This window comes from Lynx canadensis, chromosome A3, assembly GCF_007474595.2.
Source record: "Lynx canadensis isolate LIC74 chromosome A3, mLynCan4.pri.v2, whole genome shotgun sequence".
Taxonomy (NCBI): Eukaryota; Metazoa; Chordata; class Mammalia; order Carnivora; family Felidae; genus Lynx; species Lynx canadensis.
Window position 1 is genome coordinate 33,525,918 of NC_044305.1, and position 1,036,089 is coordinate 34,562,006.

The 1,036,089-nt window shown below is 38.7% G+C and overlaps 2 protein-coding genes and 1 non-coding gene across 5 annotated transcripts; 1 reads left to right on the forward strand and 2 right to left on the reverse strand.

The window, feature by feature from the left end:
• Window positions 1-1,015: 1,015 nt before the first annotated feature.
• TMX4 (thioredoxin related transmembrane protein 4) lies at window positions 1,016-52,201 on the reverse strand. Its single transcript, XM_030310079.1, has 8 exons — window positions 51,876-52,201; window positions 39,813-39,928; window positions 25,385-25,430; window positions 23,684-23,812; window positions 20,604-20,649; window positions 11,253-11,354; window positions 6,336-6,399; window positions 1,016-5,175 (listed from the first exon to the last, which is right to left on the reverse strand). Exons 1-8 carry the CDS (start codon window positions 52,046-52,048, stop codon window positions 4,817-4,819), a joined length of 1,035 nt encoding a protein of 344 aa, XP_030165939.1. The 5' UTR covers window positions 52,049-52,201; the 3' UTR covers window positions 1,016-4,816.
• A 117,353-nt stretch (window positions 52,202-169,554) lies between these two features.
• PLCB1 (phospholipase C beta 1) lies at window positions 169,555-872,534 on the forward strand. Of its 3 annotated transcripts, XM_030310081.1 has the most exons (33): window positions 169,557-169,694; window positions 186,900-186,977; window positions 402,651-402,719; window positions 625,311-625,448; window positions 651,981-652,060; window positions 653,873-653,926; window positions 655,046-655,121; window positions 662,596-662,696; window positions 664,112-664,278; window positions 686,717-686,863; window positions 698,064-698,221; window positions 708,056-708,138; window positions 714,529-714,613; window positions 715,944-716,121; window positions 720,916-720,983; window positions 724,337-724,433; window positions 726,897-726,981; window positions 728,669-728,793; window positions 733,738-733,892; window positions 736,392-736,556; window positions 738,842-738,941; window positions 739,622-739,726; window positions 740,770-740,879; window positions 755,637-755,769; window positions 758,561-758,614; window positions 762,445-762,664; window positions 766,394-766,574; window positions 784,897-784,973; window positions 785,081-785,170; window positions 785,641-785,698; window positions 786,303-786,389; window positions 798,281-798,398; window positions 869,239-869,295. In XM_030310081.1, the coding sequence occupies exons 1-32, from the start codon at window positions 169,596-169,598 to the stop codon at window positions 798,377-798,379; spliced, it is 3,522 nt and encodes a 1,173-aa protein (XP_030165941.1). In that variant the 5' UTR covers window positions 169,557-169,595; the 3' UTR covers window positions 798,380-798,398; window positions 869,239-869,295. The 3 variants fall into 3 exon arrangements, with proteins under 3 accessions (XP_030165943.1, XP_030165941.1, XP_030165940.1); XM_030310080.1 differs by lacking the exon at window positions 798,281-798,398 and having other exon boundaries at window positions 869,239-872,534; XM_030310083.1 differs by lacking the exons at window positions 784,897-784,973; window positions 785,081-785,170; window positions 785,641-785,698; ... (1 more) ...; window positions 798,281-798,398; window positions 869,239-869,295 and having other exon boundaries at window positions 169,555-169,694; window positions 762,445-762,668; window positions 766,394-766,436.
• LOC115511353 lies at window positions 773,574-773,708 on the reverse strand. Its single transcript, XR_003968015.1, has one exon. It is a non-coding gene; the product is annotated as a small nucleolar RNA SNORA70 (small nucleolar RNA).
• Window positions 872,535-1,036,089: the final 163,555 nt, after the last annotated feature.

Sequence of the window (1,036,089 nt, forward strand, 5' to 3'; positions counted from 1 at the left end):
GAAGTTTAATCATTTTCTTCTAACTGCACATCCGTTACCATCTTTTCAAAAGTGAAAAATCCAGGGGAGCATGGGTGGCTCAGTCGGTAAGCGTCCAACTTCAGCTCAGGTCATTATCTCATGGTTTGTGGGTTCAAGCCCCACTTCGGTCTCTGTGCTGATGGCTTGGAGCCTGGAGCCTGCTTCAGATTCTGTGTCTCCCTCTGTCTCTGTCCCTCCCCTACTCTCTCTCTCAAAAATAAACATTAAAAATTTTTTTCAAAAGTGAAAAATCCAATATCCATAGTTCAGTCCCTAAAGGCATTTAAAAGTCACCTCATCTCCTTTGTGCTTTTCCAATGCTACCATGATAAGAAGGATTAGGTGTAGACCAGAGCCTTCTGCATGCCCCAGGAGACCAGGTCAGTCCACAGTGTCTTGAAGGACTAGCAGCATCCTTTGCCATATTCACCAGCCCTGGCCACCTCCACACCTCAGGGCTGGGCCAAGGGAGACCTGACAAATGAGTAAAATGAGTTTCTATAGGCAACACAATGGCTATAACAAAGAGGAAGTCTTGGATCTTTGCACTTGTCCTTGGTTTGTGCACTTTCCAAAGTAGCTAAAAGGCGCGTGGTTTGCATTTCACCAAGTCAAAAAGAGGACAGAAAGAAAGGGGCAGGGGGCGGAAACAGATTGGATGCAGAATGGACAGATGAAAATTATTTTTTAACAAAGCAGTGTTTTTCACTCCCTAGGTGAATGACTTTTGTGAAAATAGTTCTGTGAAAAGCCATACACTGTTTTGATTTTACTTATCACTATCATTAGGGTTGGCTGCAAATAGAAGTTTACAATAAAATAAAAAGGTATATGATCAAAGATTCTATACAATTTTGTGATAAGGTGATTTGTAATTCAAGCAATATAATGCTTGAGGCTTATATCTTGATTTCCTATTACTGTTTCCAGTTACTGCAGATGCTATCTGAGGAAGCAAAGAACACATGGATGAAGAGAAAAATAATTAAATATCTCTGAGCTAAATAATTACGACTATTACAAAAAATATAAATAACAAATTTAGAATGTATTACAATACAAATAAACAGTATTTTTAGTGTAAAAACTGCGTTTGCACAAAGAAACTAATTAGGAACAAATACAATCACACTACATCGGAAACATGTTAAAATGGTCTGAGGCACACAGAAACAATGGCACAGTTCACGTGAAACTTGACCAAGAGGCCATCTGAAGGCCATGTCCTGGTCTGAAACTACCAAAGGCCTTTCAACCAAATCTCTTGGTTCAGAAAAGCTACTCAAAAAGCTGCCCCATCCAGGTTCATCAGACTTGATGACTCCGTGTTTGGTTTTTCAAGACAAACTAATCTTCTGAAGAGGATCAAAATGTAGGACTGAGGTAAAGATACTGAACAAGGAGGAAGTTTTCTGTTGGCACAAAAGATTTACATGAATACTTTTCAAAATGTTGTTATATTTGATGGGATGGGTCAATTATACATTTATAATACTGGCAGATAACACTTCAACACTGAGTTGGACAGAGATAAGTTGATACACATTAGCGAAAGCACCAATCTTTCCCTTCTTTCTCTCACTTCATGCCAATTTAACATTTTATACTGAAATCTTAGGTGTACCCTATTGTTTCTACTTTTTTTTTTTTTTTTGGACTCTTTAATGCTTGCCATCCTGTAAAGCAGCATACAGGCTCCAGTATTAAATACTTGGTCATAAAAAGTCGTATGCTAAGTGCTCACTTCAGAAGACATTTTTTATCATCCTTCCCCAAAGGTGTTATGCACTGTGGACTCTGCAGGCTTATATAAACTCAAATCATGTAGCAATGCCATAGCTATCAGCAAGGATTGGGGCCATAAAAAAGTCAAAATTTGGCATTCTCTAAAGCTTGTTTACTTTTTATTACAGTCATTATTTTGGATTTCTTTTTGTAGTTAAGGAGTCCTGTGGCTAACAGGGCTCATATGCATCAGTTCAGGTGGTAAGTATGCACCCATGTAGTGCAGGGACCTGTGAAGTAGAGGAGTCCTGCCTGTCACCCCATTCAGTGCTTACACTTCCAAGGGAAGGAAAGAAGTGGGATTGTCTACTTATTGCTTCAATGGGAGAGCTCTAAGCAAGTTGGGGTGCTTTAGCAGATCTAGCAAGAGATGAATGATAAAAGAAACTAAGAAAAAGGTAGAAGTTTCAAATTTTCCTTCTAATCAGCGAAAAGACACCCTGCTCCAACTGCTCCCATGTAAAGTATTTCACTTCTATTCCAAAATCTAGAGTCACTTTTATTTAATTTTCCTGATTTGAGTTACATAAAACACTATTCTGTAAGTAACTGATATTGCAACATAAGGAAGCATGATTATTTTTTAATTTTTAAAATCAAAATTGTGTTTCCATGATTTGGCTCCTGGATTAAATATATTATCCACATGAAAAATCCACAAAATCCTATTGAGGTGTTAATCTAATCATAAATTATTTTAGGTTGACTTTTTCCCTTTAGTTTTATATCCAGTAAATACTGAAAACAAACCTAAAGGCCTCAAGTGGGAAGAGATTAAATTAGATGTGTACTTATCAGTCCATTGAGTAAAAACCCCATCTTTTGCTGGGATGTTTAAAAAAAAAAATGGTACCTGTAGCCACAGATGCTCCAACTTTTAATGGACCTTCTTCTCCAAACTGTTTTCTCCTCTTCCTCCAATTTTTTACAAGTATTGTTGAGAAAGAACATATATTTTTCTTATTATAATTAGATACTATTTGGGGTCCAATTGGAAATTGGCCTTACATTTATAAAAAGCCAAAGTGGATTTTATTTCTTCATTCCTTCCCTTCTGGTCAAACACTACACTTAAAAAAAAAAAAGTTTTAATATAGGGGAATGGGCAAAGGGGGGAGGTTTAAACAAAAAAGTCAAATAATGAAACCTTTTTTATTCCACACCTCTGAACTTGAACTTAGTGATCTTTGAAAACTTTGTTTCAGAGAAAGAAATCCAGTGACAGAAGAGAAGAGAAGAGAATGATCTAGAAAAGTTTCCCAATATTAGGGAGACATAACTGCCACCATCAGAACCATGGTGCTTGGGGTGAGGATGTAACAGAGACTTACATGGCAGGAGGGGCAGGAAATGAGCCAAAGTCAAGGTTTCCCCAGTCCCTCAGTTCTGTGATGGCTTCAAACTCAAGATTCTGTAGCTGTCTGAAGCAAAAAACTATTGGCGACTGTTAATGAACCTCACCGTACTAAGGGATGAGCCTGTCAGGTAACTGAGTTGGAAAGATGAAAAATAACCATCTCTAAAAACTAGCTTCTGTCAGAATAAAAACTCCCTTTGTGTGAGGCTTGCAACAGACCCATTCATCCGTCCGAGGGTAGAGAGTTTCAGACCTCCCCCTCCTCCAATGAGCCCCTGTTCAAAGTTAATATGAGGTAAGGGTTATCTAAACAGCCAGACAGGAGTATACTGCATATTTCTTTATAAAGATGACAGAAACTTTTCGAATTTCATAAACCTGTACTACTTGTTTTTCTGTCTGGACCCAAGGGGTGTAGGATCAACTTTAGACATCTTTCATAAGCTTGGAATCTAATTTTACGAATTTATTCTAAGACATAAATCAGGTAAGACAGAAGTAGATGGATGGATTCTTTAAAAGAAATCAGGCCCCCTGGGTACTTTTAGTGGACTGAGTATTGAGAGATTTACAGGAATAAAATTCTCTACAAGATTAAGGAAGAAGGAAACGAAACCAAATCTTTCATTTCCAGATATTCACTTTCATTAATTCTTTCACCAAAAGCACATCACTGAACGAAAACCAGAAATGGTTTTGCAGTTAATAATAAAGTGGTTCAGGAGCCAAGGAACCCCTTGAGATGGAAGCAAAACAACAAAGTATTCAAGTTCTCTTCACAAGACTACCTTGTACTGGCAACACTTAGGGCACTTCTGGCTTCAAAAGAATATTGCTAAAGGAACTTTTTGAAAAAAAGTAATTACTACATTTTGGCAAAAAACAAAAACAAAAATCACTCCTATAAAACCCCTACTTCCTTTTGAATCTCCAAAGGTTACAACATTTCATTCAAGATTCTTGGCAGTCATGGGCTTTGGTTCCGGATTATGTAAACCCTTAAGTCAAGAAGGAAAGCGGCTGATGTCAACCGGCCGCTGTCTGTGGCCTATCACTGAGGAAGTATTGTGAAGCGTGTGGGGCGCCTGCAGGCCCGTGGTGGGAAGGTTGGAGATACTAAAGGTAAGAAATAAATCACAGCAAAAGAGATTCAGAGAGTTGGGATGATGTCCAAGCTCTTTTCTACCATAATAATCCAGGGCCCTCTCAATTTCTACCTCTAAAAAAGTGTCTCTCCACCGCGGTGGCTGATGTTTCTTACATTTGACAAAAACGAATACTTCACACAAAAGACTTCCACAAGACGCCTGCTGCTTGTGAGGAGGCTCATGTTGCTTTGCTTTCATTTTATGGCGCCTGCGGGGTGCTTTCTCAGGTCAAAACTCTCTAGCCCCAAGCAAATGAATTTGTGCCCATACTAAGTGCTCAAACAGATCTAACACCGTGTTTGTCTTTCTGTTTCCTGATTGTCATGCCTGAAAGACTCTCATTAATATACATGAGGCTTAATGCCATAAGACTACATGACTAGAGATCATTTTTTAAGAGAAGCTTGCTCATTCAGGAAAAAGTACGGATTTGATTTACACTGCAGACCAGAGGGAAGCTGACACAGTCCTTTGGTCTGAATTCTTGGAAACACCGTCACTAGACCTATGGGCCCTTATCGGCATGCTGACTTTTGCGCTGCCTCAATGTGTCTTCCGCCACCTCTGTGTCGGCTGGGCTGGGCTGCACAGGCGTGTCTTCTTCAGGCTCAGGTTCTCCATCCTCCTGGACCTCTCTCAGGGGCCCCTGGTCCTGGGCGTCGTTCCTCTCCTCATCCACGCGAGCGGCAGCACTGTCCTCCTCCTCGTCCTCCTCCGCTTCGTCCTCATCACCAAGGTCTTCTTTCTCTTCTTCATCATCTACAAGGCTGTCCTTGTTTTCTTCCTCATTTGAATCATCTTTTTCCTCCTCTGCATCCTGCAACTGTTCAGCTTTGTGAGCCTCCTCTGACCTCCGAGTCTGCTCTGTGGAGGGAAGAGAGGGGAACATCCTCTGAATAAACTGGTCATTCAGCAGTCAATTGAGTGTGGTTAGCTGTGAAATGAAAGGGTGGGGCCCGTGACCGTCTTCTCCAATCTGAAGCTATGTTATCACACTGCACAGATCTCTGGCTGGCGGTGTCCTACCTCCATCCAGGGCTTCTCCATTCCTCTCTGGAAAGTTCACTAACTGTGTTGACTGATAGAGCACAGAGCCAGGGAGGGTAAAGGTTCCTTCTGGTTTACTCAGTGACCCACTCACTAGTCATGGTGATTAGTTAAGAAATGTGACTTAAGCCAAGCCAATCACAGGACTTCCCAGGAGTTTTTTGGCCAGAGTCAAGAAGAAAAGCCTTCTCTCTTTCTACAGGAATTGATAAACTGATAAAATTGAGTTAGGGCTGTTGACAGCCACTGAATCAGCCACATAGAAACAGAAACCTAACATCCCTTGGGCTGAGCTTGCAACCAGAACATCCCTAGATTTTTCAGTTGAGTTAATAAAATTTCCTTTTTTTCCTAAGTTATACTTTAAACTGGGTTTATGGTATTTTTAACAATTCTAAGGAACATAATATATTTTCTAATTATCTACGGAAATCTCCAAGTCTTGAGAACTTCAAGAACTGAAAAGAAATATAAGCTTATTTAGTTAAACTTCCACATAAAATTAAACAATTATAAAGTCTCAAAGAAGTCTTCATGCAAAGTCTCAAAACTAGGAATAAAAACGTGAAAACCCAGGGCTGTTTAGTCCCACAAACAGTGTGGAGCAGTGCAAGGATTTGGGAAGACTGTTTTTATAGGATTTAGAATAGTTACTGATACACGGTTGAGACTCAATAAATGTGAGTTCTCTTCCCTCATTCTAGTTGGAATGAAGGAAAAGGTGTCAACTAATTAATGAAGGGCATATACTCAAGGGGAAAAACAATGACCAAAATGAAGTATTACCTAATTTAAGGGAAGAAAAAAATCATTTTTGTTCAAATCTGACCTAGAAAACATATTTCAAAGAATTTGGTAGTAGTGATGGTTTGGTCACCTCACGAGTCAGGGGGGAAAACTCCAGTATCTATCTGAGCACAAAAGGGCACGCCACAGAATTCCAAAACTACTCTATCACATGAGTTTATCATACTTACCAGTGCGCTCAGATAAATGCCTTGGAAGTGGTACATAGAAACATTCTGATATTATCACCAAGACCTGAAGGGAAAAAGTGATTTTACAGTGAATAGATATGACATTTATTACCAAAGAGCCCCAAATTTAGGTCTTGGATCTATAATCAGATATTTACAGACAAATAATTAGCGGTTGGTCAAAAGTCCTCAAAAAGGACAAGGGCATAATTAAGACTTTCCAATTTTTCAAATGTAACAATGTAGGAAAATATTGATTTATAACAGGGGTCACAAAGTCAAATGTCTATAGAGATCCCACCAAAAACTGGTAAATCAAACAGGTATAAGAAAATGGATACTATTAGTCAAGTCTAAAGCGGCCTTTTTAAAAACACCCCTCTGGACAAACAAAACTAGTCTGTATATGGCTGCCTCTCACCAATGCCTGAGTAAAAGGCTATTTATTTCAGGGTCTAGAATTCTTAAGAGAACCGTAAGAAATTTCTACAGAAATAAATTGCAAGAAAAGTTATCAGTGATATGAACTAAACCCTATTTTAGACAGTGACTGACTTGGCTTCTTCTCTGACCTTAATGAAATATGAATGAATCATTTTCTACTTGCTAGAAACATTCCTCTCCCTTGATAAACTACAAGCTCCTTAGGGGCAGGTTCATCCCAGTCCCTGTTCCATGCCTAGTCCGGCATGGGCCACGGTGATGAAGCTATGGGTGTGGGGTGCAGTTAGCTGGACCCAGAATAAGCTGCAGCCATTCTTCACACCTTCCCATGCAGCATCACACAACATAAAGATACAACCAGGAAGAAGCTGCCCATTTAGAAGGACAGTGTCCTTCTTGTACCTAGCTGACTCCCAGACTTGGCCTTTAAGATAGTAATACTACTTCATACATTAGTGTTTTAAAGATGCTCTAAAATTTTAAAGAAGCTGATATCATAGTTCTTTTGATTCAGTTTCATAAACGTCAAATGAGTACCCTACTTTGTGTTCAGGATTATCACCATCTGTATATTCATTTACCACTTTACTCAAAATTTGGTTCATTAGGTTCAAGGTATCGTGTTAACTTCTGTGGGGACAAGTTCAAAAAAGGAGAAAAAATGGCAGTTTAAACATAAAGCAATATGGAACATGAATTTCATAAGAAAAATGAATAAAACACTTTGACAGATATTTCAAAGATTCAGCTATTACAACCAGTTATGGGTTTGGGAAGGATCAAGAATGACCACTTGAAGGAGGCATCACTTAAGGCCCTGGGCATAGTCCAGAGCGGATGGGTAGTACCAGCTGCCTGGTTTGTCTAAGCTACACCAAACTGGACCATGGGGGCTCCTATATCCAGAGGAAGCCCTGAATGCAAGGCTGGGGAGACCAGTGTGGTAGGACAGTGGGATGCATAAAGCTCTGTGGGTTGGTGAGGAACAAGCTCCCTGGGCCAGCTAGAGGGCTAGGTATAGAGGGCCTAGAAAAAGACTTAAGGCATACTAACCTCAACCTTGTCTCTCATTAACTGTGTGACCCTGAACAAGTCATTTAACTGCTTTCTCACTGGAACTCTCTCAAAAGGATGGAATTGGGTTAACCTATCATGAAAGTCTATTTTATATCTAATAGTACACAATTCCATCATATAGCCTTAATTCAGAAACTGGAAGGAAAACCCTCTTATTCTCCCAGATTCTCTCAGTTCAAGATCTATTTTCTCATCTAGAGAACTATTCCCTTGGAATGGTCCACTTCCTAAGCCACTAAGAATGGCACTGTTTAAAAGCAGGGTCTAGGGGCGCCTGGGTGGCTCAGTCGGTTAAGCGTCCGACTTCAGCTCAGGTCACGATCTCACGGTCCGTGAGTTCGAGCCCTGCGTCAGGCTCTGGGCTGATGGCTCAGAGCCTGGAGCCTGCTTCTGATTCTGTGTCTCCCTCTCTCTCTGCCCCTCCCCCGTTCATGCTCTGTCTCTCTCTGTCTCAAAAATAAATAAACGTTAAAAAAAAATAAATCAAAAAAATAAATAAATAAAAGCAGGGTCTATAGGGGAGTAGTGCCCTTTTCTTCCTCTTCCCTTCCAGGGTTATATTTTCACATTCCAGCTGTGACCCAGGTAGATACAGATAGCCATGCAACTAAATGAGGAGGGGAGACAGATTTGCCACCTTTCACAGAGAGTGAAATCTAGGCCTCTTGATATTAGAGACCCTCCTCTGAGGGAGGCTCTGTGCTAGACACTGGGGAGCAACACACAGAAAAATAATCTACCCAAGTACCAAAATTTAGACAGTCACCACATATACCAACTGAAATGGAGACGGGAGAGTAGAGGCATATGATTGCTGCCTGTGTTTTCCACTGCTCTTCTGTTTGCCTAGAGCTTTGCTGTCTTTTATCCTTCAGAGCAGAGTCACTGATGACAGAAAACGACACTGCCAGAGTGATTTCATATACAGATGATACACTTAAGGGTCTTTCCCATATTGATTTAAAATGCAAAATATATACTTGATTTCTAAAACTGGGCCCTTTGCTGACATGTGCAAAATAACATTTAGTATTAACATTTCAGCCATCGTGAGGCTCAATCACGAAAACAAACAAAAATCTAAACCAGCAGCCTTGTTTTGACTTCTCATCTTCTAAAATTAGGAAAAAGTAGAAAACATAATAGGCTTATGGGAAACAATGACTTGATCAGGAAATGACTTCTCTATGGAAAACATCCTGCCCTCCTGGCCACTGTAGAAGTTAAACTCCATAAGAATTCATACAGGGAAGAACTTCCAGGGTCACCAGGACCAAGCCTCAGGTGACTGCATGCCTGGGCTCTGCTTTCAGCCCTCAGTTAATGGCAAAGGTGACATACAAGACAGAACTGCACACCTGCAGACCTCCCTGAAGGCAACAATTCTGGTCGTTGTGTGCTTCTTTTGGTATGTATTACAGTTGTAGAAAAGGAATCAGAGATATGTGTTTGGTATTTTATGGAAATGTATTACCGGAAAATTTCTGAGTTTATTACTGCTTTGAAATTATTACTATTTTGTTAAATAGTTACTCTCCCAATTTCTTATAAAGGAATGATATTCTATATCATTTAATCACTTGAATAGTCTAGAATCAACTCTCTTGTTTCTTCAGGCCAAATCTTAATAACCCTCCTGTACTGATTATTTGAATCTAAGTTCCCAAATGAAGTTAGGGCATAGACAAGCCTGACTTGATTTCTTGAATTTAAAGTTGACCTCAAAGATAAATTTCAAAGAGCCTTTATGCTGAGAAGAGTTTCCAATGGTCTTCCAAAAGGCTCACACTCAACCTACATTCTCCATAACTCCACTTGAGAACCACCCAGTATCTCATGGTGCTCCCCCTACAAAAGCCTCACACTCATGTGGCCCTGAAAGACACCACCAGAACAATCCAGAACTAGACCATAGATAGGAGAAGCATATTTATATCCAGTCAGCTTTATACAAAGTCAAATACTTTAAGGCCAGTCAGTCAGGGACATGTTAGTTAGCACTAGGATTAATGCAAGCTAATGAATGACATATCTGAGTTCCATCCCCACCTGTGAAGCTAACACCAGCAGTCACAAATCAAATATACCATAATTTGAAATAAGCATGTTTGTAGCAAAGCCAAATCGAATCAAATAAAAGCCTCCTTGGCTTCTTGGGAGTCTGACTTTGTCATCCCAAGTTATATATCAATATGGATAAAAGCAACTGCTAACACTTTAAGCTAATTTTTTAAAAAGAACTTGCTAATTTAAAAAAGGTAAACAAATAAAATAAAAAGAACTTGCTAAAGAGCTGAAATGCATTATACAGTGTAAGGACAGACCTACCTAAATGTTTGTCCTTTTTACATAAATTCTTAATAATCATCAATTATTCCTATCATATAGCGTTTAGGAGCTGTGCGATAAATATATAGCACAATGGTTTTAAAGACTTATCTTGGGGCACCTGGGAGACTCAGTAAGCATCTGACTGGATTTTGGCTCAGGTCATGATCTCACAGTTCATGAGTTCAAGCCCTGTGTCAGGCTCTGTGCTGACACTGGGGATTGCTTGAGATTCTCTCTCCCTTCCCTGGCTTGCACACATGTGCACTCTCTCCAAAATAAATATACTTAAAAAAAAAAAGAACTTATCTTAGAGCTTAAAGCTCAAATTGATCAAGTGTGGGTAAAAAGAAAGATTAAAAAATTATATAAGAGTAAAACATGCCAAAACCCTTACAGTTGTCTATACAGCTAAATAAATAAATTTATTATTTCAATTCTTACCTAAAACATCTAGGAAGAAAATGCACAGATACCTATTAGATACCACTTTTTACACCGAAAGAAGACATAGTAATGTGCTTTGCATCTTATTTTTTCCCATAATAATGACTGTGTTTTTTGTCTACCTTATCTTACAAAATCCACCTTGGAATAACTAGAGTCTATGTATAAGTAGCTGGTCAGGATTAGAGATTCAGTTGGAGGATATGAACAAGAAAAAAGTCATCTTGTTCACTCAAGGAACAAATTCACAGGTTTGGCCTTATCACCACAGTGTTCCAATCAAGTAGGCAATGTGTGAAATCACAGCTGACTTGGTTGTCTTGGAAACGGACTATGAATTCACATAAGGTCTCCAATTCTTTCATTACTGCCTATATTCTAGGCAGCACACATCTTCAGGATATTTCAGGATAGGATTAGGAGATAACAATTAAATGAATTTTCCATTATATCTCAAATTACCACTGACAGTAATATCAAACAAGTAAATGCTACTTAACTTCTTAGATTATACACAAAATGATATTTGTTTATGCATCTTTTCTTTCTTGGCTGCTTTCTAGTTTTGCATAAAATCCATGTGGCTTTACAGAAAGTGGGGGAAATGGCATTATTTCTTACCAGACCCATGAGAAGGCCAAAAATCAAGGTGGCCATGATGAAAAAGACATAAGAACACCAAGCAGGAATTCCAAGGGTCACTGTGAAATAGTTGTGAAGATGCTGTAATCAGAAGAAAAATATAAAATAAAATCTTTACTTATTACCAAATATGTTTGAATCTCCCTCCCTAGCTATAACTCAAGTCAGCAAATTATTTCTACATGTATGAGGTCCCACAAAGGTCATCCAGTCTGCATCTATATGATTCTTCAAGAACAAGTCAGATTTTACAACATTGAAAATCTGAGAGTAATAATCAAGGTCATATCTTGACCTTTGTTCTCAAGTTATACTTCTTTGAGTTCTATTTCTTTGTTCATGATCTGGTAGAACTCTGGCAGAATTGTTTTTCTAGCCCCTCCTTTCATCATTTCATAGATTCTTTTTGGTCATTCTCCCCTAATAATTCTGTATCTCAATTTTTACTCATCATATGGCATCCATAAAAAATTAAACTTCTTGGGCCTTTGTCAATTAAGTGAAACTAAATTACTACTTACAGAGTATCAACCATTTAAAATGTCTCCATACTTCCTTTTTTCTAATCAGACCATTACTCTACCCCACCCATCTTCAACAACTTTCGTAATTCACCATAAAACTGAAAATATAATATTACACAGAAAAAATTTTTCCAGTTAATTCATTATGAACAAATGAGATTCCATCAGTCTTTTGAGTAGAGCTCACATCCCTTCATTCTTACTGTTCCCTCAGACCCTATTTGATGTCAGATACTTTAAAAAATCAGTGAAGAGATACCATTTTTGCTAGAAATTATTTACATGCTAAGTCATACAAATATGAACCTACTAGTTTGGTGCCAAGGCCCTTTTAAATGTGGGCTTGTAGGAGCCATGCTTCATCATGATGGCTTAGTGATCATCTGTGTTAGGCCCTTCCAGCTCCAAAGCAGTCATTCACTCCAATCCAAGCACTTACCGGACACAAGATGAAATGGCCCCGAGCTAAATGCCACAAGCAAGCAGAGGTAACAACTGAATGACTTGCCTAGAGCTGATGAGGTGGGTGACAATGAGTCCTAGTTTCTATTTTAATATTTCTCAAAATCCAAATTACTCAAGTATCTCCTGTTGGCTTTTCCATTTATAAATGCCAATACAATTAAATAATATATTTTATTCTGGCTTAATTCTGAATGATAAACCAACAAACAAAAAAGCTAGTTAATTGGTCTAGAATAATCTGAGATCTCCTCTCTCCCAATTTCTCATTCATTAGAAGAGATAGATCTAAAGACCCAGCGAGTAATTTACATACTGATACGTGCAAAGTGTTCAATAAATACTTATTGAACAAAAAAAAGATACTAGCAAATCCTTCAATTATTCATAGGAAATGCAAACAACTTGTGATTTGTAAAACTATCATCTGTGCTCTGTTGATGGAACTGGTCATCATTTTATCTTCAGCCGAGGCAATTGTTTATTAAAAATAATCTGGGGTGTCTGAGTGGCTCAGTTGGTTAAGTGTCAGACTTTAGCTCAGGTCACGATTTCACAGTTCATGAGTTCAAGCCCCGCATCGGGCTCTATGCTGACAGCTCAGAGCCTAGAGTTTGCTTCAGATTCTGTGTCTCCCTCTCTCTCTGCCCCTCCCCTGCTCACACTCTCTCTCTCAAAAATAAACAATTAAACAAATTAAAAAAAAAAAAAAAGAATAATCTAACATTGCGCTGCCCAGTAGGCAAAAGAGGTATTTGGGATAGCAAAAGCTTGCTTTATTCAAATTCTGTTCAGTGTAAGTTCTAAAATGTATCATACAGATTCTGTGTTTTCATAGTTTATGCTTTTCTTGATGACTCAGTGCCACTATCAGGATTAAACTCTGAAATGTGCCGAAGAATTAAAAGATATGGAAAGTCAGTCTGGCTTTGTGCTGACCCATAGAAATACGCATTCTGGAGCTTGCTTTATAAATAATATCCGTCTATATGGCTGGAATGAATAATGTCCAGTTATTAGTCCTTCTAGACTTTAGGTCCTTAGGCCCTTTCTGCAAAATAAATGATTAAAGTAACCTTCAAGAAATTTTCTAAGTTATTTTCTAGAATTAAGTAAATTGTTTGCCTTTGAATTATTGCATTCCAAGTCAGACATTTCTTAGTGCATTCAAAATATCTTCTTATTGTAGCAAGCTCTGCTTCAATTTTCTTGTATCAACTTACCATTTAAAGGATTTATTTGAGCCTCACTTACTCTTTAAAGGATTTATTTGAGCCTCTTAGAGAAACCCTGCCATCTTGTGGTCTTTTAGTTGATTAATATTAAAGCCTCATTAACCAAGTTGTGTTTTCACAATTGCAGACATAAATCCTTATCTGTTTACTTTGTCTGAGTCCACAAATAGTTTTAGAACACCTTAAGAGTGTTGGGGTTTGTGGTATTGAGTACTTGAAATTTTGATATATATATATATATTTTCAAGTAATAACTGATTCAAACTGATCTCAGTTTTAGATTCCTATATTTCTGTTTCTTTAATTGCCAAAGTGACAGTTTTCATTTGTGGAAAATATTGATCCTTGTTCAATATTATATCTCATTATACGGAAGCATCTTACTGTTTCTTTAAAAAGCACAAAAATAGGGGTGCCTGGGTGGCTCAGTCGGTTAAGCAGCCGACTTCGGCTCAGGTCATGATCTCGCGGTCTGTGAGTTCGAGCCCCGTGTCAGGCTCTGTGCTGACAGCTCAGAGCCTGGAGGCTGTTTCAGATTCTGTGTCTCCCTCTCTCTGACCCTCCCCTGTTCATGCACTGTCTCTCCCTGTCTCAAAAATAAATAAAACATTAAAAAAAAAAAGCACAAAAATATCATCTAATGGGCCTGATGACTTATACTGCACTATTGTAATAAATAACTGAATTAGAGCTAATTTTTGGCTAGATACAGATTTGAGAGGACTGATGAAGACACCATTACAGTAGAATAAATGAGAAGAACATTCTACCCTGTGGTCAGATGGATTTAAGGAATGGAGTAAGGCCAAGGCATCTATGGATCAGAGCTAGAGCCTTCTCTCTATAGAGATCTGTAACTGATCTGGGATCAGAACCACTGCAAGTCAGGTTAGATACTGCCCAAGGGCACCCATCCAGCCTAGTGTTGCACAGTCTCATTCAGAGCTGGGCTGGCCCTGAATTACACGAGAACCTTTTGGATTTTGATCCCATCAATGTGGATATACTCTGAGGACATTTGGGACAAACCCAATATCCCTTTCAAACACAGATCAGAATCCGCAAAACATCTGCCCTACATGGGAGCAGCTCACAAAGACTTTCTCTAGTAATGGCCAAGGGTTCACTTCACCTGCGATGTTTTACTCTCACACTTGCAACAAGACACAATCTTGCAGCCTCTTGTAGGCATTGAGAGAGGTATTTTGTGGGTGTACACCATCCCACTATAATATGGTTCTAGATAACTTCACAAGGAAAAAAAAAACCCTCAAAACAGTAAGAGATGAGATGCCACTATCTAAAACACAGAGAAATGTTTTGAGAGCTTTAAAATATACTCTTGTTAAGTGTTGGTGTGGATGTGGAGAAAAAGAATCCTCAGGCACTGCTAGTATGAATGCAAACTGGTGCAGCCAACATGGAAAACAGTATGGAGGTTCCTCAAAAAGTTAAAAATAGAACTATCATGTGATCCAGTAATTCCACTACTGGGTATTTACCCAAAGAATATGAAAACACCAACTGGAAAAGATACATGTACCCCTATGTTTTTTGCAGCATTATTTATAAGAGCCAAATTATGGAAGCAACCTGAGTTTCATCAACAGATGAGTGGATAAAGATGTGGTACATATGTACAATGGAATATTACTTAGCTATAAAAAATGAAATCTTGCCATTTGCAACAACATGGATGGATCTAGAGTGTAAAATGCTAAGTGAAATAAGTTATCAAAGACAAATTCATATGATTTCACTCATGTGGAATTTAAGAAACAAAACAAAGAAAAAAAGACACAAACCAAAAAACATGTTCTTAACCATAAAGAACAAATTGATGGTTACCAGATGGGAGGTGGGTGGGGGATGGGTGAAATAGGTGAAGGGGATTAAGAGTTCACTTATCATGATGAGCACTGAGTAATACATAGAATGGCTGAGTCACTATATTGTACACTTGAAACTAATATAGCACTATTTGTTAATTACACTAGAATTAAAATTTTGGAAAAAGTAGTCCCACTTTGAAAAAAAAAAACACTCTCATTATTTTCCAGTCTAAATACTCATGGCCTTTAATGCTCATTGCGAGGGATTCATAGAGCGTTAAATCTTCTCCATCATCGACTGTCCTCCCAAAGACGCAGCATACCTTACTGCCTACATCCTTGCATAACAGCCATAACACTGAAGTAAGTTACATACTACATTAGCTCAGCAAGCAGCAAAAATTCACCAAATCAAATAATTACTGAAATGCATGCAAATGCTAAACCTCGTTCACAAACGTACACGTTGTACAACTGGCATACAATCCTATTTTAATCCTGTTATCAGCTTGGATTAAAACATAAATGAATAAAAAGATAAAGTATTCCTTATTGACTAGTCAGAGGTAAAAAGTAAAATCATGATGACAAATGATCAATGAATACAACTAACAAGAAACAGTTACCAAGTACTGACTACGTGCCAGGTTCTATGCTAAGCACTCAAAGTGTTCTAGTGACAACAGTTTATAGCAGGGGAAACTAATGGATTCAGAGATACACACACAAGGTGGAGAACAATGAGTTGTTTCTCTGGAAGACAGAAAGCTAATTCCTACCTGCACCACTGTCGCTAACTATGAAAAGAGATGAAAAGACAAAAGACTAGAAGTCTCTTCATACATGTGTCACAGACAACAGCTCCAGGATTCCTAACCCTGACTGTGGCCCCAGACTCAGCGACAGTGCTTCCCAAGTTCAATCTCCTGTACATTGCTTTCATGACATTAGTCTCACCTTGTACTATCTTTTATATTTGTTAATATTTTTCATTAAGTTGTGTGACTTTTTATAATTTCAATAAAATTTCTTTGAAAACTTCAAAGAAATTTTATATTGCTACCAAAAATATATAATCAGTACCAATTCCATATCTAGAAAATGTCTATCCATTCTTTGAGAAATTCCTTGAGTTGTACATCTTCCAGGCTTCAGTGACTCTAATGAGGTAGGCAAATGTCAAGACTACATGTGAGGCTAAGTGTTACAGTTAAAGTGGCGGTGACTTCTAGGAGTTTATATAAAAATTAAAATACATAGGTGGATACCATCATCACTGGACAGAACATTTGAGATTATCAACCACCCCTCCCCCCACTTTTCCCACATTGTTGTACAAGTTACCTACCAAGCATCCCTCAGATTCCAGAGGACAGCAGGAAGCTCACAGGATCTGGCTTATAACACAATTCAAGGAACTTCTTCACTCAAGCGTTTATTCAAGCAAGAACATATGGGAGGTTGGTGTAGAGTTAAGAAAGCCAAATGTAGAGCACAACAAAACCCTTGAGTTCATAGGAACTCAGCTGTGTGGGTGTCTCCTCACCAAGCAATTCTGACATCCTGAGGACAAGTTCTTATTTCCAAATTGCCAGACCCAGCAGGCTGGCTTCACTACTAAAGCAGAAACTCAAGGACTTTAAGGATTAGTTAAGTAGGCTCTGATCTTATAGATGCTGCTCTTCTTTTTATTTTATCTTTTCATTACAGAAAAAAAGACAAATACAGAGCAAGATAAGAGATTTTTAAAAAATCAGCCATAATTTCAGTATCAAAGATAGCTACTGTTGATATTTGATTAATCTCCTTCCAAGCATTTTCCTATATACACATAAAAACTCCATACGAATTTAACCTTACACAAACTGTTTTATCTTTTCCCCCACTTAATAACATAAAATCTTCCCTATAGAAGTATTTTTTTAATGCTTATTTAATTTATTTTGAGAGAGAGAGAGAAAGCATGAAAGAGAGTACTTGCACGTGAGTGTGAGCAGGGGAGGGGCACATACAGAGGGAGAGAGAAAATCCCAAGCAGGCTCCACGCTGTCAGCACAGAGCCTGATATGAGTCTCAAACACACTAACTGCGAGATTATGACCTGTGCTGATATCAAGAGTTGGAGCCTTAACCAACTGAGCCATCCAGGCGCTCTGCAACACCCCCATAAAAGTATTATACATAACCAGCCACTCATGCATGGTTAGACTGTTGCTGAAGAAACACTGACTTCTTGGGGCGCCTGGGTGGCGAAGTCGGTTAAGCGTCCGATTTCAGCCAGGTCACGATCTCGCGGTCCGTGAGTTCGAGCCCCGCGTTAGGCTCTGGGCTGATGGCTCGGAGCCTGGAGCCTGTTTCCGATTCTGTGTCTCCCTCTCTCTCTGCCCCTCCCCCGTTCATGCTCTGTCTCTCTCTGTCCCAAAAATAAATAAACGTTGAAAAAAAAATTTAAAAAAAAGAAACACTGACTTCTATCTGTCTATGTAGCCACAACATCTCAGTAGGATAAGAGATTGTGGGTGGGCATCAACAATCTTGTCTCACTGGTATTAGCCACTCTGTGTCTTTCCTTCTTCCCTGTTTTGATCTTCTTCCTTAAAGACTTTATACTCATTTAGTTCTTGCCATTCCCTCTCCCTCTCCCTCCCTCTCTCTCTACATGCTGTTTCTTTTGTTCACTGTTAATATGATTGCACTATAGTTTTATATTGTCTAGACATGAGTTATAAACAGATTATGTTCCCCACAATTATACATTCAACTGATGAAAGGATCTTGGGCAAGGGAGATGTGCTGGCTAAATATGCTGAGTGGGCTGGGTAATCAGCTAGGAGGACTGGCTCAGTAAGTGGTTCTTTAGGTGTAAAAAGGCAAGACTACACCTGAAGGCTGAGGTGGGAACCAGGCTGAAAATCATACCCTCTTTGAATAAGAGGGCCAGGGCTCAATTCTGGAAACAGGTTGTGAGAGCCCTTCCCAGAGATTTCATGCAAGTCTGGAAACTTGTTTCTAAGAAAAGAAGAAACTACAAAAGTTGCCAAGAGACTTGAAAAACCTAGATGCTGATACAGAGGGTGATACATGATTTCTATCACAGATTTTTAAGGTAATGAATACACATACGAAGAAATCAAAATAATCTACAGACTTACCATTTATGTTCTTTTAGTCACGTTAACCCCCAACGTGCACGCGCGCGCACACCCCCCCCCCCACACACAAAATCTATAGTCAGGGCAAATACATTACTGATGCTAATAAACATAAATGGACTAAATTTATCATTTAAAAGAATTACTTGTTGCTGTATGCATTTTACAAGACTCATTCAAAACAGAAAAAGCAATTAAAAAGGTTGAAAGTGGAAAACATTCCAGGCAAATACTGACAAAAAAGAAAAAAAATATGGTATTAATATTAGATAAAAGTGATTCTGTAGAGTGTAAAATGTAACTGTGTGTCAAATTTAACAGTTTATTCTATAAAACTATCTTCTTTTGTCCCCTTTTAAATATTGGGAAATATATTCTAAATATACATGTGTATATAAATATCATATATACTCTACTTCTCAATCACTAAGAAGAACATCTCAATTGGTTATTCAGAGACAGATCATATTCTATTCTCCAAAATGCCCCCCCTTTTTTTTTTTGCAGTCTGACACATCCACACAGAATCTTTCCATGCTTGCCCATGGCTGGAGCACTGTGTGTATGAAGATAAAATACCCACTCCTGGCCTTGACACAACAATGCCACATATTGTAATTATTTGCATGATAAAATGAAAAACTGTAACTCCTTACCTAAACTCTTGCTTATCAAAGCACCAATGCCAAGTTATATGAGGTCAAAGTAATTGTTTTTCTTCCCAGATACTGTATTTGAAAATAAACTTATTTTACATTTTTCTTCCCAGATACTGTATTTGAAAATACATCTCTTTTACAATGTGTGAAATTGATGACCAACTTCCATCCAAGCTCTTCTTAAACAACTAAACAAATTCATCTCTTGACCTGCACTTATTATAGGCTCAATGCCAAGATCTTGCTCTCATGATTCCTGAAATCCATCTATTATGAGTATCCTGTTCAATTAGACATTATAAGGCTACAACGTTCTCAGATGGCTATCAGAATATATGACTCTGACAACCTTCAGTGTCAACATACTGCAAAAGGTAAAATCCTTACTCTCAATTTCCAGTTGGCAATTCATAATTCTCAAATCCTGAATAAACTTCTCACCAGTGTTAAGAAAATAGTAGAAGGAAACCATATAAAACTCATGCTATCTGGTGAGAGGGAAAATCCAAGTTATTATTTAATATCATACACAAATGCTAAAAAATAATTAACAAACATTAAGAAATACTGAATCCAAGTGACAAACTTAATTTCTGTTTTTAAAAAATTCTGAAGTTACTATTCTACCTCACAAGGCAGAAAATAAAATATAACTGAAAAACTAGGATGCAAAAGGTTGTTCTTAAATTTCCTAAACATACACTGATGTGCATGAGAAACAGAAGAGTCTTATGAACTTCTTGAATGTTAAGTTCCAAATATGACATCATGACTTAGAATCATAGTTTGAAAAGACAAATATAAGTACACACTTCTAAAGATTTTTTTTGAAATACTTTAAGGATATATATTTAATTCCACAGCAAGTTTGTTAAATTTGGCAAAATTTAGCCCATCCTACACATAAATGGAAGTAAAAGATTACGTAACACATTCAAGATTATATAATTGTTCAAATTTTAACCTAAATAACAGTTCTAACTCACTGAAATGACTCAGGGAAATGATAAAATCACATATACAAGGGACACTCGAAGTTCTTCTTAAATTGTCACAGAGTAAATATCTTCGGCTTGTGGGACACATGGTCTCTGTCACAACTACTCAACTCTACCATCATAGCATGAAAGTAGTTCTAGACAACAGGCAATGAATGAAAACTAATGTGTTCTAATAAAAGTTATCAAAACAGGTGGCCAGTCCCCAAGATATAGTTTGCTGATCCCTGACACACAGAATAGGACTTTGACACAGTAGTTACAGGTCCGTGTTCAATTTATGCCCTTCTACACAGAGACACGTTTCTACTGGGGACTCCACATGAGAGCAATTGTGTGCCGTAAGGAGAAAAGTGAATTACAAAAGTACTTATAAGTGTTTACTTTCCTATTGCTTAGAAGCTACATTCTTACTCCTTAAAAACCTCTCTGCCAAGATAGTCACAAAAGGTATATTTAATTACTCACCCATATCTTGCCAGAGATGCTAAATAGACCAGCCATTCCAGACATCCTAAAAAAAAAAATTAATAAATGAAGAGAAGGAGAACCACTGGTGATATATACTATGATGAAACAAACCAAAACAAAGCTTAGGTCATAAGGATCTGCCCCTCCACTTTTTGCAATATGTTGTCCTCTCTCCTGGATTTACTTCCATTCCCATAAAGCTTAGATTTCATAGCCTTCATTTCAATTCCTCTGCTATAAATACATTCAACCCCCCTGGCCCTTTCTCCCACCATTATACATACCTGGCAAAAACTCCAACCCTGGGCAGCTGCGTGTCTCTGGAGAAAACCACATGACTGACTGACTGCTCCCCCTTCCCAGTCACAAACCTCAGGAAGCACTCAATACTGCATTGTCTTAGGCTCCACTTGAGATGATAGCTCATGTCTTTTTCCTCTCTTCAGACCTTCCGCACCCTCCCCTTTCCATGCATGCTTAGCTAACAAATAACTCCTTGTATGTCCCTGTGAAATCAGAAGCCATTGTGTGACCTCTCTTATCTTCCCACCATCAAATCTGAGCCTGGTGTACACCTGATCTACCTCCTCCTGTTACAGCAGAGAAAGTTGATCTGCCCTACCACAGTCTAATTCCTCGATTTGCGTCTTGGATCTTTAGTCTTGGACACTTTAGTCTTGTTAATGACTTGGTTCTTTCTGCCATTCCTTTTCCTACATTAGTAATTTCTCCCTTTCTGCTGGATCATTTTCTTCTGCATGAAAACATGTTCTATCCCCTCTTTTCTTTTAAAAAGCACATTCTTGGGGGCGCCTGGGTGGCGCAGTCGGTTAAGCGTCCGACTTCAGCCAGGTCACGATCTCGCGGTCCGTGAGTTCGAGCCCCGCGTCAGGCTCTGGGCTGATGGCTCAGAGCCTGGAGCCTGTTTCCGATTCTGTGTCTCCCTCTCTCTCTGCCCCTCCCCCGTTCATGCTCTGTCTCTCTCTGTCCCAAAAATAAATAAAAAAAATAAATAAATAAATAAAAAGCACATTCTTAGACTTCACAAACGTCTCCAAAGAGTAGCTATGCTTACTGTTTCTTCTCACCATACCTTTAACCATCACATCTGGCTTCCATCCTCACTACTACATTATCACTACTTGTCAAGACCATGATGACTTTGCACTGCTTTACCAAACATCCATGTCTCGGACTCGATCTTTTACCCTTGGTAACACAGGACACAAGTGACTACTCCCTCTTTCTTGAGCACTCTTTGCTTAGCTTCTAGGAAATCGTACACCCTTAACTGTCTGCCGGCCTCATTGGTACTCATTTTCAGTTTCCTTTTGCTGACTTCTTCTCTACTCATCTTAATTTTGGGGTGTCTCCTGGCTCAGTCCCAAGCACGTTTCTTTTTTTTTTTTTTTTCAACGTTTATTTATTTTTGGGACAGAGAGAGACAGAGCATGAACGGGGGGGGGGCAGAGAGAGAGGGAGACACAGAATCGGAAACAGGCTCCAGGCTCTGAGCCATCAGCCCAGAGCCTGACGCGGGGTTCGAACTCCCGGACCGCGAGATCGTGACCTGGCTGAAGTCGGACGCTTAACCGACTGCGCCACCCAGGCGCCCCAAGCACGTTTCTTTTTACCTCTCTCTAGGTGATCCCCTCCCTTCTAAGGTTTAAATACCACCCACACACTTTGTTCCTCAATTCTCTATGGAGACCCATCTCTACACATTCAACCTGAGAACTCTAGAAGGAAGTCTGCATCTCAAACTTATTTTAAATCCATCCATTCTCTCAATTCCCACTGCTGACACGCTGCTGGCACTACAACCATCCCTTGGCTGGACACTGCAACAGCCTTTAACTGTCTCCCCTCATCCATTTGTGCCCTTTCCAACCTCTCCTCCTAAGAGCCATCTTCTAATTGTATGCACTGATAACATCCAAGGTCCAAAATGAGACCCAGACCCATATGATCTGGCTCCTGCCTCTCTTTCTCGGTGTATACCACTCCCAATCCTTTTCCCTGTGCTCAACCTTGTTTCTGCTCCTCAGCACGATGAGCTCTTTCCAAATTGGGGCCTTTGGCCATGCTATACCCATTGTTGAGAATATTCCTACCCCTGCTCTTTACCCAGCTAGGTCATTCTATCCTTCAGCTCTGCCTGCTACTCCGCCTCTCATCCAATGGACGCCCATGCCCCCATAGTTCATCCCTGTCTTAGTAAGGGTTTGTTTTTAATAGCCCTTATCCAGACTAAGATTCTTTATATCCCTAGTTGTTTTTGTTAATATGTCTTACTTTAAGTTTCATAAGGAGAGCAGAGGGACCAACTCTGTCTTGCTCCCTGTTAAATATCTAGCACCTAGAATAGCATCTGGCATAAAATCAGTACTCAAACATTTGTAGAATGAAATGCCAAAGATGAACTGCTTTTACAGTAAGCTATGTATTTCTTGGGTATTTTATAAAATACTATTTCATGATTTATTCCTGAAATATTGCATGATTTGATTCTATTTCACCAGGAATATTCCCTATACTTGTGTAAACTAACATAATATTAACTGCAATTATCACAATTCATTCAAATTTAAAACCAACTGTGGAAAAAAGTTAGTATGGTCTGGCATTATGTACTTCACCAAGAATTATACAGTTTGCCATCATGAACAAAAGTTACCCGCAGCAGTGTTACGCTAGGCAGCCAAAGACACCATAGGTTTTATTTCCACATAGATACGATAGCTTCAGAAGAAAGAATGGTAAATGGTATTCAATATCATATTTTGTAAAGACAAAACAGTTGATATGGCTTAGTGCAAAAGCTAGAGGAAAGGCTTTTGTAATCCACCTGAATCTGAATACTTAATTCCTAGTATACTAACAACTGGCTGAAACATATGTGGGTCATAAAACCAGAAACACAACACAGGCCAAGCATGGTCAGTATGTAGTCTTGGTAATCAGAAGTGAATATGAAGAAAAATGTAGACCTTGAATGCCTATGGACTGTTGACTTGATACCTCTGTTTTAAAAAAACACCCTGTCATAAAAAAAAATAATAATAATAACAAGTTACGTCAGAGAAGCCGGGGATTTCCAGCCAGTCAGAGGCTCAACTGATTGCCATTTCTTCTCTAAGATATAATTCTGCAGGTCTTCATAGATTCCTGGGCCACGGTAACGGCGGAATATTCCATCCTTTGCACTATAAATTATAAAAACAAATAGAAAATAAATCTATTAAAGTGATAAGTGTTATAGGTAATAAAAACCAAAACAACAACTAATTTTACATGTGAACTCTACTTTGAATTTTAACTTGGCTCAAATGAAGAAAACAATTATAGGTAAGCATAAATCAGAAGGTGTGCATTATATTAATCTGTTACAGCTGAGAAATTCCAAAACAGCAAGCACAATATATTCTATGGGGAATTTTATCACTGCACAATTTGGGACCACAAGCAAAGTTCTTGGCAGTGTCTAATCTACCAAGTTTCTTATTATTTTTGCTACCAATGATTTCAATTTTTCTCTTACAACAGCAAAACATTAATTGTTATCAAGCTTTAAAAAACTGCATCCACACTTCCAAATTTATGTCATTCAAATCCCTCCTGTCAAAATTAACAAAACACCTTGTATTCTCCAGGCCCCTCGGCCTTCCTCTCATTTTCTCGCCATAGTCCAGCTTCCTTAAGGGAAGAGTCTACACTTGCCATTTTCTCCTCCTGTATTGCTTATTCACTACTCATGTGATTGGTGGTTCCGCTTCCATGACTCCAGAGAAACTGCTCTTATGCTCATTGGCACTGCCCACTTGTGAAAATCCCTTCCTTCCTGTTGGCTTTTATGACATGAGCTCTCTTGGCTTCTTCCTATTACTCTGACCACCCCTGTTCAGTTCCTCACTCCCTGTCTTCCTTTGCAGATGTTCTAATATTGGTCAACACCAGGTTCTATCCTTAACTTATTTCTCCTTCCACAGTATACGTTCTCTCTAGATACATTGCATTTTTATGTACCTCAATGTTGAGGAATCCCAAATACATGTCTTCAGTCTAGATCCTTCTTCTGAGCTTTAGATATGGAAATCAAACCAGCACCTAAACTTCTCCATCTGGAATTAACAGAGGCACTTCACACTATCTTCTCCATTCTGGCCTCTATCTTCCAAACTTCATCTTATTCTAATGGCTCCTCAATAGCTTTTACAAATTCTACATGGCTTATTGGTACCCATTACAGGCTCTTCCTTTGTTATAGCTAATTAGTCACCATGTCCCAATGATCTCACATCCTAAGTATTTCCAAGATCTATCCCCCTTTCTTTCCCTTCCCTGTAACTCTACCTGAGCCTCTCTAACCTCATCACCCAGGATGATCCAAATGCACTCCATAGGCCAGAACCAATTACAGCCCTCAGAAGGTATCTCATTTTCTTCCAGGCTTTTCCATATCTCCTGTACCTGGAAAGGTTTTCTCCACTCTGTCTGCTTAGCCCAATTCCTAACTTATATATCATCAGAGAAATCATCTTTGACCACCCCTGTCCTACTCCCTGCCTGACACTAGGTGCCTTTCCCCTGCTGTACTCTGGGCATCCCTCTCTCCTTCCAGCTATCATTAAATACACACACCAGTATTTCTCTCTTCAAATTTTAAGCTGAATGAGCAATGGTTATGGAAGGCAACTTAGAATTCTTGATACACGTCTACTGCTCTCGAATCTTTTCTAAAGTTTCTAGTGTCTAACCAGAAAATTATTTAAACTTACTGAAAAAATGCTGGGAGAGTAGTGACAAAGAAGCGGCCACTTAAACCTACAAGGGGCACAAACAAAAAAAGTTACAAGTCAAACTCAGACTACCCCAAGCACCTAACTTACATTGTAAGAATAAGCAGCCTTGAGCTTGTTTTCATAGCCATGTAATTAAAATCATTCCAGTTATTTAATCACATTTACTAGTTTTTTTGTTTTTGTTTGTTTTTTGCTTTTTGGGTTTTTTTTTTTACTTAAAGATATCTTATTTTTATCCATTTTTATTTACCTACCACTTTCTGATGACTGACAGACAATGTGCTTATCTTTGATGTGTTACACTAAAGTTTTCTGGCTTGTGCATTGCTTGGAACTGTATGCTGGCTGAAAGGATAGATTTTAGAGTCATGCAATCTGGGTTAAATACTAAATTCTCCAGTTACTAGCTTTGTGACCTTAGATAAATTACTTAACCTTTCTGTGAAATGGGTATATGAAAGCCTGACTGAATTGTTCTGAAGTTAAGGTAAGTATATTAAGTGCTTAGCACATATTAAATAGAATAGCACATAATTAAAAATAGTACATATTAAATATAAATTATAGATATCAAATCAATTATAGGTTTAAAAACAAAGAATATGAAATTATAAGGTCATTATAATTTTTGCACATTTATAAAATTTGTAATTTCTGTCAAGGAACTCTGTGTACTTTAATGGATTGTTTCAATTTGTCTTAGCAAACCCTTACAAAACGATAACCACATATCAAATGCTTTCCTAGGTACATGTGAAAATAAAGATAAATAAAACCCTTCGTCACTGATCCAATATTTACTAGGCATCTTCTTTGTTTCAGGGACTGTAATAATGGCTCAAGACACATAGATTAGGAAGAACAGAGTTTGACATAGACTGTTCTGCCACAGTCTAGTGGCAGAGGGATAGAATTTAATCAGGTAATCACGACCAGAAACAGAGACGCATGATATGAAGGAAAGGGGCATACAACAAAAACTTGCATGAGACTAGGAGTAAAGAACAGATCCCTGCCCTTTAAATGTTCACCAATAAATAATGTTGATGTGGGCACCACAAGAGAGTAAGCCCAGTTCTGGCAAAGAGAAAGCTAAAGGACCCCGCTGGCCAGCATGGTAAGCTGGCAGAGACAGCATTTCCTCATTTCTCACCACTTCTGCCTTTCCCACTGGAGGACAGTCTGGACAAAATCAAATGCCAATTTAAATAATGTGGCTCAAATGCTACATCTCTGGGATAACTTGCAGTTTGAAACACAGAAGGTTTATTTTTAACAACAAGGGATATTTGTCGATAACTACTTTATAAACTAAATCTATACTCAGCAAAATAATTTATTCATTAATGATGAGTCTTCCCAAAGAAGGGTTCTCTGTTTTTTCTCATACCAAGCCAAGCAATTCTAAAACATTCCCTATGGCACTTAAAAGCAAACACAGTACTCTGAAGGCAGTAAAAGTCAATGTTACAAAAAGAAACATAAACTTCATACATTTATCCCTGTACGTTTTTTTTTAAAGGTTGTACTGGCAGTAACAGAACTCTAACAAGCGTCTGTGTCAACAGGGCATTCTCACCTGTAACAAGCTTGGAACTCCCTCTATCAAAGAGAAAAGGCTTTTTTTAGTAGAGTTCCAAATCTAAATTGCCAAGGAAAAAGTACTGGTAATCCTAAAGACCTGAAGATTATTATATGTTTTGCTTATTACAAAGTTTCATATTTCAATTCTTCCCTAGCTACAGATTGTTTTGACTGCTCCAAACTTTGTACAAGCGGAGTCACAGTGTTAGGGAATTATGCTTTATTTATATGGCCTTTAAAATGGAATGCATAAACAAATTAGTATCCCATCACTACTTCAAGTTTCTATTTAGGTTTTTTTTTTTTTTTTTTTTTTTTTTTTTTATCAGAAGAAATAGATAGGATTTCTAACAAATGTCAGGCATCACTGAAGGCAGTATTTTTTACTTGTTCTTTAAAATCCTTCATACATTCTTGGTCATCATTGGCCATGGCAATAAATTAAAAGTAAACAAATATAAGAAATATTTCATAAAACACATTAACTTACACAGTATTTATAAACAGTATTTCCAGATTCACAGGCCAGCTTGCCTGAAGTCAAATCCCACTTCTGGTTCTTATTAGTTTTAATCTGGGGCAGTAAATTTAAACCATCAGTTTTCACATAAATGGATATCATTATTTCTATCTCAGTATTTTTTAGTATTAAATGATTTCTTATTTATAAAGCAAACAGAATGCAGTGTTTGACATAGAATAAGTACTAAATACATCCGAACTAATATGCTGTATATTTAAATCTCTGATTAAAAGCTAGGATAAAATAGGATGTAATAAACTAACTTAGTGTTAAGTGCTTTGGAAATCAGACACTATTTTGGCTAACGTGTCTTTACAAATAAATGTGCCCATGAAAAAACACAATAGAGAAAATAATGACAGATAGTCTCTGAGAATTTTCTGCATTTTTCTGGTTCAGGCTAGAAGGATGCTCATCCCCAAAATTCCTAGAATAAAGGGTATAAGAACTTTATGGCTCTTGATATGAATTGCTGTGCTGTTTTCCAGAACTACTGTACCAATTTATAAGACCATCAGTTAAGGCTTATTTAAGGGCCTGAGGGGAAGATGGCGGCTTAGGAGGACGCTGGGCTCACCGCGCGTCCTGCTGATCACTTAGATTCCACCTACACCTGCCTAAATAACCCAGAAAACCGCCAGAGGATTAGCAGAACGGAGTCACCGGACCCAAGTGCAGACGAGAGGCCCACGGAAGAGGGTAGGAAGGGCGGCGAGGCGGTGCGCGCTCCACGGACTGGCGGGAGGGAGCTGGGGCAGAGGGGCGGCTCGCCAGCCAAGCAGAGCCCCCGAGTCCGGTTGCAAAAGCGGAGGGGCCTGACGGACTGTGTTCCAACAGCAAGCGCGACTTAGCGTCTGGGAGGTCATAAGTTAACAGCTCTGCTCGGAAAGTGGGAAGGCTGGAGGACAAAGGGAGGGAGAGCTGCGGAGCCCCCGGACGACAGAGCTCAGTTTGGCGGGGAACAAAGGTGTTCGCCAGCGCCATCTCCCCCGCCCATCCCCCAGCCAAAATCCCAAAGGGAACCGGTTCCGGCCAGGGAAATTGCTCCCTCCGCGCTAACACCCAACTCTGTGCTTCTGCGGAGCCAAACCTCCGGCAGCGGATCTGACTCCCTCCCGCTGCCACAGGGCCCCTCCTGAAGTGGATCACCTAAGGAGAAGCGAGCTAAGCCTGCCCCCCCTGCCGCCGTGCACCTTGCCTTCCCACCCCAGCTAATACGCCAGATCCCCAGCACCACAAGCCTGGCAGTGTGCAAGTAGCCCAGACGGGCCACGCCACCCCACAGTGAATCCCGCCCCTAGGAGAGGGGAAGAGAAGGCACACACCAGTCTGACTGTGGCCCCAGCGGTGGGCTGGGGGCAGACATCAGGACTGACTGTGGCCCCGCCCACCAACTCCAGTTATACACCACAGCACAGGGGAAGTGCCCTGCAGGCCCTCACCACACCAGGGACTATCCAAAATGACCAAGCGGAAGAATTCCCCTCAGAAGAATCTCCAGGAAATAACAACAGCTAATGAGCTGATCAAAAAGGATTTAAATAATATAACAGAAAGTGAATTTAGAATAATAGTCATAAAATTAATCGCTGGGCTGGAAAACAGTATACAGGACAGCAGAGAATCTCTTGCTACAGAGATCAAGGGACTAAGGAACAGTCACGAGGAGCTGAAAAACGCTTTAAATGAAATGCAAAACAAAATGCAAACCACCACGGCTCGGATGGAAGAGGCAGAGGAGAGAATAGGTGAACTAGAAGATAAAGTTATGGAAAAAGAGGAAGCTGAGAAAAAGAGAGATAAAAAAATCCAGGAGTATGAGGGGAAAATTAGAGAACTAAGTGATACACTAAAAAGAAATAATATACGCATAATTGGTATCCCAGAGGAGGAAGAGAGAGGGAAAGGTGCTGAAGGGGTACTTGAAGAAATAATAGCTGAGAACTTCCCTGAACTGGGGAAGGAAAAAGGCATTGAAATCCAAGAGGCACAGAGAACTCCCTTCAGACGTAACTTGAATCGATCTTCTGCACGACATATCATAGTGAAACTGGCAAAATACAAGGATAAAGAGAAAATTCTGAAAGCAGCAAGGGGTAAACGTGCCCTCACATATAAAGGGAGACCTATAAGACTTGTGACTGATCTCTCTTTTGAAACTTGGCAGGCCAGAAAGAATTGGCACGAGATTTTCAGTGTGCTAGACAGAAAAAATATGCAGCCGAGAATCCTTTATCCAGCAAGTCTGTCATTTAGAATAGAAGGAGAGATAAAGGTCTTCCCAAACAAACAAAAACTGAAGGAATTTGTCACCACTAAACCAGCCCTACAAGAGATCCTAAGGGGGACCCTGTGAGACAAAGTACCAGAGACATCACTACAAGCATAAAACATACAGACATCACAATGACTCTAAACCCGTATCTTTCTATAATAACACTGAATGTAAATGGATTAAATGCGCCAACCAAAAGACATAGGGTATCAGAATGGATAAAAAAACAAGACCCATCTATTTGCTGTCTACAAGAGACTCATTTTAGACCTGAGGACACCTTTAGATTGAGAGTGAGGGGATGGAGAACTATTTATCATGCTACTGGAAGCCAAAAGAAAGCTGGAGTAGCCATACTTATATCAGACAAACTAGACTTTAAATTAAAGGCTGTAACAAGAGATGAAGAAGGACATTATATAATAGTTACAGGGTCTATCCATCAGGAAGAGCTAACAATTATAAATGTCTATGCGCCGAATACCGGAGCCCCCAAGTATATAAAACAATTACTCATAAACATAAGCAACCTTATTGATAAGAATGTGGTAAATGCTGGGGACTTTAACACCCCACTTACAGAAATGGATAGATCATCTAGACACACGGTCAATAAAGAAACAAGGGCCCTGAATGAGACATTGGATCAGATGGACTTGACAGATATATTTAGAACTCTGCATCCCAAAGCAACAGAATATACTTTCTTCTCGAGTGCACATGGAACATTCTCCAAGATAGATCATATACTGGGTCACAAAACAGCCCTTCATAAGTTTACAAGAATTGAAATTATACCATGCATACTTTCAGACCACAATGCTATGAAGCTTGAAATCAACCACAGGAAAAAGTCTGGAAAACCTCCCAAAGCATGGAGGTTAAAGAACACCCTACTAACGAATGAGTGGGTCAACCAGGCAATTAGAGAAGAAATCAAAAAATATATGGAAACAAACGAAAATGAAAATACAACAATCCAAACGCTTTGGGACGCAGCGAAGGCAGTCCTGAGAGGAAAATACATTGCAATCCAGGCCTATCTCAAGAAACAAGAAAAATCCCAAATACAAAATCTAACAGCACACCTAAAGGAAATAGAAGCAGAACAGCAAAGGCAGCCTAAACCCAGCAGAAGAAGAGAAATAATAAAGATCAGAGCAGAAATAAACAATATAGAATCTAAAAAAACTGTAGAGCAGATCAACGAAACCAAGAGTTGGTTTTTTGAAAAAATAAACAAAATTGACAAACCTCTAGCCAGGCTTCTCAAAAAGAAAAGGGAGATGACCCAAATAGATAAAATCATGAATGAAAATGGAATTATTACAACCAATCCCTCAGAGATACAAACAATTATCAGGGAATACTATGAAAAATTATATGCCAACAAACTGAACAACCTGGAAGAAATGGACAAATTCCTGAACACCCACACTCTTCCAAAACTCAATCAGGAGGAAAGAGAAAGCTTGAACAGACCCATAACCAGCGAAGAAATTGAATCGGTTATCAAAAATCTCCCAACAAATAAGAGTCCAGGACCAGATGGCTTCCCAGGGGAGTTCTACCAGACATTTAAAGCAGAGATAATACCTATCCTTCTCAAGCTATTCCAAGAAATAGAAAGGGAAGGAAAACTTCCAGACTCATTCTATGAAGCCAGTATTACTTTGATTCCTAAACCAGACAGAGACCCAGTAAAAAAAGAGAACTACAGGCCAATATCCCTGATGAATATGGATGCAAAAATTCTCAATAAGATACTAGCCAATCGAATTCAACAGCATATAAAAAGAATTATTCACCATGATCAAGTGGGATTCATTCCTGGGATGCAGGGCTGGTTCAACATTCGCAAATCAATCAACGTGATACATCACATTAACAAAAAAAAAGAGAAGAACCATATGATCCTGTCAATCGATGCAGAAAAGGCCTTTGACAAAATCCAGCACCCTTTCTTAATAAAAACCCTTGAGAAAGTCGGGATAGAAGGAACATACTTAAAGATCATAAAAGCCATTTATGAAAAGCCCACAGCTAACATCATCCTCAACGGGGAAAAACTGAGAGCTTTTTCCCTGAGATCAGGAACACGACAGGGATGCCCACTCTCACCGCTGTTGTTTAACATAGTGCTGGAAGTTCTAGCATCAGCAATCAGACAACAAAAGGAAATCAAAGGCATCAAAATTGGCAAAGATGAAGTCAAGCTTTTGCTTTTTGCAGATGACATGATATTATACATGGAAAATCCGATAGACTCCACCAAAAGTCTGCTAGAACTGATACATGAATTCAGCAAAGTTGCAGGATACAAAATCAATGTACAGAAATCAGTTGCATTCTTATACACTAACAATGAAGCAACAGAAAGACAAATAAAGAAAATGATCCCATTCACAATTGCACCAAGAAGCATAAAATACCTAGGAATAAATCTAACCAAAGATGTAAAGGATCTGTATGCTGAAAACTATAGAAAGCTTATGAAGGTAATTGAAGAAGATTTAAAGAAATGGAAAGACATTCCCTGCTCATGGATTGGAAAAATAAATATTGTCAAAATGTCAATACTACCCAAAGCTATCTACACATTCAATGCAATCCCAATCAAAATTGCACCAGCATTCTTCTCGAAATTAGAACAAGCAATCCTAAAATTCATATGGAACCACAAAAGGCCCCGAATAGCCAAAGGAATTTTGAAGAAGAAGCCCAAAGCAGGAGGCATCACAATCCCAGACTTTAGCCTCTACTACAAAGCTGTAATCATCAAGACAGCATGGTATTGGCACAAAAACAGACACACAGACCAATGGAATAGAATAGAAACCCCAGAACTAGACCCACAAACGTATGGCCAACTCATCTTTGACAAAGCAGGAAAGAACATCCAATGGAAAAAAGACAGCCTCTTTAACAAATGGTGCTGGGAGAACTGGACAGCAACATGCAGAAGGTTGAAACTAGACCACTTTCTCACACCATTTACAAAAATAAACTCAAAATGGATAAAGGACCTAAATGTGAGACAGGAAACCATCAAAACCTTAGAAGAGAAAGCAGGAAAAGACCTCTCTGACCTCAGCCGTAGCAATCTCTTACTCGACACATCCCCAAAGGCAAGGGAATTAAAAACAAAAGTGAATTACTGGGACCTTATGAAGATAAAAAGCTTCTGCACAGCAAAGGAAACAACCAACAAAACTAAAAGGCAACCAACGGAATGGGAAAAGATATTTGCAAATGACATATCGGACAAAGGGCTAGTATCTAAAATCTATAAAGAGCTCACCAAACTCCACACCCGAAAAACAAATAACCCAGTGAAGAAGTGGGCAGAAAACATGAATAGACACTTCTCTAAAGAAGACATCCAGATGGCCAACAGGCACATGAAAAGATGTTCAGCGTCGCTCCTTATCAGGGAAATACAAATCAAAACCACACTCAGGTATCACCTCACGCCAGTCAGAGTGGCCAAAATGAACAAATCAGGAGACTATAGATGCCGGAGAGGATGTGGAGAAACGGGAACCCTCTTGCACTGTTGGTGGGAATGCAAATTGGTGCAGCCGCTCTGGAAAGCAGTGTGGAGGTTCCTCAGAAAATTAAAAATAGACCTACCCTATGACCCAGCAATAGCACTGCTAGGAATTTACCCAAGGGATACAGGAGTACTGATGCATAGGGGCACTTGTACCCCAATGTTCATAGCAGCACTCTCAACAATAGCCAAATTATGGAAAGAGCCTAAATGTCCATCAACTGATGAATGGATAAAGAAATTGTGGTATATATACACAATGGAATACTATGTGGCAATGAGAAAAAATGAAATATGGCCTTTTGTAGCAACGTGGATGGAACTGGAGAGTGTAATGCTAAGTGAAATAAGCCATACAGAGAAAGACAGATACCATATGGTTTCACTCTTATGTGGATCCTGAGAAACTTAACAGGAACCCATGGGGGAGGGGAAGGAAAAAAAAAAAAAAGAGGTTAGAGTGGGAGAGAGCCAAAGCACAAGAGACTGTTAAAAACTGAGAACAAACTGAGGGTTGACGGGGAGTGGGAGGGAGGGGAGGGTGGGTGATGGGTATTGAGGAGGGCACCTTTTGGGATGAGCACTGGGTGTTGTATGGAAACCAATTTGTCAATAAATTTCATATATATAAAAAAAAAATAAAAAATAAAGATCCTTTTTGGGACGCCTGAGTGGCTTGGTTGGTTGAGCATCAGACTGCAGCTCAGGTCATGATCAGGTCATGATCTCATGGGCTTTGAGCCCTGTGTCAGGCTCTGTGCTGATATCTCAGAGCTTGAAGCCTGCTTCTAATTCTGGGTCTCCCTCTCTCTCTGCCCTTCCCCCTACGTGCATGTGCGTGCTCTCTCTGTCTCTCCCTCTCTTCCTCTCAAAATTAAATAAACACTTAAAAAATTAAAATAAAGATCATTATTAATAAATTGTCACACCTCAAAACTTTCATTTATGTTTCTCTGTCAGTATTCCTTTAAATGAAAACCCATGCAGGATACTAATAATAAAATCATAGCTCCTAACTGAGGTATGAGTTCAGTTTGCTGTCTGGGATAATATACTGTCACTGAGGCTGTATTCAGGACAATCAACAACAAAATCAAGAACAATTAATGTAGCCCTGAGATTATGACACATCACTAACTCCTTGAAGATCTGACACCATAGGATAATCACTTCAAATAAATGACATTTCTGAGAGATTAACAATGTCAGAAAGCTTTGGGCTTCATGTCAGTGCTCCAAAAATGTCTTCTAACCTTTAGTATTGATACCATCAGGTATCAAGGGAACCTTTCATTACCTGAAAAGTTAAAACATGACCACCCTGGAACAGAGAAGTACCATCTGAGGTTGTGAACTTCAAGCTTTAACAACAAGTAAAGTGTGGATCTTAACAAAGGATTACAACAGATCAGCAGCTCATTTCAAAGTCTGCATAATGATTCACTGCAACAAACTTCAGAAAGTGTAAAAGAAACAAGTGTACTCTAAACCTTTAACTAAAGGAGATAAAGGTTGGTCACAAGGTCTGCCAACATTTCTGCATGTCTTTTTTACTTTAAGGGAAACTTCCACTTTAAATGAAGATTTATTGCAACATAAAAGAGGCATTAATCCAAAATTCAGGAAAAATTTTAATTTCTTATTAGCAAGCTTACCTTAAACATGAAAGTTTATCTTAAAGAAAAAAAGAATTAAAAGATTATAGAAAGAAAAACTACATCAGGGAACTATATTTTGATATGCAAAAACACAATAGAAATTATTTAAGTTAAATATTTAAAAAATGGAGATAGCTACCAGCTTTTGTTCTACCATTATTAGCTGTGCTACTTTGGGCATGTTATTTAACCTCTCTGAGCCTCAGGTTTCTTAGTAATATAGAGATAAATAGTTCTCTCTATAGTTTTATTGAACATCTTAGTATAGAGATAATAGTTCTCTTCATGTTATGAAACTAAAATGTATATAAGTGCCTAACAATTATAGGTTGAAGTAAATGCTTAACTAAATGTTAGTTATTATCACCAAAAGAGTAGCAGAAGGAAAGCAATAATCAAAAAAAAAGAGAACTAGCCTTACCTTTGAGACAGAAATAAAGTTGTCAATATAATAGAATACAAAAGACTAATTTTTATAACTATCAAATTAAAATATGAACATTAACTGAAACACAGTTAACTAACAGCTTTTGCTGTTAGTGACTTAAACATAATGCTTATTCTTGACTGTGGTGGGAGTCTGGTTTACCTCTAGTCTAGTGAAAAACCATCACCCATGGGTGCTCTATGAGCAGCTACTGTTTTCCTGTCCTTGACAACTAAGCTCATCTGCCTGGAACAGAAGTTTCAAGTACATACTCATTACACTGACTTTCCCAAAGAGCATGCAACTGAAATATCTATCGCCTGCCCTATGTAGTATTACACAGACAATGTAATCTGATCTAATCTAAGGCCTTTCCTTTCCTTGACTTCTACATCTCAGCTGTAAAATGCAATGTGTTTATAATCCCCAATCTTGATAATTCTGAAATCTTATTTTCTGTTCAAAATACCTACAAAAAAAATCTCTTGTGAGATATACCCCTGGAAGAGTTACAGGCATGACTAAATGCAAGCATAAACTCTTCAGAAATTCTTGCTTTCACTTCTTTTTAAATTTTATTTGCAAAGAAAAGAAATGAAATTATGCCTTACTAGCAGTGTTGGCAAGGCAGCCCTGATGAAAGTATATACCAATGGAGATCTGTGACCAAACACCAATCTGTATACGGAAATATCCAGAGGTGCCTGGGTGGCTCAGCCAGTTAAGCATCTGACTTCAGCTCAAGTCATGATCTCACAGTTGGTGAGTTCAAGCCCCATATCGGGTAAGCCTGAGCCCCACTTTTCTCTCTCTCATGGGATTCTCCTTCTCATGGGATTCTCTCTCTCTCCTTCTCTCGCTTTGCCCCTGGCTCACTTGTGCCCTTCTGTCTCTGGAAAAAAAGAAATCTAGTAAAATGTTCAAATTGGGGAAATGTAGTATTCAGGATGTTAGACTTTGTAAAAATGAAGTAAATACCCAAAGAACTTTCAAGAATAGGGTCAAGCTGCCCTGGAGGTCTGCCAATGAGTCAGTACAACCTAAGACATGTCTCTCTTCATTTGGCTTCCAGGACCCCCTACTCCTCCAGCTCCTTTCTACCTCACCTGCTTCTCTTTTTCCTCTGTTGGAACTAGCTCTTTCCTTCTACATGTTAGACTTCCCTGGTTCCCAATCCCCAAAACACTTCTCTGGCACACCCTCCCTAGGCGATCTCAATTCTTCCCCTTCTTTTAAATACCATATAGAGTGATGATCCTCAAATGTATATCTCTAGCTCAGCTGTATTTGGTTTTCTATTGAACATCTTAAACTTCAACCCTTTGGTCTTCACCATCTTCTTTCTTTCCATCAAATGCTACAGCCAATCTATAAAGAAATCCTTTTGGATATTCCAGCCAAATGTAGTATCTCAACTCCAATCACTCATCACTGCTGCTGCTTGTCCGAGCCACCATCATCTCCACTTGGGACTACTACATTAACCTCTTAACTTCTTGTTTCCACTTCTGACTTCCTACAGACAAGTTTTCATGTAGCAGCCAAAGCAATTCTTTCAAAACATAAACCATATCATGTCACTCCCCTACACAAAACCGTCCAGTAGCTTCCTTGCTATCATACTAATATCTAAATTCCTTGTCATGGCCAAGAACACCCTGCATGGTCTGGTCCCTAGCTACCCCTCCAGTTCTGTTTATCTTGAGTATCTCACTGGCTATCATATGGTTCCTCAAATAAGCCAAATACACCCCTGCCTGCACATGCCATTTGCCATTAAAAAAAATTTTAGAGAGAGAGGGAGTGTGCACACAAGCAGGGGAGAGGGGTGGAGGGACAGAGAGAGGGAGAGAGGGAAAGAGAGAGAGAGAATCTTAAGCAGGTTCCATGCTCACTGCAGAGACTGAAGCGAGGCTCAATTCCACGACGCTGGGGTCATGACCTGAGCCGAAATCAAGAGCTGGACACTCAACCAACTGAGCCACCCAGGGGCCCTAACAGCATTAGATTTAATAAAGTATAAAATAAAATAGTATAATCTGAAGTGAAGTATTCTTTAGGCCACTCAATCATGTGTGTGGAATTTTGTCTCATAATTTTTATTTATGAGTTACAGTTTTTAAATTTTTACTATTTAAAATAATTCTAGAACTTATACTTTAAAACTTGTTTTAATACACAAACAATCATTTTTTCCTTTTTTTGGACTTTGTTTCTTCGCTATTCCTAAAGAATACTGGACCAAAGACTTTTTTCCTTCTTCTTTGATAAATATTTCAAATATATATAATTTACATTTACATAAATAGTATGAGTCAATGATAAATTTGTTTTTAAAATATTTCATTATAATAGATTTCTCTCTACCTTATCAAAAAAGCACTCAATCCATTCACACTGAAAATAGTAGCTGTAAATCTACATTTTAGATGGAAAGACTACGTTCAGTTAACCTTTAGATTTGTGAATCCATCACAAAGTTAATTGTTTAATTCTTTTAACTCAAATCATGCTGTGAATTCACGGCAGGTACACCAAACGACTGAAATGTGAATAGGCCAGCTGCATTTCCAAGAAACACATCATCAAATGTATCTCCTGCCCACTAATTAGCAAGGCTTACACCTGATTTCACTGGACTGAAACTACTAAAAGACAAAAACAAGTTTACAGCAAAAATGTAATTGCAATGACATGACTTCCAAATGGAATAACTCATTCTAATAGCCCAAACCATGAACTAGTAAGTATAATTGTCCAGCTCTAAATAGCAGATGGGCAGAAATGGATTTGATTCAAATGATTAAAAAGGTGGAGGCTTGAGAAGTAATGACTAACAGAAATCTCTCTCCAGGGGTTTGTCAACACATTCATCTTAACAGACACCATCAGTTTTCCTGTCCAAGTAATTGGTAATTCATTACTTTGTGTTTTTGCACTCACAGTTGTTTCAGAAAAGTAATTGCTACACCTCCATGCCTACCTTCTTTTTGCCCTTGTAAAGGGAAGAGAGAGACAGAGTATGCACAAGCATTGGGGGAGGGGCAGAGACAGAGAGAGAGAATCTCAAGCAGGCTCTGTTCACAGTGCAGAGTCCGACTTGGGGCTCGATCTCACGACCCTGGAATGATGACCTGAGCCAAAATCAAGAATCGGCAGCTCAACCGACTGAGCCACTCAGGAAACCCTTACACAGTTATTTTTAAACTACAAATACTACTTGTGTGTATCTTTTCAGAATTTAAAAGTTTCCTCTATTTCTCTCTTTCTTTTGAAAAATTATATCATTAACAGCTAATAAATGTAGATGAAACAACAGAATTAGAAATTCACCATTCTGGAACACACTGAAATATTTGGTTCGGGTAAGATCATCATTTGGTTCAGGTAAGATCATCAACGCCATGTATCACCCCATAGATTATATGCTAATCACAAAATGGGGTCTTTTCTTTACAATGGAGATATTTAATGTCATCACCTTAAACAAGTGCTCAAACTCAACATCACTAACGTGTCTTAATATGTGTGATATTTGTCACACATATTTGTCTTTTGGTAGAATACAATTTAAGTCACAGGATCACCTATGAAGTACTCTTGGCCATAAATGTCTAACCTGAATCATGTCTCTAGACCAAAATTCAGTTGCAGAAAATATAAGAATAAATTAAATGTTCCTACAGAGAAACACCTAGGCAAATCCCCAGCCTGTTCTCTTCAGAGTATCAATGTCATGAAAAAAAAATGGGGGACTATTTTCTAGAATGAGGGAGACTAAAAAGTATAGCTACCAAATTCAATTGGTGAACCTTGATTATACCCTGGTTCAAAATGGGAAATAATGAGAAAGATTTTAATATACTTAAGTACTTAAGGGTAAAGTATCATGATGTCTACAACTGATTTTCAAATGACTCAGCAAATTAATAACAATATAAAATATATATATGTCAACACCAGCATACATAGACAGACCCAGATATGTTAACATGTTATCTGTTGATTCTAGATGGTTAGTTCATGCGTACTCAATATCCTAGCCTTTCATCTTTTCTATATGTTTGAAAAAATTCAAAATAAAGGGGCGGCACCTTGGTGGCTCAGTTGGTTAAGCGTCCGACTTCAGTTCAGGTCATGATCTTGTGGCTCCTGAGTTTGAGCCCTGGGTCGGGCTCTGTGCTGACAGCTCCAAGCCCAGAGTCTGCTTCAGACTCTGTGTCTCCCTCTCTCTCTGCCCTTCCCCGGCTCATGCTCTGTCTCTCTGTCTCTCTGTCTCTCTCTCTCTCAAAAATACATTTTAAAATAAATAAATACATTTAAATAAAAAAATCAAAATTAAAAGTAATAAGCTTTCGCATTTCATGTCCAACATGTACAGCACCTGGCTCTTGAATGACGTCCACTTTGCCCACACTGATTTGAAGTGTTTCACCGTTCCTTGCAAATGTCTCCCATTCTGAGTCAGTCTGCTGGCAGGACGGACACCAAGGGGCATAACTATAAAAGAAGAATAGCTAATCAATATCATCAACATAGGAAAAAAATCTGTAAAACAAAATAGAGAAATAAGTTTTTAACTAAAGGGAAGCACAAGAGCAAGCTTTTCCAAAGACACTTGATATAGATAAACAGAAGCATATTTCCCTGCTAGAATCTAATGTATGAATATCAATTCCCCAGGAAAAACTTAGCCAAAGTTTAAGAATATTTTCACAAATTACTACAATACATAAGATATTTTATTTCAAAGTTATTCTTACAACGAACCCAAATTATACTACTTTCCAGATAGCTTATGATTTTTCAGGGTCAAACTATTTTGAGTGCCCCACTAATGGCAGACAATTTTCACAAGGGCCCCTTTAAACCAGGCAAACCAGTTGCAGACCCATCAATGTGAGATCTGATGGACAGAAGATGTATTGCCAGTGGGTGCCCCCAAATGCAAATCATTTCCAAAGATATGTGGCAGTCTGAAGCATTCTCAGAAAGTAGAAGCTATAGGCTAAGCTGGCTAAATGACACTTTCTTAAATAGAAGAGGAATTAGAAATAAACACTTGGGACTTCAACCAGAACTCTGTTTTTTTACATTATTTTTTTCATTCAACAAACATGATCTAAGCACCATTCTAGAAACTGAGGCCACAACTGTGAACAAGACAAACGTGGTACCTCCTTCCTCCTTGTGGACTGCATCACCCACAGATGAAAAGAGGTAAACATAGGGGTAATGACATTCCAAGTGGCAAATGCCATGACTCAATGTGGATGCTATGGGACACTCAGGAGCTGGGTGATCTCAGAGGGCCCACAGAGAAAGGAGCATCCATGCTAAGATCTAAAGTAAGAGTAACGGCGAGAGAGGGCTCAGGGAATGTTCTAATCTAAGCAGAGAGAACAGTTAAGTGTGAAGGATCAGAGTACTGACAGGACAGGATGAAGGCATCATTCACAGCCTTTAAAAATGTTGTATGAGGAGTTAGGACTTTATTCAAAGCTCCATTACCTATACTCTAAAGAAGTGAGAATCATAATAAGATTTACATTTTTGGAAAAGTCACCTGGCAGCTCCTTGGATAATGGATCAGGGAAGGATAAGATGGAAGGAAGCAAACTGGAAGGTTAGGCTGTCATCCTGGCAATATGTTAAGGGCCTCGCTTTGTTCCTATGATCCTAGAAAACATCATAAATAGGTCATAAAGCTCTAACACAGCCAAGATTTTATATGCAGATGTTAAAATAGGAATCCAGAAAAGGTTCCTGTTTAGAAATATAGTGGATTTAACAGTGTCTCTTAAAAAGATATATCCAACTCCTAAGCCCCCATACCTATGCATATGATCTTATTTGGAATAAGGGTCATTATACATATAATTAAATTAAGGATCTTGGGGTGTGATTATCCTGGATTTAGGATAGGTTCTCACAAGAGAAAGAAGAAGGAAGTGTGACACAGAGAAGAAGGAAGGCCATGTGAAAACATAGTCAGAGATGGGTATTATGCAGCTACAGGCCAAGGGAAGCCACGCTGGCTACAAGAAGCTAGGAGAGGCATGGAACAGACAGTCTCACAGCGCCTCCAGAGGAAGCCACCTTGCCAACATTTTGATTTTGGAATTTGGGTCTCCAGAATTGTGAGAGAGTAAATTTCCATTGTTTTAAGCCACTAAGTTTGTAGTAATTTACAGTTGTCCAAGGAAACTAATACAGAAAGGAAGATAAAATTTGAAATAAGAAGAGAGTGAGATCAAATATGCCTTATGAAGATTTTAAGAGTTGGTCGAGCTATGCTTATTATAAACTATTGTTAACAAACAGTAACATGTGCTGGAAATCCATTTTAAAGTACTAACATAGGACACAAGTAAAAGGAAAATATTTACAGAATAATGTCACAAAAATACATTAGTACAAATGGAGAGATATTTTGTTTTGCTGAATGATACCCAGACGGAAAAAGCAGTAAATAAAATTAATCAATGCTCACAAAATAGAACACAATGCTCACAATGCTCACAAAAAAATCACTGGACACTGAATATTTTGGGATCCCACCAACTAGGCATATTTTAAAAATCTGCTTAAATGGGGTGCCTGGGTGGCTCAGTTGGTTAAGCATCCAACTTTGGCTCAGGTCATGATCTCACAGTTCGTGACATTGAGCCCCATGTCAGGCTCTGTGCTGTCAGCTTGAAGCCTGGAGCCCACTTCAAATTCTATGTCTCTTTCTCTCTCTGCCCCTTCCCTGCTCGTTCTCTGTCTCTCTCTCAAAAATAAATAAACATTAAAATTTTTTTAAAAATCTGCTTAAATCTGTTTAAACTATACTTTAAAAATCCTCAACTCAAGTCAAAATACTGAGTGGATAAATGCAATAGGTATTTTTAAAAGACTTGATATCACTGATTGTTTACATACAATGGGTAAATATTAGAGTAGGTAAATTATTCCACCAAGGGGTAGAGGGCAGGAGATATAGACGAACCAAGATTGGCTGTATGTTGATACAACTGATAAATCTGGATGATGGATGATGAGGGTTCATCATACTACCCCTATTTTTGTGTATTTTTTAAATTTTCCTAATAGTTTTTGTCGTCTTATTGAAGTATAACTGACATATAACATTACACTAGTTTCAGGTACAACATAATGATTAAATATATTTTTTAAAAGACTTGATTAAATGGAAAGATATGCCAAGTTCTGGATGCGCAGGCTCAGCATTGTGAAAATGTTGATTCTTACCCCCGATTTATTTTCCATTTTATTCCATTCCCGAACTATTTTTACAAAACAAGGCATCTATTATTTTTATGTTAGGAGAAGAAAGTGGTGGGGGAGAAAGAGAGGTAGAAAAGAATGTCTCCCAAAGAATGAGACAGGAACACCTGGGTGGCTCAGTCGGTTAAGCGTCTGACTTTGGCTCAGGTCATGATCTCACAGATCATGAGTTCGAGGCCCGCGTCAGGCTCTGTGCTGACAGCTCAAGGCCTGGAGCCTGCTTGGGATTCTGTGTCTCCCTGTCTCTCTGCCCCTGTCTACCCACCTCTGTCTCTCTCAAAAATAAATAAACATTTAAAAAAAAAAATAAGACAAACACACATGCACACACAGGGAAAAAATGCCTTAGGAAAGGAAATAAAGGAGAAAAGGTGTTAAATGATCAAATTCTGTAATAAAATTTAGGCACAAAGGTACTGTTAGGTCATCATTTACAAACCCTTTTATCTCAACCTGGGCGGAAGCATGCCTGTAAATGCCATGCAATACTCAATGCAATGATGCATACAAACCAACTTTCCTGAAAAACAGTAACAAACTGAAAGTGGGCAATATTTTGATCTTTCACATTATGAGGAGGTTACAGGGGGTTAAAAGTCAACATGATGGGTTGCATTTACTTCAAGACAAGTATTGAGATTAGGCCCAGCCCAGCAAGAGAAAGGGCTGTCCAAAGCAAGGCACGCATTTCTCTGTCCAGCCAGGCCCCTAGATGCAACCAGACTTAAGCACAATTTTTCACCCTCTCTAAGGATTGTTCATACTTCTCTAGAGGGGTAGAATAGCCAATTCCAAAATGATTCTAAAAGGTCATTAATCTTCTCATTACATCTCACTGTCTAGTCCCTGAGATCCCAGAGATACATGTGGACCAGAAGACATGATCCAAGAACAATCCACTGACATCTTTGAACATAGCTGATTTTAAACATGCGAATCTCTACATTTCCAGGGCATTGTATATACCTGGTGCAGTAAGTGCTCAATAAATATTTGCTGAATAAATAAATGAGGGGCGCCTGGGTGGCGCAGTCGGTTAAGCGTCCGACTTCAGCCAGGTCACGATCTCGCGGTCCGTGAGTTCGAGCCCCGCGTCAGGCTCTGGGCTGATGGCTCGGAGCCTGGAGCCTGTTTCCGATTCTGTGTCTCCCTCTCTCTCTGCCCCTCCCCCGTTCATGCTCTGTCTCTCTCTGTCCCAAAAATAAAAAAAAAAAAAAAAAAAAAAAAAAAAAAAACGTTGAAAAAAAATAAATGAAAAAATTAAAAAATATATATAGTCTTTATTTGAGAAAAGTCATTTTCTACATATATGAAAAACATTCAGGGGTGCCTGGGTGGCTTAGTTAAGTGTCCAACTTCAGCTCAGATCTTGTAGTTCTTGAGTTCTAGCCCCACGTCGGGCTCTGTACTAACAGCTTGGAGCCTGGAGCCTGCTTCAGATTCTGTGTTTCCTGCTCCCTCTGCTCCTCCCCTGCTTTTGTGCACAAGCTCTCTCTCTCTCTTTCCCTCTCTCTCTCTCTCTCTCAAAAATAAATAAATTTAGAAAAAACCCGTCATATGGCAGATGTTACTGGGACAAGCAGTTGGTAAACTTTAGGAAAAAAGAGGACATTTTATTATTAAGTATACTTTGACAGGCATTTCTGTGTATTAGATAAGAGTACTGCCAGAGGATTCGGCAAGACCAACCACAAATTAGCCATGTGACTTTGGGCAGGCAGCTTAATACTCACTCCATGCCTCAGCTTCCTCAACTGCAAAATGGGATAATAACACCAGCTACCTTAGAAGGTTGTTGGGAGATTAGATGACTTATATAAAACAGGTACATGTTAAGAACAATTATTAATACCAATTACATTTCTAATACACTGTTTGGTTTCCAAGACACTTTTATGATACATTAGCTCATCTGAACCTTACAACCTCACTGTCAAACAGACCATGCAGATTTAAAGGACCTAGCTTAAGGTCACCTAAGACCACACAGAGTAAGAACCCAGATGGAGCATTTAGTTTTTGTTTTGTTTTTTGAGGCGGGGTGGGGGGGGGGTGCTTCAGGGGAAGAGGGAGAAAGAATCTCAAGGAGCCTCCATGCCTAGCACAAAGCCTGACTGGGGCTTGTTCTCATATCCATGAGATCATGACCTGAGCCAAAATCAAGAGTCAGATGCTCAACCAACTGAGCCACCCAGGCTCCCCCCAATCTTTTTTTTTTTTTTTACATACCAGTCCCTAGTCTCTAGACAGGCTATTATATAAAGTGGGATTTGGGTAACATTGATCCCTAGATATAAAAATGCCACTGAGGTTATTTTAGATATTCCATTTTTTATGTAGCTGCTACCCACTGGAGACTGAGGGACTATGAATGCCATTATTTCTGAGATTTAATCAGAGCTATTTGTGTTGGAGTGCACCAACATGATTCATTAACTTAGTGCATTCTTTGGTGGTAGAAATAAGGCAGCTCTGAGTCTCTGGTGTGGGAATTGGCCCACTGTTGTTTCAGCTTTTCAAATTATTAGTATTCTTTTGTATCTGAAGGACGATGATTTAGATGGTAATTTAGAACCTACTACAAGAAGGTTCTTCAGGGACCAAACGAATACAAAGAAGAAAAGTCATGACTTTCATGTGCTAATGCACTCTCTGTGTCTGTGTAAGTACGTGTATATAAATGTAATCTTTCTGTACATACGCATGATGAAAATCATCAGAAAGGACTGATCACGATCTTTATTTATATTATTTAAAACTAGTTCATAATGTCAATCTTCTAAGAACTATAAAAGGGTTGACCTGCCATAACTGTCTTTTACATTCAAATTAATCCTTCTTTAAGATCCTCCAAAAGGAATTAGAACCTTTACAGTCATGAAAACTATATGACAGTATCTTATCTATTTAAGCTTTTCCCAGGTGCCAGGGGTATATAAAATTAGCAAGCTTCATAAACACATTTAAAATGCCGTACGGCTAAAACACAGACTTGAATATTAATCCAAGGTTTTTAACCACTTTGGGAAACAAAATTCTAAAGCATGTTTTCGTCATCCATGTTATGCAATTCATGCATAAATTATACTTAGTTTCTGTTATATGTAAGGTAGTTGAAGGCCTTTGATTACTTTGATTTCATGAACCAACTGAATTTGGTGTGAGATTTCATTAAGTACATGAAACACATCAGAGAAAGGAGTTAAATACATTTCCTAGAAATAAAATTTTACTAACACTACATTTTTATTCTCCCAATAATGTGCAATTTTTCTTCTTCTGTTTTGGCCCAAATTTCACCAGTGTGTCCCCGTACATTCTCTTTTCTCATCCATGCAGAGATGAGATAGACAATGACTGATACAGTCGATTTTCACTTAGAACTTATTTTGCCCAAAATGCTCAAAAGAATATGTGACAACGAAGATGAAAGAGGTAAACTAGGGTCATTTTTCTATGCCTTAATACATGAAACTAAATCAAAATGTCTTAGCTGATGACTTAACTACATCAAGTATCATTCTTATATCTGGAAAACATGGGAAAACTCATAATAATCCAAGAGTTGGAAGGCTTATATTTAATTCGATTTCTTTAGAAGGTCATTTCTAGGGCATTTTATCATAAAATGTAGAGAAAAAATAAAAATGGATAACTCCACAAAAATCATGTTATGTGCTAGAGAAAACAGAATTCACTCAATGGGGGCTCCTGGGTGGCTCAGTGAGTTAAGCATTTGACTTCATCTCAGGTCATGATCTCAAGGTTCTTTAGTTCAATCCCCGTGTCAGGCTCTGTGCTGACGGTTCAGAGCCTGGAGCTTGCTTCAGATTCTGTGTCTCCCTCTCTCTCTCTTCCCACTCACGCTCTCTCAAAAATGAATAAATGTTAAAAAAAAAAAAATTAAGAAGAAAAAAAAAAAGACAAACACTCAATGAAGGCAGGGACTGGTATATTGCTTATACTGAGCCAGAACAGAGCCTGGCAGGTCCTGGACCACAGTAAATATTTAATACATTAATGAACAAATGGGAGATGATAGTGACTCTCCTTAGTATCTAAGACAATATATACAGGTGTTACCTCAGTGATACACTTGAGGAAGCTCCTGATTAAAGGAACAACTAGTCTATTATTCGTTTAAAGTATTTATTGAATGTGATAGTTATTAAGGCTCTGGAGATAAACAGGAAAAAGAAAAAATTTCTTTCTCTACTGAAAAGTTTATTGTCTAGAGGAAGAGTCAGAGAAGCATATAAATTAACATATAATTATGAGTTGTGATAAGGGCCAGGCTAGGTACAAACAAGGCAAAGTGAGAATTTTCCTGGGTGGTTGGGGTGCAGAAAAGGCAGAGCACCTGTTTGGGTGGTGAAGAGTGTCAGGAATGAGCATATAGCAATAATGCTCCTCATCTGGAGAATCTAGAGACGATAAAACCATGGATGGGTCATTGAATCCCACAGGGAAAAGGCCTCCCTTAATGGTGCACTCTTCATGGTGCTGGCCAGCTGACAGCCTAAGCATGAACCGGCCAGGCTTTGTACCTTCCTCCCCTAGGTCCCCGCTATTCTCCTAGGTTTGCAGCAGGAACTGCAAAGCTCAGGCCTGTGTTCTAGTTCTGGCCTTGCCAATCACTTCCGAAGGATCTGGCCTTGGCCAAAGCTTTAACCTTTTCAAGTTTCATCTCCCCTAGTTAATGAGAATGCTAACTCTGCACCAGATTGCTGGGATGATTAAATAAGACAGCATTCAGGACATGAAATGGAAGCAATGTAACTGTTTACTGTGACTGAAATGATGATGATCATAGAGGTGATAATGTGGATAACCCTTTGTGGAAACAATCTGAAATTAAATACTTCTATGTTCACTTATGAGCTATTCTTTTTCATGTTTTTAAATACCCATAACAGTACCCAGGGCAGTGGTTTTCAATCAGAGACATCTGGGAATGTGCATAAGGAATGGAGATGATTAAAATTTTTTTGATGTCACATGAACACTAGAATGTGATGGGTAGAGGCAGTGACGCTAACGGTTCTGCAACAGGCAGGCCATCCCCACATATCAAACTGTCCAACCCAAGATGCCAACAGTGCCCTGATGAGAACCACTGCTGAATGCCTGACAGAGAAGAAGCATTCAGGAAACATTTGCTAAATAAATGAATGCTGTATCTGCTATTTATTTCCTTCAGAACACAGTAGATTGACAGTCCCTTGAAATCAAAGAATGTCGTTCATTCATTTTCATCTTCCAAGACCCCCAAGTCTAAACCTGAAACATAACAAGCATTTAATGACTATCTCTTAAACATTCAATCCACACATCACTATACTCTATTAAACTTCAAAAAATTATGACTATCTGACAAGCTAAGGTGATGCTGCTTGAAGGCATTCTCTTCGGGAATAAGAAGGATTTTGGAAAAAAAGTACTAAAACCTAGAGGTTCTAAGGATATAAATGAGGCTTCCCTCCATCACAGTGACTAATTTAAATTAGAATCAAGTCAGAAAAGGTAATATTTTATAAAGATCTATAAGCTTTACAGAGGTAAATTAACCCAAAGATATACTTTTCTTCTGAATATCAGTTTAAAAGTAGGCAGGTCAGGGCCCCTTGGGTGCCTCAGTTGGTTGAGTGTCTGACTTGATTTCAGCTCAGGTCATGCATGATCCCAAGGTCATGGAATCGAGCCCCGAGTTGGGCTCCATGCTGAGTGTGGAGCCCAGTTAAGATTCTCTCTTTCTTGGGGCGCCTGGGTGGCTCAGTCGGTTAAGTGTCCCAACTTCCGCTCAGGTCATGATCTCATGGATAGTGAGTTCAAGCCCCACACTGGGCTCTGTGCTGACAGCTCAGAGCCTGGAGCCTGCTTTGGATTCTGTATCTCACTCTCTCTCTGTTCCTCTCCTGCTCACACTCTGTCTCTCTCCCAAAAATAAGTAAACATTTAAAAAAAAAAAAAGATGCTCTCTTTCTCTCCCTATGCCCCTCTTCCCTGCTTGTGCTCTCACTATATATATAATAAAATAAAATAAATATTTTTTAAAGAAGGCAGATCAAAATTAAGTTACTTGGATATCTACTTATTTCTTTGGGGTGGGGGGGGAAACACCAGAAAAATATATAGAATGTACATTTTTGTGTGTCAAAAGAACAAAAGCGGTATTCTCAAGAACTGATACAATGGGAACCAAAAAAGTTTAAAATAGTAAAAGGTTGCAAAGTAACTGAATAAAGGATATTATGAAACAATGGAAATAGAAAAAAAGAAAACTTCAGAAGGTATTCTAAGGATTATATATACTCTTTCCTAATCCTGAGAAAGGGCAAACTTTTCATCAGAGGTTAGGATGAGAAAAGTACAACAAGCCAATCATAGAGACATGGCAGAAATAGGGATTAAAATTATAAAACAATATATGAAAGCAAACAAGAAGAGAAAAACTGAATATACAACAAGCATTAAAGAAAATGCAAATAATAATGGGATAATTTTTCAGATTTTTTTAAAAAAAGGTTTCAGAATTGAAATGGTGAATTACTACAAATATATATTTTAACTGATATTTCCCCTTAACAGAGAAGTGCTTTTTAAACACTGAAAATTCAATTGCAAGTTTCCAAAAAAATTGACTGTTTTTAAAACAAATAAAATATAACAAATTAAATTTCATAACAGGAGCAGAAAACACTGCTAGGTCCTTAAAAACAACTAAAATTATCAATACCAATATAACCAAAAATTGTATTATAGGAGCTTTGTATGAAGTGGAATATGAGAGAAAAAAATCCCAGAAGAGAAGTAGGATATAAGCAAATGAACAAATAAATGTCATTCACAGTAATGTCAAATTTTTCATACTATCAGAAAGTCTCCTAATTGCTTCTTTAGAAAAGTTAAATGCATCATCTGTAGACCCCTCACAATCTCCATTTATTATGATCTGTTTACTTGAAAAAAGTGTTGAAACGGTAGCTAGTATTAACACATTTGGCTTTTCTCTGTTCTATACATCAGCAAAAAGATTCTGATAAGGCTATTTGAGTGAATTCTTAGAAATTTATGGTAGGCCTGTAGTGGTTGAGAATATAATGAATTTTATATTTTTTTAAGTGTTCAATTTTGTGAAAGGGAGGAAAGGGGGTATCACAAACAGATAAGAGCAACAATATTTCTTCAGGACTTAGGTTCTGTTATGTAGAAAAAAGTTGGATACAATGGTTTAAATCTTCTTTCCTTTAGAGCCTCCCTTCATAGTGACTTATTCTGAAGTGTACCCAATGAAAAGGGAACTTCTAAAATGATCTCAGGCACAATACAGCTTACTTCTGGGTTCTAAGTCCCATCTTTCATCACAGCCCAACATATTCCATGCGATGGACACATGGCAAGTTTAGAGCAATTGGTTACTATGTCTGGGCTTGAACATTTATGAAAAGTTTAATTTGACAGTCGACGTAGCCAAACATACGAGTTGTTGGCTGTTGCACATTTACAAGCTTCACATGGCTTACACTCACCTGAGCTTTAGCTTTAGTTCTTTTACTAAGAAAAAAAAATAGAGAGACGGTTATTCCAAAAAGGAGCTATAAAGGAGTTGAGGCCTTTCTGTTTTGACCTTCATCATGTACATACACAAACTCAGTTTTAATCAGAAAACTGGCATCTAGAAAGCTCCACCGTATAAGCACCTACTTTCAAAAAGAACTCTTTGTAGTACTAGCTGACAAAATGCAGTCTAAAATCTTACAATTATTACAAACATGACAGTCTTGAATAAAGCTCCACTTACGTGAAAAGCTTCTCTCTTAAATGGAAAATGACCTCTTCATCTTCATCCTCCTCATACTAAACTCATTAAGTAGTTTAATAAGTGCTTCATGACTACATATTTCCTTAATAATTTCATTGGTTCATTATGACACCAAAGGCATTTTACTTTCAGGTCTATCACCTTCTTTGTGGACAAAAGGTAAATGTATGTTTGAAGGGGTAATGTGTACTATGTTCTCTGAACAGCCTAATCTGCTAAGGGACTTGTAACTTTGGGCCCTGATCTCACGCTGAGGTTTTCTCTCCATACGCATCTACAACCGAAATTGAGAAAACCAAAATGTAGTCTTGGACAAATAAAGGAAAGACCCAATTCTGTGTGTCTGTGTCCTCAAGGAAAGATTAATGGCCAAACAGTAGTGATCAAGTATATACATGATCTGAAACTACAGTCTAAGGAGATAAGGTATCATTTCTCCAGATGTTCTTCATATTCCCCGCAAGCCCACCGTGATGGTCTCTGAAGCCTGTTCAAACATCCTCCCATGGTCTCCTTCAAGGCTTTTTCCAAAGGATCACTTTCTTCCTAGAAGTTAATTTTAAGCCATGTGCCTGTTCCTAACTAACTCAAAACTGTATTTTCCCATCTCCTTCAAGCAAAGACACTATCCACAGTTTACCTTCTATTGTTCAAAAGAGGCGATGTACTAATGTCCCTTTCTTTATTACACTCACACAATTATCTACCCAGAAATCTCTACCTCTAAAAATAAGGAATATCAATATTTATTTGAAATCTTGTTCTAAAACTTCAAAAACACCCCATCTTCCTGTTTTATTTTTCACAATGACATCTCGGAGAATTCAAAATGAAAACCAAAATACTTTGCACTAGCTCGTGTGCCCTTCACGGTCTGTAATTATCCATTCAACAAATACCCTGCGTAGCCCGTGCTACGTATTTGTACTGCGCGTTAATTTCACTGAATGGCAGCCCTTTTCTCTTCGTACACACCTGCACCAAAAGCACGCGATTTTCTCACAGATTTCCTCCATTTCCCCCGACTCCCCTTGGCACGCTGCCCACCCCATCCCTCAACTCTTGCCCCCGCCCCCACCACCAAAGGCAGGGGGCTTAGCAGGCGAGGGGGGCGGCGGGTGCGGAGAGAGGCGGGATGCTCCGCACCCGCAGCTGTCACCGCGGAGGGCCTGGCGCGCATGCGCAGCGTGAGCAGCCGGCCCCCGCGCTGGGGGCCGCCCGGCGAGCAGCGGCGGAGCCCAGCGGGCGGTGCGGACTCCACAGCGGCCCGCGCGGCTCTGGGAGGGCGGGGCCCAGGGGGGCAGTGTGGCGTGCGGGACGTGCGGGCACACTCACAATTTCAGCATCCACTCGCCCTCCATCACCAGCGTCCAGTTGGAGGCGGTCATAGGCCGCACCCAGCTCCGCTCCTCCGGCAGCGCGGCCTGCGCGGGGCCGGCCTCCTCCGCCACCGCGACCCGGGCGGCCAGGAGCGCCGTCAGCAGCGGGCCCCAGCGCCCGCCCGCCATGTTGGCGCGTGGAGCGAGCCTCCTCGGCAGGGGACGTGGCGAGAGGAAGCGATGGGCCCGGAGCCTCGCTAGCTCGCAAGCCCGGGCCTTTCCAGGTAGTCGGAGGTGGTGCCGGGCCGCCCCGCCTCCGCCCCGCCGCAAGAACAGTCCCAGCTTAGAAGGCGGGCAGTCAGCGCCGCCTCTTATCCGCCTGGTCCCGCCGAGGCCACGCCCCCTCCCGCCTCCCCTTGCCGTTGCCCGGGGTGTCGGTTGCCTGGGCAACGGCCGCCCTTTCTTTCTGACACCACTCCCCCCTTCCCCCCGAAAATAAACAGATGACCCAATGTTGCCTAAGTTAGAACAGGCGCCTCATGCACCCAGGCTTCAGTACTGAGGTTGGCGCGCGTGGGGTTTTCTAAAGAGAATTGCGGCCAGTAATTAAAAAATTCACCCCCTATTCAGTGGCAGCGAGAATAACAAGAATGGACTGCAAAGTAAACCTATTTATAATGAGAAGATGGGAGGGTGTTTGGCCATGGCCTCTTGCTGGAAGGGAGAGGAAAATTTAAGTACTCTCTGCATGTGTATATTGAAGTATCACTACCTTATTGGAGGTAATAGTGAAACCGGACTCTGCAATTGTATCTTTTATTAATTTAAATTTTAAAAGAAACTTTTAAAACATGAGTACTAACATAAAATGAGTCAGTGAATAGAAGACTATTGGCAGTTGGAATTACATGGGTCTCGCCCGGCTCTTGGCTACAGTTCATCAGATCTAAAATGAAAGTAGCCTAAATGATTTCCAAATTTCTTTGCAGATACGCATTAGATGCATCTATACCTTGAGATCACCACACCCTGAGTATGTATGACTGAGTTACAATTAGAAGGTGACTGAGCTTTTTCAAAGTGTGCTTTATAAAAATTTGCTAGCTGTGCAAAGCATAAAACTGAGTAATGTGGTCAATACATGGTGAAAAAGTGTGATTTCTATCCTGGGCTTACAACAAAGACAGCTATAAAACTAACAGTACTGCAGGGCATATGAGATCAATCTCCAATCAGTACTTATAGGAGAGATAGGTTTAATTTTGCCTTCAGAGAAGATCTTACTTTAATAAGGTGTTAATTGGTAGTATCTCAATTCTATGTGGAGCTAGCCCTTATAAAAATATAAGACATTTACAATCTATTGTAAATTTGGAAAATGTTCATGCAATAAATGTTACTAAGAATCACTGTTATTGCCTACAGATCAATCCTATAAACTCATTAGAAAATATTTTGCTTATAAAAAGAAATTTCATACACAGGAATTCTATCATTCTTTTCAGTGAAACTTTTGTATATGGTATGTGATTGGTAGAAAAAAGTCTTAAAAATAGAATCTGCTATTAAGGAGTAACAATTTTGGGGGCAGCTGGGTGGCTCAGTTGGTTAAGCATCTGACTCTTGATTTCAGCTCAGGTCATGATCTCATGGTTCATGAATTCGAGCCCTGGGTCAGGCTCTGTGCTAACAGCTCAGAGCCTGGAGTCTGCTCAGATTCTGTTTCCTCCTCTCTCTGTCTCTCCCCTGCTTGCGCTCTGTTTCTCTCAAAAAATAAGTAAACATTTAAAAAAATTAAAAAAATAGAAATAACAATTTTGTTAATTTTGTTGGGTGTGATAATGGTGTTATAACTATATTTTTAAAAGTCTTTATTGGTTACAGATAGTAAAATACTTATGTGTGAAACAATCTGATGTCTAGAATTCACTTAAAAATACTCCAGAAATAAAATTTGGGGGATGGAAATAGGATGGATAAACATAAGTGATACAACATCAATCTGTGCTGAAGCTAAGTTCATTTTTGCTTTTCTCTACTTTTGTGTATGCTGGAAAACTTGCAAAATTTAAAGTTAAAGAGAGTATCTGGAGGCACAAAGGAAACTCATTGCTGAAGCTCTTTCTCTTTCTAACATAAGACATGTATTCAAGGATTGCATTTCCTGGCTTTCAGAGTAAGTCAGTAGGAAGAAATATAGCAAGAATGTATGGGAGCAAAGGAGCAAAAGGGTTGCACAGAGCAGGGTAAAGGCAACTGCTGTCCAGTGATTGGTATCTGAGCCTTGACACTTCTTACCTATGTGACTTGGGGCTAAAACTAGTTACCACAGGGTTTCTGTTTTTTTTTGTTTTTTTTTTGTTTTTTTTTTTTTTTTTTTTAAATTTTTTTTTTTCAACGTTTATTTATTTTTGGGACAGAGAGAGACAGAGCATGAACGGGGGAGGGGCAGAGAGAGAGGGAGACACAGAATCGGAAGCAGGCTCCAGGCTCTGGGCCATCATCAGCCCAGAGCCCGACGCGGGGCTCGAACTCCCGGACCGCGAGATCGTGACCTGGCTGAAGTCGGACGCTTAACCGACTGCGCCACCCAGGCGCCCCAGGGTTTCTGTTTAAATGCAGGTAATAATAGAACCTCCGCATAAGGTGGCTGTGAAGTTTACGTGGGGTAAATATAATGCCTAGAACATGGTATGATTAATAAAGTTTATGTCTTGTTATCTGGAGGCAACAACATACTATAACACTTCTAAGTCTGTCTTTCCTAGATTAATGTCAAATTTGCTTTTCATGGTACACAAAAGCCTTCGCAATCCAGCTTCAGTCTTGTCCACTTTGCATGCTGCCATTCCCACAATCCTCTGCCCCATAGCTCTATTCCCCATTCCCCAGGGACATCAGGAATCTGCTGAAGTCTTTGGGAGTGTGACTTGAGGTCACGTTGACAACCTGCTTCCCTTTTCTCTCTAGGGTTGAAGAGGGAGTTAAAATCCAAGTGTCCTTGTCTCCTTCCCCAGATCTGCACGTTTCTCACCCATGCATCACATTTCTGTCACAGGATATTGGCTATTCCTGAATTTACTGTGTAATCAACATCACATTAATCTAGTTATAGTCATTGTGTCCATAGAAAACCTCGGTATGCTGGCATTTTTTGGGCAAAGAGTTAGCTCCCTGCCTGCCCCTTTTTGTAACTTCACTCCAGTTATCTCCTCTTTCAATACCCTTCCTCACTTACCCATTCTGGATGACAAAGTCTTTCGACAGAATCATGTGTGGATCTTTCTGAGTCCATGGCCCAGCAGCGAGAACCTGCCAAAGAACTAGTTTGCGTGACTAGCACCTCCCAGAAGAGCAGGGAGGGGTACCCAGCAGTAATGATGCCACAGCCACTGTCTCATTATATCCATGACCTCTAAAATAATAATAATAATAATAATAATAATAATAATAATAATGTACTTGTATGCCCTGTTGCTTTTCATTCTGCTCAGAACCCTCTTCTCTAGTAGCCTAGCGAATCATTTTTCAGCCTCTATCATGTAGCTCACATTTTACCTCCATAGCCATAGAGAATTAGCTGCTATTTCTTCTCAGATCCAATAGCTTTTCTTCCATATAACTTGGCCACACCCCTCTTTTGTATTATAATTACATGCACTTATGACCCTCTTTCCCCACTACTCCAAAGTTTAGTGCTTTGCCTTATTTATCTTTGTGTGTCCCACATAGCAGAATACCCATCTCCTAGGGGTGAAGGAGTAAGCAGCCTCCCACATGGCCCCAGTATCTCTACCTCCTGGTGTTTAGGCCCTTGTGTAATTATCTTCCCTTGAGTGTGGGCTGGGCCTAGTGACTCACTTCTAATAAACAGAAAAATGACAAAAATAATGGGATATCATTTCTGGGACAAGTTTACAAAAACTGGAACTTCCATCTCTTTATCTCTGGCTTGCTCACTCTGAGACTCTGTATGGAGAGCTCCATGTGACTAAAGGAGGCCTTCAGCCAACATCTCAAGAGGAACTGAGTCCTCGATTCAGTAAGCTTGGAAGAACTTAATCTTGCAAATGAATAACCACGTAAGTGACCTAGAAGCAGATCCTTCCTCTCCTCTTGAGATGACTGAGCCTCATGAGTGACCCAAAGCCAGAGGGACAAGCTTAACTAGGTCCTCTAACCCACAGAGAGTGTGAAGAAATGTTTTTCTCTTTGTTTGTTTTTGTTTTGTTTTCTTTAGTTGGCTGTATGCCCAACATGGGGCTTGAACTCACACCCCCTAGATCATGAGTTGCATGCTTTCCTGACTGAGCCAGCCAGGTGCCCCATAAATGTTGTTTTAAGCCACCAAGATTTGGTTGGGGTAATTTGTTACACAGCAATAGGGAACTAGATCAGTGCTCAATCCTTTTTATGTGTAAAGTACCTACTGACAATTTTAAGAAGTTTGGTCCCTGGTACTGGGAGAAAGAGCTTTTACCACTAGAGCAGTTCGAATGGTGATACTGTGGGGCAGCTATAGTCACATGAAGTATACAGTTCCTACCCAGAAAAGGAATTTTTTGGACTGTGATGAGGGGACACTATAGCAGGAGAGAGAGAGAGAGGAAGAATGTGATAGATGCCTATCCAATTCCCTTCTCTTTCTCAGCCTGCAGAGGAGTATGCTTCTACACCCCCTATGCAGTGTAAAAGTTCTGGCTAATGGGCTGCAAGCCAAAAGGATATGTATATACCACTTGAAGACTGAAGCATTTAATCTCTAATGTGAGACCCTCCAGTGGAAGCAGGAAGCTCCTACTGTCAAACTTTTAGAGAAAAGACACAGTCTAGGAATCTACAAGACCAGAGAAGCCTAGGTTGCTAAAATGCCCTGCGGAGAACTGTTGCCCCTGAAGGTCTCCTGGATTTTCAATGGATTTTACATTGGCAAGAAATACACTGTCATTGTAAGAAAATTATGAGAAACCTATTCAGGTTAGCTATTACTCCATAACTACCTCAATATCAAGTCTCATGGTTTTGAGGGCTGATGGGCATGGTTGGGTTGTTTTTGCTTGGGTCTCTGCATATGGTGAAAGACATTTGGAAGCTAAGGCTAGAGTTATTTGAAATCTTTTGCACTCTCATATCTGGTACCTGGTACAGAATGGCTGGAACAGCTAGGGACAGATGAGACATCTCTCCTATCCATACATCCTCTCCTTGTGGCTCCTTAGGCTTTCCTTCATCATGACAGTCTCAGCGCTGTCATACTTTCTCTAGAGTGAGTTTCCAGAGACCTAACTGGAAGCTGCACTGCTTTTTAAGACTTCACTTCAGAAGTCTGAGAATGTCAGTCCACTACACTATATTGGTTAAACAAACCACTTAACTCCAGCCCAGATTAAAGGGAAGAGGACGTTACCCCATAACAAGAAGCAGGAAAATAAAGTGTGGCCATCTTTCATCTATCAAAAAGTCACCCTGAAAACTTGGAGTTATCACTGAAGGATCATGTAACCCAGTTCTGACTAACCCAGTATCTTCCTTTTAGGACTTGGTCAAGAATAGCTGAGGGGGTGTTTTGGGGTGATATTTCCAGAACGCAGCATAGGAACTACCTCTCCCCTTTTAACTTTTGTTAAAGTTGTATTAGGTATTTATTTGCTGTATTAGGTATTTATCTGCAAAAAAAATTAGGTATTTATTTGCAAAAAAAAATGTATTGGAAAAAATGGCTTTAAGCCATTGGGAAGCTATACTCTTTCATGCCGTTTTATTTAAGTACTCATGGGACTTCACAGGATTTTTGTTGGGCTTATTCCAAAAAGATTCAAAAGAATGTAGTAAGATTTATATAAACATACTCATAAAGGTGAGCTATCTTTCATACTCTGAACTCTTTTTACACATTGAATAATGAATTTAAGAAAACAATTTACCAAGTGAGATAAAAGTATATATTCCAATCCATATCTGCACATATATTTAGAAACTTTTAATGCATAATAACAAGCAAAGACCTTCCTAAAATTGGCAACTCAGGACTTGATATCAAGAAGATAATGCAATGAGAGATAAAGAGAATATATTCAGATTACGAACTCTATAATAATAGGGTAAGTAAGTAATATACAACAGTTTCCTATTGAGGATGGTTAAACCAATATAGAAATATTAAATAAGCTATGTAGTGCTGTAAAATTAGCCCATGAGGTAATAATAGTACAGGAATTTAATTACACAAACAGATTTGCTAAATGCCTTACAGGAACAAGAGGTGGAGGGGAAATTTAAATAGGACACTTCCTAGAACAGATGGTAGGAGAAACCATGAAGAATGGAAATACATTGAATTATCCCAGGTTAGTGACTAGAAATGAATTCAGAAAAAGGATAAATCTCTACAAAATAGCAATCCCAGGACCACCGCTTGGGGAAAGAGAATCAACCAATTCTCTTGGAGCTAAGGAAGGCTACATACAAGAGATATATATATAAACCAATTCTCTTCCTATACACCAGTAAGAATTAATTTTAAAACATAATCTGGACAAGGGGAGCCTGGGTGGCTCAGTTGGTTAAGCATCTGACTTTGGTTCAGGTCATGATCTCATGGTTTGTGAGTTTGAGCCCCACATCAGGCTGTCTGCTGTCCGTGCAGAGCCTCCTTCGGATCCTCTGTCCCCCTGTCTCTCTGTACTTTCTCTGCTAGTGCTCTCTCTTTCTCAAAAATAAACATTAAAAAATAAAGAAATTGGGACGCCTGGGTGGCTCAGTCAGTTAAGCCTCCAACTTTTGCTCAGGTCATGATCTTGCAGTTTGTGGATTTGAGTCCCACATCAGGCTCTGTGCTGACAGCTCAGAGCCTGGAGCCTGCTTTGAATTCTGTCTCAGTCTCTCTCTGCCCCTCCCCCATGCTCACACGCACACTCTCTTTCTCAAAAATAAACATTAAAGGGGCGCCTGGGTGGCGCAGTCGGTTAAGCGTCCGATTTCAGCCAGGTCACGATCTCGCGGTCCGTGAGTTCGAGCCCCGTGTCAGGCTCTGGGCTGATGGCTCAGAGCCTGGAGCCTGTTTCCGATTCTGTGTCTCCCTCTCTCTCTGCCCCTCCCCTGTTCATGCTCTGTCTCTCTCTGTCCCATAAATAAATAAATAAATAAATAAATAAATAAATAAATAACAAAACATTAAAAAATAAAGAAATTGGGACGCCTGGGTGGCTCAGTCAGTTAAGCCTCCAACTTTTGCTCAGGTCATGATCTTGCAGTTTGTGGATTTGAGTCCCACATCAGGCTCTGTGCTGACAGCTCAGAGCCTGGAGCCTGCTTTGAATTCTGTCTCAGTCTCTCTCTGCCCCTCCCCCATGCTCACATGCACACTCTCTCTCTCAAAAATAAATATTTAAAAATAAATAAATAAATAAATAAATAAATAAACAAAATATAATATGGACAATAAAAAGATAATATGGACAAAGATCTTATTGAAGAACAATAAAAATTACCAGAAAAAAAGAAGCTAAAGAAACATGCAAGACATATGAAAAAAAACAGGACGACTTTATATGATGGAAATGTCAATTTTCCCAAATTAGTTTGTAAATCTAATGCAGTATGATTCAAATAACAGCCTTTTATACAGATCTTTTATACAGAATTCTAAAAATTTGTCTTAAAAAGTTAATCCTGGGCACAGGATTTTGAAAAAGATCAATGATGTAAATATTGCCCCTTCAGGTATTAAAGTATGCTATCAAGTTACAGTAAAATGGAGGTAAATAGGTAATAGCAAATAGGCAAATGAATCAGAGTAAAGATTCAAGAAACAACTGTATATAGACGAATATATATGTATAAGGTGATATATTAGTTAGGAAAAGGTATACTTTGGCTGCAGTAACAAACAGTCCCCCAAATCTCAAAGGCTTAACTCAGAAAGCTCATGTCCTGCCACACAAATTCCATCTTGGATCTAAGAGATTCTTTAGAGAAGCTGAACCCTGGGCAGGGTTGACACAATACAAGCTGCTTCAATCTTATGGCTCTTGCATCTCAACATGAGTCCTCCTCTATGATCATAGTAGAAAAAGAGAAAAGTAAAAGGCTTCAAGAAGCTTTTTTGGCTTCCTCAGTCCAAAAGCTGCACATAACAGTTTGACTCATAGTCCATTGGCCAGGACTAATCCTAAAACAGCCTAATTTCTAGGAATGGTGGTTGTCCTTAGAAACTGAAGATTAATGTTACACTAATAATGTCCACAAATGGCACTTCAAATCAGTGAGAAACATTAGACTAATGCACAGTAGTGCTAGGAAAACTTCCTCTTCATCTCTCTCTCTCTCTCTCTCTATACATATATATATATATATATACATCTCTATCATAATCTAAACACGGAAATAGATTTCAGATTCACAAATGAAAAAAGCACAAAATAACAAATGCTCTTTAAAAAGTTTTGGGAGGATACTTCTAGAATCATTGGTGGGCAAAGTCTTTTTAAGTAACACATGAAACATTGAGGCCATAAAATGATTCTGATAAGTTTGCCACACAGTAAATATAAAATTAAGCCAAATTGGGCAAAATGATCTGAAATATACACAAAGGTTTCATATCCCTAAAATTCAAGAAGTTCTACTAATAATTAAGAAAAAGAAATACAACCCAAGAGGAAAATAGAAAAGATTATAAATAGCCAGAGAAGAAGAAATGAAAATGGCAGATGAATATGAAGAGTTGCTTGAGCAAAATGCTCATCAGGAAAGTATATTTTATAGTTACTAATATAGTTTATTTGGTGATTCCCAATGATTCTTCTTTGGATTCAATCAAGTGTGTTTAGAATAAACCACACCAGTTTCATAAACTCCCCAGTGGACTCTAAATACTTTCCTTTTGTAACTACTTGCCTTCCTCACTTAAAAAAGAAATGTTTATTTGTTTATTTCTGAGAGAGAGAGAGCTAGAGATTCAGCGGGGAGGGGGGGTGGGGAAGGGGAAGGGTGGGGGAGAAAGAGAGAGAATCCCAAGCAGGCTCTGAGCCATCATTGGCACATCATTGATGCGGGGCTCAAACTCAGAAACTGTGATCATGGCCTGAGCCAAAACCAAGAGTCTGGCGCTAAATGGACTGAGCCACACAGGTGCCCCTCACCCTCCTCACTTTTCAGTTATATTCTCTGATTACAGGATATTCAGGAACCTGGTATGTTTGTGTCAATTTTAAAGTAGGATTAAATGAAAACTGGGAAAGAGGTATGCATCATGTTTATTCTATAGCAGCCGTGTGCCACAAATCTAGCAAACTGTACACAGAAGGGAAAATAACATTAATGAATCCAAGTATAACACTTGCCTGTAATGCTTGGTGATCTCTAATAATCACTGGGCCTAGAGATTTCATTCAACAAATTTCATGGAGCATATATTGTGTATAGGTCTTATGCTAGATTCTGTGAGAGCAAGAGAGGTATGAGTCTCTGTTCTTAATGTGCAAGGCATTGACTGATAACACATTAAACAATAAAATTTAAGTAATGTTTAGAAAATACTAAGTTTTAGATGGTGTAGAGCATTTCAGAATAGGAAGGCTGAGAACACGCCAGTGAAGATAATGAACTTGAGTGCTACTCTGAAAAGGACATAGGAATAAAGAGGGGCAGATGGAGAAAATGATACAACGGCATGAAAGTATAAGAACATCAAAGTTCAACTCTCAACCTTAAAAAAAAATCCAAACCACGTTTATCATGAACAAGTATCTGTTATCTTTTGGCATTTGAAGGTTGGGAAATTAGAAACTATATTTGTGTGCTTAACACATTAAGTCAGTATTTATTTTTATTGTAGAGAAGAAACTGGAAGGAACAAAGATGTCCTTTGAGTTTATTGCTCTGCTCCAAGGCAACAAAACATTTTAATTAAACTGTCAGCTCTTGTGTGTCTATACAAGAATTCACTGTACATATCTCATTTTGGTAAATATTTCTTGATATATGAAGCAAATATTTCCCCAGATACTTAAATTATGATTTTTAAAAAAAATTATTTGTTTTGTTTACATTTTGGTGAAGGTAGGAAACAACTGTTCACCACTGAATAAACTTAATTTTATACTCCTAATGTTTAGTCTCTGTCCCTATTTTAAGCTCCTCTTCCTTTGTCATTATATAAAATTCTAAAATCCAATATTAGACAAAGGTAATCATTAAAATATTAGATAATGCAGGTCTAGAGTTCAATATCTTGCATTTTACCTAAGAAAATGCTTTGGGGGGCGCCTGGGTGGCGCAGTCGGTTAAGCGTCCGATTTCAGCCAGGTCACGATCTCGCGGTCCGTGAGTTCGAGCCCCGCGTCAGGCTCTGGGCTGATGGCTCAGAGCCTGGAGCCTGTTTCCGATTCTGTGTCTCCCTCTCTCTCTGCCCCTCCCCCGTTCATGCTCTGTCTCTCTCTGTCCCAAAAATAAATAAACGTTGAAAAAAAAAAAAAAAAAGATTGTATAACGTTATAAAAAAAAAAAAAAAAAGAAAATGCTTTGGGATAACTGCTAGGGAATAATTTATACATTCCTGATAAAAATTGGAAAAATAGTCAAAGTCTGTGCTATCAGAGAAAATGTAACTAAAATGTAACTTAAAACAGGAGTCTGTATTTCACCTAAATCACTAGAACAATTTATTACTGAGGAATAAACAGAATACTTTAAAATTATAAATGTAGTAGGATAGATTCTATATAACGTCCTTTTATGTTAAGCCCGGAGGTATGATGGTAGATGTTTAACAGCCCACATCTCTGAGGCTGGGAAGCCTTGATTTGTTGAGTTTGCCAGTTTCTGAGTTCTAAGTTCTGCCACCATGGCTGATTTCAGACCGCCAGCTTAATGTCCTCCAGCTGATAAAATTTCTGAAAACATATTATTTGTTCTGTAAAATCTGATACAAGATAACTCCAGCACCCCACTGCAAACACTGGTAAATGATACTATACTACCACTTAACGAAATGCATCTCCTTAACTTAATATTCTAAATACTAAAAGTATGGATTTAAAAACTTTAATAAAATAGTTAAAAAAATATATGATTAGAGGCGCCTATGTGGCTCAGCTGGTTGAGTGTCCGACTTCGGCTCAGGTCATGATCTCACTGTTCATGGATTTGAGCCCCATGTCGGGCTTTGTGCTGACAGCTCAGAGCCTGGAGCCTGCTTCAGAGTCTGTGTCTCCCTGTCTCTCTGCCCCTCCCTGCTTGTTCTCTCTCTTTCTCTCTCTCTTTGTCTCTCTCTCAAAAATAAATAAACATTAAAAAAAGACAACATGTACTTGAAAACATCTGTAATATTAAACGTGCATTATGTTGTCAAGTTTTCAGCTTCTACCTTTTCTTACCAATAAAAACGGAAACAAATCTAAGTAACACTTACAAATACTTGATTTTCCCATACTAATGGACCAGAAATAGTAAACTAATTTTATTGTCAGATGTTTAGTTTGAAAGTATAAGACTTCCTTGATTGATCTTATTCTAAGCCATGCAAAAGACAGAATTTTCATCACATCATTAAAGGTGATTAAAAAGTCCTCTTCAGAATGCAAACTGGTGCAGGCACTATGGAAAACAGTGTGGAGGGTCCTCAAAAAGTTAAAAATAGAACTACTCTATGATCCAGTAATTGCAGTACTGAGTATTTACTCAAAAACAAAAAAACAAAACAAAACAGGGGTGGCTCAGTCAGGTAAGCATCCAATGCTCCATCTGGGCTCAGGTCATGATCTCACAGTTTGTGAGATAAAGCCCTGAGTGGGGCTCTGGGTGGACAGTGCAGAGCCTGCTTGGTATTCTCTCTCTCCCCCTCTCTCTGCCCCTCCCCCACTCACGCCCTCTCTCCTCTCTTGAAATAAATAAACTTTTAAAAAATATACAAGAAATGGTAATTCAAAGGGATACATGCATCCCTCTATTAATGGCAGCATTATTTACAATAACCAAACTATGGAAGCAGCAGCCCAAGTGTCCATTGATAGATGAATGGGCAAAGAAGATGTGGTATATATACAATGGAATATTGTCCAGCTAGAAAAAAAGAATGCAATCTTGCCACTTGCAGTGACATGGATGAGAGTATAATGCTAAGCTAAATAAATCAGTCAGAGAAAGACAACTTCTGTATGAGTTCACTCATATGTGGAATTAAGAAACAAAACAAATGAGCAAAGGGGAAAGAGAGAGAGAGAAAGAGAGATGAACCAAGAAACAGACTCTTAATTATAGAAAACAAACTGATGATTACCAGAGGGGAGGTGAGTGGTGAGATGGGTGAGATAGGTAACGGGGATTAAGAAGTGCACTTGTCATGATGAGCACTGGGTGATGTACGGAAGTGTTGAATCACAATATTGTAACCCTGAAACTAACATACCACTGTGTGTTAAGTGTACTGGAATAAAATAATAAAATAAAATAAAATAAAATAAAATAAAATACTTCTCCTGTATGAACCACTGGATAAAAGAACTAAGAAGTAGAAGCAAACTCAAACCCAGGATTTGGAAAAGTGACAGAAAACATTCTTCCTAGGAGAAGGTGAAACAAACACCACACCACTTTTCACTTAGGTTGCAAGGAGACAGGTCCAAGTAAAAATCATGTTGGCTATTGTGAAGGAGTAGACAAGCATTCTCCTGTTAGTGGAGATTTTCATTAGAAAATTACTGTAATAGTGGTTCTCAATGGAGGATGGAGGTGACTTTGTCCCCTAGCAAGCATTTGGCAGTGTTTGGACACATTCTGGTTGTTACTTAGGAGGGGAAGATGTTATAGGTACATAGCTGTCAAAGGCCAGTGGTGCTACTAAATATTCTCCAATGCACACAACAGCCTCCCACTAAAGACCCAAAATGTCAAAGAAACCTTTCATTATACCCAAACATTTCCACATATACAAATGTACCCCGGTGAAGAAATGTAATGTCATCAGCACCTGCTTCAATCTTATTTGTGAAATAGAGTACGTTTTGTAAATTTAGACCCTTCAGTCAAGATCCAAGAGAAAGAATTCATATAGTATAGTGTTTCACATACACTATATCTTCAGTGATGTGACAAATATATGCTGAATTTAGATATTAAATTGGCAAAGATTTGTTAGTTAATGCTACATTTACAGTAAAGCTCAGCTTTTGCATTCATGATTCATGTAGATGGCTAAGCCACGTGGTTCAGGTATGGATCAAGAGCACAATGCCACACCCAAAAGTAATGTCAGAATAATCCTGTTTGTATTTCTCAAGTCTTATGAAAGGGAAACTTAAGCCACACAGTGTTTCTTTAAAAATTAAAAATAGGGGTGCCTGGGTGGCTCAGTGGGTTAAGTGTTCAACTTCAGCTCAGGTCACGATCTCACGGTTCGTGAGTTCGAAACCCACATCGGGCTCTGTGCTGACAGTTCAGAGGCTGGAGCCTGTTTCAGATTCTGTGTCTCCCTCTCTTCACCCCTCCTCTTCTCTCTCTCTCTCTCTCTCTCTCTCTCTCTCTCTCTCTCTCAAAAATAAACATTGAAACAATTTTAAAAAGTAAAAATGAAAATAAGATTTGGTCTCCTCCCCCTCAATTCCTCATATGTCAAAGTTGTTGTCAAGTGTTTCTCTGATACACACATACCTGAAAAACATATCCTTCTTTCTTAGATTTGGTCCCTTCCTCCTCTCTTCCTTTGCAAAGTCCATAAAGTTACAGACTCACTCAAGGATGGGAAAGAAAACAAGACTGGAAGAGACAAGGCCAACTTCACATCAGGAGGCCCAGAGAGCCCATGGGCACCATGGGCTTTCTCATACACACTGTCAGGCCACACCAGTATAAATGACAATTACAACATGCCAACAAGAGCACTTATATCTATGAACTTGGTAATTATTATTTACCAATTGTGAATAAAATTATTACTTCTAGGAAAAAAAGTTTCCTATGTTTAACTTTTTTCTTCCAATAATACACTTATGTATTTTCTATAAAATACTACATTTTCTTTTTTTTAAGATTTTTCAAATGTTTATTTATTGTATACAGAGAGAGAAAGAGATAGAGTGTAAGTGGGGGAGGGGGAGAGAGAGGGGGACAGAGGATCTATGTGGGGATCGAGCTCACAAACTCTGAGATCATGACCTGAGCTGAAGTCAGACGATGCTTAACCAACTGAGCCACCCAAGTGCCCCTAGAATACTACATTTTCAAGAAATAAAATCGTCACAAAACTTACTGGTTTTTAAAGCATCATTTAGTATTTAAATGTCTTCTATAATCATTTACCACTTTTACAGTGATTTACATATGTCCTTATTGAAAGCATATTTAATAACAAAGTTGGTAGGTAATAGGTTGGTATCAACCACAGAAAAGATATTCAGAGTGGTCTTAATTCATTAAAGAACTTTAATACTTGAATACTTTCAGCCCATGAGCTTAATATAAATAGTTTCAGCTTCAGATGTATTATCACATCAGAGACCCTTCACAAGCTCAGATTTTTTTTAGTAGGAAGGCCACCATAAAATACGTTTTAGTTGATTTGCTGTCAGAAATTAGTCATAACTGGCTCTATATTGCTAGTGCAAACTACTTTGCCATCTTTACATTGCAAAATTTATAGTATAGAGAGAACACTTGCTAAAATGGGATTTTATTCCAAAAAGGATATGAGTTCATGAACAAGTCAGGACAGTGAGGATAGAAATTGCCACTGGTGTTTGGAAGTGGGTTTGTTCATTTCAGGAGAACTCATTGCAGTATATACACTTGTGGTTTGTATGCTTTCCCATATGTGTATGTTACTTCAATTAAAGCATTTGAGGGCGCCTGGGTGGCTCAGTCAGTTAAGTGTCTGACTCTGGATTTGGGCTCAGGTCATGATCTCACAGTTCGTGGGACTGAGCCCCACGCTGGGCTTTACACTGACAGCGGCACACAGCCTACTTGGGATTCTCTCTCTCCCTCTCTCTACTCCTCCCCTGCTCTCTCTCTCTCAAAATAAATGGACAAGTTTTTTTTTTAAAGGCTTTGGAAATATCATATCCCTGAAGTTTATTTAACATAAATTAATGCTTATCTTATTAGAAAATATAACAAAAAAAGGTAGGTTATAAAATAGCATGTGTAGTATGATACCATATTGGAAAAATATATCAGTGTGGTCATGCACACACAAAAATCCCTTAAAATATATATACCAGAGATTCCTTAGCAGTTAATAAAAAAGTGTTGCAATGTGTGGCTGTAACTAATATGGTTTGTAGATAATGCTGTAGCAGCATATAAAGAGCTTTCTCATTGTTTTACAGCTTCAGTATTATGCAAATTTAATCAGTTTTCTGTTGACAGAATTTAGGTTGTTTCTAAACTTACTTTCTTAAGCAGTTGTTGCAGGGAATAATCTTGTACGCTTAATACACTGCATATATGCAAGTACGTCTGTAGAACGGTTTCCTAGAAGCAGAATTGCTGACTTAAAGGAAAGAGGTGTAGGGGCACCTGGGTGGCTCAGTTGGTTAAGTCATGACCCAACTTTGGCTCAGGTCATGATCTCACAGTTGATGAGTTCAAGCCCCACATTGGGCTCTGTGCTGACAGTTCAAAGCCTAGAGCCTGCTTCAGATTCTGTGTCTCCCTCTCTCTCCACCCTTCCCCCACTCATGCCCTGTCTCTCTCTGTCTCAAAGGTAAATATAAACATTTAAAAAAAATTAAAAAGAAAAAGGAAAGAGGTGTATATGACTTTGACAGCCATGGCCCAAAGGTGCTTCACAGAGATGGTCTCAATTTACGCTCCCATAAGTGATGTATGAAAATACCTGTTTCTATCCACCCCTGTCAATGTAGCTTGTGTTTACTCCATTCTTTTCCCCAAGACTGACTTAACCCAGAAAATGTAAAAACTGCACAACAAATAGAGTTTGGTGGTATTATAAGTGATCCCCTCCCTTTTTGTCTTTTTTTTTTTTTTTTGGCTTTGCTCTTTTTTTGAATTTTCAAATTAATAGAAGAAATCCAGTCACAGAACAGTATGTATCATATACTACACTGGTTAAAAAAAGTTAGGATAGAAATATGTATTGTGTATATGCATAGAAGTTCTCAGAGGGTGAGGTAGAACATAGACTGCCACGAATCACAGACATATTTCTCAGGATCAGGTTTTATTAAGAATGGCGAGGGCCCACATGATCAAAATGCTCAGATGAAGCAGAGAGAGGTCTGTGAAGTTATGGAGGCTGACACCCCATCATCCAGAAATGCTCTCTATGTGTGGTTCACAGAATCACCTCCCACAGTAGGAGCATTTAATTATGATACATCTCTATTTTATACCCAGGTATATCCTACCTGACGTTCACCCAGGAGGCCCACCTCAGTGACTCTGGGCTCTGTTTACCATAGGTTATCCTTAGCCAGGGACTGCCTGCTAAAAACCTTTTTGAGACAATGCCTCTTCCTCCTAACATGTATTAGTAAGTCTATTTATAGGTAGAGGTCCAGATGCCAGAAGCTAGACCGGGTCCCCTGTCCTTCCCTTGGGTGCATGTCCCCTGTCAAGGACTATGTAGATTTCAAGCAGTTAATTTAACTTCTTCATCCCAGAAGGATACACTACACTGTCTTAGGGAAGTTGAACAGCTGGGAACAAAGGTAGATGGAGATTTTAACCTGAACATCCTTTTGGTCCATATGAACGTATTACCGATTAAAAATGATGATTTAAACACAAAGCACAAAAGTGATAAATGAGACACATGCAGTTTGTAACTAGCACAATGTGATATATCTGGATTTTTATTTTGTCCACATTCACATAAAATGCTTTTATGCTATACTTAAACATTGCCAGTTTAATTTGGTAATGGAATCCTTGGCACAGAGAAGATTGGGAAGAGAGTGTAACAAGATTAAAATACTTTGGATAAGAACAGTACAGATCCTTGTGTTTGGTTTTGGTGTTCTGCCTAAAAACAGCCTATTTTTTTTTCCTTAGAAATATATTAGTGGATTTTTTCTTTCTGAATGTATTAATGACATTTCCATTTTTAAGTTTAAGCATTGTATTTTCCTGGGCTTTCTAAAGTGATGGCTAGGCTTCAGGACATTATCATAATAATTCTGTGTTTGTCACTTTACTGCCTTTGCAAGACATAACTAATCTTTCTTAGATGCAGATGGAGTATGTTACAGACCTAGCATTTGGACTGGATTTGGCCTGCCACTTGCTATTTATGTGACTTCAAAGTTATTCAACTTCTTTGAGTTTTACTAATATTATCCTCATCTGTAAAATGGGGATATCAATGCCAACCATCTCAGCCCAGATTGCCTAGAAAACAGAGCCTGAGGCCAGGTTGAAAGCAATGATACTTAATTTGGGGGGTGGGGGGGGGAAATCTGGAGTGGTAAGGGTAAGGGAAAGAAGAGACATGAGGCACAAGGAGATACAAAGCCATGGTAATCAGCGGATGTATCTACCTGGCATGGGATATCCTGGATTGCCAAAAAGAGAATCCACGCATCAGGCCAGTCCCTCGGAGGGAGAAAGAGAAGGGAATACATAGTCTGGGCTTCACACGTATCTTCCCCACTGGTTAAAGTGTGCATCAATGGAATATAACCCGCCATGCTGCCAAGTGGCATCATTTGGCTATTTCAGCTGCCTCCTGGGACGCCATAACTCAAGCCCTGAGGCGTGATATTTTATTGAAATCTTCAGGTAGCTGGAGGAGTCAGAACTCCAGATGGGCCTGCCTGGCTGCTTTGTGGTGGCCATGAGGAAGATCCCAGCATTCGTGAGACAAGTAACTATCAGCCCCAGGAAGGGGGCATGAGCCAGGGCAGAGTTGGTATGACATGGAAGGAGGCTAAGGTTCCTGGAGGTGAACCTCATATTCACCCTAATATTTTGTGCTGACAGTAGGGCTTTTTTTTCCTTCCACAAGAAGAGCAGACAATGACCTATGTGATATAATTAAGGGACATAATTAAGGACATTACTATCCTGTCATCTTGTATTACTCTTACATTCTGCCAGACTTTATCTGTCTCTGTGCTGAATTTCTTTTTAGATGTTTCTGAACTTCCACTATGGTCATACGTCAATCTCTCTCAAGATTATGCACCCATCACCCACTATCTTAGGCATTATTTCCAAGCGGTTAATTACAGGACAAGGGCGGGCCAATGCCAGACCTAAGTGATAGTACTTCATACCAAGTGTTGGTCCTTTTGTCACTACATTAATCATTGGTGTGTCACAAGCTGTTTTAAGTGTGATATAAGTCATTTTTTACTATCGTACTATGAATAATATTTATTACTAAAAAAAGAATAGAGAGGTGCTTGGGTGGCTCAGTTGGGTAAGTGTCTGACTATTGATTTCAGCTCAGATCGTGATCTCACGGTTTGTGAGCTTGAGCCCCATGTAAGGACCCTGTGCTGACAGCACGGAGCCTGCTTGGGATTCTCTCTCTTCCTTTCTCTGTCCTTCCCCCACCTTTCTCTTTCTCAAAGTAAAAAAACATATTGGGTGCCTGGGTGACTCAATCAGTTGAACATCCAACATTGGCTCAGGTCATGATCTCACCATTCGTGAGTTGAAGTCCTACATCAGGTTCTGTGCTGACAGCTCAGAGCCTGGAGCCCAGTTCAGATTCTCTGTCTCCCTCTTTCTATGCCCCTCCCCTGCTCATGCTCATGCTCTGTCTCTCAAAAATAAATAAACATTTTTAAAAAAGAACATAAATGATTAAATAAGTAAACAAATAACTTAAAAATAAAATATTAAAATTATTTAAAAATAATAATTCCCAGAAATTCATAAATGCTTTGATATATCTGCAGATAACATGGAAATAACTGTGTACACACTTTCCTTATTTCTGTAAAATATATTCATCCAATTAGAATGCTAAGAATTATTTTCTTTGTGTGTGTATGACCCAGCAATGGCACTCATATGTATATACCCAAAAAATTGAAAACAGGGACTGAAACAGTTACTTGCATGTGAATGGTCACAAAAACATTATTGAAATAGCCAAAACGTGGAAACAACCCATTTATCCATAGGTAAATAGATAAGCAAATGTGGTACATCCACATTTATTACTCAGCCATAGAAGGAGTGAAGATCTGATACATGGTACAATGTAGATGAACCTTAAAAACATTAACCTAAGTGAAATAAGACAGGCATAAAAGGACAAATTTTGTAAGATTCCATTTTTATGCAATATTGACAAGAGAAAAATTCATAGGGACAGAAAGTAGATTGGAGGATACCAGGGGCTGGGGAAGGAGGGATGGGTGTTATTATTTAATGGGTAGAGTTTCTGGTTGGAGTGACAGAAAAATTTTGATTTTAGATAATGGTGATGGTTGTACAGCTTGGAGCGTGTAATTAATGGCACTGAATCGGACACTTCAAAATCATTAAAAGGGCACCTTTTGTTATGTGTATTTTACCACAATTAAAAATGAATATTAAAAACAAAACGGTGCCCTTACTTAGATTTTAAAAATTGGTTTGAGGAAGTGGAAAGGAATCCATGAGCCCTCTAAACTTTTCTGGGCTGTCAGGCTACTGGTGCTGTCAAAATGGTGCACAGAGGAAGGAGGGGAAGGGACTGTGGGAAGGAGTGAGAACTGTTCCTGGTTTCTGAGGATGTCGGATTTGAGGTGATTAATATGATTCCTACCTGGGGAAGTGTGTTTGGAAACCAATCGCATTTAATGGTAGCTAGAAAAGATGGTGTAATGAAAATTAAAATGAGACAATTTTAGGAAAATTTAAAGCCCTCTTCCCATCTAATAAATACAGCTGCATTATACTTACAACAAAAAAGAACAGAAAATAGCTTCCTTCTTAATAGTAGTCATCATTCCTTTCTTGATTTTTCTTAAAATGGAAAAATCAAAGAGTAAACATTATTGTGTCCCTTCACAGCAACAACCTGATTTGATTTTCTTGTGCTTACTGCCAAAAATCTAATTAGATACATAATCCAGGTCATTAATAGTTTGTCTATTTACTCCAGGGGACAGTGGACTTGGAGGGCTGGTTCCGAGAATCAGCTAACTTACTTGTCTGCTCTTGTGCCCTCTGTGGGAGCATGGGTTGTTTTTGCTAAGACCCCTAGATACATGCATTTGGATATTACCACACAAGATTAATGAGCTCTACCCTGGAATGACCTCACCGTGATTGCATTTGACCCAAGCTTCAAATGGGGTAACACATGGGAAAATCTTGATGTAGTTTAAAGCTCTATATAAATATTAATTGTTATTGTTATAGTCAAATAAGGCTGAAGCAGTGGATCAGCTTGCATTATTAATGCAAACATATTAAAAAGGGAAGTTAGCAGTGTGGTGACATACGTGTGTGTGTGTGTGTGTGTGTGTGTGTGTGATATTAGATATAGGCTGGTTTTAGGACTAGAGAACTCTGATAGGGTTCTTTACCTAGTTCCTAAAAACAACTACACTTATGTCATTAGGGTATTCAACAATATTGACATTTTCAGGTAATCCTTTTAGTGAGGGGATGTCCTATGCATTGTAGGAAGTTTATCAACCTCCCTGGTCTCTTCTGGTACAACCTCCCCGTTCTGACAATCAAAAATATCGCCAGGACATCTGGGTGGCTCAGTCAGTTAAGCAACGGACTTGGCTCAGGTCATGATCTCAAGCCCTGTGTCACGTTGTGTGCTGACAGCTCAGAGTCTGGAGACTGCCTTGATGCTGTGTCTCCCTCTCTCTCTGCTCCTCTCCCACTCATGCTCTCTCTCTCTCTCTCAAAAATAAATAAACTTAAAAAAAATTTTTTTTAAATTTCTCCAAACGTTGTCAAATGTTCTTGGCAGGGGGTGCTGCAAAATCGCCCGGTCTGACAACCCCTGCTGGTGAATATATAGGTATTTACATTTTGACCCATTTATAACAAAGATAAATAGTGCTCTGTCACCTAACTGGACTACTGCCCTCAGGAGATGCTAAGTGAGAGATATTTAACTATTGGAGAGCAAGGGAGTTAGTCAAAGCACAGTAGTAGGTACCAAAACCTAACAGCATAGGGGGCTTTTGGAGCAGCCAAGTGGAACTACCAAATAGGATGATGAGGGGAAGATTTTCCACCCCTCCCCAAGGGGCTTCTGTCCTCTCTTCAACTTCTCCTTCACTTCCTTAGCCCCATCCCTCTCCTGACACAGCCACTGACACAACACCACCCACAGGACAGAGCACTCAGGGAAAGGCTGGAGTTTGCCCCACTCAGGGAGACATGGGTAATGTTTTCCATTATTTGTTAAATCAGTTTAAAAAAAAAATGATAGAACATCAAGGCGGCCATAAAAACTCTAAACTATAACCTCTTTCTTAGTTCTCTGGTGTGGGCAGGAAAATTTGCTACACACTTATGGATAATACCTATTTAGAAGGTTTCAGTGGTTGCTGTTGTCGTTCTTAATGCACAAATATGGACCTTTGCTTAAGGGTCTTAACGCACAAATATGGACCTTTGCTTAAGGGTCATAAAAAAAAAAGGCTAAAGAGCCTTTTCTTTACTTGTAACAGTAAAGAAACAGAGCTAACACAAGTACAGGATGAAACTTTAAGACAGAGAAAACCAATGCTTAAAACATACACATACATATATAAACATATAAATATAAACTTTTCATTTTGAAATAATTTTAGACTTACAGAAAAATTGTAAAAATAATACAGAGTTCTCATCTGCCCCTCACTCAGATTTTTCTAATGTTCACAGCCTTCAACCACCAAAGCCAGGATAGGAATATTGACACAACATTATCAACTAAGCTGCCTCATCTGAAGCTGAGCAGTGTTTCCACTAATGTCCATTTTTGTTGCTGTTGTTCTGAGATTTAATTCAAGGTCCTACACTGCATTTAGTTGCCATGTCTACCTGGTGTCCTTTAATCTGTAATAGTTCCTCAATCTTTCCTTGTTTTCTATGACTTTGGCACGTAGAATATTCCTGGATTTGGGTTGGTGTGATGTTTTCTCATGTAAGATTCAGGTTCTTCATTTTTGGCAAGAACATTGCACAAGCGATGCCATGTCCTTCTCAGAGCATCCTATCAGGTGGTTTGTGATGAAGATTTGTCCTACAGCCAAGGTGGTGTCTGCCAGGTTTGTGCTGCATAAACTTCCTGTTTTTTCTCTTATAATGAATTAATACCTTGGGGCAAGACATGTTGAGAGAGTGCAGAAACCCTCCTTCTCAAACTTTCACCTACTACTCTTAGCACTTATCAGTGGATCTTGCCTGTAATAACTCTGTTGTTTGCCTTATGACAATTTTCTATTCCCTCATTCCTTCTACACTAATTAGAATTCTCCTCAAGGCACAGCTTTCTATTCTCCCTCACTAATTCACTTATTCAATTATTTTTCTATCAGCATGGATGTATGGATATGTCTTGTTCTATGGGTTCTAATCCAATGCTGTAACTATTATTTATTTGTTTTTTCATTTATTTATTTTGAGAGAGACAGAGACAGTGTGAGTGGGGGAGGGGCAGAAAAAGAGGGAGAATCCCAAGCAGGCTCCAGGCCTTCAGCGCAGAGCCCGATGTGGGGCTCAAAACCACAAAACCGTGAGATCATGACCTGAGTCCCAACCAAGAGTTGGACACTTAACCGACTGAGCCACTCAGGCACCTCTATTTACTTATTTGCTCAAACTGACCTAGCATTGGCTGCTGGGAGTCTCTTCAAATCGGTGCCCATGTCTTTCCGACATGCTCACATCCTTTGCTGAGCATTTCCTTACTTTTTGGCGCCACAAGAGATTCCAGGCCCATTTCATATTTTTTTTAAATTAAATCTTCTATTTCCTCTCATTTAAAAATGTAAGATGAAAAGGATTTTTCACGCAGTTAATAAAAAAGGATTAGAATGTACAAGAGCCAAATAATGATCCTAAAGGAAAAAGAAATTAAGCTCTTAAGATTAAAAAAGATTTTCAGATTGAGATTAATTTTTAAAAAAAGATTTAATCTCTTAAGATAGATGGCAGATTTTGAGAGGCAAATATGAAAAGCACACACAGAAGAGCACTGAAAAGGACAAGTCTTGAACCGGTGAGTTCGAGAAGAGAAGCAAAGGAAGTGGGAGCAGAGAGAGAGACTTACTCAATTCAGATGCCTCTAAACCACAGTACACAGAAAACAGACGAGTCGTTGAAAAAGAGAAGTGTGTACAATGAAGACTTTAAACAAAGAGCGATTCACATTTGAGTATATATGACATTTGGACACTTTATCATATTAATGTTAAATACTTCAGTCGCTCTAATAATACTTATAAAATTTGAAAAATATAAAAATTTCCTATCTTTTTATTGCTTAGGTTCATTTGGTTGTAGAATTTTTTAAATTAGTGGATGGCTCTGTTCTCTGAGATAGAACATACTTCGATTGTTTTTTTTTTTTTTCTTTCAAAAAAAATTGTTGGAGGAGACATAAGGGCCAGAGGATTTCATAAGACCTTTCTTTATTATCAATTGCAATGCCAAGTGTTGGTTAGCTTCCACGCATTGTGCTTTCTGTCCTCTTGTGAAAGGCATTTATCTTAAGGTCTAGTTCTGGGCTCCAGAGCTGGTGTTGATCTCCACTCACTAGAACTGATGGGATGGGGTTGGTTTTGTATTCCCAGCTCTGTCTGCAGCTTCTCTGTTCTAGAGCAGACTTCTCACTAGGCTCCAGGTGAAATGCAATCCTGTCTTCCTTCTGCATCACTTGAAACATAAAAGGACAGGTTCAGGGCACCTGGGTGGCTCAGTCAGTTGAGCATCCGACTTCAACTCAGGTCATGATCTCATGGATCCTGCGTTTGATCTCCTTATTGTGCTCCCTGCTGTCTGCGTAGAGCCAGCTTTGGAATCCTCTGTCCCCTTCACTCTGCCTCTCCCCCGCTCAGGTGTGCTCTCTCTCTCTCTCAAAAATAAATTTAAAAAACATTAAAAAATAATCTTAAAAAAGGGACAGGTTCCTCTCTATTCTACTCAGAGAGAAAACGTATATATAAAAAAACAATCAAACTAGCAAGCTTTGTTGGACCCATTCCCCCAAATCAAACCTGAGCATAGCAGAGAGTAAGACCAATGGATTTGAAAAACTAACCTCAAATCTCAGAAATCTCGGAAATATACAAAGCATATCAGCTGTCTTTTGGTGTATGACAGACAACAACTGTTCATTATTGCTTGTGAGTATGTGGGTTAGCTGGGAAATTCTGCACTGGTTTGCTGGTCAGCTGGGGTTGCCCTACCATTGCCTCATCTGACTACCAGTGTTTGCTGTCACTGGAGGTAATGGGGTGAGGGGGGCCGAATGCTTCTCATCATCCAATGGACTTGTAAATGGATACATTTCTGGAAAAAATACAAAAGGTCAAAATTAGCACAAATAGAAAACTTGGCTAGAAAAATAACCACTAAGAAGCACAGAAAATGCCCCATGGCTTTCAAATGAGTTGTATGCATTTTGAGTGAAGAGATAATTTCTTCCTTCCTTCCTTCCTTCCTTCCTTCCATCCTTCCTTCCTTCCTTCCTTCCTTCCTTCCTTCCTTTCTTTCTTTCAAAAAAAAAAAAAGCTCTATTAATTTTGTTTAAATGTTCATCTCCTCTAACTTCCTCTAAAATCTCAAAGAAGTTCCAATCAAAATCCCCACAGGATATTTTTAAGAAACTAAAAAACTTAGTCTTAAATTTACAGGAGAGAATTGACACATGCAAATGATTACGCAGATTTTGAAAAAGAAGAGGGAAGAGGGAGAACATGTCTAGTGTCTGCAGCCTAAAAAGGGCCTCTGTTCTGGACAAGAGTTCTCTGGAGGGCAAGAACCCTAGGCTTTAGGTGAAATCCCATTTCACCAGAAGTCAAGACATGCTATAAAGCCATCATAAGAATAAAGTCCTGGGGGGCGCCTAGGGGGCGCCTGGGTGGCTCAGTCGGTTGAGCGTCCGGTTAAGCGCTTAAGCTCAGGTCATGATATCGCGGTCCGTGAGTTCGAGCCCCTCATCCGGCTCTGTGCTGACCTCTCAGAGCCTGGAGCCTGTTTTGGATTCTGTGTCTCCCTCTCTCTCTGACCCTCCCCCATTCATGGTCTGTCTCTCTCTGTCTCAAAAATAAATAAACGTTAAAAAAAAAAGAATAAAGTCCTGGAACCATAAAGAAATCTCAAAAACCAGATTTGTGTGTATATGGAAATGTGGCGTAGGATAGAGGTGGCACCTCACATCAAAGGGAAATGACTTGTTTACTAGACAGTGTGGTGTGAGGAAAAATGGAAAAACTTGTGGAAATAAAGTTGGATCCCTTCCTTACACTATATCTTCAACATGGGGTAGGACATCATAGACAAAGTTTGGGAGAATCTTAAATGCTCCATCAGGGACGCCTGGGTGGCTCAGTCAGTTAAGCGTCCGACTTAAGCTCAGGCCGTGATCCTACGGTTCATGAATTTGAGCCCCGCGTCGGGCTGTGTGATGACAGCTCAGAGCCTGGAGCCTGCTTCAGGTTCTGTGTCTCCCTCTCTCTCTGCCCCTCCCCCACTTGCACTCTGTCTCTCTCTCTCTCAAAAACAAATAAACATTTAAAAATTTTTAAAAAATAAAATAAATGCTCCACCAAAAATCTTAAGATATTAACATCAATAATATGAAAGGATATAAAGAAAAAAGTGGACACTCAATAGAAAAATAAGCAAAATACATGAATAAACCATTCAGAGTCAAAACAGAGTGGCTAGCAAACATATGAAGAGATACTTTACCACACTAGAAGTCAGATTAATAGCATGCAACAATAATGACCCTAACTTTTTGGCAAAAAAACAAAACAAAACACCATAAGAAAATAATAATATTATATCAAGGTTAGCAAGCCTCTGGGGATGTGGGAGACATCATATTCTCCAGGTACAAGTTTGGACAGTGCAGCATTCAAAAGAGAAATTACTCATTATTATATGAAATTATATCTATAAAATCCCTATCAATTACTCCTGACAATAGAAACCAGAGAAATTTCTGCCTGAGGCTCCTATACAAGGGTGGTTATCTAAATATTACTTGTGGTACCAAGAGTAAGAGGCAATCTGGTTGTCTATCACTAGGAAAAAATGGAAACCAAAAAAGTGATGGATACTGTGTAGTATTAGAAACAAAGAACCAGAAGGAGAAACACCAAAGCAGGGTCCTAAAAAGAGTTTGGGGTTAACACAAGAAGTGGAAGGAGATATAGAACAAAATACTGTCCATGGTTTGTCTGTATGGGGGATGGATAAAGTAAGATGAAATATGGGAGAGGCTTTGTACAAAATCATGAGGGTCCCCAGAATTGAGTGCATGATTATTTTAATTCTGCATCCAGTTAAATCAAACCAAACATCTCTGTATTTTTCTCCAATGCAGATATTCATTGTGTCTTATTTAACCTACACTTTAGTCCAGCATTTGGCAACTTGTGTTGCCAAGGCTAACACAAGTTTATATCCTATACATCTGTATTTACACTCAGAAAAAATTTTAAGCGATTTTTTATTAAAACCATCAACACACAGGTTTGTAATTTTAACTTAAGAAAACCAAGTATAAACATATTTATTCATTCATGTACATGGCCTTCTCCACAGTGTTGAGTTGTAGGTGTTCCAAAGCTTAATTGGTGTGCCTTCTTCATAAGATGTCAAGATAACCTTTTAAAAAATTACTTCTCCTTTCTTTTTTTGGTCATTTTCACTGAATCTGATGATCATTCTTCTAATTGTTATCAAAATCAGGAAAACAATGCTTAGAAAAAAGATTCTGTAACTTCAAGTAGTTTAAATAAAAGTCATTGATAATTTTCAAATAAAATTAAGTGTTTTAAAATATTTCTGAAGGAACTAATACCTTTATATGCTAAGAGGAAAATCAAGTTTTCCTCAAATGATAACTTAATTTTTTTCACGAAGTGAAATAATAGAGAAACACGTTTTATATTCCAGTGACACAATTTCCTTCCACTTTTTTCTTTTAGAGTCTAAATAAGGAAGCTACAAGGAATTTTAACATCCCATACCACTCACTCTACCGCATACTGGCCAGGAACAAAGAGAGAAAATCGCATTCTGTGGCATTTGGTTCCTGAGAATGAACAAAGCTGAAGGCACTCAGGCAGGGGGTGTTCTGAGGCTACCCTGCTGATTGGTTCAACTGATTTTTAAGATTTATGCCACTAGATGGCGATAGAGATGTTTATGCAATCAATTGTAGACTGCCATCTTTTCAAGGCTCCACTATTGATGCATTTGATTGATTTAAATTCTTTATTATATAAATATAATTACTGCTGAGATAACTGCAAGATAGTATGAATTTTTATAGCCTTGTCTCTATTTCTTTGCATAATCTTTAATACCTGATGTAAGTATTATATGTATTTTAAATGATAAATATCTAACAAATTTTGTGTGTGTGTGTGTGTGTGTGTGTGTGTATACACACAACAAAGTTAAATTAACAGCAACATATGCACCTTTTTCACAATCTTACAAAGTTTGATCCCAGGACTCGCTGACCTTCACACTTGAATAAGAAATTATTAGTTTACCCATTTAGTAGAGTGGCAAACAGCAAGAACCTAATAAATATTTGTTGAATGAACGTATGTAGTCACTTGGCTCTCCTCTTCTTCTTAATTCTACTTAAGCTAATAATCATCATTTCAAAAATATACTATTTCTTTAAAATCAAAATTAAATTATTTGAATTTGACAGTTGTAACAGTATCAAATGCAATTATTATACTGAATTGAACCTTTGCGGCATCTACTAAAAGAATCATAATTTCCCACATTTCTTTTGAAAGTTGCCCAGTCATAGTCATCAAACACACAGGGAGACAAAAAGAAGCTATATTTCCTCAAGTGTCTAACATCAGATGAAACTGATTTGGATATGCGAGTATAAATAAGAGACAAAGTTAATTCCACATCTGCTTGGCTCTTGTGACTTCCTGTGTAACTTGGAAAAGTCACTTAACATTACTTAATAACCATATAACAAAAGAGGCTTTCTTAATTATGTAAGGGGTGTGTAGAATGCTTCTGTCAATGGCTGTATGTTCCCATATTGTCCTCTCCTCCCCAGAGAGTAAGCCATTTCTCACCTAGTCATGAATTTTGGAGTGCACTTTTTTAAAAATGTTTATTTATTTATTTTCCGTGAGAGAGAGAGAGAGAGAGAGAGAGAGAAGTGGGGAGGGGCAGAGACAGAGAATCCCAAGCAGGCTCTGCACTAACATGGGGCTCAAACCCACAAACCTCGAGATCATGACCTGAACCAAAACCAAGTCGGACGTTTAACCGACTGAGCCGCCCAGGCGCCCCCAGAGTGAACCTTTAATACGTGCCCAAATTCCTCTCACTCCATGGTGCCCCTCCTCTGGGCCCAGAGACACCAGCACCAGCTGCCATGGTCCTCCTCAGAGGTCTGGGTGCCAGCACCCCTTCCCCAGCCCCCTCATCTGACTCCATCTGGCCAGCACCCCCTCTGCAGAGGTCTGAGGTTCACCTCCACAGAATCCTTCTGTAAATTGCTGATTTTAATTAGTCCAACACTTTCCCTTTGTTCCCTTAGCCCTTGAGTGCTGGTTGCTTCCTGCAATTGCTAATTCAATAATACTTTTCTTCCTACCTTTTATTTCTTTAGTGCTGGGTTAACAATTCTTTGTTCTACATTTTATTTCTTTAGTGCTGGGTTAACAATTCTTTGTACTAAATTCTCATTGTTAACAAAACTGGAATGGCTTCTCAGACTGATAAACCCTTCTGTTGGTTTGAGTGCTCTTAGAATCTTCCATTAAAATCTGGGTAAATTTCTCAGCCAAGATAATAAGAAGTGAACTAATACTTAGTAAACATTCATCTTTCTTCTGAAATTAAAGATAAGAGAGACTCCTAGTGACAGGATAGGAAAACACAAAGGGAGACTGCACAAACATGCCAGTTACTTTGGCAAAGTATACCTTGATTCTACAGTAAAAACAAATGGTTACAAATGTTAAACTGACTGGAAAAATGCAATTCAACAACTTCAAAAAAGGGGAGAAACTTTGACCCTGAACCGGGAAGCATCAGTAATCCATATAAAATCATGAGAGAAAACCGGATATGTTTAAGGAATATTATTACGTTGTCTATAAAGTTAGCAACAACACCTTGTGTTTTATATAACTTCTTGCTCTCAGAGAAGAAGAAAACCATTTGCACATGTCATTCTTGTGCAAAAGCATACCTTTCCCAAAGAGTGGCCATGGTTTAATTGGGAAGGAGTTCTGTCAGAAGAAAATGAAATTAACTGGGATTAAGATTCAAGGATTATGACTTCTTATCTACTTTGATAGCTTCTGTTTATCTGTAACATCTCTCAGAAAATGGACTAGGAGAGATGGCTCAGTTTATTTTGTTTCGTTTTGTTTAATGAGATGTCTTAGCTTGCTTTTCTTATTACAGATTATGTTACCATAGCTACTGTATTTTTGACGATTCAGGGTTTTTTCTCATGATGAACATACCTTTACTGAGTTTCCACCCCTCCGCCCAGATTACATAAATATTACTTGCTTTTCAAAAGAAAAACAAACCCTTCAGAAGATAAATCAAACTATATTGAGGACAGTAAAAGTCATCTGAAATCTCTTCACCCTATCTCAATATGCATTCACATTACTTTACATACCTTTATGTAAAAGTCTATGATAGGAACTATTTTTATACTACTTTGTAAAACTATTTGGCATTATCTTATAAAGCCAGTGTTAATCGTAGCCTGCAAACTAGCAATTCCAATCCTAGGTTTATGCACCAGAGAAACTCTCATTCATGTGCCACAGGAGACATACAGGGATATGCCTAAAGAGAGAGCAACACATTTGTCCATATACAGGCATGGAGGAAATAAATTGTGGTGTAATCATAATTGGAACATTATACAGCAATGAAAATGAATAAACTACTCTGTCCCTTAGATTGTATGAATCTTGGATCACAATTTTTGAAGGAAAAAAGCAAGTTGCAAGGAATTACATATAAATATAACTCCATTTTTTATGAAGATGATAAACAAGTGAAACTTTTGTTGAGGGATGTGTGGTTAATCTATCAGCAAAAGCAAGAGAGTGATAAAGCATCTTAACATGTTTCCTTGTTGTTACCTCTACCTTCACCCACACCCTCCAGTCTCATATTTTCACTCCCTACCAAACATCTTGGCACGTGTGCCTCCACGAAAGTGCGCCATTGAGATCTTCCTTCAATAAAGAACTCGCCTTTCACCTGAAGGGAATATGCAGTTAGCTGACATCCTCCAGTGATTAGGGCCTTCACGGTCCACCTCAGGTTTTGAGTTGGTGCTGCACTTTTCTTGGGGCAAACCCCAGCCAATGACTGGCCATTTGTGCCCAGTGTGGGACTCCTCCAGTGGGCCATCTTTGCTCCAGAGCTTCCCACTGGGTTGGCCACGACTGTGCCAGAGCTGAAGCATAGTCTATGGCTTGTTCTACCCTGCTTGCCCCCCTCGCATCCTATTTGTCTCTCCACTTTTATCTTTCACAGGTGCTAGCCCTCACCTCCCAAACTTCTTGCACTCCTTTTTTTTTTTTAAAAAGTTTATTTATTTATTTTGAGAGAGACAGTGCCAGTACAAGTGGGAGAGGGGCAGAGAGAGAGGGAGACAGAGAATCCCAAGCAGGCTCTGCACTGCCAGCATGGAGCTGGACACAGGGCTGGAACTCATGAAACTGTGAGATTGAGACCTGAGCCAAAACCAAGAGTAGGTCAGTTAAGCGACTGAGCCACCCAGGTGCCCCAACTTCTAGCACTCTTAAGCCCATCTGAACATCTGCTTCCCAGAGGACCCAACTGAAACAACTACTTTCTCCAATCGACCTAATCGTGTACAAATGCACACATTAGAAGATTTAGCATTGTTCACTTTACAAAACTGTGATAATATCACATACAATCCCATTCATTTGGCTGTTTGTATCACTTAAGACAGTGTAGCTATGGCTCCTAGTCCACCTTAGAGATCTGACTTATTATTTTAATGGTTTCATAACGTTCCATAACATTGATGTCCCTAGGTTTGTCAGGTTCCCCGTGGATGAGAATTTTTGTTTTTAAGCTTTTTTGCATTTCAAACAATGCCACGGTAAACACACCTGTGCATACATTTTTATGTACCAGACATTTTTATCTCAAGGGGATAAATTTTCAAAAGTAGGATTTCAGGAGCTAAGAATATGTGCAGTTTGATTTTGAATAAACATCCTCAGATGGCGTTCCAGAAAGGCCCTGAACGGTACACATCCGCATCCACCAAGTGAGAGGATACCCTTTCCCCCATGCCCCTGCCAGTAGCGGGTGTAATCACACTCACATTTTTTTTTCTAGTTTGAGAATTATAAAGTGGTGCCACTGTTACCTATATTTCAATTCCTGTTGAATACCTATATTTCAATACCTATATTTCAATTCCTATATTTCAATTACTGTTGGAGTAATTGAGCATTTTACCATGTATTTATCATTCGTTTGTATTTGGTCTTCCACAGATTGACTTTTAAAAAAAAATTTTTTTAAGTTTATTCCTTTTTGAGAGAGAGACAGAGCATGAGTGGGAGAGGTGCAGAGAGAGATGGAGACACAGAATTCGAAGTAGGTTCTAGGCTCTGAGCTGTCGGTACAGAGACCGACGTGGGGCTCAAACTCAAGGACAGCGAGATCATGACTTGAGCCAAGTTGGACGCTTAACCAACTGAGCCACCCAGGCGCCCCCACAGATTGCCTTTTTACATCACCAGTCTATTTTTCCTAGGAATTGTTTCTTATTAATTTGTAAGAGTTCTTTGAATATTATGGAGTATAACTACATAGATTTCAAAATTGTATATAGTCAAATATGTTTATCTTTTCTTCTATAGCTCCGTGGGTTTCCCATCTTGTTTTAAAAGGTATCCATAACCCCTGTTTTTTCCAAATTGTTTCCAAAACTTCTTTCTGTGATGCATATTGTTTCATGCTTTCTTTTAACACTTCTAAATTAAAAACCCTAAAACAGACTCTTAACAGTAGAGAACAAACTAAGGGTTGATGGAAGGAGATGGGTCGGGGATAGGGCTTGATGGGTGAGGTGTATTAGGGAAGGCACTTGTGATGAGCACTGGGTGTTGTATGTAAGTGCTGAATCACTAAATTCTACACCTGAAACTAATATTACACTTATGCTAACTAACTGAAATTTAAGTAAAAATGTGAAACTAAAAAAAAAAAAGGAACCATCAATCAATAAATAAAATAAAATTTCTGTATTTAATCCAGCTGGGATTATTTTTGACCCCATGATATGAGGTTGAAGTTCAGTCTATTATTTCTCAGATATATTAATCAATAGCCCATGATTGTATTTTAAAAGGACCATGTTTTCCCCCCATTATGTTTTTTTTTAATTTTTATTTTTTATATTTATTTATTTCTGAGACAGAGAGAGAGCATGAGCAGGGGAGGGACAGAGAGAGAGGGAGACACAGAATCTGAAGCAGGCTCCAGGCTCTGAGCTGTCAGCACAGAGCCCGACGTGGGGCTCGACGCAGGGATCTCACAAACCGTGAGATCATGACCTGAGCTGAAGTTGGTCGCTCAACCGACTAAGCCACCCAGGCGCCCCTCCCCCCATTATGTTTAATATCACCTTTGTCATTTATCTAATTCTTACACATATAGTGATATATGTGGGAGATTTCCAGTCTATTCTATTCTGTATGCTATTTTGATCATAGTGGCTTTGAAGGCTTTATTGTTTGAGAAATCACATTCTGAAACATTGGGTTTGTGTCATAGTTTCCTGTCTGGTTTTAATATCCATTCTGTCACATGAATTTTTACCTCTCAATATGATTTTATATATTTCTTCACACACATTCTTTACCTTTCTTTCCAAAATTATTTGCAACTATATTATTAATCTTTGTCCCTAATATGTATGTAGCACTTTCTTTACCCCTTTTTAAAATTTTTTTTAATGTTTAGTTATTTTTGAGAAAGAGACAGATCATGAGTGGGGGAGGGGCAGAGAATGAGGGAGACAGAATCTGAAGCAGGCTCCAGGTTCTGAGCTGTCAGCACAGAGCCCGATGCAGGACTCGAACCCACAAAACATGAGATCATGACCTGAGCCAAAGTCGGGTGCTTACCTGACTGAGCCACCCAGGCACCCCTCACTTTCTTTACTTCTATTTCCAGTTGTCTATTTCTATGGATTATCATAAATTTATCTTCTTATTGGCATTCTAATTTCCTCAGTAATTATGTTAATTTTTAATAAGATCTCTTTTGCTTTGTAGATAAGAAAAAAACATTGTACATATTTTTAAAAATAATATTTAAGCTTATTGCTTTTTTGAATTACCTAGAATTTTCAGGCAATGATGAATAATGACGATACAGGCATCTCTGTCTTACTATTTTAATAGTGATAGATTTAGTGCTTCGTGAGTGGGAATGGTGTCCATGAGTTTTTGAAGTTTGAGAGTATTAGCTTCTTTCTCTACTTTATTTACATTTTTATTTTCAATGGCTGCTGAATTTCCTCAAATCTCTTTTTAATATCTATGTGAAATGTTTTTGCTTTCCCTTTAATTTGTTGACTTAATATAATAATAAATGGAGAGATTTTTCTGATACTGTACTGTCCAAGTATTCCTGAAACCCACCCTATTTTTTGATAGATATACTTTTTTTTTTTGAGAGAGAGAGAGAGAGAAAGAAAGAATCTTAAGCAGGCTCCACACTCAGCACGGAGCCCTACTCAGGGCTTGATCTAATGACCCTGAGATCATGACCTGAGCTGAAATCAAGAGTGGAAGCTTGACCAACTGAGCCACCCAGACGCTCCTGTTAGTGTATAGTGTATAGTTTGATATCCTAAATTTATATAATGAAGAGAGCTAGCTTTCCAAGATTTTTCCTGTATTAAGGAGATAATGTTAAGATTATTCTGAAAAACAATAGTCATTTAGTTTGGGTACTATTTTCATGTTTTTTAAAGAACAATTTGGCTTTCAATCTCTTCTTAAGCAATTAGTCTCTTCATGTGTTTTACATATTTGGAGGTCAATTTCATTAATTTTCATTTTTCTAAAAAAAGCATGCATTTTTTCTAAATTTTCAAATATTATATCAGAATTACATATGTTATTTCTTTTCACTTCTTTCATCTCTTCACACCTACATACCTTCTTTATCATTCTTCTGGGGGAATGTTTTTTACTTACTTTTTATCTACTAATCATATTTATTTTACATGTTTTAAATATTTTATACATATTTAAATTTTGAAAAATATATTTTCAATACTTTAGGTCTAGGATTTGTTTATCCATTATACTATATTTTTTAATTTCTGTTTTTAAAATTTCACTATATATCATTTTTTCATTACCTCTCTCCATTTTCATTGATGTCTATGTTCTTTCCACTTCTTTTTTAAAAATTTTAATTCCAGTATAGTTAGCATGCATTGTTATATTAGTTTCAGGTTTACAATATAGTGATTCAACAATTCTATATGTTGAGGCGCCTGGGTGGCTCAGTCAATTGAGCATGGGACTTCAACTCAGGTCATGATCTCACGTTTTGAGTTGGAGCCCCTGCATGTGGGCTCAGAGCCTGCTTGAGATTCTCTCTCTCTGCCTCTCCCCTGCTCATGCTCTCTGTCTTTCTCTCTCTCTCTCAAAAATGGATAAATGTTAAAAAATTAAAACAAGAAACAATTCTATACATAACTCAGTGTTCATCATAGTAAGTGTATTCATTAATCCCCTGCATCTCTTGCACCCATCCCCCACCCACGTCCCCTCTAGTAGTAACCATCAGTTTGTTCTCTGTACTTGAGTCTCTTTCTTGGTTTGTCTCCCTCTCTCTCTTTTTCCTTTGCTCATTTGTTTTGTTTCTTAAATTCCATATGAGTGATATCATATGGTATTTGTTTTTCTTGGACTGCCTTATTTTCTCAACATTAAACTCTCTAGATCCTTTCATATTATTGCAAATGGCAGGATTTCATTATTTTTTATGGATGAGTAATGTGTTCTCCCAACTCATCTTAAGATGAGTTTAACATATTGGGTAACCAGACTTCACTGTTTTTTTTTTTTTAATTTTTTATGTTTATTTATTTTTGAGAGAGAGAGAGAGAGACAGTGTGAATGGGGGAGAGGGACAGAGAGAGGGAGACAAAGAATCCAAAGCAAGCCCCAGGCTCTGAGTTATCAGTACAGAGCCCAACGAGGGGCTCGGACTCACAAACTGTGAGATCATGACCTGGGCCGAAGTCGCTGTTTAACCAACTGAGCCACCTAGGCACCCCAGACTTCACTGGTTTTAAAGACTGGTACCACCACTTGCTAGCTGTGTTACATTTGTCAGGCTGTTGAACCTTTCTGTGCCTCAGTGTCCTCATCTCAAGAATAGGGATGATAATATCTACCTCATAAGATTTTTTTGAGAATTAAATAATTTAATATGCATAAAGAACACAGAACATTTTCTAGCATACACTAAGATTCTGAAATACAGATTTTTTTTTCTTTATTCTCTTCTTCTCTTGATAATAAAGGTATTTCAGAATATGTATTTTCCTGTGGTTATACTTTAGCTATGTCTCAACTAATGTGAAGTATTCTTTTTATAGTCCTTTATATGTAGATTTTCTTTTTTTTTAAATTTTTTTAACACTTATTTATTTTTGAGACAGAGAGAGACAGAGCATGAACACAGGAGGGGCAGAGAGAGAGGGAGACACAGAATCTGAAACAGGCTCCAGGCTCTGAGTGGTCAGCACCAGAGCCCGACGCGGGGCTCGAACTCATGGACCATGAGATCATGACCTGAGCCGAAGTCGGCCGCTTAACCGACTGAGCTACCCAGGTGCCCCAATATATGTAGATTTTCATGTTAACTTTGTTTTCCTAATTAACTCACAGGTCATTTGGTATTATGTTTAATAGTTTCAATTATTCAGTTTTTAGGTTTTTTTATGTTTAGAGTTTGAGAAGATGTGACTTATAAAATTGTTTCTTTTAGTTTTGGGAGGTCAACTATATGATTAATTTTTTTTAATTTTTTAATGTTTATTTATTTTTGGGGGGATGGGGAGGGGCAGGGAGAGAGGCAGACACAGAATCCAAAGCAAGCCCAGCCTTTGAGCTGTCAGCACAGAGCCCATCGCAGGGCTTGAATTCATGAACCATGAGATCATGACCTGAGCTGAAGTCAGACACTCAACTGACTGAGCCACCCAGGCACCTCTATGATTAATTTTTATTAATGATGCATACATATGAGAAAGTTGCACATGCTCGCCATGTAAATGTTTGCTGTATCATGAAATCAATTTTTTTATTGTGTTACTCCTTGTTCAAGGGCTTACTGACTTTTTTTCTTATGTTTGTTTATTTTTCAGAGAGAGAGAGAGATGGAGTGTGACCAGGGGAGGGACAGAGAGAGAGGGAGACACAGAATCCAAAGCAGGCTCCAGGTTCTGAGCTGTCAGCACAGAGCCTGACGTGGAGCTGGAACCCATGAATTGTGAGATCATGACCTAAGCCAAAGTCGGACACCAACTGACCGATTCTTCAAGTAGTATTTATAATATCTCACCATAGTTTTACTTTTTATTATGGTCTTCATGCATTTCTAATTGCTTTAGTTTTGCATATTTAACTGCCATATTCATTGGTTTATCATCTTTATACCTTCTTCAGTAATTGTGCCTTTTATGTCACATAATGTTCCTTTATCCTGTTAGTGCTTTGAATCTTAAATTCTCCTTCCTTATATTATATCATAAAACTAAGTTCCTTACATTTTTGTTTGCCTTGGAGCTATAGTGCCAAAATGAATATCTCTCCTTTTCTTAAAAAGAATACTTTCTTCCTTTCCTAAGTCTTGTCTAAATATTTATTTTTGAAGTTGAGGAATTTTACAAGGGTATATACCAGTTCTCTTATTTCATCAGCTCTGTGAGGAACTCATTCAGTCTTTTAACTCTGAAGACCTTTTCTTTCACTCACAATATATTTCATTATTTATTACCTGTTTCTTTATCTCTACTAGGAGTTCTTACTAGTTAATAGCATGTTAGATTTTGGTTTACTTCATGATTTTCAAAATCTTTGTAATTTTGTTTGTGTTTAATAGTACTATTACTCAGGGTCTTCCTGACTAATGTATCTGGGCTCAGCAGTGTCTACTCTCCATTATCAATATCTCCCCTGAGTCATAAAATTTGACACTTTTTGGTTCCCAAAAGATTTTTATGTCTTATAATTGAATCTCATGACACCCCTTTATTTAGTTAGTTGGTTCATTCAAGTTGCCATCTGGTTCCTGCAGTAATTCTTTTTGGCTAGAAGCCACCTATTCAGGGCAGTCAGACCCTTTCTCTGACTTTCGGGTACATCTCATTTTATTGTTATTTTACCATTTACTCATGGAACACTTATCCTTAAGACCCAGCGTTAAATAGGTATTTGGTAACTATCAGAAACTTCCAGCAAAAATCATATTATTCATAAAATATAAGAGGAATTCCTATTAAAGTCTTAGGCAACACGAGGTAGCTGCTATCCTTGTCATAGTGTTGGCAATCATGGCCAATGCAATAAAACAAGAAATAAACTAAATATAACAACTAGAAAGGAAAAGACAAAACTGGCATTATTTGCAGATGATGTTATCTTCCCAGAAAATCTAAGAATATAAATTAAAATATTAGAACTCATAAGGGAATTTAACAAAATCAGATGTAAGATTAACCTACAAATCTCAAATACCTTTCATATATGGTAATAAGTATTCTAAAACATCTAGAAACAAACCTACCAAGAGATAAGTGTAATATATGTAAGAAACCTCTACAAAAGGGAAAATAATGCATGAACATACAGAGAAATGTTCAAAATTCTTAGATGCGACAATTCAATATTGTAAATATTTCAATTCTCCACATATTATTCCTTAAATTCAATGCAATAATAAATAAAGGCCTCATCAGAATTTTTATCTGGGCTAGAGAAAATACATTTAAATTTCACCTTGAAGAGGAAAAACAAATACATATATCAACAAAAGAACAGCCAATATACTTTTTATTTAAAAAATAATAATGAGTAGCTTTCTTTGCCTGATAAAGAGTTTTTTATGAATCTACAGAATTAAAGAGTGTGGAAATAATTTCAGAAAAATATAACTAAGGAGTCAGGTAGACTGAATAGACCAAAAACAGACCTTTGTTTAATGGAAAAGTCAGTGTACGATAAAGGTGACATTTTGAAAGGATTAATTGTTCAACAAAATGTACTGAGATTGTGAATTCTGCACTTGGAAGAAAAATAGATTCCAGTTAACTACTTCAAATAGTTAACTAGTGAAGGTTGCAAATCAGGTTCCTGAGGAAGGAGTTTTTGAGACAGAGATTGGCTGAGGAGAAGTTTACTGGGGAGTTGTTCTGTAGATCGATACCTGAGGAGGATGTGAAGGAAGTGTCAATGGGCAAAGGTACAAGCTGGGTTGCCATCTAGTCTCAGTGGCCTCAGCCAAACAGAAGGGGAATTCTGAAGCCGGGGTATCCTTTGGAGCTGTCAGCCTTGTGGTCAGGGAGCCCTCATGTTCTAGTACCACATGAATCAATCATTGGATGTGGGCTGCCCCTGGGGAAAGAGATGTGACCTCGAGTGAGGCAGCTCTTCCCAGCTGAGGGCAATTTTCCAGAGAGGCTTGACACCACAACAATATTCACAAAATGAATTCCAGATGCATCTCGAAACCAGTTGTAGGAAACTAAAATATGGGATGTGAGTTAAAAAAAAAAAAGTGAATATATTTATAATCTTAGGATAGGATAAGAAGGCCCTTCTAATAATAGATGGATTTGATAAGTAAGAGTTGAGAAGGTCTATAAACATATTATAACATAAACAAAGTCAAAAGCATTATAGCATAAAGAAAGCCAGGCCAGGGAAAAAATATCTGCAATGTGTTTTAACCAATCCTTGATGTTTGGAACATAACAGAAAGTGACTCTACTTTTGCCTCTGAGCTGACATTCTACAAATTATTTAAGTGGAGGAAACTTCAATAGGCCCATGTCTTTTCTGTGCTAAGTTCATGTTAAGTCAAAAACATACCCTCATTTCAGTTCAAGATATTAATCAACACTTCAAACTTCATTCTAAGATAAGATTTCTCCTCCTTCTCTCCAGCTCTGTGTTGCATTTTGCAGGCCCCTAGCCTTTAGGGAAGGGGATGTGGTTGGTTTCTGTTTGTTCTTTATCTCTTCTCACTTCATAACCTCTTGCTAGCTGTGGGTTTGGACTCTGCTTGGTGGTCAGAGGTGGGGAGAATGAAGTAGAGGTAAAGGGATAAAGCAGGAAGATTTATGCTTAGCTGAGGATAGTCTTTGTCACAACTGACTTCTTGTCCTCTGGGCCTGGCTAATGTTTGAAGGTGACTCTCATGAGAAATTTAGTAGGGTCTTTAGAGACCTAGGTGACCCATCTAAACCCTAACCATAGCATTCATGTCTCTCTGGGTCATGCCTCTGGTAACTGGTGAACCACTCTTCAGACTTTCACTGTTAGAGTCCCACATCTTCTTAGATAGTGGGAGGGCACAGTTAGGAAAGACACCCACATTCCTGGACCTACTGTGAGGAGAAGATAGTTACTTCCAAGATACAACCCTTTACCATCTTTCACTGGTCTGGCATCTTCTAGACATCTTGAGCAAGAGACAACCTGCAGTCCACTTTCCCCCAACCCCATGTAGAACATTGTTCACTAGGTGTGAGCGAGGAGAGGATAATTCCAGTTCACATGGGACAAGAGGTGGGGCAGGGATGGTACTCACACTGGACAGAGGCTCTCTTCAGAAATCTCTTACAAATCCCCACCCATCTTCTCCACCCCTTGTGGAGAAAGTTGTTCATTTGTTTTAGGTTCAAAAACATCATTTTTGAAAACATCTCATCACAATATAAAACAAAAAAAGCGATTAATATATAGAACATTTAAAGAGCTTCTAAAGGGGTGCCTGTGTGGCTCAGTCAGGCGTCCAACCCTTGATTTCAGCTCAGGTCATGATCTCATGATTTGCGGGTTCAAGGCCCACATCGGCCACTGTGTGCTGAACAGTGCAGAGCCTGCTTGGGACTCTCTCTCCCCCTCTCTGTTTATCCCTCTCTTGCTCATGCTCTCTCTTTCTCTCAATATAAAACATTAAAAAATAAAAAAATAATACACATTTAAAAAATATAAAGAGCTTCTACAAATCAATACATTCAATTCATTGAAAACAAATATGAAAAGACAATTAAACAAAGCTTAGTGTTCAAACTCAATGATCATCACCACAATAGATTTTAACTCAAGTGACATTTGTCATATGAAAAGAGGTTGAAGCATCTAGTTTGGCAAAGATGTGGGGAGATGTATGTTCTCATTCGTTGCCAGTGGGAGTGTGAATTGGTAATTTGACAAGGACTCTTAAAATGTTGGAGGGTAATTTGGCTATATAATTAAAATTTTAAACCCTTATACTTTTCAATCTAGCAATTCTACCAGAAGTAACTATATTAAGTTTTCCAGTGATGAGTGAAAATGGACCATCAGAGACCAAGAAAATATGCACAGTGGTAAAATAGAGATTTATTTTTGTACACATCTGATTTGTGACTATCAAAGTTGTCTCTGCAGCCTATGCCTTACTGGAAATTTTACAATAATACATTCCTATTTTTACAAGAATATATTGTGCACTTAAAATATTTTTAAGAGATCACTCTAGTTTATTATTGTTTTACAATAACTTAGATCCAGAAATACATTTGTTTCATAAGACATAAAATGATGTCACCAGTACATTCTCTTTTGCCCTTTTCCACGCTACTAAGCATCAGAGAAGATAAGCAACAATTTCTAAACAACCATTTTTTTGCAAGGCAAATGATTAAAAATTGGCAGAATTAGAAGGTCAAGATACTCCTTCCAACCTTGCTTTCCCAGTTTCACCAGGTCATCTTTTAAGATTGTAAACATCAGATAAAATTCTAATTTTTGCAATTAAAATGGATTCCATGGCCTTGAAATTAAAATAATTTTACTTCCACAATCGGTCTATATTAAAATTGTCTTTTAATTAAGGACTCTGCCGAGCCCATTTCCCCTCTCTTAGGGCTGTTTTCTAAGAGATGGTGGGTCTCAACAGACATCTTCCTACTGCAGAACACTATTCAACTCGTTTCTAAAGCCGGTAGGATCTGAGTGTTTATGTGACCGCAGATCAAATCAGACTATCTCTCCCTGGTATCTAGGAGTGAGACTGAGAGACAGGAAAACATCTGAACCTGTTGCTTGAACAGAGGACAGGGAAACTCAAGAGAGACAGGAGAGCAATGCTAGACACAGGCATTCAGAAGGAGGGCAAGCCATGCTGCAAAGTCGAGGGGAGATTAAAGCAGGCACTGAAAGAGAAGCTGAAAGGGGTACAGGGAGCAGGTGCTTAGAATCATAATGGCTTTTTTTGTGTTGAAAACAGTCACTATTAGTAATAACTCTTATCGAGCATTACTGAGCTGGAAACTATTCCACCCACTTTACATATGATATATTATTTCTTTCAATCCCTGTAAGTCAGAGGACTACATACTCTTAGTGACCCTGTATTTAAAGAGAGAGTTTACCTATGGTCTTAGAAGAGCAACAATTCGAACCCAGGGGGATGACTCCAGAGCTTGAGGCTGCTCACTCCTCTCTCTCTTTTAATTTTTATTTTAATGTTGTTTCTTTTTTCCCCAACAAGTTTTTATTTTGAAATGTCTCCCTTTGTCTCTAATATTTTCTTTAGAGTTATTTGTGGCTTCAAGGATGTAATCAAGATCATGTATTGCCTTTAGTTGTCAGGTTTCATTAGTCTCCTTTATTCTAAAATAGTCCCTGATTTTTGTTGTTGTTTGTGGCAGTGTGGTTTGGTTTCATCCCTTGCCTGTACATAGTTATCTACTGTTGCATGAAAATTACCCTACAACTTAATGACTTAATTCCCTTAAGCAATCACCATTTTATTATGATAACAGATACAACAGGTCAAAAAAAAAAAAAAAAAAAAAAGAACAGGGCAGAATGAAGAGGGCTTATGTTTGCTCCATGATGCCTGATGCCTCAGCATTTAAATGGCTGGGGGGCTGGGATCATCTGAAGATTTCTTCACTCTCATATGTGTTGCTTAAGCTGGGATGACCCTAAGTCTGGACTCAGCTGTGATTGTCAACTGGAACACCTATACATGGTCATCCCATGTGGGTTGGGCTTCCTCACAACATGGTGGTCTTAGGGTAGTTAGGCTCAGAATTCCATGACCAAGTGTTCTAGCACTACATCGTAGAAGCTGCAAGCCCTTTACTGACTTTGCCTCAGAAGTCACACTGTGTCCCTTCTGCTGTACTATATGGATCAAAGCAGTCACAGAAGAGGGGACACAGACCACCCACCTTTTATTTTATTTTATTTTGTTTTATTTTATTTTTAATGTTTATTTTTGAAACAGAGAGAGACAGACAGACAGACAGAGCATGCGTGGGGGAGGGGCAGAGAGAGAGAGAGGGAGACACAGAATCCGAAGCAGGCTCCAGGCTTTGAGCTATCAACACAGAGCCCGATGCAGGGCTCGAACTCACAAGCTGTGAGGTCATGACCTGAGCCGAAGTCAGACTCTTAACTAACTGAGCCACCCAGGAGCCCCAGACCACCCACTTTTAATAGGAATAGTACCAAAGAATTTACACCATGTTTTAAAACCACCAGAATTGGGGCGCCTGGGTGGCGCAGTCGGTTAAGCGTCCGACTTCAGCCAGGTCACGATCTCGCGGTCCGTGAGTTCGAGCCCCGCGTCAGGCTCTGGGCTGATGGCTCAGAGCCTGGAGCCTGTTTCCGATTCTGTGTCTCCCTCTCTCTCTGCCCCTCCCCCGTTCATGCTCTGTCTCTCTCTGTCCCAAAAATAAATAAACGTTGAAAAAAAAATAAAATCACCAGAATATCATTGATCTCTTTGGAGACTCCAGGCCAGTTAAATAGGTTTCTTACCATCATGTCATATTGTGGCTTTCATGTTTTGTCCTATTAGATTTATGATTTTTTTCCTAACTCTAATTTGAAACAGATTTCTGTTAGTTAAAACTAAAAGACCTTAGAACAGTAAGGAAAATATTTCAAAAATTTAATTGTGTTGGTAACTAGAAGGTTGGTCTTCAACAGAAATATCCCTTATTGTTGCAGGAAAAGTCTATGACCTTTACTTCCTCTTATGTCACCAAATCGAAGAAACATGTAACACCTGTAACTCAGAAGGAACATTGGGCCATAGCACCTCATAGCAGACAGGCATCACAGCGTATTCCAGGAAGAAAAATAAAGGTGGTGTGCTGTTCTTTTAATGAAAATTAGAAGGAAATGTCATTTTCACCAAGAACAATTTTGAAAATAAAGTTTATTGATGTGTAGTTTATATATAGTAAAATTTACCCTTCTGTGCCACTCTATGAGTTTTGACAAAATAGAGCATGTACTTATAGTAATGTAACCTCTATCACAATTAGGATAGAGAATGATTCTATTACGTTAAGTAATTCCCTACTGTCTTTACATTTAATTCCCTTCACCTGTTTCCAGCCTTTGGCAGCTACTGATCTCATTTTTTCCCTATAGTTTAAAATTTCCCAGATCATGTACATGGAATCATACAATGTACAACAGTTTCTCTTGTAATATATCTGAGGTTCACCCATGTTGCTTCATTTATTAGCAGCTCATCTTTTATTGCTTAATAGTATTCCATTATAAGAACATACCACGATTTTTTATCCATTCACCCAGTGAGGGAAATTGGGTTGATTTCAACACACAACATTTTAAAAATAGCAGAAAAGGGTAAAAATTAATCTTGTCATACAATGTTAAGCTTCATATTTTCAGATCACCTTGAATTTCTTTTTTTTATGTATATACGAAATTTATTGTCAAATTGGTTTCTATACAACACCCAGTGCTCATCCCAAAAGATGCCCTCTTCAATGCCCATCACCTACCCTCCCCTCCCTCCCACCCCCCATCAACCCTCAATTTGCTCTCAGTTTTTAAGAGTCTCTTATGCTTTGGCTCTCTCCCACTCTAACCTCTTTTTTTTTTCCTTCCCCTCCCCCATGGGTTTCTGTTAAGTTTCTCAGGATCCACATAAGATGAAAACATATGGTATCTGTCTTTCTCTGTATGGCTTATTTCACTTAGCATAACACTCTCCAGTTCCATCCACGTTGCTACAAAGGGCCATATTTCATTCTTTCCCATTGCCGCGTAGTACTCCATTGTGTATATAAACCACAATTTCTTTGTCCATTCATCAGTTGATGGACATTTAGGCTTTTTACACAATTTGGCTATTGTTGAGAGTGCTGCTATAAACATTGGGGTACAAGTGCCCCTATGCATCAGCACTCCTGTATCCCTTGGGTAAATTCCTAGCAGTGCTAATGCTGAGTCATAGGGTAGGTCTATTTTTAATTTTTTGAGGAACCTCCACACTGTTTTCCAGAGTGGCTGCACCAATTTGCATTCCCACCAACAATGCAAAAGGGATCCCATTTCTCCGCATCCACACCAGCATCTATAGTCTCCTGATTTGTTCATTTTGGCCACTCTGACTGGCGTGAGGTGATATCTGAGTGTGGTTTTGATTTGTATTTCCCTGATGAGGAGCGACATTAAGCATCCTTTCATGTGCCTGTTGGCCATCTGGATGTCTTCTTCAGAGAAGTGTCTATTCATGTTTTCTGCCCTGTCATTTGCAAATATCTTTTCCCATTCTGTCGGTTGCCTTTTAGTTTTGTTGATTGTTTCCTTTGCAGTGCAGAAGCTTTTTATCTTCATGAGGTCCCAATAGTTCATTTTTGCTTTTAATTCCCTTGCCTTTGGGGATGTGTCAAGTAAGAAATTGCTGCGGCTGAGGTCAGAGAGGTCTTTTCCGGCTTTCTCCTCTAGTGTTTTGATGGTTTCCTGTCTCACATTCAGGTCCTTTATCCATTTTGAGTTTATTTTTGTGAATGGTGTGAGAAAGTGGTCTAGTTTCATTCTTCTGCATGTTGCTGTCCAGTTCTCCCAGCACCATTTGTAAAAGAGACTGTCTTTTTTCCATTGGATATTCTTTCCTGCTTTGTCAAACATGAGGTGGCCATACTTTTGTGGGTCTAGTTCTGGGGTTTCTATTCTATTCCATTGGTCTATGAGTCTGTTTTTGTGCCAATACCATGCTGTCTTGATGATTATAGCTTTGTAGTAGAAGCTAAAGTCTGGGATTGTGATGCCTCCCACTTTGGTCTTCTTCAAAATTACTTTGGCTGTGCGGGGCCTTTTGTGGTTCCATGTGAATTTTAGAATTGCTTGTTCTAGCTTCGAGAAAAATGCTGCTGCAATTTTGATTGGGATTGCACTGAATGTGTAGATAGCTTTGGGTAGTATTGACATTTTGACAATATTTATTCTTCCAACCCATGAGCACGGAATGTTTTTCCATTTCTTTATATCTTCTTCAATTTCCTTCATAAGCTTTCTATAGTTTGCAGCATACCAATCTTTTACATCTTTGGTTAGGTTTATTCCTAGGTATTTTATGCTTCTTGGTGCAATTGTGAATGGGATCAGTTTCTTTATTTGTCTTTCTGCTGCTTCATTATTAGTGTATAAGAATGCAACTGATTTCTGTACATTGATTTTGTATCCTGCAACTTTGCTGAATTCATGTATCAGTTCTAGCAGACTTTTGGTGGAGTCTATCGGATTTTCCATGTATAATATCATGTCATCTGCAAAAAGTGAAAGCTTGACTTCATCTTTGCCAATTTTGATGCCTTTTATTTCCTTTTGTTGTCTGATTGCTGATGCTAGCACTTCCAACACTACGTTAAACAACAGTGGTGAGAGTGGATATCCCTGTCGTGTTCCTGATCTCAGGGGGAAAGCTCTCAGTTTTTCCCCATTGAGGATGATATTAGCTGTGGGCTTTTCATAAATGGCTTTTATGATGTTTAAGTATGTTCCTTCTATCCTGACTTTCTCGAGGTTTTTTATTAAGAAATGATGCTGAATTTTGTCAAATGCTTTTTCTGCACCAATTGACAGGATCATATGGTTCTTATCTTTGCTTTTATTAACGTAGTGTATCACGTTGATTGATTTGTGAATGTTGAACCAGCCCTGATTCCCGGGAATGAATCCCACTTGATCATGGTGAATAATTCTTTTTATAAGCTGTTGAATTTGATTTGCTAGTATCTTATTGAGAATTTTTGCATCCATATTCATCAGGGATCTTAGCCTTTGTTCTCTTTTTTTACTGGGTCTCTGTCTGATTTGGGAATCAAAGTAATAGTGGCTTCATAGAATGAGCCTGGAAGTTTTCCTTCCCTTTCTACTTTTTGGAACAGCTTGAGAAGGACAGGTATTATCTCTGCTTTAAATGTCTGGTAGAATTCCCCAGGGAAGCTATCTGGTCCTGGACTCTTATTTGTTGGGAGATTTTTGATAACTGATTCAATTTCTTCGCTGGTTATGGGTCTGCTCAAGCTTTCTATTTCCTCCTGTTTGAGTTTTGGAAGGGTGTGGGTGTTTAGGAATTTGTCCATTTCTTCCAGGTTGTCCAGTTTGTTGGCATATAATTTTTCATAGTATTCCCTGATAATTGCTTGTATCTGAGGGATTGGTTGTAATAATTCCATTTTCATTCATGACTTTATCTATCTGCGTCATCTCCCTTTTCTTTTTTGAGAAGCCTGGCTACAGGTTTATCAACCTCTAAAACAACCCTTTTGCTTATTTTTTCAAAAAACCAACTCTTGGTTTCATTGATCTACTCTACAGTTTTTTAGATTCTATATTGTTTATTTCTTCTCTGATCTTTATTATTTCTCTTCTTCTGCTGGGTTTGGGGTGCCTTTGCTGCTCTGCTTCTATTTCCTTTAGATGTGCTGTTAGATTTTGTATTTGGGATTTTTCTTGTTTCTTGAGATAGGCCTGGATTGCAATGTATTTTCCTCTCAGGACTGCCTTCGCTGCATCCCAAAGCATTTGGATTGTTGTATTTTCATTTTCATTTGAATCCATATATTTTTTTAATTTCTTCTCTAATTGACTGGTTGGCCCATTCATTCTTTACTAGGGTGTTCTTTAACCTCCATACTTTTGGAGGTTTTCCAGACTTTTTCCTGTGGTTGATTTCAAGCTTCATAGCATTGTGGTCCGAAAGTATGCATGGTATGATCTCAATTCTTGTATACTTATGAAGGGCTGTTTTGTGACCCAGTATGTGATCTATCTTGGAGAATGTTCCATGTGCACTCGAGAAGAAAGTATATTCTGTTGCTTTGGGATGCAGAGTTCTAAATATATCTGTCAAGTCCATGTGATCCAATGTATCATTCAGGGCCCTTGTTTCTTTATTGACCGTGTGTCTAGATGATCTATCCATTGTTGTAAGTGGGGTATTAAAGTCCCCTGCAATTACCAATTCTTGCCAATAAGGTTGCTTATGTTTGTGATTAATGGTTTTATATATTGGGGGCTTCCGTATTCAGTGCAGAGACATTTATAATTGTTAGTTCTCCTTGATGGATAGACCCTGTAATTATTATATAATGCCCTTCTTTATCTCTTGTTACAGCCTTTAATTTAAAGTCTAGTTTGTCTGATATAACTATGGCTACTCCAGCTTTCTTTTGACTTCCAGTAGCATGATAAATATTTCTCCATCCCCTCACTTTCAATCTGAAAGTGTCCTCAGGTCTAAAATGAGTCTCTTGTAGACAGCAAATAGATGGGTCTTTTTTTTTTCCCATTCTGATACCCTATGTCTTTTGGTTGATGCATTTAGTCCATTTACGTTCAGTGTTATTATAGAAAGATATGGGTTTAGAGTCATTGTGATGTCCGTAGGTTTCATGCTTATAGCGATGTCTCTGGTACTTTGTCTCACAGGATCCCCCTTAGGATCTCTTGTAGGGCTGGTTTAGTGGTGATGAATTCCTTCAGTTTTTGTTTGTTTTGGAAGACCTTTATCTCTCCTTCTATTCTAAATGACAGATTTGCTGGATAGAGGATTCTCGGCTGCATATTTTTTCTGTTCATCACATTGAAGATTTCCTGCCATTCCTTTCTGGCCTGCCAAGTTTCAGGAGAGAGATCCGTCACTAGTCTTATCGGTCTCCCTTTATATGTTAGAGCATGTTTATCCCTAGCTGCTTTCAGAACTTCTCTTTATCCTCGTATTTTGCCAGTTTCACTATGATATGTCGTGCAGAAGATCGATTCAAGTTACGTCTGAAGGGAGTTCTTTGTTCCTCTTGGATTTCAGTGTCTTTTTCCTTCCCCAGATGAGGGAAGTTCTCAGCTATTATTTCTTCAAGTACACCTTCAGCACCTTTCCCTCTCTCTTCCTCCTCTGGAATACCAATTATGTGTAGATTATTTCTCTTTAGTGCATCACTTAGTTCTCTAATTTTCCCCTCATACTCCTGGATTTTTTTATCTCTCTTTTTCTCAGATTCTTCTTTTTCCATAATTTTATCTTCTAGTTCACCTATTCTCTCCTCTGCCTCTTCAATCCGAGCTGTGTTCATCTCCATTTTATTTTGCAGCTCATTAATAGCATTTTTTTGCTCCTCCTGGCTGTTCCTTAGTCCCTTGATCTCTGTAGCAATAGATTCTCTGCTCTCCTTTATACTGTTTTCAAGCCCAGCGATTAATTTTATGACTATTATTCTAAATTCACTTTCTGTTATATTGTTTAAATCGTTTTTGATCAGTTTGTTAGCTGTCGTTATTTCCTGGAGGTTTTTTTGAGGGGAATTCTTCCATTTCGTCAATTTGGATAGTCCCTGGAGTGGTGTGGAACTGCTGGGCACTTCCCCTGTGCTGTCTTGAATAACTTGAGTTGGTGGGCGGACCGCAATCAGACCTGATGTCTGCCCCCAGCTCACCACTGGGGCCACAGTCAGACTGGTGTCTACCTTCTCTTCCCCTCTCCTATGGGCGGGATTCACTGTGGCGTGGCCCGTCTGGGCTACTTGCACACTGCCAGGCTTGTGGTGCTGGGGATCTGGTGTATTAGCTGAGGTGGATCGGCAAGGTGAGTAGGGCGGGCAGGCTCAGCTCACTTTTCCTTCGGAAATCTGCTTTGGGAGGGGCCCTGAGGCACAGGGAGGGAGTCAGACCCGCGAAGGGATGGATCCGCAGAAGCACAACATTGGGTGTTTGCGCAGTGCAAGCAAGTTCCCTGGCAGGAACTGGTTCCCTTTGGGATTTTGGCTGGGGGATGGGCGAGGGAGATGGCGCTGGCAAGTGCCTTTGTTCCCCGTCCAAGCTGCGCTCTGTTGTCCGGGGCTCAACAACTCTCCATCCCGTTGTCCTCCAGCCCTCCTGTTCTCCGAGCAGATCTGTTAACTTATAACCTTCCAGATGTTAAGTCCTGCTTGGTGTCAGAACACACTCCATCTGGCCCCTCCGTTTTTGCAAGCCAGACTCAGGGGCTCTGCTTGGCCAGTGGGCTGCCCCTCCGCCCCGGCTTCCTCCCGCCAGTGTAGCACGCACCACCTCTCCACCCTCTTCCGTGGACCTCTCGTCCACACTTGGCTCTGGAGAATCCGTTCTGCTAGTCTTCTGGTGATTTTCTGGGTTATTTAGGCAGGTGTGGGTGGAATCTAAGTGATCCACAGGACGCGGTGAGCTCAGCGTCCTCCTATGCCGCCATCTTCCACTCAACTCACACCATCCTGAATTTCCTAATAGCAAAAGTTAGAAATCATCAGTCTGATGGGAATCGTACACTCTGTGGGGAGAGCAATTGTCTCTTTGTGATCAATCATTTTCCCACTGAAATCCTTCTGGTTTGATGCAATTGTTCCTGTTTCTCAACCAGCTTGTTTATGGAGAATGTTCAAGTGGATTATGTTCCAATGGGTAACATCTGGCCTCATAGCAATGGGATGACAAAAGGATTATCCAAGTGTATAACTTCTGAAAATTAGGCCAGGAGCCGGGTTAGAGAAAGGAACACCCTCTTTGAATGACTTTTAGGGCTGAGGTCCTCAATGATGCTGTCCATTAGGCAATCATGGGCTTTCTGCAGAATGAAGAGTGAAGAGGCCAGGCAGTGGGAGGCTCCATGGAAAATGAACTTGTATATTTCTGTTTTTTCCATTTTCCAGCTCCTTCTCAGCAATAACTCAGAGCGAATTATTTCACATGCTGTGCAAGATTCCAATAGGTTAGAAACTAATTTTAAATCCATTAAAAATGAGCCCATATCAGCATTGTCTCCATGACCCCTTGCCTTTAAAACAACTGAGAACAATGCTGCCTCGCTGATTTTCTCATGCTATTGTATCATTTGCATAAAACAGGTGTGCTGCAAACGCTTCACTGCCAACTCAACATAATGCACCCTCACCATTCTCTAATTTCACTGTCAATGCAGTAATCTTTTCTCCTTTGTTCAGAGGCTCTCAAAATCACTGTAAGTAATGCCAATGCATTCTGAATTTAAGTCAAATAATGCATTTGCCTTTCCCGCTAACTTTGAATCCTAAAAAAAGCAAGATCAGAAAGAAGATGGGCCCTGGAGTGAGTCACTCAGTTCTAAATTTCTCTGGTTTTGTGACAGCCAAGATTTTTAAAAAAGAAGAAAAATAACAGGAAAAGAAAAGTTCTCCATCATGCTTGAAGTCTCAAATTACATGTTTTTGTTTTTTATTTCCAGTCCCTTTCATTTTATAGTAGTCCTTTCCTTTGAGGAGTTTCCATTGAAAAAAAGAAAATGAATATCCATTTAGATTTACATGCCAGCCAACCTGTCTTACCTCTTCCTCTCTCCGCTAGCTCCCCACTGGTGCTGCTTTCTTAGTAACCAGTGTCCTGGTTATACATTACTAGACACCTATAGAGCTATGTACAGATATTTCGACAAGGATCACAAAATGCACACTTACTTGTCCACACCATTCATTTGTGCCCAGTGACTGGAAACGAAACAAAGTCCATTATTTTCATCGCCTGTTAAACTGGTGGGTATAAATAAATGCACATAAGTAACTATGTAAATATATATTTATGAAACATATATCTAATAATACATTTGAATATAGAGACATGTACATACAATGCACATATAACTTTTAAAATAAAAGCAGGCTAACGGAATTCACATGATTGAACCCCCAGTGGCATCCTGCCCATGGCCGAACCTGCCCCAGATCCTGTGCTCCTCTGAGTACATCCTTCACCCTTCTTTCCTTGCCCTTTGTTTCCTACTCCAACCCCACGGGCCTCTTAGTTTCTTAAACACACAAAGGAATCCTTGCACCCTGATCTTTGTCCTGGATGCTCTTTAGGCCCCAGAAAGCTCTTCCTCTGATACAAACAGGCCCAAGAGGCTCTCATCTTGCAGATCACAGACACAGAAACTTTGTCAGCCAGCTTAACACTGTTAGCCAGACCTTCCAATTCTTTTATGTTCCTCTTGGCTTCTCCTTTGTGCCTAACTGGCATGCAGTCTGTCCTGCAACACAGGGTGGATGCCTCTCTCATCACTCCTTCCCTGGGCCCCTCTCAGGCCTGCGGATCCCACTCTAAGCACACAATCCTCTCTGCCTGGGGGCTTCCTCTGGCCACAGGAGCATGCTCAGCCTGTTGAGTGGGCAGGCCAAATTACAGGTGAGTTCATGTCCCAGGAAGAGCCCTCCACCAATGACAGCTGACTGTTGATGGACCCTCAGGTGGGACAACACTGAGGTGCACTTTGTAAATATCCCAGCAATCCAGAGCAGTACTAGCTGCTATTGTGGCACTGCGCATGGCACTAACAGCTCTTTAACACACTTGTGTAATCTTCCCTCTCCTCCCTACTTCTCTACCCCTCCCTACCCTCCCCATCATCTCCCAAGAAAACTGTTTGTGCCCATATACTTGTTTCAGGGTTAGTTTCTGAAAGAATCCAACCTGAGACACTCTCAGCTAGAACATAAGCTCCACTAAAAGCATGAAAAGCTCACATATTCATCATTGTGTACCCTTCCCTTAGTGCTAGGCACAGGTTAAGCACATGATAGATATTTGTTGAATGAGTAATGTATGCACATGTATGTGGTAGAATAAAATTTGGATATCTGAAGAGGTCCTGCCCCTCTCCCAGTATAGGAAAGCTCTTTATTGCCTTAGGGTCCAAGTATCAAAGTGAAAAAAGAATGGCACATGGAGGAAGTGAAAAGACAATTTGGGATTTTGGGGATTTTAAATTGATGTGTAAAACTGCATCTTACTTTGAGGATTTCACTTTTGAAAGGATTTTTTGAGAGAGAAGAGGCCGTCCAGATTTTCACATCGTGAGAGAAGCCCCTCATTAAATCACAGGGCATGAGGACAGAGGAGCAGGGGGAACCTAAGACCTCCCCCCCTGCAGTCATGCAGCCGTATTTTCCTACCGACCTTTCTCTGCTTCCACGTAGCAGGAGAGGGGACAATCAGATAGCCTGGACATTGTCGGTGGGTGGCTTTGATAAATTCACATGTCAGCATCACCCAAACAAAAATAGTTGTCATACACCTTTCACATATTTCCAGGAATTTTTTAAGCATTGAGGTTATTGCCATGAACTAAACAGCATGAAACCCTTGCCCTGATAGAGCTTATATTTGAATGGACAGACGCAGTTCAGTGAGCAAATTTTTAAAATGGCACAGGTAAGAATATCAATGGTGAAAATAAAGATAAGGGGGTAGAGAGAAATGCTGCCCTTTCAGAGGTGGAGGTGAGAGCAGCCGTCTCTGATGAGATGGCATTTGGGCAGATGCATAAAGGAAATGAGGAGGCAAGACCTACAGATATCTCTGGAGGGAGAGCATTTGAAACAGATGAAATAGTTCAGGGGAGAAGCTCCAAGGCAGGAGCATGCTTGGTATGTTTGAGTAGCTGCAGGGACACTGAAGCTGAGAGACATGAGGGAGAGCTGAGGTGAGACCAGAGACACAGCAAGGACCCTCTGGTGTGCAATTTGAATTCTCCATATTTCCAAATCACCTTCATGGACCTCGAGGCAATTACTCTGGCAATAATTCAATAACTGAGGATCTGCCCTATGATGAAGTTGCTTCGTGGTCAGGAGATGGCCGCTGTCCTCCAGCCTCAGGCCACAGTGTTAGGCAAAACAGCAAATGCTTGCCTTTGTATGTAAAATTTCTTTTGAAGAATGACACACACAGTGAAAAGTACAAAAATCGTAAGTGTGCAACTTGATGAATCTCACAAATTGAACACATCCATCCATGTAACCAATATCCAGATCAAGAAATACAACATGATTCAGCTTCCCAAGGGGACTGTTCTAATTCCACCATTATATATCATTTGCTTCTTTTTGAACTCTTCATAAAACAAACAAACGAACAAAAAACCAGGGGTCCCTGGGTGGCTCAGTCGGTTAAGTGGCTGACTTCAGCTCAGGTCATGATCTCAGATCTGTTGGTTTGAGCCCCCCATCAGGCTCTGGGCTGACAGCTCAGAGCCTGGAGCCCACTTCATATTCTGTGTCTCCTTCTCTCTCAGCCCCTCCCCCACTCGCACTCTGTGTCTTTCTCTCTCTCTCTCTCAAAAATAAATAAACTTAAAAAAAAAAACCCAAATAGTAGGTATGCTTCATCATCTGACATCCTTTGCTCAACAATACCATGTTTATAAGATACAACTATGTTGCATATGGTTGTATTTTGCTTATTCTCTTTGCAGTGTGTGAATTATTTTAGGTGAATATACTACAGTTTATTTATCCACTCTGATATCGATGGGCCTTAGTATTTTTCAGTTTGAGCTACAAATAGTGCTGCTATGAATATCCTTGTACTTATCTTTTGTTGCACAATGTTGGGAGGCATTTAACTCAGAGTCAAATTGCTGGGTTAAAGAATATGTATCTCTATAGCTTTTAGTAGGCTCCGCCAAACAGTTCTCCAGAACAACAGCTCTCCAGATCCATTTTTTTCTCCCTTCAGCAGTGTATTAGAATTTCAGTTGGTCCATATCAGACAAGTGGTATTGTCTGCCTTCATTCTGGCCATTCTAAATGGAAGTATTGGATCATGGTTTTAATTTATAATCCCTTGATCATTAATGAAGTTCAGTACTTTATATTTTTGCTGGGAATTAAATGTTCATATTTTAAAAGCAGCTTATAAGTCATTCCAAAAGTAGCTATGGGAATTATAAAATAAGATATTAACAGTACCCACATCACAGGATGGGAAATAATTGCGTGAAAGGATCTATGTCCAAACCCTCAATAGGGTTTGTAGGATGCCTGGCAGAGAGTAAAAGCACAATTAGTATTATGTATTATTACCATTATTATTTTAGGTGATAAACAAAGATAGCCTAAAAATGTGATGATCTTTGTTACTAAATATTCCATTTGAAGACAAAATCCAGTGGCACTGCTGAGTGAAAATGAAGACAAGATGAATCACTTTCACAGAGCGAATAAAAAAAAGTGCCCTGGGACAGAAATAAACTAATCAAAGAAACTTCAGAGGCTGCACTATTTTCGTTTCAATGATAAATACAGTCAACATCAAAGTGTGGGTCAAAATAATGACATTAAAAGGCGTCATCTTTAACAGCATGTATGTACTTTAGGTTTGATTATTGCCACATTTCATTGAGCAAGATATTTTCATCTTTGGCCTGTGAATTAATGTTCTTTGAAGATCTACAAAATGCATTTGGTTATATTCAGCACAAGTCATCCAAGGTTTATTTTCACAATTGTCACCACTAAGTATCAGTTGAGTCATTAAGGGGAGTCTGGACTGAATAGAGGGCCAACCTAATGCATAGGTAGAAGAAATAGAAATCAACAAGGTGGAATGTGAATACTGAACTAGCATATGATCTCAGCCTTAAATAATGAGTAAGAATTACTGGAGACAAAGGCAAAAAGGACATGTGAAGCCGTTAAAATAATAGCAACAAAAAACTGACAGAATATTGTGCATACAATGTTCAGAGGATCATGAGGTCTGGAAACTCAGATATGCAACTGGACAGCACGTGAGTGTATGCTGCGTAGATTATGATGGGTCTTGACAGTCATGCTGGATTTGGTTCTGCAAGCTTTAGGGACTTGTGAGATGATTCTAAATTGAGAAATGACATGCCTGTATTCTAGGAACATAATTTAGAAAGCTTGAGAAGAATGAATGAAGTGACATTAGGTTTGGGAGAAACCAAACCCTAATGACTTTTGCAGAGAAGAATTTGTATATAAGGAGAGACTGATTATAGATGATAACAGAGAAAGGCAAAAGAGGAGATTCGTTTGAAATACAATTTTGAAACAAGCTCAGTTAAACCCAGTGACTTATTGGATGAAAAGGACTGTAGACTGGTCTAAGTGGACATTGAGAAATCTGGGTTAGTACTAGTACTTTCTAACTTTATAAAGTCTTCATAGGACTGGATTGAGGCCAAATTTGGAAAGATGATAAAAAGTTTAGTTTGGGAGTTTTGATGTTAATAATTTCATTCCTTTGTATTTGTTAATGTAATGTAAATAGTACTAAAACTGGTGGAAAATCAAAGGTGGGAGCATTTGTAGGGGAAAAAATAAAGGAGGCAGAAGAAAGGAAAAAGTAACAACTGTGGAGTAAATTTATGAGACTAACAAGTTTGGACAATGAAATGAAAAATTGAAATTCTATATAGATGACACGATTTATGCTAGAAGTCTAAACCATAACAGAATTTTCCATGAATACATAGTTCCACTTTTGGTATATTCACTCCAACCTAATTCGGATGGGGAGTCATCAGCACCATAATGAGAGTGATTAAGAGAAATCATAGTAATTAACATCCATGTTTTTAATACTCTTAAAACTGGAGAAGAGATCTTTCAAATGGGTTGTCTATTTAAGTTATTCTTCCACCAATCTTTCATATTGATATAATTCATTTATTCAAAACTTGTCTTTTTTTTAAATTTCTTACTATATTTCCAACATAAGCACTGGGATGTTAACGGTGAACGAAATTAACCCAAAATCTCAGTCTTCTAGAACCTTTTAATGGTTACCCAGAAAGAAATTTCTCCCCCCAATTCACAGCAACTTCTGTATTTGTTTACTTTCATCCACCCCCTCAAAGGCAACGATAGCCAAACATACCCATGATTGAAATATACAACCTGTGTTAGACTTGGCAGTTGCATTGGGTCTAGTGACATCTGTCTACTAGAGATAAGTGGATATTGTGATTTCAGCACAACTATGCTAACTGTAAAATGCTAAATAAACATTTAATGTGCCTCCTATAATTCAGTAAGTGAAGCCAGTATTTTATGAATAGATATTAATCCATGTTCATGACCGTTCTAATTTTTCATATCATGAGAGCTTTTGACATTACACAGTTCATTTTCCCAGAAAGGACAGTGAGTCCTTAAAATAATTATTTAACTAACCTCTGAGTGAACTAGCTCTGCTGTCACTGCGAAAATTTGGATGTACTCATTGTATTAATAGGCTTTGGCTCATTTCTGCTTTTTTACTTCCATCTTCTAAGAATGGCTCTTGTTCTCAGTGGTCTACATTGTGAAAAGATAAAAGGCATATTTTAAATAAACCCTACTGTCGCTTTTAACTATTATTCCCCTTAGAATTTGATTCTGGAATCCCACATAGTTAAATCATAAAATAGAAGGCATTGGGGCACTTCATCATTGTGAGAAGCTCTCTTATATAATGTTGCCTCACACTGTTAAAACTGGCTGATATTTTATCTTAGTCCCAGAAAAATTCCCAGGATTTGAAAGTAAAGATACACTTTTCTTCAACTGTTATTAAAAGTCAAAATGTTTGCTACTGATATGTTAGTAAACACTTATTTTAAAAACATATGCAGACATGTTTTGTCCTATTTGAACTATGGCCTCTGTGTATTACAAATCTTGCTTTTAAAATTCATTGTTTTTATTTTTGTTGCTTCAATTAACAAAATTCCAGGCTTACAGTTGTACAAGTGCCTGAAATACTAAAATTTCACTGGAATAAAGCAAAACACTTCACAATAGCCATCCAGAAGAAATCCGGAATTTAGGAAGATGGTCTCACCTTGAATGAACATCATTTTTATTCAATCATGTTCTGTTTCATTATATTTATAGATCTTTACACATGCCTCGAAATATGTGTTTTTCTTCTAAGAGAATATGAAGAAAGTTAAATATCTACAGGAATTCCTGAGAAAGTATTCTTTAAATAAGTATGCAAAGAGGGGAAAAAAAGGAATGAATAGATTTTTATTTTTCCCAACACTGAGTAGTTTCTGTTGAAAAGGTTCCAGTAGGGGAAATCATAAAATAAAATTATAAATAAGGTAGCTTGCTAAAATTATTATGCATGAAAAACTTCCTCTATAGTGTGTTCCAAGATGAAAGGAATTTAACCACATTACAGTGTTAGTCATACATTCACTACATAATCTGTTCCATTTCATTATGTATCCGACAATCTTCAGATTAGATCTTGAATCTTTTTATACACTTTACCTCCAAGATCTTGTTTGAAGTATTGGCTTTAGTTTTCAAAACATATGACTTGGTTTGTGTTCACTTTTATTTTTAACACTATACCATATATATCTTTATAGGCTCACCATGTCTGTATGTGATAGTTGCATGGAAAAAAGTTGCATGATCTTGATTAAAGGAATGGCATGCAGAATTTCTCTCTTACTCTACTGAAGTTCAAAGTTTATTTCTCACTTTGCTGAAGTTCTGAATTTATTTCTCACTTTACTCAAGACTGCAAGATATAAACAAATCTTTTTTAAAATAAACTACCAAGAGTGCAGTGAAGACAGGCAGCACTGTGGTATTTCTCTGAGTAGAGAAGTAATCATACGACCAGAACTTCCATGGTTTTTAAAAACAACTTGATTGCATGTGTTCCTTTAAGTATCTGAAAAATATTGAGGCATGTACCTTTTGACCTTGCCTTTGGATTTTAGGAGTGAGCTAAAACCACCCTACTCATGTAAACAACCACATTGGTTAACTGAAGCTGCTGGGAAGGTGGTTCCATAGTTTATTGCTCCTGCGAGGCCACCATATTTTCAGGCTGCAAGACGTAGGTCAATAATAATCTACTTGTTTCCACAAGGAGAAAATCACAGGCTTTCAGCTGGGCGTAGGAAGTGGGTGGGTGGGGAAGTCTTTTTTCACTTTTCTTCTGAAAGCTATAATGTTGTATTTTTGACTGCATCACAATAGATACAAACTTTCAGGCTTGCTTTTTACCAGAGTGTGGAAACCAAAGCAAGAAAGTCATAAAATAATATGGTAAATAAAGAAAATGACTTTGGAGTGGAAGATTTTCTTCCATTGGAATGTAAAACTTTAGAAGAAATAAATTTGAGTATAAAAGACAACATTTTTAGTTTTAACTGTTTATGTAAACAGGTAAACAATTCAGCCAAGAGTTAAGATGCATTATTTTGGAAGCTTTAAACAAATAATGCATAGCTCAAAAATATATTTGTGCATTCTTAATTTTTAAAAACGCTTTTATTTTTTCAAAGAAAAATGTATAGTGTTACTAATTTTGTTCATTTTATATTGGCTTCTTTCTTATTTTCTAAGGACTCTGACTCTATAAAAATTAAGGACAAGTAAATATGTAATCATTATATGTTAAATTTTAGGAATCAACTATTTCCTTTATTTACATTAAGATAAGAAAGACATTTTTGGATGGCCACTAAGTGCTAGGTACTGGGATGCAAAAGTATATATCAAAATGTGAAGAAAATGAGTGCATAAATATATAAATCATGTTACAGAATGGGACTGGGCCATGGTTATTGCAAAAAACTGGTGCAGGCAGTAAGTACTATGTGACTTTTAAAGGAGACAGATTTCTTTTTATATGCTGTTGAATTCGATTTGCTAGTATCTTATTGAGGATTTTTGCATCCATATTCATCAGGGATATTGGCCTGTAGTTCTCTTTTTTGCTGGGTCTCTGTCTGGTTTAGGAATGAAAGTAATGCTGGCTTCATAGAATGAGTCTGGAAGTTTTCCTTCCCTTTCTATTTTTTGGAACAGCTTGAGAAGGATAGGTATTTTCTCTGCTTTAAATGTCTGGTAGAATTCCCCTGGGAAGCCATCTGGTCCTGGACTCTTATTTGTTGGGAGATTTTTGATAACTGATTCAATTTCTTCACTGGTTATGGGTCTGTTCAAGTTTTCTATTTCTTCCTGTTTGAGTTTTGGAAGTGTGTGGGTGCATAGGAATTTGTCCATTTCTTCCAGGTTGTCCAGTTTGTTGGCATATAATTTTTTATAGTATTCCCTGATAATTGCTTGTATTTATGAGTGATTGGTTGTAATAATTTCATTTTCATTCATGATTTTATCTATTTGGGTCATCTCCCTTTTCTTTTTTGAGAACCCTGGCTACAGGTTTATCAATTTTGTTTATTTTTTCAAAAAACCAACTCTTGGTTTCATTGATCTGCTCTACATTTTTTTTTTAGATTCTATATTGTTTATTTCTTCTCTGATCTTTATTATTTCTCTTCTTCTGCTGGGTTTGGGGTGTCTTTGCTGTTCTGCTTCTATTTCCTTTAGGTGTGCTGTAAGATTTTGTATTTGGGATTTTTCTTGTTTCTTGAGATAGGCCTGGATTGCAATGTATTTTCCTCTCAAGACTGCCTTCACTGCATCCCAAAGCATTTGGATTGTTGTATTTTCATTTTCATTTGTATCCATATATTTTTTTAATTTCTTCTCTAATTGACTGGTTGACCCATTCATTCTTTAGTAGGGTGTTCTTTAACTTCCATGCTTTTGGAGGTTTTCCAGACTTTTTCCTGTGGTTGATTTCAAGCTTCATAACATTATGGTATGAAAGTGTGCAAGGTATGATCTCAATTCTTGTATACTTATGAAGGGCTGTTTTGTGACCCAGTATGTGATCTATCTTGGAGAATGTTCCATGTGCACTCGAGAAGAAAGTCTATTCTGTTGCTTTGGGATGCAGAGTTCTAAATATATCTGTCAAGTCCATCTGATCCGATGTATCATTCAGGGCTCTTGTTTATTGACCATGTGTCTAGATGATCTATCCATTGTTGTAAGTGGGGTATTAAAGTCCCCTGCAATTACCAATTCTTGCCAATAAGGTTGCTTATGTTTGTGATTAATGGTTTTATATATTTGGGGGCTCCCATATATGGCACATAGACATTTATAATTGACAGCATATAAAAAGAATTATTCACCATGATCTAGTGGGATTCATTCCTGGGCTGCAGGGTTGGTTCAACATTCGCGAATCAATGTGTTACATCACATTAATAAAAGAAAAGATAAGAACCATATGATCCTGTCAATCGGTGCAGAAAAAGCATTTGACAAAATTCAGCGTCTGTTCTTAATAAAAACGCTCGAGAAAGTTAGGATAGAAGGAACATATTAAACATCATAAAAGCCATTTATGAAAAGCCCACAGCTAATATCATCCTCAATGGGGAAAAGCAGAGCTTTCCCCCTGAGATCAGGAACACAACAGGGATGTCCACTGTCACCACTGTTGTTTAACATAGTGTTGGAAGTGCTAGCATCAGCAATCAGACAACGAAAGGAAATCAAAGGCATCAAAATTAGCAAAGATGAAGTCAAGCTTTCACGTTTTGCAGATGACATGATATTATACATGGAAAACCCGACAGACTCCGCCAAAAATCTGCTAGAACTGATACATGAATTCAGCAAAGTTGCAGGATACAAAATCAATGTACAGAAATCAGTTGCATTCTTATACACTAATAATGAAGCAACAGAAAGACAAATAAAGACAAATAAACTGATCCCATTCACAATTGCACCAAGAAGCATAAAATACCTAGGAATAAACCTAACCAAAGATGTAAAAGATTGGTATGCTGCAAACTATAGAAAGCTTATGAAGGAAATTGAAGAAATATAAAGAAATGGAAAAACATTCCGTGCTCATGGGTTGGAAGAATAAATATTGTCAAAATGTCAATACTACCCAAAGCTATCTACACATTCAGTGCAATCCCAATCAAAATTGCAGCAGCATTCTTCTCAAAACTAGAACAAGCAATCCTAAAATTCACATGGAACCACAAAAGGCCCCACATAGCCAAAGTAATTTTGAAGAAGAAGACCAAAGCGGGAGGCATCACAATCCCAGACTTTAGCTTCTACTACAAAGCTGTAATCATCAAGACAGCATGGTATTGGCACAAAAACAGACTCATAGACCAATGGAATAGAATAGAAACCCCAGAACTAGACCCACAAAAGTATGGCCACCTCATGTTTGACAAAGCAGGAAAGAATATCCAATGGAAAAAAGACAGTCTCTTTTACAAATGGTGCTGGGAGAACTGGACAGCAACATGCAGAAGAATGAAACTAGACCACTTTCTCACACCATTCACAAAAATAAACTCAAAATGGATAAAGGACCTGAATGTGAGACAGGAAACCATCAAAACACTAGAGGAGAAAGCCGGAAAAGACCTCTCTGACCTCAGCCGCAGCAATTTCTTACTTGACACATCCCCAAAGGCAAGGGAATTAAAAGCAAAAATGAACTATTGGGACCTCATGAAGATAAAAAGCTTCTGCACTGCAAAGGAAACAATCAACAAAACTAAAAGGCAACCGACAGAATGGGAAAAGATATTTGCAAATGACATATCGGACAAAGGGCTAGTATCCAAAACCAAACTCCACACCCAAAAAACAAATAATCCAGTGAAGAAATGGGCAGAAAACATGAATAGACACTTCTCTGAAGAAGACATCCAGATGGCCAACAGGCACATGAAAACATGCTCAATGTCGCTCCTCATCAGGGAAATACAAATCAAAACCACACTCAGATACCACCTCACGCCAGTCAGAGTGGCCAAAATGAACAAATCAGGAGACTATAGATGCTGGTGTGGATGTGGAGAAATGGGAACCCTCTTGCACTGTTGGTGGGAATGCAAACTGGTGCAGCCGCTCTGGAAAACAGTGTGGAGGCTCCTCAAAAAATTAAAAATAGATCTACCCTATGACCCAGCAATAGCGCTGCTAGGAATTTACCCAAGGGATACAGGAGTGCTGATGCATAGGGGCACTTGTACCCCAATGTTTATAGCAGCACTTTCAACAACAGCCAAGTTATGGAAAGAGCCTAAACGTCCATCAACTGATGAATGGATAAAGAAGTCGTGGTTTATATACACAATGGAGTACTACGTGGCAATGAGAAAGAATGAAATATGGCCTTTTGTAGCAATGTGGATGGAACTGGAGGGTGTTATGCTAAGTGAAATATGTCATACAGAAAAAGACAGATACCACATGTTTTCACTCTTATGTGGATCCTGAGAAACTTAACAGAAGACTATGGTGGAGGGGAAGGAAAAAAAAATGGTTAGAGAGGGAGGGAGTCAAAACATAAGAGACTCTTAAAAACTGAGAACAAACTGAGGGTTGATAGGGGGTGGGAGGGATAGGAGGGTGGGTGATGGGTATTGAGGAGGGCATCTGTAGGGATGAGCACTGGGTGTTGTATGGAAACCAATTTGACAATACATTTCATATTAAAAAAAATAAAGGAGACAGATTTCTTTTTGTTGTTGTTGTTAATAAAATTTATTGTCAAACTGGCTTACATACAACACCCAGTGCTTTTCCCACAAAGTGCCCTCCTCAATGCCCATCACCCACTTTCCCCTCTCCCCCAACCCCCATCAACCCTTAGTTTGTTCTCTGTATTTAAGAGTCTCCTATGGTGTGCCTCCCTCCCTCTCTATTTGTAGCTTTTTTTTCCTCTTCCCTTCCCCCATGGTCTTCAGTTAAGCTTCTCAAGATCCACATGTGAGTGAAAACACATGATATCTGTCTTTCACTGACTGACTTATTTCACCTAGCATAATACCCTCCAGTTCCATCCACATTGCTGCAAGTGGCATGATTTTATTCTTTTTCATTGCCAAGTAATATTTCATCGTGTATATTGTATTGTATTTTTTCATTGTTCACTGATTGTTTTTCAGGTGTGGAGTTTGGTAAGTTCTTTATAGATTTTTGGATACTTAGCCCTTTATCCAATACGTCATTTGCAAATATCTTTTCCCATTCTGTCAGTTGCCTTTTAGTTTTGCTGGTTGTTTCCTTTGCAGTGCAGAAGCTTTTTATCTTCATGAGGTCCCAATAGTTCATTTTTGCTTTTAATTCCCTTGCCTTTGGAGATGTGTCAAGTAAGAAATTACTGCAGCTGGGTCAAAGAGGTTGTTGCCTGCTTTCTCCTCTAGGGTTTTGATGGTTTCATGTCTCACATTTAGGTATTTCATCCATTTTGAGTTTATTTTTGTGTATGGTGTAAGAAAGTGGTCTAGCTTCATTTGTCTACAGGTGCTGTCGAGTTCTCCCAGCACTATTTGCTAAAGAGATTGTCTTTATTCCATTGGATATTCTTTCTTGCTTTGTCAAAGATTAGTTGGCCATATATTTGTGTGCCCAATTCTGGGTTCTCTATTCTATTCCATTAGTCTATGTGTCTCTTTTGTGCCAATACCATACTGTCTTGATGATTATAGCCTTGTAGTAGAGGCTAAAAGTCTGGGATTGTAATGCCTCCTGCTTTGGTTTTCTTCTTCAGTATTACTTAGGCTATTTGGGGTCTTTTGTGGTTCCATACAAATTTTAGAATTGTTTGTTCTTGTTTTGTGAAGAATGATGGTCAATTTTGATCAGGATTGCATTGAATGTGTAGATTGCTTTGGGTAGTATTGACATTTTAACAATATTTATTCTTCTAATCCATTAGCATGGAATGTTTTTCCATTTCTTTGTGTCTTCAGTTTTAAAGGAGACCGATTTCTTGAGATCAGTCAGTCATGGAACGTTTTATGGAAAGGTAGAAAAAGAAGGTAACTGAAAAAAAAATAATTAAAATATGTTGTGATAATTTTATGTGACAGAGGTACATATAAGAGTTTTGGCATCACTAATCAGAGAAGTCTTGCTGGATTAAGTTTTTAGTGAATACTTCTGGAATTTAGGATTACTTCTCATTTGTACTTATTCTAGGACATCATAAGACACAACTGTTTGGGGTGTTGAGTGGATACCATTAGCCCTCTGTCTGTACCCCATAGGTCTTACCATTTCTGAGTCTACTGGTCTACTTTCAAGTACAAGTTACCTGTGTCACTGTTCTGGAGAGCTTTCTCTGAAGCTGCTGATGTCCTTTCAACTCACTGCCCATGCACATGGCAGGCTGGAAATGACTGGGAATTATCCTTTGGGAGCAGCCCTCAGCCAATGACTGGGAGAACTGGTGTATATATAGAGCTAACTCTCAGGTGTGTATTCCACATGACCTCACAGAGTACCCCAGCAAGACTGAGCTCCAAAAAACGTACAATGCTGACTTTCTAGCACACCTTCTATTGGCTTTTTCTCTTCCTTGTCTCACTTCCCCATTCTCTTGCTGATCCTTTCTGGATCACGTCCCAAATATGTGTCTTGCACTCAAATCTTTGAGAGTCTGCTGATGCAGGAACCCAAAGGAGACAGATGGGATATGTTTAATTGATTTAGTGTTAGCCAATGGAGTCATGTTTGAGGAGCTCTGAAAACAATGTTGTATGTACACATAAGTGATAGGAATGACTAGAGAACAGTCTACTAAAATGCAGAAGCCTTGTTGATTCACACTTTTATCAATTTTCACTCTTACGATGCTTAGGGCTCTGCTTTAGCTTCATGAATATATTAGAATAATGTTAACTTTTATGCTCACTAGTATTCCATTTTAGCTCACTCTTATAAAATCAAAGTGCACTAAAAGTGATTAATGTTTTTAAAAAATTTTATAGAAAGAGAGAGTGCATGAGCAGGGGAGAAGGGCAGAGGGAGAGAAAGAATTGCAAGCAGGCTCCACGCTCAGCATGGAGCCCGATGCAGGGCTCAACCCCAGGAGCCTGGGATCATGACCTGAGCCGAAATCAAAAGTCGATTGTTCAACCAACTAAGCCACCCAAGAGCCCCATAAAAGGGATTTTTAAGTGTAGAAAGATGTATTCTAAACAAACACAATTTACTTTGTATTATTTTTGTTATCCAGGCATTACCAAGCTTAGGGTAGGATATGCTGGCTGAATGAGATCTATTTAATAATTGATGATGAGAGAGAATTATTAGTATGAGTAAAGGTTATTTTCCATGTATTGGACTCATTTTGTTGTCTTTCAGACAATGGATTTCCAGAAAAGTACAAATTTGATTTTATAAGACTATCTTCAGATTTCACTTAGTAACAGTATTATATATATGTATATAAATATACATATATATACTATCTGTGGAATAATAGTAGTTTCCTATCTCATGTTAAAATTAAGAAAAAGGAAACAGAATTAAAGGGAGAAGTTATTACAGGCGCAGACATGAGAAGGCATAGTAGGTGTTCACAGTTAACTAAAACTTATTAATTAAAGATTATGTAATGGATAGACAATAGACTTTTAGTTCAAGAATTAACCCCATCAAATTGTTTTTCCCAAATGACATTTACTTACTGAATAAAGCTTCCATTCATTTCAAGTCAATTTTTAACAAGAACTTTGCAGATCCCTTTACACAAGCATATATAAAAGTAGTGTGTAATGAATGGACCTACTAAGTACTGGAAAACAGATACTCATTAAAATGACTCAGATGATAAGAAAGTATGACTCTTGTCCCCAAAGGAAGGAGTAAAAAGAAGATCCATAAAAAGTGCAATGACTTCCTTCCTATCCCTGGAACATTGAGAGTACTTCTGTCAAAAATTAGATTAGTGTCTTCCTTAGCTGTAAAATGTAAAGCCTACACCAAATCAAATTGTGAAGAAAAATTTGCAAATATTAGTAATTCGTACATAGCATAACCTAATAAAACAAAATTACCTTTTGAACTAAGCAGTGTCTGTGAGAGGTCCAATTTTTAAAGTTGCTATAAGAAGTTTCATTTTACAGAAAATAAAATGGAGAAATTAAGAAAGTCTCCCCAAATCTCAAAGCCGGAACTAGAAATTGCCCTTTACCATTAGGCTATATCCAAGGAGACACAAGACCCAGGACAAATGTGACAGAAGATCTGGTAATTTGAAAAAGTAATTGGGAACATGAACTACTGCATTCATAGGCTGCTGGAACTCCTTTAAACAGAGAAGAAACCAGTCTTAATTTCATTAGACTATTCATAATTTATGTACCATTTTCAAATTTATGAAAGAAATAAAAATTCAAAACAGACATTGTTATTAGCCTTTGAAATTATAGGAAGCATTTTTACTTCATTTATCATATCTTTGTTCTGTGGCCAATTTTATATGTTTAGTGGGAAACACAAATGAGGGAGGACAATCTCATTCCAGAAACTTTCTGCTCAGTTATTTTTCAAACTTAAGGTCAGTTCTTGAAAGCAAAATGTCATCTCATCATATGGGAGTTTTTATACTAATGAATCGACTGTGATAGTATCTAATGAGTCATCAAAAGGGACAGTAGCTCATACTTTTATTTAGTTCTATTCTTCTTCCATTGTTTACTTGGCTGTACCTTTGAAAGATAAGTGGGAAGAAACATAAGCCAAATGCATTGTAAATCTTTTAGTGTTATTATTCAGTCTCTGTAAAGAGCAATAGACTGTAGTCACATTGTGCAAATCTACTGATTAAGCTATAACAAGATTTTAACAAATTTAGGTAATTTTGTCTAGTGGCAGCTGGATAGTCACCCAAGAATGAAAAGTATTAAAGTCTTTAAAATAGAAATGATTTCATATCATTTCTCTCCTGGTACCTTTCTTCCTCCTAGTGACAGGAAGACCAGTCACAAAGGTCCTTGTATCTCCATTCTGATCAAAGAATACATCTCAGATTAAGTGATGATATCGACAAGTGACAGAAAGCTAAAAAAAATGGGCACTGATACTGAATCCTATTAGTTAATGACACTTGACATATACATGGTGTCTTAGCTTGTCTTCTCCAGAGGAAACCCTAAGACCAGTGTACACATGCAAATGATTTATTAAGTGAGTGTTTCCAGGGGAAGCCAGTAAGAAAGTGGTAGAAACAGAATAAGGAAGGTGAGAAAGCTAAGCAATGGCATGATTTCAGGTGAAGTCCTGTCCTTGGCCTGATCCCACGGGGAACTCTGGAGCATAAGTCACACATTAGAGTTTGTCCCTGCTCAAGACGAAAGGAATGGTTTTTATACTTCTGTGCCAGTAGATCATTGGCCACAGATTGTCTCTAGGGAAATATGAAACTGCAACTACTTCTGACTCTCCAAGAACCCAATGAAATAGACCGACAGCGGTCCTTTGAGGAAAGTTATAGGTGTAAATTCTTAGGAACAAAACACACAAAATCAGAGGAATGGACACCCAGAACCAATACAGATGATCTGAGGTTTTGGAGGTGGGACAGCGACAACTCCTATTACACATACTAGTGTTCAGTTCTAGCATGTTGGACATGATAATACTTGCCCTGCGTCCATTCATATTTGGGGTTAGTTGTGCTACACTGACTGCTGTCTTGGTTAAATAAGAAACCCAATTGAACTATCTTATTTCAGCAAGTGCTGGATTCAGACCATGCCTCCTGATCAAGATAAATGGCATAAAATGAACTTTCAGCACAGGTGTATAGCTGTTAATACTGAACACCAGGATTTTCTGCCTAAGCTGAAAAGAAGCAAATTGACAATTTTATCCCCATTGCTAGGGTGTTGCCCTTAGCAGCAAAAATAGAAATTCAGTTCATAAAGTCAGAGGAATCCATTTTATTTCTTTTCTAAAGTTTTCTGTTCCCATTAATACTGCATTTTCCTGAACTCTCTCAATAGGACACTTTTTACCTTTTTGTTTTTTAATTTGAGAGAGAGTGAGTGCAAGTAGGGGAGAGGGGCAGAGGGAGAGAGAGAGACAGAGACAGAGACAGAGACAGAATCTCAAGCAGACTCTATGCCCAGCATGGAGCCTGACACTGGGCTAGATCCCACAACCCTAGGATCACAACCTGAGCAAAAATCAAGAGTCAGATGCTCAACCAACTGAGACACTCAGTGCCCCTCAACGGGACACTTTTTAGAAGAAAGAAAATTTTGGAGTCAAACTGGATTGGGAAACAGAGTTAAATACACGTTTCCACTTCAAGACATTTTGTTAATGTATTGTATTTGTTAATGTACTGTTAATGTATGTTGTAAATCCCCCAAATGGGGGATACCAAATACAAAATTATCATACTGAGGGACACCTGGGTAGCTCAGTCAGTTAAGCGTCCAACTTCAGCTCTGGTCATGATCTTGCGGTTTATGAGTTTGAGCTCCACGTCAGGCTCTGTGGCAACAGCTCAGAGCCTGGAGCCTGCTTCGGATTCTGTGTCTCCCTCTCTCTCTGCCCCTCCCCTGCTCACGCTCTGTCTCTCTCTCTCAAAAATGAATAAACTTAAAAAAAAATTCAAAATTATCATACTGAAATGATTGTGTAACCCTTACCGTGGGGGACATCTTTAAAGACTAACATTCATGGGCACATTTTGGTAAATTCTGTTATGAATGTTTAATATAGAAAATTTATAGACCCAGGGCACCTGGGTGGCTCAGTTGGTTAAGCATACAACTCTTGATCTCAGTTCAGTTCTTGATCTTAGCCTGGTGAGTTCAAGCCCCATGTAGGGCTCCATACTGGGTGTGGGGTTTAGTAAAAAAAAAAAAAATAGAAAAGAAAAGAAAAAAGAAAATTTACAGACCCATTTGGCTCATGATTATAGATGCAAATATCCCAAACAAAATGTATGTGTATAAAAAAAAATTATAATATGCCATGACCAAGATGAATGTAAGTTACAACAATATGTAAATATATTTCATCACATTAAGAGAAAAATATATAATCATTCTAGTAGTTGTAGAATGCACACTTATAAAATATATACCCACTCATGATTCTTATTAAAGTAGAAGGATGGGGCGCCTGGGTGGCGCAGTCGGTTAAGCGTCCGACTTCAGCCAGGTCACGATCTCGTGGTCGGTGAGTTCGAGCCCCGCGTCGGGCTCTGGGCTGATGGCTCAGAGCCTGGAGCCTGTTTCCGATTCTGTGTCTCCCTCTCTCTCTGCCCCTCCCCCGTTCATGCTCTGTCTCTCTCTGTCCCAAAAATAAATAAATAAACGTTGAAAAAAAAATTAAAGTAGAAGGAAATTTTATGTCCTGTCAAAATACAAAAAACAGATTGTGGCACCTGAGTAGCTCAGTCAAACATCTGACTCTTTTTTTCTTTAAGTTTATTTATTTATTTTGAGAGAGAGAGAGCACAATTACGAGAGAAACAGAGAGAGAGAGAGGGAGAGAGAAAAAATCCCAAGCAGGCTCTGCACTATGAGTGCAGCGCCTAATGTGGAGCTCAAACTCCTGAACTGTGAGATCATGACCTGAGCCTACATCAAGAACCAGACACTTAACTGACTGAGCCACTCAGGCATCCTCATTTTTTTTTTTTAATGTTTAGTTGTTTTTTTGAGAGAGATTGAGACACAACACCAGTGAGATCATGACCTGAGCCGAAGTCTGGTGCTTAACCGACTGAGCCACCCAGGCGCCCCCTAAACATTTGACTCTTGACTTGGGCTCAGGTCATCATCTTGTGGTTGGTGAGTTTGAGCCCCACATCAAGCTCTGTGCTATCAGCTTGGGATTCTCTGTCGCCTCTCTCTCTGTCCTTTCCCCACTCGTGTCCTCTCTCTCTCTCAAAAATAAATAAACTTAAAAAAATAGGTCAAATATCATTCTAAGTGAAGGAACATGTAGAATACCCTCTTTAACATTAATTTTAAGAATTTCTACTATCATTACTTTTACATTAATTGTATTGGCCAGTGCAGTAAGAGAAGAAAAAAGAAATGAGACACATAAGAATTTGAAAGTAAAAACAGCATCTCTCATTATTTACATGAGATATTTGTTGACCTAGAACATTTTTAAAAATTCATAAATACATTATTAGATGTAATAGAGTTTATTAATTTGGCTAGTTATAGAATTAATAATCAAAAGTCATTTGTGTACTTATACAACAGTGGAAACACCTAGGAAACAGAATTAAAGAAAAACATACTATATACAATAACATCAGAGAATATCAAGGACCTAGGAATAAATCTAACAGAAGATATGCATAATATCTATGTGGAAAAATTTTAAATTGCATTAAGATTTATCAAAGAAGATATAAATAAATGGAGAGTTTTTTACGGTTAAGAAGAGTTAATGTTGTGAATATTTTGACTTTTTTCCCCAACTGACCTACAGATTTAATGCAATTTCAATTAAGATCCTGGCAGAACTTTTCTTGGAAACTGATAATACTATGATATAGGAAAGTATAATAGACAGGAATAGTCAGAACCCTCTTGAAAACCCCTTGAAGCAAGGAGAACAAACTTGTTATACCAGCAGTCCAGATATATTATGAAGATATGAAATTTAAAATAGGAAGATAATGATATAGGGAGAGAAATATTAAACAAAGGAATTAACAAAAATGCAGATAGAGACTCGGTAAGTGATGAACTTTGGTCTGTAGAAGGAGAAATAGATAGGCCATTCAATATAGAACTGGGAAAAGTGGTTAGTTATTTGGAAACTAATGAAGTTGCATTTCTATCTCACACCATATTCAAAAATAAGCTTCTGCTGGATTAAGATCTTAAGAGTTTTTAAAAGTTAAAAAATTATAGGTAAACATCTTTTAGATATTGGATCAGGTAGAAGAAACCAAGGGAAATTATGAACATAGGATTCAAGATAATGCTTATCTACAGTGATGAGAGGTAACAGTAGGGTGGGAAGGATTTAGACAGATTATTATTAAAACTTCAGCATTTGTTTTGCTACTTTTGCTCTGATGAGTACATGACATATTTTTTAAATAAATTAAATAAATAATATAGCCACAAAAGTAGGCTATGCATAAGTGCCATGAACAAAGAATTATGGTTAATCCAATTCTTTACAACTAAGGTTCTAATAAAAAATAATAATAAATATTTTTTGTTTTTAACATGTTTATGCTTAATATATTTCAGACCATATGAGCAAAGGAAACATTGTAACACAATAGTTATTTACATGGACTTCAGAGTCAGGAAGACATGGGTTTACACCCTGATTTTACCCCTTAAATCTAACTAACCCATGCAATTTTGTTAACAGTTTTAAAGTCTCAGTTTCCTCACCTGTAAAAAAAGTAACAATACCTTCACCTTGTGTTGGTTTGAGATTTTTAGATAAAGAACATAAGATCATTAATGCCAGTGATTCACAAATATTTCACAAAAGTTTTCTAAATAGAAGAGGAGAGCGAACAGGTGTCTATTGGTAGAAGCAACAGTAGTCTTCCACAAGCATGAACTTTCTTGGGACACTGGTCTGTTGTCTCTAACATTTCATGCTAATTTTGACAAGAATTAGGTTCTCTTCATAAAATGTTTCAAATCACTGACCATTGGTAAAAATAGGAAAAATTAAAACTGTTGACAGAAGACCCAGTGAAAACTCAATTTGTGAGTGTGAGAGTGTGTGTGTGTGTGTGTGCATGTGCGTGTGTGTTGTAGCAGGATCATCCCACACTTGGCTCTGGGTGTGAGGAACCAAGAGCAGAGATAGGGGAATTATCAAGAATGAGGGGCGCCTGGGTGGCTCAGTTGGTTAAGCATCCGACTTCGGCTCAGGTCGTGATCTCTTGGTTTGTGAGTTCGAGCCCCACATCGGACTCTGGGCTGACAGCTTGCTCAGAGCCTGGAGCCTGTTCCGGATTCTGTCTCCCTTTCTCTCTGCTCCTCCTCCGTTCACACTCTGTCTCTGTCTCTCTCAAAAATAAATAAACATTAATTTTTTTTTTTAAAGAATGAGTGCATCTTCTGGAAAGGTGGGCAAGTCTTTAGCATATCTAAAGTCAGGCTTGTCCACTTGGGCCATCAAATAATGCTTTGAAGTCTGATGGGAATCTCATAAACTCTCAGAGAGTCTAAATGGGAGAGTGGTATCAATTTTTCATGTCTGTCTATAACAGATAGGGGAAAAATGTTTTGGAATTTCTAAGAGGCAGGTGCGTGCAGGTAATCACTTCTGCAGTGACAAGACCTTCGGGGAGAAGGACTGGCTGTTATAGGTTGAATCCTTGGAGGCCTAAGCTAAGAGATCCTGTAGTCAATCTGAACATAGAAAGAGAGAGGCCTTAGCAGGGCCAGGGCCGAGAGAATCCCAGTGCAGCATGGCTTAGTGGAATCAGCAAGAGAAAAGATCTCACAAATGGGTGCATTCTGCATCAAGGAGACACAGTAGTGAGAGCCGAATTAGAGTTTAAGACGTGAAGATTTTTGCCCATGATGGAGTAGAAGTCTGAGATCCACAGCTCTGGGATGCTCAGATGTGGGAGGCAGCATGAAGCCACAAGAATTTGATACTGGCTCTCCATTAAAGAAGGCCTAAGCAAATTCTAATTTAATTTTAGCAATAAATTAAAGTGATACTCCTTGCACCCACATCGTCATGGAACAATTCTTATATGTTTTTGCCAAGTTAATAGAAGAGATTATGTTTAATCAGTGTTTTTATGCCAGAAAATTGGGCCAAACTGAAGAGATCCGATACCTTACACATGCAATATCTCTTTTCCATGTTTGTAACTCAATATTGTGAGAACCCAGACTTACTCAAATAGAGGATTGGAACCAATTATAAATATATTTATTTTAAATATACAATTCAGAGTGGTAACAGAAACTACTAGGTACCTAGTAATAAATTTGAAAAAAAAGCTGTGTAAGCTGTTTTAGGAAAAAATTTGTTTTAAAAAATAATTAAAGAATCAAAAGAAATGCTTGATTAAATGGTGAGACAAATCACATTCTGGACAAAAGAATTCAATATAAAAGATGTCTGTTCTCTCCTTTCTAGTCAGAACAAGGAATACAGTCAATTCCAATAAAGTAGTAAACAAAATTCATCAAAGAATTTGACAAATTAATTCTAAGAGGAATGAGGAAAAGAGGAAAAGCACAGGAATAACCAAGACCATTTTGAAAAAGGAGAAGAAAGATGACCTGATTGTCTAATATCAAGATTCACGGGGCACCCGGGTTGCTCAGTTGGTTAAGCCTCCGACTTCAGCTCAGGTCATGATCTCGCGGTTCCTGAGTTCGAGCCCTGCATTGGGCTCTGTGCTGACAGCTCGGAGTCTGGAGACTGCTTCGGAATCTGTGACTCCCTCTCTCTCTGTCCTCTCCCCCACTCATGCTCTGTCTGTGTCTCTCAAAAAATAAATAAGCACTAAAAAATTTTTTAAAAGATTGATAATAAGGAGGTAATAATTAAAATAATTAAAAAAAATAGTGTAGTAAAGGTGCCTAAATAAATAGAACAATAGAATAAAATAAAATAATTCATCGAACACTGATACATGAAAATAAAAAGGTTTTGAAATTTGTGAGGGAAGGATGATATTGGGATATCTGGTTTCCTACAGGGAAGAAAGTAATCCACAATTCACCTCATAAAATGCAACAAAACTAGAAAAGATTCATTTAAAAAAAAGTAAAACTATAAGATAAAAGTATAGCCTATTACCTTTAGTACCTCAAAATATAGAATGATTTTTGACTAAAGAGATAAAGAGAAATGTAAAACCATAAACAGATGTTCTTATCAAAAGTAATGATTGATACATTGAATTGCATCATAATTAAAAGCTTCTGTACAAACAGGACACTGCAGTTGGCAGGTTCTAAGATAGTCTCCATTACCCCTTTCTCTTGATATTCATGACCTTGGGCCCTCCCCTCCTCTGGAGTGACTTGTTTCTGACCAATAGAAAACCTCAACGTGGAAGGCACATTATCTCTGTGATTAGTTTAAAAGAGATTCTAACTACTATCCTGCCAGCACACACTTTCCCTTGCTTGCTCTGATGAGGCAAGTTGCCATGTTGCTTTTCCAACAGCCTCAGTGAGTCCTTCAGTCTAGCCCAGAGGAAACTGATTGTTGCCAAAAACCATACAAATGAACCTGGAAGCTGATGCTTCCTCAGTTAGTCTTTCAGATGAGACCCTGGCCCTGGGTAACACTTTGATTACAGTTTTGTAAGAGACTCTGAAGCACAAGGCTCAGGGAAGCCATGTCTAGGCTCCTGACCCACAGAAACTGTAAGATAATAGTGTATTGTTTCAAGCTGCTAAATTTCTGTAATTTGTTTCACAGCAATAGATAATTAATACAGATAGTATGAATAAATAGACATGAGTCAGAATGGGACAAGACAGTATAACATAAAATAGTCAAGGGTTTAGTACTTGGAAAAAATACTACATAAGAAACTCATAAGTTAACGTAAAAAAGATAACTCAGTAGGAAAATGGGCAAATGAAATGATCAGGTAATTCATAGAACAGAAACTTGCATTGACAATAAACATATGAAACAAGATTATTTTTACTAGAATTCTGGGAAATGAAACTTAAAGAACAAATAATATTTTATACCTATTTGGTTGATAAATTCTTTAAAAGTTTGAAAAAGTCAAGTATGGCCTGAGTATATGGAAATGAGAATTTACACACATTGCTGGTAAAATGTCACAACTGGCCTGAAAATCACTTCAGTGCCATTTTGTAAAAATTAAAAGATATGTAGGGTGCCTGGGGGGTTCAGTTGGTTAAGCATCCGACTCTTGATCTTGGCTCAGGTCATGATCTCAAGGTTTGTGAGATCGAGCCCCATGTCAGGCTCTGCACTGACAGTGTGGAACCTACTTGAGATTCTCTCTCTCTTCTCCCTGCCCCTCCCCTGCTCATGCTCTTTCTCTGTCTCTCTCTCTCAAAACAAATAAACTTAAAAAAAAAGAAGATGTGAACAAAGATACATATTTTAGAGTTGTTTTTGTAATAATGAAAAATAGGAAACCGTCTAAATGTCCATCAGTAGTAGAATGCTATAGTCATGTTTTGAAGTTATATCCAGTAGTTAAAATGAGTGAATTTGATCTATAGTGTTTAGATATATCTCAAAAAAGACCATTGAAGGGAAGGCACAAGTTGAAGAGCAGTATCATACGGTATGATATTGTTTATGTGATTCATTAATAATGTAATTTTAAACATTATTCAAAAATAATATGGGTTCAGTGATAATATTTATTTATATACTTATATAATAACATATTACATTGAAATATATTATACAATTATATGTTACATATTATTACATATAAATGTATATGATATTGCATTGTATTATATATATTATTAATGTATTATACATATAAACTGTTCAAATATACACCAAATACCTGGTAGCCATCACCTTGGGAAAAAAGAGAGGAGAGTCTCAGGACAAACCAAATTTCGTTATTTTATTTTATTTTTTTATTTTATTTTTAATTTTTTTAATGTTTTTTAATTTTATTTTTGAGAGAGGGAGAGAGAGAAAGAGCATGAGCGGGGGAGGGGCAGAGAGAGAGGGAGACACAGAATCTGAAGCAGGCTCCAGGCTCCCTGTTAGCACAGAGCCTGATGCAGGGCTTGAACCCACAAACTGTGAGATCATGACCTGAGCAGAAGTCAGATGCTTAACCAACTGAGTCACCCAGGTGCCCATTCACTATTGTATTTTTGTATCTAATTTTTATTATATTATTTCTTCAAATGAGATATAATTACTTATACAAAATAGAAGCATGTTTAAATTTTGGGTGGTGGATACAAAAATATTTGTTTGCCTTGTTTTTTTGGTATTATATTACAAACTAAGAAATAGTATCAAAAATAAAAATGGTTGTGTGTGGCAATCGTGTCCTCATTGTATGAGTGATGCTGAGGAGAGTCGAATCACTAAAAGATTTTTGGCGAACTGCCTAAAGTAAAAATGACAATATTTCTGACTACTGTCAGCAAGAATGTCTGAGAAAATCTTGTTTGAATTCTTATCACATGTTGCATGTCACACTGTAAAGGTGGTAGGAGTATTGGCTATTTTAACATTAATACAGTAATTTTCTTCACATGAAAACATACTAACTCACTCAACAGCAATCCTCACCATCTATTTTTATTATTTAACAACTTCCTAGTTCATTGCTGTAATCTGATGATATGCTGTACCTCTTACCACTGTGCAACAAGTTACTCCCAATCTTGGTGGCTTAAAACAACAACCACTTGTTATTTCTTATGGGTATATGGCTCACCTTGGTAGTTCCGCTGATCTTGTTCAGGCTCATCCCTGTGTCTGCCATCGGCTTCTGGGTTGGCTGAGGACTGCATGATCTAGCATGCCTTCAGTGGGACAATTCAGAGACAGTTAACATATCTCATGCTTCTGCAGGCTCATCCAAATATGTTCTTGTGTTAGTGGCAGGCACCCAAGAAAGAAAGTGAAAATACCCAAGTGCCTTTTCAGAGTTCTGCTGGGGTCAAAAACCACCTGTGCAAAGCTACAATCGGTGTAGAAGAGCACTCCCAAAGTGTGTGCCTGCCAGGAAGTATTAAAAATTTGGGATATTAACAGAACTCATCTACCATTGTGTGGTGCAAATTACATTCTTCAGTCAGTCCTTAGACTATTATATTTTATTCTCCACCTGTCAATAATGGAAGTTCTGAAGATGAGTTTACTCCCCTTCATACCTCCAGTCCACCCCATTAGAGACCAGAAATCTGTGAGTGCTCATAAGTATAGAACAGAGAGAAGTTCTGTCCATTTGACCTTACAGTGTTGGAGGGATGCTGGCTACCAATAGAAGTTGCTATCTTCTAATCATGAAGCAACCACGGGTGGTATAGTGACACCTTGCCTGGTACTAGATTTTGCTCAGGTTCGAACTGACCTCAGGAAGGAGAGCTGGTGTTCTTTTAGCCTCCTACTCAAACATTCTTTTCCAGGTATCATTAGCCCCAGAGTGATGGAGAGACAGATGTGCTATTGGCTGCTCTTTAATGGAGACTGAGATTGCAATGGAACAAAGTTGCTAGGGTCCACCGTGGCTTTAGTTGATAGTCTCTGCAGAAGGATGTTCTATAAGCAAGTGAGGTGCTATTCACACTGGTGAAAGGATCCTTACTGTTTGGGGAGAAATCTGGTGAGGAGAGGCTCCTATTCTGTTGCTACCATCAAATCTATAGCTGAGAACATTCTTGTCTTGGAAGGATCAGTTGATAATTCTGGCTATTAGAATCCTCAGTGACTAGCCCTTTCAGTGTATGCACAGTGGCTTCTCTGGCTTGAAAAAGACCAAATTCTATTCTTTAAATAACTCCTAGCCCAGAGACACCTGGGTGGCTCAGTCAGTTGTGGGTTGTGGAATGGAACCCTGAGTCGGGCTCTGCACCGAGCCTGGAGCCTGCCTGCGATTCTCTCTCTCTCCCTCTGCCCCTCTCGCCTGTTCTCTCTCTCTTTTTCTAAAATAAATAAAAAATGGAAAAAAAAAAAACTAAGTAACTCTTAGTCCAGAATCTTAGGTGCCCCCACCAATCGCCTGATAAACTCTAATGTTGGAGCTGACCTTTAAATCCATTTCTCTGCAGACTTGTAACTCAACTTTTATGTAGCTTGCTACTGAGTCTTAGTGGTTATCATTGTGGTTCAGACTTGTGAATGAAAATCTCTAATTTTGGACCTCACTTAGCAGGAAATCTTCGGATTCCTTCCTCCCAAGGAGATCCAGGATTCCTTACACAAATTGGTTTACCTCCTCCATCTGTGACTAGCTCTGACAACCAAGTGATTCCCTTCCTGCAGCACCTTTCCTTTGAGCAGTAAATATTTGCCTAAACGATCAGTACCTAAAACACACTTTTAAAAAACCATTGTTATCACCCCGGGCATTGAATTAGCAGAGAAAAGCAAGTGCAGGCTCTATGAAGTTTAAGTATTATGACTTGCAGAGCTTGTTTGATTCAGGTTACAAAGTTATCCCCATTGAAGATGTGGTCCCACATTTCCACCTGTAAATCTAAGGTATCCTACATTCTCTAAAAAATAGCTGTGCACATAATAATCCATGCACATGAATGCATACGAATAACACATATTCAACATTAACGCATTCATGAGCAGCCCTCTGCTCAGTAGCTGCCTTGTGCCAGGCTCAGTGCTAGGTACTGGGGACAGTTAGACCAACATGACAAACATGTTGTTCTTGAGCTCCTGTACAATTTTAGGCAAGGAAAGATGTAGAATAAAAACATGAATTTTGCCATGAACATATTGTTTCTAATTTTACATAAATTTAAACACACATTGTTCATTATCAGAGCTCAGAGTAAGAACATGGGTAATTTGTGTGCAATTCAAAAAGCTAACACAGTTTGGAGACCGGCAGGAATTTTTTAAGTAAAAGTTTCGGAACGGAATTTATCAGAAGCAGGCCTATTGCATACTTGGAAGAGATAACCAAGGTTAGTCAGTTCCTGGCTTTTTCTTTTGATATAATTCAGATGACTGTGATTTTGCCAAAGTTATAAATAGCCGACAGGCCTTGAAACACATTTTCTTTATCATGAAGTGTAAGTTTTATATCTTCTACTTTGGTAAATTTTATAAATACCAACTGGAAGTAGCCATTTTGGAGAAAAGACATGTACCCGAGTTTAGCAGAGATGACTGCCTCTTTGGGTCTTCATTGATTGTGCCTTTTCTAAGTTATATTTCTGGAAATTCTACATATGTAAAATTATTAAATAATGGAGTGTCTTTTCAACTGCTGTCTACATTCAGAAGTAACATGATTATTGTATAATCTCCCCCTTTTGTCCCATTAATGATTTTACCTTCAGCAAAGTTTGACAACTATAGAAACAATTAGGCATTAGCACATTACTTCACTTTCAATAATTTCAAACATAGGGCAATACCAATTTCTATAATTCATACTCAGACCTAACGTAAAAAAGACAGAGGCAGAGTAAGAGAGAGAGAGAGAGACAGAGAGAGCGAGACAAGGAACAAATTTCCTATCTAGATTCCAAAGGTAGAGACTTAATTCTTTGATGATATTATTAGGAAATAACTTTTCTTCCCACTCATTAAAGTGGCCCTTGATATATGGAAAGAGTCCATCATCATTAATTTAAAGGACTGAAGCTCAATGGTATATTTAAAAGCATACATCTAAGGAATTGGGAACAGGTATAAATCAGTTCCCAACAACTGATAATGCACTTGGCAAAAAAATGATTTAAAACAAACAAACAAACAAGGCTGACATTACTCAAACATGGGCAGCTTTCTGTGGTCAGGAGGAGCAGTAACTTTTAGGATGCTAAGTAGTAGATTGGGCCTACATTTTTAGAGGGGCTTTGAATACACGGTTTGATATTTCATGCAAAAGTTTCATGCATATGGTAATTTTACAGGATGAAAGTAAAGGTTATCACTGACTGTTTATTCTAGCAAGCAATGGGAATACTGGGAACTAAATCATTACACAGGATAAATTTTTGTCATTGAAGACATTCCTTTACTATATAAAGATTGTAAAACTAGATCTTCAACTGAAAAGATCGCATTCTAAGTCCCTTTTTGAAAATTGTCAATTTTCTTGTTAAATACCAGGCAATATGTGTTCTGCTGGAGATCACTGGTCATGAACTCTTTTTGACTCTCAGAGAAGTCAAGCAGCTGCATTCCTGTGTCTGTCCAGCCCCAGGAGACCACCGATTGAAGTCTGAATCATGAGCAGAGAGTTATCAAGAGCCTTGAACACTGGGGGGAGAAAAAATCTGATGTCATGAGCATACATATCTTTCCTACTTTCTGGAATGTCTGTCTGATCTCCCATGGGCAAGCTTGGGAGGAAAATGAGCAACAGGGATTTGTAAATTTGTTTAGTAGAAGTAACACTTCCAACTAATTTATTCATTTATATTCCCCATGGTTTTTAAATTAAATTAATTTTATTTATTTTTGTTATGTAGGTTAATGCATGAATTCTATTGCCAAATTTTGTGATTAAAATAGCAAATAACACAAAAGCCCTTTTGAATAGTATATTGGAAAAAAAAAACCTCCTGTATTTTTTCATAGCTAACACTTCACTTCTGACACTTCTGGTCACCAAATAAATGCATGGAGGTCTTTCCACACACCAAGCAATTCTCCACAACAGTAGCTAGGCGTCCTGCAATTTAACTCAATTATGGCACTATCTACCTGGAGATAAGGGCTCAGTCCCACAAGACTGCTCCCACCCTACTTCAGATGCCAATCACAAGAAGTAGGTCCCCAGGTTCCTTACAACTTCTGTCTGATTTTGCTATAAATAAGAGGTTCCCAAGACTTCCCTCAAGGGGTTTGATTTATCTGCTAGAGCAGCTCACAGAACTCAGAGAGACACTTATGTTTACAATTTATTAAAGGATATGATAAAGGATACAGATGAACACCCAGATGATGAGATATATAAGGCAAGGTCTGGGAGAATCTTGAGCTGAGGAGCTTCTGTCCCCATGGAGTTGGAATGTGTCACCCTCCCACTACTTAGATGTGTTCACCAACCTGGAAGCTCTCCGGACACCATACTATTGGGATTTCAAGGAAGCATCCTCATGGAGGCATGATGGATTATTAACTCCATTTTCAGCCCTTCTCCCTTCACAAGACAATTGGAGGCAGAGCTGAAAATTCCAAGCTTCTAAGCATGATATTTTCTTTCCAGTGAGCAGTCCTCATCCAGGACCATCCAGGAGTCCATCCAGAGCTGCCTCATTAAAATAAAATACATTCCTATCACCTAGGAAATTACAAGGGTTTCAGGAGCCCTGTGTCAGGAACTGGGGCCGAAGGCCAAATATTAGAACTAAAGATGCCCTCAGTACTCTCATCATTCAGGAATTTACAAGGGTTTTAGGAGCTCTGTGTCAGAAACTAAGGGCAGAGGCCAATACACATATTTACATATATAGTTATATATTTGTTATTGATATTGTTATTATAAATCACAATATTACAAATAGCCACTAAGCTCAGGCCCCTCACAGTATATGCTGACATCTCTTTTGCTATGCATATGTATGGGTATGTGAGTGTGTGTGTACGTGTGTGTATGCATTCATACATTTACAAAAATACAGGTAAGAAATGCAGTTTAACATATTTTCATACAGTTACTGGCCATATGCATTTCTTCTTCCATAAATTTCCTATCGAGAGAACTTATACAAATATAGAATTAGAAATATATATAGACTTTTGATATAAGAATGGCTTCATATGGTTGTATTACTACTGTATGTTTCACATAGAAATGTTTTAGAGATCTTTCCTTGTCAGAACATACAAGAATTATGAATTTCTTTTCAACTACTGGCATAATCATTCCACAGGAGAGATTTAACTAGTTTTATTTAACCATTCCCTGTATGTGCCTCTCTGTAGAACTCTCATGTCTTTTCAGCATAACCAGAAGCAAGATTGTTCAGTTAAAGGGGAGACAAATTTTAATTTTTAGGAAACCCTGCCAAATTCTCCTGCAAAATGGCTGTGCTAAATTATTCTCACCAGTCATGCGTGAAAGTTAATGTATCTCCTACCCTTGCCAATACTTGAGTTTAACACACATTTTAAATTTTGCCAAGTTGACACAAATCATTGCATCAAATTTGTTTGAATTCTCACTTCTATGGATAATGAGTGCAAGTGAACATATTTTCCATATAGTTATTGGTCAGTTACATTTCTGGGCTTTGAATTTTATGTTTATGAAGGAAGAAATGCAGTGGTTTTGTTGAAGTTTATCATCATGTTAATCTTTTAGCTACATGTTATAGAAGTATTTTCTTGTTGAATTTAAAAAGTTATTTATATATTCTGGATATCTCTTGAATTTGTGTTACAAGTGGTTTCCTCTATTTTATTACTTGTCTTTTAATTTTGATAATGATGTTTTTTATAATTATTTTAATAGTTAACTTTAAAATTCTATGAATAAAATTTATCAAGTTTTTTGTCTGTAACATTTCTAGGGTTTTCCCAAAGTCATAAAAACATTCTTTCATTTTTGTTTAGATTTTGTTTTTAGATTTAGATTTTAATCCACCTGGAATTAATTTCTCTGAGTGGTGAGAGGGAAATAGGGTTTGAACTTCATTTTTCCAGCTGGAAAATCTGTTGTCCCAATACCATTTAGTGAATCTTTCATTTCATCACTGATAGGAGATGCTACCTAATTCTATATGGAATTCTCATAGATACATTATGTGCTCTTGTATCTTTAGTTTGTCACTTCTAAATTTAAAAATTAGGCCACTTATAAGGGAACCTGGCTGGCCCAGTCAGAAAAGCATGCAACTCTTGATCTTGAGATCAAGTTAAAGCCCCACATTGGGTGTAGAGATTACTAAAAAAATAAACTTATAAACTTAAAAAGAAAATAAAAATTAGTTCACTTATAAATACCAGGAATTTGGGCTTCCTGGATGGCCCAGTCAGTTAAATGTCTGACTCTTGATTTCAGCTCAGATCATGATCTCACGGGTTTGTGAGTTCAAAGCCCACATCAAGTTCCATGCTGACGGTATGGAGCCTGGTTAGGATTCTCTCTCTCCCTCTCTCTCTCTCTGCTCCTCCCCTGCTCATTCTCTCTTTCTCTCTCTCTCAAAATAAATAAATAAACTTAAAAAAATAAAATAAATACCAGGAATTTAACTATTATTGGCAACAATGAATTATGATATTCATTTATCTAACAATGTTTATTGAGGACCTATTATGTGCGAGTCACACTATTCTAGGCCCTGGTAGAAAGCAGTGAACGAAACAAGGCAAGTCCCTGCACTCATGGCTACTATATTCTGTATTGGGGATGGGAGTGGGGTGGGCACTGGAGAACACCACACAACCGATAGGTATGGTCCAGTTGACCTCTAAGATGTCAAGCGTAGAAATATTTGATCTACTCTTATGTAGTGTTAGAGAATTTAGATCCATTTAACTACACCAAAGACTACCTAAAGTATTTTTTGTTTTGTTTTGTATGTTTATTTTAACTGACCCATTTCTAAATTTCACATCAAAGACCATCAACATGCAAAACTCTGAAAGTACAGAAAAAGTATAGAAGTTTTTTTCCTTCAAAAAAAAATTAAAGTATATGTAAGGAAATGAAACATAAACAATCAAAAAGGTATGATATAGACAAAAGCAATAATAAATGAGAGGCTTTGAGAGAGTACAGCATTAAATTTCAAAGTAATAGGATAAGCCATAAAAACCGTGGCAGTGTGAGGGACTGTGATGTGGAAAGACTGAGCTAGACTCTGAATGTACCTAACGGAGTGGCAATTAAGTAGACATAAAGGGAAAGGCATTCTTGATCAGGGGAGTTTCTCATTTCTTTAGGTCATTTTGACTGAAATGGAAAAAAGGAGCATGTGTCACTAGAGAATAAACTGAAAAAGTATAGACAGAGTTTTGAGAGAGCTGTAAATAATTAAGAAGTTTAGATTGTATGTTACTTCTAAATTAGATTGTAGGTCACATGTGGGGTGTTCTAATGGTGTGGAGACCATTGGCTCAGTTGGTGAAAGAATTCACCCAAGGCAGAATAAAGGAGATAGAAGTTTATTGAATACACTGTAAGGGGGAGGGGGCAGGATAACAAAGCAGGGACTGTTTGACAAGAGGCAGTAAGTGGGGCCTGTAGTTAAAACAGGGAGTGAGGAGGTATGGGAATATGTGGAATTTCCTTTTTTTGGTACCTGTGTCCAGGTGTAAGTAACCCATTGGTCAGCTAGGGCTTATGGATACTTTGAGATGGGTCACCGAATGGGCCTGTTTGGATTCAGTCAGGAGCATGGGGGTCAATGTGGACCCTTCTAACATACTCAGGTTTCCATTGTTCAAGTTGGTTGCTTAAAAGCAGTCTCTACATTACATGAATTGAGGAAAAGTAAAAGGAAACTTTTGCCCAAAAGAAGGACATGGCCAACGTGTGGTTTCAAAGAACTAATGGTCCTGGAAACCTCAAAGGCAGGACTGTCCTAGACAAAAATCTGCCGTCTTTACCTCAAGTTTCCTTGTGGAGCTCTCTCTTCCCCCAAGGTACTCAGTGTCATCATGTTGACCTTTTCTCCTATAGTAGTACCCTTTTTTATTCTGGTTACTTCAGAAATACTAAATATTCTTCTCTACTCCTCAGCCTGCAAGGAAAAATTTAATAGCCTTTACCACATGTGTAATGAATCTAAAGATGATTTATATTCCTGGATTATCATGGCTACTCCTGAACATAACTCTCCTGTGAAATACATTTGCATTTAACATAATTTGCTGGAGGGGGTTGGGAGATGGAACACCCTTTACTAGAAAGTATGTGAAAATTTAAGATTCTGGGGCAACCTAGGAAAAGCTATGCTTTGTCTCAAGAAAGTTTCAAGTTCGTGTGCTAGCCTCTAAAATGGCTCCCAGTGATCCCCTTCCACTCTAGGTTTTACCGCCTTGTATAATCACCCTATTCTTGAATGTAGGCTGGAGTTAATGACTTGTTTACAGAAAACACAACATGGCAAAGTGATGAGATATCTCTTCCAAGATTAGGTTACAAAAGACTGGCTTTCCTCTTGCTCTTCTCTCTGACTCTCTCTTGCTCACTTTAATGCAAGTCAATGCCATGTTCTAAACTGTCCTATAGAGAGGCCAAATGGCAAAGTACTCAAGGAGCCCCCAGTCCAGCAACCTCTGAAGAACTGAATCCTGTCAATAATCACATGGGCAAACTCTCCCCCAGTGGAGTTCACCTAAAGCAGAATAAAGGAGATAGAACTTCGAGTGGACTCTGAATGCCATCACAACAACCTTGTGAGAAGACTTGACCCAGTTAAGCCACAACCAAATTCCTGATCTACAGAATCTGTGAGGTAATCTTATTTATTGTTTTAGTCACTAAATTTTGGGTAATTAGTTATGTAGCATAGATAACTAATATAGGCCACCTTGCAACAGAACATTCTGTGGGTATTGTAGGAATCACAGAATCTTAGACTCGGGAGATATTTGACAATTGACTAGCTCCATATCCCATTAGATGTTTGAGACCCTCAAAATATTCCCCCTAATGGTAGTCAAGTCACACTTGAACACCTCTCATATTCTGAACATTTTCATACAGTTAATTTTCAGTTGGGTTTGGAAATTTCTCCTGTAATAGTCACTTGATAATGATGAGCTTTCATGTTTCTGTGACCACCTATCATTAATATCAATTTTTCATTTGGGATAAGGAAAATTATGTTATTGTTTAAGACTGATAGAAAAGATAAAGCATGATAAAGCATGGTATCTAGGAAAAGGTCACATGTTTGGTCTGAGAAGTCTTTCTGTTGCCAAGGTTCCTGTATAAAACCTGTCATCTCAGAAAATGTAAATAGAAAGTGGGGACACAATAGTGCTCAGAAACCATAATGAAGAGTGAAAAATAAAGGACCACCAGAGCCGTAGTAAATACAACAATTTTTTTAAGATAAAACATGTGACAAATTGCATGGACACGTCAATGATTCGGCTTCTCTAGGAAGGAAATCTGTACAATGATCATCCAACCATAAAATACTTTATGAACTTCTCTTTATTAATAACAAGCATGGCGCAGCTGCAGTGCATCTTGAGTCTCCCAGACTTTCCCAACTCCATTGCTAACAAATTGAAGTCATACACCCCAGTGTGGTGAAGCAATCCATTCAATAGCAGCTGTGAAAGACTCTAAAGATAATTTAACTGGCAATGAAAATTTTGAAAAAGGCTGCATTCCTGCATGATTTATGTAACTACAGCTATTGAGAGCCTGCTCTTATCCCCTTGGGGTTTACCCCTACACTGTGAAGGCTGCTTATTGCAAACACCTGCTGCTCTCTGCCTGTGAACTTTAGTTCTGGCGTGTGCCCAGGGCAAACCGGAAATGCCGGAAGAAGGATAATGTTCTGGAGGCAAACTCCAACCAACGTTGGAGCAGAGGTTGAACCATAGATACACATCCTCCCTTGCCACTGTGTTGGCATGGCTTTAATGCATGTTCTACGTTGTCTCCCACAGTTCGCCAGCCAAATTTAAGCTGTAGTTGGCCACACTGGTAACTTACTTGATGTAACCCGTAGTGCCTAATTTCTCTTTCCTAGGTTAGTTCCCTACTTTACCATGAGTGTTTCCTGAAATCACTTCTAACAACTACCAGTGTCTCAGGGGTCACCCTAACAAAGTATGTATTTGTATTCAAATCCATGTCTCAATTCAGTTGCTATTTGGGTTCAAATCATGGCTGAGAAATCCAACCTCAGACAACTTACTGGGCAGTTGCACATTTAAATTAGGTATTACACTCTGAAAGACTTTGGGGGAGTTTCATATCCACCGAAATGCTTCACAGTTGAGCACACAAAATCCAGCAAATTTTCTAGAATCAGGAACCAAAACCAGACCTGGGGCACCATCTTAATGTGTCTTATCAACTGTTCTTACATTTTCTCTTCCCTATCTACAATTTTGAGGTTAGGCCAGCTGTCTGTCTACTTTTATTACAAGAGAGATTTCCAACATGGTCTCCAAACTTTCAAGAATTAGAAGGTAAAAAATAGTATTCTTCAACACAAGAAAAAACTATGGGTTCATAAAGATGGATAATACAATAATCATAACTTCCTGAATATTTACTAAGGATCAAGAAATGTGCTAAATGCTTCATACATATTTACCCATTCTATACTCAAAACAACCTTAAACTTTAAGTACTGTCTTTACTGTAATTTTTTTGTCTTTTTGTAACAAGTTGACTGTTGACATAAAAATGCACATAAATATAGTATACTTTTTATAATTCTAGACGTATGTATACACCCATGAAACTATTACCGCAATCCAAAGAATGGATATATCCATAACCCCCAGAAGTTTCTTCATGATTTTTTATAATCCTTCTCCATTCCTTATGTCTTCTCCTCTTGCCTTCCTCAGGAAACTGTCACTATTAATGAGTTTGCATTTCCTAGAATCTTACGTAAGTAAAATAATACATTTATTCTTTTATTGTCTGGTTTCTTTCACTGATAATTATTTTGAGATACATCCATATTATCGTGTACATCTATAATTCATTCCCTTTTACTGATTGTATTCCATTGTATGCACATTCTACAATTTGTTTATCCATTCACTTGTTTGAAGACATTTGGATTCTTTCCAGCTTTTTGACTATTACAAATCTGAACATTCATGTACAATATCTTGTATGGACATAGGCTTTCATTTCTCTTGGGTAAATAGGAGTGGAATGACTGGATTGTATGGTAAATGTATGTCACAGTGAAAGAAATGGCCATTGTCCCACTTTATATTCCACCAACATGTATGAGAATACCAGTTTTTTGCATATCCTTGCCAGCATTTGCTACAGTTAGGCTTTTTATTTTCAGCAGTTCTGACAAGTGTGATGGTATCTCATTGTAGTTTTAATTTGCATTTCTCTAATGACTAATGATATTGAGCACGTTTTCATGTGCTTATTTGCTCTGTGTATATCTTCACTGGGGGAAGTGTCTGTTCAAATAATTTGTTCATTTTTGTTTGGTTTGGTGTTTTCATTTGAGTTTCAGAGTTATTTACTTATTCTGGATACAAATCCTTTATCTGATATATGTGATTGGCAAATATTTTCTGACAGCCTGTGGTTTATCTTTTCATTCCCTTAATGCTGTCTTTTGAAAAAAAAATATTTTTAATTTTGACGAAGTCCAATTTATCAATGTTTTCTTTTACGAATCATGCTTTAGGCATCTTATCTAAGAACTCTTTGCCTAACCTAAAGTCACAAAGATTTTTCTCCTCAAAGTTTTAATGCTTTAACATTACCCTTGATGTCTAAGGTTCATTTTGCATTAATTTTCATATATGGTCCAGAGATATGCATCAAAGTTTATTTTTTGCTTGAATATCTAATTGAACCAGCACCATTCATTAACAGACTATCCTTTCTCCACTGATCTGTGTTTGCTTTTGTTCCTAAAAGCAGTTGTTGGGGCGCCTGGGTGGCGCAGTCGGTTAAGCGTCCGACTTCAGCCAGGTCACGATCTCGCGGTCCGGGAGTTCGAGCCCCGCGTCAGGCTCTGGGCTGATGGCTCAGAGCCTGGAGCCTGTTTCCGATTCTGTGTCTCCCTCTCTCTCTGCCCCTCCCCCGTTCGTGCCCTGTGTCTCTCTGTCCCAAAAATAAATAAACGTTGAAAAAAAAAATTTAAAAAAAAAAAAATAAAAAAATAAAAGCAGTTGTTGATATACAGGTGATTCTGTTTAAGTGGGGTGATTGTGTTGTTCAAATCTATATTGCTGTTGCCTTTTTGCCTATTCTATCATTGTCTGAGGGAGATATAGGGGAACCTTTGGCAATAATTGTGGATCTATCATTTTTTTTTGCTACAGTTCTATCAGTTTTCCTTCATATATGTTCACACTTTGGGTGCATAAGTAATTAAGATTATTATGTCCTTTTGATGGATTGACCCCTTTCTTGTTATAAAATGATCTTCACACCTATAATATTATTTACTGTAACATCTCTGTCTGATATTAATATAGACACTCCAGTTTTCTTTTGCTTAGGATTAGTATGGCATATTCCTTCTCATCCTTTTACTTTAAATTTGTTATTTTGTGTTAAGTTGTATTTTGTTTCTTGTATACAAACATATAATTGAGTCCTGGTTTTTTTGTCAATCTAACACTCTGCCTTTAAACTGTCGTGTTTGAATAATTTGCATTTAATGTGATGACTGGTAAGCTTCCTTGTATGACTGTTGTCTTGCTGTTTGTTTTCCACTTGTGTCTTCTGTTCTCTGTTCTCTTTTGTCCCTTTGTATAAATTGAGTAACTTTTTACGGCATTTTATCTACTTTGTTGGCTTATTATTGATAACTTTTTGTTTTGTTTGCTTAGTAATCTCTTTCAGATTTATAGCGGGAATCTTTAATGTGTCTCATTCTGCTGTCAATTGTTATATCACTTAGAGAGTTTAAGCATCTTACAATAGTGTGTTTCCATTTCACCACTCCCAGATTTTGTGATTGTTGCCATACACGTTTACTTATACATATATTGTAAACCTTATATTACATTGTAATTATTTTTGTCTAAACAGTAAATTGTCTTTTAAAGAAATTTCAATAATAAGAAAAATGATCCCTCTCTATTCACAGGTATAGTTAATATTTCCAGTGCTCTTTATTCCTTTGTGTAGATCTATATTTCTGTCTGGTGCCATTTTTCATTTGTCCAAAGGAATTGCATTAAGATTTCTTATAGCATGGGTATAATGGAGGTGAATTCTTTCAGCTTTTGTATATCTAAAAAACAGGGGGCATCTTTATCAGTTTGTATCTTCTGTATACATAAAAGTATGTACTGAACTAGTCTATATATTTCCCAATCCACAAAAGGCTGATAAACCCAGAAATGATGCCTTACAATCTTTTCCAGGCCTATGATTCTATCTAATGAATGCTAACCATTTCTCATGGATTACAGTAGCTGGCAGGTAATACCCTGAACTTGGCAGCTGAGAAAGTGATGTTTATTGCAAACCTGGAAGTGGGAAAAAATACTGAAATAGTTCCCCTTCATCCTCTATATCTGCCTCCATACTGCTAGAGAGCCTGGCCTAGTGCCTGATACAGAGTAGGTGCCTAATAAATTGGTACCTTATGTTTTTTGAATGAAGATATTTTTGGGGATAAAAATACATTGAGGGCAAAAACAATGTGGAACTCGAAAGAAAGGAAAAGAAAGAATGAGGGAGGACAGTGTGACATGGCACTGAGAATAAATTTCACCCACTCAGGGATAAAAAGATAGGTAGAAGGTGTAGATAAAACAATAAAGAACATAGCAATCACATTTTTCTTTCAGATCAAGACCAAGTTAACAAGTTGTCCATAGGCTCTAAAAGTGACAAAGTGCTCATTAAGCACGGTTTACCACCTTTCAACCAACACTTGGAACAACTTTTACTTGTTGTAAAAGTTTGAGGGGGGTTTGAGACTACTGAATCAAGAAAAGAAATGCAAATTTGAACGCTTCAACAGGGTTGTGGGGATAAAGAGATTGGAATTATATGTTAGAGGTAAATATTTCAGGATAAATAAGTCAGGCTTAGAAGACAAATGCTTCCCTCACTATATTGTTTCCTCATCTTTGGTAATTTCATGCTGACTCTAGTGGCTTTATTCTGATTTGCTTACTAAATGTTTCAAATTTTAAAAATACGTATATTTTGCCTATTTAACATCATTGAAACAGGAATTGAGTATATAAAAAGCTACAAATATTCAATGGAATATTCACATGCTTTACCAAACAATTTTATACAGTGAATATAAACCTATTTTATCCTTTAAAAAAAAAGACCTACCTTCCCATATCCCATATAACCACCTGTCATGTAATTATTCAGCTGAGATATGCTCTTTTCTTTTGAAATTTATTTGTAGTTTTGTTTCCAAGCCCACCATCCTGAGTTGATTTTCACTCACATCTGTAGTCCCCTTGTGTTTTTTCCTCACTTTCAGACAACAGACATGTGATTATTGCAGGTGATGGGTTGTTATCTGCAACTCCCAGAAGACACAGTTCCTTAGATAGTCTTAATATTTCATCACAGGCCACAGCAATGTACATTTAGGAATGAACTGGAAAGAATTGAGTGCCCACTTGTGCAGGATATTTCTATGGTTGCAAAAATTATTCTGGAGAAATTACATTTTTCCTCCTCCTTCTTATCATTTAATAGCATGCTTTGAAGTGCATACACCTTCAGGAGAGATATGCTTTCTCTCCAATGAGGATGCTGACCCTTTTCATCAAACCCTCGTGGACCCTTTTTCTAGACCCAGTTTTTTTTTTCCATATATGTATTTAGCTCTGAATTGGAAAATAAATGGTATCCAAGGCTGAGTGACTTAGCAAACAAATGATGCATGGAAATTGCATAGCCATCTACTCTCTTGAATTGTCTCACAAAATTGGTTTAATGAGAAGTAGAGGACAATTAACTTTTTCAGATGATCATTTCTCTAATTCAACATTCAGTTGCTGAGTGTCAAAGAGAGTTCCACAAATCATTCAGGGGTCAACAATTAAATGCCGTGACTGGGGTTTTAACAATCTCACTTTCTCTTTTTTAAAATGAACTTCAATGTTCATTTAACATGCCTTCTTCCATTTCAAAATATTAGGCCTGGGGGAAGCGCCTTTCCTTTGCTACAAAAGCACAGGGGAAAATATCTTTTCAAAACCCGAGGGCTTCAGAAAACTTCTTTATCTTTATCTACATCAGGAAAACCACAGCCTAAGAACAGGGCATTGGGATCAGGAGAAACTGGACCTGAATTTTGGCTCTTCCTTACCTAGCTGTGGAATATTAGGCAAGTCACATAGAATCTGGTTCCTTTACCTGTAAAATGCAAATAATATTAGCTATTTTTTACAGAATTGTAACAAAGGCGAGATGGATTAACATATGTAAACTGCCTGACAGTAAATATCAATTCATTGCTTTCACGGTAAAACACAATACTGTGAGTTTGAATCTTGTTAACTACCAGAGGTATAGGAATCAGGAAGTATCAATATTTATCTGCCAGGAATCATGGCTCCCAGAGATGTGTGGGCCAACTTAATATTGTAAGTAATCTTGTCCTCTCACAGCAGACTTTCCCCCAAGAAACTTGCATAATTCATCTCAGTATTTCTCAACCCATCACAGTCCTGAAGGCAGCTAACCACTGTGAGATGTGTAGGAAAATGTAATGGTTTACCCAGAGCCCAGACAATATTTTGACTGCCAACCTACTCTAGAAGCATGCTCTCATTCAACTCTCCTTTAGTTTGTAGATGCCCTGAAACAACCCCTCACCCTCCAAATCTTTAATATCCAATATTTTGCTCCCCAAGTGCTCATCAGTGGAAATAATTACGCATACCATTTTAAAAATGCATTTACAAGTGATACGTATGCACTTCTATCTACATTAATGCAGTTCACACATTTTAAAACACAGATGAAAACCAATAGAAGTACGGGTTCTAATATTTTCTTGCCATGTTCCGATAGATCATCTTGCACATTCCTTGGTGTGCATTCCCTTCATTTTTCCTGTTGCAACTTGTGTGATGGTAGGGTTTGAAGGAGGCGGAGCAGTTGATGCTAGAGACTAGCACTGCTTTGTGTTGGCCATTTTTGTGGTGTGACAGATTCTCCTGATCTCATTTTATAGGCAGCTGAGTCAGGTTCCTTTACTTTGCCAACAAGGACTGGAGGAAACTGGACTCTTGGTTGAGTGCCAGCCAGTGCTTTTGCTAGCTTAATGCTTTCATAACCAAACATTACACTCTGTCCTTTGAGATTTACAAAATTGGCTTGAATCCCCACCCCGAGTCCTGTGCAAATTTTCCTGCCCTCTCTAAGATTTCCACAAGTTCCAGGGAGGTTTACATCCCATACTTACCTTCCCCTCCACTTCTTTATTCTTGTAAAATTCTCTATCTTGTTTATTCTTGCCATCCTGCGGGGGTTCTCTTTTCTTAACTTGAGCCCACCCAAGGGAAGGACATGGGGCACTAGTGTCGTGTAGATAATGATAACAGCTAAGGAGAGGTGTTATATCATAGTGCAGAAAAGTAGATATTTACAATGAAATATTTTACTATCCTGTGACCTTTATTCTTACATCCCCCCAGTCTTTATCTGTCTCTGTGCTGAATTTCCTTTTAGATGTCCCTGAACTTCCACTATGGTGATATGTCAATCTCTCTCAAGATTATGCACCAATCACCCACTATCTTGGGAAATTTTTTCAAAGAGGTGAATTCCAGGACAAAGAGGGGGCAATTCCAGACCTATATGATGGTACTTCATATAACAATTGTTGATTCTTGTGTCACTACATTGATCATTGATATGTTACAAGCTTTTTTAAAGTGTGATGCAAGTAATTTTTGGCTATCATACTGTGAATAATATTTATTACTAAAGGAGAATAGAGGGGCCCCTGGGTGGCTCAGTCTGTTAAGCGTCTGACTCTTGATTTTGACTCAGGTCATGATCTCATGGTTTGTGAGATCGAGCTCAGCATCTGGCTCTGTGCTGACAGCATGGAGCCTGCTTGGGATTCTATGTCTCCCTCTTTCTCTGCCCCTCCCCCGCTCATGCTCTTTCTCTCTCAATATAAACAAATAAACATTTAAAAATAATAAAGGAGAACACATTTAAGGTTACTCCCATAATAATCATTCCTACTTCTTTGAGTTGTAATATAAATTGTAGAGCAGGAGAGAAAGGGGTAGAATTGTAACAAGGGTGCTAAGAAATGTGCATAAGATTGATACTTCCATGACAGCCTGTCCCTTATGTTAATATCAACCTTTATTAAGGCTTTCAGCAGGGAAATCTTGTGTCTCACTTATTTAGACCAATCTCCAATGTGGGGTACATACCCAAAGGAATGAGCAAGATGAGTCAGTGTGGCAAAAAAAAAATATTGTCACTTATATTGACATTTATTTTTATATCATGCTTTTAAATTTATCTCTTGAGTGCATTTAATGTGCTCCTGCAGAATTTTGAGACATAGCCATAAATTCTTTGACATTTCTCCCATGAAGAGGTAGGTTATTGTCCCCTTCTTTTCAACTTGAACTAACTTGCATCAGTAGAATATGGTAGAAGGAAAACTATGTAACTTCCCAGGCTAGGTCGTAAGCACCTTCACTTTGCTGAAAAGGTTGCCCTGGCAACCCTGAGCCAACTTATAGAAAGTCCAAATACCCAGAGTCCATCATACGGTGAGGAAGCCCAACCCACAAGACACTATGATCCTTCATAAGTCCCAGTTGAGCCCAGCCTCATCACCAGACATATGAGTAAAGAAGCCTTCAGATGATTCCAGACCTAAGCCTGTGCTCACACTGCAGATGCTTTTATGGTGTTCACATCTTGTTTTTGCAATTTTAGTGAACTTATTTCCAAGCCGATATTTTCCTCATCTGTAAAATATCTAAATACCTAGAGGCACCTGGATGGTTCCGTCAGTTAAGCGTCCGAGTTTGGCTCAGGGCATGATTTCATGGTTGGTGAGTTTGAGCCCCTCATCAGGCTCTATGCTGAAAGCTCAGAGCCTGGAGCCTGCTTTGGATTCTGTGTCTCCCTCGCTCTCTGCCCCTCCCCCACTCATGCTCTCAAAAATGAATAAAGGTTAAAAAATTATTTAAAAAAAATCTAAATACCTAACTCTGTAAATACCACACAAAGTTAATAGAAAAGTGAAAAATATGCTGACAAATTCCCTCACAGTGGCTGACACATGGCAAGTGAGAACTTTGAAAAGATCTTCTCTATTCCTGATCTTATCAACTCAATGATGTTTGGAGTTATTCTCTGTGAAATTATCTTCTACAATTAGCTGTGACAAGTATAATATGTGATAGAGTATTATGTGTACCTTTTAAAACAGTGTGGTTTTAGTTGCAACCTCATAGACTAATTATAGAATTAAAAACTCATTAGCTCAAATAGTTATGTCTGCCCTGCTTGCCTTTCATATTCTAGGCAGCAACTTAACTTTGGGAAAAAGATACGCCTTTTTAATATACAGTCTTTCCAATAATTCAAGTGCTTCCATTCCATTATAACAGGTGACATTTCTGGTGCTCATCAGCTGCTGTCACAGTCATGGTTGAGATATTGCACATCACCCATGAATGGTATTTTGGATTTCTTTGTAACAGATTCTACTTTTTTTTTTTTTTAAGTTTCACTGAAAATGAGAATGAGACAACCACCATTTAAAATTTTCATTAATTTCTGGGTTGCCTGGGTGGCTCATTTGGTTGTGTCCAATGCTCAATTTTGGCTCAGGTAATGATCCCACAGTCGTGGGATCAAGCCCTGTGTCAGGCTTCATGCTGAGCATAGAGCCTGCTTAAGATTCTCTCTCTCTACCCCTCTCCCCTACTCATGCATGCACTCCCCGCTCTCTAAAATAAAAAAAAATTATTTAAATAATGAACAACTTTAAAGATTAAAAAAAATTTGAACTAAAATTTTTTGTTAGTTTCTTATAAAGGTAGTATATACATGTAAAAACAAAAGTTGAAATAAAATAGAACAGGATGAATGAAAAGTGATTGCCTCCTTCCTTCTGACTCCCCAATTCTCAGTGAAGAATCATACTTTTACCAATTTCAACTCTTCTCCTAGTTACTTCTGTAATTTTAAATAATATGTTAATTCTTTGATTTCTCTTTGCACACTTTAAATTGTTGGCATTGAGTAATAAAAGTAATTTACCCCATTCCTATTCCTGCTGTGTTTATTTCCTTCTCATTTCAACTTCTATTAGTTTTGTTTTGATTTTTGATTATTTCATTGCTTATCTTTGTAATGTCAATAAAAAATGTATCCTACTTCTTATTATTTTCTTGCTCCAAAGTCCCTCAGTGTTTTTGAATTTCCTCTGTATTTACCTCAGGTACATTCTCAAGTAGGATTTTTGGAAAATCTATTTGAATCTTTTCATGTCAGAAAACATGTTTTTTTTCCCCCCTTACACTCTCTTGATCGATAATTGGAATGAATATGGAATTTTTCATTCAAAGTAATTTTCTCCCTAATCTTGGAAGGTATTACTATATCATCTTCTGACATCTATTATTACTCGTGAGAAGTCTGATGTCATTCTCTTCTAATTTCATAGATAATCACCTTATTGGTATATTTCCTCTTTGAAAGCTTCTAGGCTCTTCTTATAAATTGATTTCAGATATGGATCTTTTTTTCCTTTCCAAAACTCAGTGAGCCTTTTGGGCAACAGACTTATGTTTTAATTTGGCAATAGGAAATTTGTTGCTATGGTGTCTGTGATTATTTCCGCCAGTCCCCAACCTCCCACCCCCAATTTCTGTTTTCTCTTTCTGGGATATCCACTTTTCTTTTTTTTTTTTTTAATTTTTTTTTTCAACGTTTATTTATTTTTGGGACAGAGAGAGACAGAGCATGAACGGGGGAGGGGCAGAGAGAGAGGGAGACACAGAATCGGAAACCAGGCTCCAGGCTCTGAGCCATCAGCCCAGAGCCCGACGCGGGGCTCGAACTCACGGACCGCGAGATCGTGACCTGGCTGAAGTCGGACGCTTAACCGACTGCGCCACCCAGGCGCCCCTGGGATATCCACTTTTCAATTAAACATTTTATTTAGTAATTCTATTTCAAATGTGCATGAATCGTTTCTTTTTCTCAAGTTGTTTCTTGATCATAGCTTCCTATTTTTTGTTGTACAGTTGTAAAATCATCATATATTGCTCTGTAAATAGTACCTCACATATTTCTAAGGTATTTTTTCCTTGAATTTCTTAAGAGAAAAGGTAAATCCTAATTTCTAATCCATTCAGTCATTTTCAGTTTTAGTTATATGGCAATATGAAATAACCAAGATTTTATTGTCAGTGCCAGGTATTAAGTCAAATTAGCTTATGCAAAGAAAGGATTTCTTTCTTTTTCTGCTAATGTAATTAAAAAGTTCATAGGTATATCTGTCTTAATTCATGGCTGAATCTCCCCATCTTTTGGATAGGCTCTCTCTTCATGGTAGACAAGATGTCCATCTCAGTTTACCAATCCCAGTGATACATGGAAGTATCACCAAGTAGTTGCAACAGCATAGTGTCAGTGAAGATTCTTATTGGCCTACCTTGGGTCACAGGACTAATCTGAAGTCAAACTCTATGGCCATCTGTTTGGGAAGCTCAGAATTTTTAGACTTGAGTGTCCTGTTCCCATGGTAGAAAGAGATAAAATATGAGCAGCCTCACCTGAACTACGTGAATAAAGATTCCCAAAACAAAGAATGAGATTTTTATTGCTGTAAGAAGGGGAGAGAAAAATTGTGTACCAGACATAATCCCAGAACATTTTGAAGAAAACAATGAAGTCTTATTTTTTGATCAATAGCTTCAGCTAGAAGGTTAGATAAAGATACAGAAGATCATTTATCTTCAATGAAAGCCACCTGGGTACAACCAGAAAACTATTTTATTAAATATTTTTTAAACTAGTTGAAGCCAGTATCTTCCAACTCCACTCTGGCAGTTATTTATGGCTGAATGGAATCATCAGGATTCCACTGTCTTTGTGACTTAATTATTATAGTCTATCCATAAATATCACTTGCTAAATATGAGATTAAATTTATAAGTTTAGACGTTTAAGATATTTATTCTTATTTCTTCAAATTCATGCTAAAAAATTTTTTTCCTGGAGGAAAGTAATGCCTAAGCTTCTCATAATGCCAGAGAGGAACAAACACTATAATTAATTTATTTTAAAACAGTAAGGAGTAAAGCAGGTTAACATAATAACATAATAATAACATTATAGTAATTCTTCTAATAGTAACTTTACTGTTGAATATTCTTAAATATTTCAAAATATTTTACTAGTATCATTGAATCACTTCTTTTTTCATCTCATGAAATCAGCAGGACAGATATCATTGATGCTCATTTACCAAATGAGAAAACTGAAGGTCACTGTAGGTGAATAAAACATCTATATAAATCACCACATAGCTTTTATCATATTGTATTAGCCATCTTTGTTTATGTCTCTACCTCATCTGTAAGGAGTATGAGCTCCATGAGGATGGATATCTTGTATTATTTATTTTGTATTACCAAGTCTTAGCCGGTGCCTGGCATATATCAGATGACAAAAAAATAAAACAGTTTTCAGAATAGAATTTAATTGCCTGTGGTCACAAAGCTAAGTCACATATGGCTGGGATGAAAACCAAGTCTTGTGCTTTCAATACAGCATGTAGACTGCTCATTAAAATGCAATCAATGTGTCACATGTGTTTTTAAATAAATGAACACAATAACCTTGAGTGGGTCCAGTGAGATGCTATCCAACAAAGTATGAGTCAGGGGTCCCAGCAGGAAGTAGATGACACACTCCAGTAATTGAAGAAGGTTAATAAAAGGACTATTATAAAGGTTAGGGAAGAAAACAAAGGATAGTATAGGACCCTGGGACTAGTAGTAATGACAGGGAGTCATTACTATCACTCCTAGACCCAAAGAGGCAAGGAGACATGGTTTCCAGAACCCATGGAGAGAGCTGTAAAGACAACTTGATAGGAGCTGTTGTGCTCAGTGGATGGAACTGGCTAACTTACAGAGATCAAACAGGACAGGTGCCAGGATAATAAATACCCTGACTCGGCCTTCCTTCCTTCCTTCCTTCTTCCCTTCCTCCCTTCCTTCCTTCCTTCCTTCATCTCATCCTAGGGCACCCCATGGCTGAAGCCAACTGGAAGACAGAGAGCAAGCTACTCCTTTAATAAACCCATCCAGGTTAGCATCCCAGGGGCCAGGGAAGACAGCAAAATGTAGAAGGATGGAGAGTGCATGTGGAGGGGTCAACAGAAGACAACCTACACAGAGAGTTGGTTACCCAAGCCTTAAGTTATAGAAGTGAAAACTCACTTGAGTACTTAGCCTACGCTTGACTGGAGACTAAGGAAGCTAATGTACTTGAAAGGACCTGGTGTGCTAACGGGGCTGCTGCCAATCTTTGGAAGAGTAACTTATTCTTGTCAAGAAGCATAAACAGATGGGGTCCGTGGTTTAACTCACCACTTACACTGTGTGCAGCTGTCAGTCGTGGCTATAGTCCTGGGTTCCAGAGGGTTGCAGGCTGTATTTTGTATCCAAAATCCTCCAGAGAACAACTGGCATACTCTTTGCACAGTGAGTACAGGGCTCAATCTATCCATACTGCTAGTATCAAAGGATATTCTTCATTAATCGAATGTGACAGGTCATTTACCCCTCCTTTTTTTAGAGAACAAAATACTGATTCAGAGATTGTTCTGACTATGAACTCCAAACAACAGAAGCCAATGAATTAGTTTGGTCTATTTCTTCATGAATGGATTCTTCTGTGTGCTCTAAGTGAGTCTTGACTTGCAAAGTCTCCACATGGCTCACCCAAGTCTTCTTACTTGGCATGGCTTTTCCTCTAGGGCCATGATGATCTCAGCTGTGTTGGTGTACAACTTGTAACATGCAGAATATTGAGGAAATGACCTTAATAAATCTCTTTCAAGCAAAGGGTCAGACTCAGGCTTCTGGTATTGGTGTAGAAAAACTGGGATGAACCACATCTGGTCCCATCATTGTATGACCCTGGTGAGCTCGTTAACCTTTCTAAACTTTGGTATTTCCATCTGTGGAAAGAGACTTTTAACTTTCCTTCCTGCACCATTAGGGTTTTGTAATCCCTGAAGTGCTACCTAATTATAAGTTATTATAACCACATAATATATAGTCATTGAACATAAATATGAATATGAAATATTTGAAAGGGTTTACATTTGCCTTTTATTCCTGCAGAATAGTTCATGGGCCTCATGAAATAGCATGTCTTAATTAGACTAGAAAAAGGTACTGTATTTCAACCTATCATGAAAAATTGCATGAAAATGGGAAAGTCATTTATTGGTTTGTAAGGTTCAGATTTCCTATGTGTGAAATGGGGATGATAAGAACATTTACCTCCTGAATTATCTCTGGAAGTATAAGAATATAAAAGAATACACACTTAAAAAATAAAGTGTCATAAAAATGAAAGTTACTGCTTAGTTTAGTGTAGTGATGAGTCATAACATTTAATACGTCAATTTATTTTCATGTTACGTAAATAGTGTTTTGTTACTCCTGACTAATATTAGAGTCAGAATTCTAATCTGTGCAAATGGAATGTTTTAGGACTTCTAAAAAGAATATCTGAAGTCATGACCTGAATGATTTTGGTCAAGTGGAAGCAAACTCTGGATTTGCAAAGAAAAAGGATACTAAAGAAGTGATTTTTTAAAAGTCTATTATGAGGTTCATAACATTTTGGTTTAATAGCTAGGGATATCCGTGCTCATGTCATTTATCTCTTCCTGAAACAATGCTGTTATAAACCACCCCCAAACCTAGTGATTTAACACAGCAGACATTTTTACTGCTTATGGGTATGTGGGTTCGCTGGACAGCCCTTCTGGTATTAGCTGGACACACACAGACATTTGCAGTTATGAGTGGGAAGGCAGCTCTGTTGACCTTAGCTGGGTTCTCTCACATATTTGGGGGTGAGCTGACTCTAAGCTAGTCTAGGATGAGTTCTGCTCTTCATTGGTTTCTTGCATCCCTCTAGCAGGCAAGCCACAGCTTACGTCCTGGTGGCTGGGCATGGTTGGGGCTTAGGCTCAGAACTGGCATATTGCCACTTCTGTACCATTTTTCTGGGCACACTGAGTCACAACATCAGCCCAGATTTGAGGAGCATGGACTCCACTGCTAGATGGGAGAAGGTGCAAAAGGACATTATAAAAAGTGTAAATACAGGGAGAGACAGAGAACTGAAGCTTCTTTGCTTTCAGTCTACCACATGACTCTACTTGAATTTTCTTAGGAGCAGTACTTAAAGGCTTGTAAACATCCAGGAAGCTTAAAATACATAGACATTGCTACACCAGCATGCTATTAAAACAAGCCGCTTGCCTAGAGAAAGACATATTTGTATGGAGAGGGATCTGTAAGATATGCCAACTATTTTTATAAATGCACGAGTTTGGTTGACACACATTTTCTAATATGCGAAACATCCCATTTGTGCTACTTGAACAAACACATCAGATGCATTAAATGGTGGTGCAAAACCCTTCTCAGCTACCCTTATAACAGGATAATTCTTAAACTGCTATTTATTTTACATATTGGATTTAATTTACAGAATCAATATATGTCATTTTCTGAAGGTTTTCATCTCGCTTGTATCTTTAGAGGGAGGAAAGTTATTTTTACTTAACCATGTTTGAAAATATGAGTCCTAATACAAAAGACAATTGTATGCATATTTATTCATGCCTTTAAATACCACAAAGTATGTGTGTGGCAGAGTGAAAGAAGGAAATCACAGTTCTTTGTTTCTGTAGAGAACTTCTACCTTTAAACATAGAGCTTCAAAGAGGAATTTAGATGAATGACAATAACATTTTTTTGCTTGGCCTTTGTTAATAATGAAAGTTTTTGGCTTGTATAGATATTGAGTATGGAGAAAATAAAATTAAAGGGTGTCATTGGGAAGGTAAAACCAGATAATTGCAATGAAATCACTTAAATCACTACAGAAAATGTAAAATTATATAATTAAGGAATCAGAGGGGAGAGGGTGAAATGCATGGTTGTGGTCAAAAGGTATAAACTTCTAGTGTAATCAATCAATCATAGGGATGTAACACACAGCATGGTGATTGTAGTTAATCACACTGTATTGTGCATTTTAAAGTTGCTAAGAGAGTGTATCTTAAAAGTTCTCACCCTAAGAAAAAGAATTGTAGGGGCGCCTGGGTGGCTCAGTTGGTTGGGTGTCCGACTTCGGCTCAGGTCATGATCTCGCAGTTTGTGGGTTGGAGCCCTGCGTCAGGCTCTGTGCTGACAGCTCAGAGCCTGGACCCTGCTTCAGATTCTGCGTCTCCTTCTCTCTCTGCCCCTACCCCACTCATGCTATGTCTCTCTCAGTCTCTCAAAGATAAATGAACATTAAAAAAAATTTTTTTTTTAAAGAAAAAGAATTGTAACTATGTGTGGTAATGGGTGTTAACTAGACTAGCTGTGATCGCTTTGTAATATATACAAATATCAAATCATTATGTTGTACCTCTGAAACTGATGTAATATGTCAATTATGTCTCAATAGAAAAACTGAAACACTGACTATAACTGTATCAATGGTTTTAGATATTTCAGGATACAGCAGGGCATCTATCTCGCCACGGTTACCCCTCAGAAAGTGTTTGAAGTTATAAGTTAGAGTAATGCATTTAGAGCAGGCAACAGCTTTTTAAGTAGTCATGAAGTAGAAAAATAATCTTGCCTGTAATGTTTTAGTCAGGCTTTAAAATGTCAGTTAACATATGGAGCATATATACAGTGAGAGTCATATAGGAAAACCATGGGTACTTCAGGAGTTCACCCTTCAAAGTTTTAATTTGAATTCCTGTTTTGAGTTTTCATTCTCTTCAGCCTGTTGAACTGCTTTTGAACCCAGAGGCCTGTGGAAATCTCCATGCTATGTGTAGAGATGAAAGTCTTGTGCCATTCTCTGGTTTCTGCTTGGCTTATCTTTACCCAAAATTACTGGTTATCTATTGTAGCCTCTTGTTCATGGAATACATGTATTTATTTAACTGAGATATTTATAACATCCTACAGTAATAATCATTGTTAAACCCGTGTTGGAGACAACTGTTTTGGATTCAAATCCTGCCTCCTATGGCATTGGTAAGGGGGTAGTTCACTTCCCTCAGTCTCATTTCTTCACCTTTAAATTGCAGATAATAATGTTACTTATCTCATATGATTATTATAGTGACATGGGAAGTCATATGAAGTCAATATTTTGTAAGTTTTTTTCTAAATAATGATAGCTAGAAGTCACACTTATTTTAAAATATGCCATATCTTCACCAGTGGGAGAATCTTTGCTGAGGAAAATGAGAGAAAAGACTAGATATATTGATACTGAAGTAACCCAAGGAAACAGCCTGTCCTGATCACGCTACAGCAGGAGCCACACTTCTTAAGCGCTGCCCGTGTATTTAGAGCTTTCAATCAGCTTTTTTCCTTGCTCTGCTCTTTAAAATAAACTAGCAACCAAAGGTCACCAGATATATGTGGGAAGTGGCTGATAAAAATAGAGGCAAAGCAAGCAGGAGAGAGCAAACAGGTGGGAACAAAGACTAGCCATTAGAAGGAGACTTTAAAAATCAAGTAAATTAGCATTATGGAGAGAATTGGAAATGAGCCAGATATGCTATAAAAATGATCATTCAGAGAACAAAAAAGAGCTCTTCAAAATTAAAAACATGATAGCAGAGAGGAAAACTGAAACAGAAGGGTTGGAAGTTTAACTGAAGAAATGCCACCGAAAGTAGAGCAAAAAGACAAGGATGTGAGGACAGAAAGGAAAAGAAAATTAGAGGAACAATCTAGAAGGTCTAAAATCCAAAACAGGAGGTGTCCCAGAAAGAGAAATATTAAAAAGAGGAAGCAATCAATGAAATAATTCTAGAACATTTCCCAGAATTCTAGAGCTTTTCCCACAATTTTTGTAATTAAAAGACCCCAATGAATGTCCATTATAATAAATGAAAGTAACCCAAAGTCCAAAATTAATGTAAATTCAGACCATTGGGGACAAATTTCCAGAGGGGGGAAAAATGTTCCTCTAGGGAAGATCAAGACAGAAAGTCAGACTTCTCAAAAGCAATACCGAAAGCAAAAAGACAATAATAACAACAACAAAAGCCTCCTAAATTCTAAGAGAAAATGATTTGTAAACCAGAATTTTTCTGTTGAGCCAAATGTCAATTAATTGTGAAGGGCAGAATAAAAACATTTTTATATATGTCAGCTGTCAAATAATTTACCTCCCTAGCACACTGACAGCAAGGTTACATAAGGATAAAACCTTTGAAAACAAAAGGGTTAAGCAAGAATGAAACAAACAAGAATTGAGAGTTCCAACGCAGTGATGAGATAAAGGAAATTCTCAGTCTGAGGAAAGGAAAACTCCAGAAGATGGTGGTGCAGAACTTGGAGAGGGTCAGAAGCCCCGGGCAAAGACGTCTTCAAGAAAAACAGATTGAGAGAACGTTCAATGTGCTTGTGCTTATCACAGAAGATTTCAACAGCTGAGACTGTATCTGTTGGAATTAGCGGTAGATACAAAACAAGCTGATCAAATAATAAAACAAGGTATAGAGAATAAAACATTGTGGAAGAATGGAAGATAATCCTGACAGTTGCATGACTTACCTATGAATAGTGTGTGTATATATATACACCCATACAGAATGTATCTGTATACACATTGTTATTACTATGTATATGTGCTATATGTCTTTATGTATATATGTATGCATATACATATATGTGTGATGTAAATATGTACTGATGAATGTATTTGAATATGAAATAAGAGCTAACCATATTTGAAATATGAAATAAGAGCTAACCAAAATTAAGATAAATCTACATCCATGGTGGGATAATAAGGGCAGGGGAAAAGATGGGGAAAAGATGTTGACAAAGAGCAAATTCCTATCTTCCATATTGAGAAACTAACGGACAGTGAACAGAGTGAATCATTAGGTAGTAAGCTAAATATATTGTTTAATGACATGGAACTAAATGCCACAATAATCAGGTAAAATAATTAAAAGTAGTTACGTTTGGAGAGAGGGAAATTGGGTAGGGTTGGGACAGGAGGCTGCTTCTCTTTATAAGAAGCCTGTAGATTTATTTGGCATTTAAATACTAAGTGTTATATAATTTAATGAAAGTAAATATATGTGAAATACAATGTATCTATGACATTGCTCTTACTGATTAAACGTTCTAGAAAAATGAAGACAAATATTTCTCCAAACAAACAATTTGGGAGAGCTTTTTAACATGGACACATTCACACCCACCCACAGGCATGCAAGCATGCATGTGCACACACTGAAGTCATCACTATCACCAAACAACTATTTTCTAGATGTGAAATATATTTTTCCTGTGTGAGTACTACAGCTATTTTTCTAACTTTTATCTGTTGATTTAATCTCACATTCTTGAGAACCCAAACCTGTCAAGCAACTTTCAGCAGAAGGCTAGTCAACAAAAAAGCAGCGACCAATTATCACCTTCTGCCCCTTCCTCTGGAATAAAAAACAAATATACAAATATAGGATATACCTTATTGCCAAAACTGTATTCATCCAAAAAGGGACCAAGATGATAACTGGGCTCATCAAAATTTGTACAAGTCTTTGACTAAAGGAGATAAAAAATGAAATACATTCAAAGGAGGTAAGTAATTATGTCAACAGATGATCTCAATATTTAAAAATTCAAATATCAAGTATGGGCCACTCAGAATCATGTAGTGCCCTTTTTCTGAGTAGCACTGGTCATTGTACCATGAGGACAAAAATCACTTCTCCCAACATTCAGAGATAAAGAAAGAGGGAAGGCATTAAGACAAATGAATGTTCTGGGTATAGACATTAAGTAACATACTAGCTTTCTCATGTGGCTCAATCTTAACTTTCCACCATAGCACACAGAAGCACATCCTAATGTGGGAAACTGGCTGCTCAGTGGGTTACCCATGGAGTGTAGAGCCAACATGGATTTTTTTGCTCAACTTCAACAATCTATCAAAATTTAGCATGTTACTCAACTGATGAATGGATAAAGAAATTGTGGTTTATATACACAATGGAGTACTACATGGCAATGAGAAAGAACGAAATATGGCCCTTTGTAGCAACGTGGATGGAACTGGAGAGTGTGATGCTAAGTGAAATAAGCCATACAGAGAAAGACAGATACCATATGTTTTCACTCTTATGTGGATCCTGAGAAACTTAACAGAAACCCATGGAGGAGGGGAAGGAAAAAAAAAAAAAAAAGAGGTTAGAGTGGGAGAGAGCCAAAGCATAAGAGACTCTTAAAAACTGAGAACAAACTGAAGGTTGATGGGGGGTGGGAGGGAGGGGAGGGTGGGTGATGGGTATTGAGGAGGGCACCTTTTGGGATGAGCACTGGGTGTTGTATGGAAACCAATTTGACAATAAATTTCATATATTGAAAAAAAAATTAGCATGTTACTCCAGTATACAGATTTGGCTTCAGGTATTCTTTTTTTTTTTTTTTTTTTTTCAACGTTTATTTATTTTTGGGACAGAGAGAGACAGAGCATGAACGGGGGAGGGGCAGAGAGAGAGGGAGACACAGAATCGGAAACAGGCTCCAGGCTCTGAGCCATCAGCCCAGAGCCCGACGCGGGGCTCGAACCCACGGACCGCGAGATCGTGACCTGGCTGAAGTCGGACGCTTAACCGACTGCGCCACCCAGGCGCCCCTGGCTTCAGGTATTCTTGTGAAGAGTAATACATCTCAGGAGATGAGGCTTAAGATATATGCCTAGAAGACACTCTGATTATTTTATAAACTAAAAGAGTTGGTCTATACTCAATGCCAAGATATTCCTTGATACGAAATTAGTTCCTAAGGAACTTGGAACCAGGACTCCAAGACATTGGAGAAGCACTTATTTGACTGTGGTTCTAATATACTATGTGGGTGCTTCTCAACTCCAGTGTGCACGCTGATCCCTTGGGCTTTTGGCTAATGCACCCTCTGATACAGCAGGTAGGAAACAGGGCCCAAGATTCTGTATGTTTAATAAGCTCCCAAGGATGCTGATGCTACTGGTCTGTGGACCACAGATTGAGTAGCAAGATGATAAATGATACCATAAACCTCTCATTTACAAATTAATAGATTTCATAATTGGCATAAAAGAGAGAGAGAAAACTAATTATAGAGTTTAATAGGTTGCCTATCACACAGTAGGAACTCAATTAACATCTTTTGAGGGACTATGGTATCCTTGGACAACTATGGAGTTGAAGAGAAATTCCAGAGAACATATCTTAGCCATATTTAATAAGAGGTAGCCTATTATCTATATGATTGGTGCAGTTTTGTTTTGTTTTTTTTAATTTTTTTTCAACATTTATTTATTTTTGGGACAGAGAGAGACAGAGCATGAATGGGGGAGGGGCAGAGAGAGAGGGAGACACAGAATCGGAAACAGGCTCCAGGCTCTGAGCCATCAGCCCAGAGCCCGACGCGGGGCTCGAACCCACGGACCAGGAGATCGTGACCTGGCTGAAGTCGGACGCTTAACCGACTGCGCCACCCAGGCGCCCCATTGGTGCAGTTTTATATTTCATTTATACAAATAACACTAATGAGAATGCTATTTCAATAACTGCATTTCTCACAGGGTTATGAAAGAGCAGACCTAGGCTGGCCCACTAGTGACTATGCCCCGACATGGCTTCAGAAAGGAGTTCCTGCTCAAACCTCAGACCACGCCTCCTCCCCTGAGTACCTTATGTTTTCTAAGAAAGCAGGCTACTGATTGATGCATTCTTCCGAAGTCTAAGGTGGGAGGAAGGGGCGTGTGAGAGGAGTGGAAAGTGTGAGTAGAAGAGGGAGGGCTTCTCTCAGGTAGGGGCCAGAGGCAGGAGCCCTCAACCCTGTCCAGGCTTAGAATGACCTGGGAGCATTTTACTCCTCCCCAAACCAATTAAATCAGAGTCTCTGGGAATGGTGTTTGGTGCTAGGTATTTATACAGCACAGCAAGGCTGACAGCCAATGGTTAATAGGTGACCAGTGAGAAACGTTCTGTATACACTGAGGCCAAACATGTTAGAGATCCTCAGACACAGTGGTTCTTAAACTTCAAGTGCATCAGAATCTCCTGGAAGACTTGTTCAAACACAGATTGCTGAGCCCCACCCCCAGAGTTTCTGATTCAGTGGGTCTGTGACCACCAGGTCATTTGCATTTTTAACAAGTTCCAGGTGACGCTGATAATTGCTGATCTGGGACTACACCTTGGAAGCCATTGTTCTATCCTTCCCCAGGCAATCAGCTGAGGCCACGACCCTTCCCCAGCCAATCGGCTAAGGCCATGATCCCTATAAAACTTTTGTGCTTTTGAAACCCACTCTCTCTCTCTCCAGTATCTTACCGCTACGTTGGTGCAGGTAGGGGATTGAGCTCCAGCTAGCTCAAATAAAGGCTCTTTGCTTTTGCATCGGACTTGGCTCCCTGGTGGTCTTTGGAGATCACGAAATCTGGGCATAACAGTTATAGGAAAGATTAATTGGAATAGTTATAAATTAGATACACCAAACATTATCTTGTGGGGAATATGTATTTTGCAAGATGATTTCCTTAGATGGTTCTTTAGTGTAGATTTTGCTGTTGCCAGGCTGTTTTTGCTGCTACTGGGTTGTTGTGGGCCAAAATTTTATATTCACTTACATTCACCTAGTCAGACAGTTGCTTGATTTCATATGTAAATCATATCTTGCTTCAAATCTGTTGTATCTTGCACTTTACTTGTTTATAGTATACTAGTAGAATTAAAGTTACACATTCCATGCCACAGAGAAATAAAGAAATGATACATTTATGAGGCAATGCATGCTCAATTACTTTGAAAGACAGTTTCTAGAAATCTTGACCTTATTTCTTCCTATAGAACAGTAGTTCTCAAACTACAGTGTACGGGCCAAATCCAGGCTGCTGCTCGTTTTTATAAATGAAGTTTTACAGGAATACAGACATGCTCTTTCATTCACATAGTTTCTATGGCTATTTCCAGTCTGCAACAGTGGAGTTGAATAGTTGGGGTACAGATCATATGACCAGCAAAACCTAAAATATTTACTCCCCTACCTTCACTTTATTTTTTCATTTATTTTTTCAACGTTTATTTATTTTTGGGACAGAGAGAGACAGAGCATGAACGGGGGAGGGGCAGAGAGAGAGGGAGACACAGAATCGGAAACAGGCTCCGGGCTCTGAGCCATCAGCCCCGAGCCCTATGCGGGGCTCGAACTCACGGACCGCGAGATCGTGACCTGGCTGAAGTCGGACGCTTAACCGACTGCGCCACCCAGGCGCCCCCCTACCTTCACTTTAAAGGTATGCTTATCCCTGCCATACAACTAAAGATGATATTATTTCTAATAAATTAATTTGAATAGGTAACAAGTGAGATCATTATTATCTTAACTGTCCAGATTAGAATTAGAATACAGAATGGTTGCAAATCTTGCATTGTTTCATTCTTTGGAAGATGTAATGACAACACAGCTCAAGTAACAGAATGTAACTTATTGGAGGTGGGGGAGGTTCTCTCCATTGTGTTTATTTGCAACTTAATTTTTCTTTTTCAACTACTCCCCAAAACAAAAGCAACTTGTTTTTAAAGCATTTTCATTTTTCTCTTTGCAGTCAAGAAAAGGGGCGTTTTTGCTTCTTCATACTGATTTTTCCCCCTGCAATTCCAAGTAAACCATTTTCCAAGTTATTTTTCTTTTTTAATTTGTAACATAATCACTGCCATCTGTTGCTTGGCTTAGCTGTTCTCTGCTCTTTGTACATATTTGTATATGGGAGTCTGATATTTAATATGTACCAATAGAGGTAATATACAGTAGGGAAATGCATATATATTTATAAAATATCTATATTTACCCAACATATATATGTACAAATTGATTCAATTTTTTATCTGCATCGAAGTGCTAACCTGACACTCTTTTTCTGTGAATGTAAAATCCCAGCTCAACATTATTCTCTATCTATATGATTCAGTTTGGAATGGCAAAGCCTGGTCAATAATGACGTGGGCTTATTTATTATACCAGTCTTTAAAATCAGAAGGAAACTGGAATGTATTTCTCTCCTTTGAGTTATGCTATTTAGTTAGATGAAGAATGAAATTGTCAAACCCTTGTTCTGTCAATTCCCTAGAATAGTATAATGTCAACATTAATGTAAAAGATGGTTTTCAAGCGAGAAAAAGCAAAACTTCATGGTCTCTGTAAATCATCGTAGCTTGACTTACATGGTGACATCTATCTCTAATTATGTAGCTGCTATAGTGGCATTGGGACTTATTTTTAATAAAATGCATCACTATGCAGCTCATTACTTACCTTCACAAATACTTTGAGTACAATTCTTTTCTATGAAAACCAGTGTTTCTATACTGATCCTGAGTTGGTGGAATGACTGAGAACCAGCAACTTTTTCAGGAACAAAACCCTGGGGAAATACATGGGAAAAAAAAAAGACATTTTTTTTCTAACTTGCTAGCACCAAGCATTGAAAGGCATTTGAAGACTTACGTGAAACAAAACAATAGCACTAGGAGCCACCAGAGTGTTTGGTGTTTGTTTCTACATCAGTTAGTTGTGGCTGCCTAGCCTGACCACCCCCAGATTATAAGGATTTTTAAAAGATAGAAACTTTTTTCTCATTTAAAATCTAGATGATTCAGGGTGATTTGGTGGTTACAAGACCTAAGGACTTCTTTCTGTTCTACCAGTCTAGCTCCTGGTTTTCATTCTCAAAAGCACCTTATGGTTGGCACTTCAGCCATCAAGTGAAGTTTCCATGGAACAAGGAGAAGGAAGGAAGGAAAGTGAAAAAGCACATGTCTATTCTATATTAAATTGAAGTCTGTTGGAGGAGGTCATTAAGAGGATGTGACCATGGGTTGACCTAGGACCTGGACCCAGACAATCAGAATCTCCTCACTCCCTTCCCTGAATGCATGTTCTGCCAATCCTTCCCACAGTGGGAGACATTTTCAAGGATGCAGTCTGGAGAGTAAGGTGTTATTGAGGCCACCTGGACCATATATGTGACTGAACCAAGGCAAGGCCTCTATATAAACTTCAAAGGTTCTAGTGGGTGGGTAGAGAGATCTATTTGTCTTGCTGCCAGCAGGACAAGCCTTGTATAATTTCCTTTGCTTTTTAAACCTGCCACGTACCAATTGGAAGGTCTGCCTCTTTCCTTGGTCTGTCCTTGGCCCCCCTCTCCCCACCCTTCCACCAAAGGGCCAGTTTCAAATTTCTCCTGAGGAAACTCCGGGAGGTTTCCAATCAAGAGAGTCCTACTGCTAATGGGTTCTAAGAGAATGGATACAGGATGAGCAACTTGAACCTCACTGAAGAGCCTTTTAGAAAAATAACTTTCCCTCACTGCCTTTGTATGTTTTAAATAATAACATGAATAGTTATAATCAAAGCGTTTGCTCTTCCATTGCTAGGGTGGGGCAAGTATAATGAAATGAGAGAATGCCAGAAAAGAAAAGTCCTGATCTGAAACAAAGCCATGCTGTCGTTTGCTTAAAAGCCCTTGGAAAATGAAGGGCTGATACAGAGGGCTCCATATTTTGTATCGGTTAATGGTGACTGAAATCCTTGTGTAAGAGGAAAAGGGACAAAATTGAAGAATTTAACTCTAATTAGGAAGTGTATACCGCATGACACCAGTCAATAGGCCAAAAGATTTTTTTCAAAGTGTGAATCCATTCATTGTGTTCAAAAGCTCAAAAATAAAAAGAAATTTCCTTTAAATTCTGTCGAGATATCGCTAGAGACTCAAAGCTTGGTGGTTATATTTGAAGTGAGAGAGGATTACGGGTGTGCTGACGTTTATTTTTATAGAACAGTGCAGATACATGTCTGGAAGATAAACTGACTCTTGAAGATTGTATCTTGACACTCCGGAGGCTCTGGAGATGGCAGGAGGGAAGTAGGGTGAGGTGAAGAGGTCTTTCTTCAATGCTTCCAATCTGTCCTGAGGCATTGCTTCTGCGGTCCTCACTCCCTAACGTCTGTATTTTTGTGAAAGCCAGATTCGGCTGAGAGTGTCTCTCTAAACATTTTTGGAGCTGTACTTCCAAATTCTTTTTTTTTTTTTTTTTCCAAGATGGTGTTTAAGGCGATCAGCAGCTTTCAGTGAAAGCTTTTGCTTTACATGAAGGATAAAATGGAGCTTAAATGAACATCAGGTCGTTTTTCTTGTTTTTCCAAAAGAAAAAAAAAATCCCACCATTTTTGTAACATAACTAAATCAATCTAAAAGCTTTTTACTTTTCCGCAGTAGAATTTAGACAAAATGCATTGTGCTTTTAAGAAAGGGTTCAAATAAGAGCCTCCAGGGAAGAAAAAGTATAGTTTTTTTTTTTTTTTTTTCCCATGTGTTGGTGATAATTTTAAGTTTCTTCTTTTGAGTCTATGCCTATCTCAGTGTTTAACTTGATAACAGATCTCACTGAGTCAGAACTTGGCAATTTCATCATGATGCATGTTCTTATTTACCATCTAAGATGTACAAACTTTATCTCTCATATTGATGTGAAACGTAAAGATGATCCTAATGGTAAATGATATTTATGTCTTGGCTTACATACTCTTATTCACGTAACTGTACTGGGCAGGTGATCAGGGTGACCTTCATCTTGCAGTCATCCAAAGACCCAGGCTAACAGAGGCTCTGCCTTCTTTAACGCGTGACTCCCAAGGTCACCATGGAGGTCATCTTCATCCCAGGCAGCCGGGCAGGGAAAGGGTATGGAGCAGCAGACATGGAGGGTTTTGTGTGCCGAAGACTATCTAATGTAACCCAGATGTAGTTATTCTAGACCTCGTTCTGGGAAGCTTTTCTTCATATCTCTCTGTTATTTCAAAAAATGTAGAGTTAGAGGAATCTGATGCTTACATGCAATTAGAACTCATTTGTTCATAATGGAAAAGAGCTGTTGAATTCTAGAAAGTTAGAGATAAAAATGGATACGATTGAAGTTTATAGAATCAATGCAGGCAAAAAGAGGTTGACTAGATCACAGAACACAGAATTAGGATGCTGTCTTTGAATACTGTACATAAAAAGTTACTCGAAGGCACATAAAGGCAGGAGAGTACAATTATGGAATAATTATAAATGCATTAACTACCACTGATTAACACTATGTGACAAAGGCTTACATACATGATTTCATTTGATTTTCACAATAAGCCTTCATGATAGCATACACTGGCTCTAGGGCCAAATTGTCTGGATTTGAATTCTGGTTCTTCCAACTTACTGGCTGAAAAATCTTGGATAACCATTTAACCCTTGTCTGACTCAGTTCTCTCCACTATAAAATGGAGATAATAACAGTAGCCCTGTTCATGGGGTTCCTGTGAAGATTAATGCATTGAAAGTGTAAAGCCCTTAGAACAGTGCCTTGCACATAATAAGTTTTCATTATTATCAGCAGAGGCGCATTAACATATTAGGCTGTTGGATGTCAGATGGGTAAGAGACTTTCCTAATGTCACACAGCTAGCAATTGGTAGAACTGACTGACAGAAAGTATGTGTATTCAAATTAAAACACCTGCTCTTCCCACTATGGCAGGCTGTGAGTGAATTATGAACTTATAAAAGACTGAAACCACAGTTTCCTAGGGGAATTGGGTATGCTTATATCATATTGTGGTTAAAAGCAGGGGGAAGGTCTCAGGTCTGAGTTGTAGGTTTTAGAAGTGACTAGCATGGTAATTTAGAGTCAGGTTCTGAAGTCAGTATTCTTTGGTTTCAGTATCAGTTCTAAGTTGTGTGACCTTGAGCAGGTTAATTCAACCCTCCAAGTCTCAACTTTATAATTAGTAAAATGGGGGATAATATTATTTTCCATTAGATCAGTTCAGAGTAACAATATGGCTTAAGTAATAAAGATACTTATTACCTCACTTATCAGGAAGTCTAGAAATGGTTCAAAAGGTTAACAACAGTCTTATGAAGGACCAAGGATCTTTTCATATTTCTACTTGGCCATCCTCTTTACGCAGTAATATACTGCAAGAGAAAGGGTTAGGGGAGAGAAATGTTTCCCTAACGCCCTACATTAAAAAAAAAATTTTTAACATTTATTTATTTTTGAGACAGAGAGCATGAATGGGGGAGGGTCAGAGAGAGAAGGAGACACAGAATCTGAAACAGGATCCAGGCTCTTAGCTGTCAGCACAGAGCCTGATGCAGGGTTCAAACTCGCAGACTGAGAGATCATGACCTGAGCCGAAGGCAGACGCTCAACCAACTGAGCCACCCAGGCACCCCTACATTTTTAATCCATCGGGAAGATTTAGGTCTTTCAACCACCTCCTAAATCAACCAAGGACAAAGGAGAATAGGATTCTATAACTGGTGTCGACCAATAGACCAGTAATAGTTCATTCCCTGGGAAGAGGGAGGAGCTACCTTCCCTAAGCATCTGAACCAAATCAAGGTTTGCTTACAAGAAAAAGCGGGTGGGAGGGTGCTGTTGAACAGTAAATGTATGTTATTGAGTGTCTGGGAAGTGTTTAGCTTAGCGCTCTGGCCTATACTGAGTACTCAGAAAAGGTTAGTTTTGCCAACTCCCTGAGGCTGATATTTTGAAGGGCAATTCTGTGTTCTCACAAAAAACAGAACTTTCTATTGTTTTAAAAGTAGAACAGAACACTGAACTTGATGGATCATAGGCCTGGCTCACACGATGTTGGATGTCCTTACAGGTCCCTTTGCATGGCAAAAATTCCCACACTTTAAAAGTATTTCTGCCTTGTATCCTTACCCAGGGGTGTGGAAAATGAGGAGGTTGAACTAACCTGCCTCAAGCCTCATTCTATCTGTTGAAAGGATTTATCCCATAGCCCTCCCGGATCAAATGGCATCCTCTTGATGGCAGAGGAAGCTCTGGGAGCCTATGTCTGTCTTGAAGACAAACGCTGTTCAGAATTCTACAGCTTTATTCTCCTTCTTATAGTCACATTCACATCAACATCTGGGAAGGAACAGAATACCAGATGAATGACTCCACCATCTATTGCTACCATATGGTATGTAAAGAATGACTCTCTGGCTCAGTAACATCAACAATGAGCATCTATTATCATGGTCATAAGTCTTCAGGTTGGCTGGATTCTGGCAAATAGGATGGGTTCTGTTGGATCTTCTTCCAAGCTGGAGATTAGGCCTTGGTCTGCCCTTTATGGCTCCCTGAGTTGTTAATCTCGTGGCAATGACAAGAGACCCAACAGGCAAACCCAAGCTCACAAGCATATTTCAAGCCTTGCTATATCACCTCTCCTAACATCCACTGGCTAAAGCAAGTCTTACAGTCTAACATCAGTGGGGTGGACAAATCACAGGCATCTAGTTGAAAATAGCAAGGTCACATGGCAAAATGTGTGGAAACACAAAGGGGCAAGGGAAAGAGAACGATGAAGGCACACAAAGAAGTCAATCTACCTTCTCATTTGACTAGAACCCACCTCTGATCTTCCAAATTCCTCTTCATGGGTGGGGGGCACATGTCACATCTCATCTGTCTTGCCCTCTAAGCCACTCTGGTGGGTAAACCTATTTGGCCAATAATACTTCCAGTAGATAATGGAGAGATTGCAAGGGGAAAGAAAGAAAGAAAAGAAAAGTAAAGACAGAATAGGAAAGAAAAGAACCACTCTGATGGGATCCATTGTAAGGACAATTGAGAATGCCAGGAACCCTGGAAGCAGAGTCTGGTTGCAATCCTGTGAGAATGTGATTGGTGCCTTCTGCAATGTTACTGGCAAGCAGGGCTTCTGGATTAGAAGGTCTATGAAAAGGATTGCTCAGGTTTTAGTTTAGGGACATGTGACCAGATGAAACAAATCAGTGTTATAGAGTGGCTTCCAAGGACAAGGCAAACCCTTCCCCCCCACTCCCCCCAAGAGAGCAGGAGTCAGGTGTCATGTTCACCAGGTATCCATGGTGATATTATAGTGCCTAATATATAGCTGGTGATCAATACATATTTTTTGAATGCACTGAAGTATTTAAGAAGCAAATTTCCCCACTGCATTTTTGGTAATGTTTGATTAGTTTATAAACACTGGGCCTGGGAAAGCCCTAGGGGTCAAGGACAAATGCTTAAGAGAAAAGAAGGTTCTTTCTCATTCTTTTTTGTTCATATTGTTTCTTCTTTTAAGAAATCAATTTCATTGAGATAAAATTTAGTACTATAAAATATACTCATTTAGTTCGGTGAGTTTTGACAAAGTGTGTACCTGCATAATATAGAACATTTCCAAACCTCCAAAGGTCCCCTTCCCTGTGAATCCCTGCTATTCCTGACCCCAAGCAACTGATGACCTGTTTTCTATCAATATAGGCTAGTTTGCCTATTCCAGAATTCCTCAAACAGAATCCTGCAGCATAACATCTAGTTTCTGTCAGGTTTTAAAGCTTGTATCATTCATCCTTGTGGTGCATGCTCATTCCCTTTTATTTGCTGAATAGTATTCCATCATTTGGGCATACCATCATTAATTTACCTATTAACCTGTTGATTGACATATGCAGTTTCCAGTATGGGCTATTATGAAGAAAGCCATGCACATTGTTCACACAAGTCTATGTGAACTTACTTTCATTTCTCTTGGGAAAGTCCTGAGTTTTATGATAAGTTAATGTTTAACTTTTTATAGGAAACTGCTCTAAAATGGCTTTACCATTTTATACTTTCTCCAGCAATGGATAAGCGTTCCAGTTGCTCTATATCAAACAATGGTATTATCAATCTTAATTTTTACCCATTCTGGTGGGTCTCTCTCTCTTTTAATAAATGAGAATGTTTGTTGAATGAGCGGAGGGCAAACATTATTAGACCTATGTCACTAAATGATGCAGTTAGGAGTCTACTATCCATAAGATACCTCTTTTTCTATGGTCTCTCCTCTCTCTCCCTGTGTCTCTGCTGTCTGACACACACACACACACACACCACACACACACACACACACACCACACCCCGTGGAGAGGAGAGGGGCCTTCTGTCTCTGTGTGTGTGTGTGTGGGGGGGGGGGGGACAAAAACCATGTTTCTCTCAGGGTGGGCTTTCTTTTTCAGAACCACAACTTAACCGTAGCCCCCACCCCCCTTCCAAGACCAGCGCGCTGCAAACCTCAGGCGCCGCAAGGTTTCCCCAAAGAGCACCTCATGCCGAGCCTCTCTACTGCTCTCTTATCTACTAATAAATAATGTCTTTGCAAAGAGCTGGGTTGTGGCCGTCGCTAGAGAGCTCCCGCTAGGGGCTGCCTCTCCGATCCCTCCCAACCGCTCCCTTTCCCCACCCAATTTGGATCGGAAGGCACTCACGCTCCCGCCCAAGTTCGCGGAAAGCCCCAGGGGAACGCGCGGTTTCGCGGGCACCCGGGCACCCCTGCAACCCCGGCATGGGGCATGCTCAGAGGGCGCGCGGGCGGCGCAGGCGTTGGCTGCAGTGGGGCCCAGGAGCCGGGAGGTGCCGCTGCGTCCCCGCTTCCCGGCGCCTGACCCAGCGCGCAAAGTTGGGCTGGAAGCCGCCGGGGGAAGGAGGGACCGAGCCAGCGAGGGTGGCGGGGAAGCTGGGCGGGAGGAGGAAGGAGGAGGGGAAGGAGCGGGGGGGGGGCGCGGGGCGTGTGTCACTCGCGCTCTCCCTCTGTGTATAGAGGATGTGCTGAATGGTGCGCTTCGAGGCGGCGGCGGAGGAGGAGCAGTACCCGGCGGCGGCTGGCAGCCTCGGCCGCCCGGCTCGGCTTCCCTGTGCCCTCCGAGGCTCCGCAGCCACCGCGGGCGCCCGACCCCGCGTCCCGCCCGGGGCATGGCCGGGCGCCTGGCCCCCGTGCGCCCCGCCTGCTGAGCCGCGCCGGAGGAGGTGCGGAGGCCGGGAGGCCGGGGGAGGCCGGCGGGGGAGCACAGTCAAGCGCCTCGCGAGCCGAGAAAGGAGCCCCGCGCCCCGCGCCCCGTCCCTGCCGCGCTCGCCCGGGCCGCCCCGAGCCCCGATGAGCCCAGATGGCCGGGGCTCAGCCCGGAGTGCACGCTTTGCAACTCAAGCCGGTGTGCGTGTCCGACAGCCTCAAGAAGGGCACCAAATTCGTCAAGTGGGATGATGTAAGTCGGAGGCGGTCGGGCTGGGGGGCGGGGGCACCGGGCAGGGCGCGGGGCGGGCGGCGTGGGGGTGGGGCGAGGGGCGCGTTATGCAATGGCGCACGGGAGCCGGCCGGGGCCCGCCTCGGGGCGCGCAGGGTGGCCACTGCCGAGGCGGCTGGCCGGGAGCAGCGGCTTCGCGCGCGCTCCTGTCTCTCCGGGTCAGGGAAATTGCCATCCTTGCCGGGTCTGGCAGGCGCCCCCTGAGGCTCTTCAGGCTTGGGGGCCTGAGGGGCAGTTTTTGCCAGGAGAACGGTCCTGAGAGTTTTTGAAAGTGTGAAGTTGGGACCATCTGGAGAGCGCTGGGGTGTGACCAGGCGCACCCCTCTCCGCCCGCAGACGCACCCCTATACCTCTATGCTCCCTTTCCAGAAGGAACAGGACAGCCCCAAAGAACGAGCTGTTCATTAATTGCTAACCCTCATGGCACTTTTATGGGAGCCCACGCGGCAGGGACACAGCGGTCCAGCCGACAGGTGGTCGCTGATGCCAAACTTCAGCGCCTGGCTCCGGAGTGAGGGGCTTGAGAAGGGCCCGGGAGGACACTCCTGTGAAGGGCTAGAGGGCAGAAGTCGGGGGCATCGGGGGTTCTAGGAGTGCTCAGCGGACGTGCGGGCAAATGGGAGAGCTAGTTTTTGAGAACTGAGCTGGCTGGAGTCTGCAGCTTGAAGCAGAACCCGCAAGGCATTCCCACAATTTATTTTATTACATCTGTTTGCCAAGTGGGGCAGAGCTTTGCCCAAACCCGGATCTCCAGGGTTTTCGCAAGAGCCCTGGACCTAGGACTCCAAGTGACACCCGCTCCCCAACCCGTTGTCTTCAAACACTTAAATTAATATCTTGCTGAAAACATGGGACTCTTCAGACGGAGGCATTATCGTATCAATTATATGTCTGGGTGTAATTCAAAAGGTTTTGTTAAGAACAACCCACCGGGATTAAAACTGAGCTGCAGATAGCTAAGGAAAGTTAGGTCCAATGACGAAGACATCTCTCAAACAGGAGGATGATAGGCGAATAAGGTGTTCATCTCCTCCTGAAAAGATTTTCCACTAGTAAATTATAGCCTGTTATCCTCCAGGGTATTTCTTTAATCTTCTTAAGCCATTTTCCAGTATCTGAACAACAATTTAAATATTCCAAGGTACCGAATCCAATTACTTAGCTGAGTGAGTCTGTGTCTATATTTTGTCCAGTTGGAAGTGCAAACGGGACTAGGGAGTATGAGCACAGCTTCCTTGAAAGCTAATGGCAATTATTAAATGTGTAGGCAAGGATAGAAACATACGTCCTTTACGGATGGACTTACACTTTCTTCTCCATCCCAGTGTAAGGACCAGATGTTTTTGTAATGGAATAGAATCTAAACAATAAATTTGGACCACAGATGTAACGCTTTCTTACAACAACAACAACAACAATAACAACAAAAGATAATGCAGTTCAGCAACAAATAAAACAGTTTTGCCCATCTTGACGTCTCAAAGATGAGAACTGAGGTGATGAGAAAATAAAGGGCCGAAGGGAGAAAGACTTACAGAATAAAGAAGGGTATCCCAGCTCTGCATTTATTCACAGTGATACTTTTAAACAGTGCTCCGAATATCTTATTTGGAAGAAAATAGCCGGCATCACTTTGAAAATGGAGATCTTCTGTGGAACAAGTTTTGACATCTAAGGACGATGATTTTTATTTTGTGCATTTATGGCATGTGTATTTCTTCCTTACCTGCTAATGCCCAGACCATACACTAGATTCTGGGGTGGTGATGATGTGGACAGAATCTCTGCTGTTATAGGCCTACATGGTAGGTGGAGGAGACAGAAAATTATCAAGAACACCAGTGACGTAGAGATAGAAGTGATTGCAAGGAGAGTATTGGAGAGGTCACCAGTCAGACACTACCGTAAGAAGTGGGAAGCACCTCTCCCTGAGCACTGCAGCAGTGAGTTTCTTGGGAAGCCTTACTTTAGTGCACACGCTAAAGGGAGGCCTGTGGAATCTCAGATCTTCTGTAGGGAGAAACCCAGACTGCATCCAGGAGTCCCGTTACCTGGAATATGGTGAACTCTCCTGCAATGTTCCCTTGGCTCTCTGTCTCCATGGTGATCTGTGGATTGAGAAGGAGCGACTTTCTAGTTTCCCATATCCTCCTCATGAGTCACCCCTCTACTCTTGTCGCCCCATATCTGTCCTTCCCAAAATCAAGCCAGTTTAGGTGATCGGGCTAATTATACTCATCCTATTGATACTGTGTGCCGAAAGACAAAGAGAACTACCTGTTGAATCTCAAGGCTTGAGTTTACCTGCTGGGTCTCTTGTCAGTCAGCGTGTAACTTTAGGTTAATCACTTAACCTTTCTGAATCTTTGCAGCCTCTTGTGCAAGACTATGAGAATGCCACTTTTGTTTGTTTGTTTGTTTGTTTGTTTTTACCTGTTTCACCTGTAATAGTTGGAAGTAGCCAATAGGATAAAGTAGCCCTTCTCACACTTGAGTGTCAGAAACATCTGGGCGATTGGCAACACGTAGTTTGCTTGGTCTCACCCCTCGGTTTTCTGATTCAGAAGGTCTGAGGATTGGCCTGAGAATGCATTTCTCATAGAGTCTTGCTGAGTCCACTGGTCTGGGGAACCACACTTTGAAATCACTTAGATAAGGTGTGTGAAGTAACTTAAAAAGTATGGCAGATAGCTACCATGGTCTTGTCAGCCCATGTACATTATTGCAAGTTTGTGATTTTAATTTGATCTCTTTGCATGTTGAGAAATTCATCCAGCTGTTACTTTTCTATCTAAGAAGTAGAAGGACCTCAATGACAAAATCATGGACAATCTTTAGATCTTAATGGCGTATTTTACCAAGTGTCTTTGGTGCCTAGGCTAGCTTAACTTGCATTCATATGTGCTTTTGAATTTCTTATATGCAGTGAACATTTTTCAGCACTGTCACCTGTTTCTAGTGGGTTAGTAGAAAGGGAAAGGGAAGAGAGAAAATTTTTGAGAGGCTGTCTCATCTGTCTTTGAGGAGGGGAGACTGTTGGGTTTTCCCCTTTGGCTTTGACTTTGGGAAATATCCTCTGCCCCCTGCACCAGGGGGGGCATCCCCATCAGCTTGTTTAGAGGACAATTAAATGCTGGAAATAGTTTTAAAATCTCTCAAATACTGGATCTCACTTAAAAACTGTAGAACCCTGCCCTCTGGTCTTTAAGAAGAGGGATGGGCAAACTCATAAAATAGATTCTGAGTAGCCCATTAGAAAGCATAATAATACATTTGAAATGATGAGTATGGGGCTACTTAGAATTGCGGAGAGATTATCTCTTGTTGTGAGTGGTTAAAACACCACAATCACTTACTCTGTTTTTTCTGGCCACTCTATGGAATGGAAGATGTCACCTAGAGGGTGCAGTGCCCTGCATAATCTGTTGGCTACATGCCAGCATCATGGCTGTGGATGCTTTAAGAGTGGTAGTCAAAACCTTTGACATAGGCCCACTAACCAATCACAATAGACAGTAGGGGCAATGGAAGTGGAGCAGGGTCCTGGGAGAACCCTGTTGCACCAGGGCGTTGGCCTTTCTTTGCCTGATCATGAGGAGGGCTGCGAGTCCCCAGGGTCTGTGGAGCATATAGAATACTTCAGTGTTTGAACGACTAGTGGTAGCGTGTACAGTTTAGAAGATCCAAGGCCAACCTTGTCCTCCAGAACTTGGTCAGCAAATATAGGACTGACCTATCGTGGTTATCTGTTTTACCAGTGATACCAAAGGATGCAACTTTATCCTTGCTTTTATTTTGCATTTGTATATTACCAGCCCCTGTGGTGGAGGTGGGTGTAAAGGACTGTGGACATTGTGGGAGAGTTCTGGTGAGATGTGTTTGGCCTTGCTTTGTATTGGAAAGTATGTGGAGGAAAAGAGGAAGGATAAAAACCATACAATTGGCTCCCCCACCCTTCTTCCCAGCCCCTGATGTGTCCCTGTTTAAGCTCCAGGACCTTGTCTCTTTGTTCTACAACCTGTAGGACATGAAAGGTGTCACATTTGTTTGTTCTTTCTTTTTCTCTACTCTCCCCCTCCAAGTTCCAGTGTCACCGTAAGTTACTTAATACATCTCCACCTCAGTTTCCTCATCTGTAATGTGAGGATTGTAATATTTCCTGCTGCACAGAACAGCTGTTAACATTAAGTGAGCAAAGGCATATGCATAGTTTTGTATAGTGCCTGACATCCAGGAACCCTTAATAAAACACGGTTTTTAAAAATATTGTTCTCTCAGTAGTTAGAGGGTCATGAATTTTTCCACAGTGGCCAGTATATGTTAGATGCCTCCTTTATTCTACAAGTGGGAACATCCAGACCTTCCTTTCATTCCCTTTACTATGTGCTTTGATTTTAATATTTTATAATTGGAAAAAGAAAAAAAAAATCAGTGTTTTACTTGTTTCAAAAAAAATTCAGGCGTTTCAGGGAAAGTGAATCCACATAAAAAGCAGGACACCTTTTCTGTAAAGCAAGTCAGTTTACAAAGTATCCAGAAGTTTTATTTCTACTTAAATTAAAAAAAATTATATATATATATATATATATATATATATATACACACACACACACACATATATATTCCACCTAGAAGAAGGAAACTCTTAAACAGAACTCTTGTAATGTAGCAAGAATATATATTTAAAATAAATATGTATAAAACTAATCTTTGTACATTCTGTCTCATAAGCATAATCTAGCCAAAAGTTGCAATTGCAACTGCCTAAGTTGTTTGAGAAGAAGCCTGTGGAAGCTCAAAGGTTTGGATTTGGATTAATGCCCCATGGCTTTGAACCAAGTAGCACTCTCCCCCCTCTCCACCGTTCTCTCCCCTTCAAACAAAACCTCCGCAGTTAAAACAGGTAATCATCATCACTAATAATAATAGAATAAACATGCTTGTATATTGCACATTTCCCAGCATCCTACACAGAAGCTTGGGTAGAGTATTTGCATTATGTAGAATATGCAGTTACAGTTTCCAAAATGATGGCAGCAGAATGATGGAGGGCACTGACCAGATTAATGAGGGAGCTGAGGAGAATGGCTTATGAGATGGGCATTCAGCAGCACTCACTCTGGAAAGGTTATGGGAAATAGAGAAGAAAAGGCTCCGGCTGGTAGGTGGTGGATCCGGACGGGGCCCCCACAGAGGGAGAGGCAGATTTTAGACTGAAAAGCTGGCAGGTGCTCTCTAAAGGGCCACGTACGTATGCCCAGATATGTCCATTTTTAATGCCCAAAGAGCGTTTGTGAATTTCTCATCGACAGTAATTACTTTAAACATAAAAGTATTAACGTTTCCAAAATCTAGTCCAATAAAGCTACTTTAAGCTTTTTATCAGAGCGTAACATGCATACAGTAAAACACAAAAATCTTCTGTCTGGTTGGGTCTGTTTTCACAAAATAAACACTACCCAGTATGCAGCACTGGATCAAGAACAGCACTGCCCTCTCTAGGTGGTACCTTCCAGTCCCTACACCTCCTCCCAGGGGTAACAATCAGCCTGAGTTATAACTTTATAGGTTGGTTTTGCCTGTTTTTGATCTAAAAAAAAAAAAGATTTTTTAATTTTCAGTGAAAACAAAACAAACCCTCTTCAGCCTAAAGCATTTTTTTTTATTACTGCTGAATGAACCCTCTTGAATAATAACAACAGAAGTGACTTACCTTCTGTTTAGATGGCACTTGATTAGGTCCTTATCTGTCCTAAGGTGAAGTCTGGGAAGTGGAGCAGGTGTAAATGCCCTGAAGGAGGAAATAGTTGAGCAAAACTCTGGTAGTTTAACAAGGAAATGTAATGCCTACAGGCTGTTATTGGCATAGGAAAGGAGACCAGCAGAGTGCTGTTTGTGGAATCTATTTTTCTCTTCTAGATTTTCTCTCTTATCTTGCCTGACTTTGATATTCCTACCTGTGGTGTATTAGGATAATTTGCTCTGGCTATTAGCATATCTTGAATACTTCCCTTGAAAGTTCAGTCTATCAATAAATAGCTTCAAATTATATTTACCTGCAATGATGTTTAAATGGGACAGGAACATTTTCCTTTTTTATGTTGAACTTGGTGACCTGTGGTTAAACGTTTCTTTATCAGGATTGTTTCATGTTATCATGAACAAGGAGTGCCGGCAGAAAATGAAATAAGATTGATTGTGAATTGTTGACTAATGCTATGGGTCTCACCTAAATAACACATCCTTGGTGACTGAAAATGTTGCTTTTCCTGTTACCCACGCTAATATTAGGTTCATGCAGCCTTTTCAGATCATAAGTTCCACCTGCTCAAATTTCATAATGCTTCTCTTTCCCTGTTTGTGCCATGTCCAATGCCCAAATCTAAGCCATGTGCCCCTGTGCATCAGCAGGGAAAGCAACTGGAGACATACTTCTTCCTTAAAATTTTTCTAATTTTAGAGAGAAAGCAAAAGAGCGGGGAAGAAGGGCAGAAGGTGAGAGAGAATCCTAAGCAGGCTCCATGCTCAGTGCGGAGGCCCGATGCTGGCTCAATCCCAGGACCCTGGGTTCATGACCTGAGCTGAAATCAAGAGTCAGACGCTTGGCCTACTGAGCCACCCAGGCGCCTCTGGAGACTCGTTTCTGAGATCAGTTACATACGAGCTCCTAAGGAAGCCATCAATTTCTGTAAAAAACTGACAAATATCACGTAAAGAACACTAGATTCTGTAAGAGTTCTTCGATTCCCCTCTGATCTGATATTTGATTTTTTTTATTATCTTCTTCACATGTTAATTTCAATTTTTTTGGAAATTTTAACTTTAATTTCTATTCTGAACAAATGCTTAGGCATATGTCTTCATTGATATTCACTAAATCTGTATATTTGTCAAGAAACTAAATTATTGTAAATGGAGAAACAGACTATTATATAAAATAAGAAAACATTTAGTATTAAAATAGAATAAAAGCATCCCATATCTGTTTTGTTTTTTTTTTTTTTAATTTCAGGGGCTCTTTCAGTTCCATGTTTTGTTTCTTTTATTGAGTTAAAGTTTTATGAGCAAGTTCAGGGAAAATGGATCAGTTTGCAAAGAGAAACACTTTTACCTGAACTAGTCCTAGTGGATATCAGTCTATAACATTGATACTTAAAAAATTAGGAGATTATTTTGCTGTTAAAGAATCTAATTTTCTTTGGAACTTGTTTATAAATTAGGTAAGAGAAAGTTAATGTGATTCATTTTATAGAAGAGGCCACATGGACTTAAAAAGAGACAGAAGACCACAGAACAAGTCAGTGAGTGGGCTAATAGACTAAAAAAAAAAAAAAAGTGCTAACCATGATGCATTCTCAGGTGTTCTGTCTCAGATATTGTTGAGTCTCACTTAGCATCAATTTTCACATCCTCTTAGTGGAATTTTTTAAAATGCAGAATCTGGAAATCCAAAGCTACATTGACTCTCTGGAAGCATCTAATATTCTGGCTGTAAATTAAGTTCCACCAGCATGAGAAGCAGTCATATGAGATTTAGAGGGCAGAGATGTGAAAGAGACCACCTTTCTATATTCCTGGGGTTGTTTCCATAGAAATGTGAGGTGTTGAAGGCAGAAGCATTACTTTCTGTAATTGTTCATAAGTGGCTTATGTCCAGGGCCATGGGTCTAATGAGGCAATGGCAAGAGGGGGTGCTCACTGTTCTCACATTACTCTTCTTTTGCCTTGGGCTAAACTGTTGGGTTTTTGACTCCAGGAGTTCCTTCCTGATTCTTACCTTTCTGAATGTGGTGAAAGCAATAGGTTTCCTCAAGGGTCAGTGCTGTGGTGTTCTGGGGTCATTCATGGAGGCCTAACCTGAAGCCCACTTCACCAATCCTTGAGATTCTGTCCAATTACCTGTAATTAAATCCTTTTATGTTCAAAATTTCTAGAGAGGTTTCTGTTTCCCTCACTAACCCCTGCCTGATCTGTCTTTTATTGTTCTAAGATTTCATGATTTTCAGTCCTTATATGCAACAAATATCTGTATCCCATGGAGTTTGCTCCTTCAATATTACATTTGAGTAAAATGGAGTTTTGCTATAATGTTGCCTTTGGAGCTCAATATCGAGAGTGAATCCTAATCACAGGCAGTTATACTTGTAAAGCACTGTTATTATTTATTTATGTTCACCCCTGTTTAGTCATCAACACCACCTTTAGTGGTAGGAAAAGGGCAAGTGTTATTCCCATTTTACATAGAAGGAAACAGAGGCTAGTCAGTTGTGACTTGCCCAAGGACATACAACTAGTTGGTTAAATTTAAAACTAAGTCTTCTGGTTATATTCTCTTTACAGTCTACCATGGTATCCCCAAACAGGATCCTTTAGGTAACAAAAGACTTTTTATTTTCATTTTATTTATTTTGAGAGAGAGAGAGAGTGCACAAGTGGGAGAGAGAGGCAGAGGGAGGGAGGAAGGGAGGGGGGAGAGAGAGAGAGAGAGAGAGAGAGAGAGAGAGAGAGAGAGAGAGAGAAAGTCTCAAGCAGACTCCATGCTCAGTGCAGAGCCTGATGCAGGGGCTTGATCCCACGATGCAGGGATCATGACCTGAGCCGAAATCAAGAGCCAGCACTTAATTGACTGAACCACCCAGGCATCCTGGTAATAAAAGACTTAACCATCCAGATCAATACAAGTTAAAAAAGATTCCTTGACTTCTCTACAAAATCTCCCTGATTTTAGGATTCATACAAATGGGGTTTATGTCCCTACAAACTTATCCCTTTTGGCTACTGTTTTCAAAAACAGGTATGGTGTATATACAGAGTTCATTTTTGTCTACATTGTGTTACATGGGAACATAGGAAAGCCTCATTGCTACTTTGAGGCACAGAGGCCAGTGTATATTATAGTCTACAAATGTTCTCTATCAGTCATTCAGTAGGGAGACATGGTATATTTAGATATTCAGGAGTGGCGTTAAAACAAAGGTCATTTTTTCCATTGCCTGATAAGTGACATTTTTGTATCTAGCAAGACTCATTACATGTGCTTCTCCACCTTTTTCTTTCCCAACATACTTGCAAAATGTTGTCTTTTGTTGGATTCCCGTTAAGACTGGTCCTGTGGCTTCTTACAGAAATCATTGATCTTGGAAAATTTGGTAGGCATGATGGGAGTGTAGACGATGAGTGACCTGACCCAAAGCAAGATGCAGAATGGCTTGAATTCAAGGTAGTATCAGTCGAGAGGCCAGATCTAGATTGCTGGTGCAGGAACATGTGTACAGGCAGGTGGATATCCCTTGTCTGTGTTACAACTGGACCACGGCACTTGGAGGACTATAGCTTTATGTTATTTATCTTCTTTCCCTAGGGCAGAGCATAGGCTTGGCACTCGGTAGGTACTGAGGGAATGTTTGTGGAATGAAGGAAGTGGTCTGGTGTGTGTCTGGTTACGGTGGGTTCACACAGGGGAGCATGTCATCTTGAGGCAGACCTGGAAGGTGGTCATGCTCTGAAGAGACCTTCCTGACACACTGTCTGTGGTGTTGGTTGGAAAGCCCTGCTCTATGTCCTTCCATTCTCTCAGAAATCTCCCAGAGTCCAAAGGGACTCTGTGGCCTTAGTTTCTCTCAGTGTGAGTTGGAGAAGCAAAATGTTTGTTGTCAGTACAGATCTGATGCTGTTGTGGGACCAATTAAAGTTGAGTGTGTACTAAATTGCAATTCAATATTGGTTGAAAATTGTGATGCTTAATGTATTTACATCCCATCTTCTGAATGTTACCAGTGGCTTCCGTTTTCTAAAAAAGATGCTTACATGAGTACCCAGGTATTGTTGTGAAAATTTTCCTTAAAGAAATTCAGATGTGTTGGAAGTGACAGATGAAAGACTGATAGTTGTGAAAACATTCTCTTTATTATGGTAATGATTCACAAAGACTTCCTCCCTTCCCCACTCTTCATTTGATTACTGGGGCCACCTACACTCTCCCACCTTCCCTCTGGTCCCTGGGAAAGCACATCTTCTCTGTGTTCTGGAGTCCATGTTGCCCAGTTTCTCTGGATGCTGACTTTATTATTAGCTTGCTTTTGATAATATCTGTGAACATTTTCCCTCTGCCAAAGCTCCTCTAAAAACATATCAATATATGCCTTTTAGCCACAGAAATTCCAACATAGACTCCAGCACAATGTTCTCCAGACCTCCACACATAGTTATTGTCTCCTCTGAGTTCTCTCACCGCAACAAAATCCTCCAAAGTCTTGTTCTGCCTTTACCACTGCTTTGAAATTTCTCTTGCCAAGGCTACTGGCAACCTGTGAGATGTCAACCTCAACTGATACTTTTCAGAATGTACCTAGCTTCTTTTCCATCCACCCATTCAGTATTCATAATGAACATAAGTATTGATGCTTCTTACAAGCTAGACATCTTGTCACTGTTGCAGAGTTATGATGATAAATGGTTTGGCTCCTGCCCTCATGGCGTTTGTATTCTATTGTGGGAGAGAGATGCTAATGGAATAGAAGTATAATTATTTCATTATAATGGTGGTAAGTGCTATAGAAAAAGGTACAGAAGTACGTGAGCATAAGAAATGTGGAAGGCTCCCCAGGAGGCATTCTATTTATGGAAAGACCTGGGTTATAAGTAGGACTTAGGTCAACAAGAGGAGGGGGGTGTGTGTCAGGCCAAGGGAACAGCACATGGGGACATTCCAAGGATCAAAGGATGTCCTTTGAAGGACATAGCAGAATAAGCAGGTTGGGAGTTTGTTGCTCAGGTGATGCTGGCAAAATGGCAAGTGGCCTGCTTAGGCCACGGCAAGGTTTTATCATAAAGTCAATGGGAAGCCATTAAGCTGTGTTTTTCAACCTCAGTGCTATTGACATTTGAGGCTAGGTAATTCTTTGCTGTAGGGGACTTGTCCTGTGCATTGTAGGATGTTTTGCGCCAGCTGTAGGGGACTGTCCTGTGCGTTGTAGGATGTTTTGTGCCACCCCTGGTCTCTACCCACTAGATGTCAGTAGCAAAGACCCCAGGGTGACAAACAAAATTATCTCAGGACATTGCAAAATTGCCCCAGTTCAGAACCACTGATTCACATTCAAACTACTGATTTAAATCTTAGCTGATTTTAAAAAGGACCAGGTTACCACATGTGCAAAGGCACGCGCACGTGCGCGCACACGAGCCACACGCATATGTGGCCAGTAAGCACATGAGAAGATGTTCAACATCATTAGTCATTAGTCATAGGGAAATGCAAATTCAAACCACAGTGAGATGCCAGTTTACACCCACCAGAGCTGTATCTTGCTAAAATGGTCAGTTTCCTCATCTGATGTCCCCACTAAGCAATGAGCACCTTGGATAATTGGGAATCTGGGCTCTTGTTTGAATCTGTAGTATAGTGTCTTAAGTTCCCTTGTGTGATATTTGAAGAAATATGCTTCCAACTTTTCCCTGTGTTGTACTAAGAGAGATTTTCCTACCTATCGGTGAAATGCAAATACTAAAATGGTGCTTCTCTCTACTGTTCTGCGTCTTCTTTTCTGGACCCCGTTACTTCCTTTGCTTTCATTTATTTGGGGGAAATTTCACACTGCATAGACCCCTGGAAGAAAATTCTCATCAGTGCAGATGCATGTAGAAGTTTAACCTCACTGATCCTAAGCCAGCACCTTAGCATTTCTATGGTTTTATTTTTATTTGTTGTTTTCATAGTTAGGGCTGCGTTGCTGATGTTTGATGGGATCACATCTGCTTTTCTATGACCCTTAGGACTCTTTTTCCTTACACAACTGTTTCCCCTACAATGTATATATTTGCCATCTTCCGCTCTACTTTTTCCTAATGCAGGTCTTAGGCACTCCCTGTGGAACATTGCTTGTCATTTCTCCTTGTTGACTCTGTAATATTGATTAATTTAGAAATCCAGGTCTTTATTCCTATGTGTTCTCTCATAACAGCATAAAAACATAGAATCACCGTGGAGTGAGGATTGTGGTCAACACTGGCCAATAGACTTTCTGCTAATGGTACTAAGGAATAAGCTGTGGGTCTGTGGACTGGTCCTTGACATTCGTCTTAAGGTTTAGGGTTACTCTTTGCACTAGTTTGCTTGGGCTCCTGTAACAAAGTACAACAGACTGGGGGGGCTTAAACAACAGAAATGTATATTTTCACAATTTTGGAGGCTACAAATCTGAGATCAGGGTGCAGAACTGGTTCCTTCCTTGAGGGCCATGTGGGAAGTATCTGTTCAGTCCTCTGTTCTGGATGGTGGATGGCTGTCTTCTCCCAGGGTCTCTACATCATCTTCTCTCTGTACGTGTCTGTGTCCAAATTTCCTCTTTCTATAAGGATACCAGCCTTATTGGATTAGGGCCCACCCTTGTGACTGCCTTTTAACGTAATCGCCTCTGTACAGACTGTCTCCAAATAAAGTGACGGTTATTTTCAGGTACGGGGGTTGGGACTTCAATATATACATTTTTTGTGGGTGGCACAATTCAGCCCACAATATACCTCAACCTAGCAAAATATATGGCCTCAGAGGGCAGCAACATAATGGCTTTATTCAGATATTCGAAGAATTGACACTTAGAGAAGCAACTAGATTTATTTTGTACTACTTAGATGTTAAAACTGGATGGTAGCTGCATGCATGGAAAAAACCCAAAACTTGCTAAATGGAATTATCTGACCAAATGTGCTTTGCTTTGTGAAAAACGTTTCCCTATTAAGAAGAAACCTTTTTAGAGTTTTAAAGTTTAGAGCTGCACTACCCAGTAGAAATATAATTTAAGCCACTTAGGAAATTTATAGTTTTCTAATAGCCATAGTAAAACAAGTAAAAGGAAACAGGTAGAATTAATTCTAACAATATAGTTTATTTAACCCAATATATTGTTTTCATTATATAATCAATATCAAAAATTATTAATGAACTATTTTATATTCTTGTTTTCATTCCTTGTCTTTGACATTATACAGCACATCTCCATTGAACTAGCCACATTCTAAGTTTTCAGTAGCCACAGGTGGCTCATGAGTCCATCTTGGACGTGCAGGCACAGAACATACCTTCTCAGTTGGGGCCAAATCACCTCCAAAAAATGAAAAATGGTCTTGAGGGACAAAAATATCTTATTCTTTTTTTAATTTTTGTATAGAACATAGATACACGTAGAGCATATAAATAGATAGGACATCTGTGATATTAAAATTTCATTGTGGATAATTAGGAAAATAAATGTCTAAAAGGGCTCCTTCATGGGGCAATAATGAAAAAAAGTAAATTGCAAAGCAGTAGCTTCTTATATCATATTAGTCTCACTATTGATATATTGATGAGATAGGGATGCGAGTAAGTTTCTGTCAAACGAAGAGAAGTAAATGGAAACTTAACTGTGCATTATCCACTATTACTAACTTAAGACAGGTATGTTTATCAGTGCTCTCTTTCTCAAGGCAGATGTTTATTGGGAAAAAAGAAACTTACAACTTGAAATAAACAAGTTAAAGTTGAATTCTTAGTTAGAAACAATATACTTACAAGACACAAGTTTGTCTACCTTTTAAGCTCACTGGTGCCTTTACATCATTGTGTTCCTGACCCAAAACCTCACCCTTTGTAGGCCTATGTCAGTGGGTCTCGAGGTATGGTCCCCAGACCAGCAGCAGCAGCAGCAGCAGCAGCAGCAGCAGCAGCAGCACTAAGGTCCTGTAAGAAATGCACATTTAGGGGTGCCTGGGTGGGTCAGTAGGTTAAGCGTCCGACTTCGGCTCAGGTCATGATCTCGAGGTCTGTGAGTTCAAGCCCCGCGTCGGGCTCTGTGCTGACAGCTCAGAGCCTGGAGCCTGCTTCAGGTTCTGTGTCTCCCTCTCTCTCTGCCCCTCCCCCACTCATACTCTGTCTCTCTGTCCTTCAAAAATAAATAAACATAAAAAAATTAAAAAAAAAAAAGAAATGCACATTTACAGACTCCAGCCCAGATCTATCAAGTGAGAAACTCTAGGGAAGGGTCCCAGCAGTCTGTGTTTTAACAAGTCCTTTTAGTAAATCTGATGTATCCAAAAGTTTGAAAACCACCATCTTATATGGAATACATATCTTATGGATGCTGATGGAGAGAAACAGACTGTCCGAGAGTTGTCTCCATTTTTTGGCAGTAAAATGCTTAAAGAGTTACAGTCCATCAGCGGTTCCCTTGAAAATGAAGGATGACCATACATTTCAAACTTCAAACAAGAGCTTATGTTCTGACAATTAAGAATACTTGTGATATGGGTTGAGTGGCTACTTTGGTACGGGAGAATATAGACATTGCAGCTATGTGGGAGGTGGGAAAAAAGCAGGTGGAATTGAAAATGGATATTCATGTATTTCTGGGTCAAATCCTGCCTTCGATGGCAAGAATGCCAAGTTCCAGCTGATCTTGGAATGTTAGGGGTGATTATGGAGGAAGTAAGCAGGTAGATGAGATAAAATATCATTTAACAGAGGAACCATGGCCAGAAGAGTGAGGTCAAGAAAATATTTAACAAGGCAGCTTTAATTTTGAAGGAGGAGAAGGAATAAGCTAGAAATAAAAGTATCAGAAGCAAATGAGGCAGCCTAGTACAGTGTTCTAAAATATAAATTTGAGGTTTGCCCTGATGACTTTAAATATTTGATTGTCTGCGACCCTTGCAGTGAATTGTCACCAAGGTTTCGATTAGAATCTTGTCAGATGCTCTTGTCAGACACCCTGATAAGAAAAGGAACTGATTTGAGGATGATATATTAAAACTACAGGCTAATTCCAGATTCACCGGAAGTGGGGATGTGTGCTGTGTGCAGCCTGTCAGAAAGTTTCATTTTGCCCGACTCTAGAGGATGATGGGTAATGAAACAGAACTGAAAATACTGCTGTGATTTATTGCAAATATTGCTCTGAACATTTATGCATATAATCTCATAGGTGAAGCTTAAACTATTTTAAAAATTGTTCTTTTATTATCTTATTAAATTGGTTTTCATTTTTTTTTTTTTAACATTCAGGAGTAATTTTGAAATTTGAAGTTCCAGCCGAAGTCCTGTGCCACAGCACCATCCTTGTAAAAGATATTTTTCAAACTGCATGTTAAGAATAAATCTTAAAAGGGGCACCTGGGTGGCTCAGTCGGTTGTGTCCAACTTGGCTCAGGTCATCATCTTGGGGTTCTTGAGTTTGAGCCCTGTGTCAGGCTCTGTGCTGACAGCTCAGATTCTGTGTCTCCCTCTCTCTCTGCCCCTCCCCCGCTCACGCTCCGTCTCTCTCTCTCTCTCTCTCTCACTGAAAACTAAATAAACATCAAAAAAATTTTAAAAAAAGAATAAATCTTAAAATTATCAGGATAAAACAGAAGGGCAGGACCTCAAAAACTTACACAGAGAACTATTGTATGATCATTCTGGGTATGAAACAGTTGAAAGCAGGGACTCAGATATTTGTCAATCTGTGCATAGCAGCATTTTTTGCAATAGTGGAAAGATGGAAATAACTCAAGTGTCCAGTGACAGATGGATGAACGAATAAAATGTGATGTATACATACAAAGGAATATTAGTCAGCCTTACAAAGGAAGGGAATTCTGACACCTGCTACAACATGGATGAACCTTTAAACACATGAGGCCAGTCACAAAATAAACCGGTCACAAAATGATAAATATTGTATGATTCTGCTTATGTGAGGCATCAAGAGTGGTCAAATTAATGGAGACAGAAAGTAGGTAGTGATTGTCAGGGGCTTGGGGAAGAGGGAATGGGGAGTTAGTGTTTAATGACTGTGGAATTTCATGTGGGAAGATTAAAAAGTTCTGGAAATGGATGGTGGTAATGGCTGCGCAGCTGTGTGAATGTACTTAATGCCACTGAACTTTATGCTTAAAAAAAGGAATTTTTATGTTAGCGGTATAATAAAACCATAATAAAAAAAGAATGCCATGATAAACTTTCATTTGCTATTTTAATAAGTCAGTTTTTAAGCATAATCCGTTAATAACAATAAATGTTTTTATGAGGCAAGCATTTGGTTCAAGTACTTTACCCAAATTCTCCTATTTAATTCACACAGACACCTTCTAAGGTAGGTATTATTATGGTTTTTTTTTTTCAGTTGTAGCTGTGTAAGATGAGGTACCCAGGGGGGGACAGGCATCCCCAAGGGGATGGCCTTCAGAACCGAGCTTTCTAATAAGACTTACCATGTGGACTAAAAACATTGATCTACTCTTCCCATCAGGAAAACAGTCCCCAATTCCAAAATTATTTCTGCAAGTTCTAATTTTCATTATAAGTATCTTTGATCAGATAGACGATATGCCATACTTTAGTTATAATGTGTATGAAATAGTTGAAATAAACAGGTAATTTATGTCTCCTTTAAAAAATGTAATTCCTGCAAAGGCCCAACCAAGTATTTCAGTATAAAAATCCATATCCAGTGACATGTGTTTTCTTGTGCAGATGGTATGCCTTTCTGAAAATTGCCAAAAGAAAAGAACACATATTTTAGAAATGTTTAATATTATAATTACAGTGCATGCTGTTTTTGCTTTATAATGTACATGCTTTAAACTCCCGAAGACTATTTGTCTATGATGTTTTATTTCATCTTGTGAAATTTAAATTTGCAACAATTTTGTGTATATCTTTCCGAAAATGTAGACCATGGCCTTATTTATTGTTACCTTGGAAACAGCAATGCCCAAATAATATGTTTACTCTCTTCAGTACAATAAAAAATAATTTTATAGAACAAATGTAATTTAAAATATTACCTTCAAGCATGGATTTTAATTAATTTTAATCATATAAAATATGTAATGATGTTTAATATTAAAATTATTTGGAAAATTAGAGCTTTGAATAGAAAACATGTCAATTTGTCTTCATAAATATGTGCATACCTGGGCTTTTCTTTTATAAGTAATACACAGATATTCTAATTATTAATAAAGAAGCTTAGTTATGTAATTAATAATGCTGTGAAGTGAGGATGCCATGTCTAGTTTTTTGAAACTTTTACTAATAATTGATGACCCTTGAGAAACTCGTAACAACTATTACTTGCTAAGTAACTCCTGGGTAGGACTTCCTACAATGATATATGTTGATATTTGTGTTTTTTCTTATATTTCTAGGACTCCACTATTGTCACTCCAATTATTTTGAGGACTGACCCTCAGGGATTTTTCTTTTACTGGACAGATCAAAATAAGGTAAAAAGTGAGATATGTCTTTCTTACATTTTCTAGTTTGTTGCTGATTTGCAAAGTATTTAAGTTACTTCCATAAGTATATCCATTTCATGAATGACCCTTTGTAATTTATTTAAAGATTCTACTTAGAAATAAATGTCTTAGGAGTTTCCAAGGATTCTAGCCCAGAGTATTAGATATGCTGAATCCTAGAACAATTGCCATTTTTTCAGGACAAGAACATGGAAATGTGAATTACATTTGTTGTAGAAGAAAATTAGCCAGTATTAGTGACTTAAATCCCCCCTCCAGTTCTACTCATAAAGAATAAAGAAAAATGATGAGAAAATCACTTGTGACCCACATTATAAGTTTGGCTTTCCTTTTCTCTTCCTTCTCCCCTTTGCTGCTTATTAAGGGTTCTCCTGGGCTTGGCACAGGAATTTGGTCTTGATCATTTATTCACATTAGAAAATTAAGAATAAGATTCCTTTAGCTTATACCTTCAGTGTTTCAAGATTTTTTTTTTCATATTTAGCTTTCTGTCTACCATTTCATGAGTTTAGGATCTCATTTATTATGAAGCCAATTGAGATAATTCCATATTGAATTATTAAATAGAATGTCTGCAAATCACAAGATTTATTTGGGGTTTAATGGGCAGAAAAATATTCATAGAAAGTAGTTATTATTTCAAGAAACAGTGGTTCTGGACTTGAACCTGTGAGGCCACAGAACACAGATTGTTGTGACCCTATAAGCTCTGTTATTTGGAGAGATGGGTAAGCTTTATTGAGAGTGCTAAATACATATTTAAACCAATAAAATACCAGGTACCACATTGTGAAGGGCTCTTAGTCTTTTCACATCCTTGAGTTAGGTCACTATTGCCAAAGTTACTGGAATTTGTTGGCCTTTCCTTCTGCCTTTGGGGCAACCTGGACTTCACCTGTGAGCAGTGGTCTGGAACTGGCTGTGTGAAATGGCATATTTGGGGTCAGGGTGGAGCCTGGAGGAAACTCTCACGGTGCTGGATGGTAATACCTCCCTCCCAGGGCCAGTCCTGAACGTGCCTGTTTACACTCATCTAAAAGGCGAATTTTAGCCCTGTAGCCCTCGAATCACTTTTTGAATATGGGTGCCCTGGAATCATCTCTGGCCATAGATCTAGGGCTAAACCATAGACTCTAAGCTAATGTCAAAAAAATGTATTTCATTTGTAAGACTTGCTACTTAATGTTCATGTTTATTACTGGGTGTGTTAATCACTTTGGGTTTGACATTCTGTTTGGTTTCCTGCTGTTATGTATAAAACAATGGCTTGAAAGAATTTTTTTTTCCTCCTAAAAGCTATTTTTAGAACTGTTGCAGCTATATTCATGAAAGATATATTTATAATGCCTAGGGCATTTTTAAAGGTTGGGTATTTGTACAAGGGACTTAACTGTCAGTTTGATTTTTCAGCTTGTAAATCAAGCTTCTATAAAAGCAACAGAAGGTATTTTGGGGTTTTTTAATAATTCATGGCAACTCAGTTAAACTCCCTTCTAAGACCAATCATAAATATTTCTTTGCTTAAGAAAGAGAAAGGGTTTAGGACCGAAGGTTCTTTGATGCATGTCTATTGTTCTGAGAACCCAGGATTTTGACTTATGCCTATTTTCAGATGTGGGAAAATTTATTTCAGATTTTTACCACAATCGTTTTCTCTTGCTTGTAGTGCTGTTTATGACCAATTGAAACAGATAATATGTTAGCAATTCCTTTTATCTCTTTATTACTTTTCCTCTCATGGATATTAATCTTACAGTTCTACCTAAGAAGATAGTAAATTTCATTTTTCACTTTTTAAATACCGAAGTCATCCCATTTTCATAGATCAGAGTTAAGAGGTTTATTTTTTAGTCAATGATCATATATCAGTATACAAAAGATGAGAGGATTTAAGAAAAAAAAAATTAAACTTTCATTGCTTCCAAGTTTGTCATTTTCTTCTGGCTTTACGCCCGGTCTTGGAGCCAGAAGGAGTGATACATCCACTTCTAGGAGATGGACGGGTGTAAGTGATATATTAGAGGAAATGTATGCTAGAAGATGGTGCTCTCAAATGAGGGGTGGGAAGCCAAGCTTTTAGTCGCTGTTTTTGCATAGGATCATTTGATGGTACCTGGCTGAGAGGTGCAATCATGATGTTACTTAGAGGCCCACTTTCTTCAAAATATTTTTTTTCAAACAGTGACTCTTAGTGATGTGAATCTATCACATATATTACAGAGATGTCTCAGAGAAAAAAAATACTTGTAAGTTTATTCATTGATTTTACACACTGTGTTTTCCATTGGTTTGGAAGTGTGCATTGGTATTTATTATAATGTACCTCTCTTCTCCCTTTGGGCTTCTTCCTACCTAAATTCTCCTTTATCCACGGAGCCTGTGCCAAAACGACGCCTGGTCAGCTCAGAGGCGAGCTGAGTGGCTTTAAGAAGCTCTTGGGAAAGAAGCTCTTGTTACAAGATCTTTCTTTTTATAGCACTGGAGGAAAATTCTCACATTTTACTCAATGTCTTACCCATGTCATCTCTCCTATAGCGGCTACATGATACCACCCCAAATTATACATTGTACCTTACTATCCATTCTACTGTAGACCACAGCCACTGATTTTGCACCACTGAATTCATCCTCCATAGACAGTGACATGCTCCCTTCCTCTAACTCCCCCTTTGATTTTTCATCATAGAAATGACGGGTGGCAAAGAAGACAGACAGCACAGATGATAGATTTAGGAATTAAAAAACTGGAGCTAGTAGCAAGTGATTTTTAGGTAGCAAACATGTGCTTTGGTGAAACATTGAAAAAATATTTGAGGTTGGGGGAAGCAGATAAACATGACCATGATCTTAAGGGATATATGTTCATTCTTCGTACCAGCTCTGGACTTATTTTAATCACTTTCTTCTTTACTGTTGGCTCTGTACATCTTATTGACTGCAAGTAGCAACAGCATGTTTCTGAATAAGACTGTTCTAAGCACGGTGGTTTTTCTTATGTCAGTGTCTGTTAGGTCAAGAGGATGAGCTTATCTGTAATTGTGGGTGAGAGGGGCTCCTGCACGGCTGGAGTATGTAACGGGTTGCTGGCATTAGTTTATGACTTTTCTTTGGAGCTATGCCAGATTGGGACAAGGAACCAACACAGGAAGTATCAGCCATGAAAACCATGTAACTACAGGAAGTATCTGCATCACAATTTTGGAGGAAAAGCTAAAGAAGAAAAAAGAAGTCAATGTTAAAGAGCTAATACAAACCTATTCTGCTAGAAGATGAAACAAAGTAGACCTTTGCCTTGCAACTCGATGCCCTGCTTCTGTGCCAAGGTTGGTGTAAAAATAAAACTAGTTACTACTAGTTCAGATCCAAGAAGTCCAGCCCAGCAGACTCCTCCTTGTATCCCTAAAGCAGGAGCTTGGAGGGAGAGAGGAGAGGAGCACATAATTACATTACATCAAAAAGGAATAGGAGGAAAAAGACACATTTTAAATGTAGGACTCCTACTACTTTCTCTTTTTTGTTGTTACAGATTTTATTTATTTTTAATTTTGTGAATAACACACAAATGTGTTCTTTGCATAAGAGAATAAAGTAGTGTAAATGCCCTTAGCCCCTCCTTCTTTGACCCAATCTTAGTGTACCCTCCAGGGTCAACCACTGGTAACAGTTCCATGGTAGTGTTCCCTGTCTCCTCTGAAGGAATTTTACATGCATATCTATGGAAATAGTTCATTTTGTTTTGTTTATATCTGTTTGTATCCTAAATACCATCATATCGTTTTTACTGTTTCACCAACTTGTGTTTTACTTTATTAGTTTGTCTTAGAGAACTTTTCATGTAAGTACATGTAGATCTACCTCTTACTTTTGAATTTCTCTGTCATATCCCATGGAATGGATTACCAAATTTTATTTAATAATAATTTCTCACTGGTGGACTGTGGGTGTTTGTTTCTAATTTGGGGCTACAGGGAACAATCCTGTAATACAGGGTAATAGTCAGCCTGCATAGCCCTCTCTGGGTAGATGGGTCAGGGGTTCCCTGAGGTAAATTTTCAGAACTACAATTGCTGATTGAAGGCTATACATATCCTATATTTTAGTTAATAGTTGCATCATTTTATAGCCCTGTCAGTGGTGTGTGAGAGGAACTGTTTCTTCAGGCCTCACCAACATTATTAAGAAACCTTTTATTTTTGCATTTATGTATATTTGCATGTATTGATGCAGCTGTTTTATCTCTGTTTTGATTTGCCAGTGTCTGCCTTGATGGTAAGATGTGTCTATTTTTATGCCTTTATGGACTGTTCCTGTTTTCTCTTACATGAATCTTGTGTCCCTTGCTTATATTCCTTGTTGAGGGTGCTCTATGTACTCTAGATGGTAATCTTTAGCTGTTATAGATGTTGCAAATACTTTCTTCCTGTTTGTGGTTTGTCTTTGAATTTCTTAATTTCTAACTTATGCATGGCAAAAGATGACTTTCCCATTTTCAATTTTGATGTGTTCACATTTCATTCCTTTTTTTTTCTTTTTGCTTTACTTAAGGACTTTCTTATTCCTCATCGTTATGGCCATCATTATTATTAATTTAAGTTGCTGATCTTAGTCTCTTCAAGCTGCTATAACAAAATACCGTAGACTTGGTATCTTATGAACAACAGATATTTATTTCTTACAGTTCTGGAGGCTGGAGTCCAAGGTTAGAACCCTCTTCCGGTTTGGAGCCTTTTCTTTGTATCCTCATGAGAGGAAGGGGCTGGGGAGGTCTCTGGAGCCTCTTTTATACACTAATCACATCCACAAGGACTCTGCTCTCAAGACTTAAGCACCTCCAAAAGACCTCACCTCCTAATCTTGTCTTTGGACAGTAGGTGTTCCAAGTATAGATTTGGGGGAGGGGGTGGGGAGGATGCAAACTTTCAGACCATAGTAGTCATGTCATGTGTTTTGAGGACTAGTGTGAGGTGGGGCTCTAAATTTAATTTCTTTATTTTTTAAAAATATTTATTTTTGAGAGAGAGAGAGGGAGAGAGCGTGAAGAGGGGAGGGGCATAGAGAAAGGGAGACACACAATCAAAGCAGGCTCCAGGCTCTGAGCTGTCAGCACAGAGCTCAACACGGGGCTCAAACTCACAAACCGTGAGATCATGATCTGAGCTGAAGTCAGATGCTTAACAGACTGAGCCACTTGGGCGCCCCTAAATTTAATTTCTTTCAATGGGTGCCTTACGTGTTGGTGGTTCCTTGTTCTTTCTGGTTGGCGCCAGCTATGATGGCACCCTTTCTTCTGTGGGATTTTTGTAGTTCAGGGTGTGGAGGCTGCGGGAGGAGGGAGCTGAGGAGTCAGGTTGAACTGAGATGATGTTCCCATTGTGCTCCTGCTACTGACGGACACCTCCACCACCTGGTTAGATGGCCCATAGATCTGTTCCTATGTTTTAATGCCTGTGGGCTTCTGAGATGTTATTTCCCACTTCATTTTTGTTCCATTTATCTTCTGCCTTTCATACTTTCTTATTTAATAAGTGCAACCCCGTTTGTTTACCCATGACCCTAGTTCATAGATGTAAATTAACATCTGCGTGTTGAGTCATTTTGAGGGACCTGAGACAGGAGTGATTGGCTCTACCGTCTGTTCCATCTGCCATTTTCTTCTGATCTGTGATTTTGCATGAGACGCCATTTGGAATCCTTGTACAGAGCAATAATCAAGTTTCTTTTAATGGCAAGTATAGACTGCATTCTCTTACGGTAATCTTAAATTGCTATACAGAGTTCAAAAGCAAAGTTCAGAAATTAAATATTTACACAAGCCTCAATGACATTTTTTTCAGCATGAGAGTCCAGAGTTCACAAATATTATAAATGATGAACCATAGACCTCCATAGGAAACTCTAGGAATATCCTATTAAAAACTTAGTCTGGCTTCCACAAAAAATCCCCAGGCACCACTTGTTTCATTAATCATTTAGCAATGGTGCTTCTTCTTTGGGACATACTTCTCTAGTGTATTCCAGAAGCATCAATGTTGACCTTTCTCGTGTATGGTAAATGAGGTAGGATACTCAGCAGTGTATTGAGCATAATGATGTGGTTATAAATTAAAAAAGATGAGTTCCATTCATTTTTATTTGGTAATTTTCCCCTAAGCCTGAAACAATAACTGAAATTACCTTAGAAAACAGCACGATGCATGTGAGGATTGCTTTCTGAGGGCTGGCAACATTCTTTGGCCTGGAGCAGTACACCAGTCATCACCAACTAACTAACCAGCAGCATCTAGGGACTGAATCTTTTCCTTCACTTTTCTGAATTTGATTCCCATTATTGAAGAGATTCATAGAGTAGATGTGGCATGAAGTCTATACCCACATCCTTATGACTCCAGAAGCCACATATTGGACCCTAGGGGCCAGCACTTGTATTCTTTTGCTTTTTCTGATCACTAGTGCTCACTTTGTTACCCATGATGCTGCTTGGAAGTTCCTGAGAATTAACAACAACCCCAAGCAAAGGAGTTTGATAGACAAATACCACAGTTCCTTCAACTCTTGGGTGGGATAAGGCAAAGGTGCAAGCTTTATGTTTTTTTCCCCGGAATTCTTTGGTGGGATTAAGCCACCATCCACAGCAGTAACTGGCATGCAAATACATCATTTATGGCCTTCCTTCCCTTCCTCTCTCAATTCCTCATTCCTGATTTGTCCTGGAACCACCTCTAAAATAAGCTAATTTTACTAGAATCCGTCTCTAGGAACTGCTTAATATAGATGCTTAATGCTTGATATCTTAATATAGATGCCCCCTAATTAAGGGCATTAAAAAGATTTCTTCATAAGAGGCACTGAAACTATTAGAAGAATACTTTTGTTTTAAGCCAAGCAGTTTTCTTAAAACAACCCTAATTTGGGAGGCTGGAAGCCAGTTAAAGAAATCATCTGTAAAGTCAGATAGATGTGGGTTCGAGCTCTTGCTTTACCTTGTATTAAGAGTGACCTCAGGTGAATTTCTTCTCAAGCTAAGCCTCGATTTCTTCAGCTGTAAGATGAAGTATAACTTCCTTAGGACTGTTGTTAAACTTGGTATGTGAAGTGCCTAACACAATGCCTAGCACGTTGTAAACTTTAGATCCTTTGTGGGGTCTTTTTTTAATTTAATTTTTAAAATTTCATTTTAGTTTTAAATATTTCGGCTTTATTGAGGTAGAGTTATTAGTCAATAATTTACTGGCAAATAAAATTGTAAGATATTTGAAGTGTACATCTTGGGGATTTGGTATCTGTAGACATTGTGAAAAGAACCCCCATGGAGTTAATTAACACATCCATCACCTCACAGATTTATTTATTTTTCTGTTTGTGTGAAAATGTTTAAGTTCTACTCTCTTGGCAGGTTTCAGTTATATACTACAACGTCTTCAACTATAGTCACATGTTTTATGTTATATCCTCAGAACTTATTGATCTTCTAGCTGAAAGCTTGTACCCTTTCACCAACCTCTTCCTATTCTGTGCCCCACCACGCCCAGCCCTGGCATCCACTTTTGTAGTGTTTTTAGGAGTTTAGAGTTTGACTTTTTTTTTTTTTTTTTTTAAGGTACTGTGTATAAATGATACCATGCAGTATTTGTCTTTCCATGGCTTATTTCACTTAGCATAACACCCTCAAGGTCATTTGTGGTGGCTTTTTATTATTGGTATATAATAAACAACTAGTCTCTGACTAAGCAATTAGTCTCTAACTAATTGTTAAGGACCATAAATGTGCTGTTTCAAAAGCCAGTTGACCATCTATTTATGTATATTTTTAAATATATATATTTTTTGTCTTCAAGGTGTTAGTGACTTGTTTTCTGTTTAGACTCAGCTGTGGTCTTTTGATCTGAAGCACTGAAGCTTAGGTCTGTTTGGGCACACAAGATGTTTATTTATGTATTTCATAATGTTTTGGGAACAGAGCCATGGAAGGCAAAAGAAGGGATTTATTGTTTAGAATAATTTTCCTCTGAGGATAATTCACTAATAAATACTCCATCATAGATGAAAGTTTCTCGGGCCCGCGGGAATCTAAAGCATCTCATGGAATAAGCTTTAAGATGATTTAAAGTCTTGGATAAGAGAAAAAGGTATTATTCACAAGAAGAATTGGACTCCACCATGGCTGTCTGTGTCTTTTTTCCTAATATAAATCACTTTTGGATTATCACAGCTATATTGGCATCAAGCAGCTTCTCCTCCTCCATACTGATCAGATCCTTAGAGATTAAACTTGTAGTGTTTTCAAGTGTAATTTACTCATTGGTCTGTCTGATTGCTGAGGAACGAATCTCCCCTCATCAAATCCACTTTCAGATTAAGCTCCATGTATTCTCAACAGTACGTTCTTGCTACTGCCTTGAGCCCAAAGGTTTTTCCTCAGTAACTCCAGCTAGTGTAGAATAACCAAATACTATGATTGCCTAGGCTATGCAGATGCAACGTAAGAAGAAATGTTATTATGATGGAATCTTTCACAAATTCTTCTTGGAGGTTGTGATTCATGGATTTTCAGTAAGATTTCTAACTGAAATGTAGTCTCTTCAAGATGTCTTTTAAAATCAGGCTGGTTATGAAACAGCGTCATTGCAGTTTCTTTGGGATTATTTGTAGGGTGTAAGTGCATTGACATGATTTTCAAGTCACCTTCACTCCACTTCATCATACCAATAACGACAGCGATACTCTTTTGACTACACTGTGATCGGAGTTTAGAAATATGAAACATTCTGGCCTTAATTCAAAACACTTTACTCTTAATATAATTTAATTAAAAATTTTGCCTCAGTTTTATGAGTTGCTTATATTTAGCTCTTCCCAGTCTTGTAAGGAAAAATTAAATTGGATGCTTTCCATGCTATGAAGCTATTATAAAATGGGATATTTGTATTGTATGATACCAAAATTAGTTTGAGACACTGGATTGGAGGATTGGGTGGAGGAAATACATTTGGTACATTGTTCATAATTTTATTTTCTGTTATATGAAAAACCCCATTTGCTTTTGTTATGGATAGAATTCCCAGATCCTTGTCTTGCTCCTTTGCTTGAATTACCAGCATTTTCGTTTTATCTTTATTAAAAAAATTTTTTTTTAATGTTTATTGTTTTTGAGAGAGAGACACAGACAGAGAGCAAGCAGGGGAAGGGCAGAGAGAGAGGGAGACACAGAATCGGAAGCAGACTCCTGGCTCTGAGCGGTCAGCACAGAGCCTGATGCAGGGCCCGAGCACACAGACGGCGAGATCATGACCTGAGCTGAAGTCGGCTCTTCAACCGACTGAGCCACCCAGGCGCTTCATGGGTGTTTTAGATAGAATGAGTGTTTTTGGTTGTTTTCTGGTTTATTTGCTTGTCAATCCAAGATGGTTTGATCCTATAGATGGGGTCCTCATCAAGCCTTTTCGATATTTAATCAGAAAGACAATTTTTTTTCTCTCCCTTTTGGTAAAATAAATTTAGATGGGTAGTTTGAATCACTTAAGCACTTAAAATAGACTAACGAATATGATTAGTTATTTCCCATTTTTTCCCATTTTATCATCGTTTATTTTATTTAACTTATTTAAAAAGACGAAAACACAAACCAACATTGAACAATCAATTTATTACGAAGTTGGTGTTAAAATATTATAAATACATTTTTAAAACTTTAATTAATTAATTAATTTTTAAATATAATTTATTGTCAAATTGGCTAACATACAGTGTGTAAAGTGTGCTCTTGGTTTTTGGGGTAGATACCCATGGTTCATCATTTACATGGAACACCCAGTGCTCATCCCAAGTTCCCTCCTCAATGCCCATCACCCATTTTCCCTTCTCCCCCATACCCCCATACACCCTCAGTTTGTTCTCTGTATAAATACATTTTTTAAAATATGCACTAATTCAATTTGCACACGCCTTTGAATTCTTGTTGTTATTATCATGGCTACCATCATCACCAATAACAGCAAACACATAAGGAATGTCTTCCACATGCCACTGTGCTAACGCACACACACACAAACACGCACATGCACGCAAATGCACTCATTTAATCTTTTCCAAAAGCCTCTGAGGATAATGCTATTATTAGCCCCATTTATAGGTATTGACCTTGACATGCACACACAAAGTTTCAATGATGACCCCTGGTCATGCAGTTGGTTACTAGCAGAGGCAGGATTAGAACCCAGGTAGTTGGGCTGTATGTCTTGGCTTTTTAAAGAATCTGTTTAATGTATAAAGTTAATTTTTCTGGGAAAATGTGCTTAAAAAGAAACCTCAGTAGGCTTCTTACATTCGTGATAAGAGGCAGCCTGTATGAAGTGACTCTCAACTTGGACTGCACATTGAAATCATGCAGAGAGCTTCAAAAATGCTGGTTCCTGGGCCCCTCCCCAGAGACTCTGATTTAATTGCTCTGGGGTGTGGTCATCTGATTCTAATGTGCAGCCAAGGTGAACACTGATAGAAAGCAAGCTGACATCACAAATTAAGTCAGTAAACTTCCTGAGAGGCTGCGTTCACTCTACCTTTCCTGTCCATGGCCTAATTTTTGTCAGAAGTAATATTCAGCTGAGCACCCAGAGGCCCTACAAGATTTTGAATTATTTGTCTATGATTGAACAATATTCCCTATACTGTACTTAGGAAGCCAGGAAATTACTAGCATTTTTTAGAATCTCAGTATCCAAGATTGAATCAAAATAGATATTTTTTTATATTCAGTTGATTAAAATTCATTTCATTTTACATTCTCTGAATGTTCCAGGTATGAGCTATTTGTCTTATCCTTACCAAACCTGTCCTCAGCAATGAAGCCCTGTTTATTAACCTTTATGTTTTTGTTTTTCTAGATCCTCTGTTAGACCAAGTGGCTGTTGGAATTCAATATTTAATTAAATTCTCTGCCCTCTTGAATAAGCAAATGTGGTTGTAAAAATTATTTTATGTCATTATGTCATTTTATAACTTAAATTTGTATTACCGATACAAAAACAGATATCACCTTGTTAAATTATAACATTGTGTCATTTCTTATTAATTTGGAGGGCTCTTCCTTTATTGACACAGAAGCCCACCAGGGAAACCAGAGAACCAGATCCTATGCAGGTGTGACAGGAAGCTTGTGATTTAATCACCCCTACATAATACATTTGAGAGTGGTAAAATTCATGTGTCTCCCAATAGAATTTTTGGCTTTCAGTTCTGTCTTCTATGAGGAACATGGATTGGGATGAGAATGATTTCGCATGAGATTTCTCTTTGGTGCGTGCAAAACCGCCCCCCGCCCCCTCCCACCGCTGACGTAGGCTCCGCAGTCTGGAAATTGAATTGCGGCACGGCCAACTGCACCTGTTTGAAGAGAATGCCTCCATGAAAAGTTTTATGGGGCAGAACTAGTTGCTATGCTAAGAAACTAACGACTCTGCTGGTATACATAATGGATTCTATTTTTAGACGAACATTTGTTCCTATAGCATGGCATCATTATGCAAGAGGGCAGCAGTTTCGGCACCGTATTGTGAATATTGAATTATCTGAATACCAGAGTAGATGCCACTTTACACTCTGGGCATCTGAAGCTCCATACCACTGAGGAATTCTGGGAGACAGCGCAGAGCACACCTCGGAATTGTCCCAGTTGAGGGGCCTGGGAGCTGTGGGATTTACCCACCAATTCTCAACTGTCAGTGACTGAAGGCAGCTCTCCCCTGGGCTCTTAGGGCCTTAAAGTTTCCACCAGCCCTTCTCCATGGCCAAGGGGGCTTTACAGCAGTGGGCCCCAGGCTTCAAGAAAGCCCTCAGACATAGCTGTAGTTGGAAGCTGTCAGCTGGCATTCATGGGAGCACATGGACAACTCTAGCAGCAACTACTCTGAAGGCTTGCATTTTCAGCAGGTCAGACTTCATAAATTTCTATCACAGGGTACACACTGGAAGTTAAACCCATTCACAGATCTTGTTTAGCCTGCATAAATCATTAAAAATGTAAAACATGAGAGGCCAGCATATTTTATTTTATTTTGTTTTATTTTATTTATTTAAAAAAATTTTTTTAATGTGTATTTATTTTTGACACAGAGAGAGAGAGAGAGAGCATGAGCAGGGGAGGGGTAGAGAGAGAGGGAGACACAGAATCCGAAGCAGGCTCCAGGCTCTGAGCTGTCAACACGGAGCCCGACGTGGGGCTCTAACTCACAGACTGCGAGATCATGACCTGAGCCAAAGTCGGACGCTCAACTGACTGAGCCACCCAGGCACCCCAATTTATTTTATTTTTTTTAATGTTTATTTATTTTTTAGAGAGAGAGAGAGAGAGAGAGAGGGAGAGAGAGAACGCGGGGGAAGGCTGGAGAGAGAGGGAGGAGGCACAGAATCTTAAGCAGGCTCCAGGCTCCAAGCTGTCAGCACAGAGCCTGATGTGGGGCTTGAACTCATGAATCACAAGATTGTGTCCTGAGCTGAAGTCAGACGCTTAACCAACTGAGCCACCCAGGAGCCCTGTGAGAGGCCAGCGTTTAAAAAAATCTGGGGAGTGCATACACAAATCTGGATTTCTCATCTGAAGGCATGGCAATACTGGCTGACCCACCCTGATGGCCACATTTGGCTGGAGTGGGTGGTGGCTGCCTGCTTTAGACACAGCGTGTGGTGGTGTCCACTCAGCCACAGTCACAACTGGCTGGCCCACCTTATTTATATTACCTCTTAGGCTCCTTCAGACTTTTGAGTGTAAAATATAAGACGTATGTGGTAACAATCTTTCCTGGAAGCTTCAATACACCAATGATTATGAAGCTTCATGTAGAATGGAGTTAATTCTGTCACAGTGGGCCTTTTGGAGTGCTGTAGCATAAGGACTGGATTTTACAGTGAAAAAAATGGCTGAAGGTCAGCACATTCAGGCCCTCTCATAACCGCCATAATCAAAGCAATTGATGCTTCAAGCCCATTTCTTCTCTGTGAAATATGGATCTAAAGTGTGTAAGCCCTGAGGTCACTCTCAGCTTTAAAAGGCTATTATTCCAAAGTGACTTTCACGTGGCATTGTCCTAGGTAAGATTTATAAAGATGACTCCTCGGCAAAGGATTTCACGTTGAATTGGGCCATTAATCTCTGGGAAATAAAAATGGTGGGCTCTGGGACACCAGGCAGAATGACTTACCTTTGTGGAATGAATGGGATTAACTTCACCCCCAATTTAAGGCAGTGGGCACTGACTAGTTTAGCCAGTCAGTGTAACCCACCCTTTTCTCACTGTAGAACTGTGCTGTCTAACACAGGAGCCTCTAGACACATGTTGCTTTTTACATTTCAATTTTAATTAATTAAAATAGAATAAAACAGTTTCTCAATCACATTACCCATATTTTGGAGTGCTCAGTGGCTACCTGCGAACAGGTGCAGTTAGAGAACGTTTCCATCATTACATAAGGTTCTATGGAGGTCACTGCATAGAGATTGGCTCCAGAATAGTCTGTTTAGAACCAGTCCAAAGTAAGGGAAAGTTTCCTTGGACTTTTAGGGAAAGAACTTTTCTGTTTTGTTGGATCATGTGCTGCAAGGATGTTACATGGACCCAAATTTGTTATTTTCTTCTCATGAATACAGATATTGGGATAATTCGATTGTCACCTTGGGAGCTTAAATGGTAAACTAACCCTGCAGGGGCGAAGCCAGGGAAGAACCAAATCCTTCTGATGTCATCTGAGATGCCAGATCAGGCCATTTCTATTTCATGAGCTAATCAATCCCTTCATTGTCTAAGTCAGTTTAAGATGGCGTATTGTGTTTTTACAGTCAAGATTGCTAACTGATACATTGAGCATTCATTTATTTAAAGGAAGGCAAGGACTCAGGTATCGAGAATCCAGCTGCATCTGGCTCATAAACATGAAAGAGAAATAAAAGAAGAGATAGAACTTGTAAAATTTTTATATGCCTAGTGTCTACAATTCCCTGTGTAAGACATTATTGTTAGTTGTTTTGTATGTTTTTCTAAGTTGGAGTTTCGCTATGAGGAATAATTTTAATGGCTTCTAACCATCTTTAGGGAAGAATACGTTTCGAGAAACATGGGGAAAATTGAAAATGTGTGCAAAAAGTGGAAGTCTGTAACAACTCTGTAGATTAGTCTAATAGTCTCAATCGTACTGGAAGGATTTCTAGAGAAAGAAAGTAGAACTTATTGGTAATTGTGTTGTAGACATCATGCCAACGTGCCTTATGTTGACTATCTCATTAATTAATCAATTGATTGTTTTCTCCATTTTGCTTTGGGAAATTGAGGCTATAGCTAGAGTGGTTCTTTCCTTAGGAGGTCGTCTCTAACCCTGCCAGTCTAGAATGCTCCCCTATTTCTGTGCTCCTGAATACCTCATGCTTCCCTTCACCTTAGCCCTTTTAATGCTGTGTTAATTTTGTCTGACTTATTTTACTCACCCAATTGATGATGGAGTCTTTGAATTCAAGGACTTTATCAGATTTTTGTTGGCATTTCTAGTACACTGCTAGTATATAGTACTTGTTCAACCATTGGTGGCCAAACGGGTAAGACTTAGTAAGGTGGTATCACTTGTCTAAGGTTACAGGCTACCAAGTGGTGGAACCCAGGTCTGTCAGGATTGAAAGATAATGACTTGTCCTACTGTTACTCATTCACTAAAACCTTCTCCTTGTTCAAGTCTCTGGCTGCCTCACTCCTAGTAGTTTATGTGGCTTCCTACCTCTTATAAGAGAGAGAAAGTCCTGGAGGACATCTCTACCTCCTTCCTGACATCAACCCAGGCAGCCCACCTTGGTCTTCGGCTGTTCTCTCCTCCTGTTTCCCTCCTGCTCTCCCAGACCATCCCTACCTCTTCGGCCCTGGACCCTGACTTGATTTGACACTAACATTAATCCCTTCCCTTTCTTGTGTTGTCACTATTTCCCTTTAACCAGATCTGTACAATCAATATTAAACACGACAGGCCTCTCCTCTCTTCAAAGAAAACTGTATACCCTCTCTTGACCCTAGCTGGCTGCTTTCCTTTCTTTCTCCTTTTCATTCAGAGAGAACATCTTTAAAGACTTTACCTATACGCTCTGCCTCTGTTCTCTGTTCTCACCTTTCACCGGCTCCTCAGCCCGTATCAGTATGCATTCTGTCCCCATCACTGCTCCAAACCTTTTTGTAAAGCCACCGATGACCTTCATATGGTAAAACCTATCGGCCATATTAGCTCTCTTTGGGCTTGATCTTTTATTAGAATTTTACATTGTTTGCCCCATTTTCTTGACTTCTTTGCTCACATGCTTTTTCCCACTTCCATGACCACTCAGTTTGCTTGGCTGGCTCGAACTTGCAGTCCCTCCACTCACCAGAATCTCATCTGTACTTCCAGCTGCATTTACCACTTGCACGCAGCATCCCACATTTTACCTCACCACCCCATACCCGGTCCCTGAGATACCTGAAACCCAGTGCTAAGATTGGCTTCATTTTCTTCCTCCCTTACCCTTCCCTTACCCCTTGGTCCTGCTGCCTTATGAAAGGCACCCCCTTCACAGAGTTGCACAGTCTGAATCCTGGAAGTCTTTCTTAACACCTCCTTCCACCTTCCCTTCAAGCTCTTGTGCTCCAGCCACGCTAACCACACTGACCTTCCTCCATTTCCTCCCACGTGGTATGTTCCTTTCTGTATGAAATCTTTACAGTATCCTTCCTCTGCTGAGAGTATGTGTGGTCGCCTTATGCATTCCCCTCTCTGCTGCTTCACCATACTTCTCGAGTGTAATAAAATATTTCGTAATGTAATGTCTAGCTCCCCTAGTAGGATGTTGACTCAATGAGAGAAGAGTCCACTGTTGTCCTGGTAAATGTTTAACAACTGGCTGGCTGTCCTGGTGGGAAAACCGATTTGTAGCATTTGCTGATTTCCGTGGTTTAAATATCCTCTCCCTCTCACCCCCCAGTGTCTGATTTCAAGCTACCAATGCATCATCACTGAACACAGATTTGGGAACAGAAGGACACAATTGGTTCTTGTGAGCTTAAAAGAAAGCTCCAGCATACCACTAAAGCATGTCCGTCCTCTTCACTGCCATATCCTCATGACTGGGAGCAGTGCTGAGCATGTTGAAGATAATGGCTTATTTGGAGGGTTAAATGACGTGTTCTTATTCCATCATAGAAATGTAGTGATAAAAAATATGCTCATGTTTCAGACAAAAAAAATGCCATAAACCCCTTCACTTTAGAATCGGAACAGGCCTTAAATGTTATTACGTCCAATCCCTTCATTTTTGTCTCCAGTAATTGAGGGTCAGGGAGTGGGATCTGGCATGGTCACACAGCTTCTAGTAGAAGAACCCAAGTTAAAATGCACATCTCTTCATTACCAACCAACATTCATTCCCTTATATCACATTGCCATTTCTAAAGGGAAGTAATTTTTTTTAATACTTGTGATTAAATTCAAGTTGTGTTGTTATATAGTGGTGTAGTTGAACATATCATAACTAAATCTACTTTACAAAAGAAAGAGCAATGTTTGCTCATTCCTTAATAAATTTTAAGTTGTGTGCTGAGCGGGATTTTCCCCATATCATGTTTCCACCTTCCTTATCTGCTGTAGTTATTTATAGAATACGTACATTAGCCAATGTTTTGCTGTGTAGTAAACAGCCCCAAAACTTAGTGCCTTAAAACAACAACTATTTATTTAGATCACTCCGGTATGGGTTGATAAATTGGTGTGGGCTCAGGTAGGTTGTTTTCCTGGTTCTGCTGGGCACCTCTGGCATCTACAGTTAGCTGTGGAATGGCTGTGTGGCTCTGCTGATCAGGGCTGCCCTCTCATGACTGAGGCTGATGCTGGGATGGCTAGGCTGACATGAATCTGGCCCATGTGGTCCCTCATTCTCCAGCAGAGTAGTCCAGCTAGGTGGATTGGTAGAGTTCTGAGAATGGATGTAAGTTGCCCATCCGTAGACTCAAAATGGCCATATCGGCACTTCTGCCATATTGTGCATGCCAAAACAAATCATTCATAGGGTGGGGAAACGGATGCTAATTCTTGATAACAAGGTCTGCAAAGTCACATTGCAAAGAGGCATGGATATGCATAAGGGAATGATTTGCGGTTGCTTTTGCAATTAAATACAGAAAAGGAATTGTTTCCTCAAACTAGGGAAGGTTCTCTCTGTAAGAGTGGAGTGTCTCAATGGGGCAGAACTAACCAATGTGTTCCTCACCTTCCTGAAGTATCGAGGCAATGCTAAATATGTTAGCCAAGTGTTTGTGTTATTTGTGTAATACAGCTGTGAGTAAGGGGGTCTTTTAACATACCCTAGACTTTGGGGTCCTCAATTGATGTTCAGAGAGGAAAAGATCCTTGTGAGGTGTTGGGGAGGTAGAGCCACATTCCAACCCAGGATGCTCTTGGGCAGCACCCTCCTAGCAATGGCTCTTCAAACCAAAAAGTGTTTTCACAGGTGTTGAGGATGAGTCTGGCTGAGGACCATTGCAATACAAGAGGGAACTCTTCCATGTTCAAGGCTAGAGTTTGCTCATGTCACTCTCACTTTTTATGTTTTTTAGTTTTTCTCTTCCTAAATAATTTTCTAAGTGATTTTTCTGTACCTGATATAGTCTGTTTTTTCTTTTTTAAAAGTATCCCTATGTTGGGAACATGGAAACAATTCAAAATCTGTAGGAACACTGGGAAAGTGGAAATTAAACCTCAGAATTCTTCACTGTAGGAAAATGATCATGGGGAATTTTCCATAGTAGAGAGGTGGAAATCATTCCAGATCTCTTCTTCTAGCCTGGGCCGCAACGTGCATTTTTCTGGGATGAGAAACACATGAGTTTGACTGAGGGAGAGTTCGGTAGGTTTTGTCAATGAAGCACGGGAAGGGATCAGTCCTTACTCTGAGCTCATCTTTTTTTAAGCTGAGTGTGCTCTGGGAAGATGCAGGCATCAGCGTATTTATATCCCACTGAGCCAACAGAGCATGCAGTGAAAGGGAAGGAAGGCCATTATCTGGTGAATGTATATTGGGTGGGGAGTCACTGAGGTTAAAACGTTCAGTTCATTACCATCTCTTTACTTACTTTGTAGAATCAGTGCATAACCTCCGTAATTGTTCTTTTGTGAGATACCCTGTGTACGATCACGGACACTGAAATCCAACTCCCTGGGTCTAAAACCTGGCTCAAACACTGTGTGTGTCCCTGAGGAAGGCTTTAACCTCTCTGAGCTTTTGTTTCTTCTTCTGCAAGTGGGAATAATACATCTACTTCATAAGAATCTTGTGGGCATGAAATGAGATAACGCATGTGAAACATTTGGCACAGCATAGACTATAAATGCTCCATGTCTGCTTGCTATTTTTAATCAAATTTAGTAAAATTCAAATGCATATATATTGTGTGCGTTATTGAGCTATGACAGGTGTTCAGGTACTTCTGGTTCATGTTTTAAATCTTTTTGTACCTAATTTGATTGAAAAGTTGGGGTGCCCAAGGAACGCCAGTGCCTCAGATTGCAGATGTATTCCTGAGTAAGTGAAGATCAGGTGGCTATAACAGTCTAGTATATCCACTAGACTCCCAGAGCTCTGGCATACAGATCTAGATGCCTGAACCCAGCAAGGACCTGGAGCCTGTGACCTGTGTCAGTGAACCTTAGGAATGGAAGGCTGAGGGGGGAAAAACAGTTGGTGACCCAAACCAGGGTTCTGGACAATCTTGATGGGCCCACTTGCCGGGTTGGCTCTGGAAAATGAGATTAGGTTCTGTACCTTTTTGAAAACAGGAGCCATGTCTGATTTTCTTCATGTCTCTGGTAGCTTTCAATAAGGATTCTTTTATTAAAAGAATGACAGGGGCGCCTGGGTGGCTCAGTCAGTTGAGTGTCCGACTCTTGATTTCAGCTCAGGTCATGATCTCACAGTTCGTGAGTTTGAGCCCCACATTGGGCTCTGTGCTGGCAGTGTGGAGCCTGCTTGGGATTCTCTCCCTTTCCCTTTCTCTCTGCCCCTCACATGCTCTCTCTCTTTCTCTCTCAAAATAAATACATAAACATTTATTTTTTTTAATTTCAAAAAAAGAATGGCCATGAAGATGGCCTGAACAGTTAGAGGTACTCTGATTTTGTCACTCTACTACTCAGTGTCAGTGTTCCACCCAGGCTTCCTGGGATCCCTATGCACCCATCCTTTGGGGTGCCTACCATGTGTTCTTCCTTACTCTATCTGAGAACTCTAGCTGGAGAGGCCTGCTCACATTAATAAATGATTCTATCTGCCTAACGACAGATAGAAAATCTTACTGACCCTGGAAAAAATGGCATGTATTTTTTTTTCTTCAGAGAGTATCTCAAAGCCTAAAGTAGTTACACTTAGGTATTTTACAGAACACATGTAATGAACTCTGTCTAAAAACAGAGGTAAGAAGGGGGAAGCATGTGAAAGTATAACTTCAGAGTAAATCACAGTTTCATTCAAATGTAAGTGGGAAAATTGGAATAGGTAATAATGCCATTTGCAGATTTATTTTAAATCCTATTTAAGTTTTAAGTCATGCAAAGTCTGGGTGGAAAAAAGAGTATAATTGCTTTGAACTTCTTAGGAAAACAAATCAATACACCAGGAGAAAATAGCCTATGCAGTGGGCATTATTCTGGTTTCTGCTTTCTGATCTGGAAGAAGCATATTATATTAAAAGGGTATGCCAGGTACATAGAATCAAGGTGACCTTTAATCTCTGACTATATACACATAAAAACATGAATAAAAAAGACTTAGTTCAAGAAGGAAAAGAAAAAGAGGCCTGTATCTATTAGGCTGAACCATGTGAAATTGCCATAATTGTAGGTCAAAAAAATGATCAAGCAGGGCAGTTTCACATAGCTTCAACAAGACATAGAGAGCAAGTGTTGCTTTTGCTAAATTGGCCTTCTCACAATGACAATGTGGAACCTGACAACAATGTGGCAAATGGGAGTTAACTTCCTCTATTGTTAACGGATATGATTTTCTTCTACTGCATTGGTATACGTAGACATTTCATAAATAACAGACAATATGCTACCTTTAAAAATCTTTATAGGCTCCTCTTCTGAATTGTATGCATTTAGTTGAGTGCAAGTATAACTTTTACTTAAGAGGTCAGCTTCAACTTCAAGTTTGGAGAAAATGAATTTGGAATGAAGTTCCCATATATTTATCATTTTATTTGCTCATGAGTTAAATTCTTTCTTCTTCATGTGTAGGAGACAAACAAATTTAGGTTGTTTCTTTTACAATGTAGGGTGGTAGTTAAAAGTACAGACTCTGAAACCCATCTGCCAGGTTCAAATCCTCGCCTTATAGCTTGTGAGCTGTATCACTGTGAGCAAGTGACTTAACCTCTCTGTACCTCAGTTTGCACATATATAAAAAGACCATGATAATTGCATTTCGTTGAAAGGTTGTTGTGAAAAGTACATAAATTAATAGAATATGTTTTGACCAGTGCTTATCATGTTGGAAGCACTCTATGTTTATTATTATTATTATTATTATTATTCATTATTGTCTTCTTTATGTCATTTGTGTCCATGGTCTATGAAGAATGACTACTATCTTTCAAAGCGAGAAGCTATACTAATTCTTCTATTGTGCCAGAACTTCATCCATGGGGAGTACCACTGTGTCAACATAGAGTCCACACAAGCCAGGTGACTGTAGGGTGGGGCTTCCTTAGTGGATTTACATTTACTGAGGATTGCTCGCTGGGCATAAAGTGCTTCTCAGTGTTCACTTGGCCAGGAGCTAGCCCACCGGCTGTTGCCTTTTGTAAATTCTAGTGGTTCAAGTACACTTTCTTTCCGGGTGATTTCTTTCCCACAACAGAAGCATTCTGAACCACGGTAAGTGACAGCTGGGTCACTGCACATGAATATGCATCCTGTTATTTGTTCAGTGCCATGTTACTGAGCACCTACTAAGTGTCAGGCATTTTTCTAGACAACACAAAGCTGCCTCGATGCATAGTAAGTAAGTAAAAAGGTGGGAGTGATGGTGAAGGTACTCTGGGAAGGCATCTCGGAAAAGCTGGTATTTTGAGCAGAGATTTAAAGGAACTGGGCAACCAGCCATGTGACTATCGGGAGGAAGATTATTCTAGGCAAAAGAATTAATAAGTGTGAAGTTGTGTGATTTCTGGAGAGTTTGATGAGCAGGAAAGTGGCCATTTGGCTGGGGAAAGTAAATGGGGTACTGGGGCAAAAACAGGAGACCAGGTCAGAGAGGTCACTGTAAGGCAAGGGCAAATTATGTTGGTTTTTTTTTTTTTTTTTTTTAATTTTTTTTTTTTTTTCAACGTTTATTTATTTTTGGGACAGAGAGAGACAGAGCATGAACGGGGGAGGGGCAGAGAGAGAGGGAGACACAGAATCGGAAACAGGCTCCAGGCTCTGAGCCATCAGCCCAGAGCCCGACGCGGGGCTCGAACTCACGGACCGCGAGATCGTGACCTGGCTGAAGTCGGACGCTTAACCGACTGCGCCACCCAGGCGCCCCAAATTATGTTGGTTTTTTAAGATCATTTTAAGGACTTCGGCTTTTCTCTGAATGAAATCTGAAGCCGTTACAAGGTTTTAAACAAAGGAATGATGTAAGTAACTTGTGTTTCAAAAAAGGATCATTCAAACTTATGATCTTGACAAGAGGGCATAGATTTGTTTCTCTCTGCTCTTCTACACTAAGTACCACTATAAATCCTGGAAGTAATGCAAGCGGCAAACAGCAGAGAACTCTGAAAGTCCCTAAGAGGCAGGCAAACGAATTTGTTTTCAGGTCTAGAGGAACAGCACGGAGGCAGGGGTGTCTTCTGTTCCCCCAAACAACAAACAACCCAGGCCCAGCGTTTCATGACTCCTTACCTAGAAATAGAAGGTGGCCTTCCTTTCAGGGATCTAATGGGAGCCCTTCCGCTGTCACCAGGAGAGCCCAGCTCCACTGGCAAGGGGGATCAATTGAGATCTCAGCTAACAATAAGTGGCCAGGAAACAGTGCTGTCCTTCCTCATCAGGCCTCAAACCTCGCTACTAAGAGATACAATGTGGGCGTGGCTGGCTGGCTCTGGCAAAAGGGAGCCCCCCACAAGCAACCTGGTCTGGGGAACCGTTTGTTCCCATGAGGCTGAGACTTTCTTCCCCTGCCCAGAGATGCTGGGGATCTGGACTGAAGAAACCTCTTCTGCCCCCTCAGACACAAGGACCTGTGGGAGCCCCAGTGGGATCAGATAAACCAACTGGACCAAAAAACAGCAAAGTCTCTGGAAATTGAACTGTCACTGGAACCACAGCCTGTAAAAGTATACCACGGCCCACATGATAAACTAAGCAGGGTGGTTGCCTGCTAAAATAAAAGATTTAAATAGGATTCAGAGTCTTCTAATGTAATAGACAAAATGTCCAGGATATAATTGAAAATTGCCCATCATACCAAGAACCAGCAAAGTCACAATTTGCATGAGAAAAGACAATCTACTGATGCCATCATTGAGAGAAATTAGACGTTGGAATTACCTGACAAGGATTTTAAAGTAACCATCATAAAAATACTTCAATAACTGAAGAATCTTTTGAAACAAGTGCAAAAGTAGAAAACCTCAGCAAAGAAATAGAAGTTTTAAAAAAGAACGATCGTTCATAGGAACGATGAAACTGAAAAATGCACATTTTGATAATAGTCACATATATATATTGTAATAGCCAGAGCAACCACTCTGAAAACTGTATAGACACCCACTTAAAATAAAGATGGAATCCTAAAGTGTAAAGTAACCTCCAAGAAGGGAAGAAAGGAAAATAGAGTAGTGAGGACCAGAATAAACAAATAGAAAACAAATAATAATATGGCAGAATCCAGCTCTAACATAGGAATAATTACCTTAAAGATAATAGCATTGGAAACCCAGAAACAGACCCATAGAATTATGCCCAACTGATTTTTGACAAAGGAGCAAAACCAGTTTAATGGGGGAAGAGATAATCTTTTAACAAATGATGCTGGAGAAATTGGACATCTGTAAGCAATAAGTAAATAAATAAAATGAAACTCTACCTACACCTCACACTTTATACAAAATGAACATAAAAGGATTTTGAACGTAAATGTAAAACATAAAACTATACAACTTTTAGAAAAAAAGAATCAAGAAAATCTTTGGATCTAGGACCAGGCAAAGAGTTTTTCCATTTGACCCCAAGAACATAATACATAAAAAGAAAAGTTGACTCTCCTTAGAATTAAAATGTTGTATTCTGTGAAAGACTCTGAGAAGAGGGTGAAAAGACAAGCTACAGATTGGGAGAAAGTATTTGCATCCCACATATGTGATAAAGGACTTGTATTTAGAATACACAAAGAACCTTAAACTCAATAGTTGAAATTCAACAAAACCAAGCAATCCAATTAGAAAATGGACAAAAGACATAAGTAGACAATCCACCCAAGAGGATATACAGAAGGCACATAAACATATGAAAAGATGTTCAACATCATTGGCCATTAGGGAAATGCAAGTTAAAATCTCAGTAAGATATCACTACATACCTATCAGAATGGCTAAAATGAAAATAGTGACATTACCAAATGCTAGCAAGAACGTGGAGTTTGGATCACTCCTGGATCACTGGGAATGTAAACTGGCACAGAACTCTGGAACAAAGTTTGGCAGTTTCTTATATACGATGTAACTGTCATATAACAAGTCAATGTCTAGAGCATTTATTCCAGAAAAATTAAAATGTATTTTCACACAAAAAGCCTGCACACAAATGTCCATAGAACCTTTATCCACAACAGCCAAAAACCTGAAAACAGCCCAAATGTCCTATGGGTGAAGGATTAAATAAATGGTGGTCCATCCATATCATAGAATGATACCCTGCAATAAAAAAGAATGAAGTATTTGTACACTCAACAACCTAGACAATCTCCAGTATGCCAAGTGAAAAAATCCAATCCTAAAAGATTATGTACTGTATAATTACATTTATTTAAGTGTTTTGAAATGATAAAATTATAGAAATGGGTAAAATATTTGTTGTTTGTAGATATTAATTGTGGGTATAAGGAGGGTGGGAATTTGGTGTGGTTATAAAAAGGTAACATAAGAAATCCTTGTGGAGAAGATATTGTTCTGTATCTTGACTGTGTTGGTAGGTACATGAACCTACCCATGATAAAATTGTATAGAATTAAATGCACACACACACGACGTGCGTGCATGCACGTGTGCATATAAATATGAATACAAGTAAAACTGGGGAAATCTGAATGACATCAGTTGATAGTATCAATGTCAATATCCTGGTTGTGATATTTGTACTGTGTTTTGCAAGTTACTACCATTAGAGGAAACTAGGCAAGTACATCTCTCTGTATTATTTCTATAATGATCTCAATAAAAATTTCAATGAAATAAAAAGGACCACTCAAATTAGCACCTGAGGATTCTTGGTAATATCCCTGATCCCCGAACATCTCTAAACAAAAATGATAGAGTGAGTGTCCCTTTAATAGGAGTTTTTCATAATGTGATATTATCACTACTCCTTTCTCAATAATCAGTATGATGTTCATAGAAAAATAACTCATGGTGTATCACTAAGTGTTAGTTATAATCAAATTAAAATAATTTCACATGAATGTGCAAATGACAGGCATATTTAATTTTTAGGGGGGATGTTTACATTTTAGAGAAAGAATGACATTAATCCAGATAAATATAACTGCTATGAGAGATGATTCTGGAAAATATGGCTTTATGGTTTGTATTCCTATTCTGGGCTGCTACACTCTTCTATAAAACACTGGGGCAGAAATTAGCACCTCCAACCACTGCTTATGAAGAGTACCATGCAGTGCCCATGTATTACTATTATCTTTATTATGATTATGATTATCTATCTTTCTTGTTAAGCTCTCTTCCTCGGTTTATGGGTGTCTACTTGTGTCATCATATGGCAGAGGAAGAAATGAAGAAGAGGCAAACTCCCTCCTGTCTCTTCTTATAAGTCTCTACCCTCATGACACAATTACCCTCCAAAGGCCGCATCTCCAAATACCATCATATAAGTGATTAAGGTTTGTACATATGCACCTGGCTGGCTCAGTTGGAAGAGCATGTGATTCTTGATCTGGGGGTTGTGAGGTGGAGCCCTACGTTGGCTGTAGAGATTACTTAAATAAAACTTAAAAAAAAGGTCTCCACATGTGAATTCGAGGGGGACACAAACAATCAGTCCATAGCAATATGCCAGAATGTTAGCCCTGCTTTGCTCTGAGTGCTGATAGAAATATGGGTGGAATTTATTTCCTTTCTTATACTATTTTGTATATTCAGATTTTCTTGTCATGACTTTTTTTTTTTAACGTTTATTTATTTTTGAGACAGAGAGAGACAGAGAATGAACAGGGGAGGGGCAGAGAGAGAGGGAGACACAGAATCTGAAACAGGCTCCAGGCTCTGAGCGGTCAGCACAGAGCCCAACGCAGGGCTCGAACCCACGGACCGTGAGATCATGACCTGAGCTGAAGTTGGACGCTCAACTGACCAAGCCACCCAGGTGCCCCGTCATGACTTTATATTATTTTTGAAGTCAGAAAACAGTACAGTAAGTGTTATTTTTAAAGAAGAAATAAGTTAGAGCAAAGGGAAAACGAAGATTTGAGAAAAAAGATGAAGTCAGAGGTAGAGCTGGCACATGGAAAGGGCTTGCATAATTACTCAGAGATTTCCAGGTTGGCTCTGGGTTTTCTGGCTGCACATACAAAGATTCTCAATGTTGATTAGAGAAAACAGACCAGGTGTTCAGAAGTCTCATGGCTACCGTATCTACTAATACAGCTACTATTGATACTGACACCTAAGACATTTCTCCAGTGTGTCCCTAGTGTCCCTATAGAGAAGATCATGCCATCTCTTCTTTTAGTGAGTGATGGCTGCATTGATATCTCTGTAAGACACAGAAACAATGGTATTCACAGAGTTTGTCTCATATCATTCATCGGAACCACAGGTCAAAAGCTGTACAGTACTAGCCATTCTAGGAGAAATAAACCATGTGAACCAGGTGTGCAGTAAGCCATACAGTGTCTGGTGTGGAGGACTAGTGGCCCCAGTTTTTCCCTTCCCTGTATCTGCATCTCTTTGTCATTTCACCCTATAGATCCTCCCATCGGAAGGCGGAGACTATTTCCTCACCCCTTGGATTTGGGCTGGCATTGTGACTTTGTCCAAAACAGTGTTATAAGTGATGATGTATCTTATCTGAGCCTAGACCTGAAGAGGTCTTTTGTGCTTCTGCTTCATCCTCTGTTGAGAGAATAAGCTCAGGCTAGCCTGATAGAAGATGAAAGACCACATGGAGCAGAGATGAGTCATGCTAGACCATCCCACTTGCCCTTGACTCACTAGTTGATCAGATGTGCATGAAGAGACAATCTGAGTTCAGCTGAGGCAGGTCCAAATCAGGAGATCCATTGATCTAAACTGTGCACTCATCAGCAAAGCTAAATAGTTATTACATGTCACTGAAGTTTTGTAGTTGTTTGTTACACAGCATTTTTGTGGTGACAGATTGTAACAGATACATCTGGCTTCATCCATTGTACAGAAAGATATGAACTATATAGCCTTTAGGGTTTATATACACACCTGAGTGGTGTATGTAAATTGGGGGAAAAAGTGACTTTCTGCCTAACTCAAAATTGCTAGATGGAAATGAAATATTTGTGAAAGTATTTAGTAGCTGTGAAGTACAATTCAAATTCAGTTTATTTAGAACTCTGTTCTCTTACAACAACATACCATGTTTAAGTTCTTTCCAATGCAGTTGATCTTTTAGTTTACATAAAACAAACATAAAGAACATTTTTAAGGCCATGACAATCAGTGTGAAATTAATCCAGGCATATTTCTATAGTCCAATATTCAATTTGAAATTAAGTAGAGAACAAAGCTTTTTGGTTTTTGTAAATATGACTTACAGAAGGGGTATTTAAATTAAATGAAGCAAAACAAGCTTTGACTTATTCAAAACAACTTTTTAGTGCAGAATGTCAGATATGACTGTGAGTCTCCAGGCACATCAAGGTGTGAACCTGATGCACCCTGGAAGTAACATTTGCATGCTCTAATCGGGTAATGGCATGTGCAAAGAGGTAATTAATTACAAATTGGCTCTATTTAAATACATTTGCACTTTTTGTTTTGCAGCCTACAGATCACTGTATGACTTTAAAATATGAGAAAGAATTTCTCAAATTAAATCTCATCAACATTCAGAGTTGTTTCATTTGCAGTCACAGAGATAAAAGTTGACTCTTGGTATCTTTAACTAGTTTATTATTAGAATAACCAAAAGTACTACTCTTTTGTCTTTATCTTTCCAAGAAAGGAAAATGGTTTTCTTGGTTTGCCTATAGATTACATTCTTTGCATACATTATCTTGAAAATTCTGAATATTTCTAATTTTAAAATAATGTCTATTTTTATAATAATGATATATAATCATTATAGAATTTGAAGTAATAAAGAGATTATAAATGAATAAAATAAAATACAACATTCTCCAGGAGCCCCTGGGTGGCTCAGTCGGTTAAGCATCCAACTTCGGTTCAGGTCGTGATCTCCTGGTTCGTGGGTTCAAGGCCTGCTTCTGGCTCTGTACTCAGAGCCTGGAGCCTGCATCATATTCCATGTTTTCCTTTCTTTCTCCTCCTCCCCTGCTCACACTCTGTCTCTGTCTCTCAAAAATGAATAAACATTAAAAAAAAACAACAACTACAACATTCTCTGGATACCTTCACCCAGAAAACACACTGTTAACTTTCAAAGACTATAATTTCAGATACCAGTCTATGCATCTATACATATAGAAAGATAATGCATAAATAGAAATACTTTTGGAACAACTGGAACATATCATGCATACTAATTCAATTAACATTTTAGATTTAATTTCACTTGGAATTAGGCATAAAAAGCAAAACTGAATATATTCTAAAAGGCTGAATCCCAGTGTCACTACCAGGGTATGTTGTTGCTAAAGGATCTCTCTTAAGAAAAAATAATGATTGTAAAAAACTTGAAGTTCAAGATATTACTTATGTAACTAAAATTTTACCTTTTAACCATATTTAATTGTTGCTATGAAAGATGAGGAAATTAGAGTATGTATGCTTTTTTTTTTCCACTTTACTATCTCATCCCCTAAATGCATTTGTTATAATATTACTTTTACTTTTTTAAGGCTTCTACCATGCCATGATACTCTGTTGTAGTAATTCTTGAAATTGTTTAAAACTAATTCTATAAGAAAACCAGCAATCCAATTAAAATGGCAAACACAATGTGCTTAGATATGAGAAAGGAAACCCGAACCCACTTATCATAGTCAAAATGCAGATTATAACCACACTGAATTTCCATTTTTTACCTATCAGATTGTCAACCATCTAAAAGTCTGACAACGTCTTCTAAAGGTACGGCTGTGGGGAAATAGGCCTTCTCATGCATTGCTGGGAAAAGGGCAATTAAGCACTACTTTTATGGAGGGTAATTTAGTAATATCTACCAGAAATATAGATGCATTTTATCTTTTGACTCAACAGTTTCTCTTCTGGGTGTTTCATCTTTTTATGTGTATCTGCACATGTACAAAGTGACATATTTACAAGGTAATTCATTTCAGAGTTGCTTATAAAAGCCAATCTTATCAACAACTGGAGTGTCCATCAATGGGGGACCAGTTGAATAAATTTCGAAGCAGTGCTACAGGTAAGTATTTTGTAGCAAAGCAGAAGCAGGGGGAGAAGGAAGGGAAGGTAGAATACATCTTTGTATTGATGTAGAAAGATCTCTAAGATCTACTGATCAGTAAAATATTCATGTCCAGAAAATGTGTAATAAAAGGAATTAATGAATATACTTGTTTGTATTTGCATATAGACAAATATATATGACATTAAAGAAAGTGTTTACTTAGTATAGTAGGGGCTGGGAGAGAAAGGGGCATTGGTAGACTCTAGCTATTTGAATTATTTTAGTAATCAGTGATGATTACTTACAAAAAGATAATTAAAGCATTAATTAAATGGATTCCACTCTCAACAGCACTTTTTTTTTGTCTTGGACTCTCCATTTGTGACTTCTTCAATTTGATTTACTTTTCGGTTAGTTGGTTAGCTGGATTTTGTCATCCAGCTAATTGAAAAGGGGGATTCATGAGTATTCTGTGTCTTAAATTTCTGCACGAATGAGAATATCTGTCTATCACAATTTTGTCTGTGAATCCTTACTTGAAAACCTTTAAAAATCTTTTGGTCTCACTTCTTTCTGCCCTAACACTAGGATTATGGCATTTGCATCAAAGCGGAGATTTTTTTTACCCTTTACTTTTGTTGTTGTTGTTGTTACTGTTGTTGTTGTTTTAGTGATTTTTTTTAAAGTGGAGGAGTTCACTAAAAATGGCTTACACTCCTTAATCTTACCCAGAAGTTTGGGTTTCTTTTTAGATTATCTCTTAATGTTTTATTATTTTGTTGATGTTAACTTTATCTCTAACTTTGTATTGTGGCATATATTCAGGGAGGAATTTTAGCTCTTGAGAGATTTAACTCACTTTTTTTGTGTGTATGTGAACTTATTCATATGTTCTCCATGAATATGTGAGTGAAGTGTAGGAATAATCTGAAGTTTTGTACATGTTTTAATTGCATGTATCATGCAAATGATATTAATTTTCCTAACTCTTTGCTGTTTAGATTTTGAATTGGATGAATGCTCTTTAAAGGGGAAGCAGGCTACCTGATAGCTTTATTCTTTATTGACTGTGATATAAGCTGTGTATATAAAATTTTTCTATGTGCAGAAGGTACAAAATGCCTTGCAAAGTTCTGTGACTTTGCCTCCATGATAGTAAATCAATCTGAAACAATAGGGGAGGAAAGTCATCCAGTTACCTCTGTGTAACTGGTAGTCCAGATTCTCTGAGGGGCTCATGTCAAGATAGCATCAATGGTACAAAGATTTTATTGGGGAAGCTCCTCTGTAAGAATAGGCGGGGCTGGGAGAGGCTGAGATAGCCTTCTCATTGTGATGTAAGTTTGACATTGGTTGGAAGTGTCCCAGACTAGCACACATTTTAAGGAAGGTACAGTAAACTTAAAGGAAAATCCTTGAGTCAAAGTCAACTACTAGAGGAGTCCCATTTGTGCCAAGAATGGGCCTGCCTTCATCTCTGTTGGGATTAGTCATTGGCTGGGAGCACCAGTAGAGGCTGTGCCCTTGCCGTAAGTGTGGTGATGGCTTTCAGAGATGAGCAGGCTCAGCCTGCATCTTCCCAAGGCTTACATTGGTATTTGTGTATTTGTTCTTGGATGACTTTTTCTGCTGCTAGCATGTGGACCGTCACCTAATCTCCAGCTATAGTCCCGATCATGCCAAACCTATTTCCCAGTTGCCTTCTGTACGTCTCCACTTTGCTGCCCTGCAGACTCTCCAAACTCAACACACCACAATTAACTCGTGATCCTTCGTGATCTATCCTTCCTTCATGATTCATGACTGTCTATCCCTGTCTTAGTTTACCACACCATTTTCCTTCCTCTTCCCAAGTTAAAAATTTCGGAGTCATCTGTCCCTTTTCCTCCCCTTCACCTCAAACATCCAGCCTGCCACCATGTCCTTTGCATGTATCTAAAATTCTAGACTTTGGTCCCTTCTTCCTAATTAGGTCCACAGGTTCCTTTTTATAATTAATAGATTTAATTAAATTAGTTAGCTTAATTTGATTCACTTTTTGGCTAGCTGGATTTTGTCATCCAGCTAATTTTAAAGGAGGGTTCATAAGTGTTCCATTTCCTAAGTTGCTACATGTATGAATAGAGTGGGATGGATGGGGTCTGCCACTCTATTTTCTAACAGTAGTGACTGGTAAGCATCTCTTCTCTTCTTAGAATTTCCCTTGCTGGTATTGTCCTTTGCCATAGTTCTTCAGCACTTATGCTTGTAGAAATGGTCAAAATCTGTAGTGATGGATGCTGGCAAATTAGTGGCCATTTTCCCACCTCTTCTAGTCCCATTTTTATGATGGGGAAGTTCCAGTACCAGAGCCAGCAATGCCTAATGCCCACATAGTAGTACAAAAAGTATCTAAAGTAGGTAACTAAATCAGTAAATATATAGGACTGTTACACATTTTATGGTGGTGGTGGTGTACTTGTGTATAAATACATAGACATAATAAAGGCATAATTGATTACTGCCTCAGTAAGTTACTTTTGTAAGAAACAACCACAGAATCTCTGTGGCAGACAACAGTGATCAATATTTCCAGCTTTCTTGCCTGTGTGTTGGCTGCGGTTTGGCTGATTATAGGCTTGGCTCATTCGGGTTTGACTTCGATTTAGTTCTAGACTTTGCTTGCTCCAGGCTCTGGCTGTGGATTAGGCTCTGGCCTTCCCAACATGTATGCATTGTGTGTTCCAGTTTTAGGAGCCAAAAGCCATCTAGATAGAAGAGGCTTTTCTTGTGGTGATGGCAGAGGTGCTAGAAAGCAAGACCAACTGCATAAGTACATTTAAAGTCTTTGCTTTAACATTCCTCTGGCCAAAGCAAGTTACATGGCCAAGCCCAACATCAAAGAGTCTAGTGGGAGGAACCACAAAGGAAGTAGACACAGGGAGGGGCGAAGTACTGGGAACAATAATGCAATCTAACACAATTGTAATGATTGCTTTCCATAAAAAGAAAACAAATATAAAAATACCTGAGCCCTCTTGTGTATGAATACTTTTCATACTGTATGTTTAATCTCATTAGGAGGGGAGGTAGATGCATATATTCCTGCTAATATTAAATTGGAAACTAACAGAAGGGTAATGTAGATTTCTAAGCAGAAGATTTATGGCATTATTGCATGCTAATCCTCTGATAAGAGTAACCACGCCACTTGTAAACAACTTTCACAGTTCTTTTGGAAATTTCCTGGGAATTGTCCATTTTCATTCATATTTGTTATCTCTGACATATTCAAAGAGTGAAGTATAGTGTATTGTTTTTTATTTCTAACACTAGTCTTAACCCTGTTAGGATCTTATAAAATGAGCTGGTCAAACATTAACCCATAAACATTGAGTATATCAGGAAATGGATTCCCAGAGGTGAATTTGTAATTCTTAAAGTATTGTGTAGTTGACTGCTAAAATTAGTATATGAATGTGTTATTGTGATTGGATTGGTAATTAAAATATCTTATAAATGTTTCAGAGGAGAATTGTGTAAGGCAAATGATTTAGAAATTAAAATGAGAAGTGTCTCAATAGGTGAGTAGTTGTAATATTTAAAAATAATGTTACCTAAATGAACATGATGTAAGTTTTCTTTTATTAGTGTTAAGAGAATTGTAATTGCCTATGTAGATGCAAGACATTTCTATTTTAATTTTATATAGAAGCAAAGATAAAGAAAGATAAAGAAAAACAAAGATAAAATAGGGGAGGAGACAAAGAAAATGGGTCTCTTACTTTTATACTAGAAACGTTGGCAGGCATACTTTTATCCAATCATAGGAAATACAATGAACTTGTGGTTGAATGTGCTAGAAATTTTTATCAAATTGTAAAATTTGTCAAAACTGCAATACATTATCATCAATATCTTTTTAAGAAACATGGATATGATAATGAATTTAATTTTCAGTCACTCATTTTCTACAGTTGTATTATTCATGGTGAAATTCATTCAACAAATTTCTGTTTCAACTTGGAAGGATTTAGGAACTGACAGCTTCCCACCTCTTTGATATTTGTCACCCTCAGATTCCCTTAGAAACCTCAATACTCAACCATTTACCATGCTTTAAGGGAATGCTTCACGAGGAAAACAAATTTTACACAAGTGTGGAGGAGAAGAAAAAATAGAATTTTTATAGAATATGCAAGAAAAGGTCATGATGTGAAAACTGTATAGTATGTTCTGAGCATATCTTGAATTAATAGAGAACATGTGGCTTCACTGATTTTCTTTTTCCCATATACTGATATATAAGTATATGAGAGATATGGATTCCATATCAAGCACTCAAGTCAGAGTTCTTATGTAATGTCCAGTCTTTGAAAAACTGATTTCTAAATGGCAGGTGGCACCAACACCAGTGTGTTATTCAGTGTGGTCTGTGTTCCCCGTTTTGTTCTCGCACACATTCTTAATCCCCCTTTTGTGAAACCCGATTAATCATTAAACAGGTCAGAGTGTACACACCGCCTGAAATTCTCGGGTAAATAGTTTTTTAATATTTCTTTTTGTTATTTGCTGTTAGCATTGTTTTTGCTTGATTATGTGAAATTGTTCACTTTTACACCTTCTTTTTAAACAAATTGTTTTTGAGCACCAATATGGTGATTTTGAAGTTTGAAATGCCTTAAACTTCCCCATCATGGACAAGTTATATTTTGTAGTCAGTGAGCTCAACACCCGCAGGCAGCTCTGTGTTTATGGTGATACAACAAAGGGAAGATTCAAACAATTATCTTGACAGTCAGGCCTCCAGGTCTGCTGGCTGCTGTGTTTATAGGCAAAGCAAGCTGGACGCTGGGCTATGAGCAAACTGTGAAGAACATAATGCTCCGATTGCTTTCTATTCTCAGCACCCAAGTCACTTGCTGGTGTAAGTTGGGTATTTAAGAGTGAGCATTAACTCTCGTGGGTCACCAGGGAACCATTTAATAAGTAACTAAAGGCCTGGAGATGTTCATGTATTTCTCTAAATGCCCTGGTTTTGTTACTGGTGCAGTTCATTGAAGGTCACTCCACACTTTCAAATATTTAATGTCCTTTCTCAAGTGAGTGACCCGGGTCTGGTAGACAAGGGGCCGATTCGTTATTTGTAGCCAGCCAGTCCATAGTAAGCAAATCAAGTTCATAATTATTATACTCTGGCAAGGAAAAGCTGATCAACAGATACAATAGGGGTTCAGAGAGGTTAAAATAAATCTGATATATGATCAAAGCAACCTCATTAGATGAGAGTGTATATATGCATAAGGAGTTTTATTTAAATACGTTTGTGGATATTTCTTTGGTAACTTTTAATTTCAATATATTTTAAACATACAGAAAATTTTCAAGATTAAAACAAGGTACAGCTTTACATCCTTATACATATTCACTGATTATTTATCATTTTCCCACTTGTTTCATTGTTCTTTCTATCTACCAAGCTACTGATTCACATAAAATGTTTTTTCCCGAACCATTTGGGGGTAGGTTGCATTCATAATGCCCCTTGACCCCTAAATAATTCAGTGTATATATTCAAAGAACAAGGGCTTTTAAAAACATAAACACAGTGCATAATTATTGAAATCAGGAAATTTAATAATGATTACTATAATAATGATATATACATACTATTACACGACTATGGGTATTTTCTTTTTTCTTTCTTTCTCTCTCTTTCTGTCTCTCTCTGTTTTTTTTTTTTTTTTTTTGAGAAATTATTTGGAGAGAAACAAGAAAGTGGAAATGAATGACTTCAATTCCAAAATACCATCACATTAGTTTCTCTGGGGCAGATTGTTAGGCTACATCACTGTAAAGTGAAGCTCAATTACTTAATGGTCACATTAGGCTAAATTTCACTTATAAAGTTGCTAGATGATCCAAATGCCAATTAGATAAGGGTCACTTATTCAATAACTCCTGTGCATATTTTAGTCACTTTGAAGGTTTCTTTTTTTCCCCAGTGACTTACCAAGGAGATGATTATTGGCACTTATTCAAGCTTTCACATCGCATTTGTAAAGCAAGTTTCAATTAAAAATGCCAGGAAGGTTGGCTTTGACCTTAATATTCAGCCATAACTACACTTTTTGATATGAATATTCAGGTGAACTTCATTGCTGGCCTCCTTGAACTTGATCACCATCTTATTGGGTTTCTAGTTTTAAGTGTAGAATTTAGTACAAATATAATTAAGATACAATAGAAGGCTGATAAAATCCATCTAAAAGAAAGAGAACTGTTCATTTAACAACACACCGTGCAGGAGAGACATTGTAACAATATAAGTAATACTAACAGGCATGCTATTGGATGTCAGATTTTTTTAAATGTCACCAATTTATTCAGACTTTCTAATTTAGCACTATTGTAGCAATAGTTAAGAAGGTTAAAGCCTTCTTCCTGAAGACTTTCTAGAGATGCCTGTCTATTAAATTCATTTATTCACACTTGAATACCTCATGTTCATTTTTACAGCCTTTGTTTCAAGAAATTATATTAAGCCAGATGGACTTCTATTGCCTTAGAAGCCAAATCAACAAGTATAAGGCTGAACTGTAGATTGCTAAATTGTGGGGTTAAGATGAGCACTGAAGAATAGGATCAGAGTAGAATCACTCAGTAGATTAGATATACAGGAGGAGACCCCTTCTTCAGCTATACATCCCGAGTACCTTAACATCTAAGCCTCTTGGATGGCATGGAAGTTTTAAAAAAATAAATGTAACATCACTTGCACCATCATCAAGTATGTTATGGTGTCCTAAGCCCTAAGCCAAATATGAAGGCAGGACTGTACTCATGTCCTTTATGGCAGCAAATGCTGCTGATGAGTGGCATCAGTGTGTAAGTGCCTGTGGATTCAGGGGATGAGGAGAGTATCTTTTAGACAAATGCAGAAGACTGAAGAAAAATTGGATATGCACAAAGGTGGGAATAGTACACTCCAAGGAGTGGTGTAAATAAATTTTATGACTACAAAGAAACAGGTAACAGCCAAATGCACTGGGGCCTGGGGGCTAATATGTGTTGTTGCCTGTTCTCACAAAAATTGGATACATGCTAAGGAAATGGTCTCTAACATCCAGTTAGGAGAACAAGCTGTCCCTTATAGATGGATGTCTTTCAAATATTCAATTACATCTATAGCTGAGTAAGATATTTGATCAGGTACCTCTTACAAAAATGAAATCCAGTCTGGGAACTTCTGCCTTTGCATATAGAATTGATGGCTTAAATAATAGGACACAATGAGAAGTTGACAAAGAACATCCAGAATGAAAAGGACTATTATCTTGACACACATTTTACTTGAGAGATTTTGGGAAAGCAGACATGTTCATATGCCACTGGTGGGGGTGTAAATGATTACAACACCCATGGAAAGCAACTTGGCAATATCTATCAAAATTACAAATTTGCCCTTTGCCCTGACAGTCCAGCTTCTGTATTTTTTTCTTACAATTTCACTAATGCATAATGCAGAAGAACTTAGGTGCATTGTTTGTAACAGAAAAAGATTGAAACTCAAAAAAATGTTTGAAAATGTGACCCAATCAAATAAACCCTGGTAGATCCAGCTATGGAATACTATGCAGCTGTATATAAAAAAATTAAAAAAAGGAGAAGAAGAATAAAGAACTGCTGTATGCACTGATTTGGAACTAAGTCCCGGAAGGAAAATAAGAATAATCTCATTTGCATGTATTTGCATAAAGAAACTAGAAGGAGATATATAAAAAAGAATAAAAATGTTGTATGGTGGGTGGAAACTGGCAGATGGAGACAGGGGTGGGTGTAAAAGTCTTCACCATGTAAACCTTTTTATATTTAAAATGTTTTGTTCTCTGCTCATGTACTAGTTAGTGCAAGAAATTAAAAAGAGGACTATTGCATTCATGTATACAGAGATTGCTAATTTTTCACCCCAACATCTGCCCTCCAAATTGTTTTGATTTTAAACTGAAACACTGTCCTATAGGCTTAAAATAAAAATTTCCAGCTTCTCTTGCAGCTAGATGTGGCTCTGAGATCAATGAGCTAGTGTGAGAAGTGTTGTGTGAGATATCTTGCTACTTTATACATGAGTCTATTCAGGCATGCGGGCCTTTCTACCTTGCTTTCTTCTTCCTAAATATGGATTCGATGTACAGACCCTCAGCAGACATCTCAGATAATGAAATGACCTTGATATTGAAAATCCTTTACTAAGACAGCAGGGCAGAAAGATAGAAACATGAATCCCTGAATGTTACGGAGCGGATATACTGGCTTCCCTTTGCTAGGGCCTTCTAAGCCTCTGACCTTATTTGAAATCTAGTCCTTCTTTGGGTTGATACAATGTGGCTTGTTATACATGTTTCTGAAGAATCATGAGATACGACTGTTACCTGTCACTGTGTTTTACAGTCCTAAGTGTCAATGTTGGAAAGATTTCCATATGTGCATCATGTCAGTTTTGTTTTTCATTTTCTTTTTATTTATTTTTTATTTTTGAGAGAGAGAGAGAGAGAGAGAGAGAGAGAGAGAAAGCATGAGCAGGGGAGAGGAGGGGACAGGGAGACACAGGATCTGAAACAGGCTCCAGGCTCTGAGCTGTCAGCACAGAGCCCGATGCAGGGCTCAAACCCACGAACTGCAAGATCATGACCTGAGCCAAAGTCGGACGCTCAACTGACTAAGCCACCCAGGAGCCCTGTCAGTTTTCTTTTGAATGTAGATATACAGCTGAATTTTTAATAGTTAATAAGCACTTTAAATGACCATACTTGCCATGTCAAAATAAATGTTCAGATTTTCAATCATGGACTTACAGATGTGGAAATACATCGATTTTAGGAAAGGTGTATGTCTGTTTTATTGCTATACCTATAATTTAGGCAACAAAAGTATGATGAGAAGAGAAAAAGACATGGAGACATGGATACATTTATTTTTTACATTCATGGGATATTTGCTGAAGTGTAGTAGGAAAGGCTGATGTATTTTCAGCCAAGACATCTGTTAATGTGACTGTAATAAGTATACTATATCCACTATGTAAATATTAGCCTTTTTAAAAGAAAAAGATTCGATACCAAAAGGTATAGTTACCCATTGCAAGAAGACTCACATATTTTCATATTAGACGGATGAGAGAATTCCATCAATGGTGACATGGTGCCATCTGTCTAAACCAACTTTTGTTCATTGAAGTAATATACTAATCCCACTAAAGAGCAATCTTTAAAAAAATTTTTTTTAATGTTTATTTATTTTTGAGAGACAGAGCATGAGCGGGGGAAGAGCAAAGAGAGAGGGAGACACAGAATCCGAAGCAGGCTCCAGACTCTGAGCTATCAGCACAGAGCCCAACGCGGGGCTTAAACCCATGAACCACGAGATCATGACCTGAGTTGAATTTGGATGCTTAACCAACTGCGCCACCAAGGAACCCCTACAGAGCAATCTTAATATATAGAAAAAGCAGACAGTTTCAACTGGTGTTTCATAATAGCTAATTTCTTTTAGACCTGGGATGGCTTCTTTAGGGAACCTTGTACTGAATCTAATTTGCATACCCAATTTAGCAGCCTCTCTGCTTTCAGTAGAAAAAAATATTCTAAAACACATTTTACATAATTATTCTACATTATGGAGATGGGCTTTCCCACATGCTATTAAGTAGAAAATCTTTTAGGAAAGGAAAGAAGAAACTGTGCAAAAAAGAAAATAATGTTTTGAAAGAAGCTTGGAAGAAACACTAATAATTTACTTTTATATTGTTCAAGATAAGGCTCATTCTCCTCATCATAAGACAATAATTTATACAGATAGAAGTGATAGACCCTTTATACTAAATATAGTCTTTATTCATTCATTTCTGTACTCATCATTCTGAAAATATTGATTGATCATCTACTTTGTGCCAGGACATCAGAGCTAGAGATAATAGAGTTGGTCCCTGATATGGTAGAGCTTTGTAAAGGTGTCTTACAATGAATGAATTCTTTTTTTAAAAATTTTTTTTTTCAACGTTTATTTATTTTTGGGACAGAGAGAGACAGAGCATGAACGGGGGAGGGACAGAGAGAGAGGGAGACACAGAATCGGAAACAGGCTCCAGGCTCTGAGCCATCAGCCCAGAGCCTGACGCGGGGCTCGAACTCCCGGACCTCGAGATCGTGACCTGGCTGAAGTCGGACGCTTAACCGACTGCGCCACCCAGGCGCCCCTGAATGAATTCTTCAGTAAACCCTGGTGATTAGCAATTGACAGGTGGTGTGGAGGGAGAGAAGGCCATTCTGCAAGAGTGAATGACAAAGGAACATGCCTCAAGCTGTGGGTTCAGAGTACACTGAGCAAGTGGGAGCTGAGGTCTCTGTAAAATGTTGGGGGGGTGCAGTTGGGGTGTACCTCGTGTTCTGGGTGAGAGAGTTCCATAGAGTTTTGCCTTGTGGGGGAACTTTTTCTCTGTCACCTGTAGAGCTTTACAATGTGAGGTCACTGTAGGTGGAGCTTAGACCGCAAGAAGAGGAAACAGGTGAGAAGTGAGATAAAGGGGGAGAGAGGGGTGGGGCAAGGCCATTTAAGCCCTTAAGGATGTCTTTATTCTGTAGTCAATGGGAATCCATTGAAAGATTTTGTAGAGTCAGAAAATGGGAGCCAGAAGGGTCACAACAGAGTGGATGCCGAAAACTAGTAGAGAGAATTAACAATGGTAGGAGGTAGGGGTGGTGTTGAACTAGGGTGGTGGCAGAAGAGATGGAATAAAAGTGCATATTTGAGAAAAAATTAGGAGAATGATAGGATGGATAATGTGTATTTTGGTCATTAATTGATTAGAAAAGAATACTTATTAGCCTTTTATTTTGAAATAACTTAGAGCTATGTAAAAGTTGCAAAAATAGTACAGAGCGTTCTTGTATACTTCTCATTCATCGTTCCCTATTGGTAATGTCCTGTGTGACATCAACTATCTTTTGCATTCTAATAGTTTCTCTGAAGATTCTCTTGGATTTTCCATGTAGAAAAGTAATAAATATGTAATATGTACGTAATCACATTTTTCTTTTGAAATATTTTTACTATTTATTTGTTTTCTTCTTCAATCACCTAGGGCCTTGCATACAATACTAAATAAAGGCAGAGATAGCTGGATCTGAGTACTTTCCCTGATCTTAAAGGGGCTGCTTCTCATGTTCTATTCTTGGAGTGTGATGTCTGTTTCAAATATGGAGAAGATACTCCTTTAACAAGTTAAAGAAGTTCTCTTCTGTATTTGATTTACCAGGGGCTTTAGAACAATCATAAATAGGTGTTACATCCTGTCAAATGACTTCTCTGCATATACTAAAGTTGAGCTTTTCTCATATGTTAGGATGTACCCTACCTTGTGCATTGTGCACTCTGCTTGCTAGTATTTTATTTTGCTTCTATATTCACAAGTGAGGCAGCCCTAGACTTATTCTTTCTTGTATTTTCTGTATGCAATATCAAGATAATATAGCTTCATAAAATAAGTTGGAGAAGTTGTCTTATTTGTTTGTTTTTATTAGGGATTTAATGTTTTTTATGTTCTCAAATCTTATGTTATTTACTTTTGTCCCTTTCTTGTGTGTTATTAAGAAAAGGCTCCCCTGCCAACATTACAAAAATAGTCACCTCTTTCTTTCTAATATATTATATATTGTATTCTGTTAGCCTTTAAATCTTCAGTAGATAACTTAGGGTTTGCTTCTCCATGTATATGACCAAGATGGAGTTATGCAATTCTTATTTAAAAACCAGAGAAAAATTTCCAAAGCTGTTTTTAGAAGAAATCTCAAATATATTCTTCATGGTACCAGCTGGGGTGCCTAAGAGAATTGCTATAGGTTTCAGGCTTCATATAAATCCAAGTTTCCACCTAATTCAACATTGTGATGCTGTACTCAATGCAGAAGTAAGCCTTAATCTCAAAATATAACTAGGGAAGAGAATTTAATTCAAGAATCCTTCCAATTCATATAGATTGTTACTCAGCCAGAGCTGAGGATTTACTTCAGCGAGGAGTTGGAATTCCCAAGCATACAAAAGCAAGGTGAAGAGCTCAAAAAAATGTGATGTTCTGCACCTGTGTAGCAAAATTTTAGATTTTTCAATCAATGACATGATTTTAGATTAATGTTGAATGAATTTAAAAGAAAACAACTTTCTAAAAAAATGAGCAGAGACATGAACAATCCAGTTTACCTATAGTATGCATGAAGAACTGTGGAGCTTTGAGCTATGTTGGGTTTTGTAAGTCGTTGATTCTTGCCCATATTTAGGACCCGTGTTAGAATGGCAGTTTCCAGCATGATTAGTCTTAATATTAATTGTTTTCCTCAGCCAGTATATTCAGGAAGGCAGCAATTTGGGATGTTGTTGTTGTTTTCTTGGCACTTGCCTACTTTTTTTATTGTGTTAATGTCAATATTATACTTTTAGGAGTTCAGCCATTGTATGTATTGTATGTGCATGCATATGCTTACATTTAGTACATAGTCTCTTACTACAATGGTATCTATGTCTGTGGGTATTTATAACAGATATGCAGACATTCAAATGCAGAAGATATTCAAATATTTGTTGGTCTAGATAATTTGGATATCACACATGGGAGGTTGCTTGATTTTCTGTGTAATTCAGTGACTATATTGACAATACCTTGTATACTAAGCAATACATTGCATTCTGGGTTTTCAGATACAGTGAAATCCTCATAACAGAGACAGTCTACAGTAATTACATCAGATAATATAATGATTGATATTCCATATCATGAATAATGTGTTGAGGAAGCACAAGGGAGGAATCCATCTGTTTTTCAAAAGGGAGGAATCAATCTGTTTTTCAGAGGTTTGAGGGGGATGTGGGAGCAGAGATGAGGGACACACAGAGAAAGTAGAATTTGGCCTAGTTCTTGAAGGGAGGTTTATTTCAGGTAGAAGGCGGCCAAAGCACTGAATCAAGGGTGCACTTTGCTTCTTTTAGGAATGGTAAATAATATAGGATGTGTGTGAAACAGTGAATGATGGTTATGGAGCAGAAAAGGTTATCCTGGATGGACATATCCAATGTTATTATATAATCTGGCAGTTGTATGAAGTATCCTTTGCAATGAGATCACTACAGAGTTGAGCATGCACTTTGGAGTCTGAACAATGGTAGTAGTGATAGGAATGTGGAAGAGACATGACAAAGATAAACTTGATAACAAGTTTAATCTGGAGAAGAAGATGGAAAAAGAAGCAAAGATTATGGGGTGGGTCTCATTTGAGTAACCAGGAGGAAGGTGAAGTCCTAAATGGCGTGAAGAATTAGGAAGGAGACATTGTTTTGTTTTGTTTTATTTGTAAAATTATTTCCAGTGTGGTAGTGAAAATAAAAAGACTGTGAATTTTGTTTTGAGCCTACAGGGTTCAGGAGCCTGCCTAACTACTTAGGTGGAGATGTCAGCTTGCAATGGGGTAGATGTATTTGCAGCTTGGGAAAGAATGAGAAGTGTGTATCACCAGGACGTGACAATGGTTGTAGACAAAGGAGAGGGTCACCTTGTCCGGGGAGAGATGCACAGAAAAGCCACGTTCCTGATCAATAGAAGCTTCTGAAGGGTGTGATGGGAAGGAGCCAGCCCTTGCTAAAGAACAGCCAGTGAGAAGTGGGAGAAAAGTTGGAGAATATTTTCTTGAAGATCAAAGAACAAGTGTGTCTAAAGTGAATAGTCAGCAAGATCATAGATGGGAGTTTTTAAAAATAAATCCCCTAATTTCGTTGCATTTCCATTGGTATGACCTTGATGCAAGTTCCACACACACTTCAAAAATTACGTTGCAGGATTCAGCTCCAGTTTTCCACAGTGAGTAACTTGCTCATTAGAACATCCCTGATTGGGGCGCCTGGGTGGCTCAGTAGGTTAAGCGTCCGGCTTCGGTTCAGGTCATGATCTCACGGTTCATGAGTTCGAACCTCGAGTCAGGCTGCATGCTGATAGCTCAGAGCCTGGAGCCTGCTTCGGATTCTGTGTCTCCCTCTCTCTCTGACCCTCCCATGTTCGTGCTCTGTCTCTCTCTCTCTCTCTGTCAAAAGTAAATAAAAACATTAAAATATTAAAAAAAAAAGAACATCCCTAATTACCTTTTTTCCCTTTCTTGCCTCACTTCTCAGCTCCTCTCCCTGGGATCAGCTCAGGAGGACCTACTTGCAATCACATGCTTGAATCAGGGTTTATTTCTGGGAGGAAACAAACCTGATACAAAATGGAAGTTTGTTTCATTCTTCCTAAAAAATGAAAGCCTGGCATGGGTTAAACGGAAGATATATTGGAAAGAGAGAACTTGGTTGTGATGGGAAAGAGAAACAGTTGAGTAAGTAATATTAGAACTGACAACGATGAGGGACTCTTCATCCTCTGAGACACGAGGGGAGAAAAGATTGGAATGAATAAAGTTTGAGGTGTGCTCATTGTTGATCATTCATCCTATCATTTCCCACAGAAGGAGACAGAGTTGTTTATTGAGCACACCTCTGGGATAGTCCATTCATCCTAAGTCTACTGTCATTATTCATTTAAAAAATATTTATAAAGCACATGCTCCACTATATGTCACACTTACAATTTTCTGTCTTAGAAGATAGGGTTCCCTTTCATCATCTTTTTTTACTTCCTTGTCACTGATTTGACAACGCTGGTTGTTTCTACTTTGTCGTCATTGAACTCAGTTAATCTTACTCTGCTTTTGCCATCTATGATAATAAGTTTTTATTCTAGAAATATGTTTTGAACTTGACATAGAATATTCATCTTAAAGTTGCCTTAATTTCTTTGTGGTGAAATCCATTGATTATAATAATCAGTAAAGACAAATTTTACAAAGTTACTTAGGATAGTCAATTTAATAGTTTCGCCATGAAATACAGCAGGGCTATAGAAGTTAATTAATGTTCTAAAATGCCTAAAATACAGCAAAATGATTTTTTTTCTTGTCTGACTCTCTTATCTGGTTCTTTTCTGGCTTCATGTTTATTAGCATGTACATAATGCATTTATATAATTAAAAGGCTTGTTGATGCACTACCTATGAAGTAGTCTTGCCAAAAGAAAAAGAAAAAGAAAAAACCTGACATTTATGAAGCATCTAGGTCCAGCTACTGATTTATTGGAAATACTTAAAAGTATGTGACTAGTTCATGGGGATACGATAGGCATAACACACAGTATGGGAAACAGGAAACTTCAAGACAATCAACCTGTTTTTGTCAACAAATAAATTTCAAGAACAAAAAATAAGACAGAAGGAGAAACTATAAAGTACCAGTCATTTGGGGCACCTGGGTGGCTCAGTCAGTTAAACACCTGACTCTTGGTTTCAGCTCACGTCATGATCTTGAGGTTTGTGAGATGGAGACCTGTGTCTGACTCTGTGCTGTCATAGAGCCTGCTTGGGATTCTCTCCCTCTCTCTCTGCTCCTCCTCTGCTCATGTGCTCATGTTTCTCTCTCTCTCTCTCTCTCAAAATAAATAAATAAACTTAAAAAAATACAGCACCAATCATTTTAACCAATTGTAGTGAATAGCCCTTATTTAGATTGCAGTTAAAAAAAAAGAATTGTGACATTTATGAGCTACTTTGAACATCGAATATTTGATAATATTTAGGAATCATTGCTAATTTTAATGTGTTTTTATTATGTTAAAGGAAAGAATCCACACCTTTAGGGATGTACTCTGAATTATTTACGGATACAATTAGATAATATTTCTGACTTAATTAAAACAGAGGAGTGGGAGAAGAGGATGGGCTATGGATAGGGCAGATGGACCATGGTGGATAGTTTGTAAGGACGGTGAATGGCTCTGGGGTGTTTTTTATACTAGTCTGTTTACTTTTGTGTATGTTAAAAATTATCCATGGTAAAAAGCATGAACATTAAATTAATAATATATAGTGTAATATAATATATAATTATAAATGATATAACATATAAATTAATGATGCATTTAATGTATGAACAGAACATGGTTTATGTATCTATTAAACGTTTTTATTATAAAATACCATGAATTCTTAAATTCATCTATTTAATAGATATAAGGTTAAACAAGTTCAAGAATCAATTAAAATCATCCTGTAATAACTTTCATTGCAAATCCAGCTTTGAAGCTTTCACCTTTGCTTGTGGAGGAAGAGAATATGAAAAGAACACATTTGTCCAAGTACTTTCCCTTCTGTGAGTTGTACAGATGTTAGTACAGTAGGGTTTTTTTTTAAGGTAAAGATTGTTCCAGTGTTATTTACCCCTTTTCCTGATATCCTTCTTTATATTTTAATCATTAATATATATTGACAGTATCTTGAATATGATGTCTATTACTGCCCCTCTATTAGATTTGCTCAATTTCAGGACTGTAGCATTCAGTAAAACGAGGCTGGGATGATAGGTCATTTAATAATAGAGATGACGGTATCATCACCATCGTTACATTTTTAAAGGAAATAACCTTAGTCTGACTAGGAAATCATTACAATCTCTTGTATAATACAATAATTTGGTAAAATTAATAAAATTTACTTTTGGTATTACAGCTAGATTTTTGCTTCTGCCTAAAATAATATGAACCACAAAATAAATAATACCTTGTACTGTGTCTTAGCTAACAATTGAGGTTTTAATTATTTTCTTTCCTAAGAATGGTAAATATTAAGAATTATCAGAATTGTTTTGCCACATCATGTAAATATATCCCAAGAAAATATTTCAAAAGAAAAAAAAAGTAAATATGCACAACAATAGTTACTGTAGTGACTATTTCCAAGACTAAAATTATTAGACATGAATTGGATAATGAAAGTTGTAAAACAAAAGTAAATAATGGTATTTCAGCAAAATGAATTATTGAACTGCCATGAGAAATAAATTTTAAGAACTGAAGCAATATGGAAATATTTAGTTATAAAATTAGGAAAATACAAGCAGAATAGAAAGTTATGCTTTCACCCTGATAATAAATATGTGAAATACGTTAGTTTATAGATAAAGATTGAAAGAGGATATTAAAAGATGAAGCCAGATGTTGCATTATAATGGTGATATTAAGAGTGATTTATTTTTTCTTTAAAATTCCCTTCTGTTGGTATAATGATATTTATAAAATATAAAATAAGGCAGAAAACTTATTTCTGCCATAGAAGGCTCTAATTGTATTGAAAATACAGTTCAAAAAGGAAGAAAATGAAAGTTTAATTTTAAGTTAACACTAAGAAATGCAGTGAATAAATTGCAGTGAACTGCCACATATTTTAAAGTCTCATTTGTATTATAATAGACAACGTGGGTCATCTCATGGGTCTGTTCTTAAGCGGACAGAAATGGCACAGTAAATCCCGCATTGTAATGAATCATTGCATCCTAAAAAGATGGGGTTGATCCAGTTTCCTCTCAGTGATGACCTGGTGTCCAGCACAGTGCCTGGCCCCAGGTAGGCACTTAAGAAACATCACTGGAATGATTGAAGGGATGCTGTTGAGTACCCTTATCTCCTAATCAGTACTTCCCGGAAGCAGTATTTTCTCTGACACTTTATTTCTCTTTAATATTGAGTTCCTTTTTCAACAACTGCCTCTCTCCTCCAACTTTAGAATTGTAGATAAATGTTTTCTTGTGCTGACACTAAGTCATTATGTTAGTGTCAGGAGTACAATATAGTGATTCAGCAATTCTATACATTACTCTGTGCTCATCACAATAAATGTCCTCTCCATCCCCTTCATCTATTTCACCCATCCCTCCCCTTTCTTCTGGTAACCATCAGTTTGTTCTCTACAGTTAAGAATTTGTTTCTTGGTTTGTCTGTCTGTCTCTTTTTCTCCTTTGCTTATTTGTTTTGTTTCATTTTTTTCATTTGTTTGTTTCTTACATTCCATATGAGTGAGATCATATGGTATTTGTCTTTCTCTGATTGAGTTATTTCGCTTAGCATTATACTCTCTAGCTCCATCCACATTGTTGCAAATGGCAAGGTTTCATTTGTTTCTATGGCTGAGTAATATCCCATTGTGTGTGTGTGTGTGTGTGTGTGTGTGTGTGTGTGTGTGTGTGTATAGTGTGTTTGTGTGTGTGTGTGTATATATATATATATATATATATATATATATCACATCTTTATATCATAATTTTCTTGCATTCTTTATTTTAAAGATTTTATTTTTAAGTAATCTCTATACCCAATATGGGGCTTAAACTCACAACCCCGAGAACAAGAGTCCCACGGTACCCCGACTGAGCCAGGCAGGTGTCCCACATTTTCCAATATTCTTGAGGGGGTATTTGCATGCTGGTGGAAGGAGGAGGTTTGGGAGGGAGTTGGCTTTTTTCTTGGGGGTTATTGCATTGGGAGGGGTTTCTGGAACATCTGGATGTTTGTTTCCCATTGTTAGGATCCCAAAGAGAAGACAGGTATTGAACCAACGTAGGTAACTTTTTTTTCTTTTGCTCTTTTTTTCTGATATACTGATACTAATGATTTGTTTCATAGACTTAAAGACGTTCTTGGAGTGTGGGATCAGAAGGCAAAATCATGTAACTGGATGGGGTGCTTCATTAGCTAATTCCTTTTTACTCTACAATTAAGTTAAAATTAGAAACTGGAAAACTGGCTACTTTTTGAAAGATTATGAACACAATCTTTGATAAGCACTGGCAATGGAAGAGGAAGGGAGAAGTGGTAATTTTTCTATATATTTGTAAACTGTAGACATACTTGGTTCATTCCATCATTGGCATATTGTTGCTGTGTTACCGTGTGTCTTGTTTATGTAGTGCATTTTTTAAGTTAATTAAAGCGTTTAACAAGCATTATCTTACTAAACATACAGAAGTCTTAATAAAGTATTGATCTCTGAATTTGTTTTGTAGACGTCATGTGGAATGCTCTTGGGATATAAAAATATGGTCCATGTTCCATGGGGTTGATATATACTTTTTGGTACCCATGTTGTACAGCTATCAGATATGAGGAAATTTGCAAATCAAATGGGAAGTGAGGACTAAAACACTAGTTTTCATTTATTTCAACAGGTTATTAAAAATAATTTAATAAAATATGAAAAAACCGTTTCACATAAACTAGTATGTGAAACACGCATTTTATTGATGAATTTAATTTGTTTACCCCAAGCCACAGATTAGTTAAGTGAAATGGAGAATTTGGGTCTTGAATAATATTAAAATTTTTCTCAATTTTGGTCTTGGCATTTTTAGTGAAGATTATGATCAGGTAGTCAAGATTGAATTAATGTGTTTGTTTCTAAAAATGCTTGGCTGGTAGTTATCTTTGGAGAGGACGATTAGTAGGGGCAGAGATAACATTAAAGAAAAACTGGTTCTAGTGACTGTACAGATGGTCTTCAAGGGCTGACCACCGTGACCAGAGGAACTCTGATTGCTATTTTAATTAAACTTGAGGGCAGAAGAAAAGGGCTTTTTTTTCTTCTGAAACAAATAATGAGGTTACACGATGTGTTTAACCTGGAAATTGTCAACAGTCATAGAATAAAATGAACAGTTTACAGGAACAAAGCAGTATGCAGGTTTTCAGTTCAGCAAACAAATGACATTTCCATTGCAAGTGAAAGTCGGAAATAACTTGCGGTGGCAAATATGGCATTTGTTCTCAGAGGAGTGAGTTGTTGTCTTAAAACAATGGGTAGATGTAAATGGAATGTAGCAAAAGAAAGGAATGTGAATTCTTATGGTGAGTTTACTGGTGTGTTACACTTTTATTTCTCTGAACGGAAAAGCATGTTTTTGTTATTTTTTTAAATTATAAAAGTAGTACTTGCTAATTGGTAGTAGGTGGTGATTTTCAAGTTCCAAAATCATAATTACTGTTGGAAAAGAAAAGTCAAACATACCTGTATTTGAAATATGTGACATGAAAAGTATTTTTTCTCTCTTCATTTCCTGACCTACCCAGAGGCCATCATTATGATCAATCAGTTTGATGTGTTGCTATACATAGTATTTTATTCAAAAAATAGCATTTTTATGCATTTTATTCTAAGAGGAAAACATTATATCTATATCTATATCTATATCTATATCTATATCTATATCTATATCTATATCTATCTATATCTATCTATCTAGTCATCATATCTAACATTCATGAGTGTTTATCCTAGGCCTGCCTGTATTTAAGTGCATTTGCACACATTAGGTATTTAAATTTTACAACCTTCTAGATTATAGGTGCTATTCTCAACCTCCTATTGTAGCTGAGAAAACATGACAGGGAGAACTTAAAAGTAATTTGTACAAGCTCACATAGTTAGTAAAAGGTTGAATTGAGATTCGAACCGGAATCTCTGAGCCAAAATGCCCAGTTACCACACAAAACCCCAAATAAATAAACTGAATATCTATGTATTTCCAGAATTTTTGTTTATAAAATGAGGGCCATTCTGTGTATCTTCTGTATTTTCCTTTTTTTCTTTTGGTTTGCGTAACCATAAATCAAGCCCATCTTTCCATGTCTATGTATATGGCTCTATCTTATTGTTAACTAAGTTTAATGATTTTAATAATTCCACAGTTTGTATATACCATCATTTGTTTTAGGGATCTTTCTTTTACTGAAGGCATTTAGGTCATTTCTCTTTTAGTCCTAGGCAAAGAGGGGTGGACATTACTTTATATACATCATTTTGCTCATATGGAGGTATTGCTGTAGTGTATTTTCTTAGAAGTAGAATTGTTTGATCAAAAACCATGTTGATTAGAAATTGTGAAAAATACTGCTTAGATACTCTGCCAGTTTACATTCCTACCCAAAGGGCACTGTGTAATAGGAGGATCCGAGAGTGATATAATCATTTATTAAAGAAATGATTGAGTTATATGCTATGCATTCAGAAGTGCTTTCAGAAAAGAACAAATATGATACTTTCCTACTGGAAGCTTCCAACTCACTTATAGATGCCAAACACACAAAATGATACAGGCAATTTGTGCAGGAAAGCAAGTCCACAATTAATGATGTTTTGTGGTCTCAATGTGGATCTACTTCTCCTAAGGTCACACTTTATGGGCAGCAGAGACTTGAACCTCCCTTAGCCTGATCTTTTAGATTCAAGGTGACCAAATATTTTAACTGTACCCCTGACTGTAATTTTGAAAATCTATGTATCCCTTTGGAAATGTTTCAGTTAGTGTAATACACCTTTAAATCTGAAGTTGACATAGCTGCAAAAGGTGTAACTTCTAGCTGTATTAATACGAACATTTGAAAAAGAAGACTATTTCATCACCCTTAACATATCCAATGGAATCCAAATGCCATAGCCATTTCATGCCAACATTATCCAATTAGAAAACATGTCAGTTTTCTTTTAAAAAGTGATTTATGATTGATTTTGCTTTAACTTGAATGTGCTACAGTATTTCTACCATAGAATTTTAACCTAGCATATTTGTGCCTGAAATTCTTGTACTGATTATTTTATCATATTTTTCTGCAACAAAGGTGTGTGTGTGTGTGTGTGTGTGTGCGTGTGTGCGTGTGTGCACACGCATGTGTGTGTTTATATGGGAATTAGAAAAAAATTTTTGTGACTGTAGTCTCTTAGTGTTGAAAACATTATTCTGGATGGAATATTTCAATTACTATTAGTTACGATCGGCAGAAACAAGTGTTTCTTGATAAATAATTATTAAGCATCCTGTACTTTATATATTATAATAATTTTAATATAAAAAGTCTAACATTTTTGGAAATACATCTCTTAATGAGATGAACAAGGCTGTGTCTTAAAAGTTCATGTGTCTGGTGTGAAATCAGGTTCTCTAAAATGAAATAAGCTTCGACGTCAATAGTATTCCTTTTGTTAACATATATGCTGAGACATATGCTTACATCAATAAGTAGATGATAATGGAAGTATTTTTTTTATAGCAGTGCTCCTCACATCTTTGAAATACTAAGTTAGATACCAAAAAATATCATCGTTCACACATCACCAAAAGTCATCTCATCAGTCTGTTAGCTGACGAGTTAATTAGGCGTTCCTTCAATTTTATTAAGTTTAAAGAATTGGAGACAGCCTGACTTGTAAAAGGATTCATTTACCAGTATTGAGGTCTTTTACTTTCTCAATTTCTGGGAAAGACATCAAGAAACCATTATCTACACCAGTGAGTTCACACAGAGGAAGTGTGTGTAACTTAGAAAGGTTTTAGGAAATCAGAGTATCAGTGACTTCAATACACTTTAACCATGTCACATTTTCTTTTGAGAAAAACTTTAATCAAAATTTTATGTGTAGCTGAACCTTGGAGCTACAGTTTTAACTCGTTCAATTTATGGGGAATATTCATCATAGAACCTAATTGGGACCCATCCCTCATTGAGAGAAAAAGTCTGATTTTGTTTTTCAATTCAAATAAACATGTTAATAACACGCCATGATCTTCGTCTTATTTCGGTGTTTTGAATGTGAGACACGAGACGCACTAAGCCTCGCCAGGCATTTTTGTCTTGGCGAAATAATACTCTTGCTGCTGTCAAGATGTCTTACCACTTTCTTTCCATTTGACGCTATGGGACTCTCCCTCAGGATGGACGCACTCCTTCTTAAGTGTAGGGGATGGAAGAGGCTAGTGTGTAAGTGAAAATCATTTACTCTCCCGCTGTCTTACTCTGCAGTATATCTGGATTCAGAACATACTTAAAACAGATGCAGGGAAGATCCAGAGTGCCAGACAGTCTTATGATGCCTGGGATGAAGGAGGTTTTTATACCACTTTTTTGGTGCCTCAGAGGATTTTATTCTCTGGAATAGTGTCCCCTTTGTAAGCTTCTGGTTGGATGAGGGGCATGGCTTTGTTTGCTTTGTGAGGAATGAGAGGGTGCCAAAGAAAGGGTAGGTGAGAAGGTGCCTGAGGCTAATCAGACTTAAAACATTGACAGTTTGCCGTGATCCCATTCCCTTAAAACCCTCCATGCCTGTGTTTCTCTTGGAAAGTGTTGGTGGACCCTCATATCTCCATTTGAGTAATAGCGTTCTAGATCACTGAAGTGTAAGAATTACTTGGTTACGATGAGAAAAATAACAGTGATGAGCATTAATAAATTTTACTGATTTTTGAACTTTTAGGTTCTCTGTATTATATTAGAATTATATTAGAATGAAATTGTACAGGTTGTGGATAAGTCTATAAAGGTCTTCCAAAAAAAAAAAAAAAGATCAGAACTATGGATATTAATGATGAAGTAAAATAAGAAAATATTAACTGTGTTTTTGGTTGCTAAAATTCTGTTTTTTGTTGTTGTTGTTGTTGCTAAAATTCTTTAAGTAAATTTATATTTTATATTGAAGACATGTTCATTCCAATCTCTATTTAAACGTATTGCCATTCTTCCATGAGTTATGATTGGAAAAGATTGCAAAATCTCTTGGTGTATCAATTTTCCTAAAATAAATTATTCAAAGCAGTTCATTATCTATAATTCTATCCTGAGTTAAAATAAAAATCTGCTTTCTAGGTCAATCTTCATTAAGCTATTAATATCCTTTTCATATTATAAGACTTCTTAATTTCCTTTATTAGCAACTGTGAGCAGCTGAAATATGAATACTATTGCTTTGAGTATTAACTGATATTTGAATTATCTTCAGTGGTTTTGCTCTGATGTCAGCAACCTTTATTCTAGTATACAGAGGTATGAAGTCTGTATTTACTGAATCATATTTATGTTTTAATTTTACTTCTGGTGATTTACTTCTTTTCTCTAATTTATCATGGAAGCAAATTTCAAGAATTGTCACAAGGACACTCAGTTATCGGTACATTTGGAGAAACTGGAATTTTACTCTGTTTTATTTTCAAGAACATAAAAACCTTTTGAGCATAAATAAATACGAAGTCAACTTAAAAAAGTTCAGAACAGTGTCTGACTTTTGGTTCATTATATTAGTTGCTATATAGTTTCTTCAAAAACCAGATCTAAATATTTTATATCCATTATTCTAAATCAAATTCACATCAAGGAAATGTATGATTGGTGGAAGGAGCACTGGAGTAAGAGTCAGTGACATACTTTTCCTTTTCACTCTGTGACCTTTGCTAAATAAACCTGTCTCTGAGTCTCTTCATTCTAATTCATGAAATGAAATGATTGAATCATGGTGATTATTCTCATTCCAAGCTCTGTATTTTAGGTCCTCTTGGAGTAGTGATTTCCATTGCCATTGTGTTTTAGGTTTATAAAAGTAATATAAAATAGAAGTCATAAAAATATACATGACACAAAGGGCAAAATATCTCATTCAATTTGAAGCCTTGGCAAAAGGCACTGTTTGCTGCTGTTTGCTGATGGCTGAATGATATGCCCTTGCATGAGTATACCATTATTTATTTACTTATTAAAGGACATTTGGAGTACTTTCAAATTTCAGTCACACACCCTCCACCCCATACAGAGACTCCCAAGGAACATTCTTGCATATATTTTAGAGTTCTTTTGTGAAAATACTTCCTGAAAGTATGTGAAAATTCAAATTTCCACCTGTATTACCATGAACACTATAACAAAAATGGACATTATGGATTTGTAATATTTCTTTGCAAATTTGGGATTTGGAAAACAAGGTCTCTCCTTCTTGAGGCTCTTCCTCCACTCATTAAATCCTCTCTAGGTGCCCATGTTTCCTGCTGGTACTCAAGGACTCTATCATCTCAAAGCTTGATGGTGATAACAAGTGTATTCATTAACTCTCCCAAGAATTTATTGGGCTCAGGATTGTACTGGAGGCTGAGGCCACCGTAGTGAACAAAATGGAGTTACAGTGAACAAAACAGTGTCTTCCGCAGTTGCTTTTATGGAGTTACAGTTCAGGTCAGGAACGGAGATGTAACTTAGATAATGACAGGAATGCATGTACATTTCACATGTGAGGAGACAGACCTGTGAATACAGGAGGACCTGTGCAGTCTGATGGTGGTAGGTGGCAGGGAGAGAGAGCCTTCAGTGGAGGACCCATTGAGAAGTGATCCTAGCTCTGAAGCTAAAGAAGAGCTAACTGCCCAATGTGGCGTGGGTAGAAAGTGCACTGGGAAGAAGAGTTTTTTAATCAGAAGAGACTGAACATGCAAAAAGGCCCTGTGGCAGGAGGCAGCAAAGCCAATTTGAGAAGCTGAAAAGAGGCCATGTGGCTGAGCCCAGAACAGATGGTGAAGTTTGGTGAAAGGTAAAGCCAGAACATGGGCTAGAATCAAGCCTGCCCTGTTGGTCAGATCTGATTACACCTTCGAGGCATAGGAAGGGGGTGAAGAATTTAAGCAAAAGGTGGACTAGAGGTGTGATGGGGTGTGTTTGTCTCCACCCACAAGCAATACAGTGAGCTTTGCATTAACATTAATTGTCAGAAAATATGAAAAGAATGTTTACATTTTTTAGTTTTTTTTTTTAATGTTTATTTATTTTTGAGAGAGAGAGAGAGACAGAGACAGAGCACAAGTGGGGGAGGGGCAGAGAGAAAGGGAGACATAGAATCCAAAGCAGGATCCAGGCTCTGAGCTATCAGCACAGAGCCTGATGCAGGGCTCGAACCCATGGACCATGAGATCATGACTTGAGCTGAAGTCGGACGCTTAACAGACTGAGCCACCCAGCCGCCCCCAAAATGTTAGTTTTTTTCTTTTTCTTTTTCTTTTTTCTTTTAACTTGTTTTATTTTTGAAAATTTACACCCAATTAGTTAGCTTATAGTGCAACAGTGATTTCAGGAGTAGATTCCTTAGTGTTCCTTACCCATTTAGCCCATCCCCCCGCTACAATCCCTCCCATAACCCTCAGTTTGTTCTCCATATTTATGAATCTCTTCTGTTTTGTCCCCCTCCCTGTTTTTATATTATTTTTGTTTCCCTTCCCTTATGTTCATCTGTTTTGTCTCTTAAAGTCCTCATATGAGTGAAGTCATATGATATTTGTCTTTATCTGACTGACTAATTTCGCTTAGCATAATACCCTCCAGTTCCATCCACGTAGTGGCAAATGGCAAGATTTCATTATTTTTGATTGCTGAGTAATACTCCACACACACTGGAGTACACACACACACACACACACACACACACACACACCACATCTTCTTTATCCATTCATCCATTGATGGACATTTGGGCTCTTTCCATACTTGGGTATTGTTGATAGTGCTGCTATAAACATGGGGGTGCATGTGTCCCTTCAAAACAGCACACCTGTATCCCTTGGATAAATGCCTAGTAGTGCAATTGCTGGGCTGTAGGATAGTTCTATTTTGAGTTTTTTGAGGACCCTCCATACTGTTTTCCAGAGTGGCTGCACCAGCTTGCCTTCCTATAAGTTTTTTTAAAAGTTTGGATTTTGCTTACCTGGTACCAGCCACCCCGATAAATGGTTCATAATTCTTTTGGAGGTGGTTCTCTTTGACAGTGCAGTTATGACCTAGAGTTCAGGAAGGAAATACTAATAAAGTCATTTTCCTATTGGGCAGAGGGTCTCAGTCCAATTTAGCATCCATAACTAACAGTTTCCATATGATTTAATCCTTAACTACTCAACCAAAGGAAGGTTGAGTAGCCGATGTGTTTTGAAAATCCTTCCTATTAAGGCTGCTAAAAAAGCAAAAGTTAAACAAAGGCGGTTGAAGTAAACAGCAGGTTTCGAGGCAATGTTTCAGTTTTGGGAATGATGTACAAATAACGTCTTCGTGGAAATTAGTTCAGTATGTGCTGATGAAAGTGGCTGTGTCTTCATTCATTAAAAAAGCTACTGAAACATACCAGGGACTGCATTTCTGCAGCCTTGCTTTCCCTCCATTTGGGACTAATGTGTTTTGTTTCAAGGACTAATGAAGCCTCATTCTTTCTTAATGTGACAGTATCTTCTGATGTGGACAAGAGTTGCCCCTTAAGCAATCTTGGGGTTTGGGATGTTGGTTTTGGTGGTAATGTGCTATTTAACTTTCTTTTTCTCCTCTCAGATACATAAAGGGCCCAGGAACCACTTCTAAACATGCAGGGGTGGGGGTGCTGTTTGCCCTTTCTTGCTTGAGGGTTGTGTCTGTGGCGCTAAGTCTATAGAGAAAGCCAAGCTAACTTGAAAATGGTGCACTTATTGCTGAAATATATCCTCCCAGCATCTAATTCCTCTGTGTTACTACTGGCTCAAGAAAGTCTTTTTCGGGGCGCCTGGGTGGCGCAGTCGGTTAAGCGTCCGACTTCAGCCAGGTCACGATCTCACGGTCCGTGAGTTCGAGCCCCGCGTCAGGCTCTGGGCTGATGGCTCGGAGCCTGGAGCCTGTTTCCGATTCTGTGTCTCCCTCTCTCTCTGCCCCTCCCCCGTTCATGCTCTGTCTCTCTCTGTCCCAAAAATAAATAAAAAACGTTGAAAAAAAAATTAAAAAAAAAAAAAGAAAGTCTTTTTCTTTCCCAGAGCCACCCCAGCTTCTTCAGGACTGAGGTGGATTTGGTTAGCTAGTCCTAACGCAAAAGCTCTGTGTTGACCATGTGTGTTTGAGGCCACTTAGAAGATTATTTTATTTTTCTGATCTCTTGATGTCCTGAAAACTTCCATGAGTCCTTTCTCCTCTCACCTATCACTTCACTATAAATAAAAGCCAACCCATACACCCCCCAGGTTATATCCGCTTCTTATATTTCTGAATCAATTTGTTAATCTCAGAAGGCCATAAAAACCTGCACATTTAAATAGCTAACAGAGGGAAAAAAAAGTAAAACCAATTCCTGGATGACTTTGAAGCTACAATGTTTGGAGAGCATCTTTGCTGTTTGTTGAGAGATTAGAAGTGGCAAAATCATGTCATGGAGCAGGACACAGGATTGCTTTGAATTATAGCCAATCAGGAGCTATAGTCTGTTTTCTTAAAATGGTGAAGGCCAGTTTTTTTTCCCCCTTCAAATAGCTGACAGTTCACTGCTTCCTCTCCCCCCACCGTCCCCCTTTCGAGTTCTACAGTCACGGATTATGCAATCCATTTGGAATTCTCCTTCTGCAGTCCAGTTTGAGGCTAAGGCTGGGTGCTGAACACTGAGAGCTTTTGGTCTCTCTTGACAAACTTGACTTCATTGGATGCTCTGTGACTGTCAGCAGTATTGTTTTGGTTATACAGACCAAGTACTCTGGGCTCAGATCCAAAACTTGCACAAAACGACCAGCCCTGAAAGGCAGCCTGAAGATCTTTGAAAAGTACTTGAATGGGAAAAAATATTAATCTCCCACATATAAATTTTTATATGTATGTATATATACATATATATGTGTATATATATGTGTGTGTGTGTGTATATATATATATATATATATATATATATATATATATAATCCACAGAAGGGAGCAGTACACACACCATATGTAAGAGAAATATCTACTTTATGCAGAATTTTTTTGATGATACCCTAGCCACTTAATAATTCAGTGCTGAACTTTCGTTACTTCTTTTTATTCTTTTTATTTTAAAAAGCTATTTATATGATTTTGAGGAGTTTGTTAAAATTAGCTGATATTTTAAGATATTTTTGACATTTTACATGATTATAGGACATGGGGACACAAGTTCAGAAAAACTGGAAGGCTCTCACAGTTGAAAAACTGCCATATTTGGGAGTTCTTGGCAGAGTTTTATGTAAACTGTATGCTTTTTACTTAGGGAGTCTTTATAATGGGATTAAAAGCACCCACCATACTTTGTGCATGGACTTGTAGTCACAGAATGAATTTAGCAAAGCTTTTGGGCAATATGGAATTTGAAGTTAGAGAAAGAATACAGAGTAAAAATTCAGAGCTAAAGGCATTATGGATCTCAGATGGATCACCAGTCTGCAAGGTTCATTTCCAAACCTTGAGACAAATGGGATTCAGGGACTGTGGCTGGAATTGTCAAGTTCTCTTCCTTAGAGACCAGGCAGAGTTTCTTGTGTTCTGCTTTGGCCTCCACAGTTTGAGAGGAACTTGTAAAACAGAGACAGAATTCAGAAATAAATTTGAGCTTAAAAATAAAATTCTGAATAAATATAGAAAGTGGGTATATTTAAGTAGAAACAGAAATCTGATCAAGACTCATGGGGTCCACTCAGCTCGAGGCAGTTTTCCTGGGAAGCAGAAGATCCTTGCCCTTACAGAGGTCAGAGAAAGGGTCTCACAGATGCCTATATTTAAACATAAATTACAGAACCACCCAAAAAATGATATAGCATAAGAGAAATTCAGACTATTTCCTTTGCTGTATGTGAACACAAAAATATTTGCCATTTACTGTGGCTGTATAGAAACCAAACTACTTAGAGCTCTAAAGTTTCCTGATGGAACATTCAGAGGCCTGAACAAACCAAAATGGTAACGTCAACCAGTTTCCTTGACATGACACAATTAATAGCAGAGTCCCCTGTCCTCCTGCCTCCTCAGATACATTTTCCCAAAGGTGCCCTCTGTATATGACTCACTGCTGAGGTGTTTTGACTCATTCCCTTTCTCTATATAATTTCAGTCTACTTGAAAGTGAATGGCTACAGTGAAGCCTTGATCTACCTCTCTGAAACCCTGCTTTATTTTATTTTACATTAGTTTAGTTTGGTTTGGTTTAGTTTAGTTTTTGTATTAACATTCATGTATTTATTCATGCAGCAGTCATTAATTGCAGGTTTATCATATACCAGTATGAGGCTGTGATGTGGCTGTGAGATACATATTTTATTGGGGTATAGTTAATACACAATGTTTCATTCCAAACCTTGTTTAAATCCACTTGACTGAAGGTGACATGTTTCCCTGTCATTCCCAGAAAACATCCCTTATCCACATCTTCATTTTAAGGCAGCTGGAACCTTAACAAAGAAGTCCAAGTATGTCATGTAATTCCTAGTAAAGATCCCTTTAGCTCTAAGGTGTCTAGGTTTAGTGTTAAGATAGGATGTCCAAAACAGGTGGGGATGAAGTGACTGGTTGGCGTGTTAGAAGATGGTAGAGTTAAAGAAAAAGTAAGCTGATGGATTAGTTGGCAGGAAAGAAAGTTCAAAGGAGATGAAGGGATTGAGTCAAAAAGAAAGAAAAATGGCAGGAGATAAGCACCCCATGTCTCTCTGAGGATTGAAGGAGAGCAGATAGAAGGACAATACAGAGAAACTTCCAGGTGGAGAGACGGGTGGACCTGAGCAACAACCTGAAAGAGATAAGAAGGAATTTGTGGCAATTTGAGATCAATGACCTTCAACTTCTTCCCGAAATAAGAAATGAAGTCATCTTCCAGTAGCATGATGCATAGAGCTGAAGGTCCGGAAGAGAACTGAAAAGGGCTGGGTTAACTATTGAAATGAACTTTTAAAAAAAATTTTTTTTAACGTTTATTTATTTTTGAGACAGAGAGAGACAGAGCATGAACAGGGGAGGGTCAGAGAGAGGGAGACACAGAATCTGAAACAGACTCCAGGCTCCGAGCTGTCAGCACAGAGCCCGATGCAGGGCTTGAACTCACGGACCGTGAGATCATGACCTGAGCCGAAGTCGGCCACCCAACCGACTGAGCCACCCAGGCGCCCCTTGAAGTGAATTTTAAATTCGCATGCATTCATCCATCCATTCAACAATATTTAGATTGCTCTTCATTATAAACCCAAGACTCTTGTAGCACAGGTGTTGTCCTTATTTTCATCAATGGGGAATCTAGTGTGTTACCTTGCTGTTCCAAGTCCAGTGCGTAGATGAACAGTGTCTGCATCCCTTCGGAGAATGTTAGATATGAGCATCTCTACGTACATTAAGAGTGAGAAGCACTGGTGCAGGATAGAATGTTGATCCTAGAGCCATACTACCTGGGTTCAGATCCCAATGAAGGCTTACTAGCTCTGTGGTCTGGGGCCAAGCGTCTTAAATCTCTGTTTGCTCCTACGTAAACTGGGAATAAACTAATAACACCTACTTCGTGGAGTTGTTTTGAAAATTAAATAAGTTGCTATTTATAAAATGTCTCGGCACGTAGTAAATACTATATAAATATTGACAAATAAAAGTAGGCAGTTAGACAGAGAACATGAACCAGTGGCCCTCAAGGGGGATAGTACCATTCCATAGAATATGTTTTAGAATTTTGTGGGGGAATAGTTGTTCCATTAATTGGGGAATACGGTGAGAACGGGCTAGCACGTCCTGCACAAGTTTCAAATCTGCTAGCAGATATCCATAACGGTGGGGGGGAAAGCAGTTTATAATGTTTGAAGCTACTTATAACTCCATTTTACATGTACTTGCAAGGGTTAGATATTTTCACAGGGTTTTATTATACACTGAATTTTCCAGCACTGCTGCTGCCTTGTAAATTGAGGGATGATTATACTTTGTTTTGTTCAGAACGTTACCAAGAATTATTCACCGTTTCAGAATGCCACTAATGCAACACCAGTCCCAGCATACGAGTCCCAATGCAATGCACCTCCGTCAGTGTGGGGCCCTCACTGTGGTTCTTCCTTATTTGTACAAGAATCCCAAGACTTTCCATGTCTCCCAGTGAAGCTGTGGCCAAGCACTGATATAATGAAACACATGTACTTTTAGAGGAGTTTACTTTCCTTTTTTTTTTTTTTTTTTTTTGTATTACAGTTATGGCACTATGTTGTTTTTTAAAGACATTATATCACTGGATATAAGTTATATGGTTAGTGGATTTTATTTTATTACAAATATTTGTTAGACAGTGGCAGAGCTGCGACTGATATGGGTGGGAATCACTGGTGCAAGCAAATGCCCTGTGACAAGTGTCAGTCAGAGATGTGGACCCTGGGTGTTCATTGGGGTTGGACAGTGGCTGCTGTCCGTGAAGAAGGTATTCGTTAATATGGGCACAAACTGTCACATGAGGGATTTAGTGTAGTTTTAGCTTGCCTTTAAACCTTTATAAACAAGGTAGAAGTTAATGTCTTTCTGATGGAAAGTAGTCACTGCACATAAACTAGCTTCAGATATGTCCAAACCCATTTAAATACTCACACACTTCTGGAGTTAAGCTCGATTGCTAATGTAAGAGTGTTTATTCCTTGATCCCTTACATCTGCACACAAATGTGCCATGATTGGTGGGATAGATGAGATTTTGAATTGAATTATATGCTAAAAACTTCCTCTTTTCGAGTTCAATTTATTGTTTCTACTAATAAGTATATATGGCCAGTTTAAGCAACCTGAGAGTTTAACGAGTGATTTTTTTCTTCTAGTTTGCAAACTGCTTGCAGACATGGAGTCAATTTTGAATAACCGTGTGCCCCTGATAACTAAAATAGCGCCTGGCATAGAACAAGAATGCAATACATCTTTGATGAGTGGGTGAACGCTTGTGTGGGGGGTTGGTGGACTTGGGAAAATCAACCGAGTTCAAGTCATGCATTCTGGTTTTCACTTCCAGGTTTGTCATTGAACTGAATTTTGAACTTGGATCAAGTGACTTAAAATCTTGCTATCATCATCCAAAAACTGAGGTTAATAATGCTTGCCCAGACTATATATAAAGTTGTTCTTTTTTTAAAGATTTTATTTTTCAAAATAGTGTCTGTACCCAACGTGGAACTCGAACTTAAAACCCCAAGATCAAGAGTTGCGTGCCTGAGCCAGCAAGGTGCCCCGGTATAAAGTTGTTCTTAAGAGCAAAAGAGAGAAGGCAGAACCATGTAAACACCAAAAAAACTCTAACCAAATGGAAGTTTTCATAATTCTCACAAAGAGTGTGGAGTCAGATTTGAGTTTATTCATAGAAGAATAGTGATCCATGAAAGATGTAGTGGGCTGACTAGTATCTAAATCTACATCTACCAGGAGCCTGGGTGGCTCAGTTGGTTAAGCATCCTACTTTGGCTCAGGTCATAATCTCACTGTTTGTGAGTTCAAATCCCACACTGGGTTCTGTGCTGACAGATCAGAGCATAGAGCCTGCTTCAGATTCTGTGTCTCCCTCTCTTTCTGCACCTCCCCCGCTCCCTCTCTCTCTCTCTTTCTCTCAAAAAAAAAAAAAAAAAAAAAAAAAAAGCCCAAAAAAACATTAAAGTTAAAAAAAGAAACAAACCAAAACCCACATCTACCTAGAAGCTCAGAATGTAACCTAATTTAGAAATACATGTTTTGCAGATGTAATTAAGATGAGGTCATACTGGATTAGGATGGGCCCTAAATCCAATGACCGGGGTCCTTATGTAAAGAGGAGAGGACACACAGAGAAGAAGCCCATGTAAAGATGGAGGCAGAGTGGCTTTATGTAACCACAAGCCAAGGAATGCTAAGAACTGCCAGGGGCCGCCAGAAGCTAGTAAGAGGCAAGGAAGTATTCTTCCCTAGAGTCTTTATAGGAGCATGACCCTCTGACACCTTGGTTTTGGATCACTAGCTTCCAGAACTGTGAGAGAATAAACTTCTGCTGTTTAAAGCCATGGGGTGGCTTTACTTTGTAAATATACTTTGTTATAACAGCCTTACGAAACCATTGCAAAAGGTGATTGTGTTTTCCCCTTGTGAAGAAAGGGACAGGATAAGAAGTGAAATAATGCTTCAGGAAATTTGCCCGGTGTCCTGGCATCATTACTACTGGACAGACCTTTATGGAAAGAGAAGTAGGCAGCATAAGGTTCAAAAGCATGGGCTTTTGGGACAGACCTAGATGGTAACCTTGTTCCACTATTGGCGACACTGGGAGCTTGAGTGCACTCTACCTCCCAGCTGTAAAGTCCAGGTGATAATAGCTGTATCCTGTTTATATATTTGAAGATTATATGAGGTAATATATGTAGCTTGGCATATATGCATACATGTAACTTGGAATAATGCCTTCTGAAGGTTACTGGTTATGACTATAGGCAATGCAGACTACGTAACTTGGGGCAACCATAGTATAATTCTAAACAGTTTTCTTTTCCACCTATATGTGATTCAGGATTCTTGATCACATCTTCCTCAGAGCATCTGAATTCACCTTTGTCATGAAGGTGATTACCAGAATTGGTCAATTAACTTCATTTAGCTGACTTCCATTCCAATTGTAGATGTCTTTTCCTATTTTTTAAAATAACTGCAACATTTTGCCACTATTTAATAAGAACCTAGAAATGGAAAGTTATGAACAGTTTGAAAAAAGTTCTTGAGCCATGCAATTGCTTTATAGACTCAGTTTATGTTTCAAAATAAAGGCAAGGTAAATGTTACTTATCATGAGAAGGTTCTGGACTGGCTGTTTGCCAGTGCATTTGTTTGAGATGAGCAGGCCATATAATGCTCACACAGTCACTGCCCTGTGAGCTCAGGCTGGGCTCTCCTGTCCCTGATCAATGAATGGTTCTTCATTTGGTTTAAAATCTCAAATAGGAACCCAAATACATTACCAAAATAGGTATTAAGAGAAACTTTTGGAGAAGTTCAAGGTCAAAGTTAAAATTCACGAAGAGTTTCAATATTTAAAGATACTTGAAAAAATCCATATTTCATAAGCTTGTGTATTTAATTTTTACTTCCCAAATGTCTGCTTGTATATTTTGTTAGATTGAATTGAAGCAGAAAGATCAAATACCTGGAAGTTTAGGCTTAGCTATCTGTTATTTTTCCAAGTTTATTATGGAAGTTTGCAAAAGAGCATTACTGCTATACCATCATACAGAAAGCATGCAACCATATAGGCCCATTACCTCATCTTGGCCCATAGTAGTGGTATGTTAATTATATATCTACATACATTCTGAACTGTACAAGATAGTGTCATTATTTTGCTTTCAACAGTATTATGCATTTTATTTTATTTATTTAAAAACATTTTTTAAGTTTATTTATTTTGAGAGAGCAAGAGCAGAGGAGGGGCAGAGAGAGGGAGAGAAAGAGAATCCCAAGCAAGCTCTGCACTGTCAGCCCAGAGCCCAATGCAGGGCTTGAACCGCGAGATCACGAGCTGAGCTGAGATCAAGAGTCAGATGCTTAACCGACTGAGCCACCCAGGCGTGCCACAATATTATGCATTTTAAAGAAATTAAGAGGAAAACCATTTTAAAAAATGGCCCCCCAGGGGCACCTGGGTGGCTCAGTCGGTTGAGCATCCGACTTCAGCTCAGGTCATGATCTCGTGGTCTGTGAGTTCAAGCACCGCGTCAGGCTCTGTGCTGACAGCTCGGAGCCTAGAGCCTGCTTCGGATTCTGTGTCTCCCTCTCTCTCTGCCCCTCCCCCACTCATGCTCTGTCTCTGTCTCTGTCTCTCTCTCTGTCAAAAATAAATAAACATTAAAAAAATTTACAAAAAACGGCCCCCCATATTTACTATTTGCAATGCTTGGTATTCATTCTTCAAGATTTGAACTTCCATCTTGTGTAATTTCCCTTCAGCTTGAAGATTTTTCTTCAGGATTGCTGTAGTATGGGTCTGTTGGAGAAAAATTCTCTTAATCGTAGGCTTTGAAAATGACTCTGTTTTACTATCATTGTTGAATGGTATTTTTTCTGTATATAGAATTCTAGGGTGACATATTTGTTTCCTTTTGACCCCTTAATGATGTTTATCTACTTCTTGTTCCCATAGTGGTCATTCAAATCACTGTTCATCTGTAGGTAAATATCTTGTATTCTAGCAGCTTTCAAGATTTTTCTTTATCTCTGTTTTTTTTTTTAATAAGTTTATTTTGAGAGAGAAAGAGAGCATGTGAGCAGGGGAGAGGCAGAGAGAGAGAGGGAGAGAGAGAATCTCAAGCAGGCTCCTTGCTGTCAGCACAGATCCCAATGTTGGGCTTGAACCCACAAACTGTGAGATCATGACCTGAGCCAAAACCAAAAGTTGGATGCTTACCCAAGTGAGCCACCCAGGCACCCCTATTTATCTTATCTCTTTTTTAACGTCGATATAGGATGAATCCAGATATGATTTTCTTTGTATTTATTCTATTTGGGTTCTGCTGACCTTCTTCAATCTGTAAATTCATACCTTTCACCAAATTTGGCAAGAATTTGACTGTTAACCTTTAAATATCTTTTGTCCCACTTTCTCTTCTCCCCTAGGGACTCCAATTATATGTATGTTAGGTTTTTAAATGCTGCCCCAATTTATATTATTTTTAATAATTTTATTTCCACGTGCATTTTCAATGTTGTAATCAGATACAAATAAATTTGCTTTCTCGACCTTTGTTGCTTTAGCATTCTCTGAAAGAAACCCAATCCTTTCATTATATTCTGTATATGTCAGTTATTATTTGTTTGTTTAAAAAAATACTGTTCAATTACCCAGCGAGTATGTGTGACCAGGCTTTTATGTAAATCTACTATGGCTATTGTGTTTGGTTAGTTAAATCATCTTTACTTATGAGCGATGTACATACTTCAGTATTTATTAGCTATTCCAAATCAAACAACTTTATCCAGTTACAATGAGCAAACTTCTACTCATAGGTAAATATTCCAACCTTAATGTGGTTCTGAACAGTATTTCTTTCTTGTTTATGCTTTCTTGTTTATGACCCGTATAAGGACTTGTTTCCATTTCTATTATAGAAACCATAGTGCAGTTCTAAGGAGTCTTGCCCTTTTAGGGAATTTGTTCTTCAAATAAGTTGCTCAAACCCAGGCCTTCTTTGAACATTTATATTGCCTCACAGCTCTATTTAGAACAGGCTGTAAGACTTTTCTGTCCTGAGCAAGACTTAAAGACTCATTCTTACCATCACATTGGCAAATACCCTGGAAGCCAGCCATTTGGAGGAAACCAAATTGAACAGTCAAGCCTGAAGGCTTGGTAGAGTCCCAACACTGACCTTTTAGTCTTTCTTTTTCTTTTTTTCTTCTTCTTAAGAAAATGGAGGAATGACTGCTTACTATTGATTGTAATATGTATCTAAATTTGAAATTCACCAGTTGAACATTAAACTTGTTTTACTGTGCACATTTGCTTTTGTTGAATTAAGTCCAGGTCTCTTTATTTCCCAGGGCATAAAATCTTGGTTAAATTCCATGGGAAAGTATTATGTTCTGGGTATATAAACATCCAGCCAAATACTTGTACAATCTAGAAAGATCATACATTCTTAACAGTGACTCAATTCAGACACATGCATGTAGATGAAACCTCTTTTCAAGAAGATATTATGTTAATAGTTTTGAAAATGTCTTTTCCCAGACTGATTCAAAGAACTCCCATTCTTCAAAATGAAATATGCCTGATGTTTAGGTGGGAGAATTAATATCATCCCTAATGTCCCTGCTTAAAAAGAGGCAAAGCAAGCTCTAGAAAGCACAAGAGGAATAGAATCAGTAGGTGAATTAGAGAGATTTGGCACGTGTGAGGTTAATGGAATTTTTAAAAAAGTAAATGGTTGCTTACAATTTCAAATTGTTTTCCTTTTGAGTTATTTTGGTTAATCACAGAAACCAAAATTGAAACAAATAGCCTGCTTAATGTAAAATAAACATTAACTTAATTTGCACATTTGTTGGATGTTTGTTTGCAAACCATCATGGTGAAATGGAAATAGTCACATAGACTTTTGAGCTGGGTAGGTGTGGATTTGAATCCTGACTGATCAGCTCTGTGGCTTGGGGCAAGTCACTTAACTCCTTGAGCCACAAATTTGTTTTCTATAAATGAGAGAATATCTATCTTCTAGGGTGGGTTAGGGGGTTAGAGATTCAACCAGCACCCAGTGTGTCTTCAATAAATGCTGTTATTATTAAGAATAGACAAGACCAGAAAATGAAAGCATTTTGTTTATGACTAATAATTTCTAGACTACCTTATTTTCATAGTAGTGTTGCTGGGTTGAGACAACTGAGATACATTTTTAAATCATTTTATTGTTACATATAAACCATACATATGAGGCATAAACCATACATGTAGAAACTAGTGAATTTCATAGTAACCATCACTCAATATATCAGCTTTTAAAAAAACCTTAAAAAATCTTTTTGTGGAGTTATTCATATAGAAGAATATACAGATAGAAAGTATATAATTCAAACTAGTTTTCCCAAGCTGAAGAAACCCAGGTAACCATTGTGCAGATCAAGAAATAGAGGATATTCCAAGCACCCGTCCAAAACACCCACGTGTTCCTTCCATTAATTATATGGCTTTAACAAATGTTGTCACACTCCTGACTTCTCATACATTAGATTAGTTTTGTCTGTTGTTTATAGCTTTATAATCCTAGAATCATGTAGTATGCACTCTCTTATGTCTTGTTTCTTCTTCTCAGCATTTTTGTGATATTCAGCATATTTGTGATATTCATTTTTAAAAATGTATTTATTATGGAAAATTTCAAACCTATGCAAAGAAAGAGAAAGTGCAATGAATGTATAGAATGTGTCCACCACTGTGATGGTGTAAATGATGTAATGGTGTAATGATGTAAAGCCATCCTAACTCATAAATACTTTTATGGAAATACTCACCTAATTCTCTGCTGCCTCTGAAGCAGTGAATGATTTTCCCCAAACATTCTATCATTTCACCCACAAATATTTCAGTATGTATCTTGACAAGAAAAGGATTCTTTTTGTCACAACTAAATATTAAAGTAATTAAGTAATATCAATATCCTGTCAGGAATGAACACTTCCCCATAGTCTCAGAAGCGATTTCTTTTTCCAGTTGAATTTTTCACAAGTGAGTCTGAATACAGTATGTACAACTTTCTTTTAAATGACCAGTCGTAAGGTTGGGGGCTATGTTCTATTTATATTTGCCAAATATTTTGAGTGGGAGTGCCATTCTTTATGACACATATATATGGAGAGAAAAATTTTGCAGATTTTCAAATTAGATCTGTCATTGGTAAGTAAACATAAGGTTTACAATACCTTAGAATCCTAAAAACTGGGGTAGTCTTTTAATTTCCTGACATTTTCTGTCTCGGCATACTTCAAATCCCTTTTGTGCTTTGGAGGTGAACTTTTAGCTTAATCTTTTTTGCTCTTTTACTTATTTGATTTTCCTCCGAAATGACAAGCACAATGGGCTATCTTAGCTCAGCTTGTGTGAACCACTTCATCACTAAGACCTGAGAATGTTCCTTAAAAGGCGCTGTGTAGAGAGAGCCAAAGTGTTCTCACCCTCAAATTCTCACCTCTGCCAGTGGGGCTGGAGAGTGACCTTACGAAGCTAACAGTAAAGCTGACTTAATCAAGTGTTTGTTCAAATGATTTTTCTTTTCTATTTTACCTTACTTTCAAGCTGCTAATATTCTGACCACAGAAAATGTTTGATGTTTTCATTTGAATAACTCTCAGTCTTTTCCAGATTAAAGCTTCAGGTCACCATTGGTCTTCTTAAGTTTCCGCTGCCTTACCTGACCCGTGCAAGAGTTTTGCTCTTTGTCCTTCCCATCACAAGTTGAGAGCTGGGTGCACAGGAAGGCATCTTGTCCTTGCAATGGTCACAGGTTGGTGACTGGTGGGCTCTGGTATTGTTTGATGTCAAGCCACATCTTCTGCAGTCATTGAGAATTCTGTGTCATTTGGAGGTTCTCTTGGCACCCCCTGTTGATGACCTCCACCAGTGCCTCTGGTTACAAGCTCACCTTTCACTGTGAGCTCCTTGCCCCAACCTCAGACCTTCATCTGTCCATTGATCCTGTAGCTTTCCCTGGAACATGCACACTTCTGGCTGCTTTCTCTTCACTCTCTACATTGTGCCAGACTTCATCAGGCCAGTCATCTCCCTCAACTTTGCGGCTGTATTGTGCCTGGATCATACTGAGCACACTGTCGCTGTGATGGCTGAGCTTACATTACACACACACAGAGAAGTAGGGGACCAGTTGCATTGGTTTTGGAGTTCTTAAACTATAGTTGAGTGCTTTTCCCATATCTTCTGGCTTTTGCCTGGAGGAGTTACCAGGACTCTTTGAGTTCTTTTGTCTTTATCTTCTTTGCCTCATAACCTCCTATTTCTCTTTGGCTTGTTGCAAAAATGTGCTTTTCCATCTTTCAGGATCGATTCAGTGCCTATGCCTTACATAGGTAATGTTGGGACTCCTGGGTGGCTCAGTCTGTTAAGTGTCCAACTCTTGATTTCAGCTCAGGTCATGATCTCACATCATGAGTTTGAGCCCTGCGTTGGGTTCTGTGCTGACAGTGTGGAGTCTGCTGGGGATTCTCTCTCTCTCCCTCTCTCTGTCCCTCCCCTGCTTGTGCTCTCTCTCCCTCTTTCTCTCAAAAATAAATAAATAAACTTAAAAACATTTTTTTAATTGCATAGGTAATGTTGAATGCTCTAGCTGCCACATTCTGGAAAAATAAAAAGAAATAAGAAAAAACACTAAAAATATTTTTATTTAACTCAGTATATCCAAAATATTGTCATTTCAACATATAATCAGTACAAACATTTTTGAGGTATTTTACTTTTTTTCTTTTTGGTACAGATTCTTGGAATTCTGGTATGTGTATTTAACACTTAAGACATCTGAGTTTGGACCAGCCACATTTCAGGACTGGTGGCTGCCATATTGGGTGATGCAGGTCTAGACGATCCAAGGTCCTATATAGGAAAGCCTCCAGATCACTTTAAAAGAAAAATAAAATAGTAAAGAAACTAAACTCATAGAATGGCACACTTTTGGCTGCTCAACTTAGCTCTTATTCTTTGTGAGTACATTTTAGTTATCTGACAACACATCCCCAATACTACCTTCCCTCTGCGCCAACACATACAACTTCAAATTGCTTTTTAGTTGAAGGTCGATATACCTACACTTTAAGAACATCATATCATTATGCAGGGTTTGAAGTTACAAAAGAAAACTGGAAGCTGGGAGATAAAAAGTGAAAGTATAGGGCTCATATGAAGCATGGTCCAAAGATTTAGGAATGAGAGTCAGAAATGGTCACTTTGACTTTCAACACCCATGAAAATTAAAATAAAATATATGAAATTAGCAAACTTGCTGGAACAACCTGTTCAAAAGTTGACTTACCAATAGAACAATGAGGCTAGCGTTACTCCAAATCTTATTGAAAAGTATGTCTGATGATCTATGACAGTGCTATAGAGAAGTGATCATTCCAATTAAATGTATTCTAATAATGGAGCAAATCTAAGTAAATCTGCTTCTCCATCCCTTATGAGTGAAGTGTTACTCTAATGATAAACTTTTGGAGACGTAGAAAACACAAAAAATAAGAGAAAAGGTGAATAACAATTGGCCTGTGTCTCTGCTCCAGTGACCGAATGTTGGGCTTAATGACCAATGTTGATTACGAATGACAGCGTGCACACACACGTCCACTCAGTAACCAAACATTGTGGATGATGTCTTTTAATTCCTCTCTGCCCCCACTGTCCACCTGGATTGCTGGAATTGTCTCCTAGCACATCTCATGCTTTCTGTTTGCAACCCTACCTTCACGTTTGTCCTCTAGGCTGTGCTTCACAAACTCTCCTTGGACGAGACCGGTTTTTGCCTCAATCCATCATAGATCAATACTTTTATAAAATGTAATACAAATGAATTACTAGAAAAATTAAATGAAAAAAAAACTTAGACATGCAAACTATACATCCAGTTTTTAAATTGTTAGGTTGAATAGACCTGAAATTACCCTCACAATTTGTTATGAAAGTTTTTATATGTTTACTCTCACTTCTGTACTCCCTTCCCTGTGGACTGGGTAAACAACTTGACATATTTTGGGTAGCAGGGCTCTAGATCTGCATAATCTGGCACTATAACCACTAGCCCACGTGACTTTTAAAATTTAAATTAATTGAAATTCAATTGAATCAGTTAAAAATTTACTTCCTCAGTTGCATTAGTCACATTTCAGATGGTCAGTAGCCACTTGTGGCTAGTGGTCACTACATTGACATTTCTGATATGGAGGATTGCCAGCACTGTGGAAAGTTCTATTTGACAATGTTGCTGAAGGTCCTTGCTGCTCAAAGTGTGGTCCTGGACCAGCGATACTGGTTTCACGTGGGAACTCATTGGAAATGTAGAATCTGAGGCTCAAACCTTCTGAAATAGAACCTGCATTTTAGTGAGTTTAGTGATTCCCAGATGAATCATATGTGCTTTAAACTTTGAAGCCATACTCCAGGATGTTTCCAGATCTCCTAAAGTCCAAATCTGAGGGGCATCTGGGTGGGTCAGTTGATTGAGTCTAACTTGGCTCAGGTCATGATCTCATGTCTCATGAGTTTGAACCCCGTGTTGAACTCCAGCTCAGAGCCTGGAGTCTGCTTCAGATTCTGTGTCTCCCTCTCTCTCTGCCCCTCTCCTGCTCACACTCTGTCTTTCTCTGTCTCAAAAATAAACATTAAAAAAAATGTTTAAAAGTCCAAATCTGATCATCCTCCTTTCTAGTATTTCAAAGATGTCTGGATTAACTCTGTCCAAAATGGTAACCATTAGCTACATGTAGCTATTTAAATTTAAATTAATTAAAATTAAATAAAACAGAAAAATTATTTCCTCAGTCTCACTAGCCACATATCAAGTACTCAGTAGTCATATGAGACTAGTGGCTACCATATTGGGAAGTGAAGATTTAGAACACTTGTTTTCACTGCAAAAAGTTTGATTGGACAGTGCTGATCTAGACTCTGGTTCAGCATCATCTTCACCATCATCTAGCCCCTGCCTGCCTCTCAAACTTCAGATCCCATGGTGACTCAGGTTGGCCCTCTTTCCAGCATGGTAACACATAGTTGCTATGTGCCTTCACATATGCTGTTCCTTTGTCTTGAACACAAATTGTTTCCTTCTTTTTTCCCTCTCTATCTCCCCATGTTTTTCAAATAATCTGCGTCAAAATTCATGTCATGGGTCAGCTGCTCCAAAAAACTTTCTGGCAAACCATTCATATACCACACACACACACACACACACACACACACACACACGCACGCACACACTTTGGATTGTCCCCTTTCATTACATAGGTAGAAGCCTATATGTGCATGCATTGCACTTTCTGTCAGTGTTGGTTTATTCTCTCCCTTGAGATCATCATTTCTCAACTTGAGCTACTCTTGGCATTTGGGGCCAGATAATTCTTTGTTGGGAAAGAAGGAGCTGCTGTGTGCATTGTAGGATATTTGTCAGCATTCCTGATCTCTACTCATTGGATGCCAATCACATCCCCAGTTGTGACCATCAAAAAAGTGGCCTCAGATATTGTCAAATGGGGATCAAAATCCCCAGTGCTTGAGAACCACCAGTTTAGACCTACATACTCCGTAAGGGGAGTCTCTCAAGGTCTATGCAAAACTGAATCCATAGCACTTAAAACAGTTTTTGCACACAAATGGCACTGTGTTGGCACAAATGGTGAATGTCATCATCACATGTTTCCATTCCTTGCTTCCTTCATTTGTTTTTTCTTCTTTCTTTCATTCTGTTTCTATACACAGTGAGCAACATGTTCTCATATCTAATTTGATTTCCTGAGTGAATCCACTCTAGAAGAGAGGGCCTCACCAAAAGGACAATCCTTGGTCAGAGGCATCTATTATGGCCAGTTGGTTTGGTTGGCTGATCCACAGGTAGATAGACCGACAAAATCAGCCTCCTAAACTGAAGACTGGCTGGAAATGAGTCTGAGGTGACAGTTTCTCTGTGATGCTTAGTTTTATTATTTTAACTAAGAGCCAGAGTTTCTAAACCTACCATGTTTTCAACTAGTTATCAGCACAGGATTTTAGAATTTGTAGGAAACCTAAAAGATTATGCATTCCTGCTTCCCCATTTTATCTACATGTGGGTACTCTCATTAGGTCCTGCTCCAGTCTTTATTAGTGTCCTAGATGAATGTACAGTTTGGAGGCTGCATTATTTACAGCCACCAAATGCAGAGTTACAGGACAGTGACGTTCATGGTCTGAAAACCCTATGCTTTGTAGTCTGCTGCCTACCAGAAAGCCCCTTGGCACTAGAGCAATGTTATGGAATGGTGACCCAGCTTGGCACTCGAGTACTTGCCAGCCAAGTAAGTAGAAAGGACCCAGAAGTTATTGCCAGATCTGCAGTGGCTTTTAGGTCTGCTTTTCTGCTTTGCTCTTCTTTCTGGAATCCTTTCAGATGACTGAGTCCCCCTCTCCACATTCTGAAAACCTATACCTTATAATATTTGTCCTTTATGCTTGGAACCACTTCTACCCAGAGGTTTCCCATGTGTGTCTTTATGCCAGGCTCTGATTGTCAAGATATTGTCCATCTCTTTTTTAGACTGATGGTAACATGGCTAAGTCCTCTTCCTGCCTTGGTTCAGTACTTTTTCCGTGACCTTCCTAGAACCTTATCCACCTGGATCCCAGCAGGTGTTGTCTGATGACCTTCCATCAGCTTATGCTGGTATCTCTCTCTGACACTGCCATGATGCTATGGTCTGTTGTAAATGGAAGTGTGTATATATATTTCTTTTTGTTTGTGTATGCTAATATACACATAACATAAAATTTGCTATCTTTATCATAAGTTCAGTAGTATTAAGTACATTTATACTGTTGTGCAGCCATCACCACCATCCACCTCTAGAATTCTTTCCATCTTGCAAAATGGAAACCCTGTACCCATTAATAATAGCTCCCCAAGACACTCTCCACTCAGCCCCTGGCAACCACCGTCATACTTACTTTTTTTTTTTTTTTTCTATTCTCCATTTTTCTCCCACCCTCCAGCCTTGGTAACCGTCATTCTGCTCTCCTGTTTTTATGAGGCTGGCTTTTTTTTTTTTTTTAAAGATTCTACATATAAGTGAGATCATTCAGTATTTGATTTTCTGTGTCTAACTTATCTCACTTAGCATAATGCCTTCCAGTTTCATCCATGTTGTTGAAATGGCAGGATTTCCTTCTTTTTTTTTTTAACTTTTTTCTAACATTTTTTTTTTTTTTACATTTATTTACTATTGAGAGACAGAGAGAGACAGAGCATGAGCATGGGAGGGGCAGAGAGAGGAGGAGGCACAGAATCCGAAGCAGGCTTCAGGCTCTGAACTGTCAGCACAGAGCCTGACGCGGGGCTCGAACTCATAAACCGCGAGACCATGACCTGAGCCGGAGTAGGACGCTTAGTCGACTGAGCCATCCAGGCACCCCAGGATTTCCTTCTTTCTAAAGACCAAATTATATGTCATTGTGTGTGCATGTATGCATGTAACATTCTCTTTGTACATTCAACTGTTAGTGGACATTTAAGCTGTTTCCGTTCCTTGGTTATTGTGAAGAATATTACCGTGAACATGGAAGTTCACTTTGAGATCTAAAGGATCTCAATCAGTATTTGAAGGAAACATGTATACATTTCTTTACCACAAAATATAAGCTCTCTCTCCCACCCCAGGAGATGCCTGCCTCAGTGCTAGCACACTCTTGGCCTTGGGCAGCGGTTTTTAACTTCCTTTGTGACTCAACCACATGGTCAGTTAGATGGAGGGAGGGAATGACCACCAAGTCACCTGGGACCCTGCTAATCACAGAGTCTTGGAGCTTTGTGACAGGCTTTTATTCAATTCCATCAAATATTTACCAAGTACCCACTCTGTTCTAGCCCCTGTGGATATAATTAAGAAGTTGTTCTGTGCTCCAAGCTGCTGGTCATCCAGTGGGAACGGAAGTGAAGCAAAAACATGATTACAGTACAGTGGAGAATGAATATACAAAGTGATATGGTAACTCAGATAAGAGAATGATGATGAGAATAAATATACTTTTTTAAGGATGTACTTTATGCCAGGCACCACATGGGTCATTTGTTTATATAGTTTACACTTGTATTTAATGTCTCACAGCGGGTGCCTGGGTGGCTCAGTCAGCTAGGCGTCTGACCCTAGACTTTGGCTCAGGTCATGATCTCACAGTTGTGGGATCGAGCCCTGTGTTGGGCTCTCCATGTCAGGACGCTGCTTGGAGATTCTCTCCCTCCCTCTTTCTCTGCCCCTCCCCGTTTGCACTTTCTCTCTCTCTCTCTCTCTCTCTCTAAATAAAGAAATAAACTTAAAAAAATAATAAAGTCTCATAACCATTTGGTTAGGTGGACAAGTATCTCTAGTAGGAGAAACCCCTCCAGAAATTGATACCTGACTGAGTTTTTTCTTTCTTTGTTTTCTTTTTAACTTTCTACTGAAATATAAAATATGGTTAGAGAAGTACATAGCTCCTGAGTGTATACCTCAGTGATTTTTCACAACCTGAGCACATCCATGTAACTAGCCCTCTGATACTCAGATTAAGAAACAGGACTTTTTCAATGGAGTCCTACAGTCCTCACTCCCCCAACCTTAGCTTTGTCCTCCTTTCTTGCTCCCTTCCAGGTGTTACTTCCCTTCCCCCCAAGAATAATCTCTTCATTTTTAATAGCATAGATTAGCTCTTTTGAGCTTTATGGATTCTTTGCATATGGATTCTTTCTCTTACTGCAGTGTTGTAAGACTCATTTGTATTGTCACATGCAGTTGTCATTCTTGCTGCTATGTAATATTCCATTGTGTGAATGTACCAACATGTATTTATCCATTGTACTGTAATGGGCATTTGGATAGTTTCCAGTTCGGAGCTATTATTAATGGTGTTGTTATTGATTTTCTAGTGCACATCTATGTTGCACCTGTGAAGGCATGTCTGCTGGGCATGTACCTCACAGTGAAATTGCTGAGTTATAAGCAGTCACGTGCTGGAATGCAGAGGGGAGAAAAGATGTGTACAATCAGCTCAACGAGCTGATGGGAGCCTGTTCAGCACGCTACTGGTTACAGGCAGTGGGTATAGCCATCTGTAATAGGTACTACCAAACAGCTTTCTAAAGTAGTTTGTTTTACCCCGTGCTGAGTTGTAAGGAGCAACTGAAAGTTATCCAGAATGTTGATAACAAGAAGAAAACAGCAGGAAAGGGAGTTCCAGAAATGTGCAGTGTATGATTGTCAAAATTGGTTGTTATTGGTTTAGCCATGTGCATGTATTTGAAACCCTGCCATGGGTTCGCCTTGCTTATTCTTGCCTGAAATTTCTAGCCACTAATGGAATGTAATACTTTACCCTTTTTGAACTTCTTCCTTTTCAACGCAGTCCCACTTTAAAGGTCAACTGTAAAATTTCCACATCCTATTAAATACTGTTCCTAGAACCGGATATAATACTTCAAAATGCTCCTTCTCTTCAAAGACATACACTTACTTGTTTTCATGGGAAGATCTAGGGATCATGAAATTTTTTGTTTGAAAATCCAGATTTTGGGGGAGGCCTTAATTGTCTTTGCTTCCACTTTGTAAATCTGGCGACAATTGATAAATTGTTTTGGAGTAGAAGATTACTAGATTAAAAACAGTATTTTACTAAAAATAGATCTCTTGGCTGATTACCAGTGTCTCAAGAGACAATGTGAGTGAGCGTCTGTTTCTATTTACCACAATGCTAGTGTATCAACCAGAACATAATGCTGACTGGTTTAACCCTTTTTGTTTATGATATTATGCTTAGAATTAATTTTTACTTTTTGTTAGGATATACATTTAGGCATTTCAGAATCACATAGTGAGTGTGTCTGATGAGTTAGTGATTTCTAAGTCAGTCATTTTCCCTAAAAGGTAGCAATGGAGTGCCATTTTGCTCAGCTGAATGGATGTAACTCCTTTTTGAGTTAAGGGTTTGTTTATTAGACATTTCTTTTCTTTTCTTTTCTTTTCTTTTCTTTTCTTTTCTTTTCTTTTCTTTTCTTTTTTTTAGTTTATTTATTTATTTTGGGAGAGACAGAGACAGCATGAGTGGGAGAGGGGCAGAGAAAGAGGGAGAGTCCCACGCCCCATTAGACATTCCTGAATATATATAGGCTTTATACGCAACTTTCTTGAAAAGTATTACCTAAGATAATTTTGTAGACTTTGTTTCAAACATGTAGAAATATATGTGGAGTTTTGAGAAAATGAAAATATTACATGCCTTATTTCCTGTTAATTCATATAATGCTTTCTATTTATAAACCATGCTACAGAATTATTTTACTGAATGAATAAGATTGAAAGTATCTACATAGATAGGGGCACCTGGGTGGCTCAGTCATTTAAGCATCCAAATCTTGATTTTGGCTCAGGTTAGGGGATCTCAGTGTTGGTGAGATTGAGCCCTGTGTCGGGCTTGTGGTTGGCAGCACAAGACCTGCTAGGGATCATCTCTCCTCTCTCTCTGCCCCTCCTCTGCTTGCATGCGTGCAGACTCTCTCTCTCTCTCTCTCTCAAAATAAATGAAAAAAACATTAAAAAAAAGAAAGTGTCTATAGATAAAATCTAACAGTATAATAAAAATACAATGTAATAAAGTAGAAATTGATCCTGAAATGTAAGAGTATTGAAATATTAGAGAACTTATATATATACTCCACTGCATGTGGAGGAAAACCACATGGCTATACTAATAAAGAGACAAAAGACATGATAAAATTCAACATCTATTCCTAGTAATTTTTAAAATATCTTAGGAATTAAGAATGGTAGTATACTATCTCAAGCCGACACCGATATCATCATACGTGATAGTAACACTCTGCGGGCATTCTTATTAAATTGAGAAAAAGCCAAGATTTTTTCATTGTTATTTATATTAGTGAACAGTGTTCAATAGAATGAGGTAAGCACTATAAATATTAGAAAAAAAGAAGCCATTTTATAATTTACATATGACATGGTTGCTTACTTTAAAAACATGGGATCAACTAAAAAAAAATCCTAATGAAGGGTTCAATAAATAGAATATTTCCAAAATAAGTAATAATCCTAATGCAGGGTTGAATAAGTAGAGTATTTCCAAAATAAATTTGTGAAGGGAGACATTTCCTTAGGTTTGATAATGAAAAGTTTGTAAAGATGACATTCAAGACAGCAACCCAAAATACAAAATACTTATATATTTTTAAAACCTAGTGAAGTATATATAATTCATATTTTCTGAAAAATCTGAAATGTTCTCAAGGGAATCAAAAAATAGTTTTAAATAAATAGATATACTGTATTTCTAAATAGAATAATAACAGTTTGAAGATACACATTATTCCCAAATTAAATTAATGCAAATGCAAAATTGGAAAGTTATTTTTAAATTTGGAAAATAACTCAAGTCAATCTGATGTGGTTTTTTTTGAAAAAACTACTTGAGAAACACAAAGAGGGAATTTTGCCAATCAAATTTGAAAAGTAGTATAAAACAATTAATATAGCATTTTATTGACATGGAAATGGCACATCAGTAAAACAGAACAGAAGGTTCATAAACACCACCTAACTACTATTTTTAAAAAAAGTGAACATATGAAAAAGGTACTAAATTCGTTGGGAACGGTAGATTTTTCTAAAAGAGGCAGAATCTAAAAAAGGAAAGTAAAAATAAACTTGACAACATTATTAAAAAAATACTTCCACAAAAGATAATTCACACATTAAAAGACCAAATGTAAGGACAAAATAAAACAAAGCAAACTAGGAATAATTTTTGCAAACTAGGTGACATTAAAAATTTTTTTAACGTTTATTCACTTTTTGAGAGACTGAGACAGAGTGCGAGTAGGACAGGGGCAGAGAGAGGAGGAGACAGAGTCTGAAGCAGGCTCCAGGCTCTGAGCTGTCAGCACAGAGCCCAACGTGGGGCTTGAACTCACAAACTGTGAGATCATGACCTGAGCCGAAGTCAGATGTTTAACCGACTGAGCCACCCAGGTGCCCCAACAAACAAAGCAGGTGACATTTAGAAGCTTTAAATCCTTATTCCATAACTAGAACATAAGAAAAACAGAAAAATGACAAAAGAATATGAAGGTACCATTAACTAAAACAAGTGAGCAAGCAAATAAACAAAACAAAGAAGGGAAGAAAAGAAATACAAGCACGAAAAACATATAAGAAAATTATTAACTTCACTACTAACCAAAGAAATACAAATTAAAAAAATTATTATTTTCACCCAGAAAGTTTCCTTTTTTCCAAAACTAAGAGATCCAGTGGTTGACAATGGTGGGGGTGAACACCACTCAAGCTGTTTTGAAGAGAATTTAATTGTTTAGGTTTTTTTGGGTGGCTTTAGGCATATTTATCAAAAGCATAAAAGTTCTCAAGTCGTCTGATCCTACAGCTTCACTTTTAATGCATTATTCTAAAAAAATTATCATACAAATGGGCAGAAATTATGAAGAAGTTCATCATGATACTGATCAGCAGTCTGACAAATTGGACATTAAACTAACTATTCAACAATAGGAAATCAGTTAAATAATTATGCTGTATGTTTATAATGGAATCCCATGCAGGCATTAAAAATGATGTTGCCAAATGAAATCATACATAAAAATGTTCATGTTCTGCTGTCAAGAAAAATATGCAGATGACGAAGGAAAATGAACAAAAAGATTTGAAAAAGGGAAAATGCCTAGAGGTATATGGATAAGCACCAAAATAACAGTGGTTTTCTCTGGCTGGTGGAATTATGAATGATTTCATTTTGCTTATTTGTACTTGCCTCACAGTTAGGATTTTTCTACAGTGACCATACATAACTTTCAAAATTCATTACAATAAAATCATATTATATTTTATTTTATTAGAGATTTGTTTTGGTTTTTAAAAACAGGAATCAGAAATTGAATGATCAGAATAATTTGTTAATTCAGAATTTGAAAGTGGAGTCTCTATTAACTGGTTTCTCTGTTACACTTAATTGGATAATCTAGATTTTTCATTAACTCCAAGGCAGACACAAACAGCATCCACAGCATAATCTAAGCACCAACTATGGAATAATTAACTAACTAATTATGTAAATTAGATCCAGATTCAACATTCATACCTATGCAAAGAATGTCTTTTTTTTTTTTTATTTTTTATTTTTTTTTATTTTTGGGACAGAGAGAGACAGAGCATGAACGGGGGAGGGGCAGAGAGAGAGGGAGACACAGAATCGGAAACAGGCTCCAGGCTCTGAGCCATCAGCCCAGAGCCCGATGCGGGGCTCGAACTCACGGACCGTGAGATCTTGACCTGGCTGAAGTCGGACGCTCAACCGACTGCGCCACCCAGGCGCCCCAGAATGTCTTTTTTTTACAAAACGAATGAAGTACCAACTTTTGAAATTGATCCTTTTAACTTGTAAAACACCGTGTAATGTATCGAGGAAAGATTTAGAATATACAAGTTAAGGATGACCTTTGAAAGATAGACAGCTTTGAGTTCAGTACTGACCTCGGAAGCTGGCGGGTTGCCCAGGTGAAAATGTCTAGCAGGCCTTTGGGAATATGGAATTGACCCTTGAATCAGACATAACGGTGGTGATGATACTGATGTGGGAGTCAGTTGCCAGAAGTGACAGTTGAAACAACTGAAAGCATGCATTTCCGGTGAGTTCAGAACCCCCTGTTTGCACAGCCTCAATCCAGGGAACGTGCTTCTTGTTCTATTCCTGGAGTTATGCAACTCACATAAATCACTCACATAAACTACATGAATAACAACATCCCTTCCATCCCTTCATCATGCAAGGTGGCACAAACCTAGATGAGATCTCTCAGCCGGGTAGAGGTAGAAAGAGTCACACTTACATGTGCCTGTGAGAAGCAATACAGGGGCTGTACAAGACTCAGGTTTACATGTAAACAGGAAAAGGAGGAAGTGAAAGTCAATGAACTGGTAAAAAGAGGAAGAATGATAGGGGGCAAAATTTCAGGGAATATATAACCCATGGTGTCGAATGTTCTAGACAGACCTAAGGCAGTGAGAACTGAGACAGGCTAGTGGACCTAAAAGTTAAAGAAACCTATATCTTGGAGATGGTGGAGTTAACTGAGTAAAGGAGAAGAAGAAATCAAGGCATCTGGAAGCATAAGCCGGTGCCTGGGGAGGAATGGAAGATTCTGGGTTCAGAGTGTGGTATCATTGGTGGAAGCACTTTTCTTTCTGTTTGGGGAAACCTGAGTGTGTGTTGCTGTGTAGAGCAAAAGGAATCAGGGAAAAGGGGGGGAATTGGAAAAGCAAGTGGAAGAGGGGATGGTTAATTAAACAGAGAGTCCTGAGGAAGGCAGGACAGGGTGGGATCGATATGCCACAACCAGGATTGGCCCTAGAAAAGGGAAGGAATGCCAATTTCTCAGGATGAGACTGAGGTGGACAAGGAACTAACTCCTTCCAGAAGAGAAATGAATAATATTTTCAAATTCAACTTAAAATCTTGTTGGAATGTGAAATAAAGGGACAGACCCCAAGTCATTAAAAGCCCTCTCATGAGCTTTCATAGTCATTAATTATCCTGTGTAGATACAGAAATCATTTGAAGTCATCTTATTCGAGTAGCAGTACTAATAACATGCTTTAAGTAAAGTCACCATCAGATGTAAGGAATAGGGTACCATCTTAACAATTCTGGTCAATAGGCTAGTGATTGCTTTGGATAAATTGGAGATAGTGCCAAATGCAGTCGGCAAAAGTGTAAGGTTTTGCCTCCACTAACTTGTATTTAGTTTTACCAAATAGTGCTTCCTTGTTTTCTATAACTGCGTTTCCTCTTCTTAATACTTGGGGGGGGGGGGAATATAAAGGTGTCCAGGCATACCTGGAGATAGCTCTTGGGAAAAGAATATTGAATGGGATACTGGGGTTGCTGGTTAACCATTTAGAAAGATATGATGCCTTATAGCAGATCCTTTTTATTAAACACATAGCATTTTATTCTATGCCTTAGAATTTTGTGATAGAATTGGTGACAACACTATGCTTTGAGCTCTTTCAGTTCAAAAGAGCCCCAGAACTGTAGCCACTGATACTCTGTAAAACGGGTTCATTATTGATTCTTACTTGGAGACTGTGTTAAATATCTTGTCGACAGCTCTAAATATTTGGCTACAAATCTATAAAGCCATTTCCCATTTATGTTACTTCCTTTTGAGATGATAGGTAATTCCCAACGATTTGCTTATAAAACAGGTATGGCTTTACAAAATCATAGACTAAGGGATATTTGGTAGACTAAAGGATACTAGTTACATTTACATATGTTAATATATCACATATAAGTTAAGATTTCTAAATAATAAATTATCCATAATTTTCCAATATAAATAGAACTAGGAGAGGTCTAAGATTATGACTCTGATTTTTAAAACATTAATTGCAATTGCAGATGTAATCTGTGAATACCTCCTTAGTTCTTTGTGAAAAACTGAAAACTGTACAAATGAAATCAGTGTCCCCTTTGACACTTTTTGTTCTCCCAAATGAGTACACAGGTTGACTGTTTTATCAGTTTTCTGTGCAATCTTCCAAATTTTTTGTGAACATTGACATACAAATATATGTATCTGCAGAAAATATGCAATGTTGTTTAGTGTATTTTCTATAAATAGCACTGCATTTTATGTAATTTGCTTTTTATCTTTAATGATACATGTTAGAGACCTTTGCATACTACTAGACATTAAGTTACTCCATACATTGTATCTATCTAATGCAGAATATTTCATCCTACGGATGTCCCATCGTTTGTTTCATGTCATTCCCTTTGGATGGACATTTGGTTTGTTTCAAAAATTTTCCTGTTGCTTCTAAATGTATATACTTCCTTGTGCTGGTTTTCTTCAAGATACACAGAGAAGGGAAATGCTGGATCAGAATGTGTATGCATTTTACATTTTAATAAGCATTGCCAAAGTACCCTCCAAAGTGATTGTATTAAGGTACTACTTTTCTTTTCCAGCAGCAACCTTTCAATTTAAGGAAAGAGGAAAATGGGACACAGAGATTATATAGCTTGCCAAATACCATATTAATCTAAGGAATGGAAATCAGGTATTCTGATATATTTCTAATGCCTACACCAAATTTTCTCCAAATTTATAGAAGAAGAAAAAATATATGAGACTACCCCCCTTGAAACTTTGCCTTGTATTTTTTCTATCCTTCAGCAACTTTGCAAAACCAGTTCTGAGAGTCGTTTAAATCCACGAGTTGAAGAATAACAGAAGTATACTTGTCAATTTAGGGGTTATGGGAAATGATTATAAACACAGATTCTTTACTTGTCTGTTTTAAGTTATTTTTCCAGGTTGTGTGATCCTGTACTCTTACATCTGCTAAAATTTTCATGGTTCAAGTGTTTCCTAATGTAATTGAACTTCTCCTGGCTTAGAAATTTCATTTTCATCAACTTATCAACAGAATCATCTTTATTTCTTTACTTGATGTGTTTCCAAATGTAAGAAAATATGCAGATAAATTGATGAAAAAAATACAAGTAATATACTTGAAAAATTGAGTCTTTATTTTCTAGAAAAAATAATTTTAATTGAGTTTGGGTTCACTCTCCAAGGGTCCTTCCATATCCTGAGGTCAGGTTGGGTCATAAACATGTGGTGATCCAGGCTGAGCATTCAGTTAACTTCATTTGGGTTCTGTTTGCCCCTTGAACTGGAAGAACACATCTCTTGAACTCTCCCATATTTGCGGATGATTGGGCCTACATCATTGTAGTTCTGGATAACTAATTATACCTTTGTAACCAGCTAGTATCAGCTTGATATTGAAGAAAATTTCTGTAAGAATAAAAACATGCAGTAATGAATGAATACAAGAAATGAATGAAAATTCTGTAAAAAATAAAAAAAAAATACAAGAATTCAATGAAATATTCAGTGGGCACTGAGTAGAGGCTGGAAACTGGACTAGGCATTTTCATGTATAGCATCACAAGAAACTTATACACTAAATTATATTTTACTCAATTTCTCTATCAGGAAATGGAGGCTGAGAGAGGGGAGGGTTGCATAGCAAGTAAATACTGAAGTTTCCAAGCCTCTTTCTTTCCACCACCCTGCCTCCCACCTTTGCAGAAATCAATGAAAGCTGGAGCAAGAGAGCCTCTTGGAAGAAGCAGAGCCTGAGTTAACTCCAAAAATGTGGCCAAGAGTAAGACGAAGAGGGAAGGAGATCGTGTTTAAAGAAGGGAAGAGAATCTGTACAAGAGAGGCATGGTGCTCAAATATAGTTTATTCAGATTTATCTACAAGGAACAGAGCCCTGTCCAGCTAGCTTTGGAAGGTGTAATTTTGGAGGATAAAAGACTTTGGCAAGAAAGTCACTGGGGCCTCATGAAAAACAGCAGCCAGAAATTAGGAGTCAGGAGCTCAGATGACTCTCCATGTGTCTCTAGAGAACTTAGTGTCTCTTTCCTAGTTCTTTTGATTTTACTGCTGCATACATTTTGGTTTGTCTGCAGAATTGTTTGTTTTCTTTGCCCAGTGTGTGGCCACCTCACTATGGCAGAGATGCACTAGTATCATTGAACCTCAATGCAAGATTCAAAGGGCCAGATGTCCATCCCTGGTCCAATCAGCTGTGATGAGGGGAATGACTTTGAGTGCTCATTCACCTTTGCCTGGGAGCAGGGGTTTTGATTGTGTGGCATAGGCAGCTTCTCTAAGAAGGAAATGATTGGCATTTGAATCGCAAGGAGCAAGTAGGTAGTCCATATGGTCAGACTAACTATGGAGTATATTGAGGGCCCTGTGGAAACACATCCACTTGATTCTCTTATTGAGAGCGGAAGGGTTGCAAGATGAAGGTGTTCATGTGAGGCAAGTTGAAAGGGTGGCGAGACTGAGGCATGGAGGTGAGCTAAGGCATAGTAGCATAGGGCAAAATGACTAGACTTTGAGATTCTGGTGAGAAATGGTGGTTTGAGAGGAGAACAGGAGATACTTGGAAAGAAGGACAAGCAGCATTCATTAACTGGTTATAAAGAAAGGGGAGCTTGTAGCCTCAGGGATAAGGATGAGATTGTGTGCCTTTGGGAGATAAAGAACGGAGAGGGAGAAGGAATCTGATTGTGAGGAGAGAGGACATATCTGTTAGGGGAAATGTCTCAGATTCCACCATGGTAAGTCAATACCAGCCATAAGGCTACAGGTGAGGTGTGCAAAGTGTGTTAAATAAGACATGAAGATGTGTTAGCTTGAAGTTAGAGAAATGAGATGGGGGATGGGCTTTGGAGGAAAATGGGGGAGTCAGTGGCTGATCATCTTCCATCCAAATTTACATCATTGTGGCACATGCCGTCTCTGAGTTTGTGATGGGATTTTAATGAACTTCCAGATGGGTAAGTCAAGTCATGAAGTGGTGGTTCAAGACTGAAACACCTGAAAAAAATCCTGACTTAATAATGTGATAGAATATCCTAGAAGCTAGTCCAGTGTTTACTGTGGATAAAACTAACCTACTCTAGAGCCCATGCTTGGCTCATGGCCAGCGATTCCCAAAGTGTGCCTTAGACCACAAAGGCAAACAAGAAAAGGTTAAATTTTCAATCACGGGGTAAATATTTCTTCCTCTTGTTCTAATGGGATCTAGCCATTCCCAAATCTAGACAACACCGGTCTGAAAGAATGGTTGTGTTTTGGCCAAGCCACGAACTCCGTTTTGAGACTCTGCCAGTTCCTGGTGGAAGCCAGGAAATATATTTTTAGACCTCTATAACTCGGGCTAAGGGAACTATGTACTGCCTAATGGTTGTCATCCAGGGGATATAAATAGAACCTTTAAGGAGACAAGCCATATGCTTTGTAGTGGTTACTTAATTTAACTTCAGATCTGATTTACAATCACTTTAATTCCTAAAAACTGCTCTATTTTATTCATTAACAATATGCATTGCCCGTAAGAATGCTTTGTAACTTGGCTGTGGAATCAAAAACCAAGAAAATTTTCCTCCCCGTAACCTGTAATAAGGTCAACTACTAAAAGCTTATAATAATTGTTTTTAGCTGTTCTCTTAGAATTGAAAGCAAATGTTATCTCATACCCAAAACGTAGTGTATTGTTAATAATGTATTTGTATACTATAATTTCCATTTCCTCATTATTTTTATGTATCACCTCAAAATTAAATGTGGCAAATGCTATAGTTTTCTAATCTTTGAAGAATTAAAAGACCTGGTTTTGACTAATTAGGACCATATTCATGCTGCTTTGTATCAGAGAATTTTTATGGTAAAAATTAATGTAGCGAACATAATGGTAAATACTTTAAACTGTGCTGCACGCTCATCAGAATGAGGAAAATTGTGAAGACTGACAATTTAAAGCTTTGGCAAAGATGTGCATAACTGAACTGGAGCTCTCATGTATTGCTGGTGGGAGTGCAAATTGGTTGCTACCACTTTGGAAAACTGTTTATTAATATTTATTAAAGCAATGCACATGTCTACTGTATGAGCCTAAAAGAAACGAGCATATATGTTCTTCAGAATATATTTAGAAGAATGTTCAGGACATTTTATTTGTAATCACCCCAAACTGCAGAATATCCAATGGTCTATCAACAAGAGGACAGATTGTAAACATGTTGTAAGATGAACTATTTATACATGCTATAATATGGGTGAAATCTCATAAATGTCATGTTGAAGGAAAGAAGCCATACAGAAAGATAGATGTGATTCCTCTTGTATGAAGTTCAAGAAAAGGCAAAACTAATCGATGGTGATAGAGGTCAGAGTAGTAAGCCACTTTCCTCCTGGGGAGGGTAATGCTGGAAAGTGGCACCTGAGAATTTTGGGGTCCTATAGAAATGTTCTAGATTTTAGTCTAAGTTGGGCTTCCATGGATGTAAACATTCATTCATTCACTCGACTGTGCACTTGAGGTTAGTGTACTTAACCATGTGTTTGTTTTACTTCAGTAAATGTATGAATATGCATTTCATGACACAAAATGATTCACAACAAATTACTGTCTTCTTTCTGATTCCTCAGGGAAGGGAGAGGTTAACTGCAGTGCAGAAAGTTGATCCTGGGCCAAACTGGGGAGGAGATGAAGCAATTCAAGTATTGAGAGAAATACAAAGGGGCTTTAACTTGTATTTATTGCAAAGAGGTAAATTTGTTCTACTGTGAAGGTAGTAAAATCACGTGGTTTAGCAGAGGTCTGTTTTTTTTTTTTTTTGGCTTGTAGAACAAGTAATAATATTTTTATCTTTTATACCACATTAAATCAGTTGGGTTGAAAAAAAATTCTATCTTAAGTATTTTTTAATCCTTAAAAAATTTATATCTATATAACCACTCCTGTAAATAGGTCATAGGAATGCTTCTGTTTTTTTTAAATCTTTAATGTTTATTTATTTTGAGAGAGAGAGAGAACAAGCGGGAGAGGGGAAGACAGAACGGAAGACACAGAATCTGAAGCAGGCTCCAGGCTCCCAGCTGTGAGCACAGAGCCCGATGCAGGTCTTGAACCCACAAACCGTGAGATCATGACCTGAGTCTAAGTTGGACTTTGAACCAACTGAGCCACCCAGGCACCCCTCGGTTTTTTTAGGGCAGATTTTGGGGGGTGATGTTTTTTCTTTTTCTTCTACCCATTTTGCTTCCCGTATTATTGACAACCTATTGTGTGCCCTACATAATTTTCTTTAAGCTCACATAATAAAGCACAATTATTATATATACATGGAGAGATATGTGTATGGATACACACACACACACACACACACACACACACACACACACATACACATCCATAGATAAGTGCAAGTTTCTTTGTGCTACAAAAATGGTATATCATAGGGGCACCTGGGTGGCTCAGTTGGTTAAGCATCCGACTTTGGCTCAGGTCATGATCTCACTGCTTGTGAGTTCAAGCCCTGCATTGGGCTCTGTGCTGACAGCTCAGAGCCTGGAGCCTGCTTCAGATTCTGTGTCTCCCTTTTTCTGTTCCTTCCCCACTCACGCTGTCTGCCTGTCTCTCTCTCAAAAATAAATAAACACTAAAAATGGTATATCATACATACTTCTCTGTATTTTATTTTTATCCTCCCAACAAAATTCCATGGAAATCCCTGCAAGTCAATTTTTATGTCATGGGGGCCTAATAGTGGTTTGGATATACCAATTGGATATACGTGATTTAATAATTTTGGATATACTGTGATTTCTTCAGTTACCCTTTGTGTGTGAGTTTTGACTGGGCATGGTCTTTTAGTGACCTTCAGGAAGAGTTTTAGACTAGGAAACAGCAACCAGAGTTATGCCACTTAAATTATCTGAGCCCATGTTTTTTCATCCATCAAAGCAGGATAAATATATATCTTTCTCTGCATTACAGGCAAGTGCTAAGAATCAAAAAGAAGGTGTTCAGAACATTTTTATTTGCAATCACCCCAAACTGCAGAAAATCCAATTGTCTATCGACAAGAGGACAGATTGTAAACACGTTGTAAGAATGGACTATTTATACATACTACAATATGGATGAAATCTCAGAAATGTCATGGTGAAGGAAAGAAGCCATACACAAAAGATAGATGTGATTCCTCTCGTATGAAGTTCAAGAAAAGGCAAAACTAATCGATGGTGATAGAGGTTAGAGTAGCAAGCCCGATGGGGAGGGCTTTGCCATTGTTAACTGTCACAGTTTTACTGCGTGGGAGGCATTGTTCCAAGAACTTTTGACATATTCATTTAATCTGCACCAAATGAGGTACTATGTATTATTTTCCCCCCATTTTTTAGTTGAGAAAAACTGAGATAGCTTACACAAGGTCAGCAGGAGATCCCAGATTCAAATCCTGCATATCTCACTTGACAGCCTGTGATTTTATCTTTCATGCACCATCGCCTCTCAAATATGTTCCCTGCTCATTTTATTTTGTACATGATTAGCGTGGATAATATAAAATATAATAAGAAAATTGTGTAATTTCATTGTAAATCATGAACAATATTAAAATTTAAAAACAAAAGAAAGGATTATGTCAGATAGCTATTTCTGTGTAAGACACCATCCCAAGTCATGGTTTAAGACAATAGCCATGTATTTAGGTCATGATTCTGTGAGTCAGCAATCTGGGCTGGGCTCAGCTAGGTAGTTCTTCTGGTTTTATCTGGGCTCACTCAGGCATCTGTGGTTAGCCGCTGAGTCAGTTGGTAAGGCTGCTCTGGAGATCTGCTGACTTTAAATTAGGATAATGGGGGCGATTAGACCATGAGACTCTCATCTTCCATCTGGCTTTGCAAGCTCATGCAAATAGCAGTGGTTTGGTTTCTAGAGGGAGAGTGGAAACATGAGAATTCTGGAGGCCTGCACTTAGAACCGGCACATCATGGCTTCTACCACATTCTCGAAGTCAACGCAAGTCACAAGTCTAACCCAGATTCAGCCACTTTCTGGGAATTACTGCCAAGAAACATGGCAGAGAGGCATATATATAGGGTAATGATAATTGCAGCTATCCCATTCAGTGTGGGAACAAAAAGAAAACAATTCCTACTAGTTTAATTCATCCCACAGAGCTCTGACACCGATTTCTTATTAGTACTGTGTGTGTGTTAGTGTGTGTTGATTTCTTCTGAGATATCTTTTATACATCTATCCTTTAGTTTGCCAACAGCTTGTGGTTTTGGGGGATATATTTCTTTCTGAAATAGTGGTCCACTTGCTCTGAATATTTAAGCTGAACCACATCTCCCCGTGCTTTAGAGCTATTCTCATGTTCTTGAAGTACTCCTGCACTGACTGATTTTAATCTCTATTTCTCCGGCAGCCAGAGAACATGACATTGTGTTGTGGCTTTTCAAGGGAACGGGAGTGTTTGGCTACATAATCAATGTATCAAAACCCAGTCCTCTAACTCAGTTGGCTGTTAATGTGTGTAAGGTGTACACTTCCTGAAGAGCATGCTATGTTTTCTTTCCAAGAGGGGTACCCTTCCTGCACCTTCGGCATCCTACCCCTTCATACGTCAATTCTCAGCATCCTTGCTCCATTGTGCTAAAGAACGACACCCATTTAGTAAGTGAGTCTGCTGAGGCACAGGAAAGTATCATGTTTCATATAGGTTCCTGGACTAAGATATAAGAGTTTCTCATTTCTTGGCCCTCAGCCCTGTACATCATCTAATTTGATTTTCAGGTTGTTTCAGGTTTTTCTAGGAACCATCTCTTAATTTTTTTGAAGACTTAAAGTGATATATTCATTAACTCATCCTGTCAACATAACATTCCTTCTAGGAGGCCTGGCTACAGAAGTCGTGGTGTCTTTGCATAAGAAGCCATTGGAAACCATGCTAATAGGTGTTTAGTGCATGTTCCTTTTTTGTTTGCAGTCACATGGCACAGTAAGTCAAAGCATGGATTCAGGAACTGGCCAGACTAGGATTCATATTACACATCCATCATTTATAGGATGTGTGACCTCAGGCAATTCAATACAACACCCACACATGCGTGTGCACGTGCGCGCACACACACACACACACACACACAGCAGGCTGGCATATTGTAGTAAATGCTCAATAAAAAAATCATTAGTATTACTCTTGGAAACAAGAAAAACAAGAGGGCGGATCAGGAAAATGAACTTCTTAGATCAGAAGTGGCACTATAGGACAGAAGATCACTTGTGTGGGCTTCCTGGGGTTTTTCAACCTTAGCTCTTAAATTCTTGTAAAGTGTCCAGATGACACCTGTATTACCCTTGGGTAAGATCCCATGAGATAATATATGTGACGTGCCTCTTGCAAGGTCTGGAAAAAGTCAACACTGTAAATACTAGCTTTTTTCTTCTTGCCTTCCCTCTCCTCCTGGTGACTGAACAGTTCTTACACCAGCCCTCTGTCTTAGTCTGGATTCCCCAGAAGCAGACCCTGAGAAGTGGGTTGTGTTCAGATGAGTTTTCGGGAAGGGTCCCAGGAGGGAATGACCAGGGAGTGGTGGAAGCGGGTAAGGGATGGGGAAGAAGCCAAATAAAGACTCCATGTCAGGGGAGACCCAGCCTCTGAGTGATCCATAGGGGTGCTCTAGGGCATAACCCTACCTCAGAAGACATCCTGCCTTGACTCAAGGGAGCTTTCCTTTCATAATCTTGCACCTGTCTGTCATTGGTTATGGGCTGCCCTGGTAACTTCCCAGGCACTTCCAGCTCTTCATGCTGATACAGCACTTCAGGAGACCAAGGAAACCCCTCAAAGAAGGCTGCAGGCATACGCTCTTGAGAATAAAGCATGTAGAAGTGAGCAGTGGATACATGGAACTGATAAAAGGGTTGGAGGTGGCAGATCTGGGTAGGTTAGAATAGTATCTTTTTTTTCTCCCTTATTAAAAAATAAGGGGGAGAGAGAGAGAGAGCAGGGAAATGTCAGAGAGAGGGGGAAAGATAATCCCAAGCAGGTCTCATGCTGTCAGCACAGAGCCTGATGCAAGGCTTGATCTCACAAACTGTGAGATCATGACCTGAGCCAAAATCAAGAGTTGGATGCTTACTGACTGAGCTACCCAGATGCCCCAAGAACAGTATCTTTTGCACCCTCTCAGAGTTTATAGGGATCAGATAAGCAAATCTCTTGTTAAATGGTGACCTTCTTGGTGGAAAGGAAAGGCTACCACTTAGGTCAAAGTCATGCACTGTGTTTGTGAGCAGATATTAAAGCAGTATCCACTGACAGAAACAAGTCTGTCTGTGAAGATCAGGAAATCTGTGTCAAGCTTCGGTCCTTCCAGTTAATCTTCCGCTAGAGATGAGGTGAATGTGGCTATGGGCATTTGATTAGAGCATTAGGGATGAATGGGGACCATGTTCAAGAATCAGCTTTACTGTTATCCCCTGTAGAAGGAAACAACTGGTGATTAATTTAGAAGGACTATTCCTTCTAAAAGAATGGTTAAACAGTGATTTACTTCTCAAAGGGGACTATTCCTTCTAAAAGAATGGTTAAACAGTGATTTACTTCTCAAAGGGGGTAGTCTTTTTGTTTTAATGACAGCTTACAGGGATAAGCAGCTTAGGGGGGAAAGGCAAAGAGGGTTTTAGGTAATTTTCAGAATTCAGAAGGAATTTTGAAATTCCTCTTTTGAGAAATATTAGAGTTGCCTGGGTATTTGCCAAAATCAAAATGAGATATTCTGGTGGCATAAATCTTCAGTTATAGTCTTTTAGTTAAGGAAATGTAATATGGAAAAAAAATCTGAGGGTTGGACTTAAATAAGAAATAGTTATTAGAAATAGCAAATTTCCAAAAAGCTATTCATGGTCTTTGACATACTAAACAGGGTAGTTATTTTTTTTTTTATTTTTTATTATTTTTTTTTTTTAATTTTTTTTCAACGTTTATTTATTTTTGGGACAGAGAGAGACAGAGCATGAATGGGCGAGGGGCAGAAAGAGAGGGAGACACAGAATCGGAAACAGGCTCCAGGCTCTGAGCCATCAGCCCAGAGCCTGACGCGGGGCTCGAACTCACAGACTGCGAGATCGTGACCTGAGATCGTGACCTGGCTGAAGTCGGACGCTTAACCGACTGCGCCACCCAGGCGCCCCTAAACAGGGTAGTTATATTTGTGAAAAAGTGTACTACTTTAAGATGTAATTATTTCTAATGTTCCTCATTTTGGGGTCCCATGAGAAATTAGAAATTACTGATAAGAAATTTTTAGTATTTTTGAGGTAAGTTGGTAAAATGCTTTATCTGTGATGCATCGCTTTTCATCCTTCTTACATTCCTGTCTGGGCTAAGGACCTGTCCATCCGTGGAAGCAATTGGAAAGAAAATTTTGCCTGAAGCTGCATGAGAGTTGGAACCAGAATCATAACTGGTGAATGGTGGCAAGATTCCAAAATTATTTATGGAGGCTATTGAAAGGATATGGCATCTTTTAACCTATTTTGATGGACAGAAAGTATCATAAATGGAGAGCGTGGTTTTCCCCTTGCTGTGTGCCTCTCTGTGTCACATCAACTCTGAAATCTGTGCCTTCACTGAAGCCATGCTTCATGCATGTCAGCCTGAAGTGGCAGAGATGAGACATTCTGTCTGTGGATGTGACTCTATTCAGTCCCGTAACCAGAAGGCCTTGAGCTGCCAATTTGTTTCTTTTGATTACAGGTAGGTTGCTGTCTGCACCACCTCTCTCATGTGACTGTTTGAGCGTATTAACTATGCCTTCCCCTAATTATTACTTCCAGCATTACCCATGTGAAATTTATGACCATCAGGACCGTGGATTAGAAGGCTGAGGAATTGAGGCTTAAATCTGCGCCAGAGATTTGCTGTCATTGTTTTAGGTGCAAAGTATTAACAGGCAAGCCAAGTCACTTCAGTGTCTGGCTTAGTACATTTAGTGTAGAATTATTTGAGAATGAGTGCATTTTCTCCAACACAGCTGGAAAATCAAACATGCAAGGAGTTGTTGAAAACTGGGATTTAGGCTTAAGCCTATCATTCTGTATCTGATGGGCATCCCCCTGTATCTGTGAACTTCTGATGCCTAGGATGTGAGATGCAGGCTTAGAAGGATGCTTTCCAGGGGTCTGTCAAAGGTAGTCTTACTCCTTTCATGTTCCCCATTTAATGGTTTGCAGTTTTTCATTAGTTGATTAAAGAGAAAACCATGGACTAATCATGTAGCATAGATTGCCACTATAAATACCTCATCTTCTATGTTACAATATCTCATTTATTTTTCTTTATTATTTGTGATCTGTTGGTTTTGTGCCCTTGTGCTTCAAATGAATTTGCATCTGTAAGGTACTTGGTAATTAGATACTCATCGTCATATCTTTTGTCATCTTTGAATGCCCTTTATAACTTTTTTTTAAAAAAATCCCTTAATGTACAGCCTAATCAAAGTAGGAAAAACTACCAATAACCTATATTTACAGAAGTTCCATCTTAAACTTTTAGTGAATTGATGCATTTCATTTTTTTATTTCTGTCTGTCGGTCAACAGATACCTATTGACCCCAACAGTATGCCAAGGTCCTTGCTGGCTGCTGGTCAGAGGGGCAAGGGCACTGATGCATTTCATCTTACTCTGATGCTGTCGGTTCGCAGATATTTATTGAGCCTGAATGATATGTCAAGGATTTTGCTAGCTGATGGGATTCAGAGTTGGAAAGACGTAGTTCCTTCTTGTATTTACAGAATTTATATAAGAGATACAAACAAAAGCAATGTAGTAGAGATAAGGTGCATACTCTGATGAAGGTCTAGGCTGGGAAAGTAAGGAAGGTGGCCTTGAAGTTGAGGCTCAGTGCATACAAGGGGTTTGCCTGGTGGATAGGAGCTTGAAGAAGCTTCAAGATAGGGAAACAATACGATCAAAGGCCCAAAGGCTTGCCAAACTCCAGGATCTACCAGTGATTCTGCGTTATTGGAAACACAAAGCAGGGACTGGCTGCAGCTCCTTGGTGGAGGTGACATCAGAAAGAGCTGTATATGCTGTTCAAAGTGGGTCATATCTTACTTGAGTTGTTAGAAGGGCATGTACCCTTCATGGAGTCATCTGTTATGGCTAAGAGAATAGGAAAGATAATTTTCTAACCACACAGATTATATACTTGTGAGACTCAAAGCCAGATTTTCTCATCCCTAGGAATTTCAGAGTTGGAACAGATTTTATGATGAGGAAGTTTGAGGTGATGTGATTTTCTTGTTGCAGTAAAGATGATTGGAATTGAGAATGTCCACAAATGAAAGACTTTTATTTCCCTAGACTTAGGAATGTAGTTGTGAATATTTTCTCACTGGTAGGTCAATGCTTACAACTGCCCTTAGCAAGCACTTTGAAAAGGCGGGAAGTTCTGAAGGGCTCCATAATGTTACTGGAAGACTCAGTTGCAGCTCTAGATTCTCAAGACTGGAAAATAGGTAGTAGGGAGGTACAAGAGAGAGTGAGGTTACAGTGGTACATCCATCACAGACTGGAAAGGAAAGAAACTCTGAAGGGAACTGGGGGCCTCCAGATACAGCTGCCCAAATAATCATGGAGACACTGTTTTTGGCCAAGCTTGACTCCCAAGAGACATCTCAGGGCATCAGGCAGCTTCTGGTCTCAGTATCCAGTGGAAGTGTAGCCCTTCCTGTCTTCCGGGTCTCTCAGATAGTGTGGAACTGCTGGTTTCACTTGATAAAACTATGTCTACCCTTTAGTGAATCCTGTGTTGGAGCTGTGCAGGGTCACTAACGCCAAGAAACTCATATACGGGCTCTCCTTTCTATTTTACCTAAACAGCATTGGGATAGAGGAAAAAAAGATGAAAAGCAGGTCCTTTAAATGGGCAATGGCTAATTCGGATCTAGTGATCTAAAATAACATTAGAATAAATGTGAGCTTTGCTTTGAAGAAGGTTTCAGTTTTATTAAATAGCTGTTTCACGCAATAAGCGACACAGCTAGACTATACTGTTTCTAAGGTTGCTTTTAATAATATCTCATTAGCATTCCAAGGCCAATTGAATCCTCACTTGATTAACCCTCTCACTATCCCTCATTTACCTCTGTAGTATAGAGCACTGAGTGTAGAAATTTATTGGCCAGGACACCTACTATGTGAAGGAGAAGTGAATGGAGGGACCAACCTTTATTCCAGGTCTTCCTCTCAAGGGTAAAATTAGTATCAGTTTGATGAGCTTAAGATAAAACAGTTATCTATGGTGACATTATAGTTTTGTTCCGTGTTGGTTATATTTAGGTGAACATATGTCCAGGTTTATCTGGGCAGCCCTGTTTAAGTAGCTTTATATGTGTGGGTCTTTTTCTGGACTCTCTTTGCACCCATTGGGCTACACTGCCACCAATCCCAGACCACCCTAATTATTCCCAGGTGACTATAATTTGCCATCATGGTTGAGCATCAGCAATTTGAACAAATTATAATTTATTGCAGGGGCTGAATGTATTGCTGATCTGAATGAAATTAGGATTATATTCACAAAGAAGAGATGAGTGTTGACAGGAAGCAGTTTCTGTTACATATGTATTTGAATCATGTATAATATCAAGCAATAGCTTTTTAATGAATAGCTTTTATCTTACTCATTTCAGAGAACATTTTACCCTCAAACCTTCAAATGACTTTTGGGGACACTGCCTTTGTTACCACTCGAGCATCTTTGGGAGTCATCTAATAGAGTTTTCCAGAACAAATGTTATCCACTTCTGCTTATATTGTTTGAGATGTTCCAATCTTAGAAACCCTGTATGATACAACCATGGGAAATTTTAGCCCAAGCTATAAGTATCATTTGCATAAAGTAGGATAAGATTTTTTTTTTGCCATTAATCCTGCATATATTGGGCAGAATCTGTGAAACCACTTATTATATTGATTTTTAAAGTGATCCTGAAAAGGCCCCTTTAATTTATATAAAGCATATGCAATTGTGAGGTCTTGCTCAACTGGGAATACTTCCTAAATCTATGTTATTTTTTTATGCTGTTATACTATTTCTTTTTAAGTAAAGAATCTCTAAATTTATCTAAACCTAGATTAATTGAGGTAATTTCAGGGTAAGATATCTTTCCCAATTATTGTTCTGTTGTTCAAAATGAAGTAATCAAGAAAACACTGGCAACATGAGTGGCTTGGTAGAATTTGTGAGGATGTGGCTGAAAATCAGACCCCTCTTTTCGGAGTCTTACTTATTAAGAAAGAGAAGTCTGTACTTATATGTAGGCTTATAATTGCCGACTATAGAAATTTGGCTTTGTAACATCTTTTGACCACTGTTCAACGTGGCAAATTTTACAGCAGTTTGAAAACTGCAATCTAACATGGTTAACTTATTTTATATGACCAGGAGAAGACTTTTGGTTCAAATAATGTGCGCCTTTTCCAGAAGATCCTTGCATATCACACCTTCAAAACTAACCAAATTACCAAGACATGGGAAAATGGTGTGATGTGTCTTATTTGCTGAAGGTTCACTTTATCTTGGATAATAAAATTACCGATCTACCTAGAATTGAACTTAATTGTGAAACATTGTGTTTCCTTTGCGAATTAACTCAATGGAGGTTTGAGGTAATAAATATGAAAAATGCTTTGTGATCTCAGAAGCGCAAGGTAGTTGTTAATCGTTGTCATTGCTGTATTGGAAAAACTACCTGTGACCACCAAGAATGAAGAAAAAGTCTTAACAGTGAGCAAAGAACAGCTCACCCCTTAGGCAAGTACTTTATCATGAAAATATTTCCCAATGATTGTGATTCATAGCAGATGAAAACTAACTCATAAGCCAGTGTTTTTGAAACTAGAGGTCTTGACCCATGAGTAGGTTGTGAAATCATTTTATTGGTTGGAGACCAGCATTAAAAACAAAACAAAACAAAACAAAAACAGAATAGATTATACTAGATTGTACTAGGAAATACTAGAGACAGGATAAATATTGTTTTGAGATGATTTCCAGGTATACATGTATATAAATATGTATACATTTACACAAATACTGGATAGAAATATAAAATGTTCTTATTGCAAATCACTGCTCAAAAAACCCCCCAAATAAAGCCATTAACAATGAATGCCATTGCCCTAAACTTGTTTAACATTATTTAAAAATTTATTTAGTTTAAGAGAGAGAGAGAGAGAGAGAGAGAGAGAGAGAGAGAGAGAACAAGTTGGGGAGGGTCAGAGAGAGAAGGAGAGAGAAAATCCCAAGCAGGCTCCTTAGTGTCAGTGCAGAGCCAGATGCAAAACGCGATCCCACAAACTGTGAGATCATGACCTGAGCTAAGATCAAGAGTTGGACATTTAACCAACTGAGCTACCTAGGTGCGTCCTTGATTAATGCTTTTAAGAACATGATAGTTGTCCTTAGATTTTGCAATTATTGTATTAAATTTTTTGTAAAAAAATGTTAAGGATTTTATAATAAAATATGCTTATTGTTCTTCAACCCAGACAGAACCTAAAATTTTTTTCTATTAATACTCTTCTCATAAAACAGTGTTATTAAAGACTGTGAGATATCCAGTTCAATGCAACACATTTTTTGAGAATTAGGAATATATAAATAATATATCAAAGGAAATAAATTAAGATTATATTAGTATACTTTCTGTTAAATGACAATATAGTTTCTTCTGTGGGATATGAATATTTCATAAATGGTGTTTAAAAGACCGATACAAATTTTAAAATACTGTTTCAGGGGCACCTGGGTGGCTCAGCCAGTTAAAAGTCTGACTTGATTTCAGCTCAGGTCATGATCTCACGGTTCATGCTTGGGTTCTCTCTCCCTCTTCCTCTGCCTCTCCCCTCTCTCAAAATAAATAAACATTAAAAAATATTGTTTGAGTTATTGTTATTATATTTCTCATAACAGAGACTTTATCAGTTAGCTATTGCTAGGTAACAAACCATCCTGAAACATACTGACTTAAACAGCAACCATTTATTGGGTGCCAATTCTCCGGGTCAGTAATTTAAGGTGGGCTAGCCTGGGTTGTTCTGGCCTTGGTTGACTCCCTTCTGTATATGGTCAGCCATGAATCTGCTAAGCAGCTCTGGTTTAAAGGGTTGGTTATCTGTTGGCTGGAATACTCCAGCTCTTCCCTACCTTAATCATCTCTCAGCCTAAACTGAATAGACTATTCAGAAAGCAGAGACAGGGCTCTGAGTGAACACACATACACACAGAGGGAGAAGGAGAGGGAGAGAGTCAGGGAGAGGGAGAGGGAGACACAGAGAGGGAGGAAGGAGGGGGAGAGCGAGAGAAAGAAAAAGTATGGAAAGCACGTAGGCATATTGAGTCCTAAACCGGAACTGGTACAGTGTCACTTGGGATGCATTCTGCTGGTTAAAACAAGTCACAGGTCAGCCAGATTTAAGTGGAGGAGGAATAGACTCTCTCTTGATAGGAGAAATGGCAAAGTCATCACAGGGCAAAAGACAGAGATACATGGGACCATCCATGCAGTCAACCTCACAGTTGCTTTTTCCCCTCCATCCATTTCTGTGGAGCAGTATAATGGAATCCTTCAGACAAATGCCCATAATAACTCTCATTCCTGCTTCTGAGTTTCTAGTAAAAAGAAGATTAATGTGGAAATTAATGTAATCTATGCATTAATAAATAGAACATTTATTTAAACGGGTCAATTTTTCTCTCAATTTGATTATAACAAATATTGTGTTTTGAAAAGTCTAATATTGCTAACAGAAGGACTATGTTTGTTCTGAGAACATTAAGAAGGATGCCTTACTGAATAAATGCTTTCCTAAAAGGGTGTGGACAAATAGAATTGTAACTGAAACCAGATTTTGTATATTGAGCCTAAAATCTAAAGACAGCCATGTGTTCTCTTTCCAGATGTCTCTAAAAGTCCTAGTTTTTAGATGGAGCATTCCCCGAAGTGACCTTCACCTGTAGAGCATAATTGCTATCTTTAGCCCAAAACGTGGGCCAGAAAGGCTAACATGTCATTTAAAACTTGCAGATAAAATGAATAAAATCTGCTGAGAATAGGTTCATCAACTAAGTCTCGAAATAACCAGGTACTCGAGTGATCTTTACATAATAGTTTGTTTCATTTTTGACAAATTAGAAAGAAAATTAGAGGAAATTAGAAAGAAAATTAGAAAGGATAGTACTAAATATGTACTCATATGGTAGTCATTTTATAAGAATTGGGCAAAATGTGACATTTGTGTATATCTACGTTGTCTGTGAATATTGTAGTCTAATATAATTAGTGAGATAATATTATGAAGTAGTTAGGATAACTGACTTCAAGGACAGACTGCTTGGGTTTGAATTTAAGCTCCATCATGTATCACTGTGTACTTAACCCTTTTAACCTCCCAGTAGAATGGGGATGATAATGGTACCTACTTCATAAGCTGTGAGGATTCAGTAAGACCATATGCATGGAATGTGCAGGGCAGTGACCATGCATGCCAAGCACTCAATAAATGTTAACTCCCACTATCAATACTTATGGGTTATTTCAACCATTGCATTTTCACTGATTCATTCCAGACTTGTTGGAACTCATGTGTTGTGTGCCTGTGTGAGGGGTTTGGGAGACAGAAAAAAAGACAAAGGTATGGCCCCCAAGTACCTGGCAATATTGAATGAGTACCTCCCACCACACACACAGATATGCACAAGGTGATGCCACTCATTCAAGGGAATCAAGCTTGAAGGTCATTCAGAACGCCCATCAGACTTGTTAAAAAAAAAAAAAAAAGATTTTTATGCATACAGTTCCCTGAACCAAGGTGCATACTTTTCAGCTGTTAAGTAAAGTGTAAGTTGGATTTACTCAAGTTTATACTCAATCTAGGGATGCCTGGGTGGCTCAGTTGGTTAAGCGTCTGCCTTCAGCTCAGGTCATGATCTCACAGTTCATGGGTTCAAGACCCACATCAGGCTGTGTGCAGATGGTGCAAAGCCTGCTTCCCATCTTCTGTCTCCGTCTCTCTGCCCCTTCCCTGCTCTGTCTCTCTTTCTCTCAAAAATAAAATAAACATTAAAAAAAGTTTATTATATGCATCTCTATATTTCTCAGATATATACAGACATTATATTGTTAAATATTATATTATTAAATATATTAACTCATTATACTGAAATTTCCCCATATTAATTAAAGTATGCTTTTTACATGGAGTGTATTAAGGCTTAGAAAAATGGCCCATTCCTCACTGTTGCAGTATTTGAGCCTTTTAATCTTCATTTGGTGGTTTCTCATCGTCTCCTGAAAATGGTCCCTCTGTGCTATTGACTGAACTCTGCCACAAAGCAAAGGAAGTGATTATAATTCTCTTCATAGATCCTTGGACCCCATGAAAAGCATTGATTGGTTGTGGAGCTTCCCTGGAGAACAGACTGTGTCAATACCATAAAATCTTTGCTACTGACTTGGGTACTCTTGATCCGGTTCTATCCTTTTTTCTTACCGTGAATTTACATTTGCTTTGGAACTGGTGAGCTCAGTCATAGGAAAAAGTGTGGGGTATGAATTTCATTCACTTATTGAAGGAATAGGTCTTGGGTTCAACCTTTTCCTGCCTAGTCCCAGCTCTCCTTTCTCAGTCCCAGAAATGTAGATTCAATAAAGACTTCCCATAAAACAATAAAATAAAGACTTCCCATAAGAAAGAAATCAGAAAAGGATGGGCTCAGTTTGGCTTTCCCCTGCTCCTGGGTCATTAGAACAGGTCTGACACACAAAGTTTGAGCAATTTCCTTGTAAAAGAATCATTGAGGGGCACCTGAATGGCTCGGTTGGTTAAGCAACCTACTTTGGATCAGGTCATGATCTCATGGTTTGTGGGTTTGAGTCCTGCATCGGGCTGTGTGCTGGCAGCTCAGAGACTAGAGCCTGCTTGGGGTTCTGTGTCTCCCTCTCTCTCTGCCCCTGTCCAACTTGTGCTCTCTCTCTCAAAAATAAATAAACATTTAAAAACTTAAAAATAAAGAATCATTGGGACCTATTAAAACAGGTATGTAGTTGGATTGATTATTTTTGGTGGGGAGAGCTGCTTTAAATGGATTCTCAATAAATTAACAATTTGATCTATATGAATTGGGATTAATTATTCATAAAGAGGAATTTATCATAGATTAAAATTAATTTCTTGAGAAAATATTTTGAAATTTGTCTTAGAATTCAGGATTCTGGTGCTTGCAAATTAAAAGTGGTCAGGAAAAAAAGTGGGCAGGTTTTTTTAAAGTGATCAAGAAATATATTAATTATGCTGTGATCTTAATGAGTATTATTTTGGTTTATGTAACAATAGCCTTATTACTAAGACATGCATTCTTTTTAAAATTTAGGTATAATTTGAGAGAATAAAATTTACCTCTAAGTCTCCAGTTCTGTAAGTTTTAACAAATGTATGTAGTCCTGTAACCATCACCGTAATCAACATTTGAATAATTTTATCACTCTCCAAATTCACATATACCCTTTTGTAGCTCTTTCCCTCAGTAGCTGGCAACTACTGACTGATTTCTTTTCCTACAATTTTCTCTTTTCCAAAATTTCATAAAAATGGAATCATACAATATGTAGCCTTTTGAATCTAGCTTCTTTCATGTAGCATAACGCATTTGAGATTTATCCATGTTGTTGCATTTGTCAGTGTTTCATTCCTTTTTTACTGCTAAGTAGTATTTCATTGCATGGATACACCATGCTCCATTTATTCAGTTCCCAGCTGAGAGACATTTGTTTCTAATTTTGGGTAATAACAAGTATAGTCACTCTATGTTTTTATTTGTTTTGGAAAAGGTCCAATAAAATGGTGAAAAGTATACTTTTTATGGGTGTAGGTGGAGAAGGGTAGGGAAGTCTTGGTACAAAGGTACTACTAGAGTAAGTATCTGCGGTCAACTGGTATAATCAGACACGTCAATAATTCTCAAACTATGTTCCCAACAGTCACCACTGCTCTGTTGTTGCTTAAATCCAAGATTAGCCAGTTTGTTTTTTTTCCCAACTTTTCACCATTGATACATACCGTTTTTCCAAATCTTAAGTTTCTGGTATCTTGCAGAGCTTACAATGGTACCTGCTTTAGCACAAAATCATTACACTGATTTTCCTGAGGTTTAATATAGTAATTTTGGGGGTGTACCACACAATCATGTAGCCCCTAGGTGCCCCATTACTCAAAAAGAGTATGTTGTATGGAAAATATTCAAATTAACCTATTAGGAAGTCACAACAGGACTCTTCTTGTGCCAGTTTTGGTCAAGGCATGAAGACAATGTCTGCTGCATTTTTTCCTGAAGATCACCCAGCATAGCTGAGAGCCTTAGAGAGGCTGAGAAAGTGGAGAGTGGAGCCTGATGAAGGACCCTTGGGGAGAGTTGGTACTGATCCCTATCATACACCTCTAGTGTAATGAGGCAGAGTCCAATAGGACCATTTTCAGGTTAGCCTATAGCCAGCATGGGGTCTATTTATATCATTTCCAAAGGGCTACCAGGAGGGGCGAGCAGAGCAGAGCAGAGCAAAGGTAGGGTATCTGTGCTTAGTGCTGGGGAAGGAATAAAAGATGAGCTACAGGAAAATGGCATCAAGCCCATCAAAAGAGCTGCAGGCAAAACAGCTGTAGTCACGGGAGTGAGGTTAGCAGATTCCATTATTGCTCTGTCTCTGTCTTCTTCACCATCCTCAAGCAACTGTGGGTACCGGCCACTAGCCACTCACAGCTGTACCTACTGTCTGGAGGACTGCCCTTGACTGACAGGAGCCCCCGCGGCCAGGAAGGCTTTGTAGTGCATGCCTGCCACCAATCTGGAGGCTGCCATGGCCAGTGACTGAAAGCGCAGAGGTATAAAAGCTCAGCCATGTTGCCTCAAGGCCTTACAACCTCCGTGCTGCAGTGCACGCTCCAGACTCTCCACGGGATCAGACTGAGAATGAACTTGAACTCTAAACGTCAGCCAAAACAGCATTTTTGCCAAGCTCTTTCTCCTGTCCCAACTTGGTACTCCTAGTCCCTCTGAGTTTCTTCCAGGGGCTCTCCCCCAAAAATCATTTGCACAAGAATCACTGTCTTAGGCTTTACATCTGAGACCTGACCCAAGGTAGAGGTCTCTGAAGAACCCGCAAAAGCATGAGAGAAAAAATGGAGAATGAGACGGAGATAAAGACAAAGACAGAGACCTCATTTTAAACACCTGCAAGCATACAGAGTGTAATTTTGTTTACTGCTAGAGCAGTCAGGGTAGAACTTCCCTGCCTCCCCTTATCTCTTCACTAAGTTGAAGGGTCAGAAACCATGCTAGCAGGGTAGGAAGGGGATGTCTAACCAAACTAGTTAGGGCAAGAGAGCATACGTCAATCACACCCCTTTCCTTCCCCTAAGATCCCATCTCTGTCCTTAACCTTGAGACAGAAAACTTGCTTTCCTTCTGATGCAGAGGGTATGAATATTCTAATTAGTATTAAGATGAATTAGTTATCAGTCACTGAGATTCATCAGTAAACATATTATGTCAAATATACAAATATCTAAGTATTGGTCATCCTGGTAGCCCCCCAGATATCTCTGACTGGGAACTCTTATTTTTTCTAACTTTGTCAAGGACAGATAATTGACAGACATAGTTATATATATTTGAAATACACAACATGATGTTTTGATTTCCATACACCCTGTGGAATAATTGCAAAGATCAAGATTACAAACACATCCATCACCTCGTATTGTTAACCCTCTTTTTCTTTGTGATGAGAATGCTGAAGATCTTCTCTGAGCAACTTTCAAGTATACAAGGCTGTATTATTAACCAGAATCACTGGCAGAGCACTTGCAGTTGTTTTCTTCTTCTTCGTTGTCTTCTTCTTCTTCTTCTTCTTCTTTCTTCTTCTTCTTCTTCTTCTTCTTCTTCTTCTTCTTCTTCTTCTTCTTCTTCTTCTTCTTCTTCTTTTAATGTTTATTTGTTTATTTACCTGTGAGTGGGGGGAGGAGTAGAGAGAGACAGAGACAGAATCCCAAGCAGGCCCAGCACTGTCAGCACAGAGCTCAATGCGGGACACAAACTCATGAAACGAGAGATCATGACCTGAGATGAAATCAAGAGTTGGACGCCTAACTGACCAAGACACCGAGGCACCCTGAAGTTGCTTTCTTCCTGGTAGCAGCTGGATCTTTTTCCTTCTCTTTTTAGCACAAGAAATACCCAGATTCCTAGAGGAAAGGGGAATTTATAATCCACGATGTCCTCGTTTTATGAAAACACCAGTGAGGGAAGAGAAACAGCAAGACACAGCTTAGAGCATGGGACTAAGCAGGAAAGAATCAAATTTAGAATTGCCTTCACTCATTGGAAAACTCAGTGTGATGGGCCCTTTTAGGTACCTAAGTGCCTAGCTGCATTTTTTTTGAATTTCTAGTATTCCTCCAAATTTCTGGCACTAATGAGGTAGAGAGGTAATAGACTTAGCATTTTAAATTGACTACCCTAGGTGAACTTGAATAAGTTACTTAATCTCTCTAAGCCTCAATTCCCTAACCTGTTAAATGGGGACAAATTAGTTAATGTCTATAGCGCCTAAAAATGTGCCTGATATATTCAATAACTTAATCATTAGCTTAGACTCTGGGGTAATTGAGAAATCAAAATCACTTCATTAGTAAGGAGGTGCTGAGTATTATATTGTCAACAAAATTTTCAGTTGGTCTGATATTTCAAATTGTAACATTAAATAGTCTGATTTTAAATGCTGAGGTTATTTCCTCGAAAATAAGAGCATTGATTTACTCAGTTAAATTCAGTAGAAGTTTGGGTGTCTATGTTATATAAGGCAAAATTTGAGAATTCAATGCTTGTTAACTAAGTTATGGGTAGCTATCTATATCTATCTATATCTATATCTATATCTATATCTATATCTATATCTATCTATATCTAATTTCCTTTTTGTGCTTGATCAGGATTCTTCATTAATTTAATACAGAAGGTCAATATTATTGGCATCAAAGGGTGTTTTCACCTTGGCAAGGGACAGATATAAAATTTCTAAAAAATTTTGGTGCTTTCTTCCTGTTGCTCTGGGGAAATAAAGCAATTCAATGTAAGTGCCCAACATTTGTGGTTAGGGTGCATTATCAGGGGCAGGGGATGATTCAGGAGGAAGTTGTAAGATCTGGATCCTGATTCTCCAACTCTTCGCTCAGAGAGGAGATTCTTCCTCCCCTGGACTTATGTCCAGGACCTGGCCATGTTGAGAATAACTTGGTGTTTGCCTGACACTGTGTGTGATTCTAAAAGTTTAAGAGCATGGGGTTTGATGGCAGGCATACTACTTGGCTTCAACCTTAGCTCCACAAATTACACAAGTTATTAGCTGTGTGATTTTGGACAGTCTCTGTTTTCTTATCCATAAAATGAGAATAGCAATATCTATCCCATATGACAGTTGTGAGGATTAAATGAACAAATGCATGTAAAATACTTGGCCCTGAATCTGGCACATGATAGCACTAGTGTAGTTGTGACTGTTGGAATTGCCTAGTTAAAAAAATTTTTCCTTTTACAACAGAATGATGAAGTATCATTTAAGACGTGCCAAAGGGTGGCGGAGCTATTTAATATCCAAATAATGATATCACTGATAATTTCTAACTAAGTTGAGGTCATTACACATTTTTAGCTAGAAGGGAACTTTGGTGGAATGTAGAGGCCAGACTCTCAAAAGCATTTTCATTGTTTTAAGTATGCTTTTTGAAAATGTTTTTGGAGCACTACTATTAGCTGGGTATATCTCAAGTGTGTATCTTTTTTATTATTTTTTTTTATGTTTATTTAGTTTTAAGAGAGAGAGAGAGATAGCAAGTAGAGGAAGGGCAGAGAGAGAGGAGACAGAGGATCCAAAGCAGGCTCTGGGCTCTGAGCTGTCAGCACAGAGCCCGACGTGGGGCTCAAACCCACGAACCGTGAGATCATGACCTGAACTAAAATCAGATTGGACACTTAACCAACTGAGCAGCGCAGGTGCCCCTCCCAAGTGTATATCTTAATGTTGTCTTGTGCTTAACATTGCTTTTGATTCTGTACTGTGCTCACATAAGTCATTTCTAAAACAGAATTTTGGAGCTTAAGTACATATCTCTATTTGCAACCACATTTGCTAAATTATTACAATATTATTAACAAAGGCATAATATTTTTTCAGGCAACAGTTTCTTAACAATAAAAGCATGTGCCAAGGTAGCAGGAACAGTATTTAGTGATTTTTGAACTGTTGTTTATTATTTTTATTTTTTCCCTATAATTATTATTAAGAAATCATACATGTGTCATGGGAGAAATAAATCACTGGAGTAGGGTGCAAAATTACTTTTTTTTATTGTAAAATTAACCATATTGACCTGGATATTTATGTAGAATCTACGTAAGATTGCCTAACATTTTGAGTCCCTTACTTTATTTATCAAATGATGTGTTTATGTGCTGTTGAGCCTCTGGATTCTTTTTGCTCAGTCAGTGCCAATGCTGAGGCTCTTTGTGTTGACAACTTTAAATTGTGTATCAAGTTGACTATCACCACAACAATGCTATGTAACATGCCATTCCCAGACTTCATGGCTTAAAACAACCACTTACTGTTTTTTTTTTTCAACACAGTTGTGGTGGCTCTGCTGGTCCAAACGTGTCTCAGTAGGGCTCATTCATGCATCTGCAGTTGGCTATGGGTTAGCTAGGTGGTGTCATTGAACTTGGTTGGGTTCTCACATGGCCCCTGCCTCACGGCCAGCCTAGTCATATTCTTATGGCGACCACATAACAAAAGAGGAAGGAGAAAGATTCAGGTCTGGTTCTGCCACTTACTGGTTCTGAGCACTTAGGTAGATCATTCAACTTGACTTTCAATATCTTTGTATGCAAAATGGGAATAATACTTCCTGTTGTGGGAGAATGTTGAGAATTAAATTAAATGTGATAAGGCACATCAAAGGGCTTTGTGAAGAGACTACAGAGCTGTTATTTTTATTTGTAGAATGACAGTAAAATATAGCAGTGGAGTAATAAAGAAAATGGATTTTCTGCTTACTGGTTTTTCAAAAATGGATTTTGTTGCTTACTATTTTTTTTCAAAAGCTGATTTTGTTGCTTACTATTTCTATCATTTAGTCAAAATTGAAACATGTTTTGTATCTCTATCCAAAGGATATGAAGACAGATTTTTGGCTTTCATCACATCAGCTCAGTAAGATCAAGGAATGTTCATTTCATTTTAACATTATATTTTGACTTCCTCTTCTGAATACTACTTCAGGCATATGGCAAAATAAACTTTCAAAATTAGTAGGCTTTGAGGAATAAATAATGATTTAAACATTCTTTCTTTGTGAAATGTAGAAAATATTCTGAAAAAATTCAGCTTTTAATTCTCCTCAGCTATGAGTTGTTGGATGTTATGATTGTAGATTCAAGTTGAAAATGACACTTGTTTTGGTACCAAATCAGTGGTAAAATTTACCTGTATTTTGGGTCAGTCCAGGTTCAAATTGAAAGTAATGCTTTTTAGCGTCATGGCCAGAATGGTTACTAACCAACCTCCACCAAAACAACCATTTAATACTAAAATCAAATGCTGCTGGGGGTTTTGCAAAGCATTTTAAACCAGATTCACACACTTAGGTTTAGAACACTGGTGTGTGCAAACAGATTTTCTCTTGAAATCACCTTTCTAATCAAATTGTATTTACTTTTTCACTCCATTTCTTTTCCTCCTCCTCTACTTGCTGAAATACACACTATATTTTCTTCCGTAAAAATTTTTTTTTTGTTGTTGGAAATATTTTCTTCAGGAATTTGACAAAGTTAGGAAACTGCAAAAATGCTAGCACACTTCCATTCCAGTGAAGGTTGACACTGATTGTGATGTAATGGGGGGTGTGTGGTAATTTCTGAGATTGCTGATACTGCCAATGTTTGGAGAACTTTGGGCACATATGTTACTGCATCTTCGTATAATGAGGGAATAATGTTTTTAAATAGACTGATCATTCAACAGATTGATTAATCTGAGGAAAAATAAGGGGATGGAATTCTGCAAATAAAACTTCGTGAGTGATGAGAATTCTTAAGATGAAGGTTCTTAAGTTCCTGTTTCCTCGGCATTTGCCCTCTGGTGTGTGCTAATTCTGCTGTCTGGGATTAAAATCCAACTTTTGCTTTTCTACTCTGATAGTGAAAACTGGTGGGAGATTCTTGTGTATTTCTGTCAATAATGTTTGGAGTAAGTGATCTGTCTTTTGATTAAGTGCCTCAGTCTTATAGCAGCACTTAAAAATTAGACAGCAGCTGCCTCAATCACATTTTGTACCCCTTCTGCTGATAGAGCAAAACAAACCCACGCAAACATGGAAGAAATTATCCACAGCAGATACCAGCCCCCGGGTCACACAGTAGAATGCATTGTTGTACCTAAACTCAAGATGAAAATACTGAACATTCCTTTAACCGTGTGTTTGTTGCCATACCATTGTGTTTTGTTTGCTGTTTTAAAATTTTTCTTTTACAATAAGTTTCACTGAAAGTGGTAACCATCATTCCCTTTCTCACTTTTGGCTTGCCTAGAATAAATGTCAGAATAAAAAAGATGGGGAAGATTACATTCTGACTTCTTCTCATGTTTTCCCCTTGAAGTTTAGTCTATTCTCCTCATCTTTTTTTGGCTGATTTTATTATATTAACATGTAAGGCTTTCAGTAGTAGGTTATGTGACTGAAGCTGCTGGCCATCTGACTAATCTCTCTGTGCCTTCATACAATTGTGGTCCACACCCATCCCCAGTATCATCACAAAATGCCTTTCTTTCATTTTCACCCTTGATAGAACTAGAAGCCCATGTTTTAAAATTAATGAAAACCTTAAAACCAGATTAAATTTAGTTTAAGGAAAACAATTTATAATGCTTTGAGTTTGTGGTTAATTTTTTTTGTTGTTGTTCCCTACATTGTTATTACTTCCTGACTTTCTTTTGATTGAAAGGTGGGAAGCTTCTGTACAAGATCGTCCAAGACTTACAGCATATAGAATAGCTGGGGCATGAGAGAATTTGACTTATAAACTGTTTGATTAATAGAGAAAAGAGGCAAGGCAGAGTGTCTTGTATTCAAAGATAAAGTTGTCCTTAAAAGTATAAAATTAGAGCTTAAATATCTTGGAATCAAGATAGAAATAAAATTAATATTTATGTAGGTGTATGGGCTTAAGCGTCCTACAACCCAATTATATAACAGGGACAAAATAAGGTAACCCTGCTATAACATCTTGTAAAAGAAGAAGTGAAGTTATATAATTAGACTGCATTTATCAAGTAGCACATTCCACCTACACAGGCTCTGAAGAAAGAGGGAGGAGGTGGGCAGGGAAAGATTTCTAAGGAATAATGACTAAGAACAGTTTGATACGTGCATTGGTATCATTCTTTCAAACTTTTTTATATTATCATGCACAATATCACTCAGGTGCCTATGACCTTATGGTTTTATTTTTTAAAAGCTTTGATCAAGCCAGTCTTTGGGGCAAAAATAATAGCTCTGCTATTTGGGAAATAGCCAGTGTTTGCCCTTTAAGAACCAAGTCTGAAGAAAGTGGGCAAGAGCCAATAACTAAGAACATATATTTGGATTGTTTTCAAGTATTTTCAGTATTGGGAAGTAGAGTTTTTCGGTGTATAGAGAACAAACACATCCTGTGTATCTTGAGATGTGTGAGCCAGAAGATTAGACTTCGTAATATTATCACTGTTGCAGATAATGTGGTATGTTTCATTACCAACAATGTCATGGGAAGATACAAAAGATAGAAAGAAAGAAAGATGTCAACAAGGGGCTTTATTGTGGTAATCAATGGTTATGATAGGGGCAATCAATCTAGCAGAATCATTCCAACCGCCATGATTACAGTTGTTTCTTTTTCTTATTCAACAACAGTTTTGGGAAGACTTTACTCATTCCTGTGCTATTAAATCTGAAACAACAGTAATTCCTGATTAAGAAATGTTTTTTTTTCTTTCTTTGAGTACACCCAAATTGGAAAATTAAATGCTGAATCATTTCCCAGATTGTTTTCTACTGTTTTCTCCAAGGTTGGAGAAACCAACCAAGGTTGGTAAACCAGTTAGGTATATGTCCACATACCAATTCAAGCAGGCACCAAAAGTTTAGTGCCTTTGCTTGTCTCAAATTTAAAGTGACAACTTTTAGTCCAAGAAATAAAAAAAAAAAAATAAAGTCTCTGCTAAATTAAATGTAATTGCTGAAACAGCCAACATCATAATCAACATGTAGCTACTCTGCCACCATTTGCATCTGTGCTCCCTCTGAATACCAAACATCTGGTGGTGAAGATACTGTGTATGTGTAACTTCCCTGTTTTCAATGTAGTTATTCTCTCAGGGATAGAATTTTGGAACTCAGAGAACAAACAAGAGGTAAGCAGTGATCATAGACACGTAACAATGGTTCCTGAAACATGGGCTGATCCCAGTTAAAGAGGTAGTAATAAGTGGAAAACAAAAATTGCCCAACAGCTGAGAAGAAATTGCTTCAAATTCTGCTCTGTGGAAGTAACCATCATTAATGTTGGATGAACTAAATTTTCACAAGTTGGGGGGGAGCGGTGGTTTGGCAAATAACCCAAGTCCACATGTAAAGACATTTGGTAGGTAGTTTAATCATTTCATAGTATTTATCTCTCACAAATTGTTCCTAAAATGTTATGGTGTGAATACCATGGGCACTGATGTGAGACTGATCTGGGTTCTGATCTCACCTCTTCTGTATGAGGTGTACTTGGACAAAGCTGTTTCCTGATTTATAATGTTCAGATAACAAGAGTTCACAGAGGTAATAACCTAGAAGATGCAAGCATATCTCCATATATAAACACTGTTGAAAGCAATATAAAGGGAAATACAGAAAAAAACCTCACCATATTGATATTAGTAATATTACAGATATCATAAGTAAGAGTAAGAAAAGCTGATTGGGACTTTCAATTTAAGAACTTATTTGAAATGATGGATAATCAGTATTAGCAACTTTCCATATTTGCTTTCAGTCTTATTTCAAAGCACAGCACTGTTTTTGTAAAACACACACTTATATATGTATGTATTGTTTACATGTCAGATAATGAAAACAAAAGCAAAAATTAGGATTTTTTTAAAAAGTCATCTGAAATGCTACCACCCAGAAATATCTATCATGAACATTGGATTAATGTCATTCCAAGTATACTTCTCAGCATATATGCAGATATAAATACAGGTAGAAAGATTAAAACATAGTTTTATAGTAATAGGATTAATCTGCAGCTATTATTTTAAGATGGGGCCTTAGATTTTGGATTTTATATTAATTGGCTTCCTATAAAGCACAAGAACATTCACTTCCTAATGTGTCTCTCCCTCTCCACCTGCCTCCACGTTTTAATTGTTGTTATTTGTGTTTACATTGTGTATTCTTAACACATTCACAATGTCCTAGAACCATAATTTCCATATGTGATTAGTATCAGCACTCTATTTCAGTGAAATCAATGTTATCCATCCACCATGTACCATGGTATTGCATGCCCAAAATATTTATCTTGCATCTTCTCTGAATTCACTGTATTTCATTCTCATGGTCTATTTAAAAAGATTTTTTTAGGAAAGTTTGATAGGCACACGTGTTTCACGTGGGCTTTCGTTTTTGCCAACATCACTGTTTTACCTGGAAGCTGAATAATGCTTTAGTTCAATGCAGTATTCTTAGGGTGTATTTGTAACCATTGCTTCATGGTCTTCTAGCACCAAGTATTGCTGTGCACCAGTCTAAGGAGAACGTAATCTTTCCCTGAAATGGGTTGTTTGTTTATGTCTGGATGCTTTAAAAATTGTTTTCTTGGGGTGCCTGGGTGGCTCAGTCAGCGTCTAACTCTTGATTCCGATTCAGGTCATGATCTCAGGGTCCTGAGATCGAGCCCCGGGTCAGGCTCCATGCTGGGCCTGGAATCTGCTTAAGATTCTCTCTCCCCCTCTCCCTCTGCCCCTCTCCTGCTCTCTCTCAAAAAAATCAAATAAAATAAATAAAAACCATTTATTTTCTTTGTTTTCCTCTAGACTGGGATATTTTGCATAGTTGTTTTGCCCTTTTCTTCATCTTGCCTGAATGGCCCTTTTCAAACATTATGGTTTTTCTAATAAAGTATTGGTGGCTTCTTGACTTTCTTTCTTTATCTGAGACCAAAGTGTTTTCCCTTCACAAGTGATGGTTTGAAACCTGAATGTTTTGAGTTTTTTCTGCTTAGAAAGGAAGGCTGGAGGGACTATTGATGTCATTTTTGTTCTTTCTTAGAATACCAGGGTCTATTTTCTCTTCTGACATTTTGCTAAATGTCCTAGACCAGGTTTACCCGGTTTATATCACTGTATGTATGCGTGTGCGTGTGCATGTGTAGGGGAGAAGGGGTGCTTCTTGTTCCCATAGGGAGGCAGCCTTAGACTTGAGCTGGCCTTCTCGATTCAGATGAAGCATTGATGGATTCTGCCCTTGCTTCAAAGAGAATCATACTCGCCCATTTTCCTGGCTCAGAGGCATTTCTGCTATTCTTCGGACAAGGAAAACTATGAGGACACCTACCTCTGCATCTTGTTTCTTTCTCACTTCGTGGTTGTGGATGAGAATTCTCAGTGAGTTTGTACTCAGCCATCGGCTTGGGGGAGGGATCCGTATTTGAAGGCAGTGACTCACAGCAACTCTCTGTCCCAGAAACTTCTGTTATTTTCTTAGCTGTCAGAGTTATTGCATCGGGTCAAGCTTCATTTCTTGTTTGTTTGTTTTTCTTTTGTTTCATGTTTAACTGTTTTTACTCTGTTTAAAATGTATTCTGCAAGACAGTTTCATCCTCCATGTTAACCTGAAAATCAGTGCAGGATTTTGAGGTAAGCCCAGAAAGTTGCTTCTTTGGCCTTCGAAGATAGTGTGTTGTCCCTGCGGGGAAACTGTCCAGAGGCGTAGAACCACGTGTGAGCGTGTGAGCATGTGAGCCAAGCTTAAGAGAAGGATATTTAACTGAACACTCTGTCATTTATTTTCTTACTCTTAGCTCTTGCTGGTGTCAAGGATCCTGTATTTTCTCCAAGCTTTTTGTTGTTATGTTGTTGCTGTTACCACTTACAAGCCAAATAAGAAGATTCACACCTCACTGACTTTCTTGTTGTTGGGAAATTCTTATTTCCCTCCGGATTTATTTTTCCTTGCTCTGAGGAGATTCACAAATTGGAAGGGAGAGGGGAATATTCAGATAAGAATCACTATCAAGATTGTTTTAAAACTCCTGCCTCTTTAATGTTTTGAAAGAAAAAAAACTTAACAAACACCCCCTCGCCAGTAGTTTTAAATAAAATATGCTTAAAATTTGAAGGCCTTTTCCCTTTCAATATGCGTGTCTGTAGGAATTCTCACTGATTGGAAAGGTAGAATTACATTGGATTAACGTCTCCAGATAAAGAGCTACCTTTCCGTGTTTTACTTTGAAATACTATTAGTTGAAAAATTATCGAAAATATTTTTTTCTGGGCATACATTCCTTTTCATGTGTGAGGATCACAAAGTATAATTAGGTTTCCCTGCCGTATCCTTCACTGTGTGGAGTGCTGCTTTAGAAACCTGCCTCATATGTGGTTGTAAGGAAAAAGTGAACAAATATAGAGAGAGCACTTGGTGAATGCTTAGTATGTATTACCTATAGCAGCAACTGTTGTAGTTGTATCATCCAATGGAAATTTCCTTATTTGGCTTTGCTCTTCTTGAAAATTCTTTTTGAGGTAATTTACACCTTAAATGAGATTTTTGCATAGCGTTTTAAAGCATAAACTCTTTTGGCTTTCCATTTGAACTTTAGTCTGGGATGTCTTGGTTTCATTGGGTCAAAAGTTGATATAAGTGAAGTCACTGGAACTCTGATGGGGACAGGCCTTCCTAACAGTTCTTGCAACAGTTCTCCGAGTCTGTGTCTCCCGGCCCAGGACACTAAGAAAATCACATATGCAACAGCATATCCGTGGCCTGTCTGTGAGCTCCTGTGGAGCTCATCATGCACTATGTTGCATTTCTCCAAGAGTTCTATTCCCTTTGCACACATGAAAATTATGTTGAGTCATTTTTATATGACGATGCCATCTTCACAAGCCACCCACAAAAGTATTTCGAATACGAAAGTATTTCGAATACGAAAGTATTTCGAGCATAACATCCTAAATCTAGATTATTTAAAAAACATTTTTTTTAATGTTTATTTATTTTTGAGACAGAGAGACAGAGCATGAATGGGGGAGGGTCAGAGAGAGGGAGACACAGAATCTGAAACAGGCTCCAGGCTCTGAGCTGTCAGCACAGAGCCCGACGCGGGGCTCGAACCCACGGACCGCGAGATCATGACCTGAGCCGAAGTCGGCAGCTTAACCGACTGAGCCACCCAGGCGCCCCAAATCTAGATTATTTTAAATAAACGATTATTTTGCTTGATGATTCACTTTGGATTTTCTCTTTAAGGTGCTATGACTATTTCATGGCATTCATGCTAATCAAGAATATTTCTTGGACCTGCATCTTTGGCACCACTTGAGTGATTGTTAGAAATGCAGAATCTCAGGCCTCAGCCCAGACCTACTGAAGTAGAATTTGAATTTTATCAAGATCCCCCAGAATTTCACATGCACATTAATGTTTAATGTCACTGGGGATGTAGCTGGGGCCTCCTTTGATAGGGGAAACCATAACACTCAAAAGAAACATGGACATAGAAGGCCTTTAAACATGTGAAGCAGAAACTCCCTACTCATGATAAAAATTTGCAATTTAAAACTACAACTAAATACTCTTAATAGATTGGTAAAAATGCAAAGGGATGACAATATGCTTGTGGACTGTGGGGAAACTCACACTCACATTGCTGGGAATTGGCGAATTGGTGGGAAAAGAGCAAGATGCAGAAAAATAAATATAGTATTTGTTATCTTTTGTGTGAACAAAGGAACAAAACCAAAAATAAATATTTGAGTTAGCCTGTATGAGCATTTAAAAAAAAAACAACAACAACTCTGCAAGCACACATAAGCAACAAATTAGGTATTTGCAATACATGTAAATGTTGAAGAGCTTGACAGGACCTATAGGTAACTCCTAAAACTCCATAAAAAATTGACAGGTGTACTGGTGAAAAAATGGACAAGATCATTGAACAGACCATTCATTATTGAATAAGATGTTCATGTAAGAGAATATCAAATAGCCAATAAGTGGATGAAAAACTGCTCAACCTCATAATAATAATGAAAATTCAAGCCAAGAAGAGCTATCAGTCTCCATCTACCAGATGGCCAAAATTAAAAACCTTCACAGCAGCAAGTTACCAGACGCAGAAATGTGCTGGTGCAGTGTAAATTGGTGTAAGCACTTTGAAAAACTATTTGACATTTTCTACTAAAATTGAGCATGCACATTCCTATGAGCAATCCTAGTGCCAGGTATATACCCCATGGAAATGTATTCTTATATACTCTAGGAAACAGGCATAAGCATTATTTGCAATAGCTCCAGACTGGAAACAACACAAATACCAACAACAGTCAGATAAGCATGGCTCTCAAAAAAACAAAACAAAACAAAACAAAACAAATCTCAAAGAAAACAATAATAACCAGAAAACAGAAAATAAGCGTAGGAGAGTATGTAGAGAAATTGGAACCTTCGTGCATTGATGGTGAAAATGTAAAAGTTTGGTGCAGCATCTATGGAAAACAATGTGGCAGTGCCTCAAAAAGTTCAAAATAAAGTTACTATACAATCCCTCAGTTCCACTGTTAGGTATACACACAAAGAGATTGCAAGCAGAGACAGGTCCTTATATGCTAATGTTCATAGTGTTATTACGAACATTGTCAGTGTTATAGCCAAAATGTGGAAACAACCCAAGTGTGCACACAGATGAATGGGTAAGCAAAATGTGGTATATCCATACAGTGGAATATTATTCAACCATAAAAGTAAATAAAGTATCAACACATGCTACAACATGGATGAACCTTGAAAACATTATGCTAAATGAAATAAGGCAGTCACAAAAGGACAAATATTGATGATTCCACTTATATGAGTTATTTAGAATAGGCAAATTCATAGAGACAGAAAGTAGAATAGTGGCTACTAGGTCCTGGGGCAAAGGGAGGATGGGGAGTCATTATTTAATGGGTACAGAGCTTCTCTTTGGGATGATGAAAAAGTTCTATAAATTGTAATGATGGTTGCAATACTGAATGTACTAAATGTCACTGGGTTGTACACATAAAATGGTTAAAAAGGTATATTTTATGTTATGTATGTTTTCCCATAATAAAAAATAAGACAAATTATACTATGTGCATAGAGGAGAATATCATATGGTGATGAAAACATGCTACAACTACACTCAACATGATGAATGTCTCAAATTTACTGATGAGAGCTATACACAAAATAATGCATAACATTAAATGTATGTAAGTACATACATATCAATGACAAAATAGGAGAAACTAAACTACAGAGTAGTGGGATGAGAATGAAGTGATTACATTAGAAAGAAAAGTACTGAAACAACCACCATGGAAGGCAGGTCCAAGGCTGGGAATGGGTACAGATCAGGGGGTCAACAAGAGGTCTACTGGGATGCTGGCGCTGTTCCATTTCTTTATCTAGGTATTCACTGTATAATGCTTTGTTTAAGTGTACATTTTAAGTGCGTTTTTCAGTAGGTATTGTATTTCATAATAAAATGTTTGAAAAAGTAATAAAGGCAGTTAGGTCGTGAGTAAGTTAGTGGGAGAACCAGATATAGGAAGCATGATTATTTTAATTTTATACCATTTCTATTTCATTTTTTAACTCTAAGGTTATATTACATTTGTTTATTTTTATTTGAAATACTATACCAGTAAGCTATCAAATGACCTGGATTAGATACCTGGAGAAAAAAATGTTGATTTTACATCTTTAACCTATACAGCCTTCCAGAAAATACAAAGACTTGCTTTGAGAAAGTATCAAAACCAATATATCTTAAATACAAATATTAAATTAAATTTATCTTCAGAATCCAACATAGGTCATTCAACAGCAGGCATTTAAATATTACAAAAAGAAAGAAAGAAAAGAAGGAAAGGAAGGAAGGAAGGAAGGAATAAAAAAAGAAGGAAGGGAAAAAGGAAAGGAAGGAAGGAAGGAAAGGAAGGAAGGAAGGAAAGGAAGGAAGGAAGGAAGGAAGGAAGGAAGGAAGGAAGGAAGGAAGGAAGGAAGGAAGGAAGGAAAGGAAAGGAAAGGAAGGAAGGAAAAGGAGGAAAATGGATTCATTTGTTCCTTCTTGAGACTTAACACTGCTTGGCCAAGGCTTAATCTGGGTAGCAATTCTTCCCACAGAGAAGTCTCCCAGCAAGCCAAATTAACTTCCTTGTTTGGATCATGCATTAAATTTCTGAATAAAGCCGTTTCCCTGCAGAGAATCAGGAAGCATTTGTGGGCAAGAAGATTAAGCTTCCTCTGTGAGAATATCACCTGTTACTCTTGGCTCATTAGGCAACAACTTCTTCCCTGGTCCATGGGCTTTGTTCAGGTGTCTCTATTTATGACTGGAAAAAAAATTAATAACCTTGCCTAAGAGTAAAAATCTTATTTGGGGGCAACATGGCATTGAAAATTGAATAAGAATTGGGATAAACAATGTCAGCCTGTTTCTTTGGAGACTTTGTGTTTAGCTATCAAAGCAGAAGGATGTTGGGAATCTGTAGGGCAGCTTATCAAGCATAGTCCAGAACAGCTTATCAAGCAGGGTCAGTTTAGGAAAAGATATGTTTTAGGGAGCTCGTGGTTTATTTCTGGGCATCCATTTTCACTTGAAATCACTGGGACCTCTTTTTGTACTAAAATAAGAAGTCATGTAAGTGAACCTAATATTCTTTTTTGTTTTAAATACTTGTTTTATTTATTTATTTTTGAGAGAGAGACAGACAGACAGACAGAATTCCAAGCAGACTCCACACTGTCAGTGCAGAGCCCAATGCAGGGCTTGAACTCATAAACTTTGAGATTGTGACCTGCGCTGAAATGAAGAGTCAGACGCTTAACCAACTGAGCCACCCAGGCACCCAAACTTAATATTCTTTTTAAAGCATTTGTTTTTCCTGTGCTGTTTGTTTGATTAAACAATTTTTGAACACCTTATTGTAGAAACCGTGAATTCCCTTCAGTAAATAATACAGCAGCAAAGATCAGATATTTAAAAGTGCATAGAAAATGAAGGTGTTCATTTATAAGATCTATTTAAACTTTCAGGCCCATTTTATCAATAAATCTTTACACAACTAAAGGACAGAGATCTACACAGATAGTTCAATAAGGTAATGCTTCTGAATTCATTCCCAAATTGACTTTGTGATTTTGGCCTAAAAAAATTCTTAAAAATGTAGGTAGAAGATGTTTCATAGTGTCATTTTTTTCATATGGTTGTATTTTCACTTGTGCCTTTTATGTTTTTCCTAATTTACTTTAAAATTAACATATAAAGCTAATGTACTTATCATTCAACAAATATGTGTTTTTGTTTATAAATGTGCCTTTCTTTTATCCTTTATAATTTTAGTTGAGGAAGATACAGCGTGCCTGAAATGCAGTCTGCCTAGTCATTCAGAAACTTAGGGATGTTTTTCACTTTATTGTTACATATTCCTGGTATATCTAATATATTTTGCAGCAACTCATTGCCTTAAAAGGAAAACTTCGGATAAACTCTCATAGGAAAATCTGTCCTGGAACATTTAAAAATATTAAAATATTTTTCTAAATAAATATCTGTATGTATACAGTTAAAACACTCAGCACTCAATATGTCATTTCATATTTCATAACTTGTAACTATTGTATATATTGATTTGTGTCTCATATGGGTCAGCGTGGTCTCCCATTAGAATGTGCTATTTCTATGTGGTGCAGTTTCTCTGACAACACAGATAATACCAGCTATGGGGATCAGCTGTATGTCAAGCATTTAATGTTCCGCTTCCTGCTGGTTTTAATTTTTAATAAAAAGAGGAAGGGTATAAAGATGAAACAGAAGTAATCTAAAGTGTGTAAATCGTGCTTTCTCTCCTTGTGATCCTAATCTTGACTTTTATTGCCTCATTGAGGAACAAGGTTGTATGTGGCCACACTATTAAACCTAGATTAGGTCAGCTGGCCATGTTAGGCAAAAGGTAGCTCTTTGGCTCTCTGCTTTAAAGCTAGCTGTCTGATGTTTCAGATTTGCATTGGAAGGCAATGAAGGAATATCACAAACATTCACTCTTCCTCTAGATCTTTAGAAGGAAGGTGTTTTAATAAGTTAACTCTGTTCTGATTTTGGTCAGTGATGAAATAATTTTCATTTTGTGTGCTATCCAGCAAAAAAAAAAAAAAAAAATGACAGCCATAATATGGAGGCAGGATGTAAATATTTTTTTATTGCCTTAAATTCGCTTATTTAAAAAACAAGCAAAATAAAGGAATATAATCAATTGCAAGGGTTGTAGTTTGTTTTGCTTTGTTTTTTGACTATGTATGTCCAAGTTAGGTCTTGTCCCGACTCCTTTTTTTTTTAACTGCTTTTAATTAAACCCCTGTTTCTCTTTGTTTAATACTATTTTCTCCCATGAAATAATAAGGGATCAAGGTAGAAATTTTGGAAAGTGTGCATGTTAGGTAGAATGAGTCTGGCTGCTGTAACAAAGATCCCAGTGACTTACAATTACAAAAGTTAATTCTTTCTTTTAAAATGCTTATTTAGGGGCGCCTGGGTGGCGCAGTCGGTTAAGCGTCCGACTTCAGCCAGGTCACGATCTCGCAGTCCGGGAGTTCGAGCCCCGCGTCAGGCTCTGGGCTGATGGCTCAGAGCCTGGAGCCTGTTTCCGATTCTGTGTCTCCCTCTCTCTCTGCCCCTCCCCGTTCATGCTCTGTCTCTCTCTGTCCCAAAAATAAATAAACGTTGAAAAAAAATTAAAAAAAAATAAATACAATAAAATGCATATTTATTTTGAGAGGGACGTGCGCGCGCGTGCGAGAGAGAGAGAGAGAGAGAGGGAGAGAGGGAGAGAGAGAGCTCGAGTGGGGGGAGGGGCAGAAAGAGAAGAGAGAGAGAATCCTAAGCAGTCTCTGTGCTGTCAGTATGGAGTTCAATATGGGGCTCCATCTCATGAACCATGAGATCATGGATCTGAGCCGAAATCAAGAGTTGGATGATTACCTGAGTGAGCCACCAGGTGCCCCGATTATAGTTTATTTCTATCCCACATTACTTACCCTGAGATAAGCAGTCAAGGGCTGATGTGGTATCCACGGTGTCCAGGACCTGAGCTCTTTTCATGTTACTATGCTGCTGTTTTGAAGCATTGCTTTAACCTCATGGTCTCAGATGGCTGCTTCAACTCCAGCTTTCCAGCAAGAAGCAGAAAAAAGAAAAGAATATTCTGTACATTCCCAGAAGTCTTATACATCACTACCATCTAAATTCCATTATTCTGGGCTGTCACACAAGGAAAACTGGAAAATCTAGTCTTAATTTCATATGGTCATGTGCTCAGGTCAAAGTAGTGTACTAGTACTATAGGAAGAAAGGAAGACTAAATATTGGCATATTTCCTTCCATTATTTTAATGCATTCAGTATTGTAAAACCGTATTACACTATATGTTAAAATATGCTGTTTTTGTTTAATGTACTAACACACCCTGAATATTTCTGTCAATATTTAACAACCTTCAAAACATTATTTTAATGGTTGAATAGTATTACATACTATGTACATATCATAATATATTTAACTAAATTCATAATTTTGAATATTAAGAACTTTTTCTAAAGACACCAATATTTATAAATGTTTTTGTGGCTCTCTAAGTTCCTTAACTTAGAGATACAATGAACATTGGAAGGTTATTAATAAGTTCAGAAAGGTGATACAAAGTTATATTCCCTCAGTTAAGTCAAGAGTACTTACTGCCCTAAACTTTTCCCACTACTCAATAGCATACTTTTTAAGACTTGAGAGTTAACAAGTGGTGTCTTATTATTATTTTAATTTCAATTCCCTTGATAGTGAACAATATTGAAACTTTAAAAATGTGTTTTTGACAATTTGGGCATCTGGGTTGAATTTCCTTTAAGTGATCTTTTCCTCTTTTACAACTTACTAACTTATGAGAGCTTTTTGTGTGATACAGATATTATAATTTGTTTACATATATTATAATTTATATTTCTTTAAGTTTAAATATTTTCCCAGTTTGGAGGTTAGTCTTCTCTTTTGATAAATATTTGTATTCTTGGAAATGTATTCTGTTGCCATGTTTACAACAAAGATTTTATTTATATTCACTCAGCAATCACTCAATGTACATTTAATGAGAAAATCAAAGAGTTAACAATTAAGATTTATTCCCCCATTTTACTGTACTTAATGCTTACTGCTAGCTTTTTCTTCTTTAATTAAGACTCTCCTATTCTGAAGCTTTAATTTTGATTTGTATCTTGGTTGACTAGAGTAGATACTTTAATGATACTTTTGAGAAAGTTTGCATATATGTTATGTTATGCTTGAGGTGCTCAAGCATATCAAAATATCCTTCTTTGACTTTACCCACGTGCTTGGGTGATTGTATAGAATCCTTCATTATAGCTGTTTGCCTTCAGAACTCTGCTGACCTTTTACCTTCTGGTATGGGATAGAAGAGGTGATTTTTTATTATTTTTTTTTGTTAGATACTGTTGCTGTTTTTGTTTTGTCTTTCCAAAAGCTTTTAGATTATTTTCTCTTATGTGAAATATTAAAAAAAGAAACCAACTCAATATGACATGTGTGGATATTAATAATATTTCATAATTTTCTCCTGGAATCTCAAGAGTTAGTTTTTATAGACAGACTTGGAAATGTTCCCTTCCATTCTGTCCTTAATTTTTATTTTTCTAGGGTCTGTCTGGCCTCAGTCTCTGGAATATCAGTTTACACTCTGGGTTTACTTTTACTTTTTATATGTATTATCTACTTTCTCATCATCTTTATATATTTTTCCCCCATTCTGGAAGAGTTTAAAGGCTTGTTCCTGCACCAATGGTTTGATTTTTCTGCTCTGACCATTGTGTGTCCTATTTCTAACAAAGATTTTAATTTTGCTATGGTACTTTTCTTTCTTGACATTGTATTTCTAGCCTATCCAGCTCTTGTTTTGCTTCTGCCTATGTCTTAGCTCCTGATTTATCGCATTCTCGGGCCTTATCTTCTCATTGTTTATATCGTTCTTGTTTTAAGGAATTTTATTAATCCTGTAAAGCAGATGCTTCACTTACTTTGCTTTAGTAAATATTTCCCCAAATGTATGCTCCTTCTCCTTGTTTTGGTTTTTCTGCCTTTTTGTAATATACATGATGCTGTGTTTTTAGGGCTCAAGCTTTTAAAAAAAATTTATACCTTTTAATAGTTAATTCATTTTTTTAAGTTTCTGTATTTATTTTGAGAGAGAGAGTGGGGAGGAGGGGCAGAGAGAGAGAATCTCAAGTGAGCTCTGCACTGTGAGTATGGAGCCCAATGCGGGGCTCAAACTCATGTACCATGAGATCATGACCTGGGCCTAACCCAAGAGTCAGACACTTAACTCAGTGAGCCACCCAGATGCCCCATTCTTTTTTTTAAGTCTGTTTATTTTTTTTAATAGTGAGTGCTTGAGCAGGGAGGGACAGAGAGAGGGAGAGAGAGAATCCCAAGCAGGCTCGGTGCTTTCAGCTTGGAGTCTGATTCAGGTCTGGATCCCATAAACTGGGAGATTATGACCTGAGCTGAAATCAAGAGTCAGACCCTTAACCGAATGAGCCACCCAGGAATCTCAATTTACTCATTCTTGAACAAAGAGTTGTCTCTGATGTAGATCTGACCATTACCCATAAGCATGAAAAAATGGTTTGATTCTTGGATCTTTTCATGTGTCTATATTTAAAAAGGGTTTTTTGTTTACTTTTTAAGGAATCTTCTGGATATTGTATTAATATATTTATACTGCTAGTTCAGTGACTTAGTTGCTTGAAGGGCATGGTAGCTTTCTGTATTTAACTTTCTAGTTGGCCTGTCCTCCTTATCAGGTACAGAGTGTGACCCATGTATGACCTTGTACCTGCTACACCATCCTGCTACACCATCAAAATACACTCCATCTCAGAAAGATGATCAAAAGTTTGCTTGAATAGCTTCTTCCTAAGACTCTCTGCTGGGGCATGCTACTCCCATGGCCTCATCTGTACCCACCAACTAGGGGAGGCAAGGTTCCTAGGATCCTGCAAAGATTGCTTCCAATCATGCTGTGTTTATTTCTCAAGATGGAGGTGTGCAAGATAGCCCTTAATGTTTCCCTTCTCACTTATATGTAGCAGAAGTTTGATGTTGAATATTGCTGGTATTGTGTCAGGGCTGATGTAGTATTCTCTGCATTTGTAGTCGATTTTGTAGTCCATTGGCCATTTTAGAATGGATCTGAGAGGCATAGCGCAAAATGGTAATATAATGTTTTTGAGGCTTCCATCTTATGTGTAAGTGCCAAGTTTATGTTAATGCTGTTAACTTAGCCTATATATACTTTTGTAATTCCCATAGTATATGATGATGTGATTTAAATATTATTTGGTGTTCTGACAAAAATTATTTTAATGATTTCCCCCAGTTCATGGAAGTATCATATATTACTCTTCTACTCTTGTTGTCTGGCTCTCTCCCACTCACGACAGTCAGTGATTTGCTGAGGTTGGCCCCAGGATAGACTTGTAGGTTCCCAGGTGAGGTGGCTCCCATTTGGATGAGGGCAGTTTTTTAGAAAAGGCAACTCTGAGCTGTTAGCAGCCAACACTCTGAGGAGCTAGAGAATGGGGATCACCATTCACAGCATCCCATGTATGAATTCTGTACATTTCCTTCCATGTGAATTGCATGTGTATACTTTTTACCCATTTCCCCCTTTGTCAATTGTTAATTAATTGTTAGTTATTGAGCAGATAGTTACTGGTTGCCTATTAAATGTTAGAGCTCTTGAATGTTTCTATTAGATTTCTTTTAATGAAATTCCAGAGGTTCATTTTTTAGAGTTCTTTATATTAAGGACAGGATCTCTTTACAATTAGGCCATTATCATTTTTTAATCTATTATATTTGTAATAAAATAGTTTCCTAGTTTTCTGTTTTCCTTGTAACTATATAGATGGTTTTAGTCTGAAGAAGTTGAAAGCCTTGTTCTCTTGAAATTACCAGTAAAGTTTTCTATATTTCTTCCATTTGTTTTATGTCCAAAGTCATGCAAGACATCTGTAAAGCTGATAGATACTCAGATCCATGCTTTTTATCTCTTACTTTAGTATTTATCTTTTCTTTTTTTTTTTTAAGGCGATATTGACAAATCATTTTTTTTTCAACGTTTATTTATTTTTGGGACAGAGAGAGACAGAGCATGAATGGGCGAGGGGCAGAGAGAGAGGGAGACACAGAATCGGAAACAGGCTCCAGGCTCTGAGCCATCAGCCAAGAGCCCGACGCGGGGCTCGAACTCACGGACCGCGAGATCGTGACCTGAGCTGAAGTCGGACGCTCAACCGACTGCGCCACCCAGGCGCCCCAGTATTTATCTTTTCTTAATCCAACAATTTAGTTTGATTTTTTGTGATAAGTGAGACTCAAATGAATATATTTTCTTCAGAGATCACCAGCCAATTTTTACAGTGCTGTTTATTAAATATTTCTTACATGTTCTTGTGTGAGTTTCTTTATCTATACCCCAAAGGATCACACTTCAACATTCCATGATTATATATATAATATATATTTCTATTTATGTGTACATATATTGGTACAATTCTTCATGATGCTGCTATATAATATTATTTACATCTTATTAGATATAATGCAAATATAATTTTATATATGTATTTAGCATAGTTTTTCAAGTGTCAGGGATGTTTAAAAATACAGAGTTTGTGATTAGAATAAAGGAGACAAGATGTCATCAGCGTATTGATGAGAACTGTCACCCAAAACACTTCATTCTGTCCCTAGGAGGCTTGCTGGGCATGTGGGGGAGGGACAGAGAGCCAGATGGTTCCTGTGGTTCCATGTCGATGATTCCTACAGGGATGGAAAGCAATTACTCAGTACCAGTCCCCTGGGAGGCTGTCGACAAGGCAAGCATGTTCCTTGCATTCATCTCTACAAGGTGTAATAATTAAGCCAACAGAATCATAGCATCTGCCTGATGGATGTACAAAGAATCAGCATGGACCCTTCTGGCTTGTTCATCACCTCGATGTCACCTACACAGACTAGTAATTGCTCAAGGAATTTATGGCATTTACATGTGACAATGATCTTTGCTTCATTACAGCTTCAGAAACCAGTGGGCAGTTAAAAACCTATTTATAACCAGTGAAGATTAAGCATTGAGGGTTTCGGTAGCTTTTACTGATACCACCCTTAAGAAAGATTCTAGATGTTTTCATTGAGAAACGGAAGAAGGTATGTGGTGAATTTGGCCATTTTGGTGCTCATGGTTGGCAACAGCTCATTAAGTGCACTATAAACTAGAAGACTTCTCTATTCAAGATGTAACTGTCAACTGTGTGTGTCTCCATGATTCAGGCTGGTGCCAGCTGGACAGCAGGACATAGGGACATAGGGACATGTCCCAACCAGGACTTAGGGTGTTTTCAACAAATCGTGACATTTATGTTTTAGATCTGTCCTTCTCCACTCTTGGATTCCATCAGGAGGCCAATGTAAATGGGAAAAAGGCCTTTTGCTACCCTGCTTCCCACCTGGAGGGCACAGAGGCGACAAGGAAATGGGAAGTGGTTGTTCATCTGGAGAGCTGGAACTCTAGTCCTGGGATGCTGGAAGGGAAAGAAAATTCTGGAGAGAAAACATACTATCTTATGTCATATTCTCTAGAAGCAGAGCCAGAGATGGGGATTCTTGGGCAAGTGATTTACTGAAATGCTCTCAGAAGAATGAGAGTGAGGGAATTGGAATAGGGGAACAATAGAAGATAAAAAAAGGTGGAGCAGGAGAGGTCTCGCCTCAGCCTGGCCCCGTAGGAAGTTCTGGAGTATGAGTTGTAACACAAGTACACCAGCATGTCATTGGCCACCAACAGCTTCCCCCTCCCAGGGGCGAGTGAGTACCTCACCTTCCAGCCACCTCTAGCCAAAGTGGTACTCCTCAGCCAAAGGCAGTTCTCCTGAGAAGATTAGATGGGAGCTGTTATCCAGCACTTGCAGCATCTGGGGAATAGGGGCGCCAACCCATGCAGGGGGACTGACTGGGGCACTGAAGCATCAACTCCAGTTACCAGTTTGACCTTCCTTTTCCTGTCGCATGAAGTCTATTAGCCTGTTTTGTAGGAACCATCGTCCTTATCACTAGCTGGAAATCTCTGATCTGTTTACTGCTTCTTAACTGTTTCTTCTCCACTAGATTTCATAAGCCCCATATCTCATCAGTACTGTATCACCAACAGTGCCTGACACATAGCAAGTACTCAGGACATAATTTGTTGAATGCATGAGTGAGTGAGTGGGGGTGCGGTGAGGTAGGATGGCAAAGAGCCCCATTTGAGACCATGTGTGTAGTACCCAACTATAGTGGACACTTTCAGTGCCTTGCCCAAATGGCCTCAGATTCCTGTTTCTTGATCCTGGGTTCCCATCCCTCAGCATTGCAAGCTTCATTCCTAATACCTGCTCTCTTCTTCAGAAGACCTTCCTTGGGCTACCCTTTTTTTTTTTTTTTTTTTTTTTAATTTTTTTTTTTTCAACGTTTATTTATTTTTGGGACAGAGAGAGACAGAGCATGAACGGGGGAGGGGCAGAGAGAGAGGGAGACACAGAATCGGAAACAGGCTCCAGGCTCTGAGCCATCAGCCCAGAGCCCGACGCGGGGCTCGAACTCATGGACCGCGAGATCATGACCTGGCTGAAGTCGGACGCTTAACCGACTGCGCCACCCAGGCGCCCCCTTGGGCTACCCTTCTAAGGTGCCAGGAGTGCCTGCGAGTTTCCTCATGGGGAAGTCTTCAGTCCATGATTGACTGGGGCATGATAATCAATGTTCAACTCCTTTGCCTCAAGGCTGGAGACACTAATATAGTTTAAGATAGGGAGTTCCCTACAGGATCAGGGTAAGACCAAGCCTTTGCCTGAGGTCGTAACTTGCTTTTCTTCTTTCTCTTCTCTATCCCATTTGGTGTCCCCCTCTCCCTTATCTGATTCTCCTTTGAGCACTGTGTTAAAAGTCATGTGCTGATCTACCTTCCCCTCAAGAATCTGCTTCTGGGACTCCATGAAATAAAAACATGAGAAAGGCATGAATCAAGTAACTACAAAAAAAAAAAAAAAAAAAAAAAAAAAAAAAAAAAAAGAAGAAGAAGAAGAAGAAGAAGAAGAAGAAGAAGAAGAAGAAGAAGAAGAAGTAAAAGTATGACTGTGGCTTGTGCCATAACATGAACAGTGTTATGGAAATACTTAACCTGATTCTTGGAGATCATTGAAGACTTTCCTGGGGAAGTGTCTCATTAGCTGAGATAATAATAGCTAAAATTGATGGGGCATTTCCAACCTGTCAAGTTCTGCTCTGAGGACTTGACGTGTGTTAAGTCAGTGCTTCTCAGGCTTTAATGTGCACACATAACCCCTGAGGATCTTGTTAACATGCAGACTCTCAGTGGATCTGTCACAAGGCCTGAAGAACTGTATTTTTATCTAACTCCCCATCTCCCCCAACCCTGGCCCACTGGGGATACTGATATTGTGTGTCTCCACTGTAACTCCAGTGAGTTGTAAGGGGGTAACTCGTTAACCCTTATAGCAGCTCCTAGATGTAGATTCTACTAGAATTTCCATTTTATAGGTAAGGAAAGTGAAGCACAGAGAGGTTAAGTCATTTGCTCAAAATTTCACAGCTGGTTAGAGGTGGAACTAGGCTTTGAACCCAGACAGCTCGCTCTCAAGTATGGCACCTTAAATGCTATGAAGTCTCTGCTGGAAGGCGAAGTTTTAAGTGAGGCTGATAAGGCCAATAAAAGAGTTGGGCATCACTGTGGTTGATCTCAGAATGAATAAAGTCTAGATACTGCTCAGTACACTTAGTCACTGAGCGTGTGTGACTCAGAGAGACTGTTCCACCTTGTTTCTCTTCCAGCCTCCCATGACTTTGAACCATTAGCCTTGCTGTGTTCTGACAGTGTTTCCCAACTGCTTGAAAGTAACTAATGAGCAAGTGCCAGGGCCTAATAGAGGAAAATGCCAACAGTTATAATTTCTCAAAGATCATTTGATTGGTCTTTTGTGATATTTCAACATGTGATGTAAAACAGCAGGCAACTGGAGATTTATTACCTGATTCACTCTAATTGATTTCTTGGCTTCCTTGGGTCCAATTAATTTTTCCTGTGTACCCTAAAATGGTGCATAAGACTTCTTAAAGGCTGTTAGAAGGCAGCTATATAACAGTTTATGAAAAATCGAGACTTGCCTTTTATTTGGTAGGTAAATAGAAATTGATTTTGCTGTTGAGGTTCAGACATAAAGGAGGAAAATTGACGCTAAAACTCAGAAGAGTACCCTGGATTACCCTGTCTTGATTTGAGCTCCCCCAGGAGGAGTTCTGAGACAAGGGTTTCTGTGCAAGTAGTTTTCTGGAAGGTGGGGCCAGGAATGGTAAAAGAGACAGGGAAGGAAGAGTCAACAACACTAATAGTACATTATAGAACTAGTTACTACTGGGACAGCTCTGCCTCTGGGCTTCTCTGGGAGACACTGTAGATCTTGCATTTCAGAGCAATTCCAACTAAGGAACAAGTAAGTCACTTGGGATATTTATTCACTGCTCCCATCAGTCATGGGTGGGGGGCTCCTCCCTGAGTGAAAGGGCGTTAACCCCCAGAATTTCTGGGCATAGGCAGGCAATGGCAGCCAGAGACAAAAGTGCTTTTGCACTTGTAACTGTAGGGTGTGCCTACATGGCACATGGGGACGATCGATGTCAAAGGGGTGTGCGCAGGGCCCCTACAGCATCTATTAAAATACCCATCTGTAAATTGTGTCACTTTGATCTTCTTTTTCACAGCAGCAACTTCCCCTGCAGTTCCCAGCCTCTTGCTCCTGACCTTGCCTGGAGCCATCGTCTGGCCAACCTATGCCCCTCACTTGAAGACTTTTAACTAAGGCAGTTATTCATCTTACATTTTATAATACAATAGTGTATCCCAATTTAGAAGAGTATAAATTAACCTAGAACTATGGATGAGATTATGCAAACTATAAAGACCAAAAAGCAGGAGTGCCTGGGTGGCTCAGTTGGTTGAACATCTGACTTTGGATTTTGGCTCAGGTGGAGGTGATCCTTGCATCATGCTCTGGGCTGAGTGTGGAGCCTGCTTAAGATTCTCATCCTCTCTCTCTCTCTCTCTCTCTCTCTCTGTGTGTTTCTCTCTCTCCGTTTCTCTCCCTCTGCCCCTCTCCCTGGCTCACACACACACTCTCTCTCTTAAAAAATTATAAAACACTTTATAGTGCTGGGGGTTTTTGTTAATCAGTTTTTTCAGGATGCCCATCATGGTGGTTATCTGGCTTTGAGTGGACCCTCAGTAACCATTTTGTGTGTGGGGGGGAAGAATCCCCAGCCAAACAGAAAATTGAATAGAAGCTTCTGTGCTGCAGTCATTTTTAATGGGCTTAAGAGTTAATATTGAAAATACAACATTTATGTTTAGCACTGTCAGAGACAAAGGAGGAATAGCAAAATGCATCCCAGGCCAAAGAGAAATATATCCAGCTCCTTCCCAGGGTCTGCTGTCCGTGGTGTCATTATCTGGGTCTTCTCACTGGCACTACATGGGCTGTCTTGCCACCTCCCAAGCCCTGCTGCTGTTTGCCCACCTGTGGGCCTTCCTCCTGCCCCTGCGAAGGAAAACAGAACAGAAGCAGTGTTGTCACTGACAACAGGCTCAATGTTTGAGAAGAGCTTTCCCCTCTGGTTCTGTTCTTCTCCATTGTGAAGCTCCTTGTGGAAGCCCAGGAGCACCCTGTATTCCTCAACCGATTCCTTAGGAATAATGTGACTTTATAAGCACTACAGACCAGAGAACCTATCAAAGCCCATTTCTGATTTCCTCTGTGATATTTGGAGATGTACGTCCATCTCTGTGTGCTTCATTATGTAACTCAATGAACACGTTTCCTTTTTAACTACCAAAGCATAGTGTTCACCATATGCCGGACAATATCCTAAGAACTTGGCAACTTAATCTTCTTTAGTCTTTATAACTTGGCCATGAGGTAGGTGCTGTTTTTGTCCCCATTTTAAAGATGTGAAAATGGAAGCACCTAGATTGTCATGGTGGTACGCTCATGAAAATAGCATTAAGATTGGTGAGATGTATAAATTAACGAATTTTGACTCCTACATGAATCCTTCTGCCCCTTGCCGCTCCCACTCCAGATGGCTTTGGGAATGTTTTTCAATCCATATTAGAGGGTTTATCTGTCTTCCCTCCGGATTCTTATAAGAAAAATATTGCCCTGGTTTGGTGACAGGAAGCAATAGGTGGAACAGTCAGTACCTAAGTGAAAAAATGCCATAGAGTCAAAATTACCCCTGGCAGTGCTTTCACACACCTCCAGATTTCCCACTGTGTTGTGATTTTAATGTGTGTAACCATCTGTGGTAATTCTAAAGATGCCGAAGTTCTAGAACAACAGAACTTGACTGAAGAAAGGAACAAGAAGATGGTCTAGACGGATGTTTGGGTTTTCAAATCAGCAATTTTTAAGATAGCCCTCAAATCCCTAAGGATAAGTGAGGATCGGATGAATGAATCAAAAAGGTTTTGATTGCCTGAAAAGTCAGCTTCTTTCTATTTTCACATCAAGCTTCTAAGATCTTAATACCTGGTAATTGGTTTATTCATTAACTTTGAGAATGAGAACTCAAGCGCAGTTGTGCTTTGTAAAGAAGTGTAGTCTCATAGGTTAAGAAAAGGATCTTAAGGAGCAGGAAGCCTGAGTTTGAATTCCATCCCCTTCTTAGCTATTTAACACTGATAAATTATAAAATGTGGACCTCAGTTTCCTTATCTTTAAAATGGCACATAATCTGTATTTACTTTTTAAGATTAATACCAGCATTAATTCCCACACAGCTCTTTAAAGGGTATCCTGCACTTAGTAAGGATGCTCTGAGTGTCAGATATTATTATTATCATTATAGAGTTAGGGGCTAATTTAAAGCATATTTGATGACATTCAACTGTATCGTATTGTCATCATGCATAATACTACCATGATGAATATACTCAATAAGTGCTGGTTTCCATTACTTACAAGCTTGTGACCTAATCAAATCACTCAACCTCCCTATGGCTCCATTCCCTCAGCTGCAAAATGAGGTTATTGATATTTTCTCATAAGTTTGTTATGGGCATTAAGTTCATTAATACATGCAAAGCCTCTCAGATGGTGTCTGGGAATTTTGTCTGGTTGTTAACACTGCTCCATCCCAGAGCCCAGTGCAGGGTAGATGTTCAGTGAATATTTGATGGTGAAATGGGTGAATGAACTCAATAGCCACAGGAGGGAGGAATTTTTCACATTAAAGTGTCATCTTTTCATTGATACTATAATTCCAAAGACATATTATTTGGTCTTAGCATGAATTAATTTCATATGTGGTCACATACATTTATGTTACGACTAATCAGAAAAGTCTATAAATATTGACAAGCTGTCAAGCTCATGATGATGGACCCAGGTTTTCAAAAATTTGAATTTCTGCATGGAAGCTTAATTTTATCATTGGCAACAAATACTGCCAGTAATTTATCTTGAAGTGGCAGACTCATTTCATTCATTTTCAAGGAAATATCTGCCGCGTACCCAAGTCTGAACAACCCTACTTTGCCTGTCACTCATTCTTTTAAGGAAAAATCATGTTACATGGGAAAAATGACTTCTTTAGTTCAAAACTCAAACAACCCAGTAAGTGCTTCATTATACTGCAAGTATACTTCTGCCTGCTTCCTCTTTTGCTACATAGAATATTAAAAAAGCATGCTCATAAGAGTTAAGATTTAATAAAATTGACCATTTTTACGGCTTCAAGAAGAATATTCTTAGGTGTATTTTTTCTTTTTTTTATAATTTTTTTAAATGTTTATTTATTTTTGAGACAGAGAGAGACAGAGCATGAATGGGGGAGGGGCAGAGAGAGAGGGAGACACAGAATCTGAAGCAGGCTCCAGTCTCTGAGCTGTCAGCACAGAGCCCGTTGCGGGGCTCGAACTCATGACCTGAGCCAAAGTCGGACACTTAGCCGACTGAGCCACCCAGGCACCTGTGTTAGGTGTATTTTTTCTAACTGTGAGTGTGGGGGAATGAAGAATCCAGTGACTGACTTCTGGTATACTAGAACTCTGGTGCCATTGTCTTGATTCATGTGAAGGTACCAGCAGTTTTATCTGCCATTGCTCTTGTACAAAGGGCAAATGTCAACATAGTGAAAAGAGGAATAACCCTAGGCAGGGTCCAAAAGGGTCTTAGAGAAACACAATGATCTGTGGAACACACTTTGAGAATCACTGAGCTGTGGAAACATTCAGTAGGTAAAACTGGAGGCGTGCTGTTGTTAATGAACGAAGACGTGAAAGGGACAGCAGAGTCAAGGATGACATAGTTTTCTGTTCTAAGAATGGGGGCAGGCACTGATGCCACTAGATGGGAAGACTAGAGAAAGGGTAAGTTTGGGGTAGAAAAGATTATTTCTATTTTAGGGCATGAGACAGCTGGAAGATATCCTATTTGAATTGCTTATCCTAGGACATCTTGTGCAATTTTCATTCTGGAAAAAATTTAAAGAGCACCCACTATGTGCCTGGGATGATAAGAATGTATTTCAGAAAAAAAGAATGTATTTTATTCTAAACTTTTTTCATGCAAAAGTCACTTTCCTAGTAAAATTTTAAGCTTTCTTAAAGGATGACCTAAATCATGTATTTAGAAGAAAAATTTTTTATGAGCCTATCACAGTGCAGGACAATGAAATGTTATCTTAGCTTGCCAAAGGTGACATTTTCCTTCCTGCCCCCTGCAGTGACTTACCGTTTTTCATCCACCCTTTATCTCCGGTCAGATTAGTATACATGGTTGTTATATTCTTCATCAGTAATCAGGAAAATGCAAATCAATATGACAGTGAAATGTTTTATGCTCAATAGATTGGTGAAAATTTAAAAGTCTGGCAAAAATCAAAGGTTGAGAATGAGGTGCATTATGAAGAGGGCTTATTGCCTCCTGGGGGGAAGATTAAGTTGGTACTGCCATTCTGAAAACAATTTCACACTATTTTGCAAAATTGAACATTAGATTTCCTGCAATCCAGAAAATTCACTTTTAGGGATATACTCTACCCAAAGTCTAGTACAGGGACACCAAGATAACTCTGCAAGAAGATGAATAATAGCATGTTTATAATGGCCAAAAAAACGTTGAGGGGGACAATCTTATGACCATCCATTGGAGAATGAATCGTGGCATATTCCAACACTGGAGTACTGTACTAAAATTAAAATGCATGAACTGCTATATGCAATAATATCTGGAAATCTTACAAGCTTGAAAGAAAAAAGAAAACTCCAGAAGATTGCATACTGTCTAATCCACTTTTTATAAAGTTCCAAGCAAAGACTGTTTAAAATGTTATTTATGGGCGTATGCCTATTTGCTAAAACTATACAAAAGTAAAACAGGCCTGCAATCAACCCAGAAATTTAAAAAAGTGCTTTCTTCTGGCAGGTGTATAGACAGAAAGATGTGATATGGGAGGAATATACAATGATATTAGTAACCTTCTACATTTTGAATTGGGGATGGGGATAAATGGGTATTTATTTTATTATAATGATTTAGAATATACATTTGAATGACAGATCATGTGTCCTATTGTATTTGTAACAAGATGATATTAAAATATAATAGGAAATGTTTCTTCATCAAGGCTTTACTTCAGTATTTAGTCTTTTTTGTATTTTATACATTGTATTGTAAATATGAATTTATCTGCATGTTTCCTGATAATTATGAGAACTTCCAGGGCAAAAACCTTATTTTACCCATGTTTACATCCTGCTTTAAAACAGAGTAAAATAAAAAAGAACGGATGCCTGGGTGGCTCACTTGCTTACACATCTGTCTCTTGATTTTGGCCCCAGTCATGATTTCACAGTTCATGGGTTCCTCACACTGGGCTCGGGGCTGACAGCATGGAGCCTGCTTGGGATTCTCTCTCTCTCCCTCTCTCTTTGCCCCTCCCTGGTTTGTGTGCACACATGTATGCTCTCTCTGTCTGTCTCTCTCAAAAATAAATAAATAAACATTAAAAAAAAGATAATTCCTAGGATATATTATGCACCAAGTCTATCTTTGCTTACCAAAATGAATTCAAATAAATAAGTAATGTGTACCTACATACATACATAGATATGTACATACATACACAAATAAATGTATCTATCTTCTGGATTGATCTATAGCCAAACAGTTTACTGATTTTTTTCATATATGTTTTGATGTGAAGACATTAGCTGTCATTTGGCCATTAGAATATACGTACAATCCTCAATTATTTTTTCTATATAGGCTTTTAGGTAAATATTCTGAGGATTCTAATTTACATACATTCACACAAAACCAGAAGTAATGTCTTTTTGTATTTGGTTTAATATGTGTTCAACCTAATAAGACAATGAATACATTTTACTTTTTTTTTAATAGAAAGTTTACTGAACTGACCTTGATTTAGTTTATTAAGTGCACTTGCTTCAACCAAATAATACAGAGAACTGACATCTATGCTAAGACAGTTACTATGATTATTTTCATGTTAAGACCAGCTGTCAGAATAATACGTTTAAAAAACAAATATATAGTGTTCTGTCCGTAACTAGCCATTAATATGTTAATTTAATTACATCAGGTAAGCCTTGCAGTAGCTTGATATGAGCAAGTTACAAGTTCATTTAGTGCAATGTTGTATCTTAAATGATGTGTGGGTGTATGTGTGTGTCTGTGTGTGTCTGTAGAGTGTATCTATCCATCCTGCAAAATTATCTGGAGTCATTTCCCATAGCCCATCAGTGTTATTTAGGGAATCTTATGGCTTATCATTGTCCTCATTTCTTTATTGTTTCCTGCCCCCTTAAACCTTCATATAATTGTGACGGTAGGGGAATTGGAACAGGTATGTGCTCACCAAGAACTGGGAGTTCTCTATATCTTGTCCATCTGAGATAATAACAAGGTTATTGGCCCAGAAAACCTCCTTTTGGTCCCATTTCCCATTAACTTTGTAGTTGTAAACAAGTGTCTTGAGGTTAGGAGGAAAGATGATTTGAGGAAAATGGGCGAAGAAAGTGGGGGGTGGGGAACATGTGCACAGTCATTTTCTTTTGAATTGTGACTCCTTATTTTGTGTTCCTTCTTCTGAGTGTTCTGTAGAGTCAACCAAGGCATACCCAGCCTTTTATTGATCCTCTTTCACCAGCAAATTGTGGCACAGGTGGAAGAGCTTTGGAGCAATTGAGGATTCTTCATAAAGTGTAGGGCAGGTACAGAGGAAGGCTGTAAAGGTGCACAATAGCTTTGCACCTGCTGTAGCTTCATCCCAACATTATTTATATATGATGAAGCAACCATATTTGAGTGTCATTTACATGGAAAATGAGAATTTAAAAGTTTATTTTTTGATATGAAATAATTTCTACCCAAATACCATCTTTTCCTTTGTTTTAAAAGAACTTGGGTGACAGTGAGTTTACATATATATATGATATATATATATATCTTATGTGTATATGTAAATGTATATTATATATCTATGCATAAATTGTATATATAATATCAAGGATTAGATGATCTTGGTTTTCTTCCTGTATTGAAAACCATTAGCCTTCTCCATTTTCTGCAAGAAAGATAAATTTAAACTCAGAAAAGGTGATTAGTCACGTTAGCAGTAATAATGCTCAATATTCAGAGATTTAGTTGAGTGCTGATGACGGCAATCGTACCAAAGCAGCATAGGAAAAAGCTGCTAAAATAACATGTTCTCTTTCATTGTTTATTGACAAACTTTCCAAAGGGGAATGGGAAAAAAATGGGGAAGAGAGCCTTAATGCCAAGTAATAATAATTATAACCACTGAGGGATGGTTGAGAGTGGATACCATTGACTGGCAAAAGAAAGCTTTCTTGGGATTCTGAGGAAGTCCCTATCATTGGTGCACAACTGTTGTGAAGGGTTTTAAAAGGTGGGATATAGACACTGCCATTAGAAGGAGAAGGAATGATGTTTCAGGAATGTTCATGGCAGTTGTGTTGGTCAAGAGCTGTTAATTTCAGTGCCTCCTGAGCAGCACTCTGAGGGATCACCCTCAGTCCTAAGCCTTGATGTCCATTTGCTGTCTTAACTAGCTTAGGAGCTCTCTCTTCAGTTTTGTTACCAAAAGCTGCCCTGTGTGATTTTGCAGACTCCCATGCTCTTCTCTTGCCATTTTAAATCATGGTACCGCCGAATGCCTGTTCTTTCTAGTAAGATGAAGTAAGAATTTGAATCAAGATAATAAAGCTCAAAACCTGGAAGAGTCATTGCCAGAGTTTACATTCTCATTTCAAGAGCGCTTGCAGCTCACAGGTGCAGAGGAAGAAAATCCACACATTTTGCATTCGCATTTCTCAAACCATTCATTATTTTAAGAAATATTACCTTGGCTCTATTTTAATATTTACTTTTTAAAGTGATATACTTTAGAATAAATGTGCTGAGAAAGGCTTTGTTTACTGACTGAACAGAGAAGTTCTGTTTGGAAGTATGGGATCTGGACTTCTTAGTTTTTTTGCCTCACCGTGGAATGAGCCAGTGTAAAATGCTGGCTAAAATTATTCATTTGAATATTTGAATATTGTTTTGCTTTTGTTTTTTGTTTGTGTGTTATTTATTTATTGCTCAGAAAATCAAGTACTTGCATGTAACAACTATCTATTCTTTAATTTCAGCCTTTATTTAGCATTTCTTTAATTCAAAGCTCTGACGGTATTATATAACACACGAGAATTTAAATGCCATGAAGCATCCAAAACAACTAAGCAGATGCATGGGGCATATGTTATGCTAATAGAAAAGATATCTAAAGTACCACTCTAACTATAAACATATTTAATTAAATTAGAGAGGGAGAGAGAGAGAGAGACAGAGACAGAGAGACAGAGGAAGAGGGAAGCACTATAGTTATTCATTTATTTTTTACTGAAAAGGTAGCAAAAGAGAGACTGCAAAACTTCTTAAAATCCTCTTCAGGCAAAGTCCAACTCTTAGAGCAGCTAGTTTTCACATGCTTCATCCCACAGCTATGTTTTCTAGGTCTATTTTCTTCCAGTAGTGTCTCCATGTCATTTCTAATGCAAAACAATTGGGACTCTCTTCGTAGACTAGTCTTCTTTTCTAGGCTATTCTGCCTATTACCCTGAATTAGAGGCTTAGGAACCAAGGAATGCAATAACTTACCTTAGAACAGTGTTTTTGAATTTTTTTTTTTGTTGTTTCATTTGGTTTGGTTTTGTTTGTTTGTTTCTGATGAGGTCACAATGAAACCTATCTGTTATTGCGTACAAATAAGTATCACATACATGCACACTCACACTACTTGGGCTCAGGTCGTCTTCCATGCTCAGTCAATATTCTTGCTCAAGGTCATGTCATTCCATCCCATCGAAGGAAATACACCTGTTGTCCACTCCCAAATTCATATGACCATTTTGCTATGCCACTTTTGATTTTGAGGCTCTTTGTGTGATGCTGCCACTGACATGTCTCTCATGCCCCTTGATTCCTCATCTACAGTTGAACTGTCAGTTTTCATACATCCCAAACTGGCCCCTCCTCTATCCTTCTTTTTTGATAAATTCTGTAGCTATCTACTTAGTGGCCCAAACTAGATACCTATGGGTCATCCTTGAGTACATTTTAGACCCTTATCTCACTCTAGCTAATCTATTACAGTGTCCTGTTGATTTTATATCTACTATACATCTAAAAATACACCCACTTCTCTCTACCTTAACTTTCTCCCAAGACTCAAGGACTTCCTTTGTTTTAGTTGGATGCTTCTTCCTCAGGGCCCAGCTTTAAAGATAGCTTTTTAAAAAATATCTTTTAATGTTTATTTATTTTTGAGAGAAAGAGAGTGAGATAGCACGAGCAGGGAAGGGCAGAGAGAGGGAGACACAGAATCCCATGCAGGCTCCAGGCTCTGAACTGTCAGCACAGAGCCTGATGTGGGGCTTGAACCCATGAACTGCAAGAAAACGAACCAAAGGGGCGCCTGGGTGGCTCAGTCTGTTGAGTGTCCGACTTCGGCTCAGGTCATGATCTCACAGTCCGTGAGTTCGAGCCCCATGTCGGGCTCTGTGCTGACAGCTCAGAGCCTGGAGCCTGCTTCAGATTCTGTGTCTCCCTGTCTCTCTGCCCCTCCCCTGCTCATACTCTGTCTCTGTCTCAAAAATAAATAAAAACATTAAAAAAAAAAAAAAAGAAAAAAAAAAAAAGAAAACGAACCAAAGCCAGACGCTTAACTGACTGAGCCACCCAGATGCCCCATCAGGGATCAGCTTTAATATCACCTTATGTATCAATTATCTCTAGCCACAGTAATGCTGTGTAACAACCACAAAACATCGCTGGCATTACAGTGCAGCAGTAGACATTTGTTTTTCACACATTTGGTGGGGTGGGGTTGACTTGATGGCTGCTGGTCTTGGAGGAGCTCACTCGCGGGACTGGTGCTCAGCAATCTGTTGGCTGATTCAGGATGCCTTCTGCTAGGAAGCCTGGGAAGACTCCATTCTGCTCCCCATCTCATTGTCTAACAGGCTAGCTAGAGAATATTCTCATGGGGGAGGCAGAGGCACAAGAGCACGAGTAGAGACACCAAGTGTTTTTTCAGTGCTGTAGTATGTCACGCCTCCTAACATCCTGTTGGTTGAAGCAAATCACATTTCTGAACTTGGGGTAAAGGGGCAGGGTATTATACTATGCTTCTGCAAAGATCTGCCCCAGAGATTAGGGCATCAGGTTAATGAATCAGCCTTTCTACCATAAGGCCCGTGATACCCTGAGCCTTTTGAGAGATGTCCCGGTTCCTGATACTGTGACTTTGATGTATTTCTTCTCTCCCTGGATCAAAGCTGGGGGCAGGAATCAGTGCTATAATACTGTATGCAAAGAAGCCTTCCTTGCCTGTTTTCTGCTTGTTAGATTCACAGGAACCAGTCAAAGGAGTGGGAGAAACCCTAACTGCTTCTGGAAATTCAACTCTCCTTCAAAGAACGTAACCTAAGGCACAGTATATCCTACTAATGTCATGTTCAATGGTATCATCCTCCATTCAAAGGGCAGCATTATTGTTAGTAAAACTTTCTTGCAGTTCAAAGAAAGTAGGCCCTTTCAAAGAGTTTTGCTCAGTAACTCACAATTTAATAGTGAAGTCATTTGCTGTATGGTAAAGAGTTTTCAGAATAATTCATTAAGAATAAAAAGCACTGAAAGATCCACAATCCTATTTTTCTTTCTGCCAAATAACTAATGCAAGCTTTATTGATACAGTTGGGGACAGTTGCATGGATTCAAGGGAAATCTAAATCCTTTGAGAAAAAAAAAAACACAAAACATTCAGAATGATGGTAAGAGAGCCCCCATCCACTGCTCTACCAAGACCTGCCATTATGCATTCTTTCCCGTCCTCCACACATGGGACAAATGGAGCTCCCGCTGCTGCTGGATCATGATGCCCATCCTTCCTGCTGCTCATGCTGTTTCCACCATCTGGAATACTCTCCTGCACCTTTCCTGCCAGTCGAATCTACTCAACATCTAGGCATCAGGTATAATTGAAACTTAAAAATGGGCATACCTTTTGACCAGTACATTTGTTTGAATGATTTATTCTAAGGACGTAATAGGAGCTGTGCTTCGAGACTGCATGGCAATACTCCAAAACATTAGCAGTATTTATGTTGTCTTCAGGAGCTGGAATTTGGAGGTCAAGAATGTGGCGTTGTAATCAGATTACCTAGATTCAAATCCTGGCGCCACTGTTGGCTGGCTATATGACCTTGGCGAAATCACTTAACCTTTTTGCCCCACCTGTCTCATGCATAAAATGGAGTTAATATTAGCAACTATCCACTAAACACGTTGGGAAGATTGAAAGTGTCAGTAAAGTGTAATGTACCTTGAACAGTGCCTAGCACCCAATAAGAACTCAGTACATGGAAGCACTTATTGTTTTCCTTATCTGTGGATTTTTCTTCTTGTTTTCTTGCTGCAGTTGCTGATATCAGAGTTAGACTCTTTTCTTTGTGTTCTCTGCAATCTTTTGCCTGGTCCTTTAGCTAGCAGAGATGTTCAATGAACAATTGTTAACTTGTCAGGAAAAGCAATGTAGGTTCTTAAACTAAACTCATTTCTTTCAGGGGAACCCTTGCCAAGTCTCTAATTTGGGGAGCTGCTTCTCTTTCATGATACCATCTGCAGATGTCATGACAGTTATTCAAGACCCTGGCAACTTGATAATATGACTCAGTTATGTGGCCAGTTTAAATTAGCTGAGTCCCATTGTTTAAATAGACTCAGTTGGGTAAGAATTAACCTTTTAATTATATTGTATCTAATATGAGTAGTCAGTGTTGTGCTTTAGGTGTTTAAAACCTTGGCTTTCAATTAGAAATTTAATAGCACCGCATCGCATCTTCTCATTGTGTGTTCCCAATGTGACTATCTAGCTTTTTTCTCCCTTTGTTTTAAGAGCATTCTAATCACTGCTGTTGATAGAAGTTGCTTATTTTGTGTTCTAATGCTGCTTTACCTTTTTACCCTATTAAGTTTCATTTTTTAGCGTGTCTCTTTATCCATATACAAACGGTGTCAGAAGAGCAATTATTTCTCTCTTCTGTTTTGATTAAAAATGAGGATTTTTTCCCCCTAAAGAACAGTTTCATCTATCAAGTACCCTATGGTGTCATAACATGGCATCTGGCCATTGGGATAGAGACTTGAAGATGGTAGGAGACAGTCTTGGTATGATAAGACTAAACTGTAAATAGACAAATAGAATTATGGAAACTTACTGTGGTTACACTGCTATGTGGTGAGGTACGGAATCTATTCCAAAGCTTGGTGCACTTGGAAAGAGTTGGTGGTCTCTACTAGGAGAAGGAGTAGAGGCGAGGAATAGCCTTTCCTTGGAAATGCACGGTTGACCCCACCTTAATGTCCTGTGTGTGTCCCTGAAATAGAAGGTCTGCTTCCATGAGCAGTTCCTAAAAACACGAGAAGAGCATCTGGGCTGAAAGGTGTCCTGTTCCCTCTTTGTCACCTTACTCTTTATATAGATCTGGGTTTCGGAGTCAAGGTCATGATGTTATCCTGTCAGTTGTTTTGTCTCTGCGCCCTGTTTGCCTTTCGGCAAGAGGAGCTGTTAGTTCTTGTCACTATTGGAAGGGCTGTACTTTCCCTCCTGAGCAGATGGATGCCAGAAGAATACCACAAAGACGGATATAGATTTTAAAAGAGGTTGGGAGAGAAACAAGAGAAATTCATGGGTGATAAATTATTAATTTTTTACTATCCTTATTACATGTGGTGCATTGCTTCTTTTATAAAAGTACTTTATAAAAGTACCAGAGAAGCACAATATGAGGAGGGTAGTTTTTAAATCCCCAGTGAAAATACTAATTTTTTTTCCTTCACATTGGCTTTTTATGTCCAGTCCTAGGTAGACTTTTTTTTTTTTCCTGGCAAAATCAGCAGGAACTTGCAGGTGGCTGAAATCCACCCTGTGCATTGTTGCCGAGAACATTTATAGCACATTGTTCAGAACAGAATAGCTAAGGACGACAGGGGGCTCTTCAAATATGCCTCATCGAGCCCCAAATTGGAGACATGTTTTTGTCATTTCAAAGTTTCGACAGTAGAGTCTAAGATTCAAAGCAAATACCAGCTCCTGCTGAACACAAGCCTTAATTAATTTCCAGCAGGAGATGAGTGATTGCCAATAAGCCATGAATTAAAATGGAACAGTGCACCAAAGGCCAGGTTCTCATCCCAAATGAATGGCATTTCTTGCTGTTTTCTTGCAAGATCATCTCAGACTGAGAGGTGAGCAAGTTCTGGAGCCAGCTCTGACTGTAAGGGGTGGACGGTGTGGGCAATAACAGAGCAGTAAGTTCTGGCCCAGGGGAAAATGGGGGCCAAATCTGATGGGCTCAGGCATTTTTTCAGTGTCCCCAGAACTAAAGCTATAATATTTATGGGGCATCTATTTACCTTGCCCCATTATTTCCCTTATCATCATGAACTTCTGTCTTGGGAGGCTTTTCAAAAGTTGGCTGTTCCCATTACTCAGTCAATGTTTGTAGGGGCCACTAATGCTGAGCTGTGTCCAAGTGCTGCTTGAACTCTCCCGGGACCAGAAACTCCCTTCCTTCAGGAACGTCCTGTGTCATCTCTAAGCAGCTCAGCCAGTTTCCTTTTTTTTTTTTTTTTTTTCTTCTTAAAATTGAGCCAAAACAAATCCCCTGCTGCTTTGATCCATTGAGGCTGATTTATCCCTGAGGACCTAACACAGTGAGTCAAAAACCTTGTGCTTGATAGCTTTTTAATAAAAGGGAAGGCAGGTCTCAACCTCCCCCCTGAGGGACTTCTCCTATAGGCAAAACAGCCCCACATCTCAAACATGCTTCATTGAGGCATGATTTGTGTGTATGTCTACTTGGCCTTGGGCAAATGATAATAATAACTATAATAATCAGAAATAGCCAATACTTATAGAGTGCTTGGAGTGGGCCAAGCAGTGTTCTAAGGGCTCATATAATCCTCACAAGGGTATAAGCTGGTTACTAGGATTATCCCATTTTACCGATGAGGAAAAATGAGGCATAGAGAGCTTAAGCGACTTGCTTACTGGGATTTGATTGAAGAATTCGCAGTCCTAGTCACAACATTTTAAAGCCTCTCCTGTCCTCATTTGTCTATTTCAACCATGCCTGTGCAGAAGGCACGAGTCATTTTCAACTTCCTATGGAAAACTGACATTTCTAACATCTCCTCTACACTGGATATGTGCTAGCAACTTTAGATGTCCTGTCTGGATTCATCCTCTCAACACTCAGCAAATGTCTGCCTTGTTTTTCTGTTAAGAAATTAACTCAAAGTGGTTAAAGATAACAGAAGGCAGCAGAATCAAGATTTGAACCCAGTCACTTCTGGATCAAAAGCATGGAGCTTCCATTCTACCAACCTGCTTTAAGAGCCATACTCAGTTGAGGAGCACCTGGGTGGCTCAGTCAGAGCATCCCATCTGACTTTGGCTCAGGTCATGATCTCACAGCTCATGAGTCTGAACCCCGCATCGGGCTCACTGCTGTCAGACTGTCAGTGCAGAGCCTGCTTCAGATCCTCTGTCATCCTCTCTGCCCCTCCCCCGCTTGCACTCTACCCAAAAAATAAATATTAAAAAAAAAAAGAGCCTTACTCAGTTGAGATTTGCTCTAGCTGCCAACCACCTGTGGTGAATGAATCAGAGCTTCCTGAGAAGCAGAGCCTTGCTGTCCATGACTAGTGCCCTCTAGTGGTATGAGAAAAGGGGTCAGGTGAGTTTTGATTTTAGTTGACCTAAAGGGCCTTCAGAGGCAAAATCAGTAGGGAACCTTGATGTTTACCTCTTCTTCAATTCTGAGGCCTTCTCCTCACATCTGTTACAATATAGATTCAGTCCTTAGCAATTGACAGAATTATGCACTGAAATGCTCACTTCTGTGCCAATGCAGTAGCTGGCTTTGGTTTTTATAGAGCTAGCTGCATGCAAAGAAGAGAGGGTCTCAGAGTAGGAGGCCTGATTTGTGGGCTGCTAAAGTAAATTGAGTGCATATATGTGGCACCCAAATGATGAGGGGGTAGAAGCAGAAAGTGGGCAGGAATGCTACCTAAAAGGAGCTCCAGGAGCAAAAGAGAGGGCCTGTTCTTTTACATCGACCACCAGTGGGATGTTTAAGGATTTATGGAGATTAATGCGTTCCTCTTTTGAAGTTTAAACACTCTCAGAGGACGTGAAGCTGGTGGACAGTTCTCATTATAGAATGAATTGCTTTATTGGGTTGCAGTTTGCAAAGATTGCCTGCAGGGAATGAGTGATTTGTTGGAAAAGTAGGAACAAAATAGAGTGGAAAGATCAAAGACTCAATGTCTCAGGCACGTCTTCCCTTGGCTTTCTCCAGTTCTTTCCTCTCCAACTTAATTATGAATTCATTATGACGGGAGGTCTCAGTTGGATTCCTAGTGACTTGTAGAAGGAGTTTCCCAGAAACACCACCTGCAGTTCATTGGTTATGTCCAACTGTGGAATCTTTTTTTTTTCAAGTTTTCATTTAAATCTCAGTTAGTTACCATACAGTGTAATATTAGCTTTTGGAGTACAATGTAGTGATTCAATACTTCCGTACATCAAGTGTGGAATCTTCTACACGGTTAAGTATTAGAAAGAAACTTGTTACTTTGGGGTCAAATTTACTTAAGTTTTAGATTGAATCCTATGTCATTTCTCAGCTTGGGAAAATTCCTTGATGTCTGCAATCCTCAGTGTTTTCATCTGAAAGTGAAGCTAGTAATACTTTTTGAGACTATCTTAGGAATTAAATCTGCTAGTGTCTCATGGTGTTAGTGAACAGACTAGTGCTGACACATAATAGATGTTCAATAAAATAGGATACGATTAAAATGATTGTTCCTTTAATGTTAGTTTTGTGGATTTATTGAAAAGTGAATAAAGAGCCCTCCTCTTACACAGTCTTCTCTCATATTTTATGGAATTTTTTTCATACTTGATTTGGAAACAGAATCTTTAAAAGTTCTACTGTGAGATGTTACCATCAGTGAGAACAGCTACTGCACTTTACAAGCATTAACCAAATCTCCAAGAATTAAACTAGAACTGAGTGCATTCTTAACAAGGCAGTTTGGAGTTTTCAGACACATCTTTTTCTTTTTTTCTCCACCTCATTTGCAAATACTTATCTATGATTTAAATCATTCAAATGGCTTCAGAAACACAATGGAAGCAGAGCAGAGTTAAGCTTTTCCAACTGTCAGGTCTGTTGAGGGATGATGTAAAATGGGACATTTTGCTGGCATCTTGCACGGTCTCTAAATAGAATTAACAAAAGTAACCACGTTTCAGTGGTTAAAAGAAGTGTTTGTTTTAGACACCGCATGCCTGGAAACTTAAGGGTGGGGATGGGTGCCAGTGGGGATGGCTGAATGGCTTGCGGGCAGGGACACTCTGAAGGGTCAGTTAAAAGGTTCTTTGTCTCTGGATTTGATTTTAATTGGATCCATAAAATGAAGTAAAAATGGTCTTCCTTCCCTCCCTGGTGTCATCTTCAAATAAATTACAGATTGAATCTGTAGAGATAAGATGAGCTGAAGAATCGAACAATCCATTGATTTATTACAGATTATCTATCGTGTAATAGTCAGCCCAAGACCTAACTGCTCCCCTTAAGCCTTCAGAGAGTATTTGCATATTAATAAGTTTTTCGGATTTTTCTTTTTTGTTTGTTTGTTTTTTTGTTTTGGCCCAGCAATCCCCCGCACCCTACCCCATTAATCATTAATTTGTTAGTTAAGAACACGTGTACTTGACTCATGGTGGTTTATTTCTTTTCTACAAATTATACAGTAGAGCTATTTATTGTATGTATTAAGGGAGCTTTAAATATCAAAGTGGTTAATCCACTTTTAATGTGGGTTGAACAATCAAAATGCATTACTGCTTTATGTGCTTTATGCACAAGACCTTCTCATGAGGGGAGAGCTTTTCAAGAGCCAGCAATTAAAAACCATACAAGATCGGAAGACCATACCCAAATTCTTTCTGAGCAAAACACTTGATCTTAATTTATTATTATTTTTTTTATTTTTTTTATTTTTTTTTTTAAATTTTTTTTTTCAACGTTTATTTATTTTTGGGACAGAGAGAGACAGAGCATGAACGGGGGAGGGGCAGAGAGAGAGGGAGACACAGAATCGGAAACAGGCTCCAGGCTCTGAGCCATCAGCCCAGAGCCTGACGCGGGGCTCGAACTCCCGGACCGCGAGATCGTGACCTGGCTGAAGTCGGTCGCCCAACCGACTGCGCCACCCAGGCGCCCCGATCTTAATTTATTATTGAACATATGCATCTGCAGGGTAATTTATGTCTTTGCAAACCTAATGAATTTAATCCTCATAATGTCTTTCTGTAAATAAAGCATTACAAATATTCCCATTTTATAGATGAGAAAACAGAAACACGGTGAAGTTGAATAACTTGCCTGAGATTGTGTAGCTAGTAAGTGGAAGAGGTGAGATTTGAACCCAGGCTCTGTCTGTGAGCTTAATTAGTACTCTATCAGTATTTTTTGTCTACTTTTTAATTAAGTGTAATTAAAAAATAAACTAACAAAAATAAAGCCTGCCAACATTAGCCCTCTACCTCCTTTGTTGTTATAGTGCTGTTCATTTTGAATCCCAGATAGAAACTTTCATATTCTTTCTTTTTAATGTTAAAACAATGTCTCAAATTTGGTGATTTGAAATTAAAATCCAAATAGAAATTTTAAAAAGCGTGGACCTAGAACCAAACATTTATTGGGAGAAAAAATGAGTGTGGTCCTTCAGTTCATCAACTGTTAGGGCTAGGAGGCTCCGGATTTTCTCATCCCTTTATCTTTAGAGATGAAGAATGTGAGTTGGTGATGGAAGAGAAGCTGGACCAGGGCACAGGTGATATTGCTCTACCTGGACACATGGCTCCTAGTCTAGCCTTTCTGCTGAGGCATTTGCCTGAAATACCTCCCAACATCACAGCCCAGAAGACAGGCCAAGGATATACTGAAGTCTGAATCTGTTCCGATCTTTGGTCTTTTCTATATTTCCCAAGCAGCTTCATTATTTGTCCCCAGGACCTAGTAGTTGGTAGATGCAAGTAGTATCCATTCTTTGGCAGAAAGGTGGCATCTGTCTTTTTAAAAGATGGATGGTTGATGGTTACCACATTGACTTGTCTCGTATAATTGACAATACAGTTCAATTGTGACAAATGTATACGTAGCCATCATCTTCCAGACCAAAATAAGAACATTTCCATCATGCTAGAAAGTTTCCCCATTCTCTTCCCAATCAACCCTCCCTACCTTAGAGGCAACTGCTACACGGTTTCTATCACCATAGATAGTTTTGAACTTCATATAATGGAAACTTACTATAGAGACTCTTTTGCATATAGCTTCTTTCCCTCCTTGTAATATTTTTGAGTTTAATCCTGTTATTGTACATATCAGTGTTGTTTTTATACTGCATAATTGAATAAATTCTTAAGTATATAAGTATACACATACAGGGGAAACTAATTATTTTGAAATACAGTTGTCAGCATACTTCTAGAAAACATATATTGTATAGGTTAGTATGTGTGCTTCTTTTTTAATGCATTAATAGCAAGCTCGAGAAGTAGGTCTAATAACTACTGTAATTTGGAAGTAGCAATGAGTGTATGTGATGGACATCTGTCACATCTGTAATGTCATTTTTCCATGGTGGCAAAATAACAAGTATTACCAATATTAATGTGGTTTATTACTTACATCCTTAATTGTAAAAATTCTTAGTTAGCAGCCAGTAAAAATAAAGATATTTTTGTCATTCTAGTTCACAGGCCCCCCTGAATTCCATGGGCACTATGTTGTAAACTCTGGTACTATGTGGTTGTTACATGGGATGGTTCTCCTGGCTGTGTGGCTCGTTGGCTATTCCCTCACTATTTTTGGCCTTTGAAACCTCTTATACAATCTTTGGGGGCTGAACAACTGGATCCATCCACCTCCTCTCTTACACATGGATGGGAACTGATAGCCAAGAGGTCTTTTTAAGTTTTTGGTTTCATACATCAGTTAAGTTGCCTGTGGCTATCTCTCTGAGTGGACTAGGGGAGGCGCGTGGAATAAGACTTGTGAACAAGGGAGTATGGCTTTCTAAGAGCACTTTGATTAGTCTTTGGAAATATCCCTCCATGACACATTAAGAGTGAAATTCTCTCTGCCCCTAGACAAATGCCCCAGACCTTTCTGGACCACAAAGTCCTGCAAATAAAACAAGGGCAAGAGAATTCCTGTGCTCACCTAACAGCTGACACAGAAAAACATTTATTTGATTGTTTGAATAAGAAAAACATAGTATTTGAAGATTTCTACAAATATTCCTTATAACTGGGAATAGTAACTAAAATATGTCATTCTTTGATATCTGTACTATAAATGGCTAAGAGTTTTGTTAGTGGGAGCTATAAATGACAAATAGAGGCCCCATGATGATGTAGTCCATTGAAGTGTCAAGTTTAAGTCTCCTAGTTCAGAGTTAAAGGAAGCCATAGGGTGAGGAGCAATCTGTGTCCATAATCCTGTTGACAGCACTTTTCTTCAGGCTCTGATTCATAGCTCATCTGCTCCCTGTGGATTGCCCTGAGCTCAGCAATGCTATGCCAGTTTCCATGGTGCTGATTTGCATACCAAACCAGGACTTGTATTTTTGTGTTTGCCTCACGCATTTCCAGTGCTAAGTGTTCTTCTAAGAAAGGGATTAGCATGCTAGCCAATTAAGAGAGTTTGCCAGAAATAAAGCACCCAGGGAATTGTTCTTCAGGTTATTTTGTTGCTGTTATGTCCAAGAACTGACAACATGGTTGATTGGTTTTGTTAGACCAGCACTGAGTCTTAAATATAAAATGTCTACAGTAAGATCTGTAGTGGGTTTTTTCTTTCTTTTTTCTTACTATATCTTTTAAGCAGTTTATAAATGATTAAAAGATACTTTTATATGTGTGGATGTGGTTTTATTGTGGGGCAGGAATGGATTTCTGGAGTTTAGCTTTGGAGATATTGTTTGTTTTTGTTGCTGTGGGTGTCTATTGGAATATTCTGCCTCATTTACTAAGAAATATTTTCTTTTTTTAATGTTTATGTATTTATTTTGAGAGAGAGAGGGGAAGAGAGAGAGAGAGCGAGCGAGCATGTGAGCAGGGAAATGGCAGAGAGAATGGGAAAGAGAGAATCCCAAGCAGGCTCCATGCTGTCAGCACAGAGCCTGATGTAGGGCTTGAACTCACAAATCTTGAGATTAGGAACTGAGCTGAAATCAAGAGCCAGATGCTTAACTGATTGAGCCACTCAGGTGCTCCAAGAAATATTTTCTTGAAAGACATCATGGTTTTTTTTCAAATAAATTATCCATTATCTAAATCAGCATTTTAAATCAGCTTTAATCATCAGAACAAAAGCTGCAAAATGTTTGGTTCTAAAATTTCTCCATTGAATAATACTTATCAAGACATAGGAATGACAGAGTGGTACAACCATAGGATGAATCTCAAAAACATGATCCTGAGTGAAAGAAGCCATTTACCAAAGAGTATATACTGTTTGATTCCATTTGATGGATTTCTGGATTAAGGAAAATAAATGTATGGTGAAAAAAAGAGAACAGTGCTTGCCTCTGGGTGTTGGGGGCAAGGATTAGGGTAATGAAAATGTTCCATATCTTGATGGGGTTTGAGTGATGTGTGTGTGCATTCATAGGTCGTGATTGTGCATGTAAGATTTGTGCATTTCAACCTATATAAATTTTACCTCAGAAGAGTAAAAAATAAAGTTCTTTATTGTAAAATCCAGGGTTATTATATCAGATTTAGAAAAACTAGACACTGACCAAAAACGGTATCATTAGTGGCAGTTCCATCAGCAATATTGGAAATTATATGTGGATATGTGTATTGTGTTACTTCAAATATTTACCTGCATCTCTAGATCCCTGTGGAAGGGTATCTGCTTCCGGAAAGCACTGCTTTGATTTCTAGTTTTGTGAGGTCAGCACTTATTTGATTGAGTTGGAAAGTGGATCATTTGGACTTCATTTTGATCCATCTTCCTTTTTTGAAAGGCATCTGTGATTTTGCCTTTGATTAGGTGGCATTTGATAATACTGTTTCTCAAGGAAAGTTTAGCTTTTGACTCTGTTAAATGCATCAGTTCTCAAGACATTTGCATGTCTTGGCAAATGTTATCATAACTCCAGAGTGATCTTTTGTCCTTATAAATGCTTTGGGTTTTCTAAGTTGCCACTTGAACTTGGGTAGGGGGCTTCCACCTTGTGGAAGGTGGCTCTGAGTCCCTGTCCTAAAGTCATGGCTGGTTTGTATTATGTGATTGGCGAAACATGCATGTACAGATGTAGGCTTAGAATGAGAGCAATGGAGTCAACCTTAATAATGTCTATGCAGGAGGAGAATGAGTCCTTCTTCTGCACTTTCTTTGTGGATGTTCTTCTCTGTTGATGTTCTCTCTCATTTCTCATCACTGAACCTCTGAGTCCATGGTTCTTTGTGTACAATAGTTAAAACTCTAAACTGAAGACCATGCGGAAGGGGAAGGGAAAAAAAGTTACAGAAAGGGAGGCAAACCATAAGAGACTCGTGGATACTGAGAACAAAGTGAGGGGAGTGGGGGAGAGGGGAAAGTGGGTGATGGACATTGAGGAGGGCACTTGTTGGGATGAGCACTGGGTGTTGTATGGAAACCAATTTGTCAAAAATTTATATTTAAAAAAAACTCTAGAAGGTACTATAGGTAGCCCACCCAGATCTTTTCATAGATTTCAGCTGCTGTGAGCAATGGCTTCTCGGGCTTACATCTGCCTCTCATCTCAAAAAAATTACCTTTGGCTGGTGGAAAATGTCTAGTCAGGATGGTTACAGATACACCCTCCCAACACACACACACCACACACACACACACACACACACACACACACATTCATGCTCCCCTCTGCCCCAGCCAACAGACCTGTCCTGTTGCTACAAGTAGGGACAACTTTGTGGTGTGATTTATGCTCCAGAGCTCCCTGTGGGATCGGGCTAAAGACTACAGTCAAGTACTTGTCTTCCTGTTTATCTTCCCCAAGAAAATGATGAAGATCATCAGCAGAACTTCGAAGGGACCTAGGTAACAATGCAACAATGAATGCCTCTAAAATGACTTTACATGTGGGTTATTTGGGTACATGTAATTAGGTATTGGCTATTTTCATGTTTTTCCTGCTCTGAAACCAGCGGTATGCTGTGTTTGTAGAGTGCGACTCTTCTTGCATGAAACAGAATCAAGAGTAATTACCGTCCCACATGCTAATAACAGAAAAAAGCATGTTTTTAAACATTTTTCTCCTCTTGCTTCCTTACTCCATCCATGTGAAAAAGGTCATAATTTATAGTCATGTAGAATTTTCAGTGGGAAGGACCCATACAGAAGAAATAGAAACCCTAACCTTGTGTCATTAGAATATGCTAGAGACTTTGTAGCATCTGGGAGCCAGGTGCCTCCATGTTTTCTCTCTAGGGAGCAACAATGGCTTCAACATTCGGTAGGCTCTCCTGTGTTTGAATGTGGCACTATTTCTTTTTTTTTCAATATATGAAGTTTATTATCAAATTGGTTTCCATACAACACCCAGTGCTCATCCCCAAAGGTGCCCTCCTCAATACCCATCACCCACCTCCCCCCCCCCCCCCCCATCAACCCTCAGTTTGTTCTCAGTTTTTAAGAGTCTCTTATGCTTTGGCTCTCTCCCACTCTAACCTCCTTTTTTTTCCCCTTCCCCTCTGCCATGGGTTTCTGTTAAGTTTCTCAGGATCCACATAAGAGTGAAAACATATGGTATCTGTCTTTCTCTGTATGGCTTATTTCACTTAGCATAACACTCTCCAGTTCCATCCACGTTGCTACAGAGGGCCATATTTCATTCTTTCTCATTGCCACATAGTACTCCATTGTGTACATAAACCACAATTTCTTTATCCATTCATCAGCTGATGGACATTTAGGCTCTTTCCATAATTTGGCTATTGTTGAGAGTGCTGCTATAAACATTGGGGTACAAGTGCCCCTATGCATCAGTACTCCTGTATCCCTTGGGTATATTCCTAGCAGTGGCACTATTTCTTGAAGAGTGACTGTTCTTTTCCCAATATCTGGGATTATAGAGTCACAAAAAATATAACTATTTACACTGCTTATTTACTTACATTGAGAATGGTGTTTATGTGTATTTGTTTTTTGATGATATGTGAGAGGAAGGAAAAACCATTTCTTTCTCTTTAGAGTAAAATTTTGGTGCCATGGAAGGCCTCTCAGCCTGCCTGCAGCTTTAAATTTTATTTAAAGCAGAAAACACTAGCAGTTTTTTATTTAAGGGAAAGTGACAAAAAAGAACTGTGTCAGTGATCTATTTGCAAAACAGTGCTGTGTAACAAAAACCTCCTCGAATTCAGTTCATTTAATTAGTTCAGGAGTCTGTGGCTCACCAATAGGGACTAAGCTCACCGGGAGGTTCTTCTGGTCCTGGCTGGTTTCACTCCTGTGCCTGATGGTCAACTAGTTATTGTTTGGGGCAGTGGGGACAACTGACCCTCCTCTCTTTCATTCTTTAGCAGCCTAGCCTAAACATGTTTTCATGATAGTGGCAGAAAAGCAAGGATGAGAATAAGCAACTCCACTTACCCAAACACTTTTCAAGCCTCTGCTTGTATCATATTTGCTAAGATTCCATTGGCTAAAGCATGTCACATAGTCAAGCCAAGGGTCACTGCAGGAGAATACTACAAGGTTAATAGTCAGAAATATGAATACTGGGAGGGACAAATAATTGGAGACATTGAGGCATATATATAGAATTTTATCTAGAACCCTAAAACTCCAGTTGTAACTTCTTAATTTCTCTTTGTCTTTTCCTTTCCAGATCCCTGCCCTACTTATTTTGACCTTTTTCATTTATCATCAGAAATTGTGCACACATCATTCTTCTTCTTGGAATATCTTTTATTCTTTTCCCTTTATCTATCCAACGTCTAAATATTTCCCCAAACACAACTCAAATGCATAGTTTTCTGGAAACCTGATGCTTGTGTCTTTGTTCAACACTTACAAACTACTTTATGTTAATGATTATTTTTGTGTGTATAAATGTTTTACTACTCTGATATAGCATAGGTTCTTTAAAGTCAGAGATCATGCCTTATAATTATTTGTATCCCCCAAGTGGGCTTGTTATACAGTAAGAGCTGAATAAGTGTGCTGATTTACTGGTGTTTTGTTTTCCACATTCGATGCTAATCTCCTCATCCTTGTCTCGACTAAAATTAATATTCTTCTATGTCCAAGGTAGCATCTTGAGTGCCATGTTCAGTTAAGTCATTTAGTAACAGCTGCATTTTGAGAACACCTCTGCAGTCATAACTAGGAAGAGTTAGAATGAGCACCATCATAGATTAGTAATGTCTGCCATGGATAAAAGAATGGGATAGGCCATTCAAATTTGGTACCAAAGTAGTTCTTCATTCTTCTTTGAGTGGCATTACATCTTCTAAACTCTGGAGGAAAATAGTAGTGATATTCATTTAGGAAAACTATGGTAATGCCAAAATATAAGGTCTGTGAGAAACCATACATTTAAGCAAAATCTCTTTGTAAGTGGAAGTATAGTGCAAAGATTGGGGCCCTCAGTCAACCAACATGACTTTAAATTCTGTTTCTGCTGATTTCTGACTCTGTACCTTTAGGAAAGCTATATAACTTTGTTTGCCTGAGTTTCCCCCTATGCTAAAAAAATGCAACTATATGACACAAATGCTTAACATTGATCATGGGTTCATTCAGTAAACATTCAGTAAATACTAGCTGCTATTTTATTATTAAAATATTATTTATTATTAGTAGGAAAAATTACAAATAAATAAAACATAACTTTAAAATGAAGATAGGGGGTGCCTGGGTGGCTCAGTTGGTTAAGCACCCAACTTCACCACAGGTCATGATCTCTCAGTTCTTGAGTTCGAGCCCCACGTTGGGCTCTGTACTGACACTCAGAGCCTGGAGCCTGCTTTGGATTTTGTGTCTCCCTCTCTCTCTGACTCTCCCCCGCTCACACTCTGGTTCTCTCTCTCAAAAATAAACATTAAAAAGTTTAAAAAGATAAATAAAATGAAAATAGGGGCACTTGGGTGACTCAGTGGGTTAAACATCTGACTCTTGGTTTCTGCTCAGGTCATGATCTCATGGTTCGTGAGTTTGAGCCCTGCATCAAGTGGCTTCTCTCTCTTTCTCTCTGCTCTTCCCCCATTTGTGTGCTCACATGTGCACATGTGCACTTTCTCTCTCTCTCTCTCTCTCTCTCTCTCTCTCTCTTTTTCTCTCTTTCTCAAAAAATAACTTTAAAATGAAATAAAATATAACTCCTGAATTTGGAGATCTTAGATGATGGTTGATGAGAAGAATGGAGGGTTAGTGACACTGGGTCTAACAGTGGGTGAGGCCATTCCCGAAATACCAGGAACCATTTAGAGCAAATATTCTATCAGCTGCAGGCACCTTGTTTTGGTCCAGTTCAGTCTGAGATGGAGAACCATTAATAAGGATTTGTTACAGGTATTTGACTGTATGCAATTGTGGGAGATATTGAATGATCTGCTGTTTTCACATCTAAAGCTGGAGTCTGAAGCCTACAGGAGAGGGAAGATGGGCATAAAGTGGGGGTGAGAACAAGGACAAGCTGGCACTCCCAAGCATGAATTAGACCCCACTAAAACAGACTGGACTCAATGTCAGTTCTCACTTCCTCCGACGTTGGCAGAACAGGTGCCCTGCAAGAGAAGCTTCACCATGGATTTGAACACATGATGATCAAGGAGGTGGAGAACATGAGAGAGCAGGAAAAAGTGGAACAATTGCATGCCCAATAAGGGAGCCATCAAAAAAGCAACAATGGGCAGGGACTACAGAATACTGTGTGACCTTCTGAGTGTGAAGAATAATATGGCTTCCTCTTCACTTTCTTCTTCTAGCTCTCCTGAATAACATCTCTTGTGGCCCATCCTAGTCAGACACATACAGGGAAGGCAACTGGGAAATTTTGTTCCATCCAGCTAAGTCACCACAGGGCAGAGTCACCACATACCCCTAGCAACCATGTGTTACAACAGAATAAGAACTGGCCTTCACATTGGAAGGTGTGTCTGTGCGACTCTGTCTGTCTCTCTGGGTTTCATGTCTTAATATTCTCATGTACAATAGGAAGTGCGGGGTGGACTTTTCATCCTTAAGATAGCTTCCAGATCTGAGTGCATACTTTAGTCATTCTACTAACCACCTCATTAAATTTCCTGTGCCTGCCAGTCTTACTCATGTATTTCCTGTGATTCTGTCCCCAGGCAGTCAGCTAAGGCAGAATGAGTGCTAGGCAAGTAAAAGGAGCTGCAAGTGTTTGCCTAAGCTCCCAGAGCTGCCCAAGTCAAATGCTGGGGGCAAAGGGCAATCGTAAGTGATGGAATTAAATATTTACCGTGTTAACTATGACCACTCGTGGATTTCAGAGAAAGCAGACCATATTGACTGAAATGTTTCACTCCAGTTTTTTCTAACGATATGCAATCTTGACTAAATTTGTCAGCTCTCAGGGGGCTGAATGCTATTCAGCAACATTAATTTCTTTGCCTACTTCCAGTTACAAGCAATTATAATCTTGGCAGTTTTACTCTCCTTGAATAAGCACTTGTACACTTTATTGATATCTGGCAGGGCTGATTCCCTCCATGCAAATACTCACTTACGGTTTTGACTCTAACTCTACAAAGTGCTTGAGTCACAGATCAACATTGCTGACCATTCTAGGGGAAGATGTTATCATGGATTACTCTGGAACAGAAGATTCCAAGAAATCTGAAGGGGTTGATTTTTTGCATTTTTTATCCCTATCTTTGCCCTCCTCCTAGAATTGGTGAATTAACCAGTCCTGGTAAGGTACTAGGTACAGGTTCACAATCTTTTCTTGGCAGCAGTCTCCTCTCTGGCAATTGATGTTGCCTGCAGAGAACTAGCTTGCCTATAGTCATACCTCCTTCCTAAAGCACACATCTAATACAGTGTTGATTCCAGTTGTAAGACCCAGGCTCCTCATCCCAATTCAGGAAAACTCTGTAGGGCCATCCCAATTCAAAACTCCACCCGGGGTTGGCTGAGACTTCTTTAGCAACAGTATCAGAGCCTATCTAGCTTCTCCTTTTGCCCCAGCCTTTCCCTTCCCTTCCCATCCATTCACTTCAATAGGTGTTATTCCATAAGCATTCCCTAATAAATGCTTGTATAAAAAAATTCTATTTTGGTGACTACTTTTCAGGTAACCAAAGGTGCCCATGCAATGACATGAAGGGAGATCAATGGTTGGGAGGCAGAAACATGTGAGGTGGAAGCAGCCTACTAACTCTTAGATCTTGGGAAATTGAGTTTCTTCCCCCATTTATTAAATGGATATTGAGGAGTAGATTAAAGGCAGCTCAGCGACTACAGATCTCCAGTCTCTGCTGTAGTCATAAACGCTCCTCTTTTTATCCCCAACAGCATTTATCACTTTCTATCCCATAGAATTTGCTCACTGATTATGTTTTATGTTTTTTTGCTTACTTTCTGTCCACTCTCTGCCTTGCCCATATACCCACAAACAAGAATGTAAACCCACCAGGACAAATTTCTTTGTTTTGTCCACTACTGTATTAAAACACGTAGTAGATGTCGATAAATACTGAATCACTGAACATACTAGTGAGTGAAAAGACAAATACAGGCAGGGCGACCAGTCGGGAGGTTGTGATAACAACGAAAGTGATGGCAATAGAAGCTAGTGACATGACAGGATGGAATTGAGAAGTGATTCCAAGGGTTTGGGGCAAGTAGACTACACAGAAGTGCTTTAAAAAAAAACAAACAGAAAATTCTCAAACATGAGGGTACATCAGATCCCCTGGAGGAGTGAAGACACAGATTCTTGGACCCTCCTCCCTCCACCCAGAGTGTCTGACTCTGGAGGTCTGGAGTGGAGCCTGATGATTTGCACTTCTAACATGTTCCCAGGAGATGTCGCCCAGCTCATATGGGGTTCACAATGGCCTAGAAGAACTTGCCTCTGCTTCCTCCCAGATTTTCAGCCTTATCCTTCTACCCTGCTACCTTCGCTAAGGTCTCTTTCCAGTTCCGCAGATTGATCAAGGTCCTCTCTGAATAAGGCAGTTGGCATGTGCTGTTTCTCCTTATCTTCATTAGGCTTTGGGATCCTTACATCTTTGAGATCTCAGCTCACCTGGGAAGACCTTGGGGAAGACTTCCTGGGCCTCCCAGACTAGCATAGGACCCACTGTGAGTCACTGCAATAAGCATCCTGTAATCAGAGCCTCATTTGGGTAATCCTGTCTTTAAGGAACATCTACCATGCTAGACTATGAGCTCCCTGGTGGCAGGGGCTGCCTCACTGTAAGCACAAAAACCATCTCTAATCACCTACTGGAATGCTCGGCACAAGTGAGTACTCAGCAAATATCTATAAATGAGCAATTTTACACCCCCCCCAAATCCCACACAAATGTGTGAAATTGGAGAACTTGCAAATTCTTCATAAATGAAAATGAAATTTCATAAAATGAAAATGCAAATCCTAAGGCATTCCTATCTCTCAGTTGTCACCAGATTTGATTTGTAAAGATGAGTTCAACACCTAACCCAGGTTATTGTTGAAGCCTCTTTTGGTACCTGCTATTCAATATCTTGGTTCAGTTTAGTAAGGTTTTGATTATTTTTTCATTGTAGAAGTAAACCAAACTATTAGTCTTTACCTTGTAACAAAACTCCATAGTTTTGAAGGCAATTTTAAATAACCTGTTCATCTTTCCTTTTTAGTTTGTGTGAAATTCTCATTATTTCACCTTGTTTTCTCTTGAGCACTATTGGAATTGTTTTTCTTCCATTGAGAATACATTATGAATGTTTCTTTTTCTTTTCTTCTTCCTTTTTTTTTTCATTTAGCATCTCAACTGCTATATTAGAATGCAGAGACCAATACCAAGTTTGGAATTCATAAATAAAATGAGAGTTATAACCAGACATTATTTCTCTAAAGCCTTATCTCTGCAGTACACCCTAGCATTCATACTAGGTCTTTAATTATTTATTTTTTTTGTAAATTTTTATAAAGTTTATGTGGCCTCCAGGATTAAAAAAAATTCTTTAGCCACATCAGAGATATGTATTTGTGTATATTTTTTTCTGATCTTATGGTACTTTGAGTACATTATGAAGTCCTTGTTTGATTTTTCTGGAAGGGGAAAACTTTTAATGAATACAAACCATCTGAATTAAGATCATTTTGACTGGTCAAATGCAGATCTTTTAGGTCTTCTGAACCTTTCATTTCAGAACAGTCTTAATGTATTAAACTAAATGTTATTTTATAGAAACTGCTCTTTTTATAAAAAATAATAATCATTGGTGGTGCTACTCAGTTACATAGATAAACAGGCAAGGGTAAAGTTTGTTTTATTCATCTCTGGGTTCCCAGAGGTTACTACAGTGCTTTCTACATAGTAGAGGCACAGTAAATAATTATTGAATGATTGCCATTAGCAAAGTTTTATTATTATGCTTTACCCAAGGGCACTATATTTTCTTGTGTGTGTATTTTGTAGGTTTCCATGACATTATGTTCCTTGAAAAGCAAATTTTAAAAGTTGGGAAATAGATGTTTTCGGTAAGCCAGTCTGATTCTTTTCTTTGTGGATATTTTTGTGGCATAATTTAGTATGAGAATCAAAGAGTGAAAGCCTTAAAAATAATTTATAACTTATAATCTTGTTAAGTATTAAAAGTGAGAGTGGTGCTCCCTCCTTGTTTTTATAAAATGATCATTGTTTGTCCAAAGGGAAATATTTTTACCATTTCTTCCTACAGCCAATCCCTACTCACAATAAAGTAGCTTATGATATGTGTATCTAACACAACATATTTTTATAGTGTAAATATATTTTATATAGATACGTATACACATATATTTTAATTATTCTATGACTACTTTTTACAGCCTCAAAAACATAAGTCTTGGAGTCCCCAAATCTAGTGTTGGAATCTCACTTCCTTATTATATCAGTTGTCTGTTGCCAAATAATACTGCAAAACAAATTACCTCGAAACCTGATGGGCTAAAACAATAAGTGTTTACTTAGCTCACGTATCTGTGTGTTGGGGATGGACGGGGATCAGATGGGCAATTTTTTCTAGTCTTCTAGGCTCACTCATTCATGTCTGGCAGTTGGGTGACTGTAATAAAAGGGGAGGCTAAAGCATGTGTCTCTAGGTGTGGTCATATGATGGCTGGAAAAAGTAGAAGTACAGGTCTAGCCTCCACATGACATGCTGTCACTTCTAGTGCATTCTGGTGGTCCAAGTAAAATCACAAAGCCAGCCAGATTCAAGGGGTTATGGAAGAGATTCTGTTTCTTGATGGCAAAGGGTATAAGGTGGTGAATTGGGGACCATTTATGCAGGCTACCAGAGCTATTCACAAGCCAACTTTGAGCAATTTCCTAAAGCCTCACTTTTCCTTATTGTGACTCCATGGATGATACATTTCTCCAGTGAAATAAACACCCTGCTCACTCACAGCCACGGCACTGAATGAGCCACATGCGTGGTGCCGCTGTGCCATGCTATGATGGAAGTAGCAGTGTCATTGAAAGTTAACACCAGATTTTCAGCAACAAGTGCAAGATACATGACAGTACCTTGGCTTCCTGTGTATAGCAAGGTTTAACATGATGCATGCAACTTTTTCAGTAATTATCTATACATGAATAAATGTCCTTCTCTTGTAATTAATAAAGTAGGTGTGTTTTCAGAGCAGCATAGACACACGTCATAAGAAATTGAAGATTGTGGGAATCAAATACAAAACATCTGGGAGCCCATGGAACAGCAGTTGATATTTACCAAGCGTTTGCTGTATGCCAGTCTCTGTTCTAGAAGATCCCTTCTATTAGCACATTTGATTTTTGATTTTTAGGCATTAGGCATGATGCACTCCCCCATTTTGTAGATTAGGAAATTCGGGTTCATAGACATTGTCTTGCTCCGCATTACACAGCTAATAAATGACAAGGAGATTTGCCTTCAGGCAGGATTGTCCCAGGGTCAGAGCCCTAGAAACCATTGCCCTGCGCTGCTGTTTCAATTAGGACTTCCATATGTGGTCACTCTTGCTATTCTGGCTGTCTTCCTTTAAGCTGGCTCTCAGGGAAACCAAATCGTGACTTGCATATCATTCCACGGGCATTTCTCATCCCACTCCGGCTTTGTCCTGACACCCACTCTGTACCTAGCTAATGAGACTTTCCTTTGCCATCCATATACCTGCTATTAAGGAATGTAGAATGGTTTTAATGAAAAATAGGTTTTTTTTCTCCAGCTTTACGGAGGTATGGTTGACAAATGTTGAATATATTTACAGGGTACAATATACTGTTTTGATAAACTTATACACTGTGAAATGGTCACTGCAATCAAGCTAATTAACAAATCCATCACCTCACCAATACCTTTTTAAAAATGGTGAACACATGTGAGACCTACTCTTTTAGCAAACTTCAAGTATACATTATGATTTACTGTACTCACCATGCTGTACATTAGGTCTCCTATTTGCCTATGACTGAGAGTTTGTACCCTTTGATCAGTGTCTCGCCTTTTCTTTTACCTCCTTGCCTCTGGTAACCACTACTCTAAAGAAAGAAGGAAATGAAATAAATAAAAAAGGAAAGAAGGGAAGAATAAAAGGAAAGCAAAGGAAGAGAAGAAGGGAGGAAGGGAGAGGAAAAGACAAGAAAGGAAATAAAGCAAGCATTGTGCATTGCTAGATTTTTCTCTCATCCCCAGTTTTTGGTGCATCCGCTTATCCCTCTGCACTTCTCTTTTAGCGCACATTATTGATATAAATTATTTAGGTAGTAAGGTAATTTTTCAGTGTTCAGAGAAGATGGTACCCAATTCCTGCAACTCATAAAAGTATTCTCTTTGGTGTTTTTTATTTGTATGGATGTGTACTTGTTCTTTTTCATAGCAAAATGTAAACATATGTGAGAAAAATTCTGATTCGAAGCAGATTTTAAACCAGGTGGCCCTTTTCCTGCTCCTAATTGCTATTCATCAAACTCCTTATGGTTGCTCCCCCAAGCACTTCATAAATGTGTTTTTTGGTCCTATGTTTCCTCATATAAACTTCCATGTTCTGCTGCCTATGTGTTTGGTATATGTTAATGAATATTGACTTTTAAAATAAACATTTTTGCTGCCCTGGAGTTTAGGAAAGACTTTGAAAAAACCAGAGGGGTGATATGGGTCCTGGGATGGGAACAGTAAGCTGCTATGTTTTTTTTTTTTCATGTTTATTTTTCTTTTCTTTCTTTCTTTCTTTCTTTCTTTCTTTCTTTCTTTCTTTCTTTCTTTCTTTCTTTCTTTCTTTCAAGAGGGCATGAGCAGGGGAGGGGCAGAGAGGGAGACACAGAACCTGAAACAGGCTCCAGGGTCTGAGCTGTCAGCACAGGTTGGGGGGGGGGGGCGCTCAAACCTACAAACCATGAGATTATGACCTGAGCCTAAGTTGGACGCTTAGCCAACTGAGCCACCCAGGCGCTGCAGGAACAGTAGGTTTCTGATAACAAGCCAAAGAGGGCAAGGGGTCCTTAAATATTTTACCAATACTCTGTAGTTCTCAAAAGTCACATTTAAAAAACTCTGTTGGTATGGGATCAACAACAAAATTAGACTGGCTTTGATAATAATGCAAAGTCTAAAACTCTGTTACCAAATCATCAAGATGTATCTAAGTAAGTAACTATCCCCAAATAAAGACGACCACCATGTATCCGCTCTGCCCCAGCATGGTGTTGGGGAGAACTTCAGCTACCACGGCAGACATGTTAGTGCCCCAGCCATGTTCCCTCAGCATCCAGTCTATGCTGCTAGCTTCTTGCTACAAGTACTTGTGACTTTTTGTTTAAGAGATCTCTTTGGCCTCTGGAATGTTCTCAGCCATGTGCTGGGCAGGCTGAAAGTGTCAGAAAATTAAAGCCCCTGGAAGCAGCCTTCTACCAATTACAGATGGGTTTTGGTAACAAAGGACCCTGAGCCCTCAGCTTTTAGTTGGGACAGATCTGAGATATGTCCTCTCCAGCAGGACTGAGCCTTGTTGCCAGCCACAGTTATCTGTTTAATTAGACACTCTTTTCTGGCTTCCTTCACTATTCTGCCTTGCATTGTCATTCAACTATCATTGCTTCCTGGGATCACTTTCCCCAGATAAACATCTGGCACCTAAGCCTCTATCTCAGGTGTGTTTTTAGGAGAATCCTACTGAAAATATCTACCATGATATTCCAAAATTTAGATTACAGAAGCCATCTTAATTACTTTATTAAAATTTTCTTTCTGTTTTTACCCCCTCTGTCAACCCTTTTCCATTTCTCCTTTCCCCTCTGAATTCTAAGGTTATATAGCCCCATCCTACAAAGCAAAGTTCTTTGGAATAATGTGGAAGGAACACCACCAGCTAAGGAATAAACTATAAAATAAGAGAGTAATAAGTAGAATACAACACTGTGGAATACAATACTGGAATCTTACAGGTCTTGTGGATGGTGCCCTAAAAAACTCATTAAATTTCAAGATAGAAGATGCTTACGAATATAGAATAAAACGATATTCTACGAGTATTTCTTAAATTAGTTTTTAAAGAGAGGTACATCATCAGAAAGTAAAACAAACAAAAAACCAAAAAAACCCCACTTATCTAGATCAACACAAGGTATTTCTCAGAAAGCAGAAGAGCCCCAAATTTACTTCCAGTGTTTTGAATGAAAAATGACAGACAAAGGCATAAATCTGGAAAAACTTCCTTAAAATTCTTCGCCTGATAGAGTGGGCAGCCTACGTGATCTGTTGGAGGAAAGGAAGTAGCTATTACTGACCAGGCATGTGCTGAATTGTTTGGGGCTGTACCGCATGTCAAGGTTTGACAGAACTGACATAAAAAATATACCTCACATTGTGCTGGAATTGTAGGAACAACTCTTGTTCATTAGAGAGGTGAAGTTTTTCAAAAAAGCCACCTGCTGCAGCCAGATCTCCGTCCCACAGGGTAAGAAGGGTTTCCAGTCAAACCCAGTTCACTAATGGCTTTGGAAACACAGTGCCAAGAGGGATTTGATGCCAGAATGAACTTTGCTACACATGTTTGCAGAAGTTGGCCATTCTTTTCTTTCTAATATGTTTTATGTCCCATCTAAAATATAATCATAGGTAAGGTTTTGTGGGGAACTCTATTTACAAAGTACATAATGTACCAGTTATCAATTGATTTGTAACATGCCACCCCAAGCTTGATATTGTAAAACAGTACTATCTTTTGCTACTGTTCTCTATTCTGGTTCTGTGGGTCAAGTAGGCCAGCTAAGGAGTGATCACTGAGGTCTGGAAACCTGGTGCTTCTGCACGTGGGTCTCTGTCTCCTCTCTCCATGTGGTCTTTTCAGCACAGTGGATTCAGGATGGCTGGGGCTTCTCACCTGGTGCCTCATTGCTCCAAAGAGGCATGTCTCGAGAGAGTACCAAGTAACAGCTATGTTGCCCTTTAAGACCTAGGCTTCTATAAGTTAGCAAGAAACCACTAAGGTAGCTTGTGTTTAAAAAAGGGACAGATTCTACCTCTTGGTGGGGGGATTGTCAAAGAATTTGCAGGCTTTTTTTAAACCACTATATTTAATAATGATTTCTTTTCATCATTACAGCACCTTAATCCATATTTGTAAGTCGAGCTGCATTTGACCCAATAGCTCACTCAGTCATAGATGAAAAAAAATGGTTTCTTAATATGTCAAAATTGTAATATAGCAACACTGTTGCTAATTTTTATATGCTGTCCAGCTGTTCTTTTAAACATATTTATCCAGAAGGATGGGCTAAGTGAGAGAACTGGAGATTCAGAAAAATAATGGTGACGAGAATATGGAGAAAGGGGAACCCTTTTGCACTACTGTTGGGCATGCAAACTGGTGCAGCCACTTTGGAAAACAGTATGGAGGTTCCTCAAAAGATTAAAGATAGAACTACCCTATGACCCACCAATTGCACTACTAGGTATTTATCCAAAGGTTATAGGAGTGCTAATTTGAAGGGGAAGATGCACCCCAGCAGTGATATCAACAATAGCTAAAGTATGGAAAGAGCCTAATGTCCACTGACTGATGAATGGAAAAGAAGTTGTGGTATATATATATATGTATATATATATATATATATATATATATATATATACACACAATGGAATATTACTTGGCCATCAAAAGAATGAAATCTTATTTGTAACAACGTGGATGGAATTAGAGTGTATTATGCTAAGCAAAATAAGTCAGAGAAAGATAAATATCATATGTTCTCAAGCATATGTAGAATTTAAGAAACAAAACAGATGAACATAGGGGGAGGAAAGGAAACATAAGATAAAACCAGAGAGGGCAGCAAACCATAAGAGACTCTTAAATACAGAGAACAAACTGAGGGTTGCTGGAGGGGTGTTGGATGAGGGATGGGCTAAATGGGTGATGGGCATTAAGGAGGGCACTTGTGGGGATGAGCACTGGGTATTATATGTAAGTGATGAATCACTAAATTCTACTCCTGAAGCCGTTATTACACTATATGTAAACTAACTTGGAATTAAATAAAATTTTTAAAAATTTTTAAAAAAAGAAAATGTTGACCTCTAAATCAAGAAGAAATATGTACTATTGCTTTTTTTCTTTGAATTTAACTGACCCCTCCAGTGATTGCTATAAACATAACATTATGCGAGGTGGCTGTGATTAATACAGCTAGGTATAGGAGGCCTTAGAATTATGTACAGAACTCAGTTCTGGCTCTCTCAGGAGCTCATAGTCCCTAAAGAGCATGCATGTGTGTATGCGTGTGTGTGTGTGTGTGTGTGTGTGTGTGTGTCTGCATGTGTATGTGTGTGTGTGCAATTTATTACCTCTGCTATTACAGAGGTAGCAATAATGAAATATCACTGAAGGACATGTATTTAGTTTTGATGTTTTACAGAAGTGTCAGCTAACAGTTTCCAATATTCTCCCACATCCATACTATCAATACTCCATCCAAAGGAAACTATAAACCACAGGCTTTGTATGGAGTAGAGAGGGCATTGATCACATCAGGCAATAATGATATGGTTGATATTTTTTCTATACTATAAACTATGATTTCTGTGTGACAAATATCACCCGAATATTTGTTGAATGAATGAGACTTTATGTAGTATCATCGGACAAAACCTGACATCCACAGGTTTAGGGACTGGAGATTTTCCTGAACTATCTTGAGGTAGAGGTGTTGAAGGAGATCAAGAACATTCATTTCCTGTCATTAATTTTATGAAAAATGTAATCAATGCTAAGAGAACATTATAATAGCTTTCCATGTTATTTTGTGCTCACGGATACATAAACATCAGCAGCCCAACCTATTTACAGAATTACTTACTCACACAGGCTGTGTTCATTTGTTTGGATCTTTCCTGTAATTATTAAGCGATTTTACTGTCTTGAGTTTACACATGGACATAGGATTGTTGGGTGTAGCAAAATGCTGTCAGTATTCCACCCATATCCCTCATAGCCATCACTGTGCTCCAGCCCAGCCACGATCTGCACTGTGTGCCTGAATGCTGCTCCTTTTATTTTTTCTTGAGACTCTAAAGTCTGCTCTGCTAGAGCATGTGGCAGCCCATGTGCCATAGAATGTTTATAACCATAAAACAATCCTCAAACAATGACTTCTGTGAATCAGTGTATAAATGCCTTGGCTTCCTCTGCCTTGGACATGAAAACTTGGACACATGTTCTAATCTGCCAGAGTTCTGATATGACCTCACTGAGGGTATACAGAGCTGCATTTCTTTTCTTTTTTTTAAGTTAATTATTTATTTTGAGAGGGAGAGAGAGAGCGAGCAAGCGGGGAGGGAAAGAGAAAGAGGGAGAGCTATCAGAGTGGAGCTCAGTTTGGGGCTCGAACTCATGAACTATGAGATCATGACCTGAGCCACAACCAAGAGTTGGACATGCAACCAGCTGAGCCACCCAGGCACCCCTAGAGCTGCATTTCTTAATGTCATACTTTCATTGGCTTTCTTTCCCTTTATGTCTCACTTTTCCACTGCTGTGCTAGGATTTTCTGAGGTTAACTTCCAAAAAGAATTCCTAGCTCACATCCTTGTCACAAATGCTACTTCTGAGGGAACCCAAACTAAGGGACAGTGACTGTAGTGCTGGGTATTTTCCAGGTGGTTATGTGGACTTTTCACTTGGGAAGAATTTTTTTCTTTTTTCTTTTAAATGTTTATTTATTTTTGAGAGAGAGAAATAGAGATACAGAGTGTGGGGGGGGGGGAGGGGCAGAGAGAGAGGGAGACACAGAATCCGAAGCAAGCTCCAGGCTCTCAGCTGTCAGCACAGAGACCAACATGGGGCTCAAACCCATGAACCATGAGTTCATGACCTGAGGTGAAGTCAGATGCTTAATCAACTGAACCACCCAGACATCCCTCACTTGGGAAGAATTTCTAAATAATTTTCAAAGAATGAAATGTTAAATGAAAGTTTTTGATAATATTAGATACTGATACAGTAAAGATACAGACAGAGTTTTAGGCACTTTTCTTGTGAAATGCTGCATGTAAACAGATGTTTTACAAGCAATTAGAAAACACCAACTATTCACAGGAGTGGAAGTCATGGAAGTTGATAGGTGACATTGAAAAGAAGGGACATTTCAGGTGTTCTCTGTAATGAATGAATAATTCAGAACTGCAACATAAATTTTCTTGGTTAGATGAATGGCATATTCTGAAAAGCCGTGTTTTTTTTATTTCAAGTTCCAGATTTTCAAAGGAGGGACTAATATTCTGAGTTACATTGGTGCATTTTAGACCAATATTCTGGAATCATCTTTGATAAGCCCTTGAGATGATTTTGTTGAGTTGTGATGATCCCAGTGTTTTATGAAGTCATCTTTTCATTGGACAGTTTCAAATATTTTAACAAGTAACACTTGCTTTTATAAAATCCATACCATTCTTGAAGTTGGCCTTCATGATACTAACCCACCATTTGTTTGTATACTTTTTATTAGGCACCTATGGAGTCAGGAACTGACTTGAAAAAACAGTTATGTGGCATTTATTGTGGGCTGGGCACAGGTCTGAGAAATTTACCATGTACTAATACTTTTATCATATATTATTTGAATTTTCTTTTATTTGAGAGAGAAAGAGTGAACATGAGGAGAGGCAAAGGCAGAGAGAGAGAGAGAGAGAGAGAGAGAGAGAAACCCAAGCAGGTTCCACACTCAGTGAGGAACCTGACACAGGGCTCAATCCCATGATCCGGGGACCATGACCTGATCTGAAATCAAGAGGTGTATACTCAACTGACTGAGTCACTCAGCCAGCCCAATACATTTATCATGTATTTCCTCATTTAATCCTCAGAAGCTCATTTAAGAAAAAATTTCACCTATTTTAGAGACAAGGCTCAGGAAGGTAAAGTAACATGCCTAAGGTATGTGCATATGATTTGGGCTAGGGTTTGAACCCTGCCAGTCTTTAGAGTCCATACTCTTGTCATATGTGAGGCTCCACCTGTGGTTGTTCTCTAGGAATTATTAGTTAAATGGAAAGCAGTACGAGCAAACAAATGCTAACAGGATTGAGAAGTGCAGTAGAATGTTCAGGGAGTGCTAGAAAGCAGAATATGAAAGGCTTGACTTTGCCTGGGGGATTTGAAAGCTCCACAGAGGACAGCACCCTTGACCTGAATTGGAAAGGGCATAGCTCATTGGACAAGCTGTTGTTTCCAGGGAACAAAATATTTTAGAATATTTCTAAAATCTGTATGATGCTACAAGCACTTCTACCCACTCTTGTAATCTATTTAAGAGTAATTAAAAGTTTATTATTTTAAAAGAGATTCACCCTTTAGGTTTGTCTAAGTAAATATTTTGCTCTCTGTTAAGTGATCCTACTTGGAAGTGTAAATATCTGCTGATGTGTTTACACGTGTCTCTCCAACATCAGGAAGATTCTTAACCCATTTTTTTCCAGCTCTTGACACTACGTATTAATTCTCTGGGAAACATGGAGTGATGATTGACCTCTACAGAATAGATTTTTAATACAAGATAACATGTGGCTTTAATTTTGTGTTGCTGCTCATTTGTCTAGCTTGTAAAAGTTCACTCATGTACTGAGTATGCAATGTTTGCATTCCTGCCCAGCTCCTGTGGCATAGCAGAACAATCCTGAAGGCCAGAGTGGGCAATTTTCTTTATTTTGAGAGTGAGAGAGAGAGAGAGAGAGAAAAGAGAGAGAAGAGAGAGGAGAGAGAAGGGGAGGGGAAGAGTGGGAGGGAGAGAGAATCTGAAGCTGACAGCACAGAGCCTAACGTGTGTCTTGTTCTCACAAAGTGGGAGATCATGAGCTAAGCCGAAATCAAGCATCAGACACTTAACCAACTGAGCTACCCAGACGCACTGGAGTAGGAAATTTCCAATTGTTTTAAAGCTTTCTAGGAATGATAGGTTATGATTTCACCAGTCTTTGAAAAGACATTTCTTTCTCCTGACTCAGAAGATTGTTTTTGGTGTAGATTATTTACTTCTTCAAAGTTTGGCTAGTGACTTTGTTTATGAAATTTTGGCTAGTGACTTAACCCATGAAATTTTGAAGCTACAAAGTACCTATTACTAATCAGATCTTCTGTCAAAGCATCTGCTAATGTCCTTTATAAAAACAACAATTTTAAAATATCAGAGCCAGATTTTATCTTATTTTTCAATTTACTTCTGTGGTCTTCCTGAAGTTTCTCAAAGGTTTACCTGGTTTTCAAGACTGACACACAACATGGCTTCAAACTGATATATGCCACAAGGTTAACATGGTTATTTCACAGTGCTGAAACAGAAGATCTAAATAGATGTACGGTTTATTTCTTTCCATGTTAACATCTGAGCCAGCGGGCAGTTTAACTCTACTCTGTGTGGTTTTCCTGATACCCTGGTTTCGTTATCTTGTTCTAGCATATGTATGCCAGAGTGTTCACATGGCTGAACATGGGCCAGGACACCATGTCCTGATTCCAACTGTGGGAAGGTAGAATGTGGAGGGGAAGCGGTTTCCTTTTAAAGACATGATGTAGAATGTCATTACATCATTGATGCTCACCTCTTATTGGCCAGAACTTAGATGACCATGCTTCGTTGAAAGGGAAAATGGGGAACATAGTCTCTATCTCAGTGCCCAGGAATCTAACCAACACTTAAAGGTTGCATGACTAAGGGTAATTTTTCTTATATTGTTCCCCGAATCTTTTTTTCTGTCATTTCTCTTGTGGAATTCCTTGGTCATAAATTTGACCTCTGTGGCCTTTGCAGAGTACTCAAAGTGGATAGAGGAGGCAGAAGCAGGAGTTGTTAGTGTCTGCATCAGTGTCTCTTGTCACTGTGTTAGCTTTGCTTATCTTAATTTTAAAGCATCTAACTAGTGTTTTTTTGGAGGATTGCCTGATGGTGGACCTAACCATTCCATTTTAATTTTAATATTTGTTGTTCTTCATTATTTCAGTTAATATGTTTTCTTTGTCATTTCTTCATTCTTGAAAGATGTATAAATGTACCTTTTAGGTATCATTGTATAGGAATTACGTAGTTCTATGAATTAAATAAAGTATGTACACATACAAAACAACAGTTCACTACTACTCTACTACTTGGGGCATATTAAAGTTGATGCTGTTTTGAGTTTTGGTGTGCTCTGAAGACAGATGTCCCCAAATATAATCTCTCAGAGAGAACTTGCTGCTCCAGGGTTTCTAGAAGACTGCCTAAAGGAGGGACGGGGGAGATTGCTCAGAAAGGAAAATGAACCACAACCATAATACTGTGTTATGGCCAGCTAGTCATGGACACCTAATCAGTTGACTAGCCAGATATGCCTAAGACACAGCGCTGGGTGCAAAATCGAGGACAAGCTGCCAACCTTGAACAACCCCAATTTTTTCACAGTCTAGTGTCAAGTGAGAATGCAGGATTCAAGGGATGATCTAACTCGTTACTATTACTCAACCAGTTAGCTTTGGGAGATCCTAAATGACAACATTTAAGTCTGTATTCCTGTATTTATATCCAGTATTCTATAAAAGGAAACGTTTGGGGAAGCTGTTTTACATGCATCCCCATTAACCTTCGCCTCTTCCAGACAAGACTTCTAAAATGTTTACTTGCTTTTCTACCAAATTCGTTTGGAAATGGTTGAAAACCTTTCAACCAGAGCTGCTAGGTTCTTTGAGTGCAGTCAGTATTTTGTCCCATCAGCCTAAAATAGAGACTTGTTTTTATCTGCCACATTTACAGCCGCTGTTTCCTTTTCACCCTGCATGAAGGCAACTGGAACATTTCTTCCTGTCGGCTGTCAGAAATGTCAGTGACCCAGGCTACTTTCTGAAGCTACCATGTTTTGTCCCATGTGCAACAATAGCACCACTAATGACAATGGCATCTTCCTCTGCTAGATTTACAATGAGACTATTCAGCATTGTTCCGTTATTAAAATCATCATTTGGTATGAGCTGTAGTTCACTTAGAGAGTCCACATGTTGCAATACTCAGAGCTGTGTCCCAGCACATTCTTAAATGAGGGTTAGATCTCTTTAACCCCACACTGGCCCACCACAGTGCGAGTTCATGAAGATCCTGCTTTATGAAATCTCCTACATAGCAGAAATGCACATTAAAATAAGTATTACTTAAATATTTGTGAAGGAGCTGTGTTTCTGCTTTCCCTCTTGTCATTAAATGTTGACATATTTTGCACTTGCAAATAGGAAAATAGGCAGGTGACAAGCAGGTCTTTAGGAATAATTCTTTCCTGAGGCAAAATTCACTTAGTCAAAGATCTCTCTCCCCTTCCTCTGGTAAAAAATGTAGGATACAACTATGGGACCTTAAAATGAGTGGATACAATGGTACTGAGTCAATAATAGTAGCTATTACTTATTAATTGCTTATCATGTGCTGGGCCTTATAGCACGTTACACTGTATTAACTCAATTAATGATTGCTATAATGTAGCAACTATAGGGGCAGATATTTCTTTCATTTTCATTTTTAGATGGGAAGCTGGAACACATTTTAGAGTTAAACAGTATAACTTGTACCAGGTCTCACAGCTATAGTTATAAAGTTGAGATTTGAACAGTCTGATTCTAGAAACTATGTGCTTAATTATTGGAACAAGGACCTGGTTTTTCCAAATGTTGCATATAAATGTTCCAGAAGCTGCAATGTATAGCCTTAGAAGAGTCATGCTGTATTAACATAGAGTGTTGCTTAGAAGGCTCTCCAAAGTTACTTTAGCTTACTGGATTGGATTGTGTGTCCTCCTTCTGCTAGTTCAGCTACATCCAGTGCTCATACCTCATATCCAGTGGCCAGCTCTCAGTTCTGTAATGCTGAGGAACATATGTCAGTCTATGGAGCTTTCTTGTTTCTGCAGAAAAGACTAGTTCAGGGTTTCTATTTTCTTGATAACATTCAGGGTTTCCTGCAAAGTCAGCAGAGTGTTCTGCAAGTCTATTTTGAGGACATTCATTGGCGCATAGCAGATTCTGAAAGACAATTTCTGGGCATTTTGATGGCATTTGTTATTGGTTGAGTTGAAGGAATATAATCTAGGTCCTTTGCTGTGTCATATGGATGGATAAAAGATGGAATGAGCTATTAAGGAGAGAAGTAGGAAGTAAGATGTCATAAAGTATGTTTTCTGTATGTTGTGTGTTTAATATTAATTAGATGCTTCTTGAATATATGAGGTTGAACCCTATGAAACAGACATTTTTGTAGGTTAAAAACAGTTGACTAGCAGAAATTTCATCTATATACACGCAAAGATGTACACAGACTCACATGTACATATATATCTAAATGTATTTATGCTGCCAACTCAGTAGGTAAAACAAATAGACAAAGCTCAAAATTACCCAGTGGAATTTTACTTAGCTTCTAGGCGATTTTAAAATCTTGTGTAACTGAAATTAAAAGGTGGTTCTAAGAACCCAGTCTTAGGTTTCTATAATAAAGGAATGTTTCCAACACAGACATGTTTTTGGAGTATTGTGCCCAACGTCATGTTCTCAAAGCATAATTTACACCTGAAAGAATGAGACTCAATCCATGTGAATTTCTTTTTCCTTATTAAAATCAGTAGAAACGTGTTACCCGAAGCTGACATTTTGAGTTGTTTTCACACTAGCCCGTTGAAGGCGAAACCTCTTCCTTTGGCAGGCTGATGCCTTTCAGAGGGGTTTCTGGTTGGGGGGAAGTCTGTGCCGCACTGATATGTATGGGTTTTCATGCTCCAGCCTCTTGACAGAAATTACTGAGGTGTGGTGTCCATGTGCAACAAACCATTCCGTCTTCTGTTATTATGCACCTGTCTGAAAGAAGGGCTGTGAAATATTTTGGTGGCAAACAAAGGGCTTGCTGATAAAGTGGTCAATTTTAGTGTTTCCCCCCTTTCTTTCTGTTTATTAAATAAATAAAGCAAAGTCCTCACAGAAGGTGGGGCTCACCTTCCATTTGGGAAGAAATTTGAAGAGGTGTTTGTGTATGGGAAAAATTGGCAGTTCTCAGAAAGATACTCTGTAAACTTTCACGTTTCCCTCGTGGGGCTTGATATCACTGCATGTCTATAGAATTCTGGAATATAAAGTAACACATGTGAAGGCAACACAGGTAAGACAGTTGACCCAAGAATGAACAAAAACATGGTTTGGGGACTCATGTCTCCTATTTAACCACCAACCTCGCTGGGCATTTGTCTTCTTATCTATGAGACAAGATGATTCAAAACCACAAACTGGACAGTGAGGTTTGGTGCTGGGTTTCTGTTCTTGGCCCAAGAGTCACTGGCAGCTAAACTGGCAGAAGAACACACAAAACATTTGACCTTGGTTCCGTCTTTCATAATGCCCTGTGCTGCCCTTGGTGTTTAAATGAACATGATTCTACTGACTTGCTGTCACTAGGGCTCTCACTCTGGGCTGCTTTCCAGGATTGGGTATGGATTTATGCTGATTCATCAACACTTGCTTTCCCAGATGACTCCTCTCCCAGTTTCCACTGTAGAATTGAGCAAATCAGCTGAAGTCAATGAGAATTGATTTGTTCTTTGTAAACAGGCTAATGTGGAGAAACCTAAATAGACTCCAAAATAGATAGAACTTAAGTGTGATGTAGAGTAGCAAGAAAATCTTGTAAATATGTAGATCATATGTTAGTTATTTCTTGTGGCATATCAATAACCAAAATTTACTGAACATTGTTTTTAAGTACTTTCTATGTATCATCTCATTTAAACTTTATTGCCCTCTATAGTAGGGTAACTATGACAGTCCTGAGATGTGAAAATAGAGACTATGAGGGACTAAATTTCTTGTTTAAAGTCACATACAACTACTCAGTGGCAAAGCCCAAGACTTGACCTGATCAGATTCCAGAGACAATGCTTATAACATTGTCCCTATCTTTGGCTAACAGCACTCTCTATTCTTCTGAATATGCATCACCTGCCTTCTTAGATAAGAACTCTCAACTCAAGAGTGAGAGTCTGGGGTTCTAATCCTACGATATCAATCCCAAGTTAAAGGAAGTATTTGTGTCCAACTTTCCCATTATAAAATGGGAAAATAACACACACAATTAGAATTATATTTGCCTATGTTGCAAGTTTCTTATCAGGCTGAAATATTTATGCACCTGCTTTGAAATGTATAGAACTGTGGCACAGATGGCTAGAAAAAAGCACTAAAATTGCATACACTTCTTCCATAGTATAGCATCATTGCTGGAAAAAATCTTCCCGGTGAAGGACTATCAAGGAAATGTGGAAAGAAGTGATTTGTGACACTTCTAGGCTGATGTGGTTCAGAGATGATCTGTTCTCCTCGCCACCTTTTTTCTTTTTTTTTTTTCTTTTCCACCCCTGACTGAGTGGAGGAAATTCCAGCCATGGGTTGAAGGTGGTGGAGTAAAGATGTAAGTAGTCTGGGTTCCTGAATGATCACCTGGAGCCACATCTACATTGTATTGTAACATGAGTAAGGAATAATCTTGCAATGATTTGATGCACTGAGAGTCTATCTGTCATAGCAGCTGGAGTTACTTAGCCTAACTACTGCTAAAAGCAAAGTACGGAAGTGTTGTTGCTTCAATCTAGGTCCAAAGTAAAGAAGTGAAGATTCTATTAATGTCCCGCCTTTATTTTATTTTATTTTTTTAACGTTTATTTATTTTTGAGACAGAGAGAGACAGAGCATGAACGGGGGAGGGTCAGAGACAGAGGGAGACACAGAATCGGAAGCAGGCTCCAGGCTCTGAGCCATCAGCCCAGAACCCAATGCGGGGCTCGAACTCACGGACCGTGAGATCGTGACCTGAGCCGAAGTCGGACGCTTAACTGACGGAGCCACCCAGGCGCCCCAATGTCCAGCCTTTAAATTGCTGAGCAAGTCATTGAATTTAGCAAGGCCTTATGTTTCTCTTCAATAAAGAAAATATTTATTTCGTGGCCTCAGAGCGATGTTTCTCAAATGGGAGCAGTTTTGCCCTACTCCCTGCTGGGAGCATTTGGCAATGTCTCGAGACATTTTTGGTTGTTACAATTTGAGGGTGGGTGCCACTGGCATCTAGTGGGTAGAGGCCAAGGATAATGCTCAATATCCTACAATGCACGTGACAGCTCCTTACAACAAAAGAAAAATCATCTGGCCCAAAATGTCAGTGGTGCTGACATTGAGAAACTCTGCCTTAGAAGCATATCTGGAGCCACAGATACCAACACAGTACTGTCGTGACGTGTTGTGCATAAGAACTGATAGTGATACTGTCCAGCCCTAATCTTTTGGGGTCCCGTTCACAAGGTATATCATTCAGTCTTAACAAGACTCTTTCAGTCCTAAGTAGTATGTTGTGGTGGAATAAACATTGGGTGGAGTAGAAAACTTTAGCTATAAAGCTACATCTTTCTTGTTAATAGCTGTTATGAGTTTGGGAAGATTAACAAATCTCCTTAAGATTCACTTCTTTTATCTATAAAAGAGAATAATATCACAAGTTTGCTACAACCTACCCACCTCATAGGTTTATAAGCTTTAAATGGAATGACACACACTAAAACATTTGTTATAATCTCCAGCCTATAATAAGCATTCAGTATAAATATTATTTTCCTTCCCAAGATTTCATAAGTGGGACAAAAATAACAAGATCTGAAATCATACAGTGGAATAAATCAGAAATAATTTACTGAGTGACATAATGTGCTCACCCATATATTTATATGTTGTCAGTTTATAGGTTGAATAAATAACTGGTTTCAAAAAAAAAAAAAAGCTAAACTAAAGTTAATATTCAACCCCAGCTCCTACAGTTCCAGTTTTAATTCCAGTTCCTTCACAACAAAGAACTGCTAATCCCTCTGCCAGTGACTTAGGGAAATGTGACTATCCTGATACAGGTCCAAGTTCTTTCTTCTTTGGTCATTCTGGTTGTGTGTGGATTTTGTTTCTTTTGTTCTGCTTTCACATGCTAAGCTATGTTCCACACCTACCTCTGACCTATGCTTTTCTACATGTGTCTTCTCATGTCCTTGTATCAAGGTTGCTACGCCATTGCAGAACATTCTCATGTGCTCTTTGCAATAGCTCAACATCCAGACATGGAGTGACAGAGTCTTCACCAACTTTCCTATGACCATAGCTATTTCTGTACCAAATGGTATCAGCACAGATTAATGCAATGCTAAGCCTTAACGAATGGGGGTGTGCCCATCAATGCTTGCACTATAAATGTCTTTTCTTTTGCCTAGAAGATGCTGTATTTGCTCCACTGCTGTGATGTAAGTTTTCCAAATAGCCTTGGAAGTTGACAGAAAAGGGATACCTTTTATACCAGTGGTTCTAAATAAATATCTTTTTTATGTGGGACCAGTAGAACAACATAACACAGGAGAAATATATAGGTTTGGGTTTGTAAGCTGTTGGTGCTAGAGGTGGCCAGCTGAGGTCTTCCATTAACCAGGCTTCACCAGTTGTGCCAAGAGGCAGACTCATTATACACATTCTTGACACTTTGACTTGTCGGGGAACTCTGTTCTAGACCGAACATTAAAAAAAATTAACACAAAGTTCTGCCTAAAGTTTTTCTTTCTACCTTCAATCTCCTACATAGTTCCCATTAAAGCTTTGTCTTCTATTCTTATTTTCTTGGTTATTTATCAATTGTCCCCTTATGTGTAGGAGCTCAATTCAAGATTCACAATTATCCCTCTTGGCTACACTGAGTGTCTTTTTATGCACATGAACAGATCTTTTCCTGATCAGTTCTTTTTCTCCTGTCTTGGTAATTGCTTGGTGTCCCTGCAATGTCATTCTTCAAACACTATACACATGATAGTTATTCTTCTGCTTCAGGAATGAATATTGAGTTCTGTGCAATTAATGCCATTGCAGGGCCCTTCCTAACATCTCTAATACATTCAGAACATCTCAGAAGAAAAGCACTATAATAATTTATGTGACTTAAGAACTAATTTCTGCCATGACTTTTCAAATGACATTTTTAAATTAAGAAGTTATTAATCAACAAAGAAAGCATTCCAGGAGATCAAGTGGTTGCTTTTACTCATGCCAGCCATGGAGAACTGGGTTCTGGCCCTGCTTCCAGGAGACCTGTTGATAGCCTGGAGGGATCTGGAAGGGTGAGGTAAGGGTGATAGAACAGCAGGAGCTGCTGGGAACATTTGGAGCCTTTAGCCTGGAGAAAAGAAGTCCAAGGGGAGGCAGGAAGCTGTTTTTAGCTCCAGAGTTAATAAAAGTGATCTTGAATTCTCCAGCTGACCAAACTAAGACTAGACAGTACAAGAAAAAGGAGTCACAGTCAGAAATTCCAACAACACATTTGAGGGATTTCTTAGTAGTGTGAACAACTGGGTATTATCCTTCCAGAAGTTTTTTTATGTAAACCTAAACCTATGTCTATATACATACGTGCATATATACATATTTTATATCATGCCTATCAGCATTTTAAAATGGGATTGTGGCCTGTATATTTTTCATAAACTTGGCCTCCATATTATAAAAACATCTTAAGAACTGGGAATACCTCATAATGAAACAGCTGCATCATGACTAGTGAGTTTGCCATGAGTGCAAGTAATTAAAATAGTGTGGGCCAGTATGTCTCCATATTTAATATGCATGCAGATGCCCTGGGAGTCTTGTTAAAATGCAGAATATTACTCATTGGGTCTGGAGTGGAATATGAGATTCTGCATTTCTAACAAGCTCCCAGGTGATGCCAGTCCTAGGACCACACCTTGAGAAGCAAGAGTCTGAGCATCTCCAGGGACCCTTAGAAGAGATGCCTGTCTTGGGTTGGAATAAAATCCTTCTAAGTTCCCTTATAACTTGAACGATTTATTTTCTCTTTATGACATATACATTTATGGAGAAGGATGTTGTATATACAAGTGTCTTCATTTACAGTCATACCATTACTCACTAGTTTGTTCTTTTCTTCTTTTTCTCTGTTCATTAGTACAGTCTGTAACACTATTAGATTAACTGTGATTAATAACATTCTGAGCAAACATTGTAGTCCTTAACTTCCACTGGTTCCTTGTATCTTTATTTTGAAAAATATGTATTTATAAATTTTAAGATCATTTCTGTGTGTCTAAGTTCCCACAGTAATAGAAGCATTATATTCATTTCTTTTAGTTTTTATTTTTTTTTGGAATTTTTAAAATACTATATTTATTTTTTATTTTACATCCAAGTTAGTTAGCATATGATGCAAAAATGATTTCAGGACTAGGTTCCTTAAAGCCCCTTACCCATTTAGCCCATCCCCCTCCCACAACCCCTCCAGCAACCCTTTGTTTGTTCTCCATATTTAAGTCTCTTATGTTTTGTCCCCCACCCTGTTTTTATATTATATTTGCTTCCCTTCCCTTGTGTTCAACTGTTTTGTATCTTAAATTCCTCATATGAGTTAAGTAATATGATATTTGTCTTTCTCTGACAGATTAATTTCGCTTAGCATAATACCCTCCAGTTCCATCCATGTAGTTGCAAATTGCAAGATTCCATTCTTTTTGATTGCTGGTAATAATACTCCATTATATATATATACACCACATCTTCTTTATCCATTCATCCATCGAAGAACATTTGGGCTCTTTCCATACTTTGGCTATTGTTCATAGTGCTGCTATAAACATTGGGGTGCATGTGCCCCTTCAAAACAGCACACTTGTATCCCTTGGATAAATACCTACTAATGCAATTGCTGGGTCATAGGGTAGTTCTATTTTTAGGTTTTTGAGGAACTACCATACTGTTTTCCAGAGTGGCTGCACCAGCTTGCATTCCCACCAGCAATACAAAACAGATCCTCTTTCTCCACATCCTCACCAACATCTGTTGTGGCCTGGGTTGTTAATGGTAGCCATGCTGACAGGTGTGAGGTGGTATCTCATTGTGGTTTTGATTTGTATTTCCCTGATGAGGGGTGATGTTGAGCATTTTTTCTTGTGTTGGTGGGCCATCTGGATGTCTTCTTTAGAGAAATGTCTTTTCATGTCTTTTGCCCATTTCTTCACTGGATTGTTTTTTGAGGGGTGTTGAGTTTGGTAAGTTCTTTATAGATTTTGGATACTAACCCTTTATCTGATATGTCGTTTGCAAATATGTTCTCCCATTCCATCAGTTGCCTTTTAGTTTTGCTGATTGTTTCCTTCGCTGTGAAGAAGCTTTTTATTTTGATGAAGTCCCAATAGTTCATTTTTGCTTTTGTTTCCGTTGCCTCCTGAGACGTGTTGAGTAAGAAGTTGCTGCAGCCAAAGTCAAAGAGGTTTTTGCCTGATTTCTCCTTGAGGATTTTGATGGCTTTCTGTCTTATGTTTAGGTCTTTAATCCATTTTGAGTTTATTTTTGTGTATGGTGTAAGAAAATGGTCCAGGTTCATTTTTCTGCATGTTGCTGCCAAGTTTTCCCAGCACCACTTGCTGAAGAGACTGTCTTTATTCCATTGGATATTCTTTCCTGATTTGTCAAAGATTAGCTGTCCATACATTTGTGGGTCCATTTCTGGATTCTCTATACTGTTCCATTGATCTGAGTGTCTGTTTTTGTGCCAGTACCATACTGTCTTGATGATTACAGCTTTGTAATACAGCTTCAAGTCCAGGATTGTGATGCGTCCTGCTTTGGTTTTCTTTTTCGATTGCTTTGGCTATTCAGGGTCTTTTCTGGTTCCATACAAATTTTAGGAATTAGAACAAATCTTTGTTCTAGCTCTGTGAAGAATGCTGGTGTCATTTTGATAGGGATTGCATTGAATATGTAGATTGCTTTGGGTAGTATTGACATTTTAACAATGTTTATTCTTCAAATCCAGGAGCATGGAATATTTTTCCATTTTTTGTGTGTGTCTTCTTCAATTTCTTTCATAAGCTTTCTATACTTTTCAGTATATAGATTTTTCACCTCTTTGGTTATGTTTATTCCTAGGTATTTTATGGTTTTTGGTACAGTTATAAATGGATCAATTCCTTGATTTCTCTTTCTGTTGCTTCACTATTGGTGTATAGGAATGCAACCAGTTTCTGTGCATTGATTTTATATCCTGAAACTTTGCTGAATTCATGGATCAGTTCTAGCAGTTTTTTGCTAAAATCTTTTGGGTTTTCCATATAGAGTATCATGTCATCTACAAAGACTGAAAGTTTGACCTCCTTCTGGCCGATTTGGATGTCTTTTATTCTTTTGTATTATCTGATTGCTGAGGCTAAAACTTCCAATACTATGATGAATAACAGTGGTGAGAGTGGACACCTCTGTCATGTTTCTGACCTTAGGGGGAATGTTTTTTCCCATTGAGGATATTAGCAGTGGGTCTTTCATATATGGCCTATATGATCTCGAGGTATGCTCCTTCTATCCCTACTTTCTTGAGGGTTTTTATCCATAAAGGATGCTGTATTTTGTCAAATGTTTTCTCTGCATCTATTGAGAGGATCATGTGATTCTTGTCCTTTCTTTTATTTATGTGATGTATCACATTGATTGTTTTGTGGATATTGAACCAGGTATAAATCCCACTTGGTCCTGGTGAATAATTCTTTTAATGTATTGTTGGATCCACTTGGCTGGTATCTTGTTGAGGATTTTTGCGTCCATGTTCATCAGGGAAATTTGTCTATACTTCTCCTTTTTAGTCGGGTCTTTGGTTTTGGAATGAAGGTAATGTTAGCTTCATAGAATGAGTTTGGAAGTTTTCCTTCCATTTCTATTTTTTGAAACAGCTTCAAGAAAATAGGTTTTAACTCTTCTTTAAATGTTTGGTAGACTTTCCCTAGAAAGCCATCTGTCTCTGGACTTAGCTTTCAGGAGATTTTTGATTACTACTTCAATTACCTTACTGGTTATAGGTCTGTTCAAATTTTCTATTTCTTCCTGTTTCAGTTTTGGTAGTTTATATGTTTTTAGGAATTTATCCATTTCTTCCAGATTACCCATTTTATTGGCATATAATCGCTGATAATATTCTCGTATTATTGTTTGTATTTCTGCCGTGTTTGTTGTGATCTCTCCTCCTTCATTCTTGATTTCATTTATTTGGGTCCTTACCTTTTTCTTTTTGATCAAACTGGCTAGGGGTTTATCAATTTTGTTAATTCTTTCAAGGAACCAGCTTCTGGTTTCTTTGATGTGTTCTACTGTTTTGTTTTTTTTTGGTTTCCATAGCATTGATTTCTGCTCTAATCTTTATTATTTCCTGTCTTCTGCTTGCTTGGGGTTTTATTTGTCATTCTTTTTCCAGCTCTTTATGATGTAAGGTTAGGCTGTGTATCTGAGACCTTTCTTCCTTCTTTAGGAAGGCCTGGATTGCTATATACTTCCCTCTTATGATTGCCTTTGCTGCATCCCAGAGGTTGTGGTGTTATCATTGCATTGGCTTCCATGTACCTTTTAATTTCCTCTTTAATTTCTTGGTTATCCCATTCATTCTTCAGTAGGATGTTCTTTAGTCTCCAAGTATTTGTTATCTTTCCAAATTTTTTTTTTCTTGTGGTTGATTTCGAGTTTCATAGCATTGTGCTATGAAAATATCCATGGTATGATCTTGATCTTTTTGTACTTGTTGAGAGCTGATTTGTCTCACAGTATGTGATCTATTCTGGAGAATGTTCCATGTGCACTGTAGAAGAATGTGTATTCCGCTGCTTTAGGATGAAATGTTTTGAATATATCTGTTAAGTCCCTCTGGTCCAGTGTGTCATTCAAAGTCATTGTTTCCTTGTTGATTTTCTGTTTAGATTATCTGTCCATTGCTCTAAGTGGGCTGTTGAAGTCCCCTACTATTATAGTATTATTATCAGTGAGTTTCTTTATATTTATGATTAATCGATTTATATATTTGGGTGCTATCACATTTGGAGCAGAAATGCTTGCAATTGTTAGGTCTTCTTGGTGGATAGACCCCTTATGATATAATGCACTTCTTCATTTCTTGTTACAGTCTTTAAAGTCTAGATTGTCTGATATAAGTATCGCTACTCTGGGTTTCTTTTGTTGACCATTAGCATGATAGATGTTTCTCCATCCCCTTACTTTCAATCTGAAGGTGTCTTTAGATCTAAAGTGGGTCTCTTGTAAACAGCATATAGATGGATCTTGTTTTCATATCCCTTCTGTTACCCTATGTCTTTTGATTGGAGAAGTTAATCCATTCATGTTTAGAGTGTGTACTGAAAGATATGAATTTATTGCCATTATGTTGCCTATAGAGTTGGATTTTCTGGTGGTGTTCTTTGGTCCTTTCTAGTCTTTGTTGATTTTGGTCTTTTTTTTTTTTCCAGCTTTTCTCCTTTCAGAGAGTCTCCCTTAAAATTTCTTGCAGGGCTGGATTAGTGGTCACAAATACCTTTAATTTTTTTTTTTTTTCTGGGAAACTTTTTATATCTCCTTCTATTTTGAATGATAGCCTTGCTGGATAAAGAATTCTTGGCTACATATTTTTCTGATTCAGCACATTGAATATAGCCTGCCACTCCTTTCTGGCCTGCCAAGTTTCTGTGGATAGGACTGCTGAAAACCCGATCTGTCTTCCCTCGTAGGTTAAGGACTTTTTTTTCCCTTGCTGCTTTCATGATTCTTTCCTTGCTTAAGTATGTTGTGAATTTGACTATGGTATGCCTTGTTGATGGTCGGTTTTAGTTGAATCTAATGGGAGTCCTCTGTGCTTCCAGAATTTTTAATGTGTGTCTTTCCCCACTTTCGGAAAGTTTTCTGCTATGACTTGTTCACATAACCCTTCAAGCCTTCTTTGTCTCTCTTCATCTTCTGGGACCCCTATGATTCTGATGTTGTTCCTTTTTAATGAGTCACTGATTTCTCTAATTGTTGAATCATGCTCTTTTGCCTTAGTCTCCCTCTTTTTTTTCCTGCTTATTATTCTCCATAACATTGTCCTCTATATCACTGATTCCCTGCTCTCCCTCATCTGTCCTTGCCACCATGACATCCATTCAAGATTGCATCTCAGTTATAGCATTTTTATTTCATCCTGACTAGCTTTTGCTTCTTTTATCTCCACATAAAGGGATTCTAATCTATTTTCAACCCCAGTTAGTATTGTTATTATTGTGACTCTAAATTCTGGTTCAGACATCTTGCTTGTATCTGTGCTGATTAAGTCCCTGGCTGTCATTTCCTCTTGTTCTTTCTTTTGGGGTGAATTCCGTCATTTCATCAGTTTGAAGGAATAAAAGGAATTAATAAGGTAAAAAAAAAATTTAAAAATTAAAAAAACACAAAAAATCAAATAAAAGATGCTAGATCCTAGGTGTGTTTGGTATAGTTGTTTAAAGGAGCTTGATAGATCGGAGAAAAAAGAGAAAGATAAGAAAAGAAAAAAAAAAGAAAGGAAAACGTTTGAAAATTTATAAAAATGAATACAATGAAATAACAAAATGAAATGATGGAATTAAAATAGAATTTGAAAATTTTTTAAAAAGTAAAATATATAGTAGAAAAAAAGAAAAATATTGTTAATAAAAATTGAAAATAAATATAAATTTTTTCTTTTTCTGTATTCAAGAATAAGAAAAAGTTTTTAAAAAGTGAATAGATGGACCAGTGAAAAGACTGAAACACAATTGAAATTACATCGGTTTCCCCTAGAAGTCAAACTATGAAGCACTTTAAAGTCTGTAAACTAAGCAGGTGGATAGACTTGTGTTCTGGAAGAGGTTGGTTGGCTCAGTTGGGTGGGGCTCAGTGTAATGGCTCTGTTCTCCACTAGATGGCACTGCTTAGCTTACTGGGGTGGATTGTTGTGTCATTTGTAGGTGTGAATGCACGCATGCGCTGCACAGGAGCATTGAAAATCGCATCACCCAGCTACCCAGTCTCTAGTATCAGAACTCTGTTCTCCCTGACCAGAAATTGCACACCCCTCCTTTGTCTCCAGCTTCCATCCACTCCCCGCTTTTACATTGTTCATTACTAAGCCATCAAGTTGCCAGGTGTCACCTCCCTCCTGAGTTTTATCTCAGGATAAAACTGTGCGTTGTGTTTCCCAACCACTCACTTTCGAGTTACTGCAGCCTTGACCTGTTCTGATCCTCTGGGAGAGGGTCTCACCAAGCAATGGCTGGGTACCCTACCACCCCCAAGAACTTTTGTGGGACCATGCTGCTGCCGATGCCCAGAGACTGTGGTTCGGTGCCAGCCCGCCCCAGAAAAAGTTAACAGGATCATGTAGTGGCAACGTTTCAGGGATTATCGTAAATCACAACACACATCTGGCACCAGGCTTCCCATTTAATGTCCTTGCTCCAACACCAATGAATGTGGTTGCTCTCCAGGGTCTGCTGGGACCTTTGCCTTTGGGGAGGCCGCATAGCCTCTACCAAATGTCCTCCCAGCAGGGGAACTGCCTCTCTCCATGTGGCCTGAGGCTCCCTTGGATTTTGCTCTCTGCAACTGGGGATTCTCTCTTTCCACCAGAGCACCGCCAGGTATCAAGCTGTGGAGTTTCAGACTCTGTGTTCCCCCTGTTTATAGAGTCTGATTGGAATTTATACCCTCTCCTTTCTACTTTCTCCCTGTTTTTGTTCAGTGCCTTGTGTACTCTTTCTTTTCTCTCCAGCTGTTTTTTGGTGGAGGCATTGCTTTCCTGTACTCTGCCCCCATCTCCAAACTCTCTCCACAAGCAAAAACAGCTCCCTACCCTCCGTGGCTTCTCTCTCCCCCAGTTCACCTCTCTGCAGTGCATACCTGCTGAGTTCTGTGGTTCAGGTTGTAAAGATTATTGTTTTAATCTTCAAATCAGTGTTCTAGGTGTACAGGATGGTTTAGTGTTGATCTGGCTTTATTTTAGGCATGAGAGATGCAAAAAAACTTCCATGCTTGTCCTCCATCTTGGCCCATCTCCTAGAAGCATTGTATTTAAATGATGTCCCTAGTAATTCTAATAGATAGAACCAGAATAATAATAAAAAAATAATAAACAACAATGGCTAAGAACAATTAACCACAACTTACATGCCAAACACTGCTTTAAGGATTTTCTATGCATCAGATGATTTAATCAATGTATTTGATCAAATACAGACCTATGAAATAGTCATTATTACTATCCCATTATACAGAAAAAAGAAAGTGGGGTGCAAGAAAATTAAGTAATTTGCCCAAGGTCACCCAGCTGGTGAATGGCAAAATTTGAACCCAGGCTTCTGAGTTGGCAATCTCATAGCCACATTGGGAAAACTAAATAGGATGATATGAAACAAGATATTAACTTAAACTTATATCACAGTGTGGGTTTCTATTTTATTATCATGAGTATAACTTTTTTGGTAATAACTAAGTCATGCATTTCTTTAGGCTTTGAAAGCATTTGTGGTGCATTTTATAAATTCTAACTTATTTATGGAATTGTCTTAAACACATGGAATCTACTAGAGTAACCGATTTCATGAAATAGACTTAAAAATTTATAAAATGCATATGAGACTTTTTAAGATTCATAATTATAATATTATGCCATTTGCTAAAAAGTAAAGGATATCTGAGTTTAAGTACTGAATTGACTAATTAAAAAAATTTTTTTTTGCAAAATTACACCTAATGCCTGAAGTATTCCATACCATTCTTAAGCGGGAAATTAATTCAGACATACACTTTATTTTCTAAAGAAACTTATTCTGGGAGCACCTGGGTGGCTCAGTCATTTAAGAATCTGACTGGCTCAGGTCAGATCTCGTGGTTCACAAGTTCGAGCCCCAAGCTGGTCTCTGTGCTGACAGGCTCTGTGGAGCCTGCTTCTGTTTCTGTGTCTCCCTCTCTCTCTGCCCCTCCCTGCTCATGCTCTCTCTCTCTCTCTCTCTCTCTCTCTCTCTCTCTTCTCAGAAATAAATAAACATAAAATATTTTTTAAAGATACTTATTTTCTCAGTAAGGAAACTATGCTTAAGTGTTAATATTTACACTTTAATATTTTTTTTCTGTCCGCAAGATGAGGAAGAGTAATTACATGGGTAAAAGTGAGTTCCTGGCACCTCAAGCCACACGGGTGTCCTTAGCAAGGAGATCTGCCTGTTTTGGTACATTGTGATTATTGCTGCTTAGTTACAGACGAAGGGGAGCAGTGAAATAAGGGCAGTCAGTGTCCAGTCTTTTACTAAGGCTCTGGTGCCCAAGAAACTAGAGGCTCCAGAGTGTCAGTGATGTGGGATAGTGGTGGTTCTTCCGGAGCAACTCACAGTGCTAAGAATTATCAGTGGCTGTTTGTTTCTATTTCTCAAATACTTAATTTTATTAAATTTTATTAATAGATAATACATTCACATGATTCTAAAATATGAAAGACAGGATTTTAACAATGACAATTATTTACAGAACTTGGCACATTCATAGGAAAAGCTCAAGTACTATCCCATTTCTCCATGGGATTATATCCTGCCAGTTGTCATTATTTTGTTAATGTTCATGACATGTATGCCTTCTTTTTTTATCAATACCCTTTTGCAAGGAAAAGCAATCAAATGGCCCAGTACCAGGATACTTGTCGAGTCGGGTGCAGCTGTGGTACAGGTTCTTTGTTGTATTGATTCCCTTTGCACTTTGTGATGTGTAGGGACGTGATGGTCAAGAGCCCAATTAGCACAGCTGGAACGAGGATGGTAAACTTGAAAGCCACCAACAAAGAAATTTTCTTTACCCAGCTGTCAGAACAAGGGCGGTTTTTAAGATTTTTATTTTCTACACTAATGGTTCCTCTTTGCGATATATTTTATACAGTGTGAAATGCATAAATCTCAAATATCTCCCTGAAAGAATTTTGACAAGATTATACACCTGTGTAGCCATAAAGTATGTCAAGAAGGAACATTATCATGGCCCCAGAAAGTTCTCTTTTTCCCTCTTCCAGGCAGTGTCTCTCCTGGCTAGCCCTGCACGTGTATGAATACCCACAGACAACTATCATCCTATCACCCAGCTCAGTGTTACCTATTCTTGCCCTACATCTAAGTGGAATCACAGGGCATGTTTTTGTACATCTGACTCCTTTCACTCAACGTAATGCTTTAAGATCCATCTGTGTTGCTGCATGCTGTGTTATTCTTGTTTACTGCCGTGTACTATTTCTTCGATGATTTTTACCACAGTTTATCCATTTTCCAATTGATGGACATTTGGGTTGTTTCCAGGTTTGAGCTGTTATAAAGAAATCTGCTGTGAATAGTCTTGCATGGGTCTTTTTGTGGACATACGTTTCCGTTTCTCTTGGGTAATTACCTCGGAGTGGGCTTGTTGTGTCGTAGGGTAGGTGTCTATCTAACTTTATTAGAAACTTCCTAACAATTTTCCAAAGTGTTTGTGTCATTTCACATTCTCACCGACAGTGAATGAGTGACCAAGAATGCTCCTGATCATAATGAGAAGCTGTCACCTGCTCCTTATGTGGGCAGTTCCTCAGTCTGAAATATCACTGGCTGGAGAGAGTAGGAGGGAGTAACAGGCTGGGGAGGGGAGGCAATGGAATTAGAGCACCAGTGCACTGGAGAGGTAATTCATCCTTCCACTGCCAGCAGGCCGAGCACATTTGCTCCCAGAACTACTACTCAGCCCAGTGATGCCTGCCAACCTTCCATTAAGAGTTCCACTATCAGCAGACTGGCTGTGTTACAGAATTAACTCCGAGACTGGCTTTCAGCCCACCTGCACCTTGACCTCATCTCTGCTTGTTCTCTCTCACACCCATACTGCATTCATCTAGCTCTACAAAGTCTGCCCTTCTGTTTTTGGCAATTAGCTGGTTGGTCCTCTTTATCACTGAAGACTTTTTGTCACGAGTGCTCCCACTTAATAACAGTTGTGTAACTTTAGCAAATTATCTAACATCTTTCAGCTTCTGTTTCCTCATCTATAAAATGGGGATAAGAATGCCATGAGCATTAACAAGTTATCACAGCTAGGAATGCCTAAAAAGGCTTCTGCACAGGCTCCAGCACACATAGTGCATGCTCAGTGAGTGCTGACTATTCTATTCCCAGCATGGCCCCTCTGGCTGTACTTTTATATATGACCATCTCTCCACAGCCCTGGTCTCCTGAATGGATAATTCTGGCAAAAGACCCTCTCTGGAACTGCCCTAGGAATTCTTGCCGAGGTGTCCCCCTTTCCAAGGCTCAGCCCCAAAGTGTCACTCTGAGAAGTGGTTAATAGGACACAGGAAACATTTCTAATGCAGACTTTAAATTCCTACCAGCTTGATCTGGATTTCCTGTGGATTTCCTATGCCATATTTCCAAGATAAAGATTAAATTTTAAGGATTGTATGCTGAATATAGATCTCCATTGTGCATTTTCAAGGGTTTTAATACGTTATTAAACTCTAATTTTGACACATAAAGAGCATCTTCCTTTAAAACTTGTTAGCACATGTGGAGGACCTGGACACTGTTATTCTTCATTCCTGATATTCCTATGATATCAGGTGCCTTTCTTATTCACAACAGAGAGGGTTTAAACTGTCATCTAATAGTTGCACGATTTCTTCCAAGCTCTTCATTCTGCAGTGTTCAGGCAGGACTCTCCCCACCCCCCACCCAGCCAGACTAGCTCCTCGCTCTCATTCCCTGCTGCCTCACTCTGGCGTTATGCTTGGTACCCTCAGCCTGCATCCCTCTTTGTCCTGTCCCCATGGGATCCCTCCTGCCATACATACATACATCCCATGCTTCTCTTCTCTGTGCCTTTACACCCGGCACCCCTGTGGCTAGTGAGGACCTCCTCTCACCAACTTGAAAGCACTGCCAAATGCTCTTTCCCTGGTTTTGCTGCTCCCTTCACAGCAAAGCTCTTTCAGAGAGTCATCTTCACACAGAATCTCCCTCTCCTCCCATTCTCACCTCCACTCACATACTCTGCTGAAAAGTTCTTATCACAGTTACCAAAGTCCAACATCTTGTTTTCTGTTTTCATCTCACTTGGCTCTTTAAGCATTGGGTGCCTGGCTGCTCAGTTGGTTAAGCGACCGACTTTGGCTCAGGTCATGATCTTGCAGTTCATAGGCTCGAATCCTGCATTGGACTCTGCGCTGACAGCTCAGAGCCTGAAGCCTGCTTCAGTTTCTGTGTCTACCTCTCTCTATGCCCCTCTCTGCTCTGTCTCTGTCTCTCTCAAAAATAAACAAACATTAAAAAATATGAAGCATCACTTGCTGTGGCTGATGGGTCTCCTTCTTCCTTGAAATTGGCCCTGCAGTTTCCAGGACACCATAGTTGCTGCTTTTTGGGCTAGAATTCTCTTCTCCCATATCTTCGTGTTGATGTCACTTCTCCTCATAGACTGAACTTGTTTTTGGAGGCCTTCCAAGTTCCAGACTGTCCTAACCAAAACAGCCACCTTCACCTCCTTGCTTCACTTTTTACTTAAAACAACAACAACAACAACACTTGTCCGTTCCTGATGTTCTCATTTACTTATATACATATTACTATTTCATAGGAGAGTTTGCAACTATCAAATCGCACATTTGGCAAAAACGATAGCTGACATTTATTGATGACCTGCCATTTGCAAGTTACTGCACTAAGCAGGCGTTAGCTCATTTAAAATTCATGATAACCTTACAAAATAGGAATTGGGCTCCTCATTATACATATGTGGAAACTGAGGTACAGAGAAGTTCAGTGACTTGCACTTGGTCTCAAAGCTGTAAGTACCAGCGTGAGAATTCAGACCTGGCCACTCTGGTGGCCAGATTTGTGATAAACGTTACCAAGATGAAAGCCATTGGGTTATGCTGCTCCCCCAGGCTTTCCGAGAGTACACTGAGAAATTGGGTGGAACAGAACATCTTCAAATGACACCAACTGGAGAGAACTAACATTTTATGTTTCCTCTGGAGCCCTGAGAATTTCAAGGTTTGGCTTTGTGATGACTTAGGAAGTAATAGATCATACACAGTGAGGTATTCATCTCAATTTGCATTGAGTGGGGCAAGCGTTTATGAAATGATAAAGTGTATGGTAAGTCTTGCATAAGTCTTAGAATAGGGGTATAAATTTCTAAACCTCGTAGTTTACAAATAAGATCTATGTTAGTTTACTTGTTCGTGAATCATTAATCTAAGACGAGCCAGAAGTAGTTCCCAATTAAAACAAAATAAGAAAGATAAGCTGGTCTATAGTTTCTTTTCTTTGACTCCACTTAATCATTAAAGCCAAAGCTTTCACAGACTGTTGGCAAGGGAAAGCAGGTTGTAACACATCTCGTAGCTAAAGAGAGCAGGTGTTTCCCACCTGTTCGGTTTCGACTCCCAGGCTGAACTTTGCCTTCTTTCCACAAATCCACAGCACACTCCGTGAGCTTGTTAGTGCTCCTGTAAACTGTCAGCTTGTTGCTGCCGAGCCTGCATAGCTCTGAGCCAGAGCCAACCCACCCAGAAACCATGACGTAGGCCTAACCTGTTTCCAGTAAATCCCATCTCTGCCTCTTGAGTGACTCCCTAAGGCATCCTCATCTCCCACCTGCTGCTTCTCCCCCCAAAAAAGAGACCAACAATTCTTTGGAAGTGTTATATTAATGACTCATAGACAGCCCCTCCCAGAATCGTTTGCATTTTGAGGAAGAGGACAATTACAGAGGCAGATGTGGAGCCACAGAGGGTGAAAAGTCTTTATTATTTAGCTACAATAGACTTTGAGAACCCTCAAATCCCAACCGACCAGTAACCCAGTCCATCTGGGTATCTGAGGGTTAGCTTTATACAACTGGATTCCCAGTAAAGTGTTGGAGCTGTTCCTTAACCTTCCCAAAATGTTCCTCTCATCTGTACTTCCTCCCTATTCCCATGGTGACCCCCTCTTTGAGGATCTTATTAATCTTCTTGTCCAGCTTTTTGGACTGGAATGTACCCACCATACACAAGGCCTCTGGATAGCACACACATTATAACTTACTGGGTCTGAGGTGGAGCCATCACTGGGAGGTGTGTGTGTGGGGTGCTGATGCTTCTCAATCCTGAGCATGCATCTGAAGGCACTGAGGGTTGTTAAAATACAGATTTCCGGGCCCCACTGCAAGGCATTCTGATCCAGTAGATCTTGGATGGAGCCCGGGAATTTGCATTTCTAACAAGTTCCCCAGTGATGCTGATACTGCTGGTCTGGGACCCACACTTTGAGAACCACTGTCCTAGATTATCACAGGAACCCCTGATTTGTCTTTCTTCTCCCTCTACTTTGTTGTTTCCCTACCACCAGAATTATCCTTCAAATTCCAAATGATAATTTTGTGTTTTTTTTCTCACCTTGTTTATAAAACTGCTTAATGGTTTGTGATGGGTCACTTAATACACCTCTAGACTCTAACATGTTGTAACACATGGTTAATAATCAGCAGCCCTAAGACAGAATTTTTGTCAGGGCCCTGTCTGTCTAATGGCAACTGTGAGATACAGTTCACCCAGTGCACTTTTATCTGTATTTAACAATGCCTTAAGTGGTTCTTCATTTCGGCGACTTAGGCAGATTACAAAAGCATTTGTCGAGAAGGAATAAGCATACAGTCCAGAATGACGTCTACAAACGTTTTAGTGATCCATAACTAAGACATAATATCAACTACGAACTCATCATGCTGTACAGCAGAATTCTGCTGTCAACTCCCAAAGCCATTGTCTTGAGAAATTGGCCCGCGTCAGCAAGAGAAGCTGCACTATTCTGTTGTGACCCGAACTTGTCGTTGCTCTGGTATAGTTCTTCTAAGTGTCTACTGTGAGACCCATGCCATTTCTTTTCCCAGCCGCTAGATGCAAGGGTTATTTGTTGCTGCTGCTGTATGTTTTGTTGTGGGGATTTGGGTCCTAATTCTTTTTCTTTGAATCTGTGAATATTCCAAGTGCAGTCCATAAAGAGCCTTGACTTGCCTCCAGGACGCACTGCCAGATGCTGGCTTCCAGTTTTGCTAACTGATCCGAGAGATGGATTTTGTGGGTTTGTTTGGTCTCGCCACTTGTGCCAGCTGGGCACAATGTCCTTAGTCCACCTTCTTTGCACACAAGTACCAAAGGGAACCTATTACTCCTCTCCCTTGGATCAGAACAGTCACGTTATTTACGGAGTCTGAGCTAAAATTTGATTTCCTCATTGCACGATGTTCTGGCTTTCTTGGTAAATCCACCTCCATTACTATTTTGTCATTTCATGCCCAGGTTCTTCTGGGGCTTCTGATAGCATTTGAGGCCTTTGTGGCTTTGGTCTTCCTTTTCAGCCTCAGATCCCGGCACGGTGGTGCTTCTACTCTAGCCACTGCCTAAGGAGCCATCAAGTCATGTGCCTTCCTACTTTTACTCACTTAGCTCCCTTCCCAAAATGCCCTCTATGGTGTCTCCTCTCCCGATCTCCATTCCAACCTGGTTACACCCACACATACAGTCCTACCCAGATCTTGAACTGAATCTTGTTGAACCCATTGAAAATCAGGTGGTGTGTCCCCAAAAGGCAATGGACTCTAACTTGTCTCATTCTTTTTTTTTTTTTCCTTTGTGTCTGGTTTTCATAGGAATGTGTGTGAGGGAGGAAGGAGGTATTTGCTGCAGGCAAATGTTTGAACATTCAGGACGACGTCGGGGGGAGAAGCAGATGAGGGTTGGTTAAATGCGGGCATAGTCGATGCAGAGTTGGCATGTTGAAAGGAATGTTTGCCCCTAATGATCTCTGCTTGCTGTTTGTAAGACCGGGAGCCATTAAAAGTAAAAAACTACTCTAACCAACCTGACATTTGTTTTTTGGTATACTTGGTACATGGTATACTCCTTCCTCACATTTTTAGAGTTTTTGAAAGTGAGGAAGATTTGACAACAGAGTCAGCTCTTCCTTCACTCTTCACTACCCTCCAGTAGAAAAAAGGAAAGAGCTGGGCTGTTTGTTTTGTTTTTGTTTTTTTTTTTATGCGTTGACACAGATTCACTGGAAGGATGTGAAATCGATTACAGTTTGAAACTTGAGTTCCTGTTACTCTTTATTGTCTTTTGTGTTTTCAGCCATAGGTATCCTTGATTGATACTATATATTATTCATGTCAGGGGACAAATCCCCATTTAGAACTGTGATGTTCTCAGTAAACACTTAGAATGTCCATATACCTAAAAGGGAGCTAAATCCTCATCAGACCTGATGTTTAAAAATAGCTTATTTTTGGGGGCGCCTGGGTAGCTCAGTAAGTTGAAGTGTCTGACTTCGGCTCAGGTCATGATCTCTCGGTTTGAGAGTTTGAGCCCTGCATTGGGCGCTGTGCTGACAGCTTGGAGCCTGGAGCCTACTTTAGATTTTGTGTGTGTCTCTCTCTGCCCCTCTCCGGCTTGCGCTCTGTCTCTCTCTTTCGAAAATAAACAAAAATAAATAAATATTTTAAAAATTAGCTTATTTTTAATTACAAGCATACTACTGAATGGAAGCTTCCCTCGTCAGGGCTGTGAAATCCGGAGCCTTGAGTAGCAATGAGGTCAGTCACCTGACCAGACCACCTTTGGGGTCAGTGTTCCCAGCTCCTGCTGTGACAGGTGCTGACACAAGTCCTGGGCATTGGAGGATGTTCAGCAGCAGCCCCCTGCCCTCTGCCTGCTAGATGCCAGTACCACTCACCAGAGTGACAACCAGAATGTCTCCAGACTCTGCCAAATGCCCAGGGCTGGAGGGAAGAGCACTGGCAGCAAAATGGCTCCCTGTGGAGAACCATTGGTCTATTGAGAGTCTAAAAGTGAGATGGGTGACAGCCAGGTCTGTCCCTGAAACTTGTCCAACCATGAAGAAAAGTCGAAGTGTTCTGGAGCATAGAGACCACATTCTTTTCATGATATCACCATTTCCCTTCCCCCTCATTTTAGCCAGACTTTTATAATGAAGTGCTCCTCACGCATCTACAATGGCAATAGAGAGGGGAGCCTGGGTGGCTCAGTCAGTTAAGGCTCTGACTCTTGATTTAGGTTCAGGTTATGATCTCATGGCAATGCGATTGATTGAGCCCTTCATCAGGCTCTGTGCTGGGCATGGACCCTGCTTAAGATACTCTCTCTCTCTCTCTCTCTCTCTCTCTTCCTCTCCCTCTCCCCCTTCCCTCTTGCACTTGCTTTCTCTCTCTCTCAAAACGAACAAACAAACAACAACAACAAACGCAATATTTAAAATAGCAAAAGAGAAAAGACTCTGTGGTTTCTATTTTGAGGAGTTCAGTGAGGTTAAGAATGATCCTGCAAAGTAAGGCTGAGCACATGCATGTTTTATGTCAGATTGTGGCAGGATACACAATTTTAAAGCAGGTTTAATAGTGTCCCAGATTTCTGGTATTTGTTCAAGAAGAAAATAATTTATTGAATATAACTTCCTGGAATTATGAAGATGGAGATAGGAACACTATTCAAATGGTTACCCCCCAGTCATAGGCCTGACTAAACGAATTTAAACCTTTTCCTGCTGACAGACTTCACCCTTCCAATGTTCTTCCTCAATTTGGCCTGACCTCCCAACTCCTTCGTATTTATCTGTGATCAGAGGCCTACATAAGATAAAGATAATTAAGCCAGTCAGATTTTCAAGGCTTGAATAATTAATAACTATGATTTTGGCATTTTAAGAATGCTCTGTTGACCTTGTTCTTTGTTCAGTGATAAAAATTAAATGCATCAGAGCAAGGCCTTTAGTGTGATAAAGATGTCATTTATGTTTCCTAACGTTCTCTTCTTTTTAGTTTACACGGCCCACGTTGAGCCTTCTCCCCAAATAATCATTAGTTATTATTTGAGCTCTTAAACACACACCTCCTTAAACTGGTACTGTGTTCTTAAATTATCAAGGCAGTGACAAGCACGATTTAGTCCCGGAACTCTTAATCTGCCTTATAGTAAAACTAACATGTGCTTTTAAATGAGCTGTTAAACCAACCCCCGGACTTTTGGGGTGAAAAGCATTGTCTTGTCCCAGGAGCTCAAATTGCCTTCGATAGTGGCCTTTGAATCGCAGCCAGAAGTGTGTTCCTTCTCCCAAAAAGGGGGGTAACGGTAGCAGTCGTGCCCCTAAAGGCTTCTCCAGTTGCGAAAAGCAATTTCCTTTCTCTCCAGAAGAAATCAAAGAGGCAAGACAGACATCCTCTGGACAAGAACTCAAGAAGAAAATGCTCAGCTAGGTAGAGAGCTCGCTAGCTGGAGAGATAGAAGAAGGATGCAGAATGGCAGAAAAAGTGGAATTTTAAAGTGTTTGCGGGGTGGAGGAGAGATGACTGTAAACAAAGCCAAGAGCTAAATATAGAAACCATGGAAATAAATAGCCCTAGCTCCCTGGATAGCCTGAGCTTTGATGCTAAGCAGCAAAAACAGCTCCAAAAGGATTCCTGTGTAAAGCTATAAACAGGAAAGGATTAAGAATATGCTGATTAAGAGAAACAAACATGGTTTACCTCTGGATTTTACTATTTATGGAATAAAAGGCAAGAATGTCAGAGCAAGCATTTTGTATAATTAAAATTCTGGAGTGTCTGGAGGAAAAAAGGGGTAGAGTCCATTGTCTTGAAATGTCTACTGTATAATCTGTTGCAACCTTTGAAAGGGTAGGTGCCTTATTCTAATCATGCTTGCTCATTAGTAAAGAAACCTTGGACATGAGCTCTGAGGAGCAGGGCTGAAATCAAACCAGAAGGCAGAAGAGAGAATGAAGGGAGAATCTAATTGGAGCTAGATGATGTGTCTAAAGTACACTCTATGTGTGCTTCTCTTTTTCATTTTCTTGTTTCAGTTTTCATGGAAATTTCCACGAGTTGAGTGAGACTGGTCACAGAATGGACAGAAGTCTTAGTTTATTTGCTGTAAATTTGAGAATGTGGCTTTATTAGGGGAGTTGAAATGATCCAAAAATATAAGTGGAGTGGTCTATCAAAATATTGTTATACCTACTGTTTCTTTCAGAGATTCTTACATTGTTACTATTAGAATGGATGGATTTAGACCTTAAAGTTAAGACAAGCATAAAGTTGGTGAATTTTTTAAGTTATACCTCAACTTAATTCTATGAAGAGATATCTATGAAATATCAGGTTTGCTTTAGTTTGAAGTAGTTAGAAGAAAAAAAGGACCTGGCTCCTTAAGTAGCCCGGTGGCAAGATGGTAAATCTCATGCCACAGGAGAAAAAGATGAGGAGGATTTTGGGAGGACACACTGCGAGCTTCTGTTGAAGAAGAGGTGTATGCAGTTGTGAGTAGGGGATAACATTCTGGAGCAAGCCACAAAGCACTCTCAGAGAAAGAGAATTATTCGCACAGGGACTCCATCGTCTTTTACCAATGCTCATCTGATTACTACTGAACATACAAGTCCTGGTGATACACACATGCACAGAGAGAATGTTCTTCCTCTAGATAGAGGAAGCCTGCTAGCAATTGATCTAGTATCCATTCTCCTTGTATGCTTTTCAGCTCCCCTTGCAGCTAGGTGTGTCTGGGAGAACTTTTTTAGAGGGAAGGGCACGTAATCCTTCAATCTTCCTTCTCTTCTGTCACCATTATGAGTTGTGTTTGAACAGCCACCTCTACCAGGAGGAAGAAACCATATGCGGAGAATTGAGAAACTGTCCCATCGTAAAAGTTGGGACAACCCTACCCAGCCTGGACTCCTATCTCCAGGCTCTTTTTTTTTAATGTTTATTTATTTTTGAGAGGGACAGAGACAGAGAGAGACAGAGCATGAGCAGGGGAGGGGCAAACAGAAAGGGAGACACAGAATCTGAAGCAGGCTCCAGGCTCGGAGCTGTGAGCACAGAACCTGATGGGGGCTCGAACTCACGAAACGTGAGATCATGACCTGAGCTGAAGTTGGACACTTAACTGACTGAGTCACCAAGGCACCCTTCCAGGGGGAGAGATATGAGTCTTTATCCTATATAAACTACTGTTATTTTGGCCTTTTTATCCCCTTTTACTTGAACATAAACTTAACTGATACACATCCACTATGATTAAAGTAGGATTAAAAGACATTTAATTACTACTTAGAAAGTTATATTATTGTCTCAGTTTGTGCTAAAACTAGGGCAATATCTTGGCTTAAAAACAGATATCAATCACTCAAATGTATTTGAACGTGTATGAATTACAAAGAAGCATGAAATGGAATTTTGGCCCTCGAGTGATTTTCTTTAAAATGAAAAAACAATGGGGCGCCTGGGTGGCTCAGTGGGTTGAGCGTCCGACTTCGGCTCAGGTCGTGATCTCACAGTTTGTGACTTTGAGCCCTGCGTTGGGCTCTGTGCTGATGGCTCGGAGCCTGGAGCCTGCTTCAGATTCTGTATCTCCCTCATTCTCTGCCTCTCCCCCACTCACACTCTGTCTCTCTCTGTCTCAAAAATAAACATTAAAAAAATTAAAAAAAACAAGACATTAAAAAATGTGCGCACATGCACACATTCACACATATACATTTATATACACACATACACACATGCAAAACAATGTAGAACATTACATTGTGTAGCAGTTCAATACAATAGAACCAGTGGAGCAAGGAGCAAAAGATTAGCACACACAGTGAAATCCTCAGCTGCTCAGAGGACGCAGCTCAAAGAGACTAGGGAGTCTTGCAGAGAATTAGGTTTTGAAGATTAGAAGGAAAGATTAGACAGGTGACAAGAAGGGGAAATGGGATACAGTGACTATATTGTCAACAAAATGAAAGAATTTTAGGTTATCTCAATATGACATAGTTGCAGTCAAAATTCTGGTTAAAGGATCTTTTGCTAACATTCATTTCTCTCAGTCGGTCTCGATGGAATGCATAAGCTGCCATGACAGACCACACAGTTCCCCTGGTGGCATTTTCAGGAAAACTATGCAATTAGTGTCTGCATTTTTTTCTATGAAGAATCCTTACTTTGTCTATATCCACTTGCAGTTCTGTGGTCAAAGAGATGAGGGAATGATTGCAGTGTGGTGACCATGTCTGGAAAGGAGGAAAGCTCGGCAGCACGCTTGCGTTATTGCTGGCTGCAATGCTCGTGGAAATTGGAAAAGTTAGAGCATTTGAAAAGGTGAAGCGAGAGGAGCTAAGGAAGAGGGAGAAATGTGACAAAGAGGTTTGGTAAGACAAGGTGGGAGATCAGTACACTGAGGAAAAAAATAGGGAGGTTGGAACGGGCTGTGGGAAAAGTACCAAACACGGTCCAGTTGAGGAGGAAGATAATCAGAGAATCAAAAAGAAACATAGGAAACAGAAATAAAATTTACTCACGATGAGAACATATTTTATGTAGGAAACCCTAAAGTATCTACCAAAAAATCCTGACTCTTGATTTTGGCTCAGGTCATGATCTCATAGCCCTGAGATCAAGTCCTGTATTGAGCACTGCACTGGGTGTGGAGCCTGCTTAAGATTCTCTCTCCATTTGGGGCACTTGAGTGGCTCAGTTGGTTGAGTGTCCAACTCTTGATTTCAACTCAGGTCATGATCTCACAGTTTGTGGGTTCAAGCCCCACATCGGGCTCTGTGCTGACAGCATGGAGCCTGCTGGGAATTCTCCCTCCTTCTCTCTGCTGCTCCCCAGTCCCCTGCTGTCAGCACTCTTTCTCTTGAAATAAACATTTAAAAAAATACATTATCTCTGTCTCTCTCTCCTTTTGCCCCTCCCCCACTCGCTCTCTTGCTATTACCCTCTCTCTTTCTGCCAAAAAAAGAGAACTCTATTCATAATCATACCAAAATTTAAAATGCTTAAGATTAAGTTTAACATAGTATGTCAAGGATCTTGCAAGTAAAAAAAACTATAAAACACTGATGAACAAAGTCAAAGATCTGATACTAATCTTTCTGATGAAAAAATGAAATAAATTGGGAGACATTCTATGCTCATGGATGGAAAGATTCAATGTGATAAAGATGTCAGTTCTTTTCAAGTGAGCTCTAGATTCAGTGCAGTCCCAATTAAAATCCTAGAAAACTTCAAAAAAAATCAACAAACTGAAAAAAAAATTATATGGAAATGAAAAGAACTGAAAACAGCTAACACAATACTAAAAAGGAAGAACAAAGTTGGAGAACTCCCATTTTCTGATTTTGAGACTCACTGTAAAGCCACAGTAATCAACGCACTTATACTAGTGAATGCTTGCTGTAACTGTAATTATATTCTGCCTAAATCAGAGAACTGGGTTAAGCCAGGTATGTTGAGATATCAGAGTCCGCAGTCATCTAGGGGTTTCAGTTTTACCATGTATAAAATGGAGATTAAATTAGTTCTCACAGTTTTTATCTTTTTTTAGTTTTCCATGTATGTTTCAAGGTTATCTAGAGAAATAATCAATCTATCTCTCTATCTCACTCTCTCTCTCTCTCTATTTATCTATCTTACAAGAAATTGGCTCCCATGGTTATGGAGGCTGAGAAATCCCACAATGCCCTGTCCAGTCCAAGGGCCTGAGAACCAGAGGAGCTGATGGCATAAGACTTAATCTGAGAGCAGAAGACTGTTTTCGCAGGTCAAACAGTCAGGCAGAGTATGAATTCTTACTTTCTCTGCCTTTTTGTTTTATTCAGGTTCTCAATGGATTGGTTGATGACCATCCACATTAGGGAGAACAATCTGCTTTCCTCAGCCTAATGATTCAAATGCTAATCTCCATCCAGAAGCACCCCCACAGACATACCCAGAATTAATGTCTGGCCAAGTATCTGGATACAGTGTGGCCTGGTCAAGTTGACACATAAAAATACCCATCACAATGTTCTGTGATGTTTTATGATCTGAGATAGTGGAATTTGGCCTTTAAAACAAAAGGTCTTATTAGCCCTATATTAACTGGAGTATACTCCTATAAAAGATAAACTCCAGAATTTCGATGGCTTAATACAAGTATTTTTCACATACTTAAGAGTCTGGTTAATGTGTTTCTGGTCTGAGGATGGCTTTCTTTTATGTTGTAATTCAGGGACCTAGGCTCTGTTCAATGTAGTGGTTCAGATATCTCTTAGGGTCTCCTTGACCACTAGATAGAAGAAAAATGGGAAAGAAAACGACTTGGAAATGACCCTCATCTCTTCCATTTACTTTCCATTTGAGAGAATTAGTCATAGGACCCTCCTTAAAAGAAAGGGGTGCTGTGAAATATGGTTCATGATTAGGCAGTGATTTTCTGCAATTGTCTACACTGTGCAAGGCAAAGTGTAAAATTTGGTGGAGTTAGCCACTTCTGCTTTAAGGTCTGCACCGCCTGTTAATGCTGACCTGCACAAACCCGCTCACCTGTGTGAAGAAAAGAGTGGTGCCATTATAATACAGTCCTCTTTGGTCATCACCAAGTGAAATGGTGACATGAACCCTTTACGTTTGTGTGCCTTTTCAATGGTTTAATAATAATTCCATCAGCAAATGTTTTTAAAGCACTTGGGAATGCTTATGTATTACCAAAATAATATTAAGAAAACCACTACCTACATACAGTCACAGGATTTAAATGATCTTTCATGTAACAAAAGAGCCTTTTAATACTCTATTTTTCTTAACTTTAAAAATAGAATTGCAGAGGGACGCCTGGGTGGCTCAGTCGGTTAAGCGTCCGACTTCGGCTCAGGTCATGATCTCACGGTTCGTGAGTTCAAACCCCGTGGTGGGCTCTGTGCTGACAGCTTGGAGCCTGGAGTCTGCTTCGGTTCTCTATCTCCCTCTCTCTCTGCCCCTCCCCTGCTCATGCTCTGTCTCTGTCTCTCTCAAAAATAAATAAACAGTAAAAAAATAGAATTGCAGAATAGATAGGAGATAAAGTGGAAACATGTGTCTGGAATATATTTTACTTTGTATTTGCACTGATATAGTCTCTCTACCGTTGCTTATTTTCTCCTCTAGCCTCTTAATTTTTAGTAATTCACATATTTTGTTTAAAAAGTAGCATCTGATAGTCATAAAAATAAAATATTCTATTTAGATGACATTATATAACTTTTCTGAGTGCTTTAATATAAATATGACTGTTTATAAGCAAGGGAACTATTAAGAAGCAGAAAGCCTGGGGGCACCTGGGTGGCTCAGTCAGCTGAGCGGTTGACTCTTGATTCAGCTCAGGTCATGATCCCAGGGTTGTGGGATCTAGTCGAGTTGGGCTCCATGCTGGGCATGGAGCCTGCTTGGGTTTCTCTCTCTCTCTCTCTCTCTCTCTCTCTCTCTCTCTTTCTCTCTCTCCTAATCTGCCCGTCTCCCCCACCTGCTCATTCTCTTTCAAAAGATTAAAAAAGCAAAAAATAAATAAAATTTAAAAAAGAACCAGAAAGCCTGGAATTTCTTTCCATGTGCTGTTTCCAATCTGTAAGTGTCCATTGCAGTGGTACTCAAACTTCAGAGTATATCACAATCACCTGGAGTGTTTTATAACAGACATTGCTGGATTCCCCTCTAGTTTCCAATTGAGTAAGTCTGCGATGGGGCCCAGGAATTTGTGTTTCTAACAAGTTCCCAGGTGATGCTGCTGCTGCTGTTCCAGGAACCCTTCTTTGAGAACCACTGATGTTCCTATGAAGTAATACCAAAAAAAGGTAATGATAAAGGTATCATATCCACACAATTTCTCAAAGGTTGGACTATTTAATGTGTCCCAGCTTTTGTACTAAAAAAAAAAAATAATAATGCCGAAAGACATAAAGTGCTTAAGACTCAAGTTAATTTAATTCCATAATCATAAGGCAGAGTAGTACCAACTTTAGTACGTGGAGACTTCTGTACTTAATTTTGACTGACCCACATAGAACAAACGTGATTCATCTGACTCAAAATTGAAAACCCAAATAACCTAGGTTGTGAAACACAGTAGGTGTTTATAATGGTGCCAAAAGAAGACAAATTGGTTATTTGAGTGATTGGAGGGATTAGGCCAAAGGTGTATAGGGAATAAGTTGCTCACACATTATGGAAAGGAGCAAGAAAATTACAATATGGAATATTTTCACTAAACATGAATCCAGGATTTGAGCTATACAAACTTAAGAATTTTGTCCTGGGTATTTACTTTCTTACAGAGTAAGTAATTCTGAGGAAGATTTATTTATTTTTATCTAAGAAGAAGAAATATAATGTGCAATAATGCAAAAATGATCTGTCCCTTGAATGTTCAATACTTATGTTAAGGACTCATAAGTTATTTGTTCAGAAAGATTATATACCCAGGGATAGTGAACCTGGTCAAAATTTAGGCTTCACAAGAGATTATGAAATTCAGTTGTTCTAGACTCTAGAGAATAAATTAATTTATCATAAAATGAAAAATTGTGGAATGAAGGGACAAAAGTTACAGTGGATTCCATTTTGAAAGTATGGACTTGGCAAATAGGACTCACTTCCAAAGATGAACAATGATGTTGATCAATAATATGATTCTTTGAGGAGATGACCTGGAACAAGATCCCTCACACACTAGGAAGGTAGTAATCAAGCAGCAAAGGAAGCTAATGATTATTTCTTCTATTTTGCCCTTGATGAAAAAGTCTAGTACAATTATTTTTTTTTCTTAACTCTATTTACAAAGGAGGCATTAAACATGAGAATGTCTTGATTTGAAGGAAGAAGAGGATACAAAGAAATTCTCCCCAGCATTTTGCCAAAGACAATTTTCTTTTAGAGCAATTGCACTCTCAACTGCTCCCTATTTTATTGTCCAAGTTAATATTTCAGAAAAGTTATCCAAAGACTGACTTTTGTGGTTGTCTTTCTTGGCACCATTCTATGGCTTCTGTGTGTTTTCAGAGTATTCTTCTGCCTTTGAATAGGTGAAGTTCATGTGTAAGCATGTATAGAAACTCAAGGTCAGTGCCCTCAGTTTTTCAAGGAATCATCTCTTTACAACTGCCATCATCATCAAGGAGCAGATGGGGCCCTTCTGTTTCTTTCCATTCTTCCCCATTTACACTATTGTGTCCCTCCTTCCTGCCCTGACTCCCTATAGGAATGGCCAATTTAGGAGATGTTCCCAGTGTATTGGCTTTCCGTGTACTCTAATGCCATAATCTCACTAGCTAGGAGAGATGGCATGCCCCTTTGTTCCTCCTTAGCCACCTTGCTCCTGTCCTCTTTCTTCTTTCCCTCCCTCCCTCCTTTCCTCCTTTTCTTCCTCCCTCCCTCCCTTATTCCTTCCTTCCTTCCTTCCTTCCTTCCTTCCTTCCTTCCTTCCTTCCTTCCTTCCTTCCTTCTGAGCTTTCTTTCCAGGAATATCTTTTGACATATATCAGAAAACTATAGACTATTACAGAAAAAAATATTTTAAATGCTTTTGCCTTATTTGTTCACATTAGCTAAGAACCTACTTAATTCATTTATTTTTGTTTCCAGGCTGCAGTTTAATTCAACTTATACATTGGTCTCTCTGTCACTTTTACTAGCATTCTCTTTCCTTAACTCCATCTTTGTTTATTCTCATTTCAAATTTCCTGTCATTGAATTTTTGAAAGATTCTATATTTCTCACCAATTGATAGAAATAAGCTTCACTGTGTTGCCACCTTGCAACCTTTTTAATAAAGGTAGTAAATGGTTGGTTCCCTTAGGGAATTTCTTGTGAAAGTCAAGACCAAGATCTATTGGAAGGAGATAAATTGTCTTTTATTAGTTGTCTTTCTTTGCTTTGTTCCTGCCTACTGTTCTGAAACTGAAATTGGAGTAAACATAAGGCCTTGTAAAAGAGTTTTTACACTATATTCTCCTTCTCATTGTTACGTAGTACAAATGTGAAACATATAGCTATATTGCTCCTTTGTTCCCTTTTTGGCTCTAAGCTCAAGAAGAACTCCAAAAAGATCATTTGCTCAAACTTCCTCTTGACAAGTAGCCCACTGCCCACCTCCCAGATCTGTCCAGATCCTACTCTGGTAACAAAATCTTTCACCCTCTTGTAAAACATTTCACTTTTTGATGAACTCATAGAAAGATCATAAAAATTCCCTCCTTTCCACATTAGCAACTGAAGTCTTATTTGTGTATGGACAATTTTAACTCCCAATTTCATCTCTCTCTTCTACATCTGGGCCAACTCTGAGTTAGCCCAAAATTCCTGGTGGGTAAGTCTTCTGTAGTCACTTGACTTGTCCTTGAACTTTTGCCTTGCAGTAAATATTAGCTTGATCTCTTAATGATTACCAGGTCTTTTCTTTCCCTTCTTCCTACAGCTCTCTCCTCTCAAGGACTGTAACTCTTCAGTTTCACAGTCTTCCCATGTGTTGTCTTTCAAATCTGACCTCATCCCACTCTGAGTCCAACTCTGATTGTGTTTCACTTACTCCCTCTCCATTCACAGAGAGGTGGTAATTCTAAATTAATACTGTTTGTGAGAATACCTAGAAAAGTAATGCTGTTTATATGAAAGCTTTGTGAAAAGTCATCTTCGTTCTTTTTTCAGTAAAGTTTTGATGGAATTATGAAATGAATCTTTTTTTATTCATCTTTAGAGTAAAATTTGTGTGTTTCCGATTAAAAAAAAAAAAAAAAGCTCGAGTAGTAGGTGGTTGAAACTGGAATAAATCTTTACCAAAAGGAAAGTGACCTAAAATATAGTGGATAAGAACATACTTCTTTTTAGCTCTGAATATGACAAAAATGAACTCTGGTTTGGGAATTAGGTAAGCTGATGCTTTTTATAGTTTTACTTTTTTTTTTTCAGGGAAGAAATATTTCTCCTTTAGAATCAGGCACTGACTCTTGATTATGATGTGGTGTGGCAGAACCTTTGAGAAAACTATTTACACATCAGATTAGATGGTATATACTTATATGTCCATTTCCCAGGAAACAAAGTATTTTAAAATCTGATTAAGAATAATACAAGATAAAATACAGCATACAGTGACTGAGAACTCTCTGAAAGAATGCTCGTTTAGTGGATTTATAATGATTGTGATTATTTTTACAGAAAATTTGAGAATTCCAGAAATATACAAAAATCTATCAAAAGCTGAAGAGAAGGATTAACATAAAAATGTGATTTTTTAAAAACCATGATTCAGAATATTTTTAAGTTTAACGTTATTTTCTAAGTTGATTATTTGTAAATGATAGCTGTCTTGGGTCATATTCTCTAAACAGACCCAAATGTAAGTGGTTGTTTGCAAGAGATTTATTAAGCAAGGGCTCCTAGAGAAGCCATCAGAGAATGGAGGAAAGGAGAGTTAAGAGGAAGAAGCCAACCAATGGTGAGCTTTGAATTGAAGTCCCCACCTCAACCTGGGGGTTTGCTCTGCCCAAAGGCAAGATTGCTGGGCTTTTATGCTTATGTACCTGGTTGTCATGGGATAGGAGCTCTCTGAGGGGAAATAGTCTCCCTGGACACTTCCTTCTGTCTCTGCATCTGGGTTAGTGGCTCTACTAGGCCAAAGGTAGTCAAAGGCTATAGCTGTCAACTGTTAGGAAAGAAGTGTGCAAACACTGGGGTGGGGGGTGTATTTAACTGGTAAAGGGGACCAGCAATGATCCAGGTGGGCATCAGACTTTCTAGAGGAGCTTTATGAAAATTTTCTGAGTAACTGGAAAATGAGCCTGGATTTAGTGAGCTTATTCAATCGTTTATAGTTCTTGATATGAAGAGCTAGCCTCTTTTGTGTACTTGCATTAGTGTTGAGATTGATCAACAGTTGAATGAAAAGGAGTTTACTTCTGATGAATTTACAGCACATAGGCAGGGCATTGAGGATGATGTTAATCAACTCAGTGAATGTTCTTCTGGGGAAAACACTCCCCATTAGACATATCCAGGCCTTATCCCTATTAATTAGCATGGGGAAAAGCTCAGTTGGATTTCTTTGTCTTACCAGAAAACCACAAGTGATCTGAAAAAGCAAGTCTTCTTTGAAAAGAAAAAAAATAAGTGCCATATTATTGCATACCTGTCAACTTAAAATATTGTCAACTTAATATATGTCAACTTAAAAAATATATGTCAACTTAAAAAATATATGTCAACTTAAAATCTCATTTTGGAAGGTAGATCAACTCTTTATATTCAGGATGTCCTGTGAGATTAAAAGGTCATCAAAATCCTGTGGTTGCTGCTTTTGTTGCATCCCAAAAGTTCTGGTATATTTTGTTTTCATCTTTGTTTATCTCAAGATCGTTTCTAATTTCCCTTTGATTTTTTTTCTTTGATCCATTCGTTTTTCAAGAGTGTGCTGTTTAATTTCCATGAATCATAGTTTTTTGTTTTTTTTTTAAGCCTTAGAATGTCCTTGATGAAGCAGTAAATTTCTATTAAGCCTTAAAAAAATCTTTTAGTTCCTAGTACATGGGGAGGAGCGTGGCAGGATAAAACACATACCTTAAGGCAGAAAAATATGTGATATATGTTGGAATAAATAGCTGAAGGAGAAAAATGAGTCTATCTGCATGGAATTTACAAAGTGGCTACCAGGGAAGGCAAGAATAAATACCATTTTCACATACTTAAGAAAATTTGGAGGTCACTAGGCATGCCATGAGAATGTGATTAAAGAGAAAAGACTCTCGTGAGTTTGAACCTGTGTAGGGCTCTGTGCTGACAGCTCAGAGTCTGGAGCCTTCTCTCTGTGCCCCTCCCCCACTCATACTCTGTCTTATCTCTCTCTCTCAAAAATAAATAAACATTAAAATTTTTTTTTTCAAAAAAAAAAGAGAAAATGTGGGGCGTGGGGCACCTGGGTGGCTCAGTCAACTGAGCGTCTGACTTTGGCTTAGGTCATGATCTGACGGATGGGGAGTTCAAGCCCTGCATCAGGCTTTCTGCTATCAGTCCAGGCCCACTTCAGATACTCTGTCCCATTCTCTCTGCCCCTCCCTGGCTTGTACTCTCTCAAAAATAATAAATAAACATTAAAAAAAAAAAGAAAAAGGATATTTCAGTTGTCAGCCCAGATGTGTCATGCATAGGGTTGAATCAACACATCTGGAAATAGGCCAAGCATCTTTAGGTCCTCCCCTTGACTTTTCTAGTCTGTAGGGTCCAAAGTGAAATCACTGCTTCAGTCTATAGTGATTTTGATGGTACTGCTGAAGACACCAGTCCGAAGAAGACTTTTTTCAGTTACATTATCAGATCTGTAATTGCTTATATGATTCCGAGGCAGTTATTTTTTAAATGGATCTGGGTAGCATGTCCAGTGTCCTACAGACTGTCCTACAATAAGCTGTAGCCCTGGTTAATTTGTCTTTTCTATGGGCAGTTGCTGTCTTCATTTAATATCTAGGACACAGTTCTCAAATTCCACTTTGCATCTGAATCACCCCAAAGCTTAATTAAAGTATAGATTCTGGGCTCTACCTCAGAGGTTCTGATTCAGCTAGTCTATGGTAGAACCTGAGAATTTGTGTTTTTCACATATTCCAAGGTGTTATTGGTGCTGATAGTATTCCAGGGACCATACTTTAAGAACCACGGATTTAGGGAAATGAAAGAATTTAATTCATATAAGCAGATAGGTGCTATGCTCAAATATTACATTAAGGTAAGGTTAAAGGACTAAAGTAGCTTGCACTACCAGATAAAAAAGCTTAGGTGGCTGTTTATCCATAGTGAAATAGGTGTAGACCAGAGATAACATTTTAGACGATTTAAAGGGAAAAGCTGGCTACATGTACATCATCTGGACTTTTCAAGTGGAAACAGCTTATGTGCCTGATTAATGTATATCACTTCCATATTTCATTGCAAGTGACTTTTTATGGAGACCAGATTGTAGGCTCCCACAAAATATCCACAAAGAGAGTTTTAAGCATTTATGAAACTATTTGCCAAGTGATGGATATTCTTTCTAATTAATCTTATTGGCCTGAAATGAGGACTTTTGTTGAGCACAGGCATAATAGAAAACTGTGACAATGCAATCTTTATCATTGTTGTCACAATTAAAAAAAAATATTTTCAGTCCGTAACAAATGCGATACCATACTTCTCTGTAAGAATGTGGTGAATCCCTCCATGCCTGTTAATAAATTAGACGTAGGAAAATAAAATATATTGGTTATAGGCATCCAGTATGTGCCTGATTTTATTCAACTTTAGAGCATATACAGGTTTCCACAGTGATTATGCAGAGGTTTTTGTTTTTTTTTAAATAGTGTCAGCAACGTAAAGTTAAAATAAAGCCAATTAGTATTGTTTTAAATTATACCTGTTTTCATTCATCATTTTAAACAGTTGCGAGAAGATACTAATGCTCTAGAACCTTGGAATCATGTGTGGCATTTCTGTCCCTGCTCCACCCCATCCGCGACCTCCCTCCCGTGACCTGCCTAGTCCATTGATGCATTAGGTTATATATGCATCCAGTTATAGACATAAATGCTGTTGAAATTGTTTTATTAATTTTATGTCCTAATAAAACTTTGGTGCTATGGATATAATTTTATGTTGACTTACAACAGCTTTAACTTAAACAATTTTTATTATTACATGAATATATAAAAGTTTCTCAGGGAGCTAAAGAAGGAAGTAAGAAGGAAATTTGGCTCTTTCATAACTAGGGGCTAAACTACGTTTTTGGTTTTCCACAGAAAAAATTAGATATTTGCCAATAAATTTCACGCTGCCTCGTGGGGACACAGCCTGTTAAAATTAGTGCCATATTCTATGTATCATAGTATTTTTTTCCTTGTACATGAACAAAACTGTGTTCTTTTTAAAATTGGATCACTCAGTTAATATTCCTGCTACTTTGTTGATATTGAAAAATAATTCTTTAGAAGAAAAAAATAGGTCTGGGAGAATGGGGATTCTTTTTCCATTCTTTACTCAGTCTCAGTGATATGGGGTAATTGATATGTTTTCTTTTGGTCTCAGTTTCCTAATCTGCAATCTGTCCCAGCACCGTAAGTCTGTGATTCCATTAGAGTAATTGTTTCCTGTAGGTCATATTCAAAAATGATGACAGTATTGCAATCATTTTTATGCTGGGTGGAGTGCCAAGGTATGTGAATTCATTTACATCCCTTTTTAATTAAGTGCATTAAAATATGGAAACAATGGGGGCAGCATATTGTTATCTACGGCTGCAAGACACATTACTGGAAACTTAGTGGCTTGAAACAACAACCATTTTTTATTTTACAGTTTTAGTAGTTCAGGGTCTCACCTACTTGGAGTCTTACAGGCTGCATTAAAGGCATCTACTGGGCTGTGTTCTCATCTGGAGCTGGAGTTCTTCTTCCAAGCTCATTCAGGTTGTTGACACAATTCTGTTCAGACTGAGCCCTTTAATTCTTAGACAACACACAACACAGGAAACAGGTGATCATCTCTGCTGCTTCAGGTCTCTCACTCCTAAATCCTCTTTGGAGAGACTCACCCAGGATACCTCCCTTTGGTTAAGTTTAAGGCACTTGATTGAAGACTTTAATTACACTTGCAAAATCTTCACATTTGCAATATAAAGTAACATCATCACGGGAATGATAGCCTCTCACCTGTGCCATATTCTGTTGGCTGAAAGCAAGTCTTGGGTGCTGACCACATTCAAAGGGTGAAGATTGGACAAAGGCCTGGATCAGGGCACAGGAATCATGGTGGCCACCTAGGAGTTCTGCTTACATCAGGTAGGCAAGACGCTGAGATTTGTGATGCCATTGTAGAACTGAACAACAGTTGTCACTCAACTTTTCCATCAGTTCTCTCATTTGCACAATGGAAGCTGTCATACTCATGTCACAGTGGTGTTGCAGAGACTGATGAGATAATGTATGCCAATATTATCTCTTACAATTCTTGGCATATTGCTGGTTGTCCATTGTTAATAGTCATGGTTACTATTGCTATTATTAGTATATTACTTTGACTTTGCCTCCTTTAGTGATAGGAACCTCTCATTGAATCACTGTACTTTTTCAGTTTTTATTTTATTGGCTCAGACTATGTCAATAATTACAATACAACCCATAACCCATGAACTATGTCATTGTTTCTTCTCCATTTCAAATGTTAATCTAATTTTGCATTTAACTGTGACACACAAATGTGAAAATTGGTTTTCTCTAGAAGTGGTCTTTCTTATTTTGGTTTCAAGGTTTTATAAAATATCTCTGGGGTTTTAGATTTTCAGATACTATTCTTTTGTTTATTTGCATTCTGTGTTTTTCTTCTAGATGTGTTACCTATCCATTTTAGCCTTTTCTACTAGCATCTTTTCTCTTTCACCCAGAATGGGAAATGTTGCAAGCATAAGATGTTATATGTACACAATAGTTCTTTCCTGTTAAGTGGAGATCTTAGTTTAATACTTCACTTGATTTAATAGCAGCCCAATGAAGAAGGTGTTGCTGGCATCTGCTTCTCTGCTTGACAGACAAGGATACAAGGCACAAACATCTGTAGTAAGGGGCTTAATAATGCACAGATTGCAAATGATAATTCCAAGTTTTCTGCTCCCTAGTTTTATGGCATTTTCACCATTTTAAACCTAGCTTGGTTTCAATAAAGAAACCCAGATGTATCATCTTTCTCTTTTCTCTGCTGTGGTTGGTTTTGATAACCTGTGCACCTCATTTCCACCGGTGTTTCATACACTGAGGATCCAATACAGACTTTGGGGAAAAAAGACAAAAATGAAGGCTAGAGAACAAAGGAAATAAGAGAGTGGGAGAGAGTGCGGGGATTTTTTTTTTTTTTTATTGAGAGGTACACTACACAGATTTTTACTCCCTCAGAAGTGGAATAAAGTAAAGGAACAAAGAATTGAGTCTGCTTCATCTGCTTCTCTTTAAATTAAAACCCTTCATTAAAGGATTCCAAAATAGTTTTTTTTCTTTAACATTGGGCATTTTAGGGAGGTTTGACAGTCAATAAAACATATTAATGTCTTCTACTTTTGGTAGATCGAAGTTGAACTTAATGAATATACCACATGTGGAGGTATCCATAATCACCCTCCCCACATGCCCAGCCATTAATATCTTCTCTGTGAAATGTTTGTGACTGTAATTGCTGCTCTGATTATATATTGTGTGAACTTCAAGTACGTTATTATATCGGGTGACTAATGGAATTTGGTGACAATGCACAGAAATTGGTATCCTGGAAAAGAGTTGGTTTTTAAACTGTATTCTTTCCTGAGTTTGCAGTGCATTTCATGGCTCATCTACCTCACAGTGGGTTCATGGCTGATGGATTGAAATCTTTCTGCTGAATAGTAAACATCAGAGATAATTTGGTCTTCCCTTCGCGTTTCTCATCACTCATTCAAAATATCAAAAATAAGTACTTGATTACTGTTAATTCACTTTCATCTGTACTGACAAAGGGAGAAGGTACATCTGTCAACACTTTAGTGGATATATGGGGATGGGGGGTCCTAGGAGTGTGGTCTCCAAGCTCTGTAGGGGGCCACTGTATGCCTTGGAAATAAAGCGGGTCTACTAGTCCATCTTTCCTTTACTGGCCAAGGTAGGGCACCCCAATCCTCTTTTCATTGTTGGATGGGCTTAGAGGTGAAAGAGAACCAATTTCCTTCTTTTGCTTTTCTAAAGATATCTTTAATGTTATTAAGTATAAAGCAAAGGTTATATAGCATAGCATTTTCAGCAAACATAGAACAATTTCAGTGATTGCTTGAATTTTTGAACAGAGACATTTGCTTTTATAGGGTGAAATTTAATGCTAAGAACCCTTATTAGAGTAGGTGTTGATGCCATTTGTCATTCAGTAGTTTTTCTTCAATTAAATTGAAGCCTAGATTCACCACGAGGCACACTTTTGCACTCAGGAGGTAAAATATTTTTATTTCACACTTCTCTGTATAAAGAAATGACATGTCGATTCTTCATACAACATATTATAACATATAAGTAATGTATAATTTTATCAATCATGTTCACCTAAAAAGCCTTATAATAACAACCCCATGAATGAGTATATATCAGTGCTTTGACAAGCACTGGTGTGGTCTATGGACCAACAGCATCCACATCACCTGAGAACTTATTAGAGATGCAGATTCTCAGGTCTATCCCAGTCCGGCTGATCCAGAAGCTGATGGATGGCACCCAGCCAGTCTGTTTTAACAAGTTTTCCAGATGACTGTCATGCAAGCTAAGCTTTGAGAGCCATGGGTATAGAAAGTGTTATCATACTCATTCTATAGATGATACAGTTGATGCTTGATGTGTCCCATGATTGGTTGGATACATGACCAGTTAATTTTAGGGCCCTTCCTCAAACTCAGGTTTTCTACTTAAACATCATGTGACCTTCCTCTCTTAATGAGTAAAAGATAGTGAATTCCATAAAGCTGGAAATCAGTATCTCTTAAATGAACCGAGAAAGGGACCATTTCACTGCTTTCTAATAATGAGAGTAAATTGTTAAAACTATTAACTGGAGAAAATTAACCTAGAAAAAGTTTTAATGACATAAGCAACATATTGTGGTCCTGTGCATTGGGTTCCTCATTTTCTTTTTAGTGGAAGCGAGAATAGAATGTAGTTAAACCCCAGGGGGGTAGCTGTTGCGTGTTAATAGAAGTGGGAGACACTATTTTAATCATCACTTTCTACTCGAATGAGTCCATTGGACAGCTTTTCCACCTGGGTCTTTCCCATGCCACATTACCCACGTTGATAGTGCCCTGCGGTGGTTTTCCTACACACACAATTTTACACACAGGCGAGAGAAATTTCTTAGACGCTGTGGTATCGGAATGAATCCCCAGGGCAGCTAGCGTTAAGTACCCCTCTGTGACTTGGGGAATGAACGTTTCTTCTTGAGCTGAGAGTAGAAAACAGTGTTCATTATCTGTAATATAAAAGTCTATATAATGACTCCTGCTAAGATCTAGTTCTTTGTGAAGTCACTTTGGGTTTTGTGTGTATAAACAAGTAGAGTTTAAGGCTTTGTTTGCTCAACTGGAAGGAATTTCCTTCGATAGAAAACCATGATATAAGATGAGGTAAATGTGTTATGTATGTGTGTATGATTTTATTCTGCATATATGGAAAACATCATGTAACATATATGGAAAAGTGTGACAAACATAAATGTCAGTGTTTTATGGATAATTTTAAAGAGGACACACATGTAATAACTACCAAGTCCCAAGCGTTTGTGATAACTGTCCACGCATCCCTGCTGTGTATCTCCCATGGCTTGTAGTTTTCTGCACACAATTCCTGCCTCTGTGCATTTGCACCTACTGTTTCCTCTTCCTCTAACCCTCCTTCCCGACCAGAACACAGAATTATAAGTCTGGCAAACTGTTTCTCGCCCTCGTGTATTAGCTGAAAAGATGCCATAGTCCTTTGTAGCCCATGTCTCAGTGTACTTTGAAATGTCTCCTTTAAAGTATAATAAGTGGTTTTGTGCATGAGCTGCTCAAAACAGCTGTTTTCTGCATTGTTGGTGTCGTTCCTCAGTACCAAGCCGGTACCTGCCACATAGCACCATTTGATAAATAATGCACCATTGAACTAATGACTGGCATTTCTACTTGGATGAACCCCTCAAACCAACATCTCCAAAATGAATTATCATTTTGCCCAAACTTCCAAGTCCCAATGGGGAATATGGAAACCCTAGGGCTGTTTATGACTCCTCTCTTCCCTGTAGACAATTCTACCTCCATGTTATGGCTTTCATCTTTCTTCCAGTTACCTCTACCTTCATTTGATCTCCTGTCTCTCAAATGTCCACTTGGTTCTGGTCTTCCGGTTGAAGCTTCTTCAAGCTTAGGGCTCTTCCTGCTTCTCTCCTTCCAGCACGGGTTTTGGTTGTCTTGCTGTGGAGATAACAGACCCAGACCAGCTGTTCCATCGCCTCAAGTCTGAGGATTTCCTTATGCATTTGCCTAAGTGAATCATTGAGTCTAGCATTGATACCATTCTTTTCTAACACTGATAAGGTGACCTTCACTATTGCGAACAGTACAGCCTTAGGGGAATTGTAGTACCAGATCTTCTATCCTGCAAGATCTTTGCTGGGTTGCTCTCCTCACACCCCAGGGTTTGGGAGGATTTCCAACAGTCACACCTGGCAAGGAATGGGTTAAGGGATCCACTAAAATGGGAACAAGCAAACTTATAAGTCCAGGGTGAGCAAAAGAAAAGAAGGCCCTGTTTCTTGTTCACAAGAACAAGCTGTGAAGCTTGGGCTTCACATATAAGTGCGCTGGAGCCACGTGTTCTGTTGGACCTGCTGTGTGGTCTTTCATGCCAGTGGACAGACTCCACCCCCACCCCTGTGACTGCAATCATGAAATCAACCTCAAGTGCAGGAAAATAATCAGACCCTTTTACACGGAACATTTGGAACTGGTGGCAGCTATTTGAAGGAATTGTCTGGGAACCCCAACTACAAGTACTTGGGGATATTAGGGCCCATAAGAAATTACACCCACTCGTGTTTAGAGGTTCTGAGCAGCAGAATGATGCTGCAGTGCCTCCTGTAAGAAGAAGGGAATTAGAGGCCTGCGTCCAGCTGTCTCATTGTCAGCATGAGACAGATGCATGACTGTTCATTGCAATGCCGTTCCATCTCGCCAGCGTAGAGTCTCCTGTTACCTTGGCGATGTGTATTGTCACAACACTCATGGCTCAGTGTCCTTAGCTGGACTCTCACGGTTTCCATCCTTTTGCCCATATCCCTTTCTGGTATCATCTCCCATGACTTTTCTTCATACGTTGTAGGCCCCAGTAATGGAACACTGAATGTTGCCTGTGAAAATCCCCTCCCACGCTGCCATTACATTTTCCCTGTGCTGTTCCTTCTTCCCGGGTGCCTCTCTATCCCCTTCTGCCTCCTTACCCTTCTCCCCTGCAATGTTCTCCATCTCTAAGCATTTCTAAGCATCCATACCTCAAGGTTCTGTCCAAACCTCTGGTCCTTTCTTGTCTAGATATTTTCCAGTGTTATGCCTTCCAACTCCTTTTATCCATGCTCCGTGACTCCTTCATGGACTTTTTTTGAGCGCTGGGGGAAAAACTTTCTTTTCTCTGTTGACTCCCATAGCAGTTAACTTTATAGTTGGCATTAACACATCCTCCCTTGTCTTATGCATATACATTTCTTTACTCCCTTGTTTGACAGCAAGTCCATCCAGAGGAGCTATCACATTTTATGTATCTTGTATCCTAGAGTAACTTGCATATCATGGGTGTTCAGTAATATATAATGAATAAATGAAAAGATCGAGGCATAAGATATGAGTGCTAAAGGCTGGAGAGGGGGCAGGTAGGTGAGGCAGATTCATCTCTTTCCCTTGGCAAGGTGAACTGATGGGAACATCTCTTTCCACCACCCCCTATCCCCATCTCCCATGCCACTCACATGTCCTCACACTCAGACTGACTCTCAGGATTATTTTTTGACCACGGGGCAGGAAGGCATGGTTCATGATGATTTAGGGACAGCTCATAGTATAGACCGGGGACCCTGACCATGCCCATTATACTTTCAAAATGTCTCAGCATATATATTAAATTGAGCAGTTAACGGTTAGCTATCTTGTTGTTTCCACTCCAATTCGATTGATAAAGAATGTGAAAGAAAAAATATCCTAACTGCAGAGAAATCTTCAGGCAGGTCTCAAGATAACATGGTTTTTTTTTAAAGAGATGACAGTGATATAAAATAATGAAAGGAGATCTGTGGGGATGCTTAACAATTTCACATTTTTGCCTTCCAGGAGACGGAGCTGTTAGATCTCAGCCTTGTCAAGGATGCCAGATGTGGGAAACATGCCAAAGCTCCCAAGGTAAGAAGTGGAGTGTTGTGCACCCGCCAGATGCTGCTTTGAGGATTTGGCCGTGTCATGGTATCAATTAATTGCCCCAGTTAAAAGTTTCTCTGTTGTAGATGTTGTAAAACGCAATAAAACAGCCAGTCCTTCCAGAAGCCTGTATGCCCTAAACATTTCCACTTTTGTTCAAAGAAGGCAACAGTGAGTAAAAATATAGGCAGTTGGACACAGGGTCTTGCTTTCTGTCCTCTAATTTTCATGTTGCTTGAAAAATATATAATGAGGCCAAAGTTTCTGGGTAATTCTAAATAGTTAAAATGTTCTTGAAGTTACTTGGAAACTTCCTGGAGCCTCATATGCATACATGAACTAACTCTTAGACATGATGAATAAGACTGTAATTCAAATACTTTATAAGTAATATCACTTCATCCAAAAAGCCAAAGGGTGTGAAGTCCTTCTATAAATGTTACTAGTGAAGACCCGGGGAAGTTTGGGATCAGTTGTGTGGCCTGTCAATTTGTTTTTGTTTGAAAACCTTACTGAAGAAATACTCAAAGCAGTGTTTGTGATTTTATTTCCTTTTTTTTTTTTTTTGGAAGATTATTTAACAAATGTTGAATAAAGAATATACAAATTTTTTTAAACTTAGATTCTGGTTGAGTATACTAACAAACTGCATTGACTTGCCTGTACAGTGGGAAACTACTCTTTATTGTATTCAAATTTTAGTACGTTAAATACTTCCTTTCTAGCAAAGATAATATTGTCAAATAGGGAAGTACAGGTGCCATTCAGGAACTCTTACCTCTTACCATAATTGATATAAAACTAGCGATTTTCTATTTGAGTATCTGTCTGCAACTTTTGTTTTATTCTTTAAAAGTCAAAATACTTTCTTTGACATCAAAAATTATCTGTTGCTGTGGAGAAACAGAAAGAAAAAAAAATCACCTGGAAGGATCATTCTTCAGATACATAACAGTGCAATATTTGCTGGCAAATTCTGCCATGGAACGAACACCCAAATACTGGTTTTACTGCTGTAGGAGTTAAGCTGATCTATAGGAAAACGTGAAAAATGAAGACAGAAAAATCTGAATTATTTTCAAGAAGGTTTCTAAATGTGTTTTCATGTGCAAATAGTCTATTAGTTGTGTTGCTCTCTTCATAATATAATCAAATTTTAGTAGTTTGGTCTTTTAATTTTGTAGCAAGCTTATCATTATTAATGCTTCCTTGATGATTCAGAATTGTTTAATGTTTAGTGTAGGAAAGAAGTTCTTTCTTCTTCTTTCCCCCAAAACATTCCAGCCATGTTTCAGGTAAGCCTGTTAGTTCCAAGAACTGCGTCGATAGCAGAGTTATAAAGTTTGCCTTTAAATGCAAGTTCATTGGCCTAACTTGAAATTTGATGATCAATATTGATGATAAAGACTACTGCTGCCTACACTCCCGTAGAGCCCCCTTTGTCTGCAGGCATCAGAGGTGGAGTTGGCATCTCTGCCACCTGGAGTTTCTTTCTGGCTTCCCTCTCTCTCTTTTATTGTAGCATTCAGCCTGCTGATCAGTTCAGTGTTTCATTTATGGACGCGGTTGGATACGTGTCTATTGAATGAGGATAAATGAATAGAACTAGGGTCTGTGCTATGCTCAGCTAATAAACCACTATTAGATCCTAAAATATTTCTCTTAAGGACAGACTTGGATACTTGGAATACTCTGACCTTTACTGTTTTGTTTTCTTTTGTCCCCCCCCCCCCCCCCCCCACTAAAGATTGCTTTCTCTGTGGCTTATCTGTGTCCTTGGCATTTTTCCACTCTGTTCCTTGCTGGTGTTCAAGAACTTCAGTCTACTTTAATATTTTAAAACCTGGGTTCTGTTGTGTGACCTTCCTGAGACTCAGGCTTCCTCATTGGCTACATGGTGATAATGATAACAACAACAATAATAGTAACTAAGATAATAATGAATGGGCACTTCGTATCATTACTATAATGGCTAAATTAAATAATTCCTTAGGAAATCTTTAGCAGAGGAGTTCTCAAATTTGACTGCCTGTGGAATCACCTCAAAAGCTTTAAAAAATGGTAATGTCTGTTTCCTAATCCCAAAGATTCTGGTGCTACAATATTCTAACTGGTGTTGTAGTGTGGATATCAGGGCTTTTGAAAAGCAGATTTGTAGCAAAATTTGAGCACCACTGACTTAACAGATCACTGCTATTTAATAGGCACTCATTAAATATTAGCCACCATTGTTGGTATTATCATTGTTATTTTTATATTTAATATTATTAAAAAATTTCAATCATATTTGCAGGAAGTCAGGTTTTAATTTCACTTTATGTGGAAAAGTTTATGTTGTAAAGAGAGATTGGATTGTGGGGCTTGGATGAAAGTGGCTTTGTGGAATGATAGGCGAGAAAGAAGTTGATATGACTCTCAGTTTAGAAGTCTTTAAGCTGCAAGGGGAGCCTGGGCGGCTCAGTCAGTTAAGCATCTGACTCCTGATTTCAGCTCAGGTCATGACCTGGCAGTTCGTGGGAGCAAGCCCCACATCAGGCTCTGTGCTGACAGCATGGGGCCTGCTTGGGATTCTCTCTCCCTCTCTCTCTCTCTCTGCTCCTTCCCTACTTGCTTGCTCTCTCTTTCTCTCGCTCAAAATAAATAAACTTAAAAAAAAAAGTCTTTAAGTTGCAAAAGAAAACCCCAGCTCAAACTGGATAAAAAATTAAAAAGAAAACTTATTAGAAATGATTGGAATGTATTGAAAATTCCAATGGAAGTCTCACTCAGCTGCTCAAAGACTATCACCAGGGAACAGATCCTTCTTTCTCTTGCCAGTCTGGCTTCCAAGGTGCCAGAGGCAATTCCTCTTCCATCCTCAGGATCCCGTTGGTGGCCATCCTCCACTCACCATCACTGGCACCTCCCGGGTCCCCCACATTAGCAGCAGTTCAGTATGGGGACCAAAAGAGAAACAAGCTTCCCACGTATAACCACCTTGTAGAAGGAGGCCTATGGCCAGAGGAGGAAAACTAAGTAAGAGGAGACCATAGTGTTGGCTGGAACAAAAGCAGTAGGACTGATGGCATAAGAATAAAAAGTGTCAGGATAGCAGTATGGAGTGAGACAAGCCCAGTAAGGATGAGGAGTCAATGGAACATGAAGACAGATTGAGTGGAAGACTTTCTGCAGGGGTTTACAGACCATCAAGGAAGGAAGAACATGTGTGGAGCAGATATTATTTACCAAAATACTCAGGCACCCCTCAAATATTTATCTGTGCACGCATATTATTTTTGTTTTCCACAGCATCTCATTACGTAAAAATTCACAATCTAGCTGAAGACGAACTATTTTCTATGCCTGCTGTGATTGGAAATAACATTTAGAAGAAATGGATAAGTGTCTATGTGTTGCCCTGTTAATGAATTTTAAATGTCGACTACCAGCACAGTATATGAAATTCCAGATCGGCTTTTCTGTATACAGCCTTTGTCCTAGTTATCAGTTTCAAAATTTCTCACTGGAGAGAAATTGGAAGATTTTTATCCACATATAAAAACGTAAAAGAAAAAAAAAAAACATCTTGTCCTTTGAAATCTAAAAAAATGTATTTATGTTTCCTTCTTTGCTCTCTCTCTCCCTGCCTCCCAGGCTTATAAAGCACGTGTAGAGACGAGGTGCTCTCGGATGTGCCTCTTGCATGTGCTGGCTACACATATTCTCTGCATGTTCATTTCAAAAGGAGCTTTTTTAAAAAAGTAAAGTTTATCCCTGTGGTTTCTCTGGGTTGCTGACCCAGCAGATCAGTTTAGTGGCACATGTACAGCATTAATAAAATGAAATAGATCTGGCTAGAATGAATGAAAAATATCAGCGTTTTGTGCAGAATAAGTTTGTTTGGTGAAACTTCTTTCATGCATGTGAATATATGTTCTGGATCAACAAAAAGTGCATTTTTTACTCTACACCATGTCATAAAGGTTTAAAAATGCTGCTGAGAAAGATAGTTTCTTTATCCTCAGGATTCTCAGGATGTATTTTATCTATAAGGTGTATTTGAAAAGTAGATGGAGCCAGAAAACTGGAGATGTGGGTTTGGATGCCAGCTCAGTCAGTAACCTACTTCTCTCTGTGCCTCTACTTCCTTATCGATGAAATGGGGCATGTGGGGGCCACAGGGTTTTAGGTGTGGAAGTTGGGTTAACCCTTGATTCCAACTTTTAAAATGAGAAGTTAATCAAGCCAAGGCACTCCATCTTGTAGATTATAAAATTAATGTTGAACAAGTTTGTATCAACTAAAACTTCTTGCCTTGGTCATAGGAAACCAGGTGCACTTAATAAAATATCAGGTCACATTCTAACCAAGGTAAGGTGCAATGCAAACAAAAATAAAAGGAAGGAAGAGGGGCGCCTGGGTGGCTCAGTCGGTTAAGCGCCAGACTTCAGCTCAGGTCATGATCTCTTGGTTCGTGGGTTTGAGCGTCGGGCTCTGTGCTGACAGCTCAGAGCCTGGAGCCTGCTTCAGATTCTGTGTCTCCCTCTCTCTGACCGTCTCCAACTCTCACTCTTTCTCTCTCTCAAAAATAAATAAACATTGAAAAGTTAAAAAAAAAAAGGGAAGGAAGGAAGAAAGAAAGATTTATGCCGAACTTTGCACGTGGCTTCTCGAAAGCAATTGTAGGATTGCTGTGGACTCCATACAGACTGTGTACTTAAGGAGGCTCTCCTAGGCTTTGAACATGAAAACTCTGTTGTTGACATTCACTCTCAATAATACTTGCAGCAATGCCACTGAAAAATATTTCTATAGTTTAACTTCCAAATTGTGTTTCGTCCAAAGAAAACTGCTTCATGTGCTTTGCTGACAATTAACCAATTCATTCTATTGATAAAGGGCAGTTTATTTCAGATGTGTAATGTTAATTGGAATACAGATTCCTGGTGAATATCTAGATTACAATTAAGTTCTATGTGGCAAGTAGTATCACTACAACCACATAAGGCAGATTAGAGTAAAATGAAATTTTAAAAATTGATCAGTTTTAGTTTTCTGAAACCCCAAATGAAAATGATGGCTTTTAAAATCATTAAATGCAAAAAATAAATAAGATAAGATAAAATAAAATAATTAAAAGCATATTTGGAAAGGAACATACACCACAGTGCCTAGCCCTACAAGCAGACTCCAGCATCCCACTGGGGGGTGGGGGGCAGATAACAGATCAGTCCCACTGGGACCCATAAAACAGGACAGAGATCATTGACCATGAGTGGTGGAGAGGCTTGCTGCTTTGTTGAGTCATCATGGAGTATGTTCTCTTTTTAAGATGAGGTGATAGGAGTAGAGATATTAATTAAGAAAAGGAAGAGCATTCCAGGCAGAGGGCAGAGCAAGAGTAAAGGTGCTGACGTGGGAACATAGTTGGTATATTTGAGGAATAGCAAGGAAGCCAGTTGTCTACAGTGGTGTGCAAGAGAGAAAGGATGATGAAATCAGAGAGGTAGCCAGGGACCACATTATTCTCGCCCTGTAGACCAGGCTAATGACTGTGGCTTTTTCTTCTGCGAGAATGAAGAAGGGATCTGAGAGTTCTGAATAGAGTAGTGACAAGATCTGATTTTGCTTTTCAAAACATCACTTGCCACTGCATGGAGCATAGACCATAGAAGAGAAAGGAAGAAGTAGGGACGCCAACCAAATGGCTATTGCTAATATCCTGAGTGGTGCTGATAATTATATTAACTGCGAGATGTAAAGGTAAGGGGGAGAAAGAATGTCAGAATCTGAATTTGAAGGTGGCACCACAAGGTTTGTTAATGTGTGGGATGTGAGGTATGAAAAAAGGATTCAAGAACAATGCTTAGTGTTTGGACCTGGAAAAGTGGAAGGACTGAGCTGCTGTGTCCTAAGCTGGGAAGGAAGAAAGAAACACATTTAAATAGAAAAATTCAGAGTTTTGCTTCTTTGTTTGTTTGTTTTTGGATATTTCATGTTTGAGGTGTCTGTTCCACTTATACCTGATGATGTCGTATTTGGATATACAGATCTGTTGTTCAGGGGAAAGGTTGGCCATGGAGTTGTAAGTGAATATTTAAATCTCAAAGCTAAATGAGGACTCTTAAGGAATGTAGGTGTAGAAGAAAGCAGGGTGATGTCTGAGCCCTGGGACCTCCAGCATTTAAACTTTTAAAAAATGGAAAAGAGGGACGCCTGTGTGACTGTCAGTTGAGCGTCGACTTCAGCTTCAGTCTTGATCTCATGGTTCACGAGTTCAAGCCCCACATCAGGCTCTGTGCTGACAGCTCAGAGCCTGGAGCCTGCTTTGTGGATTCTGTGTCCCCCCCCACTCTACCCCTCCCTCACTTGTACTCTCTCTCTCTCTCTCTCTCAAAAATAAATAAAACATTTTAAAAAATGGATGAAAAAGAGTCAGGAAAGAGGCCAAGAATGGTATATAACTAAGAGAACTGAAAACAGGGGCTTCAAACAGGTATCTGTATACCAGTGTTTATAGTGGCATTATTCACAATATATATGTACCACAGTGGATTATTATTTAACCTATAAAGAAATGAAATTCTGACACAGGCTCTACATGGGTACACCTTAAAGACACTATGCTAAATGAAATAAACCGGACACAAAAGGACACATACTGTATGATTTCACTTATATGAGGTAACTAGAGTAGGCAAATCCATACAGCCAGAAAGTAGAATGGCAGTTTCCAGGGGCTGGGAGGAGGCAAGAATGAGAGAATGGGAAGTTATTATTTAATGGGTACAGAGTTTGTTATGACAACATTAAAAAGTTCTGGAGGTGAATGGTGGTTAATGATTGCATAACGCAACAATGACTATTACCTAATGTCACTAACCTATACACTTGAAAATCATTAAAATGGTAAACTATGGCATGCATATTTTACCACAATTTAAAAAAAAAAAAGGAAAAAAGGAAAAGACAGAAGGAACAACCAGTGAGGACAAGAATCAGAAGAGAGTATTTTCTGGACATCTAAAAAAGGATTTCAAGAAGGAGGGAGTAGTCATTTAGATAAAATGGTGGAATTTCCTTCTAGCTTTTTCTTCTCACTTTTGTACACTTTTAATTTTATTGAAGTTACCATTTTATATACGCTTTATTTTTTCCCACATATTATCAGCCTTCCCTGCTAATATCCAAAATAGGCTATTTATTTAAGGGTTGTCGAATCCCAAATAGCTCATCATAGGATCCGGATGCCAATATATAAATCTCATAATGAGCTGTTATTTGGATGTTCTACAACAGTGGTTTCAATGAATCATCTATGAGGCCGGGAGTTGAAATGAGTGCTTTATTTATTGTCCCCCTTTGCTGATTATAAGCTATTTCCCTAACTTTGTACAGATTCCACCATTGTGTGAAGCCACGGTCATAAAATTTGTTACAGATATTTGAAGTCGAGGGAAGAAGAAAACCTTTTGTAGAATAAAATAAAGGTTTCTCTCTTTTTCTCTCAATCGCTAAGGAGCTCTACCTTCAGCCCGTATATTCTTGGTTCTAACTATTTCTCAACTTACCTGACATGATGCAAGAATTTTTGTTTGTTTGTTGTCATCCTGCTTCCATAAAAGTATTTATTTACATCTTTACTAAATGGGCAAAAATAGAGCTTAAAACTTCACAGAATTATCTGTGTGTGTGTAATGGTTTTGACAGCCAGTCACATTTATCTCCAGATGTAAATTATATGGCATGGTTCCTTTTTCATGTTCATTAAATTCCATAGATGTCAGTGGTTTGGTTTCCTTGGAAACAAAAACCTTTATATAACTAGTCAGAGATTTGGTAGCAGAAATATCAGGATGCCGAGGGGGGTAAGGAATGGTTCCTTCGGTAGATACATATTTGCATTTAAAACTCTTCTGCCTTTTCCATGTTCCTCTCACCCTTATGGCCATTCAATAGTGAACAAGAGAAGGTTTTAAAAGCTACCACTAAAGTATAGAATATCTTTTCTAACGGTTAAAAGCTTTTTACTTTTATTTTCAAAGAATCACAGACAGGCTAAGTCTTTTCTGGGATGTTGGTGTAAATCCCCAAATTTGAGAAGAGTGTGTCTCTTATCAAGAGTAAAGTTAGATTTGAACATTTGAGCAATGGCTACATAACTCAGTATATATGTATATTCATCTGTAAAATACTAACTGAACATGTGTGTGGCTGAATAAAGATTCTATGTTTTATATAATAGCAAGTGTGTGTCTTTAGCACCCCACTGTCAAAGAGTTCGAAAGCTCCCTGACGGGTTGTGGAGAGTGAACAGGGGACCACAGTTCTGCCAAGGGGGAAGAGCAGGCTAAGGTCATGGCAGCCATGGACGTTCTCATTGGCTCAGGGTGGACCCCTTGTTGAAGACAAGGTTAGTAATATGTTACTTAAACCTCACGTCTTTTCAGAAGGCTGTGACTCATTTTATCATTGCTCCTATCTGGTATAATTTCAATCTAAACCCAATTTGTTCTACATATAATGGTATAGAGTTGCATTTTGAAAATGTTTCTCAATTTTATTTCTTTCAAATGCAATAATACGCCATCTTGTGGAAATATCTGATATTTATTTCTTAAATTAATTCTGCATGGTGAACTGCCCTCTGAAGGGTTTTTAATCTTGAGTTCTAACGCAGAGATATGAGAAGTACTAGGGGAGCTTTTAAAATCTCCATGTCCAGGTCACACCCTGGATCAGTTGAATCAAAATGTCTGCTGTGGGGCTCAAGCACCAATATTTTTCTTTAAAATTTCCCAGAGTTTCCTGTGTTTGGCAAAGTTTGAAAACAATTACTCTAAGGAAAAAGAGCACCAGGTTAAATGGATGGTCTCTCTTTTTTTAAAATAGGGATTTTATGTGGTAAGGTATTGAGAATTTTCCTAGAGTATTTGTTTGTCAAAAAGACTAGTTTTTAGTATACTTTCCCTTAAACTTGATTGGCTTTAGTTAACATAAAGTATGTCAAGGTGCTTGTATTAATCTCCTCTGACAAAGTACCACAGACTAGGTGGTTTAAATAACAGAAATGTATTTCCTCATAGTTCTGGAGGTTGGAACGGATCTAGGTATCAGCAAGGTTGTTTTCTTCTGAAGTCTGTCACCTTGGCTTCTGGATGGCTGTCTTCCTTCTTTGTCCTCACATGGTCTTCTCTCTGAACCAATCAATGTCCTAATCTCCTCTTGTTGTAAGGACACCCATCCTATCATAGTAGGGCCCATCCTGAAGGCTTCATTTTAACTTAATTACCTCTTTAAAGAGCTTATCCCAGAATAGAGTCACATTCTGAAGTGCCAGAGATTAGGACTTCAACACATGAATTTTGTGGGGACACAATTCAGCCTATGACAGCATTTCCTTATTACATTACAAAGCCAAGTTCATGATTTACTTCTGTATTGGGAATACTACTGTAAGATTATTTAAAAATTGATCTAATATAAATACATTTGTTCTTTATAATCAATATGATTGTCAAAGTGGATAAAATGGACAGTAGGAATCATTTCAGAAATAGGCATTATTGCTTTTTAGAAGTGCCTTTATTTCAGAATGTTTTTTTTTTCTTATTACCCGCACATTCGTACTCATTTTTTTGTATGCCAGAGCACCCAACATGTATCCTTGTGCATTGTAAGTGTTTAATAAAGTATAGTCATTAAGTGCACAAGCTGTTAGGTCAGATGGCCAAGACTCAAAGCCAATAACCAGCTATTGAACTCAGCAAGTTATTCAACACCTCTGAGACTTAGTTTGCCCATCTGAATTATGGAAAGAATCTCCATGTTTTCCTTACCTGCTTGCCGCAAGACTCAATGATAAAATGCATCTAAAATACCACAGCCTTCGCATCTGTTGTATATGATGAATACATTTTACCTATCACTATGGATGAGTTTTAGTAAGTGAATAAAATACATCTATCACTGATGTTCATATGATGTGTTGTAGTAGCAAAACCAAGATAGAGTTGGATAATTTACCTATTTACGGTGGAATTCCGTGCACTACTCTGGATTGCTTCAGAATGACAGATTTACACCTTTGTAGCTCTGGTGTTTATACCTACCAATGGAAATCTATTTTTATATGTTAACTGTACAAATACAAAATTGAAGCACATTTATCATTGCAGCCAAACACCTGCCCACAGAGGGCCATCAGCAATCTATTTGCATTAAGACTTACTGTTTTTTTGGGGACACCTGAGTGGCTCAGTCGGTTAAGCGGCCGACTTCAGCTCAGGTCATGATCTCTCAGTCTGTGGGTTTGAGCCCCGCATCAGGCTCTGTGCTGACAGCTCAGAGCCTGGGGCCTGTTTCAGATTTTGTGTCTCCCTCTCTCTCTGCTCCTCCCCCACTCGCGTGCTCTCTCTGTCTCTCATAAATGAATAAACGTTTAAAAAAAAACATTAAAAAAAGACTTACTGTTTTGTTTTGTTTTGTTTTTTTCTAAAAACTGTCTAGATTTTTCCAAAGGTTAAATCGATTTTCTCAACCATCAAAATAATTTCAGAGCAATTTACTTACAGTTGAGAACATGTTGACATATTTTTCTACATTATGAAGCCATGGAAGCAAAATCTGAAACAGTATTTTGAAACGGAAGAACACAATTTGGGGTCAAAGAGACCCAGATTCAAATCCCAGTGCACACATTAACTGAGAGATGCCAGGAAGGTTTCTTAGTTTTTTTATGCAGTGATAACTCCTGCAAGGATAGGGTTGTCTGGTGAGGTGGATTATGGTTCATAACAAGACACAAATCGTAGTGTCGTATACTTTGGGAGCTCACTCATGGCTACTTAACTATCTGCCTTATGTTCACTTTTCAATTTATTCTTCTTAGCACTTATTGTAGTGTCTGATAGATAATTAAGCATATATAGAACTTAAATTGTTTCCTTTACAAAGAGTATGTTCTACAGTAATTTGGCATGCAGTTTGACACCTGGTTCAACAGGGGAAAAAACTGGAAGGCAATTTGACATGTGATGTGAACAGGAGAAAAAGTCTGGGGAGGGACGGTAATATTTATGTCTATCGTGGAGTTATTGTGACAGTCAAATAATATACATATCTGAAATGGCTTTGCCAGCCATAAAGTGTGATAGAGTGGTATTCATTTGTGAGGCAGCTTGGTAGAGTGGAAGGAACTTAATAGTATGTGCTCGTTTATTCTGAGAAATTCATTTTCATCATCTTTGGGAAATGGCTGAAAATTCTTACGTCTATTCTATTTACCATAAAAACATGAAATCCTGCATTGCACACTTTGGGTATGATACCTGACACAAAGTAGGTATGTTTGGGGAGGAAAGAAGACTTGCAGCATAGTTTTTTGGTTTTTTTCCTCTTTTCTGAATGTGAACACAACATCTGTAGCTGTCTAAAATGCGAAATTTCAAGTACCCAGAGAAATAGTATTGATCTTATTTAAAAAGTGCCAATTAAAAGTCAAAATCATGTAGTAAAATTTGCTTCTTCACAGATCTTTGTTAATGGTAGAAATGAAATTCTCTAAGACTGCCGAAATTAATGTGTGTAGAGATTTCTAGGACGTGGATTAACCGAACTAAGCAGAATATTTGTTGGTGTTTAACTGTGAGCAGGATCACTGGGTCTAACAGGTCAGAATTCACCTTACAGCTTCACTCACCAAGACATTTTCTCTGTGCCTTTTGGTACTTCATCATTCAGATGTTTCTTGACATTTTAATTTGTATCCAGGTATTACCGATTTCAGGTTAAGACCCGTGGCGCTGGAAGAATTTGCTGATCACTGTTAACCATAAATGGGCGTAACCCTGTGAAGAGTCACTTTATCTTCTCTCAAGAACAGAGAATACTTTTTAAAAATAGTAACTCAACATTTCTCCAAGTGAATTCCTTGGAATACTAACAGGTATTTTCAGATAAAAGTGTTGTCTGGTCAAATATGTTGGGAAGATGCTTGTTTTTTTGGGTTTTTTTTGTTTGTTTGTTTTTTATTACAGAACTTCTCATAGACTGATGTGTTGGACATGGATTGGGGCCAGTTTCCTTTTTTTTTTTTTTTTTTTTGACAATGGGCATCTTTGTCAAGCATCTCACAGGATTAACGTTCTGTTGAATCACTTTGGTAAATGATTCTGTAGTCGGTTCTTAGGATGTCTATCACACACCATATTGGGATTGGAACACCAGTTTAAGAGTGATGCTTATTCCCACAATAGTGCAGATACCTAATTAAAGATGTTCAAAGACCAGGTTCTTGGGTGATCTAAACCAGAAAGGTCTTTCTTCATGTAAAAATCCATTGGTAATATACGGCAGAGGTTTATCTTGTGCTCCATCATGGATCGTTATTAATTTTAAACTGTATTAGCATTAGTCCGCCTTGTCTTTTCTTCCAAATTTAGACCTTGGCTTTGACAGAAAGCCATCAGCACTTTTAGTATATCATTCAAAGCACAACAGTTTAATTTGTTTCCACGGTAGCTGGAATGTAGTTTGGCATTTAGGCCAGCTTAATGCATGGTATACCACTACAGGTTAATTCCAGGTCCACTGAATTCTTTCTAGGGACCAGTTTCCAATGGCTTTCCAAGTTCAAGTTCTCACTAGTGTAAAATTGATGCCACATGGTTTTATTGGAAGAATCTTAAATTGAGATAAAGCTTGAGTTGATGTTACATTTAAAGTGGTTGGAAGTTACTCTGGGAGCAACAGCTTTCAAAAGCTGTAGCTTCTTCCTGATTCCCTATAGAAGAGTGTTTCCAGGAGTTGGCTTTATGTCTTGAAAGTGAGACTTGAACTCTGTCCCCTCATGTGGAGGGGACAGCAGTGGTTAAGAGGCTCCACCAATGTTATCTTTGTAGCCACAGTTGATTGCTTCATTTCTTCATATCTAGATTTTCTCATCCATAAAATGAAGTTCATAATGCTATTTCAGAGTTTTTGTAAGGATGATCGGCTATGATACGTTTCATAGTCCTGCCTCTGTGCATGGTAGCTTGTTTTCTCTGAAACTTGAAGTCATGAGTTGATACCTTTAATAGACTTGCGATCAGTGTCATTATTTGACAAATTAGACAAATTGCTGCATCAGCCGTAGTGTCATTTTTTTTCTCTTAGATATTTACATTTGCCATCTATCTTACCTATGCTTCTCACTCTCTGGCCAAGTTTTCATTTTTCATGATATCTTGAACAGCATTTTTTAAAAAAGAGCTTTGTTCATTATTCGTATTATTAAAATACTAAGGTAATGTTTAAATTTTACATTAAGCATTTCCTTACTGGGATTTGTAATACCTGATTAAAAATTACTTGCCAAACATAATTTTTCTTTTTATGAGTGTTAATTAAAAATTAAATTTCACTGTCTTTATTTGAAGTTAAATAAACAAGTCATTTGGTATCTGTGTATGAATTACAGTTACTTTCATTGTTAGAATACCTTAGTGTAAATTTAATAAGACTTTAAAAAGGCTTTTTTTTAAGTTTTATTTATTTGAGAGAGAGAGAGAGAGAGAGAACACAAGTGGGAGAGGGACAAAGAGAGAGGGACGCAGAATTCAAAGCAGGCTTCAGGCTCTGAGCTGTAAGCACAGAGCCCTACACTGGGCTGAAGTTGTAAGCCATGAGATCATGACCTGAGCCGAAGTCAGACGCTTAACCAACTAAGCCACCCTGGCACCCTTAAGCAAGAAATTTTATGTGTTGGGACACATACAGATGATCTGGGAAATTAACTATTCACTTGATTATTTTTGCCATAGGCAAATCTCTACTGTCAAAAATAGAGGTTAGTGAGAGAGATTTATTTTATTTTAGGGGGGTCTGAAAACGTAAGTCTATAGTAATCATTTTCCATTTGTGCAATTTTGTTTGAAGATTAAAGATTATTAAAAAGCATTGTCTCCATATATTTACTTACGTATGTGAATACCAGATGGATGAAAATCTAAATAAAATTAATTTCAGATCTTATATTAGTTCTGTCCCACACGTATACCTAGGAATGTGGAATAGCTGAATAATGCAAATAATTTTTTTGTTTACATGGTTTTAAAGTCAATAATGCTTCAAATAAATTAGTGCATAATATTGAAAAAGAGTAGATCTTAGAATGTTTAAAATAAAAAAATAGGTATTTTATATGAGGTAGTAGTTGATATAACCTTTCGAACCTATGCTGAATAAAGTGTGTAAGTAAGAGCAAGTAGGCTCGATATTTAATTTTATGGCTAGCTGCTCAAAATTTCATGGTTCCAGTTGATAAATCTTAAGTCAAATAATTTACTTCAAGGATACTGTAGAGCATTTGAAATACTGTAGAAGTTTGACTAGAGCCCTTATTTTTTTTCCATTCTTACAGAAAAAAAAAACCCAAAGTAAATTATTATTCTAGTGTGTAAATTACAAAAAGTCATAAGAGATAGATTCTCTGCTCTGTCAATATTTCCCCTGATACTTAACTGTGTTACATTGTTCTAAATTCTTTAAGTAAATTCTTAGAAATGCTCCAAGTAACTAGAAATTCATCAACCTTCTTTTAATCATGTCCTTAAATGTCCTGCTTTTCATTTGCCAACATTCATGCTCAATTCAAGATGAATTGAGAAACCATGAAGTTGTAAAAGAGAATTAATATATGGAGCTGAATCATGCCTTTGTAAGCTGGAGCTAGTTTCTCTGGCAATAAGATGTTAGACAATAAATCATGTATCTAAAATCGTATAGTTGCAGAGGCAGAGGAAAGTAAGGAAGTTCAGGAGTGTCATCTGACTGTGTTGATGGCCTCTTCGCCACAATTAATAAGGTGTGGCTTTGTGAATTCAAGGGCAGAAATTCAGACTGTGGTGAATCTAAGTCCATTCAAAATATTTCTTTTAATCTTGACAACACATACTGCTTTAATAGCATTAGTTGGTATTAGTTGCATGTGGCAAAAATTTCACACACTATTAATTCTAGCACTACATTGGAACACTAGAATTATGCATCTTTGGCTCTAAATAAATCCTTTTGGCTGTATGACTGACAAGAGAAAACCAATTATTTTGGGGGCCAGTCTTGAATTATTGCCTCAATAAAGGCTCTGTCACCCAAAATGGGAGCTTGCACAAAGAACAGTTAAGAACAAGGTGGAGAGAGTAATGGAAGGGTGTTCTGTCATTAATGTTGGCAGCATTTGAAGCTACTACCAAAATGTTTTTTGAAAGAATTGGAGACTAAATAAATTGCCTTAGAGCTTGAATAATTCCAGATAACAAAGGAAAATCCCAGTCATGCTTTTATCTTCCAAGAGATCAAACTGTACATCTATGCATTTACACACATGACATATTTAAAATTCTTTTATTTAACATATCTTAATCACAGCCATGATGTTGAATATTTTTCATATTTATCAGTTTATGCAGGAATAATAATCAATTAATTTGAAATCATATTAACTATTTACCATCTATTTACTATGGAATAGTGACACAATTCTCATTTTAGTTTTGCTATTGTAAGTAACCCTGAAGCAAATACCTGCCTTCATTTATCATTTTTCCTCTTTGTTGTTGTTTCCTTAAATTAACAGTCCTGGCATTGGGATTACCTGTCTAAATACATTTGATTTAATCCATTATTACAGGGTTCTTCCTCATTTTCTCTTCTTTCACATAGGTATTTTTTAAATTTTTTCTCAAAAAATGTTTATTCATTTTTGAGAGACAGAGAGAGAGAGAGAGAGCAGGCAGGGGAGGGGCAGAGAGAGGGGGACGGAGGATCCAAAGCAGGCTCCGTGCTGACAGCAGTGAGCCCAATGCAGGGCTTGAACTCACCAACCATGAGATCATGACCTGAGCCAAAGTCGAACGGTTAACCTACTAAGCCACTCAGGTGCCCCCATGTAGGTATTTCTTTATTCACATGGTAGCAGTTGTATTTCCTTACTGCATTAATACAAGTACTTCTTTGTTACAGCCTACACAAAATAATTCCAAAATAAAAATACTAGTGTCACTAATAACAAATCTAGTAGTGAAAATTCAACATTTCTTTGCAGTTCTCTTTATTTCTTAGAACATTTTTCATTCACAATATAGGTTCCACATTTATTAAAATTTATTATTTTCTGTAGAGCTATACTAATTTGCTGCATAATGAGATGATTTCTTTTTTTATAGTTATATTCAGTTTTGGAGATTACTGTTCCTCATTGTTTTTCTTAAGTTTACATTTTGAAAAAGTAAAATATTTACGTGGTTCAAAACCCAGTGTTAATACATACAGTATATACGAATACTCATAAAAGGCTCACTCCCATCCATATCCCTTTCACTGATTCCTACCCACCGTATAGTTACTTCCTTCCTGTGTTTCTGTTCGGAAAAATGATGCATGCGCGCGGCACGCACACACACACACACACACACACACACTCACTCACACACACAGCTATCTAGTCCCCTCATGTCATTTTTTCCCAGTAATCGGAGATGCCACTTTTTCAAAATATATATAAAACATTTCTATCTCTCTTACACAAAATGTAGCATTCCTTCTGTATGCTTTTATAGCTTGCCTTTTCTCATTTAGTAAAACCTCAAAACCACTCCATACTGGCGTGGGGATCTTTTTCATTATATAGCTGCCCATTATTCCCCTGCATGGGATCCTGTACTTTGTTCAGTCAGTCTCTTGTGCACAAACATTTAGGTGGTTTCCAATATTGTGCTGTGTTGTGTGAGGCTGAATTTAAAAAACAACCAAAACCAAACTTTATGCATGCTTTTCCCTACTGTGCAGAGGTCCAGTTTTAGGGTAAATTCCTAACTTCTAATTTAGGGTTGATTGCTAATTTCTCTTTCATAGGTGCTTTACTCTGTTTTGCCTTGTTTTGATCATTTTCTATTCTCCTTGCAATATATAAGATGATCTTGGTGCCCTCACCCCCAGCCTTACCACATAATGGATTGTCAACTTTTTTATTTTTGTCAGCTTGGTAAGAAATGCTATAGCTTTACTCTTACTATGCATGAAATTAAGCATCCTTTCACAGTTTAAGAGAAAATATGTATATATATTTATAGTTTTTTTTTCTATGAATTTCTGCCCGAGTATCTTGCACACTTTTCAATCAGGTATTTGTTCTTTTTTGGAGCTTTTTAGGAGAATTAGTTCTTTATCACAGAAAATGTTCTCCAGGTTGTGTTTTGCCTTTTGAATTTCCTTACAGTGTTCTTTGCCATAGAAGCTTTTGTTTGTATTTTTATGTGGTCAATGTATTAAAATGTTCTTTTATTGCCTTTGTATGTTGAGTCACAGAAAGTTCTTTTTCTATATCTAGTTTATAAAGAAATTCACCCACAGTTTTTCTCAAGTATGGTTTTATGATCTTCTGGGATTTCTTATGTTGTATATTATGAGGTATGCATCTCATTTTATCTTTTTCTTACTTGATATCCTTTTGTTTCAACACTATTTTTTTGAAGTCTGTCTTTTGTCCTAATCTTGTACCTAGGTGTTCTAATTTCATTAATTTAAAAATCCAACTGAACCCATTTTCAGTGTGCTATCCAGTTGTGTCAACACCATTTATGTAAAAAGTTCATCTTTTGCACAATTTGTTTAAAAGTCCACCTATTGTCCTAGAGAGTTAAGACACCACCTTTTTCATATACAGTCTTTCCCTATGTGCTTAGGTCTATTTCTAGCCATGTACTCTATTTTATTGTTCAGGCTGGCTTATTCATGTATATCAGAACACTTTGGATTTCTACTCCAGAATAACCAATAAAACAAAACAAAACAAAACAAAACAAAAAACAAATAGAATCAAGTTTTTATGAGCCCATTAGATCTACCAAATTTTGTTTTCAGTACTATTCTTTCCTTTTCTCTTAACAGCCACCCCCCATGGAAAAAATTATTTTTTCCTAAGGCAATTTTTTTTGTTTCATATATATATATTCCATTTTCTAATTTAAAAATCTCATTTTTAAATTTCATTAAAAAAACTATTAGAAAATAGAAAACAAAATCATTATCAGTCAAGCAACTGAAATTTTCTTATAAGTTTAATCACAAGTGTCAGGAAATAAAAATTTTAAGAAAAGAGGGGCGGGCACCTGGATGGCTCAGTCGGTTAAGCATCTGAAACTTGGTTTGGCTCAGGTCATGAATCCAGGGTCCGGAGATCAAGCTCCCCGTTGGGCTTTGTCTGGGCATGGAGCCTGTTTGAGATTCTCTCTCTCCTTCTTCCTCTGTCCCCCACCCCCGTGCCTGTTCTTCCTCTCAAAGAAATAAATAATAAATAAATGAGTAAATGAATAAATAAATAAATAAGAAAAGAACACTTGTGGCTAGTCTATCTTATAAATTTTATTCTTAGAAATCTATGCCATCAAGTGTTCATTCTATAATTTCTGAGCACATTTAATGTAAAAATAACTCTGGTGCATTATTCATGTTAACAGGCCCTTTAAATAGCCATAAAACACGTGGGAGCACATTAATGCTGCATCTGCCCTGTGCTTTTTAAGTCTATCAATTTTATGGGAGGGAAATCTTGCATAATGTCAGAAGTTTTCTTACATTCTCAGCTGCCTGTGGTGGCAGGGAAGTACCTTAGCTGCATTACGTGGGTGAGAATGTCACATTGCATGATTGGATTTTTATCTAAGGAGGGTGAGAGCTGCCAGTTTCACTTCCTAACTGTTAGAATGAGGTTCCAAGTTGAGTAAGTTTTCTTTTAAATGAATTCCAGGAGTAGCAACTGTCTGCGATCTGTCTATACTCCTCTTTGAGACAGAAATTTCCTTGACAGTGATTACGAGGAACATAACCATTTTTGCCATTTTATGACCTCAGGGATGTGAAAAATACAAATGATATTAGCCATTTGGAAATCAGTGGAATTAGGCTGGCTTAACATATTTAAAGTGTTTTTTTTTTAAAGTAATTCATGCATCTACTAAAAAATAAATTCTCACCGTGTTAAAGGTTATCATTAAAAAGTATACTCTCCCACCCTCATTTTTTTTTGTTTCATTCCCAGAGGCAGTAAGTCATAGCCCTATTCTTATTCCTATTCCATATTCCTATTTTTATTTCCCAAAAAACCTATGCATATACCAGCCCATTAAATTTTTTTTGATCCTACACCAATGATGGCATACTGTCAAGTAGTATATAATCAGCAATATGCCTCAAATTGCACTATATTAGCACCTATATATCTACTTCATTCTTTTTTTGGAGAGTGTAGACTATTTGATTTTATCAATACACCAAAATTTATTTATTGAGCTGCCTCTTAACAGGTGTTTTGTTGTTTCCAGGTTTGCTGCTCTAAAGAATGTTTCAGTATATTTACTACATATATCTTTGGGCATAATATGAGTATAGTTGAATTTCCTATGACTGAAATTCCTTTATCCAAATGCATGTCCATTTTAAATTATGAAATATATTACCAAATTGCTCTGCAAAGAGGTTGTATCAATTTACACTTTCAGTAGTAGCATTCAAAATCACCTATTTGTTCACATTCTTACCAACACCATGTTTCATTAACCATTTTTTGAACTTTATAAATGTGATAGATGAAAAAGTTACCTCTTTATTATTTAAATTTGTATTTCTTTAGTTATGAGTAGAGAGGAACCTTTTCTCCTGTGCAATATATTTGTCTTTCCAACCATATCCTTTGCCCATTTTCCAATGGATTGTTGTACTTTTTCTTTTTGCCTCCTTTGATATATTAACACCTGTTCATCATGTATTATCTACAGCTTTTCAGTTTTATTTGACTTTGTGGAATTTTTGCTTTTCAGAGTTTTTTGGGTAGCCAAATTTATTAATTCTTTTCATTATGAGTTTTTAATTTGGAGTGCTGCTTAGAAGACCTATCCATTCTAAAATAATAAAGATAATTTTGTGATTTCTTCCAGTTGTTTTAGGTTTTAATTTTTATGATTGTATCTTTGAGCCATCTGGATCTTATTTTATGACAGTAACAAAGGGATCTTTATTAGGATAGACTAAGGCAGTCCATGATGACCCAAACTCTCAATGTCAGTGGAATAACACATCAAAAGCTTTTTTCTTGTTCAGTCAGCTGAAGGTTTGAAAAAGTTCCAAGCTACCCTCAGCAATATAGGCTATTTCTAACATGGGCTCTGCCATCCCAATAAGAGACCTTTTTATTCGCTGTGGCAGGAGAAGAGAGGAACACCTGTTGAACCAACAGGGATTTTTTCAATGCATCAGCCTGGAAGCGATACATTATTTCTTCTGTTCACATTTCATTGGCCAAATCTAGTCATATGGCCCAGTCCAGTTGCAAGGGGGGCTGGAAAATATAGTCTTCAATATGCTCAGGAAAGAAAGTGGAACCAAATATTACTGCACTGGTAATGTCTACCACAGTATTAATTTTATTTGACTCTAGATGGTGGCCCAGCTGTCCAACGTAAATTATGGCATAATCCATTTTTTCGTCACTGATTTGAAGTGTAGTCTTAATTATATACTGAAATTTCCTCTATATTTCCATTCTTTCCCTTCATATCTTTAACCTTTCTATATATTTTAGACTAGTTATAATAGCTTTATAATATAAATTATTTGGTAGAGATAGTCCTACTTCATTACTTTTTCTTTTCATTTATTTATACTTTCATATGAATTTGAGAATCAATTTCTATTATAATAAATTTATATTATTTTTCTAAACATTCTGTTGATTTTTATTGATATTACTCTAAATGTCTAGATTAACATAGTGACAGTTCATGTTTCTTATACAAAGTATTTCCATGCTTAATAGAGAGTATGTCTTACGTAAAGATATATGTATCCAAATTGTCTTTTATATACCCTCTTGATGTTTCAAAATTTTCATCATATAGATCTTACACACTTAAAAGTTAAGTTTACCTGGATATTCCATCAGTTTGACGCAGTCCTAGGTGAAGATTTCTGAATGCCTTGTATTTAATAAAGGAAAACTAATTTTTGATTTCTTATTGTATATTTAGAACTTCACTGAATCTCTTTGTAACATTTTTCAGTTGATTTTCTTCATCCTACCAAGTATTCAACCATGCCCTGCATAACAAATGATAATATTGTCCCTTTGCCTCTAAATTTTATACCTTTTTCTCTTTGACCTTAAGTTTATGTATTTTGATAATTTGGTAAAATTCTCATCCCTTTGTGGTTGGGCAAAAATTAATTCGTGTTTTATATGATGTCATTTTTTTCGATTCTGAACTCTTTGTGAATTAGAACTATTTAATTCCACAAAAATATTGAACATCTCCCATGAGAAAATCCCTGTGTTTTGTCCCAAATGATGTAAAAATAAATAAAGCAAGTCCTTGCTCTCATAGTTCTTATACTTGATATAAGAAAGCACAGAAATTATGCAGATGTCTATAATTCACAGTCAAATATGATAAATGATACAAGTGGGATGCAAAGGAAATGATTGGGGATAAAAAGATTTTAATTTTGCCCCAGCGGCTAGGAGCTGAGATAGCAGGAATGTGCCTGGCTTCATACAAAGGAAGCAGGTAAACAGAATCTAGATAGATGTTCAGAAACGGGACAGGAAGTGCTTGGCTCAGGTCACTGTTCCAGGTGCCAGGAACCAATCTAGACTTATTTTTGAAGATTGATTTTATTTAGCACCTAGAATCATCTTGCCCATGGATGTTCAATATTATTCGGAGACTGCACTTACGTGGGAAGGGGATACTAGTAACTCATTTATACACGTTTTAATTTGAAATTTGAGTGTCCATTCTATCAGAACTTAGGACCATTTCTTTCTCAATAGTTGAGCATAGTGGGGCTGTCTTTAATTTCCTTGATTGTTCAAAATCTATTCTAGACTTTGAGTTACAAGTCAGGCATTTTGGAGGGGTAGGGGGCTCTAAGTGTTTAAGTATGGACAGAAATTGTCTGCTTTTTATGTATGTTTAATAAGTGAAAAATATGACATTAATTTTGTAGCAAGAATAAAATCTTTTCTTTGTAGGCAAGTTTAATTTAAGGAATACTGCCAGTGGGCCTTCATTAAAAGCAGTGAGTTTTGTGATATTTTGGAAAGAATACCCCATGCTAAGAGTTAACTGACCTAAGTTTTTGTTTCAGGGTTTTGGTCAAATAGCTGCCTATCTGTGAGTGCAAAGCTGGTTGTCCTCAATTTCCTATTGTGCACAATTAAGATTTGGATCACAAAATTCCTAGGTTCCTTCTGTCCTCAGACTGGTTTTAACCAATCTCAATTTTGCCTGGTATGTCAAATGGTTTGCACTTCTCCATATAAAGCACATCTCCTGGTGATGATTTAAAAATTAAAAAAAAAAAAAATTAAAGGGTGCCTGGGTGGCTCACTTGGTTAAGCGTCCAACTCTTGATTTTGGCTCATGTCATGATCTCACAGTCCTAAGATGGAGCCCAGAGTCAGACTTCACGCTGACCTTGTGGAACCTGCCTAGGATTCTCTCTCAATCCCTCTGCCCCTCCTCCCTCTGCCCCTCCCCTGCTCCCATGCTCGCTCTCTCTCTCTCTCAAAACAAACAAACAAACAAACAAACAAACAAACAAACAAACATTTTAAAACATTTAAGAATTAATAAGTACCTAGCATAGAGGATAAAAGGGACAATTCTCAAGCTTATTTTGTATTCCCTTTTCTTCCTTTCTTTTCCCCTTACTCCTCTGAGAAACAGGATATCAAGCTCTTTGGGAAACTCTAAAGTTCTATAACGTAAATTGCCATTCTATCTTAGGTTTATTACATGACTCTAAACCTTCCTCACAGCACCTGTTTGTTTTGGTGATAAAGCCTTTTCACTTTTGTTCCTGGCTAGAAACTCACTTTGTGTTTCTCTAGAAAGATGTCCTAGCAAGACTGTGAATAAGAATCCACAAAGACTCAATCATGGAAGGGACCTTGAATATTCCAGGATTTTGTCTTTAGATATGTGAATTTCTTCCCCATCACACTCTTTATTTTAAAGCTTAGGCCATTGAATCTTCTTCCTTGGGATAAATTTAAATGCCTTATCACTTAGTTTCCTGTCCTTTTGAATACTCCTCAGGGTAAGAAAATCTATATTCCATGAATAAGATCATATTAGTTATACTATTTAAAATACTTATTGCATTAAAAAAGTATGGATGAAATATTTCCCTGGCTATTATATCATTTAAATTTTTTAAATATTTATTTATTTTTTAAAGAGAGAGCTGGGGGAAAGGGTAGAGAGAGAGGGAGAGAGAGAATCGCAAGCAGGCTCTGGCTATCAGTGCAGAACCCAGTAAGGGACTTGAACCCATGAGCTGTGAGATTATGACCTGAGCTGAAATCAAGAGTCAGATGCTTAACCGACTGTTATATCATTTTTACTGTTACTGAGGAAAATGATACATTGTGAGACAGTAATTCATACTTCAGTTGGCAGCCTGATGGGGTGGCTGGGGTACCGTTCTGTGATTTGAAGGTTCTAAATTTAAAAACGCAAAGATCCCTTTAATTGTGCAGAAATATTAGTATTTGCCAGTGGTATTTTTTTTTTGAAGCAAATCTTATTTCTTCTCAAGATATATTCACAGGTATTGAATCCATAAAACATAGTAAATATATTTTAGAAATATGATTCTAGCATTCAAAATAGAATTCTTGCTGACTATAACTAGAGCTTGGGATCCAATCCATATATAGACTACAGTTCTTGAAAGACACATGTGTCCAGATGAGCAAAAACAGCAGTATTCTCTCTTTCAACCCTTAATTTTTACCTGCCAGCACAATTTCCTCTGATACTTTCAGGAGCCCTTTACTCACTTTCAGCAATACTAAAATGCTGATTCTTTTTTGCTCTGGTCTCAATACAGGAAGGCAGAAATCAGTTTTATCCTCAAGATCTGCCAAACCTCCCAAAACACAGGGTCATAAAACAGGATATATTCATTACTGCTGATGAATCTGCAGATCAGGTCTGTGGTTCTTCTGTTTAGGCGGGCTTCTCTTACATGTCTGTGGTCAGCTGTGGGTTGGCAAACTCGCCCTGCTGATTTTGAGTTCCTTCTCTAACGTGCTTTGGACTCACTTGGCTGTAGGCTGATCTGGTCTAACCTACCCTTTCTCTGTATGTCTTGCATACCATTCCCTCCAAGTCAGTCTAGCCTGGGCGTGTTCTCATGCTGGAGCCTAGGGTGTAAGAACGGGAGACTGGGAGTATTCTCAAGGTGAAACCAAAAGAGTAAAGGGAGAGGGACTGTAAGCACACAGGGCCTCTGGAGGTCTAGATTCTGAACAGGCATCTCATCAGTTTATGCCACTTTCTTTAGCCTACAGCGAATCTCATGGTCAGCCAAGATTCAAGACCAGGGAAACAGACTATCTCCTGGTAGAAGGAGTTGCAAAGTCCTATTACAAAATGGTATAGATACAGGAAGGGTGGAGAATTTTGGCCATTTTTGCAATCCATCTACTTCCACTTTCCCAGAAGCTCATTGCTTTCACCAAAATCAAAGCCATTTGAAACCTGGACAGTAAAATAACCAAAAGCCTTCCCTGTAGTTAGTATTTTAGAGTTGACTTTTACTAGCTCACGCCAGTGGTTAAACACAACTGTTAAATTACATACACTGAAAAGTAATTGCACTTCATTAGAAAAAAAAGAGGTAGTATTACTAAAACCCATCACTTCCTGGTTATTTTTATTATTATCTGTGTTCTCGAGGTCATTTACAATGATCATATCTGAATGGCAGAAATGCTGTATAATGAATGATGTACTGCCTCATATCTCTGCCCAAATCTGTGCTCAGTGATATCATGTTGGTAGCTTGAATTTGACCATGGGAGTAGGTACACCACTGAAATTGGCAAACATGACTAATCAGGACTATTCTTTCTTTTTTTCTCATGGCCGCTTGTTAACATTTACCAACACTCTTACTGCCTGTAAGAGTGAGGGAGGATTTGGAGGCTCACATCAAGTCATTCCTCCACTCTGAAGCATGAGTTACAGACTTACCTTACTTATTCTTTTTTTTTATTAAGGTGTAATTAACATACACCATTATATTACTTGCAGGTGTAAAACATAGCAATTCAACATTTGTGTATGTTGTGAAATGGTTCCCATGAAAAGTCTTGATAACAACCATCACCATACACAGTTACAGAATTTTTTTTCCTTGCGATGAGAACTTCTAAGATCTATTCTCTTAGCAACTTCCAAATATGTAATACGATATAATTAACTGTAGTCACCACCCAGTACATTATATCCCAGGACTTTTTTATAATTAGAGGTCTATACCTTTTGATTCCCTTCACCCATTTCACCCACTCTTCTACTCCCCTCGTTTCTGGCAACCACCAATCTGTTCTCTGTATCTATGAGTTTGTTTCTTGTTGTTGTTTTTTTAAAAATCCACATGTAAGTGATATCATACAGTTTTTGTCTTTTCTCTGTCTGACTCATTTCTCTCAGCATAACGTTCTCAAGGTCCCTCCATGTTGTAGCAAATTCACCTTATTTATTTTTGTCTGTTCTATTGCTTTAAGAAGGAAAAATATGGAGTAATTGCAAAACTTAAAATTCCTAATAGTGCAGTTTTACATCAGTGAGGAACATGGTGGTAACAGTTGTTTCTTTATTTCTTTAGTAAACTCAAAAGTTTTTTTTTTTTGAATGTTTATTTTTTGAGAGAGAGACAGAGACAAAGACAGAGACAGAGACAGAGCATGAGCAGGGAAGGGGCAGAGAGAGAGGGAGACACAGAATCTGAAGCAGGCTCCAGGCTCTGAGCTGTCAGCACAGAGCCCGACGTGGGGCTCGAACTCACAAACCGTGAGATCATGACCTGAGCTGAAGTCAGACTCTTAACCAAATGAGCCACCCAGGTGCCCCAAAAAACTCAAACGTTTTTTAAATGAAAACATAAATTCATTCAACTTCCCTAGTGTTAAGGTACTTGCCTAACCTTAAGAAAATCTGGGGAGACAAGGCAGTTAATATCTCCAATGACAGCCATAGTCCTAAAACAGTGTGCATACATTCAGGGAAAAGTGGCCTTATATTTAGTGTCTTCAACACAATAATTTCAGGATGAGTTTTATGTCTTGAAAAGCAACAAAAGGCACGTGAGGCACAATGTTTTATCTCCTTTTTAATGGAGACCAGGGCTTATTCATTTTTCTGAGCCAGATGGTTAGATGTTTGTCTTCCAATATTTCAACTTAGCAAAAGGTCATTCAACCTACACAAGGACCCGCGAAGCCATGAGTCTTTTCAGAAAGAAAACTCACATAGGAAACATTAGAAAGTAGAGAAAATGCAGAGTAAGGCTGCTCAAATTCTGTTCTTTGGTTATACCAACTTCATGGTGAATCCCAAAAAAAAGCAAGAGTTGGAGCAGTTTTATATGAGGAGTCCTCTTGGCTGGGCTATTCTTATTTTAAAATCCACTTATTAGGGATGTTTTAATGAATTGTTGGAATATGGTGTTGCACTGTGGGAACTTAGAAAAGATGATGTGATGTTTCAGAGTGGGAAAAATGATACTGGTACCTATATATGTCCAAGCTTCTCTGGCTCTAATACAGTCATTTTCTCAACTTTCAATCCATAGCCTGTGGATATTTTATTTACTTCAGATAACCAAGGAGTAAAAGCTGGAATATCATGGGATGCTAGAATGAGACATCACTGTGAACCACGGTTAGCTTAATATAGATACAAGTGGAGAAACAGAGAAATGATTGTGCGTGTGTGTATATATATATATATATGGAAATACATGCAGATATACACACACAGGTTAGTATACACACATATATTCTCAGCCCACTAACAGAACCTGGAAGCAACCACATCCTGCATAGCAATAAACACATCCAGTGCCCAGATCTTGATTTCTGATACCATTTTCCAATAAGAGGAACCAGGGGTCCTTGGAGAAATGGCTGATTCTAGGGTAGTGGCATGGGATTAACAAGGTGAGTTTGGATCATTTTGTAGTTCCAGACCAGTAAGGAAGTACTCAAAAAACATAAGACTGAGGTTACATCAAAGATATACCAGAGCCAATTGAAAGAGCTTTCAATGGCTATGCTGGAACCATTTGAGCAACAAAATAAACAATGTAATATTGTATTATAATCCAAAGTATAAAATAAATATCCATAAATCCACACTGATAAAATTAAATGTTTGAATAAATTTTAAAAATGGGAGAGAATGGACAAATCTCCCAAACAAAAGAATTCCAAATAATTTACGTAGATTTTATGTACCCTCCTTAAAAGGGTAGAACATAACTCCAGCCTTTAAGTATGGGCTTCACGTGGTTGACTGCCTTTTGAAAGAACATTATGGGGGCACCTGGGTGGCTCAGTTGGTTAAGCGTCCAAGTTCGGCTCAGGTCATGGTCTCACGGTTTGTGGGTTCGAGCCCTACATCGGGCTGTGTGCTGACAACTCAGCGCCTGAGGCCTGCCTTGGATTCTGTCTCCCTTTCTCTCTGTTCCTCCCTCATTCATGCTGTGTCTCTCTCTCTCTCTCTCAAAAATAAATAAACGTTCAAAAAATTTTTTTAATTAAAAAAATTAAGGGAACATTATGGAAAGGGGGAGAGAGAGTAACTTTACAGTGGGGAAATTTGATAACCACTGTCTCAGTCTGGTGATCGAGGTCAACATGTCAGTATTAACTCATGATGATGGTAAGTAGCCTTTATATCATGTCATGAAGATGACACTTCAGCTTGTGGTCTTCCTCCTCCAAATTGATGATTCCAGTCTAGTCATGAGAAAGTCATGAAACACACCCAAATTAAGGGATATTTTACAAAATGCCTGAACAGTACTTCTCTAAACTCTCAGTCAAGGTCATCAAAAACAAGGAAAGTATAAGAAACACTCATAGTATAGAGTACACTAATGAGACCCAAAGACTAAATGTAATGTGGTTTCCATGATGGGATCCTGGAACATAAAAGGAGATTAGGTTAAAATTAAGTAAATATTAATAAACTATGGACATAAGTTCAAAATAATATATCCTTATTTGTTCTTTAGTTGAAACAGCACAGGTGTTAGATATACAGGATAGTAACAGCTGAGGAAACTGGAGGTGGGGTGTAGGAGAATTCTCTCTACTATGTTTGCAACTTTTTGTAAATCTACTGACAGAAAGCTAATATAGAGTTCCTGTGAAAATATTCCATTTTAGAAGTTTATTTATTTTGTTTTTTAATTTTTATTGAGGTATAACTGACATACTATATTAGTTCCAGGTGTACAGCATAATGATTTGATATTTGTATATATTGTGAAGGAAATTTATCTTCTTTTAAACGTAAATGACATAAGTATTATACTTCTCTTACCAAATTTTCTTAAAATGTCTAGAAGATGCTTGGATGTATTATGGTGCTTAGTTTTAAAGTCAAGTGTCTGAAGTATAAATCTGTAGGTTGTAGACTGCAGTACAGGCATATTAGTACAATGATTCTTAATTTTGGAAAGCTTCACATCTCTAAGCATATTAGCATTTTTATCTAAGTAGCTGAAATCACACTTGTAAAGAAGTCAACTGTCTTAAGGTCTATTTCTAGCTACACTACTACCCAGTGTGGCAACTGAAAAAAATACTACATCCCACACTCATCAGCTTTTCTGCCCAGGCCACACATGTATCCCTGCCTGTTCAGGATACTTGATAGCTATATATACCTAGTAACCCTCATAATAATTATATTTCTGCTGTTAATAACTATGTAATTTCATTACTAATGCTAATACTTCATGTTCTGTTTGAATAAGGATTCCAGAATTCAAAGTATAGTTTATTTTCTATCAAATTAATATAATTTTCAGCATTTTATATAGTGTCGAGCTTTGAAACTTAAAAATTTCAGAAACAAGTAGCATTCTATTCTAATAAGTTAGAGATCAATTTGGAGAGATCATACCCTCATCCACTTACCATGCGCTTCCAACTACCCAAGCTGACACATGAGAACCCAATGGACATGAAGCTGGAACTGAGGTAGAAGAAATGCATATTGGTGGTGTTTTAAACTGGTAGGGAAAGGACTTTCCTCTGAGGATGTGTAACTGCCCATCATATTCTTTGCACGAGTAGGATCCTGACAGAATTAAAGACCATAACTGAAAGCTGCTGTGCTATAAACCTTTTAATGGTAGACTTACATCCCCATTCCAAACTAACTTACATTAACAATCAGAGAGGTCTACAAATATTGCACCCTTGAACCAAACTTGACATCTGTGAGGAGGGATGAAGATGCTGCTCATATGGAACTTAAAATTCTATTAAGACTAGGGGTTGAACAAGAGGTGACAAGAGATAAGTGAGCAAATGAATAAAATCAATTAAGAGAGTGGCGGGTACTATGAAAACGAATAGAACAGAGTAAGGGGACAGGAAGGATGGGGTATGGGATCTACCCCATGAATCTGATTTAGTACACTTTGATTAACAAAAACTCGAATTTTATAGAAATAAATTTATACTGTTATACTTTTTTGTATCTGGCTTTTTCCCCCTCAACATTGGGTTCAGATGATCTCTTCTGGTCTTTATAATCTCTTTGATGAAGCACCTACCTACCTGAGGCTCCTCTTCCATGACAGGCAGGAAGTCAAAAGGATGAACACAATCCTCTCTGATTCTTAAGACCTTGAGTCATGCCTGGAACACTCCTACTTCCCCCAAATTCAATTGGTGAAAACCAGTCAGATGACCCACCCCAAAGTCAGTGGGGCAGGGATGTATGTTCTTCTTACTGGATCCTACCACAGGGTCCCAGTTGTGAGAGCGTAAAGAACTGAGAACAATGGTCTCATCTGCCATACAAGAAAACACTGTTTTCCTCATCTAACTGACTTTGCTTTCTATCAGGTTTACATTGGTTGACTATGTAACATGTGATCAAATTCTGCACTAGGAGAAAAGTGGAAAGTCAGAGATGAGCAAAGAACCAGATCTTGCTTTACTGGATTTTTTTAAAAAAATATAATTCTTGTATATAAAGTGTAGTGTTATATTAGTTTCAGGTGGATTTAACAGTTCCATGTATTACTCAGTGCTCATTGAGATAAGTGAACTCTTAATCCCCTTCACCTATTTTGCCCATCCCCTTACCCACCCTGCCTTGGTAACCATCAGTTTGTTCTCTGTACTTAAAGGTTTTTTGGTGCCTCTTCTTTCCTTTGTTCCTTGCATTATAGGATTTTATAGTCTAACAGAGAATACTTTGTATTTTAATAGCCAATATTTAATACCTTGTGCTTCCTCATCTGTAAAACAGAGATAACACTGTTGCCTGTCTTATAGGGTCATCACAAAGAATGATGAGGTAACATATATGAAGGGCACAACACCTGACACAGAAAGATTATAAAGATTATAGCTCTTGTCTGTATCTGCCTATGTAGTTGTCCATTTAGTTACGCAGTTTAACCTTAATTTTTAAAAAATGAAATAGATCTATATTTTTATTTATATTTTGCAAAGAAAAACAACATGGAGGAAACACATTAGCATGTTAATGGTACCTTTGGGTTTTGGCATAATGAAGGGCATTTTTTTCTCCTTATGCAGTTTGGTGGCTTTTAAAATTTCTACAGTGATCATCTGTGACTTTAAAAAAATATCAATAAACATTTTAAAAGGTAATTTACCCAGTGTATTAGATTAAATTGAGAAATTCCAGCTCCAATATTTGTTTACTAAAGATTTTCACCAAATTATGTAGGTAATTATGCAAACATTAAAGTTTATTTTGTTTTCACAGTTTTCACCTGGAATTTTCTAGAACTATTTAATTTTTTTATATATTTATGAATTTGATTTCCAATAATTGATACAAATTTTAATTCAGCATTACATCTGTTTAAACTCAGTAACCAATAAAATCATCCATTTCTTTATTGCACTACCCAATTGTTGTTTAAAATATCAAGTATTAGATGGGGCACCTGGGTGGCTTGGTCAGTTAAGTGTCTGACTTCAGCTCAGGTCATGATCTTCACAAATTCGAGCTCCATAGAGGGCTCTTTGCTGACAGCTTGGAGCCTGGAGCCTACTTTGGATTCTGTGCCTCCCTCTCTGTCTGTCCCTTCCCCGCTCACACTCTGTCTCAAAAATAAATAAACATTAACAAAAATATTTTTTTTAAATATCAAGTATTACTTGATTTCTTCTCATGGCCAAAGATAGGACATACGCCACAATAAACCCTCATTATATGGAGGGTCTCCCAGGTTCATTTGAATTATTAAAACTTGTACTTAACAACAAGAGCACGGAACAGGGTGAATAGTCTGGGCTTTTCTTTTTTCAAGTTGTCAGTGTAAATAAGTAAAGGCGTTGTAATTTTTTTAAGTTTATTTATTTATTTTGAGAGAGAGAGAGGGCATGTGTGACTACAAGTGGGGGTAGGGGGTGGGGAGGGAGCAGAGAGAGAGAGGGAGAGACAGGGAATTCCAAGCAGCCTCTGCAGTGTCAGTTTAGAGCCCTAGGTGCAGCTTGAACTCACAAACCATGAGATCTTGACCTGAGCCAAAACCAAGAGCTAGCCACTTAACCAGCCGCTAAACCAACAAGACATCCAGGCACCCCAGTAAAGCAATTTTAAAATATGAGGCTCTCCTTCCACTAGTGGTCTTGATAAGGAATGTACAGAAGGTTTATCAAATATTTGAAATAGGCTGAGTATTCTGCTGAATTTGGTACAGATCTTAGAGTTGAGTCAGTCACTAATTGCTACTTTTCAGATACCTTTCCAAAGTACTCTAGCTAAATATGCAAAATGCTCTAACTAAATACAAAAGGACTAGCCCCAGAGGGCTCGCATCACTGCTATCTGACCATGTAGGTAAGGGACACCTGGTAGCCCAGTTCTTAGATCCTTCCGTATTTGAAGTTGCAGAAGCATTGTAACATGTTCTGAATCTTTTATTTTTTGCAAAGTTCTCCATCTCAAATTAGATTTTAAAACTCAAGAGCTAGAGGATGGAACTGGTGCCATCTCCAGGGCCCCCCAGAGAAGTGTTGCCTACGGTGTATTCTGTCATCAACTGTGGTTTCCTAAACTGAACTGAATTTAATTATAATCAAGCAACTCATGCTGCATTTGAACTATGGATGGGTCTTTATTTTCCAGGAAGGTTGTTACCAAATAGCCAATTCTGACTTTCTGAGATGCTTACAGATTAACTGAGAAACAAACAAGTATATTTTTGAAGCATTTTCAGCTATTAGAAAGATAAATTACTATGTGAATCAATAAAAAGTGTCATTTTTATGGAAACAGATTGGGAGAGCGCTATCAGGACAGAAACCAGGAATCTTTTATTGGAAGTACCCTGTCTTCTCAAACTTGACACTTAAGAGGATGAGTGATTTCTGCAAATATTTTCATTTTAGTTAATAAAATTGATAAATATTATTGCTATAGCTAGTATTCTGAGGACATTTAAGCCACATCAAATTTAATGTTTTTGCCCCAGACTATTTATCTGACTGAATACTTATTATTTACCAAATCTACAAAAAAGGAAAGAAAGAAAGAAGAAAGAAAGAATGGAAGGAAGGAAGGAAAAAAAAACAGGCTGAAAATAAGGGTAGTTATGGTGGGTACATTGTCTTGAAAGCTTACAGCGTTTCAACCAACTCTTTTAGAAGAAATGTATCCACAAGCAGCCTTAGAGGACCCCCATTTCAGAATCCTGATGAAAATGTAAGAGAAGAAAAAGCTTCCCTAACAGAGTGTGGGTAATTGCAGGGATGTGAGGAATAGGGAAAGTAGAAAGGAAAGGTTAAAAGAGTGAAAAATCAAAGAAAAGTAAAATATCTGAGAACATTTCTCCAGTGTCGAAAGCAATTCTATCCAATAAAACTGTTTGCATTGCTAGAAATACTCTATGTGGCTATTGAGCACTTGAAACATGACTAGTGTAACTAAGGAAGTAGGTGGCTAGTGGCTCCCTTATGGGACAGCACAGGTTCACAGCTTCACCACTGAAGGTGTGGTCCTTGCCCCAGTACCAACAACTGGGAGCTTATTAGAAATGCAGAATCTTGGCTCCCACCCAGACCTACTGACTCAGAATGTGCATTTTTACAACATCCCTAAGCGAGTGGTATAAGTTTGAGAGGCCTTGCCCCAGGGCAATTTTCATTTGCTAATTAATCACCCATTGAGAAGAGCTGGGAATCCTCTATTTTTAACACGGCTAATGAACATTAGCAACATATTTATTTTGTCCACAGATGAGTATGTGAGGCAGTAGGGGTGAGTTGCAATAGTGTTTGAATTGCTTACTTTAAATCTTTTCCAATTGATCCATCGATCCATCCATTCACGAAAGAAAGAGTCCCTATGTAACATGTGCTGCCTGTGGTTTATTGGGTATCTCCTGTTAAATTCGACCATGTGCTTTATTTCTCTGCAGTGAAAGGAAAGAGAAGGAAATAAACAGATTACTGAATTCAGTCTTGGGGTGGGATTTAAAAATTAGCATTCAAAATTGTTAAAGCAAGGAAATACTATAAGAGCCAGAATTGGAGAATGATGTTGATAGAACAGTTTATTGCATTCTGCTTCTTACCATATGTCTTACTTTGGATCCCCCCCAAATCTGACCTTAAGACCAGAATTTGGGTACAAGAAGTCTATTTGGCAGTGGTCTCAAGAACCCCAGTGAATGGAGTGGGGAGAATGAAACAAAGGTCAATACAGGGGACATTGCTGGGTTTGTCACAGAGGTGGGTAGGTGGGGCTCAGTCCCTCTTGAGGACCATCTGAGAGACTTTGGGTGTTTGAGGGAGGAGGATGCCAGCATGTCTGGGGACTGCCCACCTAAGCTTCAAGTGACCGTCTAAGTGGTGGGTATAATGTGGGACACCAGCAGGGTCTTCTACACCATAATAGACTCTTCTTATGTAATAGGATACCACCCTGCAGAAAGATGGAAAGGGCTGTTGGGAAGCGAAACCAAGAACCATGGCACCCAAATCTGACCTAGGTCTCCTGTTGTTTAATTATTTGGCTCAGGTAAATTGCTCTGGGCCACAGAGCACAGTGGAGTTGTTGGACTTTGTAACCAGAGAGATTATTTCCTGTCCATAGTCTTCTGTACCCTTTTCACTAGCATCTGTATCTTTATTTTACTGAGACATGCCCTTTCCCTCTCTTTCATTATCCCTTGAGAGAATACTAAAAATAACCTACAAAGAAAGTAACCTGCTAATGAAGCTCCAGAACACAAGTATGATTTGTTGGAAATTCCCTTTGGCTCATGTGTATTTAGCTACTTCTAAGTTCAAGGTATTCTGAGTATTTGAATTATGTTTTCAAAACCAAGAGAATGGGAATGTATGGTGTGACAAAGGAGGTTTTCTGTTCTTTTTATGCATTTATTTATGTTTACCTCAAGAATCATTTAAAACAACTTACATAGGTGTATAGTATAGGATGTTCTGTATGGAGAGAAAATAAAGCCAAGTATTTATAGGAAAGGTCTTTTAGATATCAAAATATTATTAAATCGGGTTTATTTACATGTTATCAAGTTGACTTTCCTACATAAAACAAAATTCTAAAGCCTACAAAAAAATTTAAGACGTAAGGTCATACTAATTATACAGGCTGCAAAGATATGTTCACTTACCTTAAGCAACTTGATGTTCTTTTGAAAGGTGAGATATGTCCCCAAGAACAAGTGAAATAAGCTTATAATGGGGCACATTTGATGTATAGTCACTTGAGTAGGATTGGAAGGAGATTCTGTGGATATTTGGGAGAAAGAGCAGAGGACACAGTGCTGTAATTTAGGATGATCAGTGAAAGCTCCTGTGGAGATGGGAGCATTTGAATCGAGTCTTGAAGAATTAAAGATAGGTTTAGAAGCTTCTCGGAAATGATGCAAATAAAACTGGGCATGATTGTATTGGGTTTAGGAGCCATATGGAGATAGCCTCATGAAGAAAATAGTAAGACAAGAGGTGATGCGGTTGGAAAAGCCAGGGAGGAACATGACAGCCAAACATAGAATTTTAGGGGCATTATTCTTGCTGTCTCTGCTGCAGCAGAACATACCAGATTTTCTCTCTCTCTCTCTCTCTCTCTCTCTCTCTCTGGAATTGATCATGGCAACAGGACTTAGTTGCCCCAGCAGTTCATTTTCTTTTCAGTTCCATATCAAAATAGTGTTTGGGTTTATTCATTAATGAGTTCATATATTTATTTACTTTTGGTGAGTACCTTGTTTTAGAACTACAACAGTGAACAAGACATGCTATCTCTTGTAGAAGAGCTCACCCTACAGGTAGACAAATGATTATTATTCAATGCAATAAATCTTAATAGATGTGCCCATGAAATTATATACAGTCTAATCAGATTCTCTAATCGATTTGTTATTTAATTCCTATTTTCAATGGAGTCCCATATACTTTGTAAGAAGACAGAATGTCTGAGTGGAGAATCTTATGAGAGAAAATCTAATTTGTCAAATATTAGAAGCCCATTTTTTATCTGTGAATAATACTTCTGTCTAGCAGGATGTCCTGATGCATACTTAAATGGGCCTACAGACCCATCTTCTAGAAAAACCAGGCCGCTAACAAGCATCACAAACAGGGTGTCACAAATCCATAGTCACCTGGTTAGCATGGGGCTGTAACCTGCAGTCCTCAAGCTCCAGCTAGATCTCTTTTATAAAGCCAAAGTTTGTGGGCAGTTCCCTGGTAAAGGGTGCCAGGGGCTTCTGCAGGTCAACTGCATTGTCAGGGTTGGAGGTGGTGAGAGCAGACTTACGACTCTGCCCTCAGTCTCCTTCGCTTCATATGCAGTTTTCTTTCCCAACTGCCATCCCTGACCTACAGTCACTTGGGTCCCACCAGTAGGTCACTTGGGTCCCACCAGGGGATGCATCAGCACCAATCTTCCATAGACTTCTGCATTAGCTCCCACAGTACAGTGAGACAAAATCACTGTCATAAACTCTGATTCCACATCACTCTGAGTGGCTCTGCTTCCCTAAACGTGTGCCAGCTGAATTAGCTGTTTGTTCTGTCCTGGCCATCGTGTCACCTCCGGGCATTACGTACTGCGTGGTGCCAATCTGCGACTGAATTATCTTCAGAGCCTGCAGATCATGGCTTTTTATTCACCTGTCCCAAAAAGGCCTCAGAAATGAACACACAATTATATGTAGGTTCTTTGTTCAAATCTGTAGTGAGTAATGAATGGCAGTCTCTTAAGTATCAGTGGAACACCTTCTAAAAGCTTTCTTTGTTCTCTATCATTTTTTCAAGGATGATCTTTGAGGTTTTGCAAACATCTTAAAACGAAAAGATCAAAATCTTTACACTTTTAGAAAACAGGTAACTCCATTGTCTGTGAATTTCTTATTTAATTATAGTCTAATTTTCATACAATTACTAAGTACCCTAGATGCATACATAGGTGACCTCAGACACGCTGATGACTTTGTGTCTGTGTCTTTATCCTGTGACCCAACTGTCCTGGAAAGAGCTACATGAACTGATACTCTTTCTCCAGTGCCTACACAAAGGGGAGGGGACAGTCCTGAGATTCTGAGTCCCAAAAGAACTTAAACAAAACAAAACAAAACAAAACAAAACAAAACAAAACAAAAAAAAACCCTCAGTCTGTATAAAATATTTCTTGTATGCTTCCATTAGCTCATTAATGTAATTTTCATTTGACTATTACAGATAAGCTCATTAATGTAATTTGCAGTGATTATTGCAGCTAATGATTATGTAAGCATCCCTGATCATGTGGAAAATGAAAAGATGTTAAATGAAAATATTGACACTGATATTGTAAGTAATGGGTGTTGATAACATGTCTGTGTTTTGAAAACTTTTTTTGCTTAATCTTTTGAAAATCAAAAGTAACATGGCTTTGGTGTGTAAAATTAAACGCATGACACATTGTGAACTTCAAACAATGCTCAACAGTATTTTATAATACTTTTATGTTGTTCCTGTATCTGTCATGGTGATGAGGTTGCATAATGCAAGCTGAGGGCAAAACGCAAGCTAGCCCCCTGCACTCCCTTGCTTGCCCCTCCCCCCCCACCTCCGCCCCCAGGTGTGATATTCCTCAGGTACTCCTGGCTGCTCAAGAACAAAAGAAAGAAAAGAAAAATGGTTAACTGTTAGAGATCACAGTGATAGAAGACTGGAGTCTCTATCAGTTTACAAATGTCTTAGTAAATGACAAGGAAAAGGTAATCTTATCAATAGCCTAATCTCCAGAAACCTATGGACTCTGTTTTCTGGAGCCCTCACATCACCTCTCCATAGTGATGTGGGAACAAAGGCAAGAAGGAAATGGCAGATAAATTAAATTTCCTTATAACCTGCAGTCCTTTGACAAATACCTGAGGCAAATACAGAGTGTACCATTTCTCCAGGAACGCCCAACTGTCGTAACGTTAATGCCTTACTAGAGGGAGAACAACCCTAGCTTGACAATAGCTAGGCTGCAGGTATCTTAGGAGTCCTCTTTGGCATATCTAGGTCCTTCTGGAGGCCTCCTTTTGTCTTTACCTCCCCAACTCCGTAAGCTAGAACCAGTCACTCTTCACAACTTCAGTGCAGCCCTTTCTGCCCATGGGTCCCATCCCTGTGCTTTAATAAAATCACCTTTTTGAACCAACGATGTCTCCAGGAATTCTTTCTTGGCCATCAGCTCCACATTTCCCCACCACTCCAAAACCTCATCAGTGGGAAAGGTCTTTTTATTGAATCAGCTTATATTTTCCGAAATGTGGCATGAGACTGTGCCTGGCCTATAAAAAGCATCCATGTTTTTAGTGATTATGGGGATAATTTTATATGGAGGCAGTAGTAGGAAATGGGACCATTTTTGTGAAGTATAGTCTATTTGTACCTCAGATATTTATGTATCCAATTTACTTACAATGCATGAATATTTTAAGGTTACTATATTAGTTGTCTTAGAATTGTGGTAGGTTTATCCTTGTCCTTGATTTCTAGGCCTCAAATATCTACGCGAGCAGCAGTTTGTATCTGCAATTATAATAAATGAATTGGCATAGTAGGAATGAGCCTGCAAACATTCCATTATTAAATAAGGTCACAGCAGTAATGCTGATTAATGGAGCTGACTCTTGACAGCTCTGAGGACACTTCCAAGACATTTATAAATATATGCTTTCATAACAGAAAATGTCCTTAATTCCGTTACCTGTAAAGTATGGATAATAATATCTGCCCTATGGATTTTAATGAATATGAGGGAAGTTCCTAAATTAGCTCAAGGAGAACAGCCAAGCACAGCTACAATACACATGTCGGGTGGTCAGCTAGCCACTTGCTTCTTGAAGCAACCTGCCCCTGCCTCTGCTGCTGACAGACGAAATGACTCAAATTTCTAATTGTTAAATATTCTGTGAATTCTCAGGTTTGTTCAGGATTATCTGAAACCATAAAGATTAAATCTAAGAGTGGCAAGCTTCTACGGAATGGCTATAGTAGTGTTTTCTAAATGTTGCCTTTTTCAGTAAATACAATTTTGAAAGCTTCGGCTCTGTATGTTAGATCAGTGTACCTAAGTAGCTGAGACAAGAATGTCATGACACAATGCAAGGCTGTAATTCAGAAATTCCAACTGCATCTGTAAGAGTAACACAAGATCCAAACCAGAAAGAAAAATTTACCATCGCCATTCAGGATTTCTTATGCTTACTGGCAGTGGATAGTTTTAAGGTCTGTTTTTGTTTTAAATCTCTTGATGCAATAGACCAGTTTGACAATCTGTAAAACAAATTTGAAAACTCAGCTGCGGACAAATATCATGTTCCTAGTAAGAGACAGACTGAGGTAAGGATGCAAGTTAGAGAAATAAGACACAGGACTCAGCTTTCCCAGTTAAGCTACTGTGAGCAATAAAACAGCATTGCTACAGCGTGGGTGGAAAATTAATCATATAACTTTATCATTACTTATGAAACCTATTGATGTGATGAATTTGTTTACATAGTGTATATGTTGCACAGTTTTATATGTACCCACTTTTCCTTGAATTTATACAATAAATTGCCAATAACGTACAAACTCCGCCTTCTTGCTCTGAAAGTTTGTAGAACCTGTCATTTCAGAAAAACAGAGGCAAAAATAAAGAGTACAAACCAATGGGAAGTTTTTGGTTTATTTTTCATTCCCCCCCCCCCCCCAATAATCAAACCCTTGAGGAGTTTCCTTGAAAATAAAGAAGTTTAGGTTCAGGAAAGGTCTACAAGGTCCTCTCACGCTATTGAAGCGGTCACGTACCCATCAAATGCTCTGCAAAGAAAGTGTTCCATCACTAATAAACTGGGACAATCCTTGTATACCATATTGCTTTCTTGGAGACTAATCATCCATATTAACATGTTAAAGGTTTTGATTAGTCGTGTATTAATGAAACCATTTTAAGTTTAACCCAGTGACTCCCAAACTGATTTGACCAGAAATCCCTTTTATGCCCTAAAACCTTTGCATACTGGGAAACATTTATTAAATCTAAACTTGCATTTGTCCCCAGTACTCCATCTGTGGTCCTTGGAGTAGCAGCATCAGCATCGCCCAAGGTTTGTTAGAAATGCATAGTCTTGGGCCCAATATGCATTTTCACAAGATCCGCAGGTGGTTCATAGTCATGTGTAAGTTTGAGAAGCACAGGAATAGTATTCATTCCAATATACCAGTTTTACTTCAGTGAGGTTAGGGACCTGCTGAGAAAATATTTAATGCACAGAACTTAAATAATTTGGGAACTTCTGAGAAGTTGAGCCCATGTAGAGTCTGCACATATTTTCTCCCATTTCTGTGATGTTAGGATATGTCTTCAGAGGACTGAGCTAGCCTTTACAACCTGCTCCATTTGTTCATCGGATTCTGAGAGATGAACCTCTAGATTACAGACAGCAGACATATGAGCCTATGTCTGCCTTTGCCCAGGCACAGTGTCAGCTGGTAGAGTTTATAGAACTAGATGTATTTAACAGAAGACAGGGCATGACTAACACTTCAAGAAGATTTGCATATGCACAAAAAGGGCAAGGGAGTAAAGAACTGGAGCTTGCCGTTGAAAATTGCAACTGATATTACAACTTTCAAAGATGATTATTGGTTTGTTCTGACAGGTGAAACATTTATCACAATGAAAATCAAATCTAAATCAAAACACTGCTCATTATGCAAAATGCCTGCAGAACTATCTCTACAAGAGCAACTAAAACATATATAAGTGACCTAGAAGGGGCAGAAGGGACCTTTCTGGGGTGATAGAAATAGTCAGTATTTTGATAGAGGTTGCATGATATATGCACTTGTTAGGTTCAGTGAATTGTTCATATAAGATCTATATATTTGGGGCGCCTGGGTGGCGCAGTCGGTTAAGCGTCCGACCTCAGCTCAGGTCACGATCTCGCGGTCCGTGAGTTCGGGCCCCGCGTCAGGCTCTGGGCTGATGGCTCGGAGCCTGGAGCCTGTTTCCGATTCTGTGTCTCCCTCTCTCTCTGCCCCTCCCCCGTTCATGCTCTGTCTCTCTCTGTCCCAAAAATAAATAAAAGTTGAAAAAAAAAATCTATATATTTTACTGTGTGTTACTTATACCTTAATGAAATAGTAAGTCTTATGAAAGTCTTAAGAAATTTGAGTGAGACTGATATTAGATGCATCAAGATGGGCTGTCAACAATACTTTGATGAAATCATGCATTTGAAAATGCCCTTCAATTGGTATATGGAGAGTATTTTATTGGAGGGTATGGCTATGTGCATTGGTAAGCTAGTTTACATTGACCTCATAAGCAGGCCAATCAGTGACGCTAGCTCTTCAGAGAAGCCATGCATAATGGGTTGCAACGTGGGCTCTGGGTAAAGACTGTCAGGGTTCAAATCTGTCTCTTGTCCCCTTCAATCTAGGGCATGACTTGACCTGTCTGTGCCTTAGTTTCCTTATCTGTAAAATGGCAATGACGTTTCAAAGACTAAATGATTTAGTATTTGTAAAGAACTTAGAATAGTCATAGCACAGAGCAAATACTATACGTGTGTTCACTGGATAAATAAAAAGTCTCTAATAAAGAAGCTACAACCACTATTACTATCATCTCATCCAGTTTAATTTCCTTAAGAGCACTTATCACTATTTAAAATGATCCTGTTGTGAATTATATTTTTGCATTTTTATTGCCTGTTATCCACCCACCTACTTCGAGAGCCCTAGGACATAAAGAGCTGATCTGTTTTATTCACAATGTAACTGCCCCACCCAGGTACTGGAACAGTGCCTGACACATAGTAAATGACCAATAACATATTGAATGAATGAATAAATGAAAAAAAGTTTAAGCAAAATCAGTTCTTAAAGAAGTGAATCCTGAGATGTCATTTTCTTAAGTACTGAATAAGTTACTGTGCACCTATCATGTTTACTTAGTGATAAGTAAACACCTTACAGGGGCTGAGGTGTCTGGTTTAATAGGATCAAAGAAATACCTTAAATAATGAGAAAGAGCCAGTAATTAGAAAAGCCAAACAAGAGCATTCCAGGTAGGGGGAACTGCCAGTGCAAACCCTTGAGAATTGAATAGCTGTAGCATGTCCCAGAATCTGAAGGTACACATGTTGATGCTTGGACGAAGATTTTAGTTTGTCTCTAGAGAAATAAAAAGTGCTTTTAAGAGTACTTAGCAGCATAGCTAAGATATGTATTATGCCATCTAATTATGGTAGATTTACCTTTTTACCCTCTTAAGATAGTACATCAACTAAGATCAAGCAATTTATATTATGATTGGGAGTAAAGCCAAACTCACAACAGAAAAAGCTGACCTTCAAGTTTGGCAAACTCTCTACTTCCATTAACCCTTGCATCTGGCTTCAAACTCCATGAGGTAAGGACCTAATTATGTTCATCTATGTATCTGTTAGAAGTTTCCCAGAATGCCTTGTACTTAATAAGCATAGTTAATATAGAATCAAGTTACATGATTTGAATTTCAGATTGTAGACCACGTGCACAAGAGCTTGAGAGCCAGGATTTAAAGAAAGGATTTTACTAAGACTCTGTCTGCTGGCAAGACAGAGGGGTCACCTACACAATCCAGAAGTTAAGCCACTCTAAATATCCCACAATTTTCCTTCTTTCTTTTTTTTTTTTTTCAATTCCAGTATAGTTAACATACAGTGTTACATTAGTTTCAGGTGTACAATACAGTGATTCAACACTTCTACACATTACTCAGTGCTCCTCATGATAAGTATACTCTACATCCCCTTCACCTGTTTCCCCCATCCCCCACCTACCTCCCCTCTGGTGACCATCTGTTAGCTCTCTATAGTTAAGAGTCTGTTTTTGGGTTGTTTCTTTTTTTTTCCTTTTTTTTTTTTCTTAAATTCCATATATGAGTGAAATCTTGGTATTTGTCTTTCTGATTTATACATTATACTCTCTATCTCCATCCATGTTGTCACACATGACAAGATTTCATTCTTTTTTATGGCTGAATAATATTCCACGGTGTGTGTGTGTGTGTGTGTGTGTGTGTGTGTGATGTATGTATATATACCATATCTTCTTTATCCATTCATCTATTGATGGACACTTGGGCTGCTTCCAGAATTTGGCTATTGTAAATAATGCTGCAGTAACATAATTTTCTTATTGACCTTGCTAAGCCTGCCTGCAGTTTATCCCCCAAAAAAAAAATAAATTAAATTAAACTTAAAAGTAAACAAAAAATGGGACACCTGGGTGGCTCAGTTGGTTGAGTGTCTGACCCTTGATTTCTGCTCAGGTCATGATCCCAGGGTCTTGGGATTGAGCCCTGCATCAGGCTCTGCCCTGAGCATGGAGCCTGCTTAAGATTCTCTCTCTTCCTCTGCCCCTCTCCCCAACTCGCGTGTCCTCTCTCTCTCTAAAAAATAAAATAAAAAAATAAACAAAAATCAACAAAAAAACCCATCAAAACGTAGTGATGATCAGTGGGTTTCCTTGGTTTATTATGGGTTATAAGATAGGCTGCCTGGAGCAAGAGTCTACAAGACTGCAAGATATGTTGTGTTGAGGGTTTATGTTTGAGTCATAGGACAGGAATTCAAATGTTTATTTCTCAGATAACACACATTTACACTTGAAAGACAACAGGGTATTTGTTCAATAACACATTAAGTATTTATTATTTTGTTAGGACTTATCTACTTCCTCTGATTCCCACCATGCGGCACTGTGTTAATATGGAGTGGCTCATTTTAGCATTCACGAACATTTCAGTGGAAAAATATTTGATACAAGACTAAATGAGTGTCTCCTTCTTTCAACTATCTCCAATGACCTGTGCTTCTGAATTTTTTCTAACATAAGGATACATCAGGCCTCTGGGCTGTCTTTTGCCTTCCCCCACATCATTTCCAGGGCCCGATTTGAGCAAAGATGGCCTAGCACTCCCCACAAAGGTTCTTCCTCAACACTGACCTGTGCTCAGAAAGACCGAATCAAGTAATCCAGGACAGTGCTTTTCAAAGTACAATGTGTGTCCAGATTCCCTGGGCAAACTTTTAAAAGGCCAGTTCTGATTCAGCAGGTCTGGGCAGGGATTCAGATTCTGTATCTCTAACAAGGTCCCAGGTGATAAGGGATCTAGCAGAGGTCTAGAGGAAAAAACATTTGTCATTCTTCTGGATACACTTCCTTTTTTTTTTTTTTTTTCTTTTGCAAGGAATCTCATCCTCATCCTTGAAACATAATTGCATACCCTTTGCCTCTGAAGTGGGTGGATATAAACCCCCAAGCAATGAGTGCAGCACAAACTGATAGTACCCACCATCAGCAGCAATGTGCACTATATTTGAGGCCTAATTTCTAGATTTGCCCATGCAGGGAGCTGGCATAGTATGCCTACATCACGTTTTAGGCCAAAAAAAAAAAAAAAAGTTTCTGCAAGTTTCTTCATGAGAGAGCACTTCTGTGCTGTTTTTAAAACTTCCTTCCCGTGCATCTGGTATCTTCCAGCAGGGCAGCGGGAAAACCTGCTTAAGCTCATCCCTGTTTCACTTTGAGCTTTATGGTGACACTTTTCTGGCATCATCCTTAGCAGCTCCCGCTTTTATGTGGAATTGAAAGGACCATGGGAAGCACTGCTTCATTTCTGTCTGGAAAAGCAGAGACTACTGACAGTGTCATTTCTTTCCCTGAAACATGGAAAGATGATTGGTGAAAAATGAAACATAGCTCCGTGATCATTCTTCACCGGGGGCCGAGTCCATGAGCAATGTAGTACTTGAACTTTCATAGTTTCTGGACAAGGTCTAAAATAAATCATAATCCTAAGGAAAGAAAAGTTCTATTTCTTTCCAGTGGTTTTTGAGAAAATAGGAAACTCATTATAATGAGTTTGATTTTCACTTCATGGGAAACCAAACACGCTAACTAGTTCTGTTTGTTTGCATACACATGTGCATACACATAACACACACAAATTTGAAGCTCAAAATAGAAACTTGATGAGCAAAATGGAATTTAAATTTAAGCCCTTCTTTCACAGTCTAAGCTCTAGACCTTCAAAACTACAGACTGAGATGTTCAGAACACAGAGGGTAAAAATGAAGTGGATAAGAGTGAGAAAACAGCAAAAGTGAAGAAGATTATTGTAACAGGATGATTTTATGATAATGAAGCGTGGGGATCTGGACATACCCTGGTTTGTAGCTTACACTCATGGAAGATGAAAGTCCAGTTTGTTCTCCCATCCAGAAAGTCTAAAAGGAAACCCCACCTCTGAGGATTGGAAGATTGAAACCTTGAATTTTGATTCTCCAGTGACAAATGGTCTTAGCTGTGTTGGAAAATACGAGGGTCAGATGGAACTTCAATGGGGTAAAGCTGTACATGGTGGGTCAGTTGAGGAAGACAGGTAAAGAGACTGCTTTGAATTAAACTGAGGAAGGAGGATAAAACCAGGGAAGGACCCAGATGATTCACGAATATCCTCAGCTAGAGCTCCCATGGCTTGAGTCTCAAAAAATAAATCTGAGGTCAATGGTAAGGGTTTTTAATGACAATATTTAGAGAAAAGAAGAAAATTGCACTGGAAAAAAATGTGTAGTGTCAATAGAACGGGCAGGATTTTTCACTCCTGGTTTGTATTCTCTGTCCCAAAAAACACAATTCAACTGCAAAGCCATACCAAGCTTCATGAAGAAGGAAATGTGATGAGTTAAGTAAAAAAGTACCTCATCCTGTAAGATGAGTTTAGAAATCTCAGGGATGCAGGTAACTGTGGGCACAGCAGGACCAGACTGTCTTTGAGAAATGATGGAGAACAAAAGGGTGAGAAGTTAGGAGCTTCTGTGATTTCCATCTAGAATTGTGCTTGGCATTTTTGTCAAATAGTTCTCCAAAACATTAGGATTAGAATGGGAAAAAAAAAGTTTTCATTCTATCCCATGGCAATTAGTAGAGATTATTATGGATTGTGGATTGTAGATCAGTTGTGTAATTTGGGTGCCAACGATGGTTCCTGAAACAGATGGGTTTCTTAAAAGTCCTCAGGAAACCAATACTATGCCCAGAAAGAGAAGAGGGAGTTCCCAGTGTCTATACAAGTGCTGTCTGCGGATCCCTTTGCTTACTTGTTTCTTATCTTCTCTGTCCTGCAAACATACTCCAGGTGGAAAAGACCCAGACACACATTGGGGCCAGCCTTGGACATTTTAGGTATGGGTCGGGAACACCAAAGTGACTGCCAAAAGGATCTATTCATTTGATTTTGATTTCCAGAATAGTGCCAACTGACTTGGATTTAAAAAAAAAATTTTTTTAAGCTCCTTAATAACTAAAGGAAATAACTCATGGTAGGAAGAACAAGAGAATTTCATGCCTGAATATCTGGAGTAGAGCTAATAGATTTCAGTGCCATTGGTGGCTGAGGTGATACAATGATGTTATTTATTATTGCTTTACAGGTCGTGACCCATTTGTGGGTTATGAATTTAATTTTGTGGATTTGGAACTACAGTTTAACAAAATGAAACAGAATATAATGGAGTCAAGTACGATACAGTAGAAAATGTCAGAGTGGATCACAGCTAATAAAGTTAAATGTTGGTTTGTGAAACGTTATGTTTCAGTAGCATGTATACATATCCATATGAGTGTACTGAGTGATGATATAGAGTGCATTTCACCTGACGACCATGTTCAGAATGCAAAACTAGTGATCTACATCAATGTATCTCTGTTATATTTAAAAATGAAGCTCTTTGTGGTAAAAGGAAGAACACTAAAAAATTTAAGGGTCTGCTTTGTACAGGTTTTTTAATCCTTTCAACTTCCAGTTGAAGTACGCATTATGTTTCACTGGGCTTCTGGATGGATGAGTCCACAATGATTTAAAATGTGAATGAACTTTCAGTGGTTTAAAAACATAAATTGACTTGAGTCTTCCCAGTTGCTTGTAGGTGTCAGAGCCTGAATTTGAACATGGATCTGCATTAGTCACACCAAGTACATATGTTTGTCAGAGTTCAAGGTCAGGTGACAGAACAGATGGCAAAACTGGGAGCATATTCCAAATACATGCAAGCTGCATGAGGAAGGCTGCGAGCCTGAACCCTGGAGTAAAGCTGGGGGTTATTTGCTTTGTGGTTGGATGCGCTAAGAGTGTGAACGGTCTGAAAATAGATAAGTCCATGGGAGACAGAGAAATGTATGCCACAAGTTTGAGTTACATTTGAAAAGATCAAACCTGAGTCCAAGATGAAAGACTACCTCCTTAAGGTAGAAAGGACACAGGTGATCAGCAAAGACCTAGGTGACTGGAGAGAGGCTGTGTTTCGAAGCAAGAAGAACAGGAGGTAGGTTCTGCCAGGTCGGTTTTAAGGCCAGAATTACTTTTCAGGAAAACTGAGTACATGGTTGGAAACAGCAGGCTGAGAGTCCCTGGATCACTGGTCTCAGCATCACCCTGCCTGGGAGCAGGATGGTCCAAAGCTGGGCTGAGCATGCAGGTTGCAGGTGAATGTTGAATGAATCTAGCTGAGAAGAGTAGGGCGCTAAGGATGTTAGGACCCAAACTGGTTCTGATGTGAAAGTTTCCTTTTCACAGAATAAGCAAACAAAACTACAGCAGTGCTGATGATGGAGATTTCTATTTTTATTTTATTTTTAAAAATTTATTTATTTTTTAGAGGAGCGGGGGGTGGAGAACAAGCAGGGGAAGGGCAGAGAGAGAGGGAGACACAGAATCTGAAGCAGGCTCCAGGCTCTGAGCTGTCAGCACAGAGCCTGATGCGGGGATCGAACCCACCAACCACGAGATCACTGACTGAGCCACCCAGGTGCCCCTATTTTTATTTTTCATTGAAAGCCTGGGTGCGTAGGTCGGTTAAGCGTCCAATTCTTGATTTCAGCTCAAGTAATGATCTCAGGGTTTGTGGGTTCAAGCCCCACGTTGGGCTCAGAGCTGACCTTGCGGAGCCTGCTTCAGATTCTCTGTCTCCCTCTCGTTCTTCCCCTCCCCCACTTGCCCTCTCTCAAAAATAAATAAACATTAAAAAAAAAGCAGAGAGAAGAGACAGTAGAAATTAATGAAAAACTCTTACCCCATAGTTTAATTTTTATTGGTTTGACATAGAGTTTATGTTATATAATTACATAAAATTATTAATCATATTATATATTGATTTAGTATGCATTAATATATTATTAATAAACTTTTATTGTTGTCTTGTTCAACTCATTCTAAGCTCCATCTGAGGTAGAAAAGAAAAACAAACTCTCAAAAAAACTACTCAACTTCAAACACTACTCCAAATGTTGAAGTTCTGGATGTGAATTAACAAAACCTCTAAGATTAATATCAAGAGGCTGTTTTCACCGTTACCTGGTATGCTTGAAGCCTGGATTATGGTCACGATCTGACCATAGAAGGATGGTTACCTGGATGGAAATACCACCCTTTTTACTTTTGGGGGAACCCCCCCAAAAAAAACAAAACAAAGGAGAAAAAAGCAGAGGAGAGGCAGAAGGACAAGGAAAAGAAGAAGAATGCCTTCTAACAAAATGCAGTGAATGCATGAATCCACATGTGATTGTTAAATACTATAAATTGTTTCACATCCTTATTCAGTAAGTTTTGCCACCAAACAAGTTTGCTGCAAACTCATGGCCAGACTTGTGGCCTTTGGTGGCTTTAGTATTTCCAAATTATGGGTTAGAGATTAAAGCCCTGCATTTAGTATGTGCAGTGTTGGGGGTCCTCAGCATTCATTCTGATGACCCACGTCTCAGGGTTTCTCTACTTGTAGGTGCGTTCTATGCAATTGTGTAAAGTCCTCCAGATAATTTAGTGCCAATAAAGGTTACTTTGCAGTCTTGAGTTTTCATGTGAGGATCTTGGAAAGAACAAAATATTAGCTGAAATTTAATTTAAAACTTTGATTTTAAAGGGCGTGGATGCTGTATCGTTTTGCTCAGACTGCCATAACAAAATACCACACAGTGGCTTAAACCACAGAAATTTCTTTCTCAGAGTTCTGGAGGCTGGGAAGTCCAAGATCAAGGTGCCAGTTAGGTAGGTTTCATTTGGAGGTCTCTTCTCTTGGCTTATAGACAGCTGCCATCTCTCTGTGTGCTCATATGACCTCTTCTTTATTTGCACCAGGAGGGAAGGAGAGAAGCAAAGAAAAAGAAAGAGAGCTCTCTGGTGCTTCTTAAAAGCACTAATCCTGTCAGGTCAAGACTCTTCTCTTATGACCTCATTTGCTTTTAATTACCTCCTTATTAGTCCCATTTCCAGTCATATTGTGGGTAAGGACTTCAACCTAGGAACTCGGTGGAGACACAATCAATCTGTAGCAAATGCTAAAATTTAGAACTGTCTTTCACTACTTTACCAGATCATTATGTTCTGTAATTTGTGGCCTTTTTCTTAAACCCTATTTTCTGCCAATTCTGTTTGTTTGCTTTTTCCTAAGAAATTCATTCCCACATGATTGAAGTTACAGGAAGTAGAAGTGGCATTTGAAGTTGCCAACATTAAAGTTTTGATTGATCAAGGCTAGTGGCTAGCAGAACAAGGAGACGTATCGCTCATCCATTGAAAATCACAACTGAGAGGTACAGAAATCCAGCTGGCATGGAAAACGTTTCCTGTCCTGAGTTAAATTTAGCGATGAACCCACCATGCCTGGATGATTTCTCCCAGCTGTGCCCACGGGGGCAGGACAGTATGACACCTCTCGGGCTCTGCTGTCTGTAGGTTTCTCCGTTACACATGGGATCCATTCACCAGCCCTGACAAGAACCAGGTTCCTGGAGGGAACACATTCAGCATTATGGACATAATCACCAGAGGTTAACCAAACTTCTAATTAGACCCAGGAAGGTTCATTAATGCAATTAGCTTTACAGAAGATGGTTTCTTTTTTTGCACATGTTAGTTGATCAGCAAGGAAAGCCTCAGACCTCAGAATCAGGAGTATGAGTATAAACATCTGGATATTTAACATTTTAACAACTGTAAAATTTTCACTGTAAGCTTTCTAATAACTGCAAAGTAAAATTTAACTCTCTAATACCTGTAGAGCAACAATGGATTCTAGAAAAATCTCTGGAAGATTGTTAATGAAAAGCCGAATGATTTTTCAAGTTTGAGGAGAATATTGTTATTTTGATTTGCAACACTGAAGCAGTTCATGCCCATGCTTTCTGCGGGTCTCCCATAAAAAGGGGACCTATGAATTGCAAGGTTAAGTGCAGGCTATGGAGTGAAATTGCTGGTGTCATATTCTATCTGTGTGACCTTTGGTAATTTCCCTAATCTCCTGTGCCTCAGTGTCCTGATCTGTAAATGGTGGCGGGGAGGGGGGGACTAAAAGTAACTACTTCATAGAATTTTTGCAAGGATTAAATGAGAAAATAGAGAGAGAGAGCACAAAGAATTAGCAGGCACCAAGTGGTTTTTCAGTAAATGATGGGTATTATCATCATTACCACCACCATCATCGTCATCATCATCAATGAGTTTTATCAGGCGATCATGGTTGTATCCATCTGATAATGTTCCACTGCTAGTTGCCCTGGGAGTGGTGTGAATAAAGGCTGTTTGTACGTAAATGCTGAAAGTATTTGATTCTAACAGTATGTCATCTAGAATTGTCATGGGTAGCACCAGGGGATAAGCTGTTTCTCTGGAAGAATGGTACACTTCTTTCTACTGGAAAATACATATCAGTCAACCATCATATTCTTGTTTTTGCCCTTATTACAGATTATTACAAGGTGATTTTCAATCACAGTAACTACTAGTTTTTGTGACTAATATGTTTATTTCTTTCTCATTCATATGAATTTAATATGCTATCCTTAAACTAAAAAACACATTAGATATGTTTGTATGTACCACTTTTTAGAATGAAGCATGAAGTTTGTTGACAAATGATTAATTCCTGTATTCATTCCAGTTAATTTATATCTGTTCTTTCTTCTGGAATTGAAACATTTTTGAAGTCATGGTCTCTATCTTGTTATTTTTCATGTTTTCATTCATATAAACCTTTACTGAATGCCTACATGTGTCCAACATACTAGACAGGTTTCACAGAAAAATAAGACATAGTGTCTACCTCTAATGATGCTAGCATAAGGCGGAGGGCACAATTATATAATAATAATAATAATAATAATATCTATTATGTATATGAACATGTAAGATCAGGAAGATGATAGTTCCTTTCGCATTCACTGTTTTATCTCCATTCCTAAGACAGTGCTTGGAACAGATCAGATGCTCAAGGAATATTTCTTCAATAAATTATTGTGCCAGGCAGTTTACATAAATTAAAAATATTAAAACTAATATTTACTCATAAGCAGCTCATATCTATATGCCAAGCACTGTACTGAACATTTCAACAATACCAGGAACAAGAAACAGTTATTAATGTTATGAAACAGAAATGAATATTGAGGTCTAGAGAGATTATATAAATTGCCCGTGGTCACACAACTTACAGTAAGAGCCAGACATAAGTCTACCTTGCTCCACAGCCCAGACCCTTAACCAATATCTTCATCTATTGCACTGTCTTATCCTAATACTGCAGAGGTAAAGGGACAGCTTCCCCCACTTCAAGAAATGGATTTCCTGAGACAGGACCTGCTTTAGTGGAAGGTATGTTCAAACTGATGCTCTGAGGACTCCAAAGAGTGCATTCTTTCAGTCTACCACATAGCCTCTCATATGCATAGACCATTAGCCATATAAATGTTCTAACAAAAGTCTACACATTGCACTAAGACCTTGTTATGTAGCCATAGCCCATGATTATGTGGCAAGTAACATGGTTATAATAGAATACCTGCTAAAATGAATTGAGCTACAAAGTTACCCGTTGGGGATGAAATTTGGCTTTATACTTACAAGCTACCCAGTGATTGAATTCATCACTCTTCACTATACTTCTTAGTTTTTATGTAGATACACTATAAAACATTAAGGCAGAGTTTGCCCTTGTCTTATAAAATTATGGAACATGGATGTGGTAGACAGAATTCTGAGATAGCCCCGTGACCCCCAACCCCTGGTGTCCATGCCCTCTATAATCCTCTCTCCTTGAATGTGGGAAAAATCTAGGACTTCAAACTAATAGAATCTGACAAAGGTGAATGGGATTTTGCAGATATAATTAAAGCCTCAAGTCCATTGATTTTGAGGGTGTCAAAAGAGAGGTCATCTTAGGCTGGTCTGACTTAAGTAGGTGGAAGCCCTTAAAAAAGTGTAGACTGGGTCCTTCCTAAAGTGATATACTGTCTTCACAGACTTGATAAAGTTAGTGGCTATGTTAGAGGAGCCCATATGGTAAGGAAATGTGGTTGGCTCTAAGAATTGCAGGCAGCCTCTGGTATCAAAGGCAGCCAGAAAAAAGCCAGGGTCCTCGGTCATACACCTCAAGAAATTGAATTTAGCCAACAACTTGAATAATCTTAGTAGAGGGTTATCTCCCAACCAAGTCTCCAGATGATAACACAATCTGGCTGACACCTTAATTGCAGCCTTATGAGCCGCTGACAGAGGACTCAGGGAGGCCATGCTCAGATGTCTAACCCTTTGAAGCAGTGAGATAATGTGTGTTGTAAGCTACTAGATTTCTGACAATTTATTACACAGCAGTAGAAATCTAATATTTGTGCCTGGGGAAACATCAGTTGTAATCTCGACATGTTAACCAGTGCCACCATTTTCCATTCTTATTCCTGTGGCTCCATTTCTCACAGGCAAGCTTTTGGATTTAATTAAATGATAATAGCTCATTTCCCCTTGTTAGATAAACTAAAAAGCCAAGTAGTTTTCCAAGGAAGCTGTGACTAGTTTAAGTACTTTTTGAAATACCATCATTGTGGCTGACTAACCTCCAAGTGGAAAGATGAACTATAATGAGATTTCAAGTACCTCTAAGGGTAAGTTAGAATAATGCTAGGTGATGTGCTAAATTTCCTCTCCACATGCGGAAGACAATGATATGTTCCTTGCTTCTTTGGAAAGTTCCATCATTAAAAATATTGAATATGTGTGCTCATACATTAACTTTAGAGCAATGACTATTTCTGCTTCAGTAAATATAGAAATCTCATTTTGTCTTCAGTAAAACAAACAGGCAAACATGTAAAAGTAATACTTTTACATTGTCACTACATGGAAAGAGATTTTTAATTTAAGAAATGTTATCACCTAAAAATGCTCTTGTTCCTTCTCTCCCTCTCTTCTTCCCCCTTCCTCCCCATCATTTAATGGATCTTAGTATCTGTTAGCTCCTCACTCCATGTAAACCACCCCCCACCCTGACTGTAGGGTTTCATTCTTCTGGCTCCAAATCCAAGAAGGATGTCTGGTTCCATTTGCTCCAGCAAAACCCCTGGTGTACCTTTCATTGGACCAACTTATATCGTGGACCAACACTTGACCTAGTCACTGTGGCCATGGGCTTTGATGTTCAGGTATCCCACACCTGGAATTCATGCCCATTCTGATAGCCAAGAGCACAGTCCATCTATCAGAGTCTTGTGGACTGGAGTTCTGTTTCCAGGAAAAAAAGGGGGTGGGGGGAAATGGATGAAAAGTTTCCTTTACTGAGAACACCTACCCTCGAAAAAAAGGAAGTTTTCCTGGGGTGGAAGTTGGGAAACAAATTTAGAATCATCCCCACCAAAGTAGAGGGAGTTTGGGCTAGAAAAAAGAAAATTTTAAAACACGTGTTTACTAAAATATCATCTACTAGAAACAAGAATAGATAATCAGATTAGTGGAAGAGAAGACATTAGAAACTGCTCAGATAGACATAACTTATTTAAAATGGCTGCATGAAATGCAGCCTTCACTATACTGCTATTGTTTTAGAAATGTTTTCAGGGAGTGTCTGGGTGGCTCAGTCAGTTAAGCATCTGATTCTTGATTTAAGCTCAGGCTTTGATCTCACGGTTCATGAGATTGAGCCCAGATGTTGGGCTCTATGCTAACAGTGCAGAGCTCTCTCTCTCCCTCTCTCTCTCTGCTCCTACCCCACCTGTTTACATGCTTTCTGTCTCTCCCTCAAAAATGAATAAATAAACTTTAAAAAAAGAGAATTTTTTCTATTAAACTATGTACAAACACATGAACACAAATCTTAGAGTAGTACTGAGCAATGTAGTTAATGTGTATTTCTCAAATAGCCGATCATGCAGCATAACAGAGTAACAGCCTGTTGTTTTCAACATTGGTTTGTTCTCTCTGGTGTGGTGTCTACTTCTACCAGTGTTTTGTATTATTATGAACATTTCTAAACCAAGATGGGTGACAAAAATGTGTGCATGTTAGCACTGGTAGGGTCCACAAGAGTGGCAAAGAAAAATACCCTATTTGATGTTAAAATGCCACTTTTACTGGGCTCTGGGGGCTCTCAGGGGAATGTCAGGTAAAATTACTAATTACAAAGTTATTAGGTATTAGAAGAAATCTTTGAAAACTTAGTGAGGCTCATAAACATCACTGTAGCTTTTGAAGATTGAAGAAAAGAAAAAAGTTGCCAATAAGTGATACTGAGAATACATCTTCTTAGAGATGATACCATGATGAGGCATAATTCCCTCAAACATGAATAAATATATGTGAATATATTTGTATATTTATGATTATATCTTATTTATTATGCTTATTTTATATGTTTACATAATTATTTTATTTGTATATTTTATGTCTTTATATTATCTATGTAATTTTTATTTTATATGTTTTTGTATTTATTTCATATGTTTATACATTATTTCATATATGTTTATTGTTGGTAATTAAACATCAGGTATAAGTGACATTTCCAATTAATCAGGAAATGGTGTCCACTGTAAGAGTTTGGGGACAATGGATATTCATATGTATTGTGAGTAATTTTGTCACCTTATATCACACTATATAAATAAATAAGCTCCAGATGGAATAAATATCTAAAACTCTGAGGGAAATCCAAAATTACCAGACTATGTGAAAAATATTTTTTATAACAGCAGAGTGGGAGAAGACATTTCTAGACATGATACAAAACCCAGAAACCAGAAAGGAAAACAGAGACAGATTGTCTACTTAGCACTGTTAAATGTCTGGCATAAGACAAAATTGACAAAGGTAAAAGACAAGTTACAGGTTGGAAGAAAACACAAGGTATATCAGAAAGAAATTAAATACATGTCATCCCTAACACACAAGTGGCTCTCACAAGTCAATAAGAAAACAAGGTTCTCAGGCATCTTTGGATATAAAGCCTTACTTTTCTCCTGGCCACAAAGTCTAGAGTGCTTCAGCAATCAATGACTACATCCCCTGGCCAGGTACTCTGGGGTCTGCCAGATAGTTTTCCTCTCTATAGCTTCTGTACAGCAACTGGACAGGTGCAGTCCCTTGCCCAAGGGTTTCCTGGGACCCAGGTCTTTGGTCTCCTTCTGGACATGGCTATACAATTCTGTCTTCATCCTAAACTACAGGAAGACTCTCTCCTTAATAACTGGGCACTGGCTATCTCACCTGACTCTCATGGCCACTGTCTCACCAGACCACAAGATAAGGGAAGCCACACATTTGCTCTTCCTTGGCCATGGACAGCTCACCTGGCATAGCATGTGACCTCCAGGCACTGCCTTTTGCCCTTGTGTTGTTGACTTTACTCTGGAAATGGAATTGAGAGGAAAAGAGGGTCAAGAACATGCTCTCAGAAGGCTGTCTTCTCAGAATCCTCCTCTTTGCAGTTATTTTTAAGCATCTCTTGAGAGACTTCTACACTGTAGGGTTCCCTTAATCTACTTTTGTATCCCCAGTGCTTTGTGCAAAGTTGGCATTCAGTAAATATTTTGGCAAGAGTGAGCAAATGATTTCACAGTCAACAGAGCAAATTGCTGATTTCCTCTATCTTTTCCATCCACAGGGTTCAGGGTCAGTGCCTGAAGTAGTTGTCGTAAAGATGCCAAGCTGTGAGGCATCTAGTAGGCATTAGCACACTGAAGTGTTTCTTATGACTAAGAAATTCATTTCTTGGCCCCTTTTAAAAAATATCTTAAGAAGAAACTTCTTTTAAAGGCTTCAAAAGGTGGCAAGATGTATTTTTTTCTCTAAAATCAATAAATAAAAGTAGCATATACTGTTACTATTTCATGAGAAAAACTGAGTTATAGAAATATTCAGATACTTAACCAAGGGAGCTGGATTTTCTGTCAATTTTTTTTTGAAGGCTTATATGGCTCATACTATTCAGACAACATCCCGGATGGGCATATATCACTCTTTAAAGTTGTGTGGTATTTGGATATTTAGATCCATGACATTTAGGTATTTGGATGGATGCTATTTGGATGATATGTGGATAGCAGATCTGTCACTAAAACTTGGATCATCTCTAATATTAACCTTCATCTAGTGTATTTTCTAAATTCTGCCTTGTATTTGATTTAAACCTTTTTTCTCCCTTCTTTTGATTCATTAGATTTAAATTTATTTTCTAGATTATTGATCTTTTTACAGGCCTAGAAAACTCCTCTTATCATGTGCCAAATTCTTAAATTTTTAAAAATTTCCTTTGACTACGGAGAAAAAACTGAGGGTTGTGGGAGGGGAGGTGGGTGGGCGAATGGGCTAAATGATGATGAGCATTAAGGAGGAGACTTGGGATGAGCACTGAGTGTTATATGTAAGTGATGGATCATGGGGTTCTACCCCTGAAACCAATACTACAAGATATGTTAACTAACTTGAATGTAATGAAAAAAAAATTTTTCTCTCTGACTAAAATCATCTTGTGTCCTCTTTTGAAGCTATAATCACCTTTACTTTCTATTTTATTTTAATTAATAATATCTTATAGATTTGCAGGCTTATTTGTGGTTGCACATATATTATCTTCTTAAGTGCATAGGAGTGAGTCACTTAAGAGATTGTGAGTTTCAAAGAATGTTGAACTAAAGTAATAATAAGATTCCTAAATAATAGAATTTCACATATTCAGAACTTCTTTCATAAGAGCATTTGGAATATAAGTTGAATACATCAAAGTAACCATAAATGGGATGATTGAAACTAGTTGTGTTTAGATATAAATAACTTGTAGCTTGAAAGCCAGCAGTCCATCAGTGGCTGGAAAACATATCTCTAAGGCTGAAAAATCATTTTATGTTAACCAATATTCTGATGGCAAGAAAAAAAAAAGATTTAAATATTTGTGAATCCTGTAGCTACTAGTGATATGGGTGATGGGAAATGAGGATGTATTCTTTATATTGTTATGCTTTTATTCTTCAAACACCTTTCAACTTTTTTATTCACATTTTTGTCTAAGAAAACTGCATAACATTTATAGCTACAAAACTGAAAGGAGAAGGGAACTCAGAGCAGTGATTCTTGATGTTTCCTGGACTTGCTGCAGAAATTGATTGCTATATGTTATTCCATCACACATCTTTCAACCACTAAAATATTTGTCTTTTTGGTGCTTACTCATGTTTCCATATTTCTGGAATGTTTGTATATTACAGCTGACACAGAGCTAAGAAATTAACCCACCTCACTATTTTACAATAGAGAGACTTGTAGAACAATTTCAAGAAACGTTATTGCTGTCTTTCAATAGAATATTTTTTTCCAAAAAACGTCATCATAAGAAATCTAGTTATGTCCCTGGAAGTAAGTAGGTGCATTTCTTGACAGTGTTCCAATTATTAGTATTGTCTACAGTTATAGTGAAGTCATTGTTTCTAACTGGTGTTATTTCAACTAAAGCAGTATCAATTCTTTGCTGACATCAAGCATCTATGTTTAGCTATACAGAATTTGAGTGATCAGTTCGCTTGTATGATTCTCTTTTTTTTTTTTTTAACTTTTTTTTTTTTCAACGTTTATTTATTTTTGGGACAGAGAGAGACAGAGCATGAACGGGGGAGGAGCAGAGAGAGAGGGAGACACAGAATCGGAAACAGGCTCCAGGCTCCGAGCCATCAGCCCAGAGCCTGACGCGGGGCTCGAACTCCCGGACCGTGAGATGGTGACCTGGCTGAAGTCGGACGCTCAACCGACTGCGCCACCCAGGCGCCCCTGTATGATTCTCTTTAATAAAAAATAAGTCAAGACTTACATGGTTATAGTTAAATTTAAAATCAGTTTCAAACTTGTAGATCATAATAGGATATTTACAGAAGAGGCTGATTAAAAAAAAAGGCCATCAGCCAAAGGCTTCCTGAATATGATATGAAGTTGTGAAAGGTAGAGTGATTTTCTATAAGAAAGAATTGCTTTGAATGCACTTTCCAACCAAGGCTTTGATACCTTGCAGTGTACTAGTTGTAAGATAATCTGATCACAAAAAAAGAAATTGAATCATTGTAATTCCAACTCACATCAATAGGAAATAAATATTACTTATTCTGGAAGTTTGCTGAGTGACAATATTTATTCTAAATACAGATAGTTTTGCATGAACACTAGGGACTGAATGAAACACTGTTTGCTTACCATTGAACCAGGCAGATATGGAACAAGAGCAATGACTGATCGCAATAGAAGATATCTCTAAAATTATTCATGCTTCCAGGAGAAGAAGTCCTGTGGGGAGATGAGGGAGGGGGAGGAAATAGGATCCTCTTCAGACTGTCTTTAGGAAGAATGATCATCCAGCTGCTTGCTCAATTGTGAAACATCTTTTATTGGCAAATTTCCTTAAGCCAGTTTAAACATCAGTAAAGGAGGGTTAAATGAGCAATCACAATACAGCACCTTACCATGGAACTGTCATATAATTAATATAAAGAAACCTTGTATCAAGATAAATAAATATGGGGAATAAGAGTTTGGTTTTCAAGAAATACACTTTGTTCTAGTTCTGATTTCACATAAAGGAAAACAGGAGAAGACATGCTGAGTATAATTGAATCTAGAATATTTATATAAAGAAAATAACCAAATGCATTCTGTTTGTGTGTGTAGGTGTGTATATACCATGTTTTAATGATTCTGTGGTCATTTTTATTTTTATTTTGAAAATCTTCTAGAAACTCTGTATATGTTTTAAGTACTTCATTTTATCTCTTTATCTTTAAAAGAATTTTCCTGATCTTTAAAAATTAAAAAAAAAAATTTCTTAACATTTATTTATTATTGAGAGAGAGAGAGAGAGAGAGCATGAGCAGGGGAGGGGCAGAGAGAGGGGGAGACACAGAATCTGAAGTAGACACAGAATCTGCTGAGCTGTCAGCACAGAGCCCAACACGGGGCTCGAACTCACAAACCACGAGATCATGACCTGAGCCAAAGTTGGTTGCTCAACAAACTGAGCCACCCAGGCACCCCATGATCTTTAAAAATTTAAAGCCTAGTTGAATGAATATTTACACTAAAAGTTTAGTGAAAGCCCCAAACCAAAATTATCTTTTTTGCAAGCAATTCAGATAGATTTTTCATGACATAAATTATCTAGATTTATAATACCATCTATTCAGTTCTTCTTGATTTTATTGATAAAGTGAAAGAGATTGAAGTATTTTTCCCATGCTGTAGAAACCAGTGAAACATTCAAGCATGAAAACCAAGCATAATACTATTTAATTATGAAATAACCACTGAGTCATTATTCTTCTGAACACTAGTACAAATCAGAAAGCCTCAGTAAAACCCAGTTTTCTGGAAAGTTGAGGAAATTGCGTTTGACATTTTGATTATAAAAGTATATTGTGAAGTTCAGTGCAAATGGCACTTGATTTTGGGCCTGGCTTGGGCTGTATTTTTCTAAAAAAAAAAAAAATTGTTGACTGGTATGGAAGCCCAGCCATCTTGATAAGATAAGACCCTTGATTTTTATTTTTTATTATCATTATTTTTTAAGTTTATTCATTTATTTTGACAGAGACAGAGAGAGAGAGCAGAGGAGAGGCAGAGAGGGAGAGAAAGAATCCCAAGCAGGCTCTGCACTGTCAGCACAGAGCCCTACATGGGGTCGATCTCACAAACAGTGAGATCATGATCTGAGCCATAAGAGTTGGATGCTAACGTACTGAGCCACCCAGGCTCACCAAGACCCCTGATTTTTATATAGCAATGGAACAGTATACCATTCAGTATGAATTTAAAAATAACATTTACCAGTGTGGAAAAGAAATTGGCAAAAAACCTATTAACCATTAGCCAAGCCAGAGAAGGAATATATGCTTATTTTGCTCTATTTGCTGCCCATGTCACTTCCCACTCCTATCCAGTTTCCACCTTTGCCCTAGGAAGGTGACGCTCATGGACAGTGTGAATTTGGCCAATGGGAGGCACTATCAGGCTATTGGAGGGCAGGGGGAAAGAGATGTGGGGTGTTTATTTTCCACCCCCTCTTCTTCAGCACCACATTTCTGGCAGTGGCTCCCAACAGGCAGCCCCTTTTTTATGGCTGCAACTCTCACCAGTTACAGGGATTCTATTCCCATCACACTCCTACTTTCCACTTCACCCCATCTTCCCAGGCTTAGGGGTAATGATAGCTCCCCAGTGTCTAATACTGGGTGCACCAGCTTCCCTTGTTGCTTCCTCTAACCTGCCTAAATCTCGGAGTTCTCTTTTCATTAAAGTCTCTGTGCCCAATTTATATGATTTCAATTTTAGAAAGGATGGAGTGGGGCTGGGACCATGACTGATACAGGATTTTTAAGTCCTCCATTTGGGGAACAATTATAGAAGAACAAAGTGAGCAATAAAAGTCTGTATGAGGAGGTTATTTGGTCAAATTAGTGTCTGTCTATGGCCATCCCCAATGAATGAGTGTTTATGATGGATTATGTCTCAGTATTATATCCTTCTTCTCTTTCTGATCAAGAAATTCCATGAAGCCATCTTAGAAGATGTTATCTTCAAATTCTATGCTATGCACAATTTGGAGATGTAGTTAATTCATTGAATAATACCATCAAGATTCAAAAAGGCCTTAATGATCTGGAATCCTGGATATATAGAATTGGAGTTTTCTTGAAATTGCATACAAACCACAATATGCATGTAGGGATGTACATTCCTGCGTGATTTTTTAAAATCATAAGTTTAGTGTGATGCAACATTGTGATTTGGCTACTTAGAAATATCCATTACATTTTAGACACCATTAAAAGGATCAAAGACCAGCTATACTCTGTGTCAATCAGACCTCATCTAGAGCCATGTTTCCAGTTTGGGGCACTACCATGAACAAGCAAGAGACCTGTGTGGCAAGTGGTTCCTAGCACAGGGTGTTGAGTGCTGAGTTTTAGTGGCCTGGACTTGACTCTCAGCTCCTTATTAGCTGCGAAATTTGGACCAGCTACATACCTCATATTCTTCTTCTCTGAACTGAGGTTCCTGAGACTTTGTGGATATTCATTGAATGTACAGAAAGGGATGCCCAGCACATTTCAAATACTGTACAAACAATACCTTGAATACTACTAACTAGGGTGTGACTGGTCTGGAAAACAAGTTACATGAGTAACAGTCCAGGAAACTGGGGACAATTTAGTTTGTGGGAGAGAAGATGTGTGAAGAAGAGAGTAGTCTTTAAAAATGTGAAAGCTTGTCCAGTAGAAAAGAGAATTGCCCTCGGAAGTCAGAAGGAAACTCTCAGTGGAAATCATAGGGATATATAATTTGGCCCAATATCAGAAATACCTTTCTAGTTTCTAGATGTTCAACAAGGAAACAAGCTAATGAGCAATGTGTTTTTAAGTCATTTGTCAACAAAAGTTAGATAATTGTTATGTGGTATATGATTTAGCAGGAACTCCTGCAATGAGTCTTGGAGTGGGGGAGGGGCAGGAAGAGGGAAAGGTGACAAAATGACCTTTAATTTCCCTTTGGGACTCTATGTGTATGTTGGACAGAATATCCGGAAAATGGCTGCAACCTTTGTTTGTGTTCATGGTTGGCCTTTTTCAAATCAGCCCTTTGGCACTAGCCCTGAGACATGTTGTCCCAAGTTGATATTGACAATCCCACCTATATTTCCCCATTCAGATAGTTTTGCCTGCCAGAGACATTTTAGGTGGCACACAATGGTTTCTATGTCACCAGCTTTGCAGACGTCTTTAAGAAGCTGTGCTTTGGGGATAGGAGCTTACTAACTGGACAAAATTTCCCTTAAAAGGGATTCCTTTTCTTGACCAGAATAAAAAATGCATTGTGCAGGGCAAGAAACCTCACAGTATTTGTGTTTTTCTTTTGGCTCTGCCAGGTAGGTATTTTTACCCTAATTGAGTAGGTTCTGGAAATGTTGAGCACACATCAGTCTTGTGCCTACCTCTGATTGCACCACTGGTAGTTGATAATTATAGCTTTTCAAAGATACTCAGCACATGCCATGGTTTGGTGGGAGCAGAGCCTTTGTGTGGAAAAGTGGCTGACATACTTCTAAGTAAATCTGTGGATGTGTTATGTTTAGAAGGCAGCGGAAGAAGTCTGAGCTGGCAGAGTAATTGCTGTGTTAGGGCGCCACTGAAGACAAATAGTGTGCCCAAGACTGTGAAAACCCTGTCTTATAAAAACTTGTTCCGACATCAGAGCTCCTACTGGGATGGAAATAGCAACGTCTACCATTTCTGAGCAAATTTGGAGAAAATGTCAATGTAATATCTCAGGGATTATTCATTTTTGAAAAATGAGCATACTTTCTACTGACCACTTTTTTTTTCTCTTTTTTGGAGGGATGATGTTAGCTTTTCAAACTTCACTTTCCTCCCTTGTCTGGATTTTAACTGTCTGTATGAGTGGTGGTGACAACAAAGTAAAGAAATCATCTCACTCAAATGAGTCTCAGTTGTTTGAGGTCAACAGGTGGCTTCTAGTTAAGAAATAAAATTGCTGAAACAAAATCTGCCGAAAGGCATGGCCCAGCCGATTGAATGGGACGAACTTGGAGGCCCCTTCCAGTCCTGGCATTTTCTGATTCCCTGAGCACAGCAATACCAGTGCCTGTGACATCTCACAATGCATCAGTTGGCTATTCCAAATGCCACCTAAGTGAGAAGAGGAATAGAATATTCTTAAATGAAAATTCAATGAAAAGACTAACAGAAATTGGATATATTTCTTTGGTTCGGTGAGCATTGCCAGCGATAAAAAAGATGTTTAAAAATATTTACTTAGGAAAATGAAAACAATTTATTTTTACTGAATGCTTATCATATGCCAGGTTCTCTATCAGGCATTTTATATGCATTATGGATTCTATTATTCTCACCATTTTATGGACGAGGAAACTGAGGATTGTGGATCTAAAGTAATGTCATGAAGGTGACACTAACAAATACTCTTCCAGCAACTATATCATCCTGCTTCCCTAAAGCATACATGAGTGATTTACCACATAGGACATCCCCTTGGCCCACCAGATTTCATAATGTTGGTCATAGACAGTTCAGTGCATGCTGCCAGAACCTCGCTTCAAGTTCCTGTGGGAGAGAAACTGGAAGAACACTCATGGGCAGGTGTAGCATAGAATACAGGGGAATTAACATCCTAAAGGGACAGCCCTCAACTCAATGGAACGATGGGGGGGTGGGGGTTCTGGGCAAACACACGGCCTCGTTATTTCCTGGAAGAACAGTTCTGAGACAGGGTTCCTCAGAATGCCCCTAGCAAGAGTTAGCCCTCATTCAATGCAAAGTACTAACAAACTTATTTGTGTATCCTTTATTAGTAACTCTTCCTTCCTTATCTTGTTGTCCACATTCCTCTTTTCTGCTTCTGGGATCACCTCCCAAATAAACTTCCTGCACTCATGTCTTTGTCTAAGGTGCTGTTTTGAGAGGAAGCCAAACTAAGACACTCCCTAGGAATATGTAACTGCTATATTTGTTATGAGCATAATCCCAGAAATGAACTACAACGTCCGTTGCACCAGGGGGTTGGCTATCACAAAGCCTAAGTTTATTGGGAAATATTTCTCTAGCATCAGATCTCTAATTATATAATGGAAGTTAATGATAATAGATTGAAATTTGCTCTTTGGAATTCAATTATTCAATAAAATAAAAGAGAAGCTCCACCACACATTACCATGACTTTGAAGTCTTCAAAATACCTAATGATTTTGCATGAATATTTCAAGATCATCTTTCTAAGCCTTCCTCCCATCCCACTCTTGGAAGTGTCTGCTATTAATTTCCTTTGTGGTCTTAGATGAGTCAGAGGTTGTAGATGAAATGATTATGTTCTCATTCCTTTTGAAAATTTCACTCCAAATCTCTTTCCATCTACTCCAACCCTAATATTTAGCTCTAATGAATTAAAACAGCCACATCGATTTGGGGAAGAGTTTTATTGAATGCAATGAACAACGTCATCACATTCATTTTTCTTTCAATTTCTCGTCATTCTCTGAAAATAAGGACAGGTAGAAGTATCCATTAGTTGGGACCATTCTTAGGTGGTGTGTTACATGTGAAAACAGTACAATTCTGGACTTAGAGACTTGTATCCAGCTGTCACATCAGAACTCTTCCAATGTACTACTGTTTTTTTTTTTTTTCATCTCTGCTGTCTTTAGTCTCTGCTCCTCAGATACCTGCGTGACTTTTCTTCATACTTCAGGTAGAGTACCAGAGTGGTATACCTTTTTTTCCTTTGCCTAATGGAAAGCAGGATCTTTCTTAATGACTCTGTTTTTAGTAGAGTATCCACCAGAAATTCCACACTTTGTACCAACAACTAACCTAGCTGTAGGATTTTATTTGAGGGAGTCTACCATTCTCCATTCATGGCATATGACCATCTGAATAAAATCAGGCTAAAAATAAGAACTGGTTCCTGGAAGCTAATGCTACCTTGGACAGTTAACAAAAGTCTTGTGAAATGACTGTGGTGTCAGAACAAACACCAACTAGTAGATGTCTTCACACTAGAGTGCATCACCTTGCTGCTAAGCTATAGAGGAGGCTTATATCTGATTAAAACATTTGACAAATTTTTATGCAGTGCAAGTAACAGATACGAGTGTGATAATCCAACTGAAAATGGTAACCCCGTTTCTGGCACAGCAGTCTTCCTAGGGTGCTGCTTCCTGCATTAGCCTTCACCTCTAGGCCTTGGGCAGGAATCCCTGTGTCTCTGAGTCCCAGTGTTTCCTTTACAAAGCCAGCATAGTGCCCTGTATGTTCTGATGGAAACTGAACAATAGCATTAGCTCCTGTAGCCACCTCATGGGGCTGTTGTGAGGAACAGAGGTGATAATATATGGAGCATGTGTTCACTTTGGAGGTTAACAGAGTTGTATTTAAATCCTGGCTCTAATTGAGGAAGCCAAGTCAAATTAACTTTTCATCTGTATGGTGGGGCAAGTAGTACCTACTTGGTAGAACTGCCCTGAGAGTTTCCGTTCAACAAATATGAACACTTGCTATATACAAGTTACTATTCTGGGTCCTGGGGATACAACAGAGAACAAAGTCCCTGCCTCCTGGGATTCAGAAAAGAAAACAGGCAATTGACTACATAATGTATTATCAGGATTGGAGGCAGGAAGAAGAATAACAAAGGATAAAGGGAGAAAGATAGAGAAAGAGAATGAGAGTAGCTATATTGTAAGGGGTGGTCAAGGAAGGCCTCATACCTGCATGAAGTGAAGGGGCAAAACATGCAGAAATCTGAAAGAAGAGCATTTTAGGCAGCAAACACAGCAAGTGCAAAGGCTCTTTTATAGACTGAATTGTGCCCCCTTCCCAAGTACATGTATTGAAGCCCTTAACCTTCAACGGTACTGTGTTTGGGGATAAGCCTTTAGGGAGGAGATTAATGTTAAATGAGGTCAGAAGAGTGGGACTCTAATCCAATGGATTTATGTCCTTATAAAAAAGCAGATCTCTCTCTCTCTCTCTGCCTCTCTGTCTCTCTCTGTCTCTGTCTCTCTCTCTCTCTCTCTCGCACATACACAAAGTAAAGGCCATATGAGGATATAGTGAGGAAACAAACATCTATTTGTTGGGAAAAAAAGTCTCACCAGAAACCAACCCTGATGGCATCTTGATCTTGGACTTCCAGCCTCCAGAACTGTGAGAAAAGAAGATTATTTGTTTAAGCTGCTCAGCCTGTGGGATTGTATTATGGCAGCCCAAGCAGACTACTATGGGTTCTGAGGCTGAAATGACCTTGACACAGGGAGGCAGCAAAGAAGTGATGGACGAGAGAGCTGGGAAATCAGGTAGAGAAGAGTCAGAATCCAGGACACCTTCTCCAGGATAAGAAGTCAGGATTTGATACCAAAGGTGATGGATGTCTTTGGAAGATATGCTTTAAGAAGTGAAATGATGTGACATATTTCTAAAAGATCAATCTGGCTGCTATGTTGAAAATTGACTCTAGAGTAGAGATGAGTGGGTCCAGAGGGATGGTGGGAAGTGGTTGGGATCAGTTTTGGAGATGGAGCTGACAGAATTTGGTGATGGATTGGAAGTGAAGTGGGCAGAAGTTGGGATGACTCACAGGTCATGGGACTGAGCAGCTGGGTGAATGATGGTGTTTTTTGGAGATTGCTGTTCTTCTCGCGTCTGTAACACCATTCTCCAGATCTGGCACAGCTCACTTACCCCTCCTCCATGTGTTTACTCAGATGTCACCTTCGCATCCAGGCTTTCCCTGGCCAGCCTACTTAAAACCACACTGCCTCTTCCATTTCCTTTCACACTGTACTTTTCTCTATAGCACTTATCCCCATTTAGCATATAATATAAATTGCCTACCAGTTTTACTTATTGTCTTCTAGAATGGACAGTTTATGAGATCATGTATTTTTGTCTGTTTTGTTCACTGTTTTTTGGTTCATTGTGCTTAAAATACTGTCTGGCACATAACAGGTGATCAACAAATATTTGTTGCACATATGGATGAATGAATGAATGAATGAATGAATGAATAGGTGAATCAATGGGTGAATCCTGGGGAATGGAACTCAAAAATTCTATCAGGAAGCCTACTAAACAGTCAAGTGGAAACCTCTAGTAGGCTATTGCCTGTATGATTAAATGAGATAAGACATACAATGGCTAATATCTTATGTACCACTTAGTAATGATTATACTATAAGTATTATTGTTCTATTTGTGAGTGCACTACATCTACCTCTTACTACACTTTGGTGGACGTTCTCTAAGACCGTGATTCTTAGTCCTGTGGTTCTGTGGCTCTGCGGGTATGTGGTTAGGGTGAAGGCAGTGAGGGAAGTAGCTGCTACCCAACCGCCTCCTTTCAGAGCTGCTCAGTCACCACTGTCACACAAATGGACACTTATGCAGATTTCCTGCTTCCTTCATAGGCTCTCATTTTTGTGCTGAGTATTAATTCCCATCTGTGTTCAAGAACTGTAATCAAGCAGGGGCAGTAATCAGAATGATGTGTACAGCAAAATCAAAGCTTTTTACATCAAAATCAAAGCCACACAGTAAATTATAGGAATATGTGTTAGGGTTTAATCAATGACTCTGATCTCTTATGTGATTGATGTGGAGAGCATCAAAGATTTGGTTTATAAGTGGCCAAGAGGAACATATTATGAATTTGTCTCATGAAACTTAGTATGTTATGACTTATTTGTTAAGTAGTAAGATTTTGATGTGTGTCTTTAGGCACATGAGGACCAAAAAATTTTTTTTAATTAAAAAAAAAGGAGCTCTTGATGCCTTTATGCAGTGGCTTACAGAATGATCTGCCCTCCAAAAAGTTTTTTACAGGTGTGTTGATTCACACATGGGAAAATAGCTAATGTGACTGGAGTAATGGTTTCCTAACTAGACTCACCACATGAATTTCCTACCATCCATCTATCTTCCATCATGCTGCTAGAGTAACATTTCAGAAATCCAAGTTAAATTCTATTATTCCTCTATTTAAAATTTTCCATTGTTGCCCATCACTGGAAGATAAATTTATAGACTTCTAAGTTTGTCATTTAATGCTCTTTGTGATCTTCTTGGCCTCTTTATTCAAATTGATCTCATGCTTACAATCCCAAGTAAATACACGTGTACACCCATGGGCACGTGTGTGCAAGTGCACGCGTGGACACACACACACACACACCCTGCCCTCCAGCACACTCATATGCATCTAACACGTGCCATCCTGTGCATAATTCTCAGTGCTTTTCCTCTTTGTGAAATCTTCCTCTCCATCCTCTAACTGGATCAATTTATAAAGTATTTTTTTAAAATATATGCTCATGGAAATAAATGAAGACCACACAAATGAGAATAAGTAGAGGCTATTTATAGCTTACAAAAGAGTCAGCTACCATCATTTACATTTGGCAGAGACTCAAAGGCAGGCAAAGGAATAGAATTTATAATAAAATGAAGGGAAAATTTCAGGTTTGCTCTGATTGGAAGTTGTTGACATGGGGAAACTGGAATTAAGTTGGAATGGTTATCTGATGTGATTGATTTGAAAAGCATATTTAGCTTTCTCTGCTTGGTTCTGAGTTAGAAGGGGGTGGGGGAATCAACTTATGACTATTTGGGGCTGATTGCTGCAGAGGTTATCATTTTGTTTCCTGGTCTGGTTGCTAGAGAGGTTGTGGTTTGGTTTCTGGCTGGTTAGTGCAGGGGTTGTGGTCAGAGTTCTCTTGTCACATATGGTTTGGCCATGGTCCATTTCCATATTCAGTTTCTCATGACCAATCAATATTTGTTGAAGGAGTAAATAAACATTTTGTCTTAGTAAATGTTCATTCCTTCCTCTTCTATTTATGATAAAATTCTAATGTCCCAACTTCTTTATCTTTCACCAAATTATATGTTTCTTTCCCATTGTATGGAAAAGGGAGCTTCCACACAGGTCTCAAAGTGCTGACTTCAAGACAAAGCAGATTTCCTTGCCCAGAGAAATTTCCCAAGACTTTACCCTGAACACTGTGCTATGACACCATCCTTAGCTGACACAGGAACTTGGGATCGTGTGTTCCTTCATCTTCCACAGTCTATTTCTATTACATTTTCAATTTGGCCTGTTTACCTTACACATGCCTGGGATGAAAAACATTTGAGGGGCGCCTGGGTGGCTCAGTCGGTTAAGCGTCCGACTTCAGCCAGGTCACGATCTCGCGGTCCGCGAGTTCGAGCCCCGCGTCGGGCTCTGGGCTGATGGCTCAGAGCCTGGAGCCTGTTTCCGATTCTGTGTCTCCCTCTCTCTCTGCCCCTCCCCCGTTCATGCTCTGTCTCTCTCTGTCCCAAAAATAAATAAATGTTAAAAAAAAATTAAAAAAAGAAAAACATTTGAGCATTCTTATGTAAGCTCTTCCTTTACAGGTAAGGAAGCTGACTTTCAAAGCTAACTTTTCCCACTTAAAAAACAGTAATAATAACACATCATTCACTCCAGAAAGGAGCTCATGCAGATGAATGTACTAATGAAATAATGTGCCAACGTTGTTTGGTAGCTTGACACTCTACCAAATATTCTAATAACATGGTGTCTACTCTATGAAATGTTTAGATTCTATTTCAATAGAATTAAAAGCCAACGTAGAATAAAATGTGAATTGCTTGTCATGCTTTTACACGGACCCATAAGGCTACATTGATCATATTAGACAGCTTAAAAGCTGGTTGTTGAAGAATGTGATTGGTTTGGAAGGAGGAGATGATGGTGGTATTTATTCATATCCATCTTTGTAGAAAGACAATGGGCTACAATATGAACCAAAAAGCATTTATGACAGTTATGTAGCTAAATCATGAAAATCTGTCTACTCATCTCCGAGGGAAAGTTTTGGCTAAGCAAGTTAATTTTGTCTTTATGCATATGCATAGTGCTTGTATTGGATCTGAATGTGCATCTGCACAGAAATAATCTTTTTTCCTTCAATCATATTGTTTGGAAAGGGATTAATATAGTTCCTAGAGAATCAATATATAAGTTAATTATGTATTTTGAATGCTTAATTACTCTTGTGATTTTTTTTTTTATAACTTAGTGCCTGAGACCCAGACTAGGGGCAGCAATGTGTTGTTGCTGCCTTCACTGTTGTTACAATAGCCTCTTGAGTTGTATGTATGGACTTTATTTAGGTAATGATGAAGCCTTCACTAGTGTAGGTCTTCAAATATTATTAAAGGATGATAATCAAATATATTTAATATAAAAAAGGCACATGATGTTGTTTAAACCAACATTTTTAATGTGATGGTTGTGACACTCATGAACAAATGTGACCATGTAAATTATCTAGTAGGGTTGTTCCAGCAACTTCTCGTGACCTCAGATCATTGAAACCATTGCATGCCATGATCAGTCGTGGAGGCCACAGCATTCTTCATTTCCCCACTGTATTTAAGGTCATTTCACAAATTGCCACCTTGCATCGCACAGCCATCAAGATTTCTAGAAATTATCTGGGAATGATAAATGAGGGCATGTTCCCCAGTAGGTTTCCCCAGAACTAGTGGAAGAAATGTAATCAAGTTATTGTGTAATATCTTCCCCCCAAATTATGAATGTCAATAAGTGAGAGCTGAATGTGTGCTTGTGTTATGCCAATTTTGGCAGCATGTTTAAGCTCTGAAATGGTTTGTAAACTAGTGTTTTGTATTCCTGAACTACTTTGTTTCGTCCCTTTGAATGGAAAAGATTTATTTGTACAGATCTGAGAACTTGTTGTTCTTCTTTGTTAATTAGAAAATGGTAGAAATGATTCTACCAAACTTAAGATTGGAATTAGGCTGTGACAGAGATATTAACAGCATGAGTTCTGTTTTCTGGTACTTTCCTGAATCCTTCTTGGTAATTCATAGCGTTTTTCTAGACTTCTTGGCTACGGTTACATATTGACATCATCCAATATCAATCAAAAGGACTCCAGAACTACTTTCCTGGCATTTGTCTAAGAGCTGGGAAGTCATCCTCTTATACATGGTTTAGAATATCATTTTCAGATATATGAGCAAAGGCTTGCTGATTCTCAGTGAACCTGCCTCAAGTACACCCCACTCAGAGCTTTGTAAACTCCTCTTACAGATTATACTGCCTGTTTAAGTTTCACTGGAAATACTCCCTCTTTCCAAACATTTGTCACAACACAAAGTGAATGTATTATGAGCACTAATCACTGTTCAGCATTCTGTGTCCAAAAGAAGTATATATTTTAACATGTAAAGTCCCTCTCTATGTTATGCCTGCCATACAGATCATCCATATTTGATGGTGATTATCTGCATTATTGACCTTATCTTTATTAGTGGCTATATTGACTTAAAAATAGTTATTTTGGGGCGCCTGGGTGGCGCAGTCGGTTAAGCGTCCGACTTCAGCCAGGTCACGATCTCGCGGTCTGTGAGTTCGAGCCCCGCGTCGGGCTCTGGGCTGATGGCTCAGAGCCTGGAGCCTGTTTCCGATTCTGTGTCTCCCTCTCTCTCTGCCCCTCCCCCGTTCATGCTCTGTCTCTCTCTGTCCCAAAAATAAATAAACGTTGAAAAAAAAAATTTAAAAAAAAAATAGTTATTTTTTTCTGAATATAAAATTCCCTATATTCTGCTAAACGTTCCATAGTGTTGCCTTCACCCACTCACCAGCCCACGTATTTTAATGATTTTGAGTATTTTGGGAAAGCTCTTGAAGCTTTTCTCTATAGCACACCATTTAAGATTTCAGTGTGCATATGGATCACTGGGAGCTCTTGTCATTGGTTTGATATACTAAGTCTAGGTTGGTGGCTGAGTCTTCATTTCTAACTAGCTCCCCAGAGATGAAGATGATGCTGAAAGCACACATTGAGTATCAAGGCTCTAGAACAGTGCTCTCTGATAGAACTATCTGCAATGGTGGAAGTGTTTCTTATCTGTCCCATCCAAAGCATTGGCCACTTACTGCATGTGGCTATTGAGCACTTGAAATGTGGCTAGTATAAATGAGGAATTGAAATTAAATGTCATTGAATATTAATTTATTTAAGTTTAAATAGCTTATTTGACTGTGCCAGAAGAGTTAATGTAAGGTCTTTATAGTTTGTTGGCTTTCCCCCATTTTCAAGAAGCGTGATTTCAAGGTCGAGGGCTTCTTCGTACTTATCTCTGGACTTCCAGAATTTTTCATAGGGCCAAGAACATTATATATATCTAGTAAGTGGCATTTCTATTAAGAAATCTAGTCTACAGGTATGGGAGAAGATTCACTGAGCTCTCATATAATAGAAATATTTGACTTTAAAACTATAAGACTTGGTAGGTAGGTAATTCTGCCTCCACCAATTACAGGATAATTTCTGACAAGTCATTTACTCTAAGTATCAATTTTGTCATCTCAAATAGCCATCATGATTATGGTAATACCTACCACACAGGGTTGCTGCATCATGCACGTGAAATTTTGCCAAACCATTTTTTTCAAGTGATATCTGCTCTGTGAATGCTAGTTTTTGTTGTAATGTTAGTGTGTGTTCTTTCCTTCTGAAATATTTATATTTGGGGCCGAAAAATATAGAAAGATACCTTATGTGGACACAATTGTAGTCTAGTTGAGTGGTTAAATAATAACACAAAACCATGTGCAGTTTTGTATCTTTCCTCGTATGGAGAAAACAGTTTTGAGGGCCAAGGAGGAGGACTTTAGCAATTTTCTGTTATTTCACTGCATTGCATTTTATTGTATGTGGAAGTAAACATATTTTTTGTTTGGGATTTTGTATTATTTGATTTAATTCCTTCATAAAAATGTGTCATATGTGTTTTGCTGCGTGTGATTGGAACTGAATAATTTGTGTCATCTTGAAAATAACCCATTCTAATTTGCTAAATACCTAATTTTCCCCTTGTTTGCAGTGATAAGACAAATAGAGGACACGTTTTCTTTTTGTTTTTCTTGAGCAGATTTGCTTTGGGGTAGCTTTTTTGCTTTTTAAAAATATCTTCTTTACATATGTATATATATTAATCACAAGCATTGCCAGTTTCATGGGCTTAAGAAGAATCATAATAGCTAACGTTTAGCAAGTATGTATGCAGAGCACTATTCTAAACATGTCACTGGTATAAACTCAGTGGGTTGCCATGGAAACTAAGTAAAGCTTTAATCTCTTTTAATGTTTGCTGATATGTTGAGTTCTGAAAATGTTGATAGTCCTCTTTTTACTGGTGATGGCATGGAGCAGCCATCCAGTGACCTTTGTACAATCATGATTTATAAATGGGTTGAACTGGGAACTTCACCAGAATGATTTAAGAATGATTGATTAAGACAAATCAAGGCATTTCTGAAAGAAGACAAATTGATTTTATGTTTCTTGGTTAAAGTGTTTATAGCTTGTAATACAGTTGCCTGCTTTTATGTAATCTTAAACAAACTCCATAGACTTTATTAAATGACTTAAAACATTTTGTTTAAAACTTGATATCGCTGTGAATTCACCTTCCTGTTTGCATTCATCAGTGTTTCTTTATAGACATTTTACCTCTTTCTAGATTACATTTAAAAGTAAATCAACCAACATGGATAAATGTAAAAGCCAACGTGATATGTTAACTGTTAACAATTTCTTGAGACTGAATCAAAGCTGTGTTAATTAGGAGTAGTTCCTAGGGCAGGGAAACCGACTAAAGTTTAGACTGATTCTCTTGTCTCCTCTACAGCATGCTGTCTCACTCACCTGCATCCACAGTAAGGTTTGGATGCAAAATACTTGATTTTCCTAATCACCCTGGGCAATAGACCATGTGATCTAAGGCTGGCCAATAAGCAGAAAACAACAAGGGAGAACCTCCTTTCATAAGTAAAAGGCAAAGGAAGAGAAGCCTTTCTGTGTTATTCTAACCTTGAATAAATGAGAATTGGAAGTGTGGTAACCATCCTGTGATCATCGAGACAAAATCCCCAGGATGAAAATATCAGAGCATAAAGACATAAGGAGCCCCAAATCTTAACAGCCATAACAGCCCTACATATCTGCAGACATGTTATGAAGGAAAAAAACAAAAAACAAAACAAAACAAAAACCACCCATTTGTACTGTTAGTCAGGTTTTCTGTTACTTGAGCCAAACACCTATAGCTAAGACTGTCACAATTGAAGAAGAAACCAGAGAATTAGGGTCAATGTAGACATATGTTGTAAAAAAATGACCATAGTAATGTAAAACATAATCAAAAATGTAAAAAAATAAAAAGGTCCTGGACAGCCTTTGAAAATATGATCTCCTTAAAGTAAGAGAGATGTTTCCATGAAACGTAAAGTGAGCCAAATGGAAGTTCTTACAATATCTGAGGATTATGCTTTGAAACTTATCTCATACCAGAATCTTCCTAGCAAGCTTAAATGTGTCCTTGTGCAAAGATTTCACCCCCTTCTGAGTCATCAGATTTAATCTTTGGGCTCTCAGAAAGAGGGCAAAAATGTATTCCCTTTAATGAACCTGAGTCTGTCCGTCTCCATAAATTTCCATATTTCTTCGTAACTTTTCCCCTCAATCCATCTAACCAGTTGGCCCTGTAAAAAGGCACCCAGAGATTTGAAGGCCATTATCTTGAAGCTCTTTAACTTCTCCACTCTCTGATGAACCATTGTAATTCATCCATTTATTTCTTATGCTCTCTGATTTCTAGGCACCTCGCTATCCTGATGATTTTTTTCAGATCATGCTCATTTGTCTCCTTAAAGTGAGGTTTCCACAAATAGATGCATTGTTACAGCAGCAATCTGACCTAGCATAGAGCAGCATACTAGTGTGTGTGTGTGCATGTGTGTGGTATCTGGTGTGTATGCACGTGCTTTTCATTGTGGATTGAATATATGCTAAAGTGTTTATAATGTTTACAAAAGATACAAAGAATGACAAAATGATTCTGCATATAACTACCACCAGCTTGCCCTACTTTAGAAATCCTCTGTGTACCCCATCCTGATCTCTTCCTTTTCTTCCCCACCAGAGTAACCACTCTTCTGAATTTTGTTCTTATTCTCCCCCCACCCTTCTCTTTATAATCATACCACGTAATAACAGCTCTAAAAATATAGTGTTAAATTTTACGTGTTTGAGATTTAGACAAGAATCAATGAATGTAAGTGGAATAATGTTATATACATTCTTGTGAAATTTGATTATTCATTCAATAACATTACTCAAAATTTATTAATGTTGGTTTAATTAACTACACTCATTCATGCTTCGTTGCTCTATATGTGTCTCAGTTTTTCCAAGTTTAGTGTTTTTCTTTTTTCCCTGTTGAACTAATTTGAACTTACATATTGTATTCTTTTTTTCTAAGTCTTGGTTAGCCCCGGAGATTTTAACATGGATGCTTAATTTTTATTTAATCAAAATCGATAACACTTCTCTTGAATAGTAGAAATATGATAAACATTTAAGCTTCAGCTATTATTGTGCAGTATTTAATTATATCTTTCTTAACCACACAGAGTAGATATTCTTAATACTTTAAATTTTTAAATTCCTTTTTATTGTTAATAATTTAAATTCATTCCTTCTGCCTGTAGTGCATTCTATAGGATTTCCTTTAGTGAGGATCTGTTGTTTAACACTTCCCATTTTTTGTCTGAGTGAAAATGGCCTTCTTTTATAGTGAAAGATTCACCCGGTTTTAGTTCCGGGTTGACAGTTGGTGCTTCTTGGCACACCAGCAACAGTATCCTGCAGTTTGGTGCTCCCAGTTGCTGTTGACAAGTCAGCTGTCAGTTCAATTGTTCTTCCTTTTAAGTTCTGTTTTCCTCTGGCCGCTTTCGATATTTCTACATTGTCTTTGGTGTTCTGCGGTTTCACTGCAATGTCTTCAGGTACAGATTTCTTTTTCAGTACCCCATGCAGGATTTGTTCGACTTCCTAATTTGATGACTGAATTAAGCAGTTCTCAAGCATTTCCAAAGGCCAATCCTTCGCTGCCTCTCTCCCATTTCATTTGTCTTGGGCATAGGCCAAGAAGTGAGTTCCCAGTATCTCTATGTTTTAGCTGTAAGGACTTTCTGGACTATTTTCTTAAAGAATCATACAGTTTTGCATTCCTACCAGCAGCGTATGACAATTCCAATTTCTCCATATCCCTGTCAACATTTGTCATTATTTGTCTTTTTGTTTATAGCCATTACAGTGGGTGTGAAGTGGTATCTCCTTGTGGCTTGGATTAGCATTTACCTAATCTTAGTGATGTTAAGCATCTTTCCATGTGCTTATTGGCCATTTGTATATCTCCCCTAGAGAAACCTAGGGATCCTTTATTCATTTATTAAACTCAGTTATTTGTGTTTTTATAATTGAGTTGTAAAAATTGAGTCACATTTTTGTAGGTTTGTTTTATTTTATTAACCCTTTCCTATTGGTTAAAGTGAGTAATTACTGAAATGGCCACAATGAAATAAAAAAGGAAGGCTTGAAGGAATAGGAATGAAATAGTATGGAATATTTACAAATATGATAACCAAGTTTCACTGAGTATAATAGGTTAAAGTTTGGTTTACTAGTGTAGGGGAGGAAAAAGTGTTTTTCTACCCTCTTAGGGCTTCCGGCCAGACCTGAAAATTTGGGTGACAGAGACAGATTAACAGGAGAAAAACATACACATTTATTTAATGTAAGTTTTATATGACACAAGCCTTCATAAGAAAATGAACGCTCAAAGAAACAGTTAAGCCTGAGTATTTTTATGCTTAATTTGTTGATGAGTGGATAGTTGGAGAAATATAAGAAGTCAAGGAGTACCTGGTAAATGTAATAAATGGGGAAAATTGGCAAGTCCTGTTTGTTGCAGTTCCTTTGAGCATCCCTTTGTCTTCAGACATAAGGATGCTCCTTTCCTTCAGGTATAGGGAGGACATTTCTTCCATGAGAGTTTTATGACCTGCTTCAGGGGAGATGAACAAGGGGAAGGTCAGAATGACCTTTCTGTTTCTTGTTTTCTCAAACTCCTTCAGTTGAATATGTTCAATGCCAAGGTGTAATACTTTAGGGTAGGGTGTCCTGAACCCCATCATTAGTTAAGAAGATATTAATCATATGCAACCTACGTATTGGTTTTCATATAGCAATTAATTCATATCTTTTGGGCCATACTTAATATCAACATTTCCCAAACTGTTCCATTGAATATTAATAGGTGATATACCAAAAGACTTTCTGTATGACTTAACAAGTCTGGGAAACATTACACTCAACAAATGGAATGCAGTGTCTTAACTAAAGGGCTTCCTTGAGCCCTTAATAGGTAAATGAACATTGTAAGTGTTCCAGAGGGGGGCCAGGCATGAATATGAAACCCTATTTCTTTCCCCAATACTCTTGAGAATTGTGTTCTACAGAGCACACTTGGGAAGCATTGCTTTAAAAACATTAATTTCCCTAAAAGAAAGAGCATTGCCATAGAGAGCTCTCTAGTGGCAGTAGGACAGAGATGGAGGGCTGATGGAGAAGCAGCAATTAATAAGTTGCCTGTTACATAGTCAGAAATAACATTGGAAGGAGCCTGACATTTTACCAAATGAAAATTAATATTAATTAAACAAAAACAGGGAAAAACCTGTGAAGATTTGAGACAGTTTGTGATTCCTCTCAGCTAGCTGATGTGCTTATTTTTCACTAGAGCCCCTAATGACCCCCTTCCTTGGTGAATTGGATTTTGCTAGCTTGCTTTATTATGTTATTTCAAAGAGCTCTAAATTTAACACAGGCCCCTCTTGAAGGTGCGAGTTTGGAAAGCCTGCATTTATAGGCTGTGTTCCAGCTGGTTTCTCCATCTCTGTTAAATTAGAACAAGAACTTCTTCAATGCAGCCATTTTAATTCTGGGGAATCTTCTCATTTACGTAGTATTTTGGTAAATGTGATGTTTTCTGATAAATTTCTAGGGAATGGAGCTATTTGTGGAAATAAGAATTGAGACTTTAGTTGTTCTTGGCTCTCTTACTGCCCTCTCCAGAACCACAGAAAATAGCTTTTGTCAGTTCCCATTGCTTCAGGTTGAGGATAGACATGTTCATAATAAATGCAAAACTGATCATTTAAACACTTGTTCCCTAAAGATATGAACAAGGTGTTCGTTACAAAATTTAGCTCTTATTTTTTGCTTTATTTTGGTAAAGTAGTTGAACTTTTATTTCAAAGGAAAATTAACAATAGATAACTTGATTGTGAAGATATTACTATTTGCAAATCTTTGTGGAATTTATTTGCGGCCAAATTAAATCACTACATATAACTCAAAAGAATTTTCTTTCACTGTTATTTTATTTCATTTTACTTATTTTATTTATGTATTTCATTATTCATTTTATTTACTTATTTATTGTTTTGGACCATGGCACCAGTGATGGTGATTACTTAGTTTGATTGTTAAAATGAGTCAGATGATGATGCATAAGCCTACCCCTGGTATAACAGTTAAAGTGATGTGATAAAACCAGTCAAACTGATGTAATAACACTTAGTCTGAACCCCAGATATACCTTTACCTCAAAAATGATTCTCTCTGGGGCACCTGGGTGGCTCAGTCAGGTATCCAACTTCAGTTCAGGTCATGATCTCTAAGTTTGTGAGTTCGAGCCCCTCATCAGGCTCTGTGCTGACAGCTCAGAGCCTGGAGCCCGCTTCGGATTCTATGTCTCCCTCTCTTTCTGTCCCCTCCCACACATACTCTCACTCTCTCTCTCTCTCTCTCTCTCTCTCTCTCTCAAAATTAAATAAACATTTAAAAAAATTTTTAAAATGTCTCTCTCTGGAACATAAAATTCCCTTTATCCTTGAGATCTTATAGTGATCACTCAAATATTTTGGATAATTGAAGAATGATGGATCAAAGTTCTAGATTATAAAGACATGATGTAAGGGGTGCCTGGGTGGCTCAGTTGATTGAGCGTCCGACTTCGGGCAGGTCATGATCTCATGGTCTGTAAGTTTGAGCCCCCTGTCGGCCTCTGTGCTCACAGTTCAGAGCTTGGAGCCTGCTTTGGATTCTGTGTGTGTGTGTGTGTGTGTGTGTGTGTGTGTGTGTCTCTCTGCCCCTCCTCCTGCTGGTACTCTGTCTCTCTCTGTCTCAAAAATAAATAAATGTTAAGCAAATTATTGTAATAAATAAAGATATGATGTAAGAGAGGGTCCAGGATGAAGCCTTCATCCTCCCTGGTGCTAGAAGGTGTAAACGGTAAGCTCCCAAATCTCAGTACATTAACACTATCGAGGTTTGTTTTGTTGTTTATAAAATGCTCCTTATGGCGGACTGTTCTTCAAGTCATGATTCACATCCTAGAATCCTTCCACTTTGTAGGCCCATCATCTTAAAATAATTACTTCTAGTTTACCCTACTAGGCTGCAGCAAGCCAACAGGGAAAGAGCGTGGAGGCTCACCAGTGGAAGGTTTTCATAAATATACACTTTAGCTCTTACTCCGCTGGTGAGAAGTCAGTCATATAACCACATCTTACCTCTGGGACATAGAGTCCAACCACACGCTTAAAAAAGGCAACAAGTTTTTTGAATATGCAACTATCTCTGTTACAACTGTCTCCAGATAGTTGCCTTTTTATACTTATGATGTTGAAATTAACTTGAGTGACGGAATAGAGTTGGTTATCTCCAAAGGAAACAAAATGGCAAAAGCACATTAATTATACATTTAAATCCCAGACTAATAATTAATGTATCCACATTTTAAGTAATTTCCTTAATAACTTCACTTCAAATTAGTTCAAAGATATTTTGGGCATTCCTGGAAGGGAAATTTTATTGAGCCAAAGATCTGTTCTTCATTTACAAAACAAATAATCTGTTCTTATTTATATCTCCTTACAATGTGTGACTGAGTAAGCATCACACATAGCTAGGAAATAGATTTTGACAGCCCAGCCTTGTTAGTTATCATTTCAACAGGTACCATTAGCACAAAGATCAAGCTGCCTGCCATAGCTCTAGCATGCTAATGGGAAGTAAATACCATCCAAGCATCTCAGCCTCCCTTTGAAATAGAAAATGACATCATGTAATTGGTTTTGTCTGAACTGCTCAGTGGGTGAAAATGTGATTCAGATGAGTTAAAGGCATGATGTCATTATTCTCCAAGAAGAGGCTGGACACTCAGCATCCTGATTCTTTGAGCCAGCAGCAGTACATAAACCTGGTGTAGAACTTTAATCTCATTTGCACAATGTCGTGACTTTCTTCTCAAATGGAAACATGGCGGGTTATTTTTAAAAACAAGTAATGATTGGGGCGCCTGGGTGGCGCAGTCGGTTAAGCGTCCGACTTCAGCCAGGTCACGATCTCACGGTCCGTGAGTTCGAGCCCTGCGTCAGGCTCTGGGCTGACGGCTCAGAGCCTGGAGCCTGTTTCCGATTCTGTGTCTCCCTCTCTCTCTGCCCCTCCCCCGTTCATGCTCTGTCTCTCTCTGTCCCAAAAATAAATAAACGTTGAAAAAAAAAATTTTAAAAACAAGTAATGATCATGTGCTCCAGAGCACCACTGATGCCTCTAGGAGAACTTGTGAATTAAAGTTCCACTGTGGTCTTGATTCCCACCGGTTTTTCCGGGACTGCCCTATAGATGAGGCAGGGCTATCATTACTGCCTTCACTCATTCTCAATCCCAAGGGCCAAAGAGGTGGTCTTTAGTTGACTACTTGGAGATGGTCTTTAGTTATTTATTTTTTAAATACTGAGTACCTACTGTGTGCCCGGTAGTGACTTAGGTGCTGGAGATACAGCCATGAATGAAATAAAATTCCTCTTCTCATAGATAATAAGCAAATAAAGATATAATCTAATGCCAGGTAGAGTTAAATGCCATGTAGAAAGGCAAAGCTGGGTGGAGTGCGAGAGAAGGATGGGGTAGTGGCATGTCATGGAAAGGGTGGTCTGAGAATGTGACATTTAAGCAGAGACCTTAGGAAATGAGAGAGAAGATCGTGTGGAAATTTGCAGGAAGAAGATTACAATTGGTGGGAACAGCAAGGGCAAAGGCCCTTGGTGAGGAGCATGCTTGACAAATTTATAGACCAACAAAAGTGACTGAGAGGGAGAGTGTAGGGAATATGGGCAGGGCATGGTGGGGATGGAAGGAACCACACTTGCACAGCACTGCTGTTGACCATCTTATGGGACTGCCCATAGAACCATCAAGCCTCCCTATTCTAAGCTTCTCTTACATGTGGAGCACCAGACAAATGATGCTTCATAGTCACTGGGCTCCACATTTGGGCTGGGGACTGAAACTTGCCATTTCTGGGCCTTTGGCGATCAGTGAAGGTTGGGAGGTCCCAGGTTCAGGCAACGAGGAGGTGGCTTGTCCAGAAAAAACTTGAAACACCATCTATAAGTGTGACCAGGGGCACCTGGGTGGCTCAGTCAGTTGGGTGTCGGACTTCGGCTCAGGTCATGATCTCACAGTTCGTGAGTTTGAGCCCTGCATTGGGCTTTTTGCTGACAGCTCAGAGCCTGGAGCCTGCTTCGGATTCTGTGTCTCCATCTCTCTCTGCTCCCCTGCTTGTACTCTGTCTTGCAAAAATAATAAATAAACATTAAAAATTAAAAAAAAATAAGTGTGGCCAAAATTGCTCTACTTTTTATTATCAAAATTGTCTACTTTTTATCATATATGATAATATTATTATCATAATACTTAAATAATTCCAGTGATAAAATACTATTCTCCCCAGGGCCAGACCACCTTCATCTCCCCTTGGTACACCACCGCTTTGGTGCACACACGTAGTGAGTAAAACAAATTCCTATAGATATCTAGTAACTATATATAGTTAATTAAAAAGACTATATATATATATATATATATAGTCTATATAGAAGATTATATATATATGCACATATATATATCATTCTACAGTATATACAGAAGAGTATACATATGATACACATATATACACACATATACATACATTATATATTCTTCAGTATATTTAACAAGGATAAATCATTAAGTATATGCATTTTAAATGGGATGATATACTTGGAATCAAAAGATCCTACACGAAAAATGTTAAATCATTAACACAGAGGCACAAATATTTATGCAGTAGCTATAATGTGCCAAATAGGGCTTTTTCCATGTATTTTGTTCATTTGTTCAAAAACCATGTTGTGGGACTTACCTGTGCTAGTGAAGATATAAAGAAGATCAAGAGAGATGTGCTTGCAACAAACCACACAGTGTGGTATGACTGTTCCAGTCTTACAAGCAAGAAAGCTGAGTCATGAGGAGCTCAATTGAGTTCAATCCACACAGCTGGGAATAAAGATCTGGAACAGAAATGCAGCTTCTTCTCAATCTTGTCTCTTGTTTGAAAAAACAAAAACAACGTCCAGATACTTGCACAGTTTCTAATTTTCTGAGAATACTGGCATACATAAAGTAATTCCATCCATATGGAATGACATAGGTAGGTGTACAGCATCTAAGAAAATATAATTAACATCTTATTCAACAGCAAAGTTTGCTTGCAGTATATACAAAATTAAGAGGATAATTGAATGTAAGGTAGCATTTGGTAACACAAAATTAAGTAGCACTGGGATGACTGGTAGAGTATATATGCTTTTTTCTTTAAGAATAAGTCTCCCACCTGTGGTACACTATGTGGATAATTCCATGACTTAGCATCATGCATATGGCTACTTCTCCATACTTCTCAAGGGACAATGTCATTTACCATGGCTTCTCAAATGTTAAGATGCATACGAATCTCTTGGGGGTCTTAATAAACTACAGGTTCTGATTCAAAGGTCTGAGGTGGGGCCTAAGATTCTGCATTTCTAACAAGCTCCCAGGGGATACATATGGTGCTGGTCTGTGGGCACACTTCGACTTTAAGGCAGTTACAGTCATTTCTGGCACCGGTCAAAAGCTGTATCTTGGGCCTCATCCCTATTATTGGTTACTTTTGTAAGAGTGTTTGCTGAGCAGACATTCCTAGTGGAGCAGCTTATAGGATTTAAGGAAGGTATAAAGTCATGGTAGAAGGGACAAAAGGGAAGAAATAAACATGTTATAAGGAATTCTGCACCTCTTTCCTAAAGAAACCACAAGCAAATCATTTACTCCTTGTTTAGAAGGGTCAACCTGATTCAGGTCTTCAACCTGAAGACCCAGGCCCTCATACAGCAAAGCCATTGACCACCTTGAGAAATTACTATTTTGCTCTTTGGTGTAACCTCAGTTTTATCTTGCTGAAACAAAACAAAAAGAATCCAATAGTGCATTCCTTTGTATTATTTATTCTGGCTGGATACTAATGTTAATTTTCTTAAATGCTTTGGCCACTATATTAAAATTGTCCATTTCATCAAATGGCTTAGTGTGAATCTTTTGAAGATGTACAAGAGAATTTCTTCATTAGAGCATTGCTTCTGAAGTTTTAATGAGCACACAAATCACCTTAGAATCTTATTAAAAATATCAATTTTGATTCAGTGGAACTAGGGTGTGGACTGAAAATTGGCATTTCTTTTTTTTTTTTTTTTTAAATTTTTTTTTTCAACGTTTATTTATTTTTGGGACAGAGAGAGACAGAGCATGAACGGGGGAGGGGCAGAGAGAGAGGGAGACACAGAATCAGAAACAGGCTCCAGGCTCTGAGCCATCAGCCCAGAGCCCGACGCGGGGCTCGAACTCACGGACCGCGAGATCGTGACCTGGCTGAAGTCAGACGCTTAACCGACTGCGCCACCCAGGCGCCCCTGAAAATAGGCATTTCTTTTTTTTTAAAATTTTTTTTTCAACGTTTTTTATTTATTTTTGGGACAGAGAGAGACAGAGCATGAACGGGGGAGGGGCAGAGAGAGAGGGAGACACAGAATCGGAAACAGGCTCCAGGCTCCGAGCCATCAGCCCAGAGCCTGACGCGGGGCTCGAACTCACGGACCGCGAGATCGTGACCTGGCTGAAGTCGGACGTTTAACCGACTGCGCCACCCAGGCGCCCCAAAAAATTGGCATTTCTTAAAAGCTCTTAGGTAAGTCTGATATTAACAGATCCTTGGGCGACTCTGAGTACAGAGGCCTTGGACCATTTGATCCTACTTTGCATTAAGAAGGTATTCTGTGTGTGTGTGTGTGTGTGTGTGTGTGTGTGTGATATTCAAGTAGTGAGGAAATTATACATTAACAAATAGCTGAAATGACGAAAACCAGGCATTTGCCTCAACACATAGGCTAGTGATCAAAGATTCCACAATCACATTTCCTTACCATGAAGGACTTCTCAACACTAGATGTATAAAAAAGGATTTTTGTCAGTAAGATGATGATCCCTTTCAGTTTTTCTGAAATAAGGCTGTATTCTAGATCACTCAGCAGATTTTAAGAGCAGAAAGGGTCAGGGCCCACCCAAGACCAACTAAATCCCAGCCTCTGGGCATGGATCTAATGAGCAATCTCTAGACCACCAGCATCAGCAGCACCTGCTGGTCTAGAGATTAGATGTCTAAGCTTATCAGACATCTCATGTCCCATCCAGATCTACTGAATCTAAGTCTACAGTTTATAAAGATCCCCAAGCATTCCAATGCACATTCAAATTTTAAAAGACACTGTTAAGTAGGAGGCAAACCTAGATAGTTGCCATAGCAACTTAATTGTATTAAACACCTCTCTTCCACTCTAGTAGTTTGGGCCTTTGACTGGTATTAGAACCAAAAGAAGACAGACATATCAAGCCCATGCAAAGCCTGGTATGTTGACTGGCTCTAATGTATCTGGGAAGGTGTAAAATAACAGGGAGAAGACACAGGAAAAAAATCCAGTTCTAGGTCCCTAGTGCTTCATACCACCAGTTTCTTTGGTTCCTCTTTATTATGCCTTGCCTTTCTTCCAGAAACTTTTACCACTTGCTTCCAGCTTTAAGTCTACTGAGTAGAAATTTACCTGAAGGAACTGAACCAAGAATTCCAGTCTGGACTTGTTGGACCATAGTGACAGTGGTGCTTACTTTGCAGTGATGCATTCCTATCACTGCTCTAAAACTCAAGGAAAGGGGCAAGCAATCAAGCATTTATGGACGATTCCTCTGTGCCTAGCATTATGCTAAAGGTAATGGTGACACATATAAAGGGTTAGTTGCTAGAAACTTGTGGAAGGTGCATGCATTTACTTTACAAATAATACACAAATACATTATCAAGTTCTGAAGTAGTGAAAAAGCATAAAGTAAAGGCTTAACAGTGGGGCATAGATGGTCTGAGCAAATAATAATAATAATAATAATAATAATAATAATAACAATAATAAGAATAATTAGAGATGGAAGATGTCAGTTTGAGGCTTCATAGAGCCAATGGAACTTGAGTTGAGCAGATGTAAGATATGAGACATTCCATTGAGAGGCCACAGGTTGAACAAAGGCAAAAAAAAAAAAAATAAATGGCACAAAGATGACAATGAGCAAATAATATGAGATCTTGCTCTTAAACATGTAATGCTATTTTATAGCTTACATTTTTAATTTTGGCCATAGAATTTTACATATGTTGGGAAAATTGTAGCAGTTTTTCATATTCTTATTAAGGAAGGTAGTTCTGAAAATAAATGTATTTTAAATAGTTGTAATTTTCATTATTGTTTCCTCAAGGGTATGGATTATGGTGTTTCCTGGTAATTTTGCTGAGTTCAAACTGTGAAGCATAAAGGTTTTATGAAATATTAATTCTGGAAAAAAATGTCTTCCTGCTAGTAATGATCCAAAAATTGTAAAGTGTTAATTTGAGCAAGTTCTTACCATAAATTAAAAATGCTCAAATTTGCTTGGATGTTATGTACTGATGTTTCATGAACTTCATCTTATTACCTTTGTAAAATCTTCACTATAAAACTATAGAGCTAATTTTGCAGTCTAGCAGTCATGCCTAATTCTTTAAATGTTTTTTGGAATTTCTGCTGTCATTAACTCTTCAATGTGGGAAACAGGATTTATAACTTCTATCTAAACAAGTATTCTCTATTTTGGGGTAATAATAATAATGTGTTAATAAGTGCATATATTCAAACTAGTGTAGAATGATATGTCCAATAAATTCACATATTTGTTTAATATCTTTAGTTTTTATTATCAACTCCACTTGCTTATTTAACTTATCTACTTTAGGATGCTAATTGACAAGGTATTACATCATTATAGAATAGATGTATGTCATCAAATTTTACATTTGTATATGAACATTCTTTATGATTTTTAGAAAATTTAGATATTTAGATTATAGATAAATGTATTCTCAATAATAAGACAGCACCAAAATGTATCATAGAAGATACAATATTTCTAAAACTCTGAAGAATTTGTAAAACACTAGCTTACATGAAGTAATTTCCATGTTTTATAAGTTTAAATATTGTAAAATCTACAGCTATTAACTGACACTGGAAAGTTCTAGGAGGAAATGGTTGGGTGCTGTATCTCGGTTTCCACTAATATGAAACATTATAGATATACAAATCTTACTAGACTATAGATTCTTTTACAACGCAGCCAGGTATTACTCACTTTCTTATACCTAGCACCAAAATAGATAGTGTTAATGTGTTCACAATTCTTTTATTCCCCATCTCTGCTATGGCTGAATGTGTGTGGAGTAAACAATAGTAGACCCAATAATAGTACAGGTCCCGCAGATACCAGTCCATAGGCACAAAGCACCTTGCCTGCTGTCATGTCTCAGTTCTGGGGTTTCTGGGGACAAGTGTCCCATGAGCTGAGCTCTAGCATATGATGGTGGTGGTGAACTATCTAGATACTGGTTTCTAGAGGTTTTCTGAGTAGTGGGTTTTCGGAGTAGCCATGGATAGAGGAGAAATTGGGTAGACCAGCAGCCTTCCCTATCTCTAGAGCCTCTAGGTAGTAATTCAAGGAAGCTCAGAGATACAAAGAGGCAGCATTAGGACATGGCTTATGAAGCCAGCAGATTCAAGCACTACCAAAAGATTCTATAAGCATGACTTGGTGCATGAGTGTGTTGTGAGCCAAGGTCCTGTCCCGTGTCCAAGCTGGGCAGAGGATAAAATCAAGAGTGCGATTAAACCCATATCCAGCAGTAGAAAGTGAACAGGAAAACATCAACACAAGGTTGGTTGACAAGTACTACTTCAAGGAATGTAAAGGGTAGGAAATAAACTTGAAGCATGGGGAAAACGTCAGTCCTGAAACTGCTCAGGGGAATAGTTGTTCCAAAGTAGAGTACCAAGAAAGGGATATTTATCCTTGAAGGTGCTCTTGGATCTGCCTGCAATTTTTAGGTAGTTTTGGTGTGGACGGAGTATAGCCTTTGGGTGTGACCTGTGTCCATTTATCTTTCATTTATAGATGATTATTTGTGTGTTATTTGTCCTGTACTTATAAGGTAGGGCATAAGGAAGCCTATTTACTACTAGTCCATGGTTACATTTAGTTTAACCGAACTAAATGTTTAATAAACATTTCATATTTGTTCTTCCTTCACTGTATGCCTAATTTAGTACATTTAGTTAATTTTCTCAAAACTAATCAGAAACTAGCTCATTTATATTAGCCCTTAATTACCATTTTGGAGAGAACTATTTTTATATACAAGTTGGTTTTTCCCCACTAAAATGCGTGTGCCTTCTCTATTCTTCTCTATCCCTCACCTTGACAATAACACACTGAGTGTCATTTAGTAGACACTTAAACAAATAAATAATTTCAATTGGTTCTTTGATCCTAAGTTCATAGATAATGAAAGCCACTGAAAGTCGATGCTTTCTGTGAATAATGATTTTTTTCCTGTGAATAATTTTTTCTGTGAATAATGATTTTACAGAGTTGGAGTTGGCATCTACTTAAGTATTTCTTCCTCTTTGTGAAAGAAGAAATATTAAATATTGGGAAAACTTGCAGGCTTAGAATTAAAAAACACTTAATAGTGATATGAGTATTCATGAACATCCATAGCTTAAAAAAAGTATTTTAGTGTGTCACTTATTCATAGCTTAATAAAATCTGTGTTTCTCTTTTCTTTTTTTATTTTTTTTTCATTTTATTTATTTGAGAGAGAGAGGGAGGGAGAGAGAGCGTGCAAGTTAGGGAGAGGCACCAAGGTGAGGAGAGAGAGAGAATCCTAAGCAGACTCTGTACTTGGCATGGAGCCTGATTATAGGCTCGATCCCATGACCCTGGGATCATGATCTGAGCAGAAACCAAGGGTCAGATGCTCAACCAACTGACCCACCTAAGCGCCCCTTTTCTTTTCTCTTCTTTTCTTTTCTTTTCTTTTCTTTTCTTTCCTTTTCAGTTTGTCTTTTTTTTTTTTTTTTTTGAGAGAGAGAGAGAGAGCATACTTGCTGGGAACAGGGGTGGTGGCAGTGGGGGAGACAATGAGGGAGAGAGAGAGAGAGACAGAGAGAGAATCCCAAGCAGTCTCCACACTCAGCATGGACCCCAATGTGAGGCTCCATCCACAAAGCTGAGATCATGACCTGAGCTGAAATCAAGAGTTAACTGACTGAGCCACCCAGGCACTCTAATATCTGTGTTTTTCTATAACTCAATTTATTTTGTGCTTGAAGGACCTTATTTTAAATCTGTATTCTATAAGCCCACGAGGAAATTTGTGTGTTTTGTCTGGCTTCACAAGGTGGCATACCCATTAAGCTATCGCATTAAATTAAAAAAAATCTCAAAAAACATATTTGTATAACATGCTATAATAACCACTTTATTGAAAGTAAAGAACAATACTTTTAAAATTATTTTAGTGTCCAGTCAACCCCATACATTCTCTAGTATAGGAAAATGTGTTCCATTTTTGAAAATGCTACTTATATTTCTCATTTTCATTCAGAAAAATAAAAAACAATTTAATTACAAAGGACTCGATTTTATATATTTGGAAAATATATATAAATGTGGATTGCTAGGGGCGCTTGGGTGGCTCAGTTGGTTGAGCATCTGACTTCGGCTCAGGTCATGATCTTGTGGTTTGTGAGTTTGAGCCCCGAACATCAAAGTGCCAGATATTTTATAAATGTTTTTATTATATCAGAAAAATTCTTATTGGGGTGCCTGGGTGGCTCAGTCAGTTAAGCGCCCGACTTCGGCTCAGGTCATGATCTTGCGGTCCCTGAGTTGGAGCCCCGCGTCAGACTCTGTGCTGACAGCTCAGAGCCTGGAACCTGCTTCAGATTCTGTGTCTCCCTCTCTCTCTGCCCCTCCCCCACTCATGCTCGCTCACGCTCTCTCTCTCTCTCTCAAAAATAAATAAACATTAAAAAAATAAAAAATAAATAAATATGGAATGCTTGCCAATGGGGACAGTGTGTAATAAAGTGGGTTTTGAAAACTGACGCTCAAAACATAATCAGAAAGTCACAGAGTGTGTAATGGCAAAGGGATGTTTGGCAGGTATAAATAGGGCAGGCAGTTCTTTCTTTTTCACCACTTTTTTTTTTTTAACGTTTATTCATTTTTGAGAGTCAGAGAGAACAGAGCATGAGCTGGAGAGGGGCAGAGAGAGAGGGAGACAGAATCCAAAGCAGGCTCCAGGCTCTGATCTTCCAGTACAGAACCTGATGCGGGGCTCGAACTCACTGACCACAAGATCATGACCTGAGCCGAAGTCAGATGCTTAACCGACGGAGCCACCCAGGCGCCCCGTTTTCACCACTTTTCTAAAGGTCTCTACTGAACTACAGAAAGCTATGTGGGAGTGGGGACACGGTGGTGAGGAAAAATGTGGGAGAAATTTTCTCTCCACTCCTCCAAAATCTTTACTATGGCTCTAGTCATCTATGGAAACAATAAGAAATAGAGAGCTAATAAAGCTTTCACTGATTAACCAGGCCAGCATTATTTGAATGTACAACAGCCCCATTTCCTATCTAATAAGCATTAAACTCAAATAAGTAAAAACATATTTCTTCTCTCCCCAGTGCTATTATAAGCTTCTTGAGACAACCTGGCTCTTCCTGTTTTGTCCTCCTAACAGCTGATATCATATTCTGTCCAGAGAGAAACCTCCATAAACGTTTTCTGCTGAGTTTACTGATCTAATTCTTCCAGAATGCATGACCCTTGACCTTTATTTAACTAGCCTTGCACCTCAATCTCTCCAACCATACCCTGAGGATAATAATTCCACCTGCAGTTAGTATTCAAGCTCATTGGTACAAAATACCTGGCAGAGAGCAGGACTCCATAACTGATGAACCCTCCATCTTCAGCATACAATTTCCTGATTATTTCATTCTTTCCCACTGCTGATCTGTTGTACTCCATAATGTGGCACTCATATGGACATTATAAATGCACATATATTTGCATACTTTCATTAACCACATGCCACATGCTAACATACCAGCTTCACATTGTTTTATCAAATCATTACAGTTAACATTAATTGGTTCTCAAAAGTCAATGGATTGAACACATTTTTTTTTTTTTACAGTGACATATTGTTCAGTAACATCCTCCTAACTGTCAGGCAAGTAACTTGCCTGATTAGCCCTTCTCTGCCTCAAATCATAAGTATATGAACAAATAGGTCTTCTTTGGAGTCCTTCTAATTAAAAGCATTGAGTTAATGCCTTAAAATTATAAGCAGCCCTGGGGCATTTGATTTGAGTTCAAGTTAGAACAAATAATCCAATAGAAATATAAAGCTAGCCACGTATGCAATTTGAAATTTTCCAGGTAAACACTGTTGCAGAATGCTACCGCAATTCAGGTGAAGAATTGTATCTTGAACCATTTATTCTTTTGACTGTCTCTCTTCATTCCATAAAGGATCAAGGACACGTTAAGACAAACTATATACAACAAAACAATGGTAAAATAGGAGTTGGAACCAAATAAATTAGGAAACCAAGAGTGAGGAAAATAAAACACAAATGCACAGACCTAACAGCCACGAGGGCTCACCATTTTAGGGCCTTCACACGTGTTTTTTCCCTCTTCTTAGAAGAGTCACTTTCCCAGATCTTTAGATGGCTTCTTTCTTGTCATGCGTGGCTCTTCCAAGATACAGCTTTCACAGAGATGCTCTCACTGACCACCTTGTCTGAAATAACTTTCTAGTCATCTTTGCCGCCTCCCTTTGCTTTATTTTCATCAGAGGATTTATCAAAATCAAGTAGTTTCTTGTTCACTTGTATGTTTATGTTTTGTTACCTCTCTTCCCCCAATTCAAATACCAGTGCCAGGAGAGCAAAGGTCTTGTTGAGCTTGCTTGCCTCTGCCTCCTCCAGTTTTAGAAATGGTGCCTGGTATATAAGAAGACACTTGATAAATAGTTTCAAGTGAATAAGTGTTCTTACAAATTTGTTAGATGGCCCTAAGACTGCTGGAAGTCAAAATGAAGAGAGAGGAATGTGACAGGAGGGTGCTTCCCAGTGCTTCACTGGGAAGAAGACTTTTGAAAACAAGCACTTAACTCTATCAGACTAGTACTGCCCAGGAGCCCATTCAGTTGGATACTGACTCACACAATGAGCAGGGCCTCCACGCCAGCAAACTTGGGAACACAAGTCTCCCAGCAAATGAAAGGCAAAGTTGTGAAATAGAACATTGTATAGGGCACAAAGGTACATGGTCTACATTGGAACTTTATGTTAGGCTGGATTCATGCAAACACAGAACTTAGATAAAAGGAGTAGATTTAATTGTGTATGTTCCAATTGTTCCAACACACATCTCATTTCTCTTTATTGGATTTTTGATAGGAACTGTGAAGGGCAGGGGGAAGCTTTTTAATAAAGTATTTAATTTTTTAGAAGTTTTCCTTTGTTCTTAGTCTCATGATTAGTTTTAACATGCCAAATAAATTGTGAGCTGCTTAAGGGCAGAAACTGTAGCATACTTAAATATTTCTTCTCATTCCTAGGACATAAGATAATGACCGGACATGGCAGATGTTCACTAAGAATCAGGTTTTGGTGATGATAATGGCATTATATGGATTCATTAGTCACACAGAAATCCATTATGTGCATAAATAAATTTTATTGTCCCAGACTCTTTTAAGGTAAGTTGGGAAAGACATTAGCCGGAGTGTGGCACAGGAGGTCAGAGCCAGATGGCCTCATCAGGTGAACTTGGGCCTGAATGAGCACAGCTAATTATACTATACCAGTCATTCTCCAATGTTGGTGTGAGTCTCAATCACAAAGAAAAGTATTAAAAGTATAGATGTTTGGCCTCTGCTCCAAACTCACAGATTTATAACCTGCAGAGGTATTGTCTAAACCCTCCCTTGATGTTGAAGAAATACACTGAAAAACAGAGTGCACATGAAATATCCAGAGGAAGTAGAGAAACCAAAATGGAGTTATTCAGTTGTCTACTGCAGATACTAAACTACTCTAAAACTTAAAGGCTTAACGTAACCATTTTATCATTGTTACTGCTGTGGCCATGGACAAAGCATGGTCTATAAGACTTGACTCTGCAGTGTTTGTTCCATAGTGACCCAGGAACTGGAAGGAGCTGAACCTGGTCAAGTGTATCTGCTTCCCTGGTCTCAGACCTCCTGTAGGATTCTCTTACATGACCTTTCCAACTGTGGTGACCTCAGGGTGGTCGGGGTAGTGGGACTTCCTGTGGCTCAAGGTGTTGTTCCAGGAGATGGGAAAAGGAAGCTGTCAATGTCCCAAGACTGGGGCCCAGAAACTGGCACAGCATCACTTCTGCTGCATTCTATTGGTCAAAGCACCTACAGAGCCCACTCAGAATCAAGAGGAGAAGACATAGACCCCTTCTTTCCATTAGACATGTGTCAAGGGATTTGTAAGCGTCTGTAATCCACCACTAGGATAGTAAATCAGTGAGGCCTTAAGAAATCCTGGTTTGATTTAACTTCAGCAGTATTTTTTTTCCAGCTTACCAAATCAAGAGGAAGAGTTAAAAAGTTTTCTAACAATCCAAAATACTGAGTCTATGCCATAAACCCTAGAATATGCAGAATGGATTGGAAATGGTTTTAAAATCAGTTGTAGAAAAGCTTGCTTAAAACATTTTTTTTGTAAATGTATATTAAATAGGATTGGTAGGATAAATTAATCTTATGTTAACTTATTATAGATTAATTTTTATTTGAATATGTAGCAAAGGAACATTTTAATGGCAGAAAACATGATGTTTCAATGTTGTATTAGCAAATGTAAATTATGTTAAAGTAGCTATTTTAGGAAGTTTCCTGTTGTTGTTAATCCCCCCCATTGTTATGAAGAAGGAAAATATAGCAATTAAACTTCACTGAATTGAATGCAAATGTCAGCACACTTAATGTTTATCAGTGTCAAGTGGGTAAAAAACTGGGCGGAGTTAGAAAAATTAATTTCAGTGTAGGCCTAGAATTCTCTGGAGTATTTTATGCTGAAAATAAAATGCCCCAAGCATTTCCAGGGCATTTTGATAATAAGAATGAGAATGCTGTTGTTGCTTTTGTTGCTGGCATTTGTTTTTATCATCCCCAGTTACCTAACTGTATCTTAAGCCAAAACTGTCAGTTTTCACAGGCTTGCATCATTGACCTAATAGAAACAAGCAGAATACTTTTAACTCAGCAAAGGGTTCCATTAGGTAACCCATGGTTTCCCCCTTGCCATCGTATTTTAACTAATTGAAAAGTAGTCCACTTTCTCACACTTTAATCTCTTATCAGAGTAGTCATCTATAATGGAGAGGTTATGTTTTGATTTTTGTAGTTGATATTTCAATTCTTTCATTAAGAACATGATTTGGAGCACTCTTGAATTCCTAGTTAAGTGCCTGACTCACCACTTTTAGACCTTTACTGTCTTTAACTTTAGGTGACTTGTATGGTATATCGTTTTGTTTTACATTGAATACTAATGATTTTGTAACTGGCAGAGGCTCACTGTGGTTTTGAGAGTAAAAACCAGACGGGAAGCACTGAAGTGGATAAGACCCAAACAGTCATTGTTTCCCTTGGAAATTCAATCAATGGGAGACATACAAGAAGTTTCTGTGTACTATTATTTATTTCTTAAAAGTAGCTGTTCTAAGTGCTATTTTCAAATGTTCGCCATTTGGAAATAAATGACATTGTGCTATTTTGTAATGCAGATGGCTTTTTAAATGAGGACATGTGCTAAGAGTTAATATGTAACTGACTTGCTAAGGAATAGGTGCCAAATACAGTAAGATCTTGATTGTTAAAGCTTGAATTATTCTATTATTTATAACAAATCCATCTTCTCTAACTGGCTTCCCCAAAATCTTTTATATTACCATCTTCTCCATCAGTTTCTTTGTAATAGGCAAATTAATTTATTACTCACTTTAATGCATAAACTAAACATGTTCTTGACAGATGTGTCATTCTCTCCAAAGAAAATGGTAACAAACTGGGATTGTATCTAATTGACTGATTAAACCCATTGCCCTAAGTGTTGAAAGGGTATCAGATTATATTTATTACAATCCTTTCAAAGACCTTCTACTTGAAATGTTAAAGGCTTTTGGTCCTGAGATTTGTCAATAGTAGCATTTGTAGAAGGATCCTTCTTTTGATGAGTAAAGAAGTGAAACTTCTCTTCTTCATGGAAATGAATAAAAGAGAAGTAGCTTCATGGATATACCCATTATTTGGAATTTCTGAGTGGTTGTCTAAGAATGCAGAAAGTTCGTTATGAAATTTCATAATATATCCTAATGTGTTTTGAACAAACCACTGTAATGCACACTCCATCAAAGCAGATTCTTTACTTTTTTCACCGTGGTATCTCCGGAACTGAAACCAATGCCTGACACATAATAAGTGTTTAATATCTACTGGATGGATGAATTAAACTCAATGCCATAGAGGTGGCAAACTCTGGGCATTCATATTCTAATTATATAATTTACCTACCGCATGGTGATGCATGATAAATTGATCAAGCTATCCTGGTCCAGTAATTTTTAAAAATCTTAATCCATTCATGACAGAAAAACAGGGGTAAAAAGGTGAATCCCACCATGAGTAGCTCAGATATCTGTGATTCTTTTTTTTAATTTTACTTTATTTATTTTTATTTAATTTTTTTTAAATATGAAATTTATTGTCAAATTGATTTCCATACAACACCCAGTGCTCATCCCAACAGGTGCCCTCCTCAAATGCCCATCACCCTCTTTCCCCTCCCTCCCACCCCCCATCAGCCCTCAATTTATTCTCAGTCTTTAAGAGTCTCTTATGGTTTGCCTCCCTCCCTCTCTAACTTGTTTTCCCCCTTTATCTGTGATTCTAACCCATCCAGACATATATATTTGTCAAACGCCACAGTTCTTCCCCGGTTTAGATTTTCAAGTTGGAAAAGCACTTGAGAATCAGAAAGATAAAATATCAGCTATATATTAAATGTATTTTTCATTTTTCCTCTCAACTTATTTTATTCCAAAATCTTCAGAGTTGCTGAAACTTTTGCAGGTATGTAAAACTGTGTTTGTTCACTGACATTCTCTATCAAAGTATAGGCACTTTTGTACTTCTGATGTGAGCAATAGAAATATTGCACTGAATTTTAACACAAATAAGATGCAAGTGACATAAGGTTTACTGTTTCATGAGGTCTCAGCCCTTTAAACTCTATCATGGAAAGGAACCTTGTTGGATATGCAGTAATACAGACCTTGACAGAAATGGGAATATTTCATCTGTTTTGTGTAGACAACTTATTCCTAATATTTCTCTTTTTCACCTTACCAGATATGAGCTATGTGACTTTGAGTGTGTGCATGTGTGTGTTTGTGTTTGAGAGACATAGATAGAGAGGGAGAGAGAGAGAGAGAGAGAGAGAGAGAGGTATGGGGGGAATAAGAGAATTCAAAGGCATATCCAGTTACAAGGTAAAATCAGTGGATGGAGTCCTTGCTATTCTCAGGTTATTTTTTTCTTGGTTCATATTTTTTTACACTTAAGTAAAAATACTTCTTCAAAACATTTTGAGGGGCGCCTGGGTGGCGCAGTCGGTTAAGCGACCGACTTCAGCCAGGTCACGATCTCGCAGTCTGTGGGTTCGAGCCCCGCGTCGGGCTCTGGGCTGATGGCTCAGAGCCTGGAGCCTGTTTCCGATTCTGTGTCTCCCTCTCTCTCTGCCCCTCCCCCGTTCATGCTCTGTCTCTCTCTGTCCCAAAAATAAATGAAAAACGTTGAAAAAAAATTTTTTTTTAAAAAAACATTTTGAAAAATTTTTTGTGGGTTTTTTTGTTCTTTGTTTTTGTTTTTGTTTTTTGTTTGTTTGCTTTGATTTTTTTTTTTTGCTTTTGTTTTGGGGGTTTTGTTTTGTTTTGTTTTTGAGAGAGAGCAAGCAAGCAGGGGAGGAGCAGAGGGAGAGCATGAGAGAGAATCTTAAGGAGACTCCATGCCCATCAAAGAGCCCAACACAGGTCTCTGGGATCATGACCTGAACTGAAATCAAGAGCCAGATGCTTAACCAACTGAGCCCCCCAGGACTTCCAAAGGTGTTTTGTGAATAAATCCTAGAGTTTGCAAAATAAGTGATATGCAATATTTTTTATCCCTTGGGTACTGGTTTGGCCGATTTCTGAAAGGAAGGAGTTGAGGTTTCCCAGCTACATCTGTATTAGTGCTTCCAGAGGATGAAGAAATGATTCCAAATACTCTTATACTGGGCTTCATGCAGGAGATTAGCACTTGCCTTATAATAATCATCTGTGGTGATTACCCAGGTTTAGAAGGTTTTGTGAGCACTGTTTTGTAATGTGAGATTGGCTGTTTTCTACTTCTCTTGGGATGATTGGGTTCTTCAACACCAGAAGAGGCATGAAGTCTTTCTTTGCTGGTTTGAGTCAGAATGGGAGGAGAAGAAGGGACATGTGGAACTTCTAGGTCTGGTGTGTTCTTAAGCTCCTCAGAGAACTTCTACAGTGACCCCAGGTCTGTCTTTTCAAATAATAAGGTGCCTTGATGAAATTATCCACAATATAGTCCACTTCAGAGGTGGACCTGAGGAAAGTGAGGTGTTGTTTTTGTTTTTGTTTTTGTTTTAAGATAACCATTTAGGGGCACCTGGGTGGCTCAGTCGGTTAAGTGTCTGACTTTGGTTCAGGTAATGAACTCAGGGTTCATCAGTTCGAGCCCTGCATTGGGCTCTGTGCTGACAGCTCAGAGCCTGGAGCCTGCTTCTGATTCTGTGTCTCCCTCTCTCTCTGTTCTTCCTTTGGTCACACTCTGTCTCTCTGTCCTCTCTTTCATGAATAAATATTAAAAATTTTTAAAAAGTAAGATAACCATTTATTTTGTTTTCAAAGGTGTTATTAAGGTATAACTTTCATAAACATTTATTTTTATAAGAACATTTGAGGATTGATTAGGAAATATGTAGTTACTGTGGAAAATTTGAAAAATAACAAGTATAAACTCACAATTCTCAGATAGACTTTTCTTAAAATTTTGGCTTGTTCCCACCACTTTCCCTCTGCAGATCTACATATACATAGCCCCTCACATCTGTTAAAATGGCTATTATCAAAAAGATAACAAATAACAAGGATGAAGAGAGAAAGGGACCCTTGTGCACTGTTGATGGTGATATAAATTGACATAACCATTCTGGAAAATGGTGTGGAGATTCCTCAGAAAATTAGGAATAGAACCACCATAGCAACTCTACTTCTGAGTATTTATCCAGAGAAAATAAAAACACTGATTTGAAAAGATATGTGTACCCCTTTGTTTATCACAGCGTTATTTACAGTAACTAAGATATGGAATCAATGTAAGGCCCCATGGATGGATGAATAACAAAAAGTTGGTGTACATATATACAACAGAATACTATTCAGCCATAAAAAGAATGGAATTTTGCCATTTGTGACAATATGGATGAACCTTCAAGGCATTCTTCTGTATGAAATAAATCAGACAAAGAAAGACCAATACCATACGATCTCACTTATAAGTGTAATCTAAAAAACAAAACAAACAAAACAACACAGAAAACCAAGCCCATAGACACAGAGAGCAGATAGGTGGTTGCCAGACTGGAGAGGGAAGTGGGGTAGGCAAAATGGCTGAAGGGGATCCAAAGGTACAAACTTCCAGTTACAAAGCAAAATAGGTCTTGGGGATGAAATGTACAGCATGGTGACTATAGTTAATAATACTTTATTGCATATTTGAAAGTTGCTTAGATAGTAAATCTTAAAAAGAAAAAAATATATAACTGGTCACAGATGGTAACTAGATTTCTTGTGGTGATTTCACAATGTATATAAATATCAAATCATTATGTTGTATAACTGAAACTAATATAACATAATGTCAATTATACCTCAATTTAAAAAAGAAGGAAGAAAAGGCAATTCACACAGTGTAAGAAAACATTTGCAGATCACATATCTGGCAAAGGACTTGTATCAGAATATATAAAGAATTCCTACAATGTAAAAATAAAAAGATAGAAAACCCAATTAAAGATGGGCAAAAGATTTGAACAGACACTTCATAAATAAATGGCCATTAAGCACAAGAAAAAGATCTCAACAGGGAATCATCAGGGAAATGCAAATTAAAAGCCTGTGACATAGTACTACATGCCCACTCAAAAGGCTAAAATTAAAACAACTGGTAATACCAGGCATTGGTGAGGATGTGGAGCCACTAGACTGCTCATGCACCACGAGTGGAAGTTTGAAATGGTGCAAAGTACACTTTGTAATACTGTTTGGTAATTTCTTATCAGGTTTAATATATATCTACATAGTAATGCAGGTGTTTTCCCAAAAGAAATAAAAAAGGATGTCTACAAAAATACCTTTACCAGATTATTCAGAGCAGCATCATTAATAATAGCCAAAACTAGAAACCAACAAAATGCTCATCCAGAGGAGAATGGAGAAAGAAATTGTGGTGTAATCATTTGTAATGAATACTACTTAGTAGTAAATAAGGAATGTACTACCGATATGAAAATTAACACAAGTGAATCTCAGAAACAATACGCCAAGTAAAAGAAGTCAGACACAAGACAGTGCATTTTTTTTATTCCATTTATGCAATTCTAGAACTGAAAAACTACACCATGAAGAAAGAAAATAAAAACAGTGTTTATCTTTGGATGGTAAATGTGAGGGCACGTCTTGGAGTAATGGAAACATCTTATATCTTATGGTCACACAAGTATATGAATTTGTGAAAATACATCAAACTGCATACTTCAAAAAAGTAATTAGGATAATATTTCATGTAGATATTTGTAAGTTGAGTTTTTATTTATTATAACATGCAAACTTAACCTTTGATCAGAAATTATTCAAAACCTTACATGAATATTTATGATGAAAAGATATGATGTTTGAGATTTACTTCAAAGTAATTCAGGGAGGGGGAATGAGGCACAGATAAAGTAAGATAATGTTTAGTTGATACTTGTTCAAGTTGAGTGATGAGTACTTATGAGATCTTTATGTGTTTCTTCTGTATACTTTCGTTCAGTTGACATTTTCTGTAATAAAACTATTTAAAACCTTATCTTTAGTGGTTACTTTATATTTGAATTTAGAAGTTTATTAAAGATTAGGTTGTTGGTAGTTCCTTATTGTTGTAAACAGCACTGTGGTAAGCAGAAGGTGGAAGGGTTTTTTTGTTTGTTTTTTAATGTTTGTTTATTTTTGAAAGAGAGAGGGCACTTGCACACGTGAGCAGGGGAGGGGCAGAGAGAGAGGGAGAGAGAGAGAATCTAGTGCAGGCTCCGAGATGTCAGCACAGAGCCCAACAAGGGGCTCAGTCTCACCAACCATGACCTGATCTGAAATCAAGAGTCAAGTTGAACCCTTAACCAGATGAGTCACCCAGGCACCCCAGAGATTTTTTTAATATGAGAGGTGTTGGTACCCTGCCCATATCCCTGTCACTAGGCTGGTCACCCAGTTCTCGGCTATGATATACTTGGCTACTAAGGATTCACCCCTGAGCTGCCTTACGTTATATTCCACTGAGGGGTGGTAACACAGGCAATGCCTGACTTACACGAGGGTGTAAATGTGCAACTCTTTTACCTATACTTGGGACTTTTGCTACAGAACTACTCAAGGATTTGGTATAGATTCCAAATCGTTGCATAGCTTCTTCCCTACTTGTCCCACTTCACTCACTCCCCTACAAGTATCTCCCGGGAGCTTTCCATCAGAAATCACAGAATCTCCATCAATCAAGAATCTCCATCTCAGCCTCTGATTCTAGGAAACCCAACCAAGATAAAATGACTACTATGGAAACATCAGACACCGGGTTACAACCAAGGCTGCCTGTCAACTGAAAGGCTCATGCTTGGAATGACCTGAACGAACTAGAGCAATCTACCTTACTTTTTTGAGTAATGGAAATTTCTCTAAGGAACCCTTAATTCACTTTAGCAATGGTTAGTATTTAAATTCCTAGACCCACCCAGATCATTTAAAACTTAATTGCTCTGGAAGGTAACAAATGGGCATTTTTAGAATTTTTCTGACTTCTCATCATAACATAGTATCAAAATTTATTGAACTGCACTTGGTAACTGTTTCTGCTACACAGTTTTATACAGTAAAACTCCAAAGAGAGGTATTCAGTAAATCTATGTAAATTTTAGACTTACTGACTTTGTCCTGGACAGTGCTATCATAGAGATCAACATTTAATTGATAGCTTATATTGTGAAAAATATACATGGGGAATGTTCATAGTCCTGTTTAATCTCAGCAGTGGCATGTTAAGAAGACAAATGGAGATTTGGAAACATTTTCCTAAATAAAATACCTCATTTTATGAGGTGCTGATAAGCAGTGTTTACAAGATTAAATAATTTAGTCCTCATATATTTAATGAATACCTGAAGAGTAAGTGTAACTCTGCTAAGGGCTGGAAACCTAAAGTAGTAGAATTTGGCATGGAATTTGCTCCCAAGAGGATACCATAATCTATTATGGGGAGGGGATGGGGTTTGAAGGTGATCTCAGATCTGTAAATAATTTATAAGTAAGTATCTGCACTAGACCTGCCTACCACATGGTAGAATACAAGGTATGATTTTGGCAGTGAAATTAGCCAAGTACGAAAGGAATTTAGAGAAAACCGCTGCCAGGAGCTGAATACTGTTATTCTCATTAAAGGTGACTATTACATAGCTACAGTATTCCACCTGGATTACTTAGAGAGATAAGCAGTTATGAGAAATGTAAATGTCTTCATATCTATATAACTGTTCATTTTTTAAAAAGCATAACTTGGCTCCACACCTTCTCTTTCACCTCCTTCTTCCACTACATTCTTGGGAGCCTGAAAGGTGTCTTTGATTTAGGAGGTTTTTCAAATGTTTATGTTGCAGCAAGTTCTGGTTTTGGTCAGGGAAGCGATGAAAACTGTAATTGCCTCCAGAAGTCAGGTGGGTCCAAGACATGGAAACAGCACAGGGCTTGGCAGTGTTCTGGTGGTCTCAGGTCATCCAGAGAACAGAAGCCATGCAGCCAGCAGCAGTGCCTGGATAGATCTAAGCTCTCGCTTTTCGAAGTACGGGTTTGAAAGAGACTTTTGTAGCCTGGTCGTGGTCACCCTGGAGTCTTCCATATCTGAATCTAATGGGGAGCTGTGTCCTGTCTGCAGATTTGGGATTCTCTGTTGACTTCCAGTGCCACAGCGGTTCCATTAGGTTAGATCCTTGGCTTATTTAATGAAGAACCCTTCCTCCTTACGGCATCTGAGGGCTCATTCACAGTGATCCAGTCATCTCTAGAGGCAACAAAGAAGTAATCCAGTTGCACACTGTATAAAATGTCTTGAACCAGGCAAGAAAGAACTCTAGAACTCTGGTAGGTTGTAATATTGTAAAAATATCTGCTGTCCCTTCCCATCTGTCTTTTCTTAATGAGGCTCTTCCTTCAAAAGTATCCTCCTTCCTGCCCCATTACTGTAAGACTGGAATACTGTGTCTTGCTTTGAACAATGAGATAGAATAGAAACAATGTAATCCATTTCCCAGCAGAAGTTTTCAGAGACACTGAGTGGTTCTGCCTGGCAATCTCCTGGGTCATTCAGCCAGAGTTTGGGGTTTTAGAATCACTTTGTCAATTTCTGCAAAGAATTTGGGATTTTGATTGAGATTGTGTTGAATACATAGATGAATTTGGAGAAAATTTATAGTTTAAAAACTTGAACATGGCACATCTTTTAGTTCTTTAAATACATTCAGTGATGTTCTTTGTTCTTCAGTGTGCAAGTCTTTCACATCTTTCTTTTTTAGATTTATCCATAAATATTCCGTATTTTTCACTATTGCTTTTTCCATTTCAATTTCCAGTTATCTGTTGCCAACATATAGAAATAAAGTTGGTTTTTGTATATTGATCTTGAATCCTATAATTTCTCTAAATTTGTTTATTGATTGTAATAACTTCTTATATATTCCACTGGATTTTCTACAAAGATAACCATGTTCTTCTTTTCTAGAAGAAGAGCATTGTTTAAGAGCAGGTATAAGTGCAGCTACAAGTGTCTTGTTGCTGATCTTAAAGGGAAATCAGTTAGTATTTCATGATTGAACATGGTACTGGCTACAGGCTTTTCATAGATGCCCTTTATGTAATTGAGAAAGTTCCTATTTTGCTGAGAGTTTTTATCAGGAATGTGTGTTGGATTCTGTCAATTTTTTTTTCTATACCCCTTGATATGACCAATATGACTTTTCTTTTTAATTCATTATTATGGTGAGTTACACTGATTAGTTTTCAAAGGACTAAAACCACATTTTCATTCCCAGGATAAAATCCTCACTTGATCACACAGTGTTCTTCTTTGCATGTATTTTTGGATTCAATTTGCTAAAATTTTGTTTCCAAATTGGCACCCTTATTGAGGAAAGACATTGATTTGTGGCTTTCTTTCATTTTGTCTGATTTTGTCATGGGGGTAAAACTGGTCTCATAAAATGAGTTGGGCATTCAATTGTCTTTGAATTTTCTCTAAGATAGTTTATAAATAACTAGTATTATTTTTCCCTTGAGTGGTTGTTAGAATTCACCCGTGAAGTTATCTGGGCTTGAAGTGTTCTTTGTAGGAAGAGTTTGCATCTCACATATTGTAATTTTTATTTCTAGAAGTTTGATTGGGTCTTTTTTTTTTTTTTTAATTTTTTTTTTCAACCTTTATTTATTTTTGGGACAGAGAGAGACACAGCATGAACGGGGGAGGGTCAGAGAGAGAGGGAGACACAGAATCGGAAACAGGCTCCAGGCTCTGAGCCATCAGCCCAGAGCCTGACACGGGGCTCGAACTCACGGACCGCGAGATCGTGACCTGGCCGAAGTCGGACGCTTAACCGACTGCGCCACCCAGGCGCCCCTGATTGGGTCTTTTTTTACATCACCATGTCTCTACTTAACATTTTGTACATATGTAAGATAGTCATGAAAACTGCTTTAATGTCCTTGTATGCTCTTTCTAACATCTGTGTCAGTTCTGGGTCAGTTTCAATTGCCTGATTTGTCTCCTCATTATGTATTGTATTTTCCCACTTATTTGAAAATCTGGTCATTTTTGATGGATTAACAGACATTATACATATTATATTGTTGGATGCTGGATATTTCTCTACTCCAATATTTTTAGCTTTGTTCTGGACAAAGTTAAGCTACTAAAAAACTGCTTAGGGGGCGCCTGGGTGGCGCAGTCGGTTAAGCGTCCGACTTCAGCCAGGTCACGATCTCGCGGTCCGTGAGTTCGAGCCCCGCGTCGGGCTCTGTGCTGACAGCTCAGAGCCTGGAGCCTGCTTCCGATTCTGTGTCTCCCTCTCTCTCTGCCCCTCCCCCGTTCATGCTCTGTCTCTCTCTGTCTCAAAAATAAATAAAAAAAAACGTTGAAAAAAAAATTAAAAAAAAAAACTGCTTAGTTCTCTGAGTCCTGCTTTTAAGGTCATTTTTTTTTTTTTTTTTTTTTTTTTTAGACTACAGTGGTGGTCAGCCTACTGTTGATTATTTCACATTACCGAGAAAATACCATTTTGTCTACTCTCCCCAATATCCCATGAATGAGCTTTTCCAGTCTGGCTGGTGGGAATAAGTACTATTCCAGCTTGTGTGAGTGCTGACCATCATTTTAATCCTCATGAGTTGTTCTTGCCTCAGCCTTGGGTGGAATCCTTATACGCATGGTCTGATATTACTCAGGTGAATACCCAGAAGGGGCCATGTGCAGATCTCCAGAGTTCTTTCTTTCTGTAGCTCTCTTTTCTCTAGTACTCCTGTGTTAGTCTGCCTTGATTCTCAGCCCCATTTCCTCAACTCAGGGAATATCTGCAATCCCTTCTTCCTGCACTAGAGCTTTCTCTAGACAATATAAGCGTGTCTCAGAGATATTGCAGGTTTGATTCCAGACCACCACAATAGAGTGGATATTTCAATAAAGCAAGTCAAGGGAATTGTTTGGTTTCACGGTGCATATAGCATATGTTTACCTATATTGGAGTTTATGAAGTGTGCAATAGCGTTATGTCTAAAACAACAATGTACTTGCTTTAATTTAAAAAATATTTTATTGCTGAAAAATTCTAACCGTCATCTGAGTCATAATCACTGATTGTGGATCACCATAACAAACATAATAATAATGAAAAAGTTTGAAATCTTGTGAGAATTACCAAAGTGTGACTTGGAGACAAGAAGTGAGCAAATGTTGTTGGCAAAATGGCGCTTATAAACTTGCTCAACACTGGGTTGCCATAAACCTTAAATTTATAAAACAAAACAAACAAACGACAACCATGTCTTATCTGTGAAGGGTAATAAAGCAAAGTTCATTAAAACCAGGGGGGTGTGCCTGTCTTTGGGTTATATTATATATGTATATCTATATATATGTATATCTATATATATGTATGTATATATATATATATGTTATATCATATATATATGTATGTATATATATGTTATATCATATATATGTGTGTGTGTGTGTGTGTGTGTATATATGTGTGTGTATATATATTCTTATTCTCATTCTCATTTACTTCTTTCATCCAGAGTTCACTATATCTTGCAAATGGTTGTTTCATGTATTTTGGCTGTTGTTTCAGGTAGGAGGGTAATTCTGATGCTTATTACTCCCTTACTGCTAGAAGCAGAAATAACTAAATTGATTTAGAAATGAGTACATAATCTTTTTCAAGGTGTGGTGGGCTAAAGAAGTTGTCTCCAAATTGTACTATTTGTCTTGGCCACATCATTTACTGAGCTGACCTGCTCATTTTTTAATGAATGCTTGTTTTGCCAACCATTTTTTTCCAACCAGCCCCTCTGTTTGTTAAAAAACAATCCACCTCCAACTGTTGCGCACTTTTATTTACTTACATAGAGTTCATTGTTTAGGCTCCTGGCCCTTCTGATGTATAAAGAACTTATTCGTATGTGTGAGTCACCCTCTTTTATGTAGTTTGAATGGTTAACTGCATCTTCCAACTGGAATTCTAGTGATGTTGATAAACTGTTCACATGGGTGTTTTGTAAGTGTGCACCAAAGAAAGTTTTATGTAAATGTTTGGCATAATTAAGTGTCTTTTCTTGGTTTTTAAAAAATAACATGGCATAATTCTAAATAATTTAAGCAGGAAATGTTTGTTTTTGTTGAGTCAGATTTCCTCCTGCACCTCTGTTGGAGAATAATTTATTGGCTTATAGTTTCAGTGTGATAAAATGGGGGAAAATGATGCATTTCCTCTGTGCACAAATGATAATGTAGACATTAAGTCAGGAACTAAGAATGTCTGCCTTGGAATATATAATAGGATTAAACCTAAATGCAAATATTCCCAGAGGTAGATGTTTCATATAATGATTTAGTCTTGAATGTGGAAATTTGTTTTCATGCCTCAAACACAAAGGGTATTTTATATATGCCCATTATTTTGGTTTATTTCTTGAATTATTTTCAATTACATAAATGTATGAGTAGTATTAGCATTCTTATTATAAAGAAGTCAAACAATTCAGATAAAATAAAACTCCCCTGGTATCACCTTCTCTATGTCCAATCTACCTCCTAGGAGAGAGGTAGTCATTAAAATGAGTTTGATGTGAGTACCTCCTAATGATGGCTCCAAGATCCCTTTCTGCACCCCATACCTGACACCTGTGAGGCTTGGATACTCATGGGAAGCTCTCTCTTTTTGTAAAAGTCTACCCCTGCACTGTGATTTTGTTTCGGTCAATCCTGCATCACCCATCTTTCAATGATTGCTCAGTTTCTGTTCGTCAAAGACACCATTTCTCGTTCTATCATTTGGATGACAACGTGGTAGAATATGAATACTGACTTTTGAAAAAACTTTATTTCAGCAACAACCTCTGAATTCAGAACCAAAATAAATATATTATAGGGTAAATTTTTCTTGTCTAGGTTGTACAATGAATTCAATTTTCACCTAATTCTAGACCATTGGATTTTAACTAATGGTTTGATTTTTATGGCAGCTTCCAAAGGTAATACTATTTAGGATCGATCAAGGGCTCTGGTTTGCTTTGGGTATCAGGAGAAGTTATTAAATCTTCATATAATTTTTAAAACCTAGCAAATGGGATTATAATGTTTCGTTTCTCATAAAGCTTTCAGAGTGCTGCATGCTTTAGCATGATTCAGAGGTGAACCTCAGAAAGAAGAGTCTACATTCACACCCTAGAAGATTCTGAAAAAGAATTAATAATATCTTGAGCATTTGGCAAACTGGAAGGTTATAAGAAAACATTTGGGAACATTGTTTTCCTTCTGCTTTTTAAAAGTTTATATATCTTTTTCTCAAATTTTTCTGTAGATGCTCAGAGGTTTCTCAGGTTGAATTATTTTGTGTTTAAGAATTCTAAGACAAAAATTACCAGGAAATTAACTCAAATTACATAAGAATGTATTCTAGACAAGATAGGTCAAGCATTGTTGTAGTGGGGAAAATGCTATGATCCATCACAATATTTTAAAATTAGTAATGTATTTTATATACTTGAACATTTTCTTTCACGTCAGAAGCTAGCTTGATCTTGAGTCAGAAAGCCAGCTGCCAGATTGAATGAAGTACTTTAGGAACTAAAAAAGGAGAGAAAATAGGCTTTTCTCAGTCTAATTGTGGGTGCTCTTTAAATGTGTCAAAATGCTCTCCTTATCAGCTTTCTGTGTAAATCTCTACTTCTTCCCTTATTGTGTGAAAATTTCTAGAATTGTTTTCCCTCCAACAAAATTTATTCCTACTCCTCCCTCCTTCCTTCTCCATTACCTATGGTTTACAATATTAGCTTTACCATTGGATTCTTTTGGACCTTAACTTTTTTGGAATTTAACTTTTGCCTTTCAGTCTCCTGATCTGTAAATGGTACTTCTCTATGTCACAGGGTTTTTATAATAATGATTGAGTCCCAATATGTGAGAAAGTCAACTGTATGTTTGTTTTCCTTTTTATTGTTCTACTCTGAGGTTTTTTTCCTACTACTCTGAGATTTAGTTCAAAATTGTTTTTTAAAAAATTTATGAAGAAGAAGGGACATGAACCCATGAGCAGAAGGAGAAAAATACCACCATCAACAATGAACTGATAGATAGTATCAACATTTATTGAGCACTTACTGTGGCTGCTTGCCATGTTAAGCCCTTCATTTGCATAAATCCATTTAATCTCCTCACAATCTTATGAAATAAATGCTATCATTATGTCTGTTTTATATTTAAGGAAGCAAAGTCTTAGAGACATTAAGCCAAGATCTCACAGCCAGTATGTAATAGGGTCAAAATGTAGATCTCAACATTTTGGCTTCAGACCCTGCATTTGTAGCTTGGTTGGTGTTTGAAGCAGGACTGATAGCCATGAAATTTGAATCTAGCCCCATTTGATCTGGTCTTACCTACCTTTCTCACCAGTCTTGTCGCCGAACTACATTGGCCTCAATAACCAACCTCTTTCTTACCTCCGGGCCTTTGTATATGCTATTCCTTTCTGCAATTTTTCCAGATCCTCGCAGCTCAGCAAAATGTCATTTCCCCAAAGAGCCTTTTGTGATCTCTATTGAAAGTAATAGCATCCTTTCCTACATACCACTTTTATGTTTCCCTTATTTGCTTTTTCAGTATACTTCGCACATAGGATATTACCATCTTTAGTTGTTATGTTTTATTTTTTGTTTCCAGTCTGCCTCCTGAAGGAGGTAAGCTGTAACAAAACATATATATTGCCTTTTTATTTGCTGCTTTATCTTCAGTGCCTAGTATGATTCCTGACACATAATAAATGTTCAGGGTAAACAACTGAATGAGAGGCTTTTACATTGTATTGTAATAAAGGTATGTCCCAGATTGATAACATCTAGAGGGAATTTATCCGGGGCGCCTGTGTGGCTCACTCGATTAAGTGTCTAACTCGATTTCAGCTCAGTTCCTGGGATTGAGCCCGACATTGGGGCACTCACAGCACAGAGTCTGCTTGGGATCCTCTCTCTCTTCTCTATGCACCTCTCCTGCTGGTTCTCTCTCTCTCTCTCTCTCTCTCTCTCTCTCTCTCTCTCTCTCTCTCAAAATAAATAAACTTTAAAAAATAAATGAAGAGAATTGATCCTCCAAAAATGTGGGATACTTCATATGCATCCCAACTTTGCAATAACTAGAGATTTTCTCAGTTCCCTCTTATGGGCCTCTTGAGGAAATGCTGATGGACTAGGTAAACAGGCCACACCCTAAAGCCACTTATAGAGAGATTGTCTTCTCGGGCTACTATTTGGCATGGGATTGCTAAGGGCATTCTTAAATGTGATCTACCATTGGTGTGACTTGGAAATTGGTCAGGGAAAGACTGTGTAGATGGACCCTAAGTCAAAGCACTGACTAAGTTGGCCTGTATTCCACAAAATATAGTCATTTGGTCAGTGGTATATCTAACACCAAACCTTTATATTCCTGTCAATACTTTAAATATTAGCCTTCATGCTCATTTGTTATAATAAAGCTGATTGTAATGAAAGAGATAATGCTCTCATTTTATAGACGGAAGAACTGAGTCAAAGAAATGAAAGACTAGGTTATATGGGGTCTCTGTGTACTAGGTTTGAACTACTTTGAACATATTAAAAGCCTACTCGACATAAAATCTTATTTTTTAACTTTCTTTTAATGTTTATTTATTTATTTTGAGGTAGAGAGATAGAAAGCGTGCACACAAGCAGGGGAAAAGCAGAAATAGAGGGAGAGAGAGGATCCCAAGCAGGCTCCAAGCTGTCAGTGCAGAGCCCAGTGTGGGGCTCGATCTCACTAATTGTGAGATCATGACCTGAGCTAAAATCAAGAGTCGAAGTTTAACCGACTGAGCTGCCCAGGTGCCCTAACAGAAAATTTTAAAGAACTACTATGATTACAGTGAATGGTACATATAATGTATGTGCATGTGATGAATCTGATAAGTATACATTAGATGTACTAGTGAATTTAATTGCTTGGAAATGAAGGGAAAATCTACAAAATTTTTATTTAGGCTCATGAACTCTATGTAGAAAAATAATTGATATTTGGAAGTAAACAGCAAATCTGCATCTTATTTGGTATATAACTGCTGCCTATATATCAACAAAATGTTTAAATTTTGTTAATTTACTAAATGCATTGTTGAATATTTTGAAACACCCATCTGATATTTGTTACTGAACTTTAAAATAATATATGAGGATTTAGGTAAATACCGTCTGTCTAAAGTAATTTTGGAAAGCAATTCAGAAGATAATATTTGAATACAATCCTGCCAGCAATTATTAAATATGTTTTGAGAAGAAAATTACTATCCAAAATACCCATCTTATCCTTGGCATTTTCTGAAAAACAAGTCAATTTTTTTCTAAGTTTTTGAAGGCTGCTCACAGCAGTTACAAACCACTTAATTATAAAAGGTTTAACCATGCATTTTACCATAAAATGGATCAGTAGTGGCTGTTGGATTATAGTTTTAGGTGATTTTATGTAAATTCAAGCATTACTTTAATTCATTGTTGATTAATAGGATTACTTGTGTGAATGATCAAAAAAATGTAAGATTAATAATATATCTTTCTTGGTAAAGATGCAAACTTTGTTTTGAATAAACCAGGTATGGAAATATCTGAATTTCTTATGAATTTTTTAAATCAGTTAATAAACAGCAAATAGTCAAGAAGCACATTAACTATAGAAATTTAGCCTTATTTATTAGTGAGTTTTTCTTTTTAATCACTGCATTCATTTGCTTGTCTAGCACATCATACTCTTCACAAGTACTTATGTTCCACATTTGTCTTTTTATGTGATAATGACTGTCTAAATAGCTTTTCATTTGTTGGGCATTGTTTATCTTTTAGGTGGATAACACAGCCTACAATAACAAAAATCTATTCTTATAATAAACTTAATGCTAAGAATTGAAATATTCATTTTATAGACTATTTTGTTTAACCTTCAAAATAATTCTGTGAAATGGATTCATTTATTCACTCCACAAATAGCCATTGAGTAACTGATAAGTATGAACTCTTCTAAGAGCTGGGGATCCACACTAAAATAAGGTTGTCAAAGGTCCTTGTCCTCACAGAGATTACATCCAATAAAGAAGAGAGTTACTGTTTGTGCTGCATTATAAAGGACATATGGTCCTCTTATAGTGACTCACCCATGCTCATGTTCTAGCTGTTGAGCCCAGTTTTTTCACATGGTGGTAGTGGCAGGGGTCCCAATACAGCAGGGGACATTGGAAAGCAAACATTCTGGCTTCTGTTTTATTATTGTAAGTGCATGCCATATAAAAATTGACCACATTATCCATAACCCTTCTGCTATCCCTTGTCAGGGTTGGAAACCAATGAGAAAAATCAAATTCATATGGCTGATGGAGTATTCGTGAGTTTTTTTTGGAGTCTACCCCTGTGCTTAGATGAATGCTCATCTAATTTTGAATCAGTATGTGATTTTCATTCAGAAAATATGTATTTTACTACAACTTCCCTAATGAGTAAGAACTACAATAGCTTAGGCACTTACAGGATATTTTAGGTAAGGGAAAAAAAGAACAAAATAATAATTCTGAGGAAGGCACAGGCATTGCCTTTTTTCATGGGGTTTTCCTGTTTTCTTCTTTTGCACACATCATGCAGAGATGCGTTCTCATCTGTCCACCTGGCCTGTTGAACACTTAACACAACATGAAGGCAGAATACTCAGCAGGAGTTGCATTAGGGGGAAGTCAAACAACTATACAATTTGTTTTATTTTGTCATTAGAAGGCCAGAAATACATACAGAATCAATGCCCAGTATTTTGTGTCATATGTTCACAGAAGAGAAGGTAAAGAAGCTGTATAGCAGAGAAACATATTTCTATACTTTGATTCACAAAATGTAGGGTGTCTGGGTTGCTATTTTATTTTTTTTTATTTTTTTCCAATATATGAAATTTATTGTCAGATTGGTTTCCATACAACACCCAGTGCTCATCCCAAAAGGTGCCCTCCTCAATACCCATCACCCACCCTCCCCTCCCTCCCACCCCCTATCAACCCTCAGTTTGTTCTCAGTTTTTAAGAGTCTCTTATGCTTTGGCTCTCTCCTACTCTAACCTCTTATTTTAATTCATACAATCTTTTTTGGTATGTGTGTATTTTTTGGTATGTGTGTCAATATCTCTATTATGTTATAATATTTCAAAAGATCTACTTCTCCTGTATTTCTAACAATGGAATAGGTATGTTAATTTGCTGTGTTTTGGATAAAAATGGAAGCACACTTAAAGGTAAATATTTGTGAAGATTTCTGTGTGGTTCACAAAGTTTTCTTTTTAGTGATTTTTTTTCATTAATTCACTCAACAAATATATATTAAATGCTTATATGTGTTACACATTGTTCTGGGTGGTAGGAACATGTTGGTAAATGAGACAGGCCGCATCCTTGCTCTCCTTGAGGTTACAGTCTATTAGATACTAGGTAGATAACTCAGTCTTTTGCTTTTTAAAAACAACCTGCTGATAACATTTTTAATGAAAATCATGATGTAAGAAACTTATTAAAGGGATTCAGAAAACATTACATGACACATTTGAACTGGATTCGGTATGCTGGTGATTCTTTTATAAGTTTATTAATTTAAGAACAGGTCACTTTGAATGGAAACATCTATAAAATCAGCCCATGAGGTAAAAAAAAAAAGCTAGAGAAAGAAGCAGAGTCTAAGGAAGTACACAGAACATTTAAGATACCTTTAAATTCTCTTTCTTACCATATACATTGTTCTCTGGAGCATTCAAATATTTTATAGCCAATACAACTCATTTTTTAGTTTGGGTTCTGTATGCTATTCTAGTCTTTAGGATTGTAAAGATCTTTAAGACACGTCAGTAACCAGTTGTTCCTAAGATGCTAACAGTGCTGCTGACAGTCTAGAGCTTAGCAAGATCCACTGATATGAGCAAAGATGGTAGGAATCACAGAATGATAACAATCACAGAAGTCATGCCTGAGAGGTTACTGTGTGCACAAATAGTTCACAGTCCACAGGCATTGCTTTCTCTGCAGTTTGAGAAGGTAAACTTTTACCAAATCTTTGTCCTTCATCTTTTTTCATACACCCCTAGCTAGTGATTACGAGCCCATGCTCAGATGTCATTGGCCTGAATCCAAGTCCTGGAGTCACTCTTTGTGGCCCTGAGCAAGTGAGTCACCCTTCAGTATACTTAGTTTCCTCCTCAGCAACAAGGGATTCATGAGGTAATTCCTAACTTGCTAGTAGGCTTAAATGAGATCATGCCTGAAATAGTTCACAGCAGTGCCTGGAGCATTCCCCAGATTTTGGCTATTGGTATTCCTATTCATATTTGTGTCCATATATGCATCAGCTCTATTAAATAAACATAAAATGCATCACTGTTTCCTCATGTAGCCTGAAAGAAGGGTTTCCTCTCTGATTTCTTGCCCTAAGTTCCGGCCCCAGCCCTTCATCCACAATGTGTATTGTCTTTTTAAGATTTCTGAGAAATGTTGACAGTTCCCATCCAGACACTCCCTTTGGTATTCCTGAGAATGATCCCCAGTCACCCCCGCCCCCCCCCCCCCCCCCCGCCTTCTCCTCACACTGCCAGCTGCATGAGAGAAACCTAGTGTGGAGGCGTGGACCAACAAGACAGAGGCCGTATTGCATTCATGGCCTGGGACAGATAATGCCTTTTCAACAACAAAGACCAACTGCCAAACCAATACCACGTGGTATAATTTCTAACTGCAAATTCATTTCTTCACTTAGGGGCTCAGTAACCCCCTCCTCTGTAGTGAAGCCGGACTGAGAAGGACTCTGTCAGCCAGTGCCTTGTACACCAGCATTCCTCAGGTGCCCAGCACCGATGCATCGGGGGCACTCAGTGTGTGCTTGATGAAGGAGCTAAAACACAGCGGTGCTCTTTGCATCAGAAACAGTGAGCTGGATACAAGTCACCTCCAGCGTGTCTTCCATGAGGGCATGCCAAAATCTGTCCCCCGCCCCCTACCTGTAGCTACTCTGGAAAGAAACCTTTGCCAGCTGGCTGCACAGTCCACCCTGAGGTACTAGACAGCAACCCTGGCCCACTAGATTTTTCAGACTGGATGAAGGGAAATACCAGTCTGTGCTAAATTCCATGCAACAGATCATAGGATACAGCCTCATGCCATGATTATGGCCTGCCGCATAACTCTCCTGTAGACTTGAGATTTCCCCTAATTTTTTTTAAAGGATAGATTAATATGAGAGTCACAGAATCAAAGAGTTTCCGAACTGGACAGGGCCTTACAAATAAATGAAGGGCTCTTGGAGTGAGAGTCTTAGTTAGGAGATGAGTTCAGTGACTATCTAAGACTAGACCAAGGCAGTTCTGAGGTTACTGAGTCAAGGTCACAGACATTCTAACCGGGAAGTGAGTGATCACATCAGGAAAGAGTTTTCAACTCCCACACGGTAGACATTCTACAATCTTGGAAGCTATTGCTTTCCTGGTTTTACAGAGGAGGAAACTGAGGCTTTGAGAGTGGCTTCTGGTTTGCAGTGTGCAGTTTTAAGGTCTTAACATGCATTTACAAATAGTCTTCTTTTTAAAAGACATTAAGAAGTACAGCACTATATACCATATACCACCATTTTGGGGGAAAAGATATCTATAAGCATGTTTCAAATTTTTCTTGCTTCCATTGTGCATGTGTTTTATTTTTCCTAAGGTTGGTACTTTCTTCTAAGGGTATGAGGAAGGCCATTCCAAAAAACAAGTAATCAATTAAAAAAATAAAATGTATAGTTAATGCCTTTGCATCAGTAGTTAAATGTATTTAACATATATCATTGTTACAACTAAAGTTATTTTCCTTTTTAATGTGGATAGTGAGTATGGCATAAAAAATGCTGTTACATAAACTGATAACAAAAATTTAACATGTGTCACAGGTAGGGTCTAAAGATAGTGTAACTATTAAAAATGCATGTTCTTAAAGTATTCCAGAAAGGAAAAATACTTGACATGAAATATTCTGACATTTAAATCGTTTCTTATTCTTGCCAGCACTGTCACAGTCAATGATAAAGGTAGTATTAATAGCCATACATTCTTCTGAAAATTAATTTTCTAACATCTTTCAATTGACAAGGCAGATGGACATGTTTACAGTTTAAAATCTTTCATTCTATTATTTGCATAGATATTAATATACATATGTCCTTGTTTGGAGGAAATAAAATGCTTATTTATTTTCTGGTGCATGGATTTGCATTAATTAAATACAGGGGTTTTTTTTCCTACCTAAGTTCATTTATCCATTGAACATTTTCAAGTTCTAGTAATTCTTTGAACAACTGCATTCTCATAGATAAGAAATTTTCCACAGCTTTGCTGACTGGTAAGTGGTAACTCCATTGTTGGTTCCAAGTAATTCTCCAAATGCTAGTGTGTAACCCTTGCAGGAAATATTTTGTTTGGTGTGCATCTTTGCAGAGTCCTTAGAAAATTTGCAGGAAGAAGAGCTGTACAAAACTCCAATCCCAGATAATATTTTTGGCATTTTGCTGATAATTCCTAGAGAGAATAGATTTATAAAATTAGTTTAACTTTAGTCTATTCCTGTGCCTCAAGTTTTCCCATCTCCTTTCCCCAAGTCCTAGAAAATCCATAAGCCTTAGACACATTTAATCTCCTCTTCTATTGTACTCCAACTAATCACCTCCCTTGCACAATCCTAGGCAGCAGTAGATAGAAGGAGGGAGGATGTGATCCTTCCACTGACCAGTTACGTGTTGTGACATCTTTGACACCTGAGTTGACTACTATATGGACCATGACAGAATGAGACCCACCTTAGAGGTTAATATGAAAATTAAAGTAGTTAATAAAGCAACAGTAGTTAATAGTTAATATAAAGATTAAAGCATCTACTTTGTGGGTAGTGGACCACAAAGACCACCACCAGTAGTAGAGAACTAGGAAGTAATCTTTCTAGTCATCAATCGGATAAGCATTTCGTTCGACACACCTCTAACAATACAGTGTGCCCAAACTCATTAGAATGACACCAGGTTTCTAACTGTGGCTGGTGGCTGCTTGGACCAGCTATTTCTTTTTTAAAAAAGTGTTTTTGAGAGAGAGAGAGAGAGAGAGAGTATGTGTGTGTGTGTGTGTGTGTGAGTGGGGGAGGGACAGAGAGAGAGGAAGATACAGGCTCCAGGCTCCGAGCTGTCAGCACAGAGCCCGACACAGGGTTTGAACCCACCAACTGTGAGATCATGACCTGAGCTGAAGTCTGACACTTAACCGACTCAGCCACCTAGGCGCCCCAATTTCTTTTATTTCTTAGAGACCCTCCACATGAACTTTCCTTTCCCTGAGATTCCTGGTAAGGTACCTTCTGTGTTCCTCCTACACATGATTCAACAACATTGCCACCTTGACATCCATTCTTCTCTCCAAGCGCTTTTACATCTCTCTTACCTGAAGGGTTGGCAGACTCCCTTTTGTCTGCCACATGAATGTACCTGAACTGCAGTTAACAGAATAAGTCCTCAAAAATACCAGCTTTTGTCCCTTCTCCTTTCTTTCCTATTGAACCCTATATAGTCACATGGACAATTTATTAAATGAATATGGAGTGAAAAGAAAGTACTTTATTTCTTATCTCACAAATTTATAATCAGGTTCTGTTGATTAATTTTCCCCTTTCCCTGATAAATTGCAATGATTAGATCATCACATATTTATAAAATAGTGTCTTTTTAGAAATATTTAAAACTATAAATGAGAGTGTAGACGGTAACTACCATTAAAATAAAAGATAATTTGTGCTTCTCATACATTCATCTAAAAACCTCCGGAAGCATGCATGAGTGTAATGAAAAGAATGCTTAGGAATCAGAGGTTAGGGCCTGGCTAATATGATCAGGCATTAGAGAGAGACTTTTTATCAGACACTTTGTTTTTACTTTTTACTTTTTGAATCACAGGAGTATATTTCTCATTCAAATATTAAGTAACTTAAATAAACATGTAATATACAATTTTTAAAGTCTAGGAAAGTCAAATGTAAAAGTTTTATTCACTCCAGTAATTTGTTTGGGGTTTTTAATTTTTTTAGCATTTATTCATTTTTTAGAGACAGAGTGGGAGTGGGGGAGGGACAGAGGGAGAGGGAGACACAGAATCCAAAGCAGGCTCCAAGCTCTGAGCTGTCAGCACAGAGCCCAAAGTGGGGCTCAAACTCACAGACTGTGAGATCATGACCTGAGCTGAAGTCGGATGCTTAAGGGACTGAGCCACCCAGGCACCCCTACCGCTATTCACTCAACTAATTTGTAACTTACCTGAGTGATAGGCTTGCAGAGGAGAAAAGAATGTGACTGGCTTTGTCACTATTTCCACCTCTTGTCTTAATATTTTTCCTACATCACTCAGTATGACACTTCTGACATCTCTAGTGTGCAGCAGGGATAAAGAGAAGAGTCAAATGACATAAAGAGTTCACTTGAAAGGCCTAGTTTACGGGCGCCTGGGTGGCTCGGTCAGTTGAGTGTCCAACTTCAGCTCAGGTGATGATAGTTCATGGGTTCGAGCCCCACATCAGGCTCTGTGCTGACAGCACAGTGCCTGCTTTGGATGGATTCTCTGTCTGCCTCTCTCTCTGCCCCTCCCTGCCTTTCTCTTTCTCTCTCTCTCTCTCTCTCTCTCTCTCAAAGATAACGATTAGAAAGGCCCAGTTTTAATCAGGTATCGACAGAAGAGCTTAATGGGAAAAGTGTATTTCTCAGTCCAGCTCCAGTGTCGACAGTGGATGCCTTATTATACCTTCACTCCAAGGTCCATGTGATGCGACAGCCACAATTTGTTGCATTGCCATTTGCTGTGGCAGAAGGGAAGGGCGAGGCACCTGGGTGGCCCAGTCAGTTAAGCATTCCACTTTGGGTCAGGTCATGATCTCACGGTTTGTGAGTTCGAACCCCCATCCAGCTCTGCATTGGAGGAGTGGAGTCTGCTTGGGTCCTCTGTCTCCCTCTCTCTCTGCCCCTCCCCTACTCGTGCTCACTCTCTCTCTAAAAAATAAATAAACATTTTTAAAAATTAAAAAAAAAAAAAAGAAGGAAAGGGCATGTGACAAATCATTGTACTGGTTTTTAAAATGTCCATCCAGAAGTGACACAGGCCACTTCAGGTGATATCCCCTTGGCTAAAACAAAGTCATACCTATCTTCAAAGTAGACAATGCCCCCATATATCCAGAAACACAAAAAATTAGCAAATACTACTGATAAATGTTTTCTGAGAAATATAAGTCAAGAGTAGAACTTTTTGTAAGTTTTGATTTAGTCATAATCTGGACCACAAGATGTTTTGGGTCACACATGAATTTCATTTAACTAAAAAACAGTAGATGACCATGCTTCAGTTCTGCACCCCAACTTTCTCCTCTTCTTTCCTTGCATTCTTCTTCTGTTTCTCTTATGTCTTACTCTGATATCCCTTGAAAAACACAGTTTAACTCATAAGTTGCCAGAAAAATAAAATAAAACCACCTGAGTGCCGTCTGAAATATCTTGCTCCTAAGACATTGGAAATACCACTGAATTGTCTAATATTGCCAGTGTGGCACTGAGATGTGGACAGTTGTGTTCTTTTGTAGCTTTTCTCTTCAGAAAGAAGACATTAAGGGGTGTGTGGGTAGCTTATTAGGTTAAGCGTCCAACTTTGGCTCAAGTCATGATCTCGTGGTTTGTGGGTTCAAGCCCTGCATCAGGCTGTGTGCTGACAGCTCAGAGCCTGGAGCCTGCTTCAGATTCTGTGTCTCCCCCTCTCTCTGCCCCTTCCCTGCTTGTTCTCTCTTTTTCTCTGTCTCTGTCTTTCTCTCAAAAATAAACATTAAAAATATTGTTAATAAAATAGAATAGAATAGAATAGAATAGAATAAAATAAAATAAAATAAAATAAGAAAGAAGACGTTGGGACATTCTTACTGTCACAAAGAAACAGAAAGCCTTGTATCCAGAGGAGAACAAATGGTGGTTCTTTTTGCACTGTGCTTCCAGCAGTGTTCCTACTAGGGCTCTTGCCATTTCTTCAGGCCGTTGCTTCTTTCCTGATCAAGCAGAGAACACTCTTGAGACTCAGCAACTTGCCCCATGTCAACCCACTGTGACTAATAGGGAAACATAGGCTGGGATGTAGGGAATGGATATTGGTTTGAGTTACCCCACCGGAGACATTTGAATTAATGCAATTGATGAATAAAGCAGCAATCAAATGGCCATGTCCTTCTCCAGTTACCAGAGGAAAGGAGTAGAAAGAAAGAAGAAATACAGCATACTCATCCATTTGGTGTTCAAGTATAATTATAAAGGTCTCTAAAATATTTGCAGTGACAGATTTCTCATTACTGTGATATCAAGGGAAATGCTCTATAAACTGTATCTTGCTTTGCTAGATGTGATGGAGACAATTTTCTGAAATTGTCCAATTGCTCCGTGAGATTAACTCTTCTCCAAGAGACCACTGGAAATTTTAGCATCTAAGAAAAAAGAAAAAATACAGTTGGCTCCATTGAGAAGTAATGCTTTGGAGCTGGTAATTATGCCACATCTGTTTGGAGAAACAAGTTGGCTTTTAAGGAAGTGACTGGGGTAACAATTTAATTAAAGATGGGTTAGATTACATGCAAATTACTTAGTATTATTATTGGAGGGATCTGTCAAAATGGACAACTGGGAAAGCACTGTTTTCTGTTTTTCTTGACGGAATAACTCAGCACAGCAGGAAAATTTAACTTGCTTTTTGTGGATGTAAATTTTAACTTTGGCTTGTAATGGAGATCATTGCCCTCAGTCTGCGCGTTTCCCTGATTTCTCTGTCCTCCTTTCTTACTCAGGTACTGGTCATTCATAATTTGGCTTTAATATAACAAGCTACACAGCTTATCTGGTTTTTTGTTACCTTCTCTGGTTTACAAGAATTTTAGAAGCAATCATTTGCCTTAAAATAAAAAGCTTGATTTTAAAAAATTGGTTTTTTTTTAATTGGCATTTGCTCAGTAATTCTAATTTAACATTTTTAGCTCCATGGACTTGAACTTAACTGAACTTCCTTACCTAATGATAAATCTGTTTATATTCCCAATAGTGTCTTGAGATACTAGAAGATTTTATAAGCAAATCATTCTTTCTCAATGTGAATTTACCTTTATCACTTTTTTGATGGTGTTTTCTATATTGAACATGGAAACTCCATCTTTTAACATGCCAAACAACTAGCAAAAATGAATAATGAATTTGAAAATTACACATTTTAATAACTCAAAGCACATAGCTACAGAAATCAGAGCTTTAATGGAGCTATAATTGTATATGTGTTTAAAAGGACACTAGGCCCATTGTAAATGAATTTCCAGGTGTTGGCTGGGAGTGAATTGCCAAACAAGATGGAATTCAAATAATCAGTTCATCTAACCAACCACAACTAATCTAAAAATACTTTCTGTAAGTCCAGAAAAATTATGAAAGAGTGCCCTTTTACACCACTCTACCTGGCATAATCTCATCTCAGGTGACATCTGTTGTCCACTTTGTCATTTGCCCCACATTTTAAATTCTTAATAGGATATTATTCTTGGAATTATATCTTTAAAATAATTTTAATGTAACTATTATATAAAACTATTAAGAAAAAAACAATTTCTTACAAATGCCTTTCAGTCTCACAAATGTCATGTTTCCAACAATAAGTAGTTAAGGTCACATTGGTTACACTAGATAGGAATTTGTTGATTTCAGTAAATCCGGGGTTACTTTATGACTGTCAGGATATGAGAAAGTAACAGTAACTGAGACATAATAGTTGCCAAGGATCAGAGTAAGTAATAAGTTACAAACACTTTTAAGATAGTGAAAATTTTAAGGTGTATGTTTTTCCCAGATGCCACAATCAGCAGTTAGTAAAGATCAAAGTGCAGCTAGAATGGAAATCACAGAGATCAAGTCCATCAACTTAAGATTCAAGCCAAGAAGCAAGACTTAATGGATATCAGAGAAATAGCAGATTTAGAATGAAGGCAACAAAAATTTTCCACAAGTAAGTGACATGCTAGAGCTTCCTTATGGGGGTAGGCAGAGGGCTATTTGTATGTTTCCTATCAAGGAAGGAATTGTAGACATGGGTACCAGAAAGTTAGGTAGAGAAGTTAATCAAGCAATTATAAAGAGGTTTAGAATGTAGTACTTGAAAATAAATGTTTTCATAATATGAATTGACAAATACAATACACAAAGATTGGATTAATGAAAATGCATTATTATCAAACATTCCTTACTGAATATTGGAATTTTGTGTATCTTCTTTTATAAAGCCATGAATTTGCAGAATTTTTATTTGTAATTTTGAGATTTACACATTCAGAGTAGACTCTTGCAGCATCTACTGTAACCTCCATATTAATTTGTGGACAACTCATTTCAAAAGAGAAGAAATTAAAAAAAAAGAAAAGGAATGTAGTTATGCCAGACATCTTTTGTTAGTGGCAAACTGTGGTGTCCAAGGTAATTTTAAAGTTTCTAAATTAATTTAACTTAAAAACATCCCAGAAAAGAGAAGTAATTTAGAAAATTACAAAATTACCAACAACAAAAAATCTCTTTACATAATTTAAAGACATGTCAAATGGTTGAGTACTTACTTTCAACCCCATTTTAGAAACTAGTCCCATCTATCAGTAAGGCTAGCATAGGTTTATGGAGATGACATTACCAAAAAGGAGGATGATTTTGAGTGTGTTGTAAGTAAAACAATATGTGGATTTAAGTTCAAATAGTAACCTGAAAAAAAAAATGGAGAAAAGAAAGGAGAAAAAAATAGCAACCTGAAATGCAACAAATATGTTCATATATGAACTAAAATTGGACTTATCTGGAACACCTGGGTGGCTCAGTCAGGGAAGCATCTGACTCCTGATTTCTGCTCAGGTCATGGTATTGTTAGTGGGATCGAGTCCTGCATCGGGCTCTGCACTGACAATGGGGAGCCTGCTTGGGATTCTCTCTCTCCCTCTCTCTCTGCTCTCCTTCTCTCCGTCTCTCTGCCTCTCTCAAAATAAATAAACATTAAAAAAATAAAATTTGACCTACCCAACAAATATATAACACCTCAAAGTTCATACTTTCTTTCACTGCTTTAAATTTTAAACACAGATAAAATACCAAGTGGTCACATCGAATGACAGACTTGAAGTGACTCAAGTTCTGTTTCTTCATTCTCATCATCGCTGTCCAGCCCTTGCTTATCTCCAATCTACTACTTAAACTCTGGTATCTGTAATACCACAGAGGCCAGAGACAGGGCCTTTGGCCAAATTGAGTGAATTCAAACCAAAATGTTACTTGTTTCTTGTCTTGAAAACAAATGTAGAGTGTTGAGTCTGTATATGGCAGCTGTGTGTCAGGGATCAACTATAAGTAGAAGTTCTCTGAAAGAACTTGCACATAGAATGCAATGCTTATCAAAAAATAAGTAATAAGGGTACCTGGGTGGCTCAGTCAGTTGAGTGTCCATCGACTCTTGATTGTAGCTTGGGTCATGATCCCACGGTTGTGGGATTGAGCCCTGCATGGGGCTTAGCACTGAGCCTGGAGCCTGCTTGAGATTTTCTCTCTCTTCCTCTGCCCCTCTCTCCCTTGCTGATACTCATGCTGTCTCTCTAAAATAAAAACACACAATAAAAATGCTCTCATTTTAAGACATATATATGTATACATATATAATTTATATTTTGTGTATATATATTTAATTCAAATAAATATATTTAAATATACAAAAATATAATTTTAATAAACATATATTTATAAAGGTTTAAATTGTATAAATATATAAATGTTATAATATAAATGCATAAATTATATGTACATATTATTGAAATATATACTTATTTATAAATATATTTTATAGATAAAGTTCTAAGTGATGTATATGTTTATGTGGGTGTGTGTATATATTTATATATATGTAAACTCAACGGTAACCCTAGCAATTGTTTAAAAGTAAACCAGGAGTGCCTGGGTAACTCAGCTGGTTAAGCGTCCGACTTTAGCTCACAGTTCTTGGGTTTGAGCCCCATGTTGGGCTCTGTGCTGACAGCCTAGAGCCTGGAGCCTGCTTCAGATTCTTTGTCTCCCTCTCTCTCTCCCTCTCAAAAATAAATAAACATTAACAAAAAAAAAATTTTTTTAAACAACAAAAAAAGTTGTTTTTTGGATGTGGGAGTATTTTATTACTGACATTAAGAACTACCAGGGAGGCTGATAATAAAAATAACCAAGTTTTAGTTATAATTTTTCTAGAAATTCTTTTAAATAATATATTCCCTTGTTATCAGCGCCTGGTGTAGACAACTCCGTCTGGTATATATTACTGTGTATTTTAATTATATAATAATGTTTTAATTATACTTTCCCCTTAATGTTGATTTAAAAAAAACTAAAATCCATTGGCCATCAAAGCCTAGCCTTTTCGCAGTAGTAGCATCTCAGTGTTACAACTTCACTGATCTCCAATAATATCTTCGGTCCTTGCATGGTTCTCCTGCAGAAAGAAATCCTGTGTCTGGCTAGGAAAGAGATATGGTACCTTCATTCAAAGTGCTTTCAAAACACATTTCACATGAGAGAGCACTAATCCTTGTAAGACAACTTGGAAATGAAGTCATCATTTTTAGCTGAAACAGAGATTATATTTTCTACATGCTTTGGAAATAAACACAAATTCAAATGAAAGATCCCTCAAGGAGAACCAATCAATTGGCTAGAAAGCAAAGTCAGCCAATGTTTACCATTTTGTTTGTATTCCAAAAGAAAGCTAGTTAATATTATTCGTCAAAACTATATTATTCTTTCTGCTTATAAAATTCAGAGAAGAGAAAGTAAAGAGAGAGTGAATATATCAGTAAATTAACCTAACACTGTTTTAGTGTTTAGGCAGAGGCACGCTCTAGGAACGACACTGGCGTGAGAAAAGCCATTAAAGATATGAGAGCTCAGTAAAAAATTACTTTGGCAATATGAAGACCATTGAGGTGACTCCTATCTAGGCTTCCTTCTGAAGACTCGGAAGTAATTGTCCATTTTACAAGTCACTGCTTGAAATGGTATTGCTACATTAGGCCATTTAAGGACTGGCATAGGCACAAAAATCCCTGCTTTGTTTGTTGCATCCTTGGTTATATTTCTGCTTTCTTTTGAGGGACTACACTGTGGAACACTTATTCGTCATCATTTCTGGCAGTGATTATAATTTCTGACCCATAGTGGAGGCCTGCACAGTACCTTGATTGATGGACTGATTACTGTCAATTCTGTGGATAATAAGGGGCAAAGAGTCTAAGAAGATTTTCTAGGAATGTAAAATCACTTTTTCTATGATGTATGAAACCCAAAGATAATTGTACTGATCACTGTAGAGTGAGGGGCTTGTTTATTCTATCAAGCAAATAATTTCACAACTGGGGACAGGTTATTTCCATGTTAGAAATTTTCCACTAGCCACATGCAGTCCTCCATATTGATAACAAAATGTCTGAGTTGTTTTGGGGGGATATTACTGATCTTTTATAAATTGTAATTTCAAAATTTACTGTTCTCACAGAAGAAGTGAATTGATTTGTAATTACTGTTCTGTAGAAGTTAATTAAACTTCAACTGTACTATTTGTTTTAAATTTTTTTTAACATTTATTTATTTTTGAGACAGAGACAAACAGAGCATGGACAGGGGTGGGGCAGAGAGAGAGGGAGACACAGAATGTGAAACAGGCTCCAGGCTCTGAGCTGTCAGCACAGAGCCCGATGCGGGGCTCAAACTCACGGACCATGAGATCATGACCTGAGCCAAAGTCGGATGCTTAACTGACCAAGCCACCCAGGCGCCCCTCAACTGTACTATTTGTAAAGAAGAGGGTTTTTTTCTGTCTACTCACCTGAACTCTTTCAGATAGAACAACCATTATCTTAAATAGAAGCAGGAAAAAAGCTTTGCATTACAAAGTTTCTGTCCATATGACTGAACGAGTTATTGAATTGGGGATTAAATGATCAGTTCCTTTGGAACTAAGACGATGATGAAGTTTTAATCAGAAACCTGTACGTGGGGCGCCTGGGTGGCTCAGTTGGTTAAGTGTCGGACTTCAGCTCAGGTCATGATCTCTCAGTTCTTGAGTTCAAACCCTGCCTCAGACTCTGTGCTGACAGCTCAGAGCCTTGAGCCTCCTTCAGATTCTCTCTGTCTCTCTCTCTCTCTCTCTCTCTCTCTGTGCCCCTCCCCTGCTTGCACTCTGTTTGTCTGTGTCTCTCTACAAAAAATAAACATTAAAAAAGAAGTAAGATCTATACTCAAGTGCACAATCATTACTTTCAGTGCATTTCTGATTCATTGAGATAGTGTGAAAGTATATGGGGGAAAATTATGTAAATAAGCTGTAAATAGGTATTTCAATATCAAAATCAAAATTTAGACATAAGTGCTATATTTCACAGTTCTTATGTTCTTTTAATATATTTTGTATAGTTTCAAACTAGTAACTATTAAATGGTTTAAAATCTTTTTTCTCTGTGGTTGTGTGTGAGGGAGGGATTAAAGCTTTGTAAATATTGGAGCACCTGGGTGGCTCAGTTGGTTAAGCATCCGACTCTTGGTTTTAGCTCAGGTCATGATCTCATGGATTCAGGAGTTGGAGCCCCACATTGGGATCTGTGCTGGCAGCACAGAGCCTGCTTGGGATTCTCTCTCTCTCTCTCTCTCTCTCTCTCTCTCTCTCTCTGTCCCTCCCTCACTCACACTGCCTGTGTCTCTCTCAAAATAAATAAATAAACTTTAAAAAAGTATTAAACCTTTGTAAATATAAGCCTACTAAAACGTATGCAAATTATTTTTAATCAAGTGTTTAAGATTCTTGGAGAACTTACGTGATGTCAACTTTACTGTCCTTTTCTTTCCTTTTTTTTTTTTTTTTTACTTTGTAGCTTCTTTCTTTCTTGCTTGCTTTCTTTTTTTCTTTTGTGTTTCAAAAAAAATAATTCAATATATAAATGTAGACACAAATGAGTACATGGTATGTTATTCCATGTATATGACATACAAGACCAGTAAATGTTAATCAAAGAGAAAGGACAAGAAGAAACATACTCATTAATCTCAGAGAAGGTCACACAGGGATATTGCTGTGAACAAATTCATTAAGCTATGTGCTCAGTATTAGAGCCCCTGGCTATATATGTGTGTTCAGTAATGATATATACTCCTTCATTTGCACACAAGAAAGATAATGTGTGAGGTGAGATCAAGGCACAGAATGATCAGTTTTCATGGCAAGTTGCAGTAAGACCAATTACATTCGCTTACAGTGTAAACAGTTACCTTCATTTAAATGCACCAAGTGTGTTGGAATTCATTGAACAATTCAAAATGAAGACATATACAATATATACAACAGGTGCTGAAAGCCAAAGAGTTATATCCCCATTAAAGTGTTGTTAGAATTCTATTCCCTTTCTGCCACCTGCTATCATTAAATATCCCCTGAAATAAGATAGTGTTCCCTAAAACCTACTAGATCAGGATAGTGCCAAAAATACTGTCAGAGGAAATGGCAGAGGGCTACCAGAGTGGAAGAAACAAAAGCATTTTAAACTTTTTCATTACGAAGAAAGACTACCGTAACAAACAAGGCAAGAAGTCCTATCCCCAAACAACATTGTGCCCCTTACAGTAAAGCCTTTTCTATTATTTTGTAGTGTTGTTTCTGCCCTAACGAAGAAAATCATGGCAAAAAGGTAAAGTGATATTTTCCCATTAGCTTCAAGATGTATCCCATTGAGTATTTATGAAGGAATATTCTAATATCGTTATCTTTTGCTTTATATGCAACGTAGTTCCTTAGAAAGGATACCTTAGAGCAGTGCTCCTCAAACTTTAATATTTAAATGAATCACCTGAGGATCTTGCTACATCTGAGATTCCACACTAGTGGAGAGGTGGGCTGAGATCCCCGTGTTCTAACAAAGACCCAACTGACACGAAAGCGGCTGGTCCTTAGACTGCACTGGGAGTAACAAGACTTTCGTTTAATTATACGGAAACGCCTTCAAGTTTTTACCGTAGAATTTTGGATATTAGGTTACAATACATCTTCTGTATCATATGAAGGAACTCTCTTTTACAGCAGTGTTTTGCACTTTTAATGCGCATATGAATTACCTTTGCATCTTGCTAAAATCGGATTCTCATTCTGATTCTACAGTTCTGGGTTGGGGCCTGGGATCTGACATTTCTAACTGTTCTCAGGGTTGCTGCCACTGTGGTCCCACAGACTGCACTGTGACTAACAAGGTCTTTGATTTTAAAATATTTAGAATCACTGACATTAATCAGCTTATAAAAGTCAGGGGAGAATGGTAGGCAAAATATTGGTCAGGGCACGAAGTAATGCTGTACAGAAAATGGTAGAAGTTTCAATATATTCAGCCCTGGAGGTAAAGCCCCACACTTTAAAAGTACCGCCACTTATTTACTGTTCCTATTTTAAAGTGACTACAATAGTAGCTTTTCAATTAGAGAGCTGTTTCAGTAATGGCATCTGCTTTATTACAGCAGTCGTTTTATTAAGCTGAGAACTATTAGCATGAAGACACTATTACTCTAAATTACCTTTGTAATTATGGCACTGAACATACTCAGGTTGTATACGATTATTAGAAATTTTACCCTATTACCTCTCCAGCAGCCTTCTTTCTGTCACATATACTCTGTGAATTTGTGTTAGTGTATGACACTTTCAAATGTAGCTATTTTCCTGTATCCCATACAGTTATTCAAACTTATGTGAGATCTGTCCAGAAATTTGTGTTTCTTCCTTCTCAGGGGCACCTGGGTAGCTCAGTTGGTTAAGCATTCCACTCTTAATTTCAGCTCAAGTCATGATCTCACGGTTTGTGAGTCCAAGCCCCGCATCAGGCTCTGTGCTGGCAGTGTGGAGCCTGCTTGGGATTCTCTCTCTGCCTCTCTCCCTCTCTCTTTGCCCTCCTACATTCATTCATTCTCTCCTTCTCTCTCTCTCTCTCTCTCAAAATAAATAAACTTAAAAAAAAAACCTTCCTTTTCAATCTTATTTCTCACAGACTGGACCAATTCAATTTAGTGCCTTAATCAGAAATAATCCGAGGTCTAGTTGGGCATGGCTTTGAGGGAGGTACAATGTAAAAAAAAGTTCACAGCAGAAATATGCACATTAAATATTGATTAGTGCAGTGGCTTACACCAAAAATCATTATTACCACTCCTGTCAAATCAGCTGGTAGTGCTCAGCTGGGTAGATTGGGTGAGGCCATTCTGCTCCCCATATATCTCATGCCCCTCCTCTGAGCCCATGATCTCCTCCTCGAGTGGCCCAAGCATACTAGAGCACATTCAGCCATGGGAGCACATTTCAAGCCCCTGCTGAACTACATCTGCTAGTATTACCGTGGTCATAGCCAGTCAGACCTTTGATCCCAGTGTCTACTCACTTTGCTCACAATGGGACCAAAGCAAGTCAACTTGAACGGATCCAAGAAGTGTCATCCTCCCCTAGAAGTGAAGGGGAATGAGTGATTATTTCAGAACAATTGACTCTATCAGAGCCAGTTTCCCCTTTTATACATGTAAGTACAAAGAGTATCTAAAGACTGTGAATTCCTTGTTTTTATAACATGCCAAATAGCCATAGCTATATTTAGCCAAATTAGAAATGTTGGTACTGCTTTGTTTCCTCAAGAACCTCAGGATTTTATAGAAAGTGAAAAAATTATGGTCCTAACATCCACTGCATTATTTTTTGTTTGGTTATATGTACTACTAGTCACATGTAAGGATTTTAAATTCTAAAAAGTCTGGAGAATAAAGTCTTAGGCAAAATAAGTGTGGTAGTTGAGTTATGGTCAAGGTGATAAGGTGTTCATTCACCAACAACAAAAAACATTCCTCAAAGATTTTCCATGTGCCCTTTGGTATAGCCATGAAGATGAACCCAGCCCAGTCTCAGGCTTTACCATTCTTATGCTTACAGGCAAATGAAGTTCTGTGTATAGGCATATGCTGCTTCCCAAGGGACTTAAGTTTAGTCACTTGACAGAAGATAGGGTGCTAGACGTGAATATTGAAACATGAGGGAAAACTCACCAGGAGGATAGAGGAGTTGGATATTCTGCATAGAGAGATGACATGCTCCATGCAGGGAGTTGGCAGGTGTTGTTTGTGTCTGGTACATTCTCCCTGACATCCTACACCTGGGGTGCTAGACCCTGAAGGGGCCTATGTAGTGGTCTAGAGCCTGGTCAAGATACAGACACAAGACATGATTTACTGCATCACATGAAGAAGAATAGTAGATATTCTGAGAGACATTGTCAACGTTTGCCCAATTGATGATATAGCAGTCATGGGAGTGTCAGAGCCACTCAAGCCTGACAACAAGAGAAAGTTTACCTTTCTGTGAGTATCTTCGTTTGATTCAGGTTGGAGGGAAATGAAGAAAGAGGATCCAACAATCCCGTGTGTTGTAGAAAGAGCTCCAGCAGCTCCAACAACATTCATATACTTTCCTATTCTTCCTGGATATACGATAGGTTGCATTTCTAAGCCTGCCTTGTAGGTAGGCGGACACCTAACTGAGCTCTGTTCAACAGAATGTGAAGGGAAGCAGTGGAGCCCACCTTGAGTTCCAGCCCATCTAGAGAAGATCAGAGGAGCCAGATGGAAGGAATCTGAGTTCTCGAATAACTGTGTGTAGGAGAGAACCACCCCTTTCTCAACCTGCTTGGACTATTATGTGAGCTTAGAAATGAATTTCCATTGTGTCACGTAGATTGGGGAGCTGTTTCATAGCATTATTAGCCTACACTACAGATATGTTCATATTATCACCTTCTCTCCCAGTTTCAGGAATACTATTGTGTTTATGGATAAAGAACTTTCTCATAGTTCACAAAGGATCCTCTCAAAGAGGTGGGAGGCAGGATAGGACGGAGGAAAGAAAATTCAGTTGGAGAAAAACAGCAAGTGGAGACTGGCTATCATGAGATGGCATTTCCACTGTTCACTAAAGGAAGTTCATATTCTCCTCACAGTTCAAGTTCAGAACTCTGTCAGTTTCAGAGGCAGGTTTCATTAATTCATTTGTTTATTTGTACAGTTATTCATCCAGTAAATACTTATTCAGTATCTACTACAATGTGCCAGGCAATATACCTGGAGCTGAGGTTGCAAAGAGAGCAAAAAAAGGACACAGTCCTTGTCTTCTTGGTAGCTTATAGTTTGCAGAGCAAGAAAGATACTACAACGGTGTTGCATACTACACAGGAGAACTAGACAGCAAATGAGTGAGTGCATTTAGGATGGTGGGGGAGAAATCTATGGGAGGGAAAGATAAAGAAAAGCTTCTCTGATGAAAGGACTTTGAGCTGAGAGCTGAAAAAAAGAGTGAAAGTAAACTAGATGAACCAGGATGAGAAAGAGGGAGTCGGAGGTACAGAATACAAAACAAAACAAAATATAAAATGTCATCAGTAGTAACAAAGCCCTCTTCATCCTTTGCAACCCCTTTCCCACCCAATGATGATTAAACATTTGGGAAAGGAAGTTGCCTTTAGGGATGTGAATATTTGTATAATTGCTTCTATTTTTTATAATTGCCTAGTTTAACCAGAGCAGATAAAGACAGAAGACACACTGGGAGCCAGATATAGAACTCTACAACCCTAGAAACCCCCATTAAAGTGATATACAAATATTACTATACCAATGTCTTGCTTTTATTCCTCAAACCCCCATGTGAAAATTAATTTTCTATGTCTGTACTCTGGGTTAGCTCAATAATTTTAAGGCACTACATGGACATCATTCATTAAATCCTGAAGAATGCTTAGCTCTCAGATTTCTTGCTGGATATTTCCTGATCCATAATGTTAACAAGGACGTGCAATTTGGCCAGAGCAAATACTTAATATATCTCTCTATCATAAGACAGCCTGACTCAGCTATTTAATATGTAGTTTCCTTTTTAAATCATGAATGCTTTAGAGTTCATGATTTCATCAAGAGGGAATTTGGGTTTTCTCAAACCTGGCAGACACAGAGAAAAGCTACTTAGAAAATCACACTTAGGTGACAAAGTGACAAGAAAAGTCCCCCTCAGGGTTATTAGCACTTTGCTTGAAGAAGAACCATTAGTGGATCTTCTTAGCATTTTCCACATGGGGAGGCAATGCTGTTGAGGAGTTCTTGGTGAAACCAAGACTTAATGAATGAGGCATTTATTTTGGAATCTAATTTCAGGAATTTTGATGTATCCCATTGGTTAATTTAAAGATAGCATTCAGGGGAGACTGGCTGGCTCAATCTGCAAAGCATGTGACTTCTGATCTTTGGATTATAGTTTGAGCCCTACTTTGGGTGGAGAGAGTACTTAAAAATAAAATCCTAAAAAAAAAAAGTTACCATTCAGTTTGTTAAGACAGCAGACTGTTACTGCAATTCCCATCCTAATCAATATCTAAAGTTCATACTAGCGGGTGGGGCAAATACCAGAGTTTGGACAAATCACATAAGCATAAACACTTGTATCTAGTTGCTCTTCCAGTTTTCCATACCCATTTTTTGTTCTGCGTTAATCTCCTCTCTAAAGTTGGATCCAAGATCCAAGTAACAACCTATGCATTCTTTTGTTAATCATACTTTATTAAAGTATAATTTACCTTTGGTAAAATGCACAAACATTATGTGTTCAATGCAAAGAACTTTGACATATGTGCAAACCCATATAAAAATTACCCAGTCAAGATACAGAACACCACCCCTCTATGTTCCATCCTGCACTGTTCCCGCTAACCAACCTCCAACCTTCAAAAGCAGTCATTATCCATTTTGTGTGACAATAAATTACTTCTGTCTGTTCTTGAACTTTATCAATAGAATCATACAGTATATAGTCCTTTGGGTCTGGCTTCTTTTACTCAAAATGTGTTCATTTTAAGAATTTCTGCAGTGTGAAGGATAGGCCAGGGCTTCTGTAAACATTGGATGGATATGCAGCTTTGTCTATCATAACCCTGTCAGAATTAAGCTAATAGTTCTTGACCAGAAAGTTGACTCTAAGAAGAGTCTATGTTGGTTTAACTATGCACTGTTGAAGAAAACTATCCTGAAACAAATTAACAGTATAAATAAAATTGCAAGGGGTTGCAAGGGGGACCTGGGTGGCTCAGTCGGTTGAGCGTGCAACTTAGGCTCAGGTCACGATCTCGCAGTCTGTGAGTTCAAGTCCCACGTCGGCCTCTGTGCTGACAGCTCAGAACCTGGAGCCTATTTCTGATTCTGTGTCTCCCTCTCTCTCTGCCCCTCACCCACTCACACTCTGTCTCTCCCTTTCTCAAAAATAAATAAACATGGGGCGCCTGGGTGGCGCAGTCGGTTAAGCGTCCGACTTCAGCCAGGTCACGATCTTGCGGTCCGTGAGTTCGAGCCCCGCGTCGGGCTCTGGGCTGATGGCTCAGAGCCTGGAGCCTGTTTCTGATTCTGTGTCTCCCTCTCTCTCTGCCCCTCCCCCGTTCATGCTCTGTCTCTCTCTGTCCCAAAAATAAATAAATGTTGAAAAAAAAATAAAAAAAAAAAATAAAAAAAAAAAATAAAAAATAAACATTACAAATTTTTTTTTAAAGAAACAAAATTGTAGGCAATAGAAGATATGTTTAACCTTCTTATAGATAAGCTCCTTTTAAGGACTTCTCAACTGCAAAAAGAAAAGTCTTATAAATTATTCTTACCCATTTATTAAGGCTGCTCCCTTAGGGGTCAGTTCTAGGCAATGCTTCATTAACCTTACGTCAGTTACTTCAAAAATTCATTTTTCAATAATGTTCATTCATCAGTTAGAACTTTTCATTAATGCAGTCAGGCCCTCCTTCTCATGTGTACAAATTAGTAAGGTGCAAATCTGTATGTGAATTTCTGGAGAGTCATCTTAAGACCTAAGAAAGGGAAGGAAAATAAAAAGTAAATGTACTGAAATCTACAATGTGCTGGTGGTCCAGCATGCTTTCTCCTATATTAATAAAATCTTTCGGTAAATTGTGATACACAGAATGCCACACATCCAGAGGTGTGTTAGTTCAGATACACTGGTACTTAAGCATGAGCCACATTCTATAAATTCACCTCTAAGTCAATATTTTACCCTTGAAATACAGATATAAGCAAACACTACTTTTCTAGAGTAGTCTATATAATATATTATGTGTATAATTTCTGAGATAAATCTACTGAGTCACTCTCCATGGGCCAATAAAATCCAACATCTTTTATTTTTCCACTGCCCCACTTTCCATACTTCCTCCTCTATCATATACTCACTGTCAAAGCACACCACAATATCTTTTTCTTGGGATTAGGCATATTCAAGAAAACAAGTTTGCAATGATGAAAGAAATAGTGCATGGAAAGCAGACACTGCCATTTTAAGTATGAGTAATTGAAAAACAGGGCACTTAAAATTCTTAACCACAATCAATACAAGAATAAGAAAAAATTGACAAAATAAATGTTCTAAACCACAGAAAACATTCAAAAATATTCTTATACATTATTTGACACATAGGAGGATAAGTAAGATAAGAATATGAAATGAAGGCTTGTATTTATTTGACACAAATGTACTTAGGCAAAAAATTGGAGGAAGACCTCTGCTTTCCAAATGTGGAAGTCTCAAATTAAAGCAAGGCCAAGTCAAGCTGGCATTTTAGTCAAACTGGCTGAAACGTGCAAGCCACACTATCAAACTGAATGTTGGTCATAGAGCATGGTTTATGGTCCTCAGTAGAATAGACAGTTCAGGATGAGATCACTGTAGGTTCTCACCATCTTCCACCAGAAGAAAATAGGTCCAGTGTGATATCCTACTGCCTTACATATTTGAAAGGGTCATATAGTATCTGGACAAAGAAGGTAAGCCTGGTTGCCTTGCTTGTGTTCATTCATCCACCCATACAAACATCTCTTTACTTAGTGTTTATTGAGTCCCTCCTCTATGCCAGATACTAGTTGAGACAATTGAGATATGGTAAGCAAGAGGATGGATAAGTCCCAGGAGGCTTGTGATTTAGTGAGGATTCAGAAAAAAGATAAGCATATCCATGGAACAATAACAGATTCAAGAGGAGGAAGCTTTTTAAAGGATTCTAATCCAACTAAATGCATATGTGTATATTGTTTACACGTAATTACATACATAACTGAATAGATACAGATATCTCCTAACCTCCAAAGGAAAAGCATATGATCATCAACAAGTTGAATAGTATGAGGATTTAATTGAAATTCCCAGGAAGGTGTGAGATTTCGTGAGTGTTCAGCTATAGTGATGATGTCAGTGAATATCCTTTGAGTTATTACACCACAGTTTTAGATCCACTGAAAGGGGACAAGGGGAATTTACTCAGCATGTAGTGGATGAAGACAGGTCCCAGATTAACATGGAGTGGGAGGGAAGGAGATGCTTTTCCATTATGAGAGTTTGTGGTAAGACCTACAGACTCTGAGTGCTTGAGAGATGCCCAATTATATGGAAGAAGCTGCTCAGAGGGGTCTGAAAGCTATGCTTGTGGCTCCTGTGCCCAGAGGCCAGCATGTGGAGCACTTATTATATGGAATAAGGCTGGGCAGTGTTGGTACTCAAGATATTGCAATAGGTAATTAATTAGTTGTTTAATTAATTTTAAAATAGAAAAAAAAACTTCCAGCATACATTTCAATGTTTGTTGTAAATTTGAAAAATAAAAATGACAACAACAACAACAAAATACAAAAGATAAAAAAAAATCCCAATTCATTTCAGTGGCTTGTATTAGAAGCCTCCATATCCCAAAAAATGGGTTGTTATATTCATATACTTCCATCACAACTGTAATAATCTATAAACTAATATTAGAGAAGATATTAAATAAAACATTTTATTTTTTTAATATAAAATTTATTGTCAAATTGGTTTCCATACAACACCCAGTGCTCATCCCAATAGGTGCCCTCCTCAATACCCATCATCTACCCTCCCCCCCCCATCCCCCATCAACCCTCAGTTTGTTCTCAGTTTTTAAGAGTCTCTTATGGTTTGGCTCCCTCCCTCTCTTTTTTTTTTTCTCCTTCCCCTCCCCACGGTCTTCTGTTAAGTTTCTCAGGATCCACATAAGAGTGAAAACATATGGTATTTGTCTTTCTCTGTATAACTTATGTCACTTAGCATAACACTCTCCAGTTCCATCCATGTTGCTACAAAAGGCCATATTTCATTCTTTCTCATTGCCACATAGTATTCCATTGTGTATATAAACCACAATTTTAAAGAAAAAATTTTAAATACAACTCTGTGACTTTGGCAATTCAGCAGATTCAATAAGTCATGAGAAAATTTAATCTCTCTGCGATTTTCTGGTAGAGACAGGAACCCTGCTTTTTTTTTTAAGTTTATTTATTTACTTTGAGAGGAAGAGTGCACAAGTCGATGAGGGGCAGAGAAGGAGAGACAGAATCCCAAGCAGGCTCCTTGCCATCAGTGCAAGGGTGATGTGGGGCTCGAACTCACAAACTGAGATTGTGACCTGAGCCAAGATCAAGAGTCCAATGCTTAACCAGCTGAGCCACCCAGGTGCCCCCTAGATATAGACAAAAACACTGCTTTTTAAAAAAGTTTCCCCCATGCTACCTAAGCCCAGCTCAATCTTATTTAATAACTCAATTTTGCTAACCAGTTGTGCGGCCTGTTTCCTTCTTAAATGGAAATCAGGATGAAAGTAACATTGTAAGTGTGTCTTTGTGTTTTCAAGGTCATGTTTGGCCAAGAGTATGAGCCAGGGTTTCTTTTTTCCTTTTTAAGCCAGCAGCGATGATCTGATTAAATATTTATAAGTCCGGTTGGGTAAAGTTAAATGGAACAGAAGATGCAATTAAGAAGTAAAACCAAGTGTCATGCTTCAGGGTCTAGTTAAGTGATACAAAACGTTGGAGTCATAAAACTTTTCCTGGGCACTATTTATAAGCCAGAGTTGGGTTGTTTGGTGTAAGTGAACAGTGCTTTCTAAGATTTATTAATCAATGTTCAGAAGTCATCTAAAAATACTATCTGAGTAGTTCATGCCTCTGCACTTTGTCCAGGAATACTTTTACTATTCTGCAACAGGGATGGGATGTAGGAGAGGGAGGTGATGAGTGCCATGGCCATGAATATGGCAGCACCATCATAGGCACCTTTGGGGCTCGTTAGAAATATCTGGAGACATGTAAGCAGAGGTTAAATGTTTGGCCACTTGCTTTCAGAAAAGTAAATAAATAAATACAATAGATAGATAGATAAAAAGAAAATCATGATTAGTAACCTATATCCTTTCAGTTGCTTTTGCAAAACCTTCCAGTGTCTTCAAGGAAGCTGCTGGTAATGTCATTTATGTAAAGGAAAAAAAAAAAAGTAAGGTTTTCAATCTCAGATTGAAGACTGGCAGATGGAAAGGAGAACATAAATTTATTATAAAATATCCTCTCAACCCCTACATGGATAGGAAAAAAGGAAGCTAGCTGCAGACCAATTATGGAAGAAGCTTAACCTTGGCAGAAATGCATGCTCTTCAATTATAATTAATATTGTGTATTCAAAAGCATTTTCAAGGTTTGCAATTATTTTTAAGAGTTGAAGTGTCATCAATATTTGTCTGCATGGTAATATTCTAGTTATTTGATTGTGATGTTGATAAGGCCAAGTTCAGGTGGCAATTAGGCTGGTTAGTTTCACACTAAAAACCACTACCTAGTGGGGCGCCTGGGTGGCGCAGTCGGTTAAGCGTCCGACTTCAGCCAGGTCACGATCTCGCAGTCCATGAGTTCGAGCCCCGCGTCGGGCTCTGGGCTGATGGCTCAGAGCCTGGAGCCTGTTTCCGGTTCTGTGTCTCCCTCTCTCTCTGCCCCTCCCCCATTCATGCTCTGTCTCTCTCTGTCCAAAAATAAAAATAAATAAACATTGAAAAAAAAATTAAAAAAAAAAAAAAAAAACACTACCTAGAGGACACAATTCACTGCATCTCTACTGACCGTGTTGTGCCTTTGGGCACCAAGGATATCTTGAAAAGCAGACCTCAGGGAAATCACTTCACAGAGACACTGGAAAAACTAAATTTAATTTTCATGTCTTACCAACAGTCATTTGTGTTGCTGTCATATAGATAAAGTAGGACTTCAAAGAAAATCAACTCTGTGTTATCCATTACTAACACCTGAATTAAATAAAATGAAATTCAGAAAAATCAATAACAAATGTGGAAAAATGAAATTTTCTTTTTGCTTGGGGGATGGAGGGAGATGTTGAATTTTCTTCCAGTAGCTCTAGCTTGTTATATTGTTAGGACACTTGTTCAATGCCTCAAATGCAAATTGGATTAGATAACAATTTTCATTATTTGTTTCTAAAGCATCATACATTTAGTTGAAGTTTTACCTAATATGAATGATTATCTTTAGGAAAAGTTAGAATAATGATTACTTTTGGAGTCGGCTAGTATCAAGGATGGGGCATGTGGGTGGCTCTTGGGACACAGTAAATGTTCTATATCATGATCTCGATGGAAGTTACCCAGTGTGTTAACTTTGTGAAACTTCTTTGACTTGTGTGCTTATGATTTCTGCACATACAATTTTGCCTTTCATATTCCAAAAGTTTTTAAAGGAATTTATAATACACCACTTGGGTTCCTCTATTCATTTAAATACTGGGGCCATGATTTTCTTTGACGATGAAATGTTTCCTGGATGCATGCATTTTAATTAAATGTATCCTCACTTCTCTCTTTGTTTCTTTTTCCTGGGACCTTGTTTGTGTAATGCAAAAATCTACTTGTAATTTCCAATATATTATGCAAATTAATATCTTCTTCCCAGTTGGTATGAGAAAATCACTGGGGTAAAATGGTGCCTGGTGCTTCCAGCTGCCTTCAGAAATATGCCCTGGCGTTGATTTATCTTTCTCTGCTTCTTTCCTAGGCAGTGAGCTTCCTCATTACCCTCCAATATGGCAAAATGGTCAGTGTTTGTCAGAGTTGTCTTTACTCACAGTATACTTTGTGAATCCATGCTGTTTTTCCATCATTAGCTACTTTGTTCATTACATTCAATATAATTTTGTATAGTGATGTCTTGGGGGGCAATAATTGCATTTTAATGAAAAAATCGCCCCGATCAGCAGTAATATGACCAGCTGTGGGCTACAACACTAATAATATACACCTACTGTTTCAATTTTCTAGTAAAGCTTATAATGACTGAGGAACATGGGTAATTGTGGAAATCCTGCATGGCAATTGCATCTATCAAGTTGACTTTTGATCCTTCACCTCTAGCAGCTTGCCTTTGGCTTTTATTAAAGAGTAAAGCACAGCCAATTACAAGCATCCTCTGATGCTTGTTTAAATCTTTTATCTGGTGACTGAGCATTTGTAATTCTAAAAAGACTGGTCTCTGATAATAGTTTAAAGCATGGGCTGTGAATATGCATTCCTCCTGAGGGGTATACAGGCTTTGGGAGATTGGGCAAGCTAACTTCAACTCTTAGCCTCGTATTTATTATCCAGAAAGTATATTATATCTTTCTTATTGGGTTATTGAAAAGATTACATGAAACTATGAATGTACATTCTTTAGGTAGGAGCTGATGTGCATTCCTGAGCTCAACAAATGGTGATCATTATTTTTATTTAAAAAAGTTATAGCTCATTTCCATCAATATCAGAAATAAAGATTGTATTCAGAATAAAAACTCTATTTTGTCTTTCAAATCATGCATATGAAAATAAACAAATATAAACTGTGATTCAATTTATATGAAGCTTAAACAATCAAAAGCTATTCAAATGAGAATAGCAGGTCCTTCTGGAGGTGTGGAGTAGTCTGAGAGAGACATGAGGGTTTTTAAGGTGCAGAAGATGTCCTGTTTCTTGATTTAGGCCATCGCTAGTGAATTTCACATTTGTAAAACTCCATTGAGCTGTACACTTAAAATTTGTGCCCATTACAGCTCAATAAAAAAGAAAGAAGGGGCTTAAAAAACAGTATTTCTCAAGTTTATTGAGGAAATACAAACTACTGCAGACTTTTGAGAAATTAAGAAATCGTGACAATACTCAGTAACTCTGCCCCTATCATCTCAAGTAAATATTCCAACAGCAGAAATATTCCAGTGACAGATAAAATTATTTGCATAAAGGCATTCATTGTCACATCTCCTATTAAAAAGAAGCTACAGGGGCGCCTGGGTGGCGCAGCCGGTTAAGCGTCCGACTTCAGCCAGGTCACGATCTCGCGGTCCGTGAGTTCGGGCCCCGCGTCGGGCTCTGGGCTGATGGCTCAGAGCCTGGAGCCTGCTTCCGATTCTGTGTCTCCCTCTCTCTCTGCCCCTCCCCCGTTCATGCTCTGTCTCTCTCTGTCCCAAAAATAAATAAAAACGTTGAAAAAAAATTAAAAAAAAATAAAATAAAAAGAAGCTACAATGAAAACAATATCAATTAAATGTCCAGTAATCGGAAAAAAAATACATAATTGGCAGACGATGCATGAATTCCAGAATTATATACTCCTACAAAGTGATGGAGCTTTTTTAGAGGACTCCTTGGCAGTGTTTTATAAAGCTAAACATACACTGGCCCTATAATCTGGCAGTGCTACTTCTGGGTTTTTACCCAATACAAATGGAGACATATGGGTCCACACAAAGACTTATACTTGCAGGTTCATGGCAGCCTTATTCATAGTAGCCCAGAACTGGAAATGATTCAAGCACACATCAATTGAGAATGGATAAAGGGATGGCGACGTATTCATATAACATATGACTTACTACTCAGCAATTACTACAACATGAATGAATGGCCAAAAGAACATGTTAAATGAAAGAAGCCAGACATAAAAGATATATACTGTGTGATTCCATTTACATGAGGCTCCAAAAGCGGCAAAATTAGTCTATGATGGTAGATACCAGAACAGTGGTTGCCTCCACTAAGAAGGTGGGGAATGCCTGGTGATGGAGAGAGTCCTTGTCTTGTTGGACAGGATCTGCAGCAGCCCTCTTGTGACCTTGAGGGTCTTGCCCAGTAGAACTGCAAAGATACCAATCCTAAAACTGTTGACCTGGTGAACCAATGCCAACGCACATTATGCTTCCATACTTCTTACGTAAAAGAAGGTAAAGTCCTATTTGTTCAACCACTGTAGCTGATGACGTTCTGTTAAGAGAAGATTCAAAGAAACGCTGGTCTAATTTGTATCAGTGGAGAAAGGAGTTGTGTCCATGGAGAAAGCTGCAGAAGTCTAGAAGCCTTCTGGCACTCGCTGTGGCATTCTAGAATGATAGGCTTGGAAGGGACATTCACATTTATAGAAAATGACACTAAAGCTCAGAGAGGTTATGTATCTTGATTATATCATATACATCCAATTCTCCATCTCCTTAATGAGAGAAAAGAGGTTCAAAGGATTGTGGTATTTCCCAGAGAAACTGAGTTTTTTCTATACAATGCTTCAAGAGCACAAAATATGAGATAAGAAAGCTTGAGTAGAAGCTGCTGAAGAGATGATGGCTTTGACAGTGAAAATACAGTTCTTCACAAGAGGCTCCTAATGATTTCTCATTGTGATTGTGTAAGTGGTTCGCACTTACAGTGCCTTCAATATCAGATGTTTATCATATCCCGAACACTCACACTTGATGTTTTTACTTTTCCTGAACTTTTTTTTTTACCTATTTGTTCTTGTTCTACTTCAGGAAGTTTTGACAATAAAATTTGAGCTGTGTTCTCATCAAGAAATTTATGATAATCTTTAGTATGATTATGTTTAATTATGTATCCACTTGTCATTTGCCAAAAGATTGCAATGTGCACCAAAATGTCCCTCTGTATTCTTTATGTCATTATTAACAGTTTCATATAGCTAGAAGAAATAGATCATTTTAACTTTCTCCTGCATTATTTTAAATATATTTTACTACTCCTTCTCCCAGATGGTATAAAGAGCAGTGCTTTTCCCCTCAACTTGCAACATATGCCCAAGGACCATTTGTAGGGGTTTTAATTGCTTCTTGTGGTAGGTTTTTACAAAGAAGGAAAAGTTCCATCTTTTCAGGAGGTGCCATTTCCGTGGCATTGGCTAGTCATTGACAGATTTGTAGTTCACTCTTGACAGAATCCCAGTGAATGAGAACCAAGGTGGTTGTGTTGATTGTTTTAACAGGAATTTGTTTTATTTTATCAATAATATAAGCATTGTATTGCAGTCAGAAAATTCTTTACCTGGGCTCCTGGGTGGTTCAGTCGGTTGAGCGTCCAACTTCGGCTCAGGTCATGATCTCGCGGTCTGTGAGTTCGAGCCCCGCGTCGGGCTATGTGCTGACAGCTCAGAGTCTGGAGCCTGTTTCAGATTCTGTGTCTCCCTCTCTCTCTGACCCTCCTCCGTTCATGCTCTGTCTCTCTCTGTCTCAAAAATAAATAAATGTTAAAACAATTTTTAGAAGAAAATTCTTTATCTTTTTTAAGTTTATTTATTTATTTTGAGAGAGAGAGAGAGAGAGAGAGAGAGCGAGCAGGGAAGGGGCAGAGAGAGAGGGAGAGAGAATCCCAAGCAGGTTCCACACTGTCAGCCTGATGCAGGGCTTGAACTCATGAATCATGAGATCATGACCTGAGATGAAATCAAGAGTCAGGTGCCCAGTTAACTGAGCCAACCAGGCGCCCCTGTAGTCACAAAATACAAAGGCAATACATAAACGATGAACAATAAAAAACAGTTTCCCTCACACCCTTCTCCAGCTATCCTGTTCCCTTCCCCAGAAGTAATATTTACATATGTTAAACCTAGAAAATGTATGAAATGATACTGAAATCCCCCGTCTTATCCATGTTTACATCCCTCAAACAATAATTTTAATTTTGCATGTGCTTTAAAATATATTATTTTGAACTTACATATATTTTAAAATATATATTCTTCATCTTATTTTTATACAAATATGACAATATATACACAATGTTTTATACATTTTTTTCACTTAATATCTTTGCTTTATGTATCAATTCATAAAACCAATCTTTTGTATAGTTCTATTGTATTCCATTGCATGGATAAATCTTAACTTATTCAGCTAATCCCTTAGAAGTAGGATTTAGAATAAGGTTAGAACGTGTCCAGTATTTATTATTGCAAAGAGTGCTGTAGTGAATAACCTTAGATATACATTATTAGTGGAGTTATGTTTACAGTATACATTCTTACAAGGCTATGTGCTTTGATAATTTTAGCAAATATTGTCAACTTGCTCTCTGTAAGAGATCCTGTGATAACAAAGGACATCCCCAGAACCCTAGACACTGCCTGTGGGCCCCTCCAAACACCCATTCCTGACACTCTTTTCATCTCTAACAAAAGTAAGCACTGTGCTGAATTTTTTTTTTAATGCTTATTTTTGAGAGAGAGAGAGAGAGAGAATGAGTGGGTGAGGGGCAGAGAGAGAGGGAGACACAGAATCCAAAGCAGGCTCCAGGCTCTGGACTGTCAGCACAGAGCCCGACATGGGATTTGAACTCACAAACTGTGAGATCATGACCTAAGCCGAAGTAAGACACTTAACCAACTTTGCCATCCAGGCACCCCTGTGCTGAATTTTTATTTATGATCCCCTTTTTTCTCTTTATGCTCTTCCCACCTTGATGTATGAATTCCTAAATAGGATATTATTTTTTAACCATATGTAAATGGAACCATGTGGTATAAATTATTCTGTAATGTGTTTCTTCCTCAGAACGCTGTATTTTGAGATCATCCAGGGTGATGTGTACAACGGTAGTTCTATTTTTCACCTGAGTGGTGTGCCATTTGTAGGAACACACTGTAATTTGTTTATCCATTCTAGTGATAGACATTTTTGTGTTGATTCATTTTTTTTTTACTATTTCAAACAATGAAATGTTGTTAAGAATATTCTTGACAATGTCTCCCAATGTACACATTTTCAAAAGTTCCGTTAACTCCTGTCATATACCTAGGAGTGGAATTTCTACATTCTGTGCTATGGGTACTTTCAGCTCTTGTGTAATTACTAACTTTTTTCCAGACAAGTATCTAATTACCTCCCCGTTAGGAGTGGGGGACATTTGTCCTTGCTCCATAGTACCTGGTCCAGCTTTTCAGTCAAGTGACTGTGAAATCATATCTCATGGTGATTAAAATGTGCATGTTCAGGATACCAACAAAATTTACCATCTAGTCAGATGTTTATTCAGGTTTTCACTTCTGTGAAGTGCCTGTTCAGTTATTCTATTATTTTTTTCAGTTGGGTTGTCCGTAATTTTCTTTTTTCTTATTGACAAATAAAATGTTCCCCACACACTTTAGATCAAGGTATTTGTCAGTTATATATGCATATTTTTTAATGTTTATTTTGAGAGAGAGAGAGCATGTGTGTGCACACATGCAAACGGGAAAGGAACAGAGAGGGAGAGTGAGAGGATCCCAAGCAGGGATCTCGATCCTGCACAGCTCGATCTCACAAATCTGTGAGTTCATAATCTGAGCCAAAATCAAGAGCCAAGATTTGGACACTTCACTGACTGAGCCACCCAGGTGCCCCTTCAGTTATGTTTTTTAAAATCCCTAAATGGGATGCAGCACTACCTAATTCCAAATCTTATTCTCTAATGTAAATACTTAAGACTATTTAATTTTTTACAGATTATTTTAACATCACCTTACAAATTTTTATGCTTATTATATGTACTATAATTCATTTCTTAAAATAGTCTAATTTCCATTATTATTTCCACATCGACCCATGAATCGTTTAGAAGTATGTTTTGTATTTATAAAAAAGAGCAAGTATTTCTTATAATTTTTATTATTTATTTATATTAAGTTGCATGTGGTCAGAGAATGTGTTCAGTATGATATCAGTACTTTGAAATTTGATCCTATAAGCCTTATTGCTAAGATGTGGTCAAGATTTTATAACTACCCACATGTGCTGGAACATAATGTATATTCTCTACTAAATCAAAAATATAGATTATACTTTTCAACTATTTTATGTCTTTACTGTTTGACCCGTCAATTACAAAAGAGTCTTATTTGTCTGTTGTTAATATAAGTAATGCTTTTATTCTTTATATTCAAACACTTGGTTTATTTGGGATTTATTTTGATGCAAAGTGTGAGGTAGGGATCCACCTTTCTTTTTTCTTCAGTATTCAGTTGTAACAATAGCTTTTATTGAGTAATTCATCTTTTTCACTATTTGTTATGTCACTTTATTACATACAAAATTATTATAATTTTGGTTTGCTTGTGGATTTCTATCCTATTTTACTGATCTGTATTCATGTAAGGATGGGACTTTTAGATAAGAATCAGTAATGAAAACTGAAAATGGGCTTTTAATGTAATGACATACTGAAGGACTCACGTCAAAAAAGTGAAGCAGAGACTTAAGAAGGGTGGATAAGGTCATGGTCTTTATGTCTAAAAAGGAGTATACAAAGAATGACTGAAAATGCAGGTTTCAACAGAGGGAGTATAAATTGTTAACAATCATTGTTGTTTTTTTTTCCTCAATGTTTATTTATTTTTAAGAGAGAGAGACAAACAGACTGTGAGCAGGGAAGGGGCAGGGAGAGGGGAGACACAGAATCCGAAGCAGGCTCCAGGCTCCAAGCTGTCAGCAAAGAGCCTGACACGGAGCTGGAACTCATGAACCAGGAGATCATGACCTGAGCCGAAGTCGGATGCTTAACCGGTGAGCCACCCAGGTGCCCCTGTTAATCATTTAAACTCATGTAACAAAGCACTCTGTAATTCTTTGCTGTGTAAAAGCATTATATTATGGACATAAGCCTCCCACTAAATTGAACTTGCAGTACTTACTCATGTCTCTAGAGAAATGGGTGAATATTGTTAATGTGTGTTCTGTGGTGTTTTTAATTTAGTCTAAACCAAGTAGATTAAAGAAATTTACTTTTTGGGGCGCCTGGGTGGCTCAGTCGGTTGGGCGGCCGACTTCGGCTCAGGTCATGATCTCGCCGTCCTTGAGTTCGAGCCCCACGTCAGGCTCTGTGCTGAGAGCTCAGAGCCTGGAGCCTGTTTCAGATTCTGTGTCTCCCTCTCTCTCTGACCCTCCCCCGTTCATGCTCTGTCTCAAAAATAAATAAACGTTAAAAAAACTTTTTTAAAAAAGGAAAAAAAAAGAAATTTACTTTTTGAACAGAAATGGCAAGATATAATGTTGCATTTGGAATGTGATGTTAAAGTTAATATATATGTTCTTCATATCTGAAACATTCCCTGCTAGTAAATTAAGCCAGTGTTCTATATTTGTATTTGTAATCTCTTCTTCAGGATATGGGGAGTTAATACAAATTAGTGCTCACTTAGAAAATGTCAACAAGGCAGGGCACCTGGGTGGCTCAGTCAGTTCAGCATTTGAGCATCTGACTTCGGCTCAGGTCATGATCTTGCAGCTGGTAGGTTCAAGCCCTGCATCAAGCTCTGTGCTGACAGCTCAGAACCTGCAGCCTGCTTCAGATTCTGTCTCCCTCTCTCTCTGCCCTTCCCCTGTTCGCACTCTGTGTCTCTCTCAAAAATAAATTTTAAAAAATCTTTAAAAAAAACAAAAAACAAAAATGTCATAAAGCTTCTTCCACCTCTAGATTTTCCCACCTTATGTATTCAAAAATTTAATCTTGATCACCCCAGGAAGTTGTGGGTAAAAGGGAAAGAGAATGAAAAAAAAGTAGTTTGCCAAGATTTTATAAATTCTTCCAAATTAAAAAATATGTATCTTGGAGATAATGATGATGTTATATCAAAAATGAAATTTGTTACCACTCATCCAAGATTTTAGGACATGAATTTTTTAAAGCATAAGTCTACTTATTTCATAATTTTAGTTTAATTTCTATATCTTAAAAACTAAAAATGAAATGGGGTGTCTGGGTGACTCAGTTGGTTAAGCAACCAACTCCTGATTTCTGCTCAGGTCATGATCTTACAGTCATGGGATCCAGCCCCACATCAGGCTCAGGGGCAAAGAATGAGAAGCCTGCTTGGGATTCTCTCTTTCCTTCCCTCCCTACCCCTCCCCCACTTGTGCTTGCTTGCTCTCTCTGTTTCAAAATACATAAATAAACTTCAAAAAACTAAAAATGAAAAATAAGATATACAGCAATGTAAAAATAACAGTGAGTTTAATGGTGAAATCTGATCCGCTGGGCTCCGCTTATCCTCATTCTCAAAGTTCAAGTAATAAGTAAGTTGGGGTCTGGAGAGGCTATAAACAAATTTCTTTGGGACATTAGTGTTTTGTTTCCTACCTTAGTCTAGAAAATATCTTATTTGTCGATCTAATATTTTATGAATGAGTTGTATATTTATCAGTTACTAAGTACATGATGTTGTCCATTAAAAGCCAGATCAGGTACACATTTTGGTTGGTAGGCATCTATTGGGGAAGTGATCTTTCTGGACCTGTGGCTCATGACACCTGCATTTTATACCAACCTCCCCAAATTTCCCAGGTTCCTGTGTTTCTTCCTTGGCGTTTCATTTCCCTCTCATGACCACATCCATTTGTGTGTTAACTTTTAATCAGAGACAGTTATGGGAGCTAAATTTGGTAGATTTATATTAACTGATACTGCAGATTCACACTAAACAGAAGTAAAGCAAAACCATAATGTCATTTGAAGAATTTGAGAGTGTGGATGAGAATATATTAAGATTAAAAGACAATTCATATTTGAGGCTCCTGGCTGGCTCAGTTGGTAGAGCGTGCAACTCTTGATCTCTGGTTTGTGAGTTCAAAGCCACATTAGAAATAGAGTTTACTTTAAAAAATAAAAAAATAAAGCCTTAAAAAAGAGAGACAAACTGTATTATACTTCCATTTTCATGAAATTCAGGTAAAAAAAAACTTTAGTGGAAGAATAAAAAGTGGGAGAGAGAGTGGGGAAGATAGTGACTCAAGGAGGGAAGGAAGGGAAAAATGGAAGGAAGAGAGGAAGGAAGAGAGAGAGGGAGGTACTGAGGAAAGAAGGAATTGCACTTTTTTATAGCCCTGAGAAACTTTACATATGAATGTGAACTGTCATGAAAAGACATGTCTGTTGGGTAACAGACTTTTTTAAGTTCGTTGGCTACCTGTGCTATGTCAATTCCTGCAGCAGGGACAAGCCCCACCCTTCTAGTGATTTAGAGCTTTGGCTATCATACCCTGGAGGAGGCAGTCCTTTAAGAGGGGCTTGTGGGGGTGCCTGGTTGGCTCAGTTGGTTAAGCATCTGACTTCAGCTCAGGTCATGCATGATCTCACGGTTTGTGAGTTCGAGTCCTGCGTCGGGCTCTGTGCTGACAGCTCAGAGCCTGGAGCCTGCTTTGGATTCTGTTTCCCTCTCTCTCTCTCTTCTCCTCCCTACTCACCCCTCTCTCTCTCTCTCTCTCTCTCTCTCTCTCTCTCTCTCTCTCAAAAATAAATAAACATTGAAAAAAAAAAAAGAGGGGCTTGGGTGCTCCTTGAAAGCAAAGCCTATTGGGCTTGCCAAGTGACAGAAATCTGTTCTACACCTTAAACATTGTGGAACTGAAATAAAACAGAAGGCAGTATTTTCACCCATCTGGGATGGAGGGTGGAGAACTTTCCCTCAAAGAGGCAGGATGTTCACAGCAGGCATCAGCAAGAACAAAAAGCCATGTTTCTAGATTCTATTCATGACACAAAACAACTGATATCTTTGTTTATTTGGGGTGTGTGTGTGGATAATCTGGCTTTTGTAGTGATGACAAGAGGAAAAGAGAGCTGCAGTTAATTAGCCATCCAGACAGGTGTAGACACAGACTGGGAATTCTGGTCTGTCTTCTCTATTCATGAAACATAACTAGAGCAGAAAGCCTATGGTTTTCCTATCTCTGCAAGTCAATTATGTTGAAACAGCTTTACAACTTGCTTTCTGAATCCAAATACAGACTTTTCCTGCGAAGGTCTAAACAGGGCAGAGAGTAAGAAAAACTATGAACCAGAATGGTATCTTCAAGCCCCTTCTCATGGTTGGTGGAAATAGAACAATTCTTTCCCAAAATATGATTTTTAGAATTTTAAAGGTAAAAAAAAAAGTCAACCTAGAATTTCTTTGGTGACCATTCCATAGGAACGTAGAGTCTCAGACAATAATTACAGTGCATTAGCAAAAGAAATAGTTTTATTTATAATATCTTCTAAGTATATTCTCTAAATATACTTCCTTATTATACTAAATTATAATATTTAATTATAATAAATATGTCTACCTCTATAGTTAAAATGTGTTGCCCTATACTTCAGAAAACTGTAAGCCTTTAGGGGAAGGAAGTTGGCAGTAGACACCAAAAACCATGTCAATAATCATTCTCTTTAACATAATAATTCCATTTCTAAGCGTTTAACTTAAGGGGAAAAAAGTTAAGAATTGAAGAAAATCATATTTATGAAAATATTCTTCAATTCATAGCGATAAAAAAGGAAATGACATAAGTAACCAGAGTAGAGGATTTATTAGGGCAGTCTCTCTCAAGAAGACATTTGGTAATAGGACAGCCCCCTCTCCCCACAAAGAATTACTCAACCCAAAACGTCAGTAGTGTCGAGGTTCAAAAATCCTATTATTAGGGCAATTAGGGCATACTCAGTATAGAAATATGAAATTTTTAAAGCTCGTATAGAAAGACTAGGTTTCAACATGGGAAATTATTTTCATATTATAAAAGAAAATAACAGGATGCAAATTTATACCTATGTTGTGGCGAACAGTAATTAACCATGAAAGCTATTGAAACTTAAGTTGTGGGGCCTCCACTTACAAAGCTTCTCCACGTCTCTTAAGAGAGGCTGTAGCACTGTGTTTCATATGGTTATAGATTTTTGTAAAAAAAAAATTTAAGTGATACTATTTAAATTCTGTCTTGAAGTAAGATATTTCTTTTTTTCCCCTTAATATATGCAAGCTTCAGGCACCACAGAACCAGATCCGCCTTTGGCTATAATTTTAGTGAAGAGAAACATAATGCATTTGATCAGGAAAAAAAAAATCTGCTGGGAAATTACCAAATAGCTAACTTAAAATACGTAAGGATGATGAGCTTAGGGAGAACATTTTTCTTTTCTCTCATTCCCAAATATTTTGTAAAGCTGTTATATTGGTTTATAATGAAAGAAATTATTTTTAAGAAAAAGTTTATAGATCCACAAGAAGAAAAAATGTGGAGAAAACCCACTAGATGAAGCCCTCTTATGAGCTTTTGTGATTTAAATCTTGTTCTTATGCTGTGCTTTCTGGCTTTGTAATTCACCCTGGTCTCACAGCTCTCTCCTTTGTTCCAGGGTTCAGCTATTTCACTAAGAAACCATGACTTAATGGGTTGACTGAGCTCTGCTGGGTGATGATTTGGGGCTTCTCACACGGTTGCAATAAGATGGTGGTTGGAACTGAAGTCATCTGAAGGCTCCCAGATGATTGCACATACATGTCTGGTGTCTCAGTGCTCCTGCCTGTGGTCTGTCTGCACATACAGCAGAGTAGCCTGGCCTCCCTAACGGCAAATTAGTACTCCAGAGGCGAGAAGCAGAAGTGCCATTCCTCTTAACAGTCCTCCTAACAATGAGACCCAGAACTGGGAGCCCATCACCTTTACCCCATTCTGTGGTTCCACATAGTCACAAGCCGTTCCAGATTGGAGAGGGTAGCAGGTAGAAGAATAGACAGCTTCTCTCCAAGGAGGACTGTCATGCACACACCAGGAAGGACTTGATGGTGGCCATCTTTAAACACAACTACCACAGCAAGGAACATTTGGTTTCTGGAACTATCATTAAGTAGGAAAGGGTCTGCAATAGAAAACGGACACCTTCCCTACAAATACAATGTGATAAAAATGCCAACCATATGGCTATATCCATATGCCCATGAACTAGAAGTGTATGAAGTTCAAAACTTGTTTTCTTTAAATTGAGGGACATTTCTTAGGAAAAACACACAGGATTGGGAATAACCTCAACAGATGTCCAACTTTGACATTCTTACTTCTCAATACGTTTACATGGCCTGCCTTCTGAAACATTACTTGTCTTAGCATCCTGCATGTCCCTATGTCTCTTTTCTCAACATAAAGTCTTCCTTGCTAGTAAATGACTTTCCACAGCTGGTCAAAATTTACCCTTCTACTCCTGTCCTTCATATTGATTCTGTTCTTAAGCCTGTGTTATACTTTCATCACATATGAAAAATCTTTAAAAGTTAATGGATCTATTAGAAAGGAAAATAGGAGAGTCTTAACACAGGAATTTATAATTACCTTTCCCCCAAAGCGTTTAGCAGTTTAACAGCATGAGGAATTTTGACTAAAGGCTTTTGCAGATTCACCTGGGAATAATTACGTATGGAATTGTATTCCAAAAAAAACAGTATCAAGACATATCTATACCTACGACATGCAGAACATCTACATAGAGAATGAGCATTTCTGACAGCAGAAATAGAAAGTAAAATCTCTTAAGTAGCATTCTGCTAGTCAGAATGTTCTTTAAAAAGGACTTTCCTAAAATCCTTCAGTGGAATTTTCTGTTATGGAAATGAGTCAATCATGACCTCTAGCTAAAATTTTCAAATACTTATTAATAATATCATTTTTCTGTATTTTTGAAATGGACACTAATGTTTTGAAATGGACAGTAACTAAGAAATTAAAAATTTCTTAACAAGAGGGGCACCTGGGTGGCTCAGTTGGTTAAATGTCCAACTTGGGCTCAGGTCATGATCTCACACTTTGTGATTTCGAGCCCCGTGTCAGGCTCTGCACCAACCTCTCACAGCCTGGAGCCTGCTTCAGATTCCCTGTCTCCCTCTCTCTCTGCCCCTCCCCCACTAGTTCTCTGTCTCTGTCTCTCTCTTGCCTCTCAAAAATAAATAAATAAACATTTTTAAAATGTTCTTAAAAAGATACAAACTACTTTCTAGTGAAGAAATGTGTCTGAAGAAGACTACCTTTCCATGATGGCAGAGTGGTTGGTAGAGCAACTAAGAAGTGAATGAAGTAGAACTCACTATAAAGGCTACCTGAATCAGCATTAAATTAATTAGAATTGCTGACTATGTACCTCTTTGCTGGATAACAAAATTCTTACTCTTTTTCTAAATGTATGAGTAAATAACCAGATTGTTACTTGCATCGTTGGATTGATATTTCATGGACTCAGTCAGTCTTAACTGTGATTGATGAGCAAATAAATAGTCAAGATAATTAAAATATGTATATAATTTAGTAAGTAAAGAGATATTTGCAAATAGCAACACAGAAAGATTCAATCCACTTATTATAAGCATACTAGTATGCCACAATTAACCAACGCTAACCATTGTTTTACTTTGTTTGTCTTATATTTCTCTGAAATGTTACCTGCTACATCTGACGTTTCATGTCAAAGACATCAAACAATCTATTTCTTGATATCAAAGTACAATGCCTCAATTCTGTGACTAGAAAATGAGAGAATAAATTAAGACCATCTTACACTTCCCAGTCCCTGTTTAATTTTTACAGCTAACTTCTTAACCACCTGTCTCTAAGAAATGTCATCACATATTCACACCATACGCTTAATCCTCATGTTTAGTTTATCACAGCTCTAACAGAAATACCATTTAGGATTAATAAAGAACAGTTTCTTCATTCACTAAGATGGCAAATGGAGCCATTACTAAGAGTGCTAGGGTCTGATGTCATGAAGACTCTACATAAGGAAATTCTTTAGAGAAATAATTTAAAATCATTTGCCTTTGATTTTGGATGTATTGTAAATGAACTTGTGTAACAAGTTCATATTCACTTACCAAGATCATTCATCAAATCAGTCACCCAGTTGACTTATTGGCTATTCTAGGTGCAATGCTGATACTAGGAAAATAGAATTAACGATGATTAGTTACAAGCTCTCCCTTAGAGGATGAGGAAGAACTCACCTGTCTTTTCTGCTGTTAGACAGTTATGTCTCCAGTACCTAAGGTTATGCTTGGCACAGAGTAGGTCTTCCAGAATGTTCTTCCATTCTTCCTTCCTTCCTATCTTTCTTTCTTCTGTCTGTTTGTCCTTCATTCTTTTTTTGTTGTTTAAATGAGTGACATTTTAAAAACACAAGCACGGATGGAAATAAACGGAAGTAAGAACGTAAAGAGCTTGGCAGGCTGGAATTTGCCCAGATGGTTTTCCATACCTTAGTAGAGCTCATGGGGCTAGAGATTATGTCAGTCTTATTTCCCACTGAACCTCCAGCATTATTATCCCAGTGGCTTGTCAAAAGAAGTAATCAATTAATAATTGATATCAAAATAAATGATTTGGTATATTGTCCACATAGGACAATGTGGCTGTTGAAGCTCATAGGGATGATATCAATTTGCCAAGAATATTAAATCATGCTCTTTATACTTTACTCAGGAAAACAAGAGACAACGTTCATAGCTCTTTTTTTTCATTTATCTGGAAAATTCATTTATATTGAAGTCCTCATTTAGCTTTGGTGACTGATGAATGAGTTATTACTTGATATTCTCTTGCTTTGTCAATAACCATCTCATCTAGAAAGCAGGGGCAGACTTCCCATTTCTCTAGCTTTTTTGACGTGGTAAAGCTTCTCTCAAACGTGGTCTCTCACTAATAACACACCACACAGTTTGCAGAGACCCACAGGTGGAAGAAACCTAACCCAGTTGTAAATCACAACATGGAAAAAGTCTTGCATATTTCAGAAGACAGAAAAGAAAATAATTTGTCAGCCAGCAATCAGAAGCACATTATATCTCACAATGCCTGCCCCTTGTACCTGTCAGGCTGAACGGTCCTTTCACACAAAGTTTCCCAATTCATTTGGAGCCTCCAGACGACTCCCTCCCTTTCTCCCTCCCATCTTTCAAATTACTCCACAAACCTTAGTTTCCCTTTGAAATGTTTCCAAACCACTGGAGCACACCTCATCATAGACCCCCATTGATGAAATGTAGGATGGAGGTTGTGTCAGATATAACTAATGATTAGGATTATTCCCGCCTTCCCCATGTTGTTGACAGACAGTGAATAAAGGCGACATTGTTACACCTACAATTGATCTATTGAAGTTAGGACTTGTTTTTCACTTATAAAAATACAACCTTTTTTTCCAGCCTGTTCTAAACCAATGAATTAGAGCCCTGATTCGCTATATTTATTTTTTTTAATAATTCTCCCACTGCTCACGCAATGAGGCATATTATTATTATTACAACCGCCTGGCTCTGCACAGTGGATGTGTGTCATTTGCACAAACACATGGAGAGAAAAGGCACACAGATCTTGCATTAAAGTTGAGAAGAGAAGGACACCAAAATTGTTTCCCACTGTCTCTTCTGTTTTAGGTATTGAGGATCTTACCTTGGTTAAGCATTCCTGGATTAAGTGTAGAATGTATGAGGGGTTGTATGACTAGAAATTAGGAATCAAACCTGTAGAGAAGACCCTATCTGGGTTGGTATTTGGGCCCCACCATTTAGTAGTGCTATGACTGCCAGCAAACCACTGTGCCCTTCAAACACCGAGGAAGTTTCTGAATGCCATTCCAAGATGTTTAGACTTTCTTCCACTGGAGAAGAGAGCCTTTGAAGGTCATGGGGCAGCGGAGTAACATGGTAGGGAAAAAGCTTCAGGATAAGTTGCAAAGGGGAGGTATCAATGGAAAGTCACTAAGCTCTGCTCTCCTTCTGGACACGTAGAAGTGCTTGCTGTTTGACTCCTCCTACTCTTATAAACAGTATTGTATATGACTGATGATTGAATGATTGACGGGCAACCCCAGGTAAAGAACAAAAGATGAAGAAATGGGTACATGCTGACTGACTGATGAGGGTTCAGGAGATGTGCATAATTTGATTCTCTTTTGAATAATTTATATTCATTTCCTGAGCATTAGCTGATTAAAATATTTGCTCCATGCTTCACATAATAGTTTAATAATCAAATATTGAATCAACACTAACCTTGGAGCAATGTCTCAAATCCAGAAGCCACCAGAAGTTCTTAGATGTAACTTTCCTTTCAAACTTCCCTCCCTTTTACATTTGCATAAGATTTTGAAATAGCAGTACAATTTAGATCAGATAAAGAGGAATGAGGTGGCTTCAGCTAGCTGCAGAACACAGATGCGACTTCGTTACCCAGCTGTGAGTAATTTTCCTCCCAATCGGAGGTAGAATTTTGAATAGACTGAAAGCACACTCTGTATGGAACAGGAGCACTATGTCCAGGATGCTCTGTCAATGCAGGCACTCATTTATTTAACTCATGTAGTGGCCTCAGACAGACACCCTTCGTCTTCTCTCTGCAGTGCTGTGCTCTGTCTGAATGGCCAGGTAAATGAGCCAGAAGTGAATGGTCCCCAGGCTCCTGTGTTTCAATGACCTGTTCTTTCATAGACATGAACCTGGCCATGCAACAATCTGCTTCTGCCTCAGGTACTCCCTTAGTCTCTGTCTAAGTGGAAAGGGCAGAACTTCCTGAACCCCACCAAGTGAAATGCGAAAGCAGGGGTCATTGGGAAGATTGGCAATAGGCTAGTGAACTGGCAGCCGGCTTTGATCATTTGTAGTAATATCAGTGTTCCCCCCACATTCTCCACATGAACGGCTCATATCTGTCAAAAGTCTCACTGGGTAGGGGCACCTGGGTGGCTCAGTTGGTTATGCGTCCAACTTCAGCATATCTCGAGGTTCATGGGTTTGGGCCCTGCATCGGACTCTGTGCTGACAGCTCAGATCCTGGAGCCTGCTTCGGATTCTGTGTCTCCCTCTCTCTCTCTCTGCCCCTCCTCTGCTCACACTCTGTCTCTCTCTTTCTCTCTCAAAAATAAGTGAACGTTAAAATTTTTTTTAAAGTCTCACTGGGTATAAGGTCTAGTTGCTTAAGATTCCTTGTGGCTGTGAATATAGTCTGGGCCCTTTCTTTCATTTTTATAATCCTCAGCAGACAGCTCTTCTGAGATCACATGCTGGGAGCCCCTGACTAGAAATTGCTTAAAGCAGGAAGAAAGAACAACTACTGTTGGCAGGCACTCACTATCTAGGCACTGGGGATCCAGTGGTAAATAAAACAGACCAAGTCTTTGTCCTTATGTGGGTGATAAACGCCCAGTTCCTTGCTGGTCAAAATGTGTCAGCAGTGTCTAGGAGTTTGTTAGAAATGCTGAATCTCAGGTCCCACTTCAGCCCTACTGAATCAGAATATCCTTTTAAAATATCCTCTGGGGTTTCCTATGCATATTGAAGTTGAGAAGACATAGGAAAAATAATTTAAGGAAGAGACATAGGAAGTGTTTAGGGACAATCAGGAAATGAGATAAAAGAGATATGTAGAGGCAAGGTACCCAATGCTCTGTGGGCCATTTGAAGGATGTGCACTTTTGTTGTGAAGGAACAGGGAAGCCTAGAGAGGTCTTGGAACCGAGGAGCAAAGGTATGGGCATAATATGACTCAGATACAAATTATATGTAGCATAGCTTTACATGTTAGGCAGACAGAGAATAGATCAGTAATGGCGTAGCAATGGGGGGATGGTCTACAAAGAGACATAAGAAACTTTTGAGGGTGATAGAGAACTATTCTATATCTTAACTGTGCAGACTATATCAAGGTGTCACTTGTCAAAACCCATCTAATGGTGCACTTAAGAGTGCATGCGTTCTGGGGCGCCTGGGTGGCGCAGTCGGTTAAGCGTCCGACTTCAGCCAGGTCACGATCTCACGGTCCGTGAGTTTGAGCCCCGCGTCAGGCTCTGGGCTGATGGCTCAGAGCCTGGAGCCTGTTTCCGATTCTGTGTCTCCCTCTCTCTCTGCCCCTCCCCCGTTCATGCTCTGTCTCTCTCTGTCCCAAAAAAATAAATAAAAACGTTGAAAAAAAAGAGTGCATGCATTCTATTGTGTGTAAATCATCTCCAAAAGTTATAAAGAGAAAAAAAATGTTAAGCACATCAAAACCAGGATATAACTTAAATTATGTGAAAGAAAAAAGCAGGTGAGAGAAGAGCTGTTGCAAAATGTAACAACCAAAACCAAACTTCTCTGCAAAGTAGGGGAGAGATGAAGATGTGTGTGGCATATACAAGATTGTGCACTACAAAAGATTATTCCAGGACCTCAAAGTGTTTGGGAGTTGTCAAAATAGAAGAGTGGAGAATCCAAAACAATTAACAAAACTAAAAGAAAATCTACTGAATGGGAGAAGATATTTGCAAATGACATATCTGATAAAGGGTTAGTATCCAAAACGTATAAAGAACTTCTAAAACTCAACACCCCAAAAATGAGTAATCTAATTAAAAATGGACAGAAAACACGAATAGACATTTTTCCAAAGAAGACATACACATGGCCACAGGCACATGAAAAGACTCAACATCACTCATCATCAGGGAAATGCAAGTCAAAACCACAACGAGATGTTACCTCACACCTGCCAGAATGCCTAAAATCAAAAGCTCAAGAGACAACAAGTGTTGGAGAGGATGTGGAGAAAAAGGAACCCTTCTGCACTGTCGGTGGGAATGCAAACCGGTGCAGCCACTGTGGAAAACAATATGGAGATGCCTCAAAAAATTAAAAATAGAGTTACTGTATGATCCAGTGGCTCCACTATTGGACATTTACCTGAAGAAGATGAAAATACAAATTTGAAAATATATATGGTCCCCTATATTTATTGCAGCATTATTTACAGTAGCCAAATTATAGAAGTAGCCCAAGTGTCCATCAATAGGTTGAATGGATGAAAAAGGTGCTGCTTACACACACAATGGAATGTTAGTCATAAAAAAAGAATGAAATCTTGCACTACTGGGCATTTATCCAAGGGATACAGGTGTGCTGTTTCAAAGGGACACATGCACCCCCACGTTTATAACAGCACTATCAACAATAGCCAAAGTATGGAAAGAGCCCAAATGTCCATCGATGAAGAATGAATAAAGAAAATGTGGTATACACACACACACACACACACACACACTAGAGTATTACTCAGCAATCAAAAAAAAAATGAAATCTTGCCATTTACAACTACGTGCATAGAACTGGAAGGTATTATGCTAAGTGAAATTAGTCAGAGAAAGACAAAAATCATATGACTTCACTCATATGAGGACTTTAAGAGACAAAAGAGATGAACATAAGGGAAGGGAAACAAAAAAATATAAAAACAGGGAGGGGGACAAAACAAAAAAGACTCATAAATATGGAGAACAAACTGAGGGTTGCTGGAGGGGTTGTGGGAGGGGGGATGGGTAAATGGGTAAGGGGCATTAAGGAATCTACTCCTGAAATCATTGCTTCACTATATACTAACTAATTTGGATGTAAATTTTAAAAAATAAAAAATAAAGTTAAATGAAAAAAAATTAGAAGGCACTCAAAAATTGTGAAGTGGTTACTAAGACTTCCTTCTTTGAGTTGCATTCATATCAATGAGACCAAAAAGCTGGAAAAGGACTCCAGTTATCAGGCATCACTGACATTGACACAATTTCAGGACATGGTCAACTTTTGCCATGCAAAATTATGAATATGTGTGCTGTATTCCCAAAACATGCCCAGCACACGCACTTCTCATGTATCTTAGGTAGAGGATTCTCAATAAAAGACAAAATGCTGAAAGACAAAAAAATGTGTTTTGTAAAGAGCGTATGTAACAAAACTGAAAGTCACAAAACAGATTTCATATAGATTTTCACATTCAGTGCGCCTGGGTGGCTCTGTCGGTTAAGCGTCTGACTCTTGGTTTCGACTCAGGTCATGATCTCATAGTTCTTGAGTTCAAACCCTGCTTCAGGCTCCACAGTCAACGCAGAGCCTGCGTGGGACTTTCTCTCCCCTGCCCCCTCTGCCCCTCCCCCACTTACACATGCTCACTCTCTCTTTCCTAAAATAAATAAATAAACTTTAAAAAAAAGGATTGTCACATTCGTGCATCCAATAACATCTTCTTGAGTATCTGGCACTGTGGAAGGCTTGGAAAGATTTTCAAAGAGAAATAAAACATCTTCATTGTCAAGGAGATTGGTAATTTAGAAGGAAGTATAATATAGGTCTAAAAATAACTTGAATGGAAAACCATGTGTGGAAAACGTTATAAGAAAAAATTAAGTGCAGTGGAGGTGGAAAAGGGAGTAAACATTTGTTTCTTGGAAGCCTTCATGAGAGACCTGGTGTTTGAAGTGAGCAGTACTAAATGAGTAGGTATCCATTGAGAATGAGAAAAGCATCCCAGGTGGAAGATTGGATTGAGCCAAGTATCAGGAAAATACAAGCCATTTCTGAAATAATGTGATGGCCCTTTGGCAGGAGGATAACTTATGTTTGGGGCACTAATTTGGAAGATCAGGCTGAAGAAGGTGAATTGAGGACAAGACCATGGAAGGCTTTATGTGCCAGCCTTCCTTGGCTATAAATGAGAAACCACTGGAGGTTTCTGAGCAGGACTGTGGTATGACTCAAAGTATGTCAATGGAAAATGAATTCTGGCAGCTGTATGTATTCATGTTGGGAGAGACCAATATTAGGGAGGCCAGCTACAAAACAAATGTAATCATCAAGGGGAGAGAAAATGAGGATTTGAATTGGCATCATAGGTGTAAGGAAAGGAAGATAAGTACAAATATAAGTAACGGTATTAAAAAATTGATTGGACTTTAAAACCTATGGATGTGGGAGGTAGGAAAGAAGAAAGTGTTGAAGAAAACTCCTAGATTTCCAGCCAAAATGAAAAACCTTGGAAGAGTGCATTGGGTAAAAGATAGTAGACTTACTTTTAAGACATGACTAGTTAGCAGTGCTAGGGGGACAGCTAATATCATTGAGTACCTTCTGTACTCTACACATTTACATGTATTGTCCTATTTAATCTTCAAAATGGTTTTGTGAGAAGAGGAAGATCATACTAGTTTTACAGATAGAGAAATTGAAGCTCAAGAAGTAAATTAATCTGCCTAAGTGGCAAAATTATCATTCAAAAAGAAATTTAAATATTATATTCTTGGTATATCACCATTGCAAAAAATCTAGCAGACAGATGGACATGGAATGCACATAGTGGTTTTACCTAAAGTTATTGGGAAAATTAGTTTCTTCCCTTCCCTGACATATTTCAGGGAATGTCAGTAAGTCTGCATACTCTACTAAGTCTAGAAGAAGTAGGGGTGATCTTTTAGTTCCATGATCATTTCTAATGGATATCAATAAATCATTCCAATGAATGTTTTAATAGCATTTTGCTAACATATGATACAATCACAAATTAGTTCCTAAACTGTGTTTTGGGAATACATCATGATCCAGAAATTTTCTTAATTGCCAAAATACCACTCTGATTCTTCATGGAATCCCATAGCATACACTTAAGATCTGGGGGAGAGGTAATGTAATGTAACCTGTGTTTCAAAGCTCAATCATCCCTAAACAGACCTTGCTACAAAAACAAGTATATTCAGAGCATGGCTGACAAATCTCAGATCTGTGGCTGAAATTTTCAGTTGATATTAAAATAAACACCATTACCATTGTTGTGTTCTGGCTGTTCCTTATTCAAGTTACATGTTTGTAGGAAATGACTAGTATCATAAACCTCACCGAAAAAAAATCATTTCTATTTTCCAAATAAAAGGTTTTTTACAGCATAATAAATGAGTTCTTTTGAATTCAGCTGTGTTTTTCTGAATATAATCTTCTGGTAATAGCTTGGCCTTACCCCTACTCTGCTGTTTCCAGATAGTATATTTCACCACATGTATCTAAAAATTTATAATTGGACCTTCTAGTTGGAAACCAAGGTTTGGCATTAATTAAAAGTTACTGGTGAAATGGCCAACTGATAAAAACAAATGCATACATTTCTAGAATAATAACTTCAGTTCTTCTCTGAAGAATCTGAAGCGGCAGGCTGTCATTTTACAGAACTTTCTCATTTCCCCAGACTTATAATAAAGCCAGCTCATTGTTTCTTCAGGCTACTAAGCATCAAGCAATTTGTTTACTGTGCTCATTCTGTCTGCTCATGGTTCATTCGCTCTTGTGTGCACTGAAGCCCTACGGCTGATGATCTTTTTTTATTTTTTTAATAAACAATTATGGCACCTTTGAATAGAATGTTATCAAAGGAAGGATCTAATTCTATCACAGATTTGGACCAGGAAGTTATTCCACATGAAACCTAAGGTTAAGTCTCAGGAAATTAGTCCTGCCTGGGAACACATATCAAATGTATTACAAGAGCATTGGTGTAAATGGTGTCACTTCCATCCATCCAGTTTCATAATCTGGCAACTTCGGAATAATTCTTTTATTTTCTTCTTCGTTCAACCCATTTCCAACCCACTCTGTTCTGAAGTTTTACTTCTGGAATCCATCCTAGATGTCCTGGATATACCCATTTTCTCTTTTACAATTGCTCCCACTTAGTCAGTCTACCTTGATGTTTTGGAGTGGCCTCCTAACTGGTCTCTGTACCCCTCACTTATGCTCCTCCCAGTATTTTCTGCACATATTAAAGTATTATTTTCAGATTAACTAGTATATCCTGTAAGCCCCAGGTTTAAAACCCTTCAACAGTTTTCCTTGCTTTGACTACCAGGACCAAAATCCTTATCATGACGCTGAAAGCCCTGAATGTTTGAGGACCACTTACTTCTCCAGATCATTTGTCATCATTCTCCTCTTCTCTGGAAGGAAGAGATCTCTCTTGGTTCCTCTCTTGGTTCTTCTCCACCTTTATATTTTGAGTCAAGTAAAGAGACAGCAGAAGTCTTCCTCAGAGAATTCTACCTAATCACCCACATACCTGCCTCCAGGGGCAATCTTTATCTATCTACCTATCTATATGTACATATTCAACAAGACTGAATCTCTGTACTTTAGAACACTTATTTCCAGTTATAAATTTATATTTATGTCCACAGTCTTTACCACTAGACTTTAAACTCTATGAGAACAGTGCTTGTTTCTGGTATTGCTTAACTTTCTTTTTCTTTTCTTTTTTTTTAATGTTTATTTATTTTTGAGAGAGAGAGAGAGAGAGAGAGAGAAAGAGGGTGTGAGCTGGGGAAGGGCATAGAGAGAGGGAGACACAGAATCCTAAGTAGAGTCCAGGCTCCAAGCTGTCAGCACAGAGCCTGATGTGGGGCCGAAACTCACAAACCATGAGATCATGACCTGAGCCGAAGTCAGATGCTTAACCAGTTGAGCCACCCAGGTGCCCCTGGTATTGCTTAACTTTCTATGCTCAACACCCATTTCAATGCCAGGCCCAGGTGGGTTCTCAATAAAAATTAGTAGAATAAATTGAAGTGTTTTGCTGAGCTCTGAATGTCGATTAAGAAGCAGTAACCAATGGAAAAATATTAGATTTCAAGAAAATGAGGTATTTAATATTTCTTATCAAATGGTTTTCACTAAAGCAGGGAAGAAAGGGAAGACATAGTTCTTGAAGACCAAAAGAAATTAAAAAGAGAATGAAGAGGCCTGTGTGGCACATAAAATAAACGTCTTTTCTCCACAACTCTTGTCTAATATTGGAAATAGACAAAGTACAATCAAAGAAGACTGTCTAGGCCCATGATGCCAGTACTTGCTTTTAAGTATTTTCATTTTTTTAGGCACCTAGTAATTAAACAGCAGAGGACCAATTTAGGACCCATTGGAAAGTCCAGATGGCCAAGGGACTGTATAACGTTTGATTTTGATTACTGAAGCAAGCCCTAGCTCAGGTACTTCCCCAAACCTCCCTTCATTCTCTGGGCTATCACAACGCCTTGAGTATATTTTTTAAAGTCAAACTTTAAACCAATGCTTTGCTTTTAACTTTTTCCTATGGTTTTCTGCACACCTTACAATTAAACTTCATATAATGAATTGAAAGAGCAACTCTCTACATAGTTTAAAAGGTTAGAGAATCGAGCTGATGGCTCATTTTCTCTCTCTCTCTCTCTCTCTCTCTCTCTCTGTAGTTTCTATAGATTCTATAAGAGGGAATGCCAAGTAGAACAAAGAACAGACATTAAGACATTGCATCAAGTAAGGTCTGAAGCTAATTTGCCTCTGTTCCATGGCCCTTTTCACTGATTAACAGGAATAATTGAATTGATTGTAATATGATAGATGTTAGTGACTGCATTTTGCAAAAAACACATAAATTCTTCTCTTGCTAAATTGTGGGTTTTCAATTTAGTATAACTGAAAGGTAAGAATTTTACCTTAAGGTATATAATTTTACCTTAAGGCTATATCCAAAAATATGGGGGGAAGACCTTTCTACTGAAAGGTGTCTTTCTGTTGGAAGATCAAAGTAGTACAGACTGGTTTGAAGAAAGTAAATCTCCTCAAAATTTTATTGTAATTTATAAGAAATGTTTTTTTGTGTGTGTGTTTATGGATACTTATTCTCCTTCTTGGCTTTAGATAAAATATATCCTCAGCTTTCCTTTTTAATGGTTGTCATTATGCACAACCACTGTTTTCCAGCCCCTTAACTAGACCCCTTAGCCTGAGGACTATCGATGATGGATTGACTATTGGGGTGCTGGGGAGTGAGCACTCCCAAAAGCAGCCTTCAACAACGATCTATAGGGGTTGGTGGGTAACATCCAGCTCCTTATCCCCTAAGTGAATAGCTACACCATTCCTAGAGAACCCCTGAGTGATGAAAACCCAGTTGCCCACAGTGGTAAGTGCTCTGTAGTACTGACTCCTCCCCCTTCTCACTTCTCCATTCTCCTACCAGTATTTTCTGAAATCACCTCCCATATAAACTACTTATGCTAGCATCCTTGTCTCATAAAAGGATATGACTTTGAATTTCTATAAAAGGGTCTGATTCTGGAGTGGGAACCCAAACTAAAAGAGAAGGCCTTGGTATTCATGAAAGTCTATAATTAAAATGAGATTTGAGGCTTAATGCCAGGCTTATAAGACTGTTATGTCTAACTATTATTAAAACATTGAAATGCTGTTATGCCAGTTAGTAAAGAGATGCTTCCCCAAAGTCTCTAGAGGGCATGACCATTGCCCTGGTCATCAGTTCCTTCCTTGATTCAGCAATTAAGGGTTAATGCTTGCCATAATGGGGAGCTTTTCCAATACACTCATCAGGTATCAGAAGCACCAACTGGCTTGAATGATCAGTAGACCTACCATGTGGGTTATCAAATGTTTCAATATTATTTGTGGTCACTTTGATACCTGCTAGGTCCAGACTTAAAGTAAAGTTTATCCTTTGATGACTGTGTAGAGAAGACCTTGAAGTTCTACTCCCCTAACTCAGTCTTTGTTACTTCTCTGCATAGACTTCCTCTGGCTCTCGTTGTCCAACTGATACATTCTAGATATTTAGGGAATAGACACAAGAGACAAGAGAAGGAAGAATGGAGAGAACAAATCAATACCTGATGATCTTCTGGGAAACTTGCCAACATTTCAACTTGAGGTGGCCCTATAAACAGGGCATTTCCTGCCTGGTAGCCCCCCTGTACTTATAAACAATGGGATGCCTACCAGAGTACAATGGATTGGACTTCCCTGAGATTATACTTATGTTCCTGCCTCTACTTTTTTCTAGATTCAAAAAGTTTATGAGGAAAGAAATATAAGACCAAGCATCACACACACACACACACACACACACACAATTTCATAGTGGACATATGCAGTTTGGCCAGATATGCGTGGTGGATTACATTTCAGAGCCAGATGCCAGAATTAGTACCCACATTGCTACCCCCAGGCATCAGACATGTAACATCTGGCCCCATACTCCCAGCTCCCTGGCCAGGTTGTAAGTTTTATAACTGGAAAAACATTTTACGCTCATTTCATGGTGATTATGTGTTAATCACTTCAGGGACTTATTAACAATTCAGGATAAACTTGGGTTGTTGAGCAGAAGCATGTGTCCAAATGACAGCTATTTATAAGCTACATCCTTCATAGATTTGATGACCCCTGAAAACAGTTGATTTACATCTATAACTGCATTCTAAAGAGCAGGGCAGAAGCTTCAGAAGGTGAGTTTTGTTGCAAATGCCCACAGATAAGTCAGGTATCAGAATCAGGGTCATTTTATAATCTGCATGCATTTTATAGTTTCTTGTGACACAGTAACCACAAAATTCAAAAGGCACACTCTTACAAGTGTGAAAAAGGCAATTTCAGGGTTCCTTTTGGTTTCTGCTGTTGCAAGGCAGGATTTAGATACAGTTTCTCACTATTTAAATTTGTTATTAAAGTTTTTGTAGGATGCCAAAATTTTCAGTTAGTGTTGGTAAATGATGTCAACACAGTTCCAAGTTCAAGGTGGAATAATTTCTTGAAATAAAGCAAGAATTTGGTGCCCAGAAATCTTGTTTTAAGATGTACAAACTTCTGGGGCACCTGGGTGGCTCAGTCGGTTAAATGTTCCGACTTCAGCTCAGATCATGATCTCGCAGTTTGTGAGTTCGAGCCCCACGTCAGGCTCGGTGCTAACAGCTCGGAGCCTGGAGCCTGCTTCAGATTCTGTGTCTCCCTCTCTCTCTGCCCCTTCCCCGCTCATACTCTCTCTCTCTCTCTCTCTCTCTCTCTCTCTCTTTCTCTCTCAAGAATAAATAAACATTAAAAAAATTAAAAAAAAGATGTACAAACTTCTCAGCCCTTGAAATCTCTTTATTTAAAAAATAAACAAATAAAACAGATCCTTGTATATGTAAACCACATACAGCTTTTCTTCTATTCAGTCTTTCTGGTATTTGTACACATACACAGTGAAGTTTTTAAAATATTTCATTGTCATCTGTAACTGCTGATAGCATTTGGGGTGTGATAATGTTTTAAAAATTGGAAAACCAAGTAAAGAAAATTTCATGCAAATAAATTCAGAAAAAAATTGGAGCTTTAATACAATCACTTAATTTCCCCCTAAAAAGCTATTCTACAATGATATACTCACTAAAATAGCTAAAATTTTTAAAAATGCTAACAAGACCAAGTGTTAATAATATAGAATAACTAAAATCTTATGCAGTGGTGATGCAAAATGATACAACTACTTTGGAAAACGTTTTGGCAGTTTCTGTTTGTAAATTTGGCAATTTAATATATGCCTACCTACCTTTTGACCCAGCAGTTCCATTCCTAGGTATTTATACAAGAGAGATAAAATATACATCCACGTAGTGACTTGTAAAAGATTATTCATAGCACCTCTATTCATAACAATTCCAAACTGTCAATAACCCAAATGTACATTAACTGCTGAAAGAATAAACAAATTTTGGTATATCAGATAATGGAATACTACTCAGCTATAAATAGGAATGAGCTAATGATACATTCAACAAAATGAATGAATCTCAAAATCATGTTTTTCAAGTGAGTTGAAGAGATACAAAAAAGAACGTACTCTGTGGTACCATTTTTATTAAACTCAAAGACAGACAACATACTCTATAGTGATAAAACCAAAACAGCATTGTTGACTATGAAATGCAGGGAGATTCATTGGAAAAGAGCATGAGAACTTTCTTGAGAAATGAAATGTTTTATACATTGGTCTGGTGATGATTACATGTCATATAAAATTGCCAAATTACATGGATCTGTTGGCTAAAGATTTATGAACATAAATTATACCTCAATGAGCTCTGTAACATTAACAAAAGCTATCATCAAGCTTCTAAGTTCCTGTTTAACAATATTGATATTATCCATTATTTTTCTACATTAGCTTAGAAGCTAAATTCAAATTCACCATATGGCAGGATGTAATTTAAGTGAAATTACTGGGACATGTACTGTTTCATTTAAGGAAACTCTCCAGAAAATTAAAACTTCCCCATTCAAATACCAACCTTAATTTTTTTTTAATAAATTAACCAATTTTGTGGCAGTCTCCAGTGATTCCTTTTTTTCTTTTGGTAGGGTCCCATATTGGTCATCTTCTCATGTGACATTGACAAAAATTTTTCCCACATATTTAATATTCTTTCAAGGCAGCCAGACAAGTATTTTCTATGCATTAGAGCATTTCACACATTAGAAAGATTTTCACTGTATGGAATATACCATAATTCCCTCGTGCATTTCTCTAGTCCTGTTGCTTAATATCCACTAATGGGTGCAATTTGGAGGAATTTGAGAAAACCAAAATGATTAAACTCAAGGAGAAGAGATGAATGTGATCACAGGGTCATGTTGACAAAAGCTGAATCAATGACACCCAAGTGGTCAGACCCACAAACTCTGAAAGAATTTTCTAATCTCAACATTAACCTAGATGTTTTTTTATTACTAGTCAGGTCTTTGATCATGCAAAATGGGCTGCCCAGCATATCAAATACATTCATGGTCATTTATTAAATTTCTCTTCATTTAAAAATCATTCCTATGACTCACTATCTCTTTCATGTAATTTTAGTTAGGTCTCAAAATGATTTTTTTTTAATTCTTTCTGAAAATAATATGCTTATTTTGATGGAACAGAGAAAATTGGCTCCATCTTTATTGGTAAGAATTGTCTAAGTTGTCAGTGATGGATTATTTGGGGCAGACATGGAAATTATAGTCTATTCCCTTCCAACCTTAGCAATTTTCTGATGCTTTTGATGAAGCCCTGACAACCAAATAGCTCCTGTAACATTTATGATAAGAGCACATGCCATATTATACACTGACATACACATTGGGCCCTCCTTATGATTAAAACAAAATGTTTCCACTTGCTTTTTATTTGTCACATTTGGAAGAAAGACTTAAGAATTGAGAGAAAACCAGGGATTTATAGAATGCTAATGTATCACCTTTCCAGAGAAGCTGGTTCCAGAGAGCCAGAAGGAAGAAAGTATGCCTTCTGAGGTGCTTGAATCACAAAAGCTACCTCTAGAAGCTCAAACCAAGTTCCTATGTTGAGTGAGGTATAGCATTGCAGGTTGCAGTGGAAGGTGTTAGTCTGTGAGTCGGTGTTTTCCTCGTGCTTCTGGTTATAGAAGTGTAGGAGGGAAGGGAAGAAGAGAGGGAATGTGTCCGGATTGTTTCAGAAATGTCTCTGACTTCAGAGCTCAGACCCCTGATTGGGCATTATGGTCCTTTGCTTGCCCTGCCTTTTGAATCCCATTCAACCCTATTAAGGATATAGGGTTAAGAGTGTGAGGTTTGGTGGTGAAGTCAGCAAAAATGGCAAATTTGGGAGCTCCAGGAGTCTATCCCCCCAGAGAAACACCAGTGAAACAAGCAAAAACTTTCATAATCAACTCCATCAGAACCCTGGAATATAGCTAACGGCTTAAAATGACAAGCAAATGCAAAAGGTCACTTAAACATTATAAAAGAGCTTTGTGGCATTTTAACTTAGCCTTGCCACACTCTCTCCTCAGCATGGCCGCAGTGACAAAGATGGCAGTCCATGTTCCCAATATGTGTATCTGGTTCTAGAAGTAACAGAGTGAATTTTGTTATCAAGTAATTGTGTTTGTCTGTTTTGATGTGTCTGAGGTTTCCCTGAAGGAATAACACAAGATGCTTTCCTTTCTTTTGTGTAAATCAGAGTTCTATCAAGGCAGAAAAGAAGCTAGGCAGAGGGTGTTCCTCAAATATTTTGAAAGGCAAATGAACAAGCTGCTGCCACAGGGGACAAGAGATTACAGTTGGGGCAAACAATAGGCATGCTTAAAGCCTAGGAGGAAAACCTGAAGGGAGTATTATTTGGGAAATAATGGTTTTGAAAACATCCCAATATAAAGGAATCTAAAAAGCCATGCGCATGCCCAAGGTAGGACTCAAGCTCAGAAAAGATTTGAGAAGACCTAAAATTTTTATCTTCATCTCATCTTTAGGCTCCACACCAGCAGGAAGTTCTAGCTAAAACAGTTATAAACAGCCCCTCTAGGCATTGAAAGAATGCCCCAACACAAAGCCTATCTACAAAGTCCAAGATACTTCTTGTTTGTTTGCTTGATTTTGTTTTTGTTTTTCTCTAGGCATTCAAAGAAATTTCTGTCAAACCTCTAAGTAATCACAAGCTAATGGGAAAGAGATTCAGAGACCACACATGACAAATAATACAGTCTTTCAAAAAAACAGTTTAGGAAAATGAGCAAAGGAATTGAATAGAAATTTCTCCAAAGAAGATATACCAATGGCCAATAAGCACATAAAAAGATGCACAACATCCCTAATCATTAGGGAAATGCAACTGAAATGACAACAGGATACCACTTCCTACCCATTAGAATGACTATTATAAGCAAAACAAAATAACAAGTGTTGGTGAGGATATGGGGAAATGGAAGCCTTTACACATTGCTGGTGGGATGTAAAATGTTGAAATCACTGTAGAAAACTTTCTGATTCCTCAAAAAGTTAAACATAGAATTACCATATGATCCAGGAACTGAACTTCTGGATATAATTCCTTGGTGGTAGTATAAAGGAAGACAGATAAAGGAGTAAAGGAGCAGAGTGTTTGTATACCATTGAAGCTAAATTGGTATTAATTCAAGCCAGATTATTATAAATTTAGGATGTTAATTGCAATCCCCAGAATAAGGACTAAAAATCTAACTAAAAAAAAGAAAAATACAGAAAAAGAAATGGGAGGGGAATTAATTTCAAAACCAATTAAGAACAAAAGAAGACAATAATGGAGGAATTGAGGAAGAAAAAATATGTAATTGAAAACATTTTGTTCATCTTTCTTCATCCATAATTACCTAAATGTAAATGAATTAAACTTTCCTATTAAAAGGCAGAGACTTACAGAATGGATATTTTTGAAAAGAAAAAAATAAGATTCAACTATACACTGTCTGCAACAGACTCACATTATTATTTTTTTAATGTTTATTGTTTAGTTTTAAGAGAGAGAGAGAGAGCGAATGGGGGAGGGTTAGAGAGAGAAGGAGACACAGAATCTGAAACAGGCTCCAGCCTCCAAGCTGTCAACACAGAGTCCAATGTGGGGCCCAAACTCAGGAACTGTGAGATCATGACCTGAGCCGAAGTTGGAAGTTTAACCAACTGAGCCACGCAGGCACCCCTACAACAGACTCAGTTTAGATCCAAAGACACAGATTGAGAGTGAAAGGACAGAAAAAGATATTCTATGCAATTTCCAAAAGACAGCTGGCATGGCTATTCTATTCTCAGGTAAAATAGACTGTAAGTCAAAAATTGTTGTAAGAAACAAACAAAAAAAGGACATTATATATTGATAAAAGGGTCAATTCATTAAGAATATAAAACAATTGAAAACATATATTCAACTAAGACCATAAGGATTGATGTGGAAAAGAGAATGAGCCTAGTCTTGTACTAATGGGATTCACTGTCCATCCCTGGGTTTCATTGTTTATAACCCTCTAAATGCCCTTTTTTATGAAAACATCTTGAGTTGTCTCTTTACATCAGTATTTTTCAACCTTGACTATACAGTGGAATCACCTTAGGTGCCTTAAAAATCCTAGTCTCCCACTCTAAGATTCTGATGTCCTTGGGCTGGGATGCACTCCAGGCACTGGGAATTTGAAAAGCTGCCCAGAAATCTAAATGTGTGGCCACGTTTGAGAGCTGCTGCTTTATAGGAAACGGTGTTATACCTGTTGCCAGGTAAAGCAAGGGTGTGCCTGGGGACTTTGGGAAAGGGAAGTGGTTGTCTCGATAAGAACCAAAAAGCAAGCTAAGTGTTCCTTGCTGGTCAAAATATTTCTCTGTCTTGTTGCATGTTTAAGTAGTAACTGTGCCAAGGCAATCGTGTTTGCTCCAGCTGCATGCTAATAATGTTTCTATGAAGGCCAGCTTACCTAGAAGAATGGTGTGCAGTCTTTTTGCCACATAGTACGTGGACTCTGTGTCCTGGAAATGGCCCTTTAAAATAATAATGGCTGGCATTTTTAATAAGCATAACCCCATTTTAAATATTACCAACTGCAATTCTAAGCAATTAGGCAATGTGGTTTCACTGGGGGTAATACGAACATTAATAATACCTAAAATGAAGTAACTTCTGGAATATTTCTAGACTCAAATTACTACCTTTGGTAACATTTTGGTCAATAGACCATTTTTACTAACTAGAATAAATTCTAAACCAGGAAAAGTACATGGTCGAGGACTGACACTTTGAACTAAATAGACTTTCATCTTTATGAGATATATATTGCTGACCAATCTAGGGGCCATTAATGGCATCACATCTACCACTTGCATGAAACTATGTCTTATTGGTGGCTTATAGAGTATAAATCAGAGACCTATGAGACTGACAGCCAATCAATCAATCAATCAATCAAGGAATGTGCATATTATGTTAAGTCATAGGGTAGGATGGTAGCCAATTTGTAAATAATTCTCAGTTGGAACAGTCCTAGTGCGAATTGGCAAAAGACTTGCATTCATATAACAAATTAAAAAGTTCGCTTAAGAATTAGCAAACAAATAGTTGATTTTCTTAAAATGGTGTGGTGGCAGCTATAGCTCTATCAAGAAAAACAAATCAAGTTGAAAAGTCTCATTTGCAAAAATAATTTAGTTTCCATCTACAAGAGCTCTGGTCATTTAACTAGAGCAGAAGGAATAAAAGCATCATCATTTCCCTCCCTACCATTCAGTCTCCTGTTGGTGTACTTGTCCAAACTCAAAGGGAAGGCAAAGGCTGAGGCTGACTGAGGTTCTTCACAGAGATCTGTCCCCTGGGGACAGAACAGGGTGGGAAAGCCTGGACAGAGGGTCTGAATGGGCAATCAGGAATTTGCTCCATCAATATCCTTTTCCCTCCATTTCCTTCAGGAACATGCCCCATTTTTATTCATGGTAGCAATGTAATCGGCTAAAAGACTGGGTTTGGCTATGTGACTAATTTCTAACCAATGTGCTGTAAACAAAAGTTGGAAGGTGAAACTTTAAAGAAAGTTTGTCAAGTGGGTATAGACAGCTGGGCTTGCTTTTTATCCTCCTTCTTTTTTCTCCTTCCTGATGCTTATAATGGGGAGGTGAAGATTGAAGCTTCAACTGACATTTGGATGAAGCAACCTTGCAGTTGGAAGTCATTGCTAAGGTTGATAGAGCAGAAATTAATAAGGGCTTGAGTCTCTAGTGATTGGACCCACCACACAGCCCTGGATCCATACTCTGAGCTTCTTCCATAAGAAGGAAAATTAATTCTTGTCTTAAAAAAAAAAAATCAGTGGCACCTGGGTGGCTCAGTCGGTTGAGCGTCTGACTTCAGCTAGGGTCATGATCTCACACTCTGAGTTCAAGTCCCGCATCGGGCTCTGTGCTGACAGCTCAGAGCCTGGAGCCTGCTTCAGATTCTGTGTCTCCCCCTCTCTCTGCCCCTCCCCTGATCATGCTCTGTCTCTCTCTGTCTCAAAAGTAAATTTAAAAAACCCTTAAAAATATATTTAAAAACTTCAGTAATTCAAAGGTTTTATTTCATTATTTATTTGATATTAATTATGCAATTAAAATGTGATGTAGGTATTTTTAAATCATTACTTTTTAATTTTTTAAATTAGTTTTAAGCTCCAATCTGCTTCTAATTTTACAGAATATATTTGCCTCCTTATAAATAACCAGTGTCTGCTCATGAGTTACATTCATTTGAGATAAAGTCTGTGCCTTATCAATAGATGGAGACATCACTAAATATAAAGAATTCCTGCTTAATGTATCAAGTGAATGGATGAACAGAGCACCCTAACTTACATTGGTTTTTCAGCATATGAACCAATTGCATACTTCATCAGAAAGTTGCTTGTTTCCAATAAATATGACAACAGACAACCTAGCACCCTCAAATTCAAACAAGGCTGAGAAATGATGCGTGACTTATCCTTGGAAAAGTGAAAGACACCATTTCTTAGGAGTCACATGAATATGAATGAGATGATTAACATTATTTAAATATCACCAAGTAAACATAACATTTCCGTTGGACACCTTTTAAGCAGTTGGATTTTCCATGGAATATATTTTAGCTTTGTTTTGCTTGGTTGGTAATTCTAGTACTAAATTTAATAAATACACATTATTGAATTTTCTTAGAATGTTCATATTGATGTAACAAATTTAGTGTACAATTGGCTATAATACATGACCATTTGCCTATAGTATTTAAGGGTGATGAAACCAGTTTTAAGTTTTCTGTACCTCACTTATCTAGCTTGAGGTATCTTGAAACTGTAAATCACTTCGGATTTTTAAAAACTGCACATTCAGGAAGTATAACATCTATATGGAAGACTCCTTCGGTGATCCTATCAGCACAAGAATATATTGATAATACAATTTTGCCAGTGTCATTTGTACTTAGGGATTCCTTGGATTGGTATGTAATAGACAATTAATTTAGAATTGCTAAGTGGAGAAGAAAAAAACCACAAAAGTTGCAGTTCTAGCCTTGTGCTAATTAGATGGGTAACTTGATCAGACCACATTTAGTTTTTCTCAGTGAGGATACTATTGACATTTTGGGTCACTATATGATATTGACCTGGAAATAGGTCTCATAAACATTGAAAAGTAGTAGCACTTTCAGCCAGCTACAATGAAAGGGGCTTCCAGGGTAGTCTCTTGATTTGTATGTTCTTTTTTTTTTTAAGTTTATTTATTTATTTTTGAAAGAGAAAGAGAGAGAGAATGAGAGAGAGAGAGAGAGCACACAGGCAAGAGCAGGGGAGGGGCAGTAAGGGGGAGAGAGAATCCCAAACAGGCTCTGCACTGCCAGCACAGAGCTTGTGGGGCTGCTTGTGGGTCTCGAACCCATGAACTGTGAGATCATGATCCAAGCCAAAATCAAGAGTCAGAAGCTTAACTGACTGAACCACCCAGGCACCCTTTGATTTGTATGTTCTTAACCTTGAGCCCCAGGGAGGGTGGGCCGTGTCTGGTAATAGTAGAGCTTGGGAAAGGTACCACAGTTAAAATAAAAATAGGAGGATTACTAACATGGTGACTCTGATACAAGTCTGTGGTGATTTAATTCTGTCTCACCACTTTCATGAACCCGTTCTCAATTACATTAACTCAATCACATTAAGTTTTTACCCTAATTTATCCAGACACCCAAATCTCCACTTCATTTTGCCCTTATAGACAGCCTGACTCTTGAGGACATGATGTTCATAAGTTGAATATTCTACAGTAATATCAAGATCTTGATGGGAGATCTAAATTGAGATGGCAAAATCTTCCTTCCAAATTCCAAATATTTTGAGTGAACATTATGAGGCATAAAACTGTAACTTTTGCATCAGAAGTATTTTATGGTACGTCAGAAGAATAGGTTGTGCAATAATCATTATTAGTACATGGTGTTGGCTCCTACTCTGCTTAAAAGCAACCAGTGTTGAAATGCCCATTTGGAGTTGTTAAATTTTTAAAAAAGACATTATTTAGGACTTGTGAGTTAGCAACCAAAGCTGTAGCTTTGAAGTAAATTTATACTTTAAATGGAATTTATCATCAGTTGAGTTTCAGATCTCATACCTAAATTGGAAATCTGAAGAAGCTTGAAGTTCTAAAATGCAGTGTTTGGAAAGGGTATGAATGTATAGCTGTGACATTGTATTAGCAATGAACTTGCTTTCAAAAGAAGATTGTTTTCTTACGTTATCAATCCTTAAAACAGGAGTTCATATATGCTTGGAAAACAGGCGATTCATGCAATCTGTAAAACACCAACTAAACTCCAAGTGAACTTAAAACAGCCCAAACAAAATATATGCTGGATAAAGCATATTGTGGTTGTTGGAAAACCTTAAAATATGAAAAGTTCCCATTACTCTTGGTATTTTACCTCTGAGAATTTTCTAGCCAAAGTTCTATTTGAACTGAGGTCAAAATTCAGTTACTGTGTGGGCTTTTCCTAAGGGATAAATTTAATGAAAGGGCCTAGTTATTGCAACATATGCTGCCTTCATTTCAAAAGATTTCCTTAAAGCATAATGATTAAAGCCTAGGGAGAAAGAAATTTGTACTTTTCAAAAGCTCTAAGAAGTACCCCACAGAAAAAACAGTACCCAAAGCCACATACATAACGAATAAATAGTCCTTTTGGCTTAAAAATCATAGCAAATCATTAGTTATTTCTGCTCCTTTTTCTCGAAAGTGTTTTAAGAATCTTAAAGGTCAGTGTACAATGTACAAAGTACTTCTGTTTATTTCCAAAGAAAAGTGAACTGCTTTGTTTTGATTTCCTTCCTTCCTTCCTTCCTTCCTTCCTTCCTTCCTTCCTTCCTTCCTTCCTCCTTCCCTCCCTCTTTCTTTCTTTCTTTCTTTCTTTCTTTCTTTCTTTCTTCTTTCTTTCCATTGAGTAGGGAAGACTTCAATATTCAATAAGTAATTTTTAAAGCATAAGTGATTACACTATAGTAAATCTTGGTATGATGGGTGTCTTAAGTTGGATTCCCTAGAGACACAGAGCCTGAGGGAAGGTTTTAGGTAGAGAATTTATTTGAAAGGTGATGTCAGCAAGCACTAATATAGGAGCAGGAGTGATACATGGAAATAAAGTCAGGCAATATAATGCAACTCATCAGGTGAATTACCACTGTGGACAGCTAGAACTGAACCCCACTAGGGGGTTCTGGGTGGGAATATAAAACACAGACCTTATTGTTATCCCACATGAGAAGCAAGGGAGCTGGGGTGTTTATACACCAAACTCCTATCAGTCTTTGATTGAGTAATGCTTCTGGTTTCTAGGAGAGGGCATTTGACTCATACTTGCATACTTGGACCTGGTGGGCATCAACAACAAAGCGTGTAGGCAGAGAACTTCAACTGTGTTCTGTGAAAGTCATTGGTCTGAGTACATAGGAATGAAGACAACCCAAATGTTATTTGTAGGACATTGATAGCATCTATCATAATGAGTCTGAAAAGCTGAATATGAGTTCCAGCTACAAAGTGACAAATATTTCCCAAAAGAATAAATTTCAGTTGTAAAATTCATATATTTTCCAAACCCTCTAGTAATCAGAGAAATACAAATTAAAAGACAACATGAAGTCAATTATTGGTGTATTATCAAATTTTTGTAAAAAGTAAAATTGCAATAAAGTCTAATGCGTCAGGTACTGGAGGTATTAAAAATATTAAAATCATTTTGAAAAGCAATTTGGCACTGTATTTCTTTTTTTTCTTCCAAGATTTTATTTTAATTCAAGTTAGTTAACGTATAGTGTAGTATTAGTTTCAGGAATTAGTATTAGTTTCAGAATTTAGTGATTCATCATTAAATTACAAATAATACCCAGTGCTCATCACAATAGCACTGCATTTCAATAGGTAAAGTAATTTCCATACACTTGGACCTTCAACTAATTTTCTGGGAAATAAGTATTAAAGAAATTACTGAAAACATGAGAAGAATGATACATATACACAAAATGAAGATACATTGTATGCAATCAAAGGATATTTATATAACCAACAAGATTATGATTGTGAAGAGTTTCATGAAAATAAATGCTTATAAATAGAAAAAAAATGATAAAAAAAGTATACATGTATTTTGGCTACAACTATCTTAACTTTCAGCAGCATTAGAAGTTACTGGAGGAAAATACACCTAAAAGGCTAACAGTGATTAGAATTTAGTACCAGTGTCAATTACAATGTTTTACTTGCAAGTAACAAAATCTAGCTCATAGTGGCTTCAGCAGTGAAAGAATTTATTGCCTTGTGTAACTGGGGACCCAGCAGTAAGGCTTCAGGTTTGATCAGCAGCTCAGCTAGGTCATTAAAACCAGTTGGCTTCCTTCTCCTGATAATGCCTTCTGTGATTTCTGTTTCATTTTCAAGCAACTTCTCCTCTTGGTTGTGACTTTGACACAGCAGAAACTAGAACTAGATGCTGTACTGGTCACACTGAGGGTCAAAATAAGGGCTTCTCTTCTTCATACATTGAACAAAAATCTCAAAGTTCTGAGTTATGTGCCCATCACTGAACCAAAAACTATGGCCAGAGGTTAAGATTGGCTTTAAGCCAATTTGGGCACCCCTCTGAAACTGTGGGTAGTTCATTTCCACAGTACATCCCTGGCTACTACTTGAGGGAGGCATAGCATGAGTGTTGAGGAAGAATGATATATAAATATATATGTATATATGTGTTTGTACATGTGGGTATATATATGCACAGATACATACATGCATACATACACACCCATCTACAGAAAAAACAAAAGTAAGTTACTGAATGATTCATTTGTTCATTTACTCATTCAGTTGGCACATATTTACTCAGCACCCATCTTGTTCCAGATACTATTCTAGACACTGCAAACACAACATCAAGTGAGACAGATAAGGTCTCTGATTTCATGGAACTGACATCTCAGTGAGAGACCACCAATAAACAAATAAATGAATAAACCAAAATAAAAAGTATGTGAAGGAATTAAAGCAAGATGCTTATTGGCATAATAAGATGGATTTTTTTTTTTTTGCAGTGGTTAGGAAAGGACTTGTTGAGGAAACATCTAAGCTGAGATGTGTATGAAAAGAAGAGCCACTCAGGCAGAAATCAGGGTATAGAGCACACTAAGAAGGCCCATTGGTACAAAAGATCTAAAGGTGCAAGCCATCCTGGAATTCTGGAAAAAACACAAGAAATCCTGTGAGGCAGAGATTTGGGTATGAAAAGGTTCAAATGAGGGGCCCCTGGGTGGCTTAGTCGGTTAAGCATCCTACTTCAGCTCAGTTTGTGATCTCATAGTTTGTGAGTTCAAGCCCTGTGTCAGGCTCTGTGCTGACAGCTCAGAGCCTGGAGCCTGCTTCAGATTCTGTGTCTTTCTCTTTCTCTGCTCCTCCCCTACTCATGCTACATCTCTCAAAAATAAATAAACATTAAAACAATTTAAAAAAAAAGAAAATAGGTTCAGCCGAGAAGGGTTTGGACAGGTACATAGATAACAGGTCATGTAGAACTTTGGAAACCACTGTAGGAATTTGAGTTTCATGCAAAGAAAAATGAGATGTGAGGGAATATCTTTAGTAGAGAAAGATAAATATGTATTTATGTCTTTCAAAGATCTCTTTATTGGATGCTTATAAAATGGATTGTGGAGAAATAACAGGGCACCCAGTTAAGAAGCAGCTCTACTAGTCCAGGCAAGAGATGGTGGTGACTTGAACTAAGAGGTGAGAGTAGATGGAGAGGAGTGGACAGCTTGGGATATACTTTGTGGAGGTAATGCTATATGTCATATAGATGGAGAAAACAGAGAATAAAGGCTACTGTAGTATTTTTTTTTTTTACTTGAACAACTGGTGGATTAATGAGCTGAGACTAAGCTGAGAAAGATTAGTGAAGGAGATTTGGAAAGGGAGGGAAGAGGAGAATTAAGAACACTTCATGAAAATTTGAAGCCTGAGATGTCTATTCACCATTCATGCAGCGTCAGTTATATATTTTCAGGCCCAATGCAAAAATGAAAATGAGGGCTATTCATTCAAAAAGCAAGGGAAAATAGTGCCATTAAAGGTACTAAAATATAAAGCTTTTTTTAATTTTTTCTATAGTCTTACTCTTGACTTGTCATGGGATTTTTAAATTTGCTGTTTAAGGGACGCCTGGGCGGCTCAGTTGGTTAAGCAAGACTCTTGGTTTCGGCTCAGGTCATGATCTCGTGGTTTCATGAGTTCAAGCCGTGCCTCTGGCAATGGGCTGGCCACACAGAGCCTGCTTCAGATTCTCTGTCTCCTGTCTCTCTGCCCCTCCTTCACTTGCACTGTCTCTGTCTCTCTCAAAGTAAATAAATAAACTTAAAATTTTTTAATTGCCATTTAATATCATTTTAAATTAAAAAAAATTAAGATTGTACAGTATTTGCATGGAGTTTGTCATTCATCTTTATATCGTACAATGTTTTTAAACCAAACAGGAACATTTAACTCATATATAGAATCACCAAAATTATGGCATTCCTATTGCATAGTTCATATATACATATATATTTTGGTTGCCCTACCTCTCTCCTACTGACACAAATAAGGTAGGGCTCCTTGGTCATTCATGTTTCTTAAAATGTTGTTGCCTTTATTCTGAATTTGAAGCAAGTTTTGATTCTAATGGAAAACATGGTTTCTCATGGCTGTCAGTGCCTCTGGATGTAACTTACCTTGCTTCACTTTGAGTCTCATTGAATTCTCATGTATCGTGGATCCACAGGAATTGTGTGCTTGTGGACATTGCGAATGCTATATGTGATTGGGGCAAGGAGGAACTGTGGACATGCATATCACATGTACCTCCTCTGCTCGTGTGCCTTCTTTATTGTCCCACTGGACTTCAGCTACAAAACACATGTTCAAAGATAAAGTGATTAAGAATTTCAGCATGGTAAAAGCCATTGGAAGATAATATTTATAGTAGAGTTACTTATATTGAAAGGTACTGAGCAGCTAAGTAAGATGAGAACAGAAATGTCCTCACTGGATTCGGGATCATGGAGGTCATGGACAGTCTCAATGGAAGCGATGTCTTTGGTGTAGTGCAAACAACTATTTACTAAACCTTTAGGAGATGATATGCCATGAGAAAGAGACAGCAATGAAGATAGCTTTTTTGAGGACTTTTGCTAGGAAAAGGAGCAGAGAAATGGGGCTGTGTTTGCAGAAGGATGAGGTACCCAGGGAGTGATATTGATGTGTATTATTGCAGTTCATTTTAATGTAGTAGTTATTCCATTCTATGAACTTACTGCAAGTTTTATATACCCTTTCAAATTATTGGATATTTGGACTATTTCTAAATATATTTGTATTTTAAAACAATATTTTCATGAATCTTAATATATACATCTGTTTTCCAAAGTGGTTGTACCAATTCACAACTCCATCAACAGAGAAAAGAGTTCCCAATTATTCACATTCTAATTCATGAGTATGAGAATCTGGTCAAATGATCCTTCAGACCTCTCTATAAAAACCCATATTCTAAATGATCTCACTTTGAGTTTCACTTTGATCTCTGCTAATCAAACTCTCGAAGGCATAGAGAACTTTTTAGATTTTTGTTTCTTGTTTCTCTCTGAGCTGGACTCTGGGTTAGCAATGGGTGATTACAGCAATAGTTTCCTTTATGGCTTTCAGGCCATGATCAAATGAAAACAAAACAAAAAGGCAAGTATTCCATGCCTCTTTAAGCGTGTTATTTCAGGGTAATTGAGCATGTACATTTTGCAGTCTGCAGTTGATGAACATCACTTCATGGGCAAAAGAAGAATAAGAGAAATGTAGATCTTTTTAGAATTTCCTCTAAGACTTTGTTTTTAAAGTCTGATTCACGTTTGAAGCATATAGATTAGATCTCAAAAGTTCCCAGCAATCAGTTTACACAGCAAAAGAGAAGGAAGCAAGATCCAGAGAGTGCTTGGATTAAACAGCTAAGGTTAAGACTAGGGAGTCCTAAGATCATATTTCTTTAGAGTCATTAGAAAAAATAGAAATAATAAATATTTGATTCTTAATCATTTTCCATCACAAAAGGCTTAATGATGGGAACTATCTTAGTTTGAGTTAGCCAGATATAGGTCCTAAGTCAAGGATTTGAATGAAAGTATATGTATTTTTAAATGTTTGTTTATTTATTTTGAGAGATAGGGAGGCCAAGAGACAGGAAGACAGAATCCCAAGCAGGCTCCATGCTGTCAGTGCAGAGCCTGATACGGGGTTCAAATTCATGAACTGTGAGATTATGACCTGAGCCAAAACCAAAAGTCAGACGCTTAACCAACTAAGCTACCCAGGTGCCCCTGAATGAAAGTATATTTTGATGGAGTTCCCAGGAAATAACATTAGAGGTGTGGGGAAGTGAGACAGGGAAGGGATGTAGTCAACCAAAGATATGTTATCAAGCCAGTTACCACTGTGGGCAATCAGAGTCAATTCCCTTGGAAAATAAGAGATAGTTTTTCCACTTGAGCTGCAAGGAAGCTGGGGTATTTATGCACCAACTCCTTTACTCATTGGTTGAAGGCTAACATTATTTTGAAGGGAATATTATTTCGGTGGCACTTTCAGCATGCTAGGTAGGCATTAAGCAGGCTCCAGCCAAAAAGTTCCTAAGGCTGGCAGTAGGAAGTCAAGTCTAAATGCAATAAAATGATAAGAGAGGGCCATGAATGGGGCATCAACAGAGGCTTAGGCTTGGGAGACATCATAGTAGTTAAAACAGTGTTCCTCTAGTACTTGTTTCTGATACTACAACAAAGCAGCCTCCTGCAACCACTTTGGAAGTCAGCCATTGAGTCTAATCCACTGACTGACATATGAAAACATTGAGGCTCAGTGACATTTTAAGTGACTTGCTCAAGGATGCACAGATGCAACAGAGAAATCAGACATCTTGATGTATTCATATATGAATCTGATGAACATCATCAATAAATTGTGTGTCTTCAAATATCTTGACAGAGGTGAAGGAAATAGCTGTCTTAGGCATTCAAACAAAGCATTTCAAAATGGAACATGCTTAGCTTATATGTAGCCCCAACCAGACTCAGAAAAAGGCAAGGACATTAGACTCGACAACATTCAAGATCCCAAAAGTTTTCCTTTTGCCACAGAAGTTAATTATTGTGCCCACATAATATGTCTGTGGATACAGTCCCTATGACGCCCATGTTTTCTTTCTTGACTTAGACATAAATTTGGCAAAGGACAGTCATGGGAAGTGGGCAGGACATTCCTTTTGTCATTTGAACTAGACCAGGATCAAGTAGTGTTCCCATCTAAGGAGTTATCTGAAGATAAATTCTCCTTTTCTGGGGTTTTGATCATCTCTTTGTGGGACAGGTTTGATTCACCATTAGTGGGAAAAATCCTAGCTGTTTTTTCCCACCCAAGAGTGGTGTTTTTTTCTCACCCAAGAGTGCTATCAGAGAGATTCACATTGATCTGACTTGTTTAAATAGTAAGGCTGGATCAAACTTCAAAGTGGAATTTGCATCTGTAATCATCTTGATTTGATTTCCCTTTGGCCCAACGTCACATAAGAGTTGATATCCACCCCACCTCCAGAGACTGTGGTCTATGCTATGTATTCCATCCCTATATTTTATACCAGTAACAAGCCTAGAGATGTTTATCAGTCACCACTTGAAACTGATTGATCCAGTTGAGGAAGAAACAAGTGCTCCTGTCTCATGGAGGGCACGTGGTCTTCAAACAGTTGCATATTAATTAAGTCATAAATACAATAGACTAATTTATATAATACAATAAAAGATATCCCAGTTAAAATCACACGAGCCTACATATTTTCAAGTGCAGTATGCTTTTTAAAAAATGATAAAAAAATATAATTACTTCTTTAAGTTTATACTTCACAGTTGGTCAAATTAATATTTGAAAAACATCTGATAACTGGTGGGCATTTCTGCCTAATTTCCATGAAAACACTTACCCTGATTTCATATCTTAATAAAAGAATGCTAGTTAGGAGTTCAGAGACTGTGCTATGCTGTTAAAGGCATTCCTAAGAGCACATCTTTTTTATTGATGAAATTCCTCCAGTCTGGGATGAACAAAGTATAAAGCAATAAATAAGAGAACAAGGAGAATAGAGTAATTCTCTCTGACCAAACATTCCTAATTCTAAATATAGTTCAAGAATTTCTCTCTTCAGTTTTCACAAAAAGTTTGGAGATGACACTTAACATTAACATCCTTCCAGATATTTTCAGACCATAATTTAAATGTATCATTTTCCAAATTTTAATGTCACTAGGGGTGTGTGTGTGTATTTAAATAATGGAAACTGATTCTGGAAATATTTGTAGAATATGTATCGATGAAGAATCAGAAAATACTTCATCACTCATCTCTTCTAATATTTTCAAATGTTCATTTGTTTTTTTTTTTTATTTTATCTAGCTGAACTAAAGCTAAATATGGGTCTGTGTTTTCTGCCACATTTTTGCTTTCATTTTTTTAAGTTGTAGCCATCAATTAATAACTACATAAGAATCCATATATCATCTAAATTTCTACCAGGTATTTTAAAAGCTATGTGTGATGGTGAATAAGACCTGTAGTTAAGATGAGGAGTAAACAGAGGTCTCCGGAGAAGTAAAGAAGTAATATTGCAGGGGGCACCTGGGTAGCTCAGTCGGTTAAGTGCCAGACTTCGGCTCAGCTCATGATCTCACAGTTCGTGGGTTCGAGCCCTGTGTCAGTCTGTCTCTGTGCTGACAGCTCAGAGCCTAGAGCCTGCTTTGGTTTTTGCGTCTCCCTCTTTCCTGCTCCTCTCCCACTTGCTCTCTCCCTCTCTCTCTCTCTCTCTCTGTCTCAAAAATAAACATTAAAAAAATAAAAATAAAAGAAGTAATATTGCAGAACTGACGTTTATTCTAGGACCAGGTCATGGAAAGTGAGTACAGAACTCCAACACAGGAGCTGGAGGGTGAAACAATGAAAGTCAATAGTAACTACTATTAAAGAAATAAACCAATAATCAAACCATGCGTTATCTGTAGGCATATCAAAGATAAATATTTTTCAGTCTTGAAAACAGCCATGTTGTGTCATAAGACAGTTTGACATACCCTGGTGCAATCTTAACCTGGCAAAAGAAAAAAAAATTAAAAATTCCCTCATGATATGGTGTCCTTACTGGTGTACAAGTGTAAGACTTAGTATCTAAAAGATCTGATGAAAACTGACATTTAAAGTTTTTTAAAATAAATTTAAAAAGCTAAAGGTAAATGCATGAACAATAAACGATGCTAATTGTTTCTCTTAGCTAATTTATAGATTATCAGTGAAGTTTAGCTTTCCTCCCCATCCTCACATTTAAAATGTCAAGGAGCTTATTACTATTTACTGCATTTGGTTGTCTTGCAAATCCCATTTGTATTTACATGTATACCAGATTCTCATTATAATTGGGTTCATGCAGTATGGGCTGTGGGGCCTCTGCCTTTGTGAACATGTCTTAAAAAGTTGCCCCAGTAACTAATAAACCTGACCCCTTCAGCCCATAAGGATCTCTTTCATCTCTGTATCCTAATAAAAATTACTAACAATTAACTCATAATCTTCACCTTTGTATGCCTTTGTAATTTACTTTTGCTAAATTCTTTTCTTTGTCTTCACTGATTAATGGCTTAGTTAGAGCAATGACAATGCAAACTTTGTGCATTTGTGTGTGTGGGTGTTCCAGACACCAACCCAGTGCATTATTATATCTGCTATTAATATTTTTGTTGAATGAGCCAAGTTCCTTTGGATGGACATGAGCTATCCACTTCTGTGTGATAGTCTTCCCTCCAGGGGGATTAAAATAATAATAATAAATAATATTAAAATATTATATTTAATATAATATCTTAATATTATATTAAGATAATAAATGATCACATCTGAACAGTTCTTGATCTGTTGCATCACAGTGAGTTAAGGAAACAGAGCTGTTGAGCTGTAAAAATTAATTAATAAAAAATTACCTCTCTTAAATAAGAAATTGAGTATAAAGGATGTGTTGTTTGGTCATAAGAGCCACAATTAGAATTTATGATGGTGATGTCTATACTATTTATAAGAGGAATAAATATACTATAGATAGAAAGTTCTATGCAAAGATTGTTCCAACCAATATTGTTTAAAGAACTATCCAGAATACAAAAATTATATTAAATTCTTAGGTGAAACAGCCCTTCCTTGTTCCCCAGTTATTTCTCTGGGTTTTTTAAACACTACACTTTTCTTCTTTGTACATTACCACTGCGGGTCATCAAAAAGAAATCAACCATGACTTGAATTCTTGAGAAAAAAAAAATCACACTATTTCTTATCATTTTCCAGTATAACTTGAAGCAATGATTCAGACTCTTCTTTAAGCCCATAATATGTAATAACAAGTGAGTGAATCAATAATAAGATCGGTATTCATATGCAGACCAAAGGAAATTTCTTATAACAGTCACATCTTGATATGAATAAATATTAGTTCAATGGAAATACCTTTAATAAATGTACATCTGGATTCTGGAGCTTTATGACAGATGATAGAATATTAATCTAATATGTTTTCAGAGCACCTATTTTCCTTTAGGTATTCTTGCTGGTATTTACTTTTTTGGAAAATTGATCGCATTACTGGCCCCAGTTCTTCACTATCACCACCCCCCTGTAACCATGCCCTGAGACATGTAACTTTATAATTGCTTTCTGCCCTAACTTTGGGCTCGGCAGTGTGACTCACATTGGCAAATGTGATGTTGGCAAATGTGACATTCACAGATATATGGGAAGCATTTGTGTAATTAGGCTTACTCTTAGAGTTGCTCTCTGAACTTCCATGAAAAGGATATGCCCAGGCTCACCCGCCAGAGGAGGAAACACATGAAGCAGAGCTGATACTTGGAGTTGTCCCAACCAGGGCCATCCTAGGTCAGCCATCAGCACATCTACCTGCATGTGCATGAGCATGCTCAGTCAAGACCAGCAGAACCACACAATCAACCCACAAAAGTGTAAGCTAGATAGCTACCTATTGTTTTAAGCCATCATATGTTGAGGCAATGTGTTAACATGGCATTAAAGTGACAATACTTGAGTGATATAACTTAATTTTTCAATATTCAAATATTGAGTTAATTGTTACGTATTAATCACAGGTATAGAAGTGTATGGACATGCATGGCAATTCCTTGACTATGCCAGTGCTTCTGTTCTACAGATATGGTATCAAATTAAATTAAGCATAAAATGAGTTTTTTTTTTTCTACAAAGTTCTGAGAAAGTTCAAACTATGGTCTCTTCATTTTTTTTTTCCATAAAAAAAGAATTGAGCAATTACAGAAGGATCCACCTGGCCTGCATTTTGAGTTTTCTAGAATTACATAAAATTTTTCCAACTAATAATATGACAGTAGATTTTAGTAACACTCTAAAAGGCAATCTGCTCAGCTGCATGGAATAGAGAATAGGATAGAACAATAAATGTATACTATTTCTCACTGTTCTGTGGGTTGACTAGGCAGATCTGGTCTGGGATAGCTTAATAGCAGCTTGATAGCCGAAAATAGCCTCACTCACATGTCTTGGGCCTCAGCGAAGATAGCTGAGACCTCGCTCTAAAGTCTTTTATTCTACAGTAGGCTGGCTTTAGCTTCTTCACATGATAGCAGAAGCATTCCCAGCAGCAAGAGACGTAAGCCCCCATGAGTAAAAACTTTTCAAATTTCTGCTAGTATCACATTTACTGTTGTCCTATTGGCCAAAGCCAGAATCAGTATGGGGAGACAAGGGGTGAGGGTGCTTATAAAGGCAAAATTGGCCACCATTTTGCCAATAGTCTTCCTCTTATGTCACCTTTACATCTTCTCAGTGGGAGACCAGAATCCTCACAAGCCCATTTCTCCAAGCTATTCAATAAGCCCTACAAGCTAAGCATGGAAGACAATTCCACCCACTTTAAAATGTAGATTTTATTGGGGTGCCTGGGTGGCTCAGTCTGTTGAGCATCTGACTTTGGCCAAGGTCATGATCTCATGGTCTGTGTGTTCGAGCCCCACATCGGGCTCTGTGCTGACAGTTCAGAGCCTGGAGCTTGCTTCCAATTTTGTGTCTCCCTCTCTCTCTGCCCCTCCTCTGCTCATGCTCTGTCTCTCTCTGTGTCAAAAATAAATAAACATTTTTTTAATGTAGATTTTATTATTATTCAGGTGTGGTAAGACCAACAGATCAGAGAAGACTGCCATTGAAAAGATAATTTGCCACTCACAGTTCCCAAGAGGAGGGGGCACACTACACCACAGAAGAAACATAGCAGGAAGAAGCAGGATCAGTCAGGAGGCAGAGGGAGTGAGGGGAAAATGTAGGCAATAGCCTTTCTGGTCATTTCCACTGGAATGAATGAGCAAGACAGGGTATGCAGGCTTAGAATTGGTTGGTTTAAATAATTTCAGCAGACTTGGGTACAGGGGCTGTCCCTGGGTAATTAGGGCAGGGGCGTATAATAATACTAATAGAAAAGTGAAGGGATGGATTTGGGATTGGTTTACATAGAAGACTAGTTTGAGTTGCTATTCTAGGAATTATTAGCTCTAGGAGGGGTAAGCCCTTCAGGGCCAGCAAGGCCCCAGATTTCAAAGCATCAGAAATACAGAAAATAGAAAAGCATGATTAATTCAATCCCTACTTCAAAATATCTTCTTAAGGCAATAGAATATTACTCTTCTAAGAAAAGGAGGTTTGGGGAGTCCAAACTTTATATCAGAAAATCATGGAAATTGGGCCTGCTGATGATACAATGACCATGACTTCCTCAAAATATTTTTTAAAGGAGTTCTCAGTCTTATCTGAGGTTGATAGCAGTAACTTCTTGCTATTCTGTCTCCTTTCTAGGATTTCCTTTCCAGTGTTCGACATTAATGTAGGACTATCTTAGCATTCTGCTGAGTGCCCACTCTAAATTTGTGTGAAAAATGTATGCCATGCTCTCTGAATTTCTTCAGGGGAAGCAACTGGAGATAAAAAGAAGGCAGTGTCAACTTAATGCACTTTAACAATGATTTATTGAGCACCTACGAGGTACAGGGCACTCTGATAGGTGCTGGAGGATTTTAATCAAATGCCATTTATGCCCTCAAGGGGCTCATAGTTTAGTGATCATGAATTATAGGAAAACAAATGATTGAGCTACAGTTAGAAGTCATTTCTATTGAACTGAGTCACAGACAGCTTCAGAGAGAAGATCCTTCAGATAGGACCTCATGGATGAGTTTGACATATGGCTGTAGGGAGCATTTCAGGCAAAGGGAACTGTATATGCAAAGGCACAGAGGTTGAAATTAACATGTCATAAGGAACTTCAAACACTTCTTGTATGACCTGAACCTGGGATACTTGTGAAAAAATGGCAAGAGACAAGGCTAAACAGGAAGCAGTTCATGTTCAAGGAGGATCTTAAATGCTATATTAAGGAGTTGGGGTTTTACTCTACCAACAATAAGGAAAAATTTATGAGCTGTAAGCTGAGAAACATATGAACAACTTGCATTTTTAAAAGGTCATTTGGACTCCACTGTGGAGGATCATAAGTTCTCTGAGGGTAGGGATCCTGTCTGTCTTTTTCACTCCTGCACCCCAGTAAGAAGTCCGGTTTTCATGGACCAGAGGCCATCTTGCTAACTAAATGTTCCCTATGCTTCCCTGTATTTCCCAGTTCTCCTTGTGGTTAAATTGGAGTCTTGTGACTAGTTCTGGCCAATGGCTGTAGGCAGAAATAAGTTGCTTACTGTTTGGATATAGGAGGTGAAAATGAGAGATGAGTCTCTCAAAATGTAAGATGACTCAAAATCTTGCTTGAGTGGTTCAGAAATGGTTATCAGAGATTGGTTCAATTTTGGATACCCTGCCTTCGAGATGACTATGGGGTGAAGTTGTAAGTGGAATAGAGCTAATTCTACAACATATGATACAGGCATTAATCACTATGGGCAATTAGGATGAAAAAGTGTTAAAACATGTAGTGCTTTATGGGTCTACTAGAGTGGCCCACCATCCGGGTTTGCCCACCCAGGAGTGGAGGAGTTTCCCAGGACACAGGAGGGACTTTTGGTGCCCACACCAAGAGAGCCCCAGGCAAATCAGGACGGTTGGTCCCCCTTGGTCTGCCGTGTCTTACTGCCTGCAAGGAACAGGTATTGAGTATTTCTCCTCTGGACTTAGAAATTTGGATTGGAGAGATCTGGACTCCTTTTCTCCAAACTTCTATATCTAAACTACCACTCAGTTATGTTGACAATGAATCCTGATGTACCAGAGTAGGCAAGAAAATATGGATACTATAGGCCAGTACTGTGCTGGAACCAATTCTCAAGAGCTGATTCTGCTCTTTTCTTTCCCTTCCACATTTAGTGGGCCACACTAATAGATTGAAATTAGTCATGGTGGAAGAATGTACATGGTGGAAACCAGCAATACTATAAATCAAGGCTTTTTTCTGTCCACCCCCCTGCCCCGGCCTCAAAGCTGGTTTTAAAGCATTTACCAACACAACACTGCCATAAGCTGAGTTGAAAAAGTTTGGCAGATATTGCATTGTGGGGAAAACCAAATGTAGATGCACCTGGTGCCCCATTCCATACCTTTACCAAAGCAGTGCATCTATCCCCTGGATACTATGTGTGTTGGCTGCTAACAATTCATAACCACCCCTTTCTGAGAATTGTCCTCAGCTGATAGGAGCTACCTTGCCTGGAAATGCCTGGGAAGTAATATCCTATACCCAGTAGTGGCCTGTAGCCAATGATTGACTCATAGAGTGCTATCAAAATTACCTTTGATAAATTTTATCTCATGCTGGGAAAATACCGTGGTACCATGCATACTCCAGAACTGCCCTTGGGATCTGGCTGAAACTAGTCTCCAGCTGATACACATCCTTGCCCACCTGCTTCCCCTTCCCTATCTTGCTTCCTTTCTTCCCTTATGTTTCCCTAAGAGCATCCCTCAATAAATCACTGGCTTAGGAATCTCCAGCTTAGGCTTTACTTTTAGGGTACATGAACTAACATATCCAAGCCCCGGAGGATTTCTATGGCATGAACATATGATCTGTAGTATATCTTCACATAAGAACTAACAAATCATTGAGAGAACTTTATGATCTCCGTGCTTCCTTTGAGCAAAGAGCATCCATTTGATTCTTGAGCTTGGTGGAATATTATGTTGTAATTCTCTCCCATTACTTTCTGCATACCTAGTAGAAACCTCGAAATGCTTTCAAGGGGAGTTTTCAGTTTTGCATTTTGAACTTTGGATATTCCTTTATTTAGTTAAGTTGTAAGGAGAAATGAAATTCCAGTGTATTCACATGACATTTAAGGTAGAGATATTTAGTGGCAGTAGGCAATCATGTGGAGCAGCCATTTATGGCTGAATTACACCATTTGTAGCTACTTAACATTCTGAACCATTCCTCTCTGTCTGGAAAAATCATAAAAAGGGGTCCGTCAGCATTCTGAGTCACTGCTAAAAAGCTTATGCATCCTCACACCTGCATTTAAATGAGTGTTTCCGGGGCACAAATAGAAGAACCTTGGAGAAATGAAATGAAGCGCTCTCCCAGAGAAAAACAATATTGGTTTCCATCTGCATTTGTAAATTGACTACAAGAAGAACACTTCTGGAATTAACTTATTAATAATAGTCATTTCAAATAACTTCTTCATGTTTTTAAAAATGAGGAAAGATCATATAGGGATTATAATCAAATCAAAATATTTGATAATATCTAAAATATGAAGAAAGAGCAACTGGTATGTCCTGCCTCCTATAAATATGTGGCAGATACAAAAATCATGTCAACAATAGGATTCAGTACCAAAACCGTGAATCCCTCACCTTTAGTTTCTTCTTCCTTAAATTTTACTTTGTATTAAGGTATAATCTACATTGAGTACAGTGCATAAATCTTAGATGTACGTCTTGATGACTTTATAGATACACGCAGGCATGCGCGAAGTCACCACAGATATTGAACTAGAACATTTCTTGTTGTTGTTAGATAGAGACAGAGAGAGTGCAAGCAGGGGTGAGGGGCAAGGGAGAGAGAATCTTAAGCAGGCTCCTCACTCAGCAGGAACCCCAACACTGAACTCAATCCCATGACCCTGGGATTATGAGCTGAGATGAAATCAAGAGTCGGACATTCAACCAACTGAGCCACCCAGGTGTCCCTGAAATAGAGCACTTCTAATACCCCAGAAAGCCTATTCAATTACCTCCCAATCAACAGGTAACCACCATTCTGACTTTACATGGTAGGTTTTCCTGGATTTTCTTGTTTTTGTGGAAGAAGTTTTTCCCTAAATAGCAGCAGGAGTAATCCAGTCATAGCACCCCTTGCTGCCCATTTAAAGCATCCCTTAGGCCACCATGATCCCAAGAAATCACTAGCCTTTTGCTTCTTTTCTGCAGAAAAACTGATGCTCCCATTGCCCCCACTGGGTACCCTTACCCATGCTATGGCCATGTTCTCAGTGTGATCCTTGGATATTTTGTCCACTTTCTGGTTGTAAAATGTTTCCAAGGATCACAGCACTGCTGTTCTAGGTACATATTTAGATGCATGTTATAGAACTTGTGTCTAGATCTTTTCAAATATCTCTCACATCCCAGAGGTAAGACCCTGTGTATGCCATGGAGTCAAGGCCTCCATTCTGTCATATGAGTTGGGTCATATGGGAAGGACAGATTCCATTGCCACATCTCCAGTCCACCTACCCTACATGTGCACAGCTCAGAAAATGTCACAGTTTGGCTCATCCTTGTACCAGCCTCTTGCAGAATTGTTCACGACTTGATGGGTTTGGGAAAAACTGCAACCTCTTCGCATGATGCTCTACACACATTTTACTCCATTAATACTGAACGGTTTTTAGTTCCCAACCTACTATGTTGGTTCCTGTCTCCCTGCCATTGGTCATCTTATTGCCTCATTTTAGAACTGTAGATTTTACTTTTCTTGACCTGGCTGCTTTTTTCTTCTCTCAAGTCTAAGCTGAGTTGTCACATCCCAGAATCTCAAGTTCAGTTAAGTCCCTTTCCCCTGTGTCCCATACTAATGTGCTCCTTCAGCATTATTTCCCCTGTTTCCTAAATTTGAGGTGGTCCCTGCTCCTTGCCATCTCCAAGTGTCCAAGTACATTCATTCTTTAAATTCAAATGTGGATACTGCCTCTATGAAAAATCTTTGCAGCTCCTCTCCAACAAAGCTTACTTCTTCCTCTCTGTTCAAATTTGATTTGTTACTACTCTTCTTGGTTCTTAGATTTTATCTTTCCTGGTAGTGTGTGAAAAGTCCATGAGAAGAGGGACCATGTCTTATTCAACATTGGATTACAGTCCACTCCAGCACCCGGCTCAGTACCCTAAATGCAGTAAGTGCTCACTGAATGAATGCAGGCAGACCTGAGTGAATAAGTAAGACTGATGGATTAATCACATTGGTTGAAGTGGGTCAAAGACATTTTATTATATTGGTTTCATTATCTGACTTTGGGGAAGGCAATATGACCTACAGAGTTGACATGCCCTTCATAATCATAAAGGCTATGTCTCAAGAATCATCTTTCTGGATCACATCACCAAAGCTAGCCTTTGGCTTTTTGTTCCAGGCACATTTTTCACAAAGAAGCAAAGTTGGTTAGTAGAGGTAGCAGATTTACTGTCAACATGATGAGAAGTAGAGAAAAACAAATTTGCATTTAAAAGCAGATACTGGGCCAGTGGCTAGTCCAGGCTTGCTAATTATATCACTCCCTTAATGGCCTTGTAAAGTCTGATATTCACAAAGACAAACCCAACATGCCATAGACCTTAGTGGTCACTCACAGATAGGAAAAAACTTGGATTATTAAATTTTCAAATTCAAAGCATCATCTTTGCATATTTTCTGCAAAATTTGTTTTGATTGTTCTAATTTGTTTAGGTTAGGGACAATTTAAGTTTCCCATAGATGTATACAGTAGTATATAAATGTAGTGCTGCTCCCAACCACTCTACACCTTTATATTTGGGCTCACAAATTTTGATTTTAAAATCCAACAACTCAAAAGTCTGAGCTGTAAAAGCTGGAACCCTCATATACGTACATCATGGAATCTCTAAGATAGAGATCCTTGACATCAGATGGTATGTTTTAGTTTCAGAGCACATGAGAAGGTAGAGTTTTTGGTTTAAGTTATATAATGATGATGTTTTTATTAAATTTGCAGGTCTAGAAATATCTTTTACTAGATGAAAGTATTTTTACTTACCAGAAGTGTTATAATAGTTTATAAAGTTGTGCCAAATTTTTAAGAACAAAAAATGATCTGCTTTCTTTGCTACTCTGGAGGACTATGCCCAAGCTATCAAATATAAAAAAAAAAAAGCTGTTTAGAACTCAAAAGGGGGGATGATGTAGGATCTACTTAGCTTTGAGCAGCACCAATAAAGAATTCTCCCAAGGCTTATACTAAATGAGTTGGGTTATTATTAATTAGTAGGAAGAAAACAATTAGCAGATCATGTACAGCACCGTTCTTAATGTGGCCTGCCTGGGGACCCTCTTAGGAGGGTGCATGGCAATTTCACTCTTTGCTTCCTTATATAATAATATCATAGTGGCCCAAACACAGGGGAATTCTAACGAGAGTATATACTAGCCCATCTAAGAGAGGCCTCACTGGCCTTCCAGGGAGGTAAGGAAAAAACGTGAAAGCAGAGGTGAGAGCAAAGCCGTTCCTTACTGAAGACATCCTGAGTCTTTGTTTTTCTCTTTTCTGATCTTTCTTTCTATTGTCACGGGTACTTGCATTCATCCTGCAAGTTATAAGGGGAAGAAGTAGCATAGTCATTCCTTTCTCACCATCCTGTCCCAACTTGTAACTTGCTTACCTGAGATTATTGTTTTTTTCAAATGAATGTAGGTATTAATAGGAACTTTACTGTCACTGGTATTTTGGTTTGGAAGAATTTTCTGGAAGAGGGGTATCTCTATAACTGATAGCACCAGTAATGTTGTAAAATTAATTCTATTAACTAAAAATTTAGCAAGTTATTTTATATGCCAGGAATTTTGATGGTCTTTGCATGGCCTCTTGACAATCGTTTTGGGAAGGTCTTATTATTATGAGTAAAGACTGGTTTATCCAAAGTGATACTGTATCCAAGGGGCAGACCTGACGTTCAAGCCCAGTTCTGTGTTATTTCAGAATAACACCTTCTACCTGCCCCACCCCAACCCCATTTAGTTTTCTAAATTTGACTGAAAATCAACTCCTCTTAAGCAATTTGTTTGCCTCTTGAAAATTTGAACTAGGTAGTCTAGACTGGGACTCAGGAATCTAGAATTTTAGCTTTTGTCCATCCCTGGTGTTCCAGGTTTACTCTGCCATACCGCAGTATGTTGCCTTAGGTCAAGGCTTCTCAGAAGTTCATGAGCATATGAGACACTTGGGGATCTTGTTAAAAATGCAGATCCTGATTGAGTAGGTCAGGCCTGGGCCCGAGATTCCCTGCCTGGATCCCAGGACATTCAATGCTGCCGGTCCACAAACTACACTTTGAGTCACAACATGGTGTCGCTGACTAAATTAAGCTTTCTGAGAACACTCTTTACTCCATGTAGTGTCCTGTTTTTGTACATTGACTTGTAAGAATCCCCTAGTATGTCTTTGAGGAAACAAACAAAAGAGCATCTTGTAGACAATGACATTAACTCAATGGTTAAGCATCCAACTCCAGCTCAGGTCATGATCTTGTGGTTTGTGAGTTCAAGCCCCATGTCGGGCTCTGTGCTGACAGCTCAGAGTCTGGAGCCTGCTTAGGATTCTGTGTCTCCCTGTCTGTCTCTCTGACCCTCCTCCACTCATGCTCTGTCTCTCTCTGTCTCAAAAATAAATAAACATAGAGCTCAGTGCTTTAAATGAATTTTATAACTAGAACAGCAAATACATTACCTCTTTTAGGAATAAAACATTTAACCTAGTGTGTCTTTTATCCATCAGACATTAAGGCAGCATCTGATTCATTCTAGAAAACAGAGTCCTCACCCAAATCAGGCTCTTAAAAAGGCATTTCTTAAAAGAAAAATGTTTTATCTTAATCTTTTATTGCTTTTAAAAGCGGGTCTTGCATTTTATATTCCATATTCTAACACCTAGGTACTTTTTTTAGGATGCATCTGTGAATTTTCATTCAAGAGTATATATCAACCTCGTAGGTGCAAAATAAAAACGCAGATTTTTTGTTTTTAAAGATAATTAATAAGCCTTTACAACATACATGGAGAAAAAGAAGACCTTTAATGAGACTGAAACTAACCTAAATATACCTAAACAAGTAAAGAGAAAACTGAGTTGGATTTTAATTCATTTCCCAGACTTGTGATGCCCAACGTGACAATGTTTATAACCACAGATTTTTAAAATAATACTGGTAATAACTGCAATTTTAATAAAAAGAAAGAACCCAACAGAGATTAAAGTGGCAAAAACAGCTCTTATTCAGGAACTCCTGCAGTGGGGGAAAAGAAACCTCAGTGTAGGACTGGGATCCAATCTGAGCAGAGCAAGGAGAAGAGGGCACATTCAGCTGAGCAGCAGGTGGGGGCCAGTGGATGGAAAATTGCCAAGAGGAGGAAGCATCAGGAGTAAAAGGGGAATTCTGGCTAATCTGATTTGACAGGACTCTGGCTGCAGACATGCCAAGGGTAGGAGATGAGGAATTTGATCAGAGGTTGAGGGTGACCAGCTATCAGTGGTGGGGAGTTTTCTCTGAACTGACTTAGCAAGGTGCTTGCCACAACCGGGTGATGCAGACTGGACAAGAGGTTGCCCCAGTCAAGGACCACAGGGCTTGGATGAGTCCGTCTAGTTAGGTCTCGGACAGCATCTTGTCAAAAGCTGTGTTAAAAACTAACATCTACTGAGCACTTCCTTTGTATTAATATGGACTAATGACTGCCCTGAGCAGCAAGCCTCTGAGCTAAATACTCTCTGCCCCTTGTTCAGAGGAGGAAATGGAGAAGTTGAACAACTGTCCCCACTTCCATAGCCAGACTTACCGGATGGTTGGTCCCCGAGCTAGAATGCCTCTGTGCAAGTTTCCTATGCACCTGAGTAAAGTGGAGGAATTAACATTTTTTGTAAAATGTTTAGACATTTAGAAAAAGCCAAGTCCAGGGATGCCTGGGGGGGCTTATTCAGTTAAGCGTCTGACTCTGGATTTTGGCTCAGGTCATGATCTCATAGTTCATGAGTTCAAGACCCGTATCAGGGTCTGCACTGACAGCACAGAGCCTGCTTGGGATTCTCTCTCTTCCTCTCTCTACCCTTCCCCTGCTTGCTCTCTCTCTCTCAAAATAAATACATAAACTTGAAGGAAGGAAGGAAGGAAGGAAGGAAGGGCCACGTCTGGATTGTAAAATTCATTTAAACCTCCTAATGTTACCTGGTGTGATCTCCCCTCGCTTTGAGACAAAGCTTGTTATGGAGGCACGAAAGCTATGTGCCTTCACAGTTGTGTTTCTCTCTCCCACCCTCCTTCCCTCTTCCCAACACCACCACATCTACCGCCAGTGCCATTCATCTCACAGGACTGTATAAGGTTCAGACTTAAGGGGATTTTTAACAATTGTTTACACAGGGCACTACCTTTTCTAGCCTCAAATTAAGTTTCTCTAATGAGACTAATTTAATGCTGATCATAAGAAACAAAGTATAATTTTCCAATCTCCACAAGAATGTTCAACAGAAAGGACATGTTTGACACCAAGTTCTTTTTTTTTTTTTAATCAAACAAAGGCAAGGTGGATTCTTAGAAATCCCAAAAGAGGGGCTCTTTTAACAGACCTTAAATTGCCTTAATTTAAAGCAGGCATATAGAATACAAAATGGTGTTTAAAGAGCTGTAGAGATATTAATTAAAATGGACTTACTGAAATGCCAGGGATATCATCACTTCGGAAAATTAGATTAAACACTGAATGTCAATGGCGAATTAACATGAATAGACTTATCTATCCCTGTCCAAATGTATTTTACCCACTAAATGTGTAATACATGACAATTAACCAGAGGTTATGGATGGTAGCTGAAACCCAATCACATTCTCTAGAATTCTAATAGACGAATGCATTCAGGTCAAAGAATATTAACAGAAAAGCTTCTGTTGCTGAAAGGGCAAGAGGAGTGAGTTTCCAAAGAAGTGTTCAAAATTACGCTTAATTGTTCCCTTCTTGATCTATTGTTCTTGTGATTTAGAAAAACCGTGTGCTGCACGTTAGACTACTTTAATTACAGTAGTGTCAAATATGTAGGCCCTTCTTAAAAAAGAGAGAGAGAGTTTAGTTTCTGTGGTTTATGAAAGTCAGAGAAGCCAAAAGCACAGTTAAAAGCTGATATCTCAGCTGAGAATTTTCCCCTGTTTTTTGCAAGCAATAGAAATTTTCTCAATGTTTGCCTGATAGGGGGAGCTGGGGTCCAAAAGCAGTGAGTGCTTCTCTGTTAGGGGTCCAATATCCAGCATTTTTCCCCCAGTACACCTTGCTTTCAAAAAGCGTGGCTATATAAAACTCACTGTTAAAGTCTTACCTTGTTATAGAGCACGGCCATTTGCACTATACTGTATTCAGGACTCTAAAACTACAGAAAATGAAGGAAGATCTACTCTCTGTGAGAAATAGGATAAATACGCTAGCAAAAATAAATTTGATTTTTCACTCAAGGTTTAACCCCTTAATGCGTGTGTTACTTAAAGAAATGAAGGGGCGCCTGGGTGGCGCAGTCGGTTAAGCGTCCGACTTCAGCCAGGTCACGATCTCGCGGTCCGGGAGTTCGAGCCCCGCGTCAAGCTCTGGGCTGATGGCTCAGAGCCTGGAGCCTATTTCCGATTCTGTGTCTCCCTCTCTCTCTGCCCCTCCCCCGTTCATGCTCTGTCTCTCTCTGTCCCAAAAATAAATAAACGTTGAAAAAAAAATTAAAAAAAAAAAAAGAAATGAAATGCTCCAGAATGCTTTACTTTGCTTTTTTTCTTCTTTTTTCTTTTTCTTGCTCATTGACTTGAACATACTATGAATGGAACCTGTCACTAAAAATACACTTCAGGAATCATGTGCCCTCCTTTTGTATATATCCTTCTAAATCTATGGCTAAGCCCAATGTTTAAGGTTTTCAAAGTGGCTCTGATCCAAAATCGGGTTAACATTTGCATTTTCCCTGAAGTGGGACTCTGAGATGCAGTTCAAACAACTTTTTGAGATTTCCCTGCTGGTAGGTTTTAGCATCACCAGCTGGCTCCTAATGAGCCATTTCCCCCTCTCTACTAAGAGCAAGGAGTCTTAAACATAGACTCAATGCTCATCAATTCAGCGGAGTCTGAATTCATAGATCAGTGGTTATCAAAGTGTAGTCCCTAGACCAACATTAGCATCTTCTGGGAACTTGGGAGAAATGCAAATTATCAGGTCAACACCTCTGACATGGAGCCCAGCAATGTGTGTTTTAACAAACCCTATAGGTGATTCAGATGAACACTAAGGTTTGAGAACCGGTTTTGTAGCTTGTTTCAAACTGACACTAACCAATAATTCCACCATTTAAAATTAGCAGCTTTCATTTTTATGATCTTTTATGTTGTACAGGTAAAAGTGAATGGTCTCAACTGCTTAATGCACACCAGGTATTTAGCGGCGTTGAAAATGTTTTGGAACCAGATAGAAGTAGTAGGTGTCCAACATTGCGAATATCCTAAATGCCACTGAATTCCTCACTTTAAAATATGGTTAATTTTATGTTATGTGAATTTTACCACAACTTTTTAGAGGTATAATGTAAGTGAAAGCACTTTGGAAATCAAGAACTTTAGACATGCCAGTCTATGACAATAAACCCATAGATTAAAAAATTCTGTGGGTGCCTGGGTGGCTCAGTCAGTTAAGCGTCCAGCTTCAGCTCAGGTCATGATCTCACAGTCTGTGAGTTTAAGCCCCACATGGGGATCTGTGCTGATGGCTCAGAGCCCTGAACCTGCTTTGGATTCTACGTCTCCCTCGCTCTCTGCCCCTCCCCCCATTTGTGCTTTGTCTCTCTCTCTCTCTCAAAATTAAATAAATAAGTTTAAAAAATTCTCCAACCCTAATCCTTCATATTTTGAATATATTCTTATTTTTTCTAGACATACGATATTATATATTTTAATTACATACTTACTAAAGTTTCCCAAGTATACACGGAAAATAGAGTAGCCGCAAATCTGATTAGAGTGCTAATGATGGAAAGTTTCTCATCAGAATTTCTTGATGAGTCAAATAGTGTCAACTACAAATAGAACAAGGAAAATCATTATTCATTGCCTATAATTGTTAGAGTGAGGATTATAAAAGAGGCAGAAAGCATAAAAACCAGGCTTTTTTAAACAAAATATTTATTTTGGGGTGCCTGGGTGGCTTAGTTGGTTGGTTAAGTGTCCTACTTCAGCTCAGGTCCTGATCTCACAGTTCCTGGGTTCAAGCCCCGGGTTGGGCTCTGTGCAGACACTCTCAATGTCTGGAGCCTGCTTCTGATTCTGTTTTCCTCTCCCTCTGTCCTCCCCTTCTCACGCTCTGTCTCTGTCTCTGTCTCTCCCGAAAATAAAATAAAACATTAAAAAAAAATAAAAAATTAAAAAAATATTTATTTTGAGATAGAGAGGAGGAGGGGTCAAGAGACAGAGGAGAAAGAGAGAATCCCAAGCAGCCTCCATAGTGTCAGTGCAGAGCTGGACATGGGGCTCGATCCCAGTAACTGATTCCATGAACCGTGAGACCATGACCTGAGCTGAAATCGAGAGTCAGATGCCCAACCGACTGAGCCACCCAGGCACCCTAAAAACCGGACTTTTAAAATTGAACTTTAGGAAATGTGTTATAGCACCCCCACCTTCATGTTGCAAAACCTAAGGAGGTCAGTTCATGCTGTATTTCATGAGTAGTTTTATTTCTTAGGGAATATAATGTAGAATACATTATAGAAAATATATTCTATAGGTGGAATATATTTTAAAACATGGTCTGAGGATGCCCCCTGCAATTGTGCAACACAAAGGTCTTGGATATTGACCTTTGTGGGGCAAGGATCTAATGGATGTTTGACATTTTCTTTCAGGGTATTGACTTTCTATCCCAATAGTGTATTAACAAAAACCCCATGTGTTTCATCACCAAGGTTTTGTTGTTTACATTGACTCTTTATTTGAACATTATTACAATCTGCAAGATATTAAGAAGATCTAACATAATTTCTCCAAATGATTAGAAAATTAATTCATTGCCATTTATTGAACAATAGAATGTTTTTTTCACAGATTTGAAACAAAAGCTTATCAGACTAGATGTGTGGAGTAGAGCAAGTTACCTCACTTTTGTGTACCTTAATTTCCTCCTCTGAATAAATGAAGATACAACACCTCCCTCAACTGGTTAATATATGGGAAACATTTAACAGGTCTCTAACACAAAATAAACACTCGATCAGCATTAGATCATTACTGCTACTACTACTACTAGGATTTGTACTATTTAATTATCATTGTCCTCTCCAAGCCAATATACTAGTATTCTTTTTAGGATATTTATATTTATATTCATAAGTGAGATGATCTGTGTTGCCTGTGCTTGTGTTAACTTTGCCAGGCTTTGCATGAAAGACTTGTTAATTTCATTTTTTTTTAAAGTTCTGTATCTTTTTATTTTTATCTTATTAGGTGTAAAATTTATCTTCACTGTGATACACGGACAGAATTTCTCTCAAACCTTTATGAGCCCTGAACCTTTTTGAAAGACAAGGCTTTGAAAACCATTTCAGGGTTTTCTTTGATTTTTTTGACCTGTTTAAAAAAAATTCTTCTTTTGGATCAGTTTTGGCAAGTGAGATTTTTCTAGAATGAATTGCTGAGAAGATAACTGAAGGTAGAAACCAATAAGGAAGTGGTTCTGACAGTCTATGCAGGAGATGATGGTGCCCAATTTTAAGTTCACCTCTTTCCCAATTAATCTCAGGTGCAATAAATGGCAATGCCATCTTCCCTGTTGGACGACTTGCTGGGAGTGATCCTTAGGTCTTTCCTTTCCCCCAGCACCACCAAGGACCATCCCCACATCCCATGCCTTGACAAAGGCTATTGGCTCCATGTCTAAATTGCATCCAGAATGCATCCACTTCCATCTCCATGGATTCTGCATTTGTCTAACCACCGTGAAATAGACTTTGAAACAGATTCCTAATTACCCTGCTGCCTCGAAGTGAACTTCCAAAAATATAAATCAAGTCGTGTCACTTCCTTGTGTTAAACCCTACCCTTCTTCTGTGTTTCAAATAGAAATCTAAACTCCATCCTTTCAAGAGCCCATGTGACTTGGCTCAACCCAAGCCCACCTCATCACAAATCACTGCCCTCTCTCTTGCTGTGTTCCAGACTTTCTGGGCTTTATGTTCCTTGAAGAAGTCAATGCATTCCCATCGCAGGCCTGGAACATTCTTCTCCAAACTGTGGGTGTGTTGTCTGGGTTTTGTTATGTGGGTCCCTCCCTAACCACTCCATTTGTCTAAAGTTGTCTTTTCTCCCAATCCATTCACTATTTCACCTTCCCCCATTTTATTTTCTTAATGGAAAATATGAAGAAATATGAATATTCTTATCACTTTCTGAAAATTTCTTATTTGTTATAATTGTTTGTTCTTCTACAATGTAAACATTACATGTGTTGCTCACATGTGTCTGGCACACATTCACCTTCATGAAATATACTCTGAATGAATGAATGAAATTAGGATGATTTTAAAATGCATGGATTTGAGAAATTGAAGAATGAGAATTTTTTAAATTAGAGATAAAAATGACTAGAATATATGTATACCAAGGTGTACAATTAAAATTCATGTGCTCTGTGTTCTTTAATGCATGTATGTTATCCATAGGTAACAGCCAGCTAGAGAGAGTGCAAAGCTTAAATTGTATGCCTAACTCAGAAGCTTCCATTTTCACATAGTCTGGGATCTAATATCACATGCAAATTAAAAATTTCTTTGAGAATGAGCTTTGGGATTTCATAAAGATTTGGGGCTCTACCATGTGGTTGGTAAACAAAATTGCTCTCTTTTTTCAAGGTAGTAAATGGACCTCAAAATTAGCTGATAATCATCTCTGGCTTAAAAGAAAAGAGTATGGCCATGGGGCAAACTTGTTGCAGCTCCAAAAACATTTTATCATTCTCACCTAAATTAGATAGCTTTATATTACAATGTGACATCTGTTAAATATCTGAATAAGAAATATTTTCTGTTATTTAGAAAATGATGCTTAGATTTAAAGGGTGCTTTCATGCTTCGGACACTAATCCCTTTCATAAAACACTTCATAAATGCATTTTATAAAAACATGAATGTGAGTCAGTTGGCATAGTGACATGCACAATGTAGAAACACAAATATTTCCCAAATGAATGAATGAGGATAAAAAATAAAAATGTTAGAGGTAATTATTTAAGGTTCCAAAGAAGCCTTTATTTTATTTTCAGATTTTAATATTTGAATGAATTCTATTTTTACTTTACATAATCAGAAGGCTGTAACAACTATCAATTAATTGCATAGTAGTGATGGGCTGTGTCCCTTAGCACTATTAGCTCCTAAAATCTTTGAGATACTGAAACATAGACACTCTAAACTTTTTTTTTGAGAGAGAGAGAGAGAGAAACAGAGAGATAGAATGTGCAATCAGGGGAGAGGGGTAGTGGGAGAGTGATTAAGTAGGCTCCATTCTCAGCACAGACCTTGACATGGGCCTTGATCCCAGTACCCTGGGATCATGACCTGAGCCAAAACCAAAAGTTGGATGGACACTCAACAGACTGAGCCATCCAGGTGCCCCAGACATCCTAATCATTTAAGTGTACCCTAAAAAACTGGCCCCAGGATTTCTGGGACTTTTCAGCTTATAGGAAGTTAAATACCTTTCTTCTATTCTCTGCCAAAACAAGAAAGACTTTACTGATTGGAAGGTATTCTTTTCCTCCAACTTTTTCCCCCACTGCTTTCACTCACTTTTCCCCCACTACATTCCCCCCACTACTTACACAGCATGCAAGTCACTGGAGCAAAGATAGTGTTGGCTACTGGGAGTTAGGTTACTGATTTTAGAAGGACATCCGCTATAACTATACATTTCCTAAAGAAGCTGTCTCAAGCAGTTTATTTGTGGCTCAAGCATTTCTGTTTGTATTAGAGCATAAGAATGAGGCTATTAAAAGTTTGGAAGCTCCCCAGCATTTGGAAGAAGTGGGACTGGTGAGTTAAAAATTAAAAATTATTTTGTTAAGCTAAATGTATCCTTCAAAAGCCGTTCATATTATAAATGCTGACTCCAACGCATCCATCCAGTCAGCCTCTGCTGCTTTAAGCATTTTCTTTCCCTTCAATTCACCACCTATCATTAGGCCAGGAAAACTCAATCACCTACCAAAAGTACAAATATTTTGAAGTTTTCTCCAAAAATACTGAATTCCGTGATTCACCCATGTCTTCTGTCTGAGACATAGAATAGCTTCTTTCACAGCTTGGTGAGTGTTCAAAAGTACTTTGGGGGACAGATGGATGAACACCCGTATTCACACACCAGTGAATTAACCCTTCTAAAGTTCAGTGATTTTTTGTATATTCAGAGTTATGCAACCATCATCACTATATAATTTTAGAATATTTTTGTCACTCTATTAATAATCACTTCTCACCCCACCTCCCTCCAGACTCTGGTAACCATTAACCTACTCTTTGTTACTACGGAATTGACTATTTTAGGCATTTCATGTAAATGGAATCATAGATATGTGGTATTTAGTAACTGGCTTCTTTCACTTAGCATCGCATTTTCAAAATTCACCCATGTAAGTTTAATTCATTGCTTTTTTTAAAAATTGTTTTGTTTATTTATTTTTGAGAGAGAGAGAGAGACTGAGAGACAGTGCAAGTGGGTGAGGAGCAGAGGGAGACAGAGACATAGAATCTGAAGCAGGCTCCAGGCACTAAGCTGTCAGCACAGAGCCTGATGTGGGACTCGAACTCACAAACCGTGAGATCATGCCCTGAGCCAAAGTCAGATGCTTAATCGACTGAGCCACCCAGGTGCCCCGCTTGATTGCTTTTAATTACTATGTAGTATCCTATTGTAAGGATCTACAGGCATCCCCTCTTATCTGTGGTTTCCAGGGTCTCAGTTACCCATAGTTAACCAGGGCCCAGAGGCAGATGATTTTCCTTTGGGCCTACAGTCGGGTCATTAGTAGCCTAATGCTACATCACAATGCCTATGTTGTTCACCTGACTTCATCTCATCCGGTAGCATTTCATCATCTCACAACATCACAAGAAGTTGGATGAGTACAGTAAAGATATCTTGGGAGAGCGAGAGAGGCCACATTCACATAGCTTTTGTTACAATATATTATTATAATTATTTTATTATTAGTTATTGTTGTTAATCTCTTACTGTGCCTAATTTATAAATTAAACTTTATCATAGGTATGCATGTAGAGGACAAAACATAGTGTATATAAGGTTCAGTACTATCTGCAGTTTCAAGCATCCACTTGGAACGTATGTCTTGGAACACAGCCCTGCAAATAAAAGGGACTACTGTACTACATTTTGTTTATACATTCACCCATTGGTGGACACTTGGCTTGTTTCTACTTTTTGGTTGTTTTGAATGTTAATGCTGTGAGCTTCTACGTGCAAGTTTTTGTTTGGATATTTAAAAAAAATTTTTTTAACGTTTATTCATTTTTCAGAGACAGAGAGCATGAGTGAGGGAGGGTCAGAGACAGGGAGACACAGAATCTGAAGTAGGCTCCAGGCTCTGAGCTGTCAGCACAGAGCCCAACCTGGGGCTCAAACTCACAAACCTGGAGATCATGACCTGAGCAGAAGTCGAACGTTTAACTGACTGAGCCACTCAGGTGGTCCCTGTTTAGATATGTTTTAATTTCACTTGGGCATATATCTAGGAGTGGAATTGCTGAGTTGTATGGTGACTCCATTTTTAACAACTTAAGAAACTAAAAAATTTTTCCAAAGTGGCTGTACCATTTTACATTCCCATCAGCAGTGTTTCTAATTAGTGCCTTATCATATAGAATGTGCAGGTGTTTCCTACCATTCTGTGGGTTGTTTTTTTACATTCTTGATAGTGTCCTTTAAAACACAAAGTTTTTAGTTTTGATGAAATTCAATCTATCCATTTTTTTCTTTGTTGCACATGTTCTTGGTCTAAGAAACTATTGCTTATGCAAAGTTGCAAAGATTTACACCTTTTCTTCTAAGATTTTTGTAACTTTAGCTCTTCTATTTAGCCCTATGGTTCATTTTGAGTTTTGTTTTTTTTTTAGTAGTCTGAAATTTGGATCCAGCTTCATTATGATGATGATAATGTCTTGTTTGAAGTTAAGTGTATTTTAATATAAGAAATTTGTCAATTTAAAGAAAAAATTAAATAAATGTTAAACTATAAGCATTGAGGAAATATGCCATGATTTTTTTCAGGCTTTCCAGAAATATCACTCTAAGTTCCATATTACTGAACAAATTTACACTTAAATTTTTACTTTTATTTTTATTTTAATTTATAGAGAGTGAGGATAAAAGTAGGGGACTGGGATGGAGGTTGACATCCATATATGTGCCAAGCTCTATATGAATGTAGAAATTTATTAAGCCCTTATGTTTTCAAGGTTAAGAAAAGATGTACGCAAAAAATGAGCCCACTGGGGTCCAACTTCTTGAATTTTTAATTATAAAATACAGGGAAATAATTTGGCTTCATTAACGTTAAGCCTTAGTGTTAAAAATTCTTATATAAGATTAAAATTAAAAACATATCAGTGTCTTTAACAAAGAGATCACCTAGAACCATTTCCACTATAGCCAGTTCATTCACATTGAGTTACCTAGTTGTCAGCCTGCACAGACTATCTTAAAATGTTAGAAGTCTTGATTAAGGCTTTATTTTCATAATAAAAAAAATTAAGAGCTCCTTAATCCCAGAAAACTTGATTTCCATATGTTTTTCACTTCCAGAACTTGTAAAAACAACTTCTTCAGGAGGGCTAGTAACATGGGCCAGAAGAAATTTTATAGGCCAAATACAGTTGGAGTTGTGTTGGTTGAGCATGCAGTGAATATTCAACAACTCTTTGATCAACTGTCCTAGTGTTACTGCTGGTGTTTGGGGAACGTTTCCTTTGCCCTATTCTTGTGTCTGCAAATTCTTAAAAGGTATAGTCATCTCAAGTTTTCTCTGTTGGGAAACTAACCAGCTTTATAACTCACCCTTTTTTACTTCCTAAACACAATTAGGTGGCCTTCTTCAGTGTTCCAAAAGCACTTAACCCATTCATTACACTCAAAGAGTCTATGTATGTTTTTCCTCTACCAGATCATTAGAACTTTGAGGACAAAGATTATGCCTCATTTATAAACATAACCCTAGCACAGAGAATGGAAATAAAAGTACAAAGTTAAATGAATGAATGAAAAAGAAAGGTACACATGAAAGAAGTATATCTGTGGTATTTATTTATAAAGCTCCCAGAATGGTCATTCGTATATAGGCGAATCAGTTCTTGTACTGAAGGTCACTTAAGGAATCATTCAGAGCTTTCCTGGGATTCTATGATGCAGAGATCCAAAAGACAGTTTGGAAGAAGGTAGTCCTTAAGATGTCATCTTTGCTATTCATTGGGTGGGCAAGCAGGGAAAGAGTGGTATAGAAACGATAGGTAGTTGTCCCTCTTCAATTCAGTGGCCTGTTGCATTTCTACATCTTCTTGCAGCTTTATTTGCCTAACAGCCTCTTCTCTACCATAACCTAGTGGAATTGCAGAGGTTTCACCAAGAGGCCCCACCAGGAGGCTCCATACCCTCTGGTTGAAATATCCCTGAGGCATTGCATGTCCTATGTTCCTTAGGTGCATAGGGTTATCATGAACACACTAAACTCCACAGATCGGTAGGTTACCACAGACCCTTCTGCCCCAGTTACTGACTGGATCACATGTCCAGTTTATTTGGATTCCCACAGCCTCCTCTGTGCCCTCTCCTGTGGCCCTTGCCCAACAGAGGTTCATTACACATAAACAAAACTACCAACCTAATTAATGAAATGGCCACGCTTCCCTTCTGTATGAGAGACATTTTCTGAGACAATCTGGAAGAAGTCACTGTCTGTAAATACTTTCCAGGAAAAATTGGGGGTTCTAAATGGATGATCACATTCAAGTGTATCTATTGTACATGACACAGCTTCACACATAAGTCAAATAGGAGTGGATCCAGATGTGAGATGTGTGAGCCAAAGCCATTCTTTTTACTTTCTTTTTAACTATAAAGCAATAGAGCTTGGAATTGTGAATGTTGGCTCTACTGCATATATTAAATGTCTGAAAGTGCATCTCTTTACTTCTCTAAAAGAAAAAAGAAGACATTTAAAGACTCTTCAAGGAGTGTCCAGTACTGTATAACACAAAGCTGAATTTATAACCTCTCTGTGCATTATAGAGCTATGTGTCATCCACATAGCCAAAACAGCAATCATGTAAAGTGACATCACTGACCACCATTAATTATGGCATTTTTGTTCATGTGTCAGAGCACAACTATTGCAGAGCCAATTCAAGGTCTTCTAAGAGTAATAAATTCAACAACATACATTTGAGTAAACTTCAGGGACATTAGCTGTGCCCTAATTAAGTATACTTGTGAGTATTGTAATAATCTCACAAGGAGAAATTCAGAACACAGACTAGTAGCTATCTCCTTTTTGTGCTGGTATATAATACATAGCCTTCAATCAATATAAGATGCTCCCATAAAGTCGAGCGTTTGTAGACCCTCATCTATAGACTGTAAAGAAACTATTAGCACTTCCACTTAAAGGAATATTTGATTCACAGTTATTTCTTCAAGTACCTTTTTTATACTTTTCACAATAATACAATAATGTATTAAGAGTACATAGTCTTTATACCTAACCATTTGCAAAGTACGTAAAAAGTGAAGAGAAAATACATTCTTATAAATGGAATATTTTTATAATGCCAATATAAGGAAGACCTTTCCACACATAACAATAAATTAAAAAGATAATTTAAAATATTGATAGGCTTGAATATCAAAAAATTTTAAATTTTCTTAGAAGAAAAATACATGATGACAAACATTAAGGAAAATGATACCTTTGGAGAAAATATTGCAAGATATTTGCTAGTCAGTAAAAACAAAGTGTTTTTATAAATCAATAAGAGTAAGAGAAATATCCTAATAGAATAGGAGGATGAACAGTTCATACTGTAAAAGACATGTCAATGCCAATAAACAAGAAGACATGTTTACCATCACTAGTAATTTTTAAAACACAAATAAAAATAATAAGATATTATTTTTAACAGCCTGCCAAAGATGAAAAAATGGTCAATAACCCATGTTTGGGACCTTATGTGCTATTTGTGGGCCATAAACTAGTGAAGCCTCTTTAGTGAGCCTCTCGCAATAGGTACCTCAAGTTGCCTTTGACCTTGAAGTTCCAAACCTGGGTATTTATCCCAAGGAGACATGAAAGTACATGGTAATGTATTCACAAAGATGTTCATTGAAGCATTGCTTGTAATTGTAAAACCTGTGCAATGATAAGAGAGAGGTTAAATATATTATCTAACGATGTATTAAATAAATTCCTACAATGGAATACTGCAGAATCAATTAAAAGCAATATATGCCTGTGTTTATAAACATTTCATCAAACTATATGTGGTTTGAGCCTATTTATATAAAATTGTGTGTGTGTGTGTGTGTGTGTGTGTGTGTGTGTCTATGTAGGGAAATACTTAGAACTACACTAAACACTAGAAATGTTTAGAACTTACTAGCCACTGGCTTCATGTGGCTATTTAAATTTAAATTTAATTAGATTAAAATTTCAGTTCCTCAGTCGCACTAGCCACATTTCAAGTATTCAGTAGACACATGTGGCTAATGGCTATCACACTGAACAGCACAGATATAGACCAGGTCCGTTTCCATAGAAAGTTCTATTAGACAATGCTGGTGTCAAAAAATGTTCTCCAACATGTTTTCAGTGGTTGCTTCTGGCTGGCAGAATTCAGGTTTAATTTCATTTCATTATACTTTTCTAAATTACTTGAATTTAGAGTATGCAATATATTCGTATTCAGAAGTTTCTTTCATCTGAAAAAAAAAAATACCACCGATCATCCACCACATAGAAATAAGCACTGCTAGGGGCACCTGGGTGGCCTAGTTGGTTAAGTATCCTGACTTCAGCTCAGACTTCAGCTATGATTTCATAGCTCGTGAGTTCAAGCCCCGTGTTGGGCTCTAGGCTTACAGCTCAGAGCCTGGAGTCTGTTTCTGATTCTGTGCCTCCCTCGCTCTCTGCCCCTCCCCAACTTGCGCACGTGCGCTCGCGCTCTCTGTCTCTCTCAAAAATAAACATTAAAAAAAAAAGAAATAAGCACTGTTAATTTTGTTGTATTTCCTTGAAGTCTTTGCTCTCTCTACCTATAATTTCACAGAAATAACACCACATGTACACGGGTTTAGTGTTTCTTTTACAGCTAATATTATACCGTAAGTATTGCACCTTATTCTTTAAAATTCCTCATAAATATCAGTTTTAAAAGCTGTATATACTATTCCATTCTGTGTACTCAAATGATTTTTGTTTTACACGTCGGCCTGAAAATACTACTAAAATATTGAAGAATTTTGCAAATCGCTTGGATTTGGGGAAATCAAATTCACAAGGAAAGCAGTGACTCATACTTTTATGAAGCACTATGTAGAGAAACCTCTCATATATCACAATTTGAAGATGCTTTTTTTTGTTCTAAATCACTATTTAAAACCACCCTCATAAAAGAGAATAGCCTTAGAAATCAATGCTTTCATAAAGTACCCATATAACTCAAGTGTCCCCTTCCACTACTGAATATAACAATACACAGAAATCTTTGTTAATATCTGTCTCTGTGGAGACTTCCATGACACATCCAAAATGTGTCACTTCTCATTAAGCCCCTTCAAAAACTACTCTTTAAATGTACATGCTTCATTTGGCTTCCTTGGGCTACATTTTGATAAATATAAAATGACTTTAACATGGGAATAAAAGGAAAAATATTTGAGGGATTAAAGAACAATGGCCCAAAATGCATGGAAGAGGAGAAAGGGTAACAAATCTACTTGACATCTTGCTGGGCAGGGTTTTTTGGGTTTGTTTGTGTGTGTGTGTGTGTGTGTGTGTGTGCTGTATTTAGCATCCTATCCAGAATAAAACTGAAACCAGGGACTTTGTTTTCTCTAGCCATTCCCCTGGTAGATAAGACCTTTGCAATCAGATTTATGATCAACAAATAGGAATAGCCTTGAAAGTACCTCAGATTTAGTGGATTAAAAACCAAACTCATTATCATTCCATCTACTCCCTCTAAACCTGTTCTTCCTTCAGGCATCACTATCTCTCCTGAAAGAGACACCATTGTCTCAGTTGTTCAGAATTTGGGAGTCATCACTGATACCGCCATCTCTTCAATCCCAGGACATGGTCCAACAACACTTCAAGCTAATTTTACCTCTTCAGCTCTGTCCAGTTGCACCAACATGCTACCAGCCCTTCCCTCCTGAAATGCTGCCTGGTGCCTCCCCTCCAATCTTTATCCACTTCTAGCAAATCACGTCTAGTCCTTCCTCTGCTTGAAACCATTCCTCTTCCTCGCTCAAGAGCTTAAAACTCCTTAACAAGGAAAGCCATAATTCTTAGTATAGTCTGGTCCCCTATGTATCTTTCAAATTCATTTCACCCAGTCTCTTTTACTAGCTTTGAACTTTGCTGCTCTTTCTCCTACCACAGGGCATTTGCTTATGCTAGTCCTCTGCCTGTAGTGTTTCTTCACTACCCCTCCTTCATATGGTTAAGACTCTCCCATTTTTCAAATTTCAATTCATCTAATAATTCTTTAAGGAAGTATTCCATTATTCCTTATTCCATTAATTATATTAGGCTCTCCCGTTAAGCTCTCTTACATTTATTTACAGACTATTTGATTAATGTTTTGTTTCCTCACCAAATTGTAAGCACCGTGAGGGTTTATCATATCCGTTTCGTTTACCTGTGTAGCTCCATCAACTATCACAACGCCAGGTAAATAGTAGGTGCTTAATAAACATTTGTTCACTCGATAAAGAGCATGAGGCAGATGGCCCACACACTAGAAAAACTCTAAATGATCTTCTCCAAAGGAGCCTTTGGAACATCAGTCAATTGCAGAGTGCCCCTAGAGAAACAGATTCTCTACTGAGGAGAAAGCCATGTAAGTCATTATACTTTGGAGTGAAATGCCCTTATTACATTTCCTCTTGAGTTGGACTATATCATATTTGAAGGTGATAGTCCAGGACCCAACTCTATTGTTACAGAGCCCAGGAAGCTGAGATCTGCCCACAGAACCATTCTTGGAGTACCCAGAGTGGGGGCCTTTTACATATCTCTGAATAGGCCTGAGTAGAGAGATCTGTGACAATAAGGCAATTGGGAAGCAATTTTCTGCCAGGAAGAAGAAAATCAGAAGGTACATAAAAATGGAAAAATTGATGCTTACAGAGATTTGGGGCCATGCTGTTCAAATTGACACCATTCCCTTTTTCCCAGTATCATAGCTGTCTCTCTCCTAAGTTTCAGCTTTTACAGACCACATCTGGACACGACCAGTGAGGTGCAGAAGCCAGCTCATACCAGGTCATGATAACCAATTGTTAAATGTTTGGTAAATATGCTACTGGTTTTTATTTGTCTTTTTTAATTTTTTGAAAATGTTTATTCATTTTTGAGAGAAAAAAAGAGAGAGCATGAGCAGGAGAGGGGCAGAAAGAGAGGGAGACAGAGAATCTGAAGCAGCCTCCACGCTGTCAGGGCAAAACCCAGCGCAGGGCTGGAACCCACAAATCATGAGGTCATGCCCTGAACGGAAGTCAGACACTCAACTGACTAAGCAACCCAAGTGCCCTGCTACTGGTTTTTAAACACAATCACTATTATACATCAAATAACATAAATTTACAACTAAAATTGTATTTAGAAACAAAGGTAATAAGTATTCAGAACTCATCATTTTCTAATTATTTTGCTATATTTTACCACCATCTGTGATCCTAAGGATATTTATACCTCTTATATCTGTAGAGTGAAATACTACATAATAGCATGCTACAGTACATCTCCTTCCACTTCCCAATTCAGTGACGGAATTAGAGTAGCTTGAAGTTGGCTATGGGAAGTATTTACACCATGAAAATTAGTAAATGCTACAATTCGGGGCTGTGAAGGTTTTTGTTCTTGTTATTTGTTTGCTTGTGTTTTGGGGTTTTGTTGATTCTTTTTTTTCCTTTGAAAGCCTTAAATATGTACCAGTAAACCATGAGAAGCAACCTATTCATGGTTCAATGCAATCTATTTTTTTTTTTTTGTCCTTAATTGTTGAAATTACCCAGCAATGTTAGGAATTCTCTAGATAGAAATGAAACTGTGAACCAATCTCCAATATCTTCTTTCAACGTTTATTTATTTTTGGGACAGAGAGAGACAGAGCATGAACGGGGGAGGGGCAGAGAGAGAGGGAGACACAGAATCGGAAACAGGCTCCAGGCTCTGAGCCATCAGCCCAGAGCCTGACGCGGGGCTCGAACTCCCGGACCGCGAGATCGTGACCTGGCTGAAGTCGGACGCTTAACCGACTGCACCACCCAGGCGCCCCAATATCTTCTAAACTATATTTCACAAGAAAAGTATTGAGTAGGAACCACTAAAGAAAAAGGAAAGGTATGAATCCTCTCATTCCCACTTCATACACTGCTCTGTTTCTTGAGTACCTAGGACAGCGTTTGTTTTGATCATAAAGCTAATATTTGAATGAATTAATTAGAGTACTCAAGTGGAATAATTCGAATTAGTCCGTGATAATAGCATGACTTGAGTTCTCTTGATAGGAAACTGGTTGACATTACAATTCAACCTGAAACACTTCATGCATTAAATGCTGTCTTCTTGGGGTGATGTAAAATCATTTGACTTGCCAGGTTGTAAAGGATTTACTAAATCTCCTATGGAAAACTTTGATAAGGAAGACAAAAGATGGCTGAGAAGAGTGAGAAGGAGGGAAAAAGCTGAAAAGATGGAAAGTGATATTTGAGAACAATGGTAGAAACAATTGCTTAAAAATTAAATTAGTGTAGGTCAACAAGTAAAAATGCAAAGAAAAGGCTAATAATGTCCTGTGAATACTTACTCATTTTTGCACAGCTTTTATCAAATTAAGAGTACTTCAAACTCCTTGAATTCCATTTTCATTCTTATTTAGAATTGTACTGAGAATTTCAGTGATGGTGTTAACAGGATGGAGATCTAGTTAACCTGCCTAATTATAATGAAGTAGACGACATTTGTATAACTTTCAAGATAATTTTTTCTCATTGAAAGTTGACAATTTTGATCTTCATATATAATGTTGGATTATTTTGATACATGAATGGTAAAGCATTCTGAAGATGTTTTCTTACTTTCAAAGAGAAGCAACACATGAAAATGCATGTTTAAGACAGGGCTTATTTGTTTATTTAGATGCTACTAGTTTTTTCTTATGAAGTACACATGAGACCACCTCCAGACTCTGAATTGTAAAGAGCTTTGTATCCTTGTGTTTCTGAAGGAATAATTACATTATTGATCTGTGTGCATTATGGAATATAGTTAACTCATTTATCTAGAGTAATGGAAAAGAGATGTAAATAAAACAAGGAAATCAATCTGAAAGTCAAATAATATTTTACCTTGAATATTTTTAGCAGCTTTAGAAAATACATATTAATTGGGGTGCCTGGGTGGCTCAGTCAGTTAAGCAGCTGACTTCTGCTCAGGTCACGATCTCGCGGTCGAAGAGTTCAAGCTCTGCATTGGGCTCTGTACTGACAGCTCAAAGCCTGGAACCTGCTTCAGATTCTGTGTCCCCCTCTCTCTCTCCCCTCCAGATTGTGTGTCCCCTTCTCTCTCTGCCCCTCCGCCACTCGTGCTCTCTCTCTCTCTCAAAAGTAAACATTAAATTAAAAAAAAAAGAAAATACATATTCACATGTGTATTTAGACAGTTATAGATAAATTATCCATTTACTTCAAACTCCTGCAGTTATTTATAGCAAATTGAAAGGAAGATTTCTGTACTTTAAACCTCTACAACCCTTTATAATTGTAAATAAGAAAAAGCTACAGAGCTAATAATTTTTCATGTCATACTTAATTATGTCAGTGATCACAATATATATGAGTTTTTCTGTCTATGTGTTACACTACGGTTTGCAGTTTTGTTTGGGTCACCACACTAATGCTTTAAGGTGAGCAGACATTACTATCACCCATATTGTGTGGAAACCAATCTGAAGCTCCGAAAAAACCAAGTTGCCTAATTTCCAAAGCTAGTTAAATGTAGGAGCCAGACACATAAAGTTCTAGAAATGACCTGTCTTTTTGCACTCTTTAAATTATGCTTCCCATGGGAGAGTAAATTTAAAAAAATGAAAAATTGGGGTGCCTGGGTGGCTCAGTCGGTTAAGCATCCGACTTCGGCTCAGGTCATGATCTCACGGTTTGTGGGTTTGAGCCCCGCATCAGCCTCTGTCTGACAGCTCAGAGCCTGGAGCCTGTTTCAGATTCTGTGTCTCCTCTCTCTCTGTCCCTCCCCACTCATGCTTTGTCTCCCTCTGTCTCAAAAATAAATAAACATTAAAAAATAAATAAATAATAAAAATATAAAAAATGAAAAAATGAAAAATTACAATGCATTTTTAAATAAGTCAACCAAATATACACAAGCCATAAATGTATAAATGTAAATACAAATGTATGTCTTTCTTGATAAGTCATAAAGTAAGCAAATATTTATAAATATATACAGCAAGATGTTCTGTGGCCTATAAGAGATTAAATTATTCAGTAGATACCCCCAAATTGTCTTTCATTTTCGAGCTATTAGTATATTTTTTCAAGTAATCACAGCTTGTTATGTGTTGGCCAGAGCACTTAACTTATAATTAATCATTTGTTCCCATAACAAACTTTAAAATGTTTTTCATGTTTATTACTTATTTTTGAAAGAAAGAGACAGACAGTACGAGCAGGGGAGGGGCAGAGAGAGAGGGCGACACACAATCCAAAGCAGGTTCCAGGCTCTGAGCTGTGAGCACAGAACCAACGTGGGGCTCAAACCAACAAACATGAGCTCATGACCTGAGCCCAAGTTGGACGTTCAGCCAACTGAGTCACCCAGGTGCCCCTCCCATAACAAACTTTTTAAGAGGACACTATTAGTATCCTTATCCCACAGATGAAGTAACTGAGGCATAGAAAGGTTAAGGAAACCTCACGAGGTCTCATTCCTTTTAATTGGTGGAACCAAAACTCCAGACAGGCAGGATAAAATTTCTACAGTCTCCTTCCAAGTGCCAAAAGTCTTTAGGATGGGTATACTTGGATTTTCCAGAAACTGCAAAGGGAATGTTGTTTGTATTTGTCCTTATTAAGGAATTATTGGGCCTTCTTTTCTGATATACTTAATTTTAACTTCTGTTCTGAGATTCCAGAAGCCCCTTTGGTACCATCTAGGGGGTACCATATATCAAATACCATGTGAGGAAGTAGACATCACAACAAAATAGGAAGAAAAAAAAATCTCACCTATAAAGGATGCACAGACCAGGGAGAACTTAGTAAATATACCTGCATTCTTTCAACAAAGAAGCCTCTTTATTCTTCCCAAATTTGGGCACAGTGATATTAAGACTTATCACGAAGCACCAACTCCCTCCCCAAAAGTTGAAGGAAAAGGAAACGCATTTCACCATCTCAGTGAGAGGATTAAATAAGAAGGAAACAATGACGTCCAAGTGCCTGGTTCGCACACAGCACGACCCACGGGGGCTTATGGACCTTTATGTACCGGAGTGACAGTGGCTGCACCTATGAATTTCATAGTGGTTCAATGCTTGCATGTGTCAGAGAAAGCTGGGGGATAGTTTGAAACATGAGTGACAGGCTCTCTATACTTTAGAATTTTGAAGTTTGACAAATACTGACTAGATCTGGAGGCAGAAGCTAACTACTTTTTCCCAGTGACTTAAAAAAAAAAAAAAACCTGCTATGTATTTCATGCACTTTTACTTTCAGTAAGGATGATGGTACAAATGATGATTAAATCTGGCGGTTCAGCTTCCATTCTTCCCCAGGAAGACAAGTGGTGTCATTAGACCCTGTTTCTTTCCTATTTTAATTTCACATTTGGTTTATTTTGTATTTTTACGAGCTGTCTAAAATATCACTACAGGAGATGATTTGAATAGAAGCTGATTCATTTAAATTTAAGTTTATTCTGCTAGTTGAACTATTTGCACTATTTTTATAGAAACCCCATGCAATTGGCTACCCCCTTTAGCACAATATGATATGGAGGCCGCTTAGACTTTACAATCAGATGTACTTGGAGTCAAATCTCCCTTCCCCCTATTTTATAAAACCGGGCAAATTGCTCCTCTAAACCTCAGAATTCTCATTTGCAAATTGAGGGGGAAAAAAAAAAACAACAATAACATAGTTACTTCTCAGTGTTAATTTGTTGATTAAACAAAGGGGGCAATATAGAACAGTGAGAGTGCTGCTTGACACATAACTAAGTTACTAATTTTAAAAACCTAGTGTCATTACCTGTATTATTTTTATTAGAGAATTGAATAGATAAGAATTTATCTATTTGCCCTGCGGAAATTTCTTCAAAAGTAGATCCCATAGAATACATGGAGATTCATCAGTATCAGGGTAACATTTTCTTATTTCTTAGTCATTACTTCAACACTGTAACGGACATTTTCGGGGCATTTGTACTCCACTGGCCCATGGGGGTGGCCTGCAGGGTTCCCATATAGTCCTGAGGATGCGGAATTTCTGGCCATAATGCGAGAGAGCCCCCCAGGAGAGACCCCCCACCAATGATAGATGAGATTGAACAGATCAATGCTCTGGTTTCCAGGCTCCTTGGGGAACATTCTCAGGTGTGTTCTTCACGGTCCCTTGGAGTGACCCTGGATGAATTGAGCCTCAGTTGTTCAAAGTGGTAAAACCTGTCATTAACACATCATTCATTGGCTTTCTCTGTTCCTGTCTTACTTTCCCACTTCCTCATTGCCTTTCTTGTTATTACCTCCAAATTAACCTACTTGCCCCCAGATCTTTGACTCAGGTCTGCTTCTGGAGCATCAAGATGAACATTCTATTAGCCAAGCCAAGTCTGTCTATTAGACAAACATTCTGTTATCCAAGCCAAACATTCTATGATCCAACCCAGCTTAGATAATGCAACTTCTCGAAACAGACACATTGGTCCAGCTTTGGATAATGTCCATTGAACATCTCCACATTCTGGGACTAACTCACTTGTTCCCAGGAATCCAGGCGCTTTATTTTAATTCCTTTTTTCTGCTACTTCTGAGTGTCAGCCACCTGAAATGCCTCCAGCATCCTCTTTCTCTTTCTTTTCCTTCTAGCTTTTGAAAATACATGAAACTACACTCTGAGCTTGTAAGGAAAGGAGAAAAACATCAAACAGTTAAATTTTTTAATTCGTCACTAGAATGCTATTTGGACATTCTCCTTGAATTTTATTTTTGTTTTCTCTGTGGCTATTCCCAAGGATGACCAAATTTTTATCTGCATGGATACGTCCATATTCAAGGGGAATATTTTACAGGATGGCTGCCTTTACATTTTTCCAAACTATTTTTTTCTTTTTAGATTTGAAAAGCATGTTAATTTTAGCGCAATTCATGCCTGGCATCTTCAAGCTATTTTATTTTGGATGGAGGTGCCTAGGCAAGCCAACTATATTTTTTTTCCATTAGTAGATTCACTTGTACACTGAGGCTCCCCATGAGTGGAGTGGAGAATGTCTTTACACATTCATCACTACTCTGTCCAAAACAGACGTAAATGATCTTGTTATGATAATACCACTGTGAAATATGAAGGACAGTACTCTACCTGCTCTTTTCTCTTTCTAGTATTTGCCCATAGTCGCTTTTCTTTGTCATAGTACGTCTGCTCTCCTCTTGCTTCCTCCATCTAAAGGAATAGCTGAAAAACATTCAAGCCCTCCTCATCTTTCACTTGCAGGAAGAAAAGCATAAACCACATCCTCCAAGTCTTCCTCCTGCATAGGAGAATGTTTGCAGCACCGTATTTCAGAGTTGTGGTCCATGCAAGTGGGTAGTGTTTTATCTAAAAAGGCTTGCTGGGGCCTGAGCTACATCCTAATGAGCATGACATTCCTCATCACGTTCATTAAAAGGAGGGAGAAACTTTTATTTTATTTTTTTAAGTTTTTTATTTAAAATCCATTTAGTTAACACACAATGTAATAGTAGTTTCAGGTGTAAAATATAGTGATTCAACACTTCCGTACATCGCAGGGTGCTCATCACAACTGTCCTCCTTAATCCCCATCACCTGTTTAGTTCATCCCCCTATCCCTCCCTTCTGGCAACCGTCAGTTTGTTTTAGTTCAATGCCTATTTCTTAATTTGCCTCTCTTTTTTTTCTCCTTTTTCTTGTATTATTTCTTAAATTCACAAATGAGTGAAATCATATGCTATTTGTCTTTTTCTGACTGACTTATTTCACTTAGCATTATAGTTTCTAGCTCCATCCATGTCGTTGCAAACGGCAAAATTTCATTCTTCTTCTATGGCTGAGTGACATTTCAGCCAAGTGGCTGTTTCCATACTTTGGCTGTTGTAGATAATACTGCTATAAACATTGGGGTGAGTGTATCCCTTTGAATTAGTATTTTTTTATTCTTTGGATAAATACCAAGTAGTGCGATTGCCAGATCATAGAGTAGTTCTATTCTTAACTTTTTGAGGAAACTCCATACTGTTTCTCAGAGTGGCTGCACCACTTTGCATCCTACTGGCAGTGCAAAAGGATTCCCCTTTCTCCACATCCTCACCAACACCTGTTGTTCCTTTTGCTGTTGACTTTAGCCATTCTGACAGTTGTGAGGTGATATCTCATTGTAATTTTGATTTGCATTTCCCTGATGATGAGTGATATTGAGCATCTTTTCATATATCTGTTGGCCATCTGTATGTCTTATTTGGAAAAATGTCTATTCATGTCTTCAGCCCATTTTTTTTTCTTTTTTTTTTCTTTTTTTTTTTTTTTAATTTTTTTTTTTCAACGTTTATTTATTTTTGGGACAGAGAGAGACAGAGCATGAATGGGGGAGGGGCAGAGAGAAAGGGAGACACAGAATCGGAAACAGGCTCCAGGCTCTGAGCCATCAGTCTAGAGCCTGACGTGGGGCTCGAACTCCCGGACCGCGAGATCGTGACCTGGCTGAAGTCGGACGCTTAACCGACTGCGCCACCCAGGCGCCCCTCTTCAGCCCATTTTTAATTGGACTATTCATTTTGGGGATGTTGAGTTTTATAAGTTCTTTATACATTTTGCATACTAGCCCTTTATCGGATATGTCATTTGCAAATATCTAGGAGAGAGAAACTTTTAAAATGAAAGGTGTGACGATAAGTATTGATTCCAAGGGAATTTGTTAGTCTTTTTTTTTTTTTTGAGAGGCAAATGTTAAATTCAGGAACTCGATGAAGAACCATCCTGGATATAAGTTAATATCTTTCTTTTACAACAAAATTTGAACAAAAAAGAGTTTGCTCTGCTTTCAAAGAAGAGGTAGCTTTATACCTACAAAGCTTGGCTGTACTAAGGTCACTTGAGTATAACAAGGAATCTGTCATGTTTATTTTCCACTATTGTATTGAGTGTTAAGGGAAAGATTTTTCCCTGATCATTTATATAAATGATGGATTACAGTTATATCCATATAACTGCAATTCAGGTTGAAAATGTTGCATTAAGTACCGAGAATAAAATTAACCTAATATACAGATTACTCCATAAACTTAAAATCCAATAAAGATCTAGTTCATGGGGGTGAGTAAGGTATATTTTCAGTACCAAAATGTTTCTGGTGTCAAAAATGAAATGTACAGGTCTTTAAAAGGTATTTTATTTTGTAGATATCAAAGATACAAATAAGACAACTTTTCTTTAAAAGTCATATTAAGGAATGAAAGTTGAAACTGGCATTTACCTCTTTGAAAAATCATCCTGTGGCTGGTGTTTATCCCTTCCATTAATTTTAAAAATTTTAAAGATATAATTACACTAACACGTGCTGTAATGGAGTCCTTGTGTCTTAGATATAGAATGGGCTTTACTTTCTTCAGTGGTCTATTACCTGGAAGGAGAATTATTAAGTTGAGCAACTTTCTTTGCGACAGACATGAAGTAATTTAATCATGAATCTTAACGATTGAAAGAAAGTGAACTTATTCAGTGAGACAGTCTCCATTTTGTAACTCTTAGGGAAATGGAAGTGATCTAAGACTTACCTTTCACAGTGCAGTTAAATTATAGCTGCCAGGATTCTTAGCTGTTCTGGTTAATTCGAACTGTGGAGACATATCTAGGATATTCTCTGCAGAAAGCAGTCCTTGAGTGACGACTTAGTGAAAATATGAAATTCCAAGTTCATCGCTCCTCTTATTTTTTGTGAGCTATATTCTTTAGTATGCTTCAACAGAGACCGTGAACTGGTTTACAGAATTGTAAAGATAACTTGTTTTCTTTATAAAAATTTCAAGTAATGGGTATCAACTGCAGGGGTCCAGAAATATGTTTGAGTCTGGTAGTAACCTGAGTAGCTAAGTACTTCTCTGAAAACTGGTCAGGAGTTTCAATCAATAAGAAAAACCTCAGGCATAAAATCCTTTGTAGAATAGGTTTTTACAAGGGGGTGTTTTTCATGCAAATTGTCTGTAAGCATTTATTATTATTCCTGTTTTAATTTTATTCATTCATTTTTGAAATGCAGCCACTCATATTCCCAGACCTGAGACTGATGTACCCCAGAAGCAGCCATTTTTTGTACATCTGTTTCCATTAAACTTTTTCTACCTGTAAAGTTTTCCAAATAGCACTTTGCTGTTTATCCTTCCAGATAAATCCCCCTTCCAGATAATTCTCTGAGGGTCTCCTCTGCTGTAAACAGCTGAGGGCAATTTTTGGTACTTGAAAGGACAAATATCTTATTCAGTATATCCCTCAGATGTCAACATGCTCAATAATGAAACCGAGGTTTGAAGCTACCATGTCAGCTTGGGATATTGTGTTCAAATTGAGAAAACTCAGAGTATAGGTAAAAAGAAAAGTAAAGTCATTTCTTAAGGGAGAGAATTCTAACATAACCCAAGTTTGATGCTGATAAAGGAAAGATAGTTGTAAAGACAAATACAATTATTAATGGTAGCAAACACAGTAAAATATAGTTTAAAAATTGGTATACTCCGTCACCAAAAAGGACATTAGTAAGAACCTTGCTTATTATATATATACTTTAAACAATTTCTCTTTACTTCCAGATTACATAATTTTAAATATTGAAGGAATATTTCTCATATATTACTGTGCCTGCAGTTCATGTTCAATACTCTTTATTATTTATTGTACAACCATCTCAGATGTAGAGAGGCTTATAGGATGGTTTCTCAGATATCTTCTTCTCAGATTCAGTCATAACATCTTCATTTTGCTAGCCTTTCTCATCCTCCCAAATCCAGACATTACCTCCAAATACTTTATTCCACATTTTTAATTACATAAATGTCAATTATTTTTTTAATTATATATTAATAGCCATTAGTGAGATAACTTTTACAGAGACACCACAAAGAGCGGATCATCTTATAAATTCTTGTTGACTGTACCTAACAATATTGTCCTTTTCCAGAATTATTTTCTTTTTTTTAACAAGTTTGTTTTCTTTTAAGTTTAATTTATTTATTTTGAGAGAGAGAGAGAGAGAGCACAAGCAGGTGAGGGGAAGAGAGAATCCCAAGTGGGCTCCATGCTGTCAGCATGGAGCCTGATGTGGGGCTCCATCTCACAAACCATGTGATCATGACATGAGCTGAGATCAAGAGCCAGATGCATAACAATGAGTCACCACACACCCCTCCAGAATTATCTTCTATTCTGGCACCTCTGCTGGGTGCTCTCTACTTGCCTTGCATTCCTATAGCTCAAGGACAACTCAGGTGAACATCCTGATCCCCACTTCTTGTCTCTATAGTTCTCAGAGGTGGCACTCTTTGATCAGTTACTATTTAATAAATGAGCAAAAGGACATGAGAATCAAGTGGTAAAGTAGTGCAGACTGAACAGAAAATGCTTGGGTTTTAGGGACTGTGAGCCAGGACCCTCAGACTAGGACAAAATACTTATGAGAAATATATTTTCATCATCTGAATGACCAAATCTATTTTTCCTATAAATCACAATATCGCAGATAGACTCTGTATTCATTGATTCAAAACTTGTGATTTATAATTACAAGTTTCAGATGGTTTCTGAGAATTATCTTTCTCTTCCAAGTACACACACACAAAATTAAAAGGACTGATCATTTTCTTTTCTAACTTTGCCTAAGCAGTTTTCAAAAACTATGATGCAAATGAAGAGAGCAAAAAAAGTGACAAACAAACAAAACAGACTCTTAAACCAGAGAATGAACTGGTGGTAGCCAGAGGGGAGGTAGTCAAGGTATGGGTGAAAAAGGTGAATAAGACAAAAAATACATTTATCGTGATGAGCACTGAGAAATGTACAGAATTGTTTCTTCATTATATTGTATACCCAAAACTAATATAACACTGTATGTTAATTACACTTGAATTAAAAAAAATAAATAAAAATTTTCAAAAATCATGATGTAATTCATTTCACAGAACAGCTAGAATCATTCTATATTAGCCTTCACAAAAAAGCCCATTCTTCCTGACCATTTTCCTTCAATCTTTCATTAATGCCAGAATGCTAAAAGTTTCCTTTTTTGCTATTGTTTACTTAATAAAATCCTTACTCTAGTTTCCTCCTTTTCTAGGCCATGCAAACTGATGTTCTTGTAATAGCATTTGATCTTTCTCGGAGGCCTGATGTACTTGATAAGTTCCCAACTTGTTAGTGGAGTTGAGGTTTTAATTATATTAGGCACATCTTTGAAATGGATTTTTCTCTCTTCATAACTTACCTGAAAATGTTCCTTTTTACACAGCCAAACAGAGGGGAAACGTTTAATACCTTTTAAGACATAATTAATGGTACCAAATCAAATTATTTAGCTGGAAAGATTTTATTTTCTTTCTTTTTTTTTTAAGTCCATTTTTTCTTTGTAAGGATGCTATAAATTAAAACCTTAGAAAGGAGGTCAGAATAACCAGGCCTTGTTGGTCCAGCATTTTGCTAAATAAATAAGAATACAATTTTATTCCTTGCTTTGAAGCTGGCTGCAGATTTGCTAAGTGATTGGTTTGATTAATTTTCTGCATGGATCTCTCATTTCATATGAGAGGAAAATAAATTCAGCCAAGATGAATGAGTTTTATTTTAGGTCTTACTCTGAATTCAGGAGGTTTTAGAAACCTCCATTTCCCATCATGACTAGATTGCCAAGGGATCCACACTTACGGTGTCCCAGAGAATCAAACTTGCTCTGAAAAGACAGCAAAAGTTCTCTATGTCCAAATCCCAGTACATTCTGAGGATAGAATTGAAATGAACATATTCATGGCAGGTGCCACCATCTTGCTAACAGCCTATTTCTTTACAATGAACTCAGTGTTGGAGAGGGTCCACAACTGTGATTCTCAGCCATGTTTCTGCCTCAACTCAAGACAGCATTATCATGTTTTGATTCCATAAGAATCATCTTCTTCATCTTAATGTGTCATGAACTGAAGAGAGAGATGAGATTTTGTATTTCAGTATGTGAGTCATGGGATGATTGGAGGAAACTGAGGGAGAATTATGGCACATAAAAATATGCTGCTACTAAATGATGTATGAGAAAGAGCCATTGACCAAGGACCATAAGTCTTTTTCTTTTTTCAGGTTTATTGAGATATAATTACCAGGTAACATTGTGTAAGCTTAAGATGTACAACATGATGATTTGGTACAAGTATATATTGCAATATGATTGTCACCATAAAGTTAGCAAACACCTCCATCATATCACATAATTACCATTCTTTTTTTCTGGTGAGAACACTTGAGATCTACTCTATTAGCATCTTTCCAGCAATATTATTACCTATAATCACCATGCTGTACATTAGGTCCTTAAAACATCTACATCTTGAATCTGGAAGTTTGTACTCTTTAAACAAAATCTCTCCATTTTCCACACACCCTTGCCCCTGGTAGCTACCACTCTATTCTCTGTTTCTATGAATTCTGCTTTTTTTAGATTATGCATGTGAGTGATATCATACAGTGTTTGTCTTTCTCTGTCTGATTCATTTCTCTTCATATAATGACATGAACACCATAAGTCTTGAGTCAGAAATTCTCTTTCCACAAACTTTTGGCAAGTTACTTCACCTCTCTAGTCCATCATGGGGTTAGGGACTTCAATCCTACCATTTTCTAGTACTAATAAAAGGCAGTTTTGTTTTGAAGACATTGTAGGTGTAACACTTTTGGAACTATGCTACCATGTTGGAATCTCTAGCTATAGACTAACTTTTTTCAACGTTTATTATCCAGGACCCCAAATTACGTGAACTTTTGGATGTGGGGAACATCGGACGCTTGGAACATCGCATGATAACGGTGGTGTACGGGCCTGACTTAGTTAACATCTCCCATTTGAATCTCGTGGCTTTCCAAGAGGAAGTGGCCAAGGTATGATGGATAGAAACTTCTGATGCTTGTCACCTCACTCTGAACCCTTATGATATTGTACTGATGCCTGCAAAAGACTGGGTTTTTGTCATATTTAACACGTGTTAAAATTACATCTAAAAATAATTCAGCTGCCAAGTGGAAGTGTAATTCAAACACTTTCAAATAATGGCATCTACTAAGAATTATGGAGATTTTTCATTAGGAATGAGGCATTTGATATAATTTCTTTGCAGAAGAAAATACAGGTGAAACAACTTTTTATTTTACCTAAACACCTTATCCCAACTCATTCTCTCTTAGCCTCATCCCATGTCACTTCCAGCCCCATCTCTTTTCCAACCATCCTTAGCACCTTTTTAACCTCTTTTATGCTGAATAGCACCTAGCTCACCACCATGCACATGGTAGCTGCTCAATTAAGGAAGGAAATGATTTTAAAATAAAAATTTCAAATAATATCAATAAATAACAATTATTCAGTTATGCACTAGAATGGTAAATTAGAAAGGGCCTCTCCATTAAGGAGTTGCTAATTCACTAACATAGCAGGCCTTTCAGATACATACAGAAACAACTATAATATAAGCAAGCTCTATCAAACAGGAAGCTGTGAACTTCTGGGAACCCTGGACTCAACTTCGATGCTTTCTCTCGAATAGTCCAGTTGCCATGAAAAGAGCGCTAAAATGAAAATATTGAAAGAACTTTCTTTTTTCATGTTTATAGTTTATAGGATACTAGTGATGATCCTTACCCTTCATACATTTCCTTCAAGACTTAAGATTATGAGTCAAAAAATACTTTTAAGTTTGTTTGTCATATCTGTGCTCTTACAGAACCTCTCATGTCAAGGACCACAACTATGAGGTTCTGTCAAGCCAGTCATCATTGTGATTTATAAATGTTTAACCCTCAGTGGTCTGACAGTTCCCTGAATTACACCAGAAGTAATGGCCTGACCTCTATTCTTTAGTGATCATGGTAGAAGCTTATTTCCAACATTTACAAAAACATCGACTTCATTTCTTATAATGGAATGAATGAAGTACCAACCACTTTTAACAGTCTGAGGTTTTTAGAAACTACTCTCCAAAACCGTGTTACAGACCTAATCTATTTTCTCTCTTTAAGAACCAAGTCACCCATTTGCTTCTGTAGTATAACTTAGACATTTGGAGAGACTTCAGTTCTGTGAAACACTGCATGACAGCATTAATTTGCCTACCATGAGTTCTTATTCTGGTATACTGCTGGTAATCTGTGAGTTGTATATACTTCATTTCTCAGAATGTAGACGGATGGTTGGTTGGATGGTTGGATGAATGAATACAGATAATTAAATATTAACTACCTGCAAAATATTTTCGAAATATTGTTCCTTAAATACAACCATATTCACTTTAAAAAATAACCAATTCACGAGATTCATGAACTCTCAAAAACATTCAAAAAATGGCAGTGACTTTCAGGGAGGCTTTTACTAAGAATGAATATAGATTTTATATTACAAGTCAATCTACATATCTTATACTGTATTAAACCTTTGTGCAGTTAGGTTTAAAACATATTCAATTTCCTTCTCTCTGTGCATTCCTTCCCACTAATTTTCTTTAGGGATTTTGATTTCTGAACACTGTAATATTCTCCATCAGGACTGCATCTGTAGACATTTTTTCCAGCAGCAACTTGATGTTCCTGGTATAATTAATGAGGCTACAGAATGTTTTGCCTCCCTTGCCTTCCCTTTAGGGTATTTTTTTCCCCACTGAAATTGCTCTCTAGAATGTTAAGATTTGCAAACACCATTTTACTCTGAAAATTTACTTTCCCCCCTTCTAATTGTCAGAATTGTCTCATAACATCACACCTTTTATTTAATCTCTGGGGCCAATGTACATGATGCTTTGTGTAGTGTCAACACCAAAGGAGACAGCCTCTCTCATTATGTAGAATGTCTGACAGAAACCGGAGCTTCTTTGAAACTCAAATATCTCCAGAAGAAATTATTTACAAAGAGATTCTGGCTCATCCATTCATTCAACACATATTTGTCAGTTGCCTTCTCTGTGCCAACCACAATTCCAGTGTTATGGATACAGCATTCTAGAATGCTCAGAGCCAACATTCTGGGAGAAATAAACAGATAAATCACAGTTATGAAATAAACATATTGTAGGTCAGATGGAGATCTGTGTAGAAGAATAAAGTAGGAGGAGAGGGTATGAGGGTGGGAGAAGGAAGCTATTTCTTTATGAGGTGCACAGAGAAGGCAACAAAATTTGAAGGAAGTTGCTCAGTTACAGCAATATCATAGATTTCTGAGAAATCTCTTGGATCAATTTAAAAAAATAATTAGAAGTAGGACTTGAACTTTCCTAAATATATTATTCCAGATTTGCATGCTTTCTTTCTTACATAAATTACCTGAATTTGAACTTTTTATTTATTCTTTAAGACAAGTGACTCTTTTAAAAAAGTGGGGTGAACACTGTCTTTCTTTTTTTCTCCACAGTTGGACTAAAAACATGGTGTCTCCTGCATATCTCAGTCATACTTTTTGTTATGCAGTTTGATTTGCCAACCACTCTGTACTCTAAGGATCAGCTTTCCCTGCTCCCTGGAGGGGCACTTCCCTTTAATGCCAGGGATAGGTGGTTTCATGTTTGTCCTCTGGGTCAAATACTTCTCCCTGAATCTCCTACTCCTGTAAGGACCAATGGCCACATCCACATTTGCTATCCTCAGGAACTCCTGTACTTCAGTACCCCCCCCCACCTTCCCTGGGAGGTCCTGACCACTCCCTGGAACCACAGGGTGGAAGTGAATATCACCACCCATCCTTTTTACTCTTCTACCATTAACTTCTAATAGTTCTCCACTCACAGCTACATGACTTGTGGCAGAGTTGGAGGTATCAGCAAAGGAAACCAGCTAAAGAAACAAGTTCATTCCTTGTGTTATAATGTGGGCTTCTGAACGACTTTAGCTTTTATTGTGAGGAAGATGGAAGCCATTGGAGGGTTTTGAGCAGAGGATGAACATGACCTGACTTAACCTTTTAGTCAATAATGGACCATATGGGGAAAGGCTGTAATGGAAGCAGGGAAGACCAGTGAAGAAACTACTAAAATATTTGCAGTGAGTTGTTAGTGACTTAGACTAAAGTGGAGCTGTGTAAAAGATGAGAAGGGGTATATATATATAAAGGAAGGAAGTCTGTATATATATATATATATATATATATATATATGGAGAAAAATTGAGAACATAAGCTTATAAATTGTATGTTGCATGTAAGAAAAGAAGAATCAAGGATGACGTTAGAGTTTTGGCCCAAGAGACAGGAAGGATGGAAATAACCACTTATGTCATAGGGAAAATTTAAAGTAGAGCATACATTTGGAGGTATATAGCAAGGGTTCAGTTTTGATTATGTTCAGATTGAGATAATTATTAGACACCCAAGTGGATATGTTGAGTTGGATATACAAGCCTAGAGTTAAGTGCCAAATCTAATACATCAATTTGGAAGTCATCAAGTTATAGATAATATTTAATGAGACTGGATGAGATCAGCCAGGAAGTGACTATAGATAGAGAGGATGCCCAAAGCCTGAGTCATTGATACTCCAACATGAAGAAACTGTGCTAAGAAAGAATCAGAAAAAGAAGCTGAGAAGGAGTAGCCAGTGAGGAGGCAATAAGGTGGTGTGTGTTGTCAGAAGCCAGGGGAAGAAAATGTTTCAGGGAGAATAAAGTATCAACAACAAGGTCAAATGCTGCCCAAGATGAAAACCAAGAATTGACCATTGCATTTAGTGACGTGGAGGTCATCCATGTCCTTGATTAGAGTAACTTTGGTGGAGTGGTGTAGTCAAAAGCCTATTGAAGTGGGCTCTGGGGAATATTGGTAAAGAGAAAAAAAGAAGCCAAAAGCTCTTTTGAGAAGTTTTGATGTGAAAGACAGCAGAGAAATGAGAAGTGAGGTCCAGAGATGATTTTTCAGATGGAAGAAGTAACAATGTACATATATGCTAATTGGAATGGTCCCATAGAGAGAAAACAAGGTGCCAATTTAGGAGATAAGGAGAATTGCTGGAGCAAGTCCTTGAGTAGAAGCAGTAGGATCTAGTGCAGATCTCACTAAACTATACCCTGGGGGCATGTCTGGTCTACCACCTGTTTATATAAAGTTTTATTGGAACACTGCAACCTCCATTTGTTCACATATTGTCTATGGCTGCTTTTGCGAGACAAATTTGAGTGGTTATGACATAGACCATACAGACCACAAAGCCTTAAATATTTACTATCTGGTTCTTTATTTAAAAAGTGTGCTAACCCTGTCCTAGTTCAGAAATAGAGTGGCTAGGCTTAGACACGAGCAAGGACATTTAATCAATAAGAGAAGAAAAAGTAGAGCATATTGGTTAGGATGCTAGTAAAGGGTACATGCTGTGGAGAGAATTGAAGACATTTTCTGATTGCCTTTACTTTCTCAGTGACAAAGGACACAGATGTCAGCATCTGGGAGTAAAGATGATCTGAACTCTCAAGCTTTTTTCAGTACCATTTAGTGCATTTCTTTGAAGATCTAACTGGTAAGGTTAACATGAACTGTGAAAGACAGATTGTTTATATCAGCCTCCAAATAATGTTTTGAGCATACTAACCAATTTATTGGATCAATGAAAATTCTTCCATTGGTCAAGTAGCTTGAAGACGAAATAATTGTTTTCTACCTGCCCAATTCTAGCCCTTTTGTTTTTCTTTGAGGTGAGGGCTACACAGAAAGAGACTTCTAGTTGTGTATACTACCTCCTGCAGTCCTACGGTCTAACCAGCATTCTGAAGGTAGTAAAACACAATGCTCTAAGCCAACGGCTGGGGTTCACAGGATTCCCATATGCTAGTGTTTACCTTCAGGTCTCAGGTATTCAGTGTGTAACTGTTGGGAGATGACTCTTCATTGAGAGAAACTCAACAAGGAATGAAATCTGATTCATGATTAGTGAAGAGGAATCCCAGTGTGCAAAGACACCACATCTTCCCTCTGGGTTCTGGTCCCTTTCCATGGCTGTGTCCCTGGAAGCTCACACACTCCATTACCTCGCCAAGTCTTATCTCCAGTCTTTGTCCAATGCAATACATCAGTGACATAACCTATCACCCTGAGAAACAGGATTAAAGATCCAGGCTCTGATATTCAGTCCTAAATAGTTGGACACTCTGGTAAGCCCCCTCAGTGGACATATTGTTGAACCACTACCTAGTTTGGCAAATTCCAACCCAGGCATTGCTCCAGTGTGTTAAGATGCAGTGAATGCAAACAGTAAGGATTCAGTGGGTTGTAAGAATGAGATGGCTGGGGTGCCTGGGTGGCTCAGTCAGTTGAGCGTCCGACTTTGGCTCAGGTCATGATCTCATGGTCTGTGAGTATGAGCCGCGCGTGGGGCTCTGTGCTGACAGCTTGGAGCCTGGAGCTAGCTTCAGATTCTATGACTCCCTCTCCCTCTACACCTCACCCACTCACACTCTGTCTCTCTCTTTCTCAAAATAAATAAACATTAAAAAAAAAAAAAGAATGAGATGGCTAATGGCAGAGCTGTGCAGGGGAAATTCTGTGTTCATTTCTCTGCGCAAGGATTGGCAGATGCCTTTGCTTTCAATCCTTAATTCTGCACACACTAAATTCTCTTAAGCATTTATAAATAGGAAAAACAAAATAAACAAATTTGTTTTTCTTGGTTAGCCATGCTATTAGCAGGAACTCAGCCAAATTGTTTTTTAAACTTTTTTTTAAGTTTGTTTATTCATTTCGAGAGAGGGAGAGGGAGGGCGCGTGTGCCCATAGGCAGGGGAGAGGCAGAGAAAGAGAGATAGAACTAAGCAGGCTCTGCATTGTCAGCACAGAGCCTGACACAGGGCTTGAACCCATGAACCGTGAGATCATGACCTGAGCTGAAGTCAAGAGTCAGACGCTTAACTGACTGAGCCACCCGTTGTTTTTTTTAACTTTTGATTGAAATATAATATACACAGAAAACAGCACCAATTATAACTGTATAACTTGAAAGATTTTTTAAAATATTTTTTAAATATTTATTTATTTTTGAGAGGGAGAGACAGAGTGTGAGCGGGGAGGAGGGTCAGAGAGAGAGGGAGGCACAGAATCTGAAGCAGGCTTCAGGCTCTGAGCTGTCTGCACAGAGCCCAACGTGGGGCTCGAACTCACGAACGATGAGAACATGACCTGAGCTGCAGTCAGTCGCTTAACCAACTGAGCCACCCAGGCGCCCCTTGAAAGATTTTTGAAAAGAGAACACGCCCAGGTAAATAGCACCCAGATCAAGAAATGGCATCATGAACACCCCAGTATCTATTGTACTAACACACCCCTATTTTGACCTCCAGCTTTACAGATGAGTTTTACCTATCTTTAAAATCTTTAAATGGAATCTGGAAACATGTCTTCTTTCTGGTCTGACTTCTATTATTCAAATTAGATATATGAAATCCTACTATAATTTTTACATATGGTTATAGCTTAGTTCATTCTCTTTCCTAAATAGTATACCGTAATTATAGTAGACCCTAATCTATTCTACAGTTGATGGACATTCAGTTTCCGGCTTAAGGCTATTACAAACAGTGTTGTTACAAAGTTGCCTTTCTATGAGATAGGTATTGCTGATCACAGATCTTCATATGTTCAGCTTTGATAGATGATGGCACTTTACCAAACTGGTTGTGCCCATTGGTATTTTAAACACTAATTCACATATGAAAAAAATGTTTAATCGAGGATGCCTGTATGTTAAATGATTGCATTTTGAAATTACAGAATAATGAGCTTTCCAAAAATATGCTCTGTAACTGAACATCAGCCTTGAATGGCTGTTATTTTAGATTTTTCAGGGAACCTCTGCAGCTATGAATGTCATAGAGAATCTAGTTCACTCATTTTGAGGATATGACCTGGGTTTCCCTAGAAATTTTCCTACCTTCATCCACACCAGATGCTTGCCTACCATCCAAATAACTTGCAGGCTGTCCAAATTTCCTAACTAGCTCTCACATCTCTTTCTTGTCTCCCTCTTCCTCCTGCTATGTTGTTCAAATTCTTGACCCTTCTCATCTGTAGGCACCTTCTACCTACTTTCCTTGAACCCTCTATTTGCTCTCCAACTATATACATGCCCACCTGCATAAGAATGATCTTTTTAAAAAACTCTAAACTTGATCATGCCTGGAATCTTTTTCTTTTTTTTTTTAAGTTTATTTATTTGTTTTGAGAGATGGAGGGAGAGAGAGTGTGTTGGGGAGGGGCAGAGAGAGAGGGAGAGAGAGAATCCCAAGCAAGCTCTACACCATCAACACAGAGCACGATGCAGGGCTCACACAAACCGTGAGATCATAACCTGAGCCAAAATCAACAGTCAGTTGCTTAACCAACTGAGCCACCCAGGCACTCCTTGAAATCTTTTGCATTGCCTGTTACCTAAAAAAATAAATTTCCTGATTATTTCATCCATCCATTCATTCATTCATTCACTTAGTGAACAAATATTTAATGAAGGCCTAGCATGTAGCAAGCACTTCAGTGGACACTGGGGATAGATTAGTGACAAAACAAACATTGCCCCTCCTCTCATGTGCTGGTAACTCACCTCTTGGACCCTTGCACAATTCTGCTCCAGTAGTTCCTAACTACTTGTGATTCTTTCTACCTTTATAATTTTAAGTTTGGTGCTTGCAGAATTGTGTGTCTTGTTAGACTTCCCTTCTCCAGTTTGTCCACCAGGAGAACTTTGAAGCCTCCTTGGGGATTCAGCTTAAATACAGCTCATCCATCTCCCCCTCCATCTCATGATTTCCATGAATAATGGAGTTTCCTTCTCTGCTCTTTGGTGAACCCCATGCATATTTTCTCCATCATGTATCACACTGTAATTATCTGTCAGTGTGTCTGACACCCTACCTTGGATTTGTGAGCTACTTAAAGTCAGAAACAACAGCTTAGTCACTTCTGTGTTCCCAACATCTAGCTTAGTGTGTAGTAGGTTTTCAATATGTGAGTGTTTGGGGGAAAAAGAAGGAAAGAGGGAGAGAGAGAAAGGGAAGAAGGGGATTTTGAGCCCTTGAAAAAAACTGATAGATCATGAAAATTATTAAGCCATGGAGACTTTGAACGTCTTGTACTCTGATCTTCTCATTTGTTAGAGCTGAAGAAATTGAGACCCACTCACTAGCTAGTTGCTGCAGGCCCCTTCTTCCCAGCATGGACCTGTCTCCATGGTTTGCCAACATTCTCAGTAGGAGAAAGGGATGACACTAACCACAATGGCTTTTATCCTATTCATCTTTCCCAAATTCAGCTTTGTTCCTACTCAGAGAGTCATTGTCCCTATCACCACCACCCCCCAACAGTGGCTTTGAATGGCCAAGTCCTGATGGCTTTGAATGACCAAATAGTTGAGGCCTTTTAGGTGAAGAGAATGAGAAAAGGAGCCACAGAGAAGGGACCTTTTTTTTTTTTTTTTTTTAAGAAAAAGAAATTATAGTCTACAAAATGAAATTGGGAAAGAGAAGAGAAGGAAGATCCAGTGAAGGGACCTGCCAGCACCACCACTAGCTGTTTCTGATGTAGAACCTGATTCATCAAAAACTGGGAATTCTCTTAGACCTTCCTCCAAATTAACAGTGTATTTAAAACTGACCTCAAGAGACATGAGTTTGTTATATATATTCTTTTTATTCTGGAACATATACATTGAGAAAAGAATTTTCAAACACTAATATACTTTGTACAAAATGTGTCATTTATCCCATTTCCTTTTTGAACTTGGGACCAATTTATGTTGAGTGAGCAATGGGTATAGGTCTGATTTTCTTCAAACAAAAATGATTAAGAAAAATAGAATGAGGTATCATGTATTGTTTTTAACAGTGTATTTTGACACATAATGGAACATTTTGCAAGTCGTCCTTGGGGGTAGAATATATATGCCAAAAAGATAGTCGTTTACAAATGTAAAAAGTTAGCCTTCTGGATTGATGCGTTTTGTGAGATCTTCATTCATTGTTCTTCTTGACCTCTTCATGCTAGCCAAAAAGCCTATGTTGTTATCTTCAGATATTCCCCTACCCAACTCTAAGTAAGGGCCAAGGCCTTACCAAGTCAATATACTGCACTATTAGTCTTGGGATTTTGTAGTCGTGATGTCTTTTGTTGGCAAATGAGACTCAGTCCACATGCTACATTTTTGTTTTAGAGGAGTATGAAAGATGCACAGCTTAAACTTTCAAATTGTTAAAAAAGTCACCCATGTGGAATGACTGTACAAAAGTTTAAAAGTTCAAAAGTCAACAGAGAGACATTGATAATAAAAAGAGGCGGGAACAGGCACTTTGGACATTAATCTCTTCCTTACACCTAGATAAGAACCAGCAATTGCTATTTTTGTGATTGTGGAGGAAAGTGCTCTGCCCTCCAGCTTCTGGGTGTCTTTTCTGCATTCCTTAAGCAAGAGCTTCTTTTGAACCGGGCAGCTTTCACAGGATCCACGTAAAGGAATGAATGCCAAACTGAAGGGAAGATATATACCCTAAGACACAGAAATGCTGTGATTTCAGAGTATGAGCTGCTGTTAGCACAAACCCACTTTACCCCAGAAAAGAAATGCAGAAAACTGCTTAGGCAGCAATGCCTCCCCTTTCCTTCCGAACACCCCATAACACAGAAGTTAGCTGCTTCCCCCTTGTTCCTATGCCTCTGTCTTCTGAGCCTTGAAGCTGAGTAAAGCCCCGATTGTCTATTTGTGTGGATTGCCTTGAAGCAGGCACAGCGATTAAGACAAACAGACAAACAAAACCATAATATTTTGGGAAGGGAGAAGAGCTCTAAAAAAATTGGCTTCCTTGTTTAATTACTGGGGGAAAACACCTGGCATCCTATAAGAGTGGCAGGTTGATCTGTGTCATCTACTGCCTTAATATCACCTGTCATTTTTATGTTGCTAATGCATTAAATGCTCTCAATGAACAAGCCGTCCCTGAGAATAATTTTTTTTTAATATTTTGTCAATGATTTCCCTAATGGCTATATGATGATAGTCATTCATTCATTCATTCATTCGACTGATACCTAATTGCCTACTGTGTACCAGACAAGATATTGAGTGCCAGGGATAAGCTAAATAGACAAAAATGATTGTCTTCATGAAGCCTCCATAAAGGTGGGGGTAGGTGGATGATAAACACAATAAGACGGTGCCAGATGCTGAGACAAATAAAGTAGGGAAGGGGAATAGAAAATGCCGGAAGTAGGGGGGAGAGCATATTTCAATTTTAAATAAATTGGCCAGATAAGGTCACCCTGAGGTGATGACTTCTGAAGAAAATTGAAGATGATGGAGTGGGTCAAGTAATTCTCATGGAGGACAGCAGACTCTGAGACAGGTGTGTACTCGGCATGGGATGAGGAAGAAGGAGAGCAGCGAGAGATGAGTCAGAGAGGTTGGGGGAGGGGGTGATAGGTGACCCAAATAGTGGTGGGTGGCCACTGTAAGAATATGGCTTTACTTCCAGTGACACAGTTAGCTATTGCATTATTTTGAGCAAGGGATTAATTTGGTGTAATATATTTTCACAGGATTGTCCTGGCTGCTCTGTTGAAAAGCCATAGTAGGGGTGCAGAAGCAGAAACAAGGAGAACAGAGTGCTTGGGGTAGAATGGTGAGAAATAGCTGGGTTCTGGATATACTCTGAGTGTAAAGCTATATATATATATATATATATATGCACTAATGGATTGGACACATGGCATGAAAGGGGGAACAAAAGATGATGGCAGGTTCTCTGGAATTGCATTAATTGAGCTGGAGAGCTAATTAGGGAGGGAAAATAAAAAATTTTGGACATAAAATACAAAATGGTTATTAGTCCAAAACAGCAGAATAAGCACAGATGTGACGTGCTACCTCTCCTGAGATACTGTGAAAATTATGGTAAAGGAACATAAGTATGCAGTGATGAAGAGAATGAGATATGGCACTACAAGATGACATTTTTCAGTAAGTCTGCAGGGAAGATTGTGAGGAGAGTGTCTATGAAACAGAGTGGAGAGAATTCTGCACGGTCTAGATTCCATACAGAACTGTAGCCAATGAGGTCACTGACCCCCACTCAGAAGCAGTGGAGACATGCCCCCAAACTTGAGAACTACCAGCCCAGCAGAACACGGAGCAAGACTTAGGGGTGGAAAGAAGGCTGAGGAATTAAAGGAATATGTACAAAACTCTCAGCCCCTCCACCTCCTCCTCTTGCTCTGCATACAGAATAATTGATAACCAATTACTTCCCAGACCAAAAAGCTGAGAACTTGTTTTCTTGTGGAAGTGAACAAATTATTAGAAGAAATCAGAGGGCGCCTGAGTGCCTGAGTCAGTTGAGCATCCAGTTTCAGCTCAGGTTATGATCTCTCAGTTCAGGAGTTTGAGCCCCACATCAGGCTCTGTGCTGACAGCTCAGAGCCTGAAGCCTGTTTCAGATTCTGTGTCTCCCTCTCTTTCTGCCTCTCCCCCACTCATGCTCTGTCTCTCACTCTCTTTCTCAAAAATAAATAAACATTAACAAATGAAAGAAAGAAAGAAAGAAAGAAAGAAAGAAAGAAAGAAAAACATCATTGTAGCCAGCTTTGGAGTCAAGCATCCAGAGTAAAACTCTTGTGGATACCACACCATAGTGGCTGGCACCCACGTGCTCACCTGAAGGAGAAGTCTACAAGTTGGAAAATCTCACATACTTAGAGCTCCCAGTTATCCCCTCTGTTGTTCCCCTATAATGTGAAGTAGCAACAAAATGTCCACACGCTACTGAGAAAGCCTACATTATTGAATGATGAAGGAGGCCAAGAAGAACAAAATAAGAAATGACGACAGAAGATACAGGGGTAATTCAAGAAACAAATAATTAAACTAAAAAATTAAAATAGATACCATCTTCAGAGAGAATTTTGAATATATTATATTCATAAGATAAGATGTTATGAAAAATAGGAAACAAAAATAAAATCTTTTTTTTTTGAAATCTAAAGATAAGATAATGGAATAAAAGTCAAAGTTCTACACAACTGTAGTGAGAAGAAATGAAGGAAATCTCCCAGAGTGTGGACCCAAGCAAAAACCACAGTGAAGGCAGAAAACAGACAAGGAAACATGAAAGACAAAACAACAGCCTTCAGAGAGAAAAGAAAAGGGGCTTCTGGATGGCTTAGTGGGAAGAGCATGGAACTCTGGACCTCGAGGTCATGAGTTCGAACCCCATGTTATGTGTAGAGATTACTAAAACACACACACAGGAAGAGAGAGAAAAGATAAGAGATACAGGTGCAATCAATCTGAAGAGTGCAAGAGAGAAGGAGAAAACAGAAGAGAGGAAAATATGAAAGACATAGTGCAAAAAAATACATAAGAGCTAAGAACAGATACTGTCTTGAAGATTAAAAAGCACACATAGGAATGGACTAGGTTTAGGCAATATGAGTAGGAAGCTGGAAAATATTAGATAAATGAAAACAGCTTAAGTTTCTTCTCCCCCAAAGAAAATTAAGGTAAAAGGAGAGATAAATGTATAAGAAAAGTATTATACAAATATAAGCACTGCTAAAAGCATGCAGAATTTTCAACAACTGAAGGAGCAGTCCAAAAAGGATGTATGCTATGTTGGTAATGAGATTGTTCCCTTTTGATCTGTATTTCCCTGATGATGACTGATGTTGAGTGTCTTTTCATGTGTCTGTTTGCCATCTGGATGTCATCTTTGGAAAAGTGTCTCTGTCTTCTGCCCATTTCTTAACTGGATTATTTGTTTTTTGGGTGTTGAGTTTGGTAAGTTCTTTTTAGATTTTGGATACTAACCCTTTATCACATATGTTGTTTGCAAATATTTTCTCCCATTCCATAGGCTACCTTTTAGTTTTATTGATTGTTTCCTTCGCTGTGCAGAAGCTTTTTATCTTGATGAGGTCCGAGTAGTTCATTTTGCTTTTGTTTCACTTGCCTCTGGCAATGTGTCTAGTAAGAAGTTGCTGTGGCCGAGGTCAAAGAGGTTTCTGCCTGTACTCTCCTCTAGCATTTTGATGATTTCTTGTCTCACATTTAGTCCTTTGATCCATTTTGAATTTATTTTTGTGTATGGTGTAAGAAAGTGGTGCAGTTTCATTCTTCTGCATGTTGCCGTCTCATTTTCCCAGCACCATTTGCTAAAGAGACTTGTCTTTTGAAAGCCATGTAGTTCATGGTGATGGGAATATAACAAGAAAGATAATCAGAGTCTAAAACGTGACCCGCAGAAAATTATATTTGCATTTTTGTAATCATGTAAATTTTTATTTTATCGGTTTTAGACTTTTAGAATCAATTTATATGCAAATAACTGAAGTCAATTATGAACAGTAAGCAAGATAAAAACATTTCAACTTTGATCATTTTACAAGCAAATTTAAGCTAACAGAAGTTGAAGATAAAAGTATTAGCAGGTAAATGTTCTCTTCTTAGAAGCCACGTGATGCTGTCTTTAACTGGTGGATTAAGAAATGGTTTGATCATGTTACTAAGGTTGTAGAGGTGACCAGGAGAAAGGATAGTGGTAACAGAATTCTATCAGGAGGAAGGAAGAAGAGAGGACAACAGATCAGAGTTGGATATTGATAGTTAAATTCTAAAATCAGTCAATCAAGAGAAAGCAGGACAAATATATCATTTGGAAATATGGAATTAACTCCCAGAAATTTTTTTTTTCAATGTTTATTTATTTTTGGGACAGAGAGAGACAGAGCATGAACGGGGGAGGGGCAGAGAGAGAGGGAGACACAGAATCGGAAACAGGCTCCAGGCTCTGAGCCATCAGCCCAGAGCCTGACGCGGGGCTCGAACTCAGGGACCGCGAGATCGTGACCTGGCTGAAGTCGGACGCTTAACCGACTGCGCCACCCAGGCGCCCCAGCCAGAAATTTAAGAATAGAAATGAAAATAGCTGTCAAGAAGCAAAACTAGGGTAAGAGTATCACAAGCAATCATTGCTTTTTGTTATAGCCCCTCTGGACACTTTTATTTTTAAAACCAATGTATGTGCTTATTTGATAAATAATTTTTTTTTATTTTTTTAATGTTTATTTTTGAGAGAGAGAGAGACAGAGCATGAGCTGAGGAGAGGCAAAGAGAGAGAGGGAGGTGCAGAGTCTGAAGCAGGCTCAGGCTGTGCTCGCTTTGGCAGCATGTATACTGAAGCAGGCTCAGGCTCTGAGCTGTCAGCACAGAGCCCGAGGCAGGGCTCGAACTTACAAACCATGAGATCATAACCTGAGCCAAAGTCGGACGTTTAACCAACTGAGCCACCCAGGTGCCCAAATAAATAATAAATTTTTAGATTAGTACTGTTTACTAGGCATGTGTTGGGGCTGTCACTGGTCTAAACATTTAATATACATTATGTCCCTTAATTGTCACAAGAGCCTATGAAATAAAACCTATGATTTCCTCCTTTTTATAAGGCAAATGGATATTAGACAGGTAAAAAACAAAAACAAAAACAAAACAAAACAAAACAAAAAAAACAAACAAACTTGTCCATGATGATTCTATCAGGCAGGGGTTACATTTGACCTTGAATAATAGAAAAGCAAACCAAATGGTAGCTTAGATAAATTAAGGATTTTTCATTTATTACCGTCTTGTTTGGTTTGGGTGTTTTTGTTTTTTTAAATTTTTTTCCGCTCATGCAGCAAGAAGACTAAAGGTAGGTTTTCTGGACCCTGTGATTCCCATGGCCATTTCCTCATAGACAAGATGCCTCTCCGGCTCCAGCCATTACATGTGTGTTCCCAACAGCAAAAAGTAACGAGCCTCTACAGCAGAAACCACATTTTCCCAGACTTCTGCTAACATGTGGTTTCCTGTGTCACATTGCCACCCTTGCCGCTGGAGTTACAGATTTTTCAGTTATTATATATTGCTGGCCTAAATAATGTCAGGTTTCAGTGAGGAGAGAAGGAGAAAATAGATATTAGGTGGTACTGAGCAGTGGGTCCCACAGCTAGAGAGTAGCAGAGTGGGGTCTGAAATCCAATAAAATTTATATTTAAATAAACTAGCAGAAGCATCAATAATAAGAGAGTCAGTAACAATGATTACATAAACTAATAACAGCATTTTAATGTTAAATTGGTAGACAAACACAAGTTGTATTCAAGATTCACCCTTCCAAAGCAGTAAGAAAATGACCAAAGATCAGGCAACTGGAACCACAAGCAAAGAGTAGTTTTCCCAGTATAGGAAGGGCTGACAGATAGAGTCCTTACCGAGAGCCAAATACCCCTGCATTTAAAGGGGGAAAAATCCAGCTTATAAAAGATTTGAAATAAAGATGGGCGATATATAGGGGCTCCTGGGTGGCTCAGTCAGTTAAGCAGCCAACTTCAGCTCAGGTCATCATCTCAAGGTTCGTGGGTTCGAGCCCCACCTCAGACTCTGTGCTGACAGCTCAGAGCCTGAAGCCTGCTTTGGATTCTGTGTCTCCCTTTCTCTCTGCCCCTCCCCAGCTCACACTCTGTCTCTGTCTCTCTCAAGAAAAACAAAAAAATTAAAGATGGGGAGGTATAATTACAGTATTTGAAACAAATTGATTTCCAAATGAGAAAATTATATTTTAGCAAAATTCCATAGGTTGTTATAACTTAACAAGGAAGTACCTGTGTGTAGGTTACTAATCAAATTTCAAGGAATGCAGTTTTAATTTTGTGAGATTTCACTTAATGGAGAAAGCAGCACTACTTTACTCCCAAGAAATTATGATTGTTCCTTTTATTCCGCTTGATATACATCTTACCAAAAAAATTAGCTGGATTGTCTTTTTCTTTAAAATTTTTTTTCACTTGATCTCCTCAAATGGAATTATTTTTTAACAAATAAACAATGGTATCAATTATAATTACAGACCCTGCTTACACACACTTGCTGTCTGTAGTACACAGCACTCCAGCGGGTTCAAACCAAAGTAACGATTAGCGTCGATACTGCTAGGCTTACAAGAAATAATGGCAAGTGTTTTCGTCATAGTGCCATGAGGCTTTTGGAAAGAACCATTTCCAGAATGTGGTGGGTAGACATGAAAGCCATGGAAAGGAAGCTTTAGGGGTTTCATATCAGGGCACTCAGTCAACATTTTCTTTATTGTACAAAAGAGCAATGACTCAGTAAACTAGCTAGAAGGGGAGGAGAATGTCCCTTAGCTGAGGCTCAACATACACCTGAGATTCACAATGGTATAGCTGAAAAACCTATCATTGGGAGAACGTCGCCAAACCAAGTATCTTTCTCCTTTCTTTCACACTGTGCCACAGATGCTGTTCTTTTGAGAGGCTTTATTCTTTTTCCCTTAGAAGAACTCTCTTAACATTAATTTTTACTTGATTTCACCACATTAAGCTTTTACCATTGGGCGGGGGAATGTCAAACAGGTGTTGGAAGAAGACTAGGGACATAACTATGCCTGTTACCTCTCAAAATGCGCATACTTGCATATTTACATCTTGAGCATTGCACTTTCAATCCTGTGAACTCTTCCTTAGGTCATCAGGGTACCCATGTACTACAGCAGGGTTTCACTTATCTGGAGAAAGATACTTGGGAAACAATTCTTCGGAATAGAGCCCAAAGCGTAAAGCAAAACTAAAGCATGTCTATGAAGCTGATGTAGATGCCCTAAGCCCTAACACTAAAGCTTCTCTACTTTACTAACTGGGGAGCCTCCTGAGCTCAATGTTGCACACAGTACTCTGAGTTCTTACAACCTATTGTAGCATCGTTCAAGTTACATTAAGAAATATATGAAGTAATTACCCAAATGCTGTAGCCAGGAATAGTGATTGAATACTCATAACAAAGAAAAAGACATAAAAATTAATTTTTAAAGGCATTAATTATAAAGCATGGATGTCATTCTCTTTCCTTGACACATTTCATTCATTCATGAAGTCAACCCAAGTCAAAAGTGTGGATTTATTGCCTATTTTATAAAAAGAATGGGACACAGGGGCACCTGGATGGCTCAGTCTGTTGAGCGTCTGACTTCGGCTCAGGTCATGATCTTGCAGCTTGTAGGTTCGAGCCCTGCTTCAGGCTCTGTGCTGACAGCTCAGAGCCTGGAGCCTGCTTCGGATTCTGTGTCTCCCTCTCTCTCTGCCTCTAACCCACTGGCATTCTGTCTCTGTCTCTCGCAAAAATAAATAAACATTTAAAAAAAAAAAAGAATGGGATGCAGAACTATGAGATCCAAGGTATAAACGACACATATCCTTTTCTTCCACCTGCTTTTCCACAGTACTCCGATGAATGGATATATGTATTGTTCTTATTCTCTTTCATTCTCTGCTCACCGCTTCTCCCCCAGTTCCAACGATTTGGCCTCATGGATACTACTAGGTTCTTACCTGACTAGACTGTTCTAGAGGTAGACCAATCAGAGACATTTGTCAGGATTTTTCATACTGACAGTGAGGTCGTCAGACTATCTCTGGTGGTGGGAGGTACCATGTGCCACAACTTTTGATGCAGTTGGTGCCCATGGGAACAAAAATAATATCAGTAGAAAAAATAATGCCACCAGGAGTAGAGAGCAATGGAAAAGCAATAAAGACGATCTCCTTGGCTTTTAGGCCCCAGGTTCCTGATGTCTTATATTATATGTATCTTTTTTTTTGCTGCAGTTTGCACAATTTTTCCTTCAATTGCAGGAAATCCCCAGTGTCCTTGATAAATTCTCTTATTTCCTAGGCTAGCTTGACTTGTGCTTTTGTCAATTGCAGCATAAAGTTGTTTGAATCACATAGTCTTTTGAAAGTAATTATGCATCTTTCCTTGATATTACATCATTTGAGTAATATAATTTTCTAGTGTCCCAATAGTGATAATACTGGATCCTAATATGCTCCCTGTCTTTTGTCTTCTTTTGATAGCTATATTTTATTTGACAACCATTTCTCGCTGAGGATGAGATGAACACTTTGACTATAAGATATAAGACTGTCACTGCCACCTAAAAAAAGAGAAACTGTGCCAGAAATTTTACCAAAATTCTAAATGTTCGATATACTATCATTTAATGCAGTGACTTCTCTAATAGTCCTTTTTGCTTTTATTTTTTTTAATTTTTTTTAACGTTTATTTATTTTTGAGGCAGAGAGAGACAGAGCATGAACGGGGGAGGGGCAGAGAGAGAGGGAGACACAGAATCGGAAGCAGGCTCCAGGCTCCGAGCCATCAGCCCAGAGCCGGGCGCGGGGCTCGAAATCATGGACCACGAGATTGTGACCTTAGCTGAAGTCGGACGCTTAACCAACTGAGCCACCCAGGCGCCCCCCCTTTTTGTTTTTTTTTTTTTTTTTTTTTTTTTCAACGTTTATTTATTTTTGGGACAGAGAGAGACAGAGCATGAACGGGGGAGGGGCAGAGAGAGAGGGAGACACAGAATCGGAAACAGGCTCCAGGCTCTGAGCCATCAGCCCAGAGCCTGACGCGGGGCTCGAACTCACAGACCGCGAGATCGTGACCTGGCTGAAGTCGGACGCTTAACCGACTGCGCCACCCAGGCGCCCCCCCTTTTTGCTTTTAATGAAAGCCTTAGTAACCCATAGACCATCTTTTGCCGTGAAAAGATTCTTTACTGTACCATTAAGACAAATGCTCAGTGATATGAATTCTGATGCATGCCAGTAAGTGAGAGAAATGTGCTCAGCCAGGCAATGCAACTCTGAATGAGCTGCACAATGTCCCTTCTTACTTAAATCCCAAACCGTTACCTGCCTCTGAACAGAGGTAATGGGAATGATACTGTTAGCAGTGACGGCAGTAGGGGGATTGCCAAAAAATGAAAACTAGGTGGACAGCTATTTAAAATTGTTAGGACCTTCATATATCTCACAAATAAAATATATCTTATGTAAAGTATTATTTATTCCAGAAACCTTTTAAAACTTGATTAAATACGATAGATGGAGAGATTGAGGCATCCGAATGAGGCCCTTTGGAAGTACTTGCTTTTAGATTATTATCATTTGTCAGTCCTTTTACTTTATTAGGGTAACCATTGACTCATAACTTTTATGTGTATTCAGTATTCCTTTTAGAATATTTTTCTTTCCCAAAGAACTCACTGCATGAAGACATGTTTCAGAGGGCGGAGGTTACAGTCTGCCTTTTCTGTGTGACTCCAGCTGCTTGGTATCAGGTCACAGCCATGGTCTGGGTGGATGCCTTGCATGCCATGATGCCCTGAGTGCCATTTACAACACGCAGTCACTGTGTGGCACTTTGTTTCTCTCAATAGGACTGATAGTGACCACCAGCCTGTGCTTGAGCTCAAACCACAAACAAATCTCTCCCCTTTTTAAAGACAATGAGCACAAATACTCTAAAAGAAAGATGGGTTAAGAATGTTAACAGGGGGGCACTTGGGTGGCTCAGTCGGTTGTATCCAACTTTTGATTTCAGCTCAGGTCAGGATCTCATGGTTCATGAGATTGAGCCCCACATCAGGCTTTGCACTACAGCGCTGAGCTTCCTTGGGATTCTCTCTCTCAAAATAAATAAATAAGCTTTAAAAACAAGAATGTTAACAGGAAATTTGCAGAAATGAAAAAGTAGAACAGCCCCAACACATATAAAATGATCCTCCACTATCCTGGTAAATCAGGGGTGTTTATTAAGACCATACAAGATCCCACATTGCATCCATCAGATTTGTGAACATTTTCTGAAAGCCTAATAATAGCAGGTGTTTTTGAGCATTTGGTAAAATGCAAGCTTCCCTACACTGCCAATGGGAACATCGTGTCCTTATCATTTTGGTGAGCAAGTATCAGCATCTGGTACTGATGAAGATCCATGGATTCTAGGAATTCATAATATTGAATATATTCAATATTCTATATTGATAGAGAATCTCCCAGATGTGGCTTAAAGCAATAAGAAATAGGTTTGTACAAACAAGACTTTCTGAAGGAAAAAACTATAAATGTTCATCAATAAAAAAATGGATTAATAAATTATACATTCCTATAGTGGAATAGTATCGTAGGTAAAATTAGTAACTAGACCACATGCAGAAGCAAGGATACATTTAAAGATATAATATTGGTTGCAAATAGTCCCTGGCCAAAGATGCATAAAGTATGATATGATTTATGTAATATTTTAAATATACAAGGGTCCATACCAGGGACCAGCAAACTTTTTTCTGTATAGGGCCAGATAGTAAATAATTTGCCCTTTTCAAACTCTCTTACAACTACTGAATTCTGCTATTGTAGCCTGAAAACAGCCATAGACAATAAGTAAATGCACAAGCATGGCTGTATTCCAATAAAACTTTATTTACAAAAACAGGTGACAGGCTGGCTTTAACCCTCAGTCCTCAGTTTGCTGAATCCTAATTTATCCCCCATGAAAATAGATGTGGTATTGACATCCAGATATCAATATAGAGTCTGGTCCTGGAGAAAGGGAGAAGAATGAAACTAGAGAGAAGCACAGCGTGGAATTAATCTGTACTGCAAAATCTTAAGGATATATTTTTCAAAAAGTACTGAAGTAAATATGACACAGTGTTAACATTTGTTACATTTTGATCTGTGTTACTTAAACTATTCTCTGTATTTTTATGTGTAAGAAAAATACATAATACTGAAAAAAAAGATTAGAACAAATACATTAAAGTTTTAAAGATAACATAACTCTGAACCTTGGGAGGAGAAACAGCTGCAAGAATTCTATTTCTTCCAGAACCCTCTGTCTTTGCCTGTGTATCCCTTGCAGCAAAAGTTAGGCCAAGAAGTTAAGAGTGTGAATGCCAAAGGGAGAAATTTCTCTCTGTTCTCAGAACTAGTCATTATGGTTGAACTGCTTCATGAATGGCATTTGCATCTAGGGCAAGGGTCGAGCATTTGTGATTGGATCTCTCCTTACATTGGTTAAAGCAAGTGTGAGTAGAATTTGTGACCCACTTCTATCAAAATTCCAAGACTTCAGACCTGTACTCTGTGACTGGGCTCACCCCTGTCTCCATCTTATCATTTCTCCTCTAATTTCATCATTATAGCATGTCGATAAGGCGTTTAGTTCATAAACTCCATAGGTTGCTTCATCATCATAGTACAGCAGTAAGGTATACAGATTCCAGGGCCAAATGTCCTGGGTTCAAATCTCAGGGGTGCCTATAATGAGCTGTGTGACCTTATGCCAATTATTGATCACCTTAGCTTTCTCATTTATACAAATGGGGTGGTAGTAACAGAATTTATCTCCTACAGTGCTTGTGAGGATTCAGTGAGCTAATTATTTGCCAAATGCCTAGACTAGCCCCTGGTAAATGCTGAGTCACTGTTTTATATGGAATACATTTAAGTGGATTTACTTGTCTTTTTCATCTTGTTTAACTGTATCAGCCACCTTAAAATTTTCTAGAACAAAATGACAGAGAGCACAATATCTGAGAGTACAGGGTTTGGAGCCCAAGAAACTAGTGATCTAATCCCAAACTGTGACTTTTATTAGCCCTGAGAATGTAATTCACAAGTGCTTTGTAACTTTGAATCCTCCTCTGTAAAATGAGGCTAGTAACAGTACCTACCTCCTAGAGAATTGTTGTGAGAACTAATGACAGTATTATTGCAAGGGACCTAGGTCAGTGCATAGTAAACACTCGAACAGTACTTTTAAGAGTAATGGACAATTGTGAAACAATTGTTGGCAGCATTAAGCAAACACCTAAATCCTGTGCCAAGAATGGCAGAACTGAAATGCCTTTAGAAATGCAAGTGCCTTAACTTTGTGACCCGGTAGGGAAACTTTGTATCCATAATGGTGTCAAGACTGGCTCTTACAGTAAGTGCACCAGAACCTCTGGCAGGGGTGGGGTGTGGAGGCGGGGATGGTGAGGGAATTTCAGAAACAGTCTTGCATATGTTAAGACACAAACAGGTGCATTTAAACTCCAGATGAAATTCCATGGAAGTTGACCTTCAGATCAACTAGTTCAGATCTCTATCTAGTTCAGGTCTCTGTTGTCCCCTTCATGGGAAAAGACTGATCATAGGACAGAAAACATCATTTAAGAAGCTTCAGGGTTGAAACAGCAGAAGTTGGGCCAAACTTAGTGGCAATCATCAGAACCTTGTCTATGAAAGTGGAAAAACAAACCCTCCAGATTAAAATTAGAAGCTGTCCTTCCAGTGCCAAACTCACCAGGGCCCAGTGTTGAATTTATGAGAACACTGCCAGGGTGGGATCAGTCTATCCTGCAGCAAAGCATATGCCATATCTCAGGAAGAGCCAAGGCTGCTTTCAGCGACTTTGGCCATGTCTTTTTAGGCAGGCTGTTCTTAGCGCAGCTGTGAGATCTCTTTGGTTATTCTAAAACAAATAACCAAAATAATTTCTTTATTTGCTTGGGGAGCAAGTAGACAAAGATTAGAATAATGTTTCCTAAACCAGGTCCTGGCACACATTACTACTCAAAATACTCTTCCTGGCCTAGCAGTATGCTAAAACAAACATCAGTATGCCTAAAAAATACAAGGGTTTCTCGAAAAATATGTGGATTCTGAGTCTGAAGATCTGGTGTGGAGCTTAAAGTCCTTCATTTCTACCAAACTTTCCCTCAGTGCTGCAAGTCTACTCTAGAACCTTGCTACCCATAGCATGGATCAGTATAGACTTCACTTGGGATGTGCATTCTCTGTCTCCTACCCAGACTTCCTGAATTAGCCTCTGCATTTCAGCAAGACCCTCAGAGATTTCTATATACATGCAAGTTTCAGAAGCACTGAACATATGAGAATCAATTCCCTCAAGGCATTGGTTGCACATCCTCTACACAATGTAGCTACTTCTGGTACCCAAAAGTTCTGAAATATGTTATCCTGCCATAGCCGACTCTAGCAGTGCTCTGCCCATATCCTTTCCAATCCTTTTCCATCTTCACACACAATACCTTGATGGCTTTCACTTCCAGCAGCCAGCACCCTTGCCTCTGTTGGCTGTTCCTTCTGAATGCTGAAATCCCCTTTGTGTACTATCAAGAAAAGCAGAAGTACCTGGGGATTTCCATCACCTCCAGCAGCCCTTAACCAAGAGTAACAGGCACAGGGACTGCCACATTCCAGCTCTATGCTCTTCATCAAAACTCAACTTTTTTTTTTTTTTTAATTTTTTTTTTTCAACGTTTATTTATTTTTGGGACAGAGAGAGACAGAGAATGAACGGGGGAGGGGCAGAGAGAGAGGGAGACACAGAATCGGAAACAGGCTCCAGGCTCTGAGCCATCAGCCCAGAGCCTGATGCGGGGCTCGAACTCCCGGACCGCGAGATCGTGACCTGGCTGAAGTCGGACGCTTAACCGACTGCGCCACCCAGGCGCCCCTCAAAACTCAACTTTGATGTGTGGTCTACATCAGGATGGAGAAGGCCAAAGTTCCCATGTGCCTGAGTTTGTTTCGTGTCACACCCTTCTACCTTCTTACCTTCTCAGTCCTGCTCAGTCCACTATAAATTTGCCATGGAACGCTTTATAATAAACCCATTCCTCGTCAGTCCTTGGCTCAGGGTCTGCTTCCGGGGAATCCAAAGTAAGATACGTGCTGTTTTAGCTCAGGATGATAGAGACAGAAACCAGTACCCAGGCAAGAGTTGGGTTATTTCTAAAGTTCCCTTGATCACTGCTTTAGTCCCTGAATCTTTGGTTTAGCCTGGGTCAGATTTTTTGAATATCTCAAAGAGCTGCAGGAAGCCAATGAATTCTAGGAATTCCACACGTAGAAATTTAGATGTTCACGTTCTGACAATGTGATGAAAATAAATTGTGCTTTACTTTCTGAATTAGCTAACCGTGGCTGTGTAGTGAGGGTGGTGATGATGCTATCCTTTGGCTGGTTTTATAAAAGACCCATTGTAAAAAGCTAAGCATCTAGAAGATGGGCACTGACCAAAGGCTACAGCCACAGCCACAGCCACCCACTACCTGTGGCTAGTGAATACTTGGAAGGTTGTCAATGTAAATTGAGATGGGCTATCAGTGTAAAATCAATACCTCACTTCAAAGACTAAGTACACAAAAAGAGTACAAGGGGCACCTGGGAAGCTCAGTCAGTTAAGCATCTGACTCTTGATTTCAGCTCAGGTCATGATCTCAATGTCATACGATCAAACCCCATGTCAGGGTCCACACTGAGCTTGGAGCCTGCTTGGGATTCTCCTTCTCCCTCTCTCTCTGCCCCTCCATTGCTCACACTTTCTCTGTCTCTCTCAAAATAAAGAAATAAACACTTTTTTTAAAAAAGAATATAAAATAGCTACATTTTATGTTGATTTCATGATTAATATTTTTGAAATATTAGTTAAAATAAAATATACTACTAAAATTAGCTTGAGGTGCCTGGGTGGCTCAGTCAATTAAGCATTCAACTTTGGCTCAGATCATGATCTCACAGTCATGGGTTCAAGCCCCACACTGGGCTTTGTGCTGACAGCTCAGAGCCTGGAGCCTGCTTTGGATTTTGTGTCTCCCTCTCTGTCTGCTCCTTCCCTGTTCCCACTCTGTCTCTCTCTCTCAAAAATAAATAACATTAAAAATATTTATTTAAAATTAGCTTCACCTGTTTGTTTCTAAATTTATTAATGTGGCGAATAGAAAAATTTAAATTACATACATAGCTGATGTTGTATTTCTATTGGGCTGGCTATAATAGAGATCTTATCTTTCAACCTAGAAGGTCAGACCCAGTTAAGTTTCCCCAACTCTTCATAATGCCTTCACTGTACCTATTTCTGGTATGGAATTGGCCCCTTAGTAAACATATGATATGGTACATTGACCTCAATTACAGATACTTTCACTGATGCGTAAAGTTGCCATGGAGGTAGAAATGTCTAAAGTCTGACCTTTAGCTCAGAAAATATTATACAAGAAGCATATTGTAAAAACCAGGGCCAGTAGGTAATTACTCTTAGTTTAAAATGATCAAATTTGAGGAAATTTATTTTAAAGCTATTAAAGAGTTATTCCAGTGCTTATTTGCTTATACATGAAATTTCGTGGTCAGCTATTTTCCTTCCCTCACAGTTACTCTGGGTCACATCTTCCAAGTCTTCCACCAATAGTGTATAGAGTTCAAGGCCTCCAAAATTACCTCCTAAACTGGGATAGCTTCCTAGCTGAGTTCCTTCTTTTTGGTTTCTCAGCCTCAACTCCATTCTCCACATGGCCAAGAAAGAGATAATCCCCCTAACGCACAATCCAGCCTCGGCTCTCCTCCTCTCTCACCCTAAAAAAGGCCTTCAGTGCTATGGAATTTCTTGCTAGATTCTCTCTGGATACCTCAACAGACATTAAATGCTCTCCATACTCTGCCCCAACTTTCCTTTTTTTCACTGCAACTACCCTTATTTTTTGCAATTCCTATGAGACTACTCACCATTCTAAGTCTTACCTCTGATTCTTCTCCCAGACAGTTTTCTTTACTTAGAATTCCTTCTTCCTTCTTCCTTCTTCACCACTCTATACCCCAAGTCCTATCTAAAATGTTACTGTATTACATGATGGTATATTATCAATACCTTAAGTCAGAAGGCAAAATACGGAAGACCAACAAAACAAAGTAGAAATAAACTAGATGGAAAAGCTGTTGAACTAAAAAACCACAGTTTCTTAGCTCTCATGTCCTCTTCTCTTAAAGAATTGGGGGGGGGGGTAGAGTGGATGCACAATGTTAATTCTGTGTTCAAAATTATCACCCAGAATGGAACTTCAACTTTTTTTGTAGATTTATTCTTTTCTGTTTTCTTGGAAGCCAAGTGAGAACACTGGTGAGCAGTGTGAGGTAGGGATTGGATTAGGGGAGTAGTGAGAGGCTGCTAGAATTGCTGGGGAGACAGAGTATGGTATACAGTATGACTTTGTGACTGCAACTGATTTTAAGAACTTGTAGAACTATATAACTAACATTTTAAAGTTCCCTGGTATAGCTGCTTTGGCTTGAGTAGCAAAGTAGGAAGATTACATTTACAGGTGCGTTGAAAATATATTTGACTCTATCTTAAACTCTTCGGTAACTCTTTCTCTCTTTACAATGCTAGGAAACTAGTAAAAGTACTTGGTTACTGAAAGGCAACATACCAGTTTTCTATCAGTAAGGATTTTTAAAAGCAGACAAAATTTTGTTTATGTGAGAAGAACATTTCCTTCAAAAGGAGCAGTTACTCAGGGCTTTAAATTTAATTATGTCATTTTTATAAAAAAGAAAGAAAGAGAGAAAGAAGACAAGTAAAGGAAAGAAAAGAAAAGAAAAAAGAAAAGGAAAAAGTCCCTAAGGCATACAGATTGAACTAATTTGTCTTCCTGGTAGCCTAGCTAAAAACATGTGTCTAGAGGCTGTACAGTATGCAAGCTAATGCAAGTGTGATTTACATCTTTCAGGAATGGACAAATGAGGTTTTCAGTTTGGCAACAAACCTGCTGGCCCAAAACATGTCCAGAGACGCATTTCTGGAAAAAGCGTAAGTAGCCCTAATTTTATTGCTAAGGGTGTTGCTTCTTCTGAGTCAGTTTCCTTTCTCCTTTGTGAGTTTTTTGTTTATGCTGCACTGGCTTCTTACATTGATAAACATAAACTTCCCTTTGGGATTTGTTAGAGAACTGATACCTCCAGTGTTTAGAATTGGTAAACTTCCAAGAAAGATTGCTCTTTCCTCCAAGCTGCACATCCGTGTTAGGCTGAGCTCTCCTGAATGTCAATGCCTTTGACACACAATAAGGAAACACGTCCAAATCCTGGCAGCTGTGTTCAGAACCAAAAATTATTAATTTCAGAGGGTCCTCTGCTTCTACATACATATGCCTGTGTCATATCAATTATTTATCTGAAGAAGGAAAAGAACAACATACAGGACTCATTTCTCTAGAGTCTTAGATCTCTGATAGATTCTATAATAACTTCCCTGCCTACTTAAGTCATAAACTGATGTCCTGATTCTTGCCCACAGATCCCAGAAAGTGTTAGTAAGAAAGGAGAAAGAGAAAAGATGCAGAGGAAGGCACAGAATGAAAAGGAGGAGGAAAGACAAGCAAAACAAGATTACTCAATCGCCCTGGAATTACACAGTCTTTCTAAAAATAATTTGACCAAGGAAAATAATGATTTTTGCCAGATGAGCAGCAAGGAAAATTTGCTGTGTTCACTTTGGAGGCTATGGATGTCCAGGGGGTTGGAAAGCCTTGAAATCAAAACCACAAGCAGAAACATTACTAGGTGGTCCTCTGTTTACTTATTAACTTTCTCTTTTCCCTGTTCTTCTGTAAGACATACCCACCATTCCAGACCTAAGACTCCAGCCTACATTTCTTTCTTACTCTTCTATGAATTGCTTTTACTGTTAATACTGCACAGGTCATTACTTAAATGCTTTTTCATCTGATCATCTCCTCTCTAGTTTGTCACCTTGATGACCTTTCTAATGCCTCTCCCTACCCGCTGCCTTTCTTCTCTCTTTTTACTGTCTTTGAGTTTATCGCCCTTCATCTATGAGAACTTTCTAGAACATCTAATGTACCAGGTAGAGTTAGTGGAAGAGGACACAGATAAAGAAGACATTGTATCTGAAACATAGCATGTTATAGCTAGTAAAACATCTAATTGGCTAATCATTGTCTATTTCGGATATCCCTTTCAAACAAGTGTATCCCTATGAATAGCTGCTATGGGCATTCTAGAACATGCCTTTTGATGAACATGTTATAACCATTTCTGTTGCATAGATATCTAGATATGGGATTGATGGGTCATAGCATGTGCAGTTTCCTAAAGTGGTAATCCCAATCCACACACCCATGAGCAGCATTCAAAATTTCTGTTGCTCTCTCTCTATCCATATGTCCATAAGCAGTTGAAGAGGTAAATACAGTAGTTGTATTGACACAATGGAATACTTTGCAACAATGAGAGTAAATGATCTACAACTATAAGCGAAAAATAAGGATGGATCTCAAAAATATGAGAAGCCAGACACAAAAGAATGTTATTCCATTTATATAAAGTGCAAAACAGGCTAAAATGAAATCTATGTTGTTTAAAGTCACAATAATGGTTCCATTTTGGGGACTGGGCTCTGGAAAGGGGCACTAGAGGAGCTTCTGGGATGTTGCTAAGGTGATCATGTTCTAGTTCTTGATCTGGGTACTGATTGCAGAGACCTAAACAGTTTGTAAGATTCAGTAAACTGTACATAGGCATCAGCCCTTTTCTATGTATTTTATTCCTTAATAGAAAGCATTTTAAAGATTAAACACTTGTTTTTCTGCTTCTCCAACAGCTATACGAAGCTTAAGCTGCAAGTCACTCCAGAAGGGCGCATTCCTCTCAAAAAGTAAGCTTCGGGAGCCCTTCCCAGTGTTCATGTGCTTTTCTCAAAGATTTGACTCCATGCCATGGCTCTGTTTCATTTATCCACTGGCCCAATGGGAGCCTGAAAATGCATGGTAACCTTGTTCTCCCTCATGCTCCATGTTCATGTCAATGCAGCTAGTTTCCTCATAGGGATTTTCCTGTGGCATCATTTTCAAGAAACAACAAAGCAGGAAGTGGGTAGAAAGGGTGGGAAACCTTACTGCTAAACCCAAAAGGCCATCTGAGATTCAGATCTATTCTAGGAATAGAAATTGGGCAACTTCAATGCCTCTTTCTACCAAGATGACGCTAGCCTTGAAGGAGGAGCTGCAAACTCAAATGTCAACAGAAACCAGGCAGGGAACTTACATGATGATGCAGGCCAGGAGTGGGAAGAACTAGAGTAAAACTTATCTAGAGGAGACAATGACAGCTCACCTCTACCATATTCCTTGTGGGACCAGTGGGCTCTGGATGCTAGATTTTGTCATGTTTCAATAGAATCCATAAATTCAAATTATTGAATAAAATCCAGTTTTAATGCAGTACTTAAATATTATTTTGTTAATAAATTGACCTCTCTTTTATTGAAGTATAGCTGATGCACATAAATTTTATTTTTTAAAACCAAATTACTGACCAAAGGAAATACGTCCTTAGTCTTTAACCTTTGACTTACTGGTAGGCTCTTATTCATAACAATGTTAAATTATTATTATTATTATTATTATTAAGAGTAATTCATTATTTACTAATAATATTAATAACCTACACCTTTAGAGCAATAGGTAGCAGCAAAAGAGAAAGAGTTATCAAGGATTTATTTAAGTACTTAATATTAGAGGCTACTTAGTGCCATGGTTTTTCATTGGGTCATCACCTTTGCCTCAAAAGGTTGATTTTATATTAGATGTTGTGATTTTGAAAAGCACATACATAGATCTTTTTTAGAACATATATGCAGATGCATGAAGCAATGCATATATTTTAATTCTTAAAAGATGAATGACGAGGAGGTTTGATTCAATGGGATGTTTCTAATGGGTGTCATCGGTAAGTGTGTGGTCCATATCTCATGTGTTGTGACTTCATTTCACAGCATATACCGCTTGTTCTCAGCAGACCGGAAGCGAGTTGAAACTGCTTTAGAGGCTTGTAGTCTTCCATCTTCAAGGGTGAGCATGTTGCTTTTCTGGAATTAGTAGTATTAAACAGCTGTAATAATCATACTGAAATATAGCTTGCCCTCATATTACCCAAACATTTTTTAAGAAGTCCTTAGGACTTAATATTAATATTTACAATATATGGGGCCACTGTAATTATATTTTCTTTCATTCCCATAAACCCAATATTTTATCTACAAAGATCCTTGTTCTTTGTAAATAGTAATTTTTTAGAAACATCTAATATAAAAAGATATGGGCCAAAAAGTATTATTGTTAAGAATTTAAACTTCTCATATTAACAAATCCTTTGTTGATGTCCATTGAGACGTTAGCTAATCAGTATGGATTGTGATTAGGAAGATATTTAAAATATCGATCCATCTTATTCTAACCATTTAAAATGTCTAGTTTTAAGACTTGTAGGTTAATAAGAAATTAACATGAGAGTACATGTTTATAAATAAATATATTTACATTCTCTGCTGGGCTGTGCTCACACAGTTTTTGCATGGAGGGATGCAGAATGAATCTGGAGACTGCCTACTTTGCTCATAAGGTGGTAAGATAGAGGAGAGAAGAGACCCAACACATTCAAGGCACTCAATGTATGTTGCCCACCTAAAATAATTTGCCTTCATTTCAGTGCAGTCCTATATAACTGGCTCTAAAATGATTTGTTACCATTATTTCTGGGAGAGCAGTCTATTATATAAAATCTTTTTCTCAGGCTATATGCAGAACTCGCCTTTCTATTGCAAATTATTTTTATCCTAGTATCTAAGCAACAAGTAAGCTCTTTCCCAAGGATAACACTTAAACTATAGGAAGAACCTTCTAGCCTCTTGAAACACTCTGGAAATGTTCAGTTTGCACTGAATGAAGTTGAGAAACCATTCCTAAACTTGTTAAGTTATGAAAAAGTATTGAGTGCTATTATTAAATGTAACAGCCCATTCTTATTGTCAATACTTTTTAGGAAAATGCAGTTTATTAAGAACTTCAATAGGTAACAGAAAGAAAAAGAAGAGTGCTCCCCCATTCTGAGTTTCCTGCTATAGGTGGGAAAAGTGGGTGATGCTACAAACCTGGACAGAGCCATGGAAAGGCTCCCCCAAACATGCTAACCTTCCGTTGAATATGTAAACTGAAATGATCGAATTTGCTCATTGTTGCTCTTTCCTAGATGCTTTGGGGTAGGAAAGATGTGCCAGTTCAGGTCCCATCATTGCTCAACAAATATTTCTTGAGCTCTTATACTACCTGCCCTCAAGCCCTGAGAATGTGTTAGTGAACAAAACATAGTCCTAGCATCCAAGGACCATACAGTTTCCGGGGGTGCTCCTCAAACACGTGGATTGACATATATGTAAATGAGTGGGTGGGGGGGGTGTTGCTGTGAGCAAAAGGAATGGAGTGCTACCATTGTGAATAAGGGAGAATCAGTCCAGAAAAAGAAAAGGATATGTGCTAAAACCCTGAGGCTGGAACGAATTTACTGGTCTTAATAACAATGACAAAGACTTCTGCATTTAAGCACAAAAACAAAACAAAACAAAACAAAACAAAAAAAAACAAAAAAAAAACCTTGAAGGATGAATTTAGAAAACCATGAAAATTTTTTTTCCTCTGCAATTACTCTTGATTTTACCTTTACTGGATAACATCTTGTGAATATAATGCTCAAAAATTTTAACTTACTATAAATCTAGCTAAAGGAAAGAAAGAATAGAAATTGACGCTGAATAGAAAATCAAATCCATCAAGCAATTCTCTGTAAATTGCAATTTTCTAAACAATTGGATACTGAAAATTCAGTCAATAAATATAAATTGAGTTTTTACAATCCACTATGTCTACTATAGGATCATGCTTTCAGACCAATATTAGCTGGAGATATTTTAAAAAGAAAATGAGATTCAAATAAGAGTTTTGTTAAAAATGAAAAAAATATTTATATTTAGTAAATTAGATGTTATGACAATTTCCTGAAAACAAATTGGAGATTAAAAAAAAACAATCAGCCTCTATAATGAAGTCTTAAAAGATCATTATTCATAGTATAGTAAAGTATACTTTACTTGGGGGACTTGTAGAATTAGAATGCTTTAAAAAGACCTAAAATCCAAAGACAGGTTAAGAGCTGGGAAATAAATGTTTCCATGAACTGATATATTTTAAAGCCTTGTAATTTCATATCTACAGAACAGTGATTCTAGAAAAAAAATACACTAATTAGCAAAACGATTCTGGATATACTGACAAGAGGTGTTTCAAACACCCCACAGAAGAAAAGGCGACATAAATGGTAGATAGGGCCGCATATTTGGGAGCCTCATTTCAGAGCCAGTGGTCGTTCAGACTAGATTTAATTGTGTTCTGTAAATAGTACTTTACCAGAAACACAGTGGATATCCTGTTGAGATTTTTTAAACATTATCTTTGTGCACATTGTTAGGAATAATTAATGCACTTTAAGTTGTATCCTGGCCAACTGGAACCACTGGAATAACACATTCCTTTAGAGGGTACTCCTTTAGAGACTACAGTTGCTTGCCAAAGTTACCTTAATTGTTAAAAAGTAGCACTGTATCTAAAAAGAGAGACAAAGCAATTACTGTCTTTCTATTAATAACCCAAACATATTTTCCAGGGAGACCTTTGAACACCTTTCCATATTCAGAAAATTACCACTTTACCCATAAACGTTTTGAGAACTCAAAGTGGTTTTCTTGAACCAAATTCCCTTTGACTTAAGACTTATTAACTTGAAAATAGTTCAGTGACATTTGGATTTGTATTATAGTCACTGCATAGCACTGTCACTTTTTAAAAAAAAAATTTTAATGTTTATTTTTGAGAGAGAGTGAGACAGAGTGCAAGTGGGGGAGGGGTAGAGAGTGAGGGAGACACAGAATCCGAAGCAGGCTCCAGGCTCTGAGCTGGCAGCACAGAGCCCCACGCAGGGCTCGAGCTCACGAACCCCATGAAATCATGACCTGAGCCGAAGTCGGACGCTTAACCAACTGACCCACCCAGGTGCCCCTAGCACTGACACTGTAATGAACTGACACTGTAATGACACTGTAATGAACAAGATAGGAATAAATCAATGGGTAGTTGATCCCTGAACAATACAGATTTAAGTCACACTGGTCCACTTACATGTAGATTTTTTTTTCAGTAAATACTGTACAGTACTATAAATGTATTTTCTCTTCCTTGTGATTTTCTTTGTAATATTTTCCTTTCTCTAGGCTATGTCATTGTAAGAATACAGGATAGAATATATATAATACACAAAATCTGTGTTGATCGACTACTGTTATCAGGAAGGCTCCCAGTCAACAGTAGGTTGTTAGTAAAATTTGCGAGGGAGTCAAATTTACACATGGATTTTTGACCATGTGATGGAGGGTCGGGACCCCAAGCTCCTGCATTGTTTAAGGATCAACTGTATTAGTTTTAAATAATAAAGTTGACTATAGTTATGAACTTACATATAATGCTAAGGCAAACAGTAACTATTTTGGATTTAAAGAATACTGTAAATATTACTGGAGAATACAATAAATAAAATGTAAAAATACTTCTCCCAGGATGACTGTAATATGTTGTCTTTCTCCTATGACTTATACCCAGCCTATAAATAAAAAATATAATCATTTATGTAGCTGTGACTCTGTCTCAAAATTCTGTCTTTAAATTACACTAAGAATTTGGTTTATTATGAGTAATTTACTTGTGATTATTTCATGTACTGTATGGCCAACTCAACTTTTGCCTTATAACTTTAGAACAAAAATATTAAGAATAAATTGATGTGAACATTTAGTTTGCTGGATTACAGTGTGACTTATGGAATCAAGTGACCTGGGTTCAAAGCCATAGCACCTACACACACACACACACACACACACACACACACTTGGGACCTTAGACAAGTTTTGTAACCTGCCATGTCCCTAGTGTTTGTATCTGAAAAGGGTCACTAGCCATGCCAACCATATAGAGTTGACACGGGATCAAATGAAAACATACAAGTAAAGCTCTGTGTGCATGGGGGTGCCTGGGTGGCTCAGTTGGTTAAACATCTGACTTCGGCTCGGGTCATGATCTCCTGGTTTGTGAGTTCAAGCCCTGCATCAGACTCTGTGCTGACAGCTCAGAGCCTGGAGCCTGCTTCAATCCTTTGTCTCCCTCTCTCTCTGCCCCTCCTCCACTTGCTCTCTCTTTCTCTCTCTCTCTTTCTCAAAAATAAATTTAAAAAATTTAAAAATTTTTTTAAGTTCTGTATGCATGGCACACAGTAAGTGCTCAATATATATTAGTTCTTATTATCCTCTGAGTATTTTTTTCACATGCATATGTATATGTTTTTTTTTTTCCTTTTCCTGTTTTTAATTTGGTATGTGAATATGTGATAACTATGTCTAAGGAATCTGGAAATGCAAATGCTACCAGTACTACTATTGAGGTTTGGTTTTTTTTTTTAATTTCCCTTTTGAGATTCTTTGGATACAAGCATGGAATTGAAGCAACTTCATTTTTAAAGTTTGCAATACTTTTCTGGAAAAAATGGGCCTGATTCAGACTACATTACCCTTCTTAGTTTTCCTTCCGGACATTTCTTTTTCTTTCTTTTTTTTTAAGGTGGCATGAGAAGGGGAGGGGCAGAGAAAGAGGGAGACACAGAATCTGAAGCAGGCTCCAGGCTCTGAGCTGTCCGCACAGACCCCCACGCAGGGCTCAAACTCACAAACTACAAGATCTTGACCTGAGCCGAAGTCAGGAGCTTAACTGACTGAGCCACCCAGATGCCCCTCCCTCCAGAAATTTCTTATAACAATAGCAAAGATAATCAGTGATGATCTGTTTTGTATTGGAAGCATGATGTGAAGGGCCAAGTCTTGGACTACAAGACAGGAGACCTAAGGTCAGGTCCCATATCCTGGGTTCACCAGCAAACATTAATTAGGTGGCTATTAAATGCCTGGCAGTGTGCTTAGGACACAAAAGAGTTAAATAAGAGATAGTCACTCCACTCAAAAACTCAGTCTAGTAAAAAATCAGACATATAAAAAATATGGGGAAAACTGCATGATAGATGCTATAATGAAGATATATAAATGTGGATTGTGGAAACAAAAAAAGAATACACCATCTCTAGCTAGTGTGGTCCAAGATTGCAGAAGAGTATTTGAATAGTGGGCATGATCTTTAGAATGTTAGGCCGAGAGCTTCCTCCTGCTCAGATGGGACAAAATGAATCTGTTACATCCACTTTACCAAATTGTGAGATCCAGGAAAAGAAAATATGTGAATGAGATTTGTGAATTTCAGCCCTGTTTAAAATGTAAGGAAGTAAGACTTGTCCATAGCTTTTCCAAAAATAACTCCCCTATATTCTTTCAGTTTAGCTTTCATAGATGCTCATTTTAACTCATGTTTCCAAATTATTTCTTCTCCCATTTTCCTATACAGACACCAAAGACTTTAAGATATCCTCATCAGTCAAGTTGGGCAAAGAAAAATGAGACAAAGAAAATCAGCTGTATTGAATGGGGTTTTTTTTTCCCTATGTGCTATACATCTAACTGGCAATGAAAATAATATTGTGTTTATTGAGATTATCTCATTAATATTTTCTCTTTAATAGAAAGTCCTAATTCATAGCTGGCAAATAAACAATGGTCAGAGTTTTAGGAAAGCATATTATGGTCTGAAATTATGTGTATGGAATCTTATATAAATGACTTCAGTTGAATCTGATTATCCTATGGGAATTCTATTCTATCAACTTCCACCTTTCTCATAAATTACATTTATTTACTTAGTAAATATTTATTGTGCACTTACTATATGTTACACACTGCAATCACAGCAGTTAACAAACAACACACAGGTCCTAGCTTGTGTAGTTCTTCAGGTTAGAAAGAAATGGAACCATACAGCCGGGAGCACAATACAGTTAAAGAGTGTTGAAATATGACACCAGTGAAACCTAATGGTAGCACAGAAGGGAAGACAAAACCCAGTCCAGGAGGAAGAGCTTTTAAACTAACGCAAGAAAGGAGAAAAAAAATAAGAGGTTTGGATCATTGCTGCTTAATGGACCTTGCTATGTGTAATGCTGTATGTGTTGTTTGGTTATATCAAAGTTCTGTTTTGCAAAATAGATTTTGTTCCTGCTCCATAAGTGGATTTACTAAAGGAAATATTATTTTATTCATTCATTCCACAAATATGAGACTCCTGCTGTTTGCCAAGTAGTGAGCTAAGGTCTTTTATCTGTTAGCAAGCAGTGTACAATTTCAGACAACAATTTTAGGTATTTCAATAAAAGTACATTTCAAAACATATGCATATGGTAAAAGGAAGGGGTGTTTTTGGTTTAAGGGTTTGAAAATAAAAATAATTATACAAACACTTAGCTGAAATAGGAAAGCAGCATGAAGAATGTCCTTCCTGTTAACAAAGGCTTGAATACATGCTTCCGGTTTCCATGGCAGCCCGACTAAACAGAAAAATAAGTCATAGAAATGACTTTTTATCTCAATGACTTGGTTCCCAAACAGTAGGACCAAGAAAAGTCTGTGAGAAATAATGACTGGTGCTGTCCTACTTACAAAAACTGTTTTACAACTTATCAGATTACTTAAGCCAGAAGGAACATTGTTTGAAAAAAAAAAAAAAGATACAAAATTCGAATTTATGTTTTCATTTTGAAAATGTCTGTCTCGGGGCACCTGGTGGCTCAGTTGGTTGACTGACTTCGGCTCAGGTCATGATCTCACAGTTCTTGGGTTTGAGCCCCGCATCAGGCTCTGTGCTGACAGCTCAGAGCCTGGAGCCTGCTTCGGATTCTGTGTTTCCCTCTCTCTCTGCTCCTCCCCCTCTCATGCTCTGTCTCTCTCTCTCTCCTTCAAAAATAAATTAAAAAAAAAAAAAAACTTAAAAAAAAAAAAGAAAATGTCTGTCTCGAGTTTCTTTGCTCCTCAAAAAAAAGAATTCATTCAAACATCTGCTAAACAGCACATAAACAATGTGACTTCTCTTTATGCCACTGAACAGTTAAAAATGGTGAAAATGACCAATTTTATGATATGTATACTTTATGACAGTTTTTTAAAAAGATTAAAACTAAAAAAGAAAAAAATGCCTAAAAGGAAAATCTGCTAAACAGACCCTGTTTGTGCTGTCTAACTTACTTGTAAATGTACTTTAAAAATTGCCTTAAAATCCCTTTAGAAGGAGAAAACTCTTAAGCTTAAATTATAATGAAAAAGCAACAGAAAGTTAGACTTTTGATACCTCAAAGCCAGTGTCCAAATGAACTCTACAGCTAGCCTCATGATGTTTTCTGAATGTTCACCCTGACCTCCGAGAGAAACAGGAAGGAAAAGAGAGACAAGAAAACAGGGAGGGGGGAAGATAGAGAAAGAATAAGACATTCTACTGACCATGTTGCTTTATTTCCCAGAATGATTCAATACCTCAAGAAGATTTCACTCCAGAAGTGTACAGAGTTTTCCTGAACAACCTTTGCCCTCGACCTGAAATTGATAACATCTTTTCTGAATTGTAAGAGAACACGTTCTTTTAACCCACTTTTTCTCGGCTTGCAGAGGTGCTCGGGGTGGCTCAGGCAGGATTTTGAGCAATAGAGGGATATGGAAGAACTCTTTATGCACCGTGTACGATAACAGCTCTTGTGTGTAATTTGTTGGGACACCACCAACATTTCTACCCCTCATGTGCAACCCCTGCTTCTAATGAGTGAAAGGTTGCTGTGATTAGTTCTTAGTTTACAAATCATCTGGGGCTCTGTTTGATTTGAAGATTATGGCTAGAACACAGCATCTTGGCTCAGTGGAGGTATATCCATGGTGCAGGAAGAACTCTGACCTGGGGACCGGTCAGGTCACGTCTCTGAATCACATTAGTGAAATGAGAACTTTGGATTGCTAAGAACTTCCCCAGCTGAAAATCATTTGCTTCTATTTTAGAAAATTCATAGGCATTCCTTTAAAAAAATAAATGAAAAAAATAAATAAAAGAAACAAACCAAAACACCAGGGCAAATGCAGAGCAGCAGCAATTCACCTTTCCTAGTATACTGAAATCTACATGACAATAGAAAATCAATCCCAAATTGATTGACAAAATAAGGATTTTTATTATGTGGAAGACAAGCGAACAGCGCTAAGAATGATGCAGGATATACTCACTTTGTGATGTTTATTGCCATTAACTGTTTATTGAACATCAGCAATATTTGCACCATTGAACTTGCTTTGGGTTTGTCAACAGGATTGAAAAGGGAAGTTTGATCGTACTATGTTGAAGATTTATAGACTTTTGCTGAAACAAAACTTTTGACAAGAAAAATGTACCCAGATTGTTTACCTTTTTTTTTTTTTTTTAGTAATGAGTAATAAATACATCTCTAAACAATTAAATGGGATATGGGAATTTGATGACTAAACCATACATTTAGCATCATAATAAAAAAAACCAAAACACCCATACCTCTATGTTCAGTTGAAAGTGGTGCATCCTTAATCACAAGATGCAGTGTTTTCCTTCTGTGAATTTTCTTATGAATCCAGTATGGTTCAAGGCCATTGCGATTTAGTGGCAGTGATTGCAAAACATACTTGCAATATGTTTTATTTTTTAAAAATTGCCTTAAAATCCCTTTAGAAGGAGAAAACTCTTAAGCTTAAATTATAATGAAAAAGCAACAGAATTTTCTTATGAATCCAGTATGGTTCAAGGCCATTGTGATTTAGTGGCAGTGATTGCAAAACATATTTGCATCCCATAGAATACAGCAATTGTGACGGAGCAGCACGTTTTTAGGGCAAGATAGGATTTCAAGATAGCTTGCTCTTTCCAGGTATGGCAGGGTTTTATTTCCCTGTAGCTAAATGCAAATATATGAATGAAACTCTGTAGACAAATATTCTAATTTCTTGGTTTTTAATTGCTTTTAGTGGTGCCAAAAGCAAACCATACCTTACGGTTGATCAGATGATGGATTTTATCAACCTGAAGCAGCGAGATCCTCGGCTAAATGAAATACTTTACCCACCTTTAAAGCAAGAGCAAGTCCAAGTACTGATTGAGAAGTATGAGCCCAACGATAGCCTTGCCAAAAAAGGTCAGTCTACTTTGCCCCACACTGTAGGAAAGCTGGTTTCTAATTGTTAATGGGTCACCTTTTGTAGGTATCCACAACAAGGACTATTTAGGTCCCATGTTTATATGCCTGCTTTCCTTTCTGTCTTGAATCACTAGTGGTTCAATTAGAGATAGAATTTTTTAAAACTTCAGTGTCTGGTTATGTGTATGTGTACATAAAACATTTTCTTAAATGTCATTTGTTTTATCTTAAATTTACCTAGTGACTGAATGCATATTTCTTGAACAAGAAATCCCATATCTTTAAGTTTGTCTTTTTGGCTCTATTTCTAGAAGTTCTATAAAACGACCCATAACTTTTCCTAAATCTTTAAAACTACAGAGACTATTTAATCCATTAGACCCTTGTCTTATTCTAATTTACCCTACTGATGAATTTTTCCACTTATAGAAATACAAAATTTGGCCTTTTATCTAAAAAACAAAAAAATCAGGGATGACTGGTGGCTCAGTCAGTTGAGCATCCAACTCTGGCTTAGGTCATGATCTCACAATCCGTGAGTTCGAGTCCCTCATCAGGCTCTGTGCTGACAGTTCAGAGGCTGGAGCCTGCTTTGGATTCTGTGTCTTCCCCTCTGTCTGTATCTCCCCCACTTGTACTCTGTCTTTCTCTCTCTCAAAAATAAATAAACATGAAAAAAATTTGTTTTAATCAACGTTGATAGCAAAATTTATTAGTCTAATAATTGATCAGAAAGATAGTTCTACGTTGCCTGGAAGTTCTTAAGAAATTTATGTTTTTGATTCTGGAGAAATGAATTGACAAAATAAGTTCCTGACGATTTACTTGCTGGGAGTTTTCAGTTATATGTGGCATCACAGTCCCTGAATAGGCCCTTCGGCTTTCTCTTTACTACCAAGACCAGTTCTCACCTGGACTGAAATAGCTTCACCGAGAAAACTGGTGTGTTATTACTGATGTTATTGTGCGTTGCCTAGATATTCCATAGAGAGGAAAATAAAGTACAATTAACCAACTATTAAGAAGAAATTAATTGCATATTAATACGCAGGCAGTTCATAAGTAACAGAAACAGCTCTAGCAAGCTCAGTGTCATTAATAAGTATGGTTATCATAAAAATAGACTAAAAAGTCTTTTAACCTTTGCATTTATTCTGGAAGTAGTCCTCTAAATGAAAATAAAATGCATGAATTAAGTATAAAAGTAAACTATTATCATTAATTTTATTCTGCATGTTACTAGTTGGGAACTTACAGATGAAATTTTTTTTGGGGGGGGTGGTTTTTGTTCATTTTCTTGGTCAAGCACTTTGCCTTTGTTGTTGTCATCATCCCTGTCACTGCCATGAAGGTGAGGTTGTTAACGGAAACTAGTGATCAACAGTGTGTGTCGGCATTGCCAGGCCCACCCCCCTGAACCTAGTTACTCCTGACACCCTTCAGTCCCTAGAGCCACAAAGATGGGATTTCTCCTTATCATTATGCAAAGAGTAACTCCTTGCAGATTTCTTGCCCGGGCAGCTTGACAGTTCCCTTCTGAAATCTGAACTTCACCAAAAATAACTAGCACAGTGTTATAACAAAGCCAACAAGACCTCTAAAAACGGTTAGCCTGTGACACAGAAGAAACAAATAGCTTTCGTGAAACCAGTAAGACACTTCAGAGACCAAACTTTGCCCCTCTCTCCACTGTTCACACCACACTGCAGATGGTCCGTGCCTCAGCCTGCATATGACACTTCCATCCATCACCCTCTGATGACCTGAAGGCAGTAAAAGACTCAAAGAGAAAAATTTGTGACAGATTATTGTAAAACTCTATAATCCTAGAAGAACTGATTTTGATTCTAATGGAAATTAAGATGATATGTCTTAGCATTTGCAAGTTTATTCAGTGCTGTCTTATGGAAACACTAGCGATGAATTCCATAATCACGACAGGCACATAGGGGCACCTGGGTAACTCAGTCAATTGAGTGTCTGACTCTTGATTTCAGCTCAGGTCATAATCCCAGGGTCGTGGGATTGAGCCCCTTGTCAGGCTCCACACTGAACATGGAGCCTGCTTAGGATTCTTTCTCTCTCTGCCCCTCCTCTACTCACATGGGTGCTCTCTCTCTCTCTCAAAATGAATAAATAAACATTAAGAAGACCTAACAAACTGTTTAAAATAAATAAATAGATAGATAAGTAAGTAAAATAGTAATTTTGGTTTTTTCTACAACTTCCTTTGATATGGATTACAAGCCTCCATGTCAGCCCTGATGTGATTTTTTTAATCATGGATTTCATTTCTTTTTTTTTTTCTTCTTTTTTTTAATTTACATCCAAGTTAGTTAGCATATAGTGCAACAATGATTTCAGGAGTAGATCCCTTAATGCCCCTTACCCATTTAGCCCAGCCCGCCTCCCACACCCCCTTCAATAACTCTCTGTTCTCCATATTTAACAGTCTCTTATGTTTTGTCCCCCTTTCTGTTTTTATATTACTTTTGCTTCCCTTATGTTCATCTGTTCTGTGTCTAAAAGTCCTCATATGAGTTAAGTCATATGATATTTGTCTTTCTCTGGCTGACTAATTACGCTTAGCATAATACCCTCCAGTTCCATCCACGTAGTTGCAAATGGCAAGATTTCATTCTTTTTGATTGCCGAGTAATACTCCATTGTGTGTGTGTGTGTGTGTGTGTGTGTGTATACATGTATATATATATCTCACATCTTCTTTATCCATTCATCGTGGATTTCATTTCTTAGCCCAAAAACGCCTGTAAGAAAATGAACTTGAGAGTCCTTTAGTTTACTGCTTCAGCTCTATGTGAACAAAGACTAGAGAAAAGTATTTTATTGTGTTAACTGTTATTTCATTGTCAAAAGGATAATGATTTTGAAATCTTTATTTGTAGGACTAAGAAATTGCTGAGTTAGACCTCAGTTGGCTAATAACTAAGAGTTTTAATTATTTTTTTCCAAAGATGAAAATCAATTTTAACATTTGGTTTTGCTGTTCACAATATTGGATGTTTGACTAGGAGTTTTTCAGAAACTTTTTTTTGTTGCATCTTCTTTATTTATAAGGTAACTGCAAATAAAATCTAACAAAGTACAATTTAAGAAAGTATTGTTTAGGGGCGCCTGGGTGGCTCAGTCGGTTGGGCGACCGACTTCGGCTCCGGTCATGATCTCACAGTCCGTGAGTTCGAGCCCCGCATCGGGCTCTGTGCTGACAGCTCGGAGCCTGGAGCCTGTTTCAGATTCTGTGTCTCCCTCTCTCTCTGACCCTCCCCCGTTCATGCTCTGTCTCTCTATGTCTCAAAAATAAATAAACGTCAAATAAAAAAAAAAAAAAGAAAAAAAAAGAAAGTATTGTTTAATTTCAATATGATGACTGGTACGGATCTGCAAGAAAATTAACTTTCATTCATTATGTGACTTTCAAAATGTACGTTATTATTTTGTAAAAAGCAAACCAAAATTTTGAGGTTAAATGACTTACCTGAGATCTTGTACCAAGATGCTCTTCTAGAGAGCAGAGTTTTTAACTTCCAGTCAACGAGTTAATACATTTTGATTAATAAACATGTAAGAAAATAAGTACTATATTAGTAGGATATAATTACTGCAATTACTAATTATTACTATATTATGATAGTACATTTTAATATGCTTATATTACTAAGTATACTTAACATAAATATGGTAGAATAAGATAGAAAATCAGTGTATTACATTATAATTTTTTCTGCTACTTTTGTTTTGATTGGTTCCTCAAATGTGCACAAGCATTAGTTAAATTGACCTACAGATTCAATTCAAATTATCTGAAAAAAGCACTTCCATATTGCTTATATTTGTTATAAAATGCTAAGAATAAGATGCATCCACAATATACATAAATAATAATATAAATAAATTCTCTGCTATTGAGAAACTCTTTTTAAGTAGGTGTTAAACAAGTAAACTTTAGGGGCGCCTGGGTGGCGCAGTCGGTTAAGCGTCCGACTTCAGCCAGGTCACGATCTCACAGTCTGTGAGTTCGAGCCCCGCGTCAGGCTCTGGGCTGATGGCTCAGAGCCTGGAGCCTGTTTCCGATTCTGTGTCTCCCTCTCTCTCTGCCCCTCCCCTGTTCATGCTCTGTCTCTCTCTGTCCCAAAAATAAATAAACGTTGGAAAAAAAAATTAAAAAAAAAAAAAAAAAACAAGTAAACTTTACACAAAGTTGACATATGCTAATGTTTAGTTTTTATATGCACTTCACGTAATTTTTACATAGAAGGTAATCTAAAATTAAATGAAAAATTTCCAATATGGCCAAAAGCCCAAATGCTTAAACCGTACGTTAGATAACTAAACATAGATGTGTGAAATGAAACTCCAGAAGGGATGATGGACTTTGACGCTTTGTGGGCCTGCTGTCATTGGCATGTGGGCCACATTTCCATGCTGGAATTTCTGTTTCTGCAGATGTATATACTGGTTATAAATAATCACAGGGTCTCTGTGCAGTGTAAGGCCAAATGTACACATATTTGGGTTCCACAAAGAAAAAGTTTAAATCTTGTTGCAGAAAATACTGTTCTCAAGGGAGTTCAATTTATTTTTACTATTGAAAATCACACTTTGAAGAATGCCATGGCCCCAGATCAAGGAATGTTTCTTCCTAACCATGTTGTTTGCACTGGAACAAAATGCTTAATGCTAACCCATGCTTAACACAGAAATACATAATGACCCCTGCCTCTTCCAAACCGAAGGGTACTGCATGTCAGTTGGAAGACTAATGTCTCCCAGAGTTTTTCTTTTCTTTTCTTTTCTTTTAATCACTTACACTCTGTAGAAGGAAGGCATTGAGTAAAATTAGCATGAAAAAGAATGAAATGATGCCTTAGGTAACAGACTGAAGATTAGATTTAACTGTTCTGTCTGTAAAAGAAGGCAAAAATTCATTAAAAAAAAAACCAAACCCAGAGAAAATGGTTGAGTTTTTTCATATTTTTATCCTTCTGTGAAGAGCAGGTGTTCATGAGTATGTGTTAAGCAATTGAATTAATATATCAGATTATAATATTACCAGATGTTTCTAACTACATTCCTTTTTATCAGTAGCTCTTCCTCTTAAATTTTTATAAGGTGTGCTGTACAAAAGCTTCCCTGCTTTGTTGCAATTAAGTCATCAAAATGGAGCTATATAATCTCTTTTAGTAGTTGATCAGTACTCACTGAGTTAATAGTTTAATAGTTAAAATGAACTCAAAATAATAATAGCAAATGGATTTGGCTTCAGGCAAAGCAAATAGAAGTTCAGGTATAGTGAGCATTTTGCCTTAAATAGACCTATGTTGATGATTACATCAGTAGAAATAACTATTGTGTATACACACACACACACACACACACACACAAATATATGTATCCATTAGACTCTCCTAAAATTGAACTATATTATATCATTATTGTCAATAGCAAGAAGCATCCAGAATGTGCTAGAAGTAGCACTGGACTTGGGAGTCTTGCAACCATAGTATTAGGTGGAACTCCTTCAGTAGAAAAATGACAGAAAGTTAACTCAAATTGAAGCCCAGAAAGAAATTTATTGTTGCATATGAACAAAAAGTCAAGCTGTGTTTCGTGTTGATCTCAGCTTATCAATAACCAATATTGTGGTAGGACCAGCACTTGTGGTTCTTATTATGATTTCAAGATGCCCGTAAGCAACAACCATCAGGTAATTTGGGAAAAAAAATAGATATTTATTACTTATAAGACCTGAAAATCACACAATACATTTGGGGCCACACAGGGAGATCACTTATAGAGAAAGCACACTCACAAGTCTGGGTTCTGTTTTTATAGGGGTTGAGGGTGGGTGTCTGGGGTTTCATGGGCTTACTCTACTGGTGAATTTAAAACATAAGATCAGGAAAAGACAAGTGGCCTAAATGGCCAGTTATTGAAATCAAGCAAACTTTCTAAATCAAAGGAGTGTCAGTGTGGGGAGGTGAGCTGGCTCCCTATCTAGCTATGGCTGTCAATTGGTTTATTCATGATAGCTGTCTTTGAAGTGGGTGTCTTTTTGAAATGGATGCCTAAGCCATCAAAGCTTAAGTCAGGCACTTGCACTACAAAAAATAAAAGTAAATAACAACAACAACACTATCAGAACTCACACACTACAAGGTGTTAATGACTTCAAGCATGACTACATCAAAGGGCTCCAATGATGTCATAAAGAATTGTCTTTCTTCCTCTCCAATCATTTTCTCTCTACTGGCTGTAATATACCAGCGTGGGCACACTCTCCTAAAGTAACAAGAAGGCCACCAGTAGCTCCTATACTGAAGTTACTTTTACTCATATTTCCAAAAAAATTACCAGAAACCTGAGCCTGTCTTGAGTCACCCAAGGCCACTACTGAACTAGGATCATCATGGCCTGGAGAATAGAGTGCAATAATTAAACAGACTTAGGTCACATGACTCTCCTTAGAGCCAATGAGGGGTCCACTACCCATACCACATGGTTTGGACTGACAGTAGGAGTGAGGTTGTTCTCTGAAATTCAGTCCTGGTGTGCTTCCCAGAAGAAGGAGCAAAAATTCCCTGACCGGGCAGATAAACACAGCAGATCCCCCTAAAACTGGGTCAGAAATCAACAAATCATCACCACTGTTCACCTTACCTTAGGAAACCACTTAACCTCTTTGACTTATCCCACCCTCTAGTTTTCTCATTTTTTGAAAAAAAAAATCCCTGAGAAATTACTGGGAAAATTAAGTAAATTATTTGTGATAGGAGGGTTGCATGTATTAACTGTTGGCCACAAAACCTTTGCTGACTTGAACTATGAAAAGTGGTAATTGGTATTTATAACAAATTATTTCTTTTTTTTTTTTTAAATGTTTATTTATTTTTGAGACAGAAAAAGACAGAGTGTCAACAGGGGAGGGGCAGAGAGAGAGGGAGACACAGAATCTGAAACAGGCTCCAGGCTCTGAGCTGTCAGCACAGAGCCCGACGCGGGGCTCGAACTCACAGACCGTGAGATCATGACCCGAGCCGAAGTCGGACGCTTAGCCGACCGAGCCACCCGGGTGCCCCTATAACAAATTATTTCAAACCATTTTTGGATCTGGAAGTGTGATTCACAGCATTCGGCAGGGGCATTCCTGACTGTTGCTGTCTCTTGGCTAACAGGCTTATTTCACTTATTGCAAATAATAATAAATTAGAATCTTTGAAGATGAAAACTGAAAAAATATGGCAAGTCTTATCTGTGCACAAATGTTCATTTCTGACTCAATCTTTCTTTCATAAATATTTTTATTAAAATAAAATTACAGTTAAAAATGTGAAGATTTACACTGGAATCTTACCATTTACTTCATAACTTAATTTTCCTGGTAATTTTTTTTAATGTTTGTTTATTTTTGACAGAGAGAGAGATAGAGTGTGAGCAGGGGAGGGGCAGAGATAGAGACACAAAATCCGAAGCAGGCTTCAGGCTCTGAGCTGTCAGCACAGAGCCCGACGTGGGACTCTAACTCACGAACCATGAGATCATGACTTGAGCCAAAGTCAGATGCTTAACTGACTGAGCCACCCAGGAGCCCCTTCCTGGTAGATTTTTTAAAAACAATTATTTTCCCAGCACCATTTCACTTTAGTCTAGGTAGAAGTCATTAAAAAATAATGACTATTTTTATTCATGTCTACTGTCTATCCTTGAAAGATCAAACATGCCGTAATTAAAGGGAAAGGCTGGCATAGTGTTATTGTTAAACCAGTTAACCTCAGGCAAATGACTTGACTTGCTGGAGCTTCAGAATTCTCATCTGTGAAGTGGGATGATACCTACCTAGCAGAACTAGGTGCTCTTCCCATTCCCCTGACACTCATGGTTCCAACAAGTCAGCAGTCCCACTACAACTCTCCAGAACTTTCCCACAGCCCAGCTACAGTCAGCCTACAAGGGTTGGGACTTCATGGTCCCAAGAGTGGTTTTCATTCAAGAAGTAGTACCTTATCGCCCTTGCCCCTTATGCGGGATGGTTTTGAGGCTAGTTCTCCCAGAGTTCCCCAATGGGATTGGACCCTAGTTGCCTACAACTGTAACTTGGTTGATAATGTTCCCTTTACTAGGCCACCTTTCCTTCCTTCCCTTTTCATTTCTCCACTCCTCTACTGTTATCTCCTGGGGTTGCCTCCCAAATAAGTTACTTGCACTGAAATCCTTGTCTCAAAGCCTACTTGTAGAAGAACCCCAAGATAAGCACTTTTCATAAATTGCCCTCAGAGTCAGAAGTGAAAAGTGGACAAGATTAGAGTAGCTGAGCATTGAAAGAAAAAAAAATGGGAGGAGGCAGTGCCCATGGCCTGTCCCTTCCAACCTGTCATAAGACTGTTTATTGTTACCATTCATGAAGGTCTGGCTGGTGGCCTCAAATCCTGGGCTTTCTTGTCTATGAGGGACCTAGCTACTTAGCCCAAACTCTCAGACCAAAGACGAGGCAGCTAAGGAAGGACAATATTGAGACTAGGACCATATTTCCTGTGCCCCAATGCAGTGTCCTCCCTAGCACTTCCGGCTCTCACTTGGGGCCCACCACCAGGATTTTCTGAGAAAGGAGATACAGGTCAACTGTTTAGAAGTTAGCAGTTGGCATCCACAAAGGTCGTTTTCAAACTTGTCCTTGACATAACCTACTTTATTTGTGTTTGTTTCTTCCAACAAAGTTTCACAAGGAAGGCCAATGTGTAGGGAAACCTTTCAAAGCACTATTTTGGTTGAAGAGAGGGGAGTCTGGAATAGAGCTGGTGGTGGCCTCTCCTCCACCTCATTCTCTGCAGGCGCTTCTGTCAAAACCCCAGGAGATTCAGGATGCTCGGTTTAAAAACCACTCATCTGGAGGAAATATTGACGGGTTTAAAGATCTGCCTCACAATTAAGACAGCATCTATTTAAATATTTCTATATAGATTACCTGTGGAGCAATCCAAAAAATAAAAGGATTGGAATGAATGTACACAGTCAACTCAAACAATACAGAATCTCTTCCTCAAAGACAAAGGCAGATGAAAACTGGGTGACGTGTTCAGTTCTTTTCATGGCTTAATTAAGTTACTACAGTGAGAAAGTGGCTGAAAAGCCACTCTAGTATTTTATTGATTAAGATCCCATTTAAACTCCACCTATTGACTTTCTAGCCCTCTGAGGAAGGTCACAGAAGAATGACATTATCAACTGTGTGTTCAAACTCCTCTTAACTTTGTGTTTCCTATGTTCATAGACTTCTCTGTATTTCAGTCTGGCTCAAATGAAAAAAAAATTGTTTCAATATTGCCATTATGAGTCCATTGTTCATTAGTTGACTTGGTAACATACTTCCCTTTCCCTTCCTTGATTGCATTTCCTCCTTTCCCAGGAGTCTGAGGCCTGAGGAGAGGCAAATGCCTGGCCTAGGGGTCTTGGGTTTTTCCCTCCTCCAGGCATTCTTTCAGTGACCTCCATGTCTGCTGAGAAGCATGGCAGTAGCCAGAAAGTCACAGCCATGTCCATTCGTAGCTGAAGTAGCCTTTATTCAGAAAACAACCAGTCAGGAAAAAAAATAAATTGTAAAAGACTAAGTCAAATGCCAGTTCCAAGGTGTGGGGAAATGAGTTGGGTAGCCTAATCCACTCTAGAATGCTGAGTTTTCTTAAAACCTCTTTCCCTCAGCCTACTATCTCTTCCCAAGGTGCTTTGTAGTTTCACGTGAGAGCTGAAGGGACAAAGCAGATAATGGCTACTTTCCTGAAAGTAGCATTAACAGTTGCTAACTATGATACCTCCCCCTTCTCAGCAGAAGTCAGGTGGGACTATGGCTCAGTTAAAAAGAATGCCTTAGTAGGTAACACTGCTGGAGAAAGGCCACTAAGTCATAGGCATTTGGCCCCCAACATCTGCGTTACCCGTAGTCTAGTATTGTTAATAGTTGGTTTTGTACGAAATAAGTGGGAAAGAAACAGTTCAAATGCAGAGAGAATCAACTCCATGGAAAACAAACTGTCTACAAGGAACCCAGATGATATGAGATGTGGACTGTTTACCCTAACACTTACCAGCTAAAAAATGTGCCATGGCAATAGGTGAAATAATGTCAGGAAGCAGAGAATGATCTATAACTTCATTAATTCGTTATAGACATTCTAGAAATTCTGTCTTAACTCTGAACCACTGTGGTCTCTAGGAGTCCAGAGTGAAAGCAAAACAGAGTAGAGATAAGATTATTTTAAGATGAAGGCTTAACTGAGGATGTTTGACAAAATCAACCTTCTCACCTAACACTCTACCTTACATGTAGAAAATAAGCCAAAGATGTTTCTTATTAATGTTGCTATTTGTCTTTGTTTGGGTTCCCCCAGGAGCCAACTCTGGGAGAACTCAAGTACAAAGAGTTTGAGAGGTGATACAAAAGAAAGTGAGAACAAGGAAGGGAAGGCAGATAGTAAGGTTGTGAAACCAAGCAAGTTATCCATGTGTGTAACTGGGACTCAGTCCGGAGGTGAATTCTAGAAGCCAATGTAGAACACACACCTGAGTTTCCCAAGCATAGTCACTACAGATGCTGTTAGAAAATATTAATCCTCAGGCACTTCTGGCCTGCATCACATAAAACCACCAGACAAAGAGTTGCACATGGAAGTCCAGCCCAACCATATTTCCTGGGGCACCAACACAGGCTGCTACAATGTCATTACAGACAAAACCATATTCCCCATGATCACAATAGTATAGAAAGAATTCTCCATCCAACTCTGCAACTATAACAGGAATCTCCAGCACGTCAAAGGAGAAATCCTCCAAGGTACCTGATGCTCACTGAACTATTTTCTTTATTCTAACACATATTTGGTGTAATTGTATGGACACTTTAATCTGACAAACACGTATTATCCATGTGGCTTAAGAACTCCAAAGAAGTGGAACAAACTCAAGATAAAGTCTTTGCTCTTAAGGAGACTATAATTTGAAGGGGAAATGATATATACAAGTAACTACAATACAAGATAGAATGTAATACACCTCCATTCATTCACCCAGTATCTATTGAGTGTCCTTTGTGTGCCAGGGAAGCTTGGAGGGAAGGGGAAGTTTTCTTTATTGAGGTTCTTGGGAGTGTTGGGAATTGCTCTAAGAAGGGAAGGCTTTTGAAGAGGAAAGTGACATTCAAGCTGCATTTCAGGAATGCTGAGACATATAAGGCACTAAGAGATAACATCTAAGTAGCTCAGAAAGCATTAGTGAGCACATATTCTAGGCCTGCCTTTACACTAGACACTGGAAGAGACATAAATGAAGGGAAGGTTGTGATCTTTGCACTTAGAAAGCCAGTGTTGCACCTGACCAAGGAACATGACATTCTAGTTAAGAATCTAGAACATTTTTGCCTCCTTTACCTTCTGGTCAGGAGCCACTGTAAAGGGTCTTTTCTGATAGAGCAAGATGACAGTACACTAATAAAAGGCAACAAACTGTTCACAACCCTCTGAGAACCTCTAACCTTTAACCATTAACCTTTTACATAAATCTAGTGTAAAGACTCCAAGCCTGTGTTTGAAAGATCAAGTTCTAGGATAAAGAAGATATATATACAGTTGACCCTTGAAAAACATGGGTTTGAGCTGTGTGGGTCCACTTATACATGGATTTTTTAATGGATAAATACAATACAGTTCTGCAAAAAAAAAAAAAATAGAAAACAAAAAACAACAACAACAACAGCAACAAGAAAAACACCACACAAAACAAAACAAAAAAAGAGATCAAGATTCGAATATGGATTCTTTCCTTACCTAGCCACGTCCATTTAAAAGGACTATTAAATCTCACTGGGTTAGAGCTTGTTTATCTATCGTGTCAAATAATAAAACTTCGTCCTACCTACCAAACAGAACAGTGAGGAGTAAATAAACTCGCAGATGTGAGAACATGTTGGTAAAGGGAAAGTGTTAAATCAAAGTTAGGTGTCATCATTAAGAACTTTCACACAAACCATATCAACAAGTTGAACTGAGTGCAGGGGAGATGGCAGGGACACAGAATCCCTGACAGCTGGCTGAGAGGTTAATCGGCAAAGGCTTTGAGAGGAGCAGGTAGCCATTTAATGACACTATCACACAATAATGTGATTAAAGTAATAGAACAGATATGCAATCAAGATGAATAAGAATCTGTAACACTGACTCCAGGATTGGAAAATAAACAGATAAAATCAAGAAACCAGCACAAAGTTCATTATACTCTTACAAAAGCACAGTTAGTTGGCATTTGTAATCTGAAAGTTTGTGCCCAACCAAGGGTGCTTGAAAAGGGGACATTTAATAGATTATTTCTGAAAGCAGACAAATAGATTTTGGTGAGCCATGGACTATGAAAGCCATCTGCACTTACTTTCCCTGAGCTGGTCTAGCAGAACTCACACAAGGGTCACAGCACCAGGAATAAACATGAGCCAAGGAAATAGCTTTTCTGTGCTGTGCTTGGACTTAGGAGGTGTTAAGCCATTGGGCCAGTAGCATTCCAACATTCTCTGATATCATTACAAGTGGGGATTGAATGATGATGAATGGATTCTCAACCACCTAATCCCATGGACATCTGAACATTTGAGTGCCAGAGCCTGCCTAATTGGCATTTGGCTCCACAGAATGAGGCTGGTGGCCATGCTAGCTGGCAGACACATGGTCCAGTTTGCCCGTCTCAACTGTGTGATGACTTTGTGTGGATTTATAGGCCATCTGTCTTCCAAGGCTGCATTCGTAGAAATCTCTGTTCTTGTGAGCTTTAAAAGATTTTACCTGCATGTGTTTGGCTATTTTTTTTTTAAGCTAACTAACCTGTCTTTTGCTGTTTGGTTGTTTTTTGGGGTTTTGTTTTTTTGTTTTTTTTGCAAAACCCACAAAACAATGTCACATCTTCTGTTTAGCATTTCTCTGGTCCTCATGTTGGCATAACAGGTTTCTCGTTGTATTTTATTTTTCCTGCTAAAAGTCAGACTCGCGGGTTGGAGAATAAAAATGTTAGAGGATGCCTTTAAATCACATGCAGAGATTAGAATGTAAATTAAGTCTGGAAAAGAATTTTAGTCCTTGATAGACAAATCGGAATCAAAGAGCTAATCCTCACGCCTCTGCCAGATGGGTCACTTGTGCTGCCTGAGCCCAGCTTCTTTCACAGATTAAAGTAACACGTTTTAGAGAGATAAGTAAGTCAGGGGGAAAAATTGCTCCTTGGTCACATTCAGGGCTATTTTTAGGACTAATCCAGAGCACCCGGATTAAAGCCAACTGTCATGGATGCAAGACCCTCTCCTTTTCATCATCTGTGTCCCTTATCCAGCCCAGTGCTGGGAAAGTTATGTGGGCAAACATCATCAGTCGCACACACCACCATCTGTCCCTCTCCATTGCCCCACTCACGCTTTGTACCCCTGTGACCTCAGACAAGCCACTTAACTTCTCTAAGCTTCAGTTTGTTCAACTAAAAATGGGATAGGATTTTTCTCATAGGATTTTAGTGCCTGGCACATGGTCAGTGCTCAAGTAAGTGTAACACTTCCTTCAATGATGATGATGATGATAATGATGGCGATTATCATTGTTACTATTTACCTTCTCCCGGATTATGTATGGTATTCAACAGCAGGATAGCATAGTAGTTAAGAGCACGGAACACAAATCCTGATTACCTGGGTTCCAATCCCATTTTATCCACTTGTAAGCTGTGTTACTTTGGGCAAGCTACTTGCCTTGGGTTTCTCATCCACATAAGGGGCATAAATGTATTACCCACTCCATGGAGTTACCATGAGGATGAAATGAGTTAATATTTGCACATACTAAACAGTACAGAAAAGTTCGTTAAATGACATACTGGAAATAGATAAATCTCAAGAAGCTCTTCAAAGAGCTTCTCTGTCTTCCTTTCCTATCCTGCTTGCACTTTTACAATACATTTCCTTTCAAGTCAGAATCCATTATTTAAAAAAAAATACTGTGTTTGTAAATACAGCCAGTTACATTTTCTTTCCCTGAGCCTCCACGGCATAATGTTTTTCTTTAGCGCTTTGCTGCTCCAGCTTACATCTGCTTTTAGGACTACCTCAGGAGCAGTTCCATGCCAGTGCTTTGATGCCATGATTGGGTCATTTCCAAGGTCACCATCCTGGTAAAAAACACATACTGAATAGAAAAGAGCCTGACGGCAGGACTTTCAAGGCACCTTGGTAATGTGCCATGAATTCTAGAGATTAGCTTCTGAGCATGCCTTGCTGTACTTTTCTCCTCTGGTCATGCAGCTCCTGTAAAGTATCATGAGAAAGTGTGGTGCTGAGGACTCACCACCAACCTCAGCAGTTTCAGGACACAGGGGAACATCAGCTTGTGGTAACTGACCTTATCGATAGTCACTTTCATAAGCTTATAGGTAGAATATGAGGGCTTATGGATTTATTTCAGATATACTTCTTGTGAATTTAAAAAGAAATTCTACCAGGGCTGAACAAAGAGGCTAAGAGGCCCTGTATTGAACAGGGCAGGTGACTTGTCAATGCAATGTAATGAAGAATCAAGTCTTCTATTGTTTAAGAATTGATCTGCCCTATTCTGAATTATCATAATCCCCTCTTTGTGGTCTATTTTGATGGCTTTAGACATTTAGTGCCATCTAATTAGTGTTTCTGCCAGGGGCTAGGCAGAGGGACAGGGTAAAAATAAAACTTTTCTGCTGTTTCTTGCCACTGGGGAACACCAGGGCTTGGAACTTTAAGGAACATCTCCTGGGAAAGGAGCCACAACCTTTTCTCTTCAGGACACACTTGTCTGGAACTTCCCCTAGACTTGGGATAAGGAAGTCTTGGTAGAGGAGTGCCCTCAGAACCAAGAAGAAAAAACATCCTTTCCTCTGCCACCCCTCCCTTCCCTGAGGCAAAATTAGAATGCTTTGTTCCCACTGTATTGGAGAAGAGTGAGAGGACTTGGAAAGGAAGAGAGGAAATATCTCATCTGAATACTCCCAACTACACCTGAATTGAATATGTAATTTATCTCAGCTGCCCTAGAATTTAGTTCTAGAAGTCTCCTTAAATTTTTTTTAGATTTAATCAGAAAATTTCTCAGGCAGTGCTTTGAACTCAAATTATAATTTTACATGAGAGACTTGGGAAAAAGAATTACATGACATCAAATTAAACCTGGATATATGTTCTTCTCATTGAATTAAGTCATGAGGAACACATCCCATGACCACCATAAAGGGAGTCAGACAATTCACTGGCACCCATAAAATCAAAGGCTGGCTTGTCTCTGTAATGACTGCCTTAGAAGCATGTAGACACTGGCACCTCCTTACACACATTAACATACCTGTTCCATACAAGCAGCCTTGTGAGGTTGGCAAGAGAAGCAAAGGGGACCAAGCGCCTTTCTGCCTGATAAGTACCTGAGTGCTGAGACTGCTTCTGTGACTCTGATAACACTCTACCTGGGAAAAGATATAGCAAGGAACAGCCAACTGACGAATTACCCATCTAGTACCCTCTCTGGTGAGATATTGGTCACTGCTTACTCTTCACTAGAAAGATGTAAGTAAGAGAAAACCAGGGAGGCCTATGATAAGTCTCTGACCCGGCAAAGTAGGTCAATGACAGAAGACCTTCAGCTCCTCCCATCTGATTCGATTTCCCTAAAAATGCTAGGATCAAAGGGCAAAGCATGTGAAATCTGACTTTATAAATTTAACAGTCTGGTGTAGTAGAAAAATCATGGGTGGGCCCCTGGGTGACTCAGTTGGTTAAACGTCCAGCTCTTGATCTCAGCTCAGGTCGTGATCTAATGGTTTATGAGATGGAGCCGTGGGTCGGGCCCTGTGCTGCCAGCGTGGAGCCTGCTTGGGATTCTCTCTTTCCCTCTCTCTCTACCTGTCCCCTGCTCATGTGCATGCTCTCTCTGTCTCTCTCTGTCTCTTAAAATAAATAAACTTTAAAAAAAATAAAAGAAAACTCATGAAATATCAGGATAAATATTATGGTCTGAATATATTCAACCAAATTAAATTATCCTGAAACTACACTAAAATTAACAGAGTTTTTTTTTAAAGGCGTAATCTGGCAAGGGTGGAGACAATAGGCTAAGAGACAATAATTACATAATGTCAGCAGCTAGTTATATGCTTATTGATATAACAGATTGGGGAAACCTATCATCCATCTGCCATGTAAAAAGCTGGGGACTAATCTGCATTATTCCATGAAACCTTAAAAGTCTTAAAAATTGATAGTGTCAGGTTCCTCTGGAAGTAGGTTTTGGAGTACAGCCTAAAATAAGGTTGACTACTGTTTAAGGGATAGTCGGAACTCCTCCCTGGATAAAGACTAAAGATTTACTCTCTGGAGATGAGGTAACAGAGAGTCTGAGGATGACACAGTCCCAGGTGAAGGCAGAGCTACAATTTTGAAAGCAAGGAGATAAAGTGATCATAAATGTACTGAGTGCTGAGTTCTCCAGCCTTCTTTCCGCATTTGCTCTGGAAGGCTGATATCCAGGCCTGTACTCTCTTGGCAAGTGATTAAATAGATCTTCTCTCAGGACTCTGATCAGCCCAGGATGAAAGTCCTAAAAGTATTGACATTAGCAGTCACTCCAAAGAGACAAAGACTGATCTCTCTGCAATGATATTTTATTTTCAAGTTTATACTCAGTTATCCAGATGCATTCAAAACTCCAGTCAAACTTTGTAGTCTACCGTTTTGAAATATGAACAGAAAATTAAAAATTTCTAGACAAATGAAAAACTTTTTTTTCAAGTAGAAATAAGGAAAATGTAGCTTTGGAGAAAACAGTGAGAAGAAAACTTTAATTACACATGTGCTATTTATATCCTTAGAAAGATAACAGAACATATTGCACTACGGAAAAAAGAACACAATGCTATTTTTTAAGAAATACCAGAGAACACAAACTGGCCCTTAGAAGGGCCCTTAGATTGAAAAGAAGGGCAGGAGAAACAAAACATTAAAAGAGTATTGGAAATAAAGCTGAGGAAATCCCACAGAAAGTAGAACAAAGAAATAAAATTAATAATTTGAGAGAGGTTGTATTAAAATGCAAACTTTGACCAAATAATGTTCCAGAAAGAGAGAACAGAGGAAATTATCATAGAGATAGTTCATGAAATGCTTCAAAGGAGGCGGAAGGAGGCAGAGCAACAGTTGATGGCCATGGTGTTTGTGCAACACCACATGACAGTTTCTTTGCAGCAAAGATATTGCTGAAGAATTATAAGACCTCTAAATGGCCACTGGGACCATCATTTTGTCATGCCACTTGCCTCTTTTATTACTTTCAAGATCGTTTCTCCCCATTGAAGTCCAATCTTTTCACTTTTGCATCACTGGTTTCCCTTTTCATTGAACACCTGAACTTCTGAACAAAATAGCTTCATAGAGCAGTGTTTTTCCTGTTCCTTAAGGGACTTCAAATTTTCCTACTTTGGTTCTGAATGGTTCAAAGGTTACATACACTTATATGAGTGGCATATCCAATTGGAAACATACCAGTCTTCTAACAAGAAAATATGTAAAGGGCTTTATTTGTAGGCTTTGTAAGCTGGCCTTATCCTTCTGGACTTATCTTCTTGGTTTTATTCCAGAAAGTTGTAGCATTGCTTTTAGTTGTAGTTTGATGTTTCCTAATGTCATCCTAATATGGGACAGTTTGTTTTTGATTTAGCTAGTAATCATCCCTAATATATTAAATCACTGGAACTCAGAATTTATGGGAAGAAGAGACTTAAGAGCTTGTATAGTTTACCCATCCTGTGGTTGAGGAATTTGCCCCTTATCAGTTACTGCTGGCAGAAATGGAAGCTAGATTTTTTTTTGTGTTAATTTTTTTAATGTTTTCATTTATTTTTGAGAGAGACAGAGACAGAATGCAAGTGGGTTGGGGCAGAGAGAGAGGAAGGCACAGAATCTGAAGCAGGCTCCAGGCTCCGAGCTGTCAGCACAGAGCCTGACACAGGGCTTGAACTCACAAGCTGTGAGATCATGACCTGAGCTGAAGTTGGACACTCAACCGACTGAGCCACCCAGGTGCTCCTGGAAGCTAGATTTCTTATTCTGTTACTAATTTGTTTAGAAAAACAGTGTTTCCTAGCTTAATTCTCAAGGTTTTTTATTTTTTCTATGCTCCTCAGTATACCAGGAAAAAAATGTAAGCAGTTTTGCAAAATAGTGCAAGGTTGATGGAGAAAGGACTGATACATTTAGGTCAATAGCAACAACAATTATCCAGCTATAGGTTATATGCAAAAAGAAAAATCCTTTAAAAGTCTGTTTTCTGTCCCAAAGCTTTTACTAGTCAGAAGTATTTTTTAAGCTAATTCATTATGCCAAAAACATCTGCATTTTTCCCAGTGAATTGCTGATCCCTTAGCTGACACTTTACAACTTATAAACCTACTACTCCTTATCCTTACCATTTCATTGACTTTTCTTGACTTTGACATATGTCTGCCTAGTCATTTGGTGCATCAAAAGTCTTCCACATTTGCTCTTTATTAGCAATGCAGAGCTTTGGGGTTGAAAAGTTGCTCCCAGGTGTCTGTTCACCTGCAGTCTGTAATAATATTCTGAACTGTCTTCCAAACTCTTTCATTGTTCTTATTCAAGGTTAGGTAAATTCCTTCACTGGTAACTTTTAAATTATTTAATATAATTAATTGTAAATAATCTTCACAAATACTGACTCCCCAACTCTGGGTTGTTGTTTTTTTTTACTATTATTGATTTAAATCTAAGCTAAAAAATTATGTTAAAATCTTCAACTCCTGTAAAATTGTAAAGGTAGAGAAGATAACCCAATGGTTATGTTTGCTTGACCTATAGAATATTAACCAGCTTTATATTCAGTTTAGCAATATTTTTATAGGTTTGGTTTGGGGGTTTTATAGGTTTGTTGGGGGTTTTGTTTGGGTGATGTGCTAACACACACATGTGTGCATATATTGGTGTCTCACAGCCTTCTTTGAGATTCAAGTTTTGCCATCTTCTTGGCTTTCTCATTAATGAATTAAATGAAACTTGGACACATGTTCTTTGGCATATTGTAAAGTATAACTTGGCCTTAATTATAATATCCTCCTTTGGGAATAACAAATATATAGCTTATACATATAAGATTCTCTGTCCTGCACCTATGAAAGAGATCAAAATTAATGAGAAGCATGGCTCAGAATTTTTCTCAACATATACCCAGAAGGCATTAGACACAATAAATGGGCATTGATGCTAAAGTTAAAATTAGTCATCCTCGCCATATTGGTGTGTTTTGTTTTAATTGCTCCTTAAAGTTGCTGATCGGGCCAAAGGATATTTATTCCTGCAAGGTAACAGACACAAACTGACAGCCTTAGAGTCACCAACACCATAAAAGTGGTTTGATTAGCCACACAACATTATATTGCTGTCATTTGCCTGCCTTCAGAAGGAGCATACACTTGTGAGTTTTCCACACTCCACGGCTCCCTGGTGCACGCATTATTCCATTGGTCACATTACTTTCCTTCCTGGGCCCCTAAAGACACTTGCCTTTACTCATGTCCTCTGAGAAATAGCTGTAGTTAGAGACTGAGCTATATGAAATTGTCATTTGCATAGGTTAAAATTGCCAAAATTAGCAATTTCATATGATTTGACCTAATCAGATAAAAGAATCAAAATTATTCTATCCTTCATGATCTTCCAGTTTCAAATGAATTTATTTCCTATTTTGAATCACTAATAAGCAAAATAAAAAGACTGATATAACACCTACTGTGCACAAAGAATTGGGGTAGATGCCAGGGACGACAAAGATATCAAGGCACACCCTGCTTTGGAAGAGCTCATGCCTGATTTTCAAAGTGTGAATGATCTTATTTTCTATTAGATCATGAGCTCTATGAAAGCAGAGGCTGTGCTTCAGTTTTCTGTGTACTCATCACGTGGCAGATGTTCAATAAATCTTTGTTAAACAAAACGGTAACAAAGTGGAAGGTAATGAGAGAAGGAAGAAGGAAAGGAGAGAAGGAGGGAGGGAGAAATGGGCATTAGTTTGAGAAGCTGCCAAGATGGACTTGTCACAGGGGAAAAAAAGGAAGAATATGAAGAAATTAATTTTTTTAAAAATATTTATTTCTAAATAAGTTCTAGACTCCAAAATATTTTTTTAAACTATCTATTGGAATAGCTTTGACTCTAAGTGGCATTGATTTTGGTTTGTTTCCAAAATGAAACCAGTCTGAAAGGATATATGCATTTCATCATAAATGAATTTTAAAACGAAGCTTCAAGAGCAGTAACCAAAATATTTTCATAAATGGCAGCATGATTGGAACAATTTCTTTGTTAGTTGATGCTTATTTGATGGTACAAACTAATGGCATCTATTAAAATTCACACAAACATACCAGTATGTTGACCTTTATGTCATTTCTAATGCATAAGACCTTCTTAACACTTTTTCCTTTTGTCATTATTTAACATATCAAAGTATATATTAGAGCTGGTTTTTATTAAGTTCATAGTGCAAAAAATTATTCCCATTTCAGTTTGTTTAGGAGATTTTTCTTTTCATAAAACTCAGCTTCACTCACCAACAACCAATAACTGAATTTACTTTTAAAATGTATTTATTCCTAGAAAATATTAAAGGCAGTTTCGCTATAATTTTTCCAGAATTGAGAAAAGTACTCATCAGTTACTTTGAGAAACCTATTGGATGTAAAAAGATTTACATTGTGGTCAGTAGTCAAAACTAGCTTTGTCACTTGTGGATGGCACACAACATTTTATCATTCAAGAGTATTGTTCAAATCAATAAATATTAGAATTATTAGAGATCATGCTTGTACTTATGGGTTTGGATAGGGGTAAAGAGAAGGAAAAACCATTGGTGAAAGAGTAAATTGCTAGAACTTGAAAAGAAAGCACACTGGGTTATGTGTACTAAAAAAAGGCTTAAACATGGGTATAGCCTCTAAACCAACAGTTCTATTCCTGGGAATTCATCCTAAAGAAATAATTAAGAGTTTGTGCACAGATTTAACTATCAGAATATTCAGCACAAAGTTATTTATACTAGTGAAAAATTAGAAACAACTTTAACATCCAATGACAATGAAAGATTACTTAGCCATGCTATGGTTACATACCTTATATACATAAAATATAAATATTATATATTACATGACAATGTTTCTAACATATTGTTCAGCTAAGACAAAGGTCACTAAATCTAATTAAGGTCAGTCTAATTACTAAATGATTGCACCTTCATAAAAGAATTACACACACACATACACACACACACGTTTTTTTGTTTTCCTGGAGGGCATACACACCAGGATTTTAACAGCACCTAGTTCTGAAGAAAGAGTTAGACTCGTTCAGAAAAGTTTTACTTTTTATTTCTGCTCATCTCTTTTTCTAATTTTTTTTTCAGTGAGCATATGCCAGTTTTATGTTAATACAAAACTCTTTCAGCAAGAAGAAAGAAATGCTACCCTCCAATGTTTACAAGCAGTGTCCCTACTACTCACAAATGTGCTGGGGTTTTTGAGGCTCTTATTGTTAAGGCTGAAGAAATAAACTGCGGTAATGATCAAAATAGTGAAGATGACCTCTCTGGGAATTCCATAAAGATTACTGTAATAAAGATAAAGAATTATCTCAATATTTAGCATCAGTCATCTCAGAAAGGTTACAACAAAAGCAAAATTCTAAATAAGATCCGAGTAAACTAAAGTGGGAGTCATATTTCTTCCATTTGAAGTAAAGCCATTCTAAATAAGAAATTTAAAGACCTCCTTGTTTATGAGCATTTGAGTTTTTATTCCTAGGAAAGACTCATTTGTGGTCATCTATATTTTATGTTTCAGAGAAAAAAAATCACAATTTGAAAACACTTCCACCTCATTTTAAATAATAAACCCATTCTTGAATAACTTTTTTGATTATAAAAGTAACATATACTCATAATAGGAAATTTGGAAATTCAACCCTAATTCTATTACCCAGAGAGAAGCGCTCATAACATTTTGATGTCCATTCATAAAGTTGATAACCATTTTTAATTTAAGAACAAAAGATTGGTGTTTAGGTATTTAAATCCTCTGAAAGTCAGTGAGACTCATGTAAGTACCTTTTTCTCTATTATCTGTGGCATTGGGAGATAATTGTAGTGCAATGACATAATACTTGATGACTGTTATCCATGCTAAAATGCAATTGTGCCTACTGTCTTCTACCTTGGATGCTACCAGAGTTTTCTGGGAAAAAAAAAAAAGTTAAAGCACCATGATACCAGCAACCCATAAAAAGAACACATTCACATTCTTCTTAACTCTTCATTTCCTCCAGGACAGATATCAGTGGATGGCTTTATGCGCTATCTGAGTGGAGAAGAAAATGGAGTCGTTTCGCCTGAGAAACTGGATTTGAATGAAGATATGTCTCAGCCCCTTTCTCACTATTTCATCAATTCCTCACACAACACCTACCTCACAGGTACAAATTCACAGTTCTTTGACAATGACTTTAGCCAATCTCACCAAATTTCATCAACCTCTACTTTCTGTTGATCAGAAGGGAAGGCGTGTTTTCTTTCATTTCCTGGATGTAAGATGCCTCTGAGAACTGACTTCCAGGACCAGAGGCTCTGCCTGTAAGAGGAATATCATTTCTTCACAACATATCTTTTCCTGTTTTTAAGTCTTCTAAAATGTATCCTGTCTAATATCTTTGGGCCAATGGAATTTTTGTGGATTTGACCTCCTTCTTTAGTGGACTTCAAACCATTGGCAATACTACCTAGTTCTCTGGACTCTTTTCATATACAGCAAATTTCTTTTATTTAAAAAGATTTTTTAAGTGTATTTATTTTTAGAGAGAGAGAGAAACAGCGCAAATAGGGGAGGGGCAGAAAGGGAGAAAGAGTCCTAAGCAGGCTCTGGGCTGCCAGCGCAGAGTCTGATACGGAGCCTGATTCCACGAAACTGGGAGATCATGACCTGAGTCAAAACCAAGAGTCAGACGCCTAACCGACTGAGCCACCCATGGGCCCCAGAAAAATTTCTAAAGCATAAATAATTTACTTTCAAGGCAAATAGCTAATTTTGCTCAAGGTGCAATGGGGCTTTAGATGTAAACAAATTTACCCCTGAATGACAATCTATACTTCATTGTAAATATTATAATAATGAAGGAAAAAACAAATGTGCTTCCAAATGTGATCCTAAATTGAGCATTGCCATATTTTTAGTAGATTATTAAACAGAAAAAAATTAAAGATATATATATCACCTCAACTTAGTTTAAAATTAACATTTTTAATAAATACAGATTTTAATAAAGCTAAAAACATTTGTATAATCAAAATACACTTCTTGAAGAATACTTTCCATATGGCAGATTTCTAAATACCAGCCTTGAAAAAACTTTGTAAAAAATCTACTGGTTACAAAAATAAAGGCTTTTCAGGGGTGCTTGGGTGGTTCAGTTGGTTAAGCATCTGACTTTGGCTCAGGTCATGATCTCACAGCTTGTGAGTTTGAGCCCCTCGTGGGGGGATTCTGTGCTGACAGGTCAGAGCCTGGAGCCTGGTTTATCTCTGCCCCTCCCCTGATCGAGCTTTATCTCTCTCTCTGTCTGTCTCAAAAATAAACATTTAAAAATTTTTTTAATTAAAAAAAAAGGCTTTTTAAAAAGCCATATCACTATTTTATTTCAGACAGTCCTCACCCAAATTAATAGAAGATAGCCAGACCTTAAGACCCACAATGTACCTGAAGTCTGGGGTCTCATTTGATACGTATAAGTTGTAGATGCCCACCATGCCTTGAGAGAGGTTTTGATGTTCCCATGGCTCATTGTCTAGGGGCATGCAGTATGTGTTGCAGGGTAGACCAGCGATGCTACGAACATAATGACAGGGGCATTATTCATGGGTGTCCAAGAGAATTTTACAGGATTCAGTTATATGGCAAATAAGCAGCTATTTCATCTAAACTCCTTAAGGAGATCCATCCATCCCAGTACAAATGTATGTTGTATTGGTATCAAATGCAGCATTGGCCCGGTATCCCACACTTGGTGAAAAAATGGCTTAGAATAGAAATGACCCTTCTATAGAGAGAGCAAAGTAGCCTCCAGATAGCTAGAGTGGGCTGTTCCCAGGATTATTCCGTATACTCTGAGAGCATCTAATCAGAACCAGATAGTCTGAGTTCTAGCCTGTTGAATTGCAACTTGTATGTTCTTCATAAAAACTGGGTGGCTATCAGGCTACTCTCAGCCTGTTTTATTTCAACTGACATTATCTACTAGGAGAGATTCCTGCCAAAAAGTAATGAGATTCATGTTTGGCTCATCCTAAACTCTATTTTTGTCATTTCTTGCTGCATAACAAATCACTTCAAAATTCAGTGGCATAAAACGCCCACCATATTATTTTCATCCTCATTCTGCATGTCAAGAATGCAGATAGGGCACAGAAGAGATGGCTTGTCTCTCGTTCCTGGTGTCTTGAGCTCCAGCTGCCAAATAAATACCTGGGGATAATGCGAACACGTTGGGTGTTGGAACGGTCTGGATGCTTCCCCACCATCGTGTCTGGAACTTGAGCTCGGTTAGGACTCCTGACCTAGTGGCCTATAAGAAGCCTCACCATGTAGGTTAGGCTTCCTCACAGCATGGCCACCCCAGGGTCGGTGGACTTCTTACATGGCAGGTCATGGCTGCCAGAACAAGTGTCCCAAAGAACAAGGAGGAAGCTTAACTGCCTTATTGTACATCACCTCTGAAGTTCTGTGCTGTCACTTTCTTATGTGTTAAAACAGTCACAAACCTACACAGATTAAAAGGGAGAAAACATAGACCAGAGTCCTCCTTGGGAAGAGTGTCAAAATACTTTTAATTTGTTATCTTCTCAGGGGATTCTTAATCCTATTTGGTACCAGTGACCAATTTGTCATTCTGGTGAAGTTTATGGACCCTTGTAAGAGTAGTATTAAGTGCATAAAATAAAGTATATAGGATTAAGGAGATAATTTCCAATGACATATTTTTATCAAATATTAAAAAACAAATTTGTGATAAAATAATATGTATTTCAATGAGCACAATTTAAAAATTAGTATAAATAATATGATGTGACTATTTGCAATAATGGAATAGGATGTGAAAATATCTATAATTTCACAGTTCTGCTTGTACTGCATTTATAATAGATTGTTAAATTTAACATAGAATTTTAGATTAAAGATGTAATCTTGGTTTCTCATCCAAGTTTGAGGAGGTCAATAGAACCTCAAATTAAGAGTCTAGATCTTGGGACACCTGGGTGGTTCAGTCATTTAAGTGTCTGACTTGATGGCAGCTCAGGTCATGATCTCAGGGTTTGTGAGATCAAGCCCTACATCGGGCTCTGCACTAACAGTGTGGAGTCTGTGAATTCTCTGTCTCCCTCTTTCTGTCCCTCTCCAGCTCACGTTCTCTCTCTCTCTCTTCTCTCTCTTTCAAAATAAATAATCATTTAAAACAAAAAAAGAGTCTAGATCTTTCACTTGATAGCATCCTAAAAAATATAACTGTAAATACTGACACATGATGGAATCTTGCATTTAAGACTACAAGATTCTTAAAAATATGTAAATATACATTCGGTTAAATTTTGGACATTATATATGGTTTCATCTGCCTGGAAGTCACAGTATGCAATCATTTTACCAATAGTCCTTCTTATCTCCAAAAGTGCCTTTCAACTGATGTATTTACATCCATTAGTATCTATATTATTTGCCATATAATAAATGAGGCAATGGTAGCAAAATGATGGAATAGTAAGACTGATTAGATATAGTCTATATCCTTTTTACCTTCTCTCCGAGGACATTAATTTCTCTTTCTGCTTATCTTTATGGACTTATGGTTTTTAAATTTTATGTAGATTCACCAACCACAGCCATTGTTCTCTTTTTGATAGTCGAATTGTCTCAGCTTTGGTCAATGGAAACATTTGTTAGGCTGGTTTCTATATTCTCTTGACACAACCCATTGATCTTTGAAAATGTCCTTGCTTTCTGGCACATCAAGATCTTCCAGGCTTACTTTGTTCCTTTCTGCACTACACGTGGAAATCAGACTTTTCCCCTGAATGACCTCTGGTTCCTTTTAGTGGAAAAAAAAATTGGGTAACAGCAATTTGAACCCTGCACCATGGAACATTGTCTCTGGACCATTTCAGTGAACAAAGTAAGAAAAGATACATTTGTTTATGAACTGTGCCAGTTCATATAAATGTCTTCATTCCTATCTTCCAATGTATTTAAATTCCTGATTCTATAACTGTGCTTCCTTTAGCAATCTTGATACCTATGAAATTTATGTAATCAATTCCCTTATTTTACTAACAACAAAATAATAGCTCCAAGAAAATTGTTCAGTATCAATAGGAACTATAAAACTACAAAATACTGTTCAGTTTTTCTCTGTAATTCCTTTTTGTGGATGTTTTTTAACTGCATTTCACCAAGGATTTTTAGTCTACTGAATTTCTTCCAGAGTCACTCATTTGCCCTACCTCTGAATACCTTGGTAGGTACAGATGCGGTAGAGAATTTGGCTTCGTTGTGTCGGCTTGGTTTTTGAGTGTCAGCAAATTAATGGTTGATAGTTATCAGAAGTTGAAGCTTTCAGCTACTAAGAGAGAGAAGGGTCCACTCTACTTTTTGATGAAGAAAGAATTCAGGGGCACCTGGATGGCTCTGTCAGTCAAGTGTCCCAACTTCGGCTCAGGTCATGATCTCATGAGTTTGAGCCCCCCGTTGGGCTCTGTGCTGACAGCTCAGAGCTTGGAGGTGCTTCAGCTTCTGTGTCTCCCTCTCTCTCTGCTCCTCCCTTGCTCATGCCCTGTCTCTCTTTGTCTCTCAAAAATAAATAAACATTAAAAAATTAAAAAAAAAAGAATTCAAAGAGCTGTCTCCAAATTGCAGTACAAAGGTCTCAGATCACCACCATCTGATATACAGGATTTCTGACCAAGTAAACCAGGTCTCTTGCCAATTATTTAATTTCCAAAGTAGTATTAGAATTCCCATATTTTCAAATATTCAGATTTTAAAGCTATGTTATCTATGTGAAACCATGTTATGATCTTTACAGGTTTTTTGTGTCTTGCTTACTTTTCTGAGCTGTACATTATTTTACTGAGGTTTGCATTATATAAATCCACATATTTGCTATGTTCCTTTATCCCAATACCAGTAAAAGTCTTTCATTTTCCTACAGGTGAATTAAGGAAGATTCCCCATAGTTAACAAAAAAATCTACATATAAATTCTAATACAGGCTCTGGACATTTTGTCTGAAATTCTCTTTTGAGAATTTGGTTTTACTTCATATGATATTATTAGTATCCTCACTTTAATTATAGATAAACCTAATGTAGAACTGTCCCAGAGGCCTTTGGGTAAGATATAAACATTGATGATACAGAAATTCAAACTTCCCAAAGCCAATTAAGAATATTACAAAATAAAGTTAAAACCAAAGTAAAACCCAATAAAATCCAATTAAATGTTAAAATCAATACCTAGGAAATGAGATCTTATACTTTATAGGCATTTCCAGAACAAGTAGAAACTTTTTCTATAGAAATGTTATTTCATATAAAGGGTATTTGGTGGAAAAAGGAGTTTTCCTATTCAAATGAGTTTTTGAAATGCTAGGTACAAACAAAGGTTGACACCTATTACAGTACATTTTGAACATATGGGAAAAAAGCTTACAGATGCACAATCATTAAGGTTATGATCAACCCTGTTCCCCCACTGTCACCACCTTACTTATTTTCTTGGAGCACATTAAGAACTAGTATTCCTGAGAATGCTGGTCTAAATTCAAATAAAGAGAATTTTGGTATTTGGAATGTTGTATTTTGAGCATTCAAAGGAACTATAAAAGTTAAATGTACAATATGAAAGCCAATCAATTTAGAAATGCATTATTATTATTATTATTATGTCTATTTCGTTATTCATTATTGCCCTTCTGTTGACCATCAGGATGCCCAGAAGGAAAAATAAATGGGATCATTGAAAGAAGTGTATGCACATTAACAGAATGAGTTGGTTTTTAATTATGAAGGTCATTTTTCATGGGGTTTTGGATAGTCTTGGCAGTACATCAAGTAGTGATTATGTTTTAAATTATTATTTTTCCTTGAGGAACCCACCCTTATGGCTCAAAACAAAATTCTCTCAGAACAGTATGCACTCATTTCAACCTATACTTTTTCAGCTCTTCATAAATCTGTACTCTAATCGATTTGGGAGATAATGGCTCCATATTCATGGACAAGAAAAGTGTTATGTCTCTGAAAAATTAACATCTCCGTTCAGCTTAAAAAACACACACACACACACACACACACATACATTAGATTTGAGGTTTTAGTTATCTTCCAATGAATTAAAACACCTGATTGAATGTATCAAATAATTATTCAACTCCTCACATATATGCTCTGAGCTGCAAAAAAGTTCTAGAAATGATTTACCCTTGTCATTTATCCACTACCAGCCCAGACTGAGTGTTACTCTCTGCTTTTCCATCTCTCTTACTCTTTTAACCTTACCATGTGTAACCTTTTGTAATTTATTTTTGGTTTAAAGCACACACAAACCTATGAAAGTTGGTGGCAGAATGGAAAAAGATCATGTTTAGCAAATAAACAGACTGCATTTAAATCTCCCTTTAAGTAAATTAACTCTTCTAAGCCTTAGTTTCTTCATTTGTAAAATGAAGATAAATTGAAACAGCCAGAGTATTTTTGACCATTAGTAATAAGATACTAATTACTTAATGGCTTGAATGTTAAGGAATTTATTACCAATCACAGCAAGAAGTCCAGAAGCAGAGTAGTTGAGGGTTGATTAAATTAGAAATTCACTGATGTCATCAGAGACCCAGACACTTTCTATCTTTTTGCTCTCCTTATGGTTGCAAGATCCCTGTTCACCCTGAACATTGCCTCCCTATGAAATAAAATCCACATGGGGCACAGGGCAAAGGTCTGTCTTATGGCCCTTTGTGGGAGTGAGGTCTCCCGCCCCTACCCAGTAGACTTTCCTTTATGCTGTATTAGATACAGCCCAGAGTTATACACCACATAGCAATGCCTACATTAACCACTAACGTGGACCACAGAAGTATTGTGAATGATTAGGAAGAATTAAGATTTACCCCAGGGCTGAGGAGGGGACCATGAAGCATACCAGAACCTAAATAGAATATTCTGTTGGCAAGGAGAAAGAGAAAGAAGAGAAAGAAAGGGCAACCAGGTGTAAGTGTAAGATTGGGGTGAGAATTAAACTCCCTGGCACTTAAGAACTTCTCCATTATTTGTACTTGCCTACCTGCCCAGATGGGTAGGGGTAAGGAACATGTCGAGTGTCCTTTGTGCATCCCCAGGAACCAGTATTTGCCTCTCATAGAGAACATGTTTGAGAATGTGCACAGACCCTAATGGTGAAGCTTCTATAATCAGTAAGGCATATGCTGAAAGTTGCTTCCCCACTTTCTCACCTAAGCTATCTTGTCACAATTGGATTCATGTTGAAGACAGCTTCATGGTCTCCCTGGGGCAAGAGGCAGACACTTTGGGAGAGACATCAGATCAAACGGATGCCCTTAGAAATGGTCAAGATGAATAACATAGAATTTATATTTTGGACAGTTTTCTCAACTGTAACTGTGGAATTAGGTGACTTGAACGGCTGACACAGCATTGAAAGCAAAAGGCAAAATGGTTCCTGTCTCCATTTATAGAAAGAGATCATATTTATGGAAGAAGGCCACTGAATTAACAAATGCATCACATTCTGGAAATTTTTTGCCATAGAGGTTGAAAAGAAGACAATACATAATGATAACTATAAACATAGACAATTTCTCAGAAGGCTATGTTAATAGAAGGATTGTTATTTTCCATTTTCTGATCTCTTCAATCCATGGATGCCTTGAGTAATCCTAGACAAAGCACAAGTGAATGTAGCCAGCTGACCAAAATGAATGCAGCCAAGTGAGAAGTTACAGAGCTATGACTTGGGGCAGTATTATGAATTGAACTGAGATGGAGCTTCAGCTCTCCAGTTCAATCATGGGCTTGGAATATACTCCAGAGGGTATTCACAGCTAGGCAGAGATGATGTCAGATACTAGTTACAGAAATAACAAGGGTTGAGTGACTCATGACATATCATTAATCCCAACCCCAGGCAATCCCCTGGCCCAGAAGCTATATTTTATTGGATGTAATCAAATGGAAATAAAATGGGTGGTGGGATATAATAATGAGGAGTTAGGAATGTTAGGGAAGAAAAATAAACTAGCTTTGAGGATTTAGGCAGAAAAAGATGAAATAATGGAGAATGTTAATATACATATTTGGAAGAAAAATCTCCATAAATGAAGGAAAACACACAGGGAACCTAAAATGCATTCCAAGGAATAGAACAATTATGGGTAAGTGTGAATTTTCTAAAAATATGCTTTCTTTGGGAGGCTTCCATTTCCAATAAAGACTATTCATTTTAAGATTGAACAAGTTGACCTTTGAAGGATTCTTCTGGGCTTAGGTTGTTGGGGAATAAACATAACATAGACACATATACTCTCTCTCTCTCTCTCTGTCTCTCATCTTCCATTCTTTGGTGTTTTTTTCTTCAGATTCCTCTGCATCTCACAAACCCAACCCCATACCTTACCAGGTCTTTAGAAACATTAACTGATTATCATTCAAAAAATACATCAAATACCAGCTAATTTGTTCTTTCAGTGATAAAAAAAAATTTTTTTTTGCATGCAAATCCAAAGAAATGTTTCTAGAAATTTTTTGAAACTTTTATGACAGAAAGCTTTAGTGTGACTGAGGTATTTATCTACTAGAGTCTACCATTAAATCTTATCTAGTTTATGTATCCATGGGAAGTTCCCTCCTGAAGTTAGTAACACTCAGTGAACTGTTCAAGAAATAGACTCAAAACCTGCACATTGTGTAATGGTATTGGATAGTCAGTAATACATTTAAACAATTTTCTAGATAGCACACAAGAAAATCTCTACTCTTTAATAACATACCATTTTCTGCAGGAGCTAGCATTTTTAATGAGTTATCCAATAATTATTTGCATTCTTCACTTTCTTTAGCTAAAGCAGCCTCCCTTAAGCTTAAAAATCATATAAATAACTGTCTTTTCTCCTTCACTGTCACTGCCCACCCCCATTTTTAAATGCAGCAAAACCTTTATTACAATAAACTTTCAGGCAATTATAAATGGCAAATTGATTATCTAGCATCAGGAACTTTCCAGAATATTTTGTCAGCATTTCTTCCTTCACAAAGACATTTGTGTGTTTAAAATGCCCTATTTTTCCAGCAGAGAAAAGTGATTATGAAAACCTACTTAATCAGCCTTTCATGCATTTACTAGAACTCTATAGAATTCAAGACTGTCATCCTTTTGTTATGCTGATGTTTGGGTGTTGTGACATGCATATAAAAATAAAATTAAGCCAATAGGCTTATCCCATTTTCTTTGTCCTGTATGTTTTCCCTGGGCAGATCTTGTCTACTTCAAAGTTATTTTGACTGTTTTCATCAGTTTGTCATTTTTTAACTATTTAAAAAATGGTGGAGGCTTATAGAGTAGAAATCAGAGAAAATATTTAATGTGGAAAACCAAAGCTTCCATTGTGTGTTGATGGTCGGCCTGTCTCAAAAGTTATTTATTATTAATTTTTTAAAAAATAACTTATCAAGGGGCCCCTGGGTGGCTCAGTAGGTTGAGCATCGGACTTCAGCTCGGGTCATGATCTCGTGGTTCCTGAGTTCAAGCCCCGCATCAGGCTTTGTGCTGACAGCTCAGAACCTGGAGTCAGCTTTGGATTCTGTCTCCCTCTTTCTCTGTCCCTCCCCGACTCATGCGTAAGCGCTCTCTCTCTCTCTCTCCCTCTCTCTCTTTCTCTCTCTCAAAAATGAATAAACATTAAAAATTTCCAAAAAAAACTTATCAAGAAGTAAGTACTTCCGGGGCGCCTGGGTGGCGCAGTCGGTTAAGCGTCCGACTTCAGCCAGGTCACGATCTCGCGGTCCGGGAGTTCGAGCCCCGCGTCGGGCTCTGGGCTGATGGCTCAGAGCCTGGAGCCTGTTTCCGATTCTGTGTCTCCCTCTCTCTGCCCCTCCCCCATTCATGCTCTGTCTCTCTCTGTCCCAAAAATAAAAATAAACGTTGAAAAAAAAATGAAAAAAAAAAAGAAGTAAGTACTTCCAATAACTACTTAAATGAAATAGGAATAGTTTGGCTTCCACTCCTGCCCTCGGACTTCTCAAGTGCCTTGATTATTACAATTCTTATCACTTTACTAGAGTATTTCAGTTCTGTTCACAAAGGTTTTAAATTTTGATGAAGTATATGTATTTTTTTCTTTGTTGTTTGTGCTTTAGCATCATATCTACAAAACCATTGCCTAATCCAGGTCACAAAGTTTTAGCCTTATGTTTTTTTTCTAGGAGTTTTATAGTATGATCGCTTATATTTAGGAGCTTAATCCACTTAAGAGTTAATTTTTTTATATGATGTGAGATGGGTTGGATTAACTTCGTTATTTTACACATGTCTCTCCAGTTGTCCTAGCACCATTACTTGAAAATATGATGCTTTCTGCGATGAATTGTTGTGGCACCCTTGTTGTAAGTCAATTTGAGGATAAATGTGAAGGTTTATTTCTGTACTCTCAGTTTTATTCCATTGATCTATGTCTATTCTTATGCCATTAACATACTGCCTTGATTATTGGAGTTTTGCAAGTAAGTTTTGAAATCGGGAAATGTATGTCCTCAAACTTTGTTCTGATTTTTGGCCATTTGGGGTCCTTTACATTTCCATAGAAATTGCAGGATCAGCCTGTCAATTTATGTAAGAAACCAAGTAGGAGTTCAACAGGAATTGACCTTGTAAATAAATTTGGGTTCTAGTGCTATCTTAGCAATGTTGAGTCTTCTGTTCCATAAACATGGACTATCTTTGCATTTAAGGTCTTCTTTAATTATTTTATTATTAATGCTTTATAATTATTAGAGAAAACCTTTTGCACTTTTTTTGTTAAATTTGAATTTATTCCTACAAACTCATTTCACTTTTGAAAAGAGAATGCTTAGCTTTTCTAAACATTTTTGACTTGGACAAACATGACAGAAAGGTTGATTTATACAACAGAATAGCCTTAAAGACTCAGACTTAAATGATTGAGTTGTGAAGTTATAATCCTACTCTCTGCCATTTTCATTATCTGAAAATAAATATTTAAAAAATAAAGGTAGTTATACAAGAGAGGTTTTTATGAAGATTAAGTGTCTTAATACATGTAAAATCTGAAGAACTACACTTGGCTCTTGGTAAGCAGTTATTGTGATTGTTCCAATGCTCTCCTCCTTCTATTCTCTCTTCCCTAAAATGACTGCTAGGGAGCCACAATTACATTTGGTATTATGCCACTACCTTACAGTATGTTGAGGCAGAAGGTTGAGAATAACCACACAAGTTGTTGAACTCCTTGTTCTCCCACTGTTGAAAAGATTGTCTAGGAAGCCACCAATGTCTTCCTTGCTTTGTAGGAGTCTAAGTATCATTTTGTTGGTGTTTTACAGCTGGCCAGTTGGCTGGAAATTCCTCTGTTGAGATGTATCGCCAAGTGCTCCTGTCTGGTTGTCGCTGTGTGGAGTTGGACTGCTGGAAAGGACGGACTGCGGAAGAGGAACCAGTCATCACCCATGGGTTCACCATGACAACTGAAATATCCTTCAAGGTAGAATGAATGAATATTTCAAACAGAAGAAGCTAGAGAGACCTAAACCCTTTTGGATAAAGCCTCCTAAGGTAGAAAGTCCCAGTGGTTACAATTAAGCCCATGGACTTAATTGCAATTTCAGAGGCTAAAATTTAGCAGTGTATTTATGGGTAATTAGCATCATGTCATGGAGAACTGTGGTGTCTCAGAAGTACTGCCATAGAGAAGACTTACAGGATTTGGGCTTATATTAGATGATTTGGGTGAGGATTCAAGAAAGTAAGGTTTTGCTATAGATTGGGTGCTGTCAATAAGCAGAAATAATCCTGTGATTGTGTATCATAATAAATCCTATCTAGAAAGCAAGACTACAGCTGTATTTTATAAGGAACTTCAGCCATTCTTATTAGCAGGAATGAGGGTATGTTTGGTCATCCCCCTTCTCTTTCCACACATGGCTCCATCCTACATCATAAAGGGCCTAATATTCATGCATATGGGCACAGAAGCCAAATATCCAAGTTATGTTCACATCCCCTACAAAGAGCCATCCCCAGGAGCTTGGAATCATTTGGGTGGACAAAATCTGGGGTCCTAGGTACCCAGAGAACCATCTGGGAAAAGGGTATATGGACTGTAGGGGACATGTGTTTTTTTACTGACTCAGGCTTCTCACCTCTTTGGAAGTGAACCAGAAAAGAAGGGCCAGAAGACAACCTCTAAGGCACAACTCCCAAGGCATGAGCCCCATACCTGCATTAACAGGGTCTCAGGGCAGAACTGAGTCTGGGTCACTAACCCTTGCTCTAAGCAACCAAGGAAACAGTGCAAATATGTGGCTAGCTAAGGAAGAATGGGGACAAGGCCATTGAGAACGGGGAGGTCAGTGTGCTGAGACACCAAAATGTTGGATGAATTATATGTTAATGCCACTAAGATTGGTGACAAAGCTTTGGACGAAGAAGGCAGTGAAGCATTTGCCAAAGTCTTTGCTGAATGAGAGAGAGCTCAGCAGATGGCACAAGAGAGGAAATGGTAAAAGCTGGTTGGGGTGTCTTATGAGAACTGGAAACTCAAAAGTAGCATTGGGGGCAAAAACAACAACAACAAAAAAACAAAAAACTCACTCTCCAGTGTCTAGCCCCAGGACACCTGGGATGTGAGAAAATAAACAGCTATCACTTGAAAGAGAGTAGCAAAAGAGAAGCAAGATTTTCAAGGGATATCCAGGTTTTGATTGAGACAAATGGATTTACTAATCAAAGGTATCATATCTGACAGTAAAAAAATGCATTCAGAATTGATATCATTAGCACCTTAAAATATGTTTGCTATGATGTGTCTAGGGAATTTGACTTTTCATGATTTCTTAAACTTAGGCTACAATACAATAGTTAGAAATAAATAGCACCCTTCACTAAATTTGACAACAAAGTTTAATATGAGAGTGACCTTAATTCTGATCAAATCTTTAAATTTGTATCTGCTCCTGAAAGGGAGAACTCTTAAGTTCTCTTGGTTTTAATAGAAAAATCAATGGGTTTTTGTTTCATCTCCATAATCCCCCACTCTCCCAGCTTCTGCCATTGTCCTTTGTCAGCTCTCTAAGATCCAATCCTAACCTGGTTGGGCTCTTTGAGAAAATTGGGGGACAGATGACCCTGGTGCACAGTGAGTGCAATTTGGGCTCATCTGTCTGTTGATGGATGGACATAATCCTGGGAATGGAGACAACACATCCTAATGGAGCCTTTGCTGTGCTAAGGGATGAAGGCCTTAGTCACTGCACTGAACCACTACAGGAGGGCCCTCCCACCACCACCCTGCCCACAGTCCCCTCAGAGTCCATATGGGGAGCAGTTATATACTCTTAAAAATTTATAATCCTCAAGGTTCATTGAGTTCCAGGATGGGGAGGTAGATAAACACCAGGCACATTTTAAATCATGTTTATTTTATGTAGAGCATTGGCCTCTTGATCTCAGCCATTAAGTTGGCTTAGAGTGGCTCTCCCTATGCACCTGTCTATACAAGTGGTTCTTCAGTCACATCTATAACCCCAGAATCATGGGCTTATTGGACATCTCTTCATGGTCTCTGGAAGTAAACACATCCACACATTTTCTGACAGATAAAGAAACTAGAAAACAAAATCTAGCCCAGAATACTGCTTCTTCTCTCTGCCTGCCAGAGTTGGGGTTGGGGAATGACCAAAGAGAGCAGGAAACTCATCTCCCTGGTGGCTGGTTTGTCCAGCCCTGCTTCCTGCTAATGCGCATTTGCAGGATAGATTAATCTTGCTGAGATGTGGGTGGGTGGGTGGGTGGTGGGTAGGCTAGTAAGGCTGTGGGTAGTAGAGATGCCAACCTGTTTTGTACACAAATATACAGAGCAGGAATTCTCTGAATCAGGACTAGGTAGTACTGGGGTGAGACTCGTGAGGTACCTCACATGCAAAGTTTAAGGAAGCATTTGCTCTCAGTGTCATGTACATGCAGACTTGTCACCTAACAATGAGTGTGTCTTTACATTTTGCCCTGAGGCCCCCCACTTGCCTCACCATAAGTCCCAGCCTGCTCTGCATGATTGTTGGTAGGTAGGCTGCTTTTCCAGAAACCACTGTGTATGTGACATTGTAAGAAAGGGTAAAAGAGAAATGGGGGACAAGATCCTGTGTGATCCATCCCCCATTACCACTTCCCCCATCACTCACTTGGCTACAACTCTACTGGGCTCTGCTATTGCTTGACCATGCTAGGCAAGTCCCACATCACAGCCTTTGCACAGGTTCTTGGCCTCTTCCCGGAATGTTCTTCCCCAAGGTACCTGCATGGCTTACCTGTTACCTCTTTGAAGTCTTTCTCAAATGCCACCTTCTCAGTGAGGCATACTGGGAATACTCTCTTTAGTACCGTAACAAGCCACCTTGCCCACTCCCACACTCCTGATACACTCCCCACCACCACTTTATTTTTTCTATTTACCAAGTGGCACTTTATCCCCTCCTGCCACTCTGCTTAATTTCCTTAATGATTATGCTTTTTGTTCATTGTCTTTCTCCTTCTACTAGCATGTAAGCACCACAAAGATAGAACTCTTGGTTATGTTCCCTGATCCGTCCCAAGCACTTTGAAAAGAATCTGGCGTATAGTAGGTGCTCAATAAATGTGTATTTTTTTTAAATGAATCTTCCCATCCCAAAGCAAAAAGACAAATTACAGCACAGCTTTCTATTTTCTTCCTTGTCTCTGTTCATCAGATAAATGAATTTGGTCTTTCTCCATTTTCACGTGTGACATTCCATGTATGATATATTGGTGGGCAGTGAAAAGATTCTCCAAATGTTTGCCAGTTTTAGCTATCCCATTTATTTGGACTTGACCTTCATGGTGCAATTAGACTGTGTTCTGTAGCCAAAGCACATATTGCAGCAGCAAAATAAACTGATTACAGAAGTTCATCATTTTTATGTCATTACCGTTTATCTGCTCTCAATCTATGTAATCTGAGAAACTTCTGTGTGATCTATCCCCAAAACCAAAAGTTCCTATTGGCATTTACTGCTTATTTATTATATGGGCCAAAATAAAAAGTTATGTTCTGGGAAAAGGGACATGCTATAATTCAGTGTCTTCATGGAGGACTTTTTATTTTGCACTCCAGATTTATTTATTATTTATCTCATATATCTGCTGTTCTAGTTCCTTGCCTCATTGCCTTAGCCTTTCTGATGGTCATGACATAATAATTCGCCACTTGGTCTGCATTCTCTGTGCTCCCACTCAATCTTCTTTCTCCCCACACTGACCACCACCACCCCCGGGCTCCTTCATCCCCAAACTGCTCCTCTTTCTCCCCTCAGGCAGTGTCTGTGTTACCAGCAATTGTATAAGATGGAAAAGTTGGTAATGTGATAAAATAGATGATGAAAATATATTCAATTTGAGTATGTGGTTAAATCGAGCATTTCTGAAAATAAAGCTCTGAGAAAAATAATAATTTCGGATGCAATTTAACAGCTACATAAATGCTCACATAAAATGGATATCCAAATACATCCTGCTGTTGTCTGTCAGGGATAAAGGATTTCAAGGGCAGTTTTCCCCACTGTAGGTTAGTAATTGAGCCATATGGTTTATAGATTATTGAATCCAGTGTTAGAAGTCCCTGAAAAACAGTTTTGGCTCAATAAGGAGCAATTGAGCAGTAAGGTACTTTCACATCCAGTGTCCACTAATGATAGCTCATATGTAAGAACAAAACTTAAAGCCTATGACTGGTTTTCTCATCCTTGATAACCATGCACACCATACAAAATATTCCAAAGCCATAAAAAAATGAAAGTTCTATAGAAGAACTTCGAGATTTTTCAGGTGTTCCCAGCTAAAATTATTAGATGAAATCTAGTAAATGTTTTCTTTGGCTTTGAAGGTTCAAAAAAGGTTCCCTAAGCTGGTGGCTAAAGTTATGGTAGAGGTGGAGAGAGATGGACAGAAGGAGGGGGAGAGGATGGGAGGAAAAGAGAAAGGAGACTGTAGACGTTAAGAATGCAGTTTTGGAGCTGGTGCCAGGGTTCAGATACCAGCTCTCCCTTGGACTGGCCACAAGATCTTGGAGAAGCTCCCCTGTCAGACCTGTTCTCTTTCTTAGGAGCAGAATGGAAATGACAATAGCACTTACCTTCTAGGGTTGTTGTACGCATTCAGTGACCCTACTCAATACACAGACGTTGCCTAGAACCATGTATAGCAAGTAGTGAGTGCTCTGTAAGTGTCAGATATTGACATTATGGTTGAAATACAAAGGCCACACTTTAGCTTTTGTTTCTATAAATGTAATGGTTGTGGTATTATATATGCAAAGAATTCTTATAAATCAGGGTGAGGGTTGGGGGTTAATGAAGTCATTTGTAAGGCTGCTATGGTAGAGGCTGTAGATGGCCTCCACACAAAACCCCTGGTATTCACTTCACCTCCAGGAAGAAACCCAAAGTTCAAACTAAATACAGCCCAGCCTTTGTTAGAAGCCCAGTGGGAGCTGAGAAAGGTGTCCTAAGTCAAGGGCACAAGACCAGGATGTCTGAGGCAGGCAAAGAGGAGAAATAGGAGACACAGATTGGATGGTCTAGGAACCCCCAGAGCCCAGCTGTGGTTCAGGTCATCTCAGCAGCCTAGCTGTGGGAAGAGAGAACCAGACCCAGGGAGCCAGAAAGTTGGAGGGAGGCACAAAGTCCTCACAAGTCGCAGGCCCAGAAAAACACTCACATTTCATTTGCCAAATGTAAACAGAGACAGGCCCTTGGCCAGAGGCAAAACACCCTAAGAGAGAGGGGTTCTCACCTTCAGGCCTGACTCTCATCGGCCCAAATTGATCTGATGGGCCACTTCTACAATCAACCTTCATTAATGAAGGCAGTTGCAGTGATTCTCAAATAGCCAAAGGCAACAGTCATCCTCGGAAAGTTATCAAAGACTGATTACACTTTTATTTACTTTTATATTTGAAAGATTTTTTTCTTTAATGCAGCACTCAACCTTGATTGGAAATTTTGGCCATGAAATTGTTCAAGTTAACTGAGCTATTGTGTATGGAATGAATATTCAAACTTTTTAATAAAAATTAGATTTGCCTGTGGTTACATTGGATTTTAAGCTTTGCTTATGCCAATGATCACACTAGTCCAGGGGTTGACTACCTACCTTCCACAGGCCAATTCAACCTACCCCCTATTTTTATGAGTTAAGTTTAGTTGGAACATAAGCACATCCATATGTGCTTTACATATCATCCATGGCTGCTTTGAGTCTACAAAGACAGAGTTGAATAGTTGCCATAAAAATCATATGGCCAGCAAAGCCTAAACTACGTACTGTCTCACCCTTTATAGAAAGTATGCTGACCTCTGAAATAGTCAATAGAAGACTGAATTGGAACACAACTAAATAAATGATACTTCTCTTCTGTTAAGAATGTTAAGAATTCATTCATTTATTTGAAAATATTTAGTGAGTGTCTAGAATATGCCTTAGCACTTCCTAAGCCTTAGGAAGAGTCATGGAGCAAACTGAGTGCTTACTCTCAAGAAGCTAGTGGAAAGAAATGCTCTTAATAGTCTAGTGGAAAGAAATAGACAAAAATAAATACACAATATGGTACATGGAGACATGCCCTTTAAGGCAACATAAGTAAGTATTGAAGGAAAGAGGGGGCTAAGGTATGCTATTTTCAGCAGGGTGGTGGAAAAACACTTTAGTAACATGACATTTGAGAAAAGACCACCCACCCAAAAATAAGGGAGTAAGCTTTGCTTTCAGATAAGAATGTTCCTAACAGAAATAACAGAGATGGACAAATAAATGAAAGAGATGAACAGAGATAAAATCATGCCTGGGGTATTTGAGGAAAAGCAAGAAAAGATCAATGGATTATATCTGGGTGAGCAATGGGAAAGGAAATGTGGTGAATTTAGAGAGATAGCAGGTGCCGGATCTAATAAGGAATTTGGATTTCACTCTGTGAAATGGAAGGCCAATGAAAGTTTTATCCCAAAGGAGTAAAATCATCTGACTCATGTTTAAGAGCAATCACTGTGGCTGTGATATGTAATGTAGGGGGTAAACATAGAAGCCTCTGCTAGGTTTTGCTGCAATAACAGAACCCCCAGAATCTCAGTGGTTTAGAGCCACTCAGTGGTTTTCTCACTCAGGTTAGATGTTGGCTGTTGCTCAGATGAATATTGTCCGCAATCCATGTGGAAAGAACAGCCCAACGTGTAATATCACTGGGCTCATGGCGGAGGAGAAACAGAAATGGCAGAATCACATGATGGCTCTTAAAGATACCATGTTCAGCCGGTCATTTTCACACATTTTTCACTGGCCAAAACAAAGGGCATGGCCATGTCTATTGCCAACAGATCTCACAGGAAAGGATAGTGACTCTGTGGTAATGATGATGAAATCTACAACAGCAGTTATTGCAAAGATTTTGGGGTCAGGATGATAGAGGTGGACGTGCTGAGATGTGATTATATTCTGGATAAATTTGGGACTGGATTGCTGATGAATTAGAAGATATGAGAGAAAGAGAGAAGTCAAGAATGGCTCTAATATGTTTTGCATTTAACTGATACAATGGGGCCAAATTTATGAAATCAACAAAATCTAGCTCCTTTTTTATTCACACTCAACACCTACTTTCTTTATAATATCTATTTGCAGTTCTTTTTACAGCTTTGATCTTTGGTGGTTAAGATCATTGGCTGCATGAGAGTTACTGCAATAGTAAGAGCATAAAGTCTAGAGTCAGATATATTTTCCTGGGGTTTCTTGGATTCTCCTTTTTGTGACCCTGGGCAAATTGGCTAATATCTCTGAACCTCCATTTTACAATCTGTAAAATGGTGGATAATGTTTTCCTTAGAGAATGCTTATAGCATGAGTTAAAATATGTGTCTGGAACATAATAAATGCTCATTTTTTAAATGTTTTTTTTTCATTTTGAAAAGAGAGAGAGAGAGAGAGAGAGTGTGTGTGTGTGTGTGTGTGTGTGTGTGTGTGTATGAGCAGGGGAGGGGCAAAGAGAGAGGGAGACAGAGAATCCAAAGCAGGCTTCACCCTGTCTGCACAAAGCCTGACACAGCGGTCCAACCCATGAACTGTGAAATCATGACCCAAGCCAAAGCCAGATGCTCAACTGACTGAGCCACCTGGGCACCCTAATAAATGCTCATTTAATGGCAACTCTTATTTGTATTAATAAGAGTCTAAGAGGGAGGGTTTAAGGTAAGGAGGGAGGCACCAGCAAGGTAAGTAACCTGAGTTGATCTGAGAATAGATGCTCATCATGAGATGGGTCCTTTCCTTTTTCTCCCTGCATCCTCACAACAAGCTTGTGGACAGAGGCTTATCACCTTCACTTTACATATCAGCAAGCCAATGCACAGAGGCATTAAGTCATTTTTCCCAAGGTCACACAGTTTGTAAAGCCAAGAAGTAAGATTCAGATGCAAGCCTGTTTGAATCTGAAGCTTCTGCTCAAATAAATCAGGAATTTCAAGTCTTGGTGTTGCTTGCTATTTATAGTGCACTTATTTTTGATGGCATCAACTATCATAAAAGTTAAACTGATAATGTATGAAAGGCAATCTGTGAATTCACTTCTAAGAAACAGTGAGAGTGATTCTTTTGCTCCGTACAGGGAAATTCGTCTCAGAAGATACATGCAAATGTAGTACAGAATTAGAAAGGCTTATTTATACTCTGTGGCCAGGGAAATGGCTCTCTCACATGGATACCAACAAAGCTATGCATTGTTTAAGGGAGGTAGAGAAGATAGTGGAGAAGTCTTGGGCATATGGAATGAGAGTGGAAATTCTTATTTGGAAAAAGACTATGAAAAGATTAAATGCAACTAAAAGACAAAGGTATGAGTATACGAGTTCAATAAGGAAAACATACTGAAAAACTGATGCCCAAAGCTGGTGGATATGCATCAAAATCTGGTCCTTCATACATTACTCTATGCAACCAAAGATTAAAAATAATTTGGACAAATGTAGGAGACTATAAAAATATGCATATCCTTTAATTCAATAATTTCCCTTCTGAGAATCCATTCCCAGAAAATAATTGAAAATACTAGGGGAAAAAATGGAGATGTTCTTTGTAGAACTATCTGGATGATAGCTCTTTAAATATGTCTGTCCAACAGTTGGGTAATGGTTAAATCAATTAATACTACTACTCCCTAGAATTTTATACAGATTTTAAACCTTATGACATACACATTTTTTAAAATACACAGGTTGAGGAATGAAGTACTGATACATGTTACAACATGGATGAACCTTGAAAGCATGCTAAGTGAAAGACGCCAGAATGGAAAAGGCCACATACTGTATGATTCCATTTATATGAAATATTTGGGATAGGCAAATCTATGGAGACAGAAAGTATATTAGTGGCTGCCTTGGGCAGGTGCATGGGGGGGGGATGGGAAAATAGGGAGTGACTGCTAATGGGTACATGGCTTCTTTTGGGGGTGATAAAAATCTTCTAATTTAGTTGGGGATGATGGTTGCACAACTCTGTGAATATAGTAAAAACCATTCAATTGTACACTTTAAATGGTTGCTTTTAAGTAAAGTGATATCTCAAAAACAATGCTTAAAAAATACAAGTAGACTATTTACTATAATGAAAACCAAATTATACTAATAAATGAAAAACCCACTAGAAGTAAATATAACCAAATGCCAACAGTTGTTTGGCTCCCAGGGTGAATTTATGGGTGAAAACTGTTGCCTTCTCTAGTCCAAATTTTTTATAATGTGATTAGATTTCTTTCATAGGAATAATAACTAAATATAGGGCGCCTGGGTGGCTCAGTCGGTTGACCGACCGACTTTAGCTCGCTCATGATCTCACGGTTTGTGAGTTCGAGCCCCGCATCGGGCTCTGTGCTGACAACTCTGAGCCTGGTGCCTGCTTCTGATTCTGTGTCTCCCTCTCTCTCTGCCCCTCCCCCACTCATGCTCTGTCTCTCTCTTGTCTCAAAAATAAACAATAAAAAAAAGTTTTTAAAAAAGAAAAATACCTAAATATAACTAGCAAATAGAAGAATTGTTCTCTTTTACAATTGTGTCTCCCCCTCCACCAAATCAGTCTTCTTTCTTTCCACTTTAAGTCCAGAGTCAGAAAATGTATAGTTTGGCACCTCCTGCAATGCCTTCTGGTGATTTCAGGCCATTCCATACAATTCTATGAATGAAAAAGGCAGCCACATTAAGGGAAAATGTATATACACATTAGCATTCTGGCATATTAAATATACATGTGTTCTCATTTTTAGGAAGTGATAGAAGCAATTGCTGAGTGTGCATTTAAGACGTCACCTTTTCCAATTCTGCTTTCATTTGAGAACCACGTAGATTCGTAAGTATTCCACACATTCAATGGGGAGTCTTTTTCCCAAATAGGGCATGTTTAATAATTGTTCATCAGATTTAAGACCATTTGATATTATTAATGGTGTTCCTCAATTATGTTATATCTGAAGTGTCATGTTTTCATCTGCATATGATGGGATTCATTCATTCAAATCTCATTAACATAATAATCCAGTGGACTTGTGGAATCTTTTTTCAGGCCACAATAGGATTTTAAATTAAGGACTCCTCTTTTTGCAATGCAGGGGAATAATACATGTCTCTATTTCAATGGGCCACTTTTATAATCCTCCTTCATTAGCTCCTTCTATTGCGTGCAAATTTGTAGTCCATTTTGCCACATGAAAATGACCAGTTCCATACAAGCTGAAGCTGGTGGAGGGAAAGCTATAAATTCTATTCTGTCACCTGCACTTATGCAGAACTCAGACCACCAAATGCTCCCTCTTTCGTCTTCCCATTGGTTGCCCTTGTTTGCTAATATTTGTGAGTTGTTCCTATTTCAAAATAGCTTGCGTTTATCGCTAAGCCACACAAAGAAAAGATAGTTTGCCTAAAGTCTTTTATATTCATTTTATCACAAAATACCAGAGTAAGACACATTTATATCTAAAATATGGGTATTAGTTTACCCTATAGTTGCCCAATTTAAAGTGCTCCAAAATGAAAGAGTCTTCTTTGTATTGAATCAAAATTCAAGAAACTAAAATTCTAGTCCATGGAATTAATGTCTGAAGACAGATAGTGTATACCATTGTTCAAAAGAAGCCCTCTCTTCTTGTGAATGCTTCTTGTGAAGCCCTCTCTTTCATTTCAATGACCTAAGCTAGACTTCTCAACTAAAAGCCAACAGCACCTGTCCTAATTTGGTTCACAGGTTCCTTTTTTCCCCTCCTTCTTATTGAAAGTCTTTCCCAGATCACTTATTGATTCCCTTTTTCCAACTAGTTTGTGACATGCATTAACTCACCAGTTATTTAAGAATTCACTAAAATCTTAAAAGAAACAGTTTGGTCATGCACGAATTTCAGCTTGAGGAATTTCCAAGTACTTAAATGTGATTATTTGTTAATGTATACATGGAGAGAGACCTTACTTTGAAGTAACCAATTTTATAATTATCTGTATTTCTAGTCTGCCCTCAGGAAATCCATATTACATTTACCAGCTCTTGGTTCTGTTTCACTGGGAAACAGTCATCCAACGAATGATTTAATCATTTGGCAGATAGTTTTTCTAACACTTCTGAGGGTCAATTGAAGAGAAAATAATTGATTGTTTCACTGCTATTTCTCTTGGAACTAAAGGGAGCGCCTCTTTCGTTGCTGTATTTAATACCTCATTTGCTGTGACAGCTCTGACTTGCGCATGAGCATTTTCTCATCTCAGCCAGTCCGTTTGTAATTGAGCTCTAACAGTGCTTCAGCGCCTTCTTTCAGGCACTGTCGTTCCCAGACCTGTTGATGTATTACGTCCTTTTTAGAGAAATATCTCTAAATCTAGCACATTTATTTTCTGCGAGAAATGTTTTTGTATAAACTAGACAAGATGAAAAGCTATAGTTCCATTCTTGATTCTCACATCTGCTTCATTGAACTTTCCTATAAGGTAACCAGAGAGGTATCAACAACCACTACCACCAGAAACATAACAGCTAATATTTATTGAATTTATATTCTGTGCCCAGCAGCCTTCCAGATATAAGTTCATGTGACCCTCACCACAAACCCAGGTGCTCCTAAGAATAAATATTATTATGATAATCCCTATTTCACAGATGTTGGAACTCATCCCCAAAGAGAATGAGTAACTTACCCAAGGCCACCCCGCTAAGAGGTGACAGAGCTAGGATTCACACCTGGTTGGTCTGGCTTCAAAACTCACACATTTAACCAACACTATCCCTGTGCCTAAGCAGATACATCAGGAGCCTTCAAAACATCGAATTAAGGCAACCAGAGCATCCACAAGGCAACTGCCTGTAACTGTTCACTTTTATGTGGTTTGTGACCCTTAACCACAGGATATTTTTTGTGGTTTTCAACATCAAACATACAGAGAACCAAAACAGGGCTTGAAAACTAATTCCTGCATTGTACACAAAAGCCAAAAGATAGTACCACAATACTGCCCTTTCTGGTTTAAAAAATGAGAAATTTAGCTATTAAAAGTTTATTAATAATTCATATGTAACAAAAGAAAACCAAGGACACCATGATATTTACCCCAAACCATCGAGATAATCTGATGGCAGTGAAATGCTAAGATCCTGGAGTCTCTCGTGAGAGACAGTTGTTTGCTTCACGTTTCCATTGCCTTAAGCTTCACATATCAAAATTGCTCTGCTTCAGTCCTCTCCTGGGAGGGCTCACACACCCAAAGAAAAGTTATAAGCTTTCCCTTTGCTGGTACAACCCTGTGCTTGACATGTGGGCCACTCACCTCATTGCTGAACCCAGCGGCAGACATCGTTCTTCACTTGCAGCCCTATTTCCTACTAACCCTAGAAATTAATCTCCGAATCCTGCTCAACCCAGTGACCCTGGGACACACTTCCCAAAAACATCTGCAACCTGCTTGCCATTTCTAGTGGACCATTTTATTTTCCTGTGTGCTGCATATACAAAATGCCAGATTCAGAACTCTGGTTCAGGTTACAAAAGAAACTCACACTGGAAGAAAGGAAGAAATCCACTAGATCTTCTGGTTTTCTCTCCAAATACTTGAAATTACCTATCTGTGGACAACAAAGGGAAGTCTGCCATGAGCTGCTGGCAACTTCTCCTTCTCCACCTGCTATATCAGAATCCCATAAAATGCAGATTCCTGAGCTGCACTCCCACACCTGATTTTGAATTTGTAGAAATGAGACTTCAAAATCTTAAAAAAAAAAAAAAAAGACCCTAGCCAGCTCCGATCCTCCACCTAATTTGTAAGCTAGCATTTTCATTAAAAGAATTCTATACTGAATTCAAGTGAAGTAACCCCTGGTTCTGGTTCAGCCACAGATAATGTGAGATTTTGGACAAGGTCCTTAATCTCCTTGGGTAAGAGCTTCCTCATCTATAGAGAAGGAGGTTGGTTTAGTTCAACGTGGGGGGTTTACACCATGACATTTCATGGGGTGCATTCCTTTGTCAGAAAACTGACCACGTGGCCAGGTTCCTACATTTTAGGGGTATTTCATATATCCAGATGTGCCTGCTACGGCCCAAACTCCAAATGTATTTGTGAGTATTTCCTGTCACTTCATCTCCGTGGTAGCTGATGTGGATGCTCTGAGTGCTTCAGGAATTTTTATTCTTGCTCTGTAACTGCAGTGTGAATGTCTTTTACTTCCACAACTCTGACCCACAAAGTTGCTTTGTTTTCCTCTTTTTCTATTCAGTTTGCTCTCTGCTCTGAGTCCGTTCCCTGTCAGGTGGGTGTGTGAGTTTGGGGAGAACGTGAATAGCCTGATTACCAAGTAGCACATATTACTTCTTCTTGGAAAACTGCCTCTTGTTCTCTTCATTTCAGTTGATCTTGAGGTAGATTTTAAAATGTCTAGGTCAGACTTAGATCCTTGCTTCCCGGAGTGTGGTTGATCTGTGGGCCAGCGGCAGCCTCATCATTGAGGAGCTTGTCAGAAATGCAGAGTTGGGGCGGCTGGCTGGCTCAGTTGATAGAGCATGCAAATCCTGATCTCAGGGCATGAATTTGAGCCCCACAGTGGGGGTAGAGTTCACTTAAAAGGAAAAAAAAGAAATCCATAATCTCAGGCCCCATACCGATGCTGCCGAGGAAGCAACATTTTCTTAAGACCTCAGGTTATTTGGGTAAAGTGTCAGAGTGTTACCTTAAACACTGTGGACCTATCCATGTCAGAACTACCCACAGGCTTGTTACCAATGCAGGTTCCAGGACTCCTCTCCCAATTCAGTGAATCAGGACCTGGCCCTAGGCCCCAACACCTGAAGCACTAACAGCTCAGTGATTCTTTACTGGAATAAAGTCAGATTTTGCTCCAGCAAAATCCTTCCTAAAGCCTGGTTTGGGGACAGCCTGACAAAGGACAGAGGACTCTGCCTGCTACCTGCTTAGCAACACCTGGAACATCACCTCAAATCCCTCCACTGATGAAAATGTGGCTCCCCTCAAAATCCTAAAACAGGGCATTGAGGTGAAACTCTCCCTCTTTACTGCAAGTCTCTGATCAAAGGAACCCCAAGTTCCAATACTCTAGAAAAACAGCAGCTACATCAGCACCTGTTGACTCTTTTTACTCTATCAGAACAGTTCTCAAACTTGAGGGTGCATCAGAATCGCCTAGAGGGTTTGTGAAGACCCCCAAGTCCTGTTTCTCCAGAGATTCTGACTTAGATTCTGCATTGGAGGCCTTGAATCTGCATTTCTGACCAGCTTCAGGGGCTGTGGATGCTACCGGTCCATGGACCACACTTGGAATAGCAAAGCTCTGTGACACATGGTAGTGCCATTCCGTGAAAGTCAGAGGGTTTGGACAGTTTCTTCTGTGTAGCCTGGAGCATGTGGGCCCGGCATAGATGGACTTGTCTCCGCTTCAGCTGAGGAACCTGTAGGCTTGGTTGAGCCCCTGGGCTGGTTATCCTTTGAGCAACAGCATCTGAACAGATGCCCGGGGCTGCTCTGCCAAATCAGCTACTTCTCTGCTTGCTCCCCAGCCTCTAATGAGTTGTTCTGAAACAACTACCCCTACGCTTTTCATGATCTGTTCTCTGACTGGCAGGTTTCCCTCTCTCCTTGACACTGGTGAGGAATATTCTGAGGACCACACAGGCCACACAATAAAGTCTCCTCCAGGTCAAGAAAGGACAATGAGCAAGTGTGTGTGTGTGGGGGGGGGGGGGTTGTTGTACAGGGTTTGGCAAGTTCTGTAACCTCTTCTTTGCCTCTCCCTGCAGTTTCAATGAAACAGTGACCTCGGGCTTCTAGTTGAAACCCAGAGAACTCATTTGACCCCCAAAATATACGCCTTTTAAAAAGGTCCCTAGGGACCATTGCAATACAATTTGAATCCCTAGAACATCCCCCATCTAGGGCGGGGTGGGGCGGGGAGTCCATGATCCAGGCTTAACAGTTATGGAAGAGAGAAAGAAAATTAAGAATCCCACTTTAGAATTGTTTTGAATTGTGGTAAATAAGGCTTTTTATCACTTACTTATTCTTACTGCAATCCCAGTTTTGTGAAAATGTATTAACATTGCAGCATGTAGAGGCAACTATTGGAAATCAAGTTTGACAGCCTGTAGATCAAACTCACAGTCCATAAAACCCAATGGAATTGGATACCTTTATAATGATACTTAACGTTCTACAGAACGAGAAAAAAAATATTATTGCTTTTTAAAAGGTCAAAGGAAGCAAGAGTATTGAAAGATGGCAGATATTCCCTCGTACCGACTGTGTTTATGTGTTAGCCAGCCCGCAAGTTGCCCAGTCTAGCTGGTGGGTGCTGCCTGGTAACTCTGGATCCTCTTACATTAGCCCCACTCTCCTAATGCCTCAAAGGCATCTGCATCCATTACTCTGCTTCATCTTCTTGGCATCCTCTGTCCTTTTCCAAGAACTGTGATTATCCTCATTTTATAGATCCAGAGTGGTTGAGAGCCTGGAGCTCAGTTCAGCAAGCCCTACAGCTCCAGGCTTTCTCTTTCAGATCAGATTCTTACCAGCACTTAGTCAGGCTCACACCACCTCTGCTGCCCTATTATGCACATAAGAGTTGCAGACACCTTTCCTCATGGTGTCTGCTTCTTATCTTCCCTCCAGAATCCCCTCCCAAGTGAACACACTTTGGCCTGACTGCCCTTCTGTGTTTTAAGATTCTCTCTCTCCCTCTCTCTCTCCCTCTCTCTCTCCCTCTCTCTTTCTTCCTCCCTCCCTCCTTGTCTGCCTCTCTCCTTTCCTTTCCTCTCCTCCCTCACCTCCTTAAAAACATTCCTTTACAGCTAGCTCTTTGTGGGTTAGACAAATCTCAACCAAGAATTCACATGGAGTCATGGCTGAGGTCTGCCCCAAGCATCTTGCATTTGACTTAGAATCAGGAAATTGAACAAAAGGGACTGAGCCCATAATTCTGGGGCATTCAAGAATCCAGTGACTGGCAAATGACCTGCTGTCCTCTCCATCTGTGTCTATGGAGGCTAGCCATAGGAATAGCCTTCACTGTCTCTCTGCATGTGGTATTCAGATTCACAGAAGTCAGGATAGCAAACAAGGGGTTTAGAGTGATACATATTGGTCTTGAAGGGTAAGTTGAAGAAATCACTTCTTTTTGTAATTAATAACACAAAATAATCATGTCCAACCCCTTTAAATAAGCCCCCTTGCTTGCTTTTTTTCTCATTTCCCTTAGCCCAAAGCAGCAAGCCAAGATGGCAGAGTATTGCCGACTGATCTTTGGAGATGCTCTTCTCATGGAACCACTGGAAAAATACCCAGTAAGCAGTTTCAAGGTTTATCGCTGAAGGAATGTACATATTAATGACTGGAGTTAGGGGGAGACTTCCTTACATCCTTTCCAAGTTTGTGTTTCTCGGGAAGATTAATTGAGTTGATAATGAAGCCTGACCAGGAGGAAACCGGCAGTGTGCCCCACTGAGGGTGGAAGACATGCATCTGTCCTCTTCCTCTGCTCACTGTCTTGTCCCTCCCCCACTGCCTGACGTGACTGGCAGGACTACAGAATTCCCAGAATCACAAGTATCTTCCATGGAGACATTCCGGGCCAGACAGGGTTCTGATCATCTCCCATGGAACCTCATTACACCCTTTGAGAGACATGGTTCAGCAAAATGGGACATTGCAGGTGGTACAATGAGATCCCCACCTGGCCCTGCATCCACTCTTCACTCCCTTGCATGTGCCTTTTGGTGGAACAGAACTCAGGCCTCCTATTGCCAAGCATCCCTACTTTGGGAAGGAAAAGCAGTAGGAACATCTTAAAGTAGCCTTTCCCCTCTTCAACCCTTTTTCCTCATCTCCACACATTCTTACACAACTTCATACCAATCCCCAGACTTGTTGTAAGCAAAGAATAAAGGACCAGTTTAGGGGAGTTCACTAGACTTGCTAAAAATAACTCACCTTGGGACTTGCACACATAATCTCTGATATAATATCTAACAACCCTCTCATGGGAAATTGATTTTCCCATTAGATGTGCAAGCTTGAAAACACTGGCAATAATGTTTGCAAATAAGGGTAGCTCGAATCTCAGGGCTACAAGGAAATGTGAAACCACCAGCCCACTTGGGCTGATGCCAAGGACATGTGCAGCTTACTACCTAGTTCCAGATGGGGGGTTTGCTCTTTTTAAAATGCATCTGAAAGGTTGGTTCTGTAGGCTTCCATATGACAGACACCCTTCCTGACAGACACCACACTAATTGGCTTCCCTTGTTCGAAAATCCAGGACAAAGCCTTCCTATCTGCCTCAAACCAAAACGGTTGGACTTATGGTCCATCAGAAAACTCATAAAACTTTGGGTTAGCAAATCTCCCAGTACATTTCTGTGGGTCTGATTCATGGGGATTCGTTGTGGAAAAATAAGAGTTCGGTAATTAAAATATGCCTTTCATGAAAAAATAAAGAACCATGAAGCAGCCCCCATGCGGGACACATGCTTAGAACAGTCTAATGAGCTGTGATGAACGTAGTAACTAATAATCTAGAAGCTCTTGGTGTCCAACACTGTGCTGGGGGTTTGGGGAGGGGGTGTGAAAGAAAGGGGCAGTATTGTTAAAGAAGGTGCTTTTCTTTTCCATTAGCTGGAATCTGGAGTTCCTCTTCCAAGCCCTATGGATTTAATGTACAAAATTTTGGTGAAAAATAAGAAGAAATCGCATAAGTCATCAGAAGGAAGTGGCAAAAAGAAGCTCTCAGAACAAGCCTCCAACACGTACAGTGACTCCTCCAGCGTGTTTGAGCCCTCATCTCCAGGAGCCGGTGAGGGGTTGGCAGGCTCTTGTTCCCTATTACATGTTGTTTTAAGAATTGCTGCTCTAATTTAACTTAGAAGGAATTTTACATTCCTATTTGGACACACTTTTAAATGGTATGGGTTTTCTGTTTCTGCTGCAAACTTGGTGGCTTCATTAAGACTACACAAATGGCGGGGGGGCCTGGGTGGCTCAGTTAGTTGAACGTCTGACCTAGGCTGAGCTCATGATCTCGCAGCTTGTGGGTTCGAGCCCCACTCCGGGTTCTGCACTGACAGTGTGGAGCCTGGTTGGGATTCTCTCTCTCTCTCCTCTCTCTGATGCTCCCCTACTCATTCTCTCTCTCTCTCTCTCTCTCTTTCTCAAAATAAATAGATGAACCAAAAAAAAGCTACACAAATGTATGATCTCCAGTTCTGTAAGTAGGAAGGCCCACATGGGTCTCACTGGGCCAACCTCCAGTTGTCAGCAGGGCTGCTGTCCTTTCTGGAGGCTCTGGAGAATCCTATTCTTTGCTTGTTCCATCTTCCAGAGGCCACCCACATTTGTTGGCTTATGGTCTCTTCCTCCAGTTTCAAGCCAGGAATGTCCCATCTCACTTCTGTCATCATACCTGCCTCTGACTAGAGGCAAGAAAGGTCCTTTGCTTTTAGGAACTCACACCATTACATTGGATCCATTTGGATAAACCAGGATAATCTTCCCCAGCTCAATGTTACTCTATCTGCAAAGCCCCTCTTGCTGTATATTCACAGGGCACAGAACATATCCCCAGGACATGGTCATTTGGGGGAGCCGTATGGTTTTGTGGTCTACCACATCGGCCAAATAATGTTTGGAGTGACCACATGAGTTTAAGCTTCTAAAGGGCAATGATACCTTAACATTAACTTGGGTCTGGGCACAAGATGTTCACTGAATGTGTTCTCATTGATGATATGCTGAAGAGTGCTGGGCAATTCAACTCATCCATATTTTACAGATCTCTTTTAAAATGTAAAAAGGTAGGGGCGCCTGGGTGGCGCAGTCGGTTGAGCGTCCGACTTCAGCCAGGTCACGATCTCGCGGTCCGGGAGTTCGAGCCCCGCGTCGGGCTCTGGGCTGATGGCTCAGAGCCTGGAGCCTGTTTCCGATTCTGTGTCTCCCTCTCTCTCTGCCCCTCCCCCGTTCATGCTCTGTCTCTCTCTGTCCCAAAAATAAATAAACGTTGAAAAAAAAAATTTTTAAATGTAAAAAGGTAAAGGCAATTGAATTATCTATCAAAGCTTCTAGGCGATGCTTAGTATCATTAATTTTCCTTTTAAATTTAGGTTGAAATAGATTTTTACGGATGATGAGAAAAGAATTCAAGTGGTCACCCCATTTCCTTTGAATTATTTGTCATTTAGTATGATTTCTTTTCTAGCTTTAATCAGAATCTTGGCAATCTGAAAAGGGCTCTCCTGATTGGAGGGTGAGTAAGTGGAGGAAACTTGAAGCTTGAATCTAGGAAGTTCTTGAATGGAAAGATTAACTCACATTGGAACAATCACTTTGGAAAACTGGCAGTATTTGCAAAAGCTGAACATATGCACATCCTCGGTCCTAGGGATTCCATTCCTAGGTATATACCCAACAGAAACGTGTATAGATATTCACCAAGAGAGATGCACAAGAATTGCTCAGAGCAACACTACACAGAATGGCCAAAAATTGGAAACTGGATGACGAGTGCCATCATTAGTTGTGGTATATTCACACCATGGATTAATATGCAGCAATAACAGTCTACAACTGCACACACCAATAGAGATACAGCTCAGAAACATAATGTTGAGTAAAAGAACTCAAATACAAAAACAGAATCCACTGTCTGACTCCATTTATATAAAGTACAAAAACAGACAGAATTATCCTATGAAATTAGAGGTCAGGAAATGGTTACCTTTGAAGAAATGACTGGAAGGGGATCCAACAAGGCCTCTGGACACTGGTTTTATTTTGTTTCTTGATCTGGATACTGGTTACTAAGGTCTGTTTAGTCAGTGAAAATTCATCACTCTGTATATATATGGTATGTGTACTTCACTGCATATCTATTGTATATCAATTAAAAGATTTCAGAATAGGGGCACCTGGCTGGCTCAGTCAGTTAAGCATATGACTTCCACTCAGGTCATGATCTCATGGTTTATGAGTTCGAGCCTTGCGTCAGTTGGGCTCTATGCTGATAGCTCAGAGCCTGGAGCCTGCTTCAGATTCTGTGTCTCCCTCTCTTTCTGCCCCTCCCCTACCTGCACTCTGTCTCTCTCTCAAAAATAAATAAACATTAAAAAACATTTTTAAAAAGATTTCAAAATAATTTTAAGTTAAAATGTAAATTCTAGAGCAATCTGGTGGGGAAATAAAGGTTAACCAAATCAATGATTTATCTTTTCTTGTATGTTTCCATCTCAATGGCCAATTTCTTTTATGGTTTAGAGCAAAATTCTTACCAACAAATATATAATTATTTGAAAGGTCTTTTGGGGGCGGTAGTTTTTGAGTGTGTATTTCAAGCATTAATACATTATTCTGATTCTTTTTTCAAAACTAACTCTTGTTCTCAGTAAGAATGTTGTTTCCGAAGGTTTACAGTTCTTGAAACCCTTGAATCTAGGGAAGAAACCAAGTCTTCCTTTGCATACAGGAACTTGTTTCCCCATCTCCCTTTCCCACTACCAGTTCTCTCCCTTTTTATTAACTGGATGCATAACACAAATAACAATTTTTACAGGCATTGGACATTATTGCTTAATACAGAGAAGAACAGCAATCTGTTAGTAATTCGGTAGATTTCCTAAGCTAGCCCCATGGTCTGTTGTGCAATCTTTATTTATTTCAATGGAAAATTTTGGACATTTTAATATGTAGGTAGTCTTTTGAATAATGAGCCCTACTAATTTGCCATTTGGTTTGTAGATGTTCTCTGGTAATGGGAACTCAAGTAACTTGAAAAACATGGAATGGTTCTTATTTCAAAACTAATTTACTTATCATGGTGCTTGTTGGCCAGGTGCCTTTTCCAAGATTCAGCCCTTTGCCAGTATACTTGTCTTAAAGAACTAGGATAAAGTAGATTTTTTTTTATGGTTCAAGGTTTTATGGTCTTAAGTTTCCTCCAAGATCCCTCAGAAGACTTATGAGGGAGAAACCAGGGTCCTGCTCATAGAGTAAAGGAAGACAAATTACTTCTTTCCCACATAAACTAAAGAATTACCTGATGGAGGATTATGAAATTATTGGTGTGTTGTTATATCACATGAAGCACTGTTACTTGCTTTTGCCAAACAACCTTTGAAATTACTCAATTAAAAAAAAAAAAGAATCCCCTCTCTAATTAAAAAGCAAGAAAAAAAAAAGTAAAAAGAACTTGGGGCAACACATTTGATTATAAAAAACAATTAAGTGCCAACCTCCAAAAGAATGTGTTGGTATATAATGAGATATGTTTTCTTTCCAAATTATAATGGATTCCCGATATTAACTAACACAATGTAAGTATCATAAAGTGGTTACATGTGCTTTCTTTCAATAAACGAGCCATAAATAATAAGACTTACTGGTCCTGGAAATCTTTTCCCTCTAAAGATACTTCATGAATACTTTGCTCACTGCTACTATTCAGTAATTGATTGACCTTTGCTAGTCAAATGAAAACATGTATAAGCTTTTTGGAAGACATGCTGTGGACACTGTGTCATTTACATAGATTGAACAGGGTTGCAAACTTTCACAAGATTTGAGAGGGGGGAGGACCTAGCCAGTGCAAGTTACCTCATTGTAGAGCCAATATAGCCATCTACTGGGCTTGTACTGTTATGGCACTGTGTGAACGCTGAAAGATAGTAGTCATCATATAATGCCTTCTTTAGTATTTTACCTGAAAATCTTTTTACAAAACTGATATTATCAGGTGAGACTGAGACCCAAGGCTGTGTAAGAATTTAATACTTCCTGCTGGTGTGAATTTTTAAGGAGCCTAATCATCCACCAAATCTTCAGAGAGGAAAAATAATCCATTGAAATGACTGTGTGTTGGCTAAGTATGCAGCTAAATTATGTCTGACCAAAGCAGATTTCCACGCATAATTATTTTAAGGGTTCATGCATTTTATCCTGCTTTTTGAAACAGAATGTCACCGTTTTCTAAGATACATGCATTGTTTAAATGAATGACAATGCATCCATCAAATAAGCCTGCAGGCAAATCGTAAGATACAATAGTTACTTTACAATTTTTGTGTCATCAGGTGTGCTGCCACAGCCGTGCCTTTCCTGTCCCAGATCAAATACTCGGCCTTAACTGTGAGGTCCTCTATGGCCTCAGAAAAGTAGCGGTAAAGTCACTGAGTGCTGCAAGCATCACATGGAAGAATCAAGGCTCAGAAAAAGAGGGAAAAGTGGGAAAAAGAGAGTTTATCTTTCAGAGTCCTAGAGACCCCCAAAGACAACATACACTTCCATATAGGATGTGTGTACCATAGAAAGCTAAATGTAGATGACGCCATATCTTCTTAAACATACTGATAAAAATGTTAAGAGTTTTTAATAGAATTTGGACATTTCAAATGGTATTCACAAAGTAAATTTAGAAAAAATATCCATATTCCAAATCTCAATACAATTCTATATAATTTACAAAATTTAAATATCCAAATGAATAATTTTAAAACAGTGTTATGCCAATTTCCAAGGAAATTTTTTGTAATGCACCTGTTAACATGTGCTTCAAACTTGTAAATGTTTGTTTACTTCATGATCTGTTATTAAAATTTGACAGGGGAAGCTGATACTGAGAGTGACGACGATGATGATGATGACGACTGTAAAAAATCTTCAATGGATGAGGTAGGTGTCTAGGAACTGACTTCTGGTCACAGAAGCTCATCCCCTAGTTTGTCAGTCCCTGCTGTGCCATCTGGACATATAGTTCATGGTCTCCTTCTGCCATCTAGTGGTCAAAAGCGTCATAGTTCATTTTAAACCTGCTACCCTGTTGGAAAATGAAAATGTGCACTTGAATCACTAAAAATGTGCACTTGAGTCAATAAAGGAATAAGCACAGCATTGAGCAAAAGTTCTCTGTGATGATCAATGCTGCCAAGACTTCCATCAAATGGGGTCTCTGGAGGGTGAATTCAAAATTTGTGACATCCAATGCCTGCTTCAATTTTTGAGGCAATTAAATTGTTGGTCAAATGGCCCCAAATCCAGAGAAAACGTGGAGTTTTGGAGAAATGTTCAGAAATATGACATTAACTCCATTATTGTAATTTTGAAATGACTAGAGCTCCTTACTGATGATGTAAGCTAAAACACCCCAAATAACTTCATCAGCTAAGAAATATTAATTGCACAGGATCTAGAAGTGAATCTGAGATAAGTCCATTGGAATTTCAAAACTTTGTTTTAGCAAGAGTCTTAGTCCAAAAGTTTACACTGAATATTCCCTCAAATATATTGGAAAGTGTCTGTCTCAGGTATAAATAACAAATAATAAGCTGTTCTTACATAATGTTCTTCCTCTTACACTTATTTCCTTTAATGTTGTCTAAAGTTTTGATTAATTATGTTCCTCCACTAAATTTCAAGTTAGTGTCCAGGAGGAAAACTATTAACAGGCCTGGTAAAGTAGTTCTTCCTGGTAATTATTTCAATTGTGCATAACTTTTATCACTGATTCTTGACCATTCAAAACTGCCTTACTAATTGGATGGCCCATTTGCAAATGAATATTTCCCAATTAACATTTAACCTAAATATTGCTACAGGCGTTTTCAAAAGAAATCATGTCTGTGGCACAAAAACAGACACACAGACCAATGGAATAGAATAGAAACCCCAGAACTAGACCCACAAACGTACGGCCAACTCATCTTTGACAAAGCAGGAAAGAACATCCAATGGAAAAAAGACAGCCTCTTTAACAAATGGTGCTGGGAGAACTGGACAGCAACATGCAGAAGGTTGAAACTAGACCACTTTCTCACACCATTTACAAAAATAAACTCAAAATGGATAAAGGACCTAAATGTGAGACAGGAAACCATCAAAACCTTAGAGGAGAAAGCAGGAAAAGACCTCTCTGACCTCAGCCGTAGCAATCTCTTACTCGACACATCCCCAAAGGCAAGGGAATTAAAAGCAAAAGTGAATTACTGGGACCTTATGAAGATAAAAAGCTTCTGCACAGCAAAGGAAACAACCAACAAAACTAAAAGGCAACCCACGGAATGGGAAAAGATATTTGCAAATGACATATCGGACAAAGGGCTAGTATCTAAAATCTATAAAGAGCTCACCAAACTCCACACCCGAAAAACAAATAACCCAGTGAAGAAATGGGCAGAAAACATGAATAGACACTTCTCTAAAGAAGACATCCAGATGGCCAACAGGCACATGAAAAGATGTTCAGCGTCGCTCCTTATCAGGGAAATACAAATCAAAACCACACTCAGGTATCACCTCACGCCAGTCAGAGTGGCCAAAATGAACAAATCAGGAGACTATAGATGCTGGAGAGGATGTGGAGAAACGGGAACCCTCTTGCACTGTTGGTGGGAATGCAAATTGGTGCAGCCGCTCTGGAAAGCAGTGTGGAGGTTCCTCAGAAAATTAAAAATAGACCTACCCTATGACCCAGCAATAGCACTGCTAGGAATTTATCCAAGGGATACAGGAGTACTGATGCATAGGGGCACTTGTACCCCAATGTTCATAGCAGCACTCTCAACAATAGCCAAATTATGGAAAGAGCCTAAATGTCCATCAACTGATGAATGGATAAAGAAATTGTGGTATATATACACAATGGAGTACTATGTGGCAATGAGAAAAAATGAAATATGGCCCTTTGTAGCAACGTGGATGGAACTGGAGAGTGTAATGCTAAGTGAAATAAGCCATACAGAGAAAGACAGATACCATATGGTTTCACTCTTATGTGGATCCTGAGAAACTTAACAGGAACCCATGGGGGAGGGGAAGGAAAAAAAAAAAAAAGAGGTTAGAGTGGGAGAGAGCCAAAGCATAAGAGACTGTTAAAAACTGAGAACAAACTGAGGGTTGATGGGGGGTGGGAGGGAGGGGAGGGTGGGTGATGGGTATTGAGGAGGGCACCTTTTGGGATGAGCACTGGGTGTTGAATGGAAACCAATTTGTCAATAAATTTCATAAAAAAAAAAAAAAGAAATCATGTCTGCATGTATTCTCTCTTCTAAAAATGGGAGAGAATATTACATCAGTCTACAGAGGTCTGTCCATGCCAATACTGCAGTATTGGTTTTCTCCTTTATTAAAAACTTTATCAAAGTGATATGTAATAGCAAGTAATACTAAAGTAACATGAGGTTTTACTATGTGCCAGGTACTGTTCTGAGCTCTTTCACATAAATTAACTCGTTTAATAATCGCAAAAGCTCAATATGCTATTGGGACTGGTTTTATTCTAATTTAACAGGTGAGTAAACTGAGGCACAGAACAGTTAAGTAATTTGCCCAAGATTGCACAGCTTCTAAGTGGTGGGCTTGGAATTTGAAATTAGGCAATCTGGCTTTAGAATCTTAGCTACTAACCCCTGTGCTGTATTGTACTGCTTGCCTGATAGGCACACAGGAACCAAGAAGGCAGGGAGGGATGAACATTTATAAAGAAAACTAATATTTGTTCACCGACCCCAACCTATTTCCACAAGGCAACCTTTTTTTAAAAACAAATTTTTTTTGGTTCACTGGCAGTCAGCTACATACTAATTTTCATCTTGTACAGTGAATTCTTGATTTCTTGATTTCTTAACCTTAGACATCAGCTAAGGAATTTATGCTATGACCAGTGACATATAGCTTAGTGCTTCTCCAACTGTAATGTGCATTTGAATCGCCTTAGTAAAATGCAGATTCTGATTCTGGAGGCCAGTGGTGGAGGCTGAGATGCTACATCTCTAATAAGCTCTCAGGCTGATAATGCTGGTCACTGAGCACACTGGGAGCTGCCCCTAAACACCCCGTATGCCACCCCATATTTGCCTAACATACGAGTAAATTTTCTCCTGTGGTGAATTTTCCTGTTGGCGATAATCATTTTCAGAAGAGAAGGAATGGTGTTCTCTCTCGTGGGCCGCTTGATCATTGCCCTGGGAACATAATCCTTGGTAATGTAATGCTGACTCTGGGAATGTCATTTTTATTTCTGCTTCCAGGGTACTGCTGGCAGTGAGGCCATGGCCACAGAAGAGATGTCTAACCTGGTGAACTATATTCAGCCAGTCAAGTTTGAGTCCTTTGAAACTTCAAAAAGTAAGTTTTCCCTGGAGAAGAACCTCTAATGTAACATATAATGAGTGTATCTTAAATTGTTTTTTAATGTTCATTTATTTTTGAGAGAGAGGGAGTAAGTGGAGGTGGAGCAGAGAGAGGGGGAGACTATAATGAATATATCTTAAATACAAGGTAGTTAGAACAAAGAATGTTACCCTTAACAGAACTATTCTGTGAAGTCTTGAATACGTGCCTGAGTTGACGATTAAAACCATGTAAGAAAGTATTCCACGATGTTACCCCAAAATTCGTCATGGGGCTGTAGGCCACACACAGTTATCTGAAAGGTATTAGGCCAGAGTACAGCTGATTGAGAGTTTCACAGTCGTTTTTGTTCAACAACATAATGGGCTCCTTCCGTTATATAAGAGACAGTGTTGAAATAAACTATCTACCTGCCCCCCAGAAGGGGGGGAGCGGGGAGCAGCCAGAGACGTGGTTAACCCTCATAACTAAAAATAGAACCAAATCAATCACTTCACACACATTCCATTTGTCCAGCCTGTTTTATAACATTAACTTCACATCATTTAGTGTTCTCTCTTCCTCCAACTACACATCCATACTGGATGCAAAGAAAAAAGAAATAGCATCTTTCCCCCAGCTGAAGAAAAGAGCTCTTTTGTGAAATTGCCCCCCCTTTTTTTGTATGAAATGTAAGATGCTATCAGGTTAAGAGAATCCTTGAGACATTTTAGCTGCTTTTATGAGTGTGCTTTTAAAGGCAGAATTTTTGCTGAAATATAGCAGCCTCTTATAAGGCATAGTTTTATAGATACATCAAAATCTAAGCTTCTACCGTACACACTAATGTATAATTGTATAATTTTGCCCAAAGAGCTTCAACTTTGTAGTATATGGTACCTGTATCTCTACAATGAGGAATTTAACTTCTAATACAGTTTATATATAAATATTCCAACATTTTTTTTGATTTCTGTAATTGCTGGTGCATCTTACCACAAGTTGTTCAATTTGAAACATCCTAAAATAGTAATTTTTATATTTCTATAGTTTTCGTTGGCTGTAAAATGAGTTTGCCTAATTCATGAGTCAAAAGCTCCTAAACAACTAGCCAGATTGAGAAAGAACATCCTTCAAACCTGGTAACAACAGCATGGACCAAAGATTTACAAACAAGTCCATTTCTCCTTGTGTTTGATATCATTGTATCACTTTATTTTTTTAAAAGAATATCAAAATACATCAAAAAAAATAATACTGCACATATGTTACAAAGCACCTACTGAATTGACTTAATTTTAATTAGCAGTAATGCTTAAAATAATTAGTCATATGAAAATAGGTTTTTGATGGGCCAAAATAAGAGAAGTAAGGTTTTCCTTTAGAGCCGATTAAAAATTGGGGAAGATAAGGAGATAGATGGATAAAAGACTCCAGGTTATATTAGAAAGAACAGTGAGGCTTTATTCATGGAAAGTGGGCATCAAAGAGGGGGAAATGCATCAAAGGGAACTCCATTTAAAAACTGAGAACTGTGGGGGCGCCTGGGTGGCGCAGTCGGTTAAGCGTCCGACTTCAGCCAGGTCACGATCTCGCGGTCCGGGAGTTCGAGCCCCGCGTCGGGCTCTGGGCTGATGGCTCAGGGCCTGGGGCCTGTTTCCGATTCTGTGTCTCCCTCTCTCTCTGACCCTCCCCCGTTCATGCTCTGTCTCTCTCTGTCCCAAAAATAAATAAACGTTGAAAAAAAAAAAAAAAACTGAGAACTGTGCAACCACTCTGAATGACATTTGCCTCAGTACTGTGTGTAACACTTTGAAGTTTAGTTGGAAAGAGGACAGAGAAGCTGTTGGACTCTTAGACTTTACAAACTAAAATAACTTTGTTTTGTTTCTTCCATTCTAATCAGAAGTTTGGATTCCACTTTCAAAATATTGCTTTTGTATTATATTGAGATATCTAACACATTCATCTCTCCAGCCTCTCTTATCCAATCTGAAAATGAGGCCATCAGACTGGAAAATGTCCAAGGATCCTTCTGCTTTGAAATACCCTAATCTTAATGTCACATTAGTTACTTGAACTGAGGGGGTGTGTACAAACTGAGGCAATGACAAGGTGGGGTGTAAAAGAGAGAGTCAGAAAAACCAATCTGAATGGATTTAGAACAAAAGAGTCCCCCAGGGTTCTTCGTCTTTTGAAATAGCTTTCATTGACCACTCTAGCCATATCTAAAATCCACTTCCCCATCCTAATGCCATTGTATCCCTAACTTGCATGACCATAAGCAAATCTGACTCAGGTAGTATTAGAAGAGACAGCTTCTTAGAAGACTCAGCTTTGACTGAAGAAATACATATATAAAGTTATACAATGAGGATTCGTCGCCCTAACTTCACTGAACATATGCCTCCATCTTACACGTTATAACTTGTACCGTTGAATTTTACTCCTCACCCTTTTTTGTTGTCGTTAACTCAGAAAGAAATAGAAGTTTTGAAATGTCTTCCTTCGTGGAAACCAAAGGACTCGAGCAACTGACAAAGTCTCCGGTGGAATTTGTAGAGTATCCTTGATTTGACGATTGACTGCTGAAATGACCCAGCCAAAGCCGCACGTGCCATTTGTTTGATTTCTGTTTTGAAAAGGAGAAGATGTATGAAATGGCTTATGTCTGATACCTGGGTGTGATGGACAGTTTCTGGCTTCAGATGCATGGCTGAGAGGTGGGGGCTGGCATATGGAAAAGACAACTGGTCTTGCAATAAAGGAAGCTCAGGTTTCAAGGGTATTTTCACACCATCTTTGTCCTTTGGCAATTGGCTTAATCCTTCTGAATATGGTGACACCAGTTTGCTCATTGGGTTAGGGACAGCATGTGTAAAGTGTGTAATATACTTTATACATACGTAAGATATATGTACAGTGTATACACATACATGTAATAGATGTCCAATCAGAAAACAGTTGGAATGATGACAAGGATATAAATATAGAGGCACCTGCCTGGCTCATTTGGAAGAGCATGTGACTCTTGAACTTGGGGTCATAACTTTGAGCCCCACGCTGGGTATAGAGATTACACACACGCACACTCACACACACACACACAAAACAAAAACTTAAAAAACAGAATATAAATATATATTACTAACAATGGCTTTGTTGATAATTCTGACAACAAAAACCTTTGATTTTTATCCATAAATTAAAAATGAAACGTCTTTAAATTATTTATGGAAGCAATAGTAAATGCCTCAAACAGCCCAATTTCATGAAATAAGTCCTAAAATTAAAAAAAAAAAAAGTGACTTTTAGAACTCATCAACAAGAGGAGAGGGAGCAAATGTAAACTCCATAAACAAAGTCACACTATTAAGCATTGACTGTTTTATAGACCTTACATTAGATGTCTTATCACATTTCATCCTCACAATAAGCCTGGGATGTAGGGATTTTTCAATCTATCAAGCAGGGGAGGAAACTCACTCGGAAAAGAGCAAAATGACTTGCCCTAGATCCTATAGCTAGCAACTTCCAGAAATAAGATACAGGTCCTTTTACGCCTAATTTCCCTGCCTGAGCTCAAAACCTTAGCTGACTTCCACCAAATTTGGTAATAGGAGTTGTGTTTTAAGAACATAGCATTGTTTAATAGCTACATAGTACTCAGTAACTAAAAGGTTCTCAAGATGGAAAACTGATTACAGTAGGAACTAACATACGGAACAAGGTCAGAACCTTCTGTGCCATCTTGACCTTGCTATCAATCATAAAGAGTACCACAGTCTTGGCAAATAGCATATAGCAAATAACCTTCTCAGAGAAGGTTAAAAAATGAGCAGAAAGCATTTCAAAAACAACCATGCAGTTCACATTATCTGCTTCCGCCAAAGACGTTATCATCCTGTCACGTGCTTTGGCACACTTGAGTTTACTCCTGTGTCTTTAATCGTTAAGCCTACCCTCAATAAAATCTCCCCCAAATTACACTGACTTTGACTTAATCATTTTTTCTTCCTCATTAGTTTTCACCCACAAGGCTCAGCAAAGGTGCTATAGTACATTTATATTATAAAACCACATTTATTCTGTGTGTTCAGAAGTTTTTGACATTTTTCATCCACTAGCCCAATGAGATCATCAATATTTAGTTCATTTCCCAATGGAGAAAGAAGAAAGGTGGCTTCTAAGTTAATGGTATGGGCTAATTATTTTTATAATTGTATTCACTACTTAACATGATGGTCCAGATATAACAAAATGCAGCTCAGTAGGATATATCCAAAAGGAACCCGTGTGGATTCATCCAACTACATGCCTCAGCTCTTCTGGAATGCTGGTTGCCAAATGGTTGCACTTAATTTTCAAACTGTGGGTAAGTAGCACAGTTAAAGCTCATTTCCATTCTGTTAGAAAGCTGTATTTCCAGACTTGACTGAAAAGCAAACAGAAGCAGATTTCAATGAAGGGAAAATATCACTGCAAAAGAAAAATAGCTTTTGAAAATGGAGAAATTATCTTTAATAGTTTATAACCAAGTCTTTATTTCTAGTGGTTCCATATTACTTTCAAACAAAAATTTTTATGCTTTTTAAAGTAATATGTATATATTGTAGGAAATTTGGAAAATTCAGAAAAGTATAAAGAAACAATAAAACTGCCCAGGAACACTGCCACTCAGAAAATCAACACTTAACTTTCAGCTTTGTAATCTGTAAGGATTTGGAGTTATGTATATACATCCTTTTTCATTTGTTTAAAATGTGTATGTATTTAAATGCTATATAGAGATAAAAATTTTAATAGCTGTATATTAAGCACGTTTCACAATTCACTCAAATCCATTTCCTATCTCTGGACATTAAGGAATTTTTTTTTCTACTATAAATAATTCTCAGAGAACATCTTGAATATAAATTGTCAAGTGTATATCCTAATGTTCTTTTGGAAAAGTTCCTAAAATAGAATTACTCTGTTAAAATATGTGAATGTTTCAAGAATATTCATATAATATACAAAATTGTCCATCAAAAATGTTGGGCATTTACCAAAAAAAATACAAAACACTAACTCAAAGGGATACATGCACCCCTATGTGTATTGCAGCATTATTTAAAAGAGCCAAATTATGGAAGCATCCGTTGATAGAGGAATGGGTAAGGCACATACGGTATTTATATATATATATATATATATATATATATACACACACATAAATATATATGTATGTAGGAATATTATTCAGCCATCAAAAGAATGACATCTTGCCATTTGCAACAGCATGGATAAAACTAGAGAGTGTAATGCTAAGTAAAATAAGCTTGGTCAGAGAAAGACAAATACCATATGATCTCACTCATATGTGGAATTTAGGAAACAAAACAAGTGAGCAAAGTAGAAAAAGAGAGACAAACCAAAAAACAGACGTTTAACTATAGAGAACAAACTGATGGTTACTGGATGGGAAAGGGGTGAGGGGATGGGTGAAATAGGTGATGGTGATTAAGAGTACATTTATCATGATGAAAAAAAAATAAAATGATTTTTAAAAATCTGTGCCTTTAACAAATTCAAAAAAAATGTTACACTGGATTTCTCTTCCATCAGCAGTGTATGATATGAAGTATTCTCTCTCATTTGAGATTTCAGTTAAGTGTTATAATTAAATAATAATAATACTAATAATATTCCAGACAAAATATTTTCTCATTGTTGCTTTAATTTTACTTCTTTGATTATTATTTAGGTTGAACATTTTAAATATGTGTTTCGATTTTTATATTTGTGTTTTTATAAACTGCGTATTTAGGACTATTGTCAATTTTCTATCCACTTACAACAGCGCTTTTTATATAATGGGCATGTTGTCATATTTCATGAAACAGAAGAGATTGGGTTGATTCATGTTTTATTTTATGGAGTCTTGGCTTACTTTTATTATTATAGTCTTTCCGCCCCAGGATTAGACCCAGATTACTTCTGTTTCTCTCATGTTTTTTTTTTTTCTTTTAATTTGTAATTTGACTCTTTCAACCATCCAAATTTAATTTTAGTATATAATCTCAGTAAGAAATCAATCCTTTTTTACACTAAACTGAAAATACTTAGTAGATGTAGCTTTTTGGCAGGTGATTAATTTGGGTCCATTTTTTTCCAGTTATATTCTTCTCTACTAATAAATTTGTCTGCCTTCCTGGAGCCAATAGCTCACTGTTATTATTGTAATGCTTAATAATATGGTCTAATATCTGGAAGTGGAGATTCTCCTTCATGGCTATTAATTTTTAGTACTTGTCTTGCCATTGCCAGTGGGATCCCTATTCCAAATGAATTTAATTTACTTACTATTATTTCCCTTGCCCTCACTGAGAAAGAAATGGGATTGTGCATAAAATGATATTAAATTTACATTAGTTTAATTGTTATATTGTTTCCCTCTCCCCACTGAAAAAAAATATTTTGTTTAAAATCACATTCAATTTTGAATTTTAAGAAGTATGAAGAAAACTGACACCTTTTATTTTTTATTTTTTTAGCACAGAAAGAATGTTTTTCTCTTCATTTTAAAAATTCTTACATTGTGTCTCCCTCTTTCTGTCCCTCACCTGCTTGCACTCTTTCTCTCTCTCAAAAATAAATATTAAAAAGTTTGTATAATATAAATAAATAAATGAAAATTCTTACATTAGGTCTCTCAGCAAAATCACTTGTCTTCATCTGAAAGATAGTTTCTTTAGATGAAAGCCTTTTTTTTAAACATATTTTTAACAGATTGCTTTTGGATATTGATATATGTATATTTATTTTATAAATAAGTTCATTTTATAATCACCCTTCTGAACTCTCATAATAACTTATTTTGCTGGTAGCTTCTGTTGTTTTTTTTTCAGATACACAATCACAATGTAATCACATCTATGTTTTTTTTTCCCTTCCTAGTGCTTTGGACTGACCATTCTACAATCGTATTAAATAATAGTATTAAGAGTGGGCAGCTTTGAGTAGATGTTGGCTATGACTGAGACAGATATTCTCTCACACACTAAAGGAGTACAATAGTCCCCCTTATCCATAGTTTCATTTATCCTGGTTTCAGTTACCTGTGGTCAAACAGGATCTGGAAGCAGATGATCCTCCTTCTGACTTATTGTCAGGTCAAAAGTAGCCTAACACTACATCTACATCACAATGCCTACGTCATTCACCTCACTTCCTCTCATCCTGTAGGCATTTTATCATCTCATGAACATCACAAAAAGAAGGGTGAGTACAGTACATTAGGTCACGTATCTTGAGGGGTGCTTGGGTGGCTCAGTCGGTTAGGACTAACTTCAGCTCAGGTCATGGTCTCACAGTTCATGAGTTCGAGCCCTGCATCGGGCTCTGTGCTGACTGCTTGAAGCCTGCTTTGGCTTCTGTGTAATGCTGTCTCTGTGCCTTTCTGCTCACAGTCTGTCTCTCTCTCTCAAAATTAAATAAACACTAAAAAATTTAAACATCTTGAAAGAGAGACCATATTCACATAACCATTATTACAGTATATTGTTATTATTGTTCCATTTTATTATTATTGTTAATATCTTATCGTGCCTAATTTGTAAGTTAAACTTTATCATAGCTATGTGTGTATAGGAAAAAAACCATAATATATGTAGAGTTTGGTACTATCTGTGGTTTCAGACATCCACTGGGGTCTTAGAACATATCTCCCATGGTTAAGTGGGGACTACTGTATGCACCCGTCCTAATTGACTAATAGTGTTTGAGGAATTTATGTTAATGTTATTAAATGCCATTTGGCATTTATTGGGATGATGATATATTCATTTCTTCTTTTGTGAGTAAATATATCTCCCAATAAGTAATTATCCTTTTGTTCCTGGGATAAATGTTACTTTCTTGTTGTGTGTTATTTTTTAGAACATACAATTTGCTATTGTAATTTTTTTACACTTTTGATGTCAATTATTTTTTCAAATCCATCATTTCCTTTCCTTTTTTTTTTTTGTTTGGTATTTTGCCCAATTTTAGTATCATAGTTACCATAGCTTAATAAATTGAGAGATAAAATTTCACTTATTTTCCCTGCTCTAAAAATGATTGGTTACATGGAACTTTGAAATAATCCTACCATTACCTCTCTACCATCCTCCTAAATAGAGATGAGTCATGACTCAAACAATCTAGAACAAATGGCAGCTTCCCAGATTCCCTATGACCTTAAATGTGTTTTTTTTAACCTTACAAATTGCAATTCATGTGGACGTTCATTTCATACACTGACTGAGTCTTAGGAAAACTTTTAGGAATAAGTTTTGTTCATTAGAAAGGAGTCAATGTGTAATTAGATACAGGTGGTAAGTAAAAGAAATGCAAATTAAAAAAAAGAAATCCTGGGGCCGCCTGGGTGGCTCAGAGGGTTAAGCGTCCAACTTTGACTCAGGTCATGATCTCATGGTTCGTGGATTTGAGCCCCAGGTCGGTCTGTGCTGACAGCTCAGAGCCTGGAGCCTGCTTCAGATGCTGGGTCTCCCTCTCTCTCTGCCCCTCCCCCATTTATGCGAGAGCACTCTCTCTCTCTCTCTCTCAAAAGTAAATAAACATTAAAAAAATTTTTTAAGAAAAATGATAAAATATAAAGTAAAATAAAATAATAAAAATAAAATAAAATAAATTTAAAAAATAATAATAAAGTTATAATAATAAATAAATAAATAAAAATAAATACAATTAAAAATAAATAAACATTTTTAAAAATTTTTTAAAGAAATCCTTTTTCCTATAAATTAAAAAAAAAAAGAATTTTTTCCTTTTTGGTGAGGTGCAGGGAAGTCCATGCTCAAAAGCATGGATTAGAGGCGTAAAGTGGCATGAGCTTTCTGAAGGACATCTTGGCAGGGCATCAAAAAGTACACATCATTTTCCTACAACACATCTTTTGACCTAGAAATTTCACTCCTAAGACTGCCATTAATGATGGATTCAAAGATTTTAAAATGATTTAGCAAATGAATCTATTCAAAAAGAGTTTGCACAGCTGTTAAAAGTAAAGCAGACAAATATTTAGTGAAATGGACATATTACACATTCACAACATATTAGAAGAGAAAAACAGAATATATACCAACCAGTTGGCAGTGGTTCATCTCTAGATTTGGAGTACAGCTAGATTTTTTTCTTCTCTGTGTTTCCTAAGTTTCTACAAATGAAGAAATATTTCTTTTTAAAAAGGGTAGTAAAAATGGACTATAATACAATCTTACTTTCTTGCTCTAAACATGAATATCATCACAATAAGGTTTGTGTTTTTGATATTCAGACCTGGCTATGCAAATAAATATGGGGATGTATGAATACAATGGGAAAAGTGGCTACAGATTAAAGCCAGAGTTCATGAGGAGACCCGACAAGCACTTTGATCCATTCACCGAAGGCATCGTAGATGGGATAGTGGCCAACACTTTATCTGTGAAGGTATGTACCTCTCTATTACAAAACTGTCACCAGCAAAAGTCTTGAACATTACCCACATTGCATAAAGAAGTAAGTCATCAAAAATTTAGTTGCTAGCAATATCTCCACCTCCTTCTTGCATTTTTTTTAAGGACTAATTCTCTCCAAATTACAAGTTTCAGAAGCTCCACACATGGGATAAAGGGACTAAGCCCTACTCTTTAATAGGATAAATTGGACCCTAAATCAATAAACCAAGTTGGAGAGTCTCCATGGTCGGTCCTTTCTTTTGGTGTAAAGATCATTGACCTATGTTGGAAAAAAACCTTCTGGTCTTTTATTTCTCCATTAGTTCTAGAAAAATATCCACACTGAGAAAAATTAGAGAAAAAGTATTCTCTCAGTAAATTGCTAAAGGCTGAATAAAAGCTCTCAATTTACCATTTTGAAAATCAGGGACTTAAAACACATAGTAATGATCCTAAGTAAAAGAATTGCTTCATTAGATATATACCTGACCCTAAAATATAAATTCAAAATGATTTCTGCAGTCTTTGAAATTGATGTTATATCAGATATAATGTTTTTAGCTATAAGAAAATATTTTATACTATGAATGAAAAATCATCTTTATAAGGAGATTTATACGTGAATTCTATAAGCTCTTGGTTGTTGTGGCTGTTTCATTTACTTCTTTAAAGTTTTATTTCTTTCCTTGTTTAGCTAGATAACTGTGGAACTAAGAAATGTTTTTTATTGGACATAAATGCAATTTTCAGATTGACCTTAAACCAAAGGCATATGAAAAACTTTGTAAAAAAAAAAAAAAAGTAACAGTTTTACTAATTTATATCTACCCTAAGCCTATTGAGCCCATTTTTACTTTAAAATTTATGTCACTTGATACTGAACATCAAAAATAAAATTTCAATGAAGTGTCTCAAAATTATATCTTTTGAAATTACTTCACACCATGTATCTGAAGAGTGGAGTTGGCAGAATTAGAGCTTGGAGATTATGTTTATTTTAGGAAACTCTTTTCAGCAAAGGATGTTTAATTCCTGCCGAGTTTGATGAAGATAAACTCGTAAGCATCACACACTGACAAAATGCTATTTTTAGAACCCTTGTCAATTGTTGGTGTAGTTGGATCAAACTAATAATTTTGTTCTTGTCCTCCAATTCATCTTGTTTTGTGCATGTTTTCTCGCTTATTTATTTTTTTTAAATTCTACCATGACAGTGTAAGTAGTTATAAAAATAACATAGAAAGTGAGTTGAGGGAAAACAGTTGAGACCCCAATGGATGTGAACTGTTGCCCGAGTCCAGAATGGAGACACTGTTGCAGTTGTTGGTGTCCTTGGAATGGACAGCCCATCCTGTCTTTAACATGATAGCCAGACCCAAGATCTGGCTCATGTCCGTCCAGTGGCGCCTTTGTTTTGACCTTTTGACATAGACGTCATAGTGCCAGAATGGACTTGGGAACTCAAGAGGTGTTCCACCATCCTATGTTACTGATGGGAACATTGAGGGTTAGTGTCATTAATTTAGCTAAGGACCTCTGCTTTAATCGAACATCTTAAGCACACAGAATCCTTGGTGCATCTGATTTCCCAGTGTGACTCACATAACCTGGAAGTTTCAAATATATAAAATGTCTGCTAAGTTGTTCTCATGTAGAACCTCAAATTAAACAGAGAATGTTGCTAGCAGGTCCCACGCATTCAGGCTAAAGAGAACATTCAGGAAAAATGAGTTATCTTGGGCAAATTCAGATGGCTTCTTCCTCGTTTTTCTCTCTAACCTGTTTGGAATTTCTGACCACATCAGCATGTAGCTACTGGCCTTGCTGAGCCGCTGAGGGCCATTCTCAGGCCACCATTGTGTCCCATTTCTAGCCCTGACATCATCTTGATAATTCTGTCCTCTTTCACAAACTTGAGCTCAGAAAGCTCTTGGCCACCAGAATATGTGATTTTAAACTCTCTGTTAACTCTACAATATCCATAAATTTTGTAGCTAGGCAAGGATACCCATAATTGTGTGGATGCCTAAGGTTGGGGTTAGGAGTGATGATAAGCTGGACTAGACAGTTTAAGTTAATATTTGGTTTTTGTTTTTATTATCATTGTGGCTTTGCTAAGGTGAGGGTTTTTTTTTTCCTCTTGTAACCTCTTTAAGTATTAGAAAAACCTTTATATTTAGTTGGCTCTGAAGATCAATCTTCAGTATTTAACAGATGTATCTCAAGTACAAAAAGTATAATCTCATCAAATTTTTGGTATTTGTTCATTTATTTCCTCCTATACAACTTTGTCTTATTAACTGACTCCTTCTAAACTCAGCATTTTCAAGGTTCCTCTACCAGTTCTTTAACCAAATGAAAAATTATATTTGTACATTTGCCTCTATTTCATTTTGGTTATAATTCTACCAACCAGCATTTGTACCTCCCTAAAGTATTCTCTTATATCACTTATTCATTTCTCAAGACTTCCTTTTTTATTGTTTTCTAGATTATTTCAGGTCAGTTTCTTTCTGATAAGAAAGTTGGGACCTATGTGGAAGTGGATATGTTTGGTTTGCCTGTGGATACAAGGAGGAAGGCATTTAAGACCAAAACATCACAAGGAAATGCTGTAAATCCTGTCTGGGAAGAAGAGCCCATTGTGTTCAAAAAGGTTGGTCACATATCCTGGATGTGAGATATAAATGCATATTCTAGGTGTTTCACTCTGAGGGAAAAATTACATGGAGAATTATTTGTAGCTTCATTTGGGAATTTACACATTTATAAAGCAATAGCACTTTGGGGGACTATCTTAAAAGCTATTCAAGATCTCTGTGAATCACTTGTTTGGATTTTCAGAATTGTGTTGTGAATCAATTAATTCTAGTATACCTCATTTGGAAGACCAGAAAAACATATAAATTAACTCATATCCTCTCATAATACAAGTGATAAATGATACATTTTCATTGTAACTCAAATGAAGTGGGAAGCAAGGAATAATATGGTAGCAGAGAGAAGGAAGTCTGTACTTTCTTAAAAAAGAATATTAATTAGGGGCGCCTGGGTGACTCGGTCAGTTAAGCATCCGAATCTGGCTCAGGTCATGATCTCACAGTTTGCGAGTCCAAGCCCTGCATCAAGCTCTGTGCTGATAGCTTGGAGCATGGAGCCTGCTTCGAGTTCTGTGTCTCCCTCTCTCTCGCACACTCACACTCCCCCACTCACACTCTGTCTCTCTCTCTCAAAAATAAATAAACATTAGGGGCGCCTGGGTGGCGCAGTCGGTTAAGCGTCCGACTTCAGCCAGGTCACGATTTCGCGGTCCGTGAGTTCGAGCCCCGCGTCGGGCTCTGGGCTGATGGCTCAGAGCCTGGAGCCTGTTTCGGATTCTGTGTCTCCCTCTCTCTCTGCCCCTCCCCGTTCATGCTCTGTCTCTCTCTGTCCCAAAAATAAATAAACGTTAAAAAAAATTTAAAAAAAAAATAAATAAATAAATAAACATTAAAAAGAATTTAATATTAAAAAAATTAAACTTCATGTAATCTCTAGCCTCTGGTAGCTGATCATTCTATCTTGCCTGGATTCTGTCTGATAGAGTTAAAACCTTTTCTATATGACTGGGCCTTCTCACTGCCTTCACCAAAAAGCAAATCTTCACACATGCTTGTCACACAAAGGAGGACAGTAGTCCAGTAAAAAGTGGGATAGACTACTTACCATACCCTTTGCTTTTAACTGGCCAAAAGATCTACAAAGGCCATCTTCTGCAAAGAGAGTTTTGTGTTAAAGGTCTCTGTTCTCCCACTATTTTAAATACGTTAATTGGATTTAATAACAGTGTCTACTTCATAGAGTTATTAATAAGTATTTTCTTTTTAAAATTTTTTAAAAATATTTATTTAGTGGGGGAAGGGCAGAGAGAGAGGCAGACACAGAATCCAAAGCAGGCTCCAGGCTCTGAGCTATCAGCACAGAGTCTGACGCGGGGCTTGAACTCACAAACTGTGAGATCATGACCTGGGCCGAAGTCGGATGCTTAACTGACTGAGCCACCCAGGCACCCCAATAAGAATTTTTATGATATAATAAAAACATTTATAAAATATCTGGCACTTTGAAAATAATGTTATTGAATTGAATTGAATAAATGTTACTTTATTCTTCTTACCAAAAGTCAGTTTTTAAGGGTACAATTAGCCCTATGTTTTTGACACATGTTTTACATTGAAGGAGGAAAAATGAGCAATTTTTTGTTGATTATTTGGGAATTATTTATAAAGCAATCTCACTTTGAAAGCTCTCCTAAAAGCTATTCTTTTGTACTTTTGCTTTTGCTTTGAAAGTATAAAAGTAATTTGCTTTGAAAATGTAAGAGTCAATGCTCAAATAGTGATAAGACTACTAACTTTATATTTAAACATATATTTAAACCTTTATCATTTCCATCTTGAGAATGTTCATGTCAAAAGTAAATGGTCGTGCCTGGGTGGCTCAGTCGGTTAAGCATCTGACTTGGGTTCAGGTCATGATCTCATGGCTCGTGGGTTCGAACCTGCATCGGGCTCTATGCAGACAGCTCAGAGCCTGGAGCCTGCTTCGGATTCTGTGTCTCCCTCTCTCTCTGCCCACCCCCCACCCCTGCTCGTGCTCTGTCTCTCTCTGTCTCTCAAAAACAAATAAACATTAAAAAACTTTTTTTTTTAAAAGTAAATGGTCTACATGAGGAACAAATTCCTCATCAGGACAAGGTGATGAGACATAGATGAAGCCATATCACTGGTAATCCTTTTGAAAATCAAAGTTATAGAGCAACAACTTACCTTTTTATCAGTTAGTTAAGTAGAAACTTCTATGTGAATTTGGAAGCACAGGGCATGTTAGAATATTACCTTTCTAATCCTTCCTTGCAGTTATACCTTCTTGTAACCACAAGTGTCCTTAATGTCCCTCTAGGTGGTTCTTCCTTCTCTGGCCTGTTTGAGGATAGCAGTTTATGAAGAAGGAGGTAAATTTATCGGTCACCGGATCTTGCCTGTACAGGCAATTCGGCCAGGTACGAATAGTGTGGTGAGAAACTATTTATCAAAGTTGTAAAGAAAACCATCACTGCCATCTGTGATTATTAAAGCATGATTTAGGAAGCTATCTGAAGACTCGATGCCTTATAACAAGTGTTTTATCTTTATGCTCACAGGTCTGTGGGTTCACAGGGTGTGGCTGGGCTCAGCCACAGCTTCAGGCTGTGGTCTGGAGTTAGGTCTGTTCCACATGTGCTCATTCAGGGGCCCAGGCTGAAGGAACAGTGGCACTCACAGTGTGGACTTTTGTGGCAACCCACTGGAATGCAGAAGGTCAAGCCTGACTCTGCAAGTTCATTTTAAGCCTCTGTTTGCACCACATCATTAACAAAGCAAAGCATATGGCTAAGCCCTAAGTCAAGATATCATGTAAAAGAATTTGGACCAATAATTCAGTCTATGACATGCAGTTTTAAATTCTCTTTTGTGGGGAAAAACATGATTGGGAAGGAAAATGATCAGAATTGACATTATTTTCCTGTCTGCTGAGAAAAAGAATATCACTCAAAACCATGCAAATTAAAATGAGAAAGAAGTGACCTGTTTGTCATCCAAAGTCATCTAAGATAAACGCTTCCATCACATAGATGTTCCTGTGTTGTAACTAACATTGTGGATAAAATACGCAATGCACAGTATTAATGTCACCCTCCAGGCTATCACTACATCTGTCTGCGGAATGAGAGGAACCAGCCTCTGATGCTCCCAGCTGTCTTTGTCTACATAGAGGTGAAAGACTATGTCCCAGATACATATGCAGGTAAAAAACCTGACTCGAGGGGATATTTCCATATGGGGCCATCCATATTTTTGTGGGTTAGTGGAAGGAAAACTGGACCAAAACTAGGCAGGAAATTCTGGCCTCAGAATCGCTTCTATTTGTCTACGTATGTTTATTAAATTGCTCAAAACTTTGTGAATAAGTTTTAATTTAATTTCACTTAAGTCCCAATAAAGTATTGAGCATATTTATCTACTAGTAGTAGTATTCTTTTGGGGCCAGCACTTTCTAATCCAGGCTACCTGGTACTACAGCAGTGTATCTAGGTCTGGACAATGAATTTATCTTCAGCCAGTTTTAGAAGCCAGGTCCTTTTCGTGGGTGAGATTCTAAGTTTAGAGGAATTAACTTGTGACAATGTCAACCAGGAATCATAAATTTAAATACTTACAATGTTAAGTAGCCTAGTTGTAAGTTACTGGGGAGTGGTGGAGACTATGGCAAACTTGGAGCACATGTCCATCCAAAGATGGCAACCATAACTCACTCCAGGTAGACAGAATCACATGTGAATGAGTCTCGTACTGCCAAACATTTGGATTGTTTCAACAGTCTGGAAAACAGGTTTTTTATGTGAAAGGTCTTCATTTATGAAAGACCTATTTGGGCCAAATAGGACAAGTGTGTGGGCCATTGCTGGAATGGATGGACCTCTCAAGAAAAAAAAAAAAATACAGAGCATTGAAGCATCCCAGGTTGGGGTCTGTCCAGTTTGGTTGTCAGAGCTGAACTCCTTTGAGTTTTATCTTCCTGAGGTTGTAGCAAAGAGTCTTGACTCTTGTCCATTTCCAAAATATTGGATGGATGAGTGGGTAGTTACATGGTTAGATGGAATAGTGGAAGATCGATGATGAATCAGTGGATGGGTGGGTGAGTAGACAGGATGAATGAATGCATGGATGGATGAGTAAATTGATGGATGGTAGGTAGGATAGATGGATGGATGACTGGATGGCTGAATGAATGGTGGATAATCAATATATCTAGGACCTTTGATCCTAAAATGTCTCTTCCGTATTTAGATGTGATTGAAGCTTTGTCAAATCCAATACGATATGTGAATCTGATGGAGCAGAGAGCAAAGCAACTGGCTGCTTTGACACTGGAAGATGAAGAAGAAGTAAAGAAAGAGGTGAGAGAGTGTTCTAATCTTATGCATGGCATTAAGCATGATTTCCACACCCACTGGCTGGCTTTGCTTATGTAACATCACACCTCAGGAGAAGAAAATAGCACATTGGAAAACCACTTTGATGGAGCTCAGCATTAACTCATAAAACATCTACATGATTGACTGAATTGTTCATATTTCATTCTCTTCTGGTATTCTGTGGCCAACACCAGCATCATATTTTGACTACACTGAAAAGTCCACATCTTGCCATTTCAGGTGAAAGTTTCTAACTGATTTCATATTGATTAAAGGTAATTAAAGCAGTTAGAAAAGAAGATGATGGGGCGCCTGGGTGGCGCAGTCGGTTAAGCGTCCGACTTCAGCCAGGTCACGATCTCCCGGTGCGTGAGTTCGAGCCCCGCGTCAGGCTCTGGGCTGATGGCTCAGAGCCTGGAGCCTGTTTCGGATTCTGTGTCTCCCTCTCTCTCTGCCCCTCCCCCGTTCATGCTCTGTCTCTCTCTGTCCCAAAAATAAATAAACGTTGAAAAAAAAAATTAAAAAAAAAAGAAAAGAAAAGAAGATGATCATCAAGTCATTTAGTATTTTCTTTTGTCTTTAATCTAAAGTGCAGGATTTTCAAAGTGCTTTTGTGACTTCTTAGAATACATAAAGTACTTAATACAAATACTTGGTGCATAGTATGGGCCATAAAATGTTTACTATTATTATTTCATTTTATACTTATATATTATAATATATTTCCAAATAATTGGTATATTTTTCTAAATTAGATGTCACAATGCAAAGAATAATTAAGGAAGTTCTATAAATATTAGAAGTGAAATTTAAAAATATAAGGCCTCTATGTAGACTAACAACCCTTTAATTTTTAAAAAAGTGAAATATGATATAATGATTGAAATGATACCAATATTAAACAGAGTGAAGGAAATGAGCTCTTTTTACATTTCACTTGAATATTCAGAGGATAAATTCATGGAAAAAGATGGGAAAAAATGGAGGGAGAACTATCAGAATGGGAAAAACATTTTGAAAATTGTTTGGATAACTATAATACCAAGTCCATTAAAGTTAATATTATTTATTAAATTGATTTTTTCTTATTCCAAAAGAAACCTGGGTTTCTCATAGAAAAAATTTTAAATTAAAAATGATAAAAGAAAAATCCCAAAGACATCACCTATAATTCAAACACCTAAACCACCCAGACTTAACACTGTATATATGGAGTGTATATGTACCTAGTCTTTTTATGCACAACTATTACTTTTTCATAAAATGGGACAATATTCACAATCTGTGTTTCAACTTTTTATTTTCACATACTGCGTACGACATAACCTTTAATGACTTCATCATAGTCTTCTGTCATATAGCCATATCATAATTTATTTTTCCAGTCCCCTATTATTGGATATTTGAAGTGCTCCACTATTTAAACAGACCTTCAGTGAATATATGTAAATACATTTTTGAGCATACCTATGGTTATTTACTTGTTTTCTGTATAGAATTTTAGAAATTTTTGATTTATCGAGCTAATAATTGAGCTTTTGATATTGAGCTAATTAAACATGGAAGGGAAGGGAAGGGAAGGAAAATATTTAACATAAGAGTAAAATTTTCCAGGGCTGCCTGGGTGGCTCAGTGGGTTGAGTGTCCCAACTCCTGATTTCAGCTCAGGTCATGATCCCAGGGTCATGGGATCAAGCCCCATGTCATGTTCTGCGATGAATGTAGAGTGTGCTTGGGATTCTCTCTCTCCTTCTTTCTCTGCCCCTCTGTCTCTTCCCCACTCACATGCACACATGCACACACATACTCTCTCTCTCTCCCTCTCTCAAAAAAAAAATAAATGAACATTTAAAAAAATAGTAAAAATTTCCAGGCTCTTATTTACACTAGTGGCATCATATTCTATACGATCAATAGACAGTGAAATTTAAAGTTAGACTAGTAAGTTTCATAAATAATGCCACATACCTCACGTATGCCATAATTAGGGTTACAAGAAAATTTTCACTGCCAAAAAATTATGCCTAACAGAAGATATGAATGTGCTTCCAAAGTTATTTGTGCCTGTAACATCTATTCTTAGCATCCGCAGAGGGGGGAAACAAAACAGTGAGAAACACTTGAGCCCCCTGCTTGAATTTTGAGGGGTTAGTCCAAGCACTCACTGCTCGTGTGGGGCCCACATCTGGATGGGTCTTCACATGCTGCAAGCAAGTGCTACTGGGGTCCTACCCAGATCTTCTTTTCAAGGGCTGCCTCACCCACTGCTGCAGGTGTGGGCTACAAAGGGCTTGTGGCCATAGACTTCTCCAGAGGACTGGCCTGGGCTGAAAGGAGCTACCTTCCTGGAGATGTCTGGCAGGTTATTCTGGGAAGGGGGTGACCCATGCCCAGCAACTGAAAGATCTAGGAGAATAAAAGCCTTGGTCCCTTGCTGCTGGGTGGACAACTTCTGTGATGCAGTTCACACTCCTGAGCCCCCATTGGATCAGACTAAGGCAGGACTCAGGCTGAGACCATATTTCTCTTTTTTTTTTAAGTTTATCCTTTTATTTTGAGAGAGAGAGACAGAAAGAGAGACAGTCAGAGAAAGAATCCCAAGCAGGATCTGCATTGACAGCGCGGAGCCTGACACGAGGCTCGAACTCACAAACTGTGAGATCATGACCTGAACTGAAACCAAGCATGGGAGACTCAACAGACTGAGCCACCAAGGTGCCCCTCCCCTTTTTTTTAAGCTGAGACCACATTTTAACTTAATCTTCTTTCCCTGTCTTACCCTGCTTTCTTCATCTTCCTGCAGTTTTCTCCTGAGAGCAGTGTCTCAATAAATCATGCGTTCAAGCACCCCGTGTTGAATTCTGACTATAGGGAATGCAACAATGCCAGATAGCTGCTGCTTTATACTTGAAGTCAAGGATGAATGCCCTTTCTGAATCTTTTGCCTGGGAACCAGAATTTGAATGTTTGACAATAGTATGTCTTTAATTCTGGTGGTTCTTCACAGATCATAGTACTTCTCCCCCCGCGATGGTCTTTGAAAAGATTAAGAGGAGAAAGATTCAACTAATTTCTCATTTTGCTCATGTAGACACCAATATGGAAGTAGAGGCTCTCCTTAGAAAGTTACAAGAAACTTTGGAACTCTTTTCTACCTTCTTTGGCTTTCTAACATAAAATATAAAATATAATATAACGTAAATAAAATATATTTTATTCAAATATTTTATTTTATATTTTATTCAAAGTAAAGATAATTTATGTAGATGTTAATAATCATTAATAACATTCTCCTCCAATTAGAAAAACAGGAATCTCTTTTTTTTTTTTTTTTTTAATTTTTTTTTTCAACGTTTATTTATTTTTGGGACAGAGAGAGACAGAGCATGAACGGGGGAGGGGCAGAGAGAGAGGGAGACACAGAATTGGAAACAGGCTCCAGGCTCCGAGCCATCAGCCCAGAGCCTGACGCGGGGCTCGAACTCACGGACCGCGAGATCGTGACCTGGCTGAAGTCGGACGCCCAACCGACTGCGCCACCCAGGCGCCCCAGGAATCTCTTTAATCAACTGGATATGTTTTATTTTCTAGGAAATAGAAGTTCAAAGAAAGCACTTGCAAGTTAAATTGCATGTACTATCACTATCTAGAAACAATACTTTTTCTATCATCAGTTTCTATCTATTCATTAGCTAGGTTCTCCAAGAGTGAACACTCAGTTGAAGAGAACGTTTCAAGACACTACCAATCTCTCCTTATATAGTACAAAAATTGACGTAAAAGTCCCCTAATGGAGTATTTTACTGATGCACCAGAGACCATTTTTCTAATGACTGCAAAAAATGTCACTCTAACAAATAGGAGATCCACGGCCTTCAAGATGTCATGGATTCTTTCACACTGCCATCCTTTCAAAGCCTTATTTTTGCACCAGACATCACATATCAAAAATCTATTTAGAAAGAATGCAACACCAATGGATATAAAATATACAGAAGTAGCATTTTAGGTCAACTTTATTTTTGTTTCACCTCTAGCAATAGTGATCAGCAAGGATTTTCAGTAAATGCATAATGTTGGTTAATTGAGAAGATATTTAGACATTTCCAGTTTTAGAAATAATTTTAGAGACATTGAATTCCATAAATTCCATATGGTCCAACAGAGAAAATATAATTTTTTCTTCCTTTGAAATGTCAAAACCCTAAGTGACCTCATTTTTGAAGCCGGAGGGAAAAAATCATTTGCCCTTACCATGTAATGGTAGGAAGGAAAAGTCATTTCACACCTTTGAACACCGGTGTGCCCTTTATCTTGTCTTGTAATGATGTAAGTTTGTTTGAATGAGGCCACTGAAAATAAGTAGCTGTGGTTTTCTCAAAAGAAAATTCTATCTAGGACATGGCAGGCACTGGAGACACTATTTTAGCAGCAAAGACTTTTTTAGTATAATCCTTTTAACTTGGTAGTTATAAAGGTCATTTCTATTTGAAAATTAAAGACTTCATTGGACTGCAAAATATTCCCAGATTTGTAAGACTTTAATAAATTATCTTCATAGAGTAATTTGCAAACCGAATAAGTAGGCAAGTTGAAAATTCCCCCATGCTTTGAACACTACACATTTGTCTCAGATCATGTGAAAAGATAGATAGATGGTAGACAGATAGATAGATAGATAGATATCCAACATATGTTTATGTAATAATAGAGATTTGCATGGTTGGATTTATTTTTTCTGTAAAAACAATTGTCATTCAGGATGCTGGGTTAATGAGGTTGTGAAAAGCTAACTAATCTTATTTATAACAAAGGCTTTGTAATATTCATAGTTATTTCTTTATTTTAAAAAGGTATATAAATTTTTTTTAAATAATAAACCACACACATACACACAAAGGCCCTCATTAGTCTTGCAGAAACTGTTAACATTTTTGGTGTATATCCTTATAGCACATTTTCATGTATATATATTTTTCTTTAAAAAAAACTATTAATTTTTAAAAATGGTTTCACAACCCTACTGTTTTAATGTGCTTATAGAAATGCCTAATGAGACATCAGTAATACTCCTTCTTTCTTATTTTTAAAATACACCTGTAAAGAGAAAGAAGTAAATATCCAATGTATTGATTACAAAATGTTATGTGACATTATTAATGTCCAAATGCAATATTTAAACATGTCTTGTTTTAACACATCAGGATATGCAGAAACATTTTACTGAGTGCTTACTATGTACATAGCACCGTTCTGAGCCCTTTATTTTATTAACACACTTAAGTCTTAAAATATCCATATGTCTTAGTTACTATTAATATCCCCATTTAACAGATGAGGAAACTGCAGCACTGGGAGATTCAGTTCCTCAGCCAGTGTCACACAACCAGTAAGGAGCAGAGTTGGTGTTGAAATCCAAGCAATCTAGCTCCGGGAGTCATATTCTATACCAGCATTTCTAGAAGTCCAATGTGTAAACCAGGGCCTTATGATAAAATGCTGATCCTGGTTCAGTAGGTCTTGGGTAGGGAGAGGCTCAGCATCTCTCATAAGTGAGTGATGGGGTAATGCATGTAGCATACTTTGAGTAGCAAGGGTCTATACTACACCCTGTTGTACTAGCTCAGTAACAACACTGAAATATTCTAGCAACCTTTAACAAGAACTAGCCCTTCATTCATTGTTCTGCCCTCTATTGCATGTTGCTTGGCTAACTGAGCACAGAATAGAAGACCTTTACCTTAAATAGTAACATCCTTTGAGTTGAATTTTTGTTGAATCAAATGTCAAGATTTCCTTCCCCCACTTTAAATCACTCGATATTACTGTTCTGCAATAAGTTAGGTTTATATATGTAGATTCTATTTGAGTAGTTTGTACATTGGCTTCTCCAAAATTCATTTACCCCCCAACTCAAACCTTCTAAGTTATAAAGGCTGCTGCATTCATTCACCAAGTGTTCATTTCCACCCTTGGAGAAAGTTATGATCTAAGACAGAGTACATGATGCTCCAAACCTTGCTCAACCCTCAAGGCCAAAATTTTTGTTCTGAAGAGTTCCCTCTGTCATCTGTGTGTATTATACAAGTGAAGGTGGGGGAGTGGCCTTCATCTCATTTTGATGGTGAAAGGGATAGTTGTTTAGTAATACCAAAATTTCATTTATTCCAAGAGGCCTATGTTTTAAGTTGTCAGACTCATGTGTTCTTATAAGTGAGTTGGAATATATCAAAAATAATTTATTTCCTTCTTCAGTGTATGACACTGTCGGCATCTTCGATGAGATCTGATTATTTGACAAGAAAAAGGTTTGATGGTCTGGTGTGAATTTCCCCAGTAAGATAACAACAGCAAAACCCAACAGCAAAAAATTCAAGGTGGTACTCTCATAAGGTTACAGTGTTTAAGTCAAGAAAACCTGAAATGTCTTTTAATACTTCTAAAACAGAAGCATGGTACCTCATCCATGGTTCAAGAATTTGGTGCTGAAATCAAAGATGAGGTTTGCTGGACAGTTTGGAATCTCTTTAAATGAAAAATTTACTCCTCAAATAATAATTTAGCAAATTACCAACTTATAGAAACAATAGTTGCTCACAATCCCTGAACTTAAAGAATCCCATAAAGTAGGAAGAGAAAGTTTGCCTTTTTGGAGATGATCTTTAGATAATGACACCATCCCTTTCATTCCTGTACAGGTTTGGAGTTTACAAGGCATTTTATTGGGTGCCCTGGATAAAACTGAGCCATAATACATAACATGTAATCCCCATCTTTAAGAGGGAACAGTTGCTTATAAGGGTAGATCGACTTGCCTAATATCAGTAGTCACAAAATAGAGGAACAAGAGTTTTTTTTAATGAGTTCTCCAGAGAAGACCCTTATATGCATTTGATTTGAAATTACTCAATGACTGATTCAGTTTCACTGCTTTCACAAACCTCCTCCATTAACAATTTTTTAAATGTTGATGAATTTCAATAAGGAGCTTTGGGTTCATCTGCCTAAAACAGCAATACATCCAGAAATTTGAATATTGGAGTCCGTGCCATGTCCCCTACCATAGGGACTGTAAAAGTGTGACTCTCAATGACAAGGTTTTTTCACTGTCTAGAGCAAGGCCTCTCAGATTTTAATGTGCATACAGATCACCTGGGGATCTTGTTACAAAGCAGATTCAGATTTAATTGGTCTGAAGCAGGGCACAAAATTCTGCATTTCTAACAAGCTTCCAGGTAATGCTGATGCTACTGACCTAAGGACCAAATTTTGAGTAGCAAGGCCCTCAGACTTAAGCATCTGTCAGAATCACCTGGATCACTTTTTTTTTTTTTAATTTTTATTTTTGAGAGAGAGAGACAGAGAGACAGAGTGTGAGTGTTGGAGGGCCAGAGATAGAGGGAGGCACAGAATCCAAGGTAGGCTCCAGGCTCTGGGCTGTTAGCACAGAGCCCCATGCAGGGGCTCAGACTCACAAACCAGATCATGACCTGAGCCAAAGTCAGAGGCTTAACCGACTGAGCCACCCAGGTGGTCCATTTCTTAAAGCACAGATTGCCAGGCCTCACCCTGAGAGTTTGTGAGAGACTAGGTCTGGGGCAAATTTGCATTCCTTTTTTTTTAAGTTTATTTATTTATTTTTAGAGAGAGAGAGACCCAGCGAAGGAGGGGCAGAGAGAGAGGAGAGGACAGAGGATCCGAAGTGGGCTCTGTGCTGACAGCAGAGAGCTGGATACGGGCTCAAACTCATGAACCTTGGGATCATGACCAAAGCCGACACTTAGGGGACTGAATCACCCAGGTGTCCCTGAATTTGCATTTCTAATGAGTTTGTAGTGATGCTGATGCTGCTGGTGAAGGAACCACCGATTGAGAACCAATGCTTTGGAGCCCTACATCTGTGTCTTACAAGGGGCCCTCCCCACGTGCAATTAAAAAGCCATTATTCCAGGCACTCTAAAATGTCAGCTTAATCACAGAAACCCAAGTAGGGCTCCAGGAGAAACTCTCTTCTTGGGGAGTTGTCCAGGATCTGTTCTGTGAGCAATTGACCTTAGTCTTTGCCACATGATTTGGCTTAGTTAGTTGGAAAGATCCATTCCCACAAGATGAATGTTAAGGGCAGTTGGTCTAATATGCTTTAAAAAGAGTCCATGATTTATGCCCACCTATAAAGAGCTCATTTCTTCTGATTTCTTTGGAGACTATGTCGAGTATTTCTAATAAGTTAAAGTTGGCAGGAACAATAACATATATAACATATATCAAATAGTATCTCCCTTTAATCTTTCTGAATAAACTATTGTCATTATGAATTGATGCAAATTCTCTACAGACAAGAGAACAGCATCTTCATTCACTCAGTGATTCGTTCATTCAAAAAAATTGTTTCCTTATGCTAGCATAACAATTAGGTGGTTCTTTAGTTTCAGGAACTTGTCATTGATAGTATATCTAGTGATTATGCATAAGCAGAAAACAAAATGTGGATTTCTTCATTTATTCATTCAATAAAAAAATTTTTGAACACAACTTTCTCAGTCACCATGCTAGGCATTATATACTATATACATACAGTGATGAGAAAAGTCAGATGCTGTCATAGGCCTTACATAATCTAGAGGAAGAAGCTAACAATTAAAATTCATGCATATACATGTAAACTTGCAGCTGTCATAAATGTTTCAAGAAAGATACCATGGGAATACTGATGATTTTTTCTGTGATCACAGATACGACAAAAACTGAAGTCAACAGATGAATTTATTCAGCTCCTTAAAGCTGTCTTCTCCTAACTCACTCTGGTAGATTTTTCAAAGTATGGTTTTGCCGTCATTTATTATAAAATTTTTCAAACGTACCCAAATGTTGAAAGGATTGTATAATGAGCATCTATATATCAATCACCTGGATTCCACAATTTAAATTTTGATGCATTTCCTTTATGACATCTATAGCTATCTGTCCATCCATTGCTCTATCCATCCATTATTCTATCTTATTTTTTGATGCATTTCAGAATAGTCTGCAAATATTAGTATACTCATCCTGAAAGGCTTCAAAATACATACATCAGGAAGTGGTTTTTAGAAATGTTTTTGATTCCTCAGAAATGTGCAGTAGAGGGGAGCCTGGGTGGCTCAGTTGGTTAAGCGTCCGACTTCGGCTCAGGTCATGATCTCACGGTTTGTCAGTTCAAGCCCACATCAGGCTCTGTGCTGACAACTCAGAGCCTGGAGCCTGTGTGTCTCCCTCTCTGTCTGTCCCTCCCCTACTTGTGCTCTGTCTCTCAAAAATAAATAAATATAAAATTTAAAAAAAAATAAAAAAAGAAATGTGTAGTAGATACATTACTTAATTTCATTCAGGTGGTATAAATTCAAGGTATGAATTGTACATGTTATTTAACAAAGCTCTTTCTTGAGGAAAAAGCTAGTTCTGACAAAGCCATCCTCACTGCCCTTATCTGTCCTGAGTGGACTGGATTTCCACATGATGACATTATAAGCCTTGCCCTTGATATTCTGTAAAAACTGATGACCTTGCATCTTCCTCATCTGGTATCTGCATCAAGACGCTGTCATTCTAACCACTACATGGAAAGGACTATATGTTCTAGGTGACTCAGCACCCAATACCTTTAGGTGACCCATGACCCAACACCTCCAATAGTACAGTAAATATTTCGTATTTGGAAGACCCCTTACTTACTATATCAGCCACTCAAATAAATGCCCCAAATTCTAGTTTTCTACTGCTTGTCAGATCCAAATTTGCAATGTCCTGGATGGAAATTTTTTCAACCAGTGTACCAAATGGCATCTCCTCCAACACTTGTAAAAATGGCCTTTCAAATTATCCTTTTACTGACCTACTTGTGTTATATTTTAAACTTACTTCTTTTCATTTTGGAAATAGGAAGGATATTATTTTTTACATAAAATCTTGGCTTTAACAAGTCCTTTATTCCATGTTTTGAAGGAAAAAAATGTAATTCTCCAATTTGGCCATTAGAGGGCAGGCACCCACTTCTGCTGCACAATTGTTTCCACCCAACTAAGCAGTATCCAGCGCAACTAAAATACTAGTTCTTTCTTTGGAATTTATTTCATTGGATCCCAGGAATCTCTCCATTAAACTGAAAAAGCAGACATTTCTTGTTATTTGTTTCTATAGTAATTTTCACTACAATATGAAAGGATTTCATGTTTATTTTATTTGAACTCCTAAAAAAGAATATTTGGGAAAAGCCTAGGGAGAAATAAAGTCATGGGTGTTGACTTCCACTGATTCTTTGAGCAGGATAAGGAATTTGGCTTTTGCATTTCAGCTTACATATCTATAAAGGGGAATTATTCAACCTTTCAGTGATGATGTCAAAACATTTATAATGTTATATTACTATAGATATTTTTAATTTTTCAGCTCTTATGGTTAGCTGTTCTATTTAATTCATTTAGCCTTTTATATCTGAATGCCTTTTCAGTGTAACAGAGTAAGCTCTTTGAGAATGATGTTTACATTTATACATCTCTGTATTTCAGCAGCACGTGAAGTTACTATTGTAGTTCTGTAAACGTTGCTGTTAGTGTAGAATACAGAGTGAAGGAGACCCATGGTGAAATTCAGGCTTTAGACTCTAACACATATTCAGACATCATTCCGCTGCTGTGTGGACTCTAGCAAGTTTTGTGACTTTTAATAAAGTCTTTAGTAAAGACCTTTAATAACACCTTGGATTTCTTTTCTTTACAGTGGAGTCAAAAGGGCAGCCTACATTGGCCTCAGTGAGGCTGGTGTGTCTAACAAGATTAAGCACTCGGTGATTGACAGCTGTCTGTTACCACTTTCCATGAGGGAAGGGTCAATTAGAATTTGTACGTAGTGTCCCTGGTTAGCAAAGTACTTTAAACACCAGTCTTCTCAATTTGCCGCTATAGATTCTTACTAGATTAATAAATAAAATTTGTTTTCAGAATATCGTAAGAGACACCTAACAAGTGTCAACCAACAAAAAATAAACAAATAAATAAATAACAAAAACAATAAAATGTCGAGGAGCCCCCAAATTCCTTAGTCCAGCATTTAGTCCTCCTCACCCATCCTTTTCTTTCCACCTTTGTCCGGCCACTGGGGCAAGAAGGTGGGATGTGGTGGGCTGCAGATCATCCGGCCCACTGCCTTTCCAGCACACCCTTCTCACTCCACTGTTACTGTGGGTGCATTGCCCGCCCTGACACAGTCACAGAATTCCGGGCAAACTCTGCTCCTCCAAGCAGAGTGTACAGATGGCCAGCTTCGGGGCCAGATGTGATCTGAAGATGTGGTTTGTTTGGCCTCAGTGATTTAAAATTAGCAGATTTCATGCAAAAAAAGTTTTCCAGCTTTACTCGAAGCCTGGGCATTTAAAGGCTGAAGCTGAGTGGCAGTTGCCCCCTTTCCAGGAGCCCCCTCTCCAGCTCCGGGCATGGCCCTACTTTGTCCTGTTGCATTAAATCTGGTCCGCTTTGCTCATTTCCACCATTTCCATTAACTGTCCATTAATGTACCCTGTGAATGGCGCCCCCTGGGGATTATGCAATACAATCCACCTTGCCTGGGAAGGCATCTACCTGTGTGACCGCTGGACTGAGTGAGCGTTTCTCCAAATCTTACCTCAAAATCCAGCACCAAACCTTGCTGGTCTCTTTACCCTCAATTACAGCTATAAAGTGTGTGCCTGTATGTTTACTCAACATTTATCTGCTTTAAAAAAAAAATCTCTGAATTGATACATTTTGTCAGTTTCTGGGATGTAGAGCTTTGTCTTACATAACCTTGATAAGCAAAGTTTATTTTTCCTTCAACTTGACTCAAGTTGATGACTGAGCTTGGTTTCCCAAGGGCATACAGCTACATGGAATGTCTGCAAACCTGATACAAGGCAAAAATAAGCTGGCTGGATTCATTTTGAGCACATTTTTAGCCTGATACCCCCAAGACACTAATTTTGGCTGCCAAAAAAAGCCACATGTCATTGCCTTCATGGAAGCTGGCTTGCCATCACCTCCTTCTTTCCTCTATCAAAATTTTCTTTTACCCTAGCTTTCTCCAGAGGGCTGATTTTAGCCAGCGATCACATTGGGGAAAATGTGACTTATCTCCCACATGGTTCCAGAAACCTACCAGGCTATCGATGGGGAAGGTCAGATGCCCATGGAACAGGAGCACCTTCCTTCCCTGTCTCCCAGGCAGCTGAGTTTGGGCACCTCCTGTGGCTGGGAGGCTGGGGAGCTTTCCCCTACCTTATTCGAACCAGGGGACAAGGCCCAGAAGATGACTTTGCTGATGTCCCAATGCTGTTTCCCACCTTCCCCTTCATTCAGTCCCTCCTGTGCATTGTAAATGCATACCCTTTATGAATTTTGTGGGCAAACACCTATGGCATTTCAGCCTTCTCAAGTGTCCCACAGACCCAAACACCTGCAGGAGTGAGGCAGGAAAAGTCTAAATAAGTAAAGAGGAAATGATCCACAGAGGGGCAGAAACCACTAGATTCTAGCCCAACACGGGGAATGCAGGCCCAGTGTTGCCAATTGTATTTTTCAAGAAAAGTAAGAAATTCATTTTATTAACATAGAAACTCCTTAATTAAAATACTTGGCAACATCGGGTGAGCCCAAGAAAACATTTCCATGTGCTCTGTTTGGACCCTATGCCTCCAGTGTGCAATTTTTAAAAAAGATTTACTTAAGTAATTTCTGCACCCAACGTGGGGCTCAAACTCACAACTCTGAGATCACGAGTCACATGCTGCTCTGATGGAGCCAGCCAGGTGCCCCCAGTTTGCAATTTCCTGGTAAAGAAAAAATATACAATCCTTCTCTTTGGCATATTGATGCTAGGGATAATTTTCCTGATGGATGTAACTTAATAACGCAGCCAAACCAGAATTTACCCATCCAAAGTAGCCGTTTTTCAAAAGGCAGAGTTCTAGCATGGTGAGTTCTGTAGGCTGGCTGAGCCTCTCCGTTAGGCTCCTGCCTTCCCCCTTCACTTCCAGCCACTAGTCCCAGGGTTTATCTCTTCCATTTCAATAACACTAGTCATGAGCAGGCCATGGGAGATACATAGGGATGATTTGCTGAATTAAAATAAGTTCTGCTCTCATTTAAAGCAGTTTTGGAACTCATGTTTTAACGATGCTTTCGGGAACAGTGTAAAAGCCACTTGTGACAGTCATTCTCATCTTACATTTTATAAAAATATTTTCACAGGACCTTCTGCTATTTGTAATTACATGAGAAAATGTCATAATGTTAGGTTCTGAATGACTTCTGGCTATTTCCTAATATATTTTTGTACTACAAAGTAGAACACTGGGCTACCCATTGTCAGTAATGTCTGCCATGAACCTGGAAGGCAGTTCTAAGAAAAGAGTTGCAGAGCAATTAAGAATTGAAAAGCTTCATTGTAATGGTATGTGATGACCACTGAGGCAATTATTTTATAAGGAACAACACTTATTCAACAAACATTTATTAAAAGTCTATTTCACATAGGACACAGTGGACTAGCTGCCAGAGGGAATGGAGTGGAGATTTCATAAATTCCAGTGCATTAATTATGATTATTCAACGATAGTATTGCACAAGCTTAAAAGCTTTATTTAGTTTACACACACCTATTCACTCTTTGCCAGGAACTATTCTAAGAATTTTGTAAATATTAACTTATTTGAGGGGTGCCTAAGTGGCTCGGTTGGTTGAACGTCCAACTTCAGCTCAGGTCATGATCTCACAGTTCATGGGTTCAAGCCCCACATTGGGCTCTGTGCGGACAGCTCAGAGCCTGGAGCCTGCTTTGGATTCTCCCTCTGTCTCTGCCCCTCCCTCACTGATGCTCTGTCTCTCTCTCTCTCTCTCTCAAAAATAAATAAACATCTAAAAAATTTTTAATTAACTTATTGGATCCTTTAAACAATCTTAGAGTGTAGGTAATATTAGGACACCCAGTACATACATATCTTCATCTATAAAGATGAGGAAATTGAGGCAGAGAGTTAAGTGACTTGCACTGCTATTAAGTGGCAGGGCCAGAATTTGAACCCAGGTAAGTTTGACTCCAAATTCTATGCTTGTAACCATTGTAACAATTAGCTATGGCTGCATAACACACAACTCCGAAATGTAGTGGCTTGCAACATCAATGTCTACATACTACTTTTCATGAGTCATTTGGTCTGTGGGACGGTTCTGCTGCTTTGGACCAGGCTCAGCGCATCTTAGCTGGACTCACTCCTGTGTTTGTCATCACCTGGGGCTGGCTGGTCTAGGAGATCCTTTCCTAGATGACTCAGCTTTCCTCCACAAAGTCTCATCCTTCACTGCTGTAGCAGGGGTCTGAGAAAGATGGGAAAAATCACAAGTGCCTTTTCAATCTGCTTGCATCAAATCTGCTATTCTCTTATTGGCCCAAACAAATCACATGATCATATCCAGAGTCAATGTGAGAGGGCACTACAAAAGGGCATAGACATTGGAAGGTGTACAAACTGGGGCTTTTTAATACAATTAACCTACCATAGTCACAGTTAAACACCATGCTGTTTTTACCCTGCTCTCTAGACTGCTTCAATCGGATATTTCAGATTCCAAATGAATTGTGAAAATTCTATCAAATGTAGCCTTGTTGGTTTAGGAAGGTCATGAAAGAACAGGGGAAAAAATGTGAAAAGTGAAACTATGTTTATGATTACAGGCTGATCCTGGGGAAACACCATCAGAAGCTCCAAGTGAAGCCAGGACAACTCCAGCAGAAAACGGAGTGAATCACACTACATCCCTGGCACCCAAACCACCCTCCCAGGCTCCCCACAGCCAACCAGCTCCAGGTAAACACTCTGAAAAGAGAGCCTCCAGTTTATTGGTGACACTGAAGGAGATAGCACAATTTGGCTCCCTAGAGCATCAAGTGAGCACAGATGCATGGACTTAGGAGGATATGTGTATTGAATGAATGAATGAATGCCAAAAATGTATGATGAATGAATGAATGAATTTATTTATTTATGCCAAGAGACTCACGAGTGCTTATCTAGCTCTGACCATGACTTACAAAGCTACGACAAAGCATCACCCAGATTTCCATGTCTTTATTTATAACCCACGTGCTGGCAGGGTTTGTGAAGTGTTCTTCATGTACCTCCTAAACAGCTACGCTTTACAAGCATCTTCTTAGTTCTACCTCACCAATTAGGTCTCTGCCAAGAATTCCTTTCCTTCTTTCCTCAACTTATTTTTCAATGACCTTGGGTGTCAATCATGTGCTGAGCACTTTGCTCAGCTCTTCAAATGGATTGACTCATTTCACCCTTAGACTGGGGCTATAAGGGTAGATTCTGTCATTGTCCCCATTGGGCAGATGAAGAAACTAGGGTTTGTTTGTTTGTTTGTTTTTGAAACTGGTTTTGAAGAAGCACTTCCTGAAGGCCACATAGGTAGTAAAGAGTGAAGTCAGCAGGGCATAGCTCCCTGTGAACTCAGTTCTTGCTTTCAGCAACTCTGCTCCTTCCCAGAAGTCCACTCATGTCTCACTTCTTAGAAAAATCCTTTGATTTCAGTGCAGCTAACTTTGACCTTGATCTAAGACTGCATTAGGCAATTTTCTGTCATTTGTATGTCCTCTTTCTATCTATCTACCAATAGGTGGTAGGCTTCCCAGGATAGACTTCAATCTGATGCTTCTTTTGCACAGACCTGAGGAATATCACGTACTTAATAACTTTTTATTGAATGGGCTAATATGAAAGTAAATAAAAGGGAGAAGAATTTCTTTTTATGAAGGTATGGCTTCCCGTCTCCTTCCCTCCTTGTCCTACTACAGCATGGTAGTGATGAAATCCAGATCTTTTATTTGGGAGGGGAGGTGTATTTCTCATGGGGGAGAGTGAGATTTTAAAAAGAACAAATACTATGGAATTTGTATCAAATGCTCATGAACTGCGGCCTGTACTTTTAAGAAGTTTGTTGAGATCAAAAATGGTTGAGAAGATTTGATCATAAAGAGTGATATTTTCAAATGAAGATTTTTATATACCAAATACAAACATTTTGAGTACTTCTGGAATATAAATAAGTCATTGAAATGTGTGAGTAAATATAGTCTTATGCTTTGGAGAGTATAAGAAAATTTGGCATTTTAGCACTTGATTTTTTTAACTTGATATTTTGATATACTTTGACTTACAGAATCATTTTTAAAATGGAACAGAATGCATTGCAAAAATGGTCTCCTCTTCCCTAGTGTTAACATCTGTCAGAGTCATGGTGGCAGTTACCAGACCAGGATATTAATGTTGGCACAGTATTTGGAACTGAACTACAGACCTGGTTGGCACAGTACTTGGAACTGAACTTCACTCACTTCCTACAGATGTCTTTTTATTGTTACAGGTTCCAACTCAGAATCCCACATTGTATTTAATTGTCATGTCTCTTTCGGCTCCTTGAATCTATGACAGTCCCTTAATCTATCCTGTCTTTTATGACCTTGACACTTTTGAAGAGTACTGGTCAGTTATTTTGTAAAATATCCCTCAATTTGGGTTTGTCTGATGTTTTCTCATGATTAGAGTGAAGTTTTGCAATTTTGGCAAACATATCGCAGAAACAATGCTGTGCCCTTCTCCATGCATGATATCAGAGAAGCCTGATGTTAGTATTTCTCATCATCGGTGATGTGGGATCACTTGGTTAAGGTGGAGTCTGCCAGGTTTCTAAACTGAAATTTATGATTTCTCCTTTATAGATAATAGTCATCTTAGAGGAGATTCTTCAAGACTATGCAAATACCCTTTTTCTCCTTAAACTTTTGTCCAGTCATTCTGGTATCCACCAATGAATGGATTTTGCCTGCCACAATTATTGTTTTTAATGTTTATTTTTATTTTTGAGAGAGAGAGAGAGACAGAGCATAAGCAGGGGAGGGGAAGAAAGAGAGGGAGACACAGAATCCAAAGCAGGCTCAGGCTCAGAGCTGTCAGCACAGAGCCCAACACGGGGCTCAAACTCACAAACCGCGAGATCATGACCTGAGCCAAGTTGGACGCTTAGCTGACTGAGCCACCCAGGCACCTATTGCCTGCCACAGTTATTACTGCCTGCTGGTCAGCATTTGATTTTTCTTTTTAAGTAGGCTCCATGCTTGCACACCCAGGGGGAAGCCAAAGTGAGGCTTGAGCTCACAACCCTGAGATCAAGACCTAAACTGAGATAAAGAGTTGGATGCTTAACCAACTGCGCCACCCAGGCGTCCCAGCAGTTGATTTAAAAAAAAAAAAAAAACCACTTGCCATTCGTGATTTGGCCAAAAGGTGGCAATAGCATTGCTGAAATGGAGTTTGTTGACAGTTTTGCTTCAAAGTGGAAGGATGTCCTTTCAGTGTGTTTATGAAGCATATAAATTCACATTTACTTAGGTTTGCCTCAAAGTAACAAAATGAAGACTTTGTTTGGAATGTTGTGGGTTATTTATTTATTTGCAAATTATTTTCTCCTACATTTTGTTATTTATCCATAAAGAGATTTACACTCAAGAGTCAAACTTAATTGTTATATGGGAAGAATACAATTTAAAAGTTAAAGTTAAAGGGACTGTTTCTTTTTTTTTTTTCTTTATTTCAGGTTCTGTAAAGGCACCTGCCAAAACAGAAGATCTTATTCAGAGTGTTTTAACAGGTAAATGTCACCCTCTTCCCCCATGGAATTAGGCAGCTGAATATTATACAATATAAGTATTTAGAGAGAGAAGATTTCCCTTCATCTCTGAAAAATAACATCATATTTCTTCTCTAAAAACATCTACAGGTATGCAGTCCTAGCTAAAGCCACATTACACAATGTAATCATATCATCACAGAGAAGTAACTGTGTTTGGCAGATAGGACTCTATTGGTATAAAACTAATATATTTTCACAAGATAACTATTTTAGAATCAAAAGATAGTTTCATACTGTAAGTGTGACCCAATGAACAGGAATCCATGCCTTCCCAAAGTGCCGACAATAAGCCATATTTTATTTTATTTTATTTTATTTTAGGCCAGGAAAGATGTATATTTTATTTTATTTTATTTTTTAATATGAAATTTATTGTCAAATTGGTTTCCATATAACACCCAGTGCTCATCCCAACAGGCGCCCTCCTCAATGCCCATCACCCACTTTTCCCTCCTTCCCACCCCCCATCAACCCTCAGTTTATTCTCAGTTTTTAAGAGTCTCTTATGGTTTGGCTGCCTCCCTCTCTAACTTTTTTTTTTCCCTTCCCCTCCCCTTGGTTTTCTGTTAAGTTTATCAGGATCCACATAAGAGTGAAAACATATGGAATCTGTCCTTCTCTGTATGACTTATTTCAGTTAGCATAACACTCTCCAGTTCCATCCACGTTGCTACAAAAGGCCACATTTCATTCTTTCTCATTGCCAAGTAGTACTCCATTGTGTATATAAACCACAATTTCTTTATCCATTCATCAGTTGATGGACATTTGGGCTCTTTCCATAATTTGGCTATTGTTGAGAGTGCTGCTATAAACATTGGGGTACAAGTGCCCCTATGCATCAGCACTCCTGTATCCCTTGAGTAAATTCCTAGCAGTGCTATTGCTGGATCATAGGGTAGATCTATTTTTAATTTTTTGAGGAACCTCCACCCTGTTTTCCAGAGTAATAAGCTATATTTTAGAAATGCAAAATGTGAACTGTTTGCGATTACACAATATGGCGTGTTTAAGAACTATGATACAGTTAGGATAATTTATATTTCATTAGCTCCTTAAACTAGTGGGACTAAAATTGGTACATACTACACACAATGAGCAGCATATAGTAGAATCTTGGAAATGTTTACAATATGTGACCCAATAAACAGAAGAAATGCAAGCACATGTTCACCACAAGAAACTCTATGGGTAAGAGTCAAAAACTGTAAACACTCCAAATGTCCATAAACACTAGTACAGGTAAATAAATCATGGTACAGTCACAGAATAAAATGGGTACAGCTGTAGGGATAAATAAACTACGATCATACACAACATGGATAAAATTCACATGCATAAATAATGTTGAGGAAAAGAGGCCAGACACAAAAGAACACATTCTTTATAATTCCCACTACATAAACCTAAAAACAGGAAAAACTAATTTGTGTGTTAGAAACATGGATTTGAATTATACTTGGGAGGGCAGAGGGGATGCAGAAACCAAAAAGAGGATCTCCCAGGCACTGACAATGTTCTGATTTTGATCTGAGTGGTGGTTACTGAAGCATGTTCACTCTGTAAAAATGTATAAGGCTATGGATTTATGATTTAAGTATTTTATGTGTGTATTTATATTTCCCCCCCAAAATATGTAAACTATGCATAGAAAAACTACTTGAGGAATGTATTAAAACATGTTCCTAAAGATTTAATTCCATGGGAAACAATATGATGTTAACACATAAAACAAGAGACAGGAATGTAAATACAACATGGTTCCAGTGTTACTTAGAATACATAAGTGTGTAGACAAAAGGCAGTGGGTGTGTGCCAGTATGTTAGCAGTGATTATCTCTGGGTAGCTTGTTTCTTTGTGTAAATGGACACTACATCTATGCTTAAGAGCATATTCAAAGAATAGCCTTTCATCCACAGACAATAAAAAAAAAATTAGTACTTCCAGTGGAAATTTGTTTTTTTATCATAGGTTGGAACATTTCAAACCCTGTTGCTAAACTTGCTGTAACTGAAGTGCTCTATACCATTTTAATGAAGTCGGATATAATCTATCACCAAAAATGCAGCAATTCTTTAGGATTATAAATTCTTAATATAATAAGTTATTATGCAACCATAATGAGTCCATTTGGGCCTGAGGGAAACCATTAGATAAATGTACCTGATTCTCTTCCTGGCCTCTTTCTCAAAAGGAATCGAATGTCAGGAGAATAGACACATTATAAAAAAGGGGAGCATGTTTCAATTGCTTAATGACCTTAGCATTGAAGAACATAAATTATTATTCTGATTTTAGTGTTTATCCATTAGATAACTCATTTCTATTCAGGTCTGTTGTTTTTCGTGGCATATATTAATTCTGAATCTTTTGACAGTTCTAAATATTTATGATAACATATTTTTGTTCCTAGAAGCAGAAAATTCAAATGAAAGGATGGAAACATGTGAACTATGACTTAATTTGGGCCCAAATATATGATAATTCATTGAAGTTAAGACACCATCCATTTTAAGTCACCCTGCTATTCATGGATTGCTAAGAAAGAAAAACATCAACAAATTGTGACACTCCATCAATTATACAAAGCTTCTTAATTTCAGAAAGGTTAACATACTTTAAAGATGCATATTCTAGAATTGACTAAATATGTCAGTAAAATACAGAATGGTTTAAGGTCAAGCATTAATTGTTTCCTAAGCATTGGATTGAGATCAAGCCCCTTGTTGGGCTCCATGCTTACACCGCAGAGCCTGCTTAGGATTCTCTCTCTCACTCTCTCTGCCCCTCACCTGCTCACTTGCGCACTTTCTCTCTCCCAAAATAAATAAATAAACATTAAAAAAATATTATGTAGTAGTGTATGCTACCACTAATCCTTATAGAGCCTTTGGGTAAATCATATCAAGGGACTTTCCCCCTCTTTAAGTGCTTGTTACTGAAACACTTGTGATAAATCCAAACCTACAATGTGAATAGTGCCCCTTAGAGAGGGTGCTGTACAACCTGTATGATCATTTGTTAAGCCTCTACAAGCACACTTCCAGAAACTGTTAAATACTTTGTATGATTCTTTTATTTCATCATCATAACAACCCTAAAAATAGTGGAAATATTGAGGTCCTTGAAGCAGATCCTGTTGGTGCCCATCTAGGTTTCCTTTTAATCTGATGCACCCATGTCCAGCTGTGGTGAGTGTTGGCCATCAACAGCATATAGCTTCCCCTTCTCTTGGAAATTTCCCTCAGCTGAAAGGAAGACCTCTCTAGGAGGTTATGCCTCCCATCATTGACTTTCTCAAATATGCAAAAGGCTGACTTTCTTCCCTCAAAGTGAGATGCACTTTATAGTACTCTAGAGCGCCCCACCGGACAGGCAGAAGCTAGGCTCCAGCTAAGACCACACCATCCCTCTGCCCCTTCCTCTTCCTTGTCCACTGCACTCACTTCCTCCACCTGAGCCCTTCTCAGTAAATCACATACACCTGAATCCCCGCCACCCCCCCCATCTTGGGCTCTGTTTCTAGGGAACCCAAACTTTCAAAAAAAATTGTGAGTGAAGAGATTGGGTCTTTGAGTGTGTTTATCCACTAGATAACTTAATCGCAAAAGTTAGCAGTGACAGAGCCAGACTGGAACCAAGATACATTTGACATGCAAGCTCTGCTCATAAGCTCCAGTTGGCTGGGATCAAACAAATGTCGCTCAAGAGGCAGGTTGCTACCCCTCTTTACATCTGTGTTTGCAGTCATTCCACGTCTGTTCGCTCTTATACTCGTTTGTTGCAGAAGTGGAAGCACAGACTATCGAAGAGCTAAAGCAACAGAAACCATTTGTGAAACTTCAAAAGAAGCACTACAAAGAAATGAAAGACCTGGTGAAAAGACACCACAAGAAAACCACTGACCTTATCAAAGAACACACTACAAAATATAATGAAATTCAGAATGACTACTTGAGAAGGAGGGCAGCTTTGGAAAAGACAGCCAAAAAGGATAGTAAGAAAAAGTAAGTTGAATGAATTGTTTTATAGTATGAAGGGAAAGAGTCCGTTACATGGATTTTTGATGTTTTTACACCACATTTTGGATACACTGCAAGAATGAAAGCCACCTCAGCTCAGTTTTACTTGTGGACTGAATTTCTTTATTTGCCCACATCCTAACAGTAGATATGCAGGAATCCTTTCCTGGCTTTCTGGCCTGTGGGCCCAATACCTGTTGGCTGACTTCCCATAATATAGCTGTCAACCTGGCAGGTATGAAATTTTGCTGTGTTCTGTAACCTAGTTGAAGAGGTGACTTGTTATGGCAAAGAGAAGTCTCAACTACTGTTTGCTGGCCTCGTTGAAACCCACAACGCTTTGTACAGATAACCCTTGTGTTTGGGTCTAGAGGTCCTCCCAGCCCCGCATACCCAGACCTTGACCGGGAGAAGCATCTCTCACACATTCATTCAAACAACATTTATTGAGTGCCTACTGTGTGCCCTGGGGAGTCATGGGCAGTGAGCATGACCTACACAATTATCACCCATAAGTAGCTCACATGGCAATGCGGGGAACTGTGGGAACATGCAAGCCATTGTCATTGAGTTGAGTCTACTCCATCCTTTCTTTCACTTCCTTACAAAATAATCTTACCTTGATGCCAGGCTATAGAGAGATGTAAGAGGCAATTTCAGAGCCATATTGTGACATATGATTTAACATGTGCTTAACTTAAAGGCACAATCATAACCCAGTACCTGGGCTTTAAAAAGCAACAACATCACCATTTCGTAGAACGAGAGTGGTCTTAGAAGCTCTCAAGGTGAACTTCTGCCACTTCTTCAAGGAGGAAACCAAAAGCTAAAGACATTAACATTTACCCACAGGTACACAAAGAGTTCAGGCGAAGCTTGGCCTAAAACTTCTAAACTTTTGTTGTTGTGATATGTATGTGGTCCTTTGTTTATTCACCTATTTGTTTACTTAGAAGTCATCCAGAAAACTTCTAACAGAGTATTGAAGTAACTTACCAAAGAACACATATGTAAAAATCCTATGAAAATAGAAAAAGAAAAACAACACACACATACGTAGAGTGGCTAAGAGTTATCTGAACCTGTCCAATATGGAATATTCCAATAGTTGTCCAATATGGAAGTCACTAACCACATGTGGCTATTGAGCCCTTGAAAAGTAGCTCATTAAAAATCAAGGTGCTGTAAGCATAAATTACCAGATTTCAAAGACTTCATTTTTTTTAAAAAGAATATAAAATAGCTAATGTATTTCTATTGATTTCTATTGATTTTATTTTCATAACATGTTGAAATGATGATGTTTTAGATGTACTAGGCTATATAAAATATGTTGTTAAAATAAATTTCATTTCTTTTTACTTTTCAAGGTAGTCACTGAAAGTTTTAAATCACATATGTGGAAAAAATCGAATACATGGCCTGTGTTACATTTCTATTGGACAGTACCCACCATTTAATGTAATTTCTGTCCTTGAACACTGAATTTAGCTCTTAGCTTCTGAGAAAGGGAATATGGGTTAGATAATTCTCCTTATTGGAGTAAAGCAAACTTTCTTGTTATTCTAAGAGAGACAAACATTTTCCCTGTATCGAATTACAAAAGAATTCATCTCATGGTTCTTATACAGGCAATGTTAGGCAACAGGGGATAATGTTTTCAACCTTGTTCTTACAGCAGATGCAGAAACCCTGTTCCCTTGGTTATTTTTTTATACTTCTCCTCAAAAAACAAACAAAAATCCCTAAGCATCTAGTATCAAAAGATACATCAAGAGAAACTTTTCTTTAAGAGGCAAAGCCACTGAGGTCTTATTATGTCCATCTATCTCCTGTCACCTTTGATACGCATTAAAATCCTGAAAATACCTCAGAATAATAAATGGAAATAATGTCCATTAGATTAGTTTCTTATCCAAATATCCACTGTCTCAACTGAGGTTTCCACATCGTGGCAAGAGCAGATCATTCAAAGATAGTTTCTGTCCAGACACTGGCGTGCAATGATTGCATTGTTTTTAAAAACACAGATTTTGCTTTCCTCTGGATGTTTGTCCTTGGATAAGCTCCTCTGGACTCCCCCCATACTGTGTCCTTAGGCAAACTGTCTCACTGAACCTCAGTTTCCTCAAATGTAAGCTGGAGATAGTCATACCTACTTATTGGGTTACTATGAAAGCCAAAAGGAGAGAGTGCCTGGCGCGTGTAGAGTGGTCAATAAATGTTGACCCTGTTGCCTCTGCCACGGTGGGTGTAGTGATTGTGGCTGATCGAAGAAACACCTTTCTGTTCTGGCTACACTGACTTCCTGCTACAAAAGATAATAAATGTGTCTCATGTTCATGCCAAGATGGAGGTCACCCCACCAATGCTACGTATAGTGATATTGGCAAATAAACTTGTATTCCTGCCAGGATGGAGGGTCACAAATGTCATCCACTCTCTATGCTGCCATGCTATTCTGATGTATCAGGCTCCATGAGCCTTGTAGAGTGTTTATTCTCATTTGGCATTGCACATAAAAATACAAATAGAAACTTCTGAGGGAATTCTGCATCCCTTATTTGCCAAAATAGGATCCTAACCAACTGACTCTCCCTGTAATGCCATCAATGGTGACCTAAATCAAAGTGAAAGCAACAAGAATTAGTGCCAGCTGATTTAAGAAATGTCTACCTGTTCCACCTGGCCACAAGTGAAAAACATGGAGGCAGAATCTGATAGGCTAGATGTCTTAGATGGTTTAGTTTTCTTACTGCAGAAGTTTCCATATGAATGAAGAAAACAGACCTGCTCTTGGTAACCCATTCTCAACACTATTCTCCTTTTCTGTGTGTTCTAAAAAAAGTAAGAGCACAAAACTTGAAGGAATCACACCATATGTTTTAGCACAATAACAAGTCAGTGAGAATTGCTTTGATTTACTTCAGTATTACCCTTAAACTTCTCAGTATCTGTATAATTTTCTGACTATGAATAACTCAAAGAAAGTTACCCTGCAAGAGTAAGCACTCGATAAATATTTTTCCATGAACTCATGCATCCCCCTTTGTCTTGTAACCTAAGCATTTATAGGAAAGTGCCATTTTGGGTAGAAATATCCATGAAGCTGGTACATCCTCCAAAGAAAATTATTTTAATAATGCATCTTTGATATTAAAAGATGTCAAGAAACAGAACATGTCAGCTTGGGGTGGTGGAGGTGGGAGGGTCTGCTAGCATGTGGTGTCTGCACATGTTCTGTTTTCTACCCATATGACCCGGATGCAACATTTAGCATCTCTTCAACCTTCCTGACAGAGTCCAACTGATGTAAAGTCCACTCAAGTTGTTATAAGAGATAAACAACTGGGAATTACATTATATATGTCCTTTTTTAAAAAAAAATTAAAAGATAAAAGCCTTAAAAATCTTTATCAGACATTGTTTTTCCCAAGGGAGGATTATCATTCTCTCCACCACCACGATAGGACCCCCAGCCTCCTGGCTTTCCTTTTCTGCCGCTACCTGACATCTCACAAATGTCATCCACTCTCTGTGTTTGGAGACCCTCCTCTGCTAAGCTTGTCCTTGGGGTATCAGCCTCTATCTCAAGTATTTTATCAAAACATGTTTCCAAACACAGCACTCTATATAGGAGGAACGCTGGTGTACAAATTTCCCTCCACCTTGTTATGACCTGCATGTTTTGAGTCAAGCTCTGTGTCTCTGCAGATCAGAACCCAGCAGTCCTGACCATGGTTCATCAACAATTGAGCAAGATCTTGCTGCCCTAGATGCTGAAATGACCCAAAAGTTAATAGACTTGAAGGACAAACAACAGCAGCAGCTGCTTAATCTTCGACAAGAACAGTATTACAGTGAGAAATACCAGAAGCGAGAACATATTAAACTGGTAAGCCTGAGAAATATGATTGTAGAGCTGGAACCCTCTTTTCTATAGAAAATTCTTGATGCTCTTGGGTAACTTTAGAGAGATGGTGGCAGGTCTGACTGACACCTTCCTCTTGTTTCCTTAGCTAATAATCTTATCTTGATGCTAGGGTATAGACAGAAGTAAGATGCAGTTCTCAGATCCATATTGTGACATGTAATTTCATGCATGCTTAAAAGCACAATTGAAACTTACCACTTGAGTTTTAAAATATAACAAAATCATTTCTTAGAACTTGAAATTGCCTAAGGACACCTAGTGTCTACCACACTAATATTTTACAAGTTCCACTATTCTAGCACCTTTACCAAGCTCCTCTCTGTTCCCCAATGAGGCTTTGTTTTATTGTTTTTATTTTTACTAGCTTATTTTGGGGTTATAACAGTTTTGGGGGGAGAGTCGTTGAACTCTCATAAGGATTAAAAAAACACATATCTTGTTTCAAGAAAATTAAGAACATGCTGCAAATAAATGTTCACCTTTTTTTTTTTTTTTTTTTGGTGTCCCTGGGCCTTGGGAGCACTAAAAAAAAAGTATAGTCCTCTCTCCTACATTTAAGAGAGTCAGTTTCTACGTGACCAGTATGGGATGTTGTCTACCTAATTGCTGAGACTCCCTGTGAGAGGAAATGCCATAGTCTCTATTAGTGATCAGTTTTGTCCTCCAAAATGTTTTCTCACAGGTTGTGACATTCCCTCCACTGTTGTTGATGCTTTGACACGTAGTATGGTTATGATAAATATTTGGTGACAGATTAAATGAATCAAACAACAAAGTAGCCTTTAACAAAAGCTTATTCCCCAAATAAAACAAATAAGTAAGCTAATAGAAATTAGTGTAGCCAGAGTTTGTATGTGTTTGTCTGAGCTGTCTGTTTCTTTGCCGAGAGCCTGTCCATGTAAGAGAATTCTGGGGCTGTTTCTGCTTTGGAGATCAGTGGCTGGTTTAGCCATTGGTGGATGGTTTGGCCATCCCTATGTAATAGGTGATTCAGTGTAATGCTGTTGACCTAGCACTGGTTCCACAATGATAATATGCAAACAAGCAGGTCAGAATCACATTGGAGCTTATCGAACATCAGATTCCACTTGGCCAATTATTCTCAACTTCGGCATGCATCAGAACGACCTGGAAGCCTTAAAACACAGGTTGTTGGTCTTTGCTCCAAATTTCCAATTCATCCAGCCTCCTGTAGGGCTGGTGATGCTGATGCTTCAGGTCCCAGGACCACACTTTGAGGACCCCTGCTTCATTCCTAAATGTGAGGCTTGAGGATTTTAACAAGTTCTACTCGATTTTGGTGGGCCACCTTGTTTGTGAACTACTAAAATAGGATCTAAGCCATGAAAGTATAGTAGGACAGGGATAAGGTTTGGTGTAAGGAAGGGGTTGCCTGTCAGGCCAGAGAAAGTCAAAGTAAATCTTAGTGAGAGATAATGGCTTTGAGACCTCACTATAACCACACCATCTGATTTTCTCCAGCCTTATCCCAGAAAATAATAACAACAATAAAAATTAAAATAGCAACCATGTATTGAGCATTCACCATGGGGGCCATATCCTGTTCTAAGCCATTTGCAGAAATTGTTTGATTTAATCCTTACAACAACAACCACTAGAGTTTGGTACTACTGTCGGCTTATTTTGCAAAAAAAACAAAAAACAAACAAAAAAAAACACAGAGAAATTCAGTGACTTTCCCAAGATTCTACAATTAGAAAGTGGTGAAGTCGGGCTCTGAACCTTGGTCCTCTGACTCTAGAGCCCCTGCCTTGTAACTATTGTGCAGATACCTCTGCTAATTCAGATTTTAAGCCAAGCTTATCATAATGACCTCAGGTCTCCCGGGCATGCACAGCCAACTCCTTCATCACAGTGACTAGGATGCAGTACGGTCTCTCCCTCTCTTTTCAACAACTTTATTTCATATGCCTTGAAATTCATTTCATTAAAGTGTATACTCCTGGGCGCCTGAGTGGCTCAGTGAGATAAGCATCTGACTCGGTTTCAGCTCAAATCATGATCTCATGGTTTGTGGGGTCGAGCCCTGCCTGAAGCTCTGCAGTAGCAGTGTGGAGCCTGCTTGAGATTCTTTCTCTCTCTCCCTCACTCTCTGCCCCTCCCCTGCTTGCTCTCCATCCCTCTGTCTCGCAAAATAAATAAATAAGCATTTATAAGTAAATACAATAAAAATAAAGTATATACTCCAATGGCCTTTAATATATTCATAGATATATACAACCGTCAGCACAATTTGAGAACATTTTTATCACCTCACAAAGAAACTCTCATTCATTTATTCATTCATTCAACAAATATTTAGTAGATACCTACTCAGTAAATATTATAAAACAGAAGAGGATAAAAATGACAACAACCCTAGCCTTTATGGAGATTACATTCTAGAAGAGGGATCAAACCATGAACAAAATAAGTTGGTAACAGATATAGTATGTCAGGTGGTGCTAAGGGTTTAGGAGAAAAATCAATGAAAAATGGGGAAACAGGGAATGGAGATGGAGGGAAGGATGAGGAGCATGCCTTGAAATTTTAAATTGAGTAACCAGGGAAGGACTCGCTGAGAGGCAGCACCTGAGTTAGGAGTGAAGGACTGACCCCTGTAAACACATGGGACAGGATTTTCCTGGGCAGAAGGATTAGCAAATGCAAGGATTCTGGGTCAGGGATGGGCCTGTCTGCTGGGGGACCAGCAGGGTGGCTCGGTCTGAGGATGACTATAGGGTCTTGGGTCAGAGATGGGACTTTTGGTGTTAGGGACAGATCTTGTAGGGTTGTGGGCCTCTGTATGGCCTCTGAGTTTCACTTAGAGTGTAGTTGACATGACTGGAGGGGTTTGAGTGGAGGAGTGACATGATATGAAGTAACCTTTACATGGACCACTCTTCTAGTACCTGGTGAAGAGTAGGGACCCAGGAAAGGGCCATCCCAAGCACAGTTCAGATGAATGGTAGTCCAAGGGGTTAGAAGTCCTGGGGTCCTCTGGCAGATGACTGCAGTTGACAAACAGGGTGAATATAACTCTGAGGACTAGGCAATCCAGCCATAATCATCTGGAGTTTCCCCAGAGTTCCAGCCCCTGTCAAGATTCCATTCCCCAAGGAGAGAGACACGGCAGAGTAAAAGGGAAACCCAATACTCATGGAAGAGTCCCAAAACAAGAATTAAGAGTGTGGATGAAAACAGAAACCCAGACATACCAGAAAAGCTTTCAGGGAGTAGGTGACTGTACAAATGAGTGCAGAAATCAGAGAGAAGTGCAGCACAAACTCATCACAGGAGAAACACCTGAGCAGGAGGGACCATATCAAATCCCACTAGAGGAGGACACAGAGAGCTAGCTGCTCAAAAGATTTTCTCCCAGATGAGATGGTTGGCTGGGAACCAGGGAAGACCAAGCTGAGCTTATAGGTAGAAAAATCCCACCTGAGGAGACACAGAGCAGGAGAGGTAGTGGAAATCCCACTGTGGGTGGCAATCCCACAACATGTGCTTCAACTCCCTTTGCCCTAAGAAGCAATGAGTGTGTCCATAATAAGAATTTTGAAGAGTTTTCAAAAAAAATCTACATATGTGTCCAAGACAGTCTGGCCCTTTCAGGCCAAATATACTAAAAAAAACTCACCCCTTCTCCTTTGTGACTGTGGGTCTGGGTTTCAGATAAAGTCCTGATGCCTTTGAACAAAACCCGTATCCTTTTGTTAAGAAGGCTAAGGCCCAAACACCTAGGATTTAGAACCACATGAAGTTTACTTTATGGCCATTTGGGGGTATCCACAATTTATACTCCATGCCTTGAGCTGGCGTGTATCAGCTTCAATTGTTTCTTTCTTTCTTCATTTTCTACCACTCCAATTGTTTCAACCAGAAATTGTTCTGCCAGGAAATCTCTTGACCGAGAAGCACCCAGAAGTGCCAGTTCTATCTTTGGTTATGAACAGGCCTCTCAAGCTAAATTAGACAAACGGAAGTGTAATTAAAAAGCAAGTAGGCCCCAGGTAAAAAGGACTATTTGGGTGATGAGGAAAATTAAACAGGATATTTCATCTCCCAAAATTGCTTTGGGAATCAAATACAGATGTGTTTAGGTTAAGGATTATACATTTCAAATGCCAGCATCCACAGTTCAAGGATCAAGAAAGAAACCATTACATCAATAAACTCCCTGCCAAATGACCATTAAAAACTTAATATTTGCAAAGCACTCTGATAGACCCTGGAGATGGAGATGAAGAAGATGTGGTCATCATACACATTCAGAGAGCAGGTACCACAAACAGTTACAATAGCATACGATAAATGAAATAATAAAGGTATCAGCAAGTTGATACGAAACCCCAGATGTGGGAACAATTCACATAACTCCATAAATTGATAAATACCAACAATATTTTTGAGGTCACTATTCACAGGAGGTGTAAAATGCACACCAAACTTCATAGACTCAATAGTTTCAAAGAAATTTTTATACCTGTCCAAAGAAGAATCTTTATCCTTAAAACTCTGTATCCAAATAGCTCTGCAGCCTGGTTACCCAAGTGTGGTTCCAAATCACCTGGGATCTTGCCTGTTAGACAAGCAGTGTCTCATGCCCCACCCCAGACATGCTAGATCACAATTTGCATTTTAATAGGTGTCCCAGGTGACTTGTTACACATTCAAATTAAAGAAGCTGGGTTCTAGAGCTGTGGATCCTTATCTTTGCTCAAAATGTGTTTTGGAATAAGGCTAAAGTTCCCTTTGGTTGAAATGGGAAATACAGCATGTGCTCCATTATTCATGGCTTGATCCTCAAGCTGGATGGAGATACCTATTGGTGCCAAAAGCACAGGGCCTGTGGAAATCACTCATGTGATTTCCTGCCTATATTGGCAACAGAAGAAAACAGTTACTTCCGTGTAGAGGTGAGTGAAAATAAAGATATAAATTCCCCAACCCCATTCAAGTTCTTGCACTCCCTGAAATCTCTCCATAGATACTGTGAGGATCTGTGAACCCTAGCTGGGGACCCCTGTTCCAACTATAGGATTGGGGAATCTGCTCTAATTTAATTGTTTTTTCATCAGCAGCCATTGGTTGACCCTGAGTTTGGTCATACCATTAGGGTTAGGTTTTCATTTTAAAAGTGACTTTGGTAAGTGATAGAAAGTCTTAGGGAGTCTTTCTGGGGACTCTTGATCACTGTCAGTAATGAGACCTAGCATCACATTCAAGCAGAAAAACCGCCTAGTGAGAGGAGATTACATGGTGATGTTGCCGGGGTCACTTCTCAACTGCAATGGTACCTAGCCTGCCATTTAGTCTTCTCTGTTTTCCTTCTTTCTCATGGCTTCAAGAAAAGATTTCTTCATTTTCTCTCACAGTCACCACACTCTTTATCCTCTGTAGAGGCTTGTTTTGCTTTGCTTTGCTTTGCTTCTCATATTTTAGGTCTCCCAAATGTACCAGTCCCATTCATTTCTCCCTTCCTTCACATCAACCTTAATGGCTGGTATTCTTCTTTTACATAGTCCCGCTTATCTCACCAGCAATCATTTATAGGACCCAAACCAACATTAGTATCCATCCACCTGAGTTCCCCAAGTCCCTGCTGATCCCAGAGACTGAAAGATGTGTTTCATGGTAAAAGCTGTGGGTGAATACTGACCAGCTACTAATGGATGGCCCATCAGGATGTGAGTAGTGATGAATGAGGGTCTAGAGTCAAATGTCATTTCTGGCCACTGCTCTTGCACTGAGTAACTGTGTGATGACTCTGAATTTCCATTTTCTCATCTATCAAATGGAAATAAGAATAATCTTCACTTCATAAAACTATAGGAGGAATAATAAGATAATGTCCACAAATCATGGCTATTAATGAAATAAAATAATACATGAATTGACTAGGAAATCTTGACTTCTATTATAAATGTGTATTGCTATTTTTGACATCTTGCTACAGATTGATAGAGATCATTGTCTTCCTTTTGATGATTTCTATGAGCACCATTTGATGTTGCAGCCTCTGCAGAAGCCAACCTTGAATTTTCTCCCTTCTATGGCCGGCCAGCTAAAGTATATGGGCCAGGAGTAATTACAGTGTCAGGAAGAAAGTAACTCTACTGAGTCGTGGTAGTGTTATCTGTCTTCCTCCAATATTCTGACTCTAACATGGGATTATTTTTCTTAATAAATAAATAACTTTCCTAAAAACTTTACATTTTCCACCTAATAGGAAATTACAAATAAATAAAGACTTTAGTAATGAAATAAAGAATGAAAGAATTGTCAAAATTTGTTCTTATTTGTAAAATTTTTTGATCATCATTGAGTAACCCTAGTAGAGTGAGGTTGTTCTTCTCATATATTTACATATGTGTGTGTGTATATATATATATATATATACACACACACACGTGTATATATGTACATATATATGTATAAATTATCTTTATGTTAAATTCCATTTCTGTAATTATGCACATACATGAGTATATTTCCATGTTTGTTTTGGCCATTTGTATTCCTTTTTTTTTTTTTTTTTGACAGGAGTTAGGATTTATTGGTGGGCATGAGCAAGAAGAGGGCAACACCAAGACTCTCAAGAGTGGAGGGTCTACCATTTGTCTAGGGGGCCATGATTAGGGATGTATTTCACCCCACAGCCATCTGGGATGAGCCGCTTTTTAGCCATCATTGGCTCATTCCTCAATTCATTAACTTGTTAAAGTCCCACTTTTTGGAAATGTGACTCTTCTGGTTGTCAGGGAACTTGAAGTTGGCCCTGAATAGGGCCTTAATCACATACGCCTTGTTCTGCAGCTTGGTACAGAAGGACATGAAGACTTGGTCAATGTGGGCCCTGGTCACTGTGCCTTGAGGCTTTCCAAAGGCACCCTGCAAAACTGTCTGGAGCTTCGACTGGGGATAGCAAATCAGACATGAATGTCCACTGGAAAGGGCTGTCTCCATGGTCCCTTAGGGCAACCAATACAAACAACAAGCTGCACACACTACCACAGAGGCCACTGTTTGCAACTATTGCACACCAGGCCCCCAGGGGGGATAGAGCATATTCAGCTTAATTGGCTGCAGATTATAGTCCTTTTTTCTTTTTACAAACTGCCCATTCACATCTATTGCCTACTTTTCTGTTGGATTGTCTCCTTTTGACCCACAGAGTTCATGTGGTATCTTTGCATTTATTATTTTCAGAGGTTGGGCAAGTTAGAGAGTATGAAATACACTTATATAATCATTAATTCATCAATTCATCAAAAGTTACTGAAGGCCTACTGTAGGCCTCATACTGGTGGGAGAATTCCATGTGGACCAAGCCTAACTATAGTCCCTGCCCTTAGGGGCTTATGGTGGTTAAGAGTACAGGTTGTGAAGTCAGACAGATCTACTAATAGAATGCCCATCTTTATCAGGTAGCTTTGCTGCATAACAACCACCTCAAAACTTATTGCCTTAAAATGACAATTTGTTTAGCTCATGATTCTGTGTGTAGCAATTTGAGCTTGACTCAACTGGATGGTTCCTCTAGTGTTGGCTGGGCTCATTCATGTGTCTCTGGTTCAGCTGCCCCTCACCTAGGGGCTCTGCTTCTGAAGGTTGGCGGACTGTCAGCTGGGTCAAGACAGATGACTGATCCACATGTTTCATCACTCATCAGGCTACCCTGGGCTTGTTTATGTGGAATGAAAAGAATTCCACTTGAGAGCAAGAGGAAATGGGCAAGATGTTTTGAGAGGTATCATAAACTTCTTTCTCCATCTTTGGTCAAAGCAAGTTGTAAGATTTGCCCAGATTTAAGGGTTAGGGAAATAGATTCTATCTTTTATTTAGGGGAGGTGCAAGTCACATGACAAAGAGCGTGAATACAGTAAGTGGTGGAGAAGTAGAACAATAATGTACACACAGCTGTCATAATTTGGATATGAGGTGCAATAAAATAATCCAAAGACACTTAACACAGTGCCTAGAAGATAGTCATCATTCTTTACCAAAGGACTATTTGCACAAGATTTAAAGTGAGAAGACATGACTTCCATTTTTAGTTGCATAATGTTAGCTAAACCATTTCACCTCTTTGAGTGTATCCTCATTTCTAAAACAAAAATTTTGTATAAGAATGCCTGTAAACTCTCCCTTTGACAATAATGCTAGTTTCCTTTAATTATAAAATCAGAGATGATCCAACTCTTGGGACTATAACAATAATAATGAGGATTTTAATTTAAAGCAATAAATAAACTTTGGTTTTTCTTTTGTGTGTGTATACAATATATCTTAATGCACTTCTATGTGTTAATTGGCAACTCTTTAGGTAACATTAAGAAAAAAAAAGTCTGTAAACAGAACCATCCCCAAAGGCAAAGAAAATAATAGTTTTGACTTATGTCAACCTAAAGAAGCTTAGGGAACAGAAGGGAATCTCCTCAAAGGAAAATTCCAAAATAGAACCCACAAGTCTGATAATTTAGTTTGTGCCCTCTGGAATTATAAGACTCATTGCCTCCCCCCCCGACAAGTCAGGATGCTGATATGATATATTTTGCATTAAGAAAAAAAGTAGGTGACATGCTGTGGTATTTATCTTCACAGGCAGCTCTTCTGAGTCTATATTCCAAAGGGACTGTTGAAATATTCAACCCATGATTTATTGCCCTATTTTAGTAACACACCACAGGACAAATCACATATCTTTTAATCAGATCTCCTTTGCTAATTATTTGAAAACCGCCAGTCTGAGCATTTTTGCTACTTACCCACATGTAAGTAGTAACCAATATTTATTTATTCTACATTAAATGATTTTGACATCTTTCAAAATTATGAAGCCTTACCCTAGAACTGTGGTGGTTTGGTTGTTTTCTTCATTGATTGAATCAGATATAATAATCTCAACTAACTTGATGAAATGCAAACTTTACTCACTGGCAAACCCAAGCATCATTAGCATACCTTAAATAGAGCTCCCTTTATCAAAGTTCTTGATATTTTAAAAAGTTTGAAAATATTTCCAGTTGATAACCTCATGAAAGAATACCAAAATATCATTCAAGGGAGTATGTTACAATTATCGATTTATATTTTCAGAAAGCTGCAAAGCTGATATTTACCTCAGCATAGTTTAAAAATGAAAAATAATTTTAAATGTTATGAATTCATTGGGCCAACTTATTGACATTGAACTAAGAATCTTGGTCAGGTTTTCCTATTTATTTATTTATTTAGCCCAACAAGGAAAATTTTCCAAAGATCTTTTAGACGTTTAGACCCAAATAAGCTACTGTAATTTCTATGTGGCTATGCAAATTTAAAAAAGAATAATTACATAGGTATGAAAGAATATCTCAGAGAACGATTGTTGCCCTTTTAGTCCAAGATTTTACTCTCATTCTGAAAAGAAATGAGAGCTAGTGGAGAATATCAGTTCCACATGGATCAGACCTATCTGTTAGCTCACAATTAGACCCTCAATACCGGTGCAGTGTCCAGTACACCGTAGGGGCTCAGTAAATATTGGTTGAATGAATGAATGAATATTGCTCAATTCAAATGGCTAGGATACATACCAGTGTGAACATTCACCTTGCATTTAAATTGTCAGTAACGGGGTGCCTGGGTGGCTCAGTTGGTTAAGCATCCAACTTCGGGTCAGGTGATGATCTCCCAGTTTGCAGGTTTGGGCCCCACGTCAGGCTCTATGCTGACAGCTCAGAGCCTGGAGCCGGCTTTAGGTTCTGTGTCTCCCTCTCTCTTTGCCCCTCCCCACACTCACGCTCTGTCTCTCTCTGTGACTCTCTCTCTCAAAAATAAATAAACATTAAAAAAATTTAAAGTGTCAATAATACATTTAGTACATAGATCATTACTTAGTGAATAAATTCTTTGTAGAAGTAAAAAACAAAAAAAACAAACAAAAAAACCCAAATTATAGTGAAAATTCAGAGTGGATGCTTTGAGAGTGGAAAAGAGGGTGGTACCTTCTCTGGATATTCCTGGAAGGGGAAGGAGGATGGGTTGTGCCTGAAATGTGAACATTCTATACTTGACTTTTTGTTCATTTTCCAAATTGTCCTTCTTGAGAAGAGACTCCAAACATGACAATTTTTGTCCACGTTTGTTTTTTTATCCCTTTTGAGTTAGAGTCAAGGAACTGTTCTGTTCCATGGAAACCATTCTCTCACCCTCAAATGGCTAACCCTAGTGAATTTCAGCACGGAGCTGAAAACAAGCATGAAATTATATTCCCCCAGGGCTTTCCTTTTTCGCTCCTTAAAAGGTTTGGAACATTTAACTAGAAGAGTTGTCATGAGTGGTAAACAAATAAGCCCAATGACTGAAACGTGTCTATTCCTTTGGGCCAGGAAAAAGAATCATATAAAAAGTTAAAATTAAATGTTGTTTACTGCATTTCAGTTTAACCATGTACTCTCTAGGTTCTTTTCCCTAAGAATTCTAAACTAATCTTTTTTTCTTTCTTATCTTCAGTGAGTTTTGTGATTAATACATGATTGAACAGTTCTGTGAATAGAGTCTATCTGCTAATAAATACACCAAAAATGAGCGTACCTTAGGTTAGTTAAAAAAACACTTCAATTATTGTGTGAAAAATCCCTCTTCTGGGTCCTATTTTCACATCTTATGCAATAGAAATCCTGGACCCAATACTCAGAGAGTTTCCTTTATCTTATTTGGAGGTTCCTATTTCTATTTTTTTTGTCAGGATTCTCTTGGTTGCAAGTAACAGAAATCAATATTGAACTAACTTATATACAAGAAAGATACGAAGTAGATCACATGAGAAAAGTTTGTCCATCCACACCAGGAAAGGGAAGGCATGGAGAACTAGATGCCAGAAACGACTGGCAAAACTTTCTATTTCTGTCTGCCTGTCTGTCTACCTGTATTTCTCTCCTTTTCTCTCAGTTCTTCTGTGTGTCCTTCTCCTTCCCTCCTTTTCTCTAGCTCTCTTTCTCTCTCTCTCCTGCTTTTCAATGTGTATTAGCACTATTCTTTTCCAGCAGCACATAGGCTTTTCCTTCTTAGAAAATATAGGCACCAACCCTTCTAAGTTATTCTTTCTCCAATAGCAGGTTGGAAAAATCTGGAGGAAAAGCCTTGTTAGGGTCATGTGGTCAACCAAACTTGCAACCTTAGGCCAATCATCTGTGGCTAAAGTCAGGGTATGACTGGTCCAGCTTGGATCAATGCCTCTCCTAGACCAGTTACTTTGGCCAAGGGATGGGGGTAAAAAAAAAAAAAATACAGTAGCTCCCATGGGAACCTGATTTGGCATAGAACCAGTTCTCAGAGAACAGAAGTTCTTCTTGGAGAAGTAGTGTTGGGTAGAGAAAACCATAAGTAAACCCCAACTCTCTTTTTAGTGTAGGAAAGAGATAAATTATTGAGATATATATATATATATATATATATATATATAATCCCATTGCCAGTTTTGTGGGAGTCTGACAATAGTGGCATATTATTAACAAAGACATAATATTAATCATTCTGCCTCCTGGACCTTAAGTAGAGGAAGATTAAACGAAAACTGTAAATGCCAAAAAGGCAGAATTACAGTGAGAGTGATGGTCTTTTGAAAATAGCTGGAAAGGGCAGAATGCTACAGGGAGGGGTCTGTAGTATGGAAGAGTGGGAAAGACCAAGGGGAACTGAGCAGGATGGAAAGACATTTACATATTTGCCATATTAAACACAGAGATGTTGTCGTTCTATAACTACATACTCTTTATGATTCTATGGAAACACTGTTTTCATTAGTTGCATGCAAAAGCCATGTTTTAAAAAACATTTCACTATAAGGCATTTGTTCCCAAAGAAAACCTAGCTTGTTAAATATATATATATATATTTTTTTTTTTTGATAGTATTTCTAATAAGACAGTCCATGGCGTTAGACATGACGCTTCATTGTTATCATCAATGTCAGTGTCAGTGTGGTTTTAAAACTTAAAAGTATTCATTCTTGGGGTGCCTATGTGGCTCAGTCAGTTGTGCACCTGACTCTGCTGACAGCACAGAGCCTGCTTGGGATTCTTGCTTTCTCCCTATCTCTCTGCCCCTCTCCTGCTGGCATCGTGTGCTCTCTCTCTCTCTCTCTCTCTCTCAAAATAAATAAATAAATAAACAAACTTTTTAAAAAAAGATTTCATTCACATTTTCTGAGCACCTATTTTGTATAGTGTCTGGGGTTCCAGAAAAAAATATTAAGAAAAGGAGATTGCAGTGGTGGCATTCTTTTGGGGAGCGATAATAATGTACACACAAAGGTAAATATCTGTAAGTGATTTATTTACTTATTTGTTTATTCATTTATTTATTTTTGTAAGTGATATTTTATAGAAAAGCCAGTAAGGGGTCAAAACCTAGAGTTATCTGGGCCGTCAAAGGGGTGTATCAATGAAGGCTGGTTTACAAAGGGAAGAGGCAAAGAGAGGCAGACACCTTGGCTGGTACCCACTCCCTTATCAGAAGCAGTTAGAGTAGCCCAGTATAATGGAACTTTCTACAATCATGGGAATGTTCTACATCGTGCTGTCTCCCATTCAAATGGAAATATCATCAAGGTAGAAGAATAACATGAGACAAAGTATAGAAGCAGGTGTGTGCCTGGACAGTTCTGAGAACAAAATACTGCCTAGTTTATCTGTATATGGTGAATGCTAGTCAGGAAATTTAGAGCTGGAGCAGTTGAGGAAATACGAAAAGGAAGAATATTTGGGATGTAGTGGAAAGACTGAGGAGAGACTGAGGGCAGGAAGGGAATTCTCACTGAGTCCAGACCAGAGTTAGTGAAAATCTATACCAGAATGCTATGCACACAAAGCCATGAGATACATCGTAACAGGAACAATTCACAAATCTCCATGACTCACTAGATGTGGAAAGTACCTAAGAAGGAAATCAAACATAGTGTCCACTTTTGAACTGAATGATAATAATTAGTGGGAAAATACAATGACCTATCTTCTATGAGAGACAAAACCTAAACTTGCTTATAAAATGTTGAGATGCTGGTGAGCCATCCTCAGGTAGAGTGGGGCAAAGGCAGTTGATAATGCTGAAATGAACTGAAGAGTCAAAAAAGCGACTGTGGTAATTACTGAAGATACTATAAATTAAGGAAAGAGAGTTTTGTGTGAGAGTGGTTGGCAGCTGGCACACTGTCAGAAGGATAGGATAAAGTCATCATCCCTAGCTGTGGGTAAAGGCACTGAGGTACCATGTTGAACTCATCGGGGACTGATGGTATATTTTACATTTTTTAAGGAAACAGCAACATCTGTTGGGCGCTGTGAAAAGTACTACTATTAAGATTGGACCTAATTATTTCACAAATGAACTGTCCTTTTATTTTTATTTTTTTTTAATGTTTATTTATTTTTGAGAGAGACAGAGACAGAATGCGAGTGGGTTAGGGGCAGAGAGAGAGAGAGAGAGAGAGATACAGAATCTGAAGCAGGCTCCAGTCTCTGAACTGTCAGCACACAGCCTGATGCGGGGCTTGACTCACGAGCTGCGAGATCATGACCTGAGCCGAAGTCGGACGCTCAACCGACTGAGCCAAACAGGTTCCCCTCCTTTTATTTCTTTTAGCTTAAGGACACCATGAAAAAAATTACAAAGATCCTAAGGTCACTATGAACTAAGAAAGTTTTCAAATTTCTGGAATAATAAAAGCTATGTCCTGAGAAATGGCCAGTAAATATAAATAACAAAAAAGTTTTTGTAATCTCAAAGCAAAATCAGGTGAATTCCAGTGGTTGAAGTGGAAGTGAGATGGTGGAGTTGAAATATGGAGCTGGGACATCGAAGCTTTGGGAGCGGTAATTGGTCTTCCATCTTAGGGTTAGAAATGAAAGGAAGGTCCAAGATGGAACAAAATTTCAGGGTTCTGGGAGGGTGAGGAAAACAGAGATGTGTTTTTATGCAAAGGGGATGTGTCCAGCACAGAAGGAAGTTTGAGAGGAGAAAATGAAATGGTAGATCAGGTCTGGGAAACCAGGACAAGAACCTTCCTCTTGGAAGGAAAGGTGAGGAAACCAAGTTAGGAAGCTACCAAGTGGTCTAGTAGGACTCACATGGGTGTTTTTCCTCTCAGCTTTCACAGCCATGCCAGGAAAGAAATGTTATCCTTGCATCAGAAGTGAGGAAGCTGAGTTTGGGGTAATGAAGAGAACGTAGATAAAGTTCCAAAGATCATCTGAGACAGAGAAGAGGGAATATAAGGGAATGTCTTAGTCTCTTTCAGCTGCTATAACAAATTACCATGGATTAAATGGCTCAAACAATGAATGTTTATTTCTCTTTTTTCTTAATGTTTATTTATTTTTGAGGGAGAGACAGAGAGACAGGGAGGGAGAGAATCCCAAGCAGGCTTTGTGCCATCAGTGCAGGGCCCGACACAGGGCTTAAACCCACAAACTGTGAGGTCATGACCTGAGTAGAAATCAAGAGTTGGACAATTAACCAACTGAGCTACCCAGGCACCCCCAAAAACATTTATTTCTTACAGCTCTCTCTCTCTCTCTCTCTCTCTCTCTCTCTTTTAAATTTTAGTTAGTTAACATACAGTGCAGTATTGGTTTCAGGAGTATTTTCTCACAGTTCTGAAGGCTGGAAGCCCAAGATTAAGGCTACAGACCTGGTGTCTGAAAGCCCACTTCTTGGTTCATAGATGGCCATCTTCTCACTGTGTCCTCACATGACTGAAGGGGTGACAGAGCTCTGTGGGATCTCTTTTATAAGAGCACTAATCCTATCATGAGCTCTCAAACTTCATGACCTAACCGCCTCCCAAAGCCCCACCCCCTAATACAGTCGGTCACATTGGGAGTTAGGATTTCAATATATAAATTTGGGGGGGGGACACAAACATTCAGTCCATAACAGAGGGCTTCTTCTAAATTGTCTCCATCATTCTCAGTAATTTAGACAATGCCTCTCAAACTGTAACGTGAACACAAATCTCCTGAGAATCGTGTTAAAAATGCCACCTTTGGTTTAGTTGATCTGGGCAAGGGCCTTGAATTTCTGTTGTGTTCCCAGGCAATGCTGCTGGTCCATGCTGGTCATCTATATGTTGAGTAGCAAGATCTAGAAAGCCAGGTCATTGGCCCAGAGTTTGTAGAATAGTGACATGTATTTAGGGTACTTGATAAATATTTGTTGGACTGTGGCTAAAATGAATAGTTAGATAAAGGTGCGTGTTCTGGGAGCCAAGGGGGTGGGAACTCTTTCAAGAGAAGAGTAAAGAGCAAGTGCAGATGGTCTGAGGGAGGGACAAGGAGGAGGCCAGCGGACGCAGCAGCCAGGGAATTTCTGTGGAAGTTTGAGAGAGTGCAGGCTGGCAATTGCATCAGGTGTGATACCAAATCAAAGAAAAGTCAGAATTGGGTGGGGAGAGGGGCACCTGGGTGGCTCAGTAGGTTAAGAGTTCGACTTTGGCTCAGATCATGATCTCGCAGTTTGTGAGTTCAAGCCCTGCATCAGACTCTGTGCTGACAGCTCAGAGCCTGGAGCCTGTTTCGGATTCTCTGTCTCCCTCTCTCTCTGCCCCTCCCCAACTTGTGCTCTGTCTCTTTCTCTCAAAAATAAATAAACGTTAAAAAAATTTTTTTAAAGAATTGGATGGGGAGATGGGCTGTGGGATCTCAGGGTCAGGGACTTCAGTGACTGGATGGTGAGGTGGCTAAGGATGAGGGCAAGAGGTGGAAGGAAAGCAGGAAATGTGAGCAGATACTGGCATAACCAAGAAAATAACATTCTGAAGTCAGGTGAATGACATACCAGATGACAAAGTGGAAACAGAAATATGAGGGCCATTGAATTTAAAAGCGTTGCTGAGAGGTTTTGCCATGTTGAGCAGAATGAGGACGGGCCACAGACATCTTCCCAAATCTGGCAAAGTTTCCAAATCACCAGAGGAGGTTTTGAAAATACTGATTTCCAGGCCCTGCCCTGAGACATTTGGAGTCCATATGCATAGGCACGAGCCCTGGAATCTGCATTTTTAGGAAGTTATCCAGGAGTGATTCTGATATTGCAACCAAGGTTGGGGATCCTTGCATGACCCTCTATAACTCCTCAGGGTGAATGAGAAAGAAGAAAGATGCTCTGGGGAAGGAAAGGTGCTGAGTGCACACCCTCAGCTAGAATCGGGATTCCTCAAGGAAATTTCCAGAGTCTTTGCACACCAGAATTTTACATTTAGAGAGTTTCAAAAATAGTACTACAAAGCTGTAATATGTCACGATTTCTTTCTTTTTTTAATGTTTATTTATTTTTGAGAAAGAGAGCATGAGTGGGGGAGGAGCAGAGATAGTAGGAGACAGAGAATCCAAAGCAGGCTCCAGGCTCTGAGCTGTCAGCACAGAGCCCCATGCAAGGCTCGAACTCACGAACTTCCAGATCATGACCTGAACTGAAGTCAGACGCTTAACGGACCTAGGCACCCCTTCATGATTTCTTTAATTGTGATGGTCATGATCAGGCAATCTCTTTTGAGTGATCAAATAGGTTTTCTGCTGGCCCAAGTCCCAGTTAATAGTTGTTCAGATTTAGTCCACTTCACAGACAAATGCATCAAATTTCACATTAATGTTAAGTTAATGTGTTTTCTTTATTGTAATTCTCTAAGATAATTTCTCCTTTAACGTTTTATTCTCTTACTTAAGAAGGATTTTTTTTTTCAAAAACAATTCCTAAAATCATAACGAAAAGAGGTGGGGAAGTGGGGAAGCCATTGAGCCTGATTTGTTGGGTTTGTCCCCAGCTCTGTCACTTATCACCTCTGTGTCTGTGAGCCCAGAACCTGATCCACAGGTGTCAGGATCTTCACATGTAAAACAAAGATAAAAGCATAGCCTCACAGTGCAGTTCTTAGAATTAAATAGGAATCAAATACATTTAAAACTCTTCAAACTGTGCCAGACATACATAAATTATCGACGAAAGTTTGCCATACTCTGATTATGTTGCCTTATCACTGTGGCAGTAACCAGTTATGTTAAATTGGTCAACTTACCCAGTTGTATTTGAGAGTCTCCATCACGGGTGAACAGCAGTGGGGTCTTTCATAGGAAGCCCACACTGTCTACGTGGTGCTCCAGTAAGAAGGGTTGAGTCCAATTACTACCGCTGTCTGAGTAATTGCAAAAGTTTCCATAGGTTCTCCATGTGGAAAAGAGAAAGAGAGGGGACTTATGTACCTTTATATAACTGAGAAGTATTTACTGAGCACCTACTAAATATTAGGAATTGTGCAGAGGGCCAAGGATATGCAAACACAAACACAGTCACTGCCCTCTTGAAGCTTGGTTTGATAATAAATGCAAGACAATAAATTAATTGCTTTCATGGCATGTGTTAAAATTCGATGGCAATATACCATAGAAGAGAATTTCCAACATTCTTTGGAAGTTACCCACACAAGGACACAGCTATCAATTTCTAAGATGGGCAACTCATGGTCCTTGAAGCAATTAAACAATGAATCAGACTGGGGGCGCCTGGGTGACTCAGTCAGTTAAGCGTCCAAGTTCGGCTCAGGTCATGATCTAACCATTTGTGGGTTCAAGCCCCACACCAGGCTCTGTGCCGACAGCTCGGAGCCTGGCACCTGCTTCAGATTCTCTCTCTCTCTCTCTCTCTCTCTCTCTCTCTCTCTGCCCCTCCCCTGCTCACACTTGGTCTCTCTCAAAAATAAATAAATATTAAGAAAAAATAAAAAAAAACAATAAATTAGGTGGAAACCAAGAATTAAAATACACAGTTGATTATAACTTGCGTTTGTATCATACTCGTGTTATTTTCAGCTTCACTGTACCTCCAAGAGACAAAGGCATTAATAATCCCATTTATTACAAGAAAATGTAGATTCAGAAAATGTAGCACCATTGACCCAAATGGTATTTTTGATATCACAGAATGAGGACTGGAACCTGAGCCCTCCACCCCTCCACTGTTAGTTGTCTTTGCACTGAGCCAAGCTGCAGTAACCAGCACAATAGTCTAAGGCATCCTGTTTAATTCAAAAGGGACCCAAAGAAGACTTTCATATTAAAACTTAGATAATGTGATGGTTTTCAGTGACTTCCCCATTGCCTGTGAGATGCTTGGTGATTTTAACTATTGTTAAACATCAGTCACAGATTTCCTAACTAGAGATACCGTTGTCTGGGGGCTCAAGGGGAGAGAGTCTTTGTTTATGATTGTGTAAAACAGTAAACACATTTTCTTCCCCCAGCTTATTCAGAAATTGACGGATGTTGCCGAAGAATGTCAGAACAATCAGCTGAAGAAGCTCAAAGAAATCTGTGAGAAGTAAGCCTGCATTCTCTTTACAATGGGCTTGTGCCTATAAATGTGTTACACACAGATTGCCATTTGATTTGTCTTTTTTTTTTCTTTTACTTCCATTTTGACTTCAGGGAGAAGAAGGAATTAAAGAAGAAAATGGATAAAAAAAGGCAGGAGAAGATCACAGAAGCTAAATCCAAAGACAAAAGTCAAATGGAAGAGTAAGGAGAAAGAACCCCTTCTCCTCCAACTTTTACCTGGGGATTCTTTTATTCTGTTAGAACAACAGCTTCTCAAACATACAAAGACCCATTTGTGATGTTTCTCCTCTAATTAACCTTTCAAAAGATCCCTTTTGTAAATTTTTCAACAGGGAACTCAAAGGGCTTTCAATAATGGACTGAGGTGCACCCAGGGCCTTTTAGTTAAAGATTGAGTAAGGAGCGTCCCTTAGGAAAAAAGCAAATCCTCAGTTCCCCTGCTGTCAGGCAAACTTCCCAGCATTTAGTGAACACAGAGTTTGCCCTTGGGCAGAACCTGACTTTTGTCCAGAACGAGCAGATTGTACCTTTCTTGCCACAGCAGTAAGAATGTTGAAAGTTCTGTAAACTTTCATCTGGAAGTCTGAAGCTCACCTCTTTGTTGATGCTGGATGAGTTCATATAATGATCTAGTTGTCATTTGCTCTTAGGGAAAAGACAGAGATGATCCGGTCATACATCCAGGAGGTGGTACAGTACATCAAGAGGGTATGTCGCTTAATCTCTCTCTGCTTTGCACACCGCGTATGATTGTTCAGCAAGCACAATGTGAGCCTCTGGAGGAAAATGCCAGGCCTTGTATCTATTTATCACCACCACCCAGAAGAGCTGTTTCACAGAGCAGGCATTCCGTAATCAAGGTTTCTGCAAGTTTAGTTGCAAACCTATGTATAAAAAGGCTTATCTAAAGATAAATGTCAAGAATCATTTTCAAAGTGAGGAGCCCAGAAACACAGGATCAATAGGGAATCCCCCAAAAGAACCTGTAGCTGTCATCAATGCTAGGGAAGACGGCAATCTCCAAAGCACTTCTTCATATTAGTGTTTGAAAATTGGTATCATGGAACTTTTCAAACTTTAGCAAAAATATAAGAATAGCATAATCTATTGATCACCTCACCCCCACCCTGTGTACCCATCACCCAGGTCTGACACTTACCAACAGTCTCCTACACTTGTAAGGGCAGTTCTTGATCAGGATATGAGATAATTAAACGTATGACATCGATCTGAAAAGCTTTCCACTTTTTTCTGAAAAACATTCACTTATTAATGTTAGATGAACATGACTTTCTTTGTAACTTTCTTATAGTTAGAAGAGGCACAAAGTAAACGGCAAGAAAAACTTGTAGAGAAACACAAGGAGATCCGTCAGCAGATCCTGGATGAAAAGCCCAAGGTAAACTGAACCGAATAATAAAACACAGTAACTTCACTTTTCCTCCATTTAATTACAATAAAACCTCTGTAGGTCATGTACCCTGCACACAGTCTCAGATCAGTTCTTACATGTAAAACTCATGTATCTTTCTCAACCATGGTAAAGATCTTTCTATAGCAATATTCCACACAGGTCTATTATCACCCAGTGAGCTTTAAACGTTGCAATTGCTTGGAACCCAGCTCTTGAAATTTTGGTTTCAATTGGTCTGAGATATGGTTCAGGTATTTTTTGAAGCACTTCCCCTCTCTCCCTGCCAGAACAGAGAAAATTAGAGAAATTAGCCAAGCCTCTTGCGTACTGATAAAATATTGTAATGTCAGGCTCTGTCCAGCAGAGGGTGTCCTGTACCAAAATCACCCTGGTTTTTAATCCAACAAAATGTTCTCATAAACCAGAAAAAAAACAAATCTTTTTTTCCCCCAATAATAATAGTTTATTATGTCTCCTCTTTCAAATTACCTTATGCTTATTGTTTGGTCAAAATCAATTGTTTTATGAATATTAACTTTGATTATCAGTAAATCAAATACTTTTAGGTTGGCAAAGAGCATCTTGGTTTTGGATCATTACATATATTTTCATTCATCACTGAGTATTTGTGAAAAATATGCTTTTCAGTGTTATTATTCTCCTATGTGCATTTAAAATATCTACTCTAAAAGGTACAGCTATTTCATACAAGTACTCTTGAAACCTGCAAAGCTCAGAAGTGTTACTTTCATTTAATTGTTTAGTCCATTCATCAATTTACTTTTTATAGATTTTTTTAGCTAGTTCTAAATATATTCTTGTGGTTATTTCTGCCCTTCTCCTTTTGTATTTATTAGACAGGAGATTTATTTAATATTTTTAACTCCTAAAGTTTTTAGGCTTGGCAATATAGATGAAGCAGTAATGAAAATCTGAGAATTAATAATTACTTAAATATGCTGCTAATTTTTCTGTTTTTCATGTAAACATACAGTTTAAATATTCCTAGCCACCATCTTAGGTTGATTATACATTAATAATAAATTTTAAGATGATTTCAGAAATGGCTATACCTTCCATTGATCCACTGATGGATCTTTTATAATGTTTGGAGCAAAAGATTCAGGTCCAACTGGAATTTAAGCGGCACATTAACACCCTAATAATCAGTCCCAGGTGATATATTCAGATATATACATTTCCAATCCATGCTGTCTGAAAGCAAACATGTCATTACTTTGTACACTGCCATAATATACGTTGGTTATGATTGATCTCTTATTAGCCAGTTTTTATATTTCTAAAAGAAAATCTCTCTTGTGAGATATGGTTATTCCCATAGAGTTTTATTTCACTTTGTTTTTGTCTTTGGTCCAAAAATGTCTCATACTTGTCTCATAGATACAATGCAATCACAAATGTGTTTCAATTCTGTAACTCTCAGTATAAAAACCCCTACGAGGCTTTTCAGTTACTGCTCTAGGGCATCAGGATTAAAATCAACTTTGGTAGGTATTAAAGCGCTTTTAAACTTATGCACTGGACATAGGTAAATGTTACAAGAATAACTGTTGGATAACTTGTCAGGGTGAATTCTGCAGCAGTTTTACAGAAAACCCAATTAAAACTGGCTTACACAATAGTAACCTTAGTAAGTCATATTCCTGGAAGTTCAGATGTATTGTAGTCTGAGGAATGGTTAATTGAATACTTCAGCAACCTCATCAAGAATGCACTTTAACAGAAACCTATGGGAGAGGGAAAGGAAAAAAAAAAAAAAAAGAGGTTAGAGTGGGAGAGAGCCAAAGCATAAGAGACTCTTAAAAACTGAGAACAAACTGAAGGTTGATGGGGGGTGGGAGGGAGGGGAGAGTGGGTGATGGGTATTGAAGAGGGCATCTTTTGGGATGAGCACTGGGTGTTGTATGGAAACCAATTTGACAATAAATTTCATATATTAAAAAAAAAGAAAAAAGAAAGAAAAAAAAAAGAATGCACCATGCCATCTCAGTTTGTTGCCTTTCATGCCTAAGCTTTAAACCCACAGTCCTAAAATGACTGCCATAGCTCCATGCATCACATTACATAAGTCATTCAAAGGCAAAAAAAGGTAATGTCTTCATCTTATAGCCCTTTATTTATAAGATTAAGGAAAAGCTTCCTATATCTTCCCAATAGCTTTCTCCTCATTGGCTAGGATTGTACCATATACCCATTACTAAACCAGTCATGGGTAGTAGAGTGTAATCTTCACGATTGCCTTAGAGTATTAAAGCTTGCTCAAAAGGGTGGAGAGAGTTCAGCTCCTCTTCAGTTTCATAGTCAACAGGCACCGGAACAAAACTGATGTTTTCTTATCAAAGATATAGAAATATCAGTTAGGTAGGTAATTGTGTGTGCCACTGCCATATTTATAGCAATTTCCCATTTCTTTTTTGGACTTTTAGCAAGAGATATGAAGTGTTTCTATGAATTTCTAGTAGTTGTTTCGCCTTCACTTTTGTTTTGTTTTCTTTGCAAAATTCTGAGCCTGTCTGCACATGATCAGTTTAGTCTGTCCAAATATAGCTAATAATCAGAATAGAACAGTGCTGTGAACTGAACTGTGTCCTCCCAAAATTCACATGTTGAAGCCCTAACTCCCAATGTGATGATATATGAAGAAGGGGCTTTGGGAGGTGTTATATTTATTTATTGTATTTTTTTTTTCATTTTTTATTGAAGTATAATTAACATGCAGTGTTATATTAGTTTCAGGTGTACAATATAATGATTTAACAATTTATACATTACTTAGTGCTCATCATGATAAATGTACTTCTTAATCCCCTTCACTTATTTCATCCATCCCTCTAACCACCTACCATCTAATAGCTACCAATTTATTTGCTGTATTTAATGTTTGTTTTTGTCTCTTTTTTGTTTGTTCATTGTTTTGTTTCTTAAATTCTACATATGAGTGAAATCATATTGTATTTGTCTTAGTCTGACTGATTTCACTTAGCATAATTCTCTCTAGCTCCATCCACGTTGTTGCACTTGGATTGCTTCCATATCTTATAATATTTCCATATTGCAAATAATGCTGCAGTAAACATAGGGAAGCATGCATGTATCTTTTCAAACTAGTGTTTTTGTTTTCTTTGGGTAAATACCCAGTAGTGGATATACTGATACCTCCATACTATTTTCCACAGTGACTGCACCAACTTGCATTCCCACCAACAGTGCATGGGGATTCCTTTTTCTCCAAAACCTCACCAGCACTTGTTATTTCTGTTGCCTTCATTTTTTACTGTAAATAGGAACAAGTGATATCTCTGCTTCTCATCCACGTTGCCCTTATGACCACCTTGCGTCTGGATTTGAAGGTTGCCCTTGGAGATTTTTGTTTTCATGTCAAACTAAAGCATTTATTAAGGGATGTTCTTCAGAGCTGATAAATTTTGTGCTTCGGAACCATGACTTTAATAATAAAATAAGAAATCATGACTGTTAATATTGTAGGACACAATGGCTGATCAAAGGAAATGTCCATGGTAGGAAGGAGCAATAGTAAATAGTGACGTGAATAAGATCAAGTGCAGGTCGTGTGGAGAAAGAACAAAGCACAGGACAGCAAATGTAGGCAAGTGAAAGTCCAGGCCAACATAGCATTCATTCACGCTCCTGTAATTGCTGGATGTGGACCAGAAATAGGATAGCACCAGCTTTGAAATAATCCCTCTTCACATCCAGTATGAAGCTTTGAAGTTTGACATAGATATGAAGGAAAGTAACAAAAGCAGAAACAATATGGAAAGTGCAGTAACTCAAGGGAATGAAACTGACCAGCAGTGTTTATAAAAGAGGTTAACTGAGTCAGTTCCATTCGGTTAGAAAGTTGAGAAGGTAGAATGATTTTACGACATCTAGAAATTTATGAGCTGTTCCATCACTGAATGTTGGACAAAGAAATTGAGTTGACTCTATAGTAGGTAATATTAAAGATAATTGCAGCCTTCCTATGAAGAAGAAAGCATGACAAAGTTCACCAAGGGTTACTGAGGGTAACAGATTCCTTCTTCAAGTATTTTAAAGTGGAATAAGTAGTTTTTTTTATCTAGAAACCAATAATGGCTAATCTTTTGCTTACAACAAAAATATACACCACACAGCGTCATATTTCTTCCTGTTTGTCAGTTTCTTTCACCATATCGTCAAATATAATCATTTAGTCCCTCTTCATCCAGTTATTCTAACTAATGTAATAATGTGTTTAGTGTTCCTAACCTCCTCCTAAACAGGGAGGAAGCTATTTACATTCCTATATTCTCCTGGTATTACTGTTTTGAGCTATTCTGAACCACAATCACAAGCTGCATAATTTTTCAAGCCTGTGATAACCAAACAACTCCTTCAAAATTGAACAATTTTTTTTTAACAAAGGAAATTTAAAAGCCAATTGCTGAAAGACAACAGTTCTTCAATGGCAGGGAGTTCTGACTGGATTTAGAGCAAGTTATATATGAAGATTAACCCAAAGTGCAACCTTCTAACCTTTTACTCAACCGCGTGCTTATGATCTGTAAGTATCAACTCAAGTTCCTAAAATTATTCCCACCTTCCAGTAGAACAGTCAGAGGACAATGTGCCTCAATTAAAACCATTTCATTTCCAGGGATGCCCAGGTGGCTCAGTCAGCTAATCAGCCAACTTCAGCTCAGGTCATGATCTTGTCTTTCATGAGTTCAAGCCTTGCATCAGGCTCTGTGCTGACAGCTCAGAGTCTGGAGCCTGCTTTGGATTCTGTGTCTCTACCTCTCTCTCTCTGCCCCTCCCCAGCTCGTACTCTGTCGCTCTCTCTCAAACATAAATAAATGGTAAAAAAAAATTTTTAAGCAAAAAAAAACCTTTCATTTCCATACTCGGACCAAGAACTTCCATCCTACTGGCACATATTTGGTAGGGAACCAAATTTGGCCCAGCCACTGTTTGAAAGTTTATTTTGGAACATCCAACTGTGTGACATGTACCAGGCCTTTTTCATATATAGTGTCCATTTTTTTCCCACTAAAAAAGAGATCAATGAGTCTATTTCTTTTGTATTCATTTTTGAGGGCATTGGGGAAAATGGAAGTAGGTGAGTTCTAGAGGCAACTGATACAATAGATAAATAGCTTGGCCCTCAATTTGGTGTAAAATTACACTGTGTATTCCTGTACATAGGTCCCTCTGAAATTTCTTAAGTTGCAAACAACAGTAGACGTCCTTGAAAGAGAATACTCAGCTCCTTTTCAGTAGAGTTCTACATTCTGGAGAAATGTTCAGTTGCCTGTTTCCTAGCAGTGAAACATTTCATTCAGTCCCTAAGTGTATGCTATTTTCAGCTTTGTTCAAGGTGTGTCTTTTTATGAAATCTATAGCTTCAGAGTTCTTTTTTTTTTTTTTTTTTTTTAATTTTTTTTTTTTTCAACGTTTATTTATTTTTGGGACAGAGAGAGACAGAGCATGAACGGGCGAGGGGCAGAGAGAGAGGGAGACACAGAATCAGAAACAGGCTCCAGGCTCTGAGCCATCAGCCCAGAGCCCGACGCGGGGCTCGAACTCACAGACCGCGAGATCGTGACCTGGCTGAAGTCAGACGCTTAACCGACTGCGCCACCCAGGCGCCCCAGCTTCAGAGTTCTTAAGAGGGATGCAGTAAACCCCAGCCAGTCTTTGAACTCTCAGTGACATAATTGGTTTCCTTGGGATTTCCATACCTGAGGTTGCCAAAGCCAATAGGAAAAGGGTATATGTGTACAAAAGGTGATAGGAGCAACTCACACCCCAACTGCCGGTAGAGAGAAACCATACCTTCTGTGGTCACATTCAAGTCTAAACTGATTCATTATAAAAAGGACCTCTTGCCTTTTTCTTGAACACTTCAGAAAGATTTATTTTAACATGTTGAAGCATCGTTAATCAGGAGTTGCCTTGAATCTGCTACAAATATTCCAACGTATATTGATCACTTTGCAGCTACCGGCTCTCGTTATAAGAAGAATTGTCTTTTGAGGGGACTTTTTAATGAACCATCTCCATAACCTCATAAAACAGTCGATAAATGTGGAATTTACTTTTTCTCTGACACTTAATTTGTCTTTGATGCTTCTTAGAACACAGGTTTTCTGTTTTAATTGAGCTCATCAATAAGAGAGAATTCCAGGAAGCTTTAGGGCATTTTAATTTATAGAGAAAGAACATTTCATCATGTAGCTTATTGGTCCTTTTTTTTCCTCCATCAGGGGAATAGAGACTGATTTTCCTCATTTCCCCTGACATCTTTAGAACCAACAGGGTGAGTGACTCATCCTTCTGGGTGAAGTGAGTCTTCTCAGACCGACCACTGGGCCCTGAGACAGAACTCTCAATGTAGTGATTGTAGTCTTGTCTTCCCAGTGTTCAGGGAGAAAGAGACTAGGGGATTTAAAGTAAAAGCTTCTTCCTTACACGATTCATTTGTGTGTCCCCCGATCCTCTGCAACTTGATGGGGAAATGTGGATTCTCCCTGCCATCACCCATTGGACCCTCTCATGGAAGCCAGACCACAGAGTGTAAACTGGCTGCCAGTGGACTATGTTTTGCTCATTGTCAAGTCTTGGTAGACCCACCCAATGGTTTGTTTTTTGTTTTCATCTGTGGAAGGAACTTCTTTGTCATTTGTATCAATGTGAATAATTGTCTTGTTAAAAATGTAGTTATTTATTATTTTCTTGATGTAAAACTTGGCTATGTTGACTCTCCTGCACAATACTAGAGCAATAGAACAGTTTTAACTCTGTCTCCTTTTGATTTATTTTTGAATTGTATTAACAATTCTATACATTTCTGAACAAATGAGACATTCTTATTCTTTGTTACACAGTCAGTGTTCATTTAGATTTATCTACATATTCACAAGACTTTTTTGTTCAGCATTCTGTCTTATGTCTCAGACTGGCCATTTGGGACCATTACCTTCTACACCTTTAGAAGTTCCTTTATACAGTCTACAGGTGGCAAACTCTTTGAGGTTTTTGGCTTTGTTTTCATTTTCATCTGAAAATGTCTATATTTTCCTCCATTCTGAAATGATACTTTCACTGGGTATTTTAGGTTGACGGTTATTTGCTTTTAGTGCATGGAAGATAAAATTCCACTGTCTTCTGGCTTCTCTTGTTATTGAGAAGCTGTTAGCCTCAGTGTAATTCTTTTGATAATAACTTGTATTTTTCCTCCTTTTATTGCATTTAGGACTTTTTTCTTATATTCTGTGCAGTTTTTCTAAAATGTGTCTAAATATGTGTTTGAGGTCACCGAATGGATAACTTTCCTCAGTTCTGCAGAAACTCAGCCATAGTGTCAGCAAAAATGGCTTCCATCATGTTATTTATATATAAAATAAAATGGACCTTTTACTCCATCACCTCAGATTTGTAACTCTTCAGTATTTTCCATCTTTTCATATCTCTGTGCTGCCCTGTGGGCAATTTTTCTCTGGCCCTTTTTTGAATTCACAAATTCTTTGTTTACACTGCTCTTACACTTTTCCACAGAGTTTTTTAATTCCAGCTTTTGTGTTTTTTTTAATTCTGTAAGTTCTGTTTGGTTTTTTGCTTGTTTTGTTTTTGAGAAAGAGAGAGGGAGGGAGAGGCAGAGAGAGAAGGAGGGAGAGAATCTTAAGCAGGCTCCATGCCCAACACAGAGCCTGATGCAGGGCTCAATCCCATGACCTGAGCTGAAATCAAGAGTCAGATGCTCAACTGACTGAACCACCCAGGTGCCCCTGGTTTATTTTCAAATCAACAATCTGTGTGCCTGGCTTATTATAAGGAAAGTTTCCTGTGAGATTCTTCATTCTGTACAAGCCACAGGCTTGGAGTTGTGGCCCCACCCTACAAGGCTTTCAAAAGATGAATTCAAAATTTCCAGTGTTAGCAAACGCCCTCAGGGCAAAAGTGGCTTGCCTGTCTAGGCTTGATGTCCCTGCAGTTTGGGCCTGATTGTTCTTTAAATTTTTGTGGCTCTTAGGTTCTTTAAAGAATATAGTTTTAATATCACATCCAGCCTTTTTAGGCATTTTCAGTGGGAAGGATGGTCCAAGTGGCCTAACCAACCATTACCAGAAATAGAAAATCCCCACATGGTGTTTCTAAAATGTTTGAATTAGTTAACATCTTTATTCGTTGGGATTCACCTGGAGAAGCAGAACCTGTAGGAGAGTCTTTATCACAGAGCTGTGCGTGCTCATGCGCACACACACACACAAACACACACCCAGGAGTCAGAACAACTAAAGGAAAACCCAAAGAGGAGGGAAGGTGATTCCAGACCCCATTCAGCAGATCTGCAACAACACGTGTGTGTTGCAGAATGGTCGCTGCCTCCCTCCTCAGCCCTCCAACTCTTGGGAAAGTCTCCCTTGTAACTCACCCTGGAAAAATACAGAAATGGAACTTTGGGAAATGTAGTTCAGCCTACCCAAGTTGGCACATTACAAAACCCTCACACTAATATTTAATACTCAGAAATTTTCTTATTTAAAAAAATCAATTTCTCTTTAAAAATTAGATTATATGATTACAGACAGCCAACCTGTAGACAAATCCCTAGGTCTGAGAAGAGGCTCCCCTTAGGCCCACATGGCATTCCCCTCATGGATTTCTTTTATCTATTAACCCCTGTAAAGCAACTGCGTTTGAGATTTAAACAAAATCGGAATGGAGGTTCACATGGTTGCCATTGATTCCTCCCCCTTTTCTCTACCCTATTAACTTACTTTCCCCTTCATTTGTCTTTACTTTCTTTCCTAAAGATTAGGAAATGTGGGAGTGCCGTGATGGGTGTATAGTTTAGAGGGGAGGAGATCCAAAGCAAATACTCATGACCTGCTAGAGCAGAGAGTGTATATGTTGATGGGGTTTGGACTCTTCCCAGAAAGAACTGAGGTTTAACATTAGGAATAGGATGAGATGGACTTTAATCCCACTGACTTTCATCTGCCCACCTCCCTAAGCAACAGAGTCCATACAACCATAGATGGCCCACGAAAACTTCTGAATTGACTTCTACTCTGTGTGCCTGCCCTTGTAACACCATTTATGTGAATTTTGCCAATACTAATTAGATGTTTTATTCCAAATGTATCCCTAGTTTGTTTTTATTTTATTTTATTATTTTTTAATGTTTATTTATTCTTTGAGAGAGACAGAGAGAGCATGAACAGGGGAGAGGCAGAGAGAGGGAGACACAGAATCTGAAGCAGGCTCCAGACTTCGAGCTGGAAGCACAGAGCCTGACATGGGGCTCAAACTCATGAACCATGAGATCATGACCTGAGCTGAAGTTGGATGCATAACCGACTGAGCCACCCAGGAGCCCCTCTAGTTTGTTTTTAAAGCCCTGCTTTGGTATAACTAGAATAATAAAAATAGCCGAACATAACACATCCTAAATACTTTTTAAAACAAAGAATTTAAAGATTTCATTGACCTCGGGAAACCACTACCTGATTTTGCCATGGCCCTCAACATTTTCAGGGGAAAGATGGCAAAGGAAAACCCAGAGAAATATTTACGTATAGAATATCCAAATGGGAAATGTCTTGGTGCTTTGAAACATTTGTTGAAGCAGCATGCAGAGACCAGATGAAAAGCTATTGCAGAAGGAAAAAATCCATGACCACTGAACTGAACAATGCTGAAGAAAATTTCAGTCCACACTAGGAAAGCCGTTTCTAAGAGCAAGAGTCACATTCTCTATTGTGCACGTATTCTGCCCAAAGGCCAAATTAATGTAACAAATCTACCATGTAGGTCCTGCTTATGCATTTTCTGTCAATAAAAATCAATTGATACAAGTCTTCTGCATTTATTATAATCATTTGCTGAGGATAATCTTTGAATTTGACAAGGAGACCTTTGAATTTGTGGCTGAAACCAAGACAAGTAATATTTTCATATTTCAAAGAATTCCACATTTCAAAGAGTTTTATCAGTAGAGGTGGCTTTAACTTTTGCTGATGTTTGTGATGGAATAATAAACAGGGCATGATGATTCTGATAGTTTGCATGGATTCTTCATGACATACCTTTTATGATCATCATACACACACACACACACACACACACACACACACACTCACACCCAAACAACTCTATACAATTGGGGGAAGCTTAACATGTTTAACTATTTTGGCATCAACATGGATTTTGCCCTCCCTAATTATGCTAGCATATGGGAAATCCTGTCTAAGACAGTAGCCAGCAGCACCTATATGTTTTTGGTGACATAAAGAAAATAGGAAATATCTTGTCTTCTAGCTTTGGTTCAAAAGGATTTTTTTTTCCAGGGCGCCTGGGTGGCTCAGTTGGTTAAGCGTCCAACTCCAGCTCAGGATATGTTCTCACAGTTTGCGGGTTCGAGCTCCGTGTTGGGCTCTGTGCTGACAGCTCAGAGCCTGGAACCTGCTTCAGATTATGTGTCTCCCTCTCTCTCTGCCCCCCTCCCACTCTCACTCTCTCTTTCTCTGTCTCAAAAATAAATAAACATTAAAAAAATTATTTTAAAAAGGATTTCTTTTCCTTTTCCTTTGAAACTTACATATTGTTTGTTTTTAAGTAGTTCTTAGGTTTTATGAAATACATAATAAGCTGTTGCAATTCTCAAATTTATTATTGGGACTTTGTTTTAGGTGGAATCAAAACTATCACAAGACTTGCAAAGTATCATAAAACAGTTAAGACTTCTTTATAATCGTTAAGGTACCAAGTGCAGCACTCTAGCCAAAGCCACTATCAGTCCTCAAATGGATTTCTAAATAGCCTCTTCACTGGTCTTCCCACTTCCACATATCTATTCCCAACAGGGCAGCCAGAGTCATCTTTTAGAATGTAAATCAGGTCGCTCCTCAGTTCAAGACTCTTTCATGGCTCCCATCTCTGTCAGGAATAAAAGTCTATAAGGTCCCACATGATCTGACTCCACTTTGCGGCATCCCCTCTTTGTTTTCTCATTGACCTACTCTCCACTCCAGCCATCCTGGGTTCCGTGCTGGGCCCCAAAAAGACAGGGGCCGCCTTGGACTGTTGTATGGAGTATTTCCTCTGCCCAGAATGCTCATCTCTTAAGGGTCCACTTGGGCGACTCCCTCCTGTTGCTCAAGTCTTTGCTCAAAGACTTCTTTTCAAAGAGGCCCTCCATGACCACACTTTCCACACTCCCCCATTGCTGGCATCTCCTCTTCCTTTTATTCAGCTCTACTTCCTGTTTTTCACGGTATATATCACCTTCCCTCATTAGGTCATTTACTTCTTTTTTAGGTGTGTCATTCAGTGTTCCCTCCCCAGTGGATTTACATGGAGGGCAAGGGTTTCGACTGTTTTGCTCACTGATGCTCTTGAGGTCTAGGCACCCAGAAACAATGCCTGGCACGTGACTTATGTAGAGGGCTAGCAAAACTAGCTCGATGCATTTAAAACTCAATCCTCTCTCTTTGAGAGAGAAAAGCATAGACATTAAGCCCAGTCCCACTGGGCCACACTGTTCAACTGCTGTCAGTGATTCATTACAATCTTTTTTCAAGTCTTGATAGTAGTGGGATTTTGTAGAGAATGTCTCAAAACTGCTAGTTACAATCATACTTAGCATCTAATTCCCACGAAGAATGGGAAGAAACCAAAGATAATTCAGTTGCCAGTCCCATTGCATTTGTGGTCGGAAGTGTTGGAATAGACAAAGGAGTTGGAGATTTTAAATCTCCATTCTAGAAGGCACTCCAAGAGAGCTCCCAGACAAATAATTTGAAACAACAGATTATTAGAAATCAATTTCAATGCCACAAAAATGACAGCCTCCCTTTTTTTCCACACAGGGGGACGGTTCCTCCTCATTCTTGTCGGAAACTTGCCATGAGGATCCCTCTGTTTCCCCCAACTTTACTCCCCCCAACCCTCAAGCTCTCAAGTGGTGACTACCATCCTTCCGGCCAGGTAGGACTGGATGGGAGGGGTCGCTTTTGAGAGAGGGGTGGCATGTGGCCATCAGGTTTACAGGCATCATGGACTTGCTCCTTTGTTTTTCACTACCCCCCTTTCTCTACATACCCATCCTTTTCCTGCTATAGTTTCCAGCCACATCCATGATGTGCCCTCATCTTTACCTGTCTTTCTCTGGTATTTATTTTTTCATCATTCTTCTCTCTCTTCTTGACATAAATTCCATTCTTCCTTATTGTCTTCTTCCCTTTTATTCATTTTGTTTCTCTATTTGCAAAACTGACTTCCTTTTTGAACTCAATCTTTCTCTTACACTCACACTGTTATTTCTGCTTTTGAGACATTTTTTAAGTTCCTACTTCTTGCAGCGCTGGTTGCCCACAGTTTTATTATCTTAAAATCCAGTGGGATTAAATTAATTCTCAGGGAGTCTTCCTGACCCACTCCACTCAATTTACTATACCCTTCCTTTTAAAAATTCAGCAAAAGTCATTGTATTCCCACATGATGTTTTGAATTAAGGTGATAACTCAGGATTTCCTGATTCTCTAGAATCAAGAGCTCTTGAAAATACCTCACTAATAGGGATGCTTGAGCCAGGGGCTGCTGGTTGAAGCAAAATGCAGCTCAGATGTTAGAGAGGACTTTAACTTGGTAGACTAAATGCATCATGAAATCTACTGTATTCCTTTAGCTAATAAGAGAACTGCCCTAAGCCATTCCAATGCGAATGAATTTCAAAAAAAAAAAAAAAAAAAGTGTTATTGTGATTATAAAGAAAGCAAAATACATCTATTCTGATGGATTGAAAGTAAAGTTCTACAGTGAGGCTTATGATGTTTTTCGTCCTCAAACACTTGTTGATCTGTGAAGCAGTACAGTTTAGAAACGTGTCAGGGCGCCTGGGTGGCGCAGTCGGTTAAGCGTCCGACTTCAGCCGGGTCACGATCTCGCGGTCCGTGAGTTCGAGCCCCGCGTCGGGCTCTGGGCTGATGGCTCAGAGCCCGGAGCCTATTTCCGATTCTGTGTCTCCCTCTCTCTCTGCCCCTCCCCCGTTCATGCTCTGTCTCTCTCTGTCCCAAAAATAAATAAACGTTGAAAAAAAAAAAATTAAAAAAAAAAAAAAAAAGAAACGTGTCAAAGAATCAGTGAAAACAACTCTACTGCAAAAAAAAAAAAAAAAAGCTATGATTCTTTTCTCTTCCTCTACATCAATCACTACAAGCAGTGATGTTCTAGCTCAGCATTTTTCAACTGGAATGAGCGTATCAATTATCTGGAGATCTTATGAAAACGTAGATTCTGATTCAGGAGGTCTGGATGGGACCTGAGGTCTGCATTTCTAACCAGCTTCCAGGGGATGCCCTTGCTGCCACATTTCCACAGACTGCATTTGACAAGCAGGGATCTAGTACATTCCTACCTCCTGGCTGTAACACCTAGAAGGAAAAACCTTCAAGCTGCTTTCATGGAGTTTTCTGTTTGTTTGTTTGTTTGTTTGTTGTATTTTAAGTTTTTGACCTAATCACGACCCTGACCCTTGAATACATTTTTATTTTTTACTATGGACTGTGACACTAGAAAAAAGGAGAGAATGCCATTTGAGAGCAAAGCCATAGCCTGGCTGTGAATTCCCTCCATGTCCTCCCAGGGATGACAATCTTGTTCCTGTGGTGACCTTGTGATAAATAAAGCTCACATGGAAAGGTGGGGTGGAAAGGCAGGGGGCGAGTGACAGTGATTTTTCCAGAAAGGCATCAGGGAGACCTTGGCAATATCTTCTTCATTTGACTTCAGGGTATCTTTCAAATCATCAATTATAAACATTATTGGATTTTTTTTAATTTCATTTTTTTATTATTTTTTTAAATGTTTTATTATTTATTTTCAAGAGTGAGAGAGAGCAGAAGCAGGGGAAGGGCAGAAAGAGAGGGAGACACAGAATCCAGAGCAGGCTCTGAGCTGTCAGCACAGAGCCCGATGCTGGGCCCAAACTCATGAACCTCGAGGTCATGACCTGAGCTGAAGTCGGCCACTCGACCGACTGAGCCACCCGGGCACCCCGGATTTTTTTTTTTAATGCACTTGTTACTGTCCTGGTGTTTTTGAAAGTTACGGTGAAACATTTAATACCACAGATAGACTATTGAATTATCTCCAGGGAGGTAAATGACCGTGAGCTCAGAACACATTTGCTTTCCAAAACAAATGCAATAGAGACCTGAGTGTTACGTTTTGGTTGCCATGTTCTGTCAGGCTTGTGGTATCTGGTCTACCACTTGTTTTTCCTGTAGAAGGTCAACTGAGCCTCCTGCTGAGCAAAAATGGTTGTTTCCCACCAGATATTCCCACCATATCTGGACACTAAAAACGTCTTTAATCACATAGTTAGTTTGGTCCCTTTAGCTTTTCACATATAAAAGGCAATATAAAAATAAACCAATTTCACACATTCCATGGAAAATAGGTCTCATTGCTAAAACAGAACAAAAAAATTAAACTGTTTTGTATCTGAAAAAGAACAAAAAGTCCTTTTATACCAGTATATGAAAGGTACATTTTTGTGCTGCATTTAATGTTTCCCCCAAATGTTTCTTGCTCACCCCAAACATTTCCATTGATAGACTACAACTAAACATAAAATGAATGAATAAAAAGTACATAAAGCCATCATGCATTTACTAGAAGAGTGTTTTTTTAATTCTAAGATTGATCCCAAGAATACTTATGACATAAATACTTGAAATTTCACATTTTTATGTATTTTTTTAAGTTTATTTATTTATTTTTGAGAGATGGGGAGAGAGAGAAGGAGAGAGAGAGAATCCCAAGCAGGCTCCTTGTCAGCATGGAGCCCAATGTGGGGCTCGAACTCACAAACTGAGAGCTCACGACATGAGCCGAAGCCAACGCTTAACTGACTCAGCCACACAGGTGCCCGAAATTTCATATTTTTAAATTTCTGAATGCAAGCCTTCATTGATGAAAAGTATATTTCTTATTATCTGCTAGAGATTTATAAATAGAGCTGTAAAGGTCATACTTTTAACCCTAGTAATTTCTATTTTTTAGTAAATACAAATCACTGTATAGCACGATTACAAAGAAACAAAAAAGAATGCTTGCTCATTTTGTGTATATATGAACTTTTACATAAAGACCCATGTATAAATATATATATATATATATAAAATATATATGTTTATATATACATACCTATATGTGTGTATATATACATATATATGTGTTATATATGTGTGTATATGTCTGTGTGTGTGTGTATATATATATATATATATGTGTGTGTGTGTATAGTATATGTGCTGCCGAAGCAAGCACTATATATGTGTGTGTATAGTGACCAATGCCTAAAAATGCCAATGATACAGCACTGGAAAATTATCAGTCTATGCCAAGTATTTACTAAGTGCCTGCCTTCCTTATTCTGGGCTGTGCCAATTTCAACAGGGAGCATGAAAGTGCAAAAACACAGTTCCTACATGCTTTTAAATAATAAAGAGCAATTTAAGACCATAGAAGTGCTTTAGAAAGGTTTTTTCCCCTGACACTTAAGTAATAACAAACTAGCATTTATTGAGCACTTACTATGTTGCCAAGCCCCTTCAAAGCACATCACATGTGTTATCTTCCTATTCTTGCCTTTGCACAGTTGAGGAAAATAATTTTCAAAAAGGTTGCTAAGCTTTCCTGAGGTCATTAAAAAGAGTGTCCAACCTTGGAGACTCCATGCATGTATTGTGCCCTTCAGCTTTCTCAGTAAATATCTGAAGCCATGATTTTATGATCTAGATGTCAGGGCTGTGATACCTCTTTCTCATATTTCACGGACGAGTAAGCAATAAGGGTTCACCATCTGTGCCCCAGTACACACATCTATAAAATGGGGAGACTACCTAGCGGGCTCACTGTCGAAGGAAGCAGATATCTCTGAGTGGCTACAAGGGATAGACATCAGTCACATACACCAGATGCTGTTTCCTTCCTGGTGGTATATACTGTAGCCTTCATAAGATTACAACCAAATCTGGCCAGGGATTTAGTTCCCAAACCGATCACAACAGCAAGAGGAATTAAATTTCATAGGCAGGATGTTCAAGTTTCTCAAAATCATTTGTTTTTAAACTAATGTCTTAGAGAAGAACATCTCCCAGGACTAGATGTTAGAAAAATTCCAGCCCTGTGAACACAGGACTCACCTCCAGGAGGCCACCATCGGCAGCAGATCTCATGGGTGAGAGGCAGGCAGCTGTTTTTTGTGCTCAAAACATCCTGTGGGCAAGTAACCGAACAGAGGGGAGACTGACCCATGTGACCCACACAAAAGGGTTAAAGGATTCTGACACAACCTTCTCTGTCCACGGCTGCTAAGGCTCACTGCTCCCTTCTATAAAACATGAAGACTGAGGACAGACACCCTCACCCCCTCCCAACCCTGACTTTCTTCCTCCCCCTCCTTCGTCTCTACTCCATCCCATCCAGCTTGCACATGTTGGTGCTGACTTCAAACCACAGACTAAATTGCTTTGCTTCCCTGGAGATCTCCTTGTCTCCCTCTTCTCTCTGCACACTCCCCTCTAGAACACACTCTTTCTCCTGCTTGGAAAGCTGTGCCCTGAATTCTATGAGATAGAAGTTAGGGTACACATTGGGCTGCACCAGGGCTAAGGGGTTGTTTTATGGCTTTCATTTATTCATTCAATAATATTTACTCAGCCCTACTATTTATCCCTGAAGTTACGAGGAAATCTACAGGAAAACATCTTGGAAGACAAGCATCTTTATTTAAATGGTATTTGGGGCGCCTGGGTGGCGCAGTCGGTTAAGCGTCCGACTTCAGCCAGGTCACGATCTCGCGGTCCGGGAGTTCGAGCCCCGCGTCAGGCTCTGGGCTGATGGCTTGGAGCCTGGAGCCTGTTTCCGATTCTGTGTCTCCCTCTCTCTCTCTGCCCCTCCCCCGTTCATGCTCTGTCTCTCTCTGTCCCAAAAATAAATAAACATTGAAAAAAAAATTTTTTTTAAATAAAAATAAAAAAAAAAGAAAAAAAAGAAAAAAAAAATAAATGGCATTTAAGTTTCATTCATATCACAGGACAGAGTTTCTCCTTTTGTTTCAGAGAGAGTGAGGGAAACTGCTTTGGGCTAACTTAAGAAACATTTAAGCAAGAAACAAAGAAAAATTGGGGCACCTGGGTGGCTCAGTCAGTTAAGCATCCGACTTCGGCTCAGGTCATGATCTCACGGCTCGTGGGTTCGAGCCCCGCGTCGGGCTCTGGGCTGACAGCTCAGAGCCTGGAGCCTGCTTCCGATTCTGTGTCTCCCTCTCTCTCTGCCCCTCCCCCACTCACGCTCTGTCTCTCTCTCTCCTTCAAAAATAAACATTAAAACAATATCTAAAGAAACAAAGAAAATTTTTCTAGTATAGGAACATCTAAATACCTAGATTCCCAAGGGCTATTGTGTGTCTCTTTGAAGATCTTTAAATGTGGCAACAAAGGGGTTGTCTGCCAGCAGAGTTGTGTATGACTGGGTGACCTTTTTCTGACCTCCTCTGAGCTCAGGAAGAATACGATTAATTAAACTCAGAAGTTTACCGCTGAAATAATAGGTATGAGATCCAGAGAATTCAAGGTGTTGGAGGACTCATTAAATAGAGTTGCATAAATATGCTGAAAGATTTAATGAGTCCATAGGGTCACTTATAGAGCAATGAAGCAGAGATGACCTAAAAAAAATTAAATTAGAATCGATATTGTCCTTAGGAATTAACAACTATAGATTGCTATATTAACACCTGAAATGAATTCTATAATTACATCTTAATGCACATTCGTGTTCTCACCCCAGGAAAAATGATAATTGCTCATTTTTAGCATTTTACTTGCCAATCATAAAAACAAATTTATGTATGTGTGTTTATTTCTGTGATCTCTAGGAACCATAAATAGCTTTAAAGAGCTGCAAGTAGGTAAATAGTGTTAATTTTTTCTTTTAATAATTCAGATAATACTTACTGGATGCCTATTGTCTAGCAGGCACTAGGCTAGATGCTGGGACAATAAGACAACGCAAAGAGATGCAAAGCTTGCCCCCACCTCAAATTGCTTATAGTCCAGTACAGCTCGGTGCTATAGAACTTTCTACAGTGATGGGATGTTCCATGTGTGAGAGCCCAATGCAGTAGCCACTAGCCACAGGCAGTTATTAAGTATTTGGAGTGTGGCTAGTCCACCTGAGGAATTGAATTTTTAATTATATTTAAGTTTTATTTAAATTTAAGTGTAAATAGCCACAGGTGGCTAGTGGCTAACATGGGCAGCACAGGTAGGTGGCATGCTGGATCTTAATTTCTAATATGTAATCTACCTTTCTTTAAAGGATTCAAAGGATTTGTGTTAGGACTAAAACAGTATAGTGATCATCATTGTAATAGAGCTGTTTACAGTCTGACACATACTGGGGGAAACCAGGGAGGGGCTCCCCAGAGGTGGTAACCCTTGACCTGTAGGGTTAAGTAGAAGTTTATACAGCAGAAGAGCAGACAGGAAGGAATTCCTTATGACATTGTGCTAGAGCCTGAGGTATGGGCATCATGTTCCTGCTATGGAACTGCAAGGAATTGCATTATTTGCATGCTATGTTAGTCAGCCCGGGCAGCCATAACAAAGTATCTCAGACAGGGTGGCCTAAACAAAAGAAACTCATCTTCTCACACTTGTGCAGTCTGAGATCCAAGATCAAGGTATCAGTAGGGCTGGTTTCTGTGAGGTGTCTCTTTTGGGCGTGCAGATGGTGCCTTCTTGCTGTAATCTCATATGGTCTTTGACCTGCCCTTGTGCACAGAGAGAGCTCTTGTGTCTCTTCCTCTTCTTCTTCTTCTTCTTTTTTAATATTTATTTATTTATTTTGAGAAAGAGAGAGTGAAAGGAGGGTTGGCAGAGAAGAGGGAGAGAGAGAATCCCAAGCAGGCTCCGTGCTCTCAGTGCAGAGCCTGACATGGAGCTTGATCTCATGAACCATTGAGATCATGGCCTGAGCTTAAATTAAGACGGAGCCACCAACTGAGCCAACCAGGCGCCCCTTTGCCTCTTCTTATAAGGAGGGCAGTTCTGTCAGATTAGAGTCCTACTATTATGACCTCACTGAACTTGAATTACATCCTTCAGGGCCCCAACTCCAAATAAGTCACATATATTAGGGCTTCAGTGTATGAGTTTTGAAGAGATACAATTCTGTCCATAAAACATGTCATTCAATAAGCAAATATCTTTTTCTTTGGGTCCTTTTTTTTTTTTTTTTTTTCTCAAAAGAGATGATACATACCTCACACTCAGCTCACACAAATTTGCAGAAAACTATCATCTATTGATCGAGCATATGATGATTTTTTTTTTAATGTTTATTTATTATTGAGAGACAGAGACAGAGCGCGAGTGTAAGAGAGGCAGAGAGAGAGGGAGACACAGAATCCGAAGCAGGCTCCAGCCTCTGAGCTGTTAGCACAGAGCCCGACACAGGGCTCAAACCCAGGAACAGTGAGATCATGGCCTGAGCCGAAGTCGGACACTTAACCGACTGAGCCACCCAGAATCCCCTAGCATATTATGATTGTAATCATTGCTTTTGATTTACCTATTGACAGATACAGAGAGTTCTAGAAAATTAATACATACAAAAACACTTAAAGCAAACTGAGCACCTCTCAGAACTCAAACGTAATTAAATGTTGCTCCAGCAAATATTAATATTAATTTTCCTTATTTCTCTGAAGACAAACCAATGGTAACTTGCAGTTGGACAGACTCACTCACAAGAACTAATTTTTAAATTTTTCAGGGATTCTGTGAACTAGTTGTTAAATGCGGCCATTATAAAAATGTAAGTTACATAAACTTACAATTAAACAAATTGTATTAAAAACAAAGGCAACAAACACCCCAAACTCAGCTCATGCTGGCTAAGACATTTCACGATTGTCTGTGCCCTCAAGGTATTTTCCATCTGTAGTATCTGTGTGGTCACTTATACAATGGAGTGATACGGAGTACCTTCCACTAAGTCAGCGTTCAAGATCTTCGCTTCCAGAGCTTGGACTTGATCATAATGGGAATATTTACACCACGGAAATCAGGAAACACTACAAACAAGGCTCTTCCTTTTTCTAGGAGAGCCATGTACTAAACATTTAGTAGCACACCACTGGCACAAACCGTACTTTGATGGCATATGGTTTTCCCAGGATTTATGCAGCCTTCCCACTGCAGCTTACCACAGCTACAAACAATCTTACCCATCCTTTATAAACAAAACAAAGCTTTCTGCTGAGATCTAATTTATTGCCTTTTCAAGCCTTTATTTCTTTGTTTCCTTCACCATAAAGGGGCAGTCCTGTCTTGCTGACCTATGGACTCTCAGAACCTCCATATAAAACATTCTGAGGCAACAGAAAAATCCCCTGAAATATACACTTAGCATTGCTAACATATTTCTAACCCACCCAGCAATGTCTTCTACCTGAAAATTGCCTCAGCTATAACATAATATCCCTCCCACTGCTAATACTACCCTGCAGCTAATACTAAGCTTATACTTGCCTCATTCATTTTAAAGAGGACATTTTTGTTCCCACTGAAAGTTTTAAGTGACAGTAAATGAAATAGAATAGAAAACTGCTGGGGTAAATAGCAGTTTTCAGATTAAGCTTTATATTCTGTTTGAAACATTTCTCTCTGCTGTTACCCTTTTATACCACTTTCAAACAAGTAAAGAGAGACTCAGATTTTGAAAATGAAATGCCATTTGGCAGAATTCACGTTCAACCTTTGATTAAAATTCCAATTAAGTCATGCCTGTGGTCTCCAAAAGCTGAAGCCCAGTAAGTGAAAGTACCTAAGTTTACAGAGCAAATAAGGGACTTGATTTCCTGCCCCAGGTCTACACTTCAAATTGCCACCACAATGCATCTTGCTTTCTGATGAAAATCCTGTTTATTTACGATCTCTTATTGCTGTAGCACTGTAGGAGACTCTTATGAGGGTAATTATAAAAGAAAAAATTCAAGCCGAAAAGATTAAGTGATTTGAAGTTTTCCCCCTTTTTCCGGGTTAACTTACATCCACAAAAAATCTGAGAATCCTTAATCTAGAACGAATTTGAGCATAGAATAGACAAAATCCTTGGCCTAGAGAGGGGAAAGAGAAGGGATCCCAAGACTTAGTTCCAGGTAACTCATAGTCTTAAGAGGTCTGGTAAAGGAGATAGAGCCTGAAAGAGACAGAAAAGATACAACTGTGAGATGGGAGGAAAACCAAGACTGTCAGAGAAACCAAGAGGAAAAAACAGCATCAATATACAGGGAATGATGCATAGTGTCTACAGTGACTGAATGGTATAGCAAGGCACCTTTGACTTTAATAACCAGGAGGCCACTGGTGCCCTTGGTATTATTAGTGATGAGTCAGTGGAAAGGTGGGAGTGGGAACTGGATAAGGGTGGGATAAACAGGAGGCAAGGAATGGACAACTGTTTAGCTAACACTCTTCCAGAAGTCCAGACTTGAAGGGAAGCAGAAATCTGGAATAGTCATGGGGGATGTAGGGAATAAAGGAAAATCCATTTGAGAAGAGATGAATCAGTACTTCTTTTGGTCCAGTCTAGTTTATAATGAGACTACTAAATAAAATGATTGCCAGGCAAGAATAGAGAAAAAGGGACCTCACCTATTTACCAACCTGTTTGCCAACCTATTTAACTGTTGGCAGGGTTGTGTTTTTCTCTGATGAATCAGTATTCAGTGAAAGAACAATATCTTAATGAGTGTGCAGCATAAACTCTCAAGAACTATGAAGAACAATAAAGGGTTTCCCTAGACAGAACTCTCAAGAACAATAAAGGGTTTCCCTAGACAGAACTCTCAAGAACAATAAAGGGTTTCCCTAGACAGAACTCTCAAGAACAATAAAGGGTTTCCCTAGACAGAACTCTCAAGAACAATAAAGGGTTTCCCTAGACGCTGTTTAAATGTTTGGGTTGTTTTCTCTTGCTATTTAATACATTAACAGTAGTTCTGATACACCTTACAGAGTGATTCCCCAGAGCTGATCCACGAGGGCATCCACGAGGGCATAAAGCCTGCATGGTTGCTACACAATGTACCCGTAGTTCAAGAGATTTCCACATTTACCCTGCTGTGATTAGAATTCACTCTGTCTTGTGTAGGAATGAAACTACTTTGCACATAATAAGCTGATATATTTTCTTTTCTCCTTAAGCATCCTCCTTCCCTCCCCACCCTTCCTGAATCACAGCTCCAGGAAAGAAAAAGGACAGGGCTCCCTGAGGGAGAAGGTCCTCATTAGCAGGGCAGAAATCTTGAAAAACAGAGATTTGAAGAGAGGAAGGGATTTCTCCAAATTCCTTTAGCTTCTTTGAACACAGATAGCCTAAAGGGCTGGAGTCTTACCCTACACCCAGCGATGACAGGACTCAGGGTGTGCCCCGGAGGAAGAGGAGAGTGTCCCTTTCAACCCTGAGAACTGTGGGGAAAAGAAGGGAGAGAGAAGAGAGCAGGAGGTGATATTTGTATGTACTTCTGTCACTTCTACTGTCTGGGCCCAAATCTGGAAAGTTCCCATATCATGTACATCTGAGAGGGAAAAGGAAATGTCCTGTGTGCCTCAGTGATAAAAAGTGGTGGTCCTGAGGGGGCTGGTGGAAGCCTAAGAACAAGACAAAAAGGCTCCCTCAGGCCAATTGGCTTGGACCATGGACTCAAGAGGTGGTTACCGATCAATCACCCTGGATGGCTAGCAGCCATTAATCTGTGGAGAAGTCTAAGCCAGCCACTTCACAGCAGATACCTGTGAGGATATAGAAGGAAGCCTTGAAAGTCTGAGCCTGCTGACTCCTCTTCTCCCACTTGGAAGGCACTCTGAGTTCTGAAATAGACTGAGCCACCATTTTGAAGAACTAAAAGTCAGAAGGACATATTTGAAAAGCTGGACGTTATGCAAAGAGACTGAGTTGTACAAGAAGCTTTTAAATCCGGTTCTATAGGGAAGTGGAATTGTGAAGCAACTCTAAGGAAATGGTGTTTTCTTTCATAGTTAGAAAGGCTTGGGCAGCTTTCCTTTCTGTCATTCGATGTGTGGCTCCTCCACCTCCAGGGAGAGTGGTTTTGGGGAAGTGCTTCCGCTGTGACTCACATGACACCCTTTCCTGGGCAGACAGCTCAGGGGCTGTGGTAGGCAGTGCCAGACAACTCCAAGTCAATTGAAAGGGAATGGGTCTCCTGGGAGTTTGCTAACCTGATTGCAGGTTTCCTGGACACCGTGTCCCCTCCAAACCCAACACCTGCTGTGACAGAGCTGTTTGTGATGAGGTGAATAACAAACAGTTTTGCCAAGGTTGGGTCACAGGGGAACAAAAAGCACACTTGCGCAGGTGCGGCCAGTCTCCCGGTTTCTCTTATAATTTTCTCTACCAAACATAACTCTTGTCTAAAGCTTTGGCAAGATTTTTAGTCAAAGCCTTTAAAGTCACATTTGTAAAAGAAATGTTTACTATCTCATGGCTGAAAAGTATGCTCAGTTCTGCTGAGCTATAACCTGAAATTTGTGGTTTTTCTGAAAGGTGTATTTCATCTGTAACTGCTCAGAGTATCTTTCTATTAAGATCAGCTATAAAATAAAATATTCGTATCAGAAAAATTAATGAGACTGGCTCTTGACAGCCACTTTTCCGAAGATATTTCAGTAGATTTATCCTGTAGATATATTCATAAGTGAATGTAGGCCCCTGCAAGGGCACAGAGTCAGCAAAGCTTTCCTTGTGACCTGCACATCTCTCCATCCTGATATGACTGCCAGATTTGGGCTCTGAAATCGTTGTTTCCTTTTCTTTAAACCTGGTGCCTAAATATATTGTTTGGTGTGTTGGTCAGAGTTTTCTCATAAATCATTTACACTCCTATGTATTCTTCCGTATTTAAGTCCTCCTGATAAACTAAAACGTGAAAAAAGCTATTATGTGTGATTTTACAGGATCCAAGATGCCAAGTGAAGGTACCTAGGGAGGCCATCAGCTGCACTGCACTTGCCATTGTTTGACCAGGATTTTGGCCTTTAGGGAACATTCCGTATAAAGATTAAAGCCAATTTATTTGGAAAGCCTCGAGACTAAATATTGAGAACTATTTTATCACCTAGATTTCTAATCTTGGAATTGTAGCACTCACTCACTTATCAAAGTAGAATAGACAATAGGTTTTCTTTTTAAAATATTTTTTCTCTTGAAATTGGAGACCAATGGATTTGAAAGTAGCTCCCCATCCTCATCCATCCATGGTAAGTATATATACGTATATATTATATATAAAATACATTTACAAGTACATATATACATATATATTATATATCAAATATATCAACATAAGATATATAGAAATATAAAATATATAATTATTAAATATATAAGCATATTTAAAAGCCAGATTCACTCATAGTTTTGGTCCATATCTCTAATCTAAAGAAACCCATATTGGTACCTAACAGCTCATAGGCAGTAAAATTGTATCGCACCCCTGAATGAGAGCGTCTTGTCCTCTTTGAAATTTGTACCACGTGCATTACCTATGAAATGTGTTAATCCGTAGGTATTTTTTTCAAACTACACATCCCTCTACCATGTCCCAGGGAACACATTCCTAAGTGAGCCCGCCTCATTGTCTTGTTGTGCAGCCATCTCCACACTAGCTATCCAGGTATGATGCCCACCATTTTAGAGATCCAGTCCCCTTTGATCCCAGGTCACAGGCTTCCCTTGTGTGTTGTGCAGATGTGGTACATGTAATTTCTGCTCTTTTGCGTTGTTCGTTCCAGTCTACTTTCCTTTGTGTTCCTGCCTTTACCCATTTTCAGCTGCAATTAATGTATACACTATTAAAGGGAGGAGAAAGCTTATTAATTGAAAAATTGATTATGTAACCTTGAGGGTTTTGTTTTCATTACCTCCAGTGTCCAGGAAGGGCGTTATTCTTTCTGACTTAATGGGATTTTTCCACTGGACTCCTGACAACATCTTGTGTTCAGGCTACAGTGCCGTTCTCTGCTAGCTTCCTTATTCATGCAAAAACGTGTTGAGCCATGGGCAAATTGAATTTATATTCATCCAAAGATGGGGTAAACACCACTGCTAACCCTGAGAAACCTAAGGTAGAGAATTTTAGAAAAATTCAGGGGCGCCTGGGTGGCTGAGTCAGTTAAGTGTCCGACTTCAACTCAGGTCATGATGTCGGGCTCTGTGCTGACAGCTCAGAGCCTGGAGTCTGCTTTGAATGCTGTGTCTCTCTCTCTCTGCCCCTCCTCTCTCTCTTTCTCTCTCAAAAAGAAATAAACATTTTAAAAAAACAAAAAAGAAAAATTACACAGAATAAGAAATACATACAATAAGAAATGCAAAGCACTTTGAAATAAGCTGGGCTGACATCTTCATTTAGCAGATATGAAAAGAGGCCCAGAGAGGTCCACTCACAGATAGTGATAGGACCAGGCCAGACATCTAGTCTCCAGTGTCCTATTTTGTCCTCCCAACCTCATCCCCAGCTACTCTCTTCTCCCAGCCCTATTCCATTTTAGTGAATTACAACGCAACACAAAAAAAGAAATAAGACCTATACAGGCCTGAATATTAAAAATTATCTGCTGATTACAAAACAATTAAAAATTTATATACTAAAAAAAAAAGGATCTCATTATGCACTGGACACAATAAAAATTTTTTGAAGTTTATTCATTTTTGAGAGAGAGAGAGAGAGACAGAGTGTGAGCAGGGGAGGGCAGAGAGAGAGGGAGACACAGAATTCAAAGCAGGCTCCAGGCTCTGAGTTGTCAGCACAAAGCCCAATGCAGGGCTTGAACTCAGGAACTGTGAGATCATGACCTGAACCAAAGTCGGTTGCTTAACCGACTGAGCCACCCAGGCGCCCCTGTCCTGGATGCAATTTAAATTTTAAAAGGCAACAAATTTTTCTCTATAGTAGAAATAAACTCTCTCTTGCTCATATATAGATAATATGTAGCATATAATTATATATAATAATATAAAACAACAGAAACTTTAAAATATGGAACACATTTATATAACCTATGTATATTATTTTGTTAATGTTTACTTATTTATTTTGAGAGAGAGAGAGAGAGAGCATGAGTGGGGGAGAGGTAGAGGGATGGGGGGAGAGAGAGAGAGAGAGGGAGAGAGAGAGAGAGAGAGAGAGAGAGAGAGAATCCCAAGCAGGCTCTGCACTGACAATGCCCAAACTCATCAACCGTGAGATCACGACCAGAGCTAAAATCAAGAGTTGGATGCTTAACCCGCCGAGCTACCAGGCACCCCTTCCTATGTGTATTCTTAAAGAGTCTTGTGCACTTCAAGGGACAGATTCTTAGAAGTGGCATGTAAATGGTTTCTCCCAGAATGATAGTTAAGGGGGAGAAAAGAGTCAAAGAATGCAAAACAAGCGTTAATAGTGTATAGGAGATCAATGTATCATTAGAATGTAGAAGGCAAACAGAAAGGAGGTAACTGATTTTGGAGAAAAGAAAGGCAAAAACTAAGTGACCAGAGCACAGGCCCCCAACTGAGAGGGGCAACAGAAAGAGAAAACTGAAGGAAATAAATTATCAAAGAAATCTGATAAGAAACGTTTTCACAACTGAAGAACATAAGTTACCAGACAGAAGAGCCAAACTGATTGCCCAGCAACATGAGAGAAAGGGTCCACAGTAAGGCCCAAAGCTGGGAAATTTTGGAATACTAAGAAGAAAGATAAATGTCCAAGTATTTCCAGAAAGGAAACTCCCAGTCACAAATTGACAATCAGATGGGATCAAGATTTCCTACAGAAAATCTAGAAGTCAAATCTTCAAAATTATGAAATGATTTAATAGAGGATTGTTATATCTGAACTATTAGGCAAGAAAGTAGAACTCAAAAACATGTCTGGATGTGCAGAATACCATACCTTCTACATGTTTTTCTAAAATGGAAAACAAACTCAGTGTCTACGTGTATGTGCATAGATATGAATATAAGTAAGAATAATATATAGGAAGTTCTAGACTTTTACACATCAAACTTTTACTTTATTTTTAATGCTTATTTAAATGCTTATTATCTTTTTAAAAGTTTCTTAAATGTCTATTTATTTTTGAGAGAGAGACAGAGCATGAGCGGTTTAGGGGCAGAGAGAGAGGGAGACACAGAATCCAAAGCAGGCTCCAGGCTCTGAGCCATCAGCACAGAGCCCAACACAACGCTCGAACTCACAAACCATGAGATCATGACCTGAGCCTAAGTTGGACACCTAACCAACTGAGCCACCCAGGTGCCCCCACATCAAACTTTTAAACTGTGGTTAAGTTGAAGGAGGCGGCTGGGATTGGCGAGGTGGTCAAGGGATGCTTTGCAGCTAACTATATTGTGTGTTGACATGTGTTTCTAGAAATAATGTATTTGTATATGATCTGGGTGATCAAAAAATATTCCAAATTTTAATTTTAAAGACTTTATTACTGCTACAAGTTAGTTTCAAATGGGAGATTGTTCGAAATCGAGGCTTTTCTCTAACTGTTCATCTGGATCCACTTGTTTCAAGTGCCCTCTTTCTTTCTATTTCTGGTTTTAAAAAGTCCAATTTAGCCTAAAAGAAGCTGTTATGATTCGTTGATATCACTGCATTTCTGTTAATTAGCCCTTCAAACTTGATTGGTTTTTAGTAGAATTACAGTGATTCTGAAGCAATCCTAAAGTCACCTGTTCCTCAGCCATATAGAAACCCACATCTGTTGCTGATGATCTAAGCTCTGAAAACATCAAAAAGCAAACTGTAGAGACCTGAGTTTCCAATAAAAACTCTGTATAACTTTCAAAATATGTTTAAATTCATCAGCGAATGGGAAAGAAATTAAGGAATGCTCAAAGCACAAAGCCCAAGTGAAAGCAGGTACCCAGAGAGGCAGAGAGAGAAGTAAAGCTGTTTTTCACCTTGAAAGTATCTGTCAAGTTGACATTGAACTTACTTTTTTTTTTCATGATGTGTGGGTAGTGGACAAACAAGAAATGTAGACAAAGTGAGGAGTCTAATAAGAGCCCCAGTACATAAACTTGGGATTTCAGAGGACCACACAACATCACAGTATTCATGAATAAAAAATAAACTCATCATTTCAAAGAACTGCAAGAAAATCATTGGTCTCAAAGCTTAGTGTTTTGAGGAGGAAAATTTCTCCCTTAGAATTCATGATCACAAGCTGTCCCTCATGTGGGTTTAAACTTCAATTCACACCACCTAACACACTCAGGATTTCGTTTAAATATGTCTCATCCTAGAAATCTTTGAGGCTCCTGGTGTAATCAATCTATTTGTCTCTAAAGGAGCCCGTCCTCAAACCAGACCTTATGCCATTACTACAGTTAAATTTCCAAGAAATATCAGCTCATCAAAGCAATTACAATGAATACAAAGAAAGTCCATGAATGAGAACCTGCAGAAACAAAAGACAGCAGAATGAGCACTATAAAACTTTACATTTTGGAATTATGAGAAACAGAATGTTAAACAAGTGCTTTTAGAATTGATAATATGCTTCAAAAGCAATTGACTAAAAAGGGGGATGAAGTACATTTGAAAACAAATTGACTTTTTATGAATGAAAACACAATTACATTTAAAATTCCAGATTCCAGCAATAGAGAAAGACTTAGGAGATTTTGAAAGAGACCTATAATATTACTCAGAATGCAGGAGAATGTCAGAGATGAAAAATATGGTAGAGAGATTAAGAGCCAGGATGGATAACATGAGAAGAAGAGGTGAGCGACAATGAGGACAGGAGAATATGAGAAGGGGTTGTATTTCAGAGTGGATGAAAGGTACAAATTCATAGATTCAGTAATCCCAAACAAGATACATTTTAAACAATTCCATATCTATATGCATCATATTGCAGTTTCAGAAGACCAAGGACAAAGCAAATATCTTAAAAACAGCTAAGGAGAAATTACTTTTAGAGAAATGACAATTAAATGCAAAATCGGCTTCTTAGCAGTAGCAATGGAAGCAAGAAGCCAGTGGGCTAGTATCTCCAATGTGCTGAAAGAGAAGTTCTGCCAGTCTAGAGTTTATCACTTAAAAGTGACAGCACTAAAGGCATTTTCAGTCCAACCCACATGACAGAAGATGAGGGGTAGGGGTGAGGGGGCAGGAAGGGCTGAGTGATTACTGTTAGCAGACCTTCATTAAAGGAAATCATAAACCTTTATGCTAGTCAGAGGAAGAATCAATCCAGATGGACAGTCTGAACAAAGACCAAAGAAAATTGTAAATAGGTAGATAATTCTACATGAACATTGATTATATAAAATGATAGTAATGTCTTATGGGATTAGATTAGAACTGACATATAAAACAATTCTATACCATTCAAGAAGAGGTCATTGGTATTAAAATATCCTACGTCCTTGTGTTGTTCAGCAAGAGGGTAAAGATATTGACATACACTTGCTTGATTGTGATAAATATTGAAATGTCTAGTATTACAAGAATATATAACTTCATATGTTTGAGAGAAAAAAAATATGAGGTTGGAAAAAGTAATCCAAAAGAAAGCAAGAAAAAAGTACAAGCAAACTTGAAGTAAGAGGTAGAAACTTCCAGTTATAAAATAAATAAGTCCCAGGGATGAAAAGTACAGCATAGAGAATATAGTCAATAAGATTGTAAAAAAAAAAATACAACATAAGATTTAAAAAAATGAATCCATTAATATCAACTATTGATACTAATGTCAGCATATGTCAGAGGGCTGGCCTCCCAGTTGTCAGGAGCAGTGGCCTAAAATGGTCAGAGTAAAATCAAGACCTGAGCAATTTGGAGGCCAATTTACCAAAGAGGTAGGAGTGGGATTCTGGGCATTTCTCTTAACTATAGAGTTATAGTGATGCCTACAGGCAGCGTGCAGATTGAAGGATGAGATCAGTGGTAAGAAGAGTATTAGGATGCAAATCCAATTATTGTAGCAAAGGCAGAGTCTCCACCAGAAAGCAAATAAAAGGCAGCTACACATGAGCTGGATAAATTTCCTAAACAACAGTCCTGCATCTCCCTGAACACTTCTCAGAAATGGCATTGAAATCCCCTATTGGGAAAACACTTCTGAATTCCAAGACTAATTAAAAGAATGATAGTTCTACCTTTGATCTGTTGTGATAAAATTAGTATGTGAACTGGGGAGAACAGAGATGATATTATTTCCTAATACAACATTATATTAGCTTCCTAATCAATTAATATATACTTTATCCAGTTTTATATCATATTGAAATATTAATATTTGATTTGACATGTCTGTGGCCAGTTTCAAACAAGGCCATTTTAAACCAGTTATGTCTTGGTGTTAGGGGCAAAGGCCCTAACTGCATCTTTGCTTCTATGGGATGCTCTGATTCAGTTCTTATCCTTTGGGGTCATACCTTGTTTCAACAGAGAACAGGCTCAAGCCAGGAAGGCTTTTTACACAGGGATGCATTTGGTCTCTACCACCTCTTAGATAGTTCAGAAGGCCCTTGAAGATTTTACACATTCAAAATATCCTGGAATACTTCCGACCAAGTCATAAGGTCATCACCATTATCTGCTAGTGACATTTTGTTCACTTTGACATTTTGCCTCAGTGTTCATTCCTGGTTCTTAACGGCTTTGTCAGCACTTCCCTGAGTTGGCAATGACACCCACCACACTCCTTATCACCCAGCCTTAGAGAATCAGTTTAGCATCGTATCCCTTTGTTTGTTGCACCTGATGCATCCTGCATTCAGACTGTTCATGCTGCATGTACAGTAATCAAACTGCATTTTTTAACTCAAAGGCTCAATACTTTTATTTAGTACTAAACCACAGATTGTTGGACCTGTAAGTAGGTCACACCTTGTATGGAATGACCCAGCTCTGTCCTTTGCCATCTGGCTACATGAATCAATGTCAGATGGATGCAAATATATCTCTGAGAAGAGACCCTGGAAAACAGCGCTGATATGCCAGCCACCAACCCCAGGACAGTTACCTGTCCCAGAAAAATGTCTTCAAGGTAAATCCAAAGGCATCACAGCACAAGTTTAAATATGATTTCACTGTCTATTATTTTCATTGGATGCTAGAGTCTGAATAGATTCTGTCTTTGCTTCATTTATCTTACTTTTATTACATGCCCAGAAATTCAGAGGGATTCAGGGACAGCATGAAGTGGATATGGAAGAGCATGCGATAAAAACTATATGTAGCCTCAAGGGCAAAGAAATAATCATACTGAGACAATGAGGTTTTTCTGGCTATTTGTCCAGTAACCAACTGGCTGCTTGATTATCACAAAGCCACTGGAATTAATGTGTCTTCAGGGTTTTGGACTTCAGAGCTTTAAAGGTACGATAGGGATTGGGATTAATTATTATAATTATAAATATTATTTATTTAGAGGTAGCTTTGTTTGCACAGCTAACGCAGCTGACAATAGTGCACGCAGAATAGAAAGATAAAAATCAATAAAGAATAAATGGGGAAAATGAGATGTGGGGGAAATAAAAACAGAAATGTAACATGGAGGCAGGAAGGAGTAAGTTAGTAAACCACACACAACACACACCCCATAATAGCATGTATATTATTAGTTGGTGTTGAGCCACAGAGTCTGTAAGTCAAAACCAGCTGTAGAGAGGAAATATCCCTGGAGTAGCTTGGGCTTGCATAGAAGGTTGGCATCTTATACTTCCCGTCCCCAGATGCTTCCATATATTTATACTATCCCCATATCCTTGTTGTTGTACATTTCTCTATTCAAACATTTCTTAAATTCATTTAATGTGTCTGTACCATACCAGGTTCTGGGGAAAGCATTGTTTATAAAAGTAGACACAGTCCCTGCTCTAGCAGAACTAATGGAGAAGTGAGAGAGGTAGTCAGAAAACAAATGATCACATAAAGGAATGTGTAGCTACAAACTGACATACCTTCTCTGAAGGAAAGGATGATGTTTCCAGGAAAATTTATTACAGAAAAATCTAGACTAGTCTGGATGGGGTAGGTATCAAAGGGTAAAAGATCAGGTAGGACTTCTTAGAACAAGTAATATTTGAATTGGGTGCTGAAGTTGAGTAGGAACTAAGTAAGTAAATGATGTGGGGTCCAGTGGAGTGAGGAAGAGTATATAGATGGAGGGAAATCTTTGTAGAGAGAAAAAATAGTACATGCAAAGGATGTGTGGTAGGAGGGACCATTATGTGTTCAAGGGACTGAAAGGCCATGGTAGAGAGTGCACACGAAGCAAAGAAGAAAATATAAAATGGGGAAAGAAAGGTGGACAGAAGTGAAACCCACACATTAGCAATTTTGGTTTTTATCCTAACAAGTCTTAAGCCTGGGTGGAGGTAGTGATATGACCAGATTTAAGTTTTGAAAAAATGCTATTGATTGAAGAGAACAAATTAAAGGATAGAAAGGGCAAGCAGGATGTAAAAGATTAGGCCTATTCTATTAGTGCAGTCAAGAGACATTAGCCGTGTGGACTTGGTTTGTAACAATGGAGAAAAAGAGAGGTAGAGGGATGTAAGAAGTAGGATTTGGTGCTAGGTCAGTGGTAGGTGGAGGGAAAGAGTCAGAATTACCTGGATTTGAAGTTTGTGCAACTGGGTGGTTATTGTCACCCATCACTGGCCCAGGGAATTTCAGAAGACAGCCAAACTGTAAAAGATGGAAGGAGCCATGAGGGCAGAATTGGACATGGCATGACTCAAATGCCTTAGAGGCATCTAAGAGAGAAGTCATGCAGATGGTGAGGTATACCAATTTAGAATGAAGAGACAAGTTCGTTGGAAAGTAAAGATTTGTGAACCAGATGTAAATACAGGTATAGGTATAAAGGTGGAAGGGAGACATGAGCATGAATGAGGTTCCCAAGGAACAGAATATAGCAAGAGAAAGAAAAGGCCTCAGATGGAGCCTTGGAGCACTTTCAAGGAGCATCTTGGCCTGAGGTTATTCTGAACACAGCATTAGAATTGTAGGGGCAAGAATTTTTTTTTTTTTTTCACCACGAACTTCTACTTCTTCCCTATTATTTTGCTTTGTTTTGTTTTACCAAGGATAGACAACCATCCCCATTTCTTGCTTTAGAATTTCCTTAGGTAACTCTAGATTACCTCTGCCAGTAATGATAGAAGTTTCACCATAAATGGTCTTAATCAAGATGAAGAATACTTTTTAATTGGGTTAGATTTTAATGAACAGGACTTTATATGTGTGCTAAATGATGCTTGTTACCAAAACCTTTTAAGCGTTAGTGATTTTATGCGTTTGTCTTTTACTAGTCAATTACTTTGGCCTTGACCTGTGGGATTAGCATGAGGTACTGGCCATAGATGGTCTGAGATTTTATTTGAGATGGCTTGGGGTTCACGCACAGTCATTTACTTAGAAATGACCACCTCATTTATTTTAGAACATGACATCCTTGGGTCAGTCTTGCAAGCTCATTATTGTAAGCTATGTTTAACAGAAGTATAGGATTTTGAAACGAATAATCGAGGAAACTAGTAGAAAAGTTTAAGTTCATATTATACAGTAGTTTTCATTGTCTAATATTGGGTTTTCATAGTAGATATTGAATAAGAGGATACTATCCTTATTGATAGGCATAGTTTTCCTTCCACAATTTTTTTAAAAATTTGTTTTAATGTTTATTTATTCCTGAGAGAGAGAGAGAGAGCATGAATGGGGGAGGAGCAGAGTGAGAGAGGGACACAGAATCTGAAGCAGGCTCCAGGCTTTGAGCTGTCAACACAGAGCCCGATGCAGGGCTCAAACTCAGGAGCCGTGAGATCATGACCTGAGCCAAAGTCGGATGCTTAACAAACTGAGCCACCCAGGCGCCCCATCTTTCCACAATTTTTGTTTTGCTGAATTTGGTAGTGATGACATTTCAGTGAAGAGCTGCATTTCATGCATGTGTGTGCATGTATTTGCACATGCTGTGTGTGTTTGCCCATATTTCTTATGTAATTAAAACCAAGACATCAACTATGATTTTTTCAGAAGGAGCAGTAACTGTATAACTTAAGCAGCAAGTAGAAGAATCTATTTGTTTCTTTATTTTTTTTAACGTAGGCAAAAGGCAAGAACGTGTTTTTCAAATTAAAATGAAAGATAATTATGGAGCTGCACTGTCTAACACGGTAGCCACTAGCCACAAGTGGCAATTAGAATTTAAAATAATTAAATAATCTTAAAAATTAAGTGTTTGTGTCACAGCAGCCACATTTCAATAGTGCTGTGTAGCTGGTGTCTACAGTGTTGAACAGTGCCAGTATGTAACGTTTGCACCGTCCCAGAAAGTTCAACTGAAAGGTCTCTGACTAAAGTAGGAATCAAATCCAGGCTACTGCCAGTTTTGCATAGCCTGATGAACTAAGAATGACTTTTACATTTTAAAGTGATTGAAAAACATGGGGCGCCTGAGTGGCTGAGTCAGTTAAGTGTCTGACTCCAGGTCAGGTCATGATCTCATGGTTCATGAGTTCAAGCCCTGCATTGGGCTCTGTGCTGACAGCTCAGAGCCTGGAATCTGCTTTGGATTCTGTGTCACCCTCTCTCTCTGCCCCTCCCCCGCTCACGCTCTGTCTCCTTCTGTCTCTCAAACATAAATAAATGTTTTAAAAAAATTTAATGATTGAAAAACAATCAAAGGAAGAATGATATTTTAGAACGTAAGAAAATCATCCAAAATTCCAAATTTAGGGTTTCTAAATAAAGTTTTATTCAACACAGCCATGCCCATTCCTTTTTGTATTGTCTGTGACTGTTGTCTCACTGCAGCTGCCAGAATGAGTAGCTGTAACAGACCCGATAGTCTGCAAAGTCTAAAATGTTTACTCTCCGACTCTTTACAGAAAAGTTTGCTAATGCTTGAGCTAAAGGAGGGAACGTAGCAGTGTCACAAATCACTTTGAAAGAGACCATTCTGTGTGGTTTTGGAAAAGGAAATCAGAGGAAGGAATAGTGTCCTCAGAGCTCATGCCCTGATTTGCTTGCTGGAGGATACCCTACATGTTAGGATTTGATGGTGGACTGGGGTAAGGGCTCCAGAAATGCTGGAGGTAGCTTTTAACATGAATCCAAAGGGCTTCATCAAAACCTCCGCTTTCTCAGAGTCTTTCTGTAATTTTTTAAAGATACTGTCGAAAGCTCATTTCTGTCTAGAACCCGCTATCCTCCCCATTGTCAAAACACAAATTAAGTTCTCTCAAAGGCTTGACAGCATGAAACAAGGAAATTCACTTATCCTCCTGACGGCATTGCCAATTATCTTCTTAACCTTCTCTTAGGCGGAATGGCTGAAACAATGAAAAATTATTTTGAGTGGGACCTGAGCCAAGCCAGCATCAATCTGCTCTCATTATTATCATGTCTCCCCATCTATTGAGAATGGGCTCACTATTAAGAATATGCCACCTCTTATTGGGCCAGGATTAAATACATGCAAGATCTTCGTGGAGCCATTCCCTGTCAGAAATGCCACAAGGCTATTGAGAATTTCTGCAGGAACAGGATTGCATCTTTTGTACCTGTGTATTGACTGGTGCTGTGACAAAGTACCTTAGGAAGCTCAGCCAACACCCATTGGATAATGTTGTTGTACAAGATTGTATCTGGGGGAAAAAAAAACCCTCAGGAAATGCATTGCTTGTTTAAATCTCTTAAGTCCTCAGCATTAGCCTTAAGCCTAAGTGACTTCAAAGGAGTAAATCATCAGGAAAATCTGTGACCCAAGGGAATGTCGGCCAACAAAATGCTGTCCAGGTTTTCTTGGGCATGGCTAAATTCAGGCACAAATGCAAATCCCCACCTCAGGAGTGTGCACCCTTGACCTCCCAGCGGCAGTTCCAATCACTGGCTGCTAGGGGGTTTTTCAGGTTAATACCATGATATGATAGAATGAACATGAGCTCATATATTTCCAGTCTGTAAGATTTCTGAGCCTGGTTCCTATCCACCTACTTTGGTTTGTACTGTCTTTCTTTATATCCTGGGGCAAATAGATATTTTTGGAATGTTCTGTAGGCAGATTTGAGGACATCTGATCAACATAGAATTCCATGTTGATGCATGCCTGGAAGGAGTCATTGGACCAGTAATTCCATAGTAAAGGGAGCTAAAATTCAGCCTTTTTGACATTTAGTTTTCTTGCTGACATGCATCTGATTTATTTAATTTAATTTAATATTAATGAATGGAAAGGGTAGAGCAAACTGGGAACATAAACCATTTGGTTTTTAAACCAAACCAAAAAAAAAAAAAAAAGATTCTTGGAGTAAAATTTTGCATTACTGAATGGGATTTGAAATTATGATGGAGATCCCTGAAGCATATAGCAGCAGTTTGGGGAGCAAAAGGTGTTTTTTTACCACATAGAGGATCCAATGCCAGATAGACAGTCTTGTCAGAAAATATCATGAAGCCCATCTGTCTTTGATAATTGCTTCAAATTGTCTACATATATAATCCAAAGTCTCTTTTTAAATGTTTATACTGTCAGTGGTCTTTGATTTGTAACCACTGGACCAAGAAATGGTATTAGCTCCATCATGCATCATTTCTAGAGGATGTAAGGAAGGGGACCATTGGAGAAAATGAAGGAAGTCTTATCAGAGAAAGAGATGGGTAAAAAGAAAAAGAAAAAAAACAGAAAGAGAGAAAAGAAAGGGAGGGAGGAAGGAAGGAAGGAAGGAAGGAAGGAAGGAAGGAAGGAAGAGAGATGAGGCTCAGAAAGAAAATAGGGCCAGAACTGGCAGACCCTTCCAAGAGGCAATAAGGGCTTAGAGCTTTATTCGTAGGACAATAGCAGTCATTCTCAATGCATAGTCCAATTTCTGTTTTAGTAGAATTACTCTGTGATGTGGGGACTGAGTTGGAAAGGGGAATGAGGAAAACAGAAGACTACTCCATAAAATAGTGATATTCTGCATTTATGTCCTTGAGAAGAAAGCACAGGTAAGGATCACCCAATGCATGTTTGATAGATAAAAATATTCCCTATCAAATGGTTCAGGATGATAGAGGAAACAGGACCACTAACCCATCACATGCATTTTTTTTAATTATGTATCAGATCAAGTACCCTGTCTAAATGCAACTAACTTTATAGTTGTTTTTTTAAAGAAATATTTGAACCTCACGAGAAACTCTTGAATGTGTGTCTGCATGTATTAATTGTAATCAAATCTACTTAAAGACTGACATATAGGCAGAGCATATATTGTAGCCCAGATTTCACAGGGATAACCCCAGACACAGCCTTTAGAAGCAATGCTGTTTTCCATAGGTAGAACCCTCCACTACATTCAGAGCATATAATATATACTCATGTTCAGAGAAACCTGGAAGGGGAGATGAAAGTAACCCTGCTTTTTCTCTGGCCCACACAACTATCTGCCACATGATGGACAATCATATCATATTTCATTAGAATGTTGACCACAGGTTCAATGGTGACCTTTCTGTCTCTCGATATTCATTTAAAATTTCCCTGCTTTTGTTTCTAGCTGGATGATTTGCCCTTGGCCTCCAGTGCCTTAGGATCATCACTATGATGTTCTCATCATTATAAAAGAGTGGGGTCATATTAATGCCCTCAGGACTTACCTTAGACATTGGGATGTTGAATAAATCCCACCAGTTCCTCTTATCATAATATGCCTCTTCTTCTTGAAAGCAAAGCCCCAAAACAAAAAAGTTGAAATGGCAATTTATTTTTTGATAAATGAATTTTTTGAAACAAATTTCACAAATTTATTTCTATTATTATTCCTAATTCTTATTCCCTATTCTTCCAGTTAAAATTTAATTTTCAAAGTCAGGTTCAGACTTACGAATTCACCTAGTAGATATTTTTTGTCCTTTGCATATGACCTTTTAATCGACATTTTATTGACCTAAGGATGTAAGGACAGAAATGTAATTGGTTCCATTTCTAACAGCAAAAAAGAAACTATTACTGGCTGTAATAAAATTTTGTGGCCTTAAATTTTAAATAGAACAGTTGTTTATACTTACTCAGGGAAATGGAGAGTTATATAGGAAATTTAAATAAATCATGGAACACTTGGTCCTGAAAAGTGCCCATTATGATACTTTAAACAAATTAAATTTAATTTAAAAGTTTCAGGTCTCCTGAGTGCCAGGGAAGGTGAAAATGCAGCCGTAAGATATAGAGACTGGCACGAGGAAAAATAGCCAGAAATTATGAACTTGGATTTCATTGCACGTCCTTGTGCTGCATCATTGCTTAAAAGATGATCTTGATGACCACTGACATCTTATAAGCTTGAGTGCAAAGTGAGATGGATTCCTTTTCCATGGATTCAAGCTCATGATAGTTCCTGAGCCAGATTATAAAAATCCCTATCATAAGATTGTGAGAAATGAGAGGAAAGTATCAGGATTGAAAGCCTGACCCACAGATGACTCCCTTGTTTAAAGACAACGTTTGATCTTTCTTTCAGTGGATGGCTTCCTGAGCAAAGATCTTTACTATAAAAGGGAACTGTTTAAAACTTTACCACATGGATTAGTCTGATTTCTTAGGGAAGCACAATGGAGATCAGTGATTTGATGACAAAGGCCCATGTTCCTCAGAAAGTACCCCATATTGGCAGCTAAACAGCACAATCAAGAATTGTCGTAGAATCATAGCAAACTCCAATTTTTTTTATAAGAGCTGGACTGGGTTGAGTGATGGTCCCCCCCCAAAACAGGTCCACATTCTAATTCCCTGAACCTATGAAGGTTACCTTATTTGGAAAAAGAGCTTTTGAAGATACAATTAAGGTATGGATTTTGTGATGAGGAGATCATCCTGGATTTTCCAGTGGGCTCTAACTCCAATAGCATGTGTCCTTCTAAGAGTAAAGCAGTGAGAGATTTGACACAAGCAGAAATGGAAGAGGAAATATGACCACAGAGACAGAAACTGGAGGGGTACAGGCACAATAAAGAATGCCGGCAGCCACCAGCTGGGAGAGGCAAGGAACTAGTTCTCCCCAGGAGCCTTGGGAAGGAGGAAGACCCTGCCAACACCTTGATTTCAGATTTCTGACCTCCAGAACTGTGAGACAATGGATTTCTAGTATTTTCAGCTACATAATTTGTGGTAATTTGCTATAGCAGCCACAAGAAACTAATACACCAGTAGTACATTCAATTCCCTCCATTTATTGGTACCTTTCCTAGTGTCTGCATTTCTGCATGAGGTATCTTAAAAGTCTTTCCCTTTCCATGCTCCTGCACATCCTTCTGGAATATACTCTATGGTAGTAGTACAAACCATTACAACCACATTTCTTGTAGATTGTATGTGTGAAATCTGCAGACCTCAAAAAGTATTTGATCAAAAACAACCCTTGAATTAGTGATTTGTTTCCTTCCTGAGTTCACTCATTCAACAAATTCTTGTTGAACATCTACTATGTGCCAGGCATTATTCTGAGTAATGGGAATCCAGTGGGGAAGAAAATGAGCAAAAAACCTTGCTCCCGTAAAGTTTTCACGGCAAACAACAGGTAAAATAAAGAAATGAAATATGTAGCATGTTGAGAGGAAATAAAACTATAGAGAAAACTCAAAGAAGAAGGGGGGACAGGGAGTGGAAGTTCTCTATTCCTAAAGGATGGTCAGGGAAGGTTTTATTGAGAAGGTGACCTTTAAGAGATGGAACAGAGAAACAGAAGCAATAGAAGCTACAAGATTTATTATAAGGAACTGGTTCACATGATTATGGAGGCTGGAAAGTCTAAAATCTGCACAGCAGATGTCCCAGTTCAAGTCCAAAAGCCAGAAGTTGCTGGAGAACCAGGAAAACACTTCAATTCAAAGGCCATTAGGAAAATTTTCTGTTTGTAGGAGGGTCAGCCTTTTGTTCTATTCAACTGATTGGATGACCCAGCAGATCCGATGGTAGCTAGGTTTAATATTATGTGTCATACACACACTCACTTATAAATGAAGAAATGGAGCTCAAACCGTTAAGTAACTAGTTTCACTAATAGAAACTAAGCATCAAACATGATTATGGTAGACTCTAAAGTCTACTTTCTTTTCATTTATTTATTAAATTTTTTCAGTACTTCTAAAAAATGTGCTGGAGCTGTGGACTCCCAAAGATTCAGGGCTGATCTGTGTGTATGTGGGGTGGTGAGGTCAACATATTTTCCCGTGTTCTGTTCACACCTCATAGAACCACAGAGAATTCTCCAACATTTGTAGGGCTGCTGTGAGAGCCCATAAAACTGAATTGAAGTAGCAATAATGGGATCTTCTCCTGTATGAGCCCAAGCACAGCCCTGCACCCCAATCAGCCAGTCCAAAAATAGTGTGAGCTTCTAAAGATGAAAGAGACCTGGTCCCTGCTTTCAGTTCACTGGTAATCTCATTAGGGAGATACAACCAAGTGAAATGACGGCTCTGTGACAGTGACATAAGTAGACAGGAGCTTAAAAAAAAAAAGAGTACTTGGTCTGCAGAAAGTACCCAGGGAAAGGAAATTGTGACTTGAGTGGAAAAAGATATTGCCAGAGGTCCAGGGAATGTGGAAAGTCTGTAAAGGACAGGCTTGAGCAAATTATCTTAGAGCAAATCATAGACTCCCTCTTCACAAGTTCCAAGTTTTCATAACTTTAATAACTTTAGCCAGTATGTTTTTCTTTGTTTTTGGAGACAATAAATTCATATATGCTATAAAAGCAAATTCAACACGTAATCTTTCATTGATTTGATTTTCTTTTTTATTTGGTAGATACTACTTCATACTGAATCTCATCAAGAATAATGTGACCTGATTCACCCATCGTACTGAATGACTACCCCCCCCCTTTGTGAATGGTTTTTTGTGTTTTTTTTTAAGAGAGAGAATTTGCACGTACACACATGCACAGGAAAGGGTCAGAGACAGAGGGAGAGAGAATTCCAAGAAGGCCCCTCACTATCATGACCTGAGCTGAAATCAAGAGTAGGAAGCTTAACCAAACTGAGCCACCCAGGTGCCTCAATGATTTACCCCTTTTTAAATTTGATACCAGATTTTATTTTATATGCAGGCATAGCATCCCACGATAATTATAAGTGAAAAAAAAACTAACAATAAAACACTTTCTATAAGCATTTTCTGTTATTGCAATCTGCAGAAGTAGTCTACTGTTATCTCGCATGGCAGCTTCCTTAAAACATGTGAGTAATGGCTATTAAGTCATTTTATGGAGTTATTTCTAAAACAATATGCTTTGTCATGTTACTTTAATTACCTTTAGCTGTAGCTTTATTTTAAAGAACAGAACCCCTTATCATAACTGTTATAATACAGACAAATTCTTTTTCCCCTTGTGGGAATCATGAGGCTAATGTGTTTGCCTTTTTCCTTCTAAAATAGATCTTTGTTAAAAGGAGATAAGTACAGTCACATTAATGGAAATCAGCAGTTCTCTTCATTCTGTGTTGAATCTCGAGCTTTTACTGCCTTTCTAGCTCTATCCTTCCATAAGACAAATCCTTTTGCTGGCAGGGGCTCTAAGCATGGTACGCATGTGCATGCAACTCCTGATTTATAATCTCTGCTCTTATGCTTGTGCTAATTGATATTAAAATCAGAATTCCAGGCTAGATGCTAATAAAGGAAATAAGTTCTGAACAATGCAGATCACAATTTCTGACGGTTTTATTCCTGTGCATGGAACTAACAGGCTCTGCAGTTCCAAATTCAAATTCTCCACTGACTCTCAGCTCATGTCTTTGAATGTGTGATTCATACTTGCGGTAACTTCTCGGAGTCATTTCTTAGGGATGTTGAACTTGCTTGGAGGGGCTTTAATTTGATTCTTTAGCTTTGTGCAAAGAGCTAGTTATTTGATGTGGTCTCTGGTTTGGAGTAAGAAGGGAGTAAATGTAAATAAGGCATTAGCCTTGTCCAATTGCTATCAAAGTTAGAATTAATAGCTTACATCCGTAGTTTTGAAAGCATCTTGGCTTACGTGGTCACGGTTGCAAACTGTAATAAAATTGGAACAGAACAAGGAAATGATGACATCAGTGTAAAATAGAATGAAATGTGACCACTGCAAATGCCATGCTTTACAATATTCTAAAAGCCTGGAGAGAATGGTAAGGGCCAGCTTACTCATGCATAGGGATAGGTAGGTAATCAGTAAAAATGCTTACATAGAAAGTGAATGATGTTATTTTTAATGCAGATTTTTAATATTTGGATCAATTTTAGTGTTCTTCGTGAACTTTATATCAAATAAATGGTCAGAGCTATTTATTATCATTTCTTGCTAAAGACTACTGGTTTTGACTATTTGTCTAGACTTACAAGTGATTCAGAAGGATGGTTTTGAATCATATAAAGTGCTTTGTGGAAATGCAAAATCTCCTACTGAAGTATTTTTTATTATTTCATATTGAACTAAAGAAAGTGTGAGGATTTAGTACCCAACAGGTTCAATTCATGGACTTGACAGTGAAATGATTACAGAAAAACAACAGGCCAAATCTGAAAAGGAAGAAATCATAAATTCTGAATATATATTCTTTAATTGATGTTAATCACACATGAAGTATTTTTTTCAATATCAGAAACCACACGCAATTCACCAAAATGAAACTGTGAGAATTGGAGTTTGGAGAATGACAGTATTTCACCCTTTTGTATTTTACCAAGTTGTGGCTAAATCATGACCTGATAGCATCATCTAGACAAAAAGTTTGAGAAACTTCCATATTGTGAATATAGAGAACCTCTGTAAGGCATTATTTCAAAGTTAGGACGTCCTGGCTTTGGAAAATTTCATTTTTTGAAAATTAAAGTTAGACATTGGCAACCCAGTGACTTCTACTTTCCTGCTGGAACAAACTTTAATATTAGGCCAGTAGTTTCAGGCCAACTTTTTGATTTGAGAAGTTTTGATATGCCTAAAAACCAAACATTCACCCCCACCTTAGGCATATTAACTTATTTATTCATTGTATGTTTTATTTTTTTATTTTTTTTATTTTTTTAACGTTTATTTATTTTTGAGACAGAGAGAGACTGAGCATGAACGGGGGAGGGGCAGAGAGACAGAGGGAGACACAGAATCCGAAGCAGTCTCCAGGCTCTGAGCCGTCAGCCCAGAGCCCGACGCGATGCTGGAACTCACGGACCTCGAGATCGTGACCTGAGTTGAAGTCGGACGCTTAACCGACTGAGCCACCCAGGCGCCCCTCATTGTATGTTTTATTAGATTAACATATACATTCATTACAAATAAAAGTATATAGAATATAGAATATATTTTAAAATTATAATGACATAATCATAAAAAAGGATGAAAATAGTGTTTTCTTTGTTAATATTCAAATGCCTCTTTGGCTCTCAAAGTGAGAGCACATGTGTTTGAACAGACTTCATGATTTCCAGTCTTAGTTTAACACTTTGATTCAGAAATTTAAAGCATTGGCTCTAAGTGTAGGTATTTTTTCAGTGCTTGGTTTAATAACCGTCCCTGCTGGAAGAAAAGATTCCTCACATAGATTTGAAGATTGAAATGGAAGAATGCATCTCAGCTATGTTTATTGCATCATTACACCCCTTTCATCCATTCCTATCCACCAACAGATGCTTAATTTTTAAGTGCTCTGCTAATTATACTGGCTTCACACTTTTTGTTAACATGCTCTACACTTAAGGCAAGGTTTGTTGTTGACTAAGAGAAGTAATTCATATTTCAAAGAGCTTTCTTAATAATATTATTTTTTAGACTGATCCTCCTGTGGTATCTAATTGTTATCTCATGATGTAATAGTAAGGGAAAAGTCAACTCTGCCAGTTATTTATTGTTTAGCACTTGTATAATTGGTAGTATGGTCCATCTCCATTTTTTTGTAGGGTTGGTTTGGTTCAAATAGGAAAAGTAGCCCGTAAATCCACTTAACCTGGCCACATGGGTACTGAACATATTGCAAGATGCCAAAACTGAACATATAAGCAAGGGTTCCACTGTTCAGCGCTCAAAGATGTGAGACCCTCCTCTTTCCTCAGAAGGCCTTGAGCCCTGTGTGGCACCCATAGCCATCTGGCAAACACCAGCATCAAACTCTATAGTAAGTATGAGTAAAGCTAAATTTCTTGCAGGTGGAGTTTCCTAGTATTCTTTTCCCATATTCCATTGGATCATTTTTCTAAGTATATTCTGAGCATAAACATGCCTCCTTGGAGGGTACAGGTTTAGAATACTAGATCATTTTTTTCTTCTCGAGAAAACAGATCATGAGTTCTTTTGGTGCTTAGAGAGTTCTGGTATTTTGGAGGCAGGAAAGATACTTGAAGTGCCCATGTTGTAAGCATTATCTCTTTGAATAGATCTAAGCATATTATATCTGTTAATTTTTGCTTTATGTAGTTTGAAGATATAATTATTAGGTGCATACATTATTTAGTATTGTTATGTTTCCCTACCCAACTGATTTTTTTATCAATACAAAATGTCCCTCTTCAATTTTTCTTGCCTTAATGTAATGCTATCCAATACAGTAGCCACTAGCCTAGTGTGTCTATTTAATTTTAAATTTTAATTTTAAATTAAAGATAAACAGATTTAAAAATTTAGTTCCTCAGTTGCTCTAGTCACATTTCAAGTGCTCATGAGCCACATGGTTAGTGGCTACTCTATGGTATAGCACAAAGAACATTTCTATTATCCCAGAAACTTCTATTGGACAAGGCTGGCTTAAGCTACTTCATCTGAAATTAGAACAACTACACTTGGTTTCTTTTAGTTGATGATTGCATGGAGAATTATAAAAATCCACAATCATAGATGGAGCTTACCCTCAAAAAGCAGGAAAAAAAAAATCAATAAGGATACAGAGCATTTGAATAACACAGTTAACCAGCATAATCTAATCCATGCATTTAATACATTAAATCCAACAACAGTATAATACATATTCTCTTAAGCACATACTGAAAATTTACCAACATAGGCTCTGTGCTAGGTCATAAAGCCAGTCTCAAAACCTCAAATTATTAAAATCATGTGGAGTATATTCTTTCACCATAGTGGAATTAAGCTAGAAATCAATGATGGAAAGAAAGTAGAAAATCCCCAAGTATTTGGAAAATAATCAACATGCTTTTAAATAACCCAGGGGTCAAAGAAGAAATCAAAATTAAAATGAGAACTATGTATTTTGAACTGAACAGTAATGAAAATACAACATATTAAAACATATGAAATGTGGTGCCTGGGTGGCTCAGTTTGTTAAGATCCAACTCTTGATTTCAGCTCAGGTCACAATCACGTGTTTGTGAGATTGAGCCCCTCGATGGACTCTGTGCTGTCAGTGCAGAGGCTGCTTGGGATTCTCTCTCTCTCTCTCTCTCTCTCCCTCCCTCTGTCTCTGCTTCTCCCACAATAGAGCACACACACTCTATCAAAAATAAGCCTATTATATATATATGTGTGTGTGTGTGTGTGTGTGTGTGTGTATAGATAGATAGATAGATATACACACATATGAAATGAAACATATGCAATGTTCGGAGAGCAATGCCTAGCTTTCCATGCATATAGTAGAAAAGAAGACAGGGTGATACTCAGTGCCCTAAGCTTCCATCTCAAAAAAGTAGAAAAGAAACATCACATTAAAACCCAGAGAAAGTAGAAGGAAGCACATACTAAAAACAAGAATGGCAATCAGTGAAATAGAAAATAGGTGCGACACATGAGTGACTCCGTTGAGCAACCAACTCTTGATTTTGGCTCAGGTCATGATCCTGGGGTCAGGAGATTGAGCCCTGCATGGGGCTCCAGCACACTACGTATGGAGCCTGTTTAGGATTCTCTTTCCTCTCCCTCTGCCCCTCTCCCCGACTTATGCTCTGTCTCTAAAATAAAAAAAGAAAAGAAAATAGGCAATAATACAAAAAATCCAGAAGGCAAAAAGTTTTCTTTATTAGTCAAAAATGGTTATTACAATTGATAAAACCCCCTGTAACATTGATTTATCTCTAATGAACTTAATTGCAATCATTGCTCAGGTAAGTTCTTTGAAGCCATAATTTGCTAAACTTTCATCCACATCCATTCTCTTTCCATTATGCCAGGCTTTTTAAAAGCCTGCTTTTCATCATTAAGTTGAAGCATAATGATATAAGAGCATAATCAGGATAATAAAAGTACTGAAGGAAGGCAGAGCATTGAGAGAAAGCAAATCTGTGAACACAAGGAGCACAGGGGAGGTGACATTAAAATGAGTCTTTCTAAAGGACAGACAGTGTAGAGAGGGAGGGACAATTAAGTATTAATTTTTTAAAAGATGAAAAAAAAAGAGCTTCTCCCCTATTTCACCCTTCAGAGAGGTAGGAGAAAATGATTGACAGGACACAAATATTGGTTTTAACAGTGGGGACAGAACGAGTACACTTGACACCGAGTCTCACTACAGGGGGAGGCTTTGATTACTGAAGGCACACTTCAGGGGGCATGTACCTCCATAATCATGAGCTCAGCAGAACTGGGAGCACACAAAGGCATCACATCTACAGTCTGGGTTTGGCTACCACCATACTGGTGTAAGCTACTCACCAGTGCTTCTCAAACTTTAGTGTGCATGCAGACCATCTGGGGATCCTATTAAAATGCAGGTTCTGGGGCTCCTGGGTGTCTGACTTTTGATTTCAGCTCCAGTCGTGATCTCATGGTTTGTGGGTTCAAGTCCCACATCAGGCTCTGTGCTGATAGCATGGAGCCTACTTGAGATTTTCTCTCTCCCTCTCTCTCTGCCTTTCTCTCTGTCTCAAAATAAATAAATATAAAATAAAATAAAATGCAGGTTCTAAGTGAGTACATCTGGGTGGACTTTATAAGAAGTCCACATTCATAGTCTGACTTCATAACAAGCTCCCAGATGACGCTGATGCTGCTGGTCCATGGACCACATTGAGTAGGAAGATTCTAACTCGGAAGTCCAAGCTAGCAGCCCAAATACCAAATCATGACACCTGGCTTGTGCAGTGTTGGTGCACATAGTGTGGAATTAGCTGCTAACATTTATGAAGTGTGAAATTTCACATAAGCATGTGAAGCTTCCCTTGAAATCCAGGAAGTGCTGGCCAGAACGGGCCTGCTTCCATGCACGGCAACAGTTAGCTGGAGAGGAGTAGAGGCTGTGACCCTAAGAAGGCCATAATTTACTTTCTGCCATAAGCCCCACCTCTATCACCCTGACCCCTTGTCCATCATCCCTGGCACTTGTTCATTCTGCCATCCTAATCTCAAAGGCTCTCAACCTTGCCTTAAATATTGGAATCACTGGGGAAACTTTGAGACATACTGTTGCGTGGGTCCCCTATCCAAAGATCTTCATGTCTTTGGTTTGAGGTGAGGCTTGGGCATTCAATAAGTTCTCACATGGTTCTAATATGCAGGCAAGGAGAGAGCTTCTGTTTTTTATGTTTTTTTTTTTGTTTGTTTGGTTTTTGGTTTTTGGTTGTTGTTGTTGTTTTAGAGACAGAAAGAGCATGTGAGCAGGGGAGAGGGACAGAGGGAGGGCATCCTAAACAGGCTCCATGCTCAGTGCAGAGCCAAACTCGGGGCTCGATCCCATGACCCTGGGATCATGACCTGAGCTGAAATCAAGAGTCAGCCACTCAACCAAAAGAGAATTTCTGTTTAAATTAATTTAGTAACCACTGTGGCAAGATTCTTAGCCGCCATCTTCAGAAATTCTGATTTAGGAGGTCAGAACCATCCATCCCGTAATATTTGCAGGACCAGAAAAACAAAAAGTAAAACCTTTTTCTCTTCCCACCCCCACCCCACCCCTGTTCTTTCCTATGCCATAAAGGATCGTCTGTGCATAGGTGTGGACACCCAGGCCCATATATCCAAGGTCTGTCCTTCCTCTCCTATAAAAGTCCACCCCTAGGGAACCCCTCAGATTCAAGTATGTGCAAAATGACTTCAAGGTCTGCTCTCAGGAGGACTGACCATGGGAAGCAGACTGTGAGGGACTGGAAAAGTGGCTTGGGGCCAGTTATAAAGGAATTGTGGTAAGCTGATGGGGTGTTTTCTGACACCAACCAATTTTCTGAAACCAGCTGGATGTCCTACAATTCAATTCAATTCTGATGCTAACTACCAGGAGTTAGCACACACTCTATAGCTTCAGTCCCATGAGTCTACCCCCCTTGATATGCTAGGCCACCCATACTTCTGACTAACTGGCTATAAATCAGGGGTTCCCACAACCCCTTGCTTTAGGAATGTCTCACAATACTAACAGAAGCACTTATGTTTATTGAGGTATACAGGGCGAGGTCTGGAAGGTACCAAGCAAAGGAGCTTCTGTCCCCAGGAGTTGGGGTTGTGCCACCTCCCAGCATGTAAATGCATTCTAAGACCCAGAAACTCTCTGAATGCTGTTGTTCAAGAGTTTTTATAACCCAGTCTCCAGCCACCCCCTTTCTCTAGAAGGTGGTACTGGAGGCTGAAAGTTCTAATGCTCTAATCACTTGGTCTTTCTGGCCATCAGCTCATCCTGAGGCTATCCAGGGGCCTTACCTTAAGTCACCTCATTGACAAAAGCTCAAATGTGATGAAAGGGACTCATTATGAATAACAAAAAAACACTCCTATCACTTAGGAAATTCCAAGGGTTTTAGGAGCTTTGTGCCAGGAATTAGACACAAAGACCAAATCATTTCTTATGACACTCCACCTGGGTATCTCCACGTTCCAGAGGTCGTGTCTCCAGATGAGCTTGCCCTGTGAGGAATGTGTGTGTGAAGGAGGCTAGAAAGGGCCCATCAGGACCCAACCAATGGGCCCTTTGCCCAGATCTAAGGGTGGCTTTCTAGAAGGTCAGTGGTGGGCCGGAGAGTCTCATTCACAGTCTCTCCCAGGAGATTCTGAAGCAGGTGATGCACAGGGTTCACTGGGAGAGACAAAAGAAGAAAAGTTTTCCCCTTTCTCCCTCTGCTTAACAGTTCTCAGTACCAGTCAGATCCTGGAAACTGCACTTGGAACGTCAAGCTAGGAATTTGTTCTGCTTTTGCAAATGGATCATGTTTGGGGGGAGTTGGAAGCCAAACACACTTGGAGTCTTCAAACAGTCTATCCCAGGAGAGAATGGCTGCAGGCTTTGAGAAAATTAGAGAGATTTAGGCTGGCTGCACCCTCTGCTTCTAGGAGCTTTTTTCTGCTAGAATGCTATTGTCATATGTGGTCTGAGAAATAAGAGAGAAGCCAGATACCCAAGCAGGCACTGCATCCAGCTGGGTTTCCCCCCAGAAAGTAAATCTAGCCCTGGCTTCAGGATTTTGAGATAACGGGAGCTTATTTGATTGAGTTCTTTCTGGGTGTGCAAGCAGTGTCTGTGAGGCTGACTCTACCATCTTGATGCTATGTGAGGAAACTGAGATACAGAGACTGGCCATGGGCCCAAGCTCATGCAACTCTCTACTGGCCAGAGGTGAATATGAAGCAAGGCACCTGGCCCTAGAACTCATAGTCTCAAACCCATTAGCCTACATGGTCTCTATAAAACACATGTGTTTTAGGGGCACCTGGGTGGCTCAGTCAGTTAAGCATCTGACTTTGACTCAGATCGTGATCTCACTGTTCATGAGTTCAAGCCCCACATCAGGCTCTGCTCTGACAGTGTGGAGCCCACTTGGAATTCTGCCTCTCAAAATAAATAAAACTTACACACACATGTTTTAAATCTACCCCAGATTCAAGTTGAGAGCTGTGTGATTCCCAGCAGTTTCCTTTCTTGAGTGCAAAGGAGGTTGCACTGTGCATTTCATGTTTGTCACAGCCTTAGCAGACCCGGTAGCCTCAGAGCAAACCAAACCACTCAGAAATACCCATGGGCACATTTTCTACTTCTGCTTACAAAGCCAGGAAATGTGTTCAGCGTTTAAGGGGCTATAGTTGTATCAATAGTGCTCATGAATCATGGATATGCAGGAGCTCCCAGGGGTCAATATTCCTGAGAAACCAGACTGGACTCTCCTTACTTGGTCAGGAAAAGATAAAAGGCTAAATTATCCAAGGCAGTTACTCGATGATTCCCATCCTAAATATCTGAAGAAATAGGAATGAGAATTCCCCAGCCTGCTCCAGGAGCCCAGTCTCTGGCAATTCTATTCCAAGCAAAAATCCATAAACCTAAGGTTACAAACTGGCAACTGGGCTGAAATAACCAACGGACACAATTTATTTGACTCACACATTGTTATAGTGGGTTTTTTTTTTCTTTGCTATTCTTTTATTTTCTGTTTGAATTGGTTTCCAACTTTTAAGAATTAGGAAATTTCCTATTTTAAAATGCTTCCAGGCTTCTTTCGAAATACTGGAAGACCTAGCCATTTTGGGTAAAAGTTCCCACTTGGCGATTTAGCCACAATCACCACCACTCATTGTTGCCTTATAGCCACACAGCACCATCACTGTTGCTTCTTCACCTCTCTTCCTCCTATAGGCATTAGCACTAATAACTGCTAACTTCCTGTTGTTCAAGGCCCCTTGTAATTTATGACACCTATTATTTGCTTGTATAAGCCTTGCTTCAAAAGGTCACACCAGCCTAGTAGATGGTTATTGCTTGGGGACTTATACCAGATTGCAAAATAACCCTGAGTGCCCACCTGACCTGAAGTCACTAAGTGCTTTACCCTAATGGCATGTATGGTTTGCTTTATCCATGCCAGTTCCAACATGTGGTGGTAGATGCCTGGGGCTTTAACTTGATAAGGATTCCATGGCTACCTAGGCTCATCCTGAAAGACTGCCATGATTGATTAGTGATGTCTGCCATGGTCACTGCACTGCTGCCATCAGCCCCGTGCTTCCATCCCCACTTCCTTTTTTTCTTCATTTTGTAGTTCTTTTCCACCTCTTAATTTTTCAGGTGTTTCAGCCACATCTGGATTACTAAGTGTCGCTTCTAAGCTGTAGCTACCAACATTAGTGAATATCTTCTCATTACATCTCTCAAAAGACTGGTTGATTGTTTTTCTAACCTCTAATTGAAGAACTTGAGAAAATCACCCCATTGCAGAGTGTTTTTCCTCATGAACAATGAAACCATCTTCCAGGACTGAGCCAAGGAAATCCAACCCCCTCTAACCAGGCAAGAGTCTATTGCCAGCCTTGGGCTCTTCCCCTGGAAGTGAGAACAGCCTCTCTGCCCACTCTGTTTAACTACCTTATTCCCCTTGCTCTGGAACTGATGTTGAGGCCTGTCCCAAGAAGTGGAGGTAATCCTCAATGTGCAGGACCCCAGGCAGCCATATCCTGATGTTCTCCGTGTTCTCAGGATGGGCCTGGGGGGCCAAGAAACCCACTCTTACTGTTCCATTGCCTTCAGAAATCATATCAGCCAAGGATCAGTCTTAGACAAAGAGCAAACTATGAGGAAAGAGACATTTACCTTTTCTGGTTAAGTGTGGTTGCGTGTGGACAGGGTGATTTCTACAGCCTAAGATTAGAACCTGCTAGAAGTCACCACAAACCCCCAAAAGCTTTGTTTTCTTTATCTGATTTCCACTGCTCTTTAATCACTTGTAATGTTTATTGTTTTCTTATAATGTTGTTCACTTGCCCTTTCTATCTCCCCAGTGCTAGATACTGTAGGTAATGGTAGCTTAGCATAACAGCATGATCATGTCCCTGGTCATCCCCAGTGTCCTGGAGGTGGGCTCTGATTTGCTCACTGCTCCTGGTTGGTCGGCAGAAGTTACAGGGTCTTTATATTGCAACAGTCCTTATGAACAACGGGGAGACAAGGGCCTGGGAGGTAAAGTGAGCATCACCCAGCTGCTGAGTGGAAGTGTCCTTAATAACAACTTCTAGCAACTGCATGAGTCTAAATACAACACAAAAACTCATTTACGTGTTGAAGTTTCTGAGAAGTGGCTTATCCAAGAAAAAAAAAAAAAAAGCATTTATCTAAGGAATGATAAGGAGTAAAGTAGAACATTAGTCCATAGGTGAAAGCCCATGAGAAAAAAATTAAATGCCCAAGTCATTAAGTGCATGGCTTGACAAATTGTTTAAAATGTTGGTTGAGGGTCCAGCTCTTGATTTCGGCTCAGGTCATGATCCCAGGGTCGTGGGATCAAGTCCTGCATCAGGCTCCTCACTGAGTGTGGAGACTGCTTGGGATTCTCTCTCCCTCTGCCCCTCCCCATTTGTGCTCTCTCTCTCTCTCTCAAATTAATTTTTTTAATTTTTTTAATAAAAGTTCATGAAATTACCTCTTACATCAAGATACAGAAGGTTATCAGCATCACAGAAGCTTCCCTCTATGCTCCAGTCCAATCAATACCACTTCCATCTTGAAGTAACCACCATTCTAACTTCAATATTAGAGATATTAATATTAGTCAATATTGAGATTAGTTTTTCTAGAAGTTTCAAAACTATATATTAACAGAATCATACAGTCTGTAGTCTTCTGCATCTGGCTTCATTTTTTGTTGTTATATGTAGCCATAGTTGGGTTTTTTTCTCATTGTTATATAGCATTTGAATATATTACAATTTATTTATCCATTCTACTGTTGATACACACTTGGATTGTCTCCAGCTTTTGACTATTATGAGTAGTGATATTATGAATACTTGTACTGCAGAGAAAAAGGTAAAGACTTAAAAACAACTTCCTCTGAAATATAAATTCAATTCAAGCAAAGAAAAGAATGCATTTCCCAAGAAACATTCTCTTCTGTATGAATTTCCTAAATGATGACACACAGAAGGGATGCTTTCTGCCCCTTCAACGATCTCCTCTACTGAGACATTTTATATGATTGAGTGGGCTCTGGTGGAAGCATTATTCTACAAAGAAAAGCCTTCCCCCAAGCTCTAAATGTTTACTTGTACTTATATTTCTAGTACTTGAATGTACCATTTCACCACTAGAGGGCAAGAATGACTCCACAATGCTTGGCTTTGCCAGACTTGCAGTCAAAATGATTAATCATGGTTGGGTAAAAACAAGAAGCCAGGGAGAAAAGGGGAAGAGTGCACATAGGCAAAATAAACACCCATGGTCTTAAAGTGTTCTGGGTAAGGAGGGTATGAAAAATGTCGCCCATGAGTCACTTTCTGACTTTCTTTCCATCTTTCCTTTTTCCTTCCAGTTCTTAAAAACCAATTCCAGGATCCTAACTTGTTGAAACCACCAGTGGGGTGGGACTGGGTCAAACATATCTTAGAGGATGTTTTCAGCATGGCCCAGAGCCTTGATTAGGGAGGGAGGGAAGCTTATGAACTCTCAAACCCCCACGGGTTTTGGGCAAACAACAGGGAGCCCTGCCACGTCTTCTTCTTACAAGTCATATTTCTTCCAATAAAACCACAGTGTTGACTAAAGTCAAGGCACCCATGGGTAAGGCTGCCAGCTCTAACACCTCTCCTGTCTCTCCTCCTCTCCCCCTATCCATCCCCTTTCACCTCCCACAAACTTACCCAACATTACAGACTGAGATGTGTTGTTTTTGTGCGGGGGGGAGGGAGTAGTGCAGGGGCGGGGGGAGCAGGGTAGAGAAATTCATTATGAAGCCAGTTGCCTTCGGACTATTTATAATAAATTTCTACTAGAAAAGGACATTTGGCTGACAACCATTTTCTTCTGCCTGGGCATGACCAAATACAGTAAGAATTCAAAATGAAAACTGAAAAGCGAGGAAGAAGAGTCTACAGCTGGAGCAGTCTGTTTTCACATCCCACGCTGGCGAATGACAAATGCAGAGAGGAGCCTCCTGTGTATTCCCTGTCCCCATTATCTCCTTTTGCTTCTCTGAAGGGCTAAGAAGCCTTCAGTGTTAGCCAAGGCTCCTTCCCGCTGCAGCTTAATTTTCCTTGCATAATTTTAAATACAGATCATGTCTACAGTGCAGCAATTAATGGATAGCCTAAAGACTTATTATTTCAAACTAATTGATATGTAGGAAAAGTTTAAATAACATAACAGAGAAAGGGGAAATTTTAAGTGATGTGTGCACAGTGAATTTTGAATTTCTTTTTTGTTGTGAAAGTAGCAAAAACATCTGATTAATAAGGGGATGTGACCAAAATGTAGAATTGATCTGGAAATCTTTCCCTACTGACATTCTTGAGTATGTGACTGGAACAGAGCAAGATTCAGACATTTCAGAAATGGGGAGCAAAAGGAGGGTTCAGGTCCTTCGTCCCCACCCCAACCAATTCTAGAGGATTATCTCATACGAGAAATGAAGGCCAGGACATATTTCAAGTTGTGTTCTTAGGTAAGCAATAAGAAATGGGAAAATGATGCTAGTATTTCCATTGTAATTCTGTGGCCAAATCCCCCTCTTGAGGAGGATTTGCACACATATATTCACCAACAGATATGTACTAGAGTGTTCATAGCTGCAGTGTTAATAATAGCCCCAAATTGGAAATGGGCAAATGTCCATCAAGTGTTACATCAGTAAATGCAATGTAATATATTCATACCGTTTAATACTGTACAGCAATGAAAATGGACATTCCACAATGGATGGTTTTCACAAACAAAATTCCCTCTTTAACTTGGAGGGAAGTCTATAAAGGCCAAGTTCACCCAGCTGCAACAGAACTTATTCCAAATCATCAGCTCTTCCTGACCCAGGATTCCCTCCAACTTCTACGAAATGCAAGAAATGTTCTGTAATTAATGACATTACTGGCAAAACAAAACAAAACAACCCACCTTTCTAATTTCCCCACTCTGCATTCTAGCCAGTTTAATTGGAAAATTCAGAACATAACCAAAGAAAGAATACTTTTCAAGTGAGAGAAAGGAAGAACATCTTATTTTAAGAAGCAAGTGAGAAACCTATGATGCGAGACTATGATGGCAATGTTTTCAGCATCAGAACTAGGCATTTGTAAGGAAACAGAATTCACGCCAAGCATAAAGCATGGAGAAAAAAATAAACTACCTTTAAAATGTACTTTTTCACACTGTATTCATGTCATGAAAATATCTGAATGACTTTGACCAAGTCACTTAAACGTTAAGGTCTTCAGTCTTTTCAAATATAAAATTGCCACATGGATTGGTGACTTTTCAGGACCCCTCAGTGTTAACCATCTACTTTGTTTTGGTAGCCCTGCATAGGTTTAAATAGACATCAGGTATACAGAATTAGATAAATAGTAATCCTTAGTTAATGATACACCCTTCTCATAGGTCCATGTAAGACTATACTGGTCTATTTGTAATATAATAGATACCAATGATATAATTACACAACACAAAAACTAGAACACTGGTTTCTTCCTGGTCTGGTACCCCTGCCTCTCTCTCCCCACCTTCTTATCCTCCAGGATAAATCTGAATATTGTATGTATATTTTTTTTACTTTTATATTTGCATAGGTATAAGCAAACATGTACATTATACATATATACACATATATCTACATCATATGCATGTGTATTCCTATGACACATTATTTTTTGGTTTTAGTTGTTTTCAACTTCATAAAATAGCATCATATGAAGTTAAAAGTATCATACTGAACTATAATATATGTAATAGTATAATAGTATGTAGTATAATATAGTATCGTACTGTATGTAATTTTTTTAGGTTTATTTATTTTGAATTTTTTTGTTTGAGAGAGAGAGAGCACTAGTGGGGGAAAGGGGCAGGAGAGAGAAAGAAAGAATCTCAAGCAGGCTCCACCCTTGGTATGGAGCCTGACACAGGGCTCAATCCCATGACCCTGGAGTTGTGACCTGAGCCCAAATCAAGAATCAGACACTCAACCAACTGAGCCACCTAGGCCACCCCTATACTGTATTTAATCTTTTGACATTTATGTTTTTCACTTAAAAATATATTGATAAACCCAACAGAAATGTACACATATATTCAACAACAGATATGTACTAGAGTGTTCATAGCTGCAGTGTTAATAATAGCCCCAAATTGGAACTGGGCAAATGTCCATCAAGTGTTACATCAGTAAATGCAATGTAATATATTCATACAATTTAATACTGTACAGCAATGAAAATGGACATTCCACAATGAATGATTTTCACAAACAAAATATTGCATGAAAGGAGCCACACACAAAAAAATACACACAATTTCTTGCATTTATATGGAGTTAAAAAGATAGCTACCTGGAGTAGGGGACAGGGTGGCCAGTGATTGGAAGATGGTAAGAGGGGAACTTCTGGAGTGTTGTTCTCTTTCCTGATCTGGATGCTGGTTAAATGGATGTGTTCACTTTGTGAAGAAAAAAAACCCACAAATCCATACATTTATTATATCAGTCACTGTTGATACCATCCACAAAACTCAGCGACTTAAAACAATAAATATTCAATATTAGTCACACGTTGGTGAGCTGAGACATTCTTCTGTTCTTGATTGGACTCACTCATGTTTTAGTTAAGAGTCAGGTACACAACTCTGCTGATCTTCACTGGACCCTCTTTCAAGTTTGAGGGTCAGCTGGCTTTAGGCTGGTCTAAAATGGCCTCAGCTAGAACAATCAGATCTCTCCATATGGTCTCTCATCTACAAGTAGGCAAGCCTAGGCTTGTTCACATGTTAGTAATTGGTCTCAAAAAGCAAGAGTGGACGGGAGCCCAGGAGGCACTTTGAGGAATGCAACAGTATCACTTTTGCCGTATTATATTCACACATAAAAAAGGCACAAGTGAGGAGTGAGGAAAAGCAGTGTTTTAAAAAATCAATCTAATACACATACGGTTTATACACTTTTCTCCATGTATACACTAAGAAAAATTTTTAATAATTTATATCTCTATATGATTTATCTATATTGTTGGATGTGGCTCTAGGTTGTTTTGACTTCTAACGCTATTCCATGAATATATTACAGTTTGTGTATCCACTCTCCTATTGATGGGCATTTTTTAGAGATTTTTAGGTTGTCAATGTTATAAGATCTGCTATGAACATTCCTGCACATATCCCCTTGTACACAAACTCCATTCAAGAGTTTTTCTTGGCTGTATACCAAAGCATGGAATTGCTGTGTCTTAGGGAATATGAGTTTTCAGTTTTACAAAATCATACTACATTATCTTCCTAAGTAATTGTACTGCTTTACATTTCCCTCAGTAGTATATGAAATACACTATTGATCCAGACACTTGCCAACAGTTGATATTCAAGTCAGTCATGTTAATATTTTCCATTAAGATAAGCGTAAGATAGTATCACATTGTGGTCTTTATTTGCCTTTCTGTGATGAAGAGAATGATCATCCTTTTGCGTTTTTTTGTTTGTTGTTGTGTAGGTTTGGGCCATATATGTTTCTTAAGTAAATATTTACTTGTATCTTTTGCTTGTTTTTTAAGCTGGGTTATTTTTCTTATTGCTTGATAGCAATTTTTTACATAGTCTCAGTACTATGATTTTGTCAGGTGTGTGTGTTGTGAACATCTTTGCCAGTTCACAACTTGTTTCTCACTTTATCGAAGGTGTCATTGGATTAACAAATTTCTTAATTTTAAGTATTTTAGTTTTAATTATTTAATTTTGGCTTTAATGTTTAATGTTAACTATTAAGGCTTGTTTGAGCAATTCTTAAATACCCCAAGGTCTGAAATATATTTATTTATACTTCTTCTAAAAATTTTAAAGTTTTAGTTTTGCCCTGTAAATCTTTAATCTATCAGGATTTTATCTTTGTGCATGGTGTGGGGTGAGGATCTAATTTCATATTTATTTAAATAGTTGACCATCTTTTAAAACCTTATCTGTTAAATAATTTCTTTTGTTTTTCCCATTGGTCTGCCATGCCACTATGTTCATAAATCAGAGTTTCATACATGCATGGGTCAATTTCTGGGCTACATAGTCTATTCCATTGGTGAACTTGTCTAGCCTTGTGTGTGCCCCAATCTCTTGATCGCTGTAACCCCATAACACAACCTGTATCTGATAATATACCCCTCTCTATTCCTAACTGGCTCATGTACTTCTAAGGCCAGCACTCAGGAATAGTGAGCTCATCCTTGATTGTCTCAGTAAAAGAAGCACCAGATCTGGAACTTTTTAATAAATATCATCTTCTGAAAAATAGAAAAATACTTTAAAATAGCCCAGCCTACATACTTGTTCATATTTATATCCACATTATGAAAAGCATAACAAATATGTTTAAACCCACATTTCTTAAACTCTAATATGTGTATGAATTACCTGGAGACCTTGTTAAAAATGTAAATTCTGATTCAGTGGGTCTGTGGTGAACATGAGACAATGCTGCTGGTCCTAGGACTATACTTTGAGTATCAAAACTTCATAAAGTGATTTTATCCCACACATCCGGCTGGCTATCTTTTGAAAACATTTTGAATGTTTTACCTCATTCTTCTGTTAATTCAAGAACCTTGTTTGCTTGCTTGTTTTAATCTCGCTGGACATTTTCAAAATTCCTTCCTAATTCTGAGTGTTAGGTATTTCTTGTTGAAAATTTTTTTCCAGTATAGACTCAAGTTGAAATCTCTTAGACCAAGTGAAATATTTTCTTTCACATGTTATGGATTATTCAAGTGAGTAAATATCTACTTAAATGTGATAAGACCTGGATAATACAGTGGGAATAGGAGAGGAAAGAAAAAAAAAAACAACAACATAATATCCTGTTCTCCAGTCTACCTACCATGATAATATGTATCTATTTTGCCCTTGGTCCCCTTTTATTCTACAAAAATCTCCCACTAACTTTCTATTCTAGCAAGTCATTGAGGGAATACAAATATGTAAGCTTCTCGTTAATGCTTGGTCAAAGAGGAGGTTGTTATACATAATTGGAGACTGTCGTGTAAGAATAACTGAGTTTGAATTCTGACTTCATTATTTACCAGCTGTGTGACTAGCTGTGTCACTTAGCCATTAAATAATAATAGTATTTACTGCCCAGAATAATGTGAGGCAATCCATAGGGAGAATCCATGCCAGTCACTTAACCCAGTACCCAGCATATAATAAATGTTCAATAAATACTCATAGTCCTAGTCATTACAGAATAGTTGCTAAGGGCCTAGAGGAAGAAAACCTTTGTGCTTAAAGCACTGGCTATTAGTTTCTTTTCATGTCTGGTAACTGTAGACTTGGGTTTCATGGAATAACTCAGAGTCAAGTCTCCACACAGTGATTCACAATTCCCGAATCGATAACATTCACTGATTTGGCAGTTCACTTGCATGACTAGTTCATGTTATTATAGAATTTTACCTTGGCTCACCAATTATGTTTTAAGTTTCTAACCCATGAGAAACAACTTATATACTATTCAGAATCCCCCAAGCAACTCCCTCAGAGCCAATCATGTATATTAGTAGGTGCTCAATAAGTATTCATTCATCAATTCAATAATTAGTTGAAGTAATCCACATATGTCCTCAGCGACCCAAGCTGGGTGAATCAGGAAAAGCATCTTAAGGCTTATTCTCTTCAAGAAATTGGCATAGTATCAGTGTGCTCACATTTGTTTCTAGAACATGATTTTCCTTATGTTTTAAGAGAACTCACAGGAAGATTCCATATACTGATAGGATAGTCATTAATTAGTTTCCAAGTTCAATTAGAAACTAAATAATCCCAGCGAGTTGCTTGACTTTCAATACATTGTTTTGACCTCATAGTAGACACAACCTTCCTAGAAAAGTCCCTACCATCATGGTGTCCATGTTTCACTTGACAGACAGGTTTGCAATTGTATTCTGTTATATAGTTTCTAAGGAAGTTGGCTACTGACTTATTAAATAACTATTAGACATAAAAATAAATGTTTTAGGGAAGGAGGAAAAGAAGGTGAACAAAAATTTGTGGACAAGTAAAGTGGAAAGATCACCAATTCTCTTTCTGACTGTATTTTAATCCAGAAGACTATATTTTAAATCAGATTTCATGTCTTGATCAGTGACATTTCTACTTGAAAATATTGATTGCGTTTGGCCCACAAGTATGAAATGCAAACATGCTTGTATAAAGCAAACAAGTTTAATTTGTGTATTTGTATTAATGACATTTGATCAAGGCACAGGAACTGTTAGTCAAGAGTCATGCACATAATATGTTTGTCTGAGATGTAAATGATGGAAAAGTCATTAATTGTTGAGATGGGCCATCTTCTTTGAGACAGAGCATTTGATTAAAAGGTAGGCTGAAGAGGAAAAATGCCAATTAACTTTTGCTTCATTTGAAAAACATTGAAAATATGCATTTTGACAGATATTAAATATGTATTTTAAGGCAAAACCTTTTCTTTTAAATATGCATTAATTGTATCTCTGATATTATGATTCAATTATTATGCAAAAGAAATTTTCTTAAAGATACTGTTATATTTTCACTATTAAATCCAGTGCAGCAACATATTTCCTCCTGTGGAATACATTGGTTCTTCTTTTAATGGGATAAACTGTTTTTAGAATATGCTCACTATATCATACATTATTTATTCATCTCCATGTTCAGCATAATTTTTCTTGACAGCCTTTCTTTCACTTGAAATGTTGTGTAACAAAAACAGCAGAACCAATTGGCATTCGAGTTTATCCCTCTATTCCATATGCTCCTGGATGAATGGGCATCATCACTATGCTGGGCACATTTCAGCCACAGCCTTTCTTTTCTCCTGTACAACAATTTCTCTTCTTACGGAAATAATTTCAGAGCAGTTTGGACTCCTGTTACGTTCTATGTGACCACTGAGATTAAGGTCTATACAGTGGGGCCCAAAGGATAGCCACATTCAGATTTACTTGGATTGCTGCTTGAATTTAGTCTGCATTAAGGCCAGTTAGATCTACGTAGATTTAGAAAGGAATGTATATTTTTCATTTCAAATATAGGCACTGGATAATTTATGATAGATCTTCAGCTCACGTAGTTTATCAGCAAGTCAAATAATATCAACATGCATCAGACACGAGAGCACATCAACCTGAAAACCCCTGCAATTCACATATACCTAAAAAATATATACCAGCTAATAAACTCAAATTAAGTTGATGTCTTAGTTTGGGTTCCCCCAGAAGCAAACCCTGAGACAAGGATTGGAATACAAGGAGTGTTTTTGAGAAGTGATCCCAAATGGGATCTATTTCTCACTTCCCAGAAACACTCCTTATACTCTACTCCTGGTCTCAGGATCTGGTACACCTGAAACCAATATAATGCCGTATTTTAACTATACTGGAATTAAAATTAAATTAAAACAATAAAAGACAATCCAAATGATGACCTGAGAAATGATCCCAGGAAACTAGTAGGGGATAGGAAAGTGAAGCAGGAAAGCCTAAGGCAGCCAATAAAACGTGGGGGTTTTTTGTGGGTTTTTTTTTGTTTGTTTGTTTTTTTATCAAGCAAGTTATAACTGTGGGCAACTGGTGCTCAATCCTGCTAAGGAGCTCCGGAGGAGTGTTTGGAACACGCACCCTAGAGTTACTCTACCCAAGGGTTAAGGAGCTGGGTACACATATGCTAACTACTGGGCGGCACTTCTAGCCCTCTGCCTCTCCACCGGAGAAAGCAGGCAGCTGGAAATAGGGCAGTCTGCACTGCAGTGGTTGTTCTGCAGAGTTCTGTGCTGGGCAATGACAGTCACTGTTATGGTTCGCTTCAGAATTGAATGAGAAGCCCCTCCCCACCCCGATTCTAATATTACAGCCTTAATAATTCAAATTTTGATGGCATTGAACCCAGCACCTTGTATCTGATACACGTACCTTGACAATAGTCAAATGTATTTAGGCTTACAAATATTTTCTAAATCTGACACTACTGTCTTGGAAAAATTTAATAGGTAACTGTATGAATGATTCTCAGTGATCCATGTATGTAAGAATCGCCTGCAAATCTTCTTTATGTTCTAAATCAAGTTTGGTTCTCAAACTCAGCCAGAGAGTTATTGATACATGGATGACTGAGCCCTCAACCCCAGAGTTTCTACTTCAGTACATTTGGTGTGGGCCTGAGAACTTGCATTTCTAACAAGATCCAGGTGATACCGATGTTCTGTGTAACCTCACACACTTTGCTTGCCTTACCCTAATCATTTCTGTATTTACCATTATTACCAAAAGAAGTATATTATATTCTTCAGATTAAAAAAATGCTAAAATGTTGAAATACATTTCCAATCTAATTCTAATTGGAAGAGTGCAGCAGAGGAACTTTTTTCTACCTCTGAAGAAGTCAGACAACTTAAGGTTGGAATTTTCTGTCCACAGTTGAAAATTTTATCATATCTTTTTGATTGACATCTATTGAAACATGGTCATTCATGGTAATGACTCATAAATGAGGATTAGATTGGTAGATTTTCTGAGTGGGATTTTGTATTGCACTATGAAAATTTACATATGTAATAATGCTTTTCACTGTTGCTGGGCTAGTGATCTCTGCCGCACCATGGGATATTTGTAACTTTTAGGTGTTTTATTTTACTTAGCATACAATTAGACAAAATGGTCATGTTTTTTAAATGTAATTCAGGGTTCTCATATTTTTCCTTTTTAAATCATTTTGTAATGTAATTGGATGTGCCACAAGAGTAAGAGGAATGTGACACAGGTGGAGCCTTGATAAAATTAAGTGGAAGCCACCTAGACAAATATACAAAAGGACTGGAGTTTAATGACATCCGGTACGTCAGGTCTTAGATAATCCTATTCTGTGACACCAGGGACAGGTACACTCTTTTGTGCTATTATTGTATATTGCTTATAACTTTATCATGGTACTTATCTCAGCATATCACATTATTATTTTATGTTTCGTATCCTCCTGCTGATCTGGGGACTTGAAACGAGAATGATGTCTCATCCATGTCTCTATGCCTAGTATTAGTCACAGTACCTGGAAGGGTATTCACTACATTTTAGATAAATGAGTGAATAAATCAATACATGTTTGAGTCAGCAAAGGCCAAAAATGTAGGTAAATGTAGAGAATGAGCCATGAATCAGTGGCTTTTGCCATCCAGTCCAGTAATGCAAGTATCAGGTTGCATTTCATGATTTGGGATTATTGTGGCTCTCTGGCTGGCAAGGCCAATGGAGAACCAGAACTTGATAGAACTTAGTAGACTTTCTGTCACCAGTAGCTTTCCCTGAAGCCAATTATTAGTGCGTAAGTAAGGATGCCTATGATCTGTCAGAAGGGTTTTCAGTCCTCTATATTAGATAATCTGAAGAAATCGCCCAAATTTTTGGAAGAAGCCCCAGGCCAGGAGATTGTTAGTCGATGGGAAGGGGGAAGCAGGAAGTAAGATGTAGATAACTAGCTCTGCCTTATTATCTAAGCAGAATAAAAAGGAATCATATTTTATTTAAAAAATATTTTTTAAATTTTTTAATGTTTATTTATTTGAGAGAGAGAGAGAGAGAGAGCGCGCGTACAAGCAGAGAAGGGGCAGAGAGAGGAAGACACAGAATCTGAAGCAGGCTCCAGGCTGTGAGCTGTCAGCATAGAGCCCGACATGAGGCTCAAACTCATAGACCGCGAGATCACGAACTAAGCTGAAGTCAGGCACTCAACCGACTGAGCCACCCAGGCTCCCCAAGGAATCATATTTTATAATTGATTTGCAATAATACTTAATTGAAATCACCCACTGCTGTCTCTATAAAAGTAACTTCACAAGTACAGTCTAAGCTCTGTATACGCTTTTCAATCCAGTGATAACAATAGAAGAAAAGGGCTATTTTTTTTCAATCCTGTATTTTCCTTGTAGAAGGGAAATAGATGAAGAGTGATGGAAAGTAATAATACCCTTGGGTTTCATAACACTAGCTCTTTCTCTCTTATAAAACATTCAAGATTTATTGTTAGGATTATTCTCTAATGCTACTTTAAATCCAGAATCATCGAATGAGCCCCCAAGCAACCTTAAGAGGCCATCTTTGTGGTATAAAAATTGGCTAATAAAGATGAATTATAAATAGGAAAAGCACTTATAATATCTATGTGTATATTCAGCATTCCCCTAACCTTAAACTGTGAAACTTAAATTATATATAAGAATGTATTGGTTAACATAACACTAGCTACTGTAACAAGCAGTACCAAAAGGTCATTTGCTTCATACGATAGAATTTTATTTCTTTTTCATGTAACGAAGTCCTGTGTGAGTGTTTCTGGTTGGTGCATAGCCTGCTTCCACATGCTAATTCAGAGAACCAGGTTCTTTTCATAATGTGACTCCACCAACCCCCTGGGTCTTGCTGGGAAAAGGGAAGGAAACAGTAGAGATACCTCATATGTCTCTAAAAAGTCCTGCCTTGACCTCTCCTAGACAAGAACTGGTCAAATGGCCACCCCTGAGGGCAAAGATAGTGAGAAGGGCTTGTAAACATTGTTCCTGTCTAGGTAGCTGCCATGCAGACACAGCAGACACCATGGGAGTGTGAATGTAAATTTAGGGGATAACTAGTCATTTTCTGCAATGTAGATCAAGACAATGGAATTCAAATCTGCTATATCTAGAATGACTCTAAATTGACTGCCACTCTTATAAGACCCCAAAGATAAAGTCAGTAGAGTAACTACTTTGTGTTCCAAATCACCTCTGCAGACCTCTCAAAAAAAGGGATCCATCAGCAGAAGGATCTAGACTGGACCATTTAAAAAAGACATTTCTATAAAAACACCTTGAAATTAGGTTTATCCCATTTCTGATTGTAAACCCTACAGGTTTAGCACGGTCACACCACCACACAATGATAACTGGGGAAATGGGAGAATAGAGGGACATGCCAAATTATTTAGCAAGTGCCTTCTGGAGTAGCTGCTTGGCTCAAAAGCTAAGTGAAGTGTCATCTTCCCAGTGATTGTTGCCTTATCAAAGATTTAGGACACCAGTACAATGCAGTTATGTCTCCATTCATTCATCAAAGAAGGTGGAAGTTAATCCCTGGGTAGGGAGGCCTCAGCAGACTTTTAGATCAAGTCCAAATACAAACCCATGCAATACATTACCCAGGTATTTCAGAGGTTGTAAATGGACCTGCACAGTGTTTTTATTTTTTTACATTTAATTATCTTTTTTTAGTAATCTCTACACCCAATGTGGGGCTTGCACCCATGACTCCAAGATCAAGAGTCACCTGTCCCTCCGACTGAGCCAGCCAGGCATTCCAGACCTGCACAGTGTTTTTAAAATTTCTAGTGTAGGTGCCAATACTGAAAAACCATAAGATTTAACATGAAAATCCAGATTGCTAGCTTCTTTTGAAAAATCAGATGTAGCAACCTCAAGCATATACATGGCAGCAATCTAGTTAGTAGATCACCACAATTCCTGCCCAGCCCCAGCCACTCATTTACCTTTTTACCTGGCCCTGTGTCAGTTTGTTCTGTGAGAAATTCCAATATGGGCTCCAACTTCACCTTGGATGGAGAATTCAGGATTAACAATCAGACTTCTCAAAACCCCTGAGGCCAGGACAACAAATGTCTAGTTTATTCTCAGATCAAGTTGGAAATGGGCAACCTAAAACCACAATGATTTAAGCAGAAGACAGAAGTATTATATTTAGAAGGAGTGGGTATATAATTAGGAAATACTTGCTCCCTAAGAATCAAAATCAATTATCCTGATAAAACCCTAGCACAGCTAACCACTCTTGAAATATACATTTATAAAAAGAAAAAGAAAAACCAAAACTAATTTTAGGTGATCAGGAGAAGGGCGTTCTCCAGGGACACGGCTGAGTTCATTCCAGGACATTTGACACAGCCCGTCTCTTATTTTTTAAATGCATAGGCTTTAAGTCAGGAGAGAGCGTTTTTTAGCTAAGGCTCAAGTTGGATAATTCCAAATGCTTTGTAAGTCTTAAAAGGAGTTAAGAGAAGAAAGGTGCATGCAGATGGGGATGCTCTGATCCCTGGCAGACCCATGCAGGGGCAGGACCCTCCATGAGAATAAAGTGTCAGTGACTACTGGGATGTCTCAAAGGATTCCAGCCCAAGACTTCCCACAGAGGATGTTTTGCTGGAAGTCTCCCTTATCGGAGATGGTGGCATGCACCACCTGCACCACAGACATTTGTTTCTAATGTGACTCACTATAGAGACTGAATTCATAATGTAAATTCAATTCTTCCCTGCTGGTGGCATTCCACTTGATTGAAAAGAAATACACACTTCATCTAAAAATAATTAGCCTTTGAACGACCGTTTATTTCAATTGACTTGAGGCTTTTTATTGATTCTTTTAGGGTTTATGTGGCTGAGAGAATAAGATTCTTCTAGAGTGGTCTTTCTTACCTCTCACCAATGGGTGAGCGTTTAAGTATGAAATACAATTCCAGATGGCCACAGGTATTCGTACCTCACTACTAACTTCTACCAAATCTAATTCACAGATTTGTGTTGTTTCTTGGGGCCCATAGGTATTTGAATTTGGAGATTCTGAAATTAATGAACATGTATTAAACTGGTGAATACATGAAAAGTCCTAAGAACAGTGCCTGCCACATAACCACTCAGTAACCTACAGTTAAATCACTACTATTTTTATTGTTCTTTCATTGCAGTTTACTAGCAATATTTACTACATTGGTTCTACCCCAAGAGATTTTCTTTTTTTCTTGTAAACCAGGGTATTTTTCTTCTTCCAGTTTTTTGTTTGCTTATTCCTTCCTGTAGTATCTGACTCTACAGAAATAATCTGGTTAAATTAGACTGTGCTAAATGGCAAACAGGAAAACAGCCGGCTGACCAAATAACAGATCCTAAGCTGAAGAATTACATAGTAGGGAGTGAAAAGCCAATGTCTTCTAAGCATGACAGATGCAAATAGAAACACCCACTGAAGGCTTAGAAATAGACCAGGCTAATTGGTCTATTGCTCTACTGGTCTATTGGTCAGCTAGGTGATAATCCTTATTGTTTCCATGAGCCTGTATCCTGTTACTAAGAGGGCAGCATATGAGTAACACCCTATGCCATAAAACACCTCCTCAGCATCACTTTTCAGTAAAAGACACTTTCCAATTATTTTGTGGAAGCAACTCTGAAATCCTAGACATGCAAGGAAAATACATTGGAGTTATCTGTGATTCTTCTCTCAACATACAGCCATTAGATTACTGAGATCATCACAAATGCTCTTTTTACAGAGTGTGGAGGGGGGTTTGGAATGGGGGCATAGTGCCCTGGATTAGGTGGCAAGAATTGGTGTTCATATCTTGATTATGCACTAAACCACTTAAGTGATAGGCTTTAGTTTCCTTATTTAAGGAATGATGGTTAATAGTGCACTAAATGTGTATTCACTAAAGGTTATGAAATAAGTCTCTTAGCTTCCTTGTTCCAGAGCACAAGTGTTCAGAGATCTAAATCATCTTTTGGTATTTTAAGTACAGTGGTAACTTTCAGTGTGACAAGGTGTCACTGAATTATGATTATTCATTTTAATAAAATCAAATTTCTTTCTTCATTCATAATCATTTTTATTCCAAGCTATGATAGCCCCTCCTGCTGAGTCTTCCTAAAGAAAGCACCTACATAAAATAGAAAACTCTTAGGCCTTAATAGTAGGCACCTTAAGAGGAGAATACTCCAGTGCAGACACAAAATTTCAAGGCCTAGAACACAACATTCACTGGGATGAAGTGGCTTGCCAAGTATCAAAATTATTGCCTTCTATTATAGTATAATTTGCTTTTAGATGCTGAATGGTAGTGATATGTATACAAAGCAGCAAGGGTCAGGCTCTGGGACATGACAAACAATTCATTCCATGTGAAGGCCACAGAGTTTTATGCACATTTTTTGAAAGAAATTATGGAGGTCATGGGGGAAAAACTACAAAAATATTGCATTAAAACACAAAACTTCAATTATATTTATTTAGTTCATGAATCTTCAGGTTAAGCCAATCTGGGCTGGGTATAGCTGATCTTATCTGGGCTTGTTCATACATCTGTGGTTAGTTATAGATCAGATAGGTGACGTTACTGATCTCAGCTGGACTTCCATATCTGGATAGCAGCCACCTGCTATTTGATCTTGGACAATTCAGGCTGTGTGACTGGGATGACTGGAGTGACTCAGTTATTTCCACGTGCCTTGTTCTCTATGAGACTGGACCAGGCATGTTCCCACGACCATAGCAGAGTAACGGGAATGAAAGCTGAAATGCACAAGTGCTTTTTCAAGCCTCTACTTGGGCCATGTCTGTTAACATTTTATTGGCCAAATAACTCACATGACCACCTCATATTCAAAAGGCAGAGAGCTAGCCTCTGCCACTTTAGTAAGAGGAACTTAAAGTCAGAAGGCAAAGGCTGTGGATATAGAGACGAACCATTGAAGCCGTTAATCCAGTTTAATGCAGAGTAGAATCAACTAGGTTCTGAAACTCATTTTACTATTACCAAGCTAAATTCTTGAGAAGCCCACTTAACTTCTTTTAGCCACAGGTTTATAGTGAGTAAAAGGAAAAGGTTTGACTATATAATTTCTAAAATCCCTTTCCAGTACTACTAACTTTTGGAGAAGTTGACTATATGTCCCTTTCAAAGGTTTCTACAGCAATTGCTAGACACTTGTACGATGATCACAAAAGAAATTCTGTAATACATCTTAAGAATCAAAGGAGGTATAAATTATAGGTTAAGCTAGGATACTGAAGCACTTCAAGAGAGGTATATTGGGAAAAAGACAGTGAATAAAGAATGGGGATGTAGCTAGGAAAAAAAAGTCACAGGAATCCGATCATGTTCTTTGCTGTATTAAGAGAAAATTTCCTCTTTGGGCAATTTCATGGAGTATATGGGTGTATAGAGGAGTTAACACATAAGATCTATGTCAGAATGTATTTGGCTTTTGACTTGAAATAAAATTTAAAATTCAAATAAATGCATGTTAGGAACTATGCTTGATAAATCACATAATCTAACTTCTATCTTTCCTCTTCTATTGATTCAGTATTTGAATCTACTCAGCATTTAGTATTTGGATCCACTGCCTACCTATCCTGGATCCCTCATCTTTCATCTCTGCAGGCTTAACAACCTTCATTCTACCTTCACCCACCAGCCTCCAACAAACACCTTCAATCCAAACCTGAACATTAGCAAACTCCAGAGGTCTGGAAAGATGAGATTTACAAAGAGAATTCTATTATATAAATCGAACCCTGAAGTAATGTTGAGGGGGAGACACAGAAAAGGAGGACTTTGGGGTGCCTGGGTGGCGCAGTCGGTTAAGCGTCCGACTTCAGCCAGGTCACGATCTCGTGGTCCGTGAGTTCGAGCCCCGCATCAGGCTCTGGGCTGATGGCTCAGAGCCTGGAGCCTGTTTCCAATTCTGTGTCTCCCTCTCTCTCTGCCCCTCCCCTGTTCATGCTTTGTCTCTCTCTGTCCCCCCCAAAAATGAATAAATGTTGAAAAAAAATTAAAAAAAAAAAAAAGAAAAGGAGGATTTTGTTGGGATTCCTTTGTCTAAAGTGGTGCTATTCAGAAAATGGTTCTTAGACAAGCAACATGAACATCGCCTGGGAGCTTGTTAGAAATGCAGAACCTCGGGGTGCCTGGGTGGCTCAGTCATTTAATTGTCTGTCTCTTGATTTCAGCTCAGGTCACGATCTCATGGTTCATGAGTTTGAGCCCCCATCAGGCTCTGTGCCTACAGCTCAGAACCTGGACCTGCTTTGGATTCTGTGTCTCCCCCTCTCCCGCTTGTGCTTTATCTCTCTCTCTCTCAAAAATAAATAAACATTAAAAAAAAATTTAAAAAATGCAGAATCTCAGGACCCACCCCAGATCTACCAAATCAGAATCTGCATTTTAACAAAGCCACCAGGTACTTTATATCTATGTTAACTTTTGAGAAGCACTGATGTAAAGTTTTCCTATCCTGTCACTTTTAACACGCAGCCATCTTTTAAAGAAGTGCTCTCAACCGCAGACTGTGAGGTCCCCTTGATAGTAATCTGTAGTTAATTATAGAGGAGAGAAATTGGAAATGATTTAATTATTACGTATTAGAGCAGATTCAAAGATATGTTCTTGTACTTTATACTATTAAAAAGAGCAAGGAAGAAGGAAGTTACAGCTAGAGAACTCCATCTCCCTAGTAAATGTTGTCTATTATATGTATCCTAAAGAGAAGGTTGAAAGATTCTGCCCAGTATCAAGGATGTTGGCAAATCCTACAGGGCCCAACCTAAAAACTTTTTTTAAGTTTATTATATATATATAGAGAGAGAGAGAGAGAGAGAGCGCGCGCACACATGAGCAGGGGAGGAGCAGAGAGAGAGGGAGAGAGAGAATCCCAAGCAGGCTCAGTGCTGTCAGTGCAGAGCTTGGCTCAGGGCTTGAACTCAAAAACCCTTGAGAACATAACCTGGGCAGAAAACAAGAGTCAGATGAGTAACTGACTGAGTCACCCAGACACCCCAAGGCCCAACTTTTTAAGTCTCACCTCCCCTATAAAGTATTCCCCATATCACTTCAAGGCTAAAATACAATCTTCATTTTCAACATCCATAGTATATTTTGTCTTAGCACCCATTCAGCCCAACTTGTTATTTTCACCATACACATCACTTGTCACCCTGGAAAGATTCTAAATTTTTCGTTCTTCACAGTGCCAAACGCAGGACCTTGTACCCATCAGAGTGTTCAAAACATTGTTTGTTGATAAATGCTTCAAAGTCAACAACAGCCCAGAACATAATCTAAATGAGAGATCCTACACATTCCATAATTGTGCTGCGTTGACCTAATAATGACTCAAATGATATAGCTAGAAAGAGCAAAAACCACTTCGACAGAATTCCATATGTTCTCAGCTGCAAGTTAATGTTTTTTGTCTCTCTTTAGAAATAAAGTTATACATAATTAATAAGCAAGCACAATATGCTAATTACTTTAGCAATGTAATGTCATTTAAATCTTTCAACAACAACCTGTGGAAACTGGCATTATAATCCCTATTTTACATATAAGGAGATTTCAATTCCAAGAGAGTAAACAAGCAGCTCATGGTCATATTTGGAAAATGCAAGCACCTTTCATGAACAGAGAATCTTGTCTATCCCTTCATGAATTATCCAATTGGATAAATCGATGGCAACAGTTTAATTTGTAATGTCTTCCTAGCCCTTTGTAATGGGCTCTGTTGCTAGTTGGTATTTGTTCAAAAGATGAAAGTCAATATCATTTTCAAGTAAATATAATTATTTATGGAAAATCTGCCAAAACTATAAGGATGCAACATAATCCAAGACTTGATTAAAAGTGTCAGGAATTTATACCCATTGTGAATTAACTGTATTCCTCCACATTGGCATGAAGTGCCCAATTTATTTCTGTTTGGGTCTGAAGTGTTTTCCATTTTGACCTAGAAATAAATTGATCATCTTTTCCTCATTTTCTTTAGATTTCAGTTGCTATTGGCAACCTGGAATTACAAGGTTAAGCAAATGCTGCATTTGCCTTGAGTGGTTTGTAACTTTGAACTTTGAATTCATGTTCCGTGAGAATTGCTTACCTATAGGAATCACTACTGCCTTGCATGTGGCAAATCCAAACAGTCTGAATCTGCTGTTGAGCTTCTGCTGGGACTGTATGGGTTTTATCAATTTTTAAGTTTATTCTTTGATTTATTGGAACTGGATACCCATCTACAAGGGTACTATCAATCTGGAAGCTGCAGTCACTCATGGTACTGGTTTGGGTTCCTGATTCTTCATGGTTGAAGTTTTTCCTTCAATGGGCCCCATGAATCACTAGCTTCTTCACCTTGTCCCTATGATTATAGATTGAATTCTCCTGGTCTGCATATCCAGCGTGGAAACAAGTGGCTTTCTGCAGGAACTATAGTTTCAGCACTTCAATACCCCAAATGCTTAGGCCTTCTTTCCCATTCTCTTAGAACATTAAAACCCCAGTTTCTTAAGATGGAGAATTTTCTCTACCACTCATGGGCCTTTTGGCTTTGTGTTCCTTTGTTATTCCTGTGACTTAAGGACTTATTTTTCTCATATTAAAATTCCATTATCAATTTAAATTAAATGTATGTGTTCTAGGGGCGCCTAGGTGGCTTAGTCTGTTTGGCGACTAACTCTTGATTTCAGCCCAGGTCATGATCTCACAGTTCATGGGTTCAAGCCCCATGTCTGGTTCTGTGCTGACAGTGTGGAACCTGCTTGGGATTCTCCTTCTCTTCCTCTCTACTTCTCTTCTCTGCCCCTGCTCATTCTCTCTCTTTCTCTCTCTCTCACTCTCAAAATAAACTTTAAATATAAAATAAAATTAAAATTAAATATTTATAAAAATTGTATGTGTTCTACTTGATTCAGCATTTCCCTGTTCGGAGTAGAAGATGGAATCTCCATTCAGACATTTTGACTCAAATTCTCATTGCAATTTATCAAAATTTAGAGGAAAACAAATAAACCAACACAATCTGTAATGGCTGGGATATGTAATGTGGTTCCATTTTCCCACATGAGATTTTCCAGCAATCCCCTCGTAACCTGACTGACCTACCTCTGTAATTTTTATATGATCCTGTTATGTTTGTTCTTGGTTAAAGTAAACTTCATGAGATTATTCTAAAAATAAGAGGCGTCTTGGGGCGCCTGGGTGGCTCAGTCGGTTAAGCGTCTGACTTCAGCTCAGGTCATGATCTCGTGGTCCGTGAGTTTGAGCCCTACATCAGGCTCTGTGCTGACAGCTCAAAGCCTGGAGCCTGCTTCAGATTCGGTGTCTCCCTTTCTGACCCTCCCCCGTTCATGCTCTGTCTCTGTCTCAAAAATAAATAAACATTAAAAAAAAAAAGTCTACAAGGTGGCTCGAGCTGATTTTGAAACCACCCATTCTATATGTGTATTTTAATGCTTTACCTGCTGTTTTCAGTAATCTCCCAGCTGATTGATGATGTTGAGGTTAAAATACCTGTGTTAATTCTTCATAAAATTCTCCTGGCCACTCTATCCCATGCTCAGGGGTTTTGCATTTTCCTGTTTATTTGGGATTTTTAAAAAAAAAAAAAATATTTGTTCTTATTTTGGAATGCTATTTTCATGCTAAAAGTGAAATAATCACATTACCATGAAAATGAGAAATAGAAAAAGTAAAAATACTCAGTCCCAATACAGCTTATATTTTAGCATTTTATTTCAAAGTAATTCTGTATTCTTAGAAAATATTCTCATAGTTGTAGCCATAGTACATCTAAAATCATATGTTGACCTACTTCATTTATCACAGTCACATAATTATTTTCCCCCATTTTCACAGCCATTTATTGTTTTACATTTATTGGCTGCATTACATTTCTTTAAGCAGAAGCCTATGTTTTCTATTACAGAAACTCTGTTGTATTGTTTTAACTGGATTTTTTTTTTTGCTTGTTTGTTTGTTTTATTATTTTCCCTAATCCTTAGCAGTAAATTTTAAAATATTTTGAGCAAGATGATTTCAGTACCATATTACCACATGCATTTCCCAAAGGCCAGAGATATTTTTAAAAGGGTTACAAGACTAGGAGGAATTACATTTTTAAAAGCACAGCAGATGCTGGGCCGCCTGGGTGGCTCAGTCGGTTAAGCATCTGACTTCAGCTCAGGTCGTGATCTCATGATTCAGGAGTTCAAGCCCTGCGTTGGGCTCTGTGGTGACACCTAGGAGCCTGAAGTCTGCTTTGGATTCTGTCTCCCAGTCTCTCTGCCCCTCCCCCACTCACATTCTGTCTCTATCTCTCTGTCTCTCTCTCTCTCTCTTTCTCTAAAAAATAAATAAAAACATTAAAAATACAGCAGATACTTCCGGAGAAAGAAAAAAAAGCAAAATAATCTAAAATGGCTAATGAGAAAACCAATGGGAACAAATTTGTGTATATCAAAAGTAACACAACTATACAAGAATATAATTATTTCAAGTGTATTTTTACAGAGTAATATAATTGTGGATTCTTGGTGGGGTTTATTCTATGAAAAAAGAACCTCAAAAATGTCTTAAGCTTCATATGGTTATTGTATGGTTAGGGCGTAATATTGAAACTACTTCCATATATTAGAAAATGTAAAGCAAATAAGTTATATTGTTATCAAAAAACAAAATATACAAAATTAATTACAGAATATAAAAGATATACCAATATAGAATCAAAGAATTAAGAAAAAAATTCTATAATGTTATATTAAATTTGAAATATCAACACGTACTAACGATTTTTCCAAAATACACATCCTATTGTCTCCTGAGAGCCTAAATACAATGATAGTCTGGTAGCAGTGAGCACTTTTAGCACCCAAGCTTGGTTATTAATGCTTCTCCAATAAAGGCACCTTGGAAAAGTAGCTGATTCCAGGTCTGAGGCAGAGAAAGGACAAGAGGTGCCTGAGTTACCTTATTTTACCTAGAAAAGCAAGCAAGTGCTCAGAAACTGATGACAGCATGTCAAAAGGACCCAGGAGCGTGCCCTTCAAGGGCTTCTGCTGGCATTATATAGGACAATTTGAGCTCAAAAAAGACTAATGGCTGTAACTGATTTAAACAAAAGGAATAAATAGAAATAAATATGTGTTGTCTGTAGTTATTCTCAGAGAAAGAGAGACAAGAAAAAGAAGACTCATTTGCTATTTTTTGAAATTACTGTTGCCCCAACTCCTTACTCAGAGTATTTGTGAATCAAAGGAAAAGAATTAAATGTTTACTCTGCCTTTTTAGGAGGAACTCTGGTTCCTCTCCACATGATGAGGGAAAGCTCTTCCTTACAGAAGGATACTAGCTAAATTTAAAAAAAATAGAAAAATGAATTTACTCCTAATAAAATAGGCAAGAATCATCAATTTCATGAAAAGGTGCTAAAGAAACTTTATATAGATCCAGAGTTTTTCCTACAGAATAATTGCCAATAGCCACAGGAAAACATGTCTTGACAAAGTTGAGGTCTGGTATTTACTACTTTTAGCCAAGTGATCAAATTTAGCATTGCTGATAGTGCAACCACACAATAATAGCACTCACTGATACATTACAATATGAGATATAAAAGAATACCTATTGGCTATTCTTGTTCAAGCAAATGTTTAATCCCCATCTAATCAAACTTACAGGCTTAACTTCTAGTTTACAGGAAAGGCAGTTTTCCAGGACCAACTTAAACGACACCACAAGGAAATAATCAGACACATTCAACATGTGGCCATTCTATAAGAAAATTGAACAGGACTCTTCCAAAACTCCAAGTCATAATAAAACTTTAAACAATAAATAATTCAAGTGGAAGAAATAAAAAAGACAAAGACATTACAATTGAATGCAATATAAGAACTTGGAATTCTGGTCCAAAAAAAAGCTGGAAATTTTGGGAGATGTAATACTGGGAAAATTTGAACATGAATGGATGTTAGGTAACATTAAGGAATTATTATCAATTTCCTTGACGTGATTAAGATATTGCCATAATGTAGAATTTTTAGGAGATGTGTGGTATACTACCTATGAGTCAAGTGTTGTGATATCTGAAAATTATTTTCAAATGTTTCACCAAAAAAAAGAGTGATAGGCAATAATAATACATATGTGGCAAAATATTAAGATTATTAGGGTTGTTTCTAGGGCTTTTATTCTCATTGCTGTCATTGTGTTTTGTTTTTTTGGGTTTTTTTTTGTTTGTGGGATATTGATGGTGGTTTTTGTTTTTACCTCTACAAACAACGCTGCAATAAGCTTGGTGGTGCTTCCCTCTTATATGTTGATGTGCTCTCTTCTCTGGGCCAGATTCCCTTCCCAAATGTGGAGTTCCTGGGTGAAAAGCTATGTACATTTTCTCTTTTGTAAATATTATAGACATCAGATTATTGCTTAATGTTTGAAAAAGTTTATTTCTCACCAGATGTTATTACTCCTTTGAAAAAACTATTTTTCTACCAATATATCCCTTTAAAAAAATGTGCTATTGAATGTCCCTTTTTGTCAATGAGAGTGAACATTTTTCTCAACTGTCTATATTTGCACTTCTTCTATGAATTGCTTGAGGTTTGCCCATTTTTTTCACCAAAAAAAGATTATTTTGATTTAGATACATACAGTGACCTTTGAACATGAGTTTGAATAGGTACACTTATACATGGATTTTTTTTCAATACAGTCTAGTACTATAAATAAATGTATTTTCTCTTCCTTATGATTTTCTTAATTTTTCTGAATTTTTTCTCTAGCTTACTTAAAGTATATACATATATACACATATATATACATACATATATACATATACATATAACAATACAAAATATGTGTTAATATAATATACATATAACATACAAAATATGTGTTAATCGACTGTTTATGTTATTGGTAAGGCTTCTAGTCAACAGTAGGCTATTAACAAATTTGTGGGGAGTCAAAAATTAGACTTGGATTTTTGGCTATAAGGGTTGGCACCCTGGATCCCCACATTGTTTAAGGATCAACCATATACCTAATAAATTTTTTCTTTGTAGCTTACCGTTTTTCTACCTTGCTTGAGAAGGTCTCTTTACCCTATGATTATGCAATTACTCACCTAGATTTTTTCCTAAGATTTTTGTTTGCTTCCTGTTTTATGTTAAGGTCTTTAATATACTCCTTTGGGCAAAATGACTTTAGTTGGACTTGAGGTCAAACTGAAAAATCTCCTTAAATATCTGTCTGTGCTTTTTCTGTAGCTTTTTTTTTTAAGTTTTAGCAGTTCTTTTGTCTTTTTATCCTACAGTAGCTTATTATACTCTGGTTTCAATTTGTTTCCTTAGAAAATTGGCTATGATTATATCTCTTTACTAATTCAGTAACCTGTCTTATTTTATATCTATACCATATTTACATTATACTGAGTTCCTTACACTCCCATTTGTAAACTAACCTTCATAAGTAACTTTACTTTCTCCTTGGTCTTCCTCTTTAAATTTATGAATCTCAAAACCTTGCATAACTAGATCAAATCTCTACCTTATTTTCTAAGGCAATTGAAAAAATGTCAGAGGCAGAATAGCATCCCAAGTGCAAAACTCTTGGACAATATACTCAGGCAGAGATAAAAACATTTGAACTTGACTGTGTTGTCTTTTCCTGCTTAACTATCCAGAGTAAACAGAAGCTATGAGTAAGCAACATCTTCTGAAAATCAAGTTAACTGAGAAATTTAGAGATTGAGTCTGGCTAGTCAAATTGGAGAACTCAGCCTAAAATAAAACAAATTCTGGCAATGCTTTTATTTATTTATTTATTTATTTATTTATTTATTCATTTTAATGTTTATTTATTTTGAGGGAGAGAAAGACAGAGTGCAAGTAAGGGACGGGCAGAGAGAGAGAGAGAGAGGAGAGAGAGAGCAGGAGACACAGAATCCGAAGCAGGCTCCAGGCTCTGAGCTGTCAGCACAGAGCCCCATATGGGGCTCGAACTCACCCACCATGAGTCATTACCTGAGCTGAAGTCAGACGCTTAACTGACTGAGCCACCCAGGCATCCCAAGCTCTTATTTATTAATAACTGGGTGCAATGTAATAATTTGCCTTAAAAAGAGAGATTAAATTTCACTATATTCTTCCCTCTCTTTTGCCCATTTCCTAAAAACAGGTCTTATCAAGCAAGCTCATGTTTGCTAATGTTATAGAAAAGCTCCAAAGCATATTCTTCAACTTTAGATTTTTCAGGAAGATCTATCAGTCCTATGGTGATTTTCCCTCAAAAATCTGTTTTAAGATTACAGCAATGAAAAGATGGGGCCAGCTGAATTAAATTATGAGTGCTTTGTGATATCAGGCCATATATGACACTCCTTTGAATTTCTCTACTAGATCAGGTAGTTATTGCCACAATACTGCTGCCTACCAAAAAACTAAAAAAACACAAAACTGAGCGGCATACCGCAATAAGCACTAAGCTCATGAGTCTACGAACTGTAGGTGATTCTTATGGTCTGAGTCAGGCTCAGCTGATCTCAGTAGCCTTGCTCAAGCCTGTGTTTAGCTGGTGGGTCAGCTAGGGACTGGCTGGTTTATAACAGCTTCACTTTCATGTCATAGCTGAAGTGATAGGGATATAATTGGATCCTGTGTCTCCTATAGCAGGCTAGCCTGAGCTTCTTCACATAATGGCTCAGTAAACTTCCAACAGTGAGAGCAGAAGCACATGAAGCTTTTTGAGGTCTAGGCTCAGAACTGCATGCTGGCACATTCTACTGGACAAAGCAAATCACAAGACTTCCCTAATTTCAGGGGAATGAAAAATACACTCTACTCTTTGATAGGAGATACTGCCAAGGCCATGAGTACAAGGAGGGGGGAGGAATTGCTATCATTTGTGCAATTAATCTACCATTCCCATAAAACTTGCAGCTTGAGTTACAGAAAGTAGACATTCAATAGCCTTGAGGATATGAAGTAGAAGGGAATTAGATTGGATGGCACTGAACTCCAGAAGAAGGATCTTCAAGACCAAGCCCTGGTGTTCAGTAAAGGACCATCTGAAGCTCAGGATGGCGGGGAGGCAAAATTAGGAAGGATCCAAATGCAAAATCCATCGTCAGACCCAATCTCTTGAGTTTTCTGGTCTAAACCAGATTTAAATCTGCTAGGACAGAATTTAGAAACCCTTCACAAGCCCAATAGAACTCATGAGTGTGGTTCAATTTGACTGCCAACAATAAAAAATCAGGACATCTTTCATGAAAATTGAAAACATTGGCTAAAGCTAAGTTTCTGGCACCCCTTTAGACAGAGCATGCCTCCCTTCACTCCTACTTATTTTCATGATTTGACTGCCCCCTCCACCCCCGCCCAAACATCTGAATTTGCAACCCTTAGACTAGACTCCTGATGGATAGGATTTTTTGGGAACAGAGCCAGACTTTACCCTTCATGTTTTCTTACAATGAGCAAGTATTCGATTTAAAAGAATAAAAAATAAATAAAAGGAAAGCTCTAACTTGAAATTTAATAATAAATGAAATTTTGTAATTAATTTGTTAATAACTGATTATAACAATACAATCTACCACTAACCCATGATAAAAGAAAAGTCCACTAAAATTATAACTTAGCCACAATTGGGTCAATAATTAAAAATTATTTTGAATAATGATAGTAATAATAATTATTATTGTGATTTATAATAAGGAATTTATATTAATCTTCTTCCCAGTTCCTAGCACAGGGTTCCTAAACTCTTGAAATTTCTTGAAATTTCCTAAATAATGGGCAACAAGATGTCTTTTATTATGTTAATGAGATGACTTTTCAAAAGCCCCTTGGAAAGATGGGGGCTGATTGTGGGGCAGAGGAGGGGGAGCAATTGTGGGATTAAAGGATTGGACCTTACTGTGCCAACCCCTAACCTACAGGGAGGCAGGAGGTTGAATCAATGGCCAATGGCTAATCATCATCATGCCTATGTAATGAAGCCTCCATGAAAACCCAAAACGATGGGGTTTGAAGACCTTCTGAGTTGGTAAACATGTCGAGGGAGATGCAGGAAGAGTGGGTGCTCAGAGAGCATGGAAGCTCCACACCCCTTTCCACATACTTTGCCCCATGCGTCTCTTCCACCTGGCTGTTCCCGAGTTACACCCTTTTATAATAAACCAGTAACCTAGTAAGTAAAATGTTTGAGTTCTGTGAGCCACTCCAGCAAATTAATCGAACCCAATGAGGGATTGTTAGAGCTGCCAATCTATATCCAGTTGGTCAGAATCACAGGTGACAACCTGGACTTGCAATTGACATATGAAATGAGATGAGGGTCAGGGACAGTCTTCTAGGACTGAGCTCTTACCTTGTGGGATCTGATGCTATCTCCAGGTAGATATCAGAGTTGAGTTAAATTATAGGACACAGACAGTGTCCTAGGGAATTGCTTTGTGCTATGGGGGGGTGGGGGGGAAGGCTCACACACTGGAATTGGGTGCAGAATCATAATTATTAAGATTATATTATTTTTAAAAATCAGATTATTAAAAAATATTCAAAAGTGTTAGTTTAAGCCTTTGACATTGTCTCACATATCACATTTTCTTTTTTACATATAAATTTAAAAAAGAAACATCACTCTCAAGCACTATGGGGTCTTGTCCACGAGTGACCTCAGAGAAATTGACTCTGGTTATGTAAAATGTATCTAAAGCTGAAGGCCCCCTACACTAACCTAAAGAAAAACAAATCTACTATTTCCTAAACACAGGGCCCCTTGCTTTTCTTCCTTTCCCTATATTCCTTAGAAACAAAACTTTAACAGCATGCAGTCCTGAATTAAACTTGAGACAAATTGATGGTGAGACCTGGATGGTAGTTAATGGAAACTGCCCAACACCAGGCTGAGATTTCACTCTTGTAAAAGCCCCACACCCTTCCAAATTGTTGAGACACCTGGGCAAGCATTGGCCATTGTCATCTTGTCTGCGATGCTCCAATGGCTCGCCTGTTCCCAACAGTGAGGGTGCAGCTGTATGTGAAGGTGCCTTTGCTCTATTGTAGCAATGTCAATCTCAGAGCCCCATGGGTGCCCTTCTCATAGCTTGTTTCCTCCTTGGCTTATTAGAATTCATATGCCAGCATGACATATTCATAAATACCCTACATTTTATATTTGGGAAGAATACTTGACTTTCAGTACTCAGGCCAAGCCATTTTTATCAGGCACTTTTTGATGTGGAAAAAAAAAAAAAGGTCATTCAAACAGATCCACAGTCCATTATCTGAGACTCTTGGGATCATGGTTTTTTTTGGAATTCATAATCTTTCTGATTTTAGAAAGTGTAATATAATGCATATATTGTGAGCATAATACTCCAGAAGGGTGCTTGGTCATCCTCATAATCACACAAATTAATATGTCTACAGTACCATGCATGGATATTCACATTCCGTGAAATATATAAAGATTATAAATAGGCTTATTTCAATTAATGTCTATGTGTTTGCCACAAATTTACAATAAAGTTCTGAACTTCAGAACTTTGAGGGTTTTAGAATTGCAGATAAGGGATTATGAACCCACATTATAGAACAAAGTCTTGGCAGAATTTCTCTAGCATAGAAGCAAGAGCAAAAGGAGTTAAACTAAAGAGGGTGTTGTCACGCTGCTGACACTGTCCAGAATGTGGGTAAAGAAGGGGGGGTCACAGCACCGAGGGCCAGACGCCCTGAGCACTGTCTTGACCCTGGGTGGGCCAGGGCTCAGGACAGGCACCAGAGACAGCATGAAGCCACAGATGAAGCCACAGATGGAGGACATACGGCCAGGATCATAACAAAAAGTAAGAGGGGAGCTCCGAGGTGAGCCAGGCCAGGAAGATAACCAAGGTGTCCAAGGTAGACCAGCCTTATTGGTATCACTTGGGATCCACTGAGAAATGCAGGATCTTGAACCCCACCCAGATCTCCTGAATCAGAAGTAAAGTCAGGAGCCCAGGTGATCTGTGTGCACCTTAAAAGTTTGAGAAGCGCAAAAAGCAATTCCTTAAAGGTTTTAAGGACATGTCTTAAGAAAATCTGTCTCAAGGCTATTAAGAGGAGAAAAAGCATGCTGTCTCACAGACTGTTTCTAAAACTCTACTCCCTGCTTACCATTCAATAAGGAAAGAAAATTTCATGTAAAATTCTGGGTTTCGATAGGGCTGAACACAGCAGAGCTTTTTAGCAGGCAGTACCCACCGCCAGCCCCACCCTTCACCCCATCTACAGAGGCGCCCAGCTTTCACTTGTTTTATGATTATGGCTTCCATTTGAGGAAAGGGTTCTGTGCCTTTTAAAAGTCTGGGCATTCTCCAGAGCATTAAAGAGATAAATTAAAAGACAGTTTATTAGGTAGCTAAAACAATTTACAAGGCAAATAAAATAAGAATGAAAAAAAGGAAATCAAAATAAAGAGGTGATAAAAGAAGTCAAAACAGAAGTTAGAGTTGGTTTACATAAGTATGTTCACTTTGTAAAAATGCGTGGATCTGCTCTCTAGAAGTACCCAGCTGTGGCTTCCCAGCCTCTGAGTGAGGCCACACTTCACGAAGCCCACACATATCTCCCCTGTCCTCTCCAGTCAGCCTCTGCCCTCTCCCCAGCCTGATGCATGGTTGACCTTGGCACTCCCAGCTATCAGAAGCTTCCAGCCTTTACATTTAAGAACTTCAGATCATTGCATATTACTTCTGCAAACTTTTTCAAAAGATTCACCTCTGTGGTGCGCCTGGGTGGCTCAGTTGATTGGATATCCAACTTCGGCTCAGGTCATGATCTCACAGTCCATGAGTTTGAGCTGTGCTGACAGCTTAGAGCCTGGAGCCTGCTTCTGATTCTGTGTCTCCCTCTCTCTCTGCCCTTCTCCCACTCACACCCTGTCTCTCTTTTTTTCTCAGAAATAAATAAACAAAAAAATTAAAAAGAGAAAGATTCATTACTGTGTATGTGTATGTGGGTATGGAATTTATTTATAATGTTGCAGGTCTTTAGCCCTGTTCCTCCACACAGAATCCAAAACTTGATTTTCAGCTATGGACAAGCGATGTGTCCAACTACACTCTGTTTTACGTCTCTGTAGATAACCAAGTGGATGGTATTTACATTAATTCATTTCTCCCCCATCTTTGTACATCTCTTTCAAAGAGGTCCTACGTGGGTGGTTATAGAAAACTAAATGACATAAAATCCTCTCCTCTCTTGATGTCTCCCAGCTGCAGATGGATCTGGAGCAAGAGTACCAAGACAAGTTCAAAAGACTGCCCCTGGAGATCTTGGAGTTTGTGCAGGAAGCCATGAAAGGGAAGATCAGTGAAGACAGCAATCACAGTTCTGCCCCTCCCTCCCTGGCCTCAGACCCTGGAAAACTGAACCACAGGCCTCCTTCCAGTGAGGAGCTAGAAGGGGACAACCCAGGAAAAGAGTTTGATACTCCTCTGTGATTGTTCCTGCCAGGCCTTCAAAACATGCATGGCCACTTCATCGGACTCTCTCTTACTACAAAGATCACTGCCCAGGAGCATCTTCCTGAGAAGCATCCCTTAGCCTAAAATCCACACCAAAGGGGGAGTTCTAGACAGATCCATACAGACATCCTCATGCCCAGGCTCTATGCGTTATATGGACACTACCGCAGGTCTACTTATGGAGAGTGCATGTATGTGGGGCTTTTGTTTTCTTTCCAATAGTAAATTCAAAGCAGGCAACTTCCAGGCTCCCTGGGACATTTAATGAAGGACAGTGTCTTTTCTGAAGAAAATCAAGCTCATGTTTTTATTTGAAGCTCTGGTGTAAAGTATTTCAAAGTAATAGAAATAGTTTGAGAAATGCATAGCACTATTTAACACTATTGACAGTCAACTTACAGCATTTGTTTTCCTAACTGCCCCTCAACTACCATATCTTCAAGGTAACATGCATATTAAACTGTTCCATCCTTTGCTTTGCAAGCACTGGCGGCTTGCAGTTTGCTAATTTATTTATCGTAGAGGCATCAGTGTATTTGTTGCTGACGTGGCTTTATTAGATACCATAGTGATTCAAATAAGTTGGTTTTCTTTCTTGAGAAAAAGTCACTTGATTGTATCCTCACCCAGTGAATCTATCCCAAGACTTAGTAATATGGCTCCTACATTTGGTTACTTGGGCAAACTGACCACACACTTCCAGACAGTGTGCTTTCTGAGTTGACCATTTACACTGAAAAAGTCTGGATAGTCATTGGTTGTTGGCCTGAAATTATTACATAACTACAAAGAGTCTGTCTGGTTGAATAAAAATAGTTGAGCTGATATATGTTGAGCAGAGATTCAATCAGACTGAACAGGTTCCAGTGGTTATTTTGCTGTCTCACATTTTATATGGTTCATTTATTTTTACTATAGAGATAAAGATTGAATATTTATGTAGAGAATACACAAACCCACATATAAATGATATATATTATCTCCATGTATATATGTACACACTCAGCCATGTAAGTGCATACACACACACACACACACACACACATACACAAGTATTGCTGTGTGTTTTTTAATTGGCAATGACCCAAGTCTCTTCTATAAGACTTAAAACCAAATTCAGGGATAAATACCTAGAGAAGAAAATGGTCAAACATCTGTATTATGTTGCTATTAAATTATATTGAAATTCTAAGAAACAATTGATGGAACCATTGATACGAGTGGAGGTAGATTTAGAACTTAGAATATGAATTTGATATATATTTTACAGGATCAAAAACTGGATTTTAAGTATCAGATTTTAAGCTTGTTTTAATAGAATATACAAAATGTATAGGGCAGCAATATGGAAATTTATTAGTATCTTTCATAATTTTTAAGTCTGACAGATTTCAATTTTATTCTAACATAAAAAATCTTTCATTATATATCTACTATGTACATTTAACTCACTTAACTATGTCTTTTGTTAAGTTTCTATGTTGGGTGGCATAAGAAAAACAAATTATATTGTGGGAAAACTGATCAAAAGTATTATTGAAAGAACTTAAGAGAGAGTAATTATATAGAAGAAAATATAGAGAGTAACACAAAGAACATTGAAGTTAAAGCCCTGAAGAAAGATGCTCACAGCTTTATTTTACTTTAAAATAAACCTGTCTGATTGTAGCTTAGCGAAACATTCTAAAATGCAAAAACCAGTTGTGTCCTGAAAATTGTGTTTCAAGAATTTAGTATTTTTATGCAAATTATTTTATTTAACTTTAAGCAATAACTAGGGATCACAATTAAGTTTTAATCAAAATGAAGGCTTAGTTCAAACATTAGGCAAGAGTGTTTGATTAAAAAAAAAAACACATCTAGCAAGACACAGGGGAAAAAATCCCATCCTCTTTGGAGATGATTATATTTTGATGTGAAAGATTTGGGGTATTAATTAGACACTTAATAAAACTTATCTTCCACTGAAAGAGAATTCTTTTGTAAAGCATTCTACTTTTGCACTTTGAAAGAAAGGCATTAATCGTAAGGAAGCAAGAAAGGGCACAATTGAATGCTGCGTTTTTATAAACAAAATTACAGACTGTCTAACATTGCAGAAGAGTGAACTAATAATAGCATTCATAACCAAACACAATGATGATTATTACAGAACCTTGTATCACAGTTTAGGCCAGAGACAGACAAAAGTGGAAAAAAACTTGACTTAACACAAACTGTTCTGGTAGTTGGATTTCACGATCTTAGTGACTCGATAGTCATTTTGCAATACATTTGTATTTGGCCATTTACTGTAATCACATTTTTATATCTGTACAATGACAGTTTTTGCAGTTGTGGGGTAGTGTGTAACACTGTCCATCTTGCATCATTGAAACTACTACAGCGATACTATCATTTAACAATATTAATATTACTTGAAATAGAGTAAGATAAAGAAAAAGGGTCTATATGATGTGCAGTTTTGTGCCTTTATGTATTTGCCTTGTTCTGTGTTGAATGTGTGAAATTCTGTACTGTGGTCTTTCCTATAATAGAGAGAGCTGTGTAGTAAATTAGACTGTGCCCCTCTGGTACCTTTACACTACTGAGAATAGCGTGGTTTTGGCCGTGAAAACCAATTTTCAAAATTCTAATGACATGCTGCGTGGTTTTGGTTTTCAGCGTTTCATTTGAACATTTCAACATCGCCATACATTAATGAATACTCCTGTAATTGATAAGCAGTCGTTAAATCCTTCTGAAAGAAAGGGCCATTGCTTGCATTACTTTGAATTTAATGTTGCGCTTGTGCACTGTATAAATATTGTTTGTGACAGATTGGACATTGTGACTTTTGCCTTTTCAGAAGACAATAAAATATAGGACAAAGTATTTGAAACTCTTAAAGTGTACATATTTTGGTTCTTCTATCTCCAATTATTTAAAATGCGTAATTCACATTTTTGTAATAATTCTATGCAATTTTGTGGCATGATGTTTCTTCCACTTGTAATTTTATGTGCTTTCATCATAAATCCAAAGGAAACAATAAAAATTTCTTAACACATCCCAGCTGTTATTTCTTGGTGTCAGGGCAAACCTTTTTTTTTTTTCTTTGACAGGCAAGATGGTGTGAGTGGGCTTAGTATCAGTCATTAGGAACATAAGGCCCACCCTGACACAGCCCTTCTGTGGCCGCACAAGAAACCAGGATGCTGCAGTGCCTGTGCCAGAGGGCACAGTTGTCATTACTGTATCGCTCCACCACCCCATCCAGGAGTGGCATTCACCTGCCCATGAATTTCATTCTAGAGATCCTCTCTCCCTTCCTTCACCAAAGCTAAGGAAAGCAAAAGTCAAGGTTTCTTGACAAATAGTGGAGATGAACTGACAGAGTACTTGGTGTAAGTTTTCTTATGAAACATAAATAGGGTTTGCCACATCAATTTTTTTTTAATTTTTTTTCAACGTTTATTTATTTTTGGGACAGAGAGAGACAGAGCATGAACGGGGGAGGGGCAGAGAGAGGGAGACACAGAATCGGAAACAGGCTCCAGGCTCTGAGCCATCAGCCCAGAGCCCGACGCGGGGCTCGAACTCACGGACCGCGAGATCGTGACCTGGCTGAAGTCGGACGCTTAACCGACTGCGCCACCCAGGCGCCCCTCAATTTTTTTTTTAAAAAGGAATATACATGTGTGTTACAAGAATGTCCCATAGGCACACCTTATGCAATATATCCATTACCTACTGCTATGTTACACATTAGTCCAAAACCTGGTGGCTAAAAATGATCAGTATCTCTTGTCTCTCACAGTTTTGTAGGTCCAGGATTCAGACAGGGCAGAGCAGAGATGATATGTCTCTACTCCACAGTACTCAGGGCCTTGATGGGAAGATTAGAAGACTAGGGGCTGGGGCACCTGGGTGGCTCAGTCAGGTAAGAAGCTGACCATTGATTTCGGCTCAAGTCACGATCTCATGGTTTGGGAGTTCCAGCTAGCATCCGGCTCTGCACTCATAGTGCAGAGCCTGCTTTTGATCCTCTGTCTCCCTCTCTCTGTCCCTCCCCCGCTCATGCTTGATCTCTCTCAAAAATAAACATTTAAAAAGAGGAAGAAAGAAAGAAAGAAAGAAAGAGGAAGGGAGGGAGGGAGGAGAGAGAAAGGAAAGAAGGGAGAAAGGAAGAAGACTGGGAGCCTGAATCCTCTGAAGACTAATTTATTCACATGGCTGGTAGTTGATGGTATGAGGGACTAGCCAGGCATCTGGGCTGGAACACCCACATGTGTCCTCCCCAAATGACCTGAGTTTTCCCACTTTATGGTGGCTGAATTCCAAAGGTGAGCCTCCTGAGAGAGAACTAGGCAGGAGCTGTGTCCGAATTTGTATGACCAAGCCTCATAGTTACATGCTATCACTTATGTGGGACCCTGTTCATTGGAGCTGTCACAAGCCCCTGCCCAAAAGCAAGAGGAGGGAACAAACATAGATCCCATCTCACCGTGGCAGTAGCATGGATCACACTGAAGAATATGAAGTGTTGATAAATACATAGGCATGGCCTTACTTGAAAAATACAATCTTCCACATACAGTGTGTACCCAGCCGAATTTGTAGTTACACTTAAACCTGTTCCACCACCTTTGTTTTCTACATCAGTGAACAAAATCAATATCAACTCAGTCACCCAAACCAAAATGTTGGTATCATCTCTGACAGCTGTCTCATCCCCCTTCCAGTGAATCACCAAATCGGGTGAATTGTGACCCTGTGACAGCCCTCAGATTCATTCACTTTCTGGCCTCCCTCCTAGTAGCCAAGTTCAGGCCACCACCTCCTACCACCTGCCAAGGCTTTCCTAAATGGCCTCCTTGCCACTAGTCCCAAATTGTGTAACTATTTCCCCATACTATAGCTAGACTGGTCATACAAAAGAAAAAATGAGATTAAAAGCCTTTATTGACCTCAACTGTCCTCAGGCTAAGGACTAAACCCCTTGATAAATGTTCAAGATCTTACATGATTTGGTTTCTACTTGACTCTCTAACTTTATCTCTTAGTACTCTTCACCCACACCACATTCCAGCCTTATGGGCCATGTCGTTTCTTGGGCTTTTTGAATACCATTCCTTCAACTACTTAGACCCTTTCTTTCTGTTTCTCTTTCCCTTGAACCCTTCCCCAACACACACACACACACACACACACACACACTCAGGTTCTTCTTCCTTTCCCTGACTAACTCCTATTCATCTTTGGATTTATAGCATAAATGCTACTTCCTCTAGAAAGCCTTCTTTCATTCACCCAAGTTTTTCAGGCCTCATCATCTGTGCTTTCATTGTATCTTGCATCAATTACCTATCACTACCTAACGAAACTTAGTGCCTTAATCATTTTCTATTCTTTGTGAGTCTAGGGGAAGATGGATGTTTCTGCTGATCTAGGCTGGGCTGGCCTGATCTCAGTTGGGATCATGTGTACATCTGCAGTCAGCTATGACTGGGCTGGTAGCTGATCCTACCTGGACTCTTTCACATGTCTGAGGCTGTGGCTAGAGTAACTGGGGTGACATGGTTCTGCTCTTATGATTTCTTACCCTCCAGCAGGCTAGCAATAGCTTTCTCACATGTCAGAAGCAGGATCTAGAGAATAAGCAAAACTGTTCAGGCTTCATGAAGTCTAAACTCAGAACTGGCACGCTGTTACCTCTACTACATTCTATCGGTAAAAGTAAGTCATAAGACCAGTCCTAATAAAGAATAGAAAGACGCTACAATATTATAGGGAAAAGGATATGGACACAAGGTGGTCATGAATGGTGTCCACTAATGCAATCAAGCCACCAAACACTTTGTACTTTCTTTTACATATAAAGTACATGTCAACTCTGATTTAATGACCCTCTTACTTAAATACATACTCCACCAATACTTTTGAGGCCAGTTGTTATGAGTTTATGTTGAATAAATTTGTTTGCTCGCCTACCTATTACTGCTATTACTTGCTCATCTAGCTATTAGTTCTAGAATAGAAAACAGTAAACCATTAATATATACATAATAAGTGTCATTAACTCAAAGCTATAGTCTTGTCTAAGCACCTCACGGGTCTGCAACTCTGTAATAGTGAAACCACAGAGCCCACATTCTTTGCCTTTGACTTATGGGACCAACCCCAAGACACAAAACAGCAAATGAGTGATTAAAGTAGGTCAATCACCAAATATGTTCTGGGACATGGGTAGAGAAAGCTAGGCTTACCTTACATTCCAGGGATAACAACAGCTTATTTTTCCCACAAGAGAGAATTCAGGAGCCATTCTTTCACCCTGGAATCCACACACAGTGCAGTTGTTTCTTGGAATATTCTCCATATAGATATTTTAATAACACTTTTATTGAGCTATAATTCACATACCATAAAGGTCATCATTTTACAGTACACATTTCAGTTATTTTTAATAGTCAAAAGCTACTCATCAGTCGGCCAGGGTGCCTGGGCAGCTCAGTCAGTTAAAGCATCTGACTATTTTTTTCAGCTCAGGTCATGATCTTATGGTTCAGTTTGGGCTCTGCACTGACAGCATGGAGTCTGCTTGGGATTCTCTCTCTCTCTCTCTCTCTCTCTCCCTCTCTCTCTCTCTCTCTCTCTCTCTCTGCCCTTCCTCCACTTGTGTGCTCTCTCTCTCTCTCAAAATAAATAAATAAACATTAAAAAAAAGTTTCTCATCAATCACCACTCTCTAATTCCAGAACATTTTTGTCTTCCCAAACAGAAACCCCATATTCATCAGCAGTCACTCTCCATTCCCCTGTCTCTCTCCCTTGCTCCTGGAAACCATAAATTTATTTTCTGTCTCTGTAGATTTGTCTCCTCTGGACATTTTATATGATTAGATTTATACAATATATGGCTTTCCTTTGCTTAACGTGAAATTTTCAAGGTCTCTCCACGTTGTAGCATATACCTGAACTTCATTCCTTTTAATGGTTGAGTAATAGGCCAGTGTGTACATATTTTATTTATTCATTTACCACTTGATGAACATTTGGGTTGTTTCCACTTTGTTATGATTACGAGTAGTACTGCTATAAATGCTCATGTACAAGTTTTTCTTGGAAATATGTTTTCGGTTCTCTTGGGTACATACCTAGAGGTGGAATTGTTTGTTCACATAGTATCTCCACATTTAACTTTTCAAGGAACTGCCAAAAAGTTTTCCAAAGGGCTGCACCTGCTTTACGTTCCCAGCAAAGTCTGAAATTTCCAATTTCTCACGTTCTTGCCAACATGTTTTTTTTTAAATCATTTTGTGAGTAAAACGTAGTATGCCACTGTGGTTTTGATTTGCATTTCCCTAATAATTAATGATGTTGTGTATCTTGACCACATATATATCTTCTGTGAAGAAATGTCTATTTAAATCCTTTGCCCGTTTTTAAATATTTTTTAATGTTTATTTACTTTTGAGAGGGAGGGCAGGGGGAAGGAGAAGAGAAAGGAGAGAGACTCTCAAGCAGGCTCTGTGCTGTCAGCATGGAGCCCGATGCGGGGCTCAATCTCATGCAATGTGAGATCATGACCTGAACCAAAATCAAGAGTCAGAAGCTTAACCAACTGAGCCACCCAGGCTCCCCTTGCCCATTTTTTTAATTGGGTGAATATTTATTTTAAAATATAGGCCCCCTTTCTTGATTTTTGTCCTCTAGTCCCTTTTGCCTTTTTTTTTGTGCCTCTCCACCCCAAATCGCTGTCTTACAAAGTCTCTCACAATTATCATTTTCCCCTGGGCCACTGAATATTTGGAGGTTGTTTGGAAAATGGTACTGGTTATTTTCTCTGTGAATCCAAAAAGTCATTTGTTTATTTATTTTTTTTTTACTAAATGTCAAATATTTGTTTATTTTTCCAGACTTCTTTCATCCTCCTCAAAACAGGGTGCAAAATAAGTCTCACAATGCGGATTGAATTCACTGGAATCCAGTGTATTTTTTATGGAAAGAAACTTACTAACAACAAGTGAAATTTTGAATATTGTCATGGAAATATTCATCATGTAGCCTTTAAAAGTTGAAATGAATTACAGAACATGTTATTGAAATTATACTGTCAAAAAGTTTAGTGTGTCCAAAAGAAATGTATTAATAACAAAGGAACAAAATGTTGCCAATTAAACTATGACTCCTCATCAAACATAAAGGCACATTCTGATTTCAGACAGGCTAAAAGTAAATCTTAGAATCAGTGAAATACTATAATTTCCTTTTTTTTTAATTTCAAAGAAATATCTCTTTCATGAGAACCTAATATACATTAATTTATTTAAAACCAATAAAAGCCAAATCTCCAGGAAGCATTAACAACACCAGTTAAAGACCAGAAAAGTAGTTGAAAACAAGAGATAAATTTGTACAGAAATCTCTGTAAAGTGTAGCAAGATAGGGCACCTGGGTGGTTCAGTTGGTTAAGCCTCTGACTTCAGCTCAGGTCATGATCTCATAGTTTGTGAGTTCAAGTGCCACATCAGGCTTTCTGCTGTCAGCACAGAGCCTGCATCAGGTCATCTGCTCCCCTCTCTCTCTGCCCCTGCCCCACTTGTGCTCTCTCTCTCTCTCAAAAAACAAACATTTAAAAAGTGTAGCAAAATAGGGTTTGATTCATAACATATTACAAAGTCTGTTAAAACTGCTTCTTCCCTCTCTTTCTCTCTCTGTATGTGATTGTCACAATAAGGACACTGTCCCCCCAAATCTCCTTCAAACTTCAGTCTGTGCAGACTTTTGCCTTCTCTCCCCCCTTATCTTCATTTCTGGATTTATTTTATTTTCTTTAAACTCTTTATCTTTTCGAAAGTAAATCATTCTATCCTTCCTGAATGTTCTAGTGTTGATTAATTTGCCCCCAAATAGCTCACAAGCTAAGCAGAAAAAAACAGAATTATCCTTTTACTGGTAGAGGCTATAAATATTCTCCTGTCAACATTTTCCAGTGATACATCCAGTTAATGCATATTTAATAAATACCTACTATGTTCCAAGCACTGGTTCTACCCCAGGCTCAATCAGGTTAGAAGTCCAGATTTCTCGGTCATAACCACACCCAGATGAAGAGGTCTTCAAAGCAACCCCCTCAAAATGACTCATATTGCATGTCTCTACCCCAACAGAATTAAGAGGAAAGGTCCATTTCGCTTTTATCATGGTGGTGCTACCATTATACATGTGCATGCATGCATGCACATACCTAGCCTAGACAGAGGGTCTTCAGCGTCAAAAGGTAGGTAACACCCTTTTATCCTCCAAGAGTAGTCTCTCTAAATCATCCCCCTTTTATCTGCAGCAAGGAGCAACCCCAACTTGTTGAACCTAAGATATGGTTCATATGCCACTGAGAGAAAATCTATGAGTCCAAGTAGTTCATTTGAGAGATAAACTTGTGCTGAAACCTCTATTAAAAATGGCAAAGTAGGGGTACCTTGGTGGCTCAGTCAGTTAAGCATTCAACTCTTGATTTCAGCTCAGGTCATGATCTCACAGTTCCTGAGATGGGGCCCCATGTCCAGCTCCACACTGACAGAGCAGAGCCTGCTTGGGATTTTCTCTCTCTCTCTCTCTCTCTCTCTTTCTCTCTCTCTCCCTCACCACCCCCCCACCTCAAAGGTAAATAAATAAACATTTTTAAAGATGGCAAAGTAGTTGATTCACAGCATAGTACAAAGTGTATCAAAATACTTTTCCCATTTTTTCTCTCCCTGTATATGATTGTCACAGATAAAATATCTGCCCCTAAAATATCTCTCAATTCCCACTTGATTTAATCTATTTTCTTTCTTTATTCTATTTTTTAAAAGTGAGACAAGGATATGAGGAAAGCCAAGGAAAGTTATTTTTGATAAGCAGGTTATCACTGTGAGCAACTGGAATCATTCCCCATGGACCCTCCTCAGAATTGACCCACCAGGCATGAACATCTGAGATATTTACCCATGAATGCCCATCCCTCATCAACTTCGAGTCTCTTCTGAGGCATTAGCTCCTTAGCACTTCCAGCCTGTCCCATCTGTTGGCCAAAGATGCTCCTGTGGCCAGAAAGCATCCTCAGGCAGAGGCAACTTCTTAGGTTATGGATAGAGAATGATCTCAGGTGATCTGGGACAAGCTAAGAACTACCTCCTAACACTCAACACATCAAGACAGACCCCATTCCATCTATAAGTAACACACACAGAAGAGAAAGTGAACTGATTCCTATAAAGCTACCTATAGAGTCAGAATTATAAGTTTTTAATTGGTAAACTTTGAACTGCCTCTTCTCCATGTTTCAGACCTATAAATGAACATATTCTCAGCTAGGTCCACCCTCAAAGGGATGGACCCATGGAAGAGGCCTATGCTGGCTCTAGAATTGGGCTTGAGGGCATTTGGGCAAGGGATTCTAGAATGCCAAGCAAAGGGGTTGGCGCCTCCAGTTTGGCACGTGCTGTACACTCATCAAATGCCTTCTATGGGGGTGGCACAGCCAGAAAACCAGCCAGAGTGAGGCCCTCCAAATCATGAAGCCCAAAGCAAGGACTCTCTTTGGCTGGATCTAGAGCAGTACTGCTTTCAAACATAAGCAGCTGGATAATTTTTTAAATATAGAATAACGTAATCTCTTTCCCCAATACTTCCCCCAACTGATCTTCCCTTTATTTAGAAGGGTAAGCCTTTCTGTATTCTATAAATCAGGGAAGGGAGATAGCAAGGTGGAAAGCTAGAAGTCTGGTTCTGTTCTCCTAGGCTTTGCCATTCAAAAACCTGTACAGTCAACAGAATGGAAAAGATTCCAGTTATGGACAAAACATTTGGGAGAAATAATGAGACAAAGTAGCTTTTCCCTGAGCTGGAGGGAAATAAAGAGATTCAGCAGATGTATTAAGAGTATAGATGTCAGAGGAATAATAAGGGAGGAATTTTGCCTCCTATGCAAAGTACCAAGGAAATAACAAGACCCCAGAGGGAGTGCAATCTTATCTAATTGCACTTTGAAAGCTTCAAGAAATTCCCATATCCTAGAGTAGCATAAAAACAACAGAAGAATTCCAGGACTCCCTAGGATGGAACAGATGAAGCAGAACCATTGGATATAAATGGACAAGGAGTACAAGAACAAAGCAAGACAACAGATGACTCAGAGGATGCCTGCATAGAAAGATGAACTGAAGATCAGGTGGGTCCTCCTTCTGGCATATCTTGGCACTATACAAACCTTCTGGAACATAGCTGCCACTGAAAACAATTAACTTAGAATATTTAGCAGATGGATACTCAAAAAAAAAAATGAACAAGTTGAGTTATATAAAAATAATGCACACCCTACCAAAGGCTTCTGAATTAATTAAGATAATTATTTATACCCAAAAGGCCTAAACTCATCTAAAATGTCCTTTAAGACTAGAGGACCACACTACTTTTATGATATGCAAGGTAAAAGTTGTTCAACTGGCCAACTGTGGTGAAGAAAGAGTTTCCTTAAGAGATTCCCTTAGAGATCCATTCTGTTCTCACTGCTTGAAACTTCAGTGATAATTTCTCCTTTAATCCCAAAATTTGCTCTTCTCTGCTTCTAAGACTGAGCATACCTGAATTTTCACTTAAATACACTCAAGACCACATTTTGTCTTTTCTATTCCAATGGACCATGGTGGGCTGTGGTTCAATATATTGGATTATTCTATCTTATCAGGTGCTGGATTCTAATTTTGGAGATATAAGGCTGTGCTCTATGCTGTTTGCCTTACTTACTACTTGCCTAAGCCCTATATAATTCAAAGGGAGTTTGAAAAACCACATGGCTAAAATTAGCTATTTCAGCTGTCTATGCCTTCCCAAATCCTCTCTGCTCTTTCTCTTTCCCATCCTATTCAATACATGGATCTTATAAGCACCCCTGAGAAAACTATCATTTTCATTTTCAACTAACTCTCTAGTTTACAATTTTTCTGGCCTATCTTCCAGTTCATTGATTCTCTCTTCATCTGGTTCTAATCTGCTATTAAATCTGTCCAATTGAGTGTTTGTTATTCCAGCTATTGCATTTTTTTGTATCTAGATGTTTTATTTGGTACTCTTGTAAAACTGTTAAGGACACTTTTCATGGTATCTGTTCTCTGAAGATTATTTCTAGTTGTCTTTTTTTCTTTATGTGTAGTAAATTGCTTTATATCTGTTAGTTTCACAGTTTGATTTCTTCTGGTTCTTCTGTTGGTACTTCATTTTCTTGTGTGCTTAATTAATTTTTACTGTATAATGCTTATTTTCCTTGAAGAAATTATTTATGGGAATTCTCAGAGACCTAGGAAGGAGACATTTTCTGAAAGAAAGAATTGGTGTTTGTTTCTGCATGGTGCCTATGGAATTATCCAACCCAGATACATTTAGTGTTCTTTTTAATGTTTTGAACCACTAATGTATGTGATGGTCTACTTTAAAGATGAAAATTCTTGTTAGGCTTGTTTGAAGATATAACCTCTTTGGATAGTTTTCCTCCAACTGAGAATCAAAGAAACTTTTTTTGAGATCTTGTAATAAATACAGTATTAGAATTAGTTTTGGTTTTCCTTTATTCTGACAACAAACCTTTTGGGGCCCCAGCCTAGTGGGTGAAGGGTCTCCTATCAGATCCTCTAATTTGAATAGACTTCTTACATTTTCATTTTTATCTGGCTTACTCAGTAAGGCCATCAAAATTGAAGTCCAAATTTGCCTGGATAGGTAAATATTCTCATGATAAAATTAGCTTGAGTTCTGTGCTTACTCCTCTGGATTCCAGCTTTCTCTTAGATTTTAGCTCATTAATTACTTGCTATCTTGTCATCTCTTTATTACCTTTAAGAAAATATCTAGGTTTTGGGCAGCTTGGGTGGCCAGTTGGTTGACTGTCCAACCCTTGATTTCAGCTCAGGTCATGATATCATGCACAGTTCATGAGATCAGGCCCCATGCCGGACTCTGCACTGACAGTGCAGCCTGCCTGGGATTCTCTCTCTCTCTCTCTCTGCCCCTCCCCTGCTCATGATCTCTCTCTCAAAATAAATAAATGAACTTTAAAATATATATATATATATATATATACACATACATATATATATATACACACACACACATATATATATGTGTGTGTGTGTATTTAGGTTTCTATTTCATCTACCATTTTAGTTGTTTTCTGCGGGACAGTTACTCAATTTCTATTGGGTGTATTTTGAAATGTTTCAACTATTTTCCCAAAGAACACCTTTGATGCTTCTTAGACCAGTTCCTTCAACTAGATAGCATGAATATATTACTATCAATAATCTGTGAAAATGGGCAATCAAAGTCTAAAAATGAAGTGGTTCATTTGTTATTGGGGACGATGTATAGCCTAACTCACATATTTTAGCTGAAATAAAAATCAAATAGGGAAATGTCCAGTAGAGATGGCAAAAACTCTCCCTATAGTCTAAAGACCTTCAAGTTGTTAAATATATTATGATATCCTTATAAGCTAAATTTAGCATTTAGAGCTCCAATTTCTCTCTGAGATGTGTAAAAATTCATCTAGCCTGAGAGTTCCCTATTGGCTGCACCTCTGAGAAGTCAATTATTCTCACCAACACCAATTTTAATTTATGCATGCTAAATTACTTCTGGATTTCTTATGTGATTTTTAATAGAAGGTATAATATCAAATTGAAGGACTGACGGCTTTCAAAACAATAAGATAAAACCTGATCCTAGTCACCAAATTGCCTGAGGAAACAGACATTTTGGTTACATGGTATTTTTCACTACGAAATAAGTACAAGGTTGATTCTTATTCCTTACTTTATCCCCACAGCTTATTGTAGCACTGAGCCAGGTGCAATAGATGACAATCAATAAGGGTTGAATGAATTAATTAACCCTTGGTTGATTGAAAAAATGGCACTAATTCTTCAGAGCCTCTCTATACTTTTATAATGTGACTTTACAAAGTTCTTCCATCAAGAAGTCATGTCTCTGCCCAAACCTTGAATTTGTGCTGCTCTTATGATGGGTTTTGACCAATAGAGTGAGATAACTCCATTATTCCAGTTCCCAGACTAAACTTCCATCATTTGGAACCCTGATACCACATGAGCACAGTTCTATATTAGCCTGCTGGAAAATGACAAAGCAGAGTAGACCTCATTTCCCCAACTGAAGTACCAGATGTATGATAGACTTCAGTCAAGGTTAGCTAAGCCACCCAGCCACCCAGCTGCCCAATTGAGGTAGCAGAGCTGTCCCAAAGCCAACCTGCAAACTTGTAAGCATGATAAATGGTTTTTGGTTTTAGCCACTCAATTTTGGGGTGGTTTGCTACACAGCAGTAACTAACTTGTACAAAATCTTTGTTGCAAGCCTTCCTGAGGGTGTTTAAGAGGAGAGGGTGCCAAGTTGGAGATAAGTCCTCAGTTCCAGTTTAGTCTCTGCCATGAGCTTGCTAATCTTGCACAAAACACTTCATCCCCTCTCTGTATCAGATTTGAGATTCCTTTAAGTTATAATCCTATAGGTTGTGTGGAATCCCCCAGAATGATTTACTCTACATTCCTGACAAAAGTTTGTGTTTTTTCCATGTTAGGCATTTATCAAGGGAATTTGCTTGTATATGAAGTATTACTAAGTATAGAAAGTTAAGTTGAACATGTTCTTACTCTAAGCCACTCCTCAAATTACATTTTTAGAGCAATTTTTTCTTGAGAGTTTTCTACGATTTTTGTTTTCTTTTGTTTTCACCATCCTATCTTCAAAGTAGAAGTCAAACAAACAAGATCTTTTAAAATAAGTGAGTGCCCTCATTAACCAGTACTTCAGTGAACTTTGTTCTTTAGCATCATCCCAAAGAGGGACACAAAACAGATTTCACAAAGAAACAAAAATGCCCTCTCAATGACCATCTAGCTTTATTGATTACATTACTAGAGCAGAGAGATATAGATCACTGGAGCTCATAGTCTCAATTCTGAAAAGTGTATCAGACTAATATACATACAAATGGACTCAAACATACAGATTTGTGTTTAGATAAGGAGAGTTGGTGCATCAGTGATTCTTGATATGTGATGATTAGGGACCTCTTTGAAGATCTGATCAAAAATAGGAACCCATGGTTCAGAAAAGCACCCATATGTGCACATTCACATAGTAGACTTTCTCATGCTTTTTGCCTTCTTAGCACATGTTCTGGCACATTATGCTCCACAGCAGCGGGGCGAGGTGCCATGAGTGTCCAAGAGCAGAGGCAGCAGTTTTTCCCTGGAATAGTCCACAGTATAACTCTGGAGTTGTTCTAAACCTGATTCTCAGACTCTTTCAGGGATGCTGTGAACTATCTAACACCTTTAAGAAATTCTTCAACTATGTCTTCAACAGAGAATTCTGACTGATACACGCATAAAAAATACATTTTGCACACAATTCCTAGATTTTGTAAGACCACCAGAAGATGATTAACAGCTTAGCTCTCTTAGAATACATAGGTGTTCACACATTAATAATATGATACGTATAATGGTATAATACAGGTAGAGAGGTTAAAAATGGGATAGAGAGGGGTGCCTGGGTGGCTTAGTCAGTTACGCGTCCAACTCTTGGTTTTGGCTCCTGTCATGATCTCACAGTTTGTGGAATCAAACCCCACATCAGGTTCTGCACTGGCAGTGTAGGGCCTGCTTGGGATTCCCTGTCTCCCTCTCTCTCTTCCCCTCCCCCACTCACACTGTCTCTGTCTCTCTCAAAATAAATAAATAAACAAACTTGAAAAAAAATAAAAATTAAAAAAATGGGATGATGAATGGAGACAGGGCTTCGTGGAATGGAAGAATTAACTTTGGGTGAAGTAAACAGACTTGCCTCTAGTCTTTGCTTTGCCACTAACTACTCAGTCATTCAGCACTAGGTGGTATCTACATCCTCTGCTCTGAATTTGAGCAGCATTGTGACTAATAGAATGCGACAGTAGTAATGCTATGGAACTTCCAAGGCCAAGTCAGTCAAGGTAATACAGCTTCTGTCTTGTCATCTGGGATACCCTGAGCCATGGCATAAGATGTCTAACTACTGGAGGCCATCATGCTGTTAGCAAACCCAGGCCATATGGAGAGGCCATGTGAGGTGCTCCTGGGGCACTGAAAGTCAGTATCAACTGCCAAACAGGACCCTGTTATTTTTTGATGCCAACTGATAAATCTGCCCATGACAAAAGACATGAAACCAGGACTGTCCTGGGCAAAACGGATGCATGATCAGTTTTGAGCATCTACTCTGGGCACCTTGGTCTTTCTTTACCTCTGTGGATTTCATTAAAATGGGAGGAGAGTTGTTGACCTAGTAGATGCCACAAACTCCAGTGCTTAAGGATAGGGCAAGTGACAAAACACACAGACAGCTGAAAGTGAGTAACAGAACATGGCAGACACCTCAGCAAACTGAAAGGCATACACTTAGTCTAGAGGGAACAGCTCAGCTCCCATATTTATTATCAGAAAGAAATGTGAGCTCATTTCCTGACATTCTGATGTTTTTCAAGAGAAGCTAGAAATCTGAAAATCTAAGTTGAACTTTTCAACTTAAATTTAACTTAAATAAGTTAAAGTCTTCAATTTAAATTCAAAACTTTGTAGACAATTTTTAAAGTAGGCTCTATGGGCTACAGGATTTCAATGAAATCTTCAGGCTTATAGGTGAAAATTAACTTACACATATTACTGCCACCCTTAGGTCTCTGTTAATTCTGGTTCTCCATGGGCTCACTTTGGGAGTAGCTGTCATCTTTGTTAGAGAGTAGACCACTCCTTTCTCTTGTCTCAGAATTGCAAATTGAAGCTGATGGAAGCTCCCTTTCTATACTTTGTGCTAAAGGAGCTTGAACTCTATCATGTTGATTCACATAAATGTCCACCCGTGTGCGGAAAAAACATGCAAATCATTCACTCCATGTATTATTCAACTATTGTTATAATCATCCTGTGTCACAAATATCCAAGCAACTTATAACAAAAATCACAGATTCCTACCATAATCACAGATCTAGGGGTTGGCTAATCTAGGTTGGGTTCAGCTGGATCACTCTGTTTTGGGCTGTGGGTCAACTATTTTGTGGATTGAATCCAGTTTTGCTCTTCCTAGGAGAAACAGCTACCCAGAATTCACAGCAGATCACCAGAGTGCAAGAGCAAGATCAATGGCAAAATCTCAGTTAAGACCTCTGTCCATCTCATATCTGCTAATATTTTATTGGTGCAAACAAGTCACATGGCCAAACCCAAAATCAAAAGGACCAGGAAGTACACTCTACCCACAGTAGAAAGAGCAGAGAAGTGAATATTACTGAAATAGAATCCAAACTCTCATACCCAAGATGTCTTTTTTAAAAGCTAGTTTTCTTTCTAAATAATCCCTCAAACAACCTCTCTCCCAGGCCTTGCTGGCTCCCCATGGAGCTGACAGACTCCGGGACCTCACCACAAGTGGACTTTGGCCTGGTGCAAAGCACGTGGTGGGTAGCAACAGATGCTGAAGGCTTGGAACCTCTCAGTACAAGCGCTCTAAATTAGGAACAAAGCATTCCTTGGGCTACGTCAAACTTTAAAAATAAGCCTTTGCTCCATACACAGCTAATGACCTTGGTGAAGACATTCAAAATGCCTCATTTAAGATGTTCTAGTAATTACTTGGGCACAGTTACCATACAGTTTTTCCATTCCATCTGTGCCCTGCCTCTAAGGTCTCTCTCTTCCCTTGTTGTCTTAGGTCCCTATTCCCATGCAGGCTGGACTTCACAGAACACATTCCTCAGGCCAGTTCTGCAGTTGTAATCTGTGCAGGCAAACTTCTCAAGCACACTAACAGACACCAATCTAACATGAGAAATCTGCAGTAGGTAGTGCTTTGGGAAGTTTCTTTGATATGAATATTGCTTATTTACTCTGCTCTCTTGATGCCAAGTTAGGATTAGCGTCAACCACTGTTATAGTGAGTTATTTCTTTCAGGCAGAGCCACAGGGGATAAGGGAATAGGGCACAAATTCCTTTGAAATATCCTTTTCTGAAGAAGCCATGATGCAAGGTGAACTTGTTGCCAAGTCAAGCCTGAGTAGAAGCACACACACACACACACACACACACACGCCCTTATGTTTTGTAGCAGACCTAGAAACCTAGGTGTATGAAAAACCTGGAAAGTAAATATTCAGAAGTGGATTTGCAGATAGGACAGATCTTCCCAGGGTCTCTGATTTCTCATTTACTGTAGAATCAGAAATAACTGGGCTACCCCATGGCAAATCTTGGTACGTGGTCACATTCCAAAGGAATACAAATCCCTCATTAAAAAAAAAAAAAAGTAAAGTAATTTAAATCTTCCAAGAAGACTCAAAGAGATGTAAGCTGTAGAAGTAAATGTTATTGCATAACATGAAACACTCATCTTCATCTATCTCCTCAGAGTCCTGTATATCATAGCAACTCTTGAACCAAATTGATTTTTCCAAGCTCTTCCCTTCTGTTTCTCAGAAAAATCACAAAAAAGACCTGGAGCTGAAGCAGACAAACAAGGGATGCCCTGGAAGGTACAGAGGCAGGGGATACATACCAGGAGAATTTCTGTCCTGGTCACCTTTGCTTCACTCAATTTCCACACCTAAGACAGGTGTTGGCTCTCACACTGGTTCTAGAGTTCTCCTGGTCCGGTAGTATTTTCAAAGTCATACTATGTGATTAAGAAAGCAGAACTAAGGCCTAGAGACCTTGGTTCAAAACTCAGCCCCATCACTTAACTAGTTCTTTGAATGTGGAAAGTTACTTTGTTTTTATTAACCTGTTTTCTCAACTATCAAACAGGGATTTAAAAAAATCCAGTTTTGCAGTATTGTTGTCAAGATTACATGACACAATGAAAAGAAAATCTGGACACAAATGGGTACTCACACAGCCTGTGCCAATTCTGAAAGGCAGTCAGGGTGAGAAAGTACCTGATCCCTTAAAGGGCCTATTTTCCTCATTTATGTCCTGTCTCCTAGAAAAATATGAAAGCTTCCTGACTAATATAGTGCCAGTCCACTGAAGTGGTCTTTGGGAAACAGAACAGTTTCTACAGGCAGAGCATCCAGTATTGGAGATTTGCTTTCTGTGTTACCTACATGAGCACAAATTGGAGTTAAAAAGATGATGGAGGATGAATTCGCTCACCTTAGATCATCCTTTCTCAGGAAAGTGTAGCAAACCCCAAGGAACCAAGTATGTGCTTTCTGAGACATTCTATTCATCCCTCAGTCCCATTCAGAGGTTTGCTATGTTGGTGGCTGTTATAAACTTAATTGAGCTTCAGTTTGTCTCTGCCTGATTTTATTGACTATCTCAACTGTGCCAGAAATGTCTGGTCCCCTAAGAGCATTAACCAAACTCTCTAGAGTATGGAATAGATTGCCATTTATCCAACTTGGTGTCAAATCCAAAGGGAAGTCTTCTGAACTGAGGAGATTCGGGACTGCTGCGTGGGCTTGTGCGGCATGTGGCCCCCACCGAGAAAGTAATGGAGGATGAAATTAAGCCCTGAGTCATGGCTCAGGGCTGCAGGTTGGCAGAAAGGATGTCATCTTCGTAACTCAACAGTGTGGAGGAGGTGAATTTTGTTTAATTCCCACAAAGTTTCTAAAGATATTGGCCACAGTCCTGGGGAATTTGATACACTTTCTGGATATTGATCTAAGAATCTTAGCGGGAGACTGAAACTTATAAGCATTCCTTAGAGGAAAGATGCTATTCTGTGGACTAGATCTGTAACTGCTTTCAAAAATTTCACAGAAGCCATTGCCCACCCAAGAGAAGACTAATGACCAACTCGCATATTGAGCAGAGGGCTTCAGAAAAAAGAAGTCAACATTTTAAAAACACCAAAATCAGTTGAAACACAGGAAATTCAATCTGGCAGGTTGTCAAGAAATGGTGGTTTCATTTCATTCACTTAAGCTATTTAACATAACAGGAATTCTGACTTCTCACTGTCAGACAATCTCCTCTATTTAAAAAAAAAAAAAAACAAAAAACAAAAAAACCAAACAAACAAACCAGTCATCTGTTGGAATCATATGCTTACCAGGACAAGAATTCTTTCTCATTTTGCACTTGCATTGTTGAAAGTTTCAATAACAAGTTTGTAAACAGAAATGTCTTCTCCAGCTTGATAATGAGTCAACATTCTTCCCTTAATGCAGAAAGAGAACCTCAGTAAAGATATCTGTTATAAAAGTTGCCACATTGCTTAGAAATTTATGTCGGTCCCTTGCAGTAGACTCTGAATCACCATCTTTCATTCCAGAGTAAACATTATCTTACTTCTCTTCCAATGACTGAGAAACAACGAATACCCCAAAAAATTTTTTGTTGATTAAATGAATGAATGAACCAAAGTTAAGAAGTTATATAGTCTTTCTTTTCTCTTTTTTTAAAAAAAATTTTTAAGGTTTTATTTATTTTTGAGAGTGAGAGAGAGACAGAATGTGAGCGGTGGAGGAACAGAGACAGAGGGAGACACAGAATCTGAAGCAGGCTTCAGGCTCTGAGCTGTCAGCAGAGCCCGATGTGGGACTCAAATCCACGAACTGTGAGATGATGACCTGAGCCGAAGTCTGATGCTTAACCAGGGAGCCACCCAGGTACCCCCCATAGTCTTTCTTTTCAAAGCTCAATGTCAAATTTGCTCTGTGGTAGTTGAACAGGAAAGTTTAAATAATATATTCTTGCTGGATGAAAAATGTTTTGTATATACACATGTGTGTGTGTACTTGATATATATTATACATTATATATTATATGCTTTATATATGTGTGGGTTATGTGTGTGTATATATATATATCATATATATGTGTATGTGTATAACACACATATATAATAAAGAATATTTTCCATTTTTTTTTAACATTTATTCATTTTTGAGAGACAGAGTGTGAATGGGGGAGGGGCAGAGAGAGAGGGAGACACAGAATCGGAAGCAGGCTCCAGGCTCTGAGCTGTCAGCACAGAGCCTGACATAGGGCTTGAACTCACGGACCATGAGATCATGACCTGAGCTGAAGTCAGATGCTTAACCAACTGAGCCACCCAGGCTCCCCTTTCCATTTCTTTACCAGCATCCATAACAAATAAATAGCTTTTTCTAGCCACCATTAAGTATTGAAAAGTAGGTAGAATTTGTCATTACTTCCACCTGATGAACCAGAAGTTCCTAAATATCATATTTCCTATCTAGGAAGATGTAAATCTACACCTTCAAACACAATATGAATGTATCTCTAGACTTTTCCTCCCCAGGTGTGGCCTGTGAATATCATCTGTGGACTTGATGGAAATGTAGAATGTTGTCTCTATCCCAGACCTACTGAATCATAATCTGCATTTTAACAAGATTCTAGTCCATAGGCCTCCACAACGAACGACTCAGCTATACCTGGAAAAGTAGCCAATGCCTGGGACAAGGAAGTTTGACTTCTAATAAAGAGGAGACCCCCCCACCCTGCAGCCCCTCCCAGCTCCTGAATTTTTCTGCTTGAATTTGAAATAGATGGAAGGCAGTCCATTCCCAAACCTATTCTCTTCTCTCAAAACTTGGCTATGCTGAAATAAGTGCTTGGATAGAAGGAGCAACAAAAAATACTGACTCTTTTAGGAATTTGTGAAATTACTTCATCCTGTGCTTCATTTGCTGTGCCTTGTCAGCCTGGGCTGTCTTTCTTAGAATAAAGTAACTATGTAGCTTACTCTATATTTGACCTTGCACAGAACACTTATAAACATTCAGGTTTTTTGTGTTTTCTAAAGATTATGACAATAATGATAATGACAGTGATGGTAATGTTATGCTAAGAGCACTGCAAAACCTCTCTTCTAATCATGCTCCCCAGTCTGCTCAGAATGCTAAGTAACCGGTGATTCTCCAGCCAAGTTCTGGTGAGCCCTCTGTCTTAGGTAACGCAGAGGGATAGGAAGGTGGAGGGGAGACAGACGAATGATTTGGCATATCGATGCAGCTGAGGTTAATACCTAGAGGTTGGGTAACAGAAACTTAACTATCTTTGCTTTTTTTTTTTTAATTTTTTTTGTTGTTTATTTATTTTTGACGGAAAGGGAGTGTAGGGAGGGGAGGGGCAGAGAGAAAAGGAGATACAGAATCCAAAGCAGGCTACAGGCTTTGAGCTGTCAGCACAGACCCTGACATGGGGCTCAAACCCACGAACCACGGGATCATGACCTGAGCTGAAGTCTGAGGCTCAACCCCACTGAGCCACCTAGTCACTCCGGCTATCTTTGCTTTGATTGCTTTTATGTATTACAGCCTGATGGTAATTTTTATTTTATTTTTTTTTTTAATTTTAGAGAGACAGAGGGTGAGCAAGCAGGAAAGAGAGGCTGGGGGCAGGATGGGGGGGGGGGAGAGAGAGAGAGAGAGAGAGAGAGGAGAGAATCTTAAGCAGCCTCCACCCTCAGCACAGAGCCCAATGCAGGGCTTCATCCTATGACCCTGGGATCATGACCTGAGCTGAAATCAAGAGTTGGGCACTCAACCAACTGAGTCACCCAGGTACCCCTAGGGTCTGATGATATTTCTTAACATAAATTTTCTTTGGACATAAGATTCTCCTATGTATGCAGATTTTGGCCTAAGTAATTGTTTAGATCCTGAAGTTATTAAATCCTGGAATATTTAGCATTGAGATTTTTCTGGAAAGGAAAGAGAAACATTTTAGAGAATGAAAAACTATATTTTGGTCTGATGCATATTTTTCCATCCATGGGGGTTGGTAGAGTTGTTAACATATTTCAGATTCAGACCTAGGTTTCGGTAATACCATGACATTATGATGAGGGAAATACCAATACTGATAACATTAAAAAAAATTTTAAAGGTTCTGAATTCTTTGAAGAATCTGGAACATATAACCAAGAAATTTCATAGAAGAGTCTCCTTGTATGGATACATTCTGGGCAGAATGAAAAAAAAAAAGCAAATGTGTTAAATTAGTTTTGTCTGGAGTCAAAGGAATGTCTAGATATTCACTAGTGACCTGACTACTACAGTAATTCTAGGACTCTGAGTTCACTTTTTTTTTTCCTCAGGTTGAAAGCCATTTAAGTTCAGAATCACAAACCTGTTAAGTTAAATTGCATTGATAACAAATCCAAACTTCTGATCATTCCATTGTCCATTCCTTTGGCCCTCATACAGGTTCATGATCTTGTCAATTCTTAGAAACACACTGATATAGGAAGAAATAGGAACCATATCTATTTTCGAATTGTTCCTACTATAGGCATGTGGCAGATTATATTTTCCAATGATGGCCACCAAATTCCATTTTTTTGTGTGCTCTTCTTACAGTGTGACCATGATATTCCTCCCATCAAGTAGTGGAACTATGTCCTTTGAATCTGGACAGATTTTTTGTGACTGCTTTGACCAACAGAGTATGGAGGAAGTGACACTGTAAGATGTCCAAAACTAGGTCATAAAATGGCATTCACTTCTGCCTTGGTCTTTTGGAACATTTGCTCTTGGATCCTAGATGCCATGCTGTGAGGAAGTTCATACACATGCGGGTGTTCCAGCTGACAATCCCAGCTGAACTTGTGGCCAACAAATGGTATCAACTACCAGACATGGCCCCGAGGAAACCTTCAGATGACTCCAGCCCAGTCACAGTCTGACAACAGCCTTGTGAGACATCGTGCCACTCTAAGTAAACCCAGTCAACCTTTTAAGAGATAATAAGATAATGCATATGGTTGTTTTGAGCCACTAATGTTGGTTTTTTTTTACTGAATAGCAACAGATAAAATACTCAATATATTGTGCTAACTAGGACAGAAGACTGTGATCCTGATTGGTCAACTGAATTTTCTGCCCTAAATAATTAATTCATCATTAGTAGTAGATGCTATTAATTTTAGGCTGTGTTGTAACACCTTCCATTTCCTAAGGGAGGAATTTGGCCTTTGCTCATAAACCAAACACATCATTCTACCTTCATAACTAATTTGACGGATTTCTCCATTTTCATCATGAATAACCATTCACTTACCAAGGTCTTCTGATACTTTATACTTGCACCGTCTTCTAAATTCCCTCTTGCTAAAATTCTCTAACAACCTCAGCCTCTTAGCTTCCTGCCTTCCATACTCCTGATCCGACTTGCTGCCACCAGATAGCATTTTTTTAAAATCACATTTATTCTGTTATTCTACTGACCCAAAATCCACCCCCAAAACATTCCCACTATTTAAACTAGTGTTGCAAACCAATATGCTGATGGGAGGCTAGTCAGGTCACGTAAATGAGTCAATCAGGCCAGATGTAAGACAATAGGAAGTGGTGACAATTACAACAGATTGAATTTTGCAGTTCAGTCTAACAGAGGTAAATCCACCCAAGTCCCAGTTGTTGCTATGCAGGAATGCAGGCCAGTATTTCCACATCATATGATTTTTTTTTCCAGATTTCTGTCGAAATCACCAATTTGATTTAAGTGGCTTAAAGCAACAGGCTTTAGCTAAGTTAACATTTCTTCAGATGAGTAATTTGGGCTGCGTTCATCCAGGTCGTTTATCTGATTTTAGCTGGGCTACCTTTTGGATTTGCACTGTGATGCCAGGTTGCATAGGGAACTAGTTTCTCTAGGATGAGATCAGCTCTGGGGCTTGCCTTTGCTCCATGTGTCTCTCATCTCCAGCAGGCTAGCCTGGGATTGCTCACACCGTGCAGGCAGGGCTCCAAGAGTGAGAACTTGTACGGCCTTTGGAAGCCTAAGCTTGGCACACGATCATTTCCTCTGCTTTCTGCTGTCCAAAGCAAATTATGAGGTTAGCTCTGATTCACCAGTAAAGACACTGACTGCATCTGTTGATGGCAGGAGATACGTTACATCGTAAAAGTCAATGGATACAGAAAGGAGAAAAGAATTAGGCCCATTTTCCTATTCTACCAAAATAATTTTTTTAACTTTAAAATGTTGTTCATGCTAAAAAGAATACATCCAAAACTCTATGCCTCCATTTGGCCACCTGCTTTTACTGGTGGAGCTACTCTGTTCTCTTATTCTCCCCTTCCTTCTTGCTTTTAACCCAATGGCCACACAGACACTTCCATGCAAGTCTTTCATTTGTCCCCCATACCTGTCCTGCTCAGGTTCGTTTTTTTTTGTTGTTTTTTTTTTAATTTTTTTTCAACGTTTTTATTTATTTTGGGGACAGAGAGAGACAGAGCATGAGCGGGGGAGGGGCAGAGAGAGAGGGAGACACAGAATCGGAAACAGGCTCCAGGCTCCGAGCCATCAGCCCAGAGCCCGACGCGGGGCTCGAACTCACGGACTGCGAGATCGTGACCTGGCTGAAGTCGGACGCTTAACCGACTGCGCCACCCAGGCGCCCCTCAGGTTCGTTTTTGAATAGCCACCTGGAATGGCTTTCATCACTTCTTCTGTACCTCACTTTCTCAGTTCCTCAAAGGCTAACAAATTTATCTCCATGAAGCATTCTTTGGGTACACCAAACTTATCCTCACCACACTCATGACATTAGCCCCTGCTTTCTGCTCTTTTCTTTATTTATACTTCAGCACTATTTCACATTGTTCTTTAACATTTTCATTTGTGGATGATTTGTTTTCTCACCAAAACTTTAAGTTTCTGGGGTAAAGAAACATGCACTTTTTTTTGTAGAGTAAATCACAAAATGAGATGGATGTCACCATCAGCTTCTGCAATACAATGTCCACCACAAAATTAAGTGACTTAACAAGAATAATAACTTAACAATAACAGTATTGTGAATCATTCAACAATAATCCTCAAATTAAGTAACTTAATACATGGTAAAGAAAATAATAATAATCACATATTTAGCTCACAGTTCTGTGGGCTGGCAATTTAGGTTAGACTTAGCTGGATAATTTACCTGATCTTGGCCAGACTCTCTCATTAGTGGGCTTTACTAACTTTGTTGTACTCTCTCACGTGTCTGGGGCCTCCTATGAGATAAATAGATAGACTTATCTATGCTCTGGGTGTTTTCTCTCTGTCAGGCAGGCTAGCCCAGGCCTATACACATGACAACTGGGAAAATGGCAAGGTAATTAGGGAAAGCTCACAGTTCCACTTGAGTATAGGCTCAGAACCGTTACTTCTTTGCATTCTACTTATTTTAAGGAAATTATACTCTAAAGGAAATGCTTTAGGAAGTCACATGGCCAGTCTAGATCTAAGGACTGAGGATATAGACTCTATCTATTAATAGGAGGACGTACAACATCACATTGCAAAGGGGAATGGATACAGAGAGAACAGTTGCATCCATTTTTATGAATAACTTACCAAGCATTGCTGGCCTGGCTATTAGGCATTCTTCCAGGACCACGTGTGTTTATCCTTCTCATTGTGGGGAATTGCTCCTTCCTCAACCTGAGCTACATCATTAGAACAGGAGTTGTATCAGGGCGCCTGGGTGGCTCAGTCAGTTAAGCATCTGACATTTGGTTTGGGCTCAGGACATGATCTCACAGTTCATGGGACTGAGCCTCGCATCAGGCTCTGCACTGAGCATTGAGCCTGCTTAAGATTCTTTCTCTCTCTCTCTCTCTCTCTCTCCCTCTCTCTCTCCCTCTGTCCCCTGCCTCACTTGTGCTCTCTCTCTCAAAAAAAAAAGTTTAAAAGAACATTATTCATAGTAGACCTAAACTAGAAACAGCTCCAATGTGCAACAGTAGAATGGATAAAAAAGTTGTAGTGTATCCATACAATGAAATATTATACAGCAGTGAGGATGAATGAGCTTCGGTTAACATAATAACAGAAGTCCCACAAACATAAAACTGAGCAAAAGAACTCAAACACCAAAGTGTGCATATTACATGATTTGATTTGAAAAATACAAAACATTGTTAGAAATCAGGATAGTCATTACTTTTTGTGGAGGAGCTGTGACCAGAAGAGGATATGGGGACCTTCTGTATCGACTCCATGGTGTGTAAGCTCCTGGTTCACACACACCTATACATTTTTTAATAGAATTGCACAGATACAAACTTTATGTATTTATTTATTTAGAGTGTGTGAGCAGGGGAAAGGGGCAGAAGGAGAGGGAGAGAGAGAATCTCAAGCAGGCTCCGTGCTCACTGTGGAGCCCCACGTGGGGCTTAATCCCATGACCCTGGGATCATGACCTGAGCTGAAACCAAGAATTGGACACTCCACTGACTGAGCCCCCCAAGCACCCCTATAAATTTTTATGAAAGAGTGTTTTAAAGAAAATAGAGTAGAAATAGTTTTGTGGTTCTTTGGATAGTTGTAAGCTGGCCAGGTTTGTTGCCTCCCTCTGAGTGCTACGCCTGGCAAGTCCTTTCTCTGTAGTAGAGGTGAGAACTGTGAGAAGCACAGCTACCCCCATAAAGGAGCAAAGCCATCAAGAGAAAACACTTCTGTGACAAGGGAAAAACATGTTCCCCCACTTTTCCCATCTGTCACGCCATATGCAGCAGTTTCTATCAACACTCAATTTACTGTATGTGGTTGAGGACATTCCTTCCATGTAGGAGAATAACTTGCCCCAATTAGATCTTAAGATTAAAACGCTTTGAAGCCTGAAGCTCTGTGAGTCAACTCATTACCATTTGAAGCAGCCTCAACTCAACAGATTTGGATCCTGGACTTAGCAAAACCCAGAATTCCACACCTAAAATCTTAAATTCCAATAACCCCGAAGCAGTGCACAGTCTTTCAATGTTTCTTTCTTTCTCCTCACTTTTCTGTATCTGCACTTCATTTAGACCATGACTCATAGACCATTCTACTTTCAGGCTTTATATGAGCACCTCCTATGCATGGTGATTTCCCTAACCCATCCTCAGGGATCCTGCAATCACAGTTAGTCTAATCATTAACTTTCATTCTTTTGCTCTTTTGATCTTCAGAAACACTTGCCTTGAAAAACATCACCTCTACAACTCTAATTGCTGTAAGCTCTATGGCTGATTTTTTGAGATCCAACAGTGAAAAATCACAATCATATTACTACAAGTTCCTGGTCTCTGACCAAGTGATTCAAGTCCACAGTTAGTTCTCTCTCCAATTCTCCTCAAGGACTGTTCCAAATTTCTACCCATTCTCTCATTTTAGCTACTCCACTGCCTCCACTTCCAACTCTCATGAGAAAAATCCCTCTTGTGAGATCTCCCTTCTGCAGAGCCAGTTTCATGGGTGTGTGACCTGTTCAATCACACAGGGTGCCAAGCTTGGTCTAATGTTCTGCTGTAACTGTCTTGAAATTCTTAATAATTTGTAAACACACAGCCCCACAAATCATGTGGCTGCCACCTCCCACCAAGTGGTAATGTCATTTCTATTCCTTTTGGCATTTCTACCTTGGGTATTAAGAGGTCTCTCCTACTCAAGGGGCATTCCTTTTTTCTTTCCAAATTTTGTTTTGAGATGTAATTCACATACTATAAAATTCGCCTTTCTAGAGTATAAAATTACATTATTTTTAGTATATTCACTAAACTGTGCAACCATCACCACTGTCTAACACCAAAAAACAAAGAAGAATCACCCTGTACCATTAGTGGTAACTCCACAGTCTCTCCTCCCACCAGCCCCAGATTGACTGCTAATCTCATTTCTGTCTTTATGGATTTGTCTATTCCAGACATTTCATATAAATAGAATCATACAATATGTGGCCTTTGGGATCTGCTCCCCCACTTCTTTCACCTAACGTAAGTTTTCAAGTTCAGGGTGAATTCTTGAATCCCTTCTTTGGACCAGCCCCTCCTCCCTCCATAAACCCTTTGCCCCAGAGTTGATCCCACTGTTGCCAGTTCTTCCATGGGCTCCTCTCCATTAGTAGATGTCTTTCAATCCCTCCCAGTCTTTACAATAAAACTCTTTCCTTCCATAAGTCACTTTTCCCACTGGTTCTTGCTCTCTTCTTCCCTTCCTGGCCAAGCTTCTTCATTCTATCTGCTTACTCATCGCCCATTTATGGCTCGACCTTCTCTAGTCTGGCTTCTGCTCCAGCCAGAGAAAAGAATATATTCCTGATAAGTGCCAGTAGGTTAGTTACCTGCCCCACAGTGTCTCTGCCTTTGGCTTTTTGATATCTTTGCAAGGTTGGACATGGCTGACCACTGCGTTATCGATGTCTCCTTTTCCATTGGCCTCTTGGTTCCCCATCATCCTTTAGATATCTTTGGGTATCTTCTCACTATTTTTTTTAGAATCGTCGTATTTCCCTCAAACTGTAAATTCTAGCATTCCTCAGGACTCTCTGTTGGTTCTTTCTTAGTCTCACTATAGATTTTCATTGAGTCCTTCATTGAAACTGAACTCTCACATATATATTAAAGATTCATATTTATGTTGTCTCCTGGGTTCCAGACCCATATGCAAATGTCTACTGAATAGCTCTTCACCTGAATATCCATGTGCTCCTCAACCTCCTTAAACATATTTATAATTAAACTCACAATATTTTCCCAAACCTATTTAAGAGAATGACATCTTTTATTATCATCCAAACTATTCCACGTAGAAACTGGGACTCACCTATAGGCGGACCTGGGTGGCTCAGTTGGTTGGATGTCCAACTTTGGCTCAGGTTATGATCTCACGGTTTGTGACTTTGAGCCCCATGTCGGGCTCTGGGCTGATTCCTTGGAACCTGGAGTCTGCTTCAGATTCTGTATCTCCCTCTCTCTCTGCCTCTCCCCCACCTGTGTGCACTCTCTCTCTCTTTCTCTTTCTCAAAAATAAAACATTTAAAAAATTTTTTTAAAGAAAAGAAACTGGGACTCAAAACTTCCTTCACCCACACACAAAGAATCTCCAAGTCCATTTTTCCTTCTCTGTCAACATTGCCTAAACATTGCATTTGTCTCCATTCTCCTCCTTCCCATCCCTACACCACTGGTGTGTTCCCACCCCTATCCACTCCACTTCCAACCAATCTGTCTAATAGTGCTTGTAGAATGAGGTTTCTAAAGCACACTTCATATCATACCTTTGTCTGCTGAAACTCAGTTTTGCAAACAAAGCTCAAACTACTTCTGTGACTTTATCTCACACTGCCCTAATCAAAACATGCCATCTCATTTCACAACTCCATGTTCACATACATATTATTTTCTCTTCCAGAATAGCCTTCGTCCCTCAAGCCTGTTTCTCAGACTAAATAATGTTCTGTAACACTGTAAAAGATTTTCCAAAGAGTTTACTCTTCCTAGAAGCCTTCCCTTGACCACGTGCTATAATTTCAATTCTCCTTTTTGCACCCAGTATCTCTCTAATCTCTAATTGCACTTCTCTCTAATTGAATGTTAAGCAGTATCAGTTCATTTATTTGCCTTCCTCCCTTACCCAGGTGCAAGCTCTTTACGGACCATACCATGTTAGCATTCGTACCTCAGTGCTTAGTTGTTATGCTGTGTTTTTGCCCTGCCCCATGCTGTCCCCAACTCATATGTTGAAATCTAATCCCCAGTGTGAGAATATCTGAAAGTGGGACCTTTGGGAGGTAATTAGATCATGAGAGTGGAACCTTCATAAATAGGATTTGTGTCTCAGAAGAAGAGGCCAGAGAGCTAGCTCACTGTTTTTCAGCCATGTGATCATACCATGAGAAGTAGGCAATCTGTAGCCCAGAAGAGGGTTCTCACCAGAGTCTGCCCATGCTGGCAGCCTGATATGAGACATCTAGCCTCCAGAACTGTGAGGAATAATTTTCTGTTGTTTATAAGCCACTCAGTCTATGATAGTTTGTTATAGCAGCCAAAACTAGCTAAAACACTTGTACTGTGGGTGGTATGCAGTAGGTGTTTAATTAATGCCTAATAAATCAGTCCCAAATGATTCTGTGGTTCTTAGCTGAAATTCTTAGGAAGCAACACAATATACCCAATGGGTTGGAGACTATATGGGAAGGAACAGAATCCTATAAACTTAACTAGTTTGTGGTCACTGATCCTTTAAAGAATCTAATTAAATCTGGACTCTGTCCCTAGAAAAATGCTCACACAAATCAGGAAGTCTGTGTACAATTCTGTTAAGTCCCTAAAAACCTATTCATAGCCTCTGCTTGAGATCTTAGGTTTTAAACCTGAGTTCTGCTTTCTGCTGTGCTCTTCTGAACAGACAAAACTCCAGAAGAGGAAATTTCATCTTGGCACCTGAGCTGAACAGACTAGCTTGAGGGCAGGAGGGATTGATTAAATGTATTACCATATCAAAAGGAAGGATGTGAAGAGCAAAACAGAGGTAGCTCAGCCCTGGACACACAGGAAGAAATAGCCATATAATGATCAAGTTTAGCAGTGTCCCCCTTAGCACCAGTGAATCAACAACCCCTGTGATGAACACAGGGGTTGTCGTCCAACCCAAGGCCAGAAACTTCCCTAGTGTGTAACAGGGACAGGTTTTCCAGACTTGGGCCTTTAATTCTAATTCCTCTTGGTCATATATTTACATGACAAATTTCATTGAGTACCTACCACGTCAAACACTGCTCGGGCTGGTGAAGATAGCAAACCTGAACCTAGCTCTCCTGGAGTTTGACTGTAGTTTGGTTTTCCTGCTTACTCAGCAACCTTCTGATTGGGATGCTGCAGCAGCCTTCACCAGAAACATGGACTATTAGAGATTACTTAGTTATTTTTCTCTCTTAAATGAGAGATGTTTCTAGCTACTTTGAGTATAGACCCTAAAAATGCACCACGAAGCAAGTCTTCCTCTACCAGCAGAAAATCACATAAGTGGTGTCTTTAGTTATATAAATGAAGATCTGTTGGCACCAGTGTCCTAAAAGCAAGGGATTTAAAAAGACTTACTGTGTTTTGAATAGCTTTAAAAGGTGGTGAGGAGAGATTCCCATGTGCCCTGCGGTAGGAGATAAAGGGGAGGCGTGGTTGAGATCCCAAAGAGAGACTGCTACTACTCCAGTGTGAAAGGAGCTTCACCCTTGGTTCTGGAACAAATCTAACAGTTAAAGTCCTTGGCCTAAGAAACACCACCCCCACCACAGCTGGGCAACCGGGACTTAGATGCCACTGCCAGCAGTCCTGACCCAAAATTACAGATGGCTTTGCCAGCAAGGATGGGGCCAGCCTTCACTGGAGAAACTGACAAACAACACCTCCAACTTATTCCTAAACCACTGTCTCTCAACATAGCCCTCATCCATCCTGTCCTATGAGGCAGTAAGCACCACATTCTCGCCTGTCTCCCCATTTCTGGGTTGACCCCAAGGAGCTTTGGTCAGCTTGCTGCGAGTTCCCTACTGAGAGACAGGCCACACTCAGAACCTCTACTGCTGAAGCAACACACTGGCACTTGTGGCTTATGAAGGAACACGAACCCCCTCGCCTGACACCAGCTTCTCTTGCCTGTAACAGTTCAGGAAGGACAGCTTCTACTCTGCAAGCAGGTTCCCTCTAGCATAATTTGGGTGCTGAGATTACACAAAGGAGAGAGGTACAATTTCATAAGGCAGACAGGTCAAAAGGGTCAACACTATTTCCTGCCACCAGGCAGAGAGGAGACTGGAGGTCTCAGCCAGTCTAAGCTAGCACATAATGTTGCTGTTGAACATGGGTCTCACACAGCCCCATGAACACCTGCCCTCTGCTGTGGGCTGCAGGTCTGAATCTTTTAGGCACTAGCATTGTGCACCAGGTTAGTCTCTGAAAGTCATGTATGGTGTTTATAGCAGGTATCTTTTAACCTTTTTACCAAGACCCTCAGAAGAAACACATTTTACAACATTATGTGTCTGTACTTGCATTATGTGTCTGGACAATTTGGGGAGGAATGAGAGGCATCAAGAGATTTCTTGCTTAGTGGGACCACGGCAAAAGTGATATAATAATATCTATACCGTCAGCTAGTTCAGAAGGTTGTTAGGTACAAAATGTTTCCTTAAATATCTTTTTAAGGGGAAGCAAGGATCCTCAACATTGGACCAGGGAGCATCTTGTTCCTCAGTAAAATCCTCCCAGAGTCAGGGGGCATCAAGGATGTCTACACTTCAGAAATTCAGAAAAGTGAAGAAGCATAAGAAAAAGAAGAAGGAAGAAGAAGGAAGAAGAAGAAGAAGAAGAAGAAGAAGAAGAAGAAGGGGAAGGGGGAGGGAAAGGGAGAGGGAGAGGGAGAGGGAGAGGGAGAGGGAGAGGGAGAGGGAGAGGGAGAGGGAGAGGGAAAGGGAGGAACAGGAAGAAAGGAACTCAGAAAGTTTACAGGTAGAAATAGATTAATGACTCAGTAACTATGTCTCAGAGGTGTTTCTGTATTGTGATCCGTATATGACACCTGCTGTTCTTAATAACCTAAAGTTTTCTGCTCTTAATTCTGTGCCAGGACCAAGACTAAATATGTTCATTTTGGCTATTGTACTGGCAAATCCAAACAAGAAAGCTCTTGTTTGAACAAAGTAAAAATTTCTCCTTTTCCAACATACTACAGTTATTAGTGCTGGTACTGGTTGTGACAGCCTAGGCTTTTGTCCCAAAATAGCTATTAAGAAGCCTGATATTAAACGGAATAGGGAAATGGGAGCAGGGAAACCATTGCCTCAATTAGCTTCACAGAAACTGTAGGAGGAAGGAAAGTGGAGGAGGCTTTATTGGTGTAGATTCAAATCCCAGTCATGTTTAAGAATGGCCTCAGCCTTATCTGCAGTGGGTCCCCTAAATAATCACATAAATCTCGCAGGACCAGATGCCCTTGAAAAGTTTCTCTTGCAGATTATGATGGTGGTGGTTTTAAAACATGACCTCAAATTCTTTGGGACTCCTCTCATCAAAAAAATCTGTTCTCTGTCCCCTGCACTTGATTCTGAGCTAATCCCGGTGAAGTGATTGTAACCACTAGAATACAGCAGAAGTAATGCTGCTTCCAAAGCTGGGTCACAAAAGAAAAAGGCCAAGCAGAAAACCTATGCGGTTTGTGCTGTTTCTCTTGGGATGTGTGTTCTGGGGAAGCCAATTACCATGCAAGAAACATAACTACCCTGAGACCACTCTGCTGGAAAGGCCATGCAAAGGGGCCTCCATCGGTAGCCTACCTGAGCTACAGCAGTGCTTGATTTCGGCCATTTAAGAGAGCCCTGCCTAAATTTCCAACCCATAAATTTGCCAGCAAAAATTTTAAGAAGCAGTTTTAGGTTGCTACATTTTGTGGTGATTTGCTACTGAGGTATTGAGACAAAACAAAGGTATTATTGTGAATTAATTAATAGTAGTGGGAACAACCATTGTACAACAAGCGAACAGTCCTGCCAGACTGTAAAGTCTGCCAGGGCAAAACCACATCCATTGTGTTTCTTCTTATATCCTCAGGGTCAGGCCCATAGCAGGTGCCCACTGAGTCAATAAGCAAAAATTTGAAAAATATTCTTATTGCTTTATACTTTCAAATAAATAATCTTTGGTGATTAAAAAAATCATAGAAATAAATGAATTTTTACTAATATTCTCTGACCGGGGCACCTGGGTGGCTCAGTGGTTAGGCATCCGACTTCAGCTAGGGTCATGATCTGGCAGTTAGTAAGTTTGAGCCCTGTATCAGGCTGAGGGCTGTCAGCGCAGAGCCCAGTTTGGATCTTCTGTTCCCCTCTCTCTCTCTGCCCTTCCTCCACTTGTTCTTTCTCTCAAAAATAAATAAACATTAAAAAAAAAAGAACTAGGGGCACCTGGGTGGCTCAGTAGGTTGGGCGTCCGACTTCGACTCAGGTCATGATCTCACGGTCCATGAGTTTGAGCCCTGTGTGGGGGTCTGTACTGATAGCTCAGGGTCTGGAGCCTGCTTGGGATTCTGTGTCTCCCTCTGTCTCTACCTCTCCCCTGCTCATACTCTGTCTCTTTCTCTCTCTCAAAAATAAACATTGAAAAAAAATTTAAAAAAAAACAATATTGCCTGACTGGCTTCAAGTGGTAATGCTTTTGGTTAAAGCTAAAACAAGCACCACAAATTAGGACTTTTTCTAACTGGAGACCTCAGCACATAAAAATATATATGAGTAAACTGGCTAATTTCCTAAAAACAGGAACTATGCTTGCTTAGCAAATCCACTGATTAGAGTCCTGTTTACACTCTTCTGCTTTCAGCTACAGTCATTTGTTTATTTGGATAGCAGATCCCCTTTGTTCTAGATTTTAGGACCACAGTCAGTATGTGACTTCTCACATCTCACATTGGGACACACCTCCCCGCCTAAGGTTTGCCTCAACACTTAAAAAGTGGCCCGAGGTAGTTTGCAAAATGAAATGAATTGTTAAATAACACAATTAAAAGGGCAGAGGCCACTTAAAGGGAGCACACAGTGATGTGTATAGATACAAGAGACAGATTAATTGCCACCACTGGGCAAGGAGTTGGTCCTGAGGTTACTGGCAGTTAAGACAAAAAAGGAAACAAATTCTTCCCAGGAACCAAATCTGGAAATCTGTAGATTGGATGATGTCTCCAGCCATAGCTTTGGATAAGACATAGAAATACATAGTTCAGATGAGTCATTCCTGCTCAGTCATGTAGAATGGTGGAGAATACAACCAGTGATCCAGAAACCCAGAGAATTGGGGTGTGGGGTCAAGGGTATCTTAATTGATGCTGCTGTGTTCCTGCCCTATTGTGTTAGGTTTCCAAATGCTGACTTCCTGGAGGGGCACCCATGAAGATGATTCCAGGGGCACAATTCTCTGGCAGGTAGAAGCTCTCTGCTCCAAGGGGACCTCATCAACGCACCTCCATCCCTTCATCTCCAGCTCCCAAGGGTATACTTCACAGCATCCTGCTGCTGCTGTCTCTCTGCCTCCTTGGTGTTTAGGGTCATGAACAGATGGCTCCAGATCAGGCTCTACTGTGCAACTGGCCTACCCAGAAACTCAACAACCTTCCCTGTACCTAAAATGAAGTTGGGGCTGTTCCACTCTCCCTACCATCTCTCACCAATTACTTTAACCTGCTCAAAAGGTTCAGTGAGAAGAACTATGAATGCACAGAGCAGTCAGGCACAGAGAGGGAGTCCCTCTTTCTTCCAGGTAACTAGCTTTATGAGCCCTTCTCACTTGGCTGGCAGTAAGGGAAAGCACCCCCTTCCCATTTCCCCCAAGAGGGAGCAACTTTCCACCAAAACCTCAATCCTAAACTCTCTAACAAACCTCAGTAAGTCCTTTTATATAGGCTTGTAGGAGGAGAATAAGACGGTTAGAGAAGCAAAGCTCATCCTATCTCGTCTGGAAATGTGTCTGACAACACTTTTGTTACTGGGTTGTATTTATCTCCCACTGGTGATCATTTAAAGACACCAGAAAAAGCCCTGTGTAACATTCTGCTTATTGCATGTGTCCCCAGTATTCTGTATTGGTCTAGTTCTCTGCCTCCCCTTCTAGACTGCGACCTCCTGGAAAACACACATTGTGTGTTATCATCTTAACATACCAAGAAATATTTTAGTGAACAATTGAAGATTAAATTTCATTTACCTGACATCTTTACTGCCAGTTTTCATTTCAGCAGAGTTTTTATGATGCAGGTTCTAAGAAGAACTAATTACATAGGTATTTCTAAACTTGTAAGAAGTCAAGTCAGGAGGAATGTGTTCTTAGGAAAATCAAAGTCTGGTTGCGTGGCACTGATAGAATCACCTGGTCACTTCCAAGACAGTAGCAAAGAGGGTTTGACTCCTGAACCTGTAGAAGGGAGCTTATTTCTTACGAGGTAGGTTTCCCATTGTTGTGAAATGGGATGGATAACAACCTCAGACTGAGCAGAGAGGAATCTATCTGCCTTTGGGGAGGTGGGTATCAGTGATCCCACAGTGAGTACATAGGTCATCTCGGCTTGGAACAGCCAGAGGTAGACTAGGAGAGTACACAGCAGCCTTGGTCCTTGTAGAGGTGTGTTCAAAACACGTTCAGACATTCCCTTTAAATCCTCATAGAAGGGTCAGTGAGGCCTGGGTGGTGCAGTTGGTTAAGCGTCTGACTCTTGATCTCGACTCAGGTCACCGTTTCAGTTTGTGAGTTCGAGCTCCATGTCGGGCTCTGCACTGATGGCAAAGAGCCTGCCTGGGATTCTGTCTCTCCTCTCTGCCCCTTCCTCACTTGTGTGCTCTCTCTCTCTCTCTCAAAATAAATAAATAAGCCTAAAAAAATAAACCCTCATGGAAGTGTCAAATGATATGTATTTCTAGGGTAGAATTTGACAACTGTTACTAAGACCCTAAAAACAGACACTTTAGATCTAGCAATGTCACTTCTAGGACTTGTTCCTAAAGAAATTACCAGGAATGGGACATGTATGTGTGTGAAAGGGTGCTCCCCTCAAGTGTATTACTTAAGTTACTATACTGATTAATACAATGGGATCCTATGTAGATGTGAGACATCGCCATATAGTTAACAAAACATGAGAATGTTCATGATACCTTAAGTGAAAAGAGCTGGGACAAAATAGTACTGTGGTATGATCTACTTATGAAGGATGTGTGGAAGTAGATAGGAAAAAATGCTAACAGTGCTTATCTCGGTGAAGCAGAAAGAGTATGGGTAGTTTTAATTTATTTTCTCTACTTATCTGTTTTCCTGATTTCTTCAGTAAGTGTATTTTTGCAATCAAAAGGAAATAATAAATGGTATTTTAAAGTAGAGATAAAATCCAGATGAACAATTAATTTATCATTTATGGCTGAAGACAGTAAGTCTGAAGGAGATTGGCACAGAAGAGATGAGTAGTGGGAAAGAAGGATTACCAGAAGGGATTACTTTGTTTGGATTATAAGAACATTCTTTGGGTTGCAATCTGGAGGTAGGTTGGGTAATACTCCAACCATGTGTGTGTGCACGGGCACAAGCATGCACAAAGGAGGCCTACAGAAAAAAACAAGATGATAATGAATGTACTAGGATTTAACATGGCAACGGTATTGATAGGTAAGGTTCCAGGTTGACTTTGTGTTCACCTTAAGTGATATACATCAGTCAATATTCATCCATGTATTGCAGGGGTCAAGAGCGTTGGCTTTTAATTGAGTTCAAATTTCAGCTCTTTTATTCACCAGCCATGCAACCTTGACAAATTATTTAATCTCTCTCAGTTTCCACCTTAGTAAAATGCCAATGATGGTGACGTTAATAATAATTATAAAACCCACAACATATACCTGTTTTGAAGATTGACTGAATGAATACATGTAAAGCATTGAGAATACAGTCTAGCATATAATAAAAGCCCAATAAAAAGTATCTATCACTATTATTGTTAGTACAAACAGGTTTTTATAGTGTATTGCAGTGGAAAATCCCAGCCTACAAGTCAGAAAGCCTGAGCTGGAGAACAGACCCCACTTTATAGAAATGGGACTTAGACCAAGTGCTTATAACATCCGTCTCCCAGTCTTCACAACACCATTGTGGGAATCCAATAAGGTACAATTATTGAAAACTCTGACCATAGAACTAGGCTGGAAGGCACCTGCCCTCTCTTCACATGGATATAGATTTTCAAGACTCCCCTGTGTAGAGGATTATAGTCCAGCATGGTTAGGATGAGTTGAGGCTCTGGGATAATAACCAAGTGTCTGTTATAATAGCTTCTAAAATCTGTCACCTGCATGGTGGAAATATCTAATACAGTTACAGTAGCATAGCAGTAAGAATCTGTTGTGGAAATATGACACCTAGCGCTTTCCCCTTTGTTTATGAACAGGACAAACCAGAAAGCAACTAAGAATGTTGATAATCTGAGTTTCTCAACAAAAAGATTCCATTAAATAAACTTCTCTCCATATATGCAATGGGATGTTTTATTAGGACGCAAACCAGCATTTTTGATGTAAGCTTAATGGAAAGGAAAATTGTTCATTTTATGTTAAGTCAAAGGCATGCACATCAAGACATATCCTTATAAATTACATCGTGGAGTATGTAAAGAAAAAAAGATATGGTTAAGTTTTAAACAGGAACACGTATCTATTGAAGTCTTGCCATATGGAAATGAATTTTATGGGAAGGCTATAAACCAAGGCCACTCACCCACAGACCTCAAGACTATTAGAAAAATTAGTTAATGTGAGAAAAACTTTATACTGAAACCTAGAACAGGTAGAAGGCAAATACTCTCTTAGCAAACAGGGCCAGAGCAATTTGTTTATGAGAAAAATGTCATAGGTATGTTACTAGAAGGATTGTCAATACCACAGGAAGGCCAGAAGGGAATTTCAGAAGGAAATCAGCTTTGTGATGTAGGGTGTGTTTTCTTTCAAATATTCTGGAGGAAAACAAACAGAAGTCCCAACAGAAGTCCCTCACTGCCTCCCCCATCCTACCGTGACTTCTGAGCTCATCTAACCCTATACTCATCCTCAGAGTCAGTGTAATGGACAAAAGTTGGGAAGTGAAGGTCCATGGGAACACCAGGCCATTCCTACTATACACTGAGACCATACTAGAAGAACCTTGGTAGGTGTGCAAGATCACTATGTTGATGGAATTTTTTTGCCTGTCCCTCTGAATATAAAAATGCTAAACTTGGAGATCAGAGGGTGACTTTCCTTTTGCTGGGGGAGAAGAGAAGGTGAGCTAGACCAGAAGGTAATCTGCTAATAATGGACATTTGGGCAATAAGGGACCATCTCCGGTTAGAAAGCAGGCCTTTCTCCACTGAGAACTATTCATCCATCATTTTCCTTTCCATAAGGTAGCTAGAAATTTGTCCCATGGGACAGAGGAGGAAGAGGCTGAATTGATGAAATTTATTCCAGAGGGATTGCTAAGTGAATTTGGTGTTTTAATATGCCCAAATGTACCTCAAATTGAACTAAAATGTATTGATCACTGTGAAAGACTGAATGTGTTAACAGCCCAATTATTTTTCCTATCTCTGTGTTCCTTACCATGTGACTTTGAATATCTTCCACAAAAAAGGATAGTCAATTCCCCCAGTCCTTAAATCTGGGCTAGGCTATGTGATTTGCTTCAGTTAACAGAATGCAGGAGAAGTGATGGTGTGCTAGTTCTGAGCCTTGCCTTTAGAGAATTTATGTGCTTCCCTTGCTCTCTTGTGCCTCTGTTATCACCATGACAACACTTTCAGGCTAACCTGCTAGAGGATGAGACACAGATGGAACAGAGCTGAATCACCCAGTCATCCCAGCCAAGGCCACCCTAGATCAGCTGACAGACAGCCTAACCCCAAATACATAAAATAGTCCGGTCAAGATCAGCTGAGATACCCAGTTGAATCCCAGCTGACCTCAGATGTGTTAGTGATCAATCTATTGCTGTATGCCACTGTGATTGTGTGGTCATCTGTTACACTGTGTGTATTGTTGCAACTACAGATCACTGACATAATTATCTATGATCTTAGTGCTCAATTCATCATCATCTAAACTTGCCAATCATCTGCAAGAGATGTGTCATTATTTTTACTCTGCAGATGGGGAAAGTGAGACAGATAAAGTGATTTGCCCAAAGTTGCAAATATAGCAAACCAAGAAGTTTTCATACTCTGAGTCCAGGGCTCTTCCTAATGCACTATAGATGAATTAGAACAAGGTAGAACATTTATATCATATTTATTTTTTAACAAATATGAAAGTAGACTGTTTTCGTTAAAATCCTGACACTCCAATTTACTAGCTTTAGAAACTTCTGCAGATTTCTTAGCCTTTCTAAATCACAGTATTCATTTCTGTAAAATTCAATTCTGTAAAACACAGTATATCACCTGTCTTGAAGGCAATTCATTGCACAAATATTTATTGAGTAATGATTATGTCTTAAGTACTGTTTTAAGTGTTAGAGATCCATAACTGATCAAAAATGCAAACATCTGGAGGTAGTAACATATATCTTGCATGTTTGAGGCCTAGTCTGAACTTCAGGGAAAAGAAGGAGGATTTGGCGTTGGATAAAACATCTTGATCAGAAACATGAAACAAGAGGAATTGTCTCATTAGAATTTTTAGCTACTAGGGCACCTGAGTGACTCAGTCGGCTAAGCATCCAACTTCAGCTCAGGTCATGATCTCGCAGTTCGTGGGTTTGAGCCCACATTGAGCTCTGTGCTGACAGCTCAGAGCCTGGAGCCTGCTTCGGATTCTGTGTCTCCTCTCTCTCTGCACTCTCCTCTGTCTCCCCCAAAATAAAATAAACACTAAAAAAATTAGAATGTTTAGCTAAACTCCTCCACTTGGGGTTGGGATTCAGAGAGTGGTGCTGGAGAGGGATCTGGGGTCTCAGAAAAAAAGGGAAACAGCACACTATGACCTAAATACTTCTTTTCTAGATGACTCATCTGGGGGAAGACATGGGAAGATCTCCATGCCCTGAGAATAGCATGACAAAACCTATAGAATAAAAGTACATGACTTCTGCTATAGTAGACATCTCATGAGAACCTATATCAACAGATGGACCAGTGGCAGATTCCTGTCTTGCCCCCAATATCTCAGTGATGTCTTCTAGAACCCTGGCATAAATTCTGGAAAAGAAACACCGTAGAGAACTCAAATCATCCTGCTGTACTGGAAGGATAAAGAGTTTCAAAATGCAAATTGTTTCAAGTCATAGGATCTAAAATTATATTTTTTTGCACACTCAATTTTGAAGCCTTAGAGTCACGTACTTTACTTAAAATCAAACAAGTGTCAGTTGTTGTCATATCGTTTCTTGTAAAATAATGCAGTTGACAGTTGGTTCTCCACCAGAATGCTCCTTACACTGTGATCAGGTAGTTCTCCAGAAAGCAGCTGCCCAGAAGGAGATTACTTTTCCCAGAAGCCCTTGCATCTAGGCAGGCCCACTTGATTAGTTCCCACCCAGTGAGTGATGGTGATGTGTGTCCTTTCCAGATCGAAGTATCTTCTCTATTTTCTCTTTCTTCATTTGCCATCTAAATTGCAAAGGACACTGAGGCTCTGGGGAGGCAGAAACACAAAATGAAAAGAAACTGAACTCCTGAATGTCACCAGGAAGGCTGCCCTCTGACCAGGAAGACCAGCATTAGACTGTTACATGAGGAAAAAATACATATGTCTTATGTTGAACCACGGATATTTGGGGGATTATTTGCTATATCAGTTACTATTACCTCAATTAATGCAAGATCACCACCACAAATACAAAAAATGAGCCAAGCAAGAAGTAGTGTCTAGGTTTTAGGAAACTAACTCCTGAAAAAAAGAATTCACCTTGCGGCAACATGTACAGTTGATGCTGGGTGAATTAGAGGTTTCTGGGGGTAGAATTCTCCCTAGAATAGCACTGCATAAAGGTGTGTGTTAAAGAATCTAAGTAAAGAATCATGTGCAGAGGATCTTTAGGTTTAACACAAAGTCCCCAAGTTTTATACAAAAGAAGAGTCACCTAGTCAGATGGGGTTCTAAGTTGTAGCCAGATGTCATAGCCTGTTCCTACCCCAAACCCTTGTTGATTGCCTTTGTTTTCTGCAGTTATCATTGCTGTCGGAAAGTGTCAATGAGCTTGTTTTTTTCAAACAGGTGTGAATTGCATGGATTCTATTTCCTAATATGAGTCTAATGTCACATGATATTGTCACATAATCAGAGTTGCCTTGTGGCATGGCTTCTGAATCTAACATGAATTTATTCTTCACAAGCCCACAAAAACTATAAACTGTAATTTAGAAATTTGATTTGCTTGATCCTTTGAAAGAAACCTCATGAGCATGATTTTCTTGACTCAACATTTTCCTTGCTGTAAACTTACCTTCAACAAGAACTATTGACATTAAAAAAATATTTTTAATGTTTATTCATTTTTGAGAGAGACAGAGTGTGAGCAGGGGAGGGACAGAAAGAGAGGGAGACACAGAATTGGAAGCAGGCTCCAGGCTCTGAGCTGTCAGCACAGCTTCTGAGTGGAAGTCAAACACTTAACCAACTGAGCCACCCAGATGCCCCTGACATTTGTTAGAGCCACATCCCAAAGGATGCAGCCCAAAAGGACTACAATGACTCACTTGAAGTCATTAACATGGTACAGAGACAACTCTGCATGTTTTTTTTTTTAGCCATTAAAAAACTCATCAAAGATAATGGTTGCCATTCAGAGTCTCTATAGTGGAAGATCAATTCGACCACAGTGAGACCATATTCCAAAAAGCTACCACACTGGATGCTCAGGAACTTCAGTGGACTGGTTCCAACTAGAGCTGCAAATTCTTGATTAAGTTGAATAAAATATTATTGAGACCACAAACAGAAGAATGCATAAGTAAATCTATGGCATATCAACACAGTGGAAATGGACAAATTCCAATGACATCTGACCACATGTGCAAATTTCAGAAACAAAATATTGAGCAAAAGCAGCCAGAACAAAACAATACATATGATTCTCTCTTTTTTTTAAGTTCAAAAACAGGCCAATCTATTGTGTTAGAACTTAGAATGATGGTTACCTTTGAAGGTTGGGTTGTGACAGGAGGTGGGTACAAAGGCATTCCTGGACAGCTGGTAATGTTCCATTTTCAGACCTGCACTCTCATTCCCTAAGTGTAGTCAACTTGTAAAAAATACACTGAACTGTCCTTAGTGCACTTTTCTGTGTGTGTGGGTGTATGTGTGTGTGTATGTGTGTGTGTGTGTGTGTAATACTTCAATAAAACACTTACTTATAAATCAAACAAAACACTTGAGGACCCCTGTAGAGATCCTTCAAAGTTGAGAGATCTCATTATGCCTTACATACTCTCATGAAAAAATTCCATCTTGGATTTTGTCATATGCTGCCAGTTAAAGTCAACCAGATTAAAATAGTTTTATAAAAATGGGATTTGGGTAGTTGTATCTCTAACTCGACTCTTCCTTTCTCAGCCTTTTCCGTTTTTTATCATAAGCAAATGTACACACACTTTAAAGTGTTGACTAAGTTTCAGATGTGGTCTGTCCTTCATAGATAATATATGGAAGTGAAACCAGCCCTTGCCTGATGGTGTTAAGCAGTTACGATTGTTACGTGCTCAAAAGAATCAATATCACACTTACAATGTCATCTCTAACACCCCACTGGCAATGGGAGATAACCAAGGCTTGGACCTCAACCCATTACTCCCATTGTCCTCTCGTTTGATTCTGTCCTAGTGACACAAAGAAGTTACAATCAGTATCTGTAACTCTAACATTTTAAAGTTGTTTTATGTCACCACCAGGAGCATCTTTAGCAACTACCCTGGTCTACGGTCATATTTATTTGCTATTGTGACTAGAGATTCCAGTTATCATTGCTGGCAGTATTGCTACATAACAAATTGCCCCAGAACATAGCAGCTTCCATTGTTTTGCCTTGGTTTTTGGGGTCATAAATTTGGGAATGGCCCATCTGGAAAATCATCTCCTCGGGTCTCTCATGCAGTTGCATTCATATGTTGGCTAGGTCACAGTCACCTGGAAGCTCAACTGGGCTGGACACCCAAGTTGGTTCATTCGGTATGGCTGGCAGGTGGTACAGGGTGTCAGCTGGGCTCAGCTGGGGCTGATGATTGGAGCACTGATACACACCTCCCCAGCATAGTGGTCTCAGGGTAATTGGTTTTCTTACAGGTAAGGTGCCTAACTTCTAGCTTTCCCATAGTGAGCATTCCCTGAGAATGCAGGGGAACTGATGTTGCCTCAGAAGTCATGAGGCATTACTTCTGTTGTGTCCTATTTGCTATAAGTGACACACAAGCCCACCCAAATTCAGGGAAAGGGGATTAGACCCCACCTTTCAGTGGGAGGAATAGCAAAGATATTTCTACCATCTTTTAACCACCACACTCTGTGACCAGCGTAATAAGCAAATTAAATGTGATTGCCTTCCTTACACTGATGTTCTCTGGGGTCTTCACCCATAATGTTACAAGTAGTCATAGAAATGCATATCAACTAATCAAATTGCTCTGCTAGATCTATTATCGCAGAAACCACAAGATGCTCCCATCCAACAAAAACTGATTTCTGTGCACCTTGACCCTATAATTTTGTCAGAGAAACATTGTTCTCCACCAGCTCCATGCGAAGACCCTGAAAGCTAGCAGTGTTTGCAGTCACTTAGCTGTTTAAGCTGCAGAGCTAAAATTTGAACTTAGGTTTTCTGACTCTAAGTCTAATGTTTACAACTATGACTCTGAGAGTTTAGAGCTTAAATGAACTCCAGTCATGTCAGTGACATATTCTGCATCAAGTACCTGGATGCATTGGGCATGACTAGAAAGTATTCCTTTAATACGGAGCAGCTTTATCTGGCCTCATCCTAGTTAGATGACCTCTCCTTGTAATACACACTCAACGTTTCCTTATCTTTTCTTTAGTGGCCTTTATCGCCACAGCCATATATCTTATATTCTAGCATTGTATCCTGAGATGTTCTGACCCACTTGTTTAAGTTGGGCATTGTACTAGTGCCAACTGATGGAAGTATTTGCTGCTCTTCTGGGCAAAGAAAATGGAATCAACCATCTTTAGAATCCTAGAACTGCAGCAAAACCGTGCACCAGGAAAGAAGGAGATTTTATTTTGAGTATAGAATGTCTTTATCGATTGCCTGGCTGAAGGAATTGAGGATTAATAAGGATTAAAATGGCAAGCAAAATGAAACTAGATGGAGTTCCGAAGGGCTCAAGGGACCAGACTAGAATTCAGGATGATCCTCAGCAAATTAAAAAGGCAGCTTGTTAGAAAGGAGATAAAACCCAGGGGGAAGAAATGTAGGATGGCTCATTGCAGTGAAAATCCACATGACTGCACAGGTAAGTAAGACTGGCTGGACACGACCATAATAGACACTCATACCAGCGCTGGTGAGCATCATGGTAGTAATATTAACTTCAGCGTTGGAGCTCATGGGCATGACTAGAAAGTATTCCCTTAATATGGAGCAGCTTTCTCTGACCTCCCCCTAGTTAGATGACCTCTCCTTGTAATACACACTCAACGTTCCTTTACCTCTTCTTTAGTGGCCTTTATCACTACAGCAATTTTTAAAATTTTGGTGTGATTATTGGACAAATATCTTTAATTCTGTGAATGCAAGTGCGGGATCTGGTTCCATCTACATGTAGTGCCTACATAACACTTAGTATATAGCTGGTGTCTTCTCAATGTTTATTGAAGAATACATGAATACTAGGATGAGAATAACGTAAACCATGGGTCAGCAAATGATAGCCCACTGCCCAAATGTGGCCTGCCATCTGTTTTTGTATGGCTTGTGAACTAAGAGTGTTTTGTAATTTTTCTTCACATTTTTAAAGTTTATTTATTTATTTTGAGAGAAGAAGAAGAAGGAGAAGAAGAAGAAGAAGAAGAAGAAGAAGAAGAAGAAGAAGAAGAAGGAGGGAGAACCCCTAGCAGGCTCCACGCTGTCAGCATGGAGCCCAACATGTGGCTTGATCTCAGCAACTGTGAGATCATGACCTGAGCTGAAAAGAGTTGGACACTCAACCGACTAAGCCACCCAGGTGCCCCTGGTTTTTACTTTTTTTAATGGTTAAAAAAATCAAAAGAAGAATAGTATTTTGTGACATGAAGAGTATATGAAATTCAAATTTCAGTGTCCACAAAGAAAATTTTCTTGGATCACAACCATGCTCATTCACTTACATATTGTCTATGTAACATGTTACTTTTGTGCTTCAGTGACTTTGTGTTAATATGATAGCATTGAATAGTTGTAACAGAGATGGTGTGGTCAACAAAGTCTAAAATACTACCTGGACCTTTACAGGAAAACTTTGCTGACCCCCTGGTAAAATGTGCCTTTTATCATTCTTAGGTTCCCATAAATGGGGGACATATTCCTAATCTCTGGTTGACATTTAATAGTTAAAGTGATTTTTGTGGCCCCTACATCAAAACATACAAAATAGTCATTCTGTTTTCTAAAAGGATGAAGATTATAAAAAAGAAACTACTCAGCTCTCTAGAATTAAGGGAAAAATTATTGACTGAATCAATAAATATTAAAATGAGAATCCTGTAGACCAGGCTTTAGCAAGACGATGAGGTTTGGAGTCATGTAGAGCTAGGTTTCCATCCTCTAGATATGTAATCTTAGGCAGTATAATTCTCTAAACCTCAACTAACCTTCCTGTAAAATCGGAATAAAATTATCCTCCTTGTAGGATACTTTGGTAATTAAATTAGATGTGATAGACACTTTTTGGGTGTGCTTGTCTATCCCAAAATCCTTTCTGTGAGAACTCTTCTCCCAACTCCATGGGCAACCTGTGCAGGCCTTTTCATCTCCTCTTCTCTGGCCACAGGTGACTGGACAAAACATGGATACCTGATGCAAAAGCTGTCCTGGGCCAGCTGGATCTTTCCTCCTGAATTAATTGAAAATGGAACATAGAAACTCCAGTTAGTGCATTTAAAGCACTTGGATTTGAGCCACCTGTTTGGGTCACGAGGAAAAGTGGGAGAAATTCGTTTGCAGACTGAGCATAATGAACACATAGCAAGATATTTATGTGGAGAGAATGAAAACAGTCCCCCTGTGTTGGAGTGGAGCCCTTCTGCACCAATTCTGCATGGCAGCTAGCATTCTCTGATGATGAGTAACTGTTTAAAGTCAGAAGGCCTGCCCATGAAGCTATCCCACCTCCACGTCTCTCAAACATCCACACCTCCTAATGGATAAGCCAGAGAGCAGGGAGACAAAGGATCCCTTGTATTCCACGATACGTGCTGCAGACCCTTTTATTTGGAATCCTCCAGCCTCAGAGGATGAGACTGGAAAAGAAAACAACCACGCACAGGAATGGGCAGCCCCAGTCCAGTTAAACCAGAACTTTGGAACTTGAACATCAAGACCAGCAAGTCTCAGAAAGTGTTTTTGGGAACATGTTGTTAAAAATGGTGCTTCAGATCAAGTAACTCCCTGGCTGCGTATCCTCAGATGCCTGAGCCTTTCCGGTGGCTGTGCAAGAGTGGGATATGTGCAGGAATGTAAAAGATAGGAAAGAAACGAGGGGCCCCAAGATTTGCTACAGATTTGTTACAGATTTGTTAGAGGAACACACAGGCAGCTTAGGGAAGCCCCTAATGCCAACAACTTTCCATTTCCAAGTTTCATTACCTTGAGTTCAACCTCACTACCTTTGTGCCCTTCATTCAGGGAGGTATTTGTGCACTAATCCTGCTTTATAAAACTAGTTTCAGGGCCTCTGTGTGGCTCAGTCAGTTGAGCATCCGACTTTTGATTTGGGCTCAGGTCATGATCCCAGGCTCATAGTATTGAGCCCCACGTTGGACTCTGCACTGACTGTGAACCCTGCTTAAGATTCTCTTTCTCTCTCTCTCTCTCTCTCTCTCTCTCTCTCTCTTTCTCTCTCTCTTTAAAAAAACAAAACAAAACAAAACTTAAAATTCATTCTAATGGACTTTAGTCTTTTGTCACAAACATGCTCTGATTAAACCAAAAAGCAAAGTTTCTGGCACTTAATTATTGTTTAACTATGTAACAATTGTTCTTGCTATTACTTTAAAAATTATTATGAATTGGCATTATTGCTATGGAAGCCAATGGCCATAGTTTTTATAGACGTATAATTCAGTATGTAGGCATTAAATGACATTTCTGGGATTTGCTTTAGAATAGTTTCACAATAAAACTTTTTTTTAAAGAATAAAAAAGAAACAGGTAAAGCAAGTTTGGCAAAATCTTGGTAACTGTTGAATTTGGGTGATAGGTATATGGGAGATCATTGTACTATTCATTCTACCCTGTATATATTGGAAAACTTCATAAGAAAAAGATGATGTTAAAATTATATTGTATGGTTAAAATGATTAGATTTTAAACATATTAAATTGCTTCGACAAATGCCAGTTCATCATGCATGCTCTGAAGAAAGCTTTGGGACACTTTATTCTTTGAAAACTGAAAAGAGGCCTATCTTGGATGATGTAGAATGGCCCAGAGACAGGCACATGGACCAAAAGACACTTGAAGATCCATCTCTCTGACACACATGTGCACACTTTCCAGCTCTACTGCACTATATTGGAAATTGAAGGACTTCCTTCAAAACAAAGGACAAGGGATTCTCCTTTCTGGGAATACTTAGAAAGCCCTCAATAATCCAGAATGCGTCAAAGAACTGCAAGATTTTCTTAACTCTCAAGGTGGGGGAGGGAATCACATCTTTATCCACACAGAATGCTAATGGAAATGAGGGATTTAGCATCTGTGTTTTTGAGTATTCTGTTTTATGGCAGATAAATCTACCCCTGGAAGCTCTCTGTGCTCCCTGGCTGGCTTCCTCCTGAAAGTCCAACCAATAGCCTGCAAGCCTTGGTTACTGAATCTGGTTGCTCAATAAGCTGGAATATTCCCAGTTTGGAAAAATGTGAGAAATAAAGACAAGATATGGTCTAGCCTAAGCTGGAGTATCACTCTTTGGCTGTAGAAGCCAAGAAAGACAAATGTGGGAAGAAAGAGGCAGAAAACAAAGGCGCCAGCAAATTGAACACAGAAATCCTCTGCAGGGTGCATGTGCTCTCCTTTCTAGAAGCAGCAGTAGGGGCTGCCCCATCCATCCCTGAGAGGAGAGGCAGCCCACGATTAGCACCATGGGTGAACAGAGGGTGATGGGAGGAGAGATCTCCATGCTTGTTGGTCTTTGACTTCCTGTAACATAGGGTCTGTTAGGAGGCCTCGTAGTCGTGCAGACAAAGGTACAATTGCTAAGTGATAAGTAGAACAGCATTGATCTAGAGGAACTCTGGGCTTCTTGAAGTATTTTGTGCCCAGAGGCACCCAGTGGCAGGAGAACAAGGTAACTAGGAATTTAGGCTCTAGAAAGTGACTCTCTGTGTTCTATTTCTAGTGCCACTCCCTACCTGGGTGAACCTAGGCCGGTTATTTAACCTCTCTTCTGTGGTGTATAACCACAATGATAACAATAAAGTGGATATGAGATCCAGCTTAGCCTAGCCATGTGCCCCAGGCAGCTAATCTCTGATGACTATACCACCCAGATCCCTTGCCTCTGGCTTCTGATTGGATTTGACTAAGGGGAAGCACATCCAGGAGACTAGAGGTCCCAAAGGTTTGGCAGTTGCCAACTTCTGCTGCCTGGTGGCCCTCCTAGAATCCTGATAAGCCATAAAACCTCATCTCCTTCAGGCCAATGAGTGGTAAAGGCTATTGCTAGCAGGGTAACTTCCAATGGTTTTTTTCCCCCAAATAATCCCCTCACTAAATATCCTCCAACTACCCATTTCGAGTATATAATGCACCTTGACCAGAGCACCTTAAAGCAATGCCTGGCCCTAAATCAGCACTCAATAAACAGAAGTGAATGTTATCCAAGTAAGACTTGGTTTTGGATCTGTGCCATTTCATAGAAATTGTCTATGACCCCACACTGAAAACATATTGGGGAGGGGAGTATCCCAATTTTCCCCCAAATATTTTAAGAACACATCAAAAGAGGATAAGAAAGTTAGGACTCTGCAAAATGCTAACATAAAGTGGCCATATGTGTGTGCAGCAATAATTTTGATCACTGGCAGCCTTTGCCTTGTGTCCAAAGGTCACAGTGTCATTGTAAGAAATAATAATGCTGTAGGCCCTTTGACAATGATGAGAAAGGGGAGATTTTCCAGCAAGAGAGCCCCTGCCAAATTTGAGGTCATTTTTTACCCACTTAAGACAGAAACTATCCTCTCTGGGCTCCTCGTGATCTAATCCTTTAAGCCTTTGCTGGCACTGGGAACAATGTTAAGCTTCAGGATCAGGCCCTTTGGTTTTTATAATCCATGGGAATTTGAAGATGATAAATTTGTAGAGAGTCTGAAAGTTCCTAACACATAATTGGAGCCCAAGGGGGAAATAATTAGAATAGAGTCATGTAACTCCATCGACTCTTCTCCAAGTCTCTGAATTATATAAGTCCCTTGCTGTAGCTTCCCTTCTCTGCCTGCCCCATTTTGCCATGGAACAAGAAAAGAGGCAGAAGCAATGAAAGGCCGTGAAAAGAAAGATCTGTCCAAAATAACTACTTATTAGCATCTGCTGTGAGAGGTCTGGTGGGGAAAGAAGTCCAAACACAAACAAGAGGCAGGAATCAGCCTTTGATTAAACTTAACTCAGTCTTTCCTGGCCACCCCCCACCCACCCCCGCTTGGCCACCCTTGCCAAGGATAACTGACAGTTTCACATAACAAACAGCACATCTCATCTATTCTTATTAATAAGATTTGTGGGGGCAGGTTAGTTTTAATTTGTGATGGCTAAGGCTTCAATGTTGAAAGTAAGAAGATGAACCAGGATTTTCCGTCATCATAAATAAGGCATCTACCAAGAGCAGGGACTTTTATGGGATGTTCCAGCCATGGCAATGAAAGGTTTAGCAAGACCTCAGAAAATGAATTCATATTTCTCTAGTTGTCAGAGGTGCTAACCTAAATTTGCCATCAAATCCAAGCCAGGAAGACAGTCTGTGAAGAGCTGGGTGGGCACCAAGGCATGTGCTGTGGGCACCCCTAAGGGGTCAGTAGCTGGGAGTGTGGGCTGGTGTCGGAAATGAGAGACGTCTCTTTAACCTCGGCTCGTGCTTACATTCTGCTTCATCCCCTCTTCTCCCACATACAGTCTGATGAGACATTATCTTACTCATTTCTATTCCAACAGATTTGGTAGGAGCCTACGTTAAGCCAGAAAGGAAAAATCATTGAGAACCACTCCTGACTTCCCAGCCCAGATAGCTCTGAATAATATCTGGCATAGAAGGTGTGCTTAAAAAAATGTTTGCTGGACTCAAAGTCAGTGTGCAAGTTTTTGTTGTGAAGCAGACCAAGGCATTGCTGGTGTAGCTTCTGGTTTGCCCTAATGAGATGCCTTGAGGTGTCTGGGTGGCTCAGCAGGTTAAGCCTCTGGCTCTTGGTTTCAGCTCGGGTCATGATCTCACGGTTTGTGAGGTTGAGCTCCGTGTCGGGCTCTGCACTGGCATCGAGGAGCTTGCTTGGGATTGTCTCTCTCTTCCTCTCTCTCTCTGCCCCTCCCCTATTCACGCTGTCTCTTTCTCATATAAATAAATTAAATTTAAAAAAAAAGATAATCAGTATGCCTGTGGGCTTTTAAGTCATGAGAATATCAGACTCAACTATACGTATAGTTGGAACAAGTAAGTTCAGGTTTATAGCACAATCTGAAGAATTGTTGGAGCTGTCCTATTTCCACATCTTGAAATTCCACTATTAGTGAATTACTTTGGGGGAAAATATTGCCTTCCCCAAAAGACTCCTCTAGGGAGCAGATCCCATAAGATCTCATACTTTTACAGCACTCTGGACTTATCTGTTTTCTAATCCTTTAATTTAACTTTAAATTTTGTTTTTGAATAGATAAGATCTTTACTGGTAACTGCTGTACAGATTAGGAAATTAAGGTCCTGCCACCCTGACTTTGAAGAAAGTGTCTTTTTAGAAATTTGACTCTGGGACGTGTGGGTGGCTCAGTCAGTTAAGCATCAGGTCATGATCTTGCGGTTCATGAGTTTGAGCCCTGCATTGGGCTCTATGCTGACAGCTCAGAGCCTGGAGCCTGCCTCAAATTCTGTGTCTCCCTCCCTCTCTGTCCCTCCTCCACTCACAGTCTGTCTCTATCTTTCTCTCAAAAATAAACATCTAAAATTTTTTTAAAAAAAGAAAAAAGAAATTTGACTCAGGCATTCAACAGATAGTGTTCAGAGTGGACTTATTTTGCAGAGCAATTTCCTTCCTAACAGGAGAGGTTAGAGTGGGGGCCTCAGGCCCCCTGGATTGGGAGCCAGAAATGGAATCCACTCAACTGTTCCAAAAGAACTTTCAACATCTGTCTATGGTGCATTGTGAATAATTTAGTAGATTATTCTTAAACTAAAAACAGAGCTAGTCCTGGAGACCTAATACATGGTACCATGTCTACATTTGTAGACAACAAATTATATTTTAGACACTGAACTTGCTAAGAGACTAGATTTTAATTTTTCCCAGTGCTGGAAGAAATGATAATTACGTGACCCTACACAGGTGTTAGCTAACACCATACAGAAATCACATTGCAATAAAAATGTTTCAACTCTATGTTGTACATCTTAAGCTTATGCAACGTTGCATGTCAGAGATAACATGATAAAGAAAGTAAGAGAGTCCAGACCCTGGAATAATGAATGGGTCTTAAGAACACCTCACTTGGGCAACGTTTGTGCATTCTGACGGAAGTGCTTCAGACACAGCTTTCTTTCCAACCAATGGGCAGCAGGGTTCTGTATTTGTGATCTCATCAGGGAGACCAATATTTGTGCTTTCTGCTGACCCTTCCACCTTACAGACAGACTTGATCAACAGTTTGATTGAATGCTCTGATTAGAAAGTTTCCTGGAAAGTTTCTGTGCAGAGCATGTGGCTATAGCCTCACTTCCAACACATTTATCTATACAGAGGCAAAAATCAGAGGTCTAAGAAGGAAGAATACAAAGAATTATGGCCACGTATAGGTTCTTGAAGCAATCAGTAAATCAACACTGAGGAAGAGGAATACATAGCTGTAGGAGGCACCCCTGAAATATGCTTACGAGGCATTTCTTGGGATCAGTATGAGCTCATCTTTGGATCTGTGCCTTCAAGGATCCTCATAACAGTCCACCCCTTGGTTTCTGGTCTGTCTTGACCTGGGCTAGTCAATAGCTTCCTCTGTTAACACTATAAATTCAGCCTTTCCACTCGGGGCTCCTTCCTGTTGCCTTCTTTCTAATACCTCACCCCAGCAAGGGCATTGCAGGGAAATGCCACACCTGGTTCTGACCCAGATCCATCCCACTGGTCTCTCCACCTGGGGGCCAAGAAACAGTTCTCAGAGTATCTCTGAACTCTGTTGATGGATAACAGCCAATGCTGAAATGATGAATAGACTCAGGAATGTCATAATGGGTGCCCAGTGGAACCCATTTCATTGATTAAACATCCCATGATGTGTTTACTTTATCCTAACATGTACTTGGGTGTGGGTGTGGAAGATGATCCCAGCCATGCCTTCCCCTGCATAGACCTGCATTTTGTTTCTTTGCTCCTGCCAGGCAGAGGGACACCAGGGAAAGAGAGGAGGGCAAGGGGGAATGAATGCTATCATTTTTGTTTTTGACCTTTCTGGTTTTTTTTCTCTTTCCCTCAGGACTTGAGATATACTTTGCGGGTGGTAGAATATAAAGCCTAAATGTGAACTCATTTGAAACACTGGGTACAAGAGTATTTTACCAAGTTACATCCATTCTGGGTCTGGCCAGATAATTATCACAACAGCTGTTTACCCCAGTACATGTACCCTCAGCCCACCACTGAGTCACCTGCAGCTGCAGTGTGGACAGTTCCTGACTGCTCCATCAACACCCCACCTCAAGCAGGTGCTTCTCTCTTTCCAACTGTTTGAGGGCTTTCTTCAGTGCCTGAGAAACTTGCTCAGCTCACCTGGAATGCAGCTGGGAAGTTGGGGATTTAATGCCACCAGAAGCAGCCTTCAGCCAATGAGAACCTGAAGTCAGAAGATAAATACCTCTGCTTCTTCATTTCCTGGGGAATATTAGTCAAGGTTCTCCAGAAACAGAGCCAATGGAAGATACAGATACAGATATAGATATGTTTTTATGTTTATATATATGTTTCTTATAAGGAACTGGCTCATGCAATCAGATAGGCTAAGAAGTCCCACAGTCTTCTGTCTGCAAGCTAGAGAGCCAGGAAAGTGAGCAGTTTAACTCCTATCTTAGTCTGAAGGCTCTCATTGAGACCCAGGGGCACTCTAAGTCCCAGTCAAGAGAAGACCAGTGTCCCAACTCACCGTTGGACAGAGAAAACAAATTCTCCCTCCTTCCACCTGTTTATTCTTTCTATTGAGGTATTCAATGGGTTGGACAAGGCCCTTCCACAATAGGGAGGACAATCTGCTTTACTTGGTCTACTGATTCAAATGCTAATCCCTTCCAGAAACACCCTCACAGATATGCCCAGTAATAGTGTTTAACTAAAAATCTGGGCAACCTGTGGTCTAGTCAAGTTGATACATGACATTAACCATCACGGGAAACAAATCTGAAGCATGGTCTATTCAGTCCCACCTCACCCAGTGAGGTGACCTCTGGTTGCCCATAGCAGGAATCACTTGCTGACACTCCCTCTTCATTGCCTTGCCTCACTTTCTAACCCCTTCACTTGAACTTGCCTGGAGTTTCCTCCCAAATAAACTGCTCGTGCATAGGTCCTTGTCTTAGAATCTGTCTTTGGGGGAACCCAAATTAAGACATAAGTTTAAGTGAGAAAACATATCCCTTTTCACAGTCTATTATCTTTGACCTAAAATGATGCATCAAGTACAAGTTGAAATTAGGAAAGAATAAAAATTCTGTATAACCCCCCCCAAAAAAAAACACAATTAATAAGAGATCAGGAGAGAAATCAACTTGCCATAACCCCTACAAGCCTCTATGCTACCTTTTGAAGATTTCAAAAAAGTCTCACTGCCTCAAGACACTCTACTTTCATTAACTGAAACATTTCATAATGGAGGACAACCATTTTACTGTCATTTGTCAGGAAATGGTCATAATAAATATAGAAATGTATAATATCTAAGATGTGAAAGACAACCCAACTTTCACAACCATATAGGTGGTGATTCTGCCTTTACTTTGATTCCAACTCCAATTCTTATTCTCCTAAGAATCAACTAGACCATGGTTCTGCCCTTGGATTCTGGTGAAAATCTCCACTGTATTCTTTCTGCCCTTAAGCAGAACTTGAGTGGATCTCTGGCTTTCAAAGCTATGACCAAGTAAGTCCTAAGTGACCCTCTCAATTGCTATGAATAGGGCAGGACCCTTGGAGTCAACAGTAGAATCAGTTACTAGCATTAAATTTTGCTAAACAGATACTGATGAACTCTAGGTAAGAAACCAGCTCAACAACTTAGATCAAGTTTAATTATAGCAATCTACCATGTAGCATACAATTCTCAAAGTAGAATAGATTTTTAATAGTGTTTTTTAATCTAGAAAAATTACATATGTATAAAATTACTTCTGTTTCTCTGGTGATAATGCTCCATAATAAACAAATTCAAAATTTCAGTGGCTTAAAACAACAAACATTGATTTTACTATCACAGGTATGCTGGTTGGCTGTGGTTCGCCATTTTCAGCAGGGCTGGGCTAAGCTGGACTGGACCCCAAGTTGTGAATCAGCTTTGGGTATGCTCTACCTTCTTCTTTGGGGGACTTACAGTTGAATAAACAACAGCTACCCAGGGCACACTCTTCTCATGGCAAAGGGTGGGAATGTAAGAGGCCAAGACAAACCATGCAAGCACACTTAAAGGCCCTGCTTGGACATCCCATGTCAAGTCTGCTCATATACCATTAGCCAAAGAATGTCCTTGGGCCAAGTGCAACATCTGAGGAGAAGGGACATATACTCTGCCTTGCAGAGTGGGAGGCACTGCAGAAATGGCCAAGGGCATGCATACGTAATCCTGTTACTTAAAGGGAGAGAAGAATTGGAAATCTACCACAATATGGAAATTTTTAAACATAGCCAAAAGTAGACAGAATGTCATAATAATCCTGATCATGCATCCACAACAGTCATCTCACTACTAATCTTGCTTCACTCCCCCTCACTCCCTCATTATTTTGAAGCAAATCATGGATGAGTGTCTTTTAAGGAAAGAAAGTAAATCTATATTTTTGCGGGATATGGCAAATTATTTAGGTCTCAAAGAACTGACAAAACAATGAAAGGTATTAACTATTAAGTCAACTTGATATGAAATAAAGCATAAGAACATACTCAACAACACTGAGAGTCAATTCCAAGATGCTGTCATGGGCACTTTACACTGAATATTGATGTATTTTATATTTAACTGCCTGGTCTAGCTAAAATAATGAATACCACCAAATTCTAAAAGTAAATGCTTACTGTTTAACTAGTTCGTGAATCCTAGCAACAGATGAGGAGGAAGAAGAAGGAAAGAAAATTTGAAAAAACAGCATTTTGAGATGCAAACCAGTTACTTTATCTGTGCATGAGAATTGTATCACTTTTGGCCAAAGCTTCACTTCCTTGAGATATTTTATTTTCATCTATTGGAACATTTTATAATATGAGACAATTACAAAAATAAACCTCAAGTGAGTTACAAATGTCAAAGAGGCACAAAACTTCAAAAAGTACAGAAATAAGAAATATTTCAGAGTGTGTTTAATGAAACAAATCATCACATCAATTTATTAAAGTATCACTTTTAACTCATATTTAAAATACCATTTCAATTTCTGAAGTGGCCAATGGAAATATGTTCTTTTAAGTTTATTCATTTATTTTGGGACAGAGAGAGAGAGAGAGAGAGCATGAACAGGGAAGGGACAGAGAGAGAGAGAGAGAGAGAGAGAGAATCCCAAGCAGGCTCTGTGCTAACGTGACTCACAAACATGACAGCATGACCTCAGGCAAAACCAAGAGTCAGACGTTTAACTGACTGAGCCACCCAGGAGCCCTGAAAATATATTTTTTAAAGTCCTGTGAGGTTACTTCACTGGTCAGCAGTGTCATGCAGCCAGCCCTGTCCCCTCACACCCCGTTATTTGTATCCTTATCTCTGCTGTGCAATACTGTATGAGCTAGATCTTTTTATACAAGGCAGGTCCCATGAACTCTGAAAAGGCCTTAGGAGAAGGGAAGTTTCTGGAGGTAGCCCAGGGGGAACCTGGTCAAGGGGAACCTGGATACAGCGTCCAGTGCTCAAGTGAGCATCACTATGAGTGTGGACTCTGGCAACAGCATGTCCTCCTTCATCAATGCACCATGGGGAATCGGGCATGAGGATGAGGCCTTGGCTCCTCCTGGGGTGGTGAGGACCACCCAGATTCACACATGCTACTCTTTCTCCCTCTTTCCCGGTGTGGTGCTGTGGGCCCCCCCCCCCCCCCCCCCCCACCCCCCCCCCACCCCCCGCACAGGGGCTGCCACCCAAAGCCTGGAGAACTATCTGGAGGAGATGCCATTTAGCAAGTATCATCATTGCATCCACACAGTTCACATGAATCTCGCGAAGCTTGCCAAAACCTTTCAGGGCCTGAGAGAGGTTCTACACTGTCTGGACCACGCTGGAGAGGGACCTGAGCACACGTGCCCTTGGGGAGAAACAACTCCTGCAGAGGATTCTCCAAGTATGGGGAATATCCAGGAAACTCTCCAGAATGAGTGGGTGTGTGAACACAACACATTCCTGGTCTTTAGCCTTGACCCCTTATTGCATGACTTCCCAGAGCTTAAGGACACCTTGCATAGGGACTTCTCTGACATTGGGTGCCATTTCCCTTAGAAAACCTGTCCCACATCTGTGAGAAGATCATTAAAGACAAGGAAACCTCCTTGCAGAAGAGAACAGCCTTACTGTGTCTTCAGGACCCTTGACATCCAGGATGAAGATGATTTGGAGTCGTTTCTGAACGCCTAGTGTTCACTCTTTGGTATGGATGATGAATCTCTCTAGCAGGTGGCCTAGAGAATGGGGGATGCCTGCAGAGGAGTACAGAGCCTTCATGAAGTACCTGGATGTGTACACTCTCCATAAAGTGAACTGGAGACTGACTTTCATGACTTGTTCAGTTATGAAACATTCCTTAGCCTTCCTTAACTACATCCATTTCTTGGGTGACTATGTCATTCTCCGTTTCAGGTAGAGGTAGCAAAGATGCATCCCTGAGTTAGATACTAGAGAAATGAAGACCATCCGGAGGAATCCTTTCCTCCTGTGAAACTGGCTTCGGAATTGTCCAATAGGCTCATTCTCAAGTGGAAGTCAGGCTGCTTTGGGGTCTTCTTCTCAGTAGGATACCTTTTTTCTCCACCAGAAATGAAGAGATTCAGCTGAACTTTTTTTTCTATTTCTAAAAGTGTTCGTTCCCTGAAAGGAATTTTTAAAATTGCCTATCTTCCAGCCCGATTCCTAATGTACTATTCCTTTGAAGAATAAATACTTGTAAAAATCATTAAATAAGTTTTCTGGCTTCAGAAAAAAAAAGTCATGTGCACGATCACTGTGTTCGTTTGCTTGGGCCTCCATAACAAAGAACCACAGGCTCTGTGGTTTCAACAACAGAAATGTATTTTCTCACTGTTCTGGAGGCTGGAAGTCTAAGATCAAGGTGTCAACATGTTTAGTTTCTCTTGAGACCTCTACGCTTGGCTTGTAGATGGTGACCTCCTCACTACATCCTCAAGTGACCTTTTTACTGTGTGCACACATCCCTGGTGTCTCTCCTACTTTATAAGGACACCAATCATATTGCATTAGGATCCCACCCTTAGGACATCATTTAACCTTAATCACCTCTTTGAAGGTCCGATCTCTGTGTACAGTCACATTGGGGGTTAGGGCTTTAACATATGAATTTTAGAGAGATACAATTCAGTCCATTAACAATTACATCAAGTTAGTCTCGTTACAACTGTTGAAAGTCAATACCAGTACTAAAAGTAGTTAATAAGCTAATAATATAACAATAGAATAGTTAGTAATATAGCACTCATTATGTACCAAGAACTCTTCTATATGCTTTACAAATATTAACTTATTTTTAAAGTCCTGTTATGTAGGTACTATCATGTCCCCACTTTACAGATGAGAAAATTGAGGCACAGAACGTTTAAATAAAAAAGTAGACGTAGGGTTGCCAGTTAAGTGCAGGATTCCCAGTTTGATTTGAATTTCAGATTTACACCAAGTAACTTTGTAGTGTGTTCCAAATACTGCATATGACATGCTTCTACTAAAACAGTGCATGCTGTTGATCTGAAATTCAAATTCAACTGGGCATCCTTTTTTTTTCTTTTCTTTTTTTTTTTTTTTTTTTTTTTTTTTTGCTAAATCTTGTAACCCTAATTAGAGGCAAGATGCATTTTCTATTATACTAAAGCAGTGGATTTTAAATTCCATTCAAGAGTTCCTGAAACATTCTGGAAATATAATAGGAAGTTGCCAAAAGGGCAAAAGAGAAGGTGAACGGTCAGATCCCCCTCCTTTCAAATACAGCAACTCCCTTTTAATCTCCTTTATACACTGAGATTTTCTATAAAATTTTTTGAGAAAAAAAATATTCCATTGACTTAAAAAGTAAGTTTGCAAAGTCACTGCTTTTCTGGTAAAGCCAGCATAGCTTTTGACATTTTAGGGGATTTTCTGTTTGTTTGTTTGGTTGGTTGGTTGGTTGGTTGGCTGTTTGGCTGATGTGGGGCCTTCATTTTTTTGTCCAAAACTTTTACCTTTGTCTTTTTCAAACTTGATGTTCTCTCTTTCTCTCTCTCTCTCTCTCTCTCTCCCTGCAAAGAACCCCCTGAGATTGGTCATTTGTTTAGAGGACTCTAAAAGAAGGATTTGCAGCTCTAGTGTTAAGGCCTACAGGCTGCCCCAGTTTATGCTAAGTTAAATGTGAGCCCAACATCATCCATACTTTTACATATTATCCACAGCTGCTCCGGGGTTAGAAAGGTAGAGTTGAGTAGTAAAGAGGCCGTATGTCCCAAAAAGACAAAAATATTTACTCTCAAGTCCTTTATGAAAATACTTTGCCAATCCCCAATCTGTAAGAGTCTATTTCTGATGGCTCTGGTTTAGAAACAAGGGGTTGTGAAGATTGTTCTGAGTTTAGAAGAGGTAAGATTAACTGGGCAGAGTGATTTTCTGTCATAACTTTTAATTACTTTATGTCACTTGGAAAAATTGTCTCATAAAACAGCATAGCTTTCAGACCAAGTGTTTCTGTGGAGATTCAGTCACATGGATTGTTGCTGGTAATGACCTGTAATTCTGGAGAGATGAAATACAGAGGAAGTTTTAACTGGGACAAAGTCTATCAATATTTTCTGCACTCTTTTCAAAAATGAACCACGAAGCAGAAACCCAATAATTTTTTTAACATCTTTTTATTGAGGTATAATTGGCATACGACGTATTAGTTTCAGGTGTGCAACATAATGATTCGGTATTTGAACATATTACAAAATGACCACCACAGTAAGTCTCGTTAACACCTGTCACCATACATAGTTACATATGTTTTTTCTTGTGATGATAACTTGTAAGATTTACTCTCTTAGCAACTTTCAAATATATAATACAGTATTGTTAACTATGGCCACCATGCTGTACATTATATCCCTATGACTTATTTTATAACTAGAAACGTGTACCTCTTAACTCTCTTCATCCATTTAACCCATCACCCATGCCCCACCTCTGGCAAGCGCCTATCTATGAGGTTGGTTGTCTTGTTTTGTCTTTAAGATAAGATTCCAAAGATACATGAGATGACATGGTATTTGTCTTTCTCTGTCTGACTTCATGCAGCATAATGGCTCCAAGATCTATTCATATTGTCACAAATGGTAAGGTTTCGTTCTTTTCTTATGGCTGAATAATGTTCCATTGTGTAAATATGTATATGTAAATAAATATATGGAAAACAATGTGGGCATATAATATATTGCCACAACTTACATACTCTATACTGTTTTTCATCGTGATTGCACCAATTTACATTCCCATCAACGGTGCAGAAGGGTTCCTTTTTCTCTGCATCCTTGCCAACATTTGGTACCTCTTGTCTTTATGATTTTAGTCATTCTAACAGATGTGAGCTGCTATCTCATTGTGGTTTTGATTTGCATTTCCACGATGATCAATCATGTTAGGCATTTTTTCATGTACTTTCTAGCCATTTGTATGTCTTCTTTTTTTTACATTTTTTTAAAAATGTTTATTCATTTCTGAGAGACAGAGGGAGGCAGAGCACAGGTGGGGGAGGGGCAGAGAGAGAGGGAGACACAGAATCCGAAGCAGGTTCCAGGCTCCCAGCTGTCAGCTCAGAGCAGGACGCAGGGCTTGAACCCGTGAAACACGAGATCATGAACTGAGCAGAAGTCGGATGCTCAACCAACTGAGCCACCCAGGCACCCCCATTTGTATGTCTTCTTTGGAAAAATGTCTATTTTGATCCTCTTCCCATTTCTTAATCGGATTGTTTGGTTTTTGGTTTTTTGGTTTTTGTTTTTTTGCTATTGAGTTGTATGTGTTCTTTTTATGCTTTGAATATTAAGTCCTTATCAGATATATGATTTGCAGATATTTTCTCCCATTTAGTAGGGTGTCTTTTCATTTTGTTGATGGCTTCCTTTGCTGTGCAGAGGCTTTTTATGTTTAGTTTGATGAGGGCCACTTGTTTGTTTTATTTTGCCTTTGCTTTTGGTATCAAATCCCAAAGTTCATTGCCAAGATAATGTCAAGGAGCTTGCCACCTTTGTTTTCTTTTAATTTTATACTTGCAGGTCTTACAAATCTTTAATCCATTTGGAGTTAATCTAGGGATATGATGTGAGATAGTGGTCCAAAGAAACCTATAATTTTTTCTTTGATTCCAGATCACTCTCTGAGTCAGTTCTCCAACAAATCACAATAATCAGCAACATTAGAATTCCAGACAAGGCATTCAAGGCTGCTGGATGCTTACAATAATCTAAAAGGGTTTAGGTTGATAATCCCAGGATTAGCATTGGAAATTTTAATAGAGTTGCCGCGTCTTTGAAGTCACATCTTAGCAACACCCCAGTCTTCTTTCATGGAAAGTTTTCCATAAACACATTATCTACCACTTGACCCTGGAGAACTCAGTTCATCATTTGCTGCTTCATTTAGCATTTTAAACGGTTATTTTCTGCAGCTTCCAAGATTCACCCTGAATAATCAATAGCCATAATTATTCTAGGGCCATGAGGAACTCAGGGAGAGTAAAACCACCTAGAAAAATATTCTTCTCTGAAGTTGAACTCTATACTTAATACTACAACAATCAGATGGCTGATCTAGCTGGTATGTTTATCAATGGTATTACTTTTTCTTGCCTTTTGTTTATTTATACTTTCTTGTGATGTGGATTATTTGTGATTAAAAGACATTAGAGTTTCCAAACAAATTAAGAAAATATTTTAAAAGAAGGATGCCATGATATAATTTAATTTAAAAATTACATGAAAAGACAGATATGGTCATATTTGTAGAAACATCCATTTTGTACTATTACCATGGTTTGGATTTCCTTCTCTTTGACACTGGAAAAGAGTTTCCACAAACACTTATTATAAATGAGAAGACAATGACTTTACATCATTTATGATGTCCACAGAAATAAGTTAGATACTATCTCCCTAGGAATGAGACTTCTCTTGATCAAAACAAGGATCTGTCATTTTAGGGACTTTCTGAATTTGTAAAAAAAAAAAAAATGTTTTAAACAGACGGGGTAGTTAGGGAGGCCAATGTGAGGCACCTTGTTTGATTGACATTACCTATAGTAACCTCAGTTGCGTCTATCTTTGTGATTCATTTGGGATTGGTATTGATCCAAAGATACCTTCTCAAGATGAGGCAAATTGATCCATGTTCATGGCTTAAAGAATAATTTCCCTAAAAGGCCACAGTAAGATGCAGGTAGATTTCCAGGTAGAAGTTGAGAAGGAGTTGCCCCAGGGGATACACCAGGAGGCTGGGTGTTTTCCAGGCAGAATGAGTTTCTACTTTCTTCTAATAGTTATGGCAAGAAATGATTGACTTGTGAGAATCTACACTGAAAGTAGGAGGATAGGGACATCCAAACACCCAGACACAGCCTTCGTCAAGCCAGTAAACTACTCTAAAGATAGAAGAGAAAGGCTCAAAATTATCCTAAGATGCTAGTGCTCACAGCTGTTACATACAGTTGTGTGATTTGTGTACTGCACAATGGCACCCAGGCAAGGGAGCAGATATGGCCTGGACTGTAATATGTACTGCTGTCTGCCCAGAAGGACAACCTTTTCCTAATTTTGCATACTATTTAAGAGACCCTCCAGCCCTCAGAAACCCATTCTGAAACCCACAGTTGAGAATCCTTCATTGGGACTGTGGTATTACAACTGTGTGTGCCAGAGTAATCTTTTTTCATTAATTTTTTGCTCTTTTGTTCATTGTGAAAGAATAATTCCTTCATTCATTAAACAAAACGTGGATACCAAGGGCTGGGAATATCATATTGGGGTAGATTGATTATATTAGTGGTCTCACTACTACACCCTCCCCTGTGTCTATTTCTATTGCTATATAACTTTGCATCTGCTTTGTCCCCTGGCTTTGTCAATGTGGTTTGCTTTGGCCAATGAGATGTTAGCAACCATGAAATAATGAGAAACTTATAAAGAATTTCTTCACTGGGGCCTGTTCTCACTGTTGCACCCCTACCACTGCCTTGTGAGCAAGCCGTTAGCCCAGTCATCCGAATCGTCATAAGTGATAGCCAGCCACTGGCCAGAGGTATACCAACTAAAGACAGAAGAAATGCACCACCAAGAATAGCCTGAATTGCTAACATGCAAATGCATGAAAATAAATGCTATTTGTTTAACACAAGTTTTTTTGGCTATTTGTCATACGGTTTTATTGTGGCAATAGATCACAGACACACATAGTAAACATGACAGATAAGATCTCTGCTTTCCTGAGTTTACATTCTAGTGGGTCAAAGAGACAATGAATGAATGAATGAATGAATGAACAAATGGACTAGAAAAAAAAAATCCTGATGGTAAGTGATATCAGAGAATTATATTAAAAGCAGAGTGGGAAGGTAGGACTAGTTAGGGCCTGCATAGCTGCTTTACTTTGACCTTTTTCTAGAGGTGACACTTAGGTTAAAGTCTGAATGAAAAGAGTCAGCAAAAGATCAGGAAAAATAGCTTTCTGGACAGAAGGACTAGCTAGCTAGAGAAAAGGCCACAGGGCTTGGTATATGGGGAGTGAGGGAAAGACATGCACAAAATAAGACCAGAAAGAAGACGGGCCAGATTACAAGACGCTTTGTAAACCAACAAGGAGATGAGCTTTCATTAAAGTGCCTTGGGAATGCCTTTCATTTTCATCTTTAAAAAAAATTACTCTGGTTTCCTTAAGGAACGTGAATTCTGAAAAACAAGATTGGAAATAAGCAGACCAGTTAGGAGGTTGTATTAGTCATCAGGTAAAAGATGATGACAGCTTGTTCCAGAACAGAGAAAGGTTGACATATAAGATATAAACTGTGAATATGGAGTAGGTAGAACATGGGGGTGGGTTAGAGGTTGTTAGGGGAGAGAGGTACAAGAAAAAGAAACTCAAACCTAGATGTTTCCATTTGAATAACTGGGTAAATAGTAATACCCTTTATTGGGAAGAACTGGGCTGGTTTAAGAGGAAAATCAAAGAATTCTAGTCTGACCATGTTAAGTTCAAGATGCCTATTAGAAATCTAAGTAGACATGTAAAAAAAAAAAAAATGTGTGGGTTATGTGAGTCCAGAGGTCCAGAAAACAAAGTAGGCTATGGATATAGAAGGGGGTTAGAAATATGGGAATGGATGGAGTCATCTAAGAAGAATGTATTGAGGGAGAAGGGAAGAGGACTGGTACTGATCTCTGGGGGATTTTAACCTATAGAAATCATGAAGAGATGCTAGGGGCGCCTGGCTGGCTCAGTTGTAAGAGGATATGACTCTTGATCTCAGTGTTGTGAGTTTGAGCCCCATGCTGGGTGTAGAGATTACTTAAATAAATAAAAACTTAAAAAACAAAAAAACAGAAGAGGAAGATATGCCAGCAAAGAAGGCTGAGAAAGAGAGGCAGGGATGGGAAGCAAGGGTCAAGAGAGTGCTATGGCATGGGAAACCAGAAAAACCAGTTGTTAACAGTGCAATGGTGCTGAGAAGCCAAGTTCAGGATCAGAGGAGTCTGGATTTGGCAACCTGGAGTCAGTGGTAGCCTTGACAAGAGCAATATTCCATGGAATGTGGGGCAAGTGTGGACTCGGTGTGAAGGTTAAATGAGTTCAATGAGGGGATACAATGAACCACTCTTCCACAAAGGGGAGACACTGTAGAGGTATCGTACAATAGCTAGAGGAAGATAGGGGATTGTTTTGGGTTGAATTGTGCCCTCCAAAAAGTCATGTTGAAGTCTGAACTCCTGATTCCTGTGAACATGAACTTATTTAGAAATGAGGGTTTGCAGATGTAATTAGTTAAAATGAGATCATACTGGGGGCACCTGGGTGGCTCAGTCAGTTGAGCATCTGACTTCAGCTCAGGTCATGATCTCACAGTCCATGAGTTCGAGACTTGCATCGGGCTCTGTGCTGACAGCTCAGGGCCTGGAGCCTGCTTCGGATTCTGTGTCTCCCTCTTTCTCTGCTCCTCGCCTGCTCACACTCTGCCTCTATCTCAAAAATATATAAAGATTTAAAAAATTTTTTTAATAAAAAAATAAAAAAAAGATGAGATCATACTAAAGTAAGGTGAGCTCTTACTCCAGTATGATTGGTATCTTTTAAGAAAAGGGAAAGAACAATCAACAAAACAAAAAGACAACCTACTGAATGAAAGAAGATATTTGCAAATGATACATCTAATAAAGAGTTAGTATCCAAAATATGTAAAGAACCTATACAACTCAACACCAAAAAAAAAAAAAAACCCAAATAATCCAGTTAAAAATGGGCAGAAGACATGAACATGCATTTTTCCAAAGAAGACATACAGATGGCCAACAGACACATGAAGAAATGCTCAACATCACTCATCATCAGGTAAATGTAAGTCAAAACCACAATATCACCTCACACCTGTCAGAATGGCTAAAATAAAAAACGGAAGAAACAACAAAGTGTTGCCAAGGATGTGGAGGAAAAGGAACCCTCATGCACTATTGGTAGGAATACAACTGGTGCAGCCACCATGGAAAACAATATGGAGCTAACTCAAAAAGTTAAAAAAATTACCATATGATCCAGTCATTCCACTTCTGGGTATTTACTCAAAGAATATGAAAACACAAATTCAAAAAGATATATGCACCCCTATATTTATAGCAGCATTATTTATAAGAGCCAAGTTATAAAAGCAGCCCAAGTGTCCATGATAGATGAATGGATAAAGAAGACGTGGCATATATACACAATGGAATATTCCTCAGCCATCAAAAAGACTGAAATCTTTCCATTTGCAACAAGATGGAAGGATCTAGAGGGTATAAGGCTAAGCGAAATAAGTTAGAGAAAGACAAATACCATATGATTTCACTCATGTGTTATTTAGAAAACAAAACAAACGAACAGAGAAAAGAAGACAAACCAAAAAACAGACTCTTAACTATAGAGAACAGTTGGTCACCAGAGATGAGGTAGGTGGGGGGGGGGGGATGGGTGAAATAGGTAAAGGGGATTAAGAGTACACTTATCAGGGTACCTGGGTGTCTCAGTCGGTTAAACATCTGACTTCAGCTCAGGTCAGGATCTTGCAGCTTGTGGGTTTGAGCCCTGCATGGGGCTCTCTGTTGTCAGCACAGAGCCCACTTCAGATCCTCTGTCTCCCTCTCTCTGTGCCCCTCCCCCACCTCTCAAAAATAAATGAACATTTAAAAAAAAGAGTACGCTTTTTACTGGGGTGCCTGGGTGGCTCAGTTGGTTGAATGTCTGATTTTAGCTCAGGTCATGATCCCAGGGTCATGGGAGTGAGCCCTGCATTGGCTCTATGCTAAGCATTGAGCCTGCTTAAGATTCTCCCTCTCTCTCTCTCTCTCTCTCTCTCTCTCTCTCTGCCCCTCTCCCCCACCCTCATGCTCTCTCTGTCTCTACAATATAAAACAATAAAAAATTAAAAAAGAGTACACTTATCATGATGAGCACGGAGTGCTATATAGAATTACTGAATCACTATATTTACACCTGAAACTAATATAACACTGTGTGTTAACTATATTGGAATTCGATTTTTTTAGATAAATACAAATAAAAAAGTAAAAAAGGAGAAGAGACGAGGACAGGCACACACTGGGGAGAATGCCATGTGACAACAGAAGCAGAGACTGGACTTCTGTTACCACAAGCCCACAAACACCTGGGGCTGCCAGAAGCCGGGAAAAGCAAGGAAGTGGTCTCCCCTAGAGCCCTTGGAGGGAGCACAGCCTTCCCAACACTTGGATTTCAGGCTTCTGGCTTCCAGAAACATGAGAGAATACATTTCTGTTGTTCAAAGCCACCCCATTTGTGGTACTTTGTTGTAATAGTTCTGGGAAACAAATACAGTCGTTCCAGGAGAACATGTTTGTTAAGATAAATTGCTCTGAAGAGACTAATCCTGTAAAGAGGGAGAAATCAGTGATGCAGAAGAAAAAAAAAAGACTCAATTTCAGGAGTCGAGTTTTTAAGGAAGGGAAGACAAGAGATCCAGAAGACGTGGGATCTCCTCGGTAGGAGGAGAGGAGGCCAAGGGAGTGGGTGCCAGTGCCTTGCAAATTTGGAAATAGCAAGATGTGAGAGTTGTGGTTGGCTGCTTTTTTTTTCTCTCACAGGAATCTGAAGCAGGTTATCGGCTGAGGGGGTGGAGATGCATGGTGTGTGGTGGTGGGAAGGGAATGGGGGAAGAGGCTTGAGGAGAGAGAGAAAAAGATATGGAGCAGTTGTTTTGGAAATCAGGAAATTGAACAGTCTTGGAAAGCATTAAAGTATTCCAGACCCATTTGAGTTCTGTGGCCTTAACTTTGAAGTAAGACCAGTCAGCGTGATTGTACATTTTCCTCACAAACATTCTGCGGTTCTGGTCTGGTGTGGATTGGGCAGGTATTTAGCTTAAAGGGAGGTTTTGTGTTGGGTTATTTTCTTTCTTTCTTTCTTTCTTTCTTTCTTTCTTTCTTTCTTTCTTTCTTTCTTTCTTTCTCTCTTCTTTCTTTTGCCAGGTGAGTATGAAGAAGCACCAATTAAAATAGCTCACAAGGGAGTGGCTTTAAGAATCCACCAAAGGGAAGGATTTATTGTGGACTGGAGATTTTTTGTGAGAGGTCAAAGAGCAGCTGAAGTGGAGTCCTGGAGTACTATTCCCAGGAGTATCCACCAGAGATGGCCTGTGTTCCTTTTTCTCAGACCCAGGTCAGGCTATAGAGAAGCTGCTGGGAGAAAAACAATCTCATCCTGGCTTTTATAAAAGGAAGGGGGAGGGGAAACAGAGGCAGATTCTTGGGGTTGGGAGAAGCAGAAGGAAGGGAAGAGGGAGGAGATTCCCCTAGAGTGGACAGCAAATGGAGGTCTGGAGGCCCCCACTACTGAGGATCCAAGATGGAGACTTGAGAAGCAGAATCTCCAGGCAGCAGCTGTAAGGGCATCTAGGAGGCATTCTGTGGGCACTGGAGCCCTAAGCCCCAGCAGAGGTCCGTCATCTCAGAATGTAGGGCTCCCAGTGCTCTCAGTTTCCAAACAGGCTCAGACAGTGAGCCAACCAATGTGGAAAGAGGAAGGGAGGGACTTCACCCTGAGGTCTGAGACCTGAGACCTCCCCTCCTCCTTACTACCGATTTGCCATGACCTTGTAGCTGAGGCTGAGCGTGACGGCCCTCGCATTGACAGATGAATGTGCAGCAGCTCAGTGTCACAGGGACCCAAGGTCAGGCAATTCAATTTCTAAGAAAATCAAGAAAGGTGCCATATGAATCTCAAGAACACTATGCTGTGTGAAGGCAGTCAGACATTTATATGAAGTTCAAAAACAAGGAAATCCACAGTGATAGAGATCAGAACAGAGGTTTTCTCTGGGGCTTGAGGTGGAAAGCAAATGAGTAAAAAGGGGCACGAGGGGATATTCTAGGGTGATAGCAACGTTCTTCTCTGAATCCAGGTGATGGTTACACCAAACAATCCGCCCAATATTTGTCTATTTCACTGTATGTAAATTATGTCTCGACAAGGTAGTGACTTGGAGCTCCCATAGCATCCCATGAAGAAAAGAAGGAAAAATGAGAGGAAGAAAAGAAGAAAATAAGGGTGAAAGCAGTTGCTTACCACAGGCTGCCCATACCCACTGCACATTTGCTACCTCTTTGTTCCTCAAAGTTTTATTGAGCACCTACTCTGTGCCAGGTGGCTAGAGAGCAAAAGAATGGAAACAAAAGGTTAAGTACACAGAGCTCAGGGGCACCTGGGTGGCTCAGCCAGTTAAGCGTCCGACTTTGGCTAAGGTCATGATCTCACAGTTCGTGGGTTTGAGCCCTGCGTCGAGCTCTGTGCTGACAGCTCAGAGCCTGGAGCCTGCTTCGGATTCTGTCTCCCTCTCTCTCTGCCCTTCCCCTGCTCATGTTCTCTCTCTCTCTCTCTCTCTCTCTCTCTCTCTCTTTCTCTCTCTCTCAAAAATAAACAATCATTAAAAAAATGTTTAATAAAAAAAACACACACAGAGCTCAGACCTGGACGAGATTACTTCTGCCTGGCATGAAGGAGCTCTTGGGAAGGTCTGAAAAGGCAGCAAAGGGGCACATGGACTGGAAAGACCAGGGATTCTGAGACCTGAACCCACCTGTGCTGACACTTCTTTTTCTCCTCAAAAACCTAAACACAAAACCACAGCCTGGAAACCCAAGATTTCCTGCCACAATCATCGTGGAAGGTGCTTGTGACTAATGTTGATGAAATGCTAAGCTTAGGAAGCCATTCTGAAGGAAACATGCTTCTCTGAGCCCCAACAGGCAGCACTCCCCATCCCAGGGCCATTGTCATGGACTTCTTCACAGGTTACTGAGTTTTCCAGTTTTCCCTGGTGAGCTGGAGCAGAGGGAGAAGGAAACACCCTCAGCCACACTGTTCCCTTCAGGAAACATGGGACAAAGTGCTGCCCTGTGGAGACTTGGGAGAGTGACATTTCCTCAGGCTGAATGACATCATGAGGTGATTTTTCCAAAACACTGGGTTAAATTGGGCCTGATTGTTTATCTTCTTCAGCATTTTGCAGGAAAAAACATGCTTCAGAACTTGATATCAATAAAAAGAGCATTTGAGACTATGATAAACATTGATAGACATTTCTCTGAGATAGCAGAAAACAGCAACACCACACATTTAAAATGGCGATGCACACAACATTCCATATAGCCATTTCTCAGCCCATGTACTCAGAGGCCAAATAATGTCAATTCTGCTTCTCAGCATTTTGCTCTCGAAAAAGAACACAGGACCCATCATTTCCTGTGCATTTTAAATGAAAACTTCCCAGGATGCCATTCGTCGTGAGTTTAGAAGTAAAGTTTAAATGTGTTTTGTAAGACAGCATTTCAATGACGCTCTATAATCTTTCCCTCTGTCCAAATTAATTAGAGATGCATTGAGACAGTGGTTCTCAAAGTATGTTTCCTGGGCCAGCAGCATCAGCATCACCTGGGAACTTGTTAAAAATGGAGAATATCCTGGGGCACCTGGATGGCTCAGTCGGTTAAGCATCTGACTCTTGATTTCAGCTCAGGTCCTGAGCTCATGGTTTGTGGGGATTGAGCCCCATGTCAGGCTCTGTGCTGGCAGCTCAGAGCCTGCTTGGGATTCTGTCTCTCCCTCTCGCTCTCTGCCCCTCCCCCATTCTCTCCATGCACTCTATCTCTCAAAATAAATAAATAAACTTTTTTTAAAAAAGGAGGTTATCTGACTCCACCCCAGACCTACTTAATTGGAAACTCTCGGGGTGTACTCAATAATCTGCTTTAACAAGCTGACACATGCTCAAGTTTGAGAAAGACTATTTTGAGGAAATCAGAAGCAAGGCTTGCTCTGATAGCAGTTCAAAATTAAATTAATCTCCTATTAAAGACTTCCAAAGTAACAGTGACTTCAACAAGGAAGTTCATTCCACCAACATACAAAAGAAGTTCAGAGGTAGATGTTCTGGCTAGTATGAAGACTCTGTGGTGTCAGATGAAACCTAGGTTCTTTCTATGTTTCTACTCTGCCATCTTTAGTGTATGGTTTTCAGTCTCCACATGTCTTCATGGTTCAAAATGGCTGCTGGAGCTCCAAATATTAGACCTCTATTCCAGGCAAGAAGAGGGAGAAAGGGGGACAGAAGTAGGGTCCACCCTAGCTGTTTGTATCCATCTAAAGAAATTGTTCCGGGGCACCTGGGTGGTTCAGTCGGTTAAGCATCTGACTTCAGCTCAGGTCATGATCTCACTGTCTGTGAGATCGAGCCCATGTCCAGCCCCGCGTCCAGCTCTGTGCTGACAGCTCAGAGCCTGGAGTCTGCTTCAGATTCTGTGTCCCCCTCTCTCTCTGCCCCTCCCCTGCTCATGCTCTGTCTCTCTCTGTCTCAAAAATAAATAAAAACATTAAAAAAAAAAAAAAAAGAAATTGTTCCACAAGTCCCACCCACCAGTTCCCACTTATATCTTTTGACCACTCATAGTTAAGAGAGGTTGGGAATACAGTCTTTTGCTTAGATTAAAATTACAGTTATTGAGAGGCAATTTACTTTTTCTGCCACCACAGTTCCAGACCCAGTACCATATAAATACACACAATTTCAAATATAAAGCGGGGCCAAACCTTTATATCCCAAAGAAAGATCAAATATGATCATGACTGGGCACCTGGGTGGCTCAGTCGGTTGAGCGTCCAACTTCGGCTCAGGTCATGATCTCGCGGTCCGTGAGTTCAAGCCCCTCATCGGGCTCTGTGCTGACAGCTCAGAGCCTGGAGCCTGTTTCAGATTCTGTGTCTCCCTCTCTCTGACCCTCCCCCATTCATGCTCTGTCTCTCTCTGTCTCAAAAATAAATAAACATTAAAAAAATTGTTTTTAATTTAAAAAAATATGATCATGACTGCATTATGAATTTTGTGAAAGAATTTTATATCATATGATTGGAATCCCATAGATTGCTTTATTCAAGCTTTTTATTTCACAGATAAACAAATTATGGCCCCAAATGTGGACTTTCATGTGTATGCTCCTAGTCAGACAGAGCTGACTAGGAGCAAACCTCAGGGTATTAAAACTTGGGGGAGGTTGTAATAGATCTGTGGTGGTAAATTGGTAAATTTTACATGTCAACTTGACCTGATCATGGGGTGTCCAGATACTAGGTTCAACATTATTCTGGATGTGTCTGTGAGGGTGTTTCTGGATGACATTAACATTTGAACTGGTAGACTGAGTAAGGAAGATTGTTCTCCCAATGAGAACGGGCCTGAATAGAATATAAGGCTGAGGAAGAAAGGATTCTCTCTCTTTGCCTGACTGTCATCAAGCTGGGACATTGGTCTACTGCCCTCAGACTTGGGCTCCCAATGGGACCATGGGCTTTCCTGGGTCCCAGGCCCTCAGACTCAGACTGGAGCTTTCCTGGGTCTCCAGCTTGGACTTCTCAGCCAACATAACTGCATGAACCAATTCCGAATAGTTATCTATCTATCTATCTATCTATCTCTCATCTATCTATCTCCTATTGGTCCTGTTTCTGTGGAGAACCCAGACTGATTCAAAATCCAAGGCTTCCCAAAAGGTGTTGTGAAGCAGTGATCTCATGAGAGAACCCATGGAAAAAGAACTCTCTGACCAAGTGTTATTACTTATTACTCAACAGAGCAAAGAACCTGGATCTATGATTAAAAAAAAACAAAACAAAACAAAAAATGCTGCTCTTCCCAGAAAGGACATATACATGTGCAACAAACATACTGTTTCTCACTTAGAATTAGTTCTTGGAACAATAAAAAATAAAACTGTTGCATTGGGAGTAAATTTTACTGTAAATCTCAGAACTATTTCTGAATAATAGGTCTGCTTTGACTCTTTCAGGCTCCGTTCGTGGAATGTAAACAAACAGTTATGGCACCTGCAATCCCAGCTTGGGGAGTGGAAAAGGCCCAGAGAGGAGAACTGGGTGGGATAGAAATGATGGGAGTAAAGAGAAGTACTGTGTCTGCCTTCCAGATAATTTTGATATAAGAACCCTGATTCAGTTTTGCACTAATGAAGTCCATTGCCAGATTGTGTACAGTCTGAAAGTAGGCCACTTTCCCCAACACCCAGTCACTCAAGGTGATTACAAGATGATTGCAATCTCCATGTCTAATGGCCACTTGACACTGAAGGGTGACTTCCTGCATGGTAGGCAGTGACTGTGCTCACTGGATGTTGGTTCACTCCCTTCCTTACTGTGGACTCTTGCCAAGGCAGCTGCAGCTCTCGGACAGCTGTTTAAATAATCAGCTAGAATGATAAGGCCAGGGCTGCTCTTTTGTTATTTCCTTGGGCTTCTGTGCTCCGGAAAAAGCTCCCCTGGACTGATGGGTGTGGCCAGGGCAGGGCTGCGCAGAAATCAAAAGTGGGAAGGAAGGGAGCCACCCCAGGAACTTCACCTGAATGAGATGACAAGTGGGTGAGGTATTGGGTGGGAATCACCACGGTCCTTTGGGAATTTTGTTTTCAAGAGCAGAAACCAGTGGTTGCCCACCGTGCTCATGCCCAGTCACAGTTTAAAAGAAACAATGACAGCGATATATAAATCAAACAGGATACAATCTCTAAGGGAAAGAATGACATTATGGGGAATCAATGTTAGATACTGTCGCAGATGGTGGGATGTTCTGGCCTACCCAGATCTCCTTACTTGGCTGCTACGAGGATTTGCTGCTAACGAAGAAGGTCCCTCTCTGCAGAGAATTGCCCTGGGATGAACAGAAACCAGGCTGCCCAGATGCGCCAATGGCTGCCTGACCCTGGGAAGCAAAACGCCAGTGCTCTTGCCTCCAGTGAGACAACTCTGTGGTATGTTCATTCTCCAGAGCATCCTGTGAACCAAGCCAAAGTTGGGTTTTCCCTAAGGCCACATCCTTGCTCCAATCCTAGCCCCTCCCTGCTTCCATTGCTTCCTGTCTCCTGAGAGGCCCTTCAGTAAATCATACATACCCAAATCCTTGACTCAGGCTCTGCTTCAAGAGTACTCATCCTAAGACAGTCACTGAGTTCAGAGATCTTTTATGGAGCTATTCCAATTCCCTCCTGATTTAGGCAAAGACCTCCCATGAATTTTTGTTTCTGTTCTGTAGTCAGTACCCAGAGCTAAGAATTCAAAGAAAAAAGGGCACCTGGGTGGTTCAGTTGGTCAAGCATTCGACTCTTGATTTCAGCTCAGGTCATGATCTCATGGTTAGTGAGATTGAGCCCCACATGGGGCTCCACAATGACAGCTCGGGGCCTGCTTGGAATTCTCTCTCTCTCTCACTCTCCATCCCCACCCCCGGCACCACCCCGCTCCTACCTCTTCTCATGTGCTCTATCTCTCTCAAAATAAATAAATAAAACTTAAAAAAAAAAAGAATTCAGAGAAAGGTCTTCTCTTCTAATCACATTTCTGCATCCTTGTGTTTACCCTAATAATTAAAGCCTAAAATGGCCAGTGGTTTCTACAGGGTGGACAAGATTCTGGGAGATACAAAGCCATGGGGAATAAAAATACACTGCACCTTCCTGAAGCTTCAGTTCCATTCAGAGATTTGAGAGGTAAAAAGCAAACAATTTTATATTAAGGTTAACATCAATAAACCATGAAATGGCGTGCAAAATTCATATGAATTTCTAAGATGAAACAAGAGACTTTAAAGAAATCATGAGTGTTCTGTGAGCTATGCTTGGTTCCGTCCAGAAAAGCCCTGCACAGTATCCAAAGAGATCTAAGGCATGTTTTTTCCAAATTGTGGCAGTAAGAGAACTGTAAGAGAGGGAGGCAGAAAGCTACATTTTTTGAGACAAAATAAGAAGAGGTCCGAAGGCATCATTTCTTAAACCTCAGCTTCTGAAATTTTAGTGTGCATAGAAATTACCCAGGGGTCCTGATTTAGCAGGACTGGGGGTAAGTTCCAAGTTTCTGCATTTCAGACAAGCTCCCAAGTGACACCCAAGTTGCTGATTCCTGACCACTTTTTAATTTTTTTTTTCAGTTTATTTATTTATTTTGAAAGAGAGAGAGAGAGAGAGAGAGCAGGGGAGGGGCAGAGAGAGGGGGAGAGAGGGAGAATCCCAAGCAGGCTCCACATTGACAACACAGAGCCTGACGTGGGTCTCAAACCCATGCACCGTGAGATCGTGACCTGAGCCAAAACCAAGAGTCAGATGCTTAATGGACTAAGCCACCCAGGTGCCCCCCTGACCACTTTTGGAATAGCGAGGCTTTAGAACCCAGCCTCTCACCTGCACTTCCACAGGATTCCAAAATATGGATTTTCCCAGCCTTGGAGGAAGGGGATGAGGATGGACAGGATGTGAACATCGTGCCCCAGAGTATCTGTCCTAATGCATCAGGGCAGTGACTGTCAGGTAAGAGGCTGGTGGGGTCACTGGTGCCAGCCCTGCCCCATTTTGGACCATGGAGCTGCAAGAGGGAATGGTTCTTGGACAAAGATCCCACTGGGCAAACACAGAGGTCAGTCTTCCAGTTATCCCCTGTGGGCAGAGCTGATGCTCGGTAGAGCTCAGAAAGACTGTCCAGTTGTTAAGATCTTGAAACACTTCCCTACCACATGGTAAACCACGAGTCCCCTTCACAGCCCCAGCTTCCCAAGCCTCTCTGATCCAGCTGCAGAAGTCCTGCCCCTCTGGCCCGTTTCAGACCTTCTCTCCAGAACCAGAGCTGGTTCACATGAAGCTTGCTAAATAATTAGCATATCACCCCTGCCTGCAGGAAAAGAATGGAAGGACACTACCATCTGAGTAATACATACTTCAATACGCACCTTTTTTTTTAATTGACGTAAAATTCACGTAACATAAAGTTAACCATTAGCCAGATTGAAGTGCACATTTCAGGGGCATTTGGTATATTCACGCTTTGATACAACCACCACTTCTATCCAGTTCCAGGACATTTTCATCACCCCACACCCATTAAGCAGCCAATCCCTATTCCCACCTCCACCCATCCTCTGGCAACCATTAATCTGCTTTCTTTCTCTATGAATCTATCTCTTTGGGATGTGTCAGGTAAATAGAATCACAGGACGTGGCCTTTTGTGCCTGACTGCTTTCTCTTAACATTTTCAAAGTCCATCCGTGTTGTAGCATGTACCAGTATTCTTTTTTAAGGCTGAGTAATACTTCGTCATATGGCTAGACCCCATTTGTTTATCCGTTCATCATGCGAGGGCTGTTTGGATTGTTTCAACCTTATGGCTCTTGTGAATTGGATAACACATTCTTGGAATTCCCTTCCGGGGTCATTTTGATCAATGGGAGGAAAGAGAGTCCCGTCACCTGCTCGAATCAATCTTACATTTCAGACTTAGCCTGATTTAACTTTAGCCGGATTTAAACTGTTTAAAACAATTCTGTTCATGCTCGGCACGTGAAAATTTCTGGAGATTGGAATCCAATGTTCTGTGGGCACTGAAGGCAGTTCAAAAAGAAGAGCTCCAAAAATGTCAGAAGTAGTGGAATAAGAAGCCTGCATCCTGGTGGATCTGCTTGGCCCTGGCCTTGTTACATGATGGGTCCCTCTGATATTTATCATATTTAAAGGTCTCCTATAGCCATATCTCATGCATGCCTGCCCAAGTTAAGATCACCCTAAGTCAAAGTCTGAAACAAGAACATGAGGGCAACAAGTGCATCTGGAGTATGATTTCAACAAGCATGAGCAAGGGGGTTATGGAGTGAGACAGCAAATGAAGCCAGGGTAATAATGTAATTGATGAGCAGGTTACCACTTGGACACCTGGGACTCAGTCGTGTAAAGCCACTCCAGAATAATCCCCCTGAATGGTGAAGAAAATGAGGTATTTATCCACTAACTCCCATCTGTCATTGGTTGCAGATTGTTCCTGCGCTCTTAAAATCCCTGGATCATCCTTCTCTGGCCAAGGAAACCCTTCAGACCAACAGCAAAGCAGGTGCTTGAGATAAAAAGCTATCTGCATGAATAGAAAGGGTCCCTCAGTTGGACAAAAAGGGTGAAGGAGATCGGGAGGTACAGGCTTCCAGTTATAGGATGAATAGATTACGGGAATAAAAGGCACAGCACAGGGAATATAGTCAGCGGTATTGCAATAAGGTTGCATGGTGACGGGGGTGGCTACACTTGGGGTGAGCACCACACAACATATGAACTTGTAGAATCGCTACATTGTATACCTAAAACTAATGTAACATTGTGTGTCAACTATACTCAACTGTTTTCAAAAAAGTGTCCCCCAAAGCTGCAGGGACCCCAGGAAAGGCACCAACAGGGCCTGCTGTAATGCTGAACTGTGGAACCCCCATGAGCATGAAGGAGGAGAGGAGGACACCATTCACGCCGTGGCAGCCTGGACCTGTCATCAAAGAATCGTCGTGGAAAAGGCAAGGCCCCTGCCAGGGAGAAGAAGCCTTCCAGGGAGAGATGTCTGAAGCAAAGGCACCCCGAAAACAACTATTTTTCATTCAGGCCTCACCACCAACCACCCCAGGGGACAGGCTACAAAAGAGAACTCTGTGGGCAAAGATGATGGTTCCATGAACGGGGCAGAAGAGGAATCCGTTGCACTCCTCACAAAGGCTTCTTTGTGGGGTGCGGGTGAGCTGAAAATGAAAGCGAGTTACTGTTTCCTGCTCTGGGGTTTCCTGAGAGCAGGGACTTAATTGGAAAAATGGGAGGAAATGTGATACCCTAGAATAAGGGGCAATGGATCACATGTTGACCTCCAAGCCCCTTGTTTTGTTACTCTAGTCCTCTGAAAGTGACCCAGAAAAGTTTTCCCTGACACTCGCATTCCCTATCAGTTCAACATTGCTTTATTTCATGATATAAATTCAGTCACTTAAACGCACAATAGCACAATTAGCACAATTACCTTTTTTCCTTCTTCCTTTTCTTCTTCCTTTTTTTTTTTTTTTTTTCATTTAAATCAGAAGCTCTCTGCATAGTTACCAAGCACAACCACAAGCAGGGCTTTGAAACTTTGTATCTGTGCTGATGGACCCACAGCAGCCTGGGGAAGCCTATGAACCCCTTCTCAGTATAATGTTTTGGTTAAACAGTTTAACGGAGATTGAATTTCCATACCATAAAGTTCATACATCGAAAGTATACAATTCAATAGTTTTTAGTACAATTATAGAGTTGTACAACCATCACTGGCATCTAAATTTAGAGCATTTTTCTTCACCCTAAAAAGAAACCCTGTATCTGTTTAGTAGCTACCCCCTAGATCCCCTTCCCCAGCCACTGGCCACCACCAATTCGCTTTCTGTGACTACAGATTTGCCTCTTCTGGATTTTTCATATAAGTGGAATCACTCTTGGGGCGCCTGGGTGGCTCAGTCAGTTAAGCATCCAACTTCGGCTCAGGTCACGATCTCACGGTTCACGACTTCGAGCCCATTGTCAGGCTCTGTGCTGACAGCTCAGAGCCCGGAGCCTGCTTCGGATTCTGTGTCTCCCTGTCTCTGTGCCCCTCCCCACTCACACTCTGTCTCTCTGTCTCTGTCTCTCTCTCAAAAATAAAGAAACATTACAAAAATATTTTTAATAAAATAAAATAAATGGACTCACTTTTGTGATAAGTGGTCCTCTGTGATTCAGAACTTTGATGTATCATAATGTTGCAGCAGGTATCAGTACTTCATTCAGAATGATGTTTTAAATGTAAAAAGTTTTTTAAAAACATAGATTATAAAAGAAGATAATTTATTGAAATGGTTAAAATATTTTTAAGCAATGTGTGACTTATATTTCATTAATGCTGTAAACAACATCATGCAGTGGTAGGTACGATAACTACTGTGATTCCTAAGTAGTGAAGAATGTAAACACTATCTCAAGAGAGCAACCACGACTATCGTGTGATAAGAAACTATCTGTGATGTCTGCTAGTGACCACGACACTGATTCTGCAAACACTGCTGCGGTCTGTTGCCTGCATTCCCAATCAAAGGAAGTGCTACAATTCAGCTGAAAATTACCAAAGGGTGGGATGTCTTTCCCATCCGTGTGTAAGGATCCTCCTGAATTCTGTTCTTGGAATCAGGGTTGTGTGGACACCAGATGAGGATGCCCTAGTAAGATCAAGAGCTGGACTGGGGTGGGGGGGGGGGGTCTGGGTGGCTCAATTGGTTAAGTGTCTGACACTTGGCTTTGGCTCGGGTCATGATCTCACGGTTCACGAGTACGAGCCCCGCGTTGCTGCTGAAGGTGCGGAGGCTGCTTGGAATTCTCTCTCTCCGTCTCTCTCCCCCTTTCTCTGCCCCACCCCGAGACCCCGGCTCTTGTGCTCTGTCTCTTTCTGTCTCAAATAAATAAATAAAACTTAAAAAGAAAAAAGAGGGAGTGCTGGACTTGGAAGCCACGACAGGCACGCTGCTAGGTCAGAAACCTGCTTTAGCCACCTACCAGCTCCCAGCTCTGTGACCTGAGGCAAGCTACTTACTTAGCCTCCTCAGGCTTCAGGACTTATTTGCAAAATAGGGACAATAAAATGATTAAGAAAGTTAAATGAGGTAGTGTAACCATCTTGGAACAGTATGTGTTGTGTAGTAAGAGCTCAATGATAATTATCTATCTTCATTATTATTTGAGGTTCTACACCCTCAGCTGATCTTTGTCCTGAAGAGAAGCTCATTTGCAGAGGTAAACACAGAAGAAGGGAAAACTCCAGGTAATGCATTGCAAGCTGTGGTGTGACTGGAGGGTTCTCGGAGTGCATGCGATTTGAAATGTTTCTTGAAGGCTAAGTAAAAAGTTCACATGTCAGAAGAGAACAAGTTGGGGTGCCTGGGTGGCTCAGTCAGTTAAGTGTCTGATTTCGACTCAGGTCATGATCTCACGGTTTGTGAGTTCAAGCCCTGCGTCGGGCTCTGTGCTGACAGCTCCCAGCCTGGAGCTGCTTCGGATTCTGTGTCTACCTCTCTCTCTGCCCCTAACCCACTCATATTTTGTCTCTGTCTCTCTCAAAAATAAATAAACATTAAAAAACAAAAGAGAGTAAGAATGAAATTTTCAGCAGCAGAATGCATGTCCAAAGACATTGCTGTTTGAAAGAACATGCACTGAAAAAAATTCTAAGTATTCAATTTTAAAATGTTAAACAGAGAAGGCTATGATTACATGTACACATTTCTTTGGGTTCATATTTTGGCAAATTCATGTGGGCTGCTGCAAGCAGGAATTCCAGGGTGCTGTGGGCCCAGGTACAGACTGTGATCCATATAGAACTACAGAGCCCCACAATACAGTTACTGGTTCTTCTCGTTGGAAGCCATTATTTCTATTGTAATTTTAAAAATAATTCTCTAACTTTTACACTAAAATACCATTGCCTCAATCGACTGTAACTTTCACAGAGCAAGGCTAGGTTGGGTTCATGACCCCAGCCTCAGTGCAGAGCACAGTGATACATCCAGTAGGTGGTCAATAAATGGCAGAGAAGATTTGAAGGATCCCTTTCTGATATACTTAGATGCAGTGAGGGACTGGTTTTCAGCATATATTTGAGAAAAAATTAGAGCCCACAGAAGCAGGATAATAGGAACCCCTTGGATGGAGCCTCTTGGTCTCGAAGTGTGAAAGCCGCTAACAACTGAACCATTTCAAGCTTTGCCAGAGTGAAACTGTCCATTAAATGAGCAAATATGACCACCTTCTCCAGTCTGCACTCTCTCTTCTAAAAGCCACCTTTCCTCGGGGGCAGTGGCCTAGATGCTGCCATAAGGATGATGAGGAGCATGTCCATTACTTGCAGGGTCTCTATGATACCTTATCCCCTTTTGCCCTGAAAGTCTCACTATACAATGAGTGCTTACCATAAAGAGTGTTGTAGCCACAGAGGCAGCATGACTCACAGGAGAGAGAGCATCTTCGTTTTGTTTCCCCATAATCAGAGCCTGAGACATGGGTGCCGGAGTCTGTGATTTATTGAGGGAGTGTTCTCAGGGGAAGGGGGACGAGGGTCATGGTATAGGATAGAGGGAAGAGCTGAGTAATGATATGGACACAGTTGGAGTTCAGCTTGGGCCTGATCCCACAGGAGCTCTGGAGCCCAGGCAACCTCACAGAGCTGGTTGACATTGAGCCCGGCACTGGCCTCATAGCTTCCTGTGTGAGTCACTATCTGCAGGCTGCTAGAGGTGGGAAGGTGAGGCCACTTCCATCAGCCCCATAGCACGTCTTTAGAGAAGGGGCCACTGTGAGTCACGTCCAGTGAACTGTCACAGCACCCGGGAGAGGAGAGGGTAGAGGGCTGGGAAATGGAGATAAAGGCAAAACACCAACAGTACACAGTAGTGAGCTTTTCAAGCTTTGCCGGAGTGAAATTGCCAATCGGATGAGCTAATATGACCACCTTCCTCATCTCCCAATTTCCTCTTCTTTACATATAACGTCTATCTATAGCTAGAGGTACTATAGTGACCAAAGCAGTGAGCATGTATGTGTCAGTTTCAAGTTACAGAAGCCACCTCTTTGTGACTCATTAATGAATAACTTACTTTGAGTAATACAAGAAGGTCATAAATCGTGCCAGACTCTGGAGAACTGGGCTGAAAAACAGGACAGGAAAACAGCAACACGAGGCATCAAAGCCACAAAAACTACTCACGTTAGCCGGTATGGTCACCATCAGGGGAGTAAGTGTGGGATTGTGTTGTGGTGGTGTTTGTTGTATTTTTGTTTCATGTTGCAGATTCTCATTTTTCTCCACCAATTAGATCTATACTCTGAGCCACACAGGTGCTGAGAGGTGTTTTGGGATGTTACATTAGTCGGCCTTAGCTATGATTAGCCTGTGCAACAAGCATTCCAAAATCTCATTTTACCTGCAAAAGCAAACCTTTATTTCTCATCCATGGGGTTACCAGAGAGGGTCTGCTTGAGGCTGAAAGCAAAGTGCACATGTGCCCGATCTATCTCCTTCCAGGCTTCAGGAGCACTGATTCCTTGGAGCACACTTTTCTCACAATGGGAGCCAGAAGTGCAAGAGGTCAAGCCATCTTGATTATGGAAGCTCATTTTGAATGGGAAGGATGTCAAATCTGCTTCTATTTCATTGGCTGAAGCAAGTCACAGAGGCAAGCCCTTCATCAGTAGGATGGTAAATACACTCTCCCACAGAAGGGGTAGAGGAGAGGGAGTATTTTCTGAACAATAATGCAACAGAATTTGCTGGACTCCTCTGGGGCAAAATGGAAGTCAGGGCTCTGGCTCCCACTTAGATGTCAACCAAAGCAGTTTGACTTTGATCTCTTTTCTGTCCTAGGTTTGAGTAATATTTTATTTGAAAGAAGTATTCCATTGCTTCAAAAGAGAGAGAAACTGATTCCAAGTCTCTTATTTTGCTAATGAAGAATATGGGATGAGAGGGTAAATGCCTTGCTTATTTGTATCTGTGCCAGCACCCAAGATGTGGGATTTGAAGTCAACCAGACTGGGATTTTTAATCCCAGCTCTAGCATTTCCTAGCAGAGACACCTTGGACACCCATCCACCAACATGGACAAGGGTCCATCCGGTGCCCTAAGTCCCAAGGCTCTCCCATTGCTGAGCACACCAAGGGGATGAAATGCACACCCAGGCTTCCACCTGGAGTTGTCAGCACTCAGGTGAAGAAGGCTGTCTGTGCTCAACCCTGTCCCTAGAATGTGATGGAAAAGTGCACTGTTCCTAATGCTAATGTTCCTCTTTATAAGATCGCTAAACTGCTGGGTTTCCCACCTCTCCCTTTTCTCCCTCTCTCCCTTGGTCAAGTAAAGGTACATGGGTAGATACCTGTCTGTCCAAGTGGAGACAGGCTATTTCGAGAATCAGAGTTACTCTTTTGCCCACACCTCACACATCTTTTTCACTCCATAGCACAATGATCCTACCTTCCCACAACAGGGACCCTGTAAATGGTTATAAATTAAATAATGCTTTTTCTCCTCATGATGCAGAGGGAGCTTTCTGGAGAAGACATAATTTCATGGATGATTTCCCAGAAATGTTGAAGGTTCTTAAAACCAGAGAGAAAGTCATGTGCTGTCTGCAAAGTCTCATCTGCAGAAACTGGCCCAGCCCAAAAGTACAGAAACAAACACATAGATCTAGTCAAAACCATTAGGGCCTTTGGCTCTGATTTCAAACAAGCAAAATAAACAAACTCCAGTCCAAGTAGGAACTGGTTCCGCTGTCCCCTTCTTTTAAGCTTTCCAAAGCCAAGTTATAACGTTTGAATGTTTCAGAAGTTTCCTTCTAATGGATTTCCTTTTATTGTATGTTCCAGATGGCCAATGGATCCTTGGATAGTAAATAGACAGGCCCATTTTAAATCTTGACTTAACTTGTTTAGCACTTTTCTGGCATTGCTTGTGCATGTTCCAGGGAAAGATGTGTGGCTATTACCTTGTTCTGTAATAATCCAGCTGTGTTTTACCCATATTGTTAATCTAAATGTTGTGACTTCTGGTTACACACAGATTGACAACAAGGGGAGTAGGTGTATATATATATATATATATATATATACACACATTTCCACCCAACACTCCTGGTAAGTAACCAAATCCATCCTCCACCCTGAAATTCAACAGCCTGGTGGTTAAAATGGATGCTTTGAGACACAATGAAAGATCCATGCCAACCATTCTGGTTCTTAGAATTCACAGGCTCAGATACACCTATTTCACTTGACCATACCTAGCTCTCTTCTTTTTTTTTTAATTATTATTTTTTAAAATTACATCCAATTTAGTTAACATATAGTATAATAATGATTTCAGGAATAGAATTTAGTGATTTATCACTTACATATAACACCCAGTGCTTATCCCAATAAGTGTCCTCCTTAATGCCCTTTGCCTATTTAGCCCACCTCCCCCACCCCAAACCCCACCAGCAACCCTCAGTTTATTCTCTGTATTTAAGTGTTTCTTATGGTTTGTCTCCCTCCTTGTTTTTATATTATTTCTGCTTCCCTTCCTTTATGTTCATCTGTTTTGTATCTTAAATTCCACATATGAGTGAAATAATATACTTGTCTTTCTCTGACTGACTTATTTCACTTAGCGTAATACACTAGTTCCATCCACGTTGTCGCAAATGGCAAGATTTTACTCTTTTTGGTTGCCGAGTAATATTCCATTATGCCTATATATATATACCGATATATATAGATCTATATATATATATCGATATATATATATCACATCTTCTTTTATCCATTCATCAGTTGGGCTCTTTCCATACTTTGGCTACTGCCGATAGTGGCTAGCTCTCTTCTTGTATCTACTTTTTTCTAAGACCAAAATAGTTGATAAAACTACCTGTTTTTTTAACTTTTTTTTTAATGTTTGTTTATTTATTTATTGAGAGAGAGAGAGAGAGAGAACGTGAGCGGGGGAGGAGCAGAGAGAGAGAGAGAGAGAGAGAGATACAGAACCCGAAGCAAGCTCCAGGCTCTGAGCTGTCAGCACAGAGCCCAATGCAGGGCTCGAACCCACAAACCACAGGATCATGACCTGAGCCAAAGTCCGATGCTTTAACGGCCTGAGTCACCCAGTGCCCTGAAACTACCTGTTTTTAAGAAGTCAAGGGAAAAAGCCTAATCAATGGGAGTGAATTTCAAATACCTCAGCAATCAGGAAAGCAGAACACATATGAATACCCGTAACTTAATCCTTAAAAGCTAAGGCAGCAGAAAACAGGAGAGGTCTGAATAACTAAGTCCACTTCTCCTGCACAGGAGGAGGGTTATGTCTTCGTTCTCCTTTCAAATTAAAGATGGTGGACTGAGAACTGATCCTACAAGAAGAATCATCTTAGAAGAGTGTTTCATCTCCAAACTTGGCCTTCAAATTCTAGCTCAGATGTCCCCTTCCTTCTGAAGACTTTCTCATCCTACCCTCCACAGGCATGGTTAATTATTTCCTTGTATGTTATTCCCATGTACCTTGTATATACTTCCACTGTAGCATTAATCACATGGTATGGTCATTATTTTTTTTTTTGAGAGAGAGAGAGAAAGAGAGAGTGTGTGTGAGTGGGAGAGGGGCAGAGAGAGAGTGGGGGACAGAGAATCCAAAGTGGGCTCCGTACTGACAGCAGCGAGCCCAACATGGGCTCAAACCATGAGATCATGACCTGAGCTGAAGTCGGACACTCAACCAACTGAACTTCCCAGGCACCCCAGTATTGTCATTTTTAAATTACACATCTCTCACTTCTACTAGCCACTGATCTCCTCAAGGACAAGGATAGTGCCATTGTACCCGAAGAACTTAGTATCATGCCTGTTCTTTAACAGAAAATCACAGACTTTCAAGAAAATCACATCACCTGATGTTAATAGATTATTTTTTTCCTTCTGCAAGAGTGAAAACCAGAAATCAGAAATTGTAACCTCTTCTGAGGGTTTGGAATTAAGAAAAAGTGGATAAGCTTCATCAGTGGCCAATATTATGGAATGAGGTATTACTTTTCCTGTTTCCTCTTAAGTTAGCCTGACCCCACCCTCTCCTGATCCGTCTCCAGAGAGACCTACAGATAGAGGGACACATAGAGACAGAGTAAATGTCTATACTTTTGTTTTTCCCCAATTCTTGTTGCATGGGAAGCCTGTTATTTTCCTGATTTTCCATTCCATGTCCCACCTCTTTACCATATATTCAATATTTATTTTAGCTAACTTGTGTGGGTTTTAGTTTCTCATACATAATGAGACATCCTGCAAGACAATTCAATCTTGACCTACTATATCCATTATTAGTATGTACCTATTATCTGTGGCTTGATTAATTACTTTCAGGGCAGTAAAAATTCTTTTGCAGGGCTCACTCATGAATACAACCTTAATAACCAAATATCCTTTGCTTTGTATCATGCTCTTTGTAATGTGAAGGTGACAGATTTTTTAGTCAAACTAATCTGGGTTCTAATCCCAGATCTGTTCATCTAATAACTAAGATAATGTAAAGAAGTTATGTAACCTTATTCTCTGTTGTAAAAAAAAAAAAAACTTTACTTCTACAGAAACTTTCAAACATATCCCAAAGTAGTATATATCACCCAGCTTCAATAATTATCAACATAACCTCAATCTAACCATGAGGAAACATTAGGCAAACCTAAATTGGAAAACATGCTACAAAATAACTCATCAGTACTCTTCACAAGTGTCAAGGGCATGAAGGACTGGACAGATGGAGGGACGGCTATAGATTCGAGAAGACTAAGGAGACATGACGATTAAATGCACGGGGGGTCTCTGGGTTGAAACCTGGAGTAGCAAAAGAACATGAGTTGGTGGACGCTGGGGAGAAGAGGAGAAATTAGAATAAAAGTCTCTAGGTCAGTTACTAGTGTTCTGTCAATATTAATTTCCAGGTTTGACCATGGTACCACGGTTATATAAAATGGCAACATTAGGGAAAGCTAGCCAATATGCAGTCAGGCCCCCTATGCTAAAAATAGCCCAACTTTTCTATACATCTAAAATTGTTTCCAAAAGAATGTCTAAAAAAATAATATTTACAACATTCCCTCATTCTTATTTCTTCTACTGCTTCCCCAACCCACCCCCACTTTTTTTTTTCTGCTAGAGTATTTTAAAGCAAATCCAAACAGGATATAATTTCACCAATCAGTCCCTGACTGATAAGAATTCTATTTTATAACATAATTGCAATAACATTACCACACCTCACAAGATCAGTAACAATTCCTTAATACGTAATACTCAGCCCATGGTCTATTTTACCAAATGTCCCCAAAATGCTATTTATAGAAGGCTTTTTGGTTAAATCAGGTACCAGGCAAGATGTTGGATACTGCATTTGCTTGGTATGTCTCTCCAGTTTCTTCTCATCGGAGACAGTTCCTGCCCCCCTCCTTTTTTTATGCCATTTATTTTTTTAAGAAACTGGGTCATTTTTCCTGTAGAATTTCCCACATTTTGCTCTGGATAGTTTTAAGCTTGTGATTCAGTTTCTTATTATTATAAAATGGGGACAATGACATTCACCTCACAGGGGTTTTAGAAGACTTAAATGAGAAAAATATATGACAAAAGCCCAGAACATAGGAAACGTTTTTCCCCAACCCCTATTCACCACTTCTTCCTCCAGTCCTTTCTGAAGGTTTATAAGTTATTGTTTTGTGTTAAGTTTACATATTTATTTTGAAAGATAAGGGAGGGGCAGAGAGGGAGAGAGAATGCCAACAGACATGGGGTTCAATCCCACAAACTGTGAGGTCATGAACTGAGCAAAAATCGAGAGTCAGATGCTTAACCGACTGAGCTATCCAGACGTCCCATAATTTTTTGGGTTTCAAACAGTCACCACTTATTTAACATTAAGTCTTCGTTAGACTCTCGGACAGCACTCACATGGATTAACAGATTCGTTTTCACAAATGCTGCGCAATAAAGATGGGACCCTAGAAAAAGATAAAATTCTATCCCACCATTAAAAGTGACCACGTGGGGGCGCCTGGGTGGCTCAGTCGGTTGAGCGTCCGACTTCGGCTCAGGTCATGATCTCACAGCTCATGAGTTCGAGCCCCACGTCGGGCTCTGTGCTGACAGCTCAGAGCCTGGAGCCTGCTTCTGCTTCTGTGTCTCCCTCTCTCTCTGCCCCAACCCACTCGCATTCTGTCCCTGTCTCTGTCTCTGTCAAAAATAAATAAACATTAACAAAAAAAAATTTTTAAAAATAAAAGTGACCGTGTGATCACTACTCAGGGTGTGGTCTGTGGACCAGCAGCAGCACACCTTCTGGGAGCTTGTTAGAAATGCAGAGTCTCAGGCCCTACCAGGACCAGCTGAATCAAAATCTACATTTTAACAAAATGTCCAGGGTATTTTGTGTGTACACGATAGAGAAAGCACCAGTATTTAGAGCAATAAAAGATTGTTCTTGGTATGGAAATTAGGGGTTTCCTTTCTTCACACTGACAGAGAAGGTTCTAGACCCCCCTCAAACAACGGAGTTCTTGTATCTCTTTCATCAACTCCTGTCTCTTTAAATTTTAACACAGAGCTGGGAAGCTACAGGACTTCTTCCGGCAGAGGCGAGCAGGAGCCCTTTCTTTCTCCACTGACTCTTTGAAAGAAGTACCAAGAGGAAGATAGGGTTTCTTAGGGGTTTCAGGCAGCACTTATGTAAAATGAGCTGTGAGTTCTCACATTCCTCATCTATGCAAGGGAAAACTTTTCAAAAATTCTCAAAAATAGCTGCAGTTTTGCCCATGGATTTTGCTCACTTCAGAGCTTCTAACCCCAAGGACGCCCTTGCTTTGGTTTGAAGGGATGTCTCCAAGTTGGAGATGTCAGATGACCTTGAAGGGTTTTCAAGGAACGTGAGCCATTCTGACCTCACTATGACGGTCTGTTCCCAGAAGAGGAGTGGGAAGTTTCAACTTTACCTGAGCTTATCAGTCCACATACACTTTGATTTTAGAGAAATTTGATTTTAACATAGAAGCATGCTAAGTGTATATGAGGAATTTTAATCTTGCCTCAGACTCCAGAGGAGAAGTGATATCTGACCTGACAGTCAGACCAAATTAACAGCTCTGGGTATTACAGTTTTTATTAAAAACATGCCTTTTAATTAAATAATTAGTAGATGAATTCATCTGGAATATTTTAAAGTAAATCCAAGATATCACATTTCTTTACCCATAATTAAGTATGAATCTCTAACATGCCAGGAGTTTTAAAACATAATCAAAATAATAGTTTCGTATCAAAAAGAATCCACAATAGTTCTTAATATCATCTTGTGTCCATTCATGTTCAATTTCTCCTGAGTTCTCAATGTTTCTTTCTTTTCACAATTAGTTCGTGAATCAGGATGCTGCCAAGGTCCTGTAGGTTGCATTTGGAAACTATGTCCCTTAACTTCCTGTCTGTAATAATTTCCTACCAGTTGTGGTGGTGGTGGTGGTGGTGGTTTAATGTCATTTATTTGAAGAAGCAGGGTCATTTGCCCTATCCGATTTCTCCAATCCTGGCTAAGGCTGATGGTTTCTTTGTGATACCTTGTAACATATCTCCATCTCTGTATTTCTTATAAGTGGCTAGTTAGATATTATGTGATTTTAAGTTAATATCAGGCAATGAAAAATTATAGTACTTAGGGGCTGCCTTGACAGGCTGTGAGGAAGTGAACGTGGCTTCAAAGCTCGGAAGAACCAGCTCTGCTCAGTGTCTGTGAACTTGAACCTGTCACTTGAAGCACCATGACTTCTCATAGTACCCTTCTACTTCTCAGAGAAAATAATGAGTATGCAAAGGGTTACCATGAAGATTAGATATTGCAAAGCACTGACCAGCATACAGGAGGTGCCCTATAATTGTTTGTTTCTCCTTTCCTCTCTGTGCCTCACACTTCTCAACAGTCAACTGAAATGACTCAACTGTGTATGACCTAAGTTTCCTCCCCAGCTATGAAATTCCACGACCTCTGTTACATTTTAGTATCAGAGATTGGGTCAGTTAAATTGGCATGAAACAGAATCCACTGTTTACTTATGCTCTCTTTCTGCTAGAAACTACTTAAAATTAATTTTTGTTATTTTTTTTCACTCAATAAATATTCATTTGTCACTGACTGTGTCCAGAGACACTCCTCTGGGGACTATGAAGATAATGAAGACATAGTTCTTCCACACAGGCAGCTCACAGTCTGGGAACTGGGGAGGGGATAAACAAGCAAGGTGACAAAGTAATGCTAGAGGTCTGAGGGAGGTGCTTTCATCAGAAGGGCAACCAGGACGGCATCAACATTCGGCTTGCGTTTCAGGAAACTTCCATCACAGGGGGTGAGTTTGGGCTGGTCTAGCTGCTCTCCTTGTGACCTGGGACAAGCTGTCTGTGCTCGAGTGAGCAAACTAGTCAACAGACAGAAGGAAGTGAGAACCAAGGACAATGTGTTTGTGAGGAGGCCTGAGGCCTGTCCTCTCCAACCAGGGGATGACAGTGCTGCCTTGAAGGTAAGCTTTGTGGGAGACGTCACTGAACGCTTGAAAAGGAACACTTGGGATTGGAGGCGATGAAGGATATTTTAGGGAGTGAGCCAAAGAGAAAATCCAGTGAAAAATAAAATGTAAAAGAAAAGAAGAAATCTGCTTCTCAAAGTTAAAAGCCCACACAGAAACGAATGTTTCCTTTTACATAATCAGCATTTTCTAAGTGACGCAAGGATGACAAAGTCAATATAAACAAGTTCAGTCACATCAAGAAACATCTGACCTTGACAGGCAGTTTCCTGCTTTAAGGTCTCAGCCTCAATTTTGTTTGTAGATTATCACTTCTCACGCACTGTATGATATGCACATACCTTCACACACCTACAAACAGAGTTTACACACCCTCCTGCACACACATATAGTAAAGCTACTTAACATTTTATTACATATTATAATACTAATAACGGTATGTATATTAAGTACACTAGAGCCATATTTCTATGATATGTAAGTATTATATAACATTTATTACAAAGAAGACTGGGGCCCTAAGATTTTTAAAAAATTTATTTTCAATTTTATTTTTGAAAGAGACAGAGAGAGAGAGATACTGAGCATGAGTGGGAGAGGGGCAGAGACAGAGGGAGACACAGAATCACAAGTAGGCTCCAGGCTCTGAGCTGTCAGCACAGAGCCTGACACAGGGCTCGAACTCATAAACATGAGATCATGACCCAAGCCGAAGATGGATGCTCAACCAACTGAGCCACCCAGGTGCCCCGCCCTAAGACTTCTTTTAATTCTTAAGTTTTTTCCACAGTTTGATCCTCTCACGCATAGTATTCACGAACTATTACAGATGAACTGGGACAAACACAAATGCAAAAGGCATCATAGTGGAATTCTACCACTGACTTTCCCTGAATCAGAGAGACAAATCAGAATATAAAATTCCACCAAATAACAGGACAATCATCTTAGTGACAAATGCTAGGCCTCAAAATAACCACCTAGCATCCCTCCATATATGCAACACTGAAGAACCCATCTGAAAGTACTTCTTGGTACTAAATAGAAAACATGAGCAATGTCCAAATATTAGGAAGGCTTTTAAGAAAAAGAGAGAAAGAGGGGAGCCTGGGTGGCTCAGTCGGTTAAGTGTCCGACTTCGGCTCAGGTTCTGATCTCATGGTTTGTGAGTTCGAGTCCTGCATTGGGCTCTGTGCTGACGGCTCAGAGCCTGGAGCCTGCTTCAGATTCTGTGTCTCCTTCTCTCTCTGCCCTCCCCCAACTTGTGCCCTGTCCCAAAAATAAATAAATGTAAAAAACAAAAAAAAATTTTTAAAGAAAAATAGAGGAAGAGAATTGCTAATTCCAAAGTCCATTTCAACATTTAATATCTTTTTCAGTCATTTAAAGGAGATGTAATTAGATTTGAGATAATTTTATCAGAATAACAGTAAATTTACCCAAGATCCCTCTGTGACCAACCATCTAGGGTAAAAAGAACCTGGATGAATTCATTGGGAAATATATCTTCTCCCTCAACCAGTGGTTGGTGCCCAAGCAGCTGTAACAGAAATTAGATCACTCACATCATGGCATGTCCAGAAAATTATCAGAAATAACTGCTGTAACCCTTATCAACATGAAATAAGAATTTAAATGTACAAAGAAAGGGACTGAGACTTGAAGTGACTGAAGCATGCATTTAAATATTTGGAACCCTCTGAAGAGATATCCCACATGCCTGCATCTCCTGTATTCAAGCTCAAAAAATGTTTCATGTAAACAGCTGATGAATACTTTCAACTTTGCAGGCCATAAAGTCTCAGTTGGTTACAACTACTCAAGTTGGTTATTGTACTATGAAAGCAGTCATAAAAAACATGTAAGTAAATGAACACATGTGTGTTCCAATAAAACTTTATGTAGAAAGCAAAAACTGGCTGGATTTGGCCCACAGGCTGACTACTGTCCTGTATAATTTTCTCACTTTTCCTGCCTAATTGAAACAAAATTTCTTCTTTAATATGCATGTCCACACACACAAAAATAAGACAAAAAGACAAGCAAAACTCAATGATCTAAATTTAGATGGTTTGGAATAAGCAGGTAACTTGTTAAGTACTTTTATATTATTTCATTTGGGGGAATGATAGAAATGTAATTTCAACTGGACCCGAGTCTATGAGATTTACACGCATATTGACTTTGGAAGTGAATGTAATGTGCACTATTCTTGGCATATTTTAGTAGGGGGCATTTCTATTCTGAACATTTACATTCTGCCCTCTGGATTTATAGCACCAAATAGATTTTCTTCTGCGTTAATGGAATCAAAGTCTGTAGTTTCATTGTATGCATTTGATAGAATCAGTGCATGAGATGACAGTTTTTCTTGGATGTTTGATTCTGAAGTAGCAACCATCTGCATGATGGATTTGGCCCCAATATCAGGCTGATAAAAGTTGAGGATGAAGATTTCTGACTTTACCTTCCAATGTGATCATGAGCAAGTCTCGCAAGGCTGGGAAGCACCATCATGCACGCCGATAACACAGGCTGTGATGTAAAGGGGCTGCCTCATGTTGCATTTCATTCTTGTTTTAAAAGCCCAGTGAAGGAGAATCTGGTTTTGAGTTGATCAGGGAAGACCCCCACGTGCTGGGACTCAGTGGTATTTGGTGTGGTGTAGAACAGTGGTTCTCAACCAAGGATGATTCTGTCCTCCAGAGACATTTGGCCACATCTACCAGAAATTGTCTGGAGACATTTTTGGTGTCACAGCTGGGGTGCTACTGGCTTCTAGTGGGTAGAGGCCTGGGATGCTGCCACATACTCCATAATGCACAGGACAGTCCCCCTAACAAAGAATGATTTGCCTGCCGATGTCAAGGTGAGAAGGTTGAAGAGGCCTATCTAGAGCCACATGTAGACTTGATCATCTCAGACCTCTGTCCAGGCCCCTGCTTCAGCAGGTCCATTAGTCCTCTTGTTGTTCTGCTCCCCATGAAGCAAGAAGTCTAGGCCAAGGGGACAGACTCACCCAGAGCCCACATCTCCTCTAAAAGCCCACACTTTTAGACCATACTGTGGGCACCCAGGATCCCAGAAATACCTGCACAGAGCCAGTGTGGGCCTCTTTCTGCCTCCCTATAGCAGACTCTTTGGTAGTGCATATACCCCTAAGCCCAACAAGATGCATGGCAGCTGGAGCACACGTGCATGTACAAAAAAGCCCCTCACAGTGGTGGGAATTATTTTGAGCCAGGGCATGGGGTCAAACTCCATTTTTGATCTTGGCCTAACCATGCAATGATTCAAAGTGGGTCTGATCAATTTATCCCATGGAGGGCCTACAGCACTATCTCACATCCTGACAGGCTTTGGGGGTCCAAATGTCCAAGTGCTTCCATGATATGTGTGTGGATGCGTGTATTTGGTGGGCAAAGACAGGATTAGCCAGGCATGCCAGTCCAAATATTGTCTGAGACCAAACTGGACCAATAAGAACCACAGCAACCCATTGGGCAGGACTCTGAGTGTGGCAGAAATCCCTAAATAGACAAAAACCACAGGGGACTTTCAAAGCATCCTGGATCCAACTGATCTGAGATAGTTCTGGGCATTCTGGAACCAGTCTAAATTCCAGGGCAGAAATTTGCAGAAAGGAATCTGAAGACCTAGCATCAACAGGCTACAGGCCCAATTTCAAGGCCAGTATTCTGTTTTGGCCCTCATCAAAAAACCACTAAAAGTCAACATTTCTTATCTTTATGATGGATGGGCAGTCAGCCACTGTTTATTACTTGCTAGTTGACATTTAAGCATGCGCTTGCCAGTTATGAGTGGGCTAGCCTACAGGCATGCCTTGCTGAAAGCAAGAGAAATGTCCTAAAATCATGACTTGCAATGGGTTGTTGTCAGTGGAATCTTACTTAGGTGCAAGCAGGGAGATTAACATTTCAAGTAAGTTACTTATTGAATATCCTCAGAATGATCCCCTGACTAACTGATCCAATCTAGATTTTCATAGAGGATAATATCTGTTTAAAGCTTGCTACAACAGGGCATTAGGGATATTTTAAAAAATAAACTTATATATCCCTCTACTGAATCCACCTCAAAGATAATTATTTTTCTTGAAGAAAAGATGTTAAATACACACAAACACAGTACACATAGATACATGCCCTCTATCCAGAAGTTTTGTGCATTCTCAAGTAACACTTTCAATCTGGAAATGACTTTTAAGATCATTCTCGACTACTGTGTAAACTATAAAGTATTATCAAAATGTTCTTTTTGTTATTATAACAATAACTTTCTTTTTTTAAATTTTTTGTGTTTATTTATTTATTTTGAGAGAGACAGAGAAAGCAAGTGGGGGAGGGGCAGAAAGAGAGAGAGAGATGGAGAGAGAGAGAGGGAGAGAGGGACCCAAGCAGGCTCCACATTGTGGAGCCAGATGTAGGGCACTAACTCACTAATGGTGAGATGACCTGAGCAGAAACCAAGAATCAGATGCTTAACCGACTGAGACACCCAGGTGCTCCTTTTTGTTATTATAAAATAATCTCTGAGATTGACAAGAAATTCATTGATAGGAAAAATCTCTGAGGTGATGTATGGAAATCATCATCTATCTACTCAGATGAATTTTTTAATGTTTATTTTATTTTTGAGAGAGATAAAGAGACAGAACATAAGCAGGGGAGGGGCAGAGAGAGAGGAAGACACAGAATCTGAGCTGTCAGCACAGAGCTGGATGCGGGGCTTGAACTCACGAACCGTGAGATTATGACCTGAGCCAAAGTCAGACACTTAACCAACTGAGCCACCCAGACACCCCTCAGATGAATTTCTAAACATAATTTGAATTATGTCCTGCCCCAGATTGTGATCTTGTGTGATCCTACATGATATGCCAGCCATGGCCTGTGCACCAATCTCTTTGGCACACCTGCAACCCATTAGCCACATCTGGTTGGGTTGCTGTGACCCTGGAGAGTCTTGCAAGTGCATCACAATTACCCAAAGGGTTTCTCAAAAGACAGATTTTGAGCCCCACCCTGAGGTATTTTTATTCCTTACATCTGCTATGGGCCTGGAAAATTAGCATTCAATTAAATTTCTAGGTGATGCTGGATCAGCTGGTTTGGGACCACCCTTTGTGAACTAATGTTTTGGCTTTTGGCAGGGGTCAGCAAATGTTTTCCATAATGGGCCAGATAATAAATATTTCAGGCTTGGCAGACCATATGATCTCTGTCACCACTACTCAACTCTGCCTTCCGCTGTATCCTAAAAGCAACCATGGACAATATGTAAATAAATGGGGATACCTGCATTCCAATAAGACTTTACTTAAAAAAAAAAAAAAAGGAAGTAGGGCAGGATTTAGCCAGTGGACTGTAGTTTGCCAGTTTGCCAACTTCTGGCTTATGGGATAAAGATTCTTCAGGTAGGATATCTAACCTCATTTTCCATTATCACTCCATACTGGGTTCCAGCCACAACAGTCCCCATGCAATACTCAGCTGGCCTATCTCTTTCACCAGGGTGTGTGTGTATGTGTGTGTGTGTGTGTGTGTGTGTGTGTACAAACATTGTCAACATAGTATCATGTAGCAGGAATGGAAGAGAGAAGAGGTTAGTTAGAAAAGAAGATTATCTAGAAAGAAAGCATTTTAACTAAACAAAGTGAGTCTCAAACTAAAAAGGTTTGAAAAATACCTTTTTACACGATCTCCCTCTCCTCCTACTCTTTCCCCTGCTCTTAATTCACCACTCATCTTTCCTAGGAGAGCAGTTTTAAGAGGTTAGTGCATGAATACTTTCCTAAAGCTTCAGTTGTCAGACCTCATGGAAAAGCTTATTCTAAGCTATATGCTGCTGCTATAACAGGAAGAAAAGTTCTCCAAAAATAAGAACATTTAATGGAAAATAGAGGCAGGCTGTGGAGTTTCTGTTATTGATGTTGTCTTTGTAAGGTATCCAAAACCCTTCAATGTTTGAGTTTCATCTCCCAATCTCTCAAAAAAAAAAAAAAAAAAAAAAAAAAAAAAGAGGCAATTTTAAGTTCCTCCCTTTTTTTATCCTTTTATTCAAACAGACAAACCAAAAATATTTTATAGGTGACTTGTTTTTTAGTTCACTCAAAAGCTTTAAATCCACTGGATAGAAGTCACATTTCAGTTTCTATAATTCTATTACGATTATAAAAAGGACAGGAATGAGGTAATCAAATGAATCATTCATTTATGTGACCACAGTCATTTATTCGAGTGCACTGTCTCCACATGTGTCACATAAAAAATGTTAAATTGTTGTGAATGGTTTCACTATTTTTCATTTAAATCAAGAATTCAAAATTACCTATGTTTTCTTCCTAATGTAGAAACTCAACAATGAAAGAAAGGGTTAAAAGGATTAATAAGAACACCTGAAGCTAAACACACCTTTGTATTTTCCTTTTTATGACAATATCTCATGTTAAATGACACATTCTACGAACAGATGTTATATAGCATCTTCCTATGGTTTCAATCCAAAATGAATAATGTTCCCGGAGAAGTGGCCGTGAATAACAGTTTCCTTCCCTCCTTTGATCTGGAATGCTGTGCAAATTATTATTTCCAATTCTCTGAGTCTGACAGACACTTTGATAATTCATTTGCTGACTTTAGTTAGTAGCAGTAACAGAAACAAATTCTGAGGCACTCAGTGAAGAGTTTGAGTAATCAGCATAGTTTTAAAACAAAGCAGAAATGTCCTGAAATGAGACATAATTATAATGCTATTATTATAATGTAACTCAGAAAGCACAATGGGCTGAGGGGTAGATAGAAATATTTAAAATACACAAACATCACCTGTGTCTGAAAAATTAGTTTGGAGCTCAACGTTACTCAAAGACAAGAATGGATGTTTGGTTCTTTCTAATCAGAGTATACTAGACTTACACAGAACACAGAACAAATAAGAAAATTCCACACTTGAAGGCTTATAGAATAAATAACTTACCTGTTCCCCTCAACTGTAGCAATTCCTGCTTCCCGGTCCATTAACCTGTAGGAGTCCAGAGATGAAGCACCGCTGACAGTTCTTTGTCTTCCTTCTCCATTTTGGTCTCATGTTTGTCTTTCACCTTGTTCTGAAAATCAGACTCCTTAAGGGGAAAATCCTTCTGTAGACTGTTCCTCAATGAGCTTAGGCTCAACTGGAACATACTCAATGATAAAGCTCAGGGAGGTGGACTGCTCTATATAAATGTAGCTTACCTTCTGGGTTTTGGATATTGGAACATTTTTTAAATAATTAATATCCTTTTTCTTCATCATAACTAGGATTTTAGTTCTAAAGGGAAATCATATAAAAAGTAGGTTACCATATATCATTGTTCGTGCCAACTGTATAGAATCGCCAATCTTATTCTCTAAGTATGCAAATATGTTTTGATTTTAGGATCCAAAGAATCATTTTCTTGATACAATTTTAATCTTATATATTACCTTAAGTTGTTTTTCCAGATGTGTGGCTTCTTAGGATAAGTCATTGAGATAATTGATCTGCCAAACATGTTAAAATCTGTATGGTCTGTTTCACGATAGACCATTGATTCCTAACCACACCTCTGTGGCACCACAGGATTGACCTCAATTATGTCAGGGAATGTCTCAAAGCCCTAAGTTCATTATTTTCTCCTAATTGAACTATATATATATATATATATACCCATATAGTACAGAGTACTTTGAAGGCAAAGGATGAGGAAGTTTTGAAAATTCAAGCCACAAACTGACAATCTAAAGAAACTGCTATTGTGTCTGCAGATTTGAAGCACTACCCATTCTGAGATCAGCTATTTTAAGTTATTTTTTATGTCAGCATATTGCATTAAAAAAATTGGCTTGTACTCTTCAAAAATATCAATATCATGAGAGACCAAAACAAACAAAAACAACAACAACAAAAAAAACCTTTTCCAGATTAAAGGGGACTAACAAGATATAACAATTAAATAAAATACCTGATCCTATAATAGATTATGGATGGGGAGAAATATTGCTGTTAAAGACATTAAGGCACTTAGCAAAATTTAAATATGTGCTCTGTATTGAATAATAACATGTGCCAATGTTAAATTTCCCGATTTTTATCATTGTACTGTGGTTATGTAAGAGAATACACTTCTCTGTGCAGATGCATGCAGGGATATTTAGGAATAAAGGTGATGTCAGCATCTTACTCTCAAACCATTCATCAAATGTGTGTGTGTGTGTGTGTGTGTGTGTGTATTCATACACACATTCAGACATATATACAGAGAGAGAAGAGAGACAGAGAAGCAGAGATACAGAGACGGAGAAGGGAAACAAGTGTGGCAAATGTTAACTGATGGATGGATTCAAGTGCAAATTCATTGTGCTATTTTTTGAATACTTGAATTTTTTCAAAATAAAAATGTTTTTATTTATTTTTTTATTTTTTGAAAATGTTTATTTATTTTGGAGACAGAGAGAGATAGAGTATGAGTGGGGAAGGGACAGAGAGAGAGGGAGATACAGAATCTGAAGCAGGCTCCAGGCTCTGAGCTGTCAGCACAGAGCCTGACACAGGGCTTGAACCCACAAACTGCAAGATCATGACCTCAGCTGAAGTCAGCTGTTTAACCGACCAAGCCACCCAGGCGCCGTAATAAAAAAGCTTTTTAAACATCAGCACAGTTGACAATTAATTTTGATGCTAGAGAAATGATACTAACCTGTTTTCACATATATCTGGGTTGAATTTAAACTATTATTCCCTTCACTGTGATTGTAATAAATGTGCTGCATTTTTTTAGAGGATGAGCTAAGCTCAAAATAAATAGCCAGCCATGTAGAATAAGGACCCATATCTTGGTGTTACATACAGAAACACAGAGACTAACGCTGTAACTCCCACCTGGAAAATTCTCAATAACTGTTCTGGCCATGGATGGTTTTTGTGAACGTTGTTGAGGACGTGGAAGATTTTTGTAATCACTGTGGCTGATTCCCCAATTGCAAACAGAAAATTACATAAACATGTATTCAATATGGAGAACTTTGTCTTCTTCCTACATCAGCTACCAGATGGGAGAAGAGAAGACAGTCTGCAGGGAATATTAACAGCCCAGGAGAAAAGACCCAAAGACACCATTGCTGATAGTTTCCTAAAGGAACAGCCAGATTCCCTGCCAGGGGCATCTCCCTGTGGATTGAGCGTTACCAGCCCTATGTGGGTCTTGAACTCATGACCCTGAGACCAAGACCTGAGCTGGGATCAAGAGTTGGACGCTTAACCGACTCAGCCACCCAGGTGCCCTGGGTGTTATCATCTCGTTGGAAGGCTGAACAGCTTCCTGACGCTTCAGACAAGGCTCCAAAGCAGAAAGCTAGACACACCCGTGTCCAATGCAACAATGTCAGCAAGGTGTCTGAGCTCACACAGAATAAGCCACCAGAGCTGCAGCTGGAATCAGGGGTGAGACAAGAGACTGGGATGTGGGAAACCAAAATGTCTTCTATAGGTCACTTTCCAGAGGGGACTTCTGTTGACCCTTGGCTTCTCCCCACTCCCCCTCACTCCTCATTTGCTTCTCCCCAGAGGAAGAATATGGACTAACCCATTTGGGCATATATTGATCTTCATTAGGCCCATTTCACTAGTGGGCTAGGTCACTATGTCCCCAGAATCTTACCTGTATTTTCTCTCTTTAACCAACCTGGTGGAACTCAAGTGCAACTGGTCCTCCTGCCTGTGCTTTCGCTCCTCAGCTTAGTCGTGACTGGCACCATGTTTCTGACTCTGTGTGGCAGGGACACCAGGCAATCCATGTTGAGGACACTTCCATACTCTCTTTCTATTCTGGCCTCCTGCCCTACAAGTGGTAAGGTTAACCAGGTAGATGTGCACTTCAGGTAAAGAGATCTTTTTTTTTTATGTTTATTTATTTATTTTGAGAGCACGAGAGTGAGCGAGCATGAGCAGGGGAGGGGCAGAGAGAGAGAGAGAGAGAGACACACACAAGTGGGGAAGGGGCAGAAAGAGAGAGAGAGAGAGAGAGGGAATCCCAAGCAGGCTCTGCACTGTCAGCACAGAGCCCAACATGGGGCTCGATCTCACAAACTGTGAGGCAAAGTAGGATCAGACATCACTAGAATAAAACCTACAAAAATGGCAAAATGTTTACATTAATGTATATGGAATAGGAAATGAATGTGTTTAATATTATTTTTAAAAAACCAAAAGGATACTGGAATAATGACAAAGGAATAAGACTATTAATGTTTATCAGGCAAATTTGAAAAATAACCTGAAATCTAATGAATAGATTAAACAGCCAATTAGACACAGCTGAAGAGTCAGATACAAAGAAATTATATAAAATACAATTCAAAGAGCAAGGTGAAAATTATAAAAGGAGGTTAAGGAATGTGGGTGGTAGAGTGAGAAGTTCCAGTACACACATCAGTTTCAGAAGAAAACCAAGGGATGTGGAGACGAGATATGTGAGAGATAATGGCTATAATTTTCCAAAATTGATCAAATTTTATGAAGTGCAATAAATTCTTAGCATCTATAGACGTATTTTAGTAAGTACAGAAGGAAAGATCTTAAAAGCAGCCAGAAAAGAAAAACACGTTCCCTACAAAGAAATAAAATTTAGAGAGTCATTTTCTTTTAAAAAATAATGGGAGGGGGCGCCTGGGTGGCGCAGTCGGTTAAGCGTCCGACTTCAGCCAGGTCACGATCTCGCGGTCCGGGAGTTCAAGCCCCGCGTCAGGCTCTGGGCTGATGGCTCAGAGCCTGGAGCCTGCTTCCGATTCTGTGTCTCCCTCTCTCTCTGCCCCTCGCCCATTCATGCTCTGTCTCTCTCTGTCCCAAAAATAAATAAACGTTGAAAAAAAAATTTAAAAAAAAAAAATAAAAAATAATGGGAGAAACAAGTGTGATGCCTTCAAAATGAGAAGATATACCTTGATAAGCACTGAGTAATATATGGAACTGTTGAATCACTGTTATACACCTGGAATTAATATAATGCTCTATGTTAACTACCCTGTTTTTTTTAATTGAGAAGATATTGGTCAACCTAGAAGTCTATACTCAATAAAAAAATCGTTCAAGAAAAGGGAAAAATATAGATATTTTCAGACAAACTGGGCAATGACATAGCACCTCACACCTGTCAGAATGGCTAAAATCAACAACTTAAGAAACAACAGATGTTGGTGAGGATGTGGGGAAAGGGTAACCCTCTTTCGCTGTTGGCGGGAATGCAAACTGGTGCAGCCGCTCTGGGAAATGGAGTTTCCTAAAAAAGTTAAAAATAGAACTACTCTACCACCCAGCAATTGCACTACTAAGTAATTACCTAAAAATACAAAAATGCTAATCCAAAGGGACACATGCACCCCGATGTGTATAGCAGCATTATCTACAATAACCAAATTATGGAGACAACCCAAGTGTCCATTGACTAATGTATGGAAAAAGAAGGTGTGGTGTATATAAATATACAATGGAATATTAGCCATAAAAAAGAATGAAAACTTGCCATTTGCAACGACATTGATGGAGCTGGAGAGTATTATGCTAAGTGAAATAAGTCAGTCAGAGAAAGACAAAAACCATATGATTTCACTCATATATGGGATTTAAGAAACAACAAATGAACAAAGGGGAAAAAGAGAGAGAGAGAGAAATGAAGAAAGAGACTCAACTGTAGAGAAGTAACTGATGGATACAAAAAAAGAGGTGGGTGGGGCAGGGGGCGGGGAATAGGTGACACAGATGATGGGATTCAGGAGTCCACTTGTCACGATGAGCATCAGGTGTTGTATGGAAGTATTGAATCACTATATTTTACACCTGAAACTGATAAAACACAGTATGTTAACTGGAATTTAAATGAAAACTTAACAACAACAACAAAAAAGAAACTAGGAAAGCTTAAACTGGGTGGGTGTTAGTTTGATATTATACTTTAAATTACACGTATTGATTATATACTCTCATGTCATTTTTCAAGAGAGAGAGACATACACAAAGGTGAGAGAGTCTACTCACAGTGATTCCTATCTAAAGATTTAAAGAATGTGCTTTAGGAAGAAAGCAAATGATTCTAGAAAGGTAGATCTGAGATGCAAAAAAGGGTTGTGAGCAAGGAAAATGGATAAAATATGCAAAAAGCCAAACAAATATTCAAAGTGTAAACAATTTAAAAATACAAAATTCATGACAGACTCAAAATCCTGGACAACAGTATATATAACTTACATAGGTCACTAGGTTTAAAGTATCTTAAAATGATTACATTGTTCAGGAGGCAGGTGAATATACTGATATTCATTTTAGGCTATTATTATGGTTAAATAGTGATTATTAAAATTTCCAGGGTATTCTCTAAAAGAAAGGAATATTAATTATTTCTTTTTTAGTAAGGAGAAAACTAGTAGAAAGAAAAAGTTAGAGTTCAGTGAAAATCAATTTGAAACAAGATAAGAAAGGAGAACAGAAAGTTATATGTTTAAAAGTAGTTCAAGAAAGAGCAAAATAAAATGGAATCAACTAGTTCCAATATACTAAGAATGACAGTAAAGGTAATGAACTAACTCTGCAAGTAATGCACAAATACTATCAGAATACACACGTTTTAAAAGATTACTAAATTTTTAAATTAAATATTCTAGTCAGTCACATCTGACTTGCTTGAGACAAACAGAAGAAATATGGAATTTGAAAATCCCAGAAAGAAAGGTGTGGTAAAGTCAGGTCCTGCAAATTATTGAATTTTATTTTTCTTTTGAGACATTGACTACATTTTGAACTAGAAAGCCCACTTGAAACAATTTACTCAACCTCAGCATTTTGTTCTGTGCAATGTGGCTTCTATGAAACTCGAATATCCAAATAGCTCCAAGCTGAGCTGTTTGAGATAAATATGAGAGCCTGGCTCATATTTGTTTATTTATTCTCCCACAGTGAATATGCTTATTCATTCCCTCTACAAATGGTCTTTCCACACAAAGCCAGTGTGCATAGTCAGTAATGTTAATGTTATTAATTGTTTGGCTGAATTTCTGTGTCAGTCACAAGTTATTAGGCTGACATATTCGAAGCAAGATGCCACCTTGGGGCTTTTGGGGGTGTCAGCTCTGGGGTTTAGATACCATAGTAAGAAGCAGTAACCATTTGAATCCCCCTCACACTCCCTGAGGCCACCATTACCACCTCTGCATCTAACCACATCTCCTAATGTGTGTGTGAACCAGTGAGACCATGAAGAAAATCATTTAAAATCTTTCTAGACTGAAACGTCGTAGGGTGCCTGGGTGGCTCAGTGTGTTAGGCGTCTGATTTTGGCTCAGGTCATGATCACGAGGTTCATGAGTTGGAGCCCCAAGTTGGGCTCCGTGCTGACAGCTCAGAGCCCGGAGCCTGCTTTGGATTCTGTGTCTCCATGTCTCTCTGCCCCTCCCCCACTCTCAAAAATAAATAAACATTAAAAATTTTTTAAAACGAAACTTCGCAACTGAAAATATGCAAATATTTGAGAGTCTTACAGAGAGGAAACAGGGAGATGGTGTGCAAGGATGAATGGGGATGGGCCGTGCTGCAGGGGCAGGAAAACATGAAATCAGGTCAAATCTGGCCTTGCTGAGGGGTGCTGGGCCCAGGTACTTGATCTTGCATTCTGTTGCTTTAACCTTAAACACTTGGGAATGAGCTGATGTATTTTGTCTCGGGTACTACACCTGGTAAACAGTCTCCGGAAAAAAACAGGTGGAGTGACCAATGGAGAAATGCAGGAAGATATCAAAATGCCTGATGAGAGAACAAAGGGAATCTGCTGGCCCTGGTGGGACCCTCCATAACGGGGGTCAGAGCAGCAGCGGATGATGCTTGCACAGACTTGGGGATTTCAGAAGTCCGCATCTTCCATGAGGAGTTCGCTGGGGATTTCTCCTGCCTAGTATCACCACCTCCAGAGGTTTTCATATTATTTTCCTTTCTTTTGTTTTAAGTTTATTTATTTATTTTGAGAGAGGGAGAGAGTGGAGGGAGGGAGGGAGAAAGAGTGGGGGAAGGGCAGAGAGAAAGGGAAAGAGAATCCCAAGCAGGCTCCACACTGTCAGTGCAGAGCCCAACGTGGAGCCCAATCCCATGGACCCATGAAATCATGACTTCAGCTGAAATCAAGTTTCAGATGCTTAACTGACTGAGCCACCCAGGTGCCCCAATTTGCCTTTAAAGAAATATTTCATCCTCTGAGTTTGTTGGCACTTTTCCATAAACCTCACTGCCATTCCACTATAACATCTACAAGGCAGCTTGAGAGGAGTTTCCTTAATTGAGCAATAATCCGAGACTATAGCCTACATGCAGCAGGTCCTGAATATAGAAAAAGGCAGGGGGCCTAAGTTTAGTGGTTATGTAAACAGGAAACATGAAAAACTAGGAGTCCCTCTCTGCTTTGTTTCATCATCTATAAAATAGAAAAAAAATAATCTCTAAGTCTTAGACCAAACATATTAATTTAATATAAAGCATGATGACCAGTAAGAATTCATTGTGTTCCCTAATAACAATTGCTGTTGTTACGTGAGCATGCACTTGAACCAGTGTCCCTGGGGCATTGCTGTATACACACAGAAGGAGAGAGCGACATGGTAAAACTGAAATAACCATATGGTTTGAGAACCAAATATCTCTGCTATAAGGTCTTAGTGTCATAAGGGGAGTTGAAGAGAAAGTGTGTCCTGACTGACCACAGAGAGAAACACACACAGATTAAGGTGCACATGGGATAAGGAAAAGCAAGAACTGCAAGGGAAAAAAAAATGACTAACGGGCCAAGGGGAGGTGATACTCACCTCAGTGGCCCAGGGTAAGCACTGGTTAGATCGGGTAAAAGCTAAGGTGTCAAGGTCTGGCAAAGCTGGTAATGTCACGATGAGCAGAAAAACAGAGTATCAAGCAAAGGCTGCTATGTTATATAAAACCATCCTTCTCTTTGAAGAATACCATAGAGCATGTGTCTCACAAACTACTGAATTCATGTTACCTAGAATTAGATGGGAATACTTAGATGGAGTGCGAATTTTATAAATACATGTATGATTACATTAAAGAATAGAAAATAATTTTCTGGACAGTGCTGATAAGAACCTCTTCATTCTCCATTCAATTATCAGGATAAACTGGAGTATTGGTTCTTTATGATCAAGGCCTGAGCTGCAAATAACTGCACTTAAAAAGTATTTGCTCTTATCAAGGAAAGAGCAAGTCATTTTTTTCTATTACCACTATTTCCCTGTTGGTAGAAGGTCAGGTTCATAGACTCCCAGGGATTCATTGGAGATATTTTGTGAGTTCTGATTGATAATTGTTAGGTGGATGAATGAGTTCACTGTAAAGTCTTAGACTTTCATTGTTGGGGACTAAAGATTTCAGGCTTCTTTGCTGAAGCTCTTCCAAATTCTCATCTTTTCTGATCATTAATAGAAAGTGTGGAAGGAAGGTAGAGAACTGGATTGTTAGCCAAGTGAGTGTCCTGTAGAGTCACTTTAAATGCCTCATTTGGGCAGTTGGAACGGTCTCTCATCCTATGGGGGAACCCTTCCCCTGTGGTAGTGATTACTTACTCTCTGGCTGTACCAAAATGCACTAGAGTAAAAGATTTTGAAAATTACTGCAAAAATCACTTTGGCTTACAGCGATTACCACAGCCCCATCACAGGGCAATGAGACCAAGCTGGTCATACACAATATTTAATTGAGGCAGGGTCAACGTGAGTGGTTTCTGAAACGTTATCTCTGGTCAACAGCTGCAGCAACACCTGGGAACGTCTCAGAAATGCACATTCTTGGGCCCCACACTGGGCCCTTTCATTCAGAGTCCCTTGGGATGGGGTTCAGAGATTTGCGTTCAATTTGCAGGTGATTCTGATGCACACTAACTTTTGGGGGGACTCCAATCTATGAAAACCAGTCAATTTTTACTGTTTTTACTGAAGTGACCTGCCAAGTTAGCTCGACAAAAAGTGTGTTTGCATATCAAAAAGTCCTGAATTATTGCAAAGTTTACCAACTGTAAAGGAAGTTTCTCAGGGAACCCATTTCTCCTCTAAAAACTCACACCCAGAGCTGGACACAGAACTCTAGACCATTGACGAAAAATAAACATTAAAAATAAATAAAGAATAAACACTGATGCCAAGTCCCACTCCGAGGATTTGAATGTGCAGTCCCCCAGTTGATTTGAATGTGCAGCTGCAATGGGCTAATTGCCAAAAATGGCCACAAATTTTGCCATGTCTCTGTCATTCCTCTCATTAAAAGGATTCTGTTTCTCCAGTCCTTTGAATACGACCTTAGGATAGGTAGCAAACATGGCAGAAGCAGAGATTTGGAAAGTGTTTATACATTTGTGTTTATTTATTGGTTGCTTTTGGAACCTGAGACACCATGTAAAGCAGCTTAGAGGGTGAGCCCAGGAGCAACCATAGAGAAAGAGGCCCCAACTGACCTAGGTTGACCTATAACAACCATGATCATCAAAAACATAGCCAGTCCCAACCCACTTGCTGACCATAAAAGTATGAGCAAGCCCAACCGAGATTAGCCAAACCTGAACCAAGAATTGACCTGTTATATGGTGAGCTTAATAGTGGTTGTGTTAAGTCACTAAGTTTTAGGGGAGTTTGTTAAGCAATCACAGGGAGGTAGCAGATATTGTTTGCAGTCATTGAAATGGTGACTCCTTGAAAGGAGAATCATTGAGGCAACGAGATTGTTCCAGACATCCCTAGCTTCGGGCTTGCTTGGCTCAGCTTACCAGGATGTTCTGAGTTTCCTCCTTCTCTCCTTTCAGGCAATCATACCCAGTTCCCAGTACCTTCCACAAGTCTCTTGATTCACTCAACTACCATCAAAGAGAGAAAGGGAACTGGACCATGAAAGCCAAAAGAGCTTGGAGAACTTCAAAGAAGTTATATAGCACAGATTTGAGTCCAAAACCTGTTTTTAATGAAGAACATTGAATAGAATATCTATTGTTAAGCATCTGATACAAAGCTTGGTATTTTGGATTATATCCAGCGCAGATTAAGGAAAGCTTATGAGATTTGTATATTAAATCATCACAAAGAATTTTCAGTATATGTAAGGAGATGAATTTCTCTTAAAAAAGAGAGAGAGAGAGACCAGTAGGAAATAAATAATGATTGAACATAATCCCTTGTGTATAATATATAATGGTTCTAATACCTTTCTGCCACTTGGCATAAAATAAGCAAGCACTATTTTCATGGGGGAATATGGAGGGGTGCGTTTACTTTGACTACCATCTTGTCTTTGATTATCTATCTTTCTATACTCATTTGGCTTTACTCCCCTCCCTACTTCTAGTTTTTTTTTAATGTTTATTTATTTTTGAGAGAGAGAGAGAGAGAGAGAGCAAGCAGGAGAGGAGCAGAGAGAGACACACAGAATCCGAAACAGGCTCCAGGCTCTGGGCTGTCAGCACAGAGCCCTACGTGGGGCTCAAACTCAGGAGCGGTGAGATTATGACTTGAGCCGAAGTCAGATGCTCAACCAACTGAGCCACCCAGGCGCCCCTCCCCTCCCGACTTCTAATTTGATTGTCTTGTTGCTGTTGTTTCCACTTGATGCTTTGGTCCCCTTACCAGACTCCTTTTTATTTTCAGGTTTTATCTTGGATTTCACTATTCCAAAAGCCCATCCTAAACTACATTAGTGGTCCACTTTCTATTTATACCTTTCCTGTATTTACCTTCATCCTAAAGCTTTTCACCTAGCGGAGCCTGGGTTCCTCAAACAGTTTAACGCCCAACTCTTGATCTCAGCTCAGGTCATGATCTCTCAGTTCATGAGATGCCTGAGTTGAACTCTGCACAGGCAGCATGGAGCCTGCTTAGGATTCTCTCTCTCCCTCTTTCTCTGCCCTTTCAATGCTTGTTCTCTCTCTCTCTCTCTCTCTCTCTCTCTCTCTCTCTCCCTCAATATACATTAAAAAATTTTTTTTAATCTTTAAAGAAATACTCTAGAATATGAGTAGCTTCAGAGTAGGAGTATGTCTAATCCACTGTTGCACATTGAATGTTAGGAAAACATTTGATTGCAAGAACAGCACTTGACTAGCAGAGCCCTAAGAAATAAAGATTTCTGCCCCCTCAGAGTAAAACAGAATCTAGAGTAAGACACTTGTTGGCTTTGATCCATATCATTTCATTGCCAATAGGAATTCTGGCTCATAGGAATTCTGGCTCTTTCTGTCTTCCTGCTTTAACATTCTTAGCTCATAATCAATTTCATTATTATTATTATTATTATTATTCATGTGTGAGTGCAAGATGGTGGTGGTGCTTCCAGGTATCATGTCTACAATTAAGTGAGGAAAAGAAAAAAGGAAATACTAGCTAGATTTACACTTTTGTTTTCCATGAAAGCAAAAGCCTTTCCAGAAGTTGCACAGCAAAAGTCTGTGCATAATTTAGAAATGTGACTCATGGACATCCCTTGCTGCAAGAGTGCAGGATAGCAGAGTGCTTGTTATGTGTGTTGCATGCATATTTGCTGAATACACATGTAAGAGAAATTGCATTTCAGATAAAAAACATAATACTGAACTTCCTCCTTTGAGAATCCTTGATTCTCACATTAGGAACATCATGGAGTTATTTAGAAGACTGTCACACCTGACTCATTTGTGGCAATCCTAATAAAGTCCATGAATTCATGAGTTTAAATTTTTATCGGACATGGGGGTCAGCTACGTAAGGGGTATAAATTATAGAATCCAGCCATTCTGTGGTCTAATTAAAGGGCTATGAATAGATCTTGGACCCGAGGGTGTTATCTCAACTTTAGGAAAGCTTCTTCTAAGGAAACTTCATGTGGGAGTTTAAGGAAGCTAATGTTTAGTTCCCATCTTTCTATCTGCCCAAATTTGGAGCCAACTGATAGATGCAGGCATGAGTCAGACAGAGATCAAAATATAACTTTATGAATGAAAAAATGCTACTTCAAAAAAGTGCCTTCTATATGCTATCTAATATGGCTTCTTTGACTGGAATTTACATATGAATTGCAGATACCTGAGGAAACACCAGCCCCTCCCCCCACGGGGGTGTGCTCCTCAAAAGCTTACATTATGAAAGAAATGTGAATGAATGCTCTTTGCTGGTGAGACTTGAGACTTGAGCCAAACATGCTCAGCTTCTTCTGAACCCTGGAGTTGAGTCTTCGCTCCTCTTTACAGGAGTAATTGGCAAGAGGGTGGAGAGAGGCCAGAGTGTTACTCTAGTAGAGATGTTCACCGCCCCAGCAGACCACCATATGAAAGTGCTCTCTTTTTTAAATGTTTATTTATTTTGAGAGGAGGGGATGCACAGAAAGAGAAGGAGACAGAGAATCCAAAGCGGGCTCCACGCTGTCAGTGCAAGGTGAGATAGTGGTGAGATCGTGACCTGAGCAGAAATCAAGAGTCAGACACTTAACCAACTGAGCCACCCAAGCACCCTGAAAGTGCTCTCTTACCTCCTCGTCTGGGTACACCAATCAGCTGGTTTCTCTAACATCTGCTGCTAAGGTAGCCAGGTGTAAGGGACTTGTATCTTAGGGGACTCCATGGTAACAAGGATAGGGAACTCCGTGGCAGATGGAATATATTTATCCAGAGATTGTTTGCTAGTGGCATCTCAGAAAAAGTAAATAATTGATGATGGGGGTGATGATGGAAATATTAGTAACGACTCTACCATGAAAGTTATTCCGGAAATAAGGAGAGATGGATTTTATTTTGAATGAAAATGGAAAATAGTAACCAGAAGTGTTAAAGGATAAAAATTAAGAGAAAAATAAACAATGTGAGAGGACATGATGAAAAAATTATTGACCATGACAATGTGGTGCTGACTTCTGCTTATAAGAGTGTTTCTCAACTTCTTATTATTGTTTCCCCTAAAGGAGACCTTTTAGACTTCTTAAAATATTGATCTTACCTCCAATCCCCCATGAAATTCTACTAAAATAGATACATCGTAAATCTGTTTTTGTATTACTGCTTTTGAAGGACAACTAGCCATTGCAGCATCTTTTTTCACCACCCATCCCAGAAGCAATTTCCTCTCTTTGGGGACAATACTGACCAAAGTAGGAATTCATGCTTTATGATATTAACACATAAACGACTCTATATTCTGGGCCATGCCTTCAGAACTTTTGGATCCCTTGAAATACATGGAATGTATTTTCTCCCAGGAAGAAATTAAGAGTTGTTTTAGTGAAATTACCAGATATTTGAAAAATAATCTACAGCTATCTATCAATATATCAATAGCCAGATAGGTTTTAAGTTTCATGATATTCTGCCAGGTGACAGACATTGCCCTAGCAACCAACACTTCTTCATATTTTCACTTTACGCAGAAGCACATGATCAACTGTCAGGCAAGCAGTCTTGAAAATTAAAAAAGGGGAGGGGCACCTGGGTGACTCAGTAGGTTAAGCATCCGGCTCTTGGTTTCGGCTCAGGTCATGATCTCACGGTTCCTAAGGTGAAGCCCCGCATCGGGCTCTGTGCTGACAGTGTGGTGCCTACTTGGGATTCCCTCTCTCTCTGACTCTCTCTCTCTCTGTCCCTCCCCAGCTCATGTGCCCGTGCTCACTATCTCCTTCTCTCTCTCTCTCTCTTTCTCTCCCAAAATAAATAAATAAATAAACTTTAAAAAAAGAAAAGGTTTAGAGTTTTGTTTGGAAGCCAAATTCCAAACTCCCCATTCTCTGACCCCGACTGGGAAATTGGTGGACATTGTGGTGTTTTGTCTATATCAAACCTCTACTACCAGCTGCTAAAATAAAGTATCCTATCAGATAGTTACTGCTGCATAACAACTTACCATGAAATTCAGCATCTTAAAGTAACAAACACTTAATATTGACTATGTCTCCAGGGCAGCTGGCTGTACTTGTAGCCTTGGCTGGACTCATTCATGCTTCTCTGGGTGGTGGCCGATCAAGGAGGCAGTTCTGGTGATCTTGGCTGGGATCTCTCACATATTTGGGGGCTGTGTGGCTGCAGGCTGGTCTAGGATGGCCTTAGCTGGTAAAAGGGAAGTATCTTCCATGCAATCTGTCCTCTAGTCAACTAGCCTGGACTGTTTACATACTGATGTTGGGGGTCCATGAGAGATAGCAGATACTGCAATAAGTAAACTGAGTAGTTCTTATGATCTTAAAACAAATTAACAAATAGCAAATAAGAACTAAACAAAACAATGGGGGCGCCTGGGTGGCTCAGTCAGTTGAGCGTCTGACTTTGGCTCAGGTCATGATCTAGTGGTTCATGAGTTTGAGACCAGCATCAGGCTCTGTGCTGACAGCTCAGACGCTGGAGCCTGCTTCAGATTCCACGTCTCCCTCTCTCTCTGCCCCTCCTCAACTCATGCTCTGTCTCTCTCTTTCTCTCTCTCTCTCTCAAAAATAAAACAGTAAAAAAAAAAAGAAGTAAACAAAACAAATGAAACAGTATTAAGTCCTGTGAGTATTGATTTCTCTATGAAGAAGAGAAATAGCGTGGCATGGTAGAAAGGGCATTACATTAAGCATCAGAGACTGGATTTCTCATCCTAACATTTCCAGGATAGAACTTTAGAAAAATAACTCATACTGTCTTGGTCTCAGTTTCTCTGTCTGTAAAGTGGAAATAATATTTTTGTCTTTCCATTTCCTAAGCTTATTGGGATGAGCAAATGAGCTGATTTTAAACTATGAAGGTTTATACAAACATGACATGTTGTCCCTTCCTCCTATGTATGTGCTACCCAAATTCCTTTTCCTAATTGTTATGAATGAATGAGCAGGGATTTTCTGTTACCTGAAAAAAGGATAGAAGAAACAGTTCTGCAGGAAGAATAAGGACACTCAGCTTTAACTTTTGGCTTTGTCAGTAAAAGCCAAGTGACCTTGGGAAACCTACGCGAACTTGGGAAAGCCACCTGTGCTCTAGCCCTTACATTTTTCCAAGGTAAAAATCACTGCACTAGGTTTGAATTCCTACGATTTCTTTTGTCACTCAGATTCTAAATAAGTTGGCCTTTCACTGCAACAAGTTAAAAATCTACTATTTACGTTGGTAAAGTTAAGAAAGAAAGCAGACAGAATTGGAACCGACCCAGGCATTCTGGTGGATTAAGAGAAAAAAGGAATGATCCTAACTGGGAATGAAACTTTGGAGATGAGAGGCAGGAGAGGTGGACAAGGAAGGAAACAGCATTGGGAAGGACAGTAAGGAGGAAGAGAACTGAAGAACAAGGATGACAAGAAATAAACATAGGAGTAGCAGTATTATCCACAGGTACTAAATTGAAGTTCTGCCAGCATGCACCCAGAATGGTTTTGAGAAGCCACCAGTGTGATAAAAAAAAATTTTTTTAATTGAATGCCTTTAGTTGGGGCAAATATTCTCCATTTGGCCACAGTCTTAACTCTCAACCCAAGTAACAACTTCATGTTACCAATTGGATCTTTTAAGGAAATCTGAGTTTACAATCCACCCTGCCCCCTCCCCATCAACCCTTAGACAATACAGGCTCTAGACTCCAACAGTCTCAGCCATATAACGGAGGAGCAAATTACTTTACTTCGGTCTGTTTCTATTGCCTCTAAATTATGAGTGGTAACATGTAACTTTGCGGGGAGGTGGTTGTAAGAGGGAATGGGGTTAGCAGGTCGAAAGTGTGTAGCAAATTGGCTGGCACACTGAAGGTACAATCAGTCTCGGTTCTGTTTCTCTTCTTTTTCATGTCTCTGTGCTCTTCTCTCCTGCCTCTGCTTCAAGGGGCTCACACTTCAGGGACCCATGAGCTCAGCTCCTCCTGAGAAAAGACGATGCTTCATCCAGGATTAGAATTAACCTCTGCCTTCATCCCCACCTGCTAAAGAGTTCAGTGCAAGGTCCACACTGCAGTGACAAGTGGAGAAAGAGGGCCTCTTTTTCTCTGGACACGGGGCTTCTGGAATCATTTCACATCCAGGGACGAAAGGTCCATTATAAATGCAGTATTCTGAATACCAAGAAGTAGAGAACAGAAAGTGATTTGAAAACCATTTCTGTGTAAGGAGATAAAAATGTCTAGCAGCTGCACCCACATACCTACAGTATCAAGGGAAGTTATTTTAATTACTTTGCTCTTTCTTCTTTCAGCCGAAATTGCTTCATATATCCAATACCAATATATAAATGCAAAATCACCTAGGGTTTTTGTTTTTAAGTGGTAATTTTCTTAAATAATCCTGTACTCAGTGCCGGTTGAATTGTTTCATTTATTTCTTGATGGTGTTGCTCTTTACATAAAGTTAATGGTGTGAAGTACATTAAAGAAATACAACTTGGATTTCTTTTAACAATTTCCAAAACAGTCTAGAAAAGATTGCTGCAACCACTAATGAGACTCCTTTTAATTTTTTACTTAATGGTTTATCTATTCTCTCTACATGGGACTTCTCTGGGTAATTGATTGTGTTATTTTCATTCCACGTTGTGGCCATGAAATTTATACTTGTTCAAGCCATTTGGAAACCATTTTTGTCTCTGCCATTTCCTCTTATCATTTAAGATGTGAATGGGTGCTCTTCTAAAAGGGGAAAATTAAAAATAAAGTTTGTTCACCACGTGAGATGCTGAGATGTCCTCCTAACACACCCGACTGACCTTGAAACTATAAAGCTGATGTTGATACCCTCAGGGGCTAGAGCCTTGCTACCCAGGTTCGCAATTCCAGCATGAAGCTCTGCACAGAAGTATTAAGAGAGTGAAAAATAGCCCTCCTGAACACCAGGCCACGATGTTCCTCACTGAGCATGAACAATGCTCACAGCAAATAAACAGGACAGAGGCAAGGCCACCTGGCACCCACAACAAACAATTAACCCCGGTCCCCTTCTGACTACCAACAAAATACATCTAGCCCTGCTTTATTCCCACCTCCTAGAGAAATATTATTCAGAAACCCCCGCTTGGACAACATCCACCCAGAACTAGCCCCTATTTCCTTACACCCGCCTAGGGACTGTCCAACATAAACCTAAATCCCGTGAGAAGCCCCTTCCACTGTCTCTTATCTGGAGCCCCCACAATCCTTCACAGCATGTTCTCTTTCGGGGCAGCAAGCTAAATAAATCTTTTGTTTGACCCAGGGTGTGTTCCACAGGAGCTCTGGTCAGTGAGCTTTAACAATGGATTCTTAATAATTCTTGGTTAATGAATTTTCTTTTTGAAAAAAAAAAAAAATCAGCTCAGGGCACCTGGTTCGCTCAGTCGGCTAAGTATCTGACTCTTGGTTTCGGCTCAGGTCATGATCTCACGGTTGGTGAGTTCAAGTCTTGCAAGGGGCTCTGTGCTGACAGCGTGGGGCTTGCTTGGGATTCTCTCTCCCTTTGTCTCTGCTCCTCCCCTTCTCTCCCTCTCTCTCTCAAAATAAGTAAAATAAACTTTAAAAAATCAGCTCATTTTTATGGGCACAGAGATCCTTCTTTTTCAAACTCCCTCCAACTTAATATCAATTGGCCATTTTCTCCTGACCTCTTCATTGGCCCCTCACCTCCTTCTCTGACTCCTTCTATGTGCCTCTTCCTAAATCTACCCATTATGGGTACCAACCTAGGATGCCATTCATTTCTAAGTCAGTTTCTTCTACAAAATGGATACATATTGTTATATACACTGTGGTAGAAATTGCTAGTTTCCTACCAATATCCATTCTTTCTATCTTCCATAGAAATTGATTAAAGTTTTTTAATGTTAAAATTTTAAAATATGTACTAAAAAATAGAAATTAGTACAATAACCCCTATGCATCACACAGTTTTAACAATTGTCATCTCATGGCAGGATCTGGTTCCATCCCTCATTCCAACCCCACCATCTTATTTTGAAGCCAAGCTCAGAAACATCACCTATTATGTCATTTTATTAAAAATTACAACTGTAGGGGCGCCTGGGTGGCGCAGTCGGTTAAGCGTCCGACTTCAGCCAGGTCACGATCTCGCGGTCCGGGAGTTCGAGCCCCGCGTCAGGCTCTGGGCTGATGGCTCGGAGCCTGGAGCCTGTTTCCGATTCTGTGTCTCCCTCTCTCTCTGCCCTTCCCCCGTTCATGCTCTGTCTCTCTCTGTCCCAAAATAAATAAACGTTGAAAAAAAAAATTAAAAAAAAAAATTACAACTGTATGCATTTCTAAAAGGCATGGCTTTTTGTCTGTCATATTTACACAGTGACAATAGTTTATACCTTCTAATACTCCAGCAGTGTTTGACTTTTCCTCAGTGCTTCCTAACTTAGTTTGTTTAAATCAAGATCTAGGTAAGGTTTATACATTGTATTTGGTTGACATAATCTGCTCCCTGACTTTTTTTAATTGAATAAACCAGGTCTTTTGTCCTGTTTAGTTTCCCAGAGTCTTGATTTTGATGACCAGTATCAACTCGGTGTTGTGGAACGTGCTGCTTTGTTCCCTGTTTTTCCTACAAATGGGTAGTTAGAGCTGATGTCTAAAAAGAAAATAGGTTTGACTTTTTTAAAAGAGCACTTCACAGTGGTGGTGTGGTCTTCAAATAGTAAGCACATAATACTTTGCTTTTCTTTATGATGTTAGCAAGTACTGATGACATTGCCTACATCAATATATATATAATTTTTAGGGACCGTGGAATGACAGTATTCTGATTCTATGATTTTTTTCTTTATTTGTTAGCTAGTGCATGTTAGCAAGAATACATCTAAAAAGAGAAGCTTCCTATAAGCAACTGTTTGGTGACCCTGAAATAGAGTTCATATAACTTGTTTTCAAAATAGTAATTTGTTCCTTAGCATCCCCTAAAGGTGACCAAAGAGATGGTTTTTATTCTGTTGTTGTTTGGTTTTGGAGTTCAAACTAATTCATGTGTTTCAATCCAATACGGTTACTAATGTTATTAGGGGTCTGAATTTCCCATGTTTGGTCAGTGACTCTTTGAGTTCACTCCAGAAGACCTCTTGACATGCACTCAGTAGCTTTAATAGTTTCCTTGTTCCAGGCACACTGAGGACATTTCCTGCCCTTGACCCAGAACCAACTTTTCCTGGTCCCTTAAATGCAAAGGCATTGAGAGATAAGACTCTGGCACAAGAGGGGCTTATGTTACTGAGTTTGTCACTGTATCCAGACCTTTTCAGGGGAGAGATCCAGAAAACATTTGTGTGCATGTGTGTGTGCATCTATTTGTTTCTAAAGAAACCATGTCATAAATTCATAATTAAACTTCTAATTCAAATTCAGGACTACAGACTTTTTGGTCATATTGACTTTTTTATCCCTATGCCCTTTCATTCTATCTAAAAATGCTGGTTTTCAATGATACTCAAAAAAATTATCCATTGCTTTATTTCACTGTCCACAAATAGATTCAGAATGACAATATCACCACCAGCAATATATGATTAATGAGAATAATTTTTATTACTGTTTTGTTTTTGTCCACAGGGCACAGCCACTAGGAAGATACTATCAAATTCCTATGTTTTAAAGTCACTCAAAATATGTGACCAGATGAATTTATAATCAGATTTATCGGTTTCATTTTGCTTTTGATTTTTAGGAATTGGCCTTTAAAGTTTTAATTTTCTTTTATAATTATATAAAATATTTACAAGGTTTCAAATTAGCATACAATATATGCAGAAAAGTCAGCTTCTACCCTGGTCTCTTCCACCCTGTTCCTTTATTCCCTCTATAAGACACTAATTTTTACATAAGAGACTCTTAAAAACTGAGAACAAACTGAGGGTTGATGGGGGGTGGGAGGGAAGGGAGGGTAGGTGATGGGCATTGAAGAGGGCATCTTTTGGGATGAGCGCTGGGTGTCGTATGGAAACCAATTTGACAATAAATTTCATATATTAAAAAAATTAAAATATAAAAAGAAAATAAAAAGATAAAAGATTCAAAAAAAAGAAAAAGACACTAATTTTTAAACTGGACAGTTCATCTTCCAATTTTTTTCATATAAGCAAATGTGTATTTATATGCTTTCCCCATATTGCATAAATGGTAGCATATACTCTTCTCTACTGTGCTCTCTTCCATTCATCCCAGAGATTTTTCCATAAGAGTTCATAGAGCCAGAGTCTTCATTCCTTCCTACAGCTGCACAGAACTCTTCAATAGAAGCCTGTGTTCCTCACTGATGGACATGTGTTGTCTCCAATGTTGCTTTCACAGGGCACTGTAGAAGCACCACCCAGAAGAAAGACTAGCCTTCCCTGGAGATATGTATTGACACAGACTAAATCTTATCAATGGGCTATACATGGATATGGCATAGTCAATTTTGGGTCATAGACTTAAGGGGATGGATGTGTTCTTCTGTCTTCCTTCTCCCCTTTCTGCTGACTGGGTGGAGGCATGGCAGTGAATCTGAGCAGAATAGAGCCGCACAACAAAACAGAAGACCCTGGGTCCATCATGCTATGCAGCGTCATACTTAGAAAAGAGCCTCTACCTTCAGTTCAGATTTTTACACAAGAGAAAAATCAATGTGTATCTCCTTTAAGTCAGTGCTGTTTTTTGGCCTCAACCACATATGGCTAAAACCATGTTCTAACTAATGCCTTTAACTTACAGGGTTGTTATAAGTAAAATGATAACTAAAACGATACAGGTAGCATGCTTAGTAAATGAATGATATGTCCTTAGGCCACTTCATCTGATTCAATGGTTTTCTCTCCTGCCCACCAGCTGAAAATTCCTAATTCTCAGTCAAGAATCTAAACCTTTCCAGATCTGTATATCCAATTCCTCAGCAACACCTCTACTTGAGACACAAGTATCCACAACTGAACCTCTGTCCCATCCTCCTTCTCCTCCTTTATTTGTATCTTTGGGGAACAATCCCCTCCAGCTCAGTTGCCCAAGGCAGTAACTTAAACCAACTCTATAGGTCTTTATCTCTTTCCCCTCCTACACCCAATGGGTTTCCCTGTGTCATTATTCTTCTTCCTAAAAGAAGGATGCATCCACCCTCTCCTCTACCCCACTAAGCCTTCTCTTTCTTATCCATTAGTTCAGACCTGTGACATTCCTCTCTTTGACCCTTGCAATGGAAGCCTATGTACTTTCCTTGCTTCCAGTCTCAACCTTTATCATATTAAAGCACTTCTTGTCATTGTCAACATGACCGTTTTCCAGCTAGATTGGAAGACATTTGAGTACAGTAACATTGTTTTCCTTCTTTATTCACCTGGTACTTGGTAGAGTCACTGGCACACGGTCGTTACTCATTAATTAATATGAATCCAGAACACTTACCGCCAGGTATCAGGCACAAATCTGAGAGTTGTGTGTGTATCAACTTGATTCACCTCACTATACCCCGTGAGGTAAGTACCATTATTACCCCCACTTTGCAGAAGAGGAAACTGAGCCATAAAGTGGTTACTTCACTACCAAATTTATTCACTAGGAAGGGATGAAATCGAGAATGAATCCCAGGTATTTGTTGAATAAATGAAAAAATAATTGGACAAAGAGATGAATGAATCAATGAAGAGAGATTATCCTCTATTATATGAAAATCTAGCAAGCCTCTTCATTTGGGCTGATTTGCAAAACCTACCTACTCTTCCACGAAGCCAGAGAGGCATCTGGAAAAACCCATTAGGCCCCCAAATAGGTCCTCTATCTTCTCACTAGTTCTGAGGTTTTCACCATCAGAAATTGCTCTATCTTGACTCTTTGTTCACTCGTGTCACCAATGCACTTTGGAAGAGAAACACCTTCAGCAACTAGGCTATTTTAGGAGGGATTGAGGGAGAAAGCTCTGTAAGGGTGGCAGTCTTCTGAGGTGAGTGGAAAAGAAGAAAGACTTTAGAATATACTAACCAACAACAATAGATGCTAACTTCCCCTATGTCTGGATGCTTTATGAGTTTTTATCGCTGGATGTTTATTGGCTTTTATGTTTGTTTTGATTTCTTTTTAATAAAAGGGCTTGGATTGCCAGAGCTGGAAGTGAAAGGTGATAGAGCATGGAAATCTACTGTGTCCATAAACTCGTGAGGGATGGAGGAAATCTTACAATGTCAGAATTTATGAGACTAGACAAGGCCTGGCTACCCACCAGGAACTTTTCATCCTCATGCCTAGATGATAAATTACACCACCATTTTCAGGGACCATTTGCAATAGAAGCAAATTAACCCAGTAATTTTTAAATTATACCTCTGAGGTTTCATGAAGACACATCCAATCTGGTTATGTTTTGGTCCTGAGGCCCTAGCTTCCTGAGTCTCTTCTGATTGTACTAACTCAAGGGGTTATTTGATTCTGAAGGAAGTTCCATTATTTTTACAGGCTTGTAGCCTATCTTGATGGAAAGCTAGGAATTGTGTGTCTTAAATGCTTCTTAATTTTTTCATGACTTTGCATTCTACCTGTCAACCTACTCTTAAACTAAGTGGATCCTAAAACTTGTATGCATTTTGACAGTTTGGGATATTTTTTATATTACCTAAGTTGTATTCATTTGTTCCATGTGGAAGAGAAATTATACTTTCTTCTATAATTCTTCATCTATGCTGTTGATAATACAGAATCAATATTCTACTTTTTTAAATGTGTTTTTTAAATATTTTTAATGTTTATTTATTTTTTAGAGAGAGACAGAGACAGAGACAGAGACAGAGAGAGTATGAGAAGGGGTGGGGCAGAGAGAGAGGGCAACACAATCAATATTCTACTTTTTTTAATGTTTTTTTTAATATTTTTAATGTTTATTTTTGAGAGAGAGAGAGAGAGAGAGAGAGCATGACAAGGGGTGGGGCAGAGACAGAGGGCAACACAGAATCTGGAGCAGGCTCCAGGCTCTGAGCTGTCAGCACAGAGACCGACATGGTGTTCAAACCCACGAACTGCAAGATCATGACCTGAGCCATCCAGGTGGCCCAATATTCTATTTTTTTTAAAGCTTATTTATTATTTTAGAGAGAGAGAGCAAGCAAGGGAGAGACAGAGAGAAAGAAAGAGAGAGAATCCCAACCAGGCTCCATACTCTCAGCTCAGAGCCCAGCACAAGGCTTGATCCCACAAACTTGAGCTGAAATCAAGAGTCAGATGCTTAACCAACTGAGCCACCCAGGTGCCCCAATACTCTACATTTTTAAATTAATTCTTATTTTCAGCTTTATTGAGGTATAATTGATATGTAAAACTATAAGATATTTAAAGTGTACATGATGGTGATTTGATATACACATGCATTATGAAAGGACTCCCTAGTTAATTAACACATCCCTCACTTCACAGATTTACCTTTGGGGTGGGTGGAACCACCTCAAGTAAGAACTTACCCAAAGTAAGAACATTAAGTGCAGCTCTTAGTAAACTTCTGTTATATAATACAGTGTTATCAATGGCAGGTACCATGTTTTACATCAGAGTCTCAGACCTTATTCATCTTATAACTCAAAGTCAGGACTCTTGTGGCAACCTCTCTCTATTTCTCCCCATCCCTCAGCCCCTGATAACCACTTTTCTACTCTCTGTTTCTTTTGTTTTCTATAATTTGACTTTTTTTTTTCAGATACCACATATAAGTGATATGATGCAGAATTTGTCATTCTCTTGTCTGGCTTATCTCACTTAGCAGAATGTCCCCAGGGTTCTGTCCATATTGTCAAAAATGGCAGAATCTCCTTCTTTCTCAGGACTGAGTAATATTCCATTGTTTATGTATATCATTTTCTTTATCCATTCATCCATTGATGGACACTTAGGTTGTTTTCCTGTCTTGGCTATGGTGAATAAGGCAACATGGAACATGGGAGTGCAGATATCTTTTCAATATCCTGCTTTCATTTCCTTTGGATATGCACCCGGAAGGGAGTTTGCTGGGTCATGTAATAGTTTTATTTTTAATATTTGGAGGAACCTCTATATTAATTAATGTTTTTTTAAATATGAAAATGCTAAACTATTTCCTGACTCCTCAGGTTCAGCTTCAGTTAGATAGAAGAAAGCAAACTCTCTCCCCGTGGGTCTTTTTCTTGCTCCTTCCCAAGTCATCCACTCATGCACCCTCCCTTAATCCAAGTATGTCTCAGATTCTGTACCAGGGAATACAGATAAATGATGGACTAGAGAGAACCTCTCAAACCTCATGATTGAGTGGGTCTTGCAGAAAGGGTACAGGCAATGGCAGTATAGTCTCTGAGAGGAAGTAGGCATGCTCTGGGGAACACAGTGGCACCTCACAACCCAACCAAGTACAGTGGGTGACATTGGTTTTCTATCTCTCCTTCCCCTTCTCCTCTCTTCTCCTTCTTTTTCTCTCCTGTCTTGTGCTCTCCTCTTCCCCACCCCACAAGTGTTTACTCCCTCGCTCTGTGTCAGCATCATTCTACCTTTGGCCAGATATGCTTCCTCAATGTGGCCACCTACCACCCATATGCATATTCTCCCAGCTTGGTGACCCTAGCAGAAAGAAAACGTCTCTTCTTCTGTGTATGTGTGAGTTCCAGATAGCATTTTAATGGATCCTTCTTAAATCACATGTCAGCTGCTTGGACCTATCACTATTGCCAGTGCAACGGGGTACTATTTGTGGCCTAGACTGAACTATATTATTTTCCATGTGAGGGTAGGTGATTGTCGATTCCAGAGAAACACCTGGAATGGGGAACATCCACCATGAAGTTTACCATAGTCCTCACTCCTTTCTGAGTACTATCTCTTGGTTATCTGTTAAATACCATTCCTCTAGACACTAATATCCATGAGAGTAGGAGTGTGGAAAATACTCTGATACTGATGCATGCACACAGAAATTTATATCCTTATTCTGTTTGGATCCTATTTGTATATCCTTGTATTCCTAGTACCTGGCACATAGTAGATATTTAATACATGTTTGTTGAATGAATGAATGAATGAATGATCAATATACTGGTTTACTCTATTCCCCTGGAATGGTCCTGCTTTTTATCCCTAAATTTTCTGTTTTAAATCTGCTGGAAACTTTTGGATTAAGGTACTAAGAATGCAGTGGATAGGAGAAAGGGACGTGGATTTAGGCAGATGTGAGCTTGTATCTGAGTTCTGTCACTTCCCAGCTGAGTGTCTGAAACTTCCACTGTACTGGGAAAATAATGTCTGCTTTGCATTGATAACTTGATACTTAAATAAAGGAAATTGCAAATTGTTCATGATTGTGCCTGTCGTGGTTTTAAAACATGTCTGCAAATTCTTTTCATTTTTCCTGTCATGAGATGGAGATTAGTTTTCCTCCCCTGGAGATAAGCTAGCCTCCACAACTCCCTTCTCATGAATAGAATGTGGCAGAAGGGACCCTGCATGACTTTCCAGGCTCTCTCAGGTCACACAGCTTTGGGGCCCTGAACCATCTAAGAAGTCTGGCTACCTCAAGCCGCCATGCTGGGGAGACCACACCAAGATAAAGAGACATGGAGCTCGGCCTCCTCCAGCCCACAGCTATTTGTATCCTTCCAGCCTGGGCATCAGGCATGTAAACAAAGCATTTATGAGGATGACTCCAGACATGTTGTCAGCCTGACTGTCCAGCCACTATCTGGTTGCAACTGCATGCCATCAGGAACCACCCTGCTGAGCCCAGTCAACCTCAGAACCAGGAAGGATCACAGTGAAAACCAGCTGTGGTTTTATGACACTAAGGTTGAGTTGGTGATTTACAGATAATCAGAATAGTGATTAGCAAAGTAAATGGTCAGTGATGGCATTTTTTTTCAGAGAGAAGGAGAAGATCTTTTTTTTTTTTTTTAATTTGCATCCAAGTTAGTTAGCATATAGTACAATAAAGATTTCAGGAGTAGATTCCAGTGATTTATCTCCTACGTATAACACCCAGTGTTCATGCCAACAAGTGTCTTCCTTAATGTCCCTTGCCCATTTAGCCAATCTCCCTACCCACAACCCCTCCAGCAACCCTCAGTTTGTTCTCTATATTTAAGAGTCTCTTATGTTTTGTCCTAATCTCTGTTTTTATATTGTTTCTGCTTCCTTTCCCTTATGTTCATCTGTTTTGTATCTTAAATTCCACATATGAGTGAAGTCATATGATGTTGGTCTTTCTCTGACTGACTAATTTCACTTAGCATAGTACCCTCTAGTTCCATCCACGTAGTTGCAAATGGCAAGATTTCATTCTTTTTGATTGACGAGTAATACTCCATTGTATATATATATACCACATCTTCTTTATCCATTCATCTGTCAATGGACATTTGGACTCCATACTTTAGCTATTGTTGATTGTGCTGCTATAAACATGGGGCCCGTATGCTTTGTAATAAGCATAAAATCAGCATTTTTGTATCCTTTGGATAAATACCTAGTAGTGCAATTGGTGGGTCGTAGGGTAGTTCTATTTTTAACTTTTTGAGGAACCTCTGTACTGTTTTCCAGAGTGGCTGCACCAGTTTGCATCCCACCAGCAGAGCAAAAGAGATCCTCTTTCTCTGCATCCTTGCCAACATCTGTTGTTGCCTGAGTTGTTAATTTAAGCCATTCTGACAGGTGTGAGGTGGTATCTTACTGGTTTTGATTTGTATTTCCCTGATGATGAGTGATTTTGAGCATTTTTTCACGTGTCTGTTAGCCATCTAGATGTCTTCTTTGGAGAAGTGTCTAGTCATGTCTTTTGCCCATTTCTTCACTGGATTTTATTTGCTTTTGAGTGTTGAGTTTGATAAGTTCTTTATAGATTTGGGATATTAACCCTTCATCTGATACGTCATTTGCAAATATCTTCTATTCCAGTGGTTGCCTTTTAGTTTTGTTGATTGTTTCCTTCACTGGGCAGAAGCTTTTTATTTTGATGAGGTCCCAATAGTTCATTTTTGCTTTTGTTTCCTTTGCCTCTGGAAATGTGTTGAGTAAGAAGTTGCTGCGGCTGAGGTCAAAGAGGTTTTTGCATTTTCCCCTTTAGGATTTTGATGGCTTCCTGTCTTACGTTTAGGGGTAAATGGCAACTTTGAAGCATAAATCTTAAACCCACATCACTGTCTCAGAATATAGCATATATTATGTACAAAACAAATGAGGCAAATGATATTAGAATTAGCAGTTTGGGAGCAATCCACAATTGTTTTAAACAAACTAGAATTGACTTAATACTATGCATATTTGATTTTTAAAAGTTTTTAATGTTTATTTAGTTTTGAGAGAAGGAGAGACACAGTGCAAGCAGGAGAAAGGCAGAGAGAGGGAGACAGAATCTGAAGTGGGCTCCAGACTCTGAGCTGTCAGCACAGAGCCCGAGCTGGGGTTGAAACCCACCAAGGGTGAGATCATGACCTGAACCAAAGTTGGACGCTTAACCGACTGAGCCACCCAGGCGCCCCCATGCATATTTGATTTAAAGTAATATTTGTGAGACAGTGTTACCCAGTGGTTAGTGGTGTAGATTTTTTTTTTTTTTTGAGACAAACCACTTGGTTTCAAAACTATTGTGAAATTTCATAAGAGCAAGATTTCAGACAAGCTGCTCGTGCTCAGTAATACTGTTTTCTCACAAAACAGGAATTCTGAAGGTACCTTCGTAATAAGCATAAAATTGGAAAAGTCACGTAAATGTAGCACCCTGCTTGACAAACAGTGCCTGGTCAACGTTAGCCATTATTACCCTGGGGATCCGCAACCAAGCAAATGAGAGCTGCTGGACATCTGAACCATGCAACACATTCCTGAAGAAGGCATTAATTTAAATCAGAGAGCCTTACATGGAGACCACAGTCCACACATAAAAGGTGTGCTAGATAAAACGGCTTGCAGATGCCTAAGTTATCCAAAGGTAATAATTACCGTTTGACAGCGTGTTCTCATTACGCTTTTTGTTGGATAAGATTGTTGGTGTTCCAGGTGACATTCTCATTGTATCGTCTTCTTCCGGCAGCAACTTGTCTTCCTGCACTGCAGAAGGTCTTCAAGAAGTACATTAAAATGTTCATTGTCCTGGCATGAAAATGTATGCCCATGCTGCAGTTTTCTTTCAGTGACATCAGAGCCACAAAACATTAATTTTTAGAATTCTGTCCTGCAAGCATAGATTATAAAGCCGTCTCTACTCAAGTGATGCTTAAGATTTTAAGTGGCCCTCTGTTCTGTGTTGTTCAGAAGTTTCCCTGTGCATCCACGGGAGAACGGAGGAATGCCGGAACGTTGATGGGGTGGCGCTAGTGCGTTTATTCAGTGTTTTGATCCTGGGCTATACGCAGGTATTTGGTGAGGTGATAGCTTCGTATCTCCAAGTGGAATCCATTTTTAAGTGGTTTTTCTCCATTTTCAAGGCTTGCTCCTTTTTTTTTTTTTTTTTTTTTTTTTTTTTTTTTTTTTTTTTGGCTAAAGCTTTGTCCCACTTATACAGACAAAAATAATGCTACTATTGAAAACTGACAAAGTAGATGAACAAAGGGAAGTCACTTAACAAAGGGAAGCCCCAGGAGCTTGCCTCCCCTTTCTCTCTCTGCCTCCAATTCTTTCTGTGACTTCGAAAAAAAATAACCCTCTGTCCCTGTTTTGCTGCCTTTGTCTTCCTAGTGTATCAAACGGGAACAATGGCTTCTCTACAGTGAGTAGATAGGCGTTGTTGCCCTGGAACTAAAGCTTTAGGAAAGCAGGTGTTTCTGTGATCATTTTATGGGCAACACACGTGTTGTGTTCCTCAAGGCAGGAGTTATATTTCAGCTCTGACTAGATACAGGAGAGAAGTTATTTTATATTCTCCTATATTAGAAGACAGTTTTGTTTTAATGCTTGTCAATGGGAAACCTGTAAAAGGTGAATAAAAGTTTGAAAACAGGGGCACCGGGTGGCTCAGTCAGTTGAACGTCCAGCTTTGGCTCAGGTCGTGATCTCACAGTTTGTGAGTTCAAGCCCCGCATTGGGATCACTGCTGTCAGCAGCGTGGAGCATGCTTCAGATCCTCTGTCCCCCTTTCTCTCTGTTCCTCCTCTGCTTGCGCTCTCTCTCTCTCAAAAAAAATTCAAAAACTATTTTTTAAAAAGTTTGAAAACAAAGCAATAGGAGTCTCTAAATGTTTAAGGCTAAGACTATATAGGGAAATTCTGAAGATGAGTATTTTTGATGTATGAATCATCTCTGACCTCCTTGTGTGAATATCAAGCCAAAAAGAGTGCAGGGAAAATGTCTTACACATGGACAGCATGAATTAGGTAGACACGACCTGTGTGCGAAATACTTGCTTTATACTTTGTTGAGCATAATAGTAACAGACTTCATTCTCAGACTCAGACAAGACATATGCTCATATAAAGATATGACATAAGGAATGTCCTCTTTGTTCACGACCCACAGTGCTGTGGAACCTGTGTCAAGTTTGAATTTCAAATTGTGTCAAAGCATGAGATTCTTTTCAGTACAGAGGGGATTGCTAGGGAGGGCCTAGATTTTATGATTTGGGAAAATTAAGGAAAAAATGCCTTTGGTAGATAGGAACTATAAATATGATTGTAAATGGATTTTAGAATCCTTGTTTTTATCTCACCACTGATACAGAATAAAAAGAATAAAGAAAATTTATGTATAAATATATATAATATGTATAACATATAATATATACATTTATAATATAATATAAATTTATTTTATATATAATATATAATATAAATTTATATTTATATAAATATATACGATATGTAATATATATTTATAATATATATATATTTAGACAACTAGTTTTTCAAAACACAGTCAATTGTCTTTTTAGTTACTAAGTTGTTTTACAAATAGTAATAATAGTAAATATAGCAGTGTGCACTTATGCAGTGATTACTATGTGCCAGGAACTCTTCTAATTGCTGCACACATATATATTGATTAACTCCTCAAAACAAACTTCTATTGATGAGATAATGAGACATGAAGTATTTAAGCAAAATTTCCAAGGTCTCAGAATTGTGATTTGAACCCCAGCATTCTGGTTCCAAAGTTTGTTCTCTTAACCACTGTAGATATATTGGCAAGGTTTTCATTATAAATCTGTGAAACAGATGAGTCAAATATTACAAACTGCTACATTCAGTAGATCATTCAGGAGATTTTTTTGGATGCCTGAACATAATGACCAGATGAAACCTCCCAGTAATATAGGAATTCACTCAAGTGATAATTCAATTCTGTTTTGAGCCCTGAAGATGTCATAGCAAACAAGACTTTCTTCCAACTTTTAAAGGGGTTCAGTCTTTCAGGGAGGATGGATAGATAAACTAAAGATTAAAATAGAGTTGTAGAGGCGCCTGGGTGGCTCATTCGGTTGGGTGTCCGACTTCGCCTCAGGTCATGATCTCGCAGCTCTTGAGTTCAAGCCCCATGTCGGGTTCTGTGCTGACAGCTTGGAGCCTGGAAACTGCTTTGGATTCTGTGTCTCCCCTTCTCTCTGCCCCTTCTATGCTCATGCTCTGTCTCTCAATAATAAATAAAAGTTAAAAAACAAAAAAACAAAAAACAACAGAGTTGTAAGTGCCAAGAGGGGGCCTCATGGGAGTACAAAGGAAAGGCTCTTGATTCAGACTTTTTTGCTAGAAGGAAATCAAGGAAGATTTCTTGAAGGAGGTGACCTCAAGAGATCCTGAGAAGATAAGACTTTATGGAACAGAAGTTGAAGGGTGGCAAGTTTTGGAAAAGTGAAAAAAAAATCTAGATAAAGAAAGCAGCACATGAATCAGGCACTTCCCTTCATGTATAAAAAAAGTTAAAATGTTTTGAACATTTTGAATATGTGTGCCCATTACTTTAAATTGGATTCAATAAGGTTAAAACCATTACCTTCTCATTTTGGAGGGACATAGGAATAGTAAAGATTATGAAATGGTGATGACTTTTTCCTTACCTATTTTTAGACTATAGCACTTTAAGATGTGAAATAAATCTCTGTGTGTGTGTGTGCGCCCACAAGTGAGTTATTCAAGATCTATGGGAATTTTAACACCATTTTCTTTTTTTCTTTCTTTCTTTCTTTCTTTCTTTCTTTTGCAGTAGAAAACAACATTTATTGTGGTGATTTTGTGGAATATTTTTATATTTTGTATTTTTATTTTTTATTTAAATACAAGTTAGTTAACATATAGTATAATAATGGTTTCAGCAGTAGAATTTAGTGACTCATCACTTACATATAACACCCAGTGCTCATCCCAACATTTGCCCTCCTTAATGCCCATCACCCATTTAGCCCATCCCCTCATCCAACACCCCTCCTGCAACCCTCAGTTTGTTCTTTATATTTAAGAGTATCTTATGGTTTGCCTCCCTCCTTGTTTTTATATTATTTTTGCTTCCCTTCCCCTATGTAACACCATTTTAAAACCATACTAACCTCTAAGACCAAAACCCATTTTTAAAGCCATATATATATATATATATAGAGAGAGAGAGAGAGAGAGAGAGAGAGAGATTTATCAATTAAAGGCATTCTTCCCCAACATAACTCACATACATATTCTTTTTTACATCATGAAAGGAACATCCATCATGTCTCTATGCAACCAACATTAAACAAAAAATGCTAGTAATGTGTTTTTTATTTGTTTCAATTATATAAGTGGATGTTCTATTTTGCAATATTGCAATAAACAAAAGACCACATTGATAGAAAAGCTGCAGAGAACATTTTGTGAATTTTAGAAGAATGCTTTTAGAAGTTTTAGCAGAGGCCATCAAATGCAACCTGCATCTTTCTTTTCTATTTCAAAAAGACCAGCACCAGCAAGAACTAAAACACATTTGAAACTGTGCTGGTCACCGGAAGTAGAATCTCTCTTTGTATTAGGGCAGGGGGGCCAAGGCACTAAATGGAAACCCCAAGAGCTGCATTTCATAGGTGTAAGAGTGCACATTCTCTCACCCATGGCAGGACAGATATTCATGTAGCCTGACAGCAGTGTACCTCAAATTAGCATGACTGTTTTAAAATACTGTCATTCCTTTTGACACAGCATTTAAATGAGACATCTTAACTTCTAAAGTCACTAAGGTGTTATCTGGGGGGTTTTTTACTGCTTGATTTTTTTTCTTTTTTTTTCTTATGTTTTATTATTTATTTTTGAGAGAGAGAGAGTGCAAGCAGAAGAGGGGCAGAGAGAGAGGGAGACACAGAATCTGAAGCAGGCTCCAGGCTCTGAGGTGTCAGCCCAGAGCCCAATGCTGGGCTAGAATTCATGAATCGTGAGATCATGACCTGAGCCGAAGTCAGATGGTCAACCAACTGAGCCACCAGGCACCCTTGTTTTTTCTTTTTTGAGAGAGAGAGCTCATGAGCGAGTGCAAGCAGGGGAGGGACAAGAGAGAGAGAATCCCAAGCAGGCTCTGTGCTGTCAGTGTGGAGCCTGACTTTGGACTCAATCTTACAACCATGAGATTGTGATCTAAGCCAAAGTCAAGAGCACGACACTCAACTGACTGAGCCACCCAGGTGCCCCACTGCTTGATAACTTAAACATAGAGCACCAAGCAATGCAGCTACTGAATAATGCTCATAGAAATATATATTTTAATGTATCTACTGTATTTCTCCCCTCTGAAGGACATTTTGGATATCTTGTTTTGGTATTTCCACCCAGCTTTCAACTAGGCAGAGCAACATGGCATGTAATTTTGTGGCAGTCTACAAAACTCATTAAAAAGAAATGCAAAAAACTGAAGAAAGTGAAAGAAAATCATGACCACTAATGAGTAATTGTTCTCCATAGGCTGAATTCCACTGCAGTTGGTATGAATAATAAAACTGTGGTTTCATTTTAGCATTTATTAGTATGAATAATAAAATTGTGAGTAAAAACTCAAAGGTGTGAAGAGAAAATGGGAAACCAAATTTTACCTGTGGAAATATTGTTAGAATGAAATGGAAGCTTTTTTGAAGAGAGATAGTTATATTTACGTAACACTGAAAGATACTCTGAAATGTTAACATGACTGTTTTCATTTTCTGCCAAGATTCCTGTCTCAAAATAAAGTTCCAGGTACACCACAACTGGTCAGACCAGATCCTGTTACAGCAGAATTCTGGGTCTGTGACTTCAGGGTTATTCCCAGGGCACTATTCACCATTTAACTGAATGTAATAGTGCCTCATTTATTCCGCATCTCTGGAGAAATGAAATCTTCCCTTCAACTACAAAACTTTTTTTTTTCTTTTTTAACCATGTTAGTCTACCATTAGAAATTCAGTGGCTAGGGGCGCCTGGGTGGCTCAGTCGGTTAAGCGTCCGACTTTAGCTCAGGTCACGATCTCTCCGACCGTGAGTTCGAGCCCCGCGTCGGGCTCTGGGCTGACAGCTCAGAGCCTGGAGCCTGTTTCCGATTCTGTGTCTCCCCCTCTCTCTGACCCTCCCCCGTTCATGCTCTGTCTCTCTCTGTCTCAAAAATAAATAAACGTTAAAAAAAATTAAAAAAAAAAAAGAAATTCAGTGGCTCTACATTACTTTGAAGTAAAAAAGCCAAATTCTTTATATAGCCTGTAATGATCCCCCTCACTGCCTTCCTAGAATCTTCTCTACCATCCTTTTAAAATCTATGTCTCAGCCATACAATTGTTTCATGACTGTGTCTTTTACTCAACCTGGCCCCTCTTACTGACATTTGCCCCTCCTCTCTCCTTTAAGCAATCCTATGGGATCCTAAGACCTCTCTTTGCCTGTTGGGTCCTACGTTTGTTTTACCCGTCCTTTCCCTTGTCATCAGTTTTGCTCTTTGCTTCTGCCCTGACAGCAGAAGCAAAATTAGAACTTGCCTCAGAATCACCTGGAGGGCTTGTTGAACTCCGGAAGTTTGGGCCCCACCCCCAGAATTTCTAATCCTGTAGGAGAGGGCCAGATGGGACCTTCGCATTTTTTTTCAATATTTATTTACTTTGGGGAGAGCGCAAGTTGGGGAGGGGCAGAGAGAGGGGGACAGAGGATCTGAAGCAGGCTCTGTGCTGACAGGTTGACTGCAGCAGCGAGCCCGACGTGAGGCTTGAATTCACCAACGGCTCTGAAGTCCGAAGCTCAATCAACTGAGCGCCTCCCCCACCCCCACCCCACCCCACCCCGGGTGTCCCAGGAACTTTGCTTTTCGAACAAGTCCTCAGGGCATGCTGATGCTGTTGGTACCAGAATCAGACTTTTTGAGAACCACTGCTCCAGAAAATCACTTCCCCATTTTAATGGCTCTTTCAAATTTCCAGAAGACTTTAAGATCAGATAACCTTATTAGAGCACACAGCTCAAAAGAAATGTCCACTAAAAGAGGGTCTAAAGAGATTTTCTGGAAGATAAGTGAGTTTTGGTTTATGATTTTTGTGACATTCGTTTCGGTTTCTCAGGCTCTGCTCTTGGCAGTTCAAGTTAGATAATAAATGACCTCCAGATAACTGAGCTCTCATTCCACCTTGAGTTCTAGTTTTTGTGAACTGTCAGCTTCAAACTTGTGCAGTTTTCAACCATGCAAAACTCACCAACAGGACATCTTTGAGCAAATATACTCAAACTTTCATGTGTGTAAAAATGTTCTGAGGAATCGTGTCAGAAATGCAAATTCTGGAACATCAGCCAGGAACTCACCAGTGAGCAAATAGGGAGATGTCCTGAGTGGCTTCTTGGCCTAACAATGCAGTCAGTCCCTCTTCAGCAGTTGCTTTGTCAAGAGAAAGCTTGGCAGAATGTAGTCATTCTATGGGGGATTCCTTTCCAGTTACCTTCCTGTAGGCTTCTCTTTCTCCAAGTTCGTGCTCTCTCAGGAAATCAAAGAGCCCTCAGTCTTATCAGATAACATCTCATTTTCTTGGCACCACCCCAAGAACACACAAATGCCAAACTTCTAGACTTTCATAAATGAAAGACTCCAAAACCTAGAATCCTTTCCAGGGAAAAGGAAAGGAAGGAAGGAAGGAAGGAAGGAAGAAAGGAAGGAAGGAAGGAAGAAAGGAAGGAAGGAAGGAAGGAAGGAAGAGAAAGGAGAGGGAGGGAGGGAGGAAGAAAGGAAGAAGCAAAGAAGCAAGCTTTTTCAATTGTATTTTTTTTAACGTTTATTTATTTTTGAGACAGAGACAGAGCATGAACGGGGGAGGGTCAGAGAGAGGGAGACACAGAATCTGAAGCAGGCTCCAGGCTCTGAGCTGTCAGCACAGAGCCCGACGCGGGGCTCGAACTCACGGACCGCAAGATCATGACCTGAGCCGAAGTCGGACGCTTAACTGACTGAGCCACCCAGGCGCCCCTCAACTGTATTTTTTTAACCCAAGTGCCATGCATTCTGAAGTTAATTGCATTTACTTTCTATATCACACATTTCTGGTTTTAAGCAAACTTTTGTAAAATAAAGGCAAATTTATTTTTAAATATCCTAACAATAGGGCACGTCCATCCCCAGGATATACACATTTTGAAAGTCTCTTTTGTGTTAAAACTGTGTAATGGTTTCTAGCCTCAAAGTGGAAGCAACTTGGGGAACAAACACAATGTATTCAATCTATTCACCACCTTAAAATTAAATTTAAAATAAAAAAGCAAAACTTTATTAGCATGGAGTGAAACATTGTCTAGACAACTTCCTTCAGGCAGAATAAACAGTGGCCGGCTGAATGCTTTGCCCTTTGAGAAATGGGCAGTCATAGACACCTGAGGGTTCCAGGAGGAGGGGAGGGGACTGGGGAAAATCTCCACACCTTGGCACAATAGCAGAGCAAGGTCCAGATGACCATGCTACTCTAGGTCCCATAAGGTGGGCAATCAATACCTTCTGGTCTAATGAGAGACTTTTATATCCCTGGAGCTGGAGGATTCAGAGAGTACCTTCATTCTTCATTCTAGATTTGGACTCAACAGATGCCAGTGGAACTTCTGGTCAGTGCTCCAATCTGCCTGGTCCACAGTCCTGCCCAGCCCGGTGAACAGCCACTCCATTAGTCTAGTTGCTCAGGGCAAAATAATTCCAGTCATCTTTGCCTCATGTCTCTTATAGCCCATGGCCAATCCATTAGCTAGTGCTGCTGGCATTACCTCTAAAACCGGAATTTGATCATTCGCACCACATCCCCTGCTACTGCATTCCAAGTCACCACCACCTCTTGCCTGGATCTTTGGAATAGCTCCCTGCATGGTCCTTCTACATCTTCCCTTGGCCTAAACACTCTTAACTGCGCAGCCAGTGTGAGACTTTTACAACATGAATCAGATCATATCACAGTTCTCTGTTCAAAAGCCTCCAATAATTTCCATCAGTCTTTAAAAAAATTACCAGGTTTTACAGGGACCACTTTCCACCACCCACCCTTCTCATATGCCACATTACTTTTTTAATCCCCTTACTTATCATCCCTCCACTTGTTCCCTCCTACAACAAAGGCATACTGGCATCTAGCAGTTTCTGAAGCATTCCAGGCATGATCTCACCTTGGGGCCTTTGCCTAGAGTGTGCTGTCCCAGATATCTACACAGCTAACTTCTAGCCTCAGCAAGTCCTTACTCAAATGTCACCTTCTTATTGCCCAATCTCCCTATTTAAATAACAACCCCCCTGCTCCAGCCTTCATACTCCTTATCAACCTCTTGATTTATTTTTCTCCCTTGGGTCTTAACACCATCCAACACACTAAAAATTTTACTTATATTTTCGTTGTGTGTTTTCCACAGTAGAATGTAAGCTCCATGAAAACGTTGATTCGTGTTGGGTGGGTTCACATTTGACACCCAGTACCTTGCGCAGTGACTGGCACCATTGTGGCCCAATGAATATTTAAAGAATCTTGCTACCTACCAGATGCTCAGCTAGTTACTGTGCCTGGCCCTGACGGTAGATAAATCAGCAAGGCAGACAAGGCCCTGCTTTTACAGGGTTTATAATTTAGAGTTGAACTGTCTAATATGATAGTCACTAGTCCTGTGTGGCTATTTAAATTAGTTAAAATTAATTAATATTGAAGATTCAGCTTTTCAGTCACACTAGCCACCCTTCAAGTGCTCAAGAGTCTCATGTGGCTTCCATGTTGGACAGAGCAGATGTAGAGCACCTCCACAATCATAGAAAGTTCTATTGTATAGTGCTAAGAGAGAGTTTCTCTGTTGATAAATAATTTAGGGTTTATCTACTCTAATCTGCTCCTTTACAGGTGAGGAAATGAGGGTCAAGAAAACAGGGACGTGACAGAGACGACACAGCTCGTACATAAGAAATCCAGTACTGAATCCATTCTTCCGACGTCCGGGCCAATGTGCAGAGTAAGCATTCTATTAAAGTGCTACCTACTTCTCTTGATAAACTATGAAACAAACAAACAAAACAAAACAAAAAAAGCCCTCTTTTTGCCTTGTGATGTGAATATATTCTATCATAAAGACAGTAAGAAACTATTATTCAGTGGGCATTTATCTCTTTTTTTCTGCTAATTTCTGAATCCTTTCCCTACTTGGGAGGCAGCAGCTGCTTATGTTCCCAGGGGCCACGGCAACTGCAATATGGCAGAGCGGTCCTCACACCTGGACTCACCTTGTTTCCTGCCCATTTCTGAATCCCACTTATCTATCTTTCCTCCTCTTTACAGACACTACCTACTCTTCCTAATTTGGGGAACTCAAATCAGCCAGAGTTCATTTCTGCTGCTTGTAGCCAAAAACTCTGAGTCATAAAATGCACCATTCATCAAACTCCATTTGATTTTAAATGAATGTTTCCTGTATTTCTGCCTATACTGAACCTTCAATATCAGGCCATACTTCTAGCTTATATGGAAGCTACAGCTCATAGTTGAACAGCGGCTGTAGAAGATAGACTTCTCAGACCCCCCCAGCTTCTCACCCTTTTAGAGGAATTAGCTGATGCAATAGAGTGTGCGCTCAATCATGAAGTAGAGCAAAATGTAACCATTTCCAGATTCCTGGGTCACTAGCTTTGGAAAGCCTTCAGGTAAGTACTTGGAAAGCTGAGGCTTGATGGGTTCTGAGGCTTCAGAAGTTCTGATGATAAATACTTCATTGTGATTTGTGCAAAGTTAGCCATCAATAACTGTCTGTCATTCTCATCTACTCAGGGAATTTTTCTGAAGGGAAAAATCCAGAGTTATGGTGAGTAGTTACAGAACTTTCTAAGTTTGAGAATATCCAGGGTGAAATTGTTCATGAAAATTTAGGAATAAAATAGTCTTCTGTATGAATGTACCATATTTAATTTCCATTCCTCAGACGATTGGACATTTAATTTTTTTCTAAAACAAAAGAGTCTGTATCAACCACATTGACCTAATCAATATTTATAACCACCTTACCCAATAACTGCTAAATACACATTCTTTTCAAGTAGAAGCAGTAAATTCATCAAGGTAGATCAACTGCTGGGGCATGAAGACAGCTCTCTATGAATTGCAAGAGCTTGAAATCCTATGGAATTAGATTAGTAACTTAAGATAGCTAGAAAAACGTCAAATATTTGGAAATTAAATAACACACTTACAAATAACCCCATAGGTCAAAGGAGAATCACAGTGGATATCAGAAAGTTTCCAACTGAATGACAAAAGTGACAGTCTAAAGGAATTCAAGCGGAAGAATCTTTTTTTTAGTATATGTGCTGCAGAAGAAAGCACAAGTGGAAGAATCTTTTAATATCATACTCCAAGATAACAGCAATAATTAAAACCTACCTCAAGTTTGTGTAGCACTTTACAGTTTACACGTATTCTGACATTTCATCTGAACAACCACTGGAGGGAAGAGTTTAACAAACACAGATAGGACATTAAACATCTCCACGCTTGCAAGAAGTCATAAAGAGGCCCTTTGGTCTACTGGTTGACTTATGGATCTGGGTCCCTACCCTGGCTTCCAACTTGGCCCCATGGCCTCCCCCCAGTCAGCCTCCACTGTCTCTGTGCCTGTGCCTATTCTGTCGCTTCCCTTGCAATACACAATAATGCTCAAAAATACTTACGCATGGGGGCACCTGGTTGGCTTAGTTGGTTAATCATTTGGCTCTTGATTTCAGCTCAGGTCTTGATCTCGTGGTTGCAAGTTCAAGCCCTGCATTGGGCTCCATGCTATGGGTGGAGCCTACTTAAGAAAAAAGAAAAGAAAGAAAGAAACACTTGTGCATGCACTCATGTGTGTACCTATTTGTTGAAAAGTTTAGATCAAAGTTAGCTGTGACTTACCTCAGTAAATGGGCCAGCATACAATAATAGTCTCATGTGGCTAGTGGCTTCCGTGTTGGATAGACCAGATGTAGAGAATTTCCATCATCACAGAAGGTTCTACTGGATAGTGTTGACATTTTATCTTTTGATGGCTAATTCAGTCCAAGCTCTGCTTCTTCATGACAGAAGGATCTTGCTATTTGAACATATTTGGTACTGAAAAACTTAATTCCACTCAAAATAGTGTCCAAATTTTCATAGGAAGTACTGAAGAAAGGTTTTGATATTGAAATAAGCCAGGAGTATCTAGAGAAGGGAAGCTTCTCTTCCTGAGACCACTACAGCTTAACTCCAGTCCATCCTTTAAACCTTGCCACAGTGAGGTCTCTAAAGCTCCAATGTGATTGCTTGCTTAATCCTCACTTTCACATCTTTCAGATACCCTGCCCTCCACTTTGCTTTTGAGATAAAGCCCAAATCCTTGTCAGGATATACAAGGGTGTCCCTTCATGGTCTGGCCTCTGTTTGCCTCTCTGTGACCTTCCACTGCCTTCACTCTGTATTCCAGCTGGATCAGGAGCCACTTGTGCTTCCATGTACAAAACATCCTCTTGGGAACCTCAGTGCCTTTGCATATTCTACTCACCCTGTCCACCTTCTTCCCCCAGTTACTGCCCACCTTACCAGAGTAGCTCTTTCAGGTCTCAGCTTGGTATTGTCTGTGTTATGTGTCACAGTACATGGTGTACTTTTCACTCACTTCCTATTGGCATCACACCATGTTGCCAGAGTCTGTATAGTAATATGTACCATTTTGTGAACTCCTTTAGGTGGTGTGATTGACCACTGTTTACCTTTATAATCTCATATTATGGTCATAGACTACATATTCAATAAATAATTGTTGAATGAATAAATGAATAAATGATTAAATGGTATCAGCATTACATATGATAGGAAACATGTGAAACCAAGATCAATACAAAGCAATATATAATAAAATTCTGAACTAGATGAAGTTAGCTTCCAACTTATATTCTATGAGAAATATGTGCAATAAGCACAAAAAAAAAAAGTACTTGCAGCTGTGAGAAGTTAAGCATTTTGAGATTGGGAGATTATCCTAGATTATCTACATAGGCCTCAAATGCAATCACAAGTATTGTTATAAGAGGGAAACAAGGAAAGATTACCCCCACGCAGAGGAGAAGGCAGTGGGAAGATAGCAGAAAAAGATTTGAAGATGCTGGCCTTGAAGTCTGGCCACAAAGCAAGGAGTGGCCCCCAGAAGGTAGAAGATGCAAGGAACAGATTCTGTTCTAGAATCTCCAGAGGCAGCACAGCCCTGCCAACACACTGATTTTGGACCAGTGATACTAATTAAAGCCAGGAAACTAATACAAGGCAGTGTTAAGAAAAAAAAAAAAAGGAAAAGATTTAGGCAAGAGGTAGAATTGACCTTGAGATAATTGGTAGATTTTGTTAGTTTGGATGTTGAAGGGTGTTCCAGGGCAGGGATGGATTACTTTTACATTAGCAAAAGTTTAAAATTTTAAAGGAGAATAATAAGGGTCATCTTAGTTGCTATAACAAATAAGCCCTACATTCCAGTGACTTCACACTATAAAAATTTATTTCCCTTTCATAAAACCCAAAGTCCATGGTTAGTAGGTGGTAGGTAACTTACACCATCATTCAGAGGCTCATACTGATGGAAGTGCTGCCATTTCAACAGGTGGCTGTGAGGGGTGCCCAGCATATTAACCTCCACATAGTACACATACCAAGAAAGCATGGAGAATCACGCATGGGAGATCTTTATGTTCTAAGCCTGAAAACCTTCATGAACGTTCTATCGTCTACTATTATAGACAGAATGTTTGTGTTCACCTAAATTCATATGTTGAAACCTAACCCCCAATGGGATAGTATTTGGGGGTGGGGCCTTTGGGAGGTAATTGAGTCATGAGGTTGGAGCCTTCATGAATGGGATTAGTGCCCTCACAAGAAGAGGCCAGAGAGCTAGCTCATTCTCCTTCTGCCATGTAAAGATACGAGATAGGTCAGCAGTCTACATCCTGGGAGAGGGTTCACACCAGCACCCTGATCTCAGACTTCCAGCCTCCAGAATAGTGAGAAATAAGTGTGTGCTGTTTATAAGCTGCACAGTCTATGGTACTTTGTTACAGCAGCCCGAACTAAGACAACTACATTCCAGTCATGTGGCCACACCTTCCTTCAAAGGAGCCTGTGAAAGGCAGGCTATCCATGAGCCCAGAAAAGAGAGGTGAACTCACAGTTCATTCTTTGTGGTTCTCAAATATTGTCCGCTGTTCTTCCCATGCAAGAACGTATTCCGACCCCAAGGGAGACAACTCAAAGCTCCACTCATCCCCTACCTCTAGCCCAATTCTAGGATCACGGGTGACAGCAGAGACCACCCCATCCAGATGTGGCTCCTGATAGTCCAATGCCCTGTTATCTGAAAAGACAAATCATCTGCAAATTCCCACAACATACGCTGCACAATGATCCAGTAGAGACCAAATAAACCTGTTCATAAAAGGAAATTATGGGTTGGGGCGCCTGGGTGGCTCAGTCGGTTAAGCGTCCTACTTCAGCTCAGGTCACGATCTCACGGATCGTGAGTTCGAGTCCCGCGTTGGGCTCTGGGCTGACGGCTCAGAGCCTGGAGCCTGCTTCTGGTTCTGTGTCTCCCTCTCTCTCTGCCCCTCCCCCGTTCATGCTCTGTCTCTCTCTGTCTCAAAAATAAATAAAAGTTAAAAAAAATTTTTTAAAAAAAAGGAAATTATGGGAGATACACACATAGCAAATCTGAGATCCTGCTAGGCAGACACCGTGAACTCCCTTTCCCCACAAGTACCCTAAAGCGGAGGGAGTATGTTGACAGAGCCTGGATTCTGCTGTCTGGGAACAGCCCTTTTGTCCTTGTACCCCAAGTCCCCAGATCTGCCCTCAAGGTGTCTCTGTCTTGTCCATATGCCTCCATGGCCATATCCAGGGTGCACAGCAAGTATGCTTTTCTTTAGGATACACAGCTTTCATAGCCTGATTCTAGCTGGCTCAACTTTCAGTTCTCTGAAGCTTTGCATTGTTTTATTTCATTTTTCCCCAGCACATATTTACTAAGCTTATGCTCTGTGTGAGCCCCTGTGGTGCAGTGGAACCTTGGGTACAATGACTTAAAGACACAGGCAACGGGGCGCCTGGGTGGCGCAGTCGGTTAAGCGTCCGACTTCAGCCAGGTCACGATCTCGCGGTCCGGGAGTTTGAGCCCCGCGTCAGGCTCTGGGCTGATGGCTCGGAGCCTGGAGCCTGTTTCCGATTCTGTGTCTCCCTCTCTCTCTGCCCCTCCCCCGTTCATGCTCTGTCTCTCTCTGTCCCAAAAATAAATAAACGTTGAAAAAAAAAATTAAAAAAAAAAAAATAAAGACACAGGCAAAAAAAAGTCCCTCTTTTCATGTATTTTACAATCAAGTGAAGGAGACAGAAGGTTATTTTAAAGTTCAAACAAGCCAAACTTTTTCAGTCCTGGCTCACAGTTTCTTTGGCAATGCAATGGCTTCAAAAATTTAGTACACTCACGTCATTACATAGTTCTGATCCTAAACATAGATCTCAAATCTGTTTTTTGTTAGTTTGTGCTAGCCCCCGCGTCGTTTCTTTAGCTAATGGCAGCTACTTTGAGGACATGTGAAGCCATGGGCTCAACTGGGAAGAAGGTAAGGCTATTTATGTGATCCTTGTCTTTGGCTGAATCGCTTTGTTCAATCATGAAGTCCTCCTGGAACTTTGTCAATCAAAGCCTTTTCAATTCTATCCATGACTATGTGAGGATCCAACCCTGTAACAGAGATTGTTTTGATTTCCTTTGATGTTTGCTTTGAGGCCAGCCATTTCTCGTCTAGGTCTACAGTGACCTTCTAATGTCCAGCTAAAATCCATCTGCAGTTGTCAACACACAAACATGCCGACTCTTCCATCCATTTTCCATAAGGCAGTGTCTCTCATAATTTGTTCCTCAGAACAGCAGCATCAGCATCACCTGGAAAGCTGTGAGAAATGCAAATTCTCAGTCCATATTTACTAAACCAAAATCTCGAGATGTGGTACACAGAAATCTGCATTTACACAAGCTTTCCAGCTGAGTCTGATGCACACTGAACCTGAGCGCCACCACTCTACAGCTATGGGGATGGGCCTTCCATGTTAGGACAGGTGGAAACTTAGCTGCTTGGAACAGGGAATATATGCTGCTGGTAGGATAACACAAAATCAGGGGCACCTGGGTGGCTCAGTCAGTTAAGCATCTGACTTCGGCTCAGGTCATGATCTCACGTCTTGTGGGTTCAAGCCCTACATCAGGCTCTGTGCTGACAGCTCAGAGCCTGGAGCCTGCTTCATATTCTGTGTCTCCATCTCTCTCTCTGCCCCTCCCTCATTCACGTTCTGGCTCTCTGCCCCTCCCCCACTCATGCACTGTCTCTCTCTAGTTCTCTCAAAAATGAATAAATAGTAAGAAAAATTTTAAAAAGAATAACACAAAATCACACAGAGAAAGAAGAGCAATCAACTATTAGGTTAAGATGATTATGTTCAGCTATTGAGAAAAATAAACATGGTTTTATAAACATGTTTCTAACATGTTTCATGGGTGTTAAAATAACACCAGTATTTTATTTATTTAAAAAAATTTTTAATGTTTATTTATTTTTGAGACAATGTGAGACAGAGTGCAAGCAGCAGAGGGGCAGACAAAGGGAGGCACAGAATCTGAAGTGGGCTCCAGGCTCTGAGCTGTCAGCCCAGAGCCTGACTCGGGGCTCAAATTCACGAGCCGTGAGATCATGACCTGAGCTGAAGTCGGACGCTCAACCAACTGAGCCACGCAGGCACCCCAACCCCAGTATTTTAAATTAAGAATTATAGGTTCTTTGAAGATACTCCTATTCTTCTGCAGTCATTGTGCATGCAGTTGGCATTAATGGGTTCCCTTTAGATGATGTCATTGTAGAGTGCTCCTGTTTCCTTTAAGGATCAGTTCCGTTTCCATCGTGTGTGGTCTTAAGGGTACTGTCAATCATGAAATCCCACACCTTTGGTTACAAATAAAGGTTTATGACTCAGGCTCGGCTACATCTGGTAAACTATCCATGTGTCATTAGCAATTAGTATGTGACTCAAGCAGTCAGTCAGTTAGAATGCAATCAGATCTAATAACTAATACTTGGCAATGAAGGTCACAGTTGTCTGCTCATCTGTTCACAAAACTAAGTATAAAGCCAGTCTCACTGTATATATCCTGTAGTAGTTAGAGCAAGAAATACTGGCTGTTGTAATGCCCTAAATTTCAGTGCCTTAACACAAATTTATTTCTTGCTCATGCAAGAACCAGGGTGAATGCTGCTGGACAGCACATAGCCATCCACACAGTCATCAGGGACCTAATTTCCTTCCATCTTAGGCCTTCAGTGACTGGATGGGAGGTGTTCATAGGCAAAACCTAGAAGTGACCTCATCACTTCCGTCCATGTTCCATTGTTCAGAGCACAGTCATATGGCTGCATCACCTACAAGGGACGCTGGGAAAGGAGGCCTGGCTATGTGGCAGGATGTAAACAGAAAAGATCTTTGTCAACCCATAGCAGTCTACATATCCCACTCACAGTGATTGGTTCAAGTTGTGGGCATGTGACCCGAGGCAGCCAATCAGAGTTCTTCCCTGAGATTTACATATACTGAAATGGAGTATAAGAAGTCTTGTTTCATTTATTTTTTTTAAGATTTTTATTTTTTAATGTCTACACCCAATGCAGGGCTTGAACCCGCAACCTGAGATCAAGAGTTTTATACCCCATGGGGCACCTGGGTGGCTCAGTCAGTTAAGCGTCTGACTTTAGCTCAGGTCATGATCTTGCAGTTTGTGAGTTCAAGATCCACTTTGGGCTCTGTGCTGACAGCTAGGAGCTATAGCTTGCTTTGTATTCTGTGTCTCCCTCTTTCTCTGCCCCTCCCCCCCTCTAAAATAAATAAAAATTAGAAACAATTTTTTCTAATTAAAAAAAAAAAGAGTTGCATACTCCAGTGACTGAGCCAGCCAGGCACCCAAGAAGTCTTGTTTTAATTCAAGGTCATTAGTTTGGATAAGCCTAAAGTTGTATGTCCAATACTGTTCCTTTCCATCCTACCCACAGAGTAAGAAAAAGATCCCAATGCACAAAGAAAATCTGTGCCAAACAACTAAGTGAGTCTTGAGTTTGTCTGGAATCCTGCATCAGTTGCCCTACAGATCAGTTCCAAATTCATCCTTTCTAGTGACTTGAGCCAGTAAAGTCTCTCTTCTCTCAAGCAAGTTTGAATTGAGTCTTGATATATACAACCTTGATGAAATGCTTGACTGTTCTCCTGATGTAGCTTATCATCAAGTCATAGAAATTCATCTATAATATCTCCACTAGAGTGGAAAGGGAGAGAAAAGGCATCTTTAGTTGAGTTTGAAGCAAGTAAGTCTTTTTCACTCTTTTTTTTTCCTGTATATTTCTTTATAGCTTTAAAACACATATATTTGTTGTATATATAAATAAAAACAGAAAATGTAAACACAAGAAGCTCATTTTACAAAAACCACTAAGTTTAGTGGTATGCCACTAAGTCTTATTAAAATTCTTCTGCTATTAGTGATTTTAGTGCCCCATCCAGATGCCCAACTGTTGCAAGTGTTAGCTGCTTACAGTTCATAGGTACACCCTTCTCTGGAGTCTTGCCCTTGGCCTGTGGGAGTCACTTTATCTGGAATAGCTTGGGAAGCTGTGCCTTTTTCTGGAGGAGTCTCCAGTAAGTTCCTGAGAAGGTGGTAGGAAAGGTGCTTTAAAGAACAACTCTGGGGTGTCTGGGTGGCTCAGTTGGTTGAGTGTCCAACTTCAGCTTGGGTCATATTTCATGGTTTGTGGGTTCAAACCCCACATTGGGCTCCTTGTTGACAAGTGCAAAGCCTTCTTGGCATTCTCTCTCTCTCCCTCTCTACCCCTCCCACGTGCACTCTCTCAAAATAAATAAATAAACTTAAAAAAAAAAGAAAGAAAGAAAAGAACACCTCTGTGGTGGTATTCATGCCCCAGAGTTCCCCATAAGATCAGGCTGAGTCTAGACTTTCAGTGAAGCTAATCCTATCTAGCTACTTTCTTGGTGCTATCCTGAAGGTTTCTCATGAGAACATCTCATATTCTGCTTCTAGGGAATCTGAGCTAAGACATCATCTTTAGACCCTTCATATTTCATATCCACCTCTTCCTTTTTATTCCAATTGAAACTACCTTCATCCTACCTCTCAAGGTGCACAACCCAAGTCTTCCCTGTACAGAATAATTGACTTTAGTGCATTGTATTCCCACTAAAACGCTTTGAAGAACCTGGTTGAGTTTAAGGGATTTTATACTGTCCATCCGAATACTCCCTCCCACGCCTACACCCTCTAGGTTTCTAAAGTGTTCTGTGTTGACCCTTAGAATATTCTGTTATTATATTTATGTGTGAGCATGCATGTCCTATTTGAGAAGTGAGTTTATTTTTCATTCATGTCTCATCTCATGCATCTCAGGAAGCAACCCAATAGTATGCCCTGGTAAGGATGGCTCTGCTATAGCTTTAAGGTCCTTTACATTCCCCTAGCTTATAGCAGAGCTGGCCAGAAGAAAAGCCCAGAGAAGAGCAGAAGAATCAGGTGACATGAACTCACCTAAAGTGGCCATGGAGATCCTGATGGTAAAGGGGACAGAATAAGGGGGAGACGAGAGGGAAGCCTGATTTGCAAGAGCCTAACAATATGTTCATGGACAGAGAAGGCTTTTACCGTATAGGAATATGGGATCTAAGTCTTCTCCTGTGTCAATCACATGATAGGAAAATGGTGGCACTAGGTGGCTATACTCACTAGAAGGACAGAATGTACTCAGATCCTGATCAGAATTAGGTTCTAGATGAAAGCGACCATGGCTTTAAGGCTGGTGAGGCCAGCTGGGGACAGCAGGCACTGGTATGGCTCCCTGCCTTATTCCCCCATGGGTTTTCAGGGTATAGTATAAAGTAAGAGACAACTATCCATGAGACGATGTCATCCTAAGTTGAGACTCATAAAAGGAAGAATGTGTCATTAGGGTATAAACTATGACTTGTTTCTGGACTTCTCCATGCCTTGTCAACCAGGGACAAGAGGCAAACCAAAGAGGCCTCTGGAAATTCTCCCACAAATACCCAGTACTAATGAATCAGGGCACTGGTATTTGGAGACATGGGCTGGGTAATTTGGTGTCACTTTTTGAAACACTATCTTGACCTGGGTCTAATATTTCTTCAAGGTATGCTTTTGTTTTTAAGATACTTTGTTACATTATTATTTTATATGCCTTTAAGGGGGGAAAATGCTGGCAGGGAGGCTTTAACATGTCACTGGCTGTTAGTTGCATTCTGATTCCAGAGATAATAAAATATAAAAAGATACCTCTTACAACCAACATAATGCAGGAATATCTAGACTTTGGTTCAGAGCTCTGACTTTGGGAGAAATGACTGCTGGAAAGAGTGGCATCAGCCACACAGCAGAATAAGACATCCCACGATTGTGTCTCCATCTCAACAACAAAGATTTGGCATCCATCCATGGAAAAATGGGAGCTGTAGGATCCAGCACAGTATGCCAATATGGGAGGAATCTCGCCCTTCTGTGCATCAGGTAGTAGGCATAGACATGTTGGTCTCAGCTGTGGACCCTGCCGTGATGTATGAAGCAGCTCAGCCCCTTTGGCATAGTATGGGAGACCTCGAAGAACACTGTCCCAGATAATCACCCCAATGGCAGAGTCTTTGTGGAAATCCAGGTTTCCAGGGGAGAAATTCCAGTGCACTCTTGGAGAAAAAAAAAAACATATATGGGTTCAGATTCGCTGGAGAGGGTAAGAGGAATAGCTTGCCTTTACCCACATCAGCCCTCCCCCAACGTAGCACAGCTCAGGGTCAAGCGAGATTTTCTCAGCCTGTGATTTCTCCCATGGGGGGAAAGTGAGAGCATAAGAGTGAGTGCCCAGCTTTCCTAGTTATACAGGACGTTGCCAAAATGGGCCATTTCTATGTCACCCCATACAGACTACTGAATCATGACTTAGGGGCAGGGAGTGTCTGGGAGGGTAGCAGATAAGACTCTGCATGAGCATTAAAGGGACACAAATACTACTAAATGCACCATGGACTCCATCAAGAGGCCCTCCCATGAGCTGCTGGAAGCATCTCACCCTCAGATCCCCTCAGCACAGTGGCTGCCACATAATAAGAGATGGTGACAGGCATTTTGAGTGCCTACCCAACAGCCTTACTTCCCCTTTCTCCCTCATTAACAGACCCCCAATTTTATTTACATGCCTCAGAGCTCCATGTCCATTAGAAGTCCAGGATTCTCCTGAGTCCGAAGAGTGGTAAGTCATAATTTGCCTAAGTCAATCTGACTTATTTCCCTCTTGTCAGGTGACTGCTTTAAGCATAGATATAGAATATAATTATGGCTAATGGGATATGAAGGAAAGTGTTTTGTGAGGACTTGAATCATGGGATACATAAGAGGGAGGTTTTGGAAGTTGTCGCCTGCATGTGAAGCCTGGGATTGTTGTGACTATCTTGCTAACAACTGATGAACAATAGGTGCCTGGGGGGCTCAGTTGGTTAAGCATCTGACTTTGGCTCAGGTCATGATCTCACAGTTTGTGAGTTTGAGCCCCACAGAGTCTGGGCTCTGTGCTGATGGCTCAGAGCCTGGAGCCTGCTTCAGATTCTGTGTCTCCTTCTCTCTCTGCTCCTTCCTCACTTGTGCTCTGTCTCTGTCTCTCAAAAATAAGTAAGCGTTAAAAAAAATTTTTTTTAATTAAAAGAAAAAAAAAACTGATGAACAATGTCCAGATTCAGAGAATCATAGGACAGAAACCAAGAGGCCCCTGGGTCTTTGATGATACTGATGAACGACTGAAATAATCAAACCTAGGGTCCCCTACCTCTGGACTTCTTGCACAGTAGTAATTAATGGCATGATTAAATTGAGTTCACTTCAATTTCCCAGTATTTACAGCAGAAAAGTTTCAAAATTGATGTAATGCCTAATCATTACAAACTCATCTTTATGTTTGTTTCTGTTGTTACCAGTTTACTTGGCCTCTGTGTTCCGAAGGTGCCTCATTTATCACATGAAGGATAAAAAGACATTTACTTTTGAGATTTGTCAAGAGGATGGATGCTGACATAATGCATGCAGTGTGCTTAGCCCAAAGAAGGCATCCAACAAAGGCTTTACCCCCCTCCTCCTCTTTGCCCTTCTCCTTCCCTTCCTCTTAGTATTATTTTCTTAATACTGTATAGGCCAGTGTTGCCGATTGTATTGTTTCTCCACAATTCTATCTTTGCTCTGGGGTCATGCCTTGGTTCACTATGAGGAGACAATACTACTCCACAGCTTACTGACTTTGACCTTGGCCACACTTTGGCCAATGGAATATGAGTAGATATAATCTACACCATGTCTGTTCAAAGGTTTGAAAGGTGCTCATCTTGTTTGGCTTGCTTTCTTGTCCTCCTGTATTTTGCCATGAGAACAATATGCCTTGAGTCTGCTCTATTCCTCCAACCCGAGTCCTAGAATGATAGACACGTGGAGGAGATCTAAAGCTGTTCTGCTGTCTAAAGCTGGTCCAGCAAGCTCCAGGAGAGAAATTTGATGGCAAAAATGCATATTCCTTCAAGTCACTGAGATTTGGAGACTGTTTGTTATGCAGCATGATGGAGTGAGAAAAAAAAAAAAAGCAAAAATTAATAGAATTAAAACCCAAACAAAACAAATAGAACCTGAGTCTTCCCCAAGTTTGTTTCAGGGTCCACAAAGACCCATGGCATCTGGAATAGGCCCTGAAACAGTGACAGATGCTGATTGGACCTGTGGATTTGGGATTCTGCAGCTGATTATCTTCTAAGTGGTGGAAGGTTCATGCTGCTAGACAGACCTCCTCTTCATGTCTGTTAACGGCCAGGCATGGTGCAGATTCTTCCTACGGCAAGTTTTTCTGGGACTCCCAGTAACGGGAATTGAAACAAAGTGGTCTAAGGTTGGCTTGGAAGAAGGTAATAGTTTGGACGCTATCGGAGGCATCTCTTCATTATTCTGTGTGCAACATAAATTACTCCACGGGAAGCAAGTTCAAGAAGCTGGAAGCAGTGGCACGTGCGGGAGCACAGAGAGAAGTCAGCTGGTGAGGAATAGGAATGCGAGGCCAGAACAACAAGAATCAAGAATCGAAAGTGCCGAGCCCAGGAAGCTCAGTCAGAGGAGCAGCAAATGCTCCAAAACCACACACTGGAAAAAAACAGATCCGGAGTTGAGAAGCACATGGAGGTCAGTCCTGGAGAATGGGTGAGGCCTGCATGTGCCAAAGGAGACAGGTAAGGGTCTTTCAGGTCAGAGCCATGGCCCACTTGTTCTAAACCATTTGGGCTGCAGACCACCTGCTTCTGAGTGAGCTCTGAAGCCAAGAAATTGGGAGAATGTGTCACTAAGCTGCCAGGCGCTGCAAGGACAATGGTGACTCCTGACTCTGGTCTAGAGTCACTAGACCACTAGCCACACTATCCTGGCTAGTGCCCTGATACCTCTGGCATGCGACTTCAGAACTCTTCACCCCGGTCCTCTGGAACACTGAACCTGTCTGAAACCCCAAAGCCCATGCTCCCTGGCACTGCTTTCTCCTTGTCGGGATGTCCGAATATTGCCTGTTCCCAGATTCCCCTCCTGTCTGCCAAGGGCCCCACTGGTGTTGCTTTTGCTGGGCCTCTCCTGTACAGACCCCTTCCAACTGCCACTGAGCCTTCCCATCCTGTGCTCCACCTCCCAGTGTGCCCTGCCTCACCCAGGAACACCCACAATGTTCCACTGCTCTTCAGCCCCTGGCCTGCTCCTCACAGACCTCGCTGGGCTCCACTCTGAAGGATCTCACACATGTAGGTTCAAGAAACGCCTACAGCCACCCTCTCTACTTCACTCTCTGATCTCTGAAATTGTATTTTTATAGATGTGGTCCTCTAGTTTACATGAAAATATAAACTCCCCATGGGAGAGACCCTATTAAATCTTTCAGGCAATTGCTAATTTACATCTCAATGTGAATGAGGTTATTGGATTTTTTCCCCCTTACAGCAATCTTTGATGGGGGTCAGGGAAAAATAAAGAAAGCATGAACACCAGGTGGAAATGTAAGAGGGTCAGACGGATGGCTGTGGAGACAGGGAAAGGACACAAGGGGGGAGATTTTTGTTCACAGTTTTGTCTGGAGCATTTAGCGTGACTAATGATTCCAGGTGCTTCTTTTTTTAGCCTTGGGTTTTTCGTTGTTGTTTTGTTTTGCCTTGCTGTTTGAGATTTAACTCTTACTGAATTATTTCTGTGATGGAGGGATATAAAACATTTGGAAAGCCTAAGAATTAATGAGAAATATGGATGCATCCTTATGATGAAAATCAGTCAGTATGTGGAGGACACTAAGCATACAGGATGATGGATAGCAATGAATAATAAAACTGGCTATTGTGTCAGCTGTAGCTAATGCAACTCAAGAGACTGTGTTTCTCCAGGAAGGTTGATCTCTTTGCTTAATAGTACAGCGAATGTCTTACTTGCTCATTCCATTTTAGGGGTTAGTCCTAAGTGTGCATTTTCCAAAACTCAGTTTGGCTGGTGCATAAAATAGATCAGCCTCAAAAGACTGACTCATAGTTCTCAAACTCAAAAGAGTATGATGAAAGGTAGACCTTTCTAGCATGTATAATATTTTAGTCACTGTCAGCACACCTGCTTCCTAGAATCAGAATCATTGGGAAGTCAAATCAGTAGCAAGATGGTAACCTGGTGGAAATGAGTGGTGAAGAAATCCTTATCTTTACAACTACAATTGAGTTCTCATAGGTGCCAGGAACCCTACTGAGCACTTTTTTTTTTTTTTAATGTTTATGTATTTTTGAGAGAGATGGAGACAGAATGTGAATGGGTTAGGGGCAGAGAGAGAGGGAGATGCAGATTCCAAAGCAGGCTCCAGGCTCTGAGCTGAGCTGTCAGCCCAGAGCCCGATGCGGGGCTCGAACTCACAAGCTGTGAGATCATGACCTGAGCTGAAGTCGGATGCTCAACCGACTGAGCCACCCAGGAGTCCCTAGTGCCTTATTTTTCATTTGATTCTCAAAACAATCCACAAACAAGGTGCTTTTTTTTTTTTTATATATATCTCTGTAACAGATGAGTAAGTTATCAAGAATTGAAGTGTTTCTCCAGGTCAGTGCACTAGAAAGAGCCTGAGCCAAATTCAAACTCAGGTAAGTCTGTAAACCCTCTCTGGCTGCATGGAAGACCTGGAGGTGGATCTAGACATGTGAAGATGGGCAAGGGAAGGGAAGGCAGCCAGACACACGTCCAGGAGGAGTAAACCAAATAGTCAAGTGTGGATCTGAAGGCTGAGTTGACTGTATAAAATTGGTGGGTTAAGAAATGCTCGGGGCGCCTGGATGGCTCAGTCAATTAAGCATCTGACTTTGGCTCAGGTCAGGATCTCGTAGCTCTTGAGTTCAAGCCCCACATCAGGCTCTATGCTGACAGCTCAGGACCTGGAGCCTGCTTCGGAGTCTGTGTCTCCCTCTGTCTTTGCCCCTCCCCCGCTCACACTCTGTCTCTCCCGGTCTCTCAAAAATAAATAAATGTAAAAAAAAAAAATTAAATAAAAAAATAAAGAAATGCTCTTGGTCTGCACTGATGTCAAAAGAACCATATTTCATTTTACTTATACATGTGTTGTGTTCTGCCTATGCTCAAGAAAATTATTTGGGTGAATTGGAAGAAATAAATAATAAAAATGGTAATGATATTAGCAAAAGAAAAAAAGAAAGGGAAAGAAACAAAGCCTCTCCCAACACCCACGTCCTGCTCCACCTCACAGCTTAAAACAAATGGGAAAGAGAAGATAATTTGGAAGTTCTCTAGAAGTGAATCTCTACTCTCAACTGTTAGTTTTGAGATTGTTGTTGTTATCTGTATTTATTTTGTGAATTTTAAGTTGAGCTTCTTAAAAATGTATGAAAAACTATAAAAATATAATTTTAATAAAATGGAATAATCAAGGATTGAATTATCATGGTATTCTTTTATGTCTAAGGATATTTTAGGTTTTGGGGGGAAAGATACTTCACACACACACACACACACACAAACCCTATAAGGTATGTGTCAATCACATGGAAGAAAGCATCTAAAAATCTTAGATACACCAAATATCCTTATTATTTAAAAATCTTTCCCATTCTATCTATTCTATTCACTGAGGTGACATGAAAATTCTATATTAATTGGGGAACCAAATTCATAGCATTGTTCAAGCAGAGCAATATGTCCAATAAGAAGTAAGGGAGATTATTTCAAGCTAAGTTGATTGTGACTAATTCAGTGATAACTTCTTTGTTTTTTCTTTTTAAACAACTTGTTTCTCTCTCTTTTTTTTTTTTTTTTTTTTTTTTTGGTTTATTTTTGAGAGAGAGAGAAACAGAACATGTGCAGGGGAGGGGCAGAGAGAGAGAGAGTGAGACACAGAAGGTGAAGCAGGCTCCAGGCTCTGAGCTCTCAGTGCAGAACCCCATTCAGGGCTGGAACCCACAGACCGCAAGATCATGACCTGAGCCAAAGTTGGATACTCAACTGACTGAGGCACCCAGGTGCCCCCAGCAATAACTTCTTCAAGAATTGACTGAAAATTGGAAGAATCAAGAGGTGACTCTGTCTGATATAACTTAAGAAAAATGAGGAAACCCAAGTAAGAAGCAATGAAAGTTTTATAATCACATGTATGGCTTGGTGGTTGTAATGTGATCATTCTTCTGCTATAGTTGAACTTACAATTTTTCCTAAATGAATTTCAGGAATAATTTTTAGAAGTCAAAGTATATTGTCAAAATATAGATGCCTAAGAAGAGTGCACAATTTTTATGTTTTATCTACATTAGAAGCATTCTTGCCATTTACTACTATATTCTCCTGTCTTAGTGTTTTCAGTGGGCTTTTCTAGTTTAAACACAGAAAGACTCTGGAATAGTGGTATCTAAAAGAAACTACTGAGATAACAAAATGTTCTATATCCACACTGTGTCCAGTATGGTAACCACCATCAAGATATGGCTACTGAGAGTTTGGAATGTGGCTAGGGCAACTAAGGAATTAAATTTTAAATTATATTTACTTTTAATAAATTTAATCTAAATAGCTATATGTGGCTAGTGACTACTGTATTGGAGAGCGTAGCTCCAGAACATTGAAATTTGTCAGCTTAGAGAAAAGCAAAGTGGAGAAAGTTTTTTTTGAAACCTTTGCCATACAATATCCATGAATCTTAGGTATTATCGTTCCCATTTTTCAGATAAGAAACTGTGGCGTTCAGAGAGACTGTTATGCCCAAGGTTTTATAGCTGGGAAGCGAATCAAGGCCTAGCCTTTTCAAAGAATCCATGCTGCTCTAATTGTGTGAAACCACACTTCTATGGTTGGACATTTATATTCATTTCAGTTTTGTTTTGTTTTGTTTTGTTTTGTTTTGTTTCAGAAATCATTATTCATTGAAATGATTATTTTAATGCATAAGTCATTGTCCTCAGAATTCATTGAAATGATTATTTTAATGCATAAGTCATTGTCACTGAATTTACAGTGACAGAGTATATAATTATTGCAAAGTATTGTCAGGAACGTTTATACTTCCACCAGCCAGGTTACAGTATTTCATCTGCATTCAGTACGGTCATTGAAGAGCGTCTTTGCTGAGGCACCTGGGTGCTTAGTTGGTTAAGCATCAGACTCTTGATTTTGACTCCGGTCATGATCTTCTGGTTTGCAGGATGGAGCCTCACATTGGGCTCTATGCTGATAGTGCAGATCTTGCTTGGGATTCTATCTGTCCCTCTCTCTCTGCCCCGCCAGTGTATATGCTTGTATGCACTCTCTCTCAAAATAAATAAATAAACTGAAAAAAAAAAAAAAGAATGCCTTTGCTGATTCAATGATTAAAGGATACTATCTTGCTTTAAATTTTAATATTTATTTAATTACCACAAGTGAGGCTGAACATTTTTTCTTTGTTTATTTCTTCTATAAACTGTCTGTCCTTGTCTTTTTTTTTTTTAAACGATAACATTTGTTTTTCATGAGGCCTTCTAAGTTATAGATCTTCCAAGGCTACAAACAACTGGAAAAGCATATTCAAGAGAAGCCAGCCCTTTAAAGAGGCTTTTTCTCTTTTGAATTCAGAGACATGCTTTTAAAAAAGGTATTGTTTGGATAATTGCATGGGCAACTTCCCAGATCTTTAGGGACTGCCCCCCAGTTTTTCTGTTCCTGGGTTTCTAAGTGCTAAAAGGTTCTTAAGAGGTTTGTGGGTATACGTGGGGTGCCTGGGTGGCTCAGTCATTTGAGCATCCAACCCTTGATTTCAGCTCAGGTCATGATCCCTGGGTCATGAGATCAAGTCCCAAGTCAGACTGATTGTTCTGAGTGTGGAGCCTATTTAGGATTCTCTCTCTCTCTGCTTCTGCTCCTCTCCCCCCCCCCCCCCCCCCCCACCTTGCACACACACTCTCTCTCTAAAATAAAAAAAAAAAGTTTGCAGGTATACAAAAACTAAAACTAAAACTAATAATAATGATAAATAAATCAGCAGTGATCAGTGATTGAATTACATAGATGAATTATCCTAGTATATCTAAATGTTTATTTAGATCCTTAAACTTTTAGCAGATTAACCAGGATCCAGAGAAATTTATTAGCTTAAAAGATACTACCACTTGAAGATTGTTAGTAGGAGAAGATAAAACAGCTCCAAAACATAAATAAATGTAATTTGACAGTAAAAAAACCACATTTGATAAAACTTCAGCACTATGTCACTGAGTAATGTGAGTTACACCTACGAACTGAAATTCAGTAATGAAGATTGGGGTTAATTTTGCACTGAGGTTAATAACAAATTATTGAATCACAAGTGATAATTACCTATAAAATGAAAAGTGATTAAAAAAAGGAAAATTAACCTTTCTCCACTTGCTTCTCAATCATCTCAATATGAAGCAATATGTTGGGCCATTCTGGCCATCACCTTGTTCAAACCAAGATTCTTTAAGAGGGTAGTTCATTTAATAACTAATTAAAAGGCTGATATTTGGCAAGACCTCGATTGATTTATTCACAAAGAAACTTGACTCTGTTTGAGTCCTGAGGTTCACAAGGAACACATTCCATTTGTTCGTCAGCACCATTGTATTTCTTAAACATTATGTAATAAATCCAAATGTTCATTTTTATGTTTTTTCCTCCAAGTCCCTTAAAAATATATACATGTAGCTAAACAGTCTCAAATAGGAGTACAAATATGAAATTATTTTTTATTTTTCCCCATTGCAACCCCAACTGTTCTGGGTTGGGTTGCTACCCCTACTCCTAGTGACATCCTGGAAATTCTCAAAAGCTTACTGCCCACTTTCTCCTTAGGGTAGACTTGGTTAGGCGAAGGTGATAAATTAACCTTAAAATCTCAGCAGTGTAGCACGTCAAGGACATATCCTTACTCGCTCAAACTGTATTACGAATCTGATGGCTTTTCAGGGCAGCAGAGGTCCAAGTGGCAATTGGGGAATCTATGTGCCTCCGCACTGTGCTTCTCAGCAGAAGCTCCCAACAGGTGAGAGAGGCTTGCCCCTGCACAGCTCCCCGAGTGAGCGTTTCACGGACCACACCCTCACCTCAGTCCATGGATGGTGTCTTAATTAAAAATGGTGATGTTTTCAGTTTGTGGGTTCAAGCCCCTCGTCAGGCTCTGTGCTGACAGTGCAGAGCCTGGAGTCTGCTTCGGATTCTGTGTTTTTCTCTCTCTCTCTGCCCCTCCGTTGCTCATACTCTTTCTCTCTCTCAAAAATAAATAAACATTAAAATTTTTTTTAAAAAAATGGTGATGTTTTGGGGCACCTGGGTGGCTCAGTTGGCTAAGTGGCCAACTCTCGATTTCAGCTCAGGTCATGATCTCACTGTTCATGAGATCAAGCCCCACGTTGGGCTTGACACTGACAGCACAGAGCTCACTTGGGATTCTCTCTCTCCCTCTCTTTCTCTCTTTCAAAAATAAATAAACTTAAAAAGAATGGTGATATTTTATTATTGTTTTCGTTACATTAATTTTCATTTTTAAAAATGTTTTAAAAACTTGAAATACTTCAGAGGCACCTAGGTGGCTCAGTTGGTTGAGCGTCCAACTTTGGTTCAGGTAACGATCTCACAGTTCATGAGTTCGAGCCCCAAATTGGGCTTGCTGCTGTCAGTCTGTCAGAGCAGAGCCCACTTCAGATCCTCTGTCCCCTTCCCTCTCTGCCTCTCCCCCACTTGCACTCACTCTCTTACAAAAACTAAATAAAACATTTAAAAATTTTTTAAATACTTAAAATTTTAAATATTAAATTTTAATAACAAAATATAAATTCTACATACTTTAAAAATGTTTTAAAGCATTAGTCATCCTGATTACTGAGTTTGTTGACATCTCTCTAAATTTGGTGTCAGAGGCAAGTGCACCACTTGCCTTGCCTTAGCCCCAGCCCTGTCCTGGGTGGAGAACGTTCTTAGATAGGCAACATGTCCGTGAGAACTGTGGCCACGGACAGCATGGCCACATCTTATTCTAGCATCCTTTTCAGCCACATTTGAGACTGACATTTGAGAAGACTGTCCTTAGGGGCTCAAAGGTTGCTTAATATCTAAAGATTTATGTTTTCTTGGCAACACATTTCTCTCAAAAACCTAGCAGGCTTATGATCTATTTGCCTGCCATCAAGTTCCATGTGACAGAAGACCACAATGGAGGTTTTCTTGGTTATGATTCCAAAGCCTATTTCACTTCACGGACTCATCATCAGCTCAACAGGGCCTATCTTGAAGGTATAGGGCTTCAGTAAGAAGGCTATCCACTTACTCTTATCTTTGCCTTCAGTCATTTTAATCAACTGAAAAGCTTTACTGGGTGCCATACTCTTAGAGTCTTCATTGCCTTGAGGCAAAACAACTGGAAGTTTATCCTAATATTTTGTTGCATAACATCTCTTTCTTAGATCCCATCTTTTTCTTTGGGGAGTGGAAGCAGAAGCATTTTCCAAATCTTCAAAGTCCTGAATTTTTAGAATCATTTTCTCTAATTTCTAGTTGCAAATTGCCAATTGTTTTCTGAGCTCATGTCTTTCTTGTAACATCTTTGCCAAATGCAACCAATAGCAATCAACTCCTAGGGTTCTGTTTTCCAATTTCTACCTGTGGAGCACAAGTCCATTAGGCTCATATGCCACCTGGGTTAGGCAGACCATTGACTACAAAAGATGGTCACATCCTAATTCCAGGAAGCTGTGAATATGTTCTTTTACATGACAAAGGGGAATCGAGGTTGCAGATGGAATAAAATTGTTAATCCTGGACCTTACATTAGGGAAATTATCCTGAATTACCTAGTGGTCCCAATCTAATCACGAGTTCTTAAAGGGGGAAGAGGGAGGCAAAAGACTGAATCAGAGACCTTCAGTATGAGGATTGTACCTACCCTTGCTGACTTTGGTGATGGAGGGAGGGGGCCACAAGTCAAGAAATGTAGGGGCCTCCAGATGCTGAGAACAGCTCTTAGTTCACAGCCAGCAAGGAAATATAAAACTCAATCCCACAACTGCAAGGAACTGGATTCTGCCAACAACCCACTGGGCAAGGAAATAGATTTTCCCCTAGAGCCTCCAGAAAGAAATGCAGCCTGTTGCCATCTTGATTATAACCTGGCGAGATTTGTGTGGGACTTTTGATCTATAGAACTTTGAAATAATACATTTGACTTGTTTTAAGCCTAAGTTTGTGGTAATTTGTTACAGCAATAATAGAAATCTAATATATCCCCCAAGTTACCTCTGATAAATGTTTTAACAAACATTTTGCTCTTACATGCATGCTTTACTATCTTTCTAGTGAAACATGTTAACTTATTGTCCACCACTTGACTAACAAGCCTTTACCAAATATTTTAAGTTTTTTGTTATGGTGGCACCCCATTTCTAGTATCAATAGGTTGTCATCCCACGGTTACAGATTGATTAGGAATCCCAGTGACTCCAATAAAGGCTTATTTCTTGTTCATCAAAAACCTGCTGTAAGCCCAGAACCCTATGCATCTCCCTTCCATGAGGTGATGGGGAGATCCAGCCTGCTTACTTCTTAGGATTTTTAAAAAAAATTTTTTTTAAGGTTTTTATTTATTTTTGAGACAGAGAGAGACAGAGCATGAGCAGGGGAGGAGCAGAGAGAGAGGGAGACACAGAATCTGAAGCAGGCTCCAGGCTCTGAGCTGTCAGCACACAGCCCGGCGCGGGGCTTGAACTCACAAGTTGTGAGATCATGACCTGAGCCAAAGTTGGACACTTAACCAACTGAGCCACCCAGGCACCCCACTTCTTAGGACTTTTTAATCTAATATGTATGTTTCAGGGAGCCACAGCCCAGGAAGAAGACATTAGAGGGGCTCCAGGGAATTTCACTTTCTCAGTTTGGAAACAATGCTTGTAACTTTTGCTCATAATGAATTGGCTAAATTAAAGCATGGCTCTGCATAATTCCTGGATAAATGAGAAATGCAGTTTTATTGTGTACTCAGAAGGAGAAAACTCAGTACTAGTGGTACACTAGTGATATCCTACTATACTTTATTATTTAAAAATAATTCAGACTGGTCTAATGTAAAGCTCTATTTGAAATTGTTTTTAATTTAAACCTGATTTATAGAGTATCTTCTTACTTCCTGATTTGGAGATTTGGAGAGAGAGAAGCATCATGGTAAGCTTTAATTTCTCTTCCCAAACTAGCACCCTAAAGTGGAGGAAAGGAAATAGTTTTGGGGGGAATGTTTCCTTTTCCTCCTAGGTTCCAAACCCTTCAGTTTATAGGGAAGATGAGGGAAAAGGAGAAATGGAATACAGACTTTGCTGTCTTGATGGGGGAATGTGGCCCAGTCTTACTCAGGTTGGGTATGCTGCTGACAGTCTACACTGAGGGGATCTCCACTAGGATGGTGCTGTGTTGTTTTTTGGGATGATATCTAGCATCCTTTTGTCTCTAACCCACTGAGGTCCCTTTGGAGAGTAGCAAGTCTCCCTCTGTCCCTAGCCACTTCACTCAGTTAGGCATTGCAATGCTTAAAGCAGCCACATGATTTGCTTCCTTTTCTGTCCATGCTTCAAGTAGAGCCCTGGGTATTGCTGAGGGCTTTCTGGGTGCCCTCTAAGGGTCTCAGAGAACAGGATATGCTGAAGATTGCCCCACTTTCATATCACTGTACTACATCACAGTCCCTTCCTACTTGGCTCCCTTCTCCTGTGCCCTTGGTTCTCGTCATTGATATCTATCTGCTTGTGAGAAGCAGAAAATACACTTAATGTCCTTCAGTCTCCCAAACCCTGGGGCTACATCTCAAGCTTGCATGAACTTCCTCCCCAAACCCTACTTAACTGTAAATAGCTCAAAGTGAGTGTTCCCTTCTAATGGTCAAACCCAAATCTTTCATCATGGTTTGTTCAGAGCATTTTCCTTTCCTTGGTTTGATGTGGGGTAAGGTCCCCTCTCCATTCTCTCATGGGCAGGGAAGGAAAAGCCCCAGTTCTCTTCACTCATTCGGCAGCTGAAGATGCCGATGATTTCTTTTTTTTTCCTCCCCAGCATATCTAGGAAAATAAAATGGACATAAACAGTCAATAAAAAGTATTACTGTGCTACATGTACTATGTAGCATCATTCCTTCACAGTACTCCCACCAAAATGTTATAGTGAAAGTCACATCTCAGAGGAGGAAAGAGATCATGAGGACTAGCAGTACAAAGGCTCCTGAGTAGTACTCACTGGATTCTTATGGGTGTCAGGTACTGTGCTAAGCACTTACAACGGTCAATGTTATGTGTCAACTCGACTGGGCCATGGAACACCCAGACATTTGGTCAAACACTATTCTGGATGAATGGGTAGAGGGAATATAACAGATTGCCCTCCTGAATGTGGGTGGGACTCATCCCCTCACTTGAAGACCTATTCAGGACAAAAAGGCTGGGTAAGAGGCAACTCCTCCTGCCTGATCCGTTGAACTGGGTGTTTTCTGGCCTTCAGGCTCAAACTGAAACATGAGCTTGGGTCTCAAAAGTCTGCTGAACTTCCAGACTGGCTTCCAGACACCATCAGCTCTCCTGGTTCTCAGGCCTTGCGAATCAGACTGAAACTACACATTGGCTCTCCTGGGTGTCCAGCTTGCTGCCTGCAGACTGTGGGACTTCTCAGTCTCTATAATCATGTGAGTCAATTCCTTAGAATAAATCTCTTTACATATCTCTACCTATCTCCCTCTTTCTCTGTATATCTACTGTTTCTCTGGATAACCCTACTAAAACAGCATTTTATTTCATTTAAACCTCAAACCAACCTGATGAGTAAGGTGATTTCATTATCCCCCTCTTACAGATGAGTGAGCTACATATGATTCAGGTCACCCAGCTAGAAAGAGGTCCAGGCGAGCTTGTCTCTAGCACCAGCCAGCCAGCAGCCTCTGGTTTTATGGAAGAAGAAAGAAATACCTACAAGAATGTGAAAAGGCAGTTTGGAGGGGAAAGGGCATTTCCTCGAGAGGACCTCAGCAGAATGGGGAGGGGGGGAATGCTGTGGGTCAAGGATTCCAGCAGACTGCCCTGCCTGAGGTCCCTAGGAAGCTTACAAGGAGGTGCAAAAGCAGGAATTCTTGTGTAAATGGAAAAAAAGACACTGTGGTCTTTTGCAGATTATAAAAAAAATAATAATAATAATGATAATAATAAATCAAGCAATGTTATATGTAGATTAAGTTTCTCTTGAGGATAAAATCTTTTTGAGGCATGCTTTGCACTGTCTAGATAATGGGGTGTCTGTCCCCATCAGATGTGGGCCCCCAAATGTGGGGCGACGATTGGGTGGAAGCCTGTGGCACAAGAGGTGAAAGGATTCACCTGAGGCAGAACAAAGGAGGTAGAAGTTTAGTAAATACACGCCAAGGGAGCAGGGGGCAGGACAGCAAAGGAGAAGCTGTCTGCCAGGAGGCAGTGGGTGGGGCTGTATTTTAAAGAGGGAAGATGAGGAGGTATGGCCACTCATGGAATTCTCCCTTTCTTGGTAACTGTGCCTGGTTGTAAGTAGCCCATTGGTCATTTAGGGCCTCTGGATTTTTATTTATTTATTTATTTATTTATTTATTTATTTATTTTTTAATTTACATCCAAGTTAGTTAGCATATAGTGCAATAATGATTTCAGGAGTAGATTCCAATGATTCAGCCCCTATGCATAACACCCAGTGCTCATCCCAACAGTGTCTTCCTTAATGCCCCTTGCCCATTTTGCCCATCCCCCCACCCACAACCCCTCCAGCAACCAACCCTCAGTTTGTTCTTTGTATTTAAGAGTCTCTCATGTTTTGTCCCCCTCCCTTTTACATTATTTTTGCTTCTCTTCCCTTATGTTCATCTCTTTTGTATCTTAAATTCTTCTTGTGAGTGAAGTCATATGATATTTGTCCATCCACATAGTTGCAAATGGCAAGATTTCATTCTTTTTGATTGGTGAGTAATACTCCATTGTATCATATACCAACCACATCTTCTTTATCCATTCATCTGTTGATGGACATTTGGGTTCTTTCCATACTTTGGCTATTGTTGATAGAGCTGCTAAAAACATTAGGGTGCATTTAGGGCCTCTGGATATTTTGGGGTGGGTCGCCGGATGGGCCTGTCTGTATTCAGCCAGGTGGTCATTGTGGTCCTTTTTTACATTCCATCACTCAAGCCTGTTTGCCTAAAAGCTGCCTCTACACCATAGAGCTCAACATCAGTCCGAGCATCTAATAAAGAACCAACATTTTTCCTGATATCGACAAAACTGTGGAGTGTATACCTGAAACTAATATAATACTGTATGTTCACTATACTGGAATCAAAATTTTAAAAACAAAAAAATTAACAAAAATAGTGCTTTATAAACAACTTATGTATACATGTTTTTTAAGCATTTTTTGAAAGATTATTTATTATTTTGAGAGAGAGAGAGAGCAAGGGAAGGGCAGAGAGAGAGGGAGAGAAAGGATCTCAAGCAGGCTTCCCACTGTTAGCACAGAGCCCAATGCAGGGCTCAAATCCACGGACCTCTAGATCATGACCTGAGCCAAAATCAAGACACCTAACCGACTGAGCCACCCAGGCACCCCTGTGTGTGTATGTTTTTTTAAGAAAACTGACTGGAAGATGATACACCAAAGTGTGTATTTATTCATGTAAAAAATATTTATTAAGACAATACTTATTTACTGGGTCTTGTTTTGGTGCTCAGGGAGATAAACTCCCTGCCTTCATGGACTTTATGTTCAATTGAGGTGGTCAGACAATAAGTAATAGTAGCAGTAGTAGTAGTAATGAAATAAGAGGACTATAAACAAATATAAGACAAGATAAGAGTATAGAGGGCGTTGAGAAAGGATGGTGGGTATCTCAGGATGGCAGGATTACAGACGATTTGTGTTGTTTTTCTTTGTGTTTTTCTCTATTTTGCAAACTATTCACAGTAATCACGCATTCCTTCTGTAATTAGGGAAAAAAAAGTGATTTGGAGAAGTGTTCTATTAAAAAAAAGAGAGAGAGAGAGAGAGAAACTGGAGAGAAGCTACCTTGATGGTCATTACCAATATTCACCAAAAGGGCACCTGGAAAACTCCATTGCGCTAGTGAGTCCCTTGTCTGTACCTACTTAAATCTACTTAACTCATTTCTGCTTCTATTTATTGTTATTTTTCTAAATTTAGCCCAAGGGCTGAATCTACTCAGCCTTAATGTTCATAATCAGTTGGGTCTGGCTCACTGAAAAAGTGTAGCTGTGCCCTCATGGAAATGACATTGAAGTAGGCAAAAGAAAAATGTGCCCAGAGCTGTTCTGGATATTCAACAGATGAAAGTAGAGTCATACTTCCTTATAAAAGCATCGGTGCAGGGGCACCTGGGTGGCTCAGTGAGTTAAGCATCTGAGTCTTGGTTTTGGCTTATGTCATGATCTAGGGTTCTTGAGATCAAGCCCCATGTCAGGCTCTGCACTGGGCATGAAGCCTACTTGGGATTCGCTCTCTCCCCCTCTCTCTGCCCCTCTCCTGCTCATATGTGATCTTTTTCTTTCAAGTAAATAAACTTAAAAAAAGCATCAGTGCAGTATTGAAAATAGTGAGGAGCAATGCGCAAGCTGTGTGTCACCCCAAGCTTCTAGATCTGTATTCTTCAAGCAAGCAGGCACAGCACAGAAGCTACTCGCATTTCAAATAGAATCTAAACAAAACTAAGAACCTTTTCCACATGTTATATGCAACTTCAGAGAAATGATTTGCCTTGGGATTTTCAGTAATCTACATGGAGATTCTCAGAACTATTCCTCATTCCCTTTTTTAGAAGAATAAATTTATCTATTTCAATAACATGCCAGGGAGTTAATCCAAGTTGTAATCGGTAGTTTACTTCTTTCAATATATTTTATAGCTAGGTTCTAGATGTTTTCATTTGCATAATTTCTGACTGTCACTTTTGTTAATATTTTTGTACAGTTTCCCCTATGTTTCATCTTATTCCCAATGATAAATTCAGATGTCAAAAGGTACAGTTAGGAATGCCTCTTATCTTCATAAATTTGAAATATTTCCTCATTTATTCTCAAGGTTTATTGTTTATCATTTTCTTTTATATCTATCTGCCTTTCTACCTGTTTTATGATATATTTTAATTTATATATCATATTTATATTTAAACTAAATACACTACTTTCTATTTAAGGTCAATTTTACATTTATATTTGACCTCTTATCCTGTTTACTACGTTGGCAACCAAGACATCTAGGAAATGCTTTAACAGACTTTTCAAATAATATGTTTTAAATCATATATTTTATTTCTCCTAAAAACAAGATTAATCAAGGCATATATTTGTTTATACGAATCACAATATAATTTTCAACTTCCCTCAGGAAAGTACAAGATGTTTTCACTTACCTCACATATAGGCCAGGTGCTTGAACACTGTGAAAATTTAAAGCCTTGTTAATGTCAAATAGAACCTCACTATTACGGTATAGAATTAAATTTGTGTAAGAACAGGGAACTTACTTAACTTTTCTTTCACTCCCTTTTTCCCTTTGTGGTAGACAGAATAATGCCCTTCCCCCCAAAGGGGCCCATGTTTTAGTCCTTAGAACCTATGAATGTGTTTCCTTACATGGCAAAAAGGACTTTGCCTTATGTAATAAATTGAAGGATTTTGAGAAATGGGAGAATATTCTAGATTACCTAAGCGGGCCCAACGTAATCACAAAGTTCCTTAAAAGTGGAAAAGGGAGAAGGAAAAGGAAGTACTAGTGATGCCATATGAAAGTGCTTGACCCTGTCCTAGGCTTTGGAAATGGAAGAAAGGGTTCAGAAGCCCAGGAATGAGCCCAGGAATGCCAGCTGCCTCTAGGAGCTAGAACAGGAAGGGGAATGGATTCCTGCCCCCACCCTCACCACCGCCAAGCCTCTGGAGGGTATGGCAGCCTGCTGGTATCTGGGTTTTAACCCAGTGAGACCCATTTCAAACTTTTTTTTTAATGTTTATTTATTTTTGAGACAGACAGAGAGACAGACCACAAGTGGGAGAGGGGCAGAGAGAGTGGGAGACAACAGAATCCGAAGCAGGCTCCAGGCTCTGAGCTGTCAGCACAGAGCTCTTTGGGGAACTTGAACTCCTGAACTAGGAGATTATGACCTGAGCCAAAGTCAGACGCTTAACCGACTGAGCCACCCAGGCACTGGACCCATTTCAAACTTCTAACCTACAGAACTGTGAGATAATAAATAAATGTTTAAAACCACTACATTTATAAGTTGTTACAACAGCAAGAGAAAACTAATATAACTCCCTCTCTTCCTTTTCTTTTAGCAAGTATTTATTAAATACAAAATAGAAGAAAAATGAGTTACAAGATTGGAAGTGTTACCTGGGTGGATTGTGGAATTCCTCAGTGGTTCTTGTCTTGCTGAGAGACCCAGGGGAGATTTAAAGTAGCAAAGAGTTTTCATTTAGCAACAAGTCACAGGACACTCTAGAGGCAGAAGAGCAGGCTGACCCCAGGATGGGGAAGCTGGATGAGTTTCTCCCTGGATCCTTTTATGAGGGTTTATTTGGTCTCCTCCTTCCCATTCTTGGACCCACCTTGGTTTCCTACCCTCCAATCTTTTGTGCAAGTTTGTGTTAGTCACCTTCCCATGAGTGCCTAAGTGCAAACCACGGTGGAGGGGCCCAAACCACAGCACAAATGGTATTATAAGGACATTATAATCGCCTCAAGGGTTACTAGCCAGCACGGTCTTAGGTGCGCATGCTCCAGAGTTGGGGCTGTCCCCGCCTCCTGTTCTGTCCCAAACCGGTAGGGGGCCGGTCTAAGGGAGAAGGGGCCTCTCTGGGTGGAAACTGGGTGGACCCTGGCAATTGTCCATTTGTCCTCCTCCTTTCTCCCTTCCTGCTCATGTCTATCTAACTGCCTACTCTAACAGAAGTATTGCTGTTCTTTTCCTGTTTTAAAATGTCCTAGTAAAGAAAATGCTATGTCCCTTTCCTGTTCAAAATCACCCTAAAACAAAAGAAAATGAGGAAAAGAAACATGACTCCATAACTCTTTATAAATATGTAACTAAGGGTTGCCACATCCAATGAAGATCAAATAGGGGTACAGGAAAATTCTGAGAGAAGACCCCTCCAACCTCCCCCAGCCCCTTTCACCTTCCCCCACCCTCCACCTTCCCCCACCCTTCCCCTTCACCCCTGCAATAGATCTGAGACAGGCAGTAGAGGACAGCTCTCCAAAGCAGATTGGCCCACACTGGGGGCGGGGTGGGGTGGGGGGAGTGTTTGTTTGTTTGTTTGTTTTGTTTTTCTTTTGATGTAATTTACGTATAATTTTTGTTTTGAACAACAGGAAGGCGGATTATCAACTGGCGGTGAGGGCTTTACTGGGCCAAGTTTGTTACCAGAGAGTCAAGGCTGATGAAGATTCACACAGACACAACACAGTTGGAGGAAGCAGTTTCTTATAGCAGACAGGAGAGAGACCCTGCCTCAGGAATAGCCCTGAAGCTGCCTTTTTTGTGGGCTGAAAAGAGGAGAATGTAAACTTATTTCACAAAGATCTCAGAGAAGATATGAGACATAACAAGAAGAGCAGATGTGAGAAAAATGAAAGAGAATGTTAACAAAGAAGATGGAATTAAGACACAGCTAGCAGAATAGAACATAAAAGAACAAAGAATTAAAAAGGAATAGAAAAGTGATAAATGGGGGGTGCCTGGGTTGCTCAGTTGGTTAAGCTTCCAACTCTTGATCTCAGTTCAGGTCATGATCTCAGGGTTCCTGAGGTTGAGCTTCACATGCCTCTCTGTGCTGATGGCAATGGTGTGGAGCCTGCTTAGCATTCTGTCTCTCCTTCTCTCTGCCCCTCCTATGCTTATGCTCTCTCTCTCACTCACTCCCTCTCTCTCTCAAAATAAATAAATAAACTTTTAAAAAATATTTTAAAAAGATTAATGGAAGACCAGACAAGGCAATCAAATGCATATATATCTCATCTCTGAAATAGTGAACTGAAACAATAGAACATAAAATATTTAAAGATATAATCCAGGAAAATCTTGCAGATGTAATAACTTTGAATTCACACCTTGAAAAGGCATACTATCTCTCACATTTAAATATAACCATTGATGCAAAAATATTCTGGTAATGTTTTACTTCAAAGATCAAGATTCCTTTGGGAATGTGGGTACAAAAATTAACCACCTGAAGGAAACAAATCATCAAGCTGGCCTGAGACTCCCTCCCAGAAACATCAGATGCTAGAAGCAAGACCTACAAAGTCTTAAGGAAGGAAAAGATAGCTAAGAATTTTATACAAAACAAACAATCATTTAAGTATACAGTGAACAGACAGACATCTTGACATGCAATCATTAGGGAATATGGATCCTATAATCCCTTTAAAAAGAAATTCTTCAAGGCCAAATGTCAGCAAACTTGAAAGGAAAAGAAAAATAGAGCAAATAGACCACTGGTGAATCCACTTATTCCTAAGGATAGGACTAAATCAAATGCCAATCAATCCCTGAAAATGTAGGAATAATGGAAATAGCATTCAGGAAAGGAAGGGAGGAAGTAAAAAGTGGTATAAGTCTACCGATAACCTTATCAGTCAGATGTCCAAGATATTATTA

What these genes read in the sequence shown, in the direction of transcription:
- TMX4 (XM_030310079.1), bottom strand. Translation starts at nt 52,048, where the DNA reads ATGGCGGGCGGGCGCTGGGGCCCGCTGCTGACGGCGCTCCTGGCCGCC. An exon ending in GCATCTCTGGCAAGATATGG is followed by an intron (nt 11,355 to 20,603) that starts GTGAGTAATTAA and finishes TTCTGATTACAG; the next exon opens with CATCTTCACAACTATTTCAC. An exon ending in GCATTTATCTGAGCGCACTG is followed by an intron (nt 5,176 to 6,335) that starts GTAAGTATGATA and finishes TTCCCTCCACAG; the next exon opens with AGCAGACTCGGAGGTCAGAG.
- PLCB1 (XM_030310080.1), top strand. Translation starts at nt 169,596, where the DNA reads ATGGCCGGGGCTCAGCCCGGAGTGCACGCTTTGCAACTCAAGCCGGTG. An exon ending in CCACAGCCAACCAGCTCCAG is followed by an intron (nt 755,770 to 758,560) that starts GTAAACACTCTG and finishes TCTTTATTTCAG; the next exon opens with GTTCTGTAAAGGCACCTGCC. An exon ending in TCCTGGATGAAAAGCCCAAG is followed by an intron (nt 786,390 to 869,238) that starts GTAAACTGAACC and finishes GATGTCTCCCAG; the next exon opens with CTGCAGATGGATCTGGAGCA.